Below are 1,153,433 nucleotides of genomic sequence, written 5' to 3'. Positions count from 1 at the left end.
GCTCGTGGTTATTCTACCAGGAAGAAGCATGATGCTACTACTTGACAATAACTTGCTCCCATGTGTTTTAACATGAACCTCTGAGCAACCCCGACAAGTCTGTGGATCATGTGGACAAAGCCCCAATCCAAGAAGTGATTTGTCTGAGGGGCACAGTGAATCAGGAGCAGATCTGGATTTGACACCAGGGGTCTGGCCCACCTTCACGGCTCTTCCCACCAGCCTCTTTGCCCCCTTTCCTACTCAATGTGGTGACTCTTAAGCATCCCATGGTTCTACAGAACTCTAATAAATTTCTCTGTCGAAGCCCCACGCTAGGTTTCACAGATACCAAAATAAGAGTTATACCCAGTGTCTCAGCAGGTTTGCTCCAGGAGTGAATTTGTATATTTTGTGTGTACAAAATCAGAGATGGACAGAAGAAAGTGTCAGTTATTGTCAGGGAAGGACTCACAGAATACCACATTTTGGCGGGTGGGTCGGGGCCTATTAGACTGGATGATCTTTGGGGTCTTTAAAGGAGATCTGTTGTATCTTCCTGCTTGGTGCCCATTCCCCCTCCATACCACAGTTTTCCCTCCGCTACTCTTAGTTCACACAGTTTCATCCCCTGGCCACAGGTCCAGGTCCTCTGTTATTCCAACAATACTCAACCCTGGAGTTTTGTTCATTCTATTGGAGGAAAAAAGACACTGTCTTTCCACAGAGGTAAGTTATGTTTACGAGGAAACAACTTGCCTGAGAATGGAACCCACACAAAGGCGAGTAGAACTGAGAGAGGCGGTGGACAAGACTGAGCCTTCAGGACATCGTCTAGGCTCTGAATCTGGCCACCCCTGAAAGCAAACACCTTGAATTTTAGTCTTGTGAGCCAATATATTCCTTGTCTTATGCAGGTATGCCAATTTGAGTTGGGGTTCTGTCACCTGCAAGTCAAAGATCTTTGACTAATACAAGGACTCATCCAAATTTAAGGCCCCATAATATTCTGAAATTTAAAAATAAAAAGAAACAAATGTGAGGCTCTGTGAGTCTTTGCAGACTGGAGGGCAGAGATGGCATCCATGTGCCCCAGCACCTAGCACCTCTGCCTTTCAGGTGCAGCTGCCCAGCAGTCGTGAAATGGTTGGGTCAAAATTGTTCTGTTGTCAAAGATGTAGGTTTTCACTCCTTGGTGATATGAAGTTTCAGATCGGCAGGGCTTCAGCTCTCCTTGGTCAGGGCAGCCACTGAAGCATCTCTGCAGAGTGGTCCAGCTGCAGGGGGCCTGGGTGAGGACCACAGGTAATGGCTACCCTGCAGGGAACCTCTGTTGTTTATCTTTCTAGAACAGCAGCCCCCTCCTGTAAAACAGTCCCTTCCCCCACTCTCGTCATGTGGTTGGAATGGGGACTGCCACAATCTCAGTCACATGTGACCAAAGTGATTGGCCTGGAGTGGATACCTGCCCCAGGATTGGTTGGAGGAAGAATCTCAGACCTTCTCCAGTGGAGGAGATGTCTGGAGCCATCACTGACCTGGTACCTTGTACTGTGGAACAAATAGCCTGAGGAAGGAACGAAGTGTCTACACAGAGAGACTTAACTTGGGTTGAGGGACGAGGGCTGTGTGATGGGGTAGGCAAGAGCAGGTGTTTTTCTACTCCCCAATACCATTTTTTTTGTTGAGATTCCACTTTGTTCCCTACATGCCTCTTGGTTAAATGAGCCTCCTAATAAATCCCCCTGCAAATAGCCAAGCCAAATTAGCTGAATTAGATATCTGTCATTTACAATCCAAAGGACCTTATACAGCTCCCAAACTCCCCAAGGCCAGGCTTGGCTCCATTTAGCTAACTAGCCACCCATTAAATCAGTGGCTCACAGCCCTGCCTCTCATTAGAATTACCTAGGGGGCTTTTAAAACACCATGGTACCCAGGCCCAGCTCCAGAGACTCTTACTTAACAGATCTAGGGAGGGCCCAGGCCAAGGGTGTGTTTTTAAGCTCCCAGATGATTCTAGACTTGCAAAGCACTGCAGAGCTAATCAGCTCCTCAGAATCACCTCTAGAATGGGACATGGGGCACCAAGGGGTGAGGGAAAGACCACTGGGCGGCCTTGGTGTTTGAAGGGCTCCGTCCAAGCCCTGTCTTGGTCACTAATTCTGTGACTGTAGGCAAGTCTATTGATCAAACCTCAAGGTCCACACCTGTGAAATGGAAGTAATAACTACTGCTCTGTCTTCCTCACAGAGGTCTCGTAGGGACGAATGTGAAGGAACCTAGAACTTCAGGAATCCCACACCTGCATCTCCCAGAACAGAGACTGCACTTTCCACACTCCTCACACGGGGAAGGAGTTACTGGGGCTTCTTCACAGGTTTCCTGGCGTCAGGACTGAAACCTCAGAAAGGAGAGAAGGGCAACTCCACCCCAGCAGAGGGACACAGCAGAAAAGGGGTCTCTGACCTGCCGTGCACAGGACAGGCCTATCGTCCTCCTTCCCTGCCCCACCCCCCACCCCCGTCAAAGTTCCTGTAGGAACACCTCGAAGATTCCTTGTCAACAGCCAGCCACCCATCAAGGCTACTTAATGATCAAATCAGCCTTTCTAGGCCTTTTCCTAAAGGATTTTCATCTCTGTCCTTGTTCTCCCCTGGATTTTTTTCCACCACTCTTTGGCTTAATAAATGCCTTTCTAGAAGGCTTCAGCACGGCTGGAAGTATACTTGAACAGCAATTCTAAGTCCTTATTAGCTCTATAGTGATCAGGTGAAGGAATAATTGATCTCAATCAGGAACACCTGGTTTCATAATTGCACAAATGATTATAATTCAATAATAAAAGTCAATTTAACTAACTTAATTCAGATTGCTTTAACCTCTCACAGACAGTGAAAAAGTGAACAAGCAAACAGGAGAGAAAAAAAGAAAAACAAAGCTCTGTCTAAACTATGTGACCAAACAGACCAAATAGAGCCGAAATGTAATGGATTCATTTTCCCCCTACCGTAGCTAAGAAGATTTCTCACTTCTGAGCCTTTGTTTATTATAGTCTTTCTGTGTGGAATGTCTTTCCCTCATCTCTGTACTTCCAAACTCTATCCACTTTTCCAGATTAAGTTGAAATACCACTGCCTTTACGTTCCCTAGAAGTGTTTTGGGGTGCCAGGGGTTGGGGAGTCATTCAGTTCCCCCACCGGGCTGGAGTGATACAAGGCCCAAGGGGAAGACAGTGATATTCATGGAGCAGCTATTGCAAGTCAGTTAGACATTTCTTTCTGGTATTTCATTCCGTTCTCACAGAGAAATGGGAAACTGAGGCTCAGTGAGCTTAAGGATTTGCTCAAAGTTGCATACCTGGAGAGCAGCGGAGGCAGGACTCGAACTCAGGTCTTCCTGATTTCAGTGCCTGTGCTGTTTGTTCCCCATCATGACAGACAATCAGGACACCCCGGGCCTTCCTGGGCTCTTGGCCTCAGCGTGACTTAAGCCACCGTGGTTAGTTTTAGTTATTGCCATTTGAGTCTGGGCCATAAAGAATTTGGCCAAGAGGCTGCCAGTCAAATACGGCTTTTTCTGTCAGCTTCTGCCTCATAAAGGTAGCTCTCCCCTTTCTCTCTGACCAGCCATCTGTTCATGGGGATCAAAAGTGGTCATGAAATGCCGGTTTGTGAATCATGGCAACTTTGTGAATCCTAGAGATGGAGCTTCCAGGATTACGCCCAGGGATCAGGAAGAATGCGTTAGGCTGAGATCAAGAGACGGGGGCTGCCCCCAAACCAGTTCCTGCTTGTGTCTGCTCTCTGGGTGGGAAGGGGGAGAGGAAGACGGTGACAGCCCTCATTGAACTGCCTCTCCACCTAGTAGACATTCATGGTGTGCCTGCCAGCCCCCGTGCTGGGGGTTTGGGGCTGATGACAATTACCACCGTGTTTGTTATGAATGATAATAATGCCACCTGCCATTCATTGAGTATCAGATACAATGCTAAAGATATATAGGCATTAACCCATTTTTCTTTACAGCCCTGTCAAGTAGGTGCTAGTAGTGCCCTCTTGTACAGATGGGAAAACTGAGATTAAGAGGATTTAAGTCATTTACCCAGAGTCACAGAATTTGCTAGTAGTAGAGTTAAAGTTTAAACCCAGGATTCTAGCCTTGAATTCTGAGCTCTTAGCCATTCCTCTATATAAATCATCTAGTTTATCTCATGGTATGGCCCTGCCCTCAAGGGCTCGTAGCCTGGTGAGGGATACTGGTGTGTACATAACTAAACTAATGCAGTATGAAAGTGCCAGTGCAGGCAGCTGCAGGCTGTGGTGGTAGAACTAGGGAGAAACATGTAATTCTACTTTCCTCAGTAGAGGAAACTGGAGTTGAAGGATGATCCATCAGGGTGGGCTTCCTGTAGGAGGTGATATTTGAGCTCACCCGTGAAAGATAAGTAAGATTGTTCCAGGCATAGTGGCCAAGAGACATTCTGGGAAAGGTGACCAGCATACATAGTCACTGACCCAGACTGGGAAAGTCTGGGGTCTTCAGGGACCCCCAGAAGTCTGGGGCACTGTCATGTACAGCACTAGTGTGCACACCAGCTAGAGCTGAGATGGGCTGGACAGATGGGTGGCATGTTCTCTTAGACGGTGTTCTGTAAATACAAGATGCCTGGAGAGTCCTATGTAAGGGGTTAAAATAATCCACTGTGTTGGTAAGGAGGCGGGCAGACCAGAGGGGAGGGGGCTCATCCAGGGAGAAGTGAGCAGGGTCTGAGGGGAAAGAGGCAGAGCTGCCCCAGGCTGGGAGCCGCTGTGCTGATGATGGCAGCAGAGGGTCTCGTTCTTCATCCCTTGGCAGCTGGTCTATCTCCACCTGGATGCTCCCTCCCTGGCCTTTAAAGGCCAAGTTCTCAGCGGGACCCTGTTTAGGAGCTCTGATGCACTTTGACACTGGCTTACCGGCCAGTTTCTGAACAAAATGTCTTTTTCTAGAACACTGTGGCACTCGTGGATAGTATTTCTTTTGAGAAGCTGCCACTATAAGCTGTGAAATCTCCCCCACCCCCAGCCCTTGACTATCCTCCTTATTAAGAAGTAATTTGGTTCCTCAAAAAACTAAAAATAGAACCTCCATATGATCCAGCAATCCCACTGCTGGGTATATAGCCAAAAGAAAGGAAATCAGTATATTGAAGAGACGTCTTCACGCCCATGTTTATTGCAGCACTACTCACAATAGCCAAGATGTGAAATCAACCCGCGTGTCCAACGGATGCATGTGGTATAAATACACAATGGGATACCATTCGGCCACAAAAAAAAGAATGAAATCCTGACATTTGCAGCAACATGGATGGAACTGGAGGGCATTATGTTAAGTGAAATAAGGTAGGCACAGAAAGACAAATATCACATATTCTCATATGTGGGAACTAAAAAAAGTGGATTTGGTGAAGGAGGAGAGTAGAATGGTGGTCTCCAGAGGCTGGGAAGGGTGTGTGGGTGGAGTGGGGGTGGGAGGTGAAGGGAAGTTGGTTAATGGGTACAAAGCACAGTCAGGCAGAGGGAATAATTAGTATTTGATAATATAGTAGATAGCCTATAGTTCACAATAATTTATTGTATATTTCAAAATAGCTTGAGGAGAAGAATTGGAATGTTCCCAACACAAGAAAGATAAATGTTTTAGGTGATGGATCTCCCAGTTACCTTGATTTGATCATTACACATTTTATATACATACCAAAATATCACACATACCCCATGAACATGTACAATCATTACATATCAGTAAAAATAAAATAAAATGAAACACATATACAGAAAAAGAAGTGATTTATATTAACTATAAAGAAGTAATTTATATTCACATTTCAATATTAATTAAAAGATGTGATTTATATTAATCAATTAAAAATACAGAAAAGCAAAAATTCTTTAAAATTTCCTGGAAATCTCATAACCCAGAGACCACCACAGCCAGTACAGTGGAGTTTGTTCTTTCAGAAGTTGTCCTGTGGTCATGTCAAGAGTTTATACGGACGTACTTTTCTTTTACAAAAATGTAATCATGCTGCAATCCTGTTTGCTCACATGGCACTATATGATGAGTACCACACCCCCACCCGGCAGGCCTCCCAGGGCCGGGTGGGCCGGCACCTATGCAGGGATAGAGAGAGAGTGGTAGAATCTTGTCGTGTCTAAATATAAGGAATCTGTAAAGACTGTACCTGGGCCCAGATTTCTGCTCCGAGAGCTCTGAGATGATAGCCCAAGATTCCAGAGATTCCAGGCTTATCCCTGTGGTACCCACAGCCCATCTTCCTGGTTGGGGATAAGGAAGCTCCAACACTCGAGGGGGAGGGATTATATCAGGCTGCTTGACTTGTCTGGATTGTCGTACCCCATAATTTCCAGTCTTTTGACTATGATGGGGCGTGTGTTCCAAACGAGCTGGAACACTCGCTCTGTCCTCACAGGGGGTCTGCTCGCGGCACCCAGAAAAGGCTCCCTGTGCCGCCTGCTCCCTTTCAGAGTCACCCAAGGCTCTGCCAGCTAAACCTGCCCCCTTGCTCTTATCTCTGCTGCCCCATGGAGTAGGATGCTCTCTCCTATTCTCCCAACCCCCAGAACTGCCTCAGTTCTCTGCTTCACTTTCTGGGACTGGGATAACACTGCCCTTTGCTGGGACAGGAGGCTGCGTGGTTTTCCAGGGCTTTGATGGTGACTTTCCAGGAGGGCCACCCCAGTGCACCAGAGCAGCCCCTGGTTGGCCCCTGGGAGCAGCTGGGTTTTGTGTAGCCCAAAGTAACAGCTGGACACTCCATCACCAGCAATGAAGTCCTGAGAAGGGCCCATTCTCCCTTTCTAGGATCCCATCATAGCCGAAGGAGCTGTGAACTGAATTCCTCCCCCTCCAACCTATTTGTTCCCAGCTCCCTCTTCCAGAAGTATTCTTCACCCCAACTCCCAACCAAGACCCTGCCTCCAGGCTCCCCCTCCCTCCTCCTCCAGAACTCAGCTCAGACCTCAGGGCCCTCCTCGCCCTGCAAGGCTAGTCTCCATGCTTGTAGCCCTGAAGCACCTAGTACTTCTAATTACCACAGTCAATTCTAATGTTCCGTGCATTTGTTTTTAAGTTACGAGTTCCTTGAGGAAGGGGCTGTGTTTCATTTTCTGTTATGGCCCAGAGCTGAACACATAATAGGTGCTTAATAAATATTTGTGGAATGAATGGCTAAGCAAACCTAGTACACCTTAGCCCCACCAGGATCCCATCAACCCCCTTTTAGTGCTTCTGGAGAAACTTTATGGTAACCTAGAAATCCATCCTTTTTTTTCCTGCAGCTGAGCTACGGGAAGATGCAACAAAATCAAGGTCGGCAGACCTGCCTCTGGACCTTCCTCCCCACCCCCATGGTCCTCCCCAGACGGAAAGTCAGACCTGGCCTTTGGACTCAGGTACCTTCTCTCTTCTGTTGACTTCCTGGCCTATCTTCCCCAAAGCTGCCTAGCACTGGTTTATTTTTCAAATGAATTTGAATTTTGTTAATGTCCTGAGAATTTTGTGACATCCCTGAAAGTAAGTAGAGATGCTCTACCCAGATTGTGCTTGGGTATCACCCAAGCTGAGTTAGAAGTAACTGAGTGTCCCTCATCGTGCAGCATTCAGTGATGCAGTAAGCACATACTGACTTTCTATTGCCAAGAAGCCTCATTCCACCCTAGACAGGCTCCCCATTTTCGCAGATCCCACTGGCTAAGATGACTTTGCCTAAAGCTTTTTCCTCTCTTGATCAATTTATATAATGACTCATTTGCCTAAAATTCAGCCCATTTATATGTTTTCTAATCGATTCAGATATTGTGCTATCTTTTTTTTTTTGCATTGAAAGATTTATTTTTGTAGTGAACTCATCTTAGATCTCTTCCTAGTTCAACTAAGATGTAAAATCTTTTATGAATAAAGTATGCAAACCAAACTGATGTTTGAAGACTGGAGTTTGGGGAACTGGCAGATTTTTGATGCCTTTTCAATCCATTCTGCAGACATGGGGCATTTATTTTTGGTTGAAGGAAGGAGTGGTTTGGGAGGGAGTATGCAAAGAGGAAAACTGGTGGGCTAGGACGTGGTTTGCGCCATCTGCAGACTTGAGAGACAGATCCTGGAGGGAAGGTGAAGGCTAAACATTGAGGGACCATGTTCACGAAAGACTGAAAGTCCCACTCATATGCAGAGCCCACCTTGGATCTAGCATGTTCCCGCTGGCCTTCTCCCTGGGCACCAGAGGCCAAGCGTGGCTGTAGCCCCTCCACATAGGGGGCACGTGCCCTGAGCAGGAGCTATGTAGAGGGAAAATTTGGCAGAAAACCTGGGGTGAAGGTGGCACATACACGTGCCACGTAGCACAGGTGAGGTGGGCGCTGGGGTGAGTTGAAACAGCCGGGGAAAAAGCTGCCAAGATCCTGTGGTCATCCAGGTTGAGGCTAAAGGCCAGCAAGACTTGGGCATTCATGTCACCAGAACTTCACTTGTGTGCCCAGCCTGCTAAGGCCAGAGCACGTTTGGGTTACAAGACACCCTCAGGAATATAAAACAACCCAAGCACATTGGATAAATGTTACTGGAAATTCAAAATTAAGTTAAAAGTGCCCCCTTTTAAAGTTAAAGAAAAGATCATCTTTACCATGTCAAAAAAGAAAATGAGGCAACAGATAGATTGTTGTTAGGCAGATTGATGATGGAGTGATCTGGTTTTAGGCAATGTAGCGTTAGGTGACATGACGGAGCTGCAATTTGCCCTCAGTCGCAGCCCTGGGACCACAGCTTTTCTTCTGCTGAGGCTCTTGAAACAGAACTGACTGGTCACTCCCATCTGGTCTCTGCATCGTCAAGGACAGGAGGCCCAGCCGCTCCAGGCAACACTCTGGGCTGGAAGAGACATGCCTGGGGCAGGGCGGCCCCCCACGCCGGCAGAGAGCAAACAAAGGTAGCCAGGCTGGGGCTGGGCCACACAGGGCTCTGCTCCCACGCGGCGTCTGGACACCAGCCAGCCCTCCCCGTCCACTGGGACTCAGGGCAGAAGCCCAGGGTAGCAGGCCGGGAGCGATCCCTCTGCTCCTAGGAACCTTGGCCTGGGGGGTCATCAAAACTTCAAGCTCTAAAAACCCTTAGGAATTATCTAGTCCAACTCCTGCATTTCCCAGAGCAGTTGCTGGGGCCGAGAGAGTGGAAGGAATTCGTTCACTGTCACCGGGAATGTTAGTGACGCAGGCTTCCCCAGCTGCGTTCAGTGCACCACGCTGAACCCTGACAAGGGACCCTGGGTTTCTGTTGGGTTTATATTACATCACTCAGTATTTTCCAGTCACTGGAAAAGTCTAGCTTTGTTAAATCCACAAAGCATAAACATTTGCTAATCAAAGTACTTACCCAAACGCTACTCAATTAAAGCAATATTAAAGGAAATAAAATGTATACATGCTACTGACCACCTACGCAGGATTTATAGCACATCCTATTAAATGAGCATTAAATCAATGGCAGTTCTCACTGGCTGGGATTGGAATAGCAGGGAATAGCAGGAGCCTTTCGGAGGATTTGACAGGCAGCAGGGAAGACTCACAATGAGGGGCCAGGAGACCCAGCTCCTCCAGGGCCCAGTGACCGGGGCAGGTCCCCCAGCCTCTCTGAGCCTAAATCCCTGCCATGGGGATGACGCTCCCTCCCGGCCTGCCCCCAGGGTTGTCGCAAGGATAACACGAGATGGCCCTCGGAAAATTGTAAAGTTTGATGCAAATCAGTGTTTTCTAGATGTCCACAAGCTGGGCTGGTGGCCAGCTGCGGGAAGAGGGGCGGCTGCAGGGCAGACCAGAGATGGCACAGGGCGGGGAAGGAACTGGGAACTAGGTTCCTGTGGGGACAGTTGCAGCTGCTGGAGCTGCTACGCCTGGAAACGGGGAGATCTTTTGAAGGTGAAGGGGGCTCTGGGTCTTCCCAGCCACGTGGCCTCAGGCGGTTCATGTGCGAGTCCTCATGTAAGATGAAGATTAAAAATACCCACCTTGCAGGGCTATCATGAAGATGAATAATAACAGGCAGTTGCTGAGTGACTATTACACTTTGGATACCACCTGAGTGCTACCTGTATTAACTTGTTTAAGCCCCACCACAACCCTCCGAGTCAGATGTTATCCACATCCCCATTTTACAGATGAGAAAATGTAGGCAAAAAGAGGTTCAACGACTTGCTCAAGGTCATGCAGCTTCTAAGCGGCAGAGCCAGGCTTTGTACTTGGGCATCTGGCCCCAGAATCTATATACTTAACCTCTGTGCAGGGTACATTACTGCCCTATTGCCGCTGTAACAAATCACCACAAACTTAGAGGCTTCAGACAACACAGATTTGTTATCTTACGATTCTGGAGGTTGGAAGTCCTAAAATCAAGGTATCGGCAGGGCTGCACGTCTTCTGGAGACTCTAGGGGAGAATCTGTCCCCTGTCCATTTCTGGCTCCCGCAGGCCACCTGCATTCTCCATGTCACTGGACCCTCTGCCTCCAGGGTCACTTTTCCTTGTCACTGAATCTCAGTCTCTTGCTGCTCCCTTCCAGGGACCGTTGGGATTCCATTGGGCCTTCCCCGGGGAATACAGGATAATCTCCCCTCTCAAGTTCCTTAATTACACCTGCAAAGTCTTTGCTGCCGTTGAGGTAACATAGGCACGGGTTTCAGGGACTGGGATGTGGACATCTTGGGGGGGGCCATTATTTTATCTACCACACAGGGCATCTTGAATAGGCAAGATGGAATAGGAAAATGTTTGTGAGGCGCTTAGCCCCGAGCTGAAACATGGTTGATGTTGAAGCTAATGACACTGAATACGTGGGTAGCCGACATAGCCGGCTGGCTGGTTTCACAGCTGTCAGAAACCCGTCTCTGCTGCCATATGAAGAGCTTTGCTAGGCCCCGGTCAACTCCTCTGACCGAGTTTGTGTCCCCCAGAAGCAGATTCTGAGAACAGGAGTCCAGTGTGAGTGGTTTACCTGGGAGGTGATCCCAGCAAACAGGGAGGTGGGAGAGCACGACGGGCGAGGCCGGGAGACGGGCAGAAGATGCACGAAGCTCGTTAGCACAGGAGGCAAGCGGCGCTCACTCCTGCCAGGGAGTTGGGGGTAGCAGCGTAGAAACTGCACCTCAGAGTCATCCTGCACTAGGGGTGACAGTGCTGGGGTGTGGATACACCAACTCCCTCAGTCTCTGTTGAAGGTTGTCCCAGGGAGGGGACAGTGAAATTAATTCACCTGCGTGTCCATCTGCACACATGCGTGTAGAGCAGGCTCTGGTAGCCAGAGAAAACCCACGTGCAAATATCCACAGGTACTGGCAGGAAGGCCACGTGCGCTGAAACAGCAAAGAAAGAGGGGCCAGGGCTGGGTGTCAGCACTGTCTGCCACCGCACCTTGAGCCCATAGCCTTTATTTCCTGTGCACACCAGAGTAACGGCGGAGTAGGAATCCCATCAAGCCAAGATAATGCAGACGGTTAGAAAATCGAGGAGGAGTCGCTATGTGCCCAAAGTGAAGGTAAAAGGCTTATCTGAAATTCGCGCCTTGCGAGGGAGGCTGGGGAAGGGCACAGCCCGAGTGTTGCTCTCCAGGGCTTGCTGCCCTTAGGACAGGGGCCGTCTGCAGGGCACCCTGGTGGGGACAGTGCCCAACTCCTGAATCCCTGATGGCTCTCTCCTAGTGCCACTTTTCCTTTTCGTTGACCTCATATTTAGACTATCACGTGGTAGTATTGCCAAGCTTTTGAGTGGTTTTTGTCATTTCATATTAGAGAATTATTTTTCCTTCCTAGTTGTTGTTGTTCGGGATGGGTCCTGGCTGGCTTTGGTGGGGTTTGTGTCACATCTCCCAGGGAAATAAACACAGATCCCATCCATACATCTCTTCCTCTCCTGAACCCAGCACAGTCTGGCTTTTACCCGCCTCTCCATGGAAACGGCTCTCCCTAAGGTCACCAGTGGATTTCGAATTCCCAAACCTAATGACATGTCTTACTCAAGCTCCAGTCAGCTTTTGATGCTGTCAAATGCTGGCTGGCGTGCTCGCTCGCTTGCACACTCTCTCTCCCTTTCGCCTCGAGGCTCTGTCTTTCCTGGTTTCTGTGCGCGACCCCTGGCTGGTGTGCCTGCTGCCTGGCTGTTCCCTGTCTCCACCGAGTCCTCCTCCGTCCGCTGCTCCTTATCGTCAGTGCCCCTGGAGTTTCATCATTGACTCTCCTCTCTCCTCCCCTCCACACTCTCCTTGGGTGATCTCAGCCAAATCCACCCATTCCCCTGCAACGCCTGGATCTCCAGCTGTCCCCTAAGCCACCCTCCTAATCCCTAGATCCATATATATGGCCCTGCCCTCCCCATGGTCAGTTCCACATGGAGGTCACAGTTGACAGGCCCAAATCTGACCTCGTCTCACCAACAAAACCGGCTCCTCCACCAGCATGGCTCAGCTGGGTGAATGACACCTCCCTGGCCCCACTGTTGCTCAAGCCAGATGGAGCCTCATCCTTGGGTCCTCCCTCTCCCTCATCTGCCACCTCAAGTCCCTCACTCAGGCCTGTTGCAGTTACTTCCTCTTAATCAGCTCCCACCTTGTCCCGGCTGCCCAGCTGTCTGTCTGCGGTTTGGGTCCTCACCAGGCCCCCGCCAGTCAAGGCAGGACCTTCCCAGTGTGTTCCTCTGGGGCTGGGATCAGCCAGGACAGTCTAACGCCAATTGTGTCATTTCACAGAGCAGGAAATCGGGCTGCAGAGGGGACATTGCAAGCTGAGCACCCAGGCCTCATGGCCCATGGCAGCATGGGGCTCGAAGCCAGACTGGCCTGCATTTGAAACCTCACTCCACTCCTTGCTCACAAGTGTTAGTTTCCCGTTGTTGTTGTAGCAAATGACCACAAATGGCTTAACACAACAAGCATTGGCTATCTAACAGTTCTGAAGGTGAAACGTCCAAATTGAGTCTTACAGGACTAAAATCAAGCTGTCAGCAGGGCCATATCCCTCTGGAGGTTGTAGGGGAGAACCTGCTTCTTTGCCTTCTCTAGCATCTAGTGGCATCCCGCATTGCCCGGCCTGCAGCCCCTCCCAGCACTGGGATTGCCTCAGCCTGTGCTCCCGCTGTTGCATCTATCTTTCTCTGGCCTGACCCTCCTTTGAATTACATTGGGCCCACTCCTCTAATCCAAGATAACTCCCCCATCCCAAGGTCCTTAACATAATCATATCTGCAAAGTCCCTTTTGCTATGAAAAGTAACATGTTCACAAGTTTTGGATATTAGGATGTGGATATTTTGGGAGGGGTCATTCAGGCTACCATACTGTGAAAGTTGCCTAACCTCTTGGAGATTCTGGTCCCTCATCTGTAGAGTAGGGGTGGTGGCTCCCATCCCACAGGGATGTAGTGAGGAGCAAAGGGCAGAATGTATCCAAGGCACCTGAACATAGTAGATGCTGAACCAGTGTCTACTGTTGGGAGCCAAGTGAGCCTTGGCACCGTGGATCGGGCCAAGGCATCTAGGAGATGTTCCTGGATGGCTTCCACTACCTCCTCAGGGCTAGTAGGGGTAGATTTTTCACGTGTCCCAGAAAGGTCTGGCCATCCTCCCTCTGGCTTCCAAGTTTCAGGAACCTTCTCTAGAAAATGCACTGCTTGTTTATCATAGGCAAGACATGTCACGCTGGCCTGAATCCACTGGGACAGCTCTGTCCCCCAGCCCTGGGCTTCAGGTCCCTTGCCTACTGACCCAGGGCAGAGGTGGAGGGAGAAGAAGAGCAGTATATATATATATATATTTATTGAAATTATAAGAATGAAATAATGAATAATGATATTTGGGCCCCAATATTATGAATATCTAAACTTTTGATCATACATAGCAAACAAATCATTTTATTTATCCATTTGGTAAGAACAAACTCTTTTACAAGTGAAAATATTTTAATTTTTAAATTATAACTGAATATTTAAAATTACCAATAAACTTAAAAACCTGGAAGAAATTGACAATTTTCTAGAAAAATATAATTTACCAAGGAGTGGAACGCCTAAGTAGACTAATTAGCACAGAACACATTTTTAAAAATTTGCCAGTGTTCTACTGTTCCAATGTTACTCTTACATACCAAACAAGGTTTTATCTACTTTTACTTATCTTACTTATACTTAACCTGGCACTGTATCCATTTCTTATTTTTTCTAATTTACTTCCTAATTGACAGATAAAAATTGTATAGATTTATTGTGTACAACATGTTGTGCCCCTTGATGAAGTTTCCCAACTATCCAGAGAGAGCCAGCATGAGATGGTCTCTTTTTACTCCTGCTGTGATTGTGACTGGACAACAGTTCTGGCACTCCTACAGCTATCTTGTCCCCAGCCTGAGGACAAAGCCACCAGCCCAAAGCTGGCAGAGAAATGGAAAGAATGCAGGCTCTTAATGATATCCTTGAGCTACCAAACGAATAAATAAACTTGAAGCCTCCTTTCCCCTAGACTTCTGGTTATTAGAGAATAAATCACCTTTATTGTTTAAGCCAGTTTTCCAATATTTGCCACTCAAGGCATCTGAACTTATATGGTAGCTGTGTGAGCTTGGATAAGCCGCCTGACCTCTCTGAGCTTTATAATAACCCACCCCTGCATATTCTGAATGAGGATCAAGTAAGAAAGTATACATGAAAGCATATTTTAAACAAATTATATAGTGCTGGACAACTTATGCTATTATGATTCTTTCCGGCTTTGGGACATGTGCATTGGCCAAGTTGGGTCTGTTTAACAAAACTTTACATCATGGATTTATGCAAATCTGTGCTCTGATCAGTGTTCTGGAGCCGTGGTAGCATCAGGACAGTGCACAAGTACTTGCGCTTCCCCCTGCCAATTTCAACTCCTACCTCAAACAGATTCCCTGCAAAGAAAGAGAAGGGGACCTAAATTTGTGTCATGAGAAAAGTGCCCAGGAAGGAGAATCGAGGCAGGCTTCCTAGTTTCCCCTGGAAAAGAAGAGCCAGGAATAACTAGGTCTAAGTGGCCCAACCCCTCTGGCTGCTCCTTGGGCTCCCTGGTGACTGAGGCTTTCCCTGCTGCTTGCTGTCCTCTGTGCCTCCCAGTGGATACTTTGCTCTGGGGTAACTGGTGGCTCTGAGGGTTTCCAGCAGTGCCTGGGCCAGCGGTTCCTTCTGAGTAGCTCCTGTTCTTCTGCATAAGAAAGCCCCAATGCATGACCCTTTCCCTTTATTCTTTTCACTTGCTCCGTGAACACGCACAGATGAGGCTCTCTGCTCCTCTGTCGTCAGGCGTCCTCAGATGGGGCACAGACAAGGCAGGAAGGGTCCGGGGGCTTCGGTGACACCGGAGGGACCACACCCAGCTCGGGGAGGCTCCCGTGGGCAGCTTCAGTCTGTCCTTGAAAAACGGAGGGATGAGATTTAGAAGGACTGAGGGAGAAAGACTTTGCAGGTAGAGGGACCAGCGTGAGGGTGAGAAGGTGGGACCGCTTGAGTGGATCAGTGTCAGTCAACCTGTGATGGTTTCCCCTGGTCCACACTGAGAGTGAGACAAATAAGGACAAAGAGTGAGTTTTGAATAAAGCTAATTCATCCCACTTGAAGTTCTGCTTTTTTATTGTTTTGGATCTTAAATGCCCTTTCTTTTATACAATGATTGTCATCAGGACGGTAACCACTGCTCTTCTCTCACCTTCCGGCATGTGGGAGGATGAATCTTCCTTTAATTTAGGTCTGGGCAAGTGATCTGCTTTCACCAGCGACACACAGCAGAAAGGACGCATCAGCTCCAGACGGAACGTCTGAAAGCTGGTGTCTGCCTCCGCCCCTCCTCCTGCCTCCGAGGTCATGGAAACAGCCTGGGTTCCTCAGTGACCACGACCCGGCCAACCTCGCTGGGCATATAGTGTGAGTTAACAATAAACTTTTATTGTAAGAAGCTGAGAGATCTGGAGAGTCATTTGTTCCTGCAACATAGTCTGACGAATAGAGTAGATAAGGGTATTTTTTTTTCATATCTTTGTCTAGTGAAAAGAAATGTTGCCAATCTTAAGTTTGTATTATTATTATTTTTTTTCTTTTGACATTTAATTGCCCCAGGAAATGCAATGCCTTGGACATTTTGCCACAGATAACTGGAGCATGGAGAGGTGTCCAGTTTAGCCAGGGTGACAGCTCTCAGGAAGGAGCCACCCGATGGGACCCCTCAGCCCCAATGTAACCGGAGTCACACCTGTTTTATCTGCATAATAAATAAACGAATATACCCGGCTTCTGCACAGGATTTCAGCATAAGGAAAGGGTTTGATAGCTGAAAAATGAAACGTTGGAAGTGGTATGGCAGAGACTGTGCTAGGCCCTGAGGATACAATGACGAACAAGACAGACACAGACGTGTTCTCATCCATTCACCTGTTGGCTGCGGTTTGCCGTTTTGTGGGGAACGGGAGGGGCCGGGAGGGCAGGCACAAGGCAAGTAAAGAAATTGATTAAATAATTAAGAAGTGGAAAAGTGCTATGGAGGCAAGAGAGGGGCTGAAGCGGAGAGTAACAGGAGGGGCAGGCGGCAAGACATCTTCTCGGAAGGGAGTATTGCAGTTGCAGCCTGGAGGGTGGCGGGCGTCAGGCGAAGATGTGCGCTGCCACCTGTTCAGGTGGCCAAAGGCCCCCATGGCGGGAGCCAGGGCTGCGAAGGAGGGAGGCAGGAGATAAGCTGGAGGGGTGAGCAGGAGCCTGATGGGACAGCCCTGTAAGCCACAAGGAGGTTAGCGGAGGACAGTGGTTGTGGGTGAGGCTGCCTCGTCCACACCTCCATCAATAAACACGTGGACTTGATCTGGTCAAAGCAGAAATCCTGATGTCCTGTCCCCCGTTCTCCTAGCCTGCCTCTCCCCTGTCTTCCCATCCCGTACCTGGCAATTTCACTTTTCAAATGACTCAGGCCCAAGACCTTGGCGTGTCTTCTGCCCCGTGCCTAACACATCAGGGAATCCTATTATTGGCTCTGCCTTCAAAACGCATCCTGATTGGACCAGTGCTCACCACGCCCGGCTGTGAGCCTGCTCCAAGACACTAGTCCCTGTCACCGGGACTGTCACAGTCCTTATCTGGCCACTCTGCTTCCTATTCCCTGCACAGCAGTCAAAGGGACCTTCAAAACCATTCTCCACCCAAACCTACAGTGGCTTTACACCTCACTCAGAATAAACCCAAGGTCCACAGCACGGCCTTCGAGTCCAATGGTCTGGCCCCAGCCGTCACTCTGATCTCATCTTCGTTTCTCTCCCCTCGCTCTCTCTGCTTCAGTACCACGTGCTTTCTTGATGTTTTTAACCATACCAAGCGGCATGGTTTTGTGGCATGGTCTGCACTTGCTCTTTCCTCTCTCCCAACCCCCTTTCCTCAGTTATTTGTTTCTTGTGTCTTGTTTTCTTCCTTTGTTTGCATCTTTTCTTCGTGGTCATGTTATCAGAATGCACATTTCCAACACTCCTTTCATTATTTTTATCTTCACACCTGTATTTTTTCAGAATGATATGAATTATCACCTGACATATTATATACTTATTTTTCTAGGCCATACATGGGCCAAGTTTTCTGTAAAAGGCCAGATGGTAAATATTTTAGGCTTTGCAGGCCATACAGTCACCATCACAACTACTCAATTCTGCACAAAAACAGGCATAGCCAGTACGTAAATAAATGAGCATGGCTGCATTCCAATAAAACTTTATTTATAAAAAGAGGAAACAAGCTATATTTGACCTATGGGCCATAGTCTGCTGACCCCTAGTTTAGGCATTTATTGTCTACTTCCTAAAATGTAAGCTCTAGGAGAGCAAGGATTTTGTCTTTTTCCATTCAATATTCTCTGTGGCATATACTGAAGTGCCTGGAACGTGACAGGCAATCCATAAATATTTATTGAATTAATTAATTGATTGATTAATGAGCTCTTGGGAGACCTTGATTTTAGAGGCCTGGCTAAGGAGTTTGGATTTCCTTCTTTCAGAAAGTTTAGAAAGAGTCTTTGCCAGCTTTAACAATGTTCACGACTGCTGATTGGCAGCTCTTATCTGCAGTCTGCAATTCTCAGAATGGAGACATTTTGAGACAAATGACAGCCGCTTGCTCGTCTCAGTGTTTACTCCTCTCGTAAGAGCACTGTATGATGCACATCGCACATTGAGTTGAATGTGTGATGATGCATCCGACTGCTGCCAACAAAAACACATTGAAATAAAATAATCCTCTCTGCAAAGGCCCCGTGATGACATTCCAGACACTCCACAGAAATAAAGGGGCCTGCTGCATGCAGCCTTGCAGGGGACAGGATCGAGGACCCACCACCGTGCCACAGGCCAGGGCGTGATTAAGTGAGTGGCCAAGACTGAAAGAGTTGCAAGCACGGGAGATCAACTGGCGTCAGGCTGGAGGGAGTAGGTGGGGCCAGATGTCGTGAGTGACTCTCATTCTCTGGGACTTGGTACGTAAGCGAAGGTGTGGGACTGGCCACGAGCAGGATGTGCTCCTGATTCTAAAGAGCCCAGTTAGAGGAAGTTGTTTTTCTTTGGGGAGAGGTAGGTTTGGCTATGCAGGTCTGGACTTGGGGACAGCCTTGAACACCAGTCTGGAGAACTGGCACCATCCGGGCAGTGGGAAAGCACTGAAGGTTTTCACGGAGTCAGTGGTGACGGCGGTGGAAGTTCATTGGCAATAAGGGTGAGAAATGAAATGAACGAGCAAATGGACGGGAATGAACGAGGGAGAGGCGCGACTCAGGTGAAGGGGTCCTCGCTGGGTCCCGAGGGCACTGGGGAGCCACTGAAAGGTTTTAAGTACAGAGTGATGGGATCAGAGCTCTCTTTCCAGATGAAAAGGGTGGAGGGATTAATTAGAAGGAGTGAGAGAGTCCTAAGGGTAAGGAGACTGTTTGCACAGCTGTTTCTGAGGATGTTCCCTATTTTGCACATGTAGCCACATTGCTCTGTGCATGTGGGTCACCACGTTGACACCGTTTGTTTACTCACTAAATCCAGTAAACCCCTCGGGTCCAACTTTCCCCATGAAGCCTTCCCTGTTGTCCCCACCTGGAAGAGACCTTCCCTCCCCACAGCTTTCATGCCTCTTCAAATGTTTCCCTCTAATTGCAATGATTACTTTTTATCTTAGCACCAGACTGCCTGGATTTGAATCACAGCTCTGCCACTTACTAGTGCTGTGTGGCCTTGGACAGGTCTCTCAGCCTTCCTGGCCTCTGTTTCCTCATTGATAAAATGGGGATAATAATAACACCTTTCCCTGAAGGTCGCTGTAAGGATTTAATGAGGAAAAATATGTGATATGCCTAGAACAGTGCCTGGATTATAATGAGCTCCATATAAGCAATGGCCGTTATTGTTAATATTATTGTTATCATGATTATCATTATTACTGTTATGACCATAATGTATCTGTGCTCGTGTCTTATCTCCTACAATAGATTTGAGCTTTTTGAGAGCAAGAACTGTGCCTTACTCATTTTTGTGTCCTCCCCAATGTATGTGCTTAATAAATATTTGTGGAGGGAATGAATAAATGATCAAATGAATGAATGAATATAATCTTTATAATGGAATTTAATGATGGTGCTATAAACAAAGTACTATTTCTATTCAATTTGGTTTTTGAAAAGAAAAACAAGCCATGTGGGTAGTGGCAGGATCCTGAGAATCTGAGTCAGAAGGAACACAGGGTGAACCCCAAAGTGTGAATTTCAAAACCCGACTCTGTGCCTTCATGGTCCCATTTACAAATGAAGAGTTTCCATTAAATTATTTTAAAGGCTCTGTAATGTCCTAAAGTTCTATTATTGGGATCACTAGATTCTCTGAGTCTTGTTGTTTGGTGACTACACCATAAGGAATTTCCTAGAAAAATGAGTGGAAGAATTTTCTTAATTGAAAAAATACTTCCAAAGGACGCTCAGTACTAGGACGTGGAGAAAGATCTTATCAAACACAGCGAGGGCTTGAGATGGAGGTGGAGCCTCTGTGTCCTCACGTGGTGGAGCCTCTGTGTCCTCACGTTAATTAGGGCTCACGCACCAAGAAGGGAAATTGTGTTGGAAGTATGCACAGCAGCCACATTCGCCCCAAAGGCACGGGCAGCTCGAACGCCTGAGTCAAACCTGTTCAGAATTCTCCCTGGAGAAGAGACAGTGAGAAGCCCCAGCAAAATGGACCTAAGTTCGCTGGGGAGTCACCGCCCTGCCAGCTCTGGGGTTTGGTGTACTGGGCTGTGCCATTGCCAGTCTTCTCGGGACTCGGTGCAAAAGGTGAAGACTGTGGCTTCTAAAAATGTCCGAGGCTGTGTCAGAATACGAGCGCTAGACCAGATGGCCCCATCTTCTAGGTCTTTCCCAGCACCCCCTCCACGTCTTGGGCACCACCTTCCTTGTGGGCTATCCTGTGTATTACTGGATCTTAAATTCTCCAAATTGCTCACTGGCCTCAGGACCCCCTAGTGCTTTGTAGGTTGCCAAACAAATGTTTGTTGAATGAATGAATGAATGTCAACCAAGCCTTAAAATCTGGGTTTGGGGAAATGTTGACACGAGAGAGGAGGAGTCATAGGTCCTTTAATTTCCAGGTCATGGGGTGGTAAGCAAATGAAAAATCATTTCTAGTTGAAATGAATTGTATGTGTTAGTGTTTAGACAAAGTTGAAGCAAGCAGCGCGTGTCCTTCCTTCTTCCCTCTGGACTTCTTCTCAGTCAGCCTGGCTGAGAGCACAGAGACCTGTGGGCGATGAGCCTGTAGCTTTAACACCAGCTGGGCCGTGGGTCTGCCTGTCTCTGAGACGTTGCTGGTAATACCGGGTACCTGGGTGCTGGGGTTGACAAGGCTGGTGCCTGTTGGGGTTGTGCCCCTCCCACACAGACTCCGCCGCGTGTGATCTCCCCCAGAAGAGCCCTTCGCTGGGTTGCTGGGTTCTGAGCAGGGAGAGGGAAGCTAGATTCCTCCTCAACAGATGTCACCATAATTAGATAACTCATTATATCAAGGAATAAGGAGAGGAGATTGACATGGATACAATGCGAACATATTGATAGCTCTTCTGCATGTGAGTTTGTGCAATCTTGGAAACTGATTTCCTGGACAAGGCTCAAGGGATGAGTCAGCGGTTGGAGCCTGGGGAGATTTTCCACAATGAAATTCTAGTCCCTGTAAAGCATCCTAAGAGCTTTCCACCCCGCAAGGCCATTCCCAGGGGCAGCCGTGAAGCCAGCGTGGGCGTGTGCCTTCATGTGGGAGAAGCCCAGGGGGCCGGCCGGGGGTGCAGCAGGGCAGGGGCCACCGTCACGCTGTGGGCGAGGCCGGCTGCGTGGGCAGTGGCTGAGCTGACCCCGGGTGCCCCATCCACGACACTGCTCCAGCCTGCAGCGAGAGCCCGGGAGCCAGCGATGGACGGCAGGAACCCTGACCTGCAGAGGTCACCTCTGTTCCCCGGGCTGGGATTAAGTGTCCTTCACCAGCGTTCCCGTGTGACCCTGCTCGTTCTGCCGGAGCGCTTATTGTCCTGTGATGGATGTGCCTCTCGCCCTGTGGCAAAATGTGAGCATTTGACCACACAATCCCTTCCTGCTTGAACATGCTAAAGATGGAAATGCCTAAAAAACGGGGAAAAAAGGAAGGAAACAATAAATTGACATGGAGCACACGGCTGCTCTCTGGCTGAAGGTGAACATCCATCATTTTCCAAGAAGCTCCTGGGTGGTTTTGGGGGTTGGCAGTGATAGTTTACATCACTCATGCCTTCTGAGACCCCAGAGCAACCCGTGCTCCTTCCCTGGGGTTCAGCTGGTCATCTGTACTTAGCGCTTTTCTCCCATGGGGGGACCTGGGAAGAGGAGAGTGTGAACAGGACAGCCGCTCCTGCAAGAGCTCCTGACGCCCAACCCTCCCCCTGGGTCTCCATCCCCCAGCCCTTACCCCAGTATTTCATCTGGGGCTCTCAGGCACCAGCCATTCCCTTCTCTCTCCCCACCTCCACCCCAGCATCTAACCCCCAGGGAATCACCTCTCCTATGTTACAGAGAAAATAGAATCCACTAGGAGGGGACTCCCTGGCCTTACTGCCATGGAAGAGGCATCCTATCTCCTCCCTAAGGACTTTTCCTGTGGCTCACACTTGGAGAGTCTTGGTCCGCCCTTGGCTGCATTTCTTGAATCTCTCCTCTCCTGTGCCCCAACCTGGTCCAGCCCCGCTAGACTTCCCTGTGGGTAAGTATGATGTCCCCTGCCCTCTCCCCCAGTGTCTTTCTGCAACCACTCTTTTCTCTTCCTGGGCCTTGGATTTCCCACCCACATCTCACACACCTTCTCCTGAACCTACAGAAAGCCCCTCCAGCTGCCTGAACCCTGCATTCCTGGATCTTGGTAAGAGTCCTGGGGAAACTCTGTTTGTGGGACCGGAAGTCCGTAAGCAGACAACACTGGCCCAGAGTGGCTGAAGCAGTAAGCTTTACATACAAAGATGAAAAATGCATCAGCTGTGCATGCTACGGAGCCAACACCGTGCTCGAGATGTTAAAAGTGAGGCAGGCTTTTAGTTATACATTTTTAAACAATCCTGGTCACTTTTGCCTGAAGAGTCCAGGCCTCAATAACAGATGACTCAATAAAAGTCAGGGCTCTGCCCAGCTGGCCACATGAAAGAAAAGCACTGATGACCACGGCTCCGAGACAGCCTGCGGCAGTGACGCCCACACCTGATCCCGCTGCTGTCACTCCTGCTGACCGGAGGGCCACCTGGCTGGGAGAGGGAGTGCAGAAGACCCCCTCCCCCGGGAACTACAGACAGTCACTGCACCAAACCTGCCCAAGGGCTAAGAAGCTGTGACCTGCCTTTGCATCACTAGCCACTTTCTTGCAAATTCTGTCTTGGGGGAATGAAAGGCAGCATTAAAACTGTCCGGACTGGGTTTTGCTCAGACCTTGTGAGTCTGTGTAAAAGGCCATTTAAGGGACACATTGGTAGCTCCCACTGTGGCACAGAAGGTTAGTCCCGAGTCAGACTAATGCTGACCTTCCAGCCCCTTGCCTGCCTCGCCACCTGCTCGCTCTGTGTGGCAGCTCTCTCCCCCTGAACAGGCACCAGGCTCTTCTTCCTTCTGCTGCCTTTTGTGGCCAGATCTGACCATCCAGCGAGGACCGTGTCAAACTCCTCCTTTCCAGGGAGCCTCTGGGGCCTCGCCCAGCCCAGTGTCTGTCGCAGTCCTACTCTGTCCTGTCAGCATGCTCCACTTTCCATCAGAGGCCTGTGGTGCTCGTCTTGTCTCCCTCCTATTCCAGCAATTTTTCCAGGAGACAGATCAGCCCGAGTCACGGAGCACAGCCCCTAGGCCCCAGCACGGCGCTGTTGACCGAACATGGCTTTTTATGGAAGGAGCATATTGCTCCCTGGCACATTCTAGATACTTTACGTTCATTATCTTTCCAAATTTCATCTTTCCAAAGCCTTGGTAGGGGTGTCGTCCCATTTTGCAGATGGTGAAGCTGAGGCTCAGAGAGGTTCCATGACTTGCCTGGGATCCCTCAGGGAGCAGCAAGTGGCTGAGGAGGGATTCAAACCAGGCTTTTGTTTTCAGGCTCCTGCAGTGTGAATGGGGGATGGGAGGGGTAGAAGTGCTAACTTGTTTAGATGAGTCAACTGTGCTTCATAAGCGCAGTCTTTCCCCACCCAGATGTGCATCATATATATGCCTTGGAGAACTTTTTAAGTAGCTCTTAGAAGAACAGAATCCATGTGAACAACACAACTAAAGGGGAGAGCAAGAAGGAAGATGGGGAACCAAGAGACCGGTTTTCTTCCGCTGGGCCTCCTCCCCATCAAGGAGTGTGGTTTACAAGTTTGGGAAGAGAGAAGGGGGAAGAAAGAACTTGCAGAAGGGAAACAGTGCAGCTACGACCGTGTGGACAACTTTGGGGGAATACATAGGTGCTGCCTATGCAAAGAGACCTCTGTGACAATGTACACAATTTGTCACTGCTTTCAGGTGTCAGGCGGGTGTTTCTTGTCCACATGCCCTAATGAGGTTGGACTGGAGGTCACCCAGTACGTTTAGGCTGCATGCCACTTCGTCCTCGCCACATCTCCTCCTGTGGGCAGAGCAGGTGCTGGCCTCTCCATTTCACAGTAGGTGGATTAGTGTGCTTCAGACCCACGTCTGTGTGCTCAGGCCGCTGTAACCAAATACCACAGACTGGATTAAACACAGAAATTTATTTTTTCATATTTCTGGAGGCTAGAAGTCCCAGATCAGGATCTGGCAGGATCGGTTTCTGGTGAGGGCTCTCTTCCTGGCTTACAGACAGCCACCTTCTTGCTGTGTCCTCCCACGACAAGAAGGGAGAGAAAGAGAGATCAAGACATTCTCTGGTGTCTCTTCTTATAAGGACAGTAGTCCCATCAGATCAGAGCCTCACTCTATTACCTCCTTTGGCTTTACTGACTTCCCTAAGGTCTTGTTTCCACATGCAAGCTCCCTGGGGGGGAGGGCTTCAGCATAAGAATTTTGGGGGGACAAAATTCAATCCCTAGCAAAACCCAAATCTCCTAACTGCTGGGCCAATGTCCTTTCTCAGGGCCTACTTACATCTTCCCTTTCTCCAGTGGGCTTGCACGTGAATCCATCTGTCTATCTAGGGGCTCATGCAAGGAGAAGAGGCTCACCTCTGTGCTTTGGAACACTCTCTCTTTTCCCCATTCATGGAAAACCAATTTCCCACTGGTTCTCAGAGTCCTGGGAGGACTGATGCTTACTTATTATGGGGCACTGGAAGTCTGTCTTGACAGCAACCGGAAGAGAAAGAAGTATGGGATCCAGCTCACCGTCCATTCAAGTCCCATCAAAGGTGGGCTGTGGCTACAGAAACAAGAATGCTGTTTTACAGTGCTATGTCCAGGTGTGCAGGTGTACTATGCTATTTCAATTGTACCTAGAGTGCTGTGTTTAGTCTTTACATCAACTTATATTGATCTTACACTTCCATCCACTTATATTGACCAGGTTGCCAGGGGAGTGGGAATAATACTCTATAACGGATGATTAAAGGAAGTGTGACTATGGCAGTGGTGAATGTCTCATCTCTGAAGATATTCAGAGAAGCTTGAAGCACAGGAAGCTGATGGGGCCCTATATGGGCCTGGGCTGGGGAGTCAGGACTTCCCAAAGAGGAATGAAGAGTGGTGACCTCCCTGTCCCTGGGTGTGTCCAAGCAGAGGCAGGATGAGCACGGGGAGCGGAGGAGGAAGAGGTCATCAGATTGGCACAGGGCGAGCTGTTACACGTGAAATGTAGCCTGTGGGGTTTTCATTGCACAGATACAATCTGCCTTCTTATTTTGCATTTTCAATTCATCACTCAGGGAAACAGAACAGCAAGGAACTTTTTGGAACGTACAAGAGTCCAAGGTAGCCAGTTGTAAATGACCCAGAAACCAAAGGAGTCCACGTTTAGCAAATTTGCCTGCAATCCACATCATTCCTATTTTGAGGATTCTTACACCTGTAAACAGAGACTGTCATTTCTGGCTCCAACTTCAGAAGCAATAACATACCCTTAGGGCTTGTAATCCTCACTAGAGAAAGCATTAGCTCAGATACCTAGCGCCATCTGAAAGAGTCACTTTATCTCACTTGAATCAAACCAAACCAGCAAATATTTACCGAGCACCTTGCCTGCACAAGGCCAACCAAGATGGGTAAGATCTGGTCCCTGCCTTCTAGGTACTAACAAGAGAGCAGAGGGGAGAGGACAGGTTTGTGAAAAGCTTTAATTACAATGTCACCTCTTCTAGCAATTTTCCAAATTATTGCAATTATTTGTTTCAAATGGCCAGCTGCCCCGCTAAGCTGTGAGTTCCCCAAGGACAGCATAGCTCATTGGTTAAGACACAGCATTTGTACTTACAAAACCTGAGTTCACTTTTCCCCCGGCCATGTGTGCCTCTGGACAACTTGTTTTACTGCTCTACACTTTCATTTCATCATCTGAAAATGGGAATAATATTGGTGTTTATTATTGTGTGAATTAAATTAAATAATATATGTAAAGCACTTGGGACTGTGGCCTGGTACATACATGTTCAATAAATATTTGCTGCTTTTACTAATAATAATAGTAATAATATAGTGGGTTTACTCTATGTAGGGGGTAGTTTCTAAAGTAAGTTCATAAGGTGAAAACCATACGTAATCAATACTATGCTTCCAAATCCCATCTTACGTGCTCTCAGAAGCATATGCTTCTCTCTCCTCCTCCCTCTCTCCCTCTCACTTGCATAGAATTGGCCACCTATGTTAATCACAGCTAATATTTTATGAGTGCTTATTACATAACAGGCATTGGTCAAAACCTTTATATGCATTAACCCATTTCAAGTAATTCATATCAAATCAAAGAGGTAAGTACTAAGATTTTCTCCATTTTTCATATGAGGATACATGCACAGAAAGGTTAAGTAAGCAACTTGCCCAAATAAGAGGACTTTAATCCAGGCAGTCACCAGCTAGGGTCTAGAATATATGCTCTCAACCACTGGGTCCGACTGCCCCCCCTACAGTAAATAGGATGTGTACAAATCCTCGAATACAGTGGGTATTTGGTAAGTGTTTGTGGAATGAATTAGTTCCTTGGGTTACTAATTGTAGGAACTCCTGCCGTTGCATGGAGAACCCACATCTCCACAACCTCCCAGGCAGTGGGCAGGGAACGGGGCTGGGGTGAGGCCATCAGGGAGTGTCCCCCTCTCAGGAGCTCTTTGCTGGTCTCTGCTGATGGTGGGTCAGCTCCTGGTCCCCGTCTCCATCCTCAACCCTCCAGGGAGCCAGCTCATTCCCAACTCACACGGTGCTGCAACAAGAAGTCCCCATCCCATGCGGTTGTCATCTTGTGTCAATTTGGAGGCGCCACACCACCATCTTCTGGGCACGGCAGTGAGGGTGGAAAGGAGCAGGAAAAGGCACTTAGGCCCCTTAGGGCTCTTGGAAGGACCCAGGAAGCAAAGTTTCTCTAGCAGGGAGATGGTGAGGGGAAGAGATGTGTTCTCAGGGGTCCATGAGTTCTCTTTAGGAATTTTCAAGGGATGTGTTTTTGTTTCAATGATGATGTGATTAAATTTAGAAATAGTATATTCTAGCTAGGCCAAGAGAGAAACTGTGCCCTTGCAACCAGGTTCCTAGATGATCTGAGAAGTTGAATGAGGCAAACAAGTTTTCTTCTACACCTTCTTCTCCTTCCCACCCACCAGGCAACTCAGGAACTGGTTCTAGTTTGTATTTATGGTTAGAGCCTTGCCTTGGGTGCAAGGCTTCCTGGTGGAGGTGACCCTTGAGCTGAGCGGGTACCCATAAGGCTGTGTTATGTAACCATTACATTCCTTGGTACGACGCCTTCTGGTTGACGATGTATTCCTCTACGCATTTGGTTCTGACAAAAACCGCCTGAGGAAAGTAGCAATATATACACCTATATACAGCCGATCCTTGCTATCCATGGATTCCATATATGTGAATTCGCCTACTTGTTAAGGTTTATTTGTAACCCCCAAATCAATACTTGCAGCACCTTTGCAGTCATTGGCAGACATGGGCAGAGTGGCAAAACATTTGGGTCACCCAATGCACACAATCCCAGCTGAGGCCAAACAAGGCCACACTCTGCCTTCCTGCTTCTGCTCTCATACTACAAACAAGTGTCTTTTTTGTGGTCTACTTAGGACCATATTTTTCATATTTTTGTGGGGTTTTTTGGTATTTGGTGGTGATTTCACTGTTTAAAATGGTCCCCAAGCACAGAGCTGGAATAAGCACCAGGCGGCTGTGACGTGCCTCACAGAGAAAGTGCGTGTGTCAGAAAATCCCCATTCAAGCATGAGTTATAGTGCTGTTGGCTGTGAGTTCAATGTTAATGAGTCAGCAGTAATATTAAATAAGGTGCCTTTAAACAGAAACACACATAAAACAAGGTTATATGTCTCACAATTGGCAAAAATGTGAACGGAGGCTCCTGGAACACAAGCCAGTGTTTCCCCAGGAGCAGTGGCTCAGCATTGGCCAAGGCAGCCTTCCCAGGGACTTCATAGAGCACGATGACTGCAAATAAGGAGAACACAGTGCAGACAGTATATCATCAAATATATAAAATAAAGGAAATCCAGGTGCAGAGAGGTCAGAGAATCTGCCTAAATGGCCCAAATGGCCCTAGGTCACACATCTGAGCATGCCGAGAATCGGCACTTGAACTCAGGTCCTTTCTCCGTCCACTACCCCTCCCCCTACCTCTGAGGATTCGTGGCCAAATGAGATGCACAGACAATGGTCATTTGTGGAGTTTGGGGAAGGGGGACTCACTCCAGAAGCTTCCCTTGCTGATGCTGTTCTTTATTTCCCCTCTCACTCTTTTTTGTTTGTTCTTAGATTATCTGTAGCCACTTTGCCGTTGCAGTGAAGGTCCTTTGGAACGAGGGAGACTGCAGGTTCCTCTCACTGCAAAACACAAACATTTCCCATGAGAGATCTAGGAAAGGAACAGGGCGGTCAGCCTGGGAATTAACTTAGTAGGCTTCTAAATTCAAGTTCATACATGAGCCAGTGGAAATTCCCCTGCATTACTCTTACTGATAGTTAAATTCTAGAATGGGTAGAGGAGAGAGCTGAAGGGACCCTCGCACCCTCCCTGACCCCTCCCTGGCAGCCTTCAGTGATCCTAGAGGGTCTCAGCCCTCCCCATTGAGGAACGGTGGCTGTAAGCTTTTTCAAACAATCAGCGTCGTTTTGTGGGAACTTAGATCCAACACATCACTGTTCGCAGGTCCCACGTGCTTAGGGTGATGCGCTGCCTTGGTGAATTTGACAAGCAGGCAGAGCAAAGGCAGGAGGGAGGGGGTGGATAGAGGATAAGTATCTACGAGGTGGCATTATATTTAGAATTTCCTTTCTTTTCGAGGGTTGGTCCACCAGCCAGGACTCTTGATATAAACAACAGAACCCACCTTAGCTCATTTTAGCCGAAAGAGAATTTGTTAAAGAGCATTAGATGTTTGTTTAGAGTTCTTATCATGAACTCTAAAGTACATATATATTAGGTGGTTCACAAAAATCTCCAGGACATCCCAAGAGTTCAACTCCAAGGCAGCCAGCCAGGAAAAATGCCCAAACCATGCAGCGAGATTGCACCTTCCAAAACCACTGACCACAATCCTGGGCATAGACACTAGGGCTTTCACGATGACACTGGGCACTGGGCAGCACAAGAACCTCAGGCTCTGACACCCCTAATCTGCCACCACTGCTCCTGGAGCCAAAAGGTGGATTCTGGGCAGCCCCCCTTCCTCCCGTTCCCCTTCTGAACTAAACTCTTCCACAGGCACATCCAATAGGTGGAGCCCAGGGCATTTGACTAAACTGTGAAATTTAGTCTTTCACAATTCTTGAGGCCAGAAGTCCAAAATCAAGGTGCCTGTAGGGCTGCCCTTCCTCTGGAGGCTGTGGGAGAAAATTTTTTTCTCTGCCTCCTCCAGTTCCAGGGGCTGTAGCCATTCCTTGACTTGAGCCACCTCACTCCAACCCCTGTTTCTCTGGTCATATGGCCTCCCTGGCCTCTCTCTGTGTTAAGTCCCCTTCTACCGCCTCTTAGGAAGACACCATCCTTGGATTTAGGGCTCACCAGGTAATCTCGGATGATCGTCTCAAGATCCTTAACATCTGCAAAGATCTTTTTTCCAAATAAGTTCATATAATGGGTTCTGGGGGTTGGGGCATAGTACATATTAGGGGGCGTAGAGGGGGAAGGTACCATTCCACTTACTCTACCTGGCTACAGAGTCAAATCATCTGTGGAGCTTTAGCTACAAGCACACAGGTGCCAAAGCGTACCTGCAATTGGCTGTGGCATCCAGACTGCATTTTGTTGCTGTGGCTGTTCTTGTTAACTTTCCTTCCAGTCCTGTGCTGCTCAGCCCAGCTTGAAGACCAGCGATTGTCCAATCACCTCTTCCTACAGGTGAGAACAGAGGCTCAGAGAGGGGCCGAGACCCCTCTCGAGCCACACAGTACAGACTTTGGGTTCAGACTTTGACCCCAAGCAGGCATTCCTCAACCACCACTGGCTGTATACAGCCCCCCAATATAGGATCTGCCTCCCCCCCAGGCTCCAGGAGGGTCAGCATCTTCCCTGGCTTGCTCTGAACTGGCATCCTCATGGCCCTCCCCAAGATTCAAGGCAATGCCAGGTCTCAGCCCCAGCATGGAACCCCCAGTGGGGACCAGATCAACTTGCTAACTTGCTGTGCGACTTCAGAGACGTCCCGAACTTTCTCCCACTTTTGTTTCCTCCTCTTTAATACAGAGGATTCAGCTCATTGTGCTCTGAGGAGTGTTCATCGCAGAAACACTGTGATTTGGTAACACTAAGCATCTGACAATGTTTTCTTTGGCCCTTGGCCATCCCAGGATGTTTTATAAAATCTGATCATTTGGACAAGTCCCAGGAAAGGAACGGATCAGAGTCTGCCTTGGGTGCTGGGAGCCCACCTGACTCGGAGTCGTGTGTGTGCACAGGGTGCGAGCTGAGCGATGGGTGGCAGAGACGCGGAGACTTAGAACTAGAAGGAATTAAAGATCATTCCACTTGTCCCAAATATGGACATTACATGTCAGAGAGGGAAGTGATTAGTCCAAGTTCATACAGCTAGTGAAAAACAGAACTGGGATTAGAGTTAGCTTTTCTGACGTCCATTACTGAGTTCTTTTTCCTATGACAAGAATGACAAATAGATTTCCATTCCTGTGTTCTGATCAATTAGCAGTGGCTGCCTTAAGCACTGTCTTCTGGAAGGTTCCTAGGCCTTTCAGGGCTCAGAGATTGGTTAGCAGCGTCGGCTATGGTCACAGGAAGGGAGGGTGGCCACCCATACTTTCCTGGCCCTGACTGGCCAGGACTCATGATAGAACAAAACTGCCCATGGGGAACTTGAGGCTCATTCTCCATAGAGTCCCAAGAGGTGAAAGAAGAGTGGAAAACCATATAACTGCCTCTGCAGAAAACTCTTGAAAGTGCCTAGTCCCAGATTCAGAGGCAGCAGTCAATGCTGCTTAGGGAAAGGTTTACACCTCTAGTTCAAGTTTGCTGGGGACAAATAACGCGACAAACTGTGAAAAAGGGAGGTGGAAGTCAGGATGGGAGAGATGGGGAAAAACTTCTGGGTGCACATCCAACAATTCACCTGTACCTCAATCACTATCTTGTTCTGCTTTTCTAGGAATTTTTGTTGAATTTTTTTCATGTTGCCTCAACTTTAATATCACTGCTTAGTCTAAGATGGTGAAATTGATTGATTTTCATGAGCACAGTTGTAAAGTTATATTTATTAATAAAAACTATATAAGCATGTGGATAGGCTAATCCCTCCATGCCTAAATTTAATTCTAGTTAATAATAATAATAATGATTTCATTTCATCCTCATTATAATCTTGTGAGATATATATTGTTATCAGCCCTGTTTTGCAGATGAGAAAGCTGAGGTTTAGATGGGCTGAAGAACTTGTCCAAGATCACGTAATTAATAGGTAGCAGAACTGAGATTTGACTCAAAGTCATGATTTTGACACTTCTGTCTAATTCAAAGCTGAACCCACGCTGAGGCAGAGTTGTGAAGTCATGGAAGTTATTACAAGTGAGGTATAGGCCTTTCAAGAACTGGCCCTGAAATTTCAACCCTCTTAATATGAAAGCAACATCATGGTCTTTCTCTTGTTTTCATTTACTAGCCTCCAAATCTCCAAACTTCTGAACAATCCACTGCAGCAGAGGAAGCTCATGGGGTCTGTGCACAGCTATTTCGCATCTTCCCCAAACGCCAACATGACCAGTCCAGGTTAAAGGATATCGGCACTGACACACACTCTTCTCCTTCCCAAATTAATCAAGAAGTAGGAATTTCTGACAAATGCCATCTGCTGATTTTTCAGAGAGACAAGTTTTGGTGGTGTGACCAGCAGGTGCCTCGGCTTTTTCTAGCATGCAGTACCAAAATAGTCACCATGGCAACCCTCAGAGGGCAGACTTCCAAAGAGATGCATTGTGAGCACAGAAACTCTAGAGCACTTTCAAGCAAGAAGGAAGGAGGCTCAGCTGTGGGTTTCTAAGGCTGTGAGCAGGAGCTTCTCCCCACTCCCCCAGGCTGGACCCCAGGGTCCTGTGTGCCGGGCACAGGCAGGCCCACCCTCACTGCCGCTCCAAGGAAGAGAAGGGAAATGAGAATTTGTGGGGAGTGGCAGGCAGAGCAGGCAACTCCCAGATTTCTTGCAGGGGCTAAAGTAGCCTTCAGGGGGGATAAAAGAGGAGAGGCTCTGTATTGGGAATGGGATTTTAGTTCCTACCCTGTCACTTGCTAATCAGTGACCTCAAGGAAACTAACCTGGCTTTCTGAGTCTCAGCTTCTCATTGTTGAAATGCAGATGGTGAACTCCCACTGCCTCTTCACAGGGAAAGCGGTGGCTTTGTTATCATGTCCGGTGGGAGCCCTTGGGCAGGTGCTCTGTAGACAGAGCAGAGCACAAGAGAACAGGGATTCGGGCTTCTGGAACCTTCTATTCCTGACAAGGCTCTGCTGTCTAATCTTCCAAGCTTGGGCAAGTCACACAGCTTGTCTCTGCCCCTCACTTTACAGGGAGGCTCATAAGCCCACCTTGCAGAGTGGATTGTGCAGGTTAAATAGAGATCAGGCTGAGCAGGGAGACAAGTCTGAGCTCCCTCCCTCTTCACTCTCTCTCTCTCTGAGTTCTTAGTCCTGGGCTCCTTCCGTGTACTGGGATTCCACACTCTACTGCAGCATTAGAAGCAGACACTAAACAGGATGAAACATTCCAGGATTTTACCAGGGGAAACACCCCCAAGGAGAAAAAATGGGAAGGAAGTTGGGAGAGGCCAGGAGGACCATCACACCTTGACCAAGTGCAGCAGGGAGGGAAGGAAGGTTGGGTGGTAGCTCCTGGACTGCCTGCAGCAAGGCCATCAGGAGTCCTTGAGCCAAAGTCACCTGTCTGAGAAGTCACCTGTCTCTTGAAGACATGCCTTAGTATCCCTGCCACACTCAGTGGCTGATTGGCTGGGAGTGGCCAATAGAAAGTGTGGCCTTGACACGAATATGGGCTCAAGCAGCTGGAGCCTTGGTCAGTTGGGCTCCCTGTCTGCAGGGCATGTTCTCATATCCACCACACCTACCCCATCCTGACATCTTCCACTTGGACATCCAAGGCCAGGTACTTGGCCTCAGGCCCAGACCTCTACTTCAGAAACCCTGGACCCTACACCCATGGTCCTCTTACCCCGAACATTATAAAAACTCAGGTTCAATGATATCTCAGGACTGTAACTCCAGGAGAAACAATATTTCCCACATCTCAACTAGATTATGTGGCAAAGGTGCACGGATCATGTCTCAGTCTGCGTTTGAATGCACACATGTGTAGGTGTGAGTGCTTATTCATCAGTCTGCATGTATTTGAATGAGTATATCTGCATATGTGGACGAGCGTGTATATTTATGTGTATGTGTGTTGTGAATTTATGCAATACCATTAGTACTATGCCAAGTGTCTTATACACAGTATCTCTGATCTTTACAACTCTGTTTGATATAAATAAGTAGGTAGTTATGTGGGTACAATCCTCTTTTTAGCTTAAATATTTTCTCCCAGCATACTACTCAGGCAATACAAGGCAGAGCCATGGTTTGAGCCAGGAAATTTTCCTTCAAAATCTGAGCTCCTGTCCTCTCCACCCCACAACCCCACCTGCTCATAGGACCTTTTATTGCATGAAAGCACATACGTGTGCATATACACAGAAGAATGAGATAGAAGAGGAAATACACATGGAGAAGTATAGATTGATTATAGATGGACGGGCAGTGAAGGGTATTGCTTCCAGAAGCTCACTCCCTCCAAAATATTATACAACTCTATTAGTGTATGTCATCTAAAAACATATGTTGCATCCTAGCTGTACGAATCTCTACATAATGGGCTACAGCACAAACTTTGGGGATTCCAAGCAATTGAGGCTCTGATTCTTCTACTATAATCCTACAAGTGATTCTCTTTCTTGTCCTTCCCCCAAATCCTTGTTCCCATGGCAAGTTTTGTCAGTCTGCCTGGTAGAGGTTGTTTGGTCCTCGTTGGAAGGTATTTAAAAAAAAAAAAAATCTACCCCCTCACTTTAGTTTTCTAAATCATTTTGTCTTTGCTTATTTCCTGGCAGCATGAAATACCAGTCTGGAGAAATAGATTTAGAATTGGTTTCAATTACCATTTATTGAGCACAGGTACTGTGCATAAAATTTTCATAAATGATCACATTTGATTTTAGTTCCCATCAAAATGATCTCCATCTTCCCCTTGAAGAACCAAGGCTGTAAGAGTTTAGGAGATGTGCTCAGGTTTCCCCTGTTAGTAATAAAACGGGGCAGGAACTGGAGCCAGGCTCCACGGAACCCGCAGCCTGGTCCTTCCTGCTGTATTTAAGGTCTCTCCAGGCAGAAGACACAATCTGCCCAAATACTTGCTTCCCAGGCCGTCCGTCAGTTCTGCTGTGTCCCAAGAGCCTGCAGGACCAGCCAAGCCCAGGACGGGGCCACTCGGGGCCAGGGCAGGTAGACTTACCTGGAAGAGCACCAGCCTGGCTATCAGCGTATCCACTTTCTCCCCGTTTCCTTTCACAGACTCCTTCCTCGATTCACAATGAGAGTTCAACCCCTGCCAGTCCTGACTGCCATTCGAGCCTTTTTTCTTTTTAAGAATTTTGAGGCAGAAAACTATCGTGTGCTCAAAAGGGTCCCCATAATCAGACGTGTCTGCAGATTTGGAGCTGTTAACGTAGAGAGGTGGCAAAAGTACTTTCTAGGACATCCTTATGGGCCTGAATGGCAGCTGGAGTCAACATAGCTGGCGTCTGGGCAGGTTTCCAAAGCGCGGCCGAAGCAGGCGGCAGGCAAGGGCTGTGACGAGGGCCCGATACGGGAGGAGCGCTGCGCAGTTTGGGGGGGCTTCCAGCCCCACGCGCTCACGGAGCCCGCCCAGCAGCCCCATGCAGTGCATGGTGTCACCCCTGGCACAGCCCAGGAACCTGTTGAGAGAGGCAGTGAATCCCCCAGTGGCAGACAGGTAAGAAGAGGCAGAGCGGAGACGCTTACCTATTCTTCCGGCTCCGCGCCCAGCATCTCAGGGTTGTGTCCGGGGGTCCTCACCCATGTGGCCTGGCCAATGGCAGGATCGGGAGAACAGAGCCGAGGAACCGGAGCATAGATAGGAGCTTCTGTAGAAGGCGAGGGAGTGGTCTTAGTCAGCCACGGCTGCCATAGCAAATACCATAAGCTAGGTGGCTTCAATAACAGAAATGGATTTGTCGCTGTTCTGGAAGCTAGGGAGTCCCCCATCGGGGGCTGTACTCCTGGTTTGATGTCTTCTCACTGTGTCCTCACATGGCAGAGAGCGGAGGGCAAAAGCACACTCTCTTTTTCCTTCTAATAAGGGCGCTAATCCCATCCTGAGGGCTCCACCCTCATCACCTAATTACCTCCCAGGGGCCCCCTCTCCAGAAGCCGTCACACTGGGGAGTAGGCTTTCAACATAAATTTGGGGGGAGCACAAACATCCAGTCCGCAGCAGAGGTTTAGAGCCCTGGTGGCCCACTGCATTTAGTGTAACGAGCCAGGCCCTGTGCCAGGCTGCGGGGCTGTGGCCTGAATGAGGCACCCAGATCCTGCCTGGCGTGCCGTCCAGTGGGGAAGACTGGTGGTCAGACAGGCGGCTCTGCCTCAGAGGGATGAGGGTGCAGGGCAGGGGCACGTGGGCTCCGTTGGAGTGCACAGGAGGGCCCTGTACCCACACGGTGCTGGGCCCCTTGATTCATTTGCCAGGTATACAAGAGTGACTTGAGTGGGAGTGAAGAAAAGGTGGTGGTTGTGGGAGGGGAGATCCAGGAAGGCTTCCCAGAAGAGGCGGGCAGCCCTCTGGAGCTGGGGCCTTGAGGGGTGGGTAGGATCTTGATGAGCAGAGACTTGGAGTGGAAGCATTTGCACCCGAGGAAATGGCATGAACGCGGGATGCCCCGGGGGCTTGCTCCCCTCTGGGGCCTGTGTGTGCAGGTGTGTGCACCCTACAAGGTGTAGGGTAGGAGGAGACACGGTGGGAAAACAGATGGGGGTCACGTCAGGGCCTTCCGAGGTTCGGACTGTGTCCTGTAGGCAATGGGGAGGCATCACTGGCACTGTGAGTGGGGCAGTGACACTGTTGGCCTTGCATTTCAGAAAGGCAGTGTTTGGGGCAGTCTGGAGGACGCTGGGGAGAGGCTGGAGGGACCGAGTCAGTCCTGGGGCAAGAGCTCCATCACCGAGGTGGTCACCCAGGCTGGCCAAGGGGCAGGACCAGAGCGGGTCATGTCTGAGAAGAAGTTGAAGATCCACCTGGAGGAGCCAGGTTTGCCTTCGACCCACGAGGCCAGATCAAGGCTGCTAGGAATGAGCCAGAGGGCAGGACAGGGCGGACGCAGGACTCAGTGGGAGCACGGAAGAGGGAGGCTGGTGGGCCTGTGTGCCCGGGCGTGTGTCGGGCTGTGTGGTGGCAGGATGTGTGATGTGTGCCTGGACATGGGCTAGGCAGGCAGGGGAGGTGACCTGGGCTAAAGGGTGACAGACCCTTTAGGAGGATAATGAGGGTCCCCAAAGGGGGTGCCGGGGAGACAGGCAGCCCTCAGCGGGTCTTAGCACTGACGTGGGCAGTCAACCGTTGGCCATCTGTAGCTAGCCAGGGAATCAGAGCAGTGAACGTCACAGAGGAGCGTTGTCACCCCCGGTCATGCTTGCATACTGGAAGGGGGTGCCCTCAGCAATACGCAGCTGCCCAACTCAGGGACCCAGCCACCGTGCCCTGAGCTCCCACTAAACGTGTGGGGCCAGAGACACAGCGATGAAAACCCAGTCTTTTGTAAAAGACTTGAGTCAAACTCCTTTCTAGCACTTTCCACAGGATTTCCAGAGGGTTTTTTTTATCTGCCCCGTACTCAGGACTGAGGAAACTGACTTGTCTACACACGGTTGTTCCGGGGGGTTCCGGCGGGGAAAACTCCCCGCCGTGTCCCGGAGCGAGCAGTGTCCTGCACGGGGGCGCTGCCCGGTGAGACCCCAGATGACAGAGCGAGCGGCACTGCCACGGCCATCCTCCCCGGTCCTTCTCAGCACGGCGATTCCTTCCTGCCTCCTTCCCTCCCTTGCCCAGCTCGGCCGGAGTTTTCTGCCTAGCAGGGTTTCGAGAGAGCCTTTCGGAGCAAGCCCCACCCGGCAGGGGACGCGGGCTGGCTGACCCCTGGCTGGTGGGCACTGTACCCACGGCCCGGCTCGGCCGTCCCCTCCCGCTGCTGACGCACGCGTCCTATAATAAGCCTCTGTTACTTGGAGCTGGGGCGGCTCCGTAGTAAGCCGAAACCGCTACTATATTTACACCCTTTCCACATTTAGACAAAGGCTATTTTTAACAGAAGGTCTATTTGTGGGGGTTGCCCACGTCACACTCTGTTCACATGCATCTCACCATCCTCAGTCTGTTATTCTGATTTCACACTTGCACCAGGTCTCTCTCCTTCTCTCCTGCCTTCCCTCCTTCTCCCCGTCGTTTTTCTTCCACTCCTTTTTCTCTTCCTTTCTCCAGTTTCCTTCCTTTCTTTAATCAGATGGAGCTCTTCGGCAGGCCGTGTTGCCAGAGTCCTTCTGGGGACACGGAAGGCCCCGTCACGGAGCAGGGAGGGCAGTGTGGCGGCACGTCAGGCTGGCGGGCTCTCCTCGGAGCCTGCTGGGGAGACAGGCCCAGCCCCGGTCCCCGGGGCTCCACCATGGCCCATCCCGCTCTAAGTTTGGTGTGGGCAGGACGCTGGGCCGGTCACAGCCAGGCCTTTTCCCCACCAGACCACCCCAGTTCTGTGAGATGTGCGTAAGGGGAGGTGTAATATACACGCGTGCGTGCATGTGTGTTTGGGGAGAGGTAAGAAAGTTCAGAGTAAAATAAGCCAATGGGCTCATCTTCCATGCAGAACACTTTCTCACCTTAAAAGTTAGTTTTATCGCATTTGTCTAAAATGACAGGGTTTTTGTTTGCTTTGATGAAAGGAGGTTTCACAGATGCATGAGCCACTTAAGGAGAGGGGGAGACACAGGGAATGGAGTTAGCCATGCTAAGCGGCTGCTGGGGTCGAGCCCTGCGGGGCGCGGTGGAGACGGGGACCCTGACGACACAGCGGAGCCGTGGTACCGCCTGCACCAGGTGCGGGGGAGCAGACCGAGGCCCAGCACTCGGGACTGGTCTGAGTTCTCTTAGCTGGTAAATGGCTTTATTGAGACTTAAATCTACGTGTCTGGCCAGAAACTGCACGATGGCCTCAAATCTCAGACCTTCCTCACTGCTCCCTTCTCAGCTCTCTAGAAGATACACATTCTGCATTAATGCCGTTTCTGTTGTGTTCTTTCCCCAGTTCTGCTCCCCTCTGCCCCACCCCACCCCCACAATGAGAAGGGACCTTTCCCACCTCGGGTCCCATCAGCACCACCTGGATCTACTTCTGCAGATTCTGAGCGATCCAAGAGACAGTCCCATCGGAATCTCTAATATAAAAGACACTGGGAAAGGCCTTGCAGACACAAAAGGGTCCCAGAGAAATCCCGTGTTGTCAAATCTTATTTTATTCCTCCTAAAAGTCAAGTTGAATTGTAGCTTCAGAGTGAAATATTTTTATTGCATTTCTGAGAGCAGAGGGTGCTGTGATTGAATCTGCCTCAGACTGTGGTGGAAACAGAATACAGAGCCCATTGTAGGACTTCCTGCCCTCCTGAGCTCCGCTTCTGCAGGTGTCAGAAAGCACATGGAAACCCAATGCCCCCTGAGTCCTATAATCAAGACTTTAAAATTGCTGATTCTAGCTCAGACATTTCCCGGAGACTCTAGTAAGAGATTACTATCTACTTGGTGTCCTACAGTCAGGAGCCCTAAGCCCAGAGCCTAGCAGCTATAACATCAGGCCAAGTCACATTGCTAATGTTGAATTGCATTTATTCATTCCTAAACAGGAGATAGTAGTACCACCTTGCCCACTCCCCCACTGCACAATCTGCAGAGATGTTCAGATGGGAGTATGCATGTGAGAGTGCCGCTTTGAAAGCTGGTGCTGTTTTAACCATTTGTGTAGATGTGAAACGGGGCCCAGAAAGGCCATGTGACATGTACAAGGTCACACAGCAAGTAAGTGGTGGAAATAAAGGCATACAGGAATCCCAGGGCTGGTGGGAAGGTTTGGGTGCTAAGCTCCGGCAGAAATGGGGACACTGCCTTGGGATGGGGCCCATCGCTCTCCCCGGCTGACCCTCCCTGCACCTCAATCCCAGCGGCGTCTCAGGCTTCTCTGCAGTGTGAGTGTCCTGCCTCGGCCAGAGCCGCAATCCCAGAGCAGTGAAAAGGGAGCCAGTGTCATGGGGCTTCTGGTTTCAGGACATACTGGAAAGGTGAGAAGGAAGCTTGTCTTCCCATGGATCTGGGCCAGGGCTGGGTGGCGGGGCCTCCCCGCCAGGAGCTGGGACGTTCCCCAGGTGTCCAGGCATCCCCAGGTCAGGAGGGCCGCCAGCACTTTTCCAAAACATTAACTTGGTCAGAAAATAAATCACTCAGCCCTTTGCAGGGACCAGATGCTTTGTCAGTGCAGGCAAAACCTGCTCCCAAGTCTGCAAGCTGGGTTGGCCTTGCGCTCACCCAGTTTAAGGGCCAGTTTGTAGAAGAGAAATTAAGTCCTGTATAACTGCTTTGTGGAGGACTTGATGAGAAGACTTCTACACCTTGGCCACACCCTTCCCACCACCACCACCCACCAGGTGCCAGCCCACCTCCCACCCCCGGCCCTGCCCAATCCCCCACCTATTTTCAAAGCTGGACACAGAGAGTACTCCTGGTGAGAAATCGTGTCTGCTCCTCTCTCCCAGTCAGGAATAATCCGCCCCCCTTCTCTGGGCTCTCCACACCCTCTGTGAACAAGGTAGCTGTCCTAGGCCAGTTCGAGCCATGGTTATCCCTGACCCAGCCTACAACAGAGACGCACAGTTGAGAATTACATTCAAGTCAGGCTTAGTTTTACCTGTTCTGAGGGTGGAGCTGAGCCTCTGGGCTCAAGGGACAGAGACAGTGTAGGAGATATCGTAGTGCCCCACCAAGACAGAGCTAGGCCGGTGGCTTAGGCTCTTAGCCTTGATGTAACATGCTGAAACCTAAGGACAGGACAAAACGGCCTCTGGGGGACCCTCCAGCTGTGGCACAGCGAGACATGGAGTTTTCGTAAGCCTGACATTCATGTTCAGTTTGTAAAGCACTAACTTGGTACGTGGCACAAAGTCCTGCTCACCTAAGTTTGCTAAAAGTAGTAGTATTTACTATAAGCAATAGAGATAGGAACATCTGATCCCCCAGATAGCACGGAAGTAGTAAGAGCATGTCCTATAGAGCACTCGGCCAAACAGATTTCAGCTCCAAGCCTCAGAAGTCAGAGGGAGTTGCCTCCGAAGGCAGTGAGCTTTCTGTCCCTCACAGGGAGGGAGGAGGGAGGGGAGGCATTTATCTACCTGCCAGTGTCAGATCATTTCCGTCCATCATCTCCTTTACTCAAACACTGGGGTATTCTGGCAGAGGCTGAATGACAACCTGGGAGGGTGTGCCAGCCTCTGAGCACTGGACAGGGATAATGCAAATGTCCCTCCCAGACCCGGGGCACCAGGAGTCTTTGAGAACACTGACATCCCACATTTATGATAAGCCCAGTAGCCACTCTGGTGTCCAGAAATTTGGCCAAGGGTTCCAGAACAATGTCACAGGCTTCACCCCTACACTTTTCAGAACTGTGCGCATGCTCAGACCACTGAGAGGCCTGACTGGTGCCCTGGGGTTTGGGGGCGGGATGCTGAGGACTGACCCAAGGGCACTCAAAATCCTCCTGATCCATACGTCCTCCAACACAGGAGACGGCCTGTCGCCGAGTGGCTCAGCTCAGCCACAGACCAGGGCTAGGTCATGCTCACTCTCCAGCCCTACCGCTGCTCCGCTGAAGGAACTGGCTTTCTGCTCCCTCTCCCACAACTGTCAAAAGGACATCCCGGAGTCCTCATTTCTCATGAAACCCCACTATGGAATCTTTGCCTGCAATCACAGCATTGCAGGGCTGGAAGAGACTGTGGGGCGACCAGCCCAGACCTTAGCAGACCCATAATGGAGTCGCTGGAGGTCTCCCCTCCCGTAAGCCTCCACAGCACACCTTCACTGCGGAGCGCTCACTCCCAGTTGGCACCAGTCACCCTTGCAGGCGCTGGCCTCCTTAGCCATTAGAAGGTGCTTCTCATGTCCAGGTGCCATCTGACTTCCTGTGGCTTCCTCTCAGGGGTTCTAGTATTTTCAGGGGTGGCACAAGGCAGTCCGGCCCTGTGGCCAGGTGGTATGCAAAGAGGTGCAGGAGGGTGTATGGGAGGCAGCAGCGAGAGGTGCAGTCAGAGGTGGTGAGAAATGCCAGAGAACTGGCAGGGATGTGCACGGTCTAAAAGGGACCTGTATCCCGCATGCTTAAAAATTTTCCATCATGCTTTTTTTAAAAGTTTGTTGCTCAAGAAGTTACCCCTCAGCTGTCTGCAAAACATGTTCATCTTAAATAACTTACTCTCTGAGAACTGCAGGAAAAAACTGGGGTATTGTGTTACCTTTTGTGCTGGCAAGAAAAGGGTGATCAGGAAGGGAGAGGACTCAAAACTGTGTCACAGGGAGAATGGTTGAAAGAACTGGGTCTCTTCAGCCAGAAGAATGGATTTGGGTGGTGAGGTGATTGCCCCTGAAAGTTCTTCCTGGGGAAGAAGGATTGGACCAATTCCAAATGGAACAGAGAATTGGGCTTAGGAAGGGTAAAGCATCAGAGCGACTCAAAGCTTTCTACTAGGCAGACCTATCTGACATGTGGTAAGGTAGAGAGTAGACCCTGTCACCAAAGGGGTCCAAGCAGCAAGGGCTGGGCAGAGATGTCCAAGCAGGTCAAGCACCAGGTTGAAACTGATGGCTTTTTATATCTGATAGTCCATGAGTTTTCTTTTAGTGCGTGCACATCACCACCACCAACCACCCCCAATACACGCACGCGCACATACACACACACACACACACACACACGTACACACACACAAGCCCAGGCACGTGAGGCCAGGTGAAGCACACTGGGTTGTGCATCACTTGCTTTGCTCAGCTTTGGTTGCCCAGAGACTTTCCCATCACTGACTTGGTTGTCAGCAAGAAATAAAAGCCTTTCCTCTCTCCTTGGGAGGAGCAGAGCAGATTGTCTGGATCTGCCGAGAACTGCCCTGGCTCCGGTCTCAGCACCAAACACGTTCCTTCTGCGCAGTCTGTTCCCATTTTACAATGCAGAGGGGAGAGTTGGAGAAAGTCCCAAAGCCCAGCACCCTGGCAGCGGAGGGCGGGGCTTTGCTGTTGGACAGGACCGGTGACATTTGCATTCAAGAAAGCCCAGGTTGAGCCCCCCAGCTCTCCAGGCAAAGAGAAAGTTAGGCTGGGGTTGGCGCCTGTCCTCAGGCATCTTTCAGAAGAAAGGGCCACCTACGGCAGCCCCTCCAGTGTCTTCTCAAGGACAGAGCCCCAAAGAGGTTTTCACAGGAGGAAACTCCCCTCAACCTCTCTAGCATCCCGGAGATCAAAATAAGAAGTTAATTTTCCTGTGCAAAAGAGATGAGATTGTGCTCTGCTGCCTGCGGGTGGAGTCCCGGACCCTTTGCTTTATTATGATCCAGAAAACATGCTTTCTGACAAGAGCATTATACATCCTGTGACCAGCCACTAGTGACTCAATAAACAGCATTACTCAATGAAGTTTCACTGTGCGGACCAGGTACTGGGGAGCAAAGGAGAGAGAGAGATCTCCAAACTTGCCTGCAAGAGGCTTGTAGTCCAGCAGGAGAGACCACCACAAGCAGAAACTGAAATCTGTGCAGTCAGAGCTCCAGGAGTAGCGTGAGGACACGGGCAGTCTGGGGGCGTCGGGGATGGCGTCTTCTAGGAAGGGATGCTTGGGGTGAGCAGGATTTTACAAAGCTGCAAAGGGCAGGAGTGGGGAGGCATCTGTGTGTGCAAAGGGCTGGGAAGTATGTAGAAAAGCTTTGTTTATTTCAGGAGTTAGGAGTGCTTTGGGATGACCACAGCTGCCATAGAGGCAGGGGAACACAGAAGATGAATCTAGAGCAATGGTCTGAGCGAATCAGGGGTGATTTTGCCCCCCGGGCACACGTGCTTGTCACAAAGAGAGGAGCAGCTGTGTGGCTGCGCTTTGTGGGTAGAGTACAGGGATGCTGTTAACCACCCTACCATGCACAGGACAGCCCACAACACAGAGTGACCTGGCCCACACGTCAGTAGTGACGAGATGGAGACCCCTGAGCATGGGAGAGTGTTGAGCAATATCCCTGCCTCTACCCACTAGACAGAAGCAGCAGCCACATCACAGAGGATCAGGCTCCATGAAGGGCACTGTGCTTTCTGAGGGTCACATGGAGAGGGCGTCCAGGGGAGGGAAACCCACAAGTGCCAGGTTTTCAGATTCTGCAATCCGGAGTTATCCTTTGCTGGGTCGTGGCCAGCCCTCCTGAGCTTTGTTTTCTATAAAAAGTTGATAGGCCTGCAACCAGTATCTTCCTCCAAATTGTTGATAAAAGTATTAAGCACAAAAATTTCTAGGGCAAATAATGCCTTGGATTCATAGAACATCATTCAGAGCATGGGGCATTTGCATCTCTCATCTCATTTTACGAAAGAGGAAAACAAAGCTCAGAGATAGATGTTCTGCTATCTAGCAATTATTGAGCTATTAACACAACACACTGTGCTCTCTTCTCTTCTCTTCTCCTAGACTGGTCTCTGAGTGCTCCAAGGACCCAGCCAGCCAGCCACAGGGGATGCTGGGAGTGTCCTCCATCCTGGCCTTAAAGGGCTCCTTTCCCGCTTCCTGGGTTCATATCCATGTGAGGGGCTAAGATCAGAGCCCCTGGCCTCCCTCTGACCCTAGCTGTGACACTCGCATACCTTCTGATCACAGGGGACCTCTCGCTCCCTGAGGCTAAATTGGTAAGAGAATCTCTCATGGCCGGCATGTCAGGGACAGCTGCTCAGCTCATGTTCTCTGGCCAGGAAGCATTACTGACCCTGTGATTTGGCCCTTCCTCCAAACTGGCAGATGGGCCCGGGTGCCTTGTCGTGATGCTGCTTCCCCTGGACCTAGCATGTCTGACCACTAAATCACCCGGTGGAGGACAGCACGAGTCAGCTGAGGGGTGGGCTCTTTGCACGTGGAACCCCAAGACACTGCTGATCTGACCTGCCTCAGGGACAGCATTAACAAACCACGCCAGGTCACACGCTGCAGAAACACTCTCAATAATTGACACTGGTTGTTCTAACAGCTTGTTCCAGGCCTGTTTGTCTGTGGTTTAGGCGTTTGTAGCATGAGAATCTTCTCCCCCGGTAGCTCATTGGGAACTGATTTCCTATATTCCCAAAGCCATAGCCTGCTCCCCAGTCATCCAGGAAAAGGCTAAGCACCTCCCCGCTGCTCCACCTGTCCCAGAATACATTAAGTACAAGCCCAAGAAGAAGCATCAAAGGCAACAAATCTTCAGCAAATAGTGAAATTCTGCCTGGTGTCAGGCGCCCCCGTGCCAGTCCACACTGTCTACCCTGTCCCCCATCGACCTCCTGCCCCAGTGTCCAGTGTCTCGAGGAGGCTCCTCCTCCCACCTGCGTGGCCCAGTGGCTCTTCCTGGCTGCCACGGTCCCATCCCTCTGATGTTGCTGCTTCTCCTGCAGGGTCTGGCCCCTTTGTCAAGGCTACAGGTGTGCAGAGCAGAGCCCTGGGTGCAAGGCAGAATGGATATGGGGGGGGGGGGACAAGAGCAGACAGAAAAAGGAGGTGGCCACACAGGGCAGGCGAGAGATGATGGTGGCTGAGCCTCAGATGCTGATTACGGAGCAAGGGAACAGGGAAATGCAGAAGCTGAGCCCACATTGGGAAGAATGTCAAAGGGAGTTCAAGTACCAGATGGGGCAAGGGGAAGGACAGGGGTCCTTTCCAACTTCAAGACCTTTGCACAGTACAGGGGGCTACACTGGCTCAGAGCTGTGCCATGACACTGATCCCAGGGCATAAGCATCTCTTTATTGGGGTGCAGGACAACAGCACCCATTTCTCCATGAGCCAAGTGCTTGCATTTCCCAGCAGAGTCTTCCCCAGGGACGCCGGGTCCTCTTGCTCTGTGCTTGTTCATCACCCCAAGCTGGGGCTGAGCAGGATTCTCTCCTGCTCAGGAGGGCGGTAGGGGGTCTTGGGCTCACAGCACATGGGTTGGCCCAGGGTGGGGCTCTGCATTGGGACCCATGGCAGTGAGGCAGCCATGGTGTCAAGTGGCTGCTCTGTGTGATGTGGTTTCTAAAAATACCCCGGTCTTGCTGCTCATGGGCTCGTGAGTGCCAGGCAGACAGGGCAGGCATGTACAACCTGCTGCCTCCCCACTCTCCCCACTGCCTCCCCTGCAGTTCAGGCCGCCCATGGACCATCACGTGGTTCCTGAAAAGCACAGGAGCCTGGTGGGGGGAGATGACACTGTGACCAAAACCTACTCTCTAATCACTCACTCATTCATTTGGTCCCTCATGTGCAACCATTGAACATGCCAGCTCAGGTGCCTCTTCCAGGCCTGGCTCGTAGATGCTACAGATTGGGGGAGCAAACCCAGACACACAAGGACATACTGCATGAACCCATTTATGCGACGCCAGAGAATGGGCAGACCGAACCCACAACGATGGAAGTCAGAATATTGATGACTTTTCGAGGGCGGAGTGTAGCTCTGACTGATATGGTGTGTGGCATGATCTGAGTGATGGGTGTATAAGGGGTAAAAAGTACTGAGCCGCACACTTATGAGCTGTGCCCTTTATTGCATGTATTAATATGTTAGACATCAATAATTCTTTAAAAATGTATATAAAATATGATCCTGGTTGTACTTTTTTAGAGATACGTACATACCTTGACTCAAGAATAGAGGAGAAAACTACACAGCAACACTTTAGCAGTGCTTGTCTCGGATTGGTGAGACGATGGTGACTTTTTAATTTTCTTCTTCATACTTCTCTGGATTTCCCGAATATTCTACACTGAATATATCTTGCTTATGCAATGAGATTAAGTATATTAAATGTTATTTTAAAAGTAAGAACCCTAGAGGTGAAACATTCAGCAAGCACGAGGCAGGTGGCTCTCTTCCCAGAGGGGCAGAGCCTGTCCACGAGCTTTTGTCCTCTTGGGCAGCAAGGACAGTGGCTTAGGAGGGCTGTCCAGGTCTGCGGGATTTCAGCCCAGCTAAATAAAGCTCCTGGCCCACTGGGGGCGGTGAGGTGGGGCTGCCGGTGGAAGCCTCCGGGCTTTCCTCTCATTCCTGAGGGGAAGGAGGTTCCAGGGCTTTCTCGCCCTGACAGCGCTGGGACCTGCCCGGCTCTAACCCGGAGTGTCCTGCGATTCTAACCCAGAGGCTCAGGACCCTGAGCCCCAGCTGGCCTGGAGGTCTCTCCCACGGAGGAAAGGTGATTTCAGGATCCCCCACGAGGTCCCTTCAGCAAAAACGACCTCCCAGTGTGTGCAGTTGGGGGCTGCAGTGAGGTAAAGTGAGCGATGGTGGGAGTGTTTTAAAACAACAAAAACAACAACAAAAATAAATAATAAAAAAAAAAAACAGATTAAACCCTGGAATCTCTAAGAAAGGAAGAAAATGGAACATGGAATAATCACTCTCACTAGCAAATGCGGCTGTTGTGAGATTAACATGAATGAAGGTGTGCAAAACGCTGACTTGCGGGCGGGTCTTGTGTCTGGTTTTGGTGACATTTTGGAGACCCGGAGGATGGCAGCATATCCGGCTCCCCGGCCTCCTGCTCCGTCCAGCACCCGTCTCACTCAGCTACCACAGCAGCCTGCACACAGCAGGGGTGGGAGAGACCTGGGTGGGTGCCCGAAGCTTGATTTCTGCGCCGACAAATCCAATGTGGTCATGCGCTGAGGGTCAGCTTGTGATTCACAAGTGCAGTGTGTATTTCCAGCCTGGATCCTAAAATCACTTCCCTCTTCCCTCCCACCTCCTGCTCCCCCGCCCCCAACACGGAGGCTCCCACAGAGATGTCATGTGAAGCCTTCTCAGATTGAGCCAAGGAGTGAGCCAGCGGCCAGCTCTGCCCTGTGACATGCACAGCCTCCAGCGGTCACACGGTCTCCAGCTGCCACCACCTGCCCTCTGTCCCCAGCCTGGTGCCGTCCCCCTGGCAGGCTCCTCGAGCTGACTCCTCCGTGCAGCTTCAGCCTGGCAGACAGTGGGACTGAAGGACAGAGAGTGCAGGGCCAACAGGCTGGGACAAGTTTGGTCCCAGCTGACCTCAGGGTGGGAGCCCGTCCAGGAGTCTCCCAGACACTATGTGGTGTGTCCCACAGGGAGTTAGGTGCCTTGCTGGCCTGACTCAGGGGTGCATGGAGCTGTTGGCAGCTGGTTGCCCACAACCAGCCCCAGCCAGAGCTCCCACGAGCAGGGAGCTTGAGCCACAGGTGCTGGAATGAGGCCGAGCAGGAAGCCGACAGCACCACCCAGCACGCCTCCCGGAAAGGCTTGCAGCTGGGCATGGCCAGGCCTTAGGGAGAGAGGCAGGAGGGCAAATACAGGAGGGGCCATCTCTATATACAGAAGGAAAAAAAAAGAGACCTAGAGCAGGGGTTCTTGATCGAGAGCTGTTTCACCACCCAGGGGACATCTGGCAATGTTTGGAGACATTTTTGGTTGTGACAACTGGGGGAGTGCTGCTGGCATCTAGTGGGTAGAGGCCAAGGATGCTGTTGCTGAACATCCTACAATGCACAGGCCAGCCCTCTGCCCCCAACCAAGAATAATGTAGCCTTAAATGGCAATACTGCCACTTTTGAGAAGCCCTGGTCCTGAGAGAAAGCAGCCTTCCCAGGGAAGAGTTGAGTAGGGCCCATGAATGAACCCACCTGTGACTGTCACTCCCAGGCTTGAAATTCTTCAGAAATTCTTCACATATGAGCCCAATCCGCTCGGCACGTAAACCAAGACTTCCTCCCGTGATCTGGCCCTGGCTTACCCTCCAGCCTCACCTCCTACTGGGGTCTGGTTACACCAAACCATCCACCGTGACACAAAGACTCCCAAGTTCCTTGCTATTGAGGAAGGGGATTCCACACCTGGTCTGGAACAGTCTCCTCCCCCTGGTGGGTCCAACTGTGGCATTTCCTCTCTAGAGAAGCCTTCTCTCACTGCTACTCTGCATCCCCTCGTCCCTGGGGCAGCACGTGGCACCTCTACTGTAGAACATCACACGGGGCAGGTGCTGGGAGGGCTGGCTGGTACGTCTCTCTGTCTCTCCCACTGGACTGGAGGTTCCCTTGACAACCAGATCTGTCTCCCCTGTACCTTGGGTAACCTTGAACAATGGAAGCCACTGATCTTTCCCAGATCATGCAGTGGATGGACAGATCTGGCCTCCAATGGCAGAGGGCACTTGGGGAGCTGGAGAAAATGGAGAGGAAGCTGTGAAGTCACCTGGGCCATCAGAAGAAAGTGGGGAGCAGGAGTGGCAAAGAGTCTGGAGGGGCCAGCCCAGCAGAGATCTAGGAACAAAGCCAGCGGGGCAGTCGGTCTAAGAGATGGTCTGCAATTCCAGAGGAGGATCTATAAGCTCCCTGCACACCCCTGGGTGGGCAAATGGCAACCAAGATTGGGATTGCCACCAAGTGTTTGGAAGTGCTTGTGACATAGAGGGAAATTTGGTCATCTGCACTTGAATGCAAGGTCACTTGGTTTTCCTCAAATCAGGTTCATGGCGAATTAGCGCAACAAGAGACATTCCCGTTTTATAGATAAGGGACCTGAGGCTCAAGGAGGTGAGGGGACTGACCCCAAATTGCAAAGTGCTGTACCCTATCCCCTCCCCTCTTTGGGCTGCACCCTTCTGAGTTAGCCAGGACAAGATCAATCAGCTCATCCCTGCACCACTGGTTTGATTGCCACAGGCAATCCCAAAATACAACAACAACAAAAAAGAACAATTCTCCAACATTATTTACTGTGTGCTCAGTTATTCATAGAATTTTTTTTGTTCTTGTTTGTTACAGCTTTATTAAGATATCACTGACCTACAATAAACTGCACACATCGAAAGTGTACAATTTGATTAGAGTTAACATATGCGTACTCCCATGAAAGCATCGGCACATTGAGATGAGGAACTTGATTACCACCCCTAAAAGTTACTATCTACCCTTCACCCTGCCTCCTGCTCCCCACAGGCAGCCACGGACCTGCTTTCCTTAGTTTGCATTTTCTAGAACTTTATATAAGTGTGATTATACAGCATGTACTCATTTTGATCTGGCTTTTATAATCAGCAAAATTATTTTTAGGTTTAAGCCTGGTGTCAAAAGTTTATTTATTTTTATTGTTGAGTAGTATTCCATTATATGGATATACCACAATTTGTTTATCCATTCACCTGCTGATGGACAATCAAATTGTTTCCAGTTTTAGGCTATTACAAATAAAGTTGCCATGAACATTTGTATACAAGTCTTTATGTGGACATATGTTTTTATTTTTCTTGGGTAAGTAACTGGGAGTTGAATGGCTGGGCCCTATGGTTAGTTTCTGTTTAACTTTTTTAAAGAAACTACTCAACTGTTTTCCATAGTAATTGTGCCATTCTACACCCCCACCAGCAGTGTATGAGTGTTCCAGTTTCTCCACATCCTCACCAACACTAGGTATGCTCAGTCTTTTTAACTATAGCCACTTTAGTGGGCATGTAGTAGTATCTTTTTTTTTTTATTTTGGTATATTATGGGGTACAGATTTTAAGGTTTCAATAAATGCCCATTTCTCCCCCACCCCCCAAAAGTCTGAGTCTCCGTCATGACCATCCCCCAGATGGTGCACATCTCACTCATTATGTATGTATATACCCGCCCCCCTCCCACCTGCCCAATACCGTATTACTGTAGTACCTATGTGTCCATTTAGGTGCTACTCAGTTAATACCAGTTTGCTGGAGAATATATCTGGTGCTTGTTTTTCCATTCTTGGGATACTTCACTTAGTAGTATGGGTTCCAGCTCTAACCAGGAAAATATAAGATGTGCTATATCAGGGCCGGGCGCGGTGGCTCACGCCTGTAATCCTAGCACTTTGGGAGGCCGAGGCGGGCGGATTGCTCAAGGTCAGGAGTTCGAAACCAGCCTGAGCGAGACCCTGTCTCTCCCAAAAATAGAAGGAAATTAATTGACCAACTAAAAATATATATATAAAAAAAATCAGCCGGGCATGGTGGCGCATGCCTGTAGTCCCAGCTACTCGGGAGGCTGAGGCAGTAGGATTGCTGAGCCCAGGAGTTTGAGGTTGCTGTGAGCCAGGCTGACGCCACGGCACTCACTCTAGCCTGGGCAACAAAGTGAGACTCTGTCTCAAAAAAAAAAAAAAAAGATGTGCTATATCACCATTGTTTCTTAGAGCTGAATAGTACTCCATGGTATACATATACCACATTTTATTAATCCATTCTTGGATTGATAGGCACTTGGGCTGTTTCCACAGCCTTGCAATTATGAATTGTGCTGCTATAAATATTCGAGTGCAGGTGTCTTTTTTGTAGAGTGTCATTGGATCATTTCGGTAGATGCCTAGCAATAGGATTGCTGGATCAAATGGTAGATTCACTTGTATCGCTTTAAGGTATCTCCATATTGCTTTCCACAGAGGTTGAACTAGTTTGCAGTCCCACCAGCAGTGTAGGAGTGTTCCTCTCTCTCCGCAACCACGCCAGCATTTATTGTTTGGAGATTTTTTGATAAAGGCCATTCTCACTGGAGTTAAGTGATATCTCATTGTGGTTTTGATTTGCATTTCCCTGATGATTAGAGATGTTGAGCATTTTTTCATATGTTTGTTGGCATTCTTCTGTCTTCTTTAGAAAAGTTTCTGTTCAAGTCCTTTGCCCATTTTTTAATGGGGTTATTTGATTTTTTCTTCCTGATTTTCGTGAGTTCTAAGTATATTCTAGTTATCAGTCCCTTATCGGATGCATAGAATGCAAAAATTTTCTCCCATTCTGTAGGTTGTCTGTTTACTTTCATGACTATTTCTTTGGCTGTGCAGAAGCTTTGTAGTTTGATCATGTCCCATTTATTTATTTTTGTTGCTGCTGTGATTGCCTTTGGGAACTTCTTCATAAACTCTTTGCCCAGGCCGATGTCTAGGAGAGTGTTTCCAACTTTTTCCTCTAGAGTTCTAATAGTTTCATACCTTAGGTTTAAGTCTGTTATCCAGCGTGAGTTGGTTTTTGTGAGAGGTGAAAGGTGTGGGTACTGTTTTAGCCTTCTACAGGTGGCTATCCAGTTTTCCCCGCACCATTTATTGAAAAGGGATTCTTTTCCCCAGCGTATGTTTTTGTCTGCTTTGTCAAAGATTAGATTGCTATATGAGGATGGTTTTATATCAGGATTCTCACATCTGTTCCACTGGTCAATATTCCTATTTTTGTGCCAATACCATATTGATTTAATTACTACAGCTTTGTAGTATAGCTTGATATCTGGCGTATTAATGCTGTAGTGGTATCTTATTGTGGTTTTAATTTTTATTTCTCCAATGACTCATGATATTGAGCATCATTTCATGTTTTTGTTTGCCATCCATATATTTTCACTGGGGAAATGTCTATTCAAAGACATAGTTTTGAAAGAGTCTTATTATATATATATATATATATATATATATATATATATATATATATCAGATGCAATGAAGCCTATCTTTATGAGCATGGTCTTTGGAATCCATCAGACCTGGTTTCAATTTCTGGCTTGCCCACTTACTGTGTAACTTGGAGTAACGTGCCCTCTCCAACATTTTCCTCATGTGTAAAATAAGGATATAAAACCTGGTAAGGCTTCAGTGAGGATCAAATACTTAATGCCTTTAAAATATTTAACTTAAGGTTTAGCATGTAAAACTTAACAAACTTTATTAATAATTATTTTAATCTCCTCTATTGGTCTGGTTTGAATTGTAACAAGCAAGACCCCTGGCATATCTCAGAAACTAATATCTATGGGAGTTATTAATAAATGGTGCTTTATGTTCAGTAGGCATACATTATTTTTTATCCTTAAGGTATGTGAAAAATGGAATTTAGTACAAATGCATTATATCAGAGCAGAAAGAGTCTTTAGAGATATTTAAACCAACCTCGTGCCTTGCCCCAGGGCCTCTAGGGGGCAGAGCCTGAGGCCAGAACTATAGTGCTGGGACTTTGCTTGAGAGGCACAAATCTAGGGTAGTTGGGGTGAGGGAAAAATCAGGAAGGGAGAGAGGGGAAGATTCTGAAGCTATCGCACAAGTTACCACTACACAAAAAGATGCCAAGGTAGGTCTGTTGGCAGGAATTCCCACTCAGCACCCAGACGTTCCCTGAAAGGCGTACAGAGAGACGGCGCAGAGGGCCAAGGAGGGAGGGAGCAGAGGACACTCGTCTGACAGCTTGCTTCCCACGGCCAAGGGTCACTTCGTGGACAGCAATCTCTTCTTCACTTCTGGGGTGTGGCGTCCAGCACCGTGGCGGCCGTTCGGGAAATGCCCTGTATGGTGGCATTTCATCTAAGCCCAGAAGTCCAGGGGCAGCTAAGTGCAGGTGGGACACCAGCCAAGGGAGAAAGACAAGGTGCATAAGATTCATGTCCTGTCTTGGGCTGGGTGTCCCCAAAAGAAGACCTTGTGTCAAATATTTGAGAGCAAGAGGTTTTGGGGGGAAGAGATTCCAGGAAGCACAAGTGGGTGACGGGAGGGGAGACAGGGAGAGGAAGCTGACACAGGGCAATATCACTGTTGTGGGCTCAGTGCTCCTGGGGGCCTCTGGGAAATGATAGGAAACACATTTCAGGATTTTCCCACATTCACCTCTATCTCCCCTCCCCCAAGAGAAAGGAGGAGGGTCCCCGTTGCTGGCAGTAGGGTGCCTTTGGATCATGTGCCACATTTGCTACCCGCGAGGTTACAAACTTTTTCTTAAAGGATCAGAGAGGAAGCATTTTAGATTTGCGGGCCATATGGTTTCTGTTGCAACAAATCAACTCTGCCATTGACGCTCAGCCGCCAGCAATACATAAACAAATGAGCATGGCTGTGTCCCCAGTACAACTTCAGTTACAAACGCAGGCAGCCAACCTGCAGGCCGTAGTGTTCACACCCCTGTGCTGCATGTGTGATGGATTCCCATTTTGCAGATGGAGAAACTGAGGCCTAGTAGAGAAAGGTGACTAACCGGTCACAGAGCCAGACAGCTGCACATCTCCTGACTTTCTGCCCAATATTTTCTCCACTCTACCTTGCTACCTCTTTATCGGGGCCTGTGTGTGTTTTTAGGGAACGAGCAGCCAGAACTCTTCCAGAAAGTATCCGTGTAGCCCATATTCTTAAAAACGGCGACAGTTTGTTTCCTCTTGATGGCTAGAGAGGCTCCGGGGCCTGAAGCCTTGCAGGCTCCCAGAATGGCTCAGAGCAGCTTCCTCTCTGAGCGTCACCGTCACCGAGTGGGGCTGCTTTGGAAGCCTTCCCTGTGCCAGGCCCGCATCCATCAGCCTCTGCCTCAGCTGCCTTGGCAGAGCGCCTCCCAGCAGCGGCCACAAAGCGCAGAGTGAAAAAGCAGTGAGAGCATTGGATCCTGTAAAAATCTAAAAATATCCAGGAATGTGTGCACATATGTGGCCCTTCTATGATCAAAACATCTGGGAAGAAGATCAAATGCTCTGCTTTAATTAGCTTAAAATTCTGCGAGGGCTTCGAAAGGGAAAGGAAGTTGAAAGTCATTGACTTTAGGGGGGGGGGGACGGACGTCACAAAGTTTTGTGTTTTTTTTTTAAGACAAAACAAGTTATGCGTATGCAGAATCCTCCCCTGGGGTGAGTCCTGGACTTCAGTGTCTTTGGGATCCTGGGGATTGTTTCTCATAACGGGGCGGAAAGTTCATTGGCTGCAGGCATGAATTCCTGATTTGATGCCTTTTTTTCTGAAAAAAGAAAGATTAAAACGCCAAGTCCCTCAATCAAAACATTAGAAGCAGTGACAGTGTAACAAATCACTGAATGTCAGACTTGAAGGAGGCCCGCCGCAAGCCAGGCATCGGTGAGATAGGGAAGCCGACACCCAGAGACGGTGCTTTTCTGGTGTCACACGGAGAGGGGACGAGGCAGGGCTGAAACGCAAGCATCCTGACTCCCAGACCACCGTGCAACAGGGAGAAGAGTCGGAGCAAAGTTTCAATCCTGGTTCTCCCACGTCTGAGCCGTGTTGCCTTGTCTGTACAATAAGGATGGTAATGGTTCGGTTCGTCTGTAAGAAGCCAGGTTTGGAACCTCTGGATCTTGTGCGGCTGTGGGGTGCAAGGACCCCACAGGGTCCTTGAAGTGTGGCAAAGGCAGGCAGATGGCCACTGTCTTCATCACTAATCATGGCCCCAAGCCCAATTCAAGTCTGAGTAATTTGGGCTGGCTGGTGTGAGCCTGGAATTCCGTTTGTCCCCTGGTTTGAATCCTTGGCCAGAAACAGGCTACCTGGCCTGTAGGGTACTCTTTCCTCGAGCTCTTCCCTAACTATGGGGCAAAGAAGGCAAGCAGCTCCGTACACCTTAGGCGGCCTAAGCCACCCACCCAGGCTTTTTTCACTTGTGGCATTCTTTGGACCCACTGGCCTTTGGCAGGCAAACAGCGGCTGCATACGAGACGAGAGGAAGGCCCAGAGTAGGATTTCCCAGAAGAGAAGACGCAAAGGGAGAGGGCTTTATGCACGGCCTGCTACTCAGACACCAGAACTTTTCGACATGTCCCTCATTATAATCCAAGCATGACCTCGACTTGGTCTCCACCAGAGGTGGCACCAAGTGCGCCCTCTAGAGGCCAACTTTTGTGTTTCCCTCCAGTTATCGCAATGGGCTAATGACCAGGCATTAGGGGCATAGCTGTCACCCGCAGGACAGAAAATCATCAATTATCAGAATAGTGTTAGTAGTATCCTGGCAACGTGGTTTCTTTAATCCTTTCTACTGTTGCCACTTGGTCACACATGGGACCACTGAGATGGGAGGTCTACACACTCAGGGTCTTTGTGAATGCCTCTTTGTGCCTTCACACACTCTCCACTCCTGGCTGAAAAGACGTGTTCTCTCATACTGACCGAGTGGCTAACGAGCCACAGGCTACCTCACGGACATCCAAGAGCAGCAAACCATGATCATGACTGAATGCCCAAGTTGCCACCAGCCTGTCAGGTTATCATTGTGTATCTCCTCCTGTCTTAGTCAGTCCACAGAAATATTAAACACACATACTCCCTTTACCACAGAGAAAAAAAAGTCTCAGGTTATGTCAAAATCACTCTTCAACAAATCGCCCCCTGTTTCTTCTCATTCCGCTTGAGCCGCAAGAGCCGTGGGAGCCTGGACGGAAGCCGGGTCTCCTCTTCAGTGTCTGCAGACGGACCGGGACATGCACCAACACAGCGACGAGCACCCCTCCCAAGGCGGGTCCGTCCAACTCCGGCTCTGTCCTGTGTCCTGCTTTTCCAAAGTTCCAGAGAGTTAACGAGACAAATTGCCGTCCCAGGACTCACTTGCAGCATCTGGAAAACATCAACTCATCTCCCAGTCGAATGGCAACCATGTATGCCAGCTTCCGGGAGATAAAGACCTGGGATTCAGTGAGATTAAAAGGCTCCTCCTTAGAGCCCGCCCTGGAGACTGAGAGCAACTGAATGGCAGGGATCCGCTTCGATTTATGTCCACTTCCGGCGCTGTCCTGTTTTACATATTGGTTGGTCACATGTTATAAGTATTTTTTAAAAAAGAATCTCAGGGTATTGTTTGTTTGGGAAGTAGGGAAACGAGCTAGAGAACTGCTTGGTCTGCCTCTAGTCTAGGTATTAGTCTAGATATTAGAGGGGAAAAGTGAAGTTGAATTGATACTGAGGTATGCTTGTGGTTTCTATATCCTGTAGGTATGGGTCTGGTACCAGGCACTTCTTACAGATGCTGTTGACTAAGGTAACCTTACATCCAGGTACGTTCAGGAAATTCCCAGCCTGTCATCTGACTTCCTGTCTGATTTAGTATTTATTCAGAATGTATGTTATCTTTATTTTTAGGTGGGTGGTATTATTTCATTCTGCCATGCACACTGTATAAACCTCTCTGGTGAGCTTGTGTGTATAACATGTCTGAGCATATTTCCAGGTGAAAGTTAGAACAGGGGAGACTATGTAGCCTAATTATGCATGTAAATCACAAGGAAAATGGACTGAGCTGCCCATTCATTGGTTCCAGATATAGACACAAGAGAAGAGGCAGGGATTGGATAAAATGCTTCATGAAAAGTGGGTGATGAACACACTTATAACTTTGACTCAAACTGTACAAAAGCAATTCATGTAACCAAAACCATTATACCCCCATAATATTCTGAATTGGAAAATAAAAATAAAGAAGAGTCAGGCAAGACTTTTCTGATACTCTTGATTTTTCTGGCTCAAGGATAACAGCCACATCTCTAAGGTAAAAAGAAAAGATCGAAATATGGGAGCATGTTGGCTGCAGGTTCTAATTTGGGGGGAGGAAAGTGAAAACACCTTCTTACACACTCAACTCATGAAGAGGAACTTTCTGACATGGGTGATGGGCACTGCTCTGTGGGGTGCTAAGGTAACGATGGTAAAAGGATTTCAAACATGCACCAATTCCAATCATCTGATATAGATACTTAGGGTACCATGTTGTGAAAGACTGTAAGCTTGGCAAGAATAAGAGCCATCGTTGGTTTGGGCTGTTGGCCATGGTTCCAGAGCAGAGAGCATCTACACGCATCGCAGTAATTTACCATTTCTGTGCTAACAAGAACTTTCAATAGCAGGAACAAAGAACTTTAAAAATTCTTCTTTACATGTGGTACACCCCACTGGATCCTTTTTCCTTTTGGGAATGATTATGTCTGTAACCCTCATTGGTTAAAAATGGGCTGTGGCTGTTCTAGTTTATGAACCTCTCTCTCCCACCATTCATTTTGTAAGGGTGAGCAGAGTGGGAGATTTAGGCCTGCTCCACTGGATGTTGGCATAACACTCTAGCTCCCTTTAATGCTCTCTCCCTCACCAGGTGGGGTGTCCTTCCTTAGTTCTGCTCATGGAAATGGGGGCTCTTACAATGAGCCAGGATGCCTTTTAGTGTAGGACTTAGTCTGTCCAGGGGCACAAAGTTAGACCTCACAGTTCAGATGCAGTCTAGTCTACCTCACCAGGGTGGGAAGGGTTGGTGCCAAAGCATTCTCTGTAGCCATAAACGTTTTCCCTCTGACTAGCTTTGTGCATCTGTACCTTGCTCATGGAGCTAGCAGGACTGGTGCCAGACAACGGGGGAAGCTGAGGGACTTGCAGATTTGATATATCAGCAAACTATTTTGTCATCTTGCACTAACACCAATAATATATATTCTCCTGGAGATGTAAGGGTTAAAGAGAATGTACATAAAGTACCTAGGACTCAGGTCACTGTTACATGTGTAGGTAGCTGTCACTATTATTATCACAATAATGACCCATGTCACTTACCAAATCTTTCCTCATCTGCCTTGATTTTTGGCCAAAGTAATACATACTTTGGTGACCAGAAGGTAATTCTCTTGCAAAAACAGCTGGACCACAGCAGGCGGTGTGAATCTCCTCCAAAGACCCATTAGTAAGAAATCCAATACGAATTCCATCCTATGGTCCATTGTTCAAATGAAGTGTTGAACATAATGGAAAGTTTGATGTCAGCCACTTTGCTTCCTAGGATTTATATGTTGTGAGGTTTTCATTAGATCTTTCTCTAAAACTATTCTGGAGGCCCAGGCTGAGCTTCCCCAGATAATGCTTGCCCACGGGCGGGCTGGGTGGGAGACGCGCACAGACTCCAGATGTGGCGTATTCAGCCGCTGGGAAGCCTTGAGGCCCTTCGGCAAGCTGTCTTCAGGATGGCTAGAAGCCGGGGGTGGGTCTGCGTGCTGCCTCTTCCGTGAAAATGGTCACCATGCCATTGCAATGGAATATGTGGGTGGGACGGCTCTTGGGAAGGAACTGGATTACCTAATCGAGAACAACTGCAGAAATAGGTTTTGTAGATTATGATAAGTTACAAGTTTATGGGTTGCCTACGAGGGAAAGAAAAAGGCTCTTTCTTAGAGTGTGTGCTCTTCTGAGATATACCAGTAAAGATGCTGAAGGCCTCATTCTCCAAGGAAAACTTTGGTGGATGAGAAAGCTGGGGGTGCTGGCCAGGCCCTGACTGTATAAATAAATGTTGGACTGAAGATGTTAAAGGGCTTCTGCTTGTGCAAGGGGGGTGGGGAGGGATTCAGAAACAGAAGGCCCAAAGAGGCCAATGAGGCAGCTGGTAGTCGGGGAAGGAGGCTAAAAATGTACAGTGTGAGCCCAAACATGCACTGTGTGAGTTCAAGGATAATCTCTGTGAGCCAAAGGATATACAGTGTCAGTGTCTGCTGTCTCTGAAGTCATACATTTGAGAGGTGAGACGAAAATGGGATTTGGCCAGAGGAACCAGGTATACCCTAAATTCTGCCTTGGCCCAACCACTTTCTTCCTCATGAGGAGTCTAAGGGAGCCAGACATGCTCAACGTTATCAAAATCAGATATTATTAGCTGGGGCTTTAACGCTCAAATCTATTGCAGAATTCCAATAGACTAGGCTGGATCACGTTGAGGGCTTCCTTTTCCTCATCAGGACGAGTCCCATGAATAGTTAATGTTGCTCCGCATCCAGGAAACTCTCCATCTGGGGCAGATGAGCCTGGGGCAAAGTTGTTTGTGTACGACTTTGCTGTCCCTTGCTGGGGACTCCTCCCACTCCGGCTTCACCAAGCATCCCCCGCTGCCCTTTGCTCGAGGGGGGCCAAGGATGCCTCAGAAACCACAAGACCATGAGGAAGAAACTAAAGGAAGGAAGGTTTTAGCTCAGGCTGAAGAAAAGCTTTCTGATAGTCAAGTGCTCCGTGACGGAAGGGCTGCCTCCCAGATAGGACAGCTTTTGGCGAAAACACCATAGAAGGGTTCACAGCCTCAAAAGAGAGTAATAGACTGGTAGGGCCTTTGCCAGCATAAGAAGCTGTGGTTCTGAGTTACTTCATCACTCCAGGCTCCAGTTTCCTGATCTTTTTAAAAAAGGATCCCTGAAGTTCTTTCCTGCTTGGGGATAATGATAGACCCCTAATAATATTGCCACATATTCTGGCCTGTTGTAGGTATAGAGAGCATGACTGATAAAAGAACAAATAAACGCATTTCCTATTCCTGCTGATGCGCCACTTTAAGGAAAACCGCTGGATTAATGGGGAAGGGGAAACTGCAGGAGACAGTAAGAGGGTAGCTCTGCGTGGTCAGTATCGGGGAGAAATATGAGAGCGTAAATATTTTAAGGAATAAACATATGTGTATCTGTATACATCTTCCATTCTGCCTAACGTTTATCGGTTCATGCTTTTGCCTTCAGAAACTGTGTGCCTGCACGTGGTATATAATCCATTTTCCCAACCAGCGTCAGGAGATGCCAAATATTTAATGACACCCCACCTAGAAACAATAAATACATTTGAGTCAGTCTTAGACTCCTGGGGAAAGGGATGCTGAAAATTTGATGAAAGGGATTAATAAATTATAACCAGGCTATTAAGATGTGAATCACTAAAGGCTCCTGACATTCTTTTCCTCTCTCTAATTAGAATTAGGAAACAAATAAACAGACTCACCTCCCCATGCTCAGAATTCTGCCCCCGCCTTTCCGAGGCCACTTTGTTGGTGTAGTGCATAGACTTGTCTTTAGACATTAAGATGGCTTTTACCGATCAGCAATAAGGCTCTGACAGTCGATTCAGTGGCGGTGCACTGGTTCTCTGCACCAGATGCTACGACCGTATTGACAAGACGCCAATCACACAGCTGGGGAGGGGGCAGGTCCCATTTGCGGGGCTGTGGGTTATCTTCCCAGTCAAAGCGCTCCAGCTGACGGATTTCAGGGCCTGCTTCAAGCTGTCACACACCCAAGCTCCGTGGAAGGAAACTTAGACATTGTCTTGCCCCACCTCTGCTTTTTGTGTATGCAAAAACTGGGGCCAAAGGAGAGGAAACAAGTTGCCCAAAGTCATGCAACTTTTGATAGCAAAACTCACACAAGAGCCGGGTCTCCTGACCCTTGGACCACTATTCTTTCTACATCTACTAATATTTCTACACCTATTGCAGGGCCTGAATCCAACAACTCTGTACTTCTCTGTCCAATCACTAGATCAACTATAATACAGGCATCAGACGACAGCTAGTGGAGTTGGAAGACAATTCCAGCCCCTCACTATAGGTGCAGCGTGGGTGGCCCCTCTCCAGATGTGGAGCTCTGATGTCACACTCAGTTGGTTTGGGTGCAGAAACTGATTCTCTTACTCACCTTTATATCCCAGAGTCTGGAACAATGCCAGAATAGAGGAGTCCTCAGGGGGTATGGGGTAGAATTGTTTAAATGAATGAATCATGAGAGTTTATCTAATTTCAGAACTTCTCTTTTTTTTTTGAGTGCATAGTGACTCAAAGCCAAGAATGTACATAGTGACTCAAAGCAAAGAATGCAAAAATGCATTTTTCTTCAAATATATCAAGCATTCTGCTCCAAGACAATCTCCAACAGACATTTATTCAGGTTTACTACATGCTAGGTGCTAGGTAAAGAGAAATGAAACATGGTCCCTGTCCTCAGAGGCTCACAGTCTAGTTAGGGAGACAGATGTCCCAGTGGCTATAATCCCGGGTGATGGTAATGCCATGCCAGTGGTATATCCTAAGACAGACATGCAAGCCAGCCAGAGGTAGGGGAAGAGGTGACAGCTGAGCTGAGTGTTGAAGGATAAGTCAATTGGAGAAATGACAAGGAAGGAAGTTCCAGGCAGAGGAAACAACATGTACTAAACCCTAACATGAGACGGCTTGAGAAAGCTTGGCCAAAGACATAGGAAGGCTGCAACTGACAAATGTTAACATGTTGGCCAAATGAAATTTAAATGTTTGCTTCTCTCGTTGTTTGCTTTTCCAGAAGCTGTCATTGTTGAATAGGGGAAGAAGCATTGAATTTGTAACAGGAATGGCTTGAAAAAATAATGATTCCATTTATAATCACTGGGCTTATACTGTACAGGCCAGGCTCTTGTGCTACACAGTTCTGCACGACAGAGGGATTGTTACATTGCCCCCATTTTCAGATGGGGACACTGATGTTTGTGAGTACTAGCCAGCACTAGCATAGCTGTTTGGCTTCTCGTCTTATTTCTTGAGACCCAGGGGTGTAACATAATTGTATCTTACATGCAAACACAGGGCCACATTATTCCTTCTATTGTCAGTGAGTTCCCTTCTGCCATAAAGAGCGGCAATCCTAACTTCTTCCCAGAACTACCTGCATAGCGATTCCTGCCAGAGCACCCAGGAATATCCCAGAACATTCTGAGATATTCAGGGGAAAACACTGTCCCACCCATATTCCCCAGCTCAGGCACCTTGGGCACCTCTCAGCAAAATTCCCTCGTAGGCCTGTAAGTGTGTCCCCATGGGGAATATGTGTGTGTACAGGTGCATGCCCAGTCACTTCTATTTTTCCAAGTGTTCATTCCCACTGTCCCATCCACTCGTGCTGCCATACATCCAGAGCTGCACCCCGACTCCTTAGATCAACAGGCACCTGGTAACCTTGAAGCTCCAGCCGTCCTTGCGCTCACACACAGAGTCACTCTCTCCCCTGGGCTTTCCATGCCCTTGGGGACATGAACTTCACCCTGCAACCCACCCACAAAAGACTGGGACTCATGGCAGATATAGACACCTCTGAGTCTCTAAGTGTCCCCAGCCCCAGTTAGGTGAATGGTCGGCCTCCCAGGTGTAAATGTTCTGAATTCCTAAGAAGATGCCAGCCCTGACTCTGCCACTTCCTGATGCTGGGCACAGCCTGCATTAAAAGCCAATGGAAAATAGGGCCCGCACCTCACCTGGCCACCGTGCAGGCCAATGTGAGCCGGAGAGTGCACTGCAGTAAGCTTCTTGTTCTAATAAACTTCTGGGGGGTCCCATGGCCCACCCTCACCTTCAGCACGCATAAGCAGGCAGGTGTTAATGGCATGTGACCAGGTGTTCCTGATCAGTCCTCCACCCCTAGTCTAGACATGCATGTCTCCATTTCTAGTGAGTGAACAACACCCTTCCCTATTTTCCTACACATTTGTTTTTTCCCATCTTGTTTTATTGCTTTGCCCATTGTAACGAGATTTTTCATGAGAGTGGAGTAAAATGCTTGTAAAATTCAGATTCCCATCTTGGATGTTATCAAAGTTTTTAAGTGGATTTCTTTTAAGAAACATTTCTGACTGAGGAATATTCTGACCCTTATGATGCTAACTGGCTCATTCTCTAATCTTTGGGTTTGAATCCCAGCTCTTCCAATTGTGAGTTGTGTGATCTTAAACCAATTACTTAACCTCTCTGAGTCAGTTTTTCTCATCTGTACAATAGAAATAATGCCACCCATATCAGGTTACTGTCCAAAATGAAAGAAAGAAAGAAAGAAAGAAAGAAAGAAAGAAAGAAAGAAAGAAAGAAAGAAAGAAAGAAAGAAAGCCACCTTTTCACAGGATGGTTGTACACTTAAGAAATGATTACAAATTGCTCATAAAAGGTATTTAATGAATCACCATTCTCCTGTGTTTAGGAAAAGAATAATGTATTCTCTACATATATCTATTCTTCTGTGCTACTTTTCTAATCCTCTGGAAAAGAAAAGGATGGTGGAAACATATCCCCCAGAAACAAACTGAGCAAACAAATACTGCAAACTGTCCTTTGGATTGGAAATTGGACTCTTTTTTTAACGTATTAAGATCAGTAAGAAAAAATCATGCAACGAGCTGTGATGTGAACTTGCCACAACTCACACTTTGCCTCTGTCCTCTACCCTACTGTGTCTGTATCAAATCTCCAAATTCAAATACCAGTTAGTGGTTTCCAAGCAAAGATATCAGGCAGAGCTCACATCTCCCAGGCCCCAGCCACCACCAGGCCCAAAATGATAATCAGTTGAGAATGTTAATTGAATGCTGTAATTATAGTCAATGCATAACAGGCATTTCGCACTGAGGTTGTACACTGCCAAGAAAATATTTACTTGGCTAACTCAAGTCCATGACCAAGTCTATTTTTTTCACAACTGAAATAATGCTTTCATTTGGCATCACCAGACGCACCATTGTGGAGCATCCTGGGTGTTTCAAACATAATAAAAATGTCCCTTATGCTATGCCCCATATAAGTCATATGCGTCCTTTCTCTGCAGGACCTATAAAGTCTATGTGAGTTCTTTGGTGCTCCTGGCTGGCTTTAAACGCCATCAGCTATTTATTAAAGATTCATTCAGGGATGAGCAGGAGAAGGGAGCTGGGCGAGTCTGGGACTTTTGTTCAGGTTTCTTATCTCAAAGCTTCTTTCATTAAATCTGTTATTTCCTTTGCACTGGATGCTTATTTCCCTTCGGATTGTCAGTCCATGCTGTTCACAGCAAAGCCTTTGAAATCACAGGCTCCCTGGCAAATAGCAAATGCTGCCTCCCGAGCCCCGGTCACCCTTCTCACCTCTGACCGTTGCCCTTGACCGGGAGGTGGCCTCAGACAATGGAAATGGTGGAGCCCGGTGATGTCACCTTCAGCTCCCACTGCCCAGTCGCTCTCTAAGACGCGTTGCTCCTTCCCAGGGGACAGGGACATTCCTCTGATGGCCCACCCAGCCCAGAGGGGGTCACTCTAATCAAGGCCCCTTTCAGGATGGGAATCCTCAAAGTTAGGGAAATCTCTTTCTTGCTCAAGCCCTGAGGTATCTCCCTTTCCCCCCACTTTCCTGGGAGTTCATGACGTTGATGGGCATGCTTCATCCTGTGTGGTTTGGGGCTGTGGCCTTTTCCTTGTTTTGCTGGAGATGAAGTGTTTTCTTTCCTTCTTTTCCATTCGTGGTTGTTTTCAGGGTGTTTGTAAGGAGAGACGAGAACTAAAAATGCCTTTATGCTGCCATCTTTAGCCGAAAGTCCCAAAGGCCTCTTTAAACCCAAACTTTTCATTTATTACCTCTCCTCTGTATGGTGTGTACTTCTGTGAACACCTTCGAAGCCTGCCATGAAATAAGCTGAGGGTATGTGTGCATAAAGTTGAAAATGGCCCTGTTTTCCCGCGTTCCCCTTTCTACCCCTTGATTTCTACTTATCTCTCTGGAAGTCTCCTCATCTTTTATTTTCTCTTTTGTCATTTCTCTCACCCAGTTTGGAAACCCTTCTCTTCTCAAAAAGAACTCAGAGATATTCTTTGGGGTCTCCCCTCCTCTTCTCCTCTGGCCAGAAAAATAAACTATCCTTGTCGGATGTGCGATTAGTTCTCTCTCTTCGTGGCCAAATTGCGGAGGTTCCGACAGAGCTTTCCTCCAGGTCCGTGCTCTGAATCTCTGAACAAAGCAGCAGAGGGGCGGGGCTCTCCCAAAGCTCCCTCAGCTGCTGCTGTGGAAACTGCTTCTCTCTGACCTTAACCGAAAGGGCTTCTGGGAGAACTGCTTTTAGGCAAGCCATGCTGTGTCCCTTCTCTGCAGACCTGCTGTGTACCACAGACACGAGTCCCTACTTAGCGAAGAGCCCCCTCATTCCTCCCACCACATCCCCCCGGGGCCGGCGAGCAGTGAAAGCGTGGCATAAGCAACATCCTGCTCACCAGAGCTCCCACCTGCTTCCTGCACCTGTTTTCTTGGGTTCCTGATCCAAGGGGAAAGAAAAGATGATTCAACCTTGCATGTATGTTTATCCTGCTGGTGGAATGTCATTAAATATGGAAAATCATGCAAGTAGGGTTCCAAAGAAATGGATCACTGGATTGATAATCCCCCTGGACTCGTTGTGTGCGTGGCTGAGAAATCTGGCTTCTCAAAAAAAGACACTGTCACAACCCCGAGGAACAGGAGGGAAGATGAAGTCATGACCCGTCTCTGGGGTAAACAGAACAGGAGGTGTGAGAGCCTGGGATGTACTGGCAATGATTTCCACTAAGAACCTCCTATTCACGGCAACAATGACAGGTACACCTCGTGCCGTTCGGTCTTCCCAATAACTCTGTAAGCTCGTAGTCCCATTTTATGCACAAAGATATTGAGGATTCTTACAGAGAATGAAAGAGTTCAGAGGAGTAGGAGCTCTTTCAGTATTTTTAAAGTGTGATTTAAAAATCACTGTTGGCGATTACTTGTTAAAAATGTCTTAGCATTTGACTTTGAATAAGTCTTCTAAGAACCTGCAAATTGAGGGAAGGGCCCTACCTCAAGCTTCATCATGTCTTTAAGCAATTTGATGATAGCAGCTCTCTCTTCTGCAGTGATTTTGAGTATGGGCATAAAACCCGCCTCTCCCCCAAGCCCACAGGCCTTCTTCCCAGAGTGAGTCCTTAACATGGGCAGGCCGGCTGTACAAATTAAGATAGGCAAAAGTGCCCCTGTGCCTCCAGCTCTATCACCATGCCTGTGAATATGACTGAATGGTGCTTTCCAACTATGCCAACGACCACAGGGATTTTGAACTAGAAAGAATCTTACAGGCTGGCATGGTGGCTCACACCTGTAATCCTAGAACTCTGGGAGGCTGAGGCAGGGGGATCGTTTGAGCTCAGGAGTTCGAGACCAGCCTGAGAAAGAGCGAGACCCCGTGTCTACTAAAAAAGATATAAAGAAATTAGCTGGACAACTAAAAATATATATATATATATATATATAATATATATATAAAATTAGCTGGGCATGGTGGCGCATGCCTATAGTCCCAGCTACTAGGGAGGCTGAGGCAGGAGGATTGCTTGAGCCCAGAAGTTTGAGGTTGCTGTGAGCTAAGCTTACGCCACCACACTCTAGCCGGGGCAACAGAGTGAGACTCTGGAAAAAAAAAAAAATCTTACAGATCCTAACCCCTGCTTTTTTTTTTTTTTTTTTTTTTTTTTGAGACAGAGTCTCACTTTCTTGCCCAGGCTAGAGTGAGTGCCGTGGCGTCATCCTAGCTCACAGCAACCTCAAACTCCTGGGCTCAAGCGATCCTCCTGCCTCAGCCTCCCGAGTAGCTGGGACCACAGGCACGAGCCACCATGCCCGGCTGATTTTTATATTATATATATTAGTTGGCCAATTAATTTCTTTCTATTTTTATGGTAGAGACGGGGTCTCGCTCAGGCTGGTTTTGAACTCCTGACCTTGAGCAATCCGCCCGCCTCGGCCTCCCAGAGTGCTAGGATTACAGGCGTGAATCACCGCACCCGGCCCTAACCCCTGATTTTTAAAAAGAATGACCTGACACCTAAGCTGGCAAAGTGCTTTACTTCATTTACTTTTCTTAACTATGTAAGCACAAAAAGTCAGTATTATAACAAAAGAAATTTCCTCCTTGATGTTTTTATAACCCTCTTGAATGTTAAAAAATAAATAAATGAAATAGCACAGAAATACAGCCCAAATCAGAGGCCTGCAGTCTGCAGGGAGCTATCACAACAGGGAGAGTCCTGAGTTGAGGGTGAGGGGAGGGGGCAGGAGGAGAGGGCGCTGATGAGGGAGCCCAGGGAAAGCAGAGATGGCCTTGGCCGTCCAAAGAGCTCCACGCTCTGGGGATGCAAGAAAGACCATGCTTGTTTATTTTGCAAATCAAATCAGAACTATTTCACCATCCCATCCACCAAAGGCAGGAGGCCACACATCTTACCCGCATGCTCCCTTCTGTCCCCTATATTACACAAAAACTCCAACGGCTGACATGTTTGGAAAATGTTGATAGGCATAGAAGATCTCAGGTGGCTCTCAGTAGGGTGCCCATGACTGTTTTTGCTCCTGCATGGACACTGAAATCAGTCCCAATCCTCTACCCACTGTCCCCACTTCCCACCCAGTGTACCCAGTACACCCCCAGTACACCCACCATCCATCCACTCAGTATCCCAACACTCCACCCAGCATCCCCACCATCCACCCAGTGTCCCCACACTCCACCCAGTATCCCCAAACTCCACCCAGTGTCCCCACCATCCACCCAGTGTCCCTACACTCCACCCAGCATCCCCACACTCCACCCAGAGTCCCCATCATCCACCCAGTGTCTCCACCATCCACCCAGTGTCCCTAAACTCCACCCAGTGTCCCCACACTCCATCCAGAGTCCCCATCATCCATCCAGTGTCTCCACCATCCACCCAGTGTCCCCACACTCCACCCAGTGTCCCCACCATCCACCCAGTGTCTCCATACTCCACCCAGCATCCCTACACTTCACCCAGTGTCCCCACCATCCATCCAGTGTCCCCACACTCCACCCAGCATCCCCACACTCCACCCAGTGTCCCCACACTCCACCCAGTGTCCCCACACTCCACCCAGCATCCCCACCATCCACCCAGTGTCTCCACACTCCACCCAGCGTCCCCACCATTCACCCAGCATCCCCACACTCCACCCAGCGTCCCCACCATCCACCCAGTGTCCCCACCATCCACCCAGTGTTTCCACACTCCACCCAGCATCCCCACACTTCACTCAGTGTCCCCACCATCCACCCAGAGTCCCCACCATCCACCCAGTATCCCCACACTCCACCCAGTGTCTCCACACTCCACCCAGCATCCCCACCATCCACCCAGTGTCCCCACACTCCACCCAGTGTCCCCACACTCCACCCAGCGTCCCCACCATCCACCCAGTGTCTCCACACTCCACCCAGTGTCCCCACACTTCACCCAGTGTCCCCACCATCCACCCAGTGTCTCCACACTCCACCCAGCGTCCCCACCATTCACCCAGCATCCCCACACTCCACCCAGCGTCCCCACCATCCACCCAGTGTCCCCACCATCCACCCAGTGTTTCCACACTCCACCCAGCATCCCCACACTTCACTCAGTGTCCCCACCATCCACCCAGAGTCCCCACCATCCACCCAGTATCCCCACACTCCACCCAGTGTCTCCACACTCCACCCAGCATCCCCACCATCCACCCAGTGTCCCCACACTCCACCCAGTGTCCCCACACTCCACCCAGCGTCCCCACCATCCACCCAGTGTCTCCACACTCCACCCAGTGTCCCCACACTTCACCCAGTGTCCCCACCATCCACCCAGTGTCTCCACACTCCACCCAGCATCCCCACCATCCACCCAGTGTCCCCACACTCCACCCAGCGTCCCCACCATCCACCCAGTGTCCCCACACCCCACCCAGTGTCCCTACCATCCACCCAGTGTCCCCACACCCCACCCAGTGTCCCCACCATCCACCCAGTGTCCCCACCATCCACCAGTGTCCCCACACTTCACCCAGTGTCCCCACCATCCACCAGTGTCTCCACACTTCACCCAGTGTCCCCACACTTCACCCAGTGTCCCCACCATCCACCCAGTGCCCCCACACTTCACCCAGTGTCCACAGTACACACCCAGTACACCCACCATCCATCCACCCAGCCTCCTCACACTCCACCCAGTACACCCACCATCCACCCAGTGTCCCCACCATCCACCATTGTCCCCACTATCCACCCAATGCCCCCATCAGTTATCTATTGCCTCCCACTGCCCATCCAGTGTCCCCCATTATCTCTTCAGTATCCTCACTCTGCAATGCCCCCTACCCCTACCAGCACATGCTACCATCCTGTCTAGTGTTGCCACCATTTCCTGCAGAGAAGCCTTGCTTGCCTAGTGCTCTACCTGACAAAATGAGCCTGTAAAGAGACATTGTAACTCTTGGTCCTTTCATGTACCTTCCACACCCAGTAGCCTCAGGGGCTGGTTCAGGCATCTACCCACTGGGAAACCTGCAGTCATCTTCCCAGGACCCTAGGGGTCAGGCTACTCACCCCTTCCCCGCCTCTAAATCTTGGAACATTCTCCCACACGTGTGCTTGTGAGTCTACCAGAGCAGGCCCACGCCTCAGAAACACAAAGTCCAGTTCAGCTGAAACAGTTTTCTTTACTTACCTTATTATTTTCCCTAGGCATCTGTTGAGTGCCTGGCGTGTGGCCGGCATTGTTGGTGTGCTACCCAACCCTCACCACGGTGCTCTGCGGTCGACAGAGACCTAAGCCTCAGCGGTTTGTCCAAGGTCCCTCCACTAGAGCCGAGATTCATATTCAGATAGGACTCCCCCGTGTCTGGGGTGTAAAACAGCACATTCTGCCTTCAATGTTGCTAAACGCTGTGAACCACAGGATCATGGAGGTGAAAAAGCGGGCTTCATCTATGCCAGTTTCCCTGCTGATACTGCACTGCTGTACACACCCCTCCAGTGCCACAGAGAAGTGGCAGCTCTCGTCACCGGAGGGTCTTCTTTGTCACAAACCGAAACCTACCTCCATTCAGTGTCTGTGAGATGTCCTGGCTCTGGCTTGGGGGGGGGGTGGCAACCAACCCAATCCCCTCTTCCTCTTCACAGCATTTCAGGGTTTGAATGAAACTCCCTGTCTCATTTCTGTCTCTCTTTTGCAGTTGAATCACCCCCAGTTTCTTCTACCCTTTCACCTAGGGCTGGTTTCAGTCTGTCTTTTACTTCTGCTGTGAAGCTGGGTCATCAGGAAGTTTTGAAAGAAGCATCAACTACTGTCAGCGACTCACGGGGCATTTGCCTTGAGTAAATCCTCACCCCACTCTTTGATGGACTCCACCAGGTGCCCAAAACATCTGATGACTGGGTGATTTAGGAGCATTCTTTAAAAACCCGCTTAGCGAATAACGAGATGTTTACCTACAATTACCTCAGAGCAAAGGTTAAGCACTTTGGAATATTAAAGACATTCTAGAAGATTATTTTCAAAATTTACAAGAGTAGAAAATATGAGAACATCTGTTCTTTAAAGTCACTATAAAATATTCATGTACAAATAACACAAAAATACTAAATGCTGAATCTCTTTAGAGTCATGTGAGTATGCGAGTTCAGAAAGTCTCAGCTGGGAAAAGAAAGAAATTTCCCTAAGAGTTCTTCCTAAATCTTTTTATCTTACAATTTTCTTTATACTACTACACCTTTCCTTGGGGATTATTGCCATGATATTTAGATAGGCTTTTTTTTTTTTTTTTTTTTTTTTTTTTTTTGGTAATAAGGGTTTTTAAAAATAGATTTTTCTTGGCAAGGGAGAGGAGTTTCTTTGGAACTGTTCTAGTCTCTGAGATAAACATTATGTAGAGTGTTTATGCCATGAACCCAGAGATTCGCCTGAAGCACTATCATGCCCTCTACGGAGCAGTGTCACATTTAGGATTGTCATTCCAGCCCCAAATACAGGCAGGCCATGGGAAGCCCCTGGTTCTTGGACATTTTGCATCCTTTCTAATGCCTATGTTACTCTCCATTTAAGGAGTCTTCAGAGTGACGTTTTGGTAAGGTCAGGATAAAATTCCCTTAGATACTAAAGGACCTCCAGCCCTCTTTTCTATGCAATCCTGGATGGCAGTATTTAGAAACATGGACCAGACACTGCTGAAAGAGAAACCACTGACTTGATCCACTTTATAAAAATTGAGGATGCCCAAGTAAGATTACAAAACTAAGAAAAAATTAATGTCCAGTTAAATCTGAATTTCAGATAAATAAGCAATTTTAATAGGTATGTCCCTAATATTGTGTTTCATCTGACATCCCTATGCCCAAACTCAGTGTCAACTGCCCAATGTTAATTTTCACTAATGATCTTTAGCTTCTATTTTTTCAAATCTCTATTAAAGACATAACAGATCCTTTCTTGACAAAAAAATAATAATAATTGCCAATTGAGGCATATGGCCAGTCTCACCCAATGTATGTGCCTCGAACAAAATTAGAATCTGGGCTTCACCTCATTTCTTAAGAGCTGATAATTAGAGGAAAGTACAAATGAGCTCAAAAAAAAAAAAAACCAAAAAAAAAAAAACAATGAAGGGTAAAGAAATGATCACAGCACCCAGAGAATCACAAAGAGGTCAGGGGTCTTGTGTTTTATTCACTCTTGTTTCCCCCACATCTAACGCTGTGTCCAACACACAATAAATACTTGCACAATAACGTATCGATGGATAAATAAATGAATAAGTCATGCTCAAAGCCTCTTTTTCAAGCCACTGCTGCGGGATATCTGGGGCCTTTCAGATCTCACTGTTGCCTTAGGCTCTAAAATAAGAGACTAATTAGGCTTTAAAATGGGTGGCAGTATGAGTGAATGAGTTTTGATAAGAAACATATTTCTCTTTCCTAAATGGGACTCTTGCTTCTTACCTGAGTTAAAATAGATAAAAATAGACTGAAGTTTAAAGGAGAAGCCATATAACTATTTCCAGGATAGGCGTTCATGATGAAATAGCTTCAAAAACACTGAACACCACCGACACTCCACCCTTATATGTGATTCCCTATTAAAGAGAGATACTCCATTGAAATGTTCCAATGCGCAGGAGGCGGCCAGGGATACACACCCCTTAATGGAAGGAATGCAACCAAGCAGAGTGGGCTGGGACAGGACGGGACTATGTTGGGGAGGTCCATTTGATCAATGTAAAGCATTGAATCGTATTGCTCGTCTTTGGAAATGTATTGCCTATGTATCCTTATTTAAAAATGGACAAGAGTTGATGTAACCCAAATTATATCTGCAAGTATTCTCGCTCGTACCTGCACATGCTCGGGCTGATTAATGATGCATTTATAGTGTGAAACCAAAACCTGGCACAGAGCAATGGAAAACTAGATCACCCTCCTTGTTCTGGGCACCATAACACTTAATGTCATCTATTTGTGCCACCTTTTTAGCAGCCCAGAACAGCTGTATAGAAGGTTTATTTCATTTTATTCTTGCTTATAATTGAATGAGTGTGAAAGTGAATGTGTCAAGATAACATCTTAAAGTATTTTAGTGTGTTTTTTTCTCACTTTTTTGAACATCACATTCATCCTTTTCAGCCAGAGGTTGCTTGCCTTGAAGAGAATAAGGATTGTTCAAGCTGGAATGCAAAAAGAAAGATGTCAGGTCAACCTTTAACTTCCACTTACGATCTTAAAACTGTAAAAATCCAGAATTTCATTTTCAAAAGCAAAGTTTCATTGGAAGAGGGAAAGATTTATGGTAGGGTTCAGTTTATGATGTTTACAATAAACCTTCCAGCAGGCAGAAGGCAGGATACGAATAAGAATAGAAAGTAAACGCACTCCTTAAATGGGAGGAGCGTGCTGGTAGACAGGAACAAGAGAGGTGACACTGAGTTGTGGCCCTTTTCCCCGACACATACATACACCCAGAGCTAAGTCTCCTCTTTCTTTCCACCTCCTTGGCCTCCTGGTGTCTGGGAGTCGGGGCCCCAACATGGCGCCATGGCACAGGAGGGAGAGTGCCTGGCTCATGCTTCCTCCAGAGGCTCACTGGCCTGTGTAGGGGTGTCTTGTCCTGTTGATCCTCGGATGTTGCTCTGTGCCCCCACTGTGAGTACTGTCCATGCTCACTGTCTGTGTAGTGGTCTCCAGTTACAGCCCCCTCAGAGAGCTCTCCAACCTGACTCCAGGCCTCTTACCCTCGACTGGTCTCGTTAGCAGCTCTGAGTCCAAGATCGGAGCTCAGGAGAATATCTCCATCTCCTCCAAAGCACACGCAGGCATGGGATGCTGGAAGGGGTAACACAGGACTATCCTTGAGTTCTCTCTGCCTAAACATGCCATACCTGCACATCTGCTCTGCTGAGGTTGACCCATGCGGCCCAAGACACCTACAAGGCCATTTGCTTGTACATTTCCTGATGATAACTAGAACACCACCACCTCCAATTCTGGGGTTACAAACCTATCTGGGGGTCTCCATCACCTCTGATTTTTAATTAAATAATATTAATTAATTTAAATATGGTATACATTGAAGTATGGCATAAGTGTGTTGTTGGATAGATTTTCACATCTACTCAGACCAGGAAATAGGCCATTACAAGCACCCCAGAAAGTCCCCCCTCCCCCGCCTCTCCCAATTATTAATAGGCCCTTCCCAAAGGTGGCGCTATTCTGCCTTCTATCACCATAGATTAGTTTTGCTTATTTTTAAATTTTATATAATATGCATTTTGAGGGATCTGGTTTCTTTCACTTGATATTATACCTATGTTGTTACCTGTAGCTATAGTATTTTATTTAGTATTTTACTGTTGTTATTTTAGTATTTAGTATTTATTTAGTATTTTATTGTTGAAGAGTGTTCTATTGAATAAATATACCACAATTACTTTATTTGTCCATGAAGCTGATTATGGGTATTTAAGTTGTGGACTATTTTTGACTATTACAAATAATGCTGCTGTGAACATTCCTGTGCCCATGAGTACACATTTCTGCTGGGTTTGTACCTAAGAGTGAAATTGCTACTGGGTATGTTCAGCTTTAGTAGTTACTGACAGTTTTCCAAACTGGTTGTATTAGTTTGACTTTAGGAAATCATAGTTTTTTAATTGGTTGAATATCAGTAATTTCAAATACCAATAATTTGAAATGGCTTAACCTCCAGTTTGCATTCTACCAGCAGGGTTTGAGATCGAGTTCCAGTTGTGCCACCTCCTCAACAATGCACTATGATCCGTGTTTTAGATTTGGCCATGCTAGTGAGTGTGTAGTATTGTCTCTTTGTAAGTTTAATTTTCACTTTCCTGATGATCAATAATCTGGAACCCTTTTTATATGTTCATTGGCCATTTGGATATCCTCTATCCTGAAGCTCTGTTCAAGGTTTTTCACAATTTTTTAAATATTGGACTGTCTATTTCTGATAGTATTAATACATTTCTTTACTATTCTGTACATGAGTTTGTTATCAAATACATGTATTTCAAATATCTTCTTCCATTTAGGGGTTCGCTTTTCACTCTCTTAATAGTGTATTTGATCATGGAAGTTCTTAGTTTTAATATAGATCAATTTTCTAATATTTTCCTTTCTGTTTACTGCTACTTCCACCCTAATGTTTAAGAACTCTTTGTCTACCCCAAAGTCATTAATCTAGTTTCCTAGGTTATGCTCTAAAATCTTTATAATGTTAACTGTCACATTAATAGCTATAAAAAAACATTTTGCATAAGGTATGAAGTAGGGGAGGAGATTCATATTTTTTCCATATAGAGATCCAGTTGACTTCAGAATCATTTATTGAAAAGACCGGTTTTTCCTCATTGCATTGCAATGTCCCCTTTGTCATAAATGAGGTAGCTGCACATGTGTTAGTCTATTCTACCCTACTGGTTTGTCTATCTGTGTACCAATACTATACCCTCGTAATTACCGTAGTTTTTTTTTTGTTTGTTTTTTGGGGTTTTTTGGTAGTATAAGTCTTCCAATTTTGTTCTTCAAGACTGCAGTAGATATTCTGGGCTCTCTGTGTGTCTATATAACTTTTGGAAGCAGCTTATTAATTTTCCTACACCCATATACGTACATACAAACCTGCTAACATTTTGATTAGATTTATAATAACCTAAAAATTAACTTGAGAGAAGTGATAATATTGAGTCTTCTAACCCAGGAGTGTAGACTAGGCCTCCATGTGTTTAGTTCCTCCTATGAACAGCAAAGGCTTGGAGAGAAAACACAATGCCAAATGGTAGGCTCATCTCAGTGATTTTTTCCAAAGTCTTGACTTTTTAAGTCCTGGCTGCTCAGTAGTTCATTAATGCTCTCAAATGTATTTTTCGCTAGTTTTTCTTAGAAGATGATCAATCTAATACGAACTAGCTGGTCCATCAAAGTGGTGAGTATATGGTGGAAGTAGGAGTATCCAACTCAGGTATCCAACACAGCTGAGTTCAGATCCAGATTTTGCTACTTAACTACATTTGTAACTTTAGCAAGCCTTGATTTCCCTTAAAAACATCAGATTAAAGGCACAGAAGTGGAAGACGATGGGGTGTATTTAGGAATGGCTATTCTAAGAAGATGAGAAATGCAAGGAGAAGTCCATATAATATTGACAGATGCTGTGTGTTTACTATGAACCAGGCACTGTGCTATGAGACACTGGTACTCTTGCTTCACAGATGAAAAAACTAAGAATTAAAAACTAACTTGCCCCAGACTAACTTGTCTCAGGTAAGTGATGGAGCCTGGATTTCAATCCAGGAAGCCTGATTCAGGGTATCTGCTCCTAACCAGAGACTTCAGCAGTGGACTATAGAACTTAAACTTTATTCTATATTCATTAAAGAGCTATCATATTTCTTTAAGGATGGAATAATATTCCTGATTTAGGAAGGCCACTCTGGCCATGCTTAAAGGATGAATAAATCTTTCAACATAATTTTTATATTTATATTTGTATGTCCTTGTCCCTTATTGTTTAAACAAAATAATTACGAACAAAAAATATTTTTTAAACGCCTGCATTTTATTAAGTCATTTATCTAAGGAGACCACTGCCCAACTTGTTGCAAATGTTATCCATTTTCTTGGTTTTATTTTTCTGTCTTGAATTTCTGGATTAATAATTGCTACCAAAAAAAAAAAAAAACTACTTCTTGAGAAATGAATATGTGTCACTTCTTATATCTTCTATATATATTTGTGTTCCTTTCTAGCCTAGTTACACGTTTGAGATTGCTAATTAGGACCTAGCTATCCTATTTTCATATTTATTATTATCACTTTTTAATTGCTGAAAAAAATCCTCCATAGCATAATCTTGTCAATACTTCTGTGCACGTCTTCTGCTGGCATGTGGGATTTTATATGCTATAGATATTTTTAATAAATTATTTTAATTTCTCTGGTTGTGAAAATAGTATGCATTTTTAGCTTACTTTTATGTGAACATCATCTTTTTTGGTGAATAATTCTTAATCTATTATTAGCTTTTTCTCTTTCCTTGTTGTCATCTTGTTCCATTTGTTCTTTTCATTAAAATCTCATCGTTGTCTGCCTTTTGGCAGAGACATTTTAGCTTTGCATATTCTAAGTAGGTGATATTATCTAGTGTTATTTCTTACATACTTAAATACTGCATAAATTTATCACCTCTAAGCAACTGGGCCAATATTGTTCCCTTTTTTTTTTTTCTCTTTTGACTCCTATTGTCTTAGGCTTGGTGTTGAAATCCTCTGTTAACTTATAATGGTGATTTCGCTATATGCTACTTAACATGCTTGCTTCTCAAAATAGTTGCCTGGCCTATGAATTTAATAGATTAGTTGCCTCTTGGGTCTATTATTAAAGTGATTTTTTTAAATCAGTTGATGGTGAGGATTTTCAGCATGATTTTATGTGTTCTACAATAATAATCATGACAACAACAATAATAATAACAGCAAGTAATAATAATAATAACAGCAGTAATAATAAATTTGAGTGTTTATTATGTGCCTGGCCCTGTGCTTATTCTACAGACATCATCTGTTAATCCTCCCAAAATAAGTATTATTGACCCGTTAGCATTTGACAATATTAACCTAGCCACTAAGTGGCAGAGTGCAATTCAAATCCAGATCTTTCTGACCCCAAAGCCCATGTTGTGCTATATTTAACATTAGCATCATGGGACCCAGCTGCTTTTCAATAATACTGAAAATTTGGCTCAGCCTATGCTCCCTGGTCTTTGACTTCATTAGTGACTTTTTGTTTATTCTGTTTTGCCACATAAAATTTTCCAATATTTCTTTCATGCCTATAAAATCAAAAAGAAAAAATGCCTAGTGAGAATTTTATAGCAAGAATTAAAATAAAAGTTCAGGCTTACAGGTTACACCAGAACCATATTTTAATATCTACACAATATAGTGACTTCCACAGGTTTGAAATCATTTCTCAAATTTTTCAGTATACCTACTTGGCTTTCCTTGAAATGTTTCCCTGAGCTTTTGGGCATGTAGGTGCTCATAGATTTAGTTAACCATGGAGAGAGTTGTTGTTGGTCATTGTTTTATGAAAGTTTGTATTCTACCTTCCAGAAGGAAAGGAGGAAAGAACAAGAACCTACTGTATCACTTGTTCCCCAACACACCGGACTTGTACCACCAAGTCCCCAGGTAGAAGAACAGCATTATCAAAGGACCCGCTAGAAGTGGTGACCCTGCCTGCCTGGGCCTTGGTCTCTAAGGTGGAGGTCACTCACGTCTGCTTCACATCCTGGCTGTCCTTTTGGTCCTCTGCAGCCTGCTACTAGCCAGAGCCTGGACTCCCCAAGAGGAAGCCTCTTCCTGCTCTTCTTGGTTAGCACAGAGGTTCCTCGTGGCACCATGGCTAAATTCCATCCTCTTGGTTTAGGTCAATCCATCCACCCTGTTAACATGACTATGAGTTTTTGCAATCTGATATTTTTAGCCATGACTATCACTTTTGTTTCACGTTCAAAACCGTAACACATATTTTTAACATTTTCACACAGACTTTATTTGCAATGTTCAATAGGTCCAGAGATGGAGTTTGGAGTCATAGGAATTTTTTGTCTACAGGTTTACCTTGAGTAAATAGCAGGTTATTGATTTTTTTGTGCTTTAAAAGCATACAGCTTAAAAAAAAAATTCTCCAGGTGGCTTGCAGATACCAAGATATAGAGATTTGGCAATTCCTTTCCACCAGTGCACAAAGACAAAGAGAAATGATACTAGTTTGACAAGGCTTAGTAGACTTAGCTGACCCAGTAACCACAAGCATGGGTTCTTACGGATCATCTTGCCTGGCAACCCATGGTAGAAGTTTTTCAGGTCTCTTTGCTTGTCATCTAGAGAGGTGACATGCTATAGTGGAGCCACCAGAGAGGGTTTTAATTCTATTTAACTATGTCCCCACATTGACATATGTGGGTTTAATTCCTACATCCTCAACCAACTTTTATAAAGTTTGTTTATAAACCTAAGCTTCTTCTATTACGAAGTGTAGTATAAACATTACTTAACTCCTAGGGTTCCTATGCACCAAATAACATAACCCTGTAGTCTCCCAACCCCAGGCCGTGGAAGGGTACTGGTCTATGGAACCAGGCCACACAGCAAGAGGTGAGCAGCAGGTGAGCGAGTGAAGCTTCATCTGTATTTACAGCCGCTCCCCATTGCTGGCATCACCACATAAGCTCCGCCTCCTGTCAGATCAGTGGTGGCATCAGATTGTCACAGAAGCATGAACCCTACTGTAAACTGCACATGCGAGGGATCTAGGTTGCACACTTGAATCATCCCAAAACCAGCCCCTCTACCTGGTCTGGGGAAAAATGGTCTCCCATGAAACCAATCCCTGGTGCCAAAAAAGGTAGGGGACCACTGGTATAACCCATAGAAAGTTTACAGTGCCCAGCTCACTGGAACGGACCCTCTAGTGCTTTCTATTTTTTTATTTCTTCTTCCTTTTTTTATATTGTTAAAACTCCATCTTTTTTCACTTTTCAAATCCATGTGATCTTTTGTGCTGTGTAGTCCTTCAGGGACTTGACTCCCCAGTTTCTCAGAATCACTGAGCTCACCTTCCCAACCTTTCTAGAATGCCAAGGTGGAATTTAATCAGGCTGGGAGACTTAGACCCACTCGTCTCTCTTCTTCACTCTCAGGTTTCCAGTCCCTGCTAATTACAGTTGCCCAGTCCTTTCCAGGTGGCATAGCTATCTTTCGGCAGGAGAGATTGGACACAGAATAAAAAGGAGTAGTCTGGGTGCCTCTCTTTTACCTATAATGGTGGACCACCTGGCCCTCATCCCAGCCACAGGATTTCCCAGGTAGTTAATTTCCTTCCCCGGGAGAGGCGCTGCATGCCCCGATTGACCTCAGGCCTGGCTGTTAGGCCCTTGGGCTCACAGGCATGTGGCCTCTAGGGGAACAGGTGGGTGCAAACTCTCTGTCACTTTCCAGCCTTCCCCTTGCTTTGCTCAGAGAGAAATGGATTGGAAGCTACAAGCTCACATTCCAGGGCACTGACTTGGCCTTGTGGCCCTGGGGAAAGATCCTCTGAGTATTTCAAAATCATGTCTACTGGAATGTGTGTGGTTCCTGCCCTGCATTTGCTCCTTTTGCATGGACTCGGTGGTGAGAGCATGAGGGTCTTCTGTGTAGGAAGGAGTCCGACCCCATGGTTTGCTCTCTCTGAGGAGTGGCCTTTGGCTTCTGCTATGGTCTGAATGTTTCTGTGATTTGAATTCATGTGTTGAAATCCTAAACCCCAGGGTGATGATATTAGGAAGTGGGGCCTTTGGGAGGTGATTAGGTCATGGGGGTAGAGTTCTCATAAATGGGATTAGTGTCTTATAAAAGAGGTCCCAGAAAGACCCTCACGCCTTCCACTGTCTAAGGACACAGTAAGAAGGCACAGTCTGTGAACCAGGAAACCAGCCCTCACCAAACATAGAATCTGCTGGCACCTTGATTTTGGACTTTGCAGGCTCCAGAACTGTGAGAAATAAATTTCTGTTGTTGTTAAACTACCTAGTTCATGGTATTTTGTTGTAGCAGCCTGAACAGACTAAGACAGCTTCTGACCACTGAAGCAGGTATGACTTGGGTTTAGGCCTAACAGTTGGGAGAAGACCCCTCCTTAGGCCATTAGGTCTCAGCCATATTTTCATCTGAGTCCTGTGCTCTTGTTTGGGCACAAGCTCAGCAAGACTATGATGCTATTCTGTGCCAGGCCCTCTGGTGTATTTCTTTTGGGGACCTCTTAAGATGACTGGTAAGCAATATTCAGGCATTTCTGGGTCTTCTGCACATGAGACCATCTGCTAGCACCTCTTCTGGCACTTAGCATAGCTTGAAACAGCCTTTGTATTTTTTTGAATTCATATTTGCAAATCTCAGATTACGTGGGTTTTATCCTCCATGATACATCCTTCTAAGTCTCTGACATTCTCTTATTTTCAACTGTTCCAGAGCTTCTGCTTCCATCAGTGTTCAAAAACCTTTTATAATATGTGTTTATCAGAGAAACCCCAGGACAGCTCTAGTAATACCGTGTTTCCCGGAAAATAAGACAGGATCTTATATTTATTTTTCCTCAAGAAGACACCCTAGGGCTTATTTTCAGGGGATGTGTTATTTTTTTTAAGTACGGTACAACAATCTACATTTATTCAAATAGTTAAGTCGTCTTCTTTTGGAACATCATCATAACTCTCCAAACCCCTAATTCCATCCTGAATTTCTTGCGACTCTATTTCCTTTAGAACCATTGGCCCCAATCTCTCATGTCGAGCAATAGCGCTCTCATGGGGCAGATGAGAAAGGCTGCTCGTCTTCTTTACTGTTTGGTGACAAAATGCATAGGTTGTGCAGATACGCTATGTGGCCGTGCCCATCACTAGGTTTTATTTCCGGGGTAGGGCTTATATTGCTCAAATGCTTAGAAATCCTGCTAGGGCTTATTTTATGGGTAGGTCTTATTTTTGGAGAAACACAGTAGTAAATGCTACAAAAAGAGTTCAGGCAGAAAGGATCACCATCCACTATTGACCTTTAACCTTCTTGGTTTCTCCTCTCTCCTTGTTTAACTCTGAGTATCTCTATGTATCTCTGTCTATCTTTCTCTCTCTTGCTCTCTCTCCTCCTCTCCAACAATTCTGCTTGGACCACTTTTACACCATCGTCACTGGTCCTCCTGGCTCTTCCAGCTGAATGGTAAGCCTTTTCTCTTTCCCCCTTAATTCAAGCAAGACACTAGCTTCTTGCAACTCCTTCAATTCAACAAGCTCCTTCCTGCCTCAGGGCCTTTGCACATGCTATTCCTCCATCTCCACCCCCAGCACCATTTCCCCAATGCAGACTCTTCCCCCAGCTCCTTTCCCCTCTCATCCTTCACATCTCAGCTTGCTGGTCACTTCCTCAGAGGGGCTTTTCTGACCAGACCTCTCCTCCCCGAGTCCAAGCTATATCCTCTATGTCAATCATATGACTCTGTTTTTTTCCTTCATACCATCAATCACATTTCTAGTTTTAAGCATATCTGTGTTGGTTTCACACCTTCCTCTCCTACTTAGCCTGCAAGCCCCATGAAGGCTGAGGCTTACTTGCCATTGTAACCCATCTCCAGCCCAGCACATGCCAAGTTTGCAGTACATATTTAACTGAATGATGATTGAACGATCAAACGCTGAATATTTTAGGACCATTTTCCCTAGAAGACAGAAAAAATAATAAATTTGAACATAGAGAACCTGAAGAGTTTACAGGATAATAATTTTCTATTTTATCTATACTAACAATTGAGCCCAATTGGCTTAACTGTGTGCCACATGGTGGAGAGTAGTGCTAGAGCGACCAACCATCGCAGTTTGCCTGGGACTGTCCCAGTTTGAGGACTGAACGTCCTGCATCCTAGGAAACCCTCAGTCCCAGGGGTGCAAACTGGGATGGCCCATCACCCCATCTCCCACAGCCCTTGCCTTAACCCCACCTGGAATGAGAGGATAACATATCTTTCTAACCTCTGAATGTTTTCTTTCAGCACCAAGATTGATTGTTGTGGACCTTGTAGCTGTATAAAAACCTGCTCTTCCCCTTCTATGCAAAGGTGTATTTTGGCTGAAAACCAGACCCGGGGTTCGGCTCTTATTTTAGTTGGTGTGTTGAACTTGGGAACTATAAACTTCGTTTTTCCTTGGAGTGGCTGTTGTTAAATATGCTACTATTTTTGTTCTATCGAGCCACACAGGATAGCATTTTTCTTTTTCCATATGTTGTTAAGATCTCTTATTTACACATGGACTTCAAGAATATTTGGACACTAATAATCCAGGGGCACCTTTATTTGGGTTTCTCTTTGCAGGTGTTCCTGAGTTATTTCTAAGATAGTTATTCAGGAACCTTGTTGTTACATGGATTTTTCTTTGTTTTCTTCCTACCTTCCTTTTCACTTCCCTCAGATTTACCTAGAGCTTGGAGAACATTCCTCCTTTGCCAATCCTCGAGCCCCTCCCTTGTTTTAAAGCCCAATTTATGAAATTTCTCAGCTTTGCCTGTCCTTACTGTCTCATCTGGGAAACTATTTTCTATTTCTTTCCATTGGCTGGTAATGATTTCCAGTCTGCTGATTATTGTTTCTAATGTCCTTTTTATAATTCCTTGAAGCATGTGATTATTTAAAAAAAAAAAAAAAAGGAGGAGGATTGAGTCAAAATCTTCCTGTTTCTGAATTTCTCAGAAGTGCTTTGTGAACCATTTCTTTTCTCTATTTTTCCTGTCTGCTTCCATTTTATTCCATTTATAATAGCAATTACTAATAATACCATTCAAGGGTGTCTTCTTTCATTGAGTCACCTTTTTTCCTCTCCTAGATTAATGTATTAAGTAGCCTACTATTTTCTTTCTTTGGGGGTTTGCCTGCCTTATAACCCAGCAGCCCTTATAACTTCCCCTCTGCTTTGAGTTTTAATAGAGTTCTATTTTTACAGGGGGGGAAAAATCCCACATATTTGAGTGCAAAGACTTGCAATTCAGTCTAAACATATCTTTCCATTTTTGCCGTTTAGAAGTGGGTATTGAGGCGGAGTTCATAGTGACACCATCCCCCCCACACACCCCCACCCCCCGGTGGCATCTTCTCTGGGATTTTAGACAGAAGCCCTAAGGAGCATCCTCACCCTTCTGAACCCAAACTGATAAAGTGACATGATATGTTGCAGTGTCTGATCAGGACTCGGGAGAAGAAAAAACTCTATGCATAGTTGTCCGATATAGGAGCTGTGTGAGATGATGTGCCAAAGAGAAGCACTTGGCTTCTAGAAAGACCCATGAATAAGCACTTCAATAGGAAAACCTTCATAATCAAAATCACCTGCAGACACAACACACTCAGAGGTTTGGAGATACCGCATGATTTCTCCTTGAAACATGCCAAACACCACTATTTTCATTGACTTCAAGAAGCAGAAGGTTTCCGCACCCAGGAAACCTTCAATAATGGGAAACTTACTGGGAGGATGCAATCGAAGCTCTGAGCAAACGCTTGCCTAGCTCTTCTCTTTCTTTCTCTCCCCCGGCCCATGGGGTTTCTGCTTTGTCGTGGTCTCTCCTGTTCAACTGCCCTAAGCAGAGACAACCTGATAGGGCCACATGATTGGCGCCCAGTAGGACCTTCTCTATTCATTAGGCAGCCTTTAGCTCCGGCTGGTCAAATGAAGGCAGCAGAATTTTTCCTGCTCAAAGCACAAGGCTTTATATGCCATAAATGATTGCTAAGAGGCTACTTTTCTCAGAAAGGAACTGTGTAACTGGCACCTTGAAGGCTGTGTGAGGATAGAAGTGAGAGTATGAATAGCTGATAAAGCAGACAAACTAGAAGTTCTAACTTAGGAAAGAGGAGAAAGAGATTTTCAGTGACACTTATTGCTGTCTTTTGCCTCCGTGCCTTTTGCTGCAATGTATGAGGTTGAATTAAAAAGTCAATATTTGACCATTTTTTCCTTTTGAACGTGGCTATTTCACCAGTTTGGATCTAACATCTCTTACTTGAGATTCCGTTGGCTTCCTCTGCCTTCTTTTCCCTATCACAATCCTACCTGTCTTTCAGGCCCAGTCTAAATGCCAGTCCACCACAAAACCCACCCTGAATCTCTCAGCCAGGAGGAACCTCGCTTCCCTCCCAAGTCTCTGCATGTCATCTATTAATTTATCATGATCCCAATAACTGTGCATGTGGTGTTGTAGGTACTCCACAGAGATGATCTCACCTTCTAACCATGAACTTCATTTTTGTACCCACTTGGCCCCTTCCCCAACATCTCCTAACACTCTGTCTGGCAGAAGACTAGGAACCTGCGGTAGGCAGAATAATGATTTATGTGTTGCCTTGCATGGCAAAAGGGAATTAAGATTTCAGACACAATTAAGGTGCTAATCAGCTGACTTTGAGATGATGAGATTAATCCAGTGGGCCCAATCTAATCATGTCAGTCCTTAAAAGTGAAAGAAGAGGCAGAAGAGAGGGCCAGAGTGATGCCAAGTGAGAGGATCTCAACCTGCCATTGCTGGCTTTAAAGATGGAGGAAGGGGCAGTGAGCCAAAGAATGCAGGCCAACTCCAGAAAGGGGAAAAGGAGAGGAAGCACGTTCTCCCCTAGGAAGTCCAGAAAGAACACAGCCCTGCCGACACCTTGATCTGAGCCCAGTGAGACTCGTGTCTGACTTCTGACCTACAGAACCATCAGATAAAAAATTTGCATTGTTTTAAGCCATTTGATTTGTAGTCATTCTTACAGCAGCAATAGAAAACAAACGCAAAGCTCAATAAATGTGTGTTTAATTAATCTATTGTAGTGACTTTTAATCACTACAACTTTTGTTTCTAAACCAGGAATTAAATCAACTCAAATTTCACAGGGTCTCACATTTAGAAGCTCTTTGTTTATTTATGAAGATGAGTAGAGATATAAATCTTTCTTTTCATTAAAACATACATTCAAACAATTTGTTAAATGTTTGAGAAAGGATAAAAGGGCATTCACAACCTCGCTGAGATGCAACTGCTTCCATTTTTTTCTTTTCCATCCCTGATCATAGGTGCATATGATTTTACTGTGAAAGTCTTAGCAGAAATATAATTGTGTATTCTTTTATATTTAATGTTGTGTGATAAATGTTTTCCACAGTTCTTGTAATTGTCACTATAATTATTGCTTTATAATCCATATGTGGGTGGATCAGAACTTATTTCCATTCCTAGTCCATAGATCATTTGAGTTGTTTCATGTATTTGCTCCTTCCACTTAGAAATAATACTAGAATTAATTTTTTTTTTTTTTTTTGGAGACAGAGTCTTACTCTGTTGGGCGGGCTAGAGTGCTGTGGCGTCAGCCCAGCTCACAGCAACCTCAAACTCTTGGGCTCAAGCGATTCTCCTGCCTCAGCCTCCTGAGTAGCTGGGACTACAGACACATGCCACCATGCCAGGCTAATTTTATATATATATATATATATATATATATATATATATATATATATATATATACTTTTAGTTGTCCAGCTAATTTCTTTATATTTTTTTAGCGGAGACGGGGTCTTGCTCTTGCTCAGGCTGGTCTCAAACTCCTGAGCTCAAATAATCCACCCGCCTCAGCCTCTCAGAGTGCTAGGATTACAGGCGTGAGCCACCATACCCGGCCTAGAATTAATTTTTGTCTCCATTTAACCTTTTGTTTCTGTTGAATTATCCACACGGTAGATTTCCATAATTGAAATAACTGGAAGAAAGGGTCAGAGTGACAGTTATGGCTCTTAATGGGTGTCTCTGTGGTAATTCCAAGAACACTGGAGGGAGGAACTTAACCAGTTTCACAACTATTTTTACTAGCATTTGAGGTCTACGTAGCTGTTTACATTACATTATGGATGTTAACATTTATGAATTTGTTATTTTACTAGTTATATTTTATTGAGCATAATATGCTTATAGCTGGGATTCATTTACCTATTAAGGACTTGATTATTTTCTTATAAATAACACTCTCAAAACATTCTAGACAATGTAAATCTTAGCTTTCTGTCAAACGTATATACATATGATTTGTCTTCTATTGATAGTTTGCATTTTAACTTGGAGCTATGGAGGTTTGGGTTTGTTTGTTTGTGTAATTTTTTAGGAAAACTCAACCAAACCAAAATAAAAACAACAAAATAATGTGTATGTTCTCTGAACTCTATGAAGCAGACTAGGCAATTCAGAATAAATCAAAAAGTTTAAAATTGAGTGTTGTCTGAATATCTTATTGAAGATTTACATATCTTATTGAAGATTTACATTTTAGTCCATATATAATTTCTAACAGTAACAGCAATTTATTATTTGTGACAGAATCTCTGACAGCTCATTTCCTGTTATCGCTTGACAAAGCTATAATTTGAAAATGAGCAAAATCAACCTTAAAATTAAATCAATTCAGGGGAAACTAACCTCCGCTTCTTTTTTAAGATTTTTTTTTCTGGTGACAAACATAGTTTATGTTCATTTCACAAAAATTTAAAATGACAAAAAAGAATTTAAAGATAAATAAATTTTCACCCTAAGCTCACCATCCAAAATACCCCCTGCTAACGTTGAGGTGTATTGTATTCTTTCAGTCCTTTTCCAACTGTGTGTGTGACTGTATAAAAATTTTAACTAAATTTTTCTTATACTCTTTTGTACCATATTATTTCATTACCTACTATTTTTGGTGATCATTTTTCCATTTCATAAAATACTTTTGAACCAATTAGACAATTGAATAACATCATCTATGTGAGCTAATTAGGGTCTACCTTAAAAGCAATTTCGAACTTAAAGGAAGTCTCATTCCTTTGTGGAAGGGAAAGTCCAGTCTTTCTACCCCAGATTCTGAGACCAAGTTCATGGGGACTCCCGGAAGCAGCTGACAACAGAAAGAGACACCCTTTTGTGGAGAAGTAAAGCTCTCCCCACGGCCACTCTATGTCACACACTCTACCGGTCTGTCACCTCCTGGAAGTCCACGCACATTGTGTTCCAAGGAGCTAATTATTTTTAGGTGATGTTTTCCTCCTGTTTCTGCACCTGTTTTTAATCACAAGCCTTGGGCATTGCATCCCAAAGCAACCCTGGCAGAGACGAAGGTGTGAAGGAGGGAGAAGCACTTGTTCAAACCATCTTGGACATCACATTGACAGAAGGGGAACTTATCCCCACAGAACTTCCCATTTATTTCTGTGCTATAACAAAAAGAGCAGAGGATGCAAGACCAGACAAACCTTGGTTCAAATCCCCACTCTGCCTTGTAATTGCCAGCTGAGTGATCTTGGAGAAGGCACTTAACTGAACTCCAATCTTCTCCTCTATATAGTAGTAAATATGCCACCAAGTTATAAGGGTTAAATGATTATGTAAAGCTGCCTTGTCTTGTATCTTGAGTAGAGGGGAAGAAGGAGCTTCTGGGACATCCTTCTTATGTCCCCATTATTTATTAATTATACTTTCACTATTTTATCAACAACAAAATGAACCAACATTATATATATATATATATATATATATATATATATATATATATATATATATAATTCAGAACAAACTGGAAGTTTTGAGTAGTTAAGGTAATCCCAGCAGCTATAGCAAATCCCCAAACATCAATGGCTCAACACAGCAGAGGTTTTGTCATTCAGGTGAACATCCAACCCAGGTGTTGAGGGTTGGCGGGCAGCCTTTCAGGGACCCAGGCTCCTTCCATATTGCATCTCTGTCCTCATCTTCTAGGGCTTCAGAGTCCTCTGCATTGGGCCTGCAGGTGAGGACAATGAAAGGAGGGCAAAGGCACACACTTGCTTCTCAACGGCCACAGCCAGCAAGTGACACGCATCACCTCCGCTCACGTCGCTCACAGGCAAGAGGCAGGTTCACAGCACACCCACCACACTTCAAAAGAGGCTGGGAAGCACAGTGCAGGTTTGACGAGCAGCTGGCCAGCCTGCCACATATGTGGATGTAATTAATAGAAGGAAACACAGCAAGTCCTCACTTAACGTCGTCCATAGGTTCTTGGAAACTGCGACTTTAAGCAAAACAACATACTGTGGGAAGCAGGAATTTAATTCTTGTTTATGTCAATTAGCCTATGGTAAAATTTGTTCCATTATACAGTACGTTATACACTTCTCTTAAAGTCGCAGTTTCCAAGAACCTATAGATGTCATTGAGTGAGAACTTACTGCGTATGCCAAGAATAGATGCTAAGATGGAGCATTACCTGTAGTTCTGGGCTAAAAGTGAATCCAATGGTCTCTTTGCAACCTTTCCAGCATACTCTTGTTGTCTTGCTTACAGGGGGCTTCAGGGGAAGACTACATTTGTTGATGCATTTATTCATCGATCATTCATCATTCATAAAAGTATTTATGAATACTTCATAAAAGTATCATACTCTGATGAAGTAGCCTCTACCCACGAAAAGTGACAGGTTGGAGGCCTGGGGCTCTCCTTTTGCTCTGGTGAGGACATCTGGACCCCTTGCTTCCTCTCTCAGACACACTGCAAGCTGCGAGAGGACAGCTGCTATGACCAAAGCCTCTGCTCGCTATGACCAATGCCTCTGCTCCTTTCTAATACAGAGCACGGATTCTGAAGTCCAGCCGCTGGCTCAGACCTGGCCTCTGCCTCTGCTTAGCTGTGTGGCCTTGGGCAAGTTATCCAGCCTCTCTGGGTCTCTGTGTTCTTACCTGTTAAGATGAGGATGAATGAACAAGAGAGTGTGTAGAGCTCTCAGCACAGCGACTGACACACGGTGAGCGTCCCACAAGTTAGCCCTATGACTATTATCGCCGCCTTCCCCAGTGCACCCTGCACTGCTTGTAGATCTATACCAACCCCCACTTGAATGTGCAGGTTGGAGAATTGGGCAAAGAATTTGTTATTCAAATAAATAACTTTTCCTGAATCCACTAGCTGTGAAATCTGCCACTGAGGATGTGCGAAGTGTGATTATTTTGATGATGGAAAATTGGAAAGAGAATGTTCTAAACATGGCTTGCCAATCCTTTTCATAGACAAATATAATATTAATAGAGATTTATTAAATGATCATTAGACCCATTTTTGTGAAAAGTGCCAAACTGTGTCTTTTACCTGTTCATTTTCATTTAATTCCCACAGTAACCTTGTGCAGTGGGCATTATTCCCTGTATTACAGAGCAAACAGCACGAACAACCAAAATGAGGATCAAAGGGCTTAGAATTTGCACAAAGTCACACATCCGGTAAATAGTGGAGTCGGGATTTGGGCCCAGGGCTGTCCAGCTCCAGGTCTTTGCTCAGCCCACTGGGCACAGTGCCTCCCACGCTCCTTAATGAGGCTCTTTCTCGGATATGGCAGAAAAGAATCACAGTATTCACATAACACTCTATCATTTTCAAATGCCACGCTTACATGTAATCCTCATATCACTCTGTGCAATGAGCAGAGCGGGGATTACTGTCCGCATTTGACAGTGAAGAGGAACTGAGATTCAGGGAGGGCCCTCAGGCATTTCGGGAGGGAGTCAGGAACAATAATAGCAGCATTTACTGAACACTAACTACATGCCTGGAACAGTAATAAGTACTCTATATACATTTCACATTTAGCACCTTTAAAAACGCCATGAGACAGGTGCCTTTATTATCCCCGTTTTATACATGCAGAGACTGGCACTTAAATATTAGGATCCTATGCCAACCAGCTAACATGCAATGAAGGAGACAAAATTAAAACATTTTTCAAACCCAAAGAAACTGAGAAATTTTGTCTCCCATTCACCTTATCAGGGGGAAAAAAAGCACTCGTTCAATGAATATTTCCTGAGCATTTACTCTATGATCTACACACAACAGACCCAGGCAGAGAATGCCCTGCTCTCAGGGAGTGGCAGCTTATTAGAAAGGACAGATAATAAAAAAGGAAACAAAGTGGTCAACAGTACACTTTCTGACAGAGGTAGCACTATGCAGGACTCAGGCAGGCTAAAGCAGAGAAGGACAACAGGTGGATAGTTTAGGTAAGGTGGGTGTAAGTTCAGATGCCTGCGTGTTAATAAACATCCAGCCACACAAACACCTTGGGAAAGGAATTCCAGTCAAAGAATGTTGTAAGTGCATTGGCTTTGTGGTGTGACAAAGATTGACATGTTTGAAGAAGAGTAAGAAGGCTGAAGTGACCACAGATGATAGTTAACGATAGAATAACAATAGAGATGAGAATAGGAGAGTAAGAATCACAGCAAAATATGGCCAATTGTCACTTGGGGACATAGATGCAAACATCCTAATTTATAAATATTAACAAATGAAATGCAAGTGTATATTAAAGAATATATTTTGTCCATGAAGAGCTTATTCAAGGGACAAAGGACAGTTCAACATTAGAGAAATTCATCCTGTAATTCACAACAAAGAGTAAGGAATATTAATCACCTCAATAAATACAAAAAGCATTCAATAAAATTCACCATTCAGAATTCACTTTTTAAAATCTCAGTAAGGCAGGAATAGAATGCAAGTTCCTCAACATAAAAGAGGATACCTATCAGAAACCTTCAGCAATTAAATACTTAATGGGAAATTTTTAGAAGTGTTCCCACTGAAGCTAAGTGCAAGACACAATTGATTGCTGTCATTGGTATTAGTCATTATTGCCCTACAGGTCAAAAGACAAGAAAATTAGAGATATAAAGATTAGAAAGGGAAAAACACTTTCACCTTTCACAGATAATATGATTGCCCACCTAAAAATATACAAGAGAATCAACTGAAAACTGTTAGAATAAAAAAGTCCAAAACTATGGACAATTTCAACATAATTAATCTAATAGCTTTCCTATATAACAATATTAATTATTTTCATAATAATTTTTAAAGGATCCAATTTATAACAAAAAATCCTAGAAGATAAATATAATTTTTAAAATGTACAAGATCCAATTAAAGATAACTAAAGAACTTTACTGAATAACATAAACCTAAATAAATAAAGTAATAAACTGTATTCCTGGTTGGGAATTGCAAGACTTTGTATTGAAAATATACTTATTTTCCCCGTATTTATCCATCAATACAATTTTGATCTAAATTCAACAGCATTTTTTTCCAGGTCTTTTATCCTAACAAATACCAAAACACACTGTGCACTATAGTAATGAAAACGATCTAGTATTGGGGCAGATACTGATAAACTGATCAATGGTACAGAATGATAAACCTAGAAACAAACTCAAGTACATATGAAAATGAAATATACAATAAAGATGGTAGCTCCAATTAGTGGAGAAACAATGGACTAACCCACTAGTGGGATTGAACAAATTAGCTATTTATTTGGGGGGAAAATTGTACTAGATTCGTAATTCACACCACCCACCCACAGAAAATAACTTTCAGATAAATTAAAGAACAAAAATATAAAAATATTATGAGAAAGTATAGGTGAAAAATAGGTAAACATTTTTTAATTCAGGATGGAAAGGCCTTCCTAAGCAAAAGACAGTATGCAAGAACTATAAAAGAAAAGTTTCCCTGATTTAACCTCATAAAAATGGTAAAATTTTATAAGCCAAAATACACCATAAGTCAGGTTAAAAAGGCTGGCAAAAAAAAATACTTGCAACATACTTACCAGGTAAAGGATTAATAATATCCAGAACATATAAAGAGTTTCTAACAAAGCAAAAAGACAAACCTCAGAAAAATTTGAAAGGGAAATAAATGGGCAATTCACAGAAAATATACACATAGTTAATAAGCCTGCAAACTGCATCTCACAATTAGCGGGGGAAAAGAAAATTATTTGCCAAAAAGTATAAAGATAGATGTTAAGTGTTGGCAAAAATGTGAAGAGACATTCTCATACGCCTTGTGTATGTAAACTGGTGAAGGCAATCGATGAAGGCCTTTTGAAAACATTCACCAAAATTTAAAATACACATATCAACTGACTCAACTATTCCACTTCTAGGACTCCTTACAATAGAAATACTTGTTTGTACAACTCATTGTACAAGTTTATGTACATATATCCAAGAATGTTCATCACAGTATTGTGTGTAGCAGGAAAAAAATTAAAATCTTCTAACTTGCTATCAATAAGGAGGGAAATAGTTAAGTAAATTATGGTACATCCAGTCCATCCCAGACATCTCTGATTCATCATTCTCACAAGAGACTTCAAGATGCCCTCTTATCATTTATGACATTGACCTACATACTCCCTGTTAATACATAACTCAATGATTTAGAACAAACAAGGGCTAAGGCTTTCTCAAGTTATGTCTTCCTTACACACTTTGATTGCCTGGATTACCACCCCTCCACCAGTTCCCCACTCCCTACTGGCCTGGATGGAAAAAGAATTTAACTTATAACACAACCTCAGTACATGGCAGCCTATTAATCTTTCCTTAAATCATTATAAGCCTATAGGAAACCATACTTAAGACCCCAAAATAAAATTCAAAATTACCTTGCCACTGTTTCCATTATTATTAAAATAATTAGCATGCATAATAGATTGTGGTTATCAGGTACTACCAATCTAATAATTAAATGATCTTTACAACAATCCTGTGAGTTGCACAAGACAGACATTATTATCCCATTGCATAAATAAGGAAGGTCCAGAAAGGGAATGTGACTGCCCCAAATCCCATAGCTACCAATAAACAGAGCCAAGGTTGAGTGTGGGCTTTCTGACTGTGAAACATCTGCTCTTTCTACACAAATCCAGCTCATGGCAAAATAGTTAGTAATATCCCATTTATCTAAACTCCAGCCTGGTAAATTTGACGCTCAGGAACAATACCCCTAACCCAGAAATGAGGAAACCTCTGATGCCCTTTTACCAGCCCTCAGACCAACTCTCTCGAAGTCTTTGCCCTGAAGCTAATGCCTTTGTTCTATTACAGCCTAGGCTTTTGCTTCTTGTCTAATAAATTGTTCCTAATTAGACTCATGGATTTCCTTGCCCCTGGAAGATTAGAAATAGAGAATTTGAGTGGGTGGGAGTGGGGGCAGGAAGAACCTTTGAGAAGCAAGCTGTGCTATTCACACTGTTTTTACTCAAACATGAATCTTTGTTCTCCGATGCAGATTTTGAGAAGTTGGTTCCAATCTGCTCTGAACAAAAGAATGTTGGTTTGAACAAACAAAATTGGAGATGGGAAGTCTGGCTTTCCTAGTTGCGCTTTTGAGCATCTGCCTCTACCCACCACCCCCTATGTTGGATCTCTCCCAAAGGTAGATGCGAACTTTGTGGAAAACTTCCTGGGTTGTTTACCAGTTGCAAAAGTCAAGGAGGACCTAGGATATCATCTGTCAAGGTTTCTAAAATAGCATCCTCGCAATGCTTGGGAGATTGAGCCAGCTGACTCTAAGGGCCCTCCCTCAACACCTCAAAGGTCTTAGAGTTCTGTGAAAGAGGGAGGCCTTGGTTTCAATGCATATTTATCAAAGTTCTGATCTTCCATTATTGTTTCTAAATAAAATTTTCCATTGGCTTTGTAGTCTCTAATATTACACAGATTTTTATATTTTAAACATGTGTATTTATTAAGCAAATAATTGTTTAACAAAAGGGTACATTTTTCCTTGTTTTCTTCTCTCAGCCATATACCAAAAAAACTATAAATGGATCAAATTTTTTTCTGCCCTACATTGAGTGTCATAGCATTTCTGCATATTGACGTACAGATTTTCTAATCATTTTAATAGCTGCTTATTTCATTTCATGGTTATGCCTCAATTTACTTAATATACAATTGTTGGGTCTTTAATGTTTTCATAATTTTATCAAAATTATAAATAATTGCTCTATGAGGATCTTTGTGAATAAGTCTCCTTTATCTTCTATTGAATGATTTACTTACTCTAAAATTCTAGGAGGGAAAGTATCAGATTGAAGACTATAATTATTTTGTAATTCTTTATAGTTTTGAAAAACATTTAAAATGAAAGTCTATCCACTACCCTCAATATCAGACATTGACTTTAATTTACTACTGTTAATCACAGCTACATTTGTGAATTATTTTTTATATTCTAATATTTTCTTTCTTTATTCCTTATTTAACTTAACCTATCTTAAAACAGGTCCCCCTATCTTTCTCACAATCACAAGGACAGGGGCATTTTAAAACATACATGTATATGTACATGTCACATTTATGTTCAGTTGAAGAAAATATGACCTAGCAGCTCATATGGTAAATATCAAACAAAGAAGTCAGCCTATATCTGCCACTTTCAATAATAGAGTTTTCTCTTGAGTCAAAGGAATGAACCTTTGTATCCAAATGCCTCCTTCACTGATTCCATATGCCTAAAGGGAGGAGGTGTGGCTATCAAAAAAAAAAAATCCAAGCCCCATCTCAGCCCCATTGGATCAAAACCTCCAGGAGGGTCATGGGAATCTGTTTTGTATGGGTCGGAGTTGGGCTGGATTTTATTTTTGAGGGGGTGAGGGAGGAATGGGAGGGATGGATTTTAATTAGGCTTCCCAGGTGATATTTGTCATCAAGGAAGTTTGGAAAGACCTGGTTTAAACCTTGCGCCACTGGGTGAAGGTCATAGGGAGTCAGATTTGCACTTACCTGAGGGAATTCTCGAAAAATCAGACTTACCCAGTGGTAAAAAGGCTGCCTAGGAGGCCACGTATTCCCATCAATGAAGAGTTTTTTGGAGACCAGATAACCACAATTATCTCCTCGGGAGTCTCCAGAGTAGATCCTACAGGCTCTGGTCCCCTTTGGGAGCTGTCTCCCACTGCAGCTCCAAGTCTCAACAGTGTCTCCTATCGGCAGGTAGAACTAGAGGCCTTTAAGTGTCCTTTCCACCCTGGTAGAGGTTGATGCCGCAATTTCAACTAACAAAACAAGTAGTTCATGAGCGTAGTTTCAATATTTTCTATTCATCTTTCCAAGAAGACATTGCTCTAGCCCTAGAAAGGGAAGCTACTGAGGTCTTCTGGCCACCTTCCACTCTGATTCTGAAATCTCCTTATGACACCCCTCGGCCTCCAGTGAAGATTAAATGACGGAGACCCCCTAACTCCGTGACAACCCTCTCATAGGACCATGTCATGAAGACCATTATCTTTACCAACAATTTATACAAAAACCCAACAATTACATGGAGGAGGCAGGGAAACTGAATCACTGGCATAGCTGGGGCCAAGGTCTTGGCCTCTTAATTCTTGTCTAAGACCCTCTCTGTGAGTTCAAGTGCTTATATCTGCTTGGGGAGTAAAGGAGGTGAAATCTGGGAATGTTCTCTAAACAAATCAAAGTGTTGTGTTTCCCACCTCCTTAAAGAACTTCTTACACATCACTGTCATTACACTAAATGTTCAGTGAACTGTGAAGATCTGTGCAACACGGGGGAGGGAGTGAAGGACATGGAGTGGGGTCTCAGCTTGTACCCACCCTCCAAGTAACTCTGCTCTGCAAGGCAAGGCCTGCGCCAGCAGCCTGGGAGCCGTTAGAAATGCAGAATCCCAGGCCCCACCCCAGACCTATAGAATCAGAGCCTGCATTTCAGCAAGATCCCCAGTGATTTGCAAGCACAGCACATTAACATGTGGGAAGCCCAGACTAGATCACTCATAAAGAATATATTTAAGTCCGGGTACGGTGATTCACGCCTGTAATCCTAGCACTCTGGGAGGCCAACGCGGGAGGATTGCTCAAGGTCAGGAGTTCAAAACCAGCCTGAGCAAGAGCGAGACCCTCTCTCTACTAAAAATAGAAAGAAATTAATTGGCCAACTAAAAATATATAGAAAAAATTCGCCGGGCCTGGTGGCACATGCCTGTAGTCCCAGCTACTGGGGAGGCTGAGGCAGGAGGATTGCTTGAGCCCAGGAGTTGGAGGTTGCTGTGAGCTAGGCTGACACCATGGCACGCTAGCCCGGGCAACAGAGTGAGACTCTATCTCAAAAGAAAAAAAAAAAGAATATATTTAATATAATTTTCTGATTATACAGGTAGAATAATAATCACTCACTGTAGAAAATTTGGAAAATGTCCCCTTACCACCCCCACCCAGCATCCTTGAGGGAGGAGGAAGGTGGGTTGAGCATGAGCATAATCCAGCAGACTCCTGCACTGGGTGATTACAAAGGCTCTGCCAGGTCCGTGTGACTAAGAGAGCAGCCATGTTAAGTGCAGCATGCCTGGCCTGGGGTAGGCTGGTCAGCAGAGTAGAGAGAAGAAGGAAAGAATTGCTACTGCAACTTCAAATAATAGCACGAAGTATTCACAACTTTGAGGGCAGGTGCAGTTTTATAAACTATAGGGCAGGTAGGAAAACATTTCTCTTCTTCCCTGTGATGTTCATCTGGACTGACTCTAAGACTTGGAAGAGGAGTGCTGGGAGCTGCCCGGCCCAGACAACTCAGCTGGAGCCAAGAGCTGCCGAAAGAAGGCGGGTAGCCTGAGGGAGAACCAGTGGGGCTCCCGGGGTGGTAGAGACTTGAGAGGAGGTGCCTAAAGGATGCTGCTGCTCTTGGAGAGAGGAGAACAAGGAAGAGCCAAGGTTAGAAATGGGATCTGCTTACCTTGCCTTGAAGATAGGAAAAGCAAACACTGAGCATATCTTTAAATTGTTTATTTCCTTTTCTGGGGGATTCCATTGAATTGCCTGCACGCCCTGGCGAGGAGACTGCAGGGAAGTGTCGCCTTTACCAGAGAGGTTGATCCCACACTCCAGCCTCTAGGGCTAAGGAGGTGGTCCAACGAACCCAAGCTCAAATTCTATACACAATGTTCACAATACTTTATTCAATTAACATTGATATATTAAAATTCTCCACCATGGTTAAACGTCCCTTGAAAACATCCTTCTAAAGACAGTATCATTGCTATATTTTATTTAAATATCTCCCATTTTTGGAGTGTTAGACTATTCTATTTTTCCGCTATATACGTTGCTGCAATAAACATCTTTATTCACTCATCTTTATCCACACACGAAATCACTTCCTTTTTATTTAGGCAGACTATTTTTAAATCAAAATGAACCATACATATGGAAAAGTGCAAAAATCAAAAGTGTGCAGTTTAATGACATTTCTCAAAGTGAACACCACATAGAACCTGCCCAGATCAAGAAGCAGAACGTTCCCAGAGCCCCAGCCCCCCAGTGTCTCAATCCAATCACGACATCTCCCCTGGGGGAGCACTCCCTTAACTTTAAACACCAATAGAGTGAATTTTATATAAATTCAAATATATATTATATTTATGTAATTGCTTATTTATGTTATACAGTATAAATATAAATTATATTTATATAGCTACTAATATATTTTATACTTATATATATTATGTTTTAGATATATTTTTATATATCATATGTATTATTGATATATAAGTATCAATTTGAATTTTATATAAATTCAGACATAAAATTGTACACATTTTGTATCTGGTTTTTTATTCCACATTATGCTTGTGAGATTCACTCATGTTTTTGCTTGTAGCACTAGCTCACTCATTTCCGTTACTCCATATTATTCCATGGAATGAATATACACTGCTTTTTCTTTTGTATTTTGCTCAGCATTTCTAGTTCTGAGCAGGAGCATACTCAATCATAGCCAGAAGCAGGAGTCCACATATTTATTTTTGTCAAATTCTAAGAAATAGAATCCCTGGGCAAAGAACAAAACAAACAAACAAAAAAACTCCACATTGTCTTAGGCCCTTGATACATGTTTCTAATTGTTTTCTGTAAAAGCTGTGACAATTTGCACTCAAGAAAAAATACCAGGTTATTCTGAGGGATGAGCATCAGGAACCATCCTAATAAATAGCAAAAATGTAAATCCTACTAGCAGTATTTTATAGTATAAGTATTATATGATACTGCCTAATATACAAATTATAAATATTAAAATGCTGCTGTTACATTTTATAAAGCCATTTGTGCTAATTGATTACTTAATCTCACAACGCTCTGAGGGGTAAGTTTTATTACTGTGCCATTTTAAAGGTGAAGAAACTATACCTCAGAAAAATGGAAGTGTCCTAGCTGTCACTTGATTAACGAACAGCAGACAGTCTTCCTCACCCACACCAGGCTACACTTTGCTGCTGAGGAAGCACATTCAGACACTGCGGGGGAAAAAAAGTGACATGCCCAGGGAGAAGGGCATGTCACCCTTTGGTGTGGATAGGAGCATCCTTCAAAGCCCAGTTCAGATGCCACCTTCTTGCTCAAGGGACTCTCCTCTCCCTATCCACCAGTGAAAGTAACACAACCTCCTTCTGGGAACCACACCCGTACACTAGGAAGCAGCTGTTGCCTGCAGGATGCTGGAATATCATTGCTGAGATCCTTCAGTTCAGGGATTGCCAGTACGGAGCACAGACTAGGAGGCTCTCCCCTCTGTGCCAGTGGCAGACACGACCACTCAGTCACCATCGAGCCACTGTCTGCCACACTGAGCCCATCTGAGCCCACCTCTGCCTCCCCTGCCACACTGGCCTTGTCTCTGCTCCTTGCACATGCCAAGCTCCATCCTACCTTGTGACCTACACATTGGCTGCAGCCAGATCACCTCATCACTGGATCTTTTTGTCATTCAGGTCTCAGCTCAAATATCACCTTTCTCAGGGCGGTTTTTGCTGATACCCCAAATCTAAAGTCACATCACCTTCCCTGATTTATCTTCTGTCTTTTCATCAATTGTCTGTGTTTATTCTTGAGAACAGAGCCTCTTCCGACTTGTTCACCTATCCCCAGTGCCTAGAAGAAACCCCAGTACTTAGTAGTTGCTCAATTAGTAATCGCTGAATGAGTCTGTTAATCAAGATGCATTTTTCTCAGGAGTCTGGGTATGACATTAAAAGCCTTCCTATCTCAGTGTTACAGCCATTCACTACCAGGAATCAGAATTAAAACATGGGATCAAACCGTTTTGCTATGTCTAACTTCCTTAATTCCCCCATTTTACAGGTGGGGAAACTGTGGCCCAGAATAAGAGCCTTTTGCAAAGCTACAGAATGAGTGAGGGGTACCGCTGGGACTGACACCAGCTCCTCCCACCTGCCGTCCGCCCGCCCCTCCCCACCGCAGCGAAATGCCAGAAGAGCTGTCATAAAGTCTCAGCCACAAAGCAGAGGAGCAGGGCCTTTGTGTTCCGGAGCTTGCCTGTGAATAACGCACCTAATTACCAGCTGCCTTTTTCCCTATTCTGCGGGTAAAAGTCTGATCACATATAAGGTTCTCCCTGTGTTTCCGTGGATACAAAGCAATCTAATTTCAAACTCCCTTGCAAATGGCAAATGAGTGAACTTAATTTTAATAAAAACAAGGAAAATCATACGTGTGAGCTTAATAAAATCTAATTTGGGCAATTTGGAACTCATAAAATAAAGCCTTTATGTAAAAACTAGCAATTAGCTTTATGAAACAATACAGTGAACCCTTGGCATTGGGGAGGGTTTGGAGCCAGAGGGCTCCAAGGGTAAGGAAATGTGGCAATAACAGGAAAGCTAAAGAGGGGAGCACGGCTCTCAGGGTCAGGGGATTTGAGTTCAAGTACCCAAGCCACCACTTCCTAGCTCCACGACCTTGAGCAAGTCACTTTGCCTCCTAGATCCTGGCGTCTAAACCCTAGGGTCCTCGTTTGTAAAGTGAGGGTCACGAAACCTACTTGACCAAGCGAAATGGCTGTACGGAAAAATAAGAAAACAAACAGGCAAAAGCTTTTGAAGAGCGTCCAGCAATTGTCCCGCCCTTCTTCCCAGCAAAGGGAGAAAAGGAGGCTCTGGACCCCAAGGCCGGGTCAGGGGATGTGGGATGGAGGGCAGGTGTGCCACCTTCCACTCTGGCCTTGCGTCCAGATGCCACAGGCCTGTGACAGGCTGCCAGAGGAAACTCCCAGAGGTGGTTTGCAGGAGCCAGAAGCAAATCCCCAAGTCAGACGGAGCCCGAGGGAAGCCCGGGGTCCCCGACAAGCCATGGCCATGTCCCCGCACATCTATCCGCATGGCTGCAGATCCTCTTCCTACCGAGATCTCTGCAGGCAGGCTGTATTCTTCCCATTTCACAGGTGAGAAAAATGAGCCGCCGGGAGGTGTGGCAGCTAAATTCAGGTCACACAACAAGGTGACCCAGACAAGAGATTCAAGCCAGGTTTACCAATTCCCCTCACCAGCCTGCTAACCGGCACCTCCCATGGTTACAAAAGCAAGTGACGGTGAGACCGAGAACCTAGTACCTGTTGCATCCCTTCCCCAAGTGTTCTTGAAGCTTCTAGCAGAGCTGCTGGGAGCCACGTCTGCAGAGAGCGTGGCCTTCGTCACCGTGGCTTCTCCGCGTCCTTCTGCCGAGCAGCCCCCACTCCAAGCAGAAAGCAATTTTCCCTAGTGCCTTCCCCGAAGCCAAGTGGGTAATTAATTGCACTGAATAACACATTAAATGTACTAATAATTGGGTAGTCACAGCAAAATGATTACTTTGAAGAAATATTACCAATTCCCTGTTGTACTTAACATTTCTCCTTATTTATCATTACCATGTTAATCAATAATAGTCACAATACTAATAAATCTGTCTTCATTTTAATTGTGTTCAATTGGATGTACCAGTACTTGAGTATTCTGAGCATACTTCATTATTTATATTAATTTAAGATCACTTAAAGGCAAATTACGTAGTTTGTACTTTCAAGTAGGTGGGTGATTACGACAAAGTCTCTCCAGATTCAGCACTTCCAGGCCTGAGCAGTTCTCAGGCCTCTGCCCTTTTCTGTTAGGAGATGGAGCAGATAAAGGGAGACTCTGGAAGCCCCCACTGGAATTAGCATATTCTAGCCTTGGAAAAAGGCCTGGGTCTCTGAAAGTAGGATTAATAGCTCGGGGGTTTTGCCATCTAGCCACTCAGTGCTCATCCATTTGTTCACCAACACCAGGGCCAGACAGGGTGCTGGGCTCCAGGGACCGGGAGGTAGGAGACTGAGACACTTAGAAAGTGCCCGGAGGCCCTTGGAGAGGTTCTGAGAAGGGGTGCAGTAGTCCAAGAAATAAGCATGGAACTGAAGGAACTTGGGACAGCTTCTAGAGGCAGAGGCGTTTCTCTAGGTCTTGAAGGGTGGGTAATATTTGGCAGGAAAGTGGGGGCGGGGCTCCAGCTCTGGCCGGGAGCTAGTTAGGAGTCTCCAGCAGGACAAGGGCTTCCCAAGGTAAGAGTGAGATGAGGAGGGAGATGGCCCAGGAGGAAGAACCACGGCCAGAGCAACATGGACCCTGGACGTGGCTTTGAGCGGATGACACGGGGTTAGTGATGCCAGAATGGAGGGGAGAAGCCCGGTTGAGGAGGTAAGAAGATGGGATTCTTAGGGACGCACTACGCCTGAGTGGCCATGGAGCAGCCAGGAGGAGAGCAGTGAAGCGGAGAAACTGGCTACAGCCTGGAGGAGCGCTCAGCGCTGCAGAGAGGGTCTGGGAACCCTTGGGCAGAAAGTCCTATGGGAGAAAAGGGTGGAAGCAGTCACAGCCCTTGTCTCTAGGGGCCCCACTGCATAGGTACGTACTAACGTGTGCACAGAGCCACCGTCTGCCAGCCCCCTTGGAGGGCTCAGCCCAGGAACTTTCTTCTCCCCTTCTCCACCCAGGCCTGGCAGATAGGGCATCTCCTTTGAATCAGCTTGTATTGAATTGAAACTACACCTCAACTGTGTTGTCAATGGCCCTGTTTTGTGAGGACATCCTGCTGCCTCAAGGGGTAGGTCCAGGAGCTTTGTGACCCAGAGCAGTGGCTCTCGGAGCTGTGAGGCTGTGTCTCCACGGCCACTGCGCACGGCTAGGGTATCTGCTTCCTGCCACTAGCAACGATTTGCTAGGGTGTTGCAACTGGTGCTAAAGATTTCTAGAAACCTAGAAGTTACAAAAGAGAAATTTAATGGGAAAGAGGCTCCACCTCCTGGTAATACTCAAAACCAACATTTCTTCGGCGCTTTACAGTTTATAAGCTCATGTCAGCTTTTAAAATCACACTTAGCTCTATATTTTGATCTGGATGGTGGTTACATAAAAAAACCGTTGAGCTTATATGCACTTCAGTCTGTGTTCATTAAACTGCAATAAAAAGTATAAATAAATACATGGCTAAATCAATAACGTTTAACCCTTCTAACAACATCCCTTGCAGTTAGCAACTTTGTTATGCACAAGTGAAGGAACGTGAGGCTGAACATCATCACCCTTGATCCCAGGCTAATGACCAAGCAGCCAGAACAGACTGGCATGCATTCCTCCAATGCGACTTGAATAACAGGGACATTATCAGGGCTTGAAGGATGGAGACGGGAAGATTCATGGTGCCAAAAGGCCCCACGGAGAATGAGATCTGCCATCTCCACCCAGCCATCCCTTTCCCTGGGAGCCAGGTTTGGCCTGGGCCAACATGTTTCTGGGAGCATATTTTGGCGTGGACCACAACTCCGCACAGAGTCCCAGGAGTCGCTGCGTCTCCAGAGTCCTCCAACTTGCTCCCCGCTGGCCTCTCAAAGTGCCCTTGGAAGTTAGCATAAAATGAATCATACAAAATAAAACCAGCCTGAGGTTGCCCACAGGTTGGACGTCATGACTTATTGTTCAATCAAAAAGGAGCAGCTACCGAGCACCAGAATCCACCCGGCCCCTGCACCTCTGGAAGGGGAGGAGCAAGCCAGATCTCCTCTCTACCTGATGTGAGAAACGGACTCTTACAGCAAAAACAAAACACAACACAAAGCCAGCGGACTGTGATGAGCAGAAGAACATGCAAAGCAAGAATCCCAAGCTGAAAGTGACCAGCTCTGCCAGGTGTGCCCAAGGAAAGCTTCACCCAAGGGGTGTAACTTGAGCTTGGCTTCCAAGAACAAATAAAAGTCTGGTGAGCAGTCTGGTGAGGATGTGTATTCCAGGCACTGGGAAAAACATAAGAAAATACTCAGAGGCAAAAGCATATCAGATGAGGTTGGGGAGAGAGGTATTGGGGTACACTGGAAGGACCCAGGAATCTGGTTCCTCTCTCTGCATACAAGAACTCCATTCTGGGTACCCTCGTGCCTCACGAGTTAGACGAGGACTGGAGAAGAAGTGCCTCTGGTCTCAGTGGACCATTAAAAACGTTTGCAAACCGCATGTGGCAGGCTTCTGTTCTTGTGTCCACAAACTCTGCAGGACTCGGGAATTCTTGAATTTAACCTCACAAGCATTAATAAGTTAGCTTTCTCTTGGCTAATCCAGTTTCCATCCTCCCCATGTTCCCCTGCTCGGCAAATGTCCACCTTAAGAACTTGACCTCCTGCAGGCTTCCAGCCCATTCTCAAATTGAAGCAGAGTTTATATATTTTATTTTCCCTGTTCCAAACAGCATAATGTTTGCAATACTCCTGTGCAACACACATTTGAAGCATTTTCCAGAATCACGTTCTGGAAGCAAGAGACTGCCAACAGCCAAGCCCTGATTTGACACACCCCACAGTGAAGGTATCTGGTGGAGCCATTCATGTGGTTTTTGGTGCTTCCTTTGATACTTGGGAACTTTTTCCCCTGGTGCCTGAGAAAAGGAGTCCACTCTATTTCTCTCCCAAGTTTCCAGCATCAAGATGGGATTGAATCTCTGTCAGGTATCAGCTTTCCATGTGATGAATGGGCTCTTGGTCTCTGCCTTCAGCTCTGGAAGTGGTGGGTCCCCAACTGGGATGACTGATCCACCTGGGGAAATGGCATTTGACAGACACCAGGGAAAGAGACCAACCCACAGCTTCCTGGGGCCACTGGGGATCAGGTTGCAGACAGGGCTCAGGACAGAAGAAAGAAATTAACATCTTTTCGCTCAATCTAGATGTTCTTTGAAATAATATTCTTTAAGCTCTCTAGCCCAGGGATTTAATAAGATGCCAGCAACTCACTCTGAAATAAACCACACTGATAATTTTATGCTGTGTCCCTTCCTTTTCCCCCTCCCCCTTCTAACTCAGACAACTTCTCCCCACTTAACCACATACACTCCAGGAAGAGCAGAGAGAGAAAAGAATCTGTAATCTGAAGATCAGGGTTCAAGTCTTCTCTCTGCCAAGTTTATTTTTATGAGGTCTTAGGCAAAACTCTCCAAGGAGCCTATTTTCTCACCTGCAAAATGCACGTGAAAGCAGCTCCCTCCTATTGATTCACATATTATTCATCTAATTCACAGCACGGCCCCATGCCAGACAGTTCTAGAGGCTGGGAGTACAGAGGTGACTGTCTGCCCCTACTCTCTGCAGGTCAATGGAGGGAACGCACTACTGCTTTGTAAATCACACCACCGGGTACATCTTAGCTATCCACACTAGCACAGTGGCGTGACACTCAAAATGCTACAATAATGATTAAGAGTGATGGCTTTGGTGTTAGACATGAGTCATTTACTAGCTGTGTGACTAGCGTAAAATCCGTAAGCTCGGTAGCCTTTGCTCTTTCATCTACGAAATGGGAACAATGACAGTTCTTTCCTCAGAGGGCTGCTGGAAGGAGTATATGGAATAATAATGCCCTTAAAGTCGTTTATAAAACCAGCTGGCACCTAGCAAGTGCTAGACAACTGCCAGTTATTATTCCCGTGATCATTAGGCTGACGGCGACCATCATTATTTTAAGAGCAGAAGATGTAGCCCAGCAGTCCAAAACCACTCTCCTCGGCCGGCCCGGCCCGGAAGGAGAAGGGAGTCAGCGAGCCGGCGCGCCGGCGCCACGTGGTGACACGGGCTTCTCCTGTTTATCCCCCGAGGCTTCCTTTCAGCGTCTCCTTCCCCAGCAGCTGCTCTGTCAACGGTCCATATGCTGCCTCTGCTACGGAGCAGCTTTCAGGATGGGGCTGCCAACCCCGCAGGAGAACTTCCACGACGAGTTCAGGGGCGCGGCCGTCAATCACGCCGCCCCCGCCGGCCTCGCCGCGCCCCGCCCGCCAGCGGAAGTGGCAGGGGCTTGGCGGCCCGGCCTGGTTCCGGGCGGCGTGCACGTGGCCGGGAGGCCAGCTGGAGGAACAGGAGGGGACAGATGCCACGGGGGCCCGGGTTTGTTCCTGCAGGAAGGAGGCAAGGAGCTAATTGTCTAATTACCCGGGAGCGATTCCTCCGTGGCCCTGCCACGCCGTGTGGAAAGAACTCCGCGGTTTGTGCGTGTCAAGCAGCCGGTGGGCGGCTCTGGGAAGGAAAGGGAAGGCTGTCCTGAGCCTGGATTTCTTCCAGGCCTGTGCTTCGGAGTGAGTTCTAGCTCTGGGCCCCCAGGCCTTGGAAATACTGCTTTGAAAAATTCAATGCTAGACTCCAGCTTAGTTGGCCGTTGGAGAAAACCATACCCAGTGCTTCTCTCTCCCTCTACATCTCCCTGAACATGAACACACACACCTTACCCTGCCATTGGTCATTTATACCGAGCAGTGATCTGTTTCCAGTCCATTCTTTAAAATACAAAAGTCCTTGGGTCCTGACTTGGTTCTTTCTACACGAGTTCCCAGGGCTTTCCTACTGCCCCACCTTTGCCATGCTGGGCCCTCCCCTGCTACGTGCTTTGGGACTCAGCCTTCTTGTGTCTAACCATCACCTTCCACGCCATCCCTCAGGGACTAGCTCAGCACCTGTAGTCCCAACTACTCAAGAGGCTGAGGCTGGAGGACCTCCTGAACCCAGGAGTTCGAGGCTGCGGTGAGCTATGACCACACCTGTGAATAGCCACTGCACTCCAGCCTGGGCAACACAGGGCGACCCTGTCTCTAAATAAAAGAAAAAAAAATCCACCTTTTCCTTAGGCTTTCGTCATATGTGTTTCCTGTCTTTCCACCTCTAGTTTCAGACTGCGTGGTATGAAAAGAAAGGTAATTGACCCCCATGCAGCACCTTGTCTTTCAGAGCAGATTTCCTCACACACTGCCCCATCGCCTCCTGATAAGTGACAGCCTTGTGAACTGGGCAGTCTCCATCTCACAATGCAATCAGATGGTAGATAGGAAGCATATTTATGACTCACTGTAACATGCTGTCTACACTGCAGGAGCCCCGGAAATATAGGAGACTGGACATTACTTACCTAGCCAGCACTCGCAGATGTGATTCTCAAGTCCTGGCAGCTGACCACTGCTGGAACCACCCCTTCTGGACTCCTAGAGAATTCTGGCCTCACCACCTCACATCCAATACGCATGCGAGTATCAGTAGGAACTGCACTTGGGTGCATGTAAAATAGATGCAGTTAGCACGTGTTTAACCACATAGGAGGTTATTTCTACTGTTTTTCCTCCCATACCAATTCTGCATGGCTACTTTGTAATTGCAAGATGGCTGCTCACTTCTAGCTCCTCGTTCATATCCCAGGAGGAAAGAAAGAAAAAAAGCAAGCACCAAGATGAGAGGGGCACCTATATCAGGAAAGTAAAACTTTCCTAAAATAACCAGTAGGTTTCCACTTACATCTCATTGACCAGCACAGGTGACATGGCTACCCTCAACTGCAAGGGAGGCTGGGAAATATAGTTGTTTAGTTGGGCATATTGTCATCCCAAACAATATCAGGACTCTATTAATAAGAAGAAAAGGGAGAATGACACAAAGGTATGACTGTCCCTTAATTGTGCCTCCCTCACTAGAGAATAGGCTCAATAGAGAACGTCTGCTTATGCTCACAATTGTGTACCAGAGCAAAGCCCAGTGCCTGGTGCATTGTGTGTTCTCCATAATATGTGCTAAACGGGGAAATGAACAAATGAATGAACAAATGAGTGCTAAAGGCATCATTATTAAAGCATTTTAAGCTCTAGGTGGGCTCAAATGCCAGGCCCCTAAAACTGCCATCAACTCTTCCACACATCTGGTGTTTGCAAAGTTCAAAGGCCTTTGACCCTCCAGCATCTCACAGTGCTCCCTGTGTTCTTGCTGTGCTACTTGGATAACCCCCAATACCCTTTATCACATCGCAATAAATCAAATCTGCAGCATTTCGTTCTGGGTTACCTGAGACCTAGACTTTGTATTTTAGTTCATAATAGCCGATTATGAAACACAAGATAAAAATACCCAACATTGATATGTATCATCCAGAATTTCAAAGACAGGATCAGGTGTGTCCATGCATAACAATTGGCTAGAATTTTTAATGCTAGTATTTATTGCAGGATACATATCATTTTGGGGAAAGGGTAGTTTTGTACCTTTTAGTAGAAAAAACACCTACATAGATAAGAAATCTTATCTTTATAAAATGCTATAAATTTAGTGAATGACTAGAAACATAAAATTTAGCCAAAATTGCTCTTTTAAATAGGTTTTTAAATAGTTACAATATTTTTTATTAAGAAATGATAGAGGCTGGGCGCGGTGGCTCACGCCTGTAATCCTAGCACTCTGGGAGGCCGAGGCGGGCAGATTGCTCAAGGTCAGGAGTTCGAAACCAGCCTGAGCAAGAGCGAGACCTCATCTCTACTATAAATAGAAGGAAATTAATTGGCCAACTAATATATATATATAGAAAAAATTATCCAGGCATGGTGGTATATGCCTGTAGTCCCAGCTACTTGGGAGGCTGAGGCAGAAGGATCACTCGAGCCCAGGAGTTGGAGGTTGCTGTGAGCTAGGCTGAGGCCATGGCACTCACTCTAACCTGGGCAACAAAGTGAGACTCTATCTCAAAAAAAAAAAAAAGAAATGATAGAAAAGAATAGGACACCCAAATCAGACCTAGAAACCCTTAAAAAGAGATTACATTTTAGGTGGATTGTTTTTAGAAAACAACTAGCTCTAGTTTAATTACCCTGAACCTCCAGGAACTTGTTCTGTGGACTCTGGGAGGCAAGGACAGCCCCAGGCCATTCCAGAAGAGGTCATGGGGGTTTGGTGGCCCCTTCTTTTCCTAGTAGACAGCAACGTCTCAGGGCACAGGGGCAGAGCTGAGGGTTCTCTCTATTCTTAATGGCACCCAGCAATACCGTTGGTGTAACCCATTACCTTAACCCACTAATTGCACTTCATTACAACACATGCAGGATTTTGCTGAAAGATACATTGATTCTTTGGAAGACTCTTGCTCCTGGAACCTCAGTTTCTTCATCTGTACAATACTAATCAAAGTAGCCACTCTGTGTGCCTTTTCAATATAGTTGTGAGGCTCACATGAGAATGTGAAGCTAATTAACATATCCATCGTCTCTCATTGTTAGACAACTTTTGTTTTTGTGGCAAGAGTAACTAAAATTTACTCCTTTAGCATGAATCCCATTTGTGAAAATGTGGTGTAGATGTATCGGTGAGAAGGGTTGTTAAGATCAGTAATGATTTTCATGGGGAGAATCTTAATGGGATTTTGAGGTTGGGGGTTGGACATTCCCAGCACTAAACATGAGACATCTATTTGATATCAGTGGTGTGTAGGGTTATACTCATTTAGTCTCAAATAAGGAAGGACTGTTGTCACATTAACAAGGTGTCTGGATGTGACACCAGGTGTCTGGATGTCTGAGTTCTCGTTCTGCATCTGCCAGTCTCCTGGGCTGTGACTTGAACTCATTATTTCTGTGCTGTAAATCTCAGTCTTCTCATCTGAAAAATGGAGGTCTCCAACTATTTCTGGGGTCCCTTCAAGCTCTAACCTCATAATTCTGATGCTGCAGAATCTAGAATCCTAGCATGCGGTGGGATCAGAGAGTGGTTCAGAGGTACGTCCACCCTGAGACCCTCTGAGATCCTTTTCTACTGCCCTGCCCTGCCTGTGTCAGTATCTCTCTGACGATTTTCTCTAGCCTCTTGGGGGTCCTACCCCATCAACTCAGAACCTTCCAGAGCCTCCAGGAGTAGCCAGGTTAAGGGTTGTAGGACAGGACTGAAATGACACCTCTTTCTCAAGCTGTGAGAAGGTTTCTGCCCGCCAAGAGCATGACTAAGGGACATCAAGGCCACATTCCTTGACTTCATCAAACAGTTCCAAGGGCCTGCCACCAGGTGCTGTCTTGTTAAGGGAAATAATTTCTGTGGTTCCCCACTCAGACCACATTAGTCATTCAAGTGTTGAGGAACACTATAAATTCTTGTCATCCTAGTTTATGTGACCACTAAGATTTATTCCAAGCGACAGGTCATTAATGTTTCGTCTCTTTATTTTTTTCCCGGATTCACTGAAAACTCATATTTCTGCTCCATGTCATAGACTGCTAACAGCTATGTTTTTGGTCAGGAAGTCAGCAATAAATCTGAATTTAATAAACTGACAAAAGATCACTATCCTAGAGACAGCCTGAGCCCCTATTCCCTCATCTCCTTTTGTACTGAGACATCTTCCACATAAAAGCCACAATTGCCATCTAATTGTCACCTCCCCTCCCTCTCCCATAGAGGTTTGCTGTTCCCAGGCTGACCACATAATTATGGACTTTCAGGGCCTGAAAGCCCCATAACAGTCTCAGTGGATGGGGAAAGATCTGAACTCCTCTGCTGTTTGACCTTGGACATGGCCTCAACTCTGAACCTCAATTTCTTCTTCTACAGAATGGAAATCATAATCCATGTCCCATCTACTTCTTGGGGTTACTCTGAAGATTAGATTCAAACGAGGACAGCATAGGAACCATGAAGCTCTGTGCAGCTGGGGAGGAATAGGACTGCTTTGCTAGTGTTCCGTGTTCAGCGTGTTAGAGCTGGCAGGCACCTGCGAGATTCTCCACTTCACAGTAGCAAACTGAGGTAGCAGCAAGTGGACATCTACCAAAATGCACCCCACTCCCCTTTCTGATATATTTCCCATTAAATCACACTGTTTCCCTAAATCTCACCCACTTATTCATGGAAAAGGGTTTAGGGGAGGCATTCTCTGCAGTTTTCTGGGAAGCCTCACCCCTCTACAAATTGCTTGGTCAGGGAGGTTCTAAGAACTTTCTGGCTGGGACTAGAGTCATTATCAACGTGTCCTTGTCCATCCCCAACCAGCTGTGAGTACTTTGAGGGAATTTCTTCCATAGAGTAGGCATTTGGGAATAACTATTTGAGTGAATTCCACATTAACCCAAGAGAACTAATGTTCTGCCTAAACTATGGACAGCATTCTGTGTGATCAGGAGGCATCTGTCCTATGATCACAGCATTCCTTCCAGAAGGTAGCAAAACTGTCCTGAAAGATGAAAGTCCAACCCCTGGAGCTTTCAAATCCACCCTAAGAATTTCAACAACTCCACTCCCCAAAATTGTGGAGCAGAATGAGAACTTTTAGAAGATTAGCATGCAAACAGATACATCAAGCCCTCTATAAACTGCTGTCTGGCTTTGTATATAACAGCCATATAAGAATTCTCCCAGTAAATACTGGAGGCAGAAATGTATAGACATTTCTGAGAGCCTGTTTCTGACTAGTTGAGCAAAGCTTATAAAAGTTATACTGTGTGCTCCGTCACCCTTTTTACTGTTTCATATAACCTCATCCATAAACACAGAACAATTCTTGTTTACCAGCTCTCTCCCTGCAGGTTTCTGCAGTGCCCCGCCCAAACTGGATGCAAAATGGTAGAAAAATTAATCCTCTTGACTAAAATTAGAAAGCTCTAAAAAATAGAGCTGTTTTTAAAAATAAAATGAACTGTCCTGTGTAATAGTGAGTCTCCCACAACTGGAGGTATGTAAGCAGAGACTAGAAGAGATCTGCTGAACATTCTAAAGAGGAATTCCCAAAATCGGGTGGGCAATTGGGTGAGGCAACCTCCAAGTCTATACAAATCAGAAATTCTGGGAATAAAGATGTCAGTTCCCCCAAAGCTGTTCTGAAGGCCTAGCTTGTGCCAGGCTGTGTGCTGGGGAGAAATGAAGTTGACACAGCACCTGGTAATCCTCAGTGAAACCCCAGCTTAGTGAGCAGACAGACAGGCCAGCAGCTAACTCGAGTGCAAAGAAGAATGATGCAAGCGCTGGAGAGAGGTAACCAATAGCCAGCTATGAGTTTGCAGGGATGGCTGTGATGAAGAACAGCCTGGAATTAGAGAGAGCCCCATAGCCTGCCTCCTTGGGTTCGAGAGCTGTGGCTCTGGGGAAATTGTCTAGATATAGTGATACATTTTATTGAGCATTTATTAGTTGCCAGGCACTTAGCACACTTGTCAGTGAATATGTGTAACAATCCAATGCAGGAGGTACTATTGTTTTCCCCTATTATATGTAAGAGGAAATCAAGGCTAGAGAGGGTAAGTGATGTGCCCAAGATCACACACACTAGTAAGAGGCCAGGCCCTGATGTGGAGCGATGTGTTCTGCCTCCAGCATTGCTCTTGATGAGGCTGCTGTTCTCAGTGCCCCAGTAGAACAATGGAGGGTTTGAACCAGGCCCCTCTGTAACGCTCAGCCTCCCTGAAACACCAGGGGTGACCACACTGCCCCTCCAGGATGGCACTGAGAGGGAAGGATGATTTCCTTAGCCAGGTGAGTGCTGCATCCAGATTAATTCCAGCCTCCCAGGTAAGGACTCCTGAGCCTCGGCCCTCCACAGTGTCTCAGAAAAGCCTCTCTAACACACGGCTCCAGCTTCCTCAAGCTCCCATGAATCCAGAACAGAGAAGAAAATCTCCTCCAGGGTGTCCAGATCCCCAAGGGTTTTCCTATAAACTCCCTCGACTTTCAGCTGGAATCCTGTCTGGTTTCCGAAAGCCAGACCATGACAGAGGGGTTGAGCTTCAGAAGTCCTGGGAGGACCAAGTTGGTGGCTCCTGGCACCCGCAGGGAAAGTGCTCTCATTCACCTGGGCAGGCACCAGGGCAAGGTGCGAAGACACAGTGGGCTACAAGCCATCAGACTTGAGTCAGCGACGAGACTGCAGCCTCGGTGGAACCTTCATAATGTCAATTTAGTGAAGCTCAAGTTGTGTTTCTCAGAATTCCATTCTCTGGGTAGTTCCAGGTTAACTTTGGCCACAAGAAACATTTTGCATGAGATGCAGAAGGTAGAAAGGAAGCAGCAGACACATTCTTCCAATGCTCAGAGGCCAGGGCAGGCATAAGCTCTCCCATGTGTTGTCACATACCTGCTGGGTGGTGTGGGGCAGGATCAGGACCCTGGCACCACCACACCACCCGCCAGCTCCTGCTGACTGTCTTCCTTCGCTTCCCCAACTCTGCTCCACGTGGGTGTTCTGCTGTTGCTGCACGAGGAGAGGTACAAGATCCGTGAATCCTCCCATCATCAACGGTGGATCCTTGGCAAAGTGAAATGCCAGTGTGGATTCCAGCCTGTCCCCTGGGCTCCAGCTCACCCTTGCAGGCTCCAGTGTGCCTCTGATTCCCCACATCCATCCCCCGTCCATCCTTCTTCCCAGCTACCTGCCCCGCTGACTTCCGGCTCCAGCACCAGACACAGAAGTAAGAGCCTCACACAGACTGACCAGGTCCCACAATTACATAAGGTCAAACCGTATAACAAACCCCTTGATGCTAAAGTCCCCGACCCCTGCGCCACAGACCAGTAATGGCCCATGGCCTGTTAGGAACCCAGCTGCAGAGCAGGAGGTGAGCAGAAGGTGAGAAAGCCAAGCTTCATCTGTATTTACAGCCACTCCCCATCGCTCACATCCCTGCCTGAGCTCCGCCTCCTGTCAGATCAGCGGGGGCATTAGATTCTCATAGGAGCACGAACCCTGCTGTAAACTGCGCATGCGAGGGATCTGGGTTGTGTGCTCCTTATGAGAATCTAATCCCTGATGATCTGAGGTGGAGCTGAGGTGGTGATGCTAGTGCTGGGGAGCGGATGCAAATACAGATTGTCATTAGCAGAGAGGTCTGACTGCACAGAGACCATAGTAAATCAATTGCTTGCAGAACCCTATCAGTGACAATTAAGCTGCATCAGGTGACAGGTTTTAAGTCAGAATCTGACACTTACTTTAGTCTGCATGTGGCCGCCCATTATTTTATTTACCACATCTGTCTGCACCTCTTTCCTGCACCGGGCACCTGTCTCAGTCACAGTTTGGGTAAGCCCACAAGCTAACCCTAGCAAAAATGAGTAAAAAACAAACACCGCTGCAGAGCTTCTTTGAAAAGGGAGAAAGACCCAATGGTGAGACAGCAGAAGACTCTAACACTGCCAACAAAATGAAAACTTCATGTAAAAGAAAATACCAAGAGTCCTACTTAAATTATGGGTTCATTGCAACAGGTGATTCACATTCTCCAAGCCCACTTTGTATAAGATGTGGCGATTGGCTATCCAACGAGGCCATGAGAGCTTCAAAACTGCTTCACCACATGGAGACCAAGCACCCTCCATTAAAAGACAAGCCTTTGGAGTTTTTCAGAAGAAAAAAATGTGAACACAAAGAATAGAAGCAATTATGGAAGGCCACCAGTTCATCAAACGTGCCTGCACTGAGAGCATCACTCTTAGTGGCTAGCCGCATTGCTGAAACTAAGACGCCCTTCACTATTGGTAAAGAGTTGATCCTGCCTGCTGCCAAGGACATTTGCCATGAACTTTCAGGAGAGGCTGTAGTTCAAAAGGTGGCACGTGTGCCTCTTTCAGCTAGCACCATAACTAGACAAATGGATGAAATGGCAGAGGATATTGAGGCACACTTGTTAGAGAGCATTAATGAGTCACCATGACACGCAGTCCAGGTTGATGAGTCTACCGATGTTGACAATAAGGCAACAATGCTCATTTTTGTGTGATATATTTTTCAGGAGGATGTGCGTGAGGATATGTTATGTGCACTTCTGTTGCCAACCAACACCACAGCTGTAGAACTATTCAAGTCTTTGAATAATTACATATCAGGAAAACTGAATTGGTCATTTTGTGTCTGTACATGCACGGACAGAGTGGCTGCCATGACTGGACGGCTTTCTGGTTTCTCTACTTGAGTCAAGGAGTTCGCTTCTGAATGTGAGTCTACGCACTGTGTCATCCATAGAGAAGTGCTGGCTAGCCGAAAATGTTACTTGAACTAAACACCATTTTGCAGGATGTGATTAAAATTATCAACCACATTAAAATATATGCCCTTAACTCACGTCTCTTCACACAGCTCTGTGAGGAGACAGATGCAGGGCACACACATCTTCTCTTATATACGGAAGTGAGATGGCTTTCTAACGGTAGACCACTGGCCAGAGTTTTTGAGTCACAAGAGTCATTCCAGACATTTCTTTTAGGAAAACAGTCACCACTGGCAGCACATTTCAGTGACACGGAATGGGTCGCAAAACTTGCTTACTTGTGTGACATATTCAACCTGCTCAACAAACTCAATCTGTCACTTCAGGGGAGAATGACAAGTGTGTTCAAGTTGGCAGATAAAGTGGCTGCATTCAAAGCCAAGCTGGAATTATGGGGGCAACGAGTGAACATTGGGATTTTTGACATGTTTCAAACATTAGCAGAGATTTTGAAAGGGACTGAGCCAGGGCCTTCTTTCTCCCAGCTGGTGCATGATCACCTGTCTCAACTTTCAAAAGAGTTTGAGCATTACTTCCCAACCACAAAAGCCCCCTGAACTGAGGAGGAATGGATCCTTGACCCAATAAACTAAGTGAATTGAATTGTCCGTGCTAGAAGAGGATCAATTGCTTGAGATCACAAATGACGGTGGCCTTAAAAGTATGTTTGAGACAACTTCAGCTCTCCATACATTCTGGATTAAAGTCTCAGAATACCTGAGATTGCCACAAAGGCACTGAAAAGCCTGCTTCTATTTCTGACATACCATCTTTGAGAAGCAGTTTTCGGCAGTGACAGCAACCAAAATGAGGTTGTGGAGTAGACTGGACATAGGTAGCACACTTCAGGTGTCACTATCTCTCATGCTGAAAAACAAGCTCAGGGTTCCCACTGCTTCTGCATTATGGTGAATTGTATAATTATTTTATTATATATTACAATGTAATAATAGAAATAAAGTGCACAGTAAATGGAATGTGCTTGAATCATCCCGAAACCATTCCCCCTGCCCCACCTCCCACTGGTCCGTGGAAAAATTGTCTTCCATGAAACAGGTCCCTGGTGCCAAAAACGTTGGGGACTGTTACCTTAATGTATACATCTCACCGAGTGGCTCTGCTTCTCTGACTGAACCCCAAATGACACAAAGGGATTGGGTAAGAGGAGAAAGAGGCCTGCCACTAGATCCGGGCAGAAGTCAGGGTATCAGATGCAGGACCCCAGGAAGTCTCTTGAGCTTCTGAAAATGGTCTCACCAGCTGCCTCGAGAAGCTGTTGGCTTCAGAACCTAAAGGAAACTAAGCCAGTCAAGGACAAAATTGTTCAGTTTATGGAAGGCTTGAATGAGTTGGGGTCACATTAGGCCTGGTACCACTTAGATACAGCACTAAAGCTACTGTAGACACACAGAGACATGCACACAGAGATAGCATCTATAGGCTTTCCTGGGCAAGCAGTACTTTTGGTGGCTTTCTTTTACTCCTTTCTCCCTCCTTCAAGGTGATGCTGGAAATTTCAATGACTTTTTTAAATTTTAAAAAATAATATTATGTTGAGACTTAGATTCCAGGTGGGTAGCCCCTTGATAAAATTCTCTGGGTCACTTCCTCTCCCAACTCCATCTCTGGGGAAAAACAAGAGCCTGGGCAGTGAGGTGGGAGGAACCTGCATCCCACAGGTGGAGGACAGCTGCATCCCACAGGTGGAGGAGTCTGCATCCCACAGGTGGAGGACAGCTGCATCCCACAGGTGGAGGACTCTGCATCCCACAGGTGGAGGACAGCTGCATCCCACAGGTGGAGGACTCTGCATCCCACAGGTGGAGGACAGCTGCATTTCACAGGTGGAGGACAGCTGCATCCCACAGGTGGAGGACTCTGCATCCCACAGGTGGAGGACAGCTGCATCCCACAGGTGGAGGACTCTGCATCCCACAGGTGGAGGACAGCTGCATCCCACAGGTGGAGGACTCTGCATCCCACAGGTGGAGGACAGCTGCATTTCACAGGTGGAGGACAGCTGCATCCCACAGGTGGAGGACTCTGCATCCCACAGGTGGAGGACAGCTGCATCCCACAGGTGGAGGACTCTGCATCCCACAGGTGGAGGACAGCTGCATCCCACAGGTGGAGGACTCTGCATCCCACAGGTGGAGGACAGCTGCATCCCACAGGTGGAGGACTCTGCATCCCACAGGTGGAGGACAGCTGCATCCCACAGGTGGAGGACAGCTGCATCCCACAGGTGGAGGACTCTGCATCCCACAGGTGGAGGACTCCTTCTGCACCTGCAGGAGCCAGCTTGCATGTGATCCTGGGAATGTGAGCCAGATCCTTCTGGCCTCAGAGGACCTGCAGAGGAGCAGGAGCAGGATAGCAACTCTCAGGCCCTGATGTGGACAGAGACTGCTCCTTGGACCCAGGCAGAAGCCCTCTCCCTCTGCTCAGAAGCCCTCTCCCTCTCCCTTCTGTTCACCACTTCCATTAAAACTAAAATTGCTAGGCCCTGCCAGCACTGGAGAGATCCCAGTGATTTTACCCAACAAAATCATGAGCAGGCTCAGGGAGTGAGCTATATCACTCAAACAAAGGAGTCAAAGCAAAATACAAGCAAGGCCCCCACATCCACAGACTCAAACAAGAACATTACACAGCAGTAAGAAAAGCTCTCAAAGAAATCCAATTAGAAAATTGAAACCACTTTCTAGGTCTAAATAACATAACATTTTCATTGAAACTTTTAATACATAAACTGAAAGGGAAGATAGTTGTTTCCGAAAACAGATTTAGTAGTACAAGAAGTATCTCCCAACACAGCAACAAATGTAAAAAGATGAAAATCATGCAGGGGAAAGATCTAAAACACTTGGAGACCTAAGTAACATGTAATAAGCATTCCATAAGAAGAGAAAGGAGTAGATGAAATCATCTTAAAATCATCAATAAATAAATGAATAAATAAATAAAGATTGTTTTATCTAAAGGAAGATAAGTTTCAATATGAAGAGCTTTTCCAGCCCCAGATGGGACTGATTAAGACAGAACTAGGAAACTTGACATAGTCTTTGTCAAAAAGTCAAAAAGTCCAATTTCTCCACTGTACAATCACTGTTCATCCTCTTATAAGTGACAAAAAGAAGAAATTAGTTAAAAAAAAAAAAGAAAAAGAAACAAAAACAGACTGGCATCCAACTTTTCAATCGCATGCAGCAAGCTAGACTAACACCTGCCTGGGAAAATAAAGATATTGGCAGGGATGCAAGGATTCTGAGGGTGTGTCACCCATAGCCCCTAGCTAGGAGCACACTTGGGAAAGTACACCAACGAAATAACCGTCCGAGCCGGAAGATTAAGCAGAGTGAAAACACTGGTGAGCAACACTGGCAGCTGTGGTTAGTGACAGCTGGCGTTTATTCTGATAGGTTGGTGCCTGTCCATATCGGTTGCTAAATGTTCTTAGTATCACCTGTGTATATATATGCATGTATGTACACACACATCAATAATATGAATGGGATCTTTACTTAAAGTTTTGAATAGATTTAATAAAATGTGGTATATGTATACCATGGAGTTCTACTCAGCCACAAAAAACAATGGTGACCTAGCACCTCTTGTATTATCCTGGATAGAGCTGGAGCCCATTCTACTAAGTGAAGTATCCCAAGAATAGAAAAACAAGCACCACATGTACTCACCAGTAAATTGGTATTAACTGATAAACACTTAAGTGTACATATAGCAGTAACATTCATCAGGTGTCAGGCAGTTGGGAGTGGGGAGGAGGAGATGGGTATATACACACTTAATGGGTGCAGCAGGCACCATCTGGGGAATGGACATGCCTGAGCTCTGACTCAGGTGGGGCAAAGGCAATATAAGCAACCTAAACATTTGTCATTTGTACCCCCATAATATGCTGAAATAAAAATAAAGTTTTAAATAAGTTTTAGAATAGGGAAAACAGAAAAGCTAAACCTAACAACATTTGTGATGGTTAATTTTAGTTGTCAACTTGACTGGATTGAGGGATGGGTGCCTAGAGGGCTGGTGAAGCATTGTTTCTGGGGGTGTCTGTGAGGATGTTTCCAGAGGAGATTGGCATGTGGGTGAGTGGACTGAGAGAAAGACCTGCCCTCAATGGGGGCGGGTACCATTCCATCAGCTGTGGGCCCAGGTGGGAGAAACAGGCAGAAGAGGGGAAATTCTTCTCTCTCTCCTCTCTCTCTCTCTCTCTCTCTCTCTCTCTCTCTCTCTCTCTCTCTCTCTCTCTCTCTCTCTCTCTCTCTCTCTCTCTCTCTCTCTCTCTCTCTCTCTCTCTCTCTCTCTCTCTCTCTCTCTCTCTCTCTCTCTCTCTCTCTCTCTCTCTCTCTCTCTCTCTCTCTCTCTCCCCCCCCCCGCCCAGCTCCCCACCCACCTCCAGAGTGGGACACTTTTCTCCTTCTGCCCCTGGGCATCAGACTCCAGGTTCTTTGGCTTTCGAACTCTGGGACTTGAACCAGCGGACTCCTGGGGGCTCTTGGGCCTTTGCCCTCAGACTAGGGGCTGCATCATCAGCTTCCCTGGTTGTGAGGCTCCCAGACTTAGGCTGAGCCGTGCTGCCAGCTTCCTTGGTTCTCAGCTTGCAGATGGCCTATCATGGGATCTCGCCCTCTCCGTGATCATGTAAACCAAGTCCCCCTAATAAATCCCCTCTCATATATCCCACTGGTTCTGTCTCTCTGGAGAACCCTGACTGATACAGCAGCCTAAACTAAATGTTTTAAACTATTTGAGCAAGACCTGGAAATGAAAAATAAGGGGAAGTTTGAGATTGAAGAAATGAAACATTTCTAACTACTTCCTTTCACCTTGCTGCAGGTAGAGGATAGATAATTCGGTGGAAGCAAATTGGTAATTGCTGTCGCAATCGGACATGAGATAATGTATGTTCAGTGATGACTCTTGGAACTAAAACAGTAACCATTTTCAGAACTGAAAAGCAGAAATACTTCAAAATTAGCAAGGGAATGAATAACAATTTACTCAAGCTGGCAAATTAATTAATTAATTGACTAATTAATTCATTAAAGGAAAAGAGGAACCAATAACAAAGTAAAACACATAGAAAACATAAAATTACATGAAAGGGTATTTATTGCCCTAAATGCAGATGAGCTGAATTCCTTTATTGAAGTACTATATGCTGGAATAAAAAACAAGAAACACACTTAAAGAGATAGCAAAAGAGTTAAAACAAAAGGATACCACGCAAATTCAAAGAAAATGCGTCTTAAAACCAAAATACTAAACAGGATAAAGAATATGGTAAGTAATAAAACTTTCTTTCCCCAAAAAAAGGTCACACCTAAACATAAGGCAAAATCTCATAGAAATACAAAGAATTTGATATTAAAAATACAACTTCTAGGCCGGGCGTGGTGGCTCACGCCTGTAATCCTAGCACTTTGGGAGGCCGAGGCGGGCGGATTGCTCAAGGTCAGGAGTTCGAAACCAGCCTGAGCGAGACCCCGTCTCTACCAAAAATAGAAATAAATTAATTGACCAACTAAAAATATATATACAAAAAATTAGCCGGGCATGGTGGCGCATGCCTGTAGTCCCAGCTACTCGGGAGGCTGAGGCAGTAGGATCGCTGAGCCCCGGAGATTGAGGTTGCTGTGAGCCAGGCTGACGCCACGGCACTCACTCTAGCCTGGGCAACAAAGTGAGACTCTGTCTCAAAAAAAAAAAAAAAAAAATACAACTTCTGTGGGAGATTTTAATATGCCATTTTCAGAAGTTGATAGATCTAGTAGTAAACAAAATAAAACATAACAAAAGAGGCAAGGACCTCGAAACATATAACCACAGTCAATGACATACATTAATAGTTCAAATTAATACATAGATATAAAACTTACGCTTCTACAAATGTAAACAACACATTTGCTTCTTGAACACTGAAGTATTTATAAGAATTAATCAAACGTTGGAGTTTGTCTAATGATTCTTCAAGATTAGCTTTAGGTTTCACATTCTCGATGAGCGTACTACATTAAAAGATGCTGTACCTTCTCAGTGCATTGTATCTGCAGGCACATGATGTTTTTCTATCCTTCACTGGTGACATTAATTTTGATCACTGATCAAGGTGTTGTCCAATTTCTCTACCATATAGTTTTATCTTCCCTTGCAGGTACAAAGCACCCTATGGAGATATACTTTAAGACCATACAAATGTCTTGCTGCCATCAAAATTTCCCACTAGATTTAGCATCCATTGATAATTCTTGCCTGAACCAGTCTTTATAATGATGTCTCCACATTATTAGTTAGCATTAGAAAATGCCTTCATTTTTTTAAATGAACACTTAAAATACACAAATAAGTATTTATCTTAAGAAACTAGAAAAAGGGAAAATAAAATAACAAAAAAAAATTGAGGAGTAAATCAATAAAGATGAAAAATGGAAAATAATAAATAGGAAAGAGTAGAAAAGATAAATAAATTAAAAGTCTGTTTCTTTTAAAGATGCCAACAGATAAACTGCTCACAAGCTGGTTAAGGAAAAGAAAAAATGTAGGATTAAGAATGAGAAAGGTGATAAAGTCTGAGATATCAAAATATAAGACAGTGGTATGTGCAAGTCTATGGAAATTAATTTGAAAATCTAAAGGAATGGATAAATTTCTGCCAAATAAAGATGACAAAAATAGATCAAAGAAAAAGTTTTTTTAAAAGCCTGAAAACAAAAACAAAAAAATACTTGTATGGACCAATACTTTAGATATATTAGAAATGTTATTACAATCACCACTTTTAAGAGGCAATAAACGCAGATGGCATACCTAAGCTCTATTCAATCTTTAAATAATAGATAACACTATTCCATTCAATAGAAAAAAAAAAGCTCCCCAATTCATTTTACAGTGGTAACACAACTTAGATTTTTTAAAATATGATATTTAAAATAGAATTATTAATCACATTTATAAATATATCTTTAAATATTTGCATAAAATTTTAGCAACTTTAATGATCACATATCTACAAATTTAAAAATAAAATATGTGATTATAGCGAGATGCTGAAAAGATATTTAACAAAATACAATATTAGTTTACATTTTCCCAGTGGAAAATAAAGTTCTAAGTAGAAAACAAATAATATGAGCTTATTTACCAAAAATATACACAATGAACATTACATTCCATCCAAATCAAGAATAATACATGGGTGCCTTCTGTTGACTTTATTATCCTTCTTCTTTGAAGAATCTAGCCAATATTAATATAAGACAGGAAAATTTTTATCAAGGTGAATATTTAAAAAGAAAAGAAAACATTGAATCTATTTGCAAATCAAACAATTGTAAGCATTGTAACCCAGGAGTCTCTTGTAAATAACTTCTATAATTAGAGAGTTTGGTAAAGTGGTTTGATTGAAGATAAATATATAAAAATTAACATATTTGCTAGTAATAATCACTTAGACATGAAATTGTGAGAAATAGCCAATTCTTAGTAACAATAACTACAAATGTAAAATATTGTGTAAGAACAGAACAAGGTCTATATGAAGAAAACCATAGAATCCTATTGAAAAACATATCACAAGAACTGAGCAAATATAACGATATAATATTCATGGACAGAAAACATAGGATCAGAAAGTGAAATTGTTCCCTAAATGAATATGTAAATGTGATGTCATTCCCATTTTAAAACTGGATAAAAATTATTTTAAAATTTATAGAGAAAATAAAATATTAGAAAATTATAAAAAGCAAAATATGTGAGCAGTAACATGGCTTACCAGATATTTGTCACATGAATAGACAAGCAGATCAGTGGAATATAATATAGCAATCCAGGAATATAGACAATCATCTATGGGAATTTGGTATACAGTTAAGATGATATTTTAATTCTATTGGGGGAAAGGATCAATTATTTTAAAAAATGATGGCAGAATTGTTAGTAAAATAAAATAGTTTAACTGTATTTCACACCATATAAAAATAAGTTCCATATAGATTAAAGATTCAGGTATAAAAAAATTAAAAATGATAAATATTCTAGAAGAAAATCTAGCAGAATATTGTGTAATCTGTAGGGGAGGGAACATCCTATTAGTCAAGACAGGATATTGAGATTATATGAAGGGAAATATGGGCATATTTTACCACATAAAAACTAAATGTTTCTATGAACATAAAGAAAATAAGAGTCTGGAGAAACAACTTCAAAAAATACATGACAGGTAGAATACATGTTCATAATAGTCAAAGAGCTTCTCCTTGATAAGCAAATCATAAAAAAAGAGAAAAGGGGTATATGAGTAAGGATTTGATGTACAATTCATGGAAGAGGGAATCCAAATGACCAATAGACATAAGAAATGATGCTCAATCTCAAAAATAGTCATGAAAGTACAAAATAAAGCAATAATAAGACATGAGTCTTTTACTGATTAAACTGGAAAAACTTTAAATAAAAATGCCATGCTGCTGGTCATATTTATACACTGCTGGTGGGAATGTGAATTGCCACATCCCTTTTGGAAAGTAATCTGCCAGTATCTATTCAAATTTAAAATATAGATGTACTTGAATCCAGCAATGCTAATTCTAGAAACATTTTCCTTAGAGACAGAATCTAACACATACAAAGATGTTTTGTGTAACATGATTTATAGTGAGGGGAAACTGAAAATGGATAGCCAATAAAAAGAATGAATGAATTCTCTGTGCATTGACCTGAAGGGTTGACCAAGATGTATTGTAAAGTGAAATAGAAAAAATTAAATTTGTAAAAAATATCTTTAATAAGAATCCAGCTTTATAAAAAGTAAACAAAAATCCTATTTGTCATATGTTTTTGTACAGGATTGTGTGCACATAGATAAATGCATGAAAGGAGATATCAAGTTATTTCTACTGGTGAAGAGGAGAAGTCAGAAGATGGAATGAGAGAGGAGAGATGATGGGGGAAGAAAGAACAAAGACTAGCAGAATGAAAACTGCCAATGTAATGATGTTGCATGTACTTGTATGGTGGTATTTGTGTGTATTTGTGCTTATATTTTTGCTTTTTTAATGGATTAAACTTGCCGTAGTTTTGTTTTGTTTATTTTAAAGATATCAGCTCTTAGATTTTGTTTCCTAATTTGCAAATTCCTACTTCTAACTTCATTATTTACTTTCTGCTATTGGATTTAATTTAATATTTTCTGTGTCATTTGAAGAAGGTATGATATTGCATTTTTCTGTGCCTAAATTATTTGCTTTTATATCTACAGTTATTTAGAATTACAAATTTATTACTGTTGTAAATATAAATAGCACTGAAAGGGATGTCTTTGAGTAATTATTTTAGAAGTACTTATGTGATTGGTTTAGTCCATTTGGACTGCTATAATAAATATCTTAGACTGTGTAATTTATAAATAACAGAAATTTATTTTTCACTGTTCTGGAAGTTGGAAGTCCAAGATCAAGACACCAGCAGATTTGTGGTCTGGTGAAAGCCTATTCCCCATAGGTGACACCTTTTTGCTACATCCTCACATGATGAAAGGGGCAAATGAGGTCCCCCAAGCCATCTTATAAGGGCACCAATCCCATTCATTAAGTTGGAGCCCTGATAACCTAATCACTTCCCAAGGGCCCCACCTCTTAAAACCCTCATTTTGGAGGTTAGATTTCAACATAAGAATTTTGGTGGTACAAGAACAATTCAACTATAGCAATGGTATACTTTCTGAGACCTTTATACAACATAATCTTTCCGATTTTTTCCACGTGGATATCTCGACTAAGTTTAATTCTTGGGTTGCAATATTTTTCTTTCAAGCTCTATATGTATTAACACATTGTCCTCTGGAAAATCATTACCCAAAGTTTGTTTGATGGAACACTGGTTTATATAATATTTCTGAGAAAGAATCCAATGGTCAGGAATGTTTGGAGAGTGCTTCATGTGCTGTGCCCAAAATTCTAACATTCAAACATTTAGCATGAACACAAAAAGTCTGAGAACCACTGATCTAGAACTTTATATTTGTTAAATCCTCACCTTTTGAGGTGCATTATACCTTCAGCACCAGTCTCTTCCCACCTGTAACTTCGTCCTTTCCACATAGTGATTAGATAAAGGAGAAGGAGATTCCAGAGAATGTCTGAGGTTTATGCTGGATTTCCTTTTTTGGAAGTTCCATTTCTCAGATCACAGATATTCTACCCTGGGAAGTAGTGGTTACCTCAGAAACCATTGCAGTATCTTTGGAGGAAATGATGCTATAAATGCCTGGAGAATAACATAATGAGAAATAATTTGGCTTATACACTCCAAATTTCAGTTTCAAATATATCTCATAAATAAACATGTCAAACTCTACTACAAGTTTGATCACTTTTTAAATTGAATGGTTGGTCTTTCCTCTGGCATTTCAAAAATAGGGGAATCAGACCCTCAAAGGAAATTTCACTTTGATTGCCAATGAACCTCATACAGAAGACTTTTGTTATCTAAATTTAATTTTTCACAGAGCAAAGCAAATAATCTGATGCTTTTATCTAGTTTTTTAAAAATAAAAAATACTCTTTTAATAGCAGTGTTGATATCCTCACAGTAAAATAATCATATATTCTAAAAATTAGATGAAATGTTAAAACTTTTTTCATTAAAAAGTCCTAATTTCAGACCTAGCATTGTTGGGATACGCTAGCATTGTTGGGATACCAGGATACGCTATAAATATTCTTTCCAATTCAGTTCATTGACTTTAGATAATTTTGGCACAGCATCAAAGACATCATCAACTTCAGTGATGGTAGCCAAGGCTTTGAAAAGTAGCATTATTCCAATATATCTCTAGCCATATATCATACATAAATAAATGGCTGCGCTCAATTGTGTCCTCTGTGGATTTGTTACGACTAAAAGCAAAATGAGCAATGATTGGCTCTTTCGCAAAACTTGAAGCTTGGTATCTTCAACTAACACATCAATTTGACACTTGACTATAGAACTAAACAGAATAAAAAAAAATCTGGTATTTTATCTCAATTTTATCTCCAAGTAATTTTTTGGCAGTATTGCAAATGCAATATTTGAGGAAAGTGTCTCCATTGGCGCAACATTTTTAAGAAATTATTCTTTGTGCTTAAAGGGGCTATCTCATAGAACATTTTCCCTTTTGTGAAAATGATCCAACATTATGTGCTGCAGGGAAACATAATTTGCACAAAAATCCACTATCTTTTTAATGAGGTCAGTATGATGTCACTTTAATGATATTCAATTTGAGAGAATCTCAATACATACTTGCTCTTCCTTTTTAAACCGCTGATTTGAAGGAAGTTGGACTTCTTACTTTGCAATGTATATGTACCCATATGTATTAGTTATCTATTGATGCATAACAGGCTCAATTATAATAATCTTGCCCTTATGAGTCATTTGATCTCTTGTTTGGTGGCCTGAGGGACTTTTCTTTATCTTTAAAGTCTAATAGTTAGTAGAATATGTCATGAAGTTGACCATATGAGTCAATTTTTCCAGGTACCTAAAAAAAACCTTTCGATATGTAGATGCTGGTCTTCTTTTATTTCCAGAAAGTTTTCTTAAATTACAGTTTTAAATATTCACTCTGTTCTATTGTTTCACTGGCTTCAGAGACTCCAATTATATGTATGTTGATTCTCCTTTGCCTATCTTCTATTTCAAACACTTCCTCTCTGACTCTTTTGTCTCCTTACTTTATCTTGTTTTCATTCTCTTTGTTATGTTCCTGCCTTTCTTCAGCTCTCCCTATTAAAGTTTTTTATTTTAGTCTGCTCTTTCTTGGATACTTTGAAATTTGGTCTTGATTCCTGATATGATTTTGTCTTTTACTTACATTTCTTTCCTGAATTCAATCAATTCTCTTTAATTCCTAATTCAAAGGTATCCTTTCATGTCCATGTATCAATGTAGAGTTTCTTTTAAAGATGGCTTTTTGTTGTTGTTTTTCTGTTTTGTTTTGTCTTGTTTTAGTTGGGGAAGGAATTGTCTGTCCTCCAATTTTTTTAGAGTCTTGTAAGACTTTAAAATTTCCCCTTTACTTCTTTTCCCCTTTGCCACCAAATCCCCAAAAGCACCCCTCCCCACTTTTTCACATTCTCTTTCCTCAGAACCAATGGTTTTTGGAGACTGGCCCCTCAAATAGCATGCATTTTTAAATTTCTCCTTATAGCAATGCTCTGATATACCAGAACTCTTCAGTGGTTTCCAAGTCAGGGTAGATTTTTCCTTTTTGGCAGATTTTTCCTTTTTAGATCAGTAATAAGCCTGCCATCATCTCCCCTATTCTCTCTTCTCCATTGCATTTCCCCACTGTCCTTATTCTTCATGAGGCTGACAGACAAAGCACAAAAGACAACTTTGTTGGAATTTGACATTTTTTATCTACTTGTAGGTAAATTTAAAATTTGGGTATTCCCTTTCTTCTGGTTATGCTAAATTCATGGATTTTTGTGTGGTTATATTTATTTGTTTTTTCTTATTGTCCCGTACTGTTTTGAGATATTCAAATTTTTGTGGCCATCATCTCAGCTATGCCTAGTGCTAATTTAGAATGCTTTTTTACTATATCTTTCGTGTTACCCCCATCAACCATAAAGATTTGACTGTCATGCTAAATTTTTAGCAAGAATATATTGAGAATTTTGTGCTTTCTGGGTATGCAATTATAATATTGAATATGCTTTTCAAGCTACATACCTTTCAACCAATAGAATCTATTTATCCACCCTTACCCTACCACCCTAAGTAACAATCTCCACTTTCCCCACTCCTTGTTTTTTGAGAATTACTATTCTAGCTATGACACAAATCTATATAATGTACATAATGCAGAATCTATAGGTGATAGGACAACAAAGCCCTGACATGGTCAGCAGGGAAACTCCTCAGAGTGATTGGTCCTAGAGCCAAGGATTTCATAAACCTTCATGACTTTAGGCAGGAAAACATGGAACCCTATAGATGCCAGAAAAAATTATGCAGGTCAAAGTCATACCAAAGTCAGGTCAAAGTAATACCCACTGTGCCCACCATCGGAGGTATTAGCATTAGAATATGACAATTTACATATTATTATGAGGGAAACAAGAGCACAGACCATTTTTAAGATGAAAAGCGGTGAGAAAATGATTATATATGTGTGGGCTAAGTCAAAACAAATGCCATATATAACTTTAGTTCTCATATAACTTTACAGCAATGTATTCACATCAATAACTGGTAGAGGGTCATTTTAGACTTAGCAACAAATAAATCGCTGAACAACTTTTCAAAATCCAATCTCTTGGTTGAGGGAAGAGCCTCTAGATTCAACTCAGTCTGCATTTCTAAACCACATTATTTTCTATCTTTATACTTTTTCTTAATGATTTTTTTTCATGAAAGATGTTTGCAAACCCTACAAAGAAGATCAAAGGGATGTTGGAACCATGGGACCAGAGAGCTACAGGTTAGGCCTATAAACTATCAGACACAGTCTTACCATGTAACTATTTTGTACCCACTTGATTTCTTTATGTACCATGGAACTGAATATTATGAATCATACCTTTGTCGCCTTTTCAAGCTGCTCTAACCATTGACAGTTACGCAAGTCAGTATCCCAACTGACAAACACTGAGGTTTTTGTTGTTGTTGTTTTGGGTTCAGTTTTGGTTTGGCTTTGCCTCTAAAATAGGTCTCAAGGCACAGTCATGAACCTAGACTTCAGGTCCTAGGATATGAGGCTGGACAAACATAACACCCACCAAGACCTTGTCCCAGATTGTTACTGTCTCTGGTCTCCTTATTTGTGTCTCTAATAAATAACTCTGTCTTACAACACCCTAGCCAGGGCAACACTGAAATATCCTTCCTATTTCAGAGTTGTAACTTGTCATCTGATGGCAAATTATTACTCAGCAGGTACTAAATGACGTAGGTGAGCTGATGCGGGACAGCAAGGAATAATGGGAAGATCAAAGCATCAGAGGGCAGAAGTCCTAGCCCCTGCTCTGCCATTGGCTCACTGTTTAACCTGGGCAAGTCCCTGACCTGAGGCTCTCTGGGCCTCAGTTTCCACATCTGACCTGGATGATCTCTGGGGATCCTAGCAGCTCAGAGGAACTCAGGCCTCTCCTAAAAGGGAGTTGCATTTTATAATGAAAGCCTTGTAGGCCTGATAGAGTAGTGCCTGCACAGGCAAGAGAAAAGAGTGGTCTCAGAGGAAGGAGAGCTGAACTCTCACCCCACCGCTTAGGCAGATGAGAGAGGGTGAGTGAGCACTTGCACTCACCTTGGCATCTAGTCCATGTCAAGTGGTCGACCAAACTCTGCTTGGACACTACCACCAATGGCGATTTCACTCCATCTCAATGCAGCCCCTTTTGTATTGGATGTTTAGATGCAGTAGACATGGAAAGAAATAGGTACTTTCAAGAGATATTCACAGGCTAACGTGACAGGAGGGAGGTGTCAAGGAAGAAACCTAGCTTTCCGACTCGTCCAAGCATATGGACGGTGTTCCACTCAGGAACAGGCTGGGGTCGGGGTGGGAATATCATGAGGCCAGTTGGGTATTCAGATCCAGACCACAGATGTAATCATCGAGGTAGACAGCATGATACAAAAAGGAACAAAAAGAGCCTCAGATGAAAACTTGGAAGAACGCCCACATTGAAAGGGTGGGTAGATGAGGAATTGCTTGGCAGCCAGAGAGGTGGGGGAGGGTGGCACATCAGAAAGTACCCGAGGAGGGTCTTGGAAAAGACCAAGTTGTCTAGGGTGTCAGCTGCTGTCCAGGCATCAGGAAAGATGAGGAATGGCATGTCCACAGGCTGTAAGGAGGTGGAGTTGATTGGCAACTTGTTAAGAACGATTTTGGTGGAGTGGTGGGGCCTGAAGTTAGAGTGGAGGACTTGAGGCCTGAGTGGGAGGTGAGGAAATGGGTCAGCAAGTGGAGACACTCTGTGAACGCCTCTGGCTGTGGGAAGAGGGAGCTAGGATGAGATTGGTAGGAGCTTTCTTGAAGGGAAAAGGGTTTGCCATTGTCTCGTGTCAATGGGATGACCCAGTTGAGACAGAGACAATGAATATACAGGAGACAAAAGGCTACTGAGAGTTCCTTAGAAGGAAGGAGGGATGCCATCCAAAACCAGAAGGAGAAGCCGCCCCACACGTGCTTTGACATTCTCAGGGCTGAGTTTCAGCCAGGGTGTCTCACATAAATACATAGTTGGGTTTTTGTGTTGTTCTGTTTCAAGCACTACAGAATTATAAGATTCCAATTTTGCAATTTACTTTAGATGTATATTGTCCTGTCGTCACATCTCAAAATTATTCAATTCCTGTGAAACATATTTAAAAGTATAACTGACATTTACAAAAGTTATGATACCCAAAGAAACAGTGTATGTATTCAAAATTCAGATTCTTTAGGGAAAGAAAACCTGGAAAACTGTTTGGGTATATTTTGCCAGAATATTCTCCAACCTCATCTTCTGAGTGACTGAAGGAAATCCAAATGGAAAATAAGACATCAACAACTTGTGTTGATCATCAGTCAGCCTTCTTTTTCTTCAAAGAAGAACTGTTGGGTCAACAGGGCACCAGGCTGCTCTGGTCCTCAAGTCGTTACCTCATGGCCACCTCGGCCATTCGACTCCTGATGAATCCTCTGTCTGTTGGTCCATTACTCCCTCCTTCCCTGGCAGTTAATAGAACCTCACGTAGATTCCAGAGCCATTCTCATCACAACACAAAAAAGGGACCGTGTCTCCATGGGGATCTTCACTCAGAAGAGTGACTTGCCTTCCATTGGAGCACCATGAAGCCCTAAAGCTCTCTCTCTTTCCTGCCAGGGTACTATGACTCATTTTCCCACAGCCCATTCATCTAGAGATACTCTCTCTGTCCACATTTGCCAAGACTCTTCGTAAAACACACAGAGAAAAAGACCACACGGACACGTGGATAATGAAGACAATCCTAGCCCTACACCTGGAAACCTTAGATTCGTAGAATCTAAGGGGATTCAAGGGCCCATGGATTAGCGGTAGTAGGACACTATGTTTGAATTTCTAAAGAATTCTCCTTAGGAAGAAGGGCCTGATAGGAACCTAGGATAGAACCTCAAAGGAGCAGACTTGGACTTCACATGAAGGAGAAGACCTTGAGAGACAGGGCTGTCCAGACAGAGCTCAGGGTCTCATCTGTAGTCGTTCTTCCTTCTTCCTTCGGATATGGAGGGGCCTCCTGCTCACCCTGTGCGTGACCCACTGGGATTGCTGGAAAAGACTCCTGGTACTGAGACAAAACAAATCCAGGAGCTTCCAGGGGGTCGTCCTTCCTCATGCTCGTGGAGAATAGTGGCCATCACATCCTGTTCCTAAGAAGAAACCTTCCAAATTCTGTAACTGGGTCATGTCCTACCTTAAACTAGCTTAACAAGGCCAAAGAGTCCCATGTCCACCCAGAAGACTAAAGAGAGAAAGAATACTGCAGCCAGGGCCCTTCCCTGACTGTGACTGCTGACAGCAGGGGATGCTGGGAACTGGGGCTGCCTCTCAGCTCTGCCAGCTGCCATGGCTCAGCCCATCTGCAGGGCCCCTGCCAACCCAGCAAAGGCACCGAGCTCGATTGCAAGGGTCATATTTTTGTTTATACAAATGGGATCAGACTTCACCTAAAGTTCTACAAGCTGCTTTTTAAAGTTATGATTATAGACAGTATTAATTTTTTATTATTGTGAACATCTTTCCCTATCTGTACATAGAAGTCTACCTCATTCATTTTACAAGCTGAGTAGTATTCCAGTAAGTGAGCGCACATAATTTATTTAAGTAATGTGCTCTTATTGGACATCTGACATATTTTCAAGTCCTTCTGAAACCATGATGAAAATTCTTATGCACTTCTGAGAGTGTTCTCTAGAATATGGGAATACCTTTCTTTCAGTTTTTCATTGTAATAAGTAATTAGCACCTTTATGCATATATATCTGTGTATATGTATGAGCATTTCCAAGGCTGTCTTCTTTGAAGCAGAATTGCTGGACTAAAGAGACAAATATTTTTAAAATTTACTGCCAAATAGCCCTTCAGAAGACCTTACCAATGTATATATTCTCACCAGTGAGAACATAAGAGAGCTCCCACTTCCCTTATATCTACTGCCACTCTGTTTATTTTTAACTTTTTCATTTTTACCTATTTGATATGTGGAAGGAGACTTTAAAAAAAAAAAAGAAGGCCAGGCGCGGTGGCTCACGCCTGTAATCCTAGCTCTCTGGGAGGCCGAGGCGGACGAATTGCTCGAGGTCAGGAGTTCGAAACCAGCCTTAGTAAGAGCGAGACCCCGTCTCTACTATAAACAGAAAGAAATTAATTGGCCAACTAATATATATAGAAAAAATTAGCTGGGCATGGTGGCACATGCCTGTAGTCCCAGCTACTTGCTTGGGAGGCTGAGGCAGCAGGATTGCTTGAGCCCAGGAGTTTGAGGTTGCTGTGAGCTAGGCTGACGCCACGGCACTCACTCTAGCCTAGGCAACAAAGCGAGACTCTGTCGAAAGAAAGAAAGAAAGAAAGAGAGAGAGAGAGAGAGAGAGAGAGAGAGAGAGAGAGAGAGAGAGAGAGAGAAAGAAAGAAAGAAAGAAAGAAAGAAAGAAAGAAAGAAAGAAAGAAAGAAAGAAAGAAAGAAAGAAAGAAAGAAAGAAAGAAAGAAAGAAAGAAAGAAGAAAGAATTTCCCTGGCCATTGTTCAATTCGACCATCTTTTTATATCTTTCTTTGCCATTTTTATTTCTTCTTTGGTGACTTACCTATTTACAACCTCTGCTGGTTTTTCTTTTGGGTTATTTGTCTTTTTTCATATTGATTTGGGGGAGCTCTTTATATAATTAGTGCTATATCTGCTTTATATAGTATAAAATATTTCCCCATGTCTGTCTCTTGAATTTTACCTTTGTTTATTTTTGTTCATTTTTCTAACAACTTATTCAAATCTTCCCATTGATTTGTAATGACTTTTTCTATCTTAAGGATAGCTATCTTTGTCATAAATCTTGCAAATATTTTTGTTGCCCTTTTTTTCTTGAACTTTGTTGATTTAGAGATTTTATGTTTATTTAAACACATATACCTTTGTACTTCATAAGTCTTTAGAAAGATTTTCCCCACCCTGAGATGAGCGATTCCCCAATATTTTCTTCAAGTTTTTCTTAGCTATGATTTTTTAATCCATCTGGAATTTATTCTGTTGTGTGGTATGCCATAGGAATCTCACTTTTTTTTCCAAAATATTCTTGGCCAAATTTCTCAATATCTTTCATCAGATTAGTCATCCTTTCCTCTCTGGTTTGGAATCCTGACTTACTCATACACTTAATTTTTATTTGGACTTAAAAGAGGTAAAAATGATTATTATCAGCAACCTTGACTTCATTTGCGGGGGAGAGATGAATCGTTATTTGTTTTGGATGGGAGAGGGGAGTGTGGTGTGGGATGAAATCAGGGGCAGGCAGTTAAAATAATCATGGAATTTGTTGTGAAAAAGGAAAGTCTGAGGAAGGAATGGCAAAAGAGAAAACTACTGAGTCATAGAAGAAACGCATTATCAGAAAATGAAAGAAAGACAGACTTAGAAATTGCCAAAGGGAAGGAATATTTGGGAGAGTCTTTGAAAAACGATGATGCAAACAGAATTAAGTCCGTTCTACTGGGCTCCCCGCTGAAGAGCTGAAGAGGAAAGGGCCAGGTCAGTTCGCCTTACTGGACAGCCCGAGTGGCTGTCACAAAGCCTGGCATACAGTGAGTGCTACGTTAAGGCTGGTCGATTAATTAACAAATACGATGAACCAACATTATTGCTGCATTACATAGATTAAAAATACATGTTTGTTATTAAAAATTAGAGGGAGTAAAAATAAAGAAAAATAGAATAGTGCTAGCTATCTTTTATTGAGTGCCCACCATGGTCCACCACTATACTAGCTGCTTTAACATACTTTGCTGTATAAAAAAGAAAGTTAAAACTCCTATAATCTTGCCAGCTAATCTGAGGTGAACTACCATTTAACACTCTGCTGTATTTCCTTCCAGTCTTGTTCTCCTGCTGTGTATTTTATGACAGTAGCTGATATTTATTGAGCCCATATTCCCATGCCTAGAACTAATAAAACACTTTATTTAAATCTTTAATACATACTTTTTTAAAACCTTGTAACAATCCCATGACATAGGCACTATTATTATCTTAATTTTACAGATAAGAAATTTGGGACTAGAAAGGTAAAGCTAGTAGATTTGTAGACTACTTTTTAAGCTTTTATCAGGAATGTTTTCCCACAACATTAACTATTCCACAGAAAAGATCACTTAATGGTGGTTGCATAATATTTCATCACATAGGCATGTCATCATTTATTTAACCATTTCATTATTTCTGTTCAATTGTTAGTGATTGCTTATAGAATAAATACTACAGTTATGAACACCTTTGTACTTAAAACTCTGTGCATGTCCAAGCACTCAGATAAAAAGATTAGCAGATTTACTGAATCACTTTATTTTAGGCTTTTAAATCCTAGCCAATTTAAGTGGGTAAACAGTTATCTATCATAATTTTAGTTTACTTTTATTATAAAGGAGAAACTTGTAATGAAGCCTCCTCTATCATATGCGGGGCACTCTTCTGGGGGCTAAAGATACAACAGTGAACAAGACAGACCAATTGGAAGTTCTACAATAAGCACGTGTAGCACTTAACATGTACCTGCTCTTTTTAAGGTAAAGCACTAAGCACTTATTTCATCCTCACAACAACCGTTTTAGGTAGCTACTGTTATTATTAACATTTTACAAATGAGGAAACTGAGTCACCAAGAGGTTAAGAAATATGCCCAAGGTCATCCAACCAGTGAGTAGCAAAGGCAAGTTTCAAAGCCAGGCAGTCGGGCTCCAATGCCCTTAACCACTACCCCATACTGCCCCTGCTAGAGGGCAGAAGTACAGGGCTCTGTGAGACGCTGAAGAGAGTGGAGAAGGGATATAGAAAAATGAAAACAAAGCAGATGTGAGCAAACAATAAAGGGATCAGAAATGGCAGGAGTCCCTCTGGGTCACAAATGTTGCCATGAAGTGCTAACTTGTATCTTTCTTCTCCTTTTTTCAGAGAAGTCGGTGAGGGTGACACATGGACAAAAGTCATCAGCTCATACATTAGACAATGAACCTGGAACAGTCCAAAGACTGTTTCCCAAGGGGAAAGGAATGGTCTAAATCCTCCCGCTATGAGGCAGCAGAGAAGGAAGAAGGGAGAGGCCTCCACCTTCCTAGATCTCAAGGAATGGGAAAGATAAATGGTTCAATCCTAGCAGGAGCCAAAACGGAGAAGATGAAGAAAAATGGAAACTTCTACTTGTCCAGGGCTTCTGGCCAAGTGATCTCCCAGTGTGGCCTGAAGCTTGCGCGCCCCCCCGGCGGGACCTGAGGTTTCCCGGGCCGGCGGGCTCCATTCCTGTGGGCTGCAGCGCCATCTAGCAGATGTGAGGGCGAAATGGCACCGTCACCACTGGCGCAGTCCTGGAGTCCTTCAGCAGACAAGGACCCACACGGCCAGCACCACGCTTAAGTGTAGAGGTCACTGTGGTGAACTAAAGTCTCTGCCCTTGAGAAGCTGCTGGTCCATCTGGGCAGACAATCACAGGCTCTAGAGCGGAGACCCGCGCAAGTGTTCGGGAAACAGAGAGGAGCCAGGCTGACCACACCTGCAGTTCAGGGAAGTCTACACGGATATCGTGCTACTTAAATCAGCTCTTCAAAACTGAGTAATTACCAAAGATGAGTCCAGCAGTAGAGGAGAGAAGGAACTTCCAGGCAGTGGGATGGGAGGCTCAAAAGCCCAGAGGTGGGAAAGAACATAGTGCGTTCAGGGAAGGTTGGAACGTCCAGATCACAGGCTGAGGGCAACCTTACAGACCATCTAGTTTAGCCTACTCATGGTATGAATGAAGATATTGAGATCAGAGCACGAAGGGGACCTTGTGCAGGTTCACATCTCAACCTACGAGTGTCCACACCAGAGCCCATGCCTCCTGACTCTCAGTCCCGTGCTCAATCCCACCAAACCATGGACAGGCAGGGTCAGCCTCCCTGCAGCCAGGCAGGGTCACCCAACATTCACCTGGCAGGGTGCCTGAATAAGGCTGTGCACCTAGATGTTAGACCTTGAACTCCAATAGAAGACACACTTGTACTCAAGACCCACCTGCACCAGTCACTCCCGCACTTCTGTCAAGTTTCCGAGTTCCCATTCCTATCTGTAGGTGAGCTAACAGCCCGCACCTCATTCGGTGGTTGTGAGAGTGGAAAGCGTGAACCCGCGTTGAATGCTTGGCTTGATGCCCACACATGCTAAAGGTTCGATAACTAGATGGTAAACACAATTTTAATATTGTCACTTTTTATTGTAATATCACTGGCATTTTTCTTAGTCAAAAGTATTATTATTAATTGATTATTTACTGCTTATTATTTTTACTAATTCTTATTAAGTATAAAGAACTTACTGAAGGAACTGGGGCTCTTCTACCTGGAGAAGAAGAAACGCAGAAGCCACAGTCTTGTTTTCAAAACCTGAAGGGCTGTGCTGGAGCGAGGGTGTGGAGGTGGCCTGAGGGGCCTCTGGGCCAAGTTGGGCACAATGATTGAGAACTGCAGAGAGCAGATTTTAGTTCAATGAAAGAAGAACCTTCCTAACCTTCAAAAGGCCGTCAAAGAAAGGTATTTACTTGCTATTGGAAATATTCAATCTGAGACCAGATGACCATCTGTCCAGGCCGCCTCCTACCTTGCATAGAGCAGGAAGTCATCTAGTTCACTGCACTATCTGATGCTTTAAGCATCTAATTGAGCTCTGCTTTCTAGGGGAATATGATTTGGTAGGTCATCTGGGAAGACAGCTGTCTATGTTTATAAATTTCAAAGTCATGAGCAATGCTCAGAGAAGCCAGGATCCAAGGCACATAACCTTGTTTTTCAGAATCATTCATTAGATTTTAGCTGGAAACGTGAGGAAGAGGCTGAGGTGCTCGCATCAGACTGGAGACAAGGGGAATGGGCCAGAGGAACAGAAGGCAGCTCAGCCTTATCCCCAAGTGCTACCTGGAGGAGATGTTTTCATTCCAAGATGTGAAGGGCTGTCACAATCCTGGTAACCATACAGGGTGCAGAGGTGCTGTCTTAAAATAGTTAAATAACAGAGCACATCAAATGCTCACTATTCCAAGAATTATGCAGGGTCTGCTATATGCAAAACACTTGGAATATAAAAGTAAATTTAAAAACCAGAGTCCAGATAAAGCTGAGAGCAGTATAGTTTAAGAGGGGCAATAAGACGTAGGTGCAAAACAACTATAACTCAAGGCAGAAAAGGCGTGGTGATGTAAGAGTCACATGAGGTGGGATGGCTCCCACAAGAGACACTGGAAGAAGGCTTCATAGAGGAAGTGACATTCGAGCTGGGCCATTCATATTGTAACACAGAAGATTCGGACCCCAAATGATGGAAAGGCAGAGCATCTCAGGGGAAACAGTGGTGTGGGCAAAATCGTGGAATCCTAAAAACACAGGCTGGGGGAGTAGGGAAGTGGGGGTGAATAGTGCCCCACGGTGGCTGGAGCACAGGGGTGTGGAGGGGCGGGCAGGATATAAGATCAGAGAAGCCATTAATCATCTAGCAGTTCCATTCTAGGTATAGTCACAAGAGAACAGAAAACATACCTCAACATCAAAGACTCATACACACCGATACTTATAGCAGCTTTACTCATAATAGCCAAAATGTAGAAACAACCCAACTGTTCACCAACTAATGAATGGATAAATGAAATGTGTTATGTCTAGACAATGAAATACTTCTCAGCATTCAGGAGTAAAAAGTAATGAAGTATCAATACATGCTACAGCGTGGATGAACCTTGGCAGTATGTGCTACGTGAAAGAAGCTAAACATGTAAAACACATACTGTATGATTCCATTAGTAGGAAAGGTCCAGAACAGGGAAACCTATAGAGACAGAAAGTAGCCCAGGACTGGAGGATGGCAATAAGGGAACTGGGAGTTGGTGGCTAGAAGGTAGTGGGTTTCTTTTGGGGATGATGAAAATGTTCTAAAATTGATTATGGTGATGGTTGCACAATTCCATGAATATACTAAGAACCATCAAATTGTACACTGTAAGTGGGTGAATTGCATGGTATGTGAGTTATATCCCAATAAACCAGAAAAAAAATGATCGTTCCCCAGAATCAGCATGAGAAACACTGGAATAGACCACAGAGAACACCCACTCCAATCCCCCATGATACAGAGGGGACATTGAGGCCCAGAAAGGGGAATGATTTGTCTAGAGTCTCATTGTATGTCAACATCAGAGCAGCAACTGGAACAAAGGATCTGCCCGCTGCCCCAGGGGCCTTCCCACCACTCAGTGCTATTCCCATTGCTTTTCCACTCCGGGAACCACCCCCCTCAAGCAGAATTAATGGTCACGGCTGCCTGTGTCCACCTAGAGAAATAGGAAAAAGAAATGGCATCAGAATATTTGTTTTTTAATCTCAAGGTTGGAAGAAAGGCATACATCCCTTTTTAATATTCCCACCAGAGGTTCATCCAGCAATCCTTAAACACCCTTGAAGGCAGGGTACTCGGTACCTCCAAAACATCCCCCTCCACCTCTGAGCAGTTTTGGGGAGCACAGAATTGCATCTCCCTCCAGCTGTCTCCTGATGACAGGTGATCCAAGGGGCATGCTGTAGCCAGACCTCTGTGGGAGCCTTACAATGAATGGCAATTGTGTTCACTGCAGTTCCTGGATTTTTGAAATTTATGGATGAGCAAAAACATTGTTTTCAATTACAGGGGATGGACATAGGGTTATCAGGTAGGTACATTTTAAAAACCAATTACCATCTGATATTACCATTATTTTATAAGGAAAAAGAATCTTAATATTAAAAACTAGCAAAGAAATCATCTAAAAATAAAGAACAATTCCTCAAGTGACATTAGTTTTATGAAATTCATTCTACTGGCTTTATCCTTCCATCTTTGTTATGGAATAATAAATATTCTTCACAAATCATCACAGGTCTGCAGTCAGACACATAGGAATTTTGATCTAGTCTAGGCTAACTGGTTTACTTGGTATGCCCAATTTTTTTTTATGAATCTTTCCATGAGATTTGGCATCCAGAAAGTTCTTCCTCCTTCTCTCCTGCTCACCGTTCAGAGCCCAGCTCATTGGTAGCAGAAGTATAGGGTTCCTCCAGCGGTGACCTAAATGCTGTTCAGACATGTCTCCAGGCTGTCAGCAGCACAGCTGAGTGACGTGGCTGCAGATGTCTCTGTCAGCCACAGAGCAGGGTGACAGAATGGCCCAGAGGGCTGCCTGGAGTGTGACCTTGCTCCGGCACAAGCAGGTGGACCCACTGACACAGTCATGCCCACAGCTCCATGGCAGAGGCTGTCACCCGCATACCGGGACCCCTGAGCACCAGCTCCTGCCAAGTGCCTCACATGACCAGGATGCCACGAGGTCTCCGAGCAGCCGCGGCCAGCTCCCAATCAGCAGGTGGTGGCAACAGACACTGAGCGAGGTCACCTTACTGGCAAGCAGCCCCAGGATACTGGGTACTCGCTGCTCACGTGAAGCTTCTGGAATCCCCTCATACAATCCCGAGGCCTGTGGGAAATGAATCATGGCTCTACTGTGAAGGTAATCCCAGCAAGGACTGGTGACAAGGATGCTGTCTGCCTGACTTTCATTCAGGGACAAGCATTCTCCAAAGCTCCTGCTAGCCTGGTGCGTGCTGGAGGGGGAGGATGGCATGTGTGCTTATGACTGCTTATAAATCCCCCACAGTGGGTGAGAGAGGACATTAATCACCTATTTTTTTTTTTTTACAGATGGGGTAGGGATGGCACTTTTCCACAGTTTTCCACACCAGAGGTTAGGGGGTTCATTGTCCTTCTGAGCTGGTCTAGAACAAAATCGTTTCACTTCTCAGTTCTTCCCATTTAATCCATTTGTGGGACACAGTGGGGAAAAAAGTCAAATTCCCAAGGATAAATTAGAGAGAGACCCTGAATTGTAAAACAGAGGAAAATTTGAGATCTCCTGGCCTAAATATCTCACATTTCTGAGGGAAACTGAGGCCAGGAAGGGAAATAGAATTGTTCAAGACCCCATCGAAAGAGCTGAAACAAGAAATAAGATCTCCTTGGTCAACCCAAATCTCTTTCAACCACACCGTCAAAAGGCCAGCTTGTCACTTCCTAAAATCCAGAAGGAAGGTAATTTTCCTTCCAGAAAACGTGAGTGTGGGTACCAGCTCGGCTCAGGACGCAGTGAGGAAGGGTCGATGCGGTGAAAAGGGAGAATCCAGTGGAATCCAGAAGACAGTTTGGGATGGATTCTTACCCTTCATGGTGGTGTTTCCATTAAAGGCTGAAGGAACAGGGTGGTTTAATTGTGGTTTAATTATTTAATTTCGTGGTTTAATTAAACCACAAAATTTTTCCCTAAACACCTTCACATTCAGCCCAGATGGGGGAGCCACAGCTCAGAGAAGGGCCAAGACCTAAGTGAAGGTCACACCCGGTCAGGTGGGGGTGAGCTTAGGGGCGGGGCCCCAGGGGACCGGGCCTCAGGGGTCCTCACTGGGTCAGACGGTCAGCAATCCCTGTCCTGAGGCTGATGGCCAGGCTTGCGCTCGGGACTTCATCTCAGCTGTCCCCACTGAGAGTTAGCTGTTCTTTCAGGCCAGCTGGTGCCAGGCTGATATCACATTCTTCTCCTTGGCCCCAGAGCGAGGGACACGCTCGCTGCTCAGGCTGGTAATGGGACCTTCCAGCTGCCTGATGCCACCCTCTGTGGCATGATTTCAGTGGAGCGCCCCAGAGGACAGCTGGCCTGGGGGCTGGCAGGCCAGGCTCTGAGTCAGACCTGGCTGGTGTGTGAGGGTCACCTGCCCTCCCAGAGGGGCTGGGTTTTACTGCCGCCTTGCCATGTCACAGAAGGACATGCTGAACTCTCCCTGTGACTTGAGGACATGGGTCTGGCTGTCGGGGCGGGCAGGGAGAGAACCCGGAGTGACCCAGGCAGCATCCCTTTCCTGAGGTGTCTTCAGGACACACGCATGCAGGCAGCGGGCCCTGCCCCCGTCTCCACGCAAGGAGGGACAGACGCAGGCCTGGCCTCAGAGTCACGGTCCCAGACCCACCGTCTCCAGCACGCCTGGCCAGTGAGGCCTGCCTAGGAACCAGCAGACCAGGCCAGTGCATGGCGGGGCGAGGAGAGGCCTCAGAGTGACACCCTGCCCGTGGCCCAGACCCCACAGCTTCAGTGGGTAGAAGGACCTTCAAGATCTTCTAGCCCACACTCTCGCTGGTACAGGAAAAAAAAAAAAAAAAAGAGGCCCAGAGAGGGAAAAGAGCTTGCTGTAGGTCACACAGCGACTTAGAGCCCGCTGGACCCCAATCCTGCTGTCCAGTCCAGTTCTCACCCCACAAGTGCTTTCAGAGCATGGAGTGACAGACCTCGCTCAGCCCCCGCAGTGCCAAGAGGAGACCGTCTCTGGGAGCCGCGAGGTGCATCACAGGGTGAGCAATAGGAGTGACTGCCCTTCACAGAGTCCGTCATGGCACAGAGCACCTATGTGCTACCATTTTTAATTCTTTCAACACTCCTATAGGGTAAGTGCAATTATTACCATCGTTTTAAGTGAAAATAAACCTGAAGGCCCTATTGGGCACTCACTAGCCGTTCCTTGTTCTTGTCTTCCCCTCACTCTGTCAAGACGAACAAATGGCCCAGTAAAGCCAGGCATCTCTAGAGGACCCCTGCCACACGAGGTGAGGGAGCTGCAGACACAGCCCAGGAAACCGAAGTCTAGAGGACCAGAATATGGACTCTCTGCAGAACACCGTCTCCGCCCACTGAAGGGGAACAGCCTGCAAATGTCCAACACGCTTCCCCAAGTGGCTCACTCTGCGACCAGCACAGGGCCGGATGGGCTGGTCTGAACCAGGGCCTCCCAGTGAGCATGCACTGGAGAGACCGGGCCCACAGCAACCCTGCCCCTCTATTTTTGTTGCATCTCACCCAGGGCTCTGCCTCCTCTTCCTCCTCCTCCTGGCCCTCCACTCTCCACCTCACAGCCGGTTGCCCGTCCACTGGAGGAAGCTGCAGTTAGGGCCCAATGCAGTCCTTCTCCCTGCCAGCCAGGTGGTGCCTTGCAAAGCGTGCACCTGCATGTCACTCAGCCCCAGTTGATGGACACACAGGAGCATGTTTGGCGGAAGTGGCCCAAATATGGAGGGGCCTGGACTTCAAGTCCCTAGGAAACCAATTGAGGCGCTTGAAGGCACTGGGTCATTCAGACTGAGAAAGAGACACTCAGAGGAATGCAGTCAATGTGGCCACGTCCCTCAAGGATCATCAGAAGCTAAGAGAGCAGATTCACTCTGTACCCCAAGACGCCCGGGATATCTCAGCCCGAGTGGCAAGCACATTGCACTTAGAGTCGGGAAGCTCGCATTGAGCCCCAGCTCCTACCTGTGCCATGTCAAGCAAGGTACTCAACATTCATCATCCTAAAATGGATGGAGTGAAGTGCCTCTCATAGACTCACTTGGAAGTCCTTATAGCACCTCCAAAGCAATCTGGAAACTCTCCAGTAGAAAAGAGGCTCAGCTCCCCCACGTCCCAGTCTCAGCTTTGCCCACATGCAGAGGTTGTGGTCCCAGCCAGGGCAGCCACAGAGAACAGAGCTTACAAGGACACTGGGTACAGAAAAGGGCCCTGGGTTCAAGTCCCAGCTCTGCTTCCTGCCATCCTGATCTGAGTGTCAGTTTCCTCGTCTATAAAATGGAGCCATAAACCCCTGCCCTACCTCTTCATAGGGTTGTGGCAAAGATCCAACGAAGAAGAGCAAGCACCTTGATGGCCATACGGCACTTTTACAAAAAGTGAGGATGTGTTAAGAATTTCTGACAATAATTCTTTTTACCTGAGGAAGAACAAGGGTGACTGACACAACAATTGCATTCCATAACAAATGTCCCTTCCACAAACATTCACAGGGCGCTCACCATGAGCCAGAAGCTGTACGAGGTCCCAGAGAGGCAGGCATGAATGAAACAAAATTCTGTGTCCTCTGAGACTAACCAACTGGGAAGACACCCAGTGAATTACTCACGAGAGCAGAAAGTGCAAGTCACAGAGAAAGCCCAGAGGAGCGTGACACTGCCAGGGCGGGGGGAGGCAAGGTGAGGGCCTCGGAGGAGGCAGCATTTAAATAGAGTCTGTAAGAACCAGGAGAAGCTTTTACATACCTAATAACAGACCATCAAAATATATGATGCAAAAGTTGACAAAACAGAAGCGAGAAATAGATAGTTCTATAATAGCAGTTGAAGACTTCAATAGCCCACTCTCAGGAATGGATAGAACAACCAGGCAGAAAATAAGTGAGGAACCAGAGGACTTGCACAACACAATAAAACAACCAGATCTCTAAGGCATACGCAGGACACTGTACTCCACAACAGAATGCGCATTCTTCTCTTGTGCACAAGACGTTCTCCAGCATAGACCATTTGTTAGGCCACAATTAAGTCACAGTAGTCAAGAGGTGGAGCAACCCAAGTGTGCACTTGAAAATGATCAAAAGGTTAAATTTTATATTGTGTCTATTTTTCAGCAATTTTTAAAATGAATAATTTAAAAAAAATAATAAGGAAGGAGTACTCTAAAGCAGTCCAGGTGGGGGAGAAAAATGTAGGCAGAAGAAACAGCTTGTGCAGGAACACAGAGGCACAAAAGCCACTGGTGTTCTCTGGACACAACAGGACACACAGAGGCCAGGGCAGCCACGGTGGGCTGGAGAAGTTCCCTGAATGCCCTGCTAGGGAGTGCGGACTCTGTGGGCCCTGGGGGACTGACCGGCCACAGCCTGGCCTGGAACAGTCAGGCTCGGGGAGAACGGGAGCACGGACAGCACAGGAGCTGTGTGCAGAGCAGCACCACCTCTGGGCAGACGTGAAGAGGGAAACTGCCTTCCAGACAGCCCGGCTCCCGGGCCCTGTGGTCACCCTTTGTGGTCACCATCCCAGTGCTGCGGTGAGAGTGACTCAGCCACTGGCCTCGGTGGGCGAGCCACTGAAGGCAGGAGGGATTCCCCTGGAAACTTTGATTCTGCTGAGAGAGAAAGACTGAAACCAGACGCAGAGGCGTTGGTGGGGGCCTTGGGCGGGGAGCTTCTCCCAGCTGTGCGGCTCTCCCTGCACCAGGCTGTCTGTCTGGGTGGGCCCCAGAGGCGGTGGGTCTTGTCTCCCTGCAGGCCAGCCCACCAGTGGTTTCCCCCAGCTGCAGGAGGCAAGTCAGCTGCTCAAATGTGCATCCGGGCGTGAGGGGGCAGGGCCCCCCCCCAGTCTTTGAATCAGGTAAATGGGGGAAACCCCAGCTCTGTGACTTAGAAACAGGTGACTCTGGGCAGCCTCACGTCTCTATGTGGGTTTCAGTTTACCCATTTAATATAAAATGAAGGAGTTAGACCTGTAACTCTATTGGTATGACCCTTACATTAAGAATGGTAGGAGGATATACACATTACTAGACTCCTTTTAGTAATCAGACAAACAAGCAAGGGTGCTCTCTCTCCTCTCTCTCTCTCTCTCTCTCTCTCTCTCTCTCTCTCTCTCTCTCTCACACACACACACACACACACACACACACACACACACACATGCATGCACAGTCCAGAGGAATGGGTAAAATGTTCCTTCTCCCTTTGAATCTCACTAGTCTATGTTTATTCTGGCTGTGACAACCTTAAGTGAGTGTCTCCTCTGCAGTCTCCCTTCTCTCTCTCCCTCTCCCCAGCTACCTCAGACTCTAAACCCTTCTGCTCACCCCCACCCCCCACCCCAAGTGCTCTTCCTCTCAAGAGCAGAGGGAGCACTACAGGGGGCTTTGCAAACTGGATGGAAGGAGGAAAATGAAGGCAAGTCCTTCCCCATCTAACCCCAGTGTTTAAAAGTTTACCAAGTAAATAAATCTTTAAATAAAATTAGCTGTCTCTTAGCTAAAATTGGTGTGCTATTCTACTCAAAGCACCACTTGGTTTTTCCAAATGAAGCAAGCCAACTACAAAAATATGTATCCTCAAAGAAAAGTTTGCTGAAAATTAGATTGTCAAAAGTCAGTTTGCCAAATGATCAATTCATTGCATTACTGAGAATGTTCTTAACCTGACCCTGCAGTTTCCCCACCATGACAGCAAAATTGTCCATGCCCCAGTTAGGCAGGCTAGCCACGAGATGATGCAGGCTCTGCCACCAACACCAAAACACCACACACCTGTAATCCTAGCACTCTGGGAGGCCGAGGCTGGAGGCTTGTTTGAGGTCAGGAGTTTGAGACCAGATCTGAGCAAGAGTGAGACCCCATCTCTACTAAAAAGAGAAAGAAATTAGCCAGACAAGTAAAAATATATAGAAAAAATTAGCTGGGCATGGTGGTGCATGCCTGTAGTCCCAGCTACTCGGGAGGCTGAGGCAGAAGGATCACTTGAGCTCAGGAGTTTGAGGTTGTTGTGAGCTAGGCTGATGCCACAGCACTCTAGCCTAGGCAACAGACTGAGACTGTATCTCAAAAAAAAAAAAAAAAAAAAAGAATTGCCCTGAGGATTGTCTACATTCTAGCCAATATCAATAGTCTTGTTTAGGGACTGACAAACTTTTTCTATAGAGGGTCAGATGGTATATATTTTATTTAAGCTTTGCAGACTATACTGTCTCAGTCACAACTACTCAGCTCTGCCATTGTAACAGGAAACCAGTCATACAAAAATGAGTGAGCATGGCTGTGTTCCAATATAACTTTATTTACAAAAACAGGCTATAGTTTGTCGATCCCTAATCTAAACTAACACATTTGCCAGTACGAGAACCTGAGAACCTGAGAAGAAACAGAAGACCCAATTGCTTTTATAACTAATGAAAAACTTGAATTAATAGTTTTAAATTTTCCCCCCAAAGAAATTATAGCCTCCAGATGGTTTTACAGGTGGAGCCTCTAAACTTTCATAGAATGGGTAATTCCAATTACATATAAATTCTTTCATGCAGTGAATAAAGATGAAACTCTTCAACTTATTTCTTGAAGCTAATATACTGTAGGTAACAAAACCAGATGATGATAATACCAGGGGAAAATGTGTAGGCACCCCACTTCAAACGTGTACACAAATGTAAGAATTTTTTAAAAATTTAGATATAAGACAGCCAGATAGCAAACTTAATCAGGCAAAGTATAAAAATAAATACACCATGATTAAAGAAAAGAGAGAAGATGATTTTCTATCTTATCTTTTCCTTAAAAAGACAGCATGCTTTAACATCAGGAAATCTATTGATGTAATTTACTAAATTAAGAAATTAAAAGGAGAAAATGTCACAATTATATCAATGGGTGCACAAAAGGAAACTTAATAAAGTCGATCATGAATGGATATTGGAATAAACTATTTGGCAGTTTTTGCAATATACTTGGCAAACTAGTAATAGGAGATAACTTCCTTAACCTGATAAGAGAAACCTACTAAAAACCCATCATAAATGTCATACCTAAAAATGCAAACCTGATAATCTCTTTAAAATCCGAAAAAGAATAAGAAAAGAATTCCTACTTAAACCTCTATTCAATATTATACCAGAAACAGAAATAAGAGGTTTAGGAATAGAAAGTAAAAAACAAAAATATCATTATTTCTAGGTGATTTTATTATATCCAAAGAAAATCCAACAGAATGTACAAAGCATTAGAGAATTAATAAGAGCAATATCATATAGTGTCATTGTAGTAATGTCATACAACAAAACACTACATAGCAGATAAAAGAATGAACTAGATCTACATTTTAATATGGTTAAATCTCACTGTTCACTGAAAAAGCAAAAGCAAATTGAGAAAGGATACAAGCAGTATGGTACTGCTTATGAAATTTTTTTCATATCCAAGACAATATTATATATTGGAATTTACTCATGTAAAAACAAAGCAATAACAGGGACTGAGGAGTTGCTTACTACCTTGAGAGTTACCTCTGGGAAGAGAGAGAGGGGAATGGGAGCACATTTGGGCTTCAATTTTATCTGTTGTTTTATTTCTTTCCAGAAGGATCTAAAGCAAATGCTAACCTTTTTTCAATCTAGTAGTGGTGGGTACCTTTGTGATTTTGACATTATTCTTTGTAATTTTCTGTAAGCTTGAAATCTTTCCTAATTTAAGCCATTTTTAATAGAAAAGAAAAGGAGCCATGATCAAAACTGTCATGTCTTGGAGCAGGTTCTGGCTGCATCTGTGAGAGCAGAAAGGCACAGTGACATCACCCTGCCCACCCCAGGAGCTACAGGATCCTCTACACCCTGAATTCCTGAGGTCATTGTGGCTTCCTACTCTGCTGCCCCCTCAGAGCTACTCTTCTCTGCGGGTTCCCTGGGAAGACAGGCTTCTAACAGGCAAGGGACACTTGTTAGAAATGGAGGCAGTACTTTCCATATTTATCTCCTGTGACCCCATGCCATGAAGCAGATCTCCTGTCTCCCATCTACTGTCATCTGAAGCTCAGTCTGAAATTCTCTTCCATGAAACTGACATCAGAAGAAACTTATGACAAACAGGTTTGTTTATCCTTGGGATGAATTACAGGCATATATAATCATGGCAGCACTTGTCCTCTTAATCCCTTCATTTAAAGGCCAAGAAGAGTCATCTCCTTCTGGGAAAACTGCGTTCCCCTCTGGCTTTGGCAATGGCTGAAGCTTTCAAACTTTCAATACTGAGTGCTAACCACCTATTCTCAAAATACTATGAATTTCAGACTGAGGCAGTGAATGTCCAACCTATTTCTTTTTGTCCTTTTTCCCACATAGAATTAACTAGCTGTATTCAGGGCAACATGATGTAAAAAAACAGAAAAGTTTATGATTTTTTGAAAAGAAAACCATCTTGCGCTTACTTCTTCAAAAAGAATACTCTATCAGGGCAGAAGACACTGCTGTAAATGTTTGTGACTGACATATGTAAATATTTGTAGAATTAACTTTCTGTGGACACGGGGTGGGGGGGGGGGTGCGACTGGCACCCAGGGGTAAGGGGAATGCTTTGGTTGTCTCTGTCCTGTGAGGACTCTGTGAAGGCTACAAGTGTCAACAGAAGGCCAAACTGTATTGATCACATTTAAAAGGCTTGTCCCTAGTGTGGGCTACACCATGCTGCACACAATGGAAGACTCTACAGCTGTTAAGCTAAACAGCAAAAAAGGCAAATGTCAAAGAAGACAAGTAGTATGGGTTCACTCATAGAAAATTCCATCTATCGTTTGGGATGCATGCAGAAGTTGGAAAACCAAAAAGAGAAGCAATAAAATGATTTTCACCAAAGTGAGGCTGTCAATGACCTGGGTCAGGGGTTGGGGGGCAGGAGGAGACGGTGTTTGCAAGGCTCCCTCTCCTAACCTGGCAGTACTCACATGGGGGTTTGCTTTATAATTATACATTAAAATGTACACAGTATTCTATTATGGCAGCACAAAATGGACTAAGCCAAATGCCTACCTCCAGAATTCTTTTACCTGGGAGAAAAATTTAAACCTTACTTAAGGCATTGTTTTACAGGTCTTTGTTGCAGCAAAACATAGTTCTTAAATGGCAGAGCATTGATAAGCTATGTTATTCTGTGTTTTGAACTGAAGGATAAAGAATTTCTGGGATACACCCTGCAGAAAGGTGTTCTAAGAAAAGAAGGAAGGACAACACAGCACTGTAAATCTCTCTTTCCTCAAGTCTTCTATAAAACCAGCTACACATATGTGGATTCCTTGTGTGTGTCAGAGCTAATGAAAGAAAGGGGGTTGTGGTTTCTCACCAATGTGGTGTGAGAAGCACACGAGAGACAGCAAATTGATCCATCCACCAAATTAATTCAAAATACACAGATCTTAGAGCTAGAGAGGATGAGGAAACATTAACCACTGCTCCCTGCCCTTTTTCTACCCAAGGAGACTGCTGGAGAAGCTTCTCTCACTACCCTGGGGTGAGTTTTAAACCAATACCATTTGCATCCCATAGGACAGGTACTGCAGTTAGGATTAGGATGGCAAGAGAAAGTAACCCCATTTTACAAAGGAGGAAACTGAGGGCCAGAGAGGTAAAAGGACAGCTGACTTGAAAGCCACCTGTTCCAATGTCAAGGTTTGCCTGTTTTTTACTAAGCCTCAGCTGCACCTGGGATTCAGGAGGAGGAGTGAGGGAGGACAGAGAATGCCATCTAAGCATCCAGGTGGGCCATGTGAGTCCCAGTGGCCAGTGATGTCAGATGCCATAGCCGATTCCCTTCCCACAAGCATGTTTATGTGTACATGTTGCCTCCCTCACATGGAGGTATGTAGTAATACACGAAAGCCAGGTACATATAGGTATCTTGAAGGCTTCTTATTATGGTAGAAAGAACACCACATCTGAAGTCAAAAAATCGAGGCTTGCCCCCCAGCCCTGCATTTACTACCTGTGTTATCTTGGGCCAATCCTTTAACCCCCTGGGCCTTAATTTTCCATCAGTATCAGGAAGGAATTGGCCAAATTAAGTTCTAAGGTCCAATCCTGCTCTAACCTTCTGGGAGCTTATATAAAATATATCATTAAAGTAAGATAAAAATCTATTAAGCACTGAGAATAAACTCAGCTTTATATAAATATATGCTACATAACAATGAGAATCCATTATTTCATAAACTACAATTCTTAAGAGAACAGTATGGATCCACAATTAGGTGATCCATGAATGCATAGTTGCTTATTCATATACTATCCTTAAATCATTCTATTACTATTTTGATACATATGATAGCACATTTCTAGATCTTCATACCTAGGTACCTTGGTACATTAGAAAAATTTTCTTTAAACCTTAAATCATTTCCTTTCTATAAAAATTAAATAGACGCAATGAGAATTTAAAATACTCTGGTACTGTGCCAATAACACAAGAGCATGTGACATGAAGCTAGTAACAGCTGCAGGGCCATGGGAGGATTTTATTAGACAAATCAGATAGTTTATTAAACACCCCAGGGCCTTCTCACCATAAATGCAGCCACGCAGCCCCAGAGTAACAGGGATGAAGCCCCTCGTGAGCCCTAATCTCTTTATCCTGGCATTTAATGAGTGCAAATAACCAAGGATGGACGGTATCATTTATGAGTCCTCATGAACCCAGGACAAAGGTGATTTCAAAGGGTCCTTTGGGATCATTGAGACTGGCTCAGCTGGGTTCCTCTTCATCCCCAGTACCTTGTCTTCAGCTGCCCTAGACTCCCAAGAACTGTGAAAGGGGAGTTTCTGGAGACTGGAACCCTCACACGTGAGTATGTCATTGAGTTATTTGCCGAATTATCCTCCAAACAATTATGGAATCCTGTTCCCTGGCATCCTACATTATTGTGGTCGAATAGGGAAAGGCTTCCCGTTCCCTGCAGCTGGAAAGCAGTTTAAATACATCATATCTGTACACAGAGCTCCTACTTGACAGTAAGAGCCCAAAAGAAGGCAGGGAGTCCCTAAGAGCAATGAGCTCCCCATCACAGGAGGTATCCAAGCAGGGTCAAAGTTAAAATACAGGATTTCATAATCAAATTAGAAGAGGGGAGAAAACGCTGGCCCAAAGGATTTCAATTTCCTTTTCAGTCCCCAAAGTTGCATATTCCATGACTTATAGGACCTTGCAGTGTTGATAATACTTGATATTTAAGGCTTATTGTGTGCCAGGAACTGTGAACACTTTACTTCAATTCTTTCATTTAGCCCTCACATAAAGTCAGCCTTACATCCCTCTTAATGGTGCTGTATCTGATAATCCACAGACAGGGAACGGAGGCTCAGGGGCAGATGAGCCAGAGATCACACCGCTCGGTCAGTGCCGGGCAGGGTCTGAGGCCCCCAGAGCCTGGGCTGCCCAGCTCTCAATGGTGCTTCACCCACACGGGGGCAGGCTGACAGCAACTGGCTTGTAGAAGGAGCTGGCCACAGCCCCAGTCTGGAATCGTCCTTCCTCCTCTGGCCACCACTTTTCAAGGGTCTGTACAGAAAGCCAGGAGATCCACAGGTAATAAAGCAGGGGAAATAGAGTTCAAGGGCTGGAGGTGAGGGGAGTCTCTCAAAGGTCAAAGTGCTGCTGTGCTGAGGTGGTGAGAAAGACTCTAGAGGGTAGGATATCTTGGTTTTCTAGGAAGAACATTCCAGGGAAGGGAAATGTTTGCCAAGTGTTCCTCTCCCTTTGAGCCATGGCCTTAGTTCCTCTGGGTGACCTTGGCCAGGCAAGATGCTTGAGGCAGAGCCAGCCAGTTCCCTCTTCACCATCCAAACCCTCCTGGCAGAAAGCCACCGTCTCTCAAACCTGGGCTGCTGACTCTAGAGACCCCCAACCTGTTCATGGCCTGAGCCTGCCTGAAAAGCCTGGGCTCCTCTGACTACTCTCAGATATTGAGATTAGAGTCAGTAGATGGTGGAAGAAAAATTTCAGGGGCTTGGCTTTCTCACTCTCAAAAGGCAGCCCCTAGCAGTGTTTGTTCTCAGAGCAGCCCAGGGAAGAAGGATGGTCACTTTCCTTTCTCCCAAAGATAATTGAAGGGAAGAAAGTACCTGTGTTTGAAGGCAAAATGATGCCAATTAATCTCTAAGCACAGGGCCTAGCCATTAAATTCTTTGGAGAAACAACTTTAGGAGTTTAACGACAATCAAGAGAGTGAAATTGAATTAAGAGAAATAGTAATTAAATCAGGAAAGAAGTTTTTGCAAAGGGAATGGTAAAGGAAATTAAAACCAGTAACGCTGAAAAATGTGGGGGGACAGAGCTGGGAGAGGGGAGGGCTGAGTGGAGAAGAAGGAACAGTCAAGCACAAAGCACACGGGGCTGACAGACTCAGAATGCATGGCACTGAGAAATGGAATTTAGAAATTGGTCTCCCGGAGAGACCAGGTGTCTGGCACTTTCAATTTGTGTCTAATATGCCTAAATCCTAATGTAGACAAGCTTTCCTTTGGGAAAACAGAAGCATCCAATTGCATAAAGTATATTACCAAAAAAAAAAAAAAAAAAAAAAGCTATAGACTTAAGTGACCCAATGTCCTAGTCTGTCCAGCACTGTTCTAATTTTTGTTTGTTTGTTTTTGAGTCAAGGTCTCATTCTGTTGCCCAAGCTAGAGTGCAGTGGTGTCATCATAGCTCACTGCAGCCTCAAACCCCTGGGCTCAAATGATCCTCCTGGCTCAGCCTCCAGAGTAGATGGGACTACAGGCACGTGCAACCACACCCAGGTAATTTTTCTATTATTTTGTAGGGATCGGGTCTCACTATGTTGCTCAGGTTTGTCTTAAACTCCTGGCCTTAAGGGATCCATCTGCCTTGACTTCCCAAAGTACTAGGATTACAGGCATGAGCCACCAGGCCTGGCCTAGGACTATCCTAGTTTTACTACTCAAAGTCTCATGTCCCAGGAAGCTCCTCAGCCTGGAGAAAACCCCAGTCCAGGGCAAACCAAGATGGTTGGTCACCCTAACTTGGAAGCAGACAGCCTGGTTCCCAGCTCTGCCACTTAGTCAGTAGCTACAGGACCATGAGAGTCATTCTACCTCTATGGGCATCCGTTTTCTCACCCGTACATGAGGTTGTCATGGGTGCCTCAAAAGATTATAGAAGTTGTTATATGTCAAGAGATCTAGTACAATGTGCATGAAGTAAAAGCTTGAAATCCTGATAAATAGGAGCTGTAGTTAAAAATATTGATAAATAAAACATAAAATTTTAGCAAACAATCTAATGGCACATTAAAAAATATTATACATGATGACTATTTAGGGATCTCCAAGATCACCACATATTCAATGGTTTTCTAGAATGACTCAGGGGACTCCACACATAGTTGTACTCTCAGTTAAGGTGTATAAAAGATGTAAAAGAACTCAGAAGACAAAGGGGAATCTTCAGAAGCATTGCTGGAAGTATGGATTGGCTTATACTTTAACATATTTGTGTATTAGTTTGCTAGGGCTGCCATGACAATGTGCCATAAACAAGGCGGCTTACACAGAAATATACTCTCTCAGTTCTGGACGCTAGAAGTCCACCAGGGCTGGCAGGTTTGGATCCTTCTGAGGGCCGTGAGGGAAAGAGCTGCTCCAGGCCTCTCTTGTTGGCTTGCAGATGGCTGTCTTCAAGTTCAGCCACCTACAAGCTGAACATGGTGTTCTCCCTGTAAGTCTGTGTCCAAATTTCACCTTCTTATGAGGACATCAGTAGTCATACTGGATTAGGGCCCACCGTGGGGACTTCAGTTGAACTTGTTACCTCTATACAGACCCTATCTCCAAATAAGGTCACATTCTGAGGTACTAGGGGTTAGTACTTCGACATATACAATTTGAAGGACACAATTCAATCCATAGCAACTTAGAAAAATATAAGTGAAGATCAGATTTTTTAATAACTTATTGGAGGACTGTTTCTTTGCACACAATTTTGTATACATAGTAGCCCAGGAATATCTGAGTTATAGAGTTAGTATAGATAGAACAGATGAGCATAGTGAGAGTATAGACGGGGGAAAGGGTCAGGAAGAAGAGGAGTAAGAAAAAAAGGGGAAAGGAAAAAGAAAACAGGACAGTAATACACGAGGTCAGACCAAGCCTGGACCAGGTTCAGAGACTGGTGAGAATGCTAACTCACCCCTCACCTAAGTTTGCTTTAATTTTGGTTTATTAACAAACTCACAAACAAGTAGTGTCAGGGATGTACACAGCATTAATATTATACAAATGTTTCATGGCTCCCTGATAAGGTTATCAGGGACCAGTATGTCCCACAGAGGTGTACCCCACATCTGGTGCATCTAGCAGCTCTCACGTGGTGGGGAACCTGAGTAGAGGAGCACAGAGCCATGACTGCCTCTTACCCCAACTGCCATGGTGGTGGGGGAAGGGTGGATGCCACACCGGGATCTACTGGGCCACCAGTAAGGAAATGCTTGTCCAGCATGGTCATTACATTACAAGCCCAGTGACCAGCCCCACCTTGTGATTACTGTTTTGGATTCCTGCTTCAGAGTGGAGACTCCCAGTGGGTGCTGTCAATCTGCTGTGTAGCAGTAGCAGCGGACTCCCTCCAGGAGATCCTGATGCATGCTGAAGTTTGAGAACGCTGATCTAAGCTGTAGGCTGCTCTAAAGTCTACCACCCAAAACGACTTAGATAGAGACTTAGAAGAATGAGCTCCTGTTTTCTTACTGGCAACTATATTATTAAGTAGAATAGGTAAGACAATAGGGACATGCAACTACATGACTTAGTATCTACACTATCTGTGACCAGAGTCAATGGGAAGAAAAACAAATATTAGTATATATGTTTGCAAGATTAATTTAAGCCTTTTGTATGTAATTCAAATTCTTCCCCTCACATCATTTGCTTTCTGGAGCATAAACTTCTAGACCTTTCCTTAATATGGAGCAATCCACACTATGTATGACTACACCTTTGATTCCTATTAAGTTCATTTGCATGTTTTATCTTATGTTAATGTCTTCAGCATGGAAGAAACCCAGTTGCCAGAGTAACTAGGAATAGCATTTAAATAGTTTAGCCTTTACTCAAACCTTAACCCTTGGTCAATTTCACTGTGTTCTTGGCTCACCTAACATGTGTGGTCATGAAAACCCAAACATTGCAGCTGCTTCTCCCTATTTCATCTCTCCATAAAGTCTCAAGAACCTGCTTTCTCCTAAAGTTACCAACATAACCCATTTTATTTTGACTAGCTAAACTTGCTGTCTTCACCTTTCCCTGCTGATGAACACTGCCTACTACTCAAAGCCCGCCACTCGGTCTGTCTTCTTCCAGAGCCCCTCCCCTGACAGCCGGTCAGCTGGCTTACGCACAGGCGAGACACAGGGCTCACAGAGCAGTACTGGGAAGAGGCCCTGGTTTAAAAGCAGAAAGGCTGGTTCTGGCCTCTGTTCTGCTACAGACTTGAACAATCTCAGGCAAGTCCCTTCCTCTCTCTGGGTCTGTCTCCTCTGTTGTACAATGGAGAGGACACAACAAACTCTCGGCCCTTCCAGGTAGGGCATCTCAGGATTCTCTGGTTTTCCTCTGTTGGACAAATGACCATACAGTACAGACTCCATGGGGGCAGTGCCAGTTTTATAATCCCTGGCACCACTGCCCACACACCATGAGAATGTCACTAGCTCTTAAACTGTGGTCCCAACTATCGATTTCACCAATGGCGGGGGACCTTAACAGGGCTCCTTGTCTGATTTTTCCATAATCACATAGCTATTTATAATTTGTAGCCCAAGGTGGGACTAGGATCCTAGCATCTGAAAGCCAGCCCATTCACTCAGATAAAGATATAATTTGTTAGGTTTCTGGAATTACTAGGGCTGAGGAAACAAAATCTAGATATACCTATTTTAAAAGAAATGAACACAAGGTGTGGTATATACATAATAATAAAATTATTTTTCGGCCTTAAAAAAAATTCTAACATATGGTGTAGCATGGATGAATCTTGAGGACATTAAGCTAAGTGAAATGAGCTAGTCACAAAAGGAAAAATACCATGTCATTCCACTTCTATGAGGCACATATTGCCAGGGGCTGGGAGAAGAGGAGTTATTGTTTAATGGGTATAAAGTTTCAGTTCTGCAATATGAAAAGAGTTCTGGGGGTGGATGATGGTGATGGTTGCACAACAACATGAATGTACTTAATATCACTGAATTATACACTTAAAAATGGTTAAGATTGTAAATTTAGTGATGTGTATTTTACCACAATGAAAATGGGGAAAAAAAGAAAGGAACAGCTTGAACACTAAGATTCTCAGCTACAGTATTAGCATTGTATCATCAGAGCCAAAAGCAGCTACATAATAGATGTACATCTTTATGCCCAACCCCCAGTTTTCCTTCTCTTCCTTCTGCTGAATGAAACATCTCCTTCTTCTGCCACAGAAAACTAGCTCAGAAAATTCAGTAGCTTTCAGCTATCAGTCTGTACTAGAGACCATGGCTAGGCAGATGGGTGCAGCAAAGAGAATGCACCCTTCACAACCCAACTGCTCCCTCATGTGGCTGCAGCATCTCCCCTAGAGAAAAACAGAAACCCCCACCCCCACCTCCCGGCAGGAACAGATTTCTTTTCCAATTAAAGGCATAACTTCTAGCTGTTATTGGTACTAGCAAACTGAATATCAGGGGGAAAAAAAAAATCTATCTTTAATTTCTTCCAAATGAAATTGAGACATTTTCCCCTGCATTTCAAATATGAAGACACCTGTTTCATGCAATAAGCCATTCACAGAATCCAAAGAAACCAGTTTCTCATCAATTTTTTCCCATTAAAATGCCATTTGTTAGTATTTACAAGAGCACACTCACCAATATATTGCCTTAGGAAATCTTTTTTAAAGGTACATACTTTTATCATTTAAATTTGACACTTGAGACCTAAAACTACTTTACATCTAGGATTTTTTTAAAACACTTTAAGAAACCACTTAACTATTCAAAGAACTTTTCTGTAAATAGGCTTACTACATGAAAAATGCTTTTAAAATTATCTGTTTAATGTACCTCTTCATCAATTTATGATTTTGCTGGACAACTAGGGCATTTCACATGGATCACTCTTTCTCCAGAAATCTGGCTTGGAGTCCTAGGCTCCTGCAGTATGCTACCTTTGAGCAATTCTCCATATTTCCTAGGGCCTATCAGAAACTGAATGCTTATACCCAGTATAGCAGCATAAGCTTAGTGAAAACTTAAATTTTATTTTTGGTTGAAATTATATCAACTCAGTGTAGAAATGCTAGTATCTCACTCTGATTAGAAAGGTCTTTTCAAAATGAAAACAATTTTATTGGATAAATCCAAGTTATCAAATGAATTATTTTAAAATAGGTTCAACAATAAGAGATAAATGGATGGAAACTCTTGGTCTAGACTCGAAAAATTTAAAACTGGGAGAAAGAAGAGGCAGAATATTACCTATGGTTTTAAAGACTAGGAACAGAATGGGCAAACATTTCATCCAATATTTCTGGTGTGTCTGACTATCCCCCTGGGTGCCTGCTGCCTTTGGACACACATCTGCCTGATGGAGTCTCAGGCACACTCCTAGATAACTGCAGAATAACCAAAATGACAATCACCAGGACAGAAATACCTAGAAGAAAACAAGTCAATGCCAATTCCACCATCTTAGATTTGAATGACCGCATGGGCAAATAAGAAACTATCAATCCAACAACGAACATAATCACCATAAGACTTATTTTCTACACTATTAATATTTACTTGTCAATTTAAAGGCGAAAAGGCTAAAGGCCCTAGCAATGAGGCATAAGCAATCAGACTTGGTATAAATGAATTAAAAAGTTTATTAGCCATAGAAAAAAACCAATTCCTCAAAATCAGTTCTTCTTATGTCTCCTGTAAACAGTAAGCTTACAGAAAATTTCCTTCTCATGAACAGAAAATCACTATACTTTTGGTCCAAGATATGTTGGGTTTTTTCCTTCTTCTTCAAATGACAGATGGATGTAACTGAATCTATGAACGAGTGTACTTGCCCCAAATGTGCAACATAAATACAGAAGCGATGAACAGAAGACTCATAACCAATACTGGAACGGGGCCACTAGAAATAAGAAAAGAAAGCATGCTTACTGTTAGTAATAATATTACATTTTTAACACTAAAGATTTCCTAGGGAAAGGGCAGCGGGGTGAGGTGGGGGGGAGGAGCACTTAAGAGTCACCCAAGAACATCATTTTAAAATAGTCCCAAAATCATTATTGTAGATATTTTGAGGGTGTGACAATAGCATTGCAGTTATCTTTCAGTAAAACATACCAAAATATATACAAACAAAATGATCTGATGTCTAGAGACACTGGTCTAATTTCATATATTTGATATTTTCTAAAACCAAAAGAAGAAAAATGTCTAAAGCTCTTTAAGTATAAATGATCCAATTACCAAACTATTTTTTTCAAATTAAGATTTATTTAAAGACAATCTTCTTGAGAAGGATTTAAAATGAGTCTCCTGAACAATAATGCTTCACATTTGCTCTCTGAAATATTTAGAAAAATGACATCTAACAAAGACCAAAAGGTTACCACCTTTTGGTCGGAATACCACCAAATCACATATGCCCAACCCCATGAGTTACTTCTTAAATACATTCTTATCTTATCGTACGAGTTTCTAATATAATAGGAAAAAAATCAATCAATAAACAAAACAAAATCTCAAGAATTCCAGGCAAGCCTTCATAAGCTAAATTTGTGATCCAAGTCAAGCTGCTGGTCACATGAATTAAACTAATCCAAATTAACTCAATTTTGTCTCTTTTCTACCAGACAGATAGTATAGAAAGAGTATGGGATTGAACAGTTAGAATATCTGGTTCCACCTCTTGCTGTTTGTCTTTAAGCGTGTCAGTTTGCTTCTCTGAACATGAGTTCCTCATCTGCAAAATGGTAACATCTCTTACCTCACAGGACTGCTGGGCAGATAAAAGTAAAAACTAGACATTTAAAGGTCTTTATAAAGCACAAGTGCTATACAAATGACAGCTGCTGTTATTATTCCAAATCGCTCCTTATGCACTGGGTTTAGTCAGGTAACAGCTGTAAGCAGTGGTGTTCTGGAACCTACTCTGATCAGAAACCTGTGGGATGAGATCTGCCACACAGTACCAGAAACACTGGCAAATGAGGTGAGCAAGGCATGGGGACAGGGTCTCCTGGATGCCCATTTTCCATCACCTTATGAGCATCCCAGGCCTAAAAACTTGGAAAGTGGTATGTTTACCCTCCTGGGTCTACTCAACACCCTGCAAAGGCAAAGAGGCAAGGAACTTTTGGTAATACAGCCTAATGGGAAAACTTCCATTAAGTTGTAATAATATCAGCTTATGCCTCCAGGAGTACTTTGAAAAATCACCCAAATCTTATTCAAATGATTGCTCCTATTTCTCAGTGTGAGGCAAGACCACCAAATGAAAAGCAATTTCATCTAATTAAGCAGTTTTCCCTCCAGTTCTCTCTGTTCCCATCATTTACTCTGACATAGCCACATAAAGATCTCCCTTCCTTTCCCTCACTCCATGAAGAGATGTCATTCCAGGCCCTACACTGTCTTATTGGTTGATTCATGTCCATACCAAACTCACCCCACCCAGTACAAATGAAGCCACTGTGTACCATAAATCTCACCAAAGAAAGGGCCACTAGTGGTAGAGACAGAAAGCACTGCTGCCGCTCTGCTGACACTGGACAGAAACACAAAGTCTGTTCCTAAGACTTACACTTTGAGCCCAGGTGAATCTTCTGTGTAGAATCGCCACATGCCCCCGGTGCCTGCTGAGGTCGTGCGGCCTGCGCTCCTTGTTCCGCAGCTGGCATTTTTTCTGTAAAAGAGGAAAATGTTACAAATGGCCCTTTTTTAGAAATCCTTACAATAGCATTATAACATATGTTACCACTTATACTGTAAAGAACCAATAGAAAGAAAAACTTTTTCTTTGCTAGTACCCACACAAATTCCTGCTTTACTCCTCTGATCATGACAACCACGATGAACTAAGTACCTGCCAGAAGCCAATGCATACCACAATCCTGAAATGCAGTTACTATTTCCATTTTATAAAGTAGGAAAATTAGTCTCAGAAAAGGTTAAGCAAAGTGCCTAAGACAGCACAACCAGCAAGTGGCCAAGCTAGGATATGGACCTATTCTGAACCCAGAGCCCATCCACTTCCCTACAACATCTGGCCACTTCACTTGGACAGTGCATTCCATTTTCTCTTCCCATGTATTTTTGTGAAGCCAAGTGGTAAACCCTGTATAAAAATGCCCTGAATCCATATAATCTGATCTTAAAATGACTACTTTAAAAGATGTGTTTTAAAATTAACTGCAAAAGAGACAAAAAAAAAACTTTAAGCTTTAATTGTACCCAGGTCCTAATATACATTTACATTAAAAATTACTTTGTAATCTGTTTTCACTGTTTTGACATAGTGACCATAGATCTTGCAGAGAGGGAGGATTTGAAAAAAATGCAGAGAACACTCAATCAGAACTTGTCCCCCACAAGGGGATCAAAGCTCATGAGATGAGCTGTATGATACAGGTAACCCTAGTGAACAGAAGCAGCCTAACAGCACTTACTCTGTTGAACAGAGAAGCCCTCAGTCACTGGGGAACTATCCTCCCACTCAGTACTTCCCCAATCCCGGCTGCTCATCTCATCCCATCGCTAGAGTGGGATGACATGGGGCAAGTAATAAGTGGAGAGAAGTCAGAAGCAATCTTCTTTAGCCCACTTATTACCAACTCAGAAATCCTAGGTGGAGAGGAGAGATGCTCCCACCACTAATCAAATCCCATCCTAATATCTGTCGGTTGGTGATTCTGAGATTCTGAAAAAGGGAAGTGCACACAGGAAAGAAATGGAAGTGAAAACTCTATCCTCACCATCTCCTCTTGCTTTCCTCCTAACTCTAGTCCTAGTGCCCACCTCACCCAGCCATGGCGTTTACACCACACTCGGAATGCAAAAAGCAGTCTATAGCTTCTTGGCCCTAGTTGGTGTTCCAGCAGAAAAAGCTGTGTTCATGCCAGAACTTTGAAAGCAATCAGTGTCAATGAATTGGGTTGACTGTACTATAAGGATTACACTTCAGACACATTAATTATGGGCTACATGGTAGCTTGGGAACTTCATTGTATGATTGTTTCTATGGGAAAACTAATTGTAAAAGGCAAACATAACTGTACAGGGATTTACAGAGTAATTCATGCACTTAGAAAAGCTTTCACACACAGATACATATCATCTGTGGAGTAGGTACCTGAAAGCTTTCTTTGTTCATAAAAAAGAACTGGGCCGGGCGCGATGGCTCACGCCTGTAATCCTAGCACTCTGGGAGGCCGAGGCGGGCGGATTGCTCAAGGTCAGGAGTTCAAAACCAGCCTGAGCGAGACCCCGTCTCTACCATAAAAATAGAAAGAAATTAATTGGCCAACTAATATATATATATATATATATATATATAAAAATCAGCCGGGCATGGTGGCTTGTGCCTGTAGTCCCAGCTACTCGGGAGGCTGAGGCAGGAGGATCGCTTGAGCCCAGGAGTTTGAGGTTGCTGTGAGCTAGGCTGACGCCATGGCACTCACTCTAGCCTAGGCAAGAAAGCGAGACTCTGTCTCAAAAAAAAAAAAAAAAGAACTGGAAGAGTTCTTCTGAGCTGGAAGATAAACCTAGTGTGGACATGCTAAGTCATGGGCTGAGGCAGGACTTAGATTCACATACTTTCTACTATTCCACAATCTCCCACCTCCAGTTTCTGACTTCAGAGTCTCCTGGAATTACAGGATCCCAGAGGTACCAGGCTGGCCTCTTTTAAGATTTCTTACTTCTTTGAGCAGAAACTCAGAGAAGAAATAAAAAAAAAAAGATTTCTAACTTCTGATGGCACATGGGACATAGCAGAGGATTTAATAACCTTGGCACCCCCAAGAAATACCAAAATGTACTAAAAATATCTCCCATCCCCTAGGGGCAGCTAGGTAAAGGTTAACAGATCCCACTTTAATATCTCAAATTTCTACTTGGGGTCTATTTTGCCCTTTCTTTCAGGCCACTGTATAACTGCCTCCCTCTTCCCATACCTCAACACAATGGTTTTCGTAACTAACTGTTTACATACTTTGTTCTAATGTGATGACCTTTGGTTGTTCCTCAAAGCCAAGCTCATTGACTTCAAAATCTTTACACTTAACTATTCCTTCTGCCTAGGAAGCCTATTCCTCCCCACATCACTGCATGATTTGTGCCCTTGCGTCTTTCAAGTCTCTAATCAAATGTCATCTACTCTGAACACCTTATCTAAAATAACTACCTATCCTCACCCTATCCCCACTGCTCTCTACCCCCCACCCAGCTACATTTTTCTTTTACATTTACTTATTTGTAAATTTACTTATTACATTTACTTATTTTCCTTGCTTATGGTCTTCCACACAGGAGTATAAGGGTCATGAGGGCAAACCCTGCCTATCTTGTTCACAGATACATCCTCAGAGCTGAAACAGCACTCAGCATGTAGTAGACACCCAATAACTATATGATGACTATCCTAACATCCCTGGCTATTCCACCATCTTAATATCCCTAATTCCCATTAATCCTTCTAGAATACCATGTAATAAGCACTTCACAACTTTATAGTTTACAAAGCTCCCTTTCATCCTTAAAACAACTTCCTTGTACATTGTATTTAGCAGAGCAACAACTCCAACCCCAGCCTTATCTTAAAGCCCACATTGTTTCTTTCCAATGGTACTGACTCTATTACCTCACTGACCATGAAGAATGCAAATCTGCAGACTACATAATCCAAAATATTATTATTAATCATTAGTTTCAATGTTTTCTCAAAGACATACAAAGCAAAGATATATTCTTTGACAACCAATACTTATTACATTACACTTGTGAAATACTACTTAACCACTGCCAAAATTAAGAAGAAAACACTGTCAGGTCTTTCAACACATACAACCATGGCCTGTCTAGTGACACTGGCTCCATCATACTGAATCCTAAAAGATGACATCAATACTCACAACTTTAAAAGCTACATCTGTCCTCAAATGTTTTAAGTTCTCCACTTCACTTGTGCATTATGTATCTCACTTTTATTATTAAATATGTTTTATTATTATATTATTTTATTATTAATTATTTATTTAATAAATTAAATAACTTATTTTATTAAATAAGTTATGTCATTATTATATGTACATTTCATAAATATGTGCTTTCTCTTTTTTGTTTTCTTTAGGAATTCTCAGATGGCCAAACTTCCCTGCCAGAGTACTACCAATTCTCATTAACCAGACCCATTCCTCACTGTACCCACAGGACATGTTTTCCATCGCTGCACAAAGAATCTTTGGAGTCCAGTGTGGGAATGGGACAGCACTCCAAGTCCATATAACCTAACCCACAGCTTGATGATACACTTCTCTTGAACATCTCAGTGACAGAGAACTCACAAGTGTTAAGGATAATCTTACCATTTCTGACAGGTCTAGTCACTCCTGCTGTTTGCAAAGTCAGAAAAGACCTCAAGAGGAAATAACCCAGAGCTTAGTCTTGGAAAATAAATAGAAAATTCGCTTGAGGTGGGGGAGAAAGTTAGTGAGTACAAAAAACAGTAATAAGTTCACTGTTGCTAGATCACAGGAGAGAGGGAAGAGAGAGGTTAGCCTGAAACAACCATCAGGAGCTTTGGTATTCCACCCTAACCCCTCTTTTTTTTAAGTTCAGCAACAAGCAAGTAACAGAAAAACTAAGCAGGAGAGTAACAGCAGAATGAAAGATGGATTGAAATGGAAATGGCCTGGAGAGAAGAATTAGATAGCAAATGCAGAAGTAAATGAGTGGTTGAGGGTAAAGCTGGGGTAGTAGAAATGGAATAGGAAAGACGTGATGAGAAGCTTTTTGTGTAGAATTTAAAGTTTGGCATATGGGTAGATAAAGCACATAAGAAAAATCCAAGATGATGAAGTTTCTGACACTGGGTGAAGGAGTGTACAGTAGTGCCATATGGAAGTAAAAAGATATAACTGGAAACGGGGGAGCTGGAAACTGGAGTGAAAGGAGGTTTGTTAGGTTGTGTATGGGGCCTCCAGATGGATATATAAGTGTAAAGCTCACAGCTAGAGACATTGGTTTAATGACATGAGTTTTATCAAAGTTGTCTCTGACCCTATTCCAGTTAACTTTCCTTTTTTAAGAGTGGTGCCTGAAATCGAGCAACGAGAAGAAAATGTCGCCTTCCTTCCAAAATGCCTTTATTCCCACAGCCACGTCACCAGAAGCTCATTTTGCCCTTCTGAATCTTTTTTTGTTTTGTTTTTTGGTAGGGTACAGGGTCTCACTCTGTGGCCCCGGCTAGAGTGCAATGGCGTCATCGACCTAAAACTCCTGGGCTCAAGCGATCCTCCTGCCTCAGTCTCCCGAGTTGCTGAGATTATAGGCGTGCAACACCACGCCCAGCTAATTTTCCCATTTTTGTACAGGATACGTGGTCTCTCTCTTGCTCAGCTGATCTCAAACTCCTAACCTTAAGCAATCCGTCTGTTTGGCCTCCCAAAGTGCTAGGATTACAAGCGTCAGCCACCGCGTCGGGCCCCTTGTGAACCTTAATACACTAGGGTCTCCTCTCCAGAACTAGCTAAATCTCGTGCTCCATCTCTCCGAGCCCGCAACCGAACCGGGGCAGGGATCTTTACCTTTGCCGGACAGTGGATCCTGCCGCCCGGGCGGCCACTGCTTTGCTGGGAGAGCGCCCTGAAGAACCCACGTTAGTGCCACTGGGGGTCGGACCAGGCTGTAGAGGAAGACAAGGAGAAAGACGGCTGAGCCCCTCGGGCCTACCCCTACACCCCCGGCCCTGACGGCCGAGTCCGACGCCCGCACGGGAAGCTGGGGAAATCGAGGGAGGAAGGGCGCCTGGCAGAGGCGGGGATCAAGGAGGGGAGGCTGGGGCTGCCATACCATGGTGGAGACTGGAGGGTGGCAGGGCGCTGTGATGGACCGCCAGAAAGTTTCGGAGCCTCTAAAGGACCGGTAGCTGCAGAGACTGGCTCAGGCCCCGCCCCCAGACCAGAGGCCGGGTCCTCGCTGGCTCCAGGGACGCCTGGGTTGTCCCACAATATGCCTGTAGATATTCTGCTATAGGCGACTTGGTTAGCTGCTATGTGGAAAGTACAGACCTTCTATCTCCTTCGTTTGGATCACAATGTCCTTTATAGAGTCTTGCCCTATCAAAGGGAGGATGTAACCAGGGTCAGACGAGAAATTTTCTCAGGCAATTACTAGGCGCCCACAGATTTGCGCTGATGTGGCCTAGCTGAGGCACGCTCGGCGGACGGGGTTAGCCCGCAGTGGCCAGCTGGGAGCCGGGGGCGGAGCTTGCGCGGAAGACCCGCCTCAGCGCGCTGGGCGCAGGCGCGGCTCCCGGGCCATGGCGGAGAAACGGGACCGGGACCTGGACCCGGTTCCCAAGCCGTCGGTGCTGTTCCTGCACCCGGACCTGGGCGTGGGCGGCGCCGAGCGGCTGGTGCTGGACGCGGCACTGGCGCTGCAGGCGCGCGGATGCAGCGTGAAGATCTGGACAGCGCACTATGACCCGAGCCACTGCTTCGCCGAGAGCCGCGAGCTGCAGGTGCACTGCGCCGGGGACTGGCTGCCGCGCGGCCTGGGCTGGGGCGGCCGCGGCGCCGCGGTCTGCGCCTACGTGCGCATGGTCTTCCTGGCGCTGTACGTGCTGTTCCTCGCGGACGAGGAGTTCGACGTGGTCGTGTGCGACCAGGTGAGGCGGTGCGCGAGTGCGGACCTTCCTGTGCAGGGCGTGCCGCAGGCTTGACCTCTGAGGCAGGACCTCGCCCGTGTGCAGCTCGGAAAGATCCGAGCTGACCCGGAGCAGTCAGGGCCGGGAGCGAGCCTGGGGTTCTCTAACTTTAGCGTGGACCCGGTGAAGCTGCAGGTTGAAGCCCCGCCCCCACCCCGGAAGTTTTTATCGTGGAGCCCGGAGGTGGGGCCAAAAACCTGCAGTTTTAACTGCGTCTTCGGGTGATTCTGAAGCTGATATGGGCCTTAGGGATCGCTTTAAGAAACGCTAGCGTTGGAAGTCAGCTTCGGTCACCTTTTGATTGAGTAACTCATGTGTTCTTTCTGCACCAACATATGTGTGGTTTTTTGTAGGTATATCTTCTTATTTGTACACAATTGGAATTATGAATACCTACTATTGGGCACTTTGCTTTTTCCAGCAAAAATTTCTATGTGGGATATCCTTATATATCAATATTAGAGACTCACTTCATTCTTTATTGTGGCTGGAAAATCCAGTTTAGTTTAAATGTACTATGATTTAAACATTCTATTAAAGACACTAATGTTGGCCGGGCGCTGTGGCTCACGCCTGTAATCCTAGCTCTTGGGAGGCCGAGGCGGGCGGATTGCTCAAGGTCAGGAGTTCAAAACCAGCCTGAGCAAGAGTGAGACCCCGTCTCTACTATAAATACAAAGAAATTAATTGGCCAACTGATATATATATAAAAAATTAGCCGGGCATGGTGGCGCATGCCTGTAGTCCCAGCTACCCGGGAGGCTGAGGCAGAAGGATCGCTCGAGCCCAGGAGTTTGAGGTTGCTGTGAGCTAGGCTGACGCCACGGCACTCACTCTAGCCTGGGCAACAAAGTGAGACTCTGTCTCAAAAAAAAAAAAAAAAAAAAAAAAAAAAAGACACTAATGTTGTAACTCGTTTTTTGTGAATAGATTAGCATTATAATGAACATCCTTGTACTTCATTTTTTTGTAATTCTGCAAACATGTCCTTTGAGTAAATTATCCTAAAGTTAGTGAGTCACAGAGTTGTTCATTTTAAGTGTCAATAGCTATTGCCAAATTTGCCATTGAAAGAGGTTATGTCACTTTACACTCCTACAACGTATGATAGACCCTGTTACTCCAGGCTTTTGTCCCATTGGATATTATCAACCATTTTAATCTTTGCTAAACTGATAGATGGAAATGGCATCATGTTTGTATATGTGTTTCTTTAATTATGACTCGAGTTATTTTTGATCATCTATGCTTGTGTGGAAGCTTTCATTTTAAGTAATGTGGACATTTACCAAACATCCTGTATGTGTCAGTAAGCACAAGGCAGGTGAGACTGTACTGGGTAGAGAAAAAATTCTGGGCTTGAAGTAGGAGACCTGGATTCAAGTTCTGTATCTGCTGCTTTAATTAAGTCACTTTGAATAAATTATATATTATCCCTAAAGCTTACCTTCAGGTGTTAATTAAGTGAGCTGGGAATTAAGTGACTTGTAAAGATTACTGAACAAGGAAGTCTGTATTGATGCCAGCATGTATTAATATTTCATGGTCAGTTATGACTGTAGTTAGTATTTATGTGCTAAACTCCAAGCATTTTACATATATCAGTGCATTTAATAGTCATAAAAATTATATGGATTTGTTTGAACTATAATTGTCACCATATTGCAGAAGAGGAAACTGAGGCCCAGAAGGGGGTAAATTACTTGATCACACAGAGCTGAAATTCAAACCCTGCCAATCTTGACTCCAGAGCTTGTGCACTAAACTACTACACTTCATTCATTCCAGTTACTTAGGAAGAGAAAGATTCTGAAGCTACATCTGTCCAATACAGTAGCCACTAGTCACATGTGGCTGTTGAGCACATGAAATGTGGCTAGTCTGAACTGAGATCTGCTGAAGTATAAAATATGAACATGATTTTGAAGATTTAATGTGAAAAAAAGAACATAAATATCTCTTTAATATCTTTTAGTATTGATTACATTTTGACATAATGATTTAGATAAAATGTATTAAAATTAATTTCACTCTTATAACATGTTTAATGTTACTAGATTTTTATTTTATTTCTATTGGACAGCACTGTACAAGAGGAAACACTGGACTTTAAGCTTTAAATGTTTAGCACACATCTAGCAAACGTCTACCAACCTGCTATACACAGGCATTGTGTGGGTGAGAGTCTGGGGGAACAAAACAGAATCAGACATTGTCCCTGAGGAGCCCATAGACGAGTAGACAGGGTGGGTGTCTGTGCTTTTGGTTGCATTGAAGTTGAGTTGACCAGTCACTTTGTGTGCTGTTATTTTTTGCTTTGCCTAGGTGTCTGCCTGTATCCCCGTGTTCAGGCTGGCCAGACGGCGTAAGAAGATCCTGTTTTACTGTCACTTCCCAGATCTGCTTCTCACCAAGAGAGATTCTTTTCTTAAACGGCTGTATAGGGCCCCGATTGACTGGATAGAGGAATACACCACAGGCATGGCAGACTGCATCTTGGTCAACAGCCAGTTCACAGCTGCTGTTTTTAAGGAAACATTCAAGTCCCTGTCTCACATAGACCCTGACATCCTCTACCCATCTCTGAATGTCACCAGCTTTGACTCAGCTGTTCCTGAAAAGCTTGATGACCTAGTCCCCAAGGGAAAAAAATTTCTGTTCCTCTCCATCAACAGATATGAAAGGAAGAAAAATCTGACTTTGGCACTGGAAGCCCTAGTGCAGCTGCGTGGAAGACTGACATCCCAAGATTGGGAGAGGGTTCATCTGATCATGGCAGGTGGTTATGATGAGAGAGTCCTAGAGAATGTGGAACACTATCAAGAGTTGAAGAAAATGGTCCACCAGTCTGACCTTGACCAGTATGTAACCTTCCTGAGGTCCTTCTCAGACAAACAGAAAATCTCACTCCTCCATGGCTGCACATGTGTGCTTTACACACCGAGCAATGAGCACTTTGGCATCGTCCCTCTGGAGGCCATGTACATGCAGTGCCCAGTCATTGCTGTTAATTCGGGTGGGCCCTTAGAGTCCATCGTCCACAGTGTCACAGGGTTTCTGTGTGAGCCTGACCCATTGCACTTCTCAGAAGCAATAGAAAAGTTCATCCATGAACCTTCCTTAAAAACCACGATGGGCCTGGCTGGAAGAGCCAGGGTGAAGGAAAAGTTTTCCCCTGAAGCATTTACAGAACAGCTCTACCATTATGTCACCAAACTACTAGTATAATCAGATTTCTTTAAAAATGTTTATACTACATTCATTTATGTCCTTTTTATGGATTGTAAGCCCAGTTTTGAAACCAAAAAACCTAGAATCTAGTGCAGAAGAGATTTAAAAAAAATAAACTTAAGTCTTGAATCTGAGCCACCTTGCTATATACCATACCTCCCTGTCTGCTTTTTCAGAAAAATAGTATTTTTTATGCTGTAATCATTCCGAGTCTTACCAGTGTTAAGTTATAAATATGGTACAATTCCATGTCCAGCAGACTATTTTCATTATATTTTCTCTGTATTATTATTCCTCTGCCTGTAAATTTTGAATGATCTTGTGCCTTAATTGGTTTTGATAGTTTAAATGTATCATTATCAAGGTTGATTAATTTGGCTTCATAGCATAATAAGAACAAGGTTACTGTAGTTCCCAAAATCAACCCACTGAAGTGTTCACTGTCATGTGTTAGGAAACTTTTTGTTAGTCATACCTTTGCCTGGATCTATAGCAAAAGAACTCTGTTTTTTTTTTTCAAAGAACGATTTATTGTATTTTTGTACACCGACACATAACAATAAAACATCTTTATCATAGAGACAGAAAAATATATTAGATTTTGGTCTCCATGATCTATTTTGGTATTGTTGGGAACCTACCTGGAGCCTACCTTTGACAGCCAAACCTGGAGTCAGAAAAGTAAATTGGATATTAAAATGAAGTGGGAATATTGTTACACATGCAGTGTACATCTTGTTTCTTAATGTCATCTGGGTCATCAGTTTTATTAATATTTGTGTTGTCTTGACTAAGCTCCTACAAAGTATAGGACACAATGTTTTTATCCTTCAAGGCCTGGCTCAAATGCCACTGCTGTGACATTTTGCCCCTCTGGCTACCTCCCAAACTAGAACTGATCGTCCCCTTCTGTATACTCTAGCTCTTTTGTGACATTGACAAGTCTTATAGTTCCTTATTACCTGTTGGCCTAAGTACCAATGATAAAGTAGTTTCAGACATAACTTTAAAGCTAAGTTCATTTAAAAATAGTAAAGATCACTAGCCAAAGGCTCCACGTCAATTAACTAAGAGCACAGACTTGAGAGCCTAATGGCCTATATGATCTTGGGTAAACTAATCTCTGTGCCTTGTCTTCACCTGTAAAGTGGGATAATTGTATTATTATTCTTTCCTTATAGGATTGTTAGGACACATTGTGACAATATATATCAAGTACTTAAAACAGTACTTGGCACATAGTACATAAATGATAGCTATTACTGTTTTGCAGTTTAGGGATATTGCACATTATTAGTTCCATGTGGGTACATGCTACACTACCGTATTGTTCTTTGGGGTTCTTTAGAGTTCGGTCCCCAACCTTTTTGGCACCATGGACCGGTTTCATGGAAGACAATTTTTTCCACAGGACCAGCACTAGAGTATGGAGCAATGGGGAGTGACTGTAAATACACCTCCTGCTCTGTGGGCCTGCCCGCCCCCACCTTCCTCAGTTTCATGGAAGACAATTTTTCCATGGACATGGGGGGGTATAGAGGGTGTTGGAGCTCTGCAGCCCAGTCCCCAACAGGCCACAAACCAGTACTGGTCCACAGCCCAGAGGTTGGGGACCGCAGCTTTAGGGAATGCAGTTTCAGTTTATAATTTATCATGTGCATTTGTATCAGTATTATTTTGATAAAATGACTGCCTAAAAGGAATACTATAAAATGAGGGTGTCAAATAATTTTGAGTTTTTTATGAAATGAAAAATTCTGTTTTCTTTGGCATTGAGAAAACTTACTGTCCAGTAGAGAGGTCAGCCCCACTTTGTGGCTTAGTGTGTGTGTTTCTAGGAACGGTAGCATTTCCAGAAAGGTCTGGTGGCTTTCACCGTGGCATTTAGCATAGACAGACTTGGTCAGGGTCTGATCTATAACACAGTGCTTACTCATCCCAAGCACTAAAACTTTTCCTTACTTGACTATTCTATGCAGATCCTTCCAAATGGACTACATAGGTTCATGGGCCTTTAGTTTAACTTCCTTTCATTGTCCTAAGCCCCAGCAGGTGACAATAAGACTCCACAGGTTGGGAAGGGATGCAGAGCCCTGCCTGCCATGAGCTTCTGACCATCGACTCCTGGCTCCCAGACCTAGGATGGCGCTTTGCCCATACGAGGTGTTCACAGTTTCCAAAACTAAACTGAAGTTAGGGAAAATAGAAGCATGAAACATTAAAGGTCAATCGTTGGGGACCTTATCAATAGTATTTTTGTCACTTTGTGCAGGGCATAATATGAGATGCAGAGGAGACAACTCATTTAATCCTCTCAACAGTTCTGTGAGTTGTAGGTATTCTTCCCATTTTCAATGAATGTAGAGAAGCAACTTGCCTTTGTCACATAGCCTTGGGGGATGGGCAGAGTCTCAAGGCCCTCTGATTCCAAAGTCCAGCCACGCTACTGTCCTTCAGTCAGTCTGCCTTCGCCATCACCAGATTCCTTGTACGGTGTATCTTCAGTGCAGTTCCCTCTGCAACACTGCAGTCAAACTTCTCCAAGTGCTCAGGTTTAGAATGGCTTTGCTATTCACTTTCCTTTTTCATCTTTGAGGCACTTGTGAGGTGGGTATGATTATCCCCATTTTATATACAAAGAAAGCTCAGAGGTGAAAGACTTGCCCAAGGGCACACAATTAAAAAGAGCCAGTTTTCAACCCTTGGTTACCGGAGCCATCCAACACTCTGCACATACTAGACTTTCTCAGTCTGCTCTCCTTTGTTATGCATAAATATCACATGTCCTTCATACACCCATGCACTCATTGTGCCAGTAGAGTAGGGTAGGGAGGTCATGTCACGTAGTACATAGATCCACCTACTCAGCTAAGGGGGAGCAGTATTCAAAATATATTACAAGGCTATACTAACCAAAACAGCATAGTATTGGTCTGAAAACAGATACATAGACCAATGGAACAGAATAGAGAATCCAGAAATAAATCTATATTTTACAGCCAACTAATTTTTGACAAAGGCACCAAGAACTTACATTGGGGAAAGGACACACTCTTCAATAAACGATGCTGTCAAAACTGTATATCCATAAGTAAAAGTATGAATCTAGACCCCGGACCTCTCACCATATACAAAATCTACTAAAAATAGATTAAAGACTTAAATCTAAGACCTGAAACTATGGAACTATTAGAAGAAAGCATAAGGGAAACACTCTAGGATATCTGGTCTAAGCAAATATTTTATGGGTAAGACCTTAAAAGCACAGGCAACAAAAACAAAAATAGTCAAATGGGACTATGTTAAGTTAAAAAAGCTTTTGCACAGCAAAAACAACAACGAGAAAACACACAACAGAGTGAAGAGACAACCTATTGAATGGGAGAACATATTTGGAAAGTATTCATCTAACAAGGGACTAACATCCAGAGTATACAAGGACCTCAAATAACAGTACAATATAATCCCATCAAAAGCAGAGTAAAGGACACTAACATACATTTCTCAAAAGAAGATGTACAAATGGCCAAAAGGTATCTGAAAAACATGTTCAACATCACTAATCATCATGGCAATGCAATTCAAAACCACAATGAGATATCATCTCATCCCAGTTAGAATCACTACTATTAAAAATACAAAAAATAACAGGCACTGGGGAGGATGCAGAGAAAAGGGAATTCTTATATCCTGTTTTTGGGGATGTAAATTAGTACATCTATGAAGAGCAGTATAGCTATTCCTCATAAAACTAAAACTAGAACTACCATACAATCCCACTACTACGTATTTATCCAAAGGAAAGGAAATCGAGGCCAGGCGCAGTGGCTCACGCCTGTAATCCTAGCACTTTGGGAGGCTGAGGCGGGTGGATTGCTCAAGGGCAGGAGTTTGAAACCAGCCTGAGCAAGAGCGAGACCCTGTCTCTACTATAAATAGAAAGAAATTAATTGGTCAACTAATATATATAGAAAAAATTAGCCAAGCATGGTGGCACATGCCTGTAGTCCCAGCTACTCGGGAGGCTGAGGCAGGAGGATCGCTTGAGCCCAGGAGTTAGAGGTTGCTGTGAGCTAGGCTGACGCCACAGCACTTACTCTAGCCTGGGCAACAAAGTGAGACTCTGTCTCAAAAAAAAAAAAAAAAAAGGAAAGGAAAGGAAATTGATACATCAAGGGGATACCTGCACCCCATGTTTATTGCAGCACTCTTCACAATAGCAAAGATATGGAATCAACCTAAGTGTCCATCAATGCATAAATGGATAAGGCAAATGTATTATATATACACAATGGAGTGCTATTCAGCCATAAAAAAGAATGAAATCCTGTCATTTGCAGCAGCAACATGGGTGGAGCTGGAGGTCATTATGTTAAGTGGAATAAACTAGGGACAGAAAGACAAATGTCACATATTCTCACTCATGTGGGAGCTTACAAAGTTGATCTCATGGAGGTAGAAAGTAGAATAATAGTTACCAGAGGCTGGGAAGGGTGGGATGGAGAAAGAGAGGTTCGTTAATGGATACAAACATACAGTTGGATAGAAGGAATAATTTCTAATGCTGGATAGCAGAGTAGGGTGACTGTAGTTAACAACAATGGTTACCGGAGCCATCCAACACTCTGCACATCCTAGACTGTGTATTTCAAAATACCTAGAAGAGAGGACTTAAAATCCCCACACTTAGAAAGATAAATGCTGGAGGTGATGGATACTCTCACTACCCTGGCTTGATCATTGCACATGCTACACATTTAACAAAATATCACATATTTGTACCCCATAAATACATACAAATATTATGTATTAGAAATTAAAAAAGAAACACCTAGGCCAATCTTCCCACATACCTTTTACCCATTGCTTCCACTTCCTCAATGAATCTTACTAATATATTAATGTATTTAGTACCTACCTTGTGCAAGGGACTGGAGATAAAAAAATGAAATTAACAGTTTAATACTTTTTGACTTACATAATTCTGTGTTGCTTGATATTAATATTCCCAGACTTTTCTCTTTGTTCATATTTGACTAATCCTTTAATTTTAAATAATTTTTGGGTTGTCTAATATGCAGGAAAACCTTGGATTTAGGGCTTTTTTTCTTCTACCTACTAGAATTGGGCTTTAATGTTTTGTTAACGACCACTGGGGTTGCTCTTATTACACCCGTGTGTAGAGATATATATCCTTTCTACCTTCCTTTCTTTCTTAAAAAGGATGCTTGCTTTCCCTTCCCCTGTCTTCATTCTTTTGATCTCCATTGATGTATGTTGTTATTCCATTATTTTAATTTAAATAATTTCTTTCAAATAATTTAATCTTTTAATTTCAATTTTGGCAATATATTTGCTGTAATTGTTAGAACTTATTTCAATATAGTCAACTGATCTCACTGCTTCCTACCAGTCCTTATTTGCAATTCTTGAGTTCCTACCTTAGATTCATTGTTCCCTTCTCATGGAAAACATCTTCGAGTAACATTTTTTCAGAGAGAATATATGCATTTGCATAATTCCCATTGTCTTCACATATAAATATCTTGATTGTATATAAAAGTTGTTTTTGGTGGGGGAGGTGAATGCAGCTGCAGCGTCCTGCTTTTCCTGAAAGTCTTGAGTCACATGTTTTTCTTTCAGGGCTTTATAAATGTTTTATTATCTTCTAGGACAGTGTTTCAACCTATAATATACTCTGGGAATAATAAGCTGCAAAAGGTGCTTCAGGAAAAAGGGCTCCATGGATATACATTAATAAGTGTAGGAAAGTTTCCATTCTATTGGAAATGTACCAGGCAAAGTAGCATACTAGTGGCCATGAGCCACCCTGCGGTAATGAGGATGGTTTAACTTTATTTCCATTGTGCACAAGCTATTTCACCACAGTAATATTGAGAGAAAGCAATTGACCAATATAAGGGAATAGGTAACAACTGTTGAGCATTTACTATGCACTAGGTGCTGTTCTAGGACTTAGTCTATGTGTATCCACTGATTTAATCCTCACAACAGCTGTATACAGTTGGTAGAATTTTTCAACCTATTGCAACAGATGAAGAAAGTGAGGCAGAAAGAGCTAGAAAATGCTGGAGCCAAATTCAACCCCAAGCAGTTAACTCCTGTAGCATTATTCATAGCCTTAAGAGTTGGCAGGTAAGGGCAAAATAAGGCAACTTCTATATCTTTCCTAAGTCTGAAGAACAGAGCAAAAATCTGACTGCACTGGAAAGGAAAGAGAACTTTCCACCAACCAGAAATATGCCCTGCTAGACTGTCACAGAATTTGATGCTGAATTATGGCAAAGGCACTTTGGGGGTAATCTGATTATTGTCCGTGCAAGTGCTCAAACTCTGCAGTTGGCCAACATCCAGGACCCGTCATTGAATACTCATCACCTCATCAATTCATCCTTCTCAACTGACGGGCAAAACAACATCCAAATATTCATTGCACATCTGTGCTGGGCAGATTATACATTAGCAATTCAAATCTGGCCAGTGTACTGGCCGTTCCTGTAAATGCATCTGTTTGGGTGAGATGCCTTGTTGTTTGGGTTGGATAATAAGGCAACTCGGTCTAATCTTGAAGAACAATCAACCCATCTTGCGAAGGTGACTGGCTGTGTGTGTTCTTGCCCTGGCAGCGCTGGAACAATGGCCTCATAATGCACTCGACTCAGCTGGCAATGAAGTCCCATCCTGATTAGTAGCCATGGCTGGTGTCAATCACCACAGGATGCACCATTGTCCTCTGGTCCCCAACACAGTTTATTTACAGGAAAACAAAGGCTTTGGGGGGCTATGGCTGCTTCCCAGCGATTGCAAAATAGATTGAGCTGTCAAGCACACAAAGTAGATGAAGATTAATGAGTTGTGCGGACAATAAATATGAAGAGATGACCATGAATATGCTAATGGGCATTATCCATATTCACCGTAATTGCTACCAAAATTAAAAGGTGGTGTGAAGAAGATGGGTCACGGGGTGACAGGGAGATAATCTTGGATGCTTGAGACACTCACCCCAGATAAGACCCTCCACAGGTTTCCTTTCCCCCATTAAACCATCCCGAAGCATCATTGTTCACAAGCCGTCTCCTTTTAAACAGGGATGGGGGGAGGGGCTGAAAAAGTTACTTTAGGGAAAGGTATAATTAGAATAAGAAAGGTGCTTATCAAAGGCAAGAAGTGATCCGCTGTCAGGCTCCCAGTTCATCCCCAAGGACAGAATTGATGAGGGATGTCACTGCTAACCTCACACCCCCACCCCAGAGCCACAGGGGCTGCTGAGAATGGTATTTAGATCATCTTTCAGGGAGGAGTGGGTGGTTGTTCAAAGTATTCTAATACTCTGATTTTTTTAAAAACGAGCATAATAGATAAAGTTGAAGAATGTGATCTTTCAAGGTGAATGAAATCTTGCTACCTACCATGAATGGTTTAAAAAGCTACATTGTGTAGAACTGTGGCGTGGCTGAGCTTGGCCGAGTCCCACCCACCCTCACAGCCCATCCTCACAGTCCTCCATGTGGTAGGATGATGGTCTGTGTCCCCAGTCACTTCCTTTCTTCCTTTCCACCCTCATGTCTGTGTTTGGGGGTGAAGTCTCATAACAACACATCTCGATAATGCTGTGGGAGACCATGAATGTCAGAAAGAGAGAGGTTTTTCTTGTTTCTAGCTTCTCTGCTCCCCAAGAGGTCTATGAGACGTTCCCTGATTGCGGGACTCACTTTTGCTCTTTCAGGATAGAGACCAAGCGTGTTCCTTGGCCTACACCGGCTGGCCGAAGGGCCAGCAGAAGGAAACCAGGGTCTCAGGATGCAGGGTAGGAAAGAGGCAGGGAGGTCGGGAGTAGGGCGGGGTCCCAGGCTGACTACCTGAGGCTGACTCTGCATGGACGGAAGATCTGCCTAACAGGGAGAAAAAAAGGGAATTTTATGCAAATGTTTGAAAAAACCTTACTGAAATGGGTGAGAGAAAGAAGTACTGACCTAAGTAACTCTGGAAATGAGTGAGGTCTGGAGAACAAAAGGCAGAAGGAATGGCACATAAGCAACAACGTTGTTTCCCATGAGCGCAGGGGTTAACAATCCTGAAACCAATATGCACGTGTCCTGGAATTGAACAGTTAAGTAAATGGATGCCAGGTGGTGGAAGCCAGGTGTCTCATTGTTGGAGTGGGATTTGCAGGTAAGCAAGAGGCTAGAGTGGTCCACCTGGTCATGGATCAGAGTTGAAGACATCAGTATGAACTCGTGTTTAACTTACTGTAGACGCAGATGGTTACACATAGAAATAGTGATACACAGGTTACTATACACACATATGTTTCCTTGCTCTGTCAGCTGAGAGGGCCTAGAAGCAGTGACACTCCAGGATCAGTGACGTCCAAGTAGCAACAAGCTCACCTAGCACCTAGATCTCAGTTTCTAATACCATTCTTCAATAAAATGCACCACGGCTCCTTAGAGTAACGGCTGATTCTAGGACTAGGGCAGGAATGTACAAAACTAAGCCTAGAGCATCTTGTAAGTCCAGAAAGTGAGGAAGTGCTTAAAAAGAAAAAGCCACATTGTGTATGCCAGTGAGACATAGGAGCAACAAAATAAATAAAGTGTTGATATAATAATAATCAAGTAAAACCCTAAGTATGAAATAAATATGCATGGCTCCATACCGAAATAAATAAATGGAAGAGAATTGAATAGACAAATCTCCCAAGCAGAAGAATTCTGAATAATTCATGAAGCTACCCTACCCTCAAGGAGGTGGAGGGTAGTTCCCTGCTCTAATTTGGGCCTTCTTTCCAAAGAATACAGTATGGAAAGGGGGAAAAGAGTAACTTCATAGTGGAGAAACCTGACAAACGCCACTTCAGCCAGGTGACTGAGATCAATGTTGTAAGTTGTGTTGATAGGGTGTACCCTGCCATATGATGAGAATGGCACTTTATCTCTGTGGTATTCTTCCCCATAACCCATAACCCCAATCCAATCATGAGAAAAATATCAGACACATTCCAGTAGAGGGGCATCCTACAGAATACCTGAACGGTACTCCTCAAAACTGTCAAGATCATCAAAAACAAAGCATGAGAAACTGTCACGACCAAGAGGAGCCTGAGGAGACATGACAAATAAATGTGGTATCCTGGGCAGGATCCTAGAACAGAAAAAGGACATGGGTAAAATAGGTAAAAAATTTGAATAATGTTTGCATTTTAGTTAATAATAGTGTGTCAGTAAGGGCTTATTAACTGTACCAAACTAATGTAAGACTAACGGGGAAACTTAGTATGGATTATATGAGAACTCTGTATTATCTTTGCCATTCTTCGATATGTCTAAACTATTCTAAAATAAAAAGATTATTTAGGGAAAAAAAACAAGTTTGCAGTATCTTTTGTGCTTAGTATTAGTACGCTTGTAGATTCTGGCATTTTCAGCTTCTACAGTGGAGGATGGGAGGACTTCCAGGGGAAATGATGACTGAGCTGGGTTTTTCTCCACGTGGTGAGAAATCGGCCTTTCCTTTCACTTGCAGCCACAAGCACAGGGAAAGCCAAGTGGAGCGCTGGGGGAACTTAGTTAAGGGGGAAGATATCTCCATTGAAGAAAATGAGTAGCTAGGATATGATGGTCTAGATGGCCATCTTCACTCTGCTGAGCCCAACTTAAATGTGAACTGTTTTTTTAGTGAAAACAGTCTGAACAGGCTTGCAGGGGATTATTCTGTGGCTGGCAGTGCTTTTGTTTTCTTTAAGCTCACCACATCACCATTTATTGGAATGCTGTCCAGAGAAACTTTATTATTCAGGAACCGCCCACAAATTGAGCTGGGGTCTGTCGCCCACTTAGGTGTCAGAGCTGCTCACTCCACTGGTTGCTGTGCATGGCAGAAGTTGCAAGGGAAGAGAAGCAGCGTCCCAGTTTTGTAATTAAACAACTCAGACTTTGAGTCCCTGCTCTGCCACTTTCCAGCAGGTGGCATTGGGCAAGGCACATTTCTGAGCCTTAGTCATTCACGCTCCTCTTCATTTGCTCTCACACACTAACCGTTCCAAAGCACTTACAACTCTGAACTGGACTCATCTGTTAACATGTCCATGAGCCCACTGGACTGTGCCCTCCTCATCCATCTCTGGAACCCTGGCATGCAGCCCAGCGCTGGTGCACAATAAGCAGAGATGTTTGAATAAATATGTGCATGCGGCTGGTAAGAGAGTTATGTGCCTTATAAAGGGCCCTCAGTCAATAAGAATTGCTTATTGAAAACTTTTGTGAATTTGAAGTCAAAGAGATGTGGATTCAAATCCTTCTCTGCCACTTATTGGCCAACTGATCCTTGGGGTGAGTAATACCTCTTCTGAGTCTCAGTTTTTCTTTAGTAAAAGTAGGGCCAGTAATGAGGCAGACAGTTTTAAGTGACTCCCCAGAGGAAATTCTTGACTCCCTTCTCTCTTCTCACCACTACAGAGGCTAGAATAGCTAAATGCTCAGTTTCCCTGCCTTCGTTGTGGCTTGCAGAGGCCATGTAACTCATTTTAAACCAATGAATTGAGAGGGGGACTATTAGGGAAAGACATCCTTTCCCTAAAGAGAGATAAGCACAGGAAAAGAAAGGTTCTCACAGCCCCTGCTCTGCCTCCCCAGCAACCATCCTGCACCCATGAAGGAATGAGCCCAAGGAGGGATGGCAGAACAGAGCAGATGGCTGGAGTCCTTGATGCCACACCGGGCAGCTGAATTAAGGCCAGCAACATCCTCCTCCTCCATCCTGTTAGGTAAAGGATAGATGTCCTCATGATTACTGCCACTGTTGGTCGGGTTTTTTGTTACTTGCAGCCTAAAGCATCACAACCAGTAAACTTGCCTCCTAGGTTTTTGTGAGGACTGATTAGAATCACCCAAGCACCAGGCATGCAGTGAGCACTCAATAAATGGAGATTCACTATTAGTACAGCCTGTAGCCCTGTCCTCAGGGAGCCCCGTGTGGTTAAGAAGGCAGAGGAAGGAGGGGGTGTGAGGGAAGGAAGAGCAGAGGAGGGGGGTCCGTGGGAATGAGGCAGGAAGAGCAGGTTGGAAGGGGACTGAAAGGGAGTAGAGGTGATTAGGGGCATGGGTGGAGAGTGGAAAGAGGGAAGGAGGAAAGAAGACAGGGTGGGAGGGGCAATAATAACTGAAGCAGCATGGTAAAATAGTTATGGTAGAACAAGAACTCACGGAGTCCAAAGTTGACTTAAAGGAAATAAAGAATAATAACATTTCTTGTACACCTGATGTTCTAGACTGAGACTTAGACTCGCTATATTTTTTTGAGCACTTGACAAGATAATACATGTGACATGGCCCAGTCCATGGCAGACACTTAAATTTCTACTGAATCAAGTGATATCGACTGAAAGTTGGCAATTGCAGAAGGGGCCAAAGAACTTAATTTCTTGCACCCCTTCCATCCTACCTGAGCAGGTATCAGGTGGCCCATGAAATGAGAGCCTATGCTCCTTCCAGGAGCAGTTAGAAAGGAGAGTTGAAAGGACCTGGCTTTTCTGACAAGACATAGTATTTGATGTCACTTAACAAGAAGGTACAGGGAAAGCTCTGCAGAGCCTAACGACTCCTTTAAACAGGACTCTGCAATGCAAGCAAATGCTATACAGTGAACAGAAATTCCAGATCCATTTTACCTTTATTAATTAAAATAATAATAATAACAAAACCAGAGTGGATTGAAAAAAAAATCTGTAAAACCCATTTTGGGAACATTTGAATATAGATTTGACATTAGATGATATTATAGAATTATTAATTTTCTTAGTGACAATAGTGTTATCAAAATGGCAAGGGGGTTTCAGCCTAGGTCTAGTTGCTGGTGGCACAAAGATCCAATTATTGAGACAACAAGGCTTGCCAAGGAAGAAAGGAATTTTTTATACAAAAGATAAAAGACTCTTGTCTTGTCAGGCTGCCTCAAATCTGTCTCGCCAACTAATGGAGCTTATGGGCTTTTAAAGGCGGGGTCATGTGCCCCGCAGAAGAACGTGGTGTAACTAACAAGGGGCTACCCTGCATTGGACACAGGTTACAAGGGATGGTGAGTTGTCAGGAAGTCTGCCCAGTGGCCTCCAGAATCTCAACTCCTTTGTCTTGGCAGAAAATCCACCCTTTCTGGGAAACAACTCAAAAGGTGAAGTAGTTAGTTAAGAGTTAAGGGAGAGGATTTAAAAGACATATAGGGGTCTTTGAAATTCATTCATGGAGTGGGTTATAATAGCAGATGATAATATAGGAGTATGTTCTTATTCTTAGGAGACCGTCTTACTCTACGCAGACTGCCATGACAAAATGCCACAAACTTCATGGCTTAAACAACAGAATTTTATTTTCTTACAGTCCCAGAGACTGGAAGCCCGAGGTCAGGGCACCAGCATAGTTGGCTTCCGGTGAGGTCCCTCCCCATGGCTTGCAGACAGCCACCTTCTTGCTGTGTTCTCACATGACAAGGGGAGAGAGAGCACAAAGCTCTCTAGTGTCTCTTCTTATAAAGGGCACAAATCCCATCATGAAGGCTTCACCCTGTGACCTCATCCAACTTAATTACCTCCCAATTGCCCCATCTCCAAACATCACATTGGGGGGTTGGGGCTTTAACATATGAATTTTGGGGGAACATAATTCACTGCATAGCAGAAATTTATGCTGACAATATATAGGGATGAAGAGTGATAATGTCTGGAAATTACTTTCAAATTGTTTTGCACAAAAAAAAATTGCAAAGAGAAATAGAGATATAAAGCAAATAAGGACAAACGTGAAAGCAGATAATAAGCTCACTTAAGCTGGTGAGCTTGATTTATTCATTTTTGTGTTTCTCTTACATCCACCTGCCTCTCCCCTCCCAAATCCGTTCTCTGGTCTGCCTGGCATATGGTGGATGCTCAGTATGTTCGCTGAATTAATATTAAAAATAGAATTCTCTTTACCTGCTAATATCTGCATAGCTAAGATAGTTTTAAACCATTTGCAAGAGATACCAGCAACTAATTACTTTCTCAAGTGAATGTAATCTGCTTAAAATCACAATTTGGCATTGAATTTCCCTGTAAGAGTCAAGTATCAAACAAGGACCTACTTGCTCTCTGTCCCAAGATACACCAGCCCATCCCCCCATCCTCTGTAAGGCCCAACCCCTTGTGCCCATCACACCTTTTCCTTTCCCTCTGGGCCCTCTGCTCACTCAGAGTCCCTTCCACATCAAGACCTTGGGAGCAAGCCACGCGGTCAAAAGCGACTTGATGGGAAACAGTACGTGTATTACATACTTTAAAAAATTATTTAGACAGGGTGCGGTGGCTCATGCCTGTAATCCTGGCACTTTGGCAGACCAAGGCAGGAGGATCACTTGAGGCAAGGAGTTCAAAACCAGCCTGAGCAATCATGAGACCCTGTCTCTACAAAAAATAGAAAAATTAGCCAGGAGTGGGCTACTCCAGAGGCTGAGGCAGGAGGATCGCTTGAGCCCAGGAGCTTGAGGTTGCAGTGAGCTATAATACACTCTAGACCGGGAGATAGAGCAAGACCCTGTCTCAAAAGGAAAAAAAAAATATTTAAAAGTACTGACAATGTAAAACATTTGTTTGCAACTAACTTGTAAAAATCAAAATAATGTTGCTGTAGGTCCTTTCAGATTCCTTTTCTATGATAATATATATTACTACTTAGTGAGTGTTTACTGTGCACTAGGCACAGTTTAGTTCTCACAACACGATTATGTGGTAGGTATCCCCATTTTACAGATGAGGAAATTGAGGCTTGGAGAGGGTAAGTCACTTGCCTATGATCACACCATTAGAAAGGGTAGAACCAGATCACCCACACAGTTCCTTTCATCCCTGTCCAGAATGTGTGTGTTGAAATTGATCCTGTCTACGTTCTCGATCCCGTGAGACTCAAGAGTCAGCAGCCTGGAGGTCCCCAGGCCCTCCAGCCCTCTGCTGTCATGATACTTCAGTAGAATGACTTTGACCCTCAATCCACACGTGATAGAAAAGAGAGGATCTCCTCAATATCACTGAAGATCTTCATGGGTAAGGAACTTCCATTTTTCTTAGTCACATAAATGTCCAATTTTCTACTTTTCAACCCCAGTAACATGCCACAGCTACCTTTTCCCATAACTCTTCAGCCTCTGAGGTACTTTCAATGCAAGCAGAGCACACAGAGCGTTATCTTAGTTTGCTTCTGTTGCTATAACAAAATACCTTAAACTGGATAATTGATAAATAACATAAATTTAATCCTCACAATTCTGGAGGCTGGAAAATCCAAGATCAAGGTGGCAGCAGATTTGGTTTCCTGATAAGGTCCTGTTCCTCACAGATGGCACCTTCTACCTCACAGGGTAGAGGGCGGGAGAGGATAAACTCACCCCCTCAAGCCCTCTCATATGAGCACTACCCCATCCAGGAAGGCAGCGCTCCAGTGACGTCATCATTCCCCAATCCCTGCTCTTAACACCATCGCCTTAAGGGTTGAGTTCCAACATATGAATTTTGAAGGGTCACCAACACTCAGGTCAGAGCAAGTGAGGTCAACAATTACTCCTACAACTTAGATGTCCAAATAATAATTATAACAACAATAACTTTATTACCTATCAGAGATCCCATCTTGTACCCAAGCTTCCACCCTTCCTCCAGTGGGGGGCACTTCCACCCTTCCACCAAGGTCAGGGGCACTTGACGTTCTTAATTAAAGATGACTCAGTCTCTTCCCATTTAGAACAGTCTCTTTGGGGTGTGTCTTCTGTCATAAAATGCATAAAGCCACAGAGTTTTCTCCACTCATGGCTTCTCTACTCCCCACCTGCTCGTTTCCAATATGGTGTCAGCACAGTGATGGGGGGAGTGACCTGTGGTCCTGTGCTCCCCTCTGGGCCCTCCCTGGCCCTACTAGCGTGTCCTCATCCTGTGGGGTTCTGCGGGTCCTGTGCGGGGGTCTTCAGCGGGGGCATGGCTGGTCCTGTCTGGGGGTGTCAGGCAGATAGCTCAAGCCCTTCCATAGCCTGAAGTCCCAAGGGCCTGTGCTTTGCAGCTCCCTGTGCTGCTCCTAATCTACATAGGTCGGAAAGTTCTCCTAGAGGTTCCTCACAGCCCCCAGCAGGCCATGCGGGGTGCCCACCCAGGAGCACTACCTCACCTCACCTCCACACCTCTCGTCTCTCTAGTGCTGCTTTCCGCTCCCTCGCCGTGCCGGACATGGCGCCGCACCACAGGTGGCTTCTCTGAGAAGCGTAGAGCACCAGCTCCGGTATCTTTTAACCCCTTCAAACTCAGTAGGTGCCTTCTTCTACAACTCCCCAAGGTGATGGCGTATTGCTCAGCTATTGCCGCACGAATGCTGTATGCCAAACCACCTTAAAACTCAGTGGCTTCTAACAACAAGCATTTATTGTTATTATTTGTTTAATGTACAGGTCTGTGGTTTGACTGGGCAGCTCTGCTTCAGGCTGCAAGTCAGCTGGAGTCGGCTCCAGGTTTGGGCTGGGTTCGGATTTGCTCCATGGGACCTCATATCCCCTTGGGACAGCAGCTGCCAGAGACACGGTCGTCTCATGGTAAATCAAAGAAGCACAAAAGAACACAGGCAATGCATTGCCTCGGAAGGCCTTGGCTCAGATTCCATCCCACTGGTATAAATAAGCCGCTTGGCCAAACTCAACACCAGTGAGGCAGGGAAGCAGATCCTACACGTTCTCTGCATTAGGATCACAAGACAGAGAAAGAGTGATGTTCAGGGTTTACTAGAAAGTGGGAAGAGGGAGACCTGCCTCTCCCCAGGAGACTCTGCGAAGGCTTCAGAAAGGAGATGATCTTTGAGCTGTTTTAAAAGAAAAGCAATTGTTTTCCAAATGGCTCAAAGAGGAAAGGCACCTTGGGCACAAGTTGCAGGTTATGAAAAGGGACCAAGGAGTAAGAGAGTGTGCACTGAGTCACCAAAGCCTGATATGATGGGAAATGGCCCTGGCGAGGGGCAGAGTCACACCACGGAGGAGTTTAAAGGCAGGCTAAGGAGGGTTGGGCTTCCTTCTGGAAGCCACGGGCCATCTGAGTCTCTGACGGGTTCTGGATCAGGGAAGGGGCCAGGCTTGGGTACGTGACAGTCACAGGACTGACACATGGGGAGGCAGACGTGGAGCTTCTCGCTTTCACAGCAGCGCTGGTTCCATGAGGAACCCCACCTACACCCAGCCACTCGGGCTCTGCGCGCGGACGCTCCTCCTCTGCCCTGCTCACTGCGAGTGTCACCACTCACTCCTCGCCTCAACAGTGAAGACCAGGAGGCCCCTTTCAATGATCCCAGAAAAAGGACCTGCTCCATTTCACATGACCTACTTACAGAAGCTGGGTGGCTGCAGACCGGTGACATAAATTCCTAGTCTCTATCATATTTATTTTAGTTGGTGACTAGAAATGTTTGAACAGCATACACATTTATGGTCAGAAAATATTAAATATTAGCTTCTAGGCTAGGCGCAGTGGCTCACACTCTGGGACGCAGAGGTAGGAGGATCGCTTGGGGTCAGGGGTTGGAGACCAGCCTAAGCAAGAGCGAGACCCTTGCAAGTCTAAGCAAGTCTCTACCCAAAATAGAAAAAATTAGCCGGGCATGGTGGCACATGCCTGTAGGCCCAGTTACTCGGGAGGCTGAGGCAGGAGGATTACTTGAGTCCAGGAGTTTGAGGTTGCTGTGAGCTATGATCGTGCCACTGCACTCTAGCCTGGGTGACAGAGCTAGACTCTGTCTCAAAAAAAAAATAAAAAAATTAGTTTTTAAACACTGCAACCCTGCCCCCAAATAACTTTTTAAAATTCAGATTGTTTTATCATTCCATTACTTGCAGTCAGAGTTTTCATCGCAGACAGATTTTTATAAGTCAGTCCTAGATCTGGGATTTATTTGAGCTATAAACAAAACCCAAATCTTAATCGCAAACTATTTCTGATTCTCGGTTAATGTTCTTAAACATCTTGTGTCCCGAGGGACTCTTTGCCCTGTCATATGAAGATGACATTTCAAGATTTGTATTTCCCCAAAGAAGCAAGTAGATCATAAAACCTAATGTATTCCGTGGTTTGGAATGATAATTTCGTCAGGAGGTAAGGGAATATTTCACTGTGGATCATTACAACATCCACGTAAGTTGTTAATATACTACTTCCCTTTAAATATTCATCCCGCTCCTGTTTATGGAATGGCTCCTACGTCCCCGGTAGAGACTGTGGGTGGGTCGTGTATGGGGGGAGATGACAAGGGCAGAGCTGTGGATAGCTCCGTGGCTCGGGGTAAAATCGCGGTGGGTAGAAGGCAAACCTACTTAGCGCGGGGATAGAAGACAAGAAGCGTCAGAGGTAAAAGCACCAGTCGACCAGTTGTGGGCTGGAGGGGAGAGCTTTGGCCGGGAGGAGGGGCAGCAGCAAGGCCAAGGCCGACACTGTACGTGGCCACGGGCTGTCTGTGCCTGGAGCTTTGGCCAGGATGGAGCAGAGGCACGAGCCCAGATGCAGAGAGTTGAAGGAGGGGGTAGGAAAAGAGGCACGCGGCACAGGGAAGCTACCAGAATGGAGTACGTTTCAATTCAGCCAACACCTTCTGAGCGTCCCTGCCTCAGTCCTGTGCTTGCGTTGCTCCCAGTCTAGCAACAGAGGCAGAGAGACACGTGGCAAAGTGTCTTACGAGGAAGACCAAGCCACGGGAACCTGGATGCAAAGGTGTAGGAACCTGGAATTCTGTCCCTTGGGAGTAATCTCAGAAAGCTTACCAAAGCGATAAGGTGGCCTTGTTCTGTGCTTTGAAAACAGGATCCAATTTCCCACACCTTCCCCTGCTAACTAGGTCACTTCATTGCCCCAGTTCTCCCATCTGTAGACTGCGGGTAACGCATGACCCACTCTCTGAGGATGGTTTCGTGGGTGAAACGGACCAGTGTGCACGGAACTTGGCAATGGGCCCGGCACGGAGTGAGAACTCAGCTCACGTTGGTCTTCACTGTTATTCTAAAAGGTGGTGACAGCCTCAGGGCATTGGTACCAGGCTTTATCCAAACACAGAGAAGACCCACCAATATCTTCGGGCGAGAGAAAGATGGGATCCAGTCTTCCTTTTAGAAAGGAGACTGTGGGGTGGGCAGTGTTGGGGTCACACCCAGGGAACAGGGCGGCGGGAGGAGCCCTGAGCTAAGCACAGCCGCACAGGAAGCCTTGTTTGACACTAGGAAGAACTGGCCTGTTTGAGCCAAGAGGAGGGAGAGGGTGGAAATGGGGACCCCAGGGAAAGGGGGAGGGAGGTCATCACAGAGCCAAGTGATGGGAGAAGGAGGAGAGAGGGGGAATGAGCTGCAAATGCTACAATTTCATAATTTCACTCTCAAATTAAGTTGATACTTCTCCAACTCTACCCTTAGTGAGGGAAGAATCATTGATTTATATGTTATATATACATAATATATAGGTATACACACAAATATGTCTATATATATTTTTTAGAGAAGAAAGAATATTCTGAATCCCTAATATTTCTTTACATGAATTATTTTACTAGAGCTGTAGATCTGAAATATGGGCTAGTTATCTGTTCAACCTGCCATCCCTACCTCCATTCACACTCTATCTGCCAGCCCTGACCATAGAAGACACTCAATAAATATTTGTTGAACAAATGAAGGAATGGATGAATGCCAAAAAAATTGAGGAATGTGAAATATAATTTAAAACTCTTAATGGTAGTGCACTATTACAAAACGGTCTTTTTTCACTTATTTCAATGGATAATTCAGGGGATAATTTAGAAGTTAATTCCCTACCACTTTAACTCCTATTCATATCTAATCAATAGATCTTATGGGTGAAACACCAGCTCAGGGCACTTTATCCATTACTGGCAGGAGTGCATATTGATAGAACTTCTGTAGATAATTTGTACACTCTTTCAAAATAGGTATGCATTGTACACATACCCAATAATTTCACTTTCAGGATTTTACCATTAGATAGACTCACACGTGTGTAAAATGACATCTTACAAAGATATTCACAGAGTATTGTTAATAGCATTAAAAATGAGAAACAGGTCAGGCACAGTGGCTCATGCCTGTAATCCTAGCACTCTGGGAGGCCCAAGTGGGCAGATTGTTTGAGCTCAGGAGTTTGAGACCAGCCTGAGCAAGAGCAAGACCCCATCTCTCCTAAAAATATAGAAATAAATTAACTGGACAACTAAAAATATATACATAAAAAATTAGCCGGGCATGGTGGTACATGCCTGTAGTCCCAGCTACTTGGAAAGCTGAGGCAGGAGGATCGCTTGAGCCCAGGAGTTTGAGGTTGCTGTGAGCTGGGCTGATGCCACAGCACTCACTCTAGCCTGGGCAACAGAGTGAGACTCTGTCTCAAAAAAAAAAAAAAAAAAAAAAAGAGAAACAAATGTCCAGTGACAGGGCCAGTTAAGTGACAGCAAACTCATGCAATGGGATACTGTCCAGATATTTTTAAGTAAAAGAAGCTTTAAACATGTTGTTAGGAATGACATAGAAGATATAATAGTAAGTGGAAATAAAGGCATGTAAGCCTGTATATGTTTTTATATTCTTAGACTACTCCTGTCAGAATACACAAGAGACTGGTAAGTGGTCGCCTCTGAATTGGGGAACAGATGGGAAATAGACTGACTTTCTGTGTCCCTTTTGTGCCTACTTTGCCTATCTTTAAAATTAACAAAATTTAATTTCAAAGTCAAATAGTAGAGAAGGGTTTAAAATGACAAAGCAAAATTTCTTTGCCCCATCACTCTCCATCCCTAGTCCCCATGGTAACCACTTTTAATGATTTCACTTTTGGTTTTGGGAGATTATCTCAAATAATATGTTAATTTAGCTCTACTTTGAATCAAAAATTTTCTATATTATCTACTGATTTTCTGTTCTAATAGTTGAAGATTTAGCTCAGCTATAACCTTGACCACTTCTCCCCTTCTTCTTTTTTTTTTTTTTTTGAGACAGAGTCTCACTCTCTTGCCCGGGCTAGAGTGCCATGGCATCAGCCTAGCTCACAGCAACCTCAAACTGCTGGGCTCAGGTGATCCTCCTGCCTCAGCCTCCCAAGTAGCTGGGACTAAAGGCCTGCACCACCACGCCAGGCTAATTTTTTTCTATATATTTTTCATTGGCCAATTAATTTCTTTCTATTTATAGTAGAGACAGGGTCTCACTCTTGCTCATGCTGGTTTCCAACTTCTGACCTTGAGCAATCTGCCCACCTTGGCCTCCCAGAGTGCTAGGATTACAGGCGTGAGCCACTGTGCCTGGCCTCTCCCCTTCTTTTAATATGGTTCTACTATATGTTAGTTAGAATACGGTAGGTAACGCTGCAGTAACAAACAACCTCAAACCTCAGTGGCTTCTGTCAAGAAAAGTCTGTTTCTTATTCACGGGACATGGCTATTGCAAGTCCATGGGGGAGAGGGAGAAGCAGAATCTGTACACTGTAATTACTCAAAAACCAAGGCTGATGGAACAGCCACCATCTCGCATAACACCAATTGCCATCCAGAAGGAAAAGTGGTTGCACCAGCAATGCAATGCTAGTCCTGGAAGTAGTTCACATCACTTTGGTTTGCAACTCATTCACCAGAACTAATCCCACTGCCCCATCCAACCACAGGGGGTCAGGAAGTGTCCAGAACAAGGGAGAAACAAAAAGATCTTGGCAAGCAGCACTAATCACTAACACGGTTATATTTGCAACTTGACATATAATAAAACAGATTAAACCTCTATTTCTTGTTACATCAATGTTAGGGGCATTATTTATTGACTCCTCACTTGTAAGATGAAATGACTATTACTAATGGAATTCCTTTCTTCTATCTTTCCTCCTGATTTCTGACTTCTTTCAGCTATCCTTTTCTCTCTTAAGTGCTGGGCCTCTATGACCATATAAATATTATTTACTGCAGAGCCAAGCAGAATGCTGCAATTGAGTTTCTTTCTTTGTGCATCTAATGTTACCATCTCTGGTGCCATTCTGGGGAATTTTCAGACGGATTCTCTATAAACTTCCATTTGCTTTATATTTGCACTGAAATTTAAAAACCAGTGGGAGCATGGGAAGATAAAACTGAAGAACTATAGGCCATACAAGGCATCAATGTTCCATGGGCCACGGCAGCCACAGAAGGACCACATGCCAACACAGAGAGCAAACACAGCCTCAGTTGGCTGAGATTAGGACACCGGAGGCTGGACAAGGGACAGCTCCTATAGGAACTGGAGGTGGAGCTCAGCATACAGGCCCAGGAGGCAGCCAGATGCCTGGTCCTCACTGCAGTTGGTGCTGGCCCTTGTCTAATTGGAGTAAGTGCTCTGTCATTTCCCCTTGGATGCATAGTGGGGAGAAGGGCCACATGAGCATCCATGGTAATGGTCTCCAACCTGTACTCAGCTGGGACACTTTGGGAGCACTATAAAGCTCAGGAACAGCTACAGGGCAACATCAGACTCAGAAATGTCAGCATCAGTATGGGCTCAATGTGTGTTTATTGGGACAGAGGTGGAGGGCAGCAATGGTTAGAAATCACTTAGTCCAACCTGCCCAGTCCATGGACGAGAAAGTCAAGGCCCAAAGAATGGGAGGAACGTCTCCAGGGTCCCATGCATCACGGGCTACACTCGAGCTCCCCAACTCCCCGTGTGATGTCCAGTGATGTCCCATGTGAAAACAGCTCAGAGGATGCTAAAGGCTGGGAGATGCTGTAAAGGCAGCACCCACCCACCCACTGCACGGGTGGTGAGACACGCCTTAGGTGACATAGCAAATCATTGTGGGAACCAGGCCCAGAACTGTCACCCTGGGAACTGTGACCAGCCCCTTCCCGCTGCCTGCCTCCTTACTGGGGGACGCTGCTTTGTTCCTCTGACCACCTTCCCTGCGAAGAAGCCAGCTCCATCCAGAGCACCCTGCGGGCTCCTTGTTCTCCATGTCCCTCTCCAGACAGGAAGGATACAGTGGCAAACACCAGCGGGGAGGCAGCGCTGATCATCCGGTACCTCAACAGCCATTCTTACACTAGACCGCTCCCCAGGATGGGAACATGATGCTGTAAAGGCTTTTAAAAGCTCTGGGGCAGGGGGAATTCCCGTCATCTCCTCTAAACGAAGTGTCTGTCACAACTTCCCCGGTTTCCAGCCAGGGGCTCCATCCCGGCGGTCCCTTCGGAATATCCGATGTGTGGGTGACTGTCGCCCTCTTGTGGCCAGTGGACGCTTTACCGTCCTAGCTCAGAGAACAAAGGCCCCTGAGTTTCCCTCCCTCCCTCCCTGGTTAGGAAGGGGTGGCCCTGTCAGGTTTTTATTCTGGGGGCCCCGGCCTTGGCTGTCACAGCTTGACTGACTAATGAGATGCACATCGGCTCAGGAAACCGCTGCTGAGTGCCTGACTGAGGGGCTGAGTCCAAAGGAATGAAGTGAAAACTGGATTTATGTCAGAGGCTTTGGCAGGCATTTGTCTGAGAAGTCACGGACCATCAGAGCTGCCCCCAACGCAAGAGTGTTTGATGCCCTTCATAACCCAGCCCAGCCCAGCCCACAGCGCCACTGCGGCTGAAACCTGACCTCAAGGCCCAGCTCTCACCCCCCCTGCTCGGGAAGCCTGGCTTCCCTCTCCAGCCCCTGAGACTAGGTGAACGGCTATGCCCCAGCTGGAGGCCCACAGCTCTGGTGCCATCTCTGCCTGGTGTCCAGGTGTAAGGTCCCCTCCCCTCCCTGGATCAAAAAGAAAAGGCTCATGAGACCAGACCCACCAAGGACAAACTGCCAGGCCCCTCTGAGAGGAACCACACCCAGATGTCCACCTGGATAAGAACGTTTTAGCTCCTGGGTTCTGCAAATACTGACAGCCCCTCCTATTTCTGAATGGCCACACAAGGTCACCCCGGCTCTTCCCACCAAAAATCCCTAGCCTGGCCCAAACAGTATAAAAGGCCTCACTCCCTTCAAACAGAAGTGACTCTCGGCCTCCATCTCTTGGGACCCAAGAAACTCACCCGGGAGTGCTAAATAAAGCCACGTTGTTTGGCCTCACTCTTTCTCTCTCTCTGTCTGTTTCTTTTGCCACCAAAAAACCTTACACCAGTGAGCAGAGATGGTGGCTGATGTCTGCTCGACATCTGAATTTCTGAAGGTGCGGGCCAGGGGTGTCTTGTGCAGCTCTTGGAATCAGGCCGGACCCAGCCCTGAGTGAGCGAGTCTGGTCAAAGAGAGAGGAGAGGTCACTGCAGCCAGCCATCGGCTCCAGGCCATGTCACACAGAGACCCACAGGAGACCCAGGCTCCTGGGAGGCAGAATCCCCAGGGAGGAGGCAGCCGTCGTCAGTGCCACAGTGCCAGTGTGGTTTGCTACGGGTTTGAGGGTGGAGCCAGAGAAAGAATTTCTGGGTGGAAGGGTGAACAGAACATTGACATCCCCTGTGCTTGTTTCTTTACCCACTTGTCCAAGTAGCCCCCCACCCCCCAACCCCCGGGGTGCCTGTTCAGCACGTCTCGTCTGGGGCAAGCTTGTGGAGGACAGAGCCGGCCAGACCTGGGCTGGACTCTGAGGGAGCTATTATGTCTTGGTGCCTCTGTTTATTTATCTATACGATAGGGGCAAAGAATAGTGTGTGGCAGAGTTTGGGAACATTAGAGGGGGCAATGAGGAATTTGATGAAAACCCATTAGCTCCAGGGTCAGTCTTTCTAATCACTTCCGGGTTCTCAGCACTGGGTAGGCGTTTACCATGGGACAGTCCATTCAGTCTCTGCTACAGCAGCATCGAATAGTGGCCCAGAGCCGTGCCCGGGAGCTGGTCTGCCTGTGTTTGGGTTCTCGCTCTGACCCTTCCCAGCCCTGGCACCTCGTGCATGCTATCTGATTCCTCTGTGCCTCAGACAGCTCATCTAGAGAAGGGAGATGACCACAGCACTCACGCCATAGGAGTATTGTGAGCACGAAGTGAGTTAACACATCTAAAGAAATTAGAACCGTGATTGGCGGGTAGAAAATGCTCAGAAACGTTGAGTTCTTACTGCATTATTATGCAGACGCTGCTTGTCTAGAGGTTGGCTCAGGCTGAAATGATATGTCTCAAAGATGGGACAGAAGGCATTGTACATAAACATTGATCTTTCTAGCGCATATATTTGGTATAAGCTTCTACACCCTGAGGTCAACTTGCCATTGGTGTGAGAGGGAAAAGGTAGTATCTTAAAGACATTTGCTGCTCTAATGTCTATTGAACGAATGAAATAATTAACTAATTAATTAGTAGGGTTTTTTCCCTCCATAGATTTGCACTACATGCATGGATTTGTACATGAGGAAGCAAAAACCTACAAATGAAATGCTGGGTGTGGCCCCCAACCTATGACTACATCAGGCAGAGCCTAGTGGCAGAAATGGGCGCCATATGTCTACAGAGAACCCTGAAGACCTTCTTGCCAAACCAGGACCGTTTAATATTATCATTAATGGCTTGAAGGATGACATCGAGACCCAGCTAATCAGATTTCTGGGTGATACGAAGCTGCAAGGGATCTTAGCTACTTTGGAGGACAAGATTAAAATGCAATCCAAGCTTGATGAATTGCAGAGATGGACCTAAATCAATAAAGAAAGAGCAGCAATAAAGATAAATGCAAGCTGCTTTGAACAGGGCTGAGAAAATTATCCAGGTACCAAATGGTGATGAGAAAAATGAGTTTTGAGGGCACCAGGAGGTGGTACCTGGATGTAAATTGCTCAAGTCATAGTATTTGTAAAGTGGAAGCTCAGCTCTGTCACCTGGTGGAACTCAAACTCCAGTGAGCATAGCCACAGTGCAGAGAGCTTAGAAAAATGCAGCTTCCCCGGGCCCCAGGCCTGAGTTTGTGACTTGCCAGTTCTGGAATGGGGCTAAGAAGATTCTGATACAGGTGGTCCACGGGCGGCATGGCCACACCATTATTTCCCAGATGTTCACTCTGTGGGGTTCTCTGTAAGGAGTGAGTTCCATGATTAAATAAGCTTAGGAATGTCCCCTTTTAGAAAGAAAAAGAAAAAAGTCACAAGGCCAGTGAGCACATTAACGACTCCAAAGTTTCTGCAACCAAATAAACTGCATAATTTGGTTTCATTCACAGTTTCCCAAACTTTTTGATCACGGAGCTATTTTTTTCATGTAACATCCAGCAATGTAGTGTGGAACACTTTTCACAGAATTGCTGTTCCAGCCCCTCCCCCATCAGATTCTCCAGCATTCCTCAGTCTTTCACTGCTCTGTGCTGAAACTTACCCAGGGGGGCTGGGATTTGATGTCATTTAAAATGTTGCTCTGTGTCCTCCACTCTCCTGGGTGTGAACTTCCTTCTGCCATTGATGAGAGAGGGGAAAGCAAATCAACTGCAGCTCCGAGTCTTAGGCGTCTGTTGCCTATTAACAGTGTCCCATGCACGCAGGACTGCTCTCCCTTCTTTGTGCATTGTCCTCTTTGAGCTTGTGCCAGAAGCCCATTTTCTATTCTCTCCTTTCCCTTAGTAGCAGAATTCTCAAACTGTTGAATGTGGCAATGTGCCCAGCTACAAAACCACATTTCACAGCCTCCTCTGCAGAGAGGGGTGATCAGTCAGTTATATGCAGAAGTCACTGGGAGGATTTGGAGAAAATTACTTTAGAGAGGGCTGACACATTTGGAAGGCACTCATTTTGCTCTTCCCCAATTTTCTTCTTCTTCTTTCTGCCTGGAACACAGATCTAGGAGGTGCATCTGGCAGCCACCTTGGGCCAAGAAGTGACTTTATAGAAGAAAGTCACTCACAAAGGAAGGCAGAGCAAAAGATAGAAGGATGCTGGGTGTGGTGACTCACACCTGTAATCCTAGCACTCTGGGAGACCAAGGTGGGAGGAACCCTCAAGGTCAGGAGTTCAAAACCAGCCTGAGCAAGAGTGAGACCCCCCCATCTCTACTAAAAATAGAAAGAAATTAATTGGCCAACTAAAAAAAAGAATATATAGAAAAAATTAGCCGGGCATGGTGGTGCATGCCTATAGTTCCAGATACTCAGGAGGCTGAGGCAGCAGGATTGCTTGAGCCCAGGAGTTTGAGGTTGCTGTGAGCTAGGCTGATGCCACGGCACTCTAGCCTGGGCAACAGAGTGAGACTCTGTCTCGAAAAAAAAAAAGACAGAAGGAACCCAAGATTTTAATGGCATTATGATGCCACCAGAGCCACCCTGTACTGCCTAAGAGAAAATATGTACCCTCATTGTGTGTAAGCCACTGTTTTTCGGGCCTCTGTTGCCAGTAGTTGAATGCAACAGAGGTATTTTGAACTCACACAGAGCAGAGCCAGCAAAGCCTTTTTGTCACTTTTCACAAAGCTCAGCCTCTCTGGACTACCATGTCGCTACACGTTCTTGCTGTCCCTCATGCATACGTGCGTGTACTTTCTTGCCCCATCTTGGGCATAAGGCAGCCATGCCATGTGAGCCAGCACAGTTACCACGCAGCCATGCCTGTGTCTGTGGCTGCCTCTCTCTCGTCCCCGTCCCCTTCATTGGACTTAAATGCAGAATGGAATTAACTCAGAATGACATTTTCAAGAGCCTCCCTCTAGAGTGAATCCCTTTTGGAATCTCTGTCCTTTAGTCCTAGATGCTTTGTAATCTACATTAGACGCAGAAGTCCTGTCTGAAGTCAGTGGTTGGCTCCTGAGAAGAGGCGGGTTGAATGGGAATACCATCTCAAGAATCCCCTTCATGTCACTCACAGGAGTTGATGAAAATAAAAGAAAAACTATGCAACTGCGAAAAAACCCAAGAAATGAGCACAATCGCAGGTCAGAAGCATGCATGGGATTCAGTCCAGGAGGGATCAGAGGGCAGCCGGGCCTCTGCAGCCTGCGTCCTCACACCCCTTGGTCGCCTGCCTCCTTCTCCTGGCCTCTGGTCCGGGAGGCCCACCCTCTGTCACAGGTGCCCCCCGGCCTGGAGCAGGCCCACGGTCTGCTATGCATGCGCCTGCCAAAGGAGATGCACTGGAGTTTCCTTCTGTTCTGGCGCTGGTGGCCTCAGTCCTCCAAAGCAGCACAAGGTCTCTAGACTTCTCTCCTCTGCTTTGGCTGGAAAGTCCATTTGCAAGAGCTTTTTTCCAAGTTCAGATGTAGTGAGGTTTTTGTTTTTTATTTATTTACTTTTTTGAGACAGTCTCCCTCTGTTGTCTGGGCTAGAGTGCCCTGGCATCAGCCTAGCTCACAGCAACCTCAAACTCCTGGGCTGAAGCAATCCTCCTGCCTCAGCCTCCCAAGTAGCTGGGACTACAGGCATTCGCCACCATGCCTGGCTAATTTCTTTCTATTTTTAGTAGAGACAGGGGTCTTGCTCTTGCTGAGGCTGGTCTCGACCTCAAGTGATCCTCCTGCCTCGGCCTCCCTGAGTGCTAGGATTACAGGCCTGAGCCACCGTGCCTGGACATGGGGCTCTTATATATTCTGAGAGATTAAAATGGGACACTCCCCTGGAGGAAGGAACTAGCATTCACTGAAAACTCATCAGTTCCTTCTGTACATACTCGACAACGATTCATCTTCAGGTCAGAAAGGAGGAAGTGCCCAAGTCATAGCAAACTAAGAGGAAATTAATTGTATTCCTCACTTCTGGCAGATTCCAACACTGGGCATAGACTTCTCTTTACTCAAGGATGTGCTAATAAATAGTAAGACAAATGAACAAAACCTCAACAGGAAGCCTTATAAAAATTGTACGAAAAAGAGAATGGTAACAAGGCAGTAAGGTCCAAAGGAAACTCTCCTTTGAAAATATAATCCCTTCACGAAATAGAATGAAAATCTGGAAACAGATGGGAGCATGTTCTTAATTAGATACAAAAATATGTAAGTGCTATTAAATAAGAACTGAGTGAGGTAAGAAAAGAAAGATATTAAAAGAAAAACAATTTCAAGATAAAATGCATTGAAAGTAATAAGCAACAAACTTAACTCTGCGGAAAACCTAATCAGCGAGGCGGACAGACTTACAAATGTTTCCAGAAATGAGATTAAGAAATAGAAAAGCTGAAAGCAGTGACAGAAATGGCTGTCAATAATGGATAGCCAAACTATGAAGAAAAGGTACTACAGATGGAAAAACAGGATAGATTAGCAGCAACACCAGAAGTATAATGGGAGAAAAATTCCCAGATCTGGAAAAATACCCAAAATTCTGACTTTGTTACCAAGAATCCGTCTAAAAAGAAAAAAGAACCAGAGGATGACGGAGGGCTCAGGCAGACTGGGAAGAGCAGGGGCGGGACCCAGTGGGGCTCAGCTCAGCCTCCAGCCGGGAATCGCTGCCTTCTCTGTCACTCACTATCCGAGCGGCTTGGACATGTCACTGCCCTTTTCTCAGATCTCAGTTTTCTCCTCTGTTAAGTGGGAAGAGTGGCTGTTTCAGCATAAGTGTCCCCAAAAGCAGATCCTGAGGCAAGAACTTAGGTGTAGGGAGTTTATTGGGAAGGTGATTTCAGGCAGCAAAGCAAGGAAGTGAGGAAACCAAGACAGAAAATTGGCCTCCAAAGCCAATGAAGGCAGCTGTGGCACCGTGACACCCAAGCTGAGAGTCCTCCTGTGGGGACACAGGGCAGCTGTGGCATTTATCCACAGGCCCCCATCCCTTACTACTGCTGGTCGCTCCTCATCCCCACCCCATTCCCACCCGTTACTTCCAGGGCCAGAAAAAACTCTCAGCAAAGAAGGAGTAGGATGGATGTATCGCAGTGGCTCACACTTGAAATCCCAGCGCTTTGGGAGGCTGAGGCAGGAGGATCGCTTGAGGACAGGAGTTTGAGAACAGCCTGGGCAATATAGCAAGACTTGACTCTACAAAAAAAATATTCAAAATTAAAGAAGAGGCTGGGCACGGTGGCTCACGCCTGTAATCTCAGCACTCTGGGAGGCCGAGGCGGGCGGATTGCTCAAGGTCAGGAGTTCGAAACCAGCCTGAGCAAGAGCGAGACCCCATCTCTACTATAAATAGAAAGAAATTAGTTGGCCAACTAACATATATAGAAAAAATTAGCCGGGCATGGTGGCACATGCCTGTAGTCCCAGCTACTCGGGAGGCTGAGGCAGCAGGACTGCTTGAGCCCAGGAGTTTGAGGTTGCTGTGAGCTAGGCTGACGCCACAGCACTCAGTATAGCCTGGGCAACAAAGTGAGACTCTGTCTCAAAAAAAAAAAGAAGAAGAAGAAGAAATAAGCAGATGGAAAGCAATCAGCATGCTGGGATCTGCCAACTGCAGCTACAGGAGAACTCGGGAGACCAGAGGGCGTGCGCAGGGTGGCAGGAAACCTAAGGCAACTTCCATTTGCTGTCTGAGTAGCCAGGTTGTTGTCTGAGTTATCATCACAGCCCTGGAGCTCAGCACAGAGCCTGGCCCATGTCAGATGCTCAGTCATTGTCACCTCCAGCTGTCCTGGAGGCAGAACTCTTTGTAAGGGAGGTGAAGGGCAGGACAGGCCCTTGGAGTATGGGCACCCCTTCCCCAAGTGTGTCAGTCTCCTCTGGTCTGACTTCCACTGCATGTGGAATTCCTCTTGCACCAACATCTTGACCCTGCCATCTCCTGTTTACAGACCTCTAGTGACGGGGAGCTCAGCACCTCCCAAAGCAGCTTCTTCCACCTTAGCATGTGAGAAATGCCTTGTTGCCATGGCCTGGGTACAAGTTCAAGCCCCAGCTCCATAAGTCATTGCACCACCCTTGGCCTCAGTTTCTTCATTTGAAAAATGGGTATGCTCCCATCTACCTGACAGCAGCGTTGAGTTAAACTTGGTAAAGAATCTAGCATAGCGCTTACCACATCTATTTAGTCCATTTCATTAGAAAAAATCAAATACATTTGCAGATGTCCTTTTGTCAGACAATACAAAGTATTTTTACCCTACACATTTCCCTTTCTGCCTTGGCTTCCAGGAGGCAGGAAGCTCATTTTATGCTTAAAATTGTACTAGTCACCTTCCCCTAGGCTTCTGGTATAAATAGTTCTCCTCCCCCCAGCTTCACTCCCTCCCTCTATTTGGTTTCTAACTTCTGTGATGTTTTCTTTTTATCTCCTTTGTCGGTGTGTTTATGCAACAGAATATCCACATACTTTGCAGGAATACTTATGGTCACATCCAGCTGCCTATAGGCTGAATCTGCCCTGCTGAAATGTTTACTTTGGCCCAAAGAAAGCTTAATATAAACATGCGCTAAAATTTTAAAATAGAGATTTTTACCAAAAAGAGAAAATCTGGATTTCTAAATTTTCTTGAACAACTGGAAGGTGTGGTGGTCATTGTAGCCATAAGGTTAGCAACAGTTGGCTGGAGCTCAGAGGCCGCCGTGCCTTGGAGGGGACGTGGGCTCTTCACGCCGACTCCCTCCCTTGGCCTGCCCGGCCTCTGTAGGTCTTCTCCACGTGACCCCTGGCTTACATCACACAAATCCACACTAAAGCATCTATTTTCTTCCAGTGATGCAGGGACACGCACGAGCCACATGTCCTGCATTCTTCATCCCCAGTGCCTCCTGTCGAATGAATGAATGAATGAACGAATGAATGCTAAATAAATACTGAACCAAACAAATATTTATAAACAGGTACAAATTGCATTGCTCCCATAGGAAAGAAGTTCAAGTTGAAGGCGAACTTCCCAAGGTTGTCCTCAAGGAGAAGCAGAACTCTTACCCCCTGCCGCTCAAAATAAAACTACCCTACTCTTTTCTGAAGAGCTCCCAGATGATAGCTCCTCCTTGGAAATAAAACTGCTCCCCCTAACACGGGGGGCAGGTGTCCTAAAGGTCAGCCGCTTTTCCGATATGCTCGCTGGCCTGCTGATCGGTGCAGCATCTCTGCTTCCTGCGGCCAGAGAGACCAGTCAGGGCTCAATTCTGCAATCGACTGCATGGCTCAGGGAACAAACCCTCAAATCTGATTACAGGAAAATTCATTACTCTAAGTCTTCCCTCAGGGTTCAGAGCTCATAAAAGAAACCTCCAGAGGCCCCAGCTTAGGGGAACAGAGGCTCCCATCCTGCAAATCTACAGATTGCTAATAATTAACCTGAACTAATTATTGTCAAGCCCGGGGTCAGTTTTCCCAGATCAAGGCTCCCTCCTGACAGCTGAGTTTTCAGAGCCAGAATTTTTCGCTAAACACAAAAGGAACATCCAGCAGATTTTAATATAAAAAAGCATGACCTGAACAGGATCTTCTGCAAAGCAAAGCCATTGCGGGTTGGAGGGTCACCGGCAGGGACAGTTCAGAGCCCCCAGTGGGCACCTGTCCAAGGGCTCCTTCTTTGGCCCTGCTTAGGACACTCTTAGGATTTCAAAATAAATGGGACTCCACATCTCGACACATGAAGACAAACAGCAAGTTAGGAAAGATGTGTATGTTTTATGCAATATATTAAAAGCTGACATGAGAAAATAAGACAAAAAATGAATACTCCGAAGGAAAACATGATAAATTATAAGGAAAGATAATTCTTAACAGCCAATAAATACAATCGACGTTTTTTTAACATTCGATCTCACTCTAGTCATTTATCAAAATCAGTGAGAGAACTTACTGTTTTCTGAGATTGGTGAAATGTTTTGGAGTGTTGGGTTTTTCTAGTGACAATGCTCATATTCCTAAGGGGAGTGAAATTGGGCACCATTACATACTGTCCTCTGGAGTATTAAGTGATAAATCAGTGTAACTTATAGAAGGTAGTTTGGCAATAAATAACAAAAGTCTTAAAATATGCATATTCCTGAAATTTTTATCTTAAGAACTTTATCCTTAGGGTAGTGGTTCTCAAGTGGGGAGCAATTCAGCCACCCAGTGGACATGTGGCAATCTGGAAATATTGTCACCATGTGAAGGGGGTAGTCTACTGGCATCTAGTGGGTAGAGGCCAGGGATGCTGCTAAACGTTCTACAAAGTGCAGAGCAGCCCTGTAGAATAAGAATTATTGGTACAAGATAATGGTGTCTCAGTTGAGAAGCCCTGCCTTAGGGGGAAAACCCAGTAAGCACAAAGGGAGACATACCCAAGGCTATTCAGTGCAGCATTGTTTAAAAAGTCAAAAAATTAGAAACAGTAGTTTATCAATACGAGACTGGTTAAAAAAAATCATATGCCATGCACAACTAGATACAGTAGGGCCACTAAAAATCAAATAAATCTGTGTTTATTGACATGGAAGTATATTCATCATATAGTGCTACGTGAGAATACCTGGTTTTAGAATCCTCTGCCTACTATGAGAATCTTTTTGTGTGTCCATTTGTATATATAGAAAAAATGTTAAAAAAGCTTTTAACTACGATGTTACATGTTTAACAGAAGTCACACGTCCAGGTGGAAGCATGATGGATCATTTTAATTTTTTGTTTTAGTTTATCAGCATTTTCTATTTTTCTTCCATTATCATGGCTAATGAAGACCTTTTAATGCAGACCAAGGAAGGTAGAATCAGACATCCAGAGCTCCGGCCCGTCCATTCCCAGCACTAGCAAAGACTGAAGATCTGGCGACAGTGAGCTGTGTCTCTCCATGGCAACAACCAGTGGGCGCTGCCCCTCACCCGGGTTCCCCCATCCCCATAGCGTCACCTCACGCGGGATGTCAGTATTTCCTTTTTCTCTTCCTGGACATCATGCAAACGCAACAGTTTTTATTGAAATGTAGAGACAACCCAAACTCCAGAACCAAAATTATGTGGAGGAGCTGCCCAAAGACAAGGAAATAAAACAGGAGATCTTGAACAGGGGGGACTCACGAGAAAGTGGAGAGGCCACAGACACCCCAGAGAGCCAGCAGAGAGAATTTTCCAAAATGAGGGGCACCCCTGATGTGCAAAGCTGGAATCACTTGCTCAGAGCAGCGGGTTCATAGTAGGGGCATGGGCCAACAGAAGGAGAGTTCTAGACCTGGTTTGCTTCTAAGAAGCAGAGGAAAGGGAGCTAAAGGAGAAATCACCCAAACTAGCTATATTTGCTGGAAGCAGTTTGGGGAAGCAAGCAAGAAGGAGAAGAGTGAACTTCCATAGCAAAAATAAGCATCACTCCTTTTTCTCTTCCTGGGCATAGAAAAAGAAATGAAAAGCAAACACCATTCCCCTCCCCACCAAAGACAATAAACAAAAACCAGCTTCTTATCTGCACTGGCTTGGGAGCAATTGCAGCTAAACAAACTCATACACAATACCTTGGATCACTTGAAAAAAAAAAAAGCCATTGCACTGGGTCATAGTGGTGAAGCAACTGGATATACCTCCTACCTTCGTAGACTCACAAATCTGGCTGGAGACTCACAAATTGCAAGTGTGATATGATGAGTAAGAACTTAGGCTTTGGGGTGACGCTTTCGCCCTTTTTCCAGTAACCCCTCCAAGACTCTTTGCTCATCTGCAAAATGGCAAAGCATAATAGCACCTATCCTATAGGGTTTTTGAGGGTTTACAAAAGAGAATGCAGGTAAGACACTTAGCACAGTGCCCAGCAAGTAGTGGATGCTCAATAGATGTTTGCTATTCTTATTATTAATACCACTAACATTATCAATAGCAGCAGCAGCAATAACAGTATGATGAAGCAATAGCAAAACTTCTAAGAACTTATAATGGGACGGTGTCGAGGGAGGTCTTATTTAGGCGGTGGGTCATGAAAGCTCCTCTGGGGAAGAGCTAGAGGAACCCAAAAGAACACGAGTCTTCAGAATTTATGAAAATCTAGGGGATGATCTGGACTCGTCCAGTGTGCAGCAGGGGTGTTCTAGCTGAGTCCCTGTGGCATGAAGCCACATTATAAAGCAGAGCCCCTCCCCCACCCCATTGTTGGCCTCTCCTGTGGGCAGGTGCAGCAGCCTGGCAGGAGCTAATGAAATGTTTACTGAAAAGATTAGCTTGTCAGTGGAGCCTGGACAGATGGCTATTGATCATCTGCTCATCTGTCACCCCTGTTCCATCTGAGAGGAGGTGTGGGGCAGGCTCTCCCTGACCCGGAGCTCGCGTGGGGGGCTCAGGCCCCAGGTACGCATCTCCAGTGGCACACGGGAAAAGCTGTTTCCAGTGGTCTGCTCAAAGAGGTCTCTGAGTCACCGGAAGCCCCCACTCCGCTCCCTCAGAGAGTGTTTGGGTGTGGGGTTCTGGGAAAAACATAGGAAATATCAGACCTGAGTTCAAATCCTGCCTTAATTATTTTGTGGGCTTGGACTCTATGACACTCAAATTTTCTCATCTGTGAAATGAGGACAATAACACCTACCACATAGAAAGATGACAGGACTTAATTAGGAAATGGATATCAAAGTTCTAAGAATCAACATTGTTGAGGGCACATTTGTTTTGTTCTTTAAATGAGAATAGTGAGGCTCTGATTAGAACGGCAGTAGAGTTCAGGAATTTTCCCAACATGTCAGGCTCCTTGGTGATCTTGAGGAATCTGGCTTATGTTTCAAAGAGCTTGCCCCTCACCTTGAGGGCAAAACCATGCCAAGGAAGGGTTGACTTGATAAACTATGGGCTTAGCAAGACTACTCTGCCTGTGGGGAGGTAAGCCTGGAATTTGTCACAAGTAAGGTGATGGCCATGGAATATGGAGGTTTATTGGGGATTGGATGCATAGGACTCGAAGATTGATGGATTGAATGTGAGAGATGGGGCAGGGGACTCCCACGTGCATGAGAGTGCTTTTAATGAGAGGCCCTGAAGCAGAGGCAGGAGAGGCGGAGATAATGACCCCATTTTGAACATGGCTAGTGGGCGGTGCCTGGGAGACTCCCAAGGGAGATGGCTCAGTCTGAGCCTGGGGAGTCAGAGCCCAGCCCAATGTAGAGCTCGGGGGTCGTGGTTGCCCTCCTCCTCATCACCCTGGTCATCATCTAGTTGGCACCAGAAGCCACAGAGTGGATGAAGGGCCCGTAACTCCTGAGGCGACAGGCAGGCAGAGATGGCTGTACAACAGGGCGCTACCCTGGAAGCTGAGTTTCAGGAAGGAGGGAGGGAAGGAGAGAGGGAGGGATCAACAGTAAAAGATTCTACAAAAAGGTCACATTAAAAACAAAAACTTGGAGGGAGGGAGGCATGGGAAATATATATAACCTTAACATTTGTACCCCCATAATATGCTAGAAAAAATTTAAAAATTAAATTTTAAAAAACAGAATGTAAATGTAGAATTTTACACCTTCAATTTTTTAAAAATCTAACTCAAGTTCCCCTGTACTTACTAAAATTTCTCTTATAAATGTCATTAATAAACTGCTGGTTGTCAAAAAAAAAGAAGTGTCATTAGCAGCAAGGATAGCAGTTGAGGCAAGAGAATGGTGAGTGGCTCCAAATAATAGCAGGAATTGAGCAAACAGCCTCATTTCTCTAAGCCTCTTTTTACTTATCTGTAAAAAATAAAAATAGAAACAAAAACCTAAAATGTGTTTTCTGGATTTGGTCACAGGGAGGCTATTTTGAACTCGGGTCACCTCGCGAGCACCAGGAGGCGGGGACAGCGGCGCGCGCGGCCCACCCGGAGCAGCTCAGCGCTAAGTGGGAGGAGGCGCGGGGAGCGCGGGGCTGTCTGGGGCTGGGGTCCCTCGGCAGCGCCCCCGGGCCGGGGGAGGATCCGGGAGAGAGGGAGGGTGGAGACAGGGGAGTCGGAGAAGGAGCCCGGGGGCCCTGGAGACAGGGCAGGGGGGCAGGGGGGGCTCGATCTCCTTGGGGAGGGAGGCGAGTGTGCCCCGAGCTGGGCTCCAGTGACCCCGAGCATCGGGACCAACAGGACATGGGGGCCGGGGGCGGCCAGGGTGAGGGTGAGGAGTGTCCACGAGGCCCCTCTGCTAGCTGGGCTGCGGGTGCGGGGGCCGGGCACACGTGGGGACAGCCGGCGGGCGCAGGGGGAGCGGGACAGCGGGCAAGGGCAAGCCCGAAGTCTGAACTGCTGCCAGGCGATTCACACGGGGGAGTGCGGTGAGGTCTGACCCGGGACCCTGGGACCTTGCTCAGCCTCAGTTTCCCCACCTGGACACCAAGTAAGAAGGTCCAGGAATCCCTAAGGCTCTTGGCCAGTGCGGACAATCTTCAAAATGCAGTTTTATTTTTGACTGTGTTTTTTATCCTGTGAGCCGCTGGCAGGGGGTGGGCGGCCGGGAGGTGGGGTGCAGAGCCGAGCTCGGAAACAGACACATAGTTAACTGTCTAAACAAGGTCTGAATGGAAACTCAGCCTCGTTAATTAATGGCTGCTTTTGAGGTTATTAAGTTAGACTGGGTAGGTGTGTGGCCTTTCTTTCCACTGCCCTTCCAATTAACAGGCACTTTGCTTGGTAAATGTTAATTTAGAGTAATTGGGCGTGCAGAGGAGGGGTGCGGGCAGGGAAACAATGCTCCCACCACTGCAGGTTAATTGCTGGTAAGTGTTGTTCCCTACAGCCTGGGCCCTGATGATTAATGGCCTGGGAGTACGGGCTGAAACCCCTGAGGGTCAGCAGAAGCTGCAGCAGGTTTAACCCCTCAGTGACCAGGCAGGGAAGAAATCCCAGTGGCTCCTCCTGGGTGTATGAGCAAGAGAGCTCTTCACTTGCAAAACAGGCTAACAGTTCAGGAGGATGTTAGGAAAGTCCAGTACCAATCAAGATAACGTTGACCAAAAAATGCTTCCTTCCACTGCTGTAAGGAATAACCAATACCAGTGATTACCCTGAGATAGTATCATCTGGGGAGATAACACTGATCCCCCAAAAACTCTAACACCACTCCCACTCCCCTCCCACACACACGCTAAGCCTCTGCTCTCACACAATCCGTTTCAACCAAGTGACTGTGGTAGGCAGTTTGATGTGTCAAGTTGGCTAAGCTATAGATAGTCCTGTTATTCAAACAAGAGCTAGTCTAGGTATGGCTCTGCAGGTGTTTTGCAGATGGCATTAGTCAGTTGACTTTGGGGGAGGGAGATTGTCCTAGTCCAGCAGAGCTGAGGCTGTCCTGAGGAAGAAATCCTGCCTGTGGACTGCAGCTACGGATCCTGTCCCAGGGTCCCGGCCTGCCTTTCCTGGTGGCCTGCCCTAAGGATTAGGATTCAGACTCATGTAGTCAGCACCCACAATTATGTAACCCAATTCCTCAATGTATATCCCCTACAGGTGGAACTCATTAATATGCAACCCAAAAGTCATTCAGGAGTGGGGGACAGTCCACTGAGCCATGCTTATTTTCCCTGACTGCCTATCTCAGAAATCCAAGTCCAGGCTGGCTCCTCTCTGAGCTCTCAGAACCAGGTAAGAAAGTTTCTGTGCCCACCCAGGGGCCTTATCCTCCCAAGCCCAGTTTTTTGGGGGGCTAAGGATTCTGTGATCACCAGGACAATTTCTCCCCTGAAAGCTTCCTCTCAGGAAGAGGCCATGGATGGATTTTTCTTTTGAAGAAAAATAAGTCATAACAATGCATAAGATTGTAGCTATACATGTCTTACTGTGAAAAAAAATGCATAGTTTAAATTTATTAATTAAAAAACCTCCAGGTTACAATGGGAAAGAATATATTATATACCTTTGGTATAAGAAAGGAGGGAGGAGTAAGAATATATGTTGATATTTGCACAAAGAAACACTGGAAGGATAAACTAAGAGACACGGTTATCAATGGAGGTGCTGGGGTGCGGGGAACTGGACAAGAGCGATAGGGAGACTTCTCAGAGAAAGATATTTTGATTCATGAATTAAGTATATTATCTATTAGCAAATAACATGAGATTTAAAAAAGCTATTCGACCCACAAGAAGCTCCTAAGCACCCAGACGGATGGAGTCTAACAGCAGAGAGATGAATCAGATACAGCCTCTGTGTGTCTGTGTGTAAGAGACAGGCAGCCAGACAGACAGACATTGCCAACCTGGAGAGGGAGGCTACCTGGAGTGGAGGATAGAGCTTTGAGCTAGGGGGGATTCAGACAGGCAGAGGGAGTCAGGAAAATCAGGGAGATGCAAGTTTGACAATACTGCCATGGCCAAGGGCAGCTATAGCTGTCCCAGCTCTGAGACGGATCTCATTCCCCACCCTACACGCCTTTTCCCTTACTGGACAACCTGAGTGGATTCCTGGCTCCTCCCTCCTTTTTAGAAAGGGTAGGAAGCTCAGAGGAGATACTGTCCATCCTTTTTAGAAAGGGTAGGAAGCTCAGAGGAGATACTGTCCAATCTCCAGGGCTTTCTCTCACAAGGTCAGCTCAGGGCACTGGACCAGGGTGGGAATGTGGTCATGGGGGAGGGGAAGATGGACAGAGAGAAGACAGGCCATTCAAGGAGGCTCCCTTCTTCTGCAGAACATCTGTGCTCAGGGCTTCCATAGGCAGCAGCAGGGCTGGGCCAACGGCCAGGCCCCCTGAGCATCCACTTGGAGCACCAACCCTATCACTCAAAGATCCCGGAAAGATGGGGAGGAGAGGGAAGGAAGGAAAAGGAATTTACTGATTTGCTGGAACTCCTCACAGAGAGATTAATCTGTGTAGCTAGATCGTTTCAATAAATCTCTTTTCTTAGAGGAAAAGGGGTAATGAGTCCCTGAGGGATATGTTTGAGTAATAAACTGCCTCAGAGGGGAGTGGGTTCTGTTAGCTGCAAAGTTTGGGTTTGCTAGGGGGCAGTGCACGTCAGCAAGAAAAGGGAAAGCTGAGCTGAGGCCTGTCACCTGCAAGCCTCCTCCAGACAGAGCTTGGCCTCTTTTTTAGAGAACAGCTATTTGGCACAGTACCATTTGTGTAAAAATGGAGAGGGGGCTATATGTATGTATGTATGTGTTTATGTATGTATGCATCATTCATGCATGCGTGTATGGATTTGTTAGTTTATACATGAAATATCCCTGGAAGAATCCAGCAATATGATCACATTGGCTGCATCCAAGGAGGAGAGCTGAATAGCCTAGAGATTGTATCAGTTAAGAGTTGGGTCCCCCATTCCTCACCCTCCCCCAACCCCTCAACATACCCTCAACCCATAAGGAGCAACTAGCAGTAATTTTGTCCCTTAGGTTCCTAGGATCCAAGAATTATTCTCAGAAAATGTGGGGTGATCTATCCAAGAAGGGATCCTCATATGGGTGTTCAAACTCAGGAGAGAAGCAGGACAGGAACAGGGCTGAAAGTCAGTCTAGACCTCCACAGCAGACATGCATGGCAAGTTGAAGGTGGAAGGGATGGAGGGTGTGGAAATTCCTCTGCCCAAGAGGAAAATATAACACAGTACTCCAATGCATTATTTAAATCCTTCCTTACATCAGCCAGTGTGGGCATCTCAGGCCACCTGCTGCCATCAAGAGGAAAGCCTGCTGAAGACATGGCCCAATCAATTACAGGAACCTGGAGCTGATCCTCCCCCACCCCCATCTCCACCCCCACACTTCAAGGGAGAGAGAGGCCTTTTGGGGAAACAAGACATGCAGGCTGTCTCTACAGAGTCATCTAACCCTTCATTTATGAAAGTGGATAAACAGCCATGGATCACCCAACATTTGAGGAAAACCAATAACATGACGGAGCTGAACAAAGATGAACAAACAAAACAAACAACAACAAGATGCAGTATAAAATGTTAAAAAAAATGTTAAATTATTACCTTTGGAGAGATTTGAGAGCATGTGAAATCTCTAAAAGGAGAGCCAGCTGCTATGAAAAAGGAATCATCAGAGAACAAGCAGTAATTTCTAGAGATTTAGAGATTTCTAGAGATTTAGAGATTTCAAAATTTTAGAAATCTGCCAAACAGAACGAATAATAGAATGCCCAAGACTAAAAACCAGACCCATTGTCTGGAAGTCAAAATCTCCAGGAATACAAGAAAAAGACAAAGCAGCAAAAAATGAAAGTCTAGGAACAGAGGAAAGATCCAAGAGGTCAATATCCATTTTCAGTAGGAATTTCAGAAGGAAAAAAAAAGAGAGAAGCCATCAAATCAAAGACATAGTAGAAAATGCTGCCAAGCTGGGGAAAAACACAAGTCTTCAGATTGCAAGAGCCCACTAGGTACCAAGCAGGATGAATAAAACAAAACCCACACCCAGATATTTGTAGCAGAAATTTCAGAACTGTGAGAACAATGAGAAAGTCCTAAAAGCTTCTAAAAACAAAAAAAGCAGGTCATCTACAAAGGAATGAGAACTGACCAACATCAAATTTCCCATCAGAAATGCTTTAAAATCATTCCTTTAAAATTCCAATGGAATATGAGTTTGAGCCTAAATTATACTCTAGGTCAAGCCAGCAAAAAGGAAAATGTATCCCGCCTGCACTCAAATTTAAAAATTGTTCAAGGAAGTACTTGAGCAAAACAAAAGGAATATAAAAATGAGATTTCAAAAACCATGAGACTAAAATAAATAACAAATAGGGAGAGTTGAGTAAAAGTGAGGAAAGGAAAAACTAAATGAAAAGACAAAGATTTGAATGTTGTTAATTGTGTAGCAGGGGTTAAATGCATGGAATATTCTTTCTTTCTCTATAGATTTGATCACACTTAGTTCTGCAGTGACTAATATTTACATAACCACAATATGGTAAATGCTATTTTTATTGGGTTTAAGTATTCAGGAGTTCGAGCCTAGAAGACTCGAGGATAGTTCCGGAACAGAATGTAAATGCTATAAGCCATGAGAGTGGGAAGAATGAAGATCATATATATTGACGTGAAGGATGTACACTATGTAAAAAAGCAAAAAGCAAATGTTGAGCTGCAGAATAATATGGATGCTATGACCATGATAATGTTATATATCTGTATGTTTTATATTTATATGCATTTTATATGCACAGGGAAACATCTGGAAAATGTTCATTCACTTTCTACTTTCTATATTTCTGCAACTTTTGAAATTTTACAACCATGTATAACTTATGTAATTAAAAAATTTTAAATAATAGAATGTTAGTTTGAAGATGTGCCTAATTTTTAGCCTGCCTAGGAGACTTAATACTTTTGGCAAAGCCCCAAACAAAAAAGTCTGATCAAGTATAAAAGGACTACATTTGTGGGACCCTCAATCTAAAGCTCAGTAGAGACCGCAACTATTCTCTTATATGAAAACAAAACAGACCAAAAAAATGCCCATAGTCCGAAAACCAGTGAAAGATCAACACTGCCACCTATTGAAGATTTATTGGAGAACAAGCTGAGTTGGGAAGGCTTTTTGTTTTGTTTTTTAAACACTACCTTTTGAGGTCTGCACAAACCTGAAAGCTGGGTTATCTTCCACCAGGCACATGGATTACTGGCAATATAAGTAAGAAATCAGGATCATACATAGAGATTCTTGGGAAAGTATGAACAACATTTTAACAAATAGAGTCTGTTCACCCTAGTAAAGAGCCCACCCCAAGGGGACTTTTCTCAGTTTCTGATTCACTGTGCTAGGGCAAAGGCTCAGGAGGTGGGACCCTAGGAGACAAATGGGGAGGAGTTATAGGGTAACATATTTTGCTCTGCTAGAAGGAATTTTTATTTATTATTTTAAAATTTTTTAGAGATGGGGTCTCGCTATGTTGCCCAAGCTGGTCTCAACCTCCTGGCCTCAAGTGATCTTCCTGCCTCAGCTTTCTTGAGTAGCTGGGATTATAGAAATGAGCCACAGCACCCAGCTATAAATAATTTAAAAATAAGTGTTACTTTCTAAAAATAACGTAATGTTCCATGAAAATAGTGAATGCACCCTGGTCACAGAAAATGTGTCAGCAGAGAGGCAATGTGACCTTCCTTCTGGAAGTTACAAAAGGATGCCTGCATTTCTGAGGGAGCTAGGTTATATGACTTCTGCATGCATGCATGTATCCCACAGATTCTTATTGGCGCCTACTCTATGTTAGGTACTGCATCAGGTCCCTTGCACCCAGAGTCACAGATCCCATTCCACTGGCTTTCAAAATGGCTCCAACATAGCCAAGCCACCAATGAGTCCAGGAGGCATCAAGTTACATATAGATCTGGTGAGTCATCCTGTGACACCCACCCTGCATTTGGTGAGGTGGGTTTGAATTTCCGGATCACATTTAACCATGAGTAGGACCTGGTTTTTAAAAACTTAGATGCTGCTGAATCTGATAAATCAAACTCTTGTTCCTTTTTAAAGTGAAGGTTGAAAATATGAGCATCCCAATAAGATCAAAACAGACTTCATTCACTTATTGGTTTAAGAAACGTAAAGTAAGAGCTATATTAGAATCACAAAATATTAAAGCTGGGAAGACGTCCAGAATCATCTGGCTCACTAGGCTCATAAGCTGAGCTGAGGTCTAGAATGCTGTAAATAATAATTCTAGTTGTTTTTAACTTGGGAGGACAGTACAAGAAAAGAAATATAGAGGTGAACAATATGTACAGGACTTCCTTGTTATATAGTCCATGTACAAGATTTATTAAGAATTTAAAAATATTCTTTCAGTATTATTTCAGTAACTTAAATCAAAAGGCCCTAAATGTCCCTCTTCCTAAAAGGTCCTGGGTTCTGACTAAGGAGAACCCATTGTTTTAAAAAGAATGCCAAGTATGAGAAAAATATAAACTAATAAAAAGATAATGGAAGTAGTTGATGGAATAAATAAACAGAATAGCAAGAGGAGGCCAGAGATTGGTGGGGCAGTAAAGAAGAACAAAAAGACCTGAGAGAAAGCCAGGGTCAAGAATGGCTTTATAAAAAACTTGCAGACCCTGCATTTGGGGAGCATAGGGTGAAGGACTCTGCTTCTATAAAGTAAATATCCACCTCTATGGCTGTGGTCTGTTAGATCAGTTCATATTCATTTAGGATTCCTTTCACTGGGTGTTCATTCATTCAGCAAACTTTTCTTGGGGCCTGCTCTGAGCCAAGCCCTGGGCTAGGTAAGAAGTTCACAGAAATGAATCAGATGTGCATGGTTCCTGTTCTTGGGGTGTTCAAGTCTAGTTCCAGCAGCAGGAGAGGAGAGCCAGAGAAATGACAGGGAAGCTACAGGTTACAACAGATTTGTGAACTCAGCCAAGCACAGAGGTGGCAGAGCCTAGCTGCTACAAAGAAGACATGTTTTAGACAATACTCATGTGTATGGGCAAAAAACTCGAGGACTATATTTGTGACTAATTGTATAACAGGTTATTTTAGTTTCTGTTCTGTGGAAAGTGTAATTCAACAAAGGGTTTTCAACAAGTGCATTTCAACAAAGGGTTTTAATGCAGATATTCTTTTTTTTTTTTTTTTTTTTTTTTTTTTTATTTTATTTTTTTTTGAGACAGAGTCTCACTTTTGTTGCCCAGGCTAGAGTGAGTGCCATGGCGTCAGCCTAGCTCACAGCAACCTCAAACTCCTGGGCTCAAACGATCCTCCTGCCTCAGCCTCCCAAGTAGCTGGGACTACAGGCATGTGCCACCATGCCCGGCTATTTTTTTGTATATATATTTTTAGTTGGTCAATTAATTTCTTTCTATTTTTAGTAGAGACGGGGTCTCGCTCAGGATGGTTTCGAACTCCCAACCTCGAGCAATCCGCCCGCCTCGGCCTCCCAGAGTGCTAGGATTACAGGCGTGAGCCACCGCGCCCGGCCGCAGATATTCTTTTTGCACCCATGCTGTTGATTGCTAAATGTGATAGTCTGATCATGATGCTGAATAAATGTCTTTAAAAAAAAAAAAGCAGCAGTCCTTGGAATCATGTAAGGATGCAAAATTAATACCAGCACTTAGAGAGAAGCCTGCATACAATAGGATATGGCATCAGAAACAGGCATTGATTGGGTAGGGGTGGGGAGCCGCGTAGAAAAGACCTCCCAAGAAGTGGTGTTGTTCTTTGGACACAGCACCCTCCAAACACACCAGGCTCCCTGAGCATCCAAGGATCCAGCAGAGTTAGCCTCCAAATAATCACTGAACCCATGCTGTTAATTCTTATGTTAGGCGTTTGGAAGGGGAGAAGTGTGGAAACCATCTATTTCCTTCAAGGGGGGGGGGAGATAGAAGGAGAGAGAGTCTCCTAAAAATCCCCAAGGGGATTAAAATGTGAATGAAGTGCCCTCAGAGGAAGAGATAAATGATTTGGAAACCCTGCAGAGGATCAATGATCTACCAACAGGCAGGATGAGGAAGAGTGGTAGAGATAATGCCTTTTGATCTGCACCTTGAGGGTAATTCCAGTTAGCAAGGCAGAGAGGGAAACGTGCAGTTCCCGCAGAAAGCAGAAAGGCAGGAAGCAGAGTGTATGGGGACAGGAGGCTGGCACATGAAGTATGATGGGTGCCAAGAAAGGTAGAAGGTGAATTTCATTTTTTTTTCATTAACGTATTTGAGGTGTAATTTACACACCATAAAATTCACTCATTGCATGTACACAATGAATGATGTTCAGTAAATTTACAGAGTCTTGCATCCATCACCCAAATCAGATTTTAGAACATTCCTATCATCCCAAAAGGTCCCCTCATGACCATTTGCAGCCTTTTCATCTCACTTCCTCCACTTAACATGATGTTTTGGGGGTTCATCCACATTGCAACATGGACCAGTAATCCATACACAATTGTGTAAATATGCCACCTTTTAAAAATCAGTTCACCAGTTGGGAGACAGATAGTTTGTTTCTATTTTGAGTTGTTAAAATAATGCTGCTAAATTCACCTCCAAGTCTTTGTGTGGACATGTTTTCATTTTTCTTGGATTAGGGTTGAACGATGTAGCAAGTTAAAATACAGGAGGATGCCCAGTTAAATGTGATATAAACAACAAAATTTTTTAGGATAAGTATGTTCCATGAAATATTTTAGACATGCTTAAACTAAAAAATTATTTGTGGTTTATTTGACATTCAGATCTAACTGAGCATCCTGTATTTTTTCGTTTTAAAAATCATTTGGCTATTTTAGATATTTTGCATTTTTCCATAGAAATATTAGATCTGCTTCTCAATTAGAAAAAAATGCTGCTAGAATATATTGACAGGGACTGAGTTGAATTTATAGAACAATTCAGGGATAAGAGCCTTCATAACAGTATCGAATTATCTAATCCATGAACATGGAAGTTCTCACCAATTATTTAGATCTTAATTTCTCTCAGCAATATTTTTCTTAGTGAAATAACTTATTCTTGTACTCTTTTGGATGCTGTTTTGAGTGGAGTTTTTCTTTTAAGGGACTTATTCATTGCTAATATAATTTCAATTTTTTAATATTGATCTGTATCCTACAACTTTGCTAAATTAATTAGTTCTAGTAGCCTTTTTTTGGGTGGATCCCTTAGAATCTCACAGTCATGTTACTTGTAAAGACAATTTCACTTTTTTCCCCAGTCTGTTGCTTTAGTCTTTTGCAGGGGGAACAGGGAGGAGCTGGATAGTCTCCATGGCAACATTGAATAGAAACAATGAGAACGGATGTTCTTGACTTATTCCTGATTTAAGGAGAAAAGTATTCTTTCACCATTAAGTATGTTAGCTATGGGTTTTTCATAGATGCCCTTCATTAGGTTGAGGAAGTTGCCTTCTATTCTGAGTTTGTTGAGTTTTCATCTCATGAATGGCTGTCAAGTTCTGTCAAATGCTTTTTCTGTGTCTATTTAGTTAAAGTGGGTTTTATTATTTCTTCTATTAATATGGTACAATGCATTAATTGATTTTGGCATGTTAAATGAAGCTTGCGGCCCTAGGATACATCCCATTTGGTCTGGTGTATAAATCTTTTTATCTGCTACTGGATGCAGTTTGCTTTAAGGATTTTTGCATCTATCTCCATGGGCTTTAAATGTTACCTATTTTATATATAGGTATTTTGCATATAGGTATATACCTATTTTACATATAGATATTTAAAAACTATACATTTCCCTGTAAGCAATGTATTAGCTGCATACTATACATTCTGATATGCTGAGTTTTTTCATTCAAGTTTATTTTCTAATTTCCATTGTAATTTCCTCAAGAAATGGGTTATTTAGAAATGTGTCATTTAATTTCTAAATATTTGGGGATTTGCAAACTTTCTGTTGTTGACTTTTAATTTCAACATTGTTGGAGACCATACTTTCTGATTTCAACCCTTTTGAATTCACTGAGACCTCTTTTATGGCATAGTATACGGAGAACATTCCATTGATACTCAAAAAAGAATGTGCATTCTGGTGGTAGGTGGTGGTTAAGTGTCAGGACAGGTTGGCTGATAGTATTAAGTCTTGTATAAGATGGGTGATTTTCTTGAGTTGTTCTATCAATTATTGTGAATGAGGTGTCAAAACCTCCAAATATTATTGAATTTTCTATTCCTCCTCTCACTCCTATTATTTTTTCATGTTATTTTGGGATTCTGTGAGGTGCATATACATTTGTTAATTGTTACTTCTCCCTGTTGTATTGGCCCTTTTAACATTTGAAATGTCCTCTGTTTCTCATATTTCTTGTCTCAAAGTCCACTTTGATATTAATATAGCCATTCTAGCTCACTATGGTTACTATTTGCATTCTATATTTTTCCATACTTTCACTTTTGAACTATTTGGATCTTTGAATCTAAAGTATGCCTCTGTGGACACCATACAGTTGATTCTTGCTTTTCTTCATCCTGACAATTTCTACCTTTTGATTCAAGTGTTTAGTCCACCCACATTAATGAAATTATTTGTATGATTAGATTTATGGCTGCCATTTTGCCATTTGTTTTCCAAGTGTCTCGTATCTTTTTGCTTCTCTGTCCGTCTCTTGTTGCCTTTTGTGTTAAATATTTCTTGGTGTGCCATTTTAATGTCTCTGTGTTAATTTTCTAACTATATTTTTAAATTAATGTTTTAGTGGTTGCTCTTGGGGCTACCAGATGCATTTCAATTATCATTATCTTCTTCAGATTAAGACTAATTTAATTCCAGTAAAATATAGCTTTGTTCCAATATTTTTTGGAACTATTTGTGCTATTATTATAATATACACTGCATCTGTTATCAACTCAACAATAGTGCTACAATTGTTGCTTTATACAATCTTATGCTATTTAAGGAAGACAAAACATATATTTATTGTGGTAAGCAAATATATCCCCAGAATTACCATCCTCTAGTTATTTAATCAAACATTAACCTCAGTACTGTTTTGAAAGGACTCTGCAGATACATCTGAGGTTACTAAATATGGAGATTATCCTGGATTATCCAGATGGGCCCAGTGCAATCACAGGACCCCTTAAAAAAGAAGATGGGGCCGGGTGCGGTGGCTCACGCCTGTAATCCTAGCACTCTGGGAGGCCGAGGCGGGCGGATCGCTTGAGGTCAGGAGTTCAAAACCAGCCTGAGCAAGAGTGAGACCCAGTCTCTACTATAAATAGAAATAAATTAATTGGTCAACTAATATATATAGAAAAAATTAGCCGGGCATGGTGGCGCATGCCTGTAGTCCCAGCTACTTGGGAGGCTGAGGCAGGAGGATTGCTTGAGTCCAGGAGTTTGAGGTTGCTGTGAGCTAGGCTGATGCCACGGCACTCACTCTAGCCTGGGCAACCAAGTGAGATGTTGTCTCAAAAAAAAAAAAAAAAAAAAAAGAAGAGGGAAGCAGAAGACTCAGATAGATGCAGTGGAGGAGAGGTGCAGCAGAAGGAGAGACCACAGAGAAGTGAGAGGACAACTCATTATTGCTGGCTTTGACAATGGAGGTGGTGGCCACAAACTAAGTAATGAGAGTGGCTTCTAGAAGTTAACTAAGAATGACCCTGGCCAACAATCAGCAAGGAAATAGGAACGTCAGTCCTATAACCACATGGAATTGAATTCTGCCAAGAACCTGAATGAACTTGGAAGCCTATTCATCCCAAGCCTTCAGTAATTAAGGTGTCAGCTGGGCTGCTTAATTTTGACCTTTCAAAATAGGAAGCAGAGAACCCACTGAGCTACATTATGCCCAGACTTCTAAATTATAGAATTCTGGGAATGAGTGTTGTTTTAAGCCAGTACATTTGTAATTATTTGCCGTGGTGGCAGTACAATCACAGTCTTTTGTACTTACCCACATAGGCACCATTCCTGGTGCTCTTCATTTCATCCTACAGATTCCAGTCACCATGTGGTGCCACTTATTTTTTGTCTGAAGGATCTCTTTTAGTGTTTTGTTTTTTTTTTTTTTTTTTGAGGCAGATATCCAGAGGCAACAAATTGTCTTAGTCTCTTTGTCTGGGAACGTCTTTATTTTTATTTATTATTATTATTTTTTGGCCTTCATTTTTTTTTTTTTTTTTTTTTTTGAGACAGAGTCTCGCTTTGTTGCCCAGGCTAGAGTGAGTGCCGTGGCGTCCTAGCTCACAGCAACCTCAAACTCCTGGGCTCGAGTGATCCTTCTGCCTCAGCCTCCCGGGTAGCTGGGACTACAGGCATGCGCCACCATGCCCGGCTAATTTTTTATATATATATCAGTTGGCCAATTAATTTCTTTCTATTTATAGTAGAGACGGGGTCTCGCTCTTGCTCAGGCTGGTTTTGAACTCCTGACCTTGAGCAATCCGCCCGCCTCGGCCTCCCAAGAGCTAGGATTACAGGCGTGAGCCACAGCGCCCGGCCTTGGCCTTCATTTTTGAAAGCTAATTGTGTCCAAATTGTCTAATGCTTATCTTCAACTCCCTCAACTGTTTTTCCCTTTCTCCTCTTACGAATACTAAGGTTGCCAATCCCTCCTTTTTCTAATTCTGTTCTTTCATTGTAGGAAAGAAGAGTCTTGAGTTTCTTTGCTTTCCTTTTTTTTCTTTTAGTAGAGACAGGGCCTCGTTCTTGCTCAGGCTGATCTTGAACTCCTGAGTTCATACAATCTGGCCACCTTGGCCTTCCAGAGTGCTAGGATTACAGGCATCAGCCACTGTGCCTGGCCTCCATTTTTTTTTAACTCATACAAAAAAATATTTTATTTCCATAATGATTTAATATAATATTATTTAATTGCATCTTGCCTATGATTCTTGAAAACCATACATGGCTGAACCATGCACAACTGAACTCTAGCCTAACATCACTTTTTCTACTCATTTTTTTCCAAATAGTCCCACTGTTTTGTAAGTTCCCAATTACAAAACCAAAGACATGAAGAGTTTCAAGATATGTCCATCAGGCCATATATGTAAAAACACTTTTCTCTAAACTGGGAAACAGAGAGACCGCAGAGACCCGTATAAAGCTAGTTCTGCTGTTTCTCTGAATCTCTGATGTTTTTAAAATAACTTCACTTTTTTCTAACTTCCAACAAAAGCACCACATCCTGGTGATGTATCTTCATTATGATGAAAGAAAAAGAAATCCTTAAATCCAGCCTTCAAATTGAAGTGAATAGTCTTTACGATAAGAGCAATACCATCCATAAAACCCCTCCTAGAGTCAGTCAAGGCTTTAAGGACGACAACTCCTCTTTGAACCACCATTTCCCCAGTTCAGCCAAGTTCTCACCCCCAGGAGACTATTCAAATATACTAAAAGAAAACAAAACAAACAAAACAAACAAACAAACAAACAAACAAAAAAAAAAAAAACCTATTGCTACAAAAATATGCCCATCCTCACAAATCCTTAAAATAGGGAAGAAGATGAAAATACACAAATTTTTCCTTTAAAAATCACTGAAAAACCTTAAGAATCAAAATAGCGGTACCATTTTAACATAAACTTAGCAAATGTGCTGAACAGAAGGCAACGGAGTTCAGGAATTCACGTGTAGACAGGTCTTGTCCACTGGCAGACCCGCACCCCTAAGCAAGTGGAAAGTAGACACCAGGCATGGAGACACACCTGTAAGCAGGTGGAGACTTCTCAGATATGCCACAATATTGTAACTCGCACTGGGTAGGGGTGGGAAAAACTCTAAAGACTCTTGTAACCCAAAGATTCCAGTTGCTATCGCCAGCAACTGCATTTTATAATAGCATGGCTCATTCCAACACACATACTTATGTGAAAATATACCACTGGTGCTTGGGAAAAAAAGTATTTTATTTGCATTGCTTTCATGTTTCTACTGTAGTGTTAGGACTTAAGCATCACTCTTCTATTTCCTATTTACAGCTCATTCAGAATATTACTACAAATACAATATACAATTTAAAAAAAACTTATGGGGAAACGCAGCTTATTTTTTCTCCTCTTTACAGGCTTCTCAAAATCATTCAACTTAAATGAAAACTTATATGGACATTTTCTGTACATATCTGAAAGGGCAGAGATTACAATGATAAAGCCAAAAGAATTTTGCACAAATACAATAAAATACAGAAAACAGAAAGTATAGATGATGTTATCTGGGGTATAAATATAAACAATACAGTACCATTTGAGTAATTTAGCAACATAATACCCATACTTTATAGAAATAAAACTGCAAGCCTGGAGAATGCTCTGACAAATATTAAACATTATATATACAATGAGGTAAATGTACCTTGGTCTCTTAAGAGGTAATTTAAGTTTAAAGCAATTGACATTTTGAAGCATCTCCTTGACATATAAAGAAATATCAAACACCCAATTCCATTGGCACAACGTGAAAAAGGGATATCAAAACATGGTTCATGATATTCAATTCATAAATCTTATTAAAAAAATAAAAACGAATTCACTGAAGTTCCTTTTCAATTTTAAGAAACAGGTTGAATGTTAACCATAATTTTAAAAGTTTACATTTACAAATAAGATTGCATAATGGGATTGAAAATGTAATGTACTGACAACCCTTATAAAGAAGTCCAGCATTCTTAGAGGGCACACAGGTATCCAGCATTCCAAAACAGACACAAGAAGCTACAGTACATGTCCAGAGCTATTTTTTAGGATCTCAACATATCTGACATTTTCTGCTGAGCTATAACAGAACCATTATTTGGAACCTCCACCATTTGGAGCCAGAACACTGCCATGGTCAAGAAACAAAAGAAACAGTTGACTTACAATCTTTCTTTCAGTGCAAGGATAAAATAAGCTTTTGATACTACAGGTCTAATGGGATATTGACTTTGTTGTGCATTTTAATTAGCTCTTTGACATCTTGTTTTACAAAATACTCTGTATCTGACAGTTCTCAGACACAGAGAAGAAAAAGGTAACTCATTACTGTGCAGTTACCCAGGGGAAAAAAAAAAAAAGAAAAAGGTAACTCATGCACAAGACTATAAAAATGGCCAAGTTATCACTTAAATTTTGTAATAAGAACAGAAATCTGAAATTCTTGATGGCCATGGCACTGTACTCTGACTCAAGGCACTTCTTGAGCAGTATCACTACAGCAGAATTACAGGCTCAGCTCTTTGGGCCTTACCTTGTCCTATAAGGGATACAACTGGCCATTGCTTCTTGCACAACTCCTACTGCCACAGCTGCCATCCCCCTCCTCATCCAAGGCTAACGTCAAACAAAGCAGGGCAACCAGCAGAAGCAACCCAAGCCTCATCTGCTTAATCTGCAAACTTGGAGATCCCTCCCTGCCACCTCCAATGACTCAAGGAAATGGAAATATGTCCCACAACTTCCTTCAGCCCTTTTACTCTAGGTCTTAAAAACAGCTCTTCAATCAAAAGGCTGGGGGGAGTCAACGGTCTTTCAATCAGGGACCAGCAGGAGAGCAGGCTGGGAGAAACAGAGCTGAAGATAGGAAGGAAGGATTGGACCAGGGGTGTCTGTGTCCCACTAAGTCACAATTCCTCCAGTCCCACTCCTTCAGGATACTGACAAAATGAATGTGTACAGGTAATTTGCCAGAAGATATGTTTTAGCCAAGTTGAATATTAGAAGGTAAGCATCCTAGGATAGGCAGTATAAACAAAAGATTGTGTTTCTAAATGAAAGAATTATTACTCTAGTCAAATCTACCTGCAGTTATGGCCACAGTAATCACAATCCATCTCATCTTGTAAGTTACTACTTTCACTTTCATTTGGGGTTTATCAAACTGTCCCTAGCAAAAAAAAGAATTAACTGCAGTAATATGTAAACTCAATTTAGAACTAAATTCCAACTTTTAAAAAAATTCCCTGATTCATCAAAAGTACATTTTATCCACTTAGGCAAGAACAGTATAACTGCAATTCAATCTTTGATTTAACAAAGAATATCTTCAGCAGAAGTTGATTACCTTATATGAAAGTGAGAAATCATGTATTACAACTTTAAATCAGACAACTTTTGGTATGTTCTTAAAATTATATAAAAATAGTTTTAGTGATAAAATGCATTGGTCCCCTGGATTTAATAAAGCAGAACTGGTAGGCTTAGAAATGGCCCAAAAAAAAGTACCTGATCACAGAACTAGAGATTATTATTAAACAAGTAATATAACACAACTATAAAAACAAACCTCTCAAACTCATTCATTTGCTTTGATGAAATCACGGTAACTACAGAATAAAACTCAAATTTGTAGTCAAAATAGTAACCTCTACGCACATTTTCCCCATGATGTTTTTAAACACATGAAATTGACATTAAATTCCTATGTAATATGTCATTCACTCTAAAATTACTTTGGTTTTAAGACCAAATAGTCTTTTGAATTTATTCTATGTATAAGAGATAAGACATTATCAGAATGCAACTCATTCAGTGTAAATGGCCACTATCTCTTCCTGACCAAAATACTGGAAAGGTTATTCTGACCCTTTTATTGGGGAACTGATAGCACTATAAAGTCAGTCTTGCCTAACAGCTATGATAGTTTTCCCCCCTCAGAATAAGATCACAGTGATAAAAAGGACTTTGAAAACTGAAAAAGCCTTGCAGAGACTTTACAGCACTGGAAGTAAAAATCAGTTATTATAAGCTCGTTTCAACTTAATGTAAGAAGACCACAACAAGTTTGCTTTGAACATTTAATATGACTGAAAACATCTGTAAATGGAGAACCTATATTCAGAATGTTCTTTAGCTACCACCTCTCCCAAATATCAAAGGTGCACTGAATTAATTACATAAATTACTTGTAAATTAAGCAGTTGCGATCTGCAAACATAAGGAAACACTGAATTAAAAGCTGCCTTCCTCAAAGAGTAGTGAGACCTCAAAACCACACTAACTCTAACCTTGGGTACAAAGACAGAGAACCCACCAAACACTTACTCCTATGTAACAAATGTGAGTCTCTCACACACCTGTTATCTATTCAAATTATTAACTACCTTTGCCTTCCTAGAAAAAGGCCTATTATTTAACGTTAACCGTATTCTAACTTTAAATGTAATTCATCTCTTAAAAAAATAACACTGTCTTCGAAAAGATAAAGAAAAAAATGGCTTACAGAATACCACACAACTTTTCACAGGCAGCTAGACAAACTTTCCCTTTTAGAAAAATTAGTCTGTATGCTACAAACTTTAAATTATTAAAGTACTATAAGCATCTAGAGTGCCACTTGATTTTTTAAAAGTATACTTATAGACAACACAATCAAAATGCTTGATGTGAGAATATTCAAACATGACCATGATAACAATTTACTAATTAACACCACTTCATTTCTTTAGTGGTTTAAGCACATTTTGGTAGGAGAAAGGCATTTTCAAAATGGAATATCAAATGACATACCACAAATCCCTTCCAAAAAACAAAACAGAAAAGGTTTGGATTACCCAAATAAATAGACTTTTCAAATTCAAACATTATTGGTTTTCACACATAGACTTTAAGCAATTCTACTCTTTTTCCATTGAAAAGACACAAAAGTGGCACTTACTGGTATAGTACAATCCCATTTTGAAGGCATGTAATGTTATGAATATGTGAAAGAACGATAATAGTATACAAAATACAATTGCATAAATTATGTTCCTCACTACTATATGAGGTCATTTTTAGACTCAAGATGAGAGTTTTCTAAGTGTTAGTTTTAAGATCCTGAAAAATGATAGAACAGTACATTCGAAGTCTGAATCAAGGGAACTCTTTAGTGGTTCAGAATCCTCTGAGAATGTACTAACCAGGAGTAAAACACTTTCTTTAAAAATCAGAAATGTTTCATTATAACTTAGCAATCCAGCTCCTTTACCCTTAAAGATGATCTTCAGCACAGCAGAGTTACCTAAAGTTAAGACCAGCAATCATCTTTTTTTAAAAAACAAGTTTTGTTAATAAAAAATTAAGGTAGACTACACAATATTTTGTAACTGTCCTGGGAAAGAAGCGTTCATAGTGCACAGAAAGGACCCATATGGCTGTGTCCCGGGTCCAAAGAAATCCTGGGAAGTTTTTTGTTGACTCTATTATACTGCTGCAAAAGGAAGCAATATCCTTCTGTTCCCTCTCAGTGAGGTAGAACAATTGACCTCCCAAATTAAAACCCAGGAGCAGATTAAAAGAAAAAAGTAGAGTTCAGGCAAAGCCACAGATTTACATTTTGATGCCTTCCTGTTGACTGAGTTGTGACAATGTTTTCTTAATGCGCAAAGCTGTAAGCCTAGCTGCTCCATTGGCATACCAACATTCTCTCATAATTTTAGCCATTACTCTCAGGGCCTACAAGAAAACACACAAAAAAAGAAAGAAAAACATCAATGCATGCTCTGCTTTCCATTGATCTGGATAAAATCTTTACCTGTCAATTTTCTTTTTACATATGTGTAAGTTTTTTTGTTTCAGTATTATTTGGAATAGCAAATGAGTAGAAACGACTTAAATTTTCATCAAAAGAACACTGGTGCCAGCTGCTGAAACGCAGATGGACAAGGGGTAACTTACTTAGCAGACCTGAAAAGGCTGAATCCTAAACCAGAGCTGGGCAAGGCCAAAAAGGAACCTGAACTCACATTGAAAATTTAAGTTTCTAATGTAAAGTATCCACATCAAATTTTAAAAAGATAAAATCTAGCTCTACTCTCATTGGTTAAACTATGTCACATACAAATTCTTGGAACATGCTAAGATATATTACATCTGTGCCTGGATACTTGATTTTGCTGGAGGCAGCAAGCTCTCTCAATACCAGGTTCTGCTGAGTGCTACGTTATTTTAAGATGTAAAATCAACCACTAAAGTGACTGGCTTTTTATAGTGTTTTTAAGCTACAAAACTTCCAATTTGGAGGAATATGACCTGCTTCACCAATATTATAATCGTAACAGCTAGAAATTAAGGAGAGATAAATAAAATTCATCTTATAAATTCTTTAAATTTACAACTAAGAAAACATTTCTAAAACTTTTGGTGAGAACTGAGGTTGAGACGCTCAGACATTGCTGGAAAGCATTTTCCCCAAATTCCTGGTTAATAGTACTCCGGGTAATCATATAAATAAACTGCAAAATCATTTGAAGTATCTTTGTAATTATCTCATCCAAGTTCTTCATTTTACGCAGGGATATTATGGTCCCAAGAACTCAAGTGATTTGTTCAAACTCAGACTCTAAAATGGTAGCCAGGCTGGTCTAGAATACAGGTCTGCTGATTCTTGTCCAGTACTCATCCCACCATGCTGGGCTGCCTGGTTGAAGGGAAGCATTCATATTTATTTAAAAAGCAGCCTGTGCTTATAGTCCTAGCTACTTGGGAGGCTGAGGCAGGAGGATCACTTGTGCCTAGGAGTTTTGAGGCTCCAGTGAGCCTAGGTGACAGAGTGAGATCCCAACTCTCTTTTATTTAAAAGCATGTGCCCTAGTTCATTTTGTTCAGTTCATCTGGCAGATCTAAACAATGTTCTGATACATTAATGGCCATTGCAAATGCTCTATGGGCCTTTCAATGTGCTTAAAATTGAACATGAACACCAAATTACTCTGTTTTTACTCATTGGTTTACCTGCTATGGAAAAGAAAGACAATTCTTTCTTGTCTGTTTTTCTCAAAGAAAAACAGCAAATTTCTACTAAGCAGAAGCAGTTTAGAAAATTGCCTAATATCCAAAAGAAACACTCACTTCACAACTCTGCCACCTGTTTGGAATATTTGGCCTTAACTTCTGTTCACAAACAACTTTTCTCATTTCTTCAACTGATGGATCAGAAGGTACAAGATCATAATAAGGCAGCTGGTAATCTTCATGAATTCCTATATTGGTAAAAAGAAAAAAATTCTATTTTGACGAATTTATTCAGCTAATGCCAAACTCTTAGAAGGATCACCTGAGAGTTATGTGCCATTACTAAATTTGATAGGTGGAACAGGGCTTACAGCTTTCTCTAATCTCATCCACATCTGCATCCACAATCCACCTCCCTGAGTTGGTACTGGGCCTGCACCTTGAAACTAAGTATTGCCATGAGATTAGTAAAGGCTATTTTTAAATTACTATAGCTATGAGCTGTGAGGATTAGATTGACATGTTCCCCCTAGAAACCTGCTGTGCAGCAAATGAGATTTTATTCTGTAGGTATACAGCCTCTCAGTTGTACTGGATTATATACTCTAACAGTGAGACATGAATCCTACAAGGCAAGCCTGAGGTGCAAGTCCATTTCTCTGCTTGCATCTGTCAAATAACACGCCCTACTTGCTATAATACAGAGACATACTCTGTCCCTCACTGCCTCAAAATCTTGAGGCTCTAGGTCTCTGCCAAGCCTGGCCCCCCAGCCTAAGAGATAAGAGACTATTTCTTGACTAAACATTAAAAAGTACTCAATCTAAAAACCCAAAAGTTAAAATAAACTTACTCTAAAGTAATACAATGTTAACTGTATTCTGTGTATGTAATCTCCAAATATCAAGCTGGAGAAAATGACTACAATCTCAAGGAAAAAAAATAAGTTTGACCTGGGTACATGCTAGAAACAGCTTCCTAGGTGGCCTCTCAAGCAGCTGTTGTTCTAAATAACTACATTCCAAGATAACAGGGGTTGTGTTCTGATGATTCCCAAGATTCAAATGGGAATAGGAAGTGAATACCCGAGGCTAGGGCCCTGCATCTGCACACTATACCATGTCTCTCCTCGTAGGCTTCATCTCCTTTGTTTTCTCTGGCACTCTTAGTGACCACTTGTTTCACACTGTTGACTGTATATTTCATTCAATAAAAAGGAAGGCAATTCTTAAACAACTTCTGCTCATAACAAACTATTGGGGAGAGGGGAGCAATTTACCACCAATGGAACATCGTCGAGCAATTTCCCAGAATACTAAGCCCATTGCATAGATGTCAGCTCGTTTGAAGGATTCAAAATGTTTCATATTTATGGAATCATCTAGAACTTCAGGGGCCATGTACCTAAAAAAAGTCAACATTTTATTTTATTGAATGGAAGACACAAAATTTTTGAAATGTTTCATAAATTTTCTTTTACTCCTGAGAATTAAAAAAAATTATTCACTTTAAGACGTCCCCCCCCTTTAGCATGGTTCTGCTGTTTTTAAAAATGATTCATAAATTCTTATAAAACGTTTCCCAAAGTACATAAAGTACTTTAAAAATCAGCCCCTTATTGCCACACAGTATAAACATTTTGATGAACGTCCTTTCCGACATTTCTCTATACATAGACATATACATACAGTATTATACAACTGAGATCATATTAGACTCAAGAAAAATATTAAATATCCACACTGTTTTGCATACTAATGATGTCAACTAAATCCCACTAAAAGCTGAAACAGCAGTTTCAGGCTATCTGCTTATGATCTCGGTTTCTAATGAAAGACACATATATAATTGTTATGAATGTCCTGATTTACACCATCTGCTTTGTCATTGTACTATCCAGGGACTAGTACTTTGTCATGTACTATGTACTATATTTTAATCTAGACATCTTCTCCCTGAAACAGGATGAAAGGAAGGGCAGGAACATATTCCAGGAAAGAAAAAACACAAAAGAATGTCAGTGTTCACAATGATGCCACATTATAGGGTTCTGAAGGTTCAAAAACTCTAAGGTTATAGGTCAGAACCCACAAAGATCTGCAATAACCACCCCTTAGCTAATCATGAATCTGAGAGTCCCCACTGAATCCAGAAAACCCAAGTCATAAATACAATTTAGACAGACTAAAGCTGCTGGCTGGCTCTAAGGCAAAGGCAGTAGTTTTGAAGAAATATTGTGATAACATGATGTGATAAGGGCTTTTGGGTCAGCTCTTCAAATCTCAGCTCTTCAGCTTACCATCCATATTTAGTTAGCAGCATTACTTAACCTCCACGAGGTAGTTCCTTATCTGTGAATTCAGGGAAACAACTCCAACCTAATTAGGTTCCTTTGAAGACTCATGGATTCAATAAATATTTATTGAGAGTCTACTGTGTAATAGGCTCTGTGATGGGTGCTGGGAATACAAGTCTGCTCCCAAGAAGCTTGCAATCCAATGGATTATACAGACAAATAAATGGACAGTTACAACCTAATATGGTAAGTGCCTCAAATGGTCAAGTTCAGTGTGCTATGACAGCCCTTGGCAGGGTCACCTAAGAGGACCAAAAAGGCTTCCTATAGGAAAGGAAAGGTGAGTATGAGTTAGGGGAATAGTAAAGTATGCTCCAGGATACAGAACATGCAAAAGTCCTATGGAAGAGAGAAAGGCATATTTTCAAAAGTTGGACACATGACAATTGCTGGACAAGCTATAGCACAGCATTTAAGGAGGTCAACAAATGAGGGAATGTGTGTGTGTGTGTGTATATATATATATAAACTATTAAGATGATTGGCACATAGTAGGTACCCTATAAATGTTAGTTTTCATTGTTATTATAATTAACATAACCAAAAAATAACATTTTCTGGAAGGGCCACCTTTCACCAGCAGGCATCTTTTTAAGTCAGGTAACCCTGGCTTCAGAGCAGGCAAGCCCAGGAGATCTTCTACCTGCAGGTAATCTAACAAAGAACAAGTCTGAGTTGAGTTTTAGAAAAGATATGTATATACCAATGAGAAAGAGAAGGAAAAGATGCTGATTTTGAAAAATATTAAACACTATTTCAAGTATACCTTTTTGTTCCCACTCTGTGGTTTGGAGCAATATCAATTGTATCTGTGGCTGAATCATGTCTTACTGCCAGTCCTAAGTCTGCAATACAGCAAGTTCCATTCTTCTTCACCAAGATATTCTTTGATTTCAAATCTCTATGAGCAATAGCTGGTTTTCCTAATGAATCAAAAATAGGACATGATTACTTACAACCCTTACCTTCAGGTTCAAAAGCCTCTCCTCCCCACCCTAGTACCAAAGCATTTCAGCTCACATCACCCACAATACCTAGTCCATTACTAAAAAACTCAAGTGAATCACTGGCGAAAAGTTGCTAAAATTACATTTCTATAAAGAAAAAGATTAGAAGTGAAAAAAGTTATTAGTTTGTTTTTTGGCACCTTATAAATTCTTTACAAGAATCCTAGTCACAGATTGATATTCATGCCCAGGAACCAAGCATGTAGATCATTTTCCTTTCCCATCAACTGGAATGTACTCGGAATTAAGTATATTATCTAGAAGAAGTGCTATTAAAAATAACAATTAAAATGTGGAAAACTTGGAACCTTCATACACTGCTAAGTGCTATAAAAAATAATAATTAAAATGTGGCAAACTTAGAACCTTCATACACTGCTGATATGAACGTAAGATGGCTCAGGCACTTTGAAAAAATAGCCTAGCAATTCTTCAAACCATCAAAAGGAGTTTATGATCTCATAATTCAACTCTTGGGTATATATCTAAGATAACTGAAAACACATGCCTACAACAATGTCTATTACAGCATTAATCCTAATAGCCAAAAACGGAAACAACGCAAATGTCCATCAACTTATAAATGGATACACAAAATGTAGTATATCCATACAATGAAATATTACTCAGCCATAAAAAGAAATGAAATACTGATACATGTCACAACATGGATGAACCTTGAAAACATGCTAAGTGAAAGAAGCCAGTCACAAAGACCACATATTGTATGATGCATTTATAAAAAATGTCCAGAATAAGCAAATCTACAGCCAGAAAGCAGATTAGTGGTTGCCTAGGGATAAGGAGTTTGGGGAGAGAGAGGAGTAAATACTAATAACTACAGGGTTTCTCTCTCTTTTTTTTTTTTTTTTTTTTGAGACAGAGTCTCGCTTTCTTGCCCAGGCTAGAGTGAGTGCCGTGGCGTCATCCTAGCTCACAGCAACTTCAAACTCCTGGGCTCAAGCGATCCTCCTGCCTCAGCCTCCCGAGTAGCTGGGACTACAGGCACGAGCCACCATGCCCGGCTGATTTTTATATATATTAGTTGGCCAATTAATTTCTTTCTATTTTTATGGTAGAGACGGGGTCTCGCTCAGGCTGGTTTTGAACTCCTGACCTTGAGCAATCTGCCCACCTCGGCCTCCCAGAGTGCTAGGATTACAGGCGTGAGCCACCGCGCCTGGCCAGGGTTTCTCTTTAGAGTGATGAAAATGTTCTAAAATTGACTTTAGTGTTGACTGAACAACTCTGTGAATATTCTAAAAACCACATAAATGTACACTTGAAACAGGTGAACTGTATGATATGTGAATTATAACTCAACAGAGCTGTTATAACTAATAATAACAATAACTACAAAGATGGAGCTGGCTAAGATGTGAAGGAGCACATGTGCAGTAAGTGGGAGTGGCAGAGCCATCAGGCAGCTAGGGCACAACCTCCAGAGCAGATAGGTATATTGATGCCTGACAGACTACAAGGCACGGGTACCACAGCAAACATTTTATAACTAAAACAGCATTGAATTTTTCAACTGTAAAACCATTTCATGCAGTCTCCTTATCTCAGGATCAAATATCATTAGTAGTGGCCACATGACATTTATACAGCATGGTAATGTTTACAGAACACTTTCACATTTCACTTGATACTACATACAAAAAGGCATTGACTTAAAGACTTAAATACTGAAACTGAGATCCTTAAACATCATAAATAAGACTGAATGTTACTTTTAAGAACCCACAAAAATATGCCAGCATTATTACAACGACTAGAGAATCTAAATAAATTCCCAGGTTCCTAACTCTAAATGTTCTCATCTAAAACATTAGTTTTAAAATTTCCTGTTAGGCTAAATTCTATTTTCTTAATAGACATTATTCATGGGAATTTAAAGCTTAAATAATAGAACTGCTTAGTCACCTTGGGTACCAACGATCTCCATGTGAAGATGGGCAAGACCACTCGCTGTGGACAAAGCGAGTTTTATCATTCCTTCCACAGTAACTGTGTATCTGTTCAAGTAATCAAAAAGCGATCCATGCTCATGATAATCTGATACCAACCAGAGCTGAGTCCAAGTACCATTGTCTGTAAAGCAGAATAAGAGTATTTCAATTGGGCTGCAGAACAATTATAATTTATTTATTCAAAGGTTATTATTTTTTACTCTCCATCCTGAATCACACAACTGTAGTACGATGCCACCTTTAGTCTGTATGCATCTCCTTCTCATTTTCTCATATATTCACTTTGTCTTATCCTTTTACATACATATCCTTTACATCTTCAGAGTAAACCCCTCATTCTTAAGATAAGGCACGGATAATTAATTCCTTTTAAAAGATAAGAAATTCTAGCTTAAGGATGGTAACTTTCTTAAGTCTACACAGATAGGAGCAGAGCTGAGACTCTTGAGTGCCTAGAAAAATGCCTGAGTCAGGTTAGGTGCTCAGTGGCTGTTTCTGGAAGAAGAGAAGGAAAAAAGAGAGGCAAGAGGGAGGGATGGATAGAGAGATGAGAAGCCTCCCAGCATGATCACAGAAGGAATGGAATAGTATGGGACAAAACTGAAAGTGAATTTTTTTTTTTTTGAGACAGAGTCTCGCTTTGTTTCCCGGGCTAGAGTGCCATGGCATCAGCCTAGCTCACAGCAACCTCAAACTCTTGGGCTCAAGTGATCCTCCTGCCTCAGCCTCCCAAGTAGCTGGGAATATACAGGCATGTGCCACCATGCCAGGCTAATTTTTTGCTTCATTTTTAGTTGACTGGCTATTTTGTTCTATTTTTAGTAGAGACGGGGTCTTGCTCTTGCTCATGCTGGACTCGAACTCCTGAGCTCAAACAATCCTCCCGCCTCGGCCTCCCAGAGTGCTAGGATTACAGGCATGAGCCACCGCGCCTGGCCTGAAAGTGAATTCTAATGAGAAATGACAAGCTTTAGTGACAGACTGTACACATAGTTCACAAAGATGCAAGACAAGGTGACTATAATTCCAAGGTTACTAGCTTAGAAAAACAAAAATAGTGGTACCTCTGACACATGCAGAAGCTGAGATAGAAACTGAAACATTACGAGAAAAAGCTGGAAAAGCTCTGAAAAGAGTTTTACACAGTTATTCTGAACCCAAATGACAAGGAACATGGGTTCCAAAAGTTCCTTTGTAAGCTGATAAATGAGTTCAAAATGTGTTTTCTCACAGGAATAATGGTAAAGATACTGGCTAGGCTCCTAGGCTAGACTAGTCCACAAAAGCCTATTTAACCCAGAAGTAGCTGGGGAACCTACATATTTAATTAAATCATGGGGGGAAAAAGCACTGCAACACTAGGAGACAGCACAAGTCAGTGAGAGACACACACTTGGGAGTCATTCTGACCTGGGCTGGAATCGGGGCCTGCATTATTGATTATGCAACTTCAGGCAAGTTTCTTAACCAATGAATCTCTGTTTCTTCTTTTATATAACAAGAACAGTACCTTACTTTGCAAGACTGTTAAGATGATTTAAAGAACAGAATGCTAGATTTAAGCAGTTAGTACATAATAACCTAAAATGTGCTGTTTCCTTTCTCACTAGTTGTGAAATAAAAGATAAAAACTCCAAATTGATATACGACAATTCTATATTTTGAAGGCTGTTACTTAAAGAAAAGCAACTCATTAGAAGTGATTAAGAAAGGAGATAGGAACTTTTCAGAAGATTCTGGAGAGGACTTCTAGGTATTTTCAAAATGCCTTAGAGATCCACATCAGTTCTTTGTTAACTTGTTCTTCATAAACTTTATAAACTGATTCTGTCCCAATTTACACCTTTTCTTTTCCTTGACATAGGCACATTTCTAGCTTATTTGCAGGCCTTTTAACCATGGCTGAATTTTGAGAGGCTCACAAATACAAGAACTACAGAGGTAGACAGGCAGATGGAAGTAAAGGGAGATCTTCTGAGGTTACTGACAAGTACGGTTATATGAGGGGACATGAATATAAAGGGCTGTCTGAGGTGGAATTCACTATATCAGGAAGATGAAGATAAAGGAAAAGGGAATTGGGGTGGAGGGCTAGGTTCAGAACAAAGTCCAAAGTAGAAAGAAGTGGGTAGGAAAAAGCCAGTAGGGTCAGCTAGTTCCCGTGGTGACCACCAGATGACAGCATCAGCTTGGTTGGAGAAAGTTCAGGGCACAGCAACACTTGGATTTTGTGCCTGTGTGTTTGCAACTTGGAACATGGTACAAACATACCCTGGGTGAAGTTTAAGCTTCAAAATGCAGATTTGAAAGCCTCACCACAGTAGAGTTTGGAACCATGAATGTGGTTAATTTCTTTAAGGGAGCAATTACTAGTTGTAGAATTAAAGCTAAAGCCTCAAATGAATCAATAAGGAGAGTCAAGAGTTTGAAAAAACAAAGACAACTATTAAGAAATAAGAAGAAACAAAGAAAGTCTAGGGTCATAGAAGATGATAAAGTAAAGGTTATTTTAAGAGTTGGGGGAGGAGAGACGGTGTCGAAGGCAGACAAAATTAGAACTAAAGATTTGGTTAGGCTGTGATTACTGCTTTTGTTTGTTTTGTTTTTAAATTAAGTAATACTGAATTGTTAGTAGCCACTAACAACTGCTGCCTAAACTCATCACTGCTTTTGTCTTAAACATTATATACCCCCTGATGTGATACAATAGGAAGTGCACAATATCCCTAATATGTATTCTTCGGAAAACCAATAAAATCTCAATCAGATTCAGCCTTTTAATCTAACAGGTTTGAGAAAATACAGAGGAGCTAGTTAAGAGACACTATGGGAATTTAATCAGCAAAATCGAGAATGTGATAAGCCCTACAAGACAAACAATCCAGTCTCTTCAACAAATAAACAACAAGAAGGAAAAAAAGATAAAAGGGGAAATCTAAAGATTTTAAGGGATGTAGGAGAAATATCAGCAAAATGCAGCATGTGGACTTGAAATCCTAATTTGAATAAAGAATTGGTTTAAAAAAATAGGAGACAACTGCAAAAATTTGAACCTGACTAGTTATCTGATGACATTTTAAAAATCAGCAATGGTAGTATAATTGTTTCATAAAAGTTTCCACATCATTTAAAGATAAAATTAAAATTGTTTATCGATAAAAAGATATGTTATCTTGGACTGGCTTCGAATAATGGAGTTGAGGCAGAGTAGTTTGGATCAGAGATCAATTATAACTGGCAGTGAGCTGATAATTATTGAAGCCAGATCATGGAGGAACATTATACTAATTTTCTACTATGTTGTAAATTTTCTATAAATAAAAGTTAAAAAATAAAGAAGCAACACATGCTTGTTGTATATAACTTCGAAAATGCAGAGAAACAAAATCATGAAAATCACCCATAATCACCAACGGAGATTAACACTGTTAATATTTTGAAGAAATAAATACTGCTGGAGAAAATGGAAGGGGAAAGGAGGAAAAAGATGAGCACAGTTCTGCCCAAGCTAAAAAAAGATAATGTTTACATTTTGTAAAACAATCAGAGATTCAGGAACATGTTGCCAAGAGTCAAGAAAATCTTTAAGAAGTTTCTGTTTTTAAAAGTTTCTAATATATTGTATTTGACTCTAATGGACTAATTTATATAACAAACATCTTTTTCTCTTTGAATTTGATGATGTTTAGTAGCTATAACTTTAAAAAGGCTTAAACAGATCTTGTTATACAAGCAAATGTTACCAACCCTTATTGTCTGCTGCTATAAATCCCAGGATGTTTTCATGACGTAACATTACAGTTTGATAAATCTCTGCCTCACGGAACCATGAGCGCTCTTCTCTGGAGGAGAATATCTTAACAGCAACTTCTTCTCCCCGCCACTTCCCTCGCCAAACTTCTCCAAATCGACCTTTGCCAATGCTTTCTTGTAACACAATAGTTCTCGCAATTGTTCTCTGAACAAGCAATGGTAAACCTAAAGATAAAAATAAACTGTAGTCATCACATTCAATCAACAATATTACATGTTTCAAACGCCATAATAGGCACTAAAAAGTGACCCAGAAAGGTATCATTCCTTATGATATCTTACAATCTCACTGGGGAGATATAGACTACATTTGTAATAAAATAATGAAAAAAGGAAAATAAGATAATAAATACATTAAGAGAATCCAGAAACCCCTGTCTAGAGGGTAAAAGTAGGCTTTGTAAAAAGTAAGTTGAATTTTGATTATTCTTTATTGAAGGGATAGGGCCAAAGAAGAGAAGGAAGTAAGGTGGTTAGGCAGGGGGAATATGCAAGCAAAGGTTGAAGAAGGAAATGAAGGTTACATGTTTAGGGAACAAGCCTTGATAATCAGAGAAGACACATGTGGCAAAGCAGTGAAAGAGAAGGTAAGCTATCACCAGAAGATGAAGAGTGCTGAATACCACGCTCAAAATAACCAATGAGAGCTTTAGGTAAAAGAGGAACCATTAAAGATTTCTGAAAAAAGGGACCATGAATGGGGTTGGGGGGAGATAATTTTAAAAATCTTATTTTAGAAAGATAAATCTGGTAATGGTTTTACTGATGGGTGGAGAAAATGATGTGAACACAAGAAACAAATAAATTCTGGCCTAACTTTCAATAAGTCAGTAAAAATCATCATAGAACCTATTTTAAGGCACAAAATTTACTTGCTAGGAACTTGCTATATTGGCAATACTAGTGTCTTAAAGAACAATGCCAAGTAACTTACCTTGGAAATGGGGCACAATTAGTGTTTTTATTCACTAATTGACTTGTCTTACTTCAAAATACATATTTTAAAATATTGCCATACTTATTTCATTTAAAAGGATTTACTATTAGTAACTACCTAAACATTAAAGTGACACTATATTTGAGACAATCACTTAATATCATATCCCCCATCTGCTAAGGAACTATCATTTTAAATTATGCTGACACTAACAAATAAAATGCCATTGTACATCATGTTCTACACTAGTATTTTATTTATGCTATCTGTGTACACATAAATCTGTGTCATTTATAATCTATATTCAAAGCTGCTTGCTAGATCAAATTAACCCAATGACAGTAAATGAAATTATCTGTTCTCTTTGGTTCCCTGATGTGAAATGCTTATAAATCTACATGTTAAGTCTTTAAAGTGATCAGAAGCTTTTTCTTTTTCATCTTTATTCTCAAATGGGTCCTTTCTTTCCCTAGCTCTACCCTCCCTACCTCCTGTAGTTAGCAATCTAATTATAAACAACTGTTTTTGTTTATAAGGAGACTGCTAGTTAAAAATAGATCTGTTCCAAATCCTTATTTAAATCAAGGTGCTCTTCTGTACTATGAATAATCAATTCCTAACTATGTTGTTTATTGTAAATACTAATTTATTAAATTTTCTTACAGCCTTGTACAGGGCCATACCATGTACTGAAAATTATACTTAAGAGTTAATTTCAGGAGACTAATTTGGAAGTTACAAGGTCAGTTAATAAAGAAGAAAAAGTAATCACAAATAGGAAGTCTGAAAATGTCTGACAGGTTCAGGACTCATGTAAGTGGTATGGTCTAGATAGGCTAAGAGGACAAGGGAAATTTCTGTCTTCCCCTTCATCACTGGATTCTAGACATAAAACTAAAATTAAAAAGCAAATCTAGATTTGTCATCCTATCTATATTGGGTTACCATACCACACATGAATAGCTGAACATTTTTTAAAAATAATTTTCTTCTAAAGACAAAATTAAGCAGGCCTAATTTATTTTAATAGATCTCTGAATTCTCTTCCGTATCTTTAGAACTGTTTGAGGAAAAACTCAAACAGGGTAACAGGGTCCCAGCAGCTTCACATGCAGTAAACAATGGAAATAAGACCTGAACAACATGCATATATACAAGAAATCATAAGCATGTACAAGACATAATGAACATTGGCCTAAGAGACTCACTCTTTCAAAAACTGGCACATATGCACATGCACACACTCACACACTTGGGTTGGAGCTGCCAGAACTCAGCTCTTCATTGTCTTCCCTGTTAAAAGTAGTATTTGAGAGGTAGAGACAGGGCACTCCTTAACTATGGTCATGGTGTTGAATAATAAACATGTGAATTCAAAACATGAAATGCTTAGTTTTACCTTTTCCTCATTAAATCAAAGAACTAAAAAGAGTATTATAGATAGACATTTTATGTATTCATAGGCACAAGTCCCACGCATAAGGTAGCATTAAGGCTTTTATAGTGACTAGAAGGGAAACAGATGGCATTTTCTGCTATCATTCAACAGAAGATGGCTTCTGCCTGCGTAAGTTGAAAGGAAATTCAGTACACAATAAACTATGAAAGGGAAAGGAGGCCTTAAACTAAGCTTTTTTGTACAATGCAGCAAATACCACATATCAGATTTTTCTTCCAAATATGTTTTCAATAAGAGTAACACTTGTCTTTGGATATAACTTTACAATTTACGAAGTGCTTTCATGTAAACACTTGTCTCATCTGAACTTTACAACAATCTAATCACAACAATCCACAGGGCAGGGTTCATTTTAAAGATGAAATAACTCAAGGGTGAGACATCAGCTAACTCCCCAAACCCACAGAGCTAGCAAGCAATATAGACAAGTTTTTGCAGGGTAAGGCATAAGAGGGAGAAAAGCTTCAGACAACAGAGAGCCGTAGTCCCTGATGGATCTAGAAATGTATATAAAAAGGAAAAAAGAATAATTCCATTCTTTATTTCGCTCCTACATCTTAAAAAGTAAACTAATATATTCTTATTCAGAAATCATGCTCTTCCTAAGCCAGCACTCAGCAAGGAGAAGGCCATGTTTAGTTCAAGTGCCAAGATCATGAAACCCAATGTTGAGAAGCCAGACAAGTTAAAATCCAGCATTTCCTAGGCTCTTCTGGAGCTAGAGATGAAATCAGACCTCAAGGCTCAGCTCAAGGAGCTAAATTAACAACAGCCAAGCAAACTAAATTGGTGGTGGCAGGAAAGCTATCATAATCTTTGTTCCCATTCTTCAACTAAAATCTTCTCAGAAAATCCAAGTCTGCCAGTACACGAATTGGAAAAAAATTTAATGGGAAGCATGTTGTCTTTATCACTCAAAGCCAACTTGAAAAAGCCATACAAAAAATAAGCAAAAGTGTCCCAGGAGCTATACTCTGACAGGCATGCACACTGTGATCCTTGAGAACCTGGGTCTTTCCAAGCGAAACTGTGGGCAAGAGAATCTGCATGCAACTGGTGGCAGCCAGCTCATGAACGTTCATTTGGACAAAGTATAGCAGAATAATGCAGAACACAGGTTGAAACCTTTTCTGGTGTCTATAGGCAGCTCACAGGCAAGGATGTTAATTCTGAATTCCCAGAGTTTCAGTTGTAAACAAAAATAACTAAATAAAGTACATTGGAAGGGAGGAAGGAAAGAAGAAAAGAGGGGAGGGGAGAGGTAGGGGAGAGGAGAAATGAAATCAACTGCCATCCACACAGCAATTTCTTTTAATCGTTTAGATGGGCATGTTCCACTGTACCAAGTGGCATGAGCTGCTTTTGATTTCCCTGTTGGCGGTTAAGTTTGGTGACAAGAGAATGGGTCTTAGGAATTAATTCAAAATGATCTGTAGCCACCTTGATTTTCTGTAGCTTTGGTCCTTGCTTATAACAGTTTTGGACCAGGCTAATTTCTGGAATGAGCTAAATCTTTGAGAACCACCTGTACTCGGAATCGATGGGAAACACCAGGAAAGCCCTAAAGTAACCTCTCTCCACTTCTGCTCAAAGACTATCATATCTTCAGTACTAAGGCTGCTCCAGCTAAGTCTAACCTCTCATTGCCTTCTTCCCACAATCGTCTCAAGAGTCCCTAAAGTTGCCTCAAAAAAACCTAGGCTCCAGTACAAGCCTATACGTACGTGCCCTAGTAGTCAAGAACAGAGCTCGGTTATTGACTACATATGGCCAAGTCTACAGAAGACTTCAGGTACTGAAATCAGTTTCTCATACTAAATGAATGAACAGATACGCATACACAGCCATATATATTCATTTCCTTAAAATAGGCATTTGTCATTCTATGAGTTTTCTTTAGTATCACATATAATTTTTTGCTTCAGGGTTACATTCTTGCCCAGTCATAACTTCTTTTTAGTGTTCCTTTAATATCACTTGATTATATAATATAATTACTGAAATTTTCATGTTCTCAAATCTTTATCCATGAATTTAGTCCTTATTTGAAGATGATTTATATTAATACCTTTCAAAGGATAGTACATCTCAGTTAAAAGTCTTAACAAATCACTTTAAGTATTATTATCAATAGTATCTGTTCTATATTTCTGATGAGGAAACAGAAGCCCAAAGAGGAAACATGGTTTAATCAAGATCATATAGCCAATCAATGACAAAGCTTGCACTGGAATCTAGATCTACTGACTCCTAGCCAAGTATCAAATTCCAAAAATGTAGGGGATAGGGGTGTTCCTCTCTCAGTATCCTTCCGAACCACATGCAAGAAAATGGAAAAATTCCCTTGCAGTTTAAATGTGAGGTATTGCTATGCCAAAATCCACCTTGGGATGATTCTGGCAATTAGCCAGTCTATTTCTGCTCCCATAAAACTCAACAAACAGAACTGAGAAAAGCAAACATCACAGGAGCCATGGACTCACACAAAACATTAAATAACAGGGTGGTTAGATTTTTTTTTCCTGAAGTGAGAAAATGACTAAGAATTCATTAGTGTAATAAAAAAGAAAAGAAAACAGGCCTGCACTAAAGAGCAATTTCATATAATGTCAAAAAAGCAAATAACCTTCACAATTCCAAACACATTTGTCTCATGCCTGCTTTCAAATATAAAAATAAAGCTGCTAAGTAATCCTGAATAGAATGGGTAGTTGCAGACTGAACATTTTTGAACTTCAGCCTCATCTATATGAGAATAATTGTCCTTATCCTTCCTACCTTACATAGTCATGAGAAGCAAATTAGATTATACAGGTGAGAATGCTTTGAAATTTATACAACTATGGGGCTGACATACTAACTTATTTCAAAAATAAAAATAAGTTCCAATCTGTCTATACTAAACTAGCCGCTGTCAAATAGACTATCCTTAAAGACCTTTATTATGCTCAAACCCGGAATATTGTTTACACATATCTCAAATTTTAACAAACTAAGCCAACTGGCTTACCAAACTAATAAATACCACAGTTAATTTTTAAGACTTCTTAGGAAAAAGGAGAAAGAAGTACATTACCTGATCCAGAACCTGATGTTGTCATATCATAAATTAAGTCTTTTAACGTAGTACCCTCTGAAATAAAAGGGCGATCTAATGAAGGATCCTCTTCATTTGGCACTCGATGGTGAATGACAGTGCGGTTATGGCAGATATAGACCATCAACATGAGTGAGATGCAGACGAAGCAGACTGGTCCAGCAATGACAGCTGCCAGTTCAACAGGACCAAGACCAGGTGACGGCTTTACTGAAAAAGGGCCTCGAGTGAAATAAACATCAACAACAACAACAAAATAGTAGGTGGCACCCACAGGTTCTTAATCCTCCACAATTTCTGCAGTTGGCCACTGCCACCACTTAGTCTAAGAGCCCCATTACAACCACTCGTAGGGACTCAAATCCAGAACAAATCATTCAGTCTCCTCCCACTGGCCCTCTTTTTAAGATCACCAGCTCTGTCAGCACCCACTTATTCTTCCTGTGTACTCTAGACATCATCTAAATCACAAGGCCAGCTACCACCAACACCCTCTCCATTTATCACCTCAGGCCACTAATAAATGAACCAATTATCTGGCACAACTCCCATTAACATCTTCTGCAAAGTCTTTTTTTTTTTTTTTTTTTAAGTACTTTCGGCTTGTCTTCTTGTTCCAAGGCCAGTACATGCTGATAGTAGGAAAAAAAACATATATAAATATATATATCGCCACCCATTTTTTTAAGGCAAAATATATCCTTCGTTTTATTAATAGAGTTTTGCACATATATACTTTCTAGTCTTTTAACCACCTAGACTTTTAATTCCAGATCATTTATTTACTTATAATCTCTTAACAATTAACATTTTGTGTTGTTTTAGTACCATATTAATTACAATTATTTTGACATTCATCATGAGCCTTACTGGTTCACTGTTTACCACCATTTCTTTCATATCATATCTTTCCCATTCTTGAGATGTCCATTTGGATTGATTTCTTATACAGAATCCTAATTCCAGTAATTTCCTTCAGGAAGAGTCCCCATGAATCCTTATACCTTGAATACTTAATTATTGAAAAATGGCTATTGCCTTTGTATGTGAAAAATCTTGACTTATTCTGGGTGACAACACATGTTTTAAATAATCCATTGCCCTGATACTTAAAGTAGAAAATTTGAACTTTTTTGCTTTTCATAGGTAACCAGCATTTATGTCTGCCAAATGCTTATGCAATTTTTTATTCTTAAAATTGATACTTTTTATTATATGTATTTGGGTTAATATTTTTTCATTAGTTTTGCCTGATATTCTTCTCTTTCTGCTCTTGTGCCTTTTTCTGGAATTCTGATAATAAGCTTATTAGGTCATCTAGACCTGTCCTATACAGCTCTTAACTTGCTCACCAATTTTCTTTTTCTCTGAACACAATTATAACACAGTTTCTTAAGCTCATGTTGCCTTAAGTTTGTCTCAAACTTGATAAAATTCCAGCAGTCAGTCTGCTGTTCACTCTCAATATTGTACTTTTAAAAAACATTCATCAATTGAGCTTTTCATCTGAAAGTATTTCATAATGAACTGAAAATAGACATTGGACTGTCTGAAAGTTCCCCCAGAACATGTGGTAAACCTATTTCACAAGACATTGACTCTAACTTATCCAGTTCAGAGTACTTCTTTTGAACCCGAGTCTTTTCATTTGTTAAGTTTATATATGTTTAGCATTTGAAATGAGGTAACTTCTTCACAAAGTTTTATACATGTCTATTCAGATATTTCCAACTCAAAAATGGAAATGGGAATTATCATTTTCTTTGCCATATTAGAACTACAGATGCCTTCATAAAAGTCACAAAGAAATTATAGTCTGATAGAACCTTACCATGAGGAGCTTGACTACCATGCTGAATGGTGGAGGGCTGCCTAACTTCTGTAACTCATAGGACTGGCCTTTTTCACCTGAGCTACAGTAGTGCTTCTTACTTAATTAGCATGAGGTCTGGACCAATTCTGAGTGGGAAAGTGAGTACTGTGGTCTGCTCCTCTGAGCACTGAAAACAGGTGCTTCATAAAAGAGAACTGAGAGTTGTCTCTACAGCCTAACCTCATCCTCAACCTCTCATCTTAAGGTATTGGTGGGATTTCTTGAGAAGTCCTTTCTCTTACTTCTTTCTTGTATGGTTAGTCACTTCTTCACTAGTCTGGTGCCATCTGTACTATAAATTGCAGAACTTCCCCACAAGTGTTAGCGTGTGGGAGGCATTCTTCCATCAATTACACTGGCACTAATATGTTTCCCTCATTTTTCTATTCCTTTGATTACTCCTATTACAGTAGGAATTTGGTATTTGGGGAAAGTGGTCAAAGAGTTAAATACATGTGCTCACACTTAAGATGTGTGCTCCATCTAAAATCAGAACCTTAAAATTAAAGAGTTTACAAAGCTTTCAAATGACTGGCTCTACCAGGACATTTTAAAATGTAAACTATGGGTGAAGGACCAAAAATCTAGAAATCATGTATAATTAATTTATACACAGAGCAAAAACAAGGTGAAATTACAAAATGAAAACATCTGGACTGTTTAGTGCTACTCTCAATCCTTGCCCATTAAAAGGCTGTTAAAGGTAGGAGCATTACATAAGGAAGAAGAAATTCACTCTGAGGACGAAGTGGGGATTCTGAGGACACAGTACTGCTGTGGGCTTTGTCAGAATTTGTTTTTATGAGGCTACCCTTTTAGACATAAGAGACCTCAGAGAAATTCTATCCTGGAACCACCTCAAACAAAACATATCCTAGAGGCAGGATCTTGGTTATTCTGATAGCTCTATAACTATGGACAAATTACTTCTTGCCTCTAAACTGAAGAAGTTAGGTTAGACGATACCTATGATCCCTCCCAGTTCTAAAATCATAGTCAGGCTTTTAAGAACTTTACTTGTAGTATTCAGAAAAAAAAAAAAAAAAAAGAAAAGAAAACTTATACAATAACTTACCGGTAGTTGGGAGTTCTATTTTATTGCAATGGTCCTGATTGCAGCAATATGTTGTAGTAACAGATCCTGTTTTTGAAGAGGGTGCACATACAAATGGCCTGTCTCGAGGAATAAGGTCAATTTCAGCTATACACATGCTATTGTGTATAACTTTGTCTGTGGTCTCTGTGACAGAGACAAAGCAGAGCCCATCTGTCACACAAGTAAAATTGTCTTTTGTACAGAGGTGGCAGAAACACTGTAATGCTGGAAAAAGAGAAAAAGATTCTATTAGATAAAAATCTCAAGGTTAATAGTTTGAAAATATCCAACATTCATTCTAATAATACATTCTTGATCCTATTATCACACAATTTCTATGCATTGTTCAAAATATAACTTTCTCTTAGAAATTCCAAATTCTGTTGCAAGCCACATACATGTAAGAAGCCTATGAAAATGTGGTAAAAATTTGGACCCAGGTTTTTCCTAAAAATTTTTTGCTTCTAAGGATAGAAAAATTTTTGTTACATACAATTTCATTGGCATAAGACAAGTATTTGTCCTCTCGTTTCAAAGTGTATGTAAATTTTTAATGGTTATACTTGTTTTTATCACCCCAAAACTATATGTCCACATACTCCTCCATTGGAGAACAATGTGTGAAAACACTACCAGCCATCACTGTTAAGTTGGAAATGCCAATTCAGTGATTTATGGTCATGGAGTAATGGAAATAGATGCATAGTGAGCCAGACACTCTTTATTGCCCTTGGTGCAAACCCTAAGATATGAGCCTTCCAGCTAGAACTGGCGTACTCTCTCAGTAAAACCAACCAGACTCCACCATTATCAGCACATATATGTCCCAACCACACAGGCAATCTAGCTACAGAAATGACTGCAGCAAACACTAGCTCCATATCTATTTGTATCTACTTGATCTTTATGGCCCAACTCAGGAGTAACCTCTTAAGGAAGCTTTGCAATTATCATCAACACCTTCCCATACACACAGATAGACATACACTCAATCGTGCTCTCCAGTGAAGTTAATCCCCAAAGCACATACTGCTTACCAGAATTGCTACTTTTGTTTTTCTGTCTTCTATGAAACTGTAACCTCCTTGAGGCCAGAGACTTGTATTAATCATTTTTATAAATCTGCTGTCTAGCACTAAGTCTGATACATAGCAGCATTCAAAAACTACTTGTTGAATGAATGACTAGGTACTTATATCTCACTATGGTCTCATGAAGTTGCAAAGCACAGGCATGTCCTTAAGTCCAAACAAACTTTCCAATTACTTGTTGGCAAGGGAAAAGTAAGAGTCTAAGTATGCGGAATAGCCATCTGGGATGAGACCAGTGAGGTCCATGGTATCTAGAAAAGGAGCTGCTAGGCAGACAGGCAGGCCAAAAGAAAGCTGACTCCCTAAACAGCTAATTTGCTGTACAGGAAAGGGCAACCCTGAGTTGCTCAAACTCTGTACATTCCCAAGAAAGTCCTGTTTTCAGAAATGGCCTTGTCTGCTTCCTGGGAGATGAGCTCTGTGCCTCTGGAACATTCTCCCTGATAAGAATGTTTCTGTATGCCTGAGGCCTTGGGTCACATGGTACCAGTTTGATCAGACAATTTATGCTAAAAATGTTTTCTAGTGAACACCTATTATTACTGTGAAGGGGTAGAGTCTGAGTAGCTGAAGCCAGTCATGCAGACGCTGCAAGACTATGTAGTCGACCCCAATAAAAACCCTGGACACCAAGGTCCAGGTAAGTTTGCCTGGTTGACAACCCTCCACCCATTATGTTAACATATCATGTTGAGAGAATTAAAACCATCTATGTATGCTACTACACTGGGGACAGAATACCTGGAAATTTGCACCTGGTTTCTCCTGGACTTTGTCCTAGGTGCCTTTTCCTTATGCTGATTTTAATCTGTGTCTTTTTTGCTGTAATAAGCCATAACCATGACTAGATCAGCTTTTCTGAGTCCTGTCACTCCTAGCAAGCCTGAGGGTGGTCCTGGAGACCCCCAACTCACTTGCTAAACTCAAACTCAGGAAGGTCGCGTCCTCCTCAAGCAGTTGCTTTTTGGTTGCTGGCTTAATTACCACACTCGTCTGTTACCTCTACAGCAAAGTTTTACCTTAATCACTATAAACATGTTTTCTTCATAGACAGTTCAGCTACTATTTGACTTAACTCTTCCTAAGGAGAAAAGAACTCAAGAAAAGTACGAGGAAGAGACATATCATAATCTATTTAAAGACTGTTAAGAGACAACTGTTATTCATGATGATATTTGATGATGATTATAGGTTCTCTGGGTATAATTTCCTAAGGAGGGATTCTGAATCAAGAATTCATGGACTAGCTTCGGGGTACACGAATCCCATGAAATCACAGGCTGAATGCTGTACATATTTGCATTTTCAAGGAAAAGATCTATAGCTTTCAACATGACTAACAAAGGGTCTGTGATTCACAAAAGATTAAAACCACTACCACAGAGACTGATGACAATCTCTCCTAAATCCTCTTTACTCATGATTAGTTATTCAACCCATATTTTCTAAGCATTACTTTTATCACTTATTCTACCAAAAACTTAGTATACAAAGATTAATGTTAATAACTGATGGCCACAACCCTTGAAGAGCTCCAATGAGTAGTGAAGGAGAACATTATAATACAATGTGGGAACTGCTATATATAAAAAATATTGCCTTGAATACTCTCCCAATTCTAAGACCATCATGACTCCCCTGGTATATAGGAGACAGGGGTTAAACATTTGGTCTAATAATTAAGACTTTCACTTTTGGGTTACAATTTACCTTTTATATTACAAATGCTATCCAAGGCCACATAATTCTCACCATTATAATAATCACGTCTTCTATGACTTTGGTCTTTACACATACTATCTCTCTGCCTAGTTTAAACCCATCCTCTTATCTGCCTCTTACCCTTTAAGACCCTATTCAAACAAGATCTTTCCCCTGATGTGCTTCTAAATCTCTTCCCTACCCTTCTGACAACTGGGAGCTCCTTTCAGTATGTACCATAGCCCTCTTTGTATACCTTTAGAACAGCACAAATCAATCCATTTACAGTTTGTTGTTAAAGTGTCTTTCATCACATACACCAATATAGGCATGGCGCATTCAAAAGCCCAAAGCCCAACAGCCAATACCATATATGCACTATATTAATACTACACCCAAGTGTTATATATGGGTCCTATCTTTGTAGTACAATTTGTAAAAGTTCATTAGCAGTAAATGTGACTCTAAGTATGCAATGATGTTTTTCCATTCTCATTTCCAGTAATAACTGGTTTAGAAAAACATTTAATGAAGATTTCAGTGATGTCATAATGTTAATCTTATCTTCCAGTGAATGAAATAACTGACATCGCATTAAAACTTAACATTTGAGGAATGCTTGCTGGTAAGTGTTTTGGTTACATATGAAGTCTCATTATCCTGAACTTACCAGGAAAGCCTTGAAGTCATTTATACCATCTTACACAACATTACTGATGAGAATAGGCACTCACAGCTTTCATTATCACTGAAGTTAAAATACAGAAACAGATTTAAAATGGAATCAGACCTAAAGCTATTTTTTCTACTGTAAAACCTAAACATCATCTGTCATATAGTATAACTGCATTAATTTAAATTTTGTTTTTTTGAAGTTGTCTTATATTTAATTTACAGATTTGGTTTATAGTGAAAATGATTTAAAAAACATAAGGGTTTTAAATCTAGTTTCACATCTATACAATTTAAGTGACATCATGAAAAATATATTCTGTACTTCTTTCAATGGGGTTATTGCAGTATGGTAAATTTGAAAAAAATCAGCGCTAAAGAGCTTGTCTTTACTCTTTCAATGAGTCTTTTGATAAGAAAAACAGGTCACTAGACAAATATAACATCATATAGCACAAATCTTAACCAGGCAAGGCTTTCTCTCTAGATGGAATTTTGAAATTCTATTTCAACACTCTAAATCAGTCTTTTTTTTTTTTTTTTGAGACAGAGTCTCGCTTTGTTGTCCAGGCTAGAGTGAGTGCCGTGGCGTCAGCCTCGCTCACAGCAACCTCAAACTCCTGGTCTCGAGCGATCCTTCTGCCTCAGCCTCCCAAGTAGCTGGGACTACAGGCATGCGCCACCATGCCCAGCTAATTTTGTTTATATACATATCAGTTGGCCAATTAATTTCTTTCTATTTATAGTAGAGACGGGGTCTTGCTCTTGCTCAGGCTGGTTTTGAACTCCTGACCTTGAGCAATCCGCCCGCCTCGGCCTCCCAGAGAGCTAGGATTACAGGCGTGAGCCACCGCGCCCGGCCTAAATCAGTCTTTTTTGAATACAAGATTGCTACTATATGATATTGTAAAATAGTTTATGGAAATACTAAAACAGGAATTTAAAAATTCCCATGAACACATAGGCTTTAATTGCCATTTTTTAAAAATTCAGATCTATTTTCTTAATAGATGGATCTGGCCCCTGGCTGTCTTCCCCGCTTTTATTAAACTAGGTTTTTGTATTAATTTTTTAAATGCATGTACAGGGCAAAATTCCTAAAAAAGGTATACAATGACGTCTCCTTCCTACCACCCTAAAGCCCAAGTTCCACTTTCCACTCCACAACACCAGCCCATCAATTTGACTCTTTCAATAGATTCTGCAATTACTCCCTGGGCAGCCTTACATGCCAGGTACTATGTGGGCTATGAGGTGTAGGGGTGGATAGGATAAGGTATTTGCTCTTAAGTAGTTCACTAGAATAGAAAAGTAAGGCATTAAACAGATAATTAAAATCCAGAGTCCCAGGAGAATGATCAAAGTGCTTCAATTCTGCTGAGGTAGAAGAGATATCAAGAAAAGTTTCACAGGGCATTTAAGTCAGAACTTGGGGAATATGTACAATTTGCTAGCTTGATAAAAGTGAGAAAGCTATCCTGACTAGGATTTCTTTTTCCCCCTCAGTGGCAGGATTTCATCCTTAGTGGCTGGCATTTCAGTAAGATCATCAAATTTAAATAACTTTTCAAGATGCTAACCACAATGGTTTCATTTCATCAGCAAAATGAACATAATACCTTCCTGACCTGGTCTATCATCTCACTAAGATAATCAAATGAGATACTCTACATTAACACATTTGGAAACTAATATAAATTACATAAACACAGAATTATCACATATGATAAATGCCATTATTTCAAACATGTTTTTATTTGTAGGCCACCAAAGGAACACCCCTTCTCATAGTGCCTAAAATTCCACTTAGAATACTAGATTGACAGAACCTCATGAAGATCATTTAGTTGTAATTCAGTTCTGTCATTATATTAATGAAGAAACCAAAACTTAAGAGAACCAGAATGATTTATAATAATATTCTACCTTACAGATGGATGTGAATCCCCACTATATTATCATCATGAACATGAATGAAATATACGCAACCATTTTCTATACTGGTATCCCTATGCTCAGTAACCCTAAACTTTAAAGACTCCCAGGTGGACCAATAGTACAGCTTTGGGTTTAGACCCCTAGAGTTTGACTTTTCTGCCCGATAGCAAAGATAAGTACCAAATTCCCTATTTAGTAGCTTTCTACTACTCTAGCTTTACTTCCATATCCCAAACTACCAGTATATAGCTTTCTTAATTTTGAGATACACATTTCCCCACACTTTAACATTTCTGGAATCTGGATACACTTTATAATCAAAGTCAAAAGAAAACTCCAGCCTCCAGACAAAAAGGTAAGACAGAATAAGTTGTTACAATCTATGCATGTACAGACTTCGCTATGCATAAAAAATATTACGAGTTGAGTATACCTTATGAGAAATGCTTGGGACCGGATGTGTTTTGGATTTCAGATTTTTTAAGGTTCTAGAATATTTTCATATACATAATGAGATTTCTTAGGAACAGGACCCAAGTCCTACATATGAAATTCATTTACATTTCATATATACCTTATACACATAGCCTGAAGATAATTTTATACAAGATTCAATAACTTTGGGAACAAAACAAAGTTTGTGTTAAGTGCTTATATGTGGAATTTCCCACTTGTGGCATCATGTCAGTGCTCAAAAGTTTTGAATTTTGGAGCATTACAAATTGTGGATTAGGGATGCTCAACTTGTATTCATTTCATCATCACTTTAATTATCTGCCTTGGTTCCTCCCCTGCAACTAACATTTAAGTTTGATCTCATTATATTGTCTGAACAAAGATTTCAATATGATTCAGCACTATAAGGAAAAGTTATTGTGTTCACAGAAAATTGTCAGTCCCATGCCAGGAAATTCAAAACCAGCAGTGACATTTCCAAATACTACAGAATAAATGAGAATTGTCAAAGTTGTAGATGTTGGTATGATGTGAAGGACCATGAGAAACCAAACATGTAGCATGTCAAAGGAAATGACAACAGTAAAGAGGCAGTAGGACCCTTGGTATTATTAATACCCTTGGTATTATTATTTTCACTGTATCAGGGTTATAAATCCCAAGATGAAATCCTTCATAGTTGGTCTCTTGGTCCCAACTATAAAGGATTCCCATGGTTGCCTCATTCCAGTGTGTCTCAAGGTCACACCTGGACGATCGTATAGCCATATTTTTTAAAATGTTCTTTATGTACTAATATAGACTAACCCCTAAAATATTATTAAGTGGAAATCACATAATACTAAACAGCATATGTGATGAAGTAACATTTGTGCTTAAAAAGGAAGTGGGGAAGAGAGGAAAAAGAGAAATGTATACACATATTGGTTTATGTCTATTACAAAGTATCTCTCTTGAAGGATACAAAAGAATGAGGTGACATTGGCTCCCAAGGAAGGGAACTGGGTACCTAGAGAATAGGGGTGGGAGACTTTTCACAACACACCCATTTGTACTTTTTGAACTTTGAAATGTGTGAGTGTATATCTATTCAAAGTCACACAAAAAATTAAAATGCCCTTCTATGTTCCATCCCTTTTCTCTATATTCCTTTCAAACCTCCAATTCAGCATATTTACCCTATAGAGTACACCCACTTCATTCTGACTGCAAAACTTCTGCCAAAATATAATAAGATCCTTTAAAAAGTTTCTATCTTTTAATTCATTAATTCTCTTCTTGGAATTTAGTCTAAGGAAACAATAGGAGATGAGAACAAAGATAATAGGACACAGATGGTTGGTTATGATTTAAAACAACCTATATGAATGATAACCCAAATTGGAACACATCCAGTTTGTACATTTATATATAATGCCTCTAATAAATAATAACTTATTAACCATAAAATGTTCGTGCTGGAAGGAACTTGAAAAGAAATATCTGATCGTAGTCCCTTATTTTTCAGATGAAAATATAGAAATGTCCTAAGAGCTATATCAACATAATATAGATTTATTCCACAGCATAGAAAGAAAAAAAGGATTTTTGCATTATCTTTGGTGATTATCCCAAGTAGGAAAAGATGAAAAACTCAACCTTTTCTCTTTGGAAAACACGAGCATCTGTAGGTGACATTGTGACTTGGCCACACAGACAATGAGGTGTAGCGATGAATGTAAATTAAAGCAGCAGATCTTACCAGGCTAGGGGAATGACGTATGAAATAGAACTGTGGTAAGAGAAGGAAGTGGTAACCACCCCCCAGCTGCCACTGACTTAGAGCAGAAGAGAGTAACACCTGGGCCAGCAAATAGCAAAAGACCTACTGGGGCCACTGTTAAAGAAATGAGCTGATGATGCTGCGTAGTTCATAATTTTAAAAGCAGAGAGCAGGGCCTGAACACCTTTTCTCAGAAAAGAACAGTGTATGTAACCTGCACAGTAAGAAAGAACACACCTTTAAGAGGACAGAGATGATTAGGGTGATATTCTTGCCCTCAAGTTCACAATGTAGACAACAAACATGCTACTGATAAATGGTGACATAAAGTGCAGAGAGAGAGAGAACACAGAAAAGGGAGATTTCTCTGAAAGATGACACCTAGACTAAGACTTAAGGAAGGCTGATATAGAAAGGAAAGTCATCCCAGGGAGATGATATACAAAAATATCGTTCATATTAATATATGCAGGATTAAGAGAATAGATGATATAAACAAAAACAAAACGGATAACATTCAATACTTGTGTCTAATTTTTAAAAAATCTTAGTAAACTGCAGAATAAAAAAATTAGAAATAATCAGATTAAGGAAAAGGCATAGAGCAAGCATTGCATTTAATGATGCAAGACTGACAGCTTTCCCTTGAAATCACAAATAAGAAAAGGATATCTATCACTACTTCTCCTCAACATTGTATTAGAGGTCTGAGTGCAATAAATCAGAAAAAATAAATAAAAGAAAGATAGTAGGAAAGAAAGAAATAGATCTGTCATCATTTGCAGAGAACAATTATGTACACAGAAAATCCAAAAGTAACCAGAAATCAACTATTAGAATCAATTAGTAAATTTAGCAAGGTCACTCAGTATACAAAAAAAAACAAAAACAAAAACCAGCTTTTCTTAAACCTGCAGCAAACAGAAAACAAAAATTTTAAAATATCAAAAAGAATCTAATAAGACATGTAAGACCTCTACAGTAAAAGGTTCAAAAGGTTCTTTTGATAGAAATTACAAATGAAATAAAATTAAAAATTTTATTTACAAATAAACAAACATACCAAGTACCTAACTGGAAGATACAATATTGTAAAGATGTCAATATTCTATAATGTGATCTATATATTCAACAAAATCAAATCAAAATCCCCACAGGCTTTTTTGGTAAGAACTGACAAGCTGATTCTAAAATTTATATGGAAAAATAATATCCCAAGAATAACCAAAACCATCTTGAAGAACAATGCTTTTGGAAGACCTACACTACTACATATCAAGACGTGTAACATAATAATTAAGTTAGTGTAGTAATGGCACAAGGACAAATAGCCCAATAGAATAGAATAGATATTCCAGAAACAGACCTTCACATAGACAGCTACTTGATTTATGATAAAGGTGACTCTGTAGTACACTGGGGCAAGGAAGGTATTATCAATAAATGCTTCTGAAATCAACTGAATATCTACATTTTAAAATGAAAAGAAAATACACCTCATATCATAATAAAAAAATCAATTCTTGATGGACTGTACATCTCAATATGAAAGGTAAGAAATAAGAAACCTTTTAAATGAAAACACAGGAAAACACTTTTAAGACATTTGGATCCAGAAAGATTAATTAAACAGGACTCAAAATGCACTAACCTTAATGAGAAAATAACTGAAGTTAGACTACATTAAAATACATTAAAGTTCATCAGAAAGACACCATTCTTCTTTGTCATTTTCCTGTTCATGCTGTCCTTTTGGATTTACCAAATATTTGTCTATTATAATAACGTATTTACAAAGAAATAATTTAGCATTTTACTGATCAAATCTATTTTTTAAAATTTTTTTCTATATTCCTATTGTGTTTGTATTTACTTAGTTGTTCCCTTTCTAGCTTGACTTTTCAAACATCTTGCTTTCAAATTCTCCTTTGGGTACTGCTTTAGCAATACTCCCACTAGTTTTGGTATGTAGGGCTCCTGTCCATTTCAAGATGGTTTGTAATTACAACTGTGATTTCTCTATGAGATCATTGAGAAAAGTAACCTTAAATTTTCAAGTAGACGTTATTTTGTCTTTTTAAAAAATTACTGTTAATTTCTAATTTGAGTGTTCTTTGTGAACCTCCATATAGCCATATTTCTGGGAAACTCAAGAAATATTTTTAAAGAATGCTGTGCATGATTATAAAATTGGAATACATTAAATCTTTGTTATTGTTATTCAAATCTTGCTTTCTTAATCTATGAACCATGATTTTTATCAATTTCTTCTTGTATTTTTAACAGTTTTGGTCTTATATATTTTGACGCTATTTTATTTGTTGCATAAAGATTAGTGACCTGTCTTGAGGTACCTCTTATCAATATAAAATATACTTCTTTCTTCCCTTTAATGTTTACTGTAGCTTGAATTTTGTCAAGTATTAATCTTACCATATCTATCCTTTTTGTTGTTGTTAGATTTGCCTTTTTCTATTTCATTATTTTCAAACTTTTGGTGTCATTTTAAGTGTCTCTCAGAAAAAATACAGCTAAATACGTAGCCCTCTATGTATATATTAATCGAGTCTAAGAGTGTATTTTTCAACAGCGGAACTTAACCCTTCAGATTTACTAAGCATTCATGGACTTACGGCTGCCGTGTAATTACCTTACTTTCTTTTTAATTTAGACTTTATTTTTATCAAAGTTACATAGTATAGAGTTTATGGTGTCAAATAGAGACATTTATTTGACACCAAATTATTACTTGGTTATTATTCTCTAACCAAAAGAGAGAAAATAGACACTGTCAGAAATCTTGGAGACTTGGTGAGCCACGCATGTAGTTATACAAGCTCTAATGTTCTTGTCTTTCCATTGGATATGTTCACCTCCCTTGTCAAACAAAATGTCAAAGCATGCAGTTCAATTCTGGTTGCGGTCTCCTAAAAGAACACAGCTGAATTTGACCAAGCAAGGATAGAAAAATCAGCCAAAATGGAAGAGTTTTTTTTTTTTTAATTTCTATAATATTTATATTTGTTATACTATTTCTAACCATTGCATTGCGGACTCCTCCCCAGGGCATGAAGATGCAAGCATCTAGTGTTGACTGAACTCCTTTCGGGGGAACACTTGCCCTTTGAGACTAGACTATGTATACATGAAAAATGAAGCTTGGGATCCACTGTAACAAAGCTAATAAAGTTTTCAGAACTCAAAATCTAGATGTCCAGAGACTTGGCACCAAGAATATGGGTTTCCAAGTGCTGACAGCATTAATACTAGCATCTTGGTTACTGAAGAAGGCCTCTAGTAGGGGGCTGGTTATTAAAAGATTAGGGTCTGTCAGGGTCAGAGGTATAAGGGTCTTTGTATCCCTCAGAAAATTAAAGATACTACATAGATGACTATCTTGCAGAATTATGACATCAATATACAAGTCAATATTACAAGGCTTTAGATATGGTTTACAATGGTTCATAGGTTCATTATACCTATTTCTTCCCTGAGACTTACTTTTTCCCTGCCAGTTACAGGGACTCTAAGCTAAATTAGATGGAAATACTTAATTGCTTAGGGCAACTACAGTATTTCCTCAGGGACACACCATCTGTTAGCAATGCACAGCTAATTCTGAGCCTGTTGGTTCTTGCTGAATACTCCCTAGGATTTTTTTCTGCCTGATGCCTAAAATCCCTTGAAACTCCTCCCTCTTTTCCCTTCTCCCATCACAAGGCAAGGGCAGACTGGATCTGACAAAACTTAAATGATAGATGAGATATAGCTAAAATATTTATGCAGCCTTTTATTTTTAAGAATAAAGAGGAAGAAACAATTGTAATCATAGAGAGAATGACGATATGAGAGGATAAAGACTGAAGCTTCTATACATACATCAAAACAAGAAAAGAACAAAAGTGAAATGCACCATAGAAAAGAGGAAAGCAAAATAATGGAAGGCAAAAAAAAAAAAAAATCCAAAAACATAGAGCATTTGTTCACAGGAAAGTAATCTGTAGCACGGAGTTAATTTACCAATGCTTTGGTGGGAATGGCCACTAAAAATTATCTTTCCTCATTGAGAAACATGAACAAACTCTGGGCCCTGGTTTGTAATCTTTTTCCAAATGTAAAATGAGATAAAATAACTAAAATACTTTAACTTGCTTATTTCAGTAAAATAATTATATGTAATTATTGTTGAACGAAATCTACAATACACAATCTTGGTGTTTTTATTTAAATCTATTACACATTGAATAACAAAATTAAAATGTCAGTTTTTCATTTGGAGAAAGTACTCAAATCAACAGCCATAGGCTAAACAAAGAGACTCAATTAGAGCACATTAGAGTACGATTTGGGAATGAATATATCAAGCAAAAAAAGCAACCCATACATATATCATTTGCATGCGAGTGCACATGTGTACGTGTGTGTACACAAATGGAAATCCAGTTATTGCTTTTCTACTTCTCTGTTCCTCTGCAAGCTAAACTATATCCACCATGTTAAGCACTCCCAAATGTATATTAGTCCTGGTTTCTAGAAGAAAAAGCCATTTGTTTTTGCTTTTTCCCGTAGGAGCTATTTGTATTTCAATGCATATTTAAGGAACTTATATTGTAGAAATGTAACAGGATGCTTGAACAAGGTGTCCTAGAACTATAAATACACACTATTATGTAATCAGTAAGGTTCACACCTAGGAAATCTAGATGAAATGGTTATCCTGAAGCAATGTACAAAAATAAAGAGGTTTAGTCCTGTTGATGAAAACAAGAAAACACTGGAACAGACCTAAAGTAGCTGAGCATGTGCAGAATAAAGGAAGAAAGTGAATCTCTACAAATCATGTAGAGTGATAAACCCAAACTGTTCACTTTATTTCCCAATGGACCTTTATACAGACTTCCATAATAGGTTCTGCTCAAGAACAGGGAGAAGCTTGTTTTTCCCAATGAAATTAGAATGTTCTAACTAAAGAATGCCCCCATGCTAATGTATGTGCATATCTTTTATATGACTATTAGGATTACTGTGAGACCGGTACAGGAGGACCATACACTCTGGTTAAGTGTGTTCTCTCCTAAAGTAATCATTTCCAATTTCCATCAACCAGACATGAGGCAGTTCTTCAAACAAGAAACCCAAGCAAAGACACTCTGGATCTTGCTGACTTAGACCTGTTTAAAGAAAGGTAAATGTCTGGCTCTGTTCACCTGTGGTGGCAATACTCAGATGAAGTCTGCCAAATGGAGACAGGCCAAAAGATAAGGACATGAGAAAAATGTCTTTGTAAGCCAGACTGAATAGGTTCATGTTGCTCTCTATTCATTATCCTCTAGCTTTAAGCAAAGCTTGATTTAAATGCCCTAGCCTTTCATCAGCTGTTCCGTTGGCATTAGGGAAACACTAGTGTGTCCATACTTGAATCAGAGCCTTAAAGTGGAGAAGAAAGATGGCAGCAGCAGTACTAAATTGAACCCTCAATATGTGTTAAAGTGGAAGCCTGAGGACAAGAATAAGAACTGCCAAGTATAGCAACAACCCCTTATCACTTGGAGATTCTCCCTGCCTTGCCATGTTAGTGTTTGGGGCTCCATTTTTATTAAGGAAGGTGGCAGCCTCCTCATGAATTCTCAACAATAGGCAATGAGATCTATGAAATTATCAGGCTTGCTTATTTGACCCTGCTACTAGAAAACTCAGAGCTAAGTATTGTGCTCAATTGCTAAAGCTTTCCTCAGCTAAGTTTATGGGTAACTCTTCTCTTTCTTTTCCCTTTTTACTTACTGATTATTATTTTCTATGGTCATTAGTTTTGGTTTTACTGAATTTGTTTTTATTTCAAGCTTCCTAAATCCTTTTTAGAAAATGCCCAGAATACAAGCCAATCAATGAATAAATTTTTCTTATACAATAAGTAAGTTACAAGATAGTGTCCACCTTAAAGCCATGAATCCTAGAGAGGTTTAGACTTTACTGTTGGCTAAAAACAGTAAGCAAGGAAGCTTGGACTACACCTAAAAGCACCGCATTCTAGAGTGGAAACAGAGCTTAGAGATGATCAAGTTCAACCTCCCACCTAATGCAAGAAATTCCTTCTGCAATTTCTCATAAAGTTATCCAGCCTCTGCCTGAATATTTCCAGTGACAGGGAACATACTACTTTTACAATGTCCCATTTCATGACAGCTATAGTAGATAGAAAGTTCTTCCTTATATTGAGCTGAACTCTGTATTTCAGCCTACCAATTAATTCTAGTTCTTCATTACATAACATGTATTTTTTCTTCCAAAAGACATTCTTTTGCTCATTTAAATATATAACAATTCCCATTTATTGAATGCCTACTGGTGTCAGACTATGTGCTAGGTATTTTATAAACACTACTGTACACTATCTTCACAACCATCATGTAAATTAGGAATCATTATCCTTTAAAAAGTGAGTCCCAGGGAGATAGGCTGATTGGAACCTAATTCCAGACAAATAATGTCAGGGCTTATATACCTACTCCTATAAACAAAGATTTGATTAAGTTTCTGGCAACCACTTTAAATGAATTGAATCTGCCTTCAAAACTGGAAGAAAAACAAACAAGTTTGATCAATCCAAACAGAAAAATAAAGATGGCCTAGAGATACAACTGCATGAGTGATTCATAGATAAAAACAGCATGGAAAGCATTTAGAAAGATAGGCATCAGGGAGCCAGCAAAGATGACACCTGTAACACCAGCAACCATGACATAAGGCCAGTGGTGTAAACCCAGGCCAGGAACAGGAAACTTCCTCTCTTCTACCGCAGACAGGAACCAGAGCAGTTTCCCAAAAGATCAAGATTATATGCAATTCTGAATATGTATTTCTCTGATTTTAGGGAGGTGAGGGGAAAAAACAAAGCATGGACTCTAGATCCAAGCTAAGACTTCAGGGTCAGAATAAAAACTCCACTTAAGGTGGCTTTTTAGGCCACTGAAATCCAAAAAAGGAAGGAGGTGTTGAGAGGGAGAGGAAGAATGAGAATATTAAGTGAAGGAGAAATGCTAAATAGTCATTTCTTTCCCTAAGGTTTTCTCCTATTTCTGACCAAGTTCCAGTTTTTTATCTTTGCTGCCTACCAAACAATTTTGTTTGGCTGCCTTCACCTCAAACTCAACATACTCAAACCAGAATTCATTTTCCCTCAATTTTTCTCTTGCCAAATTCCGTATGAGTTAAAGGCATTATCCAGCTGTAAAAAGCTTGGAGTCATTCTTTTTTCTTTCATGGAGGCATTCTTAATTTCTGTACTCCACCTTTTAATGGCTAAAACCTACTGCCATTAAACAAGTATTTACTGAGTGTCTATGACGCACCAGGCACTTTCTATGCACTTGAGATACATTAGTGAACAAAACAAAGATAACCACTTTCACAAAGCTTATGTTCAGGTGGGAAGGAGGAGATAATAAACCTAGTAAATAAATATATATGATAAGTAAATAAGTAAATGCAGTATTTTAGAAGGTAGTAAGTGTTAAAGAAAAGAAAAACACAGTAGAATGGTGACAACCTCTTAAAAGGTGGTCAAGGTAATGAGAAAAAGTCATGCTTGAGCAAAGACTTGCAAGAGGTGCAGGAGGAGGCCATGCAGTTATGTAGGGGAAGAGCATGCAGGCAAGGGCCACACAAAGGCCCCACTACTAATTCCTCTGATTTCTCTGAAATGTCAAAGAACCACCCTTCTACTCCAGTCCCAATGCCATCAAGTCAACTCTAAAATCTCCCTAGGTAGTCACTCTGCTCCATTTCTTCTGTGGTATAGTGAGACATTCTTTTTCCACATTAAGACCACCAGCCTGATTTTCAAGGTTCATAATTCTCTGAGCCCACCTTTTACATCATGAACTTCCACTCCTCTCCTTAAAATTTCTGACACTTAGTATGCTCCTTCTCCACATATGCCATCCTCTTTAGCCTAGAAGTGTGTCCTTTCCAGCCCCCACTGATTCTAAACCCTATTCATCATGCAAGGCATGAAGAGATCAAGTCCTACCACCTCTGTAAAGTAGTCTGGAGGTTGCTATTATTTAGTCTGTATTCATCATATTTCCTCAACATCGTGTTTCCTAAAAGCAAGTCTGCCTCTTAGTTTTCCTATACTTCCCATCATGTTGATCACTACTAAATATTTGCTAAGAATAAATGAGCTATTTTTTCTACAAGCTGAAGCTCTGTCAACTTAAAAACTTTTATTAGTTAACTTTTACTAGCTTCGATAAACCGCTGAAACAGAATGGATAAAGAATGGCTTATTATACCTGAAAAATGCATGAGATAAGCCAAAATGTTAATGATGGCTGGTGATAGCTTTTTTCTTCAATTCAAATTTTCAGTTATTTTCAGTCTTATGTTACTTTTAGAAGGATCTGATATGACTAATATACAAATTAATACAAATAGTAAGTGATCAACTATTTTAGACTCATTAGTGAGATTCATATTATCTAAAAAAACAATGTCAAAGAAAGACTACAAGTATCTGAGTAACCTGTAGTTGCAAAGAAAAAAATCAAACCGGGCCAGGCACAGTGCTTCACTCCTGTTTATCCTAGCACTCTGGGAGGCCGAGGAAGGAGACCAGCCTGAGCAAGAGTGAGACCCTATCTCTACTAAAAATAGAAAAAATTAGCCAGGTGTGGTGGCACACACCTGTAGCCCCAGCTACTCGGGAGGCTGAGGCAGGAGGATCACTTGAGCCCAGGAGTTTGAGGTTGCTGCGAGCTAGGCTAATGCCATGGCACTCTAGCCTGGGCAACAGAACAATACTCTGTCTCAAAGAAAACAAAATGAAAACTTTCCTGCTGAAGTGACTCTTAACAATTTATTCACTATATGAAAGCAGCATGATATATGTAATCCCACTGTAAGTTGAAGAGCATTTGTATAGGAAAGAGCTAATACCCTAGAGTGCTCGAATGCAGGCTCCACCATTCATTAACAGCACAACCTCAGTTTCCTGGACTATTAATTGGGAACAAAGAAGCTCTTCTTTCATAGATACAAACTAGGTTTCTATCTGAACAAAATTCTGTCAACTCTGCCTACCCAGGCAGATTGGGTTAATGGTAAGACACAATCATTTGAATCTTAGTGGTTGGACTACTCTTAATCTACATCTGTTCTATCTGAAGCAGTGTCCTCTTTTTATAAATGTATTTATGATTAAAGGATGAAAGACAAAATACATCTTTGGATAATGTTTAAGAGAGTTGAAAAGAATCTTAGAACCAATGGTTAGAACCAAAGTCATCAAAACCTACAGTTATCTTCTGAGCACTGGTCCCTGGGAACAAATGGACTTTAAAGAGTTGTCTGGAAATTAACCAGCAAATAAGGAAGAAGTTTTTATACTACTACACAACTACTACCCAGGGTTGGTTATGAGAATTAAATGAGACAAAGCAGGTAAAATGACTGGCATATTCTTATATTCCTGCAAGAAATGTCAAAGCAACCTATGTGTAAACCCTGTAAGTTGTAATTTTTAAAAAAGTCAGAAATCATTCTTTTTTTTTTTTTTTTTTGAAATAGAGTCTCGCTTTGTTGCCCAGGCTAGAGTGAGTGCCGTGGCATCAGCCTAGCTCACAGCAACCTCAAACTCCTGGGCTCAAGCAATCCTGCTGCCTCAGCCTCCTAAGTGGCTGGGACTGCATGTGCCACCATGCCTAGCTAACTTTTTCTATATATATTAGTTGGCCAATTAATTTCTTTCTATTTATAGTAGAGACGGAGTCTCACTCTTGCTCAGGCTGGTTTCGAACTCCCGACCTCGAGCAATCCGCCGGGCTCGGCCTCCCAGAGTGCTAGGATTATAGGAGTGAGCCACCACACCCGGCCAGAAATCATTCTTTATAATGCATACTGCTCTCATACTGCAAAATGGGGGAGCAGCTTTACAAAAGGCCAGATCTGATCCAAGTTTACAAAACTGGACCCAAAAAATCAATCAGACTTACTGCACTAGTGTTTGAGAAACTGATGTGTTAAGGTGAAAAATTCAACCTTCTTTATGCTGAAGAAGGGTAGCCACAAGAAACCAACCTGCATTATTTGGGCTGAAAGCAAACTTAACAGCTAAAATTGAATCTAACTCAGAGTAGCAGAAAATTTTCATGTTTATGGAGACTTGGATTTGACATTGAGAAAATTCAGCTAAGAGAGCCAATAAATATTATCCTAACTATTGGAGTTAGGCTGAGTCAAAATAGATCATAAATTCTGAGACAACTACAAAAGTTTCCTTGAGCCAGTTCTATGGGACAAAGCACAAAAATCCCTGAGAAACATGCCTGCATCTGCCCTCAATTCCAGAAGCAGGAAGCAAAGATGTGACCCAAGCACATGATATCAAACCACAGTCCATCTGTGCAGAGAACTTTATATTATGCAAGCCATGACCAAGGAAGAGCAGCAAAAGGCATGTGGCTTGTCAACATTTGCAGGGAGCTCTGTGGTTTGAAGAGACATGTTCTCATTATAAAAGGGCCATCCATAGGATAATAGCATTTTCAAAACTCACTTCATTACACATGACCATATCTGATTCAATACAGTGATACTATAAGAATGGTGTTGAGTCCAGATAACTGTTTCAACTAGGCCTAGAATCTTTCAACAGGGGTTTTTCCCCACATGAACAGCCCTCTTCAAGGAACAAGATTTAACATCCTTTTCATTATTTTGATGGTGTCAGTTCCCCATTTAATTTCAACAACAAAGTAGATCATCTAAAATTCTAAACCTAACCAAGGCCTTTAAATTACAGCCCAATTCAATTAAACCCTACTTACTGAAGACCATCTCCCAAACTACTATAAGCCTACTTTTCTCAGTAAGTACTACACCAGGTCCTTTTATCAGCAATAAAAAAGATACTGACCTTTCCCTTGAGGACTTTTAGCCTATAATCATCCCTTCTCTTTCCACCTTCAGAATCCACTTTTCATAAATTCTGTGAAGTTCAAGACCAACCTCACTTGGGAAAGTCACTCCATCACTCCATTCATTAATCCTATTCCTCCCCTACCTCCAAGTCCTTCACATTTTAAAGCACTGTACATGCCACAAGATTTAGAATTTGATAATCGAAGTTCCTTTCTCTGTCCTTCTCTCATGTGACCTTAAAAAATCCACATAATCTAAGTTGTGTTTTTCCATCTGTAAATTGAAGTGATAATACACTTGTACCTTTCACTGATTGAATGCCTATGCCAACTCTGGTGGGCATCCCATAATGTTATTCTCCCTCATTCATCCCGTTTAGATTACCTTTCTGTTTTATTTCTATAGTCACACATTAAAGCGTTTTTAGGATTAAGGGGGGAAAAAGATAGAGGTTAATACATTCAAATCCCATAGCACAAAATAAGGAACCTAACTCTTAGTCAATAAAAGTTTTGTTTCCTGCCCTTTGGGTAGGCTACAGGACACTTGGGGACACAACTTAAAGAGAACTTTAACATTAGTCAAATCTCCCTCCCTGCCCATCTGAATTCCAGCCACCTTCCAAAGTCAGTTTAAGTCCTAAAAAGTCCAGGAAGCTCCCCTAATCACTTCAGCCTACACTAATCATTTTTATCTTTGAATATTAATACCTCGCTACAGGGATCATATCAAAAATATTTAGCAACTGGCACTATAAAGGGTACCAACCAATCAGAAAGGATGTTTAACCAAAACGCACACAGCAGTGCAAATTTCTGGTTGACCATCAGTCCCACTTGTTACTAATGATACAAAATATTAATAGCAACCTCAAACTCAAATACAACTTTTTCATTTGATCTTCACAATCTTACAAATTAGGCAAAGTAGGCATTACCCATGTTTTCTGCATAATTGGAGGTGAAGATGGGAATAATAATCAATTGCCTTCACCACAGAACTTTTCCTGATTACATACACAGAATTATAAATTAATACTGCATAAACTGAACTTACATATAACAGCATAAATACTAAAGGAATGCTCAAGCAAATGGAATGTATTTAATCAACAAGCATTTATGTGGAACAGAATGTAAAACACAGTGCTGGGTTCTGAGACCAAACCATAATGGAAAGAAAAGGCATTAACCTTGTCTGCTGGGCACCTATATTTGAGTGTAGTTAAGTTGCAGTGCAAGGTCGTAGAAATGAACACAAACTGTAAGTGCTGTACAGTTCAGGAAGACAGAGAGTTCAAGAAGAACTAAACCAGTACAGGAAGTTGGGACTGAGAACTTCTCTCCTCACACCCCCCAAAAGGGGCAAAATTAAATGCTGAAAAAGCTGAAATAGTCAGTGTGAAAACAGAAATCACTGGAATTGAGGAATTGCAGTAGGGAGAAATGAGATCACTGGTTGGATACTCGGAGATGGCCCTAATCATAAGCCTCATGTGTTGCTCTAAGTGCTGAATACAAATGGGAAATGTTGTAAATCTTTATGGGGACTGCTGAGGGAGATTAGCTTGGCAGTAACCCATAGAAAAGCCTAGATGAGAGAAACATCAGAAAGCAACTAGATTTAGGGGATGACAGGCAGGACTAAACTGAAGGCTGCATACCAAGAAAGGAAGAGACATTCAAGAGGCCAATACTAATATAAAGAAGAGATGGATTTTTAGGCATGTTTTCAAAGGATAAAAAGTTATGAAATGGCAGAAAGGAAGCAAACAGCATTCTCACATGGGATATGTATGTAGCCATAGTGGTACTAACCTGTACTAGGGACAAGGAACAATTTCCGCAGAGAAATCTATATTGGAGAGAGCAGAAGCTGGTGGAGAACTATAAAACTGATACCCAGACAATAAGAAATAACTCCAAGTCTTTAAAAGAAAGCCAAATTGTAGAGGGAAAAAAAGCGTTTAAGCTCCTTCAGAAAGTATTAAAAAATGGACTGAAACATCATCATAACCAATAGGGCAGGCAGACAAGCTGAGGCAGTCTGGGCTTAGAGTAATAAGCATCTGGACCAGCTTTGTATTATATGCGTGCCCAGGGAGACTGTAAACTCTCCAGGGCATGGATTGAGCAATGTTCTGTATATCCAATTAAGTCCACTACTGTTACTTGAATACATGAACATTTCTTGTGCTACCCGAGGTAGAAAAGAACTATGTTATTCAAGTTAATAGTGGTGTGGAAATGTTACTTCTTTGATGCATAACTATATTGGTTCTCCACAGTTATCTTCTTTCCTTAGGCGAATGTCAAAAATACACTGTTTCCGCTAATGCAGGCCTACCTGAAGGGAGTCAGAAATGTGCTAGGAGTCAGAATGAAGCCAACCTGATACTCAAATTGTGAGGGTAAAATGTAAAAGTGAATAATGATGATCAAATTACTCATCAGAAAGACTGAAAAAGAAAAATAGGCTATGCCAGATAACCTGGTGTGTATAGGTTTTGGAAACGGAGCCCTAAGTGGAAACCCTAACTTCAAAACTTAATAATTGAGTACTTAACCTCTCTGTACCTCAGTTTTCACATCTATAAAATGGGACAAATGCCACTAGCCCTGAGGGTTTAGTTGTGGAGATTAAATAATGTACTTCTGAGGTACTTCATGCATTTATATCATAGTAAGCTCTTAATAGACAGTAGTTATTAGGACTAATTGTAATTGACAAGCTCAGTCTTGAGTTTAAAAAAATTTTTTTCAACATGTTGTCCAACTCCAGAAACAGAAACGTACTTTTTAGTTGGTAACAGCGAGGCTATATATTTTAGTTTCTAATAATTACGTTTGGCTGCTAATAAAGTTTTTCACTCCACCCTTCACTGAGATAGATAATAACCACCTACCCCCAGCTGACTTAATATTTTGGAAAACCGAGCAAACATTCTCCTTTGAAAATCAGCTACACAGACGTCTGATCCAAACTACTGTCACTCAAGAAAAGGAGCAACACAAGCGATGTTCCTTCGAGGAAATAAAAGCGTTCGATCAATTCATAAGAGTCATTCCCAAAAATTCCAAACCCCGCAGAGTGAGCAAACGTTCAAGTTTCTACTACGAAAACAATCCACAGCCTTCTGGTTACTGGATTCACTTCAACACTTCCAGACGCAGGGACGGGGAAACATTCCGCGCATCCTGGTGCTTTCTTCTTCTCACACAAAGCTTCGCAGCTCCCTTCCAAAGCCACTCTGGCTGGAAAGCAGCCCCTCTCAGCACGGTCGGGCCAGGGCCGAAGTCCAGGGCAGCCTGCTGACCCGGGGTCTCCGCCACGCGTCGCCCCCTGCACCGCCCCGGGAGCCCTCGAGGCTCCGAGCTCACAGCCCGCCCGGGAAGCTGCCTCCAACGCCAACCCCGCCCCGGCGGCCTCGGGCACAGACTCTCTCGGGGCCGGGGCGCCCAAAACAAGGCCAAGCGGTGCCCGGGGGGACGGGAACAGCCCGGGCTCCGCCAGTCCCCGCCAGCTCACCCTCCGCCCCTCGGCCCCTCGGCCCTCGCGCACTCACTGGCTCGCCGGAGAGCAGCCCCCGACCTCGACGACTCCGCCCCACGCCACCTCCCCCGGGAAGCTCCGCGCCGGGCGGCCTCGGGCGGCCGGGCACGTCCACCCGCGCCCAGACACACGCCCCCGCCCCGCCTCCGCTCCCCGCCTGCGGCTCGCGTGGCGGCGGCCCGGCCGCGCGGAGCCGCGAAAGCCCAGCGCGGGCCCCGGAGCCGCCACCTGCGCCCCCGGCCCCGCGCCATGTTTGAGAAAGAGCAGGAGCGAGCCAGAGGCCCGGCCCGCGCGCCCCGCAGTCGCCGCCCGCCCGCCGCGCCGCCGCTCACCCGTCGACCCCGGGAGCACCGTCCCAGCTGCCGCCAGCACGAGGAGGAGCAGCCGGGGACGGGGAGCAGCGGCCGCTAGCTCCATGGTCCCGCCGCCACCGCCTGTGGCCCGGCCCGGCCCGGCCGCCGCCTCGCCTCAGCAAGCCTCGCCTCGCCCCACCTCCCCGCCGCCGAGGCGGCCTCGCTCCGGCCCTTTGTAACTGCTCCGGGGACGCGCGTCCATTGGCTGCCGGGCTCCCGCCGGCCCCGCCTCCCCGCCGGCTGCTGGCGGCAGAGCGGGACCCCGCCAGGAGCCCCGCCTGCGGGCCCGCCGGGCAGCCAATCCGCAGCCGCGGGCGCCGGCCGCTGGCCACGCCCCCGCACCCCGGGGGCCGAGCCTCCAGACCCCTGCCCCAGGCGGAGCGGCTCCGGGCTCCCAGAGGCCGAGAGGGGGCAGGGTCTAGCCAACCGGGGCGCGGCCGAGCCTCTGCCCCCCGGGCCGGGCTGAGCGATGGGTGTGTCTGTGTGACTTGCTTTCGGAAAAAGGCTGTGGCCGCTTGACGCTCTTTTCTTCTAGCCGCCTTAGGCACCAAATGTGGCACTGACCCAGCCCTGCCTACCCGCACTCAGCCCTGTGCCCGCTATCCCCCATGCGTGCCACCTGGAGTTGCGTCCACTTCACCTTCCCCTCCCCAGATCCACACCTCAACTTTCACCGTCCGCTCCCGAGAGCCTTCCTCAGTGCCTTTCACGTGCGACTCGGCCTCCGGTTTCCTCCTGCTCTCGGCGCCCACCGCCACGTTCCCAGAGAGTCCTCAGACCCCAGCCCCAGAGCCAGACCGCGCTCAAGCACAGCCCCAGAAACCTCCCGCCGCCTTCCGGAGCGGAGCCAGAATGGGGACCCAAGCCGCTCTCCCTCGTCCCCGTTCCCGACGCAGGCTGGAAAGGAAGGGTCCCCCACTCTCGCCCCTCAAAGGAGAGGGATTCCCTTTCTGAGCTCCCAGCTCCTCGGGGCGGAGGGGAGCAGCCAGCGTTACTTTGAGCCGTCTCTGACACGCCTGTACGATAATTCTGAGGTGTCACTAAAACCCCAAATAAACTTAACTACGTTTTCATTCTGAACTCCTAATTTATTGTGAGTCGCTCCACCCACCTTTCCTCTGCGACGCCAAAATGAGCTCCAGATTTGTAATTCTTCCTGTCAGACTAGTCCTTTCTTCAGACACAAACACAGCCAAGGAGGCTGTTGCATAGAGCGGAGAACACTTTTTCCGCAGAACCTTTTAAGGAGAAAAAAAATTTTTTTCTGTGTGATTTGAACTTGGAATTAAATAAACCTTGAATAGCAGGAATCAGAACCAACCTCTAGTATCAATTTATGAATTACTTTAGAGCCCCCTGGGCGAGCATCTTCCCCACGTGTGAAGACTTCCTTCCAGGAGCTGTAAAGGGAAAAGGGAGTGGGAGCTGAGATCGGCCCTGTTCCCCTCCTGGCTGGGACACTTACTCAAGCAAGTCAGCTGACCTTCCTGAGCCTGCCACAGGCTGAGAGGCCTGCAGCGTTCTCTCTGGGTCCAGCAGCACCAGCAGCACCAGCAGCACCAGCAGCACCAGCAGCACCAGCAGCACCAGCAGCTCCAGCAGCAAGCTCTCCTCTTGCTCAGGCCCACCAGGTCCAGAGACACTGCTCCAGGATCCGCTTACCCTCTGGTTCCACTTCTTCAGTGGCGACTTGGTGGGCCTCGTGACGCCTGAGGACTCTAGACTGCCTTTTTTGCTACTCTCACAAAGTCTTGCAGAAGGCAAGAGCTAGTGAGATTTTTACTTTATGAATGAATGAATGATTCATCTCAGAAAGTGACTGTTGTTCTCTGGCCATTAGCTTCCTCATTTCTAAAATGTAAATAATCACGGTACCTACCCCATTTATAAATAAAAGGGATTGAATCACATGTCCAGGGCCTCTTAAATGACGCAATGTGTCTGGTACAGTGTCTAGAACATAGTAAATATTTAGTTAATGCCATTTCCTTTGCCCATCCTCTTCCGGCTCTGTATGATTCTAATCAGCGTTTATGTTCATGTTAATCCGTGCCTTTGGCTCTCAGGGCCTAGGTTCATCAGTGTTAGCATGTCTTCTATGACACACCTCCAGTCGTTAACATTTTCCATGGAAATGAGTGTGTTCAATAGGAAACAAGGAACAGGAAGGAGCAACAGACTATTTTTAAATTTTGTCTTCCTGATATTAGGAGGAAATTTCCATGAGCCACAGATCTGTAAATAAACTATAGAATGGAACAATAAATTATAAGTTCAAAATCATGGTTCCCAACCTTTAAAGTGTCTCCAAATTAGTTGGGGAGATTTTAATAATGCAGATTCTGGGGTTTTGGCCCTAGAGGGTCTGTTTCAGTTCATATGGAAAAGGTCTAGGAATCTTCATTTGTAATACATGCCCCAGGAGATTCTGCTTCCAGCGGCAGTAGGCCCACTTCGAAAGACACTGGTTCACTTTAAATTCAGTACATAAACATGCATGAGCTTATCTGCCTTTTGAGAAAGAATGGGCCGAGGAAAGAAGCCTCCAGCCTTGGAAGACTGCAGAGCCTAAGTGGACTTCAGGCTCTGCCACTCACTAAATGTGGGTCTGTGAACATTACTTGATCTCTCTGAGAATTAGCGTTCCCAGTGTAAAGTGGGGTAATGACACCTCCTCATCTATTTGTCGTGAGGTCTAAATGAGCTAAGGTACATAAGAAATCTATCATAAATGTTAATTCCCTTCATGGTCTCTATAGGTCATCAAAAAGGCTTACAGGTTGTTTATTCCAATGTCTCGACTTAAAGGGGAAGAGACTGAGGATCAGTCCCCTAGCAAGTCAGCTGCAGACCTAGGACCAGAAGACTCCAGTATCTTGTATCTTGCATAATGCTACCTCTCAGTCTCTATGCCAAGTACATTGTTTGCTTTTCCTTTCAGATTATTCCCTTAAGTAAAATGTTTTCTCCAAAATAAAAAACAGAGACTGCTAGTTGCCTAAATTACATCCATTCCTACATTCACTTTATAACAGAATCATGATTTTCCTTGGGAAAGCAGTTCATCTAGAAAAGAATGTATCGATTTCCCAGGCTCTTTGCACCGAGGTATGGCCATGCGCAAGAGTTCTGGCCAGTGAAATGTAAGCAAAAGACTACTTTCCACAGGGCTTGTAGGAAAGATATTGTTTCCTCACAAAAAGAAGAGACTTATCACATTCTCTCTTTCTTTCTGCCTGGAACATAGCTGCAATGCCTGGAAGTACAGCAGCTATATTGTAAACATAAGGGTGACAGTTCAAATTATGGATAGAAGGAAAAATTCAGAGTTTGAGTCCTTGATGACTTTGTTGAGCAACTGGCCAGGCACAGTGGCTCATGCCTGTAATCCTAGCACTCTGAGAGCCGAGGCAGACAGATCGTTTGAGCTCAGGAGTTCAAGACCAGCCTGAGCAAGAGTCAGACCCTGTCTCTACCAAAAATAGAAAAATTAGCTGGGCATGGTGGTGCATGCCTGTAGTCCCAGCTACTCAGGAGGCTGAGGCAGAAGGATTGCTCAAGCCCAGGAGATTGAGGTTGCTATGAGCTAGGCTGACACCACAGCACTCTAGCTGGGGCAACAGAGTGAGACTCTGTCTCAAAATATATATATGTATTTTTTTTTTTTGAGAAACTGTGCCAGCTCTAAAATGCTTACTTATTGCTTATGATATGAGAAAGTTAAACCTCTTTTTTAAAACTTTAGAATACTGCAATTCTAGTCATTTGTACATTCTGTTTATTGTTGGATATTTTATTTCTATCATATTTTCCAACCTACGAGGCATTATTGACTTATACCATTATTAGCTATTGCTAACCCCTGGTTCTCCTAACTGAGTAACAACCCGCCTCAAAATTTAGTGGCTTAGAATAATAACCATGTGTTATTTTTCATGAGACTGTGGGTAGACTGGACAGTTCTTCTGGTCTAAGCCAATTTAAGCTGATTTCAGCCTAGCTTGCATAGGATTAAGCATTTCAGCTGAGCTTCCGTCAGGTGACAGATCAACTGAGGGTTGAAGAGGCCTGTAATAATCTAGACAGCTCCTCCACATGGTCTGCATCCTTCAGCAGACTAGCCTGGGCTTGTTAACGTGACAGTTCAGAAGTCCAAAGTAACAAAAGTGTGAAAGACCTCTCTAGTCTTTAGATTTCAATTTAGGTTTAGAACTGGCACAGAATCATTTCTGCTACATCCCATTGGTTTGAACTGGACTGAGCCCAAATTCAAAGAGTGGGAAAATAGACTCCATTTTTTTGATAAAAAGAATTGCAAAATCGCATTGCAAAGGGGCATGGATATCAAGAAAAGAATAAGTGTGTTCATTTTTACAAACCTTTTTAACCACTTTCTCTGATCTTTATTTCTTTTTACCTCTCAGATTGAATTAAAAAAATGTATTATTTATCTATGTATTTAAGAGATGGGGGGGGGGGTCTCATTATATTGCCCAGGCTGGTCTTGAACTCCTGGCTGTCAGGGAACTTCCTGCCTCAGCCTCTGGAGTCAATTTGGATTACAGGCATGAGCCACCACACCCAGTTTACCTTTCACACTTTCTATCTCAAGTCACTTTCATTCTGCCTAAAGTATATCTTTTCAGATTTCTTTTATTCATAGTGAGAGTCATGGCAAACAATCTTAGTTTTTGTTTGACTGAAAATGTTTTTATTTAATCCTCATTTTTGAACAGTGTTTTCACTGGACATAGAATTCTAGGTTGATAATTGTTTTCTCTCAACAATTGAAGATATCAGTTCACTGTCTCTGCCTTCCATTGTTGTTTATGTGAAATCAGATAATAGTCGAATGGCTTTTGCTTTGTAGGTAATCTATCTTTTCTCTCTGGCTGCTTTTTTTAAAAAATATTTGTATATTTATTTATTTAAATTTTTTTCTTGTCTTTGCCCAGTAACAGAGGTAGAAGCTGACTGCTTTTTTTTTTAATAGACTTAGATTCACAGCACAACCTAGTTGAAATTACACAGTTCCCATATATTCCCTGCTCCCACTCATTCACAGCCTCTCCCACTATCAACATCTACACCAGAATGGTACATTTGTTACAATCAATGAACCTGCACCCACACATCATTGTCACCCAAAGTCCATAGTTTACATTTGGGTTTGCTCTTATTGTCATACATTCTGTGGGTTTTGATAAACATACAATGACATGAATCCACCATAATAGTATAATATGGGATATTTTCACAGCCCTATTCTCAATCACAAAGATATTTTCCTACACGTTCTTCTAGTTGTTTTATAGTTTTAGCTTTTACAGTTTAGTCTTTAAGCTATCTTGAATTAACTCTTATGTGAGATGTAAGGTATAAACCGAGATTCAGTTTTTTCAATACTGGCATTCATAGATCCAGCATGATTTGTTGAAAAGATTTTCCTTTCCTATTGAACTACATTGGTACCTTTGTCAAAAAATCATTTGTGGCCGGGCGCGGTGGCTCACGCCTGTAATCCTAGCACTCTGGGAGGCCGAGGCGGGCGGATTGCTCGAGGTTGGGAGTTCGAAACCAGCCTGAGCGAGACCCCGTCTCTACTAAAAATAGAAAGAAATTAATTGACCAACTAAAAATATATATACAAAAAATTAGCCGGGCATGGTGGCACATGCCTGTAGTCCCAGCTACTTGGGAGGCTGAGGCAGGTGGATCGCTTGAGCCCAGGAGTTTGAGGTTGCTGTGAGCTAGGCTGACGCCACGGCACTCACTCTAGCCTGGGCAACAAAAGTGAGACTCTGTCTCAAAAAAAAAAAAAAAAAAATCATTTGTATATTTGTGGGTATATATATGGACTCTGTTTTCTTTTCTACTGGTCTATTTGTCTGTCTTAATGCCAATAATACTCTCTTGATTACTATACTTTATGGTAAGTCTTAAAATCAGATAGAGTAAGCCCTCCAACTTTTGTTTTTCTTCTTCAAAACTGTTTTGCCTATTTATAGTTTCAAGTAAATTTTAGTGATAGTTTGTCAATAGCAACAAAAAAGCTTGCTAGGAGTTTTATTGGAATTACATTGAACTATAAATCTATTGGAACTATAAATCAATTTGGGGAAAATTGACATCTTTATAATATTTAGTCCTTTCATCTATGAACATGGTATATTGCTTCATCTATTCAGGTCTTCAATTTCTCTCAACAATGTTTTGTAATTTTTATTAGTATGAGTCTTTCATAACATTTGTTAAATTTATTTCTAGATAATTTTTATTGAGGGTTTGGATTTATTTTTGCCACTTGGACCACTGCTAGTCTCAGACTACTCTAAATTAAATTATTGGCTTGAGTTTTTTTATTTGTTTATTGTTTGCACCACACAGGTAATATGAATTTGGGCTTTAAACAGCATGAGGGACAGACAGCTTGAGGTTCCAAATTCTCAATGATGACATTATTTTTCTTTTCTTTTTATTTTGCTGATCACCTAGATTCTTGCAACCTCCTAGTGATTGATGGTAGTTACTTCTGGCTCACCCTTTCTTTGGGGGTCTTATCTTTATCGAGGAAGTGTCCAGGAGCCTTGGATAGCCCCTGATTTTTGCCTCCCATTTCCTGTCCTTTGTGAGACCAGACAACAGAGGCTCAAGTTCATTTGGTTCAATAAATGCCCTCAGTACAGCAGCCAGCTGCAGTGCTACTGAGTTTCTTCTTTCACTTAGTATTTTGGCTTAAGAATCTATTACTTTCTTGCCAGCTCATAAAAGCATTCAGGAAAATATAGTTCCCCTGCATTTGGGGGGTTTTTCCAAGGGAGGGTCAATCAATTAAATACCAAGAACAATACTAGTACCTAACCTCCATGACACAAACTTAGAAATCACTACCAGATTCTCTACTATACCAGAACACAATTGTAACTGGCACAGGTATCAAAGAGGATTGAAACAAAAGTTATTTTGCCAATACAGTGCAAAAGAAATTCAGCTTCTGGCATTGTCTCTGTAGCTTCTCTAACATTAAAAATATGTTCACAGGCTGTCTATCCTCACCCCCGTCTTTCAAGCTGGTTTCCCCAAATGCTTGGGTTGCTTTAGGAAAATGTTTTATGTTGTTTTGTGTTTTGTATTGTTTTTGTTTTCACTTAGACTTTTGTTGTGGATGTCTAATTTTAAATACACGGTGGATAAAGAATTTAACCCATGGATAAATACTTTTTTTTTTGCTTTGGGGAATTTATTTCTTAATTTACAATTAATTTTATAAATGCCCCATGGATGCTGGAAAACAGAAGTGGACTCTGTTTTTTATGCACATGAATTTGTGTGTGAGCGTGTGTCTGTATATTTAATGTGTGTGAATATGTATGTGTGTGTATATTTAATCCTGGTAGTTAATCCTTGCTTTATTTTTTGACTGCTCGATCTGCCAAAGACAGGCAGAAGTGCATTAAGCTCTCTACACTCCCCACTGCTTTCCCTGTTTCCTTGGAGATACATCCTCTGGCCTTTACCACCCTCCCTGCCTCCTCAGAGAACTAAAATGGGATTCAGACTTTCTGCCTCGCCTGAGTTAGGGGCTGGGGGTAGCAGGCTTGAACACCCTCTCTCTGGTCCTGAGAGGCAGTTCCACAGCTGCAGTCCGGGGCTGTGTTTGCAGCAGTTCTCAGCGCCAGTCCTGCCCTCAGACACCTGACATCAAGCTGTCTCGGCCTCCCTCCCTCCCTGGGACACAGCCTCCACTAGGCTTCTGCTTGTGTCTGCATCTAGGCTGCTGCTTTGGTCCCTTGTGTTGTCCACAATTCTTCCAAGTTTGGCCCAACCTCCCTCTTACCTTTCCCATTTCCAAGACTGGAATCTCAAGCCCAAACTGTGCCCCTTTGGTGAGTTTTTGCTCCCTATGGACTGACCTCCCTAATTTAGTTGTCTCTACTTTTCAAGTTCCTGGTGCTGCTCCATCTTTGTCAACACATCTTGCTTTCAAGTCTCCAGGGATGGCTGGGAGCAGTGGCTCACACCTGGAATCCTAGCACTCTGGGAAGCCGAGGCGGGAGTATTGCTCAAGGTCAGGAGTTTGAAACCAGCCTGAGCAAGAGCGAGACCCCATCTCTACTATAAATAGAAAGAAATTAATTGGCCAACTAATATACAAAAAAACAGTAGCCAGGCATGGTGGCACATGCCTGTAGTCCCAGCTACTCGGGAGGCTGAGGCAGAAGGATCACTTAAGCCCAGGAGTTTGAGGTTGCTGTGAGCTAGGCTGATGCCATGGCACTCTAGCCGGGGCAACAGAGTGAGACTCTGTCTCAAAAAAAAAAAAAAAAAAAAAAAAAAAAATGAGAGTTTTCAATAAGTTGTCACTACCCCTTCCTCTTGGCTCAAATTTCCTTTTAATCACATGTTTTGAAGAGGTACAAAGAAAGAAAGAAAGAAAGAAAGAAAGAAAGAAAGAAAGAAAGAAAGAAAGAAAGAAAGAAAGAAAGAAAACTAGGCCCTAAGATATGTAGTGCATGACCACGTGGCCTCTTCAAAGGAGGCCTGCACAAGTTTAATTTTACAAACATACACACACACAAATGTACTGCACATTTAGAACTATATATCCAAACAACAGTGTTCCCATGTGATGAAAGGATTCAACAGAAGCACAGTAGTGCTGCAGAGAGCTTAATACAACTATCTGGCAACTCAAGCAATCAAAAAATAAGCAAGGATAACTACCAAGGTTAAGTATGCACACACATACGCACACTCTCACACACAAATTCACATACACAGAAAGCAGAATCCCCTTCTGTTTTCTAGTATCCATGTAACAAAAAATTGATCACAAATTAAGAAACCTCAAGAAATTCCTCTGAAGCAGAGACAGTAGAGGACAATCCTTTGTCCCTAGCGTATGTAAATTTAGACATTCATAACAAAAGTTCAAGTGAAAACAAAACAAAACAAAATATTCAAAAACACTAAAAAAATTGCCTGCAGTAATCCAACCATTTGGAGAAATCATCTTGAAAGAGGGAGGAGGAGAGAGCCTATGAACATGTTCTCGAGATTCAAGAAGTGGAGATAACATCAGAAGCTGCATTTCTCTTGAACTGTATTGCCAAATAGCTTTTGTTTGAGTACCTGTAGTGGTTAAGACTGTATTTGCTGCAACAAAACCCTGACAGTGACTTCCCAACAGTTCAGTATCAGAAGAGCACGTAAAAGCGAGCAGGTTCCCCACCTCCCCCAGCGCAGCCTCCCCTATGGGAGTCAGGCAAGCACCAGGCTCGCATAAATCCTTCCTACCTGACTGTAAGGGAAGAGGATCCCATCTTCATCTACTTTTAGTGTCCACGAGCAGCCTCTGAGAATGCTCTGGGCCAAAAAGGAATGTCAACTGTCTCCTGCCGGGGAAACAGGAGATCCCAGAGAGCAGTTAAGACGACTCACCTGAAAATCCCAGGATGAATCTCTCACCGAGTTGAACTCTCCTCCATGTAGTTTGTTTGCCCTAGGTTCCCAGTTCCATGTGAATAGCCCGCCTTTTACACCAAATCAATAGAATTTTTGCAGTGATGGGGGCCCCAGCCAGCTTGAAAGTGCCCAGTGGATGTGGACAAAGTTCTCCTTTGTGTATCTCAGCATTTCCCTGAATGCCAGTGGGGTATTAAAGACATAGTCGAACCCCACGCCAATCACAGGAGCTTAAATTTGCTTTTATTAAACAAGAATAAGCAGCTCGTTCCAAGCTCTGCAGCAAGAGACCTGACTTCTAGTATGGTCTCTGCCACTAACCTGTTGCGTAACTTTTCTCTGGACCTGTTTGCTATGTGTAGAAAGTATGCAGGGAGGTTTGGGGACAATAGAGAGAGTTAAAACTGCTTTCTAAAATCTGTATGTCCTACATCAGTCACCAGAGAGGAGGAACTTTGCTTCCTGAAGCCTCAGAATAGTTAGGATTCTTTGAGTTACAAGAGAAAGGAATCTGACTCAAAAGAGTGCAAGCAAAAAAAATAAATAAATAAAAGATTTTGGCTGTGATAACAGACAAGAGCAAGGGCAGATGATGTTGTCATGGCTCTCTCACACTCTCACTGCCACCCCTCAGCTCAGCCTCTTTTTGTGCCAGCTTGCTCTCTTCTCCACAAAGCTTCTTGCCTGCATTATGACAGGAGGAAATGGCCAAGGTGCTTCAGGCTCACCCAAGCTCAGGAACCCCAAGAAAGAGACCTTCTGTGGCCAGACAGTCTTAGACTAAACCCCAGGGATGGACTCTGATTGGCCCAGCTGGGGAGCAGGTGCCCATTCTTTGGGCCAGGGTTTCTCAATAGAGAAGTTATTGGCCTTGTGAGTAGGACCATTCTTTGTGATAGGGCATCATCCAGGCATTGCTGATGTTTGCCGCCCCCCCCCCCGCCATTAGATGCCAGACGTGCTCCCCAATCATTGTGGCAACAACAACAAAATTAAAACTTCACCCACATTTCCAACACCAGGGGTGTGGGGTGCAGGACCACCTTAGGTTGAGAACCGCTGCCTTGTAACGGTCTCCGAAGCCAGGGTCTTGGGCGTTGTGATTGGCTACCCCTCGATCCCCTGCCTTCTCCTGTGGGGAGATCAGGGCTGACGTGACACTGTGTTTGGCAACCCTGCCAGACCCATATGGCACAGGTGGTTGAGGAGAGTCATTTCCCAAAGCAACTATCACCAGGTTCCTATTATCAGACAGGATGTTGGGAGACAAGGACCAGCCGCTGTTGACTCCCCCATCCTGAGGGGGAAAGGATTACCACCCTCCCCACCAGCCGTCCCCTCTTCCCAGCCACTCGCTTCCTAAATCCCAGGACTCTAGCTCAAACTCCCTTACTGTGGCATTCGAGGCCTCCAGACCTCTTTGTTTTTGACCCCTCCACGTGCTCCCTGACTACCCTCTTCAAGAGGGTGGAGGCCCCCCACGGCCCTGGTACGTGGTGCAGGGGGTCAGCTCAGAAATTGTCACATTGGACAAGCACCCAACGGGAGGTTCTGCAGACTCATCCCATGTAGGGCAGATGCCGTTTTCACATGTGAGCCCATCAGAATGAGGACACGTGGTGTTTCCAAGAAAGAGCAGAGTCTCAGAGCCCCAGCCATCTCCAGATTCTGAAGAAAAGATTAGGAGGGTTGTTTCTGGAAGAGCTCCAGCATCTGCGAGGCACCGCGGCTGAGCTGAGCTGCACTCTGGGAAGCATCTCACCTGAGCTGAAAGCAAAGGCCAGGATGCATTTTTAGGAGAGATTTCCCAGAGCCTGAGTGCTTGCTGGCCAAGCACTGCTGGGCTAGACAGACCACACTGGCGTCCCCAACTCTCCCTGAGTCATCACACCCAGCCCAAGGACAGCTCTTGACTCCTCCCCCAGCCCCCCGCAACGTAGCCCAAACCTCTTCCTCATTTCCAGTGAGAAAGTTGAGACGATTTGGTACTTTCCAAGCGAATATAACTATGAAGCTAAGGGAAATGAAAGAAGAAAACACTAGAAACCCACCAACCTCATAGAACATGTGTCTGAGCTTCTGGAAAGTTCTGCACTACACTCTATTTTAGAGTTCCATTTACAAAGGACTCCATGTTATTTCTGAGATGAGTTCCTTCCTCCCAGTTCCAGCAGAAGGCCAGTGTAGGGTCAGGCTCCCTGGCCCTCCTAGGGTTGGGCAGGGAAGGGTAGGTGCCCTAGAGGGAGCAGACTACATAAAGCCAGAGATCCTTCCACTCGCCCTTTCTTCCTTCCTCCCTCAGACATTCCTAGATCACCTGCTCTCGGGCTAACTCTCTTTTCCCCCCTAGGAGCTCACAGTTAATGAGGGAGATGGCTACAGACAATTAATTAACTACCCTGGAATATTGAATCTCTAGGACGGCTGACCACCTCCTAGTCCTCGCCTCACATTTCATTCAAAGAAACAACAGTCTGACTCTTCCCTCATGTCACCAAAAAAGTCATTTAAGTTTTTATTGAAAGGAAAAATTTTAATGATGCTAGAGGGTTTACATTTAAATCTTCTCTCAAAATATGTCTGTGCCACCCCGTCCTCTTTCCTGGATGTCTTCTTCCCTTCAGAGAGGCCCTCAGCCCATTCTGAAGCGTAACCAGCCAGGCTCTACTTCTCCCAGGGCCCAGAGCTCTGTCACAGAAGCCTGGGAGTCTGGCCTGCAAATCTAGACCAGGCCTTGGGCAGACTGCCACAGAGGAGCAGCAGGGAAGACTGTGGCTGTTTGTGAACACCACGTTGCAACAGGGCAAGTGCAGTAGCATCTGCTTTCTCTCTGACCACTTTTTCCTCCGTCTGTCCCAAGCACTGCTGGCCCCCGGGGGCTGCCCCAGGTCTTCTCCCCTTTGGCATGTGCTTCTCTCTGGACGGCCTCAAATGTACCCCTGGCTTCCTCTGGCACAGACGTGCTGGTGACTCCCAAATCTGTTTCCCTAGAAATTCAGCCTCCTAAGTGCTCAAGTTTCTTCAGTATGTAAACTACTCCTTGGGGGTACCCAAGTTTGAGTGATACCTGTGGTCACCTACAAAGCTCTCTTTTGGACAGCAAAACCATGACTTTTATAAGTTGGTTATTGATGATGTCACTTAGAAATTACCCTGTGTCTTATTTGTTTGTTTGTTTGGTTTGGGTTTTTTTTTTTTTTTTTTTTTTTTTTTTTTTTTTTTTTTTGAGACAGAGTCTCGCTTTCTTGCCTAGGCTAGAATGAGTGCCGTGGCGTCAGCCTAGCTCACAGCAACCTCAAACTCCTGGGCTCAAGCGATCCTCCTGCCTCAGCCTCCCGAGTAGCTGGGACTACAGGCACGAGCCACCATGCCCGGCTGATTTTTATATTATATATATTAGTTAGCCAATTAATTTCTTTCTATTTTTTATGGTAGAGGCGGGGTCTCGCTCAGGCTGGTTTTGAACTCCTGACCTTGAGCAATCCGCCCGCCTCGGCCTCCCAGAGTGCTAGGATTACAGGCGTGAGCCACCGCGCCCGGCCTTTTTTTTTTTTTTTAAGGTCTCCTCTTCTTCCTCCCAGCAAGTTCTGGTCGGGGGTAGGGTCAGGATGGACAATGAATAGGCTTTTTGTGTTTCAGACCAGATTGGGCCTCTCCAAAGCATGTCTTTGTAAGATTTCCAGGCCTGTCAAAGGATCTGGTTGGATTCCTGGAAAATGGATCCCTGAATTAATTGGGTCATGTGTCCCTTCCACTGTGGCCAGGGAATGACATGTCCAAGTTGGTCTAAGCCTAGGCTTACTGCCTATCCCTGAACCGATCATGGTAGCAACTGAATTGAAATTATGGTATTATTTTACGCCATTCATGGCCACACCTAGGGCCTGTGCAAACCACAAGACTGTCCTCCTGTAGAGGACAGATGGAATAAGTGGAGGTGAGTAAGCAACTAATGTCCCTGGCAAGGTTCTTCTTGAACAGTGGCTTGAAAACATTTTTTGAGCAAGATTTATGGTTAAGAAATATGGGGTTTTTTTTGAGACAGAGTCTCACTCTGTCACCCTGGGTATAGTGCAGTGCCATCATCATCACCACATCATAGCTCATAGCACCCTCAAACTCCTGGGCTCAAGCGATCCTCCTGCCTCAGCCTCCCAAGTAGCTGGGACTATAGGTGTGCACCACCACACCTGGCTAGTTTTTTCTATTTTTCCTAGAGACTGAGTCTTACTCTTGCTCAAGCTGGTCTGGAACTCCTGAACGCAAGCAATCCTCCCGCCTTGGCCTCCCAGAGTGCTAGGATTATAGGCGTGAACCACTGTGCCCCGCAGTATGAAATACATTTTACATTGTGGCCCAGGACAAACATACACATACACACACATACACCTAAAATTTTCACAAAATAACACTTAGCCCTTGCTACATTGCTACTGGGAACACATTCTGGCATTTTTGTAATCCTGGCTGCTTGATGAGGTAATGCCCAACTCTCTTTCATTTTTTAAAAATCCTGGTCTGAACCTACTAAATTGACTTTACAACTCATTAATGGGTCATGACCCACAGTTTTAAAAATGCCATTCTTTATGGTTTCATAAACTGCTTGCACTGTGGAAATGGTTGTTGAGATGTGGCATACATTCTCCAGGAATTTGAGAGGGAAGTGTGTAAGGAAATGAAAGTTAGGTTAATGGAGGGTCATTAAGCATGCGGGGCGTTGGAGTGTTGGGGAGGTAAGGGGCAGGGGCTGCTTGTCACTAGTGACTCAGAAGGAAGTCCTGGGGGAAAAGAGTTTTGAGCTCCAAAATGGGACTCCAAGTACAAGTAAGGCAGTCACTAAGACTTTCCCCTGAATAGATTGGATGTGTGGCTACAGAGGACGCCACTGGAGTGACAGTGTGAACGTGTAGTCCAGTTGGTTGCCCCAAGATATTGTGCTCCCATGATTTTTGTTCCCTAGAACCCAAGTGACCAGACTTCTTCAAGCCCTTGGAAATGATGGTGAGCAGGCAGATCCTTTTTGGTTATGCTAGAGCCAGGCTAGCCCAAGGCTGGGTAGAGTGTAGGACACTGTGTATGTTGGGGGTGGGGGTGGTGAAGAGAAGCCATTTACCCATTTATTTAAAGTAATAAGTAAATACATGTTTAGAGATACATGTCTATGATAAAGACAAAATTCAGAATAGTGGTTAGGGGTTTGAGAGAGAGAGAAACACAGGAAAGAGCCACAGAGGCACCTTGGACAGTAATGATGACATTTCTACTCTAAGTGGTAGACACATGGCTGGTTGTTTTAGTATTCATTACACCTGAAAGATGTATTGTATACACACATTTGCACATGTACACATCTATCAGTATGTAGGACAAAAATATAATAAGCCATGGACCCTATGCTAATGAGCTCACAGACTCCACTGGAAGGCAGACAAAATCACAACTAATATATTCCACAGTGAGATCATAAGATATATAAAGAGGCAATTCATTCTGACTTGTTACATGACCTTGATTAAGTCATTTTCTTTCTTGAAGCCTTGAGCTTCTGATACATTATATTTAGAGATGCAAATATAAAAGCTGTATATATGCTATGTAGGTATGTTATATATAATACATAATATGCATGCACGTATATGTACATATATATAATAGTAGGGTTATTGTGAGAACCAAATGATGTATAATCCACGAGAAAATGTCTGGCAAACTGTGAAACACTGTAAAAAATGTGAGATAATATTCTCACTTTGGGCATCTTTGCAACTGTCTATTTCTTTGGTGAAACCCACACAGTTTTGTGCTCAAGTGGCAGTCTGAAGCGAGCAGGTTGGAAGTGACTGTAAACTCTTCTTACTCTAACATATTTTGTGTCTAGCACAATGGGGGATAGAAAGAGAGAAGACACTGCCTATTATGGAATAGCTTGCGATTGTCAGAACTGGAGCTTAGAGCATAAGAGCCCATGGGATGGCTAGACTTGGGGGTCTAGGAGTTCGAACCAGTGGGCTGTGGGGTGAAGGTAGTGCTGAAAGGAGAGTACTGGGCTTCTGCTCCCCAGGGTACTCCTTTCCGGGGGGCTCCAGTTAGCAGACCTGCACCACCACCTCCACGCAGGGCCCTGGCAGGCGCTGTTCCTTCCAGTGCTCCGGCCTCAGCACAGTCACAGATCTCTTCCCCTCCGGTTCTTGTCAGCCCAAGTGTAAGAAGCAGAGGAACACTCTGGTTTCTGGAGTACATTCTATTTCATGATCACCAGACCCTGTCCTTGCCCTTCTGCCACATGAGACACCTGTGACAGCCCAGACAGCCAGCACAGCTTTGCAACCTCCTTGCTCAAGGTCCTGATTTCCTGGCTTCTTGCCATCTCCACGTGAGAGGTCCTGCCTTCAGTTCTCAGAGTCTTGTTCTCAGGAATAAGGTGAGAATTTGCTATTAAGACTTGGGAGTCCAGGCCGGGCGTGGTGGCTCATACCTGTAATCTCAGCACTCTGGGAGGCTGAGGCAGGAGGATCGCTCAAAGTCAGGAGTTCGAAACCAGCCTGAGCAAGAGCGAGACCCTGTCTCTACTAAAAATAGAAAGAAATTGATTGGCCAACTAAAAATATACAGAAAAAATTAGCCGGGCATGGTGGCACATGCCTGTAGTCCCAGCTACTCGGGAGGCTGAGGCAGGAGGATTGCCTGAGCCCAGGAGTTTGAGGTTGCTGTGAGCTAGGCTGATGCCACAGCACTCTAGCCTGGGCAACAGAGCCAGACTCTGTCTCAAAAAAAAAAAAAAAAGACTTGGGAGTCCAGGTTCAAGGACCTTGCAGACACACTGGCTCCTGAGAGTGGGCTCCAGAGTTTCTTCCTCTTAGGAGAGGGTTATGTTACAGTGGCTGGGGGATACTGAGGCTCAGGTTGGAGTCAGGTAGCTTACCAGTCAGAATCCCAGATGAACAGGTGGCACACCCAAATGGGGTAATTCGAGGTGAGTTTAGTAAAAGGATTATTTTCAAAAGGGATGGCAAGGTGTGGAGAGACCACAGAGGAGGATGCAGAACCCCAAAGGGCTCATGAAAGCACTAGTAACAGCAGGGCTGTTGCCTGCCCAGGCCTGGGCAAAGGAGGGGAGGAAGCACCACTGTCCCTGCAGAGAGAGTCCTGTGCAGGGAGGAGCTGAGGTTTTTAGTGGAGGGATGCAGCCGGCTCTTGGAGACCCCAGGGAGAGGAAGCTGGGAGACAGTACCCGATCTCACTCTCCTCCTTCCCACCTCGAGCCAGTTGGCTGAATCCAGCTGGAAGCTGAGGGCAAGGGAGTCCACTGTTATATTCCAGACAGGTCAGGTTGCAGGGCACAGAGCAAGGGGAATGTGGGAACAAGTGACCCACACAGCCTTGTTGTGACAAGGTGGTCTACAGGGGCCATATTCGAGTGGCACAGTCCGACTGTCACATGGGGAACCCAGAGTATACCGGAGATGACAAGAACATCTCATCAAGTAGTCTCCTTGGTGAGACCAACTTCAGAGAACAGGAATTCAGAGGCCGAGAAGGCCACAGGAAGGCAAGGGCACTATGGGATGGAGTATGTTCCAAAGAGCAGGGGAGACTGAGCCCCAGTTTGGGGTCAGATCATTTTATCGGTCAGAATCCCAGATGGCATGACCTTGATGGATGAATTCAAGTGCCCACTGTTTAAACCAGGACAAAGTCACATCTTTGTAGAGACATTTTTGGCATGCAAGAATCAAATTCGGCCGGGCGAGGTGGCTCATGGCTGTAATCCTAGCACTCTGGGAGGCCGAGACGGGAGGATTGCTCAAGGTCAGGAGTTCAAGACCAGCCTGAACAAGAGTGAGACCCCCATCTCTACTAAAAATAGAAAGAAATTAGCTGGACAACTAAAATTATATATGTAAAAAATTAGCCGGGCATGGTGGCGCATGCCTATAGTCCCAGCTACTCGGGAGGCTGAGACAGAAGGATTGCTTGAGCCCAGGGGTTTGAGGTTGCTGTGAGGTAGGCTGACGCCACGGCACTCTAGCCTGGGCAACAGAGCAAGACTCTGTCTCAAAAAAAGAATCGAATTCATTTAGCAATTTCACTTGCAGCACCAGGTTGAAATTTCCCATCAACTGTTTTCAAGGACATTGAGAAGCACATTTGTAGCAGACACTCGATTATTGACTTTATTAAGCATCCTTATATGACTTAATGGAAAGATCCTCGTGCAGTGATTTAAAAGACCTCAGCATTAGACTTCACTCTGCCTCTAACTCACTGGGTTCTTTAAGTCACTCCATTCTACTCTCTGGGCCTCAGTTTCCTTCTCTGTAGTGTGACAGGGTTGGCTGTGGTCCTGAGCTCCCTTCTGACGCCGGCGTGCTAAGATTCTAATAAACATTATGGTCAGAACAAGTCATGACATTTTAGCACAGCCAACTTGGCAGTCACTCTGTGATCTCATTTTGTAAACTACAATATTGTTTCTTTGAAATCTCTCTTTAAAGTTGCTCCATTTCTCTGATGCAGCAAAGAAGCAAGAGAAAATAATTGATTTCCAGTGGACTCATGCCCATGAAAACAAACCCAAGTGTACTGCTACTAAAAAGAATCTGTCTGCCACACTTCCTATTTGTTTGGCTTTGGAGAATTGGACAGAGCAGAACTGAGGAAGGCATGATACACCACATTGAGTCATCACCTGGAATGGCTTCCTTCTCCAAGAGCCTCCAAGAGCCCAGAGGGCAAAGGTGGGGCCTGCTCCCCTCTCTTCCCCCTTAGTACACCTTGCCATGAACGAAGACTTTCTGCTCACTTCCTCATTACACTCCCTGCCCACCAAGTCCACTGCTTGTTTAAGTTAGGAAAGAAAACAAAAACAAGCCTCTGAATGCTCATTCTTTCCTTGGGTCCTGGCATTAAATCTGACTCACTGGAAGAGGATCTGTTGTCTTTGCTGGCTTGGGACAACGGTCCTCACCTCCTTCCTTTAGAGATCTGCTCCTCCCATGCTCCAACCACGTGGTTGATTCCAGTGGGGCTGCCAATCACAGATCCTTGCCCCCTGGTCACGAAGATGATACTGTGACCTAGGCCTGACCATCCCCCAGCTGCCGAGATCCAGTGAAGAAACTGATAAAAGCACATTCAATCGGCTGGGACTTACGTCCAGCCAAGCAGGGGGAGGAGAGAGAAGACTTCTTGCTTTGGCAGAGCTGAGCTAAATAAGACAAGCCAGGAGCTTCTGGTGGCTGTGCCTCCTGTGCCTGCCCTTGCCAGGATGCAGCCATCTGAAGTCCAGCACAGAGAACCAGTGATGGAGGGAAAAGGTTGGAAGAAGGGAGGAGAAAGACTTGATAGTATTATTTGTTCATCTGGACACAGTGATCTCGACGCCAGACCCACGCTTTGTGCAAGAGCCAATAACTCCCTGGAGAATGGACAATCCTCTAGGACCGGAGTGAAGAGCAGAGATCCTTCCAGAGCGGAGCCAGTTTACTGCTGCTCAGAGGAGCCCACTCAAGCCCCCCAAGGGGTAGAACCCACAGGAGGACAGAAAGAACTTGTTCGTCTGCTGGCAGAGTGAGTCTTTGCTCTCACTATCCAGAAGGATGGGATACAGGTTCTTAGCTGATGACAACTGGAATTGCATCCCCTTTCCCCTTTTCTAAATAGAAATTTTGCAAACTTATACAGGTAGTCCTTATGATGGATTTATGATGGAAATTTTTTCCAGTAAACCCATCATAAGTTGAAAATATCTTAAGTTGCAAATACATTTGATACACCTAACCTGCTGAACATCCTAGCTCAGCCTCGCTACCTTAAACATGCTCAGAACACTTACGTTAGCCTACAGTCAGGCAAAGGCATCTAACACAAAATGTATTTTATAATAAAGTGCTGAATACCTCGTATAATTTGTTCAATACAGTGCGTCGTAGAGTGTCGGTTGTGTGCCCTGGTGATGCACTGGTCGCTGCCGCTGCCCAGCAGCATGAGAGAGTGTCACACCACGTACTGCTCGCCCGGGCAAAGATCAAAATTCAAAATACAATTTCTACTGAATGCATATCACTTTCACACCATCTTAAAGTCTAAAAATCTTAAGCTGAACCATGGTCCAGTTGGGGACTGTCTGCACAGAGTGGTTAAATGCATCATTCAGTCCCAGGTGGCAGGAACACGGTATGTCCCACAGGCTTCTCAACTATATCCTGGTCAAACCTCTGCTTTTTGTTTATTCAACAAGTATTTATCGAGCACCTACAAAGTGGCAGATACTCTTCTAGGTCCTGGGGACACAATAATGAAGAAAAGAAACAAAACACCTCTGAATAAATCTTGCCCTTATGGAGTCATCCCCATACCAGGAAGTAGCATCATCACCCAGGCAGTCAGCCAGGCCCGGATCCTAGAGTCATTCTTTCAAAACTGAGACCTTTCAGCAAGGCTCTCCTCCTAAATCCATCCCAAATCTGCACACTTCTGGCCACCTCCCCTGCTTCGACCAGAGCCCAGGCCATCATCCTCTCCCAGCTAAGTCACTGCACCAGTTTACTGACTGGTCCACTTGTCCCCACTCAGCACACAGAAGTCACAGTGGTCTTTCCAAAACAATCATCAGTTCATATGCTGTTAACCCTCATAGATCTGTGGGCAGCAATAATCTAGAGGGTTGCATCTACCTCAACGATAAAATGAGTGTTAGCCAAAGAAGATGAATATGTGTTTGTGAGACTCTCTTTGTGTAAATAGTATTGGTTTTGTTTTTTCTGACAGTGGAAAGTGTCATAATGATACATCCAGTTATAGGATTTGTTGCCTCAAAAAAAATCAGTTCAAGTATATAAGCTACCTCCAGTAGCTTCTTAGAGCAAGAAGACATATAATCCAAACCCCTCACCTTAGTCTATAAGAACCTAGGTATCCGCGGCTGCCTACTTATTCTCCCACGTGTGCGCTTGCTCAGCTCCTCCTAGCCTCCTTGTGCCCCTCAGACACACCACGCTGCTCTGCATCTCAAGGTCCTTAGGTTTGCTGCTCCTCCTCCTTGGAACATTCTTCCCCCTGATCTTTGCAAGCCTGCCTCCTTTCCATTGTTTACGTGCAACAGGATGTTCCATGGGACTTTTCCTGTTGGGAAATTCCAGCTAAATGCCAGAGGTGAGGACAAAGGGGCTCTAAGTATGCCACCTTCTTAAGAGAGCTGCCACCATGGCACCAGAGTCCCCTCCTAGGGCTTACTAAAAGGTGTCAGATCTATCCCTACCAGGCTTCCCTCATCCCTCCTTCCCAAACCTCAGGAGATGACCCGTGGGAGGGGGAGAGAGAGGGAGTTAGGGCCAGAGTCATCTGCCTTGTGGGGAGTGTAGTATTTGTGATGAGAGGGGAGCCTCCCTGCTGAGCCAGCTACTGGGGAGAGTCCAGAGAACCAGCCATGGGGGGGGTTCCTGAAAGAAGGGGAGATTAGTATGCTGTTCCCAAGTTGGATATTGTTTTTTAATTTGCCTTGGACTTATTCCAGTAAGGTAAGAGATAATTGGCGTTATTTCAAGGTAAGAATAGGGGCAGACATGGAGCTGCCTGTACCCCTACAGTTGCCCTGGAAAGAATGGGAGAATTTCTGGCTGGGCTCAGTGGACATTGCAGAAGGAAATTGGGCTCGGGCCCACAGGTCCTCCAGGGGACTGGTCAGCGTTTAAATGCCCACCACAGGGAGGTATCAGTGGCCAGCATTAGCCAGAGAAGAAGTGACGGCCAATCCAGGAAGGACTGCAGCTGTGGCCCGCTGAGAAGAGACTCCTGTCCAGTTTCTTCTCCTCCTGCCCATCTCAAATACACGGGAAGAGCTGGGCCTCGAAGAAGGAAAGGGAGGGATATCTCAGACCCCATACACACTCCTTTCCCATCTTCGTTTCTGGAAGTCAGGATCCCAGCTCAAGAGTGCTCTATGTAAGGGAAGGGAAGGGAGACATGATTTAAATGGAGTTTGAGACTGAACTCTTAAAGCCAACTAGAATTTCAATGACCAGGAAGTTATGGAATCCATGTCAGTCCTGGGCCTGTTTGTCCTCACCCTTCCTCACCGCTGCCCTTTACTGGGACCCAGCACCTGATCCCTGTGAGTTGCTGGGTCAGCTGACTCCTGACTGTGTGGCCAAAGGCAGGCACAGGGACTGGGGACCAGGAGGAAGGGAAGAATCAAGGTATTCGTCGTCCACGCTCTATCTCCAGTGGGGTTTCTGACTGTGGCTCTTCCTCCTTCGTGACTCCAGGCCTTGCAGGGTCCAGCTTTTGCTCTTTGATCCTAGCCTCGGGCTCTGCTCACATATCCTCCTCTATTTGTCCCTCTTTGGATAATATCTGGATAGTCTTACTGCCTTCTGTTCAGTTTCTCGGCTTTTCCACCGCCCATGTCAATAATTGTCTGCATCCAATTCCCTCTGTTCCAAATACTGCAAGTGCTGTTTGTCTTTTGGATGGACCTTAACTGAGACACTTCCCCAGAGGCCTATAAGGGTTTATGTTATTAGGACCATGCTGCAGAGATGGCATAGGTGGGGTAGCAATTGCAAGAAATCAAATAGTGTCATATGTATACCTTCATCAAGACATCTTAATAAGCCAACGACAAACATCTCAACCCAAACGTCATCTCTCCAGAAGGGTCTCTCCACGCCAGCGAAGGCAGCCACCTACAACCCCGTTACCTTTGTTTGTCTCCTTTTGGCAGTTTTCAGTACCTGAATTCATCTTATCTATTTATTTGTTTGCATGTGTATTATCTATCTTCCCCCACTGGAATATAAGATCCTTGAGGGCAGTTACTCTATCTTTTTCCCTACTCCTGTGTGCTCAATAATTAATAATTGACTGATCAGCATCAAGACCTGATTGAGTGGAACGTGTAGCCCCCAGAGACACTTGACTTGCAGCTGGATGTGACAGCTGATGTCACCTTGGTTATCAACACTTAAGGAGGAGGTGAGTGCATTTTTCGTGTATGTAAGTGAGAACGTTCCTGGCATTATATACATAGAAAAGTGTGTGTTTAACACTCAAGGGGTGGGATGTGATGGCTGTCTTTTATTTTCACTTGCCTGTTATTTTTTTCTTTCCTGGGTAGCATCCTCCTTTCTTTGAGGAACTGTTCCTATCCCACCCATTAAACTCTCTACCTAAGAACTCCAAATCTGGGAAGGTAAGCCTATTTTTGACACTCTTTTAAATTTCACCTGTGATTAGTAGAATATTCAGATATTTTAATATTTTTTGCATCAATTTTGATCATTAGATTTTCACAGACTATTATTCATTATATTTATATTTTAAAATTCACGTTGGTAAATTGTATTTAGAACCTTTTAAATTTTAAAATGGCTTCTGCATCAGTGGTTCATGGCTTTTCATCATAGTTTTGTGTATGTGTGTTTTTCTTTCTTTTGCCAGAAGTCTGCTTGTCAGACTTGTCAGAGGTGTCCTTATTTTTTGTTGGTTTTCAAATAATCAGCTCTTTTTTTAAAAAAAAAAAGTATCAATTTTACTATGTTTTGTAAACTTTGGTTAATTCATTTTTTGCTTTTTATCTTAATTTTTTCCCTGCTGATAGAAGATCAAAGATGTTAAAATATGTCATATTTATTGTTGCTGCTGTGACTGAACCCATAAGCAATATGGAACCACGTGGAGGATGGGGCGCTGATTGGAAACTGATCACAAGGATGGGGAGAGGCTGGACGCCGAGGGGGACTGTAGTCGGTGTCTCTTGTGTCTGTGTCACACCCTTTAGGCCATCTCTGATTCCAGCTATAGCTGTGATGGGCAGTCTGACTCACTTCCTGCTGCTGGTGCTCCACCCCAAGACACCTCTTGTCTTTCTCCACTCTGTACTGGGGCCTTCTCCCAGGGCCAGACAGCTTTCCAGCTAGGCCAGCTCAGAATCGCAGAGGAGTCCATGCCCTATGGGCAGCTCTCAACCAGTGTGCAACCGTGGCCAATGAGCAAATGCCTGCGCCTCCTGTCCATCAGGTGGACGCGTTGGGTGAATATTCTACGCACCTCTCAGGTGTACTGGAGGAACTGAGCTCCTATTGCTGATGGCAGTGACCTCCATATTATGCCCATCAATGGGGTTGTCTTCTTTCTACATTTTTCTCTCCCTATTTCCTCACTCTGGTTTCTTGTAGTCACCGGCATCAAGTCCTCATTTCAGGCTCTGCTTTGTGGGACACCAGAACAAACATCACCGCAGTCTGGGAAATGCTTGTGGTGAACGCAGAGTAGGATAAATGGTAGAACTTCTAAGTCAGCCTCTCCCCTGTTTGCAGGCGGCCTTGAAGAAAGCCGCGGTGCACGGATGGACAGAAACCGCCATGCTAGGCAAGAGCCGTGACGCTGGAGGCCAGGCGGCTTTGCTGTGGGTGGGTGTCTCCAACAAGCATAACACTAGGAGAAGAAGCAGCCTTTCTTGAACTGTGAGAAAGTACTGTGTCGTTGATTGGCAGAGACCTGGATCAGTGGCAGCTGGGGTGGTGTGGGTGACGGGACCACCAGAACGTCTCTTCAAGATCACCCTGACTCCAGCAGAGTTCTCAGAAACACGCCACTTACTGCCAATGGAGCATTGACACCAGGGAAGTGAATCTGGCCACAGGGGACATCCCTGAATTCCCGTCTCCCAAAAGGTACCCACAGATAAACAGTGACTCAAACTAATTCCTGGGCAAATTTGAAGGAAGAATTGTTGAAGAATATTTGAGAAAGAAAAAGACAACTTTGTGCTAATTTCATACCTAGGGAATCTGACTTGTAATTTAGGTTTTAAAAGAAAGAAACATGAACCTATTTTATCATCACAATTGGGTAAAGTCTGGAACATATTTTACAGCCACATTATCAATAATTATTCAGTTCACCATTTTCCCCAAATTCAGTCATTTGCCTATCATCTTGACAATATACCATTTGTACTATTAGTTACTTAATATTTTTCTTTCAACCAACACACTTTTTAAAACTCAAAATATCCACTTCATATTAAATAAAAACAAATGTGAAATTATGGATTTGAGTGTCTACCTATATTTTTCTAATGCATATTAAAATAAATATGTAACTATTAAAGTCAAAATCACCTCAATGTATATGTGGCACACATACTATACACATTGGGAAACATTGATTTGGACATAACTATAAATTATTTTGACTTTGTTTCTCATTAGATTTCTTGCGTGTTATGATTTCCTCTACTTTGTGAGATCTTAATTCTCCATTAATTTCCATTTGGTTGCAATTCTTCCACAAAGTTTGTTTCTCAGAAAGGGTAACTGCATGCTATAATTTTGAGTTTGACATTTCTGGAAGTGTCCCATTTTTGTTTTCATATATGAAAGTTTGGCTAGCTGTGGAATTTTAATATTATAATTCTTATCCACTGGATTATTTACACATTGCTCCATTGTCTTCTAATTTTGAATATTGCAAATGAGAACTCCAATGCCAGCCTGAATTTCTTTCTGTATAGAAGTTTATAGGATTTTTTTTAGGATTTTATAGGATTATCATTGAAGTGCAGAAATCTTACCAGATTTGTACTTGGGTAGATTTTTTTTGCAACAATTCTGCCCAGGACTCAGTGAACCATTTCAATCCATAGATAAAGCTCCTTCAGCTCAGGAAACTTTCTTTCATTATTTTGTTAATCGATGCTTCTTTTCCATTCATTCTTCTTTCTTATTCTGACTCAGATAAATATCAAAAGATTATATCTAGTTGCCTCTCCCTTATCTTTTATCTCACACATTTATCTTTTAAGTCTGTGTTCTGAGAGGATCATATTCATTCTTTTGATTTTATCTAATAATTCATGAAATCAAGTTTCAGTAGCATATATGCTATAGTTCTATTTTATTTTGGTAAGCATACAGTCATTATTTTATTTTCAAAAACTGCTTCTTGTTCTCCTCATATTCTATTCCATGCTTCTTTACCCTCTGAAATTTCACTAAAAATACACATCTGAAGTTTTTAGTTATCTCTTTTTTCCGTAATAATTCTTTTTAAATAGAAGCCATTGACTTTGATTGATCTGCTGGTTCCCTTTTTTTTTTTTTTTTTTTTTTGTAATCACACAAGAGGAGGTTTATTTTCTGGCTAGCCAGGGTCCAAGTCCCAGAGCACCAACACAGTGGCCACTCTCGCAGGCAAGGACCCCGACCGGAACAACGGCATGCCTTTTATCCCCATGGTGCACAAGCTGCGCACAAGCTGACTACGCGTGGATCGTGCGTTGACCTTTAAAATGATTGGTTGCCTACTATTGCCTTTTGAAATAATTGGCGGGTTGGTTGCCCTCTATTGCCTGATGGGCCACTCGCGCGTGCTTCAATGACCTCATCCCATAATTCCCCCTACAGCGGTGTAGCAAGCAAGCAATGACCAGAAGCAAAGGTTTGTGGTTAGCTCATTGCCCCACCCAAGTAAATTCCTCTGCCCTTCCTTTGTCCTACAAATTCCTCTGCCCTACATTCCCTCCTTTCTCTAGGTAGCAGACGAGCACTCTTGCTCGTCCTCAAGGTCTCTTAGGTGCTCTAGTTCTATAGCACTTGACCATAGCTGCTGATATTGTTGTTGCAATACTAGTAGCTGGACAGTGTTTATCCGTTCTTTCACAAAAGCTACTAGTCTATTAATTACACATGGTGCAAAAGTAAGGACTAAGATTAGCATAATCAGTGGGCCTAGTAGGGTGGATAGTAGCATTGTTAACCAGGGGGAACTGTTAAACCAAGACTCAAACCAACCTGCTTGCTGTTCATATTCTCGTTTGCGGCGGGCAAGCCCTTCCCTGACCTTAGCTATAGATTCTCTAACAACTCCCATATGGTCTGCATAGAAACAACATTCTTCTTTGAGGGCAGCACACAGTCCTCCTTGCTGGAGGAATACTAGATCTAACCCCCTCCAGTTCTGGAGCACGACCTCGGATAGGGAGGTTAGTGACTTGAGTATTAAACCCTCTTTGCCGCATTGCCAGAGAAGAGATACTAGTTCCTGCTCCTATTGCCCCTAAGCCAAAAAGAGTAGCCAAGGTTATGGCTGTGAAGGGCTCTCTTTCTTTCAAAAATTAGGTTGGTGACTCTTCGCCCTACTATGCCCTCATACATTGTCTCCTCAGTGTGGTATATTATTTTTGGGAACACTAACACCATTATACAGTCATCTTTAGACCCATGTAAGGTTATGGGGTTGGTGGGGGTTCGGGGCGGTAAGTACAGCTGTAGGTCTCTACCCCAAAAACATTAGACCAAAAACACAACATCCCCAAAACACAACAACCAACCCCCACCGCGACCCGTCCATGTTTGTCACCCAGTCAATCTTTAGATGCCACAACCCCAGTCCAAGTCTGTGTCAGCGGTCCTGGGCTGTCGCCGCCTCTCGGGTCAGTCTGGTCTTCAGAGGATTCTTCGGGTCTGCAGTTGCTTTCCACTGGTCCTGGCACTGCTCCGGGTCTTTTTTATTAGCAAGTCTCACGTGGGAGTGGTGTAGCCAGGTCGCTACTATTCTATCGACCTTAAGAGCAGTGGGGGTAACAAGAATAATTTGATAGGGGCCCTTCCACCTCGGCTCGAGGGTTCTGCTGTTATGCCATTTCACCCACACCCAGTCCCCCGGCTGGTGTGGGTGAAACGGGTGTCCGGCACCCTCCTCCTCAGGCCAGTAGATAGCACGGAGGGCCGGCCATACTTGACTGTGGACACGTTGCAGAGCCTGCACCGCTTGTAACACTTCTTTGGGATGTCCCAGAAGAGCCTCAGGGCTCATCCTAGGAACTACAGGAGGGGGTGTGCCGTACATGATTTCAAAAGGGGTTAAACCCAAGTGATAAGGGGTGTTCCGGGCTCGGAACAGGGCGAAGGGAAGGAGGGTCACCCAGTCTCCGCCAGTCTCTAGGGCCAATTTAGTCAGGGTCTCCTTTATTGTTCTATTTATTCGCTCTACCTGCCCAGAGCTCTGGGGATTATATGCACAATGTAATTTCCAATCTATCCCCATAGCCTGGGCCAGCCCTTGACTAACCTGACAGACAAATGCAGGTCCATTATCTGATCCTATCCCTTCCGGCAGTCCATACTTGGGGACTATTTCTTCTAATATTTTCTTAGCTACTGTCAAAGCTGTTTCTTCTATCGTAGGGAAGGCTTCTACCTATCTGGAAAACGATCTACCATGACCAGTAAATATCGGTACCCATATTTTCCAGGCTTGACCTCTGTGAAATCCACTTCCCAAAATAGTCCTGGCTGCCTCCTCCTTTCCCTCGTACCTGCGTGGGTCCCTCTGGTCCTCCCCGGATGCATGACCTGACAGGCTCGGCAACTTTTGACGATGTCATCTGGAACCTGTCCTTGTGACTTGAACCTTAGTTGAGCAGTGTCCAGCAGTTGCAACATCTTTCTCTTCCCTAGATGTGTGGTTTGATGCAGGTGCTCTAACAGGTGGCGTCTTAAGAGTTCTGGCACTATTAGGTGATGCCCTTCATCCTGCAACCAGCCATCTTCACGTAGCTGCTCTGAGGCCCAGACCTCATCCACACTGGAATAGTCCGGCAGAGGAGGCAACCGTCCCATGCCTGGGGGTGGCAGGCTAAGGTACAGGATGTTTGGAGTGCCTTCTGCAGCCTTCTTAGCTTCAGCATCTGCTCTCTGATTGCCCCGTGCTTCCACGGAATCCCCGCTCTGGGGTCCCGAGGTATGGACTACCGCCACTGCTGTGATGAAGCCCCTTTCCCTGTAGAGGGCCCCATGTATGTGCACAGTCCCAAAGGCATAGCGGCTGTCAGTGTACACCATCAGCCTTTTTCCTCGGGCCCGGCTAAGAGCCTCCGTCAGCGCTATTAGTTCTGCCTTCTGAGCAGATGTCCCTTGCGGAAGGCGTGCCGCCCAGACAAGTTTACCTTGGTCGTCTACTATGGCTGCCCCTTCGTACCTGCGTCCGTCCCGGATGAAACTGCTTCCATCCGTGAACCAGGTCAGGTCGCTACCTGGAAGGGGGCGATCCTTCAAGTCTCTACGAGTCGTCTGGGTCTCGGCTAGGACCTCAAGGCAATCATGTTCAGGTGCAGCTGCATCGGGGGTTGGCAGAAGTGTAGCCGGATTCAAGGTGGCAGGGGTCCGGAACTCGATGCGGGGTGCGTCCAGCAAAAGTCCTTGGTAATGAGTCAACCTCACATTTGTGATCCACCGTCCCGGTGGCTGCTTCAGAACCCCCTCTATGGCGTTCGGGGTGGTGATCTGCAGCCGCTGCCCTAGGGTGAGCTTATCAGCGTCTTTGACCAACAGGGCGGTGGCTTGCAATGATTCACAAGCACGCTGGCCACCCTGCCGCCACCGGATCTAGGTTTTTTTTGACAAGTACGCCACCAGTCTCTTCCAGGGTCCCAGGGCCTGCGTGAGTACCCCCTTGACTATTCCCCTCTTCTCATCTATGAACAGGTGAAACTCTTTTGTAGGATCAGGGAGTGCTAGGGCCGGGGCTTCCAGCATGGCTGCCTCAGGGCCTGAAAAGCGTCTTCCATTTGCACACTCCACTCCCATGCTCGCCCCGCCCTACACCCTTCATATAGAGGTGGAGCCTTCCCCCCCCCCCCCCGAAACCCAAGGTCATCATGGAGGGCCTCCAAGGTCATCATGGAGGGCCTCGTTGAACAGGGTAGGCGAGTTTTTTAAACCCCTGGGGCAGTCTCATCTACGTCAGCTGCCCATGAATTCCTCTCTGTCATCCTGCCACTCAAAGGCGAAAATCTCCTGGCTGCGTGTCGCCACCGCCAGGCTAAAGAAGGCATCCTTTAGGTCTAGGACGGTATACCAAGACAGCGTGGGAGAGAGAGAGCTCAACAGAGTATAGGGGTTAGGGACTGTAGGGTGGATATCCAGGGCCCTTGCATTGACTTCCCTGAGGTCTTGCACAGGCTTATAGTCCTTACCCCCTGGTTTCTTCACCAGCAACAGGGGGGTGTTCCAGGCCGACTGGCATTTCCGGAGAATCCCACTGTCCAGGAGTCTCTGAATGTGGGGCATAATTCCCACTCTGCCTTCCTGGGACATGGAGTACTGTCTGACTCAGGCTGGCTCGGCTCCGGGTTTTAACTCAACATAAAGAGGCGGCCGGTGTTTTGCCCATCCTGTGCCCCCTGTCTCGGCCCACGCCATGGGAAATTCACAGAACCATTGCTCCATGCCTTTCTCTCTGCTTTTTGTGGGCTAGTACAGTCTATATTCATCTGCCTGTGTCAGGGTCAGGATCTGAGTGACCCCGGGGGCTGTTGATGAGATTGCCTTTATTATCAGTTATTATTACTCCCTCTTCTTCAAAATGAATTTGAGCCTTAAGCTTGGTAAGAATGTCTCTTCCCAGTAGCGGTGTGGGGCACTCAGGGATGACCACAAAGGCATGACTCACTTGTCCTGAACCCAAATCCAATCTCTGCCATGTGGTCCACTGATATAATTTGGCTCCTATTGCCCCCTGCACTCAACTGGTCTTACTGGACAATTTTCCTGTGTCTTCCGTTTTAGTACCAAATGTTCTGCTCCTGTATCTATGAGGAAGCTGACTGGGTTACCCTCCATTTGCAAAGTTACCCTAGGTTCAGGGAGGGGGACCGAACCCCATCTTCCCTATTCGTCTGTCACCTGTCCTGCAACCATGGCTTTTTCAGGACCTCCAAGTCTTCGCTCCCCTTTCTTTTTGGGGCACTCCCGGGCCCAATGTCCATGCTCCTTGCAATTGGCACATTGATCTTTCCTAGCCTCTCCCGCCGGGGCCTTTCCCTATCCTCTGACCCTATCTGCCCCCCTCTTGTGGCGGCTATCAGGATTTTAGCCATCTCTCTGTTTGCTTTCCGTGCTTCCCCAGCTTGGAATTTCCTATCTTCTATCCTGATCCTCTCTAACCTCTCTTCTGGCGTCTCTCTATTGTTATAGACCTTCTCCGCCACTTTTAACAGGTCCTGCAGAGTCTTTTTGCCCAATCTATCTATTCTCTGCACCTTGCGCCTAATGTTGGGGGCCGCCTGATTGACAAACGCCATCATAACAGCTGCCTTACTCTCCTCCATTGTGGGATCTATGGGGTGTACTGCCGGAAGGCCTCTATGATCCTCTCTAAGTATGCTGCCGGGCTCTCCTCCGGCCCCTGATGAACATCTCTTACCTTGGCCAAATTGGTCGGCTTTCGCGCCTCCATACGGAGACCGGCCATCAGAGTCTGGCGGTAGACCCGGAAACGCTCCCTACCTTCAGCCTCATTGTAGTCCCAAAGCGGCCGTTCAAGGGGAAAAGTTCGGTTGATGGTTCTCGGGTTTGTAGTAGGTCTGCCATCCTCCCCCAGAACCAGCTTCCATGCCTCCTCCTGAATTCTTTCTCTTTCCTCCGTTGTGAAGAGCCACCTTAAGCAACTGCTGACAATCATCTCAGGTGGGCTGATGAGTAAAAAGAACAGATTCTAAAAGATTAATTAGGTCTCTCAGATTCTCGGAGATTGGAGTCCGGCAACACTGGCGTCTCAACAGACCGAGGACTGCGTGCCCTCTCCTTTCTGACCTCTTTAACTGCCAGAACTTCCGCCTTTCCCCTCGGGGAAGGTAGTAGGGCCTTCAGCCAGGGTGGCGGGTCTAGAACCAAGTCTTGCCAGACCATAATGTAGGGGATCTGATCAGTGTGGCCGTGGTGGCCAAATACCACCCCTTTTACCTTTTCGATCAAGGAGGCATCAAACGAGCCCTCCCTGGGCCACCCCACTCCAAACGTGGGCCACTCAGCCTCACAAAGGGTAACAAACTTTCCCTTCTTGACCTCCAGGGACAGGTTGTGTGACCTTGCCCTGACATCTTTAAAATGGCCCACCAGGATGGACAATGGCATTGTTAGAGCCTGTCCCATGGCTAGTCGATAATAGGCGGATGTGCAAACCGATATTCCACAGTTGGGGCACTGGGGACAAGGATCTGAATCCCTAGCCTTTCACTCCCTACGGAGGTAACGGCCGTGCCCCTCCCGCACTAGCCACTCCTGGCACGGGCGGCAGGAGATACACTGTGTGCTGCCAGCCCATGCAGGGGAATACTCACCTGGAGGTTCTAGTCGCCCCTGCAGATCTTTTCATGGGTCCCCTGATTTCATGGCCCCAGCCCGAAAACCCATGCAACCCTGATGGGTTCTCGGGCTGAAACCACAGAACCCAGAGACTCCAACAAGCCAATGAGAGATGTCACACACACACACACACACACACACACACACACACACACACACACACATAGAAAGCCGGCGACAAACAAAGCAGACAACAGACAAGTGGACAGTGAGGTAAACAGACAACCTAACCTAGTCCAGACCTACTCCCCGGTCTCCTCCTGACTGAGCCCTTGGCTACAAGGTCAGCTCCGGAGTCCAAACGGGGCCAGAGGACGTCTCCGCCTGGCTCCTACCGGCGACCCACCAGCGCGTCCGCCTAGGTCCTGTGCCGGCGTCCTGATTCGGGGTCCTGCAAGGGGATTCCGCGTCCCTTGCCCAACACCACACCCGGCTAGTCCGGGGTGGATTTTCACACTCCTCCCTCAGCCCTGAATTCTATCCAGTAGTCTGTGGGGAAGGCAAATCCCGGACGAGCCCCCAAATGTTAGGGACCGACCTTCCACAGCCCCACCGGACAGAAAAGCAGAGACATCGAGGATGCAATCACACAAGAGGAGGTTTATTTTCTGGCTAGCCAGGGTCCAAGCCCCAGAGCACCAACACAGTGGCCACTCTCGCAGGCAAGGACCTGGTTCCCTTTTTGAGGCCACTGAATCCCTGCAGGTGACAAATTGGTGCCTGTTGTTACATTTGGAAGTTCATAAATATGAAAAGTCTACATTGAAAAGGACCGAGAGCTCTTCTGGGTGCTGTCAGCATGTGCACGGGTCTCTATGAGCAACCCCAGCCCTTCCCGCTCCCCTCTGCCGCAGCCCCCCCACTCCCCCATTCCCCCATTCCCCCACCTCACCCCCCCACCCCCCGCACCATTCCACTGGGTTCAGCCTCAGGAGGATTTGCAGACAGGTTGCAGGATATCCCGTTATACCAGGCTCCTACCTTCCAGAAAGTCCTCAAGGTTTCTGCCTGGCTGATGTTCTTCCTTTTTTTTAACAGTGGTGCTGCAGGATGTTTTTTTCTTTTTCTTTTAATTATTTTTATCATTTCAATAACGTATAGGAAGTTATTGTGAGTTCAAATTGTTATCTTGAAATAAAATCTGAGTGGCTTCCTGCTATGGCATTAAGCCTGATACAGCAGGTTGGGGCGCCCCGCCTATACATTTTTACATTCTGATTGCCAGGGTCCACATCTCTTTGCCAGAGAACTTTCTCTGGCGACCTGAATGCACTCTGCCTGTAGGCAGGCCAGAAGTACTGCGATGCAATGCAGCCTCCCTTCCTCCCCCACTTTTCAAGACTGGGAGGGGGGTTGGTGTATAAATACCACAGCACCCTTGTCCCTTAGGTGGGAAACTGAGGTGCCAGGCTGCACTGGCTCCCAGAGTTCCTAAGTGGTGAGGACACTCCAGATCTAGTCACCCTCAGTGGTGTCTAGATGTGCCCTTTTATGTCTGCCTTACCTTCCCCATCTCACTTCCCTGTTCCCCTGCTGGTGATTCCTGGGACCGCCTTGCATGTAAATTCTGCAAATGAGTGTTCATGTAAAGTAGAACCCAAATCAAAACTCGGAGCATGGCAGGCTTTTTAGAAAGTTCTCTCTCCTGGTATGGCCAGTGAACTGGAGGAGGAGGTGCAGTGGAGGGCGGGAGAGCAGCATGGGGGGCGTGAGCCGCAGGCACTGGGAGGGGAGAGAGGGGCCAGCACCACATACAGCCATGCAAGAGCACCCCAAAATATTTAAAAATATTTTGACATTTAAAAAATTGAAGTAGTCCTCACAGAACTATCCTTACTTTGCTGAACTTCCTAGCACTTATTTTACGGTTTATTGTTGGTGGTGGTGGTGTTACTATTACTGCTACTATGAAGGCACTCAGTCAATGTTTGTTGAATAAATGAGTAAATAATGAGTAAAAAATGAATAATGAGTAAATAAATGACTCCTGGGTTACTGGCTGGCTGGTAGTGCCACTAATTGAGAGGAGGGCCAGAGGAAAAGGTGCAAGTCTGGAAGGAGAGGAAGGGTAGCAGTTTGCTCCTACCCACATAGCAGATAATAGGGTGTTCTGGATCCTTCTTGGAACTCAGGATCTGGGGCAGGCTCTACGCAGGGAGATAATAAGACTATTTAACGGTCAGTGTGGCACATGCTCTTGTCAATCAGAAGGAATCCAGCTCTCATGTCAGGACTGAGTCCTGCATCTCCTGCTGAGCCAGATGATAACATTTTAGTTGTTCAGCTATGGACAGCAGGAGCAGCAGCACTTGGGGGCTTGGGACTGTGGATACTCACCAACAGCAGGCAGAGTGGTACCGGTTTGTATGTGCTGAGTCACAGCCCTGGCGTTAGAGATGGCAGAGCAACTAGGCACACTGGAAGACACTGTCTAGCAAGGCTGGAGGAAGGATGCCCCCACCCCAGCCCAGCCCCTGCTGAGAGACACCTGGGGCAGGCCAAGGATGGTGAACCCTGAATGGATGGCCAGGACGCTGTTCTCAATGCTTCCAGTAAATTACCTCCATGGAGAGTAGCTTCCATTACTATCCCTATTTTAAAGACATAGAAACCGAGCTACAGGGAAGGGTCAAGTATACAGGATGACTTTCAGTCACTTGGAGATTTTGGGTACCTTGCCTGGGATTCCATGGCTAGTAGGTGGCAGAGCCAAAATTCAAACCTCTCTACACTCACCTGCCCTGTAAAGTGGAGTACAGGGTGAAAGGCAGAAGGGGGAATCAGCGGGTGGCTATTGAAGAGTTTCGAGGAGGCTCAGTGGTGTCTTGGTGGCCCAGGAGCTCAAGGGGTAACCAAAGAAGTACCTCCCCAGCTGCCAGGTGAGCAAGCATCACACACAGGTGCTTGTCCCAGCTGGTGGAGTTTCTCAGGAGTAGGGCATAGAGCAGATATGAAAAAGATTTGAAACAGTACATGGTGTTAGAATGGGCTTGGCACATTTGAAAAGTGAGGACATCATGTATCTTTGTACCTCCAAATCCAAACATGATCCTGGGTACAAAGTTATCATTCAAGAAATATTTGTGAATGGATGAATGAATAAACAAAAGGTCTGCTTGATCTTTCTCAAACGTGGATCTGACCCTCATCTCTTACCCGCTTAAAATCTTTCCAAGGTGCCTCACTAGTTGCAGGATAAAAGCTAAGAATTCAAGCTCAGCATCATCTCACCTCTGCCTGTCATTCCACCACAATGTCCCCCACACTCAGCCTTCCCTGCTTCTGTGTGCTGTGTGTGCTACAGTCTATTTTCTTGGGTCCTACCAACCTTCTGTGCCCCCCTTTTCTGGTCGTTGCAAACCCTCATTCATTTTGGGTGGAGGAATTTTTCCTTCTGCATAACTCATCTCTTGGGGGCAGGGTCTGCCAATCACAGTCATGGGCACAAGACACAAGTGGGACCAGTCAGAGTCCATTCCAGGAATTATTGTAATCCCAGAGGGAAGTGGGAGTCTTCTCTTTCATCTGTGGCCACTCTCTGGGGTGATGGAATAATACAAGCCCAGAGCTGTCTGCAAACACCCCTGCCACATGAAGGAATCTTGTCCTTGGTTGGGGGAGAAAAGCCATGTACAGAGAAAAGGAGAAGCCAGCCAGCCACACACACACACACACACACGTGCACGAACACACACGGAGAGAGAAGAGGCAGACTAAGTTTCCATGTTGCCATGTCGACATTGCTTGAGTTTCTACATCCCCCAGCTTCCCGGTTTCATGAGATAATACATTCCTTTCTTTTTTTTTCTGGCTTGTTAATTTGAGTTGTGTTTCCTTTATTGACCAATGCTCAGCTATACTGGATTGCAACAGTTGTCTCCTACTTACACCCCTTACAGGTCCAAGTGACTGTGCAAGCCATATGAAGTCCAAAGGACACAAGAAATTTGAGGGCAGCTCCTGTGGCCCATTCTTCCTGTTTCTTCAGTTTTTCTTCCAGCTACACTATGTGACCACATTCAGGTTGGTGGAGGGATTCTCTGGGATTCTCTCTTCTTCATGCTCACTGTCCCTCCCTCTGTGCCTTCTCTACCCTGCTCCTTTGTACCCTCCAAGGGTGCCTCCTCATGGGGTCTGGGTTGCAGCTGTTTCTGACCCTCTGGTTCTGTTGTGGACAGGGGACTTTGGATGCTGCAGCCTTTAGACCTTGAGGTCTGCAGTATGGACTCAGGCCGAGTCTCCAAAAGACCTCTAGCACTTATAAAATTGAAACTTGTGGCAAATCTCCCCTCTCTTATCATGCTGAGACTGTTAGTTGGCTTCCCAGCCTTCAGGTACATTCAAGACTTTCAGGCGTAGGGTAGAATGAAGGCTTGCGGACACTTCAGCCTTTGTGTCTCAATTGTGTGCAAGGTTCAGACGTTAAAAACATCAGGTGCTCCGAGGGGGAAGCACGATTAAAGGCAGGCAGGTCCAGGGGAATGGGGGTGGCCATTGGCAGAAGGGCCAGGCCAGGCCTGGAGTGGTGAAGGCTTCCCGTGCACTCGCCCACCCACCAAGGGGCTGCAACATGGACCTGCGAGATGGGGCAATACACGCTGGCAGAGGGGCCCATGTGGCTTGCCTAAGTGACATGAGGACACCAGGTTGATGGTCTCTGGCATGTGACAGGAAAGCTCGGTGAAGGCTCTCGATCACCAGGCCTAAGATTCTGGCAGTCATTCTCAGAGTCTGAAAGGGGCTGGTGTTGGGTGATTCAGGGGCCCCTTTTGGGAGGCCTGGTCAGCCCTCCTCCAGTGCATGAAGAGGCCTGAGCAGCCAGGGAGTGGACCTCGACACCCTCTCCGGGGGTTAGTCTCCCCGCCAGGTCCCCATCCCAGCCTGCCCCTTCCATGGCTCTGGGCCGTGTATGGGCTCTAACTAAACCGGGCAGCTGCCCTGCATGGCCCCAGGAGCCCTCTGTCCCTTCTCCTGCAGCCCCTCTCCATGCCAGTCACCCCCACCCTGTCACTCAGTGGGTGGGCACGTCCTCCACAACCCACCTCCGGGGCTTTCCGGCCTATAACTGTCTTCATTCCATGACCCATTAGAACAATTCTCACTGCTCTTCCATTTATGAAGCCCCTAAGTGGAGGTTCTAAGCTGCTTTTTTTTTTCCCTCTTTGATTTCCTTCCTACTTCAAGGACTATGAGGGTGAATTCAGTTAGCTGAGTTTCTGGCCACCCCAGCAGAATGGGAGGAAACATCCCAGCACGCCTCTCGCCTGGCAATTATGTTTCTCCTGCAGGGTCAGAGCAGGAGCCAGAGAGTCACAGGCGTGGAGCCGGGAGGGAGGAGAGGCAGCCTGGCACGGCGGCTCCTTGGGCAGATCTGGAGTGAGACGGAGCCTGAGCCTGAAGCCAGCCCTGCCACTCACCAGCTGTGTGACCTGGGACAAGGAACTTTCTAAGCCTCAACTGTTTTTGTTTTTGTTTTTTTTTCTCATTAGTAAAGTGGAGGTAAAAATGCCCACCTTGCAGAGTTACTATGAAAATGAGATGGGATAAATAATGAGTCTGATGGTTAATAACTGGGAGCTGATATCGTGCTTGTCTTATCCCAACCTCCTTGAGAGAGAGAGAGGCAGACTTGCCCAAAGTTATGTGCTCAGATGGCGGCAGACTCAAGTTCATCCTGTCTCCCAGTTTGGGGCTCCTCTGCCCACCCCACCCTGCCCCCACCATGTGGGGGACCACAGGCAAGAGCAGATGGGCATGATGGGAAAATCCTTCTGTTCTCTGCTCATCGCCTGAGGAGAAGCACAAGTGGCAGTGACAGGATTAGCAGCCCCACCCCAGGTCAGCTTCCACATCGGCAAGGGAGAATAAAGGAGCAAGGGGGACAAAGTCAAACAGAAGAAAGTGCCCGGAAAAGATGTTTTTATGTTCACTTACATGGAAAAAAAAATCAAGGTATACAGCATGAAGATATATGTTTCTCAGAAAATTCGTCTCTGTGAACCTGTTTGTCTCAGTTGCAGCTATAGTTCAAGACTTTCCAAATGGAAGTCATAAAATCTTGGGGTGGGGGTGGGGAGGAGAGCCACCAAGAGAAAGTAGTAATTATGTGCTATTTCTTTTCTAGTTCCAGATAATTCGGAGTTTCAACTTTTCCGGCAAGTCAGAGTTATATAAACAGATGCCATACTAAAATATGATTGTGTAAAAATACAAAACTCCTATAGCATGATTGCAATAATATTTTAGGGGGAAAAAACATTAAAGTCTGGTAATATCAGAAAGTACAAACAGGATCATTTGAGCAGTTCTGTTTCTCTGTAAGAAGACCAGTTGCAAATGATGGATGTGTGGGAAAGAAAGCATTCGGTCTGCACATAACTTAGAAAGGGGTAACATTTCTAAACACTGACTTTGTAAGAAAACATGAAGGACATCTTAACACTCAACAACAATGGTTAAAAGGAGGAAGTAGCTTTCTGAAGGATGCAGTGGGCAGAATGCCATGGCCTTTGTCTTCAACTTGCTCTTAACCTGTGCCGGGGTGTGTTCACACTGCACGGGGTTTCCTGCAGAATCTAGCACCGAGAGATGGATCAGATTTCGTCTTTGATCTGAGTCCTTTATGTCTTCAGTTTTGAGTGTATTGAGGTATGTTTTCTTTGGTTGCTCTTATGATGAATGTGTAATTAAAAAAAACTGTAATATTTACAACATTTAAACATTTTAGATTTCAGTGTCAGCTCTTCACATAAGAAAAATCTGAAAACTCTTTAAGAAGCATGGGAAGATTATCACTTCCTAGCATCTGTCATGAAGCTGTTTTCGATGCATAGGACAATGAGCCTATTAGCGCAGCTATACGTCTTCTGGTCCAGGATCTTCCCCGAGCTCAGCGGGGAGGCAAGTCCTGTGACGGCCATGTCTGCGGTTCGCCACGCTTCACAGTACTTATCCACGAGGCGGACCCCGTGGGGGCTGGAGCCATGCCAGATGACCTTCTGGGGCCTAAAAGGTAATTTTGTCATATTATTTTTTGAGATGACACTTCTCTGTCGTATATGTCGATAAGCAAAATTGGCATAAGTCTGGTGAATCGAACTCCTTAACCCTCCACGGTCTGATGCCAAATAACCTCTCTGTCCTCACTGCTTTTCCAACTTTCTGAACACATAATATTCCAGCCATACCCAGCAGTCATTTTCAAATCATATCCTCTGCTTTTGTGATTCTAAACCTGTGTTTCTGAGGTCCCTTAGTCTGGAGTGGCCTCTCTTTCATTTTTAGACCAGTGAGTGACTCCTTTGCACCTTTCGAAGGCCAATAAATGCCTCCTCTTGCAGGAAGCCTTCTCTGATTCTTGCCTCCGAATCAAAATAAAAATGAATATTTCCTCTACACTACTATCATATCTGTTTCTCCACTTACTGATGATAACATTCTGTCTATAATCATAGTTAGCCTGTGTCTCTATATACTGTGAGTCCTGTAACAGTAGGGGCCATATAGGCTTATATTACTGTGCCTTCCAGGCCCGCCATCAGGCCTGGTATAAAGTAGACACTGAGGAAAGATTTGCTGAGTTGTTCTATTCTAAAAAGCACTCGTAATTTTCAAAGATTTCAAATGAAACTCACAGTATAGAGTTACAGGATCACCGGGAGTTGCATTGCTTACCACTCATTCAGTGCCCTAGGCATGCTGTACATTTTCACACATATTCATTTTGTTTGCAGAACAATCCTATGGTATAGGTATGATTATCTTGACCATTTGACAGGTAAGGCAGCTGAGGCTCAAAGAGTGGAAATGCCTTCCCGAAGGTCCCATATTGAGCTAGAGGACCTGGGTCTCCTGGCTCCAAGGACAGGGCTTTCCCCACGGCCCTGTGCCTTTATGTTGCAACAGCCCAGAGGGGCAGCTGATAAAGGCAAGCGATTGTCAGGATGCCTCCTAAAACTACCCATGATATCGTATTAGAGCATTTCCACCCTCACTTACCAAGAAGGATCTGTCATCACGTCTCGGCCATCAAAGGAGTAGATTGGAATGTGCGTGTTGAACTGACCTCCATGGCCAGCAAAAATCGAGTCCCAATTATTAAAAAGTACTTGGCCCTATAGAGACAAAACGCCACATTAGAATCATTGTACCATCAGCCTACAAATGGCCTATTTTTACTCATTCTCCAAAGCCCAGATGACACCTCACATTGAAGTCCCCAGCCCCAATCCCAGAGCCTGGACAGAGTGGAAACTCAAGCAATGTTTATGGTTTGATTTTATAATCCATCCTCAAACCCTTTTGCTTCGACTGTCTTATTTCTTGAGGAAACGACTCTTATCATATGTGTGTACAATGCTCTTCCCATCAACAGTATATTTTAGGGCTTTCTTTTATTATTGTTATTTTAAAATTTTTGTGTGCATGTACTGAGCTTTGAAATTGTACCTGGTCTTGTGCCAGTCTACACTCTGGGTGATATGGAGATGAATCTCTTAGTTCTTTTCCTAAAAGAACCTGGTCTCTAGTGGAGAGATCCAAGAACAAAAATAATTCCAGCGGGAGGTGGAACAGATCCCTGGGAGAGGGGACAGGAAGTGCTGGGTACAGGGACAGGAGGGAACAGGCCAGCCTCAAGGTTCCACATTGGAGTACTGGGGCTGCAGGGACTGAAGGGGCTTGGCGTGCCCTTGAGAGCGAGTTACTGCTCAGGAGCCAGGATGTGTGTGAGCAGCAACAGAGCTCTCCCTCCGCAGCCTTGAAGGAGCCTGCTATTTCCATGGTATATTTGAGGGACCTTGCCAGGCCCTGCTTTACAAGAAGATGGGGCACAGAAATATCTGCCGGGCTTTGGAAGCTTAGACGCTCAGAAAACACCAAACCAGGGTTCAGGACAAAGTGCCTCTGCCCTGGGACCAGTGTCCCCCAGCTGCTCTATGGTGCCGCTCAGCTGATACCCTCCAGAAGACGTCCTCAGGTGGGACCAACAGCCTCAGACGCAGGAGTCAAGGAAACTAATGCTCATTTGCAGTGACTGGGCAAACTGCTTTCTTCCTCTGAGCCTCAGTTTTCTTATCTGACAAACTAAGAAAAAAATAACTCCTATTTTTATTGGAGGTACCTATTAAGAGTATAAAGTGCTTTGTAAACAAGGAAAAAGCCCTATATAAGTGAAAAATGTTAATATTGTTATTTTTCCTGTGTGCTCCAAGAGTCACAGACCATCCAAGCAGGAAGGAAACAGGCCCAGAGAGGGAAAACGACCTGTGCAAAGTGGCACAGCCAGTTGGGGGACAGCTGGGCCTGGAGCCAGCAGTCTTCTGATAATGTCACGGATGGCAGATGCCCCAGGCCCTGCGGGGGCCAGTGTATCCAGAAGGCAGCGGGAATCGTACTTGTTTTTACCTTGAGGTTCACTATTGGAAGGCTGTGTCTCTCTGCTTTCCGCACGACTGTGGAGAGATCTTGCAAATGGGAGGATAAGAACGCTCGGTAGGTGGACAACAGTCCCGCAGCCCGGGCCTGCTGGAAGCACTGAAAATCAGCTCGAATGTCCCCAGAAAACGGCATGTTCAGAGCAACCAAGTGCAGCTGGAAAAAGTGAGAGAAAACAGAGTGCTGTTAGACTCACAGGCAAACTCCAACCCCCGTAAACATCTCTCGTCCGTAAGAAGATCCTAGACTTTGCAGGCTGGGAGGCACGTGGAGGTCGTCTTATTCAACCTCTCCTAGACACTGGGGTTGCAGTCTCTGCTTGACCACCTGCGGGGAAGGAGAGCTATGGTCTCCCAAAGCTCAGCCTGTTTCAGCTGTCTGAACAGCTCTAAGTGGTAGAAATTTCTCCCTTCGATGAGAAAAGCAAAACAGAACACTGTTTGGACCAAGTAAAGCACTTCGGAGATCTGAACGGATCTGAATGCAGCCCGCAGGCTGTATGTTTGAGACTTCTGGGGCCACCCCAGCTCAGTTTCCAGCAGGGTCCTGGGTCCCAGAGCTTCCCCAAGCCGACTGCCTGCTGCCCTTTCTTCCGTCTCCTGCGTGGGCCTGTGGCTGGTCACGTGAGGGGCCCAGGGAAAAGGTGTCAAAAGGAGAAGGACGTGACATGTATGATAAAGACTTCTGGGATAGACCCTCTTGGGAACTAGGGGTCTACTAGTGATTCTAGCCTCACGTCCCTGTCCTCTTGGTCAGCAGCCCAGACCAAAGCCATTCCATAGCCCGTTTCTCCGCATATGCTCTCCCCAAACCCAGCTCCCTCGGCTGCCCTCTCCCCCAGCCCTTACTGCCACACCCTCGGGAACACATTCTATAATCAAGGGACACGCATCCCGTCCTCTTCAATCTTGTCTCAGGGATAGCTTTTATCTCATCCACTTAGAGCTGGGGAGGGCTGGTGTGGGACCTCAGCCCAAGTTGCCAAGAAAGGAAACTATTTTTAAATATCTTAAGCCAAAAGACCTGAGAGGAGCCTTATGTGGTGAGGCAGGAGGTGGCCAGACCCGAAGGAAGCCTGCGTGTGCTGGTGCAGGCCTGCATGGCGGCCTTCTCCTTCTCAAGCTTCCAGCCGGATGGCCGCGGCTGGCCACGAGCCAGGGTCCAGGCTGCTCCACACAGTCCTTGCGTGTCTCTGGGCGTTGTTCCCCATGCACCACTCCTCTCCTTCCCTGTCCCCACACAGGACAGATGCCCAGCCTGCCGCCTCCCCAATTCCCTCTGTCCTTATTCATCCAGGGTTCTGCCTTGATCACCACCTAGTCCTAGATTAGTCCAGGTCAAGCAGCACCACCCCCACCTCCCACCTTCCCACCCCTCCCCAGACTGAGGCTTCCCCACCAGGCCTCGAAGGGGCTCCACATTGCCTCCATTAGGGTGGGAGGGGGCTTCAGCGTGCTGCCCAGTCACCACCACCACCTGCAGGCCACCAGACTTCTACCCCCTCCCACACACACACCCTGGCCCTCTGATGCCCCTGCCATTGGCTGCGTGCCCCTACCCGGTCTTCCTCCTTCTCATGCATCTGGAGACTCTGACACCTGAGGGAAGGGGCCTGTGGTCTCATCACCCTGCAACCAGTGCACTCCTGGGGCTACAGCAAAGGACATTCACAAGGAGCCTTGATGGAACGAGGCTTCCCAAAGTCAGTGGCCACCTAAGAAAGGCATGGCCACACCTGTAATCCTAGCACTGAGAGGCTGAGGCAGGAATTCAAGACCAGCCTGAGCAAGAGTGAGACCCTGTCTCTACAAAAAGTAGAAAAATTAGCTGGGCATGGTGGCATGCACCTGCAGTCCCAGTTACTCTGGGGGCTGAGGCAAGAGGATCACTGGAGCCCAGGAGTTTGAGATTGCTGTGAGCTGTGATGACACTACAGCACTCTAGCCTGGGTGATAGAGAGAAATCTTGTCTCAAATAAATAAATAAAAGGTGCGGAGCAAGTGCAAGGCATCCCCGCCAAGCCTCTAATCCCACCCCTTCCACTGCTCCTTTAAGGAGATACGGAGAAATGTCTGCAATTATGGCTGTTTCTGAATGGAGAGATCAGGGGCTTCTATGTTCTCATATTTGTAGTTCTCTAATAGCTGGAACATTTTTATAATGCATGTGTATCACTTTGATGAAAACAATAATGTTTCAATGATCAAAATGTTAAAATGGCTATTTTGTGGGTGGTTGTAATTTTGGTAAAATTATAATAGGTAAGTTACTCTTTTCTTCTCCCTTCTTTTCAGTTATTGTCAAAATTTTCTATAATGTATTACTATTGCATTTGCAAAATACTATAAAAAATTCTTTAGCTACTGCCCCAACTTCTTTGGGGGCTTTTGAAGGGTTGCCCACACTCACCTCTCCCTCCCCTCACCTCCCATTTACCCCTCCACCAACTAGGATCTTCTTGGCCACTGAAATGCTGTGCTCTAGTTTCTAAATTTGAAGGATACCTTTTAGTTCTTTTTATGGATTTCCTGGCAGCCCTGGACACTGCTGGCTGCTACCTTGCTTGGCATCTTTCTTCCTCTCTGGCTATGGCTTCCCAGTTTCTTTCTCATATTTCTCCTATCAGTTCCCTTTTGTTTTTGTTCCAATAGTTCGATCCCTTTTCACTGCATAGATTCACTTTCAGGGTTCCTACCATCCCTGCGACAACTGCCTGGCTCATCTCCAGACCGGTCCCACTGACGGGTTTCACACTTTCATATCCTACCCCTTCCTGGTAGTCTCCACGCAGGTTTCCTCCGGGCATCTGGACTCACCATGCTCCAGTGGAGTTCCCCTGACGTGAACAGTGGCAGTACAGGAAACATGTTTCTGATGTCTGCCACACCCATGTCTGGTTCTTTGAAAGTCCCCCCACCCCCCAGTCCTTGCTGCAAGGAGTGGCCTTAGGCCTTCAACCTCTTTCCCCTGGCTACCCTCGACTGGGCAGGGAGTGGGCATCTGACCCTAGAGAGACCAGATAGACGATCTCTCCCAGGGCTTTGAACTCAGCCAGGTAGTATTGGGCTCTGCAGCTGTTGGATCACAGAGTTGGGGCCAGAACCATGCCAGGTCAACCCATAACCTATTATGTGTGTTGGGTCAGAAGAAAGACCCTTGCAGAAGGCAGCCTGCAGAAATAGTAGACTAATGGCATTCTTTCTTGCCATTCAACTGAGTTCCATGAGGTTCCTGCAATGACTTGAACAAGATCTCTACTTTAGCTAGCAAACGAGTGGAATGAGAGTTTCTAATCTCTCCAATGAGATGATCTCTGGAAATGAAACTGTCGCCGCTCTATTACCCTGCAGAAACCTGGCTATCCTTTCTGACCTCTCTCATCCTCACTGCCCCATAGCCAGCCAGTGATCCAATCAGTCACTCCTGCCACCTTCGTGTCTCTCCAGTCTACCTACTTTTCTACATGCTCACGTCTGTGAAAGCACAGGAGCCACCTCACCAGCCTTCGGACGCCTGTTCCTGTCCCCTCTGATCCATTTAACGCTATAACGAAGGGAATTTCTGAAATGCCGACCTTATCATACCTTCTCCAGCTTCACAGCCTCCGGTAGCTCCCCTGTGCCCACAGGAAAAGGTCAAAGTACTCAGCTTAGCTCTCAGGCTCTTGTTGACTAGCCCTTGCCCCTTGCTGACTTCTGCAAACTAAACTTCTTCCTCTTCTGCCTTGAGCTTTACTCCTTCGGCCAGACAAACATTTGCAGTTACAGGACTGCACAGTGCTTCCCCTTGCCTCCGTCTGTTCCATCTTCCCTCTGCCTGGAATCCCACCCTCTTTCTCCAACCTGGCTCACTCCTGAACCCAACTATCCTTTAGGTCTTACTTAGAGGTCACCTCTTCCAGGTAGGCTTCTTTGGCCCTCCTTGTACACCCAGCATCCCGTGTTTGCCTCACTCAAACAACTCAGCACGCAGTTGCATTGTAAGTCTTTATCTTTTGTTTGCCTCTCTTGCTAGCCCACAAGCACTTTGATGGAAGAGACTGTGTACTAAGCACAGGCCCCAGCACAAAACAGACTCACGCTCAGTATTTGCAGAGTCAATGCATAAATCATACTTACAGCAGGCTTCTCATAATTGGCACTTGAAATAGGGTTCAATGGAGGCTGAAGATGATGTGGCTGTTACGTAAAAGAGGAAAAGAAAGAGTTCTGAATATGCATTCAATCTGTTCTTCAGAGGATGCTGAGGTGCAAGTGCAAAGTTTCTTTCTTTCTGTTTTTTTCCCTAGAACTGCTACATGATGGGGAGCGAATGCAATGTTTCTCGAGAAGATACTTTAAATAGTTCGTCATTGTCTCTAACTGTGACTCTGAACTGTGAAGAGATTCAGGCTCAAATGAAAAAGTCATCCTCAGAAAGGGAGGGGATGTTCTCAATACTTTGAAAAACAGCACTGAACCAAGAAAGCAGAAGACCCATGCTTAAAAACCAACTCTCTCTTAACAGAGATAGCCACCTCTTCAAAGCCTCAGTTTCATCATCTATAAAATGGGTACCTGCCTCAGAGGGCTGCCTGTAGGTCTAAAAGATGGATGTCAGTTGGCCATGTTCTCATAAGGCAGAGAGTGTTACAAAATTAAAGGAATCTTCTCAGTTGCTTATGCCAAACAATGATTTCACAGAGGAATAAACTGAGGCCAAGAGAAGGGGCCGCTTGTCGGGGAGGCGTCAGCTACTACATGGGAACAGCAGGTCTCCAGCCGCTGGATCCCTCCACTTCTGTTGGGACCTGGTAACTTCTGCGTTTCCACCAGATACTAAAGTGTGAAGAGCTGGCTGCCCAGTTGGAGAGCATGTGCTGGAGACCAGGGGACTCTAGAAACCCTGATGAGTGAAGCAATGAGCCGCAAAGCAGGGCCACTACTCACGTTGCTGGAAAGAGCCGGCGGTGGAGGGCTGTCGGCAGGAAGGGGGATCAGTTCTCCCAGCTTTAAGGAAAGCAGAACATTGAAATGAAACATCAACTAGAAACTTGGCCTATTTTCAAAGCAGAAAAATGGCATTGACAGGAGTAGACGATTATTTTTAGAGGGTATTTGGAGGCAGTTTGTTAAAGGAAGTTTAGGAATTACCTGTAATTTTTTCCAGCCGTCTCTAACGCGAATGAAAAACTCTGTGCTGTCCCTAAGGTAGATGAATGTTCCTTCTATCACCAAATGTGCTTTCTGCAGCATGTCGTCCATGTTGCTGAAGGTCGTGACCTGTCAGATCATTCAAATTCCAAACACCGCTGTTATCCTCAGAGCAAGGGGACAATTTGACAAACTGGCCTTTTGTACAGTCAACTACGAACCACCCCTCACGTTCAATAACAAGGCTTATCGTGTCATGTGGAGATGTGGATATTCACTAATAACTAAACGGCATACTTTTTGATGACATGTATTACTTGGAAACACGAATCTAAATTCTAATAAATGAATTAAAACTAAAAAGGTAATATTCTGCGAGTACAAAAACATTTAAAAATGGTCAACAGAGTTGTGTTTGTTGGGTTTGGCATTAGCAAAATCACTGGTAAGTGCTGTCCCTTCCATTTTTTAAAGCTGCGTGTGGTCCCGACATTGTTAAGTGGTGGCATTTCATGCTACTCTTTCAGGAATTTCAAATTTATTTCCATTTGGAGTTAGAACTGCCAGCAGGTGAGCAACTATACTTAGGTATTAAATCTTTTTTGCCTAGCTGGGTAGTTACAATATTAAATATATGGTAGAAAATGAGGGTCTGTAATTTCTCTGCCTAGAAAGCTGCCAAAGATTAGACAGTCAGTTGGCATACCTAGGAGCAGATATGGATACTGCAAAAATGTATTGAGTAGCATCAAATCTCAAAGAAATATCTGCTAAGAGAGTTTTTATTTTTCATTTTCACTGAGAAAGATGATACAAAAATTAATTTTCATTTAGCCTTGAAGATAATGGCTTTGTGTATCAAAATGGCTTAGAAGTCCCCCCCAGAGGAACCAAATATCATTGGCTGGACAGTTCTCTCTTTTGGCAGCCAAATTTTCCAACTAAAATCCAGCAAAGATCGAAGAGCATTCTACTCCTGACATCCTTGTGAGGTATTTGTCCAGCTTTTGTGCATTCTAATGATCCTGGTGTGTCATACCTCGTTCCCATGTGCTGCAGAGTAACAAATGTACAAGGGACATCCTTTGGCAGAAAAGACAAGGCTGAACTACCCAGGTAAATATGACCAGCACAAGGACCTGTTGTGATACTGTTTACACTCTTGGGCTGATGTTTTTGGATATAATATTATATGATTATTTTTTGTTTTAGCTTAGTCAGTTAAGGATTCGAAGGGTAGAACTTAAATAATAAATGATTTTGCTTCTCATATAATAACAAGTGACATATATTAAGTCATATGACATCTGTAATAAATTCCCTCTACTCTTTGTGGAATTGCATCAATTCTACCGTCATGGAGGCTAATTCTGAAAGGGTACCAGGCCCTAAATGCTGTAGCCAGAGTTTTAAGTAAATCCATCCAGAATGGAATGATGAATACACATTGATAATGACACTGACCAAGTTTCTGGATCCGGGGAGTCCTGGCTGTCCTGGAGGGCCAGGTGGGCCTGGAAGGGCCACAGCTATGACAAAGCAGAAAAGAGAAGTTACAAATAACTGTCCTCTCTGAAAAATGCCTCAGGTGTCAGCTGATCACCATAGCAAAGTGTTTACAACCCCACTCACAGTGCTACAAAGCGTCCCAACTTACGGCTGCATCTTGGTGGTCTGGACCCAGCATATATGGACCGGTTTGAAGAAGAGCTGGGATTCTTTGATTGTCACCTTGGTTCAAGCCATGCCTAAGACTTTTCAGTGTTATAAGTGAATCAATTCCTTTTGTTGTGGTGGCTTGTGAAAGCCAGTTTCAGTTGAGTTTTTTGTCACTTACATCCAAAAATATCCTGACTCATACAACTTACTTCACCCAAGAGACAGGCATGTGACTACCAAACAGGAAGCAAGCCCAGAAAGAGGAAGAGAAGGTGCTAGGCGGTGGAAGGGTGCCAGAGTGGTTCAGGGACAGCAGCCCTGGCCCTGGGGCCAGAGACATGGACTCAAGTCCCGGACTTGTCAATTCCCTGCTATGTGTTCTTGAAGAAACAGCAAGCCCTCTGAACCTGTTTCCTCATCTGCAGAATGTAAACAGGCATTTCTTCTTCCCTGGGCTGTGGTGAGAACTTACTGCTTTGCAAACTATACAGCATTCGACCAGGAGCTCTTAGCTTTTGAAGAGTCACAGTGCCCTTAGAAATCAAAAAAGGCTATTGCCCTCTTCTCTTGACAAATGCACATACTCAAGTCTACAAAAAATGTTAGTGGGCTGACAGATCCCTGCAGTACATGCTTGCAGTCCGCGATTCCCCGATCGAAAAGCCCTTACTTTAGGCAAACATAAAGAAGGGTTATTACAACTATTCCTTTGTTCTTCTTCTATCTCTCCAATCCCCTGTCCCCTGCCCTCAATTCTGCAAAGCCCTTGGCAGAGTTAAGGATGTCCTTACAAGTTCCAGTAAAATCATACGATTCTTTAGGTCATTGCAAGCAAGTCTTCAGTTCCAACACAGGACTTGAACATCCATACCTAGGTGGTAAATAAACATCTAGTGGATAGAGGGTCAGAGGACTTGGACTTCGATCCCATCCATGCTTCCTATGAGTATTAGTGACTTTGAGAAAGTCTCTTAATCTCTGTGAGCTTCAGTGTCTTCATCCATGAGATGGATTTTATAATGATATCCATTTCCTCCCCTCCCAGGGTTGCTGTGAAGATGCCATGGGCTAACCGCTATGAAAGTGTTCTGTGAACCGTGACTTGCTGCCATACATTATGCGAGGGGCGATGCTTGTTCAATGCAGCAAGGCATCCTGGGCCCCCTCGTGCAGTGCTGCCGTGGACGACAGATTCTCTGCATCCTGCACTCATGCTGTAACGTGCCTCCACCTCCTGCCATCCTACTCCTCCCTCATGGCTGTGGGTGCCTCTGGTTTTATCCACCCAGCCCCTTCTTCCTTTGCAGGACCAGCATCCTCATCCTCTTCTCTTAGGATCTTCCCCTTCACCTCTGCAACCATTTGGTTCCAGAAAGAGCTACCATGTTCTCATGTGATCCTACCTCCTGGTCACAGGTGATCTTTCCAAGGTTGGGAACATGGCCCAACACAGGCCAGTGAGAATCCTTCCCAGGGACTTGCCCCAGCCCAGGACCTTTCAGACTACAACTGAGAAAGAGCTTCAAGATTTTGAGCTGACAGTAGACGCTGTAAGTCGCCAGTCACCGTATTTCCCACCATGCAGAGGATATGGTCTGTGGTGAGGAGGCATGAAACCGGCACACAGAGAGAAGCTCAGACAAAGATGGCCAGTGAGTCCAGACGGGGGTAAGTCATTGGTTCTGGCTGTTCCTGAGGTCCAGCTGCATGTCCCCCCTTCCCATGAGCTGATTGTCCACTGCCTCCTTCATGGCCAATAAATTTCCCTTAGAGCTACTTTGAGTTATGTTTCTGTCACTTGCAGCTGAAGATCCAAGGCTAAGCCAGGTGCAGTGGCTCATGCCTGTCATCCCAGCACTTTGGGATGCCAAGGTGGCAGGATCACTTCAGGCCAAGAGTTAGAGACCAGCCTTGGCAATATAGTGAGACCCCATCTCCACAATAAATTTTAAAAATTATCCAGGCATGGCTAACAGGTTTAGCTGTAGTCCTAAATACTTGTGAGGCTGAGGCACAAGGATCAGTTGAGCTCAAGAAACTGAGGCTTGCAGTAAGCTATGATTGTGTTACTGTGCTCCAGCCCGGGTGACTGAGCGAGACCCTATTTCTTAAAAACAAAAAGACCCTATTTCTTAAAAGAAAAGAAAAGAAAGAAATCCAAGTCCAAGTCAAAGCCCCAGCCCCAAAGTCATTTCCCATGTCAAGCTCTCCCTGAGCCCCAGAGTCTGTAGGTCTCTTCCCAGGTGTGCTGCCACCATACCTGGCTCATGTCAATCCAAACAACAAAAAAGCACGCAGTTATGCTATCATTGCTACTATTAATATTACTGTCTTCCACGGGCATAGTGGAAATAAGATAGGCCTTGGAGCTATACTGATCTGGTTTCTAATCATGTTGGTGTCACTTATTAACTGTGTGAACTTGGAAAGATTCCTAATGTCTCTGGGTCTCACTTTCCTCACCTGTAAAATGGAGATGCTGATACTTTAATTGAAGGGTTGTTATGAAAATTCAATAAAATACTGCAGTAAAATGATTAGCAAAATGCTTGGCACTTGATAAATGCTCAATAAATGAAGGTTTTTAAAATTTCACTCATTTTGCATTTGAGGAAGTGAGGCTCCAAGGGGTGAATAGATTTTTACATAGAGAGTTACAATCAATGCTGTTCCTTAAAGGAGGTTCTTAAGTCCCTAAGGCCTTGACAAAGCAGCAAGGAAGTTTCCACGCACACATGAAAAGATGCACAGCACCATTAGTCATTAGGGAAATGCAAACCCAAACCACAACGAGATACCACTTCACATGAACCCATTAGGATGGCTTAAAAAAAAAGATATAATAAAGATAATAATCTTGGTGAAGATAAAGAGAAACTGGAACCCTCATACACCATTGGCAGGAATGCAAAATCCTATGGCTCTTTTGGAAAACAGTTTGCCGGTTTCTCAAAAAGTTAAACATAGAGTTACCATATGAGGTTACTCTATGTTTCACTCCTAAGTATGTACCCAAGAGAACTGAAAACATACGTTCATATGAAAACTTGAACACGAATGTTCATAGCAGCATTATTCAGGTAATCAAAAAGTAGAAACAACCCAAATGTCCATGAACAGATTAGTGAATAAACAAAATGTACATCCACAAAATGAAGCATTATTCAGCCATAAATAAAAAGAAGTACTGATACATGCTATGCCACTGAATGCACCTTGAAAACATTATGCCAAGTGAAAGAAGCCAGAAACAAAGGGCCAGATATATGATTCCATTTATATGAAATGTCCAGAGTAGGCAAATCCAGAGGCAGAAGGCAGATTCATGGTTGCTAAGATCTGGGGGAGGAGTGGGGAAGAGTGGAAAGAGCGTGACTGCAAATGGGACGAAATTTCTGGAGTGATAAAAATGTTCTAGAATTAGACAGTGGTGATGGCTGCATGACCTTGTGAATATATTAAAAATTACTGAATTGTACACTTTAAATGGGTGAATTTTATGATGTGTAAATTATATCTCAATTAAAAAAAAGAAAAGAAATAAGGCTTCATCCCAGAAGCAGCCCCGTCAGACAGTGCGGCTGTGACACATGACCCAGATGCGGTGACCCGGGGCACACCAGTAAGGGCAGCGGGAATGATGGCACTGCTTACAGAACTGACCTGCTCCCAGGATAGCTGGAGGTCCTGGTGGTCCCGGGGGTCCTGGTGGCCCAGGGGCACCAGGTCTTCCAAAGCCAGGTGGCCCAGGCAGGCCAGGTACACCTGGGGGTCCTTGGGGCCCGATGACAGCCTCTCCTTTCTGGCCCTGTCAAGGCAAGCGCACAGTAAGGGTAGAGAAAGCACCATTCATCACTAGAAATCCCATGTTGTCCTTTCAGGGGGACATCTGTAAGAAGGCAATAAATGCCAGCTATTGCTGCTATTATCCTCAATCTTGGCACAGTTCAAAGGGGAGTGAGGCCTCAGGGGCAGCAGCCCCGTCATTATGTTGAATGCCACAGAGAACCCCAGCAAGCCCTGGAGTCAGAGGGGACCTTGGAGACCATCTAGTGTAGACTTTGTACTTTACAGATGAAGAAACTAAGGCCTAGAGAGGGAAAGGACCTGCCCAAGATCACAAAACAAAAGGGAGGCCCAGCTACAAGTAGAGCCCTGATCCTGGCTTTGCTGGTTCTACCCTCATGCTGAGCTCTGGAACCAACGGTCAATGATGTTGCTATATTCTTGTTGGGTCTCATCCTCGGAAGACCAAGCCTATTTAGGAGTGTCTTCTTTGATGAAATTTCAGAAGAATCAAATAGCTCCTCGAAAAATATCTCGCTCATCTTCCATTCTGCCTTCATTATATGATGTGCTTACCATTAATAACACTTTGTGTTGAGCGAATTTTCCACCATTTACATGAATAAAGCTTAGTGGCTTGGAAGTTACCTAACTGCACGTAGCCTTGCCCGCCTCACTTCCCTCCCCATTGATCACGAGGAGAGCTGGCCAATCCCCAAGTCCTGCCTCTAGCTCAGAGTACAGTGACTGACCCTCAGCTCCTCAAATGCCTAGTCCTTCTGGGGGCTTCAGGCAGGGCCGTAAGCCTGCGGGGAAGATGGTTTGTAGGGGCTGCTACTCACAACTAGGCCTGGGTTTCCTGGCAGGCCTGGAGGCCCAGACACAAAGAAGTTGTCGTTAGAGTCTCCGTTTTCTCCTGGGAACCCCCTGTCTCCATTCTCCCCCTGGAAGCAGAGCACATGGGGATATTTCAGCAGGAGTGGGATGAACTTGGACTCTGACGTAAAGCCGAGGCACTGGAAACACAGGCCACATGTTTAGTAGAGAAATACTCGCCTTCAAGCTATTCAGAAAATGTCTCAGGTAAGCCGGATCAACCGGAGGACCTGAAAAAGAAATACTTTGTAAAATTCACAATCATAGTTTCAGAAATTTGAAAACACAAGTCTCCAAGCTGGCCACCATGGTTATTTCCCAGTGGACGTGACTTGCGTTGGGTTGGCTCACAGGGTCAGCTCTGCGCTCAGAGGCAGAAACGGGTCCTGGTCTGGGCCCAGCAACCCAGACACTGCGGGGTCCTGGGTGAGCCCCCAGTCCTCCTTGGGCCTCGTTTTGCACATGAAATATGAACGGCTGGAAGTTCTGGTCGCTCTTGCCAATGCTCCATCTTGGACACGCAGGGCCCGTGACTGGGTCTCGCTAGACTCAGTGGAGCTGGGTGCAGTCAGGGCAGTAACCGATGAGTCTCACTCTGGCTCAGCTGCACTTCTCAGGAGCAAAAGTCAAAGTCGAGATCTAGCACAAGGGCTGGCATACCTGGTGGTCCCTGCGCCCCTGGGTCGCCTTTTTCTCCTTTTGTGCCGGGAAGACCCCAGGATCCTTTTTCTCCTTTAATGCCTGCCACCAAACACACACATTAAGAAAAAAATAGTGAAAAATCACCTTCATTTTACATAAAACCTTTCTGAGACAAGTTTTCAAACTGAGCCCCTTCAGCAAAGTCTACTCAAATAAACAAAGGCTTGCTGAGAATTCAGCGGGTCTAAAATCCTTTGCTAAATGATGAAGAGGGCAGAGGCAGACGCATTAGATACATTCCTGACCTTGAAAAGCTCAGTCTTGCCTGGGAGACAGACGCTGCACGCAAGGCAAGAGACACGTGCTGTCGCTGAAGTACCAGCAGAGCACCGCGAGGCCCAGCAGGGGCTACGACGGACTTTCACTCGGGTGTTGCCACGAGTGTGGACTGGGGGTCCGCACCAGCTCAATCCCCCTGTCTCGTCTCACCGAGGCCTGTGAGGCATGGTGGCAGATGGGGAGGAGAGGGACTGCCCAGGAGTGCTTGCACAGGACAACTAAGGGCACTAAGCACCCCACTCACAACGTGGGGAGAATGCCCGCTGTGTGGTGACGCACCTCCCTGCAGGTTAGTGGGGACATCGTTCCTGTGGGACTGGCCCTGTCCAGCCTTTACACAGGACAGCGCCCGGAAGGGAGCCTTTCAGGAGATCAGTGTCTGGGAAGGGAAGCGGCTCCCTTTCCCCACCTCCGTGGGTGGGATGGACACTAGGCCTTTGAGCGCCTGATTCCCTAGAGGCATGGCAGGTCACCACTTCCCTTGAGCCTAGAGTTGGGGTTGCAAAGCGCAGATGAGGTTTGGGGGCTCAGGCTTCCCCAGTGTGGAGGAAGGAAGGTGCCATGAACACGCTGGTGTTTCCTAATCAAACACTCCGACCCAGTGCTTCTCACACTTGGCGAGCACACAGCTCACCCCGCAAGGGTGTTAAAATGTGGGTTCTGATGCAGCAGGACTAGGGAGGAGGGAGGGGCCCGAGTTCTGCGTTTCTAATGGGCTCCCGGGAGACGCTGATGCTAACTGGTCCAGGGACACTTCGAGGAAAGAGTCTTCTAAGCTCCCACAGCCCTTCCCTGGATTAGCTCTTGGCATATTACACTATTACTGCTTTTTACATAGTTTTCCTTAACAGACTCCAAGGGCCTGGGAGGCAGGAACTGCAGGATTCAACTGCCTCAGCCCAGTGCGTGGGACGATATCAAGCAAGGAGCAGGCGTCAGCGAATGTTTTGTGAACAGATGAGCACATGAATGAACAAGCGGCACGCTTCCTGCTAGCGGGAGCCCCAGCCAAGATGGGCAGGACAACAGACATGAGCTGCCCCGACCACAGAGGTGCCCAGCCCCACAGCCACTGCTCCCACCACACCCGGTCAGACCTTCCTGACCACCAGTCTGTGCCCAGCAGCGGGCAAATGAAAAGCCCCTTCCTCAGAGGTACTGGGGTGAGGCGATGTCCCAGAGAAACACACAGTGGGGGAGGGCGTGTGTACCGTGAAAGGTGATGAGTTCTGGATTCCCAGGGTGAGTGGTGCCAACCTGCGAAGAGAGGAAGGTATATCAGACACTGCCGACCCTGCCCTGGCATTTGCACGCACAGGCGGCCACTGTGTCAGGGGCATGTGGCAGAAGAGGTGATGCCGCAGGTTGGCTCTGCACTCCCCCCCAAGCTCTGAGCACCCCAGCATCCCCAAAGGCACAGACACCCCAGACTTTCAACCAGGAGGCCCATCACGTAAGGGGCCAGGGGGACGGAACTGGGACCTATGGCCGACAGACTCGGCAGAGGGGAAGCCCAAAGCTTTAAGACAACAAATCGTGGCAGTGTTGGTTTGGCCAAGTATGAGCATTCCTGGCATTCTTTCTTATCACTGAGCACCGATTCATGTGAGAGGTCAGGCATCCCAGCCAGCAACGTGCCCAGCCGCGAAGCTGGCCCAGCCGGCAGCTTTGCTGTGTCCAAAGATGAGTGCAATGAACAGGAGCCAACAGCAGTGGTAATCAGTAAAGGAGGTTATCATTAGGTTGGGGGGCTATTCCAGACTCCCCATTAGGTGCCAGGGGCCTGGGCTCCAAGCTATTTTATATAATATTCCTTCCAAGTTCTTTCCCAGATAGCTGCACTTCCTTATCTATTAAGACAAAGCCACCTGCAATCCGGCTTTTTCCCAGCTGATAGGTGGAATCTGAGTGGTCTATCTGGCGCCAGGGTCCTTCTATGCTTACAGTGGAGGGTCACAAGCTGCTCAGGGGTCACTAAGAGGAGATGGGAGGTGGGGAGGGAATCTTCCAGAAAAACACTGCTAAGCCAAGGATGAAGGCTGCAGCACCAAGTCGCCATCTCGTAGTCATGCTGATAAAGTTCCTCCACAGCAGGCGCAAGGTGTAAATTGTTCGGGTGCTGGGAGGGGCTGAAACCAGAGGGGGCTCATGGAATGCTGGACGTGAGAGGAAGCATTTCTGTCTCAAAAAGCCCATTTTGAGAGCAAGTCAGGAAATGCCCAAGGCCCAGCTCCCATGATGTCCAGCCAGGCAACAAGAAGTCAATAACTCACCAAAAACATTCTAAACCCACCTTTGGCTTCTTTTATGCAATTCCATGGCCCCCACAGGCCCTGGTTACTGCAAGGGTCCCAGCACGGGTCATGGTAACTGCACTAGCATTTTTACAGCCCTCCAAAGCCCTTGAGTGCTGTCCCATGGTTGGCCCATTTGTAGCCTGAAATCATGTTAGCTGGGGTGGTGGGGTGGCTTCTGGCCCTAACCCACGGTGGCACCTGGAGCCAGCCCTATTCCTGCCTGGGCTGTGGTCTCTCCTTCTGTACCATAAGGAGGTGGGATGCACTAACACTCAGGAGGACTGCTCCGGCTCTGATGGCCCATGTTTCTCTCCAGGCCATGGCCAGCAGGCCCTTTAGTCACCTTAAAGAGGCAGGTCCTGCCCTCTGCCTTCCAGACCAAAGCTCCCAGGCTCTGGGCTACAGACTGGGATGCCTCAGAGTTTAGACATGGACAGATGTCTGGGAAAACACGCAGCCAAACTGCATCACTTTGAAGCCTCTGACCTAAGCCTCATCATCACCTCCAACAGGCATCAATTACGGACCCACTTCTAAATTGTAACGTAAGAGCTCCCGAGAGCAGAGACCACGCCCGTCTAGCTCACCCCTGTGTCTCCAGGGCCCAGCAGAGCACTTGGCACTCAGTGAGCACTCCATAAATATTTGTTGAATGAATAAGACAACGATTATGCACGGTTTTGTGACTAACATCTGCGCATGGGGCTCACCCTCCTCGGGTTTCCCGGCAGAAACAAGACTCTCGTAACATGGGTGAAACCCCAGGGACAGCGCTGCTGACTGGCGAGGGGACCAGGCCAGTGCCTGACCCCTCGGAATCGCAGTCTGCACTGCTGCCTGGTGGTCAGGAGACACGAGCTATGGCTCCAGTTCAGGCATGTCCCGCAACCTTGGACAAGCAAGTGAGCTTCTCTGAGTCACAGTTTGTTTCTTTATTATGAAGTGGCGGAGCTAATCCCGGCCTGTTGGAGTTGTGTGCTGTACAGTAACATGGTTGTTGGGAAAGGACAGAACATAGCTACAGATTTTAGCCCAAAGTTCCCAATGCATGGCCAGGGGTTAGTATTGCATTTGTTCCATCTATATTTTTAAGCAGTCTTTTTTTTTTTTTTTTGCTAATTTTGTTCTGTTCCAACCATGAAGCTCACGTGGTCACAAAGACACTGATTTTTTATTATCTTAAAAGAAGAACCCTGACAGTGTGTGCACCCTTACAAGATCCATTATATTTCATTGCCATGATCTGTAATCTAGAAACTTCTAGTCACTTAAAGGTCTAGATGCAGGTGACAGAGACATGAGAGAGGACATTCACTGATGCAAGTGGCCCAAGACAGAGGCTAATCTTTTTCTGCGAGGTGCTATTTATGCCAAAGCCTGCTCTTTAAGGCAGTGACTGCTACTTACTGGTGTTTTGCAGTGTGGCCGGACAGGAACTGGGAAAACAGCCTGTGGGTGGTGAGAACAAGAGAGGTGAGGCCATCGGCACCCTGACTCCAGCTTAGGCCGCCCCGTGCCTGACCCCCCACGCAGGTCCTCCCACCCTTCCCAGCTTACTCCTTTGATGTTAATCACTGCCCCAGGTGGTCCAGGGGGACCTGGAGGACCAGGTAAGCCAGGTGGGCCCTGCAGAGAGAAAAGAAAGGCCATTCCTGAGTTCAGGTTGTCATGAGTGCAGGAGCGGCTGCAGGATACTTCCCCCAGGATCTGGGAACACAGCAAGGAAAGGAGGGTCCCCTGAAGCCACTTCTCCTTCAGGTGGGCCCATCCCTTCCACAGGGCATTTCTACACTCCTTACCCCACTGCATCTTCACAACAAACCATGGAGGAGACAGCAGAGCAACAAGTATTGTCTCTGGTTAACACATGCAGATAACTAGGCCCAGAGAGGGGAATGACTTGCTCAAGGCCACACAGCAATTTAAGGCAGAACTGAGATCTTAACCCAGATTCAGACTCCTGGAGCAGTGCTTAGTTGCTATGGAGCCTACGGCCTGTCTATCAGCAAATCTCTAATATGAAGCTGGTTCAGGTGGGGGACCCCCCCACATGATAGGGTGCCCAGGGAGTGTCTCAGAAATGCAAAATTAAATGCAAAACTCTTGTTAGACAGCAGAGCCATTTTCAAAGCCAAATCAGCCTGGCCTTAACACCATGCACCATTTTCTCCTTCAAGCCCAGAGGCCTCAGAGCAGGAGACCGGAGGCTCTGAGGGGCAGGTGTGAGGGGTTGAACCCATGCAGAAGCCGTGCTGACCACTCTCAATGACAGCATCGGTGTCTGGCTTACCTACCAGGCGCAGTGGGCTTGGTGAGTGGGAGACCCCTAATGCTTCAGTAAAATTGTATGTCTGGATTTCTGGGCATACAAAGCAGAGACAGAGTAGCACAAACAGAAGCAGCAATGGACTTAGAACTGTGTTTGCATCTTGCTTTGGTGCTTATTAGCTAGGGGACCTTCTGTGTGTCTTGACTTCAACAGGCACCAGTTTCCTCTTAAGTCTCATGTGATAGCTATCACAAAGGCTAAATGAAATATTGTCCTTTAAAGCACTTTGCATAGTGTCTGGTATGCAGCAGCTGCTCAGTGAACACTGGCTTCCTTCTCCTGGCCCCTGGACCTGCTGATGCTCCAGTGTTGGCCACCTTGCGAGGCCCCACCCAAGTAGCTGGGCTGCCCTTGGCATTGACTCGAAGAATGGACTGAGCCCCTAGTGATGTGAGTGATCTCTGGGACTTCGTAAAGGAGGGGTGAGTCAGATGCCCTGGGATTTGGAACCACATTTTGTGAGCATGCCCAGGATGCTTTCTCCCTGTCTCCCCTGGGATCTGCAAGAGGAAGCGTATGCCCCACTAAGGTGCTACAGGGACCCTCCTGAGAGTGAGCCGGAGGACGGGGCTGGGTGGGAGGACCTTTGGAGGTGGTGGAGGAGGAAGAACAACATTCCTGAGCAGTCAGGCTGCAAGTTCACTGGACCCGGCACTCTCCCCCCCACCCCCACCCCCACCCCCGGCACTCTCCCACCAGCCTCCGGCCACATCCCCGGGGGACTCACCGGCATCATGATCCCTCGATCTCCTTTGGCACCTTTGGGGCCATTCAGTCCTGGTCGACCCTGGAACCCACAGGAGACACCTTAGTAAACCCACTGCCCACAGGCCAGCCTGGCCCACACATCCTCCCCTTCCATCCTGTCTAAGGACACTGATACCTACAGGTCGTCCGGGGAAGCCAAGTTCTCCTTTGTGTCCTGGTGGTCCTTTGGGCCCCTAGAGGCAAAACAAACACCAGATGAGGAACTCTGGGTTCAGGGAGATGGGGGGGTGTCAGCCAGCTTCTGTGGGCAGCGGTGACAGTGAATCACCGACAGGAAGGGGGCAAAGAGCAATGACAGCACCACCTACCAGTCTCCTTGTCTCCGGCCTCTGTGCTCTCAGCTAGAAGCACCTGCTCAGCCCTGCACCACGCCCTGCTTTCTTGCAGGCTCTGGCCCACCCCAGACTCTGGACCCAGCCCCCCAAAGTCAGGGCTAACCAAGGAGCAAGAGGTCAGAAGCCCAGGGCCTCAGCTCCCTGGTAGCTGGGTGCTGGCCAGCCCAGAATGTGGACCTCTGCCCTAGGTGTCAGGTCTCAGGGCTCACCATGTCCTGCATTGTAAATAATGCGGCTTTGGCTCAGCCCCCAGGCCAGCCCTGCCTAATAACTCGCTCTGGGATTTGCTTCCTGCCATGCTCCTACCTGTCCCTAGGGACCCTATCTCAGTGCTGGCTTTCCCGCTTCACATGCTTCTAGAGCCACCGTTCTGTTGCAGCCTCCTTCAGGAACCCTCCTGCCCTCTAGCTCTGGGATGCAGACCACTTGGCTGACAATGCCACGAACGATGTATCTCTTCCTAGAACATGTTCTGCTCCTGGCCTGCACCTTCCCACTCCTGTAGCTGGGTCTGCACTATCTCCTGGAGGAATGAATGGTTTAAGCCTGGGGCCCTCCAAGGTGCTTCTTCCTGTTACCATTATTTGCCCTGAAAAATGGCAAATAAAAACTGAGTTGAAACAGGTAAGGTATGTAAAGTACCCAGTCCATATTGCTCTTAGGGTAAGAAAAGCAAAGGTAGGTTGGGTGCGGTGGCTCACGCCTGTAATCCTAGCACTCTGGGAGGCCGAGGAGGGCTGATAGCTCGAGGAGTTCAAAACCAGCCTGACTTTCTTCCACTGGTCATGGAAAAAAAAAAAAAAAACCCAGCCTGAGCAAGAGCAAGACCCCGTCTCTACTATAAATAGAAAGAAATTAATTGGCCAGCTAATATATATAGAAAAAAAAAATTAGCCGGGCATGGTGGTGCATGCCTGTAGTCCCAGCTACTCGGGAGGCTGAAGCAGCAGGATTGCTTGAGCCCAGGAGTTTGAGGTTGCTGTGAGCTAGGCTGAAGCCACGGCACTCACTCTAGCCTGGGCAACAGAGTGAAACTAAGAAAGAGAAGAGAGGATAGGAGAGGAGGGGAGGAGAGGGGAGGGGAGGGGAGGGGAGGGGAGGGGAGGGGAGGGGAGGGGAGGAGAGGAGAGGAGAGGAGAGGAGAGGAGAGGAGAGGAGAGGAGAGGAGAGGAGAGAAGAGAAGAGAAGAGAAGAGAAGAGAAGAGAAGAGAAGAGAAGAGAAGAGAAGAGAAAAGAAAAGAAAAGAAAAGAAAAGAAAAGAAAAGAAAAGAAAAGAAAAGAAAAGAAAAGAAAAAAGAAAAGGTAGAGGGGTTACAGGACACAGACCACTTGGTCATTATGTTCTAGTGCAACACCTCCCAAACGTCAACGTGCATGAGAATCACCTGGGTCTTGTTCAAATGGAGACCCAGTGTGTCTGAGGTGGGGCCGGAGGTTCTGCATTTCTAAGACGCTCCCACGTGAGGTCAGTGATGCTGGTCCATGGACCGTACTTTGATAGAAAGACCCCAGTGAATTTGAAAAGGAGTTGTAAGCTATGCTAGTCACCAGGGCCACAGCTAACCCTTATGACACCTTTATGCAAATTAGAAGGTGCCCCTTACTGCCTGTGTTGAGCAAGCTGTGTGCAAGCTGGGCCTTGCTGGGAACTGCTGGCCACCACTGCTAGCTATTTGTATTTTCCACAGTATTGGAGGTTAGTAAGTAGTTAACCAGCGGTTAACATTAGACTCTCCCTATCTGTCTTAGCCCCCAGGTACCCTACTCCAGGTGTCTGTTCTTTGGTCCCTTAAGTTCACCCTGACTTAAGGTCTCCTAAGTCCATCTTGACCTAAGGGACCCTAAGCCCATTCTGACTTAAGGGACCAAAGACTTCGGAAAGGCTTTTGAAGGACATACACTGGCGATTACGGGCCATTCATCAAGTACACATGTCTGTTACAGAAACGTGAGGTTTTCTCCCCAGGCCTGAGATCAGCTGTAACCAGACAAACCCCATGGACAATTCTATCAAGGGCAGCTTGTCCATTGGAGGCAGCGGGGTGTAGGGGAAAGAGTCTGGGCCTATAGTGGTCCTAGATGCCTTCCTCATCTATAAAACAGGGGTTCTGCAATTTACCTCTTAGGGTTGTGAGGATGAAATGAGATGACATATGTGAAGTTTCAGGAGTGTCTGATCCTTAGTCAAGCTTCTACACCTGAACTTGCTTCGTTCTTTCGGGGGAGGGGGGAATATATAACAGGGAAGTTTAGGGTTTACCCTTGAGAGAAACGGGCTATTCAAAAGCCCAAGTGGGCTATAGATTACTAGAACAGTAAGGCCACAAGGACCCTAATACCATCTAGTACTAACCCAATCCTTACAACACAAAGGTGGGAACGGAAGCCCAGAGAGAGAAGAGGGCTTGCGCAAGGTCTCACAGCAAATGAGTAGCAGATTCAGGACTAGAATCCAAAACGCCTAGAGAGATTTTGTGGGGTTCCTCTGAGGGGCTCCCTGGGCAGCTGGCAATCTTTAGCCGACAAGCATTGTGGGTATAACTGGGAGTGCCCACCACCACCCGGCTCTCCCCTCCTTCCTGGACACACAGTAACCACATTCTGGGGCCCCAGGCATCTGAGTTCTGCCCAATGGGAGGTGCCAGAAGTGATGCTCACCATCTTCCCCTGTCTCTTCCCCCTCCCCAACCTCAGTGTGCCATCTGGAAGACCCCAGTGTGACTTTGAAGCCACAAGACGGCACAGTCTTGGAAGCCTCCTGGGTCCCTGAGACACTGCTTGCAGGAGAGACGCCCAGTGGGAACCACGGTGGCCTTCGCAAGGGTAGGAAACAAGCTGCTACTGTGTTAAACCACTGCGATCTTCACTTCATTACAGCTAGCCTGTTCTCATACATTTTGCCACATCCTTTGAATTTTCACAGCTGGGACAACTAAATATAACAGAACCAAAGTATGGGAAGTGCTTCAACCCCGAGACCAGACCCGGCTGAGGGACGCCCCAGCTTACCATTGGTCCCACGGCCCCGTGCACTCCAGGTTCACCCTGAAACAGGAAGACATGTGCTTGTCACTCAGAGGAACGCTGCCGTGTGAGACAGAAACCGTGGGAAGCCAAAGCAGATATGTGCCTCCAGGGTCTGGTGACATAGTTACCTTTTTCCCCATCAGCCTTTCCAGAGGAACGTCCCCCGTCAGGATGGCTCCCGGCTCTCCTTTCTCGCCCTACAATTCAGAGAGGCTGTCAGTGAAGTCAGGTCTCCTCCTGGCCACCTTGTCCAGAGGCTCACAAAACCCCCTCAGTCCTACCACCATGATTTATCTCTCTTGCCTTCATCCCAGGCCTGACCGCACCGCTACCACATTACCTCTCACTACAGTATTCGACAGACCCCTAAATGAATGGATGTCCCTGAGCTATCCCCTCCGTCCTAGCGCACAGGCTGTGGTCTTCCGTGCCCTCCAGGGCTCCCACTGATGGCAGATCTCCATCCTCACCCTCAAGGCCCCAGGATGCAGCCCCAGCACGGTCCTGTCTACCTCTCCCTGAGTGGCACCCTCAAGGCACCGCTGGCTCCTAATACATGTGATAGCTGGCTTTCCTAACAACTTGACTTGAGATCTGTGCCCACCAAGAATATTTATTCTTGTCGAAGCACCTGAAGTTAGGAAAGAGATGAAGGTATCAACATTAGAGGCCTCTCTCAACACAGGGGCGTCATATCTCCATGCACAACTTTGTCTCCAAACTCCAGGCTCCTGTGCAAACACTTACATGGTCAGGCAAAGCTAGCCTAGATGTTGGGAAATAGGAGATGGGGAGACTGGTGGCAAGGACACAGGATCTTGCTCCCAATCATGTCCTCGGCAGAGCCGTCTACTATTTCAGGAGACTTCTGAGAAGATGTATGTCCAGAGAACAAAGCTAAGTAGAGAAACCTTCTATATGACTACGAGGCTTTGGCCCCAAACTTCAGGGCTGGCCCCTGGCGACTGGGCTGAGCCGTGCAGAAGCTTCCTTTCTGCAGGGCTGGAAGCGGCCAGGGCAGTGGGACCAAAGCAAGCAGAGCAGCCTCTTCTCTCCACCCCCCTAAGCCCACACCTGGTATTAGGGTCTTACCACTCCGCTGGTGAGGAAAGGCAGTCCCGAGCATGCCAGCAGCGAGAAGAAGCAAGCACAGAAGCATCAGAGGCACAGAGAGAGAAAGCGCATTTGCTGCGATGACCGGAGCAGAGCCTGCTGGGCGCCCATCCCAGTCGTTCAGGGTGACAGGGGCTAGGGACGGGGTGTCATGTTGGTCCTTCTAGATCCACCTGACCTCACTACACAGGAAACAGGGTCTTTAAAGCAAGAGCTGCTCTTGTTTGACGGGGCCTCCTACCAAGCCAGAGCTGCCCCAGCCCCATTCCATCTCTGCAGGAGATGCGGCAGCAAAAGCATCCTAAGACGTCGCCTCCCTGTGGTGCCAAGCCTTTGCCCACACACTGAGCCCTCCACACCCTAGAACAGTGGTCCCTGGAGCAGTGGTCCACTGGACATGGGAACCTTTCTCCTCCTCCTTGGAGGCCATTGTAGAATGGTGGGGAGAGGGAGGAAGGAGAGACACCTAAGCTCCCTCCTCCCACAGAGCATGCTCACCCTCCTGACTGCCCAGGGCAGGCTCAAGGGGTTGCATGGTTCTCCCACTGGCTCTGTACCCACCTCCCTTCCAGCAGGGAGCATGCTGTGTCAGCTCTTTGCACGTCTTCCTCACGTCTATGTCTGTACCCCCGGTGCCTAGCACTGGTGGGCACACCTTAGCATAGCTATGGCTGAAAGATGGTTGAATACCCAAGTGGATGGGGGGATAAGTGAATCCCATCTAGAGTCTTTGCAACCTGTTTATGGATGTCACTTGCCCCTTACCTATAAAAACCAGCTTGGAAGTTAATTCTAAGAGGCAAACACAGAAGGGTACAAAGATCAGTTTGATAGCCTGGGAGTTCTCAGAAAGTTCTCTGGATGCTAAATATTGACTCCAAAGATTTTGGACCAAGACTGTCATCCAACTGAAGAATGCCTCAACTTATAATTTACAATATTAACATTCATTCTATTCATTAATTATACATTCTTTCATCCAATGAAAGTACTATTGCATCCAATGAGTACTATTTGCATACCAGGCCCTGTGCTAGTACGGGAGCTATGGAAAAGCAGTTGGCACGATGCCTGTCCCCAGGGAGCGCACACTCCAAGGGGGATGCCCCGCAGGGGGTTGGACAAAGCACACAACACGTGATAACAGCATTCAAGGGAGTGTTGAGTCCTCTTTCTAAATTATGGTGAAAATCAATTTCACCACCTATGTTGTACCTTTCCATTTCATGGAGGAACCTTGACATTATATTAATAAAAGCTAACAGCTGGAGAATGACTGCTAACAGGTATGGGGTTTCTTTTCAGCATGATGAAAATGTCCTAGAATTAGAGAGTGGTGATGGTTGCATGACCTTCTGACTCTACTAAAAACCACTGCATTGTACAATTTAAAGGGGTGAGTTTTATGATATACGGATTATATCTCAAAGAAGAAAAATGTTAACAGCTACTTTCGGCCAATTTGAAATGGCTAGCAAATTCCAGAGCCCTGTTCCACCCACACATCTGGGCCCCTCTCACCTGCTCTCCTTTTAGTCCTGGAAATCCAGGCACGCCAGTGTCACCTTTTGGTCCTCTGGGGCCCTGGAAGGAATAGTTGTAGGCTATTTTGTTGCTTGGGATTAAAATGCTTTAACTCATTGGAAAATGTTTTCAAAAAGTAGAATAGAGGGCACCATTCCCCAGGCAGGTGGAAATCATGATGAGTCTTAACTTTAAGTAGCCCAGAAATCGCTGTCTGGTGGAAGGAAGACAGCACTGAGTGTGAGGCCCAGAGGCCTCATTGAGCATTGGTTTCCTCCAACTGGGTGCCACTGACACAGCCTATTATCTTGTCCTTCAGCCTCTGCCTACCTCACGGATCCCACAGCCCACCCTGCAGCCTGCCTCCTGCACCATTCCCCTTCCAGGACTCCTATCCCTTCTCTGTTCCCCCTTGCCTATGATGGGACCCAAGGCACCCTTGTCTAACACCCCAGCCCGCCCCAGCCAGGCCTCCCACTTCATCTGCACCACCAGGGCTGCCCCCTTTCCCTCGGCCTCTCTGCCCTGCCCCCTCTGCCCCAGAGCAATGCCCGGCAGGAATGCCCATCCACCCCTCTGCAGAGCTGGCCAGAGGCGACCTCTTCTCAACTCCAACACAGACATGCAAGTCTGTGACAATGACTCATACAGCCACAATGTCTGTCCCCAAAAAGCATTTCTACACTTGATTGCAATTTAACTTTTCACAAGTTCCCGTCTTGTCTTCTGGGTAAAAGGGTGAGTTACCCATTATAGCAGTGGCTTTCAAATATTTGTTATAATTATTTATTGTGAAACTCTTGTCTCTCCTTTTTTTTCTTTTCCAGATCAAGTCTTAAATGAAAGCCTGATATATAAAATATGTCAATTAGAGGTCGGTGGCCTGGATCCGGCCTATGTGGCCCCCGCCTTACTCTCTGCAGTGGTCCTAGAGGGTCCCTGTGGAGCCTGGGATTCCCTCAGGAACACAGAGCCACTCGTTTAGAGGAAAATGTGTTCTGGAACATGCCCCAGGGCTTGGAGCAGCCAAGCCAGGGCTGGATCTCAGAGGTCTTGCCCCTTCTGCTAACCAACACATCTTCTCATGGCCACATTCTTCTGTTTTTTGATGTCTAGTTAACATGTACCTTTAGTGTCATCATAGGGTATGCTCCTTTAGAAAATGTAAAAAGTTCAGCAAATTACAAAGAAATAGAGAAAGAGACCACTTATAATTTTTCCACCATCAAGAACAAAGGTCTCTTACATTTGTGACAAGTTTCCTTCATTTATCTGGAAGCAGCACATGGCACCGGTTGGCATTTCACAGGTGCAGTGGCTTGGAGACATCATGCAGGTCCCACCCTGAAGGCAGGCCCACAGCTTCAGCACAGGCCCAGACTTTTAGCCAAAACTAATCTTTTTCTACACAGAAATGTGTTTTCACTTTCCAGGGCAAAAGCCCCATCAAGGTGCACACAGGCTATTGATTATTAGACTTCTATTCCACAGTGCACCTCCCTTCCCACTGTCCTTTGCCACTATCCTATCTCTTTAGGCACTTTATCTACTGAGACTATATCTATTTGAAATGCTTGACTCATGCGCTCGAATTCAGAGCAAGCCAACTGCTGGCTCAGGCTTTGGTTGGTCTGGGTGAAGAGACAGGAGTAAGACCCAATGCTCCATCATCATTCATAGAACAGGTGAGGGAAAAAAAGACAAGGGCACAAACAACTTATTTAAGGCAGAAAAGAACCATAGGAATAGTGACAATAAAGGCCTACAGGACTCAAAGAAAGGGTCACTTCCAGGCGTCCCCTGGAAGCTATGAGAAAGTTTATCAACAAGATGGCACTAGAGGGTGGTCACATAAAGACAGAGGAAATACCATTGCAGGTGGCAGGAACAGAATGAGCACAGCCCCAGGGCACAGATGGGAAGACGGACGGGGGTACTTACGGGAAATCCTGGCAGCCCGGGTATACCGTCTGGCCCCTGTGACACACCAAAACAAAGCAGGTGGGATTAAGGTCAGCATTTCCCAAGCCAGCAAGAAACTATGCCTGGGGGCCCAATCCCTCCCAGCACCTTCCAAAGGCCTGAGTGCTTCCCACATGGCAGGGCTCCACAGCCCAGAGGGGGATGAGGCCTGGGAGGGGAGGAGCCCTGCAGGATCACACAGCTAGTTAGTGCCAGAGGTAGAAGCTGCGGCCCAGGTACCCAGAGCCACCGCCTCCCTGGAGCCAGAGCTCAGTGCTTTGTCACAGCCTCTTCCCCCAGGAAACTGCTCAAAGTTTGAAATCTCTGGGGGTGATGAACACAGCCTCAGGCCCCTGATAAATAAACTCAGAGGAGGAGGAGCAGGGGGTGGGTGGGACATTCAGGGTGGAAGAAAAGAACTACAGTAGTTCTTTTAGTTTAGGCGTATGTTGGAGGGACTCAGTTCTTTTCCCTTAGTAGGAGTGAGAATTTTAAAGGATCAGCCAGTTTAAAGTCCCAGGACACAGGGAGTTTGTGCTTCACGCCACAGGGGGCCAGGACTCTTCTTCCTGACAACCTAAGACACTTGCAGCTATTAAAGGCATAGAGTTTGGCAGAATCTATCTATTTATATCTACATACAGAGAGAACACTAGACAGTGACAGGTCTCTCCCCACACTGTATACGTCACGGGCTGGAAAAGCATAAAGGTGGCCTGCAGGACTGGAGTCCTCTCAGGGAGGGAGCTGCCACTGAGTAGGACACAGCTTGATCCAGCTGTGTTTTCAAAGGGGACCTTGAGGGTCTGGATTCGCCCAAGGGGAGGACAGAGATTGCAAGGAGGTGGGGGAAAGAGAGAAGGGGCCGGCCGTGCTAATGCGGGGACTGTTAGAACAGATGCCCCATCTCTGGTTTTACGTTGTCCGTGTGTTGCTTTAGTAACAACCTACCTAATGCCCTAAATCACCCACAGTTTGGGAAAAACAAAGACCCTCTGTGAACAGACTTTTGTTTGTTAGTGGGTTTGCTCTAGGGTTTGATTATTGGGGTGTTTTGTATGATCTGTTTTAGTAGTAGTAGTAGAAATCTGTTTTAGTAGTAGTAGTAGTAGAAAGGTGCCAGCTCCTTTGGCACCCTTGAAGCCATGCAATCCTGGGTGACTCTGGCACCCACAGGAGACACCTTAGTAAGCCCACCACCCATAGGCCAGCCTGGCCCACATGTCCTTTTCTCATGTCTAGTCTGAGGAACACGGATACGCCCTGTCCCCTGCTGGCCAGCAGGTGCTGGGAGATGCAACGGGGACCTAGACCAAGGCTGCATGAGGAAGCTTCCTTCCTCTTAGCTTCTGTTGTGCCATGGACACAAGTCCACTCTGGGGACCTGCAAAAATAATGCGACTTCTTTGTGTGTTCTTTCCTGATCTATTGGGGGCTAGAAAAATTGGGACAAGTCACATTCCCTCCTCATGCTCCAGTTTCCCAAGAGCACAATGACAGGTGTTTCTAGGCTCTTTCTGTTCTGTGAAAGAAGATAACCTAAATAAAAGCAGGCAAAAGTGTTGCACAGGTGTCAATTTGTTTTTCACCAAGGACCCTCTGATGTCCATTACACATAACTCTGATGTGTCGGACCAGAGGCTTCCACTGCACCGGACAAAACTCTCCGCACGACCAAATTAAAGTGATAGCAGCTTTTCAAAAATGCAAAGTTCTCTTTCCATTCTCCTTTGATATACTCTAGTCCTATGCTTCAAGAGCTAAGGGATTCCAAACCAGCCCAGCTTTGCTGGAACAGGGACATCTGGGTAGAAACTTCACTCTAGGGTAGCCGTGGATACAAACCGGAGGCCCCACAAGCTCAGGAATGCCCGAGAAATTCATGGATCCGTGGGTGATATTGATCAAAGACTGAAAAGAGAAAAATCAGACAATGAGGACAAAAGATGGCATGTGTCCCGCCTTGTTCCCGCAGCGAGGCTTTAATTGAAGTCGCCCAGCATGGCAGAACACGGCAGCCGCTGAGAACACTCCCACCCCACTGCCAAGCCACGCTCCCTCCACTTCCCAGAAAACAGCCTGAGTGCCTTAGCACTTTCCTCTTTTAATTTATTTTAAGATTACACAATACGTGAACGTCTTCTCTCTTTTAAGATTTAAAAAATATATATATATATATGTAAAGCCATAGAAAGCATGTAGTGTTGGGATGTGTGTGTGTGTGTGTGTGTGTCCATGTGGTTATTTTACATAAATGGCACCAGGCTGTATGTATTATTCTCCAACTTGTGTTTTTCACTCAACCATATTGTGTAGAGATCGTTCCATGTGGAATTTCAGAGTACAGATATTTTTAGCTTTAAGAGACTGCCAAGGAGCGGTCCAAAGGGGCCATACAGTTTACACTTCCACCAGAAGCACACGAGATCACATTTTCCCCACACCCTTACCCACACTCGATATTTTTTAACCATACTTTTTTTTTCCTCTTTCACTTTAGTCATCCTTCTTCCAGTTATTTGGAGCTTTTGGTCTTTCTGTTGTCTATCGGCATGTTATTTCTCTGGAAGGGCCACAGTTTTCCACAAATGTGGTGTCTCAATATTGGGTGGACCGTAGTGATCTGGTCCCAACCCACATTCCAACCCTCTCAGCAGGGACGCTGGCTGTGTGCCCCACGTGTAAGCAGCAGCCCTGACATGGGGACAGCCTTTTCTCGCCTTTTCTCCCCTGCAGCCCAGGCAGGAAATGTGCAGGCAAGCCCCGCCCCGGATGGTACTCACACTGGACAAGAACTCCACGCGCCCAGGTGGCCCCCTGGGCCCCGGGGGTCCCACAATGCTGGCTCCATCCATCCCCCTGTCGCCCTGGTTACAGCAGCGAGAAGTGAAAAAAATAATCACTGTATGTGGATAATGTCCCTAGAGCCAGGCTGGAAAGTCCTCCCACCCCCACCTCAGGGGCGACCTCACCTTGGGTCCTCGCTCTCCTTTCTCCCCTTTGGGACCCTGGCAAAACAAACAGATACATGATTATCCTTCCAACCGCTTCTCTCATTCTCCATCTCTCCTGTCGTCTTGCCATCTCGCCCCAAGCTGTCACGCTGATTTCCTCCCAGGCAACGGGAAGAAAGGACGAGGGGCAAACTCCCCGTCCAGAGTCAGAGAGCATTAATAGAGGCAGCTGGAGAGGCATCTGCCAGGAGCACTGGGTGTTGAAATGGGGCAACAGGAGAGAGGCAATGAAGCAGGGATGCTTGGTGGTAAGGGACTGGAGAGGGAGAGGAGGACAGAGGAAACCAGATGAAGAAGGACAAGGTGGGTTTCAAGTTTTCTTCCTACGTGATGTTTTGTGCAAAACTCCTGGGCTGCTTCTCAGAGAAACAAGCTGCAAGCGGCACCTCGTCTCCCCGCTTCACAGCTGCGGGCCGGAGGCGCTGAGAAGGTGAGTTACTGAAAGAGGCAGAGCCAGGATGCACCCACAGTCCCCTCGCTCTAGTGTGACAATCCTCACAGCGAAGTTTCCAAAGTCAACCTACCCTTGGAGCCATGGGTCCGGAGATTCTGGGTTCATGCAGAACACTGAGACTTCCAGAGCCTTCGGTGTCCTGGGGAAGGAGGAAGAGTGAGAATTTCAGATCCAATTCCTGAGTACCCACTTGTGCCAGGTGGGCCGTTGGGAACTGGGGCTCGGAGGGGAGCTGGCACAGCCTCTGCCCTCGGGCCAGCGTTCAGCCTGCCGGCCTTTCCAGCAGCCCTTAGTGCACATTGTTCTTTAACCACAGAAAGGAGGGAAGTACCTCAAATCCAAGTCCCATTGCACATCCAGGGCCTGGGGGGCCCGGGGGACCAGGAGGCCCTGGGGGTCCCATGATCCCAGGAGTGCCAACTTGTCCGTTTTTCCCTGGGGGCCCTGGTAAGCCTCTGTTGCCGGGGTCGCCCTGTAAGGAAGAGGACAGGCTGATTACCCAGCCCTGGGTTCACTCATGGAAGGAACAACGTCAGAAAATCACTCTTGGAAGTTAATTAGGTTGATGAATTCTCTGATCGCTACTGCTTAACGGTACAGAAACAGCTGTCTTGCTAATTGACATTTACTTGGAGACGGGCTGATGCACTGGTCTGAATGCATTCGTAGGGAGGGGTGGGGAAGGAGGAAACAGGGAAGGGCGTTTAATCCCCACCATCCCAGCTGTTCTGCCTTCCCTGAGCCATTCCTTTGAGACGTGTTTCTCTCTGCTCCGTGACATTTATACACTCAATACTCCAGCCCAGCAGTCCAATTATAGTAAACCCAAAGAAAGGGGAGTCAGGAGGGAGGAGAAAGCTTCTTTTTTTTTTTTTACCTTTTCACCAACTGAGCCATTGGGCCCTCTTGCTCCCTGAAAAAAAACAAAAACAAGGGCCAATTACTATACATCTCACTAGGTAGGTTTAGAAGAAAATACAGAATTATGGACTCTTGAGTAATAGGGTATGAAAACGGGACTCTTTCTGTCTCGGTTTTGGCTGATGTCCCCAAGCTGAGCACACTACGATAGAGGCCGGTCTGCCGTGCAAGTCCTGCTGAAAGTTTGTGAAACCCACTTTTCAGCCATCGGCTCGTCACCTTCCTCAAGAGCAAACCAGAGAGCTGAAGATTAACCAGAGAGAGGTCACAGAATCCCCCTGGCAGAGTCGTCAGAGCCCTGGTGTGGTCCCCTCCCACATCCCGCCATGACAGAAGTAAAGGGATATTTCCCCTGCTCTAGACCAAGGGAGGGGCTTCAAGAGCTGCTATGTGTCCCCTGGGCTTTTGGAGATATGGGGGATGATGACTGATTCTCTTCTAGAAAGATCTAAAGACCAAACGTTGGCTGGAGTAGCCCCAGGGGACAGAATAGAAGAGGGTTACACGTCCACCCCCAGTGGGGACCACACTACAGTCTCCTGGGGGTTAGATGTGGATCCCACAGAAAGGAGCCAGCAGTGGGCTCCAGGCAGGCAGAGGATCAACAGGAGGCCGGAGGACTCAGCTGCCTTACATCAGAGGACTGTGGTGGGGCCCTCACGTGGACACCATGGACACTCTCTGAGAAAACCATGAATGCACCTGCGAGAGAAGAAGCCAGCAGTCGATGGCCATGCAGAAGGTCCTGACACTGACTATGGTGTACCAGCCATCTGAGACGGTGCCCTTTCCCTAGTCCCTGTTTCCCCTGGGCTACAGTCCCCTTTCCTGCATCCAATCCATAGGAATGACAGAATGGGGAGTTCTAAAATAGCCACGCTCAAAAATAAGATGAGGATTCACACTAGACTTGCAACAGGAATGACAACGGGGAACAGAGGGGAAGCTGAAGACAGGCTCAGCCACTGAGAGAAACCACAGAAGAAAGAGCCCTGTGCAGTGGTGGTGGGAGCCAGGCGCAGTGTGGCCATGGGCCTCAGGCAGGGGGACAGTCTGAAATTCTGCAGCATTAGCCAGCACAGTGGCCCTCACCTGTAGTCCCAGCTACTCAGGAGGCTGAGGTAGGAGGATCACCAGAGCCCAGGAGTCGGAGATTACAGTGAACTAGATCTCACCACTGCACTCCAGCCTGGGCAACAGAGCAAGATCCTATCTCTTAAAAAAAAAAAAACTATAGAAATTCCATTGCAGGCCAGCCATCTAGCCCACCTTCTCCTCTCCTCTCCCACCCACTCCTGCTGAGGGGTGACTCTGGGTGCCTTAATTTTGAAGAACAGTAAGAGTTGTTTGTTGGGGAAAAGAGATAGGGCAGAGCCCCAGGTGACTCTGGGAGCTCCAGGGGCACCCCAAACTCAGAAGATCAGCTGCCAAGGTACCCAGCTGATGGCATAATCCACTCCTCCCACTCCTTTCCTGAAACCTGCAAGTCTCAGAAATAGCTACTGCTCACCTCCCCAAAGTCTGCACAGAGGCATAAAACAGACTAAAGCAGACTCCAATTTTAAAAGCAAACACAAGCAAGAAACACCAAACATCCAAGGAAAGGCAACACTACAGAGACAACAAAGTCAACCGCAGAATACACACCCGAGGAAATAGAGTTAACAAAACAATGCAGTCAGCAATTTAAGTAAACAATATGTGTGCTTTCAGACAGCAAAGTGAGGGTATTAAGCCCATGAAACAAGGAAAAGCTATTATGAAATAAGAACAGTGGTTATGAAAGAGAACCAATTAGAGATCTTGGAAATAAAAATATAAAACTGTTGAAGAACTCCATAGAAGGACTTAATAACAACAGACACACTTGAGGGGAGAATTAAAACAGAGACCAGGCAACAGAACTCTCAGAAAGCAACACAACAAGATAAAGCCCTAGAAAGAATGACTAAATAGTTAAGAGATACAGAAGACAGAACCAGAATTTCCAACATCTGTGCAATTTCACTGGCAGAAGGAGTGAATACAGAGGATAAAGAGAAAATAGTATTTTAAGAAAAAATAGCTGAAAATTTCTGAAAAAAACCACAGAACTCTCCAGATTAAAGAGCACCCTCTCTCCCTACCCCTAAAAAGGCCCACAAGAGTACCAAGAAGGATAAATGGAAGAATAAATTTTGAAAAGAATCCACATGTAGTTACCATACAGGGGAATTTCACAATACCAAGAATAAAGAAAAATAAATCTCCAACTCTGCCAAAGGGAAAAGTCCGATGGTCCTATACACACAGGGTGAGAATGAGAGAGAAATCTGACTGTGTCTGGCAGCACTGGGTGCTGGAAGACGACGGAGATCATCTCCAAATCACCAAGGGCAAATGCCTCTGAACCTAGAGTGCTATACCCAGCCAAATGAGAACAAAATAAAGACATTTAAAAAATTTTAAATATCCGAGGTCTCAGAAAGATCCACGCCATCTGTAGATCTCAAAATATGGCTAGAGGATCTACTCCCACAACAATAATTAAAGAGGAAATAGGGCACAGGAGGCTTGTTTCCTCTTTTAAAATGTATTCATATATTATTTTTATAATTACAATTCAATTAGAAAAATGCCTAGAGTTGCTCTGTCCTGCAACCTAACAGCCCCGAAGTGCTTCCCCAGAGTCCCATGCTTCTGCCAGGACATGGGCAGGGAACAGGGACTAACTCAGCTAGCAGGTGACTTCCAGCTCCGACCCTCTGGAACCCCAGTTGAGGACGAGCCTAAACCCAGCCCTTGGGGTAAAGGAGAAAGGAGAAAGGTGAGGCCATGGCTGCCCAGGAAAAAGACCTACACACCATGGGCAACCGACACACAGCAAGCTCCCTGGCTCCTTCGCAGACTGGGAGTTCATGCTCTTTGCTTGGGGGCTGCGATACCCTCCCTCGGGGACCTGGCTGCCCTCCTAGGTGAGGTTCGTGGATCTGCCGGGTGAGGGCTGCCAGGTGAGGGCTGCCGCGTGATTTTGGAGGAAGACAAATGCCTCCCATATGGAGGCATGCATGGGACCTGGGAAAGGTTCTGACTCTTGCAATGACAGCTCCCTTGTTTTCCTGTTGGGAGACCCTGCCCAATCCTTGGCCTTGGGAGTGGGGACTGCAGGGGATGAGGGTGGGGTAGGTCCTGGGCCTCTAGGAGGAGGCACCCGGCTCTGCAGGCAGGAAGGGTGACGCGGGATGGCATGGAATTTCTGTAGTCAAAGACCTCTGTAGGGGCCCCTGAGGCAGCCTCATGGAACCTTGGCAGCTCCCTGGAACAGGAGCCATGGGGGACACCCGCCATTCTGAGATGGGAGGTGGGAGGAGCCCGAGTGCTCAGTGAAGGAAGTAGCAGCGCTGAGCCCCTTCACCTTCCTGCCCCGCCAAGAAGAAACTAAGCGTGACCTTCCACCTGGGCTGAAAACATGACTCAAATAATTGGCTTCCCATGTTATTGCCTAAACCAGAGGCTACAGTTTCTGCGTCTGCTTTTCTTGGGCGTGACTGGCCTCACTGTCGCCTGCTGCCTGTTGCAATCTGCCCTTGACGGAAGTGCCAGCCTTTCCAGTAACAAGTGCAACCACCATCGGGCTATTGTGAAACAGAATCTAAAGTAGCCTCATCTCTGAAAACCTCGTAGTTGTGTTGCCAGTTGATCCTGTTAAAGAAAATTGTGTCTATAAAGTAAAAGCTGTATTTTTTTCACTTATCTTCTCTGTTCTTTTCAAATCAAGAGTGCGTCTGTAGGAGTCCCAAAGGAAATTCTAGAAGATATTTTGGACCTTGATTTATCTGTCTTAAATGATTTTCTTCAGCTTGTATGGTAAAAATGATAGTATTTGGATCTATTCCGTTGGCTCACAGATACAGCGGCCATCAGTTTGTAACATGAGCAGATCAGCTTGGGGGTGGAAGAGCCCACCCACCTTACTAGAATTCCCGTGAACAGGCAGGGTGGAAAATGGGAGCTCCAGTGGGTAGGCTCATACTCCCCAAAGGGCGGTGGTGGAGTTGTGCATCTTTTCTTAATGAGAGAATTTTTATGCAGTGAGGCCATGCACTTTCTTGGAATTCCAGCTAGTGAGCTGCAGGTGTGGTTGTAAGGGTGAAATATGGAGAGACCAGTTCTACAATGGAAACATTGCAATGCATGAGGTATAGTAATGCTGTGTGTTGCAAAATCATAGTTTAGAATTCATTAAATGTTGGCTCATTATGGTGAACTGGATTTCCTAAGGACATTACCAGGTTTCAGCATATAGGAACATCAAAGAACCTAATGGATACATAGATTTTTTTTTCCTATTGTGATATTTGAGACGGCACCACTTACTGCCTTGCGGATGTCTGTTGATTTCATGCCTGGTGTTTGTAATACTGATTATCGGTCTGTTTTCCATTACAATTGACTACGGTCTATTTGATTTTATGGAGGCCTGTAATCCAGATGTTGTACCGAATACTTCTGATGATGAAAAAGATATAAAGTAGGAACATGTTTCATTTAAACATGTCTTTACAAGCTCTAAACCCATTACTGAATCCTAGGCAAAAGCCGCTTGTGGCTCTGTTCTTTATTATACAAGATTTAAAGAATTGTGCACAGACAAATTAGGACTACTTGGAGAAAGGGAAGATGATGACAATTTAATTGCACTTCTCATACATCTTATGGGAGAGACAGAAGCTGATTTGACAATGACATTTCGGCAGTGCAGTGTAATTACTCAAAGGTAGTTACTGGGAACTCAATGTTCCTCAGCAATTCTGGGCACTGGGGAAAATTTCCAAGCATAAACTCTTTCCTGCCCGAGTGTCCTAGTCCCTTTTGAAGCTGCAGAATAACATGAATGGTTTAGTTTCTGAAAGAAGAGAAACAGTGACCACTGTTACTCCTAGATATGCTCTGAAGAACTGCTGGCAGAATATGCAGTGCAGAAAGCAGGAAGGAATGTTTTCTGCCATCTCCTCTAACAAATTCTTCAGCATTCTTTCCAGAAACATCTCCAGCTGAGAAAGCAGGCAACTCCTCACCTATTCCTTCTGGGGCTAACGGTGTTAGCGTTAGCTGCTCCTCTTCATTTTGGAAAAATAAATCAAGGAATACTTCTATCATTGAACTCAGCATAGAATAATCTATTTGATAAATTCTTAATGACCATCCACATCTTGATCATAATCCAACATTTGATAATAATGATTGTGTATAAATTAAAATTTTTTTCCATCTAAATAAACTGAGCCTTATTCTCTGGGTGGGAAACTCCACATCAAATAACTGCCTAGACTGGGCTCTGCGCCCTGCTCCTGGGAAGGGAGGCTGACTTCATCGAAGCATGAGGAAACACTTCCCTACAAGTGGCTCTATCCAACCGTGGAAGGCACTGCCTGGACAGGGAGTGAGTTCCTTGTCACGGGAGGCGTGCAAGCTGAAGAGCAGATATTCTGGTGGGGAATTAAGGGGACAAATGGATCATTGCATCTTACATTCTGTTACATCCCTGAGATTGTGCATTTTCTTTAGCACATTTTTGTTATTTTACATCTAGAATATGCTCCTTGCTTGATTTCTTTTTTTTTTTTTAAGTAATGTCATGTGCAAGGTTTCCCTTCAGCAGATGCAAATTTCCAAGTCCTTCCAGGGTCAGCTTTTACTTGGTCAGAAAGCATCATATACACACAGTTCAACAAACGGAGACTCAGTAAATTTTAGGGAAGGACAAACAGACAAACAAGTGATGGATGCCAACAGCCATCCTGGACAAGCTCGTGGCTGTGTGCACGGCTGATTCGGGGGCAGCTGCAGCATGCGCCTGCGCGGTGCTCTGTGCAGCTGTGGGCATCTTTTAGTGACAGACCGAGTATGGGAGGGGCGGGGGGGCGGGGGGCAGGAGGCGGTAAGAAAGCAGGTAAGATGAGTGTAGGTCTGTGGTGTTTCCTGCAAAACTTAATTTCTCATGAAACAGTTGGTACATGTAAAATGAGTTTCTCAAATCTCGACAATTGTTTCTTTTTCTGAGAAATAAGCTTTCCACGAAAATTGAGTTACTGCTTCAATTACAATAAACACACTCGAGAGCTGATGGAAACTAGAAATGCAATTCGCTGACGGTGGTGTCTACTACGTCAACATTTTCCATGTCTTCATCTGTGAGGGGGGCAGGGAAGGTCCCCTCATCCCATCCCAGCGGGGAGGGCCTCCGCCTGCTCTGACACCAGGGAAACCCGCCGAGGCCCACCTTGTCCGCATTGCCTCCCTTTGCCAGATGCCGCCTGTCTCACCACGCAGGCTGGGAGCACTGAGGGGCAGGACTCACCGTCCCCTGACCCCGTGGGCACCAGCGCGGGCTGACAGACGGAGAAGGAAGAGAATGAAGGCAGGCCAGACTCTGGGAACAGCGGATGAGTGGTGTCTGAGTGACTTTCACTCATTCATCAAATGCTCAGGGGCCTGCGCGAGGTTCTAGGGGTACAGAGGCAGTTCTGTGGCTCTATGTCAGGGTGAGGGTGAGGAGCAGACCGGTAAGTGAACACCTGTGCTGTCATCGGCTAGGAAGGCTCTCGCAGCATGAATATTGTGCTAATAGAAAGTGGAGGAAGCAGACTTTCTGCTCACGAAGCACTGGGCACAGCTTCCCAGAAGATGTACCTGAACTGGACCTTGGGGGACAAGGAAAAGGACATCCCAGACAGGGAGACGACCACATGCAAAGGCCAGGAGGCTGGCAGGAAAGAGACAGCCAGTGCAGGCTGGGAAGGGCTGGAGGTCTGCACAGAGTGAGGGTTTGGCCTGCAAGCAGTGGAGCCCTCTGTGCTTTCTCAGTGGCCAGGGCAGTGACCGACAAAAGCCTGCTACAGAAGGTGGATGGGGCAGGAGGCCGGAGGGTGGAATGTGGGTGGACGGAACTGGGCAGTGATGAGGAAAGAAGAGATGCGGCCAGCTTAGGGGGAGAGAAAGGTGAGAGATTTGGAGGGCAGACAAGGCAGTTCTGGAAACTGACCAATGACAGCAGGAAGGGAGAGGAGAGGGGAGCTATCAAAGACTGTTCACGGAAGCTGGGGACACACAGGAGTGGGCAGAATGAGTCCCGTGACAGGGACATCCAGCAGAGATGCCCAGTAGGGACTTCAGGGGGTCAGGCACATAAGAGGCAAGGTCTGGCAGAGGGGTCAGAGAGAGAGGAGTGGGCCCAGTGGCTCCCATGTGTTAGACCCTCCCATGTTCCCCATACCTTCTCCCCTTTCATCCCGGGAATGCCGCTGACTCCATCAACTCCAGGCTGTCCTTTGGGGCCCTGGGGAACAATAGTGACAATCAGTCCACAACATCTCTGCTAAGAATCACATATAAAACCTTTCTAAGGAAGAAAGACAAGCTTGGGAGTGGGTGAGGCTGGTGGGCCCAGGGCCTGGCGTCAGGTCCCAGGCAGAAGTGCTAGTGTCTAGCCCCAGATGGGCTGCTGCTGACTGTGCACCTGTGGCCGGGTGTCCTTTGCTCTCTGGGTCACATTTCCTTCTCTGTGGGCAGGGTTGAACTAGATGGTCTCCAAGGGTCTCCCACCCCAAGCCCAGCCCTGATGTCCTATGATTCCTGCCTTTCCAACATAGACACTCTGCAACTTATGATGGGGTTACATCCAATAAAGCCATAGTAAGTCTAAAATATCTTTACTTGAAAATGCTTTTTTTTTTTTTTTTTGAGACAGTGTCTCACTCTGTCACCCAGGCTGGAGAATCATGGCATGATCATAGATCACTGCAGCCTCTCATTCCCAGGCTCAGGCAATTCTCCTGGCTCAGCCTCCCCAGTAGCTAGGACTACAGGCGTGCACCACCATGCCCAGGTAATTTTTAAATTTTTTGTAGAGATAGGGTGGTGGGGGAGGTCTCACTATGTTGCCCAGGCTAGTCTCAAACTCCTGTCCTCAAGTGATCTTCTCACCTTGGCCTCCCAAAGTGCTGGGATTACAGGTGTGAGCCACCGTGCCTGACCAAAAATACGTGTAATAAATACATCTAACCTACTGAACCTCATAGTTTAGCCTAGCCTGCCTTAAATGCTCAGAACACTCCAAAGACATCTAACACAAAGCTTATTTTATAATAAAGTGTTAAATATATCATGTAATTTATTGAATGCTGTACTGAACGTGAAAACAGAATGGTTGCATGGGCACTCAAAGCACGGTTTCTACTGAATGCATATGGCTTTCTCGTGGTCATAAAGTTGGAAAATGATTAAGTGGAACCCCCATCAGTCAGAGATCACCTGTACCAACCATGACGCAGCAGCAAAGTGATGTGTAAGGGGAGGGTTTTCTTGGCTGCTGCTCCTTGTGAGTCTTGGCAGTGACTCAGATGAGGAGGATTTTTGTTTACAAACTGCTAGCTGCTCTCTGCCCACCGTGAGCCTTAGACGGCGCTGAGGTCTGCAATCTGCACGCCCCTCCGTGGCTAACGCGAGCCCCACAGCCACAGAGAGGGGAGAGGACTTCAGTTGCTCACCGGGAGCCCGGGTTCGCCAGCAGCTCCATTCTCGCCAGGAGATCCAGGGGGTCCCGTGAAAACATCTGTTCCTGGTTTTCCTGGAATTCCAGGTGAGCCAGGTGGGCCTGGGGGACCTGGAGGACCCTAAAACACAGACACTCTGTTAGAGATGGTGAGGGAGGGTAAGCACACACTGAGCATTCATGTTCCATATCTTCTCTCCATTTCTCACAACAGCCCTACAAGTAGGGATTGCTGTACCCACTTAGCAGATGGGGAAACTGAGGCTCAGTGAGATGATGTGACCCAAGATTCATACGTACCGAGTTAATTAGCAGAAGAGCCAGGATTTGAGCCCAGGCCTTTCTGAGCCCATTGTATCATGTTTTCTCCCCAATGGGTATACAAAGTAAAGATCAAGTTAGTTGGACTTCTCAGAGGTGCTCTGGCTAATTTAGTTTTCTGGTTAGCTATGAGGTCAGACACTGCCTGTTGTGCAGCCTTTGTTAAAATCCCCCTGGAGTGTCCCGTAATCCTAGCACTCTGGGAGACTGAGGTGGGAGGATCGCTGGAGGACAGGAGTTCGAAAACGCCATCATCCTTCACACTCACCCTCAACAGCTCCTCGCTGCCCATCTGGTCACCGGAGCCAGAGCCGACATCCAAGCCCCAGCCCGGGCCGGAGCCCTCTGCCTCTGCTCCCACCTGAGAGAGAAGAAACCCCCCAAACTGTCATGCAACTGCCAGTCTCCAAGGACAGCCACGTCACCAAAAATCTCCCCATATTCTGTAGCCCTATAACTTCTGCTCCTGACTTTCTTTCTGGCCTTTTCTCCCACCCCCTCTATAGCTACCTTCCTCCCTCGCAACTCCCAGGCATGCAGCCAACATGTAGCCGGTCCTCAGCCCTCCTTTCTGCCTTCCTACTCATCCTTCAGTCCCTACTTCAAGTCCCTACTCATCCTTCAAGACCCAGTTCCGCAGTCACCTCCTCCGTGAAGCTCTCCCACCCCATTTTCAGGCGGAATTCCTCTCTCCCTCCTTGGTGCTCCCCCGGCCTCTGTCAAGGTCTCAGTGTCGTGCTGGGCCCACCTGACTTGAAGCTTAGTCGTGTGTGTGTGTGTGTGTGTGTGTGTGTGTGTGTGTGTGTGTGTGTGTCGGCCCCTGCAGACTAGGGCTGAGACATGCTGGGCGTCCAGACTCCAGCAGGAGCGTCCTCAGTGCATACCTGCTGAATGGCATCGAAAGCATCCAAAGAACAAAAAGGAATTTCCATAACACCTTCCTCGTACTTAATTACTCAGGGCAGGAACCAGCAAGGCCTGATTCAGTCACTGAATGCATGTGTACTTGAGCACCCCCGAGGGCACCCAAGGGGCAGCTGGGTTGAGGGCTTAGGGCTGGGTTTAGGAAGGTCACGGTGGTGGACGTGGTGGGTGGGAGAAGGGAGGTGGTGACACAGAGGCAGGAAGACCAGTTTGGAGGCTGCTGCCATCATCCGAGGGAGGAGGAAGCCCTGCATGGCTGGACTCCGGAGAACTTGGGGATGGGGAGGAAGAGGAGCACTTGAGGATGTTTCCTGGTGACCAGGTAGACAGGGTGCCATCCCAGGAGCTCAGGGTGACAAGTCCAATTTGGGGTGTGGCGAGTTTGAGGAACAAAAAGTGGATATGAATAAACTCTGCCCCTGAGCACACTGCAGAGTTCTAGCAGAGGCAGAAAGCCCTGAGGCCTTGCTGCAGGGCACATCTGGGGCTAACAAGAAGAACCCCCAGCCTGTGGCTATTTGGGCTACATCCTTGGTCTCTGCATACTAGGCATGTGACAAGCCTGGGTGGGACTCTCACCGTGGGTCTGGCAGGCCCAGAAGGTTCAGGGGAGCCAGGAAGCCCCTCCCCAGCATCACCCTAAAGAGAACACAATGGTCAGTGAAGCGCTGGTGCCCCCACCCTCCCCTCCCCTTTCTGTAGAAATCGTGCTCGTTTCTAAGACTGGGATTACGCAGGAGTGAAGAAAGGCATTGTTCTTTACAGAGACAGCCCAAGGGGGTACCGTGTCCCCATTTGTTTCTACACCACAGGGCAGTGGGGAGACGGGTGTGGTGGGAAGAGCTGACCAGTGTGGACATGCACTGCACACGCACAACCCCCCCCCATCACCCGGAGTCCCCCGAGCCCTGGTCTGACCCTGCTGGAGCGCCAGCGTCCAGCCTCCACCCAGCCTCCCTCCGAAGCCTGTCCTGCCCTCCTGCTCCTCCTGCCAGCCCCCGCACCTTCCCAGGGCCTTTACTGCTCACAGGTCTGTCTCTGGGGGACCGTGGAGGGAAGGCCTGTGCCTGCATCCCCTCCAGGGCCCAGCGCCCGGCACAGGGCTGGTGCCCAGGAAATGCTTTCAGAATGACAGAAGCACCCACTGGGAAAGGAGAGAGAGAAAAGAAAAGGAGACAGAGTGCCATCCAGGTGGTTCTGGCTGTCCAAAAGGGTCCAGAGACATGGCTGCCTGACAAATGAGGTGACACAATGGCCTGAGCCACCAAAAGGAGAGTGGAAATGTTGCCAACAAAATCCCCAAATATGTGTATTGTGATGCCCCCTCCCAGAGCCTCTTGCTGCACCCTGGAGCCCCGCTGGCATCTGAAGTCCACCGAGGTGGCCAGAGGCAGAGAGGAGTGAGGACACCGCCCTGCCCAGCACCCCCTGGGCAGACCCAGGAGGACCTCCTGCCCCAGGGACTGCTTCCCTCCCCGAGGGGAGGCAGGGGACCGGGCCAGAGTGAGGGGTGAAGGGTCCCCGGAGGCAGCCAAGTTGCTGCGTATGGCCACAGCAGGCCCCCTGCATGGGATGCCCTGGGGACCACAGGCTCTGGTCACTATGCAATAGTCCCCTTGGGAATAGTTTAACACCGGCATTTGTCCTGGTAAGAGGAATTTGATACCTTTCTGTGGTGACTGACAAAGAAAAGCATCACCCCATTTCTTCCCACCCCGCAGGGTAATTGCCGCCACCCATTTTACAGATGAAGAAACTGGAGCAAAGAAGAGGTAAAGAATTTTCCTAAGATGGTACAGCTACCAAGAGGCAGGCCTAGGTCTGCGGTCCTCGGAAGCTCGTTTGCCCAGCACTCTCCCAGGAAGAAAGTCGGGGGCAGAGTCCGGGGCTCAGACACACAGCACCAGAACCAGAAGGACCCCTCGAGGACACAGAGGGAAACTGAGGCCCTCCACGGTCAAGGGACTTGGCCAAGATCGCTAGGCAGTGAGATGACACTCAGCCAGAACTTCCCGGTGCTGTTCTCTCCCAAGCCCTGGGGTCAGCCTCTCCTGGGCTCAGCCCTCTCGCCGCGTCTACTGCCACCCTGATCAGAATTGACCCCAAACAACATGCTCGGGACACTTGTGTTCTCTGGACTGGTCACAGCACGAACCTTTTCTTCTTTGGGCGTAGCCTGTCCTTTCATTCCCACATGTACTGTTTGAGCCTAAAACAAGAAGATTTGGTTAAAACGTGGTCACGATGTCTTTGGGACATGGAGCTGCTGAGCTCTGAGGACGTTCGCTGGTCCCGGCCAGTGAGCTGGGCATGAGCTGGGGCTTGCACTGGGCCAGAATCAGCGGGTCCTGTACAAGAGAGGGCGTCGGGTCACTGCAGCTCCCCCTGCAGCGGCAGATAGTGGGCTCTCAGGAAGACGCAGGCACCGGAGTCACTGGACCTGACAATCAGTCTTGTCTCTCAGTAGCACTCCACAACACAGATTTTTAAAAATATATCACTTCAGTTTAAGGTCAATCTTCTCCCTATAGTCTCTAAAAGCTTCTAATAGATGAAGCAGTCCTGAGAAATGTAGTGACTTCATTTCGGCCACTGTGGGCTTTGCTAACCAACTTCTGGCTCACGTCTGAAGGTGGTGGTTGTGAGCAGTGCACAAAACCAAAGCAGAAAGTCCAGAGACCAAAGCTCTCAGCCCTACTCGATCCCTGAGGGCTGTGTGACCTTGAGCAAAGCCCTAACCCTCTCTGGGCCTATGTGGCAGAGCCAGGCTTGATGCGGCCTCTAACTCACTAAGTTATACTGTGCTGGGTGACTCTGAGATTCAAACTGACCCTAAAGATATTCCGCAGTGGGTGTTCTTTTGACAGTCCCTACCGTGCTTTTAAACCACCTGCTCAGCAGACACTGGGGCACGCGCTCCCGCCCATCGCAGTCCCTGCACAGGCACATGGTGGCGGTCCATCTTCACCAGCATGTGCCAGAAGAAGTACTACGGCCACGTCTCCTCCCCCCCCCTCTCTCTCCCCACCTTAGATTTTTTTTAAAAACCTGTTATAAAAATCTTAAGCCCCCATAGCAGAAATCACCAAAATGTATCAAAAAGCTAACAACATCCCAGAGTTCCACCACTTTGAGGCAGCAACTGCTAACAATTATGAAGGATATTTCCATCCAATGTTTCGGCATGTGTATAATTTTAAATAATCAAGACCACGCGATATACTCAAGTCTATAACCAGCTTCTTTCACTTAACAATACATGGTAGGCATTTTCCTCATCATTAAATACTCCTAATAAGCATAATTTCAATAGCTGCATAATGTGCTATTATTTGAATTACTTTATTCAATTAATCCCCTATTGTTGGCTAACTAAATCATGCCAAATTTTTCTCTATGATGGACAACACTGAGACTAACATCCTTGTTCCTTGTTAACAAATCTTTACTTTTTTTTTTTTTTTTAATCAGACTATCTCTGTTAGGATCAACTCCTAGAACAGAAGTTTCTGGGTCAACCAGAAGCAGCTTTATGGTTGTTAATATATGCGGACAAAGAGTCTCCCAGCAGCAGTAAACCCTCAACCCTTGCACCAGCATAGCTGCCTTACCAGGCTGGCTGCTCACAGCACAAAACACAAAGGGTCCAAGGAAGAAACTGACCCAGTTTCTTCAACAAATCAATCGCAAGAGGGGAAAAAAAGGTGGGAAACAATCAAAACTTAAAAGAAACTTAAGAGACATGTCAACCAGATGTAATATGTAGATCTCATTTGAGTTCAAATTCAAACAAACTGTAAAGAGGCATTTAAAATAAAAACTGTATTAGATAATATGACAGAACCATTGTTGACTTTGTTACATGGATAATGACATAGTGGCTATGATCAAAAGGAAAAAAGAAAAAGGTCCCTGATCAATCTATTAATAATACACGTCGAACTAGTTACAAGTGAAATGACAGGATGTTTGGGATTTGTTTTTAAATATTCTAGGCTTCCCCTTGCCTCCAAACTAGACGGTGACAGGAGGAGGAACAGATGAAGCTAGACTGGCAAAGGGCTGATAATTTGTTCAAACCAAGGAATAGATATGTGGGGGGTTAATTACACTATTCTGAGCCCTTCTGTACATTTTTTAGATTTTCAATAATAGAAAGGTTTTTAAAAGGACAGAAAAGGAGAACTGGCCCTATCTGTACCTGATGAGGCATCACTTGGGAGATCTGGCCTCGGTGTTTTGCACATACCTCGGGGTGAGGCGCAGAGGGCAGGGGACTTGGTTTAGGAGGCCCCGCTGTGGGGCAGGCGCCGCACAGCCAGCTGGCTGATCCCAGAGCCCGAAGCCCCAGCCCTCGTGTCTGTCTGTCTTAGTCTAGCACTGGACTCGCTGTTCTAAGCTTCCTGGGAGTCTCTAATGTGCGACCAGGGTTACACCCCAGAGTTCTGTTCATCTTCCTCCTTTTATAGATGCTGACAGGACCCACCACGAGTGGGCAGCACCCTTGGGAGTGGAACTTTGGCCTCCTGGCTCCCCGCCCAGGGTCTTCCCACCACACCACACTCTCTTGTATGAGAACCGCCGCAGGGCGAAGCTCAAGAGCATGAGCTCTGCAGGCCAGCGTGCCTGGGTTCAAATCCCCGCTCTGCCTCCTAGAGGCATGCAGCAACGGGCTGCTGACCACACCTCTCCGAGTCTCACCACGCTCACCTGAAATGGAGGCCATTCACCTCACACCAGAGTGCTGGGTGACGGGAATCAGACACGCCAGGAACACAGGCTGCTTAGCCAGTGTCAGCTCGGGCGGCTTATTTCCTGCCCCTTGACTGCAAGTCTCTTGGGGACAGGAGCGAGGGCATAAACATCTCCACCTGCAAGTGTCTGGACTGAGGGTCAGCGCAGCTGCGTGTCCGGTCACTGAGTGAACCCATGATTGCATGGAGCACAGATCTCAATAAAGAGACGGCAGGCAGGGCGATGGCCGCTGGAAGAGGCCTGGGAGCTAGGGGCATTCGGGACGCCCCGTGGGCTCCCCTGACCACCTGGCCCACAGCCCCTGGCCGACGGACCACCGGGCCGTAGCTTGAGTGACAGCTTTCCAAGTGTGCACGACTGAGGGCTGCTCGGGGAACTGAGGAGCCTGCTGTCAGCAGTGGGATTCTGCCGTGCAAACATGCTCCCGTTGGAAGAGCACTTTCACTCTCTGCTTCATGCAAGCTCACGCTGGGGGCCAGCTCTGGGCTTCCTATTTCTAAAAGACAAAGTGACAGCCCTGAAGTGGTGACACCGCCAAGTGTGTGTACCTTCTCTGACTGGACCTCACAGCTGCCCTCTTCTGCAGATGAGGAAACTGAGCCAGAGAAATTAAAGGGGTCGCTTAGGGTCACACAGCTGCACCCCAAAATCACAGAAAACGGGTGTTGGCAGGGACATCCATCCCTGCTACTGCAAGACTCTGCCACCCCTTAACGCCAGCTTTTACATCCTGGAACAGCACTGCCCGTTAGAAAGACCTCATTTCAATCCACAGGGCAGCACGGGACACGAAGCTTCATTTTTGCCTTTTTCTTCTACAAACCGCACTTTCCTCCAGTGTCCCCAGGGCTGAAGGCCCTCAAATGCCCAAATTTACAAACCAAAATGCAAACCCACCTCTGAGGAACCCAGGGCCGGCCTCCCCACAGCTCCAGCCTTTGTTTCTCTCCCCGTGAGATCCGCCCAGCCAAGTCTGTACGCCATCACCCACTCACCAGAGTGACCGCTCTCTCGGGAGCCGCTGTGGGGACGGGCAATGGCGGCCCGTCGGGGGGAGCGCTGCTGGGCTCCTCGGGCTCCTTGGGCCCCGCTGTGGTGAGGGGCGCCCCTGTGGTGGCTGCTGCCAAGCCGTCTTCCTCGCCAGGGCCCTGAACACAAACCAACAAGAGGAGTCACCCGCCTTGCCAGGGAGTTGTGGTAACATTTCTGTGATGCCAGCCTGGGCTCAAAGCACATTCATACCTACAACCACTGTCCCTACAACCGTCGTCCCTACAGCCACCATCCCCACAACCACTGTCCCTACAACCACCATCCCCACAACAACCGTCCCTACAACCACCGTCCCTACAACCGCCGTCCCAACAACCACCATCCCCACAACCACCGTCCCTACAACCGCCGTCCCCACAACCACCATACCTACAACTGCTGTCCCTACAACCACCATCCCCACAACCACTGTCCCTACAACCACCATCCCCACAACCACTGTCCTACAATCACTATCCCCACAACCACCATCCCCACAACTGCCATCCCCACAACCACCATCCCCACAACCACCATCCCCACAACCTCCATCCCTACAACCGCCATCCCCACAACCACCGTCCCTACAACCGGCATCCCCCACAACCACCGTCCCCACAACCGCCATCTCTACAACCACCGTCCCTACAACCACCATCCCCACAAACACTGTCCCTACAACCGCCATCCCTACAACCACCATCCCCACAACCACCGTCCCTACAACTGCCATCCCTACAACCACCATCCCCACAACCACCATCCCTACAACCGCCATCCCCACAACCACCATCCCCACAACCACCATCCCCACAACCTCCATCCCTACAACCGCCATCCCCACAACCACCGTCCCTACAAACGGCATCCCCCACAACCACCGTCCCCACAACCGCCATCTCTACAACCACCGTCCCTACAACCACCATCCCCACAAACACTGTCCCTACAACCGCCATCCCTACAACCACCATCCCCACAACCACCGTCCCTACAACTGCCATCCCTACAACCACCATCCCCACAACCACCATCCCCACAACCGCCATCCCCACAACCGCCATCCCCACAACCACTGTCCCCCAGCAGAAGCAGACTGCACCTCCCCTTCTGAAGTGCACGTCTCCTCTGAGGCCTCAGCTGCTCCCAACTCTGAGCAAGCTCCTCTCGGACAAAGCTAGGGGCTGGGACAAGGCCAGTGCCTGCCCAGGACAGCCCTGCCACCGCATCCTGCCCGGCCCTGGCGCCCACCCAGAGGCACACTCAGAGCCAGTGTGCAGCTGCCTCCCTGACCGGCCTCTCTCCTGTGAGCCAGGGAGGCGCCAGATGGCACTTACAGACGTGACCGCTTGCCCAGGCGCCACTGTGGGTGCGAGGGGGCCCAGGCCATCTGTGGGGACCCCGCTGGCTTCCTCGTCCTCAGAAGTGCTAAGGAGCACTTCTGTCACAGCTGCAGCTGTTGTTAAACTTTCTTCACTGTTTGGACCCTGAAACAAAGCTGGCATGAGGTGTTGTGCCCCTCGCCCATGTCCCTGACTCGGTGGTGGTGTGTGGCCAAAGGCAGGAAGCCACCGGGCCCTCAGGTGACAGGTGGCTCCACAACTCCGTTGACATTGCTCATCCTGGACCACAGCTCAGCCCACAGACCCCTGAGTGCCAGGGTTAGACTGTACCTCTTCAGGAGTTCCCCCCCCCCCGCTCAACTCTGCCAAGCTTCTCTGGCCTTAACTTACACACCTCCAGTAACGGGGGGCTCACCACCTCTACAGGTAGTCTTTCTCTTTCCAGACAGTCCTGCCGGGCAAGTTCTAGTTTCTACTAAGCTAAGGCCTGGCAGAACTGGAACCTGATCCCTGGCCTTGCCACCCTGTGATAAGTGCTTTGCCTTTAAAGAAAGGGGGGAGGGAGGGGGAGGGGAAGGAAGAGGAGAAGGAGAAAAAAAAGGGAAGAGGAAGGAGAAAGAGAAGCCCACCCTGTTCATTGAGAGAAGCCATACTAACGCCCAGTGGCCGGAGGGCGCCGTCAGCTGGCCAGCTCTCCCCACTGTGACATCTCCCTGCACAGACGCTAGACCAGAGCCAGAGGCTGCCTGACCAGCCGGACGACTGGGGGGACAAGTGTGTGCAGTGGCCTCAAAGGCCAGGGTGGTTGATCTGTGACGACAGATGGCCCCGGCCATGCACTCCCCCGGCGGCTGCTAGTTCAGTGCCCACCGCTTGTCAGGAATGACATACGTCAGTGAACAAGATACCCTGTGTAGTCCCTGTCCTCAGAGCTCACGTGCCGGTAGGGAGCCAGGCGTGAACCATTTACCAAGCTTATTATCAATTACGGTTATGAAGAGGCCCTCCAAGGACAAGGACACGGAGACCTTGCAATCTGGGGCGGCATCTTCTGAGGAAGTGGTGTTTGCACAGGACTCTGAAGGATAAGCAGGGGTGAAAGGTGGGGAGAGTACTGTGGGTAAGGGGAAGGGGCCTGAGGGAGGAGCCGGAAGGAGGGCAGGCCAGGGAGGGGGAGCCGGGTCTGCAAGGGGGAAGCTTCCAAGCACGGGGCTGCACTGCAGAGGAGTCGTGCGTGAGAGAGGGAGGAGGGCCAAGTAGGGCCCTCAGCCGTGGCTGGGGCTAGGGACGCCAGGGCTGGGCACGCGGTGGCTCAGTGCAGGGGCCAGTGCTGGGTAAGGACAGAGCAGGCGACTTACGACATAGTTAGGCATAAAAATCAACAGGAAGACGCTTGATGGGACGTAAGACTTAAGGAAGAGGGAAGAGAATTCTGGATGAGGCAACTGGGGGGACAATAGCCCCATTCATGGGAAGTGGGAACGCAGGAGAAGAGGGAATGAGGAGTTCAAGTTTGACACTGTTGATCTGGAAGAACTCGAGGGTGTCCATAATAGGGACACCAAAGGGACAGACTTGCCGAGTGCCTTGGAATGCTGGTGTCCCCTTCAGGAGCCTGGTGCATGGTCTCTGCACCACGTGAGGAGAGGGCTGAGAAGCCTGGCCATGCCCTTCGGCCCTTGCTGGGGCCTGCCTGCCTGCCTGACCCCCCACCTGCTGACAGCCCTCCGTGGCCTACAGCCCTCCGTGGCCTCCAGCCCCTCTTCCACCTCCACGGCTGCTCTGGCTGCCAACCCCTGCTGGCGCCCCGACTTCCCCAGTGCCCTGGGCCCTGCTCCCCACTGGCCTCGGGGGCTTCTTCACACCCCTACCCAGGCCTGGGCACACTCCACCCAGCCCCGAGTGAGCTTTTGGTCACCGAGGTCCCCGCAGGCTGCTCTGGGTTTGCAGAGCAGAATGGAGCCCACACTCTGAGAAGGCCGGTAGCTGATCCCGCCCATGACCTTGACGCTGCTTACCGGAGTGGCCTCTTCCCCAGGGGGATGGGTGGCTGTGGAAAGGGCCAGGCCCCCGGTGGTCACACCGCTGGCCTCTGCTTCCCCAGCAGTGCTGGTGGGCACCTCGGCCTCCTCTGCTGCTGTTGCTGCGGATCCTTCTTCGTCGTCCGGGCCCTGGATAGAAAGATGGCAGAGACGACTTCAGGGGCAGGACCCTGATCCCCTGCACCACGGCCGAGGGAGCAGACGCCCAGGGCCCTCGCACACTGCGTCCTGCTGTCCCTTACTTCAAAGCACTGGCACACCCAGGACCTGACTTCAGGTCACAGCCCTCAGTGGGGCATCCGTACAGAAACCAGCCAGGGCCCGAGCCCCACCCAGCACTCCCACCCTTGGGGTGGCTGCACCCAGCTCCCTCCGCCAGCCTCTATCTGTGCAGCTTCTACTGCGCTTAAGTCACTGTGTGGGACAGAAACCCAGGTCCTCAGACTCCATAGGTCTCCTGTTGAACGAGCTGTCTACATTCATTCGCCACTTCTTGGCCACTCACGGTCATGTTTCCAAATTCAGTGGGTGTTTTGCAGTCCCTTGCTCACTGGGACTTTGGGCAGGATCCAACCCTGCTGAGCACACCCCAGAGCAAGCTAACGCCACCACTCCCCTGCGCTCCCACGCAGCCCCCAGCACATCCACTCAGTACTCCGGGGGCTCGTTCCGGAATTCCCATCTGACTACATCACTTCCTCGATTCAGACCCTTCAGTGACTCCCCACGCCTGCCGAGCCACCTCCCAAGCCCTCTATGTCCTGAGAAGCCTCTCCAGCCACAGTTCCCCTCCCCACTCACACCTGGCACACTGCACATCCACAGGCTCCAGGCCTTTGCTCCTGCCAGCCCCCCTCGCAGGGACACCTGTCTCCCTCCCATCTGCTGCGCTCCGCCTGCCCATCCCCCTGGGCTCACCTGTGGCCTGCTTTCCCCAGGTGGCTTCCTTGACCCCCCAGTCTGGGTCCTAGGCCCCTTTTCTGTGCTGCCAGAGCATCCGTGCTTCACCTGCCACTTACCACCATACCTCTTACCACCCTGTCCCCAGTAACTGGATCATTCCTTGTTACCACCCATCCCTGCAGCCAGGCCTAGTGCCCAGCACCTCGCCGTGCCCGGCAAACATCCGCTGAATAAGTCAGTACATGCCTCGGCCTTCTACTCAGTGCCTGCTCGGACTCGGCCCCACAGGACTGTCACTCTGCATTTTGCAGACTGATGAGGAAAGTCAGCACCTGCTCCCACCCAAGCTGACCCTAGTGCCCTGGAAACAGCTGAAGAGGAGCATGCACTCTGAGCTCCTTACTGGAGTGACCCCTTCCCCAGGGTTCTGGGTGGCCATGGAGAGGGTTGGTCCCCCGGTGGGCACAGTGTCAGCCTCCGCTTCCCCAGCAGTGCTGATGGGCACCTCAGTCAGCCCTGCTGCTGTTGTTGCTAAACCCTGCAAACAAAGACATCATGAGAGACCATGTCACTGCACCCTCAGCCTGATCCACATGCCCGTGGCTGGAGAGAACAGATTGCTTGGGCTCCTCCAGCAACCTGTATTTCTGTAGCTTCTTTACCTAAGGACTTTCATGTCTACAACGTCATGAATCCAGGGACAGGAGGGACTGCCCAGGCACACATGTCCTGTGTTTGATTCCAAGCATCTGTTTGAACATCCAGTGGCAGGGAGATCACTGCCCCTGAGTCAGTCTGCTCCAGCTCCAGGTACTTCTATTGAGACACGTCACCACTGCCACCTCCCCACGTGCCTATCCCAAAGCCATCAGAGCAATGTCTTTGCCCAGAAGATGCTTCTAGGATGGGCAGGCAGCACCTCCTTCCTCCTCAGCCTTCTGCAGACCAGACCCTCCACATTCTCTTTCCCTGTGACTCACTTTCCTTTGGGAAATGCACAGGCAGATTCTCGGAATGTTATACAGCAAATGGGGAAAATGGAAAGAGTGGCTTTGGCTGACAGTGTCACCAAACTATATTTCATCTCCATTTTCTAAAGTTTTGGGGATTTTGTTTTGTTTTGTTTTGTTTTGTTTTTGCAAAAGAGTAGTTCTTTTGTACACTAAACACACTAGTCTGATCAAAATTAGACAGATTTCTTTGCAGGACTTCCCAGAGCTTATAAAAAGGAGAATGTAGTAGGGTGGAGCATTTCCCAAACTTATTTGATCACAGAGCCCTTTTTCCATAAAACATATGAAGTCCTTGCAGAATTATTGTCCCAAAAAACAGTTGGAAGAGAGATGATGTCATAGGATGTTAAAATGAGACTCTTTATGACTTAACATTAGCTAAAGCCCCAAGGCCAGGTAGAATTCCACAGGTAACCTCCACAAGCTAAGAGACAATTAAATGACACCAGTTCTACCTGCATCAGCCCAACCCTACCTCCAGGCTGCACAAGAAAAGGTACAGGATTCATTTTGGGGTTGAGAGCTTGGAGAGTAAGAATCCCCATGGAGAGAATTTTCAGTGTGCGGTGGCTGTTCCCCTCCTTCTCCCCACTCCAAACCATCTGGCCAGCTGGATATATACTCCTTGGAATTTGGGAGACATGAGGACTGTGTCTGAATTTTTCCAGGGAAAGACAAAAGGTGAGAATAGGGAGCCATCTAGACCCAGAGTGGGGAGTGAGGGAGGCGGGGAGGGAGAGATGGAGAGGGAGAGAAGGAAAGGGGGAGGGAGAGAGGGGATGGAAGAAGAGGGGAGGAGGAGGGAGAGAGAGGAGAGGAGGGGAGGGGAGGGGAGGGGAGAGGATCTGTCTCACAGTTTTACTGGAGACAGACAAGAAATAATCCCTCCAAGGGGAGCTGGCTAAAGCCTTCTTGAAATGGCCTGTACCCCAAGCACCCTCTGAGGGTCAGGGCACCCAGCAGGGGTGGAAGCCAGGCAGAAGTTACAAGGCCAACCATGGAACTTCAGTCCTGCATCCCCTGCATGGGGACCTTTGAGGAATCTCAAAAGCCACTATGAGGGACAGATCCAGCAATCAGGAATATTCCACACCAAAAGCCCAGATCACAATTTGACCAGCCATGTACAACTGTGCCCTTTTCTCCAGGTGGGCCAGCCCCTGCCAATGCTACAAACAGCTCTAGGGGAGGGGAGGTCATGGGGAGTGGGGAGGAGAAAGAAGAAAGAAAAGAGACAGGAATCCCCTAACCATGCTTCTCTTTCCAGGCAGTTCCTGGTCTACAGCAGGCCTGAGTATGGAAGGGGAGAAACTGTATTTACTGTTGAATTTTTGTTATTATGCTGGGCTGGACTTTTAAAGTATCAGGAAAATAGACTCTCATGAGATAGTGACTGACAGAGTTATGAGAACTGTCTGAGTTTTCATCCCAGGGTAGGGGAAGGAATGAGCTAGCATTGTGGATTTTCCTTTATGCAAAGACTACTTATGTTTTAATGTTGCATCCTACTCACCCAGCACTTCAAAAACTGGCCTTGCGAGTGTAAAAGTCAATCACCAAACAATAGAGTGGACACACCTGCAGTTAATTCGATCCTGTCTTGAAGGGGCTCTAAGGGCTGGGGAAGTTAAACACCTTCACAACTGAGCAGGAGGGGGGGGGGACCGTGGTGAGGGCGGGATCTCATCACCAGGCAGGTGTGAGCACGAGCGTGGACTGCATTTCACCCGCTGGTCCTGGAGCATCCCCGGAGAGCCCTGGAGCCCTGAGACTCTTGTCTTCTCTGCACCACAAGGACTGTGGCAGTCTTGATGACATTCAACTAAAACCCTCGTGTTTCTCTACAGCATTTAGTAAAAGTCACCATCAAGTTTGAAATAAGCAAACGAGTTTACGACTGACTTAACAAATGAAATTTACCATTCACTCACCTTTTCTTCAGTGACATCAAGGGAGGCCCCATCCCCTGAGCCTGAGCCAGTGTCCGTAATGGGGTCACCGTCCACAGCATGAACCCCCTCCAGTGTGTCATTCAGCATCTGGCCAGACCCTACAGGAAGCAGGCATTCTGTAATCAATAACTACATTTTGCAGTCTTGGAAAAGAACGAGGTATTTCTTCACCTGTTAACTTGTAGGGATGGCTATAACATGGTAAAACAGGATTGGGGGACACTGGCATGCAGGACAGCGTGAGCGGCAAGACGGTAGCGTATGGTGTCTCCAATGGAGGCTCTGGCACCCCCTGCTGCCCCCAAATCCCGCTTAGCCTGTGCCTCAAATTCCTCACCTATAAATGGGGGATTATAATAATACCTATCTCTTACAGTTGTTTTGAGGATTATGTGTCACAAGGATTAAATAAATGAATGCAAGAAAAGCAGCAAAGAAAGCCCCTGGCATATAGTAAGCAATTGATAGATGTTCATTGTCCATGTGGTTCTACATCTGTAAAACAGAACAAAAACTATAAGTTTACATGCTTTATTATTGCTATATATAATTATTATATAACATATTCATGTTATGTAATGATTATATAACATATATAATATATACATATGCATACATGGATATGTGTGTCTATGTATTCATATTTCTATACATACATTGCTAAACCACACTGCTTAGTGTCGGTTTCTTCCAGAGGACAGTAGTGGAAGAAAAGAAAACTATTGTTTTTCTGGTTCATACAGCTGTACATTAATTGACTTGTTACCACATGCACATATTTCTTTTGCAATTTAAAAAGCAAGCCGAGTCCTGAGCAAAGAAAAAGAAGTTAAACTCCCATGAACACATGTCTGCTAGGGTCCGGGCCCATGTCCTCTCTCACTCCTGCTGGCCCACCTGGCCTGCCCTCCGGGACCCACGCCACCCCCTCACTGCCGCTGGGCAGAGCCCGGGTGGGGATCCCACGTTTTGAGTCTCCACTATCACCACAAGGCATGTGTGTCCTGCCTGATCCGCACATTAACACGTTATCATTAACCCCATTGTGCAGAGCAGGAACAAGGTCCCAAAGACAGCAAGTGGCTAGGAAGGGCCCGGAAGACAGGTCGGCCTGTCCCAGGGCCAGGCCCTTTTCACACATGCCGCCGCGGTGCTCTCGCTGGTCCGGAGTCCCAACTATGCTGACTCTCCAAAGGCCACCTTAACGCTGAACGCCTGGGAGCGCAAGTCCTGGCCCCGCACCTGTTGCAGGCTCGTGTCCTCCCTGCTCTGACCACCAGGGGGTGCTGTGGGAGCAGCCAGCGGGCCCCAGGCCTTTGAGGCCTGACCCTATGGAGGCGGAGGTGGGCGGCCCCTTGCACTGGCCCAGATGCTGTCTGGGAAGCGAGGAATACAAACATCAGGAGTTTTTCCCTAGCCGGATATGGCGCTGGGGGTGCAGGCTCCTGTCTCCCACCATCTGGGCTGTGTACCCACCCAGGAAGAAAAGGAATCTTTCAGCTAGCTCTGTTGTTTCCCTGTGGTCTTTTATCTGCCAGATAAGGCGTGCAGCTAATCCCCAAGCAGGCCTAGCTTTGCTATGATCTGGGCCCCGGTCTCCACGTGGATCTGACCTCCTCAGTCTAGGAAAGCCCCCCTGCCCCCCTACCGCTCAGAGATCCTGATTCCACCCATGAGAACAGCATTTGCGATCCATAAACCACTTCCACAACCACAGCCAGACTCAGCCCTCTCATCCACCAGGGAGGCAGGGATTTTACACTCTCAGAGGACGGTTAAGAAATCTAAAGCTTGGACACGCTCAGCAAATAGGTGGCTGAGCAGGGCTTCCAGCCAGACCTCTGTCCCAGCCGCTCCCTGCCCCCTTCTATCACGCCTCTCCTAAATTACTGTACGGTCTTGTCTCTCTAGTGCCCTGTACCTTCTCTTACCCACAGACTCTCCAAGTTTAGTTGTTAAAGCAACATTCATTAACTGATCGCAGAAGCAAAAAAAAACCAATCATAAATATCATTGTAGAACACTTGCAAAATACAGAAGTACAATAAAAAAAATAAAAACACGTGTAATCCTGCCACCCAGAGAAAACAGCTCATATCATTTTGATGTCTATTACATCTAACATGTAATATATCTAATACACACACACATTGCTCTACCTAGCTATATGCAAATAGCTATAAATAACATATATTCAAAATTAGGGTCATAGCGCACATAGTTTTGAAGTCTGCTCTTTTGGCGGAATATACCATGAGCAAGTGCCTGGGTCATTAAATCTTCCGCATCAGCAATGTCAAGCCCGTACACATGAATGAAGTAGAATTTGCCCGGCCGATCCCGACTACGGGCACTTCGGGTTGTTTTTGCTACTAAGAACGGTGCTGCTAGGAATGACCCTGTGCGATCGGTGCTCTGGCCTTGGCTGTGACTTTGGTCTGAAATAACTGCCCCTCTGAGAACGGACAGAACACGCTGGCAATCTCAGGCCTTGGGCACATGTCAAGCTGCTGCCTGGGGATCTCCTCGAAGTCTGGGCTTTTGCTGGTGCTCTATGCAGGGGTAGAGGAGCGACAGGCAGGCGCCGCAGCCCGGACAGGGAGCCAGCTCTCCTCCCAGGGCCTGGCACTGACCTGCTGGGTGACCAGAGTGGTCCCAGCCCCCCTGTGGCCATCAGTTTCTCACGTGTGCCACACAGGAGTTTAGCTGACCCGATCCTTTGAGCGACAGGGAGTTTGTGGCAAAGGTCAGAAAGGGTGGGGACTCTGGAGTCAGGCCTGGACTCTGGGCTGTGTGACTGCGGGCACGTCCACCACTGAGCTGTTCCAAGTGTCGGTTTTTCCACATATTAAGTTGTGGCTAGTGGCTAGTAATATTGACTAGGAGGTATGCTGCCAGGATTGTAGACGAGGTGTGTAAACACTTGGCGCACAGTAGGTGGTCAGTCAACAGCAATGATTATGACAAGCTTTTCTATTAAACCACAGAAGAGTTAGAGTCTAGGTGTTAAAAGCTCAGGCATCTGAGATCAAATGCCAGCTCTGCCATTCATAAGCCACATGGTCCTGGCTGGGTTACTTAACTTGTTTGTGGCGCAATTTCCTCATTTTATCTATAAAATGAAGATGGATACCATCCATCCAACCCTTTAGGGCTGAGGGGAGAGTTAAGTGAGATGCTGTATGTCACATACATGGCCCACACAGTAATCACTGTGCAGAAGGCCACTGTGCACGGACGCGCATCAGGACTTGCCTTGTTCCGGGCTGCCGGGCTGGACGACACTCACGTTGGTGGTTTCTGGGGTCCCCTCAGGTACAGGCTCACCAGAAAGCTCTGTGTCCTCAGAGGGGGAAGGTAGAGTTGGAGGTGTGTTTATGGGTTCAACTTTTGCTTCCTGAGGCTAAAGGGGAAAAAAATGAGACGCAAAATGATTTTCTTAGCAATAAAGCTGAAAAAATGACAATGAATATCATTAGAGAAAATAATACATCTACAAAGTGCTCAATAAACCCAGAAGAAAGCCCAGACCTGCTTGCTGTGTACCTGGGCACTCACTGCACCTCCTGGGGCCTGAGAGAGGTGCACACAGAGGTCACTAAATTATGTTCAGTTTACAGTGAGACTCTGCTCACCTCAACCAAGCTCTTTGAGCTCGGGGATCACATGTCTGTGACCCCTGAATCCCAGGCCAGCACAGAGAAAGTGTTCAGTAAAGATCTGTTAGGTGAGGGAATGACTGAATAAATGAATGAACAAATGAATGAATTAGGATGCACTCAGTAAACACCATATAACTTTGATCCCCCATGTGCACTGGTCATGAACACCTATGATGATGAAAATTGAGTAGGGTTTCCTTCCAAGGAAACTCCAGCATCTGTATAGCTTTTCCAAAGCCACTCAGTGTCTTAACCAACTTTACCAGCTAGGGAAAAACAAACAAATGAAAACCGAAAGTTGGAAACACAGAGCAGTTCAGAGTTCCAGGCAGAAATCCTGATGTGGGCCCCAGAAGCCATGACATTTGTCCCCAGACCCAGGTAGCAGCTCACAAGGCCCGGGGCTTGCCAGCATTCCAATGGTCTCGTCACTCCCTAAGCTCAAGGGCCTGGGGGTGCATGGAAGAGTCCTGCTGACCAGGGTTGGGCTTGTGGTGTAAACAGAAACAAATCTGTGTTTTGTTGCTAAGATTTCAGGGTTTATTTGTTACCATAGTATTACTTCCCCATCCTGACTAGTAACAGAAGGTTTTTTCCTTCTAGAGTATCAACAATGACTCTCTGGTCCACCAGGACAAGGAGGATTCGCAGGAGCCCCATAACGTAGGAGTTAATGGTTCAGTTCCTACAGTCGGGCTCGGATCAAACCCCAGCTCTCCACTTACTAGCTAAGCTATGTTGGGCGAGTCACGCAACCTCACTGAGCCGCAGCGTCCCCCTCTGTAAAAATGGGGACAATAATGACTTCTCAAAGGTAGAACATGCACGGAAAGGCTAAGCTCACTTTTATTTTTCACACACAAATATTCCATATTCATTACTGAAAAAACTCCAAGTGCAAATGAGAAAAAAGAGAAAGCAATCACCTTGAATATCAACACCTAGAGAAAACCCACCATCGATTTTATTGTGCTGTAAAGTCTTCAGAGCGGAGGTGGGAAGAGAGGCTTCAAGGAGTTGGGCCTTGAAGAATGAGCAGAGTTTCAGAAAATAGGGGTGGAGGGAGGGGTTGGTGGCGGTCAGGGCCCAACAGCTTGAGCTGGGCAGGAGCCCAGGGCTGGAGGACGAAAGCCGCAGGACAGAGCCCGGGAGGCAGGGGAGGGAGGGCTTGTCCTTTGGTGGGAAGTATGGGCTTGGACCCCAGGCACCGACAGCCACTGTGGGGTATTAGGTGAGGGAGTGGCGGGGGCGACTGTGTCCTTTGCAGAGTGCCCCCTGGTGGCAGTGTGAGCACGGATTAGGGGTTGAAGTTGGGACCGGGAGACTGGGGATGGCACTAAGGAAGCCCCAGGAGACAGGAGGTCCTAGGAGGTGCCTCTCCTCTCCCTGTGAGGGGTCCATGCAGGAGCGGCTTTGCTATGGTTTCCTGATGGTGTCAAGAAAGCCTCTGACAGCTTCTCTCCAGCCTGGAGTGAGGCTGCTGGCGGCTGAAGCAACGTTGCTTTTTAAGGCATCTGGGCTTTGGGACAAGGCTGGCAGGGCAGGCGAGGGTTCAGGAAACACAGGAGGACAAGGCATCGGTGGGCTGCGCTCTGTCACTCAAGGTGACCAAAGTGGGATCTGTATGAAATCACTGGCCCCAGCCCATCGGCCACGAACTCCCTTTGGCAAACTCCCCACTAGGCAGCCACAGCCTCAAGGGCAGGACAGGACTCTGCTGAGCTGACCCTCGGTAGTGAGGGTGAGGCGTCCCGCCTCAGACAGGTGGCTGTTGGTTTTGGGGGAGTCAGCGTGGATGGGGAACCAGTGTGGCCCGTGACAATATAGGAATCTCGTCTTCATGAAAGTTCTGTTGTTGAGAGTGTTGCAATCTGCTGAGCCCACACTCACCTTCATGCGAGCAGATTTACTCGTTCAACACATATTTCCCGAGACCCTACTGTGTGCCAGGTCCTTGGCCGAGCGCTGGGGACGCGGAAATGAATAAATAGGGTGGCGTGTCTGCCCTCAAACTGTCAGCCTTTGGAGGAGGCACAAACCCAGACTCAGACCAGACACAACTAACGGTGATTTGTTATGACACACAGGGTAGTGGAGGTGACAGCCAAGTGCAGGGAGGAGGTGGCAATGATGGCCTCCCAGGAGAGGACATGGACAGACCTGAAGCCACAGTAGGAACCTGCCAGGCAGAAAGGGGGATGGGGAAGGGCCCTCCAGGCAAACAGAAGCAAGAACCAAGGCAGGGTCAGGGGAGAAGGTGCTCAGCATGTGGGGAACTGTGGGTGCCCGGGTGTGGCTGGAAGGGAGGCCCGGGCTGTGGACCAAGTCACCTACAGAGCTCTTTGTCAGTGCAGATTCTGGGACCTCACTCCCGACCTACTGAATCTGAATGTGCAGGTGCGTAGCCCGGGCAAGAATCTTTCTCTAAAGACCTCCCCCTCCTCCCCTCACCCTACACTCACACTCAGGTGGCTTTGATGTGCAGCCAGAACTGAGAACCACAGGGATGTTCACTGCAACTCAGCATAAGACAGACCTTTCCGGAAATGCAAAGACTTGGATAGCAGGGCCCCAACCCTATGGGGAAGAGGGCGAGGAGGGGCGGACTTTGTAGGCCCTGACCACCAGACAGTCCGAGATGCAGGCCGCTGGCGACGGCTCGTGTCTCAGAGGGTGGCAGGCCGGAAAGGCTGAGCATGGGGAAGTGAGAGTCATTCCAAGAACGAAGCCACACAGAGAAGGGCGGGGACTGTCTGAGCCGAAGAGGGAAATTCCCCGTCCTGGAGGGTGGCTGCCAAAGAGAGCCCCGGGGCCCTTCCAGGAGCTGATAAAGTGGGGAGTCCCCAGCTCAGGGGTGGCGTGACTGGGAGCCACCTGGGCCCAGAGCTGGAAACCTGGCTCTGCCACCTTCGGGCTGGACCACTCGGGCAACGCTGTCCACTACACCTTGGTGCCCTCTTGGTAGAATAGATCCACAAGGCATCCCTGCAAATGAGACTGAGGGAAGGTGACCACCTGGAGGAGCACAGACCCACAGCACAGACCCAGAGGGGCCCATGCAGAAGGGATTCTGATGGCTGCCAGCGCCAGAGCCACAGCCGGTGGTGCTCTGAAGGACTGAGGGCAGCCACGGGGGTTTGGCACACTGACCAGCCCCAGCCACCAGCCACTGGGAGGCGGCTGGCGGGGAGGGGGCCCCAAGAGGAAGGAGTTGTCTGCACCGTGCCCGGCACAGGGTCAGCCCTGAACTGGGCACTCTAACACGTCTCCCCCCTAATCCTCGCAACAAACCCATGTGTCAGTATACCATGCGCTGCCTCGGGCCAAGCCCCGTCCAGGGTTCCACCCAGGTCACTTGGTCTAATTCTCACACTAACCCTGTTGTAACAGAAGGAACCTGAGCCTTGGAGAGGTTAAGTTCCTTGCTCAAGGTCAACAGCTAGGAAGCGGCAGGGCTGGGACCCACACCTGGTGGGACTCCAGTCTGCACCAATCTCTTAAACCACTGAGAAAAGTGGGGCAGGGGAATCCAGGAAGGAAAATGTCTGGGTGCCCCAGAAGCCACCACGTCCACCAAATCACAAACACCTTTTTCCTTTTCACGTCTCCAGATACTTGGGTTCGTAGCCCCCTCGGCCGGCGCGTGTTCCGCACCTGCCCTGTACCTGCAGTGCAGTGGCCCTGGCTAGAGGCCCAGGAGGGGAGCCGGGCAGGCCTAGCCTGAGTCCTGACTCTGCCACCGTGTGACGCTGGCAGAGCCACCCCCGAACTCCTGAGTGTCCATTTCCGCATCTGTACAATGGGGCTGATGCCACCTCCCTTGTGGGGTGGTGGCAAGGAATAAATGAAATCACCCATACAAAAGCACCAGGCACACAGTGGGCATCTAGAAAAGCCAGTTTTCTTCCCTCCCACCCCGCTTCCTTACCCCTGGCCAAGCTGCCTGGCTCCAGTGCCCCCTGCCAAGCTTCCCCTCCCCACTCCGTCTCTGCGATCATCTCAGCTCTCGAACCCCACTCTCCTCTCCTGTCCCTCTCTCGGGGCCACGTGGGGCTACTGGCATCTCTGCCTGAGTTGGCCTCTTGGTGAGCTGTGAACTGGTGCATGGGAGGCAGCCTCAGGGTCAAGGGTCAAGGGGCCCCCACTCTGTGCCCGGTGCCCTGGACATGCCCCTGGGGTGGCCAAGGGCTGACGGGCACACGGGGTTGCAGCACTGCCCAGAGCAGACGTCTTCCCCGCTCAGCAGGCGGGTGGGCACCTTGGGCCTTGACTTCTGCTGTGCCAGCTGCCCAAGAGTTGGCTGCGGTCCTGAGGATGGATTTCTAGAGCACCACTCACGCCAGGATCCCTCACATGGGCATCAAGAGACTCGTGCTCTGGACCCAGCTCTGCCCACGCACCCTTGGGCCAGTCTCTTCCCCTTTCTGGGACTCAGTCTGCCCATCTTTACAAAGGGCAGTTTTCTGTACACCTCTGTACAGAAAGAGATGACGTTAAGTCCTCCCAGTGCTAAAAGACTGTGGTCCTACTCTGCCGCACCCACACCCCTGTCGCCTGAGGTCTATCATTTCTATTCTCCACCTGATTTCTATCTCCTGCTTTCTTCTAGCAGCAATGAGCTTACAGAGTGAGCCAGGCCAGTCAAGGAGACAGCTGAAGCTTTTCTGCGTTCCGTGACTCAGATGCTGCTTGTGATTTTCATTAAAAATGGGCTCCTTGGTGTCCTATGGTCTGACTCAATGCTTTCGAAACCACTTCCGAGTCTCGGCCATAGGGTACGTTCCCAGGAGGGAGGAGGCCCAAGCCCCTGGCGAGAGGGCTGCTCTCCGTGGGGTCAGCAGTGAGCTCCCAGGAGGAGTGTGTCACTTGAAGGAGTGGGGACCCAACTTTGCTTTCACAGCCAGAGCCCTGAGCAAGTGTGGCAACAGCATCAGTCAGGCCCATTTCCCTTGTGCCAGCCACTGGGCTGTCACTTGTCCCTGCACTGCCTCATCTAACCCTCGCAGCAACCTGTGAGATGGGACTGTTATTGTCACCATTCTGTGGAAGAGGAGTTGAGGTTCAGAGAGGCTGACAAAGTTGCCCAAGGCCACAGAGCTGGGAAGCAATGGAGCACAGATTTTGCCTCTGGACTGCCCTCTCGTGGCCACAGTGCAGGGTGACTGACACCTAGGCGCTCCAGTTCACCTAAGGATTTTGCAAATGCCCACTGGCCAGCACTTTCCTGACTTCCCCAGATGAGTCAACAATTAAACTCACAGATCTGAGAACAGAGGCGTCAGACCTGGGGCTCCGGGCACTGTCTAGTAATTGCCAGCACCTTAACAGCTGAGCAAGACCACACGGCACAGCACCCCAGCACTCACCGGGGCTTGAGTGTAGGTGACGGCTTCTACGATCTCGGCGACTCCGGGTATCTCCTGAAGCCCACTGGTCTCTCCCGATGCCTGTGTAGAGACAAACCACGCTGCACCCTGGCCAGAGGGCAGGAGGTCCCGTAAGATGGGAAATCAGAGAAACCAACCAGCCAACTCCTGCAGGGGGACCGTGTGTGTGACAGAGCCAGAGCCGGCCACGGAGACAGCAGGTGTGCAGTGTGCGTGGTGGATCACTCTTTTGTCCAGCTTCCCTGCACTCTCCCAACCGTTGTGAGGTTGTCACTGCACTCTTACGCTGGGAACCATTACAGCTGAGGGATGACTTCCTATTGTCCCCTAATCTTCACAATTAGCCTCCTAAAGGCAGCCCACGAGCCCGCATGCCATGATTTTATAACCGGTCACTTGTTCTTGCACTCTTGGACTCTTGGGCTGTTTCCACTTTTTCAATATTGATGGCAATGCAGAGATGGACGCATGACCACACGGCAGGCGTCCCTATCCTCAGTTTCACGTGAATGCCAGGCCAGGACCACGTGCCCAAGTAGGACAAACGTTCTTACAGAGCCAAATCCCACCTCCGAGGGGCTTCCAACTGAATGGAAAGCATTCTGGTTTGTACTAAGTTAGTGGAATCAACGTTGTTTTATAGTGGGGTTGACACCATGCAAAGGGCAACAGGAATTCTAGGAATATGTCCCCTTCTGCCTGCCTCTGATGATACTTGTCATGCCCTCCCTTCTCTCGGGAAGGCCTTTTCTTCCTCATCTGCCAAGCACCTGCTTGTCACTGGTCAGGCAGCGACTTTGCCCTCACCTGCTCCGAGTTCCTCCTCCTCCTGCTGGCCCCTGACCCGCTGAGTTTGGGTTTGAGGACCTCCCTGTATTTCAGTCACACTCAGCTCCGTCACTGCCTTTGGGTGTGAGCAGCTGGAGGACGGGGGCTGCTCCCTGTCCATCCCTTCACCTCCAGCACCTGCCCAGAACTGTCACCTTGCAGGTGCTCAGCAAACCCGGGAGGAAAACGAGGGAGGGAAGGAGAGGAGCCAGCTTTATTTTCCTGCCTCCCACCCTATTCCTAGTTTCGGAGCTGAGCCACTTGCCAAGCATAAAAGCTGAATTTAGGTTGGTTTTTATAGAAATGTATACCAAAAATATCTTAGAGTTTTAACTTTGATTTTAGACTCCCGACACCGTTTCTTGGCGGGAAGGCTGGAAACCAGGCCATTGACTGCCGCAGCCGTGGACCCGCCCAACACCCTGTGAGAACACAGACCCCGCACCAAAGAGATGGCTGAAGCTCTGTAAAGGCGAAATAAAGCCAAAAGCCCAAAATAGGACTCGAGGCAGCGCTTGCCAGGACGAGGGGTTTCAGAGCCTGTCCGCCGCTCGGGAGGGAGAATCGCCTGGCTTGGGGTGCAGGGGCTCACCGAGGACTCTTCGGCTTCACACAGCTCCTCAGGCTTCCTGGGGTCAGGGTAGACGGTGAGCTGCTGTATGGAGCCCTGGGGAAAGAGAGGGGTGGGAACCACGGTTTGTATGTCCCCAGCATGGCTGCCAGTGAAAGCATGAGTGTTTTTGTAACCGAGAACAACAAGCGAGAGCATGACCGTGAGAATGTGCTGCCTGTGGCCATGACGGGGAAGCCAAGTCACCTCTTGGCCCACTCTCCATTGGCGGGGGGACTCTCCCTGGGTCAGTATAACAACGACCCCCTGCGCCAGAGAGGTCCTTGGGGAGCAATGAGTTCCAAGTGTGGACCCCTGGCGCCTCCTAACTGTCTCGGGTCCCCAGGTAGGCAGCTGAGGGCCCTGATGCACAGCTCCCTCCCCTGAAGGGTCTTTCCCCTGGAGCTCAGAGCTTCGGGGCTGGGAGGCCTCAAGCAAGGCTACCCAGGCGGCCTCCTGGCTTCCGCCCTCACTGGTTCTCCCATACCTGACAGCTCCTTCTCCACGAGGCCCTCCAAGTGGGCATTTAAAAATTATCCATCAGACTTGAACTCTTTACCATTCTCGTACTATCGAATAAACCCCAACTCCGCCCCACAGTGCTGTCTTGCTCACCAATGAGGTAGGTGTAAACACACATGCTGATTAAATGAATAGCTACAATCACTTAGCAATTTTCTTTAGAATGAATGGCCTATTCATAAAAGCCCATTTGGATAGCAAAGTTAGTTTTCTGACTTTTTTAGTGCACGTTGTCCAAAAGGAGAGAGAGAAGCTGCCTCTCACTCTGGTATTCTAATGTATTCCACCGTTGTGGAAATTATTAATACTCAAGTGTAGTTGCTGCCCGTATGCAAAGATAAAATCATCTGAAGATATAACAAACCTTAATCTTTTTTTATGATGCTTTAAAATGTACACAGTGTGTTCACATAGATTAGCTCATTTTACTTCACAGGCCTGCGGGGTAGGTTTTCTTATCTCCTCTTACACATAAGAAAACTGAGAGGATCAGGGAACCCAGGGACTGTCTAACACCAGCAGACTAAGTTGGAAATTGAAGACTGGACTCTCGGTGTTTGGGTCCCTCGTGTTCTTCCCACCATAGCATGCATGCCTCCCTGAGGACCTAAGAATACAATAATAACGACAATAGCTGCTTGTAGTTATTGCCTGGTGAGTGTCTGTCCATTGGCCTCCCTGATCTGCCAGGAGCAGGATTTGACTCACAGTGAATCTCTCCAGCCCCGTGGCTCCCGCGTTGCCCACGAAGATTCCTGCGCTGGGCTCGAAAGCCAAGGCCCGCGGGGACCGCTTGAAGGCTACATGGCTGTGCTCCTCGCAGTCCACAAGCAGGATCACTTCCTCGTCCTGGACGATCACGGCAAAGCGGTTCCACCTGTTGGTCATCACGGGCACCGAGAAGGCAGCAGCCTCGTGGGACAGGTGGGAGCCGGGCTCCGTGTAGTAGAGGATGACCCGCTGGTGGCCGTCCTCCACACCCGAGAGCCGCAGGCCCAGGTAGATGACCTTCTGGAAGGCGTCCGTGATAGCGAAGAGCACGCCGCCGTGGGCACTGCTGGGCTTCACCGTGACGCCGATGGCAAAGTCCCTGAAGAAGGTGGGCGGGATGAGAGTCCTGACCGGCCGGCCGATGTTGGCACCAGGCTCGAAGCTGTAGGCCGCGGAGCCACCGTAGCCCGTGACAAAGGACACGGACGAGGGCAGCGGGACACCGATGAGGTCCGTGAGGTCCAGGTGGCCCTGGGAAGCGGGCTCTGAGGGGAGGGAGAGAGAGGCCGTGCTCACAGGCGTACTCCACTGTGCTCGGAAGCGAGGAGGAGACACGGTTACAGATGGATCGGGACCCCTCAGCTACCCCCTGAAACTGCAGTTTCTAAATTGTCGTTTTTCAGACCTTTTTGACAACGACCCACAATAAGAAGTACATTTACATTGCAACCTGATATGCACATGTGTAGATAAATATATATCTGTGATACGGGAACAAACGTTTCATAAAACATTACTGGCTTTTAATACTCACCAGGCAGTCGAATATTTTCCTTTCCATTTAATTATTCTTTTTCTCTTTTATTTTATGAAAAAACATGCTGGAAATGACCTCCTAAATTGATTCCATTACCCACTAATGGGTTATAGGCTTTCCGGTTCAGAAAGGAAATCTCAGAGGTCACCGGATACAATGCTCTATCTAACATGCATTAGCCCTGCCCTGGGCAGTATGGTAGCAGCTAGGTACGGCCACTGAGCACTTGAAGTGTGGGTCTTCCCAAATGAGATGTGTCATAAGTGTAAAATACAACCGAATTCCAAAGACTTAGTTTAGAAAAACAAATGTAAAATATCTCATTAATAATTTTTACATTATATGTTGCAATGATAATTTTTGGAAAATATTAGATTAAAATATATTATTAAACATTTTTAAAAAGAATAATACAAGGAACAAGTGTGTGTCCACCATTCCATTTAAGAAAGAAAATATGAATTCAGCTGAAGCTCTCACGAACTCTCTCCAAATCCTTTTCTACTGCCTGCGCACCCAAAGTAGCCACGCTTGTGAATTTGGTGTTTATCCCTGCCGTGAATTTGTTTGTATGTTTGCCCCACAAGTCTGTGTCTCTAACAGAATGCAGAACCAGTGCATGTTCTAAACCTCATATAGATGCTGGCATGCTGCACGTGTTCTTCTGGCACTTGCTTTTCTATTTTTCACTCAACATTGTATTTTTGAGATTTATCCTTGTTGATACATGTGGTCCTCCACTTTCATAACAGTACTCTAGAGTATAAATAAGCTGCGATGCATTTATTTACTTTTTTGCTGCTGGAAAGTGAGTATTCAAACAATACTGCTAGGGACTCCCTTACGCACGTCTTCTTGTGCCTACCTGTGCAGGTAACTCCACCAGCGGGGCGTAGAATTATTGGATGACATGATTATGTGCACCTGCAACTTCACTGAATGTTGCTAAATTGTTCTCCGAAGCAACTGTGCCATTTTGCATGCTCACCAGCAACGTGTTCTTGCCGACATTTAGGGAAGGCAGGGAGCAGCGATTTGGGAGAGGTCCATAGGGCTTTTCAACTGCAGCGGTAATGTTTATTGTTTACGCTAGGTGACATTCAAAAGAAGTGTTCATTGTATTATTCTTTATAACCAATTTCATGGAAAACATTTCCCAACAAGTTTTATGAAAATGATCACCCTCTCCTCAACAAAAGAGCCAATCTGCTGGTGGCCCGCTTAGAAGCCTTCTGCAGCTATCCAAGGCCTCAGGGTCAGGGCTGACCAGGCTGCTGCCACCTGGCTTGAGAGGCCCTGTGTGGTCTGGACCCAGCAGTCCTCTCTACTCCCCGACAAGCCCTGGTACAGTCCCCTGAGTGCCCCATGCTCTCCCAGCCCCCCTCCCCAGGAATGCGTTCTTTTCTGCCATCCACCTCACCCCACCCCAGGGATTCTGCCTGAATAACTCCTGCTCACCATTCAAGACTCAGCCCAGGCCTCACCTCCCTGAAATCCCTTGTTTCATACCCACACCACTCCCTCCCCTCCTGGGTGGCATTAGAAGCCCCCTCCCCACAGACTGGAGTCCTCCAACATAGCCCCCCACACACTGCGTGTCATTATAGGGTCACTTTTCTCTCTCCCCATCAGGTCATGAAAGCAAGGCTGACATCATTCATCTGTGTTCCCAGTAACCGGCCAGTGCTGATGAATGGATGAACGAATGAATGAATAAATAAATTAAGGTGTGAATGAACATAATACAATGCTCTCATTTTATAAAAGACTAAACTAAGATTAATAGGCCTGGCATGGTGGCTCACTCCTGTAATCCTAGCACTCTCGGAAGCCAAGGTGGGTGGGGTGGATAGTTTGAGCTCAGGAGTTCAAGACCAGCCAGAGCAAGAGCGAGACCCTATCTCTACTAAAAATAGAAAGAAATTAGCTGGACAACTAAAAATATATATATATAAAATTACCCAGGCATGGTGGCACATGCCTGCAGTCCCAGCTACTTGGGAGGCTGAGGCAGGAGGATCGCTTGAGCCCAGGAGTTTGAGGTTGCTGTGAGCTAGGCTGACACCACTGCACTCTAGCCTGAGCAACAGAGTGAGACTCTGTCTCAAAAAAAAAAAAAAAGGTTAATAGAGGGAAAGTGCTGGCCATGAACTCAGATTTGGTTCTCAACTGAATGTTTATCCTCTCCAGTTTGCAACTAGCTATATAGAAATAGAAATTAATGTTAAGGTTTTAATTTAATTTAAACCCAAATTTTAAAATTAATTTGCATTTAAGAATCAAACCCCAGAAGGCATAATTAAAAGATTGACAGATTTGGTTAAATTTGGCTACATAGAAATAAAAAAAAAGTTCTTCATAGCAAAAAATAATAATAATGATAATCCTTGCAACGTCAAATAAAACCCCCAAACTGGGAAATAATTATTTGAAATTATCTATCACAGACAAGAAACTCATTTCCCTAATATGCAAAGCAAATCAGTACCCCAAAGAAAAATAGGCAAAGAATAGAAAATTCTATCCACAGTAAAAGAAATAAAAATGGATCTTAAATACATGAAAGATATTCAGCCTCATTCGTAATGAAAGAAATATGAGTCACGATTACAGAGAGATACCATTTCCCTATCAGATTGGCAAAGATTGGGTTGTTGGATGAAAAGCTGTGTTGGCAAGGGTGTGAGGCGCATTGCTGGCGGGCGCATGAACTGGTTCGCCACCGTGGGAGGCAACTTGACGACATTTATCAAAATTACAAACACACGTAGGTGCTCTTTGACCCAGCAGTTATACTTGCATGACTTTTCTTTTTTTTTTTTTTTTTTTTGAGACAGAGTCTCGCTTTGTTGCCCAGGCTAGAGTGAGTGCCATGGCGTCAGCCTAGCTCACAGCAACCTCAAACTCCTGGGCTCAAGCAATCCTCCTGCCTCAGCCTCCCAAGTAGCTGGGACTACAGGCATTCGCCACCATGCCCGGCTAATTTTTTCTATATATATTAGTTGGCCAATTAATTTCTTTCTATTTATAGTAGAGACGGGGGTCTCGCTCTTGCTCAGGCTGGTTTCGAACTCCTGACCTTGAGCAATCCGCCCTCCTCGGCCTCCCAGAGAGCTAGGATTACAGGCGTGAGCCACAGCGCCCGGCCTGCATGACTTTTCTAACAGATAAAGTTACATATGTGAAATGTAAAGCATGTGCAAGAATAGCCACTGCAGCATTGTTTAAAATTTACTTAAATGTCTATCTTTGGGAAAGTTAAGTAAATAATAAATTGTGATATATCCATACAATGAAGCACAAGGCAGCTTTTCAAAAGATGTTATTCCTTAAATACTAATTGAAACCATCAACAAGATATAGTAAGTAAAAATAAACAGACCAAAAATGACAAGGTGCAGAATTGAATTGCTATCATTTAGAAATATATATCAACACATTTTAAATATAGAAAAGAGATACACACACACACACACACACACACACACACACACACAGGATTACAGTATCTCTAGAAGGACATATAAGACACTAGGGCCAGAGGTGGTCTCCAGGGAAGGGAGTTGGTGGCTGGGGCATAGGAGACTTTGTTTTCACTGGATACCCTTCTATACTTCCTCAATTTTACACCATGTACGTGGTATGAAAAGTAAAGATATTTACATATTTTTAAAGAGATTAACTCCTTGCATCCACTTTTAGAAATTATAAAACCTATTCTTGCTTTTCTTTGTTCAGATACAGCTTATCTATGCACAGAGAGAAAGAAAAAAAAGAGGAAAAAGAAACAGAAAGAAAACATCCCACTGACATTTCTTTTCCCCCTCCACAGCTTAAAGAGCAAAACAAAACAAAACTAGGAGCACCCTACTGATAGCTTTGCTTTCCTCTTCATTGATCTAACCCTGTGGAAAGCTCTTCCTCCAGTTCCTCTCTCCCCCACGGAGAATAGGAGGTGGAAGCCCCTTTCTGCTGGGAGGCTCCAGGTTTGGGAGAATGACTGGTTTCACAGGGAGTAAATGGGCGTGAGTTTTCCATCCAGTGGCTTGTTTCAAGTGGAGGCCCTGGGGCTCTCAGGGTCAGGCGGGGTCCAGGGAACACAGGAGGAAGGGGCACGGAGGCTCCCACTCAGCAGGCTGCTTTCACTAGCCCAGTGCTTCCCGTGGCTGGTACATCCAGGCTTGCATGTGGCAATTCTGGGGATTCCTATGCCCAGGAGTCTGCTTAAAAACAAATATCCATCAGTCTATCCCACCTCGTTGTTTTATGGACAGGGAAACTGATGGTCAGGGAGAGAGCCTGACCAGGAGACACCGCCAGGAAGCAGCAGATGGAGCAGCAAAGTGGGGGTGGACAGAGACTTCAAATCATGAGTCGCCAGAGCTGGTGCCCTCCCACCATCCTGACCCTTCCAGGCTCTGGCTGTTGGTTGGTCAGCTGAAGAGTGGGCACAGGAGGCAGCCTGCAAGGAGAACCCTCTCAGCTTTGGACAGAGCGGGGTTCAGATCCAGCCTTTGCCCTTTACCAAATGTGCAGCCTTTGGGCAGGTAACTTACTGGTGATGTGGGGAGGTTTCTACCACTTCCCGCATGGGGTTCCAACGAGATGACAGATGAGAGTGCAAGTGCTCAACAAATTTCAGTGATTAGCTTTCAATTCTTCATAAAGGCATAAGCTTAGCCAAAACCAAAGTCTGCAAGAGATCCCTTCCTAACCCTCCTGCCCCTGCTGCCCAGGGCTCCGCCGTTGCAGGGAGGACACCTGTGCAGGCGCTGGCCCACAGGCCTTGTTTCCACTGGGTCGGCCCCAGAGGGAGCCAAGCCCCAAAACTAGAGCGAGCCCAAGTCAGCCCAGCCCTGCTCTCGGCATCCCCACGTCCCTCCCCGTGCACTATCCCACAGCGTGGCGTGGTGGGGGACGACCCCTGGCCTGGAGTGACCCGCGCTCAGGGCTGCGCCTGAGCCTGCTGGCTCGTTTCCCCTTGGCCTCCAGTAGGAGGGCCACCTGCTCAGGCGGCCACCAGGGAGGGGAAGAGAAGCCAGGGAGCCAAGACAAACAGGCCCAGCGGCTTGGTCCATGGGCTTGTCCTGGGATGGCTCTGCGCTGGGCAGGAAGGGGGAGGGTGGAGAGCACAGCTGGTGGGAAGACGTCCCACCATCCCGGAAGGGCGAGACCTAGGGGATGGGGGTGCTGCTGATGGGGCCAGCATGGAACCCTCCAGCCTCAGCATCCTCGGAGGGGGCCCACACTTCTCCACAGATAGTAACACCTGGCTTGTAGGACAGTTGTGTGACTTGGACACAATAATATACCTACAATGTTTAGCACACTGCTTAGCACACAGAGCATTTAATAAATGGTAGCTACCATTTCTGTCACTATTATTATCCCGCCAGCCCATGTAATTGTCACACTGGGAAACTCAAAGTGTCCCAAATGGGTCCTATCCTTTCACGTCTGCAAGCCTTTGTGTATGCTGTTCCCACCACCGGAGGAACTGCTCCACACTTCTCAAGGTCAGCTTTGATGTCACTGCCTCCTCCATGAAGTCTTCCTGGATTCCCCCACCGGGTGGTCTGGGCATCCGCACTCCTGCACTTGGTCCTGACTCTATGTAGCATGCATCACATCATATCATAGAGGACCCTGCCATCTTGGGAGCCCCTTGAGTGAAGGAACTACAGTCCACCCTTCCCTGCCTCCCCCACACCCAGACTCTGGCCCTGAGCAGGTGCTCAGGAAGCGTTTGCTGGCCCAACTGGATTCTAAGCATTCCAGAATCGAAGTGCCAGGCTCCAAGTCTGAGGCCCCAGTGAGGGCTGGTGAGGTCAGTCTCCAGTCCCTCATCCAACAGTGAGCTCACTGCAAGCTCACTGGTCACCTGGAAGTCCAGTCCCCCTCCTATCTCCACGATGCTGGATCTACCAGCCCAGGGAGCCCATCTGGGAGGCACATGGCCACGGGGCGATGAGAGAGGCCCAGGCAGGGGAGGCGGGGCTCAGGTTCAAGTCCTGGCTCTGCCGTCAACTCTGTGCTCTAGGGCCAGCTGCTCCCCCTCCCTGAGCTGCCCATGTGCATGTCGGGGAGTTAGACAAGACGGACTCTCAGAGCTGCATCCGCTGTGACTTGTCTACGTGTCTTTACTGCCTTCCAGCCTCAGTCTCATTCTCACTTCATTAATGCTTACAGATAGCTGCATTTCCAGTGAAGGATTTTCAACTTACTTTTCCAATCATGAATTTGATAATATTATAAAGCTCCCCTGCCCCTTGTGCCTTGTGTAGTGCTGCAGAGGTGGAGCTACCCCTCAAATGTGTGCTCTCCAGAAGCTCACTGTCCAGGTGACTGTAAGCAGTTATCTGTTCATCTTACTTACAAGCTCCAAAGCCTTCAATGGCTCCCCAGTGCCTTCAACATCAAGGCAAAATTCCACACAAGACACCCTCTGCTGCTTCTCTTCATTCTCCCCCTTTGTAAACTTTGTCTTCACTGTGCCATTCCTTCCATTGCTATCACTTTCCCCATCTTCTCGTGGCTCCTTTCCAGGCTCTCTCAGCTGCACCCCAACACACGGGAGCCCCACTCCCACCCTACAAACAGAGCAGCAGGCAGCACCCCTCCTCTAAACACCCACATAAGGGCGCAGCACAGAGCAGACACTCAGCAGCGTGGCCCGAAGGAAAGTGGATGGACAGATACAGCCTGGGCCTCACTCAAATCTTTGGTTCAGACTCCAGAGCCCAGTTCCCTGGGCGGCCCCTCCCCAGGGCACAGGGAGGAGAAATCAGACAGCTTTAGAGATGGCCCAGGCAGAGGAAAATCTGAGCAGTCGCCACAAGGTGCAACTTTCCTCCCAAGGGTCCAAAGCCAGTTTCCATGGAAACCAAGGTAGACTCTTAGCCCTGAAGAAACAAACAGGGCAGGGTTCAGGCTTTCCTTCCACAGAGAAGACAGTGACCTGGCTGGAGGTGGAGAACAGGAATCCTCCCCCCTCCTCCTCCTCTCTGCCACAGGCTCAGGGACATCTGGTGCCTCCCCTATCCCGCTGGGCCTTGGTTTCCCCTCTGTGCAATGGGCCGGGTCAGTCCTTCCATCTGCAGGGTCTTGAGGCAGTGCTGGCTAGCCTGGGCTTTGGAACCCGCCTCCTTAGGGAACTGTCTCTGGCTTTGCGAAGCTCCATCTCACGGATGATCATCTGGGACCTGAGCCCAGCGCTGGCCCTTGTCAGCATTTAAGGCCTGAAGAGGCTGAGGCGCGTTCCTCTGGCTCGTGGTCAAGGGTGGCTCATCCCAACCCAGGCGCGAGGGAGGCTGAGGACGCCCCTGCCCGAGCGCGGCAGCGGCCCCCAGCGGCCTCTCATGGAACTGCGCCTCTGCCCACAAGTCAGGAGCTCTGGGACGGACCCAGGAGAGCAGGTCTGAGGTTGGGCAGCAAGTGCGGCCAGGCCAGGCCTAGAACCCATATGCCTCGCCTCCATCCTCTCCTTTTTCCCTACGCCGGCTGCCTGGGATGGCCCATGTGCCCCTCCAGCATCTCTTCCACGTCCGCCCGTGTTTCTGAACACCAACAGAACACCCTCTCAGCTTCAACAGGGACACAGTGACTCCTTCAAGCTGGTCCGTGTATTCCCACAGGGCTCAAGGGGTCCAGATGACGCCATGGTGGCTCTGCCTGGGGCTGGAGCCAGCAGGCTGAGGCTGTGCAGGGTAAGGTGGGGGCGCTGTCCTGGGGGCCCTAGCAGGGCTCCTTTGGCATGAATTTCCCGGCACTCAGCCCCTGGGGAGGGAAGAGGTCCCCAGCGCGTCTCCTCTGCTGCCTGCAGCATGAGCAGGGAGCCTCAGAGAAGCCAGGCGTCCCTCCTCCAAGCCCCATGCCAGGTTGCCCTGCCTAGGCGGGGGAAATTCCTGCATCTTCTCAGAATTGTTCTTGCCCTTCCCTTTGGACACCCCTACAGAGAGGTGGCCCATGAAGACTCTGGGTATGTCTAAACCAGACCACATGGCATGTGGCTTCCTCTCTCCTCACATCCCTGGAGAGATAGGAAGCTGGGAGCTCAGCAAGCCACAGGCTGTGCAGAAAGAACACAGCTCGCCATCCCAGGAAGGTGTCCTCCCATGCACACCCACCTGAGGGCCATGTCATCCCTGCTTGCACATCTCCACTACTGGGGAGCTCACCCCCCCCCAATCCCCACAGCAACCCTGGTCATTGCCAGACAATTCTAAGTTTTCAGAAGTTCTTTCTCATGTTGAATCTCCCTGTAACTTACACCCAGCTGGCTGGGCCTAGTTCTGCCCTCTGGGACCACACATAGTGGACCCCAACTTCTACAGCACGACCTCTCGGATGCCACATGGGGTGGTGGAAATTGCCCCAGCCTGCAAGGCAGACTCTGCCACCAACTTGGCACATGACCTTGAGCTGTTCCTTCTCTTCTCTGAACCTCAGATTTAATATCTGCAAAACTAGAGCTTGGACTAAATGTTTTCCAAAGGCCCTTGCCAGGTCTGAGAGCCTCAAATTCTGCCTCCTCCTCCTCTCCCGCCTGTGTTCCTAACCACCCTTAACTGTCAGTTCCTTCAGCCCACAGCCTTCAGGCCTGGAAGGAATGACTCCAACAGGGACCAGAACAAGCCCAGCCCTCCCCACAGACTTCCTCGTCTTTGGGCAGCATGGCCTGGCCAGAGGCAAGGAGCACTGTGCCCAGGAAAATGTCACAGCTCTCTGCCTGCGAGGAAACTCAGCCCCACCCAGGCTGGAGTCTCCAGGGGCTCCTGGCTCTACCTGACTCCCTTTCCGAGGAGAATGAACACAACATGGTCCTGCTGCTCAGGGATCCGTCTGCACTCAGCAGAGATGCAAGAGGTTCTTAGAAAAACCTACACCCAATGCATTTCTTAGAAGAAGAACTGTTTCCCTGCCAGGGAAAAAATCCTGGAGCAACTTAGAAGGGAGACCTGGCTTGGCCACAATCAAAGACCCCATTTTTCTGAATTACAGAAGAGCATTTTTCTACATGTAAACTTAGAACGCCTCCTTCCCTTTTCCGGTTTTCATATATAGCATAGGAATTTTCCTGCTCAATGAACTTACTGTGTGAGCGCCCTCTCTCTCTCTCTCTCTCTCTCTCTCTCTCTCTCTCTCTCTCTCTCTCTCTCTCTCTCTCTCTCTCTCTCTCTCTCCTCTGTCCTAAACCAAGCAGAGGACAGTTTTGAGGAGGCCTGGAGCTGGGTCCAGGGGTGCAGCTTGGTTTCCCTGGCCAGCAGCGGGAAGACACTGCCCAGTTGAGAGCTCCAGCAGGAAGAAGTGGCCCTCACCTGTCCAGCACCCTCTACTGTTTCCCAAGCACCATCGTCTCACCTATTCCCTCTTCCAGGAGGGAGGCAGGCCAAAGGAAGGAACCAAGCCCCAGAGAGGGGAAGTAACTCACAGCCCCCAGTGCCAGAGCCAGCTCTGAAGACTCCAAGCTGGGCCTTGCCCGTTCCCGCCCACTGGCTCCCGAGCTCTGCTTGTGGCTCTCCCAGGCACAGCTGCACACCTCTGTGTCCCCATAGTCCCTGCCCATCCCTCCCCCTGGATACCCTCAGCCATCCGCACTCTAGCGGTCAGTCCCGTCCTCTCCTATGGTTAGACATGGGCCCCTGGGCGTGGACCATGCCAACTCCTCTCTCGTTCCTCAGCACCAGCACAGAGCCTGGCCAAGGGGAACCTGTGAATGAGCTGAATGACAAAAAACCGTAGCACCAGCAGCTAACATTTGCTGTGGACTAGCTTCATGCCAAACACTGTTCGAGGAGCTTTCCACAAACCAGCTCATCTTCACGCTTAATTCTCTATAAGGAAGATGATATTATTATTTCCATTTTACAGGTTAGAAAACTGAGGCCTGGAGAAGTTAAATTATTGTTCCAAGGCCATGAGGTTAATAAGTGATTGGAGTTAGGATTCTAATGGGCACAGGTAGCATAGCATGGTGTGAAGGCTCCAGCCCTAGCCACGCCCCAGGAACTTTTAAAAGTCAGAGGTCTGTCCCGCCTGCCTGGCCCTACAGAATCGGTCTTCTAGGGTCTGGCCCGCATGGGTCTAGTGCCCACATCCAGTTGACAGCCACAGGTTAGGGTTAACTACCTGGCTTGGGCATCAGACAGATCTAGACTTGAGTCCTGGGTCTGCCACTAGCTGGCTGTGTGGCACTGGGCAAGCCACCCCACTCCTCTGAGCAGACTCTGAGCCGGCTCGCAGAGCCACTGTGAGAACAGAAGGCACAGGGAGGACCCTGCTTAGCGCAGGGCCCAGCACACAGTGAGCGCTCAGAGAGCACGGGGAGTCCCAGCCAGCCTGATGGTGCTGACCAGGGCCGCGCACTCTCAAGCTCTCATCCTGTCATCTCTGTTCAACCTCACACCCCCCCTCCACCTGTTAGCCATTAAAGTGTTAGTATTAGTACTAAGTAAAGTACATAACAAAGGCTCTTTGAGTGCCTTGCGGATAAACAAGCCTGTGACTAATGGACAGAGGAGAGTAGGCTAGAGAGTGTGGAGTGACTCCCCTGCTTGACAACCTGGGTCTGGCCACCACGTCCCCTACACCCACACATGTGCACACACACACTCACGCACAAGCCCACTCCTCAGTGCTGGCAGCAGCCAGCCCCAGTGCAAGAGGCATGCCCGACCTCGGGAAGCAGGAGTGGGTCCTGCTGTCTCGCTGTGGCAGAGGCCTTTAGATCCCTTCCTTCGCCCCCTCCCCAAACCTCTGTTCTGGGACATGGGTAAGAGCCACTGCAGGGGCCATGGGGACCAGGTGGCATGGGGACAGTTGGCAGGTGTGGGCAGGTGTGAGTGGCCATGGGCATCTGGGAAGAGTTTGCAGTCAACTTCTCTTGGCTCGAGGACTTTCCTTTTCCATTTGGGGAACAAAGAGTCTTTGAGTGCCTTGCGGGCCTTGAGTCCCAAGGATGACATCAACTGAAATGAGTCATCACCCCCACCCGGCCAGTAGCCCTGGAGGACCCGGCTCTGGGGTCTGGGAGGAAAACACACGGAAAAACGGCACGGACAAGAAGGGGCCTGTCGGGGGCACATGAGGGGCACCAGGTGGGAACACGTGGCGACCTGCTGCAAGTGAGCACCCAACAGCCCTCAGCTCCTGAAAGCCGTCAGGCTCGGCCTTCCAAAGGGACATAGGACCACCGGCCGGCAGGGCAGGCAGGGCCAGCGTAGACATCGGGACCAGAGGGTCTCAAGCACCCAGGCCCCACTGCACTTGTGGGGAGCAACAACAACTCGATGATGATAATAATAGCCCCTATTTCCTACAATGGGCTCAATGGTGAAACCACCCCCCCCAAAAAAAGATATGTCCATGTCCTACTCCTTGGAACCTATAAATGTTCATCATATTAGAAAGAGACGTAGAGATGTAATTAAGTTAAAGATCTTGACTGAGATTAGTAGACCATCCTTGATTATCTGGGGTGGGGGCCTAGATCCAATGACAAGTGTCTGTATAAGACACACACAGGGGGATTTTACAGACAGAAGAGGAAGAAGCGATGTGGTCATAGAGGCAGAAGTTAAAGTGATGCAGCCACGAGTCAAGGATTGCTGGCAGCCACCAGAAGCTGGAGGTGGCGAGGAATGGATTCTCTCCTGGAGCCTTGGGAGGGGGTGTGACCCTGCTGACACCTGGATTTCAGATTTCTGGCCCCCAGAACTGGACAAGGATAAATCACTATTGTTTTAAGCCACCCAGTTTATGGCAATTTGTTCTAGTAGCCCCAGGAAACTAATATTAATACATCCACTAAATGTTTGCTGTGTGCTGTGCTAAGCGCTATTCCGAGTAAGTTACCTGCATTGGGTCACTCAGTACTCTCAATGACCTAAGAAGAAGGTGTCCTTATTTCCTGCATCTTATAGGTGAGGAGACTGAGGTACAGAGGGGTCAGGCCATACAGCTAGTAAGTGGCAGAGCCAGGACCTGGACCCAGACAAACTAGGTTCAAACTCTGCTCAACCATGACACCAGTGGTTCTCAAAGTGTGGGGCCTGGACCAAGCAGCATCAGGGAACTTATCAGAGCCACAGACTCCTGGGATCTACTCCTGACCTACGAAGTCAGAGACGCTGGGGTGGTGCCCAACACGCTGTGTTTTCGCCAGCCCCCCAGGTGTCTCTGCTGCACACTCAGGCTTGAGGCTCACTATACTGCTGAGGCTGAGGTGGTGGCCTCCTACCTGCATGGAGGCCAGTCACGGGGCATCATGGGGCAGGAGAAAGCACAGGCAGCAGCAGAGAAGGCACCAGAAACCCAGGGACAAGACTCAGGGGCAGGACTCCTGCTGCTTCCACCAGGGGACAGACCCAGGCAGGCTTCCCTCTGATATTAGCACAGCAATGGAGCACCCTCCCAGCCAGGCTGATGGGATGCTGAGTCCCCCAGTAGCTAGATCCCACCGAGGGAAAACAGGAATGCCCTGGGGCATGGGGTGAGACAGCCAAGTGGCCCAGCTGAAGGAGGCTGGCCAGCAGGAAGCCTGGCCAAGGCAGTCCCTGGAGGTAAGTGGACATGGAGAGCTCCAGTGTGCTGGGGTTATGTGTGTCAGGAGAGGGTACCACAGCCAGGAGGAAGCTCATGGTCTCCAACAGAGCTGCTCGCCAGGGAAAGTCTGCCTAGAGCATGGCGGGCCCACACCTGCCTGGAAAGGCCTGTGGTGGCCACTTCCCCAGGCTCACCCTAACTTCCCCTTGCCCCACATTGAATTCAGGGGTCTGAAAACATCCAGAGAAAGCCACTCCAGCTACACTGAGAAGCTGGGCCTGGTGGTCCCCCATTCTCCATGGGACCCCTTCTAGATGTCTACAAATGAGTCACACCATCTCCCCAGGACCCCAGCTCCCATCCCTGGGTGAGTTTTTCAGAAAGCTCCAATTTCTCACTACTTTATCATTATCTATTCATTTGCCTGTGTCCCCCACCAGCTTGTGAACCCTTCGAGGGGCAGGCAGCATGTTCTGTTTCATGCCTATATCCCAGCTGCAACCCCTCCTCCCTAACATGTGGCCTTGCCTGGGTAGGCAAACATTGAGCATTTGATGCAGGCATGCATGCATAAACCAATGATACACATGTGAGTGAATGAATGAGCTCAGTGGATTCTGGACAAGAGTGATGTTTGCCCATCTTAACCCATCACATTTATTATCAGTAATCACAAAGAACTCTAATGAATGCCAGTAGCTGTCCTAGTAATCCCACCAGCACCATTAAGCTTAATATGTACTTACTGGCCTAGCTCTCATCTGATCCCCACTGTTGAGATGTAATATAACATTAATAGCCACACAGAGTCTTGATCTTAACTTTTCTGAGGGCTGCAATCTTCCACCCTTTTGGCTGACCCTTATGTAGGAGGGCTTCAAATGACCTGCCTTCTGCAAAATGGCGGTCTGTGGCTCTCACTTGCCAACTGAGTTGGGAGTGCCTCTCCTAAGCACACTGGCTTCTCAGACTTCAGACTAAATTCCAGCCGCCTCCATCTTCCCCCTCCCTGAAACCCGGGTCTGGGTGGGGAATGTGAACAACAGATGCTTCCCCTCTCTGTTATACACTCCTGGGGTCCTTGAGGTTTGGCTGGAGGCCCCAGGGAGACTGCCCAGAGCCTATGTGGGTGTCAGAGCATGAGCTGGGGCCACTGGGCGAGGTGGGACTAGATAGGCCAGCCCTCCAGGTCCCAGGAGCAGAGCAGTAAGATTCCCGGTCCTCCTGCATGGAGGAGGCTCCGCCTCCCTGGAGGGGCAGCACTGGGTTGGTAGGGGCAAAGAAGGAGTATTTTAATTCTGAACTTTCCAAGTCTCTTTCTAAGTGAAGCATGTCCTGGGTGTTTCTTGAATTCTTAGACATGGTTGATCCTATGTGGTCAATAAAATCTCTTAAGAGTTGCTATCCACAGGGCTCAAGGCAGTCATAAATTACATCACCCAGCCCCAAGGGACTCAGCCCCAAGGGGAGGATGGATTCCAGAAGAGGAGGCAGGAGGGCCGTCCTTATCGTTCACTCTATCTTGCCAAGACCAGCATCTACTGCCCAACCTTGTCTGGACTTGGCCCTGGGCTGGGCTCTGGGGGTTGAGAGGACAAGGAATTTGGTCTCCAACTAGTTCTCAGCCTGGTAGACCAGACACCAACACCCAGATCCCTGATGCAAGTGGCCTGAGCTTGAGGCCATGAACAAAGGGCAGGCAAAGGTCTAAAGGGGCCTTTAGGGAGAGCTCCCTGCCTGCTGGAGGGTCTGGGAAGGGGACCTGCAGGAGGGGGCATTCGAGATAGGCCTGGGGCTTTGCAAAGGTGAATGCAAGGGAGCAAGCAGAGGATAAGCAAACCCACAGAATCAGGAAAACTAAGGGTATGTAAGCAATTGTGGGGACAGGAGAAATGGGACCCCGAGATAACCTCCAGCATTAGAGAGAAAGGAGAGAATTATGGATACAGTTAGATACAGACTTAGAAATGTTAATCTAACAATAGGCCAAGCTCCAAGCTAAGCTTTGATGCATTAGCTCATTCAATCTCAGGGCAGTCTGGTAAGTTGGGGCTGTGACTATCCCATTTTGTAGATGAGTAGACTGAGGCTGAGAGATCAAGGCCACGTGCAGGTAACTGGGATGGCCGGGACTTCCCAGCTCTTTCTACTCTTCATCTCTTCTCTCAGGTGATTGGAGTCAGATAGTGGACAGCCTCGAATGTCAAGCCAACAAGGCTAAAATTTATGCAACAGGCGATGGGGCACCTCGGTGGCTTTCTGAGGAAGGCTCCAGCTGACCATTTTAGGAGGAATCCCCACTTCACCCCGAGCTGCTGCCCCAGGCAGTCAGGCCCCTTCCTTTTCCTTGCCAAGGCGAGGGTGGAATTGGTGATTTGGAATGTGGCGTGAAGGCGGTAGTTTGGCACCAGCAGGAGACATACTTTCCTGCAGTCTCTCAGCACTTGGCATGTTATGCCCTGGGCAAAATCGAGCTGCCCTGGGAACGGCCTGGGCGTCCCAACAGATGAGCTTGTGTGAATTCAGCCAGGGCAGACAGGCAGGCCGGTCAGAATGAGCTCATGGCTTCAGCAGGCAGCAGGAAATCCTCCCTATGCTGACCAGGGCAGACGAAGAATCAAGGGAACCTGCAGGGCTGGGAAGGACCTCAGAAAAAACCCAGTCCAGTATCCCCAAGATGAGGAAACTGAGGCCCAGACTGACAACATATCTGGCCCAAGCACCTACAGCATGTTGTATTCCCACTGCTATAGACTCTCACCCATCACCCTGCAGAAGGCCAGGCATGGGAAAGGCCAGGCTTGGTACACACTAGGTGCCCAATATAGGAATGAATGCATTGGAATCTGTAGTGGGGGTCTGTGGTCCACATGTAATGACTCTGATGCTGTTGACTAGGAAGAAACAGCCTAAGAAATTTATCCTGCAGTTGTTATCAAACACACTGCATCTTCCTATAGCCTTTGCTGCTCGGTTGTGCAAAGAGCTACTCTCTGCGGGATGCTGGAACCCCATTTGGCTCTGAAATGGGATTTGAGTTTGAGGGAACAGCCAGAACAGATGGTGACCCTGAAGTCATATTTTGAAACAGACTGACTCTTGTTTAATTTAGATGAAAGTACAGCTTGACGGTCTCCAAATGTTTGCTGGAGGAAGAGCCTGTGGACCTCCAGGGTACTGTGAGAGGGAGTCAGTCCTTCCAAGATGAGAGCCCAGGAGACACCTCCTAACTGGAGCCCAGAAACCGATGGGGATGGGAGTTGTGACCTCGGAGGGACCTGAGGAGGACCAGCCTCGCCCAGCATGGTGAGGGCAAAAAGACACAGAATTCAGAGACAGAGAGACCTGCATGTAAGGTCCTGCTCAACTGCTTACTAGCCAGGTGACCGTGGGCACTTTCTTTAACTTCTCTGAGCCTTAGTTTTCTTGTCCGGATGTAGAGCTAGCAGTAGCTCGCTCTCGGGGTGGTGGTGCAGGGTGAATGTCAGGTGCTGAGCACGTCCTGTTCATTTGCTCATTCATTCATTCGTTCATTCACAAGCGATTGTCAAGTACCAACCATCACGTGCCTGGGACTCACTGCTAGTGCTGGAGATGTGGGGTGAATGGCACGGAGGCTCTATACTCAGCTCTTCATCCTTGGAAGGGCAGCAGCGCACCTGGGGGCTTTAGGATACTGGTGCCTGGCCCCAGCCAATCAGAATCCCTGGGGATGAGGCCCAGGCCTCAGTACTTTCTGCAAGCTCCCTGGTGATGCTGTTGTGCAGTAGGGTGAGGTCCACAGTCTGGGGAGAGCACTCGCTGACTGAGCATGGCCACCCCCAGGCTCTGCCCCGAGCCCTCCTGAGCACTGCCCACGGAGTAGCTCACACAGCACGACCACCCCTGTCCACAAGAGGAGACCAAGGCTCTTCCTGAGCAATGTGCCCAAGCACATAGCAAATAAGGGGCAGAACTGGGGTTTGAAGTGCATCTGATGGTTCCAGTGCTCAGCTGTAGCCATGCATGGCCAGGCACGGCCTTGTGAATGGTACAGATACGGTCAAGCAGCGCTCCGGAATTTCCAGGTGGTGTGATGCCACCCACCTGGACTTCAGAAGACCCAGTTCTAGATCCAGTTCTAGACTCACACATCTTAGCTATATGACTCCCAATAATTCCTATTCTCTCTGATTCTCCATCTTCTCATCTTTAGTTTGAGAAAGCAAAAATAGATGATCCCCAAAGTCCAGCATTTTCTGGGCCCTCACATTCCCCATGAGCGCTGATGGAAGCAAGATAACTGGGGAGACTTGTGAGTCCTGTGAGAAGCCAGGCCCTGGGGGCCCAGCTGCCCAAGGTGCAAGAATGGCGAACTCCGCCTTCTCCACAAGGAGCCACTGTGCAGCAGGGCCATGCTGGGTAGGAGGCTGCCTCCAAAGGGTGATTCTTAGAAATCCTGAACTTGGCAGGACTGGCCTGAGTCCCGCATGCATATGCATGAGCCGCATTTTTCACATTCCACCCAAGCTTCCCATGCTAGGGCAGCCCCACACACTGATTCCTGGAAAGGTAAATGCACATTGAGAAACGAAAACTTCTCACAGCCATCAACACACACACTTGCATTCATCTGACAGGCATGTATTGAGCACCTGCTTTATAGCAGGCACTGTTCTAGCTGCTGGGGTCCAGCAGTGACCGAGACAAGTTCGTTCCCTCTTGCAGTTGACAGTTACAGTACAAGAGTACAGAGGAAGACAAGACATGAAAAGAAATCATGTCAGACCTGGATGAGCCTTAGCGCCCGCCTCACCCTTTCACTGCACAGATGGGAAGAAGCTTCTAGATGCCAGGACCGACTGGATTCGGACTACATAGGCGAACCTGTCCTCACTTGCCCCTCGCCACCTGTTGGTCAGGCCTGTGAGGCCCCAGGGCTGAGGTAGGACCAGGACTAGGAGCGATCTGTGCCAACTCCAGGGCTTTCACTCAAGCCCTGCTTGTCTAAGATTTTGCTGCAAGTCTCGTAAATTCTCTACAACTCCTGTTTTATGTAAAGGTGGGACCCTTTGCCCCACCCTGAAGCAATTCACTGTCTGGTGAGCAGAGGCAGGAGCAGGGCCAGTGGTAGAATCCAATTCTGTGCTCTGCTGAGACCAGCGGGTTCAGTGCAGGGAGCCCTGGGCTGCGTGTGCTGTGGGCCCCCTGGGACGGTGGGAAGCCAAGTTGCTTCCCCGGGGCCAGGCTGGGGAAGTCGGCTACCAGGCACAAGTTCTGCTCTCCCATCTGCCTCCCTCCCTCACCGCTCTCCACCTTGCACAGGCTGCCCCTTCCATCCTCTCCTCGTTCTGTTCCCTCTATCTGGAACATTCTACTCCTCTTCCAATCTACCAGCCCCACCCCCTCTCCTGGCTAAATCTGTTCACTCCCTGCTCGCATCTCAAATCTCCCTCCTTAGAGAAATGTTCAGTGTGTTCTTAGTTCTCACACTTCTTTGTAACACTTCCTACCTTTCATAAATTTTAGGAGCCTTTTTGTACAATCCTTTAGCAGTGTCTCTGCCCCCCATTAGACTGTAGGCTCGTCATCTTCTGCCCAGTACCTCACACATTGCCTTGTACCCTGTAGGCAGTCAATAAATAGCAAGTAAAAAGGGAGTGAACAAATGTATGAATGAAAAACCCACCAGGCTAGGACAGGCAGAATCACCATTTCTACCCAGGCCAGAAACTTTGGAATCCATCCTATTGCACCCATCCACACGTGTAAAGTCTATGTGTTACCTTTCCCAGCTCAGATTATGGTTGTTTATCTCTCTCCACTGCAAGGTCAATGATTCTAACCTCCTAAGATGAATGACATTGTCCCAGCCCTCCCTGTCCTCACTGAGATGGACTTGCAAATGAATTCTGACCCTTGATGGAATGAACTGGGCACAAGCAATGCTAAGAGAGGCCACAAGAGAGTTTAGGGAGGACATCAATTAGCAATGAGATGGAAACTTGTGACTGGCCACCACCCTTTATTGAAGGCTTACCGTGCACCAGGCACTGCACCAAGAACTTGAGGGCATTCTTTCATTTACTCATCACAAGAAGTCTGAGGTAGGTATCATTATTATTCCCACTCGATGGATGAGGAAACTGAGGTTTCAGGAGTAGTATTACAGTAAATCGTCCAAGGTTGCCAGTGAGTATGTGCAGAGCCTAGAAGCAGACCAGCTCCACCTGACTCCACAGCCCCTCGCTCACCCACCAAGCTACAGCACACTTCAGCGCCACACACATCCCTGGGGCCTGGTTAAAGTGCAGATCCTCACGCCGCAGATCTGGGCAGAAACTGAGACCCTGCATTTCTGATGGTGAAACTGAGGCGTGCTGCCAGCCCAGGGAGCAGAGGCAAGGGTGAGTGGCAAGTTTATAAAGGAGGAAGGGGAAGGAGGATTTCGCTAGGGTGGGGAGAGCATTTCAATAGACAGCACAAGCAGAGATGGAGAAGGGGACATGCATGGTAAACACAGAGACCAGGGGGAGTTCAGCATGGTGGAGCTGGGGCACAGGCACAGCTATGAGAGGAGAAGAGGCCTTGAACTCCAGCCCAAGGAGTGTGGAATTTAGTGGAAAGCATGGAAGGGTTTTAAGAGGGGATGTGCCATGATGTGACCTGTGTTTTAGATGAGTCACTCCAATTGCAGTGAGAAGCTATGCTAGAGGACGGAATGATGGCCAGGGAGCTGCCACAGCAGTCCATCAGAGACTCGACACAGGCCTGAACCCAGCGGGGCAGGGGGACAGAGGGAGACATTGCATGCAACAGACATTGCAGGGTCAGAATTAATTTCTTTAAAACAAAGCTACAGTACTCTTTCCAGGTGCTAAAAATTTCTCAGCCATCCCATGCACTAGAGCAACACTGCAGAGATCACAAAAGCCAGTGGCGGATATAAACTTAGATGCGTATGATTCCAACACCATCACAAACAGAGCCACTCTTAGAAATGGGCCCCAGCAGCCACTTCTTCCAATCCAGCCACATCGTCTCTGTGGTGAGCCAGCCTTTTCCTCACTTTGCAGATTAACTGTCTGAGTCCGGAGAATGGGAGTGACTTGGCCAAGCTTCCATGGCCAGGCCTAGAACCAAGACATCCTAACCACTAAACCAGTGCTGTGCATCTTAGAGCACTTCCCCAGCAGGGAAAATGAAGACATTCAGTTGCAATGTCATATCAGCCTGCACTTGCAAATATTAAACAAACAAAACCATTCCATTCCTTAAACTGGAAGCTCATATCCTAAAAGGGGTGGGGAAAGCTCTGAAATGGAGCCATCTACTGTAGACAGTTAAACCTGAAATAAAATTAGAAAATGTGTCACATGGAAAAACTCTGCAGTGAGAAATGGTTTCTTCACCTCCCCCCCCCCCCCGCCTTCCTTTTCTCCTTCTGTGGGAGAGTGAGTAATTTGGCATTTTAACCAGACAGGGGGTGCAAGCAGCTATAGTCCCTGTTTTGTACCAAATACACACAGTTGTTGGGCAGTTTTGTGTCCCGACTCATGAATGGGATGTCAGTGAAGAATGTGCTCAGCAGTGAGATGAACAGGGCTGAGCTGAATCACTGCCCTCAACTGCTCCAACGTTTGCAAAACTGGACTCAAATATCCTGGAATGTTCATACTAACAGTGCTTTTAGAGTTTGCCTGATCCAACCCCTTCATTTCCCAGATGGGGAAACTGAGGCCCAGAGAGGCACAGAGATTTTCCCAAGGTGGAAGAAAAGCAAGGGATTGTCAAATCTGAGGCTCTGGGGGAGTCTCCACCGTGCCCCGCTCTGCCGCCACTGTCGCCTCCAGCATGTCAGGGACCCCTCTGTGGCTGGTGGTGACCTGAATGTAGCAGGGTTCCACTGGGTTATTTCTTCCGCAGGCATTGCTCAAGTACATGCCAGGGGCCAGGCACAGGGCTGGGTGCTGGCGGCACAGGGAATAACCCCAGTCTGGGCGCTCAGAGTGTCCCCCAACACTCCAGACACTCTGGAGGCTCTGTTAGTCTGAGATCAGGGTAGGGCAGGATATTCTGGGAGATAAGGCCAGGACAGCATATGGTGGGACTTCAGAGGGCCTCAAATGCCACACTAAGGAGCAGAGTGCTGTATTCATCTTCTACTGCTGCTGCAAAAAATCACTGCAAACTTAGTGGCTGACATCAACACAAATTTATTGTCTTATAGTTCTGGATGTGAAAAGTCCAACACAGTTCTTACTAGGATAAATATTAGCATTTCAATAGACAGCATTACTTTTCTGGAAGCTTTAAGGAAAATTTTCCAGTTTCTAGATGTTGCCTACATTCCCTGGCTCGTGACCCCTCCCTCTATCCTCAAAGCCAGCAGAGAAGGCTGGCCAAGTCCTTCCTATATCACATCACCTTGACCTCTTATGCCTCTCTCTTCCACTTTTAAGGACCCTTGTGATTACTTTGGGCCCAACCAGATAATCTGGAATAATTTCCCTCTTTTAAGGTCAGCTGCTTATCAACTTTAATTCGTCTGCAATCTCATTAGCTCCCCTTTGCCACGTAACCTACTGGAATCACAGAAACCAGGGTTAGGATGTGGGCTCTTTGGAGGGCCCTTACCCTGTCTACCACAGACGGTATCGTGGGAAGACAGCAAAGGCTTCTGAGCAGGGGCAATCCAATCACAGCAGGTTTTAGCACGCTGCTCAAAAGTTCATAGCATGCGAATCACCAGGGACCTTGTTAAAATGCAGACTCTAATTTACGGGGTCTGGTGGTGAGGCCAGACATTCTGCATTTCTACCAAGTTCCTAGGAGATGCTGATGCTGCTAGTCCGTGGACCACATTTGAGTAGCAAGAAGCTAGAAAATTACTACGGCTGCAATGTGGGGGATGGGAGGTAGGGTGGAGAGGATGGGGGCTGGAGACAGACCTGTGTCCTGCTTTCAAATTGTATTTGAACTTCTTCATTTCACAGGGCTGTTGTGAGAATTTAATATATTAAATATGCACACATACATCAATATAAACATAAAATTTATATATATATATAAAACTTATGTGTGTGTGTGTATACACATATTAAAAAAACTTAAAACCATGTCTGGCACATAGAAAGCACTGTGTAATTAGCACGAATCATATTCTTGGTATTTTCTCAGGTCCATGTGAAGCACCTGGGCACTGGCCTGGGAATCAGGATGCCTGGTTGTAGACCTGGCTCTCCTGCCAACTTGCACTGTGACCTTGAGTTAGTCACTTTCCCTCTCTGGGCTCTCTCACCTCTGTTCTACTGGGTGGAATGGTTATAACTTTCCAGCACTGGAGAAGCATACGTTAATTTTCCGTTCATGAAACATACTCTACCCCTGACATATCTGGCATAGGCAGCGTTCACTCTCACCCCTGCTCCGGCCCCACCGCCCTGTGTGGTGGGTGGTTGCAGGGTGGTCTTCCCGGGGGCTAGAGGCACACATAGACTCTGCTCTGGTCAAGTGTTCATAATGCTGGGTTTTCACTAAGATCTCCACAGTCCCGGGCTTTGAATGATTCATTCATTAACGTATTCAAATGCTCATTGTGCCCGTTCGGTGCCATGTCAGACGCTGGGGAAACATGGATAAATAAAGCAGGGTTCCTGCCCTCAAGGAACCCACAGCGATGTGGAGCAGGGGAGTAACGAGACATTGCACTGCTCACCAGTGACGGGCCCGATGTTCACCTCATTAATCCGTACAGAAGGAATTATTTTCCCAATTCACAGGCAAGGAAGACGAGAATAAGAGAGGCAACTACCCCGGTCGCTCAGGCGGAAGCGCAGAGCTGGGATCTGAACCGGGACCCTGGATCCCAGAGCTCACAGGTGTACCTGCTGAACCTCTCCCTGGGGTGCCAGCTCTGCCACCTGTGTTTCCACTGAGGAAAGGCACTTTCCCTCCTTGGGACTCAGGATCGCCACCTTTGAGACGGGGTCATTGGATTGCACTGGTTGCTCTCAGTCCTGGCTGTACCTTGGAATCCAGCCAGAGCTTTCAATACCCACTGTTGCCTGGCCCCCGCCTTAGATGAATGAAGAACCCCTGAAGAGCCAGAGGACTGGGCATCAGGCTGCCTTAGAGTCCCCAAGGTGATTCTAAGGTGCCCCAGGGCTGAGAGCCACCAAGGTGCTTGTGACCTGAGCTCTCACATTCTAATCTCCTGAAAACCCTCTTCTCTTCTAGCCCTTACCACAGTCACGTGCAAAATGGATGAAGACAGGAGATGCACGGATGAGGGATGAACCCCCAGCTCATGAGACTAAGGCCACAATGTGCTGAAGGAATGTGAGCACCATCCCCTTACCTGTTGTTATTTTCTCATTTCAGATTAGAGACACAGCAGCAGGGAACAAAGGCAGGGTGAGCTTGGCATTCTCATACACTGTGGGGAGTATGAATTTCTATTGCCTTTCTGAAGAAGGCAACAAAGCCTTAAAAATGGGCATGCACTGGACCCAACAATTGGTTTTAGGAAATTGTTTTGTGCTGGGAAACAATTGCAGAAATAGTCAAATACAGAGCTCAAGACTACGGTCATCACAATAGTGTTTATAACAGTGAACACCCAGAAACAGCCTAAAGGCCTAGAAGGAGACTGGGTTAATTATAAGACAGCCATGTCATGAAATACTATTGCAATCACAAAGAGTATTAGAGAAGAATAATTAGTGTTCCACAGAAAGAATCTAGATGATTATTAAGAGGTTAATAAAAAGCAATTGACAAAATACAATGTACATTCATAACCAGCCTGAGCAAGAGTGAGACCCCATCTCTACTATAAATACAAAGAAATTAATTGGCCAACTGATATATATATAAAAAATTAGCTGGGCATGGTGGCGCATGCCTGTAGTCCCAGCTACCCGGGAGGCTGAGGCAGAAGGATCACTCGAGCCCAGGAGTTTGAGGTTGCTGTGAGCTAGGCTGACGCCACGGCACTCACTCTAGCCTGGGCAACAAAGTGAGACTCTGTCTCAAAAAAAAAAAAAAAAAAATACAATGTACAGAATGATCTATTCATAGGTCATTGTGCACATTTAGGAGTGGAAAATCAACTTGAAACATACTCAGTCAAATGTTAGCAGGGTTTATCTCTGAGTCATGAGATAATATGTGCTCTTTCTAAAATTATTTTTTTTGCCCTAGATTTTTATAACTATGTATTACTTTTATTACCAAAATTTTTAAATGTTATTAAAAAAATAAATCTCTTTCAAGTCTGCTTACATCCTCTGCCTCCCCCATCTCCTGGTGGAAGTGGATGTCGCCGCTTTGGTCGTGCAGATGCTCGTTTGCACTGTGTCAGGGCACTCAAGACAAGCTCCTGAGCACTGCAGCCAGCTGCTGCATTCCCGTCTCTCCTACTAGACTATGGGTCCCTCTAGGGTGGGCACTGTGTCCAGTGCAGCTCTTTAGCCGCCCACTCCAGAGAGCCTTGGAGAGAGCAGGCAGCCAGGAAATATAAGAGAAAAACAGATACCTGTAAGTGTAGCCCTAACACAGAACAGGCAGACTGTTCCGAAGACTTCAACAGAAGTTCTCTTTGGGAGAAAGCTAGTCACAAAAGACCTCCTAGTTGCGGGGGGTGGTGGGGTGGCTTTTAAGCTGGGCCCACGTGAATCCTGCAGTGATGGGAAGGGCAACTCCTAAGGTCAGGCTGCTCCCTGCAAGCCAATCGCCAGCCAAGCTCCCCAAACCCAGGAAGGGGCTTCCTAATACCTCATGTCAGGGGTCCTGGTTGCTTGAGATGCAAAGGCCCTCAGCACAGTTTTCTGCCCTGTCCAGTGCTTTAAGTCAACCATGACATGCAACAAACGTGAGCTGGATTGGATTGGATTAGGTAGGGTTGAGTTGGGTTAAACTAGGTTGGATTGGATTAGGTTGGGTAGAGTTGAATTGAGCTGAGTTGAGCTTATTTCTCATGGCCGTGAGGAGTGGACACTCATTAGGTAACCTGGGCCCCATGTCTCCCTCATTAAGTGTTGCCCAGGAAGAGGTCTGATCCTTCTCCTGGATTCTTCTTTTTCCTTCTCTCTAGTTGGGGTGGACCAGCGGAAGGTGATCAGTCAGCAAACCTGGTTCCTCCTAACCCCTCTGACTCCATGCCAGCTCCCCTGGCTCTGCTGGCAGCAGGAACGCAGGCCCCACAATCTGATGCTCTGATTTTGAAACCTGAATTGTGTATATCCATTCTCCTCACTGGACATTGATGTCTTAAACTGAGTCTTGTTGTAAGATTACCTCCTTTTCATAACCCTCACCTACCCACCACCGCTAGTATTCTCCTAATATCCAATCATCTCATGAGGAAATTATGCAGCAAACCAATCTGTACTAAAGAATTCATGGCTTAATGAAGGAGGCAGGGGTGACTTATCTTACTAGACTTTAAAACACATCACAAAACAACAATCACCAAGACCATGTAGATTTAAAACAACACACACACACACACACACACACAAGCACAAGAAAGTGACCAGCAGTATAGAGATTTCATAAATAAATTTATATCATTAAAAGAAAAAATTGTATATGATAATGTATCATATAACAACGATGGGCTATACAACAACAGGGCAATAGCTCACATTTTATTAGTTCTTTGGGCAATCCTGGGCGCCATTTTGGGAAAGAACTGACAGTAGTTTACACCTTAATCTATGGTCCATTTTAAATGGAATGAGCTATAGACATTAAGAGAAAACTGGAAAATAAATTCATATATTGAGCTAGAAGAGAAAAAATAAATGCACAACTTTTGACAAAATGAGGCTATCTGAAATGAGTAGAGATAAGCTAGAAGATAAATTGTTTCTATAATTATGTAATAAAAAAGATAAAGAGCAAAGTGACATTAGTATACATTCCAGCCTAGTTATCAAGTTATTAAAGAAAACGGAAAGCCCCATAATGTTCCCTGGTTACTCAGTCATGGTCACCTACAGTTGGCAGAGCCGTGGAAGGATCAGGATCACTGACACACCACAGAGGACATGGCAAATTGGTTCATTAGACCACAGTCTACACCAACCCATTCGTTACTTCTTTGGTTCATTGAAAAAGTTTGTTGAGTGCCCGCTTTGTGCTAGCCCTATGCCTGGCATCCCTGTTCTGGGATTCAGAGTTGGACAGGCCCATCCCTGCAGCACAGAATGTCCCCCATATAGCAGAGAGGGCAGCTGAGTAATCAGTGGTCACGGCACAGTCTTAGAAACCCTGTGGCTGAGAGACACCCAATGTGCCTGGGAGGGGAGAGATTCCCAGAGCAGAATCTTAAAGGATGAATGGAGGGTTGCCAGGGCGACTGGGGGAAAGGCATGTTTAAAATAGGACTGGTCTGCGCAAAGACGCAGATGTGGGACATTGCATCTCATTCTGAAACCTGCCAGTGGTTCAGTGTAAGCCCAAGTCAACAGGGGCTCAGTGTCACTGAAGGGGAGGCAGGGTCCTCCATGACAAGAGGGTGACTCCATCCCAGGTGACTAAGAACCCAGCTAGGGCAATTAAACTAGGAAGTATCATGATTCAAACTGTTGCTTAGAAAGATCCGTCTAAATATATAATAAGAACTATCTGACTAGTTCTGCTCTTTAGCAGATGAGTCCATTTAGGGGAATAAAGCCAAAGGAAGTAATAATAATAATAAAAAACCCACAAAAAGCAAAGGGCATTTGTCTGAAGATGTTCCCAGCAGCATTGTTTATAATAATGACTAAAATGGCCAAAGTCCAAGTGGCCAACTCCGAACAATTGTCCTTTGGGAAATGGAGACCAAAGGCCAATGATGCAAAACCTCAGGTGTGACTCTCACCCACATCTCTCTCACTCTGAAAAGCACATCAGGCTGTCAGGGAGCAGGGGTGACATGACTGGAGGAAAATCCTGAACTGCTCTGATTTATATGTTTTCCATTAATCAGGATTTCTTCAAAGTTGATATGCAAGTGGCCAACCAGCACTTGAAAAGGTGCTCAATGTCATTAGACATTAGAGAAATGCAAATCAAAACCACTATGAGATACCACTTCATACTCACTAAGATGGCTATAATCAAAAAGACTGAAAATAACAAGTGTTGGCAATGATGTGGAAAAATTAGAACCCTCAAACATTGCTGGTGGGGATGTAAAATGGGGCAGACACTGTGGAAAACAGTTTAAGCCTTCCTCATAATTGAGACATTGAATTGCCATATGACCCAGAAATTCCAATTTTAGGTATACATAAATCCAAAAGAAGTGAAAACAAGTACTCAAACTTGTACGCAACTGTTCATAGCAGCGCTATTCACAATAACCAAAAGGTACAAACAACCCAAATGCCCCTCAATAGATGACTAGAAAAACACATGTGGTATACACATACGATGGAATATTATGCAGTCATAAAAAGGAATGAAGTGCTGATACATGACATAACGTGGATGAACCTTAAAAACTTAAATGTACATGAAAGAAACCAGACACAAGAGGTCACATATCGAATGCTTCCATTTATATGAAATATCCAGAATGGGCAAATCCACAGAGACAGAGATAGTTTAGGGGACACGGGGAGTGACTGTTTAATGAGTATGGAGTTTTCTTTTGGAGTAATGAAAATGTTTTGGAACTTGGTAGAGGTGTTGATTCCATTTAGCACATTGTGAATGTACTAAATGCCACTGAATGATACACTTTATTTATTTTATTTTTTTTTTTTTGAGACAGAGTCTCACTTTGTTGTCCAGGCTAGAGTGAGTGCCGTGGTGTCAACCTAGCTCACAGCAACCTCAATCTCCTGGGCTTGAGTGATCCTTCTGCCTCAGCCTCCCGAGTAGCTGGGACTACAGGCATGCGCCACCATGCCCGGCTAATTTTTATATATATATATCAGTTGGCCAATTAATTTCTTTCTATTTATAGTAGAGACGGGGTCTCGCTCTTGCTCAGGCTGGTTTTGAACTCCTGACCTTGAGCAATCCGCCCGCCTCGGCCTCCCAAGAGCTAGGATTACAGGCGTGAGCCACAGCGCCTGGCCTGAATGATACACTTTAAAATGGCTAATGTTATGTGAATTTTGCCTCAATAAAAAGTAAGTACAGATATCCAAATGGTCAATAAACATACGAAAAGGTCATTAACTTAAAAAATAATCAGAAAAATGTAAATTAGGGCTATAGTATGATTCTAATATGCACCCAGTAGAAATGGTGAAATTAAGCTCATTGACAAGACCAAGTGCTTGTGAGGAAGTGAAGAAACAGGGACTGTCTTTTCTTGGTGGCCATGTATATCTTGACAACCATTTGGAAGACATGCTGGCATTGTCTGCCTAATTGGCAGGTATGCACACTCTGTGATTCAGCACTCCATGCCCAGATATAGAACCAATAGAAATTCATACATGTGAGCATTGAGAGGCATGTACAAGAATGTTCAAGGCCACATTATTCTATTAACCAAAAGTGGAAACCACCCACATGTTCTCAGGGAAAAAATGGATAAATAACACATGGTATATTGACACAATGGAATATTATACTGCATTGGAAAGGAACTACAGCCACACACAACAGCATGAATAAATCTCAAAAATGTAATGTTCAGTGAAAAAACTCCAACACCAAAGAATGTTTGCTGCATGTAAAAAAATTCAAAATAAAGTAAAACAGAACTTGGGGATATATACTAAGGGAGTAGAGATATTTTTAAAAAGCAAGGAAGCGATGACTATTAATGTCAAGGTAATGGTTACCTCTGAGATGAAGAAGAGAAAAACGCAGCAAAGGGGCACAGGAAAACTTCTATTCAATTTTTTGACCTTAATGACCTTACATGGATGTTTGCTCTGTGATAAATCATTGGGCTGTTGTTGCTTTAGCATGTACTTTTCTGAATGGATATTTTATTTCACAATGAAATAGTATAAAGAAAAATAAATAATTTGCACCTATCAGCAATTTATCAGCAAGAACAAATTACTTGTGATACCACCATCCCTGCCCTGACAAGAGCCCCCGTATCTTCTCAAGTGTTGGGCATTCCAATGACACTGGAACTTTACAGGAACAGAAGAGTTGATCCTGTCCTCCCACTCAGCCCTGACCCATTAGGGGCACGGAAAGCCACCTGGGTGACCCCCCACTGACAATGATCTCTTTAAACAGGACAGTGTAGGAGGAGGGGTTGGCTGCACACTAGACATGCGGGATGTTAGATGAGAAGAGCTCCAGGAAAAACTGCATTACATTTGTCTCTGACCCTGTCTTTCTTCCTGTGAACTACAAGCCCCTCAGGGCAGATCTGTGCCCAATCCCTTTCTGTGCCCTGCCAGCACGAGGGCTGGTACAGAGGCAGTGCTCAGTATGTGTTTGTTGCACTAAATGATGTGGAACAATTAAACCTTTAACTAGATAAATGATGTTTTGTTTCCCAGCATTTTAAATTAGAAGGATTTATAGAAATGAGTGAATCTTACCATCCCATTTTATAGATGGGAAAAATGAGACTCAGGGTGGGAAAAGTTAACTCATCTAAGTTCACAGAGGAAGTCAGTGAGGGAACTCAGGTTTCCCAGTGCTTTAATTCTGGGGATGTTTTGGAGGGGAGGAGAATGATACCAGAAAGCTTACAAAGATGCACTTTTTAACAGATCCAGTATCTGCTAACTACCATACGCCTATGTTCTTCCCGTGCCTGAGGAGCCTCGCCCTGGGCCCACAGTGGCATTCAGGGGAGGTAGGGACAGTAGAGCTGGAGGCCTGGAGTTGCAGGTGAAACTCAGGACCCATTTTCCCAGAGAAACAGTGCACTATGAGGCTGGCAGCTTGTGAGTCACAAGCTGCATGCCAACTCTGTACCTGGCTGGCTGGAAACCCCACCTGGAAACCCCACCAGACCTGGAGCCTAGATGCTCTGGGAAAATGCATTCTTGTGTTTTTATAAACAGCTTTATTGAGGTATGGTTTACATTCTGTAAAATTCACCCATTCTAAATGTACAGTTACATGAGTTTTAGTAAATTTATAGAGTTGTGCAACTACCATCACAATCCAGTTTTAGAACATTCTCCAGAAAGTTCCCTCATGCTTATTTGCAGTCAATCCCTGCTTCTATCCCTGGCCCAGGCAACTGCCAATCTGTGTTGTCTCTGTAGTTTTGCCTTTTTAGAAATTTAATATAAATGGACTCTTATAATGTATGTTTTTTATGTCTGGCTTCTTTCACTTAGTTTAATGGTTTTAAGGTTTATTCATGTCGCTATAGCATTTATCAGCAGTTCATTCCTTTTCATGGCTGAGTAGTATTCCATTGAATGAATATACCACATTTTCTTTATCTATTCAACAGTTGATGGACTAGTTTGGGGCCATTATGGAATAATGCTGCTATGAACATTTGTATGTAAACTTTGGTGTGGACAACTGCTTTTCTTTCACTTAAGTAGACACCTGGGAGTGGAATTGCTAGGTTGTAGGATAAGTGTATGTTTGTTTAACTTTCTAAGAAACTGCCAAACTGTTGAAAAAATGCATTTTAAGCTCATAATAGTCCACTTGCACACATGCTTTCAGAAGCCACCCTGACTGAGCATATAGCTTAGTGGTTAAGAGCACAAATTCTGGAGTCAGACCCTTTGTGTTCAAATTTTGCTTCTGTCACTGAAGGCTGCATGCCCTTGGGCAAATGACTGTACCTCAGTTACCTCTTCTGTAAAAGGGAATAAGAAATAGGGTTGTTGTGAAGATTGAATGAATTCATTCACATAAAGCACTTAGAACACTGCTGGTTCATATGAGTGCTATAAAGTTTTTGATAGCCAGTTGAGCAGTGGCTCCAAAGGAGTGCTAGTCTTGGGGTTCATAGATGTGGAGGGGGCTATCATGGATCTATCCAGTTGCAACTGTGTGGCCTTGAGGAAGTCACTTTCCTTCTGTAAGATGGAGCCCAGCTTACTTTCTAGCACCACTGGGTGGTGGATCCAGTGACTTGGAGGAGGGTAAGTACTTTGCAGACTGCACAATGGACTGGTGTTATGAATGTGACATTCAGATTATGGGGCTCATTGGAGACTGGGGCCCCTAAAGCCTTCTCTACCTTTGAAGCTCCTCTAACTGCATACTAGTATGGTTAAGAACAAGGACTCTGGAGTCAGACTATCTGGTTCAAATCCTACCCCAACCACTTAGAAGGCTTCTGTTTCCTCATCTGAAAAACAGAGACAGTAACAGGCCTCAGTCCCCACCTCCTAGAGTGATTGTAAGGATTGGATGAATGAATATGAACACGTTCACACTCCACCTGAACATGTGGAACATTTTATAAGTACTACCCATATTAAACTGCATTAAAAATTTGGTTTGCAGGAGACTAGTTCACATTTCTAAGAATTCTCTTCCTATTCCCAAAGGGGTACTGAATACCCACCAGATGCAAACAACCCTCCCTGGGCCCTTCTCGGCTCTGCAGGGTCTCCTGGCCCTCCCTTTTATGCTATGGAAGGCAACAGGACTTCCTCTGTGTAGAAACACAGCCCTGACCTGACACGGAGGGATCCAGTCTACACATGCAGGAGGAGAAAGAAAACCAGTTTCTTTCCCCAGATCTCCCTTCCTTTTAGGAAATTGTAAGTTTCAGCAAAGTTCACAAAAGACCACAGAACCCAAAGCTGCCCTCTGCGGCTGAGTTAGCAGTGCCCTATATCACATGCAAAATTGCAATGTTCTGACATGGGCCATGGCGCTGAGAGGCCAAAACTATGCTTCAGCTGCCCTTTGATCTGCAAGAAATGCCAGGCCGGACGCTCTGGCAGGAAAAGCTATCATGGCATTTGGGTCTTGTTCCCAAAGATACAATGGTGTGGGTGGTTCCGGGCTTCCTTAGGCAAACAAAGAGTTAACCAAGGCCACCTTCTGAATCCTCCCCACTTAGGGGTAGGAATACCAAATGGCATTTCCTAGTCCTCCTACTCCCTTATTAAATTGAAGCCAGTGTACTGATCCCCTAAATCCAAAAAGGGTCAGAAGCTACTGCCTGGAAAGCATAGTTCTGCAATGCTGCTTGAGAAAAGAATTTGAGCAGGGACAGGAGGCTTGGGTTCAAGCCCTAGAGGCTTGGGTTCAAGTTCTGGCTTTTGCACCAGCCACTCTCTAAGCCTCTCTCAACCTCAGTGTTCTAAAAATGCCTGCATTCCTTTCCAACACATAGTTATTGCAAGAATCGAGCAGTAACTTCTATCACTTACTTTGTGCCTAATATGTGCCAGGAGCGTGGGAAGCACATTATTTCTAATCTCTCCATCCATCTTCCCAGCATCCCTAGGAGGGAAGTTGGTCTAATGATTCCCTTTTCAGATGAGGAAACTGAGGCACAAAGAGCTGAAATTCATCACCCAGCCAAGCTGCAATTCAAAACCCAGCCAGCCTGACCTTAACTGAGACCCGCTTTAACTCAGATTTCACTATTCATCCAATCTCCTGAGTCCTGCTGGAGAAACTGAGGTCCAGGGAACAGAAAGGCCCAGACCCCCTGGCTCCCAGCCCATAGCTCTTTCCATCGCCCATGGAGCCGGTGCCCATGACAGATGTGGTAACTCAGAGCTAAATTACGCATCAGAGCAATTCTGTTCCGTTACTTCTTGCCGGGTAAAAGCGCCAGGTGTCCCTGCTAGCGGTCATGCTTCACACCTGTGTGCGGAGAGGGTCCCAGACCTGCCTTTACCAGAAGCTAGCCAGAGCGCACGACCTGAGCGCGGACGCCGGATGCGCTGAGGCAGTTGTCGCGGGTGCTGTCACTGTGCTTCCAAAGTCCCTCTCTGCCCAAGATTGGAGGGGCCGAGCCCAGTTTCAAACACCCCCGGTGGTCAGACAGCGGTCCACTCGCCCTGGCTGCCTAGGGATCCCATTCACGGCCATAGCCCTGCACTGCCCGGAGGAAGCTGCCAGCAGGACCGCCAGTGCGCGCGGAGTGGCGAGGACTCCCTTTTATGTCCAGGAATGAGGCGCGCACCGCAGCCGCGCCCGCAGCCAAAACCAACTTCCCCAAGGCGCGGAGGGAGCTGGTGCCACTCTCCGGCCGGGGCGCTTACCTGTCGCGGCGCGGATCTGGGTGACGGCGGAGAGGAGCGCGGAGACCGAGAGCAGCAACATCAGGCACCAGCGCTGCTCGTTCCTCCTGCAAGAAGTGGTCGAGGGAGAGAAGGTGAGGCGGGCGGAGGGTCGGAGGGGTCCGGGGCGCGGGGCAGCGAGTCCTACCTTGGCGCCATCTCGCGGGTCTGCGGAGCCCCCGAGGGCGCGCGGCGAGCGGAGCAGAGCGGTCGAGCCCCGCGGAGGACTAGGGGGTGCGGGTCGCTGGCCGCCGCGCTCGCCCTTCCTGCAGGGAACAAAGGCGGCGCTCGGCAGCGGAGCGGGCAGGCAGGATCGCGGCAACCGGCTCCCGACTCCCAGCCGGCGCCCTGAGTCACCCGCGCTCTGAAACCCGACTCCGCCGCGCCCTGCGCTCCCCCGCGCGCTGCGCCCCACCTCGGGCAGGACGGCGCTCTCACGCCCAGGGAATCCCGCCGCGCCGGCGGCCTCCCCACGCCCCCTCCCCCCTCGACGGACGTGCGCTCCCCGCAGCTGCCTCCACCCAGGCCGGCCTTATATAACCTGCGGGGAAAGCCCCGCGCCCGCGCTGGCCCGGGCAAGCGGGACGCGGCTCCTTCCCGCCCTCAGGTCTGTCACGGCTCCCTCCCGCCCTCAGGTCTGTCCCGGTCGGGGCTGCTCCGCAGACGAAGCACTCTCCTTTCACAGGCGGCCTATGGAATCCTCTCCCCAGCCCAGGGAGGCTGGAATCGCTGTGATTTCCTTATATGACAGATGAGGAGACCGAGGCTCAGAGAGGTGGAGCAAATGTCCCACGGTCACACAGCTGGACTGAGCTACCGTGCACCACCCAGCGCCCCTGACACACAAACTCGCTAGAATGCCCAGGAGCCGCCCTGCTTGGGGGAGCGTAAGTGATACATGCAGCAAAGATGGTCCTAATAAAATATTTTGTGTGTATATCTGGTATTCGAGCGCTTTTCTCTCTATACCTCGTCTGCCCCCTTCACCAGAATGTAAGCTCCAGGGTGCAAGAGTTTTTATTGGTGTTGTTCTCTGTCTAAAAGAGCCCAGGTAGTAGGAGATGCCAATAAACATTGAGTGAGACACCACACCAGGCCCTGGGATGACCTGTGGGGGCACATGAACCAGTCTCAGCGTCCAGAAGCCCTCAGTGGGGGTGAGGGGGTGCAGGGCAGACCATCCCACCTGTACAGAGCTTAGCACAGGGCACTGGTAGATGCCCAAATGGTGGCTTTTGGTTATTAAGATTACCACCAGGCACAATGGCATGAGATCACTGGGTGAGAGGAGGCATCACCAAAGCTGGCTGAGACCTGGACAGCCCTGAAACCGGGACAATGCCAGGTGCCTCTCTGCCTAACACACCAAGTAGCCACAGTGCACCATGGCCCCATGTCAGTGCCAGGGTTTCCTTCCGTACCGCTCTCTAGAACTGCGGTTCCCACCCCCACCCCCAGCCAGCACCAGCCTGTGGCCTGTCAGGAAACGGCTGCACCTCACTGCCTGAGCTCCAAACCATCCCCCAACCCGCAACACCCGCCCCTCGTCCATGGAACAATTGTCTTCCATGAAACAGGTCCCTAGTGCCAAAAAGTTTGGGGACTGCTGCTCTAGAGGACAGGTCACCTCCTGCCAAGCGAGTTAGCCTTGTAGAGGAGGTGGCATGGGGATGTAGATGGCAGCTGACGTTTGCTGGGTGTGGATTAGGTCCCAGGCCCCGTGCTACATGCTTTACCTGTGTTATCTCATTTAATCCCATAACAGCCCTGGAAAGTTGGTACTGCCGCGATCCCCATTTCATAGATGAGGAGGCTGAGATTCAAAACATACTCACAGTTAGTGCATGGCAGCTGCCAACACCCATGCTCCGCATCCCTCAGCCATGCTGCCTGCCGGTGAACCGGAGGCTTAGACCTGCTCCCTACCCATAAGAGCAAAATGGCACTGGGACATGGAGCTCTTGGGCATGAAAGGGTTAATGCCAGCCAAAGCAGAGCAGCTAGCACTCAGAGGAGGGGCCATTGACCTGGGGATCAGGAGCCTGGGTTCCAGTCCAGTTCTGGCCTTGGCTGCAGAGTGATATTGGGCAAATCCTGCCCTCAGTCTGGTTTTTTCTTTCTTCATCTATGTGATCCTGATCTGAATGGGATAACTTGCACACACTGTCCTCTATAAGGCACTATACAGATGCCAGAGATCATGTATGGCAGCGGTTCTCAACCTTTTTGGCACCAGGGACTGATTTCAATTTAGATTTCGTGGAAGACAAATTTTCCATGGATGGTGGCAGGGCGGGGGGGGGGGGCGCGGAGCTCCGCAGCCTGGTCCCTACAAACCTGGGTGATAGTGGTCCTCTGCCCTAGGGTGATCAGGGACCATGGTATGTGGGATTAATGCAAATAGCTTTCCGAAAAAGGAGAAATCAATGCATGGCCCAGAGAAGACTGCAGAGGCTTCAAGGTGGGAGTGACCCAGGCTCTGGAGTCTGCAGAGAGTTTCAAGGACAAGCAGGATGGAAGGGAAGACGATGCTCAGAGAGACACATGCCCAAGCAGGACATGGCTGAGAACCTATTCTGTCAGGAGACGGGACCAGCAGACAGGTTGGTGCTGGAGTGCTGATACCTTCAGTGACAGGCCAGTTGGTGGGTGTGCACATGACTTTGAAGGCCATAGAAGCCACTGGTGTTCCATGAGCATTTTGGAATCACAGAACATCTGCTATGCACAGAGCCCTGAAATCCCCCATCCACCCATCTCCCTCTTGTCCCTGTTTTATTGATGAAAAAACTGAGGCCCCAAGAGAGCATGCAATTTACCCAGTCACCTACTCAGTGAGTGACAGATTGCCCAAGAGGGAGACATTAGAGGAGGAGGGAATGGGAGAGGTCTTCAAATGTTAGAGTTCACGGAGAATCAGAAGATCCTTGTAGGGTAGTGAGTTCCCTGTCATAGGAGGAGACAGACCCCTTAAGAAACAAGAAGTAGCAGAGAAGGTAAGAATTATGAGCTTGGGCTGTGGGGTCATATTGCCAGGACTGAATCCCAGCTGTTACTTTCAAGCTATATGAATCATGGGCAAATCTGTAAAATGGGCACGAGAAAGCTTTCTTCCTCCTAGGTTGTTGGGAAGATTCAAGGTGTTGCTGCAATAGAAAGCTTTTATCAGAGTGCCTGGCACAGGGCAATGCTCATTGGATATTGGCTTCCATTATCGGTGGTGGTGGATATTCTCATCAGGGCTGCAGCCCGGCGAGGGGGGCAACTGGCAAGAGAGAGGCAGGACCCTAGAGGAAGCTCTTAAGGCACTGAGGCTCTCGAAGGCAAAGCAGCTCGGGCGAGGATGGCCCCACCCAGAGCTAATGCACAAGACAAAGCACGTTCTAACAAAATGGTCCACTTGAGGCTGCTTCCCTAACCTGCTCACATTCTCTATGGCTGTGAATTCTTTCCCACTTGCAGCCACTCTGTGAAGGGCATAACCTTATTTTATTATAAATCACAAACCATACGGAATTTGCTTTCTTAATTCTATACTTATTGCGTATAAAGTGCCACATCAACTAGAAATGTAATTGACTTTCTTAGAACTATATTTCTATAGTGCTTAGAGAAACCACATCAACAATGACTGCACAGTAGTTCCATTGTTCTTTTTGACAGTTAAAACCAGAGATTGTGAACGGGTGGCCATGGGCACAATCTGGCCCACAGACATGTTTTATTTGACCCGCTGGGTACCAACTTCCAAATTCAATTAGTTAGCAATATTTGATTATTAGGAAATTGTATATTAAAATCCAGATTTCTGGCTTCTTTTTAAAATTTTGGAGAACCTGGCAACAGGGGGGCCTGCATATCCTGTGCCAACAATCAGTTGGCATTGGATAGGAACTGCTGCCTTCGGCTAAGGTAGCACCGTCCAGTTTGCCATAGTCCCCACCACTCCCTATTGTCCCCAACACCAAGGCTAAGAATCATTTGTTATTTACCATCACATTTGCAGTGTACCTTTGCTTATAAAAAAGAAAAAAGTAGAATAGATTGAATGCTCGTGTTCCTGTTAAAAATGGGTAAACAAAAGGTACATAGAGAAGGGCCATGTTTAAAGAAAGATAGGGAAGAATATATTTCTACATGTTTAATATACAAATAAAATATGTCTGTGTTGAAAACAGTGAAAGCTAAGATGCCGTTATGAAACAAACCTGGCCTGCCTCGGTTATGTCTGCTACCTGAAGGATGAAGTCATACTGGGTAGGCTTGACTGTGGTCCAATTTATCAGTCCAAGATACACACACATAAGGCAGCAGATTCTCTTACTACTCCTGCAGGGAAGTCTTGTGTGCACATTTCATCTTTTGTTGGTTGTGTGTAAGTATCTGATAATACCCAATTCACTGAAATCTAAAAATGAAAGTCCCCAAAATGCATTTCTCCTCTGCAAGTGACTGGAATTATGAACTCAGCCGGATGGAAGATGGGGGCGTCTCAGGCCTGGGAGCCGGTGTGGGGGCCAAGTGGTCCCAGCTGTGGGTATGGGAGAGATGAGGCAGGAAGCCAACCTAGGCATTTTACCTCCTGCCAGACAGTGTTTTGAGGGCTTAAGTGATTTCCTTCTATTCAATGTGCAGTTGTAGAAATAGCCAAGAGGAAGCTTCATGTCATACCCAAGCTGGTCTAAATTGTTTACCGCTGTTCAGCATCATCTACGAGATTGGACGTGTGAAACCTGGGGATTCTACGTCCCAGCTCTTCCAGGACTAGACTAAATTATTAGGCTGTTTCGTTTTCCTATAATCTACCAAATGCTCTAGAAAACTCAGTATCCAAAAGCATTCTCCATACTGTCTCAAACAGCTAGAAGGGGCACAAAAATCAGTAGGAAGCAACTCAAACTTTGGTTTGGGACAAAGTTACCAAGAATACAGTGCAAGCCATGCTGAGCCTGTTTCTCCAGCACACAGGCATGATGCCTCCCTTGTGGAGCTGTGGTGAGGACATTCACAGTAGGTACCCAAAGCTTGTGTGTCATCCGATTTAATGGGCAGAAAAAAGCAGAATAGACTGAACTAGCTGGCTAGAAAAGAATTTACTAGAATAACCAGGAAGATGGCTGCCTTTTAGATAATCAAGAGAAAACAATGATAGTTTAAACCCAAAATAAACATGGAAATGCAGATATCTTTTTGATATATTGAATTCCCATCCTTTGAATATATACCCAGCAGTGTGATTGCTGGGTCATACAGTAGTTCTATTTTTAATTTTTTGAGGAACCTCTCTACTGTTTTCCACAGCGGTTCCACTAATTTACATTCCCACAAACAGTGTAGAAGGGTTCCCCTTTCTCCACAGCCTTGCCAGCATTGGTTATTGCCTGTCTTTTTGATAAGAGCCATTTTAACTGGGGTGAGATGATATCTCATTGCAGTTTTGACTTGCATTTCTCTGGTGACTAATGATGTTGCACATTTTTTCATATACCTGTTGGCTATTTGTATGTCTTTTTTTGAGAAATGTCTATTCAGATCCTTGGCCCATTTTTTAATTGAATTATTTGATTTTTTTCATGGAGTTATTGGAGCTCCTCATATATTCTAGTTATTAATTCCTGGTAAGACAGGTAGTTTGCAAATATTTTCTCCCATTCTGTGGGTTGTCTCTTCACTCTGTTGATTGTTTCCTTTGCAGAAGGAAACTGTGCAGAAGCTTTAGCTTGATGTGATCCCATTTGTCCAATTTGCTTTGGTTGCCTATTCATATATGAAAATATGGAATCAAACTAAGTGCCTGTCAGTGGATGACTGGAAAAAGAATTTGTGGTACATACACAGAATGGAATATTACATAGCCATGAAAAAAGAAAAGAATCCTGCCATTTGCAATAACATGGATGGAACTGGAGCACGCTTTGTTAAGTGAAATAAGCCAAGCACAGAAAGACAGATCTCACATGTTCTTACTCATGTGTGGGAGCTAAATATAGAAAACAATTGATCTCATGGAGATAGAGAGCAGAATGACAGTTACCAGAGGCCGAGAAGGGTGGTGGGGATGGGGGATAAATTGGGGATGGTTAATGAGTGCAAAAATATAGTTAGATAGTTAGACAGAATGAACAATATTTGATAGCACAACAAAGTGACTATAATCAACAATAAGTTAGGGTATCCTTTAAAATAACTAAAAAAGTAGAATTGGAATGTTCCTAACACAAAGAAATGATAAATGCTTGATGTTATGTACACCCCACCTATCCTGATTTGATTAATTTACATTGTATGCCTGTATCAGAACATCACATGTACCAAATAAAGATATACAAATATTTATGTACCCATAATAATTAAAAAATTTTTTAAAAACCCATAACTGCCTTCCAAGGAGGACCTTTTTATTTTTTCTTTCTGATGAACGCTTTGATGTGTTTGGACATGCAAAAGGGCCATGGCCTGAGAAGAGTATTTTGTTCAGCATAATAGAGAATGGTGGGTTTGAAAATCTGACAATCCAAGAGAGAAAAGGATAAGAAAAAAAGGAGGGAGGGTGTGTCCGACACCTCTCGTGTGCCCCTGCACACCCTGCCGGGACCTCCTCTGTCTGTGTCCTTTATGTGCACGGCGGCGGTCTTCCACCTGCCAGCACCTGGGTGCTTCCTCTGGCCCCTGGAGCCTGCTCTGCCCCCTCCGCCCAAGCAGCTCTCAATCAATGACTGGCAAGAGCTGGTGGATAAGAACCTCAGCTCCCTCATGCAGCTGGTGGCAACAGCTAGGCACAGCCACTTCTACGCTTCCATACGGTTTCCCGCAGGATTAAACCCCAGTTTCCCACAGGGTATTGAGCACTCCGTCTTTATTGGCTGCCCCACATCCCTGTTCCCCTTCCAGTTTTTCTTGAGCAAGCCAACCAAGTGAATTCTTGGCAGTGCAATCCTTCCCTCAGAGTCTGCCTATGGGGAAACCCAAATGAAGAAAGCCATTTCAGATTCTTTTTTAAAAAAAACATTATTATTTTTCTTAGCGATGGGATCTCACTTTGCAATCCTCCCGCTGAAGCCTCCCGAGTAGCTGGGACTACAGGTGCACACCACCATGTCTGGCTAACTTTTTTATTTTTTGTAGAGATGGGGTCTTGTCATATAGCCAGGCTGGTCTAGAGCTCCTGGTCTCAAATGATCCTTGCATCTCGGCCTCCCAAAGCACCGGGATTACAGGCATGAGGCACCGCACCCAGCCCACTTCAGATTCTTTTCATCTCACCTGTCTCCAGGGTCTTTGGCCACTTGTGCTAGCACCAGTCTACTTCGTGGCGACCAATTCTAACTGGATTCTTACCAACTTCAAGCAGGTGGGACTCACAGCCCTTGTCCACACTGAGCACTTCCCACTTCCGCTCCAGAGGTTCCCTGTTGGTGCTAGGGTATGACATCTTCATAGTCTGCTCAGCGTCCAAGACAATCTGGAGGTGCAGTGCAGATGACACTCCGTGGGGCAAAAGTTTAGCCAATGGAAGACAGCAAATATGTATTTTTCCCTCCCTCTTCCAGATGCACTGTCCCAAGAAGGTAATTTAGAAGGCATCTCAGAAGATGGTCCCACAGTGCTGAGTTATTGGCTCTTCCTCCCTCCCTGCCTCACTCCCCTTCCCATGTCTGCTCCCTAGGGTCGAACCCCCTCAAACAGCTCAGGCACATAGACATTGCTGCAGACGGTGCTGCCTGAGCAGCCCAGGATGTGATGGGGCTGGAGTTTACCTCCCTCCTTGACACACTCAGGCATCTAACAGAGTGTCTGCCGTGGTTGTCACTTCCTGCTCACTGGTTCCAATTAGCCTGATGTCACCAGTATAAGGGACCAGCCGTATAATGGCATGTCAGAATGACAAGGTCCCTATGGCCTATATTAGAACAGAAAGCTGTTATTTAATATAAATCGCCCTGAGGCAAAACACTGAGTATGTACTGGTGCCTTTGCCATGTGAAAGTGAATTTTCAAAAATTTTCCCTGTGATTCCACTTGCCAGATCATGTTGCACCCCACGTGCCAAAGGCTATGCTGATTATTTCCAGTGAGATACCACATCTGGCACGGCAGCTGCAACTGATGCTACCATCTGGCCGTGTTGATGGAAATTCACCATCATCTGACACAATTCATTCTGTTTTTGCAGGGGCCAATATAAATGAATTAATGGAAATAGAATGGGATCCACCACACTTGCACCATTCAAGTCACGATAGTGGCTCTAATCTCTGCAATACCTCCTGGGAGTTGATAGTGCTTCTGATCTCTTGAGGTGTAGGGAAAGGAGGTAGTTTCAAGGACTTCCACTTGGCTTCTCCTACCAGACTCCACAAGTCAAGTTGCTAAGGTAAAGATTCTGCCAGAAAGTAAGTGTATGCATCCCAATTGTATATTTGAGATCAGGCCTAAACAGGTCTAGAAAGCACAAGTAAGTTATGTGAACAGGTAGCCCAGACTCCATGTCATCTACTGCTTTGCACCCACACCCCTTCTCCAACTCACTCTTAAAGCTTCATGGGTAGTTTCCTGCAACCAGTAAACAGGGAGGGAAAGAACTAGGGCTGCTTCACAGACAAGTCAGTGTGATATGTTGGTACTCCTTGAAAATGGGCTGTTGCTGCATTGCAGCCCACACAAGGGTGGCCCTAAAGGACGATGGTGAAGAGAATTTCTCCCAGTGGGTAGAACTATGAGTGATGCACTTGATCAACCTCTTTGAAGGAGGGAGAAATGGTGTAGTATTACTATCTAGATATACATAGATGCCTGAGAGGTGAGCACATCTTGGATGTTGGCCAGAGCCCTGAAAGGCAAGATTGGATCATCTAGAGAAAAGGACTATGTTTGTCTTTGTACCTCACAAGACTCACTGGAGACCATCCAACCAAGGGGCAGGATAACTCATCCTGTGAGTGTCAGCTAGTCTTTTCCTTGGCTATCCCAGGGCTGATGCAGTAGACGCTTAAACAGTGTCATTGGTGGCACTGGTAAATGCTAAGAAAAGGCCCAACAGCATAGACCCCATTCCTTTAAACCAGCTCTAGCTGCTGACATTGCTGAACCCTAGCCTGCCAGCCACAGAGACTGACACAGAGCCATTGATATGACACCGTTCCTCAGAAAGACCAGCCCACCACTTGGTGACAAGTCGATCCCCTCAGACCCCTCCCTGAGCAAGTCTTTCTCCCCAGCATCAATATCTATCTGGAAATGGGTTTTCCTTCCCTGGTCAAGTGCCTTTGCCAAAGCCACTATCTGAAGATGTACAGAATGCTTGATTTGTCAATATGGCATCCATACAACACTGCCATTTTATGGCAAAAGGGGTCGACAATGGAATGAGCAAGGAAACCATTGGTTCCATTATGTACCACAGCACCCAGAAACAGTTGGTGTGATACAAAGGTGGAAACGCCTATTATGGGGTTAGCTATGTCCCCAGCCTAGTGACGACCCAGTGCAGAGTTGTGGCACTCTCCTCCAGAATGTGGTGGGTATGGCCACTGAACTAATGGCCAATACATGTTGCTGTATCTCCAATAACTAGAATACTTGGGTCTGGAAACCAAAAGTAGAGGTGGAATTAATCCCTTTTCTTCTTGCAGTGATCACTGAAGGCTTAAGCTCTAGCTGGGTAGAGGCTCTGGTGTCCAGCAGAAGAACTCTTCCAAAGGATATAGTAAGGTCACTAAATTTGAAGCTGTGACCACTACCTGGTCACTTTGAGCTCCTCATGCCCATGGGAAAGTGGGCACAAAGAGTGACTGCAAAAGTTGGGATAATGAACCCTGGTGCCGCCAGAAACCACAGAGGCAGCTACTTTATGGGGGCAGAGAGGATAGATCTAGAAACCAGAGAATGTCCTGGGACATTTCTTGGTCTTTCCATATCCTGTAGTGATGGCAAATGGGCACGTCAAGCGATAAAGGCAACTTGGAGGTCAGATCTTCAAAGGTTAAAGCTCCAGGTCACCTCACTAGGCAAGCAAGCCAGGCAGCCAAAGTGTGGGCTGAGGATAAAGGAAATAGAACAGCTGGGGGAGGAGGGAGATGGGATGAGCCTTAGCTATGGGGATGGTGGCTCGTTTCAGTCTCTTGCCTAAAATCTTTTCAGAGATTTCAGTTGGCTATGATCTTCAAAGGGACTCTGTGACTGATTGGATTTGCACCTCTCCCCTTAGAAAATAAGTGAGAACACCATGTTCTTACAAAATCGAAGACCCATATGATAATACAGGAGCTGGGTCTATTGGAAGGCACCAGCAAACCTCAGCAGTGCAAAGAGGAGACTGTCTCAGACATCTCTGATGCACCACTTCAAATCCTCTCAGCATTTCCTGCCTCCACGTGGCCACTCGTTCCAGCCACAGCCATTGCTGCAGAGATGGACTCAGTACGGACTCTAGCCCATCCGGGGAAACCTGGCTGCGCCTTAATTTGCACCCACAGTGTGTAACTACCTCCTGCTTCGGCACTTCTCCATTGATATTGAGACATGAGATGCTGCGGGGTCCATTTAGTGCCACACATAAGCAACTTGGAAATGCAAAGGAAATAACACGTGGCCAACTTTTGAACAATGAGAAATGGAAACCAGTAAACAAATATTTCCCTGTTCCTATCCCAGATCAGCCACTCTGAGAAGCAGCTTCTCCAAAGAAAGTCCCACAAGAAAGAAAGCTCATTTTTGTTTAATACCTTCTCCTTTGCTTTTCCTTCTTCCCTCCTCCCTTCCCCCATCCCCGGTTCCTGGAGCTGCACTCTTTAATAAAGAAGCACAAAAGGCTTTGCCCCAGGCTCTGCTTTTGGGGAAACCCAAGTTAAGACAGAGAAGTAAGAGCTGATAAACACCACCAATATTGTGTAAGGCCAGAAGTTCTGTATAATCAAGCAGTCAGTGAAATATTCCTAGCACGGGCGTTGCCCCAGAATGTTCAAGAAATCATGAGTCTAGTGCTGGGTTCGGAGTTTGCATTCTAGCAATGGAAATCTCTCCTGCAACGCCCCTTCCCCGGCAACAACAGCAACAGAAGCCTTCACTCAAGTTTACCAAACACGCAAATGCCTGATGAAGATGGAGTTTTGTGGGTATCCACTGGGAGATGAATTCCATGTGTTGGTCAACAGAACAGAACAAAGGCTGCCCACATAGAATGCTGTGGTGAGCTATAACCAGAACTAAAAACAAGAGCCCAGTGTCAGAGGTAAGTATGAGAACATTAGCTTTCTGGGAATTTGCTTAATTATTGAATTGTTAATTATTTTAAGAACTGAATTATTAAATTATCGAATTATTGAATTTGCTTAATTATTGGCTTTGGGCTTCCAAAAATCCATAATGAGGGAGACAGAGGTCACTTTTAAGGGACAGAGAGGACCCAATCCAACATCTGACATATGAACAGCATAGAGTATTCAAAATCAGATTGTAAGGGTTTAAATCCAGCGACTGCCCCTTACCAGCTGTACGATCTCAGGCAAATTACTAAGCCTCTCTGTGCCTCAAGTTTCATGAGTTAAAAAATAGTCATAATAATACAAAGTTGTTTAATGCATGAAATTAAATGGTTTGGACACATAGCATGTCACCCAGCATTTTTCTTTCTTTCTTTTTTTTTGAGACAGAGTCTCACTTTGTTGCCCAGGCTAGAGTGAGTGCCGTGGCGTCAGCCTAACTCACAGCAACCTCAAACTCCTGGGCTCAAGCAATCCTGCTGCCTCAGCCTCCCGAGTAGCAGGCACTACAGGCGTGCACCACCATGCCCAGCTAATTTTTTCTATATACATTTTTAATTGGTCAATTAATTTCTTTCTATTTTTAGTAGAAACTGGATCTCGCTCAGTCTGGTTTCAAACTCCTGACCTTGAGCAATCCGCCAGCCTCGGCCTCCCAGAGTGCTAGGATTACAGGCGTGAGCCACCACACCCAGCCTACCAAGCATTTTTCTATTTTAGTATTATTATAATTATTTAATGCTTTTGTATGTCTCATACAAGTAAAAGTCCCAGATATAGATAGTCATAGATTACAGATCTAGAAGAGTGCTCAGAGATTTTCAAGTCCAGCCCTCACACGCAGAGCAAGGAAGGGGGTTGCCGCGGGCCACAGTTAGTCCAGGGCAAAGGCAGAGCCAAGTGTCCTGACTCCTCTCCAGGGCTCTTTTCTCTGCCTTTTGAGGCTCCTGCCCAGTTCCCCCACACATCCAGAGTCAAGACCATCACGAATCAGAAGGAGAACTGGAAATGAATGTTTCATGCTTATAATGGGTCCCCAAAATCTCTGCATGCTCTGCTAAGCACCGCCCTAGAGAATATCACTCTACCAAATAGCATGACTGGTTCTTTAACAGCCAAGAATGTTAATAGTACAGATTCCCACTCTCTATGAACACCTACCAAACCAGAACATCTGCAGGGGGCCCTTGGGAATTGGAATTTTTAAGAAGCTCCCTGATCTTTCTTATGCACACTGTAGTTTCACTGCCATTGGCCTGAAGTTTCATATCTGTATTTCTCATGGCACCTGGTTCCTGAACTCTATCTTGGAATTTCTTGCATTAGGATACTTTTGTGTCCTAAATACTATCCCCACAATGATGCATTTGTAGTTTCCAGCTCAGACAAACTGCCAAGACTTCTCTTGGATGGATTTTCCCATTCACCACACCCTTGGAAGAACAAGAAAAAATGTGTTCTATTCAATTAAGGCCTTTAGGATCCAAGATTCTAGAGAGAAAGCAGCCCAGGGCTTGAAGGGACCTTGCACCTAATCCCAAGCCCCATCCAATCAGAGGCTGTGCTGTGCGAATTTATTTAATTTAAAGAAAAAAGACAAGGAAGGAACCCCCTAGGTTTCATTTCACTAGACAAGGAAGCCTGTCAAAGAGAAGGTGGGCAAAACCCCACACTGTGGGCCACCTGCCTTCCATTCTCCCACGTCCCTCATCAGTGCACCAGATAATGACAGTCACTTCCCCACTATTGGTAGAGAAGGGTGTGGCAAATAGGGAAGCACTAAATTTAAGGGCTATTTTTGTCTCGAGGAGGATGACAGTTGATGAATGTGTCTGTGAATAAGCCAGAGAGGGCAGGGCATGAAATCCATCCAAAACGACAGGGGTTTTATCACTGACTAGGCCTTGATGTCCCCATGCGGCAGGGTCACACCTTGCTCTTGGCCAGTGGTGCAGCTGGCAGAAAACACAGCCCCTTCTCTGCCACAGCAGCTGCTGGAAGCCGGCTCTGCTGCACGTGACTGTGAAGCAGCAGGCACCGTCGCTCGGACCAGCCACAGGTCGTGGCTTCCTCTTCCCTCAACCCTATAGGTTCAAGGGGTCGAGACGGTCAGCAGCCCTCCTGGGGGCATTTGGAAACAGGAGGGTAAGGGGAGTTTCTTTTGTCGCAATGAACGGGGATGCTACTGGCATTCAGCAGGCTAAGGATGCTATATTGTGCAATGTAAGAGGCAGTCCACCCAAAAGAAATATCCCAGCCAAAAGGCTGATTGTGCCCCACTGAGAAATGCTCACAGATGTGGCTTTCAATCTTTTTTGACCGAGACCCTTGGTCTCATTATCCCGTAAACACGCACATCTGAAACAAAAGTTTCATGTAGCAATATTTGCCCTTACTACATGTAATGCACTCAGATATTTTCTACTCTGTTCTGGTTCATTTTATTTTTTAAAAAAGACAAGCTGATTGAAGCCCATTAAATAGGCTCTATGACCCACAAATGGGCCCCCTGCCCATATTAGGGTGTGATTATTTCAAAATTCTTCATCAGCCCCAGGGGTGGGGCTGCAGAGCGAATGTCACTGTAGGAACCGTTTGCTCTCACGCACGCTACTTGAACTAAATAAGTCTCAGAACTAAAGCGAAAGCCCCGATGACTTTGGATGAGCCAAACCTGTCTTGCTCTGTCTCCCACGACCAGATGGCCAGAGACAAACTGTGCGTTGCTGAGGTGGCGGTTTTCACGGGGCCCTGCTCTGAAGCAGGTGGCCCATGTGTTTTGCATTTCCCGCAGTGGGAACGGATGGATCCGACTCATTCAAAGGTTCTTGCAACACAGTGGACAATGAAACTAGCCACAGCAGGAGCTGGGGTGGGGGGAGGGTGACTGAGGCCCCTGAATTAAGCCGGAAGCGCTTAAATGAGTATGGCTAAGCTTCCTTGAGCCACAGCCTGGCACCTCATGCCAGGTGGGCAGCCTGGTTCCCCAACCCGACTCTGAACCTCCCTGCTACCACGTGCAAGCACCCAGGTTCAAACACGGTAGAAGCAGCGCAGGAACAGACGCTGCCCAGGGGCTGAGGTCTGGGGAGGCCCCCAGGGGAGGGGGCTGTGACGCTGGCTGGTGGGAGAACCAGCTACCCTTTGCCCCTGTCTGGCCACTAAGGCTTCAGTCCCAAGTTAAATTGTCTGATCCTGTCTCCCAGCTGATCCTCCTAATGTTTTTACCACACTCTTAACAAACATCCTATCAACTGTTAAATGGTTAAAAAGACACCACTTTCCAAAAATGTGGCCCACCCCCTCCATGGACACTTTGGCTTCTGCTTTTCCCACGGGCTGTGACTCAGTGTTCCCACAGGTAGAGCCCTTATGGGAGGCACCACACGTCCCCTACACCTGGAGTCTGGAGCCACCAGGGATCCAGACCCCACATGCACCCCAAACTCCACCCCCGCCACTCTAGGTCCTGGGGGACCTGGTCCTAGCAGGGCTACCCGTTCTTCATGACTCATGAGATTTCCTAGGTTTTCCCATCAAAAAGTCGGCAAAATAAAACTTTGGCATGCACTGGCTTCTACCTCTACAATCTAAACAAAATGACACAGACACACATATTAACTTCCTATTAATAATTTCCTCACCATGTATCCCATGTGACCATCGCATCAACCCCGGAGGTGGCAGGGCAGGAGGTTATTATTCCCATTTCAGAGATGAGGAAACTGAGACTCAGAGGTTAAGCAGAGTAACTCTCCCAAGGTCAGTTGGTTGAGCAAGAGTGGAACTGGGAGCTAAACTTGGGTCTTCTGGCCTTAGATTCCATCTCACCCACCAGCTCAGGAAAGCACACAGGCTTTATGCAGAACTTCGGTCACCTGCCTCGCCACCTGAGCCATATGTGAAAAGACAGTGGAGAGTTTTTCCACATTCCCATGAGAAGGTTCAAGAGTATCGTGGGACTTCTGTGACAGTGGCGAGTTTCGAATAGCAAGCTAAGTCCAGGGACATCCCAACACCCCATTACTGATGTGGGTGCCTGGCAGTCGGGCGGGGGCAGCCCCTCAGACCCCCATCCCAGTAGTTGCCTGGGATCTGTGGACAAAGAGGAAGGATCAGAGCTGGCTTTGTGGATTCTTCTTAAAGAGCTCAGAAGTGTAAAGCATCTCAGAAAAGACTCTCATCAAAAACAAATAAAATAAAAAGTAACTCTTTATATCTGTTTAATCTAAAAGGGCAAGCTTTAATTACTTAGAAAACTATCAAAACAGCTCTTTGACCAAATTTTAATGTACATGTGTTACAAGAGATTTTTTGAAGCCAAATATCCTCTTTTATGTTTGTGGACCTCATGAAATGGAACACCTACCTTCTTCAAAAGATGCTTTGAAGCCATAAAAATGTTCATATGCTTTGACTCAATAATCCACTTCTGGGAAGCTAGCCTAAGAAAATACCCTGAAATATGGAAAAGGCCATATGCAGAAAAATATTCATCAAAGAGCTGCTTAGAGAAGAACTGGACTCAACCCAAATATTAAAAAAGGGTAAGAAGGGTAGTTAAGCAAATTATGGTATCAACTTTGAAGAAATATTCTATAGCCCTTAAAAATGATGGGTATGAAGTTTATGAAGGATCATAGAAAATGCTCATGATAAAATATGAGGTGAAAAAGTCTGGGAAAATATTTAAATGCACACAAGTTGTAAAAACAGCAAGGGAACATAAAAATAAATTTGTCACTATGTCAAAGTGGTAGGCTTATGGATTTTTACCTTGTTTTCAAATTTCTCTAACATTATATGTCTACTTTTTTAAAAAAATCAAATCTCTCAAAAATATAGCAATAGAGCCTATTAATGATTTTTTTTTTTTTTTAAGAGTAAAGGTCTTGCTCTGTTGCCCAGGCTGGACTTAAACTCTTGGGCTCTGGCGAGCCTCCCACCTCAGCCTCCTGAGTAGCTGGCTATTGATGCTTTAAGCAGGAAGAAATACCATTAGTAGAGGTGAAAGGTCTAAGTTAAAAATGTGAAACTGCCCATCAAACTATTTAGTGTCTTTAGAATGTTTTCATGTTTTATGAAATAAATAAAAATATATGCAAAAAATACAGTTTTTTGTTCAAGTCACAAAAGCCCAAATTATATTACTGCAAAAACCACTCAGGGTTTAAGGACAGCATTATTTCTGTGTTTTGTGGTGGTTGTGGATATGTCTACAAGGCTCTTTTTGTCAAGCAGGATTAAAATGATTCTTAGTATGTCTCTACTTTTGTATTTCATTTGTATTTCAATATACTGGGATTAGTTAGATGTGGGTTTTGGATTTAGAAGACAAATCTCATTTCTCACTCCACCATCCAGGACACTTGGAGTCATGGATGAATTGGAAGGAACCTCCAAGGTGGTTTGGGTAGAAATATCCCACATGTCCCGTGATGTGGGTGGGAGTTAGATGTACAGGGTTCCAGACATGCTGTGTAAGTGTGAATTGGAATCAGAGTCCTACCCCAGGACAGAACAAGGCCAACTTACAAAAGTGATTGATTGAAAACAAAGATCACAAATTCAAATCCAAATACCCAGAAAAATGTAAACTGGAAATGTAAATCAAGGGAACATAGTTCTTACCACAATTTTAAAAGAGGGACATAAAGGTACCTATTCCAGTTATCTATGGCTGCATAAAGTATCCTAAAGTTTGGCAGCTTAAAACAACCACCATTTTATTGTATTCCATGATTTTCAGGGTCAGGATTTAGGCAGGGCTCAGCTGAGTGATTCTTCTGCTCTTTATGGCATCTGAGGGCTCTCCACAGCTGTCAGCTGGTGCATGAATTGAGAGACTGCTCACGTGCCTGGAGCCTGGGAAGGCTGGCAGGCTGGGGTTGGCTGAGACTATCCACCCCAACTCTTACACTGGCCTCTCTCACACACAGTCTCCTCAGGTGGCTGGACCCCTTCTGTGGCAGCTGGCATGCCCCCCAGCAAGCATTCTGAGAGACCTAAGCGGAAGCTGCATCAGAAGTCTCGGAGCATCACTTTTGCCACATACAATTGGACAAGCAAGGCACTAAGGCCAGCCCAGGTTCAAGGGGAGGGGAATTGGACTCTACCTCTCTATGGGAGAGGTAGAAAAGAATTTGTGGTCATCTTGGATCTACCACAGCATCCTTTTACATTCATTGAATTGGGGGGGAAATTACAGGGAGGGATTAGTGTGGATACATAACCCAATCAATGCAGACAAAGGCATGGAGCTAGAGTTCATGCATAAGGAAATAATTATGCCAGAGACATGAAAGATTTACTGTTATCTATCATAGTGACAAAATTTGACCAAACCTAAACATTCAGTAGTAGGAGAAGGATTAAATTCAACCTCATTCTGGCTACTACGAATGTAAACAATGAAAGTTCTGTGTAGAAACATGTAAAATATTTACAGTACAGTGTTAAACCAACAAAAAAATATGAAAGGTTACGTGCATAGAAACAGGGATCAGAAGAGAATGAGCAGCAATAAAAACAGTTTTATTAGGATAATGACATTGGATCATTATTTTTCCTTTTTGATTTTTTTCTTTACAATATAAGGAACAGAGAAATACCAATAAACAATACCACAGGGGGTGCAAACAGCAAAATCCAGATTGTGGGGACATGAACTCTATTGGCCAAATGTCCAGTTTCTCTTTTTTCATTTTTCATTTTGTATTTTTTATTGATATGTTATAGGTGTACATATTTGGGGGGCACATGCATGCAATTTGTAATGACAAAAATCAGGGTAATTGAGATATCCATCCCCTCAAACATAAATTACAAGGAAAAAAACAAAGAAGAGGGCAATCTAGAGGTCATATCAACCAACTGGAATATATGGACATTATTTCAATCCTGGTCCAAAGTAGTAAATTCTAATGACAACGTTTAAGAGATATTAGGGGAAATTTGAACTCTGGGGTTTTATTCATGTTAAGGAGTTGTTTATCTTGTTAAAGGTGATAATGGTAGTGTGGTTATTTTTTCAAGTCCTCAATCTTTTAGAGATAAGTGCAGAACTGTGCACAAATGACATGGCGTGACAGCTGGAACTTGCTTCACACAACACAGAAGGCAGGAGCAGGTACGGGGAGAGGGACTGAGAGAAGAAGGCAGTTGTGGAAGGTGTTGGGGGATGATGCTGTTATACTGTCCTCTCGTGTATTTCTGCGAAAGTTTCCATAATCAAAAGGTGGTTTTGTTTGCTTTTCAATGTCCTTTAAGTGTATTTAGTGAAGGGACAAGCCAGGCAGTGCCATGGAGCGGTGACGCTGATGGTGGCATGGAAAGGAAGGTTGAGGAGTCTGAGAACAAGGCCTGAGTGGTGGGGTCTTAGGGACCTAGGCAGGTTCTTCCAGATGGCAGCCCTGGTCCTGGTCCCAGAGGCATGTGTGCCCCAGGCCCACATGCCTCTCAGAGCCTCAGTGTCCTCAGCCATTGACCATGGATAAAGACCGTCCCCTTCCACCATGATGTGAGGCTCCACTGAGAAGCCCCAGGAAGGCACCTGACGCCAGCTGCAGGCAGGAGGGCTGTTGGGTACTGCGCATGCCTGAGCAGCAGCAATAAGTCAGCTCCACCCCGAGCTGCGCGTGGTTCCCATGCTTGGCCAGGCCTGCCCAGGCCTGTGAGTGGGTGCACGGGGACAGTGGCTGCTGCTGTCCAAGGGGCCATGGAGGGGATGCCCCGATGCCAGAGTCCTGGGGGGAGCCCGGCAGGCCCCTGTCATGTACCTCCTGACAGCATGTCCAGGGAGCAGGGGAGAGAGAGCCATGCTGTCCCCGACCTTTAGCTAAAGAAGCAAGGGGCCTCAGAACTGGAGAAAGCCATGAACTGTTTACAAGCCAGGCACAGGGTCCAGGGTGGGGCAGACAGTGGAACCAACTTCAAGGACCTCAGTGAGGCACAGAGAGAGGCTGGGCCTCCAGATGACTCTGCCCTCCACGTCTCAGCTCTCTGGGACAGGGAATGACAGTAAGACCACAGCTGACTGCTGTCTCTGCTCCTGTTGTCATGTGCCAGAGGCCAAGCATGCCACATCCTGCAAAGATGACAGCTGTTAGGGTGACCATCATCCTTGTTTGCCCAAGACCAAGGGGTTTCCTGGGACACAAGACTTCCAGTGCTCAAATTGGCAGAGCAGGAGGGGTTGGCCACAGAACTGCTGTGGCCACTAAAGAACAACCGTTCTCATAGGATCCGAGAGCTCAAAAATCCCCCAGGTCCACTGCTTTGTTTTACACATAAGGCAACTGTGGTCTAGAGAGATTGCAAAGTCACTTAATGGCAAGGTTAGGACAGAAACCCAGGGTCCCATTTTCTTGTCCAGGATTGTTGATTCCTGCAGACTCGGGGCTGCCTCAGGCACCCTCTCCTGATGCTCTACCTGCAAAGCTGGACTTAAGAAACCGCAGCAGCTCCTCCTTCCCCTCTTCCCAACGGTGGGTTATGGCAGGAGCAGCAAGACCACCAAGCACAGAATCACAAAGGCATAGTGCATTGATGTCCAGCGGTCCCCAAAGTCAAGGGGGCTCCACAGGTTTCCCCCCCACAACAGGTAGCTTGGATGACCCCCTTCCCCCAGAGGACACTTCTTCATCAGATAAAAAGGCAGACACAAGAAGTACAACCATAAAAACCATTCAAGGCCCTGGGCATAGTGCACAGAACTTTCTTCCTACCCCACAGACTGCGGGAGAGAGCCGCTGCAGAACCCCAGGCAGAGCTGGGGAGACCCTGGGGCTGGAGACGGGGATGGGTGGGAGGGGCCGGATGAGGGCTTCTGGATGTCCGAAAGAGGAGCCAGCCTTGAGAAGGGGGGATCCTTGCGATGGGGGGGGGGCTCTCTCCTCTTCCCCAAGGAGGAAGGAGACAAGCCTGGTTTTAAATTCCAGCTGTGCCACCTGACAGCCAGGTGACCTTGGGCAAGTCACTTCACCTCCCTGAATCAGTTGTGTCCTCCACAAAGCGAAGACAGTAATAGCTGTCTCCTCTGGGTTATTAGGCAGGTGAAACTAAGCTGGCACCCAGAAAACCTTTAACAAATAGGACTTCCCTTCCCATCCAAGTGGGGGCCCCAGGCAGTCCCGTCTCCTCGTGGTAAGGAGAGGTCACACTTCAGGAGGGAACATTCGGGATGCTGAAGCATCAGGTGCAGGCCCTGGAGAAGGAGCAAGGAAGGGGAAGGCAGAGGGCATTGACCAGGAATTCACTCTCTAATTCACTTCTCATTCCTGGCTGGCACCAGTGTCACCACCTGAGGGCCTTCAAACACATGCATGCCTCGTGCCACCCCAGCCAGCGATGCTGCTCTGCTTGGTCTGGGGTGTGGCCTGGGCAAAGAGATTTTTTGAAGTTCCGCAAATGAGTCCAATGCATGGCCAGGGCTGAGAATTCCTGTCATGGGAGCTTTGTACACTCCTGATAAAGATCAAATGAATAAGTCAGCTTGCTCCTTATTGCACGGCAGGTCGATGTGCAGCTGGAGGGGGCTTCTTCGAGACAAAAGATTTGGGAGATTAAAGAGTTAGCCCCTGGGATACTAGGGCCAACTCTGGAAATGTCACATGTTTAAAACTTGGCAATTTCACCAAGCCTGGTTTAAGTCTGCATTTTCTTATAATATGTTAACAAATAGCTCTATGTTGGTTTTCCCCTCCCTCTGTTATTTTGCAATGGCATTTGTTCAAAGACTAAAAATCTGATGTACCATGTCCCTCTGATACAGATGTTTTAGAACAAATTAGGAAACATTTGAAATGTATTTAGGGAAAAAATGCCATTTAGCACTACCAGGATTGAGGGTCTACAGAAAGACGCCTTTCAGGGTAAATGTCAGGGTTCTTTTCAGATGAGTAAGTCCCCACAGAGGTTCTCACTGCTGCTCAGTCCATCCCTCCCGGTTCAGCTCGTGGCTCTCACTGATTCTGCGTGAGGCCTTCTGGAATGAAGCTGGGGCTTCGGCACATGCAGGGGTGACGCTGGAAATTCTTGGTCCAGTCCTGGGAAACTGGTGCTCTCATTCTTTTCATAAGCCGGAGGGATCTGACAGTGTCTGCTTAGACGTCTCTTTTTGACTGTTAGAATCTTCACACCCCTGAGCTCTGAGGACCCAGGGAACAAGACAGTGTAGCGGTTCTCAAAGTATCGCCCCTGGACCAGCAGTGTCAGCACCCCTGGGAACTTGCTAGAAATGCAAATTCTCCTGCCCACACGGCAGACCTACTGTCAGAAATTCTGGGATGGGGCCAAGCCATCACCGTTTTAACCAACCTTCCAGGTGATTCTGATTCATCAGGGTTGAGAACCACTGGTTAAGAACACAGACCAAATGTGAACAGACTTTGTTTCGAATGCCAGCTCTGCCCCTGATTTTTTACTCTCTCTGTGACCACTGCTTTTGGCTCAGCTCCTGTTTTCTTAAGTGGCTCTATTCTTCTGGAAGTCGTTTTCTTGTTTCTTTTCAAAAACATAAATGTGATGAAGTTTAATTGAATTGAAATATTCCTGGTCTGTGCTTTCTGTGTTTGAAGGCTGCGCCTCATCTCTCCGTTCGTGGACTATTTCCTGCAAATGGGAGTGCGAGAAACTTAGGGGGAAACGCTGACTGGCGGTAGCAGGGACTCACCCTGTGAGCTGTTCTCCGTGCCTGCCCCAGACAGATGGCCGTCCCTCCCCCTAGCGGGTTCTGGGGAAGGGACCCAGTAGCGACAGCCACAAGGACTCAGGCACCTGCGGGGCCTTCAAACACAGGTGGATGTGCGGAGTAACTTCCCTCACTTGGTTTCTGAAGGAGAAAGGGCCTCCTCAGCACCGCGGTCCAGGTCCTCTCCTCCCCACTGGCGGGATATACAAGTCGGGCATCCAGTGCACACAGATGGCCAGCGAACTGTGTAAACAGGCCCCAGAGGGCTTGGATGTGGCCCTGGGTGGGGCGGGGGAGCCCCGGGTGGCTCAGCGGTTCTCAAAGTGTGGTCCCTGATCCGGCAGCATCAGCATCACCTGGAAACTTGGCAGAAATCAAATTCTCAGGCCCCACTCTCAACCTACTGAACCAGAAACTCTGGGGTAGGACCTGGCAATTCATGGTTTAACCAGCCCTTCAGGTGATTCTGATATATACCCAGATTGTTAAAGAGCTTACCTGCTGGTGCTGAAATCTAGTTTCCCAGATTTCATATCCAGCTTCTGCCATTTGCTACCTGTTTCTTAAAAGTCTCTGGGTCTCAGTTTCCTCATCTATAAAATGGGGATGATAATGGTATCACCCTTCACAAGGCTCTTGTTCAAATTAATAGAAGGAGCCATATAAATTACATAGGAAGCACTTAATCATTAGCATATAAATGTGAATTTCCCCTGCCTTAGCTCTTTGTGAGGATTCGTCATCATGTGTAACAGTTGTATGACAGTTCTTAAATTTTTACAAGGAATGATGGTCGTACTCATAACAAGCAAGGTAGGTATCATCGTGTTATTGTACACATGTAAAACAGAGGCCCAGAGGGAGAAGGGTCTTTCTAGGGTCACAGTGAGAAAGTTATGGGTCTGGGCTATATTCCACTTTTTTTTTTTTTTTTTGAGACAGAGTCTCGCTTTGTTGCCCAGGCTAGAGTGCCGTGGCGTCCTAGCTCACAGCAACCTCAAACTCCTGGGCTCGAGTGATCCTTCTGCCTCAGCCTCCCTAGCTGGGACTACAGGCATGCGCCACCATGCCCGGCTAATTTTTTATATATATATCAGTTGGCCAATTAATTTCTTTCTATTTATAGTAGAGACGGGGTCTCGCTCTTGCTCAGGCTGGTTTTGAACTCCTGACCTTGAGCAATCCGCCCGCCTCGGCCTCCCAAGAGCTAGGATTACAGGCGTGAGCCACAGCGCCCGGCCTATATTCCACTTTTGACTTGAACATTTGTGTCTTCTCATCACCTCGTGACTTCTCAGAGTGCAGGCCTGCAATCTTAATACGATGTTAATTTAGTTGCCTATATTTGTCCACTATGGGAAAAAAGATGTGGTTGATGGTGATGCTGTTAGTTAATGTAAAGTTCTTCGCAGGTCCCCGCTTAGCACGTGGCCCATCACCACTCTCTGTAGTTTCTCAGGAGCTGTTTGGTGAGCTGGAACAGGCACTGGTGGAACGTAACAGGCCAACCCAGCTCCAACTTCTGACTCCAACACTTCTTATCTATGTTCGTGACCTTGAACAGGGTACCTTGCCTCTTAGAACTTTCCTTTCCTCTTCTGTAAAATGGGGTACTACCCCACCCGCCCCCCTAGAACAACCTTGCATCTCAAGTTAAATAATGTGCAAGATGCAGAAGCACTTTGCAAACTGTAAAGTGCATGCACAAGGGTGGGATTGGAAGGAAGAGTTTGCCGAAGATGAGTATGGCTGGCCTCCCCTAGCCCTGAATGGCTCTGCGGTCTGGCAAGGCCAAGCACTGTGCAGCTGGTGGGAGGTAGGTGGGGACTGGTGGAAAATTAGTCAGGATGTGTGGTCTGACCCTTGTCAGGGAGTAGCCTGCCGGGGCAAGGGCAGTCAGAGACCCTGCCAGGCAGCCCACAGTCATATGCCATCAGCGTGGGACAAGACAGGGCTGCCCTGCTTCCTGGCCAACCAAAGGCCCAAGGAGACCACCTGAAGTGAAACACGTTCTTGTTGCAGCTGCCAGTTCCAAGATGACACTGGGTGAGACCTTCTCTCGGCCTTAGTTCTATAAAACAAGGCTGGTCATCAACTATTCCCGCACCCCTTTTGTTATTCCTCCTGTACATACCACTTGGATCCCCAAATTTCCCTACCAAATTCCTTCCATGAATCATGATGAATGTGTTTGCCCCTTTCAAAGTATTCAAGGATATATAAGAATAGCTTCAGAAGATGATTCGCTAGTGCTTGAGCGTGGGAGCTGGGGAGTGTGGCCTTGGCCATGGTGCTTAACCCCTTGGATCCTTAGCTTCTCCAGCTGCAAGACCGGGGTCTTAGAACAGAGATCAATTTTCCAGGACTAAAGACTAGTAAGATGATGGATGGAAAGAACTCCACCTCGCTCCCAGCAGATGATAATCTCAGTGGGAAGCTGCCATTGTCACCAGCAACACCAGGGTACAGAGGGACCTCCCTGAGCTGATTTCAGGGAAAAATTATAGACACCTGATGCTTCTAAGAGCCTGTGAGCCCTCACATGGGGCTATGCACTGTTCTTTTAGGCTTTTGAAGGAACTGGAAATAGTCTAAGGACCCAGTGAGTCCAGGGACCCCAGCCTGGGACCCACTGGCCCAGAGACTCTGAAAGCTGCTTCCAGCTCTGACACTCCAGGTCTCGGAGCATCTCAGCTGCACTGAGGGGCAGCCAGGCCTCTTAAAAGAAATCCGTGTGGTCAGTGGCAGCTGGGCCTGCAGTGAGTCCAAAGTAGACCACAAGAGGAGCTGCCACAGCCCAGAGCCCTGTCTCCCAGGGCCAGGGCCCCTGAAGAAGAGTCACACATCAGAGGACAGCTTGCAGCCTCCTGGTCAGTGAGTTTCCACGCCGCCTCCCACCTCTCTGATCTGGGAAGGCCAGGAGAGAAGGAAATAGTGATTTCAAAGGCTGGGCGAGTCCCCTTTGCAGAGGGGGTCAGAGAGTCTGAGTTCTTCTAGGACCCGCTGAAAGCAAGAACTTTACCTGGTCCCTTCATTTCCCCCTTCCTTTTTTGCAGGCCTGTCCAAAATATAGATTTTGGAGGTCAAGATACAGACTGTCAAGGAACAGAAACGTAGCCACCAAAGGTAGAGAAAAAACTCAGGATCTAGGTGGGGTGGAGTGGGAGTGGCTTAGGGGGTAGGCCATGCCAGTGGGGTCTCCCGCAGCACAAGCCAGTGCCCACGGGAACGAAGCAGACCCCGCCCCTCTGTGGACGCTTCACACCCGTGCTCTCCCTGGCTCCTCACACAAAGCCCCAGGGACACCCAAGGCAAGGGGTTCCTAGTCCCATTACACAGAGAAAGAAACTGAGAGCCAGAAAGGAGGTAATATAAATAGTACTAAAAATCAGACTTAACTTTCATGGAGCACTTACTAGTTTGCCAAGTAAAGTACTAAGAACGTTGCATGCATTATCTCATTTAATCCTCACAAGAGGCCCGTGAGGTAGGCACTGTTACTTACTGTCCCCATTTTACAGATAAGGAAACTGAGACACAGAGATATCAAGTAGCTTCAGTTCTGCCGGACGTCAGAGCCCACACTCGTAATCACTGGCTACACCTGCCCCTGCCCAAGGACCACATGGCAAGTGGGCAGCAGGGCTTGGAGCCCAGTCTTCGGACTCCACGTTTATTGCTCTTTCCCCTGCCGCCCTTCTGCTTCTGTGTGGTCAGCGCAAGGACAGCTATTCTGACAGAACGATGTAAAAAAGAAACCGATTGTGTGTAAGGCAGTGAGCACCCCGTCACTGGGGGCATCCCAGCCACAACCAGATGATAGTTGGTGAAATTTTGTAGAGGTGATGGTGACTGGGCTGAAGGGTCCTTCCAGGCATGAGCATCACAGTTCCAGGGTGGAAGGAGGTCATGAAACCCCTTGCAGCTGCTAAGCAACCCTCTGGAAAAGGTTCTAGGCCCCATCCCTTCTCATGTCATTCATTCATTCCCTCAATCAACAATTGACTAAGATCCTACTCTGCCAGACGCTGTGCCGCATAACCATGGACAAGACCATGTGGACCGCTTCTTCCGCCGGGCTGCCGGGACCCCTGCAGTCTGCTTCCCGACCTCATAGACCAGGGGTCCTCAGACTTTTTAAACAGGGGGCCAGTTCACTGTCCCTCAGACCCTTGGAGGGCCAGACTATAGTTTAAAAAAACTATGAACAAATTCCTATGCACCCTGCACATATCTTATTTTGAAGTAAAAAAACAAACGGGCAAATACACCCGCATGTGACCCTCGGGCCGTAGTTTGAGGACACCTGTCATAGACGGTTGTGGGGACTCATCTGCTTCGTATTTCAGGTAGGTGTTGGCGGGCAGGGGTGGTGTGAGGGTGGGGAGTTCTCATACCACCCCTAGTATCATCTCGTGGAGGGCAGGGACGATGTCCAAGTCTGGCGTCCCAATGCCAGGCATCCTGGCACAGACACGATGCCCATTCATTCATTCGTTTGTTCAACAAATAGGCACTGAGCAGCTGCGATGTGGCGGGCACTGTTCTGCCCCGGGGTTTAGAGAGTGAACAAAACAGGCTGATGGCCTGCCGGGGTTTGCATTCCAGTGGGAACTGCTAGGTGCCCAAATCAATGAGGGAATGAATATGCGAACAATCCTGAAACCTTTCTTAGACCCTACACCTAGAAAAAAGTACATTTTAGGACTGTTTGTATATCCACAGGCCAAATATTTATCTAAACTAAGTGAGCTCTTGAAGGAAGCCCACCTTCCTCTGTGGTATGTGTTTTAAAATCACCGGAAAGAGACTGTGTTGGAATTAGTCTTCCCTGCTTTGGGAATCTAGAGCTATGGAGGTGTGAGCCTGAGGCTTGGGTAAAATCAAATAAACTAAGCTTTAGAGTCAGAGAAATGATTCAATTTCAGGAAACACCAGGCCCGGGGAGAGTAACAACAAAAATAATCACTGCAAAATTTACACAACACACACTATGCGCCAGACCCAGGAGAAGTCCCGACAGATGACAAGGCATGTCGGAAGGAAGGGGCGGCTGTGAGAGGGGTGACCCTGACTAGAGCCACCCCCGGCTCGGGCCATTGTTCACTTGGGCTCCCGACTGTCCCGGGATCCCAGGCTAGCTTTCAGGCCCAGTGCCTTTGAAATTCCCGGGAATTCAAGAGCAGAAAAGACAGGTCTTCCCAATCAAAAGGAAATTTGACTCCCTAAAATAGAAAAATTGTGCTCAGGGAAGGAAATTCCTTGGAACTACAGAGGCATTTTTACTTCCTGAGAGAAAGGTTGGCAAGCACATTTATTGAGCATCTACTGTATGACAGTAACTGTGCAAGGATTTGATGTACACTGTCATTTACTCACTGCCAGGTACTAGTTTAATGTGGAGCTAGAGCCAGGAATGAAGTAGACACTGTCAGTCCTCAGGACTGACAGGAAGCCAGGATGTCCTCCTCCTCCTCCTCCTTCTCCTCTTCCTCCTTTTCCTGCTGCTGCGGTCCCCATTCCTCTCATTCACACATGGGTGTATTCACACCATGAACACCCACAGAGCACCTGTGGCATGCCAGGCACTGTGCCTGACACTGAGGATGAGGAAGGGAGCAGGACACCTTCCACCTTCCACACCTTACTCCTCGCCCATGTGTGAACGTTAAACAAGCCCTGCAATGGGCCCTTCCCTCCATCCCCCACCCCGCCAACGCTCGAGCCCAGATCTGCACCCTCCCTTAGCGGGGTAACTGTCCAGCCCGCTCAGCCTCCCCCCTGCTGTTGCCCTCTCTAGTCCTTTCTCTGCGCTGCAGCCAGAGGCTACTCCAGCACACACCTCAATCTGTCCACTCCCCAGCTCAGAGCCTTCCATGGCTCCTCACTGCCCTCAGGACAAAGTCCAGGCTCCCTGGCTTGGCATTCAAGGCCCATCCAGACCTCTCTTGCTCCAGCAGGGTTGGCCTAGCAGGAGATGAGCTGTAGGGGGTAGAGAAGTTCCTTCCCAATCACCTGCTGTCTCCTTATTAGCCAGGTACATGTGTACACAGATCCCTGCACACATGCAGAAACATGTGGGCACAAGCATACGCACGTGCTGGTGCACCCCAAGATATAAGCAGCCAAGCCCATTTATTCCGACATGCATGCATGCATATAGATACAGTTGCCACATTTAGCAAAAAAAGCACGAGATGACCAGCTATATTTGAATTTCAGATGAATAATATTTTTGCCTAAATGTTGCATGGGACATATTTCTACTAAAAAATAATCCGTTGTTCATCTGAAATTCAAATGTAATTGGGCATCCTGTATTTTAAATGGTGACCCTACAAATAGAAAAAGGCTAACACAAACATCGACCCTACACAGACATATTACATGGCTTACACACTTATACATACTACATGTTTCACACACATAATTCACCTCATACTGTCATGTATCCTAGACTAATGGGCATCTCACTGCCTGAGACCAAACCGGGGCAGGGCCGTGACATTGGCCAGCTGCTGAGAGCTCTGCAGGGAAATGTTTATTCCATGGATAAATGCCTAATTAACAGGAATTCCTGGACATCCACTTCTAGAATGTTGTGTGCCCTGCAGAAGTAACCCCTGCAGAACCGGGGCTTCCACTGTGGGCAATGGAGAGAGGGGTCCCCTCTGTGCTCGCCACAGATTTCCAGAGCCTATAAACTCCCTTTCCAAGCAGGGCCTCCTTGCTCCAGTTGGAAGGCTGCCTGAGATAGTGGGAAAGCCACAGAATATGAAGCCGGACAGAAACAGGTTCCAAAACCTGACTTCCACATATCCGCACTGTGTGCCCTTGGGCACATGGCTTAGCCTCTCTGTACAATGGAGACGTGCCATTAATAAACCAACTCCTTAGGGGTATGGTGAGAATTACTAAAAAAGATAATGTGTGTGGAAGCCTTTTTTTTAGAGTTCTAGATAAAAAATAGTTACTGTGAACTCTTACTGTCAATAATCATTGTGTCAGTAATTGTCAGTACGCTCATTGCAATTGGATTCAGAGACGGGGCGGCCCCTAAGGTTGTAAGTGAAGCCCAGAGGAGGAGGTGGTAAGAATATGGGACAATTAAAGGCAAGCATTAGCATCAATTAAATACTGGAGAGTCACATCCTAAGTAGATTCGCTTCTAAATTCAGCACATATGGGGAAAACTTCTTATGTTCAAAATACTTTGAAAACTCTTCAGGATTGTGTACACAATGTCATACAATGCCAAACAGTGTGTCAAGGCAGCCTAGTAATTGAGGGCCACTGAAAGAGACTAACGGAGGAACAAAAGGGAATTTCTCTGTGCAAATGTCTAGATACATTCTGTTTTTAAAATGACTAGCAAATCCCTGGTGGTAAATGGTAAGGGTGGAGAATTCTGGAGTCTCTGCTTTTCTGCAGGGTTTCTTCCATTTTTTGTAAACATCAAGGCTATATGTGGTTGATATTAGTGCTTGTTCCTCAGTGTTTCTGGTTATTTTCCACCTGAGCACATGATAGGAGTGTATGTCCCTATTTTGGCCAACAAAATAGGAAGTGGTGTGTGTTACCATTGGGCAGAAGCATTCAAGTTCTGCTGAGGAATTCTTCATCTCCTTCTCCTGATGCAGTGACCAACAACGTTCCAGAGAGGTCACTGAGTGTCTAAGATAGTTCACTGTGGATGGAGGCCCCGCCAACCCACAGAGGACATGGAGCACGAAGGAGAAGTGAGACTTTGGCTGTTTTTTTTTTTTTTTTTTTTTTTTGAGACAGAGTCTCGCTTTGTTGCCCTGGCTAGAGTGAGTGCCGTGGCGTCAGCCTAGCTCACAGCAACCTCAAACTCCTGGGCTCAAGCGATCCTTCTGTCTCAGCCTCCCAAGTAGCTGGGACTACAGGCATGAGCCACCATGCCCGGCTAATTTTTTCTATATATATTAGTTGGCCAATTAGTTTCTTTCTATTTATAGTAGAGACGGGGTCTCGCTCTTGCTCAGAGCTGGTTTCGAACTCCCGACCTCGAGCAATCTGCCCGCCTCGGCCTCCCAGAGAGCTAGGATTACAGGCGTGAGCCACCGCGCCCGGCCTGACTTTGGCTGTTTTAAGCCATTCATATTTAGGAGTTGTTACTGCAGCAAAACCCAGCCTATCCTGACTAATACACTTTAACATCTTAATACATATTATTAGGTTTGTTTGTGGTTGTGAAGATTTTTTTTAAATGGCATTCCATCTAATAGGGGGAGAAAAGTTCTAAAGTAAGCTTGTAAATTACATGAGTCTGATATAATTTTGCTGTAATTATGCCCTGCCTCACCTACTTTCAAGTACAATCCATGGTAGCTTAGTGAATCAAAACACATACTGGCAAACAGAGTTGCTACAGTAATGATGGAGGAAGCATGGGAATCCATTTAGGGAAAGTGGGAGAGTAAGATTAAACCTCGAAGCTTTGCCAACAGCCAAGAATGAAAGATTGGATCATGGATCAGTGAAAGTATTTAGGACTGGGTATTAGAAGAAATTCTTGGTACCAAAAGGCTCTGGATCAGAAGGCTGGGAGGGAGGAAACCAGTGTTTGTTGAATGTCTGCTGTTTACCAGATACTATGCTACGTGCTCTGAAAACAGAATATCTTTATTATGCCCATTTAAACTCAGAGAAGTAGAAACTGAGGCTCGGAGAGGTCGAATAAGCTGTCCGAGGTCCCAGAGTGGCAGAGGGAAGATTCAAATGCACACTGGCCTTGTTCTTACATCAGTGCTCTTGTTGGAGGCTGAGTTTGGCAGGACACACTCGCCACCACTTGCTCCAGGCGTGGTTGCAATTCAACGTGGCTGCAAGCTAGCCTTCTGTTCCCAATAGCGTGGACACGAAGGTCTGTTGGAGAAGACTGTGGTGTCTAGAGGGTTTGCCCCATGCAGGGCAGCCCTGCTTATGACTTCCTACTCTGTACCCACAGAGTCCCGGACGTCTTGGGAGCGTCCTACAAGGAGGCCACATTCCAGGCCCAGATGCAGACAGCTGTGTGCTTCCTCCAGCCTGTGGTGACTCATGCTGGGACAAGAAAGCTGCTTCTTTGCCTGGATTCCCTGTCCCCAAATCCTAATCTGGGGAAAGCCGCCTTAAGCTCCCTGAACACAAGACCCTGTCTGGGTGGCTGGCGCTGGAGAGGGTGGGAGTGCACCGATGATGTCCAAAGACAGCGGGGTCCAGAACAAAGAGGAAATTCAGAGCAGGAGATCTTTTTTTTCTCCCTGGAGAGGCTCCTGCAGCCATCTGGCTGAGGGGGCTGTTATTCAGACCTCTGGATCGAGGTCTGTTTGTGTTTTAGGAGTTTGCAGCTGATTATTTTCATCAAATTCCCAACAACCAACTTCACTGGCTCCTTTAGCAGGCAAACCTGTGCAGCCAGCGTGTCCTCTCGGCTGGGTTCACGGTTCCCCTCACGGGGACCAGCAGCATCGCTCTTCTCTCAGCAGCAAGGCCCTGACGCCACACAGGGCCTGCACCGCCGGGTACCAGGGTTCTAGGCGATGTCACCCAGAGACACCAGGGTGAACGAGGGGCATTTGGGAGATCAGAAAGCTCCTGGTGGCCAGCCCGTTGGCAGTGCCTTTTGGTTTGATCATACCAGCTCCAAAAAGGCAGTGCCAACCCTTTCTGGGTATCTTCTCTGTGCAGAAAGGTGGATTGGAAAGAGCTGGGATTCAGATCCAACCTCCCTTACTTTTGTTACATGGCAACTCAGTCTGTTTATTCCTTCGAAGATTAGGGATAGGTATGTCCCTAGGCTGTCATATGTGCGTATATATGTATGTAAATACATGCACATGCAATAATACATATAAAAGGCCTAAGATCATGCTGTGTGTAGCAGGTTCTCAATCAATATTATGAGTTTCCTTTCTTCATTTCCACAAGCATAGGATGAATTGGCCTTTCCTTCCCCCGGCTTGCAGAACCGGTGAGTGGCTGGAGTTCCTTGCCACAGCAAGGCACACGGGACACAGGGCCTGGGAGCTCTCCTTCCGCAGGCGGTGCAAGTGACCCCTGTCTTCAGAGCAACTGCAGTGACCACGGACTGATAGCTTTTTACCCAGAAAGTAAAATCCAGATGGTTTGGTAAGATTGAGCTCAGTTGCTCAATATGCCTTCTGGACGTCAGCCTGTCTTTGGGGTCAGAGTGATGGACTGGGGCAGCTCGCAGGGACAGAACTGGTGTCCCCTTTACTGCAGCAATCACAGAAAGCTCTGCATGGAAGTCAGGCACCCCTTTACCTAAGAGTCTGGGCTATGGCAACTTCTAAACCATGCATTATGTTTTGTTCTTCGTATTTTAACTACTCAGTTCTTCTGTCTTTTGGAAGCAAGGGAAGTAGGGCTTGTTAACCACTTTGGTGCGAGCGTCAACTGTAGTCGATAGCCAGAGATGGACGTGCACAGCGACTTTAGCCGACAGCCGTGATGTGACTTTTCTAGTTTTTCATTTATGAAAATAAAATTGTGAACATTTAAAAATAACATAATGAAAACATACATGTATAAGTTACCTATTCTGATTTACATTACAAGTAAAGCTGCCTGTAAAGTAAAACAAGCTTTCAGTGCTTTAAAGCTTTCCTCATCACACAAGAGCAAAACAGATTCGTCGTTAATGCACAGCACAAACTATTGTGTGGACTGTGAGTGCCGGCTGTGGGCAAGGTTTCGTGGCCAGTCAGTGCCGTACTGAAGTGGTTAAACTGCCCTGCCTGGATCCCTGCTGCCATATCCCATTCCCTACAGCTGAGATGGCCCCAGATCCTCGGCCCTTCCTTCCCTCAGAATGGGCAGAGGATCGGCCAGGTGGGCCAGGCAGCTGGGCCTCCAAGGTGAGGCTTTTGACTCATTCCTGATATCAGTCCTGGCCTTTCAGCCTCTTTCTTCCAAGATCATTCTGAGACCCTGAGCCCTAACCCCAAAGACCTGAGTCCTGACTCCAAACCTCAGGCCTATGGCCACAGCCCTGGCTCGCAGACAGTCCTCAAAGCTGTCCAATGTTCTGGTCTAGAATCTCCCATATTGCCCCTTCCTCAGCTCCTGGTCACCTCTCTACCTGCTGCAGGTTCCTCCCTGGACCTCCAGATGCCACTGCTTCAAGCCCAGCACCAGACTGGGGACCTATTGCTGTCCCTCAAGCTGGGCCACCCCAGTTCACTTGCAGCATTTCACTGCCTAAGGCTACTGTGCCCGGGCAGACCCTACCTAAGGAAGCCACTACACACAAGACAAGAGAGTTCCATGAACGAGCAAATGACAATAGACTATAAAAATATAGTAGAGACTCAGAGCCTGCAAAAGTTGTCCCAGAGGAGAAATAATTCCCTACACTGAGGGGCTGGGAAGGGATCTAGAAGTGCTTTGGGGAAGAAGTGTTATCTAACTTGGAGTTTAAAGGTAGAATGGGGAGACTAGAGGAGACAGCCAATTTTTTGTTAGTTCAAAGGCCACCTTTATCTTGACCATAATTTGTCCCTTTTGTGCCGATTTCCAATTCACTTAATTTTACCTCTTAACTAAAGATTCAAGGTAGGACCTTGTCCTAGGTTAAAAGCTCTGGATTTTCTTCCAGTAGAGCAGTTAGTAAAAGGAGCACTAGATGTGGAGTCAGAAACCCTTGGGTGAAGCCTCGGATCTGCTGGGCTTCAGGAGCAGCTCTTTGACCTCTCTGGCTTCAGTTTCCTCATCAGAAAAGCAGGGAACATGATTCTGCACAGCTCACCTCACAGGGCAGTCATACATTTCAGATGAAACAGCAAATGTGAACCTGCTCAGTGAATAGGAGACTCCTCTGGCCATAGGAGGGTTCACTGTGGCAGTTAGACCCCCGTGGGTCACCCCAACAGCTTATCCAGAAATCAGGGTGGCTATAAGAGAAAACCTAAAGCTTCCTTTCCCCTCACTTTGTATGCCTATAATTCCTGGGGTTGTTAGTCAGTATGTGCCTTATTTTGTATCTGTTTTCTCCTACAACTATTTTTCAATAAATAAATTATACTTGTACAACAAGGATGTACACTCAAGGTCGCTCAGAATGAACTGTGTGTACCAGATGGGTGATCTCAGCACGGCAAGGTGTGTGGGGATAGATGGAAGGAAGGAAGGAAGGAAGGAAGGAAGGAAGGAAGGAAGGAAGGAAGGAAGGAAGGAAGGAAGGAAGGAAGGAAGGAAGGAAGGAAGGAAGGAAGGGAGGGAAGAAGGGAGGAAGGGAGGGAGGGAAGGAAGAGTGAATGCTCACTCTTGCCCAACCGTGAAAAACCCCAGCATAATGAGTGAGATGTGCACCATCTGGGGGATGGTCATGATGGAGACTCAGACTTTTGGGGGGAGGGGGGGAAATGGGCATTTATTGAAACCTTGACATCTGTACCCCCATAGTATGCCAAAATAAAAAAAAAAAACCAGTGAAGGGAGCAGGTACGCACACGCTGCTAACCTGCTCCTGACCTCTCCCCGACGGGCCCAGGGAGGGAGAGTTCCGGGGTGGGGAACACCAGGCAGGGGTGGAAGGGCTTTCAATAGCTTCCCACCTGCCTTCTACTGGGAAACAGGAAGGCAGCATCAAAGCAGGGAGCTCTCAGAGGCCGAGGTGCTCAGATGGGCACCGAGAGCCCTGTTGACGTCTGAGGCAGAGGCGACTGCAGGCAGAAACGCCAGCCACTGAGACCTGGCCGAAAGAGCCACACCCTGAACCGGGCTGACGCGACAGCAGGAGGAGCTTGGGTCCGAGTCCGGGAAGTGGGGCCCCTGCGCTACCTCGTGTGCAGCCCTGGACAAGTCACTTCCACGCTGTGGGCCTCACTCTCCCCCTGTGTGAAGCTGGGGGGGGGGGCGTTGTGTGGGCTCTAAGGCTCTTTCCAGGCCTGACCCGCGCAGTCTCTGACGCAGACGTCAGACGCAGGGGCTGCTCCTTCGATTCCGCACCCCCTTCCCCGCCCACTGGATTTCCCACTATTGTCCACACTTGCTAGCTGCGCTCCTACCAGGCAACGATGGCTCCCCATCACTTACCCAGTCCTCCAGCATCCGTCCCCCGTGTGGCCCTGCTCACCCCTCCCCACCACCCCGTGAGCAAGTGACAATAACTATGGTCAGTTGAGGGATATTATGTGGCAAGCACTATTTGTTCTTTATTTTACTAAATCCTCACCATAATTACGTGGGGTATTATTGTCCCCATTTTACTAAATGTCCCCTTGCCCTGTCACACGTGAGCAAGTGCACAGAAAGGTTCCTCTACATGCCGATGACCCCTGACCTCTACCCTCTCCAGCCCTTTTCACCGTAGGACCTGAGGTCCCGCCCTTGGGCCAGTTCCCGCCCGCTGACATTAGGCTCTGATGTCTGCCCAGCCGACCTCCGCTCTGGGCTCCCTCTCGCCAAAGGGGGTCTTGAGAAATCATTTTTCCAACGCCAGCAGGGAGCGCCCGCTTGGGTGGACTGGGTGCTGAGGCAGAGGCTGTGGTTCTTCTTGCAGGCCTGCTCCCCTCACCCCCAGAAGCGCTGGCCCACCCAAGGCTCCCCGCGCAGCCTGGACCACTGTCTGTTCTAGGAGCCCTGCCCAGTGTTTCTTCCTTCCTCGCCTCTCGGAGGCCCCAGGGTCATGTCTGCAGGGCCCAGCCCTCCACCTGCGTCCCAGATCCCCAGGCCTCCCTCTCTGGCACGTCCCTCCCTCCCCGGGAAGTCTCTGTCTCCTGGCTCCTTCCCAGCGACTGCAGCTGAAGTAGAGCAGAGAGTGGCCCGACCTGGGGCCAGGAGACCGCAGAGCAAAGCAGGCTCTGTCACTGACCGGATGTGTGACACTAGACAGGAACCGTCACTTTGCCAAGCCTCAGTTGCCCTACCTGGGAATTGGGGCTCCGAGGGTGAAGGGACAGCACCTTCTCTCCAGTGTGATTTCCAACAGCTCCCCATCTTGCTCCCTGTGCTGCACCCAACCTGTCCCTGGCCTGTGTGTTATTTAAGAAATTCATTCGGTAAATAGGCTGAGCAGGCAGGCCCTGCTACCAAGGAGTGTATGGTTTACTGGGACAAGGAGCTGACAGACAGGCAGCTACACGACAGTATCCTCAGAGCTGCAGGGCCCAAAGTGAAGGGCACTGGGGCAGCTGAAGAAGATGTCTCACTCAAGTGTGAGGGACCCCCTGGGGAGGAGACATCAAGCTGAGAGCTGAGGGCTGGCAGGGATCAGCCCTCTGAGAAGAGGGGAATAGAATTCCAGGCAGAGGGGACAGCTTGTTCCAAAACACAAATACAAAGAAAGGTGGGCAGATGAAGGGAATTGAGCATGGTTTGGTTTGGTTGGACAATATGGTGCAAGCGTGCATGCATACGTGTGCATGTGTGTGTGCACATGCATGGCTGTGTGGCCAGGCATGTTGGGGCAGGAGAGGTGGGCAGGGACTGGCCTACGCAGAGCTTGTGGGCCACACACACACAGTCTGGTGTTGGACAGAGCACTGAGGGCCACTGGAGGGTTTTAAGCAGGGAAGGGACATGGCCAGGTGTATGTTTTAGAAAGATCCCCCTGTCTGCCATGGGGAGAGAATTTGATTTTTTTAAAAAAGAAAAAAGAAACAGATCTACAGTCCCAAGCACCTGCGAGGATCTGAGGCCACCAGAACTCTCAAGTCACATACACTGAGGTGTGTACACGTTACCTGGCACTTCCGTTTTAAAGAACCTTTGGCCATATCTAGTGAAGTTGAAGGTCTGTGTACTTTTCACCCAGTGTCTTATTCCATTCAGACTACTCTAACAGAATACCATAAACTGGGTAGCTTGTAAACAACATTTATTTCTCAGTTCAGGGAGGCCATGAAGTTCAAGATCAAGGTGCCAGCAGATTCAATGTCTGGTGAGGGCCCTTCCTGGCTTATATAGACAGTGCCTTCTCACTGTGTCCTCACAGGGCAAAGGGGCAAATGAGCTTTCTTCAACATTTTAAAAAGAGTCCTAATCCCATCCATGAGGACAGAGCTCTCATGACCCAATCATCTCTCAAATGGGCCACTTTCTAATACCATCACCTTGGAGGTTAGGTTTCAATGTATGAATTTGGGAGGATATAAACATTCAGACTATAGCGCCCAGTGATTCCATTTCCATATTCAATAGAAAAAGTTTTAAAAAATGGAAATAAATCACATCAACTTTAAGATAATGTTCACTCCGGGGAGGGAGGGTTAAGGGATAGGATAGGAATTTGGCTGAGATTAAGTTATATTTCTGTAAAAGACAGAGAGAGAGAACTGTAACAAATATGGTAAAATGTTAATCAAAATGAATCAAAATGGTATCTTGGTGGCTCTTGGCACTGTTTGCTATACTTTTTGACATGTTTGATGTATTTTACAGTTATAAAAAAAGATTGACAATACCAATCCATTGGTGGGGAACAAGGTAAGGGCAGGGCAGATCTGTTAGGCAGGCACAGGTTGGTCCAGGTGGGGGATGCTGGTGACTGGCCCTGGTGAGTGCCCAGTGGGGACAGAGAGAAGTAGACACAAATGAACACTGTTCACAAGGTAGAACCAACGTAACTCTCCACCTGTTGCAATGTCTTTCCTTCCTTCTCCCCTCTATCCTCGGACACCTAAAAGGAGTCCGACTTCTCCAGGAGACTTCCCCAACTGCACTTGTGCTCAGAGATGGCTCCACTCTTCCATCCTACAGCAGTTGCTGTATCGGCCACACCTGGGGTCCTTTCATGCAACAGTGCCTGAACTTGTGGCATCCACATGCCTCCCCTCCCCAGGGAAGCCATATGGCTTTGCAGGGAAGGAACCCTTCCTTATGGTCTTGATGGGTCTCAAGCATGTCCATAAGACCAACTACTGTATCCCAGGGCCTTACATAATGCCAGGCCATGGTCAGTGCTGGAGAAACTCTAGCTGAATGATTAAATAAGTGGATGAATAAATGAGTTCCAGAAAGACTTAAGGAAATGCCTAGAAGCAATGTGGCAGCCTCAAATTGAAACCACAACTTTGCCATTAACAAGTAGTAACCCTGGAAAAGTCACTTCGCCTCTCTGAATCTGTTTCCCCAGCTATAAAAAGGAGGTAACTCCCATATTTCAGGATTATTACATATGGGTATTACATATTGCTTATGTATGCCTATGTATGTTATATATTATGGATGTGCTATCCATAATACTGTCCATAATAGATCTAAAATGCCTATGTTTTTCTCCCCAATCACGCTAACATTTTATAGAAACTTCCTTGTTCTTAGCCCAGAAAGTGTGGCCTTTTATACCAGGTGACCCTGCCCTTTCTGCCAGCAGCTAATTGAACCAGGGGTGGACCTCTGACCCAGGCTGGGCCAATCAGACTCTCTCTTCCAGGAATTTGGAATTGGAATACAGAGACTTAGTCAACGACATGCATTCATCAAATATTTGATTAGCAGCCCACTCTTCCCGTGCCCTGAACTTGCACAGATGTATATTTAAGCCAGTGTGCTGCAACGCAAGACGAGAGCCTGGGAAATGGACAGGGAGAGGATAGGACACTGTCCCTCTCTCCTGTCACATATCACAGCCAGCCTTGTATATGTGACCTTTGTGGACAAACCCTCTCTCTCTTACCAGGCCAAGCCTGACTTGTCCTGTCTTCCCCCCAGCACTTAGCCCTGAGAAGTTGCTCAGAGAACATGAGTTCAGAGGAACTGTGTCGGATTTGAGTGGAAATGGACTAAGACCCCTGTGGGTGAGAAAAGGCAAGCTGGTGGGTGCAAACAAATCCAAACCATAGGAGGCATGTTTTAAGCAATTAGAGATGTTTCACTTGTTGCAGAAAAGGCTCGTGGACAGAAAACAGGAAAAGGCATCTGACTTTCTCTGTAGCTAAGAGTTACAGAGACGCAGGCTGTGGCTCCATGCCAGGAAGCACTTTCGACCAGAACTGCTCAGAGATGTTTTGGGCTGTCTTAGGAGGCTCTCTGTTTTCTCAGGCGTGCAAGAAACTGGGTAGCACTTAGCAGCTATTCAGGCACTCTACGAAGAAGTTGGATGACCCGCAAAATTCCTTTTAACTGGGAGGGTCTAATTTTATGTGTATATTTATTAGTGCACCCCAGATGAGATTGTTAGAGTCAAAGTTTTAGTAGTTAATAAGACCTCTCTAAACCTTGGCCCATGTGTTCTGAAATAAATATCAGACATAGGGCATGCATGGAATAACTGTTACAACTTATCATTTGGGTTTTTACTAAGCAGTTTTATGAATGCTGGATAAAGTTTTAAGAAAAGATTTTTTTTGCCCTAAAAATGTTAATGGGTTGCCTGTCAGCTTCAAAAGAGGAATATTGCTAACAAGAAAATTGTGTAGCATGTTAACCTAGTAGAAAGAAGAAATAAAATTCCCAGCAGAGTGTGTGGCATGTGCTCAGCACATGGATGTGTCCTGCTCTCTGTCTTTTTACAGCCTCCTTGGAGTCAGCAAGAAGACAAAAGCAGGACTAAGGCCAGGCCAGCTTGCAGAATCCAATGGAACTTTGTTGTCTGTGTGACATCAGCCTACTGAAGAGGAATAGACAATTTCCTAAAATTGTACATGGAATAAGAATTCCCCCTGCTCATCACAATACCTCTTCTGGTCCCCTTCTAATTTGCTTTTCCTGTCACCATAACAATCCTCTCCCTGAATAAGCAGGTCCAGTCTCAGAAAAAGCAGAAAGAGAAGAGCTGGAGGGGCTCTTCGAAGGCTTCATCCTGCTCCTATCTTCTTCTTGGGCCTTTGGCACCCTGGTGCTTGCCCACTAGCCATCGTGGGGCACCCAGCCACCAGCTAGGCATGTACAGCCACGCACCCAACTTCCAGGATCCACACATCCAAGTCAGAGAAGCATCTATATGGTGAACAAGAACGACAAAGGAGCTGTTCACTAGACAAGAACCTATAACAGTTGTTTTTAACCTTGTTTATGGGAGCTCTTAAAAATCCCAGCCTACATTTGAAATCATTAAAATTAGAATCCCAGCCATCAGCATTTTAACCTTCTCTTTAAAAATCGAGGTATACTTTGTGTAACTTTGAACACATCTTGATGTGTTTTGACAAATGCATTCATCCATGTAACCCACACCCTTATCAAAATATAGACACTTCTACCACCTCAGGAAGTCCCCTCCTGCCTCTTTTTAATCACCCTCATTCTCAGACCTCAGGGCTCAAGATTCAACTATTGTTCTGATTTTTCCCCCATAGATTAGCTTTGCTTGTTCTAGAATTGCACACAAATAGAATAACACAGTATGAACTCTTTTGTGCCTTGCTCCTTTTATTTAGCATAATGCTTTTGAGATTCATCCATGTTTTGCATGATATAGTTCATTCCTTTATTATTGCTTGGTTGTATTCCATTGTATGGATGTACACAATTTATTCAACCATTCAGCAGCTAATGGACATTTTTGTTATTTCGAGTATGTGATGATTCTGAATAAAGCCCCTATAAACATTCACATACAAGTCTTTGTGAGGCCATATGTTTTCATGTCTATTGGTTCAATATCCAGTAGTGAGCTTGTTCAGTTATGTGCTAAGTGCATGTTTAACTTTATAAGAAACTTCCAAACTATTCCATTTTACATTCCTATGAGCAATGAATGAGAGTTCCAGTGGCTCCATATCCTTGCCAGCACTTGTTATTGTCAGTTTATTTTTTTAATAAACTCTTTATTTTAGAATAGTTTTAGGTTTACAAAAAATTGCAAATGTAATGTAGAGATTTCTCATATACCCAGCACCCAGTTTCCCTTATTTTTAACATCTCACATTAATATGGTACATTTATTACAATTAATGAATCATTGTTGATACATTATTATTAACCAAAGTCCATTCTTTTCTGTTCCAGGACTTGGCCCATGATACAACATTATATTTAGTAATCATGTCTTCTTAGGTTTTTCTTGGCTGTGATAATTTCTCAGACTTTTCTTATTTTCAATGACTTTAACAGTTTTGAGGAGCATTAGTCAAATGCTTTGTAGCATGTACCTCAGCTGAGATTTTTCTGATGTTTTTCTCATGATTAGACTGGGGTTCTAGGTTTTTGGAAGGAAGACCATGGAGGTAAAGAGCCATTGTCATCACATCACACCAAGGGGGCATCCTATCAACATGACTTATGACTGTCCATGATGACCTAGATCACCAGGCTGATGTACCAGGAAAAAAGTTTGTTACTGTGCCCACATATTTACCTTTTCTACTGCTCTGCATTCTTTGTGCAGTGTCCAATCTGCTGTTACCCAATCCAGTGATTTTTTTAAAATTTAAGACATTATTTTTTAGTTCTAAAATTTCTATTTAGTTCTTTTTTATCATTTCCATTTCTCTGTTGAGATTCCACATCTGTTCACTCATTTATAATGCCCATCTTTTCTGTTAAGTCCACAGCTATATCGATAATAGCTATTTTAAAGTCTTTGTCTAGTAATTTCATCATCTGTATCATGTCTAGATCTATTTTTACTCACCTTTTATCTAATTGGCACACATTTCCTTGTGTCTTCATATTGCTATAATTTTTGTTTGTTTGTTGGACATTGTGGAAACTATATTGAGGATCTGGATTATGCTAGCATCCTTTAAAGAGTTTTGTAGCTTTATTGTGGCAGGTGTTATAGTTAGCTTTATTCTAAAGATAACAAAGCATGGTTTTCTGGAGTCTCAACTGAATGTCCAGGGTATTCAGTGGTGGAGTGTCTCTACCATGGCCAGTCAGAATTCCAACGTCTGTCAGCACAGTGAGACCACCCAGATCTCTGCTGTGCTCAGAATCCTCCAGTAGCTATTACTGGCCGGGTCGCTCAGAGCCTCACCCTGTGCATGTACAGCTTAGTACTCAGCAAAAGACGTAAGGGGACTCCATGCAAATTTTACATCAGTATTTTTTAAAGCTCCCTAAGTTATTGCAATGTATTATCACAGTTAAGAACTATGGAATATTAATTCCCTAATTATGAAGAAGCTGGGGAAAACATGCCCTGGTATCAGAGAAAATTGAGAACCTTTAGGTGGGCTGTTGCTGAACTAAGTCCTTAAGAACGTTGATAAAGGAGCTCTACATTAAAATGTCTCTATCTGGAGACATAAAGAAATAGAATCTAAGATAAGTCCATGAGACAAGTTTAGTGTAACTCCTTTCCTTTAAAATGACTGGCTGTGATAACTCACTCCTATCTTGTTTGGATAAGCGCCTTTAAGACTTTTCTACCACGTAAACTGCAGAAACTAGAGTGATATCTGGTCAAAAAGCGTTCCTAATGCACTAAAACCAGGAGGAAATTAGATCAACCCTCAGCGATTCCTGTCAGTAGTCAGGTTCCAAGCTTAGGGGATAGAAAAAGGAATAAGATGTCCTTCCTGCCCCAAAGGAGCTCCCAATCTAGTCAAAATTCCCAGTCTATAGGTAGCAAGATGAAATACATATGGGGCTGGGATAGGTCCATGGTATGACAGAGACACATTGAAAGTGCTTTTAGGAACACAGGTATTTCTAACTTGGGTTCTGAAAGGCTTCACAGAAGAACAGCTTTTGAGCTGGGTCCCTACAGGGATCAGAAGGGTGAAGGAGGTGAGAGGTATTCTAGGGAAAGAGAACATATGCAAAGGCATCAAATGGGGAGAATAAATGGAACATTAGGCGAAATTTGGAATGTTCTGTGTGGGAAGATAAAAGGTAGAAGCTAATTTATAGAACAGCAGAAATAAGATGGCTTCACCCTCCCTAGCAGGTGAGATGAATCGAGTTTAGAAAACAAAAAGTAAATTATAAATAGTTCCTTCGGCTTTATAATGAATCGTGCCTTATTAGGGGCGGAGCAGATCTTTAGCTGAAGTTTAACAAAAGTGCATAATAAGTAGGAAAGGCTTCACACAGAAGGTGTACAGGGAACCGGAGACGCATGACCATCTGAATCTGATCTGAAGAATGCAACCTAGCTAAAGAGACATTGCATTTTAGCATAAACCTTTGGAGAATGATCTTTCCATGTGGACTGTGATCCTTCTCATTTTGTATATGCAAAATAATTGGCCTGGGAAGCTTAAAGATCAAAGTCACTTGGCCAATGTGTTTTGGAAATCTCTCCAGCTAGAAAACACAAGTCCAAGCCCTGCAGCTGCCATTTACTGCATATTGAACCCTTGCAAAAGTCCTTTAAATCCTCTGAGCCTCAGTTTTGTTGCTTATGAAATGGGCACATTAATGCCTGCCCACCATGTTCTGTCTCACGGGAATTGTCAGGAAAGACCAAAGATCTATTTTGTGTGGAAACACTTCGCAAGGTTTAGAGCACAATAGTGATGCAAAGGGTTAATATTGCTAATAATAAACAAGAAGAATGTATAACAATGACCAGAATTTCCTGTTGAGACAACAACTTCATGAAACCATTCAGAAAGGTAGGATGTTTTTCAATTCCACAATGAGGGTTAAGCACTGGTATTGTTTCAACATTCTCCAGGGAATAAAGAATTTCATGGCAATAAATAATGACCCAATTTGTCCTAAAGATCCTTTTTCTCTTTAGATTCATTTCAATAGCTTTTTGTGCCTTCCTAAGATTTTCCTTGCCAATTTTGCCATGACTGATTAGAATTGGATATATTCAAAATGTTGTTTTCCTTAAAAGAGTATATCCTTCCAGTTGCAAATGTTCATAACTCCAATTGCTGGGTGGGGGGAACACCCCATCCCCCCACCCAGGCAGCCCTCATGCACAATCCTGGGGCACAGAAAGACATCTTTTCCTCCATAGTCTCAGAAGTTTCTTCTACTTATCCCTTCGGTGCCTCTCTATCGGCTCAGGATGAGAGGATTTTGTGTAGAGACCAGTTGACATTTGTAAACTTGTCAAAGAAAAGAGTGTGGGCGAGACCCTCTGGGGGAGGCACACTGCCCTTCAGAAATGTAACACAAGGATTCTTTCTTGCTGGACTAATGTTGCCCACTGGTGATTTTGATGACCTTTGGGCTGTCGATTTCATTTCATGTCATCACACACAGTGGCCACTGCCCTTCCTCGATCCTGTCACAAAGAGCCCATGAGTTCTGGTCCCGGATGGTGATCCAAAACCTCGCGTTGAACTTCCTCTCCTAAATTTCCACTAAAATAATTGAACTACTATAGTGATGGGGAAAATCTGACTTGCGGGTGGAAACTTGGAAAGGGTTCCCTCTTTTGCCAGAATTTTACAGCACTTCTCAAATTTTGATGTGCACATGAATCAGCTGGGATCTGGGTGAAATGCAGATTCTGCTGCAGTAGGTCTGCGGTGGGTCCAAGAATGCTCATTTCTAACAAACTCTCTTAGCCAATGCCGATACCGCTGGTCCCTGGACCACACTTTGAGGAGCAAGAAATAAGAAGACAAACTTGAACGATTCTCCCAGAACTCAGAGGAAATAGGTAAAGAGATAAAAATGATGAAAGGAAAGTTGAGGAGAGAGCAAAGATCAACAAAGGAGCTTCTATGTAAAGAAGAGAACAGAGGAGATAGAGGGAGAAAAAATGACATTGCACTATGTTTCAACTTTAGAAAAACTTATTAGCGTAATTCATCACATCAGTATATCCAAGCAGAAATACCACATAATTATTTTGGTAGATGACAAAAGTCATTTGAGAAAATTCAACATTCCATCATCATCGAGCCCAGAGTATTTTCTTAAAGTGACAAATGTACTCTATGTAAAACCAAACCCAGCAGAAAGCTTAACGGTAAGATATCAGAGGCATTATGGTTGGCATCGGTAGCCAGAAGGATGTCCACTATCATCAGTATTATTAACACCATTCTGCAAATCCTAATGCAGACAACCAAATATAAAAAGGAAATTAGGGGTGATATTTGCTAGCATTATGTTCAGCTTCATATAAACATAGCTTCAACAAAGTAGAAGTGTCTTCCATGCTTGCCTAAATTGGAGGGAGCAGGGCAGGCTTTTGTAGCAGTTCCTCAAAGACACCAGAGACCAGAGGCCTTTCTGGTTCTCCGCTAGGTCACCCCAGAGGTGGCCCTTGTCCTCAGGATCCCAGGTGGCAGCTAGAGCTGCTCTAAGGATATGACAGCTATCGCAAATATTTGAAGTCTCAGGCCTCACGAGTATTTAGTGCTTCCTTAGTCCTCCCATTCCTCCTCTCTCTGTCTGGTCTAACTTCATCTATAACATGTCCCAAGCTACAGGCTTCTATTGTTTGCTAAGACAGAATGTAAAATTCTTAAATAATACAGCTATACACATTACACAAAAGGAGTATATTACATTCCTAAAGCTAAACGAGGATATAAACACATGACAATAACTAGGGACTTTTAAAATGAGTGATAATATGAACTTATCCCAACAAACATTAAATTACATCATAAAGGGGCAATAAATTTACTAGTATGCTAGCAGCTGAAAAAAAGACAGACAGAGCAATGCAGAAAATAAAGTGCAGCAATAGTCCCAAACATATATAAAAAGTAGTATATGCTAATGCTGTTGTCTCCAAATTAATGAGGAAAAGATGCATGGTGGTACCACTTGCTAAGCATATGAGAAAAAAAAGGTAGGTACCTACCTCACACCATTCACACATTCCAGATGAATTAAAGCTATAAATGTAAAAATGAAACCATGAAAGTATGACAAGAAAATATGTGTATATATTTAAATAATCTTGGGTAGGGAAAAGACTTTTTAACCTGCCAGCAAAGACAGAACAAAAAATGAAAATATCAATAGATTTGATTCTTAATTTTAAAGTTCTGGATAATTCTTAAAAGGAAAAAATTGAACTGAGGTAATGAAGTAAATAAGATTTGGAACAGACTCTCGCTAGACTAGCCTAGTCTTCCACTTGTTCTACTAAGGGGGAGTTCGTAAGATCACACTAAGCTCACGCTACAGTTTTGCCTGTATGCTGTTTGAAGGTTGATATGCATATATAATTGTTAATTGTTCAAAAAAGTGTATGATCAACATGGATGACCCTTGAAAACATTATACTCAATGAAATAAGCCAGACCCAACAGGCCACGTGTTGTATGATTCCATTTATATAAAAAGTCCAAAATAAGCAAATCCATAGAGGCAGAAAGTAGATTAGCTGTCTCCAAGGGCTGGCGGAGGGGGAATGGGAAGTGACTACTAATGTATATGGAATTTCTTTGGGGATGATGAAAATATTCAAGAATTAGACAATGGTAATGGTTGCAAAACGTTGTGACTATACTAAAAACTATTGACTTGTATTTGAAAAGGGCAAATTTATAGTATGTGAATTTTGCCTCAATTTTTTTTTTTAAAAAGTATATGCTGCAAGTCACTTCTGAGAGTGGATTTCAGTTCTTCTCAACAGACCCTGTCATGCCATAAAACAGTGAGTTAAAAGAACTCCCTTAGAGTTCCTAGGACATAGTACCTGAGCAAGACCCATGCAAGGGATCTTTGAGGACTGGTGGCCAGGTAGGCCAGCCGGAGACATGCCTCCCACTTTAGGATACAGGTCCCAGACGGCAGACAGGGCCTCTGCCATTTGGGGGTGCCTCCCTGTTACACCCACCAAGGAGGGTACAAGGCTAGTTTAGATCTAGCCTTGCATCCTCCAAACAACTCAAAAAGTCTGCTTTTAGTTAATAATTTTGAGCAAGTATGTGCTGACTCTCCAGTGGGTGGATTTGATCATTTGTGGTTTCAGAACATTTCTGAACTTCTGGTTCCTAAACCATGAACTTGACCTCACAAGGATTGGGATACTCTCCCAGAACTCCATCCACATCACTTTCCAGCCACTCTGTCAGTCAGCCTTTCGTCAATCTGATATCGAGGAAGTTACAGACACAGCATATCAGAGCAGGAAGGAACCTCGGAGATTAATCACTCCAACTTCCCCAACTCTGGCCTCCTACAATCACCACTTAATGGATGAGGTCCAGAGAAGGCAAGGAGCCACCCTGGATCACCCAACAAATCAGGGAGGAAACTAAAATTCAATTTCTGTGTCCCAGTCCCAAAGCACTTATAGTTTTACATCTAATTATTTCTGTTGCAATGTTGGCCTTAGTAATTCCACTTCCAATTAAATACTCTCCCACACTGTGAGAAGCAACTGCACTGGCACAAGACCTGCTCTAGGACAAGGTTCTTAACCCGCTCGGGTGCTCCTGACAATGTTACCGCTGGAAAGCCATGCTCAGGACAGGCCCCTCAGGCCGGCCCTTTCTCCAACCTGCCTATGACTAAGCAAACTGTTCATGGCCGCAGATGGAATTGGTGGGAGGGACCCACCTATCTGCACAGTAAATGTTAAATGTTATGGTCTCATAAAATCTTACGGTAGGAAGGGAGCATCCCTCTGCAAACCTCCCCTCACTGCCAGAGCAGCAGTTTCTTCTATGATGTCAGATGCCCTTTTATTCATTTATTCATTCATTCATTCATTCTTCCATTCAACCATTTCCTACACATCTACAGTGGGCCTGGCCCTGCGCTGGACACTGGGACATGGCAATGAGTAAAGCATGACACCTGCCTTCGAGGGGCTCCCAGTCTGTTGGGAGATGCTCTATAATGGCCTGTGAAGAAGGTGACAGTCAAGGGAGCTTATGCAGGTGCCATGGAGACACAGGAGACGTCACCATCCTGGTCTGAAGCTCAGAGAAGACTTCACAGTGTTGATGACCTCCAAGCTAGACCTTGAAAGTTCTCAAGGGCAGAGGAGGGAAAGCTTTTTAGACAGAAGGAACAAAGGCACCGAGCATGAGGGTTCATGGTATGTTTGGGAAAGGGAGGAAACCAGGGCTTCTGGAACGTGCTGCCTGGAGCTGTGTTACCTTGGTCTGATCCTATTTGAGTCTCCAGCTCTAAAATATGGGTTTCTCGGGATCAGACTGTGCATTATCTCCTTCTGAACTTCTAGTGCCTGGCACAGTGCCCAGCACTGAGTCAGAGCTCAGCGAACTTTGTCTAAATGGATCGAAAATACTTGTGGGGAGAGAGAAATGGATGGTTGAGTCTGTACTGAACATATGCAGACTTTTTTTCTTGTCATTATTCCCTAAACAATACAGCATAACAGTTATTTACATCGCATTTACATTGTATTAGGCATTATAAGTAATCTAGAGATGAGTTAAAGTACACGAGTAGATGTTCATAGGTTATATACAAACACTACACCATTTTATATAAGGGGCTCGCGTATCTTCAGACTGGTCCTGGAACCAACCCCCATGGATACTGAGGGACAACTGTATACAGCAGACATTGTACTGAGTGCTTTACATACAGCAAATAATGCAGAGCTCACATACACCTTAGGAATTTGGTATTAGTATTAATAGTAATATTACCCCCTTTAACAGGGGAGATGGCTGAGGCAGAGAGGCATAACTTGTCCAAGATCACACAGCCTGTAAGCCCATCTGGTCTTCAAACCCAGGTCTCCGCCAGGTTGTGCATGCACTCTCCTCTGTGTGTGTGCTCAATTTCTGTCTCCCCACTGTCCTGTACGCTCCCTGAGGGCAGGGACCATGTCTGTCCCTAGTCTCCAGAGTTTGCTCTCATAAACACTTAATCTCTCACTGTGGTTGGAATGAACGGCAGGAGAGGGGCTGGCTCATGAAGGGCCTTGCCAGCCAGCCTCGGGATCCTGGACTCGATCTTAGAGGCCATGGAAGCTTTAAATGTGTCCAGGGTCCTTTAGCAGGGAAATGAGCCTCTCTGTGGCCTTTGAAACCAGGACAGATTTCCTGGGAAGGGAAAAATGGGACCCAAATGTTCCTTTGCTCTATGTCGAGGTGGGCACAGCCAGACATAAGAGATGTGGCGAGTGGGGCAAAAGCCCCAATGGGTTAAGGTTTTCTCTGTGGGATAGTCTCAAACATCTGGCTCTTTCCTATGCTCTAAATTTGGAACAACTAGATAACCACTTCCTCCTAATCAAGATAAGCCCAGCCGAGGACCCATGCAATTGTGCTAGGTCATTTAATTGTCTTCCTCTTGGAAACCTTGAGCCAGCCATAGGGAAATTCTCTGACCCAGGCAAAGAATAAAGGTCAATGCCTTGTCGCATCCTGATGCCTTTTACAGACCCAGGAGCCACAGGAGAAATCAATTCCAGTCAAAGGAGTTGTGAAATTTTTTTTTTAAGCGGAGCCAATATTTTAAGATTTTCCAGGTCATGGAAAAATATATACTAAGAACATGAAAACAACACAAAATGTCTCCAATGGCACAACATTTAATTCATATTGTTGTCTAAACAAAGCTGGGCCAATTTAATAACAGAATATGTTCTTTAACCCACCATAAAATGATCTATTATGAAGCATTAGTGGGAAAAATACCACTACAAGTTATTCCCATTTTTCCTGGCTGTTCACAATTTTGTTATTAACCATGCTTTCTTTTTCAAAAGTGGTTTTTTTTTTCCTGACTACAAAAATAATACATATTCATTGTTGAAATTTTGGAAAAGAAAAAGAAATTAATATAAGTCACCATAACCCACTATTAATATGTGTTTTTTCCCCCAAAACTTGAGATTATACTATATATAGAGTCTTAAATTCTTTTCACTCAGTGTTTATCAATAGCATAATCCTATATGCCCATGTGTATCACTTTATCAATTAGTGGAGGTGCCATATTAAGCTAGTCACCAGCCTATGGACATTTAGGTTATTTCCAGTTTTCTGAATTTATAAATGAAAGTGAGGAATGTCCTTATACAAATATCTTTGTCCTAATCTCTAAGGGTTTCCTTAGGAAGTAGAATTACTAAACAAAGGAATATAAAAACTTAAGGTTCATGATGTGCATTATTGCCAAATTGCTTTCCATTTGTTCAACAAATGTTAATTGAGTGCCTGAGTGCCAGGCATGGTTCTGGGCACTGAGGATTTAGGGAGAACAAAAAGACAAACTCTGTCCTGAGCAGCCATATCCTAATGGTGGCACCAACTTCCCTTCCTGCCAGCCGTGTATGAGAATGCCTGGCTCCTTGCTGCCTCACCAGCATCGTGATCTTTTTATGAAAATAAATCTTTGGTAACCCAATAGTCAAAAAAATGTTCTTTCACTATTGTTTTAACTTGCTATTCTTCAATGAACATATCTTCCAGAGATTCAAGGATCATCTCCATTTGCGTGTGGGTGTGTGTATGTGTGTGGGTGTATGTGAGAGAGAGATTTATCTGCTTACATTCTTTTTTTTGTAGTAAGATGTTTGCATCTTCTTATTTGAAAAAGCTTTTAAAATATTCTAGATATTAACTTGCTGCCTGCCGTATTCTACCAGTATTTCCCATTTGCACTCTGGATATCGATGGTGCTCTCTAACTTTCATTCTTTTGGCACATCTTGAGCACCTACCAGGCATGCATGGTGATTGCAGGAATGAATGGAAATACAGACAGGGTTCCTCGTAGACTTGGCAGGCCTCACTCAGTCACACAAGTGGGGGTACACCCATAGACAGAGCTCGGTGCTGTCATAACAGGATCTGCTTTGCCAGAGTATAAGACAAAGGAGTCTGACACCATAAGTGAGAGACAGCTTGTGAGCATCCCTTGGGTCCAGGGAGGGAGAGAAGGGAGGGGAAGAACTGAGCAAGGTTGTGGTCTCCAGTAAAGTCTGCCTCTATCCCAGTCCACAGCTGGTGTGGGGGCATAAATTGCACAGCATAGTTTGTCTCCTTGAGGCAAGAGTTGGGTGGCCTTTTTGAACCCACCCACCAAGTCAGACATTGGTTATGAGATGTTTCTGGTGCTCGGGGGAATGTAGACTCCCTGGAGAGGTGACTTCTCAGAAAAGACAGCTGTAAGCATCAGCCACCAACCCCGCTGCAACTGGGGAGGGTGCCCCAGCCTGGCAAAGGGGACCTGAGCGGGGTGCCACTGGAGAGACTGAAAGGCCAGCCCAGTGGAAGGGGCTTAGGCTTGGGGTGAGGGAGGCAGAGAGAAACTGCAGGGGTCCAGAGATGAGCAAGTAAGTTTGGGGCATGCCAAGTACACAACCCCCCACCTTAGCAAGTCACTGTGATTATTATTAGCAGGTAAAAGGCTCTGAGAAATCTCACAATACAGAAACGTGTTTAATCGTGTTCAAATCCACATTTCCCAAGAAATCACAGAGGAAGAGAGGAACAGAAAGGACATGATGACAATATAACAGGCCAACTCCAGGTGTGATAAGGAAGGCCTGGACTCTGGTGGTCCAGAATTGCAGAGAAGTGGGAGCCCTGAGAACATATTTAGGACTAAAAATGAGAGTCCTTAACTGAAGACTGGATATGAAACTGGAGGGAGGGAAATGTCAAGGACGGTGCGGCTCTGGGGTTTCTAATTTGAGCATTTGTATGGTGACACATCAGTGTGGAAAAAGGATTTGGTCTGAGGTCAAGTGGGAGGTGGGGGGAAGAGAACTTGCACTTGCAAATAAACGTTACCCTTAGATATTTCAAGTGAATACATGCCAGAAAAATGTGGAGGCCCGGACTAAAGACTTGGGTCCTCGATCCAGTGCTACCCACACATGATTCTATAACCCCGAGCAGGTCCCTTCTGCCCATGGAGCCTGTTTCCGCACTTGAAAAATGAAGACGGTAAGTCCTATTCTGGCTACCGCACACTGTTGTCACTTTGATCAAATAAAATAATAGAAGTGGAAGTGCATCTGGAATTGCAGAAGGCAACCCAAATACAAGAGTATAATCATGATTTTCACCAGCAGCCCTTACAGGACACCCCTGTCATAATTCCCCAAGGAATCAAGTCAGAGCAAGCCATAAGGTCAGCAGACCCAGCGCCATAAATTTTGGAGGTGGCTGTGTTATAAAACTAATTGTTGTCCCATGAATACACTTAGAGTGATCCCAGCAACATTTTTTTCAGGCAGGATATTTTTTTTTCCTCTGTCATTAAAGTTGTTCCCTCTTCCCGCCCTTAATCAATCAGGGCGTTCAATCAGGGTCATCCCCAGCCCAACAAACCTGCCCTTGAGAAACCATCCACTGATTCGCATTCAAGACAAAGTCCCAATAAAGCTTGAAGTACTTTCTCCCCAGGGGTGCATGCCCCTCTTCAGCAGGGACTCCTCTGCCAACAGAGGGGGTTCCTAAAGGGGGAGGGGCAGCCCGGGCGGCACACTCAAAGAGACGCAGGACAGTGAAACAAGACAGTCACGAAAGGACAAATACTGTGCCGTTCCACTCACAGGAGGCATCTAGAGTAGTTGGATTCGTAGAGACAGAGCAGAAGGGAGCTTGCCAGGGGCCGGGGGAGGAGGGGGTGGGGAGCTGTTGTTTCATGGGTACACAGTTGCAATTTTGCAAGAAGGAAAGAGTTCTGGAGATGGATGGTAGTGATGGTTGCACAATAGTGTGAATGCACTTAGCACTACTGAACTGTACACTTTAAAATGATTAAGATGGTAAATTTTATATGTTTCTTACCACAATTAATAATAATAATAAGCAGTATTGAGGAAGTTCAGGTTCAAGGTGGTTATCCTGGTGATCTGGGAATCACTCCACAGAGGGAACCTGCTATACACATACGTGTGCTCACACACACACACACACACACACACACAGAGCCCTGCACAGCCTTCTCCTGTCAGCAGGTGAGGCCAGCTGAGTGCAGGCATTTGAGCCAACGTGGGGTTCACTCTGGAGATTTTAATATTCAAAGGAATCTTTGCTCTCCCTGTGGAGCCTTTTCTCATCCCAGTTAGCTCTTACATAAGACACATTTTGGATCTGATATATGGGGAGAAAAAAACCCATTGCCCATTTACTCATTTTGAATAAACTAAAAATAACTATCCTTGCCATTTCATGGAGCCCATAAAGACCGCTAAGAAAGGGCAGAGGAAAGAGAGGCATGGCGAAAGAGCCCTGGGCGGGGCATACAGGAGCCTGGGCTCAAAACATGGCTCTGCCCCTCATCTGCTGTGTGACCTCAGGCAAGTCCCTCCCCCTCTCTGGGCCTCAGGTACCTCATCTGTCCAGTAAGAGGGTTGTGTTGGAATCCTCTGGCTTTTGAGGTCCCTTCAACTCTGACATCCTACTTTTTGGTGAGAAGTAAGACAAGGGGTTGAGTCATCTTATTTTGCTAGCCATCTAGTAGATGAATCATTTTTATTAGTCAAAAAATTTTCCATATTAATTTTGACATGATCCTGCTTGGTGAGAAACAGCTAATGTCCTCTCTCCTCCCATTCCTGGTCTAGTGTCTACAAATAGTCGCTTCTACTCACACACCCACTTCCTCCATCCTGCTCACTCCCCTGCAGTCTGGTTTCTGACTCCCCAACCCTTTAAAACTGCTCTCCTCAAGGTCACCACGACCTGCTGTGGCCAAGTCCACTAGACACGTCTCAGCCCTTCTATTCCTTGGCCCTTCCACGTTTCCTCTCCTCTTTCTTGAGCCACTCTGCTCCCCGGGGCCGAGAGGGCAAACAGGACGCCCTCCCCAAGTCCCAAGTGTCACTGCGCCAGGATTTGTACCCACGATGTTGGTCCCAAAGTCTGTATGGAGCAAGATATGGTGTGCGGTGACTCGTCTGCCTGTTGTGATCATTTTACTGCCAAATTCTAGACTCTCTGGGTGATTCGTTTATTCACTCATTCAACCATTATTTGTCGGGAGCCAACAGTGTCAGGTACCAGGCACTGCTTTAGACAATGGGAATAGGCAAGGCCAGCAGCCTCTGCCCTCCTGGCATCTACAAGTCATTGCAAGAGTCAGGCGTCAAATGGGAGGGGACAGGACCCATAGGTACAAATGTGATGAGTTCGCTGAGAGATGAGATGGGGACCCGCAGGACATCAGCAAGTGAGAGTGACACCGACACCCAGGCTGAGATCTGAAAGGAGAGAAGGAGCCAGCAGAAGAGGTGGAAGGGGGCGTGTTCCAGGCAGAGGGGCTGCCCCCCGGGGACCCGGTGGGGGCAGCATCTTGAAAGGGGGACGTGGGGGCTGACATGATCATGCCCCAATAGCACGCTGCTTTACCTAGGTGGGGGCTTGGGGGAAGCAAATCCTCCCTCTAGGGAAGGCAGGGTGCACTCTAGAGGGGCTAACCCCCACCCCTGCACCCCCCAGCCAACCCCTGCACTGTCTCTGGGGCAAGCTCCGGGGGAGGCCTTGGCGTGGACTGTGTAAGGATCTGAAAGGGGCCAGGGAGAGGGACAGGGCAGAGCAATGGAGGGGGGGTGCGGTCAGGCGGGGGCCACGTCCCACAAGGCCTGGGTGGACACTCTAAGGAGTCATCTGGTCATGCCTTAGAAAAAGCAGTCTGCTGACCTGTGGAGACAGGGGCACAGGGTGGGCAGAGGGGTAAATTGTGGAGGCCAAGTCTTTTGTGCTGATCCTGCTTAGTTCCAAAAGGTGTGGAATTAGAAATATTTTGCCATGGGGGAGGAAATAAAACCCTTTTCCTCAGCATCCTGTGGGAGTGGGCACGCCCATCCTCATCACTGAGCCACGCAGCCCTCCGAGGCGACCCGGCCCCACGTTATCCATGCACAGATGAGGACATGGTGGCCGACGTGGCTAAGGACCTTCCCAGGACCCAGGACCACCAGGTGGCCCGGCTAAGACTCAAGCCTCCCTGACTCCACAGCCCAGGCCACGTCCACGCATGGCCTCAGAAGCGACTTGGGCCAGCCCGATCTGCTTTAGAGATGAGGAGACCAAGCCTCAGCCACAGAGAGCCACTCTCCCCAGGGCTGGAGGAGCCCACAGGCTCAGCTCTGTCTGTTTCTTCTCCTGCACAAGCGGCCTCCTTGTGGGTGGCAGAAGAGAAAGTGTCCCCTAAACAAATGCCATTAGCATACAGCTGCAAGCAAAACAACGTCCCCAAGGCTTGGAGGCCAACCTCCCCGGCCACGTGAGGAACAGCTGCTGTGGCGTTGGAGCATGTGCTCTGCCGCGCCCTCTCCCAGGAACATGAAACTCAGGAACGAGTGTTGGGCAGGAGCCCATGGGAAAGGGCCTGCGCTCCCCTCTCCAGGGGCCGCCCGGCAGCAGAGTGCGCTCCCAGTGGAATTCCTGCCGAACATCTGGATTGCGCAGGGAACTGGTGCCTGGACTCCACTGCCACAGGGCCTCGGCGTGAGCCCACCAATTCTGGGGCTGTCACCCCTGACCCCACAGAGACCCTGCCTCTCGGGACCACATTCTGACCCTGGAAATCTGGAGTGAGTTAGGGGGAATTTAGACAGATGCTGCTCTTTCCAGCTTCCTGTGGAAATTAAATGAAGCCAGGAGGCATCTCATTCAGAGGAGAAGATGAGAGATGTGAGGAAAACAGAGGAAATAAACACACGAGGTGTTTGTTTGCAAAGCGGTTGTTTCTTCCTTGCTCAGCGCTCCTCAGAAGGACGCTGGCCTCCGGCGGGGCATGTCACAGTGCAACGAGCCCTCGGCTGCCGCCCTCACCCCCACCAAGATGAGCCCACAGGCCCTCACACTCCTCGCTCCTGCACACTTCCGAGCTTTTGCACAAGCTGCTTCCTCTGCCTGGAATGCCCTTCCTTCCCGTCCCTCTCTGGAGAACCTCTACTCAATCCTCATGGACCAACTCAGGCAGTAACCCTCGGACTCCCTCCCTCCCACTGTCCCAAGCAAAAGTGGTAGCTGCTTCTCTGGGTTCACCCGTGACCCCATAAAGATCTCCATGGTGAACTTGCTACATGGACTTGGAGAGCAGTTGATTCTTCTATCTGTCTCCCTTGCTAGCCCATGCCAGATGCTGCTCCTTAGTCATCTCTGTGTCCACAGTGCCAAGCAGAGGGCCTGGCACAGAAGACGAACCCAATAAATGTTTAAGGACTGGGTGGGAGGAGAGGGAAGAAGAGGAAGCAGAAATGCAGCAGGGTGTGGTGGCTTGTGCCTGCAGCCCCAGCTTCTAGGGAGGCTGAGGTGGGAGGATCACTTGAGTTCAGGAATTCAAAACCAGCCTGGGCAATATAGTGAGACCCCATCTCAAAAAGAAAAAAAAAAAAAGAAAAGAAAGAGCAGAAATAAAGAAAAGAAAAAAATATTGGTTTCTTCAGGGTATTGGCAAGTCCCTCTATTCTCCTCTATTGATTTGAGCCTCTAGCTGCCTCTTTGAATTAAGATGCCTCAAGAAAATGCATTGATTAGGCTGTAATAAGGCTGAGCGGAGCAACACCAATAATGAATAATAGATGTATACAAGCTGCTTAAACAAGACAGGAGTTCATTTCTCACCGACAAAGGCACACTGAGTAGGGTGAGGCTGCTCTTCGCAGTCACCAGGGGCCCAGGCCGCTTCTGTCTTGTTGCTCTGCCATCCTGGGGCAGGTCATACTCACTCAGGTGGTCCAAGATAGCGCCCGCCGTGTCTACACTCCAGCCAGGGCAGGGGCAGTAGGCCAGGCAGGCACACTCCTCCTTTCAAAGGCACACTGGAATTTGAGTACAGTAGTCCCCACGATCCGGGCGGGGATATGCTCCAAGCCCCCCAGTGGATGCCTGAAATCGCAGATAGTACTGAAGCTTGCATATAGTTTGTCCCTGTATATACTTACTATGATCAAGTTTAATGTACAAATTAGGCACAGTAAGAGATTAATAACAATTCTAGTAATAAAATAGAACAATTATAACACACAGTGTAATGAAAGTTATATGCATGTGATCTCTCTCTCTCTCACAATATGTCATGGTATGTATCACGGGTGACTGAAACCACAGGACGTGCAAGTGCCGACAGGGAGGGACCACTGCACACAGCTTGTCCTCACCTAGCTGTCCACGCCTCGTGCAAGACAAGCTGGGAATTATGGTCCTGTGCTGAGCATCTGCATGCCAGGGTGAAAGTTCTATTTCTAGGTAATAGGGGGAAACAATGGATTTTGGGAACAAACAGAATTCTTTTCCAAAATAACAACAAACAGCAACAGTTCTGGCGGCTGGGTGTGGTGTCTCACGCCTGCAATCCCAGCACTTTGGGAGGACCAGGCGGGAGGGTCGCCTGAGGCCAGGATTAGAGACCAGCCTAGGCAACATAGTGAGACTCTATCTCTGCAAAAAATAAGAAATAAAAACAAACCGTTTTTTACACATTTCAAAGCCTTAACATGTTCATTATATGTTTGACCATCCCAACAAAGTTGTGAGGGAACTGCAGCTGGGGCTGGAAATACCTTTGGCCAAGGGCACTAAGAGCAGCGAAGGAACATAGAAAACCAAATATTTGGTGTAACCTGGAACTTCAGATTAAAACCTCACAAATACTAGAAAGAGGAAAAGAGATGACTGTGCAGCTAATTAGAGGAAGAAGAGCGGAGGTCTGGTGTGACCCCTTGCTCAGTGTGTTTGCTGTGCTCTGCTTCTGTCTGTAGAGCCACATTAACGGAAGCTAACATCCAGGGCAAAGGGGTGAGTGACCTGCTTTCCCGGCCAGTCACCTGGAACGCCGTGTCCTGGGGGCCAGCCCTTAATGGGAACACTGAGAAACACAAGCATGTCCAGGGCGAGACAGGCTGGGAAGTGTCTGGACGTCTGTCCTGTGAGGAAAGAGCCACAGCTGAACCCCATGGAGGAGGGTGAACCCCAGGGGGTGCAGGCCCTTATCTTCTCATCTGTGTCACAGTGAGGACACAGTGACCTCATTCTGGGTGGCTCGGAGGAGCAGGACAAGGACGAGGGGAAGAGCCACCGGCTGGCAAAGCCAGTTCAAAGAGAAAGCGGCAAGGAGGATCAGGTGTGGCAGGTAGTGAGGCCTTGTACCCAAGGGCTGACAGCGAGGCTGGCGATGCACGAGAGGGACCCTCTAAGGCAGGAGCCGCTACCTGGAGGCTCGGGCAGCCGAGTGCAGGCAGGTGTGTCTGTGTGCACCTGGCACAGGGGCCAGAGCTGCCTTGAGATCTCCGAGGAGTCTGGGACCCAAACAAGGGTCAGTGGACTGGCCCGCTGGGTACTCTCAAGGCCCCTGCCCCCTCTCAGATCCCATGTCCCCCGAAGTAGGCACACAAATGACCCTGTGAGGAGAGCTCAGCACGGCAGAGAGAAACTGGAGACTCCCCAGGACTGAAGATGGCCGTGAGCCCCTGTCCCCAGGGCAGCGTGTGCTGCAAAACCCAACCACGTGAACTACCCATGTGGCAAGCCTGGAGCTCACACTCCTCCCCTTGCTGAGGCAGGGCTGTCTCCAGCACCCCAGTCCCCGAATGTGGGTCCCAGGGTCCCACATACATCGCACACCAGCCCCGACACCATGGATGGGTGCTGGTCTTTCTCTGGGACACCCCGCCAGCCAGCAGATGTCTTCTCATGTTTCTCACCGCTGTTTTCTGTCTTCCACAATTAGAGACCCTCGTGTTATTGAAGGCAGTGTAGAGTGACGTGTAAACTGGCTGTTCCTGAGTGGCAGTGCAGGGGGTGGGTGCAGAGGGAGGGATGAAAGGCTGCAGACGCCTGAGTCCTGGCCCCAGCCCTGGTGACCTCAAGCACCTCCTCTCTCGTCTCCGGGCCTTGGGTTCCACGTTTGTGAGTGTGGAGACGAGACTTGGGGGATGCAGAGAGATGATGGACACATGTGCCTGGCCCAGTGCCTGACAGGCAGAGGGACCTGCCCTGGTGTTGGTGGCTCACCTAGCTCTTCTCAGGGCTGTCTGGGGAGTAAGTGAGCACCTGGCTCCAAGCCCAGCACCCAGAAGGAGCTGGATGGCTCCTACCCCCTGCCTCTCCTGTGCACACCTCTGTTAGAGACTGAACCATGTCCCCCTCAAAATTCACACATCGATGTCCTGACCCCCAAGACCTCAGAATGTGACTGTATTTGGAGACATGGGCTTTAAAGAGATTGCTAATGTTAAGTGAGTTCATTGGGGTGGACTGTGATCCAGTCTGATTGGCGTCCTCACAAGAAGAGGAAGTTAGAACGCGGAGCAGCAGGGTGAAGACCATGTGAACGCAGAGACAGCAGGTGGACACGGAGAGAGGCCTCAGAAGAAACCACCCAGCCCACACCTCAATCTCGGAATTCCAGCCCCAGAGGTGTGAGAAAATCAATTTCTGTTGTTTAAGCCACTCAGTCTGGGGCACTTTGTCATGGCAGCTGGAGCAAATATATACACTCTGCATTTCTTCAGCGCTGTGCCTTTGTCCCCACCTCGGCACTGTTCTGCTCCTGTGCTGGGGCCCAGGGATGACCAGGAGGAGCCTTAGCAAACCTTCATTACACCTTTTCAAATCTTAATGGGCCCAAGAGTCACCCAGGAGCTTTGCTCAAATGCAGACTCTGGGTCAGTAAGCCTGGATGGGCTTGGGAGTCTGCATTTCCAGTACAGCTGTGCCAGGGCTGCTGGGCCACGGCCCACACTTTGAGTAGCAGGACGCTGGCTGGGTGGTAAAGCCAGGTGGGTGAGTCCAGGGCCCCTGAGTGCTGGGTGCTGGTTGCAGCTCTAGCTCTCCTGCAACACCCCACTCAGAGGAGGACAGGAGCTGCTTTGGCTGGGGGAGGAGAAGGGCAGTGGCAACGCTAGGCAACTTCAGGTGACTTTCCAAGGGGAAATAATCATGTGTAGGCCCCAGGACAGCACCTCTGGAGGACCACCTGCTTCTGCTGTCAGCAAGAAGTCACCCCTAAGCTCCTCTGGTCCCTTAGTCCATCACCTTCTTGACATAGACTGGGAGACTGAGACCAAGACCAGCTGCATAATTTGTGGGGCTTGATGCAAAATTCAAATCAGAAGCCTCTTATTCAAAAAGTACTAAAAATTTCAAGAGAGTGACAGTAGAGCATGACACCAGGCACAGGGCCCTTCTAAGCCTGGGGCCTTGTGCACAGGTGGTACCTGTATGAGGCCAGCATAAGTCAGAGACACTCACAGTGAGCCAGAGCTCAGCTCAGCCTGACCCTCAGGCCTCCTGAGTCCACACCACCTCGCCCTCGCCCTCCGAGCTTGCCTGCCTCGGGGGACCTAGCTATAGCTAGGCAGCGGGCGCCAGGGGCAGGGAGGGAGTCCAGGGCCTCACAGCCTCCTTCCACCCCAAGGTATCTGGTTGTACAGAGCTGGGGCCAAGGGAGGCCTGACCTCCCTGCTGCCTTTCCAGACCTACAAGTTCCTCTGGTTCTGTGGGCCTGGCCCATCTGGGCAGCTCTGTGCCACCCTTAGCTGATGGCACAATGATGAGAGACAGCACCAAGAAAGGTTGTGTAAGAATGTTCCAGGAAGAAAGGACAGGGATATCGCCCCCTCCAGTGGAGGTGAGAGATAGGCCAGTCTATTCACGGAAGTGCTGTGGGGCAGGCATGGATTTCCAGGGGGGTGGCAGGGGGCAAGACCATAGCCTCTCCAGGGGGACCTACCGATGAAGCATGGGGAGTGACAGCACTATGTCATGGTCAGGCTTGCTTTAGAAAGGTCACGCTGCCAGCTGGGAAGAAGAAGAGGTTACAATGGCAAGTCTGAGAGGAGGCCACTTGGTGGTCATTGGCCATGGCGCAGGCAGCAGCCCTGGGGGTGGCAGGGAGGGGCTGGCCAAAGAGACTGCTGGCAGAAGTGACAGCTTGCCGGTTATCCTCGAGGATGGGGAGTGGGTCAAAAAGTGAGCCCCAGGTTTCCAGCTTAACTGGCTGAATCAATGGTGCTGCCTGCCATTCTGCGAGATGGTGCAGCAGAACACTTCCCATCGAAAGGGCAGGAAACCGGATCGAACTGGACTTTAAGAAAAGGAAAAGGGGAGGGCGCTGATCCACGGAACAGTGTGAGGGTAGAGCCCTCAGTGCAGCACACCTGGAGCCAGGGTCTCAACCGCGTCGCCGTCCGCATCTTCCCTCTCCTTCCTGGCCGAGGCGTTTTGTGCCGACTCCATTCTTGACAGCTCTCCCCACATGGTCTCAGGCCCGCGGCCGCCGACACCTCTCCCAGCTACATCCTTCCAGGTCTAAATCCCACGCAGGCAAACAAGAGCTTGTGTCCCAGGGAACGTTCTGAGATTTGCTCTGATTGGACTAGCTTAGGTCACATGCTCACCCCTGAGCCAATCGCTGTGGTTGAGCTAATTGACTTAGACCTGATCGGTGATCCGCCCCAGCTGGAGAGACCACAGCGCCTAAGAGGGGAAGGGGGATATCAAAGAAACACCGGGCTTTTACCAGGACAAAGGGAAATAGAGGCCAGGGAGGCAAACCACACCCTTCCAGCTCTGTGGGGAGCGTGGAGGAGGAATAGCAGGTGGCACGAGGACAAGGTGATGAGTGCAGATTAGAAGGTGTTGCGTTTGCAGGGTCCATGGGACAAGCAGAGGGAGATGTTCAGCAGGGAGCAGGGGAGGGAGGGAGGCTGGAGAGGGATCTGGAATTGCCAGTGTGGAGGTGGTGAGGGGAAGATGACATGGACTTTGGGAGCCATTCTGGACTCTGCTTGAGGAACAGCAAGTCAAGTCTAAGGACAGTCTCTTCCTCCCTTTGCTCTTTAGGATCAGGCAGTGGAACAGCCCCCTGCAATCCTTGAGTGAGCAACGCTCCAGCCTCTTTGCAACACCAGCTCTGTCTTCTTGTCTTGGAGTATCTTGCACCTTCCTCTCCCTTCATTGATATAAGGACCTGAATATATTTGAGAGCGATTGGAGCCACTGATGCTGCAAATGGAAGAGATCCATGCCAGGCCTTAGTACCAGGACATGTGAGGTGCCAGGGTCCCTCAGGACTGATGGGCATGTTCTGGAAATGACACAAGCCAGCACCTTCCTAGGAGACAGAAGGACGAACAGCTCCAAATGGGGATGACACTGGTGAGTCCTTCCACCTCTCCTGGTAGCCTCCTCCCCATGCCCATTACACAGTGGGACCTCTGGCAGGGCTGGGAGGGCACCAGAAAGGGGAAGGTTTGTGAAACGTTGCAGTGGAAAAGGGGACCCAGTGGCCCACATAAGTCTTGGATATGCTTGAGATGTGGTATCGCCTGTCTCCATGTCCTGGTGGCTTCACCAGGATGACAAAACATCTCCAGTATTATTGTAAGCCAGTGTGGTCTCTTCTGTCATTGCTTTTTACCTGGCAACTCCTGGCCCATGACTACTGAAAAAAATCTTGGCAAAGTGTGCCCACCCCATGTCCACTCTCCCCTTCTTGCTTACTGTCTGAACCTTGAGTTTGTTTAGGACAGCAGTGTACCACCTAGAAAAATTATACTCAACATCCTTAATAGCTAAGGGGCAACATGACACATGACTGGACAGTGAGATTGTGTTCCTGTGGATTATTACTCAACATATGTGCATTCTCCTCCTCTCCCACTGTGAGTGGAGTGTAAGTACTTACCCGTCGATGTTGGGCTTGGCTACAAGGGTTACTTTGGAATGTTAGTGGAAGGAATAGCAGAGACCTTAGATTTGCTTGTGTAGTTTGGCTGTTTCTTGCATGGATGATTCACCATGAGAAGAGCCCACCCAGGTATTCACTGCTTGCTCAGCCTGGGTCACAGAACTAGTACCCTTAGAGCCAAGACCAGCTGATCTAAGTACGGTATACTGCCCAGATGAGCCCAGCCTGAATTTGGGGGTGGTTGTTACAGAGCATTACCCTGGTAATAACTGACTGATGCAGAGACGTAAATAGACATTGCTGGTGGAGCTGCCAGGACAGCTCTTTAACAGGGACAGACTCAGCTGGCAAGTCTTCTTCTCTTTGAATGAAGACAGACTCAGTGCTTGGATGGGGTGGGGAGAGGCAGGCCACCTTATAACTACAGGTGACAGCTAAGCGTGGCTGCATGGAAAGACAGAATGAGCCTCCATCCCTGAGGGCACGATGGCACCATCCTGTCAGCCTTGCAATGCCTCACTCTCGACTTCCTCTTACCTAAGAATAATCAAACTGTAAAGTTGATTAAACTACTGTTTTTCAGGTTTCTGATAACTCGCAGCCAAATATAATTCCTTACTGATAGACACAGGCTACTGTTGGAATTAAAGTTGCGCTTGTGTTTGAATCACCCAGGGAGAACATGAAGGTTCTCCAGTAGAATCCTGGGAAATGTGGCTCAAGAATGTTGGCGAGGAAGCCCACAGAAGCGATTGAGAAGGAAGGGTCTGGGGGGAACCCAGAGATGTGGTGCCAGAGGCCACAGGAGGAGAGAATTTCAACAGGAGACAGGGGTAGACCAGGCTCAATGCAGCAGTGAGATGCAGGAACATGAGGAAGAAAACTTTTCAAGAGATCTAGCAAATGAGAAGGTCCTTGACCTTGGCAGGGGAAGTTTGGTTCAGGGTTGGGGACAGAAGCCAAACCACACAGTGTGATAGAGTCCCAGCCCTCTGCGGCTCCCTCCATGGGGGATGGACACTCGAGGAAGGATGATGCAATGGGAGGAAACCACTTGGCCAGCTGCAGCCCTGTCCTCACGGCAAAGACCACTTCTCCGCCTTGCCTACAGGATGAAGTCTAAACCCAGTCTGGTAGCCATAGCCTTCGAGGTATGGACGCAGCCAGGGTGTGGCCCCGCCTGCCCAGCCCCCCTTGCCCACATTACAAGAGTCCACTAACCACTGTTTTTGGCCATGCATGCTGTCTTCCTTTGGGCTGCCTTCCCCTGCCTACCCACAGCCTACTTGGCCTTCTAGATGGCACGAATGTCACCCCTCTTGTGACAAAGAGGAGATCGCTCCTTTCTCCAGGCTCCTTCCACCTCTCTGCATCTGCCTTGAATCACATTGGCTGGGTCCAAGTGGGTCTTGCTCCCCAGGGTGGGGACAGTGTCTATGTTTTCTGCTCCCTGCAGGGCAGAGCACACTGGCCTGGCGCATGTAGGGGTCAGTAGCCTTCGTGAGTTGTCATGGGCTGGTGACAGTGTGCCCTATATAAAGTCCCCAAGCCAGGGAGAGCGAGTGGTATCTACAGAGCCACGCGCCTCCCCTTCCACTCCTACGGAGCTGCCTTTGGAGAGCTCAGGAAGGAAGCGGAACAATCGGCAGACAAGCGTGAGGGTTTCTGCCCTGCTCCTCTCTGGAGGCTTCCCAGAGGGCAGCTTCTTCCTTTCTCTTATTTTAGCACAAGAAGACATGATTGTGACCAAATTTAGAAAACAACCAAAATTTAAAATACAACCCATATTTTAAAATCCATTTCAACAGCTCCACCCCACTAAAAGGAATGTCTCTTGTGAGCAATGTGGGTGAGGAATCTGCAGCGGTGGTGTCCTGGGTTTGGGGCCTGGGTGGGGAGGGAGAGGGGTCTTCACACCACAGACAGGCAGACCTACCCCACCAGCAAGTGGGTGGGATGATGAGGCCCTGGGGGGGAACAGGGCCAGACACGGGAGCAGATGGGCCCAAGTTCAAGGAAGCATTGTCCTGGCTTCAGGTTCCTGCCAATAGCTGGAGAGGATGGATGCTTCTGGAAGCCACCTCAGAGACCAACCACAGAGGACGGGCCCCTCCTTCGTGTGATGCTACTTTTAGCACATTGTTCTGCTGTGCTTTGTGGGGAACAGAGGGAAACCCAGGGAACCAAACAGTGTCTCCCACCTTATATAATAATAGCAACCAGGTATCAGATGTGTGCTCCGTGCCAGGTGCTGTACGAGGAGGGCTTTTCATTTAATGTGGTTGTCAGGAATTCGACATGAGTCATGTTGCCTCGGAGATTTTCATAAGGAGGGGAAATAAAAAGGTCTTTGTGTGCCAGAATGAAGGAGATGAATTTGTCAGGAACAAATGGAAAGTCTTGCTCTGCAAGTGTGGCATTCAAGAGGCAGTTTCAACAAGGCTGTCAGGTAAGCTACTTTGTCCTCTGGCCATCTTAACAGAGATAAAGAGGCCAGATTAAAGGAGGTTATAAACTCACTGAACTCAGTTCCCATCTGCCTATATGGGGCCCATTCTCTCCAAGTCTCAGTTTCTTCCCCTAAAAATTGGAGCTAGAAAATGCCTCCTTCATGAGGTTGTTGTGAAGGTTAAACGAGGGATGTGTTAAGATCAGCACTGTGCCTTACAGGTAGTGCACACTTAGTAAATGGTAATAATCATAATTGCTGGTACAAACCTTGGCATTTATAATGGAGTAGAGGTTTTCTCCCAGGGGTTGGAAGAATCTTGGGATGCATGTTGTTGACCTTGTGCACCTGAACCCCTATTATGAGGGAGACTAATTCTGCATTTCCCCAAGGGACAGAATAATACTTACTGGGCAAAAGCTATCATGGAGCCAATTCCAGCCAAATAAAAGGAATTGTAATAATGAGAGAAAGACTGCTGCCTTGGGGAGTGAGAACTTAAATGATTTCTTTATATTCTTGTGTATTTTCCAAAATTTCAACAGTGAGCTTATATTTTTAATAATCTTAAAAAAATAAAGTGTTAAAGTAGAATAAAATAAAATAAAAACCCACACACATCAGGAATGTACCCATTCTAGGAGACCAGACTCGATTTGAGATTCCCCCAAATGTGAATCTAGTTTCCAAGTCTCAAAAAAGACTGAAATCCGGTCTCAACGGAGGCGATGCCGCAGCAGAGCGTCCTCACCCTTAGGGCACAGACAGCAGACACCCTGACAAAGTCCCACTGAGTCCGGTTCTGGGAGAGCAAGGACCAGGTGCTCCAGTGGAAGTGTCGCCAAGGGTCTGGGAAGCCCATGAACTGTTAGGGCTACAAGATCTCACTCTCCAGGAGACAGAAAAGGGCCTGGCCTCGTGCCACAGAGTATGGCCAATCTCACCATCGGAGGGTGGCTTCCCTTGATGTTTCGCTAAGAAAGCCTCCAGTTGGATTCCAAAAGGCAGGCCCTAGGAGAGAGGCCAGGGCCGGTGATGGGACAGACATTGGATCCAGCAGCAGAAGATGTCGGTTCTGGTCTCATTCTCGGCTCCCTGTGCTGTGTGACACCGGATCAGCCCCTTCCCTCTCTGGGCCTCTAGGTTCACTATGTGTAGCTTCTGGAGTTGGACAGAGCTTTCCAGCTTGCAGGCAGCAGCCTGATGCCCCAGGTCCTTGGCCACACTTTCTCCCTAGACTCAAAGTCTCTGTGGCGCAAGAGACACAAGAAGTCTTTCAGCCCTATTGTTCCAGCCCTGCTTTTAATGAAGCCACATCTGGAGCATATCTCCTCTGATCCCTGTTTTGTACAGTTCCCCACAGCTGGGTCCCCATAAATCAATTTGTTCTGCAGACAAGTTCCCAGAATTGTCCAGAATCTTACGCAGAAAGGGCAGTTTTATTTCCCTTCGGCTGCTGGTTCCAGAGGCTGCGAGCTGAGCCCAGTCCACTTCAGGACAAGCTCCCCGCGTCTTCCAAACCCCGTGGCTGGCTGGGGCCTCCCAGAGTGGCCGAGGTCCATGCTCCTGTCTCCAGCCACAAGGACGAGCTGGCCTCTGGGGCCCCTTCCCGTCCCCTCTCGGGAAGCTGTGCCCTCAACTCCACAACAAAAAGATTGGACTAAAATGAACCCCAAACTCCCTGCAGTTCTTGGATTCAAAGTTTTCCCAGAGAGATGAACTAATTATGAGAGGGGAAGAGTTGAAAAGTTAATCTCTCCGCAGATGGGGAGGGCAGGAGGAGTGGGAGCCTCCAAGGACTTCTGTTCTGCCCCAGGCAGCAAACGGCACAGAACCCGGGAATGCCGTGAGGAGGAACCGTTCCAGGGGGTCGGGAGCCCACATACACCTTGTTGTTTCTGACAGTGCTCTGGTCCCCAGTATGTCTTTGGGATTCTTTGTCTGGTCACCATCTGCTGCCCCTTGGGAAGTGGTCCCCGAGCACCGAGTCTAGCAGGTGCCCTGAGCTTCCAGCAGGCCCCTCTTGTCCCATTTAGTCCGTGAGCCTCCCGTAGAGGGGGTTCCAAACACAGCCCCTATTGTACAGAGCAGGAAAGTGTGGCTCAGAGGGGTGAAGTCACTTGCCCCAAATCCATGTGACCAACAGAATTCAGGTCATACCCCCAGCAAATCCCAGCCTCTCTCCAATCTATGGTGCCACATATAGTCAAAGCCGGGGCCCCGGTCGTTTCCCTACGAACAGGAGCTTGAACTCAGATTCCATTGGGGGGAATTTCTTAAAATAATTTTTAGCAAAGGAATACATGTACGTGGCTTGAAAATTCTGATAGTTCTCAAGGTTTCTAATGAAATCAGCAGGCCCCATCCTACCTCTGCTCCCCAGACCTGGCTGCTGAGAGCCCCAACTTGCAGCTCCCCTGGCTGGTTTTCCCATGTTGGCCTCCATATGTCAAATAACATAATAGCCCTGCTTTCTGGTGATTTTTCAATTTTAGACTATTATTGGCTTCTTTTATGGAAAATGAAGGTTTTTGTTCAGTTATACCATTTCTCTTGTTCTTGTATCTCTCTCTCTGTCTCTCTGTCTCTCTCTCTTTGTCTCTCTCTCTCTCACACACACACACACACACAGCCTCTCCCCATCCCACAGCCTACCAATGTCATGTTATTACCCTCACAGCAACTGGGGTCAGTCTGAGCTGGCCTGGACCTCTCTGCAGAGATGCGCAATCGAGTCCTGACCTTTGGTTAAATGCAGCAGATTTCGTGCAAGCCTCTGTCTTCACTCCCTCCCCGAACCCCAGTGAAAACCACATCCCACAATGACAGTTTGAAGAAACAAGGGCTGCTTAGCCTGCAGCAGGGAAGATTCCGGGACATGTCCTCTCTCCTTGACTCTCGGAGGGGCTGTCCTGGGGCAGAGAGAGCAAACACACTGGGTGGTCTCAGAGGGGATCCGGAACATAAGGGAAGCCACAGAGACAGCGCTTCCAGCTTCAGTAAGAAGCAGCCCCAAAACAGAAAGGCTGGCCTGTCTCGTCGAGTAGGAGCTCCCCCTGCCTGGCAGCAGACAAGCTAGGGTGGGCCGACCCTGCTCAGGACGTGGAGGAGGGATCGCTGCAAGAGGAGGGAAGTGAGCACGTGACTCCTAAAGTCCTTTCAAAGTCTACAACCCAGCAATTTGCTTCCTTTTATAACAGTTGGCAACTAGAACCCAGTGGTGCTTTGCAATCACTCCCGAGTTATAACTAGAGCTGCCCGATAGACTCACCCATCTGGCAATTTCTTTAGAGGGTGCTGAAATAACTGTCTTAACAGCCTCATGAGCAATGTATTCCACTGACCCTTGCCTCATAAAAGAAGGTTCAAGATGATTCACAGAGGAATCAGGACACGGCAGTTGGGACAGAACTCTCCGTCCCATGGGTATCAAGCGCTGCGGAAGATGGAACAGGACTGGATGGAGTAATTAATTGCCCATGGGCCTCCCTGGCTGCACAGCAAGAATCTCAAAGGGGGAAACTGAAGAAATACCTCCCACCCTGCCCCATGTGGAAGAGAAAGAGGGCAGAGTGCGGGCGTGGGCAAAGACGGAATCCCACCTGGACAACCATGCACTGCATGGAGGAACAGGTGTGGCCCCCAGGTGGCTCTGCACTTGAGCACTGCCCCTGCTTCTCCTCCCTGACTTGACGCTTCCAAAAGAAATATGCTTGCCCAGAGACATAAATCAGCTGTAAACTCCTGCACTCTCCGAGCAGGACAGACGCTCATTGTCATGCTGTAACCGGCGTGTTGTGTCAGTGAACTAAGAATGGTCAGGGCGTACCAGCTGCGTGACTTGGGCGAGCCGCCTGCCTTCTGCTCCTGGAGGCAGGAGGGGTAGCTCTGAGCTCGGGAGTAAGACTCAGTTCAAATGCCAGCACTGCCACTTATTGTCTGTGTGACCTTGGACCAGTTCCCGACCCTTCCTGAGCCCCCAGTGTCTCCGCCTTTAAAATGGAGCAGGGGAGGAGAGGGAGGGTATGGACTAACACCTACTTCACTGGGTATTCTGAGCATTAAATTAGCTTATTTATATGAAGTACTTAGAACAGTGCCCAACTTATGGTATTATTGTTATTATTATCAGCAACTGCAAACAGAAGGCAGCAATCCTCACCCAACTGACCTCATAAGATCGAACAAAATAATACTTGTAAAAACAAAAAAAGCTCTAAAGTTGTGAACATGTGTAAGAAATTTGGTGTGTACTGCATTGAATCTCACAAACATTAGGAGACTGTAAGAGGCCAGTATTTCCAACTCCACTCATTGAATAAACACCATAGCTATGACACACAAAGATGTGTGGCGAAGTCTTTAGGACTTTTTAACAAGATAGAAAACTAGTATGACTTTTTAATTTAATATAATATAATATAATATAAAGCCAATTTTTTAGAGTACCACTTTAACACTCCAAGAAAAACAACACATCCAGGCCAAATTGAGAACACTGACTACTAAATGGAATGATAGGGGCTGACAAAGAAAATGCTGTCCCTAATTTGCTGTGTGATCTCAGGCAAACCGCTTCCTTCTCTGGCCACAGTTCCCGGTGGTCAGCCACATTTGGCACCAGATGATCTCTGGGGGCCTTCCAGGTCTGCCATCCCGGGATCTCTGAGTTGGAGGATTTTTAGACCAGCAGACTTGGCCTCAATGAAAGCATTGGCATGTTTCCTGAGCCGACAACACCATCTAGTGTGTGTATGCGAGGAAGACAAAACGGCCCAGCTAATCAGGAGCTTCTTCCTCTCCCTCTTATTCTCTCTGGAATTCGTCTTGCTACTCAAAATATGGTGCACAGACAGGAAGTAATGGCATCCCCTAAAAGCCTGGGGGACGTGTGAAATCTCAGGACCCATCCCAGACCTACTGAACCCAAATCTGCCAGAGGATTCTGGCCATGCATAGTAAAGTGTGAAAAGCACTCTTTTAACAGGAGGAGAAAACGGAAGCTGTTTAGCACAGGAAATTTAAGTTTATTAGATATTCAATCCATAAAGAAATCCAGAACTGGCCTGTATAAATAAAGCAAATCCTTCCCAACTAATACATAAGGAGCCTGACATATTGATGCCAGTTTCTTGGGAATGTTTACAAGTTTTCAACATGGAATCTTCTCCAACGGTAAGTAGGTACCGGATGACAGGGATGGACATTCCTAAGCCTGAGTTTCCAATGCACCTGCATCACCTGCATGGCTATTAATGTAATAATAACACTGACGAGACCGTTTCCAGAAATTCAGCATGAACTTGGCCACTCTGAGCTCCAAGAGGCCATGCTCAGGTCTGAGCTACATGGCCCTGGCACAACATGACAGCTCACTTCTTCAAAGCCAGCAGAAGACTTTCTCAGCAGGAGACCTCTAGGAGCTCAGGTTCTCAGTCCTGCCAACAAACAGTGACGTTGGAAGAAGACCCCAAATCTCAGATGAGACAGCAGTCCTAGCCAACACCTTGACCACAGTCTGTAAGACCCAGAGCTGAGAACACAGTTGAGCCAAGCATGCCCTGACTTCTGACCTACAGAAACTGGGAGATAATAAAAGGGTACTTCCAGCTGCTAAATTGTATGGTAATTTGTTACACAGTGATAGAAAACTAATACAGATTTTGGCACCGGGAAGTGAGCTGCTGCTGTAACAAATAACCTACAATGTGGAAGGAGGCTGGAGGATCTTGAGTAGCATGATAAAACCTGCCTGTCCTTGAACAGACTATAGAAATGTGGATGTTGAGGCTGCGGCCAATAAGAGCTCAGAAGGAAGTGGGGCACGTGTTACTGGAAACTGGAGGAAAAGGATCCTGGCTATGCAGTGGCAGAACGCATAACAAAACTGTCTCCTGCAACACTCAACATTGCTAATCATCAGGGAATTGCAAATCAAAACCACAATGAGGCCGGGCGCGGTGGCTCACGCCTGTAATCCTAGCTCTTGGGAGGCCGAGGCGGGCGGATTGCTCAAGGTCAGGAGTTCAAAACCAGCCTGAGCAAGAGCAAGACCCCGTCTCTACTATAAATAGAAAGAAATTAATTGGCCAACTGATATATATATATATATAAAAAAAAAATTAGCCGGGCATGGTGGCGCATGCCTGTAGTCCCAGCTACTCGGGAGGCTGAGGCAGAAGGATCGCTCGAGCCCAGGAGTTTGAGGTTGCTGTGAGCTAGGCTGACGCCACGGCACTCACTCTAGCCTGGACAACAAACTGAGACTCTGTCTCAAAAAAAAAAAAAAAAACCCACAATGAGATACCATCTCTCCCCAGATAAGATGGCTATTATCAAAAAGACAAAAAATAACAAATGCTGGCGAGGATTTGGAGAAGGGGAACACTACCACACCCTTGGTGAGAATGTGAAGTAATACAGTCATTATGGAGAAGAGTATGAAGGTCCCTTAAAAAACTATTAATAAAAACAGGACTACTATATGATCCAGCAATCCCACTGCTGGGTATATATCCAAAAGAAAGGAAATCAGCATATCAAGGAGATATCTGCACTCTCATGTTTACTACAGCACTATTCACAACAGCTAAGAAACGGAAGCAAACCAAGCATCCATCAATGGATGAATGGATTAAAAAAACGTGGCATATACACATAATGGAATAAAATTCAGCCATAGAAAAGAATGAAATCCTGTCATTTGCACCAACATGGGTAGAACTGGAAGTCATTATGTTAAGTGAAATAAGCCAGGCACAGTAAGACAAACACCACATATTCTCACTCGTATAATATGTGGGAGCTAAAACAGTGGATCTCACTGAGGTAGAAAGTAGAATGGTGGTGACCAGAGGTCAGGAAGCGGGGTGGTGGTGCAGAGAAGTTGGTTAGGGGGACAAAAATATAGTTACATAGAAAAAATACTTTCTAGTATTCAATAGTACAGTACAGAAATTAGAGTTAATAATTTATGGCATGTTACAAAATAGCTAGAAGATTTGTTATGTTCCCAACACAAAGAAAAGATAAATGTTTGAGTGATAGCCTAATGACCCTGATTTGATCATTACACATTGTGTACACGTATCACAATATCGTGTACCCCAAAAATATGTACAACTGTTCTATATCAATAAAAAATTTAAAAAAATAGATTAATTAAAAAACGTGTAAACTGTCTCCTGCAGTTCTTTGGAAAGCAGAATGTACAAGGGATAAGCCTCGTTAGGTGGAGCAGGAGATTTCCATGCAATGTTGAAAACGCTGCTTGGTTTCCTCTTGATGCTTAAAGTAAAATGTGAGAGAAAAGAGATAAACAGAACGGAAAACTGTTACACAAAAATGAACTAGAACTGAATTTTTTAGAAAATTCTCATCCTCTCCAGATGGCGAAAGATGCTACAAATCAGAATGGCTGCTGGGAGTGTGGCACGGAGAAAAGGCTGAGTGCGTGACCGTACGACCTTTTGCTAAAACCTCAGACAGATCGAAAGGTCAGAGTATTCAGTCACACAAAGGGCCCTTTCACCAGATTAAGGGTGTGTGTGTACCTTACAGACCTTCTCAACAGACTCAAGGACAGCTGGGGAGCTCAGGGCCATTGTTTCTCTGCCATCTTCGCAGGAGGCCAACACGGAAAAGGACTTAGCTTGGAAAGACACGTGGATGTGGCTTCTGTTTAGTAGCGTGAAGATCAGAGAAGTCCATGTAAGACTCACAAAAGTCTTGAGAAAATTGGTGAAGCAGAAGCACTGCTGGCTTGGACTGACCAGGACACAAGCAAGCTGCTAAAACTCAGCTGCAAACACGTGCCACCTTTCATAAACAGGAACTATGATAGGAGGGTGGAACTGAGTGCCCAGAGAAAGGAGCCAAGAGCTCATGAGCTGACCCACAATCAAAAAATTGTCATTTTGAAGTGTCTTCTCTTCTTATACACAACAAAGACAAACCATTTCTCGATCGGATAGTGATGTGCGAGGGAAAGTGGATTTTATATGACAACTGGTGATGACCAGCTCAGTGGCTGGACTGAGAAGAAGCTCCAAAGCACTTCCCAAAGCCAAACTTGTACCCAAAAAGGTCATCATCACCTGGTAGTCTGCTGCCGGTCTGATCCACTGCAGCTTTCTGAATAATCTCAGCAAAACCATTACATCTGAGAAGTATGCTCAGCAAATTGATGAGATGCACCGAAAACTGCAATGCTTGCAGCCAGCATTGGTCAACAGAAAGGGCCCAATTCTTCTCCACGACAACGCCCGACTGAACGTCGTACAACCAACGCTGCAAAAGTTTAACGAGTGGGACTATGAAATTTTGCTTCATCCGCCATGTTCACCTGACCTCTCGCCAACCGACTACCACTTCTTCAAGCATCTCGACAACTTTTAGCAGGGAAAACGCTTCCACAACTAGCAGGATACAGAAAATGCTTTCCAAGACTTCATTGAGTCCTGAAGCACAGATTTTTACGCTACAAAAATAAACAAACTTATTTCTCATCGGCAAAAATGTGTTGATTGTAATGGTTCCTATTTTGATTAATAAAGATGTGCTTTAACCTAGTTATGATTTAAAATTCGCGGTGGAAACCGCAATTACTTTTGCACCAACCTAATACAAAGTTACAAAGGCTTCAAATGAGCCATTACAAACATAGTCAAAACATGACCTATATTCATGCTTAATGAATATAGTTTAAAGAAAACTAAATTCAAAGAATTAAAGGAAAATGTGCTAATAATGAGTCAGGGAACCTCAACAGAGAAAGAAACATGACAATAAAGAACCAAATGGAAATTTAAAGTTGAAAAGTACAGTAACTGAAATGAAAGAAATGACAAGAGAGGCCCAACTGCAGGTTTGAGAGGGCAGAAGAAATTAGTGAACTTAGATCAACAGAAATTCAAATTGAAGAACTGAGAAAGGGGCAGAAAATAATATATGTTTTGAAAATGGCTTAAAACCTCCCCAAATTAATGTAAAACATTAAATTACATTCAACCACCCCCAAATATGATAAACACAAGCAGACCACACCTACACACATCATGAACAAACTGCTGAAAGATAGACTGAAGATCTTAAAAGGCAACAAGAGAAAAATGACTGATCACGGAGAGGTAACAATGTCAATGGATTCTCATTCAAAACAACGGAGACCCTCAGGTAGTGCAATCCCCAATTCACAATGTTGAAAGAAAAAAAAAAAAACCCTGCCAATTAGAATTCTATATAGCCAGCTAAACTCTTTCAAAACTCAAAGACAGAAGAAAAACACTCCCAAAATAAAAACTGAATTTGTTGCAAACTGACCTACCACAGATGAACTACTAAACAGCCCTTATGTTGAAAAAAACAAAACCCAGCAAACTGTTACTCACAGGAAGTAATGCCGAGAGTGGGAAACGGCACATATGTCGGTAAATATAAGAGACTGTGTGTATACGTATATTTTTATCTTCTTTTCCTGCTTAAAGCGATAATTTTACCATTCTATTATTGAGTTTATAATGTATACAGTTATAGGAAATGGAGCTACAGTGGTACAAATTTGCTAAATTTTCCTAGAATTAACTCTGCAGCAAGCTGATGAAGATTGTGACAAATTCAGGAAGCACACTGTACTCCCTAAGGCAACCGCCAAAAAAGTAACCAAAAAATAGAGCTAAGAAATCAACACAGGACATATTTATCCTCATTATGCAGATGAGGAAATGAGGCTGTAGGGAATTCGTGTAATTTTATGTTGCCTCTGCATCCACTGTGGATATGGGTTTGACTCTCACAACAAGAAGCAGGGCTCAGTCCCTCTTGACACAATTTCCAGTTATCTGCCTCCTCCCAGCTCCTTAATGGGGCCATACGACTGCCTCCTGGCGACCACCTTCCTGGGGGACAGCTGGATACAATGCACTTGACTTGCCCACTGTCCCCCACCCCCACGCGGACTGAGCAGACGGGCCACAGTGCCCACCTCGGTCACAGTGTGCCTCCCTGGAACGGCACCCGCTCGCTCCAAACCCTCCACTTAGAACTCCCCTTGGGAAACCTGTCTGGGAAATGCCCTGGACCCCAATAAAGGCCTCAGCCCACACGTCCCTCTCTCTGCTAGTTGAGTGCGTGTTCCAGATGCGCCCCCCACTTCCCACTGGTCCTGCAAGGCCTGCTGCCCTCTTCTCTCTGGATTAAGTAGTAACACAGCTTCTGTCTGTCTATGTGTCTTGTTGAGTTGCCTCCTCTGGGTCTCACCTGAACAGCACAACTGAACGTAACTTCCCTCCAGGCCAGGGCTCTCCTAGAGAGGGTGACCTTGGTGGGAATAAACTGGACACAGGTCAGACAAGAGCCACAGGGCATCTGCCAGTATAAACAGGGTTCCTGTGAGAGGGTCACCTGCTGATGGGTCAAGTGCTTAGGCATTAGCTGTCTGCCGGGATAAAGACGTGTCCCCATGAAAAGCACAATGTACACGGCCACAAACCAAATCCCCGGAGCCCCAGCAGGGCAGGGCTGGAGTTTACACCCACTCTCTTGAGAGCAACTCCAAGACCAAATCAGAGGAAAATACAACAGAGTCCTAGAAGGTGACCCGCCCTGCCACAGCACAGGCGGCCCAAGGACTTCCCCTGTACCTGTACCCACCAGGACCTGATTCACACCTCCCGGCGGGTTGGGTGCAGGCAGGTGGGAAAACCACTCAGGCAAAATAAGCACATGTGAGAATTGTCTCACGTCCACATGGGCTTTTCTCAGACTCTTCACCCATCAGTGAAGCAAAAGTTTTCTCAGCATATTATAAATTGCCTCCCAGTCTGTGAAAGTATTTCCCTTGCCACTTTCATATCGATTTTTTTCTTCAAGCCTAAGAATGACTGCCTATGAGCTGATACAGGAGAAAGTGGGTGACGTCTCAAGCAGAGCTATTAATAATTAGCTGCAGTGCCCAGCGAACGCACAAGAAAATGCATGGCCTGCCCCCGCCTGTGATGGGTATCATCAGCATTAATTTTATGTCTGCTGCACTGTCTCCCTACATCTGGGAGGGCTGACACCCCTCATCAAGCTCACACTGACTCTGCAGAAATGGTGGGAGGGGGGCAGGGCAGAACTTCCTAACTCGTTATGGGTTTAGTGGGCACCTGCCCTGTGCTAACAGTCCCACGGGAGCATGGCCCACGCTGCCTTATGTTCATCAGAGAATTAGGCTGTGTCAGAAGATATTCCTCGCAAGATGCTGTTTAATCTCATAAAGATTTAAAAAATGAATAATTTAATACTTATTTTTGAATAAACACCTATTGATGTTTGTTGTGCTTCACATTTTGTAAAGTGCAATAAGAAAATAGAAGTTGACATTTAATGAACCCACACTGTGTGCCAGGGACTAAGCTAAGCTCTACCTGCTGTTATTCCTCATGCCCATTTTTCAGAAGAAGAAACTGAAGTACAGAGTAGTTAAGTTGTATCAGGTGGGCTGGGTGTTGGTGGCTCACACCTGTGATCCTAGCACTCTGGGAGGCCAAGGTGGGAGGATCACTTGAGCTCAGGAGTTCGAGACCAGCCTGAGCAAGAGCAAGACCTCATCTCTACTAAAAATGGAAAAATTAACTAGATGTGGTGGTAGTGCAAGTCTGTAATCCTAGCTACCAGGAGTTGGAGGTTGCTGTGAGCTAGGCTGACACCACGCACGGCACACTAGCCCAGGAAACAGAGTGAGACTGTCTCAACAACAACAAAAAAGATGGACCTGGTGGATCCAAGTCAGGCCCCAGTTGTTTCTGTGTAATTGTTAAAATACCCCTGCCAGGATCTTGCAGAGAGTGTCAAAAAAGAGCCTGAGACACAAATTGATACTTTGTAATCAATTACACTTGTGTCTCCATTGCTCACATCTGATTGGTACAAAAACAAATCTGCAGTCAGTGTTCTCACATTTTTTCAATCATTCATATTGACTTTATCAGGTTGACAAGTACTCAGAGTTGATCTGGGATCATTCACAAATCAGAATTACTGAGAGAAACTTTCACAGTAGCTGCTGCACGACAAATTCTAACATTGATTAAAATGACCAAAAGCTACTATTGAACAAATTTGAAAAAATGAATTTCACACAAAACATTAAATTTCTCCCTGCCACTATTGTGTAATAAAAATTTAAAATGATACACAAATGTGTTTTAAAGTCATAGTGGTCATCAGAAAAAGCAACTGGCCACACTACAGGTAGGTTCTGTCAGAAGTTCGCTCTCAAGTTTACATCAGCTTGGTAGAGCAAATTGTTTCCTCAAGATTTCAGCCTCGGTTAGTCCTCTTTGGCTAACATAACATCATGGAGTGTTAACTATGGTAACAATACATACCCAAAAAGCATTCTTTATTTCTAGATATTAAAATGATCTGAAGGAATCAATATAATGTTCCTAGTGTCCATCTCTCTACAGAGAAAACTCTAACCCAACAGTTGAGGTATTATCAGTTTATGCAAAATACATTGCAGGAGTCTTTATACCTGGAAATCATTGTAAATATCAAAATAAAATATTTACCTTTTTTTGCTAGTGATACTAAAATGCACAACTGTAAAATATACATCTTCATAGAAAAATATTATACAGGTTTAATTCTCCAAATACCAAGTGTTAACATTTTATGATTACCCTTTAAAAACAGGGTATTTCAGAACATTTTTAAGGTTTTCAAAATCAGTACAAAGCTTATATATATTTTTACTAAATTCAACACTTTCACAAATGGCAAAATGATCACTGTGCTTAGCTAAGTCTTTGCTGGGCACAGAGTCCGGGCCCATGATATCCTTTGATGGGATCCTTGGTATGGTGACACTTTATTACATGTGCTCCTTGAAGACCCATTTCTGATGATCCGAGTTGGTGCAGTCTCTTAAGAGTGGTTCGAAAATGTCGCTCAACTCCTTCCTCATAGCCTGGACACATTTCTTGGACTGTTTGTGAAATAAAGTACCATCCTACAAAAGATAACGGACAGTGGATGTTCAAGAGGATTACAGGGCTGGGAGTGGTGGCTCACGCCTGTAATCCTAGTACTCTGGGAGGCCAAGGTGGGCAGATCACTAAAGGTCAGGAGTTGGCAACCAGCCTGAGCAAGAGCGAGACCCCATCTCTACTATAAATAGAAAGAAATTAATTGGCCAACTAATATATATAGAAAAAATTAGCCGGGCATGGTGGCGCATGCCTGTAGTCCCAGCTACTCGGGAGGCTGAGGCAGGAGGACTGCTTGAGCCCAGGAGTTTGAGGTTGCTGTGAGCTAGGCTGATGCCACGGCACTCACTCTAGCCTGGACAACAAAGCCAGACTCTGTCTCAGAAAAAAAAAGAAAAGAGGATTACAGGTGGTTCCTTAGAAAAGTCTCTTTTCCCTTAAAATATATTCTGACGAGCTCAGAGTGTGATTTTCATCATTTCAGAGAACTTTATTGCAGGGTAACAATCTTCAGTGTAAAATAGCAACTCAGGACTGTCCCATTCATGGGACTAGTGGTGCCACCTGCTGGCTGCTCTGGAGATCTGTCAGACCCTCCATCTGCCTACTGCAATTCTTTTCCTTCAGGGAAGTCAGGAAAAAAGATTCTTTGCTTAACTCTTTCACTCCTCTTAGATCAACTCATTCCATTCCCAGCGAGCTCTTTCTCTTATGTATTTAAGCAGAGAGTGTGGAGACTTGGCTGTAGTCCCAGCTCAGCCACAGGCCCGCTGGGTGCAGGGGAAAGTCACTTGGCCACCTTACCTGAGTTCTTCACCTGTGAAACCTCAGGAGGAAGCAGTGCGTTCATACCGTGCCAGTTCGGAAATCCCCAAAGACAGGTCATCTTTATCAACCTGCCCCTTCTCTCCTTCCTCCCAGCCTTTGCTGAGTTATCTCCGTAAGTCTCTCCCCAAAGCCTGGTGTTTATCTCTTCCCTCCACCTCTCTGTCATAAGCTGCATGAACTTATCACACTGAGCAGCAAAGAGGCAGAATGAATAACACACCTGTTCCAAAAGAAGAGAAGCCTTGAAAATAAAATTAGATGCACTCGAATCCCAACACTATCAACTTTGAAAACCCTTCAAAGTGCTCCTAAGTAGCCTTTAGAGTAACTTGAAACTAAATAATCAAATTAAGTATCCTTCTTTCCACCCTTCTAAACAAACTTACTTTTCCTTAAATGGTCACTGAAATTTAAGAAAAAAATTTTTAATGATATGTTAAACCAATTTTATTTATTTTTTAAATATCTTTCTTATTTGTTTGTTTTCTTTTGAGACAGAGTCTTGCTGTGTTGCCCAGGCTAGAGTGCCATGGAGTCAGTCCAACTCACAACCACCTCAACCTCCTGGGCTCAAGGGATCCTCCTGCCTCAGCCTCCCTAGGAGGCTGGGACTACTAGGCATGTGCCACCACACCCAGCTAATTTCTTTCTATTTTTAGTAGAGATGGGGTCTGGCTCTTGCTCAGGCTGGTCTCAAACTCCTGACCTCAAGTGATCCTCTTGCCTCAGCCTCCTAGAGTGCTAGGATCACAAGTGTGAGCCACCGTACCTGACCTCAAACCAATTTTATTATTTCTATTAATAGCTTGCATTACTATTTCTTGAGGGGTTACAATGGCTTACAGCTGGGAGAAAGGTGAGACAAGGGCATTCAAAAGGGTTACAGGCTTCTGGGGTGTGCAAAAGTGTTTTTCCTTCTTATGTTCTTATATCAAATGGATAGCATTATGGTGCTTGGCTTTTCTGGGCAGCCTGCAAATTTCATTGCTAATTATAACATTTTTCTACAGGAAAAGATATTCCAACTTTTAATCAGACTTAGAATTAACCCATTTATAAGCAGTATAGAAGACTCTTTCCATATCAGAGGCCAGGCTGGGAATAGAAGCTTCCCAGGGAGATAAAAGAGAACAAATTTTTTAAAAAATTATTTTCTTTGAATTTATTCGCTCTAGTGCTTTTTAGAGAGTCAAAAGATATGACTGATTTACAAGTCCTGTCATGGGCTGACTGCAAAGATGACAGGGCCAGTCCCTTCTGGGCCTGAAGGAACACCCAGTTCCAGACCAACAGAGACTATTTGGAGAGCCAACTCCAACAAAGAGGTGTTCCTGCTTATAATAACACAGGTAACAACAAAACTCACCTCCATCAAGCTTTACAGTGAGTGCCCAAAGAATATTTCTGGCTACACATCCAATCCTCGCCAGAGTTAGGCAACATTGCTATTATTGTATCCATTTCAGAGGTGGGAAAAATGAGGCTTAGAGAGGTGGGGTAGCTTATATCTGGCTCCAACCTCACATCCTTACATTCTGGCTATTTGTGTCACTTGTTTAAGGCCCATTTCACCTCCAAATGTATTTTCAAGAGCCCCCTTCCCATTACAGCTCCCTGAAGGGTCCCAGAAAAGACAGAAAGGGACTAGATGGTGAGGGAGGGAGGAAGCGATTCTGACCCACCTGCCATAGGACCCTCCCACCATCACCACTCCCTCAGGCTCACGATGACAGTGTGGCCACATCCCCGAGCCTTGCTAGGACCAAGTCAGAAAGAATGCTGGATTCTCCCTGTCCCCCTGACAGCCCAGGGACCACCAGCAAGGAGTGAGGGCTCCCTACCTCCTTCAGGATGAACTTGTGATTCTCAGGGGCTGTTTCTTCGCAGAGATGCATGACGAGAATGTCCTTTCCTGCTTCCGCGGCCACGCAGGCCTCCGGCTGGTGGGTGTTGTAGCGTATCTCATTCTGGGACGTGTACTCGAAAAACTAAAAACAGGGCAGCCAACGTGCATCAGTTACCCTCTGATGTGCAAAGAGAGGAAACTGCTGGACGAGAACCTGGGGTCACAGGAACGTGGGTGGGTCCCACACTCCCCTGACCACCAACAGGAACCTGTCTGACTGGACATACTCTGCAGACCATGAATGCAATGCTTCGCAAGCGTGAATTAAGTGGCCCATTCTCATGCCTGACTCACTCGCTAGATAGTGAGGACAGGGCTGTGCATGTTGCCTTGTGCTGAGCCCCGTGCTGGTGTGGGACAGCAGAAACAGAGGGGGCCGTCCCAACGCTAGCTAGCACTCAACAGCTCTCTGTGACCTTGACCCTTGACCAGACACTTCTCTCCTCCTCCTCAGCATTTCCTCCATCTCCCAAACATAATGGCTATGACGGTGCCTGGAAACTATAAAGCGCTGCGCCCAGGCAGCAACACGACTGCTAATGGGAAGGGCTGGTTCTCCCAGAGCAATGGTTTTCCTACTCAAGTGTGCCTAGCATCTACCCACAGTGTCTATTAAAAATGCTGATTCTTCGCCCCACCCCAGAGAGGGAATAAGGATTCCTCCTGTCTGAAATGGGGCCTAAAACTCCACATTTTTCACATTTTTGATAAGACACCCACCCAGCCTACCACCTCCCTTCCAGGAGATTCTGACATGGGCAGCTGTTCTTAAGGCAGGTAGAGCAGCGCCTCTCAAATCAGTCTCCCAGAAAACTGATTAAAATGAGAATCTGGGATTTGCTAGGGTTGGGATGAGTCTGAGGATCTATATTTCTCAGCTCCAGGTGATGCCCATGGTACCACTTAGGTACGACCAGCTTTGAGGAACACTGTTCTAAGAAGTGTTGAAAAACCTAAATAAAGTCGCAGGGGTCCAAATTATGAAAGTTTACTGTTGACCATATAAGGAAGCTTCATATTCTAATGGAATCGAGGCAAATTCAGACTGGAAGGAAGCTGTGAATCTCCCCTCTCCCCCTCCATCTCCAGGTATCTGATAACTACTCAGAACAGGAAAGCTGTGAAGGTCCAGGAGCAGCACATCTCTCATCTCCTGCATCCTACAAGGGCCCAGGACCCACCCTGGTGGGTCCATCTGTTGTCCTGGGTGCCCGGGGTCCTGCTCTGGTTTTCAGACCCTCCACACCTAAGCCTCCCCTGCCCAGCCTGAAGTATAGCACTTAACCCAGAAAGATCCACCTGGGTCCCCACCTCAGGCTATTTCCCTAACCACCACCTTGCAGTACGGCACTATGCATCAAAGCCACTCTAGACTTAACGGCAAGGAAATTATCTGAAATGCAGATCTGTTATTTTTTTCCTTCTTTCTTCCTGACCAAAGATGTCAGTGGCAGGATTATTTATAATTACAAAAGCAATTATAAGGCAGGGAACCGGTTAACTAAGCAGTCATGTGGGCACCTAGTGAAATAGCAAGAGCCCATTAGGAATGATATTCTCAGAGGATGTCTAGTAATATAAGAAAAGTTATGATGAACCAAATGGAAATAATAGAGTATAAAACATACAGACACTATGGTAACAACTACTTAAAACACAAAGTCTAAAGTCAGTGTGTAAAAAAAGATGGGGAAGAAAAATATGTCTTAAATTTAACAGTGGTGTCTCTGGGCCCTGCTATTCATCTGACTTCTACTTTTTCTATTTCCCAAATGTTCCATAAAGAGTAGGGATTACTTTTACAATTAAAAAAAAATCAAATATTTGATTTTTTTAAAAACACATAGCTTTCCCCTCATTTCCCTCTCGGGAGGCCCACGCCTACCTGGTTCTGGCCCATCCCATGACAGAGGTACAAAATGACCTGGTGTCCGGCGACTTGGTTTTCATTGGGAGGGTTGTAGTCAAAGCAGTACTTTTTCAGCCCTTGGTTCTGGAGCTAAATGAAACATAGAGGTGGCCTTTTGGTCCAGATCTATACACACTAACAGCTTCCACCCAAGGCTCTGGGGCTGACAGCGAGCCTGCCTCAAGTACTCAAAGGTGAGAGCCCTTCTTGTAAAGTTATCACAACTTTCCCATTCTGAACCACAGGCAGGAATCCTTACCCCCACTTGAAAATGAAGATCAGAGAGATTAACCCCTTATGGTCGGAAAGCTCTTATCTCTTCATTTCTCATAAGTGGCAGCTTTATTGTCACACTAGTCCAAATATATCTGGGTTGTCACCTTGAACTGAGATTAAGCAAACTAAATCAAGCCAGTGATAGACACAGAGAAAGAATTATTTTAAATGACTTTAGAGCATGAGATGTTTGACAATACTACCTTTAGTGAAATATATTCTATAAACAAATAGAGCTGCGAAGAAATTGTAAACCTCATTCAGCATACCACTGTCAGCCTCAGTTTCCTCATCTATAAAATGGGAGGCTTATAGCTGTCAATTTCAAGATGGCTTCCAGCTCTGACATTCTGGACCCAGGGCCCAGACACTCACAGGGAGAAGGAAGGACAGTGGATGAAAAGGGGACATGAGAGTGTCCCCATGAAGGGATCTTTCTTGCCCAGAACTTGTCGATCAGACCCAGAGGCCAGGGGACCCCTTATTCACCACAGGCCCGCCTTACTCACCATCCCAAAGAAGCCAGGCCTGTCTTCAGGCACATGCAGTTCTGGATACACAGTCTCCAAGAACCACTTGAAGTCCTTACACTGGAGCTTGGTCCGGAGCTGCCTCCTCTCTGTCACATCCCCAAAGGGTTCCTGAGGAAACAACAGAACAGTGAGTCCCTGCAGGTCCCAGTGCTTCTGTCACAGCCCTTCTCATTCATGCTCACTCACTAACAGCCAACCCGCTTTTACTGAGCATCTATTAGTGCCAGGCCCTGTCAAGACACAGAGGATAAAAACTCCTGGTCCCAGCATCTAGTAGGAGAGACTGTGGCATAGACAATTCCATTCCCAGGTGTTCTCGCTACAGGGAGGTGCCACCAGATGCATGAGGGTAGGAGACGACCACCTGCTGATGGAGTCAGGGGCCAAACCCTGGGGGACCTGTGTGTCATCAGTGAGCCTGTGATCACAGAGGTCATCCTGACAGCCAACCAGCGAAATAGCAGTTTCACCATGACATATGCCATAACCTTCTGTTACTATTAAATCTGAATATGCACTTCCAAACACAGGTGAGTATTCTAGATGTAATCATGTTCTCACTGTATTGAAGTATTAACATATACTTATGATGCTAAGAGCAAAATGTTGCAATACGAAATACTCATGGAAGTTTGGTTTTATCTCGAACCAATGATTGAGAACTTTCAAATAATTAAATAAAGCCTATATTCAGTATGGCAAAGGTGCAGCCATAAGAAAAATGCCTAGTGCTGAGATATTACTGTCCCTGCACTACAATGTTAAACTATTAAAAATTGATGAGTTAAATATTTAACAAAATGGCAATAAGTAATTATTTTAATAAAATTTCAAATTTCTGCTATTTCCCAGAAGTTCTTTCATTGATGAGGGCGACTGTGCCCTCAGCTTCAACCAAATATCCATTTGAACACTCAGCCTTCCGTCATGCAGTGCTACTCTAACGTACCCTATGGGAACCCTCGGGAACAGGGAACTATGGGTTCCAGACAGGTCCCCTGGGCAGAGCAGGTACTTCTTCAGGCTGGGCAAGACAAAGGAAGCAGAGGCAAAGGACTGTGGGGCCCCAGAGGCAGAGGGGCCTGGGCGGGGGTCAGGTGGGGAGTCCCTGGGGTGCTGCAGAGCAGAGCTAAAGGTGCATTGGAGTATGCAGGCCCCAGGCCCAATTCTAACCCACATCAGCCACGAGGCCTTGGACAAGTTCCTTCAATCTCCCTCTCTCTGATCTTCAGTTTTCTCATCTGTAAAATGAGAACAGTATTGCTACCCTGCAGGGAGGCTGTAAGGAGTCAGGAGAGACTCCCATCAAGTGGCCTGGCAAGAAGTCTCAGAGCAAGGCCTTCCTGTATTGCCCAGCAGCCCTCTCACTTATGCAAATGCAGGACGAGTGGGTGTCCTGTCCCGGGCGTACAGAGTTGGCTCAGGCAGAGGCAATGGGCTGTGTTGCGTCTGAAGCCCAGGATCTTCTGGGGAAGAAGGGGCAGATCCCTCATCCACAGAAGTCCCCAAGGCAGGGGCAGAACAGGCTCTGGGGCAGATAACAGCAAGCCCCTGAGATAAGTTGCTTTGAGGAAAGACAGGCTGGGCTGAGACCCAGACTCCCACAGGGCCTCAGTGCCAAGGCTTGCGCTCGTGTCCGTACAGTGTGTGCCGGGTCCACGGGGAGCAAGCCAACACAGCTGAAACCTCGGTGACAGCAGGGACACCTTCGCCATCGCTCAGACAGGGGCCAGCAAGGCCTCTGAGAGGGGAGGCGGAGAGCACCTGCAAGGCTGTGGGCCCCATCTTCAACAGCCATGATACGTGGCGAGAAAGAGTGGCCGTGGGGCCTGGGCCACTCTCTAGCTTGCTTTCCATCTGGAAATGGAAGCAGAAAAGACTCCCTGTTTTGGAAGAGAAAGCTTCCAGGGATCTTGGGCAATTTAAGGTAGCTAGGAAGAAGCCTCTAGATAAAGATAACAGACCCCTAGATAATAAGGCAGATGTGCCCCTGAGCACAACTTCAAGGTAAAGAACTGTGCCTTAGCTTGCCCCTTGAGTTTGTGGACTCAATCCTACTGGCTACAAAGAGGTAAGCCATAATACATGTACGATGCCAGACACGTGACACCAGGTACCCCAGACCATATGTTGGTGCAGTCAATCCTTATTATTCACTGGTTCTATATTTGCGAATTTGCCAACATGCTAAAATTTGTAACTGCCAAATCAATACTTGTGGTGTTTTCAAATTTTCGCCCACATCACAGGCAAAAAAATTTGAGTTGCCCAATAGCCACGTTCCCAGGTGAGGTTGAACGAGGCGATGCTCTGCCTTCTTGTTTCAGCTCTCTGTAAACAACTATCTTTTTTCACAACCTATTAAGTGCCATGGTTTTCACATTTTTTTCTGCTTTGTGCTGATGATTTTACCAGCCATTCTAAAATGGCCTTCAATCATAGTGCTGAAGGGCTGTCTGGTGTTCCTAGATGCAAGAAGGCTGTGAGGTGTCTTAGAAAGAAAATACACGTGTTTGGTAAGCTTTGTTCAGGCATGAGTTAGAGTGTTGTTGGCCATGGCCGTGAGTGCAACGTTAATGATGCGACGGTATATGCTAAATAAGGCGTGTTTGAACAGAAACATGCATAAAACAAGGTTGGGTATTGATCAGTTGACAAAACTGTTATGCCTGAGTCTCCTAGAAACCTACCCTATACTTCTCCGAGGAGCAATGGCTCAGTCTTCACCAATTCAGTGTTTGAGGTGGCTCTATGGAACACAAGTACTTTGAATTACAAGAACTGACTGTATGTTATTATTGTGAATGGAGGAATAACATTTGCCCATACTTATGTCACGAATGCCCAATTTATCCTGTTTCTGGAATCAGACCCACTGTGTCGGGGAGGCTGGAATCAGCTGCTCCTGTTTGGATGGAACAGATGGAGTGCAGGTGCGCCGGGGGACTCACCAAGCGCGCACGGGGGTTGCGGTGGTAGTACAGCTCTTTATAGTCATCCATCCACACTTCAGCTGCGCGGACGCTGTTGGCCAGAGCCTTGCTGCGGGAGTAGGGAGCTTGCTTGGGGAAAACATGGCCGACGTGGGAGCAGGGGTGTGTTTCCAGAGTCCCACCACACTGCCAGATCTGCACACAGAGCAGAGAGGCCAGGGTGGTGAGCAGGGGATGAGCTACCGGCCCACAAGGTGTGCAGCAGGGCGGCCAGGCACAAAGTAGTCATAATGGACACTGCCAAGACGCTCAGCCTCCGTGGGGCAGGAGGCCACTTACCCAACACACTCGTGACACAGAATGCAGGCAGAGAGAGTGCAAGAAAGCAGCCCCCAGAACAAATACACCACTGGAACCAAGATCCCAAAGTCCATGCACTAAAGCTCATGCACTTGACTCATAGGAGCTCCCCAGAGGCATCACTGGCAATCAATCCATTTACTCATTACATAAAACGCAGGCTCGATTACCTGATCTCTTAGCCACAGAAGATAGGAAAGCAGCAGGGAAGAAGAGAGGTTTGGAAGGGGAAAAGGAAGAGCTTCTAGAAATAGGCAGAGCAGCCTGACACCTAGGGAAGAGGCAGAGAGACCATTAAAAGCACACCCAAAGGCTCAACAGGCAGAGTCATATGGGGCCATTTCACACGGGGACAAACAGCTGTGAACATCTCATTTTCCCAAGGATAGTACAACCAAGTATAGCATCTGGTACTGATTATGGAGGGCATGAGTCCTTGGTGGAAGGCCAAATTCTTGTTTATTAACTCTTTTTATCAGGGTGGAGCACCATATAAAATATTACTAAATCTTAATTTTCGACTGAAAAGCAGAAACATTTACATAAAGTTTTGATGCTTAAAATGTGGGATTCAGAAAAATCTACTGAAATGCTAGGAGTCTTCCCAAGGGGTTTGCATGGGCCATGGACAACAGAATCATTAGGTAGCTTATTATAAAAAGAAAAATCCTGGCCCCACCCTAACTCTATCAAATCTGACTTTTTAGACTGTGCCTATAACTGAGTCTTTTTAACAAGTTTCCCCAACGATTCTTATATGTGTCAATGTGTGAAAGTCACTGTGCTAAAGAAACAAGCTACTTCATAAGGAGCTAATCAAATGAAGGCTCTAGAAGATGGGATCAGGAAACAGGGGTCTGAATTTCAGTCCAATCTGTGCCACTAACTCTTTGAGGGACCTTGGACAAGTCACTTCTCCTCTCCTGGCCTCACTCTTTAGAGTGAGAGAAAGAACTAGATGACTTGCAAGGCCTTTTTCAGCCCCAGATCTATTCAAAGTACATTTTTTGAAAAGTTGAAGCAAGAAGGCAAGCATGTTTATAGGATGTGCGTGTCATTATCATCTTTCAGGATCATTGGATAAATTGCCAATGAGGGAGGAAAAGTCCACCAGGCTGTCATAGCAAATCCCATCATTCCCAAAGAGAGAGAGAACTGGTAAAGAATGAGTCCAAAGAGAACACTGGAATACTTACCCTAAAGGAGAATTCGAGGTTTTCTCCTCCCCAAACTTCCATTCCTGTATCATAAGACCCCAGATATTCAAAATATTTCTTACTCACAGCAAACAGCCCACCAGCCATTGTTGGAGACCTAGAAAGGTGTGATAACCATATTTCACTGTAAGCAGCAGAAGCCAGCACAGTTGATCTCACTAGCTTCCCATCATGAGCCCTTCCATCCATTCACACATCTCTAAGCACAAGCTGCTGTGTTCACACTCTGTGCCACTGAGCTGGGCCTGCAGGCACAGACATACCCCACAGTCCCTGCCCTGAGGAGGCTCATAGGTGTCTCAACAGGCAAGTACATGTTCACCAAGTCAGTCAGCCCTGGGGGACACAGAGGAGAGCAGGGGCAGGGAGGGGAGGGCTAAGTTTCCTGGAGGAGGCACGGTCCGAAGGACGAAAGGGAGTTAGCACAGAAGAGCAGACTGGTGCTCCAGCAGGAGCAGGGGCCTGAGGGGGAAAGAAACCCTCCTACTTTTAGAAGCACAGAGATGTGGAAAGGCCAGAGAGCACTTGCCCCACAGAGGATGGCTGGTGCCAGGCCACGGTGGCCTGTGATCACACGGCTGTGCTCTCACAGGCCAGGCACTCACAGAAGCCACTCAGAGGCCAGAAGCAGAAGACCACAGAAGCAGGCTGGCCTCCTAAAGTGCCCAGTGTAAAATTCCCAGGAGGGCCAGTTCCGCTCCCACTTGAGTGGCTTCCCCTCCAGGACTAGACGGCCAGCATCAGCCTGCGTCTCTGGCTGGTCTTGTTCTCTCCCTACCGGATTCATCCAGAAGCCACAACTGACTTCAGAAATGGCCTGAGGCTTCCATCCTACAGCAGTGTAAGGTCCACACAGCACAGAGATGCGGAGGCAAAAGAGCAGACTTGGAAATAGGAGCAAGGAGAATGTAAGAGCACACAACATTTTAAAACGCCAGGAGCCTCCAGCATCACGGCTTTCCTTGGACCCTGAGCTTGGGGCCAAGCAGGAAAAGGACAGCAATAGTCCCTGTGGAAGGGAAGGTTCTAGACTACAAAGCACTTTCAGGTGTGCTCATCCTAAAAATCCAGGAAATAGGCAGGGTGGATACACTTGTACCTATTTCACAGGTGAGGAAACTGAGATGCAGGGATGTTACGGGATGGAGTGGCCAGCTGTCCCTGAGCATGTCTGGGGGAGGGACAATCGGAGTTCATGCCAGCATGACAGGCTGGATAAGAACCTCCCTACTCTGTGCCTCAGTTTCCAAACCTTCTGAATGAGGGACTGAGCAGCACATTCTCCCGAAGGGACCCTACAGAAGCCTGGCGTCCCCCTCAATTCCTCCCTTCCCCACTCAATTTCTCCTAATTCTTCCAACTCAACATCTCTGGAATCTACCAGTTCTTGCCTTTGTCTCCTGACCTGTCATTTCTGACCTGGAAGACTGCAAAGCCTCCTCTTGGTGTCCCTCTCCACAACCCTGTCCCCTCCAGGCCCCTCACACTTGGTACGCAGCACAGTCTTTAGAGAATGCAACATGCTCAGGTCACTTCCTGCTCAGATCCCTTCAGTGGCTTCTACCCTCTCAGGGCAAAGTCCAGCCCCTCCCTTTGCAGGAACCCCCGCCCCCCAATCTCTCCAGCCACATCTCTGGACATGTTCTCCTCACGCACTCCACTCCAGCCAACAGTGGGTCACCTCGAGGTCAGGGCTCAGGTGCAACGACTCAGGAGCTCAACTGCCAAATGTGGACGCAGACCTAAAACACCCTTCCCAGTTCAACACAGCAGCAGTAAAGCTGGAGTCCTCCTCCTGCCTGGCTCCTACATCTGTCTCCCAGGTGGTGCTGAACTTGGAAGGGGAGAAAGGAGCCAAATTACAACTTTGACACCCCAGAGTGAGAGCTGCTGGTCCTCTTGTGGGGCTTCTCTGCTCAGACCTAGACTTCTTACTGGCTGGAGCTGGCTCTCTCATCCCCAGGTCCACCCACTCCCAGGTCAAAGGGGCTGACGGTGCTCCCTCGAGAATGACCATATGATCCAGCAATCCCACTCCTGGGGGTGCACCCAAAATAACTGAAAACAGGGACTCAGATAATAGCACACCAATGTCCACAGCAGCATTATTTACAATAACCAAAAGATACCCCAGTTGTCTGTCAATAGGTGAATGGATAAACAAAATGTGGCTATATGTACAAAGGAATATTATTCAAAGGAATAATATTCAAAGGAATATTATTTGTACTATATGTACAAAGGAATAATATTCAATAATATTCAGGAATATTATTATTATTAAAATGGAATAAATTTCTGAAGGGACCTTGAAAACATTATGTTGAGTGAAAGAAGCCAAATACAAAATAACAAATATTGTGTGATTCCACTTACATGAAGTACCTAAAAGAGGGAAATTCATAGAGATGGAAAGTAGAATAGAGGTTACCAGGGGCTGGGAAGGGGAGAAGGGGGACTTATTGCTTAATGGTATAGTTTCTCTGTAGGACGATGAAAATGCCCTGGAAACAAGTAGAGGTGATGGTTGCACAGTATTATGAATGTGTAGGATGCTGCTAAAACTGTATACTTAAAGATGGTTAAAATGGTAAATTCTCTATTATGCATATTTTACCACAATTTTAAAATTAAATTGAGTAATTAAAATATACCAGCCAGGCATGGTGGCTCACACCTGTAATCCCAGCACTTTGGGAGGCTGAAGAGGGAAGATAACTTGAACCCAAGAGTTCGAGGCTGTAGTGAGCTATGATGACACCACTGCACTCCAGCCTGGGTGACAGAGCAAGACCCTGTCTCTTAAAATAATTAAAATATACCAATATAAAATCCATGTGTGTCGAGAAGATATTCAATAAAAATAAATAAATGTTCTGGGGAAAAAAGCGGGAGGAAGGGAGGTAGGGACGCCAACAGCTAACCATCCCTCCCGAGTGCCTTCCTTGACAGGTCAGCCAGATGCAACCAGGCACACTTAAAAACTGAGCCACCTAGAGGTCGACCCCTGACCTGATGACGTCGATGGGGGATCGCATCCGTGCCCTCTCCCTCTCGGGAACCACGTGCCACGTGAACACCAGCCTCCAGTCGAAACCGCCAATCTGGGGCTCCCCAGCATTCCCCAGGTACTCGAAGGTGTTCCAGTCAATCACGTCAATCACCGGGCACACCACTGCTGACTCCTCTTCGTGGATCCTGCAAGCACCCCAAGACATCCAGTCACTCCTATGTGGATGGGCAGCAGGAGAACGATTAGGACATTCTAGAACGAACTCGCACACCTGAGAAAGGCCTGCTTGTCTCATTCTAGGTATCTGCAGCCATGTCAGAGCCCTAGCAGGTGAACACCATGGGGGCTGCTGGGGCTGGGTGGTTAATGTGAATAGTCCCACGGCTTGAATATTCTCTGACTCAATCTATGGACACTCTGACCAAACCCTCTATTAATGTCAAGGCATGTAAAAATCAAAGGTAACAGCTGGGTGCAGTGGCTTATGCCTGTAATCCTAGCACAGTGGGAGGCCGAGGAGGAAGGATGGCTTGAAGTCAGGAGTTTGAGACCAGCCTGAGCAAAAGCAAGATCCCGTCTCTACTAAAAATAAAAAAAAATTATCTAGCCTTGGTGGCACATGCCTGTAGTCTCAGCTACCTGGGAGGCTGAGGCAGAAGGATTTCTTGAGCCCAGGAGTTTGAGGTTGCTGTGAGCCAGGCTGACGCCATGGCTCTCTAGCCGGGGCAACAGAGTGAGACTCTGTCTCAAAAAAAAAAAAAAAAAAAAGTTAACTTTTTGAGAAACAGAAAGCAGATTCTCAATTTCTCAGGAGTGCAATAGGTTTAATCACAGTGAAACATCTTAACGTCAAGAAATAATTATCTCCCTCAAAATAAAGAGGGACCCAGACCAAAGGTTCAGCTCTGGAGTTTGAATATAAATTCTAATCCTACTCCCTAATGGCTGTGTGACATTAGCCGAGACACCTAACCTCTCAGAGCCTCTTGTCTCAATGGTAACACTGGAATAATAATACCTATTTATAGGGTTAACATGAGACTTTCCCAAGAAAATGTTTGTAAGATGGCTGGCAGAGAACCTGGAGCTACTGCTATTCTTTTCTTTCAATTTTTGTTATTGTAAAATTTCACACATAATGAAAAATGCTGTAATTTCCTTTTGCCTGCATGGGGGTTTAGATATTCCCTCCACAAACATCATTACCAGCCCAGCCACCCTTCCACGTGCTCCCAGACTGTGTTTCTTTGTATTCAACACCACACCAGGAAAGATGAGCTGAGACTGGACCACGTGAACACTAGATTTCTTTGGTTTACATTTTAGGGGCTGTTACCTGAAATGGAAGGACTAAAAAGCCTAACAGTCACACCACACAGGACAATGAAGCAGAGATCAACCAGACTTGAGCTACAGTGCCTTTAGAGGGGATATTATAAATACCACACTGAGGTCAGAATTACAATTTTAAGGGAAATTGCACTGTTCAAGACAGGTTGTGTGAGGCAGAGACTCAAATCTGTGAGTTCCCCAAATTGAGGAAGTTGCAGACTGGGTATCCGCCAACACCCACTCTTCAAAGAAATTGAGGGCATTATTAAAAGGGTGGAGAGGTCCAATGGTCAGACCTGCTGGGCAAGTCCCAAGACACTGCCTGGCCCTGACGAAGACCAGGTCCTCCAGGAACTGATGACATACGATCCAGCTGGTTGGAACCACCCATAACCTAATTTTTACAGGAAGGGGGACAACAGGGGGGTGCTGTGCCAGCACCGGAGTACAGGGCTGCAAATCCTGGGTAGAGAGTGTGCAAGCCTCACGGGGATGCTATTGGCATCTGTTCTTTGCTGCGCAGGGCTGACCTGTTTATGAAATGCCAGGAGCACTACCTGATTGACATGACAACCAAGAACACCCTCCCACATATCCAAAAGCGTAACTGCTCCTGGCTGGAAGCACCTGAGAGACAGTCTGCAGTCCAACGTGTTCCAACTCTGGTGCACACTCAAGTCCCCTGGGAAGCTTTTGAAAATCCAAAAGCACAGGCCCCAGCCCCAGAGAGTCACATCCAAATGGTCTGCCCTAAGACCAAGCACTGGTATGTTTAAAAAGTTCCCCAGGTATTTCTAATAGACAACCAGGGTGAAAAGCCCCCTCATCTACAGGCACAGAGCAAGGACGTGGCTACAGGGAGGGCAGGCCACTCTCCAAAGGGTGGGCTGCAGTGGAATTCTAGGTGGCATTAGGGAATCAGCTGAAGAGGAAAAACGTCCCCTCCCTGTGACTTCAGACCAGCCTAGCAGTGGCCATCTACGTGCACCGTGGGGGAAGAGGAACCCACTGGTCCAGCTGAGAGCAGGCACTCGATTATTACTAAGTTCTAAATGATCTCAGACTCCATCACAGGCCTGAGGAACGCTGAGTCTCCACTGCTGATGAAGCTGGTCAGATCTGAGAAGGAAAAGAGGCAGCTATAGCACCTGTCGGGGTCAGATCCAGGACAGCAGGAAGGGGCAGAGCAGGGGACAGCTTGGTCACGTCCAGGAAGGGAGAGCAGGTCCCTACCTCTTCCAGATGACCCTAGCAACCCAAGTGTTGGTGGCCATTGGGAAGCAGTTTCCCAGCTGCAGAGACTCTGAACCCCAGCCTTTGCCCACCCCACAGAGGGGAGACCAGACAGAGACACCCTTGTATCTTCCTCTCCCTCCTGGTTTGCCTGCCTGGCTCCTGACTTCTGTAATACAGATAGGAGAATGGGTGGAAAGAGACAGAAGGGACAAAAGTTGGGGCCCAGCGAATGGGGGCTTCCTGGAGGGGTAAGTACAAGGGTGAGTGAACAGCAGGGACAACAGCCTTGAGAACTAAGCTGCATCGTGGCTTTCATGGGCCTCTTCTTCCACAAAAAGAATAGACATATTAAAAAGTATGTTTTATGACTACAGTGGTATAAAGACAAATATAATCCAGGTTAGATTCATTATTATGATATTCATTTCTTCCCCTTCTGATTTTAAAAGAAATGAACGTAAACAAATTTTTGTGGGTCCCTTCCAGGTTCAAGGGCCCTGGGCACTGTGCTTCCTGGGTGTAATGGATAAGTCAGTTTGAAAGAAATACAGCCAAAGGTATATTCTCTAGCAGTGTGATTCTATTTGATTGACAATTTTTTAAAAATTTTCTTGGTAGAGGACACTTCCTAAATTTTCTACAATAAACTTGGATAAGAAGGAATAATAGAAGCAAACAGTGACACAGGGCCTCCTCCAAGCTGGCCTGTTCTAAACACTTTCTATGTGTTAAATCACTTAAGGGTCTCAACAACCCGATGAAGTGGGGACTGTCATCATGCCCAGTGACAGAGGATCTGCCCGAGGAGTAGCTGGACCCAGGCGTCCACTGCCTCTCCAGCAACGTGATGCATTTGTTCCCTCTCCAGGTGGGTGGCTCACGCACCTCTGCAGCAGCGGCTCCAGCCACCCCTCGTGGCACTCACAGTGACAGTCGAGGAAGGTCAGCACGTCACCCTTCGCCACAGATGCCCCCAGCAGCCGGGCTCGCACCAGGCCCTCTCTCTTGCTCGCGCGGATCAGGCGCACCTTGGGCAGGCCCGACAGCTCATTGGCCAAGCGCTCCTTCAAGTGCTCTGGGGAGAAAAGCAGAGTGATATGGGTCACACACTCCTGGCAGAGCACCTCATCCCAAGCCAGAACTTCCCCACACCTCCCTGTTCCAAAAAGAAGATGAAACAGACAGGAGCCTCCTTTGCTCTGCTGCCTGCAATGTCCTGACCTCATGCAGAACCAAGGTTGGAAGAGCTCTGAAGGCCGGGGGGGGGGGGGTCTGGGGTGGAAGGATTCCAGAACCACCATTTGCTCCCCATCGAAACACAGGCACACTGAATCGTACACTTTAAATGCACGGTGAACCGCATGCTGTACAACTATATCTCAGTAAAGCAGCTACCAAAGAAATACTTTATAGCTTGACTTGTGAACATTAAAACACACACACACACACACATACACACACACACACACACACGAACCAACTAAACACCGTTTTTCAAAAAGCAGTAATTATGCTAACCGAAATCTTCTCAGGAGTACTTTACAGTTTATAGTAGTAGTAACAATTATAATGTCAGCTAACATTAAAGAGGAACTGCTGTGCCAAGTACTGTCCAAGTGATTTATAGACAAACCCATCTGATCACAACAATCCTATGGTGCAGGTGTTGGTATTTTGAGGACACTGAGGCCAGAGAGGCTAAGGAACTTGCCCAAGGTCACAGAGCAAGTAAGCTGAGGAGCCATGATTTGAACCCAGGGAATCTGGCTGTAGACTCCATAAGCTTAACACTAGTCCAGAGCCGCCTTCTGTAATTTCTCATCCTTACTAAACAAATCAAAAACTTGTTAGGGTCTATCCCATTTTGCAGAATGGGAATGAGTTGAACAGGTATACCCACAGTGAGCCCTGGCCTCCAGGTCTCCCGACTCCACAGACAGGACTCTGGGACTGGAGGCCAATTCACACACCTCAACGGGTTGGGTGGAGGCAGGTGGGAACCTGTGCAGGCAAAATAAAAATGAGAGCATTTCCTCATATCAGTGTGGGCTTTGGGCTCAAAGTCCTCAACCATTAGTGAAGGGGAAATTTTTATAAAATGTTCAGGTTGCTTCATAGTTTACGAAAATGTTTCTCTAATTATCCTTGATGCTTAAAAACATTCATTGGTAGGTTTTTTTTAAAATCCTAATTATAACTGCAAATAAGCTGACGGCAGGAATAAGGGAGGTAACTGCAAGCGAAGCTAATTAGCTAGTGCCTAGCGAACACACAGGAATATGGCTGTGTAGCCTCCCTGTACCCACGACAGGATCTGCCAGCATTAATTTTATGTCTGCTGCACTGTCTTCCTGCATCTGGGAGGGCTGACACCTTTCATCAAGCTCATACTGACTCCGCAGAAACGGTGGGAGGGCGGCAGGGCAGACCTTCCTAATTCATTACGGGTTCCGTGGGCACCTGCTCTGCTTTCAAAAGTTCCCACAGTGGTACCAGGGAAGCCTGGCCCACACTGCCTAACGCTTCTGGGAGAACTGAGCTGTGTCAGAAGGCATGCATGCCTGCTTGCTACGGAGCTGTTTACTCTCATAAAGAGAAAATAAATAATGTGACATTTGCTTTTAGATTAATATATTTGTGAAATGTTGTTTTTTCACTTTATGTTTTAAACTATTTCATAAACATGGAAGTTATCATCTAACAAGAGCTAACTATATACCAGGCATCAACCTAGCACATTATCCACCTTATCTCATTTAATTCTCACCATGATCCTACAAGGTAGGAACTATTATTATTCCCATTTTACAGGGGCTGAAGCAAAGATTGCAACTAGTTATGGTCATTGCTCAAAGTTGCATAGTCGCTAGGTGTTGGAGGGGGGATTCAAACCCATGCAGTGAGACTGAAGGCAACCCTGAGAAGAAATGACAATAGGAAACATAGACGAGCACCTACTATGAGCTGGATGACACATGGGGTTCTGTCCTATATGTGATCATATTTAATCCTCACTTCAACTCTCTGAGACAGGTGTGGATAGAACCATTTGCAGGAGAGAAACTGAGGCTCAGACAAGACAAGCAACTCACTCAAAGGGCTATGACCGGATCGTGGTGAAACCTGCTTCAGACCCAGGTGCCCTGCCCCCAGAACTCAGAGCCCACTAGGCCACACCCCGGCCTGGCTTGCACACTGCCATGAAGACTGTTGCTTGTGCCATAAACCCACCCTGCCCATGATCTGCAGCTGAGCACATGCCACCAGGATACAGGCCACATCTCCCGGCCTCCCAGGCAGCCATGCTCTGCTCAGTGGGAGAGAAGGGGGACTTCCAGGTGTGCCTTTACAAAAAGGAAGTGGCTCCCCTTCCCCTTTAAGTCCTTTGGCTGGCCAGGGTGCACAGAAGGAGAAAAACCAGCCTGGACCATGTGGACCGAGGCAGCACAGCATCTTGGAGAAGGTGGAACCACGGCACAGGAGTAGAGTCCCCTACCACGTGGGGCCACCACGCCCGTCCTTAGACTAGCACAGCAGATCTGTGATATGGGAGGTCTGTTTCTGTCTCGTGTGATCACTGTTATTTTGAGTCTCTGCAAGAATAGCCCAACTCGCACCCCAATTAGAACACACACAGGCCAGGTCTGAAGTCAGACAGAAAAGGCACAGTACCTGAAGCAGCAGGTGCCTCGTAAGCAGTGGTTGATTCCCTGTGGCCCAGGAATGGTCATTTGGTTTGAGACAGGCTCCAGCAACTAAGCCCACAGTTCTACCTGTTGCTACAGCCTTGACACTTGCCCTCGGTTAAGCTTAGCTGCCTCGCTTCAGCTAGTCCCAAAGAGTCATGGCTGGTGCCACTCCATCGACACCACCAACGCCAGCCATGCCAGGGCTCCACTGCGCACGGAAGCCCCCCACCCTCCCCGCTTGCATCCTTGCCTGGCCCACTTCTGCCATCAGCCATTCTCCACACCGCAGGCCCAGTGACCTCCTTGGATGGTCCTTCTTGTCCCCCTCGGGCCTTCTGACAGCTCCTTGTCAGGCTCACATTTAAGCCTCAACCGTTCTGGTGGCCTCCAAGGTTCTGCCAGATCTGTCTCTGCCCACCCTGCAGCTCCACTCCCACATCATCTCCCCTCTGTCCCATGGTTGGCCCCAGAGAATGCCCCACTCATTCCCACTCGGGCACTGCTGTTCCTGGGCCTGGGCTACTGTCCCAGAGAGCTTCATCGGGCACAGGGGGACGCAGGAAGCCTGTCCTTACCGGGCCCATCCCACCCCTGCTGTGTGGCACTCTCACCTCCCAGACACTGCCACAGAAGAACAGGCTCCTCCAAGAGCCCAGGCCCGGGGCTCACCTCTATCACTGTAGTCATCCACCAGGATAACTTCTTCCAGCAGGATGTCCGGGGATGTCTCGAGGACACTGTAAACTGTCCGAAGGAGAGTTGACCAGGCTTCATTATAAAACGCTATGACAACAGATGTCGTGGGCAAATTATCATAATCATATTTCTTCTCTTTGCACCTGCAAATACAATACAATTTCATGAATTATTGAGAACCCGACCCAAGTGAATGCTGGGGACAGAGCAAAGAAGGGGACAAGGTCTCCTGGGGAATGGGATGTAATGTGCCAGAAGATCTTCCAGAGCCCCCCATGGGCCACTAGGAGCCCCAGCAGATTCTAAGAAAGGTTCCAACCATGATGCTCATCACGCTTTTACTATGGGATATTGTGTTAAGCTATAAAGCAATTTTTAGACTTGAGCAACACACAAACCAGGCAGAATCAGAAGGGAGGGAAACTGCCACTTTTTCCTTCCCAGAAGCCCTCTCTCTGTCCCCTCCCCTCTAATCCCACTGCCAGGCCTCTGCTCAGACTCTTCCCTCTGCCTGGAATGCCTTTTTCTCCCTTCTCTACTTGGCAAATATCCTGTCCTCTCTCCAGAGCAGCTCAACCCCATTCTCCCCTGGGAAGCCCCTGGGACCACGTACCTTGGGCAGCTATGGGCTCCTCAATGCTCCCCGGCACATGGCCCGTTCCATCTCAGCTCGTGTCACCACAGTACTCTGCTTACTCGTATGCCCCTAGCTTCTCCATACCTGCCCCCGGCACTCAGCAGTGTCTAGGCTTGACAAAGGCGGTGTGCCGCACACACAAACTAGAACTGTGGCTAGAATCTATCAACATTCCAGACGGGACTCTGCAGAGGACACTGACGCCCGGTGTTCCTGCCGCCCCTGCTTCACAATGTGGCAGCTGCACAGCGGGGTGGGCCCTGACTGGACGTGACAGGGGGCAGTAAGCTCCCTCTTTGTTCGGTGGAATTTGCTGTCACTTTGCACTGAGGGTTCCCTGTTTGATACAGAATTCTATTCTCAGAGTGACCTGTGACAACCTCCCAATGTCATGGGACTGAAAAACCATTAGTGGGAAGTGGCTGATGGAAAGATGGGAGAGGAACAAAAACCCAAGAGGGATACCATGGGAATACCAGAAGGACCAGAGTTTAAATGCTTGGGGGCTGGCCAAAGGCTAGATGTATCCAAGAACTGGGTAAAATGCCAAGGACCAGCCGGGCTCCCTGGGCAGCTAAGGCAAGGCCTTCCGGACAAGCTCAGTGACAGAACAGACAGCACAGGAGGGGAGATGCAGGAGCAGGCAGGAGGAGGGTGACACTGATACCTGCTGCCTGTCTACCATGTATGTGCCACCCTGTGCCAGCGAGCCCTTTGTCAGCCAGTCACCAAACACTTCCTGATCACATACTAAGTACCAGACAGTCCACAGAGCTCACATTTGGAGGGGACAAGAATCAAGTAAACAAATCAGTAATTACAGAAAGTGATCATGCTGTGAAGAACATAAAGGCAGGTGATAAAAGAGCAACTATGGAGGGGAATGGGAGGGGGGAGGGGGGAGGGGCAACTACAGGACAGGTGATCCCCAGGCGGCCTCCTTGAAAAGGTGACCTTCAGGATGAGACACACATGAAGAGGGACATGACCCCATGAAAAGCTGGTGGTTTTCCCCTTTTATTTTACTATGAAAAATTTCAAACATACAAAAGTAGAGCGAATAAGAAACCGTGGGGTACCCTTTGGTCAGCGTCAATAATTCTTAATGCACCATCAGTCTTGATTCATCTATGTCAACACCCACTCCCCCATCCCAGATTAGTTTTAAAGAAAATCCAGCATAGCATAGAATCTGTAAATAATTCAATATGAGTTCTAACAGATAAGCATTCTTTTTTATAATAAGCACAATATCTTTGTCATATCTTTAGAAACTACAATTCCTTAGTGCTATCATAGCTTCGGTCTATGATCTTTCATCAAAGTTAAGCAGCTGTGGGTTGGAAGACACCACATTCCTTAATGAACCAATAAAGGAACAAATGCTACCAATCATAATGGTAGGATGTTGTGATTTTTAAGATACATCCTGATTTTAGAAATGTTGAAATGTGGAAAAAATGTGCCTTAACATCAATGAAATGTAGTACTTCACTGTATCAATACTTCAAAACCACTCCCTATGTTAGCATTTATTTTTCCAATTTTAAAGGTGAAGCTCAGAGAGGTGGCGTAACTTGGTCAGTTCACAGAGCACTTGCTAGTATGTATTGGGCTGAGATCTCTGTGTCCAGGAATCTTGTTATAAGGTTCCTTCCACCCAAGAGAAGGCTCAGATGAGCCATCGGAACCCAAATAAAGATCCCTTTATCACATCTTCCCATCTGGCTCTCCCTCTACCAAGATATGGATAATTTCTCTTCTCTTCCCTCTCAGGGTCTTCCAAGGGGTTCCAGCTCCCTCTTCCTAATGCCAGGACAGCTTCTGCAGTGAGCTCTGCAGTTCCAGCAGCCTAGCTCTGTCACTTATCTGAGAGTCTCTATATGGACTGGCTCTTCTCAGCCACCTTTATATTCTCATCCCAGATGCATCTGGAGATCCTGCTCTGGGCACTCAAGAAAAAATCAGCCCAGGCTGGAAGCATGAAAGCTCTGGCATGTGAAGCCACAGGGCATCCCCACCAGCACCTAATTAGCCAGGAGATGAATCCTCAGACACCATGGGCTTTCAATTCATGGAAGTAGTTAACTTAGCACTGACTCTGAGAAAGGTTTTATGTTGGTATCCTGAGAGAATGTCCTTGTTCTTGGCAAATACATGCTGAAGTAAGGACAGGTAAAGAACTGTTATCTCTGTAACTTATTCTCAAATGTGTATAATATTATAGTAGAAATATAAAAAGAGAAAAATTAAGTAAATGGGGCAAAATAATAATGGGTAGATTTAGGTGGAGGATTTACAGAAGTTCATTGTGCTATTCTTGCAAATTTTCTCCAGGTTTGAATTTTTCAAGATTAAAAGTTTAATACAAAAAGAAGAAAAAAAGTTTAATATTGCAAAGGATACACCCAAATGTAAAGCCAATTCTGATCTATAAATATGTAACTCAGTCTTAATGGCCGTAACAAATGTTCTCTCCAATCTCATTCTTTCCCACATCTACCAAAACAGCACCCCCCCAAAAATATAAGTTACAATAAATGGGAAACATATGTGCATATGTATTTATCAAAATGTTTATTAGTATGTCTGGATTATTTAGCTCCTGCATACTAGACAGGATGCATAGAAAAGCTATATAGTGCTAAGCTGTAGCCCACAAGGAGCCTCAGAAAGAATGAATTACTTACACTACATGAAAAAAAGGAGGTTTGTGAAACCGAAAATAAAGATTTTTTTTAATCTTTAAAAAAAGATGCAGGCCAGGCATGGTGGCTCATGCCTGTAATGCCAGCACTTTGTGAGGCCAAGGCAGAAGGATCACTTGAGGCCAAGAGTTGGAGACCAGCCTGGACAGCATAGCAAAATCCCATCTCTACAAAAAATTAGATTAAATTAAATTAGATTAGATTGAATTAAGTTAAATTAAAAGTTAGTCAGGTATGGTGGCACATGATTGTAGTCCTTGCTACTCGGGAGGCTAAAGCAGGAAGATCACTTGAGCCCAGGAGTTTGAGGTTGCTGTGAGCTATGATGATACCACTGTACTCAAATCAGAGCAACAGAGAATGACCCTGTCTTCAAAATAAACAAACAAAAAAAGATGCAGCTAAAACATTTGAAAATGTGCATAGATTTAAAGAGAAATGAGTGAAAATAAGGCTGGTAAAGTGAGGTTTTCGAAGTGAAGTTTATTCAAGGTAAAGAATTGTCCTTACGTTTGAAATCACATCCTTACTATATTGGATTAAAATTTATTTCTTCTCTGCTTGGCCAAACAGAGTTGGAACCATATATCAGCCCCTCTTCAGTTTTTTTTTGTTTATGTGTTCTCACTGCTCTGTGAAAACCAAAGGCCTAAGGCCACTGTCCTAGAATGTCAGGGCAGACTCTTTATTTCTGTCACCTAAATCACAAGAAAGCTGGGTGCCAACTGGCAATTCATATGCAGAGCTTTAAAATGTTCCTCTTCTCTTTGATCTCTTAGCAATATATCTAAGAATTTCTTGCCTAAGTAATAATCAGATACCCTGAAGAGGCTTGTAAAAAAAATTTTTGTTAACATTACTTATAATAACAAAAACTGCAAACAATTTATCCAGCAAGAAAGAAAGTTATAGTATGACTGCATGAAGACATGATACACGGCCATCAAAAACACATTTTTTGAGACTGTTTCATGATAAAGAAGAATGGTCACAGTATAATGTTATATCAAAAAAGCAGAGTAGAAATCTGTAAGTAGCCAATTCTAGAAACAACAATGTGTGAGTGCGCTCACCCATACACAATAAACAATAGAAAGAAATATGCCAAAAATGTTATCAATGGTGATCTCTAACAAGTAGGATTACAGCTGATTCCTACTGAATTCTCTATATTTTTCTGCATTCTAAAATTGTCCAACAATGAACATGCATAATATATAATCATAAATAAATATTATTTTTAAAAGGCTGGATTGTATTTCTTTAGCTCCCTATTCCAAATGCCTTCATTGAACAATAATTTAATACTCTGCCATTTCCTTTTTTCTTGGCCTAGTTTGTTTGTTTCTTAAAAACATCACGTAAAAGCTTTCTCCTATACAGATGCTCCTCAAGTTATGATGGGGTTATGCCCCAATAAACCCATCATAAGATGAAAACACCATAAATTGAAAATGCATTTAGTGCACTTAACCTATTAAATATCATCATTTAGCCTAGCCTACCTTAAACATGCTAGGAACACTTCCATTAGCCTACAGTTGGGCAAAAGCATTTAACACAAAGCCTATTTTATAATGAAGTGCTGAATATCGCATATAATTTATTGGATACTGTACTGATAGTGAAAAATAGAATGGCTGCATGGTACTATCATAAAATTGAAAAATATTAAATTGAACCATCTTAAGTCAAGGATCGTCTGTACACCCTTTTGAAATGTCTCTGAGTCTGTATCCAGGAAAAAACACTCTCTCCTTTTCCTGACTGGTATAATAAAAACCTGTGCATCCTTAGATTAGACAAGGACAACTATGCATCACCTTATGGCTCCACTTTTGCCTTACGGATAAAAGCTCACAGCTGAATTTAGTGCCAAATCATAGTAAACCATCACTTCTCTAAACTTCTGGTATATTGCATGTGCTCTGTGAGGGCAGGGGCTGAGTCATGTTTCTCTCTGTATTTTCAGCAAGCCTTGTACCTTACCTGGTAACAGCAGTAACACTTGCTAAGTGCTTACTACATGAGAGGCACTGTGCTAAGTATTTTATATGCCGCTATTTCATCTAACCTTCATAATCTCTGGGTAGGGACTACAGTAATCTCTACCACTACAGTATATGTCTATGTATTATATGGATATGGATAAATGGATGCAGTAAATGCTTCCTCATCTTCTTTTATCTTTATATTAAGGTTATCACATAGTGTCTTTAAAAAAAAAAACAACTCGTATCTTTTGCTAGAACAGTGTAGGGAGATGGTAATGTATGTTTATATGTGTTGCCTGCCCAGAATCCTTCCTCCTTTCTTCACCTTGATTTCTCTCACATGAACCACGCCTCCCCAGCTCTCAGTCTATGTGGTCTATGTAATGATACACACACACACACACACACACACACACACACACACACACACCCTACCTCTGGGAAGGCTACATGCCTCAGGCCTGACCAATCACGATGTCCTGATGATATCATTTGAGTCCCTGAATCCAGGGCCCAGAATAATCTGAACACTGTTCTAATCCCAGACTTTTCCGTGATAGAAGCCAATATATTTTCTTGTTCATTTAAGTCGGTTTGCATTGGGTTTTCAGTCATTTTCAACCAAAAGAATTTTGACTAGTATAGAAAAATAAGTATTTTTTAAAAAGTGAATATAGGCCTTCTTCTTCTGGCACTGTGGAAGACTAAAAAAATGTCTGGGAAATATACATTCAAAAAAGTCTCTTGGTATAAAAACCCAAAAAAGCCTTGATAAAATACTTTTAAAAAATCTTTTAAATGCATGGTTCTGCTGACAGGAAAGCAACCAGGAACAATAAGAAAACACTAATCTAGATATTAGTGTTATCAGGCACAGAGCATAAAATAACTATGCTTAATGTACTTAAATAAAAGAAGACTTCAAATGAAGATAAAGAAACAAGAATGACAGACAGGTTTGAGTCACTGTGGGTATTCTCATAGCAATGGTACAAACCAGCTGACAATGGTACAAACCAAATGCCAAACTATCAATCTAGACATACATACTCAGCAAAACTATCTTTCAAGAACAAGAGCAAAATAAAAACAGTTTCAGATAAATAAAACTGAGAATTCACAACAATAGACCTCTCTACAGCAATAATACATTATATAGTCCAAGAAGAAGGAAAAGAATCCCAGAAAGGCCTCAGGAAAGAGCAGTGAGCAGAGAAAATGATTAAACTTATGGATAAATCTATACAAACAAATACTGCATCTTAAAAATATCTTAATTTCTGGGTTTAAAAGCAAGATAAGGCCAGGCGTGGTGGCTCATGCCTGTATTCCTAGCACTCTGGGAGGCCAACGTGGGAGGATCGCTTGAGCTCAGGAGTTCGAGACCAGCCTGGGAAAGAACGAGACCCTGTCTCTACTAAAAATTAGCCAGGTATGGTGATCCATGCCTGTAGTCCCAGCTACTTGGGAGGCTGAGGCAAGAGAATCTCTTGAGCCCAGGAGTTTGAGGTTGCTGTGAGCTAGGCTGATACCGTGTCACTCTAGCCCAGGTAACAGAGCAAGACTCTTTCTCAAAAAAAAAAAAAAAGCAACACAGAACTAAAATACTGGAGTAAAATGGCATACAAATTGGGAGAGAAGGTGATCAACATTAAAACATGTAAGGGCCATAGTTAATAATTAACTTTAGTGTTTGTTGAGTTAAAATACATATTTTAAAATTTACCACTAAAGATAAGAAATAGATAATACAGGCCAGGTGTGGTTGCCTCACACCTGTAATCCCAGCAGTCTGGGAGCCGAGGCAGGAGTATCACTTGAGGCCAGGAGTTTGAGACCCACTTGAGCAACATAGTTAGACCCCATATCTACAAAAAAATAGAAAAATTAGCCAGGAGTGGTGGTGTGTGCCTACAGTCCTTGCTACATGGGAGGCTGAGGTAGGACGATCACTTGAGCGCAGGAGTTCGAGGCTGCAGTGAGCTATGGTCATACCACTGCTCACCAGACTAAGTAACAGAGCAAGACCTCGTTTTTTTAAAAAAGAAAAAAGAAATAGATAATATAATTGCTAAATTAGTAAAGAGAGAAAAATGGAATGAGAAATGTGGGAAAGCCTCCATTGACTCAAAAAGCAGTATGAAAAAATATGGGAAAAACACATTTTAAAAAGCATAACAAAGACCATAAAATAAGATGGCCCAATCAAATCCAAAAGTATCAGTGTACACGATAAATATAAATGGATGTAACTATCTAGTTAAAAGTCAATGATTGTCAGTCTGGATTTTTTTTTTTCAATGACAGCACAAGATGGAACAACATACTATTCAGAGACACATCTAAAACATATGGACACAGAATGAGTGAAAGAGAAAGGATGGAAAAAGATATCATGAAAATACTCACCAAAATTGAACATGTTCTGTGGATCTGAAGTACTAACTCAAAGAAAGAACGCCACTCTGACTACCATAGGATGGGTCTAATAAGAATTAATAAAACATTCTGCAGTTTTCAACCTTGTTGGGGAAGCAAAAGAAACATCAGTCTGATGCCCACACCATGTGTGATGTTTTTCCAAAGATAATGTCCTTATGAGAACAGACAGACTACTTTTATGCAAAAAAGGAAATCCTGACCAACTGCCTTCTGCCAACCCTAGCAAGACAAACTAATTTTTGCTGACTTACCTATTTAGAACTTTGAGACTCTGCCACCCTAGCACCCAAATCCTGTTCCCTGAACTTAGACACACAATGCAATTACAGTATTAAAAATGCTAAAACCAGAGCGAGTAATCAAGAAATACAAACACTGGTGTATTACCTCCAGGCTTTCCGGACCAGGGATTCACAGCTCTTCTACCAAGGCACAGAATGGCTGATGTCCCGTAGATATGCCTGGGGAAATGCACAGCCCAGAGGGCACTGCCATTTCACTTTTTCTCTCCTACTAAATAGACTAGAATGCAAATGAGAATGATGCTTCAATGATAATCGCAACATCCCTATTCCTATGAAAACGAAAATTTTTTGCAAATTTTGGCACATTATTAGTAATCATTTCTTTGTGACACACCTCTCAACTGACTGGGATGTCATCACTGGTTTTAACAGCTCATGACCTATTTTTTATTTTTATTTTTTGAGACAGAGTCTAGCTGTGTTGCCTGGGCTAGAGTGCCATGGCATAAGCCTAGCTCACAGCAACCTCAAACTCCTGGGTTCAAGCAATCCTTCTGCCTCAGACTCCCGAGTTGCTGGGACTACAGGCATGTGCCACCATGCTCGGCTAATTTTTTCTATGTATTTTTAGTTATCCAGCTAATTTCTTCCTATTTTTAGTAGAAACGAGGTCTCGCTCTTGCTCAGACTGGTCTCGAACTCCTGAGCTCAAACGATCCTCCCGCCTCGGCTTCCCAGAGTGCTAGGATTACAGGCCTGAGCCACTGCGCCAAGCCTCATGACTTGTTATTAATCCTTACTTCATCTAATTCTGGTATTCTCCCACACCCTCAAAAGCACCTGCCCTAAATTTTCTGAGTCAGAAATCCACAGGTTGTAGGCCAGCAGCTTTACAGCAGACTCAGCCTAGGTCCTATCCACAGAAATTCTGATTTAACTGTTCTGGGAAAGGTCCCTCACATCAATTTTTGAAAAAGTTCCCTAGGGCCACAAAGCAAGCTATCTGACTCCCCACTTTGGCTTGCTATGAACCTCAGTGAAAGTTCCTCCTCCTTGCTAGGATCAAATGAGATGCTACTTGTCAAAGTGCTGCAAACCCTATACTTGCTGTACTACCATGCATGCATGCCTTGTCATCACTATACTCCTTCCCCTCAACTCAGTACTGTGACTAATAGAAATAAAGCTGTGCTCTAATCCACTGGCATGTGAATTATCAGATTTTCATAGGGGCAGGGTCTACAGTACAACTCACAGAATTAGAGCCAACCCTCTGAAATGTCTCTTTATTGGTCTGGCCCTGTCCAAGGGGGCAGTGACGGTGCCAAGCCTTGCAGACACCAGGAAGAGCTAAACCAAATGGTCCCCTGGTCGTCTCCAACTCCTTGCCTCTGGCAATAGGTTTATGCACTGTAGTGCAAAGACACATCAAAAACGAGTATGGGTCTACATACATATTCCACGTTTGAGTATGTTTTACCCACACAACTACATGCATATTTTTCAAAACCTATTTCTCTACATAGAAAAGACTAGAAGGATACACAGCAAAATGTTAACAATGGTTCTTCCCTTGGTAATAGGTTTATTGGTGGTTATTGGTTTTTCTTTTCTGCTTTTCTGTACATGCTAAAATTTTTAGAGTGAACATATATTGTTTTTATAATTAAAATAAACAGAGAAATAACTGTCCCACCCAGAAATGGAGGAACAGATAAAAGATCTGAACTGTAGGCCAGCTCTTCCCCAGATCTGCTCTGTGATCCTGGGGCATGGCTGTTCCTCTCTGGTTAGACTGGATGCTCCCTCAAGGCACTCTCCCCTGCAATATTCAAGGACCCTAACTGTCCCTAGACTCCCAAGGGACCCCACCCTTGTACTGTGAACTCATAATCTGCCATCCTGGTTTCTCAGGCTAAGTCTCCAGACCCTGATCTGTTCCTCATCCAATATGGTATGAACTGTAATAAAAAGTGAGACTCCACACAAGGCCCTGGCCCTGCCGACCACAGTGAAGTTATGCCACAAAGCCTGGCCCAACTGAGACACGCAAGACTAAAGCTCACCTTTTTCTTACACTGGGCAGGAATAAGCCACAGGCCTTGCTACAGAATTAGAGGCAGGAGGCATTCACACTCCTTAGCATGCTGGGTTTGGATTAACTTCCCAGGGTCAATGCAACAGCAGGATCTATAAGCAAATTCTGATAGGACATGGGGCAGCTGTGTCACCATGGAAACCGGACACCCTAAGCCCCACAGCTCCTCCACAGTGTTTCAAAGAGATATTCACAACCTGGGACAATAAAGGAGTTGGATACAGGAAAAAAAAAAAACTTTACAACCAATCCCTGATGACTCTCAAAAGCAACTTCCTAAGTATATTCTGGCAACAGGGAAAGGGGAAAAAACTAATGAGAACCAAGTACAGAGTATGCTCCCAGGTGTTAGCATTGTAGAAATTAATTCCTACAGTGTATTCTTTCTACTCCCATGTAGAGTGCACAAAGACTCACATTTATGAATCTGCCTTCCTCCACCCAAAGCCCAGGAACCCAACACCCAGGAAGAGGGCCAGGAGGCTCTCTGCCTCACACTAGGCCTTCCAGCCACCTTTCACCTCACCTGCCGGCACTGTTTTGCAGATGGGGAAACCGGAGTTCTGAGAAGCCAAATAGTTTGCCCAAGATCGCACAGCTGATGAGCAAAAGAGCCAGGATTTTATCTCATGTGGGCTGGGTTTGAACCCTGGGTCTGACCCAAAAGCCCTAGACCATGCCTCAGTGAGCACCCCAGGGTTTCAAGGAGCTAAGCAGGCACCAAGCTGAATGGCTGAGTGGGGGAACTGCTACCAATCCCAACATTGTCATTAACTGAAAAACACCTCAGGAAGAAGCATGGGGCTAGGCATGAGGAGATCTCTCAAAATAGGGAGGACAATGAAGTCCAAGCCCACCCAAACTTTGGAGCAAAGATGGGGCCGCCTCATTCTGGAGCAGGGCCGCTAAAATCCTGAGATCAGTATGGTGTCAAGGGGACCAGGAAGGCCATGTTCCCCCAATGCCAGTTCCACCACTTTCCAGCTGTGGAGCCTTGGGTGAGTCATCTGTCCTCTCTGAACCTATGTGCACACCTGTAAAGCAGGAATGCCACAGAGGGGCAAGGGGGGGCAGGTGCCTGGTGCACACAGCAGGCTGCTCCCACAGGCTCCAGCTCTCTGAGCCCTCTTTTCCTCAGAGTTGGGAAGTAGGGGGTTCATGTGCGGCCCTGGGAGATCCCCCTCACCTCAGAGGAAAGGAGAGAGAAGGCCAAGAGACCTCGAAGCAGAGGCGGCAAGATCCACCCGGCCTTCCTCCTGCTGCCAGCTTGTGCCCTAGCTGCTCACCTAGGCAGGGGGCACCACCCGCTCAGCGGCAGTTCCAACAGGAACTAGCCCTCTGACCTGGCTCCAGTCCTGCACCACCCAAGGGAGTCCAGGAGTCCTTCCCACCCTCCCTCCATCACACCTACCTCCACCCAAAGCCCAGAAACCCAACACCCAGGAACACCCAGGAACAGGGCAAGAAGGCTCTCTGCCTCACACCCGCCTTCCGGCCACCTTTCACCTCACCTGTGGCACTCCCTCCCATCTTGTTGGTTCCTGAGGCCCTGACACACACGGAAGAATGAACTGAGCCCGTCCCCGCCCGGAGGAGTCATTCTCTACTGCAGGCAGAGCACAGCTGTCCAGTGGGTGCTGTGGGGTCCTCGCCTTAAAACTGTCTGCTTTGCCCCATCCTCACCCTTTTCACGGCAGAATGATAACTTATCAAGGAGGAGGCAGCTGAAGACTACCTAGTAACTGACTCCTCAATTTCTGGGATTTTTTCGATTTTCTTTTAACTTCCTTGCCTCCCCGCCCCCTTTCTGAACCCTTAACTGCCTTTTTCCGAGAAAGATCCAATAAGAGGCGAGACCTCCTCGTATGCCCCTGCCACTTGGGTAATGAAGACAAGGAGGCCGGGGCCACCTGTAGACTCACAGTGGGTTCCAGCGCTCAGGCAGACGGCGGTGCAACGAGATGCGGTCGCTAAGGTAGATGTTGATCTGGTGCAGCCGCACGCTCTCCTCCTGCAGCCGCAGCTCCTTGCCCTGGAGCTGCAGCCGCACCGCCTCGCCTTGCGCGCCCAGCGCGTCCGCGGGCACTGGCGGCCGCATCAGAACCGGCTCCCGCCGCCCCGAGCGCGGGGCGCGCAGGGGTCCCGGCTCGGCGGCCCTGGTCCCCCGCCGCGCGCGCAGCACGGAACCCAGCCCAGCCAGCGCCAGCAGCGCCAGCAGCACCAGCAGCGCTCCCCTGCCGCGCCGCAGCCCCCGCGGGCAGCGCCTCCGCGCCGCGCGCCCCAACATGCGCCCGCCAGCTGCGGCCAGCGGTCGGCGCCCCGAGGCCGCAGCGGAGACCGGGACCCGGATCCCGGAACCGCCGCGCAGCGCCGCCCCGCCCCCGGCCCGCCCCACCTGCGCGCCGCCCCCGGCCCGCCTCGCCGCCAGCCCGCGCGAGCGTAGCACCCCCGTGCGGCAGGGTGGCTGGTTCCACCGGCCCACGCGCGCTGCCTGAGACTCGCACCTTCCCTCTGGGGCTGCGGCGCGCTTTTAAGGAGGTAACGGCTTGTAAACGCTTAGCCCGGCGCCTGGCACATCGTAAGCACTCAGGAAAAGTTGGCGGGGTGCACCCTGCAGGGTGCTGCGAATTTGACAGCCATTATCTCATCTGATCTTCACTCTGTCCAACAGGATAATGACCAACTCCATTTTACCGATGAGGAGACCGAGGAGAAATGAAGGTTCCAGACACCAGGATGTCTCTGATTCCTGCAGGCCCACCCTCTGCTATACTATTTGGGGCCCTCACCAGGCTTCCTATTTGTCCTTAGCTGTGTTTCCTATTCCTCACTTTACAGATGCCTCCAAGAAACTCATCAAAGGAATGAACTATCCCCTCAGAAAAACACAGGCATACACAGACCATATGGTCACACACCCCAGGCCATCCATTCCTGTTAAATACCCCTGGCCTTCAGGGAATGAGGGAGCCACTAGGGTGCTGGAAATATTTAACAGGGCCAAGACTAGGGGTGAGGCTCTTTCCTCAGGGCAAAATATAAGGGGAGGACAAAAATCTCAGTAACCAGGATAAACTCTGTCACTCCTGTGAACTAAAATAAAATTTTAAGGCTCACCGCTCCCCCCACCCACCCCCAATGGCTGACTGAATGGACCCCCTTGTGGCCAAAGGAATATCCTAAAACTAAATTGCCTGCCAGGTGGAGGGAGGTCAGACATGCCTCATCATGCTCCCCTCCCTTTCTGGGGACATCGTTTGTAACCCATTAACAGGCCTAAGGGTATGCAAGACAAATCTGCAGGTCCTCAATTTATACAACAAATATATGTCCGGTGGCTCATCTCTGATAAATAGCTCCTCATGTTAAAACATTCCAAGCCTTTAGACAAAGCTTCATGTCTTTAACCAATTACAAGTCAAACAATCTTTAAACCCACCTATAACCTGTAAGCCCCACCCCCTTCAAGTTGGCCCACCTTTTCAGGCCAAACCAATGTATGCCTCCCACATATTGATTTATAACTTTACCTGTAACCCCTGTCTCCCTGAAATGTATGAAACCAAACTATAACCCAGGCACATGGAGTCCACTTGCTCAAGTGGCTCAGCGTGGCTCCAGGTCATGGTCCTTAAATTTGGCTCAGAGTAAATCTCCTTACAATTATTTTACAGAGGTTGGTTTTTTTTCCCCATTGACACTCCTATCTCTGGCCACTCTGGGAGGAGGGAGGAGAGGCTTCACCACTCCATGCCTTTGCATGTGCTGTTCCCTCTGCTTGAAATGCTCTTTTCCACCTAGCAAACCTTTAGCCATCCTTCTACACCCTGAAAAGAAACCACCTCCTTAGAAGTCTTCAGTGGCTCCACAGCCTTTTAGGCAAATGTATTTCAAGATTACATCATCCTTTTGTGTATTAGTCAGGATTCCACCAGAGAAACAGACCAGTAAGTGATATAATCAGAGATTTATTGCAAGGAATTAGCTCACACAGTTGTGGGAGCTGCTTAGGTGAGTCTGAAATCCACGGGCAGGCCATCAGGAAGGGCAGGCGGGACCTCCTTCACACCAGCTGGAGCTGCAGTCCACAAGCAGAATTTCTGATTTTCCAGGACAATTCAGTTCTACTCTTAAGGCCTTTTACTTGATTGATTATCAGGCCTGCCCTGATAATCTCCTCTTCTTAAAGTCAACTGATTATACACATGTACAAAATGCCTTCACCACAACACCAAGATTAGCGTTTGATTGAATAACAGGATTATAGCCCAGCCAAACTGACACATCAAACTGACCATCTCTATTAGTTTCCTAGGGCTGTCATAACAACATTCCACAAACTGGGTTCCTTAAAACAATAGAAATTTGTTCTCCCAGTTTTGAAGACGAGAATTCTGATATTAAGGTGTCAGCAGGGCCCTACTCCCTCTGAAGGCTCTAGAGGAGAACTGTTCAAAACCTTTCTCTCAGTTTCTGGTGTTGCGGGCAATCCTTGGTGTTCCTTGGCCTGTAGATGCATCATCCCTCCAGTCTCTGCCTCCAGCGTCGTATGGCTTTCCCCTGGCGTGTGTCTGTTTCTGTGTCTCTTCTACCATCTTTCTAAGGACATCAGTCATATTGGATTAGGGCTGACTTTAATAACCACATTTTAACTTGTTTACATCTGTAAAGACACTATTTCCAAATAAGGTCACATTCACAGGTATTGGGGGTTAGGACTTCAAGGCTACCATCACACTTTGTTACAGTGCTTAATACATCAAACTGTTTAATTTTCACCCTGGCCTGGTAATAAAAAGAATGTAAGGTACTTAGAGAATGAGGTGCAGTCAATGATCCCAGAGCTTGGTACAGTATCAAACACATAGTAAGTGCTCACTTACTGGCTGGTTCCACATCTCACACTCAACTTCCTTAGGCATCTGTTTGAACTCCCTGGGAGCTAACAGAGGCACAGCCAGATTAAGAGCAGGGAGAGGTTACTCATAAACATAACAAACAGAAATTCCTCAGGATTTATTAGAAGGGCCTCTGTGCTAATCTAATCTGGAAGTTTTCAAAATCTGCTCCCCAAACCCCAGGAAACCATCCAGAAAAGAAAAGAGGAGGCTAACTAGGTGGGGTTCCAGTTCTTCCTGAAACCAGAATGTAGACGTGCTAATCTGTTTAATATTTCGAGCTTCCCTGTTAGACTGCAGCACCCTCCCCCAATATACCAGAGGAACTGGTGACAAGGCCAGAGCAGTGCATCAGTGGTTGAACAGGAAATGGAAAGGTGTAAGAAGGTGTGGCAGAAACTGCTGGATGTCTGCCAATATCCATTCTCCTCTTCTTCCTCAACCATAGAACCCTTGATTTATTTGCTTGTTGGTTTATTTCTCTGGGCAGAATAAAGACTAGATTTATCTTTTTTTTTTTTTCCACCCCTCCAAAGACTAGATTTCTCAGCCTCCTTTGCTGTGGCCCCTGACAGTGTAGAACAGAGAAGAGAGATGCCCTTTCCTAATTCCTGACCCACAGAATCGATAAGCATAACATTATGGTGGTGGTTTTACACCATGAAGTTTTGGGATGGCTTCTTATGCAGCAGTGGATACTGGAACCAATGGATGACTTTCATCAAAAGTTTCTCATTCAGGAAATACTTACTGAGCATCTACTATGTACCAAACACTGTACTGAGCAAGTGTAAAAGATACACAAAGCTGGGCACTAAAGTGGTAAGGACAGATTTTAATCAGTAATATACTATTGCAATAGGGAAGAGGGTCCAGTGTGAACTGAACTCAACTTCAATTTGTACAGAAGTGACTGGGCACTTTAAAGGGAGAATGAACGAGTAGGGAGGGTGTTGGGGGAACTCAGTAGAATTAGGGAAGTGAAAAATTACAAAGGGTTGGTCAGTGTAAATGCTAATTAGGCCAGCTGTGTCTGTGGCTGGCAATTATCAAAGATTTCATCCTCCCAGAGAGACTGGGAGACAGAGGCTCTACCCTTTCTGACAATTACATTTTAAATGAATGGTTTTCAAGTCCTTGAGAAGGATGCTCCTGAGTTGCAGAAGATACATGGACGTCTCAAAGGACACAGGAAGGATTCACAATTGAAAGCCCTTTTTGGTAAGTGCTCTAAGAAATGGTGGTTGGGGCCTACAGTCAGGTGTCGGCTGGAACAGTAGGTTCTTTTGGCAGCCTGAGCTTCCCAGGCAGCACTTTAAGAGGGGCTAGTCTAGGGTCATCCTAGGCATGTGGCCTTGAGCTGTTTGAAATTATGTTAGTATTTGTTTAAGTCTTTCAATGTCAGGGGAGGGGCGTGGACAGAGTCATTTGTGTTGATAGGCAGAGGTTGAAGCCTAGTCAAGAAGAGGGCTCAGAGGAGCCTGGCTAGAATTTGGACAAGGAGAGAGACTTTGTCACAAGACATTTTTGACATCATGGTGCTTAGAGTCTAATGGAGTAGACAAATATTAAAAAGACATCTTATTAGAGTTGTGATAAGTGTTTTGAAGAATAATTACAGGGTTCTAACAGTGCTTAGAATAGTTGTAGGACCTGGTTTAGTTTAGGGGGTTTGCAAAACTTTGCTAAGGAAGTAGCGTTTACACAGATACCTAAATGCTAAAGTGGTATCAGAGATTTGAAATCATATTTTAGGTTAATCTGAAACTCCCTCTGCTGGTGCCTAGCAAAGGAAAAGAATCATTTTGCATACCCTGTAGAAGAACAGAGTATAAGCCATATTTTTTGTTCTTGTTTGTTTTACTATGGGAAATTGGTCCGAAGCTTTTTATCAAATATTCTCAAAGAGACCACAGGTCAAAAAGTTTAGGAAGGCTGGTTGCAGTGGCTCACGCCTGTAAGCTTTGCTCTTTGGGAGGCCGAGTCAGAAGGATCACTTAAAGCCAGGAGTTGAAGGCCAGCCTGGGCAACATAGTAAGATCCTGTCTCTACAAAAAAATAGAAAAATTAGCTGGGCATGGTGGTGCACACCAATAGTCCCAGCTACTCAGGAAGCTGAGGTAGGAGGATTGCTTCAGTCCATGAGTTTGAGGTTGCAGTGAGCTATGATGATGCCACTGTACTCTAGCCCAGGTGACAGAGCAAGACCCTGTCTCAAAATAAATAAATAAAATTTTAAAAGTAAAAAAAGTTAAAGAAGCACAGATCTGGTCCAACTCTCTCATTTTACAGATGGGGAGTCTGATATAGAGGCTGGTGGGGAAGGATCTTGAACAACTCAATGGCCCAGGCAGAGTTAGACTCTAACTGCACAACCCTGGGTTATTGGCATCCCTGGAGGAAATCTCCTCTAGGCTTCAGGAGGGGAGTGGGTTTCATCATGCCAAGCAGCTCCCACCCGGGACAACCTGCTGCTGCTATTACACTCAAGGGAAGTAGTTCCACCCACAGTGCTCAGGGCCCCACCTGCTTGCCTCGCAAAACAGAGTCAGAAGGCAGGTATGATAGACAGGCCTAGCATTAAGCCTCTGGCCTCTGTCCAGACACTAGCACATTTAAGATCTGTGGTCAGATTAGAAAACAGACAAGAATTACAATTCACAACAACTTGGACTGGCTTGCCAGGTTGTAATGCTTCAGTTGCAGAAAAAAGACCAATGGAATTAGGCCTTAAAAGACATGAGTTCAAGCCCCAGGTAATAGATAAAAGCTATTGTTTATTGAGCACCAACTGTATGCTGTAAACCACTAGACTTAATTTTCACATACTATCTCATTTCACCCTTATGACAACCTTGCAAGGTAGACAGATGAGAAAACGTAGGTTCAGGGAAGTAAAGGTTATATTTCTTACATGTTGTATTCATGGTTATTCAACATGCAAGTGGAAAGCAAGGATTTGTATCTGGGTCTTCTGACTCCCAGTCCAGGATTTCCCACCTCACCACTCACTGTGTGCAGGCTGCTATGAGATCAAAAGGCAACTTAGCTTAGGGGGTAGGAGTACAACCTTGGAGCCTACTTTCGGAGTTCAAACTCCAGCCCCAGCATAGATGACCGTGTGGCCTTGGGCAAGTTAATTAACTTCTCTGGATTCAATTTGCTCATTTATAAAATGGTGATGATAATAGTACTAAGTAGGGTTGTTGGGAGAATTGGGTGATATAATCCATACAATCAGCCTCTCTGGGCACAAAATAGAGTGGAAAAGCAAATGGAAGCTGTCCAGCATCTTGCTTCTTGAGGTGTGGTACTTAGACCAGAAGCATTGGCACCCCCTGGGAGCTTGTTAGAACTACAGCATCTTTGTTTTTTTGATACAGAGTCTCACTCTGTTGTCCCAGCTAGAGTGCTATGGCATCAGCCTAGTTTACAGCAACCTCAAACTCCTGGGCTCAAGCAGTTCTGCCTCAGTCTCCCGAGTAGCTGGGACTACAGGCATGTGCCAGCATGCCCAGCTAATTTTTTCTATATATTTTTAGTTGGCCAATTCATTTCTTTTTATTTTTAGTAGAGATGGGATCTCGCTCTTGCTCAGGCTGGTTTTGAACTCCTGACCTTTAGTGATCCACCCACCTCGGCCTCCCAGAGTGCTAGGATTACAGGAGTGAACCACTGTGCCTGGCCTACAGCATCTTTTAAATAGAGGCAACATACTAAGAATGGTCACTGCCCAGAGCAGGCATTATTTAAGTGTTATTAATGATGAGCTGGAATCCTTAGAGGGCGAGTTTAGCTGGAACCTTAATTCTTTTTGCACCTCCTCTCTAACTGTGTACCTTGTCCTTTCCTTGGGTTGTTGCTAATTTTAGGAGGTTTATCTGTTCACTGACTTACAATCTCATGTCATTGGCTGTTCAAACAACAATGTAGATTTCTCTAGAAGGCTTTTTGATTTTTCATATTAGCTCTCTTTATGTGGGTCATTACATTCCTTTTAGAGTTTAATATGATATATGGCAGATGTGGTATTGCAAACATTAGTGGGGATAATTGGCACAACTTGAAAACTATTTGGAAAAAATAAAATTAAATCCCAACCTCACAACTTACACCAAAATAGAATCCAAATGATCTAAAGATGCCAAAGTAAAAAGAGAAAGAGAGAAGGAAGGAAGGAAGGAAGGAAGGAAGGAAGGAAGGAAGGAAGGAAGGAAGGAAGGAAGGAAGGAAGGAAGGAATCCAACAATGAAAGTATTGAATAAAAAAACCCAGAGGCCACTATAAAAAATATTTGTATATTTGACTATTTAAAAAATTTTTAATTCTGTAAGACTTCCAAAAATAATACAAAGTCAAAATATAAATCAAAAGGAGATATTTGCAAATGACATTTACCCAGTATATGATTCAATAGGGAAATAAAAAGAACAAACAGAAATGGTCAAAGAATTTGAATACATAGTTCTCTCCAAAAAGGATATAAATGGTCTACAAATGTATGAAAATATGCTCAATTTCTCTAAAATGCATGCAAATTTACACTTACTCTGAAATATTTTTTTCACCTATCAGATTGGCAAATATTAAAAAGGTTATTAATTCCAGTGTTGGCAAGGATGTGTGAATAAATGCACTCTCACACACTGTTGGTAGGAATGCAAACTGGTATAACCTTTTGGAAAGCAATTAGGCAACATTTATTAGAAATGTTAATATTAACATCCTTTTGATTCTGCAGTTCCGCCTCTAGGCATTTATCCAACAAAAACAGACTCACAAGTGCTCAAAAAACATGCACACAAAGAAGCTTATTGCAGTATTGTATACAAAAGCAAAAGGCTGGAAACAACCCAAATGTCCATTAACAGGAAATTATAAATAGAGTATTGCCCACCCACACAATACCATTATATACCACAGTGCCATTAACAAGCATGAGCTAATTCTCAGCGTTTAACATATAAATTTGTTTAAGATGCATTGTAAAGTCAAGAAAGGCAAGTCATAGAGCTGTATAGTTGGTAAATACTACTTTGGTAAAATAATATATGTTAGCATATGCAAAGGAAAAAACTTAAAGGAATATTTACCAAACAATTAATTGTATTATATTTATTTCTGTTGAGTGAGATTCTGTAGTCCTTTCACTTTCATTCAATTTATCCATTTCTTCAACAAATACTTACTGATCACCTACCATATGGCAGGCAGTTTGCTAGATGCTGGAGATATAATGGTAAACAACACCCAAAGCCACTGATTTCAAGGAGCTTGCATGCTGTATTCCTACAACATCAGAATTCTTTACAATAAACACTACTACCTTATTAGGGAAAAAAGTTAGAAGTTTAAAAGAAAGCTCTGTACTCTTTAGAGATTATTTCACTTCTAAGCCTTCCTTACCTCCTGCCTAACCCGTTGTATGGTCCCCCTGTCCCCCTGCTCTCTCCGATGCAGGGGTGTGCCCCCATGAAGGGAGGAAAGGCCCCTGAACTCGCCAAGTGGGTTCTTGGCTTTGCATAGGAAAGAATTCAAGAGCAAGCCAATCAGCGACAGAAAGTTTATTGAGAGACAGAAAATAGATCCTACTCCACAGACAGAATAAGGGTCCTCTTCTGAGCAGGAGGGGGACACCCTATGGGGCAATGGTAATGTTTTCACATGTTCAAAAACCCTGTTAGGAAACAGCCATATGTGACCGGCATTGTCTTAAGGTCAGGCCATAAAGGTTCATCATACACTGCTGTCACAGAAAGGTAAGCACGTGTGTAATGTATCTGGCTTAGTAATTCATCCATCCTCAGATGGTCCCAGGCTGGTGACATGCTGGTGACTTCCCGGTTCAGGGTGGTTACAGGCTCGCATCAGTCAAAATGGCTGCACTTGGGCTCTCTTGACCTTCCTTTTCTGCCTTATCCCCACATTATCTCCCTCCAATGTGTTTCCTCTCTTTTCCTAAAACTACCTTGACCCCACCCATTCTTTCGGCCCAACTTGTGGCCAAGCTCTCCCATGAAGCTATCAGCAGCACCCCCAAACTGTGATGCCTTCCTTTGAATTGGTGACAAAAGCTAATAGACCACCCTGTTCTCCAATCATGTGGTGATATGGTTTGGATATTTGGGCCCTCCAAATTTCATGTTGAAATTCCATCACCAGTGTTGAAGGGGGTGCCTGGTGGGAGGTGTTTGGGTCATGAGGGCAGATCCCTCATGAATGGCCTGATGCCAATGCTATAATGAGCAAGTTTTCACCTTGTTAGTTCATGAGAGCACTAGTGTTTAAAGGAGCCTGGCCCCACCTCCTCTCTCTCTCTTGCCTCCTCTCTCACCATGTGACACGCCTGCTCCCACATCCCCGTCCTCCTGGATTGGAAGCTCCCTGAAGGCTTCACCAGAAGCAGATGCTGACACCATGCTTCCTGTACAGCCTGCAGAACCATAAGCCAAATAAACCTCTTTATAAATTACCCAGCCTCAGGCATTTCCTTTACAGCAGCACAAAATGGACTAACACATGTGGGATTCTCTGGGAGCCAGAGGCTGTGTTCCTGCCACTTGACATACATAATACCTGGCACTCAGAAAGTACTCAATAAATGTTGGTTGAATAAAGATTGTGTTGGCTATGGAAGTACCCCACCCAGATCGCCCTTCAAGAGAACCTGCTGGGGGAAACATAGTCGACTGAGAGCTTCCAGCTGCTATGTCTTCAGGTCCCTGTGGCATCCTCTGGCTTTTTCCAGTCAGTGACAGAGCATGGTGGGGGTGCAAGAACCTGGCCATTTCTGCCAGATGCAGGACACCTCAGCAAGCAACCTTTGCTTGGGGACTCCCCACTGGCCTGGTTGTGATGGAATTGCATTCTGAAGCTCCTCCCACCCAAGCCTCCTCATTTCCCATTCCCCTTCTTCAAGTGTCATGGGCTTCCCATCATGGGCTTCCCATCAAGGGAAGGGCTCCCCTTCCCTTTCCTTCTACCTTTCCTCTTTATCCTTTGCAGGCATTTTTCCCAGAAAAAAACGAAAACATAAATAAAAACATCTAGGCATCTGATTCTCAGGGGACCCAAACCAACACAGTGATCAATGAAAGAAAAATGCTAGAAGAGAATAAATAAGACTATAGATATGCTTGTATAGGAGATATATGTACAAAGGATCCATGCCTCACAAATTTAAATGTGCATGAGTCACCTGGGAATCCTGCTGAAATGCAGATTCTGGGGTAGGGTGGACCCCAGATGCTATATTTCTAAGAAGTTCCCAGGTGATACCAATGTTGCTGGTCCAAGGACCACACTTTGAGCAGCTGAGTGCTAGACATTTTCCACTGCCTCACTGTGTCTTTTCACGCTGTTCCACATCCACGGAGACCCACTGCATGGACTCCATCAGCAGGCTCCAAGCCTCTGGCTTCCAGTTGGGTTTTCCAAGGAGGAGCTCTGACAGGAGACCACAGGGCAAGAGGACGGTGAAGTCAGAGGTTTATATTCCTCTGGGGATAGCTCCTACTGAGCTGTGACCCTCTATTAAAGGCTATCACTCCTGTCTGGTAACTTTGCTATTTTTCCCTTGCGGACTTTTACTGCTCTCCCCTTTCTCTCCCCAGGCCTGGGGTGGTAATAGCTCCTACTATTACCAGCCCTGGAATACTGCACCACCCCTTGTGGCTCTTAGTAAACCCTGTCCACACTTCTGTAAATAGTTCTTTGGTAAGCATTCCTGAGTTCCTCGGCCAAGTGTGTCATCTGTTCCTTGCCAGGATCCTGGGTACTACAAGTACTGTCCAATACGGGATTTTTTTTCTTTTCTTTTTCTTTTTCAAGACAGGGTCTTGCTCTATCGCCCAGGTTGGAGAGCAGTTGCTGTGATCACATCACAGCTCACTGTAACCTCAAATTCTCAAATTCCTGAGTGTTAGGTCCAGAGCTGAGAAGGAGACACATGAAGCCTCAGGTGTAGCAAACAATGTTTATTTGAGCACCTGGTGCAGATGAGTGGAGGCCAAAAAGAGTGTCCATGCCGAGGGAGGGGAAAGCCTTGGGTTTTATAGAGGGTTTTTCTGGGGGGAGTGAGCAACTGGGCCAGAACAGCCGCTGTAATAAATTGTTTTCAAACAACCAATTTCTGGGACCCTGCATCGGTCTTATCCTGCAGAGATGGGGGGGGGCATAGCTTTGTCCTCATCAGGGGGAAAAGGAATGCCAGCATTGCCACAACTGTCCATGGTCAGAGTTACATTTACAACCTCCAGACTCTCCAGACTCCTGCAGCTATTGTTTCACAGGCTTTATGATCACTATCTAAGTTTTCCATTAACTGCATGTTGTCCTATACATACTTTTCAGGTTCCCACCCTAAGCAATCTCTGGTCTCAAGTGATCCTTCTGCTTCAGCCTTCTGAGTAGCTGGGATTACTGGTCAGTGCCACCACACTTGGCTAATTTTTAAATTTTTTGTAGAGACAAGCTCTCGCTATGTTGTCCAGGATGGTCTCAAACTCCTGGCCTCAAGTGATCCTCTTGCCTTGGCCTCCTTCCCAAAGCTCTGAAATTATGAGTATTAGCCACAGCACACAGCCTAGGATTTTTTACAATAGCAGAAAACAGGAAAGAAGTTAAATGTGCCTTATTTTAAAATGATTAAATAAATTACATTATATCAGTTGAATGGTGTTAAAGCAATCACTAAAAAAAAAGGCAGCAGTCTATAGTTACCTACATGGAAAGATGCCTGAGACATTTGTTAAATGGAAAAAAAGAGAAGAAAATCATGATTCAGAATAGTATGTATAGTATGAACCCATTCATTTAAAAAAGTAAATTATAGGCCGGGCGCGGTGGCTCACGCCTGTAATCCTAGCTCTCTGGGAGGCCAAGGCGGGCGGATTGCTCGAGGTCAGGAGTTCGAAACCAGCCTGAGCAAGAGCAAGACCCCGTCTCTACTATAAATAGAAAGAAACTAATTGGCCAACTAATATATATAGAAAAAATTAGCCGGGCATGGTGGCGCATGCCTGTAGTCCCAGCTACTTGGGAGGCTGAGACAGAAGGATCGCTTGAGCCCAGGAGTTTGAGGTTGCTGTGAGCTAGGCTGACGCCACGGCACTCACTCTAGCCTGGGCAACAAAGTGAGACTCTGTCTCAAAAAAAAAAAAAAAAAAAAAAAAGTAAATTATGCATTTGTTGAGGCTTGGATTACAAGTGATGACAAGTGTGGAAAAAGTAAACCTAACCAAAAAGAATGGGGGGGGGGCACAGATTTTCTGACTCCATCTCTTTCCCGTCACTTGGTGCTGCTTTCCTTTGCTGTGGCTTCACTTTCAGGCAGGCTGTCTTTAAGTGGTGGCAGAGTGAGCACCAATTTGGTTTGCAACATCCTGATATCCTGACAGCTGACAACATCAACAGAGAGGACCTTGTTCCCAATTGCTTCAGCAAAAATCCTGGGTTGAAGACAATCAAGATGGGTTTGGCCATGCACTACCCACCAAACCACAAGGACTGTGGGTGGGGGAGAAATGCTCCCCCAAAGAAAGAGGGTGTCTAGAGGGAATATTTTGTAGTAGACATTTGTTATCCTTTTTGACTGCCCAGCATCTGAACCCCTTCCTACATTGGGCAGTCCCCTACTTTCTGGGGCAGAGCCTACCTCCCAACATTCCAGATGCTGAAAATGCCAGAAGCTCACTTTCCCAGCCTCCCTTTTTGTCAGGCGGAGCACATGACCTAGGTTGGGCCAATCAAACACTCCCACCCCAGGCTCTGAATCTGGAGCCAGTGACACCAAAAAGGGCCTGAGCCAACTCCATGCAGGGAAAGAGTGCAGCTGTGGCATAATTTGGGGCACTATTCCTGGCTGCTGTGCCTTCAGAACTGGTTCTCTGGCCCTGATGGGATCTGTGAACTATGAAAGAACCTTGTACTAAATCCTCTTTCTGCTTACATTATTTGGAGAGTTTTCTGCTGTTTGCAATCAAGTAGCCTGAATAACGCCCATATGTACATGTGCATGCTTGTATATGTGTGGAATATTTTTGGAAAGATAAAATAAATGTACATATAGGTTACCTATGGAGAGTAGGACTGGGAGAGTGGTGGAGGAGAGACAGGGGCTTTACTTTTGCCTTATGCCCTTTTGTACTGTTGGAATTTAGTTTTTGCTTTTACATTACTTTTATAATTAAACTAGTTAGTAAAAGTACATGAAAAGATACTTGAGTGAAGAGACTAAGGCAAAGGTGCAATTATTCAGAATTTTCATGGAAACTAATGGCTTCATTAGACCTACAAAAGAAAGTCGTCTTCACCTACATGGTGATGAATGGGACCAAATCTGGAAGCAAGTGAGAGTGTAGCACCTCAAGCACTGGCTCTGAGTGACTAGCTCTAGCCCTATACCTCACCTGCTCAAATATTTTCCATGGCTCCCCATTGCTCACAGAATAAATCCCACAGTCTTATCCTGGCACTGAAGTACTTTCAGGATTCTTCCTCACCTTTTACACTTTGCCTAGAAGGCCTTTTCTTCCAGGCCTGCTGGCCCAGATCCTAAGGACATGGTTATAAAATCTCTGATGTGCCAAAGCCAAGACACTTATCCCTTCCTCACGCCCTCATTAAGTTTTGCTCTGTATTGTAATTCTATATACATGAGACTTAGTCATTTAACAATCACATATTGAGCACCTACCGTATGTGTGGGATTTTATTAGACTTTGGCGTCACAGCTCACAGTCTACAGAAACCAATTACCCTGTATCAGAGTGTTAATGTTACCACGATGGGCAGGTGGCACAACACAACCTATACACAGGCAGGGTTGCTCTTGTGAGAACCTTCCTCTGTCCCTCGGACTGGATCGCCCTTCTCCCACATCAGCATGGCTTGCTTTCTCAGCTCCTTCAGGCCTCTGCAAATGTCACATTTTCCATGCCTACCCTATTACGACATCTCACCCTCTATCCCATTTACCTGGATTTATGTTATGTTCTATTTATTGTTTTAATAGCACTCATCACCATCTGACATACAAGTTACTTACTTGTTTGCTTATTTACAGCCTGCCTCTTTCCACTGAGAGTTCATTTCCACGGAGATTTAATTTTGTTCCTTGCCGCTTTTCCAGCACCTAGAACAGTGCTTGGCACGTAGCAGGCACTCACATATTTGTTGAGAATGGAGAGGGATTGGACTGGATGTCAGAAGACCTAAGTCCTATTCACATCTCTCCTGCAGCAGTTGTTTAGTCTTTGGGAAGACACGACCTCTTTAAGCTTCAGTGGCCTCCTCTGTAACTTGGGGAAGATCATGCAGGCCCGCTGGTGGCTGGCAGGTCTGCTGTCAGGATCCAACAGTGAGTGTCCAACTTCAGCGGGCATCAGACTCACTTAGAGCACTTGTTAAAATACAAGTTGCCGGCCCCACACCCAGAATTTCTGACTCAGGAGGTCTGGGCTGCGGCCCGAAAATCTGCATTCGCACAGCGTTGCAGTTGGTGCTGGTGCCGCGGTGTGTGGGCCACGCTTCGAAGACCGCAGGTAAGGACAGGTACGTACGGAAGGGCTTGCAGCTGCAGCGACCCGGTCTAGATGAAGGACCGGCACTAAAGGCCCCGCAGAACCTTCGGGGAGAAGAGAACGGACCCGTCCGTCCCTAAATTCAGCCCACAATTATTTCGGAAGCACTAGTTCAGTGCCTGGGGCTCAGTGAGCGGGCACGCCGGTCAAGTCAAGGCTCGCGCAGCTGTGGACTCGGACCCTGGCCCAGCGGTCCCGGGCCGCAGCGTGTGGAGGGCTGGGGTCTCCGCCCTGCCAGGAAGTCTCCAGAGGCGCGACAGGGCCGCTGGCTGGCGGCTGAAAGCTTGAGGTGGGCCAGGAAGTCAAAGTTTCCTCAGAGGTTTCCGGGACCTGCGGTCCCCTCAGACGCCAGGGAGCGGGCGCGGCCCCACCAGCATTAGGCGCGGCCCCGGCCCGGCGCGCGCCCGCACACAGTAGGCGCGCGGCCCGGCGCGGGCGGGCGGAAGGGGGCGGCGGCGCGCGGTATCCGGGGGCGGAGCCGGCGCGGCCGGCGGGGCGGTCGGGCGCGGCGGCGATGGGCGAGGGCGGGCTGCCCCCGGCCTTCCAGCTGCTGCTACGCGCCTGCGACCAGGGCGACACGGAGACGGCGCGGCGGCTGCTGGAGCCGGGGACGGCGGAACCGGCCGAGCGCGGCGCGGAGCCTGAGGCAGGCGCGGAGCCGGCGGGGGCTGAGGCAGCCGGGCCCGGGGCGGCGGCGGCGGCCGGAGCGCCGGTGCCAGTGGACTGCTCCGACGAGGCGGGCAACACGGCGCTGCAGTTCGCCGCGGCCGGGGGCCACGAGCCGCTGGTGCGCTTCCTGCTGCGCCGCGGAGCCTCGGTCAACAGCCGCAACCACTACGGCTGGAGCGCGCTCATGCAGGCGGCCAGGTGAGGGGCCGGGGTCCCGGGGTCCCGGGCGGGGAGTGGTGCCCAGCGCGGGCCGGGACGCAGACGGGGCGCAGGCGTCCAGAACTGCCTGGTGGCCCTCCACAGACGCCCCGGGGGGTGAAGAGTCAACGACTCGTTGGAGTTGGAATGGTAAACTTTGAGAAGTGGAAGCGCTTTTTAATGAACATAAACTCAGAATTTTAGAAACTTTGGCCTTTCACAACAGAATCTGGAGACTGCGAATAGAATCTTAGAGACTCAGTCTTAGACGTGTTCACTCATTACTTGTTGCACCAACGGTTTCCTCAGAACCTGCCTTCCAGAGTTTATAGCGGAATCTCTCTACCTTGGTACCACTGACATTTTGGACAGGATCATTCTTTTTTTGTAGGATGTTTAGCAACATTCTTGGCTTCTCCTCATTAAGATGCTAGTAACCTCCCTGCTCCCCAGTCATGATAATAAAAAATTTCTCTAGACATTGCCACATGTCCCCTGCCAGGGCACAGCAACCCCCAGTTGAGAGCCACTGCTTTACACATATATGAGCAGGTCTGATGGTTGATTTTTCTTTTCATCCCCCGTCTTACATACTACACACAGTTCTCTACCTTGCTTTTTTCACTTAATGTTCTTTGGCAATCTTTCAGTAGTTTTTCAGTAGTCTCACAGTGTTTCATTGTATGATAATTTATTTAACCAGTAGCCTGTTGTTTAGCCTTGTTTCCAGTCACTTGCTGTTACAGTTATGCCTTAATCTGTGCATATGTTTGATACACATATCAGTTCACACCTGAGGAAGTATATCGTAGGCAATTCCCTAATGAGCCAATACAGGCCGTTTGTAATTTAGATATTGCCAAATTGTTCTCTATATAAATGTATTCACTGCTTATGGCTGCTGTAACAAATTACCACCAATTTAGTTAAAAATTTGGTTAAAAACAACACACATTTATTATCTTATAGTTCTAGAGGTCAGAAGTATGAATGGGCCTCACTGGCCTGAAATCAAGGTGCTGGTAGGGCTGTATTCATTATAAAGGCTCTAGAAGAAAATTCATTTTCTTGCCATTTCTGGCTGCAAGAGGCTGCCCACATTCCTTGCCTCATGGTCACCTACCATCTTCAAAACCAGCAGTGATCACATCACTCCCACCTCTCACTCTGAGCCTTCTTCATCACATCTTCTCTGACTCAAACTCTTCCACTTTCTTTGTCCACATTTAAAGCACCCTTGTGATTGCTTTGGGCCCACCTGGATAATCTAGGCCTGCAGTCCCCCAACCCCTAGGCTGCAGACCAGTACCAGTCCCTGGCCTGTTAGGAACTGGGCAGCACAGCAGGAGGTGAATGGTGGGTGAGCAAGTGAAGTTTCATCTCTATTTACAGCTGCTCCACTTCCCTTTGTGCCCATCACTGCATAAGCTCCGCCTCCTGTCAGATCAGCTGGAGCATTAGATTCTCATAGGAGCATGAACCCTACTGTAAACTGCACATGCAAGGGGTCTAGGTTGTGTGCTCCTTATGAGAATCTAATGTCTGATGATCTGAGGTGGAGCTGAAGCAGTGATGCTAGTGCTAGGGAGCAGCTGCAAATACAGGTTATGATTAGCAGAGAGGTTTGACTGTACAATAAATCTAATTAATGCGCTTGACTTATCCTGAAGCCATCCCTCCCCTGCAGGTCTATGGGAAAATTTTCTTCCATGAAACCTGTCCCTGGTGCCAAAAAGGTTGGGCCCTGGTGAGCCCCAGTGTACTTAGTGAGATTTGTGATTACAGCTGTGGCATACCTCAGAGCGTCCCAAAGACCCCTGGTCACCAGTTTTTCCCTTTAACCAAATTTTGCAGGATGGTCAAAGTCATCTCCTGATTAGTTATAGCTCTTTAATTTGTTAACCTTGATGGGGCAGGAGACTCAGAATTAACCTAACCCTTGATTGTTAACTAATGACAATTTAACATTTTTAGAGGACTTTCCTTCTTCTCTAAAATTTGGTATTATAAATAGAGCTTAGATTTGTGGCCCAAGTGTCCTGACTTTGTCACTTTCAAATCAAGAGGCTTTGGACTGATTATATTCCTCTTTATTTTTCAGTTTACCTTACAGATGCTATTCTGGGAGCATTAAGACGATGTATTCTCTTATTTATTTCTATGAGAATGAGGTAGAATATGGCGATCCTATGAGAGGATTAGCATTCATTCTTGTCCTTTAGCTGAGCCTTCGCAGGTCCTGGGTACTTTAAAATGTATTGTTCCTCAGTTGGTGACACCTGCTGTCTGTACTCAGGTTCTGGCTCTGCCCATGTTGAGTTGTGCTTGAGCTTTCCGCTGCCTAATCCATTCCAGAAGCTCAAGTTGAGGAATAATATGCATGGGAGACTTGCTGAAGTATGTGCAGTGTCTGTCCCTCAGATCGAAATGGGCGAATGTACGGCCCCTGTGTCAGCACTCCCCAGGATCGTGCGCTCCTTCCCGGAATCTGCATATGCCTCAGAATCCTCCTCAAACCATGCTCCTGGCAGCCACAGCGTTCAGTCTAAGTGAGCATTGGTTTATCATCCCAGCCTTGTTCTAAAGTTTATCCCTAGATCAATCAGGCCAGGCCATCAGAGGCCCTGTGCCTTTGGTCTCTTGTGTATATTTTAGTATCACAATTGGTTACACTGATGTTTTCCTATTCTTAAAATAATAGATAACCTTTACTGAGCACTTTGTGTAAAGCACTGTGCTACGTGCTTTAAATGAATTAACTCATTCAATTGACACAAAACCTTAGGAGGTAGGTAATATTATCATCTTCATTTTACAGATGAGGAATTGAGGCACAGAGAAGTTAGGTAACTTGCCCAAGGCCACACAGCTAGTAAGTGGCAGGGAGTCAGATTCACACCCAGGCAGGTGGTTCCAGAGCCTGATAGCTTCACTCGTGGTGTTGGCAGCAAGAATGTGACTTGTCAAATTTGCCAGCAACTTCTTTCCAAGGGACATTGGTTGCATGGTGTTTATTTTGGCACTAGCTTCACCCTTGGTCTCTTTACTTTCCTTCCCTGCCCTTCATTACTCCGCCTGCCAGGGGGCAGAGCTGGACTCAGCCTACCAGTGCATTGAGTGGAGGAAATGTGTGCTTAGCTCTTTAAATACAGGTGTTAATTGCTGAAATTAATTGGTAATCATAGCACCTATTCAGAAAGCCCTAGCATCCCCATCTCTAGTAATTACCTATTAGAAACTTAGCATCCACAAAATTACCCCAGCCTTGTTGAATCGTTTTATATATTCAGCATACTTGAATGCTCTCTTGGGCTATCTGAGTTCAGAAAACATTCCAAATTTCAGTATTTTTGTTCTAATTTAGCCCTTTTCCTCTACTGTAAAAATTGGGTATCCAAAAGAGTTGAGATTTGGAGTTCTAGGGTTCTGGTTCATTTTTTGACTGCCACATTCAAATTGGCAGGCTTTGGATTGATTGCTTTTTACTCTAATCTTTAGTTTCTTCATCTGTGAAATGGGAATTAATGAGTTTATCTCAGGGTTTATTAAGATCAAATGAGATAAAAATATGGCAGCACCTTGTAATCTGCTTTTAGGGATTGTGCTAGATTTAGTCTCATGCCTGACAACTGAACAGTATAATCTTTTTAAAATCTCTGCTCCAATGAGGATACACTGGTTCTTCAGTCATTTCCGCTGCCTGACTCTGGACCTTCCCCTACGTGGTTATGCCATTTATGCTTTCACTTACTCACGTGTTCCTTTGATGGAATTTACTAAGCTCCAATATGTGTCAGCCACTGTGTTAGGGGCTGGGGACACAAGAATGTGTAAACCCCATCCTGTCCTTGGAGTGCCCACGGTCGAGTGGGAGACAGGCAATTATAGGAGGGCTTGAGTGCCACCAGAGGGGACCGCAGAACTGTGGGTGCTCAGTAGAGGGGCGCCTGACCTAGCCTGGAGGGTGGTCTGGAAGCTGTCTGAGCTGAATCCTGAAGCAGAACAAGGGGTGTGCTGAGTAGATGACAGGAGGGTACTCTAGTTGGGGGGGGCAGGATGGCAAAGGTGGGAGGGGCTCTAAAGGGCGAGTATGGCAGAAGGGCATGGTATGGTAGTGGGGAGGAAGTGAGGTTGGCCGTGGGAAGCTTTAGTCAGATTTAGGGTTTGGGAATATCATTTGGGGGCTGCATGGAGGATGGGCAGGAGGTAACAAGACTGGAGGTGGAGGTACAGCTTTCTGCATTTGAGTTGATTTCAGTTTGACTTGCCCCCCCTCTGCTCTGGGAGAGGAGGCCCAGCAGCTCAGCCCCTTGAGCTGATTGAGCCAGTTCACCAGGCTCTCACTCTTTGAGAGTGAACCAACACCCGGTGCTGTTAAGGTTCACGTCCCAGAAGGTATTTCTAAGTTCAGCCGGAGCCTCAGACCAGAGTTCAGCACTGGCCCTGCCTCTGCGGGGATGAGGGAGGCCCTCAGTTTAGAGGAGGTACAAAACCTGCTCCAGGGAAAGAGGGCTGAGGAAGGAGAAACTCAGAACAGCCTCACTGATGCAGACACAGCAGCGACATTGCAGTTTCTCCAAATCTGGCACAGGCAGCCCCTATCTGGTCATTGCTTCCTTGTTGGTTCAGGGCTGCTTCCAGCTGAGTCCACCGGAAACACTGCAAAACAGAACTTTTCTTTCTTCTGCTGTTGAAAGAAGGAAGAGATTTTGATGGGAAGAGGCACCTGTTTTCCACTTCCTGGTGTCAGAGAGTTGGTGGGTGCCTGTCTGCCTCCCAAGGGGCCTTAGCTCAAACTTGACCCAGGAAGGTCTGGCCCTGGCTGTGCTCAGCCGCCTGCAGCGAACGTTCCTGCCAGCAGGTGGCAGCAGGCCTCTCTGCCGAGGTGCCCGACTGTCCCTGCTGACCACAGCCATGCCACACCTCTTGGCATGGGGGCTGTGTGTTTGGCGCTAGGGAGGGTAGAAATGAATCAGACATGGGCCCTGCCCATGGGGAAATCAGAGCACAGGCAGAGAGTCAGATTCCCAGGCTATAGACTCTGAGATGTGAGAGGCAGGCCAGTGTAGGGGATAAAGTGAGCACAACAGGACTCAGACAGATCTGGCTCTGACCCTGACACCGCCCCTTGCCAGCCGGGTTACCTTGGCACCCTGTGGAAGGTCAGTTGAGCAACAAGTATAATAGCTAACATTGATGTGGTGCTTCCTTTGGTCAGCACTGATCTAGGTGCTTTATATGCATTGACTCATTTCATCCTCAACAATCCTTGAAGTAGGTACAATTACGCCTCCATTTTACAGATTGGGAAATGAAGGCACAAAGAAGCTGAAATTCTTTCTCAAGGTCCTGCAACTAGTGGATGGGAGAGCTGGAGTCAAACCTAGGCAGGGCAGTTACTCACCTTTGTGATGGTGCATCTGCAGGGCCGATATAGTGCCCGGCACCAGAATGTGGCCTTGTATTATGAGCAGCTGTTATGACTTTAATCATTCATGAGATGGGGATTACATAAGCTGTGTCCTCATCAGTGCTCCATGTTTAGTGTCACTCATTCTCCATCTTCCTGGCAGATTTGGGCACGTGAACGTGGCACACCTCCTTTTGGATCACGGGGCTGATGTCAATGCCCAGAACCGGCTGGGGGCCAGTGTGCTCACTGTGGCCTCCCGGGGTGGCCATCTGGGTGTGGTGAAGCTGCTCCTGGAAGCCGGGGCCTTCGTGGACCCTCACAACCACTCGGGCGAGCCACCAGGGATAGGGGGCAGCAGGGATGAGCTGCTGGACATCACAGCCCTGATGGCCGCCACTCAGCATGGGCATGAGGCTGTGATGCGCCTGCTGATGGAGTGGGGTGCAGACCCCAACTATGCGGCCCGGACTGTGGGCTGGAGCCCGCTGATGCTGGCCGCGCTCACTGGGAGGCTTGGTGTGGCCCAGCTGCTGGTAGAGAAGGGAGCCAACGCCGACCACCTCAGCGTGCTGGAGAAGACTGCCTTCGAGGTCGCACTTGACCACAAGCACAGGGACCTTGTAGACTACCTGGACCCGCTGACCACCGTCAGGCCCAAAACAGGTCAGGCTGCATCCCCCACCCCTCTGTGGCTTCACAGAGGCCCCGAAATTGTGTTTATGTGGCTGAAGCTGAGGCTTGCCCAACGGGAAGGGCACATGGAAATCAGAGTCCAGCCCTGCAGACAGTGAGACTTAGGATGTGGCGTGTTTAAGAATCAGATGGGCATGTCTGTTGCATTCAGGTTCCTGGCCCACCCTCCAGAGAGTCTGATGTGATAGCTCTGGGGAAGAGCCTGGAAACCTGCATAGCAAGGCCACTCTCTCTAACCAGATGATTTTGGTGCAGGTGGTTCTAGGATCCTTCTAGAACAAGGGCCAGCAAACTTTTTCTGTAAAGGGCTAGATAATAAATATTTTAGGCTTTGTGGGCTATACAGTCTCTGTTGGAACTACAACACTCAAATCTGCTAGAGTGAAAGCAGCCCTGCACAATATGTAAATGAGTGGCTGTGCTGTGTTTCGATAAATTATAATACAAAAACAGGCAGCAGGGTGGACTTGACCTTTGGGCTGTAGTTTGCCAACACCTGTTCTAGAACAATGTGCCTAACCTGTTCTGCCAATGATTAGTCCCCAAAGACTAATTCACATACAGTTTGTGAAAATTAGCCCCCTTTTAAGTTTAATTATTTCAAAAACACTTGCCAGTGTGTCCTATATTTTTTTTTTCTTTTTGCCATCTTTGTGGCATTTAAAGGATTGTCTAAACAATCTTTATCAAATCTGCCACAGGACATACTGCGTTTCAAAACCTCTAGTTCGTTGAGCAGTAGGACCACAATATACAGCCTTGGTACCCTCTATCTGTAGTGGGTCTGACTTCAGCGACAGGACTGAGACAACCTAGGGTGTAACAACGGGCTGCAGTGCAAGCATCTAGGGCTGAAAGGGAAAGAATTGAAGAAAATGTCTTCAGAAAAATTAGCAAAAAGGACCTAAAAGAGTTAAGTTTGATACCATCCAAAGAATATACAATAGTCCCATCAATCAAAAGACACTGAAAATTTGGTAAATGCTTATTAGAAATGCACCATTCAGTCAGACCAAATCTAAAATAGATATGTTTTAAAAGCCTGACCAGGTGCAGTGGCTCATGCCTGTAATCTCAGCACTTCCAAGAGGCTAAAGTGGGAGGATCACTTGAGGCCAGGAGTTTGAGACAAGCCTGGGCAACATAGTGAGACCCCATCTCTAAAAAGAAAAAAAGAAAAATACAAAAATAGCCATGAGTGGTGGTATGTGCCTATAGTCTCAGGTACTTGGGAGGCTGAGGCAGGAGGATCATTTGAGCCCAGGAGTTGGAGACTGCAGTGAGCTGTGATCATGCCATTGCAGCCTGGGTGACAGAGTGAGACCCTGTCTCCAAAAAAAAAAAAAAAAAGCCTTTAATGACAGGTGGCAAAAATGAGGGGGATACCAAACAGAAAGGAAAAAGAAGTGTCAACTGGAAGTCTCAACAGGAAGCTGAGGCAAAATTAACATAAGCAGACAGTTTATTTGGGCCAACCTTGAGGATAGCAACCCAGGAGCATAGGTTCAAGTTGCCCTGAATATACACTCTGAGTAGTAGAAGTTACAAGTGGGTTTTTAAAGGCAAAAAAGGGGTACAGGGGGTGGGCTGATACAGAGTTGTTTGTCAGGAATTCTCATTGGTTCACAGGAATTCTCATTGGTTCACAGAAATAACATTGATTAGTGATTGGCTATACATTATTAAGATATAGGATGTGGGCTATAGTCTCATGTGTGGCATTATTAGGTAATGTATAGCTACTCGTGGCAATAGCGAGCGATTTCAAGAGATGAATACATAGCTCAAAAGGTGGAGTAGGATGTGATTGCTGTCTCATTTTAATATCTCTCTGGGCCTGATAAATTTAAAAGGACTCATATTCCTCAGATAAAATTTCTTTTCTTGTAAGTGAAGTTTAGGAATACCTGTCTGAAGCCAAGAGACCTCTTAACCTTGTACAGATTGGGAAACTGAGGCCCAGAGGCGGGGGAAAGCTAGTCAGAGGTCATATACTCATTGGAAGCTGCGTGGGTGACACCTAGGCGGCCGGGATCCTGTGGGAAGAGCACCTTGAGGTGACTGCCCAGCAGCAGCACTTGCAGGGCTCCAGGAGCCGGGCCAGCCGGGACTCTTCTGAGCTTCTGCCCTGTCCGTGAGATGGATGCAGTGACACCTATTGCAAGGCGGTCATTAGCAAAATATATGTTGTCCTCTGGTGTGTGTGGCATTGAGCCCAGGGCAAGAACACAGCTGCAGTGTTAGGTCCTCAGAAAAGGTCACAGTTAGAAATTAGCGCTCTGGTCTCCCAGTATAGGGCTTTGTTCTGGGCACAAGGCTGTTGCTGTCTTTAAAGGTTTTGATTGGCTTTTTTCTGTGGCTGTGGTAGGGAAGGAGTCTTTGCTGAATCTTCCTTCACCCCCACAGGGACCCTCTGAGGAGGGTGTTCACCCATTTTACAGATGTGGGAGCTCAGGCTCAGAGTGGAAAATCCAGAATGTGGCCCCACCTGTGACCACCACGTGGTGCCTCTTCTGCTATGTGCGATTCTTCCTCAGCTTCCCCTCGGCCTCTGAGTCTTTTACTGAGTGCCAGGTGTGGGCTTAGCTCCCGACAGGCCTTGTTTTAGGCATTGTCCTGCCACCTTGGGTTCATGATGTCCTCATTTCCCCAGGACACGGAGGCTCAGACACATTGGTGGACATGGCCAAGGTCACTGTGTGATTCAGTCGGCACAGAGGTGCCTTGAACCAGTTGCCTGAGTCACCAAGCTGCTGTTCCCTTGTCTGCAGATGGGTGGCAGGAGCAACATCCACCTCGCAGGACCACCGCAGGATTGCATGAGATCTCCCTGGCCCAGAGGAAGTGCGTGAGAAATGTCAGCTCCTGCCGCTACCTGTTATCGTTACTGTTGTTGTATTTGACAGGATCAGACCTCGAGTCTTCCAGCAGGGTTGGGTCATGGGCCCTATCGAACAGACCCCATTTGAGGCTCAGTTCTCCCACTCTGTGGCTGGGTGGTCGTGGGCACAACAATTGTTCCTTCAGGACTTTAGTGTCCTCTCTCATAGTCATGATAAAGACTATTCGCTTGTAAGAGTTTTGTGAGGAATAGTAAGATCGTGCCTATAAAATGTTTGTCCCAGTACCTGCCACATAGACAGCATCCAGTAAATGGAAATTATTATCATTTCATATGTTTTTGTTGACCATATATTCAGGTATTTTACAAATATTTGCTTAGTGCCTACTACGTACCAGGCACCATTCTAGGCACTTGGGATACATTTGTGAACAATGGAGACCCAAATCCCTGCCCTTGAGGGGCATGGCCTCTATAGGGGAACACAGGCCATAAAAAGGGAAGAAACATACTAAGTAGATTATATAGTAAGGTAGGTGATAAATGTCAGGGGATTAAAAACAAACAAAAACAAGGGCAAGGGAAAGGAAGTGTGACAGAGTTGGGGTGACACAGGCTGCCATACGAAATAGGGCACTTGGGTGGCCTCCCTGAGAAGGTGGGATCACAGCAGACCTGTGTGCAGACCCTGTGGGCTCCCTGGGAGAGCCCCAGGTGGGACAGCAGCATGGTGAAGGCTGTGTTGTTAATAGTGACAGAGATGATTAATAAATAACATAGTCTGTAGCTCTTCCTGTGAGATGCTGGAAACCCACCCCCGCCCACCAGGGCCTCGGAGGTGCCCTGGTCCCTCCCTTGCATTAACAGCAGGGCAGGGTACTCTTGCTGCTGTAACTGTCATCGTGACAACCCCCCATGCCCCACCATGGTTGTGGTGAGGAGGTCAGGGCAGATTTCTTCTCCTTGGCGTGGGGTAGGGTCCCTGGGTCTGCTCTGATATAGACGAGGAACTCGGAGGCCAGAGTGAAGAAGGGTCCAGCCAGAGTCACTTGGCATCAGGGCCTAGCTGCCCTAGCTTCTTGGGATCAGGCTAGATTGCCAGTGATTAACTTATACCAGATGGTTGCTTAGCAGTCAACCCTAAGACCAGGTGACACTCTTTTCTGTCACAGGGTCTTGGCTTGAGAAAACCCTGGCCCTCAGCAAGTTTGGCTCTTAAATACTGAAAGGAACATGAAATATTTTTTTTTAACTACAGTGCAGAATTTTTTCTTTTTCCTTTGTTTTTGTTTTTTTTTTTTTTTTTTTTAATAAAGAGACAGCATCTGACTCTCACCCAGACTAAAGAACAGTGGCTCGATCATAGCTCACTGTAACCTCGAACTCCTGGGTGCAAATGGTCCTCCCACCGCAGCCTCCCAAGTAGATTCGATTATAGGCATGCATCACCATGCCCTGGCTAATTTTTAAAAATTTTTTTGTAGAGATGGGGTCTTGCTATTTTGCCCAGACTAGTCTTGAACTCCTAGCCTCAAGATCCTCCCACCTTAGCCTCCCAAAGTGCTGGGATTCCAGGAGTGAGCCACTGTGCCTGACCCAGGACCATTTCTTTTTCTTTTTTTTTTTTTGGAGACAGAGTCTCACTCTGTTGCCCAGGCTATAGTGCCTGGTGTCAGCCCAGCAACCTCAAACTCCTGGACTCAAGCAATCCTCCTGCCTCAGCCTCCCGAGTAGCTGGGACTATAGGCATGCGCCACCATGCCCGGCTAATTTTTTCTATATATTTTTAGTTGTCCAGTTAATTTCTTTCTATTTTTTTTAGTAGAGATGGAGTCTCGCTCTTGCTCAGGCTGGTCTCGAACTCCTGAGCTCAAATGATTCACTAGGATTACAGGTGTGAGCCACCACACCCAGCCTTAGGGCCATTTCTTGATAGTATTTCACAGGCAGAATGAGACACCTGATTTCATGGTAGTGTTTGTATTAGCCATTAAGAGTTCTGGAATTAAGTAGCTAACCTTGCTGGGGTGGCTACTGGTCGCTAATAAAGAAAAGAATTGCTCTTTAGGTGGAGTCTTAACATTTCTGAAGCATTTTCTCACTTTTATATATATTATCATTTAATAACCTATAGCAACCAGGTGAGCTGGATGCTACTCCCACATTAGTGGTGAGGAGACAGCTCTCTCTAGAAGTGTGTGCTCAAGTTCAGATGCACTGACTCCACACTTGGTGCTCCTGGCCTGGATGTGGCTCCTTCCTGTTGCCCAAGAGGGCCGATCTGGGCCAAAGTCAGCCCAGAGTCACAGGTACCCTCTGGCAGCTGCTCCATCCCTCAGGGCCAGTTAAAGGCTATAGGAAGACCTGCATGCAGCCTCCCCATAAGCAGACTGGCCATGAAGATGTTTGCTTTCTGACAGGAGCAGGGTACCTGGGGCCCGAGCTTGGACAAGGCAGCTGTGGGATGATCACATGAGAGAGGGGCAGGCACTGGGTAGGTGCAGCAAGGCTCAGCTATGTGGGAGGCCTGGGGATCCTGCACGAAGATATCCAGGTGGACAGCTGTGTCTGCAGGTCTGGGGCAGTTCAGACTGCTCGTTTGGGAAGGAAGGCAGACATTCACATTGGCTCTGCTGCTGCCTACGGCTGTGACCTCCCTTTGAGCTCAGTCACTCAGTATTTCAGGAATCTTCTGCTTTGGAATTATGGTTGTACCTATAGTTTTTAGACGAAAAAATCATTGTTTCTTTTTAAAATTTCAATAGGAATCCAGATTTTTCCAAGACCATGCTTTTCAATATATCTAAGAAAGGACACCCCAAAGTTTGGAATACCTAAAAATGATTGGTTTGTGTATGTGGGATCAAGGCAGTGGTCTGCTGCTCATTTGTGTTTTTTGGCCAGATGACCTGCCAAGATCTGTGTCTGAGGCATTTTTAGACATTCTTTGGTAATAAACCTTCCAGAGGGCTGCTGGATTCGCCCGTTACACAGGTCTCTAATTAGATTGCTTTTGAGAAGTAGATCCTTTTTAAGCCGGGCTGTGTTGTTACACCCTGGTGACTGCTGTTATATTAAACCTTTCCGTGGTTAACTTTTAAAATCTTTGTTTACCCAGATGAAGAGAAAAGGCGACCTGATATTTTCCATGCATTGAAAATGGGTAAGCGCTTTAGAAAATTTTTTTGGATATTTAAGAATACAGGGCCACATTCTCCCAACTTAATATTTGTAGTCCTTTTCAAGGCCATCCAGAATATTTGAGAGGGAAACATGCATTTTGGTATTTGGTGGGCTGGTATTTACTATGGAGCTCTGCACACAGGTTCCGGACTGCCCTCCCAGGCTCTGCCACACCTCCAGCCAAATGCTATGGCTGTGCCCTAACTTTCCCTACCTAGGAAATGCTTCTCTGTGTGCTCACCCACTCCAGTCTCTTTGTGACAAATAGACCCCACCTCCAGGAAGCCCTCCCTGATCTTTAGCCCCTAGCAAGACCTGATTGCTCCTTCTGCATGCTCATTGCCCTTGTATGTCTCCTTCATCTGTTCTCTTAAGACACTAACAACACTTCTGTCTTTTAGTAAACACTTCTATCCATTTGTGTGCTTGTCTCCGTCCCTCACAGACCAAGGGATTTGAGAGTGGGAGCTGTCTCTGACCCAGCTTAGCAGTCTCTGCGATGCCTGCAGCCCATAGCAGAGGCAGGGTCAGTGCATGTTTGTTACACGAACCAACTGGATAAATAAGTCTGTGGTGCCAGGCCGTGGATCATCTGGACTCCTGCTTATGTTGGCAGGAAACTTCCAGCTGGTCAAAGAGATTGCCGACGAAGACCCAAACCATGTGAACCTGGTCAACGGGGACGGCGCGACCCCCTTGATGCTGGCGGCGGTCATGGGGCAGCTGCCTCTGGTGCAGCTGCTGGTGGAGAGACACGCCGACGTCGACAAGCAGGACAGTGTGCACGGCTGGACAGCCCTCATGCAGGCCACCTACCACGGGTCAGTGCCAGCTACACCCCCTCCGAGATGAGGCTAAACCAGTGCTCTGGCCTCAGATGGGGCTTCCTTATCTGATGGGTTTTCTGGTCCTGAGATGCTACATGTAAACACTAGGGCTGTCAAGACATTGAGACATGCAAAGAAGATTAAAGTGACACAGGCTCCTTTCATCTTGCACCCTTCTATATCCAGATTTCCTATTGTCCCATGACAGAGTTTCACAGTGACCATGAAAACCATGCAGTAGGAGCATTTTATGCAGAAGAGTAAGTTTCATGGGTTGGTTTCAGTTGAGCAGAGCGATTGGTTCATTTGGAGTTTTCACACTAAGATACAGTGAGCTCTTTAGGTCGCCCCTGTGTGAAAGGAGCATCGGAGGTGGCTTCTCGTGAGGTTTGGTGGTGAGATGTGTCCTCACCCTCTCCTTTTGAATAGGCCTCAGCATGTCCTGGGTGCTTAGGAATCCCTGCTCATCTGATCATCCCAGGAGGGTGGGGTTCTCACCCTCCTGGAGGCCTCCTCTTTGTGGTGGGCACTTGTAGCTGCTAAGTGGTCTGACTCCACTTTAGGGGCTCTTCCCTTGCCCTGTTTTGGGTGATCATATATCTTTCCTGTGTCCTCTGAAAGTAATTTGTTTTCCTATATCATGAGTCTCAAAATTCCATCTCAAGTGTCTTGGCATGTACAAAGCTTTCCCAGGGGAGAGGCCCTGATGTACAGTGAGAGTAGCAGGGTCCAAGGTAGGCCAGTGGAGGGGAGTGGTGGCCAAGTGTTTTTTGGGAAGAGCCCTACACATTTTCATTTTGTTTATGGAGGGAACATTTAGACTTATTTAAATCATGTTTGCTTCTCACCTGCCCAAGGGATAGGGAGTGGCGGGGTGTGAGTCTGTTTGCAATTTTCCATGCCCCTCTTAAATGCTCAGAGACTGTAGTTAATGTTGTCAGTCTTGCTGCCCAGGAGCAAAGCCATGCTTTTGCTTTCAGTGAGTGTAACTCTGGCATTTTCTTTTCTCCCCAGGAATAAGGAGATTGTCAAGTACCTGCTAAACCAAGGGGCTGACGTCACCCTCCGTGCAAAGAATGGATACACAGCCTTTGACCTAGTGATGCTGCTGAATGATCCCGGTGGGTGATTCTAAGAAAAGGGCTGTAAATCCACCCAGCCCCTCTCTGGCTGAGTCAGGATAACCACCTGCTTTATGAACTGTATTTTAAGCACTTGCTTATTCATGGGGGAAAGCCAGTCTCAAGTGTCAAGAGCTCACTACATGTTCTCCCAGTGAAGCGCTGGGCTTGGACTGGGTAGTCCCTGAGGGTTCCTCCAGCACCAGCCTTCTAGGAGTCCCCAAAGAGGGAAGGTACACAGGCACGTGTCTGGCTTTGCAGTTCACACAAATCCTAGAATGGTATCTGTGCTTTGCAGTCAGAAACCCCGAAGGACTCAGGAGGAAACATATACAGGCCTTTGACAAACAGAATGGGAGATGAAGTGATGACCCCCCCCCCCAGCTTAAATATGTAGCTGGAGGCTGCAGGGTCAAGGGTCCTGTGCTGGGGCTGTGGCCATTATTATCTCTACCTCTCTTGGTCCCCGGCTGGCACCTGCCGTTTCCCTCTGGCTATGATAGGGCCTCTGCTAGGGTCAACTTGGGTCCTCTCCCCATGGCCCAACAGACATATTTTCAGATAAAACACTGCCTTTTGTGTCCATAGACACGGAACTTGTTCGACTGCTGGCATCTGTCTGCATGCAGGTGAATAAAGACAAAGGCCGGCTCAGCCACCAGCCACCCCCGCCCCTCTCGAAGGTCCGACAGCCCTGGAACATCCCAGTGCTGCCCGATGACAAGGGCGGGCTGAAGGTTTGCCTTTCCTATCTTAACGGGGTTCAGAGGGCCAAGGGGATGGGGAACCTGCTGCTTCCTGTTCACCCAGGCTGGTTCAGGCTGGGGGCCCAGCAGGGGTGGCACGTGAGCTGGAGGTGAGCAATAGGAGATGATGGAGACAAGGCAGTGGTGGCTGCTTTGTAAGAATGTGGGTCCCTGTTGCCAGATCTCCCTTCAGGATTTTGGTGTGAAATCTCTATAAGTGTAGGAAATTTAAAAAAATTCTGCGTGCTGTAGCACTGAACTGGCCAAACTAAACACATCTCTCCCCAGGGGCTCTGTTTGCAGCCTCTGCTTTACGGCGCACAGGATATTTGCTCATTGCGCCACTCTGGGGTCTCCCTGTGGTCCGCAGGCCCCACCAGCTTCCTGGAAACAAGCACACTAAAAACAAGCTTTGGTTGCTGATTCTAACTGCAAGCTTGGACTTTCTGTTTGGATTTCTCATCTTCTATATCCTGCTCTACTTGTGTGAAATCAAACTTATTCCCAAGAAAACAAAACAAGACTCTGGCATTGTTTGCTGACCTCCCCATTCTGCTCGGGGTGGCAGCACCTGCTGAGATCTGCGGACTTACCATTCTTTTTGTGGCTGTTGCTCACTCAAGCCTCTGGGTCCCTTCTCACAGTGTTGTTCACGCAGATACCTTCATTCTGCTCTTACTGCTGTCTCTGCAGGCCAAGTCCTCATGGACTCCCCTTGTGGCTGTACAGGAACCTCTAAGAGGTCATGGGTTATAAGAATCCCCCAGGGGCAGCCCCTGTCCTCTGTCTAGGTGGGGAGGAATCAGCTACAGGAGCAGATAGCCCAGACCTTGGTATAGACACCTGAACAACATGACACTTCTCATGTTGTCACTTGAGTGGGAGTAAGGGAGTTATGCAATGGTAGATGTTAATGAGTTTGGAGCTGCCTCTGTGTCCATCTGTCTGTCCCTGTCTCACTGTAAGACCTCATATAAGTTAGTATTCCCTATCTGGGTCTCTGTTTCCCAATCTGTGCAATGAGGAGATTGATTAGAGGAGGGGCAGCAAATAGGGTTCAGTGCCACCTTCAGTTTATTGGAAATGACCACCAGAGGGCAGGGTTAGGAAGGATTTAGTGAGCACCCATGGCTTATTGGGAATAAGTGCTGTGATCGATTGGTAATGCCTGCCTGGGGCCAAGGCAAGGGGAAGGCAGGTAGGTGTGAAGTATATTCACTATCCCTGGGCCAGACAGGTCCTGGAGTATGACCTCTGCTCTGTGTTCCCTTGGCAGTCCTGGTGGAACCGAATGTCCAATCGGTTCCGAAAGCTCAAACTGATGCAGACTCTGCCACGCGGGCTGTCTAGCAACCAGCCTTTGCCTTTCTTTGATGAGCCCGAGCCAGCTCTGGACTCCACAATGAGGGCAGCCCCCCAGGACAAGACAAGCCGCTCTGGGCTCCCTGATGCAGCCCCCATGACCAAAGACAATGGTAAGAAAAGGCTGCTTGTGTGGTAGAATTTCTGGAATGATATGAACCTGTGCCCTCTGTCCTCTATCCTACCTGCCGGGGTTATGTCAGGGGCGAGATGGGGTTGGAATATGACACTGGAGCAGAGTGGCTGGTCTGGTGGAGAGGAGATATAGGCAGGGACACACCTGCATTGAGCATGATGGGATAGGGAGGCACTGGCCAGGGCCAAGGGCCTGTGCCACACTCTTGTGCCACACTCCTTGCCAAGGAACCCCAGGCTAGACAGTGCCTCTCTGTTGCCTTTGACAGGTTTTCCCCACCTCTTTGTGACACTGAAAGGATCTTGAAAATAGAATGAGTTACCTGGGGGTGGGGGGCATAGGTACTGAGCTCCCCACCACTAGAGGCATTCAACAGATTGGATAACTTTGCCAGTTTGCTGAAGGAGATTCCTATACTGATTGGAAAATTGATTAGATAAGATTCCTTCTACAAGTCAGATTCTGCGTATCTGGATGAGCTCCTCTGGCACCACTGTCTGAGACAGACTATCGAGCTGGGTGCAGCACTGTCTGACCCAGCACAGCAGTGGTTTATGGAAAAGCTGAAAACATGCTCTTAGTTACCTTTTAAATGATTTCTTTCTATTAAAATATTGAATACCAATTATTATTAAATATTTAATCACCCAGGAGAGTTGGTTTTCCAGGATGAAGGCTGGCCCAGTCACTCATCCTCATGTCATGGACACACTGGGGGAGGGGAGTCATTTCAGGAAAATTCCATTTGTCTCTCAGGTCCTGGGAGCGTGAGAGGAGAAAAGGAGGATGCATTATTGACAACCATGGTGAGTTGTGGGGCTTTTCTGAGAGCATTTTAGGTCCCTGCCAATCATTAGTTGATTGATTTACAAGGAGGGATGTGGGCGTTTGTCTGTCTTTGTGGTGGTCACAGATGGGGTTGATGCTCAGAATCTGTAACCGCGGGTTCCTCTCTGGCACTGAGGACTAGGAACAGATGCCAGCCCTAAACTGTGGGTAAGGCTGTGCCGGTGCTTGGTAGCCAGGTCCAGCCCTGGTCCTGTTCTCAGGGAGCCAGGGGCATTGAGGGAAGAATTGAGGGGCAGCATCAGATGTGGAGACTCACCCTTTGAGGTATGAGGAGCCAGGAGGAGAGGAGTCAAAGAGGAGGCCATATTTCTAGCCCAGGAGAGGCCTCAGTTTCCTCATCTGTAAACTAGGTATGTATCAGGATTAGGTTCAGCTATGAGTAACAGAACTTCCCCAAATAGCAGTGATAGAAACAAGGTAGCAGTTTATTTCTCTCAAGTGAATGAAGTTCAGGATTAGTGTAAGACTCCATGGAGTTAGGAACCTAGGTTCCTTCTACCTGTTGGTCCCCCACATGTGGCTTCTGTTCCTGAGGTTACCTCTTGGTCCAAAATGGCTGCCAGAGCTCTGGCCATTACTGCCTCATTCCAGCCCATAGGGAAGAGGAGAGAAGAGGTAGCCATGGGCATATGCCAGCTATCTTTAAAGATGTTTCCCTGGAACTGCAAAGTATTACTTCAAGTTACATCACAGTGGCCAGAATTTAGCCATATGTCTACATCATGCTGCACAGGGAGCTGGAAAATAAAGTCTTTGTTCCAGGCAGCTGTGTGCCCATCCAAACATCGGAGGTGTCATTTCTAAGAAAGATGTGGAAGGTAGATACTGGGGGACAGTTGGTAGGCTCTGACTTGGGGAATGATATCCCTCATGGCTATGGCTTTTAAATGAGATCATTCCCAGGAAGTTTTTTTTGGCATGCCTGACCCCAAATAAGCTCTGTTGTGTGACCTTGGATGTGTTACCTCACCTCTCTGGGCTTCATGAAATGAGCCTAATGGTTAAAGTTGGACTTGAGGCCCTGTAGCATGAAGACCCTAACACTGACCAGTAGAGGGCAGTATTGGTGAGGACAAAAGAACAGAGGCGCTCCCTGCAAGGCAGCAGCAGGGGCAGGCGCTGCAGAGCCCTTTACTGGGTCCTCAGGGGTCTGCCCACCGCACCCTGCCATGCCCACAGGTGTGACCTACAGTTATAACACCGACTGCGGGAACGTGTGCTGCCCAGCATTTGAGCATGTTAGTAAATAGCAGTAATTATTTTCGGTATGAAGACAGAAATGCTGTTATAGAAACTTTGGAAGATGCAGTAAAATATAAAGAAAGAAAATAAATTCATCCTTGATCACATACCAAGGGATAATCATGGTTGGCATTTTGTGGTATATATCTTTTGAGTATATTTCCTGAGCAATTTTTTTAGCATCTATGAATATGATATCATGTTATATATAATAGCAAATGCTACAGCCCTTACTGTGTACCAGGCACCATTCACAGCACTTTACATATACCAACTCGTCGCAGTGCGTTAGACTCTTACCCCAGGGACTGAAAATGCCCATCCCTGCTGAGTTTGCAGCTGTCAGTCCAGCCCCTCATTTGCAGGGTAAGGTTGTGGAGGTCCAGAGGGGACACACTTGACTTGGAAAGTAGGACTGAGCCGGTAGCAGCCCAGGACGCCACCTTCCTGCCCCGGCGCACTCCCGCCCCACCTGCTCATGTCCTCTAGAGGGCGCCAGGGCCCCGTCCACCCCACTGATGGGCATGTGCAACCATCGGTGCGGACATACCCACCCGCCTGGCTCCTGAGGCGGGTTTAGCTGTGGGATGCCCGTCCCCACAAAGCACCATCTGGCACCAGATTCACTGTCTTTTCTTAATTAAGGTGAACATGGATTGTGTGGATGCTTTTCTTTGATGATCCAGCAGTCATCACTGTGTGGGTTTTATACTGACCCCCAAATCACATTTTCAAAGTTTAAAATTAGATTACAGTTGGAACTGTCAGCAGGAGGCGTGGCTGCAGTGGGCTAGGATGTGGGTGGTGGGCTGGGAGGGAGCATCGCTGGGACTAGTCCTCATCCCTGCCCCTCCTCCCCCACCCATGAGGCTGCTCTCGCTGGTCTCCTGGCAGCTCTGTACCTAGTCCTGCTCTTCCCAGGCCTCTGCATTCCATCATCTCACCGGTCTGGAATGCCACTCCCGTCCTCACTGGGCCAGCTTCTAGTGAGCTGGGTGCCCCCCCAGGTGTGCTATGCCTGTGGCAGGGTGCTCCCTTCTGTGTTCTCCCAGCTCCCCTGCCTCATCTTCGCCCAGTGGCACACCAGTGTCACCCTCTGTCCTCGGCTCTCAGTCCCCTCTGCCCCATCCCCGTCCTGCCACTCTGACAGATCCAGCAGGAGCCCGAGCTGGAGCACAGCAGACGTGGCGTTGCTCAGTTACTAGGAAGAGGGCCCAGAACGCCCAGGGCTCCTGGCTTGGAGGAGCAGGTGGTGGTGCCCTACCCAAGGAGCAGGGAAAGCCTGGAGTCTTTCACCAGAGCCAGGAGCCCTCTTGGGCTCATCTAAACCCCGGCTTGTCTTTTTCAGCTTCGAAATGGAGCCCCCTTCACCAGGCTCCCGAGTGACAAGCTGAAGGCAGTCATCCCCCCCTTCCTACCTCCTTCCAGTTTTGAGCTGTGGAGCTCCGATCGGTCCCGGACCTGCCACAGCGGGAAGGCAGATGCCATGAAGACTGTGCTGCCCCAGAGAGCCAGCAGGGGCCACCCCGTGGGTGGCGGGAGCACAGACACCGTAAGTGGTCCACCCAACATGTTTTTACACCTCACTCATGGTGCCGAGATCACAGTGTGTTTCGGGCAGAGGAACTTCAGACTGACTAATCCAGAGGGGTTGCAGCTTATTTTTTCTTTCGAATGAGTGATATCCTTTTGTCCAATTAAATCCTACAAAGCAACTCAAAATGTTGGGGTGGAGGCAACATCTGGCCCCTCTGGAACCCTGGAGCTCCAAGGAACCCAGTTTGAAGACCCAATCTGTCAAATCCAAACTTCTCTTTAGTAGATGAGGAAACTGGGACACACAGAAGGGGAGTAGTTTGCTGATGATCACCAAGCAGGCAGGGGTGAGCTTGGGACCAGAAATCAGGTTCTTGGCTTTTAATCTGTGACCAAGAGCAAACACTAGGAAGCAACTGTGTGCATGACTGGTGTTTTCTTGCACCCACAGGGGTCATGAGTTCTGTACGCGAAGCCTATATCTATAGAGCAGATGCAGTGACCCAAGGCCCTGCTGAGCTGGGCAACTGTCTGTAGGATGGGGCTGACCCCTGCACCCACAGCTGCCTCCAGGGCTGTCATAATGTCAAATCGATAGTGGGAGACCCAGAGCCTGGCGCTAGAGATGCTCTGGAAACAAGCTGGACAGGTTTGCATTTAGTCCACTACTCTCAGTCAGGTAGGAATGTGGAAGGAGTTGCAGAACCACCCCTGAGACTTCTTCCATAGCTGCATTGTCTTGAGAGTTCAGCTAACCCCAGAGGGACAGAACATCACCACCTGCTCCGTTCGCTCAGTGAACACTTGCTGAATCCCACTTCTGTGTAGCCCAGTCAGCCGACCCTGCCCCAGAGGCAGCCATGGCAAAGACACAGGCACAGAACATGAGGCAGGGAGCAGTGTAAGGGGTGCCCTGGGAGCACCAGAGAGTTGATTGTGTGTGGTGGTGCAATCAGGGGAGGCCTCCAAGAAGAGGTGACATCTGAGCTGGGATCCACAGGCTGTGGAAGAGCTTTCTCCCCAGTGCAGACTAGGCAGTGGCATCCCAAGCAGAGGAGAGAGGACATGTGTGCAAGGCCTTTGCTGGTGTGCTCTGTCTTGCAAACAGGCCTCATTCTGGGCCCTGGGGATCTGCCACTGTCCCTCCCTCATAGGTGGCCACAGTGGGGTTCTGACACGCAAACCTTTGCTTTAGGTTCCTGTGGCTGCTGTGACATATCGCCGCAGACTAGGAGCTTGAAACGGCACAAATGTATTCTCTAAAGGTTCCGCAGGCCACAGTCTGAAATCACGGTGTTGGCAGGGCCTGCAGAGAATCCCAGAGAGGATGTGTTTCTTGTCTCTTGTAGCTCCTGGCTCTTGGCTTTCCTTGGCTAGTGGCTATGTCACTCCAGTCTCTGCTTCCATGGTCACATTGCCTCCTCTATGTGGAATTCCCTTTTCTAAAGATGTGTGTGATTGCATTTAGGGCCTGCCAGGAAAATCCAGAATAAGCTCCTTCTCTCAAACTCCTGAACTTAAGCATATCTTGGGCAAGCACATATAAGATGATAGTCACTCTCTTGCCTTGTGAGCTGATATTCAGAGATTCTGGGATCAGGACACAGACTTATCTTTTGGGGGCCACCATTCAGCCCACGACAACCTTTGGTCACACTGGGTGCCTTCTCTGTGCTGAGGCCAGAGCCCGAGACTGAGGATACGTAGAGCAGAGAACAAAGTCCCCATGGAGATGACCGTCTTCGGGGGAATCAGACACATAGGCAGCGCATGGTAAAGGTGCACTCTTGGGTTGTGACAAGGGTTGCAGTGTGAACCAACTGGGTGCTAGAAAGAGCACACAGATGGGAGGGAGCTGGCCCTGACTGCACAGGGATGGGCATTGTCAGGAAACCCAAAGGAGGTCAGCGTGACTGTGACAGAAGCTGTGCAAGTGCAGGGGAGGGTGGCAAGATCAGGAGAGGGTGACAGGGTTGGGTCAAGAGGACGGGAGCAGGAGCACCAGGAGCAGGAGCACCGTGCAGGGCCAGAGGTGCTGGGAAAGGCTCCAGAGGAAGTGGGGAGAAGACGCAGTCCAGGCGCAGGCACCAGCAGGGCAGTGTCACGGAAGCGGGCTCCGGGTGTGGTCACTGGGCCAGGCTGTGCTGAGAGGGCTGGACTTTGTCCTGGATAGGGTAAGGCTTCCGGGGTTTGTCAGCAAATGACACGGTCAGGTTTCTTTTCTGGCAGACACTGGAGCTGAGTGAGACTGGCAGCAGGGTGACCCATGGGAAACAATGTGAGGGAACTTACCCGAGCTGATGGGCAGGTGGTCAGCAGGTAGACACAGCTCTGTGCCTCAGCAACTCCTGGCAGGCTGGGCACTGCGCAGGGATGCGCTGGGTGGTGTGTGCTTCGGCTGGGGGATGCAGCAGAGTAGCACAGGGTCCCACCCCTTGCCATCCTGCACAGCTGCAGGGAGGAGCATGACCCTAACCACGACACCCACCTTATTCTTGCAGGCTCCAGTCAGGCCCGTTAAGTTTCCAAGTCTCTCCAGAAGTTCAGCCTCTCCCGCCAGTTCTGGAAACGTGAACCACTCACCACATTCCTCAGGCGGCTCCAGTGGGGTAGGGGGCGTGAGCAGGCATGGTGGGGAGCTGCACAGCCGCTCAGGTGGGTCGCTGGGCATTGCCCATGGGAGGTGGGATGACCCCTTGGGGCTGAGGGGTGAGCTGCCCCCATCAGTCTACAAATGGCCCCAGAAATGACTGGCACACAGAGACTTTCTCTTTGATGTGGCTAAGGGACTTTGCAGTGAATTCAAATTTCAGAGTCTCTTTTATGCATTTTCTTGGGGATGCAGGTGGATGGAGAGGGAAGAAATAAAGTACACAATGCCTTTTTTCTTTTGGAGTTTTACAAGAAATCAAGAAAAATGTATGGTATTTTCATGGTGTTTAAAATCCCTGAAGGGGTTGGGCGTGGTGACTCACACCTGTAATCCCAGCACTTTGGAAGGCCAAGGCGGGAGCATCGCTTGAGGCCAGGAGTTTGAGACCAGCCTGAACAACATAGCTAGACCCCATCTCTACTTTAAAAAAATAAAAGTAAAAGATAATAAAATAAAAATCCCTTGAGGTTAAACCTTAGCGAGCTTCTCGTTCTGCCCTTTTATTGAACTGATGAGAAAACTGAAGCTCAGAGTAGACAAGAGATTTGCTTAGGGTCACACAGCAAGGTGGTGGCAATTAGGTCTCACACCAGAGTGCCCAAAGAAATTTATAGCATACTTTTTAGTCCTCCCTAAGTTCATCCAGGATTAACGAAAGCCAGCTTTTCAGGAAGGCCACCCTGTTTACTGTGGAAAAAGCTTTAAGACCAACCAAGCCAAGAGACTAAAACAAGGTATAATCTCACCCACTGGGGATCAGCATTAACACTTTGGTATATTTTGGTATTTTACGAAGTGTCTTTATGTATATTATAAATATTTATAAAATTTTTAAAAGAATAATAATTTATTGAGTGCTTACTATATACCAAATACAATGCCAAGCCCCTTGAATGAATTATCTCCTTTAGTCCCCTGACAGCCTCTGAGGTTATCATCTTCCCTTTACAGATGGGGAAACCAGGGCTCAGGACAGTTAAATAAGTCACCTAGAGTCAGCAGAGCCAGGACTTGAATCCAGGCAGCCTGACTTCAGAGCCTTACTAAGCTGTTAACTGCTCTGTAACTTGCTTTTTCCTTTTCCCACGCACTGCTAGATTGCATGCATCTTTTTATGTCAGTGTGCATATATCCAAAGAATCTTTTTAATAACAAAACAGTATTCCATTTATATGAGGCTTCACAGTTTATTCAACCAATTCCCTGTTGTTGAACACCAAGACTATTCCTAGATTTTTGCTCTTGTAGGTAATGCTTCCCTTAGTAATACCTTTATGTCTCCAGATTTGCCTCCTTGTTCAGTGATTTCCATATATAAGTTCCCTGGAGTCAGGACAGGGGAGTTTGTGGATTTTTGAGGCTTTTGATACATTTTGCCCTCCAGAATGGCTGTGTTTATACGTGTGAAATATTTATAGCAGTGCCTGGCACGTAGTAAATCCTCTGTAAATATTGGTTGTTAGTGTCCTCCCTCGAGCACCCCCAGCCCTGGGTATTGCCACTTTCTTCCTCCCTTTTATTATAATTCAAGGTTACCAGTAGATTTGGGGAAGCAGGGAGCTGGAAAGTAACAATCGGGATTCAAAGAAGCAGACCACTCCAAGTCTTACGAAGTTAGTAATTTATTGACTCAATTGTGGGAGTAGCTGGGGACATAAAGGTCCCAAAGGGAGAGTCAGACAGTGAGGGACAGTCACTGACTAGCCCTCCTGAAACCATGGTACGGTTGTACCAATCAGCCCAAGCAGCCGTCAGCCAGCACTACAGAGGGGCTGCTGCAGGAGTCTGGGGCAGGGTGTCGCACTGTGCCTGGCGGGGGCTGCCACGAGCTGGCATGGCACAGGGGAACCGAGGGTGGACTGGATCTTGCCCACACTGCCTCTTCCCTGCCTCTTACTATGACATCTTCGCAGTACGGTAGTTGCTGCCTGACGTCCACCTTCTAGTTCTCAAGCAGATTTCTCGTGTGGTCAACTCTGGCCTGGAGCCACTTAGGGAAGGGAGTCTGGGAGACGTGGTCACAGCCCAGCCAGCACAGGACAGCCCTCCACCCCCGTGTTGGAGGGAATACTCTGTGCCCATGGAGCTCATCCCAGTTTCTGTCTCCTCAGGTGGCAGCATAGACAGCGTCTTGTCCCAAATTGCTGCCCAGAGGAAAAAAGCAGCCAGATTATCTGAACAGAAGTCCAGCCATCGGTCAAGTCCTGTGGGGCCAGCACCAGGGTCCAGCCCGTCTGAGCTTCCAGTCCCCGCTGCAGGCGGCAACATTCCCGGTGGCAAGGTGCTTATTCTGCATTGACTCTACCTACTACACTCACAGATTCTGTCCTAACGTGGCCGTAAGCCAGGGAGCACAGGCGGTGCCTTAGTCGTGGGACGGGACGAAAGGCAGGTGCCTTTCAGCCAGCCATTCCTTGGCGTCCTGAGAGGGCTGGATCAGTCTGCTGCTTGTGTTCACCTCCTGCCACGTCTCCAGGGCATCTCCAGGTGGGAGGACAGGGCACTGAGGCGCATGGACTGCCAGGGTGCACACCCGCTTCCTGCAGCCTCGAGGTCATACAGCCTCACTTTGCACACATTTGTTCATTGATGAGAGCAAAAGAGTTAAGAGCATGGGTTCAGCAGCAACCGCCTAGGTTCAAGTCTCAGCCCCATACTTTGCATGGGGCCTGGCACGGGGTAAGCCTGTATCAATGTCAGCTGTTGCTGTTGGCAGCATCATTAGTAGTCTCTGTTGTACCTCTGCCTCACTCACCCTTCCTGTGCCTCATTGGAGCATCTGCTTTGTGCTTGGCACTGCCAGCAATGAGCATCCCACTGCGAACTGGGGGATTCAGTGACCACTCGGTGTTACAAGGAACACGAACATCACACCTTAGTGTCACAGGGGCTGTCATGGGGAAATGGGGATGCTGTGGGGCACAGGTGGGGGCCCCTACCCAGGCTGAGTGCCATCTGAGTGGGCATCTGAAGGACGAATGTGGAGCCAGGTGAAAGGGTTGGGGTGGGCCAGGGGTGTTGGTGAGACTGTACCAGGTGAGGGAACAGCTTGTGTAGTGCTCCAGGGGTGAGAGCATGGCATGGGGTGGGTCATAGGCAAGACAGAGTCCGAGCTTCACCTCCCAGCTTCTTGGCACCATTCTTCCCTTAATGTAGCCAGCGAGTAGTCACCCCTCATTAGCGTCTCTGGAGTGTGCACTGCATGAGAACACTAGATGCCTTTCTGTAACGGGAAGTCTTTTAAAAGTGTCTCTGGACTCTGCTCCTCTTCTTCCTGAACCCCTTTGCCTTGGTTGGCTTATGGAGTGAGCCCCCAAAGTGTGGGTTCCCAGTTTGTGAGTGGGAACTGGCTCCTCTACCCAGTGGTCCCCAGGGCCCCCTAGTTGTTCAGACTAGTGCAGTTCCTCCTCTGAGAGGACCCAAGTCCAGGTGCAACCTTCATCATATTTCCTAGATGTCTTCAGATTTCTCCCTGAGAGAAGTCAGGCCACAGCCAGCCTCATCCCTGGGCCTTTGCCTGTCAAAGAAGTACCTTCAGGGATCTATGCCTTAATGCATGTATGAGAAAGAATCTTTATTTTCTGCCCAACTATGGTCGGTTACATAAACTCTTTTTGTTATTCAGAGTTCCTTATGCAATAGGACCTACATAATTAGGTTCTTTTTACAATTTAGGTCCAAAAACAGTTTTTCTCTCCCTACACATTAGCCTGTTTTCCATTATGTTACACAAAGTTATTTGTGTAAAGGACCTATATAATTAAGTTCCTTTTAGAATTTAGCTGTAGAAAAAAAAGACACTACTGATATTTTGATATATATTTTTATCAGATAGTAAGAATTTATATAATTATTGTATTTCTCTTTTTGCCTTTGCTTCTAGGAAACTCAGAGCTACTCATTAAGTCTGCCAGTCTGAGGCTTTGATATACGTTTTTTCTTCTTTGTTGTCTAAAATTTTCTGTTTTTTTCTGATGATTTTTATTGATGTGTTAGGTATTGTTAGTGTCCTTAAATTGGTGTTGGAAATAGGCAGACATCTAAGTTATAAAGATATAAGATGTGAATGTCCAAAGAAGCTGAGTGAACAGTATATGAGAACTCTATTCTATCTGTGCAACTCTTTTATATGTCTAGAATTATTTCAATATTGAAAACATTTGTAAACAAGCCACATGACCAAACGAAAGGGAAAAATAAGAAATGTTCTTTGGTGAGAAGTTAGGAAGTGACTGGTGTAGGACCATCGATAATGGAAAAGGCTTTGTGCATCTGTAAGCAGCACTTTCACTTTACAGCTGGTTAACTGAGGCCCAGACAGGTAAGGGGACGTGGCAGAGGACACAGTGCTAGTAGCTGTAGGGGTGTGACTAGTACCTGGGTTTTCTGATTCATAATGTGCCGCTTTTTGTATCTCACCCCCATCTCTCTGCTCCAGGGGTGGATTTTCCTATAACAGTTTTAATAATGCTGTTTCTGCTTTGCATGTTTTTAAAAGTAGATTTCCTAGTCCTGGTTAAACATTGTGTTGAGTCAAATACCGCCCATGTTCCTGTTGTGGGTGTCTCTTTCATCATCTCTACCCTCCAGCTGACGGCTTATGTATTTGCCTTACTCTTCTCGGCAGAAACTGGAGACCAGCACAAGGCCTCCGTCCGGAACTTCCACTACCTCCAAAAGCACCTCCCCCACCCTCACGCCCTCCCCGTCACCCAAAGGGCACACAGCTGAGTCCTCAGTGTCCTCCTCCTCGTCTCATCGGCAGTCCAAGAGCAGCGGGGGCTCCAGCAGTGGCACCATCACAGACGAGGGTGAGTCCCCTAAGATCCTGAAGTCTGCTCCCCTCACCGTGCTGACTTGGTGGTACAGAGCCGCAAGATGCCCTTAGTTGCTGTAACCATCTGGGTCAGGTTTTTTTTTTTAATTTAAACAAACAATCATGTCCCTCCCCTTCCCTGATCCTGCCTTGTATTTTTCTCTTTATTGTGCTAAAAGTACAAGTGGTTTTTGAATATAGGTGAGTTTTGTTTATATGCACAAACATACACCCATAGAAATGCTTCTCCAACACTTAGTTACTTTCACTGAACCCTGTACAAATCAGGATTCTTGTAGTTGCAAGTGAGGGACCCTGCACTCAAACTGATATAAGAAAAAAAAAACCCTGATAATTCATTGGCTCATGATGGGAGTGTCTAGGGTGTGCTTCAGGCATGTCTGGGTCTGTGTGCTTGGGGAGTGTTTTTCTCCGTATCTCAGGCAGGCTGTCTCCCAAGTGGTGGGGAGCAGCTGCAGGCTTGCTTTATCTTCCTACTGACTTTGCAACCCCAGCAGAAAGATTGCCACTTTCTCAGTAGGTCCAGCAAAATCCCAGGAGTAAAGGTCATTGGTTTGGCTTGGCAAATCTATAATGACTTGGGTCATTTGCCCATCCTTGACCATCCTTGACTATCTCTGTCTACGGGGAGGGAATGCATGGATCAGCCTGGCCTTGTTTGCCTTTGGAGCTGGAACTGGGATCTGTCCTGCCAATGATGTATGGATTAGAAGTGGGAGAGAAATGGCTCCTTAAAGGAGAATTGAAGTTCTGGTTTCAGGAGAGCAGGGGTGGATACTGGGCAAACAAAAGCATTAGATGTCCAGTGCAACCCGGAGAACCTGGGAACCTGCCTTTGTCAATCACAGGCCCCTCCCATGGGAATGATGACTGAAGGAAGGCACAGTAGATGGCAGGGCAGGAGATAAGGATTTGCAGTCAGGCCCCAGGAAAGATAAAGGAAGGTGAAGAAAAGAATCCCATCCTTCAGAACTGCCCTCTGGTGGCTCCTGGAAGCTGCAAAGGGGGAAGGAGGGAGGGAGCTTTGGTGAGAGAAGGGGTGCAGGCAGGTGCAAATCGAGGAGTATAAGTCAGAGAATGAGGCCAATTGTACTGTGTGTATGGTCCTCACAGCACGTTTGCAGGCAGCTCATTGCAGCCGCTGGGAAGGAGGGTGCTACACAGGTTCTGTCGAGCAAGATAAGCAAGAATCACCTGCCCAGGCTCCAGTCTGTACTAAGTTGATAAATGTATGCTGCTGTTGGTATCCTCTTTATTTGGGGGCTGCTTTTATTGTTTTGTTATATCCAGTGTGATCATTTGTAAAGGCTTCAGAGATTTGTTAGCAGTCTCATTCCTCCCTAGCCATGTTTTCTTTGTGGGGTCTCGAGTTTTCCACTCATGAATTCTTCCACTTCAGGGGTTGACAGGAGTCTAAGCTCCTAGGGGTTCAGTTGGGTGTTTGTGCCCCATCATTTTCCAGAAGAGTTGAGACAGTTGATGTGTGAATGGACGGCCCACGCCCACTCTCTTTCCCTCTCGTTCATTATGGAAGACGGTTTGCAAAGTCCTGATTGGGATGAAAAAAGAAGACTCATTGTGGTTTCTTTTTAGATAGATTTCTCTGGTTTAGAAAGACTGGTTTTTCATTCTAGGGTTCCTGGGTCCTGAGGCAGCAAGACCTATGTCCTGTGGACATACTATTGTTACAGGACAGGGGCTGCGATCTGTCCCCAAACAGCTGTTCTTTATGGTTTCTTTTGGGAAACATGTGACCCCAGAGGAGGATGGCACACAGGCTCTTGCCCTGCCCCATTTTTACACCTGTGTCCCCTTCTCCAGACTCCTGCTGGAGATAATGAGGCCTGTGATAACATCACCATCTCAGCCTCCCGTTTGTTCTAGGAAGGCTTCCTGGGCAGTGATAGGGTGCTGAAACTCCTGCTGGGTGTTGAGATAACTTACTAGGAGGCAGACATAGTCAACATAATGACATTAGGCTATTGTAACACAAATGAGTTCAAACCTGAGTTATCGGAAAAGTGCAGGGCACCTTGGAAGGCTCCACCGGAGAGTGGGTTTTCTGGCTGGACCATGAGTCTGAGAAGAGACGGGCAAGTTGTATGCTTGAGCCAATTATAAAGTGTACAGGAAATGTCCAAGCTGGTTAGTAAGCACAGATGTTATCAAAAAGTTGCATGAACTTATAATTAACTGAATTATGTATATATAAACAAAATGTATTATTTACTAATTTTTTAGTACATTTGACTATTATCTGTGCTCTTGAGGTTATTTCCCTCCTTTATATCTGCATGGCATGAATGCCATATAATGATGTACAACCACCATGCATCTCTTCCCAGCTCCACTTTCACAGACATTGTGTTAGTAGGTTGCAATTGGCCACAAAGAGGGTACTTACCACCATGGAAACCAGCAAATGCCACCAAATAGGGTCTAATTTGTTATTCTATAGATTGTCTTGATATAATCTAGACAGTGAGGGAAAATGTTAATAATGAAGATTAAACTTAAAAGAATGTTTTGTCTATCTTCTTTGTTCATGTAAACAGAACTATCAACCAGCATTCATTCATGTTGGAACTACACTTCTTGGCTATGGATACAAGAGTAGGGCAAAAATGAGTGAAAGCATTTGGTAGGAATCAATTAGCTGTGAAATTTATAATAAAGAATATTATATTTTTTATTGTTTGTAAATTGCTCAAAATCCTTTATATCAGCAAAATCTACAATAGACTTAATGTACCTGCACACATTCCTCCTCACCCCTGAGAGCCAGCTATTAACATTTTTCAGCACACCACTGTGGGCAGAGCCTGCATGTGGAGGGCACAGCAGGAGCAAAGTGTCATGAAAGTACAGGGGATTATATGTGGATTGGGAATTGAGTCATCTCAGGCATCCTCTCAGGCATCAGTACCCTCTTTTCTGTGCAGCTTTCCCAGGTCACTTGGGCTGGGTCTGGTGTCCTCTCTGTCCCCATATCCCCAGTTCATGCCCTTCACCATAGCACTCAGCACCAGTGAGAGAGGTAGAGAACGGGGTGCTGAGCACAGGCCTGATCACAAGACCACTGAATTTGAGTCCCTGCTCTGCCATGACTAGTAGTATGACCTTACTCAAGATAGAGGCCTCACTTCCTCATCTGTAAACAGGGGCAGTAATGGGGTCTACTTCATGGGGCTGTAAACAGCAAATGGGCCATCTGTATACAGGGTGCTTGGCAGTGAGCACTGTGCATTAGCTGTCACCCTCATCATTGTGTCTTGCCAGCACACAGAGCACTTCACGATGGGGCCCTCTCCATCCTTGCACTCCCAGCATGTAGTGGGCACGTTGGTCACTGCTGCATGGATGGATGGATAGATGGATGGATAGATGCTTCCTTATGCTCTTCTCCCAGGTATCTGCCTAGCTCACTCCTCATTTACTGCTCAGTTGTCACCTTTTAAGGGAGGCCTTCTGTGACCATCCTCTGTAAAACAGCTTTTGTAAAACAGAGGACATGCTGTCACCTGTCCCCACCCTGTTCTCTTCCTCCTTGCTGTCTTTGGCCTCTCAGCCACCTTCTTGTCTGTTTTGGTACCTGTCGACTCCCCACTGCCTAGTCTGGTATATCCCTATTGACTGTGTGAATGAATATTTCTCCAAGCCCCCCAGATACTGGCCTGGTCTCTGTTCTTCATCTTCCCTGCTCTGATACCCCAAATCTTCCCCTGGCCTGCATCCTTCCGGCTCTGCTGTTCCACCCAGGTGCTTCCTCCCTTTGTGAAGGCCACAGCCTCCTCCACACACTTGAGCCAAACCTGGGCTCTGGTCTGAAGCCAACCTGCCTGCTCTTAAGTTCTTTCTCAGACTAGGTGAGGACTTGTTGGCATTGACATTTACTCTGCATTCTTGCCCAGAAGAAGGCAGAGTTTTAGTCCCATCAGCTGGAACTCCCAGGAACTTGATGGTTGTGGCCTCGAGAGAGTCAGGGCTGGCCTCGACTCTCTCTGTCTCCGCAGCCTGACGTGGGTGTTGGGAGGTGTGGAGGGCCTTCCCTGAGGGGTGGGTGTGGCTGGCAGGTACTCAGGACCCACCTCCAGCCTCATCCCCAGGAGCACAGCTTAGAACTTTCTGTGTCGGGGTTTCTCTTAGAATATGATTTGAAGTAAGATTATCACTACTCTATGGAAATTTGAAGATCACTTTTTTGATGCATTTTACTAAATTCTAAAATGTGGCTTTTTTTTTTCTACATCTTTCCCTCTTGAAGATGAACTGACTGGAATCCTTAAGAAATTATCACTTGAGAAATATCAGCCTATTTTTGAGGAACAAGAGGTAAGGATGTTCCTTTTGAATGTCAATTTAAATCTTACTATTAAAAAAAAAACTTTGTCTAAATATGTGGGTTTTCATTCTGCAAGACTGGATTGATCTTTTTCACTGAGACAGCTGACGAAATAGAATTTGTGTTCAGCACATTTAGTTCAGTTCATTGCAGTGAAATCCTGGGGACCTTATGGCTTACTTTGTTATAATAGAATTTTGTCATTTTGAGCACTGCTCTCTCTAGAAAAGTTTGTGTCTGTCCTGACAATATTTTTGTTGCGTGGGATTGACTGGCAGACATATAGGTTTAAAGTGGGCCAAAGCAAATCCAAAGGAATCTGTGTTATGTGTCTGGATGCAGGGTCTATGGTAATCCGACAGAGCTCCCATTTGCTTAAAAGCATTCAAATTCACATTTTATAAAAATTACTGTTCTGCAATCTGGCTCTTCCTCAAAATGTTAAACACAGAGTTACCATATGACCTAGCAATTCTACTCCTAGGTATATCCCCAAGAGAAATGAAGACATATGTCCACATAAAAGCTTGTAAACAAATGCTCACGGCAGCATTGTTTATAATAGCCAAAAGGGGGAAACAACCAAAATTCCATCAATTGATGAATGGGTAAATAAAATGTGGTACTTCTATACAATGGAATATTATTCAACTATGAAAAGAATGAAGTATTAATACACAAGGCAACATGGATGAATTTTGAAAACATTACGCAAAGTGAAAGAAACCAGTTACCAAAGGCCACATAGGGTTTGATTCCATTTATATGAAATGTCCAGAATAGGCAAATCCATAGAGAGAGAGGGTGGATTCTTGGTTGCCAGGTAATGGGGACAGGGGAGGATAAGGAGTGACTATTAATGGGTGTGGAGTTTCTTTTTGGGGAGACGAATATGTTCTAAAATTTAGTGTGGTGATGGTTGCACAACTCTGTGAATATTTACTAAAAAATCATTGACTTGTGTACTTTATATAGGTGGATTATATGGTAGATGAATTATATCTCAGTGAGATGTGAAAAAATTTATTGTTTTAGCCAAATAAAACTCTTCCACGGGCTCACCAGCCATGTACTATGGTATAATCACTGGATTAGAACGGTCTAGTGACCAGCTTAGTACATGAAAACTGTCCTCACTGCAGTACCAATCATGAGACTCACTCATTGTCCCCACCAAGCTTGAGATGCAATTGGTAAATTTGTGTTTTAGTTTAGGGAATAAGTGAGTGTGCAGTGGCTTTCTTCCTCTGCTTTTCAGCCATGTCCAGTCTGTCATTCCTGCCTCCTTGGGATTTTAAACTTCAGCAGTGATTTTTCTCATCTCTAAGAAATCTTTTCAGATTGCTGACTGCTGCCTGCATTTGTTTGATATGCCCCGTGTCCTCTTTAAGTGTACAAAGAACACATCTCAAAGTATACTTCTGCTCCTTGTGGTATCTTTGTCTCTAGTTCATAAGATGACACGTGTTCTGATTTCTTGACTTTATCTCCCTTTTTTGAGCTGTCAAGTCTGGGAGTTTACCCGTCCTTCATTGGGCCAGAGGTTGCTATAGTTATCCAGTGCAGAGAACTGAGGTGTGTCCCGGCTAAGATATTATAGAAATCTTTGAGATTTTTAAAGGAAAAGGGGAAGGCAGACCTGGCACATTTGCTGTAGTTTTAACTTGCTTACCTGGAAGTCTCCGCAGCTCTGGGGTGAGGGAGGGAGCTGGGGCCTGAGGCAGTGCCATGGGGAGGACTGGAGGATCTCTCTGTGTGTTATGGTAGCTTGAGGTTAGCTGAGACAGTGCCCTGGGCTCTACCTTGTGAGGAGCCAAGCTCAGCTATCTCCTCCTTTTACTCAGTTTTTCTCTGGGTAGCGTGTAAGCTGTTAGCACTGCACGGGATTCACCATTGATATGGGCCCACAATCCGTTGTTCCCCTTGGAGGCTTTAGTGGGACTGGGGTTTCAGCCCCACTGAGTGCTTGCTGCCCTGGCCTCCAGACCCAGTCCTCACAGCCACAGTGGAACTTCATAGTCCCTTGCAGAAACTCCTTGAAGTATCTAGAATGTGGATAGCACTTTTTCCTGGTTTCCAGCACTGGTAAAAATTTTCTCCCTTTTAATAATAATAAATAATACTTTTAGTCATCAGTGGAATTTCGAAGAGGAATGAGGTTAATACATGCTCTCATCTTGCCATATTGAAACTGAAGACAGACTAATAATTTTTTTTTTTTTTTTGAGACAGAGTCTCGCTTTGTTGCCTAGGCTAGAGTGAGTGCCATGGCGTCAGCCTAGCTCACCGCAACCTCAGTCTCCTGGCTCAAGCAATCCTTCTGCCTCAGCCTCCCAAGTCGCTGGGACTACAGGCATGCGCCACCATGCCTGGCTAATTTTATATATATATATATATATATATATATATATATATATATATATATATATATATATATATATTAGTTGGCCAATTAATTGCTTTCTATTTATAGTAGAGACGGGGTCTCGCTCTTGCTCAGGCTGGTTTCGAACTCCTGATCTCGAGCAATCCACCCGCCTCAGCCTCCCAGAGAGCTAGGATTACAGGCGTGAGCCACCACGCCCGGCCAGACTAATAATTTTTATCTCTCTGCCTATACTAGGATGGATTTGACTTGGCTACATGTATTGAAGAAAAGCAAAATAATGGTGTCTTAAATAAAATATAAGGTTATTTCTCCTTTAGAAAGATTGGAGGCTTTTCCAGCTCTCTGCTTCACCAATACTAGGGTGTGTGGCTCACATCCTCAGAGTTCAGTATGGCTACTAGAGCACCAACCATTACATCCACATTCCAGGCAGCAGGATAAGAGGAGATTGCAAAAGGATACATTTACTCCTTTTTAAGGAGACTTCCCAAAAGTGCCACACAGCTTTATTATTATATATCTCATTGGCCAGAAGTTTGTCACCTGACATGTACTTGTGTGCAAGGGAAACTTAGAAATATAATGTTTTAGCTGTGTGTAAATGTAACCAGCTGAAAATTGAGATTCTATTACTTAAAAAAAAAAAAAAGAGGTATCAATATTGAAAGGACACTGGGATGTTTTTACCCTGTCCCTGCTAACTCTTCACAAGTACTCACTGGAGGGGAATTTAGTCTCTGGTACCCAACTCCACCTAAAATGAGCCATGAGGGTTTGGCATTTCCCAGAGTTGATGGATGTCAGAGATTGAGAAGGTCAATGCAGATGAAGAGTCATGAGAAGACTGATTGATTGATGTGGTCATTCAGTCAGTCAGCAAACGCTTACTACTTGAGTCATTGCCCCCTACCTAGCCCTCTGCCACATCCTGGTATTGGGAAATGCAGAAGTGCCCAGAACACTCTGGGAGCCCACGGAAGGGGTCTACAAAGTGAAGAACCGAGGAGACCTGAGCTGAGAGTTAAGCTGAGCTTTGGCAAAAGGAGAACATGACTGGAAGGACATCTGAGAAGAAGGCGTAGGACTCATTCAGAGAGCCATCAGCACTTTGTCTCGTTTGGGGCTGGGCCAGGGCCAACACATCTGGAGGAGAGAGTGGCAGCTGGATGTGTGGACTTGCCTCCTGGCCACGGGCTTGAGGCAGATGCGGCTGGAAAGATCTGTGGCCTCTGGTGGAGAGGCAAACAGGTTGGAGGAGCCCGTGAGGCAGCACCAGTGGGAGAGAGAAGCCAGTTAGGAGGTAGGAGCAGGTGTGGGGAGCTTCAGAAGTGCTCAGATTTGGCTGTGGTGACAGGCTGGGTGTGGGGTCCCTGCTCCAGGCCTGGGGTAATGGGGAGAGACTAGTGTCCAGCTGGGCGGGGGCAGGAGGCTTCCATCAAAACTGCGTTACCTGGGCATTCAGCCCTTAGCACGTTGTGGGCTGTGCAGTCCCAGAGAGATGTCAGGAGCGTGTCATTACCAGAGAGGTGGCAAATGCCTGTGCCCCAAACACACTGAGGACTGGCTGCGGGCACAGACTGCCCCACCGACTCAAACCTGGTTCATGGTTGGTTGGTTGGTTGGTTGGTTTTAATCCAGAAAAGCAAAGTGACTGTTAAAAGATCAAAGGAAGGATGGGGGAGGGGTATCAAGATTTCAGAAAACAATCTCTCGCTACATAAATGAAATGTTTTGAAGAAAGTTTTTAAACATCTGGTTCAGTGAGAGGGAATATAAAATAAAAGCCTACTTATAAAGTGAAAAACTAAGGATTTCCAATAAGTTATGAAAGTTTTATTTTAAATGACACCAGTATCATATAAAATACAGTAGTCTCTTTTATAGTTTATAAATACAATTTCTAAAGGTTTTTATAAATCCTCTTTGTAGGGCCTGCAACCACCCTGTAATTTATGTGGTGGGGAACTGAGGAGAGACACCTGCCCAGGTCCACGGCAGAGTGGGAATTGACACCCCGTCTGTCTGTCTGTCTGCCTGTCTTGAGGGCCATGCTGCCTCTGCCTCCTGAGAGCTGGCTAACAACGGAGCTGTGGGCAGCCAGCTCTTTGTCCCATCTCTTAGATGAGCACTGTTGTTGGAATCTGATTTGTGAGGCTGTGGCATTGTCTGTAAAGGTGATGCCCCAGGGGGAAGGGCCCAGACAGGTGACAGAATCCCTTAATTCTTAGGGAAAGCCATATTAACAAGGAGGCTGCTGCCATCAGGGAAACTCCGTGGGGAAAATCGGTGAATGTGCAGCCGCAGCATCAGAAGGTCACATGGCACTGGGGAGCAGAGCCAGGACGCTGGGGTCCATACCTGGGTTCTGGCTCTGGATGCTAAAGCTGTCCATGCCTCAGTTTCCCTTTCTCCAAAATGGGGATGATGACATACCCTCCTCATGTTGTGAGAGTTAAGTGACTCAGTCTATGTAAAATGCTTAGAAAGTGCTTTGCACGACATGGTCTTAACTGCTGTCACCCTCCTCACACTCTGACAGTGAGACTGGCCTCCGAGATTGGGTTCTGGCCCATATGGAAGCTTGTTCTCTGTCCCCCACTGTCTGGGGCTGTTGTCATCCAGCATGCAGGGGAGTGGGTGTGCTTGCTTCATTGGAACCCCTTTTGACCATCCCTTCATCTTGCCTTAGAGGAACAGAGACCCTGAGTTCATATCCAGGCCCCAGCACTGCTGGCAGAGCTTTTAGGATCTCACCCGTAGAAACCCAGGGTTGCACGGTTTTGAGATGCCCTTATTCTCAGCCCTTCTCTGCCTCCTGTGGCCCTTCTCTGCTTTGTTGCTTCTGCTTATTTCCTCCCTCTGTCTTTCCACAGTCTGCTCCTCTCCTGTTCTCTGAGGGGGAGATGAGGTGAGTACATATCTGTGCAGTATCCAGTATTGTTAGAAGTGCAGCAACATGGGCACACCTTTCTGCTAGCAGGGCTTGGGTTTCTACTGTTCTAGCCACCAAGACTACTCTCTTGAAGATTTTCCTTACTTGTTTTATTTACGGGTCTTTCCAAAATCCATCTTTTCAGAAAATCCAAGGTCTAGAGCTGAGGAGAGTTGGTGCTAAATGATATTTTCAACTACATTTTAAGCATAAAGTCAGGAATTGGAAGTAGTGAATCATAATCAGTTCACTCCTAATGAGCACTCATTGCTCATAATCATGGTATTTCTGTTGCGGTTGGGATGAAAGAGCGTGGCATCGGGCAGATGGTAGCGAGCCCCCCTCTATTCCCAGGTGGATATGGAAGCCTTCCTCACGCTGACTGACGGTGACTTGAAGGAGCTGGGCATCAAGACAGATGGGTCCAGGCAGCAGATTCTGGCAGCCATTTCCGAACTGAACGCAGGCAAGGTATTGTCTCAGCCTTTTTTCTTTCCTTGTTTCAAGCAACTGAGAACCTTGAGGGGGTCCTAGGGTCTAGGGGAGTCTAACTTCATCTCCTCTGGCATATCCGACAGAGCCAGCCCCACTTGCACACTGCTAGTGACCCAGCACTTACTACCTCACAGCCTTGCCTGTTCCCTTTCGTACCTCTGTCCCCATAAGGTTGTTTCTCCCCAGACTCAGCCAAAATATTCTCTTGGGTAATTTCAACCCACAGAGCCAGGTATTTCCCACAGGAGCACCATGGACACACAGCCCTTGGTTCAGAGAGGGCCTGGAGTTAGGCTGACCCGGCTTTGCATCCTGGCTCCTCCTCTTACTTGCCGTGTTTCCTGGGGTAAGACATAGACCTCTCTGAGCCTCCCCGCAAGGTAAGGGTGATGAAGTGGTTGCAAGAACTAAAGTGCTTAGCAGAGCACCTGGCACACACAGACCCATCAATCACTGCTGTTATTGTTGGCATCCCAAGTTTTTGTCTGATGTTAAATTTGTTTCATCAGCTTTAAAGCTAAAGATTAGCAGTGCCCCTCCTCCATCCAAAGGTGCGCACACACCCAAAAAATCATCACTCACATTGCAAACGTTAATTATAGTTGCTATTGGGCTATTCATTTTGCCTTCTGCTTTTTTTCCAAGTATAAGATGGATTTTTCTGTTTCTCATTTCAGCAACAATGTATAATACCTGCTTACCTGTTGCTTTTTCACACTTTGCTTAACAGCTTTCCACTTGTTGGACAATAGTGTCATGTCGGCGATTTTATAGTTATAAATGTTACCATAATGGAATCTCTGCCTTTTGCCTTTTTCTTTGTTCTTCTTCTTCTTCTTCTTTTTTTTGTTTGTTGTTATTCCTTGGGCTATGTTCCACGATATGAGATTATGTCAGAGAGCATGGCCATCTTTATGGTTCTTTCTGTATGTTGCTGGATTATGCACAGAAATGTTGAGCAGATGTATAGCGCCAGCAGCTAATAAATATTTATGTAGCACTTTATCATTTACAAATCACCTGGTATACATTTCCACGTCAGTCCTCAAGACAGCCCAGGGAGGCTGGTGCAAGTGAGCAGAGTCTGGGGAGGGGAGGACCGTGCCCAGGTCACAGGGTGGTGGGCAGAGGAGGCAGAATCTACACCCAGGTCTTCTGGCCTCTTCATCTTAACCTTTCTGCTGCCCCACAGTGTATGGAGCGCTGCCAGAATTGGAGGTGGTTGTTTTTACTGTTATGTCATTATTATTATTATTATTATTTGAGACTGGGTCCTGCTCTGTCACCCAGGCTAGAGTGCAGTGGTGTAATCATAGCTCACTGTAACCTCAAACTTTTGGGCTCAAGTGTTTCTCCTACCTCAGCTTCTGAGTTACTGGGACTATAGGTACACACAACCACACCCAGCTAAATTTTTAATTGTTATCTCTTTGTAGAGACAATATCTTGCTTCATTGCCTAGGCTGGTCTTGAACTCCTGGCCTCAAGCAATCCTCCTGCTTTGGCCTCCCAAAGTGCTGGGATTACAGGCATGAGCCACCATTCTTGGCTCATTCATTATTATTACTTATCTGTAGGCTATGAGTTGATCCTTCAAAGCGATTTAGTTAGGGCAGCTGCAGGCATTTGCAAGGTTTAGTGTTTTTCCTCATGACTTTACTATTTGTTCTTTTTCTTCTGTAAATGGCCTATTTATATGCATTTCTCGCCTGTTCCCTGGGCCTGGACTGCCTCACTTTACAGATAGGGAAGCCCAGGCTCAGAGACAAATCATGACCCCTGACTTCCAGACCAGCACTGCTTCTGCTCTGCTGTTAGATGTTCAGGGGGAAGGGAGGTAGGTGAGCCAGGCATGGAGGTTGCCGAGGTGGGCAGGTCTCAGCTGTTAGAAGAGCATCATCCAGGAAATGGAAACCCCAGGGTGACTCACAGAGGGTAGATTAACCAAATCAATCACTAATGTCTTTGGGACATTGATTTATTCTTGCAAAAGGGCCCTTTGCGAATCTGCTGTGTCCCAGGCAATGTGTGGGTGCTGAGCATTCAGAACCACTCTGTACCCAGCACTATGTCTGAGCATGTCACATATTGTAGTCATTCATTTAATCTGTGTAAAAGCCGCCAAGGTCAGTTCCAGTTTATAGATGAGGAAACCAAGGCACAGAGAGGTTAAAGAGTTTGCCCAAGATCACACAGCCAGTACATGACAGAGCCAGGGTTTGTGTCCTGGCCACATGCTGTACCGCCTCAGTGTAACTCACCCACAGCCCAGGTAAAAGAGAGGCAGGTGGTGCCATGAAAGCTCCTGGCTTAGAGTGGAACCAGAAGGGAAGGGATCAGAAGACATTCTCGGGCAAGTGGAAGGGTGCTGAGATCTAAAGGCAGAGTGGGAACCACTGCATAAAGGGGTAGAAGAAAAGTGCAGATCAGGCAGAGGGAAGTTCATGTGCAAAAGCCCTGTGGTGAGAAGATGTGTCACACATTTAAAGAACTACAGGTTCTTTTGCTCTGTGGCTGGAGCACAGAGCAAAGAGCCACAGCATGCAGGAGGTCCCAAGGGACAGATGAAGGTCCCCAAGGTGGTCAAGGGTGACCCAGTCAAATAAAGGCAAGGGCTTTGGGGGCAGTGGTAAGTGACAGTGGGGGCTGTTTGAGCACTCTTCCTTCTCCTGGCTTCCAGAGGGCAGGTGTGTGAGCCCTGAGAGGATGGAGGTGGGGGATGCCATGTGTCAGCCAGGTAAGGAAGGATGGAAAAAGTTCTGGATGTAGGGACAGTGAGAGGACAGGCCAGATGGCAATTGCTAATCCAGAACCTCCCTTTGCCCTCTGTGGCCATGACCTCCTTGGCCCAGGATCACAAAAAGAAGACAGACTTAGCTGGTTTGCAAACCTTCAGAAACTTAACTGGCATCACCAGAATGGATGATGTGACATTTTGAGCCCACCCTAAATGTCCAAAGGAGGACGTTTTTCTTAAAGTTGATACAGACTAGCCTTTTTCTGGTTGTCTCTCAAATTCATTGCCCCCATTCCCTGTTCTCTAACAGTCTGGTCCTGTACTGAGCAGGTCCTCATCAGGAGAAGCAGAGGAATGGCTGTTGGCGTCCCCCTTGGGGACCCAGTTCACTGGCCCCCAACCCAGAGACCCAGGTGACCCTGACGTGCCAGGCCCAGGGCACCACTTAGCCCACCCTTGTCCTTCCCAAAGGCAGCATCCACCCTGCAGTCAGGCAACTCCACACAGCAGCGGGCATGAGAGGAAGGAGCCAATCTGAGAGGAAGGAGCCAATCTGAACTAGCTCCCTGGAGAAAGACCCTGACATCCAAGGCAGGTAGTACCAGGTAAAGTCCTCTGGAAGTGAGGACCATGTATCCTAGTGTGTCATAGAGAAGAGGCAAGATTAGGACAAAGTTTAATATTACAAAAACAAATTTTAACTTCTGCACTATTCCAAGTTACCATTGTAATTCTATGCTGGTTCTTAAAATGAGCAAAGAGCTCCTCAGGCCAAAGGTGGCTTCCAGGAACGCTTCTGATGCCCGTGAGATGCCCTGGGCCTTGGCTGTTCTGGACCAGACTTACCTGGCCCCGGCTGCAGGGGTTCCTACCTCTGCAATTGCTGCAGCACATGAGCTTCGCCTTCTGACCTTCATACTTTTTCTTTTGCAATGCAAGCTGGGCCGAGAGAGTACCCACTGTGGCTTGAATGCTCGGTACACACTGAGGAGCCCAGCCAGGGACACGTGCAAGAGGGAGGCCCAGCTTTCCTTGCCCCCATGTCTGTCATGCTGTGGTCCACAGCATGCTGATGGGTTGTGGGATCCATGTAATGGTTCATAAGCAGCATTTAAAAAAACAAGAGAATAGAAAATAGCTTTGCAGGTAGGAAGGACAGAACTTGCTTCAGTTATATATGAGTACATGAAATAGGGTTGTGATATAAAATGCATTTCTCACACAATCAAAAAAAGTTTGAGCATTTTAGCCTAAAATGTTTTTAAGTGAATATTAACCAAAACCCTGACTCATAATAACACAATAGTGTCAGCAAATATTATCAGGCATAGCATCAGCAAAGCATTGTGGACCCTCAGCTTGTGAGCCAGGTAAGTTCCAGATGAACCTGTCTCAGTATTTCAGTTGAGAGTCAGCTTATTAGTGTGTTAATTTCACATGAGTTATGTATTGGAGAAGGTTCACTAGAAATGTGTTAGTTGGTCCTAAGCCACTGTTTCTTTCTGGTACCCTTTTTGTCCTTATCAAAGCAGTGTATATTCATTTTGCTAAATTTGCATATTACCAAAATTGTGAAAAGAATTTTTTTTAAGAAGTCACGAATCATGATCCAATCGCCCAGAGGCCAATGCCATTCACTTTTGGGCAGATAATTCTGCAGTGTTTTGTGTCCAATTTTTTTTTTTATACATGGCTAAGATAAATTTGGATGTATATGCTGCTTTCTTTAACATGAAATATATGCAGCTACCCATGTTACTAAGAACTCTCTTTTCGTATAATAAATTTGTATAGATGTGCTAAAATTAATTTTTTTAAAATCCCTACTTGTTGAATATGTAGATATCCAAACTTTCTATAAATAGTGCTACAGTGGAGAACTTTGTGTATAAGGCTTTCTAATTATTCTCTCAGAATAGATGTCTAAAAGTGGAATTACTGAGTCGAAGAGTCAGAATCAAGGTGTATGTACACCTGAATTACTTTCCACTGAGAGCCAATAATCACCCCCACCAGCTAGGGGTGTATGAGTTCTAGCTTCACTGCAGCCTTGCTAGCACTGTGTACTACAAGTTTGTTTTTTAATCTTTAGTAATTTGATAGGCCAAAAAATGTGCCTTGTTGTAATGTGCATTTTTTAAAATATTAGGTAAGTTAAACCTTTATTCCTACATTTAATGGCCATTTGTTTTTTTGTTTTTGTTTTTGTTTTTCCTTTTGAGAATTATCAAGCAGGTCCTTTGAAGCTCAGGGGTTTTTAAAGGGCAATTATTATTATCTTCAATCTGCTGTGGATGCAGGAAACGATTACAGTTTTAATCATCTATAGCTCCCTTCTAAGGTTAGGAGGCAGCGAGTGCTGGGACCTTGTCTCACCCTGACCTTGTTCCTCAGGCAGTTAAGGCCAAGGTGGTGTTCAGTAATGAAACCGCTTGTCACCCCTTCTGTTACTTCTTAGCCCTCTGCAGTGTGCATAGTGCCGCCCCATTCGTATCTCAGGGTGAGCTTGATGGCAGCCCTGGTGGGTGACATTCCCATTTTACAGATATGGAATGGGGACGTGCCTGGGAGGCCACCACTAATCAGTGCTGGAAGAGAGACTCCAAGTCCTCTGACTCCACATCCCATGCTCTGTCCCTCTACCCTGCAGCCCCGAGATCTGTGTTGATGGAATGCTAAGGACATTCTTCTGCCTTGTTTGCCTGGAAGGACTGACATGAAGGGAGAATGTTACTGTCCTCTCGGGGGTCTGGGAGGCCTTGTCAGCACAGATGTCTGCTTGGGGGTCTGGAGAAGAACCCACCACCACCACCCAGAGTGAAATGACAGGAAAGAAAGTTTGAAGTCTGGTCTTATTCAGGCGACTTTTTTCCCACTTTTTATTCTTAGCAAAGAGCAATCTGCCAGACATTGTACATTTTTAATTTACTTTACATTTTGACCACATTTATTTGTTACTTTTAAAAATATATGTTTAATCCACACTGCTGCCCTCTGAGGGCAGGACCTGGCTGCCTCTTACACAGGGTCTGTTGTTAGCAGCAAGCGTGTGAGGTGCCATTATTATCCCCATTTTTTTTTCCTTTTTGAGACAGGGTCTTGCTTTGTTGCCCAGGCTAGAGTGAGTGCCGTGGCGTCAGCCTAGCTCATAGCAACCTCAAACTCCTGGGCTCAAGCAATCCTGCTGCCTCAGCCTCCCGAGTAGCTGGGACTACAGGCATGTGCCACCATGCCCAGCTAATTTTTTCTACATATATATATATATATATATATATACACATATATATATATATGTTGGCCAATTAATTTCTTTCTATTTATAGTAGAGACAGGGTCTCGCTCTTGCTCAGGCTGGTTGCGAACTCCTGACCTGGAGCAATCCACCCGCCTTGGCCTCCCAGAGTATCCCCATTTTATAGATGAGGAAAACAAGGCCCAGAGAGGTTGTGTTTCTTGCTCAGGGTAATATAACCACTAAATGGGAGAGATGGTCTTTGAACCCAGGCTGTTTGGTTCCAGTCTCTGTTCTTTTTATGTTTTTTAAAAAAAACAACAGAGTTTCACCAGGCTCAAAAATAAGAGTTTCACCAGGCCTCAAACTTCTGGGCTCAAATAGTCCTCCCACCGCAGCCTCCCTTCCGAGTAGCTGGGATGACAGGTGCCACCTCACCCTGCCCAGCCTCTGTTCTTAGCCTCTGTGTGTTGCAGCCTCTCAGCCATGTCCCCAGTGAAGATGTTTTCTGGGCTTAGAGAAACATCCACATCCACTCTTTACCCATATCAGAATGTGCATATGGGGGCTGGGTGTGTCTGGTAGGGATGGGGTGAGAAGGGAATCTCTGTGAAGAGGAATCTGACACCTGAGGGCAGTTCAGCCTCTCCCTGCGTAGCAGGAGGATATGTGCCTCCCATTGAATTCTCCGGAGATCTAAAGGCTGGAAAGATACCCAGAGCGGGGCAGGGGAGGAGACCTTCCTTCCAGGCCACGTGTGTGGGACAAAGCCCGTCTTGCCCTCTGGGCTCTGCCTCCTGTCCTGGTCCAGGGGATTGGACTCCTGTGTCCTGGCACCTTCTCCAGGGCTGGCGGTGCTGGGGAGAGCCTGACTCAGTGTGTTTTTATTAAGCTTGGTGCTCTTTCAATTAGGTAATTTATTTTCCCCAAGATGCCCATGGGTTTTTCGAGTATGAGTTGAGCATTAACAACACTGTGTCAATTGAATTAATGGTTAAAAGATTTAACAAGACTTTCTGTGTCTGTTTTCAATTTCCTCCACAGGGACGCGAGAGACAAATTTTACAGGAAACCATTCACAACTTCCACTCTTCCTTTGAGAGCAGTGCCAGCAACACCAGGGCTCCCGGCAGCAGCCCCTGTATGTGCCCTCCTTCCTGTGGCCGCCAGTGTGAGCTCTCTGAACCCTACCTCTACCTTCACATAGCCAGGGCCCAGCCCCTGCTCCCAGACACATACCCCGCTCTGTCACAGCTCTGTGCCTCAGTTCCGTTGCTCCCTCTGCCTGGAATACCCCTTGTCCCTCTGCTGCATTAGTCCGTGGTGCTTGTTGCTAGAACAAGCTACAACACACAGAGATTGAGTCTCACATCACAGTTCAGTAGGACTGCTTCTGGTTGTAGGTGGTTTCACATCGTGATTTGGGGACCCAGATCCTTTCATCTTGTGCTCCAGGAGCCCCAGAGTCTTTGCTTTTGGGTGACAGCAAGGGTAGTGGATGGTGGAGAATGCCTAGTCACTTCTTAACTGCCTCGTCCTTAACTGACAGACACTGGCTCACGCTCCCTTGGCCACCAGTAGTCATGTGGCCCCACCTGGATGCAAAGGAGGCTGGGAAGTGTAGTCTCCATTCAGCTAGCAGCTTCCCAGCAACACTTTAAACTTAGCTGGGGAGCACATATTTTGGTGGAGATAAGTCCGCCTTGCCACAATTTCCCTTAAAACCTCCAGCCTGTTCTTCTGATCCAAGTCACCTATCAGGTGAAGCCTTTCTTGACTCCCTTCTAGCCACTGGGGTCCCTTAGTGCTTTGTATGTGACTCTGCTCTAGTACTTTACGGCACCTGCTGCATACAGCATACAGCAGGCATGGGGGATGTGTATGTTGAGTGCATTTTTCTTTATTGTAAAACAGCCTTTTACATAGGAGAAATAGAGAAGGCCTGCTATGTGGACCGTTCTTTCTGGCTTTCAGTTTTCTCATCTGTAAGACAGATGTGGGGGGAGACAGTGCTCTGATATTCCATCCATGCTGCTCACCCCGTATCACTGTGGGCTTTCTCCACTGCGAGGGGATCTGAAGACCAATGTGTCACACTGAAAAAGGACTGTGGTGCTCGAGTTTTCTAGGCAAAGAAGTGTAGAATTTGGAATTTTTATACTAGATCCTATTAATGCTACATTCCTCAAAAGTGAATTGGCCTGTGTAGTTTCTGACCATATCATGTTGTATTAGAGGGGCTCTGACTTTTAAAAGACAGTTGCTTTCTGAAATGTTTTCCAGTGAGTAATTCTTGCGGCCAGTGCTTGCTGCATTTCTGTTACATGCTGGGTGCTGAGTATATAGGGATAAGCCAGAGCTGGTCTCCATCCTTGAGCATCTGGATGGGCCAGGGACCAGACATGGAGAGGCAGCACAGTAAAATGGAAAGAGCTTGTGCTCTGGACTCAGGTTCAAAGTTCAGATCTGGCTTTCAGTATCTTAATTGGATCTTGGAGCCAGTGTGCATAAGGTGCTTGATGTGCAAGAAGTACCCAATAGATGGTGGCCTTCACAGAATTCCAGTCTTTACCATGAGGTATGCTGGGCCACGTGTCGGTCTCCTTGGGAGGTACCATCTCTCATCTGTCCCTCTCCTAGCCATGAAAGCCCATCTTTTTATGCCAGCTTTCAGAGGCGATTATTACTCTACCACCCAGAACTTAGTGGTTCCCTCCTTCTGCCTGAGGCCCAGTGGGTGGTGGTCCTTCTTCATCCTTTCATCCTTCCACCCACAGAAGTCAGCTTTCCACATGACTGAAGATAAAGCATTTCAGTTGTGCTATTACTGACACTCATCTTTATAAAGCTTCCTTGGGTCCCATCCTCCTTTAAGGAGACACATTTCTTGATCGCCTACTATGTGCTGGCAGCTTTACCACATTGTCATTTCACCCTCCTTGCCCCCCTGGAGGTGGCCCTGTTTAGCTGCCTCCTGCACATCAAGGAAATAGCTGCTTTGGGAGAGGAAGCTGCTTGCCAGTTAAACCATTCATAAGGAGCATATCTGGGGTTAATGAGGCTTGCTGGCCTCCAAGCCTGTGCCTTTTCCACCAATTCCTGGAGATTCTCAAGCTAGAAGCACTAGGGATTCCCACTGTTTTAATGTACTAATATTTTCAGGCGCTATCAATAGGCCTAAAATTGTCTGTCCCTGAAATACATGGCCCTAGGTGTTACATGCTTTGCAGTTTTGTGCCTGCTTTTCACTGAGCTCCTATGTTTTGGTAACCTGTGTGTTGATGTAGCTTCCACTTAGGTAAGTTTGATTGAGCACCTGCAATACACAGGTGCTGTGCTGGGGGTCACTTTTCACAAATGCAAACCTCCATGATCTTGTTGGATGACAGAACAGGGCTTATTATCCTCATTTTACGAACAGGAAGACTGAGACTCCAGATGATGGCTTTTCGTGGCTTTTTTACTGGACTCAAATGTCCGAGGTTTTTTCTCCAGACAGTTGTGTGCTGGTTGGTGAGAGGTTCCTGGCACCCTTTCTGGGCCTTGCTCACTCTTTCCTGGGGACACTTCTCACCCTACATGTGTCCCCAGGCGTCTCCAAGAGGCTGTCCCTCCATAAGAAGTACCTCTCTTGCTCGATGAGTCTCACCAGCATTTCCCAAAGTGTGCTCCTTGGAACACTAGTTCCATAGGATATTAATAGGTTTTTCATAAAGAAAATTAAGGGGGTATGTATGTGAAGTGGGGCAAGGTTCCACGATCAAGTGGGTTTGGCAGACATTGGGTTAAAGCTGAGCTGTATGGTCATCTCTGCTGCAGGTGTCTCATGACCTTCAGCATGCAGGTGGGGTCAGGCCTCTTCATGGGGCCATGGAGCTTGTAGCATTTCGCACACTCATCTGATCATGGAACCCTTCCCCAGGGTGCTCTTGCAAGACACCATTGGGGAAGCCCCGCTTGACTGGGACAGTAGCAGCCATGAGCCATCCCAGCCTTGGGGGCGGGGCATGGGGTGCCAGAGCACCTCAGCTGGGTCAGGGTCCTTGGTAGCACCCACCCCTGCAGAGGTGGCCTGCGTGGCTGTGAGACATCTGGGTGGGGGTCCCCTGACTTTGAGATGGCAGGGACCCTGCTCATGAGGCTCTCCGTCCTGGGGGACTCCTGCTGGGTGGAGGGCATGGTTTCCCAGCATCCCTCCAGAGTCCCGCTGGTGTGTGCTGGGTGTCCAAGCCCCCACTGGCCAGGGCAGGGCTCCTACCTCCTTGCTGCAGTGCCAGACCATTACATGGAGGCCAGCTGGTTTTGCAAAGAGACCATTTACTTTTTCATTCTTTGGTCCACTGAACATTTACTGAGCATCTACCCTGCACCAGCCCCATGCTTGTGGTCTAAACCCATGACGGAAAAGATTCATCTCTGCCCTCACGGGACCCTTGGTACTGTAGAGGAGACAAGCACATAGAAAAATGGTGCAGTGGTAGAGGTGTGTGCTTGGTGCACAGCTTCAGCCCAGCCTGGGCAGGGTTTTGAGGAGAGAACCAAGCTAGGTCCTAGAGGGCAAGTCGGCATGGTTGGCAGGTGGGAAAGAGAAGGGGACCCCAGACTGGGAACAGCATGTGCAAAAGCAGTATGTAACATTTGTGGGTAATATATCGTCGGGTAAGTTAGATACATGTTTTTTTGATTTTTGGTCCTTTGGAATGTGTTGGAGCAATCTGTTATCCTGGAAAGAGCACTGGATCTAAAGTCAGACCTAGCACTGGGTTTTGACTCAGCCACTTCTCACTGGATAATGGTGGATATATTTCCTCATCTCTGTGAGCCTCAGTTTCCCTTTTGGTTACAAGGGGATAGTAATTCCCAAGGGGCTGAAGATCAGATGAAACTGAGAAAGCCCTTTTCACACTGTGGAGCAATGCAAATGTGAGAAATCTCAAAGATAGTTGCACATTTTTAAATCCTCTCTCTCTCTCTCTCTCTCTCTCTCTCTCTCTCTCTCTCTCTCTCTCTGTCTCTCTCTCTTCTCTTCCTCTCCCCCTCCCCCTCCTCTCCCTTCCTCCCCCTTCTTCTCTCCTCTCCCCTCTCCCCAACCCTAATGAAGCTATGGCAGGGTGGGTGAGGCCGGAAGAGGCCACCTCCAGCAAGAGGTAGCAGCAGCTGAGATGGCTCTGCTGGCATCAGAGCGAAAGCAGGACGGCAAGAGGGTCGACCTTCAGATCCCGCTCTCCATCAGTGCCTAACTCTGGGCTTCCCAGCAAGGTGGACAGAAAGAAAGGAAACAGTCTAGCCAAACTGTAGGAGCGGGTGCAGCAGGCAGAGAGGGGCAGGGAACTCTCTCATTTGCTTTTGCCATGGAGCTGTCTGAAGACATTGTTACGTCAGCCAGGCCTGAGGCTGGATGGCTGTGGACATCCACACTGTCCTGTGTTTCCAAGTAAGTGCCTCCCGAAGGGCTTGGGGCCCTTCCCAAGAAGATTCTGCAGCCCACAATGAAGGTGCCATCCCGTGTCTGTCCTTGTCCATTCCAAGCAAGTTAATCATGTCTTGTTAACCAGTAGGTCCTGTTCAACATGTAAAGAGACCCGATGTTTTCCCTAATAAAGTTTATACCAAATTCTGCAGGACTGGGCTACAAGAGAAAATCCCCCGGGTAAGGTGGGTGGTGAGTCGCCTCCCCTGGGGAGTTTCTCACTCACTAGTCAAACATTTCCTGAGGGCTTGCCAGGCTCCCCACAGGCCCCTCTTTAACATGCATCTTAAGTGTGGATTTAGACCCTGCCTTAATTTCAGCCACCTGGTGGAGGAGTCAGTCTCATATAGTCAGAGGTTTACCAAGGCTTGGGGATGACAGAAAGGAAGCAAACACGAAGGGTCACGGTAGTGCATAGAGCACAAAGCTAGCCCAGTTCACTTGTCTCAGCATCCCCTCCACCCCGGCTTCCTCCCCTGGCAGACAGTGTCTCCCAGCCCAGTGGAGTGGAGCATAGGGTCCCTCCCAGCTTCCTGGCCCCTGCTGGAACCTCCTCTCCAGAGCTGGTAGACACAGGCATGGCCATCCTTGTCAGGGAGACTTGTCCCTACCCTCCCTGTGGCTGTGTCAGGATTTGACTATACCCTAAGTTCTTACCAAGGCCACGATATCCATTGGTTAAGAGACCAGGACACCATTTCATTTCAGCTCTAGAGAGTGGGTTCCATCCTTACTATCAAACACCATTTTATTGTTATTTTCAGGCAGGGACTCGATTCTTTGAAAGATTTTTGTCAAACTGGGCATACTAAGTAATGGTGAATTTGTCTTCCATCTTTGTACTCATCAAAGGCATAAAATGCTCAGATTTCTTCCAGCAATAGCTGTTAAATAGCAAGCCCCTGAGGTGTGCCAGAAGCTTCTAGAAGTTGACTGCCTCATCTTCACAGTAACCCTTAGAAGCAGCCTGAGCATTCATTCCTTTTCTATCAGTTTGGTGATAGACTGTGGCACACAGATGTTAACCACCTTTACCAAGGTCACGTGGCCAACACAGGACGATTGGCTTTGAGTGCAGGTCTCACCTCAGAGCGCAGGTCATGATGTCTTGCTGCCTGTCAGCACAGAGGTAACAGTGAATTGGCACAGCCCAGCCAACACCACCACAAATAAATGGAACATATTTAGTCTCTGCCGCTTGTTCACAATGGGGGAGGGGGCGCTTGTGAAATATTATAAATAGCATGGTGATTCTCTCTGCTTTTAAGGATTCTCTTAGGTTGGGGGAGTGCTTGGGGGCACCCCTAGTTTCAGTGCCCCACTCTGGCTGCTCAGACCTAGGGAGCCTTGGGGAAGCAGAAGGAGTGAAGCCCTGGGGCCCCAGAGGGCAGGAAAGGGAGCTGGGGAGGCGTGGGCATCGGCCCAGTGCTCCATGAGGAAGAAGAGGAACGTTGCAGGGATCAGAGCCCTGGCGGTGGGGGGGGGGGGCTGTGCCAGAGACTGGAGAGGGCACTGGACCCAGGAAGTGGTTCCCAGGCGCCAGTACCAGGTGGAGGTGATATGAGAGCAACAAGTGCAAGGCTATGAGTTTGTCTGACACCGAGTATGTTCATATTTTACAGGGCTTGTCTTGATTTTGACAAGTCCCTCCTACTTTGGGAGGTGGGTGTGGTGATGGTAGCTTTAGTTTTACTGTTGTGTGGAATCCAGACATCTGAGCAGTACTGTTCTAGGTCACTTTTGAGCTCCCTTCCAACCCTGTGGTTCTATGAAAAGCTATAAAAAGAAGAGGGAATGTTTCCTCTGTAAGTTAAACATAGAGTGACCAGACAACCCAGCAGTTCCACTCCTAGGTACTGGAGTGGATAGGAACTGGAACTGGAAGTAGATATTCAGACAAAAACGTGTACACAGATATTCATAGCACTATGCACAATAGGCAAGAGGTAGAAACAGCCCAAATATCCATCAGCTGAAGAGTGGACACACAAAATGTGGTGTATCCACACCATGGAATATTATTCAGCCATAGAAAGGAAGTACTGATTCATGTTACAGCCTGGTGAACCTTGAAAATATGAGGCCAAGTGAAAGAAACCAGATGCAGAAAGCCACAGATTGTATAGTATGATTCCATTTATATACCATAAAAATGTAAGGGGCTAATGACCTGGCTGACCTGCACCTTCTCTACCTTGCCCTTCAGTGTGAGGGACACGTGGCCATTCTAGAGTCTTCCTCCCCCTCCCTCCCATACGCATGTCCCCCCTGGTCAAGGATGCAGATGCACCAAGGGTTTCATGCCAGCATTCCCAGGGCCCAGCACAGAAAATGCCTCACAGATGTACCCCAAATGGGGTAGGCCTGGTCTGGTCCTGGGGACGGTCTCTTGGCACCAAGTCACTGGCTGTGCTGAGGCGCTCTTGCCACTTCTCTAGTTCTCATTGCCTCTCTCAAGCTTCTCTCTCAAGCTTCCTTTGCTCACAGCTCTTTAGCAGAACAATTGTCTCCACTTTCAACACAATCAAAAACACTCCCTTTGAGCCAGTGGATGAGTGTTCTCAGAAGCATTGAGGCATTGGCTTGGATGCCCACTCCAAGGGACCTGTTCAAGTGTCAATGCCCTCAAGGGCCCCAGCCTGTGGCCTCCCACCGCCCCTCCACCTGCTCCCTGGCCTCAGCCACAGCTCACAGCCCCTCCTCCCGCCCAGTCCTGCTCCTCACCCCCTTCCACAGGTGCCCATCCAGAGACCATTGCCTAAGCAACAGCTGGGGTTGATCTCAGAGTGTGCGTCCCAGGGAACCTACCTGTGATGGGGGCTTCCTAAGAGGTCAGGCTGTGTACACACGGAGGGGAGCCTCAGCCATGAAGAAGGCGCCAGAACTTCCACTGTCCATTGAAGTCATGGTGGCTTCTATAGAATGAGGTGGCCACAGGGAAAGGTGTCTGGCCACATCCTCACAAGGGGCCACAGTCAAGAGCCTGCGTCAGACCGGATCTTCCAGGGGAACTTCCATTGGCCACCTGGAGCCTTGGGCATGCCGGGGGCAGTGTGGGGGGCCCACAGCTCTTCCCAGGCAGCGGGCACTGGTGGCACACCATCGTGGGCACTGGGGAAGTGCCAGGGAGTATGCCTTCACGGAGCTTGTGACCCACTGGAGCAATAACAGTCCTGGCTCCGAGGGCTGGTGTGAGGATGGACAGTCCGAGTGCCCAGCATGGTGCCTGGCACAAGGCAAGTGTACTCAGCATCTGAAGCTTTTAACGATTCATTTCTTCTCACCTCTTAGGTAGATGCCCCAAAGGAGGTCAGGACGTGTGACCTCCTTAGCAGCCACAGACCTAGGTTATGGACCTATGACAAGGGCCAGGTAGGCACTGGCCAGATTTATGGTGAGAATGAATGGAAACTATTTGTTAATTGGGTAGCAATACACACAATTCAGTTTATAAACCCCAATTGTGTAAGGAAGAAGATAGAGCAAAGAAAATTAGGGGGAAGAAAGCACAAGGTGCAGGCTGTGTTAGAGCTATGCATTAGGTCTGCATCTGTCCCCTTTCTTTCATGCACTAAAACATAGGTCACTTAGTATTCCTGGGTCACCTCGACTTTTTTAATTTTAAGAAGTTCATTTTTATTTTTAAAGAATTGCACAAGTTATTATCTATTCTGTTGTGCAAGATACAACACATTGTGTTTTTATGTCCTCTGTTGAGAGCCCCAAAATCGGGTGTAGCTGTCATCAGAAGCCCATGGGATTCCAGGATGTGCAGAGCCCGGGGCTAGGGGCCTAAGGAGCCCTCTGTCAGGGTTTCACACCTGGGGAAAACTCCAAATGGGCTCCTGCTCACACTTCCAGTGCTCTCTCCCAGCTTCTTGAACTTCCTGCTAATGTGGGCATAGCTCTCTGCATGATTAATCATTCATGACTCCTAAGTAGTGCTTTTCTTGCTAGAGCCTTGCCTCTCAAAGTGTGGTCTGTGGCTGGGCACAGTGGTTCACACCTATAATCCCAGCACTTTGGGAAGCTGAGACGGGAGAATCGCTGAGCCCAGGAGTTCACAACCAGCCTGGGCAACACAGTAAGACCTGCCATCCCCTACCCTATCACCTTCTCTCTGCATCTCTACAAAACAAATTAGTCAGGTGTGGTGGCACACACCTGTAGTCCAAGCTACCGGGGAGACTGAGGCAGGAGGATCACTTGAGCCCAGGAGTCAAAGGCTGTAGTGAGCTATGAGGGCACCTCTGCACTCCAGCCTCGGTAAGAGAGCTGAGACCCTGTCTCTCAACGAAAACAAAGTGTGGTCCATAGACCAATAACTTTGGTGTTCCCTGGATGTTTATAAGAAATGCAGGCCCTGCACAGTTCCTAGGGGATGCATATACACACTGTAGCGTGCAAAGCAGTGATACATTAATCTTATGCACAATGTCATGTGAGCACTCAGATGCTGTTACCTATTACACAGAAGGGGAAACGGGAAACAGGTTCTGCAAGCAGTGTCACATGGATAGTTAGGGTAGAACCAACACTCACTCAGGCTTTTCCTTCAACTGCAATAAGCACTTACTGTGGTTTCACATGCACATTTACTCCTCTCCATCCAAAAGTATCGTTATTACTACACAATTTACAGATGAGCAAAGTGAGGCAAACAGAAAAGTTAAATAACTTGCCTGAAGATGACATACCTTGAATCTAGACCTACCTCATTTATGGAATTGACCATTTAGGATTCATAAGCAAAGCAGGTCTGAAGGGCAGGGCATTCATATTCGTCCTGGCTTAGTGGACCCCAGGTCAGGTCCAGTGTCAGAAAACTTGGGTTTGAGCCCTACTGACACCACTGAGGAAAAGAGGGCAGATCACCTCATCTCCAAAGCCTCAGTTTTCCCATCTGTAAAATCTGGCAAGGCTGTGTGAGGGCGTATATGAGGTAATATTGCTGGAGTGTGCTGTAAACTGTAAAGTGCTATGCACATGCTAGTTAGTGGCTTTATTCTCCAGGGACCCTGGCACGATGGTGGAAGAGGAAGAAGCTTGGAGAACTGGGAAGTTGCAGTAGGTGGAACTTCAGGGTTGCCATGGGAACCAAAGCTCTAAGGCTGATCAAGACAGGAAATACCATCTGGTTTTAAACACCAAAAAGCTTCGACTCACACTGGACTTATTTCTGTAAACAGCAGAATTAACATCATCCTCCAGCAGCTACGTCAACCCAGAGCAAGCTGGAAATTTTTTCTTTCCCCAGATTTACATGGTTGGATCTGGACAAAGCACCTCAGGAACTTCTTGTTCATCAGCTGTCACTTCCAGAGAAATGTGGACAAGTCACTTAATAAATCTGAGCTTAAATGGAAGAAAAACGCCCACCCCTCCCCCTACCCAGGCTTTGCAAGCACAGCGGAAAGGTAGATATGGTGCCCAGGGACAGAAGGGAAACCTGATGTCCCTGTCGGTGCTAAAGCTGGCAGGGCACTTAGAGAGCATCGGTTTCCTTTCCCCCCAAGTTATGGGTGATTAAATAGGCCCAGAACAGAATGGTACCTGCCCAAGGTCACACAAGAGACTGATGACAAAACTGCATCTTGCACCTAAGTCTCTCAATTCTCAATTCACTGTTTTCCACTTGGCCAATCACACCTTCCTTTGATGTTTGTTCCAGCATCATAGTGCCGCTCTCTGGGAAACACTGGGCTTGGGATTTCTCTGCTTCCCCATGGGCTCTGAGAGGCGGGAAGCAGAATGTGTCTTCAGTCCCACACCTCTCAGGGATTTCACGGGGAAGCCATCATTTCTTAGTTTTCTTGGGAGAAACAATATTTCTGTAAACCATATGAGCTGAAACAAATCAGGATGAAATTTTAAAATCAAAAGGGCTATGCTTTTAAGTTTTCAAATTCTGGAGGACTATCCCTGTGTCATTGCAGCCCCCAAATCCAGCAGAGGTCTCCTGGGGGGTGAGCACTTTTATCATGGGGCTACTAGGAATCATTTAAGCAGAGAGCATTTCTGGGAATGTAGGCCCAGAGTGGCCGCTGCTGTGCTGTGCAGCTTTGCTTGCCCTCTCTGAGCCTGTTTCCCCACATGCACCATAAGGCAGTTTAATGTGACCATCTCTGAGGTTCCTTCCAGCTCTGATATTCTGTGACATGATAACCATTTTCAAAGAAATGAAAGGAGATCCATTGCTCCTTGTTCATCAGCTGATATGAGCCTGAATTGAGAGACATTAGCCCTGGGCCCTTTGGCTCCCTGCTGGCTGGGCCTTGGAAGTTTCCTGTGCATGGAGCTTGGAGGGAAATGGTCTCTATCCAGCCTCAAGGGTAGGGTGGCATCTGAGACCACTACCCCAAGCCATAGCCCCAGAACCCTTAGCCTATGCTGGCAAGTGACACCCAAGGGTAGCTCCAGAGCACTCATCCATGGCTAAGTTTACTCCAAGCCACTGCACCACACCCTCTGACATGCAGGCCGTGCCCTCCAGCACCTTCGTCCTCTGTTCAGCCACGGGGGTACAGGCAGCATCATCTTCTGGGAGTAGAGGCAGAGACTGTGGAGCTAGACAATCTCCTGGCCCTGCAGAGCTCGAGGTAGCCTCACCCTTGGGTGAAGCCCCTCCCCACCTGTCACTGAGGGCTGTGTCTGGGTCCTGTTGTGTCATGGGAAGCTGTATCTCTGGGGCCTTCACTTGCCTTCTGTCCCTTGGCATAGGTGAGTTCCCCCCATCCCTTTTCCACTTGCTTGGAGTTATGGAAACCACCTCATAGCTGTCTCAAGGGACTTCCCAAGCCTCCGCAGATGGGTTTGGGGATCCCTGGGGTTGCCAGGGCTTCAAGAACTGCCTAAACTGTGGGGGAGGGAAGACCTGGAAAGTGCTGTCTGTGATTTATTTCTAACCTGATCCCAGGGGAGGAAAAATGGATGCTTCAGTTTGGCAGACTTGAGAAATAACAAAGAGAACTGAGGTCCCCAAATTAAAAAGATCTATGTTTCCAGTCCAACTATGGGCAGCGGCATAGCAATCCCAACTGTGTGAGCCTGGAGGAGTTACTTATCTCTCTGTACCTCTGAATCTCTCAGTTTTCCCACCTGTAAAATGGGGATAATAAATCCCTCCTTTTGTAGTGTTCATGGGGATTAAATGAGAAAAAGTATTCCTAGTGCCTAGCACTAAAAATTTTGTAAAAGTTGCAAAGCACTTGCATTTCCACTCTCCAGTTGAAGCTTCTTAAGGCAAAGTATACATGGTAAATCGCATTTCTCAAGCTGGGGTGAAACCGCAGCTCAGACTGGTGGGGCGAGTTGTGGAAGATCACAGATCAGCTGCGTGTCAGACTGGCATCCGTCTGCCATCTGAGTCCAAGGCTCTGTCTCTCCACAACCATGAAATGTGTCACTTCTTAACTCTTTAAGAAAATGAAGGGAATAAAAATGAATTTGAAGCGTGTATATTCCCTTAAGACATGCGGGAACTGAGAAATGCTAACTTTCAACTTTTTATTTACTTTCTTTTCTTGCAGTTCCCTGAGAGGGATGTGGTTTGGAAGCCAGTTTTGTTACGTGCATCTTTCCTTCATATTTTGCCTTGCTATTTCCAACTGTGGTGTTATTTGTGATGACGATGTCTAGTGTGTTCTCTGGGAAGTTAACACCCCAGAAAACAAAAGTCTTCTTTAGTGATGAATGCTCAGCCTGGAAGCAGAGACAGAGAACATCTCCCTGAGACCATAGCTTGAAATTGGGCTGCGTAGGAAATCTGGAGAAACAACCAAGGTTCTTCCTCTGCAGTTAGAGGCTTGTAGAACTGCAATACGGGAAACTGAGGAACGTGACCTGACAGGGTCACAGAGCTGGTAAGTGGGGATAGACTTCTTAACAAGAGACAAAATCACAAAGTCTTAAGGCAAATCATAATAATAGATTGGACTACATAAAAATTAAAGATTTCCTTTTAAACAAAGGACATAGGGAGAAGGTATTTGCAGTGTCTCAATCTGACAAGGGAGTAACAAGGAATTCATAGCAAGATTCTACAAGAAATATTTGTAAACCAAGAAAAGGTAGTTCGCAGAAGCAGAACCTTGACTAGCTGACAAGTATATGAAGAGGGGTCAACTTCACCAGTAACTGAGAGAAATGCAAATTACAAGAAGACTCAATTTTATACCCATCAACTTCAAACATTAGAAAAGTAGATAATGCTAAGTGTTGGCAAGGATGTGGGTCATGTTCCCTGGCACGGCCATCCAAAAAGCAGCCTGGCATATTTTAGGGAAGTGGGTATGTGCTGCCTGGGGTGCCAGCCCCAGACTTGTGTGCCCCGAGGTAGGTTTCTCATCCTCCTCCTGTTGTCCAGTCGTCATGGGGATCTAGTCCTTGCAGGTGACATTTCCCAGGCTCCTTGTCAGCTGCCTTCCACTGAGAGGCCCTGACAGGCTCTGCTCTTCCACCCTAAGAGACACCTCACAGCCGATGGGATCCCTCTCAGCACTGAGCTGTGGCAGTGTGGCTTGAGGACTAATGTGTGCGCCTGGGACTTCCTGTTCTGCCATCTTGCTGCAGACTGTCAGAGGAAGGGAGAATCCAGAGTGTGCTCCCTCTTGTCCTTAGGTGGCATCTCCAAGCAGAGGTTGCATCTCCTCCAAAGGGCCAGCTCTGTCCCAGTGGTTCAGCTGTGATTCCACCTTTACCAGCTAACCTCTCTCCTCTCTGTCCCTCCAGCCTAGGGAAGGGAAGGTGGCTGTTTCCTGCTATTACTAGTTTCTGGACTGCCTCCCCATCCCCAACAGTTTTGTACCCTCCATTCCCCAAGTAACTAATCCCCTGCATTCCAAGTCCCTCTGAGTTAAATACTCAGGTAGTTTCTGTTTTGTGGTTACACCAATTACTATTCCTGTGATCCAGCAGTCCCAATCCTAATTGTATATGCTACAGAGAAACTCTCCTGTTGGTCCCTAAGGAAAGACATGCAAGGACATTTACAGTGCTGCTTCGAAAACAGAGAGTGGGAGGTAGCCTAGGCACCATTGCTAGAGGAATGAATGTTTAATAAGGATAGATACATATGTGACATGTATGGGGCACACTGGAGGAGTCACCATGTTCAAGGTTGGGAGAGAAATGGGAATTAGAGATGAAGGGAAAAGTAAAGTGGGAGAAGAGCTTTGTGTAGAATGGAAGATGAATGTGTGTCTCCAACTCAACCTCTGCAAATGAGGTTTTAAAAAATGTACACTGTGCCCTCAACAGATGAGTGGGGAAGAGTATGATTTTCCAGGCAGAAGGAGTAACACAAGGAAGAGAACAGAGGCCTAGGAGCAGTTTATCCAGGGAACAGCAAGAAGTGGGGTATGGCTGGGCCCTGGGGTCTGTGGTTGGCAAAGCGGGTTGGGGGAGGCCCTGGGGCCCTTTGAGCCTTCTCAAGGATGCTGGACTCTGTCTGTGCAATCACAGAATGCCAGCTGCATGCAAAAGGTCTGAAAGATCTGTTCAACTTCTCATGGGTAGATGAGGAAACTGAGGTCCAGGGAGGGGCAAGGGTTGACCCAAACCTCACGCTGTGGCAAAACAGGTCCAGAGCCCGGGTTTCCTGACTCCTGTTTAGGGACTTCCCTCTTCTTTCCTCTCCCCTAAGCCCCCAACTCTGTGCTGAGAACTGTGCTGGCCCAGAGAACACAGCCCCTGTCCACAAGGAGCTCCACTCCTGGGAGGGCATGGATAGAGTCAGATAGCCCTGATGTGTGCTGAGATGGTCTCCCAATGTTAATGCCTTTTTGAAGAACAGCAGAAGAACTCCCAATCTGAGCCCAGCCCAGATTATAGGCACACACAAAAAAGTGCTTGTTATTCTAAGCCACAAATTTTGGGGGTGGTTTGTTATATCAGCAATAGATTATAAAAACATGCAGTATAAAGTTCTCACTCATAAGTGAGTACTAAAAACAACTCATTCACGTGGATGTAGAGAGTGAATTGATAGCTAATGGAGACGCGGAAAGGTGAAGGTGTGTGTCTGGGGGGAGAAGATGAAAATTGGTTAATGAGTACAATGTAATTTGGGTGATAAGTACCCTAAAAGCCCTAACTTGATTACTACCAATCTATGCATGTAACAAAACTGCACATATACCCCATAAATTTGTACAAATAAACAAAGCAAAGATTGGGGAAAAGTTGAGAAGCACAGATTATGTAGTAGACCAGAGAGTAAGAATGAATTTGACCTAGAAGATTCTGAGAGCTGAGCAGGGAGAGAGGAGAAATTACAGAGAAGATGAGTGTTGGGCCTCACCAATGCATTTCAGCAGATCTCTAGCTGAGGATCTACTATGTGCCAGCTACGCTGGGCTTAGGAGGAGACAGAGGAGGTTAGACATAGCTTAGTAGAGAGGCAGCTTTGACTCTCAGCAGTGATGCATCTTCCAAGATGTAGGAAGTGCTTAGTGCCCTGCAGGAGGTGAAGGGAATGGTTGGGGGTGTGCAGGAGACAGCAGAGTTGTCTACTTGGAGGGACACCAGGGAAGGCTTCACAGAGAAGGTGGAATTTAATTTGGGCCCTGAAAAGTGGGTGGAGCTTAGAGTTAGTGGGGAAAGTTTTCTAAGCGGAGGGTTTCCTGTGCACAAAGAAGCACTAAGGTTGGGATGTTTGGGCCAGCAGGGAGTCTAAAGTGGCCAGGACCAAAATGATCAGATAACTATAATGAGGGATGATAGTCTTACTCTCTGTCTTAGATAAATCCCCCAAACCACACACATGAAAAGATATTTTAAAATTAAAGCAAGCCCTAGTAACACTCTGGTTATATGAGTTAGGGAGAGAATGAACCCCAAATGAGAGATTTCTTCCAAAGTCATTCATGTTATCATCATGGATTGGGAGACAAATAAATGCCTAAGAATAGATTTAGAATACTAATGTTTCATTGATGATAACATCATTTTCATGAACGTTAAAAATGTAGACTTTTGGCAAGAAATAATTTTCACAAAAAGTGAGAAAAGAGATATTTGGAAGGATGTGGCATCTCTTTTCACACTCTTCTTGATCTGCTGTCAGTCATTTGGGGGTGCCTGTTGGATATCACAGTAGGGGGTGTGAGGGCACAGGTGGTAGGGCAGAAGGCTCTGGAGACTTTCAGACCAATTAGAATCCCAGCTTTGCCCCTTTCTAGCTGTAATGTGCTAACTAAGCACAGGGTCAGGCACATAGTAAATGCTCAGTACAGTTTTTGTTGCTAAACTTGCTCATGATCGTTATTCACCCCATTTTAAAGAGAAGCTTAGGCCAAGGAGCTCCCAAGTGTCGGCATGTTGGGGAAAGGACGCAGTTCCCATGTCTCCTCCTTTGGCTCCCCAGTCTCTTTTCCCTGCAGCCCCCTCTTCCCTGCCCCTAGAGGTTGTGCTGTCACCTGCCGGAGCACTGAAGTGAGGATTGAACTCCAGGCCCTCTGGCTCCCACCTGGGTTTCTTTATAAGAACCTCCAACATGCCAGTAAATCAACTGATGCTCTTGGATTCTCATACCTGGCGTCAAACAATGTCCAAAGAAGAATACACAAGCAGCAGGGCACTTTGCCAAAAGAAATGGCAAAGGAACAGTATGAGACATCAAGTGCCCACCTTTGACAAAGGGAAATAAAATAATATGAAAAGTTATAAAATCTGTCATGTACATAACCTTAAAGCTGTGGTGGAAAAGACTGGATGACTACTTAAGTCCAGAATTATCATGCAAAATTTTTCACCTTCCCTGTACTATCTTGGGCAAATCATCCAACTTCTCTAAGAAGTTGGGCATACGTATGCTCTGAAAAATGGGCATACGAATGCCTCATAAAATCATTAATGATAATTCAGTGAAGTGATATGTGCATCTAGATGACATTGGACAGATATGAGGCTCGAGTAGGGACGGGCATGACCCCTGAGCTGTCCGTGCCTTGCTCTGCAGAGGGAATCTGCACCTCCCCCAAATTCTTAAGAGGGTTCCTAACCACCCTCTCCCCAAATTTGAGAGACACTGATGACTTCTCTTTGTTTATACTATAAGATTAAATCTAATATTGAAAAAGATCAAAGAGATAAAAAGAATTGAAAAAGGAAAAGCAATAGTAAACAATAGATATCAAATATAGTGGGTTTTGGGTTTTTTTAAAAATCTTTTTGTTGTGTTGTTCAAGTTTTTTAATGAACTGAACTTGTCATCCTCTGGACAAACTTTACAAAATGAATATAAAAGGGAAAAGAATAGAACCAAAAGCCATAACAAAACTGCAAAGTGATACAAGAAACTTTTTTTTAATAAAAGGAATACATGCTTATGGTGAAAGATAATTCAAACAGTATAAGGTAGAAAACAAATCTGTTTTTACCCCTCCGGTTATCCCTTATCCCTGGTCCTATTAACCAGAGTTCACCACTCTCAGAAGCAAGGAACTTTTTATTTGTTTTCACATTGCAAGTAATGGTATCCATTTTTTTGAAGGAGAAGATGGAATTCAGAAAATTCCCAGAGGCATCTAATTTGCTAAAAGATAATGAACATTGTATGAAAGAATTAAGTGTTTTCCTAGATCTTGACAAAATAAAGATATCAATCAAAGAAACTCCCCAAAGGAAGTCCAGATGGCCATGCAATTGAACTTTATCATGCTCATCGGCCTGGCAATCCCCATGCCCTTGAAATACCCAGGAAATCCGTCCAACAGAAGGCAGTACCTGATACATATAGTGAACTCCTTATAAAACAACACTGGAGAAAACTTATAAACTTGTTACTTTGTTCAGTATACCTAATGAACAGGGGAACAAATTTTCCTCCAAACCTATCCTTTAAACAGCCACGGATCCATCCGACACAGGGGGTCTTGTGCAGGGTGGTGTGATATCAGGAAATGAAGAGTATCATTCATCTCATAAAATGAGTCATCCCAAGCCATTTGACCATGTCGTAACTCCAAATTTTAGAAGCACATGAATAAACAATAGGACATTGGTATGGTCTGAGTGTTTGTGTTCCTCTAAAATTCATGTTGAAACCGAATCCCCATGTTGGTGGTATAAGAGGTAGAGCCTTTAGGAAGTGGTTATGTCATGAAGGCTCCACCTTTGCGAATAAGATTAATGCCCTTATGAAAGAGGTTTCAGAGTGTCTTCTTCCCCTTCTGCCACTCGAGGATGCAGAAGCCATCATCTATGAGGAACCGGTTCTCACCAGACACTGAATCTTGTTTTATTAACAACAAATCACCCAGTCTAAGTTATTTTGTTATAGCATCCCAAATGGATTAAGACGAACATGTTGGACTTCACCTAAATCACCTATGCAATTTGAACGGCTTGAATATTAAGAAATGAGCAAAGGGTAACTAAAATACTACTAAAGTCAGATGCCAGCCTATCTGTGTCCTTTGTTATTTAATATAATATACAGTGGTGGTGGGGAGGCAGGAGGAATAACTGATTTCATTAGCAAAAAGCAAATTAAAAGATTCACTGTTATTCAAAAAGAGAGACTTGGAAGAAGATTGGCACAAGAGGATGCTACTGCTTTCTATCCCAGCGTGCTCCTGAAAAGCAAGCCATAAATCAGATCCTTGGAAAGCAAATCATATTTACCCAATAGGAATGATGTTATAATTGAATATTGCTTTGCTGATCAAGAATTGGGCATTAAATTAATCCTGTGTAACTCCTTGCTCCCCTTGCAAGCTGACATGACAGCCAGCCACAGGGAAGAGAGACTTTTGTGGCAGACTCCAGCCCTCCGCCACTGTCTCCTGGCCCTCAGCAGCTCAGGAGGAAAAGGGTAATCCTTTTGCCCTTGTGTGAACCTCAGGAAGAACCACACTCAGGGGCTATGCTTGCCTCCCCTGCCCCCCACTGTAGAAACGTGCGGGTGTCCAGGTATAGTGCACAGTACACATCTCTTCATTCAATGACATCAATTGTTGGCTTTGTGTGTGCCTATGGTCTCACACATGGCAAGGGACTCAGACTTGTGGATGACTAACTATACAATGCAATGTGATACCAAAAATCTTTTCTAGAATATGTTGAGACAAAAAAGAAATACTGTATTTCACTGAATCTAAGACACCATTATTTTATGTATTAACAAGAAAGAAAAAAATACTTCCAACTATAAGATGCCATCAATGGCAAAGTGCATCCTAATTCCAGAGATGAATAAGAATGTGTATCTTAGAATGGTGAAATGTGGTAATTAACTTTTAAAGAAGTGATAAGTGTTATTTCTCAGCATGAACCAAGCCTTACTAGGAGAGCTGAGAAAAGGTAGCAATTATTTCTGGTGGAGTGCTTAGAGAAGGTATCACAGAAGAGCTGACAGTTGATCTGGGTCTTGAAGGATTTTGCCAGTGGGAGAAGGAGTGGGAAGAGCATTCCAGGTTGAAGGAATAGCATTAGCAAAGGTGCGGAGACAGAAAAGGGGTCCATGTTTAGGGACCAGCTAATATGTTCTAAGTAGTTAGAATATAAAAGGTGCAGAGAGCGTGAGCTGCTTGCTAAAGCTGGAAACATCAAAGCCTCATTGCAAATAACCTATAATTCCAGGCTTAGAAGTTTGTATCCTAGAGGTAATGGGGAGCCAGAGAATGTTTTGAGCTGGTGAGTGACATGATGTGGAAAGGTCAGTTTGGCAAGGTAAATGAAGACTATGTTGAATAAGTGTAATAATAGAGGCAGAGATACAAGTTATTGCATTGCAACTAGCCAGGTTGGGGGTGAGTGGAAAGGAAACCATACACGTGGATCTATGTGATGACGTCAGATTTTAAAAGGCTAAGGCGACCATATGGCAATGAGAAGAAAAGATCTGCAACCATACAAAACAACATGGATGAATCTCCCAAACACAATATTAAGTGAAGGAAGCCAGACACAAAAGAGGACAGATGGCAATTCCATTTCTATCAAGCCCAAGAAGAAGCAAAAAACAATCTATAGTGTTAGCAGTTAGCTTGGTGGTTATCCTTGGGAAGGGTAGTGACTGGCCAGGGACACAACCTCTGGGTGCTGCTCATGTTCAGGTTCTTGGTGCTGGTTACATGGATGTGTTCACTTTGTGAAAATTCACTGAGCCATGCACTTAAGATTTTTTATTGTTCTGTATATATGTTATTTTTCAATAAAATTTACTAAAAAAAAAATTAGAACCATGAAGAGAAACTGGAAGTATGGTTTCAGAATGGAGGAGCAGCAGGAACCTGTTGGAACATGTGGGCACTCAGGCCCAGAATGTGTTGAGGCTTTGGAAGAATGTCACAGACCACCAAAGGGGCTTCATGTGGTGCATGTAGAGCAAGCATGAGTGGGTGTCAAAAAGAAGGCATAACTTTCTCATTTCCAGACCTGTAGCAGAGACACACCAGGTGTTTTGGTAGAGAATGACCAGCACACAGTAAATAGTGGAGCAAGCATAAAATGAAAGAGGAAGAGATTCTCAGAGGGCATCTAGATGCTTTCAATGAGCCTATGTCCTCAGGTCCAGATGAACTACTTGTCAAGACAGAGCAGGACATTGTAGAAGGATCAACAGAGAGTGTCTCAAGGTCTTGGGGAGATGAGCAAAAGGAAAGGTTAGGTGGCAGGGGTTGTAGCAGGGCTCAGGGGTCCTGAGGACCTAAAAGGGTGACTTCTGCAATGGGGATTTAGGTGTTGACCCTCAGCAGCATTGGAGAACTGATGTACAAATGATATGTGATCACATAGAGAGGACTGAAGTGCTCCCTAGTAGTGGGTGTGTGTTCACCAAGAACGAGCCCAGTCACCATCACCTTTATTTGTGGATGTATTAATATTAGTCTGGCAGATCAGAGAAAGTAGGAAACAGCATGTATCAGCTTTTCAGCAAGGGCTTTAGCCAGAGTTCTTGTGATATTCTGGAATGCAAGATGGTGAAGGACCACCAGGGTGGGGGGAGGGGGACAGATGTGCACTTCAGTAAGAAATTAGAATCCAGGGTGAAAGCTATAGAAAGTCTGACTTTGAAAAACATGTGGGAAAACATGTGTGAAAACCTCATGAATTAAGTGATCTGCAGGCACTGATCTTGCCATCTTTAATGGTATTATTATTGTTAATTATTGCATGCCTCATAAGTGCCTAGTACTGTGTTGGGTACTTTATATGCATTATCTTAATAAGAGAGTTCATTACATGTAAAGTGCTTAAAAGAGTGGCTGGCATATGTGAGTGCTCAACACATATTAGCATTATTATTACTATTTAATCCTCACAATAACCCTATGAAAGAGGAACCATTATTATCCCCATTTTACAGATGAGGAATCTGAAGCTCAGGAGGTTAAGTGATTTACCCAAAGCTGCACCACTGGTAATGAGTAAACCCAGATATAAACCCAAGGCTATCTGGCTTTAAAACTCACCATTGTCCCTAAGGGGTAAAGAGGAACTCATATATTTGGCAGGTGTGAGACCAGAGACTTTATAGGTCTCTTCTCCATCTAAGGCTCTGTTCCAGAAATGTGCATCTTGTCCTTCCATGGTTTCCTTTGTCAAAGATCTTATTGGTTCTGTAACCTCTGAATGAGAGGGGCCTTTGGCCCCTTTGCCAGCCTCTGGAGATCACCCAATTATAAGCTGAGTTTCCCACCTCTGTCCCTTCAGGTCCTGTCCTGCTGACGTGGAGTAACCTTCCACAGTTCTCAAACCAGAGGAGGCTCCAGGCTCTGATGTTCTGTCCCAGGCATGGCAATGATTGCTGCAGGATTTAGTTACGGACTCTCCAGGACAGATGCTCTCCTCCCTAATAACCCAGAAGACCCAGATCCATCTTTAATTCACTGGGGGACCCAGGCCAACTCGTTTCATTTCTCTTTGGTGCTGGCCTTCAACAGTGTTCTTTACCTCTTTAAGACTTTCCTCCTCAGTCCTACAAGGGCATCTTCAAGGACAGGTAAGTGGAGCAGGAATTGGGGTGAGATATACTGGGTCTGGGTCCCCTCACTGCTGCTGTTGAGCATCATCAGGCACACTATTTAATCAATCTGGGCCTTGGTCTCTTAATTTGCAAAACTGGGATCCTAGTACTTATTTTTTTTTTTTTTTTTTTTTGAGACAGAGTCTCGCTTTGTTGTCCAGGCTAGAGTGAGTGCCGTGGCGTCAGCCTAGCTCACAGCAACCTCAAACTCCTGGGCTCGAGTGATCCTTCTGCCTCAGCCTCCCGAGTAGCTGGGACTACAGGCATGCGCCACTATGCCCGGCTAATTTTTTATATATATATATATCAGTTGGCCAATTAATTTCTTTCTATTTATAGTAGAGACGGGGTCTCGCTCTTGCTCAGGCTGGTTTTGAACTCCTGACCTTGAGCAATCCGCCCGCCTCGGCCTCCCAAGAGCTAGGATTACAGGCATGAGCCACAGTGCCCGGCCCTTAGTACTTATTTTTTAGGTAGCCATGAAGATTAAGATGATGCATTCCAAGGTGTCTGGCACAGAGTAGGTAGGTGTTTAATAAATTGTAGCTATTATTATTACTCAAACTGTGTCACCAGACCACATTGGATGCCTGAAACCCAATTTTACAGTTTAAAAAACATGCCTTGTGGAAAGGGAAAAGCAACTTAGATTCATTCAGTTACTATTTTTTAAAGCCATCATTTGTAACTTACCATGTTAAAAAAAAAAAGAGGAGATGAAAACAAATAAGGTACTTCAAAAAAAATAAAGGGGCTGAGCCATTTAATTAAAAGAAACATTTCAATATAAAGATGAATGAGAAATGCATGGGATATGTTTGCAAAGATTATATATATATATATATATATATATATATATATATATATATATATATATAATTTTATTTTTAAGAAGGAAGTAAGAGAAGACCTTGCTGGGAGTTAGAGTAGAGGGTGGCATGGATGTCTGGGTCAAACTGGGAAGAGAGTATTGGAAACTGGAGCCAGTTCCTGGAAGCAGCATCTGCAGAGAGCAGATACGAGCAGGCCTGGGTGGCAGGGGTGACCAGCCCAGTGTGGAAGGAGAGCAGACAGTGGAGGAAGAAGGCCTGTTAGCTTCCCAGTGTTGGGATCCTGTTTAAAGGGATGGAGTGTCCTGCTGACAGGCAGCCAGATGGGCCATGAAGCCCCAGACTCCCCAGAAAGGGAGCAGGCACCAAGTCTCAACCGCTGAGCTGGGGTTTGGAGACTGATTTCAGTGTGTAGGGTGTGGGAGAAAGGATTGCTAAGGAGGCAGGCTGATGGGAAGAAGACAAGAATGTAAGCCATTCAAACCTGAGCTGACATTGACATTTTATCACTTTCTGGAGGTGCACTGTGAACACGTTGTTTTCTAAGTCTCTCTTAACTCTCTTATAAGGTAGATGAGCTCATGGGAATCAAGTGTTTCCCACAGTCCTGGGACTTGGCCAATACATTTTATTCCCATTAATGAGAATAGTTATTACTCTAGACACTTCTCATCCTCTCCTCTGCTTATACCCTGGTCTGGCACCAGATGTGGCTTATTGTAATGGCCTCTTAACTGGTATTCCTGCTCCCAGCCTTTGTCCTGCTAATTCTCCATTTGGCAGCCAGAGTGGCCCTGTCATGACCCACGAAATACCTTCCTATGGTTCCCGTTCCATGTGTACAGACCAGGGTCCTCAGAGTGCCCAGGCACCACATGAGCCCACCTGCATGTGGCCTTGGGCCCTACTGCTTTGCCCCTTGCTCACTCTGCTCCTGCCACATTGGCTTTCAGACTGTTCCTTGAACATGTCGGGCATACTTCTGTTGCAGAGCCTATACCTTTGCTGTTCCTCTGCATGGAATACTACTTGCATGTCTTTCTTACTTACCCTTTTCAGATCTTTGCTGAGAAGCCACCTCAGTGTGTCCTTCCCTGACCTCCCTATTTTGAATTGCAGCTCCACCCTGCCAATCTCCATCTTCTTTCCTGCCTTACTGTTCACTTTTCATAAACTGACATACTAAAATATCTTCTTATACCCACTTATTGCTTCTCTTTCTCCACTAGAATGTCACTTCTACAAGGGCAGGGATTTGGGGCTGGTTTGTTCTTTCCTGTATCCTCAGCAACAAGGACACTGCCCAGCAGGTAATAGGGCTTCTGAAACATTGCTCGAAGGAACAAGTGATTATTATAAAGCAAGAGGCTGGATCCCAGCTCTACAGAAACATGGGCTCTAGGCTGGTGACTGAGGCAGGAACTCACACTCAGGAAGGATCCCAGGGAGCCAAACTAGAACACAAGGTCAGGCTAGGATCTCATAACACAGACATCAGAGATAGGGTGTGAGATCAGAGCTTGGCCTTGCTTCTCTGCTCAGGGCTGGTCCCAGGCTGTGCATCTTGGGGCCTGGTCACCCCATAAGTGGAAATAAAGGGATAAGAGGGCAAGATGCCAGGCAGGGCCTTCAATCCATTAGTGAATGTCAGGCAGAGTTACCCCAGCTTTTGACTTATTTCCAGATGTAGTGTCAGTGGATATTCCATATTGGCACAGTTTACAAGGAAAACACAAATGACTAAGGGGAAAAAGAAGAAAAAAAGTCTGAAAATGCTCATTCAGAAACCTGAACTGAGGAGTTGAGGAATGGTAAGTTCCAGAAGCCTATGATTAGAAGGCGTTTGTGATGTCAAGTGAGAGAGCGGCTGAGCAAATGTCTGGGGATCCCACTGTCCTTTAACCGTGTGTGTATGTAAATATATATTTATGGAAATGCTCAGGTGAGCTCTGCTCGTGCAGACCGTCCAGCTTGGGGAGGAGGAAAGGCTGAGTGGAGCTACGAGTATCACAGAAGCCTAGAAAGAAGTCAGGCGGGGAGAATTTGGCGTGGTTTCCCTGGCGCTGTCCAAGGTACTTCGCAGTGGTTCTGCTCAACCTCTGCTCAGGTCTTCCTGTTTCCTGCTTATAACCCCGCCCTGACTCGGGGCTGCCCCGGCCTCACTCGGTAAGAGTGAGTCTGTGGACACTACCTGGAGCACATCCCTCACCACGTGCGTGAGGGAACCGAGGTCCAGAGCAGTTGAGCATCACGGCATCCTGGCTCCCACTGCACCGTGTACAGACGTCCAGCTGGTCCTGGGTTCCATCCTTCCTCCGTGGCTCTGTGTACTTTGACTAGCTACGGAACCTCTCTGAGCCTCAGTGTATTCACCTGCAAAGTGAGGGTGTTAAACGCAGCACGTTTAGTTCACAGGGCTGTTGTGAGAGTTGCATTATGAGGCATGTATTAATATGATAGTAAGTGCTCAGGGAAGGTTAAATTCCCATCCTTGTTACAAGGTCGTCGATATGGCCCACATTGCCTGGCTCGGGCTCAAGGATGTTTTGTGATCTGATGTCCTACTGTGTTCCCAGCATTAGTCAGCCCCTGGGATTTTATAAATTAATGACCCTGATTCCCATTCTTCAAGCATGAAGAGACACATGGGACCAAGGTCTTAGGTCAGCTCTTTCGGGCACATCTGGTCCGGGACTGCTTTGCCTAGGATTGCCCAGCGCGGCCAGTGCGACCTGGCAGAGAGAGGGCCAAGTCCAGGGGTGCTCGGGGTCCGGCATGTAGTGCTCCCACCCCGGGGAGAATTCTAGGGTGGAGCCGTCAGGAGTGGGGACGCGGGGAGGTCAAATGCCTGGAGGGGGCGGTAGTGCACGCAAGATTTGGACACCAGCTTCGCCTAGGGTTGTCAAAGGGAGGCCGCTCCGTCTGGTGGGGAGGGGAGGAGTATCCTCAGCCAAGGCCCTAAAGACCAGGCCGCCTAGCACCAAGGGGCGTTCGAGCTCCAGCAGGCGTCTTCCACGACCCTCCGGCCTCAGTCAGGACCTGTGGGTGCCAGAGCAGAACAGGAGAGCTTAGGCTGCAGACAGATATCTCTAGAACGCCTTCGTGGAACGTTCGCCCGCCCAGACCTTCTCGGCCAGACCTCCAAGAAGCAGTTCCAAACCATCGTGCAGGTGCTACAGGAAGCACTCCGAGAAGCAGCGGCGGCCACTGCGTGTGCCAGAGCGCGGTCCTGGTTCTCCGATCGCTGTCCCCCGGCGCTCTGGTCCGGTCGGTCGGCGGGCCGGGGGCGCGTGTGTGCGTGTGCTGGGAAGGTGGCCCTCCCCACGGCCGCCGCAGCGCCAGCACCTCCCCCTCCCCCGGCGCGCACGGCTCGTCCCCGTCCCTGGAGGCGGCCCGAGCCGCCGCTGAGCAGCCTCGCCTTCGCCTCCCGCGTTTCCTGCCGCCCGCCCTCCCCCGGCCGGGCTCCAGGGGCGGCCGCCTAGCAGCTCCCGGCGGGAGAGCGGCTCAGAGAGCGCACGGGGGCGGGCAGAGGCGGCCCGGTGCGGGGCGGCCGCGCTGGAGAGAGGCGCGCGCGGAGACGCGGGCCCCCCTCTCCGCGTTTGCTCGCTTGCTCCCCGCCTCCCGCACTCCGCTGGCTCCCACCCCTTCCCGGCGTGATTGATCCGTCACGGGCGCCGCCGCTGCCTCCGCCGCCGGGGCCGTTCTGAGCCGAGCAGGAGCCCGATCCCGAACCGGAGCCGGGGCCCGAGCCGGCGCCATTGCGCGGGCGCTGAGGGGAGAGCTTGGCGCGGGGCGGCGGGCCAGGGCAGGCCATGCGGGCCGAGTGAGCCGGCGCCCGCAGCCCGCGGCGCGGCATGGCTTCCGCGCGGAGCTCCGGGCAGCCCGGGCCGCCGCCGCCGCCGCCACGGCCGCCTGCGCGCCTGCTGCTGCTCCTGCTGCTGCCGCTGCTGTTGCTGCTGGCGCCCGGGGCCTGGGGCTGGGCGCGGGGCGCCCCCCGGCCGCCGCCCAGCAGCCCGCCGCTCTCCATCATGGGCCTCATGCCGCTCACCAAGGAGGTGGCCAAGGGCAGCATCGGGCGCGGCGTGCTCCCCGCCGTGGAGCTGGCCATCGAGCAGATCCGCAACGAGTCACTCTTGCGCCCCTACTTCCTCGACCTGCGGCTCTATGATACCGAGGTGAGTGTCCGGCTGCCCATGCCGTCGGGGCTCGGGGGGCGATGGAGTGGAGAGTGTTGGGCAGAGGCAAGCTCCGGCTCTTGGGCAGAATGTTGACTCGCCCGCTCCTATCGAAGGCACCTCGGGCGGTGCACAGTGCTCACCCCAGGGTCCCGCTGGGCTTGGCTGGCACAGCTGATACCAAGATTTGCCAAGCACCCACCTCCTCTGGGATTTTGTGTGTGTGTGTGTGTGTGTGTGTGTGTGTGTGTGTGTGTGTGTGTGTGTGGAGTGCGATAGAAGACTAGGGTCTATTTTGACCAGAGAAAAAGGAGTGGAGAAGGTGGGGACTGGACCCCCAAAGGCCTGTAATGATTGCTCCTGCCCAGGTCCCGTTCGTGGGGCTGTGCGGTGCCGGGTGGGAGGAACAGAAGCGTTGACTGCAAACTGGGCCGCCCAGGGCCGGAGGGGCTGCGGGCCTGCTCCCAGGCCCCCAGGAAAGCCGACCCGCGCTTTGAGGTCCAGAGAGCTCAGGGACCCCAGGGGCTCGGGCGCGCAGCGGGGCTGGGCGCATACTGCGCGCCAGCCGCTCAGAGCCCGGCGGCTCTGCAGCGCTTCTGCCTGGATGTGGCGGACGCTACTTGTAGCCAGAGCTGTTCTATGAGGAGACTCCCCCTCCCCAGGGTTAGTTGCTCAGAGAGTGCCCTGGCAGGTCTCGTCCCCGACACGCGGTAGTATCTGGCTGCGCCGCTGCTGTTGGCCCAGCAGCTGCGGGCACTGTTTCTCCAGGCGCAGGGTAAAGCGTTCTAGTAGCTGGAGCACGGACTTGGAGCGCAGCGGAGGGCTTCCCCTCCCGGCCTCCTTCCATGAGCAGAGCCGGAGCTTCTCATTCCAGAACTCCTCCCCACCTCTCGGTTTGGGTTCCACCTGAAGCCCCTGCGCGGACCTTCACCGCCAGCCCGGGAGCTGGGGCGCGCGGAGGGCCCTGGAGGAGCCATCGCTGGCTGCGCAAGGTCGGGTTTGCGAGTTTTTCCGGACCCAGGGAGCCCCTACGCTCTGGCCGCAGTGTCTGCGAGGCGGCCTGAAGGGGGCAGTGATTTCCTGTGCAGTACGCTCAGTTGGCGCCTCTGCCACCCCGCCGAGCCGGGCCGAGGTGTTGGGCTTGACCCCGGCTTGCCGGGACTCCCCGGGCGCCTCTGCTTGAGCCCAGCTGCAGAGCCCTCTGGGGAGGAGGGTCGCGCTACTGCGCTGCTGGTGCAACCTGGGCTCCACTCCCTCCTCTGTCTGACCCTTTTTATGTCCCCCCAGAAAGCAGAATCTGGATTGTATCTTATTCCCCGCCTCCCCCGCTTCACTGAACGAACCAGCCTGCTCTGCGCTGTAAATAAAAGGTGAAGGAAACGGTGGCAGTTGGCGGCGGTGCGCGCAGGCTGCTGCAGGCGGAGAGGTGTCCTCTGCCCAAGAGGATGCAAGCTGGGTGGCTGTGCAGGGCTAACCCGGGTGTGAGATCATTTCCCAATGACATTCCTATCACCCTCCTCTTTGCCCGAGCATTTTAAGTTCTCTGGGGTACTTGTCCGGCACACATAAATGGAGAGAGCAATGCAGTTACGGAGGCATGTCTTCTTGACACTGTTTCTCTGTCACTTACATGCATATTCTTCTGGAAGGGACACCAGGGAGCCGGTTCTTAGGGGACAAAACATTTGTAGACAGGGCAGCCCTGCTTGCATCATCAGCAAGTATTGTCAGCAACACAATGTTTTCGTCATCAGTTTCTTCCCTTTAGAAAGCTTCCCTGAAAGAGATTTCGTATTGGCCTGGTTGTGGCAGCAAAGAGATGGGAGCTTGGTTTCAGGGTGTAGGTTGAAGCTTTTACATTTTATTTTTCAAGTGTGCCTTGATCACTTTCTGAGTGAGAGAGCCCAAAGTCAAGAGGGTGAGGCAGTCAGAGGCTCTTCAGTTCATGAGAATATTTAGGAAACAGTCAGAAGGAGGACAGAGGATAATTTCAGCCTCTTGCAAACAGGGAATTGCCTCTAGCCTTTTGAAGGGGCCCACAGCAAGGGCTTTGGGGTAGGTTGGACCTGTGTTCTAGTCAGAAACTGGTCACCTTCCCTGCTGAGTGACCTTGAGCTAGGTATTTAATCTCTCTAAGCCTAGAGTTCTCCATCTAAAAAAGTGGGAATATTATATGTACTCTGCGGGGTGGTGACACGGGGCTTAAGGGAGCTGGCAGGCTCAGGAGCCAGTGCTCTGTCTGGCATGCTGTAAGCACTAAATAAATGTTTCCTGCTTCTCTTCCTTCGTTTTCATTTGGTGTGGATTCACAAGTAAGACATTGTGGCTTTAGATGCGATAAAAATGGATACAACTAAAATATTAAGCCTGTTTATTTCTTTTTCTTGCTTTTGAAATCTCATGGCAAGTCAGTGAAGTTATCACCAGAAAAAAAGAATTCTAGTTAACAATCAAATGTGTGATCTCCTGCCATGAAGTATCACATTTGGGAGAGTGCCTAGGTGTTATAATTACTTAATTTTTTCAAGTGGTCTTATCTTTAAAGTAGAGGTGCTTTTTCCCTGAGCTGGAGTGAGGGTAGGATCAGTTTGGTTAATTTGCAGCAAAATCCAGATTGATCTGAAGAGTGTTTGGGGCCTCATGGGGGTTTATTCATGTTGGCTGTCTTTGTGGATTATGTGCACTGCCTAATTATTTGCAGGCTGTGTCACGTCATCTGTAGACTTGCACTCGGGATGGATGTGGTGAATGGATTTTGGCTGGCTTTGCTGACATTTGCTGTCAGTCAATGGCCTCAATGGCCAGTGATTGTGGGCAGCCAGGATGGCCTTTGTCTGCAAGGAGATGGAGATTTAGCAAGGAATGGGTTAATCTAGTCATTGAGGACAACCTGTTTCAATAAAAAGCCTCCTACATCCAGATCAACTCTCTACTGTGATTAGAATAGCAGTAGAATCTTCAAAGCCCCACTCAATGCCATGTGTTTGTAAAAATGAAACATCTCAACAGAACACCTGTCTGTAAGAACCTCTGCTTCTCTGGTGTCACATTAAATCATTCCAGCAAATACTTGTTTATATATTCCAAGAAAGATTGGGACAAGCAAGACAACTGAAAATACAGATAAAAGGAAGCACCAGAAACTATGTAAATGCATGGAAGTTACTATACTAAGAACTTGGGCCAAAATAGTTACTGCATTTTGAGTATTAAATTTTAGTTCTGAGCTTCCCAGCAGTCAAGGTAAAAAGGCAAACATGGTAGGTTGGTTATATTACTTACCTATTTGATGAAAAGAATATGAGGGACAATGTCTTTCTTTCTTTTGCTTTTTAACAATGTCTTTTTAAAAACATTTTTGCAGGAGATTAAGAAATGTTCTGTTTCCCATGTGGTTGTTTCGTATTTTTTGGTAGCCACATTAATAAATAATAATTTTAAAATGAGTTAAAAATAATGCTGGCTTTTCTGATTTCATTAATAGTCATTATAGGAAGATTAAAAAATTACAGAGAAGCATAAAGAAAAATAATAATTTCCCATAATCCATGTATACAAAAATAATTATATCTAATAATTAGCATTATTCCCTTCCGGTTGCCATTGATTACTATTATGTACTTGAAATCATACTCTATGTGATCATTTATATTTTGTTTCATTTAGTTAACATTGTATCATGGGTATTTCCCTATGTCCTTGAATCCTCTTTGTAAAGATGATTTTGGGTGGCTGTATAATATTCTATCCTATGGGTACACCAAAGTATTTAATCATTCCTCTATTATTGGACTTATATATTTTCCAACTTGTTACTATTTTAAATCATTCTATAATAAACTTAGGGAAAGTTCAGGGGGCCAAAGGAAGAGCACCCTGATGCAGATATACAGTGTAGAAAACCCAATGATTGGTGAGCATGTGTTTTGCTTGAGTGACTTTGCCAAATATCTGTTCTCTTATTCGTAGTATTTTAGAAAGGATCCAAAGAACTGTTGGATTGAAGCTGCACTTCCTATAAAAGTCTGAGTGTAGCACAACAGATGTTTATTGAGCACCTGCTGGAGTGGCTGGTACTGCAGAAAGGTGCGAAACACAGCTCTGGGCTTGAGAGGGACAACCGGGTTCTAGTGAGCAGGGCAAGGAACATAGTCACCATTTTCAATGCAGGGTAGAAAATGATAGTGGATGCAGTTGTGTGATTCTGTGAATATGTTAACAACCATGGAATTATACACTTTAAACGGTGAATGTTATGGTACATTAATTATATCTCATATAGCTGTTATGAAAAACAAAAAGGTAGTACATGGGATCCTTTAGGGTCAGGGTCACATCTTTTCTATTGTATCCCCACTGCACAGCATGGCACCTTACCCTTAGCAAGTGCATTGCTTAGTACTCTTGTTGAAAGTGACAGAAACCCAACTTTAACTGGGTTAAAGTGACAGAAACCCAACTTTAACTCATATGACTGAGAACACCTGGGGTGGGCTGTATTAAGGTGTGGCCAAACCCAGGTGCTCAAATGCTATCTTTAAAAATATCTTCCTTCCTGTCTCCCAGCTTTGATTTCCTCTGTGTTGGCTTCACTCTTGGGCAGGCTCTCCCCATGTGGTGGCACAGATGGCCCCTAGAAGCTGAAGGCTTACAAACACTTCCAGTTTAGAAACTCCAGTAAGAAAAGTGTTTCTTTCCCAACTGTGTTAGCAAAAGTTCCCAGCTTAGATCTCATTGGCTTCAATTGGGTCATGTGTTTATCCCCTCCCAAACCAATCACATGACACCGATGGGCCAGGCCTGGGACGTATGCCTGCCTTTCCTGACTGGGAGGGAGGTGAAGTCAGCCCCACTCAGCTATGCGAATACAAGGTGGAGAAGCCTCGGTTCTTCTGTGCAAATCAGGCTGTTAAGCATGTGAACGCCAGGTGGGTCTGATCACAACGTACACGAAGGCAGGAAGTTGGCAAATGCTAAATTGAAGAAACAGTAGATGCCACGGCCAGTAAGAGAAAAGGAAGACCATATCTAGGTCAAGAGAGGCCTCCTGGAGTAGAAGTAAAGACTGGGCCTGGTCAGGGTAAATATAATGTTGACATAGAGAGGTGGGGGCTCTGGGAAATGGAGGGTGGGTCCCAGGAAGGGTCCCCAAGAGCAAAGGGTGGAGGCAATAAAAGGTGGGGTGTGTGGGGGGTCACTGATCTGTTTTACTTGAGTGCAGGGTTTATAGAGGGAAACAGCCCAGTGCTGGGTGTGGATGGCCTTGCATGCTATTGTGAAGAAGGTTGGACTTTATTATAGAGTTGCAAGGAGCCACAGGCTTTTGAACATCAGTGTGATTTAATCAAGGCTCAACTGCAGACAGACTGGGCCTGGAGTCCCAGAGCCAGGAAACTATGGAAGTATTTGAAGGGAGAGACGATGGGGCCTGAACGGAGGTGGAGAAGCAGTATGAGTTTGGAGAAGGGGCTGCATTGAGACCCACAGGGCAGGAGGGCCCCAGAGAGGGAACCAATGGCTGGGGAGTGTGTCCCCAGCAGAACTGTCGCTGGAATTAAATGTACTATAGGGGAACAGGAGAGAGCGTCCCCTGTGGGCAAGAGGCTGGTGAGCTCTGAGCATGTGGCGAATGAGCCATGGCCTAGGGGTCAGGAGATCTGGGGTTGTCTCCTTATTTGGGTACCACTCACCACCTTGGCAACCTTGGGCAGGTCAGTATGCCTCAGTTTCTTCCTCTATAAAATTGGGCTAATATACTAATTGCCTTGTCAGTACAGGAGGAACAGACGAGATGATCCAGGTAACGTAATCCAATCAATACCCGGTACACTGTGCGCATTCAGTAAACATTCGCTGTGCCGTTACCATCTTTATCATTTCTATACAATACGGAGGTAATTATGCTGACCTCACAGGGCTGCTAAGAAATAAATGTAATGGACGTGGAAGCTCAGAAAGTAATGTAAATGTGTGGCAGTGTTATCGGTCATCTTGTTTTCTGGTGCTGCATTCTGGAGAAGGGGCGCTGGTGACAGAAGGAGCACAAGCTGAGGCCTGTACTCATGTGTGTCCCCAGCGTGTCTGTCATTCTGCCTATGTCATAGCTGTGTTTGGCTTTCTCCTCGTCTGGTCTGTAGCCCTGTGAGGGCAGGACCCGTCTTATGCCTCAGGGCCTTCCAAGCTGTGGCGTGAGCACCTGACTGCTGAACTGAACTGTGAGTGGGTAGATTACAGTCTGCTTTCTGAGGTAGCATCCCCCAGGATGGCTGGTCTCGTCACCTCCCCAAGGTCTTCTTCCTCCCTTGTTTCAGGACTTAGGTGACTCCACATATCAGAATTAAGTTGACTTCCCAGCTATAGCTTTCCTCTGTGTGTCCCCACAAGTGCCAGCCCCTGAACTTCCCAAGATGAAGGCAAAGCCTTGGCCATGCCAGCCCCCCTCCAATTCCTCAAACCTAACCAGGCACTTGGAATTGGGCTAAGAGTTGTAGCATGCTAACTTAATCTTTAAAGGGGCATTCTTCATGTGTTTGGCCTTCCCTCCTGTGCGCAAAGAATAACATCCACTTCTGCATAGTGAGATTTGAGATCTCAGCAGGGAAATTGGCAAGCTGGAAGTCTAAGATAACAGTGCAAAGGGAGGTGATAAACAACTACGTATATGGGATATATACCTTTTGTTAGTTAGGATGGAGTAGGCTATGCTGCATTAACAAACAAATCCTGTAATCCTTGTTGCTTAACACAGTAAAATATATAGATTGCTCACACAAAGTCCAGTGTGTGTTAGAGGGCCTCCTGGGTGGCTCTCCTCCTAGCAGTAACACAGGGATCCAGGCTGTCTTTGCATCGTGACTCTCCATCTTGAGGTTTCATGAAGATAGAGGTAGAGAGGAAGCCATGGGGAAGGCACACTGGATTTTTAACCACATTTACTTGGAAATGATATGTAATATTTCTACTCATATTTCATTGACTGGAAACAGTCACAGGCTAACCTAACTTCAAAGGAGCCTGGGAAATGTAGGGAAGCATGTGAATGTCATGGACACTTGTCATTTTAGGTCCTTCAGGAAGGAGATGCCAAGATGGACTTACAAGTGTGGATTTACCTGTGGAAGATAAAAGAATAGGTAGGGAAATTCTCAGACCATGATGCCATCCTGATACCTGTGAAAGGAGCAGGGGAAGGAAGCAGAGTTGGATAGGAAGAGTCTCAGTCCAGGGCGCAGCGCTCAGAAAGTCTTAGCCATCCCAAGGCGAGCACTGGAGCAAGGATTGCCCATTACAGGGGTCTCCTATTGGACCCAAAGAGCCAGGCTCTAGAATCCCTGCTCAACTCAGTCTGCCCTGGGAGACTGTGTCCTTACCTTTGAATACTGTGTCAGTCTTGAAGGTGCTACAGCTGATGGCCATGAGCTGGCTGCATCTCCTCCTGTAGGTTCTGTCTTCAAAGGAGGTCTGAGGGTCCCATCTGGCTGGCTGCCACAGACACACAGCCCTAGTCCTATACCCATTGACTGCCAGGCCCTGTCCTGGGCTCTGGGATACAGAGATGGATGAGACCCAGATCCCACCCTCTCGGAGCTCACCATCTAACAGGTGGTAAAGACAGCCAACAACAATCACACGTGGAGTGGTCCAGCTGTGACAGGGATGGCAGAGGGTGCCGAGGCAGGCATTCCCCTCCTCGAGGCACCTGCTTGGTCCATCCCCATGTTGCTTGGGAGGGAAATGTAGGTGATTTCTCATCTCTCACTTTTTTGGTTAATTATTTTGGTTTTAGGAAGGTGAGAAAATTAAATGGCATAGTTTGCCCAATGAGCAGCTGCTTTACATCTGCTACTTTCTTTTCTTCTTCCCTATGGTTATGTAAGAAAGTGTGGTGAGGCTGGCAAAATGCCTTCCTCTCTGCACCTGGCTTTCCAGGGATGAACAGGTGAGCCAGGCTGAAACGATAGGGGTGTGAGCCCCAGAGGATCGGCATCTGGGTCCTGGTGCTGGGTTACTTGCTGAGACCACAGGGAGGTCTTTTTACTGCTCTCTGAATCGTGGCACCGATTGAAGATCTCCACTCCATTGTTATCACCGTGAGGGCAGGCACAGGGTGTGTCTGGCTCCTTTGTGGTCCCCCCAGGCACTATCTCAGGGCCAGGCCCAGAGCAGGAGCTCGATAAATATTTATCGAACAAATAGATCTAAAAGCCTGGATTCCAGCTCTCCGGTTCTAAGAGGATTAATGGGCAGAGTTTTAACAAATGGAGGAAGTGCTTTGTTTGCCAAGCCATATGGGGGTGAGCTTCCTGCTTGCTCTTTATTCATTCTTTTGGGTTCTTATTATCTGGTGCTTTTGGGGGCTCTGCAGTAGTGGTGTGAAAGGGAGACGGTACTTCTTGGATGTTCCAATAAAAGATTAGGTACAAGGCTGATGTCATTCTCTTCTTCCCTAACAAACATACATAGCATCCTCCAAGGTACATCAAAAATCTAGGAAAGAAATACTTTTCAGTGTCTGAGAATTGTAATGGTTTAGGAGGTCAGTTTATTGGAGCAATGCTGTAACCAGTGGATGGAGGACTTAGGAATCGGGTTCTGATTGCCTACTAGTTCCCACCTCCAGGGAACATGAGAGCAACAGAGGCTGGACTGGACACTGGTCCTCGTAGAAATTGTAGGAATGAAGCCAAGTCATCAGCCAGGAGTGAGTCAGATGATCTAGTGGCAGGTCGGGGCATAGTGAATAAAGATGTGCCCTGGAATCCCCTGAGTAGCGAGACTTCTTCCAGGCTTCCTGCTCCTGGGCTGGAAGCTTCTCCTTTTATCCCCCCATGGCCTGTACTGACTCAGAAATTTGGTATGCTCAGCTTGAAGGTGACCATCTCTGTGATGGTGACAGAATAAGTCTGAGCCCCAAACCAGATAACCAAATGTATTAGAATCATGTATAAAGTAAGAGTAAATTGGTTCTGAGCTGGAGTTTAAGGGTCTGAAAAGTTTTGCCTGAGTGAGGGGCATGAACATTGTGACCCCTTTTTGGGCTGATTGGGGTGTACCTTTGCAATTTTCTACATTTCCAGTCTTTTTTGGATAGTCTAGTTGCTGGAAGGATAAAGTGTCATTGTCATCTAGAAAATTAGTGGTAGATCCAAAGTGTTGAGTAAATGGACTCATCTGTCTTCATCAATGCCTGCGTTCCACAGCTGCTGGCCAAAGCAGACCCCTTCTCCTGCCATTTGGCAAGGACATCATCAGTCACTGCTCAGATCAAATCTAGCAATGGAAGGACTTTGTGGAGTGATGCATTATTGCTGCTCTCATGGCACGGGGTCAGTAGGTGGCACAGAGAAAATGATATTTTCACACTCTTCTTATGATCCACTTGACTTTGTTCAGAGGGAGCTGATTTTGAAAGCAACAGCCATACTTATAATAATCATCACTATATTATTCAAATGGCTTTGTTTCTAGAACTACCCCTTCACTGAAAATGCTCAGAATTGTTCAGGGATGTAACTAGCAGACAGGGACCCAGATGCTCACTCTGGGGCATATGACCAGAGCCCAGGTTAACGTCCCCCTTCCCACCCCCGCCCAGCCCTGCTCAGAGAGTGCCCTGGCTTTGATGAAAGGGAGGACAGCTCGACCATTACTCCCCAGCGAGGCCTCTGCAGCTCCACTGACCCTTCCAAGCTCCTTGCTGGACTCTGGGAATTCTAGAAACTTTGAGAAGCCCTTGAAAAGCTTCTAATCTCATTGTCATACACAAAGGAAAAGCAGATGGAAAGATTTAGTTGCAAGTGAGTAGATGAAGGAAAAGAGAATAGAACAACATCACACCTTTATCCAGTGCTTATCACGCGGTAGTACCAATGTCAGATGCTTTGCATCCTTCATTCGTTTGGTCTTAACTACAATCCAGTGAGGCTGGTACTATTATTGTCTGCATTTTTCAGATGAGGCTTAGAGAGGTTAAGTGACTTAGCTAAGATCACAACCAAGTGTTGAGCTGGGATTTGAATTTGGATGGTCTGACTTTGATCTCCGTAGCTTAAGTGCTGAGTGAACCAGCATCTTCATATAGTTATCTTCCTTCTTTAAAAGCAAGTGGCAAGTTTTGTCAGTAGTTGATGTCTCTTTTTATTCTTACAAATTTCCCCCAACTGCCTGCCTCTCCCTCTGATTCAGCCCCACCCGCTCCCATTTCCCTGTCCACCCACTCAGTCACACACAGCCAACCCTGTTCTCTCTAGTCACTTTAAGTGTGTCTGTCTACACACCTGGCTCACACAGATCCGGTTCCCTATCCCCTTGCACCTGGAGAACTTTTCTCTTGCAGACTTGTTACCTCCTGTTGTGTTTATGTGGGGTGGTGGCGTTTGTGTCTGTGTGCGTCTCCTGTTAGATAATCTCAAGTAGCTGTGCTTCCTTTCTGTACTGAGGCCATGCTTGAAAAGCACCTACTTGGTGCCAGGCCCTGAGTGTCTTACGAGACAAAGATGCACCAAAAATAGCTATGCCCTCAAAGGCACATGGAGGAGGAGCCAGGGGTCATTACCATGCCAAATGAGAAGTGTAATAGTGGGCCTGGGGTGGGTGCAGGGGCTGTCTCTAACTGTCCTCTGCACCCCCAGGTACTGTCCCAGCACACTCTGGTCAGCACTCTGGTCTGGTAGCCTCTCTACTTGATACCCTGCAGGGACTCACCATGGTTCTGGGAATGGGAACGCAACTTCTCCCACAGCCTTAGAGGCCCTCTGGGGTTTTCCCTGCCCACTCCCCAGTGTTGCTCTCCCCTTCTTCCTCTGGGCCAAGCCACGAGGTCCTTTCTACCTCTTGGATGAGCATGTTCCCTGCACAGGCCTTTGCACAAGCTGTTCTCATGGCCTGGAATGCTTTTGCCACCTTTCTTCATCCTTTAGATAGATACTAGCTCAAGTGCACCTTCTCCGTTCTCTTTGATTAGGAAAAATCCCCTATCATGTTTTTTTTTTTTTGAGACAGAGTCTCACTCTGTTGCCCGGACTAGAGTGCCATGACATCAGCCTAGCTCACAGCAACCTCAAATTCCTGGGCTCAAGCGATCCTTCTGCCTCAGCCTCCTGAGTAGCTGAGACTACAGGCATGTGCCACCATGCCTAATTTTTTTGTATATATATTTTTAGTTGGTCAATTAATTTCTTGCTATTTTTAGTAGAGATAGGGTCTCACTCTTGCTCAGGCTGGTTTTGAACTCCTGACCTTGAGTGATCTGCCCACCTCGGCCTCCCAGAGTGCTAGGATTGCAGGCGTGGAGCGCCCGGCCTACAGCATCTTTTAAATAGAGGCAACACACTAAGAATGGTCATTGCCCAGAGCAGGCACTATTAAGTGTTACTAATGATGAGCTGGCGTCCTAGAGGCCCCCTATCATGTTTTCTTTAAGAACTACTAACCTTTCCTTTTTAGTGCTTGTCACAGTTGCAATTTGACATTTGTTGGATTATTTGATCCATGTTGGTCTCTCCCTGTTCCTCCAGGGGACTGTGACCACTAAGAGTGCAAGAACTGGTCATTTTGGCTCACCATAGTGTCTAGCACATGCTCTAGTGCATAGGAAGTGCTCAATAAATATTTGTAGTCTGAATGAGTGAAGGCTGAAGGATTCTGAGGTGGGTCCGGATGTTTATAATGGCTTGCTAGTTTGTTTTCCAATGCCTGTGGCGTATGAGGGAGACAGCTGCACACTGTGGAAGGATATTTTGGAGTCCGACATCCTGTGTGTGCATGCTGGCACTCCTTGCCCCTGAGTCTCAGTGTCCTCATCTGTGAAATGGGAATGATACTCTCTCAGACTTGTTCTGAGGATTGACATGGACCATTCACGGAAAGCATTGATACAGGGGCCTGCATTCAGTAGGCACCCACTGAATTTTACTGCTATCATTTCATTATAATGCATGCAAAAAATGTAAAATGTTATATAGTCACATAAAAACTGGTTCACATTTCAGTGGGAGGTTGTGTATTTGAGGCCAATGAAGAAATTGTGATCTGTGCCTGAGCTTCGTTGAAGGAATTTTCTAAGTGAAGTTAAGATCTATCTGTTTCTGGAAGGATTTGAGGTGCACTGTGAGCTCATTGGTGACCCTCCGACCCTGGCCCTTGTGGCTGGGCTGTTGTCCCCAGTGGAGTCCTTATAACTCGGTTATCATCTGCCACCTTACCTGGCCACGAGCTGGGCTAGCCCACAAGGACAGGCACATCATCTGCCCAAGTGCACAGGACAGAGCCTGCAGGTACTTGGGAATGTCTGTGAGTCAATGAAGGCCTCTGTGTCTCAAGCACCCTGGCACATTGTAAATCCTTAGCAAATGTGTTTTGCATGAGTGGCGCTAAACACAAGGTAAAATATCAATTTTGGATAAAATCACAACTGAGCCTCTAAATGGAGCAGAGGGAGAAGATGTTATCAGACATCTGTGAGGAACACGTTGCTTCAATTGAGCCCTGGATTTGAAGGCAGGAGAGGGATGTTCTGGTGTTCCTGTGTGATGAGGACACATTTCCCTTTAGGTTCCAGCGACAAATCTTTCAGGTTTGAGGCAGGGCGGTTCAGTGGAAGGAGCTCTGGACTTGCCGTGGGGACCTGACTCAGACACTAATGGATGACCTTGACATGGTCATTTAACTTTTCTGCACCTTAGTTTTATCATCTATAAAATTAGAATAAGAATGCCTGCACTGCTTTTTCATGCAGTTATTGTAGAGATGAGACAGAGAGAGAGAGAGAGAGAGAGAGAGAGAGAGAGAAAGAGATTATTGTGAAAGGGTTTTAAGAAGCTGTAAAGAGGTACAGATATAAGATATGCCTGAAACTAAACACAGAGAGTAATTAATTCTGGGTCATTCTCTCAGGACCATTGGATATTTCCAATAACATCTTTATAAAAGACACAGTGATGTTGTACATGTGAGTGATTCATTTAGCCTCATGATAAAGGAGGACACAGTATTAGATTATAACACTCTGAAAGCAGTTCTGCAGGGGGCTGAGGTTTTGTGACCCCAGCAGGCTGTCTTACTGAAGCATCTAGAATAAGACGTAGCTAACGTGTCTTCCTCTCAACTGTCAGATGTCTTCAGAAGCCAGCCATCTGTCTTTGGCAGGGGTCAGGCCCAAGGTCATCTGTAGCCAGACTGTTGATCGGGAGTGTCAGGGCAGAAACTCGAGGGCGTGGGAGTTGGTGAGGGCTGTCTGCTGTAGGCAGCGACTGGGGATCTGGGCCAGCAGTGGGAGCCCAGGCCCCAAATCATGAAGGGTTTCTGGGTTTGGTGGCTGGGGCAGAGCCTGGCACACCAGCTTGAAATATGAACTGCCCAGACCATGCCCATCCACTGCAGCCCAAGAGTGGGCTGCTGGAATGCCTGTGTGCTGGGTTAATAGTTTTTTATTTCCTCCAGAAAGAACTTTGACTCTTCCCCAGCAGATGCGCAAGTGTTTATTTGGTAGAGACCTGAGAGTTCTGGGCCAGGCCGTATGGAAATGATGAGTCTGGCTTGCGAGGTTTGGGAGCACCAGCTGCCAGCCGGCTGCCACATCCTCAGAGGAAGGCCAGCCAGGCTCCTGTGGACACTGGGTTTTTAGATCATCAGATTGGCTTTGTCCTAGTTGCTAAGAATTCTCTGCATACTATGACCTGGCAGGCCCTAATTCCAGCCTTGTGGCTCCACAGTAGAGAAAACTAAGTGACAGGTCCTTATTGAGTCCCCCCTATGTGCTGAGCAATGTGTGGGTGCTTTCATGTGTGCACCTGAGATGCAGTGAGGTGTAGAGGAAAGAGCTTGGTCTTGTGAGCTGGAGAGGCCCAGGTTCCACTCAACCCTGCGAGGTGACCTTGGGTGGGCTCTGCTTTCAAAGCTCCCTTCCCTGCTGTGTCAAAGGTTTGCTAGCAGGTGACCAGAGAGGACTAAATAACAGTGTGTGGGTCTGGTGCACAGCGGTCATTCAGCAGATGCTACCGAGTGGGTTGCTCAGTGGGGATAAGACACATTTGTGTTTTGGTGTGTTTGAGGGGCAGAAAGTTGCAGAACTGGCCTCTGAGAATTGGTAGGTTCTGGTTTCCAAGTATGAGGACCTCTGCTGTGTTTTAGTGTGAGTCACATGAACAGCCCTTTCCCTGCACAAATGTAAAGCCTGGTGCTTGTAGTTCTGGGAGGCGGGTATAGCTGGAACACAGCTCTGAGGTCTGGTCAGGCTCTGTATTCAGATGACGTCCTAGAAGCTGCTGCCCTTACTTGCAGGAAGCTTTGGGGTCCCTGAGGATCAGTGGTGGCCACATAGTCTAAAGAACAGGGGGTGCTCTTGGAAGGAAAGGAATGAGATTCTGATTCACATTGTTAGGTTGTTTCTATGGAGGGACATGGCCCTGAGTGGGGCCTCCTGGCAGGAAGGGCACCAAGAATGGCAGGGGAGGACCTTGCTTGGAGCCGGGGCGCAGGGTGTGGGGTGTTGAGGGCAAGGCTGCGCTGGAGATCATAGCTGATGTTGGAGTCTTCTGCTCACCCCTGACACCATGGGGGGCCTGGGGAAGGTGGGTGTGTATATCAATGCAAACTGAAAGTGCTCAGTGTTGAGAACTATAACTTTCAGTTTCTGAGCCCTGAGTAGGTGGCCCCGGGAGGCCTGTGTCCCAAGTCTGGCAGCAGGACAGAGCTGAAGGGAACCAAGGCCAGCCTGGCTGAGAGCTGGGCTCAGGGTACCTCGAGATGGGCAGGCGAGGAAGATCACCATCTATCCACATAGGCCACTCTGAGGCTCACAGGACAACTGGGCCAGATGTTGCCAAGAGAAAGCCCAGACTGCCCTCCCCATCTCTTCCTTGAGCATTCAAAGGAGACTGTCCTTGTTTGTATTGATCTGGTAACGTGCAAAGTGCAGCTGGTTCTTTCTCATTTAGTTCTTATAAATGGCACCTCTCTTACCAGGTTGTTACTGAATGATGGATTTGGAAGAAGTAGTCACCTCCAGCACTGCACAAAACTTGTAATCTTTGTTGTTTAATTGTTGCTATTATTTCAAAAATTAAACAGGAGAGAATTCTTGCCTGTAGCCCCCTTTATACCAGGGGAAACTGAGGCTCTGTGTGCTGGGCCCAGGGTGAGGCAGTAAGTCTTAGTCTGCCTGACTCTGAGCCCAGTGCCCTTTGTGCTGCCTACAGCTGCCAGTCACACTCTGGGCTGGCAGGGTTGTGGGGGCAGTAGGGTGGTCTGTGGTCCTGCTCTCTTGTCTGGGGTCCAAGGGATCCAGCCAGAGCCTGGGGAGTCACCCATCACTGCTGTTCCCAAAGGCCCCTTAGCCAAGCCCCAGAGAGGGTGGCAAGGTTGTAGATGGTGAAGTGCATATATAGACACTGTCGGCTTCATGGACAAAAATGTGCTTCCTATTTCATCCTCCTAAGCCCCTCAGGAAAGACTGCCAAAGGTGGCAGAGGCAGGTACTCAGAGCGGTTGGAAGCTTGGTGGGTAGTATCCATATTGCAGGCCACCATAGACAGCCACCGGGGGAGGTGACCCTGTGCTGGTACTGAGTTCCATTCAGGAACAAACTTGGAGCACCTGCCTCATGCCAAGCTCTGGGCATCCAAACGTGACTTGGGTGTGACCCCTGCCCTTAGGGAGTTCACAGGACAACACGGACAACTCACACACGGGCAAGTGACCCTGGTAAGAACACTTCCCAGCTGTGTCAATTTTAGGGAAGCTACTTCATCTCACCGTGCCCAGTGTTCTTGTCTGTACAGTGGGGTGACAATAATGGTACCTCCTTCATCGGATAGTTATGAAAACTAAATCAGTGACTCTGCTGAAGATTTCGACCATTGCCCGATACAGAGTAAGCGCCATATAAGTGTTTGTCAAATAAGGCAAATGATGTGAAGCAGATTTATATGTCCTCTTGGCAGAGGCACCAGCAAGGGCTATGGGAGCATAGAGAGGATGTGAGGAATTCTCACTGGATGGAACCTGGGAGGGCTCCCACAGCAGGCGACCTTTGAGCTGGCCTCAAAGGACAGCAGGTAGAAGATGTGGGCCCTGCGCCAGCAAGCCAGCAAAGGTCGGGAGGTGGAACTGTGAGGGGACGGTGCTGAGCCATTCATCTGTGGCTGGCACATAGGTGACTGACCGCAAGAGACATTGTGGAGAGAGAGCTGAAAGCCCTGCAAAGCACTCCCCTTTGGGCCTGCAGCATCTGAAAGCATATTTTTGTAATCAGTCAGTTCTCACCAGGCCTCCTCAAGGTCCTGGCTTCCAGCCTTGTTGTCAGCGAAGAAGCTTCTTGTTGGCCAAAGCTGGAGGACACACCCCCAAGTCACCTGGGAGCTGGGCAAGGTCACCTCCAGGGATGCCACAAAGACTATGGCACGGGAGAAAGCAGGAGGATTAGGCAGACTTGGAGCTAAATCCTGGTCTTTTCATTTCCTGGAGGTGTGGCCTTGGACAATCCTTAGATCTGCTGTTTTTCCCTCAGCATAACAAGGCAATGGCTTCACTCGCCTTGCTGGGTGTCCGTGAGGCTAGGTGACATTAAGTATCCCAGAAAGCCCCGGCTGGAGCTAGGCACAACATGGACACCTGCCTGACAATGTTGAATGGGAATAGGTCCCAGCCTTGTTTGACATCACTTAAATTTGGGAGTGAGCCTGCCAGGAGACCATTCTAATTTTAACAATCAGAAATGACTCAGGGTGTCGAAGAGGCCCCGGGAGTGATTCTCAAGCTTACTCGAAGTTGGGTCTGTAGGTGGACGTAATAGATGCAATCAGCTTTTACGTTTCTCTTAATGGCTTTCTTGAGGAAGAGGGGAAGCAGAGAACAGCAGTGAGCCGGCTGGCATTACTGTCGTAGAACCTCAGCAGTGAGCAGCCAGGTTGGCAGTGAGGTCTAGGGGTGGAATGCTAGTGCCAACTGCCCCAGGCCTGTCCCTCGGGCTGGTGGGTGGCCAGTCTGCCTACAGAGGAGGTTTCCCTTTTTGACATGAGTGACACACACTGTGTTGGTCCCAAGACCTGTCTTTGTTGGAGTGTGGCAGGACATCTGGCCAGAATCGGGCCATCTTCTGTTCCCTGATGAAGCAGGTTCTGGGTTTTGGAGACAGCAGAGCTCCTGGGGACCGGCACCATTCTGGGTTCTGGAGATTAATCAGACCGTCTTGAGAAGATCGAGTTCTTGGTTCCCAGCTGGGACACCGAATGGCTTTCATTTCGAGACCTGCCAGGTCCCAGCCCTTCCATGGCCTGCCACAGATGACTTCTCTGGGTGGAAAATGACAGGCCATTTTCATAACACATTTGGATGGAAGAGATCCTGAGCATAGCAATGCAGAGGTTTTCTCACAGCCACTGATAAAGAAGTTGATGTATAAAGACTATATTGGATTTTTACCAAAAAAGACTCAGTCTGGGTGTTTAGGGAAAGAGAGTTGTAATGGCTTTGGGGGAGCCCCAGGGGAGGAATGTGTTCAGAATACAGGCTTGGATCTTGGAAGGCTTGGTCCTGGTCTTTTTGTAGAAATTTGAGCTCTCTGAGACTTGGTTTCTTTTTTATTTTATTTTCTTCTCTTTTCTATTCTTTTCTTTTTCTCTTTTCTTTCTTTTCATAGAGTTTTTCTCTGTTGCCTAGGCTAGAGTATGGTGGTGTGATCATAGCTCACTGCAACCTCAAACTCCTGAGCTCAAGTGATCCTCCTGCCTCAGCCTCCCAAGTAGCTGGAACTACAAACATGCACCCCCATATACAGCTAATTAAACATTTTTTTTTTTTTGTAGAGACAGGGTCTGGCTATGTGCCCAGGTTGGTCTTGAACTCCTGGCTTCTAGTGATCTTCCTGCCTTGGCTTCCCACAGTGCTGGGATTATAGGCATGAGCCATGCAGCCTGAGACTCAGTTTCCTTACCTATAAAATGTGGAAAGGTACCAGCTCTAACCCCTCCCAAGGTGATTTTATGCTCAAATCAGATAATGGTGCCGGCAAGCCCCTTGACCAAAGTCCAGAAAGACACATCTGGGATGGTTAAGCATTTCCATGAGAGCCCTGCTGTGGCAGGTGTCTGAATGTGTGAGGAAGGAAATCGCGGAAGCTACAGAAGAAGCAGTGTTGTGACGATAATGGGTGCTAAAGTAGGTCTCATGTCGGTTTTAGAAAAAAATAGGGCAGTAGATGGAAAGATTGAGCTATCTATTCTTGTTTCTAAGTTGGAATTTACTTTTCAGGGAAGAGAATGGGCAGGTGGCTTCTTTCATCCTGTATAAGCCAGAAGTCAGAATATCGGAGGAGATTTAAGGCCCACCTGAACAAACAAATAAATGTATCCCCAAAAGAGTTTCTTGTGTGGTTTAGATGTGTATAAGAAGACAGTTTAAAAGCTTTCAGATCGTTGCATGGTGTATATAATCATAATTGACATAATAGTGTTAGGGAGAATAAAACAGTGCCACAAACTCTATCATTTTGACTCTTCTGAAGAAAAGCCAGGTGAGGTGACATCTGGGATAGAATATTTTGGAGGATGGTACTAGCCCCTCTGTGGGCTACAGCAGCTGTTCTCTCCAGTGAAGTTCGTGTTTGGAGCTGTACGGGACCCTCCAGAAACCTGGGGGGTGGGAAACTTGGTGTGTTGTCCCCATGTACTAGGCACAGGCATGAACGTGCCTAAGCACCACCGGCATCATCAGAGCAGATGCATTCCACAGTCTTAGCCTCTGTTCTAGCACTTTACAGGCTGTAAATCATCTACTTCTTACCAAGGCCCCATGAGGTTAGCATTCTTGTTGCCCACGTTTTTCAGATGAGAAAACTGAGGCATAGAGAGGTTCAATAACTTGCCTGTGGGTTACATGGCTAGAAATTGATTGATCTGGGATCCAAACCCAGGCAATCTGGTTCCAGGGCTCACATCCCTAACCATTAAGCACCACTGTCCTTGTGTCTGGCTTTCAAAGGGACCTCAAGAGATCAAGTGGTATAGTTGCCTGCCTTCCCACAAATAATCTGATCATAACCGCCATTTTATAGATGAGAAAACTGAGGCCCAGAGAAGGAGGAAGGCTTGACTTGCTAAACCCACCCACACAATGGGATCACAGGAGAACTGGGACTAGAACCTGAGTTGTGACAATAGTGACCTCATCCAGAAGTCTTTGCTTTTGTCTATCCTTTTGTCTATCCTGCACCTGCTTTCCCTTTCTGACAGAATGAGGGCAATAGCAACATCTGGCTCAGACTGAGCTCCTTTTTCTCATCTCCCTCATCCTTTGAATCCTTCCCTTCTAGAACCAGCAGGTGCTCCTCTCTGTGGTTGGCTCACCTGGCTGGTGGGACCCTTCCCTGGTAGGCCCTGCCAGCGGTCCACAGTGGGCTGCATGAGTAGTGTATGCAGGTTGGTAGCAACCTTAGCCAGCTGTGGTTCCAATGGGTAATCAGAGGGGGGCGCTGAACAATTAAGAAAGGAAGTGATGATTGCTGGGGGGAACCTTAATTCACCAAGAGCAAGACCTGCAGGACTGACCTTGCTTACTTCGTTGAGAAAGATACTAGATTGGTTATATCAGGAGAGATGGAGCCTAGCAAACATGAACTCCATGAAGGCATTTAACAATATCTCATACCATTTCAACCAGATAGAGAAAGATGCTCTGTTTAGGTGCACCTATTACTGGTTGGAACCCCAAACCCAAAAGATGTTAATATGCAAGTAGTCTGTGGTAGTTGTCTACAGGACTCTGTTCTTTGCCTGGGTATCTTTAAAATAAGATATATTTAATATATTCTTTCTTTAATCAGTGATTTGAATAAGGTCATAAAAGTCATACTGGTCGAATTTTGCTGATGATGCCAAGCTGGGACGATTAGCAAGTATTTGAGATGGCAGAGCCAGAAAAAAAATTTCCTCCTGTTACATCCACCCCATTGCTCCAGCATCCCAAGATTGTTTTTTTCAGGATTCACTGCATCATCTGGCACTTGGTTTCAGAAAACCAACTGCTTCGGGACAGGACAAAGTCAATGAGGCTTGAAGAGATGGAGACGCTTGTTGACCTCTAGAGGGCAGAGCGCCTGGGGCTGGCTGCTCAGTGGGTGTACATGTTCCTGTGAATTCAGGTTACCTGGGTCTGCAGAGAATGAGACCATGGAAGAAGTCCAAAGATTAAAGACTTTCACTGGCGACCTTGCATTTGCGTCGGGTCCCTCCCCACCCCCCTCTGTGTGCCAGGCTCTGCGGCGGGCGCTGTGGGCAGTGACAAACATGGTCCCTATTCTGTGGTGCTATGAGCCTGTGTCTTTCTGCATCACGTGTGTAGGTGGTGCCTGGGATCTATGGAGTGGTGCCAGCCTGGGTCATGGGGAAATCCAGTCTTCCTGAGGTGGGCAGCCCTGGATTCAGGAGCTGGAGAGACAGGAGTGGTGGTAGGGCATGGACCCCAGAGCTGGCCCCGTGATGAGCTCTATGGGCCTGACAAAGTGCCTCTCCTTGACCAAACTTTAATTAGGCTGTTGTGAATGGTCTTTCCAACTAACTAGGCCTTGACCTTTGGGTTACATGTCTATCTTTGCATTGCCCAATTTTAGCAGGAACCCTGCTAAGTCAGTGTAGCAAGGACCCCACACCCTCTATATCTCGTCACCCTTGACATCTGATCAGAGTCCTCGACCCCACCAGCCCCAGGTGATGTCTGATCTCACAGGCCTATCTCCAACAGGAATCCTGTGCATTTGGTTTAGCCAGGACCTCCTCAGCCCTGATGTTTCCTCTTAGTAATTTTCTGCCCACCGACCCCCAACCTGCTCCTTGGCTATAAGTCCCCTCTTGTCCTGATTTTATTTGGAATTGAGCCCAGTTTTGTACTGAGGTTTCTTTCCCCCTATTGTAGTAAAATCCCAAATAAAATCCGTTTCCTCCCACTTTAACTACTGTCTAGCTCTGGCCTTCTTTGACAGTCCTCGGCCAGTGAGGGCCAAGAGGACAAAGTTGTCTGCACTGAGGCAGAGGAGGAGGAAGGATGAGGTCAGATGTGTGTGGAGGGAGGCTCTTCCTCTTGTTTGGAATCTCTGACTTTGCTGGGGCAGGACGTGCCAGGCCCTGCCGAGGGCTGTGGAGGGGCAGTGCTTTGAGAGCTATAGCGGACACCCCTGAGTTTGGTCATGGGCTGCGGAGGTGACAGAAAGGGAGCAAGCAAGGAGCACAGCTCTGTGGATGCTGGATCCTTCACTGCCAAAGCTGGGAGCCCTGGAGAAGGCCAGGTTTTGTGGCTGTTCAAGAAAACTAGGGCCAGACAGTAGTTACAGAGGTAAAAGTGGATTTCATTTAGGAAGTATTGCAGTTAGAGAAAGAGACCTCGGTCCACATGGAACTGGGCTCAATACTGAATACAGCATGGACCAGTAGGGACACAGCCCAGGAGCAGGTTGGAGGGTGGGAGATGGAAAATTACTAAGAGGAAACATCAGAGGTGAGGAGGATTCTGGCTAAACCAACCACACAGGATTCCTGCTGGAGGCAGGCCAGGGAGATCAGGCTGGTGGGATCAAGGAATTTGATCAGATGTCAAGGGTGACCAGATATTGAGGATGGAGAATCCCCACTAAAGCAGCTTAATAGGATTCTTGCTAAAATTGGGTGGTGCAAAGACAAACATGGAAGCCCAAAGGTCAAGGTATAATTGGAAAGCAGATCAGAGGAACCTGACTGAAGTTTAATCCAGAAGAGACTCTCTTTTTTTTATTTTGGCATATTATGGGGGTACAAATGTTAAGGTTACATATATTGCCCATGCCCCCCAAACAGGACAGATCTAAGAATGCTGAAATGGAAGACCTGCTGCAAAGGAGCTCATATTCTAGTAGGGAGACAGATACCTCAACACCTGGAAGAAATAACTATACCTCGGATTGGAAGGTGTGCACCTAGGGCTTCAAGCATCATTTATTCCCTTATTCATTCAACAAGTATTTGCCAAGTGACCTGAATGGGTTAGGAATGGCTGTTCTGCAGAAAACTTCATTCTGCTTTTGTCAGGCAGTTTGGGGAGGCAGTGATGATGCAGAAGCTGACCTTGAGGAAAGCCCAGAGTTCCATCCGCAGGGCAGGGACTTCACGTAGAGGCCATTGCATGAACAAAATACAGAGTCACAGTGAGAGAAGCTTTGGGTGGGACGAGGTTTATCTCTAGCATAGACATTGCTTTTGCTCTGATTTCAAAAAATGTTATTGTAGAGTGTTGCATGATATTTGGTTTTGATCTTTTGGGATAAACACATTATCTTGGAATCACAAGTCCCATCTTCCAGAATGAAGACAAATGTACCAAGGAACTGACAGATAGCACCGCGTATCATGAGCATTTCTGTTTGGGGGCTTTTGCCAATATCATGACAGTGGAGTCAGTCTCCACTGTTGGTTGGACGTTTCCCAGCTGGGAAGGGAAATGCATACTTACACGAGCATTTGCATCTTTTGAAAAACCACCCTAACAATAAACTTGTATTTTCATATTTGGAGAGTTTGCATTTTAAAAAAAGATAACTTGTAGTGTTTTTTATCTTATTATAGAAGTAATTTATGTTTATTGTAGAAAATTTAGAAAATGCAAAGAAAAAGAAGCAAATTCAAATCACTCATAACCCGCCTATCTAACATAATCACTGTTGATATCATGGTGATATCAGTAAAACTAAAAAAAATAAACTTTGTATCATCTGCTGCTTATTTCCTACTCTCCTCCACCCCCAATTTTTTTTTATGGTAAAATATACTTTGTTTTTCTTTAACTCCATATCATGAAGAGCTATCTTGGTCCTGTCAGAGTCTCTACTCCATATTTTAAGTGGCTTCCCCATATTCCACTGGGCCATAATTTATTTGGATAATCTGTTGTTGAGCACGTTGGTTGTTTCTAGTTGTTTTTTTAAATTCTAAACAGTGCTGTAGTACACAGCCTTGAAACAAAATATGTGCACTTCTCCATGATTTTATTTCTTAGAATTTAGCATTGGCTGAGCCAAAGGGGATACAAAATTTAAGTATTTTAGTAGGTATTTTTCTCTGCCATTTATAGAGAGCTTATTATGGGCTTGTATGAATATATGCATCATCCTGTTTAATTTTCATAACAGAGGTAGGGGCTATTATTATTCCTCTTTCAAGGTAAAATATCGCAGGCTTAGAGAGTTTTAATAACTTGTGCCAGATCGCAGAGCTAGGAAGTGGAACAGAGAGGCTGAAGCCCACTGAGCCCACTTGCAGGACCTGCACTGAAATCTGACCCTGTATTTCTTCTGAGCTGTCTGCAAACAGCAATGGATGGGCAAACCCTTTCCTGGAGCATGTACCTGAGAATTATTACTATTAACTAAAAAACAAAATCAAAAGCTCCACCAGTTAGGCAGTTGATAAGATTTTATTTTGCATTTCTTTGTTTATCAGAAAGGTTGAATGTATTTAAATGTTTTAAATATATATTTAAATGTTTAAATACATTCAATTCTTTTAGTGAATTGACTTATCATATCTGTTGCCTATTTTTATTAACATGTATAACTCCTACTGATTTGTGAAACTGCTTTATGTAGTAGGAAGGACAAAATCTCCCCCCCTCCATCCCATGTATATGGTAAATATTTTTCCAGCTTTTCACTTGTCTTTTAATTTTATGATATTTTTCAACGTAGGGACTTTTTGTTAAAATTTCACATATCTAGATTTATATCTTTGTGGTTTTTGCTTTTGGTGTTCTGCTTAGAAAGTCCTGCAAATAACCCATGGCTTTATAAATAACTCACTTCAATTTTCTTTTGGTTACACTGGTGGTTTAATTTTTTTAATATTTAACTCTTTAACCCATTTAGAATCTACCTTTTTATAAAGTAAATTTCTAATAATATATATTCTTCCAAATGGTTAATCCAATGTCCCAATACTATTTGTTGAATAACCTATTTCTCCACTTATTTGAAATGACATCTTATATCAAATTTATAGTTGGTCTGTTTCTGAATGTTCTGGTCTGTTCTATAGATATTTCTGATGCTTTTCTGGGTCAGAACCCTACTATTTAAATCACCTTAGCTTTACATTATACTTTAATGTCTGATAAGGGAAGGCTCCTCTGTGATGGAACTTCTCTTTGCAAGGATTTTCTTAATGTCCTCATCTGTTTATTCCTGCACTAGAACTATAGCATCATTTTGTTGAGTTCTAAAAGTAATAATAATAATAAAGTTGGAATTTTTGGTTGAAATTTGGTGAACTTAGAGATTGATTTGGGGAAAGCAAAATTTTTTACAGCCTTGAGTCTTCACATTCAGAAGCAGAGTATATCTTTTATTCTTACCTCCTTTTATCTCTTTGGGAAAAATGGTAGTTATTCACTTGTAAGGGAAGAAAAGATTTTTTTCCTTCACTCATTGCTAGGTTCATGGCTGAGATATGGTATATCTTTTGGTATAACAAAAGATATATTTATAAGAGAAAAGCATACACCTTTATTTAATATGAGAGTACATGACACAGGAGCCTTTGTAAAGAAATGAAAACCCAGAGAAACAAGAAAACACGTATGTATATTTTCATGCTTAGGTTTGATGAAGAAGTGGATAGTTGTGGAGAAATATGATTGGACAAAGGGGTGTGATCTAATGGTAATAAACTAGACGGGACTTACTAAGGCGTGTTTGATCAGATTCTTCTGTGTCCCTGTGTCTTCAGAGCTAAGAATGTTCCTTTCCTTTGGGCGTAGGGAGGGCACCTTTTGAATGAAGGTCTCAGGACCTGACTCAAGAGAGAAGGCTAGAAGAAGGTCAGAGAGTGACCTTCCTGGGTTTTGTGTGACCTACTTCAGGGGAGAAAGTTGAGGGGAAGGTGAGAGTGGGCTTCCTGATTCTGTTGTTTTCTAAAATGCCACAGCGCCACATTTGGGGTAGGGTGTCCTGAACTCCATCACATTCGTTCAACAATATTTCTTGAACAGCTCCATATTCTATGGCCCTTTTCATATAAATTCTACTTGTTTCACGTAGTTACTCAGTATTTTATATATTTGTTACTATTGTGGATGATATTCTTTTGTTAATACACTTATAGGGGTTTCTCTTCTGCACTAGTGTTTTCTAATGTTGATTTGTGAATATTACTTTCCTAACTCACTGCCTAATTGAGCATTCTCATTGGTCTTGATAGTTTCTTGTGGATTTCCTTGGGTTTTCTATGTAGACAGTCATATTATGTGCAAGTGGGAATACTTATGCCTCTTCCTTTCCAATATTTTTATCTTGCCTCTTTGTCCATGGATTGAGTTGTCATCTCCTTTGGGGGCTGGACGGGGCAGAAGTCATGAGCATCAACATTCCTGTCTGCATCCTGAGTTTGATGGAGTGACTGCTATTGGCCTGTTGCTTGGGATACTGGTAGTTTGCAATAGGTTTTGTTGTGCCCTGGAGGTATCCTCTTTCTCATTGGCTAAGAGTTTTATCTTATTTTGGTATAAATCAGGAATGAGTGCTGAATTTTATTAAATGTTCTTTCACCCTCTTCCCTATGAATGGTTTGCATTTCTAAGAGTTATTTCTGCAGGCAGGTGGATCATAAACACCTGGAGGGCAGAGACTCTCCTCAACATCACAGACAGACATTCATTCCCAACTGTGTAGAGACCCTATGGAGGAACAACCTAAAAGTGTACTGGTTTTCCTCCAGTAGGTGCTCAGTCAATGTGTATTGGAGCTCGTGGATGCACAGTCGGAGGCATGAATTTTAAGAGGACACAAAAGAGAACAGTGTGACAATGTGGAGGTAGGATGGCCAGGGAGTTTCACCTCCCCAGGTGCACTAATTGGAGGCCTTGAAGGTGAGGAGGAATTTCATCCCCGTTTTCCAGATGAGGTTAGTATCATGTTTGCCTCAAGGAGGAACTGAATTACAAGGCCATAGACATTTAAATTGTGGGACATAAAGTGCTTGTCAAGTGCTAATTGCAGCCTTGCTGAGCTCCAACTTTACTAACCCTGTGATTCCTCCAGCTGCCGGCAGTGCTGCGCAGTGTGCAGGTTTCCAGCCCAGCACCTCGAAGTCAAGGTGGGCTGCGATGGGGCGCCTGTTATTTGTCTGAGAAATTAGACTTACTTTCTAAGTAACTAAGTGGCTAGAACGCCAGTGGTTAGAGCTGGCCGGTGGCTGGAAGTGCCCTCAAGGTGCACAACCAAAACCAATTGTTTTGGTTGAAAAGATGTTCTTCTAGTGCAGATCGAAAACAATGTGATCCAGATGAAAATTAGGTCCAAAATGATGATTTGGCAAAAAAAAAAAAAAAAAAAGGACTGCCTATCACTGGATTTCTATGTATTGGTAATTTTGGTGCATTCTTCATTTATTCAGCCAATATTAACCATTTGTTATATGTGGTAGGCAGGAGGGAATGGGGGAGGGAACATCAGTGAACAAAACAAAGGCCCTGTCCACAGAGAGCTTGCAGGCCAGGGAAGGAGACAGACCAACAATGCAGAAAGAAACACAGCATGGTAGCAAGCTAGCTTGGGAACAGGACAGGGCGATGGCACTATAGAAGGAAAACAAAGGAAAGTCAGAGCATGAGAGGTCATGGTTAAGGATGTGGGTGTTCAGGCTAGGCCTCTCTGAGAGGGCAGTGTTGGAGCAGAGATTGGAGGAATGGAGAGAGCTCTGTAGGGTGAGGCTGGAGGGAGAGTTGCTCCAGGGCCCTGAGGCCAGGGTGCCTGGGGAGTTTGAGAACAGTATAGGGGCCCTTGGACTGGCACAGAGTGAGGGAGTGGTACAGGGTCCAGTAGGAGAGGCAGGAAGGGGCTGATTCCAGAGGGCTTTATGGCCATGTGACATTTGAGGATTTTGAGCAGGGAAATGATGTGATTTGATTTGTATTTTAGGGACATTTTCCAAACTCTGTTTTTAGGTATTTTTTGTTCATTTCTCAAAAATTTTTTTGGCAAAGCAGGCATAATTGCCTGAAAATGAATGAAATCTAAAATGAGAAAACATAGCTAACCACAAAAACCAAAAAAAAAAATTCTGAAAAATTGACACAACTGCTTGAAGACCTATAAAATATCGCAAATCTGTCTCAGGTTCCCTCAGTTATTCATATGTGAGAAACTAGTGACTAGGACTCTTCATTTTTGACCTGATTATTGTCTGGATGGAGCCATCAGCTGTCTGGGGGCTGGACAGTGTGCAGTTTGCCAAACACCTCCCTTTGGTCAAGAGCCTGGGTCTGGAGGCATGCAAGTGGCTCAGGCCCATCTTCTTGAGCTGAAAATAACTGCTGCAGATGGTCAGACTTGGGCGATGTTAGTGCAGTTGGGCTTCAGATACTGCCACGGTCTTCTGGACCATGTGAGAAGATCGTTTTATCTTTAGTGCTCCCACTGTTGTTTTCTAGGCCTGTAAGGTAGGGGTGGTTGGGACTGAGGGTATGTGCTGCTTGAACAGCCCCCTAAAGTCCCAGGTCCAAATCTGGAATTCTTTCCCTTGCATCACAGGGACCACCTGTGCTCCCAGGCCACCTTGCCTACCTTTGACCATAGCATCCATCCCATAGTCGTGCTAAGGTCTGTTTCTGTGTTTGTTTGCTCAGATAAATGTGGACTTCTTCTAGTTGGTGTGTTTGGGTTACAGGTGTGACAAAGAGACCTGAAAATACAGTGGCTTCAATAAGTTTAACATTTATTTCTCCCTCAATCAGCTGCTGGCTGATCCAAGCTGGTGGGGCTCTCTCTCCACAGGGTCATTCAGGGATCCAAGTGCCTTAATTGTAGTTGTCCCATCATGCTGTAGGATTTGTCCTCATTGGTGTGGTAGTGGCAGGGTCACTGCCAAAGAAGGGGAAAAGTGGGAAAAGAAAGTGCAGTCATCCAGAGTGAGCAACTTATCCTAAAGTTGAAGATGGCCCAGAAGTTGTACATATCACTTCTGTTCAATCCCACTGTTAGAAATTAGTCACACAGTCACACCTAGCTGCAAGGGAGGCTAGTTACAATTGATTCTAGCTAGGTGGCCAAGTGCCCAGCTTAAATTTAATGATGCGGTACATTAGTTTTCTATTGCTGCTATAAAAAATTGCCACAAACTTAGTGGCTTAAAACAGCACACATTTATCTTCTGGAGGTCAGGAGTTTAACAAGTTATGCTAAAGTCAAAATGTTGGCAGGGCTGGTTCATTCCGGAGGCTCTGAGGGGAGAATCTGTTTCCTTGCCTTTTTTGACTTCTAGAGGCCACCTGTGTTCCTTGGCATGTGGCCCTTTCCTTGTATCAGCTTAAACTTCTTGATTCTATACACACCTCTCCCACTGCTCACTCTGCTCTCCTGCCTTCCTCTTACAAGACCCTTGTGATTACATCTGGCCCATCTGGATCCAGGATAATCTCCCCATCTCAAAATTCTTACTTAATGACATGCACAAGGTCCCCTCTGCCTGTAAAGTAACATATTTCACAGGTTTCTGGGATTAGGACGGGGATATATTTGGGGTCAGTGTTACTCTATCACAGGTGGGAAGTGGTTTTATTATAAATAAGGAAAAGGAGAAATGATATCTACTGTATGCTTAGTACCTGGCACACAGTAGATGCCCAGTAAATGTTGAAGAAAGGAACATTTGGTGGAGTATTTCCTGCTTCTCCTCCAACCACCCTGAAATCCATCTACTCAATCAATATTCTTTATAGAAAGTAAAAGGTGCCAGGTATCACGGGCTGATCCTTCGGTGTGTATACTCTAAGTTTGGAGCAAGAGAATTTGGGAGGAAGCTGGGAGGCAGATTAGCTGTCCTACCTGGTTCTGTTCAATTCTGCATCCTTCCTGGAGTTCACTCTCCCACTCTCACCTTCAGGATGATGGACATTTGGACCAGGTGTCTCCTGTAGACATGTAGCTCTACACAGCTAACACTGAGCCCATTACCTGAGGCCACACATGTGGCTCATTCTCCTAGTTTCTTAGTGCTGTCCCCCTCCTGGTCACACAGCTGAGGGCCTGGCATCATCACTGACCACTCCCTTTCCCTGACCCCCATGTCAGCCTGCTCCTTCCACATTTCCAGATTTCATGGTGTTCACAAAGCCTTTCTTCGTAGCTTTGCTGATCATGGAACTGGCTTGGGCTCGCATCACTCTGGTTAGCATACCTGCCACAGCCATCTAACTGGCCTGCCTTCCTCTGCCGCCTCCTCCTTTAAGCCTCTTGCATCCATGGTGGGCCCTGCTTTGGTCACTGACCAGAGAACCCTTGCCCTCCTGCTGAAATCTCTACCTGGTTCCCAGCTCCTATCAGGTGAAAACCCACCTGCGTTCAATCTCTGTGGGTTTGACCAGGAGTGGAAACTGGAAAAGGCCCTGCCCTCTGAGTCAGAGCCTGTGGGTCTCGTCCTCTGCCCTGGGCCTGCTGGGAGGCCTGGAGGAAGACATATCCTTCCTCCAAACCTCAGTTTCCTCCTTTGCCAGATGGGAGAACCTGGCCAGCTGAACTTTCCTTCTGAGATTTGGGGACTCCTTCCAGCCTAGTGTCCCAGGACTCCTGCTGCTGAAGTCCAGAGAGGCAGAAAGAGAGGAGAGAGCAGAGAGAAACGAGGCCAGCTCCACTGCTGTCCCCTCCACAAAGTGCCCATGGATGGCTCACACGTGCAGCCTCTGCCTGGACCTGAGTCTCACAGGTCCTTGATGAGCACTGCTCACAGCAGGCGTGCTGATGTCTCTCTCCAGCTCCAAGACCAGCTCAGGGCTGGCTCCCAGTGTTCCACTGGGTGGAGGATTCAGCAAGTCTGACCCTTTTGTGCTGTGCTGCCATCTAGCCTCTCTTGTCTTATTTGTTATTGACTCTCCTGTGTAGGCAGCTCATCCCTTCCATTCGTCACACCTGAGTTCTATACTGGAGGTGTGGGGCATGCAGGATGCTGCCATGCCCTCTGTTAGACTGGTCCCTGTGATGGGGACCTTCTCTTACCCATTTATGCCTCTTCCCCTAGCCCCACCCCACCCGCCCACACAGGCATCCAGTGCTCAGGGCTCCTAGGCCAGGACTCAGTGTTTGTGACAGAAGTGGAAATGGGCAAGGTAGAGGAGTCTAGGATACCCCCAGACATTCAGGTGGCACTTGTGGCTTCTGTGATTGGGTAAGGTCTGTCCCCTCAGAAGAATGTTGATGACATCACTGTGATTTCTGTGTTATGCTGATGGGGTTAACCAACTCGTAAGAACAGGCAACTCTGCACTCGGGTGTCCTATGGAAGCCTGACTTTCACACCGTTCAGCAGCAATGTGTTGGCTGCTTTTATGTGCCAGGCGCCATCCTGGGCACCAGAGGGGACAGCTGCTAAGGGACATTGATAAAACCTCCCTGTTCCCTTCCTGGAGGACAGGAGAGACAGAACCAAACAGCCCGCACTGTGCACAGCTGCAGTAGGGAGTGCCTAACCGTTAAGCAAAGTTTATAAACCCCTGCTCCTTCCCTAGAGGATTGATGTGGTGCATGTGGATGGGATTCACAGTGACTGATGGGCCCCAGACCAGGCTTCGTCCTTAAAAAAGCCATTATCATTTATCTCCTCCTCAACAGGGCTCCTCGCGACCTTCAGTGGTAGCGGCTGAAGTATTAGCAGTGAGCGTGGGTCCGACAAGGGCTTGTTCATTGAGCAGCGCTTTATAGCAAAACCAAAGCAAATCGGCAATTATGCAAGGTTTTCCGTGTTCACTAATGCGCCGTTTATTTAGGATCTTCAGGGCGTGAATTGCACTAAGGCTTTTATTTTCAGGGCAGGAGGTTTCCACATTTAAATACCAAAAGTGTTTTCTTTTTAAATATTGGCCATTTTGTATTTCTTTCTAAAATATTTTTCTTCCTTTTTTTTTTTTTTAACTTATAAAATATATTCACATCTACATTCATTGTAGAAAAAACCCAGGAAACTACTTGCAATGCAGTAAGAATTTTCTCCCTTCATCTGCTCCTCTCGGAGATAAGGACTGTTGACATTCCACCTTCTGAGATACGGTGCCTTTAATTCAATCTCTTATTGATGATTCAAGATCTTCATCTCAAGCCTCATTAGTTGTCTTCTACAACCATGCAGAGTTTTTTGCCCCTGTGCTATGATTCTTGAGGGTAGAAGTGCAGGGTGTGGTTGTTATATAGTTTGTTGGTTTTTTTTCTCTTGGTGCCTGCTGGCACTTTCTGCTGCTGTACACAGACCTTCCATATATTGCTTTTGTTTCCCTACGTACCCTGTGTCTTCTTGATTCTAAGACATGCATCTTCCCTGGACATTTTCATGTTTCTGAACCCCCAGGATGTGTCTTGCCTGCAGGTGAAGGGATAAGTTCTGATGAACATGATCCTTGTCTCTGTGTAGATGGGGTCTCGTCTGTTTTCTACCTCAGTCGCTATGGTCACTTAATTTCGTTAGAGCCCTTACACTTACTTGAATTTTAACTTACATTTGGATTCCTAAGTGATTGCTTATTACATGTTCTAAAAGATGACAGTATAGCGAAGTTATAAAATTATCGTGAATGCAGAAGCTTATTTGTCATGTGCCGGGCAGGATGATTAAAGGCAGTAGAGATTGCCAGATCTCTCAGAATGGATCCTAGAATTTCCAGACTTAAGGGTGGTAGATGTGATTAACTTTTGTGTCATGAAGGAATATCAAATGCTCCAAATTACTAAAAGCTTTGGATTGACTTTCAAGAGAAATGGTCTTGTTTCCATCAATAGATAATTTAATTAAAAACAAAACTGCAAATAACCAGAGATGAAAACCCCATATCTCCCTCACCCTTCAGTTTGCCTGAGAATTATGCTGTCCATCTGAAAGATGCAGAAGGGGTCAAGGGATTGGCAGGTGGGGTCACGAGCAGCAGGGTGTCAGCGTAATGCTGTACTCCTCTGGCCAAGATGGCCAAGACAGGTACGGACTCAGAAGGATCTTAAGAATTGGAATCTGAAGGCTCAGACTAAAATTTTGAGGCTGGTATTGAAGAAGAAAGTGGTTTGGCTAAACCTATACTTTTTTGCTGGTCAGTTAAAAAATATTTCTATGTTTTCAATTACAAAGGAAGGAAGTTCTGACACATGTTACACCATAGATGAACCTGGAGGACATTATGCTCAGTGTAATAAGCCAGTCCCAAAAAGATAAATACTGCAACAGCTCCACTTTTATGAGCCATCCAAGGTAGTCAGATTGATAGAGGCAGAAAGCAGAATGCTGGTTTCTGGGACTGGGGGCAGTGGGAGATGGGGAATTGTTGCTTAATGGGTATAAAGTTTCAGTTTTGCAAAGATAAAAATTCAGGAAGTTGGTGGCACAACATTGTGAAATATGTGAAACTGCTCAACTGTAGTTTTTAAAAAGTTTAAGATGATAAATTTTATGTTATGTGCTTTTTATCACAATTAAAAAATATATTTCTGTGTTCTCTTGGTGAGAGCACCACCATTCGCCCAGTTCTGCAAACCAGAAACCTTTGACACAGCCCTCATGCCCCTACCAGTGATGTCCAGACCATGTAGATTTTATCTCCTCATTCCTCAACTCTCCCTTTCTTAACATCTCTTCCTCACAGGCCACGCCACCATCATCTTCTCAAGACAATAGCCATGGCCTCTGAACTTCTTGCTGACCTCAAATCCTTTCTCCTGAGTAGCTGTTCAAAAGTCTGATTGTATTAGGCCCCCATTTAAAAGGCTTCGGAGATCAGAGAAATGTAGATCAAAACCACAATGACTTTTCACTTCACACCCGTGAAGATGGTTGCAATCAAAAGTCAGATAACAAGTGTTGGATGAGGATAGAGATTGGCACCCTCATACATTGCTGGTGGGAATATAAAGTAGTGCAGTGCTTTGGAAAACAGTCTGGCAGTTTCTTAAATGGTTAAACATAGAGTTCCCATATGACCCAGCAATTCTACTCCTAGGTATGTACCCAAGAGAAATGAAAACATATGTCTACACAAAAATCGGTGCATTTATGTTTATAGCAAAATTATTCATCTATTATTTCAAAGTATTATGGGGATGCAAATGTTTTGGTTACATGTATTGCTTTTGTAATGCTTGACTCAGGATTAAAAGTGTGCCTGTCGTCAGTGTGCCTGTCTTCCAGATAGTGTTCATTGTACCAGTTAGGAAAGTTTTCGCCTATCCCCTCCACTACCTCCCCCTTGTTTGATTCCTATGAGATTTACTTCCCTCTATGCACATGCGTGCTCATCAGTTAGTTCGAATTTAGTAGTGAGTACATGTCTTGTTTATTTTTCTATTCTTTAGATACTTCACTTAGGATAACTGCCTCCAGTTGCATTCAAATTGTTGCAAAAGGCATTGCCATCCTTCTTCATGGCTGAATAGTATTCCATGGTATACATGCACCACATTTTGTTAATCCACTTATGAATTGATAGGTTGATTCCACATCTTTGCAATTGTGAAATGTGCTGCAATAAACATTTGTGTGCTGGTGTCTTTTTGATAAAATTACTTCTTTTCCTTTGGGTAAATACTCAGTAGTGGGATTGCTGGATCTAACGGTTTGTTCACTTTTAGTTCTTTGAGGAATCTCCATATTGTTTTCCATAGAGGTTTACTAATTTGCAGTGCCATCAACAGGGTATAAGTGTTCCTTTCTCTCTGCATCCACATCAGCATTTATTGATTTTAGACTTTTAAATAAAAACCATTCTGACTAGGATAAGGTGATATCTCATTGTGGTTTTGATTTGTATTTCCCTAGTATTTAGTGACATAGAGCATTTTTTCATATGTTTATTGGCTATTTGTCTATAGCAGCATTGTTTAGAATTGCTAGTAACAAAGAACCCAAATATCCGTCAACTGACAAATGGATAAACAAAATGTGGTAGATCTATAAAATGGAATATTACTTGCCCATGAAAAGGAATGAAATACTAATACATGCTACTACCTGGATGAACCTTGACAACATTATGATAAGTGAAAGAAGAATCCAGTCACAAAGGACCATATATTATATGATTCCATTCATATGAAATGTTCAGAATAGGCAAATCCATAGATAGAAAGTAGATTAATGGTTGGTTAGAGCTGGGAGAGGAGATTGGGAAGTAGGGAGTGGTTGTTAAAAGTATGGGGTTTCTCTTTTTTCCCCCAGTTTTTTTATTGTAAAATATAGGTAACAAAATTTGTCATCTTAACCATTTTAGGCTTATAGCTAAGTGGTATTATTAATAAATACATCCATAATGTTTTGTAAACATCACCACCATCCATTGCCATAATTTTCTCCATCTTGCAAAACTGAAACTCTGTATCCATTAAATACTAACTCCCCATTCTCTCTCCTCCCAGCCCTGGCAACCACTATCCTACTTTCTGTCTCTGATTTGAGACAGAAAGGTATCTCATATGAGTGGAATCATACAGTATTTGTCCTTTTTTGTGGTTTAGTTCACTTAGCAGAATGTCCTCAAGGTTCATCCATGTTATAGCAAGTGTCAGAATTTCTTTCCTTTTTAAGGCTGAATAATATCCCCTTGTATGTATATACAACATTTTGCTATCCACTCATCTGTCGTTGGACACTTGAGTTGCTTCCACATTTTAGCTATTGTGAATAGTGCTGATATGAACATGGGTGTACAAATATCTCTTTGAGACCTTGCTTTCAATTCTTTTAGGTATATACCCAGAGGTGGAATTGCTGGATCATATAGTAATTCTAAGTTTAATTTTTTGAGGAACTGCTATACTGTTTTCCATACTAGCTGTACTATTTTACATTCCCACCAACAGTGCACAAGGGTTCTAATTTCTCCACATCCTCACCAACGCTTGTTATTTTCTATTTGTTTGGGTTTTTTTGTTGTTGTTAGTAGCCATCCTAATGGATTTGAGGTAGTATCTGGGGTTTCTTTTTGAAGTGATGAAAATGTTGCACATATGTGTGAATATACTAAAAATCATTGAATTGTACATTTTAAATGGGTGAATTGTGTGGTAAGTGAATTATATCTTAATACAGCTGTTTATTTTTAAAAAGTCTTCAATGGCCTCCTCTTGGTCTTAGGAGAAAGTCCATAATCCTCCAGTTGGCCCTTGGGGTGTTGCTTGCCTGGCCCGATCCTTCCCTAGTCCCATCTAGGGGAGGAAGCTCCCTAGGCATGCTGGTGTGCTGGTCTTTGCCTGGATGCATTTCCCACCCCCACCCTGGTAACTTGCTCAGTTCTCCTAGTTGGGTTATCTTGCTTCTACCAAGTTGAGATTCCAGCTCCAACATCTCCTCCTCAAGGAGGCCTTCCCAACTTCTCAGACTAGGCTCCCTGTGGTGTGCACTTATGGTTGGTTCCCTGTACCTGTATGCTTCACCAACTGTGTGTGCCACCCCCACCCCCCTCCCCCAGTCTGTCCTGTATCTTCAAGTCCCAGCAATAGCACTCCATGTGTATTTGTGGAATGATGACTCAATAACATCTTAGGTATTAAGACTTATGGTGTTAATGTTCTGCCTTATTCCTAAAATGATTCAAGGCAGCTTAAACACAAAACAAAATAGCAGCTAATAAGATTACCTACAAAGCTGTATTAATTAAAACAGTGTGCTCTATAACCAGAAACAGATAGACTGATCAGTAGAACAGAATAGAAATTCCAGAAGCATGCCTGAATAAATACAATAATTTGATATATAATAAATGTAGTATTTGAAATAATTGAGAAAAACTGCATTGAGGATGGCTGGTTACATTTAAAAAATTAAAATGTTAAAACAACTCAATTCAAAAAAGGAGCAAAGGACTTGCATAGACATTTCTCCAAAGAAGATACATATATGGCCATTAAGCTCATCAAAAGGTGGTCAAGGGCACTACTCATCAGGGAAATGCAAATCAAAACCACAAGAGTTACCACTTCACACCCATTAGGAGGGCTATTGTTAAAAACACACACACAAAAGCAAAAAATGTATTGGTGAGGATATGGAGAAATTGGAACTCTTCTACATTGCTGGTGGTAAAATGGTGTTGCCATTGTGGAAAACAATATGTCAGTTCCTCAAAAATTAAAACATAGAATTACCATATGATCTAGCAATTCTGCTTCTGGATATGCACTCAGACGAATTGAAAGCAGGGACTCAAATGTACACCAGTGTTCACAGCAGCATTATTCACAATAGCCAAAAGGTGGAAACACCCCAAATGTTAGTCAACAGATAAATGGCTAAACAAAACGTGGTATAGATATAAACACAATGGAATATAATTCAACCTTAGAAAAAGAAGGAAATTCTTTCTTTCTTTCTTTTCTTCTTCTTCTTCTTTTTTTTTTAAGACAGAGTCTCACTCTGTTGTCTTGGGTAGAGTGCAGTGGTGTCATCATAGCTCACTGTAATCTTGGCTCAAGGGATCCTCTTGCCTCAGCCTCCCAAGTAGCTGGGGCTACAGGTGTGTGCCACTGTGCCTGGTTAATTTTTCTATTTTTAGTAGAGACAGGGTCTCACTCTTGCTCAGGCTGATCTCAAACTCCTGAGCTCAAGGGATCCTCCCACCTCAGCCTCCCAGAGTGCTAGGATTACAGGCGTGAGCCACGGAGCCATCTTGTCCGTCCGTCCGTCCCTCCCTCCCTTCCTTCTTTCCTCTCTTTCTTTCTTTTTCCAATATATTTTGGAGTTGCAAGTGCAGATTTGTTACATGGATATATCGTATAGCAGTGAGGGCTGGCATTTAGTGTGCTCATCACCTGAATACTGTACCTTGTACCCAATAGGTAATTTTTCATTCTTCAACCCCCTCTCACTCCCCCACCATTGGAGTCTTTTCTATCTGCTCTGTATGACCATGTGTGCAAAAGGAAGGAAATGTTGACACATCCTACAATGTGGATGAACCTTGAGGACATTTTGCTAAGTGAAATAAGGCAGATAGAAAACGACAAATATTGTATTGTTCCAGTTATATGCAGTTCCTGGAGAAGTCAAATTCATAGAGAGAGAAAGTGGAATGGTGGTTGCCAAGGGCTGGGGGGAGAAGGGAGTGGGGAGCTAGTGTCTAATGTCTACAGAGTTTCAGTTTGGGATGACGATGAAGTTCTGGAGATGGATGGTGATGATGGTCGCACAACTATGTGAATGCATAATACTTAATGCCACTGAATCGTATCTTTAAAAATGGTCAAAATGGTAAATTTTATGGTATGTGCATTTTACCGTAATAAAAAGGGAATTAAAAAATGAAAATGTTAGCTTTCTACTACAAACCTCTTCTTTTTACAGCAAAATGATTTACAAATGTAAGATTTCAATGTGAAAAAAACCATAAAGTGGTGGAGGTGGCTGCTGATACGATCACGGGGCTGCTGTGGGACTTGCTAAGCATGATAACCAAGGGGCAGTGACCATGAAAAAATGATGGTAAATTTGAACACAAAACTTAAGAATGTCTGAAAATCAAAATCACTGTTATGTTAAGTTGGGCTCCCAGGAAAAAGACTCTGAAATGGAGAATTCCACACAAACGTTTATTGGGGAGTGACTGGGAGAGTCAAGTGTTGTTAGCAAGAGAGGACGGTGGGGATGGGCAGAGGCAGAGACGGACCAGCATTGCGGTTTCAACTGACGCCACCGCCAATCCCAGGGGCTGCCCTGCAGCTGGAGTAACACTTCAGGGCTGTCCCAAATTGGAGCAATGGGACTCGGCCTTTATTTCACTGCATGAGCCAGACACTGGCTGCTGGCTGCCCCCTGGGATGAGGGCAAGTTCCAGTAAGGGACTCAGCCAGCAGCTGCCCAGCCGAGGAGGGGGGCTGGAGCCCCTCAGGATCCACCATAGCTATGAACAACTAGGGTGGATATGTACAGCACAGATGTCTTAGGTCACATTTCTCAGGAAACTGGCTCCAAGCAGAGATGTGCATGCGGAAGGTTTATGTTGTTGCAGGAGTATTCTCCAGAGCTACACCTGTAAGGGAGGGGGAAGCAGGAATGGGGGTGGGAATGCAGAGAGGACAGACTGCCCTGCCGCGGGGAGCTCTGGAGCTGGGAGAGCCCTTCAGGTTTGTCCTGTGTAAAGGCAAGGGTGTCCCATATCGAGGCAAAGGTGTTTACAGCCCCAGATGGAACAGTTACTGGATGAGCTCTGGCCCTGGGGAGGACACATGAACTTGGGTAAGGCGGCTCATTTGGCCAAGGGCAGTTCAGAGAGAGATCAGGTGGAGGTGAGCAGCCAGCTTTCTCCGCGGCTGGGGGAGCAGGTGCCCGGCTCCTGAGGGAGGGAGGACCTGGGCAGTGCGTGGGAGCACCCAGCCCACGTGGTGCTCCTGCTGCTGGCATCCACTTTCTTTGAATAGTGAGTTTATCCCCTCTAGACATCTACCCCAAAACTCTACAGTCACTTTTCCTAGGAAACTTATAAGAGGAAGCTAGTGGCACAAACCACAGCCCCCATTGCTACCGCTGCTCTTGGAGGACAACTAACACTCCTCACCTCTCTCCTTTGCTCTCAGTTCTACATTCCCTTGTATCTCTGCTAATCCAGGTGCCTTACTGGGTGAGCTGACCCAGGCTTCCAGCCCTGAGGGTCTGAGCCCTGGTCCTATACTGTTCCCAGACTGTGACTGCTCCCTCGTGCTTTTACTATCAGAACTGGCCAAAGGACCACTAAGAGCTTTCCCAGTGAGTCCCCCGAGTATCAAACACACTCTCCCAGGCCCCATCACCTAAGAGTAGCCCTACCCCTCCTGGTGACCAGGGTCAGGTACCCCTGCCAGGGATGGCTCCTCTTCTGGTCTGCTTGGTTCTTGCTTGGCACAAGGGGCCTGAAGTAGCCAGGTGGACACTGTACTAAGTTTAACAAGACTCTTACCATTGTCCCTGTTCCCCCTCTGGGGTGGCTCAGACCCTCTAGACCTGTGCTGTCTAACACAGTAGCCACTAGCCATGATTAAGTATTTATGTTTAAATCAAGTAAAAATTCAGTTATCCTTTTACACTGGCCACATTTCAAGTGCTCAGTAGCCACATGTGGCTGTGGCAGTGCAGGATAGAGCAGTGCCATTATCACAGTAAGTTCTCTTGGGACAAAGCATCTCTGCACCTGCAATACCCAAAGCTGCCATGATGAGAAGCATGGATTTCCCAAGTGGGTTCCTGGGAGTGGTGCTGAGTGGGGCTCTAGCCCTTGGCTCCCAGATCCATGTATTCTACCTGTTGGGGACACAGCACCCTACAATGACAGTTCATTTAGATGCTTCCTATAGATTCATTAGGTTCCATCCTAGAATAAAGTACGGTGTCCTGCAGGGGGTCATTTCCAAGCTGGCCCCTTGCCTGAGTCTTCAGAGGGCCATTCCATTGCTCAAGCAGGCTGGTGGCTTCTGGGTGATTCAGTCTGTGATACGACCAGTGGACTTCATGGTCATGTGGCCACTGCTACACTTCACCTGCCATCATGTTGAGGTGATGTTATGTAGGATTCCATGCCAGTGGATCAGACTGTCTGAAAATACTTGGACTGTGGTGCTGGCCAAGACTCTGTGGGCAAGACAGGTACACCATACCCAAAATATGTGTAGATTGCAGTCAAGATAAATCACTCCCTTTTCTGGGATTTAAGGGGTCCAGTGTAATCAACTTGTCTCCAAGTGGTGGCTTGCATTCTTCAAGGCGTGGTGCCATATGGAGACTCAGCTTTGGTCTTTGTGGCTGGCAGGTTGGATGTTCAGCAGTGTGAGAAGTTAGCCCAGCCCTGGTGAGTGGGAGTCCACACTTCGTCTCCACCAGGGCTCAGTAGCACATTAAGTGCTGCCTTTCGAGTGGCATATAGTTCTCTGCTGCAGATGGCATGGCCTTGTTCCAGAACCCTAGGGTCTGTGTTGTGATTCTCCTATTCAGACTCGACACAAACTCCACATGGTGTTTTTTACCACCAGATTCCTCTAGTACTATAGGGTCTGCTGGGTCATATGGCTGAGTTGTCAGGGCTGCTTATGCCACAGCCTGGGCCTGCCACAGAGACCTTTTCTGCCCTGGGAGCTACTGAAAGTTGGCAGCGTTCTATGTCAATCAGTAAATGGGTCAGAACAGTATTCTCAAGTGTGAAATATGCTTCTTCTGGAACCCGAAGAGGCCTTCTTAGTGTTGGGAGGTGCGAGATGCAATAATTAATTCCTTATTTTGGAGAGAACATCTCAGCACATCTCAGACCACTGGATCCCCAACATTTCACTGCTGTAGGGGACCCTGAGTGTTTGGAGGGTTCGTCTAGTTCATCTGGAGTATATGTGTCTTACCAGGTGTCCAGCATACCCGACTGTCCTTGCTCAGATGGCTAAATTAACATGATGTTGTTGAGATAAAAGACCAACACTGTATTCTGCACAATGTGTGTGTAGTCCCAGTCCCTTCAGACTGTGACAGAGGATGGGAGAATTAACAAAGCCCTGGACTAAACCCATAAATGCACACTGCCATTTGTTCTGTGTGAATGCGAGCAGCTTCTGATCTTTCTTCCTTATGGGTTGGACAAGAGTGATTTGCCAGCGTGGTGGCCATGTACCACATAGTTGAGGCTGTGTTAATCTGATGTAGCAGAGGCAGTGCTCCGGCACAGCGTCATGGGGGTAATGACTTGGTTGGCTTTGCAGTCGTCCACTGTCATCTACAAGGATCCATCCTGGGTTCTGAAGGGGTCAGACAGGTGGATTAGATGGGAATATGACGGGCATCACCAGCCCTTTATTCTTAGCTCTTTCTGTCACTCTCTGCCTACCCCCAGCAGGATGCCGTATTGTATTTGACTTATTATCTTGGCTGGGAAAGTGGGAGAAGCAGCTCCTGAAGCAGCTTCCTCTTGGCCTTCCTCACTCTGATGGCTCTTACCCCACAGTCCAAGGAACCAGGGTGGGGTCCTGCCAACTCTCAGGTGTGGCCCTTCCAATCATACACTTGAAGACTGGGGACATACAACCAGGTGGGTCTGTGGACCAAGTAGACTCATTATGATGTAGACCTGGGCAGTATACCTTTATTAGCTGTGCCCCATATAATTCCATTCTAACAGTGTGGCCATGGTGATGGTTTGTGTCCCCAGGTATCAATATAGACTCAGACCCCGTATTTAACAATCCTCAAAATGTCTGCGTCTTTCTCTTTCCTGAGTTTATGGTTACTTGTATAAATGCTGTGGGTCCCCCTGGGGAAAGACAGAAGGAATCATTATTATATATATTATATACACTTGCTGTGGTGTTACCGGGGTCCCTCCTCATGGGAACCTGGGCTGTCCTCCTGCAAAATGTCTCAAGTCCACAAAGTGGGCAAGGGAGTGTGATTTTTGTGTGTGTGTGTGTGTGGGGGGGGGGGCAGCTGCCTTTAGCCTCCTGATCACCCATTCTTGATGTTTTATTTTTTGGCTATATAAATTAAGGAAAACTCTCACCAGCTGCCCATCTGTCTTTCCCCGAGGAACACTGTGTTCTGTTAACCACCTTCCTAAATCTCGTGGGCCAGACCCCCGACTGCCACTCTGACCTTGCCACTCACGATAATTGCACCCACCTTGCTTCTGATGGTTGAGTGCTGCTGTCTGGCTTCTTATTGTTTGGGATCCTGTCATCCCCATGGTTGCCGGGGAGGCAGTTCTGTTGCAATGCATCTGCCGTTAGCCCTGGTCTACAGAGGAGAGCCAGCACTGGGTACCTGCATGGTGCTGGTACCTCTCCCCCAGAGGCCCCACCCACTCCCACCTGACCCCCCACCCCATGGTCTCCTGGCCTTGGTAGCATTTCCTCTCTACTGTGCTTACTTCCCTGAGTTTTGTGATCCTTCATCTACCGTCTTCACGACAGTTCTGGCATTTCTGCTTTGCTTAATGTGGGCCAGCCTTGTAAGAGCTGGTGTGTAGGTTTATTTACTTACCAGGGCATAGTATCCTAGATCATGCAGGGTCCTCCCATAGTGACAAACTCACCCTCAACCAACTTTGTGTCTCATCCCCCACCACGATCCACCACTAAGAATCCACCTCACGTGTCACCTCTTGGCTCCTGCGGTCCGTGCTGGCCGGGTCCTATAGCTCTAGTATACGTAACCTATCCTCCCTGAGCAGCCTCGTCTAGGCTTCAGTGTCAGGGCTGTGTTGTGATTGACTCTAGGTTTTGGTCTGGTGGTCAGGAGAATAGATGTGGGGATAAATCCTGGGGTGGGCATGTATAGCATCATCTTTGCCTCATCTTTAACCAAGAGGACACACTGGCCTGCATCAGGGAGGAGTGGGTCACTACTCAGGTCCAGAGGGCTCAGGAAAAGCTGGGGACTGAAGGTTTTCAAGTGCATCGATCTGATGTCCCCGTTCTGAGTCTTACATTCAATTCCCAGTCAGAGCCCTGACTTCGGCGTGGCAGATTTGCCAGGGCTGGGAATTCACCCTCTCAAACAACTCCTGGGTCTGACCTTCAGACTTTTCTGCCCTTCCTCTATGTGAGATGTGAGTTTCTCTCTATGCTACCAGGGAAGTTCGCTGTTTTGATACTTCTCTGAAATTGGCGATTAATCCCACTCAGCCTCTCTTCATCTTTCCTCTGCACAGTTGCACCCAGCAACAGCCATCTGATTCTCGGTTCCTTATAATTCTGCTTCCCTCAAACCTCTCGGGTGCCTGCAGTATTGTCCCTGCCCATATCCCATTCCAGCTGGCCATGGTGAAAGTTTTGACAGATTCACTGCTTCAGCATGCCATGGCCACGAGTGTCTCACCTGCCACCAACGGTGGAGTTCTCAGTGCCAGCCTCACAATCTCAGATTAGATTCTGCCTCTGAAAATTACTTCTTTCTAAAGCCTTTCTGAAGCCAGCCTCTTCAGTTGGATTCCCTGGGAAACTGAGATTCTGAGATGTGTGTGCAGGAATTCTTTCTCAGCAAGTGCTACCAGGAGCATCTGTAACAGCGAGAAGGAAGCAAGCCTGGGCGGAGGGAGAAGTCGAACTGCCATGCGGTGGGCAATAGGAGCCTCAGCAGGGAGTCGAGGCGAGGGATCAGGCCCTTCTGCTCCCACGCTGGGTGCAGGCTGCTCCTAGGGAGGACACCTCATCTGGAGCAGACAGCTCCCATCAGCCCAGGGCAATTTCTGGAGAGAGACCCATTCATGAACCACCCGGCAGCTGGGGGAATGGGTGCTGTGTTCCTGGAGGGGTGATCTGGGAAGTGCGCTGCAGCATCCACTATGATGATCAAAATATCTTTAACACACAAAAGGAAAAATAAGAGAGACATGAACACTCCAAGGTGCAGTGGGCAAGGGACCCATGGTGCAGACTTAGTCATGCCCCCCTCCCCAAGATTTCTACATCCTAATTCCTGGATCCTGTGAATGTTACCTTACATGGCAAAAGGGACTTTGAGGTTGTAATGAGTGAAGGATCTTGAGGTGTGGAGATTAACCTGGATTATCCAGATAGGTTCAATGTAACCACGGGATCCAAGAGGGAAGCAAGAGATCAGAGTGAGTGGTAGGAGATGTGTGCACAGAATCAAGAAGTTTGAGTTGATACGAGGAAGAGGCCATGAGCCAAGGGATGTAGGTGACCTCTAGAAGCTGAAAAAGGCAAGGAATTTCCCCTGAGAGCTTCAGAAGGGACTAGCCCTGCCAATACTTTACTGTAGCTCTGTAAGACTCATTCTGGGCTTCTGACTTCCAGAACTGTAAGATAACAAATTTATGTTGTCGTAAGCTGCTAAATTTGTGGTGATATGTCACAGCAGCAATAGGAAATGTTCAGACCCAAAGAGGAATTTCACCAAAGAATAAATACAATTGGCCAATAAATGCAATTAAAAATATATAACGTAGTTACAAATATATGTGCTAGCTATCAAAGAAACTAAAATTAAAGCAGTAAGATACCATTTTACCTATTAGATTGGTAAAAATCAAAGATGATAATTCCCACTGTTGGTGAAGATTAAGGAAAGATGTATTCTCATGCCACTGGTCAAAGTATTGTGTAAATTGGTAGAACTTTTCTGGAGGGTGATATTAAAATATTTATCAAATGACTTTAAAATATATATCTTCTTTGATCCAAAACATCCATTTCTAGGATATTATCCTAAGGTAATGGTTGGAGTATTATCTATAACAGTGAAAAGTGGAAACATCCCAGATGTTCAAGGAGAAAGAATTGGTTGAATAAATACTGATATATCTATACAATATTTCTATAATACTTTCTGTATCCAATTTTGACATAGAAAAATGTGAGTGAATTATTGTTAAATGAAAAAGGCAGGTAAAAAATAGTATGTCTAATATAATCTAGATTTTATTAAAATATTCATATAAAATGTCATAAAGGATATATATGTATATGTACCATAATTTTAATAGTGGTTATTTCTGGTAAGTTACAGTTTAATGTAGTTTTTAAAATCTATATCACAGGTTCAGCAAATTATAGTGCCTGTTATTTCTTTTCTTTTTTTTTAAGCCTGCAAGTTAAGAATGGTTCTTACATTTTTTAGAGGGTTGTTTAAAGAAAAAAAAGAAAGAATATATGATAGAGACCATATGGTCTGCAAAGACTAAAATGTTTATTGTCTGGACCTTTACAGAAAAAGTTTGTTGACCCCTGATTTATTCACATCTATCTGCAGTGAATAAAACAATGTTAAAAATATAAAACAAACATAAAAGATGTATAAAAATTTTCATAGTTAGTGCTTTAAAATAAACACCTCAATTGGAGAATTTAAAAAGGGAGAATTATAAAATGAAGAGAGGAATGATTGAGTACAGAGAAATGTATGCAAAAGGTCTTGCACAGTTGCTAAAAGTGAATCAGAAATTTGTCCCTGAGCTTCCTAGTGGCCAAAGCAAGAATATATACAGGATTTATTTCATGATCCATAATATCTAAATCACATCAGCTGCTCAAGAAAAGTTTGAGTTTTTAAGTAATAGTAAGTAATAGTTTTTCTTGGCTGAGATATCACTGCAACTTTATATAGTGAATTTTTCATGTGATTAGACTTGGAATTTTTTGCCCACTAGGAGAATAATTTGGCTTTGAGTATGTGGAAGAACAAGGCTCAGAGCCCTGTCTACTTCCCTTCTGTTTCTTCTTGGTTCCATATAAGGGTCTTCTGGGTGCATTGAGGTCCCCTAACTAATGCTGGTATGGCTTGGGATCACTATGAGTCACAATGGTTACCACACATTTGTGAGGCCACATGCCTACCCTGCCCTCACAACCCCCACTCCAAGCCAGGGCTTCCTTATGCATTACTTGAACAAAGTGCTCTGCACACATAGTCCCAGGGAGAAAGCTCACTCCTGAGGGATACTGTCAGTGGTTCCTTGGAAGAACCTGTTTTTAGGATGCCACATAGAATAAGGACTGGTCTTTGTGCAACAGATGCTAGTTCAGCCTCTGGAGGGTTGACAGAGTGTTGGATAATTCCCAACAGTGGGAATTATCATCCCTGTCTGTAGGACTGCTGTAGGGCCGGTCCCAGTGACACCATCTAATGGACAAGTGAGTCTGTTTTACTTGAGTTAGCCAGTTCACTCTAGCATTCATTCATTCACTCAACAATGATGCATAACGCAGTGGTTCTCCACTGAGGCTGGGACTGCGGAGCACCTGGGGAGCTTTATCAATAAATATAGATGCCTACACGCTACCCCAGACTTAGTGAGTCAGAATCTTCTGGAGGTGGGGCCCAGGCATATGTATTTCTAAATAGCTCTCTGGGTGATTCTGATGTGCATCTTCAGTGGAAACCACCAGGATCTTGAGTTTTGGTATTTGAATTCCGATTTCTTTACTTATCAATCCCATGACCATGAGTGGTAGAAACTTAACCACTCTGGGCCTCAGAGTTTTTAATTTGTAAAAATGAGTTAAAAGGAAAATATATAAAGTGCTGGCATGTTGCTTAGCATATAGTCAGTGCCTAGTTAAAGGCTCTTGGTGACTATCATTGTCAGAATCATTATCATTATGAGTTGGCCTTCACCCTGGATCCTGGTTCTAATAGCTGAATGTCGGTGTTTTTTGTAGCCATGTCTTTTTCATACCCTTTCTCCTAAAACTGGGTCTCTTCCTTATATCTGAATCCCTGTCCTGGGGCTTTCGTGGCTTGAGAGGTTGCAAGCTCAGGAATGTGCAAGGGACCACAGGGGCTGGGCAGACACTGTAAATAAATGAAGAGGGCAGGCATTGGGGAAATGGACACAGACACACTTGGTCCATTACACCTGTAGGAATAGTTTTTAATTCTGACAAGAAATATGCTCTCTTTATTTTTCTTGGAAGCATATAGTCTTCTTGGGTTGTGTTTTGTTTTTTCACTTTTTAATAGAGACATGGGTACAGAGAAACATTTCTTCACTGTAAGAAAAACAACACTGCAATTGCAATGATAAATGTCAGCTTAAAGTTGAGTAAAGCTGTAAAGATGGGAGTCATGGGGACATGGTGGATGGGACAGCCCTCCCCATCTGGAGGTGCAATGGCTGCTCAGTTCCACCTGGTCATTACCGCAGGAGACGTGGCCCAGTTTAGCCAGATCTGATTTTTCGAAAGAAGCCCAAAGTTTGGATTTTTTAAATGTTGGCTCAGTTTAAAAAAATAGCATTGTGTGCGTCAAACAAAACATATTTTAAGGTTGAATGTGGCCTAAGAGTTGCACCAGTTTGCAAGCTCTGATCAGAATCTAGGAGCTGCTTTGCACTTGCCAGTGCCCTACCCAGGTTCCTGTTAACAGACTCCCTACTGTCAACCCCTTCTTGCCTGTATTTCCCCATATTTCATGTTTCCATAATCACTTTGCAGTGCTCTGCCCTCCTGCTGGGACACCCTAATTCCTAAATGTGTTCTGGAATTGTGGCTTTCCTCTGATAGGTTTTCTTAAGAATGGATGCGTTAAGGCATAACTGGTAATTGGCTCACTGTTCTTTGGCAATGGAAAAATATTCCTTGCCAATAATTTCTCTCAACACTTTTTCAGGCAAAGCAACATACGGGGTAATTATTTTTAGATCAGAAATAATTTGGGTGTTATAATGTCAGTGTACGTAAACCTGGTAAGATTATAGGAAGGTTTTAAAATGAGTTTTGAAACTAGTGACATATAAATTAAATGTTGAAGTACTTGCCCACTTATTACTGAAAATATCAGCTCGACTGTTTTCTTTTTTCTTTTTATTCTTTTTTATAATAAGACAGCAACATGAGGCTGGGTTTAGCCCAGTGATGAAGCCTGTCAGATGTGACAGCGGCACCTTTGGTTCTGCATTTCTTCGGGGATGACCTCACTACCCGCTCATTTCTGCAAGCCAGAGGCCTAGAGGCCATCATCTCCACCCCACCACATCCATCCTAAATGTCTCCTGGATCCACTGGCTTTTCCTCCCCTCTGCCACACCCTGGCTAAGGCCACCATCCTCTAGCTCTTTGGCGACTTCACTGGCAGATAATTGTCTCCCTGAATCCACTTTGACCTCTCACCTCTGTCCCTACACTGCAGCCAGATTTTCCTAACTGAAATCTTCTTTCACTCCTTTGCGTTGGCCTCCCGGTGGCTTCACATTACCTAGGATAAAGACCAAAATCCTTAACATCGCTCTTAAGGTCCTGCATGGACATCACCACTCTTACATCCTACTCTGGTACCCTAGTGCTCTGGCCTCTAGCCTCTTTTGTTTTTTCTTTTAGAGACTTAACTTATTTTAAGAGCAGTTTTAGGTTCACAGAAATGCACAGCCTCCCCCATTACCAATATCTCCCAGCAGAGTGGTACATTGTTATAGTTGTTGAACCTACACTGGTACTTGATTATCACCCCAAATCCATAGTTTATATCAGGTTCATTCCTGGTGGTGTGCATTCTGTGGGTCTAGATATATGTGCAATGACATGTGTCCACTACTGCTGTATCCTACAGAATAGCTTCACTGCCCTAAAAACCTCTATACTCCACCTGTTCATCCCTCCCAACCCCTGGCAATCACTGATAGTTTTACTGTCTCCATAGTTTTGCCTTTTCTAGAAGGTCATATAGTTGGAATCATATCATGTGTAGCCTTTCAAATTGGCTTCTTTCACTTAGTAATATGCATTTAAAATTGCTCCATGTCTTTTCATGGCTTGATAACTTATTTCGTTTTAACAATGAATAATATTCCACTGTCTGGATGTACTATGGTTTATTTATCTATTCACCTACTGAAGGACATCCTGGTGGCTTCCAAGTTTTGGCAATTATGAATAAAGCTGCTATACATAGCCATATGCAGGTTTCTGTGTGGACATAAATTTTCAGCTCCTTCGGGTATATACCAAGGAGCTCTGTAGCTTTTTTATGTTTTCATACACACTCTGTAGTTCTCTCTTCCTGGACCACTCCTCTTGTCTCATCCTTCAGAGCTTAGCTCATACCTAAGCTTCTTAAGGATGTTTTCCTCAATCCCTCAGGTCAGTCCTTCCTCATGTTGTTATATGTTCTCTAACCTTCTGTGCTTTTCCATAGAACTCACTAACTCATTTGACAACTGGACTCATATCCATCTTCCACACTAGCTTATGAGCCCCATAGCAGCACACTGTTGAGTGCCCACTGCCTGGCCCATGGAAGGCACTCAATAAATACTTGTTGAGTGAAAAAATGATGATAAGGAGAATGCATATTCTTCCTCCTCATCGTGGGCCCTCAACAGAGCTCACATGTGAGACTGGTGTGTGAACAGACAACGTGCTGGGGTGAGATGAGCCACCAGGGAGCTGCACCATAGGTGTGCAGGGCCCAGAAAGGGGGCACTTAAATGGTGCTCAGCTTTGTGTCTATGGGGCCACCATGGTGCCTGGTGAAGAGTGGGCAGTGACAACTGAGTGTTGACATCCATGAGCCCCTGGCCAGCATGCTGTGGGTCTGCTTTCCTCCACCAGTGTGGCTCTGTGTCTGTACTCATTTTATGTGGGCATGTGAGAGAGACGGTTATGTAAGATGGAAAGGCTACTGAATTAGACTCTGAAAACCAGAATGGAAGTCTTGGGATATTCCTAATAAGTTTTGTGACCTTGAACAAACACTTAATCTCTCTGAACTTCAATTTCCTCATGGGGGAAACAGGAATAAAGATAGTGACTCACTGTGTTGTTGAAGGGCAGAGAAATAAAGCATAGAGTGCTTAGACAATATGTGGCATACTACATCCATTCAACAAATGTTAGGATTCACCCTCTCTATTAGCTAAAGGAAAGAACTGTGTGTAGATTCTCCTCCCTACTAAAGAGATACAAAGATAGTTTTAGCTATTTACGATGCCAACGACCAATATTTTCCATGGCTTCTGCCAAGCTATTGAGGAGACGTGGAGATTTGAGGGGTGTGTGTGCATCTGCCTCCACACCAAAAACCTCTGGGGAGTCCCTCTAGGCATGTAGAAAAGAGGTTGTGCTAACAGCCACCAGGGACAGAAGGATGTTACCATATCCTGCTGGTCTTTGAATTGATATACAGAAAGATAAGTTCTGTAATTTGAAATTTCCCTTTTGTAGAGCTGTGATAGAAAAAGAGAGGATGGTTGAAGAGATTTAATTCTGCCTAGGAACCATGGAGGTTGCATTTCTTTAAATCTTGCTCTAATTTAACCTCTTTATAACCAATATTTATTGTGCATTCTATTTAAGTGTCGTATTTATACCAATATTAATTTTTTTTCAGCAATTTATTTTAAAAAAGAGAGTTCCCTTTTGTAGGTAAAGAAGACTAACTGATTAGAGAAAAAGATCCTGTTGTCTCTGAGGCCAAGGTCCACAACCCTGCTGCGCTTTAGAAATAGCTGAGGAGTTTAACAGCATGTGGATGCCCCAGGCCACCCACACCAATTGGGTCAGTGTCTTTGGAGATGGGGCCTGGCGCTGGTATCTTTCAAAGCTTCCCTGGTGATTTCACTGTGCAGCCAGGGTGGAGAGCCAGTGCTTCTGGGAACCATGGCTATAGAGCCTGGTTGTGCAGACTTCAGAGCTCTCTGGCAGCCACCTGGTAAGGCCACCTGGTGGCAGCTCTTCTAACCTGCAGTGCCCCGGAGAGGACCAACAACCTCCACATGTGAGGCTGAGAAATGAGCACTAGGACTCTAGATTCACTTTGAGGGAGAGTTGGGAAGCAGTGGGGGTGAGAGAAAACAAAGCTTTTTCAAGACATAAGGAGGCTAGGAGCCAGAGAGAGGACGCTGCACAGGGAGGTGAAGGAGGAGTGATCAATAGTCATAGATCCAGCTTTAAGTCCTGATTCTGCTGCATGTTGGCTTGAGTGAGTCACTAAACTCTTGGGGACTCAGGTTTCTTATCTATAAAATAAGGTTAATTTCTGCTGAAAAGTGCTCTACACCTGGGAGGTTGTTGGCTACTTCAATACCTTAAATGGATGAGCAATAGGAAGGGAGTCTGTATTGGACCTGAGAGTGCAGAGGTGAGACGGGAGGAAAGACTCATGGCTGCCGTACTCCTTAGGTCTTGAGACTGCAATTCACTGGAATTAACCAGACTAAAAGGTAGTTATCAAACAGCAGTGGTGTGCCAGGAACCGTGCTAAGCTCTTGAGGACAGAGAGAATACACATAATGTAACAACTCTTTTTCTAATGATAATAAAATGTTTGACCTTATTTTATTAGAGAAATTTACAAACATACAGTAGACAGAATAGTATAAGGAATCCCCATTTCCCCATCACCCAGCTTCAAGACTCATGGCCAGTCTTGTTCTAGGATTATTCTGATCTATTTCCTTCACTCCTTCATTATTTTAAAGCTAATCTCACATACTATATGGTTTTGCTTATAAATATTTCCATTTATATCTCTGAAAGATAATGCCTCTTAAAAACCATGATCATACCTGAAAAAAATCAACATTAATTTTTTAATATCATAAAATATCCAGCCAGGATTCAGATTTTCAATTGTCTCATAAATGTCATGACTTTTTAAGTTTGCTTTTGAATCAGGTCCACCAATTGTCAGTAGTTGATATATCTCCTAAGCACTTTTTAAAAAAAATTGTGGTAGAATACACATAACATAAAATTTATCATTTTAACCATTTTAATTAAGTATATTCACATTGTTGTGCAATCATCACCACCATCCATCTCTAGACCTTTTTCATCATCCCAAAATGAAACTCTGCACACATTCAACAATAGCTTCCCATTTCCCCCTCCCCCATCCCCTGACAGCAACCATTCTACTTTCTGTCTCTATGAATTTGAATGCTTTAGGTACCTCATATAACTGGAATTATATAGTTGCTGTTTTTTTTGTGACTGGCTTATTTAATATAATGTATTCAGGATTTATCTATGTTATAGCATGTATTGGAATTTCATTTATTTTTCCTTTTGTTTCTTTTGAGACAGGGTCTTGCTCTATTGCCCAGGCTAGAGTGAAGTGGCATCATCATAACTCACTACAACCTCAGACTTCTGGACTCAAACAATCCTCTTACTTCAGCCTCCAGAGTAGCTGGGACTACAGGCATGTGCCACCACATCTAGCTAATTTTTCTATTTTTTGTAGAGATGGGGTCTTGATATGTTACTCAAGCTGGTCTCAAACTCCTGGCCTCAAGCAGTCCTCCCAAAGTGCTAGGATTACAGGAATGAGCCACTGCACCCGCCTCATTGCTTTTTAAGGCTTGATAATATCCCATTATATATAAGTACCACAATCTGTTTATTCATCTGTCCATCGGTACTTAGGTTGCTTCCCTCTTTTGACTTTTGTGAATAATGCTGCTATGAACATGGGTATACAAGTATCTCTTAAGCATCTTTTAATCTAAAAGTTCTTCCTTCATCTCTCTCCACCTTGTCTCTTTTTTTCTCCTTGCAATTTATTTGTTGATGAAACTGGGTCATTGGTCCTGTAGTGTTCCCCACTCACTATCTGGGATTTTGCCGATGACCTCATTAACTTTTGGGCTGGCAAAGGTATTTTAAAATTTGTCAATTTCATTGTACTTATTCTGTGCCAGGCATAATTCTAAGTATTTAAAAAATACAAATGGAGTTAACCCTATGAGGTGAGTACTATTCTTTTAACCTCCATAAGACAGGGAAACTGCCAGTAAGTAGAGGTTAAATAACTCACCCTCTGTCACTCAGCTAGCAAGTGGCAGAGGCAGGATTCTGTCCCAGGCATCTGGCTTGATTATGCTACACTATTACTCAAGCTAGGCATTATTGAGTTAAAAGGAGATGATAATCTTGATTCCTTGGGAGACGGGGCTGAAACACAAAAAATTAAAAATAAATAATGGAGATGGACATTCCAGTTAAAAGAGGAAATGGTACAAGACCACACCTGATTGGTTTCCAAATGAGTAACATAGCCTGTGAATGTCAGGGAAGGGGAATGGAAGGAGAAATCTTTTCAGAGCTCTTGCTGAAGTCAGTATAAGTCCAGACATATGGATCATCTCAGGATATTTTGCTAACATAGCTATGAATGCTTATTGTTGGAGAGAATATCCAAAATAGTCGGTCGTGTTATATGGCGGAAATAAAGCAAGGTAAATGGCCACCTCTGTCTTCCTGATAGTTCTCCAATGCCCCTTTTCCGAGAGAGTTTCACGTTTTTTGTAGCTGTAAAGTTTGTGCATGTTTTTGAAACAACACAGTATTTTGGAAAATGGAGAAGAAAATCACTAATCCTACTACTCATCATGTCTATTTTTCTCAGCCTGTTTTTCCTGTAGGCATAAACATAGACATAGTCTTTAGCTGTTGTAGTGCCTTAAAACTGTGAGTCTTGTTTCTAACTGACTGAACCTTAGCGCCTGGGCTTGTGAATGGAGGAAAGCTTTCTCCTTTTGCTGCAGTCTGTATCCCACTGCTCTAGTCCGTTTTGGGTAAAAGGAAGATGAAGGCATTGTTGAGGGTTCTTGTGCAGCCAAGGGATACCTGGAAAGGACTGACTCAAGCTGGAGGCAGTAGGGTGTGGCAGAGAATGCCTCCTGGAGTCCAGAGAGCTGTTCTCCCCCTGCTCGGTCACAGACTCTCAGGGTGACCTCGGAAGGTCACTCGCTACCTCTCTGGGGCCTTAAGGGGTGAAACTAGGTAACTACTAGGTCTTTTCAACTTTGACATTCTAGGATGCTTAGATTCTAATAGAATAGTGATTTTTTTTTTTAACAAAGAAGAAAACTGCATTTGTCTCTGCTTTGTAAAGGAGGCTTTAAGGTTATATTTCTGAAAAAAGAATACATTTTTTTGTAGGAGAAAAATTGGTCAAATCGAGTCTTCCTGCCTGGTGAGTTAAATTAGTTAGATTTAAATCCAATTCACCCAGCCCTGCCCTTTCATCACTGTGAGATGAATCAGGAGAATTCTACCTTTGAAAGTGACCTGGATTCAGAGACATCCATCACTTTTTAATGGACCTTCAGGATGTGGACTTTCCTTTGGGCTCTGTGTTTTCTGTTGATGCCTGTGAATGAAGAAAAATAATAGCCAGCATGACCCATTTAAAAAGAGTCATGTTTAGAAAAATGGAAAATAACTCAGATGCCTAGAAATTTGGGCATGATTAAAATTGTTACCTAGTATGAGTTCTATGAGGTCATGCTAAAGGTAGAATATCAACTCTGGACGGAACTTTGAGGTAGTCTAGTCCAGCTGGTCTGTGGCTGGACACCAGACTGAGTTCCCTGGAGGGTAGAATCTTGCTAACAATTCAGATCCCTAGGACCCATTCTCAAGAGGTTCCTTTCGTAGGGCTAGGTGAGGCCTGGAAATTTAGATATTTAAAAGCTCTTCCATTGATTATGATGGTAACTAAGTTGGCTTTGGTAATCAAACCCTGATCTAGTCCAAACTCATCATATCACAGAAGAGGAATCTGAGAGCCAGGGAGGGAGCAGGAGCAGGGGTACCTGGTGGTAGGACTGGGCCTGCAGAAGTGCTCCTAGGTACTCACCTTTGTCATATTCCCCTTAAAGTGGCAAATATGAAGACGGCATTGAAGCACCTAGATGCATCTTTAAAATGCTGTTAGGAGGTATAAGTATATCCTGCATGATTGTAAACATGTAAATAAGTATACTGAAGGATAGTATGGGGAAAGGGACTTAGAGAACAGTCCTCTCTTTGGGTACCATGACTGTTGGCAGTTTTCTTTCCTGTTGCTGTGAACTTGCTTGGAGAAAAAATCCAAACATTTAACAAATAATTAACATTTCATTAAGGTAAGAATGATATTCATTTTTACATATGAGAAGTCATACTTGAGTAAATGGGATCTTTTCAGTGACTAACCCTCATTCCATGGCTAGCCTTGAATGTAATGAGGTCAAATATTTTAACATCATTTGGGTAAGAACTTTTACATTTATTTAAGTTGTGAACAAAAGATGGGATTGGTGATCTTATTACCCTCTTGTGTTTCTTCTCAATGTAATTAACCTAATTTTTCCTCCTGTTGGTGGAGTGAGGAAGGAAAGTAGGTGGCCTATTCATAAAACTGGTACATCCAGGACTCTGCATCCGAGGTGGGGGGATAGGCATGAACTGCCAGGTGCCAGGCCTGGGGCCAGGTTCGGATATCATGCAATCTCCTAGGCCCCCATCATTCACAGATAAGGAAGCTGAGAGTCAGAGGCTTACAGAACTTATCAGAATCCCAGAGCCAGTGTGTGGTAGAGCTAAGATCAAACTGGAGGCCACCTGTCTCCAAAGCCCACCATGTCTTCTCCACCAGCCACCTGCACATTTCCTGGGCTGGGCTTTCTCTGGAAGAGAATGAGCAGAGAGGAAGTGTTGGAGAAAGAACAGAGCAGCCATGAGTGGATGCTGGTCTGGCATTATCAGGTACATATAAAATTACTGAATCCCAGTGTCAGATGCTAGAAGGCAGGGATTCCCGACAGCCAGCCACCCAACCCCTACTTGGGCATTCCCAGTGATGGGCAGCCCAGTCCCTTAAATAAGACCTCCTCCTAGAGGTGAGCACTATAGGACAGGGATGGTGTCTAGGTCTTCTAGAATCCCCAGCTCATTACCTATGTTCATTGGATTCATTTGGGAGAATGGCCAAAAGACCAAAAGGGTCTTTATTATTCCCTATGTCCCACAAAATGTCCTCTCTGCTCCTTCTCCTCATTGAGCCTGGGACTGTACTCCAGGACAGATCAATGGTGATCCCTGGATGGGAAATCAAGAGACCTAGGCTCTAGTACTTGAGAAGGTCACACAACTTCTCAGCCTCAGTTTCCTTGTAGATAAAACAACATTGTTGGTATTATTGATCACTGAATGCCTACATTTTTTAAGTTAGTTTTTTTTTTTTTTTAGAGACGGAGTCTTGCTATGTTGTCCAGGCTGGTCTCAGACTCCTGGCCATAAGCAGTCCTCCTGCCTTGGCTTCCCAAAGTGCTAGGATTACTGGTATGAGCCACTGCACCTGCCCCGAAGGCCTGCTTTTTGAGCCTCCCTGAGGCTAGAATGGGTGTGGGAGGGCCCTCTTGGACATAGTCCTCTGAGAATCCTGCTAGCCTTGGGACCCTGTGCCAGCCCAGTGCTGGCCAACATACTTAAGGCACATTGTAATACAAGAGAGATAGTCTTATGTAATGTATAGGTAGGGGCCTGAGAAAAATGTCACCCATGATCAGCTGAGCCAAGACTTCCAATGATGTTTTTCAGATGATAGCTTCAGAGATTTTGAGGATGTGTCGAAGTCCCTAAGATCATCTCCAGGTTTGATAATTTGCTAGAAGGACTCACAGAACTGAGCATCTAGTTATACTCACAGTGATTTATTACAGCAAAAGGACACAAAGCCAAATCACAGGGTAAAGGCTGGGGGGAAGTTCCAGAGGAGACCAGGTGCAACCTTCCAAGAGCCCTCTCCCAGTGGAGCCATACGCCACGTGCTTAATTCCCCCAGCAATGAATCGTGACAGTGCTGTGAAATGTTTTCTACCAGGAAAGCTCAGCAGAGTCTCAGTGTCCAAGGTTTCTGTTGGGCACTGGCCATGTAGGCACCCTCCACCTAGCACCCAAATCCCACAGTCACACAAGGAAAGCAGGTGTTTACTATAAACCGTATTGTTTACACAGTTTATACAATTTAGGCAGAGTGAGCCACTCTTATCAGAGAATGGTGGGAACTCTTGAAATCCAAGTTCCCAGATGCCAGCCAAGGCCAACCTCCCCAGCAGGCCTTTCCAGGGGCACAGCCTCACACCTGCTGCGTTAACTCTTTTCTGCACAGAGGCGGTATTGCACAGTGGCCATCCACGGCGACCCTGGAGCCAGACTGCCTGGGTTTACACCCTGGCCTGCCATTTGCCAGGGAGGCAATTGTGGGCAGTTATTTAACCTCTCTGTGCCTCCATTTTTTCATCTATAAAACGAGGATGATAATGGTACCCACCTTATAGAGCTGGTGTAAGGATTAAATGAGTCAGTCTATGTAAAGCACTTAACTGTCAGTACCTAGCACACAGGAAGCACTAAGTAACACTAGCTTAGCTGCTAGTATTATTCCTATTGTTGTTATTCAAGGTTCAGTAGTGCTAAATATACACACTTGGTTGTAGTAACACTTCCTTCCCAAAGAAACTGTACTCCTGTTAACTAGAAATATCCTGTCTACACTGTGCCTGGTCTAAGGCAGGGCTGGGGAATGTGGTTTTTACATACACAGGGACATTGAGAACCTCAGGGGTCAGGTGGGAACTCAGTTATTAATGGTCTCCCAAGAACTGGAGAATTTACCTGGAAAAAAGTGTTGATGAGGGTGGTTGATGGAGGCGGGAAGGCTGAAGGTGCCATCCAACTCCAACGTCTGGCGACAGTAACAGAGTGACTAGATAGATAGACAGCCTTCTTCTACCTCCTTCCCTGTACACTCTTCCCTGGGAAGAGTGCCAGCCCAGCTTCTGGTTCCAGGGATGCTACCAGCTTGCTGAGTGACCTTGGACCAGCCCTGCCACTCCCCAGGGCTGGACAAGATGTTCCTAGTCCCCCCACTGTGACAAACTGTGCTTCTAGGTGTGAAACAGCTTCACAGTACACTGGTTACCGCTTCAGCCTGCTGCATCTTGGGCTGTACTTTTACTGCTGCTCAGGCCTGGTAAGACAGAAGACTCCTGCACAAGTTACATGGAGCGGTTTCATTACCAAAGATAAGCAGCAAGGGACACAGAAGCCAAGGATTCATGACAAGCCAGTCTCTCAAGGCTCAGGAAAACTGCCCCGGATGGGTGGAGCCCTGTCTGCACGTGCTCCACTTGCCCGGCAGCTGAGCGACCCCAGAAAGCAGCCAGCCCTGGGTTTTATACCCTGGGAACAACATGTGTCGCTGGGCTACAGATGGACATCCTGTTTCTAGGGGAGACAGGAACAGAGCCCGGTGGTTTGGTCAGTTCCTCCTTATCTCAGGATGTCACTTTCCTAGCACATTACTCGCTTATTCTTGAGAACCACAAGTGAGAAAGGCAGTGGATCTGGGTCAGTCCAAGGCCACCTGGAGAACTGTCCTGCACCAGGGGCCTCTCTGGAGTGGAATCTGGGTTAATATGCTGGCAAGTTCCAAGATCCCCATGTTAGAACCCAGGGTTCCTTTTTGACAGACCCAGGCAACCTGGTCGTGCTTTAGTTCCTGACCCCTTTTCCACAGTCTTGTCTTTTCTGCTCTTTGCTGCCCACGCTCTGTGTATGTAAATGTCACCATCTCTGTTTTGGAGGTTGTGTGACCATGTGTCAGTGACCATGCATCTATGTCTGCCCATGGCCAGGAACTGCAGTGTTTTGGGAAATGTGGTTGGGGGCATCCACAGCACAACTATCACTCCAGACCTGTCTTTTCTCTACTGTGTGCCAGGCAATGTAGAGGTCCAGATGTGTCATGGGCTATGCTGTCCAGGTGACAGTGCAGTGAGGGAGGCTGTACTGGGTAGGATGCTGGGTTGCAAGTGACAGAAACTCAGTTCAAACTGACTTCAGGGGAGGGGGGGAGGAATTGATTAGATCAGAATGGACTCATTCAGGATTTGGGGAAGGCTGGCCCCAAAGGCTTAGACAACATTGCCATGACTTGGCCACCTCTCCCTCCCTTCCTCTGTGTTGGCTCTTGTAGTTTTTCTCCTCTTGGTGACAATTTGGCAGCCAGCAACACCAGCAAAAAAGTGATTATTTTTCCTAACAGAGTAAACAAAAATCCCCAGATGAGCTTCTGTAGACCTATTGGGGTCAGTGCCCACCTCTGGCACCCTCCCCCCCACCCCATCACTGTGGCCACAGGGATACAGTTGGCTCTCACAGACCAAGAATGGCAGAAGGGTTGTTCCCCAGGGAAAATGTGGGTTCTCTTTCCAGGAAGAAGAGGGTATGGATACTGAGCTAATTCGGCCTCTCCCCTTAAGGAGCTCACAGTCTCGTTGGGGAAGCAGACACAGAAACAGATAGAAACATAAGTGGCTCCAACTAAAGCATGGGCAGAATGGAGTCTCTGTGGTGTTTAAATCTTTCTACAGTGAATTTCAGGAACAGAGCGGAAGGAGGATTCTGCTACACTATTGCAATCTTGGTGCCTCTGTGTGTACGCACATGTGTGGACCCGTGTTGTGGATGGCAGAGCGTAAGGGCAGATTCTATGTAAAAATGACTTTTTTCCTGAGGCTACACAGCCATCCCTGTCACTGCCCTACCCATGTCCCTTGGGCACTCACTATACCCTTCTGTGCGGCCCTGGCAATGTCCATCTGCCAGCATCTGGCTGCAATGACTGGCCGGGTGGCAGATGAGTATCTTGGCTGCCTGGCTGCCCAGAGTCACCCACAGGAGCTGCAGGTGCTCACAGCAGGAAGCGCTCAGCAGTGCCGTCTACATTGGCTCCAATCCTTTTCTTTCACTTCTCCACGTCCTTACCTATGCTTCTTGGGGTCACCTCCCAATAAACATCCTCATCCATGAGTCTGCTTCAGGGTGAAACCAGCTAAGACAGCCTGGAAGGATGCTGAAGATCTGGATGGATGGAGGTAGCTCGTGGAGAGACGGGGAACCCACGCAGGAGGGGGGATCATCTGAGAAGTGTGGAGACGGAACAGGGACCACAGAGCAAGAAGAGGAGCAGTGAATTCAGCCTGGCCCAAACAGGCCCTTTTCAGGTCTTTTTGACGGATCTACAGCAAGATGTGCATTTTATAATGTGATGCGGTACATTCACACCTACACACACACATCTAAAACAGAATTTTCAGGAAATGAAAACTTCCCATGTACAACACACTCCTATTGTATTCAACACACTCCTATTGTATTCTATTTCAGGAAAAGTTCCACTCAAGACCTGCTAAATTCATTTGATCTCTTACTAGTAGGATGGGATTTGCAGTTTGGAAAACACTGGGCCAGAGGGAAGGGTGCAGGGATGGGAGTCGTGGAAGATGAGGGAGAAAGCTAGGTGGGAGCAGACCTCAGAGGAGCTTGATGGTCCAGCTGAAGTATTTGAATTTGGCTATGGAGCCACGGGGAGCCGTAGCAGGCTTTTGAGTAAGAGCATGATACATTCCTAGCTGAGCTTCAGGCAGATTCTTAGGATGGTGTGGGGGATGGGCTGGAGGAGGCACGGAGGCCATGGAGCCTATCACCGTGGTCCAGCTGAGAAGCTGCGGGGTCTCCCTAGGTGCTGGGGCAGTGCTTGAGAGGCCGGAGCAGCCGGGGAGGTGGTGGACCTCAGGGAAAACGGAGGAGGGAGGAGAGAAAGAAGTATCGGTTCTAGTGAGCTGTCTGGGAGGAGAGTGGGGCCATCGCCTTCCTCAGTTCTCGATGAACTATTTATCAGGGCATGAAACTTTCATTAATATTATTCTGGTCTGAGAGTCCGGAAATGTCATAAAGGACTTGTTGAGTGGTCAAGCAGCTTGTACTTAATGCGTGCTGCAAGCAGAACTGTTCCCAGGGCTGCCGTAAGTGGGAAGTAGCGTGCTGAAGAAGCCTTGCTTTTTGATGGATTTCATTCTTAATGACTCCTCGAAGCGCCCCTGTTCTTCCCTCGGGTGAAGCCGTCGGGGTCCCCCCAGCTCATCGACCTACATACTGTACGATCGAGCCGGGCTGAGGGCTGCGGGGTGGGGCGGCCTTCTCTCCTTTCATTCCAAAAACACATACCTAGCCAGGAGCCCCCATGGACGCTGAGGATGCTAATTTCATCCCTCCCCTTAAGGAGCTCACGGTCTTGTTGGGGGAAGCAGACAAAAACCAAACAGAAATGTAAAAAGGGGCTCCAACTGAAATAAAGACTGGATGGATTCTCTGCTCTGTGGAAACCTGTGCAGTCGATGAATTTCAGGAGCAAAGATAGAGGGAGGAAAAGCAGGTAACTTTATGAGCGACAACTATGTGCCAAGTGTGCTATTAATAGTTGCTTTATGTGCTTTGCATAACTTATGTCTTAAGATGATTGAATTGGTGTTTCACAGGTCCATGGACCCTCCCATTAAAATGATGCCATTAGTGGGGGCGCAGGGAGGGTGCATCAAAACACAGATTCTTAGGTCTTATATCAGACCTATGGAATCAGACTGTGTATAGGGTTTAGTAGGGGGGGAGCAGAGAAGGGGGATGTCCAGGAATCTGCATTTTAATAAGGCCTATAGGCTATTCTTGTGTGTGCCAAAGTAGGAGAATCACTGAGGAGGTGGATCTTGTTATCTGCATTTTGCAAATGAGGAAACTGAGGCTCCAAAAGTTTTAGGAATCCAGCCAAACTCAGTCTGTTAATATCTTCAAATCCCATGCATCAGACCCAGATGCACAGATCTGCTGTGCACCCTGCCCTGTCTCACAACCTCTGAGCCTTTGCAGTGTGGTTCCTTCTACCTTGCATAGATTGCCTGTCACCCACTCTGCTCAGATAGAACCTCTTCCATGAAGCCTTCCAGGACGCCTTCTCACCCTCCCCTTCTCCAGGGGGTTAGACTTCTCCCTGCTCTGGACTCCCAGAGCACAGCTTGCCTAGGATGATCCTTGTCTGTTTGTGGCACCCCTTTCCCCGCAGAGAGCATCTCATACACTCCATATATGCCCATATCTGGCACCTGGTAGGACTGTTCTGTCTGTGGTCCCTCAGCCTCACTCAAGGAGTGATAGTTTCTGACTGGCGGGAAGGGAGACATCAGAGTGGTTTCATGGAGGAGGGGGAATGTGAGCTGAGCCTTGCAGGATGAAGAGAAACCGAGGTAATCCACCCCTGCATGCTGCCAGCAGGTTTACCCCGGCTTCGGTAGTTAGCAGCCGAGTGTAGAAAGCAGGGCAAGAGTCAGAATGTCCATGACTAGTAGAGTTTGTGAGTCTGTCCACAGGCTCAGGTAAGGCTGGGGGATTGAAATCAATTCAACACTTGAGCCTTATGCGGGCACCTACAGGGTGCTACAGGTGCCGCCATCCAGAGGTGAATAAGGCCCTGCCCTACCCTTAGCAAGGGGACTTCTCAGCTGTTTTGTGAAAATTACTATCAAATCATTTAAATGTTTTTTATACACTTGGTTATATTTTCAAAGGCTCAAAACTTTAAAAACTATTCAGGTAAAATGGAGATCTTAAATGTCGAAATTAGTGGAATTAAGCGAAGAATCCATTTTAAATGCAAATGAGGTGATTGTCAGGCAAAGAGGTAAGAATTGAGAGAGCTTCAGCGCCAGTTCCAGGTGATGGAAGACTGCCTGTCCCAGCTGCCACCATGGTAGCTCTTTCTCTGGCTAGGAGGAGCAATTGAGCGATGGGTTTTCTCTTAGCCTAGGAAGGGAAGGTCCTGGAATCAGCAAACAGAGCCCCCTGAGGCAAGGCTGTGAACACCAGGACCCTCGAGCTGGCAGCTGCCAGCAGAGATGCTGACACCACAAGTGGAACATTGGCAGCTTAGATCCCTGGCAACAGGCCCTTGGTTCGGGAGAGGGGGCATGTAGGAGGTGCTCTCCAAAGCAGAGTGTAGGAAACCAGAATTCTCTTGAACCATCCTAAGTGGGTCTTGTATTTGAATTTCTTTCCTCTGCATATGCAGGTGTGAGAGTGGTGGTTGATGATTAGATATGCAGCTGAAATTTATGCCAGGTTAATTAAGCTGTATTTGTAGGAAAAGTGTGTCGCTGCAAGGTGTGCTGTTTCTCTTCTCCCGGGGTGGTGGGGGAGGCACTGGGTCCCTGAAGTCCATTTCCAGGGCAATGCCAGCCTCCTGGCAGCTGCCATCTTCATGGGCATGATGGTACAGGTCATCCCAAACGTGCAGCACACACAGTGGAGGATGTGGGTGACTGTGGCCTGTTTCTGTCACGATTGCTGGACTGTCAAGGAGCAAGAGGCCCTGCTGGGTGAGGACACTGCTTTGAGACATCAAAGGTACAGGGCTGCCTGCATTCTCTGTCGGTGTGCCCACTCATCTTTGCTGCACATGGGCCATCACAGACTCTTCTGGAAGGAGGGAAGAAGGTGTATGTGAGGGTGAGGGGTATGGAGGAACCACTCCTGGAGGGGCCCGGGTTCCAGTCCCATCCCGGCCCTACTCCTCTGCTCCCTTGGGCAGGTCACTTCCTTTCTCTGAGTCTTATTCTCCCAGCTTTGACTTGTTGGGTTTGAACTTGGTTGTCTCCAAGCAAGCTCACGGCTCTGACATTTTGAGTCTGTGATTTTAGAATTGGACCATAAGCATTTCTTAGGAATCCTAAAAAACCTTGGAGTAACTCTGTGTAATGATTATGTATTAATATTCTGTTCTGGGTCTTCTTTTCCAGATCTTTTCACTTCTTTGTTCCCATATTGTACTCTTCATTTTGCTGCTCATTTTCCTCCCTACCTTACTTCATGAAGGTTTTAGAAACAGACAGACCTGGATTTGGACCCAGGCTCCACCACTCTGTGTGACCCCGGGCAGGTTATTTAGGTTATCCAAGCCTCGGTTTTCTTATATGTCAAACAAGAATAAAATTAATATTTATCCTTCAATTATTAAGTTACTAAATGAGATGCTATGTGTACACTATCCAGTATATCATCTGGCATATAGGAAGTGTATTAGATTTCTCCTGCAGCTGGAGCAAATGACCACAAATTCAGTAGCTTACCCAACACACATCTATCATCTGATGTTTCTAGAGGTTAGAAGCCCAGCATGGGTCTCAGCGGGCTAAAACCAAGAGTCAGCAGAGCCGCATTCCTCCTGGGGGCTCCAGGGCAGAATCTGTTTTCTTGTCTTTTCCAGTTTCTAAAAGTTGCCTACATTTCTTGGCTTTTGGCCCCCTTTTATCTTCAAAAGCAGCAAGTCTGGTCAACTCCTTTTCACAGGACATTCCTCTGTACTCACCCTCCTGCCCTTCTCTTCCACTCTTAGGGACCCTTGTAATTAATTGCACTGGGCCACCCAAATAATCCAGGATAATTCCATACCTGGAAGCCAGCTCACAGGCAACCTTAATTCCATCTACAGTCTGATTCCCCTTTGACCTGACATAATCGCAGGTTCTGGGGATCAACATGCAGGCATCCTTGGGGAGTCCATTACTCTGCCTACCTCAGTAAGCAGTCAATAAACAATATAGAGAACACAGGAAAAATGGGGTATAGGAGTAAAGGTTCTCCCAGCAGCCAGATATGTCTTGTCTTCCCTTTTCACATTCAGCATATGCGGAGTCAGTAATGAAGTCCTGTGTGTAGATTTCACCTTCCTACCAAGGCTACCTGCCACAGAAGGCTTGGACTTCATTCCCAGTCACTGCAGAGGCTGGGAACTTGGAGCACGTCGGCACAGGAGGAAATCTTCAGTCCAATATCAGATTAAAGTTTGTAAGGGTCACAGCTCTTCAGGTTAGGGTGGGTTGCCCTTGAAAGGAAGGAGCTCCCTGTTCTTGGAGGTGTGTAAGAAAAGGCCAGGGGAGCTAAGTGTTTCCAACAGTTCCTCCCCACAAGAATCCCTGGGCTTCACTACAGACCCACGGAACCAGAGTCTCCATTGAAGGGCACGGGACTCTGCATTTATGGACAACTCTAAGCTAAGTATTTGGAGACATTTTAACATGGGTTCAGGGATTGGCCCAAAGAACCTCTTGCCTCTGAGATGCTTTGCCCCCGAAACTCTTGCTTCTGAAATCCATTTTTGCTTTTCAAAAAGGAAATGAAATGTCTGTTTCAACCCTTGTAGTTCCTTCATGAAGGAATCTCCAAGGGCGTGATTCACTTTCCTGTGAGATTTTGGGGCCGAACCCCGAGTGTGCTCATCCTGAAATGACCTGAGTGCTTCTCCCTTTGTAAAGTGTAGGTGGACTGAGGGTCAGTGAGGGGGTGGGCAGCCCCAGAAGCCACTGCTCTGCCCACAGAGGTAATTTTTAATAAATTCTTGACCTTTCATTTTTGCCAAGTACCTTGATGGAGGCTTGAAATTGGTTTTCCTTCCCCCAGTGCATTTTTTCATATGAACTTAAATTGTCGGTCTTTCTGGCATAACCTAATATGTTGTCATGCCACCCACACCGTTTTTTATGGTGGAGACAGGTGAGAAGCCTGGGACTACTTCCCAGGTGAGGTTTGCAAACCCCGCCTTGGCATCATTGTGGGAGCACGTGAATGCTGTGGCTCAGGCACTGCTCTGATGCATGGAATCAGGATGTGGGCGTGGTGGGGTGTGCAAGGCAGTTGGGGTGCCATGGCAAAGTGTGGCAAGGCCAGGGTCTGCATGTGAAGCAGGCTGTACAGGTTATTTCTAATGTATACTCAAGTTTGAGAACCACTATAAATGCTCAGTCTCATAGGAAAAACCAGCTAAAGAGAGGATACTTTTACCCAACCTAAGACTGTTTTTGATTCATCTTCTACTCTCACCTCTTCTTCTTGCAAATACACACATGTCCTTCTACCCTAGCACGCTGAACTTGTCCTCATTCCTTGAACACGTTCTGAAGAGTCACAGTGCCTTGCCTTTGCTTAGACATTTCCTTCTAGACACTGATCTTGTCACATCTGACTTAAAGGCTCAGCCTACAGACACCTCCTAGAAGCCCATTCTGATTCCCCCCAGGAGGCTGTCATACTTCTTGCCTCCATATGTGTCTTTCTCTTTGTTTAAGTGAGAGTATGACAGTTAATTGAATCATGCTGAGAGTTCTAGGTAGTATTTCTGGCTTTGTCTCTCTCACTGTTGTTCTGGGAGTAACTCGATGGCAGTTACTCTCATTCTCTCTGCAGCCCTCCTAGTCCCCTCCCCCACCTCCATCAAGCCCACCCTACCCTGGGCCCAGCCCACACTCAGGCACCTGGGGGTCACTCTAGAGGTCTGTGGAAGGAAGGAACCACTCTTCCTGAACTTGGGTCTTCTGTGCCCACCCAGTCTGGGTGGCTGTCCCCAAATGCCCCGTGGTTGCTAGAAGCTCTGGGTGTGCCAGTTCTGTGAATCCCTGATGAAAATAGAGACAGCAGTATGCTAATCAGGGAAAGATTGTCTTTATAGAGTACAGCTGATAAGATCATTTGCATATTCTGTTTCATTGTTGCATTTCGAGTAAGTTACATTATTCTTTAAAGGAACTGAGGCCAAGTAGTCTTCAGGAAGATTTAGCAGGACCGGGGCTGTCCAGAGTAGGCTGGGTCCCAGAAAACAAAGCCAGGCTGGGGAGGCAGATATTTTAGGTCAGTATAAGGGAGGGCTTTGACTGTCAGAGCTGCTGGGAACAGAAGTGGCCTGCCCTGAAGGTGGGTAGGTCCCTGCACTGGAGGTGTACAAGCAGAAGCCAAAGAAGGAGGGGTGAGAGGGTGGTTCTCACACATTCCAATTCCAGAAGTCACTCATTCATGGGCTGATGCTTCATTCCTTCAAACCCTGTGATGCCTGCGCTTTTGATGGGCATAGAATAGTCTGTGATTTCCTAGGGCTGCCATAAAAAATGACCACAAACTCGGTGCCCTGTAAAACAACATAAATGTATTGGCTTACAGTTCTGGAGGTTGGAAGTCTGAAACGCAGGTGTTGGCAAGGCCCTGCTTCCTCTGAAGGCTCTAGGGGAGGGTCCTTCCTTGCTTCTTGCAGCTTCTGGTGGCTCCTGTTGTCTTTTGGCTTGTAACACCACCACTCCAGTCTCTGTGTCTGTCTGCACGTCTGCACATCACCTTCTTCCTCTTTTGTCTCTGTGTCTTATTCTCTTCTTGTAAGGACACCAGCCATTGGGTTTAGGGCTCACCCTAATTCAGGATGATTTCATCTCAAGATCCTTAACTAATTACATCAGGGAAGACCCTATTTCCAAATAAGGTCATAGTCTGATGTTCCAGGTGGACATGAATTTTGGGGAAACCCTAGTCAATCTACTACAAATAGTTATAAAAATTTCTGCTAGGACAGCAGGCTCACATTTGGAAGTTCCACATTCTTCTGGGTCAGGCCTCCCTGTGTGTGTATAGACTGAAGTAGTGTAATATGTTTCTATCTAGGGCCCAAAGTGGGGGCCCGAGCTGGGAAGTATGCAGACACACTTTCTCCCCTGCCCCACATCTGCTGGGCACCTCTGTGGTCAGTTGCAATCTCATGCCTGGTGTGGGGTCCTCAAGGTACTGCTGCACTTCTCTGGGTCTCTACCTCGAGGCCACTCTGTCCCATGTGACAGCTGCGGAAGTGCACTTCTGCTCTCCCAGGAGGGGCAAATGTCACTGACTGTAGCTCAGCGGCTGCATCCCGAAGCCCGTTACCATGTTGGTGCTGAGGCTGTGCTTGCGGTGGACAGCTCGAGCCAGCGTGCAGCTGAGCAGGGCCATGAGGGCAGGCCCACCCCTGGTAGATGCAGGGCTCCTTTCAAGGCTCTAGGACTTTCTTTGGCTCTAGGACTCCCCATCAGCCTTGCTTAGCACCCCAGGACTGCACTGCAGTGTGAAACTCCTCCACCTCCCTCCCTTCCCACTGGCTCAGACCTGCATTGCACCCCGGGCTCTACCAGCCCCTTCCCCTATTACATCTCTAGCACACCTAACTTTGTCCTGGCATCTGCCTCTCAGAGGAACTGGGCTAACCCGGGGATTAATGCTTTAGCCTGTCACCCTTCAGAGTTTTGAGAAGTGTTCTAGATGGCTCCTTGGCTGCCCGCAGCAGTACCCAGGAGGACCTCACACCCATATTCACTTTCCTTCTCTCCCTGCCCTTTCTCTGCTGCTTTCTGTGTCCTCTCTCTGCCCTCTGGCAGCCTCTGCTTTTAGGGACATCCAAACTAACACAGGGAGCTACATGTTTGGGGGAACCCTAGATTTCCTCATGCATTCTCCTGTATATAAATTACAGAATCATAGAAATTTTAGACCAAGACCCAGCCTCATATTCCAGATGGGAGAACATTGGCCCTGGGGAGACTCAGACACTGTCCTTGACATTTATTCTTTTTAGGGGGAAGAGGAGTGGCGTGTCCTCTGACTTTTCAATTTCCTTTTGTCTTTCAGGATTCTAGATTTTCCCTCTTGTTTCTTTTCCCCTTCACTGTGTGAGCTCCTCTTCCTCCTCCCCCAAAGAATTCCCTAAGATGCTCCCCCCACCTCCTTGGTGGGTGATCTGCTCCACTTGTGTTTTCCTCCAGTGTTTTCTTACTTAGGGTGAACTTCCTTTTTGGTTTTCTGTCAGCTTTATGCCTGCCTCTAGCTCTCTCCTCTGCACGGTTTTCACCAAACTGCCTTGTTCTCTGCACTTGTGCTCACTGAGATTGAGAGTTTATTTTTCTACTTCCAGATAATTTGAGGTTTGGAGGATCTCTGTCTTCTAGTGGCATTGAGGGTGTGAGTTTTATGTGTTCTTATTCTTTATCGTTTTGTGGAGAAGATGTTGAGAGTTTAGGACTTAAATGGCTGTCATTTCCTTCACTGCCTCCAGGCCCCTGGCAGTTTGGCTGCCGTAGTCATAGCTCTTCTAACACCAGGCTGCGGGCCTCCGACCCTGGCCTTCTGGAGCCAGCTTGTGCTGGCTCATGAGAGCTGATGTTAAGTTCTCAGGAATTTTTCAAGCTGGCTGATGTCACTTTGGTTGCTTGGAGTTGGTAATGATGGGAGTATTCACATGGTGGATATCTACAAACACTTCAAAGCACGCCCTCCACCCCCAGCTGTTTGTGAACCATCACCAGCACACTGCTAGCTGTGTACATGTATGTTTCTCCACCAGCCTGTACTTCCGAGGGTCTCCAGAGCTCCCTGCGTTGCTTTGCTTGTAGAAGGACCCCATGAATTTGAGTGAACGAGTGATGCCTACTGAGTGTTCCAATTACTTATTGCTGTATAACAAACCATCCCAAGCTTAGTGGTGAAAACTCCCATTTTATTGTGCTCAGGGGTTCTGCGGATCAGGAATTCAGGCAGGCACAGCAGGGATGGTTTATCCTGCTCCATGATAACTAGGACCTCAGTTGGGAAGACTTGATGGGCTGGTTTGACTCAAGGCTGAGCTTAGCTGAGACTGCTGACCAAAAGACCTGCACACAGCCTTTCTATGTGGTTTTGCCTTCTCCAGCCTGGTGGCTGGGGTTTGAGAGGGACATAGCCAGCCAAATAGCAGCTGCACAGCCTTCATGAAACCTTGTTATGAAACCTTGTCGTGGAGGTGCCATGGCTTCACTCTCACCAACTCTATTGAACAGAAGAGTCACAAGTTGGCTCAGGCCCAGGAGGAGGGGACACAGATCCTGCCTTTTAAAGGGAGGAATGTCTAAGAGTTTTGGTGCCATGTTTTAAAACTGCCATGCTGAATAGCCAAGGAACTACATTTATTGAGCACCTATTGCATGCCAGATACTTTACATACATTACCTCTACTTAAGGTATTATTATTTGCATTTTGCGGGTTAGGAAACTGAGGCTTAGAGAGGTTAAGGAGCTTCCCTACAGTCACACAGCCATAATTGTGACCCTCCACTAGCATTTATTTTGTCCATTTGTGGAGGGTACTGGGGGACACAAGGATAAATGAGACCCAGTCTTGCTTCATAAAACGCAGAACAAACTCAGCCTGGCATACACACACCCCTGGGGTATCTTAGCATCTAGCCAGCTGGGGTTGGGTGTGAGCAGCCACTTCACTGTTCCTGAAAGTCAGTCAAGGCAATTTGTGCTGAAAGTGCTGAGTACTTGCTCTTGTCCAGGCTAATTCAGCTTTATAACCTCAAGTCTGAAGTCGGTAGTGTGGAGTACTTTAAATTAGCTGTAAAATTTCAATCCAATTGCTAAACTGCCTAAATTATCAAGTTTGCTCATTGCTAGTTGAATGCATGCATAATTAATTTTTTTCTAAAGTCTGGACTAAAAGCTGCTGAAATCAGATCTTTTTCTTGAATTAGATTCAAATGTCATAGGGAAGTATTTGGTTTTATGATGTAACCTAAAGCAGGGCATACATTTAAAGAATTCTTAGCTGAGATTTGTATTTGGGAGGGAAATGAGTTAGAGGACTCAATTATTTTAAAATTGAAATTATGTTCTTACTAATTGAGAGATGGATCTGGTCTCTATTAATGACAAATATGACTCATAGTATTGCCATGACTATTACTATTATGATCAGGATTAATAGCTAACATTTGCTAAAATTTTTTAGAATGTAAGCTCTATGAGGACAGGGAAATTGTTCCATTGCTTGTTTTATCCCCAATGTGTGGAATAAATAGTTGTTGGCATACAGTAGACACTCGATAAATATTAGTGGAATGCATCTGTTAGCTAATGTGATTATAACAGTAATTCTGAAAGATAGAAACTTTTATTATCATTTTTGCAGATGGGGAAACTGAGACTTAGGAAGATTAGTTGTCTTTCCCAGGCTCCCACAACCAGGAAATGTGGTAATCAAGGCTCGAATCCAGACTTTGGAACTCCTTGCCCTGTGCTTTTTTCTTAAGTATATAGACATACCACTGAAGTTTATGGGGCATTTCTGGGTTGAGAATCCACTCAGTCTGATTTTGATGGGTATCATTAATAGTTTTTATGTTAATGTGGAATTTCATGATGTTTTATTTACTCTCCAGCAGTGCTATACAATAGAACTTTCTATGATGATAGAACTATTCTATATCTGCACTGTCGCCAGTGGTACCTACTTGAAATGGGGCAAGTGCAACCAAGGAACTGAATTTTTAAATTAAATTTAATTTGAATTAATTTAAGTTTAAATAATAGTCACATGTGGCGAGTGGCTACCAATAGTGGTCGGTAGCTCTGTAGTTTAAAAGTATTAGTAGGTTGGTGGTCCCTACTATTTTATTCAATGCTCTAGAAAAACAAACAAACAAACAAACAAAAAAAACAGAGACTTGAGGACCAAGCAGAAAAAAGACTTCCCAGGGGCTTGCTGTAAATTAATAGCAGACATGGGCTAGGGTCCCAAGGTCCTGCTTCCCAGCTTGGCTCTTTCCCTTTATGGGATGTTCTTTGATAGCTTGAAATTTTAGTGTCCTGATTCCCAGCAGTCTTCTAATTTTCCAAACAAACTTCCTTTGTTTTTGTTTTCTCTTTTGACTGTGGTTCGATCATTTCTCTGATCCTCTTGCTGTTGAACCAAAGAAAAAATTATGAAAGGAAGTAAAAATTAGGTCTGCCCTCCCTTGGTAGGTTTTTGTGACACTGCTCAGGCCCCTACAGCCCCCATGGTGCTGGTGTCAGCTACCTGCCGCCAGGTACTCACAGCCACGCCTCAGAAATGATGAAAGCAGGGTCATGATAGCAAGCACCACCGAGGAGTGAACACCACCTCCCTGCCTGGCTCATCTCTCTTTGAGTAGTTTTGACTATTAGGTGATCTGATCCCCACTTTGCAGATGTAAACATTAAGACCCAGAAATATTAATATTATGGGGATTTAAGTCAAGGTCTGACAGCAGATTTGGACTCATCTGCCTTCTCTAGATGGTTCTCACCCAGTGATCATTTCTGTCTGTTGTTCCAGGGTGTCTGGACACTCCTGGCTGCCAGTTGTAGATACAGAAGCCACGCAGAGTGGTATGCACCACAAGAAATTCATGGGCTCACAGTGAGAAGTCCAGAGGTAGGGTGGGGTTCAAGGGTCAACTTGATCCTGTAGTAGGCCAAACTTATCCAGGAGGCACATGGATTCTTTTAGAGCCCACAAAAATGTTTTAATTTATTTTAAAATAAGAAGAAAAGAAAGGAACTTGTAGGTTGGAGAAAATGTTTTGATAAAATATTAATATATTCCTCTTAATACCAATGCAGTATTCAAATGAAACAAGGGGCTCAGAAAGGCGAAACCTCCTAGACCCACTCAAGCCACCAATCATGTGGCCTCCTTCACAACCCCAGTGACCTTTCTGGCATAGTTCATTGGCCCAGATTTTCCAAGCACATCCTTGAGGGAATTGTGTGTTCTCATTGACTTACTCCTGAACTAATCATAGTCAAGGAAAATGGGCTGAACCAGAATTCATCTGGATTAATTCACCAGTATTCCATACGCATGGCATCTGTACAGTGGGGGAGAGGTGACCCCACATGAAAATCAGAGACTCTCAAAAATTTTAAAAAGGAAGGTGAGTGCTGTGTAGGAGATCACCTGTGTCAACTATATCCAGTTAAATATGTCAGTGGGTAGAGAATGTTGAAGCTCTCCGGAGTATGAATAAAAGGACAGCCACTCCTTTTAGGTTTGGTTTCTATAATCTAGTCTTGAGGAAAAGAAAATGGCTTATAATGTAAGGAGCTCCCAGCAGTAAATGTGCTTGTTCAGGCTAAATAATTACAATTAACTTAGGTATAAATAAGAGCAAGAAGAAATTTTAGGGTCATCATCTGATCACGTTTTGTCTTTTCTGTGAAAATTATTATTCTTTATTAAAATAATAGCATAAAGCTGAACAATCTCTATTTTCTCTTTATAAATAAAAGGGCATATAATTTTGGAGCACATTCAAAAATATATGCATATTAAATACAAATGAATCCCATCACTCATTGTACCTCAACTCTTTGGTCTCTGTTTAGACTCACCTTAGTGTTTAGTACCAGGTGTGGATAGGAATTTTCCTTTCCTTACCCCGAGTGGTTTCTTAGAATCTGAAGCCTATGGGATTTGATCCTTGGTTCTGACTTAGACTCAGTTTCAAATTTGGTAGCAGATTTAACATTGATTGAGAGGGTGAGCCCGTCTTTTACAAGAGCAAGGTCTATAAGGACACAGTTGGGGGTAAGAGCAAAGTAGTTGTGCAGCTGCAGCCCCTGCAGGGGTGTGTGTGTGCATGCGTGTGCAAGCACCTGTGCAGGTGGCCTTTTCAGCTGCACAGGAGGAGGCTGAGACACCTGCAGCTAAGAGAGAAGTCGGCTGGTGGGGGACCCACACTGTCATGCAGCGAACCCTTGCCCTGTCCTCCTAGGGAAAATATCTCGAGAATTGGTTGGCAGAAGGTGTTGGAGGCAGGGCGGTGTGCGAAGGGCGAGAGATAAGATCCATTTTCAGGTGTGGTTTGGATTACACACAGAGCAGAGAGCGAAGTGTGATTGCTCTGAGGAAAAGTCAAGTACAGCGGTGGAGCTAATAGAAAAGCTTTGAAAAAGCAATGAATGTACTTTTTATATCAAGGAGAAAGAAAAAGGTGTTGCCACCTAAAGTGGGCAATTTCACAGCAAGCTCAAGTGTTTTGCAGCCAAATGGTGCCCTGGAGCTGGTAAAACCCCAGCGAATGCCCAGAGAAGCTTCTCACTTCAGAAAGTGAAATTCAAGGGAAGTTGGTAGCCAGGGAGCTGCTTAAATAATTAGTTACCCTTTCTTTTATAATTTATTTGTGTATTTCTCTATACCACGTGACTTTAGGATACCTGGGGCGGCAGCAAAAACCCTAGTAGTTTGGAACAGCAGGTTTGAGGTCAGCCCAGGCTTCCAGTTACTGCTTCTCTGAAGCCTCCCTAGTCTGCACCTTCCTCATCTGTTAAAGTATGCTAAAATTAAAACGGTTTATTGTTGGTCCAGGTGGGATACTTTTAAACACATGTAAGTTATCGTTGTAGCTTACATCTTGTAACTTTTCAAAGAGTCTATTCTGATTGCAACTTGTAATGGTGCTTAAGGAAAATTACATTTTTCTAAAATTCTCTGTGTTTGAGGTGCATTTCTATCTGATTAAAAGGCATTTGGCTATAATTAAAAACAAAAAGTCTTCAGACAGTTTGTTTTTTCAGCAGAATGTCTGGCTGCCAGTGTCCAACTTAAGGCCCAATTGAACACGCTGATTTAAGACTCCTGGCTCTGCCATGAATAGCTTCGTGACCTTGGGCAAGTTAACTTTTCATCTGTAAAATCAGTTTTTTCCTTGGTAGAATAGAGGGGCTAGACTAGATGGTCTCTGGGGCCCCTTCCAGCTCATTCGGTTTGTGATTTTCATAGTTGACCGAGCATTGGGCTGGGGGACAGGAACCAAGGAGAACGGCTATGGGATTTCACAGATCATCAATCAGGGCATAAATCTTTTTCGAAACACCCTTGATAGGTGTTCATCTGTCACCTGCCCTGTGTGGACACTTCTGTGTGACAGAGTGGTTGCTACTTCATGAAATGGCCTTTCCCTGTTCAACCACTTAAATTGTTGGTCAGGTGTTCATGATGAGACTAGCAGACCCACAAGGGGGACAGCTAACAAAGCCCTCTGGAATGTAGTATTCCACGCAATCATTCCAGGGGATTCCAGAATTTGCCAGAAGAATGAAAAAGAGGTTGGGAATAGCTTGTCTCAACTCTCATTCATAGCACCCTAGACCCTGAAGTAGCATCCTGTTTCTTGGGTGCATGGTGACCATTCTTCCCCATCCCCCATGCTGGGTCCCGAAGGCAGGATCCTGGTCATGCAGGTGTCCCTTGCCCAGGACGGATGTGGCTGCCAAGGGAGATGCCGGGGTGGGTCACAGCTTGCTCACTCAGTAGCTTATTTATGGAGGAAGTTCAGGAGGTAAGGTGGACTTAGAGCATCACGTGGACATTTGACATTGGGGTCACCCCTCCAAATTGGCCTATCCATGGCTGGGGCTGACTACCCGGTCCCACATCCTTATAGCTCAGCTGCCTCGTCTTGTTATGGGAGCAAATATCAAAGACTGTGAAACAAAGGAAGCATCTGACAAGGGTCCAAGGTCCTCACTCAAGAAAGGGGGTTTCAAACCCAGGCTCTTCTTCTCAAGACAAGATGATCTCAGTGGTGTCTTAGAATTGTAACTTCTCTGCTGGCTCATCTCTCCAGGACAATGCAGAAGAGAAGTTCAACACCTGTTAGCCATGGTACATGATGGAGCACAGTATGCAACTTTTACAAACATGCAAAAGCTTGGTGTTTCTTTAGATAACAAAAATAACAGCAAGTACTTGTCTAGAACTTTTAATGAGCCAAGCCTTTTTAAGTACTGGTATGGACATCATCTAACTCAAATCTCATAATCCTAAGAGGTAAGTATTGTTATCCCCATTGTACAGATAGGGAAACTGAGGCACAGAGTTAGGTAACTTGTTCAAGATGACACAGATAGCAAGTAGTAGAGCAGGATTTGAACCCCAGGTCTTAACTACCTCACTAAGACTTCACCTTTAGTTAACCCAGAGGTCAAACCCATTTTCATATCCTTTTTAAAAAATAACAGCTTTTATTGAGATATAATTTGCATATCATACAATTTTCCCATTTAAATTTTATGATCTAAGAATTTTGGTATATTCACAGAGTTGTGCAACCATCACCACAATCAGTTTAAGAACAATTTAATCACCTCCAAAAAAAACCCCAAGGCCATTAGCAGTCACTCCTCGCTTTCCCTAATCCACCCAGCCCCTGGCAACCTCCAGTCTACTTTCTGTTTCTTTGGATCAGTCTATTCTGGATGTTTCCTATAAATGGAATTATACAATATATGGTCCTTTGTGACTGGCTTCTTTCACTTCTTTTTAGCATGAGGTTTTCAAGGTTCATTTTTGAATCTTTGCCCAGGCTGGTCCCACTGCCTGCAATGCCCCTTCTCCCAGTTGGCAGGGAGCACTCCTCCTTCTGTTCTCCCAAGGCCTCTACAAGCTCTGAACCCTGGCCACCCTGTCTAAGGCCTGTCCCCCACTCAGGCTTTGGAGGAAAACAGATTTGGTGTGAATCCAGATCATTATATACTATGTGCTCTTTGGTACACCCCTTAACCTCTCTGAACCTCAGTTTCTTCTATCTGTGAAATGGGCACAAACCAGTTCCTGTTTCTTGCGGTTGCTCTGAGAATTAAAGGACATAGGGCCAGTAGAATATGAACTCAATTCATCTTAGGCCTGTCTTAAAAATTCAGAGGAACATCATCTGGCATCATCGCTGTGTGTGAGTTGTTGACAAGGAGTGATTCTACCCACTGCCTCTGTGTAGAGCCTCCCAGTTTGCAGGGCACGGTGGTCACCCTGTTATGCCACCTGACACTCTCAGCAGCCTAGCAGATATGGCTGCTTCCCAACCCTGAATTCTCTCTGCCCCACGGTCTCTCTCAGGGCAGGGCCCGGCAGTGTGGCATTGTCCACAGAAGAGCAGTGTGGATAGTCTGGAGCCCTGAGCTGGCATTGATGGCTGGGGGTGTCCTTGCCCTGAGTATGGGAGCGGAGATGAATGTGGGGGTGGGGGGTAGGGCAGGGAGAGGTGGCGACCTTTGGGGGTTATGCTGCGTGGTACCTGGGGTGTGGGCTAGATTTCAGCCCTCTGTGGGGCCCCCTGCTGAAGACCTTTATATGTCACCCAGTATGTGCTGGCCCTGCTTCCAGGTTCCCAGATAGTGTCCTGGCTTGATGCCAGCAGTGCTTCCTGGGTGAAGCAGCCCCGCAAAGCCTCAAGAAGCTGGAAGGAGGGGGGCTTCCTGGCAGTGACCCCAGGCCAGGTGAGGCTGGTCCCTCCTCTCTTCTTTCCCCCATCAATGCACATGGGGAGACTGAGGCCCAGAGAGAGAACAGCCCTAGCTCAGTGCCCCACAGTCAATCAGTGCAAGCTGCCTTCCAGCCTGCCCAAGGTTCTGGGCTCCCCTCCATTCATTCTCACTCCCTAGCCCCCACCAGCTGGGCGTTCTGTGCTCTTGTCTTCCCCTGCTGCTCCAGCGGCTCCTCAGGGCCTCCTCCTCATTCCCCTCCCCAGCGACTCTCTTCCTCCCTTCCCTGCCTCCCCCTAGTCTCTCTGTCTTTGTTACAACCACCACCCACCTTTTGTTTAACATCTCATTTCTTTTCTACTAGAAGACAGTATTTGAACAATTAGGATAATTGAAGTTTTTCTCTCCTATAATTCCGGCCAAAATATATCCACCGCTCTTGGAACTGGAGTGAGACACCAGCGTCCTGGTGGGGCAGATTCTCTAGGTTGGCCCACAGGGCCCACTGCAGGCTGTGCGGTCCAGGCGTCATGGCTCAGCCTGCGCCCTTGGGCTGAGAGCCGTGGACGCCCGCCCTGCCTGACACGCCCCCACCCCAGTCCTGCACGTGCTGCCTGTGAGATTCCAAGGAGAGGCCACCCTCGGGGGGCTGCCCTGGTGCTTCACTGGGATCCCACCCAGCCCCTCCACAGCACCCAGGGCCGCCTCCCACCTCCCCTGCCTCCCTGCCTCTGCTCACATGGGTCCACGCCTGCCGGCTGCCTCACAGGGTGGAGGGGGCCTGGCCTCTGCAGTACTGTGGGGCCTTTGAATCTCAGCTCAGCCCCTTGCCCCTCTGTGGCCTGGGAGTCACCTCCTCCGTGCCTCAGCTTCCCCATCTGAAAAGCAGGTAAGAGGGGGACTGCGGTGGCAGAGTAACGGCTCCCAAAAGCATTCATGTCCTCATTGTAGAACCTGTGAACATGTGTTGCCTCACATGGGGGTAGGGCCAGGAGAAGGGGGTTAAGTGAAGACCTAGGGCCAGGAGACCAGCCTGGGTTACCCAGTGGGCCTGAGGCAATCACAGGAGTGCTTAGAGGGAGGCAGGAGAGGCAGAGGAGGCTGCACTGCTGGTTTTGACGGTGGTTGGAGGAAGGGGCCATGAGCCAAGGATCACTGGCAGCCTCTAGAAGGTGGGAATGGCAAGAGAATGGGTCTCCCCTGGAGCCTGCAGAAGGAAAGCAGCCCTGCTGGCACCTTGATTTTAGCCCATAGAGAGCCCTTTTGACTTCTGACCTCCAGAACTGTAAGATAATTATGCATTTCTATGTGTTTTTAAAAAATATTTTATTTATTTTAGGGCTGGGCATGGTGGCTCACACCTGTAATCCCAGCACTTTGGAAGCTCAAGGCTGGAGGATCACTTGAGGCAAGGAGTTTGAGACCAGCCTGGGCAACATATTGAGACCCTATGTCCCTAATGTTTTTTCTTAAATAAAGAAAAAAAAATTAGGTGGCCATGGTGGCACATTCCTGTAGTCCCAGCTGTCCATGGACTGATACTGGAGCATCACTTGAGCCTAGGAGTTCAAGGTTTGGAATGAGACCCCATCTCTAAAAAAATAAAACTGAAAACAAGGATTTATTTTAAAGATAATTTTTATAGTAGTTTTAGGTTCACAGAAAAATTAAGAAAAAAGTAGAAAGAGTTCCCGGAGACTCCCTGCCCCGACACATGTCTAGCCTCCCCATTACCAACACACCCCCCCCAGGGTGGTACATTTGTTAGAACTGATGAACCTACATTGACACATCACTGTCACCCAAGTCCAAAGTTTACATTTGGGTTCACTCTTGGTGTTATACATTCTACAGGTATGGATAAATGTATAATGACGTGTACACACCATTATAGTACTATTCAGAGTGTTATCATTGCCCTAAAAATCTTCTGTGTTTGTGTCTGTGTTGTCTTGAGCCACTAAGTGTGCAGTGATTTTTACAGCAGCCATAGGACACTAATACGAGACCCTACCTTACCACCATGAAGAGTAAAAGAGGTGATGTCAGAGAGTACCTCACCAAGGCAGGTCATATGGTATTGGGGGCCATGGCAAGGACTTTGGCTTTGACTCCAAATGAGATGGGCGCCGTGGGCAGGCTTTGAGCTGAGGACTGCCATGGCGGACGTGTGGTCTGACTTGAGCGACCTGAACACAGCCATGGGTCTTAACCAGCCTCGCTTCTCTTGCAACTTGCCCAGACTGTGGCATGTAGCTGGCACTAAACACGTCGTTTGTTCTTTCCTTCCTTCCTGTCACAACCGGGAACCCTGGTTTGGTGGTTATAAAATATGTGAGTTGCAGATGGGATGAAGGAGGATTGATCAAGTTCTTGAAACATAGAGGATACTCCAATAATTATAATATTTGGGTTGTTAAAAAATGCATTTTTTACTTGGGATCCCTGCAGACTTTTCTTTTGGTTGACAAGACATGCTTTTTTTGACTTAAAACCTTCAAGTCAGTTATTTTGTATTTTGATTTAAAAATTGTGCATTTTTCATGCAAGCCCATAAGGAATTGATTTTCATATTCTTGATATGACTGATGTATCGTATAGATACACTTGCATTCCTTCTGCATGAAGCTTTCAGCACCAGATATCTGTAGGCACATTATTACAGGGAAGCATTGATTTTTGCCTAGTACAGTATGCCTTCTCTTTGAGGAAATGAAAATCATGACAAATGAAAAGCCATTTTTCAAAGTGACTTTGATTCTTGTAGTTTATGATTCAAAAATGAGACCTGGGAAAAGGGACCTTAATTTTCTGTGCTAATTATTTGGCTGCCATTGTAAAGGGAACATGTTTCTATCAAAGAAACCCTTAGTAGGCCCACAGAGTCTGATGATGACAGTGGCCTCTGTCATTCTGCAAAGCACTTTGCAGGTCACAGCATCGTCTCTGTTTTGAGTCTCTTGAAGATGAACAGCCTGATGAGGCAGAGGGTTTGCATTCCATTGCACAGCAGGGAGACAGAAGCTCTGAGAAGCAGAGTCGCACAGTAGGACACAAGTCTCTCCAGATTTGGTTGGACATTCAGTGGACTGAAATAGGCAAGACGAGTGTTCTCAAGGCAGGAACTGATGGAGAACCACACGATGCTGATGCCATGGTTACAGAACAAGAGCTTGGAACGGGGGGTGGGGGATGACAGTGGTGGCCCCGTGAATCCTGGTTCCTTCGGTAGCCAGCTGGATAACCTCAGCCAACCTGTTCAACCTCTCTGAGCCTTGAGTCCCCTCTCCAAAGTGAGGATAATTGTCCCCATGCTGCTCACCTCCCTGGACTGCCGTGCATTCAACAGGAGATAATGGAGAAAGTGGTTCATAAATTGTGAAGGGCTCTTTATAAGCTAAGGGTAATTGTTGCGCAGATAAGAGCTTTGACTGTAGAGTCTATAATTTCTGCAACATTAATAGCAATAATAGCTTTAAAAAAAAAAAACACTGAACGATTACTGTGCCTGCAGTTGTGCCTAGAGTTTCCCATGGATTGTTACATTTCATTCTCATGGCCCTGTGAGTCAGGCACCGATAATTATCACACCCATTCTGCAGACGAGGAAACTAAAGCTCAGAGACATAAGGTAATTTGCTGAGAGCCATGCAACTAGTAAAGTGGAATTCAAACTGGGATCTGTGTGACTCCAAAAGCCTGTGACCCTCAAAACTCCCCCCATCAGAGTGATCATGGGTGCAGAGATGAACTAGCGCAAGCCCTCGGTTACAGAGGATACACGTGTCTGCAGGAGGGAAGCATGGGGCCAAGGTTACCCAGACCTGAGGGCTCAGAAAAGATTCCAGCCTAATTCTGAGAGTTCCTTCTTGCCTCCTCTGCCACCAAATTATCATCTACTTTTTTGTCCCTGGTTGCCCCAGAGGAATGTCTTTTTTCCATTCCATTTAAAAATCAAGGGGTGGGTTGGCAAAGAGACATTGGCAACCAAATGTAATATGTGATTTTTTAAAAAATATATTTTTGGAACAATTGGGAAATTTTAAATATGGATTTTATTTTAAATAAGATTATTTTAAAATACTACTTTTTAAAAGTATGTAGTAGGAATGTATGTAGGAGAGTGTCCTTATTCTTAGGAGATACAGCTCAGAGTATTAGGGGGAAAGTGGTCTTGTGTTTACAAACTGCATTCCAATAATTCAGAGAAAGTTGGGGACAGAGAGTGAGAAGTAGATGTGGGGAAATATTAATGATTGATGAATAGATAAGAGGTATATGAGTATGAATAGTACTATTCTTTCAGCTTTTCTGTTATTTTGAAAAAAAACAAAGTAAAATATAGCAGTGGAGGGAAAATGAATCAAGAGATTGGAAAAGATTGGCATTTACTGACCACCTTTTGTGATCCAGGCTCTGGGCCAGGTATTCACAAGGTATTAATACTATCTCACTGGTTTCTCATGGCCTCTGTAAGGCAGGTGTTATCTCCACTTTGCAAATGACCCAACAAAGCACAGAGAGTGTAAGTATCTTGCACAAGGTCACACAGCAGAATGGCAAGCTGGGGTTTCTAGGCAGGTCTGGGTGAAGCTTGCAGAGCTTTCAGCCAGCCCACAAGTCAACCCTCATCCCTTACCCGCACTGTGACCCTTCCTCTCCAGGCTTTTTCACAGTGGAGATGCATACAGAAATTACTTTTTATATCCCAACGAGTACTCTACAGGCTCAGTAAAAAACACCATATGCTATTAATCAGGACCCTCAATCAGAAGCAAGAAAAATAAGGACCTCCAAGTAACAAAAGCTTCCTGCACTGCCCAGAGTCCCCACTGGAAGGAGAGTTCTGGAAAAATAAATGTTGACATTTGACACCACAGGAGCACCAATTTAAAAAGGCACTTTAAACCAAAATTGACTTCACAAAAATCAATATTGAAAAATCAGACTTGGATTCCGATGAAATATCAGTCTCTTGATGTTTATTGACTTGAGTAAATGTTGGCATTTTACAGCCCAGAATTAAAATAATAGAATTTTAGAGCTAGATAAGACCGCTGAGATCATCCTGTTACCTGCTAATATCTCTTTCTGGGCTCTGCTTAACGATGTTGTTTTTATTATGTTTAATTCCCTTCTTTATCTTGGTTCTGTGGGCACAAGGTCTAATAAATATTTTATTTTTTAAAAGAAGAGCCAGGCTAGGCTTAAACAAAGCTGTCACTTTATAGAGGAGGACACTGTCATGGAGAGGGGAGTGACTTGCCTGATGTCACAGGCTGGGGTCCACACTGGGATTGGACACGTAGGACAGTCACACTGTGCCTCACTTCCTCCTCACGGCCTTTCTTTCCCAGAGTCCTCTAGTCATGATCACATGGCAAGGAGCAAGGAGAAAGGAGCTGTCAGGGATGGCTGGTCCGCCAGAACCTGGGGGCCAGGTGGGAACCATGTTAAGTGGATGTCAATTGGAGGGAGGGGATTGGGTGGGGTGGAGCAGGGAGAGACAGACACACCTGGGAGAGAGACAGGAAGATAGAAACAGAGAGACAGAGATATACAGAGAGAAACATACATAGAGATAGAGGCAGAGAAAGGCAGACAGAGACAGAGACAGACAGAGAGATGCAGCAGACACTGTTTCGTTTGGATGGAAGCATCTTTTGTCATTGTTTCAGGATGAGATGCAGAACACGTCATTAAATTAGAGATACTATTGTTTCATCCTAACGTGCTTTCATCTGCCTAATTAAATACTGCGCACAAACCCCCAACTATTGTGATCAAACAATCCCCACAAAGTCAAGATTATAAAAAGGGCACAAGACTAGTAATTATGCCGAGTGTGGCTCCCCTTCCGAAGGCCCCTGTTATTAAGCCATTTAGAGGGATGCTGTGAAGTAAAGGTGCATGCCCTCTGTGAGCCCTGACACCAGAGGACCAGAGTCACAGGCTCACTGAGCCCGGAGGCCCACTGGCCGTGGGGACCCAGGCCTCTGACATGGGTAAAAGTCACATTCATTAATGATGGCAAGCATAAGAATAACAGCTACCCTTCTGAGCATTTCATGTATACCAGGCACTGGGCTGAGTTTTTTGTGTCCCTATTTTTCTTTTGGACCTCTTGGACAATTGGATAGATATCATCCCATTTTAACAGACGAGGACACCCAGGCTCAGATGGGTAAGGGGGCTTGCTCAAGGTGACACAGCCTGCCACTGGTGGGGCCAAAACTGGATGTGGGTCTGTCTGGCTGTAAGTCCAGCTCTGGCATGCCCCGCCATCGCTGACTTTGGCTACATTCAGGTTCCGTGGTGACCCTATCCCTGCTGTGACTTTAGTGTTGGGTTTACTGAGGCTTTTTTGTGGTCACAAATGGTCTGGTCTCCCATATTCACAGAGGAGAGGTAAGGATTTCAGTGATATCAAGGTGATCTAATCAGAGAATCAAAGCCAAAGAAATTTACTTAGGGACCCACATTCTCTGTGCAGAAAGTTCCCTCTCCCTTCTTATTCCTTCTGCTGAGTCTTGGTGTTTTCGTGTGGTCTGCAGCAATGTGTCTGATGTGCATGCTTTCACTATGACTCCAGCGAGCACAAAAGTGTGACTATGAAACAAAACCCAGAACTCCTAGAGGCCCTTTGGGTCCCCAATCAATCAGCATCCGCTGCTCTCCCAAGCTCCATTTGTACCCCCACCTCTGGGCGTCCTCACTCCTTTTCTGATTCTCCCACTTACTTTCTCACACTGCCCTTCAACGCTGCCTTTCATTTCCCGGTGCCGTTTCACCTCCCTCTCCGGGGCCTCCCCTCCCTGGGGGAGCAGCCTGGGTCTCCCTTCCCTTGGTACCCCCAAAGGCCCAACCCAGAGTTGTCACCGATGCACATTTGGTTTGTGGTGTGATTTAGTATTCAGACACGCACACGTCTGACAGAGACTCGCGATCATCCATCATAAACAGCATTTGTCGTGATGAGTTGGGAAGTTGTTTAAATGCAACGTGGCACCACGTGAAAATTCTAGGTCTCATTTATGCCTACAGAATGGGAATGGCAGAGAGTGGTTCTGAACTGGCATGCAGTACCTGGGGGAGCCTGGACTGCAGACATGTAAATGAAATAAATGCACTGTCAAAGGGATGGTGTTGCCTGGGTCTGCAGCTGGAGGGCAGGGAAATTTAAAAATGCCTAAATTAGAGACTTTAGTTTTAAAATGTGAACAGTATGTTCATACATCAATACTTCACTCCACCAGAACGCATGGATCCAGCCAGCTCATCTAGGCAGCGCCCTGCCTGGCATCTGCGGGTCTCTGAACAGCAAAGCAGAAGACTTTTCCTAAGATGCTTTTGGTTCATGTCTGGGAGCTCTGCTCTGGGCTTCGCTCAGGGCCTCGCTGTGCTTGTTCTGAGAACACTGTTCTCTCCAGCAGTGCTACCTTTGGCTCCCAGTCTACAGCAAGTCAGCCAGCTAGGAGCAGTGGAGGCTTGATGGAGTCAGGTAGCCGCCAGCAGGAAGTGACAGCTGACCACTTGACCACAAGAGTGAGAGGAAGAAAATGTCAAGCCAAGGCCTGAGGATTAAAGTAGCATTTGGGGACATTAGGAGGGAGGGCAGAATAACACCCCATACCCTGTACCTTCGGGGGAGGCTTCAGGTATTCCTGGAAGGTCTGTGGCTTGATTTTCATAATCATCTGTTGGACTTGGTACATCTCTAACCTCTCTGAATCTTAATTTCCTTATCTATAAAATCGGAATAGCAATCAATTGGGATGCTATGTGCCAGGCACTGTTCTTAGTTCTTTACATGTGTGCATTTATTTAATTCTTACAATTCGCCATGAAGGAAGCTGAGTTGGTGGCACTAAGGAGCAGAGGCACAAAGCAGATGCCCAGGCTCACCTAATTCGTAAGTGACAGAACTAGGATTCAGAGGCAGCCAGGCTCAGGGTCACGTTCCTCATCGTGGCTTTTCTCTGGGAGCAGTCCTGGCCCTCCCTCACAGAGCTGGTCAGAGGGTTAAATTAATCACCTAAGAAGGGGCCCAGCACAGTTCCGGGCGCACCTCGGTGGTCCCAGTGAAAGGCTGTGGGCCGTGTGCGGTGCCGTTTGTCTAGGAAAGCCGGGCACGGACAGCCATTATTTCTGGAAGGTGAGATTGGAGAGAAATGGGAACTTAGCATTTCCCGTTTTATCCATTCTTGTATTGTTGGAATTTTCTACAAGCATCTGTCACCTTGCAATTTAAAAAATTGTTCTTGGGGGCAAAAAAGAAAAAATTGTAAACAGTAAGGACGTGTCTAAAATCTGCAGGCATGTCTCAATATGTATCGCATTTTAAACATGAGTCTGTCAAACACTACTTGGGAGTCGGGGCACTTGAAGACAGCTGCCCTCAATTATCTATATCTTTGTTCCATGGAACAGTCGATGCCATTTCCCAGGGCCACTGTGGGCATTACCTGTTACTGTGCAGAGGTGAGCTCCTTTCCTCCGGAGGCCAGGGGGTGACTCTGTGTCTCTGGGTCTCCAGCTGGGTATCCAGATTTGCTGTGTGAACACTGGTGGTGCCCTCTGGGGTGTCCCCCTCCCTGCAAGGGGTGGGCGATCCAGAGGGGGATCGGATGACATCCCTGCCTCAGGAGCCCCTCAGGTCAAGGGGCAAAGGTGGGCCAGCAGCCGAGGTTGACCTGCGGGACAAGCTCAAGAGAATGATTCGGTCTGATGGGGAATCAGGGAAGTGGTGTGTCAGTTGAGCCTAGAAGGAGGAGTTAAGAATTTTGATAGAAAAGACTACAGGACAGAGAAGCTCTTCTGGGCTGAGAGAACAACACAGGCAGAGAGAAGTTTTATTTACCCTGAAAGTCTATTTCTGGGCAGTGAGATCACTGAGACCTGTATTAAAAAGAGTCAGTCCCTGGATGAACTGAGTTTACACTCTCAGTTTATGGGCAGGCTCCTTAAGGCTTCATGTTTGCCTGCTTGCCTTCCTTCCCTCCTTTCCTTCCTTCCATCCTTCCCACCTTCCTCTCTCCCTTCCTTCCTTCCATCCTTCCCACCTTCCTCTCTCCCTTCCTTCCTTCCCCCCTTTCATCCCTCCTTTCTCCCTTTCCTCCCTCCCTCCTTCACTCCCTCCTTCGTTCCTTCCCTTCCTCCTTCCCCCTCCCTCACTCCTTCCCTTCCTTCCTCCTTCCTTCCTCATTTCCTTCCCCCATTCTTAGAGTAAACTGGATTTGCTTTAATCAGGTAAAGTAGGACACACAGACACAGAAATGCCTGTCGTGAAGGAAGGAGTTCTTACTCAGAGACCCCTGGAAACAGGAAGAAGGGCACCCCTTGCAGGGCCCTGCAGGTGCACAGAAGGCACCAGGTTGGTGGGGGCAGAGGGGTGAGGGGAAATGTGGGCCAGAGCCTTTGTGTGGTTTCCTCAGGAGGAAACGCGGGAGCCTGAGGAGCAGGTTTGGGATTAACTACTACAGTCTGAATAACCTCAGGGGGCTCTGGGGCATAAGGGCTGTTTCTGCTTTCCTGGTACCTGGCCTGAGGGTGATTAGAGCAGGTGGATAGTAGCCCAGAGGGTGAGAACCCCATAGATGAGGTAGTTGGGGGTATGGGCTCTGGACTGGTTGATTTGCATATGAAAGGCTCACAGGCAGGGGACACTTGTTTACTATTATAGCTCAAGGAATGAATAACCCTGGGGATAGGGGCAGTCCCTCCAGGGTCAGTAAAGCCCAGGATGTCAGAGCATCAGAATACAAAAAGTAAAAGATGTGGTTAATCCTTCCTCCCTCCCTCCCTTCTCGCCTTCCCTCCTCCCCTTCTCAGCTTCCTTGTTCTTCCTTCTTCTCATATCACAAAATAGTGCAGACTGAAAATGTTTTTACAAATTACAACAATAAAAATAATACAATTTAAAAAATACAGTATAACAACTATTTACATTGCATTAGGTATTGTAAGTGATCTAAAAATGATTTAAAGTGTATGTGAGGGTGTGCATAGGTTATATGCAAATACTACACTTTTTTACATAAGCAACTTAAGCATCTGTGGATTTTGGTATCCAACAGGGGACCTGGAACCAGTCTCCCGCAGATACCGAGGGAATACTGGATTTCGAAAAAAGCCCAATATAGCTAAAACATAGCTTACACCTGCAACTCAGATTTGCAAATGTGAATATTTTTCCACCAGACCTCATTTTTCAAAGAACAAGTGCGTTGCAAATGCAGCCTAAACCACCTTTTTGCCTCCTCCATTCCTGTTCCCTCCCTTTCCTCACCCCAGAAAAAACTATCTGGAAGTCAGTTGTATTTTGCCCATCTCTATTTTTATATATTACTACAGATGGACACGTCCATAAACAATCTATAGTATTTAAAGCTTCATATAAACATTGTGCTGTATATAACACTCTGCAGCCCATTTCGTTTCGCTCATTTTAGTTCGTCTTTTAATAGGTGGTTTAAATTGGCTTGTGTTTATTGTGATTACTGACATATTTCTACAATCTTATTTTGAATGTTCCTCCTGCCACTCCCCTTTTTTTCCTCTGCTGACGTGGTTAAACCCTTAACAGTTTAGTGTACATTCTAAATTATGTTTCTTTTTTTCTGCTAAAATCTAAAACTATTCAGGATTTTTCTTCTCTACTGAATCTGATGAGAATTGTAACACTGTCTAACATGCCACTAATACTGCTTTATATCTCTTCTTGTTTCCTAGAATTTTGGCTCCAAAAATTTTAGTTATTATTATTTTTGTCAACACGTTTTGCTCACATCCCTGCTCATCACTGTTTGTTGCGCCCCATTCCTTCTTGTGGGTCTATTCTCAAGGTGCACTCTGTGCACATGGTGAGTATCACGGGTGGTTGACCCTTGATATTTTGATGTCATAAAATGTCTCTGTTTTGTGCTCACTCTTGAGTAATAGTTTAGCAGGTTTCCGAATTCTAGGTGTACAGTTACTTACCTTCAGAAGTTGGTCTTTTGGCCCTCTTGTTGCTGATGGCAAGTCTGCCATCCATCCAGTTATTGATTTATTATAAATTGTCTATTTCTGGTAGCTCTTGAAGCTTCTGTCTGGAAGGAGCCTCCTCTCACTCCCATGGTATATTCTAGGTCACATGAAGTCACAAGGCCAGCCCTGAGTCCAGAGGTGGGAAAGTAGACTCCACCTTTTGATGGGAGAAGCCACAAAGTCATGACAAAGGCCATGGGTATAGGAAGGGGTGAATATTTCGGGCCATTTTTGAATTCCATCTCTCACTCTGTTTGGCCTCCCAGTCCTAACTCCCTGTGCGTGCAACCTGTCATGGCTGCAGCGGCGGACAGCAGTTGGAGACTGCCCCAAAGTTGGTAGAACTTTGCTCCAGCTTTTCTCAAGAGTAGAGGACACTGTTCTCTACCTGCTCTGCTCCAACTCCTTGCTTCAAATAGCCCCTTTGCTTTGAATGTGGCTCTGGCCCCTGTCTTACTGGGGGTGCTAGAGTCTCTGTCACCCCAGAGAACTTTCACCACCAGGCACCTCTGTTTTTCACCCACAGCCCATCAAGCCTGTAGCCTCATCTTCACTTACTACATTGTGGGTTTTTCTCCCTTGAGAATTTTATCTTATTTTTGAGTAATGTTATGTCTTTCAATTTTCTATTTTTGTATTTCAGCTATCATTGCTGTGTGTTTGTTGCAGCAGGGAGGAGACCTCAAAATGTGGATTTAATTTGCAATACCACCTTGGCTGAGATTCTTTTGTTTACTTTCTTCATAAAATAGCGCTTGTCACATTCTCCAGGAAACACACGAAGCTGTGACAGCCACATTAGAATGTACATAATTGTGATAGTGAGAACAAAAGTGCGGACTCTCAGGGTTAGAAGGGGCCCTCCAGTGCTTGAATCCTTCCTAAACGTGTCCATCTAACACGTGGACCTGCCATCTCTGCACAGCTCTGGTTCTGGAAAAGCTGTTACTGTTGTTCTTCTTCAGCTGGCGTTGGCTTATCTGTAGCTTCTCTGCTCTTATCCCCGCGTCCTAGTTCTGATTCAGAACCAAGAAGACCACATCTCTGTTCTCTGCTTCTGGGAGCCCAGCAGCGCTGTGGAAGCCACGCCTGGGCCCGAGTGGGTCCTTCCCCTGGCTGCACAGCTACAGTTTCTGCGGCCAGAACTCATGGGATGCTATTGGCCATCCTCTCGCCGTACTGGCTGCCTCCATGGGCACGCTGCAGATTGCCCTCTGGCTCTCCCCGGGCAGCGCCTGGATGGAGCCTCAAAGATGAGTTTGGGTAGAGCATCCAGAAAGTGAGCAGGCCTGTCCCCCACCTCCTCCATTCTCCTATTGGTGCAGCCACCAGCTATGTCTTGAGATGGACTCACACAGCTCCTTGGTCAACCACCATTCATTCATTCATTCATTTCTTCACTCCTTGAGTGCACCACGGCTGCAGTGATGCACAAGACTATCATGGAAGTTGGGGGCCAGGGAGGCAGACAGGTGTAGTGTTACCACAGCCACGTGGAAGAGAGGCACAGTGGTGGGAGTGTAGATAGCAGGGGGACCTAACCAGATCTGGGGAGGCTTCCCTAAAAAAGTGGTCTGTGCTCGGCCTCATTTTCTTCACATTGCCGAATCCAGATTCTCAAGAGAGGAAGTCTCTGCCTTGCCAGCTCATTGGTCCTTGATGGCAAGGTTAAAGGTCACCAGCAAGCCTATGGCTTGGGTTTACATACCTTGTCCAATTAGCTGAGCCTGAGATATACATCATTGTATTCCATTCATTCATTTGTTCATTCCTTGGGAGCACTGGGAATGTGATGATGGAATTCACAGCAATCTTTGTTGTTGGGAAACCCAGGTAGGAATTACTCAGGGCAGGGATGGGAGGGGAGTGTCAGGGATGTGGCAGTGGCTGGAGGGAGAGGGCTCATATGAGGGGCAGTGGCTGCAGCCTAAGGCCCCAGGGCGAGCGTGGGACAAGGTGGGCGTAGGAGGTGGTTGCAGCCACACAGTGCAGGGCAGTATGGGCCGTGGGAAGCATTTGATCTTCATCCCAGTCCTCATCTTGGGCTGGTGTAGTGGGGGGGTATGAGAAGGGTCGGGCTGGCCACTGCGTGAAAGTAGCCTCATGGGGAGTGGCAGGGTAGTGACACTAGAGGATGTGGGAGGAATGGCTGGACAGGGAGACTTGAGAACAGAGTGCAAGGTGGGGGACAGTGGTGTTGAGGGGGCACCTCGCATTTGCTTCCTGTGGCTGCTGTAACAAATCGCCACGAACCTGGTGGCTGAAAACAACATACATCTGTGGAGGCCAGAAGTCCAAAATCATGTGTTGGCAGGGCCAGACTCTCTCTCAAGTCCCCAGGGGAGAATCAATCCTACCTTGCTTCTTCCAGTTTTTGGTGGCTGTGGCATTCCCTGCCATGTGTCTGCTCTGTGGTCATGTTTGCTCCTCTTCTCTGTCTGTCTGATCTCTCCCTGCTTCACTCACGAATTTTATAGCCCTGCTGGATATTCCAGGATTAGCTCCTCCTCTCAGAATCCTTCACTGAATCACATTTTTCCCATATAAGGCAATAGCCACTCTTTTACCATATAAAGTAGCATTCGCAGTTGCAGGAATTAGGTCATGGATGCATCTTTTTGTGGGCCACCATTCAGCTGGGGCAGTGCTAAGGACAATGACTGTGTGAGCTACACTCACATAGTGCTGGCGGTGGGCCAGGATCTCTGTCCTAACTGCTCCAGATGTATTGACTCACTTAAACCTCAGGGCAACCTTGTGAGGTAGGCACTACTGTCATCCCTCTTTATAGATAGGGAAACTGAGGCTCAGAGAGGTCAGACATGCTCACTGTCTTGCCACCAGGAAGCCACAGAGCTGGGATTTTAGCTCAGGAAGCTGGCTCTGGAGCCCTTGCTCCTAACTAGCAGGCTGCACTTCCTCCCTACACTAGGTGGATGGAGCTGGGGCTTCTTCACAGAAATCAGGCATCTGGGGAGAGGCCCAGGGTAGAGGGGAGGACAGGAGTTTAGTTTTGCATGTGGTGAGCCACAGTCCTGGATGTCCACACCCTTCTCTGCCCCATGTGTTGCCAAGTACAGCCTCTGTGTCTGGGTTTCTGTCCTTGCCCACAGCTCCCCTGCCCTTTTTGCATGTGAAAACAGCCTTCCAGCCCTGAGATGGCCTCTTGGCTTCAGAGCCACCAGCCCCTGTCCAGTCTCCTGGCCTTGAAGACTGGCTTTGGGGTCCCTAGCGCCCACACAGACTGATCGGGTAGCTGAGAGGGCATCAGAGTGACTTTGAGGATGGAAGGGCCCTGCCACTGGCACCTGAGGAGCTGGAGCCCAGCATTGCCCCAGCCACTGCCTGCAGCTTCACCCTCCCAAGGGGCTGGGGGCAGGAGCTGCGGTCCACCTGCCCTCAGTACCATCTTCCCAGACCATGCTCTCTACTCACTGCCAAACTCCCACCTTGGAACCTGGTCTTGCCGCTCCCTGCTCAGGGCTTAGGGCTCAGCCCACCCAGGTGGTTATAGCTGGAAGGGGGTGGGTATGTGGGAAAATCACCCAATGAAATATCGAGGGATTGTTCCCACCCCTCCCCAACATTCACTTGAAATATGGCAGGCTTTGGACTGTATAGATGGAAGGGAAGGGCTTTTTAGGTGCAAGAAATTGTGGGGAGGTGGGGAGCAAAGGCACAGAAGTGAGAAAAGATGGAATATGTTTGGGAAATACCAGTTGCAATATGACTGTGATATAGGGTACTTGAGGCAGGTGGTGGAGGGGCTGAGAGAGAAGGGGTCCAGACTCCAGGGTGTCTGGGAAACCACTCTGGAATGAACAGGACAGTGGTTTTATGAGACATGATTCTGTGTCAGTTGCAGAGATTCTCTGCTCATGCATGTTTGGACCTTTTCTTCTTTTTTTTTTTTTAAGGAAACTGATGATACAAACAATAATGGTAATTGGCCCCATGGTGCTTGTGACATGCAGGGCATTATTTCACGCAGTTGATGTGACTTTGACTCTTCACTCTCACATCAAATCTAGGAGGGTGGGACCATTATCCCCATTTACAGGTGAGGAATTGGGGTGCTGTGAGATTGAGTGACACGCCCAGGTCTCACTACGTTCCAGGAAGGTTGAAAGTGATAGGGCATCCTAGGGGCACGCCTTGCTGTAGGCCCGCTTGGCAGCAGCATCTCTAGACCCCTAGAAGATCGAATAAGAAACGCAGGAGGCATTTGGCTCCCTGAGGAACCACAGCCATTGCTGACACTCAGGCTGGGCTTGTGAGTGTCCCCATCACCCTCATGTGGGCATCACAGCAGTTCCGTAAGGCAGGTGAGGGTCTGGAGCCTGAGGGGCAGATGGAAGCCGAGCCTGAGTGGTGACTGTCTTGCTGCACATCTGCAGCACGGCCCAGGGAATGGCAGCTTGCACCAGCACCCTGGGCTCCACCCTTGTGGAAAATCAGCTGAGAGCTGTGCATCCCCTGGTGCCTTTGACTTCTGGGGCTCACAGCACCTGAGGCTGGCAGAGCAGGTGCCATTAAATGCCTGACCAGGGACAGCCGCCTAGTAGCTCCATTGCACTGCACATCCCTGCTGAGGCCTCCAGGGAGGAGAGGGATGATGCTGTCCCAGTGCTGTCTCATTGGCGCTCCCTCCCTTGTTCTGGTGCATTGCCACGGTGCCTTGCCACGTCCAGGTCTTGTCTCCACGTTGACCATGGCTTCTGGGTAGTTTGGGGAGATGAGGCTGGGGACCAGGAGGGCAGGGCCATGTCAGCCTTGGCTGTCCGTCTTCAGCTGCAGAGTGGAGAATGGCATGCAGTGGGTGGTCCACCATTATCTATTGATCGGGGAAGGGATGCTCCTAGGGGTCAGGAGGTCTGGACTGGGGCGCCAACCCTGCAATCAACTACTATCAGGCCTCAGGAAAAGCACTTAACCTCTTTGAGCCTCAGTTTGACATTTGTAAAGTGCATATGATAATGTTTCATCTGAGTGTTACAGATGGCGGTCAGAGGCAAAGGGAAAATGCGTGACATGTCTTTGTAAACTGGAAAGGGCTCTATGTAAAGACAGTTATAGGCATTATATTACTGTTGTCGTTAGTACTAGCATCCAATTAGGATTTTTAAAATGCATATTTAAGGAGCAATCTGTAGTGAGCATTCCAATCATGATGGTGTCGCCTGGCGTTGGCCAATCAGTAAGCAATGTCTGAGGGCCTGCTCTGTGCCTGGCCTTCTGCACATGGCAGGTGGAAGGGCACAGCTCAGAGAACACAATCTTCTGGAATGAAAGCTAAAGGGTGGAGCCTAAAGGGTGGCTGGTGGCCATTTCGGTAAGGGAGAGGGGAACGTTGGAGCCCAGCCCGGGCCCCCAAGAGCCGTGGAGAGCTTACCGTGTGCGGCTGCGCAGAGTGCAGGGATGTCCTGTCCTGCAGAAACAGTTGCTCAGTAAAGTTGGCGAAATCAGTGTGTGTGGGAGGTGAGGGCGGGTGGTGGTAAGTGAAGCTCCTTGGCAGGAAAATGAGCTGGCATCTCAAACTTTAGTGCACGCCCGGATCATCAGGGAGGTGTATTAAAAATGGAGCAGCCCTAGAGATTCCGATTTGGTAGGTCTGGAATAGAGAGCTTGGGAAGCGGCATTTTAACAAGCCCTGGGGTGGTTCTGATGCAGTGGTCCTCATCTTTGAAAAGCACCACCCTGTGCCTGGGGCGTATCCCTGAGCCCCAGCTTGCAGTTGTCAAAACCCAGCCAAACAGAGCTACTTAAAAATGCACAGAACACGATGGGAGAGCACACATCTGAATTCTAGGTGATATTTTCACATGGAACAGGACGTTATTTTTGTCCACATTGGTAGGAGGGTTCTTTGGGTTTAGTGAACCGGAGTGGAGTCTGTTGCTCTGTGCTGCTCTAATTATGGTCCCTGAAGCTCTCAGTGGGAAGTAAAAACCAGAATATTCTTTCTGAAGATCTTGTGCGCTACTCTGTAAGGTCTGTTTTGCAAAATTAATCAGCTTTGGGTCAGTGTCTTATCCTGAACTGTTGGAGATTTCTGAGCTGCAGTTAGAGGAAGCATGTATAGGGAGAGTAATTCCTTCTTGCCTTTGTTCCCAGGGCATTGGTTGAACCCCACTGGTAACAGACCCAACGGTGGGATGCAAAAATGATCCTTGCCCTTGAGGGAGGACAAAAAAAGCAAAGGTACATCTGATATGAAGGAGTGCAAAAGAAGTGTTGGGAGGTCCAATAAGGGCATTGAGAGAATAATATTAACCAAGGGAAGACTGAATTTAAAAAAAATCAATTTAAAAATTTCCAGCATGAAAATGCTCCCTAAAAAGTAATTAGGGATATTAACTTCCTCCTCTCTCTAGCATGAATGAACCTTGGCCATTGAGGAAACATGGTGGAAAAGTTCCAGACCAAATCCTTTGCTCAAGAATGTCCACTCAGATCTTGGTTACAGCAAGCAACGAGGAAGTTGCTGGAAGAATTATTTAGAGCCTTTGGGGATCCTGTTTATCTCTCTGAAACAGGGAATGCCATGGCAAATGAAACAAGGTGTTCTATAGGAGATAGGGTAGAGAGAGTGGGGTATTTATTTACATGCAACCCATTTTTTGTCTCATAGTCCTAACTTGATAAGCATTCGGTCTTACTAGCAGCAGCAATAATACTGGCAACAGTCTCTTGGGTTTGCTCAGTCTTGGTGTTTCCAGAGCCTGTGTCGTCCTATCTCTGCCGTCCCTCCCTACAGCTCGATAAGCCAGGTAGAAAAGGAGCCCCACTGGACTTTGTAATTAAGGACCACTGAGGCCCAGAGAGGCAGAGTGACCTGCCTGAGGCTGCTCAGCTGCACCCAGGCCATGCCTGCTTCTGACTGTAGCATACTGGACTCCCTGCTGCAGACTGTGATCCCCACTTTGTGGAATCCAGCGCATGTTTGGCTGTTTAAGGGAACACTGTGGCAGGTACAAGGTAGTTTGCTAAAAAGAGAAAGTGAGCATCTCTCTGAGAGCTTCAGTTCCCTTTCTTCCAGTTTTTCCCTCGCCCATCGAATCAATTAACAATTTCCAATTGCTCCCTAGTGCTTGGGCAGGTTGGTTTTATGGTTATTATTATCATTACTATTGGAGGATGTATTTCCTTAGTGATATTAGAAAGAACAGTTGTTCAAGTAAAATTTCCCTAAAACCAGCTCAGCAGCTCAGCCCAGGGCCTTCCCTGTGGCCAAGTCACTGGCTCTGCTCTTGGTTTGACAGCCCTTCCCAGGTGGCTGGGGCACAGGGGTGCCCGTAACCGCACCTGAGACTGAGCTCAGCCTGCTGGTGATCCCGTGGCGGATGGAGACCACCCGGGAAATGTTCGCCATGACCAGCCCTTGGTACATACTGGCCTTGACACAGCTGTGACAGGCTAGGGTGACATGAGAAAAATAAGGATGAGTTTTTCACAGAGCCGACTTTGTTGTTTTAAAGAACACTCTTCCTTTTGAGATGGTGTCCTTCTTTCTCTCCTCTTCCCTTCTTATGCCCTTTTACAAATTAAATCGTGGTGATAGAAGATGTTAGGATTTATTTTTATTTTGTTTTGTTTTTCAGTGTCCTTACCTTGAGAAAGTAAAATTGGATAACGTACAATGGTATTCTGATTGTTTTGGGGTGGTGGTGGTGGTGGTGATTGTGTGTTGTGTGAAAGCCTGGAGCTTGGGCACCACTGTTGTTGGTGATGTCGTAGAAGTCTGTAGGAGGTCAGTGGGGCACAGGGTGGACGCGGTCAGTCCTGTTTACTGGGATCAGGGAGGATTTGGAGCAGAAAGTGACATCTGAGCTGAGCCTTGTAAGGCGAAGTGAGAGGGTGCTCACCGTGCAGGGGAGGGCCATGAAAACCTTTGATTGGTGAGAGACATGATCAATTTTTTATTTTAGGGAGGTCATTCTGGAGGGAAGGTGAACAGCAGAGGGGAGGTGGCAGGCCTGGAAGCAGAGGCACTTGCCTCGGTGCCGGGGAGAGGCGACAAGGCCGGACCAAGCCCGTGGCAGTAGGGTGGAGAGGCGGGCACAGTTCCAGGATGCCCAGCGTGTGGCACTGACAGGACCTGGGCTGGCTGGGTTGAGGGGTTGTGCCACACTGGAGCCATAGATGGCTTCTGATTTTCTGCCTTAGGGGACCTTTAATAGTAATACGAATGCAAACAATGACAGTGACAGTGACAGCTGATGTTGACTGAGCTCTTATTCTCAGCAAGCACCTGCTGAGCCAACTCGATGAAGGCTTGGGCAAAGAAAGCAGTTTCCTGGGAGTCTGGCTCCAGAGCCCCGTCTTACCCAGTCACAGCAGCAGCCGCCCTCTGGGACATTGACTGGGTTTTAGAAGAAGGTGGCCAGTCCAGGTTTGGACCTGTGGGTGGCCTAGGTGGAGGCTATGGTCTGGAGCTTCAGGAGGTGGTGGGGAGGGAGGCTGGGATTTGGGACATCGGCCTGTAGGTGAGGAAGGGGTGAGGTTGCCTCCTGGAAATGCTGCCCGGAAGGAAGAGCTTTGCCCAGCACAGAAGTGGGCCTGTCCCACCCCTGTAGCCGCAATTTGGGCCTGTGGTTGTGTTTTTCCTACAGGTGTGCCTGGAATCATTGAGCTGAGAAAGGGGAGATTTGGGGGGCTGCCTGGCTCTTTCTTTTCCTTTCTTTCTTTTTATATTTTCTTAGGCTTTTTATTCTGGATGATTTCAGATATATACTGTAGCAGGAGGAGTGGGTCGAATAGCCTCGTGAGCCCCTCGCCCAGCTGCAGCCGTTATCAAGCACGTGCCCACCCCTTTCTTAAGTGACCTGCTCATGTTCCAATGCTCTGCACCCAGGCAGTTTCTACTCCGGAGCCCCAACTCTGTCTAGTTATCCTACTGTTCGCTTCTGCCAGACTGGGCTGCCTGGTGCTCACCCCATCTCTCCCTCACAGTCCTGCCTACCCGGAACATTGTCCCTCTCCTTCCTCACTTGGGAAAATCCTCCTGGTACCACCTGGGATGGGGTCCTGAGGTCTGGTTTGTGTCCTGAGCCTCCTTGGGCTGGTAACTGTATATCTATATACCCTACTCAGAGCCCGTCAGCACCACTGTAAACTGTGTGTCAGGGGTCTGGGGGCCACACGCTCCATAGGACAGAGGTGGCACCCCTCAGCCTAGCACTCAAGCACATTTGCAATTCAACCCTAACTCGGTCAAGAGAAAACCCTGGCCCCTCACTCTGTGTTGAAACTCTGAGATGACACTTGTTTCTTGGGAGGTTTTATTTTGTTTTGTTGTTTTTCCTGTTGTCCATTTGCTAAGCCAACCGGACCTATTTTAGGGCAGAGCTTCCTCTGTGACCATTGCAGGTCTTCGGTTGAGAGGACCCCAGCTGATGGAGAGAGGCCCGGCCGCGATTGCACGAACACCAGGCTGCTCTCGTCTCCAGGCTTCCACTCTTCTGCTTGGCTGTAGGACCCTCTGTTTGAACAAAATTTTCTAGAAGCCCATGTATGAAATCTCCAGAAGGAAACTCCTTTGGTTAAATGGTGGTGGGGACCCAGAGCCCTGCCCAGGAGAGCCACGCCATGTCAGTTTCCCTTCGAGGGGTCTCCTGAGGCACTGAGGCTGAAATTTCTAGGTTGGAGTCCCCACCCCCAAGGCCACCAAAGGCCCCACCCAGGGACAGTCCACATGTCTTCCCACTGAAGCAGCAGCTGAGGGCTCCGGTCTTGTCTCTTGTTCAGTTTGGCAAAATGGCATAGAGCCCAAGCACAGTGCTGGCCCAGGAGAGATGGCTCAGGAGAGGTTCTTGTCCTCAGGCAAGTCCATTCCAGGGCTGGGAAGTAGGGGACGGGGAGCCATCCATGTCAACAGCTCGTTGATAAGAGACAGACTGAAACCTACACAGAGGATGCGTGGTGTACTAGGCTGGAATGGAGAAAATTCCATCCACTTATGTGGCCGGTGGGCAGCTCAGATGCTGAGTTGCCAAGTGACACCGCCCCCCCAGGTCACCGGGTTCAAGCAGGCTTATTTAAACATTTAGAGCTACACTTCTGCCAGCCGTGTGAAAATACAGTCTAGGCACTTGATCTGCTGTATCCCAGCCCCAGAATGGGCCTTGCTGTGACAGCTGACAAATGTCCCACCCCACCCGCCCCAAGGCAGATCTGTTGCAGACACTGGTTATGCACACAAGTTTGGGGATGTTTTTCTTCCTTCCTTCCTATGCGAAGTTTTAATTTTTCAGTAAACAGTAATTGAAACAAATGTACACAAAGAGACAACAATGGCACCTTTTAATTTCATTATTTCAGCTGACTACATCAGCCAGCCTCCTCGTGAAATTCCTTTGTTTTCTTATTTTACGCACCACATGAACAATAGATCTCCCTGTGTGGTTTTGTGTGCACTCTGTTTCCTGAGACTGAGGAGGATGTAGAGTGGGTGTGGTGTCAGGATTGAATATCGCGTGCTTCCTACCTGGAGAGAGGGTGCTGTGAGTTTCCTCAGCCGTGGAAAATGGAGACAGTCCTGCCCACAGTCCTGCCCTCACTCCTGTTCAAAAGCCGCCTCCTCCAAGAAGCCTCTCTGGCCTCCTCAGTCCTAGTCACTGGCTTATTCTAAGAAATCTTTAAGGTGGATGCTGTCATCGAAGAGCCTTGCTCAGGACACAGCTCTTAGAACTTACCTATAAGTGAATATTCTTCCTGCTCTCCCCAGTCATCTGCCCCGCCCCTCCCCCAGCACGGTTTCTTTCATTCTTCCGCATTTCTCTGAGCACATTGCTGGAACTTTCCTTGTCTGTGCCCTCACCCCTGAGGGTTCTGGGAGGGCAGGGATGCTTGCTGCCACTTCATCCTTAATGCCTTCAGACCCCCGTGGTCTCCTGAGGTCCTGGGTGAGTGCATAGCCAGACTGGCCCCCCCATGCCTACCTCCCCTTCTGCTGTCTTTATGTCCTCTAGTTGGTTACATAAACTCTCTGAGCTCCTGTTCCCAACTCTGTAAACTGCAGGATGCTATGGACATGCAGCTGCACGGGACTCAGCTTGCAGGATTTTTGCCTGCCACATAGCAAGCCTCAGGAGCGAGTGCTATTATTATTTGCTATTGCTGTTCTTGCCACCCTAGCAGGCACTCAGCCCATGCCTGTTGTCCCTGGCATGTTGTTTGTCATCGCAAAGTTCCCAGTATCAAAATAAAATTCTGTGTGTTCTATTGTGCGGGAGAATCCAGCACATTCTTTACCATGCAACATGAATGGAATCTTGGGGTGCGCTGAATCCTGGGCTGACAGGGCTGGGGGGCTATGTGATCTAGACAAGCCACACCCCTTGGGTTCCCCAAAAGTTCCATGCAGAGCTTGCCCTAGACAACCCCTGTGAACATGAGTATCTGGAGGCAGCACAGCATGAGGGGGGCCTTCATCAGCTCCTGGCTGGGGAAGGCGCGTCAGCACTGGGGTTTCGTGGGCAGCTTGGAGTTGGGTACCCCGCCTCCCTCTGTGCTGGCCTAAGGCACATTTTTCAGCCTTGGGGAGCAGAGCTGCCAGCTCTCACTCACATCGGCAGCTATGACGCCAGAGCTAGGTGCTGCTGGCCCTATCTGTTAGGGGAGGGAGCCTTGGCAGGATCTGTGATACGCGCCCCCAACTGCGGAGGCTGTCGGTGGATGGAGGCTGGGACTCAGAACGCAAGCACGAGGCTGGAAACTGAGCACTGGGCGGCAGGGTCTGAAAGCCTGGTTGTCATGTCAACAGATTGGCCAGAAATAGTGAGGGGCAGGTCCCCATATGGTCCTGTAGAGACCACACCACCTGCTCCCTCCATGACAGGGCTGGGGCTGCACTAGGCTTTTATAGGAACACAACAGGGAAAGGGGGCTTTGAGGAAATCCCCATCCCACTCCCTCGGGAGGGATCAGACAGGCGGGCACTGTCCTGGCTTCTTAGTAACTGTATAAACCTGAAGCCTGAGAGGGAACCCACAAACCAGCGCCTGCACCCCCAAGGCTGTGCTGTGACTTGCTTCACTCTCCCCCCTCCCAGCATGTTCAGCAAACACTTCCTGGGCAGGCAGTGGGTGTGGGGGCAGCAGGGTCTGGGGTAGCACAGAGAAGGGCAAACATTTCCCAGGCATTCCCGAGGCACCGCTTTCAATGAATGAACTCGTTTAACCCTCACCGCAGCTGTGTGAGGTAGACACTGTTGTTAGCCCTGTTTGTGGGGGAGGAGACAGGTGCAGAGAGGCTACAGAGCCTGCCCAGGGTCACTCAGCTAGTAAGTGGCAGGTTTGAACCCAGGCACCTGGCTGCAGAGCCGGACCCTTAGGTTCCCTGCCCTTAGGAAGACACACTCCAGGGGCTGCCTGGGACCACTCCCCTCAGAGGGTGCTGGCTTAGCCCAGGAAAGGGCATCTCACCCAGGAAAGACTTCCAGGAGAGAGCAAGATGCGCTGGACTTGGCCAGGCAAAGGGGGTGGGGACACGGCTGTCATGGCAGAGGCCACATGCCCTTTTAGGAGTTCTCGGCCTGTGCTGGGGAGAGGCTCTGGGTCTCGGGGTAGGGGACTCTGCTGGAGTCAGGATCCCTGGGTCTGCCCAGCTCCCTTGGTGACTTGCTGTGTACTCTGGGCAACTTCCTTCTCTCCCTCAACTCCAGTGTCCTCATGAATAGAGCCTCCAGCCTCCTGACTGCCCAGGGAGTTGCCCTCCAGACACGAGGCCATTTTGTGCTTTTGTGTTTCCATCATTTAGTTCCATTTTGATTTCTGTTTAGTTTCCTTGTAAAGTATCATTTGAAATGTGCTTTCTTGACCTGGCAGAGAGCAAAGGCGTGGATTCTCTACCCATATCCAGGCTCAGAGAACAGGAAGGAATGGATTTCTCCCTCATTTTACAGATTAAGAAACTGAGGCCCAGGGAGGCCATGAGACTTGTCTTGGGGAAAGTATTACCTTCCTGATAGTTTTTTATTAATTGTGGTAAAATATGCATAACATAAACGTATCATTATAACCATATTTTTAGTGTACAGGTCAGTGGCAATAAGTACATTAACACTGTTGTGGGACCATCACCACCATCCCTCTCCAGAACTTTCTGATCATCCTAAACTGACACTTCATACTCATTACACTAACTCCCCGCTCCCCTCCTCCAGCCCCCAGTAACCACCATTTTTTCTGTCTCTATGGATTTGACTGCCTTAGGTACCTCATATAAGTAGAATCATGCAGTGTTTGTCTTTTGGTGTCTGCCTTATTTTATTTCCTACTATTTTTTTTTAATTGCAAGAAAAACTATGTTCAAATAGTTTGAGGCTTAGAAAGGGTATTTTAAACCAAAAAGAAAACCAAGTAATAATTTCACAGCAAGGTTGCTACTCCAGGGGAAAAAAAGCAAGCATAGTTTTTTCTGCATGAAAGTGAATAAACCCTGAAAGGGACCTCCTGTCCTGTTTGCAGGATTTATGACAGTAATGCTTTGGACCCGGGAAAGGGCCCAGGCGGCTGTGGCAGGTATTTACGAAGCAGAGTCTTGGGGAGAAGGTGGTGTGGAACCACACGCAGCCTTGCGTTCTCCTGTGTCTGAGCAGGGAACCCCTTGTGGTTGGAACCTGCAGCTAGTTTTGGGGGTGGTTCTGGCAGAACTGGATCTAGAGGCACCAAACTACCACATGCAGGGAAACTTCCAGAATTCTGAGAGCTTAGAGAGCCCCCAGGGCTATTCTGGGACCAGGATCCTGAGGCCCAGAGACAGAAGGGTCCCAGCCCAAGGTTACCCAGCAAACGACAAACAAATCAGTCCCAACTCCCAAAGCAGGCTCTGCCTTGAGGTCTGGGTATGAGATAGCAAGGAGTGACCCTCCCTGTCCATATATACACTTCCAAGGCCACCAAGTGTGTTATCAAGTCCCACCTGATCTGCCATCTGCCATGCAAGGGAGGGACGCTCATTAGACCTTATTTTGCAAGAAGCTACAGAGGGTTACAGCCTGCTCAGGGGTCACCAGCTAGGAGTTGGCAGAAGTAGGGCAGGGTCCAGAGTCATGACTCCTGGTCTAGGCAGAGTCACTGTTTCCCGTACCCTGATCCTGGGTCCAGGGGCTCCAAGACCTTCCTGTAGCTCAGCAGTTCTCCCACCCGAGTTCACATTCGCCTCCTGTGCTGTTCTGCACCTGGCAGGTCACACCAGCCTGGGACAAGGCCATCTAGGGGATTCTCACTCCCTCTGAGCGGGAGATTCTGAGTGGCTGTTTTCATTGGCAAGGCTTGGCTGCTTCCAGAATTGGAGGGGAACTTTCCCCAAACGATTACGGTTTTCAGTTGCTTTGACCTTCAGTAGAGCATGAGGAATGCTAGCATCTGCGGTGGTTTAGTGATAATTATGACTGCTATTCCCCATCCCGAGTGCTCCCAAGGCATGCCCTCCACTGCCTCCTCCCCCAGGACGCCCCTCTGTGCAGCTCCCCGCACCCTTGCATGGCCTCTTGCTGTTCACCACATCCCCCGCAATGCCTTCTGGGTGTCAACCAGAGTGCGGACAGGGAATTCAGGGAACCTAGTCCACCCCTCCCACCACCGCCCCTCAGCCTGTCCCCTGCTTTTATTGTCCCATTTAGCACTCATCACCATATTACATACATTGTACTAATCTCTTAAGATCTAACATTTACTAACAATTTACTATATGCTTAGTTATTCTCTCTCTCCTACTGGAATAGCAACTCTCCAAGGGTGAGGATTCTGTTCCCTGCTGTGTCCCTGACACCTAGCGCACTGTCTGACACATAGTAAGTTCTCAGTAAATTCTTGCAGAGTGAATGAAGGAAGGAATGAATGCCCTTCTCACTGCGGGCCACCCTCTCCCCTCTCCAGCTGGCTGACTCCTCAAGACTCACCACAAGTCTAGGCATGGCAGCTCACACCTACACTTCCAGTACTTTGAGAGGCTGAGGTGGCAGGATCGCTCAAGGCCTGGAGTTCAAAACTAGCCTACGTAACATAGTGAGACCCCGTCTCTACAAAAAGCAAGAAAAAAAAATTAAAAATTAGCCAGGTGTGGTGGCACGCACCTGTAGTCCCAGCTACTCTGGGAGGCTGAGGCAGGAGGATCGCTTGAGCCCAGGGATTTGAGGTTGCAGTGAGCTATGATGATGCCACTACACTCCAGCCTGGGTGACAGAGACCCTGTCTCAAAAAGAAAGACTTGGCCGGGTGCAGTGGCTCACACCTGTAATCCTAGCCCTCTGGGAGGCCGACGCGGGCAGATTGCTCGAGGTCAGGAGTTCGAAATCAGCCTGAGTAAGAGCGAGACCCTGTCTCTACTATAAATAGAAAGAAATTAATTAGCCAACTAATATATATAGAAAAAATTAGCTGGGCATGGTGGTGCATGCCTGTAATCCCAGCTACTCGGGAGGCTGAGGCAGGAGGATCTCTTGAGCCCAGGAGTTTGAGGTTGCTGTGAGCTAGGCTGACACCACGGCACTCACTCTAGCCTAGGCAACAAAGCGAGACTCTGTCTCAAAAAAAAAAAAAAAGAAAGAAAGAAAGAAAGACTCAGAATAAGTGCCAAGTGCCTTCTCCTGCGGGAAGCCTTTCCTGCTTCCTGCCACTGTTTGGTGGCCTCCTCTGGGCCCCACACTCAGCTGCCCTTTCATGGCATCTCTCCCCTCTGCTGTGATTTCAGTGATATGGACCCCCTAGCGTCACATGTAGAATCCCAATCCTCAAAGTGATGGTGTTAGGAGGTGGGGCCTTTGGGAGGTGATTAGGTCATGAGGTGGGGGCGGCCTCATGCATGGAATTATGCCTCATGAAAGAGGCCCAGGGGAGCTTGTGAGGATGTGGTGAGAAGGCACCAGCTGTGAAGCATGAAATGGGCCCTCACTAGACACCAGATCTGCTGGTGCCTTGATCTTGGACTTCCCAGCATCCACAACTGTGGGAGATAAATTTCTGTTGTTCATAAACTACCCAGTTCATGGCATTTTGTTATCAAGCCTAAACAGAATAAGATGCCATTCTGTGCTGTGATGGCTTATTGGACTCTCTCTCATCCCCTCCAGCTTGTGAGCTCGTTGGGGATGGGACTCCGACCTGTACCTCCTGTCTGCCCAGCACCTGGCAGAACTTGGCTCAGAGGAGATCCTCAGTAAATGCCTAACACAGCACACTGAATAAACTCAGCATTCCCGGAAAAACAAGAGCTTGTGCATCTGCCCCATTTGACCTGGTCAAGTGCTGAATAGTCAGACCTTCCCAGCATTAGTTACTTCTCTGTTTCACAAAGGGAGGACAGTGATGCGAGTCTCCCCTGCCCAGAGTTGGGCTGGGACACCCTCTGAGGGCCTGCACCTCCCTCTGGCCTTCCAAAGGCTGCTGCTGTTGACATTTTGCTGGCTACCTGGTCCAGGGGTCCTGCCAAGGGGCTTCTCCAGAGTGGGTCATACGCCTAAATGCGCTGTTCCCAAACTACTGCGTTAAGAACTGCCGGGGAGCCTTCCCTGGGCCCCACCCTGCACGTGAGTTCTACTTCCTGGAGCCTCTCCCCTCCCTTCCCAGCTCTTGGTGGTGCCTGCTTGCTGGTCTGTCTGTCTAGCAAGGCTCCCAGTTGAAACCTCTCTGCCCCCTTTTCTAGGCTGGGGGAAGCCCCAGGTGCTGAAGTCTCAGCTTGGGACCACTCACTTAGCAGGATCTCAGCCATGGGGTGGAGAATGGGCCAGGACCGAGACTGGGAAGGTGCACTGGGACCTCAGACGTGGAAGAGCTGGCGTCTGGGAGCAGGATGTTGAAATGGGGACTACAGTTAGGCCCAGGGCTGCCTGTACAGTTCAGACCCCCCACATTTCTTACAGCTTCCAGATGAGGTCAGCACTGCGCCTGTGGGATCAGGCCTGGCATGTTGGGGTGTTGAGGAAATTGCCTCTTGGACTTTCCTCTGAAATCAGGTGCCACAGCAGCTCGTGCTGCAGAGAGGTGGAAGAATTCGTGACAGGCCTTGGAAATTGGAAGCTCCCTCAAGTAGAGTACCCTGGTCACAGTGATGTGTGACAGCAGCCCAGCCCTCATCTGTCAGGTGGGGGAGTGACCATCAGCCGGAGGGCAAGCAAGGCACGTAATTAACTCCAGCTAAGCTGCTACCAACCAAGGGCAGACGCCTGAGGAATGAGCGTGGCCACGAAAAGGGGATGAGGGTCCACCTTTCATCTCCGGGCAGGTGCCCAGTGGGCATTTGAGCCTCTGGGTGAGCCGTGGGGACGGCTCTGGCCCCTGTCCCAGGAAGGACTGTCAGGTTTGGGGACGTGGCTCCCCAGGGAAAGGCAGTAGAGTGGGAAGCCAGCCAGTTCTCGCCTGTCCAGTGCCAGATTTGGTGGCATCCCCAGGGCCCAGTGTCCCCTCCTGGCTTTTCCACCTCAGTTCCTGGTGGCCAAGGACTCACATGGCCCCCGGAGGAAACTCTCCCCTGGGGTTTCCCTTCCTCTCGCTCCAGATCTGACCACTTCCCTCTGCCCCTCTCGCATCCCTGCCCCTGGCTTCTGCCATCTCTCCTCTGGACCACCGCCCTGGTCGCCCAGCCCACCCCCTTGCCCTGATCTCTTCCCTCTAATAATGTCCTTCAAGTAGCTGTCAGGGTCGTCCTCCCAGTTCTCAGCACTGGTGATGTCACTACCAGGTTGAAGCACTTTTAAGAACCTCCAGGGTTTCATGGGTACAGAGCTTTTCTGTTTAGGATGGTGAAAAACTTCTAGAAATAGATAGTGCTGATGGTCACACAACACTGTGAGTGTACTTAGTGCCACTGAATTGTACACTTAAAAATGATCCAAATGGTAAGACAAACCAAAATGAAATTCCTCAGGACCTCCAGATTAAGGTACAATCCCCTTATCTGGTCCTCAGGGCCTACAGGAGGCCCCCTTGACCTCCCTTCCCCGTCCAACCTCCCACTTGTCCTATTCACCCATCTCGTGCTTCTGCCCAGAGAACCTCTTGCTGTTACAACATGTGCCCTCGCTTTTCCTGGCTCTTTGCCTTTTGTCGTGGACTTTCAGGGTTAGCGTCTATTCCTCTGCTTGTGAAGTAGTTGTTTCTACAATACCCTCCTGCGGGATTCTCGCTGTTCTACAAGGCCTACCCTATCTCTGGACAGCTCTACCTGGACGGTGTTATCCCTGAGAGCATAGGTTTGGAGCATGATGGTCTGCGCTTGAGTACAGGCTTTATGGCTTACCAGTCATGTGACCTTGAGCTTATCAGTGGAGTTCCCTGGGCCTGTCTTTCCTCCTCTGTTAAATGAGGGCCAAAAATAGTACCCAACCCTTAGGGTCGGTGCAAATATTCAATGAGTTGCATTATGAATAACAAATGAAGCAATGCATGTAAAGAATTTAGCATAGTGCCTGGCACATAGGCCAGTATTAAGTAAATGTGAGCTGGATGTATATAAACTGAGCCAAACACTGGCCTTGAGCACAAACAAAAACACTGTCTGCAAGGGCTGGAAGGGATCTGAGAGATCGTCAGGCTCCCAGACACCAGCTGTCCTCACCTGCTGGCCACGTAGCAGGCTGCACTCCATGCCCCTTGTACTTGGGTGGGGCCTTGCCTGTCTCATGGGCCACGTGTAGCCAGTGAGTTCCATCTCGTTGCCAGCTGAACCTCTCCAGGGTCGTCTTTCCCCTCCTCCCCTGGCACTAATGGCGGCTGTCCCATCAGCCGGGGCCCCCGCGTGTCTGTGATGAGTCACGTGCCCTTGCTGAGAGAGAAATTGACTTTTCCTGCAGTGACCCACTGAGATTTAGGGGCTGTTTGCTGCTCCAGGGTAGTCTAGCCTTTCCAGACAATAAATCCACTAACTCAACCTTCCCATGTTTTAGGTGAAACACAAGTGAGGAGGGTCTCAGCGTGGCAGTGGCAGGTCTGGGCCCTCACATCCTGTGCCTGACATAGCTGGTTTACTCTTTTTGGTCTCCTTGCTCATTCGTCTTCCTCATCACTGACCTCCCAGGAAGGAGGCTCCTGAGATTGACCCATCCGATTGGGTGGCATTGATGTCATGAGCTGATCACACCCACGCCCCAGAGGCCCTTAGTTAATGAGCTCCCCTGTGGACACATGTGCTTCCCAGGGGGTGGGGCCTGGGTGCCCACCAAGCCATCCACCAGCCCTCACTCCAAGACCAACGAATCCACCTTGCCCAGGACTCCTTCTTCCCCCACTGGGCCTTCCTCCTGTACACCTGCCACCCTGGGCATCTGTATAGAGCAAGCCTGCTTCCTCCTAGGGGAAGAAGCCCCGGGCATCTGTGCAGAGCAAGCCTTCACTTCCCTAGTGAAAGTTCTGCAGAAACTCCTCACTGCCTGAAGGAGAGGACAGCACACACCTGCCTGGTGTTCAGGGTTCCCCAGGACGCTGACTCAAGCCAGTCTGACCTCACCCATCCCCCCCCCCGCCCCGCCACCCCCCGCATGCCCGCCACATCTCTTCCCCATGTGCCGTGCACCTGCCATGGAACGGGATACGCCACTTTTCCCTGGTGCCCTGCACTTTGCCATCTCCGAGCCTTTGCTCGTGCTGGGAACCCAGCCTGGTGAGCCCTCCCGCCACCTCCGTCTCTTGCTCATCTTTCAAGGCTCAGCTCAAGTGCCACTTCCTCCAAGAAGTCGTGGCAGAATAGCTCAGTGTGATGTGAATATTTCTTCCTTTGTGCATGACTTGTATCTTTGCCACAGTCTTGCCTTGTGTTATGGCGTTTTGTTTGCATCTTCTCTTCCCCACAGAACGGCAAGCTCCCTGATGTCGAAGACTATTTGTAACCTTTATGTGTCCCCACCCCAGGGCCTGGCTTTCCATTATCACTCAGCGAGCATTTATGGAGCAAATCAATCTTCTACAACTCCAGATCCAATCCTCCGCCACACCACTTCCTGCCTAAATCATGTCCGTACTTTTCACCCCTTCCGGGTTATGAGTCCCCTGAGGGCAGGGACCATGTCTTACCCATTGCATCTCCCTCGTACCTTGCCCAGACCCCCAGCCAATGTTGAACCCATGTGCCCCTCAAATATGGGGTGGAAAGGAGTGGAGATGGCTCTGTAGTTGGACTTTGGTCCCTCTTCAGAGGGTGACCTGGCCCCCACCCCAGGAGAAGGGCTGACAACTTGTGATATTTGCGCAAACCTGCAGAAAAGAGCACCCCACTCCTGACTGGCAGCCTGCACACGCTTTGCGTTGGTGACCCTGACTTTTAAAAATGTCACACCTGCATGTGCAAGGAGACTTACTGACAGCTAATTAGGAGACGCAGTTTGTATCTACCTGTCTTTGAAAAACATTTTGTAAATTGGGTAATTGGCTTTAACAGTGCAGAGGAGAGATGTGTGCTATGGGCTCCATCATCCTCAAATAACACAGTCTGCAGCCAGCCAAGAATTCAGAGTGACAGCTTCAGGGAGAATACAGAAATGCCAGTTTTTCTCAGCATTCAGGATGGACAGCCTGGATCTCTGGAGACTTTTAGAAGCAGATGGTCTGTCCATCACCCCGGGGAAGGGGTGTGAAAAACTCAAGATGGCTGAAGTTAATAAGCTCTTAGGGACAGAGCTATGGAGACGACCACTTTTATTTCAGACTGTATCCACCAGCAGGGATTGTATCTGCCAGGCAGTGGTAATTTAGTCCAGCCAGTATGTATTAAACACCTGTTTGGGGCAATCCCTTTGCTAGTCAACAGGGGACAGAGAATAGGACAGCCTTGTTCAGCACACCTGAGTTATACCTGGTTATATCCCTTAAATTCTGGTTTGACATCAGTATCCTGAATGATAGGGGAAATATTTTGTAAATATGAGACACACTTATTTTCTAGCCCTTCCCATGATCTTTTCTTGTCTCTCTTTAAACTCTTTTCACCTTTCTCTAATAGTTTCTCAGGTATGTTGATTCCTTATGTTTCAAAATGCTTACAGCAGGTGGTTAAGGATGTTTGTTAGTCAAATGCAGGCTCGTTGCAGTGAGAACAGCCCTGTGGTCCAGGGGTTTCATGTGGGAAGGTCATTTCTTGCTCGTGTCATCATCGATTGCAGCATGGAGGGCTGTGTTGGTTGGATCTTCTGGGTAGCAGATGGCCAGACAGAGTTAGAGGGGCCCTGGGGGAACTATCTGTGAAAGGAAAAGAAGAGAGATGGGCAGGGGAGCCTTCAGACTGTGGGTGGGTCTGACACTGGTGAGGGGAGTGGGGAAGGAAGGAGGCTCGGGCAGGAAGAGTCAGAGGCAGCTTGAGAAAGTCCCAGCCAGACCAACCGGGCTAGTAGATTGCCCATAGTCAAGTCTCGCACTGGCCAGAGAAGGAGAGCCCTTGTTCCACTGCCATGCTCTGCCAGTGGTTGGGGGTGCCTGAGAAGTAGGGTGGCCTCCTCTCAAAATTGAGGCACACCCCAAAGGCACTGCACCTGGAGGCTGTCAGCTTGCGAGGCTGCCCTCTTTGTGATGGTTTTTCTGTTGGTGTGGTGGTGTCCCTCTCCATGGCTGCCACGGGGATGTGGGCCTAGGGTGCTCCTCCCCCTTCTAGGTCCTGGGATTCTTCCCACTCACATTATGGATGGAAAAGAGAGCACAGAGCGCCAGTGGAATGGTTTTATAGGCCAACTTGGACATGGTACACGTCACTTTTGTTCATATTCCATCGCCCAAAACTCAGCGGCCACGCCTGCTTGCAAGGGAGGCTGGGGAATGTAGTTGTGCTGCGTGGGAAGAACAGAATGAGGATGTCATGGAGCATGAACTCTGGAACCCGGCTCCCTGGGTTTGACTCCCAATTCTGCCCCTCACTCATTGTGTATGACTTTGAGCAAATTACTCTCTGACCCTTGGTTTCTTCTTCTACTAAAACACAGACAATAATTGCACGGTTACACAGGGTTGTTTGGAGGATTAAGTGAGTTAATATATATAAAGCAATTAGAATAGTGCCTGGCACAAATAATTGTTCTATAAAGGTTTTCTGTGTTGTTATTATTGCTATTTTTATTTCCAAATTTAACACATCAATAAATGTTTGTTGAGTACCTATTCTGTTTAAGGAATTTTTATAGGTCACATGTTTCCTGGCTAGCTCCTAGTACTTAGTAGATGGTCTGAACATGTTAAATGAATTAGTTGTAATGGCAGAACAATATAGCAGTGTTTAATTCAGTTGGCCATGGTGCGGGACTAATTTTTAACATGATTTAGCAATAATAAATGTAAAGTCTAGTTCTTGGGTTCAGAAAGTCACCCACAGATGAAGGGAAAGAGAGAGACCTAAATGATTGCGAAAGCATTCTGGGTGTGCAAAGCTTACCAATTTGAAAATGACTTTCTGTCTTTATAATATGTGCATTTTTAGAAAATTCAAGTAAAATAAAAAAGGTATAAGAAAGAAAGTAAAAAAATCAAATGTCATCATCTTTAACATTAGATAACTCTCATTCCAGACAACTCCTTATGCATATATTGTAAGCAGAGAGATAGAAATAATTTTATAAAAGGAGATCATTATTATATCCTATTTAAAATAGGTGTTAAATTTTATTTATTTGCATGTAACAGAAGAAAATGAGGAAAAGTAAAATAGAAGGAATTGCTCAACATTAAACAATTTTGCCTTTACTACAGAAAATGTTTGTTTCTAAAATATCTCTCTAAGGGTAATAAAAGATTATGAAAAGCAGTGAGGTTAGAATCCTGGCTTTTAAACTCCAGTTTTCAATTTTAGATGGTATCGATTAAAGCCCTTCTATGGAAGAAGAGGAAATTAGCAATCTTGCAAGTCCTTTTCCCTCCTCCGCCTTCTGAATTTTATGTTCCATTATTATCTCCACATTGCCAGTTGTTTCATGTTAGATGGGTCCAGCTCTCACTGACACTCCTTTTACCACAGCCCTCCATTCCTGAGATCTATATTTTGATTCATCTTTTCGTTGGCTGGATTTTATCAAAGTAGTTTCTTTCTCCATCCCACCCCCGCCACCACCAGGAAAGGCTCATAGGTGTTCGCTACCAAGATGATGCGTGCTGATCGAGTAGTTTTTAATGACAGTCAGTGCTGTATGATGTAGGTGTCCAGCAGAAGGGCTATGGTCTGGAGCCGCATTAACAGAAGTCAGTGCTCAGAATGTGGGAGGTGATCATTTCATTCAGCTCGGCATTGTGGCCAGGAGCACTCTGAACAGATCAATAAGGAAAAGACAAACAACCCCATCGAATAATGGGCAAAGTCACCAGTCCAAAAGAGGAAACACAAACATCCTATAAGCATATGTAAAGAAGTCTTAACCTCTTTAGTAATCAGACACATACAGATTGAAATGTGATATCCAATACCCACAAGACTGGCAAAAATTAAAGTTGGCAAAGGTGCGGAGCAGTGAGATCTCTCAGACACACCAGCCAGTGTGCAAATGGACCAAACCACTTTGAGAACATGCAGCAAACCCTGCGATTCAGTGATTCCATTTCTAGGTTTATACCCTAAAGAAATTCTGCGTGTGTGCCAAGAGACATTAATGGAAATGTTCAGCCGTCTTGCTGACAGCTGTAACCACATAGAACACTGGAAACAGCCCATGGGTCCACTGACAGACGAATGAACATACAAACAGTGGTGTAGTCATACAATGGCATACTACACAGCTATGAAAATTCATGTACTACAGCTATATTTCACAAAGATATATATATATATATATATATATATATATATATATATATATATATATATATATATATATCACAAAGATAATATAGAGCCCTGAGAGCAAGTTTTAGGTGAACATATCATATGATTCCACTTACATATATGTTCACAAACAAGTAAAATTAAATGATACGGTGTTTAGGAAAATATATATATTGTTATATGTTTTATAACAATAAAGAAAAGCAAGGAAGGATAAATGCAAAATTCAGACTTAGGGTTCCCACGGGGTGAAGGAGTTAGGCGTGGATACACAGGGTTTTCAACATAAGCCTGATGTTGAGGTGTTCTGTGTGTTCATATTACTATTCTCATACCTGATGTAATTTATATGTATATGATCGATTCTTTTCTATGGGTGAAAATTTTTCATAATAATCGAATCTTATTTAAAATAAAACAGTACTCTGAAGTTACACTATCTGAAATTGATCCTTACCATTTACCTGACCTTGGACAATTATTTCTGAGCCTCAGGTTCCTTATCTGTAAAATGGAAATAATAATCGTATAGGTTGAACATTCCTTATCCAAAATGCTTGGCCCAGAAGTGTTCTAGATTTTGGATTTTTTTTTTTTAATTTTGACATATTTACATTTTACTTATCGGTTGAGGATCTCAAAGCCGAAAATCCAAAATCTGAAATGCTTCAATGAGTATTTCCATTGAATGTCATGTCTGTGCTCAAATAGTTTTGGATTTTAGAGCATTTTGGAAATATGCAGTATTCCAAATATTGCATATAATAATATTGTGAGGAATGAATAAGATCATTTACATAAAGTTCTTAGTATTGTGCCTAACACATATTGAGGGCACGATACATGTTAGTTGGTGTTATTTTCTGTGCAGGGCAAGGCAGATGGAGGTACCTGGGGACCATCCTAGGTGCTGCATCGCCAAAACATCTGTCCTCTGAAGGCTTTCCAGGCATGACCCCTAAATGGGAAGGCTGTGAAACCATCTTGTATGGGGATAATTAGAAGAGCTAAGAGTAGGTTAGCCTAAGGACATCTCTTGGAGTCACACAGGTTGAGCTTAGATATCTGATTTCCAGGCCGAGAAAGGAAGAACTTTTTAACAAGCAGAGCTGGCCAAGGACAAATTAGCTCCCTGGTGAGGGAGTGAGACCCCCACCATTGGAGGGACAGAGGCACGCAGATGCTGATTGCTCCTTGGCCAGGAGGTGCTGAGGGGGACTTCCTAACAGGGGCAGGCTGGACACGTTAGCTTTTAATTTCTCCTTCCATTCTGAAATTCTGCATGGAGCAATTCCCGGTTTCAAATGGGTCATTATTAACTCTGACATTTTCTTGGCATTTTTACATTTTAACTCTCAGCAACATTTTCTTTGAAATTTTTAAATCAAAAAAGTATTTTAATTCTTTAAAAATGAGATTTAAATGAAAATGGATTTCATTCTGGAGTCTCACTTTTTCATTAAAAAAAATTGATTTTCATGGCTTTTGGATCTGTTCCCATTTATAAGTGCTGAATTTTAAGAGCCTATATGGGCCAATGGTGACTTCTCTGTGACAAATCCTTACAGGGAAGGAGAAGCCATTGGCAATGAAACAACAGACAGGAGTTTGGGGGCAGGGACCATGAGCAACAGTAGACGTGGAGTTAGTTAGGGGAAGGCAATGATGAAAAATGCTGGAGAGAAGAGAGAAGGAAGGCAGGCAGCAGTCCTTGAGGGCCTGTTATGTGCCATAGGCAGTCTCCAAGTGGCAAGACTGCAGATCAGAGGCTTTGGCCAGTCATTAAGCTTTGAGCTATTGCATGAGAATATGAGCTGGGATGAATTACTTCCTGTATGCCAGCCAGTTGTAGCCATGCCCTCTAGAGGAGAGTGGGGGGTTTCTAGTGGAGGATGTGGGAGGGGGATAGGAGAGCATGATAAAGCCCATAGCTTTCTTCCAGGACACGGAGCCCCCGGACAGTGGACTGGGCAAGCCATCAAAAGCCAAATCACTGAAAGACAACTTGGCGTAAATAACTTCCCAGAATGATCATTTTGCCCCATGAACAGCTCACTAAAAGCTGTCAGACAGATACCTTAAGTGGGGTATCGAGAAGCCACCTGGCTTAGGAAGGGGCGGGCCCACAAGAAAGGGACAGTAATAAACAGCCCTTGGGGAAACATCTCCTAGTGCAGCAGCCTGGAAGGAGGAAATGTGAAATACATGTGAAATTGACTTCCACCTGAGCTAGAAGGGCAAATCCTGTGAAATGGCCGTGGCAAGGTGTCTGCAAAGAATCCCTCAGGAGACGAAAACTTAGGGAAGTTCCTCAACAATGTGGTGTATTGATCGCCAGGCAAATTCATTAACTTCCCAGGGAGCAGCTTGCAGCGTGTGTGCTCAGCCACCTCATGTACGTGACACTCGACCCTCGACCGCCCTTCCTGAGACCAGAGACAAAAATCATACTCGAGCAAGGACCTCCGGGGCCACCTCCTTGGTGGTTTTCAAACATTTTTGCTACTGGCAATGAAACTGTCTTTTCACAGTAAGTGCTCTGTGGAACCCTGATGCCGTACATAAAACAGTGGAAGAGGAGTTCCTGTCTGGGAAGGGAAGGTGAGGAGCCCGGAGTGCCTCTAGCCAGCCCCTAAATCTCCCTGCTGGGCCCTAGGCATCTGAGGGGTTGAGTTTGAAAACCTCCAAGCTGATCCAGCCCCCAAAACTCAGTTTAGGTCAGCTGGAAAGTCCATCTGTGGGGGACATGAGTCATGTGAGGTAAGAAGATAAAGTATGAGAAATGAGGATAAAGAACAGCATCAAAAATGGGACAGACACATCCTTGTGAGTTTTGTTTTGTTATTCACTGCAAAGGTGTGCTCCCTTTAGGGCAGCAGTCCCCAACTTTTTGGCACCAGGGACCAGTTTCATGGAAGACAATTTTTCCACAAATAGAGGGGAGGCGGATTCAGCAGTGATGCGAGTGAAGGGGAGCGGCTGTAAATACAGATGAAGTTTTGCTTGCTCCCCAGCTGCTCACCTCCTGCTGTGCAGCACGGTTCCTAACAGGCCACGGACCAGTACCAGTCCACAGCCTGGGGGTTGGGTTTTGTAGCTTTAGGGAAGCCAGGAGGCCGTGCTTGGTGCTCAGTAGGTTGTTCCTCCCACCTCAGGCCAAGAGCTCTGATCAGGAGGAGGCCTGGGCTTGCAGAGTTATCCTGGGGGAAGTTGGTCTTGTCTAGAATGCCGTTAGCTCTAACCTACCCTTTGTCCATTGTGATGAGTTCTTCAGATTATTAGAAAGCTCTCAACTGGGAATCCAGAAATCCCTCTACTAATCCTGGCAAGACAGTGGACAAATCCCTTCTCCTTTCTAGTCCTCAGTCTCTGAATCTGAAAATGAGGGCGGAATTAGCAATGCCCAGACATTTGGATTTCACACAAGGGAAGGCTGTGGACCAGAAACTTACAGAGGGTGGAAAACTTTTTATCTTGCCACATCAGGACATTAAAAACAAAACCTTCCTACTATCTATCATTTTATAACAGAAAAACATTTCAATACCATACGGGCTACAAAGGACCTTATCTATAAATCAAGGATAGTTCTTTAAATGGAATAAATTTTGCTTTAAGGAAAACCTCACTATATTATTCTCATTTGTCTTATTTTGTTTGAGTGTATCAGTTTTCTATTGCTGCTATAATAGACTGCCACCAATTTGGTGGTCTAAACCATGCCCCTTTGTTGTCTGACAGTTCCATGCCAGAAGTCTGGACACAGCGTGGCTCCACTGAGTCCTCTGCTCGGGGCTTCACACGGCCAAAACTGAGGTGTCGGCTAGGCTGGGTTCTTATCTGGAGGCTCAACTGGGGAAGATTTCTTTCCATGTTCATTCAGGTTATTAGCAGAATTCAGTTCCTTGCAATTATAGGATGGGGGTCCCTGTTTTCTTGGCATGTGACCTTCTTCATCTTGAAACCAACAATGGTAGATTGAATCTATCTCATGCTTCAAGTCTCTGATTTCCCCTCTGCTATTAGACAAAGAAAGGTCTGCTTTTAGGGGCTTGTCTGACTACACTGGGCCTACCTGTATAATAATTTAAGGTGAGCTGATTAGTAACCTTAATTATATCTGCAATGTCCCTTTTGCCATATAATGTAACATATTCATGGGAGTAACACCAAAGGGCTGAGGTCACTGGGGCCCAAACTCTGCTGCTTCTCCCAGTCTGGTGAAGATTGGGTCAGATAAACATTTGGAAACATTGGAGGATACTCCAGCTCCAAGATTCATTGTGAAATAGTCTCAGATTTTTGAGTTGACATATCCCAGCATTGTGTATTTGTGAGAATACAGAAACTTGCATGGACTAGTTACTTAGGAAATGTTTGCTGAGCAAACAAGTATTAATAAGTTCATTGTTGCCAATATTATTTTAATGTGACTTTGATTATAAATCTTGTGGTACTGTATTATCATTGTCATTAGCTACAGATTAGAAAACAAGCCAAAATCATTACAGAGATGTATTAAAACTAGAAATGATTGAGTAAATCATGGTAGAAACAATTAAAACATGAATTGCTCTGTAATATCCGTGCTTGCTCTGCTGAGAGTGAGAAGTGTTGCTTTCAATCAGGGACAGGGATAATTAACAGAGGACCCCAGAAGCAGTAAGAACTTAATCTTTCTTTCCTCCTTCCCTTCCTTCTCTCCTTTCTCTCTTTTTCTCATTTTCTCTCTTTCTTGAGAAAATAAATTAACTTGGCCAGCTTTAAAATTGAATTAAAATTTTAAAATTGCTCTATTTATTGAATATCTACAGTGTACAACCCAAACACCCTAGCCTGGTGTTCGGAGCCCTAAGCCTTCACCCAGGCCACCTCGTCCTCATCACTCACCATCAAAGTGGGCCAGCTGTTGCTGTTCCTGTCTCACTTTCCCACCTCCTTGCCTGCGTTCGTGCTGCTCCTCCGCCTACGATTCCCATCTCCAGCGTTCCCTCTCCCAGAGCACCCCCCACCTCCGCCTGCCCCACAGCCTGGCTCGGCATCTCTCCCGTGGTGTTGAGCGCTGTCCACCACGTGAGGTGGGCGCCATGCCGGCTCCTTGCCTCCACCAGACAGTGAGCTCTCTGTGGCCAGGACTGCGTTGGGCTCATTTCTCTGCCCCGTCAGCACCCACCATGGGGCGTGGTCTGCAGGAATGTCTCCAAGAAATACTAAGCCACTGTGATCCCATAGTACGATCACTTAGGGGAAGGTGGAGGACAAGGAGAAAGAAAGAGGAGGACACAGAATGGAGAGAAAGACAAGAATGGGGGGTGTCAGGGAACTCCTTGGGCACTGACAGGTACTTACGGAATCCTTAGAGAACTCTTGTCCAAGCTCTGGGGAGATAGCAGGGAAAGCAGTGACAAAACCCTTGCCCTCTTGGGGCTTCCATTCTGGTTAAAGAAGTCAGTCAATATACAGACAAACAAAAGGTAGACAAGATGGGTTCAGAAAATTTTAGGAACTGTGTTAGGGCATCAGATAGGGTGGCATGTCAGAGAGTGACGGGGTGGGAAATATTTTGGGTGGGGAGACCCGAATGATGAGAAGGGGTGAGCCATGTCGAGAACCCAGGGAATTGTGTTCCCAGCTAATAAAACAGCAAGTGCAAAGGGCCAGAGAGAGGAAGGAAATTGCTTTTGGTTTCAGGGAACAGGAAGAAGGCTGGTGAGGCTGTGCTTGATGAGGAGCAGCGAAAGTAAAGGGAAATCAGGCCAGAGTGGGAGGCAGGGCCTGGATTACGTGGCTTCCATTGTGATAAGGAATGTTACAAAAATTATCCCAAACTTGTAAATGATAGAAAGATGTGATTATGTGACCATTTACCCTAATACTTAGAGCATTTTCAGCCCTGCCTGAGGGTCATCTGACTGGGGGAATGGAACTTTGCCCAACCAATTAAGACCCAGACATTTCACAATTCTCTGCAACTGATAAGTTATGTTGGTTTTCAGTGATTTTCTTTTCTGTCCCCAAAGCTGATGGTTTTATTGCCCTGTAGGACATTAACCAGTTTTGTACCTAGTGTAGCAGTCTTATCTTATTCCTTACTTTTCTCATTCGCTGTAAAAATCCCTGTTCCTCAAATTCTCTTTCAAATCCACTTTGTCAGCCCGCAGATCCCATTATTAATGAGTTGAATAAAACTTTGACATGTGCTCACTACCGATTTTCATGTGAATTATGTTTTTAACCTTTTGAGAATTATATTCTGATAGGAATTGGGTTTTAAATGCATGGGAAGCAGGAGATGAGAAGAATTAATTTATGTTTGACAAAGGACACTCAGACTGGTGGGTGGCAGATGAGCTTAACAGGGCCCCACAGGAAGCGAGATGCCCAGTTAGGAGCCAGCGCCTCTGTCCAGGGGAGAGATGGCCAAGGAGAGGATAAAGAGGAGAGGATAAAGAACAGCATCAAAAATGGGACAGACACATCCTTGTGAGTTTTGTTTTGTTATTCACTGCAAAGGTGTGCTCCCTTTAGGGCAGCAGTCCCCAACTTTTTGGCACCAGGGACCAGTTTCATGGAAGACAATTTTTCCACAAATAGAGGGGAGGCGGATTCAGCAGTGATGCGAGTGAAGGGGAGCGGCTGTAAATACAGATGAAGTTTTGCTTGCTCCCCAGCTGCTCACCTCCTGCTGTGCGGCACGGTTCCTAACAGGCCACGGACCAGTACCAGTCCACAGCCTGGGGGTTGGGTTCTGTAGCTTTAGGGAAGCCAGGAGGCCGTGCTTGGTGCTCAGTAGGTCGAGGCGGAGAGGCAGGGAGTGAGCCACAACAGACTCCGACATTTGTGCTCTTCCTGTTTCCACGTTGTATCGCCATGATCTGCTTGACTAGTCATTTTCCTCTCTAATATGAGAGCTCGTTGGCAGGGGCTATGTCCAGCTTTTTGTTTCCTCAGCATCCAGCCCTGGGCTGAACATGGAGTAGTGCTTGGCATGTGTTTACTGAATGAATTCTTCCCTTTAGGTTCATTATCATGGTCTTTTAATTTCCTATTGTGGTAAAATGTATGTAACATAAAATTTACCTTATTAACCATCTTTAAGTGTCACTAAGAACATTCACACTATTGTGCCACCATCACCACCATCTACCTCCAAAACATTTCCATCACCCCGAACTGAAACTCTGAATCCATTAAACAATAACCCCCATTCTCCCCTTCCCCTCAGTCCCTAGTAACCACCATTCTACTTTCTGTCTCTATAAATTTGACTACTCTAGGTACCTCATATGAGTGGAATCATACCATGTGTGTTCTTTGGGGTGGCTTATTTCACTTAATGTAATGTCTTCAAGTTTCCTTCGTCTTGTAGCATGTATCAGAATTACCTTCCCTTTTCAGGATGAATAATATTCCATAGTCTGTATATACCATGATTTGTTAATCCATTCATCAGTTGATGGACATTTGTTTTGCTTTCACCTTTTGGCTACTGTTAATGCTACTGCTAGGTATACAAATAATCTCTTCAAGTCCCTGCTTCAGCTCTTTTGGGTATAGATCTAGCACTGGAATTGCTGGATCGTATGGTAATTCTATGCTTTACTTGAGGGCCGCCATACTGTTTTCTACATTCCCACTAACGGTGCACAAGGGTTCCAGTTTCCGCACACCCTTGACAACACTTGTTATTTGCTGGGTTTTTTTGTTTGTTTGTTTTTTGATAATCACCATTTTAGTGAGTGTGAAATCATCTTTTAAAATATAAGTGGTCATGGAAAGGGGAGATCCCGGGGGAGGCATTTTGGGGGCCTTTCCTCTGTGTACTCTGAAGGGAGACAGCAGGGGCTGGAGAGAGCTCCTAGACTGAAGGGTGCTTAGGGGAGGAGAGCCAGGAGAGGGGGTGCCAAGACCACATTTGCTGAGCTCACAGCATGGACTCGGGGCTGAAGCCCCACTGTGGCAGAACTGAACCCCAGAAGGAGTCTATGAAGAAAGACTTGTTTGTATGAATCCACTGTTGGGCTCTTGCCCTTTGGGAAAGCTGTTTCTAATTTAGACCTTTCTTTCTGTGTGTTTCTTCCCAGTGCGATAATGCAAAAGGGTTGAAAGCCTTCTATGATGCAATAAAATACGGGCCGAACCACTTGATGGTGTTTGGAGGTGTCTGTCCATCCGTCACGTCTATCATTGCAGAGTCCCTCCAAGGCTGGAATCTGGTGCAGGTAAGTTCTGATCCACCTTCTGTTGGGGGCTGTCTTTGACTGGCCACCAGTCCTTTGCAGAAATGGTTCCTTGCACAATGTGGTTCCCAAGTTGCCTGGGCCAGGCCTCCTGGACTAGCTCCTGGATGATCTGCCCTCACTGCTGGACCCCTCCTGGCATGGCCCCACAATGGGTCTCTAAAGGGCAGTCCTGATACCACCATCTTGTATTAGAAACCCTCAGTGCTCACCACTGACTTCCTAGCCCAGGCTGACCTGCCTGTCCAGTGTTAGCTTCCGTGGCTACCACTCACTCCACAACACAGCCCTGCCATACTTTCCTATATGCACCCCAGACCTCAGGCCTCAGAGCCCTGCTCTCGCTGTTCCTTTAACCAGATGACCCTTATCCACTCTCTGCTGATACATCCATCCATCATCCTAATGGTTGTATATGTAGGGCTTACTATGTGCCAGACACTGTTCTGAGCATTTATATGCACTAACCCATTTAATCCTTACAACTACTCTTTGCTGTAGGTACTATTTTCATCCCCATTGTATAGATAAGGACACTGAGGCACAGAGTAAGTAACTTGCCCAAGGACTCAGAGCTAATAAATAGCAGGGCCAAGATTTTAATTCAGGCAGTCCAGTTCTTAAAATTAGACTATGGAAAGGAAACTGGGCTCTGATAGAAATAAACAGGGTGATGAGATGCATAGTGACTGCCTTGGGGCAGCCAGGAAAGGCCTCTTAGAGAAGGTGACAATTGAGCTGAGACCTGAAGGGTGTGAAGGAGCCCACTGGGTGAAGAGCATTCCATGCTGGCGAATGGAATAGTAAAGGCAGGCAGGCAGCTTGTGATGGAAGCAACCTGGCGTGTCCATGTGACAGAAAATGGGGAGGTGGGACTGGAGCATGGGGGGCTGGAGTCAGGGTGCAGAGAGTGAGAGTGAAGAGGTGGCAGGAGTGAGACCACGCAGGGGGTCAGTTTTCACTCCAGGTGCATGGACTAAGGCCCTCTGAGTCAGGTCCTGCAAGCATGGGGTGCTGGGGGTGGAGCCCAAGCTTACAGCCAAGAGGGGCAGGGGCATAGGTGTGACGAGGGAGGGATGGGGGCCCAGAGGAGGGGTACCCCCACTCAGCCCCAGGTCACAGAAGGCTTCCCAGGGCAGGTGCTACAGGAGGAGAGGGCGTTGGACAGCCGGGATGTGGGGGAGCGCACGGTTGCAGAGGAAGCCGGGTAAGCACAAGTGGTAGGTGGGAAAGCGTGTAGGCTTGGGGAGCGGTGAGTCACTCGTGGCCGGAGCAGGCCACACGGATTGTGGGCGGATGCAGTAGGAGAGGAGGCCAGAATAGCAGCTCAGCGCGCTACAGTGCAAACCCAACCACGCACCTGGGAGCCAGCACGGCTCAGTGTGCTATGGGAGCCTGGCCTCAGGTCCTTGTGGTGCCCAAAACAGCTGTGAGATCTTGGACAAGTCACTTAGCTTCTCTGGGCTTGAGCCTCCTCTCCTAAATACCAAGGAGCACCTCCTGTCTCGTCAAAACCAGGCACTGCCACTCCGAGCCTCATTCTCTCACGATTGAGCTGGTAACAGGCCTGCTTTCACAGGGTTGTCATGTGATCGAAAGGTTAGAACTGTGCCTGGCACGCAGTGAGCACTAAGTGTTACTTGTTGTTGGCCCTGCTCTGTCTCCTCTCATTCCTCAAGTTGAATACCCTGGTTACTTGGCATTCCTGGTCTTACCTGCATTCCCACCTTCTTATACTGTTCCCACCACCTGAAACATACTGTTCTCCCTATGGCCAGTGTATCAGGTGCTACCCATTCTTTGAGACCCAACTTAAATGCTGCCTCCTCCAGGAAGCCTTTCTTGACTGCTACGAGGGGGCTCCTAAAGTAGGGCCCCTAGAAAGTCTTTTTATTACTTCCCACTGTTTATTTCTAGCAGAGCAGTACTCAGCAGGTCCCCATTCTGATCTGCCTGTCTTTCTTGGGGTTTTACAGATGTGGGGGCATATTTGCAACTGTTTGTCTGTCACGCTGGGCTATAAGCTCCTTGAGGATGGAATCTGGGCCTGTGTGACATCTGCTTTTCCTTGTGCCTAATATTTCACAGACTTCATTAGATGTTAGCTGGATGTTCAGAGGGAGGGAAGGAGGCAGGAGGGGATGGCAGGACAGAAGGATCTGCAGATGGACGTTTTGCCCAGACAGGAGAGGCCATCCTGGAGGCTGGCTGTCACAGTGACTAATGTCTGAGAGGAAGGCAGGATCCCACAGCGCCCAGCAAGGGGGCCTTAACAGTGACATCCTTCCATCCTCTTCTGTTTTATAGAACTCCTGCTCATCCTTCAAAACCCCAGATAGGCCCCACTTCCTCTGTGAGGCCTTTCCTGATCTCTTTCCACCACCCCCTTTCCTTCTGTGCCTCAATCCCCACCCAAAAAGTAAATGGCTTGTTCCATCCTCCTCTACAAGGGGTGATATCCCCCACCAATGGTGTGAAAACTGGTTCTTGGGAAGGAGGAAAACATCTTATTCTTTTTTAGTGTAAAGCGTAGACATACAGACAGTACATAAACAGATATGTGTGTGTCTGTGGTGTTCCAGTGTCCTGGGGGGGCAAGATTAGGAAAAAATATCCAGAAAGACTTCTTAGGAGACCGATGGTGAAAAGAAGCTTGAGGAATATAATACTGTTTTCCATCACTTCTATAGTGTGTACAGAATTCTGTTATTAAATAAATTACATGCTGTGAAAAATCATTCATCCTATATCCCTGTCTTCCCAACTAGATCGTGAGCTTCTTGAGGCCGAGGGCCCCCCGCTTTCTGCACCTCCTGCTTCCCAGTGCCTCGTGCAGGGCCTGGGTCACAGAAGGTGCTCACTGAGTACTGCGCTGGGCAAAGGCAGAGGATAGTCTGGGGGCCTGAACTCCACCTGGGCCCAGCCACACGAGGTGGGGGGCTGTGGACATGCCGATGCACAGAACCCCTCTGCGCTTTGACAGGCCCTTAGGGGTGACACTCATGCTCTGCTGCCCTTGCATTTGCTACTAGACCCTGGGGCCGGATCAAGGGCTCTAGCAGGACATGGATGGTGATGCTGCGGGGCTGGGAATTGGCCAGTGTTCAACAGTTTGGAGCACTCTGAGGGCTGGCGAGGCAGAATGGTGGGTGAGCCCCAGTTGGCAGATTTCTCCCACACTAGCATGGCCAGGCAAGGAGGATGTAGGAACAAGGATCCGCATCCCGATGGGGGAGTAGCCTGGGAGCCTCCCACTCTGCCCCGCTCCCACTCTCAGGGAACACAGCCCCATCTGTTGTGGGCCCCTCCCGAGCCACCCCCACACCCCAACTCAGGGAGGCTGAGTTTGCCTCCAGAGACGGTGGAGGGGTAGATGGGTGGGTCTGCAGGTGCTCAAGGGATTTGATGAATCCCTTAACTTATTCAAAACTGGCTTATGAAACAGAGTTTCACAAATGGGAAAATGCATGTAATTTGTATAATTGAAAAGGAGCTCTGACTGCCCTTCGGGGGAGCAACGCGTGCCGGACAGAGACGGCCTGGAATGCGTAATCAGTTGTTTCTGTTTCCTGGTGCCGTCAAAATACAGATTCATACACCAGAGGGGTGAAAATTCACCCTGCTGCTGAAATTGGTTAACTTTTGCCTTTCACTGGGCTTCTTGATTCATGGTTGCTGCGTAAAGAGGCTGATATTTTTTTAGGCATGATGTGAGTCACTTAGCCACTGGGAACCTCAGAGGCAGGGACCTTCATAAAGTCTGGGGTCTGATGTGCAAGTGAGTATCCCTCTCTGGCCTGGTCAGACCCTGCCCAGGGTGCAGGGCTCAGATCTGGGCCTCACCCTGGGAGGCACCGGGGCTTAACCTGGAAAGGTGTCAGGGAAGGGCCGGGATCTGCACATTGGAGAATGGAGCATGTTCAGCTGGACAACACACAGGGCCCTAGGGAGGAGTGGGGAGTCTGGGCCTCCAGAGCTCATTGCTGTCTTTGAGAAACTGGCTGGTTCTCTGTGGTGCAGGCAGGGAGAAGTGGGAGCTGAGGTTAGAAGGGAGCAGGGTTTCCAGCCCCCGCAGCAAGCCTGCCCCCGGAGGCCTCCAGCTGCAGCAGGCTGCCTGGCTGTGAAGTCATGGGTTCCCTGTGGCCCAAGGCTCCCTGAGCCATCCTGTTTCAGCCAGGCCTGCTGCTGGGGAGGTTCAATACGTAAAGTAGACATAGACCAGGTTGGTGGCTCTTAGACTACTCTGGAAGGTCACTTATGGGGGCTGGGGATGTCTTCATGGTAATAGTGCAAATGCTGGGGCTCCAGGTCTGGGTTAGGGGATTCATCAGATCCCGCATGGACTGTACCCCACTCATCACAACCTCAGCCGTGCCAGTATCAGCAGCCCAGGTGACTGAGACGCACTTGGCCAGCGGAGCCGTGCCTGGCCAGTTGCTCTCTGAGGCCCGTCCATCTCCCAGACATCTGGGTTCTTTCACCAAATGTTGCTGGTCCATAGAACTTCCATTTATGCTGCCCATGTGGGAAAGAGGACATGGAGGAGGTCATAGGGGGTTGCTGCTGCGACAAATATCCCAATGTTTCCAGGACAAAACCCACAGTCTACGGTGTGGCAAACGGGGCTCCAGCACCTTCCCCAGCCCACCTCCTGCCCCTTCCTGCTGCTGGCCTCAGTATACCTACTCCTCTGCCTCCGTGGTCTCTCCACTTGGCAGGACTGAGCTGATCTCTTGTGGCGCAGCTTGGATGCCCGTTTCTCCTTGAAGCCCCCATCACCTCCCCTGTGCTCCCTCACCTGCACCCCAACCCCCATGGCGTTGGTCACCCTGCATCTGCCCCACCCAGGCCTGGAGCTGCCTGGGGTTGGAGCCCTGTCTCATCCACCCCTGGCCCTGGGCCTGGCACAGGCCTGGCACTGATGTACGGCAATGCTTGGGGAGCGTTTGCTAACAGAAAACCAGATGCCTGCCTCCTGGGCCTGGGCTCACCTCCTGAGGACTGAAGGTGGATCTTCAGAGCCTGCCCAGCCTGAAAGCACCCAAGGGCTCTCCAAAGGCAGCCCCTTGTCAGGCAGATGTGAAGGGAGACCTGACACGGCCTTTAGCTCAGCCTCAGCCCACATCTCCCATCTCTGGACCTCCTGTTTTCTAACTAATACATTTCCTTTGCAATTTTCTCAGACCCGCTTGGAATCTGTCCTCAGAGATCTGAGGGTGGCTTGCCCCCTACCTTACGTTTTTGGAGGCAGTCCTACAGATCTCCCACAGCTTAGTTTGTCCTTCTGAAAGCATGGGGCCTCGGGAAAAAGCAGATGAGTTTGGAGCTGGGTGGGGAAGATAGAGACAGGGTAGCTTGGACAAGAGACAGAAGCAGAGGCCAGGAAGGTCCAAGAGATGCTAGTGAGAGGGGGTTTGACATGCTCAGAGACCAGGACCAAACTCCTTCCTTCTTGGGAGTGAGATGATTGCTGCCTCAGCTTGCAGACAGAAATAGTCTAGCTGATGAAAATAAAGTCAGATTCCTGAAGGGATAAAGGGCTGCTCATAGGAAAACGCAAACACTCTATCCTCAAGAACTATATCCCGCAGAGCCTGTCCTTTAAGAGCAGCGGCAGCAGATTATTAAATTGTAGATGCATTTCTCCTGGCGCCATCCCAGCCTCCCCTCGGCAGCCCACCCTGCCTTCTGGCCTGCCTTGCCACTCCCCCGAGGACCTTCCCGGGAAGGAACATCTCGGCTTGTGTAACGGGGCTGTCTCCTTGGAGAAGCTCGTGCGAGGGCGTGGAGGCAAGGAGGACATTCGGGCAGGAGGATGTCGACTCTGTTTGTAGACATGTTAGCAACTGAGCCCCAGTACATTTAGGGCTTGATTTCTGCAAACTCTAAATCATGCCTGGTTTTGACATTTAAAAAACAAATCAGTGAAAACCCCCAAATCGGGCCCTTTGCTATTTACTGAATTCCAGCATTGCTCTAAACTGTCAGTCCATGCCATTTTGCCTCATGGGAACAGAAATTTTGTGATCTGAGTTGATTTTCTTGAGTGATTATTAAACTGTAGGTTGCCTGAGAAATCAAAAGATTGCTTGTTACTTAGCTGTGGGTTGTAGAATTTGAGGTAGATACTGAGTGGCAGAGCTAGTAGGGTCTCGGCAGTCACTGTGTCCAGTGTCTCCATTGTACAGATTGGGAAACAGAGGCCCAAGGAGTAGGGCCTTGCCCAAGTTCTTACAGTGTCAGCAGCACTGGGTCCCCTGGCTCACCCTCCAGTGCTCGGCAATACATGCCATGGTCTTATCTTATCTCTCTTAGCCTCAATTTCTGTTATGTGAAATGGAAACAGCAAGCCTGCCTTCTATGTTTTGTGCAGCTGATGTGAGACTCAATGAAGGCTTTTCTTTTTCTTCTAGTGAAAGCACTTTTATAAACTGTACTACAGTAGGTGCTGTTACAATGACCGGGACTCCTTGGCTAGGAATAGACTGCTGATTACGGCTGTGGGAGTTCAGAGCTTTGCGTGGACATGACTGGTTGTTTGTCCTGGCACCGCAGACCCTGAAAATGAGGGTGCAGGGGCAGAATCGGGGCTCTTTAGCAAGATGCCCAAAGCACACACAAGGTCTGCCTCCCAGCCCCTAGGAGTCAAAACCCGCCTGGCCAGAATCCCACCACAACCCAGCCCACGTGGCTGCCACGCCCTTGCCACAGCATACAAGGGAGTCTGTAGCCTCTACTGGAAACCATTTAGGGGCGGCCATGTGATTAGACACAGTGGGACACTTTGCTGCTGTCTAAGAATGAATAGAGGCCATGAATCCAGGGCGGGCAGGAGCCGGTTCTTGGTGCTGGTCTCCAGAGGGGCCATTTAGCACATTAATAATCTATGAGATGTTTCCACCTTCTGGATTCATTAAAAAAAAAAAGGGAGGAGAAGCAGCAGCGATATTAAGGCTGTGCACTGTGGGCCAAGCAAAGGGGGTGGGAGAGACCCCGAGGACCAGGGGCCTTTGGATCCTCCTTCCTGGCTGTGTCGTTGGATGCCGCTGGCGGAATGTCCTGCATGAGGCGAGGAGAAGCTTGGCAGCTTTTTGTTTGGACACAATAGGTAGAAGGAAGTGGGAGCCCTTGGAAGGGTTTTCACCACAAAGGAGTCAGGAGTTGGCTTAAGGCAGGACCAGTGGTGGCCATGGCAACAGAAGTGCTTGCCCAACTCATTCCAGGGACACAGGGCCACGGGGCAGGAGAGGCACGGTGGAACAAGACAGTGCTAGCGCCGGCCCCTCCCACCTCGTTTGCCCCAAACCATGGTCTCCAGCCACCCCGAATTCCTTGAGGCTGCTGAGCTGCATGGTGCTCTTTGAAACCTCCAGCATCCCCTGAGCGGTCCCCATGCCTGTAGACTGCCCTCTCCTTTCACCTTAAGAGCTGGCCTCAAATATGATTCCTTCTGTAGAAACTTCCCTGATTTCTCCCAAGTTAGCTGGTGAGTTCCTGGCTCCCTTGAGTTTCCAGGCATGTTATGTATGCTGTATCCACCTTTAAACCCCTTCTCTATCCCAGAGTGTCACAATTCCCTCCATTTCTGCCTCCCTCATTAGACTGTGGCACCCTAAGGACTGTGACCCTGTCTGATTTGTCTCTTTGAGCTTGGTCCCCCCCCCCCCAGGGCCTGGTGCAGGACAGGGACCCAGTAATGTGTGTCAGGGATGGGCAAGCAAATTCACTCCACAGCTTTGTGCTGGGCCAGGGGACTCACTGCCCTTCACAAGCCCAACCCCCATCCATTCCATGGGAGGATGGAGACGGAATTCCACGTCCAACCTGGCTTGCATGGATCTGAGCAGTACCCACTGATCTTCCAGGGAAGGGGGTTCTGTTCTCACTCACTCACCGAATATTCACTCACTCATTCATTCGCTGACTCATGCTTATATTTATTCACTCAATCTCTCGCAATTGCAGCACTTGCTGTATATGCCACAGGCTCTCCCACTGGTGCAAATCTACCATTCAACACCGTTGCTCTGAGACAGAGACATGACAGAGGTGCAGGAGCCAGACAGAGGACTGGGATTCAGAAGCTCTGGGTAATGGTCACTAATGCCTGTCACTGACAATGAACTTGGGCAAACCAGCAAACCCGCCCTCCCCCAGAACCTCACTGAATTCATCTGTGCGATGGAGCCAATCCTGCCTGCCCATCTTCTGGGGCTATTGAGAGAGTCGGCTGGGACAGGGAAGGCGGAGCACCCAGAAGCACTGTGCAGGCTCTAAACCGCTCCCACACATCAGGTGGTGACGTTACTGTGGCTGATGCCTTTGGGATTCGAGACGCCAGGGAGCTCCTTGGAGATTTATCCTACTCCGTTTGTCTCCAAAGTTGTGTGGATGAAATTAACTATCACAGACCACGAAGATGATTCAGAACAGTAAGATTAAAGCAGAGAATCTGCAGGAGAGACGAGATTAGCCCGTGGCAGCTGTCAGAGGGTGCGCACGCTCTTTTTCTGCTGTGTGTTGAGAGAAGCAGAGGCAGGTGAAGGGCAGGACGCTCCCCAGGGCGTGGTGGGGCCCAATCCATTCCTGCCCAGGACCCACCCAGTATCTTTCCTGTCCATCTGGTGAAAGATTCAATTCAAGGTTCTGACCCCCATTTTTAATTCAAGACCACGGTCTCTAAAGTGATATCCATTCCCAGTGTGTAACTCCGATGGCCTCATTGTTTATGCGTCTTTCACCAGCAGCCGCCTCAGCCCCTTTCTGGGAATATGCGGGGTGTAAATAATTCATTCCAAATAAATAAATCACGCACGCTACTTATGGTACGGCTGACGCTACTCATCATTGGCACAACTGTGGGTTACGTGGAGTCGAGTCTGGAATTACAGGTTGGGTCTGGAAAGAACTGGAGAGGGAATTAGAAAGCGAATTCCCTCCAGGTGACAAACAAGAGAAAAGGGCTAATACCAACTTCCAGGGTCGTGGTGAGGGGGAGAAGTAATAAGTGTGGGACACGACACTGGGCTCCCAGCAGGTGCTCAATATTATTCTGCAAACATTATTCCTGTAATTCATGAGTGAAGGTGACTAACCTCTTGAGGCAATGTCTCTGCAATGGACTTCCCTGTAGCCGTGGCTCTCTAGCTTCGGTGGCTGTCACAATCACCCGGGAACTTGGTAAAATACAAAAAGCCTGCCAGGCGTAGGGTAGGGTGACCAACCACCACTGTTTGTCTGAGACTGAAAGTGTTCCTGGATCAGTATTCAAATCAGGCAAGTCCCTGGCAAACCAGGATGAGTTGGTTGCCCTCCCCAGCTCCAGTCCGAGCTGTAGGAGCACAGTCTCCTGTGCTCATTGGTACCCTGGGTGATTCTAATGCACGGTAGCCATGAGAACGCCCAGCTCAGGGAGAGGTCTCACACCAGGTGCAGACTGGGTGGCTCACGGTAGGGATGCTAAGAAGAGATTCAGGCTCCACATGCAGAGGTGGCCCAGGCGACACTTCCCAGACATGTCCGATGGCTGGGACTGTTGGGTGGGACAGAGGGGAGGGTCAGGTTGACCAGTTACAAATCAGAATCCCAGGTCCACTGATCAGCATCTCCAGGGAAAGAGCCTGGGAGGCTGATTTTTAACAAGTGCTCTGGAAAGTTCTCGTTGTCAGGGAAATCTGAGAAAAACCAATCTAGAGATCCTCCAAAGCCGTGTTGTGCAGACTCCCAGGCCCCACCCCAGACTTACTGGCGGCGCATCTGAATTTTAACAAGATCCTACAGGCGTTTCTTGCTGCTGTAAGTGCCTCTCCCCCAGGATCACCTGGGGTCTCTGAAGGGAAGCCAGGTGTGTTAGCTGAGGGCAGGGGTTTGAGAGAGGTGTTCAGACTCGAGTTGGCTTGAGGGAAATGCCTACTGATGTAGCCTCAAGGGTCCACTTTCAGAATGTCAGGGTGAAAATGCAGGTGTGGCCCTGTCTTCACGGGTGCTGGACATCCCTGCTATCAGCATCACGGATGCTCGTCACACCACAGTGTGGAATGTGTGACACACTGACCCGGGAGTCCCTGCCAGTCAGCAAGACCCCCACCCTGTACTGGCCAGGAACACCCAGAGGGGACCTGTGGCTGCAAATAAGGATCAATGGGCAGGGCCCTGGGCTTCTCAGGGGAGACCTGGCTTCCTATCCTGGCCCTGCCGATTGCCACTGGGCGGCTTCACACACACACATACCCTCACGGGAGCCTGGACATCTTCCCCTGTGACTGTCCTGCATTTCCCCCAAGACTGTCATGAGCCTCTGGTGAGGCAGGGCCCAGGTGGGCACCAGGTGAGCCACTGAGCAGGTGCTCCAGGGACAAAAGCACAAGGTGCATGTGGCGGCTCAGGAATGACATCCCAGGCTGTGTTCTGTTTGGAAGTGGCAGTACACTCACTCGTGCAGACGAGGAAGTGGAGGTCCACAGAGGCCAACGTACCAGTAATACCAGGTGCCCTTCTCGGGCTGGGGCTGAGGTTCACATCCAGGCTTTGGCCCTCATCAGCTGGTGCCTGCAGACAGGTTACCTAGTCTCTCCCAGCCTCAGCTCCTCGCCTGTGACCTGGCAGTGGCATCATACTGACGCCGGGATGGTTGTCCATTCCACTCCTTTTCTTTCCTGGGGGCTTCCACTCAAGGACATAGTCACCCAGCTGGCCTCCTGGTCTACCTCCCCAGGTAAAGGCAGAGCCCTGGGATCTGGGGGCAGCTCCCTGGGACTAGCTGTGCAGTCTTGGGGCCCTTCTATTATAAAGACCTCAATAATTTTAATAATGTCATGTCATTATCCCCTGCGGCTTAGAACCATCAGTGCCAAGTCTTAAACCAGCCATCTTCTGTCTTGGGCCCCTGCATGCGATTTCCCCTGGTTCCCCCTCCATTCCTACATGCTGTGAGAAGAGCCAAGCAGGTGGTGAGTGGCCAAGGCCACTTGTGCATGTAATGCCGTGCAGAATAGAAGAGCAGCCTTGCAGCTGTACCAGGTCGTCAGCTTGATGTCTCTTGATCCACAGAACCCTACAGGTAGAGGACACCTTCTTCTACAGGAAGTGAGGCCCAGAGAGGGTAGGCAACCTGTGTAAGGTCACACTGCAAGTAGGAGCAGAGCTTTGGTGCCAGCCTTTCTAGAAGGCTCCCCCACTAGTCCCTTCCCCTCATGATAACGGACAGAGTCTGCTCCCTGCACAGCTCAGGAGCCTTTGCCTGGGCTGTTCCTCCTGCCTGGTGTCCTCTCTGGCCTCACAACCTCACCTGGCTGAGTCCTCTGGATTTTATGATATTGAAGTGTCACCTCTTCCTCCAAGACACCTTCCTAATATTCCCCAACTCTGGTCCCCAGCTGGAGGTGGTACCCACCACCTCTGTTTGCATTTTCCTCCCTTTTTTGTTTTACTTATTCTTCAATATGTTACAGTCTCTGATGAGGTTCCATTGTCACCCATCCAACTGAACTTCATCACGGCCAGGACAGTCTTTGCCCATCTGAGTCTTTGCCCATCATACCCCAAGGGCCTTACAGGGGACCTGGTACTGTGTGGGTACTCAGAGATCGTGAATGGACACTCCTGGAGGGCTTGTCACAAAACCAGTGTGTGCTACTGCTGCCCTACATTCCCATGGCCTTTGCCACGGGCCAGCCATGGTTCTAAACACTGCATTAATGAACTCATGAGGTAGACACTATTACTCTCCTCATTTCACAGATGAGGAAACTGAGACATGGAGAGGTGGCATGTCTTGCCAAGGAATTGCCAGTCTCAAGTGGCTCCAGAGCCCCTACTCACAACCCCTAGGCTACACTGCCCGTCGCACGATCCCGTGTAACCCTTGCAGCAACACTCAGGGAAGGGAGGAACAGGCTTTGTCCTGGTTAGGCTTGTTTTCAGAGCAAAGAAAATAAGATTCACAGAGGGGAGTGTCTGGCCCTGCCTCCTGCTGTGAGCAGACCACAGGGTGAGGTCTAGCGAAGGCCTCTAGGAGTGGGCTTTCCGGGAGGGAGCCCCGGAGGTCTCAGACCCCAAGCCCTTGCGCCCTCTCCCAGCCCAAGTCGGCCAGGAGCTTCCTGCCTGTCCGCAGAGGACCCAGGGTGGTGCATGGCTGTGTTCTGACGCAGGCTGCATTCTCCCTGTAAATCATTCATGACCGCACACCCGCATGCACGCACGTATGCAGATGCACGCACGCTCACACACGCATCGCTTTTAAACTTATTACTCATCTAGTAACTTGTGTATAAAAAATAAATGGATCCTTTGAACTCAGAAAATGGATGGACTAATTGGTAGAAATCAATATGCTGAGTATCTCAAATTTAGTATATGCAGCTCTACTCTGGGTGGTTTTATCATGAATAAGTTAATTTTTTAAAAAATAAAGCATAGTCTGCATTGTTTTTGAATTATATGAAGGCTTTTGCTTTGAATCTATTTACTAAGAAGATTAAATTATTTATTATTTCCATGATGCAGAGGTTGAGCCTTCTACAGTGGTAAGGGCTCAGCTTGAGAAAAACAATCCTAGGTTAGATAACTATTTAGGCATTATGCCCAAATACTTATATAAGCATAACGTTCTCGATTTTTCCCAAGTTCCCACATACACTATTGCATAGCACTGTCCTGGCTACTTCTAAGATGGCGTGTTGGCTTTGCACGTATGGAGGGGCGGCGCCCTTCCCACTGCGGGTGTCTCCTGAAACTCTGGGCTCAGCCCTGAGAGAAGGTCTGGGTTCATGGACCTTTGGCACAGCAAAGAAGCTCTGGCCCAGTCCTCCAGCCCACACTAACAAAAAGGCAGTTTTACCCAAATCTCTGCTTCAGCACCGTTCTGTGGGAAGCCTTTCTAGAGTATGCCTCTTGTGGACACGTCCCTAAATGCTGCATGCCCCTCCTTCACTGTCAGTTTTGCCTGATGGTTGCAGGGCCCCTCTGTGAGGGGACAGCATCTGTTCTGTTTGCACCTGGAACCCTAGAGCCCAGCACATGGCCTAGAATCTAGGAGAACCTCCTAGAAACTTTGGGTTTTGTTTTGTTTTGGGTACTCTCCCAATCTCTCTCTTTTGTGTAAGTAGCATCATGAATTCATGGATTTTTAAAAATATATTGAAAGCACTGTATTTCAGTTAGTTGTAGACATTATTTTTAATGCAAACAGTATTTTAGCTGTTCTATTCATGTTTCTACTTTTCCCCCAAATTTTCTTCCAATTTTGTATTTTGAAAATTTTTAAAACTGCAAAAGTAAGTTAAAAGAAAGTACAATGAACATCCTCTACTCTTTACCTAGATTCACCAGTTATTTATATTTTGCCTCATTTGTTCTTCCTCTCCCTCTCTCTTTCCCCCTCGCCTACACATACACATACATACACACGCGCACACACACACACACTCCCTCATTTTTTGTTGAAACACTTGACAATAATTTGTAGACATAATGATACTTCACCCCAATATGTTAGCACGAATCTCCTAAGAAATTATATTCTGTTACATAACCATAATACAATTATCACATCTAAAAAATTTAACAGTGATATAATAGTATTACCTAATATATGGTCCATGTTTAGATTTTTCCAGTTGTCCCCAAAATGTCCTTATTTGGAAGTGAGGAGGGGATCAAGGATCCAAGTAAAAAGCATGCATTGTATTTGTTGTCCTATGCTTAATCTTTTTTAACTAGACTAGTCCTCCTAATTTTTTTTTTGGCTTTCAGGATATTGATTTTTTTTTAACTCAAGCCAGCAGTTTCATAAAATGTCCTACAATCTGTATTTGTTTGTTTCTTCATGATTAGATTCATGAGTTTTAGCAAGAATGCTACATTTTTTATACTGTGTTCTTCCCAGTACATAGAGTCAGGAGGCCCATGAAGTCAGTGTGAACTAGTATTGATGATGCTAAATTAATCACTTGGTGAAGCTGGTATCTTCCAGATTTATTATAAAGATACCTTTTTCCCTCTGCAAATAGGAATAATCTATGGGGTGAAACTCTGAGACCATGCAACTATCCTGTTTCCCCACAATCTTCTACACAATGGTTTGGCATGAGCATCAGTGCCTGCCTCACTAACACAGGGTATTTGCAAAATGGTCATTCTCTGTCGTTCCTTATGCATTTAAGCTGGCATTCTTCTCAACACAGTAGTTTTCCCTTCTTTGACCTTTTCTTCCCCTCTTCATGCCCCTTTCTCTTTCTCCTCCCTGACTAATTTGAGCACTTAATATTTTACCTGCCCTAGTCTTGGAATCAGCCATTTCTCCAAGGAACCCTGATTCTTTCTGGTGGGAAATTGTATTGAGAAACCAACATTTGGGTGCTGGGTATACTTGTTACTACTGGGATTCACTCCTTGTACATTTTTTTCAGTGAACTGAACTTGCAAATATAATTTTTAATATTTTAAACAAAAGTGTTTAAACTTCAATCTGACCATGAGGAGATAATCAAATATGGGACATTCTATAAGTCACCAGGCCTTAATTCTTCAAAAAAAAAGTCATGTTGTGGAAAACAACAAGAACAACCACAAAAAGACAACCTAAGACTGTTCTAGATGAAAAGAAACTAAAAAACAAATTACCAACCAAATGCAAGGTATGAATGTTGATTGGATCCTGACTTTTAAAAATGGTTTCAAGAAATTGAAGAAATTTGAATGTGGACTATGCATTAGATGATACTGAATTATTGTTCCTTTTCATAAGTGTGATGATAAATTACAATGATATTGGAGAATGTCATTCTTAGGAGATGCATTCTGAACTATTTAGAAGTGTCATAATATCTGTAAGCTAATTTCAAATGCTTCAAAAACAAAAATGTGTATGTGTATATGTGTGTGTGCATGTATGTATATGTGTATCAATGAATATATATATAGATACATATCTAAAGAGAAAGGGAGAGAAGAAAGTAGGTGTGGAAAATTATGAATCTAAATGAAAGGTATATAGTATTCTTTGTACGATTCTTTCAACTTTTTTGTAGGTTAAAGTATTTTCACAATAAAAATCTGTGAATGTGTGTGCATGTGTTTCTGCGTGTGCTAGGTGGGGGAGATGCTGGGGAGAGGAATATGTCCTCCTTAGTTGGACAGTGAAAATGTGCCTGAAAGTCACTTTATAGGGTTTTCTCCATGTGATTATATTAGCAACTCGATAGACTCTTAGGTTCCTTTGTTCTGCCTTGTTTTCAGTTTTTAGGGATTGATTTTTTCTTGTTGTCGATGAGTTTTGTTTTTTTAAAAAAATTATACAAATTTTACATGATTCCATAATCAGAACTATAAAGCAAGGTACAGGAGAGAGTTCTTGGCTCTGACCCTAGCTAGTCCCTTCCATTCTGTTCCATACCATCCTAACATATGACCATTTTTATTAGTTTTTAATTTATCCTTCCAGTGTTTCTTAGTGCATATATAAGCGTGTGTGTATGTGTGTGTGTTCCTCTTTCCTCCCTTTTATGCAAAAGGGAGTGAGCATACTGTAATATAGACACTGTTCTGTTCCTTGCTTTTTTCACTTAATTTTCCCTGAGCTCACTGTTTTACCACTGAAAGATATTCTTTATTCTTCTTAAAGATGCACAGCACTGTTTTGGATGGATATACTGCAGTTTGTCCAGCCAGTCCCCTACTGATGGACATTTGGATTGTTTCCAAACTTTTGGAATAGCCTTGGCCACATGTCATATTTGTGCCAGTGTAAACTGGGGAGGAATTCCTGGAAGTGGAATTTCTGGGTCAAAGAGAAAACACATCCATAATTTTTCTAGAAAATAAATATTTGTTGAAAAAAATGAGAAAACTAATTCATGAACCTGATTAAGAAAAGCAGAAAATGAAAGGCCAATATCTAAATGGGGACATAAAACAATTCCAATAAATAAATCTTTTTGTGAAAGAGGCTGGCTTTAAACCCTTCTGGTGGTGTTGTCTCTAGTCCAGCAATTTTCATTTTTGCGCCTAAGAAAAAAAGGATTTCTCTTCAGTTTGTAAATTAAACATAAATCATGACATTTTAGAGCTGAAATAAAAACCACCTAGAATAGTCTCCTTATTTTAACACTAGGGAAACTGAGGCCCAGAAAGAGGAGGTGATTGAACTGAAAGAATAAGAACAAAAATCCAAATTCAGTTTAATTGCATGCAATTAAATAAGCAGTAAGTGAAATAGCTGCTGTGTCATAAATCATGACACTTGGTTTTCGTTTCCACCAAGAGTCAAATGTAAAATTGTACCACCGAGGGCCCCGAGGTCTTCTGTCAGCAGTGCTGAGGTTCAGAAGCCTGAGTGCTTTGCTGTCACAATAACATCTTCAGCAGGACTCTCTTAGTGTAAACGGATTTTATTTCACATCTTCTGTGTTATTCTTGGGCATACTAATGTAGTCATGATGACAGATTGGATCAGGTGGAGGATTTCATTGGCTGTGGGCATTCTGGCTGATGACGTGAGTGGTCATGTTTGCTGAGGATAGTCTGGAATTACATAATCGCATCATTAGTAGCATTCTGTTTGAATTCTGAGCAGGCAGCATGGAGAAGCAAATGAGTTTAGCCCAGTCCAGCCATGAACTTGAAGGGCAAACCTGGGCAAGTCCCTTCTTTCTGGTCCTCTGTGTATAAAAGAAGGAGTTGGGCAAGCCCAGAATGGCACATAAATGAATGGCACTCCTGGCATTATCTTCTCCTTCTATGCTGATTGCAGACATAACTAATGGATCCCTACACACTCACGCATCACTCCTTAGCCCACTTCTCCTGGCAGCCACTGGTGATACTGTCATAGGCTTAAGTCTTTTACCATGGCCGGCTTGGATGGTTACTTAGGGTTGGTAGACAGAATATAGGATGCTCAGTTAAATTTGAATTTGAATTTCCAATAAAGGAAGAAGTTTTCCTGAAGTGTCATAATGTCCCGAATACTGCTAAATCTGGCAACCGTATTATTTGGGCCACTTCAGTTATTTCTCTTTTTTTCTATGTAATCTACTGCTCTCATTTGAGAGATCCACCCTCTTTTCTTGGCACTTCCGACAGCGCCCATTCCCCAGTGCCTAGATAAAAATCTAGCTCATTCTATAATTGTTTAAATTCATATTATGACAATTTAATGGAAGGCGATGGGGATTCGGGTGGAAGGTTTTTATTTCTGAGGACCATATCTTCTTGTAAAACTCCTTAATGAAACTGTCATCCCGTGTTTCCCAGATATGATTTGCACATCCCTTTCTTGATTTTGCCAAGAAATCCATATACTACTTCCATATACTTTCCATATACTACTTGTATTATTAGCCTCTTTACGATGTTCCTTTAAATTGACTCATTATTTTATTTCAATACCAAGAATGGAAAATCAGTATCATTTATTAAAACAAAGGACAAACACATCTATTAAGATTTAAAAGGGTACTCTGGGCTCACCTGAAATCATAGAACACGACAATGACCAATTCAACTCCTTGCCGGTTTAGGAAGCCCCTCTGTGTCCCTGGTAGATGACCCCTGAGGATTTCTTTGAATACCTCCAGTGACGAAGAACTCAATACTCTGCAAGGTTTTGATCCATCCTTGGATACCTTATTGCTCGATATTTAATCTTCATATTGATCCCTATCAGCCTCCATGAAACAGTTATACATTGATCCTAGTTTTCCCTCCGGGACCCCACACAGTAAGTTTGCTCCCTCTGCATTCATTCATGTATTCATTTATTCTATAGATATTTGAGTGCTTATTATCTCACAGTCTTTTTGAGGGAAGTAAGGATGCAATTACAGCACGTGTGATAGGGTGTGATGTGGGGGGAGGGGAGGCTGAAGGTGGGGGAGTGTTGAGAAAGGCTGCTTCATGGGGAACAAGAGAGCCTGGTGTGCTTGGGAAAGAGAAGGCTGAGTGAGGGGGTGAGAGAGGAGGCTGGAGTGTCAAAAATGTGGGGAGGGAGCAGACCAGGTGGGCCTCGTAACCCTCATCTTCCATTCTTGCTTGGGGACTTACTTCCTGTAAAACATTTTCATACCCAAGTTCTCGGTTCATTTTTAACAGAGCCTTGGGGAGTTAGTTGGGGCAGGACTTACTCTCCCCATTTCGCAGGGAAGGAAACTGAGGCCTACCAGATTGCTGCTGGGCTTGCAGCTGACACGCAGGGGAGCCGAGTCTTTACATTGCCCAGGTGCACACCAGTGCTCATTTCCTGTGCCTCGCGCATGTGCAGCCCCAGCCCCCTGGTCCTGGATGACACCCCTGCCCTGTGGAAGAAAACTTCATGTTCTTGGAAAGCATCTTTGAATATTTTGTCTTGATTCAATGTACTTAATGTCCTTAGGACTGACTATGAAGCAGGTTTCAGAGGTCTGGAGTCTAGCGTTCCCTGCTCCCTTCCTTGCTTGTGGAAGGCATTCGCTCATGGGGTAAACTGAGCCTAAGAGGACACTTTCTTCTGGAGCCCTGGTGTCCCTGGACTCTGGGCTGTGAGGTGCCCAGTGACCTTCACTCTCCAGGCCCTCCTACGGGCTCTGGGTCTGTGTGTCAGTGTGCAGGTGGCTCTCGGGCCCCTCAGCCACCATGGCCTGTCTGCTTGAGCAATTCCTGGATACGAGTCTGCTGCTCAAAGCTTTGCCTGGACCCCGTAGACTCAAAGGACAGGCACACACCCTGTTTTCCTCAGCTGGAGAAACCAGCACTTCTCTTTCACCTCAGCTCTGTTCTGTGTGAGAATCAAGTGAGTTCTTGTCTAGAGGGCAAAATGTGGAGGCATTTTGTGACTCTGCTGTCCCCCTTTCTCCTCCTTTTCTCCCTCTACTACAGAGCAGATGCAGAGACAGCCCTCAAAGAGCTCCCAGACCAGTCAGTGGCCTGGGCCTGGCTACCAGTCACTTCTCAGTGCCCCACCACAGGGGGAAGCAGCAGCACTGGGGGATCTGAGGGAGAGCAGGGAAGGCTCCCTGGAGGAGGTGTCTGTGAGTGGGCTAGGACAGATGAGTAGGAGGTGCATTCTCGGCAGCTGGAAATACTGCATCCCCTCCCACTGCAAGAATCGAGCTGGGGCCCCAGCACACCTTTCCCCCACAGAAGTGATTTCAACCTATGGACTAATTAGAGGCACCAAATTGACATGAGGAGACATGATTTCTGCAGTGAGGTAATTAAAAGACAGTTGGCTTCACAGCTGTGATCACACGAGAATGCTTCTTACCCCTAAAGATGTCAGCTGAAAGCCAAGTGCAAAGGAGCTGAGGAAACCGAAGAGGCTTCTAACATAATTTGTTAATTTCTTGCATTTGTCACCTGCACAGCTGTTGAGGGGGAAATGGAACATTTTACCAGAAGTTTAAGAGAAAATTAAAGACATACATTCTAATTGTACACAATTAGACAAGCAATATAATCATTGTTATTTGTTAATTAACAAGCCATTTTAAAATCAGTAGATTAGGGTGTGGAAAGCCCTGCTTAGAATGATGCCTCCGCCTGGTGGCAGCCGTGTCCCTGTGAGCAAACACTTTCATACCCCGAGGCTTCTCGTCTGCAAAATGGGTATATTCATCTCCATTCTGCCTTCCTTAGGGAGGAGGAATATTGAGGGAAAGGGCTTTGTAAATTAAAAGGACTTTTATAATTGTAAGAAATACCATCTAATTTTCATAACTTGATTCTTACAACTTCTAAGTCTGGAGGTTGCGATCTACTGTTAGCAATCATTAATCGGGGGCCTGCCTGTGCTATCTGGATCCTCACGTCAGCTCTGGGATGGGGGTACACCCCTGTCACCCCCTTGGGTTTACAGGGGAGAAGACTGGGGTACCAAAGGTGAAATGGTCTTCCGAAGTTGCATAGAGAGGGATGGAGGTGGCATTCAGACCAAACTGTGCAAACCCAAACTCAGAATGCTCACCTGTGTGTGCCACGCTGTTTCAAAACCCAGAGCTGGCTTGGCTTTGCTGTTTCTGTAGTTCACTCCCATTTGTGACTTTAAGAAATGATTTGAGGAATGAATATTTGTTGTCCAATCTGCTTTACATAAAATAATGGTAGAATGTTAAAGGGAATAAAGAAGGAAATAAAAAAAAATCACAGAGTGCCACCTAGCAAAACAGTTGTTAAAGAGCAAAGAATTGAATGACTTTACAGTTTACGATGACAAATAATTAAAAGATATTTCTTCAACTGGGTGATAGGCTGTTGAATATTGGTTTTATTATTATTCTTTAAACCAAACATATATATTTAATATACTTATATAAGTAGTTTCTAGTCCATAATAAAAATTTTAAAAGAAAAATGTTTGTGAATAATTTTCTCTTAAAAAATAAAATACACATATGTTTTTTTTCATATCATTGAATTGGACCATCTTGGGGAAGCAAAAACATAATAAGCCACTTACGCAGTGATTGTTTTTTCTTTTAAACAAATCTCAGTTTTTTTCTTGTCCCTTCTTTTAAATTGTCCCAGTTGCTTTCTAGTCTGATACCCAGGTGCCCCTAAGAAGCAACCTGGTATATTGGAGAGAGAACTGCATTCTAAGAACAAAACTCCCAAGCCCTAGGCTTGCCACTTGCTAATATGTGACTTTGAGCAGGTCACTTAAGCTCTCTGAACTTCAGTTTCCTCATCTATAAAATGAGGGTAATAAGGTCTACTCAACCTAACTCTGCCAGGGTTTTTTGATTATCAAAATTAGGCTAAAGAAGTAAATGTGTTTTGGAAATCATGAAATCACAGAGAAGAATCCCAGCAGTCTGTAGAATGAGTGGCGATGTGAAGTTAGTCTACCTGCTCTGCCAGCTGCTAGCTGTGTGACCATGTGCACATGATTGAGCCTCTCTGAGCCTCAGTCTCCTCACCTGAAAAATGCAGATCATAATCGTGTCTACCTCATAGTGTCATTTTGCAGGACACTATGAGGTTGTTTTAAATGAAACAGTGAACGAAACATTTAAATGGAACATTTTGTTGTTTTAAATGAAACAGTGAATGCTAAGCACCTGATGCAGCGTTGCTCCACAGCCGGTACTGGTTATTTGATAACTTCAGGGAGTCAAAATATCTGAGCTCAAATCCCAGCTTTGCCTCTTACTAACTGTGGGGCCCCAGGCAAGTCACTATTCCTCCTCAGTCCTCAGTTTCCCCAAGAGGAAACAAAGACAGTAACGCCTCCCCTGCCTCCCTTGAAAATTGTTGCAAGTTCCCAGTAAGAATGTGGCAGTGGGAGTGGATGGTAAAAGTGAACTGCTTTCCCTTTAGACTTACATGAAAAAGAAAAAAAAAATAAAAATTAAAAAAAAAAAAAAAAAAAAAAGTGAACTGCTGCGTGTCTCTGAGTGATGAAACACTAAACCTCAACAACAGGAAGGAGAAAGAACTGTTCCCCAAGCAGTCCCAGCCCGGGCCTTCTCTTACTAAAGACATTTAAAACCTTACAGCAAGTCTATGCACGATGCCCCAGAAGGCCTTTTGTTGGAGTGGGGCTTCCAGAACTTACTCGAACGAACGCCAGGCACTCATTTTCGCTTGTTAACTCAGGAAGCATTTTGCAGCCACTCTGCATCACATTAATCTCACGGGCATCTACGTTGAGGCACTTTGTGTCCAAACAGTTTTTCGCCAAGGCCTGGGCACAGCGGCGACCTGGCGCAGACCTGAAGTGGACCCAAGTTCCCGACGCACACAGCCTGGTGCCTTTGTATACATCCTGGCACTGGCCACAAACAGTGTTTTGTCAGAAGCTTCCTGAGAAAGTTGCATTCCATTCATCTCGGCTGAAAGGAACCCTCGATGACAAATACCGCCTTCATTTAATTACAGAAATGGTCAGCAAACCCACGGAAAAAGATTAAACCAGCAGAGAAAAGAGCAAACCTCAATAATTTTCTCATCCTGTTGCATCTGGCCCAAGTTCCTTACCTAGGACTTAGCAACTACGGCCACCCTTGCTTATACCTGCCACCTGAAAAATGGTTTATTTCTGCAGAAAAGTTAAACTCAGGTGCCCCAAACCAGGTAAAGAATGAATTGCATTTAGGCAAGAATTCATCAGTGGCTTGGAATGTAATAAAGATCCCTAAGTTGGGAGATGTATTTATATTTTTTATCCAGGTTTATATCTGCAAAGAGAAGTGAAGCACATCGGCAATTATCTGAATAAATCAGATCAAATAAAACACACACCCACACAAAACCAACAAACTCCTTAATCATTTTCTTCAGGTGCTGGAGAGAGAAGCGTGGAGTTCTGTGGTTGCAAGGAACTTTGGAATTTTCAGTCCAATGCATCACTTTCAGAGATGAGAAAAACAGACGCCTAGGAAAGGGGCAATGGTTTGCCCTTGTTCTCTCAGTCGTAGAGACAGTGTCAAAGCCCAGGTGTCCCAGCTCCCTAAAGTGGCCTCGGAGCTGTCCGAGCTCCCCACTTCTCTCTGCATTCATGTGCTTACTGTTAAAGCACTTCACAGTTCAATATGTCACTCACAAGACATTTCACGGAGGTCGGAGCCTCCCACCTAGAGAGAAATGGTGTTGGCTGTCTTCCCGTTCCACTCTGTTAGTTAAGTATGGATTCCCGGGAATCTCCCAGGATGGAAACAGCAGAAACTTGCTGTGTTTGAGAGATCCTGGAATCCTGGAGTAAGTTGTCTCCTTCCTGCTCTACTGGGTCTCAGAAGAAGGAGCAGACCCTAGATTATTGCCCCTCCTCGCTTGAGGCCCAGAGCTGGGTTGAAGGAAGATAAACAATATAAAGTCACAAAGACCAGTTCCTCATATCCCATGCTAACTTTGCACAGTTGAAGTCACCTTTCTGGGCCACAGTTTCACCCATTGTAAAATGGATGATAATTCCTGGCTCAGATCATCTGTCTGAAGGTATCGATCACCAAGTCAGACGTACTCCTGAAAGCTTCCTTTGGATGGTTCATACTGTGGTTGGCTGATCGGGTGGTTGGTTCATTTCTCCATCCATTTATCAAGCACCCACTGTCAAACAGGTTTTGCTGTCATGCATTTTAAAGAATGGGTTTGTCTGAGTGTAGAAGGAGGGAATAAAAATAATTTTGCCCCCCCACCCCACAAAGATTGCAGAGAATCCCTCAGTGCTAACAGACTCTCTGCAAAACCAGCACCTACTTACTCTATAGGAATCATAATTGTAGTGAGTGCAGTGGCCTTTTTGTATCTATAGAGCTTCAGAGTCTATAAAGTTCATTCATATCCTGGTATCACCCCTCCAAAGCAGGCAGGACAGAACTTATTATCTTGATTTTACAGATGAGAGGAGGTTAAGTGACTTATCCAAGGTTGCATGGCTAGTAAAAGGCAGAGCTGAGGTTCAAACCCAAGATCTCTGGAGTCCAGGGTGTGAGTGGCTCTCAGGCTCTGCTGGTCTTTGCCAGGGCATGGCTAGGGCTCATGTCTAGGGCATGTATCATTTCCGAGGGGCCATGGTAATGAAGATCGACACAGTATGGCCTAACTGTAGGGGTTCTCCATCCTTTATAAGTTGTGTGATCTTAGACAAGTTTCTTTTTTCTTTTTTTATTGTGGTAAAATGCACACAGCATAAAGCTCACCATTTAACCATTTTAAAGTGAATAAGTCAATGTCATTGAATACATTCCATATGTTATCCAACCATCACCACTATCTAGAACATTCTCGCCACCCCAAAAGAAAGCCCCTTACCCATTACGCAGTCACTACCCAGTCCCTCCTTCTCCTCCAGCTCCCCCACTCTATAACCACTAATCTGCTTTCTTGGGCCAGTTTCTTAACCTTAAAGTCTCAGTTTTCTTATCTGTCAGATGAAAATAATAGCAGCACCTACTTCCTTGGGCTGTTGTGAGGATTAGATGGGACAATAACCAGGAAACACTTGACATACATGGAACGGGACAGTTATAGTAAATGTGTGCTATGATTGTATTGTGGGATTTCAGGTAAGACTATCTGGGCTACCCAGGATGAGCAAGCTGCTTCACCTTGCCTGTGTCCTGGCTTCAAGATGACCACTCATAGTGCATAATTCTTTGTGAACTGGGCCTTTGACACTGAGATGCTGGAAGATTTTGCCACTCCCCAGGCCAGGTGCCATGCATAGTGCAGGGGGAGCCATGGAGCCTTGTGGCCTGGTCATGGGTTGGGCAGTACCTGAACACGGTAATTATCGGAAGGATTACACCCAGTTCCTGGGGTGGGAGTGGAAGAAGAAGATGTGCTTAAGGGTATTCTGTGGTCCAAGCAGTGCTCAAGGACTCCCTGGGCAACTACTCGAGACAAAGAGAACACTGTCGTGATCCAGGTTCAGCCTGGCTGCAGACTGGGGCAAGGAGAGGTGTGGGCTCCGAACCCCACTCAGTGCCCAGGGCTGGCCAGGATGGGAGGAGATGAGCAGTCTTACAGACCACCCCCAGGGGCATGGCAGCTGGCACCACCCAGCAGACAGCAGTTTGATGGTACATACTATAGACCTTAAAAACCTTCAACTTGTGGTTTCAGTGGCACCTAAACAATACAAAAGAGAGTTCTAGGCCTTGCCACATAATTTACTTGATTAATTCAGACTAAATTTATTTGCAATTTTTCTAGAAATACTCTTTTTTTTTTTGAGACAATCTCCCTCTGTCACCCTAGGTAGAGTGCCATGGCATCAGCCTAGCTCACAGCAACCTGAAACTCCTGGGCTCAAGAGATCCTCCTGCCTTAGATCCTACCTCCGAGGAGCTGGGATTATAGGCGCACGCCACCACACCCAGCTAATTTTTTCTATATTTAGTAGAGACAGGGTCACCCTCTTACTCAGGCTGGTCTCAAACTCCTGAGCTCAAAGGATCCTCCCACAGTGCTAGGATTATAGGCATGAGCCACCATGTCTGGCCTCTAGCAATACTCAACAAAACATTTTCCAGCTTTCCTTCAAAACTATTAAGACATGGAAAAGAAAACACACACACAGAATAAAGAGACCCCAATATTCACTGACATTCTAGATGTTTGGAAGCTTCATTAATTATAACGTAGATGGATCTGGATTGACAAAATCCTAAACTTTGCCTCCTGCTACTCCAAACCTTGCTGCATAAAATAATTGTCCTGAAAACTAACACAGACTTTTTCCTCTCTCCCTTACCATCTAGTTAGAGACTCAGGAGTTATACCAATCAGAAAACTAGACAATGACACCTCTACCTCATAGTTGCTGATATCTGAGGCAACCAAAGTACTTTTTTTTTCCTATTCATTCTCATCTATGTTTCTAAATTCAGACAGAGCTGTAAATTCCTAGAAAAAAACTGGACAGGAAGAGGAGAGGAGGGTACTAGGCACTCATTGCTTTCTGGGAGGCAGAGACCTCCCCAGTGAAGTTGTAGGCAGGAGAGAAAAGCCCTCGCAGCAGTGCATGCTGGGAATGAAAATGCTATGTTGATCCAGAGTATTAGGAAGTCAGGCAAAAAGGTGATGTCACCTCATTAATGTAGGTCAGAGCCTACTAGACACCCAAATCTGTGCTTAAATACTTATTCTCCAGTTTCCTGAGAAATGTACTCAATTAAAGTGTAAATAGAAAACAAGGCCAAGGGCAATCCACATGTTGTGTCTTTGATAAGCCAAGTCTGAAACAACTGCCTTACTTTTGAGAGTAAGTACCTTGAAAACATCTTTGAAAAGGTGCCTCAAAAATAATCAGAGGAGCACACTACTCAGAAGAAGGGGAGGAAGAGTCCACCTCTGAAAATGATCTATCATAGGATAAAGAAGAAAACTTGAGAAAGATGTTTGGCATCCTCATTTGTATGCCACATAACATAGTTTCCATGAAATAATCCAAGATAGGAGGGTGGGGAGAAAGGGGATATGATCATAAAGAACTAATAGGAAACTAAACATGTCAACAACACAATAAAAATCTGTTAAGGCCAATAAACCTTAAACTGAGGGTGTTGGAAAATAAGTCAGGTGACTTTCAGAACAAAGACCCTGAATGGCGAATGCGTGTGCACAGCTACTTAACCACATGATGGCCAAAGAGCTGCAAAGCCAAATAAAAATGAAGTGCCACTTTATCTCTGAAAGACTAACAAAATTTAGGAAGTCAGATAATACCAAATATTAGCCAGGATGTGAAAAATTGAGAACACTTACATCCTACTGCTTGGACTGTGAATTATATAGAAAACAGTGCAAGTTAAAATGCATATACCCTGCAATAGAATAGATAAACTAAAATAAGACGCTCTTCTAGAATGAAGACAAGGACAGAGAAACGAAAGAAAATGTGACAGCTATGAATTTGGAAAATGAAGAGACAACATACAGATAAACGGGTGTTCCAGAGGAGAGAGAAGAATATATGATGTAAACATATTATACATAATAAATGTATTATATATGTTATATTTATTATGTATGACACATAAAATATAATAAATATAGCATATATAATAAATATATTAAAATATATTGTAAATATAAATATATTATGTAATTACTTATATAATAACATTTATTATATTATATAATATGTAATATATTTTATATATATATATTTTTCTGAGCTGGAAGACCTCTGTGTATACATCATATACAAGGAATGTGTAGGATTCCCTGTATCTCAGATAAAATCTGAGTGTCACACCCAGATCTATCTTTTTCAAGAATAAAGAAGAAAAAAATCCTTCAGCTATCCAGGCAGAGGAAAGCAGATACCTACAAATGAACAACAATCAAGCTAGCCCCAGATTTCTCCTGTGCATCATTTTGTAGTTTCAAAGGGGAGAAGTGGTAGCCCAAGAATTTTATACCCAGCCAAATTCTGCCACGTGTCAAGGCAGCACAGAGCCAACTTCAGGAAATCTGCAACCCTTTACTGCTCTTCAGAATATCCAAAGGTTCTCCAGCAAGCTGACACCTGAAGCAAGATGAACTCGCACAGCCAGAGCAGAGAAAGTTAGCTGTGAAGTTGAGGACCAATGGGCACAAAAAGGAAGCATTGAAAAGCAGTAAGACAGCCAAGAAGAGGATAGATGCAAGACTAAGTAGTGCATCTCGGTGAGGGCTGAAAACCACTGACACAGCTCAACATCCCTGGTTTTGAATAAGCAGACTGAAGGCCAGAAATGGGGAGATATGGAGATAGCCACCATCGTTAAAGGACTCTAACACCAGCGCTCCTTCTCCCTCTGATGGCTGCCACCTGCCTCCTGTGCGCTCCCCAGCCCCTCCCCGCCTAGCACAGGCCCCAGCATCTGGCAACACTGGGGCTGCCAGCCCCAGTAAATAAAGTAAATATTTACTTTATTACAGAAGTAAACATACACATTTTAAAATCTGCCCATATGCTCTTTTCAAGAAATATGTTTTAAAGCAATCCTAATAGAATACAAATAAAAGAGGATCAAAGCTATGCCAGGCAAATGCAGGCAAAAATAAAGTCGGGGTTGCAATATTAATATCAAGCAAGATAAAGTCTAAAACAAAAAACCAATAAAATGACAAAGAGGTTTATTTTACCTTGATAAATATTTCAATCCTCAATTCACTCAATGAATATCTATTAAGTGCCTGCCATTTGCACTAGGCAAAGGTATACATTGCTGAAAAATAAAGATGTAATTGTGATGAACATTTATGTTCAAAACATAAAATCAAATCATATAAAGCAAATACTATCTAAACACATGGAGAAGTGTCATGGTCATAGAGATAGAGAACAATTTCACCAACCTCTCAGCCTTTGATAGGTAAAGTAAATGAAGATATGAAGCATATCATAATCATATAATTCATTTGATTTATCTATTATGCATGAGTAGTCTAGTAAAGAACTCTACAGCTTACAACTAGAGATTTCATTTTTTTTTCCCCAGCCACTGTAGATCTTTTACAAAAGTTGATTGAATCACAGGCCACAAAGAAAATCTCAATAAATTCCAAAAGCAGACACGATGTACACCAAATGCTCAAAATAATGCACTAAAACTAGAAACAATAACAAAGCTATAAATTAAATTTTAAATTACTCTCTGAAATAAATCCTTGCTTAGGAATTGACTGGAAGCCTCAAATCACAGTCTGTTCAGAAATGAACGTGGTTGTGTGAAATAAAGCAAGAGAGCCCAGAAAGTTTGCTGTCCAAGTTAGGGCCCTGCAGCTGGCAGCCCCAGTGTTGCCAGATGCTGGGGCCTGTGCTGGGCGGGGAGGGGCTGGGGAGCGCACAGGAGGCAGGTGGCAGCCATCAGAGGGAGAAGGAGCGCTGGTGTTAGAGTCCTTTAACGATGGTGGCTATCTCCATATCTCCCCATTTCTGGCCTTCAGTCTGCTTATTCAAAACCAGGGGTATTGAGCTGTGTCAGTGTTTTTCAACCCTCACCGAGCATCATAACCACTTGGAAAGTTTTTAAACAGTACTGATGCTTGGGCTGTATGCCCTGAGATTCTGGTATTCTTATAGTCATCGGTATCTTTAAAAAATCTCCCCAAATGATCCCAGTGTGCAGCCAGGGTAGAGCACCCCAGAGTTAGATGATTTCTCAGATTCTCCCCCAGTTCTGAAGTTCAGCAGTACTATTGGGCACCTGCAGTCTTTGCCCATGGAAAAAAGTTTTAGGAGGCTAAAGCCAGGCAAACAGTGATGCAAAGCAATCTAATCAAAGTGTGCATTATCTCAAATGGTGCAGAAAATGTCAGTGCCAGTTAATATTTTGTACCCAACATGATTTAGACCTGGGGCATATATCGTACTCCAAGCCCATTGTAAACACAATGGGCCATTTATTCACTGAACAGTAACCACTGTAATTACCTACAGGGCAAACATATGAGGTTGTTCAAGCAACAATTAATTGTGGACCTGGAACTAATGGAACAATAACGGTAAAGTAGCAACTGGAGTGTGATTCAGAAATCACATCAGAAAACCAATATTTTCTAAATTGTATTAGATAAGCATTTTTGGGGATGTGATGGCATATATAATGTCCCAGGTCCTGAAATAGTTGCTCCCAGATTTTTCTAATAGTTCCTTCTTACACTGATGAGCCTTGCAGTGTTGTTTTAATCTTGAGAGAAGGATCATGGACACTGGGTCTGAGGGGACTATTGGGAGCTTTCATTTCTTTCACTTACTGTGAGACCAGGTATTACCTGCAGGCAGGTGTGCAGCCTTTATTTGGATGGTAGGGTCCTCCTTGTGAATCTGATGGCAGCCATGGATTCTTTATTTAGAAAAATATGCATGCCTGTATGCATATACATGCCCATGCAAACCTTTCTCTACAGTTTTCAGGGGGTTCACAGATACCTTGAAGCCTCTCTGTTCTCACTAGGTTTTGATCTAGCCTCCATTTGCACACCTCCAGACACAGGGATCTCACTACTTCTAATGGCAGGCTTTCCATTGCTGGACTCCTCTGAATGGAGTGTTCCTCAATATGTCCAGCTGAAATTTTCCTCTCTATAGATTCTTTCCATTGGTTCTATTCTATCAAGAATCTTAAGAACAGTCATTCTACCCTTGACCCTTACCAGACTTGGGGTATCCTTGTCTTCATAGAGATCTTAGAAATTGGTTTCTGTAGGTGCTTTCTAGCTCCAGGTAGCAGCTGGTGGACTGCTGGTGGTCAGCTCTAACAGAAGATCAGGGACCCTAGGTAGTGACTGTCTATTCTCTAAACCAGACCAGGGAAATCCCTACTGCCTTCTCCAAGTCTCAGTGGGAAAAGAAAGTGCTTCCTATGGTGCTAGAAGAAGCGGTAAGTTATCTTCAACTGGAGCCTGAGGGGGCCAGGATGTTATTTTTCTGGATGCTTCAGTCAGACCCTGGGATATATCAAATCTAGAGCTGCTGCTGGGACAAGCAAGGATTTGGGGAGACAGCTGGTGGCAGCAAGGGTTGGGGAGACAGAGGGTGTGGCTTACTTCAGCCACACCCTCTCTGGATCAAAGATTTAAAAGACATAAGAAGGGAGGGAAGTAAGATGGAAGAGAAAGAGGGAGAAAGAAAAGGCAGACAGACTAGAAGAAACAATGGAGGAATTCTTTTATAATCTCAATATAAAAACAGCCTTTCTAAATACAACTCAAAACCTGAAGTCATAAAAGAAAAAATTGATAAATTCAACCACATTTAAAAAACACACTTCTACATGGCAAAGGGCACCATAAACCAATTCAAAGACAAACTACAAACTGGGGGAATAATTAGCAACTTCTACCACAAAGGGCTAAATTCCTTAATATAAAAGATCACTTCTACAAACTCTGAAGAAGACTAAGAGTCAAACTGGCAAACGGACAAAGAGGTGGACAGTTTCCAGAAAGGAGCTACCAATTGCTCTTAAACATAGGAGGAGATACTCCACTTCACTCGAAGTAAGATAAATGCAAATTAGAGCTGCAGCAAGATACTTTTTCCCCATCACACTGCAAAGATCAAAACATTTGATAACCACTTTCTGTGGGTGAGGCTGAGGAAAAGGATAGTGGAGATCAGAGGAAATTGTGGAGGAGGTGACATTTAAGCTGGGCCTTGTAGGACAGATAATTAAAATTCAATTTAACAACTTACTGGCAGTTAAAAGAAAAAGAAGAAATAATACAGAGAAAGATGGACAGATTTGACTACTGAGTGTAAATTAAAATACACACAAAATATAAAGGCAAACACACTGAGGTATTTGTGGCAACTATAATAGCTTGAATTTGAATGCTATACATATAAGAAACATTCATTATATTCAATAAGAAAAGCATTAGAATACTTCTCAAAAAATAAACAACATGAAAAAGTAACTGCTAAAATAGGACATACTAATAGATAGCGATGACCGCATGGAGAAAGATGCAATATTGTGTATAACTATGAATGCAATATAATTCCTTTTTTTAATGTGACAAATCATTATAAAAACAGAGAAGATATTTTATTCTCTCTATTGATGGGAATGTGGGGAAATTGGCCCTCTAATTATACCTGGTTAGGAGATGTACAGATTGGTAAAAAGTCCTTTCTGGAAATAAGTATTAAGTCTTTAAAGGCTAAGATTCATTATCTGAGAAATTTCATATCACAGACTCCTATGGAAATATAGGGGAAAATGCTGTGCACAGAGATGCCTGTAGAATATTAATAATATGACAATAATGACAAATTAGAAACAATCTAAATGTCCCCAAATTAGAGATGACCCAGTAAATTGTGGAATGTTCATATGTGGAAGTATTATGCAGCTATTCAAATGTTTACAAGGAGTTTTAACAGGATGGTTAAATGCTTTAGAGTAATGTTATGTGGGGAATAAACAGTTCAATTGTGTATGTAGAATGAAATCAAGACTCTTTTTTTAAAAATGCAGTCACCAAGCATAGAAAAACACTTCAAGGAAATAGACTATCATATCATATTAATATTAATGGTGATTCTTTGGGGAGGGGTGGATCATTGATTAGGTTTTTCATTCTGTCTCCTTATTTTGCATTTTACCCTCTCCTCAATTATGATGTGTTCCTTTTACAATAAAAAGGTTTAAAGACTGTCTTGCCCCATGTGTTTGTGTTCCTCTGTTCCGTTAAGCAAGGCGCCGGCTCACAGATGTGATGCTCACTCAGCGTTGTCTCTCTTATGTCTTTCAGCTTTCCTTTGCTGCAACCACGCCTGTGCTAGCTGATAAGAAAAAATATCCTTATTTCTTTCGGACTGTCCCATCAGATAATGCGGTGAACCCAGCCATCCTCAAGCTGCTCAAGCACTACCAGTGGAAGCGCGTGGGCACGCTGACGCAAGACGTGCAGAGGTTCTCCGAGGTACGCTCCGCCCGCGTGGACGTGGTCTCGCTTACTGCTGGCCGCTGTCATCTCCCAGCAAGGGGCAATGTGGCGTGATCGGGGGTGCATAATATCACGGGGCTTTTAAGCACGAGTTTATGAGCAAGATCAGGGCTGTTCCGCCATTGACAAGATAGAGCTGGGAGCTGAGGAATTTGTGTGGGGATTGGTGCAAACCTCCATCGTAGGCGGCTCAGGAGTGAACCTTCCCTGTCTCTAATTCTGTTTCTTTGAGCTGCGTTGTGTGGCTCACTCCCTCAGTGCCCCTGTCAGTTTGCTGTTCTTGTTACTGATCCTGCAGTGACCATCTAAAATCATAAAGTACTGACTACCAAAAGATATTCTCCCCTGAGGAACGTTCCAGGGAACTGCTGGCTTGGCTTATAAGCATACACTGATACACATGGTGGAGTTGTTTTGTGGGTTGTTTTTTTTTTTTTTTTTTTGCAAAAAGAAAAAAAGAAAAAGCCTAAATATATATAGCATAAAAGTGTTGCTTTGTCCCAACTTCCCTAAATCCCACTTTCTCTCTGAAAGGTAACCATTGCTTACAGTGGGTGTTCTTCTGCCTAAAACTTTTTCACTGTATTTGTTTTAAACCCAAATGACTTCATACTACTGTGTTTCCCCGAAAATAAGACAGGGTCTTATATTTATTTTTCCTCAAGAAGACACCTAGGGCTTATTTTCAGGGGGTGTCTTATTTTCCCCTCACAGCCTCAGCGTGCAGCACGCACAGGATGGCCGGGACCTGACAGCGGGAGCCAACCTTGTTGGTGGGGCTGCCCGCACCTTTCCAGTCACCTCTGGGATAGTAGCTGTCATGATGGGGCAGATGAGAAGGGCCACTCGTCGTCTTTACCTTTTAGTGCTCCATGACGAAATGCCTGGGTTGTGCAGATATGCTACGTAGCCACGCCCATCACTAAGCCTTATTTTTGGGGTAGGGCTTATATTGCTCAAATGCTTAGAAATCCTGCTAGGGCTTATTTTATGGGTAGGTCTTATTTTTGGGGAAACACGGTATATATTTTGCTTTTTTTACTTTACAACAGATCTTAGAGACCTTGATTGACTCCAAGTTTTAACGGGACGGGGTGCTTTGTCAAATGGGGGTATCATGACTTCCTCTGGATGTTAGCAGCTGTTCAATATCATAGCCAACACTTTCATGCCTAAATGTGCATCCTGACGATAGATTTCTAGAAGTGCCACTTAAAATTTTGAGAGGAATTGACCTCCAAAAAGTCTGTTTCAATTTCTAGTCCCACCAATGGCTTTTGACAATTCCTGTTTCTACATATTCTTACTAACAAATTTTTAAAAGATTATCCCCACTCAGATGGGTGCAAAGTGGCCTCTTGCCTTTTTTCCCCCATTTGCTTTGTGTCTCCTGTGTGTCTCTGTGCTCTCGATACTAGTAGCTTCCAAAAACACAAGACAAATCAGGTGTGCTTAGAGCTTCACACTGCTGGCTGTGTGGGCAATTCCACATGTGGGTCAGGTGTGCAGGCAAACCTCACGGGAGAGGTAGGGGAGGACACACACCCTCTGCCAGGCTGGGCAGGGGCGGCGAGAAAGGTGGGGATAGAGCAGGGCAGGGAATCGACAGACTTGGTTTCCCCTCCAGCTCTGCACTTAGCTTTCCAAGGCTCTTGTTCCCGTGTCTCCCATGGGATGGAGAGACCACTTCATACATTGGCTGTGTGATGACGGAGGAGTCACCTCGCTTCTCTGAGTTCCATTTCCTCCCCTATAAACTCCAATAACCCTTTGCATGCTTCCCTGCAGTTTTTTTTTTTTTTTTTGCCAAATTCCAATGAGTAAGAGCTTTGTAAACTATGAAGCTCACACACAGAGAGGGCTGTTTTTGGAGGTGCTTGGAGGGTGGAAGTGTTTGGCCCCACAGTCCATGGTTGTGCAAACAAGGCAAACTTTTCCCAGGCAAGACTGCTCCTCATGTTCCCACCTCTCTGTTTCTCAGCCCCTCGGAGGAGGCACAAAGGGAACTTGACCTCCAGTGGGAGTGACTCATTGCCAACACTGAAGAGGCTTTTGCTGGAAGCCCGCCCTTTAGAGAGCAGTGATAAATGTTCTAAAGCGAGTGTGAAACAGGTTGATGGTGGAGCATGGGGAGGGCCAGTCCCATGGCCCCATTAACACTGGACCCTGCAGCAGTTTGGAGGGAACTGCTTTTTTCTAATAGCATCTTTGGCTGTCAGAGCCTGAAGGGCCATTAGAGACACCTCCCCTAAACTCATTTTGTAGAAGGGGAAACTGAGGCCCAGAGAGGGGAAGGGACAAAGTTCAGGGTTGCAGAGCTCCTCTGAAGTCATGAAATATTGTTCACAGAAAAGTCAGGACTGAATTCTGGGGCCCTGACTCCTAGTTCAGACTTCCCCTCCCTCCTTTTTTCTGTCCATAACTTCCTGGAGTCACATGGGAACTACCTGCATGTAGCCTCTGAAATTCCCACCAGACTTGGTCTAAAGAGGATAATTTATCAGCCCTGACATTATTTGAGTGCTTTATATGTTCCCAAACACTATCACAGCCAGCCTCCCTGTAGGGAGGGGTGATGGTTCCCATTTTGCAGAAGAGGAAACTGAGGTTTGCAGAGGGTGGATGGCTTCGTGCCCCAGGACACATGCTGGTGAAGAGCCCATCCAGGGCTGGAAGCCTGACCCTCTGGACCGTTGGCCAGTGTTATCTCTAATATACCGTCCTCACTGGGATCAGGTATGGACAGTTTGATGCCACATCTGCATCCCTGCACAGCTGTGGTAGGGCCCTCCGCCGGGGTTTCAGGGCATCTCAGCGGGAAACCTCTGTTCCCGAGGACAGGATGTTGCTTGGTGGTATTGCTGGCAAGGACCCCTCCTGATTTAAATCTCTCAGCCCAGCTGACTCCTCTCTGTGCCCAAGGGCTTTGGCATCCCTCTCCTGATGTCTGGACTGCAGCGCTGGAGTGCAGGCCCTGGAAACTCGCCAGGGGCTAACAGCTTTTCGTGAGTGCAAAGGAAACTGGATTCCTTTTATGAAACTGGTCGATCAGCAGCGTCAAGCACTTCTGTTCCGGACTGGTGCGCTGGAAGGAATGTCAAGTGAAAGCAATCCTGAAGTTGGAAGTAGTGGTGGCGGTGCCATAATCCCACAGCACTTATGACTGTGGCGTTAGGACTTTGGAAGGGGTAGAAGGCTGAAGGCCACCCCACCTTGGGACCAGCTGCTTCTTTGAGCCCCTAACCTCTGAGATTCAAGGTCAGCACACACTGACCCACAGGCTGCTCAGGAGTTGGATCAGATGAGCCGATCTCTAGGCTCAGTTTGGCCAAGCGAGGGCTGTGTGACCACAGGCAATTCACTTTACTTTGCTGATTCTGGGACCTATCAGATCTGAAGCAGCTGCTGGGACAACAAGGGATCCATGGAGAGAATCAGTGGCTGAAAAGACTGAGCTTGCTGCAGCTGTGCCCTCTCTGAGTCAAAGATTTAAAAGGAGATGAAAGAAGGAAGGAAGGACCAGGTGGACTGATCTTTCAGCCCATCTTTGCTAATCGATGGCTGTGTGACTTTAGGTCTCACAAAGATCTGGTTTCCCCTTTGGTAAAGTGGGGATACATATTCCTCTTCGCAGGCGCTGAGATGGTTAGATGAGAAAACATAAGGCCTCTGCATGCTAGGTGCTCACTACGGGCCATCCGTCCACTCGGAGAGTAATGCGGTGGCCCCTGTGTGCGCAGGCTGAGCCGGGCCCTGTGCTACTGCAGGACAGAGATCCGCCGTACTGGCCTTGGGGTGAGGCAGGGCCAGGCTTCCTGCAGGGGATCCTCAGCTCTGGCTGCTCAGTAGAGTCACCAGGGAATTTTGGTTTTGCTTTGTTTTAATACAAAATAAAATTTAAATTCCCTAAGCTGGATTTTTTTTCTTTTCTTCACTTTTAGCAGCTTTATTGAACTATGTACCATACAGTGTGCACACTGTTAGTATACAGCTCAGTTATTGTTAATGAACATACACGGGTGTGCAGCCATGGCCACAGTCCAGTTTAGCACACGCCCAAGGACTCCAAAAACTCCCTCGTGTCCATCTGTAGTCGGTCCAGCCCCCCAGCCCCAGGTTTAGTTTTGCCTTTCATGGAAATTTCATATAAATGGAATTATTAATATATAGCATAGTGTCTTTTGTGCCTGGCTTCTTTCAGTCAGCCAGTGCTTTTGCCGTTCATGATGATGTGGCACATAGGAGTAGTTGGTGTCTTTGTCCTGCGGAGTAGTATTCCCCTGTGTGGACAGCACGCCTTTTAGAGTCACCTGGGGAGCTTTAAAAATCCTGATGCCCAGGCCATGTTCAGGACAATCACATTCGAGGGACCTGGCATTAGAGCCAGCTCTCCCCTTGGCTTCAACACATGATGGTGTTGAGAATGCCTGTCCTGGGTCTCCGGCTCAGAGTGGAGTTCAGGGTGGAAATGACGCCCTCTTGTGGTGGGAGCCCTTGAGCTTATAGTAGTCCTTGTCTACCTGGTCGCCGTTCCACCTGTCGGCTGATCTACCTGGCAGCCCTCAGCTGGCCTGGGGACTGAGGAGGCAGGATGGAGAAGGTGGAGAGAGGTCTCAGGCCAGTGCTGGGTCCCACCAGGTGTAAGACAGTGGTGCGGGTGCTGATGAGGAGTGGAGGCTACTGCTGAGAGAGTGGTCCACGGGGTCTGGGATGGAGAGGGACGGGCAGGCAGGTGGCCCATGGCCTGGAAGTAGTATGTGTGTGTCTGGAAGTCTCCATGAAGTAACCTCCCCCGTTATCCACATCCCCAGCCGAGGGCGCATGGGTTGCAGCTGATGGACCTGCACTGACACACCACGAGTACCCAGAGCCCATAGTTGACACCAGAGTTCATTCTTGGTGGTATGCATTCTGTGGTTTGGGACAAATGCATAATGACATGTGTTCATCATTGTAGGATCATATAGAGTATTTTCACTGCCCTGTCTTTTTACTGTTCTCCATAGTTTTGCCTTTTCCATAATGTCATATAGTTGGAATTGTACTTGAATGTAGCCTTTTCATATTGGCTTCTTTCACTTAGTTAATATGCATTTAACTTTCCTCCATGTCTTTTCATGGCTTGATAGCTTATTTCCTTTTAGCACAGAGTAATGCAGTCATCCCTGGGGGGGATTTGTTCCAGGACCCCCTGAGGATACCAAAATCCATGGATGCTATTGTCCGTTGAATGAAAATGGCATAGTAGTTGCATATAACCTGTGCACATCCTCCATATACTTTGTTCATCTCTAGGTTACTTGCAATACCTAATATAATCTGAGTGATATGTAAATAGTTGTTATACTGTATTTGTATTTGTATTTTTATTGTTGTATTGTTATTTTTATTGTTTTTGTCTAAATATTTTTGATCTGTGGTTGGTAGACTTAAAGGATGGGGAACCCACAGATGTGGAGGGCCAACTGTAGTCCATCGACTGGATGTACCTCAGTTTATTTATCCATTCACCTACTGAAGGACGTCTTGGTGACTTCTAAGTTTTGGCAATTATGAGTAAAGCTACTTTAAACATGAGTGTGCAGGTTTTGTGTGGATGTAAGATTTCAACTCCTTTGGGTAAATACTGAGGAGCTTGATTACTGGATCATATGGTTGAGAGTGTTTAATTTTGTAAGAAAATGCCAAACTGTCTTCCAAAGTGGCTGTACCATTTTGCATTCCCACCAGCAATGGATGAGAGTTCCAGTTACTCCCCATCCTTGCCAGCATTTGGTGTTGCCAGTGTTCTGGAGTTTGGCTATTCTAATAGATGTGTGGTGGTGTCTTATTTAGTTTGCATTTCCCTGATGACATATGATGTGGAGCATCTTTTCATGTGCTCATCTCCCATCTTGTTTTCTCATTTTAGGGATAAGAATAACGAAAGTACCCACCTCACAGGGTTGATTGGGAAGATTAAATGTGTTAGGATACCTAAAAGGCTAAGAAAAGTGCTTGACTCATCATAAGCACCATGCAAGGGGTAGCTGCTATTTTTATTACCATCTAGAATCTAGTTCCTTAGCCCATGGCTGGCCGCCATCCAGGAGCCCTGCTATGTGGCTGAGTCTTTGTGCCAGCCAGAGCATCGCTAACCTTCCTCCCCTCCCCTCCCCTCCCCTCCCCTCCCCTCCCCTCCCCTCCCCTACCCTCCCCTCCCCTCCCCTCCCCTCCCCTCCCTCTAAACAGACTCCGAGACTCCCTACCTGGTCTCTGGTCCTCAGTGGTCTTGAGGCTTCTGGGGCTGACCTTTCCATACTGGTAGCCTCCCTCAAGTGGCAGGACCCACTGGGGCCCTTGATCTGCCCAAGACCTAAAGGTCGCCATCTGCAAAGGTTCCTCTTCAAAGCACCTGCCCTTTCAGGCCCTCCCGGCCCTGCCTGGCTCTTTGAAACCTTTTCCTCTTGCCAAGTTGCCATCTGCCCTACCAAAGGGATCTCTGGTCAACTTCTCTGAAGTTCCTGCTTACTATCCTGGAGCAGTAGCCTGGGAGATGCTCCTGCATCAGAGGACAGGGAGGCCTCAAGCTTGCACCTGATCCAGAAGCCACCCTAGGTAGACAGATCAGTCGTTTCCTGCCACTCTTAACAGGAATGAGCTGGCAACGTGACTCAAGAGACCCTGCACAGTCCTCCTTCTCTGTCCCACCTCCAGTCACTGTCCCTTTTGCCCCTTTGGTCCAGCCACACCTCCATGCTGTCTTCTTTTTCGGCAAGAACATCCCCCCACACACACCTGGCTCAAACCTCCTCCCCAACTGGCTCAGATGTACCACCTCTGTGATCCCCGTGCCAGCTCTATGCATGACGCAGCACAAGACACCATCTGCTTCCTCTTCTCTTTCCACTGCCACTGGATGGGGCAGCCCCTGTGGACAAGAGGCACGGCTGACCTCTGTGCCCCTCACCCTGCCTGCTGCCTGGTGCATGTGTGTTCAATAAGGATTTCTGTAAACAGTTCTCTCCCTGTTAAGGCAGATTCTTAGGGGCAAATGCAGTTATTTCCCCTCTGTTGCCCTGAGTCTGCCTGCGCCTGGGATGGTGGGTGGAGGGTGGAGGGGTGCTGGGCTGGTGCTGGCTCCTGTCCTCACCTTCCCACCTCCTGCCTGAGCTACCCGGGCCCTCAGGAAGAAGGGAGGGGCTGGCAAAGTCAGCAGGTCTGTCTCCCACAGAACTCAGCATAGATCAAGCCATCATTTCTTAATTTGAAGTCTTTTTTGCATGTGACATTGTTTGTTGTGGGAATTTTCCTAAAGATCTCAGTGGAAAGTTCTGAGCCAGCCACTGGAACCGGCAGTGCCCAAGAACCTGCCATGTGGTTGCTTATGGATGACGTCAGCGTTGGGCATCGGGAGTGTACACAGTGTGGTTTGTCTAAGTTATTTTCCCTGACCGGTCATCCTGGGAGTTTCATTCAGACTTGTTCACACTTCAGCATCCTCTGTGTTCAGGATCGGGTGATCCTGTCTTCTGGAGCAGCTGTTCTCTAAGTGTGGTCCCTGGACCATCACCAGCAGCATCCCCGGGCTCCATCCCAGACCCAGGGTGGGGCTCAGCAGTCTGATTTCGACGTAGGCTAGAGTCTGAGAACCACTGCACTGGAGGAGTGGGCAGCCTTCGGGCGAGACCACTGTTTTCCTAAGCCGACTTTATCAGAGAAAAGGGCCACGCACGCTGGGAGGGCTGAGCCACCTCCTGTCTCTGTCCTTGGCTTCCCTCCCAGCTGCAGGATCACCTGGGCCGCCCCCGAATCCACAGATCTTTTATCATTGGGAGATAGGAGGGGACTCCCGACGGATCAGATTCTAATCCTAATGGCACTAGCGCCCCACCTCTTGCCCCAACTTTTATCTGAAGAACTTGCTAATGCTTTTAGGTGACTTGGCTGCCCTCCCAGCAGGCATCCTCTCCTTCTCTGTGCTCTCACCTCATGCTCTGCGGGGACCAGGCCCCCAGTCAGCCAGCAGGAGCAGCTCCCTATCTGTCCTGCCTGTGCCTGGTGGCAGTTGGTAGCATCCTCTTTGGCTGTTTTTGGAGTGGCAGGTCCGTTTTTTCCCAGAGTGTGGTATGAATATGTGACATGACTTTTGTACCATTTTAATAGTTCTGCATCCATATTATTATATCCTAGAAAAAATTATGACTAGTCCATCAAAACTGCACTTCATGGATGTTATTGCTGAGGGTGGAACCCCTGTTTTAAAAGCAAGATGGTTTAAAGGAAAATACTAAGTTAGTGCTTACATAGGTGGTGCACAGACATGGTGAAATGGCCTCTGAGGGGTGTGGGGGTGACTGTGACTTGGGGCCCACCGGGATGAATGAAGACCCCTTGGCCACCTGTTCGATTAACTCATGAGGGCGGGAGAGGGTACTGCCATGCCAACAGGCTTCTCCTTGAAGCCCTGATCTAAAGCATATTCAATGGGAGGGACTTTGCCAGGTTCAGTGGGGCCAAGAACTGGCCCCCCAAGGCTTCAGCCCTGTGCTGAGGTTCCCTGGTGGCAGACCTGAGGGCTCAAGCAACACTGTTCCTTCGTGTGAGTGCCCTCGGGGGAAGCACAGTCCACCCGAGGCTTCTCTGCCCTGCCTGGCCCTGCAAAGTGGAAGGCTCCTCCTGGGTGACAGCCATTGCCCGTCAGATCTCCAGTTTCCAGTGCTCCTGCCATCTTGGTGGCAGTGTGTGCCTATCTGGGAGCACATCCAGGAGTTTTGGTCCAAGGCTGGCTGCCATGGCTCAGAGCTCCTGCCTTGGGACAGACAGCCCTCTAGGCTCCTCCTTCCACTCCAAAACAGGGAGGAGACCGAGGGCCCATCCACAGTGCAGAAGGAAGACCCTGGGACCTGGTGGAGGGTCCTCCCTAACATGCCACCCAGCCCTTCCCCCCTCCACACGCAACACACCAGCTCTTAAAAGAAAGGGGTGGCCCCAGAGACACTGGGTGTCTGGCTGTGGGTCTGTGGTCAGGGGGCTGGGTGAGTGCAGCATTTGAGGGGGTGTGCAGTATTACATAAATACACCCTCCACCCAGGCTGTGTGGATGCTGGGACACGGGGCTGGGTAAGTGGGCACGCCTTCTCTGAGACAGCCCACGGGAGAGCTGTGGGTCTCTGGGGAAACTGGCCATGTATGGCGACCTCAACACCCTCACCAGGGACGCTTTCTGGCATCTCCTGCACAGCCTCGGGCCAGGTTCCCAGGGCATGACTCCAGCCCTGTGAAGCTGGAGTCAGGACCAGCTGCATCAGGACCTTTGGGGTAGGGGAATGTAGTTATGACGTCATCCCCTGCCATTTATGGGGGACCTACTGTGTGCTGGGTGATTATATGCAATCATCCAGCGGGGTGCCTCTGTTTCATAGAGCAGACTCCCCCAGGGACGGTTAAGTAACTGCCAAGGTCTCACAGCCAAGAGGTGGCCATTGTAGACAGAAAACCAGGTTTGTACCTGCCCTTGTGGAGAGAAGGAGGCTGGGCTCTGGGGCCAGGACCCACACAACACCCACAGCCCACCCTACCCCAGAAGCAAGCAGGGAAAGAAATAGACCAGCCAATGCATTCACAGTCCCTTGTCATTTTTGCGGTGGGATTCCGCACTGTCTTGTCATTGTCCTCCCAGGTCTGGAATCTCAGAGCCCAGCGCTGTCCCCCACAGCTGCTCCTACCGCACCTCCCAGGACACTTTGTTTCGGTCAGGCCTCTTGGCTGACTGAGCAGCGAATCTTGCGGTGTGTAGGTTCCCCAGAGCTATTCTGGTACATTCTGGCTGCAGTTTCTCCGCCAAGGCCCATCTGCCGGGCTTGGGTAGTGCCAGAGCCACATGAGCAAAGGAGCGGAGTTGGGAAGCTGTGTGGAGCTTTCGGGAAATGGCGAAGAGTCTGTTGGAGCTTGGTAGCCTGAAGTACGGGGACAGAAGTGGGAGAACGGGCTGGGAGATGAGAAGGATGGGGAAGGCCCCTGAGTTTGGACTTTACCTGTCAACAGTAGGGAGCCATGGAAGGTTTTTAAAGGAGGGGTGAGGTAGTAGCAGTGTCGAGAGCAGATTGGGACGAGCAGAACAGAGGCTGGGAAAGCAGCCAGGAAGTTATTGCAGTAATTCCAAAGAAAAATAATAAGTTTGCAGTTACTGTCTTACATAAAAATGTCAAGTCCTCTTTGTAGTTATTTTTTGCTTTTTTTAATTTAAAAATACTAATTATTGTTTTCTAACTGTAATGTTGATATGCACTCAATGAGGGAAACTTGGAAAACACAGAAGAGCAAAAAGGAAAATTAAAAATTGGCCCACTGAAAGGTCATTGTTAGCGTCTAGGCTGATGTCTTCACTGTTTTTTTTCAATGGACATAAATGAACATGAATAAACAAATACGTGCCCAGGCCATGGAAATGGCTTCTTTAACTTGGCAATGCAGGGAAATGTCTTCTCAGGTCAGCAAATGTTCTCCACCACTGTGACTCATGACGGCTGCCTGGCACTTGCTGGCTTGGTCCCGGTGGTCTCCGTAAGCTGCCCCGACCTGTGCCCTCTCTGATGTCTTCTGGGCTGTATTTGCCTCCAGTCTTGCTTATGCTATTATCTGTTCCCTCCTATCCTATATTCCTGTAATTCTGTAAATATTCTGTCCATTAGTGGTTTTCTTAATTGTTTTCTAGAACCGTTAGGGGCTTTTTTTCTTAAAAAATTCTTTGTCTGCCGTTTCAAGGACTTTAGGATAGGACAGAAGCTAGATGTGTATATGCTGTCACCATTTTTATCCAATCTCTGTTCAAAAATTCTTCCCTATGTGTTTGCCATAAATTACTCAAGAAGGCCCCTGTTATTGAACATGGAGGTAGTTGCCAGTTTTTACTGATTATAATCAACGGTGCCATAAACTCATACTTGTATTTTTGTGTGAACATTCTGATTATTTTCCAAAGATAAATTCCTAGAAATAGCATATGCATATTTTTGAACCTTTTGTACATATTGCCAAATTGTCCTCCAGAAAGATCATACCAATTTAGAGTTTCATAGCAGTATATATAAGAGTGTTCCCTGCCAACATTGTGTATTATTCTGTTCTGATCTTTGGCAATTGCTATTTTAATTTGCATTTCTTTGATTACTATTGAGATTGGATTTTATTTTACTAAGAATCTTTCTCATTTCTGTTTCTCCTTTTGTAAATTGGCTGTTCATGTTGTTGGCACTTTTTCCTGTTGGAGTGTTCTTTTTTTTCTTACTGATTTATAAGAGCTCTTTATAAAGTAAGGATATCAGCCCTTGTCACATTTGTTGAGATATTCCCCCACGTTTCAAGTGACATTTAATTTTGTTTTTGATGTTACTCAATATATTGAAATTTTTAATGTTTTATATAGTAGAATTTATCAAGACAATTTTTTTTACCTTTCTGTTATGCTTGGCAAGCTCTTCCCATCCCAAGAATTTTTGTAAATACCTACATTTTTGTCTAGTGTATTTATTACTTCAATTTTTAATTTATCTGGAATTTCAGTATATGGTCTGAATATCAAACCTTTCTTCTCCTGCCCCCATAGTCACTCAATTATTCTTTCAGCTCTTAATTAATATACCTTTTCCTGACCAATTTAAAATGTCCATGCTAAATTTTGTCTTTAGAAAATAATATATTACATTTTATATATGCCTTAGACCAGTTCTGTATGATAGAAATATAATGTGGGCCACATATGTGATTTTCAACTTTCTAGTAGCCACATTTTAAAAAGTAAAAAGGAACAGGTAAAAGTAATTTTAATAATATATTTTATTTAATGCAATATATCCAAAATATTATCATTGCAACATATGTGAGTAGCATTTCAAGTGCTCAGTCATCACATGTGGCTAGTGGCCACCATAGTGGACAACGCAGCTGTAGACTGTTCCTGAGTTTCTAGATTCCATTCTATTGATCTGTCTGCTCTGGAACTGGCACTCTAGCATTCTTTTATAATATAGTTTAATAACATGCAATCCTCCCTTCTTTCTGCACAATTATTTTTATTTTTACCAATTTAATTTTTGCAAGGTTCCAAAAATACCCTTGATGTTTTTATTTGAATTTCAGTAATTAGAATTAATTTGAAGAAGATTCAACATCTTTGTAATACTGTGTCTACTCATTCATGAATGTGGGACAGATCTCTATTCAAAGTTTTTTGTTGAGTCTGCAGTAAAGTTTGTCATTTTCTTCAGATAGGACCTTTCCATTAACTGTTAGGTTTATTTTCAGGTCTTCTAAATCTATTATTGCTTTGCAGAATGGGATGTACTTTCCTGGATGTTTTTGAGTAGTCATTGCTGGCATATGGGAAAGCTATTGATTTGTGTGTATATACCTTATGACTGGCCATATTGAACTCTCATTACTTCTGGGAGTTTTCCCTCTCTTAATTCCCTTGGGTTTTCTAGGTAGATACAATAATATCTGGAGCAAGGATAAATTTGCTTTCTGTTTTCCAGCATTATAACATCTTTATCTTCATCATTTTTCATTGAGACAGTACTGCATAGTGGTTAAGAGCAAAATGACTGTCTGGGTTCTAATTCTGGCTCAGTTATTTGCTGGTGTCCTTGGGTAAGTTATTTAATTTTTCTGCTTCCCTGATAATGGGGACATACTCATATTACCTCAAGTGTTGTGAGTATTAAAATAGTTAATGCATGTAAAGCACTTAGGGCTTAGAACAGCGTCCAAACTAGTACCCATTATAAATATTGCAGGGGCTCCCCACTATATATATATGTAATATATATATATTATATATTATTAATATATGCCATTGTATATTAATAATATGTTATTATTGCTTCATCACTGGATGTTCTAGAATTATATTGAAAAACAGTAATTAACAGTGGGTATCTTTGTCTTCTTCTTGACTTTAATAAAAATGCTGTTGGTAAGGTGTGATGTCTATTGGAAGAACAGATATTCCTCATCATGTTGAGGAATATTCTATTTTTATTCACTCCGTTTATATGCCAGATATGCATGCTAAAAAGTCAGGTGCTTTTTTAGAGTCCAAACTAATAGCTATGCATTTTTTCTTTGATCTATTAGCATGGAAAATTATAGTCATCAATTTCCTTGTATTCATCCATTTAATACATATTTATTGAGTCCCTACCATGTGTGGGTCCCTGTTCCAGGCACTGTAGACACATCAGTGAGTAAAGCAAAGTCCCTGCCCTCAAGGAGCTTGCATTCTAGTGTGTGTGTGGAGGGGAAGATGATAAAAAAAATGAGCAAATAAATTTAAAATATGCCAGATGATAATAAGTGCTAGGGAGAAAAATAGAGCAGGTAAGGGGAGTAGGATATGCCATGCAGAGGGGGGTGAAGTCAAGGAGAGCTTCAAAGAGAAGGTGATGTTTGTTTGTCTGATGTTTTAGGCACCTGAGGGCAGAAAGGGGCAAGAGGGGTATCTGGGAGAACAGATGTGCAAAGGTCCTGAGGCGGGAGGGGTTCCAGAGGAACTGGGGCAACGCCAGCGAGGCCATTATGGCTGGGACGGAGTAGGGGAGGGGAAAATGGTGTGGAGGGGTGGGCGTCGGAGTGGAGAATAGATTTAGGGCCCTTATAGGACATTGGCGAGGACTTTGGCTTATACTACGAGTCAGTTGAGACACTACTGGAGAGTGTCTCCGTTTTTGTTTTTAATTTAGAAAAAAATTCACCGTTTTAACCATTTTAAAGCATATAATTAAATGGTTTTCAGGATACACACAATGATGTGTGACCATTACCATTATCTTATTCCAGAACATTTTCGTTACCCCCAAAAGAAATTCCATATCCATTAGCAGTCATTCATTTCCCCCATCCCTCAGCCCCTGAGAACGATTAATCTACTTTGTGTCTCTATAGATTTATCTATAGTAGACATTTCATATCAATAGAATTATAAAATATGTGGCATTTTGTGTCTGGCTTATTCACTTAGCATGATGTTTTCAAGGTTCATCCATGTTGCAGCATGTATCAATAATGTATCAGTTCTTCCTTTCTTTTTTTATGGCCAAATAATATTTCATTATGTGGCTGTAACACATTTTGTTTACCCATTCACCAGCTGATGAACATTTCAGTTGTTTCAACTTTTGGCTATATTGAATAATGCTGCCATGAACATCAGTGTGCAAGTTTTTGTGTGAACATATGTTTTAAGTTATCCTGAGTATGTACCTAGAAGTGAGATTGCTGGATCACATGGTAATGCTACATTTAACATTTTGAGAAACTGCCAAACCATTTTCTGGTTTCCATCAATGGCTATACGATTTTACATTCCCACCAGCAATGTATAAGGGTTCCAATTTCTCCACATCCTTGCCAACACTTGTTATTTTCCATTTAAAAAAATTATAGCCATTTTAGTGGGTGTGAAGTGGTGTCTTCTTGTGGTTTTGAAATTCATTTCCCTAATGAATAATGATGTCGAACATCTGTTCACGTGCTTATTAGCTTATTATTTGTATATTATCATATATCTTCTTTGGACATATGCCTATTCAAATCCTTTTTCCAACTTTTAATTAGGTTGTCTCTATTTTATTGAGTTGTAAGTGTTCTCCTGGATGAGACCCATATCAGATATATGATTTGCAAATATTTTCTCCCATTCTGTGGGTTGTCTTTTCATTTTCTTAATGGTGTTTTCACATTAAAGTTTAATTTTGGTGAAATAAAATCTTTTTTCTTTTGCTGCTTTTGTTTTGGTTGTCATATTTAAGAGACCATTTTCTAATCAAAGGTCATGAAGATTTAGTCCTATGTTTCCTTATAAGAGTTTAATAGTTTTAGCTCTTACATTTAAATCTTGGGTCCCTTTTGAGTTAATTTTTGCATATGATGTGAGCTAAGGTTCCAACTTCATTCTTTTGTATGAAGCTATCCAGTTGTCCCAGGACCATTGGTTGAAAAGATTATTATTTCTCCATTAAATGGTCTTGGCACCCTTGTTGAGAATCAACTTACTATAGTAGTATGGATTTATTTCTGGACTACTGGAGAGTTTTTTTGAAAAAAAAAAAAGAGGTCTTGGCTGGGCGTGGTGGTTCATGCCTGTAATTCTAGCACTTTGAGGGGCTGAGGCAGGGGATTGCTTGAGGCTAGGAGTTCGAGACCAGCCTGAACAAGAGCAAGACCTCATTTCCACAAAAAAATAGAAAAATTAGTCAGCCATGGTGGTGTATACCTGTAGTGTCAGCTACTTGGGAGGCTGGAGACAGGAAAATTGGATCGCTTGAGCCCAGGAATTTGAGGTTGCAGTAAGCTATGATGATGTCACTGCAGTCTAGCCTGGGAGACAGAGTGAGACTCTGCCCCCCGACCCCCCCCAAAAAAGAAGGATTTTATCTAACTTAGGTTTTAAGAGTATCACCCTGGCCACTGAGTGGAGAGTGGTTACTTGGACTAGATGGTGAAAATCAATCATATTCTAGATATTTTTTTACACTAAAGCTGTCAAGATTTCCTAATGGCATAAACAGGTGTGTGAGTGAAAGAAAGGTGAGGCATCAAAGATGACACCAAAGTTTTTGATCTGGGCAACTGGATGGAATGAGTTATCATGTATTAACTTGAGAGAGAACGCAGAGGGAAAGTTTTAGAGAGAAAAATCAGCAGTTAGTTTAGATATGCCTATTGAATAACCTGGATGGAGAGATTGAATAGGCAGTTGGATAAATGGATCTGGAATCCGTTTACATTAAACCATATTGGCATTCCATTTTTTGTTATGCTGTATTATTCTTTTAATCAGTTTATCTATTTTTTTATGTAAGTACATATGATTATAACTTATATTTTGCTGTGATTGTGCCATCTTTATAAGTTCAGTTGTCAGGGATATTCTATTTTTACAACTAGAATTTCCATGTTTTAGGTGCTCCGTATAGTTTATAGAATATGCAAATTAGCTGCTCTTTGAAAATAAAAAGATAAGTCTATGAAACCCTCCAGGATTTTGGAGGGTTTTCCATCCCCCATCCTGCCCTTCTTACAAGTTATCTTTGTAGCTTATTCCATGCTTATTGGTCACTTTATTTTTATACTTCTTGTATGGATTTAATAACATATTTTCCATAAAATAGTTCATTTCCCTTGAGATTTTCAAATTTATTAGCATACATTTGAGTACAATATTTAAGTCTCTGTCTTTTGTTATATGTTCTTTCTTATTACTATAAGAAATTTATACTATATACTATACTTATATTACTATAAGAAATCTATTACTATTTCCTCCTTTTTTTTACCTTAGCTAGTTTGCTTCTCTTATTAATGTAGCTGGTATTAACATCTTAAATCCAGCAGATAAAATGGTCACATTTTGAAATATTTTTTCAAATGAAATTAAACCTGGATCAAGCACGTCACCTGCCAGATTTACCTGGGTCAGTGTCTCTCTCGAAGCATCACTCTCCTCTAAAATGACCAGCAACTGTGATGGTCTTTCCAACACGGAGCTGGGAGAGCCCACATTCTGCAGCCCTTGTCTGCTGCTGCCTCTTAGCCGTGCTGTTGACACTGGTCTGTTTCTGCCACCCACTGATCCAGGCACCTAGACATACTTCCTGGCATCCTCAAGCTCCTCCTATGGATTAAGAACCTCTGTTGGCTTTTTATTCTCAGATATTCACATCCCCAAGGGTCAGAGAGGATTTCTCTTAGAGCCCTGCCCCTAAATGGCGTTATTATTCCATTTTGCTACATGATAGAGATATCTGCTCATCCTCCTTATTAAGACAGCCACCTTGATTGCTTGGGGGAGGGGAGGTCTATTTGCCTCCCCTTTAAAAATTACTCACCCTCCCTGGGATGGATAGGTTTTTCAGACATTTCTCTTGCTAAAGAACATATAGTTCTTAGCAAAGCAAAAAACACAAATTAAATCTTTAGTGAAGCATCCCATTATCTTGTTTTTTTTAAGGAAAAGAGCAGCCTTGGGATTTTTTATTGGTTCTGCTTCTATTTGTCTACTTAATTTATTTGCTTCTGCTTTTCTCTTTATTAATACCTTTCTTTTTAATATATGTCTGTTTTAGCATTCTTTTTCTAACTTCTTGATTTGCATACTTATTTTTACTCTTTTTTATTGCTATAAAATGTATTTACACATATAAATTTCTTTGATTATAGCTTTGGCCAAATCTTACACTTTTAGCTAAGTAATATCTCATCCTCATTATAATAAAACTATTCTATAATTGCACTTTAAGTTTAAAATATTAGGCTTCTATTTCTCTAACATAAAAATACAATACTATATTGTAAGCTATAGAAAATAGCACTTATTTATTCCCCATCCCACATCTCTCATATTTTTACTGTTATAATTTGAGTTTTTATTTGATTTTACTCTTTATATTATAGATGTTCTTTTTTAGTTATTACTTAAGGTATTGATTTTATTTTGAAACTATATTACAAAAATAACTATGATTTTAAGATTCAAATCCATATTTACATGGAGTCCATTTCCATTGACATCTTTCATGAGTTGTGTCTTTTGATCTATCTCTCCATGGCGTGAGTTCATCTTTTGTTTTTTAGGAAGGCCATATGCGCTTTATATCTATTAATACTATGCCCTTGCATAAATCACAGTTTCTCTCTGTTTTCCTGTGAATGACAAGTTATTTAAGTATACATTTCTATGATTATAATATTCTTCCTTAAACCTTGCTAGACATTACATCAATGTTGTAATGAAGTCTGATGCAATCTGATTTGGTCCCTTTATAGATAGGTTTTTTTCCCCACCCTGTGCTAGATGCTCATAGGATTCTTTATTTTTGAAATTAAGAAAGAAAAAATAGCACATATCTGATGTTTATTTTGTCTAAAATATGCTTATCATTTTTATTTGAAGAATCTGGATTTTTTTCAGATTGTACAAGTTTTCTTTTGCTATATCTTTAATTATTATTCTTTTGTTCTGGTATCTTTTTTAGAAATATCAATAATTCATGAGTGAGTCTCTGAAGTTTATTCTCCATATTATTATTTTCTTTCTGGTATTTTTATCTCAGTCTTTGTTCTCTACATTCTGAGAACACATCTCAAGGTTGTCCTCCACAACATTCGTCAGTTTTCTACAATTAAATTCTGCTCTTTGTTGCTTCTAATGCTTCTTAAAAGTCTTGTAACATTATTCATTTCCTGTCATTATTATCTTAACACTGCCTGGTTTCTTTAAATTTCAGTTTCTTTTATTGTATATTCCATTTCTTACAGTTTAGAGACCAAGTTTTCTTTAAAATGAACACTGCAATTTACTTTTATTACCTATGGCAAATCTTTTTAGAGATGATGTTCTTTCTCTGCTTGTATTCCTTGTTTGTTTCCTTGATGTTTCAGAAAGTTGTCATGGGTTCCATGTACATTTTAGGCCTTCCCTGACCTGGTATTTGCTTGTAGCACGGGTGAATTCTCCTTGGGTCCCCTCATTGTTTTGTCTAGAAGCTATTAGATTCTTCACCTTGGATATTCATCTGGAAGACTAGATGATGGAATTTTAATATTACCTGCCCAGGGCCAAGCCGCTGAGGGATTAGGAAGCCATCTGGTGCTGTGGGCATTTCTTCACTCAGTCTGTTGAACAGCTGCTCCGATGTGCAGGGTTCCTCCTGGTCTCCTCCCTGTTCTCCTGCCTGCTATGTCTGGGAAATGCCCAGGCCTGTCACAGGGAAGCTGGGCTTGGGTAGGCTTTTCTTCTTCTTGGTTCTAATGGTCCAGCCATTCCTGAAGGCTGTCAGGCTGCACAGTGAGAGGTGGGCTCCCTGCGGTGGGCTCTGCACCCCTCCTGGCCGGCGCAGCCTCCCCACCGTCACTCACTTGCCGGTGAGGGCTGGGAGGTTGGTCAGTCAGCACGTCCGCCCTCCCTGCTGCACCACGCCACTTTCTCAGGAAGGAGAGCCGTGAGTCAGCCTTCAATCTGGCTCCCTTGGCACTGTACCTAGCAGAAATTCCTCAAAGTTGGTGGCATATTGATGGCACTCTTTCCTACTTTCCAATGCTGAAGCAGATTCCCCCTATTTTTATACTCCCTTGGTCCTTTCTGTCACTTTCAGAAGGAGGTAGCTTAGGTGGGAGTTGGACATCTGTGCTTAGCTTTACCATCTTTCTCAAAAGTTTCATAGTTAACATTGTTTCCCGTACTTTGTACTTCGATATACAGATAGATCACAGTTCCTGAGCGTCTCCTCTTCTGTGGCCCCCATTTAAAATCCCTCGTCTATATGGGCCTTTCTCATATCTGGTTTTATAGTTTTTCCTGGGCACTTTTCCTCCCCTTCTCAAAATCTCAGCACAGCATCCTCTTGATCGGATGTTTCATTCTCCTGCCAAACATGCCGTTGCCAGGCTTGGGGCAGTGAGTTCCATCCCTTGCTGGGGACCCATCGCCTGCCATCCTAAGCCACATCCTGGCCTTCAGCAATATAGATGGAGTTTCCCCACATCCTCCCTTCTCTGCCAAAGTTGTGACCTTCCGGTGGAAACCAAAGAAACCATTCCCCTGCCTCAAAGTCCCCATCCCCTTGAGTTTCTCTAGAGAACCATTTCGATTCCTTCTGGCATGGCCAGACCCTCCGCGTGAGTCAGCAGACGTGGGCAGCAGGCGCTGGGGGACAGGGCTGCAGAGGCTCCCCTGTCACCGCTTGGCTGCCCGCCCCAGGAAGACAGTGGAGCACACAGTTTGCCATATCAAGTCTGTGAACAGCTGCCTCTGTGGGGAGTCACCGAGCCCCACACATCTGCTCCTTCCGGGGGTGCTGTAAAGAGTCCTCCCACCACAGGTGCCTATGACTCCCCTTCGTGCTTCATGGGCCGTGGAATAGAATTCTCCCGCAGGAAGGCCACAGCCAGCCTCAGTGAGAAGACACACAGTCAGGGTTTGGTACCAGTGGCACCACCATCATTTCCCTCCCTTCCCCCTCCCCCACGTCATGTTTTCTCTGGCTCCCCTCCTTGTCTGCGTAGTCCCTGATAATGAACACAGCCGTTACTGAACCTTAGTCATGGTGGACATTTAGCGTGTATTAGGTTTTTAACCTTTCCAACAACCTGAGATAAGTTATGGTTATGCCCTTTTTATAGATGAGAAAAGGGCTCAGAGAGGTTCCTTGCTCACCCAAGGTGGCCCAGCCAGTGGGGGCATAGCCAGCATTCCAATCTGGAGCCACCTGATTCCAGAGTTCGAGTTCTTGCCTCTCTCCCACAGCCCTCCTAGAGGGGAAATAGATACACAGACTTTTTATCATGTGTCTAGAACAGGGATTGCAAACCATGCCCCATCGGCCAAATCTAACTCCTTGTTTTCATAAATAAAGTTTTATTGGAACATGGCCATGCACACCCATTTGCACATTGTCTATGGCTGCTTTTGCAATGCAGTTGGGACAGGACCTGTAAGGCCCACAAAGCCTAAAGTATTTACTGTCTGGCCTTTTACAGAAAAAGCTTGCTGACCCCTAGTTTATAGCATGGGTTATAGAAAGAGACAGACCTGAAATTAAATCCCAGGCTCACTGCCTCCTCCCTGTGTGACCTTGGGCAGCAGCTCAACAGCTCTGAATCTCATTTTACTTACCCACAAACTGGTCATAATTGTATGTGTTGGGTTTATACCAACGGCCATGAGGAGTGATATAACATATTTGAGGGGCTGGCATGTGAAGGGCGCTCAGTAAATGTGAGGCCCCATTGTGCTGCCTTCTCCAGTTTTTCTCTCTGGCTTCCTTTCTGGAGCATTCCAGCATTTAGGCCTAAGAGCCCTTCCTCTTCTCTGGCACCTGAGGCACAGATGAAGCACAGATGCTCCTCACACCTTCCCCGAAAAGCTGGGTGCCAGGCATTAGTGGCAATCCTCTCGGGCACATGAGTGGGGTGTGGTTTGGTTTCATTTACTCGTTCGGCCAGTGTTGTCTGAGCCAGGCCACTGTGCTGCAATCTGACAGGGACTCACACAGGTGCTCACAGCCCAGAGGCAGATAGACAGGTAAACAAGCCATGACAGTAGCAGTAACCTCCGTGCCTCCAGATGTGGGTCCCCTTCGGAAAATTCCACTTGGACTCTGTAACCTGTTCCTGGAGCCTCTGGATACTGCTTTTAGGAAGATCATTAAGAATACTGCTTAGCACAGCACAGCTTCCAACCCTGCTCCGGGCTGTCAGCTTGCTCAGCACTTTGGTGCAGTGTCCACCCCAGTTGGCTCACCTGGCCCGCCGGCCCCCTCCCAGGACACACACTCAGCACCTCCACAGGATGGGGCTGGCTCCATTGCCCCAGGCGAGGGGAAGGCAGACTGTCTCTCCTGACCTTGGGGTGGCTGTGGAGAGCTTAGGTCTTCTCTGTCCATGAGCAATCTGAACGTCCTCCCCCAGCCCCCTGCAGTGGGGCTGAAGGGACCTCGTGCCATCCTGCTGCGGCGGCAGATTCTCTCGGCTGTGGCTGTGGATGACCCAAGGAACTTTGAGTTACTCCAGAACAGGGCCAAGAAAGTGTGGGCCTGGGAGGGGAAGCAGAGGTTGCAGGTGTTCAGAGGGGGCAAGTGCAGCGCCCCTTGGAGAATCCAGAAGGACTTCCCGTGGGAGGGGCTGTTTGTGATGGGGCTTACAGGGTGAGCAGGACAGGGACAGAGGAGAGCAGAGGTCAGGAACTCACTTAAGGGGATTAGTGCATGTGTGGTGGTGAAAAAGTCAGGATATACAATTGTTTTGTACTCTGATGACTGCTACCTAAAAGACTTATCTGTGGTATCCATTAAGTCCAGACAGGAACAGATGAATGTAAAGAATGTTTGCTTTAGAGGAGTACTTTGTGCAGAACAAAGGGAACCAACCCGGGCTAATGGAGCTCCAGGGACCATCCATGTGCCCTAGAGCAGCAGTCCCCAACATTTTTGGCAACAGGGACCAGTTTCATGAAAGACAAGTTTTCCATGGACTGGGGGTGGGAGGGTGGGGTGCCGTAGGTGGTGGAGAGAGGGTGGTGCAGAGCTTAGGCGGTGATGAGCGGCCAGTTTCCTAACAGGCATGGAGCTGCAGCCCTGGAAGATGGCGGGGGGGGGGGGGGTAGCAGTGCTGCTGGAGCTGGGAGGCGGGACTGCTTGACTCTAACCAAGCCAGGGAGGAACCTGGGGGAGAGATACCCCCAACTTGCTCTCTTCTCACCCTCTGACTCCTGCTGGGCTCCCATTGGCCAAGCCTGATTGGAAGTCAGAGGACAAGGCAACTCAAGTGATGCTCACTATTGAAGTCAAATTCCAGGAACAGAGCAGGGCAGGGCAGGGCAGGCTGGAGGGTGTGCGTGGGAGCAAATGAAGAATAACCAACATGAGATATTATACTAGTTGGGTTAGTATACTGGGCATGTGGCAATTTTATCACTTTCCCCCTTTCCCCAGACTTTCAATGATGTTTAGAAATTACTTTGGAAAGTTTAAAGTCTTTGAATCAAAAGGAATATACATGACCTGAGTCACTCCTATAAATGATCTGAGACTACGAGGGTCCTAGCAAAGCTGCACTTCAGGCTCTCAGCAGGAGACATCGTCATCTGAGAACTGGGGAGCAATGAACTGGTTTGGGCTGAGTTGACACTCAAAGCGGGGAAGGGTGAGCCTGTCCTAGGTCAGGTTTCCAGGAAGGGATTCTGGGACGTGCATACAGGGGATTTATTGGAGAGTCCCCGCAGAAGCCGGTAGGGAAGGTGGGACTGGGCAGAAGAAGTGTTGCAATAGAGGCCTCAGCCAGGCTCACCCACGGGGAGCTCTGGAGCTGGGACGGCCCTTCAGAGATGTCCCAAATGGAGGCAAGAAGGCTGGGCCAGTCACTGGGTGCAGGCTGGCCTGGGGAAGGGGTGTGGCCTTGGATAAGGCTGCCTCTTTTAGTTAAGGGCATATCCTGGCAGCTGGGGAACGAGAGCTTCTGTCCACTGGAAGGTTCTGGCAGAGCACCACAGCATCCGTTATGGGGCCCTAAGGAGTGAGGCATTGAAGCTAAAGGGCCACTCAGACTGGGGCATGCTAAAAGGGTGTCTCTCAACCAGCATTTCCCAAATCTGTCTAGGTAACCGAGCCCCCAGGGAGCACTGTGCAAACACAGATTGCTGGCCCCCCATACTGGGGTCAGAATCTCTCTGCTGAGGCCCAGGCATCTGCATTACTATGAAGCTCCTGGGGAGATGCAGGTGCACACACAGGCTTGAAGCCACTGCTCTTAGTGACTCTGAGCCCAAGGGTTGTTGGTGCCAGCATCTAGACTGGACAGGGAGCCGGGCCTCTCTGGTGGGAGTGTGGTTTCAATTAATGAGCAGCCAGGTCCCAGGCGGCCCCAGGTGTGTTTGTTTCCTGTGGCTGCCATAACAAATCACTGCAAACTAGGTGGCTTAAAACAATAGAAATTTATTCTCTGGCAGTTCTGGAAGCCAGAGGTCCTAAATCAAGGTGTCAGTAGGTCCATGCTGAAGTCTCTAGGAGAGACTCTTTCGCGCATTTTCCAGCTTCTGGTGGCTCCAGCTGTTCCTTGGCTGGTAGCTGCATCACTCCCATCTCTGCCTCTGTCTCCGTGTGGCCTTCTCCTTTGTATCTCTGTGTCCCAAATCTCCCTTTGTCTTTCTCTTATAAGGACACTTCATATTGGATTTATCCAGGATGATCTCATCTTCAGATCCTTAAGTTAATTACAGCTGCAAAGACCTTTCCCCCAAATAAGGTCACATTCACAGGTGCTTAGGGTTAGAACGTGGGCATCTTTCGGAGGGATCACCATTCTACCCGCAGATCCTCAGAACTGTGACCATACATACAGGAATCTCTGACACACACATGCAGACTTCGCATGGACACAGCTGCACATATGCCCACAGGTGTTACTCATGTGCAGGCATTCCCATGTGAAGAAGATCTAATACATACTCACATGCTTTCCCTCTACAGATTTTTTCACTTAATGTTAAACTCTGGCTATAGATTAGTAAGAGCTAACTTATTTGTAAAAATCAGAAAAGTAGGTGGCTCCATTTCTCAAAAGGAATGCTTTCTTCAATGAACGCTTGTCACATGTGGAGAGGTGGAACTACAACTACACGGACAAGTTTCTATAAGAATTTATGCACATGCCCCAAATCTTTGGAAAACCTCACTACCTACCAAAGCCACCTTCTCCATCATTAGAAGGGGTTTTTTTTTGGCCTTGGGCCAAAATCTAATTTCCCGAACCGTCTACCTGTTGGTTGTCCACCACCATGGGTGCCCAGAACCAGGCGCCCTGTCTCCCACATGACAGCTCTTCAGTGTTTGAAGTCGGCCATCCCTTCCTGCTTGGTCTATGCCTCTCCAGGCTAATTTTTTAATTAGCTTAAATTAATGGCAGTTCCTGGGGAGCTGCAGCCCCAGTAAAAGTGACCCGAATTATTCAAAGATTTGAGTGTTTCAAATGCCTGTTTATCCTAATTAGCATCTTAACTACAGCAGTGCCCTCTGCCTCTAACGAGCCACATTTTAACATGTTCCATATTTTAATGGATTTTACTTGAATGAACTGTTTAATCAAGTGAAGACACATTTCATGAATGAATAGAAGTAAATCTATAATTATACACTTTAGTCAGGTAAGAGGAGTGACATTTCGGCACAATCCAGGGCTATATATAGTGAGTGCATTTGAATGACAAAGTAGGTTACCTGGGCTTCCATAGGAGAGCTGGGAATTTGCCTTGCTCTCAAGTTCATTTCGTAGCCTAATTACAATTTGCAAAGAGTTGTAAAGTGCGTGTGTGGCACAGCCCTGGTTCTCCCCGGCTTCACCTTTGCCTTTCTGGATGATTCCTCAGCTGGTGCCGTGGCCTTGTGAGGGAACAACTGGCCACAGAAGCCAAGAGTCTTCGAGTCTCTGATGGTCCCTGCAGCCTCCAGCCACTGGCTGTGGATTTCACTTGCTCCCTGGAGCCTTCCCTGCTTGGGACCTGTGGCCCGAAGGCGGTAGAGTGCGGCTGTGATGCTGTCCTGCTTCTCTCTTGCCCCATCTTACGCTCCCTCTCTTGTGTCCTCCCCTTCCTTTCCTTCCCTTCACTGTCCCTTCTGATGGAGCCAGGATCTGCACACGTGCCAGGGCCAGGAGCAGAGGGCCTGGGGATTAACATATTGACTGCCACACTAGAAAAAAAATTTTTTTTCCCTTGGCACCATGATGTTTTATTATGAAAATAGAATAGAAACTTAGAAAACAAAATGATCATTTCTAATTTAATGAAAAATGTGTTATTTTTTATTGTTTTCTGTGCGTGAGTAATATACAACTTGAAAAATCGTTCTTGTGGCTCCCATGTGTGAGTTATATATGCTTCGTGAGGCCCCAGGCTCAAAACTAGCATGACTTAAATATAACTCACAGGGCAGTTAATGTGTTAAAGATAAGATATACCTATTGGATAAGGCAAGGGAGGAATCCTGGTACCCTGGATCTGGAGAAGGTGAGGACAGGTGACTTGGAGGTTTGGGGACAGGCTGGCAACCCAGCCATGAGCGTGGTGCTTCTGTTGCTCTTACCCCAACAATCAGTGGTTTGCACCTTGAGCTGTACACTGGAATCACCTGGACAGCACTAAAAATCCTGATGCCTGGGTCCTAATCCAGAGGTTCTGATTGGCTTAGGAGTCAGCTAGGGCATCAGTAGTCTCTAAAATCCCCCAGGTGACTCTAACATGTTGTCCAGAAGTGTTTAAGTCACTACAGCTCCAGCCAACATCCTCTCAACCTTGTGAAAGACCCTGAGCCAGAATCACCCAGCTTAGTCACTCCCCCATTCCTCACTGTGGAAACTGTGTGAGACCATCAGGGTTTATTATTTTAAACTGCTAAGTGTTGGGATAATTTGTTACACAGCAATAGATGACTAATGCAGATTATTAGTTGCTCCGAATGTACCTCCAGGCAGATCACTTCTTGCCACCTCCAGCATCATCTCCTTATCCAGCCTCCACAATCCCTCCCTGGACTATGACTGAAGCCCCTCCCTGGCCATCCTGTTCCTCCCATGTCTCTGTCCCCCAGGGGTCCCACAGCAGCTGGAATATACAACTTGAAAAATCGTTCTTGTGGCTCCCATGTGTGAGTTATATATGCTTCGTGAGGCCCCAGGCTCAAAACTAGCATGACTTAAATATAACTCACAGGGCAGTTAATGTGTTAAAGATAAGATATACCTATTGGATAAGGCAAGGGAGGAATCCTGGTACCCTGGATCTGGAGAAGGTGAGGACAGGTGACTTGGAGGTTTGGGGACAGGCTGGCAACCCAGCCATGAGCGTGGTGCTTCTGTTGCTCTTACCCCAACAATCAGTGGTTTGCACCTTGAGCTGTACACTGGAATCACCTGGACAGCACTAAAAATCCTGATGCCTGGGTCCTAATCCAGAGGTTCTGATTGGCTTAGGAGTCAGCTAGGGCATCTATCTCAAAACACAGTTCTAATCACATCATCCCATTACTTAAACCTCCTAATACGTTACGTTGTGCATAGGACCAAGACCAGAGCCTTTCTCCTGAGTTGTGAGGCCTGCGTGGTCTTTCCCCAGGCACCTCTCCTTCCTCATTTCATTCCAACACGTGCCCCACCCCTACTTTATGTTCTTCTTTAAGCCCACCTGGAACATTCTTCCAGTTTCTCTCCTAGCTCCCTCCACCATGGGACCTTTGCACATGCTGCTCCTCAGCCTGGACTCCTCCCTGCCCTACCTCCTGACGTAGTTCTGACTCCTTTGTTACAGTCTCTCCCAGAAGCAGCCCCCGAACTTGAGAGCCCTTGTCTCAGTGGATATTCACACATTCACCAGGACAATCATCTGGTTAACATCTCTCACACCGACTGGACAGAGATCCGGGGTGGTGAATGGTTTTGCCCCTCATTAGAGGCCCAGTGCTACCTCGCACGGTGCCTGCAACAGAAGAGGTGTCTAGATCATGAATGAATGAGTGAGTGAATGGGTGAGTGAATGAATAAATGAAGACTGGTAGGAACAAACAGACCCCATTTGGTAAAACTCAAGGCACTAATAGACTGTCCAGGAAGTACTCAAGCCCGGAAGCCAGGCAGTGGCTGGGCATGAGATGGAATTTCAGCCCCAGGAATGAAGCAGAAGCCCAGACTGAGAACCTGAGGTCTGCAATGGCCCCTTGCCAGGCCAAATGGGAGTTGGACCACTTGGCTTCTGACCTTAGGGTCTTTGATGGAGGATGGGGGTGTCCAGAGCTGAGATGGGGAATCTGTAGGGGCAGGGAGTTTGTTGGCCTTACCTGTGGGTAGCAGGGGACAGGAGCCTGGCGGGGCATGCAGCTATAGTCTGGGGACCCTACAGCAGAGACAGCGTATATGGAGAGAACAGACTGACCCACACGACAGTGAGGAGGCAGGTAGTGCAGTCATTTGATAAGCCCAAGACTGGGTGACTTCCAGACAGAAGGTGGTATCCAGCATCCTCCACAGCTGTTCTGTGTTTAATGGACAGGTGCAGGCTTCAAGCAGGGAGGAGGCCCTGCGATGGAGTGGCACTGTGGCCTTCCCAGGGGTGGGGACCAGAGCCCCCCTGATGGGACAGGGTGGAACCACATTAGACTTAAAAATGAGTCGTGTTGGCCGGTTGCAGTGGCTCACGCCTGTAATCCTAGCACTCTGGGATGCCGAGGCGGGCGGATTGTTCCAGGTCAGGAGTTCGAAACCAGCCTGAGTAAGAGTGAGACCCCGTCTCTACTATAAATAGAAAGAAATTAATTGGCCAAGTAATATATATATATATAAAATTAGCCGAGCATGGTAGCGCATGCCTGTAGTCCCAGCTACTCGAGTGGCTGAGGCAGGAGGATTGCTTGAGCCCAGGAGTTTGAGGTTGCTGTGAGCTAGGCTGATGCCACAGCACTCACTCTAGCCTGGGCCATAAAGTGAGACTCTGTCTCAAAAAAAAAAAAAAAAAAAAAATGAGTCATGTGGACTCAGTTATGCTGAGCGAGAAAATTTTTCCAAGTAGTCCACTCGCCTCCACTCCCTTCCTGATTCCGTTTGCCTTCCACCTCTCTCCCTGGTCTCCCTCCCCTCTCCCCCCTTCTCCCTGCATGTCACAGGCATCAGCCCGGCATGTGCTCTTACTGCCTGGCATGCAGATGGGGGTTGTGTGCTCAGTCTATTGTAGGAGGGAGGCCGTCGTGATGGCTTCATTGGAGTGACAAGGCCCTGTCACCCTCTTCACCCACAGCCCCGAGAACCAGCTGGGAGGGAGTTGTGTGCAGACACACGGGTCTCGGCTGTCCAGACGGCTGCTCTGACCTGGCAGCGTTTTCTCTCTGCTCAGCCTGGCAGAGCTGTCCCCCAAAGCTATGGATTCCTCCAAAGCTCTAACCTTCTTAAAACATGTTGGCCTTCCTAGAGCTGGAAGTCTGAGTTCCAATATTAATGTTCTTACATTTGGGTTTTTGATTCCCAAAGCTGCACAGGAGCCTGAATCGTCACTGGTCTCAGCGTTTGTGACCTTTACACTCTCTGACCACCCGTGCCCAGGGCCTCCCCGAGGGTCCTTGGTTCCTGCCCACACCTCTCTCCTCTGAGCATAAGCCACCTTGTTATTACCCTGGTAGAGGCAAGCAGAACTGATACTAGCACTCCAGGGGTGGTCTGAGATGGATGGCCCAGAAAGGGACTATCCCCTCCTTCCTTCTAGATGTGATACCTTTGTAAATGTTGTTCCCAGTCTTATTCACTCCTTTGGCGATTGCCTTACTAAGTTAATACATTCTGATCACCTAACCGAGGGGAAGAAATCCAAGTCATTAAATTTTTTTTCATTCCATTATTAATCATTTACTTAAAACTTATCCTGCTGCCTGTAATCCTAGCTCTCTGGGAGGCCAAGGTGGGAGGATTGCTCAAGGTCAGGAGTTCGAAACCAGCCTGAGCAAGAGCAAGACCCCCATCTCTACTAAAAGTAGAAAGAAATTATTTAACTTCATAAATATTTCACCAGTGCACTGAAGGATCCTTCTGTGTACATATGGATTTTTTTTTTTTTTTTGCTTTCCCTAAAAATGTCCATTAGAATAAACACTTGGAGTGAGGCAGACGCTTTAGTGCCGAAATTATGGGCAGTGAGTGACTGATCCGGGTGACCATCTGCTCTGCCCTGTTCTGGGCAATCGGGCCTCTAGAACTGTCCACCTCTGGCAGATTCCAGAAGAACCAGCCTGGACCAGAGTTGCACCTCAGTTTCCTCATCTGTGAAATTAAGGGTGGAATGAAACAACTTCTAGGACATTTTTTGTTTGTTTCTTTTGAATTCTGATCACTTACAAAATATTTTATTCTGCAGTATTGATATACAGCTTTTATGCACACATAAACACACACATAGATGGTGCCTTATGCCTGGGAATGATCATTGCACACACTTTTAAGCAGTGTGTAGAACTTTAGAGTTTCATCAGTGTTTTTTGCTGGGCCTTGAATCAACCCTGTGGTTACTTGTTATATTGCTCCCATTTTACAGGTGGAAAGACTGACTTAAGAGGTTGAGTTGTGTCCTTAAATTTGGGTGCTGTGTGAGTGGAGAGACAGGCTTAACTGTGCACACCCAGGAGCTCATGCACTGGGTGGCACTGCCTTCCAGCAGGGGCAAGTGTGCTCATTTTCCAACTAGCAATTGCTGTTGTTTCACAACCAGCTCATGACACGCAAAACTGGCAATGGGACCTCACCCGCATCCAAAAAGACTTTGAGGCATCAGAAATAAATTCTTATGGTAAAATTAACTTTTTTTTTTCCATCAGCTTGTTCCCAATCTTCCATCAAATCAAGGCAAAAATGAAGATTGGACAAGGTCCACCCTGACTGCAGCAGTTCTTTCTTTTTACAAAACATTTATTACAAAGTATTTCAAGCATTCAGAAAAGCACATAGTAAAATGCACACCCATGGACTTGCTAGCCAGAATTAATCAATGTTCACGTTTTGCTCCATTTGCTTCATATTTCTTTCCAAGAAATAAAAGATGGCAGCTCCCATTGCAATCTCCTTTGTTCTTCTTCCTTGGTGGTGACTTCCCAGGAACCATCCTGTGACATGTAGGCCCAGATTATTCAAAACACTTTGAGAAATACATTACAAGCCTCCACCACATATTGAAATAAGAAGAGCTTTTTTATTGTGGTAAAATACACTCACATAAAATTTACCATTTTAACCATTTTTAAGTGTACATTAAGTACATTCACATTTTTGTGCACTGTCCATCACCACAACTGTTTCATCATCCCTTACTGAAACTCTGTGCCCATTAAGCAATAACTCCCATTCCCTCCTCCCCTCATCTTCTGGTCACCACCATTCTACTTTCTTCTCTATGAATTCAACCACCCTTAAGTTTCTCATATGAGTGGAATCATACAATATTTGTCCTCTTGTGTCTGGCTTACTGCACATAACATAATGTCTTCAAGGTTCATCCATGTTGTAGGATGTATCAGAATTTCATTCCTTTTTGAGGCAGAATAATATTCCATTGTATGTATATGCCACAATTTGTTTATCCATCCATCTGCCAATGAACATTGGGGTTGCTTCCACCTTTTAGCTGCTATAATTGCTGCTGCTGTGAACAGGGGTATGAAAATGTCTATTCAAGGCCCTACTTTCAATTATTTTGAGTATATGCCTGGAATTGGTGGGTTGTATGGTAATTCTATGTTTAATTTTTTGAGTAGCTACCTTACTGCTTTGCACAGTGGCTAAACCATTTTACATTCCCGCTAGCACTGCATAATGGTTCCAGTTTCTCCACATCCTTGCTAACACTTGTTGTTTTCTGGTTCGGGGTAATAATCACCCTAATGAGTATTAACAAGAAGTATTTTTAAGCATCATCTTCTCTTAAAGAGGAAGAAACTGAGTCCCAGTGAAGGGGAGGGTCACACATAGAGACCAAGGTCACAAGCAAGTCAGTGACAGAGCAGGACCTGGAAGCTGGGTCCCAACCCCCACCTAATTCTTTCTACTAAAACACGCAGTCCAGTTTCCATTGCTGTATGTCAGGGGGTGCACAGCACAGCCAAAAGCCAGATACAGACTCTAGATGTATATAGTTTGATCCTTACTTTGCGTTTTTTAAAAAATCAAAATAGTATCAAAATTCTTTAAGTGTAGGGGATTTTATGTTTTAAAAATCTAGATTTCTGATTTCTTCCCCCAAAATCAGAAGGTCTGGTGACCCTGGACCCATGTGCTAACTTGGCAACCAAGTAGCAACTGCTGTCTTCAGGTGGGGCATTCAGTCACCGCTTTGCCACAATCCCCACCACCACCTCCTGTCTTCCACACAGGCTGCTCCCCACAGTGGCTGGCCCTGGTGACACTGGAGTTTGCATGCAGCCCTTTGCTTTCCAGGTTCATAGATGCTAGTCTGTGTGTCAGAGCAGACAGTTATGTTTCACATCACAGGCTGGTTCCAAACCTCTTTATTCTGCATCATTATTTTGAGAGTCTTGGCTATTTCTTCGCCTTAAAAGTGAAATAATATTGCAAATAAATAATGCGAAATATAAACCGAGACACTTTTGGAGAGCGTGATTTCGAGATGGATGATGTAGTGGAGAAACGCCAGCAGGGGTGCAGTCTTGACTCTCACGGGAGCTCGCTGGGCAATCCTAGCAAGTGCCTTCCCTGCCTGGCTTCCTTGTGCTCATGTGCCCATTGCAGGGTGGGACTGGGGGTCTCTGAGTTGCCCTGGGGCACTCTGGTTTATAATGTAGGGGGAAAAAATCTCCTCCCCTTGTTGGTGGAGTGGAGAAAATGGCTCTACCCACTGGAGCCACTTCCCCAGGACGACCCCTCTGAACCGGCCCTTCCTGTGGTGGCCAGCACACCCACCCTCTGCTTTCTCTTTGCTGACAGGTGAGGAACGACCTGACGGGGGTTCTGTACGGCGAGGACATTGAGATTTCGGACACCGAGAGTTTCTCCAACGATCCGTGCACCAGTGTCAAAAAGCTTAAGGTAGGCATGGCTAGCACCGCCTGAATGACAGACTGACCGCGAAGCTCCTGGTTCCCCAGATCCCCTGGCTATGAAAGAGCCTCATATTTTGTCTGAGCCTCAAGTTCATTTTCACCTTGGTGTCTCAGGCTTAGGAGACGCTCCCAGGGGTCGGCTTCCCCGGGCTTTCCCTTGCTTGCTGTCCAGCGCTGGCCAAAGGTGCTGGTTGCCAGGTGCTCAGCCATTCAGAGCTTTCCTGGTGATTTTACACCTTTCAACCCATCCTGAGGGGCAAGCAGGGCACGAATGATTATCATGTCTATTTGAAGAGAGAGGAACTGTCTTGCAGAAGCCCACAGCAAGGGGCATTGCTGTTGGGACTGGAAGCCCAGACTCCTGGCCTGCACTCCTGACTCGATGGGTCTCTAACTTTCATTTGTCCGTTCAGGCTGCAAAGTCTCTCAGTCACCTTTTCTGTGCCAGACCCTCTCCCGGGCTCATAGGCATCACCAGACCTGTCCTTGCCCTCAGTTTGCTCACAGCGTGGTCAGGAAGACGGATACCTCTCAGGGGAGACGGGAACAAAGGGCCTGGGAACAAAGGGAAGAAGTGACTCATGCCACCTGGGGAGAGGGTTCAGACAAGGTTCTGAAGAGGAGACATTGGGCTGTGGAGGATGAGCAGGACCCGGCCTGCAGGAGCCTGGCCGGGAAGGAGGGATGAAGGGGAGAGGGCCGGGCAGGCACACCCTTCCTAAGCGCGGCATTGGCAGGAGTTCCACAGAGCCTGCAGTGTCTGGGGCGGGGGTGGGAGGGACGATGCTGAGGCTGGAAACAGAAGTCAGTTCCCCGGGGCCTTGAATGCCGAGCTGAGAAGCTTGGTCCTTTATGCTGAGGGCAGTGGGGAGCTGCTTGAGGTCTGTAAGCAGGTGCGGGTGTCATCAGAGCCGGGGACTTCCTCTTTTGCTCTCTTCCATTGCCTCATACCCACATTTAAAGTCGTTGGCATGGAGACCCCAGATGGCAACTGCTGAGAGATCCCTTCTGTCTCCTGCAGGTCCCAGGCTACCCCATTCAGAGCAGGTGGCAGTTTAGAGCTTCTGCCTTCTAAGTCCCGCAGTTCACAGATGGGGAGCTCAGAGCCCAGAGACTGGGGAACAAGGGAGGCAACATACCAGTTGTTTAGCACCTCATCCAGAGCAGACATGGAGCCGAGGGTCACATTTCAGCCCTGGGAGCCTCTGTCGATGAGGAGGCCTTAGTCTGGGCAGGCCTGCTGGCAGCCCATTCAACTGGAGCCAGATCTGCTCAAGCTCCTCCATCTGCGGTACCACAGGCTGTGTGAGGCCTGGAGGACTCAGGGTGGGGTGGCCGCTCTGCAGGGAGCATCTGTGAGTGGGGGAGGGAGTTGGGGTGGAGGGAGGGGCCTGCAGCTGCACTGACATTCCTCTGCCACCTGCAGAGCCGTCTCCCCAGGGCGGGCACTTGAGGTAGCTTCCTGTGGCCCAGTTGCCCAGTGTCTGTGGGCTTTAAAGTTTAAAGAGCCTTTGTGTGCAGGGCAGAGGTACTAGTTGAAAGTCTGCAAGACACTGAGGACAGGACTGGGTTCTCTGCTCATTAAGCAGCCAGCTCTAACAGAAGTAGGAGTGACAGTCACAGTGGTTAGAATAGCTGCCTTCCCAGTGCATGGACCAAGGGCCAGGCCCCCAGGCAGAGCCCTTGACCTTCATGTGCTCATTTAGTCTTCCTCAAAGCCCTAGGCTGGAGGGGATTTTTATAGTCTCCATTCACAGATGGGGCTTGAGGCTCAACGAGGGTAAAGAACTACCCCAAGACACCCAGCTGACAAGTGGCAGGTTGGAATTGAAACCCAGGTCCGGGCAGTGCCGTGGCCCAGCTTTCTCCACAGCCCCACACAACTACGCTTCTGAGAAAGGACTCCAACTTCACAGACATGGGGGATAGCAGGCTGAGGACAGGGGTCCCTGGCCCAGACACCTGCACGGCTCTGCCTTCTTGGAGCCTTTGCTCAGTTGCCCCCTTTGCCCAGAGGCCTTCCCTGAACACTGCTTTTAAAGTTGAACTCCCTGCCACCACAGTCCCGCCTGCCCCTTTCTGCCAGTTTTCTCCATGCCACTGACTGACATCTGTTTTCATTTCCTGGGGCTGTGTAACAAAGTACTTCAAACTAGGTGGCTTAAAACAACAACAATTTATTCTTTCACATTCTGGAAGCCAGAGGTCCGAGACCAGCGCATTCAAAGGACCATGCTCTCTTGAAAGCTCTAGGGCTCTTCCCCGCCCTTGTGGTTCACTGAGAAATCAACTCGCAAGAGGCAGATTAATTGGAGAAGGGACATATGAATTAATGTAGCCTGTATAAGACCCACTCACAATGGGATGTGGAAGCTTGTACATCATCTTGAGGTTACAGAAGGGTCCCGGCAAAACAGCTGGTGGGAAGCAGGGAGAAAGGGTGTTGGGCTGAGGACAGTGAATGGTCACTAGGGAGAATTCAGTGGGCTTGAGCAACATACAGTGGTCCTGGACAAAGTCTGCTGGGCCCATGGAGCCCACAATGGTTTGTGGCAAAAGTCTGTCCAGATGTGTTGACAGACTTAAGTCTTCCTTCCTGTGACATGAACTCAATTAGTAAAAACTCAGGAAAGGGACCAGAGCTGATCATTTCCTTCTTTGGTAGGTCTGGACTTGAGGCAGGTAAGGGAACCTCAGAGAGTCCTATGCTTTGGGAGAGTCAGTTCCGGTGGCGGGAAGTCAGGGGGACATTGAAGCTTCTTCAATCCAGCATGTCCAAATGCCATCTTTGGGGTGTGGATTTCTGAGCCCCAACAGCCTTCTCTTGGCTGCTGGTGTTGCCAGCAGTCAGTCTTTGGTGGTCCTTGGCTCATTGATGCATAGCTCCAATCCCTACCTCACATGACATTTCACCCCTTCCCTCCACATCATCTTCTTAGTAGGACACTATTCATGTTGGATTAAGAGCCTACCCTCCTCCAGGGTGGTCTCGTCCTAACCAATTACATCTGCAATGACCCTGTTTTCAAACAAGGTCCCATTCTGAGGTATGAGAGATCAGGACTTCAATGTGTCTTTTTGGGAGACACAATTCAACTCCTAACAACATTTGACATCATATTAATTTTACCTAATCGTTTCATCATCAGTCCCCTCCCATCACAATGTAAGCTCCAGGACACAGAAATTTCTGTCTGTCTCCATCACTCTTGTTTCCCATCATCCAAAACAAATTTGATCAACAATTTGGTAGTGTTTTTTGATTTTTTTTGCTTTATCTATGAATTATTTTTAATTTCAAAAAATGTAGGGGGTACAAGTGTTTTTTGTTACATGGATAAGTTGTATCATGCTGAAGTCATGGCTTTTGGTGTACCCGTCACCATAATAGTGCACATTGTTCTTGGTAGGTAGATTTTTATCCCCTACCCCCTCCCACCCTTCTTAGTTTCCAATATCCATTACAGCTCCTTGTGATCATATACGTTCCTTGCTTAACTCCTTCTTATAAGTGAGAACATGTGGTATTTGCTCTTCCATTCCTGAGATATTTCACTTAGCATAACGGTCTCCTCAATAATTTTTTGAGTGTGTGTGAATAAAATACCAAGTCTGAATAGACAGAGCAACAGAGGCTACAAGGGCAAAGCACTCAGGAACAAAGAAAAGGCAGTAACTTTTGGAAAGCTCAAAGGAAAAGCAAGTCTTTGATGTATCGTGGGATAAGATGCAGAAGGAGGGTCAGAGGACAGCGAAGGAAACCAAATACCAGGTAGCAGAAGTAGAATCTGCACTGGAGGTAGTGGGGAGAGCAGAGTGAATGCCAAGAAAAATAAAAATCGATCATGTGGAGGGCAAACTTGAGATGCTTTTCCAGAATTCAGAGGAAATGGCCAAAAAGATCAATCCAATGAGAGAAAAGATAATAGTTATGGATATTGGAAAAGGGAGATTTTAAGGAAAAAACAGGACAAATGAAACAGAACCCCAAAATGAAGACAAATTGGTACCCCAGTAGCAATAAGCACGCCTAGCACCCAGATTTTGGTTTCTAATACCATTCTCCAACAAAAGGAAAGAGGGATCCTTGGAGAAATGGCTGATTCTATGGGGCAGGAGTGTACAAGATGATCTTAGAGCATGCTGTAGTGCCAGAGGGTAAAGAAGTGCTCAGAACAACAGCAACAACACACACTGGTGGGGGCTGTCAAAGGAGTGCAGCAGCCTATTGGAAGAGCTCCCAGTGGCCCAAACTGGAACAATCTGAGTAAAAAACTAAATGTAGTATTAGAATATAACCCAAAGCATAAAATAAATACCCACAAGTCCATACTTACATAAATGATTGAATAAATAAATGGGAGTGGATAGGCAATTCTTCTATGTTGAATTCCCAATAACTTATGTAGATACTTCATGCTCCAAGGAGGTGGAACATAAGTACCCAACTACCTAAGTTACTTCCTTCCAAAAAATACAAATAACTTGCAAAAGAACAACTTGAAAGTGGAGAAACCTGACAAACAATATCTAAGCCAGGTGGTCAAGGTCTACGTGAGCAGTGAGAAGTCATGTCTATAGCTCCCTCCATACGATGTGATGAAAATGGCACTTTAGCTCTGTGGTCTTCTTCTCCAAGTCCCACCACCTCAGTCTAACCATGAGAAAGACATCTGACGATATCCTGTTGAAGGCCATTCTGTAAAATACCTGAGCAATACTCCTCAAAACTGTCTAGGTCATCAAAAATGGGACTGTTTGAGCCAAAAGAAGCCTAAGGAGACCTGGAAAATAAGTATGATGTGGTCTCCTAGATGGGATCCAAGAATAGAAAAAGGACATTCATAATGTCCTAATAATGAATAAAGCTAATAATGATGTATCAGTATTGGTTCATTAATTGTGACAAATGTACCATGCTAACGTAAGATGTTAATAATAGGGAAAACTGGGTGGAGGGTGTATGGGAACTCCCTATACTATCTTTGCTAATTTCTCTATAAATATAAAACTATTCTTAAATGTTTATGTAAAAAAATAGGAAACAAACTTCAAGACAGACCTAGTACTATTGGACCATATAAAATTGCCAATATTCTACCATTTTTGAGCTACAACATCAACAATTTCATATGGAAATGTACAGACTGTATGTGCAGACCAGCCCACCTGTCTGTATTCTAGCAGAATTGGTGAAAGGAGTGTCGTGCTCAGACCCATTTTTGCAAAAGTTTTGACTTTCAAACTTAAAGGGGAAAATCTTGCAAATAGCTAGGCCAGAAAAATAACAAGGTGCAAAACCAGGCCACCCTCCAACTCCTCTGCAGCATTAAATCCCAGAAACAATGGAGCAACTGGGAGACATTCTCTGCTATGCGAGGCTCACACGATGTACCAGCCAGGTGCCCTTCTTGAAGTTAATCCCCAGTCCTACTCGAGCCAGCTGAGAGAGATGCATACTTTATAGCCGAGGCCGTGATCGAAATGGCTGAGCAGGGACCACTGGAACCTGTAGATGGAGAGCTAAGTCTAGATAATTCTTATAAAAGTATATACAGATGCAAAAATTATATATAATTTTATACATAATGCAAAAAACAGATTCTGTAATAGCAATAATTGAAATATAAAAATCCAAATTACCTTCACAGAGCCTGAGAAGTGAGTGAATTAAAAAAATGGGTCCTAAAGTCTTGGTCTTAACTAGAACAGGGACTCAAAAAAGACCACTGTGCTCGTGAGTTTCATAATTAGAGAAATATAAGCTAAAGAATGCTTGGAAAAACTCAACAGTTAATATACTGTAATGCAAACAGAACCTGAAGCTGCAGAAACACAGAAGGTAAAAGCACAGGACATCTAGTCTACATACCGAGACAGAAAGCAAACATGTAAACCGGAAAGCACAAAACAGATCATTGCAGACCTAATATAATGGTAATGACCAGAAATTCAAATAGGTCGAACTCATTACTAAAGGCAAAGACTTTCAGATTGTGTTTTGAAAAACGAACCCTAGCTATTTACGTCAGACAAATAAAGTGATGCAGAAAGGTTAAAGGTAGAAAAGATTGGACAAATTTCTACCAAGAAACTAAACTGCAGCAAAAATCCCAGTATTCATGTCAGACCAAAGAGAATACAAGGTACAGGCATCAAACGGGATTAAGGATAGTCGTTTTCTGTAGATAAAGGTACAATCCTGCATGAGAATAACACGCTTGTGGACTATTATTGCTTTAAATTACATCTCACTGAAATAAATAAAGAAAAGGCTGCTAAGGATACAAAGGGGAATTGGTAGTAACACAATAGTGTTGGGAGATGTAATGTCTCTTTCTCAGTCCAGGCAAAAAAAAAAATAGCAAGAACTCAGAGGAACTGAATAATGAAATTAATAAGGCTGATTTCACAGATCTGTATCAAAATTTGTATCAACAAAGTCAGGAAATAAAACCATTTCTGTGTGATGAAGACCCGAGGCCATGTAAGCTCCTTCCAAGCCTGTTCTGAACAAGGGGCTTTAAAGTTGAGCTGTTTCCAGGCTGGGCTGGGAAGCTACTCCATAGAGACCACGCGCGGGGCATGCTGGGGAGAAGCTCAGCCTTCAGACTCCCGTCTCTGTCAGCTTTAGTTGCTTCCTCCACCTTCCCCGAAGTGGCCCCAGCCCCGTATTCATATTTCCATTTTTTGGTAGAGTTGGTATGTGCATTATTCAACCATGGGGCATCCACAGACCCTTCTGGAATTGAGATATGAGAGGCAATTGCCCCACTTCAATCCAGCTGTGGAGACCAGATACTTTTGTGGAATTAGCAGGAATTTTTAAAAATCTTTTATTATAAAATAAAGATTCAAAAACCACACAAATCACATGAATGTCTTCATGAATCATAAGGGGAACACTGCCCAGGCCAGAACTTTGTCAGATATACCCAAAGTCCCTTCCATCTACCCACTCCCAGGTGCAACCCCCTGCCTGCCACCATCAGGGACCATATGCCCTACTTTTATAGTAATCGCTAACTTTCTTTTCTTTCCTTCTTTTCGTTTCCCTCCTTTCCTCCCTCCCTCCCTCCCCTCCTTCCTTCTTTACTTCCTTCCTTTCTTCTCAGAACTCAGCATAGAGAATGCTGTTTCTACCTGTGACCTTCTATTTTTTTACTGTAGTAAAATATATATAACAGAACATTTGCCATTTTAACCATTTTTAAGTGTTCACTTCAGTGGCATTAAGTACATTCACCATGTTGTACAACCATCCCATTACCCATTTCCAGAACTTTTTCACCATCCCAAACAGAAACTCAGAGCAGCGGCTTTGAATCAAGAGGACCCAGGCTGAACTGTAGGAGACTGTGCCTGCTCCCTTAGCCTCCTCTCTAGAGAGGACATTTGAGATGTCCCAAATGTTGCATGACAGTCACCATGTGCAGAGGATTGGGTCTCACGGGGGCTGAATAATTAGTAGTTGATATTGTGTTGGAAACCTGAGAAACACTGGAATAGAGGAAACACTAAACAATAAAATTATGGGACTTAAGGGAAAAAAAGCCATGGAACTCCCCATTTTTAGGGTGTATCTTAAAATAACAAAGGGCTTGATAATGCCCAAACTTGGGGGCACTGTGCAAAGCTGAGAGACTGAGCAGTTTGCAGTCTGGGCCCACAGAGCTGCCCCTTTACAGGTGGATTCACCAGAGGAGGCAGGAGCCTTGCTTGTCCCAACAGTGCTGTGACAGCAGGTGCCTCTTTCCAGAGGCCACTTTTCTCTCTTCCCCATCTCATCACAGCCTCTTCCATCCTCACCCCATGCTCCTGCTTCAGTAGCAATGGAGGACACTTTTTAGCACTCACGTCATGCCCACAAATTCATTAATTCATTTAATCCTCTAAATAACTCTATGTTAGCAGTCAGCAAACTATGGCACACAGGCCAAATCCAGCCCACTGTCTGTTTTTATAAATAAAGTTTTATTGGAACATATTCATTTGCCATAGCGTCTTTGGCTGCCTTTGTGCCACAGCAGCACAGTTACTTGCGACAGACACTGTATGGCCTATGAAACCTAAAATATTTACTATCTGCATCTTTATAGAAACTGTTAGCCACCACCTGCTCGGGAGGCAGGTGCTATTACTGTCGTCATTTTACAGGTAGAGAAACTGAAGCTCAGGGAGCTTTAATAACTTGCTCCAGGCCCTGCAGCTGAGGAGTAACTGAGCTGAGAGTCTAGTCCAGCAGTCCCACTACAGACTGGCTCGGAGCCCCCACAGCAAGCCTCCCAGCGTGGTGCCTACCCGCACATCGTGGCTAGCAGGAGGGTTCCTTCATGGCCTCTTGATAGTCCAGGGGTTACTCAAATACCCCAAATTTCAAAATGACCTCTCTCCCCTGGGCCTTCTTTGTAATAAAACAGGAATGAAGTGGCTTTGCAACATAGTTACTGACCATAAGTGGAGAGGCAGTAAAAAGAAGGGAATGACAGACAGAAAGACGGGTAAACAGAAAGCTCTCATCTTCATTTTTTATATCCGTGCAGTATTTGAGTTTCAGTGAGCCGCCATGGATACCCCCTAAATTGAGCCAGGCTTTCTACTCTAAAAGAAAAAAGAAAAAGAAAATATGCTTCTGCCGCTGAAAGCCAGGTTTAGCTTTCTTTTTTGAATGATTCACAAATAGCCAATTCTCTACCAATATTTCTGGGCATTCTTATGCCTCAATTGTCACATTAATGGGACATATTTGACCAGAAAAGCCACCCAGCTGGCCAGCAATGACAGAGAGGGTCCTAGAACCCCAGCAGAGAGGGGAGGGAGGCAGAGTCAGTCTAGGGGCAGGACCTGCCACAGAGGGAAGTGCGTCAATTTCTCATCGCTGCTGCAACAAATATGAGTGGCTTAAAACAACACAAATTTATCTTACTGTTCTGGAGGTCAGAAGTCCAAAAAGGGTCTCTGTAGACGAAAATGAAGGTGTCAGTGGGATTATCCGGAGGCTCTGGGGAAGAATCCATTTCCTGCCTTTCCCAGCGTCTAGAGGCTGTCTACACTCTTTGGCTGGTAGCCCCTTCCTCAAAGCCAGCAATCGTCAGTCGAGTCTTTCTCACATTGTGTCACTGTCTCTGACTCTTCCACTTTTAAGCACCCTTGTGGTTACGTTGGGCCCACCTGGGTAATCCATGAAACTCTCCCTATCTTAAGATCAGCTGCTAAGCAACCTTAATTCCATCTTCAGTGTGAGTCCTCCTTGCCACGAAACTACATGCTCATGGATTCTGGGGGTTCGGATGTGGCCATCATTCTGCCTGTCACAGGAGGTGGCAGAGATCAGCCTTGAGGAGGACTGTCCTCGCCTGTGCTCCATGGAGTGTCCTAGTGGGAATTGTGCTCTCTCTGCCCCACTGGCCAGAGAAGTCCTGGAGGGAATCATCCCCCTTTCCCCCAACTAGGCAGGAGAGCCCTGATGGGAGCTGCCACCGCACAGCCGGGAGCCCACCCCGGCTGCCTGCACAGCCCGAGGGCAGGCAAAGCTGCAGGATAAGCATGGCGCATCTTCCCAGGGGCCAGTTTTGCTCAGGCATGGAGAGGAAAAGGCATTATTTTTATCTTATGACATAGATATATTATTGGAATGCTAAATATGCATGAATTTTCAAGATACATTAACAAACTTTAAAGAAATGGCAAGCTTTGCCAGTGGGCTGCTGTGGGCTATTCCCTCCCCACTCCCTTCCTTGAGAGTAAGTACATGTTTCCCATTTCTCTGCCTTTAGGGACGTTTCTGATGGGGTGGAGGGGAGTCTAAGAAATATTAATTTTAGCTAAATAAAAGAGAAGACTCATTCTGGGTGTAGAATCAGTCTGTCAGAGACAGGAGGGATTTGGGAGAACATCTGGGCTCCCCTAGGACCGCTAGGGCTCAGCCCAGGTCTACAGCCAGAAGGGTGTGATGTGACTGGCCTGGCCACCTACACCCGGGCCAGTGCCCGCTGTCCCTGGTGAGGCCACCGCTCAGCCCACATCATGGCCAGCCTCTAATAGCTCGGCCTCCTTAGGGCTCATAGCATCTCAGCCCTCTCTGCAGCATTGTGCATGGTTTTATCTGATTTTTCAGCAGCCCAGTGCAGTAGGTAGAGTGGGTCTGAGAAACCAGGGTGCAACTGAGTGGGCTGAGACAGGTGCATAGGTGGCAGGGGACTCCAGACAACCCAGAGGTCAGAGTCAAGGTCAGGCATGACCTTGCAGGATCCCACACTCCTGTGGCAGGGCGGGCTGGCCAGCTAGGATGGTCCTTGATTTTCCTTGCTTCTGCTGTCCCTCTGTTTAAATGCATGCCAGCTATTCTAATGGCTCGGGACTGCATTTGCCATTTATATCTTTTCACTTCAAAATCTGCCCGACTTTTCTCAAGGAGTTGTTGCTGCAGGCTGGGTGCTGAGCTCCAGCAGCACAGCCCTGGTGTGGTTTGCTTTCTCAGCTGGGAGGCAAGAGATGGGAGGAGTGGACAAGCCATACCATCCTGGGGTCAAGGCTGGCACCACCACTTCCCACCCATGTGGCCTGGTGTCTCAGGTTGAATTCCCTAGAAACAGAGCCTGAGATCCTTGTGAAAGTGATTTATTGAGGGAGTGCTCTCGGGAGCAGGGGAGGGAAGCAGGATAAGGCAGGGATGCAGGGAGCTGGGCCACAAAGCTGGCTGGAGATGAGTTTAACCAGGCCTCCCAGGGTTTTCTGGAGCATAGATGACACTGTGGAGCTGGTCCCACCTTTCAGCAGCTGGGCTGGAATTTTCTACCCATGTGAGTCAGTCACTGGCTGCTGTCTGAGGGGTGTGGGGCTTGGCCTGGCCCCCAAGGCCAGGAAGCTCCCCTTAGCAGAGGGCAGTTCTCCAGGGAAGGGAGCGAACTGCCAGCAGCCTGCTCACACTGCAGCTGGGGGCGGTGCACCTGCCCCTAGGAGGGGGTCTGGCAGGACCAAGGGCGTCCACTGCACCTGGGAAAGTTGCTTCATTCTCTGGGCTTGATATGCTCATGAATCTTTCCAAGGTGAGCACAATAATAGAGCTACGTCCTGGGCGGGGATTGGGGGGGGGAAGACCAATGCACAGCTTAGCACAACAGCTAGAAAGAGCTCAAGAATCATTCTTTATTTTTATCATACTGTGTTAGGATCACTTGGAAGATCACTAGTTCTTTGAATCAGGTCATTCCTTGTGTGCATGTGTGTGTGATTTTAGCTCCTTTTAGGAAGTCCAGAGATAAAGAGACAAAGTGTTTCTAGACAATGAATGAGAGGGGGCCAAGAAAGAGAAAGGAAATCTATCCAGGGTGTGGGCAGCACTGGGCTCCTCTCCAGATCGAGTTTAGGGGGTCTTCTGCCTCACTCGTTCTGTGGTTGTGTGGGGGGTTTGGGCTCAGCAGCCCTCCTTGTTCCCTCTCCCCTCCCCCATGGCTGTTTCCTTCCATGTTTGCCCCTTTCCTAGTGGAGTGGCCTCTTGAGGGTGTGAACATGGGGCTCCAACCCTAGACCTTGCCTTCTCATTTGTCCCACTCTGTGTCATCTAGTTCCACTCCAGGTGGCCCCTGCAGAGGCGAGTCCAGACTCTAGTCTGGAAAATCCTCTGTCCTCTGCCACATTCCCCTTTCCCTCTTATACCACAGCTCTGTTCTGTCACTCTCATCCTCAGAGACATTCAGGGCTCTCCCTGTCTACCCTCTAGTACTCCCAAAACTGCCCACACCCTTTCAGCACAGGAGATGGGCTCATACCCCTGGCAGGGAGGCTGGAAGCTTGGCCAGAAGCATGGGCCATGCTAATCCCAATTTTTTCTTTCCAATCTCTGGACGTTCTGGAAAAGATACAAGTTATGCAACATTGAAAAGTGGATCCTGGAACTTTTGTGAGTGCATGCTCATGTGTATAAAAACTTAACCCCTGGATCTTCCAGTAAGTTGCTACCCCAGAAGGAACACTGAGGTATATCTGTGCATTTTGTACCCTCAGGATACCTCCTCATGCCCTGGAACACACATACCCCAGCTTGGGAGGCACCTCAAACTCCTTGTACTGCTCTCAAGGGCCGCTGCCAAGGACCCTGGCCTGGTGTCACCTCCCTTTGGCCTCTCCCTACCCCAATTCCAGGCTCTGGCTGCTCTCATGTTGGCCTTTCCTCTTTCCTCCTAGGCTTTGAAGTGTCTCGCCCCGTCTTACTCACCATCTAGAAGCAGAGTGGGTGTGAGCAGCTTCCTGCGTCGGCACCACCTAGCTCTGCATAGGGTCTTTCTCCAGGGCCCTTGATGGGCAGGAGGCACCCAGGAAGGGCTGACTCTAGGGTGCTGTGCAGCCTGGGAGGAAGCCTCATGCCTCTCAGGGAAGGGGTCGACTGGATGGGTGATCCCTTAGGCCCCATCCAAACCTTACAGCCTGGAAGCACAGAACCAAGTGGTCCTTGCAACTTGGTTGTCATGGTAATGGAGGCACTAAATGGTCCACAAGTGGCAGAACTGATTGTTTATCTGTCATCAGGCAGTCAGGTGGTCTGCCATGAAGATGTGGGTCCCTCAGTCTACTCACAAAATGTTCATGGTGAACCCAAGCAGTGCATAGACCCCAGGGGGAGCAGGATATTTAGCACATTGATGATAATGGCTACCAGCTACAGAATCAGCAGTGTGGCCAGGCATTGTGTGTGGTGCTGCACACAGCATGCCTTCACTGCATGCATTCATCATGCATTCACGTCATCATGCATTCAACACATACTTATTGACGTGTGTGCCATGCCCTTGCTGGGAGCTGGGAAGCCAGAGGTAAGTCAGGTTACCCTTAGTCCTGTAGGGAAGTGAGTGACTTGTGCCAGGTTGGAAGGAAGTGCAGTGTGTTCCAGGCCCACACAGGGGGAAATGGCCACCACACCTGGTGGCTCAGAGAGATGGATTCTTGGAGCAGAGGATCCTGAGCTAAGGTAGGAAGGGTGGTGTTAGCTGTGCAGGCAGAGTGAGTGGGATGGTCAGGGCAGGGCAGTCTGGATGGGTAAGCCTCAGAAAGAAGGCAAGGCAGAGTGAGAATATGAGTGAATGAATAAATGAACAAGTGGATGGATGGCAGTCCTGTTTCAGGGAACTGCAGGTAGTTCGTTCTCGCTTCCATGGAGCAATAGTGGGAAATGTAGAGAATTGTGCAGGAATCAGTTGGTAACCAGTAAGAGTTTGATCTGTAAGCCTCAGGGCGCCATGGAAAGATTTCACAAATCAGACTTGAATCTTGGAATGGTCCCTTTGTCTGCTCTGTGGAGATGGGTGGAGTGGCAGGATGAAAGGGTCCATTTGGGAGGCTGGGCTGTTCACTGAGCAGGGGATGATGGTGACTAAGCCCAGGGCCAGGCGCTGGAGAGACGGGGTTGGTTCGGGAGCCAGTGAGCAGACAGAGCCATCCCCCAGGCATGGTGGGGTGAAGGAGAGGAGTGGATCTGTGATGACTCCCAAGTCTCGGATGTGGGGAGTAGAGGCTGGCAATACCATTCTCAGTATGGGAAACGCAGGAGGAGGAAGGGCCTTGCTGGGACAGCTGATGACTTCAGCTTGGGATGTGTTGCACTGGAGGTGCCAGACAGAATCCAACCGGATTCTCTGATTGCCCAATCCAATGGGCAACCAGAGAAATTCTAGGCTGGGGAAAGAGGTTTGCAGCCCACAGCACACAGAGGGCAGTTGTGGCTGGAGTGAGGAGTGAGGTTGCCCACAGAGTGGGAGGAGCAAAGGCTGAGGGCAGAGCACCAGCCTTTAGGGATGGGCAGGAGATGAGGGGCTGGTGCCGAGCTGGCTGAGCAGGGTGACTAGGGAGGTGGGAGGCCAGGGGAGAACATCGGGTGGATTTCATTGGGATGAATCTGACAACTGCTGGGCGAGGTAGGTAGGATTATCCCTATTTCAGAGATGAAGAAATTGGGGCCACTCCAGGAGATTAAGACCCAGGGTTTTCAGCTAGTTTGAGGTGGAGCTGGGATTTGAACCCAGGATTCTTTGACTCCAAAATCCAATAAGCTGTTTCTATCATACCATGCTTAGCAACACAGGACTTGGCACAAAGTAGATGCTCAGTAAGTGTTTGCCAGCTGCCTGGCTGGGTGGATAGTTACTGGTAGCAGCAAGAAATGCTGAAAGATTTCAGCAAACAAGCAGAAAGACGCAGGAGCATGCCTGGGAGCATGTCCACAGAACGGAAGCAGCTTAGAACTTTTTATAGCATTGCAGACTGGTGATGACAAAGGCTTGCCTTCCTGCAACTGCTCTGTTAACGATCTTTCAAAGTCCTTTCAGAGCAAGTGGGTTTTTTTCTTCTTCTTCTTTCCATTCTTGCTTGCAAACGAAGGATGATTTTAGAATCCAGGCCTTCTTTATTTTGCTAAAGTACATGATGAGTAAAATGGCCTCGCAGTCAGCACTTTCCAATTTTAAAAGATGCTAAAAACTGATCTGTAAAGGCATGTTTTTCTTCTCTGTGTATCAAAGGGCCTTGAGGCCTGCTGGAGGGGGTGGCTGAGCAGCAGGAAGGTGGCACCACCTGCGAGGCTGGGCCCCACTCTGGAGGGCAGGAGCCGCTGGGGTGGGGAGCATCTGTGTGGCCCAGGGGCTGGCTGGTGTCCTGGCGGCTGCCCTGCAGCCTTCTTTGGCCCGTTCCTCTCTGTGGGGCAGGGCCCAGCCCAGATCCCAGTGCCCCAGGAGAGCCTCAGGCAGGCGCTCAGTAAATGTTTGTTGAATGAATGAATGAGTCACAGGGGCTGTTGTACAGTCTATACCTTTTAACCACACTGACATAATGAATGTAGGGGACTTTCAAATGTAGGTTTTCCTTAGAAATAGGCACTGAGTTAAGAACTTTACAAGGATTATTTCACTTTGTTCTCCCAACAATCCTGTGAGGTAAGTACTACCATTCTCCCCATTTTACAGATGAGGCAATTGAGGCTGAGATGGAAGAGGAGCTGCCTGTGGCCACCCGAGGGTTGTTGGTGGAGCTGAAATTTGAACAAAGTTCAAAGCTTGAAACTCTGAAACCATTTCACTGGGAGGCTCTGTGGGCTCCGGAAATGCCTTGAGGGGTCGATTGTTAAGAAGTAGAAAAGTCTGGAACACTATGGGGGCAGTATGGTTGGCTGGGGTCTTATCTCTGCCCCCAACTCCCCAGGGGACTTTACAAGCTCCTTTTCCTCCTCTGGCCTCAGTTTCCCTATATGTAAAGTGAGGAATAAGATTAGCTAATGTTTCTGTGCACTGCAGGGTTTGCCTGCTCTTGTTGGAAGAGAACAGGGGAGAGTCCAAGGCCCCTCAGTGTGATCAGCTTCAGCCTCGGGCCTGTGTAGGCTTGCCCTGCGGTTTGCCCTGCGGCTTGCCAGTGAGACCAGGGAGGGCCGGCTGTAGGAGCCGAGGGGAAGCTGGCCCCAGAGAGGGCCAGAGAATCCAGGCTGGGCTGGGCTGGGGGTGAGGTTCTGCCCTGCCCACCTGCCCAGGCAGCACTCTCACCTGGGAGCCAGGGGCACAGGAGTGTTTTCTGTCCGTGGCCTTGAACCCCGCACTGTGTGCTGATCATCCGCTCACCTTCACATGCGTGTCCTTCTGTCCACAGGGGAATGACGTGCGGATCATCCTTGGCCAGTTTGACCAGCACATGGCAGCAAAAGTGTTCTGTTGTGTAAGTAAAACCGTCATATCTGTTTTGTCTTTGGGAAGGTTCACGGAGCTTTGTCTCAGGCTCATTCTCGCTGGTTGGTCTGTGAGCGGGATCCTAGGATGGGGCCTGGGTTCCTGGAAGCAGAGGCGTGGTGCTCACTCTTCTTTCCTCTCTTCAAGGAGTTAAAATCCCAGGGCTCAGGACGGTGCAGTCACAGGAGGAGCCAGGGACCTTGACTCACCAAACCCCCCTCTAACCTGTCGTCTCAGCCTGGTCAGCTAATTCTATGTACCCCAGTTTAGTTCTGTGCAACAGAGCCCAGCTGTGAGCACCGCGCAGAGATAGTAGCCAGAAATAAGTGTCCAGAAATCAGGGCGAGACTGAAGTGACTCGGTTCCCCTCTGGGCCTGTAGGGAGGGCTCAGAATCTTAGGTTTAGGACAACTGTCTACTGTCCAGTATCTACCCCCGAATCCTTGGCAGCTGTCTAGTATGTGGTAGGTGACAAAGCACTTCTTTATACCTTACCTCATTTTATCTTTTCAATAACCATGAGCAGCTATGATTATGAAGTTTTACAGATGAGGAAACCGAGGCCGGAGAGGCAAAGGGGCTTGTCCAGCAGCCCCCAGCCAATTCATAGCACAGCCCAGGCTCAATCCTCCTTCACCTGATTTCAATTTAATCTAAAAAAAAGAGGTTTTCTCCGTATGATTTCTCACTTAAGTTATATATAAGGGCTCTAACACAGGAAGTAACTCTGTTTCCATTTTGATGCCCCAGCTCCTAATCCTCCACCCCATTCAGGAGAAAATTCAGCAGAATGAGAGCCCCATTGGGTGAGTCATTGTCTACCCAAGAAGCTTCTCTTCAGACTGAGGTTATTCTAGGTGTATTCTCCAGTGATGGGCCACAGATCTCTGTCCTCTTTGATCTTTTTGTCAGTATAACCTGGATGAAGTTATAAATAGGTTTGTAGGAATTTTAGAAGTCATGAAATACGTTAGATGACAGAGCCAGGGTTCAAAGAACTTTAACAGGTTGGAATATTTGATGAAATCCAAGGAGATTAATGATTCTAATATAAGATATATTAGAACAAATCCAGCTACTGAAGTCCAAGGTGGTAGAGGTGTGGCTGGGGAGTACTGTGTGTTGAGAAGAAAAGTGACTTTGAATATCTCAGTTGACCCCCAGTTTACTATAGAGTCTGGTGACTGAGGTCACCAGGGTTAGCACAGTGACAGAGAGTGACCTGAGACTCCATGTCCACACCCAGGGCAGGGTGGTCCCTTTGCTCTCTGCTGGGGAAATCCCACCTGGGGTGCCCTGCCCAGCTCCTGGTGCCGTTTCAGGACAGGTGCAGGAACTGAAAAGAGACCAGGGGCGAGGACAGAGCAGTGGCTGAAAGCCACAGTCTCACGGGATTATTTCATCCGAAGGCTCAGGAGCAAGATGAGAACTGCCTGATCGTCTGATCATCTTCTGATTCAGCTGGAAGGAGGGAGAGGTTATGAGGCTGACCTTGCAGGAGACCTTGGATGGAGCTTGGCACTCAGGAACCAGTCAGCTTGGGCTTGAATCCCTGCTGTGCTGCTTGGTACTGAAGCTGGGCTGGCTATTTATACTCTCTGGACCTCGGTTTTGTCATCCATAAAATGGGGATGATAACATTTATCTCACAGGATTGCTGTGAGGATTCAATGAGCAGGAACCCTTTGCACAGTACCTGATGCACGGGTACTATGAGACCTTGGTAAACGTCAGCAATCTTTTTTGTTTGTTTATATAAGATCTTAGGTGTCTGGAGATGGAAGGAGCCACTGCTGGGCTGGCGAGTTTGCTGGTGGGTCTCACAGAATTGCATTGAGCATTCTTTGTCTCAGTGAAGAGTAGCAAGAGGTCTTTCCACATTAAAATAGAAGGAGGAATATAAGAAAAATTGAAAATGTAGTACGAGTAGATTTAATAATTTTACTCTAAAAACTTACAAATCTTGCTCCTCACTACCTAGGGTCCTGAAATAGCCCATTTTAAGAAGGAAAATAATGCCCCAAACTGGAGAACAAGCTTTCTTGCAGGAAAGAAACTAGGTTGTCCCCTCCATATCCCCAGAGCCTTGCGAGGAGCTGGTGCATGGTGGGTGGCTGGAGTTGACCAAATGAGGAAAACAAATAACTACAGGGAAAATAAATTAATAAAAATGATCCTCGAAGATGCCACACTAAGCCCTGGCCACCTCCCGTTTGCAAGAAATGCAGATGAACCTCATGTTCTGATCCAAGCCAAAGCAAAGCCCAGGCATGGCTGTGACTTCACTCTGTGCCAGGCGCTGGGACAGTTTTCCCAGTGACTTTTCCAGCCATGGTTTCCACTTGAGGACAGATGGCACGGCTGTCTTCTTTTTGACCCAAACCCCAGGTAGCCTGCCTTCCACATGGCATAGGGGCACCACCCACCTTCCCCTCCCGCTTTCCTCTTCACTCTTGTCAGACCTATGGTACTTTGCAATGGGGTTTCCCTTAGACCCTTTGCTGGCTGCTTCACTCATTAAGGAATTTCTCAGGGGGTTTTGGTTGTATTTTGGGTCCATGTGCCAAACCCTTGGCTGGAATCTGCTTTTGAGGACATACAATCTTGCCTGGTTGGGAAGGAGTTCTTCTGACGGGTCCAGAAGGTTCCAAGGAGACTCTGCTCGATGTCTTCACGCTGTATCAAGACTGAGGTGTGATGGAGGGAGGGGCTGTTCAGGGCAGGGACCCCCCAGAGAGCCTTCTTGCCCCTGTCGGGACAGACCACAGGCCAGATGGAAACAACCGTGTCTTTGCCACGCAAATGCTGCAGTGCGAACTTTACAGCGTGTTGCTGTGCTCTCGAGATTGCAACTGCCACCCAATGGGAGAGCAGACGCCAGCAAATGCAAGGCCTATTTATAGCCCTGTGGCAAAATGTTCATTTTGGCTCTAGCACAGTATGAGCATGGCATGTCGCTCTTGTCTTCTCCTCCATCCTCGGTGATCCATTCTAAATTCTCAACCACTCTGATATGGGTTCTGGTTTTAGCTCTGCTGGCTGTGTGACCTCAGGCAGGTCACTTCACATCTCTGGTCCCCAGCTGCCTCATCTCTAAAATGGAAGCAATGATCTCTGCCTTATAGGCCTCACGGGGTTGTCGAGAGGCTTAAATGAAGCCACCATAGGGGGAGCATTGTCCCAAGTGTTCACTGCTTCACTGAGGTTAGGTTTTATCACAATTGCTATTGTGACCCTTAATATAAAAGGAGATGTCCTTCTTGTATGGGGAGAGGAGAATGCAAAAAGAAACTTAATAAATAAAAAGAGGAGATTGGATCTTTTTTCAAATTCATGTCATGGTTACATGCCTGTAGCTAATAAGAACCAAAGAGGTCCATGGGGCTGAAGAACGTGAGCTCAGGACCACCCATCAGCACCTGTGGGACCTGTTTGGCAGCCACAGGTTCTGAGAGCATAGTTCTGCCAGAGGCAGAGAAAATGAAAGCCAAGGCAACCAAGCAAACCAGAAATACATTCACTCGGGCACTCCACAACCATTTATGGAGTGCCTTCTGTATACCAGGCACTGTAGTGAGCACTAGGGACCCAGGGGAGAGCTGGCATGGCCCCATCTTCCAGGAACTCTCCATGTGGCAGAGGAGACAGAGAAGCATCCCAGTACCTGCTTAGAGCTCACGTGCCCAAAAGTATCAGCGCTTCTGACCTTGGGAATACCAGAAAGGAGGCCCACAGGCATCTCCGCAGTTGTGTTAGACGGTGGGTGATATACCTAAGCCCACTCTAACTCCCTTGCGTGAGAGCCTTTTAGACCCTCACTCAAGGCCTATTTACTTTTGCTCTAACATATGCTTAGCAATCCAGGCTCCCTACTTTCCAAGCCCATAGCAGTTTAAAAGCAGCAAATTCGGAGTGAGGAGAGGGACTTGATGACAATGAAAATGACAGTCTAGATCTGACCGCTAGAAAGGAGACAAAAGAGTGGACCCAAAACTCTATGTACAACTGTCTGGGGTCATTTGATGTTTGGGGCAGTGTTCTCTAAGCCCAAGAGCATCATCATGCATGGCCCATAACAGCAACTGATGTCTGGAAGAGTTACCTAAAGGAGGAAGGAACAAGAAGGGGCAGCTATAAAGTTCTTGAATATGGTGTTTGCCAGGCATGGTGCACAAATGATCTCATTTAATTCTTAAATCAACCCAGTGAGGCAGGCTGTGCTTTCCAGTCTATTGATGAGAAAATGAAACCCAAAGGTGGTGTGAGCCAGAGTTACTCAGCGGGCATGTGGCAGAGAATCTAGTGCTGCTTGACTGTTTTATTTATTTTTTAATTTTTTTGAGACAGGGTCTTACTCTATTGCCTGGGCTAGAGTGAAGTGGTGTCATCATAGCTCACTGCAACCTTGATCTCCTGGGTGCAAGCAATCATCCTGCCTCAGCCTCCCAAGTGGCTGGGACTACAGGGGCACACCACCGTACACAGCTAATTTTTCTGTTTTTTGCAGAGATGGGGGTCTTGCTATGTTTCCCAGGCTGGTCTTGAACTCCTAGCCTCAAATGATCCTCCCAAAGTGCTACGATTATAGGCGGGAGCCACAGCGTCAGGCCTGTATTCTTTTTTTCTTTCCGAAAAAGTCAGAAGCCATTTTAGAAAAAGTTTTATCTTCATCAAAATTGACTAATGTTCTAAACAAAATGTGTTTTCATTCAAATGGACTAAGCTTCTGTTTTCTGGAAAAACAGCTCACAACAGGACAATAGCAAGTCGTAGAACTGTCATGGGCGATCTAACTTTCTGCTCCAAACTTCCCGCTCAGTGCTGCCTCTTAATTATCAGGTGGTTTTAATTATCACACAAATAATTATCAGTCTTACTGTCTGGTCAGAAGGCCTTTCTATATCCTCACTCTGCATCTTTTGACTCCTTATTAGGAAGGTAGGGTGGCCCCACTTCCTCATAAGTGGTACTATCTTCTTGCTGTAACTCTTTAAAACTGAGAAAGCTTCCAAAAAGTTTTTTTTTTTTCTGTTTTGTTTTGCTAAGAAAAGCAGAGAAAATTAAAAACTAGGCTTTGAGTCTTGTCTCTTTGACTTACTAGCTGTATGTATTTGGACAAATCCCTCAATCCCTGATCCTGAATTTCTTCATCTATAAAATTGAGATAATAGCACAATCCTCATAGGATTGTTGTAAGAATAAAACAATATATAAAAGTGGCCAAGCACATTAACAAGGGCTCAATATTTGTAGGATCTCCTCTGTTGGTAAAAGATGAGGGTTGTGAAGCCTCACAGGTTCTGCCATTGATTAAATGACCTGAGATTATGATGACCCTTTTATTCAAAAGTTTTGTCCCCAGCCAGGATCTGGTGTTATCTTTACTTAAAAAAAAAGTTTCTGTGGCCTAAATCTCATTCATTGGAGCAGCGGCCCCCAACCTTTTTGGCACCAGGAACCAGTTACATGGAAGACAATTTTTCTACAGACAGGGTGGGGGAAGGGCTGGGGGCTCGGGGATGGGGAATGGGGCAGGGGCGGGGCTCAGGTGGCATGCCAGCAATGGGGAGCTGCTGTAAATACAGATGAAGCTTGGCTCGCCGCCTGCTGTGCAGCCCTGTTCCTAACAAGCCATGAACCAGTCCATGGCCCGGGCGTTGGGGACCACAGTGTTAAAGGAAAACCCAGAAGATGCATGATTTTCTTAAACTGAGATTTTTCTTAGGGAATTAAAATATGAGGGTCCTCTGTGTTTTCCACAACAATTTTGGTTGGGGCAATTTTAATGTATAATACTTGCTGGAAAAATGACTATGATCTGAGGTATTATGAGGAGTATAGTGTCTAAAATGAGAGAGGTGAAGGCCCCCTATCATTGGAGGAGTCTAGGGAAGAGGCAGTGTGATCACTGCCTTGAGACAGTTGAGGGGTCTTTTGTTAAACAGAGTTTAATCTCTAGAGGCTTCAGTGAACCGCTGGGGGGAGGCCACAGAGATGGGGTCAGAGCTTAAGTCAGGGAACAAATCTTCTAACTCACGTGAACCCCAGTGAGATGCTCCACAGCGCAGGCTGGGCTGGCTCAGATGTTAAGGGACTTTTAGAGGAGTCGCCTCCCCAGACCTGCGGGTGGGGAGAGTACCCCTCTGGCTTCTAGCCTTGACAGTGACTTTTCTCTAACCTTCCTGTGGACAGACCTGGCTTAGCCTCCTTAAGCCTAAGTATGGGGCAGGCTGGACCTTACCGGGGGCCAAAGCAATCTCTCGGGCTCCTCTCTCTGCATCCTCCCAGTTGCTTGCCCTGGCCCTGCACCAGGCAAGGAACAGAAAGGGCACCACAGCAAGGGTTTCCCAGCATGGTGGCTCCCCAGGACGAACTGAAAGATTGCTTAAGGTTTGCATTTTAGAATGTGTACAGGCCAACACGGGGTGTAGGGGGCATCTCCATCCGCCACTGCTCTCTGCAGTCACTTCTGGGAATTGTGATTACTGATGGGAACATGACCACTACCTAGAAACTTTTTTCTGGACCCAATTTTAATGGAACATGACAATCCTACAAAATAGAATTTTTCTGTGTGCATCTAAGCTATCAAAAAGCATGCTTCTCCTGATATAAGATAATTATAATAAGAATCAAAGCCAAATAGAGGTACATTAGAACATTCTGATGACTATTTTATTTAAATGGGGGCCAGGCAGTGTGGCTTCGTGGCCTTAAAGTCAACAGACCTAGATCCGGGCCTGCCTTTTCTCCCTGGCTATGGGACTTTGGAAAAGTTACTTTCCCTTTCTGATTTTCAGTTTTGTCATTTCTAGAATGAGAATGCCAAACTCTACCCTGACTACCTCCCAGGGGGAATGTGGGTGACAATCAAATAAGATGCATGTAAAGCACACAAATGTAGGGACATTTTTCTTAAGGTCTGAATTTATTCACACTGTCCTTTGGGTAAAGATTCAGAGAGACTTCTCAGCTTGCCAAGCAAGGGGCATCTTATGTGAGCTGCACCCTTAGATTAAACTGTCGTGGCCCCTTGAAAATTGCTCCCCCTGGGTTGTGTTTTGAGACATGACCTTAGCTTTTAGTAAAGATCTTTACAAAAACCAGCTTTATGAATCTGTTGTAGAGGCAATGCTGATACCAGGCTGGCTAATTTGACGGTATCTTCCCCATGAGGCATTTTTTGAGGGTTAAAGACTGGAAAACACTTTGTTTCTCCAAAGTGTTGGTATGTTTTCTCTTTATTGATAATGTAAATTATATAAATAATCTTATTGTCCTTTTCTCTTGGGCTTCCAGGAAATTCACAGTGCAATTTGCAGCTCAATTATGTAGAGTGTTGGAAGCTTTGGTTTGCTTGTCTGTGTTCGGTTCCCTTTACCGCCTGTAAACATATTATAATTTATATTTTCCCAGGCCCCTATGTTTTAATTTTTATTCAGTGTTTATTATTTTATTATACATGTTGTCCATAAAATACCTTGGACACTTTGAGAAATGACAAGAAGGAAGCCAAGCAAGTAATAAAAAATGTAATAAATCCTCAGTAAGAGGAAGCCTGACTTCGCTCCACCTTTCTCGCAGGGCAGAGAGCCCCGAACAGTGTTCCACTCTTGGTGCCTTCATAGTCGCCCCATCTGTTGCAGGCCTACGAGGAGAACATGTACGGGAGTAAGTACCAGTGGATCATCCCAGGCTGGTACGAGCCTTCCTGGTGGGACCAGGTGCACACGGAAGCCAACTCATCTCGCTGCCTCCGGAAGAATCTGCTTGCTGCCATGGAAGGCTACATCGGCGTGGACTTCGAGCCCCTGAGCTCTAAGCAGATCAAGACCATCTCAGGAAAGGTCAGTGCCTTGGTCTGCCCCGTTTAGTCCCCAGGCCCACCTCCTGTGATCACCTTGTCTGATGATGTTGGCATAAGTGCACATGTATTGTCCTGTGTGACTTTGAGCAAATCACTTGACCTCTCTGAGCCTCACATACTTATAAAATGGAGGTAGCCAGCCCTCTGCTGCATGCTTCTCTAGGGAACTGTGAAAACCAAATGAGGCAAGGATACTCTGAAGGCACAGAACACAGTATGCGTGGAAGAGGTGCAGCCCTGGTGTCAGTGACAGGGCCCTTTAGACTCTGCCAAAGTTTCATCCCGTGCTCTTTTGACCCGGAATGTCATTTCCCAGTCTCTCGATGCTGTCCCGGAGAGGGGGAAAAAAAACTTCTCAAATGGACTTTGGGCAACATGTGCTATAGATCTGCCTGACTAGTTCAAACCCCAGTCTTGCCACTTACCCAGCTCTGTGACCTTGAACTTGAGTTCTCTGAGCCTCTGTTTCCATATCTGTAGGACAGTAGTAAAAATACCCTCCTCCGGGTTTATCTGGAAGACTGACGGCAGCTTGTGCAAAGCGGCTGGTGTGCTGCCTGGCACCTTTGTGCTGTCGTGACTGGGGGCAGGCCTGTAGGCAAAGGGCTTCGGTCCTGGGGGCCTCTGTCCACTCCCATGGGGTTACTACCCCCAGCCCTGCTTATCTTGTAGGGCTATTGCAAGGACCCTGTAATATGGCACGTGTGTGAGTATTTTAACAGCACACCATTCTCTGTATAAGTATTATGAAACATCAGGTGACGCCAGCCCCGGTGAGGGTGGTAGCATCCATTTCTCAGTTCTGAACACCAGCCGAAATTCCATACAGCAGCGCACATAATTCTTTTCTGTCTTCTCTGTGTTCAGATAAATCCCACCCTACCCCAGGGTTCTTACCGACCCAATTTCCTTCCAAGAATAAGCTTCATAATAAAGAAAATTTATATGTATATAATTTTTATTCATTATTTAATCTCAATCAGAGCCAACTCTGCACAGATGATTTATTGATTTGTCAAGAAATGGCAAATCATTAGGACACATTTTGTAAACAACTCTTTACATCACGCTGGCACCTGGTTAGGAAATGTCGAAAGAAGTATTTTCATACCAAAATCAATGCATATATAAAAATTTTTTGAGATCTTGAATAATGAGCAGAAATAACTCATTTATTTCAGTAAGTGTTATTTTTAAAGGTGTCAAAGTTTGCAATTTATTAAGAGAGTTAGGTCCGGGGATACTCAATATTTTCATCTGAAAATAGTATAAAATTTGAGGAAAGCACGAAAACTAAGAAGAAAAATCCGTGAAAGCAGATGGTACAATAACTAAATAGAGAGGCTTAAAGACCAAAGATTAAATGATTGCATGTGAGATCTGTACAGCCACGTGGAGATGAGAGCCAAGAGAAGGGCCCCCCTCGAATGCTGCTCTAAGAAGCATTAATTTTATTTGGGGGGAGCCATGCAGGGCTGCGGGCAGGACACAGGAATGCATTTTAGAAAGATAATTTTTTGTGGTGTATTTTGGAGGCAATGTTTTGATATTTATATCAACAACAGATCACTGCTTCCTTTTTTTGATTTTTTTTTTTGCTTGGGGCTGGTAAGGGATCTGGCCTCTCCCCCATTGCTGTCCCATGCATGGGACACCTTGAGGCTGTTCACTTCACCCCAAAGTGGTGCAAAATCCACACGAGTCCCCCAAGATGTGGCAGGGCCATCAATCACAGTGGTTTCTAAAAGTCCAGAAGACCCAATTCCTGTGCCCATGGTCTTTGAAGCAAGAGGCAACATTTCTTAGGTTTCCCCACAGTTACAAGGTGATCAGGGTTACGCAGGGAAATCTGCAGCCCCTCCGCCTGTTGGAATCACAGGGTATTAGGGTTGCTCCGAGAAATTATCTAGTCTAGCCTCCCATCGCATTCTCAGATCTTCCTGTAGCAGAGGACTCACTCTTTTCCCCTTAATTTCCACCCCCTCAGGTTCCTCTAGGGCCACTCAGATCCTTTTGGCCCCCCTGACCCACACAGTCACTCTGAGATGTGGGGGCAGTGACCATATCCTCAGGGGCATCCCTTACTTTAGGCTAAACAGCCCCAGTCCCTCCAGCTGTAACTCACAAGTCCAGAGCTAAGTATGAAATGTAAGGAAGTGACAAAAACCTCAGTAATCGAGATGAAATAAACTATGTTAATGTGATTTTTTTAAAAATCAAATTTAGTGCAAAAAAGTCCATGATGAACAAATTATCAAAATTTTATATAAAGACAGGATTCACCGGACCAAGATTAGAGTGAGGCAAATGAGGTGAGTCATGCAAGTGCAGGGTTGGATTCTATCTTTATTTAAATTTTGATACTTTGTTCATTATGAATTTTTTTTTGCATTAGTTTTGATTTTTTAAAAATATAGCATTAAAATATGTTTTATCTTGATTACTGAGGTATTTTGGCTCCTCCTTAATTTTTGCACCTGAAGTTAGTGTTTTATTTGCCTCACTCCAGCTCTAGCCTGCATAGGTTGTATTTGTCAGCCCCTCCCCACACTCAGCCTGTCCTCTTCTTATACTTGCTGTCGTTGAATATTCTCTCCCGTAGAAGTAGGGCTCAAAGTTGAATAAAGCATTCCTATTTGTGGTGTGACCACAAGCCAACTTCCCCCAACAGCTTTCAGAAGTCTCTGGTCAAAGGAAGTTCTAGAGAGTTGAGAAATGTTTCTTGAATTTGAGTTTGCTCTATGCCTAACTGCTTGGGGCCACGGGCAGCGTGGCACTAGCTGCTGATGCCTGGATGTTGGGACCCATTGGTGTCCATGAAGGCAACACTTGTAAAACCACAGCATGTAAACAAGCTCTTGCCTTCCTCACTATTTTACAAATGGGGAAACTAATGGTCAGAGAGGAGAAAGGCCATCCCAAGATCACTGCAGTGGGTTGAACAATGACTCCTAAAAAGACATGTCCATGTTTTAACCCTTGCAACCTATGAACGTGACCCTGTTTGGAAAAGGGCTTTTTGCAGATATAATTAGCTTCAGGCTCTCATGATGAGATGCCCCTGGCTTCCCTGGGCAGGCCCTACATCCAGTGACAGGTTCCTTTCTAAGAGAAAGGCAGAGGGAGATTTGACAGTCAGAGGAGAACGCTATGTGTGGGAGGTGGTGATTGGAGCGATGTGTCTGCAAAACAAGGAATGCCAAGGGGTGCCGGCAGCCACCAGAGGCTGGGAGAGAGGCATGGCATGGGGGAGTCTCCCTGAGAGCTTCCAGAAGGAGCCAGCCCTGGCGACACGTTGATTTCAGATGTCTGACCTTCAGACCTGTGAGAGACTAAATTTCTGTTGTTTTAAGCCACCCCCGGTTGTTTTTCCCCCACTGAAAATGAGAGATTTGGACCAGGTAACTCCTGGGGTCCTTCCACAGCCCAGTTCTCTGACTCTGTGTCAACATAGTAAGGATTGATTGATATTACAGCACACTGTGTGGCATGGCTATCATCTTAAACCCTGGAATCTCTCAAAATACAGGTGACTCCTGGTAGACAAAGTCACAGAAATGGGCAGAATAGTGGCCCCTCCTTGATGCATTCTAGGAGGTTCCCTCCTTTATACACCTGTTTCTAGCGTCAATTTGTCCCCAGCCCACTCACGGGTGCCAGGAGTTTGCTGGTAGGAGGGATGACAAGGCCAGGGACTCCATCCAGAAGCACATTCTTCGGTCCTTCACTGTTGGAGTTTCCCACGCTGGCACAAGTGTAGACCTTCAGGCTTCCCTGAGCACATTTGGAGCTCTGTCTTCCGGAACCTCACGGAGACAGCCTCTGGGCACTTGCTTTGGGCTCTAACATCTGGCTCTTTCTCTTCGTTGAGGTTCCCTATCACTATTCTTCTCCTGCAAAGTGACTGTTGACTTTGGTGATTTCAAATGTCAACTTCTATTTTTCAAGTCCCGTTAGGTCTATTTCCACTGTGAGCATTGACAATTCTGGCCTGATTTCTCTGGTGACGGCTTGGCCTCTCTGCTAAGGACCTTCTTCCCCATTGCTGTTCCCCTCTTGAAACCCCGCGCTGGGCTGATGCCCCAGCTGCAGCCGTTCGGAGCCCTGGAATCAGCGGGGACCTCGGAGATGGCCCCAGCCCTGCATTGAAGGCACAGACCTGTCCTTTGGAAGACTTTGCAATGTTTTCTGTAAAGAAATTTCTGCGACCGCACGTGATTGTTTATTTAATGTGGCAAAACTGAAGGAAACACAAATCTAGTATGTTTCTAATCTTCAACTGCCAATGACCCATGAAAAGATGCCCCCGTCTCATCACCGCTGCACTGTGAGCTCTGTGACAAAGAACCTGGAGTTTCAGGGAAGCTCTGGGTTCTAGAGTGGGGAGAGGGAAGGTGCCATGGAAAAATAGGAGCACTCCCCAGAGAAGCCAGCTTCACAGCCCTGCTGCCTCTGCCCCCACCCTGCCACAGAGCTCCTGTCCCCTGCTACTCCCCCAGGCATTCACGTCACTGGGGGAAGGTGTCAGAGAGGCATGGCTTGGGAGGAAGGGATGGGTAACCTATGGAGAGGCCACTAGCTAGATTTGAATCTCGGCCCCATCACTTCCCAGCTGGGTGTCTCTGGCAGGTGGCTGGTTGTCTTTACCAATGTCCTTACCACTCCTCCCTCCCTGCTTCCAAGTTCAGTAACACAACAAAACTCTGATTTTTAACTGGATGTGTTGCTACTCCACTGAAAATGTACATTTCCTAGCTTCTCGTGCTAGATATGGCCACAGTTCTAAGTCTGGACAATGAGATATAAGTAGAAGTGTTAAATGGGACTTCTAGAAAGGCTGCTTTAAAGGAGGATCTTACCCTTTTTTCTCTTTCTCTTTTGTGTTGGCTGGAATGTGGATGGGATGGCTGGAGTTCTAGTAGCCATCTTGGGCCATTAGGTGACCTTGAGAAGGAAATATCATTCTAGGATTGTGGAGCATAAAGATAGGAACTTGGGTCCATGCTTACACCGTGGAGCTGTCATAGCTTCACTGTACTGCCTCCCCTGGACATCTTTTATATGAGAAAGAAAGAAACTATCTTTCAGTCAGTGATAATCTGTTTCTTCTGTTACATGCAGCTTAACCTAATAGAGATACAGTGATGTTGGGCAAGTCATTTCACCTTTCCCAGTTTGTTTCTCATCTATAAAACTGGGGCATTATCTCTCAGAGACTTGTAAGGATTAGATGAGGTTATGCAATAGAAAGTATCTTACCAAGGGCCAAAAGCAGTATAGGTGCTCAAAAAATTTTAGTTCTTTTATCAAGAGAGGAGCCTTGGGGTAGGAGAAAGGAGTCTTGAGATCGATGAAGAGTTTATAGCCCAGGAAGCAGCTGAGGGAATTGGGATTACTCTTGAATTTTTGGTTAATTATTTTGATTTAAGGAGAGCATCCAGGTAACCACCATGCGGGTCCAGAAAAAGACTATCAGTAACGATTCAGAAGCTGCCTTCATACACTGTACCCATGAATGCCCACCCGGAGGTCACCATTCTTCTCACTTCCTTCACCCTACAGATACCTGTTTGTGAACTTTTGACCTCCAGGTTCTAAATCCAGATGCTTTTATATCTTCAGATTTAGAGTGGAGTAGTCCTTCTGGTAGTTATGCCAGTTCACGCTTAAATGGCTCCCATCTTCTGCCGTTGCCAGTGTTGTCAGCCTGCCTCTGCTGCAACACCTTGCACCAGAGCAAGGGTTGGGCAAAAGCACAGGGGAAACTTGTTAATTTTTCTCTTTTTTGCTTGCAGTTATTTTACAGTTCAATGTTCTCTGTCTTTAGTTATTGGTGGGGGTATGATTTTGTAGAGAACTTTTGTAGCTACAAAGCTATTCAGTACAGCTTGTAGAGATTTGGGGAAGTTAATTTGTACACAGCCTCCATTGTCTTCGGCCACCTGCAAGTCCTCTAAATGGTGTGTTTTAATGAACAGAAATTCTTTGCTTTAATAGAACCTGCCCCAAGGTGATGAAGGTCTCTTTCTATCTTGGTTTTTGGAGGCTTTATTGTTTTACCTTTCACATATAGATCTACAATCAGCCTGGAATTGATTTTGTGTATGGCGTGGGGTAAGGATCAAGATTCCTTTTCTTCTTTTCATTTTTATATGGATATCTAATTGAATCAACATCATTTATTGAAAAGTCCATCTTTAATCCTACTGTGCTGCCATATCACCTTTGTCATAAATCAAATGGCTTTATATATTTGGTTCTATTTCTAAACTTTATTTTCTCTTCTATTTATCAAGCGTTTTTTCACCAAAATGTCTTAATTTCTATAGCTTCATAGTAAGTCTTGATAATAACTACTAATATAAGTCCTCCATCTTACTTCTTCTTCAAGATCATCTTGGCTGCTCTTGTCTCTTTGCATTTCTATATACATTTTTTAGTCAGGTTGTCAATAAAAACATGCATACACACAAAGATTCTCTGGTTTTAACCAGGATTTTATTCAATCTGTAGAACAATTTAGGGAAAACTGACATCTGAATAATATAGACTGTTATAGCTTCACTATACCACCTCCCCATAGACATCTGAATTTTGTGTATCCTTGCATTTACTTAGGTCTTCTTTAATTTCTCTCAGAAATGTTTCATAAGTTTCTGTGTAGAATTATTGCACATATTTGTTTGATTTATTTGTAGGTATATGGATGTATTTTGGTGAATATCTGTTCACAGGACTATTAGGTGCATACTTAGGGGTGGAATTTCTGAGTCATAGGGTAGCCATATGTTCAGCTTTAGTAGACACTGCCAAACAGCTTTCCAAAGTGGCTATACCTATTTGCACATTCACCAGCAGTGATTGAGAGTTCCAGTTGGTTCACATGCTCACCAATTTTGGGGATCGTCAGCTTTTTAATTTTAGTCAATCTAGTGGGTGTGTAGTGGTATCTTGTTTTCATTTTAATATGCATTTCCCTGATGACTAATGAAGTTGGGAATTTTTTTCATGTCTTTATTGGCCACTTTGATACCGTCTTTTGTGAATTGCCTATTCAAATCTTTTGCACATTTTTCCTATTGGATTCTCTACCTGTTTCTTACTGATTCATTGAAGTATTTTTTAAATTGTGACTATGACTCCTTTGATGGTTATAGGGATTACTTACATCTTCTCCCATTCTATGGCTTAACATTTCACTCTCTTGATATATTTTGATGAACAGCTATTCTTAATTTTAACATAGTCCAATTTATTAGTCTTTTTTATGATTAGTGTATTTGTATACTAAGGATTTTTGCCTACCCTAGCTCATGAAGATATTTTCCTATTTTTCTTTTAGAAGTTTTGTTATACATTTGACATTTAGATCCAGAAGCTACATGAAATTGATTTTGTTTGGTCTTAAGTAAGATGAAGATTCTTTTTTTTCTTTATGGATAACCAATTGAATCTACCACTCCACCATCCATGCTATTTTTGTCATAAATTAAATGACTGCATATAGTGTGGGTATGTCTCTGGACTTTCAGTTATCTTCCATTGGTCTTTTTGCATATCATTTAATTAATATCACACTATCATTATTACTGAAGTTTCATAATAATATTTGGTAGCTGGTAGTATAAGTCCTTAATCTTTGTTCTTCCTGTTGATGATTTTCTTGGATGTTCTTGGCCCTGATGTCATTTTTCATTTAGATCTATGAAGATATTTTCACTGTCCCTTACTTTTCCTACCTTCCTCCATCTCTATTTTTTTTTTTGCTTATGATAGTTATATTTCCACCTGAAGATCTTCTCTTGATCTTTCTTTTACTGTGGCTTTGCTGGAGAAAAATTCTCTCAGTTTCTGGTCTTCTGAATATTCTTTATTTTACCTTTAATTTTGAGGGATTTAAAACTAGGTATAGAACTCTAGATTGTCTATAATTTTCTTTTAGCACATTAGGATGTCATTCCATTGTCTTCTGGCTTCCATTGTTTCTATTATGTCAGCTGTCAGACTTATTATTTCTCATTTGAAGGTAATGCACTTTCTTTCTTTCTTTCTTTCTTTCTTTCTTTCTTTCTTTCTTTCTTTCTTTTTTTTTTTTTTTGTGTCTCTACTGCCTTTAAGATTTTGTTTTTGCTTTGGTCTTTGGCAGCTTAACTATGCTTTGCTGAAGTTGGATTTCTTTGTGTTTATCTTGACTGGAGTTCCCAGAGCTTCATAGGACTTCATGAATCTGTGGATTGAAGTATGTTTGGGGAAATTCTAGGATGGTATCCCTTGAAATATTGCTTCTGTTTATTTTCTCTTCTCTCACCTTCCAAGACACCAATTATACATATATTATACATTTTCAACATATCCCATATATCTCTTATGCTCATTTCTTATTTTCTATTCTTTTTTTTCACCCCTTATTCTTTAGTTTCAATATTTACTACTAACCTGTCTTTAACTCACTAATCTACTTTGTACTGTGTCTAATATGCTGCTTCACGCATCTATTGAGTTCTTAATTGCAGTTGTATTTTTTATTTTTAGAATTTCCACCATCTTCTCTTTTCTTTCTCTCTCTTTTGTAGCTTTCAGTTCTCTGGTGATATTCTGCATTTTTAAATCTATTTTCTTGAACATATAAACTTTATACTTTTAAAGTCCTTGTCTAATAACTTCAAGATTTGGATCACCTTTGGGTCTGCTTCTATTGCCTATTATTTCTTTTTTCTTCCTTACTTTTCTTGGGAAAAAAATCTGGTCCTGATATACCTAATAAATTTGTATTAAATTCATTGTATATGAAAAATTTTAGAGCCTTTTTCCAGAAAAGATTTATTTCTCTTAAAGCAGGCAGTTAGGATGGTAGATCACTTAATCAATCAAGAATTGAGATGATTCCAGGTTTGGTTTTGGTTTTTGTAAGGCCTGGTGTATTTTGGTTTGCCTTGATTCCTAGTGTTTGATCCTTCAATGTTCTCAACTGAAATCCTGGAGTGTTTATTGGCTCTGGACTCTAATTTTTGTCTTTCCAATAATGTGAAACTCCAACAGTTCTATTTGTTTTCTTAGCCCTTTTGGTTGGCTTCTCAGCCCCTTGCTTTGTGCAGCTTATCAAATATTTTAAGTGCAAATGCCAATCTTAATACTAGGCTCATTTTGTCATGGCCCCCTCTCCTCTTGGATGTTGGTTATGCAAGTCTTGCTACCTTTGTAGCCCTGAACCACAATTTTTGGCCCGAGGGACTGCTGAAAGCTCTGATTCTGTGCTTCAAGTTTCTGCAACTAGCCTTCTTACTTCCAAATCAGAAAATGATCAAGGGGAAAATGGCAAAGAATGTTGGGCCCATCTCAAGCATTACTCTCCTTGCCAGAATGTTGGCTCCTCAGTTCTTGCTGTCCCAGTTACTTTCTGATGCCTTTAAATAACTATTTTTATATTTTATTCTGTTTTTCTAAATGTTCTTGATGGGAGCTTTGGTCTGACATAAGTTCTTTCATTATAGTCAGAGTGGAAGTATGAACTTAGATTATTTAGCTTAAAAGTATGAGAATGCCACATTGGGAAAGGGGAAACATGTCCCTGTCTTCAACTCCTTGAGTGCCTGTCATGCAGAAGAGGGAGCAGACATGTTTTTTGTGGCTCCACAAAAGATGTAGTAGGCTAAATACAAGTTATAGGGAGAGAGATGTAAACTCTGCATCTGGAAGAATATAGTCTCAACATCAGACATTCCCCAAGTACAAGGCTCTGCCTGAATAGACAGTGAGCTTCCCAACATTGGAAGAGTCTAAGAAAGAATTCAGCAAACACTTGGAAGTTGCTATTGAGAAGATCCAATAATCAGATGGTAAGAGTGACTTAATCAATGGTTACCAATTTGTATATACTTGAAATCTGAGAAGATTTTAAAAAATACAGATACTTAACTCACTTACTGACATACTAAAACAAAGAGTAGCCCTGGCATCTGCATTTGTACAAGCTACCCAAGTGATCTACAAACTAAGCATAGGAACCAGCAAACTGTCCCCTAGCGTACCTTCCAAGTGAGACTCTGTGATTTGAACATTGCGCAAAGGATGCTAGAGAGAAATTCGGCCAGCTTTGCCCCTGTAGGGAACAGCTGGAGATGTGGAAGTGTATGTGTCCTTCTCCTCTCCCAGAAATCAGGACTCAGCTTGGTTCTGTCAGAATGACAGACCCATAAAGTTTAGTCACATTGTAGGTTAGCAAGCTTGTGTGGGCTAGCCTGGGAGCCTAACCACTATTTATAACATGGTTTCTGTGGGGAAATATGTTCCAAGTTCCAACAACTGCCTTTCAAAAATATGCTGGAGCACAACCTGTCAGTAATTGGTACTATCTATATAAGTTATTTTCTCAGAAAGTTTTAGCATCTCACAATAAACTTGACCTCAGAGGATGAGTAATTAATCAGCATTCAGTGTCAGCTTTACAATGGAAGATTCTTCTGCCCTGAATAATTGAAAGCTGGCTTTAAGAATAACTATTACTTTTTCTCCAGTAATCGTGAGAGTGTTTCTTCCTGCTGTCATTGTTTTGCCCAAGGGAAATTGGTGCTGGCGTCACCTGGGAACAGTGATGAATGGCCTGGGATAGAATGTGGTAGCAACGACTTCAACTCAGTGTTTACCAAAAAAGTGAGAATGAGGTCAACTTTCAGGGCTTAACGACACCTGTGTCCCATTCCCAGGACTCTACCCACAGGAATGTGGTAATTGCCATATTTCCAGTGTCCTCAGGCCCCTCCTGCTCCTCATTCCTGGGAAGAAGAACAGTTTTATGAGATAGAAAAGGAATGGATTTACAAGTAGCACATGTGGAAAGTATATAGGAGGGCTTTTCTTGGCCCCAAGGCCTAACCAAATAAACTATATGATCTTGATCTTGGTCCCCTTACTATCCCCACAAAGGAAAAGAAAAACTATATCAAGGAAGTTAAAAAATTACACTCAGTTACCACCTGCTGAGATCACACTGGGAATGTTCACCTCAGGTCTGGACCCCCTACTTTAAGAGAATCATGGAAGCCTTGAAAGATGCCCCAGTGTCATGTTCTGCTCAGAGAGGCTGGAAAGAGGGATAGGGACATAATCATTAGGTTGAAGAAATGGGATGCAAAGAGGGGGACCCCACCAGCCCTCAGATGCTGTGTGCATCAGAGAAAGCTCATAGGAGCAAAATCCAAGAAGGAAGAAGTGGTGAGAGGAGCTTCATTCCTTCTATGCTTAAAGCAATTAACTAGGGAAATATACATCCAAGTAATTTTTAATCCTTTTAAAATGGCCAATAGCTGGATTAAAAACGAGAGATAGACCCAAATCACATTTAAAAATCAAAGAAAATATAGCCAAGTAGTAAATGATGGAAAAATAACAAGGATACACTAAACAAAACATTAAAAGATGTTACTGTTACCATAGCAATATGGTATAAAAAGAAAATTCACCTAAAAAAATAAAAACTGTTGGTACTTCTAATCATTAATCAGAAAATGCCAATTAAAATTAAAATAAAATATGCTTTTTTCTTACACTGGCAGTGATGTTAAACATTAAAATATCTATTGTCAAGGATGGAGGGAAATGGGTACTTTCATACACAGTGGGATTATGACTTTTTATATTTGGGGAGAATAATTTGACCCTACAATGTACAAATGGGTATGTTCCTTTGTTTTACGGAGAAGCTGAGGCCTAGAAAGGGTCTGTGCAGGCATTGTTTGGGGTTCTGGTGCCACCTCAGTGATCAAGACAGATCACATCCCTGATCTCTTGGGGTCTAATGCTAATGGGGTGGTGAGGAAGGGGGTGGAAACAGACAAGAAGCAAGTGGGAAAATTGCAGGGAGTTACAAGTGCAATAAAGAAGATGAAACCGATGGACAAAGAATGCCACCAGGTTTTAGAATGGGTGGGACAAGGAAGCCTTCCCTGAGAAGTGACAGGTGGTGACATTTGAACACTGAGTATCATGCCAAGGGCTTTCAGGCAGAGGAAACAGCTAGTGCAAAAGCCCTGAGGTGCAGGAGACCTTGATGTAATTGAGGGACCCACAATGTTTAAGGAGAGAGAGCCTGTCACAGACTGTTTCCCACTCCCCCAGGAGGAGCGGGCGTGCCCCGGGATGACCGCAGAGTTCCCAAAGCCAGCGGGCAGGAGCGTGCTGTGCGGGAGGGGTGGGATTGACTGTGAGGACAGACTCAGGGAACTGAGCTGGGCCTAGACCTGCCAGTCCCCTCAAAGAACCCTCAGATTTGAAGAGTTTCTGCTTGAGTGATGAACAGCATAGTGATGGCTGGAGATGATGCATTTCTAAGGCAAACTGAAAATAAGGATAAAACCTGAGCCTTCCGGTAGGATCCTGAAACAAGAAAGAAGGAGGTGGATTCAGAATACCCTTCACATTCAGTCAGGCAGAGTTCACTGCCTGCATGGTCCACAGTTGGAGGCACTTGGCATTCACCCCCCAGGCGCCTGTGTGTGATCCCACGAGAGACCAGGCTTCTTGGCTCCGGTGGGCTCCAGCCATGGAAAGACCCAGGCTTTGATGGCCCAGCTCCACCACCTTGCTTGAGTGCTAGACCTGGCCCCAGGTTTTCAAAAAGAAATTGTACCCTCGGAAGTCAAAGATGAAAGAAATAGCAGAGATGGAATGGGAGGCTAGTCTGGCTATACGTATACACATAAACTGTGTGACTTTGGGCAAGTCTGTGGACCTCTCTGTGCCTTAGGAAGAAGACTGCATCTGCGACTGTCTCTAAGGGCCCTTTCCGGTGCCCACTGACAATGAGCCTATAGTTCGTATGTGTGATTTGTCTCCAAGGACGGTTTTTCCAAAGACCAAGCCGTGGGCTCTGATGACGTTGCCGGCGGAGAAGTTCAGAAGTGATCTGAACAAAGGCCCACAGAGAGGCAGAGGGTAATGGCTGCTCCAGGGGTGGCATTCATTTCAAAGTGCAAGTTCCAGGGAACAGTTTCATTACTTTGTGGCCACAACCAGAATGTTAATATCACCAATGAAATTCTTTTATGAAATTCAGCCCAATGGGAGAAAAAATCCTTTTTTCAGTGCCGAGCTATTCTCAGGCACTGTTATATTATGGAAAGTAAGAGGAAGGGGCAGGATGGATGGATGCTGCCCTATACCTGAGCAGCTGGGACCTGCCTGGGCCTTGTGCTCTAAGAGGGCATCACTGGTGCCCAACAGGGATCAGAACCCACAAGCCCATGGGGACCAGTCCCCCAGAGCCTGCACCCCCTCCAGCCTCTAGGCCATGCCCGGAATCCCCTGCCCATATGGCTGGAGCTGCTCCAGGGCCCAGGGAGCCTCTTGCCCAGATCAGACCCAGCTCTTGAGACTGAGCCATGTGTCTGGAGTGGTCAGGGGGCCACTGATGCTGGAAGGGGAAGGAGGTGTGGACTGAACTTGGCCAGGCTGCAAGGTGGATTGGGGCGGGGAGGGTTGGGCAGGGCATGGACCACAGTGCAAGGCCAGCTTCCGATGTGCTGCTGTGTCCAGTCTGAAACTCTGAGGAGCCCCAGAATTCTGAATTCAAACTTGGCCTTCCAGATCATTAAGAAGGCATATTTTTTATGGTGAACAGATAGAAAATCTTTTATTGAACAGTGTTCACTCATCTATAACTTAAATATTTAGACATATGGCATGTGGGCCTCCATGGGTACTATAGCCCCAGGCCCTGCAAATATCAGGGAGGCCTGGTTAGGGTGCATTCTCCCTTCTCCCCAGCCTTGCCAAACAGACAGGGTTCAGGTCGCAGCCCTGTCACTCACTAGCTGTGTGGCTGTAAGCAAGTCGACCTCTCTGAATCGGTTTCCTCATCGGGACCGGATGTCCTGCGGGCTGTAACTTGGGTTTCCCCCGCCCCCCTTGTTTTCCAGACTCCACAGCAGTATGAGAGAGAGTACAACAACAAGAGGTCAGGCGTGGGGCCCAGCAAGTTCCACGGGTACGCCTACGATGGCATCTGGGTCATCGCCAAGACACTGCAGAGGGCCATGGAGACCCTGCACGCCAGCAGCCGGCACCAGCGCATCCAGGACTTCAACTACACGGACCACACGCTGGGCAGGATCATTCTCAACGCCATGAACGAGACCAACTTCTTTGGGGTCACGGTCAGTGCCACGCCTCTGGGCTGTTTTTCTTAGTGTCCCTTGGAGACGGACAAGGCAAGAAGAGGGGTTGTTATGGCTTCTGATGTGCAGTCTGTTCTCTTGGATCATTGAAATACCTTCTGGTGGGCCAGAGGCTCGCAGAGCCATTCAAATAAGGGTCAGGGCAGTGTGTGTGCTCGGACACGTTGGGGAATGCTCCTCTATGACTCACGGACAGGAATGGGCGTAGGGAGTGAACCACACATGCAGGGCAAGTACAATTTCCCAGGTTGGGGTATGAGGGGCAGCAGGAGCTCTGGACCCAAAGTCAGGTTCAAATCCCGGGCTTTTACTTACAAGTTACCTTTTTTGAACTATAAAATTTCATTTACAAAATGGGCATAATATCTACCTTGCAAGCTACTTATAAAGATTACTTATTACACAGTACAACTTGCTAATATTTGTTGAGCAAGCTACTTATTCTGAGCCTCAAGTTTCTCATCTGGGATATGAGGATAATAACATATGTCTTGCATGGAAGTTGGGAAAATAAGCAATGATAATAATGGCTACTATTTCTTAAGTGCTTATTGTGTGCTAGATACTGTGCTAAGTACTTTATGTAGCTTAGACTCAATAATGTATGCCCAGTGCTAGGCACACAGTAGGCACTCAATAAATGCTATTGGAAGTAGGTGCTGTTATCATCTTCATAAAAGGAAAGGAGCCTGGAGCTCAGAGCATTTAAGAGTATAGCTAATCAGAGCCGAGTGAGATTTGAACCTGGGTCCAGCTTTTAATTGGCATATTACACTACTGCCTGGTAATGGACCCCATGTGGTAGTTAGTTACGTCTCACGATGTATCTGTTACTCTGCTCCCGGAAAATAGGGACAGTTCATCTGAAGATAGGTTGAGTGGGCTAATGTGCTGTCCTGTGTTCCAAAGAGTCAGAGCAGAGTCAGCCTGTCCCGGGAAATTGAGAGGCGTGGACAAGATGAGCTGACTGGCGCCTTTCTTGGCTGTACATATCCACATGTGAGTGTGCCCAGCCTTGCACTGTTGGTCTGGCAAGCCAGGGCCTGTGCTGGTGCCAAGGGTGTGGACAGTGGCATGGATGCCAAGGGAAGGTGGGCTTCCTGTCCTGGAGCCCATGGCCCAGATACAGGGGCAAGACCTGGACAAAAATGACAATGACGATGATTAGAAGTGCTCAGCGCTGTGGGAGAAGCTGTACAAGCCCAGAAAGATTTCTGTGACCTTTCACAGAAAGTCAGAGAAGGCTTTGAGGAAGAGGTGGCCTTTGGGCTGTGCCTTGAGCAGTGGGTAGGACAAGCAGAGGGGGGGCTGGCATGTGGCCAGCTGGGGTATGGTGAGTGAGGGAGGTGTGCAGGGGGTGAGGGGACGACAATTACATGGGCCAGAACATTGGGGAGGTGGATGATAAGGCTGGGAAGGGAAGCTGGGGCCCGATTCTGGAGCTAAGGAGGCTGGCTGCTGTCTTCTGGGCCAGCCATTCTCAAAGTGTGGTCAGCATGCTCTGGGAGCTTGTTAGGAATGCACATTCTCAGGCCCCACCCCAGGCCCATTGAATCAGATTCTCCAGGGGTGGGGCCCAACCATCTGCAATCTGTGGTTTAACAAACCCTCTAGGGGGTTCTCCTGCATGCCAGAGTTTGAGAAATACTGCTCTGGGCTGTGGGGAAGTGCTGAGGTTTGCAAAAAAGTAGTAGATTTCTGACATTCCCGAGTAGAGCCACTCTGGACCTGAAAGCTGTGGGTACCTCCTCCCACAGTTCAGAAGCAAAGGCTCTATATAGTTGTTGGCAAAGTCCGTTTTTACAGCATAGCCTAGATTCAGGCTGGAAACTTTAACAGCTTTCCTCCGACCAGCAGCTTTAAAAAATTTTTCTTTTTTATCCTCAGAACTCCTTGTTATAAAATCTCACATGGAACCTGGTATTATAAAACAGATTAGAGAGAAGCTTCTCGGTTAGAGGAGGAACCCAGAGCCCTGCCTCCTCAGCCCCCAATTCCAGAAGCTCCCTCCCCACCAGCAGCCCCTGAGCCCCTCCCTCAGAAAGGCTGGACAGAGCACTCCTCAAAACACCTCCAAAATCCTTTCACCTAATTGCACAAGTTCAAGGACTGAGGCTCAGAGAGGGATGGGATTTGCCCAAGGTCTGAGGGCCCTGTCGTGGCAGGGCTGTTTCAAAACCTGGACACACTAATTCAGGTCATCTTTTCGTGCTTTGTGTCTTATTTAGTAGAATGAATTCATACTATCCAACGTTGAATAGAGAGCTACAGAATCTAGGAGGCATTTTGCCATCTCTCATAATCCCAGAACTCGGCATTTTGCCTGGATGCCCAATATATCTCATTGGAGATCGTTTATAACCCCTTCTAAATGCTCCCTTTGCTCTAACCGAATAATGCATAATCCCTACTTGGTGTGCGGTTAGATGAGACCACCTAAGACGCCTCCCATGGCCCAAGGATGAGTTTCTTTTTAATGGGAAATTCCTGGATGCCTATTTATGCCTGCTCCAGTGTGTGACTCATGATTCAGTGAATATGTGAACTGAAAGTGGTCTTAAAGATCTCGCGCTGCAGATGAGTGTCTGAGGTCCAAGATGGAAAATGATTCCTTCAAATGCACCCGCAGGACAATTTGACAGAGCCAGGACAGCAGCCGGACTGGGCCTGCTTCCACCCGCTCTGGGCCATCTCCCTTCTCTTGTGAGAAAGATCGCAACAGCGAAATAGTTCTGCACTGTGTTTTGCCTTCTTCCTTATTGCCTTGTCACATATTAATATGAGCTTGTCACCATGATGTAGACAGGTTTCATTAAAATCGTCTTCCGGTCACAGAGAAAAGGACACCCTCTGACAAAATTAAAAGTGTCTCTGTAGTCCAAGGAGACCACAGAAGGCCAAGTTGAGCTATAAATAAAGAGTTAGAAAGGAAAGGAACGTGGGAGGTGGAAATAAATTGAAGCAGTTTCCATTTGCTGAAGGGTTTTCATTATACGGCACACACAGCATCCATTCTTCCACTCCCAGGCAGACACTTCATTCTGGGTGCCCCTCATTCAGTATGTTTACTATATGGAAAATCGTTTAAACACATTAAATTAATTATATCCATGACTCAATTTCAATTGATTCAGTACGCACACTCTCTGCTTGGAGCCTGGCCTGTGGTTCCTGGCTGGCATGTTGATAAAGAAATCTCTTCCACGCATCCCAGGTTGGAAACCCAGCTCAGCTTGGCGCCCAGCTCTGTTTTACCTTCTTAGGAGCTGCGCTCCCAGCTCGCCTTCTCAGGGACCATGCTGAAATGGGATTCCATGCACCCACCTGCGCACCGGTGACTCAGGGGTGCTGCCCATCTCTGATTCCCAAAGGGCCCATGGTCAGCTCCGTGGTCTAAAAAAGTCTCCGGATGCTTCCCCACCTGGAACGCCCTCTTCTGCCAAATGTGCTACCAAGAAACTCAGGCTAGAATTGACTATTAGGTCTCAAAAACCCAGAACATTCTCATAATCCCCTTTTCTGAAAGTGATAAGGGTTAGAACCCAGCTCAGCAGAATTCATTTAGGGCAATGATTCCTAAACTTCTGTATGCATGAGAATCTCCTAGGGAACTTCATGAAAAATTCAGATTCCCTGGCCCCACCCTATAACTTCTGATTCAGTGGTCTTTCAGTAAAGCCCAGGAATTCACCTATTAGCAAGCAGCCTAAGTGATTCTTAAATAGCAACCTTGAGATTGCTCTGGGTTAAACACACACACACACACACTCTTTCTGGATTTAAACCTGTTAGTGATGTATTTATTCCTACATGTGTTCACTCTTTTTGCAAACCCTATTCTAGGTGTGTGGAGTAGAGTGAGGAATAATGTATGGCTCCTGCCTTCAAGAGCCCCCAGCCAGTGGGGCAGATGAATAATTGCTGGGCAGTATCCAAGGTCTGCCCAACATCCCCAGAGGGAAGACTATGTTTTCCTTAGGGAAGTAAAGACCCAGAAGCTGTCCTCAATTCCTGCTGTCCAGTAAGCGAAATCCCTATAAATAATTACAAGGCACCCATACCATGGGTGCTGCTTCTGTGCCGCATGCCAGAAGCAAGGATGCCATACCAGGCCCCCCAGTCCCCCAGGCCCAACACTCAACATGTCAGTGCACTGTCGCTTAACAGACTCCTCTAATTTGGCTTCCCTGACAAAGATGCACTAAAATTTATTGACAGGCAACCATAACCTTTCAAACCATGCCTGGGAGCATTTGTTAAGCATTGAAACTGTTAGGTGAAAATCAAAGCCTTAATTTTTCTCTGGTGATCATTTTAAAATTCTTCCCAGTCTCCAGCCTATTAAAACAGGGGTGACCTCCCAGATCTCAAAGTGGAGAAACCCTTTGGGTATGTCAGACAATGATACTGCGGCTCCAACCAGCAGCGTATCCGCTTTGGTCAATGTTTCTTCTGATTTGTCTTTGAAAAGGACACCGTATTGAGTTTGTGGAGCCTGTGACAGGCTAAATTAATAGAATCTCATTTTACCTGTGAAAATATAATTCATGTTTTTCCCAGAGAGTTCCTCGGGGTGTGGGTGGGGGCTTTGAGGCTTCCGAGAGCATTTGGCCATGGAGAAATGAAAAGAACCTCCTGGGGAATATCTCTGAATGTGAGGAGACGGCTCCATTCTTGCTAAACTGTCTCCTGTGATCACCCTTCCTTCCCCGTGAGGGACCCAGTGTAGAAGTGATCACGGCTGGAAAGAAGGTGACCCATAAGTTCCTCCACGTGATAGAACCATCCTTCATCCTCTGCCCAGCCTCTCTCGGCCAGCTGCACGTCTGGGCACAGCAATGTGGCACCTGTCGGGAGAGGCTGGCTCCCCTGGGCGTGGGCATTGCCCCCCTCTGATGGCTGTTGTCTTCCAACTGATCTCACCAAGGTGACGAAGAACAGCAGATGGTGATTTGCAGTTTATTGATCTGTTTGCTTTTGTTGCTGAAGAGGAATCCAGCCTTAGCCCAGTGTGTCCCTTAAACTGAAAGCTTTTATGTAAGATTTTTTAAAAATTATCTCTACTAAGATTCAAGTACTGCCTCTCCCCTCCCCCATCAATTCAACACCCCACCCCCTACCCCGCCAACCAACAACTTTTTACCTATAAAGAGGACATCACAGAGCAAACTCAGTTTGGCTGTGATTCCAAGTACCCCAAGTAAGGTCCAATGAGATAGCGAGAGAAGGCAAATAGGTTCCTTGTCCCACGGGAATCCACAATATTGGTTCAAAACCTGTTATTTCATATCCAATGTTGCCTAGCCCTACTGTGATCCTGAAGCTGTGCAGCTGATCTTTTGTCCAAAGAACTAACTAACTCTCTCTCTCTCTCTCTCTCTCTCTCTCTTTCTCTCTCTCTCTCTCTCACACACACACACATACACATGCAACTTATATGTAATCTTGTTAGAGTTGGTCCATCTTTACTACTTTCTCACTTTTTGGGGTCCTGGTTTTATTTTCCAATATAAAAGCTAAACTTCACACTTTCCACCAGCCACACAGTTGTGTCTTATATTTGATATCATCATTTAGCCCATGGACTTTTTTTGTTGTTGTTGTTGAATTTGAGTGAGATAAGAAACAGAGCACTAGGAACTCCATCCAGAAATAGGGAAAACTCTACCAATCCAGGATATGACAGCTTTTGAGGCCAGTCATTCTGCCGGTTGTGACTCTATCTTCTGGACTATCATGATGATGCCTGTTTCTCAATTTTATCTCAAGGCTGTCACTAGAGAACTCGTCAGAAGCTCTGAAATTGTCTTCGTGTGTACCAGGTGTCCCAGAAATGCAGCTTGTCCCAGTGACCCTGTGTTAGCTCCCCATACCACTCCCTGTTTCCTGTTCCAAGGCCCCCTCTTTCATGAGCCTTTCTGGTCTGATGCCCAGTATTAGCAGCAAACCCTTCCAGAACTTCCACCCCACTTGTCCCCACCACACCCCAAGTCCAGGTAGTTCCAGCAGAATTGCACCATACACAAAGTTAATGTAGGAGCTGACTTGAGAACCTCATCTCTCTCCCTCCATTCTCTGGGTAACCAGCCCAGCCTCAAACTCAGACAGAATGGACCGTTGCTCAGAGCGTGGCAATGATGAGCTATAGCAGAAATGGCGAATTCGAAAAGTCAGACCAAAAGAGGCCACAGTGTATGTACCTCTTAGAGCCGTGTGACCTTATTTACCTTCTGTGCCTCAGTCACATCTGTAGAGTGGAGGAAAATAGATCCTCTTTCAAAGCATTATTGTAACAACAGTGCTTGGCACCCAATAACTACATTTTCATCATTGCTCTTACTATTACTACTGCCATTTATGACAGTGACTTTCCAAAGAACAGTTTATGTGGGTCTTTATCAAGCAATATGCAGTATTGATTCCAGCAAACAATCATTGAATACATACTAGTGCCTGTTTGTTGCACCTGTATGGTCTCATTTGATTCTCTCAACAATAAACAACTCTATTAACTTTTATGAAATTTGTAGGGGTTTGATATCAAAACAGAACCAAGTAAATCCTGCCTGTAAGTAAACACACTTTCGAGTTCTCTCCTGCTGTCATTCACTCTAGGGATGAGAAAGTCATCTTAATTTGGAAGACATCTGCTCTCAAAGCTCCTTCCTGTTCCTCCCAGAAGACTAGCTTGGTGCCACCCAAGCTCCAGTGGCCCTAAGAATGACCACTCTGAATTAGACACAAAAGTACAACTGCTAAGGCCGTTGGTGCCCCACCCACATCTTCTGGGCTCCCTTTCGAGGGGTTGCTTAGGTTTGTCCACCTGCCGGTTGCTGCAGGTGCCCCTGAAACAGCTCACACCTGCAGCCTTCCCTGCAGGACTGGGCCATGGGTGCCTCCGGCCTGGAGGTGCCTGGGAATTGCTCCCACCCCACAGCCTGCAGCCATGACTGATGCGCTGGTACCACACCTGGTGCAATCGACTCTCCAGGGCTCCCGAGGGCTGAGGCTGAGGCTTCCCTTCCCAGAAACCACATCTGAGCTCGGCCTCTGCATTTTCCCTCTCTCCTTTCCAGGTTTCTCCTGAGAACGTATCCTTAATGGGTCACTGACACATGACTCCCTGTCCTGGGCTTTCTTCTGAGGGACTCAGTCTAAGATACCTTGTGTTTTTGTAGAAAAATTAAGCATTTTCAAGAGGAAATTTTTACTATAACCCAATTGTTATTGTATGTGTTAACTATAGAACAAACCCTCCCCCACTACCTTCCCTAATACCCATAAGAGGATTCTGGATTCTCCTCTCTCATACTCTGTTGCATTTTGCTTGCACCTCTGCCTGCTGCAGTTTGCCCATGGGAGAGCCCTATTCGTCTCTTCCAATGAATTAGCATCCCCCAGATGTGCAGGGACCATAGTTTGTCCTTGCTCTGATCCCCACACACCTTACCTGTGGCTTACACATGGTAGAAGCTCAGTGACCACTGGTAACCTCTGGTTAATGTAGTTGGATTAAATTCACAGGATTGAGAAATTCAGTCACATTCTTCTACTCTGTTGCCTTCCAGGCTTCTACAACCTAAAAACACTTTTTCAACCGAATAAATAATCAGAACTGGCAACAGAAGTATTAACAGGACTTAGAGTTCTTGAATCTGCTAATAGTGACACCCAAATTCTTGCTGCAATACTTGGCATGGGTAATTCACACAAGGCATGCAATCTGCCCAGTGTGCACGAGCATGCGTGCATGCGTGTGTGTGTGTGTGTGTGTGTGTGTGTGTGTGTGTGTGTGTGTTGGGGGGCAGAGGGTTGGGTGGCTTTTCCTGATTCCTTCCCGAGGCAGCGGAGAAACCCATCTTTTACCTGCCCCTCCCCCCCCAATCTCCCCATCAGCATCTCTGGGGCTCAAATCCCAGGGCCTGAGCAGGGAGGGAGTTGCTGACGGGGCCTCTGTGACTTCAGATTGTCAGGAACATTTTCGAGAGGTAATTGCTAGTAATAAACAACAACGATAATAATAATAATCCTTGCCGTGTGCCTGCCCTGTTTACAGAGTGCATTTATAGTCTCTCTCATCTTCCTTCCTCAACGCAATTACGCTTATTCACGTAACACTAATAATAGCTATCAATTAATGAGCTCCTCCTGGAGCCCAGGAAGCATTCTAAGCACTTTTCACACATAATCCAACGTGATGCTCAGAAGAGCCTCGCGATGGGGGCTGTATGATGCCAAGTGCCTGCAACGCCGCTCCCGGCGAGCTGCATCTGGCTGGCTCAGCCCAGCCGCGTCTCTGCCCTCGCGTCACCTTCTCGGGGAGGCCTTCCCTGACCCCCTGTTTTAAACTGAAGTCACCTCCCCTTCCACCCAAACCCACTGCCCCTCCGATTCATTCTTCTTCACAATAGTTGCCCCATCTGACAAACTTACACATTTCGCTTATTTATTGTCTGTTTCATTTTCTGCTGTATCTGCAAGGCTTAGAACCGGGTGCCTGGGACAGAGTAGGTGCCTGATAAATATTGGTTTAATGAATGAATGATTTAAATAACTAATGACTATGACATAGATTAAAGAAAGAGGTTCAGCAAAGATAAAATGACTTACCCAAGGCCAGGCGCAGTGGCTTATGCCTGTAATCCTAGCAGTCTAGGAGGCCGAGGTAGGAGGATTGCTTGAGCTCAGGAGTTTCAGACCAGCCTGAGCAAGAGCGAGACCCCGTTTCTATGAGAAATAGAAAAAAAAAATTAGCCGGGCACGGTGGTGTATGCTTGTAGTCCCAGCTATTTGGAAGGCTGAGGCAGGAGGATCACTTGAGCCCAGGAGTTTGAGGTTGCTGTGAGCTAGGCTGATGCCATGGTACTTGCCCAGGCAACAGAGTGAGACTCTGTCTCAAAAAAAAAAAAAAGACTTGCCCAAGATCCTGCAGGCAGTGAGTGACAGAGTTTATTCAAGGCTACCAAATCTGGCTGACCCAAAGTCCATATTCTTAGCCATTTATATATTCAGTTAATTCAATCAGCATCCCTAACACCTCTAGCAAGTCAGGCCAGGGCCAGACAGGATGGGTAAGACATACAGTTTTGCCCCCAAGGAACTCATGTTGGGGACAACCAGGTGAGATGGGGGCGCGGTGCGAGGTGGAAGCAGGTGCCACTATCCCCACATTAATCATGGAGGATGTTGTGGTGCCCCCTCTGCACTGGGCCTTCCGTGTGTCCATCTGCCTCCTCCCGCTGGACAGGGGGCCTGCGAGCCCCTCAGCAGTGGGGCCTGTAATTCTCTCTGTACCCTGGTGTCTGTATAAACTGATTCTTCGTCCATGAAATATGTTTGTTGATTGAAGGAATAATAAAATTACAGCTTAGGGAGGCAGAGTAGCTATGTTTGGGTCTCACAGTGCATTATTGGTGAACCTGGTGCAGAACTACATCCCTGGTCTTCTAATGCTAAATGCAAGCATCTCAAAATCGTGTGTTCTGCGGTGTTGCTTGGCTGCCCTACCCCCGTTTATTTAAACACAATTACAAATGACTGCAGACAATGTACAGCGCAGGAAAGAAACCTACTCCTTCTGCTGTCAGATAAATTTGAAAGATCAAAATAATGTGGTTTAGCAATTTGTTTGAATTGATGCCTAGCCTTCCAAAGCTTGCAAGTTTGACTTCGTCAAGTCAGGAAAAAAATAGCTATTTCCTTAAGAAAAGCAGTGTGGGGGAGTGTATCATCTTATGAGAGCATCAGCAGAAACCCTGTGCACGGGCTCTGTCTGGGTCCCTGAGAGAAAGAGACAAAGAAGAGGCTCCCCCAAGGGACCCAGTGACATGGTGGCCATAGTGACAATGACTATAAATGACAGATGTACTGATACTAGGAATGGCTAACAGTTTCGAGTGCTCAGTATATGCTGGGTACTATGCCAACCTCTAAAATGTGTTTTTTCACTTCATCCTTACAGTAACCTCTGTTGTGGATTGAATTGTCCCCCAACAAAAATCCATATGTTGAACTGCAACCCACAGTACCCCAGAATGTGACCTTATTTGGAAATTGAGGCACTGCAGATATAAGTAGTTAAGATGAGGGCATACTGGAGTAGGGTAACCCTATATAACTAGAGGCCTTATAAAAAGGGGAAATGTGGAGTCAGATACATGCACAGGGAGAACCCCATGTGAAGATGAAAGCAGAGATAGAGACGGTGTTTCTACAAGCTAAGGAACGCCAGCCAGCCACCAAAAGGTGGAGACAGGTGCAACACCAATGCTCCCTCACAGCTCTCGGGAGGAATCAGCCATACAGACAGCATGATTTTGGACTTCTGGGCTCCAGAACCAAGATAAGAAATGTCCGGTGTTTAAGCCGCCCAGTGTGCGGCACTTTGTTAGGCAGCCCTAGCCAACTAGCACAGCCCCGCAGAGCGAGGATTGTTGTTACCGGCATCCTGTGTGAGAGGTTGATGAATTAGAGGGTTAAGTAGCTTAACCCTCTAATTCAACCAGAGAGGTTAAACAAGTTGCCCGAGGTCATAGGACCAGTGAATGGAGAAGCTGGGATTTGAACACAAGCACTCTGACTTTCAACACCCACTTTCACCATCATCCTACACCTACAGAAGCTCTCCTCCGTGAGGGGGAGAGGAAGCCCAGCCGGAGAAGGCCAGCGTAGAAATAAGCCAATGAGATCACATCCACCACTCCACTTTCCTGGGGGTAGGGGGGACTCCATGGCCCTTGGGGACTTGCTGAGCAGAAGCGAGGCTGAAGCCAGGGCCCCTCATTTCTGGGCCAGCCTCTCTCCCGAGCCCGTCCGCCCTCTGCGTGTGGCTGTCCCCTGCACGGGGACAGCCAGCACGGGAAGGGGCGCCTTACATCTGACTCTCCATTCCCCTGACTGGGGGCGGGAGGGCATTTCACAGCTCACTTTCCATGTTCTTATTCATCCATACATTTTAAAACAACATATACATTTCTATTTGGGATTACAAGAGTAATACATGTCCATTCCAGAAAATGTAAAATGTACAGATAAATACAAAAAGAAATTAGTCACCCACAGCCTCATCATTCAGACAGACCATGGGCACTTTGTACTTAGATGTGATCTTTTTTTTAAATTCCTTTACCATTTATTTTGGTCCCTCACATTATAAAGCTTTTTCTGTGGCAGTGGTTCTCAATCTTTCTAACCCTATCATTTTTTTAATTGTGATAAATTATGTGTAACATAAAATTTACCATTTTAACCATGTGTAAGTGTACAGTTCAATGGCATTAAGTATATTTGCATTGTTGTGCAATCGTCACCACTATTCCTCTCCAAAATCTTCTCATCATCCCAAACCGAAAATGTGTATCCACGAAACCACAACTCCCCAGTGGGTGTGATCATTTTAAAGCTGTTAGTTATTATAGGAGAGTTGATTTTATTCAGCTGTATATTTTTTAAGTGTTTTGAAAGATATCATAGTTTGCTAATTTTAGGGGGAAGTCATGTTGTTTGCAAGCTACCTCTAACCAAATAGTTATTAGCCCAGCAAAAGTGTCATTGCCTTTGCATACAGAAACCCGAGAATGTGCATTTTAAAATGTTGAAGATATAAATAGCAAGCAAACATTTTTAAGTAATATCATTAAACATTATTGATATCCCCCCGATTGACAAAAATACTCAAAGATATACCCAGATTACGTTTGAAAAACAAATACACCATGTGCATTTCTCTTGGTGTGAGGCCAGAACCCCCTCCGTGTGTGTGTCAAGGTGTGTTAGCCTGGGAGCTTGCTAAGCAGGAAGGAAGTTTGCTAAGATCAGGCAAAGACAGCTGACATAAATTTCAGCCGACAAGACGCACGGCTTTGAGCCCTGATGGATGCCAGCCCTGCCTGTGTGTGCTCATGCAGAGTTATTCAGACACACTCGAAGTGACACCCTGCGCCCGCCTGCATGATGGCCAGCCCCGAGTAAGGGGGTGAAGGGCGCCTGGGAGATCCACCTTCTCATGAAATTGCAACACCCCCCTTCTTCTTTCTCAGTGGAATTCAAGCTTCCTAGAATTCTTGCCTAAACCAGTTATTTGCAAGCAAAGACCTGGAGTCTTGTCACCACGTTGTAAACTGTGGAAGGGGGAGGGGGTATGGTGAGGGAGGGCCTGGACGGGGTGCCCAACTTTGTCTTCCCATGGGGTGTGAAATGGTTAACAGCCGAGACGGACTTCCCAGGTTCAGGTCTTGGCTCCACATGCTAGCTGGGTGAACTTGAGGGAGAACTTAATCTCTCTGCATCTCAGTTTTCTGTCTATAAAACAGGAACAGCGCCTTGGACCGGGCTATCTGTTCATAGACTCTGAGACAGTGTTGCTTACAGATTTGTCAGAGCATGTACTCTGGAAATGCACCTGTGAGGAAGTGAGGGCGGCAGACCTGGGCAGAGCAAGAAGTTGACAGCGGCTAATCCTGCAGGGAGCTCTGGATCTGGAATGGCACAGGGGTGGGCCCTGGTGTCCCTTCATCAGCCAGTCACTGGCCTGGCTGGGCCCTGGGAGGGGGTGTGTCCTGGGCAAGGCAGTTCTCCAAGCTGGAGGGTAATTCCCATTAAGGGACCAGGCTGGGATTCTCAGTAGCCAGTATTCTCAGGAGATGGGGGATGGTGCCCTGGCCTTAAAGAGGGGGCTGGGCAGAGCCCTCCAGCTTCCCCTACAGATGACAACAGGTCCTGCCATAAAGGGCCATAAAGATTAAAGGGGTTTATACATGTTGAGTGCCTGGGACATGGTACATGCTAAGTTAGTGCAAGGATGATGAGGAAGAACCATTTGGATGCCAGCTTCACAGTCCTCTGGGCGTTCAAACACCTATAATTAATTTCCCGGGAGGTCCTGGGGTTGGTGGGTCCCCATATCACTGCTTCAGTTGGATTCTTGCAACTCTTGCCATTTTTGGTAATTCACATTCTCACATTTATATGCACACAAACACACTCACGTGGCATGCACGCACACACACACAACCCTAAATATGTGATTTATGGATATTCATATCCATCATGTATACAACTAAGTATCAATGTATTCCAGTGGTTTTCAAACTTGTTTTTCAAAAGATACTTCTCGTAGAAGTCCAGTGCCATTGTCTATCATTTAACACTTACATTAGCATTAACATTACTTTTTTTTTTTTTTTTCAAATTTGCTCCTTGGAAGGCTTTGCTAAGCATCCCTTTTGATTTAAAAAATAGCAAGCAAGTTTCTGCAGCAACAGAGAGGAAGCAAAGCCTTCACGGGGAGCCTGTGTCTGAGCCCTCAGCTCCTCTCACCTGGGACAGGCCCCCGAGGACAGCCTGGAGCAGTGGCGGCTCTGCCACAGATGGCCAAGAAGGGACCGTTGTAGCTGGTTCCCAGACCTACACTCTTCAATAGCTGTGTCTTTATTTTAACGTGCACTGTAAAAGCATAGCTAGCATTTAAGGTAGCAAGATGAGGATTCTTTTTCAGTTTTAAAGGCAGATATTTAGTGAAGGAAAGCGCAGATGGCGAGTGGATATTGTGAAAATCGTGAGGGTGGCACACATATGACGAGGCTTGGGAAACAGCGACCTCCTTACTGCTTTATCTTTATCTTGAAAGCCACTGAGGTTGTCCCTTAAAAGGTTAAGAAATGAATCAGAAAAGAATGGGAAAGAATGAGGAGAGAGAGCCGCCACCAGCAGCACATTGATTTTCTTGGCCAGCTTGTGCAGTTACCAAAGCAGCAAACAGTTCTGTGCTTTTATGCATGAGGTTTTGTGGTAGGGTTAATAGCCTTTTTGTTTAATGCCCTTTCACCTTATTCCCGTGTTTTTAGTAATAAAAAATGGTGGTAAGCCGGGGGGTAGGTGTTCATTGAACAGACAAGAGCTCTGAGCTGCTCTGGGTGAGTCTGCCTGTGGTGGCCTTTGAAACTCAGCTCTTGAACCCCAGCAGCACAGGGAGGAAATCCTTGCATTTGTCCCTCTTTTGCCATTATTTTCACTGCAGGTTATTGGTTAGCTTTACAAAGGAGGCTTCTACTACCAACTCCTAAGGATGGGGTCTTCTGAGATTCAGCTCTGTTCTCAGTTGCTAGCACATGGCCTGACCTATATTTGAGTCTCAACTGATGGTAAATGAACAGATACATCAAAGATATTTTCATCATCACCCCCATACCCTACCTCTTCAGTATCTCCTCAGGGCTTTTCACATAGTAGACATACAGGAAAGACAGGTTGGCTGGTTGAATGGATGGGTAGAAGCGTGGAAGAGGCGGCAGGGGAGTAGATAGTTGGATGGCTGAATGGATGGGTGAATGGATAGGCTGATATGTGGGTAGATGGATGGATATAGATGGATAGATGAGTGAATGAATAGATGAGTGGATGGATGGATGGTGAGTAGGTGGATGAATATAGATGGATGGATGGATGGATGGATGGATGGATGGATGGATGGATGGATGAATAGATATATGTCTGGGTAGGTGGATGGATATAGATGGATAGATGGGTAGATGGATGGATGGTGGGTAGGTAGATGGATATAGATAGACAGATGAGTGGATGGATAGATAAGTAGATTGATGGATGGATAGATGGTAGGTAGGTAGATGAATATACATGGATGGACTGACGGATGGATGGATGGATGGATGGATGGATGGATGGATGGATGGATGGATGGGCAGGTGGATATGGATGGATAGATAAGTAGATTGATGGATGAATGGTGGGTAGGTAGATGAATATACATGGATGGATAGATGGATGGATGGATGGATGGATGGATGGATGGATGGATGGATGTGTGTGTGGGCAGGTAGATATGGATGAATAGATGGGTAGATGGATGGATGGATGTGTGGGCAGGTGGATGGATGGAGAGTTGGGTGGATTGGTAGATGGGATGATGGCAGGTGAGTAGATAGGCACCTGGGGGGATAGATGACTGGGATGATAAGTTAGGGGGTGGATAGATGGGTGACTGAGGGACTGAGTGAGTCAACAGCAGGCCTAGGAGAGGTAATCTCAGTTCACATGCCTGCTTCATTCTAATCAAAGTGCATTTTCTCAGGGAGGATCTTCAGAGGCAATGGTCCTGACTCTTTTTCTGTACAGGTCCTGACCTCTAGAAAGTGTTTGCTGCACTTCCTGATGTGAGGCCCCATCTTGTCATCTGACTCATGGAAATACACATTTCATCTCATGCCTTTATACTTCACTCAAATTTCACCCTTTCAGGGATTGAGCCTCATTAAAATCTGTCCTCTACCTAGTTACTCTTTGAGAAAGTTCCTTGTTAGGGCATTTCTGCTGTGAAATGTATCACACCAAGCCATGTGAGTGCCAACCTGAATGCTAAAGACTGTTATTAGCAGATTTAGCCTAGAGATGTTTCAGAGTTGTCAGTTCTGATGTTCATAGGATTATATTTTCAAACATCATCACACATCCTCTATGACAGACTTGATTACTGTGATGAACTAGTTTTCTTCCTTTGAGAGATGTTCTAGTTGCAAAAATGATTCTAAAAGTATTTAAGCAAAATGCTGGGCCAAACTGAAGTGATGCTATTTCCTTTGGGTGGCTCATTTAGCTTGCTGGTAGAGGCAGCTTGGTGTGGCAGAAAGAGCACTGGACATGGAGTCCACAAACCTCGGTTTGTTTTGTCTTCAGTGTCTTAGCAGCTGGTGACCTCAGGGAAGTCTCTCATCTCTGCATTCTCTTCTGCAAAATAGGACCAATGAGCAGGGACCCCTTGCTGGGTTGCTCTGAAGAGGAAATACAGAGGGTGCATAACAGACTATAAAGTGTTGTGCATGATTGAGGGCTCCATGGTGGTAGAAGAAAGAAAGCCATACCTCATATACATCACTTTATATTTTGGAGGTGGCTTAAATAACAGGAGTCCAATATTTACAATGAAAAAATTAGCTATATATCCTAGACCTAATAAAACACCTTTTATGGGCCACAGAATTTTTACTATAAGTAAAGGGACCACAGGCCAAAACCTGGCATAACCACAGAGATGCAGCTACTTCCCTTTGCTCACCCATTTCTTACTACCACCTACAGTATGAGAAGTATGAGGGTGGGAGTACAGCAGTGGGCAGGGCAGATATATAGTCTCTGTACCCAGGAGGACACAGATAAAAACAGATCACCTGAATAACTATTTAAATAGAAATGTGCTCCGAAAGTTACAGGGGCATGCAAATAACATGGAGGCCTGGCCTAGGCCAGCAATCAGAAAAGGCCTCCCTGAGGAGATGCTCTTGAGTTGAGATTGAAGAACAAACAGGAGCTAACTAGGCAAAAAGGGTGGAAGGGATTCCTGGAAAAGGGAAGAGCAAATATGGAGGCGCTGGGGTGAGAGGAAGTGTGGCACTTAGAGAAAGCAAAAGAAAGCCCATGTGGCTGGAGTAGAGGGGGCAAGATGGGTTGAGCCTGGAGAAATGGGGGGAGGCCAGATCATGTTATACCTCTTATTCTAAGACCAGCGGGACCCCTTGGAAAATGTCTAGCAAGGGAGCAACCTGATTGCTGTTTTTTAAGAAGCTTGCCCTGGTTGCAGTGGGGAGAACAGATCAGAGGGAGGCAAGAATGACTGCAGGGATGCTGCCACCAGCCGCAGCAGTGAGAGTGGGGACAGAGGGGGCAGGTGGATTCAGGGCGCGTTTCAGGAGGCTTGGTTTTTGACCAGTTATGATAGGAGAGAGGGGGTGATCGAGGATTGATTCTAATGCAATTACATCCCATTTTGAATTGAGTGGCTCAGAAGTTTGTATACACTGAATATTACTAGAGTAAATTAAAGAAATACATCTATAGACTCTACAGTATTTTGCATACTTTAAGCATGGAGATAATCTAAAAATTTGCATGGGAGCCAAGGGAAAACTAGATGGTGTAGTCACTCTTCCTCATCCCGAAGGAAACCACTCCACCCATGCAGAAGCAAAGATGGGGTCCAGAAAGATGTTTGGCAAATGCATATTAAAAACAGAGAATATGAACTGTGAGGGGTAGATCTGATCTGAGCCTTGTCCTCGAGGCATTCACAGTCCATGGAGGCAGACATGATATAAATGTCAGATCCACTCCAGCCTATGTCTCCAAGTGAGGTTGCACCAACATTAAGAAAACCTCCCTGGGTGCTGCCCACACCTGCAAAACAGCATGCCCCAAACACCCACCCCTACCTGCCACAATTCCCCCAATCTCTCCTCTGTGTCCCTGGAGGCATCTCAGGTCCTCACAGCAGCCCTTGCTTGGCGCAATACCACAGTCTCCTTGGTGACATCCAGTGCCCACAGCCAATTGTGGAGGCCTCTCCCCACCCCATGGTCAAATCTTTGTCCCCCAGTGCCCCAAAATGCACAGGACTGCACTGACCTTGGCCCTCACTGGGGAAGAAGGCTGCTCTGACCATTACCATATCACACTTGGTCTACTGAGCCCAGTGGTACCTTGGAGTTAGTGTGTATCCGCTGGTGAGAGCCGATTGTGCACATCTCTTCCCAACTGCTTGTTCTATGATGTCACGTTAGTAGCTTGAAATTGGCCGTGATGGGAGTATTTGCACCGTGGAAATCCGTAAATGCTACAAATCAGAGTTTCCTCCTTCTCTCCTTCAAAGAGCTTGTTGTTAAACATATACCAGCGCACCACTGGCTGGGCCAAAGCTCAGCTGCTTGTGTGCTGAGCCCCACAAGGTTCCTGGGAACACAGTCCCTTTGGCTCCCCACAGCCCCCTCTCCATATGGTTCACACCTTGTCCCTGGACTCAGGACCACACTGTCCTTTTAGCTCCAACCCTGTCACAGAAACACACCAAGGTATCAGCACATGAAACATCTTCATTCCCCAGGGCTGTGGCCCCAGCAATCATCACACAGAAATGAATGGGGCAGGGAAGGAAGGAAAGGCTGACGGGATATCAGAAAGGCCTTGATCATGTCCTGCCCTCACGTGGGCCTCAGTTTTTTGAGCCCGGAGGACCTGCTGGTCCAATATTCTTTCTCCTCAATGCCAAGACTCTACTGAGCTGGATGCCCACTGGTTGAGATCCAGTTAACTGCAGGCATATTACATAATTCAATCTTGAATATGTAGAAAAATATATAGGATGTTGCCTGAGATAGAGTAGAGGCCAAACTGAAAAAGTCTGGAGGTTCAAGGCCTTAGGGTGTGAACAGTTAATTAGTTGTGATTGATCAGCTGCAGGCTGTGATTCTGGCAGATTCTGAGTGTCAATGCATGGAGAATGCAGGAATTTTGTATGTGCATATGTCTGTATGTCTATACACACATATGTATGTGTATGTATTTACAAGCCAATGGCATATGATAACATATTGACCTAGATTCTCTCTCAGGCACTCACGATCTTCAGGAAGCCATATGTAGTGGTGGTTTAATACAACCACCATCGATTCCCCTTCACTAATTTGGCAGGGTCCCTGCAGTGCATGCGGCTCTGCAATGCTTTAAGCAGCATACAAAAAAATTTCCCTGTTCATCCTCAAATCTAGTAATTCTATCAACTAGCTTATGAAGAGCTGCTTCAGTAATCCACATTTAATGACCTTAGCCACTGGACAGCTGTCCTGAGAATTAAAGTCCCCCATGTATCCTGAGGTTCTAAACTCCAGTGTAATGGAAACATGTCCTGCTTCCCCCCCCATCCCTGCACGCACACACCCACAGCAATGAGAGTTGGAGCAGATGTCCAGCCGGGGGTCCTCTCTTTGGGCTCACACTTCCCACCCCAGTCTTTGTGATTAGTGGTCACTGGAACAGAGACCATGGGATTTCTCTGCCATCCCTATTGGACAGTCAGGGGATCTCAGCTCTGTGCCTCAGTTCATCCATAGGATGGAGAGGATGTTCCCTGGTGTGGTCAGAGAAGGAGCCTTCAGATCTCTCTGGCCTCTTGTAACTCTGAAGCAATGAAAAAGAAAAGGTTTTAAGTTGAGGACCAACATTCACTAAGCCCCTGAAGTACTGGATTTCCTTGAAACAAGCCCAGTGAGGGAGATGGAATTAGCACCATTTTACGGAAGAGGAAACTAAAACTCAAGAGGTTATGCAGCCTGCCAAGCTCATATAGAAGGGAAGTGTCGGGGTCCAGACTTCAGGGCCGGGGTCAGCTGCCTCTGATGCCCATGTTCATTTCACACCCGCTCCCAGTTTCCCACCCCCCTCAGTAGAATCCTTTGGAACCTAAGTGTGCGCTATCACACCAGCCCTGTTTCTATGGAGAAATATATACAGCTATCATCTTCGACTTCCCCCTTCCATCTGCCAAGCCCTGCCGACTCCACCTGCATGAAATCCCATCTACCACCCACCCCCTTCCTCTCTGTCCCCTCTGCCACTCATTCATTCTGGCTCTCGTTCTCGCACTCACCAGATGATTCTTCCTAAATAATCTCTGACCACAGTACTCCTTATAGAAACCTTCCCTGGCTTCCCACTGCCTGTGGGCTACAGCCTGGCATTTTAGGAACTCCACCACCCTGCTGTCACCTGTGATTCCAGCCATTTCTAAATGCTGCTGTCACCCAGAAGTGATACTCTCCCCCCCACACACACACACCAGAACTTCCAGCCTTCCATAGAACTATGCTTGTATGGGTTTTTTTTTTTTTTTTATCACCTCTTGAATCACTGATTCATTCAACAAATAATTTTTGAGAACTTACTATGTGCCAAGTACTGTAGTGGGAGCTAGGGATACAGCCATGAACACAACAAACAAAAATCCCTTCCTTCAGAGAGTTTACAGTCTAGTGCAAGGAGGCCAACAAGCAATAATTGACACATTAAATGAGTAAATTAATTACATAGTTTGTTAGAAGGCGATAGTTGCTGATCCAGAAAGAAAGAAATGTGTAGGTGGGTAAAAAGGATTGGAAACGCCACCAGTGAGGGGAGCAGAGAGATATAAACAGGATGGCCAGAGGAGACCTCCTTGGGAAGGTAACATTTGAGAAAAGAGTCGAAGGAGGTGAGGGAGTAAGGCAGGCACATGAGTAGGTGAGTGATCCAAGCAGACGGGCGGCCAGTACGAAATCCTAAGCTGGGGATATCTGGAGTTTTGGGGTGGAGGCCTGCCACTCCCGGCAAGATGGAGGAGTAATAGGGACTAGATTTACTCTCATGCCTTGAACAACTCAAAAGCCAGTCAAAATACTACGTGAAACGACAGTTTTCAAACAGTGGACTACAGACAGCAGAGGAGAGTGACCCCGAGAGAAGGAACACAAGGAAGTGAGTCCTTTGATTGCCAAGCTTGCTGCCTGGAGCATTTCCAGGCTGCAGCACAGCAAGGGGGAACCCAAACAGAGCCTGGCAGTCTTGCCCAGTTGAGGACACAGAGTTGAGAATTCAGAGAGACCAGGAGTTTGCAGGCAGGGTGCTGGAGAAGAAACAGCTGAGTGGAGAGGGCAGAGCTAGTGGGATCTGCAGAGGGGTCCCCTCGGGTCCTCAGCTGAGCACTTATCAGCACATTTGTAATGAGGAAACTGCCTGAGACCTGGGAAAGAACCGGAAGAAAAGAACAGGCAAGACAGAAGGATCCTTACAGCTCAACAGCCGAGGTGGGAAAAACTTGGTAATACGTGGGGAGAATATTCAGGAAGGGATTGTCTCAGTAGTGGGGTAAAAAGAACCCTAGACTAAAGGTAGCTCTGATCCCACCTTACAGAGATTAAAAGCAAGACTCAAAAGGGTCAAACTCTTTCCAGGTAACTTAATTATGTCCCAGACAAAGCTTAAGAATATTTCAAGGAATATAAAAATCTAGCACCCAATGAGGGATCTGATATCTAATCAAAAATTGCCAAGCAAACAAAGATGCCGGGGGCCGGTGTGGCTGGAATGGTGCTGGTGAGGGGGAGAGAAGTTGCAGATGAAGTCAGAGAATTCTAGGTTGTGTCATTCCAGTAACCCAGTTAAAAGGACTTTGGCCAACTCAGGAGAAATCAAGAGAAGATACCTACTTTCTTTCCTCCCCTTCCAGACTAAAAAGCCCCCCTGCTTTGTTCTGAAGTCCCTGGGAAACCACTGACTGAGGAGCCAGTCCTTAGTAGGTTAACCTTTTGCCACACCCCTGCTCACTAATGGCTCTTTAAGAAGGGTCAGTTCAAGGATGAGGAGAAAGAGGATGCTAAACTAAGTACAGAAAGGAGGACCTGTCCCATTCCGGGCGAGGAAGGGCTGAGGACCTGCCTCCGTCCTGTCTTGCAGTCAGATCCACCACCTGCAAGGTGCATGACCTTGGAAAATCTTCCTAACCACCGTGCTTTGCTTGTTTGACTCAAATTAACAATCAAGTGCAACCTACTTTTAAAGAGAGTTTGAAGCAGCTTTCGATGAAAAGCACTTATAAAGCAAGGCCACTGAAACAGAAGTCAAAAATCTAAAACCATATAATGTGAGGACAAAATATACAATAAAAACTAGGGGAGTATCCTTAATTATGAATTAAAATGAACTGGTTGCCAAGTGATAAAGAGAACTGAACCTCATTTTGTTCATCTGTAAAATGGAATCAATGCTCTTTGCCAGCCCATCCCAGACAGCAGGGGATCAAGGCTGTGGATGAGAATGTTTCATTCAGATCTCTTCTGGCGCAAGTAATAGGAAACCGTACTCCAGCAAAGATAACAGTGAGGTCTAGGATGAGGCTTCTCCACTTCTCCATCTCTAGGTTTGCTTTCTCCTAGACCAGCTCCATTCTTAGCCTGAGCACAGTTGCTTCCAGTTCCCATCACAGCAGTACCCACTCCCGCAAAAAAGGGAACCATTTCCCCAATAGCACCAACAAAATCCCTATCAGTGAGTCCCCTTAGCTTCAATTGGCTGATGTGGGTCATGTGCCCATCCCTGAACCAATCATGTAGCTAGCAGATAGGCTGCATTGATTGGCTTAGTCTCAGTCATGTGATCTATCCTGCATAGAGCTAGCTTCACAGAACTTCACTGCTGAGGGTGAGACAAGGTGGATCTCTGCTTTGGTTATCTCTTCTCCTTCTCTCCTCCCACGTACCCATTCTCTGCCCTGCTCTGTGCCCTGGAAGGCTGATTCCGTGGATGACAGGCCTTGTCCTGTGGCTTCTGGTTGGAATACAGGCAGGAGATTGGAAGCCAAGAGCAGAGAGGTGGGTCAGGGCTCAGCCTCCTTTTCCCTGCCTGCTTTGGGGCGGCACTTCTGACAAAGCTGTGACCCTCCATGGCTGTGGCTTCTGCTCATCTCCCACTCTGTGGAGCTCCAGTGACACTATTTCTTCCTTTGCCCATAAGGGTCTGAAGTATGGCAGCAGGTCCTGCCATTGCTAATCTATGGGCACATAGCCTTCCCTCCTGGCTGTCTTAATCTGCCCCCCACTCTGAGTAATTCTTAATAGAGGCTCTTCTTTTAAACCATCCAGGGTGAATTCTGTTTCCTCCTAGGGCCCTGTATTAGTTATCTTTTGTGTCATAGATGTCAAGTGTGGTAGCTTAAAGCAACAATAAGCATGTATTGTCCCACATGTTTCTGTGGGTCAGGAATTCAGGAGTGACTTAGCTGGAAGGTCCTGCCTTGGGGTCTCTCATACATTGCAGGCAAGATGTCAGTTGGGGCTACAGTCATCCCAAGGCTCACTAGAGCTGTAGGATGGCCCCCTCACACGGCTGGCAGGATGATGCTGGCTATTGGTGAAGGACTCATCAGTTCCTCACCACATGGACCTCTCCATAGGGCAGCTTGGGTGTCCTTGTGACATGGTGGATGGCTTCCACCAGCATGAGTAATCCAAAGAAAACAAGACTGAGCTTTCAGTGTCTCTTTATGATCTCTCAGAAAGCACACTCTGCTATTTCTATGATATCCTACTGGTTACACAGGTCAATCCTATTCAGTGGGAGAGGGCACTACAGAATTCTGATTGTGATTGCCAGGAGATGAGAGACATGGGGCGCCATCTTAGAGTGTGGCTATCATAGACCAGGACTGACATAATCTCTCAATTAAAACCAGGGACTATTAAAACCAGGGGATCGGTTGTAGAGCAAAAAAATAAAAGATGTCCACTGCGAAATGCATTGGCAGCTATAAACCAGGTGCAAATCCTATAAATAGAATGAAATGTGACTCTTGAATTCACCAGCAGGTGCTACAAGTTGAGCAGGGGTCTTGGAAGAGCAACAGAGAATAGGTATGAGGATGCCCTCAAGCCCAGCCTGGGGTGGGAGGAGAGAACCCAAAGGGGTTTCTTGATCCATCTCCTCTCAGCTTCAACTGGCCTCACTCCAGTCCTGAGAACAGCCTGAGACACCAACTGTGCTTGTTCCCAGTCTGCTCCTGACATCTCACAGCCTTCGTTCTGGTTTCTGCTGCTAGAAGTAGCCCCCTGACCCCCTCAGGCTATCAGCACAGCAACCCTACCTTCCCTTTTTCTTTCCTCCTTTGCTAACACCTGTCTCTTCATGGAAGATATTTTAGTTGATGGGTTAGCCTGTGAAGCCAAGTGAATAGTCCCCCAACCCCCGTGTGCAGCCATCTGGGTTTCTAGTTAGGGAGTCGAGCCAAAAGCGAGAATGGGTTCTCAATCAGGCATGCCAAGGACACCTGCCCACCAGCCCAGCCCGCTGTTTCCAAGGCTGGAGGCACAAATGGTGACTCATCGGACTCAGAGCTGAGGGCCATTAGAGCTGGGAGGAGCCTGGGAGACTGTCCCGTCTAGTACTCTTTGCCCTATAATACATATATGCATACCTACACACTGGCAGCTGCAGGCTCACACACAACCATTTTACATATGGAGAAACCAAGATGCAGAGCCAGGACTGCATCTTGGGTCTCCTGATTGCCATTTTAGTGCCCTTTCCACCACCCTGTGCCCCAAGTTCTGGATAAGTTGTGTGTCACACTGTGTGGACTCAGAGTAGACAAAGCTGCATGAGCGTGTTGTTGCCTAGGCATGACTTATAAAGAAGATGTCCTGGCTCAGACCCCACCAGTGGGCCCCTGGGGCTGACAGAAGAGTGGCCGCACTCCTTAGCCTGGGATTCAGGGCCTGCCTCCCACCCTGTCCTGTGCCAGCCCTCAAGCTCTTCACATCCCTGTGCATTTGCGCTCCATTTATTTATTCACTCATTCCTTCACCAAACAACTATCTATTGAGCACCTACTATGGGCTACGTGTGGTTCTAGCGTTTGTAATGCAATTGTGAAAAGGCAGACCCTATCCTCCAGGGCCTATCCCTATGTTACCTCCTCCATGAAGCCTTCCTGGCATTAAGTTCTATTTTATTTTATTTAATCTTCTTCAGGTGCAGAGAATTGAGTTAGTCTTAGTTATAAATTCATGGCAGTTAACATCAGTGGTCCAGCCAAGGCTCAGCTCCATTTCATTCGTTCATGCATGCATGCATTCATTCCTTTTTATTTCTATTTCCCACTGCTGTTCCCCTATCTCCATAATAAGCATTCTAATGAGTCTAATTGTACCTTTTTGTTTATATGTAGTTTTGCAAAATATGTGTTATTTCGTGTGTTTTTATTTATGTAAATGTATTGTGTTAGACATATATCCTCTTTTTTCTTCCTTTTTTCATTAAGCAACGTGTTTATAAGATTCATCCTTCCATTACCTCTAATCTACCAGTAATGATTCTTTCCAACTCACCTCTGTAACACAGACAGACAGACACGTAGACACAAATAAAGCTGCAATGAGCAGCCTTCTAAATGTCCCCTTAATGAGAATTTCTTAGGCTATATCCCAGGAGTGGAATTCTGGGTCAAAGAGTATGCAGACATTTAATTGGACTAAGTAGTGCCAGATGCTGTCTAGCATGGCTGCTTCTATGACATCCCACCAGAAGAGCATGAGATCCCCGTGTCTCTGTCCCCACCAACACCTGGAATTGTCTGTATTTGTAATTTTTGTCATTTATTCAATTTAAACTGACATCACTTTAATTTTTCTCTCATTTCTAATGATATCGAGCATTGTTTCATGTGCTACAGGCCTCTAGGTTTTCTCTCTTGTAAATTTCTTGTTCAGATGCTTTGCCCACTTTTCTGATGGGGTTGCTGTCTTCATGTTGTTGATTTTCAGGAGTTCCATGTATAATCTGCATATTAACACCATGTTGATTTTAGACCTTACAAAAATCTTCCATTCTGTCATCTGTTTGTTGCTTTGTCCAGAATGCCCTTTTTCTAACAGAAAGGCTCAATTTTGATATAATCAAATTGATCATTTTTTTTCTTTTTTGCCTAATGGTTTGTGCTTTTGAAGTTTTATTTGAGAAGTTCTTCCTCATCCCTTGGTTTCAAAGATATTGCCCTACATTTTCTCATATTAACTTTACCTTTCACATTTAAACCTTTAATGGGTCAAGGGTCCACTCTTGTTGGTGGAATTAGGGAGGGATCAAGTTTTGCTTTTCTTTTATGGTTGGCCAGTTTTCCCAAAATCATCCATTAAACAGTCAAATGCTCCATTGATTTATGGTGCCACTTTTTTGGTAAATTAAATTTCCTCCCATAAATAGATGTGTCTCTTAACCCTTTATTCTAGAAGTTTCTAAACTTTCTCACTTCACAGCACTGTTGGTGTCTCAGTAATTTTTTTCACAGCATTCTAGGCCAGAAGAAATATGAGAAGTTTCTAAGTAGTTATGTCCAAATAAGTAAGTAAATATTTAAGTCCTAACAACTGAGCAGCCATTTTAAAAAATAATACACAAAAATTGAAACAAAAAATGAAGTTATTTTATTTTTAAATAACTATAATTACTTACCAATGGGACATGGGTCTGTTGGGAACTGGACAACTTCTCAACCCTTCAAATAAGATTGGACTTTTCCTGTCCCACATTGATTTTCACACATACTTGCTTTTTATCATAGCAGCTTCTGAAAATCCTGTTTCACAAAGATGTGATATCATCAGAAGGAATGTAGCACAATTCAATGTTGAGACTGTGAATTACTTCAAGCTAGTAATTCACATGGTGTCTGACCGATATTGAATATCACTGTTTCCCATTAAAATATGCCACACCACCCCTGTGAGTTCCGCACCACCCCTGTGAGTTCACTATGGCACCCTGGGGCACCTTGGTACCCAGTTTGGGAACCATGGTTTTAGTCCCTTCCACTAGTTGATTGCTTGTTCTTGAACCAAAATCATCTGTTTCTATGAGTGTGGTTTTCTTGTATGCCTCAATATCTGCTAAAACAAGATATCTCCTCTTTTTATTCTTTCTGGGTGTGACTTCGCCATAGGCCTTTCTTGACCTGATCCCTGCCTCCCTCTGTAGCTTCATTTCTCTTCTGAGATTCCCATACCCGAAACTCTTTCCACTTCCTGCTCTATGGCTGCTTTCTTGCCTCCTGGCCTTTGCATACGCGGTTCCCTCTTCCTGATACACTCCCACCATCCCCAACCTTCCCCCTTGCCTGGCCAGCTCCTCCTGGCCCTTCTGGACTTACTTGAGACCCTCTTTCTCTAGGAAGCCTTCTGTGACCCCAGGCTGGATAGATGCTCCCACAGCCCAGACCCTCTGCCAGCCAGGGCACTGTGGTTATCTGTGAGCCTGTCTCCCCCACCACACTGTGGGCTTCCTGAGCACAGGCGCTGAGCCTTGGCGGCTGTTTTACCTCCAGCGCCAGGCCTAACCTGACACACAGCAGGTGCTCAACACACACCTGCTTAAACAAACACCTGTGTTAAATCCCTGGCCACGCTCTCTTTGCATGAATCCAGCACTTCACTCTTCTAAAAGCCCCGCACTTGCCCGTGCTCCTCCCAACAGCCTAGGCAGCAGGGATTAGCACAGCCACTGGACCTCGGGCTGGAGCATCAGGGGAGGCTGGCGTTCTGGTCAGGCCAGGAGTGATCACACAGCCGTGCGCGGGAGAGCAGAGAGGGTTTCAATGCTGGCCGGAGCCTACCGAGGATTCATATATCCAGAGGGGAAGGTGGGTGGTGGGCATCAGGGGGCTCTCGGGGAGTGGAGGCGTCCCTGCACAGCTGCGTGGCCTCCCTCCCTGGTCAAGAGCTCAAGAGCCCCTTTTGCCCTTCCCTTTCTTTCACCCACCCCCACGCCCCCTGGCTCTATTCCAGACATGCCAGGCCAGGGAATTTCTCCAAGATTTGGGGCACCTTCTGCCCAGCCATTGGCAGCTTGGAAAGGTTGTCAGGAAGCTCCAGGCCTCAGTTCGGGGATGCCCACTGCTAACGTGGAGGTGTCTCCCGATTCTCGGCAGGCTACGCTTTCACGGCCCGGCATCTGCTGAGTCCACTCGGGATTCAGACCACGGCATGATCCCTCGGGCATTCCTGAGCTCTGGGCCACATGGATCCACACAGGAAACGCAGCCCCTTCCTCCGTTTCTATACTCTCGCAAAACAAAACAAAACACAAAAACTGTCCTCTCTGACAAGGACTTGTCTGGAGGTTTCATTGGAGACTTGGGGTCCAGGCAGAAAGGGGGTTCATACCAGACAATATAATTTGAGTGACTCCGAGTTGAACGTGAGTTACTCCTGACCCCTGACCCGGGTCACCCTCAGCCGCCCTTGGGTGGTCTCTCTCCACCTCCCGCTCCTCTCCGGGCCCTCCCTTCTCAGGAGGAAGCTAACCCTGTTTTCTCAGGGGAGCAGCTGGCTGCCCTGGCCCTTGCCTGCCCAGGTGCACCCTGAGGTTCTTACCTTCCCCAGGAGGGAATCAAGGTTCCTTTCCACATCAAGCTTGTCCCCTCTTTAAGGGAAATTTTGAGCCTAGCTTTCAGATATTATAAGCTTTATCTCCTTCACACTAGGACAGACCACAGCCAAAGTGGCTGGGGGTCCCAGAGTGTGACCCTGGAGGCCTGCCTCCTGGAACGGTGTGCTTCCTGAGTCACTTGTCCCCTGAGTCACCAAGTCTTGTCCATTTCTCCTTTCAGATTTCTCTGGTCTGTGCCTTTCTCTCTTGCTTCCCAGACTGCCTCGCCTCATGCCTAGACTGCTGCTGTGCCAGCTGCCTCATTTGAGCCCTGGCCCACCCCCCCGGGGCCAGGCTGCAGCCCACCCTGACTTAACACAAAGATTCCAACAGATTGCAAATTGCATATCTCAGACTTACGGGTCAGCTGGTCAGCAATTTGGTTTTCCTGGAGACTAATCTATTTAACAAAAATAGAACATACAGTAAAGCAAAAATTAAATACTTCTAATAGTGGGGCTGCTTGCATCTGCAAACAGCCTGGAGACAAAGAGCCGGGGTGGGGTGGAGAGGAGCCCGGGCAGAGGCCTGGTGATGGGTAGCTTCATAGCTCAGCCACCCAGTGGGCAACCTGGGCTGGTCTGGCCTGTTCCCCTCTGCTGAGCTGAGAGCCATCCTCCTCTGCCTTCCTCCCCTCACTTCCAGGCCTTCTCTAAGCCCCGCTGGTCCCACCTCCTTCCCATCTTCTGACTCATCAACATTTCCCCATGCACGTTACCCTCCTCTCCCCTGGTCTCCACAGCAGCTTCTGATGGCCTTCCTTGCTTCCAGCCTGGCCCTCGTGCCCGTCCATTTTCCACACGGCAGCCCAAGTGGCTTTTAAAAGAGCACACTGGACTTGTTACCTCCCAGCTTACCCCTTCTGCAGCTCCCCATCCGGGACAAGAGGTCCAAAGCCTGCCTGGTGTGGCCCCTGCGTCCCCTCCGCTCAGCAAGGCCGACTCCTCACACACCACCCACCGGCCACCCTGCCCTCCTCTCTGGGCCTCCATGGAGCCACGCTCTGTCTTGCCTCTAGGCTTTGCATACGCTGTTCCTTCCACCTAGAACATTCCCTCTCCATCCTCTTGGCCTGGCTAATACGCTTATTCTTCCCTGCACCCCCCCCAAGAACCCCCTCACGAGAGAGGCATCCTTCCCCTGTGCTTCCAGCCCTCTGTACCCACTCTCTCCTAGCAGTTACCACATGGCCTTCTTATAGTCTTTAAAAAAAAATCTATCACCTCCGTTAGACTGGGAGCTTCTAGAAGGCAAGGACTTTGGCTTAGTGGTTGCAACTGCCCAGGGTCTAGCATACTGTGTCACGGAGTTGACACTCAACAGACACAGTACGTGGCCGGGTGCCCCTCATTTTATCACTGTGGAATAGAGGCCCAGAGTGGGGAAGGGACATAATTGCAGGCACACGTGGAGTTGGTGATAGACCTGGGGCTAGAGCCCTGAACCGTCCACTCTAAGCCTGGAGCCCTTTCTGGTCTAACTGTAAAGAAACGGGCTCCAGCAACATCACTCAGCCCATGGGGCGCAGGTCCCCAGTGCCCGACAGCCTCCCGGGCCATCTCGGTCTCCCAACCTGTGATAACCTTTGCACCTCAGTGATAACCCGCTCCCTGCTCTGGGCCACACTGTGCCTCTCTCAGTCCTTCTCACACTGTGGCGCTGACAGCATCTGCCCTTGGCCAGCATCTCTCATCCCTCCTTCACGGCTCTTCCTGAGGGCTCTTGCTCTCGTGCCCCCCAAAACTGGGGATCCCAGTCTGTTCAACTCAACTCGACAAGATTTAACCAACAGTCCTGCATCCTGCTCCTTCCCAGGCCTTCAAAAGAAAAGAGAGACCTCCTGCCCTTGGGGGCTCCATCCAGCAAGAGGCAGTTACGACATGCAGTTCAGGTGTGGAGGGAAAAGCCAAGGGCACCCCTGAGGCCAGGGCAGGGGCCAGCACCAAGGTGGACACAAACAGGGAGGCCACATTAACTGCGGCCTGACATGCGAGGTTCGTGCTTGGAGGAACTAGTCCCAGGAGGACCATGTGGTAAATGGAAGGGGGTCCAGTCAGAAAAACAGAAGCCACACCAGGTATCTCAAACAGAGGGGGTTTATTAGAGGGAATTGTTGACCAGGTGTTGGGAGGAAGAAGGAGCATAAAAGGAACATGGAACAGTCCCGAGATACCACCGCCTGGGCTAGGAGAATGAAAGGGCAGAGGTGAGCTTTCGGAACCTAGCAGCTCTGAGAAGCCCCCACAGCTGGTGCTGGACCTGCAGCTAGGAGCTGGGGTGGGAAAGCTGCGTTCCTGAGTCCCCATCCCCTCCGCTGCCCCTCCACTCTCCCCCAGAGGTTCCTCTTGCCAGGAGCTGACAGGAAGGGAGTCTGGGAGATGTGGCTTCTGAGTAGGGGAAGGAGGTGGGGAGCTGGGAGACAGCAGGTGAATAACTAGCACCAGACCCCTCTCTGCGGCTGCTCCACTCTGATTGGAAGCTTCTCCCCTCCCTTGCTTCTGAGAAGAGATTCTCACCCGCTTCTTGTGCAGGTAAAAACTGGGCATTTTGCATTCACATTCCTGATACAAGAGCCAGAGAGGCCTGGCTTGGGTACCAGCATGCTGCAGCCAGCTCCTGCAGGTTCCAGAGAGAGCTGAGAGCCAGTTGTTAAATTATCAGGAATTTGTGAGCCAGTTGTTAAATTGTTGATAGCTTGAAATCCACCATGGTGGGTGTATTTACACCATGGAAATTGGCAAACACTGCACATCAGAGCTCTGTTTTTCCCCCAAAAGAGTCAGTTGTTAAACATTTGCCAGCACATCCCTGACTACCTATCTTCTGTCCTCTGCCTACTCAATCCCTACCTCTGCACCATCCTCCAGCCCAAGGCTACTTGGGACTCACTCTAGTCCCCTGCAGAGCTCGTTTTCTGATCAATGACTGTTTCTTGCAAAGGGGAGGCAGGATTACATTTGTTAGGGGTGTGAGGTTGAAGTTGACACATCCCAGTGATACTGCCTACTAGTTATGTAACCCTAGACACATTCCTGACCTCTCAGCCCCTCAGTTTCCTCATCTGTAAAATGAGGATAATAATATATGCTTCATCCCATTGAGGTGGTTGTTGAGAATTTATTAATAAAGGAGAACCGAGGCGGGGGGCAGAGGGCAGATGGGGAATGGTAAATAATATATACAAATGTTTCAGCAAAGCTAAAAGTAACACAAAGGTTATCTCTGCGTGTTTTGCAGAGGGACACCTGAGGACAGAGATGAAAGGGGACTTGTCCCAGGTTCCCTTCCTAGAAAATGGCCAAGTTCAGCCTGAATCTATGTCTTCTGACTCCTTGTTCATTGCTCCTTTCACTATTCTAAGTTGAGGGGGACATGTGCTTCTGTTTGCACAGATCTCTGGCTCTTATTCAGGAAAACTCTGAGTTGTCAGTAAAAATTAATCTATTTCAAAAGAAGTATTATTTTGTTGGTGATGTTGTTGCTATTTTTTGCCTGTAAAAATGTGCCTCCTTATAACAGCTTTTCAAAAACATTTTAATAACATTTTCTGGTTATTAAAATAATACCTGCTCATTGTAGACAATCAGTAAAGTATTAAAAAGTAGAAAGAAGAAAAAACCATAATCACACAACCCAGGCCCAACCAGCATTAACATTTTTACATTGTGGGAGTCATTTTTACCTAATTGTGAACATGCTCTACATATAGTTTTTATCCTGCCGTTTTCACGTTTATTATTCATTATTGTATTAGTTACAATAAATAACACTAGCTGCTGTAACGAAGTTGTCTCAGCATCTTAGCAGATGAACACAGTAAAAATGTATTTCTCCCTTATGCAAAACGGGTGCTTCTGGTTGGTAGACAGCGTTTCCATATGATCATTCATGAGCCCTGGCTCCTCCATCTCATGCCCCCACTGTTCCGTAGGCCTGGGGGTTCTCTGAGAGATCCTGTGACTCAGTTGGCAGAGGGGGAAATGAAGAAGCATGAAGAATTCATGGACCAGACCTGGAAAACCATATGTCACTTTACCCACATTCCATTGGCTTAGAACTGTCACACTGCTGTACCTAGCCATCAGGGAGGCTGGAAAGTGTAGTCTAGCCATGTGCACAGGAGGAAAAGGAAATGACTTTGGTGAACAGCTAGCCAGTGCCTGGCACAATCAAAATGTCACTTTTTCCAATATCTTTTGTAACTTTTATAATATAATGTTCAAGTCACCCCCTGATGAAAACCCTTCAGTATCTCCCCTTGCATTCAAAATGAAGCCCAGCATCCTCGATGTGCTAAGGTTCTGAGTGACCTTGCACTGTCTGCCTTGCCAGTCCCATTCCTTACTCAGCTCCTCCTCAATGGCAACCTACAACTTCACTGGCATTGTTTCAGGTCCTCCCATTTCCCAATCCCTTTTCTGCCTCAGGACCTTTGCACATGCAATTCCATCTTCCTAGGATGTTCTCCCCCTTGCTCTTAGCTAACTCCTTCAGATCTTAGTGAAAATGCCACCTCCCCAGAAAGGCTGTCCTTAGCCCCCATATAAATTAGGATCTTCTTGTAGTTTTCTTTCTTGGCACCCTGTTCTTTTCCTTCGTATCACTGATTATAGTTTGCAATTCACTATTTGTCCATGTGTTATTGCTTAATGTCTGTCTCTCCCAACAGACTGTAAGCTCCATACAATCTAGGACCATGCTGATTTTGCTCACTCTTTAATCTGGTGCCTGCCTGGCACATCATAGGTGCCTAACGGCACTTGTTGATTGGATGCAGGTATCATAATGTTCCATTGTGTGTCTGCATCAATTTACTTCACTCTCCCCTATTTCTTGGACATTTTGTTCATGTCTGATATTTCGCTATTCCAAACAAGCCTGACTCTTGTATTATAATAACTGGAAAGAAAGAGAAGATGTTGCTCCACCCCTCCTGGCCATCCACCCAGCTGTCTCCTCTGGGTCCCCACTTCTCTGCACTGCACCCAGCCCTCTCTTAGGCCACCACTTGCTTCATGGATGGTCACTATATAGACCCTCTGGACCATCTGAGTATGTTCCTCAGAAGGATGTCCTGCATCTTAGTGCCCACCAGCAGAAGGGTGGCAGTGGGACAGACCACACCTCCCATCCTGCTCCTTCTTGCAGTTCCCTGTAAACCTACTGCTCAAGGCTCCGTGGGTACATCAAACATTCCTGAAGGCTTGGGCCTATCAGAAGAATTTCTAGTGTATGAAAATATTTTAAATAGTATGCAAAATATGTCCTCTCCTATAGCCCCAGGGGACATGCAGAAAAAAGGAATATTTTTTACCTTTGCAGAACATGTGGATGGATGTACCCAATTATTTGGTCTTTCTCTGTCTTTTTAAGTCCTGCTGGCCTTGTGGGAAAGAGGGCATCTTCTCCTCAAGGCAGCCCGGTGCAGATCTCCACCCTTCATGGAACACCTGACTAGCAATCTAATCCCAGTGTTTTCTCAAGGTCTGCGTTATTCCTTCGAGACCAGTGCCGGCCTGGGTGGAAGGCCAGCAGCAGAGTGGTCCAGGATGGGCTTGGATCATCCACATAGACAGTGATGTGCTGCCCGGTCCAGCAGAGCTGATCAGGGTCCCTCGTGGCCCTTCAAATTCCATCTATTTAGAGACTTCCCTGCCAGCGCGGTATGTCAGGGAAGATCCTTTTCCCCACAGCACAAATCAAATGCTCAGATGAGTGTGCATGCTCGCACCTCTTAAAGCAAACACGACAGCCCAGAGTGCAGTCTATAGTCTTATTAAGAAAGAAGATCCCTCCCTAAATGCACTGTGATCTGCAGTGACTGTGTCCCTGCACAGGCCTGGGGCCCCAGGTTACTGGGCTGAGCCAGGCAAGTCTTCATCCGACTAGCTTCTGGCTCCAGCCCGAGCATTGCCCATAAACCTCACAGAGACATCAAAACTTCAACCTTCTGGCCTCTCAGACCCTACGCCAGATCTTGTTTCCAGGCAAGGCATCCTTGCCCTCCACTGTGAAATTAAAGACAGATTAAAAAAATAAAATAAAAAAGAGGCTGCAAACACAGGAGTTGGCCCATAAGATTCAAACTGTTTTTGGAGTGAATTTTACTCATGCTTAGTAGTAAAACTTTAAACAGTGAAAACGGGGAATTAATTTTATAAAGTGGAGGCTGTTGAATCCTACAGGCTTCTGGAATCCTTAGTGTGCATTTTACTCCCCACGGGCATCAGATGGCATTTTGCTAACTCAGATTAACTGGAGGAAATATGATGAGTTACCCTTTATTGTGCGCCATCCTGGGCTACTCCCTTTTCATAACTGTCTAATTCTCAGGAGCAATCCTGAGAAGGAAGTATTGTTCTTACTGTTTTTCAAATGGAAGGATTAATGCTCAGAAATGCTCAATGACTGCCCAAGCTCACATGGATGGCAATATTTATCCTTGTCTAGCTAATGCCAAAACTTAAGGTTTTTTTCCATATGCTACTGTATATGTTCCGGAGATTTCTCTGAAGAAGAAAACGCAGCTTTATTGCTCGCTGTTAAACCCGAACTGTTAGTTTGGATTGACTTGTATGAAACAGACTGCTTTCTTTGACATTAGCAACATCTCTCTCTGGGAAAAAAAAAAGTCCTTATAAATTATCCACTTGGGGTTTTACCTCCATTATTTTATTCGTATTCCAAATCTGCTCTGTGGTCTTTTCAGTTAGAATCCATTATCAATCAGCATCCAGTCAAGAAAATAGAAAGCACTTCAGGCATTTCAGAGGGAGATTTAATACAGGGAACTGGTTACAGCTTTGTTAGAAGGGATGGCAGAGCAAAACAAGTAGATGCTCTTATTGCAGATAAGTTTTTACAGAAAATTGCCAAGCCCCTTGGGCTAAAAGAACAAAAAGGGAAATGGTGATGCCATTGCCTCTGAAATGCCTGAAGTGGTTTCTATTCTCTTGACTGGATGCTGATTGATAATGGATTCTAACTTCTCAAGAATTTATAAAATTTATAAAGATGACCACAGAGCAGGTTGGGAATACGAATTGAATAGCAGAGGTAAAGCCCTAGCACATTGGCCTCCGAGCTCCTGGTGCTGCTGTTTCTGCTGCTTGGGGACCCCACCTCTGGCCACTGCCAGGCAGCCAGGGCCCCCCACACTTACCGTGCAGGAACCAGAGCTGCTGGGCCCTGCAGACACCTGCAATTACATCTCAGCTCCTACTGCTGCAACCAGAACAAAAGCAAAAAAACTCTCCCCTTATGTGTGTTTTCTAATCCACCACGAATGCTCTAGTTTAGCAGACCCTAAATGGAAACCAGCTGGCAGGGGACTCTGGGAGCTGTGGCTTCCCGGCTCCCAGTCCCTGTGACCCAGAGGGAATATGGAAGAGTGAGTGTGAACTGTGCACCACCAGGCAGACATCGGCCACCGCCAGGCCAGAGTTACCGAACTCTGTTGCCTTACGACCTAATTGATCACCTGTGTTGGTCTCGAGTGACTGTGGTGCTTCTCAGGTGCCCAGTGGCTGGGAAGAGGAGTGACTCCCTCCCGAGGGGGCACCTGGGCACACACCGCAGCACCCGCTGCGCAAAGTAATAGGAGCAGAATGGAAGATGAGTGCTGCTCGGGCCACAGTGCTCAGCCACACCTGCCGCGCACTCTGAGCTGGCAAGGGAGAGAGTTCGACCACCACCTTCACCGTTGTCACCGTCCTTTCACACCTGGATTACCAGAGCCTCCAAACACATTCTCTGCTCCCATGTTTGCCACGCTACCATGCATTCTCTACCCAACAGCCAGGAGGTCCTTCTTGAGCCGCCAATCAGACCACAGAGCTGCTTTGCTCAACCTCCCATGCCCGTGGCTGTTCACTGCACCTGAGTCACCTCCTGAGCCCTGGGTGAGGTCTCCAGTTTGACTGTGACCTGGCCCCTGCGTAGCTACCCGTCTCCCACCACCCACCACCTGCCCCGTTGCGGCCACACTGGCCCTTCTGTTCCTTTGATCTTCAAGCCCTTCCTCACCTTCTGGCTTTGCCCTGCCTTTTCTCTTTGGCTGGAACATTTGCTTGTTGACGGGTGGTCTCAGCTCTCAAGTCCCCTCTTCGGTGGGGTCTTCCCTGACTACCCCATTACGTCAGCTGCCCTCCCCCAGCTCCCTTTTCATCCTCCTCACGGCACTTGTCACCCGCTGGAATTTCTTACTTATTGGCACACTTGTTTTGCCCGTCCCCACTAATCTGATATAAAGCTCTGCAAGGGTAGGAATCAGTCAGTACCTGTGAGCATACTCGGCACACAACAGGGAAATATTTGCGGAATGTTGTTTGAGTTGACCACCATCTAATACGGGGGATACCTGTTGTGCAGAATTCCTTGAAGGTCACCTAATGACCTGGGGCCTTCCTCATGCCCAGTCTTATCAAGGTTGCCTTGGCTACGACAGTGGTCCCCTGTCCAGTCAGCCACAGTCAGGGCAGCAGGGCTGGTGTCATGAGTCAAACCCAATAGACGCTGTTGTAGCTTTTTCAGGAAAGAATCACAGGGTGCTTGTTCCTCAGAGGGGCCTCCTAGAGCTCCGTGGGCTCATCTCTGGTGAGGACCCTCAGCCTGGCTGGTCAGTACCTGTGTTTCCATCGGCACCTGGTTACGACAGTCATCGAAACTCCCCGCTTTCTCCACTGGGTAGACAGAACACACAGGGGCTCCTGTGGTTCCAGCACCCTGGATGGGGCCGGGTGGTCACCCCTTTGCCAGCTGTGCCAGCCAGAATCATGTGAGAGTTGAAAGCCTCTCACCAAGGGTTGGAAAGCTCTCTGGTGCTTAAAAGTTTATTTCAGCTCCCTGTTTTTAGAAACATTTAAATAAAATTGCTACTGCCTGTTATGTACCAGGAGCAGTGCTAGGTCCATAATTAAGAGACGTTCCAGGACTCGCCTGAGAGGGGAAGGAACCCAGGTTGGTGAGACTGAGCCTCAGCCTCCGTCCCTGGCATCACCTGAGAAATCAAGGAGGTGGGAGGAGCTGAGACAGGTCTGTCTTCAAAGAGGAGCTAAATAGTTTTGTTTAAAAAGTGAAGGGAGTTTCTTTGTCAACCACACTCCACTCCAATGTCATAGCATCCAAGCTTCGAGTACCCTTCCCTACACTTTTTAATTAACTAATAAAGATGCTGCATATTTAAAATGTAAATATTTTATATCTAGAAGTCTTTGACATTCTTCAGAGCTTGGCAGGAGATTGTTGAATTAGTTAGATCGCCACCTTTGTCAAACAAAAAATGTCCTCCTTGTGGACAATGTTTGCATCTTTCCCACCCAGGCAAAGTGGTTCATTTACATAAAAGTGATCCTTTTGGAAGGTGTTCTGTGATTTTCAATCGTCCCTAGAAATAAAATCACAGCTCCTGTCTCACCTTACGTTGAAGTGTTTTCACACTCCAGGGAGTTGCTTACCGTCACCTGAATATAGAATTCTGTGGGCGTTAGTTTCAAACTGATACTACTCACAGCTGTCTTCAGGATTTCAAAAAGGTGTCAAAGTGGCCTTGGAAGGTGTTTCTCCACCTGAGAACAGGTTGAGAGATGCCCCCTTTGTTCTGAAAGCCACAGCACTTTGGGTTTGCACCTCAGGGAAGATGCTTCCTGGGGTTTTCTCCCAGGAATTCTGTGGGATCCTGAATTCCTGTGCTGCTGCCTGAGGACACAGAGCATAACTGTGAGAAAAGCAGAGTACCTTTAAAATAATTTCTTCCCCTAATTTCATGATAATGGGAAGACAGGAAGGAATTTATTTCTGTATCAGAGCAACATGCTATAGTGAAACAGCATGAACATTAAAATCAGACTTGCATTTGAATCTCAGTAGGCTCACTTACAATGACCTTGTGGAAAGTACATAACCTTCAGAAAGTACAGCCTCAGTTTCTCAATCTGTAAAATGGGGGTCTTCCCCTTACCAGTTAAGTTTGTGATAAAGATTCAGTGATCCAGTGTGTGTCAATTTCCTTGCATGGTTGCAGAGTTTTCGGTGGATCCTGAATTGGCAAGAAGAGACAACATCCCCTCTTTAAATTCCTGGTTTGTTTAGCCAAGCATATGGGAGCCAGCGAGACAGATGCAGAAGATGATGCTGTCTTTAGCCCCCAAGGTCCCTAATGAGGGATGCTCAGCTGCCTGTGACACTAGTCAGGTCTTGCTGGCTCAAGAAGCTTAATTTGGTGCTGCACCATAGCCCAGTTATAATTGGGGCTGACGTCACCATTCAGGAAAAACTTACAAAAACATTCTCTGTCCTTAATAAGAAATACTAACAGACCTCTAGCAGCCTTCTGATCCTCAAGCCAAACGGCACCAGCAAAACCCGCCATTTTTGTGGGTGGAGCACAGGGAGCAGAGTCAGGGTCAGGCCCCAGGGGCCTTGCCTCTGTCCCCATCTTTCCAACACCCTGGACGACCTTGTCCCCAACTCAGCACAGGACACAGGGGTGTTTAATAAATAGTCATAATGATTGATGATGCTATCTCCACTTTAATTCACATGTGCTAGTTGCATTATGGATTTTATGCTCCTCACATTAACCAGATAAAGTCACAACCAATGTAAAAACAATTAGTTTGATTTTGCATCTGTGGTCCAATGGGAGTCTATTTTTTTTTCCAATATTAATAATTGTAATTGTACAACTAATGAGTTTTAGAGAGATCAGTAGTGTCTGGCCTAATGTGGCATTTCTCTTTTGTTCTTGTTTGTTTGTTTTCTTTTGTTTTTAGGGTCAAGTTGTGTTCCGGAACGGGGAGAGGATGGGGACCATTAAATTTACTCAGTTTCAAGGTAGGCTTTTTGATGGTTATTCTTTCTAGTTGATGAAATGCATATTCAGGGATGTTGTTATTTATGCAATAAAATCTATCAAAAGAAATTAAAGTATGATGTACCAGATTAAATAAGATAGAGTAGATAGAAAACACCTCTCTGTGAGAACATTAGTTTAAACAAATTTGGAATATTTCATCTCAACCACATTACAGTCGGCCTTCCGTACCTGTGGGTTCCACATCCTTGGATTCAACGAACTGGAGATAGAAAATATTCAGACAAAAAAAAAAAAGCAGTTGGTTGCATCTGTACTGAGCATGTACAGACTTTTTTCTTCTCATTATTTCCTAAACAATACAGTATAACAACTATTTACATCAAATTTACATTGTATGAGGTATTACAAGTAATGCAGAGATGATTTAAAGTCCACGGGAGGATGTGTGCAGTTTATTTGCGAATACTACCCCATTTTATATCAGGGACTTGAGCATCCGGGGATTTGGGTATCCTCGAGGGGTCCTAGAACCCATCCCCCTTGGATGCCAAGGGATGCCTGTACTTCTCAGGCTTATTCCATCTTCCCACATGACCCTGAGAAGCTTATAAAAGTACAAATGGTGGAGGCAGTCAGTTCTAGTATTCTGAGAAGGCTCTCAATGTTTTGGGTTTTTTTTTTTCTTTTTTTTTTTTTTATTTAGAGACAGGGTCTAGCTATATTGCCCAGGCTGGAGTGCAGTGACTATTCACAGGCACAGTCGTAGCTCACTGCAGCCTTGAAGTCCTGGGCTCAAGCTGTCCTCCCACCTCAGCCTCCCAGGTGGCTGGGACTATTGGCACATGCCACCATGCCCAGCTGTTTTTGGCTTTGATTATATAAATGTTCAGACAGGCTATAAAGTAGAGAAAGCAGCATAATGAACCCCCATATACCCATCTCCCAGCTTCAACCATTATCAGCATTTTGCCAACCTTGTTTTATCTTCACTCATGCCATCCCCCCTTTTTTGCTGTAGTGTTTTATTTAAAGCAGCTCCTAGACATGATCTCATTTCAATCTATAAATACTTCAGTATGCATTTCTACCAGATAAGGACTTTTTAAACCATAACCACAATACTGTCGTCGCACCTAAAACATTGAAGAACAATTCTTAATATCCATTAATTCCCAGTCAGTGCCGATCCCCTGGTCATCTCAAAGATGTCTTTGCAGATGGGGTGTGGGAGAACCCACACAAAGTCCACCTATCGCATCTGCTCGGTGTGTCTCTTTAGTATCTTGTCATCTCTTATAACCTCCACTTTTTGTAGGCCATTTTTTTTTAAGAACACAGGTCATTTGTTGAGCTTTGCTGCTGCTGTCAGAGGGGCCTCTGAAACCATCCAGACCAAGTTCCTTGTGTGATGTGGAGGGGACGGAGGGGCAGAGGGGGCAGTGACTTGTCAGAATCCGCAGGGCATCCTTGGGAGCACGGTGGGGTGTAGCTGCTTCAGGTGGACCAGCATGGTCATTATCTAGGTTGTTAGCCAGAACTGCTTGATGGACCATCACTCATCAATACGATGTTCTTCAGCATCTGAGTGTTTCTGGAAAATCCAGAAACAAGAGCAGCACCTGCTGTGTACTTTGAGCACATCCCAGAGTCTTCCAGGGGAAAGCAAGAAATTAAACTGAGTTATCCAGATTCATTCAGACCGATCCCACCGGACTCAGATCAGTCAGGAGAGACCGTCTCTGGTGCTAGCGCTTCATAATGCGATCTCGTAGATTTACCCATTTGTCTTCCTGTGGCAGGTAATTGAAACGCATGTCAGCTCTCTGGTGTGCACAAAAGATGTAATTTTAGGCAAATGTAATTATTTTCCCATTTGTTAAGACTTCTTCATGGGTTGAACAAAGTGAGCATCTTGGCAAAGATACTTACTTTTTTTTTTTTTTTGAATGATTGCAACTGAATTCTCTTGTCTCATTTCCAGATCTCAAATTATATCATTCTAGGAGAGTATTTTGTAAAATATGGATTGGCTGATCACAGCTACCAGTATATGCCAATTTTATTGCCTTTTTTTCCCCACATGTTAGGTTTGAACACTAACACCAGGGACTGTTGAGGCATATCTGGATTTGCAAGCAAGGCAGTATAGCAACAGTTGTTCAGAGCTTGGCCTTGGTGGTCTGGCCCACCTAGGCTCAAGTCACTCTCTGTAGAACATCAGGCAAGTGACTTCGCCTCTCTGGGCCTCATCTGTAAAATGGGAATATAATCCTACCTACCTTCTTGGGATGTGGGAAAAACTAAATGAAATAACATATCAATATGTGTAATATATTGCTTGCTCAGCGAGTAAGTAGCAACTATGATTAGTACATTGTCAAAGTTATGATAGTGTTCTGCTGCAAATCCAGATTTACCTAGAGTGTTGAAACCCCCAGGTGATTTTTTGTCTGCCATCTACCCCTAATAGCTGCTCCCACACTTAATGACATACAGGGCAGGGCCTTAGGTGTCAGTGGGGACCCCAGGGACACACAGCTGGCTAGTGGGTCTCAGCTTGCTCCTCCACGTGGTCACGTGGACACCCACCCCTGAGTGTGCGCCCCTCACCTTCCCCACTTTGTGTCTGGCTTTAATTGAGTGTCACAGCTGGGCTGTCAGGCACTCTGTTCACATGTTTTTAAAACAGACATTTATCCTGATGACCTGTCAGAAGGATCTTGTGAGCTGGGGCAGGGAGGCATATGTGTATCAACTCAACAGTGAGTTTTCCAAATTTAAAGGGTCTCAGAGGTGCCTTTTCTACCAGGATGGAAGGGCCTTCAATTATTGAATTGGCTATGCAAGCTGGGAGGGTCCTAGTTATCAGCTCATTTCACAGAGGGGAAACTGAGGCCCAGACAGGGGAAGGGATTTGCCTGGGGCTGGCCTTGACTCCCCACGAGACCGTGAGTTCACTCCTTCCCTTCTCCAGGCCCCTGCTTCTCCCTCCCCTCAAAAAGGGGCTGGTGCAGACTCTGTCTTCTGGAACCTTCCAGGAATTTATTTACTCACAGTGTGGGCCTGCTCCCCACCCTGGGCTTACCAGCACCTAAATTGCCTCGTGCCAGTTACCTTGACCTTGCAAAAGGCCTCTGCATGGGTTACTGTGTTGTCTTCCTCCGTGCCCTTGATGCCCTGTGTTCTGTGTGTTTCTTGCTCCCTCACCTCCTGCCAGTCTCTCTCCCTCAGAGGGGACAGTGGAGCAGCAGCCTCAGGTCAGCTCTGACTCACAGCCAGGCTCTCGGCCAGCACGGGGTAAGGGCCCCTGTCCAGGGTCTGCTCCCTGGCTTGGCCCAGGCTGCCTTGGGTGCTTGCCTTGGAAGGCAAGGATCTGGGAGGGTGAATGCTTGGACCTTGGAAGTAGGCTTACCCCGCCCTCCCTCTGAAGATCTTACGAGAAACTTTTTCAGCCTCTCATTTGCACAAAGTCCTGGTGCCTTCTAAACCCTTTTATCTATTAGAGAAGAAGTATATTTTTAGGAGTTTCTGCTAATTCCTTGCAAAACTAAAGCACACAGTAGTTGGAAATAGTAGGCAGCTTGAGATAAGAAAACTGAAAGGGGAGCCAGAAGCCACAGTCCTTCTATACTTGGATTCCAGGGCTGTAGTCTTGGTCTCCACAGTGCCCGGCACGTAGCAGGCCCCCAGGAAAAGTTTATTGAATTAATCTGGGTGCCAAAGACCTGGATTCAAGTCCTTGCTCTGAAGCTCACCAGAGTGTGATCCTGGGCAAGTCACTTATCTCCCTAAGCCCGAATGCCCACCTCTGGGAAATGGGATGACTCCAATGACAGCCTTGCCTGCCTTCAGGGCTGTTAGAAGGGCCAGATGAGCTCATACGCTGCAAACGCTCAAGCTCCGGAAGCTTTAGTCACATTGCTAGCCTGCTGCCTGGCTCCCGGCTGGCTCCTGGCAGATGTTCACGGAACTGGTTAGTGAAAGTGTGGACTGCATTGCACCCCCAGGCTTGACATGTATGACTTGTGGAAATGGAAGGACTTTTTCATTTACCTGTGGCTTTCAGGGACTCAACTGAGGGCAGAGTGCCTGGCAAACAGCAGTTGCCCGCACAGCAGAAGTGGGAACTGGAGCTAAGTTGTGATGGTGGCCATTGCTGTTCCAGGCTGGAGAAACTTTGTTTGTTTTTCTTTACAAATGTACAAGTGCTGGATAAGTAAAACTGTTTTAAAATAATACACTAGGGCTATCCCTAGGTCCCTATTGAAGCAGAGGTATTCTGAGTGCAGGGAGGGTTTCAGCACCCTGAGGACAGTCTTCCTCATCCCCAGTTTCCCCCATTTGCTCAGGATTCCAGGGCCCCCAGAGCCCTCGCCTCCCCTCCAGCCCACCCTAGCGGGCGGGTGTGGCGGATGCCGTCAGCAGCCCTCCTGTGTCCCCTGGGCATCCGCCCCTCCAGGACAAGTGAAACGGCATCTTACCGAGAGCAGCCGCAACTCCTGGCCTGCTCCAGGAGCATGCAGCTGTCCCTCGGCGGTGACAGATGAGCGGTGGAGGGTAGATACTGCACCATCCTTCCCCTGCGGGTGAGATGCCCTCAAGGTGTGTCAACCCTTCTCCCAGAGCTCCCCGTTGCCCACACGGAAACCTGCTCCTTCACGCACCTTGTCCTGTCTCTCTTCCCTGTCTCACCTCCCACCTCCCTATCAGTGTGTCCTAGGGTCACCTCCCAGGTGAATGCATGCATTCTTCCCCTCGTCTGAGGCAGGCACGACTCTAAGGGACCCGCTCGTGGTGGCGGGTAAGGCAGGCATTGGCACCTTGCTGGGCACACGCCCTGGGCCTAACCCTGCGCTCCTCCCCCCTGCCGCCGCGCATTTCCAGCGTAGATGAGGATGAATACTATAGAACTGGCTTTTTTTTTCCCCCTTGAGAGAAAAAAAGAATCCATGTTACCGCTGAGGTCTAAACATGGCTCAGAATTTGCAGCAGGGAAGGAAGTTGAGCGAAGCCATGATTAGAGCCTTGTTTGTGCCGTTCTTAGAGAAAACTCAGCATCTGCCGCCCTAACTCCCCGTTTCTGCCTTCATTAGGCCTATTTGTGAGGATCTCGGGAAGGATAATGTGCTGAATTCCACACTGCTCCTGCACGGCACAAAGGACTCAGGCTTCGGAGTGTTGTATTTTGGCACCTGACTTGAAGGGAAGGGGTCTTCCTTCCCGCTAATGGCATAATTGTCATTCAGAACATACCTAGTGAAACGGAGGCTTGTCCTGCCCATTTGCAGACATTAATTGCCGTTTGATCCTCAGGGTAGCAGACACGGCTCTATTCAGCGCGCACTTCCTGAGCATCTGCCAGGCGCGGCACCAAGTCCTCTGGGGGAGCCAAGTTGAATAAGATACAGTCCCTGCCCCACCCCCAGGGGCCTCGTAATCTCTGGCCGGATGCCAGTGCTTATAAAAGCAGGAAGATAATTTCCCAGAACCTTCTAGAAAACTTTCGGAGCTAGTTCGAACCTAGTTTGAGACTCTCGAGGCTGATTTTTAATGTCCTTCCACTTCTGTCAGGGCTTGCACTTAGTTTCCTTCTCCAGGCCATGGGTCTGGAAGGGCCATCTCTCCAGACGCCACTCAGCTTGGTACGGTGAGGAGTGGAGACGTAGTCAGTGGTCCTGCAGGAAGACATCTGTGGATGAGGACGCTGTGGGGCTGGGAGCCGCTCGGTGCCCAGCCTCCACAGCCCCCAGCCCTTGTGGCCAGGGCTTAGCTTTCAGGGAGCCAAGGAAGGTGGGGCAGAAGGCAGAATTATTTAGCAGACATTGTGTTCCCTTGAGCCATAGACTGTCCATGTTGAAGGGAATCCTGACTCTCCTACACAGCATTGCCTCTGCTTGAATGCTTCAATGATGGAGAACTCATTTCCTCTCCCATGGAAAGTCTACAGGCTTGAGGCAGATATTCCTGATCACTGCTAGCCGGGCAATGGAGCTTCACCTCTCCGAGCCTTCCTTTCAGAGTTTATTTAAATACAATAAAATAAAAGGTGATCATGTTCCTTGAGTGGAGAATGACAGTGAGAATTCGATGATGCCAGGCTGTGATGTCCCTGGCTCGGTGGCGGCACAGAAAAGGGCCATGGCAACTGTTGACTTCCTTCTCCTCTCCTGGGCACTCTAAACAACCACCCAGCTCCACGCCTCTCCAGAATTGCTTGAGAAAAGTGCAGTCTCCCTTCCTTAGGACACACTTCACACTCATTTCATGGGGCACCAGTGTCACTGATCCACAAAAGTCCCTCCTGTCTGTTTAGCCCTTATTCCCCTGACTTATTCCCGTGCCCCACTCCCACCTGCCCCAGGAAAGGCAAACACCCTAAGTGTTTAATACATGCATGTGTTTGTATGTGTTCTTGCACATTGTGTGTTGCTATTTCACATGTATGTATTTTGGGTTTACATTAGTGCAACTGGGTTCTGTATCTTCTCTGTTTTGTTTTGCTTTTTCACACTCAGCACTTAGTTTTGAAGGAAGCTTTCATGTTCTGGGTGGGCATCTAGGCCCTGGCTTCTCCCTGATCCCTCCCTGGGGTGCACCCCCCACTTTACCCATCTGCCCCCTACCCATCCATGACAGACTCCAGGCCACCTTCAGCTATCCCCCCAACCCCCGACAAGTAATAAATATCCTCATATATGTCCCTTTAAGGACCCAACTGGGAATTTCTTTTGGACAAATGTCCAGGAGCAGAATTGTTGGGTCAGAAGGTGTGTGCACATTCAATATGCCAAAAACCTGCCCGGTTGCTCTTGGGAATGGCCGTGCCCATAGCCACCCCCATGGCAGGAGCATTCCTGTGTCCTGCCTCCCACCCACATTTGGTGTTTCCCAGATCTCTCATTTTTTTTTTTTTTTTGACAGTCTAAAGGTATAAAGAAATATTACGTTGTGGCTTTAAATATCATTTCTCTGATGAATTTGGGCATTTCTTCCTATACTTATTAGCCATTTGTTAATTGTCTGTCTGTTCTAATCCTTTGACCATTTTTACTTTGAGGTTACTATTTTTTTCTTATTGGCATGCAAGAGTTCCTTGCAATACAATACAGATACCAATCCCTTACTGGCTTTAGGTTTTGCAAATATCTTCTCCTATTCTGTTGTTTGTCTATAAACAACAAGTCCTTGTTGAACAGAAGCTCTTAATTTTGATGTGGTTGTTGGTCCTATGGTTTGCACTTTTAAAGTTTCTCAACCATGATTTCCTGTCACTCCTAGAAGTGACACCCTACATGCCAGGTCCTGGCTGGGCACTGGGGTGCTGAGAGGGATAAGGGGCAGCCCCTGCCCTTAGGGAGCTCCCAGTCCAGTGAGGAGCAGACACAAGACCTCAGCAGGGTGTGATTCAGGCTCAGGGATGGCACAGGAGGCTGTGGGCATTCAGAGGAGAGCTCTGGCAGAATCCCTGGGAAGGAGGGAGGGCTAAGATGAATTCTGAAGGACCTGTGGAGTTAGCCAAGAAGAGGAGAAAAAGTTGCTCCAAGTGTAGATAGCCTGTCATGTGTGACCTGCATGTCCTCAGGGACTTAGATCAGGCAGGTGGCAGTGAAAACCCTCTTCACGAGGAATGGCTGTTCATCCTGGAGAAGAGCAGAGTGAGGCCCCCGGTCAATGATGTGGGACCCCAGGGCACAGCCAGGACCATGAGGGGTCGCAAGGAGAGGTTTCAGCTTGGAATGAGGAGGACCCTTCCCAGCAGTTGCAGAATCATTGACCAGGAGTTGGGGGCTGCAGAGAGCTCTCATGCACCCCAGTTGCTTAGGAAGTCCCAGCCAGGCAATGGGACTTCCCCAGAACTGTTCATGAAGGTGACAGCAAAGCCAACATTAGCTCTAGGGGTCCTGTCTCCTAGCTCAGAGCTCATTCCTATGCCTGAGTTTGGGATTTTGCCAGGGGGTCCTGAATTGAGTACGTTTACAGAATCTTTCAGTTTTGTTGAGCCAAACTCATCTTTTGTTTTACACCCCAGAGTTACACATTGAGTCTCAGTATGTGTGTTTTTAACAACAGTTAAACTCTGAGGACACTTATACCTCCCTCAATTTCGAGCCAGAGCCACGTGAGAAGAATAGACATTGGGAATATGGGGAGTAGAGCCATGTTGCAGGGTGTGGGGGACCCAGGCCCTTGCCCTTCTGCCTCAGGGGATTCAGTCCAGGAAGGAGGAAGCCCCTGCCCAGCTTCTCATGGGTGCTCCTAGGCCTGTGACCAATGAATATTTTCAGACTGGACTTGCTTTTCAGCAGCCCAATTTGTACCAATAGGACCTATTTTCTTTACATACCATCCAAATCCAAATTTTGAAATAAAGAATGCACCTTTTAAAGAGAACACTTTTTTTTGTACCACAAGAAGGAACCAGTATTAATCTGTAGGAAAAGGGATTGTTTCATGGTAGTTTTAGACTCTGAAAACCATAAGACTTGACTGCTAAAGGGCCCTCAATCTAATCAAGTGGCTCTCAACCCTGGCTATACAATTAAGGTCAGCTTAGGGAAGTTTAAAAAATATTGCTGCCCACGATCCACCCTTCAGCCCCCAGGGGCTTAATGGGTATGTTTGGAACCCTGGCATCTGTATTTTCTAGAAACCCCTAGGTGACTCTAATGCCTGGCTCAGGCTGAGAACCACTGGAACCTGCAGGATAATTTGCAGATGGAGAAACTGAGGCCCAGAGAAAGGGAAAGATCACACAGTGAATCAGTGGCAATCTGCGGCAGCATCTGTGGGGCAGGGGGCCAGCCAGTAACAGACACAAGGCCACAACCCCTCTCCCTCTGCTCAGAACCTTCCAGTCCATAGTTTGGGGTCTGCAGGGCCCAGTCTGTATCCAAATAAGTGGATAGCCTTGTTTGCACAATGGCGTTAACAAGGAGCCCAAGAGCTAACGGTTGAGAGTGGTGGGTGCCTATCATGGAAGAACAGGGGGCACGATCGACCCTCTACTACCAGGGACAAAAGAAGCAAGGCTTCAGGTTCCTCTTAGGATTAGACCAGCCGGCAAGAATCAAGAGACCTGAACACACATAGGGCAGAGCTTTGACACCAGGAGCTGTCACTCAGTGCCCTGAGCCTGCAGCAACTGGGACACGCTCCTCGGGGAGGAGCAGTGCTCAGGGAAGCCTTCCTAGAAGAGGCAGGCAGGGCCTAGTCATGGCGATTTGGTAAAGGAAGGGGAAAACCACCTTCCAAGTGGAGGCACCATTGTGGGGAACAGATGGCAGGAAGAAAACATAGACTGTTTGGGGACCTAGCAAATAGCTTACAATTACTTTTTTTTGAGACAGAGTCTCACTCTGTCGCCTGGGCTAGAGTGCCGTGGCATCAGCCTAACTCACAGCAACCTCAAACTCCTGGGCTCAAGCGATCCTCCTGCCTCAGCCTCCCAAGTAGCCGGGACTACAGGTGTACACCACCATGCTTGGCTAAATATATATATATATATATATATATATATATATATATATATATATATATATATATATTTTAGTTATCCTCCTAATTTTTTTCCATTTTTAGTAGAGACAAGGTCTCACTCTTGCTCAGGCTGGTCTCAAACTCCTGACCTCAATCCTCACCTCAAGTGATCTTCCCACATCGGCCTCCCAGGGTGCTAGGATTACAGGCATGAGCCACTGCACCCAGCCTCAAAGTTACTTTTATCAGGAATAAAATAACTATAAATTGTTAAACACTTACTGGGAGTAAAGCCCCAAACTAGAAACTTTGCGTATATTCTCTTTTACCCTCATCGCAACTCTGAAAGTTCCTAGTTTACAGTTACCCAAGATCAGAGATTATGATTTTTTTTAAATGACTTTTTATCTTTAGTCCTTAGCATGGAGCCCAGAACATAACAGGTGTCCAATAATGTTGGGTAAATGAATGAATGAATAAAGTGATTACACTAGAAGATTGAGTGTAAACATCTCTTCAACATTCAAGGCCATCTAGGTCAAGGGGTGGGAATAATTTTAACTGGCCACCACCTGCAGTGTGTGGCTTTTGAGGGATTCTTTATCATGAAATACCTCAGGCTGGGCCTGGCATGCAATAGGCACTCAATAAATGTGGGCTGAATGACCAATAGCCCTGCTCAGTCTGAAAGTAAAAGTGTGCTGCATTCAGGACTAGGGGACCCAAGGTCAGACTCCTGATCCGTCGCTGCCCAGCCTGTGGCTCTGAGTGGTGACTTAAACCATTCGAGGCTCCTCCCTCCTGCTTAGACAGGGTGAATTATGCCCAACTCATGGTTTGCATGAGCATTAAACGCAGGAACTTGTGAAGCGCCTGTGAGCCTCCAAGTACTGCCCCTAGGGAGAGATTATGGTGATGATGGTCGTGGTGGGAGGCTGAGTATTATTTCGGTGCCATGAGACGGTGCCCACAGCGGGCTGTGTGGCCGGGGCGCGGGAGGGTGCCCTGCTCCGCAGCTCTGATGATGAATTCCAATCAGCCTGCATATTTCATGCGCGGCAGCCCCACGCCAAATAAATAAATCAGGGCCGCCTCCTCTGAGTGGCGGGGGCTGACTGGGGCATCTGTGGGGCTGAGGACTTCAAAAGGCCTGAGCAGAGATGCTGGAGTCCCCAGCAGAGTCTGCTAATGTGACATTTAGGAGCAAGGTGACCCAGGCAAGCAGCAGCTGCCTACACAGTGTGATGCCCCCCCAAATGGCAGGGACCCTTGCGGGAGAAGGAAGTGACTTTTACAGTCCCTGTGTCCCCCCCACATAGTCAATGTAACATAGCAGAATTGTGTCCTGAAGGATTCCCTGTTTCATTTCCTGAATGCTCATAAGTGCCCAGCAGTGCGCCTGCATTTCTGCGAAGTTCACTTACAGCCAGGGCCCCAGGAGGCAGCTCCTCTGGGTGCAGGCTTGGAGTTCCTGTCTAACCTCTGGGCATCTTGCTGGGGATCTGCCCGCCCCTCTGGGGGGCCTTTCACTGGGGACAGTGAACCCTCCTCTCTGCAGTTCCCACATTCAGGAGGCACAGGTGGCCCGTAGAGTGGGCACCTCGGCATAGAACTGTCACCTCTCGGGGATCCCATCAAGGCAGCCCCATGCTGGGGAAGAGCATGGGGGCAGAAAAAATCCAGGTTTGAATCTGGACTCTGCTTTTAGTTCCAGTGGGGCCCTGGGCACAGTGACAACCTGTCTCAGCCTCCGTTTACTCGTCTTTAAGGTGGGGCTGAGACCAGCCCCTCAACACACTGTGAGAGCTAAACCAGAAAATGTCCATAAAACAGCACAGATCCAGACTCACTGTGGGGGCTCAGTAAATGCCATTGGCCCCTCCCCACCTGCGCCCCAACCTTGTCAAAGCCTGCTCTGCCCTAGGGGCTCCACGCTCTGCTCTCACACTCCCCACTCCATGCTCGCTGCCTCTAACCTTTACCTTTCTCTGAATCTGCTTCATCTGTGGTCACCAGTATCCCCCAGGTGCCAAACCCACTGACCCCCGGCTCAAGGAGCTCGTGTCCGTCTCTCCCTGGCACGTGGCATTGCTGGCCAGCCCCACTGTGAGAGTCTGTTCCTTGGCTTCTGAGATGCCCATCATCTCTCTGCCCCCTGCTCCTGGCGTCCTGCCCACGCCCTGGAGCCTGTGCTGGGTCCTCTCCTCTTCTCATGTGGCTCTTTCCCTGGGGGTCTCATCCCTGCCCCCTGATCCAACTCTCAACTTCCATGCCGATGGCATCAAGCCTGTCCCCCAGCCCGCACCTGTCCCCTCAGTCCAGACTCAAGGGCATCTCCACCTTGACGATCCACAGGCTCCTCAGACCAGACACAGCACATCCGAGCCAGAACTCGTCATCTTCCCCTCCATATCTGACTCCCTTCAGCCCCTGCCCCAGGAAAGGTGCCTGAGCCCCTGCCATCCCCACCAGAATCCCAGGTGACTTGCTTGCCACCCTTGTCTTCATCTCCCATTTGATCACCCAGTTGTCTTGGTTTTACCTGGAAAAAAGAAACCTGTGTCAAATCTGATCCCTTTTTCCATTCCTCCTCCCACCACCCTGGGCCATTTCTCATTGTTTTTATCCCTGACAATGACCAAAACGATGAACTAAGCCTACCAAGAGTAGTCAGGAGGATGACGGCAAATTCAAATGCACACTTGAGTTTGAAAACACACTGAACAAGTGCATATGAGGGAGCCAAGGGCAATGGCAAACTGCTTGGTATGACACAGCAGAGCAATGTGGCTTCTGAAAGATGCTGATCCCACCTAAGGATCCATTAATAGGAATACAGTGTCCAGAATGAGGGAGGGCATAGTCAGCTCTACTTGCTGCTGACCAAATCATACCTGAAGTGCATTGATCAGTCTTTGAGTCTACAGAAATACAGTGACACTGTGGGATGTGGCTCAAGGAGGGGCCTGGGTGGGGTGGGAGATAGAAATGATATTCTGTGAGGAGGGCTTGGGGGTGGGTGCTGGAGGATGATCTTTGTCTTTGAGTGGCTGGGGTTGCCTTGCAGTAGAGGGAGCAGCAGTGGTCCGTGTGGTCCTCGAGGGCAAAGCCAGATGAGCAGGTGAAAGTTACAAGGAGCCAGTTCAGCTCAGTGACAAGGAAGAGCTGGCAGCAGGCAGAGTCCAGCTACAGGGGGAGTGGGCTCCCACCCTGAGATGTGCAGCAAAGACAGACAACCAGCTCACGAGATGACGTGAGACGATGTTCCAGCCCAGATCAGGTTGGGGCCTTGGGGATTCCAACTGGAAGGGGCATTGGAGGGGAAAAAACGCCTACAAGCATATGGCCAGGGCCTGTGGGGGAGAAGGGATGGGGCCGGGACCCTGATCTGACTGGCCACACCTCTTGCCGCCCACAGACAGCAGGGAGGTGAAGGTGGGCGAGTACAATGCTGTGGCCGACACGCTGGAGATGATCAACGACACCATCCGGTTCCAAGGTAAGGCAGGGGGGCTTCTCAGAGGAGGGGGCGTGCTCAGTCGCTCTAAGCCTGGATGTCTTCTGAGTGTGGAGGATGAGCTCAGAGTCCCTGGCTTCATGGGGTTGAAGGGACGTGCTCAACACAAACACTCTCTCACTGAGTACAGGGCCCCAGTCACTCGCACGGCGGGCAGCGCCGGGATGGGTCACTGGAATGTGCATGAAGTGCCCACCAAGGTGTCTAAACCATTCGGTGGCCAGGAGTAATTCTTTTTAAATGTGTCCTCACTAAATTGAACTCTGTATCCTCTTCTGGAAAAGTTTTGGGTTGGGTTGGTCTCCTGTCTGCACCTCTGCCTGGGTTCAGCTCTCGGCCTCCCTCACCCGGACCCCTGCACCAGCCCCGTGTGGTCTTCTCAGAACTGGTCTTCCCCCCGTCAAGTGTGTTCTGCCCTCGGCAGCCAAAGCGCCCTTGCTGTCCTGCCAGGCCTGAGATGGCCCACCCTGCCCGGAGCCTTGCGTGGTCCCCCGGTGGCCCCAAGGCCTCCTTCAAGGCACCTCTCCCCACCTCTCTGTCTCCTCTCTCAAATCTCCCCAGCCAAACTGCCTACAGTTCCTCCAACATGCTGAGACACCACCCTGCCTTTGCTCACACAGTGCCCTGTGCCGTAACGCCCTTTCCCACTGTCTTCTGGTCAGCATCCAACGCCTCTACTCACCTGCCAACACTCAGCTCCCACATCTTCTCCTTTCCGGGGCCTTTGCTGACTCCACCAGGCTGCACTGCCCTCTGCTCCCTGCCCCGTGCCCAGGCCTGCCTGTGCCCAGGGTGACCACAGCCCCTGCACCCCAATGTCACTGGGGACAGTTTGCACAGCGGGCAGAGCACACACTTCAGAGTCAGGCAGATCTGGGTTCAAATCCTGCCATTTAACACCACTGAACTGTTGCCTCCTCTGTCAAGTGGGAATGATCTTATCTACCCACCGGGCTGTTGGGTGGATCAAGTGAGAAAATCTCTGTCCGGTGCTCAGCCTGTGGCAAGCCTTCAATAAGTGAGATTGCATGTTATGGCCTTTCCCGTTCCCGTGGCTGGTGTGCACATCCCTTGAGGAAAGGGACTGCGTCTTTTTCACCTTTGTGTCAGTGCGGCACGGCCCTGGCCTGACCGGTGGAAGGTGATTAGTAATGATGATGATTCATCATTAATGATGGTGAATAATGAATGAATGGACTAGACAAAAAGCAAGAAAGAAAACTCAGGACTGCTGCTATTTCTAACACTTCTGATAAACCGTTGGAATCTGATTTCTGTAACATCTTAGTGAAGAGGCACCTCGAGGCACCAAAGGAGATAATATGGGAGCCGAGTCTTGGAAAGTGAGTAGAGCAGTTGGCTGTCGACCAGGAAGACAAGCGGGAAGGGACATTGTGGGCAGAGGCACCAGGGTCTCACTCTGTTGCCCAGGCTAGAGTGCCGTGGCGTCATCCTCGCTCGCTGTAACCTCAAACTCCTGGGCTCAAGCGATCCTCCTGCCTCAGCCTCCCAATGTGCTAGGATTACAGGCATGAGCCACTATGCCTAGCTAAAAAGATGTCAATTTTCTGAAGTTGTTTCTACACAATGGTCCCCAGACTCACTCGTGGCCATATCACCTTTGATTCAGACCTCAGCCTCCTTTCTCAGTGCCCAGAGAGGGGCTTGTTTCCAGCCAAGACCTCATGGGTGCGCCCGAGACTGCTCTTGCATTTGGTAGCCTGAAGGAGGCACCCCTGAGCCAGCCTCATCCAGTCCAGTGGTTGGGAGAAGGATGGGGAGTGAGGAAAAAGTTTCCAGATGTTGGGCTTTCACTTCTGGAAGCAAGAAATGATGTGGCCTGTGTCACCTTGTGTCTGCTTTAGCCCTGACCGTCGGCCCTTGACGTCACACTTATAAATGTTACTTTACCTGGAACTGCTTAAGGCTGTACATGAACCACACCAGCAGGTTCCTAGCTGTTTTTGAACCTGGCAACTTCCCTAGATTTCTTAGATGGATCAAACTCTTTATCCACTGAATGTTTCTAAACACATTTGAAGTTGCTAGCAAAATGCTTGAAACCCAGATGTTTGGGGCAGTTCTCACTCCCTGCTGCCACATCTGCCTGCCCCCTGCTGTCTCTTGGGAATGGAGGCGTAACTGAGACCCTTGGGTGGGGTGTCCCAGAGCTTGGTCCTTTCTGGCCTGTAGCTGATTCCCCATATTCCCCCTGGAGAGAAAGCCCAAAAGTTTCACAATTTCATGGCAGAAACCTGACCTGAAATTGCCCCTAAGAAAGAAGGGATCTGCAGGAAGCTGGGGGAGACCCAGACCCTGCATCCCTCATCCCAAACCAGCCTGTACCTGCTGAAACAGCCGGGACAAGTTTGCTGCCTCGCAGAAAGATGCGTTTGCTCCAAAACCCCCAGGGATCCCCCACTTTCCTGGTGCCCTTGAAGAAGGAGTAGGGCACTTCTGCAGTCCCGTGGACAAATGGAATCCTACCTCCCGTTTCAGTCCAGTTCTGGCACAGCAGGAGAGGAAGGTAGCTTCTGCCTCCCACAGTTAATGACTCTTACGGAAACGAAAAGCCAGATAGAGGTTTTATAACGACCTTGAAGCAGAAATTCCACATCCAGAGCACATATGTGTCACCATGGAACGGACAGGCCATGTGTCCGCCCTGTGGAGGAGTGGTCACCACCATGTCTGCGTAGGAGCAGAGTCCTCGAGGCCAAAGCCAAGTTCTTACCCCCATGGCACCCAGTGGAACCCCCTCACATCACCCAACCCTGTGCCTTCCAAGCCATTGTTACCTTTGGGGATAAATGGTGATGGTTTTTCACCAGCGTAATTAGACCAAATCAAATTCTAGTCTTCTAATGGCTATTAAATGCATCACAAATCCTTTATTGATTCTATTTAGAGAAAGAAATAAGTCCTGGCTCAGGCTCCCGTTGGGCAGACTGGCCAGCTGCCGGATCTGGCTCACCCAGTGAATAGACGTGCCTTGCACAGAGCTGGTGTGCAGGGCCTGGCTGGGTGTCAGGGACACCGAGGCAGAGACGTTCTCGGGGAACAACTGTGCGCTCGGCTCCGCTGATGTCTTCTTCTTGGCCTTCCAGGATCCGAACCCCCAAAAGACAAGACGATCATCCTGGAGCAGCTGCGGAAGATCTCCCTGCCCCTCTACAGCATCCTGTCTGCCCTCACCATCCTCGGCATGATCATGGCCAGCGCTTTCCTCTTCTTCAACATCAAGAATCGGAATCAGAAGTAAGTCCACCCAGGCCCTCCTCTGGGATGGTGCTTTCTGGTTTAACCAGTGTCATGTGACAGATTCACCAGGGGCACAGAAGGTTTTAGGGCAGAGTTTCTCAAAGTGTGTCACTCAGTTCCTAGGATGTTTCAGGTGCTACACACACACACACACACACACACACACACGCGCATGCACACACATGCATACACATGCATGCATGCACATGCACGCACGCGCACACACACATGCACACACATGCATGCATGCACATGCATGCACGCGCGCACACACACATGCACATGCACACACACAGAGGTAGGACTGCTGGTTGCACAGGAGTGTGGTCAAACAAAAACAAGTTTGGGGAAGGCTGAGTTAAATAGAATAGAAGGTTGTGAGTCCACAGGCCTTGTCAGAGCTTTGGGATGGGCCAGGAGGAGGAAAGATAAAAGACAGAATTCCCCAAACACCTGTGGGTGTCACTGCTGGAGGAGGTCCTGGGACCCTGGACCCAGCACGTTACCGCCCAGGAAGGCCCTCCCTCCTCGTGTCACAGAGGAGGCCCCGAGGCTCAGTGACGGAGCTGCTGTGAACGTGCAGCAGAGCAGCCTGTCCCCTGGGTTTCTTGTGTTGATTTCTTTTCCCCACCACATGCCCTTAACTCTCCCAAGGAGAGAGGCTCCGCGCTGCGTTATTCTGGTCACTCGTGGGTAGAACAGGCCACCACTCCAGGCGCTGGTGTTTACCAGGCGCAGCTAGCTTCTTTGGTTTCCATAGCAAATCCCCAAGCCCAGCTCTCTGCCTTGTAGTGGGAGAGGCTGAGCCAGGGCTCCGAGCGTGGGCTGTCATGGGGACAGCCTCAGGACCACCCACGCAGCATTGCAGCCCTGGCGTCCGTGGTCCCCAGAAACCACATTGCATGACCCCACAGGCTGCCAGGAATAAGCCTGATCCCAAGGGAACAGTGTTTTGAGGGTTTTTTTCCCCCACTCCCAGCTTGCACCTGAAGAACTTGAAGGCTCTAGGCGTGTGTGTGTGTGTCTGTGTGTGTGTGTGTCTGTGTGTGGGTGTGTGTGTGTGTATCTTGGTTGGGTTTTTGGTAGCAACTGCTTAGGTCAAACCTATTTCCTAAAAACAAAAAAGAGTTTTATTCTCCTGTTGTTTTATATTATTTATCATAAATAACACATATAGTGCCACAAAAAAATTAAAGCAATTTTTGTCTATTCCATACAGACTTTAAATGATGATCATACCTATTAGCATTTGGCACCAGGCTTGGCTGCATAGCTCTCAATTAATGTTAGACTGCCTTCCTACGTGCCTCAAGAATTCCCATCAGAATAGCAAGTTGCCCCATAGTAAGATTAAATCCTTATATTGCTCAACTACCCTCTTGGCCTTCCTGGGTGAAATTACCGTTGCTCTTTCCAAGAGCCTGGCATCCAGGTGAATTTTTTTTAAATTCTGCAAAGAGATGGGGAATAAACATCGCTGGTTCCCACTTCTTCCCCCAACTTCTGTCTTCCTAAATGCTACCCACAGCTAACTGCTATCCTGCAAGGTCCACCTCTTCCAGGAAACCTCTCCCTCCCTAGACTGCTATGATAATGAGAATGAAGACACCTTAGCACTTCCTGGTTTACAAAAGGACTCAGCGCATCTCAGCTTCACATGTGCTCTAGGCAACATGATCAGTTCTCTCATGTTACAGATAAGGAAACTCAGCCAGGTTAAGTAACCGCTAAGGGTGTACTTCTAGAGGGTGGCAGGGACTAAGCCATCACTTACACACATGGCATGTTTAAAATGTGAAGGATGAATAGAACCACAGAATGCAAAAGAAAATCTTTGGGGGAAATTGTCCATAATTACAATCTACAGAAGAGCACCTAGACCACGGGGCACCTGGAAACCTAAGACACTCTGAACTGATGGTTCCGGGGAAGCCAGGTACCTGTGAGGCAAACTCCAGCCGACTGCTGGTTTCACGCAGCCCTGGATTGCCGGGTAGCTGGGAGCCACAGCAGGATTCCCCAAGGAAATGAGAGAGAAGCATGTAGCGTTTGGGAGTGTACAGAATGCTCCCAGCCACAGCCTAATGAAGACAGGGTAGCGGGGGGATAAGGACCCTGTTGTCTGCCTCTATCACCTGGCAACTGGGAGAGGTGTTCCTACCCAACTGGGTGGCCCTCTCTGTGCACGGAACAGTGTGAGCTTCCTGAGCGCTCAGAGACAGCCGAAGCGGATGCTCGCTCACTGCTGGTAACCGCGGTTCCTAAGCAACCCTGGACACTTGCCCGTAGACCGTTGTGACGTAGTCCACTCGAGGCAGGGGATGTGGCGTGGGCATCTTCCCCCGCACTGCAGAAGGTCACTGCACTTCAGCATAGAATTCTCTAGATTGGGCATATATTCCCAGCCCCAGCTGTAAACACCTGTTGACTTAATGCTTTTGTGTAAACTGAGAATTAACGGATGAAGAAGTTGGTATGACAAGCTGTCCCTAGAGAATTAATAGGTGAACTTGACAGAGGAGGCAGGAAAATCAACAATTAGAAATATATAGTTGTCTGGGGGGCTTTAGTGAAAAATAAACAGTCCCTCGTAGTTGGTGAGGGGGAGTGGAGGCACTCAGGGCTTGCATTTTTTCCCCATTTTTCTCTCCCCCTGCAGCCCTGGCCATAATATACACCTAGTGGGCACTTGGGAAATATCTGTTGACGGAAAACTAAATTAACAGTTCTGTTAAACCTATTCTTTCTTTCTCTTGTCAGGCTGATAAAGATGTCAAGTCCATATATGAACAACCTCATTATCCTTGGAGGGATGCTCTCCTATGCGTCTATATTTCTCTTTGGCCTTGATGGATCCTTTGTCTCTGAAAAGACTTTTGAAACACTCTGCACTGTAAGTCATCCTGCAGATGCCCGTGGAACATGCTAGAAAGTTTTTGTGGTGATCTCAATCATCAAAAGCACAGATCCAACCCAGAAATACATGAAAACGCATGAAGAGGCAGGACACAACCCATTCAGGGGTTTTGCTGCTCCGTGGGGAAGAGGGGTGTCACTGTCAGAGCAGAAGGGGTGTCGGTATTACCTGTAAAATGAAGGCACCGAGAAACGAAGGGGAAACAAAGAAAAGGGAGAGAAAAAAAATTACCAACCAGAAAGGCCTCAGCACCCAAGGTCAGGGGTCAAGGTCATTTAAGAAGGAACAAATCCTCTCACTCTACCTCAAAAACTGTCCCGGAATGTGATGAGAGATGTTTGTATGGCTGACCTTGAGTCATATGGAAAAAGTTATCATTGTTATTTTCTATTTAAGTGATGTTCCTTTAACATATTTTCCCTTATTGTTCCCCCTAAGGAGCATTTTTAGACATGTTTTCCTAACCATCTCTCCCAGGAAATTTTAATACCAGAAAGATACTATATATCTGCTTGTGTACTTTATATCTATGATTTATACATAAAAAGAATAATGTCTCTTCACATTCAAGAATGAGCATTTGTCCCCATGAGAATGTATGTTTTAAGGAAGCCCCAAACAGTATAATTTATTTACTATATTTTAGAAAGATGATTTTGAAAGTTAACATTTAAAAATTTTGATGCCCAAAGAAATGCCTTTTAGTTATTTTTCTAAAGGAAGCTATGTATACACAATTAGCAATTGTGCGGAACCAACTCTCAGTTGAAAGTGTCATTAGCTTACTTTTTAAGAATAAGGTGAATAAGTTGGGGTTTATTTCTGGACTTTGACTACTATGATCTGTCAAAACTGGGTGGGCCATTTGGGTCTCATGAATGTCCCAAATGCAATAATTTGTCCAGTTCCCTGCCTGGAGGACCAGAGCTAGAGGGGATGGTCAAAAGAACAGTGTTGAATGGATTAACTCAAAAACTCTTTTGTTGTTGCTATTTTTTCAAGGTGTTGAGAGCAATGTAGGTCCTTTTTTGCAAAGCAAAAAAGACTGCAGTCGCAGCTCTCAGCCCTCGGTGTTGCCCACTGCTGGAGGATGATGGATTAACAATTGGTAGCAAAGGATATACACTAGTGAAGGACCCCCAAAACGTGTGACAGTCACCACCCACGCCTTGGACTTTTAGGACTTGGGAGTGTCTGTCTGCTCTAGCATAACACATGGGAATGGGGGAAGGCCCTGGGACTGTCCCCTGATTCCGGCAGATGATTAGATCGGGCTACTGTTACCCAGAGTCAAGAAATTGTTCATGTTACCAGTAAGTTCAGTGTGAGCTGCTGAGCACAGGAGATGTCTACAGACATGCTTCCTTTATCCTAAATGGGGACAAGCCTTGAGAAATGCACGGTAGAATCCCCAATGACCCAGGGGGTCATGAGGTCACTGGGGTGCTCGGGCATCCTCTTCTCCTTAGGGGGACCTGAAGACAGTCAAACCCCCTGGGCTCAGGGCTCACGGGGTTCGCTCTTCCCACTCAGAGTTTTTAATGCTAAGCTCAGCACTGCCTCCGTCCTGCTCTAGTCTGCTCTTCTGGGAGTTAAGGCAGTCCATGCAGGAGATGCAAGTCCCTGGCTTCAGAGTGCCTGGAGTCAGCTTCAAACAAGCTAAACTGCTCAAAAGTCCTTGTCAGTGTGGTTTAGCAGGGTTTGTTCCCTAAAGCGTGGGACCCTCTGGCGCTAGAATGCTGACTGCAGCCTGTGGGAGTTTTAGGGGAGGTGTGAAGCCTGTTAAGTCTCTGGTACTCCTGTATCAGGCGTGACTCGTGTGCACTGCGGTGCCTCACCATCCCATAGGCATACAACTCTGCTATGGTCAGCTTTCCTGGGCAGCGGTGAGGCCTGAGCAAGGAGGCATTCCTTGCTCAGGAGTTCCTGAGATCCCCGATGCAGTTAAGGATGGGCAGGAGAGTGGGATTTTCCTCTTCCATCTGTGCTTCAAAGTGATTAGACCTCCTCCTCAAGTTTGAGGACACCATGATGATGACAATAGTGAAAATGCTATTGGAAGCTAGTTTGGCCACTTCTCGTTTACACTGTGCTGAGTGGCATCCCTGAGAGGTGAGGGGCCTGCCTCGGTTCCCCAGCCGAAAAATCAGTGGAGCAGAACTCTACCCTGTTTCCACCATAGCCCCCTTGTCTCCTGGGGACCCCTCCACCACTTGCTGGGAATGCCTCCAGCAGGCCCAAGTTCAAGTCCTGGAGCAGAGAGACCCAAGCCAGGAGAGTCCCTCTCTCCCAGGAAGAAGCTCCTTGCTTTATTCATGAGCCAAAGGCTGTTAAGGCACAGGTGCTTTCTCAAGTTTGACCTGAATTCTACAAACGCCGGGTGACGCAGGCTAGGGAGCAGAAAAAGGGACATCCCCCACACCAGGGTTTTTTTCTTTTAATGAAGCCTGGCATTCTATTCTGGGAGTCACACTCATTTGTGTGAGGGGAAGGTTGTCCTGGGAAGGCGGTATGAATAAATCATAAAGCGCTTTACAAGTAGCAGCAGTTCTGAACACAAGGGCTCGAGAAGATGTTAGGGCCAGTTGTCACCACCACTGAGAATTAATTTATTTGCAGTCAGGGCTGTTTCAGAAGCTCCGCGAGGGAGAGCCCGCATGCATGCCTGTGGGGAAAGGCATAGATTAACTACTCTGGGTTGAACTGGGTCAGCAGAAATGTGCACGTGGGGTAGGACTGGGGTCATTTATTTAATAATTCTCAAAATCGTCCATGAAGAGGAACCAAAAGCTCTCAAATTCAGAGTCTAAACACCAGTCCCCAGTAAGGACAGTCTGGGTTGTATTCAACTTGCCATTCCAGAAGGGTTAGCACCTTAATTTCACTTGGTGCCTTGGATTCTGTTCTCTTGGGACCTAGGAGGCTGTTCCCAGTAAGCCACCACCTAGCAGGAGCAGGAAGGAGAAACAGGTACACATGGTGCTGTGGACGCAGATCTTGAAAGGACAGCCTGGGTTTGCCACCCCTTCCTACACTTACTAGCTCCTGGCTGTGGCAAGTGATTTAGGCTCTCTGAGCCTCAGTTTTGCCATCTATAAAATGAGCATAATGATACTCCCCATGCAGGATTGCGATGTGAGTTAAAGGTGATGATTCAGACCAGCCACTTGGCACACAGGGCAAGTGCTGGGTAGGGGGCAGTCATTGCAGTTTGTCACCCTGCCTCCCTGTCACAGTGTCATTCCCTGGTGTCCCACACTAGGTGCTATAAGAAATCTTAAAGGACAGGGACAAGGTAGACTATGAAGACAGCTTCAGTCATGGTACAGTATAAGACACAGTTTATCCGGTTCTACCACCATGTAAATACCACTTGTTTTCCCTTTTAGTTTTCATTATATAAACTAAACACAACGATAAACCATGAAGGCTGCCTCAGGACAAAGCCTATGATGGTGATGAGATCACGCTTCTCCAGAGGCAGGACCTCCACTCAGAAGGGCCGTCGTAACCGGGACGGGAGCAGGTGCACGTGTGAGCGTGTGCACACGCATGTGCGTACACAGTGCTCCTGCCAGGGAAGCAGTTATACCTAGTTCCCATTCCCCATCCCTCCGACTCTTCCAGAATCTTCCCAGCCTGTCAGTGCCAGTTTCAGCAAGTCTTGCAGACAGCTCCAGCTACACTGTGCTGTCTCCCTGGACACCATGTGGGTAGTGGAATCACCATAGCAACGTGGCCCCTGTAGACACAGAGCTGCCTGTGAGGACGGTGCTGGTCGCAGGCCAGAGCCCAGTGCCGGGGGAAGAGAGTGTCCCCTTGCAGCTGACAAGCTGACCTGGCTCAGGAATCCCCTCCCCTGTCAGGCCAGGGAGGGAGCCCGGCTTTAGGGACAAGAAAAGGCACTTGTCTTCCTTGTGGAGTCTTAGGCAGAAACCCAGCTCAGGTGTAGGAGGGGTGACAAGGGGCTCTGCAGAGAGGATGAGGGGGGCCCCAGGTGGACTCTCAGAAACATTCCTGGGCGCCAGGTAGTCAGCAACTTCTTCATGCCGACTCCCCGGGCCTGTGCCCTCGTGGAGTGCAGCACCAGCAGCTGTGATCTGACCAGCCAGCTCTCTGCCTGAGGCAGCCTCGCCCTCAAATCCCCACAGCCACCTGGCAAGGCCAGGTTCACTGTCCCCACTTTACAGGACAGAAAATCAGAACTCTTGGCCTGTGTTGCCAGTCAGCAGGGCTGAAGTTTCAAACTAGCTCTGTTAGACTACAAAGACGTCTGAGATGTGTCATTTTTTTCCTAAGAATATTCTGACTTTTTCTTAGCTGGCTTATATCAGAAAAAAAACAGGTCAACTAAGCTCTTAGGGATCTAGTAAACATTTATCCCGACCAAAACTCTTGTCCATTCAGATTTTTAAAATTGAGATATAACTCATATACCATAAAACTCACCCTTCGAAGGTGTGAGATTCAGTGGTTTTAGAATATTATTTCACTTCCGATGCATTTCCAGAGTACATTAGAGTGTCTAGCGCAAAAGAGAAAGGCTCTGTGGCTGGACTGTTTGTGTTCAAGTCCCAGCTGCACTACTTCCTAGCAGTGTGATTCTGTTTGTGTTAACATCCTTAGTTTACTCTTCTGTAAAATGGGGGTAATAATGGGGTTGTGAGGATCAAATGAGATCGTGTGTGTAAAGTACTCAGTGCCTGCCACATAGGAAGATTCAATAAATGGTAGTCATTATCATCATGAATGAATGAATAAATGAATGAATGATGGGACTATGCTGGGTAATTGTGTTCACCTCTGGACACTGCTAAGAGAGACACGGATAGAGCAGAGTAAACCGGGGTGAAGGAGAGGCTGGAAAACTGGGGCTGGTGCTGGTGGGCTTGGTGCGGGGACATCCCTGGGGACCTGTGGCCTTCTGTGGCCCCGCTCTGCCAGAACTGGGTCAGGAAGAGACTCGGGGCCTGCCTCAGTCCAAGCCAAGCTGCTGTGTGCCTCAGCCACCTTGAGTGCCGAGGGGCCTGGGGGCAGGCTGCGAGGGAGGCGAGGACGACGCAGAGGGACGCTGAGGGTGCCGCAGCTGCGCAGTCGCTGGAACCAGGCGTAAGAAGCCAGTTCAGCCCAAGGCTGCTGTGACAGGAGCGCAGAGGAACGAGGCCCAGCTTTAGGTCCCCCGGCTCCCTCCATGTGCCGACAATCCCAACTCCTTTGCTATTTTACTTTAAAAATATGTATATGGTAAGTGAACCCCCAATGGATTTTCACAAACTGAGCTCAGCTATGAATCCAGGATCTGTATCAAGAAACAGAGCACAGGCCGGGCGTGGTGGCTCACGCCTGTAATCCTAGCACTCTGGGAGGCCGAGGCGGGCGGATTGCTCGATGTCAGGAGCTCGAAACCATCCTGAGCAAGAGTGGGACCTGTCTCTACTATAAATAGAAAGAAACTAATTGGCTAACTAATATATATGGAAAAAATTAGCCGGGCATGGCAGTGCATGCCTGTAGTCCCAGCTACTCAGGAGGCTGAGGCAGGAGGATTGCTTGAGCCCAGGAGTTTGAGGTTGCTGTGAGCTAGGCTGACACCACGGCACTCACTCTAGCCTGGGCAACAAAGTGAGACTCTGTCTCAAAAAAAAAAAAAATAAAGAAACAGAACATCACCAGCATCCCAGAAGCCCTTCCCATCCCCTCCAGTCACCGTCTGCCCTGTCCCCCCACCTTTCCCTGCCAAAGGGGAGCCGCTGTCCCGACTCCCTCCCGACTTCCATCTGCAGGGATGTTGCTGCTTGAAGACCACGGGGGCCTGAATCACCAGGGGTCTTGATGAAAGGCACATTCTGCTCGTGGGTCCGGGCGGGCCTGACACCTGGCATTCCTAACTCACTCCTAGGGGACGCGGATGCTGCGTGCCTGACCACACTTAGAGTCACAAGGAGGAGATTAGCACCGATGCTTTATTCTTGTGCCTTAGAGACCAGCGGTGTAAGAGACATGGAAACACCAGAGCCTAGTTCCCTGGGGACCAGCTGTGGGAGGAAAGGGGGTCGTAGGCCGGAAGACACTGGAATGTGGCCCTGACCCTCAGACCTTGGGAAGCAGGGCCGTCCCATCTCAGCAGGCAGGGCTGGGCTCCGGTCCTGAAGTGTGTTTCAGCCTCCGCACGCTGCTCACAAGGGGGTGCGCTCAGGCTGGGCAGTGTCTGGGCAGGGGTAGGGTAAGGGGGGCCTAGGCACTGATTAGGGAGCGTGATGCCCTCTTCCAGCTCTCTTGGAGATGCTGGGATTTTCTAACTCACAAAGTAAAAGCTGCCTAGGAATGCCCACTCAGCCTCACAGCAAATTCAAGTCCAGTAGGAACTAGTGAAATGCTTGCAGTTCAAAGGCAGTAAATCTATGATAGTTTTTATCATTTGAGGATTTCTTTTTGAGGCAGTTGAGAGGTAAAACAATGTAATATTGTGGGTTCAGAGGCTATCTCAGCATGTGATCCCGTGCTCTCGTGGCTGGCTGTGGTGAAGTGCTTTGTGATTGCAGAAGGTGGCTGGAAGGCTGGGCCAGGAGACGCCCACAGAGTTTGATGTTGGCCTTGGCTGGCAGGCCCAGACCAGTGGAGGGAGGAGGCCGCAGGGACTGGCTCTAACAAGGTTTGCTTGGGCCAACTGGAGTCCTGGACGGGGTGCAGCGGTGGCACCTCTTAACAGCCGTGGCCTCCCCGTCCCATATTCTCTGCCTCTAGCTGTCCAGGCTTGTTGTGAAGGCCTTCCAGAGCAGGGGGCTGAGGGGACACCAGAGACTCCCCAGCCAGTGGGCAGGTGACACCCTCCCCTTCCCACGTGGGCCACTCCAGCCCTGGCTCTACTCAGCACTCTCGTTGCCACAATTCATTCACTCACAGGAGAACATTCCGAGGCACCTACTGTGTGCCAGGCCCTGCAGACCACAGAGCTGGACCACGCTGATTGCTGCCCTCGAGGAGCTGGCAGTGTAGACAGAAGGCCCAAATGGACAAACACCCCTCTATACCCTGTACACCTGACAGAGACAGGCATAGAGGAGGGCCAGAAGTGGAGGGACAAATCAGGGAAGACTTAAAACAGGGGACCCCTCCAAGTACGCTCTAGGTATTTCTGGAAGTCCTAAATGATGCCTCAGACTTGCCCACAGATTTCATAGCAGCTGCAGTCGCCATGGCATAGCCACACAGTCCTCCTTCTCTTGCTCTCCTGCCACCTCCCATATGAGAATGTTGCGCTTCCAGAAAGTCCCCTGACCCTCCAGTCCTGAGGCACCTGCTAGGGTGGTGGGGGGGACGGGAAGAAAGGCCTCTTCTCTTGCTCCGTGTTGTTCTGTTGCCTAAGCTAAGGCCACCAAGTGCAGTTGTGCACTTTGTGCACTGCACAAGAGTGTTGGCATCAGGGGCAGGTGGGAGCTGAATTTCAGCCTGGGATCTGCCCTCTGAGCCAAGTTCTTGCAGTTCTTCAGCTTCCAGGGCCTTGAAGAAAGGGGTCCTTCAAAAAGGGCCCAGAGAGCATACTTCCTAGAAGTTCTTCCTCCCAGAGGGGCACCTTTCTCTGATTTGCACCAAGGCTCCTAAGATTCCCCATTGACCCTGACTTGGGTCCCCAGGTACTCCTGCTTGTGCCCACGGTCTCCCATGTCCCCCAAATTGTTCCCCTAGAGAGCCTTTGCTATACTCTAAACTCCAGAGGGCATTGTCTATGCTGACCTTACTTACTTATGGAACTCTGAGCAACACAGGGTTGCTCCAGGTCTTCTGGAGCTATTGCTAGAGGCTGCTCTTCCGAGGCTCATCATCTCGGGGCCTGCCTGCCACCCCCTGCCTGAGGAAGACAAGGCAGGCTTTGGGGACCTCAGGCCTCTCTGCTCCAGGCTACGATGGCTTCCCCCACCTCATACGTCATGGTGGTCTGGGGCTGCGTTTAGACCGTCTGGGGCTTCCTTCCCTCCTTCCCACTACTGACTACCTGGAGCGAGCAGTCAGAATAAGCTAAAAGGCAGTGGACATGGGAAAGCAACTTGCCCCTGTGTCCAGCCAGCCACCAGGGCTTCCTCCTCCATCTGACTTCATGGCCCAGGGCCCACGAGTGTCTGGTGACAAGGAGGCCTGGAGCACAGCAGCCCCTGTCATCTGTCAGAACGAACCTGCCAGCAGAGGTTGTGTGTCCACATTGCCACTGGTCCCCAGAAGAGCAGTGAGAGCTGTCCACGCTGCCAGGCACGCCTTCGTGAAACCAACCGAGCAGGTGGCTGAGCAGAACTGTTCTGGGCATAGATTTTTCTTTCCATTTGGAGATTTGCTCTAATTTTTTCCCTCTTTTCATAGCTGAGACTGAGATGGGCATTGCCTGCCTAACGTTCTTCACCCCCTGTGGATAAGTATGTTTAAGGCAGTTTGCAGAAGGGGCCGAGTACTTTATGGCTGAGGGGAGAACAGGAAAGACATTAACATCAGAATGAACATGCTTAAGACTTGGAGAGAAAAAGTGAAGTAGCTGTTTATCTGGTGTTGATGAATCAATAGAGATTTTTATTGGAGGTGACATATCAGAAAACAGAATCATTAAGCCCTTCAGAACCATCTAGTTTCTTTGGCATCATAGAGTACACAGAAGGGAGGTACCTGGGGCATAATCAAATGAAACGTCCCTCCGTGTAGGAAATGGCTGTGTAGCATTCTGACTGGGGATCCTCCAAGCTTTGCTTGAATGTGTGGAGTGGCGAGGAGCTCACTACCTAGCAGACAGCATATTTCATTTGGGTGGAAAGGGCCACTGAGGCCATGAACTCAGCCCCTTTTGCTATTGAATGATCTAGTTCCCTCTATGGTCATCCTTTCATGTGTTTTCTCAGGCTCAACTTGCACATTTCTGGTAACAAAAAGTTCACTACCTCCTAAGCTGGCCCATCCAGCCTGATCACCCCCTCTGTGCTGGGCTCCAGAGACTTAAAGGTGGGCAAAGTAGGCCCTGCCTCTCAGGAGCTCCGTCTCATGGGAGAGACAGACAGGTCATCAGACAAACGTCATCTCCATGTGCCTGGCAGAGCAGAAACATGCACGAGGGCAGGAGTTGTGAGGAAGAAACAGTTCCACCTCTCTCAAGGTCTAGGTGGGCTTCTCAGAGGAGGTGGCCCATGCATTTGGATTCCAGAGAACAAATGAGAATTTGTGAAGGAGCCAGGACAAGGCGTGACATTCTGGACAGAGGAAATGGCTCGTGCAAGGCCCGGCAGCATGAGCCAGCGTGGTGTGAGGGGAAGGGCCAAGCAGTGTGGTGCTGCTTGAGGAGTGGCGGAGTGGGGGTGGCTGCACCTGCTAAGAATTTAGAGTTTATCCGGAGGGCTCTGTGGGGCAGCAACGGGTTTAAACCCCAGGACTTACGTGGTACTGACACTTAATACTAGGACTGGCCCTGGGGTCTGGCTTAGTGGGTGTGTCTGGGGGTTGTACGCAGAACTTTCCCATGGACGGGGCGGCTGGTCACTCCATTACACCAGACAGCAGTGGGGTGCTGTGTCGAGGGCCCCCAAGACGGCCCCCAGGTTCAGTGACCCACGGGGATTCACAGGGCTCAGTGCACAGTCATACAACTATGGCTTATCACAGCGAAAGGACACGAAACAACATCAGCAAAAGCGAAAGGCACGCAGGGCAAAGTCCAGAGGACAGCAGGTTCAAGCTCCCGAGAGTCCTCTCCCAGTGCAGTCACGCAGTGACAACGGGTGAAATGCTGTCCAGGGAAGTGCGTTAGAGACTCAGTGGCCAGGGTTTTTATTGGGAGCTGCCATGGCAGCACCCGCTGCCTACTACATCCCAACACGCCAGACTCCCAGAAGGAGAGAGCAGGTGGTCAGCAAGAACCACATTGTTGGCACAAACGGTCAGGCACAGGGAGCCGCTCTCATCGCTGAGGGAATGGTGGGAATCCCCCCAAATCCAAGTTCCCGGTTGCCGGCCAAGGGCCTACCCTGCAATCACGCCTTTCTGAGGACGCAGTCTCGGGCCTGCCACGTTAGCTCTTGTCTGCACAGGCCTCCCGGCTATTCTTTGCTTTAGTTTATGGCAACATACTGCAGTTTCCAGATGCCAGGTTAAATTTGTATTATTGAATTTCAACTAATTCATCTAATTTATGTGGTTGAGTTGTAATGAAGTTAGCCCTAACAAAATAGACAAGTGGCCTGAAAGTGATGGCTTCCAAGAAAATATAAGTCAAAGCAAATATTAGTAATGCTAAGCACACTGGAGTGACACATATCCTCAAAATAAGAGATCTTTGTCAGCCACGTGGTGAGGCAAAAATAATATTTTATCTTTGTTCATCCTTTTAAGAGTGTTCCTGTTCTGTACATGTTCACATTTAAAATTGTTTTTCTGGTCAGAGAACCTGACCAAAAACATTTGGAGACCACTGGTTTGAACAGTCATGTCAACAAATTAACTTTAAAAGTCTGTCTCGAACCCCAGAAGAGTGTAGCGAGGCTGGTCAGCCACTCCTCCGGGTGTGTCCTTGTCCCTTGACGGCTGGCTCCTGGGTATACGTGAATCTGATCAGGGTTAAGGAGACTGTTTGAGGAGCAGCAGCACAGTGTGAGCCCCAGGCCCAGCCCGGAGCTGTGTGGGGTGGTAGAGGGAAATCTCTCCCACACTCTGGGCCTTGTGTGGGGTGGTAGAGGGAAATCTCTCCCACACTCTGGGCCTCCGTTTCTCCATCTGTAAAGTGATTTCCTCACTCGACTGACAGCTCTGAAAGATCACCTTGGTTTTTGTTGTTGTTGCTGTTTGTTTTTAGTATTATAAACTTTGCCTCTGGTCTAATAATACTCGTGGAATGAGCAGATGAACAAATGAATGAATGAACCAACAAATGAATGAGTGATAGGATCTGTAAGGCGCCAGGCAACTCTGACAGCTGATGAATGTATGATCTGGTCTTTAAACGCACTCCAGTCTGAGTTCCCAGTAACTGGCTCCTTCCCCTCCCTTTTCTGTTGACTTTGCTTGTATCCTTTTACTATAATACAGCTAATAACGTGGCTTCTCTGTGTCCTTTGTAAGCCCCGTGCTTCATTCTTGCCCATCTGCTTTCCCCTTGTTCTTGAAATTAAGAAAAAGAAAATGGAAGGCTAATCCCCACCTGTGCCGTCGTCAGCGTTCACACCTCACAGGGGGTGAACAAGTGTCGTGATGCTGTTGTCCTTCCTTGACTCAGGGGGTCGGCCTTGCCATCTACCCAGCCAGTTCCTATTTTTACAAATAAAACGGCAAGGGGAAATGTTCTGTTTCTGAAAAGCTGGAGAGCCAAGTGGAGGGAAAGGCAGGGGCAGAATAAATCCGTGAAGGGAATGGGCTGGGAGCATTTCTGGAAACTTCCTCCACGAGCTGATGGCAGCCCAGGGCTAGAAGGGGCCTGCTGGGGCCAGACACCTGCCGTGCCCCAGTGCTCTGCACACAGAGGGCCGGGCCTGTCTTTCTCCTGCCACAGCCACCTGCCTGCTTGTGTTCAGCTGAGGCAGGCTGAGACCTGTCAAGGGAAACTTGGTTGAACAGAACTGAGGGAGAACAGATGAAAGACCAAAGAGCAGAACCACAGCTCACGAGCATGTGACTTTTTCGTCCCAGCGAGCTGGGAGGGCCCCAGAACTCGGTGGTGCACAGCCCAGGGCTGGGCCACCGTGTGGCGTCCAACCTGGAGGTGTGCGCAGGGGCCCTGCGTGCCTCGCTCGGACTGGCCGTCTCGGGGCTGTGGGACTACGGAAGGCAGGATTTGACTCTCAAACTCCCCTGTGCCCAGTGCCCTGGGCCCGGCAAGGGGCTGACAGAGCAAACGTCTGGTGAATGGGAATTAGATTGAAGAATGCCAGTGACATTCAGCGACAGGCAGAGAAGAGTGCGTGTCCCCATCATCTAGATTCCCCTGCTGGGGTGTCTCACACCTGTCACAGTTCATGCACCTATGGGGGGGTTAACGCCTCTGTTTTCTCGTGGCCTGTAGGTCCGGACCTGGATTCTCACCGTGGGCTACACCACCGCCTTTGGGGCAATGTTTGCAAAGACCTGGAGGGTCCACGCCATCTTTAAGAATGTGAAAATGAAGAAAAAGGTAATCACTCTCCTTCTGTTTCAGAGTGTGATGATGTTCACTGAGCATTTATTGAGCAAATATATGCCAGACACTGAGCTATTTGCTGGGTATTTGATGAAACACAGTCCCCATCTCCTGCTGGGGAAATCAGACAGTTAACAAAGCATTTATGACACACGGTGTCAGGACTGGTTGGGGACATACCGGAGGTGCTAGGATATGAAGCACTCAGGGAAGGCTTCATGGAGGAAGGGCCACCCATGCAGGGACCGAAGAGGGAGTGGAAGTTAGGCAGGCAGGATGGGGACGCTGCGAACCTTGTGGAAGGGTCCGTGTGCACAGAAGCCTGAGGATTGGAGCAGGGTGGTCACAGGCTGACAGGGCTGGGTGTGGCCACAGCATGGGGTTCATGGGGACAGGTGCAAGAAGAGGCTGAAAGGGAATGCAGGAGCGACAGGAAGGAATCTGAACATCAATTGTGGGCAATGGGGAGCCCTTAAAATAGGGGAGTGAAATGGGGCCAGGAGCTAATTTAATGATTCCACTTTCAAAGAGGCCCTTAGCGGACAGGGGCTCTACCTCCACATGGAGGAAAGCACCTGCCCCCTGCGACATGGGGTGTAGCCGCCGTGTTGACTGAGCTGACTCAGGACACAGTCACGGAAGAACTTTGGCCCCCACTGTTCCTTTTCACTCTGCAATAGTGCCAGTTCTTCCCTGCTCCGGGATAAAATTCAGGGCAAGGCTTGTGACTTTGAAGATGCTCTGGTCAGTAACTGACATGTGCAGTCCATAGTAATATTCCAGACTTCCAACTGCACTCAGTGGCACAGTTCCTTCCTCTCCAGCCCAGGCCTGGGGCAGGCCAGCCACCCACCTTGGGACAGGGGCACAGGCTGGCGACCTCTCCCCTTGGCCAGCCTGAGTCCTTTCCCCATCATCCTGTTCACCAGCGTGTCGACCCCACCAGACTTGGAGTAGGGCAGGAAAGACCTTACTTGCTGGGGGCTGCCACTGGGCTTGCTGGGCCTGGCAGGGGTTTAAGTGGGTCTTTTAGACTCTCATGGGGTGCTTCTGTGGGTCCCCCATTACTGGGACTTTCTTTCCTGCAGTGCCCTTGACACAGGTGAAATACTCCCCCAATTGGCCATTCGTGGCTTCTTCCTCCACCCCTAAGTATCCCTCAGTTCCCCACCCCTGGGTGACCCCACCCCTCCAGATCGTGGAGGCTCTTGGGCAGGGCTATGCCAGCTCTCCTTCACCCATGGCCCATGTCTGGGGCACAGGAAGTGCCTCTGCATCCTTTGCACCTACAGACTTGAGAACTGAAGGCTTGTCCCACAGTAGCAGCACTCCTCTTTTGATCCATCCTCAGAGCAGCTGGCCAGTCCATCCGCCCTTTAGGTTTCCCAGGCAGGAGTCAAACACCAGTCCACAGGGACCCCATCAAGCCATCCAGTGGACACCAAGGCCTCTCCCTGGGTTCGAGGTCAAGGAGGAAGCATTCGCTCCATCTCCACCTCCCACCCATTCTTCTCACCTGGGGGAGGGATCTCATAGCATGTGACACCTCCTTCTAAAACTCTTCTCAGTTCAGCCCACCCCCAGCCCCAGTACATTTTTTAGAGCCCTGATGAGGGCACAGCCTGTTTACAGACACCCCTCCTGCAGATTCCGCACTGTGGGCTCATCCCTCTTTGGAACGTGGAGGCTGTTCTGCTTCTTCCCTGGAACTTTCCTTTTGCCGCCTGGTTACCTGGTGCCTGAAGCAGGCAGCAAGCCTGTCCGAGGCCATGGGGCCAGCAGGCAAAACAGAAGCCTGGGGTTCTAGTCCCTGCTTGGCCACTGACCTGCCATGTGACCCTAGACAAGGCTTTTTTCTGGGGCTCTGCTTCTTCATCTTTCCTTATAGAATGGGAACATAGTGACGTGGTATTGTCTCCTGAGTTGTGAGCCTGTGGGCTCCTGCTTGGCGCCCTGATGGCTCCTGTAACCCCTCCACCCCCTCCCCCATCCCCTCGCTGCCAGGAGCTGCCGCCCCCCCCCCCTGCGCTCTCAGATGAGGAGGGGTGTGTCCTGCATTCTCTGCTCCCTGCCCCCACGGAAGCACCTGGGGAAAACCGCAGGCTGCACTTAGAGGGAGGAAAGCACAGGGCTCTGCCACCCTCCCTGTGCTCGCCTGGGGGCCCTCTCGACACTGCTTTCCTGTGAGGCCGCCCGGTTCTCAGTCCTTGCTGCATATTACAATCCCATGGGAGCCTTTGAAAACTACAAAAAGTAGCCCAGCTCCGGCCAGTTGAAACCAAATCTCTGAGGCCCAGAGCTGAACATCAGTAGCTGTAGACATTCCCAGGTGCTGTTACCGTACAGCCAGAGTTGAAGGCCTCTGGTCTGGCAAGTTCTCGGGCCCCACCCTGGCCCTCCTGAGCCAGAACCCTGGGGTGCTGAAGCAAGCCGAGATCGAGAGGCACTGGTCGGGGCGACTTCTGCGGCCCTCTTGCCCTGCGGCTCTGGTTAAAAAAATGCTCTGCATTTATGACAACTGCATCCTGGTCTGGAGGAATCTCAGTGTGGATTCCTTCATGTTAATATGTGATTCATCCACATTGTCATCTGTATGAACCAGACTTTATGTTTTGCTCTTCGTGTACTGCTGAGCAAGAACACTCCCATTGTCTGGCAACAATCGACACCTGTCAGGGGAAACTTCAGGACTTTGTGGGGTGTGATGTTGTCTCCAGAGACGCTGCACTGCCTGACGGGGGAACTGAGCCACCTGGAGGGTCTGGGCAAGTGCCGAGTGAGCGCTCAGGCTTGGGGTGGCCCCAGGGATCTGGGGAAAGGGCTTGTCTGAGACACAAGCCCCACCCCCCTTTTTTTACCTTCCTTTGTCTTTTTTTTTTTTTAGAGACAAGGTCTTACTCTATTGCCAACACTAAAATACAGTGTCATGATCATAGCTCACTATAACCTCCAACTCCTAGGCTCAAACTATCCTCCTGCCTCAGCTTCCTGTGTAGCTGGGACTACACAGGCGTGTGCCACCACATCTGGCTAATTTTTCTTAATTTTTGTAGAGATGGGGTCTACTATGTTGCTCAGGCTGGTCTTGAACTCCTGGCCTCAAGTGATCCTCCTGCTTCAGCCTCCTAAAGTACTGGGATTATAGGCATGAGCCACTGTGCCCAGCCTTTTTTTTTACCTTTTTCTTTTAAAAAAATTTTTTCTAATTTGTTTTTTAACTTTTTTTACATTATTTATTTTTTACATTCAAAAACTTGTTTTTAGCTTTTATAAACTGTTTTCCTACTTTTTTTAAGGGTGAGGATGTCAGGGGGGATAAAACAGGGTATGCAGTTAGAAGACTAGAAGGTAGAGGAGGCGGACATCAGGGGATGGCAATTACGTCATCAGGGGTCTAGACCAGAGGAGGACACTGGGTTGGGGAGGAGGGTGTTAGGATCAGAGAGGGGTAACATCAAGGACAGTGAAGGTGACACAGGGACAGAAAGGGGGATGAGAGCGAGAAGGTGAGAGGTTCATGGTAGGATCACTGTCACCTCCATTCAATTAATGTCACTCACGTGTCCATGTAAATATGATTAAAACAGTAAAGTATATGTTATGTGTATTTTACCACAATAACACAAAACAACAACATTAAGAACAATCTTGGTTGTATAAAACCCTGGAATCATAAAGAAGAACCCAGTTTTGAACTGCAATGGCCACAACCCTTTCGAAACCATCTGGGTCCCTGATTGAGTTTTTGCTCTGGGTAAGGGACAAATTTCCCTTCTCCAACCTACCCTGTCTAATTTGGCTGATAAATGGTGCTTAGCCACAGCGCCCCAAATCTCCTGGAATAACTAGAAAGCCTAGAGCAACCCCAAAGAGTGTCGAATACCAGAATGGTGTGTTCTTCCAGCCTTCATCATTGTCAAAACAAAATTAGTACCAAATCTTGTACTCAGAGCCTTTGGCAGTTCATATTGTTCATTTGTATTGGGCAACCATCACCACCATCCATCTCCACATGTTTTCATCTTCCCAAAGTGTTTAACCGCCCATTAAACACTAATTCTCCATCTCCCTTCCCTCCCCCCAGCCCTGGCCACTGTGATTCTTCTTTCTGTCTCTATGAATTTGACTCCTCTAGGAACCTCATTTAAGTTGAACCATACAATATTTGACCTTTTGTAACTGACTTGTTTTATTTGGATTCTTTTAAAGATGTTTCAGGCTGGTGCAGTGGTTCATGCCTATAATCGCAGCTCTTTGGAAGGCCAAGTTGGGACAACTGTTTGAGCCTAGGAGTTCAAGACCAGCCTGGGCAACATAGCAAGACCCCATCTCTAAAAAAAATTTTTTTTAATTAACTGGGCATGATGGCACATGCCTGTAGTCCTAGCTACTTGGGAGGCTGAGGCAGAAGGACCCCTTGAGCCAGGAGTTCAAGGTTACAGTGAGCAGTGATCACACCACTGCATTCCAGCCTGGGTGACAGAAGAGAACCTTTCTCTAAAAAAAAAAAAAAAAAACAGGAAGATGAAGTTTGGACTATTTTTAGTGGGCTCCTTAATTTTTTTTTTTTTTTTTACTGACACATATACTGGATTTACATAAATTTGCAGATGCAATCATATGCCTCTTCTCAATGCAGTCTTTTTATCCTTTTCTTCTTTCCTTAGCTCCTGCCTCCTCCTCCCTCCACCCACAATGGCTTGCCCTCCCCAAACACACATACACAGGCTTCACCCAGTATGGCCACATTTTTCCAAAGACATTAAAGGAAAAGAAGTCTATTAAAAAAAAAAACCTATTGACACATGGTGACTTAATACTTCCAAATTTGGTATTTTGATAGCATGTTATCATTTTTTCTAAAGACCAATCTTAAAATCTTAAAGTGAGAAGCCTTGTTGTGGTCTTTGTTCTGCCTCTTACTGGGACAAAGTGTTGAGATAAGAACAGTAACTCAGAGATAAGACCTTCTGTTTTGGAGGCAGATGCTTTTGAGGACAAGAGAAGTTCGCTACACACATGACTTGGTACTGTGGCAGACAACAACATGAGCTGTAATCTGAGGACATCCCCTCAGCTCTACGTAAGGAAAATGCTAAGAGGGGGCTTTTAGCAGCTACCCCAAAACATCAGCCATCTGCGTGAGGGGAGGAGGGCAGGGCCGAACCCCAGGGCACCATCTTTGCTCCTCTCCCCTCCAGGAATGTGAGGACTGCCCTAAAGCAATGAATTGGCCCAATGGAAGTCCACTCTGAATCAGTCAAAAAAAAACTCAAGTTTTTTGAAGAAATAAAGCAATACACTCCCCTCTAAACTAGGAGTCAGCCAGGATTTTTTGTAAAGAGCCAGATAGTAAATATGTGAGTTTGCAGGCTATTCTGCCTCAGCTACAGCTGCTCAGCTCTGCTTTTACAGAATGAAAGCAGCCGCAAATATGCAAATGAATAAGCCTGGCTGTGTTCCCATAAAACTTTATTTACAAAAACAGGTGGTGGGCCAAATCCGTAGTTTGCTAATACCTGCTCTAAACAACAAGAAGTGACACTTAGTAATAATCACTGGCATCCGTTGGACAGTTACTGTAAGCCAGGTGCTGGTAATCTAGTGTGGTTTGTGCGTTTATTGTCCCCATTTTGTAGATGAGGAAACTGGCTCAGAGGGTTTAGGGAACTTACCCAATGTCACACAACTAGTTAGTTTGCTTCAAACTCAGATCTGATTCCAGAACCAGCCGCTTAATCATTGCTAGATGCCTTTGCTCCCGTCTGTAAGTGAGAAGGAAGTACTAGTAACCCCTGGCCTCAGAGCAAGGACTGTGTGTGATGGCATCATGAGCAATGACATAAGCCAGAGAGAAGTTCAGGCAGATTTTAAGAGAAGGAAGGAGGTCAGTGAGGCTGAAGTGAGAATCAATGGCCTTTGCCTAATGCAAGGATTTTCCTGTGCTCAAAATTGTATGGTGAGGTCAATGCTGTTTTGTCATTCCTTCCCTCAGTTTTTATTATGTAAAATTATTTTAAATCACCTCTCCTTGACATTGTATTTTGTGTATGCATGGGTGTAGTTGTTTAATTACTCACTATCAGTCTTTCCCACTAAAATGCATGTCCCATGAAGGCAGAATGTTTATGTTCTGTCCATTGTTGCATCCCCAGTACCCAGAGCAGAACCTGACTCAGACTAGGCACTCAATAAATATTTTTGCAGTTAATAAATGAAATGTGACTCATAGCTACTTAGCCTAAATCCACAATTCAATCACAAACACTGATCAAGTGCCAGAAAGAAATTGGCCATGTGCTCTCCTCTGTTCTCAGGACCTTCCCACCAGGGATCCATCTGTGTCAGGATTAGTCCTGTGTCTAGTAGAGCTGAGGTGCAATATCACACTCTGCCCCTAGATGTCACTCCGTTCTAACATAAACACAGCATCACTACCAGTCAAAACTCAAAAGTGATGGTAGCCAAACAGCTACCATTCTTTGAGCATCTTCTCTGTGCCAGACTTAATCTTAGGTGCTTCCCATACTTCATCTCATTTTATTCTTATACCAACTCTGTGACTTAGGGATCACTGGTTCCACTTTAAAGAGAAAAAAACAGGCCTAGCAAAGTTAAGCAACTTGCCCAAGATCACCTTTAATAAGAACTAGAATGAGAATGAGGTCTTCTAATTTCAAAACCTGTGTTCTTTCCTTTATACCATAGTTGGAGAATACTATCTAATATGTGAGTTTCCCTGATCTCCCCCTCCCCGAGTCCCTGGCCATTTACAAATGAGAGAGGGCAAGCGATTTGTCCATGATCACACAGGTAGCAAGGAATGGAGGCAGGATTCTAACTTGAGTCCATTGAATTCCAAATCCTTCCAAATTCCACTGCCCCACACTACTGCACACTTCATATTTGAGCCTTAAAATGAGAAGGGCCTTACTTTATCTCATTTATAAGAAGGAGATTCTGGTACTCATCTTTTAAGGTCATCTGTGTCCCATGCAGGGCATGCCTGGATTCACAGAGAAGAAGCTGCTTGTGCTCAGTCTTGAAATCAGGGTAGACGTGTGCTACCTGGAAGGTGGGGGTAGGGCCTTCAGGGCTCAGGCCCAGCTGGGCAAATGCCTGCATTTGAGCATGTCCTCCAGGTCCTAAGCTCCTCCGGCATTTCTGCCTTTTGCCCCAGTTTCTCAAGGCTAGCAGGGAATTGCCTAGTTCTCCAGAGGGTGAGGCTTAAGCCGGGTTTCTGCAAAGCATCTTCAGTTCACTAGATCCTTCTTGCAAATCTCAAAGAGAGGGCTTTGCCAGTGCCCTGCCCAAGGAAAGTGGTTTTGGTAGATTCGATCTCTTTGGCAGTAACTCAGCAGCATTTTCTCCTTGTTCTTTTCACATTCGGCCTCTGGAGTTTCTATTTCTCCTTTGAAAATTATTTTAATCGTTAAGAGCCTGACCTGATGATATTTCTTAAGCTTCTGCCTTAGTTTTGTTTATTTTTCCCTGAGTCTTTTCCAAGACTACTTCATCACATCAGCTTTTATCTGGGGGCTTGGGGGAATACACAGACATGCAATAAGTGAGATACAGGTCAGCTTTGACGGACAGTGTTTGTCCCCAGGCCTATCCCTATCAAACGATTTAAAGTGGGGTAGGAATCTCACAGTGTAACAAAAATATCCCAGGCTGCAAAAAGGGACAAGAGTTATGTTTCTTCTTTTTATACTCTTTCATGTTCATTCAACCTGTCAAACTTTTAAGTACCTACTGCATGCCAGGCCCTGTTAGGTGCTGAGGGTACACAAATAAATAAAACAGGTTTCCCTTCTGTCTGGGGCGCCCCAGTTTACTGAGGAAGGCAGACATGTGACAACTTAATATAGCATCTGGTTAGTGCTGAAAATGTTTGAGGGTGTGAACTCTGGAGAAAGGAGGAGCTTGGTTCAAATCTGGGCTTCAGCTCTTGTTAGCTTTATTACATTGAGCAAGTTACTTAGCTCTCATAAGCGTCAGTTTCTTCATCTATAAAATGGGAATAATAGCAGTAATTGCCTTTATATGAGATAATGCATATAAAACAACCTATAGACAGGCACAAAGTTCATTAAATGTTAGCTATCCTCGCTTATTCACTGTTCTTACTACTGTGATTGTGCCTGATAATTAAGTATGTGAACCAAATGCTGTGGGAGTAATTAGATGTGCTGTGGGAATTCAAGGGGACTTCATGGAGGAGGTGATAATTGATCAGGGTCTTTAAGGATTGTTAGAAGTTTGCCAGACAGAAAGAATAAGGTGTTGCAGACAAAAGAACCAGCACCTACAAAGACCCAGAGTGAGAATCACAGCTCCACCAGAGACTAGGAGTGGCTAGACTTCAGCAATGTATGTTTGTGGAGTGGCCAGGCCAAGCCTGGCAAGGCCTTGAATGTCAAGTGAGGGAGCTTGGCCAGCTTTATCGCGTGGATGATGAAGAGTCGGGAAGCTCTCCCTCACGCCTGCTCCCCTTCGCTGTGTCCCTCTCTGCAGATCATCAAGGACCAGAAGCTGCTTGTGATCGTGGGGGGCATGCTGCTGATTGACCTGTGCATCCTGATTTGCTGGCAGGCTGTGGACCCCCTGCGGAGGACGGTGGAGAGGTACAGCATGGAGGTAAGCCCGGCACCAGCAGGACCGAGGCCCACGGGACACGGCTCCCAGACGCAGGGACGGGAGGCTGTGCGGCTCCGGGACCACCCGGTGCCCCTTGGGGGTACCTCGTTAGTTCCATTTCCTTCCATGTGAGACAGATATTATTTCAGGAAGGCCAAATATAAGGTGTCGGGAAAGAAGTTAATATTAATATATGCAGGATTAAGGAGAAATGTTGGGCTGTTCAAAGGAGTTTATTCTCATACGTTGTAGAAGCCTCCATTTATACGATCCATCGTTTGAGAAATGACATTGCATTTTTATCTCTCCTTTAAAGTGAGTCCTCTAAAACGTGCTCCTAGGGCATAAACGTTCTGATAGCTCCTTCTGGATACTATATGATTTTCAAAGTGATAAGCAATCTATTTCTTTTCATGCATTTTATATCAGATAATTGTTAAAATAAAGAACTGTACGTAAAAGGACTGCTTATATGTATAGTTTTACTTGTCTTGCATCCAGCCTTGCCCTGAACTCACACTGGTCTTCCCAGGATGCTCCAGATTAGGGAAGTTCCAGTCTCCATAAAGGTTGTAGTTTTGTTGACTTTCTCTTTGAGCAGTGAGACAAGCCATTGTTGGATGGAGCCAGGCTGCCCTGGAGTGTGCTGTTAGGTAGGATCTACATATAACGTAGCAAATTCTACTGAAAGAACGAATATCTCCATTTCTCTTGCTGCTTTATTAGGGAAATCTTTTAGTGGACTTCAGTGAATTCTTAAACTAAACTGGAAATTCTATGCATTGGGGACAGAGGTTTTTATCCTTCTAGACAAGAAGGTTTTCTAGCAAATAGGATGCTCAGCCTCATTTATTTCGAGACAGATAGAGGGTTTACTCAGCTCAGCAAGAAGTTATGCAATCAGAGCAGTGGCAGAGAATGCCATTTAGGAAAGAGATTTAAGACCGTGCCCTTCCGTCTCACCCCCTTCCACATGCATCCTGGAAGGAAGCAGGACTCCAGACAGACACAGCCAGAGCCGGCAGAGACGAGGGACCTGACACTGGCTGTGCCCGTGGGCTGAGGGGGCAGGAGCTGAGTCCACTGGAGCAGACAGACTGCTTCCAGAGGGGAGGTGACATCCAGTCACCATGCATTGTGCACAGTGGGCAACATAGCACCTGCCTCCCCACTCTATCACAACAGAATTCCCGCCCACCCCCAGCATTGAGAAATGCAGACAGGATGTCAACACTAGGAAGAGCTATCCTTGGCTAATGGGGCCCCTGAGCTAGGGAGAGCCTGGGGTAATGATGATATGGTGATAATAGCAAGCAATAATGATGATAAGAGTGGTGATGATGATGACAGCTGGCATTATGTGTTAGCTCATTTAATTCTCACAGCAACTCCAGGAAGTAGATGCTATCATTTTACTGATGAGGAAACAGAAAGCCAGGGAGGTTGTATAACTTGGCCCAGGTTACCTGGAAGGTTAGTGACAATATACCATTAGCTACCCTCTCACCCACGACCCCACCTAGCCTTCAACATGCGGACAGCCCTTTGCAGTCTTATGGGCTTTCCTGACCCTTTGTTCACTGGCCACAGATCTGGAAAAGGGTAGGGAAGGGAAATGTTTTCACATTCTACAGATGAGGACTAAAATTGGAATCACGGGCAGACCAAGGGCCCAGGATATCAGGCGCGGGGAGCAGGGTGAGTCAGGCAGAGCTCGTGGGAAGGCCTGGAGCTGGGCCGGTTGACAGAGACCTGACCCAGATGGCCCAGTGCAGAGCCCAGGGGCAGACTGGGAGGCCGAATGGCTGCCACCTCCCCCGCAGGTGAAGGTGGGGAGCTGAGAGTGCACAAGGGGTCCCTGAGTCGCCCGCTAGGGTGGGGAGAGGAGGCAGGGCTGGAGCCAGCCTGAGTCGGTAGACTCTGGAAATGGAGAAGCCTGTCCCCGTGGGCCATTTAAACTAGATAAGCCTGTGCAGGCCAGTTTGTGTAACTGACGGTTTGCTAGTGTGGATCTTGCCTTTCTTCCTTCTGTTCTGTAATAAGTACTGCTGCTGCCGACAGCTCTGTGCAGAGAACCCTAACGCATTCCAGACCTTCCAGGGCAATGGTTCTCACACTGAGGAGCCCTGCGGTGCCCCAGAAGTGCCTTTCTGTGCAGATGAGGAAACTGAGCCTGGAAAGGGGGAGAGCCCTGCCCAGGGCCACCCACGTTGTCCCAGGCAAGGCCCAGATGTGCTGTCTCTGTGCTTCTCTCGGTGTGTGCTGAGATTTCTCCCTGAACCATTTCTGGTAGGCTCTTCTTTTTCTCTTCTTATTTTAGGGTTGGCCTGTCGCTTGTTGCCATGGAAGCAGAACCCTTTGATCTGTCCACCCACAGCCCTGTTTACTGTCGCTTTTCCACCAAACAGCGCTGAGCTGTCAGTTGGTTTCTTGCAAACCCGCCACTGTCAGCCATGCGGTGCGGTGGTTGAGCGGTGTGCCCAGGAGCTGGGGTTCCTGAAGTCTCCTTCAAGGGGCTCCTTGCCAGAAAGCCTGAGTTGGGGGGAGAGGTGACCAAAGATTTTTCTAACCTGTCCTCTCCTCCCCCATACCTACTTCAGACACTCTGCTCTGACTCTCTGAGCATCTTAGGTTTCCATGCCTACACCTTGCTCTGTGTCACACTTGCAAGCCTTTGCCCATGCCGCACTCGCTTCTGGAATCTTCTCTGCCAAGTAAAGGACTTAAGTGGAAACACGTCCCTGTGTTCACTGGCTCTGCCGAGGTGAGCACCTGCCCTCCTGGCTCCCTTCCCTTCCCCAGCACCCACCAGGACCCAGCGCTCTGCCCTGTCCATCCCTGCTGGGCACAGCTCCGCCCCACTCCCGCTGGCACACCAGCCTCTCCAGGACAGGCCCACCTCTGAGCTGGGCCACCTCTGAGCTGGGCCACCTCTGAGCTGGGCCACCTCTGAGCTGGCCCCTGTGTGCCCAGCCCAGCACCCACAGCATCTTCCGTGAGAAGACAGCAGTGATCATGCAGCCATGGCCCGTGCAGGGTAGCCGGGGAGGGGACTAAACACACGGACACATTAGCACTGTTACTTCAGATCCTTATAGATCCTGATAGCAGTCAGAAGTAAATAAACAGGACGAAGGGCTGGAGGATAACAGGAAGTGCCCGTGGTGGAAGAGATTCTCCCTGGGAGAGGGCACTGCGTGTTAGGGGAATGAACATCCCCTGGAGCCCCCAGCCCAGCTCCACATCCAGAAATATTCATTTCTGGGTCATAAATATTTATATAGCATTTGTCATGTGCCAGGTACTGTACTAAATGCTTTACAAGTATGAACTCATTTAATCTAATCTATATGATAACCCTGCGGAGTGGGAGCTATTATTGTCCCCATTTTATAGACGAAGAAACTGAGGCACAGAGAGTTTCAGTGACTCACCCAGGTCACTCGGCCAGAGCCTGGACTCCAACCCAGGTGGTCCGCTTTTAGCCATGAGGCGGAGGGAGGTCCTGAGTGCTGGTTTTACCACCTCTTCCGGCTTTCAGGGGCTGCTGCACCCAGCGCCCTCGGAGCAGGCTGGCCATTTGGCTGTGGCCCTGGAGCCCGACCATGGCCTGCAGGCCGCTGCCAAGACTCCAGCTGTGGCTCCGCACCCCCAGCCTCCGCATGAGCTCCAGACTGATCCCAGCCTCACTCTCATTCATTCAACAAAATTGAACAAATGCCTAGTGTGAACCAGCTAAGTGTCAGGCCTTGTGCCGGGCTCTAGAGAGGCAGCCGTGAAAAAGACGTGGCCCTGCCTTCAACACCCCTTCAGAGCAGGGGGGAGACAGACGAGCCGTGGCTAACTCACACCCTACATACGCAGCACGGTGTGCTGGGGAGAGTGCGGGGCGCTGTGGAGCTGGGGAGGGGCACCCATCTGGCCTCAGGGGGTCAGGGAAGGCTTCTCAGCTGAGAGCCAGGGAGGCGTGAGCAGGTGCAGGAAGGGGAGGGACACTCAGGCAGAGGCTGTGCATTCCAAGAGTAGCAGCCTGTCACGTTAACAAGTGCCGGCAGGACATGGGGCAGTAGAACGCTACACACAGTGGCGAAGCTGCTACACGGGCACAGCCACTTAGAAAATAATTTGACATAACCTCAGAGATGTAGCCTCCCTCCCCAGCCCAGCAATTCCACTAGGGCACATCCCTAGAAGGTGTCACTGACGTGCCCTGGAGACCCAAGCGTGGGTGCTCATGGCAGCACTGTCCATACAGCCAAAAACCATGGAATCCCAGACGTCCCACGGGAACGGAATGGACACACACGTTACGATATTTTCGAACAGGGGAAGGCTGTACAGCTGTGGAAACGAACAATCCGCAGCCAGACACATCAGCCTGGGCCTAGCCCAACCACACGGCAGTGAGCAAAAACAGCACGTCACACAGGGATACCCACAGTATGTTTGCACATACTTAAAGTCCAAGCACTGGAGAAACCAAACGGAATACTATTTAAGGATATATACATAGGTGGTAAAAACGTAAGAAAAGAAAAATAGGGCAATTGTTAATATTAACACAGAGTTCAAGGCTGTGATCGCCTCTTGGTGAGGGGGTTAGGAAGACACCATCAGGAAAAGCACACAGGGCCTGTAAGTTCCCGGCAATTATTCTTCGAATTGTACACACACATTATATCTACTCTTCGGAAAGGATGATGTATATCACTTTTGAAATTTATTTATACTTAATAGACTTTATGTTATAGAGTAGTTTTAGGTTTACAGAAAAATTTAACGAAGGTACAAGAAGTTCTGATGTACTCCCCACCTCCCAGCCCCATAGTTGCCCCTATTATTAATCTTGCATTGTCTGGTACATTCGTCCAAATGGAGGACCAATATTGATACGTTATTCTTCACCAAAGTGCATAGTTTATGGGAGAGTTCACTCTTTGTGTTGTACAGCTCTGTGGGCTTTGCCAAATGCATAATGTCACGTATCCACCATTGTGTCATACAGAATGGACTCACTCTTCTAAATACCCTCTACGCTTTACTAAGCCCTGGCAACAACTGATCCATCGTTTTCCCTTTTCCAGAATTTTATATAGGTGGAATCATACAGTATGTTGGTTGTTTAGACTGGCTTCTCTCATTTTGTAATATGCATTTAAGCTTCCTCCATATATTTTCATGGCTTGATAGCTCATTTCTTTTTATCATTGAATAATATTCTATTTCCTAGATGCACCAGTTTGTTTATCCATTCACCCATTGAAAGGCATCTTGGTTGCTTCTGCTTCCAAGTTGTGGCAGTTATGAATAAGGCTGCTATAAGCCATTGTGTGTAGGTTTTTGTGTGGACATAAGTCTTCAACACTTTTGGATAAAAACCTAGAAGTACAAGTGCTGATTATATGGCAAAAGTATGTTTAGTTTTGTAAGAAACTGCCATACTGTCTTCCACAGTGGCTGTACTATTAATATTTTGCATTCCCATTAGTAATAAAAAAGAGTTCCTATTGCTCCACATCCTTGCTGGCATTTGGTACTGTCAATGTTTTAGATTTGAGCCATTCTAATAGATGTATAGTGGTAAATGTTTTAATTTGCAATTCCCCAATGACATATGATGTTGAGCATCTTTTCATATGCTTATTTGCCATCTGTATATATATATTTTTGGTGACATGTCTGTTCAGATCTTTTGCCCACTTTTGAAATAGATTGTTTGTTTTCTTATTGTTGAGTTTTAAGGGTTCTTTGTGTATTTTGGATACAGTTCCTTTATCAGATATGTGTTTTGTAAATTTTTTCTCTTAGTTTGTGGTTTATCTTTTCATTCTCTTAACATTGTCTTTTACAGAACAGAAGTTTTAAATCGTAACATCTAGCTTATCAGTTTTTCTTTCATGGGTCATGCCTTTGGAGTTGTATCAAAACACTCATTGCTAAACACCAGGTTACCTGGATTTTCTCCTATTATATCCTAGAATTTTTATGGTTTTACATTTTACATTTAGGTCTATGATCCATTTTGAGTAAATTCTTGTGAAAGGTGTAAGATCTGGATTTCTTTTTGTGCGTATGGATGTCTAGTTGTCCCAGCACCATCTGCTAAAAAGACTATCTTTTCTCCATTGAGTCACTTTTGCATATCTGTCATAGATCAGTTGAGTGGCCCTATTTCTGGGCTCCTTGTTCTGTTACATTGATCTATTTGCCTTTCATTTCACCAATACCACAGTGTCGTGATTACTGTAGCCTCATGGTAAGTCTTGAAGTCAATCCTCCAACTTTATTCTTTAGTGTTGTGTTATAAACTTCAGAATTAGTTTGTTGATATCCACAAAGCGACTTGCTGGGATTTTGATGGCGATGACATTGAAGCTACAGATGAAGCTGGGAAGTACTGATATCTTAATGATATTGAGTCTTCCAATCAATGGACACAGATTATCTCTCCATTTATTTAGATCTTCCCTTGATTATCTTTCATTAGAGTTTGTAGGTTTCCTCATATAGATGTTGTACATAATTTGTTAGATTTTTAACTATTTTTGTTTGGGTACCAATGTAAATTGGGTTGTGTATTTAATTTCAAATTTCAGTCGCTCATTTCTGGTGCAGGCATACCTAATTTTATTTCACTTCACTTTATTGTGCTTCACAGTTATGGCATTTTTTACAACTTGAAGGTTTGTGGCAACTCTTCGTTGAACAAGTCTGTTGGCGCCGTTTTTCCAACGGCATGTGTTCGCTTTGTGTCTCTGTGTCATATTTTGGTAATTGTCACACTATTTCAAACTTTTTCATTATTATTATATCTATTATACTGATCTATGATCAAGGATCCTCCATATTCCTATTGTAGTTGTTTTGGGGTGCCAGACCCACATAAGACGGCGAACTTAATAAATGTGTGTGTTCTGACTGCTCCACCAAGCAGCTGTTCCCTGTCTCTCTCCCTCTTCTCAAGCCTCCCTATTCTCTGAGACATAACAATATTGAAATTAAGCCAATGAATAACCCTACAATGGCCTGTAAGGGTTCAAGTGAAAGGAAGAGTCGCACATCTCCCACTTTAAATCAAAAGCTAGAAATGATTAAGCTCAGTCAGGAAGGCATGTCTAAAGCCAAGACAGGCCAAAAGCTAGGGCTCTTGCACCAGTTAAACCAAGTTGTAGAAGCAAATGAAAAGCCCTTGAAGGAAATTAAAAGTGCTACTCCAATGATAGAAAGCAAAACAGTCTTATTGCTGATATGAAGAAAGTTCAAGTGCTCTGGATAGAGGATCAAACCAGCTACAACATTTCCGTAAGCCAAAGCCTAATCCAGAGCAAGGCCCTAACTCTCTTCAATTCTGTGAAGGCTGAGAGAGGTCAGGAAGCTGCAGAAGAAAAGTATGAAGCTGGCAGAGGCTGGTTCATGAGGTTTAAGCAAAGAGGCCATCTCCATAACATACAAGTGCAAGGTGAAGCAGCAAGTGCAGATGTGGAAGCTGCAGCAAGTCATCCAGGAGATCTAGCTAAGACAATTCATGAAGGTGATCACACTACACAACAAATTTTCAATGAAGACAAAAAAGGCTTATGTTGGAAGAAGATACCATCTAGGACTTTCATAAATTTCAAAGCTTTAAAGGACAGGCAGATTCTCTTATTAGGAGCTAATGCAGATGGTGACTTTAAGTTAAAACCAATGCTCATTTACCATTCTAAAAATCCTAGGGCATTTAAGAATTATGCTAAATTGACTCTGCCTGTACTCTATAAAAAGAACAGCAAAGCCTCAATGACAGTACATCTGTTTATACAGCATGGTTTATTGAATGTTTTAAGCCCACTATTAAGATCTACTGCTCACCTAAGTGGACACATAGGTACTACAGTAATAGGGTATTGGGTGGGTGGGAGGGGGGAGGGGGCGGGTATATACATACATAATGAGTGAGATGCGTACCATCTGGGGGATGGTCATAATGGAAACTCAGACTTGGGGGGAGGGCATTTATTGAAACCTTAAAATTTGTACCCCCATAAAAAAAAACAAAAAAGAAAAAGAAAAAATAAATTTAAAAAAAAACTCTGTGACAAAGAAAAAAAAAACCAAAAGATCTACTGCTCAAAAAAAAAATTCCTTTCAAAATATGGCTGCTCACTGACAATGCACCTGGTCACCTAAGAGCTTCTAGTGGAGTTATACAGAGATATTAATGGGTTTTTTCGTGCCTACTAACACAACATCCATTCTGCAGCCCATGGATCAAGCAGTAATTTCTACTTTCAACTCTTATTATTTAAGAAATACATTTCATAAAGATTATAGCATCTATAGATAGTGATTTTTCTGATGGATTTGGGGAAAGTAAATTGAAAACCTTCTGGAAAAGATTCTCCATTCTAAATGACATTAAGAACATTTCTGATTCATGGAATAAAGTCAAAATATCATCATTAATAGGAGTTTGGAAGAAGTTGATTCCAACCTCTTGGATGACTTCGAGGGGTTCAAGACTTCACTGGAGGATATAACCGCAGATACGGTGGATATAGCTAGAGAACTAGGACTAGGTGTGGAGCCTGAAGATGTGACTGAATTGCTGCAATCTCATGATAAAACTTTAACAGGACACATCAAAGGAAGCATCTAAGAGAGAACCCTGGAAATCATCGGAGAAGTGACATGGACCTTCTGAGGCATAGAAGGAGAGGGAAGCGAAGCAGCCAGCCTGGTCAGGATCAGCTCAGAGCCAGGAGGGACTCCACATTGCTGGGAAAAGGTAAATAGGAAATCCCCAGTGGTCCACATTCCCAGCACAGATGCCTGCAATGCTAGCCACAGAAGAGCCCCTCAGCCCTCACAGGCCATGAGCCTGGAATAGGGAGCTGCCTGGAGTCCACATGACTGCATTGTTCCAAAGAGGAAATACACACTGGGTCACACTCACCCCCCCTGAGACCCAAGCTGATGCAGCATGGTACCATCTTGAGAGCCCAGCCCCCATCAGACTGCATTCTGCCCTGGGACCCAAAAACCCTGGTGTCTCCACATCCCTACAGCCCCTCTGACATCCCCTCGTGTTTGCTCAAGGGCTGCAGATTCATGACACCAGCTGGACGCAGCAGTATGGCCAGGTCCCCAGGACTCTAGCCCACAGTGTCCTATACCCCAGGGAACATGCGGTGCACTACACCAAGGAGGCTGCCTCTGGGACAAAGGGAGCTGGAACATGGACTCCCCAGAGCCTAAGAGCTGCCCACCTAGGACTGCTGACAACAACCCTGCCCCACCACCCCCAGCAGCAGGGCTGTCACACACCTGTGCAAGCCTTCAGGGAGCTTGAGCACCAGCCTGCCCCGCTCACCATTGCCAGTGCCTGTGTGCACCATCCAGGGACCTGAGGACAAGTCTGTCCTGCCCACTACCACCACTGCCACCATTACCCACACAGGCTATCTAGAGGCCTGAGGATTGGCCTGCCCTGCCCACTGCCACCACCACTAATGCCCATGAGTGCCTCACAGAGGGCCCATGACTAGACTACCCAGCCTGCCACTGCTGCTGCCCACCCAAGAAAGCACCACCCAGGGACCCAGGAACTGGTCCGCCACAACTACTGCCACCACCAGCACCCATGCATACTTCCTGGGTCCCAAGGACCACCCTGCCTGGGTCTCTATTGACACCACTGGTGCCTACATACAGCACCCTGGGACCCAAGGACCTGAGGACAAATATACCTGGTACACTACTGCCAACACCAGTGCCCACATACACTACTCAGGGGCCCAAGGACCAGCCTGCCTTGCATCCCTATCCTCAGCAAAGCTTTGTCACGGCCTCCACTAAGAACCACAGCCTGAGCCACTTAGATACTTACAGACACCACTGATGTTGATTACAGAAAAAAAAACAACAACACATATAGAGACTATACTACTGTGCATACTCTGAATCATAGCTAAAGCACCCTACCCAACCAACACTATAGATACATCTACCAGAAAAACTCTTTCCCCATGATAGCCAATCTATAAAATTGGAAGAAGCAACTGTTACACCAGATGGACAGATATTAATGTAAAGACACAAGAAAAAATAAGGAAACATGACACCTCCAAAGGAACACAGTAATTCTACAGTAACAGATCCCCCCAAAAAAGGAAATCTATGAAATGCTACAAAAGAAATCTGAAATGATAATCTTAAGGAAACTCGATGAGATACAAGAGAACACATATAGACAATACAAAGAAATCAGGAAATAATTTATTTTTTCAGGAAAATAATTTATGATCTGAATAGCAATTCAGTATCTACATAGATATCATAAAAAATAAAAGAAATCCTGGAATTGAAGAATTCAATGAATTAAATAAAAAATATAATTGAGAGCTTCAAAAATAAGCTAGATCAAGCAGAAGAAAGAATTTCTGAATTCAAGATAGTTCTTTTGAAATAACCCAGACCAAAAAGAAATTAAAAAAGAATGAAGAAAGCCCCAATGACATACAGGACACTATAAAGCAAACCAATATTCAAATTTTGGAAGTTCCAGAAGGAGAAGAGATGGAAAAAGTCATAGAAAACCTATTTAATGAAATGATAGCTGAAAACTTCCCAGGTCTTACAGGAGATGAGATATACACATCCTGTATACATATATAGTAAGCTCAAAACTTCTCAAATAGATTCAATCCAAAAAATTCTTTCCAAGGCACATTATAGTCATATTGTCAAAAGTCAAAGACAGAGAGAATTCAAAAAAACAGCAAGAGAAAAGCATCAATTCACAAGGGAATCCCCATCAAACTAACAGCAGATTTATCAGCACAAACCATATAGTCCAAGAGAAAATGGGATGATATATTCAAAGTGCTGAAAGAAACAAAAAGGCCAGCCAAGAATACTATATTCACCAAAGCTATCTTTCAGAAATGAAGGAGAAATAAAGCCCTTCCAAGATAAACAAAACCCAAGGAAATTCATCACCACTAAACTAGCCCTACCAGAAATGCTTTAAAAAGTCTTACATTTGGAAGTGAAAGGATAATATTGACAATTGGTAGAACACATGAAAGTATAAAACTCACTGGTAGAGCAGATACACAAATGAGAAAGAGAGAGGAATTGCATGTTATCACTACAGAAAATCACCAAGTCAAAAAGGTAGACATTAAAGGAGGAAGAAAAGAACAAAGGATATACAAAGCAATTAGAAAACAATTAACAATATTTCAGGAGTAAGTCCTCACCTATTACTAACAGCCTTGAATGTAAATGGTTTAAATTACTCAATTAAAAGATGTAGACTGGTTGAATAGATTAAAAAGAAAAAAAAAAAAAAAACAAGACCCAACTAACTATATGCTGCCTACAAGAATCTCACTTCATCTGTAAAGACACAAATAGAATGAAAGTGAAGGGATAGAAAAAATTATCCTCCACAAAAGAAACCAAAAGCATATAGGAGTAGCTATACTTATATCAGACAAAATAGACCTCAAGTCAAAAAACATAAAAAGAGATAAATAAGGTCATTATATAATGACAGAATAATCTATTAGCAAATGGTTATAACAATTGGAAATATATATGCACCCAACACCAGAGCAACCAGATATATAAAGAAAATATTAGAGCCAAAGAGAGAGATAGTCCCCAGTACAATAATAGCTGGGGACTTTAACACCCCATTGTAAGCATTGGAGAGATCACCTAGACAGAAAATCAACAAAGAAATATGAAACTTAATCTGTACTGTAGACCAAATGGACCTAACAAATATTTACAGAACATTTCATCCAACAACTTCAGAATATACATTCTTCTCATCAGCACATGGAACATATCCAGGATAGACCATATGTTAGGCCACAAAACAAGTCTCAACAAATTTTTAAAAATCAAGTATCTTCTTAGACAACAATGGAATAAAACTAGAAATCAATAACAAAAGGAATGTTGGAAACTGTACAAATACATGGAAATTGAATGACTATTGGATCAAAAGAAATTAAGAAGGAAATCAAAATAATTCTTGAAACAAATGAAAATGGAAACACAATATACCAAAACCTACAAGATACAGCAAAAGCAACGCTAAGAGGGAAATTTTTAGTAATAAACATCTACATCAAAAAATTAGAAAGATTTCAAATAAACAAGCCAATGATACATCTCAAAGCACTAGAAAGCAAGAACAAACTAAAATTAGTAGAAGCAAAGATATTAAGGTCAGAGCAGAACTACATGAAATAGAGACTACATTTTTAAAAAATACAAAAGATTGAGGAAATGAAACATTGGTCTCTTAAAAAGATAAACAAAATTAATAAACTGCTAGCTAGACTAAGAAAGAAAAAGAGAAGACCTAACTAAATAAAATTAGAAGCAAAATAGAGACATTACAACTGATACTATAAAAATACAAAGGATCATAAAGACTATTATGAATAACTATATGCCAATAATTTGGAAACATAGAGGAAATGGATAAATTCCTGAACACACATAACCTATCAGAATTGAACCAGGAAGAGGCCAGGCCTGGTGGCTCATGCCTATAATCCTAGCACTCTGGGAGGCCAAGGTGAGTGGATTGTTTGAGCTCAGGAGTTTGAGACAAGTCTAAGCAAGAGTGAGACCCCCGTCTCTACTAAAAATAGAAAGAAATTACCAGACAACTAAAAATATACATAGAAAAAATTAGCTGGGCATGGTGGTGCATGCCTATAGTCCCAGCTACTCAGAAGGCTGAGGCAGTAGGATCGCTTGAGCCCAGGAGTTTGAGGTTGCTGTGAGCCAGGCTGATGCCACAGCACTCTAGCCTGGGCAACAGAGTGAGACTGTCTCAAAAAAAAAAAAAAAAAGAAAGAAAGAAAGAAAAAAAAGAATTGAACCAGGAAGAAATAGGAAACCTGAACAGACCAATAACAAGTACCAAGATTGCATTAATAATAAGAAGTCTCTCAATAAAGAAAAGCCCAGGAGCAGATGGCTTTACTGCTGAATTCTACCAAACTTTTAAAGAAGAACTAACACCAATTCTTCTCAAACTATTCCAAGAAATTGAAGAGGAGGAAATTCTTCCTAATTTATTCTATGAGACTAGCATTACCCTGCTACCAAAATCAGATAAGAACACAACAGAAGAAGAGAATTATTGGTCAATATCCCATAATTTTATTTTTCTATTGCAACATAGATACAAAAGTCCTCAACAAAATATTAGCAAACCAAACCCAACAACACATCAAAAAGATAATGCACCATGATCAAGTGGGATTTACCCCAAGATGCAAGGATGGTTCAACATATGCAAATCTATAAATCTGACACATCACATCAACAGAACGAAGGACAAAAACCATATGATCATCTCAATAAATGCAGAAAAAGCATTTGATAAAATTCAGCAACCCTTTATGATAAAAACTCTCAACAAATTAGGCATAGAAGGAACATTCTTCAACACACTAAAGGTCATATATGACAAACCAACAGCTAACATCACACTGACTGGAGAAAAGCTGAAATCCTTTCCTCTAAGAACTGGAACAAGACAAGGATGCACACTTTTACCACTCTTTTTTTTTTAAATGGAACACATTTTTATTAAGCATTGTACAGGGCAGTGATTTTCAAACTGTGGTTGGCAATCAACCAATGGGTTGTGAAATCAATCGAGAAGGTAGCAATTAGCAATGCAAATGTAATATACTACACTAGAATAGAATAGGAAATAGCTGAATGCTTGTAGGTAGTAAGCATTTATATTGTTTTGTGAAATTTTTGTTTCAGTTTTTTTTTTAATTTCGGCATATTATGGGGGTACAGATTTTAAGGTTTCAATAAATGCCCTTTTTAACTGAGTAGCACCTAAGTGGACAAATAGGTACTACAGTAAAAGGGTATTGGGGAGGGGGGAGGGGAGATGGGGGCGGGTATATACATACATAATGAGTGACATGTGCACCATATGAGGGATGGTCAAGCTGGAAACTTTTACCATTCTTATTCAACATAGTACTGAAAGTCCTAGCCAGAGCAATAGAAAAGAAATAAAAGTAAAGAGCATCAAGTTGGAAAAGAGGAAGTCAAATTATCACTCTTTGCAGATGATATGATCTCATACTTTTTGGGGGGAGAAGATAGGTCTCACTATATCCCCCAGATTAGTCTCAAACTTCTGGGTTCAAATGAAATGCTTCTGCCTCCACAAACGATGCTACTGCTCCACAGTAGCTGAGATTAAAGGCGTGAGCTACTGAGCCCAGCTTAGCCACCACATCTAGCTTCTCATATATTTTAGAAAAACCTAAAGACTTCACCAAAAAACTCTTAGAAATGATAAACAAATTCAGTAACATTGCAGGATACAAAATCAACATGCAAAAACCAGCAGTGTTTCTATGTACCAATAACAAACTAGCTAAAAAGAAATCAAGTAGACAATTCCATTTACAATAGCTACAAAAAAAATACATAGGAATAAATTTAACCAATAAGATGATAGACCTCTACAATGAAAACTACGAAACACGGATGAAAAAATTGAAAAGGACATAAACAAATCCCATGTTCATGAATTAGAAGAATTAATATTGTTAAAATGACCATACTATCCAAAGCAATTTACAGATTCAGTGCAATCCCTATCAAAATGCCAATTACATTTTTCACAGAAATAGAAAAAAAAATTCATAAAATTTGTATGAAACCACAAAAGACCCTGAATAACCAAAGCAATACTGAGCAAAAAGAACAAGGCTGTAGGCATTACACTATCTGACTTAAAAATACACTACAAAGCTATAGGAACCAAAACAGCATGGTATTGGTATAGGAACAGACACATAGACCAATGGAACAGAATAGAGAACTCAGAAATAATCCATATTTTTATAGCCAACTGATTTTATGACAAAGATGCCATGAATATACATTGGGGGAAGGGCACCCTTTTTAATAAATGGTGCTAGGAAAACTGCATATCTATATGCAGAAGAATGAAACTAGACTCTGTCTCTCACCATATACAAAAATCAACTCAAAATAGATTGAAGACTTAACTGTAAGACCTGAAACTACCAACATACTAGAAGAAAACATAGGGGAAACACTTCAGCACTTTGGTCTAGGCAAAGATTTTATGGCTGATACTTTAAAAGCACAGGCAACAAAAAAACAAAAATAGATGAATGGGAGTATGTTAAACTAAAAAGCTTCTGCACAACAAAGGAAAAAAATCAACAGAGTAAAGAGACAACCTATAGAATGGGAGAAAATGTTTGCAAACTATTCATCCAACAAGAGACTAATATCCAGAATATGCAAGGAACTAAAACAACTCAATAGCAAAAATCAATAATAATTTGATTAAAAAGTGGACAAAGAATCTGATTAGACATTTCTCAAAGGAAGACATTCAAATGGCCAACAGGTATATGAAAAAAATTCTCAAAATCACTAATCATGAGGGAAATACAAATCAAAACCACAATGAAATATTATCTCACCCCAGTTAGAACAGCTATTACCAAAAGGACAGAAAGTAAACCAAATGCTGACAAGGATGTGGAGAGAAGGGAACTCCTATATATTGCTGGTAGGAATGTAAATTAGTAAGCCATTATGGAAAATAGTGTGGATGTTTCTGAAAAAACTAAAAATAGAACTACCATGTGATCTAGCTATCCTATTACTAGGTATTTATCCAAAGAAAAGGAAATCAGTATATCAAAAATATACCTGCCCTCCTATGTTTGTTATACTATTCACAATAGCTAAGCTATGAAACCACCCTAAATGCCCATCAAAAGATTTAAAAAAGGATAAAGAAAATGTGGTGTATATATATAGATAAGAGAATACTATTCAGCCATAAAAAATGAAATCCTGTCATTCATGGCAATGTGGATGAGCCTGGAGGACATTAGGTTGAGTTAAATAAGTCAAACACAAAAAGATAAATATGACATATTCTCCTATGTGGGAACTAAAAAAATTGAGCTCATAGAGGGGTAGAATTATGGGTGTTAGAGGCTGGGAGAGTCAGGTGGAGGAAAGGAGAGGGGTTAATTAATTTGATTAACGAGTGCAAAATTATAGCTAGGTAGGAGGAATGAGTTCTGGTGTTTGTTCTGCAGCACTGTAGCATGAATATAGTTAACTGTAATTTATTGCTTATTTTCAAAGAGCTAGAAGAGATGATTTTCAGTGCTCACAATACCAAGAAATGGTAAATGTTTGAGGTGATGGATATGCTAATTACCCTGACTAGATTGTTACTCATTGTCTATATGTATCAAAATATCACTGCATCCCATAAATATGTACGATTATTACATGTCAGCTAAAAATAAAAAGGGAAAGAAACTCTAACAGATGAGGAATTACTTCTTATAGATGAGCAAAGCAGTGGTTTCTTAAGATGGAATCTACTCTTGGTAAAAATGCTGGGAATAGTGTTGAGGTGACAACAAAGAATTTAGAGTATTCCATAAACTTAGCTGATACAGCAGCATCAGAGTTTGAGATGATTGACTCCAATTTTGAAAGAAGTTCTACTGTGGGTAAAATGCTATCAAATAGCATCACATGCTGCCAAGAAATATTTCATGAAAGGAAGAGTCAATCAATGTAGCAGATTTCATTGTTGTTTTATTTTAAGCAATTGCCACAGCCACCTCCAACCCTCAGCAACCACCACTCTAATCAGTCAGCAGCCATCAACACTGAGGCAAGTTCCTCCACCAGCAAAAAGATATGACTCTCCAAAGGCTCAGATGATTGTTAGCATTTTTTTAGCAATAAAGTATTTGTAATTAAAGTACATACATAGTTTTTTTACACATAATGTTATTGCACACTCAAAAGACTACAGTATAGTGTAAATATAACTTTTATGTGCACTGGGAAACTAAAACTTTCTTGCGATTTGCTTTATTACAATATTCACTTTATTGCAGTGGTCTGGAACCTAACCTGCAATGTCTTCAAGGTATACCTCTATATAGGAAAATAATTAACTTTTATACATTAACCCAGTATCCTGCAACCTTGCTATACTTGCTTATTAGTTCCAGGAGTTTTTGCATTGATTCTTTGGGACTTTCTGCATAGACAGTCATGTCATCTGCAAACAGAGACAATTTTATTTCTTCCTTCCCAACCTGAATTCCTTTTATTTCCTCTTCTTGACTTACTGCATTGGCTAGGACTTCCAACATGATGTTGAATAGGAGCAGGGAGAGGCCACACCCTTACCTTGCTCCCAATCTTAGGGGGAAAACATCTAGTTTCTTACCAATAAGCATGTTATTATATCTTTCTTTCTCTTAAAAAGTTTTTTTTTAAATGTTATGAAATAGTTCTGATGTCCAAAGCTGAGGGTGCCCTTGGAGAAATGACAGGAAAGTCAAATGATGACACAGCAGAGCCCAGATCGTTAGGGACCTTGTGTGCTTAGAAGAAGAGTTTAAACTTCAAAATTAAAGACATTTCATCAGGGGAGTGACATGATCAGATCTGCCCTGGCTGCAGGGTGAGAACAGATGGAGGGGTGAAGCTGGAGGCCCAGACGGCTAGATGTTTTTGCAGTAATTCAGGCAGCGGCTGAGGGTGACCTACACCAGGGCAGTGGCAATATGAACAGAGAGAAGTGAGTGGATTTTGGAGATATTTAGGAAACAGACATGACAAGACTTGGTGATTAACTGACTATAAGTGCTGGGGACAAGGAGGCAGCAAGGGTGATGCCCAGATTTCTGCCTGGGTGACAGATGGCAGACCTCTTCATTGGGGCAGGGTACAGAATGAGAGTGGGCTTGGGAGGGAACGTGAAGGTTCATTTCTGGTCATAAGTTTGAGACACCTGGGGGCCTTCTGGGCAAAGGGACTCATGACATTGGATTCAGGTTCCTAGAGACAAAAAGTGGTTTGTTCAGTAGAGAGAGATTTGTAGGGAGAGGGTTAGTTAGCACGTTGAGGATGGGAGTCACAGGGATAAGCATGTGACCCGAGCGTGTGGGTGCAGTGAGAAGTGAGCTCCCAACTGCAGCCCTAGGAACCACTGAGCAACTAAGCAGTGATGCGCACAGGAGGAGCCAGGGAGGGAGAATTCTGCGGTCATTAAGGTAGGAGGTAGCCAGGAGAGAGAGCCAGCCTGGGTCAGGGGACAGGAGAAAGAGCTGTCCCCAAGAAGAAGGTCAAGAAGGAACCGTCCACACACAGAGATAATTTGAAGGAGGGAGAGGTCTCCAGAGACAAATGCCCTAGACCACAGCGAGGACTGACAGGTGTCCCGTGACCTGGCGCCATGCTCAGGGCTCCTGCAGAGCATCTCAGCCCTTCCTCCGCATTACAGAGGCTGATGGGAAGATTGGCTGTTTCTGCATTTCAGATATAGCAGGTGTGGATAAACCTGCCAAGTATGTTAAAAAGGTTTTTAAAATATGATTTGTATTCTTGGAAGAAAGGAAAATAACTCTCTTTTTTCAGCAGCTACTCTAGTCGCGGTGATGGTGAGTGGGTGTTGGACATACTGCTCTGCAGTTCGGGGAGAGGTGTGGGCTGGAGGTGGGAACTCAGGTGGGTCAACAGATAGATGACATTGACAGCCCTGGGTGAGGGCAGCAGGGCTGGCCAGAGAGAGAGAGAAGAGAAGGGGACCGGGGACTGCCCTTGGATCCCGCCAGCGATTGGAGGCTGAAGAGATAGGCAGAAGCCCAGAGATAAGAAAAAAATAAGATGAGTTTTGGTATCTTGGAAACCAAACAAAGAAAGTGTTTCAAGGAGGAAGTTTTGATGAACTGCGTCAAATGCTGCTTTTAGATCAAGTGAGATTAGGACCAAGAACTGACGGTGTATATGTGTATGTGTGCGCACTCATGCCTCCATCTGGGATTTTTTTCTTTTAAGGAAAATAATTTGGAATAATTTCCCCCTGAAAGGAAACTCAGTTCATATTGATGAGGTGAAGAGAGCCCGTGATCTTAGGTGGAGGGTGGTTAATTTTTTCTCAAGCCTTCCTTCCACACCAGGCCAACAACCCTGCCTGCCCTGACCATCCTGAAATGGTCTTTAAATGGAGCAACCTGGCGGACTGCACCCAAGGTCACTGAACATTGAACACCAGGCGAGCCACAGGGCAGCCACCATGGTGCCATCCTGAGGCTTTGTACACTCCTGGATGTCTTCCCCCACCTGCTTCCTGGGCAGGTTGCAACAGGAAGGGGAGTCACATGCAGTCCAGTCACTCACGGGAGCCATGACAGAAATGGCGGAAGGCTTGTCTCCACAGGCTGCCAAGCAACCTGCACCAGGAGTTCCCTGCACTCTAGTTATGGTGGCTTTCTGGCCATTCGGGCAGTAATCAGTTTAAGGGCAGTTTGGGACAGGGGTATTTCAAACTTCCCTCCACATTCCATGGTCTTACCATGCTTTTTTTTTTTTTTTTTTCTTGTGGAAGCAAACAGGGGACTTGGAATCATGGAACTACACTTGGCTTTGGTGGCTTATACTAGTTATGTCTCCATGGAAACAGATATTGGAAGAGGCAAATACATGGAGTTTTAAATAATTTTAACTCTTATCTTCTACCTCCCTCTACAGTTGCTCTGGGAAAAAAGCCAATCCTAAAGCAGGCACTTTCAGGAAGCAGCTGTTACCGTCATAATGCTTGTCCCCACCTCACACTATTCATGCGGAAACGAAGAGATATCAGAATGGCCAGGCCCGGGGGAGTGCTGGAGAGCAGGGTCCACTCTGCTCTGTGGGCTGCTCACAGGCGGCTGGGTGGTCCAACGATTTTGATGCTGAGGGTCACATTCAGGTCATCACTGCCAAAGCCATCAGCCCTGGACAGTGAGACAGGTCGTGGTCACCCAGAGTCATCCATGACGTCCCAGACAGCCAGGCTGGGGCCCCAGCCAGATGCAGACCACGGCCCAGGCAGGGCGGTGGGACTCAGCAAGGGCCTCTCATTGGCCACTGGTCTGTCACCAAAGGGCCACATCCATTAGCCTAACTCTTCCTAGTGCACCATCTGAAGTGCTGACAAGGTCACCTTCCTGTTGAAAATCCTCCCCCTCAGCTAGCAGCGGTCCCCAGCCTTTTTGACACCAGGGACCGGTTTCATGGAAGACAATGTTTCCATAGACCAGAGGTTGGGGGTCAGGTGATGCAGGGTCAGGCACGGGTGGAGCTCAGGCGGTGATGCTCAGCCCATTTCCTAAAAGGCTCCGGACAAGTAGCAGGCTGTGGTCCAGGGGTTGGGAACCACAGAGCTAGAAGGCAAAGCCTGTGCTCCTTAGCACATAGCAGCAGGCCTTTGGTAATCCACCTGTTTGCCTCCCAGCCTCATTCATCTCTCACATTCCCCTTCCTCCTTAAGCATCACTCTCTCTTCCTCTGTGCCTTGTCCCCTCTGCCCCAGCACCCTCCTTCCCACCCTGATATGCTATTTTCATTTGTAAAATTCCTACTTGACCTTTGAGAGGCAGCTTAGAAGCATCTTTTCCTGGAGCCACTGGACCACAGACGCCTCTGTCCTATGTTCCCACCTCAACCTGTCTGTCCCTCATTCTGGTCACAACACTGGTAATCGTCTGTCTTTGGGCATGTCCCCTCTTGTCTGTGACCTCCTCAGAGGCCAAAGCCATCTGTGTGTCCCGGCACCCACCGCCAGGGCCTGGCTCAAAGCAAGTACTCAGTAAATATTTATTGACTAAATTGTTCCCTCCACCTGGAACTCTCCGCGTGCCTCCATATGTCCAAATGCAGCCCAGCTGTCTGGGCCCATTAAGCCGGCTTCTCGAAGCACTGTCTTTGCTGAGTTGCAATTTAATTTAATATTACGCCCTCACCTTTTGTCAAGAGCCCACTTCTGGGGCTGAGGCTGCCAATTGGAGAATGATTCAGCATCTTCCATAGAGGACTGCTGTTGGGTTTGTGAGTTGGTCGTCCAAGATAAGATCTGCAGGCTAGATCCTGGCAGAATACAGTGCCAGGAAATAGGCTGTGCTCTCCCCGTGAACTTATACCTACTTCTTCCTTCCTTCCTTCAGGCAATTGTAGCTTTTTCTTTTTAACCTTGGCTGCCAGAAAGTTGGAGCCAAATTCAACACTCAGCCGCAATAACCATCTTATCTCAGGTTCCTGGAGGATTATCTCACCTCTGATCATTTGTCTTTATTTTTAACTGTCCTGTTGCATTTAGGCTTTTATTGTGTGCTGCCTCAGGCCCTTTGGGAGAGGAGGCAAGGTGTAAATTCCAGATTAAGTTATTAAAATCAGAACGCCAGGCGAGATTTAATTGGAATGATACCAGAGAGACATTTTAAGGGTATCCACAGGCTTTCGCCTTCTGGCGTGGATCCCGGCCCAGCCCAGCTCGGCTGTGCAGTCAGCATTGTGGCACAGATGTGTTTGGGCCCAGTGCACGGGCAGCTCTGCTGGCTACAACCTTGATCCTGGGACATCCTGTGTCAGAAGGCATCTTAGATACGCGAGAGATTACAGTTTATTTCATCTTTGTTAGTGGCTTTCCTTGTACCTTTGGGAGGCACTTGGGGTGGGCAGGCCAGAGGCCCTTTAGGACACAAAGCAAAAAACACAGAGCCAGGACACAGCACTGGGGACATCCCTGAAATTGGAAATTCTCCGTCTCTACCTGTCTGGGTGCTCTCCAGGGGATAGACTATTTACTAGAAATTCTCAAGTGTCATGAAACAGAGTGAATGGAAAATTGTGTGAGATCCTGGCATCTTCTGACCACTGTGTTTGTCTCCTTAAAGCCATTCCAGTTCCTGGGCAAAAGGAGCCTTTAAATTTTGATTGTTTTCCCCCAGCCCAACACACCCATGTTGGCAGAAGCACAGGGGCCCCCACGAAGACCCTTCCTCTTTTTTGCAGGGAAATTCCAGCCAACCCACCTCTTTATATACCATTATCAGGGTACTCCTTCTGCGTTTACGGGGTACCCATCATGTGGCCTGCTCCTTACGTACTCCACGATCTCATGGGCAAGATTAGACACATCACAAGGGATCATGTTACTAGCTTGCTGCTGATAGCTCTGTGGTCTGTGGTCAGGTCTGTAAGACACGCGCATGCACACACACACACACACACACACACACACACAGTGTAAGCTGGAAACAACAGCGCCCTCTTGATGACACTTGCCTCTAAATGTTCCGTTTTAAGTTTGAGTTACTGTGCTGAAACATTAGGCTTCATTTTCTAATGTATGAACCAGGGCTGAATTTGGGCAAAAAAGAGAACATGCATTAGTCAGGGTGTGCAAGGTTTTGCTGTGGTAACAAAAAACTCTCCTTGGAGGAGTAAAGCAACAAGGTTCTTTAGTCATCACAGCCACTTGTCTGTATTGAGGATCAACTATAGCTTCCCCCATTGTGTCCTCACTCTGCAGCACAGCCAGTGGGATAGTTTTTATGGCAAAGGAAAAGAATGTGTGGCAAGGTGTGCCTTGGCTTTTAAAGCTTCTACCCCAAAGTATTGTACATCACTTCCACTTATATGTCATTTGCCAGAATGTGTCATATGTCCATGCCTGAGTTCAACAGGGCAGGGAAGAGCCATCTAATATGTACCAGAAGGAGAGAGAATTGCTGTCCACCCATAGTAACAACAATAATATATTCCACCCAGCTTTTTATTGCTGTCACAAACACCATCCCATCCACTAGATGGGAAGCTCCATGAGAACATAGCAGGAGGGAGGGTTATGCTTTATTTACTGCTGTATCCCAGCACCTGGAAAAGTACCTGGCACATAGTACTCACTCAATAAATAATACTAGTTGAATAATTGAATGAACTAGGTTTAGGGCAATCTTGTTAGAAGATGTAGGGGGTGGACATTCTCTGAGAAGTTTTGTACTAGTTCTGCAGACTCTCCTGCCAAGTCACATCCTAACCCATCACTTCTGTCCATCTCCATTTCCACAACTGGGGTCCAAACCACCCTCATCTCTCGTCATCTGGCATCCTAAAGTGGGGATACCATGAGGCAAAGCTTCAGTTGGCACACAACGAACAAGTGGTGTGATGAGTAAAGAAGCTTTATTGTTGAAGCCACTGAGTTGTTTATTGTTGTCACCACAGCTTTCCAAGGCAGACTCCCAGCTCCTGCTCATCGCTTCTTCCAAGCCATTCTTGACATGGCGAAGGGATCTTTGTGTGTGTGTGTGTGTGTGTGTGTGTGTGTGTGTGTGTGTGAGAGAGAGAGAGAGAGAGAGAGAATTCATGTACCATAAAACTCCATTTTAAACGTATGCTTTAGTGGTTTTTTAGCATATTCATAAAGTTGTATAACCATTTTCACTATCTTATTTGAGAAAAATTTTATTAGCCCCCCAAACAAACCCTGCTCCTTTTATTCCTCACCCCTCATTTTCCATCCCTCCAGCCCCAGGCAACCACTAATCTATTTTCTGCCTCTGTGGATTTGCCTATTCTGGACATTTCACATCAGTGGAATCATATGATCTATGATCTTTTGTGTCTGGCTTCTTTCCCCTAGTGTAGTGTTTTCAAAGTCCTCTATTACTTTATTTCTTTTTTTGGCTGAATAATATTGTCTTGTATGGATATACTGCATTTTGTTTGTTCATTCATCAGTTGATAGATATTTGGGTTGCTTCTACTTTTTTACTATTATGAGTAATGCCACTATGAGCATTCAAGTACAAGTTTTTGTGTGAACATATGTTTTCAGTTCTCTTGGGTATATACCTAGGAGTGGAATAGCTGAGTCTTATTGTAACTCTATGTTTAACATTTTTAGGAACTGCCAGTTTTCCACAGAAGCTGCACCATGTTACATTCCCACCAGAAATATAGGAGGGTTCCAATTTCACCACATTGTTGCCAATACTTGTTATTTATCTGCCTCTTTGATTATAACCATCCTAGTGGGTGTAAAGTGGTATCTTGTGGTTTTAATGAGAATGACTATCAAATGACTAATGGTACTGAGCATCTTTTCATGTGCTTATTGGCCATTTGTGTATCTTTTTTGGAGGAATGTCTATTCAGAGCCTTTGCCCATTTTTAATTGAATTATTTATCTTTTTATTGTTGAGTTGTGAGAGTTTTTTATATATTCTGGATACTAGACCCTTGCCAGATGTATGATTTGCAAATATTTTCTCCCATTGTGTGAGTTGTCTTTGTAATTTCTCAATAGTGTTCTGTGATACATGAAAATTTTTATTATGATAAAGTCTAGTTTATTTTTTTCTTTGATTGTTTGTGCTATAGGTATCATAGCTATGAAACCATTGTCTGATACAAGGTCATGAAGATTTATACTTATATTTTCTTCTTGGAGTTTTAGAGTATTAGCTCTCATATTTAGTTAATTTTTGTACATGGTATGAGGTAATGATCTAAATTAATTCTTTTGCATGTGGATATCTAATTGTCTCAGCAACATTTGTTGAAAAAAATATTCTTTCCCTGTTGAATAGTCCTATAATCCCTGTTGCAAATCAATTGACCATAGATGTATGGTTGTATTTCTGGATTCTCAATTATATTGCATCAATCTATATGTCTATCGTTATGCCAGCTCTACACTGTCTTGATTACTGTAGCTTTGTGGTAATTAAAATAGGAAAGTGTGAGTCTTCCAACTTTGTTCTTTTTTTCAAGATTGTTTTGGATATTCAGTGTCCTTTGAAATTCCGTATGAATTATAGGATCAGTTTTTCCATGTCTGCAAAAGAGGCTGTTGGGATTTTCTTAGGGATTGCATTAAATTTGTAGATCAATTTGGGGAGTGTTGCCATTTTAACAATATTAAGTCTTGCAATTTATGAACATGGGTTGTCTTTCTATTTATTTATGTCTTCTTTAATTTCTGTCAGCAATGTTGTGGGTTTTGGTTTGGGGGGGTTGTTTTTGTTTTTGTTTTTGACATTGTCTCACTATGTTGCCCAGGCTGGTCATGAACTTCTGTGTTAAAGCAATCCTCACAACTCAGCCTCCCAAGTGGCTGGGATTATAGGCACGTGCCTCCACAATTTCTTTCAGCAATGTTGTATAGTTTTAAGTGTACTAGTCTTACTCCTACTTGGTTAAATTTATTCCTAAGTATTTTATTCTTTTTGATGTTATTATAAATTGAATTATTTTCTTAACTTCCTTTTTTCATTGCTAGTGTATAAAAATACAATATATTTTTGTATGTTGATATAGTATCCTACAACTTTGCTAAACTCACTAATCAACTCTAATAGTTTTTGGTGGATTCTTTAGGATTTTCTATCTATAAGATCTATGAATAGTTTTCCTTCTTTCATTCAAATTCGTATGCCTTTTATTTTATTTTCCTGACTAGCCAAAAACATTCTTGAATGGACTTTCAGCCTGCTTATATCTTTGAATCTAAAGTGAGTCTCATAGCCAACAAATACAGTTGGATCATGGTTTTCTTTAATCCATCTCACAAATCACTATGTTTTAATTGGAGTATTTAATTCATTTAATGTAATTTACATCTGTCATTCTGAAAGAGATATTTTTAAAATGCACATCATATCTTACTCTTCCCCACTTAAAATCCTCCAATTTAGAATAAAATCCAAACTTCTTTCCTTGCTATCAGCCCTACACAGTCCAGTCCCTGCTGCCTATTTGACTTCATTTAGTTCCCTTCCCTGTGCCACCCCACTTTAGCCACATGGGCCTTCTATCTGTGGCACTAACACTCCAATTTTATCTCCAACTTCAGGCCTTTGCACTTGCTGATCTCTCTACCCAGAATGCTCTTCTGCCAGATATTTCTGTGCCTGAATCTTTCTTGCCATTCTGGTCTCAGCTTAAATGCCACCTCCCTGACCACCAGGCCTTAAATACCCCCCAGCTTTCTGTCTCACCTCTCCTATTTATCTGTCACATCATTTATTCCTCACTCCCTCCACTAGAATGTGAGCTCCATGAAGGAGGGCCTCACCTGTCTTGCTCAGAGCTGTATCCCCATGGCCCGACACAGGGCCGGCCAGGCACAAAGCTCCATGTCTGCTGGTTGGGTGGACGAGTGAATGAGTGAGCAAGGGAATGGATATGTGCATGAATGAATGAATAAACAAGCTTCCATGGCATGACTCTTGACAGCACTGACAGCTTCTGATGGGTGATGCAGTTGCTCAGCAGCTGGATTAAATTATTGGGTGAATATGTTGGTACCAAAAAGAAAAATAAGTAATGCTTTAAAAGTGAAGAAGAAGATATTTTTGATGATTTCAAGGAAAAGCTAGACTTGTGGTTCTCAACCCTGGCTGCATCACCCAGAAAAGACCTTTTATAAAATCACACCCCTAGAAATTCTGGTTTAATTGATTTAGAAAGTGCCCTGAGCATGGGGATCTTTTTTAGTTGCCACGAGTTCTAGTGTGTAGCCAGGGTTGAGACCCTCTGGACCAGGCCCCTCACAAATCTCTAGGAAGGGTCTAGGACTGCATTTTGGATACTAAGTGAGAAATAGACTCAGGAAAATAAATTTAAGACTGGAAGGTAAGAGAGAAAAGTCTAAACACAGGAGACCTGAAGTCCAGATGTTCCCTACCAACCCCCACCCGGACCCGCAGCCAGAGAAGGTGACAGTGACGAAGGAAACGCAGGCTGAGAGAGAGGGCCACCTGGGAGATTCGCGTGTGCAGACCCCACAGAGCTGCATGGGCCCCTCCAGTCTCGTATTTTCTGAAAATCCTTGAGTCATCGTGGGAACAATCATCTCCCCGGTGGAAGAGAGAAAGAAAAAGGAAACAAGGAAAAGCTATGAGATTTCTATTTCTGCAGCATTGTTCATCACAGTGGAGAGGTAGAGGGTGAATAAGTTTCAGACCAGAATGTTAGGTGGTTTAAAAAAAAAAAAGTGCCCTGCAATTGCAGGAAGCCACCAACCACAGAAACCAACAGGAAGGCAAGCGAGCAAGGGAACCGCAGTGTGTGTGCACCTCAGCACCCAGGGTAGCTCTGAAAGGGAACTGTCAGCCGCGCAGTGGGGGGTTCATTCTTTTCCAACATCGTTTGGCTTGGAGTTTCTCCCTAAAGTGATGGTGGATTAAACTTCAAATATTGAGTTGTTTTGACCTTGACATAAGATGGAACATTTAACATGCCCCAAAGATGCTCTGTTCATGTCAGAGGAAGCTGAGACAATGTGTGAACCGCCCTAAGCGCTCAAGGGACAGCAGCCAGAGGAAACACGGTCATCACTGGTCCTGCCCAATTCTCGCTGCCCAACCCAGCACACTCTTGCCCTTCCCGAGACTGGAGCCAGCTCCAGGCCTGTGCCACTTGGGTACAGCCACTCAGCACTTGGCAACCACGTTGTAATGATAACAGTGCTTCAGGTTTCAACAGCATGGCACAGTTCACAAAGCACCTTGACATCCCCATTTTAGACACGAGGAATCTGAGGCTGGAGAGGTGACCAGACTGGCCCGAGACAACCTTGCTTGCTACCCATCAGAAACAGAACCCAGCCCAGGCCTTGCGGTATTGGATGACTCAGTATCTATTCCCTTGGGATCAGTCTGTTGATCCATTCACACTTCTCTTTCTTTTTTTATCAGTCCTGTGTTTTACTTTGTTTTGTTTTTCCTCATTGAAGCTTTCAAAATTATTAGCATCCAATTGTGCATAATGTTCTCTTATAAATCTCTTTCACATCTGTGATTATCTGGTTGATGTTTCATAAGAGAGAAGCACTTATGAGCAGATATTCAAACCCAGCCAATTTAGATCTCAGAGCGTCATCTTCCAGTCCAGCTTCATTCTTAGCGGCAAGTCTACTGGGTCTTCATCCAGGATCTCAACCAAGCTGCATTGTCTTGGTAATAATAATAGCAAAAATAATAATAGCAACCATTTTTGTTGAGTGCATACTATGTGCTAGGCACTGTTCAAGTGGTTTGCTTTGTCAACTCATTTAATCCTCACAACCACCCCATGTGGTAAGTACCATTATTCTTCCTAGTCTATGGATGAGGAAACTGTGGCACAGAGGGGTTAAATAACATGTCCAAGGTCACACAGCAGGTAAGTATGCAGCATGTGGCCCTTAGTGGTTAAGCAAGTGGACTCTGGAGTTAGACTTAGCTTCAAATCCCAGTTCAGTCACTTAGTGTGTGAAGTTAGGTAAGAGCAGTGGGTTGGATTGCAGCCCCAAGGAACATATGACAGCATTCTTATCCCTGGAACTTGTGCATGTGGCTTTATTTGGAAAAAGGGTCTTCACAGATGTAATTAAGAATCTTAAAAGGCCGGGCGCGGTGGCTCATGCCTGTAATCCTAGCACTCTGGGAAGCCAAGGCAGACAGATTGCTCAAGGTCAGAAGTTCGAAACCAGCCTGAGCGAGACCCTGTCTCTACTAAAAATAGAAAGAAATTAATCGACCAACTAAAAATATATATACAAAAAATTAGCCGGGCATGGTGGCGCATGCCTGTAGTCCCAGCTACTCGGGAGGCTGAGGCAGGAGGATCACTTGAGCCCAGGAGATTGAGGTTGCTGTGAGCTAGGCTGGCGCCACAGCACTCACTCTAGCCTGGACAACAAAGTGAGACTCTGCCTCAAAAAAAAAAAAGAATCTTAAAAGGAAATCATTCTGGATTACCCAAGTGAGCCCTAAATCCAATAACAAGTGTCCTTGTAAGAAACGGAAGAAGAGAAGACCAACACAGGGAGAAGGCCACGTGAAGGAGGAGGCAGAGGTTGAAGCGATGCAGCCACAAGCCAAGGAATTTCTGGAGCCCCTGGAAGCTGGAGGAGACTCGGAAGTGTTCTATCCCGAGCCTCCAGAGGGAGCACAAACCTACTGACACCTTGGCTTTGGACTTCTGGCCTCCAGAAATGTGCAAGAATAAATTATCTGTTGTTCCAAGCTACCCAATTTATGGTGACGTATTACTAATACAACAGCCCTAGGAAACTAATCTCGTAAGTGACAACTTCTGAGGGCTTCATCCTTAAAATGGGCCTAGAGATGACTAATGCCACCTTCCAGGGCATCAGGGAGGAGTAGAAGGGACAGTGCCTATAAAAGATTTAGCCCACGCTCAGCTCGTCGAGGGCACCTGATGAGGTTAGCTGTGACATGGAGCATCCTTTATTATCCGGCTTTTGGCCACCTGCCCTGAACCCTCTCAGAGCCCATGGGAGCGGGCCCCTCCTGTTGCTATGTTCTTGTGTCTGACTCATTGCCCCTGGGCCCCCTGAGCCCAGCCCGGCACGTCCCTGACTCCCAGACCTAAGCTGCGGCGCCCTCTCCTCCAAGCCATTGCCGCCAGAGCGAGGCTATGAACATCCACGCATGGCGTTTTCATATTTCACCCAAGAAGTCATTTTCTTACATGAGTCAAACACAGAAGCTTGGAGAATTAGAGTGAGAAAGGTACTCGGGGCCGGAGTGATTTCTGCCGACGGGTGTGGAGGATTTTCCCATGTCTGCTCGGGCTCATTCTTTCTTATCTGCGTTTCACAGCAGACAGGAAGCCTGCTGACAAGAGATTGCATGTTTGTACCAATTATTAAAAATATATGGCAGGCTTCTGGAAATGCATTCACGTGCCAAGGAAGTAGAGTGCATTTACCAGTCTGGCCTCCTGCACCGTGGGCTTTGGAGGAATGATGGGGCAGCCGTGAACACAGTGATAGAAGGTTTGGGTCCACATTCTGCCACCTCCCAGCTGTGTGACATGGGTGAGTGAATTACCCTCTCTGAGCCCCAGTACCCATAAGGAGAAGTTCATTCCTCTCTCATAGGTTTACTATGAGCACTAACTGAGTTAACGTGTTTAAGTGCCAAGCACAGAGTCTGGGACATAGAAGGAGCTCATCAGTGTGACTTCTGTCTCCACTCCCTGCCCCAGAACCTCCTGACTCCATGAGGAAATTGACACCATGGCCCTGTCAGCCTCCCAGGGAGGTCCTGAGGAGTAACGCTGCTAAGATCAAATGTGTGGGGTAGTTTTACACCTCCCAATGTGCTTCCCTCGACATCCCTCTAATCCTGTGGACTCTCTGCTGCAGTTTCCTGTTCCGCCTTGCAGGTGAGCGCCTGGAGGCCTCTGGGTCGCACAGGTAGCAAGTAAGCCTCAGAGGCGACAAGCCAGGCCTGCCACTCCCCAAAGCCGTACTCCTTCAGGCCCCACGCTGACCAGCGCATGGATGATGGACGGGAAATCGCTGCCCACGCTGCAGAGCCCTGCCCCAGCCTGAGCCTGTCGCTGTGGATGTCCCCAGCACCTGTCTGTGCTCGGCCCTCCGAGCTGCCTTTTTGATCACGTTTGTTGTCCTCACTTCCCCTTCGAGGCATGAGCCGGTTGAATCGGTCTCACTGGGCTCATTCCAAGGCAGTCTGTGAACTTGAGCACGTGCGGTTCAAATGCAGCCCTGCGCGCACACCCTCACCGCCACCTGCCACGTGCCCTGGCTCACGTCCCCACCCTCTGCCCCACCCGCACCGGCTGGCTCCCACGTCCCGGAGGCGCTCAGCACAGTCCGTCCTCGGTTCCCGAGAAGCCCTCATGGAGCGCGGCTATTAATGCACTGTGAGGACACATGGAGAGACATGCGTCATTCATTCATCTGCCAAACCCGCATTTGCTGGGCGCCCACTATGTGCCAGTTACTGGGGCCACAGCGATGGGCAGACGCAGCCTCTGTTCTCGGGACTCTGCCAGTCCCGGGCACATATAAGCTCGCGGTGTTGCAGTAGTGTGTTACAGCTCTTGTGACCGGGGAAAGAACTGAGCGGCACACAAAGAGTTGGAGAACAGCCTTTATGCTTCTACAGCAAACTCAGCACACCTAGTATCACAGCTCTCTTCCTGTCTTCCGATGTTCGTTCTCTTCCTGCCCTCTCTGCCCCTGCTTTTATAGCTTGGTAGGGCTCAAGAAGCATCCAATCAACTATAAGCTTTAACATCCAATCAGCAACAAGCTTTAACATCCAATCAACAACAAGCTTTAACATCCAATCAAAAACAGTGGGATTCAAAACTTACCCAATCGGGATCGTGCAAGCAGCGTGGCCGGAAACAGGCAGCAGCACGCAGGGTCCCCGAGGCAAGGGGGTGTCTGGGGCGGCTGTGTGCTGCGGGCCCAGCCCCAGCAGCGTGCCTCTAACCAGCCACGTATAGCACCAGCCCCGGGAGATGCGGAACTACGGGGAGGCGGCAAGTGGCCGTGTCCCGGCGCCCGACATTTTCCGCATTAGCAGAACACGTCAGTGTAGGTGGTGAGCGCTGGAGGGGCCCAGCCAAGCCCCGTGGGAGCATGGGGGGCCGCTCACCCTGCCTTGAGAAACGTCTCACAGAGAAAAGGGGGGAGAGGACTTCCCCCCAAAATCTTCAAAGAACAAGTAGGATTTGGATAAAGAAAACAGGAGCTGAGCAAAACAGTTCAGCCTTTCCTCAAAAAGTTAAATAGTTACTCTATGGCCCAGCAATTCTATTTCCAGTATACAGACAAGAGAAATGAAAAGATACGTCCACACAAGAACACATAACATGAATGTTCACAGGAGCATTATGCATAATAGCCAAAAAGTGGAAACAACCCAAATGTCCAACAGCTGGTGAATGGATAAATAAAATGTGGTATATCAATACAGGGGAATATCATTCAACCACAAAAAGGAATGACATGCTAATATATGCTACAGTGTAGGCAAACCTTGAAAACACTGTGTTCAGTGAAAGAATCCAGACACAAAAGGCCACATGTCATATGATTCCATTGATATAAAATGTCCAGAATAGGCAAGTCCATAGATAGGAAAGAGATTCGTGGTTGCCCAGGGCTAGGGGAGGGGAGATTGGGAGTGATTGCTAATGGGTGTGGGTTTCTTAGTAGGGTGATAAAAATTGTGAGGTAATAGTGATAGTTGTACAACATTATGATTATATTAAAAACTACTGAATTGTATACTTAGACAATGGTGAAAGTGGTGAATCTTATCTCAATTAAAAAATAGAAGACAGGCAAGGATATTCCAGATGAAGAAACAGTCAAAGCAAGCATAGGGAGAAAAGGACATGCTCTTGGGGAACAGAAAGTGTCCAGTACTGAAGCATAATGCACTATAGTTTCTGCTGTTGCTCCGAAGCTTTGAAGGTTAAATGGGGCCGGACATGGTGGCTCATGCCTGTAATCCTAGCACTCTGGGAGGCTGAGACAGGAGGATCACTTGAGCTCAGGAGTTCAAGACCAGCCAGCCTGAGCAAGAGCAAGACCCCAAGTCTAAGAAAAAAAAAAAAAAAGAAAAGAAAAGAAAGAAAAAAGAAAGGCTAAATGATTATAAGCCCTAATCCCTCCAGATGTTTTTGTTACAGGTAACTCAAAGTGACACAAACAATAGAGGGACTGTATTGGCACTCTGAAGAGGCCCAGAAGTGAGGTGGACATCAGACACAGTTTGATCAAGGATTAGTTCCATTTCTCTGTGTTTGTTTTGTCTCTGCCCTCTTCCACATGTGAAATATGTCATCACTCTAGCTTCCCACATGTTGTGGAGCTATGAAGAGAAAGATGTATTTAACTAGAAAGACCTTAGAAGGTTTCTTAGACAACATAAAACTTTAGCCAAGCCTTAAATGATGGGTAAAACTTCAAGGAGCAGATACCTCAGGTAGATGAAACACCGTAAGCAGGAAAGTATAGGTGATGTCTGAGGAAGAGTTCAAGAATCAGTTGATCTGGAAGCTCGTGGGTAGAGAGTAGGTGCAGGGCCGGAGGAGCTTGGACTTTACCCGGAGGCGATGAGCAGCCGTGCAGGAATCTCAGCAGTGGGACAACACAGTGAGCTCTGTATAAAGCCTACTCTGGTTATCAGATAATGTTACGGAACTACTGTTACTTTTCTTAGGTGTGAGAGCGTGGTGATTAGTAGGACAATGTGCCCATTCATGCTGAAGGGCCACGGAGTCTGCAGCTGACTTTCAGATGAGTTGGGGGGAGTGTGTGTGTGTATGTGGGGGTGTGCATGTATGTGTAAAGAGAGGGAGGGCAGAGGGAGAAAGGGAGAGGCTGGGGAGGTGGCATAGTCAGGGGGCGACAGAGTCAGCCCCAAGGGGCAGGGCTGAGCGCCCGGGCACAGGGTGGGTGGACGTGTTGATGAGGGAGGCACAACAGCCCAGTGACTCTGCAGCTTCCAGCCTGAGGGCCCAAGAGGACCTCGGTGCCAGGAATAGAGCTTGAAGGTAGCAGAGGAGGAGGAGAAGGAAGCCCCAAGGAAGACCATTCTGCTGCCTTCCTAATCCCACTTCTCTGTGTGACTAGTGTTGAGTCATAGAATTTCAAAGCCTGAAATGACCCAAGAAATCACCTGAACAAACCTCTCAATTTCCCTATGGGGAAACGAAGGCACAGATTTGCCTGGACTCCCAGAGTCAGAGAGGTGACTAAGGTAAGCTGCCAGCTCAAACCATTCCTCCGATGCCTGTTTCAAGCTTCCTGCTCTTCCTATGAACACCCCAGTGACCGTCCCCCGCAGCAATGACGTGAGGGTAGCCACACTGGTCTGCCTTTCTCAGTGAGTCACTGGAAGTGTTCTATGAACCTATACGTCATCAGAGAGCTTTCTTGGGTAGATTGCCATATGGGCATTTCGCTCAGGCCAGGCACTGGTCTACGGGCTCTGTACATATCAGTCCACTCAGTCCTCCATCCTGTGAGGCAGGTTCTATGTTTAGGCCCATTTTACAGATGGCAACAATGAGGTTAAATGGCTGCAGCAAGGTCACATCCTTTGTAAGTGGCAGGATTGGGACTAGAGCTCTGGCAGTCTGGCCCCAAGGCTGGCATCCTTAATCACCTTGCCACGGACCATCCCCCGGGTGTGGGTCTCCTGTCTCCTGTCCTAACACACTTCCCCACTTTCTGAGTGACTGGCTGACTGGTTGACTGACTAATGTTTTATTTTGTCAGGGAGAGAGTCAACAGCCAGTGCTGGCCACCCCCTCATTGGTAGTTTTGCAGTAAGCCAAGGCCTATGTATTTCTCGGAGAGTATTTTGGGGGTCTGTGATAAAGAATAAATGCAAAACTTAATTTCACTTCCCTGCTACACTGCTCATTCTCTTTTTTAATAACCCTCTCTTATCAGCCTCCTGGCAGCTTTTGCATTTCCTGTGCATGTTAATTACTTTATTAATTACGTTGATATCTTTGGTTCTGCCCAGCATATCTTGGCACTTTTTGTTTCCAACGTGCACCCATTTTGCCTTGCTCATTGGCATACGAGGGCCCAGTTCCCATTTCTAAAAGGGATTCTTTGAGCCTCGGTAAACACATGGCTTTCAATTAGTCGCGCAATCATCATTCCCATTTTCATCGCAGCCACGTCACTAATAGAGTGTTTTTAACATTCTTCCGAATAGAGGCTGTATTGTTAAGTTTCTGACATTGTTCCTCGATCCTTGTTTCTGCTCCAGGTCACAGCTCAGAGAACCCCATAACCTAGCACTGAGTGAGTTGAGAAACAGTGAAGTCTGCGGGGAGCAAGGGAGGACTGAACCCTGGGGTAGAGGGGACAGGGCTTTGTGGGATGGGGCTGGAGGGTGACCTGGGACCAGACCCTGGGAGGCCTGAATGTTAAACTGAGAAGGTCAGACTTTATCCTAAAAGCCAACACCTTCCCAAAGTATTATATAGGGTATAGAATACTGATGCCATTAGGTGTCCCAAAATAAAAAGGAATAGGGGTAGAGGGATTTCATGGTCCAAAGTTTAAGAAATCCTGGAAACTATGTATCTGCCTCTTGAAGGTGTATAATGTACTTTGAGTATGTTAAAGGCTCTGAAAAGGTCTGCAGTTTAAATGGGTTTTTTAGTTTAAATTTTTTTAAATAAATAATTTATTTTTTAATACTAAAAAAATTTTGAATTAGCATTTCCAAAACTTCTTTGGCCACAAGACCCTTTTACTGTATAGCATATTTACATTCACCTATTCTAAGGAGTATAATTTAGCACGTGCTGCTGGAGGGACTGAGGAGCCTCCATGGGTTTTGGGCAGGAGGGCATGCTTGGACTCTGTTTTAGGAAGCGATTCTGGCAGTCAATGGGAGACCGCAGGCAGAGGGGGAAATGAGGCCCCTAACCAGCTCCTGCGAGAGATAATGAGGACCTAAACCACAGGTTTCAAATGTTTCAGTGTTTTCTTTCCATTTTATTTCAAGCTGCATTGTTGACTTAAAATTGGAAAATCGGTGTTGCTATAATAAATCATAGCACAAGGATTTTACTCAGGCATAAAATCTGAATGAGAAAGCAATCTGTGCAGTCTTCCATCTTCAAAAGGAGCATTTAGCCCAACAGGGTGTTGGAACACAATAACCATCTGTCCCTGTGAATCCCAAGTTCAGCCAGGCTTTCCAATCGGATAGACCAGATTCAGGTTCCAGTCTGCACCGTAGTGGCTCTGTGTCCCTGAGCAAATGGCTTCACTTCTCTGTGCCTTGGTCTCCCCATATAGTACAGAAGAAAAATAATCCTTTTCTCACAGGACAGTTTGAAAGATTGAATGAGGTGACTTGTGCAAGTGCTTACCACGGTGCCTGACATGTGATAACATAAAAACAAACATGATTGCCCTTCTATATTAGGCTAATAAAGAACCCCTAAATTTCGGCAGCTAAATGCAGCAAAGGTTTATTTCTCACTGGTACAGATCCAGTTGTGAATCCAGGTAGTTCTCCAGAGCAGCCATCTGCCGTGAGGCAGCGCGGTAACCTTCACGGCAACGCAGGGTGCATGCAGATCTTGCAACAGCTCTTCCACACTTCAGCCCAGAAGGGTCAAATGTCACTTCCACCCACAGCCCATTGGCTAGACTTAGTCATGTGACCCCCGCCTGACTATAAAGGGGCTGAGAGCTGTGGGTGAGCAGATGGGGCATCAGTGGGCTCCAGCCTCTGCCACTCTTTCCCTACCCTTTGGTCAGTGCCCTTAACCCTGCTGAGCCTCAGTTTCCTCATCTATAAATTCGAGCTAATACTTCCTGTCCTGCCTTGCACTGGACTGTTATAGGAGCTCATGAGATCATATATTGGAAAAATGCTAAGTTAAGGTGAGGGGCAGTTATATGCTTACTTTTTTACTGTGCCAAAACCACATCACATTCTTTGGTTCATAGGAAAAAAATGTACAACTTTAACCTTTCTTAAATCCATGTTCCTGTTCTTGTTCCCCCAGCCCCATCTCTTCTCTGGGTCACACATTTCCTCCTCTCATTTGGATCTTTTAAATTATTTGCATGAGATCATTAAGGTCACTTACCAGTAGCCTTTGGTGGTCTATTTTTGGAATTGCACACTAGGCAGCACATCCCAAAGGGTCATGAGGAGGTCACGAAAGCATCTCTCCTGGGCAGCAGAGAAAAATCTTAGGGGTTCTGACTCACAGGATACATGGTTCCTTAGGGCTCTGCAGAACACCTGCGAGGTGTGCGCCCCATGTGTGTGTGAGTGTGCACATGCGTGCGTGTGAGTGCGACTGTTTCAAACCCAAATTTGCCCCAAACGTGGACATTGACAATGTGGACGGCCAAGCTCCATGGTGTGGTTTGGCTGCCAAGCAACCCATGCAAGCTCAGGAGACAGCCCCAGGCAAATGGGGTGCTAGACACAGGGAGGGAACAACAGTCTTGCCCTACTCAGCCCCCCTGGGAGGCTCATGTTCTCGTCTGGGCCCCAGACCCGAAGGAGATAGTGACAAGATCAAGGGTAGCCAGGATGGGGAGAGAATAAGAAACCATGCCAGGTAAGAAGGGCTGATGGCAGCCCAGAGAAGAGAAGGCTTAGCGGGCACAGTCGCTGTCCCTAACCCCAGAGGAGCTGTCCGGGAGCTGAGGGAGGAGCCCCAAAGGGCAGAGCCCAGCCCATGGGGAAAGTTCCCAAAATACAGATTTCGGCTTAGTTTGATAAGGAAGAATGTTCACGTTTAAATCCGATCTAAGCATAAATAAACTGGGCTTCCTTAGGAGGTAGTGAGTATCTCTTCACCAGAGGTATGCAAAGAAAGGCTGGACGGGCCCTTGGCAAGGACTGCACACTAAGGAGGGGAAGTGGGAGAAGACACTTTAGTCTCTTTGAGCACAAAAGTTGTGTGACTTTGCAATAGTGTAACCTCAGAAGACTTTTATATACATATCCATAAAGTAGGTTTATTTGCTTACTTATATATGTTCGTTGCCGAAGGGTGTGTGAGAGATGAGTTGAGAACAGCTTAATAGTTACAATGAAATTGAAGCCTCGTGTTCATCGCTGGTAACTCTGCCATCATCATCTGTGCAGAGCAGAGAGCACTAGCAGGCAGGAAGGAGACTGGCCCCAAAACCGAGCCCCACTGCAGAGGGAAGAAGGGGGTGTGCCCTCTCCCGTGGCCTGTTGCTGCCCAGGGAGTCCCACACACCCCCAGCGGTGGCAGCGGCAGCAATTACAACATCCTATTTTGGAACCGTCTTTGCAACATTGCACTTTTGTGGCTCCCAATACACTCGCCTCCCTGAATGACAACAGGAAATGAAATGAGCGTATTGTTCTCGCATGCATTACCGTGGGGTGTGTGTGTCTTGGCTTTGTAGTCTTTTGTCTTACCATGCTTTTGCTTCATACCCAGAACAGCACTCAAAGCGGGTGACACCAGCATTTCTCAGAGGAGAACTGGGACCCGGAGTGAGCATGTGACAGTCCAGGGGCCAGATGCCTGGTTCAGGTGCAAGGCCAGTGGCTGTCCGTTATTCCAGGGCTCCGCAGTGTTCCCGGGAGGCTGCAGGGGGTAGGGGAAGGGACAGGTGAGGTCCTTGCAGGCAGCAGCTTTCCTTTCTCCTTGGCGAGCTGGGCTCCCAGAACGAGCAGAGTGCCAGGGAGGGGCCCTGGGCTTGGAGTCAAGACGCTCGAGTGCCAGCTGCTCAGATTCCTTGATGTGTGACCTTGGGAATGTTCCGGCCCACTCCTGGGCTCAGTATTCTCCCAAGCAGAACAGGAATGGGGCCGAGGGCCCTCTAACCTCCCAGGGCTGCCAGGCAGATCTCACGAAGTTGAAACCGTAACGTTGAGTGTGCTTGCTCAGCAGCGGTGGAGTAGAACAGCTCTGTCCAGGATCCCGCATGCCATAGTGTCCGATTTACAGAATCTTCGCACCCTAGTTCTGTCACCTCCCCATTCACACCAAGCTGAGCTTGGACTTCACAGCAGGGCGTCGCCATGAGCAACCAACCAGGTCATGCACTGAGTTATCGGCAGACGCCTGTGAGAAGGTGATGAGGGGCATGGCATCAGCATGGCCAGGCCAGGGCTGAGCGCACCGCTCAGCTGCCTTGAGGTCTGGGTGGGAAGGTCCGAGCCTGTGTCGGAGAGATGCCAGCCTGGCCAAGGACAGGGTGGCCAACTTGGACGGGGCCCTCTGGGAGTTGCACTCACTTCTGGGGAACAGATCGCACCCCAGGCCTGAGGGCCTGGCGCAGAGGCAGGCGTGGTGGGCAGGGTGCTTGAGCAGGCACTCCCAGGCAGGCCCGGAAGTACAGGAGGGGGCCGCCCTTGCCAGCTCACGGCCACGATCAAGTCTAGCTCGGGGCAGGGCTTCCCGTCCTGGTTCACATCCCAGTGCACAAAGAGAACAACGTCAGCACAGCACCGGGGTGACAGCAGAGGCTGCTTGTGGCTGGAGGTGGCTGGCCCAGGAGAGCACCGTCTTGGGCACTTGTAACCCTCTCCTGGCACATGCTGACCAGGGCACGCTGTTGGGAAGACCTAGACTCACGGTTCACACCAAAGGTTTGGGGAGTTAAGCAGACCTGGGTCCAGGCCCCAGTGCCTCCCTTCTTAATTCCTGTGTCACCTGGAGCATGTCACTCTGCCTTTCTGAGCCTCAGTTAGTGTCCTGTAGGATGGGGGCTGTGTTAGAGCTCACGCCTGTGGCGATCGTCCGGATGAAATGAGACAGATGTATGTGACAGAAGATATATGTGACACGCGTAGCACAGAATCTGGCCCTCAGTGAGTGGTCGGTGAGTTGGGGGTGGAGGAAGTACAGGTGGGGGCGGAAACAGCAGAGGAGGAAAGAGTCCGGCACAGACGCCTCCAACACAAGGAAGCAGAGGTGGCCACATGTTTGCAGCACAAGCGTGGAGGAGCCTCAGGAGGTTGCCAGACAATGGCGGCCTTGAGGAATGTGTGTGGGGAAAGGGCAGCCCAGGACAAGGGGACAGCACAGCAGAAACACCAGGAGTGAGTGACAGGGCCAAGGCTGCCCAGGAATGTAGGGTCAAGAAGCTGTGAAACAAAACGAGTGTGGCCAGCCCAGGGGGTCTGGAAGCAGGGAACCAAATAGGGTCCCCTGCATTTGGCCACCCAGAGGTCCCTGGAGGCCATGGGGAGCAATTTGGGAGCAGATGACTATGGCTGGGGATGAGGCTACAGACACCGTTTTTAAAAAGCTCCACAGAAGGGGAAGAGAGACGGGCAGAGAGGCCGAGAGGCAGACAGCAGTGTGGAGGGGTGGCAGCGCGGAGGGGTCAGGCTGTGCCAGGCTGTGGCACCGGGCAGGAGGAGGAGCAAAGCTGCCGGGGAGAAAAGGTGGCCCACGAAGCAATTAAGAGCTAGGTTTTTCCTCTCTCAATCATTTCCTGGTGGCTGCTAGGTACAAGCCAAATGACTGTTTGCTCATTAGGCTCTTGTTTTTATTTATTCTCGGGCTTTAATTTACAGCACTCGGGATCTTACTGGACCACATCCATGTCTGAGGGACCCAGGTTCCTCTTCAGCCCCCTTTGTCTTTCTCTCTCATTGTTCTACTCATCCCTGCCTGCTGCCCACGCACACAGCTGCTGGGGCTCAAGCTTGTCCCCAGACCGCAGGAGGAGAAGCATGGCTCCACTCTCGGGACAGAGGTGGCACCCACGTGCACCCCTGGGAAACGCCGTCCTGCAACTGCTGCCGGCCGGGTTGGGGTGAGGGGTCCAGGCGGGCCTCCCAGCCCTGCTGGGGGTGTGGTGAGGCCAGACTCCAGCAGCCGGGGCTGGGGGCCACAGAGTCACGAAACGTTGGCACTGGGGAGGGCCTTGCAGGGGAGAGGATCTGCCTGCTCAAGGTCAGCAGCTCGCAGTAATGCTCCTCCTCACCAGAAACCGGTGACCGTGTGAACAGTTCCATGTCCCATGTCAGCGCGGGCCTCCTGGGTGTTGAGATCCATTTCTCAAGAGTGGAGCCAGGCCCTGTGCTGCGAGGAGCTCGTTTTGCTAAGGAAGCCAGAAATCTGAGTTTTCCTGTGAAGTCACCAGAGTTTTCAATGCTGGCCATAAAGTCTACAAGTTCTAACCACCGTGTAGGCCAACTGAGACACACGTGTGGGCCATAGCCGCCTGTGGCTGCCGGTTTATTTCCCCTAGAGCATGAGGGAAGACCCCACCCTGACGCCAGCGTCCCTCCCACTCTCGAGGGCGTGAACAGCCGACCCCTCTCCCGGTGGCCGGGCTGTTGTTCCATGTGGGCAGGTGCGTGTGTGGGCGCTGGTCTCTCGTGACCCGGCTCAGGCAGGCTCCCTGGGAAGGGCATGGTGTCCCTACCCTCATGCCAGATGCTACATACCACGAAGCTGGCGCCTGCCCCCAGTGCCTCGGGAAAGCCCCCCAGGCCCAAGCACCTCCAGACTTTGGGTTCCACTTGCCCCAGAGGCCTCAGACCGGCCAGGCCAGGAGAACAGGGGCAGAAGGCCCATCTCCACTGGAATGACAAAAGGATTGAGACGGCCTCACCTGCAGGAAAGAGGTCTGGCCCCTGCTTTGCCTCTGATGCACTGTGTCACCTTAAGCAAGTCTCTTGTCCTCTCTGAGCCTCACATTCCTTACATGTAACATGGGCATAAAATTCCTGGCTCTTTCATTAGACTGTCCTGAGGTCCAAATCAAAGTGACATCACAATATGGAAGCATTTATGGGCTGCAAAGGATTAGACATGTTAGCACCTCTGTCGCTGGGCGTGTCACCCTTTCACCTTCCCAGGATGATCTTTTTCCCAGCTTTGACCTGTCCACAACCACAGAACATCCTACTAGATTCCAAGGTCGGACTCAGGAGGCCTCTCTAGACAGGACTGTGCAAGGGTCCAGCTGCTGACCTGTCCCCGTGCAGAGCCTGAGCTCCTGGCCCTGCCAGGTCTAGCCACCACCCATGGTGTCCTCTGATGTCTCTGTTCCCACACTGCCTCCTGAACAAGTCCTAGACGGTCCAGCCGCTGTGCCTGTGCTCTGGCTGTTCCCTCCACTGTGCAGGACATGGGATGGGAGCCAGGACACGTGTCTGAGTCTCTACTCAGTCACCCACCCTCTGTAAGTCCTTTCTGGACCTCAGTTTATCCATCTATAGAAGGAGGAATTGGATTAGTGCAGAAGCCCCTTGGTGTGTGGAAACGGGGGCAGCAGAGGAAGATTTGGGCTGTTGCAGTGACTAGAGGACATTGGTGGCACTTAGTGCTCGGGGCCCAGGGGTTCTGTGTGACCTGCACAGCACAGGACATCCCTCACAACACAGAATTGCACTCTGCACCCCCAAAGACAAATTGCCAAAGTGCCCCTGTTGAGAAACTCTGGTGGATGATCTCACAGGCCCTTCCAGATCTGTGATTCTGGAAAAAAAAAAAAATCACTCAAACTTGTAATCAAGCATTCTAAAAAGCAATTCTTACCTTGACATGACAGCTTCTAGCTTTGCTGCCTCAGAGATGTAAGGCTGCCGCTGTGCAGATAAGCAGTCCAGCCCTGAGGGATCTGGAAGGTTCCTCCCAGCTCCCACACTCCGTGTCTCTGCAGTTGGAGATAATAGTGACGGTTTGCACACCGGGGGCAGGCTCTCTCGTCCCCATAGCCTGCAAAACACACCGGTTACCTCCTTTGATCACCTTGCCAACCCTGGGAGGGTGCAGCCGAGGAAGTCATGGCTCAGAGTGGCCTAGAGACGTCCTCAAAGTCACACAGCTGGCAAGGGATGGACTTTGGATCTGGACCCAGGGCCATTTCCCCTCCCTGCCCGGCTTCCTTGATAGCAACCCCGATGTCCCCCAAAAGAGGCAGTGTTGGCTCACCTGCCTTCCCAGGAAAAGAGAAGCATCTCAGGACTCCGAAATACAGCCCAGGAGAGCCAAGCAGCCTCCCTCCAATACACACACACATACACACACACACACACACACACACACACACTCACACACACTCAAACTCACATTTATGAACATACGCTCACCTCCAGTAGAAAAACCTATCAATTTTATCATATATTTTAAAAATCCACTTGGAAATTTTAAAAAGACAGGAATGGCCCAGGGAGGAAGTTCTGTGAGCCACCTTCTGGGAGCGGGTCAGAACGCAGATGTCACCTCCTCCCTCCAAGGAGTGCTGGTCCAGCCAGGCCCAGGAACCTGAGCCACCCACAGTGGTGGCGGGATGAACCCAAGCCCAGAGCCCCGTGGGCAGAGGTGAAGCACGGCCTCTCCTCCCGAGAACCCTCTGGGCGCCCCACCCTCCCTGCCGGCCGACTCCCAGCCCAGCCCTAACGCCCTGGCCAGCCCTGCGCGAGACACAGAAGCACGCAGCTCTCAGGGTCTGGTCCAGGGTCACAGACACAAGAGTAGCCGCATCGTCTGCCCTTGTGCTACGCCGCCACTATCTCCCTGTCAGAGAGGTGCAGGTGACAAAGAGAATCCTCGCTCTTAAGCAAGGAATTTCTAAGTTGATAACCAATGTCACCCCATTATCTAAAATCCTTTAAGGCCCTGCTGCCCAAAGGGTGGCCCCTAGCACAGCAACATCAGCGTCACCTAGAGCAGCTTAGCAGAGCAGCGTCCCGCCCCACCCAGGCCTGCACACCTGAGTCTGCAGCTTACCACGCCCGCCAGGTGGTCTGTGTGCACACTGTCGTGCGAGAAGCCGTGCTGGCCTCTTGCTCGTTACCCTTCAGCCACTGCAGTCATATTCTGGTTCCTAAAACACGCCAGAGTCTCCGCTATCTCGAGTCCTCCCCACTTCTGTTCCCAGTGTCAGGAGCGCCCCTCCCCTGGGTTTCACACGGCTGGTGTTTCTCATCCTCCTGGTCTCAGACTAAATGCCGCCACTTCAGAGAAGCCTTCCCAGACTACCTGACCTGAAACAGGTCCCCCTGTCAGCACCTCTCTAAGGGCCTGCCGTTCCCTTGAGGAATGTTTGTCGCCGCTTGTATTCACAGCTGTACTGTGCGGTTTGTGAAATGTCTGTGCCCTCCCCTAGAATGTACGCTCCAAGAGGGCAAGCACCATGTCGTCTTGCTCACCCTGTCCCCCAGCACCTAACACGGGCATGACACACAGCAGGCACACGATTGCGTGGATTTTGAATGAATGCATGTCGGACAGATACAGTCATGAAGTGCAGGGCGAGCACAGCCATCCTCAGTGACTCAGGCTCACATGACCTATAACGTGAATTAACCCATAGGCTCCCTTTGCAAATGGGAAACCGGGGTCTAGAAAAGTGTGGGGCTTGCCCGTGGTCACCCAGCACGTCTGTAGCAGGACCAAGGCCTTTGACCCTTTGGGCCACGATGTGTCACTCGTGCTCTGACCCCCCTGCTGTCGGTTCGTGGGCCGACGATGCGGGAGGTTTGCAGGGGCCACTGACCTACATTGTGAATAATTGCATTATGCAGAGGGACTCTCGGGCCAGCTGCTCGCCTTTCGCCGCACAGATGGGGGAGGCTTTCCCGGGCAGCTTCTCCGCGCCTCCCGCTGAGCCGCAGCCTGCCCAGGAGTCAGGTGTGAGCACTTCAGTCCTCTGGCCATGGCGAAGAGGCGTGGCCTCTCTGCTGGGCACAGCGCCCTGCAGGGCAGGAAAGAGCATTTTATCAGCTTCAGTCCGGCTTGCAAAGCTCTGGGGCTCCAGGGAAGCCACTGCTGAATGTTTAACAATGAAGTCCTCTTCCCTCACACACAGTGCCCCAGTTTGCAGGGCCGGTCTATGCCCGCTGTCTTCTTGGATTTGGCACCATGCTTGTGAGAAGAGGGCAGGTGGGGGGAGGCACACACTGAGAGAGGAAGGAGCACTGGTTTGGGAGTCAGACAGACCTGGGTTTAGTATCAGCTCTGAGACTTAATAGCTGGAGATCTTGGGCAACTTACTTCATCTCTCTGTGCCTCAGTTTCTTCACCTGTAAAATGAGCATAACCCCTTGTCAGATTCTTACGAGACTTCAACAAGATGACATGAGTTCTCAACCTGGCCATTAGCACGTGGTTGTCACTCATGACAAGGCCGCTCTCGGTGTCCTTATGGCTGAGGTTACAGGGTGAGGCCAGCCACTCTCCCTCAGAGGCTGCGTCTCATGGGGACCACCCTGGCTAGAACTGGAGGCCCATGAGGACAGGGCTCCTGTCCATCCTGGTTACTGACACGTCCCTCCTGCAACAGTACCTGGCAAATTGTAGTGCTTAGGAGCTAGGCACTGAATAGATGAATGAACGAATGCTCAGGCAGTTGCCCAGGTGAGCAGCAAGTAGGGAAGAAAAATAAAAAGGAAAAATCAAGTCGAAAGTTCTTGCAGGTCAGTCATCCAGGGCAAGGGAAACATTCTTAGGGCGGTGCAAATGCTGAAATCCACAACTGTATGGAGGGCTGAAATCTAGGTGTTGGCCCCAGCCTGACGTGAGATCCCAGCTCGGCCTGTGCAGCGGTCAGTGCCCTGTGCTCGCTGGCCATGGGCCGCGTGGATGGCCCACGCTGAGAGCAGGCTGAGTGCAGTGCCCAAGTATGGCCTGGGTCTGTCCCCAATGGCCCGCAACAGCTGGCGCGGAAGGGGGCTGGGGCAGGTCCTTTATAATGCGTGGAAATCTGGCCTTGTTTTAGGTCAATGGGTGCCTTCCAGAGTAGCAGAGGATGCTGCTGACAGCATCACCATTTCCAGACCCAATGAGCACAGTTTCGTGTCCCCAGCAGAGGGTAATCCACAGCCACCCGGCTGGACCCTCCACACGGCTCTTTGGTGCCCCCTAGTGGTGCTTTGGTGTATGACACTAATGCCAAGTTGGGGTTCAGAGGTGGCCCGCCCGCCGGGGGCCCAGCCCACGCTCAGGCGCATTCTCCCTGTGTGTGTGACTGCACAGACCGCTGTGCGCTCCCGTCCCCGGCAGGATCAGGGTAGCCCAGACAGGAGGTATGGCTTATACAGTTTGCTTTGGGGGTCAGTGCAAGAGTCACCTGACTTCCTTCACAGACTCCCTAGCCCCAGCCCCAGGACCCTTGTCACTTGTAAACCTACCCCAGCCCCTGCCACTGGGATTGGCATCCTGTGGCACCAGAGATGGGGCTGTGTGTGGGTGATGTTAATGAGCAGGAGATTTTTGTGGTTTATTTCCGGATCAGCATCTGCAAGCTGGGTAGATGGGCATGTGAGCAGCTCTGCCCACCCTCAGGCCCTCTCAGTGGGTACCCCCACCTCTGCCAAGAGGCCACGGCCATGCTCAAGGCTACTGGGATGGGTGGGGCACTGAAAGACCAGAGGTAAGAATAAGGATTTCAGGATTCAGAGATTTCAGAGCAGGCAGGGATGGGAGGTGGGGGAGGGGACCTATTGACAAGGCGAAAGGTGACCAGACTGGAATGTCGGCAGCAAGAAGGGGAAGACAGTGCTAGCAGCGGTTCTATGAAAACTACCTGATGGCGTCTTGCTCAACCCTAAGAAACATATGAATCGCCAGTGGAGACGGTGATTTAGAAAGCAAAAGAGATCTGGAGCAGGAGGTGCGGGCAGACTCCATCAGCATCTCCTGCGGTGCTGAGCTCGGTTCTGGGCCCACAAATCAGTGGTAGACTCAGCGGGCTGTAGGACACAGGTTTCCTTGTGGAGGAAAGCACAGTGACATGTCACTTTTCTGTCGATCTTTCCTCCTGAGGAAGGGTATGCAGACTCAAAGCGAGAGCTTGGGATTATTCTGGGGAGTTCCAGAGGAAAAACAAGTCCCAATGGGTGGAGGTTCCAAAGAAGGCTCTGGTTCAACAAAAGAATTGGCAGAGCGTGGTGGCTCTCACCTGTAATCCCAGCATTTTGGGAGGCTGAGGCAGAAGGATCATTTGAGCTCCGGAGTTTAAGACCAGCCAGAGCAACATAGTGAGACCCCATCTCTACAAAAATAAGAAAAATTAGTCGGGCATGGTGGTGTATGCCTGTAGTCCCAGCTACTCTGGAGGCTGAGGCAGGAAGATCCCTTGAGCTCTAGAGTTCAAAGCTACTGTGAGCTATGGTTGTGCCACTGCACTCCAGCCTGGGTGACAGAGCAGAGCAGGACCCTGTCTCTAATAAAATAAATAAAAATAAAAGAATGGTGCAACCATCTCACCAAGAGCAGGGCAGGTTGGCTTCCTCTCACTGGAGTGCATAAGACAGGCCTCTTCGGGTTCCCAGGAAGAAAGTTTCATTCCATTGATCTGCAGTGCATGACAGAACCAGTCCTCTACCACTGAGAGTCTAAGATTCAATCATAAATCATTGCTTTCACCATAGAACAGTAGACACAATCATCATTAATGGCTTTACTATTCATGCATGACCATAATGGACCCATGCTACTGCATTCTGATGTCTACTTGATCGTTAGACATTGGAGAAACCTACTTTCTGCCACTAACTCACTGTTGACCTAAGGACCAAGCCCATTCAGTCTCCTTAATTAAACAATGAAAGGATGTCAGGAAACTTCCATTACCCTTAGTAAAGTGCAGCCTAGCTCCTGGGCTGGTAGCATTGGAGGGAAATCTCTGGCCTTGGCCACTCTGACTTTGGTTTCTGGAGATCAGCTTCCCCTGGGATGTCTCTCACTGCAGAGGCCTCGGGGAACCTGCTGTCCCCTGTAGCACTCCAGTCCAAGTGTGGACTTGATGCACAGGGAACTAAAGAGGCCGAGCTAAGGCTTTCTGTGGCTTGGGACAGCAACAGGGAACTAAGCCTGAGAGAACATGCAGCTGGATGATCTGGCTACAAATTGGCCGGAGCCCACAGGCCCCAGCTCTCCCAGCCCTTCCTGCTTCCATATGAGAGCACCATTGTTCCCCAGCTCACAGGAACACAGATCTTTGCCTGCCTCAAGGGCTAGGCCTAGACAGAAGGGCCAAAAAACCAGCGTTTCCACCTGCCTAAGGCCTGCCTTCTGTCCCTGGGTCCCATCAAAGTACCCCCTTGTTCCTGGTGACTGACCCTGGGCCTCAACAAGACAACCCCATCAGAACACAACATTCTGAATACAGCTCTTTGACACTAAACTAAACCCTTAGTGGGATCTATTCTAAAGTCAAACAGATTTGCAAAGAAATCTTCAACTTAGTAACTTTTTTTGTTGATAGTTATATGGCTGTATCAATTCTGAAACTATTTTGTGTCTATTGTAGGACTGAACAAGTGAGTAAATATTTTGATGTTGGTAGCCAGGGATCTCACTGTGGGAGAAGAGTGATGGGAATCTGGACTAGGTGGAGGCAAGCAAGAACTCTGTGGTGTTGGATTGTATCCATATCTGTCTGTAGACAGATACTGACCATAGATAGAGCAGGCCTAGAAGTAATGACACCCTAGAAACAGTGAGAACAGCAAGTGCTTAGATCTTGGTTTCTAAACACCATTGTCTACTAAAAAGAACTAAGACTCCTTAGAGAAATGGCTGATCCCAAGGCTGGGGCAAGAAAAGTGCAAGGAGAGCCTGAATCATCTTGTGCCAAGAAGCAAGAAAGTGCTCAAAAATATTATGGGGACATGTGGAAAAAACACAGGAGGCAACATTAAGGAGTTTTTCACTGGCCAAATGAACAATGATAGCAAGGGATTATAAGCCGTTGATAGCAAGGGATTATAAAACGTTGAATTATAAAGGAACCCATGAGTCCATACTGATATACATAAATGAAGGGGAGGAAAGGAAGGCTCTTGTTTGCTGGAGAATGCCAAGTGTTTAAATGTGATGATAGAGTTAGAATTCACCATTTTGCAGCCACCAAAATAATAAGTGACTCAGGTAAGACTCATCAATGGATGCTGAAACCACTGAGTGAATGTTTGTGGGGGAACAGGACACTCACACAGTCTCAAAGTGGCTCCCACAGATTACTTAATAATTACAAAGGGGAAATGGTACCTTTCAAGTGGAAAAATCCGGCAGACATCACCTCAACCAAGTGATCACAGGTAACGTCACAAAGTGCCATCAAGTACTCCTGATGTGAATCCCACTTTATGCATTGTTGGCAATCCTGCCCGGAATGCATCACATGAATCTAATCATGAAAACACATTCAGGCAAACTCAGATCAAGAAACATTCTACAAAACAACTGAACTGGAGTCTTCAGAAATAGCAATGACATGAAAGATCAAAGTAGGCTGAGGAATTGTTTGGCATTAAAGGAAACCAGAGAGATATGACAAGTAAATGCAATGCATGGGCCTATGTTAGATCTTGCTTTGGAAAAAACACAATTGCTTTAAAGGATGTTATTGGGCCAATCAGTGAAATTTGAAAATGGATAGTGTATTAAATAATATACTGCATCCCGTGTTAAATTTCCTGAATTTGGTAAGTGTGGTTGTATAAGAGAATCTCCTTGTTCTTGGGAAATACACGCAGAAGTATACAGGGATAAAGGATCAGGATGTCTGATCCTTCTCAAATGGTCCAGAAAAAAATAAATATACAGTAGACATTGTTTCATTCCCTGGGTATCTTTTCCTCCTCTTGCCACCATCTGGCTGATTCTGTGCCAGAGTTCCCAATTCAAATTCCTGAGAGAGAGAAAGAGAGAGAGAGGGAGGACATGCTTGTGAAGGGTCCTCTCCATCACCCCTTTTTAGCCAGACCACTTTGTACAAGGAAACCTCAGAGGTCTTTGACCAGCCTCTGGATTGGCTGCCTGGGGTCAAGTGCCCATTCCTTGTCCAATCAGCTCTGTCCCAGGATGGGTCATGTGGTATATAACATGGCTGCCACTACTGCTCCAGCAATGGGAGCAGTGGACAAGAGAGTCTCCTCAGAAGGGATTGGCAGGCCCCAGGCTTGGGCGGGCCAGTGCATCTTCTATCTCCGGCTCCCCAAGTTAACTCCAGAGACACCTGAAGAGCTCCCCACCTAACTTTGTGCCTCGTTCTCACCCTCACCCTTTCAACAAATGTTAGAGATCCCTACTCTGAGCCAGGTCTCGCGCTAGGTCCTAGGGGCACAGGAGGCTCTGATCCAAGTTGGAGAGGCATGAAGAATGCAGAGAACTAGAGTGCAGCGTTGAATCACAGCCAGCAAACAGAAGGTAGTCAACGCTAGCTGAGGCCTGACCCCACAGCCTGGGAACACAGAGGTGGGGTCCACAGGGCCTCCTGGGTGGTGGCGCTGGCTGTGACTCATGGGAGGGAAAGGGCTCTCGGATAGGGCCCCAGCTGCTGGAAAAGTGCCCGATGCCATTCCTGGAGTGTCTGTTTTCTCTTTGCACAGCCGGACCCAGCAGGACGGGACATCTCCATCCGCCCTCTCCTGGAGCACTGTGAGAACAGCCACATGACCATCTGGCTTGGCATTGTCTATGCCTACAAAGGGCTTCTCATGGTAGGTGCAGAGCAGGAGACAGAGTCGGGGGGACGCTTCTCTGTCAGGCTTCTCTCTCCCAGGGGCCTCTGTCAGCGTGAAAATAAGAGAGCCCCCATGATTAAGCTCTTACTCTCTGCCAGACCCGGTGTCTGCCACATGCTATCTCAGTTCCCACAGCAACCCTATGAGATATGTACATAATATCCCCATTCCACTGATGAGGACACTGAGGCTTGGTGTCTTGCCCAAGGTCACCCAGCTAGTAAGTGGCAGAGTCAAGATCTTAACCAGAGAGTAACCCCAAAACTTGTGAGTGTGCCTCATAGCTGTCACTGTGCTGCTCCCAGGAACAGCAGTCTGTTGGCATCTGGCGTGTGTTCACCACCTGCATTTCATGGGATCCTCTCTGAATCTATCCCCATTTATGTGATCGGGTGAGTAGAGTCACCCCTGTCCTGTAGAATGAGGACAGTGAGCCTTAGAGAGGTTAAATGATTTGCCAAAGGCTACCTGGTAACCTCCGATCTCAGCACCTGGCACTCTTTCCCACTCTGCTCATCTGTTAAAATCAAAGATCACACACCAAGGCTACATCACACAATCATGGGATTTCAAAGGTAGGAGGGTCTTGAAAGGTCAGCCCCACCCAGCCTTAGCCCAGGTCGATCCTTGAATCTTCCTTCCCATATCCCATACAAACCATGCTCCCTTTAATCCTTCCAATAGCATGAAGCTGGCATCTGCACCCTCCTCAGATCTTTCCACAGGAAACATATGGCACCATCCACTTCCGTGTGAAGCCCTCTTCAAAGTCCAATAAACTGGAACTTCTTGTGCTGCTCAAATGCATTCTTACCTGCTGCTGCTTCCTAGAACTTCTAGTGATTGATCCTGTGCCCTTCAAGGGGCCATCCCAGAAGGGCATGTGTTGGAGGACCCTGGACAAAGATTGTTCCCCACTTCATACCAGTTGAGACCTTCTTGTGTCTTCTATAGAGATCTTTTGACCTACCCCCAATGCAAGCAACAGGACCGTGTGGCTGCACTATGGGCCCCACAAGGTAATGACCTTGGAGTTGTCCACAGGAGGTGCCTGGAGTGGAAATGGGAATTTGAGGACTGTGCAAAGGTCTTGGGCGTGGATAAAACACAGTCAAGAAACACAGTCACCAGAAACTCGCAAGAGCTGTCAGAGATGAGTGACATAGACCTGAGGGCAGAACCATTGGCAATAGCAGAAGTTGCCAGAAGGGAGACCCCAACTCCCTGTAAAGAAGGATTTTTGTATGACAGGGAGCAGTGTCCACCGATGTCATGCAGCCCCCTGAGAAGGACAAGCTTCTTTCGTGGGAAGCATGTTGTGTTGATGACCTGAGCTTCCCTCTGACCTTTATGGAATAAAAAGAGTGAAACTAGACTCTTTCCAGGAGCCTTCCAGCCTGTTGTTCCTTGACTCGGAGACTCCGTGAAATCACATTGTGGTGAATCATATTGACATCTTTAAACTGGATTTATCTGTAATGTTTTGATCATTCATTATCTTCTCCCACCTACTTCCAAAAGTGGTTTGAGATGACTGTATCTCTTCCAGCGCAGCTAACACCTTCAGCCAGCTCATGTGAATAAAATCTGTATTTGACAGCACAGATGCTCTGCCATTTAGAGTATGTGCAGGGAACTGTCCCCAGCCCTCCTGGCCCTTAGGCTTATGACTGAACTCTCACTCCCACCCCTACCCTTTCTGTTCCAGAACCGCAGAATCTCAGGGCTGGAAAGAGCTTGCGCAGCCCTGGAGGTCAGAAGTGCAAAGTCACGGCAGGGTCGTGCTCCCTCTGAGGCTCTAGGGGAGAAGCGGCCTTTGCCTCCCTCGGGGTCTGGTGGCCCCAGGCGTCCCTTGGCTTGTGACTGCCTGGCTCCCATCTCTGCCTCCACCCTCACATGGCCTCCTTCTCTCTCTGTGCATTGTGTGTCCCTTGCAAAGACACTTGTCACTGGGTTTAGGGCCCATCCAGATAACCCAGGATGTTCTCATCTCATGATCCTTAATTATATCTGCAAAGAGCCTTTTTCCAAATAAGGTCACATTTACAGTTTTCAGGGATTAGAATGTAGACATATATTTTAGGACCACCATTTAGTCCCCTATAGGTAGGTTGCTTTTCTAGAAAATTCTTCCTTATCTTCAGCTTTAATCTGCCTCTGTGTAACTTATGCCTGTGAACTCTCATTCTATTCCTTGAAGGCCTGGGAACAAGTTACTGTTTCCTCCTGATAACTCTTCAGAGTGTCAGAGATTTACAGCCACCCCCCAGGTCCCTGGACTTGCCCATGTTTTGAGACTGGTGGAGACTCTCACGGCGGTTTGGTGGCCCGTCAGCAGCATGGCCGAGAGGAGGGCAGGCTAACTCCCTGTCAGGGAGCCTGAGTCCCAGGCACCCATCCAGCCCAGGCACTCATGCCGTGAGACCCCAGGCAGGTCATTTCACCTGGCCAAGCCTCTGCTTCCTCCACAAGATGCACAGCCACTGTGGGACCAAACGGGTCACATGAAGGAACCGGCATAAAACAGGCTTTCAACAGTTCCACATTGGTTTCCTCCTCTCACTCAGTATCTGGTTTCTGGGCTTCTGGTTCCCCATATTAAAGAGAATTTAAAAAAAAATAAATCAAGCCATGAGCTAACACATTTAGACAAAGGATAAAGAAGAAAGGAGAGGAAAGCAATCATGGTTGTATAAAATAATATCAATCACAAAACAGCTTTGAACCTGTCTTTGTGTGGACATGTCTTAGTAGACGTTTCAGTCTACTAAGTGCTTTCGCATCCATCCCATTTCGACCACATGGAAACCCTGTGAGTGGGTATTATTATTATTCCCATTTCACAGACATTGAAACTGAGGTCCTGAGACGTGAAGTGACTTGTCCAGAGTTACCTGACTAGTGGTTGGCAGAGCAGATTCCAGATCCTCTGGCCTCGTGTCCAGCCCCCTTCCACCACGCAGCATTAAACTGCCAAACTGAATCAAACCTCAAAATGAAGGTCCTCAGTGTGATGTTAAATGGTTCCTGGGGCTGTCAGATGCCCCGAGCTGCCCTGCTGAAGCCAACGGGAAGAGGGGCCTTTGTGAAACAGCCTGGGGAAGCCACACTGAAGCAGCGGCCCCTGTGTCAGTCAACAGTCTTGGCTCTTCTGCCCATGACACCACCATTCTGTCTTCCACCCTGCACTGCCCCTGCAGCCTGCCACCCAAGAGGGCTACACCTCAACACCCTGCTGCAGATCACAGTTGGCCTCAACCCTGTCCATTTCTACTAAGAGACCTATTGGTTAGGAGTAGAGCTGCAAGTGACAGAAAAACCCAAAATAATAGTGATTGAAGAGATAGCAAATTTCCCTCTCACATACACCTAGTCCAGAGGTATGCAATCTAGAGTTGGCGTAAGGGCCCCCAGAATCTCAGCTCCCGGCATCTTGTGGCCCCCACATTGCCATTACACGGCTCCCACATCATGGTCTAAGATGCCTTTGTGGTCTAAGATGCTGCTGAAGCTCCACCTATCACATTCCAGTCCAGCTGTTAAGAAGGTGGAAAAGCAACACCCCTTCCCTTTAAAGACACTTCCCAGAATTTGTACACACCACCTCCACTTACAGGCATTGCCTGGAGCCTAATGATGCACCACACCTAGTTCTAGGGAAGCTGGGAACTGTGGTCTCTATTCTGCGTGGCCGTGTGCCTTAGGGATAATACATGTCCCTGACACAAGATATATGCCAAGTTTAATTAAAAAAAAAAAAAAAGACTGGCCTGAACTCCTGGAGACACAGTCTACTTTTGCCACCTATTGCTGTGTGGCCTTGGGCAGGCCCCTTCCTCCTCTCTAGGCCTCAGTGTCCTGGAGAGTGAGGGGAGGAGGCTGAGACCGTCCTTCCCACCGTGGCCTCCGCCTGGTGGGTCTGTGTGTGCACCAGCCATGGGCAACGGTCACGTTTCCTTGGCGGGACTCAACTCAGGGCCAGGAGTGGAGACCCATGGCGACATCCAGAAGACCTGGCCGAGAGCAAAGCACCCCCAGCCTCACCTCCTGAGTAACCCTCTGTCCCCGTCCCCGTCCCCCAGCTTCTCCAAGCAGCAAGGTGTGCTGCCCCTTGGTAACGACCGTCTCCCCTTTCTGTTCACCCTTTCAGTTGTTCGGTTGTTTCTTAGCTTGGGAGACCCGCAACGTCAGCATCCCTGCGCTCAACGACAGCAAGTACATCGGGATGAGCGTCTACAATGTGGGCATCATGTGCATCATCGGGGCCGCCGTCTCCTTCCTGACCCGGGACCAGCCCAACGTGCAGTTCTGCATCGTGGCCCTGGTCATCATCTTCTGCAGCACCATCACCCTCTGCCTGGTGTTCGTGCCAAAGGTACCGCGGGGGAGGGGGTGGCGCACCATCCTGGCCTCTGGCCTCTGCCTCCGTCACAAGGGCATTGCTGGGCTGTCTCCATTTTCTACAAGTTTTACACATTCTTTTTTTTTTTTTATGATGAAGACAATTCATGTTAAGGAAGGTTTAGAAAATGTAGAGAAGTAGGCCAAGCGTGGTGGCTCACACCTGTAATGTAGCACTCTGGGAGGCCGAGGCAAGAGGATCACTTGAGGTCAGGAATTTGAGACCAGCCTGAGCAAGAGCGAGACCCTGTCTCTACCAAAAATAGAAAAATTAGCTGGGCATGGTGGCCTGTGCCTGTAGTCCCAGCTACTCAGGAGGCTGAGGCAGAAGGATCACTTGAGCCCAGGAGTCTGAGGTTGCTGTGAGCTAGGCTGACTCCATGGCACTCTAGCCCCGGGCGACAGAGCAAGACTCTGTGTCAAAAAAAAAAAAAAAAAAAAAAAGAAAGAAATGCAGAGAAGTGAAAACCAGATTTTTCAGAATCTCCCATAGTCCCATTACTCAAAAATAATCACTAGTATTGTTTGGTTTGGGTGTCTTTTTGCTATTTATGTAAAGATGTGTTTCCTTACAGTCTTTTTTTTTAATGGCTAGGAGGTAACGATTTTTAAGATATGGTTATAACATAGCATGCATGCTGTTTTGTAGTTTGCCTCTTTCACTTACCTTTTTGTCCTTTGTATTTTCACACATTTATAACCATCACTGAGGGAAAGTTCCATAATCTGGGTATCCATTTGATCCCTTATTTGTGAGCATTACAGTTGTTTGCAGTTTTTTAATATATTATAAATGAACATTTTTTCCTACATAACATTATTTTCCTTGTTTTCAAGTATTCTCTTAAGGTACAGTAACAGAAGTAGTAGTATTGGGTCCAAAAAAAAAACCATTTTTAATAGCCACTTACAATTTCCATTTATTCAAAAGGCCGACCTTCAGGACCCCCTTGATGAGATATTTTTCAACTATCATCTCACCTAGCAGCACGCAGGTGAACCAGAGGCCTTGACCTCTTAGGACCGCCCTGCCGTAGGGTGGTCTGTGTGGGGGGAAGGGTGGCTTCAGTGGGTCTTGAGAGTAAAGGAAGGGTCGGGAAACAGAGAGGGGAAGGATTTACTGACCCAGGTTGGGGAGAGGAGAGATTACCTGGGGTCCATTTAGGGAAACAGGTCTCCCACGGTGCCTCCATCCTGCCAGGCACCCTGTCAGTCCCCAGGTGCTGTCAGTTCTGTACCAGAATACCCCTGGTGTGTACACCTGCTTTCTCCTGTAGTTGGCCACACCTGCCCTGGCTCTAAGTCAAGGCCACAGTTCACTGCTGCACTCTGACACTCTCTCCATCCTGCAAAAGATGCCAGAGGATTCTGTAAGCCCAGCTCTGATCATGCCACTCTGCTCTGTTCTCCCCAATAGCTCCTCACTGCCCTCCTGGCTCTAGGATCAATCCCTGGTATTGGACTGGCTTTCAGGACCCTCAGGTGTCCTCCAGTCTCCCCAGAAAATCCTTCCCACATCCAAACTGCCCTTCCCTGTAAGTGCACTGAGCTCCGGGCCTCCTGGGCCCTGCATCTGCATGTGCCATTTCTTCCCCCTCGGAGTTCTCTCATCCCCACGGTCCTTCCAGACCCTCCACAGAGCCCAGCCCAGGCCACGGCACCATGGTGGGCACTCTGTCCTGATACCTTCTGTCCTGGTGCAGGTTGAGTTCTTCCTTCATCCCCACCCTGCACCTGTGCACTTTGAGGTCCTGGTGGGCAGGGGCCACGGCTCACTCAGCTGCTGCTCTCCGGGGCTGAGCCCAGAGCCTGCCTCAAACCAGAGGTGTTTCTAGGATAAATGAATGGGCAAGGTCAGGGTCAAGTGTCAACTTTATGTCTTCTATAAAAAAATGTCTTTGGATGCAGCTCAGCCATGTGCAGACTCCTGACCCACAGAAACTGGGAGATGGTAAACATGTGTTGCTTAAACTGATAAAAATAAAACAAAAACAAAAACCTGCTTTTGTCAGTGACAGAGCTAGTTACTAGCCTGTCCCCAAAACTCATCAGTGATTCTAACAAACAGAGGCCTTCACTTCCCTCTATGACATTGTTTTCCTCACTGTCACCCTCAGGGTTTATTTGCCACAGGGAGCACGGATCAAGGCAGAGGAGGCTCAGCTGGAGCTAGGCTGAGGGACCCCGGGGCCTCTGCAGGATGGTTGGGATGCGGGTGGCATCATGGCCAGGAGACCAGACTTCTGCTGGCTAGAGACACTGAGGCTCAGCGAGGGGAGGGGACCTGCCCAAGGTCACACTCGGGCGAGTGGCTGAGCCTGGCCTGAACCAGGGCTCCTGATTCTCAGCCTGTGGCCTTCCTGGGTCCCCTGCTGCCTCCAGTGCAGGACCTGCTGGGAGGACAACAGTGGGGGACAGGAGGAAGGACCCAGGGCTCTCTCTTCAATCCTGCCCCTACCTCTGTCCCCTCAGCTCATCACTCTGAGAACAAACCCAGATGCAGCAACTCAGAACAGGCGATTCCAGTTCACTCAGAATCAGAAGAAAGAGGATTCCAAAACATCCACCTCCGTCACCAGTGTGAACCAAGCAAGCACATCCCGCCTGGAGGGCCTGCAGTCGGAAAACCATCGCCTACGAATGAAGATCACAGAGGTACCTCCCTCTGCACCTGGTAGCCAGGGCCCTGCCCTGCCATTTGAGTCCCTCTGACCTGGTGCAGGGACCTTGGGCTCCTCCAGGCGATCTGGCCACACAGTCCCATCTGCTGTGGTTGCGGCTGCAGGAATGAGCGCTAACATATGAAACAGATAGAGGCAGTTTGTCAGGACTGGACGTGAGTTAATTGCCCACCTGGCCCAGGCTCTTGGAGTCCAGCAATACCTGATTCAAGCCATCCTCAGAAAGAAAGGAATTCGTAGAGATATGTAAGCCCCAGATCCTCATAACTTCCTGGGTCAGTGTCTGTCTACCCCCCATCCAGCCCCCGCTCTGTTTTTCACTCTCCCAACACAAGCCAGTATCCACCCACATGTATGTGATGTACAAGAAGAGAAGAGGAAGCAAAAAGAAAGTTTTCAGGAGGGAGAGTGTGCTGCAGCAGACCTTCCCTTTGTCCCGAGAGTTCTCGGCTGTTCTTGGGTATTCTGGAGAGACCATCCTCAGATTCCTTTGTGCCCAGGCCACACCTCAAACTGCACTTACTTCTATACCAGGGAGGGGAAACCAAATTATCTTCCTCTTCTCCACCCTCCCTCTGGGTCAGGGAGTATGACCAGACCCATGGTCTGCGCGCTGTGCATTCCCTTAGTAAAGGAACTCTGATTCCGTGGCGGGGGCAGGAAAGTGACAGAGGAAAGTGTGTTGGTTAGGATGCTGGCTGAGTTGCTGTAACAAAGATGCCCTGAAAAAAAAATATGTTTATTTCTCTCTCACCTAATGTTGCTGAGGAGAGGGGTCCCAGTTGGGCAGCTCTATTCCCCTCAGTCATGGCCAGGCTCGATTCCTTCCTCAGGCTTTTTGCCATTCCCAGGGTGTTTTCCCCATCTGCACAAGACGGGCAGAAGGCAGGTCCTGTTCTCAGTTCCAGGAAGGGAGTTCCACGCAAGGGATTGCCTTTTGAAGCAAGTAACACGAAAAGCACACACATTTTGCTTCTGCTCCAGTTACACTGGCAAGAACTTACATGAGCACACTTAGCCGCAGAGGAGGCTGGGAAATGTAGTCTCTAGTTGGACAGCTGCAAGGAAGAAATGAAATGCAGGGTCACCAGATTAGATAGATACAGGATGCCCAGTTAAATTTGAATTTCAGATCAACAACCAATCATATTTTTAATATAAATATATCCCATACAATACTTGGGATATGCTTATACTACAAAAAGACTCATCGTTATCTGAAATTCAAATTGGACCGGGCATTCTATATTTTTATTGGGTATATCTGGCAGTCCTTGGAGGGGCTCACAGTAGTCTGCCACAGAGAGCTACTGTGCGGATGTCTGTGTACCTAAGGATGACTGCTTTAGGATGGGGCAGCCCGCCATCAGCCACCAGAGCAAAGCAGGAAGGTTTCTGGCCCCCAAAGCCATTGCAGGTTCTGTCCCAGTGTCCGACCTCTCTGTGATCAGTAATAACATATCTCTGTGCCTTCACATCTCACTTCTTGCACACTCCAGCACCGAAAGGTCCACTCACGCTAGGAAACCCAAGCCACTGTTGAAATTGAATCACAATCTGGCCTCCTGTTTCTCCCACCCTTTGATCCCAGCCCTGCTGTTTGAGTCACATAGAAAAGGGTGTCTCTCTCCTGCTCCATGTGAAAGCTTATCAATTAATTTCTAATTGAATGGCTGTGCTCCTGCCATCAGGATGGCACTTTGCAGTTTATAAGGTCTCCTCCCTTCTACTGTAGTAGGATGCCCACTGCCCACCCCAACTACCCCACTACCACCACTCACATTTCCCAGGCTTCTCTGGGGCTGAGTTGCCCCAGGACTTCCACCTGATTTTTCTATAACCTGTGGGTGATTCGGACCCATCCTGACTAACTCTGGGTGAGCCTCTGCTGGTCTGAGTCCCCATGACAGCGGGAGGCTCAGAGTTGACTATCACTGCACATCTGTCCTTCCCACTGAGAGTCCTGTTAGGTATCAATAATAATTATTACAGTAGTAGGTTCTACTTGTTAGGTGCCAGGCACTGGGCAAGACTTTCCATGCATTGTCTCATTTGATCTTCACAACACCCCATGATGTAGGTACTGTTATTACCCCATTCTACAGATGAAGAAACTGAGACTTGATTCTCACAGGCCAGGACACAGCCAGCAAGGGGCAGCCCTGGGTTTGCACCTGGGCCTGGCCAATCCCAGAGCCAGAGCTCTTCCCTGCTCCCCACCTCACCTCCCCGGGCTTGCTGGGCTGCTCCAGGAAGGCCAAAGCCGCCACTGAACATATAATTGCAAAGCACAGGTCCCCTTCATTGTAGCTTCTCCTTGAGCAAGAGCTAGCAAGGTCCTTCTGCATCTCCTCCCCAAGATGCAGTGCCCCCCTGGCTCTCAGCGCCATCCCCCAAGCCAGGCAGAGGCTGGGCCTGTGAGGCCTGGCTGCCAGGCTAGGACAGGGACAGTGCTGAGGACGCTGACTCAGCTGGAGCCTTTGTCTTCTAGCTGGATAAAGACTTGGAAGAGGTCACCATGCAGCTGCAGGACACGCCAGAAAAGACCACCTACATTAAACAGAACCACTACCAAGAGCTCAACGACATCCTCAGCCTGGGGAACTTCACTGAGAGCACAGGTGAGAGGAGGTGGGGCCTTGGAACATGGGCACCTAGCTTTCGAACACCAGCTGTCTGTCACCCATTCTACAGAGAAAGAAACTGAGGGTGAGAGAGGGCAGGGGACTGGTCTGAAGCCACACAGACAGAGCTGCAGCACCTGGAAGCCCTGTCTCCTGACCACAGCTCGGTGTCTACTTGGAACCCCACCTTGCCTGGACCAGGAGCTTCTGTTTCTAATCCCTGGTGGTCCAAATTCCGCACACACACAACATGGCACCCTTCCTGCTGTACTGACTGGAGGCATGTAGCGTTTTCCCTCTTGTTCTTAGCCAGTGGTTTACCTTTACCTCTCTGAACAAGGTTTCACAGGTTCCAACACACCCCACCAATGTATAAGAAAAGACTGGTCAGGGAGATACAATATGATGCCCAATCTCACCAACCACCTAGGGAATGCCAGCTGCAATAACACAAACCATTTCTTGCCTACCTTTTGGAAAAAATTTAAAGATTACTAATATTGGTAAAAGTGTTTGGAAATGACCATCTTCTGGCAGTACTTTGGAAGTCAGTCTGGCACTCTCCAAATGTTAAACCTCTTGACCTGGCAACTCCACCAGCAGGAAGCTGCCCCTTGCAAATACTCCTACGTGGGCAAAGATATAAACATACAGTGTACATCACAATGTTATTGGTAGGTGAGAAAAGCTGGAATTAAATGCTCATTATTTGGGGTGGTTTAATTAATTAAGATACAACCAAACATGGCATAATAATAATAATAATAATAAGCTATTATTATAAAAAGTGAGCTGGGTTTGTTTGCGCAGATATGGAAAGATTTCCAAGTGAAAAAAACAAGATGAGGGCCAGCACTGTGATTATGGTACACACAAATGCATACACATATGTGTGTGTGTCTTTGTGTATGTAAAAGCACATTTTTTAAAAGGTTTGGAATAACAAATACCAAATTGTTAACAGTACTCACCCATGTGAAAAGGAATGATGTTGCAGAAGGCGGATGAGAGGGACTCTTTTACATTTTCTTTTATATATTTCTCTGTTGTTTGGATTCTGTCATTAGCATATAGGCATTAATTTGTTATAAAATTATTTTTAATCAATGAAAAATCTTTTGTTTCTTTTACTTGTATTATATAAGTATACTTATAAGTAATAAGTATTCATATTATAGAAGTAATATTATATAAGATATTAGTTGCAAAATGTTTAAATTGAGATAAGAAGGAAATTAGAAGAATAAAAATTACCTACAGATGATTTTAGTATCTGGTAAAGGTGGGCATTTCAAATTAATGAGAAACTGAATTACTCAATAAATTTCATTGGGATAAATGGGTAGCCATCTGAAAAAGGTAGATCCTACCTCACACCTTACACAAAAATTAATTCCAGATGGATGAAAAATTTAAATATAAAAAGTGAAACCATGAAAGTACTAGAAGAAACCAACGGAGAATTTTTTAAAAACAATTGCAGAGAGTAGAAAGCCTTTCTCAGTATGATGCAAAACAAAAACCACAAAAGGAAAGGTTGATAAATTTAGCTACAAGAATTTTTTTTTTCACAATGCCAAAGCTATGATAAGTACAGTCAAAAAATCAAGCTACAAACTTAGCCAAAATATACTTAAACTCCAATAACAAGCTTATGCCCCTATATAAGGAGAAAATGTATATAATTATATACAAATTAATAAGAAAAAGACCAAAAACCCAAAAGAAAAATGAGCAAAAGAGAGTTCTCATAAAAGAAAGAAATGGTTCTTACACTTATGAAAAGATGATCAATCTCACTCCTTATTAAAGGAATGCAAATTCAATCTGCAATGAGATATCATTCTCTCCTCTGAAACTGGCAAAAGTCAGAGATCAAAAAGTTGCTGAGAATGTAAGGAAACAGATGGGGAGAGGGGCGTTCTCAAACACTGCTGGTTAAGATAGAGATTATTCTGAGCCAGCAATTCCACTTCTGGAATTTATTCTGTGTCTTAGTCTGTTTGTACTGCTATAACAAAATACCACAGACTTGGTAATTTATAAACAACACACATCTATTTCTCACAGTTTTGGAGACTGGGAAGTCCAAGATCAAGGTGCCAGTAGATTGGGTGTCTGGTGAGGACCCAGTCTCCGTTTCGGAGATGCAGCTTGGATCACTGCATCCTCCAGAGGGGAGAAACACTGTGTCCTCACGTGGTAGCAGGGAGGGAAGGGAGCAAACCAGTCCCTTAAGCCCGTGTATAAGGGCCCTAGTCCCACCCATGAGCGCTGTACCCTCAAGACTTAATCACCTCCTAAAGATCACCCCACCTCTTAATACTGTCACATTGGCCATTAAGTTTCAGCACATGAATTTGGGGGGACACATTCAGACCACAGCGATAGAGTGTGCAGTCAATTCTGATTATCTGTGATAGCAGAACTGTTCTGCAAAGTCACATGAACAGTGAATGAGCCATTGCTCCCAGGGGAAATACAGGGTTAGGATCTTGGAAGCCTCTTGCAGGTTGACATTTCTGTCAACCAGTCACTACATAACTTTGTCTTTATGTGTGTTTCTGTTTAAAGACACCTTATTCAATCTATATTGTTGATTCATTAACATCGCACTCATGGCCAACGACACTATAACTCACGCCTGGGGGAAGCTCACCTAACACACGTATTTTCTCCACAAGGCACATCACGGCCCTCATCTGCTTAGGAACACCGGACAGCGCTTCAGCACTATGCTTGGGGGCCATCTTAAACAGCAAAATCCCCAGGAGAGAGCACAAATATATGAAAAACATGTCACTAAACAACCTCAAAAAAGATACCTGTTTAAAGTGTGAGAGCTGAAGGGAGAAGGCAGAGCCTCACCTTGTTCAACCTCAGCTGGGAGCGGGTGCATCAGGCAACTCAAATTTTTCAAAACTCTGTGCATGTCAGCAAATGACGGCAAAAGCATGGCGAGTATTGATTTGGAGGTTACAAATAACTTTTAGCAAGAAGACAAGGTCTGCAAATATGGAATGCATGAATAATTAGGACCATACTCACATGGGTGCAAAACGGCACACACATAAGGTTGCCCACTGCAGCAAAAACAAACAAAATCACCAGTGTCTCTCTAGACCAGATGAATCCAAATCTCTCAGGTGGGAGCCAGGTTTTTATATTTCTTTATATCTCCCCATGTGGTTCTGAAGCACAAAGAGAGTTGAGAGAATTTCCATCACCATGTTTGGTGGCTGCACAATACTCCTTTGAATGGAGGTCCCATAATTTATGTAACTAATCTATGGTTACTGGAAAAATTCAGATTAGTTCCAACATTAATATTGTGAATGATGCTGAATTGAATATCTTGTAAATAACTGTGCATATATCCTTGATTATTTCTTTAGGACAATTCCCAGAAGTGGAAATTCTGGATAAAAATAGGCACTTTTTATAGTGTTTGGCACATATTGACAGAGTCCCCCTCCATAAGATTATGTCAATGTATAACTTCTACCAGCAGTTTACTATTATTATTCTTTTCAACCTTTGCCAACCTTATCAAAATTATACCTTGGAAGTTTTGTTCTTTGTCATTATATCCCTATGTATCCATGAAAAGGGACTTCATATTAGAACCATTCATTTCTAAGTTATGTTGCCTACATTAGTCGACTTGACGTCCCCCACCTTTTTTCTTGGAGAGAAGGAGGGCACGGGGCATGCCACACCCGTCCCCAGCTTCTGTCCCAGGCAGAGGCTTCCCCACTCACGGTGTCCCGGGAGAGCCACTACCCAGACCACACTTAGTGCAGAGGGATGATGGGCACTTTTGCATTCTCTCTCCTTGGGCATCATCCTACTAAAAATTGCATTGTTGATTTTTAAAAACCAAGTTAACAGAACGCGTTGTGATATTGTTGTTTTGCATTCAGATGGGGGAAAGGCCATTTTAAAAAATCACCTCGATCAAAATCCCCAGCTACAGTGGAACACAACAGAGCCCTCTCGAACATGCAAAGACCCTATAGAAGATATAAACTCTCCAGAACAGTAAGTGCCTTCTCCTTGAGAGTTATTGCTGAACAATATGTTACGCCTACACAACAGTTTACAATTTGCACCATGTTTTCACATCCGTTATTTTATTTGCTCTCCACAGCGATCCCATGATGCAGGTCTAATTACAATGCTCTTTTTACATATCAGAAAATGAATACTCGAAAAAGGGGAGGTGATTTGTCAAAGCTCACCCAATTGTTAAGTGCAGGAGATGGGATCAAACTTGGTTCTGTCCAACATCAAATCCCATGTTCTGCACTGTAGCACACTGTCTTTGCTGTGTATAAAAGTGTGAATGCATTTCCAAATGCATTTGGAAAATGCACTGTCCCAGAACAAGGATTTTCTGGGACCTATGAGGTGTCAGGCATAGGTGCTGGGGACATGGCAGCAAAGAAAACAGACTAAAATGTCTCCCTTTCTGCTGCTCCCATTCTATCTGGAAGGATAACCGAATAAAAAAGAAAGGCATAGGATGTCAAATCAGGTGCTTTGGAGAAAAAATAAAGCCGGAAAATGTATCAGGGAGTGTCATTTAAAATCGGGTGGTCAGAAAAGACTCAATGAGAAGGTGACATCGAAGGAAAGACCTGAACATCTCCTGCCATCAATTAAGACTGCCGGCTGTTTCCACTGGCAGTCTTAATTCTTCCCATCTTACAGCAAATTGGAAACAGAGGTTAGAGACAATGACTCTGAAACTTGGCCTCTGGGAAGTGACACGCAGTGGAACCAGCAAAAGCTACCAAATCATCAACAGTAGCACGATTTGGGGCCATTAGTGTTAGAGTTAAGAGACTATCTATCAACCCACTTATCTCCAAGGCCTGGCCAGCGTATGGTCCAGAACAGTTAGTGATAGTTACATGGCACTTGTCAGACTTTGCCCAGCATCTGCCTCCACTAGAGTGTAAGCACCTGGAAGGTAAGGCATGAGCCCTCCGTGTGGCCTCTGGACTGAGCACAGGGGCCGGCACTGAGTGGGCTCTTGGCAAGTTCTGTCGAATGAAAGGATGAGCAGGGTCCTCACAGACAGCAGAATGCTGTGCTCTGAGGGCCACGGGACAGATACCCACCTTGCCTAGGCAGACAGGCCTGCCCTGGGTGCTTGGACAGGGCACCCTTTTCCCAGGTCAGAGTTTATCTTCAACTCCCCTTTTTTTCCTGAATGTTTTTCCAACACCACCTTGCCTTAAGGAATAGATCATGGCTGACATTACTCAGCTTCGACTTAAATTTCACAATGAGATCTACAACACTCCGGTTTCATTGCGAGCACACCTGTAAGGTGTCTCTTGGAGAAGCCTTTCTGGCCAGTGGGGGCAGTGCTTCATCTGCACCCATCTAGCTCAGAATCCATCAGTGCCTAGTAACCTCCAAGGGCACACCAGTGGAGACGAGGCACCCCCATGAGTTGATTGGCCTCGAGCACAAAGCAGCGTGGTTTAAGAGAGAAGAGTCCCAACTGCCCCGGTTCCGGTTCTGTTTCCACGAGCAAGTTACGCACACTCTGTACCCTTCCCTCAATCCCTCATCTTTATGATGGTATAAAAAACAATAATCCCTCATGCTTTAAATTATAGCAATATTTCTTTTGCCTACTGGGTGTTTGTTAAGACCTGGGGTTTTTGTTTTTGTTTGCGTTTGCACCTGAGTGGCCAGGCACTGGGGACACAAGGAGGCATGAGAATTCAGCCCCTTCCCTCTAGGAGTGCACTATGACAGGAGCGCCAGTGGGGAACTGCTCGAGAGGGCAGCTGAGCAGGGCAGGGGAACAATCACCTGGGCACCTTCCCCAAAGCAGCCTTTTCAGTAGTTAAGGTGACATGACAGTCATTAAGACTGGGAGGGCGTGACAGTGAGAAGGAAGTCAGAGGACAGGACAGCCCCCTTTCCCCTTGCTGCTCCTCCAGTGGCCACTGCAAACCCACCCCCTGGCTTGGCCCCACCTCCAGTTTTCTCTGGCTTCATTTCTGGGTATTTACCAAGGGTTCTGGAGGCTTAGAGGAGGAAGGGGGCCCACTCTCTGATATTTAAACTGAAACTTGAAAGAAACACAGTTCATCTGGTCGGGAAACAGAGACAGAATGTTCCAGACAGGGAAACAGTGGAAGAACACACAAGAGCAGGATTTAAGGAGAAACTGTAACAGCTGCCAGAGGACAGGGCTTGTGGGGAGGGGGCAGAAGATTCACCTGGAGAGTTTGGTGAGAAACAGATGGTAGGGTGCCCTGAATGTCACATCAATGCATGTCCTATTTTCGCTTCCCAGTGTTGGAAAGATGACACTAGTCCCCAAAGAAGCTGAAAGACCAGGGAGGAGCCTGTTGGAATTGGCCCAGCAAGAAGGGTTGAGATCCTGGGCAAGGCAGTGAAGAGGGGACAAAGGAAGGATAGAGCGGCCAAGGAGCCTTCTGGGGATAGAGCTGAGATCCAAGTCCACAGGGATGTGTGCAAGAGCAGAGAATGAGACATGTCTGTGTTTGCAGCAAAGCCCCGTCAGAAGGGCAAAGCCTTGTCCTTAGCAATACAGATGGTCCCAGTTAAAATTTTTCAGATTTATGATTATTTGAAAGTGATACACGTTCAGTATTCAATAAATTACATGAGATATTTACTACTTTGTTATAAAATAGGCTTTGTGTTAGATGATGTTGCCCAACTGTAGGCTGATGTAAGTGTTCTGAGCACGTTTAAGGCAGGCGAGGCTAATCTATGATACTCGGTAGGTTAGGTGTATTAAATGCATTTTTGACTTCCAGTATTTTCACCTTATACTGGGTTTACTAGGATGTAGCCCCGCTGTATGTCAAGGAGCATCTTTTCTGCTATGACATTTATATTACTCGCCAAATCCCAGACCAGAGGCCCAAGAAGACTGCATCTTCCTTGTTTATTCTGGTCGCCCTGGTTATTCCCAGGGCAGGACACGTAGGCTTTCGTTACATACCTGTAGACGGCTGAACAGTTAGATGATTGGATGCACAGATCTCAGATTCAGAGAAAACTGTGCTCCCGTCCTCGGCTTTTTTAGCCAGAGCAAAACCAAGGAGCAGCCAGATAGCCTGCACTAACGCTTCTCCCTTCTCTCTCCAGCATCCAGCGCCGGCTGTCCCTCCAGCTCCCCATCCTCCACCACGCCTACCTCCCGTCCATAGGAGGCGTGGACGCCAGCTGTGTCAGCCCCTGCGTCAGCCCCACCGCCAGCCCCCGCCACAGACACGTGCCCCCCTCCTTCCGAGTCATGGTCTCGGGCCTGTAAGGGCGGGAGGCCTGGGGCCGGGGCCTCCCCCGTGACAGAACCACACTGGGCAGAGGCGTCTGCTGCTGCAGGGACACTGTCGGCTCTGGCTACGGAGAAGCCGGGCGCCACGGCTGGCCTCTCAGGACTGCTGGGATGGCACTCAGGAGGACAGGAAGGGAGGGGGGACTCGGCACCTGACCTCGAGCCTTATTTGTGAAGTTCTTGTCCCTTCACAAAGAAGAGGAATGGAAACGGCTTCTTCCTTAATGTCTGCAAACAAGGAGGAGCTGGGATATTTGAAACTTGCACAAAAAAATCTAGACAAGGAGAGAGGCACTAGAACTCCAGCTAGAAGTCGCTGAGTGGCCCGAAGCAGCCTTGGGAAGAGGCACGGGGCTTCTGGAGAAACCGCCTCTGCACTCTGCACACGTCGCTGGCTGTGGCCCCTCAGGCCAGCCCTTCTCCACTCTGGGGGAGGAGGAGGCGGACAGGGCCGCCAGGCCCCCAGCTGCCAGGCCAGCCACCCCCAGCCTTCCTGGAACAGGGAGTCTGCAAGAGCCGCAGACAGGCACAGCCCGGGGCAGGCGGCCGGAGGGCTGGGGTACCGGAGCAGGCGGACTTGCATGCTCCTGATGGGACCTCCATCACCAAACGAGATGTTTGTTACTCTGGTAAATGCCACACGTCAACACAATAACACCCGTTCCAGGGACTGTGGGGATTTAGGGCACGTCACTGCAGACACGCTCTGCAGCATTCACCGACAGTCTGTCATGCACCCACCACGTTGGCCATGTCCTTGTGTTCACATCGGGTGTTCCCGGTAATAAGGGGGACCACCCGAGCCAACCATGGAATGTCTGTTCCCAGCAATCGCGACGAAGAAAGATTGTGCACTTTAACCTCTCTCATCAGGGCCCAAGGGCTGGCTGGGATTTTTTTTTTTTTTTCACTGACTTTGTTTCTGACCAAAGTGAATTGGGGGCATTCTGCTAAAAGACATCCCTATAGCCATGGGGAGAGAGTTACTGGCTGAGGGCTTCCCTTGGCTTCCAGAAGGCAGCCTTCCACCCATACAAGCCAGTGAGCTCTCCCCGGGGGTCCCTGGGGGTGACCAGTCAGCAGACTGACTCTCACTCATGAGATCGCTCTTCCCTTTCAAGTGAACCCCGAGGAGCACTGGCCTGGGAGCCAGACAGCCCTGGGTTCAAGTCCTCAGTCCCCTGCTGACTCCCTACATGACCTTGGGCAAGTCACTCATGTCTCTCTGAGCCTCAGTTTCCCCTCTGTAACAGATCGGGGTTGAAATAACACCCGTCCTGCCTACCTCACAGGGTCACTCTGAGGATAGAAACTTGATCTCGTCCAGGAAAGCTCGGTACCAGACAGTGAGGCGGCCCTGACCCGTGAGGTATTAGTGTGACTAGACCTTCAGCCCTTACCACAGCCGGGGCTGTGGCCCAGAGAAGCTTCCAGCACAGCCCTCTACCCCGAACAACCCGGCTGGAGGGAGGCTCCCCATGACTTTTCTGACATTCCTAGACAGGTTCATTCTTTGCTAAAGAAAGGCCTGAATGACAACGTCCAGGACGTCTGCACAACTGAGCGGCTTGCTCACTCCCTAAAGAAACCTAATGGCAGCTTCAACAGGCAGGCAATAATCTCTTCCCAGAACCACTGCAGTCAGGAACACACTGTTGTCACCACCAGGCTTTGACGAAAGGGCCCACAGGAATCTTACCATCGCCAACATTTCAAAACACCCTATTTCACGTAGCATAGCTTTCTGCTCCCCTCCCCAAAGAGAGGTTATGGAGGTACTGTAGCTTTTAGGGAAAAAAAAAAAAAAAAACGTTAACACATCACAGGTCAAGTTGAAGTCATTCTCTTGTTTAGGCACTAAAAATCGGTGTTGTCACTCACTGTGTATTACCAGTATTTACTTGCTTTCTTGATTTCACCAAAACCAAATTTAATTTTAAAGACCACATTAATTTTTCAAAGGGGAAAGAGACAATTAATTGTACATAATGTATACACACAAAAAATACCTGTAGAAATATTATTCCAGCATAGCAGGAAAAAAAAACAAACAAAAGTATTGGACTGTCGGAGGTGAGTGTGTGCGTCTGTAACCCTTTGTGACTCCCGAACGTGCACAGTCTTCTAGGTTAACCCACGAAGTACATTCTCCGTCTTACTGATACTGTAGGTTCACCCATTTTTTTTAATTTCCCCGCAAATAACAAGACCCACAGAAGTGACTCTAGCTATTTAATGGTTCTGTTCTTTTATATGCAGCAAACACACCGTCCATTTCCGAAGAGGCTTCGGCCCGAAGGCATTTTCCAATGATGTTAGTGCACAAATGCTTTAAATTAGACTGGAACTGCCAGAATCAAATGTAAATGAGGAATTTCTCGTACCCCTACTGCATGGTATCGATTTTTAATAAATTGTTGCAAATTTGTTTTTATGAATAAAAGGAAAAAGACTGTCATCTTTAATGCCTACTCTTCCCAAAATGCAGGTCAGATAGGGCCATATTCCTCTGCTCAGAAACTGAGGGACAGTTCTGGGGGTGCCTGCTCAGCACCATCCCGTCCCTCAGAAACCACACTCCTGCCCTTCTACTGACAGCACAGGGCAGCCCTGTCACCATGGGACCCCAACTTTTGACCTGAGGGTAGCAACGTGACCCAAGCTGGGCCAACAAATCCCTTCCCCGGGATTCTTCTTTGTAAAGAAATTTAGTCTGCCATGAAAGAGAGACATGGAGTCACAGGAGAAAAACAGGATCAAGAGCTGGATCCTGAAGGTGCCTGAGTTCCCGGTTAGCTGTCCCTTCCTGTCCTCCTCTGAAAGCACAGCCCTGCTTTGAGGGGGATGGAGAAGGATACACTAGGAGGGAATCTGGAGGCCCGCCCTTACTCCCACCCCTGGACACAGGGATTGGTTCAGGGATATGCTCATTACCCAAGCCCAGCCAATCAGAGCCTGTCCCACAATTTCTGCTAGCTGTTTTCAGGAGGTTAGAAGACACCCTGGGCCTTCACCTGCTCCATAGGTATTCAGGCCTTCCTCAGATTCTCTGTTCTTCCAATAAATTGCCCTTTTGCTTGGGTTAGTTCAAGTTAGGTTCCCATCACTTTTTTTTTTATTTCAGCATATTATGGGGGTACAAATGTTAAGGTTACATATATTGCCCATGCCCCCCTCCCCAGTTCCCATCACTTTTAACCACAGGTTGTTAACTAACATGGAAAACTCACTGCCTCCCCAGCCCAGCCCCGTGTCCAGGCCTACCCAGCCTGTCGGATTTGGCCCCATGCTCCTTTCCACCGCCTGCCCCTTGTTCCCCATGGAGTCACCCCACAGTCTGTGACTTCTTCCATGGTGCTGGGCTCTCTGCCAGCAGCTCCTCTCATCCTCCTAGACCCCCTAATGCTCTCCTCCTATTGTAATGCTCTCCTATTCTCTGAGCTGAGGACACTGCCCCACCCCCTCATGGCCCTGGGTACATGCTCGCACTGTCCCCTCCCATTCTGGGTCACAAGCTCCCTGAAAATGGGTGTTGTGCTGCTTCCTCAGTGTTCCACTAGGCAGCAGTCCTCCCTGTGGCTCACGACAGGCTTTAGCAAGGCATTGCAGAGCTGGGCATTTTGGCTGAGGTATGTCCCAATTGGTTGCTGGGTCTGGAAGTTAGAACAAAGGCAGAGGTGGCCAAAGCACGCTGCAGAGGCCCAAGGCCATGTGACTGGGTGTGGTCTCCAGAAATGGGGGGACTGCACTCACAGACTTCACTGGAGCGCTGCACCCAGGCCAAAGTTCTTCAGTGCATGGGCTCCTGAATGGTGGAGCCTGGCAAGGAGCAGGCAGCCTGAATCCTGGGCCAAGAGAGCCCTGCTCCATGCCTACCACTCCACACCACCTCTTAGCCTCCTACTCGATATAGGTTGTTCAAAGGTGAGAAACAAACCCACCAGGGGGAAGGGACTTACCCAAAGTCTCCCTTCCAAGTACTAACCAGACCCGACCCTGCTTAGCTTCCGAGATCAAATGAGATCAGGCACGTTCAGGGTGTTATGGCCATACACTTACCCAAGGTCACCTAATGAGTCTGTGGCAAAGGCAGGAACAACCAGATTCCTGACTGGTCTTCCTTCTCCACCTGACCAAGAGTCACAGAAATTAGAGCTAAGAAGGATCACAGATTATCTTGTCCAACCCATCCTTGTACAGGTGGGGAAACTGAGGCCAGGCTGGTCGACTGCAGCCAAGGTCAACCAGAAGGTCATAAGAGAACAAGCATGGAACCCAGGTGTCCTGGCTTGAAGACTCAGCTCTTCTCTCTCAAGTCCACTTACTCACACCTGTGCTACCACAGGTAGAGCAACCCTGTAGTAGTGAGACACTACCACATGGAGCCATGTCTCAGCCACCAACTCGAGAAACCTACATATATGAAAACTCACTAAATATGGAGCCAGCTGAAGAAAATAAGGAGAGAAATGCCAAAGTGTTGAAAAAAAGCCTCCTCCTCATCACTAAGGTTCTCCATGCCTTGCTTGGCCTCGAAGAGCAACAAGACTAAAGGAAGGGCCCAGAGAACAATGTTGCACTGCATTCTTTTTACAAAGGGTTCTCTTTGTCTTCCTTTGGTTATTTATTACTGGCTCATTTCTAAGGTAAAATAAATAAAGAATATTTCCCAGCTTCAACGAAAGGCATTCTGGAGTTGAAGCCCTTTGAAAAAGCTCTGCCTGGCAGTCTCCCCACCCTGGGCTGTGGCGACAACGCTGGGATCTGCTCTGAGCGAGTATGGGAAGAGGTTTCTGGAAACAGTAAGCCTGGGGCAGTTGCCTGTGCTCAGCAGTTTCCTCTCTACAAGGATCTTCCTGGGCTCAGGCTCTAAAAGCCTGGAAGCCACTGCGGCAGAAAGGAGGCGGTGCTGGGTAGACTGTGGAGAGCAGGCTGGTGGCCACCAGCATTTCCGCCTACCCAGCCCTCTTCCGGCCCCTGCTCTGGGAGCCAGCCCCTGCTCCCACCCCTGGACACAGGGATTGGTTCAGGGATATGCCCATTACCCAAGCCCAGCCAATCAGAGTCCTTCCCAGGGTTTCTGCCCGCTATTTTCAGGATGTTTGAGATCTTGCCTTCCACGTGGAGAAAAATGAAAAGAGAGAAACTGAGCTCTGGTCACACCGTTTGGGCTCAAGGACTATTGATGGCTAAAGATACATCCACCCTTAAGCTTCTAGGTTTTAAACTAATATGTACTCTTTTCTGCCTACATCGAGTAGGGTTTCTGTTGCTTAGAACAGAAAGAAATCCGTGGGATCTGGGGGGCTCCACATAAGGGCCCATGTTTGTCCAAAATTTTTGAGGATTCTGCCCTCCTCCCTCCTGCTGGTTTTGAGGAGGCACTTAGGAGGTATTTCCCTGGCCCCACACATGCTGCTGGGCAGGAAGTGTGAGGACCTAGGAAACCTCAGGAGGCTAAAGAAGGGTCATGGGGCTTGGCTGAGGCGGGGGTGCTGGAACCCAGCAGCGTGCCCCCAGGAAGGGCCCCGTGTCTGTTCTGCCGTCTCTGCCCCTGTCTCCTGCCTGTCCCTAACCTCCGTGCGTCATCACACCTTATTCAGCCTTGAGGAGCAGGATTTGCGAGGCCCTGAGCGGTAAGTGATTAACACGCTCTCCTAAAGAGAAAATGGGTCCCTACTCTACCTCCCCCACACACTTGAAACCCTGGCAAATCTCAGAGTCTCACTTGTTTCTGCTCAGACCTACCCGTCTGTGGTCCCGAGTGGTTCCTGCCCGGAGATGACAATTCAGTGCCTGCTTTCTCCAGGACCCACTTGCAGGAGTCCTGAGTCCCAATGGGGCATCCCCTGAGCCCTCACTCTTTGCCAGGGCCTGGGCTGGGCACCAGGGCAATGATAGTGAACAGAGCACAGGTCTCAAGAAGTTCACACTGGCTGTGCGTGGTGGTTCCTAGCACTGTAATCCTAGCACTCTGGGAGGCCGAGGCAGGCAGATTGCTCAAGGTCAGGAGTTCGAAACCAGCCTGAGCAAGAGCAAGACCCCATCTCTACTAAAAATAGAAAGAAATTAATTGGCGAACTAAAAATATATAGAAAAAATTAGCCAAGCATGGTGGCTCATGCCTGTAGTCTCAGCTACTTGGGAGGCTGAGACAGAAGGATTGCTTGAGCCCAGGAGTTTGAGGTTGCTGTGAGTTAGGCTGATGCCAAGGCATCTAGCCCGGGCAACACAATGAGACTGTCTCAAAAAAAAAAAAGTTCACAGACTAATGGAGAGACAGAAGCATAATGAAGAAATGATGACAGTATGTAATGAGCACCTTACCCAAGTTAGGGGGTCAAGACATGCTTCCTAAGAGACAGAGCCTCCAAACAAGGCTAGCTTCATGGGTTTGTGACCTGTACAATCATTTCAAATTGCCCCATGCTTAGCTTAATGCTCTTCAGTCACTGCTTTGAAATTCTTAATAATTTTGGAACAAGGAGCATAGCATTTTAATTTTGTACTGGACCCCACAAATGACATAGCCAGTCCTGTACCTAGACCTGAAGATGAGTAGGAGCTTGCCATCAAAAGAGGGAAAGAAGGGGAAGGCATAGACAGTCCAACTGCATAGAATGCACGTACCTGCTGGGGCTGCTATGGCCACACCTGAGGACACTTGGGTTGTCTTGTGTTAATCATTTACCATGGAACCCACGTGGCCTCAGATTGCTGAAAGATCAGACAGCATGCATCCTGTCTGTGTGTGATGACATGGGTCAAATCTCAACATAACCAGACCTGGGTGTGGACTTCTACACCCCCACTTACCTGGCTATGTGGCTTTGACCAATTCATTCAACCTCTCTGAGCTCTTGGTCCCACATCTATAAAATGGACATGAGACCTCACCTGGAGCTGCTCTGATAGCCAAAGAGGCTCATGTAGGTGAAAGTGCTTTGTAAACCCTGAGCCTATAGCCAGACAGGAGGAATGTAAAGTGGACAGCTTCAGTCAGTGCCGTGGGGCAGTCAACAACCATCTAATCTCTTAACAGAATGCTTCCTAGGAAGAACACTGTCAAGTAAAGTGTCTTGATGTGCTGTGCTAGGGGCAAGGTGAGATTCTGAAGATAAAGCTAAAAAGAGACAGCAGAACAGTTCTGTAAGGAAGGACTAGAAATCTGGGGGTGGAAGGAGAGAAAGATGAGAGAGGAAGGGGTGAAGGTCCAGTAACAGGGCAGTGTGGCTAAAAGACTTTCAGGAATAGGTATGTCAACCATTTGATTTTAAGCCATTTGTGTTGCTATAAAATAAAACCTCTCCCTTCCCTGCATTTCACCCGATCCTGCAAAATGTCCCTAAACCTTTGGTAACATTTACTATACAAGTAAACGCCTTTTGGGTATTGGTGGAAACACAGGAAAAGGGCAAAGTCTATGTTTGGGTGGAAGCCAGAGTGAGGATAAAAGAAGAAACAACCACAAGACGCAGACAGGAAATATGCTCTCTGCTCTCTGAACGAGCAGGAACTTGGAGCAAGAGGTGGCCATGAGCATATATGCTCCCCAGAAATTCACAGAAACATTCCAGTGCCAAGGTCGGGAGGTCTGGAAAGTTGGAATCAATCACATCTGGATCCCACAGGGCAGAGTCACCCTTACTGACATGTAAGTTACATAAGCAACAGGAAACATGTTATCCCATAGAGCCATAAATCTCAAACATCCTGGATGCAATGGTAGAAATACTAGAAAACAAGCCCAGTAACACCGTGGTCAACAGGATTGCAAAATAATGTTCACACTCAAAGCTTGAGCAGTGGGGTGAAGGTGGAGAAACCGCCAGCCCGGAGGGTCTGGCGATGCTAAAGAGCCGTTAGCTTGGCTATCTTCGCTCTCCAAGGTCACGGCTATTCTCGACTGCTCTTGCCCACCACAGCGGTTCCGGCACTAATTAATGTGAAGTTAGGGTTTCTGTGCAAAAGGAATATACATTTGCTTTCCCTCTATCCAAAGTTTGACGCAAAAGATGCAGAGCCATGTTTTTCAGACTTGAAAAACACAGGGACACATTTTAAACCACAGCATTGACTTAAAATATTATTTTTATTAAAAAAGTTACATAAATATGTTCAAACTAGATAATAAACTTATGCTTAGACCTTTCATCTAAAAGCCAAACAAATCTATAAATTCAATAGAAACAAAATGACGAAGCCAATAAAAATCATATTCCCAGCATTGACGGAATGGGATGGATGAGGTTTCGCTGAAAAATGAACAGCAGCTCACCACGCAGCGCCACCAGACTGCTCCCGGGCACATTCCTGCGAGCTCAGCCAGCCTGGTGAGATGACTCAATTAGCACACAGCTTTTCTTTATTTAAACTTCTGTGAAAACTTCATTTATTCAGCATGCCACGCTCTCTGGTCTTCACTTAGCTCTAACACATCGCTTCCCTATTAAGGCCACCTTTGTTTTTTCTCTCATGAGCCCTTGACAATCCCGGGCCACCAGATAATACACACAATTGGAGCTGTGATTGAGTGCAGAGGCCCATTAAGTGCTAGGCTAAGTGCTTTACAGGCATAATCTCGCTTAGCTCTCACAGGGACCCTGGAGCAGAAAGGATTATTATCACCCTTTTGCAGCGGAAGGCACTAGGGCACAGCAGGTGAGTGCTGTCCTGGGTCACGCAGCTGGGGTGTGGGTGAGCCAGGGCTTGAACACAGCAGGCTGGCATGAGAGCACACCCTCTTACCACTTCCTCAAATGGCCTTGTCAGAAGTAGCTAGAGTCAGATGGCCAGGATATGCTTTTTTAGAAAAGATTACCTTGAAATGAAAATGCCTTTTCCATTTTACAGATTTGCAGATCCCCAGGATTCCCCCCCCCCCCCCCCGGCATCACCTGAGGCCCTAGGCCCCAGCCTGAGAGCCTCTGGCCCAGGCAACATGACCATGAGGAGACCCGGCCCAGCCAGCGGTTTGGAGCAATGCCGGCAGGTTCATGCCTGGCCCCTGGATTCCTCGGACAGATTCACAAGGCAGCCCCTAGGCCTCTGGAGACACCTTGTTTTGATGGCAGGGGCAGAGTCTGGGGAGCAGAGGCAGCTCAGGTTGGGCAGGAGTGATGGTGGCAGTGCCAGAGCTCTTGGGCAGCTGTGACTACAGAGCCTGCCATAGCCGTGGTGGCAGCAGCTCTGAAGGCACTAGCTCCTTGAGGGGAGAGAAGGTAAGGGCGGAGAGTTGGCCAAAGCTAGCTGAGGAGGTAGGGCTGCCTCTGCGTCAGGAAGGAGGCCTGTCCACTGAGGGCCAGAAGCTGGCAGCTTTGCCAACAGCAGAGATGCTATTCAGAGACAACCCTCTCCCAAGTTGACCAGATCCCCCACCCCAGACCCCAGCCCTGACCACTGAACCAGGCCTGCAAGAGCAGACTCTGCCAACATCCCAGGACAGGGGGGGTGAGATGGAAGACGTTCACCCTACCTGCGAAGAAATGCCAGCTCTGCATTGTTTCGGTGAAACAAGAGATTACAGATAAATTGATGAGAAAATGGATTGAGAAGAAAAGAGGGGGAAAGTGGAGAGGGAAGGAAGAAGGAAGGAGAGAGGGAAAGTTCTGGGACCAGAATAGTATCAGAAGCCCACATAGTTAACTCCTTTCCTCTCTCAATTTCTTGCTACAATGGCCCAATCAATCGAGGAAAAACCTGTCTCCTAAACATGATTCTATCCAGACGTTTTCTGAAGACTACAGAAAGTGTCCTCCTAAAAGTTCAAGTCGTTTCCACTGTGTGGGGAAGGGTGGAGGGAGGAGAAGCAATCAAAGGCCACCACCTTCCCACCAAGTGTGGAGAGGACCACCTGGGGTAAATTCCAAGTTGGCAGTGCAAAAGCCAAGTAGTCCTGGATTTGATTTTAGAGCCTCCATTCTGGGTTCAAAGGACCTCCAGATGGGAGGCTGTTATCTCCATGCAGGGCTTGCTGGGAGTCATGATTTCACGGGATTTCTGCAGAACAGATGCTACGACATCCACCTTCTCTCACCAGTCGCCCCCGATCCTGCTCGCACAGCCTGATATAAAAGAGGGAGGAGGCAAGAGAGAGCAGAACTCATGGAGCAGCAGCCACCTCTTCCCATCCCCTGGGGAGTGGGTGAGCTTAGATAAATTCTCCTCCCTCTGTAAGATTGGGGTACCTGAAGTATTCCTCCGCACTGATAGCAAACCCGCAAAGGGGATGTTTGTGCGGGCTCGGTTGCTCACTGCACAGAAAGCCAATTTCTGAGACAGCAGGGGTTGTCAAGGAAGAAAGGAAGTTTACTGTGGAAGATGTCAACTGAGAGGTGGGAGGTCTGCCTCAAATCCACCTCCCCAACTGACCAGGTGAGGGGCTTCTCTAGAGGCGAAATGAATAATGCAGGAAGTGAGTGAGCATCATTACACGTTCAGGGGGAGTGCAGGGCACGCAGCGCGGTGAAAAGTCATGCTGGCACATGCATTGCATGATCAAAACAACGACAGGTAAGCCCCTTCTGGAGTGCAGATTTTAGTAGTGTAATGAGCCAGGGGGCAATATTGGTTATCCTTTCAGTCCCATGAGCATCTGGGTGATGAGAGTGGGTTTCTCAGTGGGTCCTTGGGCAAGATTTGAGGTAGAATGCCCTTATCTTGACTTCTCTGAACCATCAGTGGTGTAAGGCCTCGTAGCTAATTTCGTGGCTGCAAGGAGGTTCCGCCATTTCTGAAGAGCGACTCAAAAAAGAACGGATCAGTGAAATAGAAAGTTACAAAGTTCTGGCCAACAAATTTTACTGGCCTGGAAACTTAAAACATAAAAGAACTGCAAAAACGTGTGTTTGTTCATGGAGCCAGTTACAATTCCGTCTCCCCTCATCAAGGAAGAGGCTGGCAGATGCCTTTCATCTGGAACCTTCAGAACCGCTGAACTGCCCAATGCCCACGCCCGGTGCTGCTGGACTGTAGAGAAAGGAGCAGAGAAGGAAGGGTGAGTGGCGGAGAGGTGGGGGCCAGGGTGGCCTGTGGCATTCCCAGTGTGGCTTGGCAAGGAGATGTGGGTTTCCCATGGGTTGCATGGACACTGAGGAAAGTCAGGAGGGTTTCAGCCACCCAGTGCGAGGCTGAGGGGTGGACACCGTGGGGCAGGCTGAGGAGGAAGGAGAGGATGAACCTCAGTCAGAACTGGTTCACCAGGGGACCCTGTCAGAAGGACCCCCAGGGCAGCCCCACGGGAGAGGGAGCACTGAGACCCCTACCTCGCAGAGGGAAGGACAGCCAGTTAGGCAGAAAAGAAGTGACAGCCAACAGGGAGTCGCATAAGGAAGTGCTTTGATCCCTCTCCCCTCTCCTGTCTCCTCTCTGTGATATCTTGGAGAAAAAGGAGAAGTGGGAAAGCAAACCACATCACCCCTCTCCCTACCCCAAGCCACTGGAGCCCCAAGTCTGGCCTGCTTAGGAAGAATGGATTTTTAATGTCCGGAGATTCTTTCCTTATTATGGCTTTATTGAGATGGAATCCACATACCATGCAATTCACCCTATTAAAGTGTGCATTTCAATGATTTTTAGTATATTCACAGACTTGTACAATCATCACCACAATCTGATTTGGGAACATTTTCATCACTCCAAAAAGAGACCCAGTACCCATTAGCAGTCACTTATTGTCCAAGATCCCCAGCCCTGGGCAACCACTAATCTACTTTCTATCTCTATAAATTTTGCCTATTCTGGACATTTCACGTAAATGGAATCATGCAATATGTGGTCCTTTGTGACTGGCTTCTTTCACTTAGCATAATGTTTTCAATGTGCATTTGTATTGTTGCATGGATCAATACTTCATTTCTTTTCATTGTTCAATAATATTCTATAGTATGTTTATATATTTATTTATACAATTATTTATCCATGTTTATAGGCATTTGGCTTGTTTCTACTTTTTGGCTATTACAAATTATGATATTATGAACATTCACATACAAGTTTTTTGTGGACATACGTTTTCATTTCTTTGGGTGATGTAATTTGGAGTGGAATTGCTGGGTCGTTTGGTAACTCTGTTTAAACTTTTGAGGAACTACCATACTTTTCCACTGCAGCTACACCATTTTACATTCCCATCAGTGATGTATGAGGGCTCCAATTCCTCCATATCCTCACCAACACTTGTTATTATCTATTTTTTTTAATAGTAGCCACCTTGTGGATGTGAAGTATCTCATTGTGGTTTTGGTTTGCATTTCTGTGATAGTTAATAATATTGAGCGTCTTTTCAGATGCTTATTGGCCATTGCTGTATCTTCTTTGGAGCAATATCCATTGAAAGCCTTTTCCAATTTTAAAATTGGGTAATTTGTCTTTTTATTATTGAGTTCTAGGGATGAGTTCTTTATCAGATACATGATTTATAGATATTTTCTCCCATTTGGATGGCTTATCTTTTCATTTCCTTAATGGTGTCCTTTAAAGCATTAAGGTTTTAAATTTTTTAACACTATAATGAGATTTATTTATTTGTTATTTCAAAATATTGAGGGGGTACAAATGTTTTTGGTTACATGAATCACGTTTGTAATGCTTGAGTAATGTCTATAAGTATGCCCATCACCCCCAAAATTTTTAATTTTGATGAATTCATATTGATTTATTTTTTCTTTTGTTGCTTGTGCTTTTGGTGTCATATCTAAAAAGATTTTGCCTAACTCCAAATGGCAAATACTTAGCCCTATTTTTCTCCTAAGGGTTTTTAGTTTTAGCTCTTACATTTATGATTTATTTTGAGTCAAGTTTCGTGCGAGGTGTGAGCAAGGTGTCCAACTTCATTCTTTTGCAAGTGGATATCCAATTGTCTTAGCACCATTTGTTGAAAAGACTATTCTTTCTCCCACTGTATTGTCTTGGCATCCTTGTAGAAAATCAATTGGCTGTAAATTCAAGAGTTTATTTCTGGATTTTCGGTTCTATTCCATTGATCTAAATGTCTATCCTTATGCCCAGAGACCCTTGGGAACTGAACATTGAGAGACCAGACTGAGACCTCACTAAGGGAACTTGCAAACAAGTGGGAAAGAGAGTTCCACAGAGCAGACTGGTCACTAGGAAAATGTTAGAAATGCCTACAGTGGGTGAGAGGTTGGAGTGGATAAACCCAAAGAGCCATGTTGCTGAGACTGCAAACTGATGACATGCATGTCATACGAGGGAAACAGATGTGTTTTCTTTTGCTAGCACAATGTTTGCCCACAAAGTGTTTTTATTACTGTTATTATCATTATGTAAATAAGGCTTGCATTTCTGGTTTCTCTTGAAAAACAGAATAGAGCTGAGTAGAGGACCTCCTTTACACAAGACACCCATCCTTTCATCTGAATAGCCTCCACCACTCCCTATTATACTCAGCACCCACGTGTCAACTGACATCTGTCACTCTGCCTGTGCGGGGGGTTGTTTTCGCTTACACTTAGCCCCCCACTTCACTCATATATAATATGTTTTTAATATTACCTGTTTTCTCGCTATAGGCATTTGAGTGAGTGGCTTTTGCTGTATTCTGTGGCTCCCTACCTTCATTTAAAATAGTGATACAGACTGGGCAAGGTGGCTCATGCCTGTAATCCTAGCACTCTGGGAGGCCGAGGCAGGCGGATCGGTGAGTGAGACCCCGTCTCTACTAAAAATAGAAAGAAATTAATTGGCCAACTAAAAATATATAGAACAAATTTGCCAAGCATGGTGGTGCATGCCTGTAGTCCCAGCTACTCGGGAGGCTGAGACAGGAGGATCGTTTGAGCCCAGGAGTTTGAGGTTGCTGTGAGCTAGGCTGATGCCATGGCACTGTAACCTGGGCAACAGAGCAAGATTCTGTCTCAAAAATAAAAAATAAAACAGTGATACAGAGCTGTGTTCATCTCAATTCATTCTCCCTCTCTCTCTCTCTCTCTCTCTCTCTCTCTCTCTCTCTCTCTCTCTCTCTCTCTCTCTCTCTCCCCCGTGTCTTCTATCACCATGAGCTGCTCTGAGATTTGAAGCACATGTGAACAGCACAGGATGTCACCAAAAGGCATAGGCCTGGAGATAGGCCCCCAGAAACCCAACAGAAGGAAGAAAGCGGCCTCTTGAATTGCTGTGATTGGTAGATCATGAAGCTATGCCACATCTTCAGAACATTGGCCATTTTACTTTTTTTTCCCCAAGATAGATTCTCACTCTGTTGCCCAGGTAGAGTGCAGTGGTGTCATCATAGCTCACTGCAGCCTCAAGCTCCTGGGCTCAAGCAATCCTCCTGCCTCAGCCTCCAAGTAACTGGGACTACAGGCATGCACCACCATGCGCAGCCATTTTTTTCTATTTATTTGTAGAGATGGGTTCATTTTGTTTGCTTAGGCTGGTTTCCAACTCTTGGCCTCAAGTGATCCTCCCTCCTCAGCCTCCCATAGTAATAGTATTGTGTCCAGTCCATTTTACATGTTTAAAGGGACATTATTCCTTGTTGAAGGAACATTGCTATCTAGTGGACTCCTATTTAGGAAATTCTCAGAGCCTCCCGTTACTTAATGAAACCAGCAAGAAACAGAAAAATTGGCTTTTCTGGTATCCTGGAATGAAAACAAGGGTTTGGACAATGAACTGGATCAAATGAATGTTGAGTGTTTCCTACTAGCCCAAAGAAACAATGATTCCTAGCACTCATAATAATATTAGTAGTAGATAACATTTATCAAATGCTTTCTATAAGTCAGACGCTGTGCTTAAGTGCTGGACACAGTGTATGTCACATAATCACATAACACTGTGGGAGAGGTATCATAATGATTCTCATTTATACAGATGAAGAAACTCAGGCACAGAGCGGTTATGTAACTTCTCCCAGGTGGCACAGCTAGCAAGTGATGGAGCCGGAAATCAAATCCAGACAATCTAACTCCAGAGACAGTAGAAAATTTATGAAGACACTGCCAGATTTGATGCCTAATTTCCAATGGGAATTTCCTTTCTCCACCCACTAAAAGATTTTGTTACATTTCTTGCCAAGCATACCAAGAACAGGAAGCACAGAAGTCTAGTTTTTCATTTCTCTGGCTTATAAATTTGTGAAAATTAAACTAAAAATATCCCCTGTGTTTTTTTATTCATTAAGAGATAAAATAATTTCAAAAGGAAGTTTCCCTGGAGCAAAAGTTCCTTTTTCAGAATCCGTTTCACATTCAGAATTTGAAATGGAATAAAAAATGGGACAGTGTTCAATGTCTGCAGTGTCAGGTAATTTCTTTCAAGGTTCTATCACTAAACGTTGTGCTTGACACGTGGAACTGAATTTCCATTATGTTCAGTCAAGCAAGATTTGACGGATGGAGCCGTCACTCCTTACAATGATCCTGCCAGGTAGCTGAGGAGCCCATTTTGGCCTCTGCTATCCTGTTATATTATGAGGTATTCATGCAAAAATAAACATTGTTTCTCTGTCCCCCAGTTTCCAATAATCACCGTTTGTCTAAATTGACATTTATGGAAGAACTACCAATGAGAAATCCCACTTACAAATGACTTGTGGGTTTAAATCAACCTAATTAACTTAAAACATAAGTACTTGAAAATCATGTGTCAAACATAAATTCTTTGGGCTTACTATCAATTGAAAATGATATTCTTCAAAAAAATAGATATGTTAGGAAGCACATGATGTTTTGCTGACCAGAAAGCATGACATTTTTAAAATGTATTTTCAATAAAACTGTATAACCATATTCCTGTAAGTTGTTCCTTCCTTGATAAAAGAAGTAAAATTATCCTGTAGTAAGAAAAGGTAAAAATTGATGTGGAAAAACAACACTAAATAACTTGAAGTATAATGTTTTATTAATGCATGTAATAAACTCTTCTACTGAATACAAATACATGATTTTGTTGGTAGAAAATCATTTGCTCATGCTTTCACCAAATACATGGGTAAAAGGAATAAAATTTAAGATATATTGATTTTAAGGGTGTCAAATTAGTAACCTGCCTGTTTGGGTGATGAAAGGGAGTGTTGCTTTTTGCCTTGACAAAAGAACTTGGAAGAACCAAGCACTGTATGCCAGAAGGCAGGACCCAAAAAGACCACAAGATGTCGCTTTCTGACAACCTCTTGCTTGTAGCTAACCCGACCATTGCAGAAGGAAGAGAGGGTGGGGAGGGGTGTTGACCATTTTTTGATGTGATAACCAGAAGTGCATCAGTTAGGATCTCCAACAATTGATGCATCTAGATCAACAGGGATTCTCTACTAATGTCCTAAACATAAAGCATAAATATTTTTTTCCCCCTTCAATTTCTTTTTCCTCTATAGCGACCCTGAGCACGTTGATGTTAGTGAGGATGTGGGATACCAAACCAAAAATTTTGCCATCATTACCTTTTGGTCTTCAACAACAAACATTCAGTGGGATGTTCTGAATCGGGATTATGTTCTCTATTTTATAGAGGAAGAAGCCAAGGCCCGGAAAGGTTGTAACTGACAGATAGAAATTCCAACGGCCAGGTTTCTCGACACCCAGCGCTCCAACTGGGGCTTATACACTGCCCCTTCCCCAGCTCTCATAGTGAAGGTGGCTGAGGACAGGACTGGACCTTTTCTGGTGTGTTTTCTTCACAACTTCTTTATGGTATGGTTACTTTATCATATATACAGGTTTGTTATATGACATAATACATACATGTATTACTTTGAAGACAATGTTGGTAGTTTATATTTTCTAAGCCAAATGCCCAATATTTTCAAACTCATCCACAAAGAGCTGTATGAGTGCTTTTCCAAGGCCTTGTCCTAATGTTGTATTTGCATGTGCCTTCTGCATTTTTATTTCCCTGGATTTGACAGATTCATTTCATGGGTCTTTCCTAGTATCTCCTCCTGAATTTATTTATAAATTGTATGAATTTTCTGTTATCCAAGTTTTTTTTTAAATGTTTATCTTTGTTAATTCCTTCCTCTTGCTTTTCTTGAGTTTCCTTCCCCCTTCCCGATAACATTTCTGTTGAATGCTTCTTTTTATCTTCTTATTAAATAATAATGTGCATTTAGGCCTGGCACCATGGCTCATGCCTATAATCAATCCTAGCACTTTTGGAGGCTGAGTTGGGAGGATTGCTTAATCCCAGGAATTTGAGGTTGCAGTGAGCTACGATGACGCTACTGCACTCTAGCCCACTCTAGCCCTGGTGACAAAGAGAGACCCTGTCTCAAAAATAAATCAATGAATAAATAAATAAATAATTTAAAGATAATAAATTTCTTTTGAGAACATTGGCTATATCCTATAATAGCTAGCATTTACTGAGTGATTGCTACATGAGAGGTAGTATAAGTGCTCTATAAGTTTTATGCAATCCTCACTTCAAGCCTATGAAGCAGGCATTAGTATAATATAATATTACCATCATTTTACAGATGAAAAAAGTAAAGCTCAGAGAAGTCAAATAACTTAGCCAAAGTCACAGAGTTAATAATCATTGAATTCTAATTCTAATCATTAGAATTCTATACTGGAGTCCATATGACTCCAGTGACTGATCATTCAACGCTGAATTTTGATATGTACACTTTTTATTGTCTTCTACTCTCCCCCATCAAATAATTTATAATGGCAACTTCTAGTTCCTCTTTTACCCAACAGTTATGTAGGAAATTTGTTTTTATTTCCAAGAGATCAGATTATTTGGTTGACTTTTCGGTATTATTTTCAAATTTTCATGCATTGTGGCCAAAGCACTTGCTTACATATATTCTGCTTTTTGAAACCAAAACTTTCTTTTTGACATGGGACATAATATGAAAAGACTAGATCTTTACTACTTAATTAAGTAGAGTGCTTATTATAGCACTTTGATCTTTGTATCTTTATTTCTTGTTATTTTCTAACAAATGTTACAAAGGCTAAAAGTGGTGTGTTGAAATCTCTATTGTAGTATTTCCCAATTTTCAATGGTGTAAACTCTACTGTATAATCTACCATCTTTGTGGCTTAATGCTTTGTGCCTTGAGGTCTACTTTATCCATCTTTAATTACAGCTAACATTTATTGAGCATTTATTGTGTCCCACATTTTGTGCTAAGAGTGTCACATGTATTATTTAATTATCGAAACAACTCTAGACAGGTGTAGATCCAGGTTTTGTGGGGATTGGAATTTATACACTACTGAGGGAAAAAATGGCAAAATTATGAACACAAAATTAGGTACAACGATGAATGTTCATTTAGAGTAAGAAAATAAACCATAACAACTTAAGAGCTCTCTTCCAGCATTTAGGAGAAATGCTTTCTGCTTACAACCTTCCCACCTGGAAGACTACAATTCAGCGGCCCTTGCAAAGGAACCTAATTCTCCTTAGCGTCACCTTAAATCTACCAGGTAGCGGGGAGAGGGGTTATCATTGGTTCCATTTTTATAGATGAGAAAACAGACTTAGGTGGAGTCAATTGCTCACCATTGCAGAGTTGGCATCTGAAAATTATGGGAATGGACTCCAGAGCCCTCACCTTTACCCCACGCCGCTCCCCACCGACATCACGGAGCGTGCACGAGGGCTTCGTTAAGGATGGCCGAGGGGCAGCAGCTAAAGAGGAGCTGAACAGAAGGGCAGGAGAAAAACAGAATCAAGAGGTGGGCGGAAATGGGCTCCACAGCTGTGGTAGAGAATGCGCCTTAGACAAAGGGAGAAATTCAAGGAGAAGAGGTAAAATGAGGCAGAAATAGAGCGAATTAGTCAGACCCAGGTACTTTCATTTATTTACAAATTGTACCGAGCCCAACCACGCCCCAGGCGTGGCAATGAGTTCCCGCAGCGCAGCGGCTGGGCCCGGGCACCCCACGCAACGCGACCGGCGCTGTTAGGAGGCGAAGGGGGGCCAGGACAGAGGGCGGGAGGCCACAACGGCCAGCCTAAGTACAAGAAGGCCGTCCGCTGAGATCCACTGCGGTGTTCGGGAACACAGCCTAGTTACAGGTGGACCAGCAGCGCCCGGGAGCCGCGCGCCCGGAGCGGCGCCGGAAATAGGGCCCAAGCCCCGCGTCCCTCTCAGCCAATGGCCGCGTGATGCGCCGTCCGACGGTGGCCTGCGCACCTGCAGGAAAAAGGCGGGAGGCCCATGAAGCGCAAGAAGGCACTATCTGTGTATGTTACCAGGCGAGCTACCAGGGCAGTGTAGCCAGGGACAAGCGTCTTTCCTCATGGTTAACCTAGGCCAGTGCCACCACGCCTTTAACTTGAGGCCGGGCACCCCAGCTGCCCTCAGTAAAGATGGCTGACTGGCGCAGGGAAAAGCCGGAAGTAGTTTGGGCTGAGAGGAGCGGATAGAGGGCTTTGGGGCGTGGCCTGTAGGCGGGGGCGTGGCCAGTCTCCGTAATCTGGGTTTGAGGTCTTTGAGGAGCACGCCGGGCAGCCAGCAGCGTCCCCACCGTCTCGCAGGGGCGGGTGCTCCACTGACTCCGCCCCCGCCCAGGTGTCTCCCTCTTGGGAGGTCCCTGCTAAGTCTCCAAGATTTCTCCCTTGTGTCCTGCCGAACTCTCGGCTCTCCGTGGACGCGTTGTCCCTCCGCGGTTCCCTTGCCCCCTGCGGTCGCCGGCTAGCAGCGATGGAGGACGCCCCGGAGAACGCCCGGGAGTCTGGCTCGTCCGGCCCCGGGTCCGCAGAGCCCGCGGGTTCTGCCAGGGGCCCCGAGGAGTGGCCTCCCGAGGAGTCGGAGGGCAGCACGCGGCCCCTGGAGGCGGCCCCGAAGAAGCTCTGTGGGTATTTAAGTAAATTTGGCGGCAAAGGGCCCATCCGGGGCTGGAAATCCCGCTGGTTCTTCTACGACGAGAGGAAATGTCATCTCTATTATTCGCGGACCGCGCAGGATGCTAATCCTTTGGGCAGCATCGACCTCTCCGGTGCGATCTTTGACTGCAAGGCTGACGCCGAGGAGGGGACTTTCGAAATCAAGACTCCCAGCCGGGTTGTGACCCTGAAGGTAAATGGAAGGGTTTTCTCCTTCCATCCTGGATGAGTTCCCAAGGGCATGGCTGGGCGCGGGTTTGCGGTCACAGTAAATTGACTGGAACAGAGATCACCGGCGTGTTCCCAGAACCTTGTGCTTTCTAAAGCGCATTCACACCCATTTCCTAATCGGGTTCCCACAAGGCAGGGTTGATGGACCCATATTAGGAGTCAAGAAACTGAGTCATAGATAAAGTGACTGGCCTGAGGTCAGGCATCTAGAGAATGGTGTAATCCACACTGGGAATCTTTCTATTTCTTGGTGCTGTTTCAAAACTTTACTTCGGGGTATCCCTAACAATATAGTTACCTTAGCTTTCTTGGGACTGAAGTATAGACAAATACAGTCTTTGCAATCCTCTCTCAAGGCCAGGAATCTGATTCACTTTTCTTAATGTTTTGGCCAAGGGGAGTGAATGCTGAGACTTTGGCAGGGATTAGGAAGATAAACACTTAGGTTTCACTGATCAGCCTAGATTATTCATCCGGGCATGTCTAAACCTGTTTTTTCTGTCCGCAGCAATAGGTAAATTTGTTTTATGATCATGTTTAACTGAGAAAGCCTCAAATAGTGGAAAGACCACATATTTTGAAGTCAAACAGGCTTGGATTGAAATTGTACGTTTGCTACTTAATAGCTGTGTGACCATGGGTGAGTTACTTAACCACTCAGAACCTAGGTAGTTTGTAGGCATCTGGCACATCACAGGCACCTACAAATTATTGAATTAATCTCAGCCTAGAGTATAGCCTAGCACCTAGTGGGTATGGAATGAATGTTGAATAAACACACATATATACATAGGATGACAGAACCAAGGTCAGAATGCTCATGTCAAGACAAGGTGTCCTGTAATTTAATTGGAAAGACATATCTGGGCCAAGAGTTCTGTGGGTATCAGAGAAGAGTGTGCCAAGAGATAGCCTTCCTCATCGTGTCCCCCTCTTTCTACTCCTCCATCCCCACTGCCAGCTAACTAGGCATGCATGGATGCCCACAGGTTCGGTTCCTTTACTGACGGGGCTTAGCTGGTGACCAGGCTGGGGACTTGGTTAAAATCTTGGAAACCACAAATTCCAGGCCAAGGAAGGCATCTTAGAGGTCATGTGGTTCCTGGGTCTCTTCCACAGGCTGAATGCTGTATACAGGGCCTGTGTACGTGGTATTTGCTCTTCCACCATTCCATGCATGGGCTTGGCTCAATTCTAGGCTCTGGGGTGTGACACCAGATCAGCCCTGCCCTCTGGTTCTGGAGAGAGAGACTGACAGGCAAACTGGCACACACAGTAAAACATTCTATAGAGATTCTGTATAAGTCTGTACAAGAAAATGTCGCGACAGGAGGGGTCATTTCCACTGATGGGGGGAGGGCCTAGCCAGAAAGGCATCGTGGAGGAGGGACCAACACTTGAGGCTTGAAAGAAGAAATAGGTGTGTGATGAGCAGACAAGGAAGAGAAGGTATTCCAGGTCAAGAGAGCCCCACAGGCAAAGATAGTAAAAGGTGATCCAGCCCCGAGTGTCCAGGAACTCATAGGAGCTGGGGATACAGAGGGGCCAGAAGGATGGAGTTGGAGAGCAGAGGCCCAGGGGTGGGGCACTTATGAGTTAAGCCAAGGAGCCTGGACTTTGTCCTGTAGGCTGTGGGAAATTGTCAAAGAGCTTTGAGCAAGGAACACTGAGATTAGAATGTTTAGGAAGCTAAGGCCGGCTATTGGGTAGAGAACAAGTTAGGGGAAGGCAATGCTGGTAGTCAGGGAGCCCATCAGGAGGTGATCGGGAGCTGTGGCCGTGGGGAGGGCAACAGTGGAGGTGGCTTGGGGTTGTAGGGAAGTAAAATGTGGGAGGACATCAGGGTGGCTGGAGTAATTAACTGGCTTACTGCCTGGTTACTCACTGATGGGAGGGAACTCAGGATGAGGCACCCATGGGACATCTAGGTACATGGCCCCTGCAGGAGGACAGGGACCATGTGTGTTGGCTCAGCCCTGTATCTCCAGCACCTAGCACAGTCCTGACAAATGTAATAGGTGCTTGATGTACACTTGTCAAATGAATTAATACAGTGGGGTATTTGGGTTTGGCAGGAGCTTGTCAGTATTAAGGTCATGGTGAAGCCCTGACCTTGGGAGGGCTGAGGTCTCTTAGGGCAAGTGCACAGAAAGAGAAGACTGGTGGGCATCATTTTGTCTCGTTGATACCTGCACGACAGGCTGAGGGTCTCTTTCATGAAGCTCCCGGCCTAGTACACACCTGTGGACCCCTGAGAGGCAGAGCTTGCCCCAGTTGCCACTAGCCTGCTGCTATTCTCTCGCGGCCTTGATCATGGGCAGGTCTGTGGGGCTCCCCATCCACCCCCAGCGAGCTGCCTGTCTTCTGCAGCCCACCTCAGCTGATCTCAGGCCTCCTTTATGGAAGCCACAGATCTCCTGGCCATAAATCCCAGCAGAATTCTCTGGTTTAGAAGTGGGGCACTGGGTTCTGGGACCAGCTCTACCACCACAAGCCAGGGAAGCTTCAGGGCCTTCATTTCTTCATTTGTGGAAAGGACTGATCAGTCCTCCCTTGTCCTGCTCCTAGAGGATCCAGGGAGTGAATGGATGTGAAAGTGGGTGTTTGGACTATCCAGTGCTAGGAGACTGATGACCAGCATTTACCATTAACTTATTTGATGTGCTAGAGCACCTGGAAGGTGCCACCATGTTGTCACAGCATGTGGCTGTCCAGTCCTCATTCATATTCGTGATTCATTGCTTTCCCAAAGCAGGAGGGATCACCTCCATTTCACTAAAAGGTAGCAGAGACTTAGGGCTGTCACAGAGGAAGATAGTGATGGCACCAGGTCCCCACCCAAGTGAGAATTCCAAAGTCCTTCTCCTCTCCCACAGCACCTCCAAATCCCTCTGTCTGGTGAGCACATTTTGAGTACCTACTGTGTGTCACGTACTGGGTGGGGCACTTTACATTCCTTATCTTATTTCATCCTCATACCTGCCCTAGAAAATGTACCTTATTGTCACCGTAGTACAGATGAGGAAACTGAGGCCCAGAACAGTTAAGGAACCTTTAAGTGGGAGACCAGACCCTGATTACCTTCTGTGGCCTAGAAGCATGTGGCCTTTCAGAGGTGAATACCTACCCACAGTGACCTTTTTTTTTTTTCTGGGAAAGAGAGAGTTCCTGTCCCACACCCAGTGCCACCCTGCAGGCGCAGGGCCTTGCCAACTAATCCTTGTGCTTCTCAGGCCGCCACCAAGCAAGTGATGCTGTACTGGCTGCAGCAGCTGCAGATGAAGCGCTGGGAGTTCCACAACAGCCCGCCTGCGCCTGAAGCCACCCTGGCTGGGAATGGGCCCGCCCTGCACCTGGAGCTAGGTACCCAAGGGGCTGGCCTCCTGTCCGCACACCCAGGGCTCTGGTGATTATGCCTTTACCTTCCTGTTGAGTGAGCGGGAGGAGCCTGGGATGTGGCTCAGGATTAGTTAGGGCAAGAATTTGGGCTTGGAGGCCAGACTGCCTGGGCTCAAATCCTAATTCTGTGTGATTTTAGGGAAGTCATTTAACCTTTCTTTTTTTTTTTTATTTTTTTTTATTTCGGCATATTATGGGGGTACAAATTTTAAGGTTTCAATAAATGCCCTTTCCCCCCCTGCCCCCACAAGTCTGAGTTTCCAGCATGACCATCCCCCAGATGGTGCACATCTCACTCATTATGTATGTATATATGCCCATCCCCCTCCCCCCTCCCACCTGCTCTATACCCTATTACTGTAGTACCTATCTGTCCACTTAGGTGCTACTCAGTTAATACCACTTTGCTGGTGAGTATATGTGGTGCTTGTTTTTCCATTCTTGGGATACTTCACTTAGTGGTATGGGTTCCAGCTCTAACCAGGAAAATATAAGATGTGCTATGTCACCATTGTTTCTTAGAGCTGAATAGTACTCCATGGTATACATATACCACATTTTATTAATCCATTCTTGGATTGATGGGCACTTGGGCTGTTTCCACAGCCTTGCAATTATGAATTGTGCTGCTGTAAACATTCGAGTGCAGGTGTCTTTTTTGTAGAGTGTCATTGGATCTTTTGGGTAGATGCCCAGTAATGGGATTGCTGGATCAAATGGTAAATCCACTTGTATTGCTTTAAGGTATCTCCATATTGCTTTCCACAGAGGTTGAACTAGTTTGCAGTCCCACCAGCAGCGTAGGAGTGTTCCTCTCTCTCCACATCCATGCCAGCATTTCTTGTTTGAAGACTTTTTGATAAAGGCCATTCTCACTAGAGTTAAGTGATATCTCATTGTGGTTTTGATTTTCATTTCCCTGATGATTAGAGATGTTGAGCATTTTTTCAATGTTTGTTTGGCCATTCTTCTGTCTTCTTTAGAGAACTTTCTGTTCAAGTCCTTTGCCCACTTTTTAATAGGGTTATTTGATTTTTTTCTTGCTAATTTTCATGAGTTCTAAGTATATTTTAGTTATCAGCCCTTTATCAGATGCTTAGGATGCAAAAATTTTCTCCCATTCTGTAGGTTGTCTGTTTACTTTCAGGACTGTTTCTTTGGCTGGGCAGAAGCTTTGTAGTTTGATCATGTCCCATTTATTTATTTTTGTTGCTGCTGTGATTGCTTTTGGGGACTTCTTCATAAACTCTTTGCCTAGGCCGATCTCTAGGAGAGTGTTTCCAACATTTTCCTCTAGAATTCTAATAGTTTCATACCTTAGGTTTAAGTCTGTTATCCAGCATAAGTTGATTTTTGTGAGAGGTGAAAGGTGTGGGTCCTGCTTTAGCCTTCTACAAGTGGCTATCCAGTTTTCCTAGCACCATTTATTGAAAAGGGATTCTTTTCCCCAGCGTACGTTTTTGTCTGCTTTGTCAAAGATTAGATGGCTATATGAGGATGGTTTTATATCAGGATTCTCAGAGCTGTTCCACTGGTCAATATTCCTATTTTTGTGCCAATACCAGATTGATTTAATTACTAAAGCTTTGTAGTATAGTTTGATATCTGGCATATTAATACCTCCCATTTTGTTTTTGTTGCCTAGAATTGCTTTTGATATTCGGGGTCTTCTTTGGTTCCATACAAAGTGTAAAATTATTTTTTCTATATCTGTGAAGAATGCTGATGGGATTTTAATAGGTATCACATTGATTCTGTAAGTCATTTAACCTTTCTGAGCTTCAGTTTTCTTCCCTGTAACCTTCTTAGGGTTATTATAGGATTAAATAAATCCATACACCTAAAATGGTTAGAACAATGCCTACACATGATCAGAGTCCAATGAATGTTAGCTACTATTTTGACAATAATTATGGGAAGGTCTCAAGAAATAACACTTCTACAGAGTTTCCATGAGGAGGGTTAATGAGAAAATGCAGTGTCGTGCTTGGTGCTTATGCATGTGGTTTTCTACAGAGAGCTGGGTAGATCAGTGATTTTATACCTGGTATTCTCATAAGACAGATTCCATTGCACCCTCATGGCTTACAAATGAAGTTTCTTGATCCCAGATCTTAGAACAACATCCCAGCATGGATGAGCTCAGGAGATTACACCCTCCCACCTGCATGCTGCAGCCAGGAACATGATTGGCAGGTTTTAGAATTGAGATAGACCACCTCACAGCTGCCCCTGCAAGAACATGGAAAACCAGGTCCCAGCACAAGGCTACAGAGTGTCTAAGTTGCCTCATCCTCAGTTGACATGTAGGCTGAATAGGCAAGGACAGGAGTTGTCACCAAGCACATCCTGGACCTCTGTACCTGGATGCTTTGCGTGTCCAAAACTGAGTACATCAGCCTTGACCCTTATCCTCCCCAGTGTCCCTTCCCTTGGTAGATGGCTCCCCACGGACTGTCCTCCACCCTTCCTCAGTCTCAGCCAGCGAGCCCAATCAGGCACCATGCTGACCATTTTTCTTCTCTGACCCATACGTTGGACCCAGGCATTTCTTGCTACCATTGCCCGGGTCAGACCTCATCGCTCAGTTGAAAAATTACAGCAGCCTCCCCTCCAGTGTCCCTGAGTGCAGGCCTGCGCCTGCACCCATCCCTCCCCACACCCCAAGTGAGCTTTCTAAAAGGAAAGCCTGAGCCCATCACCCCATCCAGGGCTGGTCCACCACCCAGCTCCTGCACGGGGTGCTCATGCTCGTCCCTCGTGACCTCACCTCTGCCTGCTCCCCCAGTTCCCACCTTGGCCTTGATGCTTCAGCAGCACCAGGTGAGCTCTGCACTCGCTCTCCTATGCCTGGCAAATTCCCGCTTATTCTCGCTGGCTCAGCTCCATTGCTGCCTCCGCTTGCCACCCTCCTCCTGGAAGCCTTCTCTGACTCTGCCCACTGGACTGTCTGTGGGCCCTCAACACTTTCTTCAGACATTTCTAAGGAGGCTGTCACATTGTGTTCTAATTACCCCTGTCCTTGTCAGTCTCTGTCTACTAGCCCTTAAGGGTGAGGACCATTTATTTGTCACTTGGTTGCCCCCAGTCCTTGGTGCCCTGCCTGGCACATTGGCTATTTGTGGAGTGAATGTGTGAGCGAATACATTGAACTTTATAATTCAATGAGGAAAGGAATGTAAAGCCATTAGTGTAATGCCACGCGCGTAGTGAGTGCTCAATACATGTGGCTGTCCTGATAATCACGTGTGTGTGTACCTGAGTGTGTGTGCTATAACTGTCATAATAGTACATGTACACACATATATGCTGTTACTGTTACAATAACTGCTCCTTGGATTGTTGAAAAAATAATCATCGGTGCTTTCTTTGGGGTTCCTTTTGGAGGGTTTCTTTGCCTCTGCACTTCTACTCCGGCCCCCACTTCCCATTTGCCAGGGAGCCACACAACCCTGGCTGCGCTGAAAATTGCAGCCAAGTTGACAGAATTGCCAAAGGTCAGCTCAGACTAGAAGCGAGAGGAAACCCTCCCGATAACAGAATTCTTGTGTGTCTGGAACTGAAATTTGAAGCAGATTATCAAAGCGTGGCTCTGGGATCCCACAGGCTCTTCCGTTGTGGTGAACTTGTTCCAAGTTCTTTAATTCTGTGGCTTCGCTCCAACACACGCAGCGGGCCTTTCTGGGCTAACCCCTGCTGGTAGTCAGGATGACCAGGGGGCCAGTCTCCCGAGAACGCTGGCGTGCGACTCCAGAAGCAGGGATGTAGGCCTCTCCCCCTGAAGCCTTTCCTCACCCCACAGCAAGTCTGTACCTTCCCAGACCAAGGGCCTGGGCAAAGCCTTCCCCAGTACACCCAGAAAGACATTTCTGGAATCTCGAGCAAGCCAGAAAGCCCTGGATTAGCTGTCTGGAGCAAGCTGTCCCCCTCTGCAGCCGCCACCCTTCCTGAGGAAGCAGAGGCCTGCTCCTAGGACGGCGAAAACCTCCTGACCCACGTCTGACTTTGAGTCACAGAGACTCCGTCTGGTAAAAAGTATCTTGTCACTGCCCTTGAGCAATCTGTAAGGCACATTCTCTACAGTTTTTAAGCATTTACAACTTTGTTTGATGCTTTACATACATAGTGGTTTGTTTCTACAGAGCCAAGGAAGATCAAAGAGAAGCCAGCAGATTTTTAATAAGAATAACACATTGCCAAAGTAGGCTAGAGTTTGCAAAGGACTTTTATAAATGTAGATCATCACCAAAACATGCATACCATTTATCGATGCTGCTCTAACCTGTTACATGCTTCATCTCATCTAATCCTCACAACATCTCATCTAATACCTCACAAGAGGTAGTTAGTGTTATTCACATTTTATAGAAGAGGAAACTGAGGCTTGCAGAGGTCAAGGGACCTGTCCAAGGTCACATAATAAGAAAATGTGAGTGCTAAAATTCAAATGCTAGTCTGCAGACTCATGCTTCCCTTCCAAAGCTGAGGGACAGCCATCCATCTGTCCAGGGCCCTCCCAGGAAGCAGTGACTTCCTGGGCCAGGCCCTTTTTTGTCTAGGCAGTGACTTCTTCCCACTGGTAATGGGGCAGCCCCTAGGGCTCAGGCAGAGAGAACTGCAGAAAAATACCACTGGTAATTCTTTGTGTGGTCACCTTATGGAGGGCATTTATCCAGGCTAGAGAGGGGCCCAAAGGCCCCAGACCACAACCTTGGATCATCAACTCTGTTTCCTGTGGAAAGTGCTGATCTCTGCTGTGACATTGCCATCACGTGCTGCCCATCCTTGGACAGTCCCTTTGCACCAGGGCCTTGTGGCTTGCTGGGCAGCTCCTCCTGTCCTGGAATGGTCTGCTTGTTAGAAAGGCTGCTCTGATAAGCCACATGGTTTAGTGATAGAAGCAAAAGTGAGGAACTGCATTTGAGTGTATAACTCTGTCACCTGCTAACTTTGACCTTGGCCATGAAACTTATCCTCTCTGAGCTACTGTTTTCTCATTGGTAAAACCAACCAGAGATAACACCTCACCCCCAAGACTTAGTTTTCTGTGGTCTCCGAACAGATCTAGAGCCACAAGTGGTAGTTATAGGAAAACAAATAATGGTAGTTAGGGGGTTCTTACTAAGGTATTAAAATCTTAGAAAATCTGTACATTTTTTTTCTCTGAATGAGGGAAAATAAAGGTGGTTAAAGTATTGATAAACAAGGCTGAGTGCCATGGCTCACACCTATAATCCTCCCTAGCATTCTAGGAGGTCGAGGCAGGAAGATCACTTGAGGTCAGGCGTTCAAGACCAGCCTGAGCAAGAGCGAGATCCCATCTCTACTAAAAAGAGGAAAAAATGAGTTGGGCATAGTGGCACTTGCCTGTAGTTCCACCAGCCGGGAAGCTGAGGTGGGAGGATTGCTTGAGCCCAGGAGTTTGGGGTTGCTGTGAGCTAGGCTGATGCCATGGCATGCTGGCCTGGGAAAACATAGCAAGACTCTGTCTCATTAAAAAAAAAAAAAAAAAAGTCTTCATAAACAAGAAAATCTTATTTATTTTGAATCAACTCAAAGTCTATATTAAAGACTACTTTGAAAGATGTGAGTCCACAGTATGGGGCCTTATGGTTTTCTGAACATTTTCATACACTTTAACTCCGAAGGAGACAGGATGGAGTGTAGCCTTGTTTTTTTAAAAAAAGTTATTTCCAACCAAGTCACAGCACCATCCTCACAGAAACAGGGCTGGGTTTCAAATCTTCTCACCAAAGCCAGGTTTAGTACTTCAGCTTCCTCTGCTCAAACGCCTGAGGGCTCTGGTTTCCAGCCAGATGAGATCCAGCCTCTTAGCCACACCCCTTTCCATTCGGCCTTCCGGATTGGGTCCCGTCTCCCCTGGGGTCCTCCCCACACACTCAGCTCTGGGTGTGGAACCCCTTGCTGTTGCCTGTACCTACACTTGCACGGAAAGATCCTTCCTCATTCCTCCTGCAAATCCAAATCACCTCTAGTCCTCAAGGCCCAGCTGCAGTGGTTCCCCTTCCAGGAAGTCTTCCCTGGCCAGAGTTGGAAGGACTCTGTCTCCACCTCCCAGAACTGCCCCCCAGCTCCTGCCCACCTGGTGTCCCCAAGGTGTGCACTCTTCCCTCCCCTGCTCCCTAGGCTGTGAGCTTCACTTTGATTCACCTCACTTTCTCCAGCCCTACATGGAAGCCTTAGGTTAGACAGCCAGTCTGTATTTGTTGAGAGGGTGAATTGAAGGGAGGGCCTCAAAAGAATGGTTTGTGAGTAGTGTTGCGGAGTACATATTTTTAAGGGGCTTCTGGGAGGGCTGTACCAGCAAAATGCATCATTTTCCTAGCTGCAGAACATTCAGTGAGCAGCTTCTTTTGCTGCTGTTAACCTACAGAGAAGGCTTGCTTGCCTGTGCAGCTCCCCAGCTCCTGCCTGCTCCCAGTCGGGGCTGTGCCTGTAGTGTCCCACCTGTCCAGTCTTTCCAAGTGCGGTGACTTAGGTGTATTGATTTCCCTTTCCTTTGTTCCCCAGGGCAAGAGGAGGCAGAGCTGGAGGAGTTCCTGTGCCCTGTGAAAACACCCACTGGACTCGTGGGCACAGCAGCAGCCTTGCAGCCGGTCCCTGCCATGCCCTTGGCCCTTCAGAACATTTCCCTCAAGCACCTGGGAACTGAAATACAGTAAGTGCCAGTGGGGCCGGCAGCTGGCCAGGCTGCAAGCAGCCCTTCTGCAGGCCCTGACCTGATGCGATTCCCCTGCAGGGGGAGGTGGGCCAGGGAAGACGGTTAGGGGCTTTAGTTTCAATTAACTACATCATCACTTTAAAATATTACATTTGTTGTTCTGGTTAGAAAAGTATGTGTTCATTGTAGGAAATCTTTGCTTTAAATAGTTCATGAGAAGGTACCAGTATAGCCTGGGTGTTGGAGCCAAACTGCCTGGGTTTGAGTCCTGGCTCCATCAGTCATGGGTGTGCCTTGGCAAGGTGTTTGGTTTCTCTTTACCTACCTCATTAGTAAATGTAGGTAGAGTGGCGCTTGTCTTATAAGTTTAGCATGTGGGTTAATGCATGCAAATTGCTTTAGAACTGTGCTTGACAATCTCAAGCCCATAATAAATATTAGCTGCTCCTGCTGCTGCTGCTTTTGCTGTGGTTGAAGGAATGGAAACTTTCAGGAAGTCAAACTATATTCAATACTGATCCTGTCTGGGCACTATTTTCTATGTGAACGTCAGACAAACTGGGATCTCTTAGAAGGCAGAGCAGATTGCTCACTGGACTTGGTTTAGGGACCCCCTAGCTCTGTGTGGCTCAGGTACAGTATTTCCCTCTGCCAGCTTCAGTGTTTGGGTGACCAGGAGGGTAGTGATGCCCTTCCCAGGAGGGAAGCAGGTTTTAGGGAAAAGACAATGCGTGTTCTTTGGGGCCTGCTGAAGGAGGTAGAGCTACCCCACAGGCATCTGGAGCCCAGGAGAGAGATCTGAGCTGGAGAGAGAAGCCTGGGGGTTATAGGGCATGATTGAGGGTGAGTGGGCAAGGGGGGCACCCCACAGGGGATTGTCCCTCGGGAAAAGCTGAGGGGAACCGGGTGTGTTTGGGATCATGCCAGGACAGAGAGGAAGCCTGAGAAGTCCACCCACCCAGCCAGCGTGTGCCTAGGGCAGTCTCATCAAAACAAAGCCAAGGTTGTGCCTGATGGAGGCCACAGCAGCAGAAGCAGAACAGAAAACGCAGAGACCAGGAAAGGAAGGAAGTTTCAGAAGATCAGTCAGTCACTTCCCTCCTGTCACAGAAAATTTGAGGCAACATTGCAAAAGAAATACCGTGGGCCGTTGAGAGCCCCAGACAACTTGGTGAGATCGGTGCTGTCTCTGTGTCCTCACCCCTTCGCCCTGGCTGGTCTTGGAGCTTGAGGCTGGTGCCGCCACGAGCCCAGGTCGTACTAGGGGACAGGAACAAGGAGCTTCCTGAATGCTGTGCTAGGTGCTTTAAGCTCTGGTTGAGTTTTCCGGACAAACCTGTGAAGTGGCGTCATGACATGGTTAAGTTCCCAAACCTTGGAGTTGGACATCCAGGGCTGACGCTCAGCCCCACCAGCTACTATTCTGTGGGTCTGGTTACTCGTCCTCTCTGAATCTGTTCTCCTGTTGTCCAGTGGGGGTGATAATAATACTTCACTGGGCTGTTGTGAGGATTAAATAAGTAAAATGTGTTATAGTGTTCAGCTTAGATCTTGGCCCGTGGAGGGGCCCAGCCAGTGTTTGTTGTGCGTATGTTCATCACCCCCATTGCTGAGGAAACTGAGGCTCAGGGAGGAGAACCAGCTTGCCCAGGGTTATCTTTCCAGAACAAGGCTTTATGACCACCACCCCAATGCTGGCCAGGCCTTTCAGACCTGGAGTTAAACCTGAATAGAAAATGGTCTATGAACTGCTCCAAGCAAACTTGACAAATTTATGAAGCAAAGATTCCTCCTCCAAGCACAGTGATTTGGCTGGGTGGGGACCACCTGGACTATTTCAGAAGGTAGTGAGTTCCCAATCCCCAGAGATGTGTGCTAGGGCTTAGAAGGCCCTTTGCTGCCCCAAAGTTGGGGTTTCTATGCCCTCCTGCACCCCAGGATGACTGCTTGTGAGCCCTGGGATGTGTTGGGGAGACTGCGTTTCCTGGGCAAGGGGAAGTGTGGGCAGCAGTGACAGTCACCCCACTCAGCCAGTGCCTCTGGCTATAGGACTGGGTCTCTCTCCCACTCGTGTGGCTTGTGGTCTGTGAAATCCACGTAACAGGGCCCAACACAGGACCCACACAAAGTGATGCTCAGCAAATAGCATCACCTGTGGTGATCGTCATCATTCTTTTCAGTGTGACTACACTTTTATATTCAGATGGGGAGACTAAGAACAGGGAAGGGGAAGTGACTGGCCCAAGGAGTCAGAGGCTCCTTATAATAGGACCTTAGTAATATCAGAGCAAAAGGCCAGGTATTGGGAGTGCTGAGTTCTAATTTCTCTTCTGCTCTTCTGTTCAACTGATGAATTTTTCCCTCCATCTGTCAGTGATGATACCCATGAAAGTTCAATCTCATTCTTTTCTCATTCTGGACCGACTGTACCAAAAAACTGGATCTTGTTTTAAAACTAAGCTTCAAATCAAATGATGATTCTTTGAAATCGACAAACCTTTAGCTATACAGAGCAAGGAAAGAGAGAAGGCTCAAATTACTAAAATCAGAAACAAAAGAGAGGTAATCCTAGCACTCTGGGAGGCTGAGGCAGGCAGATCACTCAAGGTCAGGAGTTCAAAACCAGCCTGAACAAGAAATTAATTGGCCAACTAAAAATATATAGAAAAAATTAGCCGGGCAGGGTGGCACATGCCTGTAGTCTCAGCTACTCGGGAGGCTGAGGCAGAAGGATTGCTTGAGCCCAGGAGCTTGAGGTTGCTGTGAGCTAGGCTGATGCCACGGCACCCTAGCCTGGGCAACAGAGTAAGACTCTGTCTCAAAAAAGAAACAAAAGAGAGGACATTCCTACCACCATTACAGAAATAAAAATTATCATAAGAGAATACTGGGCACAACTAAATGCCAACAAATTTGATAACTTGGATGAAAATGGACAAATTCATAGAAAGATAAGTTGTGGAACTATATTCAAGAAGAAATAGAAAATCTGAATAGACTAGTAAATAGTAAAGACATTGAATTAGAAATAAAAAAAAAAATCCCCACAAAGAGAAACTCAGGACCTGGTAACTTCACTGGTAAATTCTACCAAATATTTCAAGAATTAATACAAATTCTTCCAAAAAAATAGAAGAGAGGGAAACACATCCCAGCTCATTCTGTAAGGCCAATATTATCCTGATACCAAAACCAAGCAAAGACATCACAAGAAAGCTACAGATCAATATCCCTTATGAAGACAGATACAAAGATCAACAAAATACTGGCAAATGGAATTCAGCAGCATATGTAACAAAATGGATTATACACCATAGCAAAGTGGGATTCGTTCCAGCAATGCATGGTTGGTTTCACATCTGAAAATTAATTTATGTAACACACTATATTAATAGGATAAAGGCAAAAACCGCATGATCATTTCAATAGACTCTGAAGAAGCTTTGGACAAAATTCAATACCCCTTCATGATAAAAAACTCTCAACAAACTAGCACTGGAATAGAACTTCCCCAACATGGTAAAGGGCATCTATGAAAAACCCAAAGCTAACATACCTAATGGTGTAAGACTTAATGTTTCCCCCCTAAGATCAGGAATAAGACAAGATGTCTACTGTGGCCACTTCTGTTCAAAATTGTTCTGTAGGCGCTAGCCAGGCTTTCTATGCAAGAAAATGAAATTAAGCTATCCAAATTGGAAAGGAAAAAAGTAAAATTCTCTTTATTTGCAGTTGACATGATTTTGTATAGAAAATCCTAAAGAAAAACTATTAAAACTAAGAAATTAGTTCAGCAAGGCTGTAGGAGGCTGGGTGCGGTATGGCTCACACCTGTAATCCTAGCACTCTTGGAGGCCAAGGTGGGAGGATCACTCGAGGTCAAGAGTTCGAGACCAGTCTGAGCAAGAGCAAGACCCGGTCTCTACTAAAAATAGAAAAATTAGTGGGGTATTGTGGTAAGCACCTGTAGTCCCAGCTACTCTGGAGGCTGAACCAGGAGGATTGCTTGAGCCCAGGAGTTTGAGGTTGCTGTGAGCTATGATGACACCACTGCACTCTACACAGGGTGACAGAGCAAGACTCTGTCTCTAAATAAATAAATACATGTTGAAGGATACAAGATTAATATAGAAATATCAATTGTATTTCTGTATGCTGTAATGAACAATTCAAAAATGAAATTAAGAAAACAATTCCATTCACAATATCACAAAAAGAATAGAATATTTAGGAATAAATTTGACAAAAGTAATGTAAAACATATACTCTGAAAACTCCAAATATTGAGGAAAAAACCCTAAATAACTGGAAAGATATCTCATGTTCTTGGATCAGAAGACTTAATATTGTTAGTATGACAATACTCCTCAAATTGATCTACAGATTCAGTACAATCCCCATGAAATTTCTTTGCAGAAATTAACAAGTTGATCCTATAATTCAAAACCCCGGAAATCCAAGAAACCCAGAACACCAAAAAAAAGTTTGAAGGCTCACTCTTCCCAATATCAAACTTATTACAAAGCTATGTGCTGCTATAAGGATAGATATATAGATCAGTGTAATAGAATTGAGAGTCCAGAAATAAAAAATCTATGTCAATTGATTTTCAAAAAGGTTGCCAAGACCTTAATGTGGGAAAGAAGAGCCTTTTCAACAAATGGTCTTGGAACAACTGAATATTCACATCCTAAGAATGAAGTTGGATCCTTTCTTCGCACCTATACTCAAAAATTAATTCAAATTATATTAAATACCTAAATATAAAACTCATAGGAGTAAACATAGGCATAAGTCTTTGTGACTTGCATTAGGCAGTGATTTCTTAAATATGATACCCAAAGCATAAGCAATCAAAGAAAAAAATAGATAAACTGGACTTGATCAAAATTCATATCTATTGTGCTTTAAAGGATACTATCAAGAAAGTGAAAAACAACCTACAGAATGGGAAAAAATATTTGCAAATCATCTATCTGCTAAGGGGCTTATATCTAGATTATATAAAGAACTCTTGCAACCCCATAAAGATAACCCAATTGAAAAATGGACAAAGAGTCTGAATAGACCTTTCTCCAAAGAAGATATACAAATGAGCAGTACACATATGCAAAGATGTTCACCATCATTAGCCATGAAGGAAATGCAAATCAAAACCACAGTGAAATACCACTTCACACCCAGTAGGATGGTCATGATCAAAGGGACAGATAGTAGGAAGTATTGGTGAGGATGTGGAGAAACTGGAACCCTCATACACTGCTGTTGGGAATGTAAATGGCACAGTTGCTTGGGAAAACAATTTAGCAGTTCCTCAAAAGGGTTAAACAGAGTTACCATATGACCCTGTAATTCCAATCCTAGTTATAGTCCCAAGAGAAATGAAAACATGCTCTTACAAAAACTTGTACATGATTGGTTATTGCAGCAGAACTCTGTGAATGTACCAAAATCCTTTGAATTTTGTACACTTTAAATAGGTCAGTTGTATGGCATGTGAATTATATTTCAATAAAGCTATTGCATAAATATTTTTAATTTAGTTTGAGTAGGACTTGTAGGCCCTGTTGGGGAGGGGCAGGAACGAATCTCGAGCTATGGCTATGTGCTGCCAACATGTTCTGCACTTTGCATGAGTTACCTCGTTCAGTTTGTGGAATGAGACAGCCTCGATTTCTCAGTGAGGGAAAAAAGCACCTTTCAATAACTAAGGTCTAGGCTGGGTGTGGTGGCTCACGCCTGTAATCCTAGCACTCTGGGATGCCAAGGCAGGAGGATCGCTCAAGGTCAGGAGTTCGAAACCAGCCTGAACAAGAGGGAGATCCCATCTCTACTAAAAATTGAAAGAAATTAATTGAACAACTAAAAATATATAGAAAAAATTAGCTGGGCATGGTGGTGCATGCCTGTAGTCCCAGCTACTCAGGAGACTGAGGCAGAAGGATTGCTTGAGCCCAAGAGTTTGAGGTTGCTGTGAGCTAGGCTGACGCCATGGCATTCTAGCCCGGGCAACAGAGTAAGACTCTGTCTCAAAAAAAAAAATAACCAAAGTCTTTCAAGTTCAATGAGTAATCACCCAAAGATTCCAATTAAATTTAACAGTTTTTTGCCTCTACTGTTTTGGAAGTCCTATATTCTATTTCTATTCATTCCACAATTACCTCAGAAATTTTACATTACATATTTAACTTTAAGTCTGTTTTGGTATTTATGGAATGAGGGTTTTTCACAGAGATTTGTCCATTTCTAGAAATATACGTCACATTATATAACAAAGCTAGGTCTCCAGCAAAGGTCTGTAGACTTCCACTTCCTTTTTTTTTTTACCACATGATAGTTGCCCTTTAAGTAAATGCCCTCCTAGTACAGTGTTTTCAAACTATAGACCATGACCATAGTAAAAAATAATTTTTTGTTATAGTTCACTACACATATAAGCAATTCACAAAATATCAATGCTTACTAAGTGGGGTGCACTTTTATACTTTCTATTTCATGGTTTAAATTCTGGTCATGACACTAAACTGATTTTACAATCCATCAGTGGGTCACAACTTGCAGTTTGAAATACACTGACCTAGTGAACTCATTTGATCATTTCCTATTCCCTGTTACTAATTTTAGGATATGTCTACTTTTATCTCTTTGCAAGGAAAAATAGCCTCAATCGAGCTGTTTTGTTCATCTAGCTCATTATGAATTTTTCTGTGGTCTTTAGTCTTGGGCCAACCTTCAGTGCTACCTAGTTCCTTCCTATAAACCAAGCATGTATTGAGCTTTGTTTCTGACCACATGCAACCCAGCGTCAGGCACCAGCAGGCATGCAGGCAGATTAGAGCCCAGTTCTTAGAGAAGCGACACCGTGAAGCCTAAGCCTAGACAAGTACTCGACCAAGGTGTGGCAAGTGTGTAAGCTCCTTTGAGGCTCTGAGATCACAGTGAGGTCGGTGAAGGCTGCGGAAAGGACAGCTCTGAGTGGAGAAAGAGGGCAAGGGGGAAGGGGGCAAGGAGATGTTTGCAACTTATCTCAGCAGCAGTAGGAAGTCACTACAGTTAGGAGCCCAGATGAAGGTTTTAGGAAGATTAGTTCAGCAAATCTATTGAACATTCATTCAACACACTGTATTAAGCGCCTTCTATATTTTGGGCTCTGTTCTAGGCATTCTAGGTGCATCGGTGAACAGAACAGACAAGCATCCCTGCCCTCCTAGAGTTTATAATCCAGCAGCAGGATTAGGGGCTGAGGGAGTCAAGCTTATATTGCTCGTAAGCACTATAGTGTGTAGAAGGTGATAAGTGCCAAGAAGGAGGGTGGGGGAGACTGGGAGTGGCACACATGGGGCTGCATTCATGCATTCAGATGACTGCGGTGTGGGGACGAGGCTGAGCTCCTGCAGTGCCAGCGGGAGGGGCAGGGGGACAAGACGGTAGGGCTGTCCGCCTGATGCTCCTCTCTGCTCGTGTCCTTTCAGAAACACCATGCACAATATCCGGAGCAACAAGCAAGCCCAAGGAACAGGCCGTGGACCTCCAGGGGAAGAGTCTCCACAGATCGGGGAGCCTCAGAGGGAGGAGCAGCCCTCAGCCCCTGACGCCAGCACCCCAGGTGAGCCAGTGTCCATTCTGAGCCGCCTTCAGAGACCAGCGCCTCACGGCTGCAATGAGTGCTTTCTCTCCTCCCTGCAAACCAGCGTTTGTGTGTTTGTGTGTATCTTAGTCTGCGGGCTGCTGTACCAAAACACTGTAGACTGTAGGGCTTAAATAACACACATTTGATTTTCACAGTTGCGTGGAGGCTGCAAGGTGCCAGCAGGTTTGGTGTCGAGTGAGGGCTCTCTTCTAGGCTTGCAGTTGGCTGCCTTCTTGCTGTGTGCTCACGTGGCTGAAAGAAAGAGCTCTGGTCTCTTTTTCTCCTTCTGAGGGTGCTAATCCCATCGTGGGCTGCTGCAGCCTCATGACCTTATGTGAATCTGATCACCTCCCAAAGGCCCCCCCTCCTAATACCATCACGCTGGGGATTAGGGCTTCACCATGTGAATTTGGGAGAACACATTCAGCCTACAGCAGTGTGTCAAGATGAAACTCCAGGTCGCTCCTGGGTTTCCAGAGGTCTAGGAGCAGTGATTTCTTTTTTAATTGTGCTAAAATATACATAACAAAATTTACCATTTTGCCATTTTTAGTTGTCCAGTTCAGTGGCATTAAGTACATTCACACTGTTGTGCAGCCAGCACCACCATCCATCTCCAGAACTTTTTCATCTTTACAAACTGACACTCTTAGCAATGATTCTTTAAGAAATAAAAGAAAATATCTCTCATTTGTTCTTTCCTTCTTTCTTACTTTAAATATATATATGGAAAGGGTATACAAATGCCTTTCTGGGGTGATCAAGATCAGATCAGATCAGATCTGCCTGAAGACATAGAGCAAATGGCTTTTAGGTTGATATAGCATGTTATTGTTTCTTTTGTGATGCGTGAGTGACTTACACCATCAGGAGGTTGGCTTCTTTGGAATTGATATTGATACCCTTAGAACATATTTCAACTTAGAAACGGTTGGGAGAAAACTGTGAAGGCAGCACTCTGGGGTTTTCTTATGGAAGAGAGAACTCTATATAGAAATGGCTTTAGAAAAGGCAGCCCTTTGGAGCAGTCAGTGCCTGGGGAGGCCCCGAAAGGGCACAGTGAGCAGTCCAAGAGGAGGTCGGTACTGTAGCGGATTAATAATAATAATAATAATAAAACTAGACTTATGTAGCAGTTACTTTGTGCTAGGTTGCACTAAGCATTTTTTTTGGTAATAATTTTATTAAGATATAATGCATATATTATTTACCCATTTAAAATGTGCAATTCAGTGGCTTTCAGTATATCCACAGAGTCATGTAACCATTACTATAATCAATTTTAGAATATTTCTATTACCCCATAAGGAACCTGCATCCTTTAGCTATCAACCCCGAATCCTCACCTCCCATAACCCTAGGCAACCACTAAGCTACATTCTGTCTTACTTTCTGTCCTGTTCTGGACATTTGCTGTCTTTTGTGACTGGCTTCTTTCATTTAGCAGAATCTTTCCAAGTTTCATCTGCACTCTCTAAGCACTTTCCCTACATTGAGCAGTTTAATCCTTATAGCAGCTGGAGCGGCAGATACTGTCATTATCCTTATTTGATAAATGGGGAGACTGAGGCATGGAAAAGTGGAGTGACTTGCTTACAGCTCCACAGTAAGTGACAGAACCAGATTTGGGCCCAGCGGTCTGGCCTCATGCTGCTGCCTGAAGCCTCGTTTTCCAAGTCAGTGGTTTTTCAAATAATATCTTTATTGCCAGACCCTTGTCTCCCTTAAGAAACTCTAACATAGAAAGCAGATAAAAACAGAGTTGAGGCGAGGCTGGGTGTCTGGGCTCTTCCTCTGCTCCTCCCTCTCCACCTTCCCATCCAAGTCAGCCGGTGAGACACTCACACGAAATCCCAGGGTACTGACTGAAAACCACCAACTTAGGCCTCGTTTTCTCCACCTGTAAAATGGGTGCAGTGATTCCCACCCCTGCCTGTCCTCAAGGATGTTGGACAGTAGTGTTATCAAAGGGCAGCAGAGCTCCAGGGAGTCTCCCTGCTCTCCTAGACCCCATAACAGGAAAGAGAAAGAGGCCTTGCATCCCTCTGAGCTCTGCAGTCTGCTTTGTACAGATTTCTCTTAGGTCCGGAACAAGACCATTCTGTTCTTGCACCCAGCAAGGTCAAGAAATGTCTGGTTCCTGTCATCTAGTGGAATTCTTCATGTGTTCAAGACTGGCTGGCCCTTGGCCTGGTCTCATGCTAAGTCCTTCATCCCATCCCCCAGGCCCTGGGGTCCCATAGCACATCCTTCTTAACACCTTTAACACCTTAGTCCCAAAAGGATTGGTGATAATTTACTAAAATACATGTTAGGGGGAAAATAAGTGAGTCATTGGAGTTAGGAGAGTTAGATAAAATCAAGATGAGATCCTACAGAATATCTGAAGGTAGGCAGCAAATGTGGCTCTGAGCTTCCCAAGGCAGAGGGAAGTGTAAGAAGTTAGATTATTTCCAGTGTCCATATAACTAAAAACATATTTTCTTAGAAGAGGCAAAGCTTTTTCTAGCAGTGGGCTGAAGGGATTTCTCCTGCTATGGCTTTATAACAGGCATGATGTATATATGTCCCATGTGAACAAGCTTCTCCAGGTCCCTTGACCACATAATGTCCCTTGATGTAGGCTGATGGCAGAGCCTTAAAGCACAGGCTGGGGTCAGGGCAGGAAAAGGCAGCCCAAGGGAGTGATTCTCTGATGTTGGATTTGATTTAAGAATAAAATTTAGTGACTTGTAAACAGTGGTCAGCAGAAGTTTTCTATAAAGAACTAGATAGTGAGTATTTGAGGCTTTGTGGGTCACAGGGTCTCTATTGCAAGTACTCAGCTCTGCCTTTGAGGAGTGAAAGCAGCCATAGACAACACATAAACAAATGGCATGTCTGTGTTCTAATAAAACTTTATTTATAAAAGCAGGCTGTGGGCTGGATTTGACATGTAAACCATAGGTTGCTGACCCTTGCTCTAGAAGAACTATTAATAAAAGGACTGTGCATCCTTGAGGTAATCAACTGTGGAAATATGTCTCCTAACTTATCTTGGAATAAGAATCAAGTAAGAGTTTGAGCTGCTCTCTGGAGCAAGAAGGCAGAGTTTTCATTCTGTGTTTCTAGCAACAGGCAGATCTATGTGCTTTGAAAATCTCTCAGTGAATAGAGGTGGGATCTTGCCATGTATATGACATCCTGCCAGGGCTTGTGCCTATGGAGAAGGCTACCTGGCAAACAGCAGCAGAGTAGTATGAGACAGATCCATGCAGCTTGGGATCTGAGGGGAGACAGGCACAGGTTAGCAAATGGGTTAAATGACTCGACCAGCACTGTGTAAATAATGCTGCCTTTTAACAAGCCCTCCAGGTGCTTCTGAAGCAAGCTCAAGTTTAAGAACTACAAATGTCATCAGTCCTAACCTCTATGTTTCTCCTCTGAGCAGTGAGAGAGCCAGCAGATTCTCCAAAGTCTGCACCCAAGTCTTCTCTGACCACCAACCTCATTCAGAAAGCCAAGCGCCAGAACAACACCTTCCCGCTCTTTTCCGAAGGACTCACGCGGAACCGAACTGCCCAGGAGAAAGTGGTGGCCTTGGAGCAACAGGTTCTGATGCTCACCAAGGAGTTAAAGTCTCAGAAGGTGAGCTCTGGCCCCAGGGAGGCTGCGGGCTCCAGGGGTCCCCTCCAGACCTAGAGGCTTTTGGGCAAGCCAGACAGGACGCATTAGTTCATTGGCCCGGCTGGGCACCAGCAAGGCTGTGGTCTTTAAAGGCCAAACACATTTCCAACTGATTGGAAATGTGCTGTTGATTACTCAGGAACATGCTGTCATTCAAACTAGGTGACAAAAGGCCACCAAGGGCAGGTGTCTCTGGAGACCTACTTTAGTAATTGTCTCTCAGACTCCTCCTGGAGGGCCACACATGGTCTCAGCCCACACCCGAAGGAGGAATGTATTTGGAGGGGGTGACCTGGAGGCAGGGTCACAGGAGGGGCCGCTGACAGAACTGGGGGATCTTTGACCTGGCAGCTGATAGCTGGGTACAGATACCTGAAGGACTGTCACAGGACAAAGAAAACAGGCAGTGTCTGTGTGGCCCCTGCGCTGAGCTGGACCAATACAGAACAATGACAGGAAGGAAGATTTAGCTTAATATAGCAAGAAATTAATTACTGGAGTTACAAAAAGAAAAGAGTTGCATTGTCATTGTAGAAAACAGATCTCACACACGGACATTAAAATTGTTCAAAAATCCTATAACCTAGAAAGTGAGTCCTGTTAAAATCCAGGGGCTACTCATAAACTAGGGACAGTCACAAGACAGGGCTGCCAGGGGCTGAGTACTGGGCAGCCTCTCTTTTGCATAATAAAAGCTCTTAAGTGTGTACCATAGTTACCATAGATCCCAAGGACATGGCCTGGGAGTGGCGGGCTCCGTTTCCTCTGAGCAGAAGGCCTGAGTTTGCATTTGGACTCCCCAGCGTCCACCTGCTCTCTGACCCTAGCTCCAAAGGTCCTAGGCTAGGGAGGTGGGGTGTGTACTCTATTTACTTCTGAATATTTATTCTCCTCCTAGTACGTTTCTTTTCCTTTCTGCCCTGTTGGTGAAGACAGCCCAGAACAATGCTCTCCCTACCTAGTTTTGTCCCTTCTCTGCCATTCCTGCCCCGAAGAAGCACTGACCACTGTTAGCTGGTCTCAGGGGAACCGGCAGAGACTTCACTCCTGGCAGGTCTGGGGTTGCGTTGAATGAAGCAACTGGTGATTAGAGTTCTCAAAGGAGGGTACTCACTCCTTCCTACACTCGCAATCCGTGTGTTTATTCACCAAGTACTTATTTATTTATTTTTAGAGAAGCGATCTCACTCTGTCACCTGGGCTGGAGTGCAGTGGCACGCTCATAGCTCCCTACAGTTTGGAACTCCGGGGCTCAAGCCATCCTCCCTGTTAGGGTGGAAAGGCTGGTAGGTGCTCACTGCGCGGGTGGAGAAAGCTCTCTCACAGCAATTAAGATAGAAAAGTAAAATGTATTTTATCTTCTTAGGAGAAGGAGAAAGAGGAAAGAGAGAAGGGGGGAAGAGAGCAGGGAGATGGTGTGGCACCCCAAAGAAAGAGAAGGGGGTGCAAGCAGTGAGGCCTCCCTGATTTCAAGGGGGTTGAAGAGAGAAAAAAATAGTTCTGGCTCGTGCTGGCTGTCAGCTGATAACAGACGTAGGGGGCAGCAGGTTGATAACAAAAACCGCAAGATGTCAAAGTGTAAGACTTGGTTTCCTGCCTTTTGGAGACGGGATCGTCATGGGAGATGTGACTCTGTCCTCGAGATACGGTTGAGGCTGTAGCTTGTTCTTCGCCTGTTTACGCAGGAACTCTATAAAAGCAGATTCTCAGAAAAACAATTTTGAAAAAAGAGATTTACATCTCTTTTCCGTACATTCAGCTCCTTTCGCAGTTGTGCAAAACAGAACTCCTGCAGGATGCCTGTTAGTGAGAGAACTCACAGGATTGATCTGTAACTGCTACTGGGGAAATTGTAGGATTAAGTATTTTCCTGTTATTTTTGCAGGGCTGTCCCTTTCGCTCCCACCTCAGCCTCCCAAAGCACAGGATTCTAGGCGTGAGCCACCATGCCCAGCCAGCTGGGTCTCTATTACGGTTGTGTTGTGTGCATTCGGTGTGCTGGGTGCTGGAAAGAACAGTGAGCATGAGGCACAGGCCTCACCACGCTCACCTTTCAGGGCAGAGACAGGCATTAAGCAAATCGACACCCAGATGTGTGATTACACATGAAGTCCCTGTCGTGCCACTCAGCAGCCCTGTTCCTGTTGGCATTTTAGTGTTCCTGTCGGGGGCTGCCGGACGCCCCTGAGAGCTGAGAGGGCGTTAACTGAGCCAGAGCAGCCGCCTGGGCCCAGGACTAGTGTAGCTTCAATCCCAACCCAAACCCAGAAAGAGAAAGAAATCCTCTTGTAAACATGGCCATTCTTTCTAGAGTATATGGGCAGCCTCCCTTGACTCGCCATTCTCCCTGAGGCATTATGAATCTCAAAGGAAGTAGAATACTCATGGGAGACCTAGATTCCGTTTAGGTTTGCCCCAAGTGCCTTGCGCCCCTGGAGGACTCGCTGTTCTCCAGTGAATGAAGGTGGGACTCTGGGAGATTAATAAGGGTCGCCCAGGCCGTTGGCAGCCCCTGTACATTCAGAGCAAAAATGTCAGGAGAAAGTTGTGCCAGCATTAAAGAATCTGGATTTTTTTTTTTTAAATCAGTTTACTGTAAAGTTTTAATCAGTTTACTGTAAAGTAAACTCAGCTCTGCGTCCTGGGGCCGATGGTCTAGAGGAGAACGAGTCTCAGTCTCGTGATTTGCATGCCACGATGCACCTCAGTCTTCAGGGTGACTCAGAGCATAGGCCCAAATCCTGGCCCTGAGCAAGTTTCTTAACTTCTGTAACCCTCAGTTTCCTCTTCTGCAAATGGAGTTACAGCCGTGTTTACTGGAGAGGCCTGTGCCCAGACTCAGAAAGCCAGTGCCCGGCACCCAGCCGCAGCCCACAGGGTGCAGGCTCTAGTGATGCGGCTGTCCCTGTGGCGTTCCCCACCCTCACGTCCACCCCTCCTGCCTTCCGGGGGACTCTGAGGCGATAGGGAAGGAGCCCGGCAGCGCCTCCAGCAGTTGTCCTCCTGGGGCCAGAGCAGTGACGGGGCAGCTCAGGTCTGCATTCCACCTTAGGAAGAGGGGAACCCCAGCCGCCTAACTCTAGGCTTTCACCTGTAGCCCAGATACCCAAACTAAAGAGGGAAGGAGAAAAGGAGACTGACTCTTGGTCCAGACATGGGACAGAGGGAGCCAGGACAGCCTCTGGGTCCCCATTGGTGCCCCAGGCACTCAGAAATGCTGCTCGGAAAGCCACTGTCCATCTGAGACCCTCAGAGTCCAGGTCATCCACTGGGGGAGTGGCCCCCTGGACTCCCAGGGCTACATGTGCAGGACGCCTCCGTGTGTCTCTTTAGTAGGAAGGTACCTTCTTGCTCCCCCGAGCTTCAGGAGGATGTGGGAATTCCATTGCCAATGGCTGTGGTGACCCTTTAAAATTTGTTATCTCAAACTCTGTTCGATGCTGTTGAGGGTGCCCTGGGGCTAAATCCATCCTCGGGGACCTCAGCGTCCAGAGGGGAAGAAAAGACAGGAGCACAGGAGCTGCGAGGCCGCAGCATGGCCCAGCGCTGCGCTGAGACTTTCGGCGCGTTTTCTCTAGTCCTTACAGCGGTTGTCATCCCCCTTCCCTGAAGAAGAAACTGAGGTTCTGAGAGCTCCTGCATTCCCTGGTCTCCCAGGGGCTGAGCCAGGGTTTGAGGGGGTGACTTGCCCGTGGGCACAGGAGACTGGGGCCCTGGTCTCCTCTGTTGCCTCTCCCCGTGATGTCAGGGCGAGGGCTAGTAGCAGACACAGGCACCAGAACTGCTCTTTAGAAAAACGTGTGTGCACCACTCGCTGTGCCTCCCTGCTGTCATATCAAACCGCGGGACAACTCTGATACCCATTAGGCATCCTCTCTCCTGGCACCTGCAGCACTGGCCCCACAGGAGATTTGGACTCCAGGACAGAGCACCAGATGGCTGATTGGCTGGGTGACTCAGACCCTCAGTTGACAAAGTGGCACCAGCCTGGAGACCGTCTGCCCTGGCAGATGGAAGGCTGTTGTCCGTGGTGCTGTTGGCCATCTGGTGGCTGCCGGAACGATGAGCCCCTCCGGGACCCTGCCTGGGGCCCTCTGGGGCCACCCTAGCACGATCAGGATTACTGAGGAAAGGCAAGTCATGTGTCTGGGAAACTTGGTGGGGGCAATGTGTGGCCTCCCCATTCCCGAGAACACCGCCAGAGACTTCCCAGTGTATGTCCCCGGCCCTGAGCCTGACCCCAGGGAGGGAGGTTGGGAGGGCCCTGGCCCTTTCAGCCTGGGGAAGGACTGTGGGCACAGGTCTCTGTGTGGAGGTAGGCCTTTATACCCTTTTTAATTACGAGTAATGTGAGGTTCAGTGAAGTGACGAGCCTGAGGCCACCCTCTTAGATACAGCCCTTAGGACCTAAGGGCTGTGCCACTCCAAAGCCAGAACATAATGTCCACAAGGTTCATCCATGCTCCTTCTTAAGGCTTAATACTATTCTATGTATATCCACATCTTTTTTATCCATTCCTTGGTCAGTGGACATTTGGGTTGTTTCCACCTCTTTGGTGTTGTGAATAATGCTGCTATAAACATAAGTTATTTCCATTTTTAAAAAGAAACTGAAAATCCATGAACCACACAGCATGGGGAAGCGAAAGGATCCTAGATGAGGAGTTGGGCACCGTCTGCTGGAGTCCAATTTTCCCACATGAGCCACTGGCTCCCTTTAGTCCCCCCCCCCACTTCTCCTCCCTTGGGCTTCAGGCTCCCCATGTGACAGCAAGGGACTGGACCAGAAGGTCCCCCAGGGCCTTTCCGGCCTCTAGGCTTCGGGAATCCCTAATCCATTCCCACTCCTCTCTCCCCCTGCTAAGGCGACCTCCCCTTCCCTGGCGCTCTCCCCAGCCTGTCTCCTGTGTTTCTGGGGGTGGGCGGTTCTGGGGGCGGGTGGGGAGCCTCCTGGGCTGGCATCTTGCTCTGGGGTTTTGAGAGCCAGAGGGGGAAAGAAAGAGAAAGGAAGTGAAATGAGCTTTCTCTGGGGGAAAGATATCCACGCGGTTCTGCTCCTAGGGTGAGTCTGAACAGTCGTTTCTCTTGGTTATTTCACCAGGCAGTGACCCAAGGTAATCTCCAAATCTCAGATAATGGCCTAGGCTCTGGTCAACCTGGAGCCACAGGAATGTTAATCTCTCTCAGCTGAGCCCTGCAAAGCTCATTCCAAACATTCCAGACTTGTTCCTTTGGTTTGCACTCACAGTCCTGTCCCCACCCCACCTGCCTGCCACATCCCAGGGCTCCCACAGTGCTGCACTAGCCAGTCCCTTCCAGATCTTTGCTGGGGCTGTTGGTGCTGAGTCTGGAAGCCCCCGACCCTTCACCTCCTGCTGCTTGACCGTCTCTGGCCCTTCTGCCTTCATGGCTTAGTCTAAACCGCTCTGCCTTTCTGCAGAGTGTACTGGTCACACACCCCAGGCAGAAGTCGGTGTTCCCCCACTCCGGGCCCCCACAAACACCCTTGCTCCCCACTCTTGCAGTAAATCATTCTATTGCTGTGAGTCACCTTTGCTCCCACCAGGCCTTGTAGTCCTCGGAGGCAGGAACTGTGGCCAGTCCCTCTCTGGGCCCAGCACCTGGCACAGGGCCTGGCACTGAGTGGGTGCTTGATAAAGTTTGGACGGGTGGGTGGGTGAGTGGGTGGAAAAGAGGACCAGAGAAGGGACAATCACTGGTACCCAGGTTTCAGAAGATGCATGCCAATGTGGTCTTGTCATTTGCTTCTCAAATAAAGTCATGATTTTTGACAGTTCTCCAAAATGGAATTGTTCTTAGCAAATAACCCTATCCAGCTGATCCATTCATTTAAAATGCTTTGGCATGGTGCAGTCGACATGCCTTTAGGAAACCATGTATTTCCAGATGAGACTGGCACAGCGCAGGGCAAGGTGGCCTCAGAGCACCTCCTGCCTGGGGTGATCTGATCCTGCCCCTGAATGAATTCACACCTGTGCTGTGGGGCAGGACAGGCCTGAGTTCTGGGGAGATTAGAGGCTTGAAGGCACAGGGCGCTGAGCAGACCTTGAGTTTCCACTGGGATCAGTTGCCCCCACAAGGGAAAAATTCATGTCTTGTTGCTGAGCTTTCTGGCGCTTCCTTCCGCCAGCCTCGCAGGCATCATTTGGCGGCCGAGGGGGCTGGGGACAGACAGACTGAGTGAGGCTGTGTGTGTGGCGGTGCATGGGGACTGCCAGAGTATCACCTCTCTAACGCTGCCTCAACTCGATTGGTCGTGACTGTTTGGATGCTATGTTGAGAAGGATTCTGAGGCCTCAACTAGGCTTCGCAGGGAGTGTGGAGATTAACTAGTAATGTCTGCCACAGGGGTGAGAGGAAAGGCCACGTAGCTTCCACCCTGGTTTTGTCACTGACCAAGCACAGGCTTCGGAATCTGGATAACTGGGATTGAATTCCACTGTACTCTGCCGGGCCTCAATTTGTTCAATCCTGAAATGGACATGTACACATCAGGGTATGGGCTCAGCTGCAGTAACAAAGAAGTCTCATAACACCATGGCCTAAAACAAGTGAGAAGTTTATTTCTCTCTCACGTTAAATAATCCCGAGGTAGGTGGGCAACTCTGCCTTCCTCAACATGGAACTTCTGCTTGTGGGTCCAAGGTGGCTAGTTCTTGCCACTTCCCAGCCAGAAGCAAAGGGAACTGGACCAGGGGAATGTGGGTCTGGTGGTTTTAAAGCTGCCCCCATCCCTTTTCATTTCCCATTTAGGCAGAGTAGTCACTTGGCCACACGCAGCTGTGACTGGCTGGGAAATGGAGTCTTAGGCTGGGGACCAGGGTCCCGGCTGACACCCCCTTGAACAGAGAAGGGAAAAGTGAGTGTTGGGATGAGGTGCCCAGGTGCCACTGGGCACCTCTCAGGGTGGCCGGGAGAACTGGAGATGACACACGCCCCGCCTCTGGCGTCTAAGGGACCTTCCCCACGCTCACTAGATGCATCCCTGTCCCCGCCCAGGAGCTGGTGCAGATCCTGCACAAGGCGCTGGAGGCCGCCCAGCAGGAGAAGAGGGCGTCCAGCGCGTACCTGGCGGCGGCCGAGGACAAGGACCGGCTGGAGCTGGTGCGACACAAAGTGCGGCAGATCGCGGAGCTGAGCAGGCGGGTGGAGGCGCTGGAGCACGAGCGGGAGCGCCTGGCGCACACGGCGGGCCTGCGCGAGCAGCAGGTGCAGGAGCTGCAGCAGCACGTGCAGCTGCTCATGGACAAGAACCAGGCCAAGCAGCAGGTCATCTGCCAGCTCTCTGAGAAGGTCACCCAGGACTTCATACGCCTCCCTGACGAGCCCACCGTCCCCCCTGACGCCGCGGACAGGGACTTCCTGAGCCAGCAGGAGAGGCTGGAGCACCTAAAGGTAGGGGCCCTACCCTGGGCCTCGGGGAGGGCGTGCTCTCCGCCCGCAGGCTCTCTAGGTGGCGTGAGCATGGCCCTTCATCCTGGACGATTCGCGGTGGGCTGCGGTGTTGGTGGAAGCACTACTCTACGCTTCCTCACGTGCTTCGCCAGGTACCCAGTGCGGTTTGACCTTCATGTCCTGGGCTGCTGAAAAGCGATGGTGTCTCTAGATTATCAAATTAGAGATGGAAGAGCCCAAGACCAGCTGAGTCTGGGGCCTGGCCCGGTCAGCCGCCTTTACTGCCATCCTGATGCCCCCACCACCCCAAGTGCCAGGGCAGCCCCTGCCCCCCAGCAGTCCCGCACACAGTGCCGGTGACCTGCAGCTGGCTGGGGCTTGCTCACGGCGACGGCAGTAGTTGCTGCTCCCATTTATAGAGCGTGGGGAATGCTTACTGCGTGCCAGGCCCTGTCCTCAGTGCTCCACTTGTGTCATCTCCTTTAGTTCTTGCTCCAACCCTAGCAGGCAGTCACTTGTATGCACCCCACTTTACAGATGCAAATTTTGAGGCTGGGAAAGGTTAAGGACCTTGCCCAGGGTCACATGCTGAGGAAGTGGGGAGCTGGAATTGGGGGGGCTCATATCCACTGACCAGTCTGCCTGCTCTGCTGCCTCTCCTAGCTACTGCCACCATCCCCTCCTCCCCGTCCTTCCCCCGTCCCTGTCTCTCCCCAGGCTGCTGCATCTCACAGGGACCAGTGGCACCACAGGGGCAGGAACTTTATTTGAGGTGTGTCGCCTGCCGTGGGCTGCAGCCTCCTCTCTAGACGGTGCCAACAGGAGCTGACCCACCCGGAGGCCGGGGCTGGGGAGGGCGCTTCCTGCCCCCACTAGGCCTAAAGGAGCCATGTGACCAGGGCAGTCCTGCCCTAGACCCTGCCACTCAGAGCTACGTGTGTGCAGTCATGCGCTGCACAATGATGTTTTGGTCAGTGAGATTACAAAGCAGCTGTAAAGTTCCTGTCACCCATTGTAACATTGTAGCATACACGCTGCCCTTTCTATGTTTAGATATGTTTAGATGCACAAACACCACTGCGTTACAGTTGTGTATGGTATTCAGGACAGGGACACGCTGGACAGGGCGGTAGCCTAGGAGCAGTAGGCTACACCACATAGCCCAGGTGTGCAGTGGGCTACACCACTGGGTCTGTGTAAGTCCACTCCATGATGTTTGCACAACAACAAAATTGGCCAATGGTGCATTTCTCAGAGCAGGTCCCTGTCATTAAGCCACGCGTGACCGTCCATGTGTATGTACAACCTTGGGAACTCCCGTGCTGCATATCAAGGAACTGCTGCGTGGGGGAAGGTGGAGAAAGAAAAGAAAAAAGAAATCAGGACGCTTTGGGGAGAAAAGCTCTCAGCAGGTAGCACTGACCAGTAGCCACTGCCCAAGCTGTGAAGTCAGACAAGCTTTTGTCTTACTAGCTGTGTGACCCTGGGCAAGTCACCTCACCTCTCTATAAAAGGGCCCAACCTGTCCTGCCTCACAGAGTTGTTAGAAGGATAAAGGAAGAGGACATGAAACCCAGGTCCCCTTCCTTTTGTTTCAGCAAACACTGAAAAAACCACATAACCAGTTGCTGAATCTTTTCCCTTATTTAGTCTGAAATCAGAGATTCTGTAGGGTTAAAACAAAACCCAACGTTTCAAATGCAGATGCAGCTAGGTGTTGTTGGAGAGCCACCAGTCCTCCCACAGCGGGCAGTGGGCACTGCTTCCCGCCCTGTCCTGCCCCAGCCGAGAGCCTTGCTCCTCTCTCCGCCCTTCCTGCTGGAGTCCACTATTCAAGACCCAGTAGAGTGGCCAGGATGTAGAGGTCAGAGCAATAGGTCAGCTGGGTGGCCCCAGACTGCCCAGAGAGCTGAGGGTAATCATGGGCTCACCTTGGAGACTGAGTGTGTCCCTGAATTTACATATTCAGGAATTTATAACATTTTATCAGCAAAGCCAGATGCGAGGAGACTCCGGGTATGGATTCACATTAGCCAAACACACATTTCCACATTCTCCTCGGAGGCCCAGTGTTTTATGCTTAGAAGAGTTGTATGTACTTGGTGTTCCTTATTTTCTAGCTTTTAGAAGACCCATCAAATGTCCACTGTCTTTAAGTTTGGAGAGAGAGTGCTCACGTTTCTCGCTTGCCCTGTGATTGAGGACACTCAACTTTAGGGAAATGCCCCCTTGTTACTGAGACTGTTGTTTCAGAAATAGGATCATTGACCTCTTTGAATGTCAAGGCTGGGAAGACTGGAAATCTCGTCTGCCCCTCATTTTCTGGCAGGGACAGCTGAGTTGGGGGGAGGGGAAGGACTGACCCAGGGCCAGGCAGCACAGCGGCAGGGCTGCAGCTACTGCCGGGCCTCACACGCCAGGCCACTGCCTTCCACACTGGAGCACAGGGGCGCGTCCACGGGCATGTCCCAGAGAATGCCAGGTTCCTGATCCCTGCAAAGGCAGGCAGGCAGGCTCTCCTCTCGCCTGTCCCCCTTCTCTGCTGTGTTTTCCTTTTTATTGTTCCACTGGTGACTGTCATGTGTCTTTTCTCTTCTCTGAGGTTTCTCTTTTTCCTCCCTACAGTTCTGAGCCACGAAGAGCACTCAAGGTAGGGCCATGAGCTGAATGGGAAGGGGACGCTCGCACTCGTTTCCCTGTCTGATGTGTCTGTGCCTTCCCTGGGGCTGAGGCAGGGCACCTTATGTGACAGAAGCCTTCTTTCCAAAGTCCTGGCAATACCCGAGAGCCACTTCCAGGCCTGTGTGGTAACGAGGAGGCAGGACCCGAGGTGTCTGGCCGTGTCCAGTGCTGGAGTCGGGCTGCTGTGGCTCAGCGGCCTTTGGAGAGCACCAGCCGCGGGCGCACACCTGGCTTCGGATCCTGGCTCCCTGCCAGTCCGGACCGAGGGGACGTTACCGTCTCTGGGTTTGTTTCCTCATCTGTAGAATGGGAATTGTAGTCCTTTACTTCTTATCCACAGCACGGCGGCAAAGAGCAAATTAAACAAAATAAGGGATGGATGCCAGGGTGCTGGGCCTGGCTCACAGGAGGAACTCAGGTAAAGGCAGATCCTTCCCTCCCTTCCCTCGGAGCTCGCTGCATTCTCCCAGGCTCGGGAAGAGTCCGCAGCAGCAGCAGCAGTAGGGGAAATGGCCTGGAGGGACAGCATGGGACACGGGTGCTCTCAAGCTGTCGGAGAGCTCAGTGAGGGAGAGGACAGGCACGCTGCACTTGCCACATGCCGGCCACCTTCTAACCCTTTTTTGCATATATTAATAAGTGACTCCCCCAGCAACCCCTTGATGTTGTGCTGCTATCGTCCTCATTTTCCAGATGAAGATTGAGGCACAGAAAGGTGAAGCGACTTGTCCAGAGGCCCAGTGGTTAAGACAGGGTTTGCAGCACGGCCCCAGCGTCCCAGCCCCGACCTATAGGCAGTGCCCGAGTTTTCGATGTGTTGTTATCTGACTGCCTGCCAGGTGGGAGAGGACACACAAGCCCACATGCCTTCAGCCAGGAGGCTTCAAAGGACACCCCTTGAACGGTGGGGACTAGAGTTTGGCATCCAGGTGTGCTTTAGCTGCAAGGGAGCTCAGAGGGTGCCGGGCAGGAAGTCCTGGTTGGGGCTTCAGACGCAAACAGACGGGGCTCAGTCACACTCTGCTTCTGCTGCTGTGTGGCGGTGGGCAAGTTGCTTCCCCTTTCAGAGCCCCTGAGACCACATCGGTGTTCCCAAGAGCCATGAAAGGGCATTCCTTCGGGGTTGCTGGGAGGATTACACGAGATAACGTGCTCAGTGTGGTGGTGTCATAGGGTCACGCCAAGGTGATGCGGGGAGCCTCCCAGCCTCTGTGCTTGTAAATTTCTAAATCTCCAGACACTAGAATATAGGTCTGACCTGGGAGCAGGGAGTGGCCCTGGACCGCAAGAGGTTGGTCCTTGTAGCGCCAACGTGAGAATTCTCCCCAGTCTCCCCGGCCCTGCCACATAAGCACAAGGAAATGGGAGTGCTGGGGGAAACAGGCAGAAACTTGCCCAGAAGAGCAGCTGGCACACACGGGGCAGCATTTCTGAGAGGCAGAGAGCCTGGGTTTTGATCAGGGGCGTGGTTGGAGAAGAGGGGGACAGGGCCAGGGAGCTGGAACTGCCTGGGTGCAGCCAGGAGAGAGCAGGAGGCATGCTCAGCTGGAGCACAGCCTCTCGGCCTAGGCACCACGGCAGCCCCGGTGCGCGGTGAGAGGCCACGGGATGAGGTCAGCCTGGGCTGTTCACTTCCAGCCGCAGGAGCCCTGGGAACGGGCCCTCCCAGCAGGCCAGCGGCTCCGTGGAGGGCGGCAGACCCTGGGCATGCGTTGGAGCTTCTGGGCTGGGAGGACCTTGGAGATCATCTTGGCCAGAGTGAAGGCCCACCCAGGGAGGGCCAGGACCACCTGTGGGCTGTGCGCACAGGGTGTGATGTTCTGCGGTTCCAGATAGTCAGGGCCTGTCTGAGGTCATGCCTGCTGCAGTACTTGCACTCACCTATAGCCCAGTACGTTTTGCAGAGTGGGAGAGAAAGGGGTGACGTTTCAGCCAGCAGATACCCCAGAATCATTCGCTATAGCTGCGAGCATGTGTCGTGTGACTGAATGGCTTCCGTAGTCTCCATCCCAGCAGAGTAAAGATTGAGAGCTCTTGTTGTAGCTGATCCTTCTCTGAGGCTCAAGCACCTTCCCAGTGCTTGTCCAGCTTCTCCTTGTATGCCCCAGCAGCAGGCAGCTCACTCCCTGTACCAGACATCTTGCAAAGGGAAAACTCGGAGACGTTCATCACAGCATTATTTATAATTAAAATCCAACCAAAAATACCCAGGGCTCAAATTTAAAAAGCAATAGGAAAAGGATTATAGGTAAGTTATGGCGAATTCGCCCAGTAGAATTATTCTCAGACATTAGAAAAGATCATTGGGAAACTTATGTGGTAACATAGAGTATTTATAAAGTGACACTAAGTAAAAAAAATGTCCACAGTATGATTGTAAATATATGATAAAATGGATTAAATTTAAAAACAAACACTACTTAAGCACTTGCTGTTTTAGTCCTAATACTTAGTATTATCTCATTTACTCTCCCAGCTATCCAGTAGGGGACTTGGTACTTCTCCCTTTTACAGATGAGGAAACAGAGGGTCAGAGTGGTTCAGTGTCCCGCCTGCGTCCTCCCAGCCAGGATGTCAGAGCCAGGGCTTGAAGTCAGGCCTAGCACTCTCTCCACCATATCATGCCAGCATCAGGAATAGAGAGGGGGCCAGGGGTAATCTGTTTCTGTCAGACTTCCTTTTCTGTTGCCTTTATTGGAAATTTCTAAAGAAAGGAGTCTTTGGAACTCCTTTGAGGGTGTGATCCCCTCAGACCAGGGAGGTGTTCATGGTACAACTCATAAGATGCCGTGCTCTCTTCTGCAGGATGACATGGAAGCCTACCGGACCCAGAACCGCTTCCTGAACTCTGAGATCCACCAGGTCACCAAGATCTGGAGGAAGGTGGCGGAGAAGGAGAAGGCCCTCCTGATGAAGGTGTGAGTCGGGAGCCCTGTTGGGGCCGTCTGCGTTCCCGGCCACCCTCCTGGTCGCACACTGCCCGCCCCCATCTCACTGTCCTCATCACCTGTCTGCGCTCCCTCTGGACTGAGCCCCGCGGGAGCAGGGCCCGTGTCAGGTTCCCCTGCGGAGCCCTGTGGCCTGGCCGATTGGGCCATCTTATCGGCAGTGTTCACAGGGCAGCGTTCGCTCGGCAGCTGTGGGCGTGGAGACCAGTAAGCCCGGTTCCTGCCCGCAAGGAGGGAGCAGACCAGTGAGGGAGTCGAACATGAGCAAGATGAATAGGGCTCATGGGATTCCTGGGAGCCGCTGGGGAGGAAGGAAAGTCAGGGAGGGCTTCCTGGAGGAGGTGCCTTCTGAGTTAAGTCCTGCGAGTTAGTGTTATCCAGGCAACCCGTGGAGAAAGGCCTTGCAGAAAGAGAGACAGCGGACTGAGCCGGGAGAGCAGGGCTGGGGAGGGTGCGACATGAGGCTGGAGCCGAGAAGTTTGGAGCGAACTCCGAGGAAACTGGGGACTTGTTGAAGGATGGTTGGAACCAGGCAGGACAGAGGATGGCTTGGAGTTGGTGACCTGGGCAGGGTACAGCAGAATTGCAGCCTTGCCCCCGAGGTCCCCCGACCCCCACCACCCTGGGATGAGACAAGGGCCAGGGTGGCCCAGGGGTCATTGAGCAAATTTTTACTGTCCCCATCTCACAGAGATGGAAAACAGGGAGGTGGCCTGACCTGCCTAGCAGCATCCGGCTTGTATAAATAGAAGCACAGAAGTTCTAGGGAAGGGGACGTGCAGTGGGGACCGTCCCAGGCAAGGGAAGAGGGTGGGCGCATGAAGGCCGTGAAATGGGAGGGACGTGATGTGTTAGAGGAACAGAAAGAGCCCACACAGTGGCAGCAGAGGGCACAAGGGTAGTGTCTGTCCCCTGGGCAAGAGCTCGGTCATGCTACCCACAGAGAGTTTGCTCTGTGCCAGCTGCCCTGGGAAGAGCTTTTATGTATCAGCTTTTCTGACCTTTACCAGAATCCTGGGGCAGACTCCCTGTTAGCCCCATTTTACAGATGGATGTACCAAGTCACAGAGTGGTTGAGTAACTTGCCACAGGCCACACAGCTAGCCATGGCTGAACCAGAATGGTACTGTAGGCCATGCAAGAGCCTGTACTGTCCCTGGGCACCCTTCCCTTCTTTCTTCTGAACCAGCTCCAGCCCTGGGCCTGGTCCCCTCCTGCCCACTTTGCTTGAAACCTCCGGATTCAGGGTCCATGTCCCTACCCTGTACAAAGCTGTGCGATTTGGGAGTGGGGCACACGGGGGCAGTGCTGCCCTAAAGCTGTGGGGCAGCCCTGGCCCGGCCAGGCCTGACCAGCCGCGCCTCTCGCTCTTGCAGTGCGCCTACCTGCAAGCCAGGAACTGCCAGGTGGAGAGCAAGTACCTGGCGGGGCTGCGGAGGCTGCAGGAGGCCGTGGGGGACGAGGCCGGCGAGTGCGCGGAGCTGCTGAGGCAGCTCACCCAGGAGGCACTGCAGTGGGAGGCCAGCGAGGCCGCCGAGGGCGTGGAAGTGAGCTCCATCAGGTGAGCCCGCGCTGCCGGTCCCTGCCCACCGTGCGCACCGCACAGCGTCGCCCTCTGACTTCCATATCCACGCACACGCTTGCAGCGGACGCGGGGCAGGCTCAGAGCCGCCCCTTGCCGTGGCCAGGGAGCACGCCAGCGCAGATGTGGGGCTGCCTGCAGGGCCCGCTCTCTCCACTCGTCCCGGCCGCCTCCCAGCAGTGTCTGTCAGAGAGGGAGGAGGGGAGGCTAGCCGGGTGCCGCCTCTGCGCCAAGCGCTTGCTGAGCACAGCGGACACAGTAGTTAAACGTAACGGGAACGAGTGTGGCTGTGCTCGAAGGCCCCTGGAGGCTGGGTGGCCAGTGGCAGGAGCCCAGGCTTTGAAGTCAGACCTTGCTCTCTTGCTGTGTGACCTTGGACAAGTCTCCTTGCCTTTCTGAGCCTCATACTCAGCCTCCATAAGATGTGGGCCAAGGGCCCTGCTTTGCAGGATCACTGGGATTAAATGAGATAGCACATGCAGGGCACAGAGTAGGGGTGAATGAATAAACGTTGACTGAATGAAAGGCCATCTGGAATGGGTCCCCAGCTGTCCCACCTCTGCTTGTCTTTGGTGCTGCCTGTTCCCCATCCATCCTTGGGCTTAGTGGCTATGGTAAGTGGAGTTCTGTGTTAGCAGCGTGGGGCTCCTTGGGCCTAAGGCTGTGTGGAATACTAAGAGGGTCCTTTATATTTGCGCAGAATGAGTGAGTAAATTCCTCTTAAGCACTTACTATGTACCAGGCACTATCTGGGCCTCCAGCAGCTTACAACAGAGGATCTCACTGGGTCTTCATGAGGCAGAGCAGGAGTTCCTATACCCATTATACAGACGAGCAAACTGAGGTTGGGAGAACTGAAGTCACGCGTCCTGAGCTGCATGATGACCTTCCCGGAAGCCAGGCAGGAACCTGGCCCAGGGTCCTTCTCCCTCCCACTGCCCCTTCTCTGGGGCAGAGCTCTACAAGGCTTTGCTAACGTGGGCTTTTCCTTGGCAGTGAGTATGATGAGTATGGCTTCCTGAGGGTGCCCGACTACGAGGTAGAAGACCTGAAGCTGCTGGCCAAGATCCAGGCGCTGGAGGTGCGTTCCCACCACCTGCTGTCCCTCGAGGCTGTGGAGCGGCCGCTGCGGGAACGCTGGGCTGCCCTAGCTGAGCTCGCGCCCTCGGCCGAGCTGAAGCAGCTGCTGCGGGCAGGAGTGCCCCACGAACACCGGCCGCGCGTCTGGAGGTGGCTGGTGCATCGCCGCACCCAGCACCTACACACTCCCGGCTGCTACCAGGAGCTGCTGGGCCGGAGCCAGGCCAGCAAGCACCCTGCTGCCCGCCAGATCGAGCTGGACCTGAACCGTACCTTCCCCAACAACAAGCACTTCACCTGTCCCACCTCCAGCTTCCCCGACAAGCTCCGCCGGGTGCTGCTGGCCTTCTCCTGGCAGAACCCCACCATCGGCTACTGCCAGGGCCTGAACAGGTGAGCAGCTACAGCCTAGTGAGGGCGAGGCCCTTACCTTTCAGGGCACCGCTCTGTCTCTTTGGAGCCTCCCAAGAACCCCGAGATATGAGCCCAGGACACTTGGTCCCCACTGGACAAATGGGGACAGGCAGGTGAGAGGACATGTTCAGGACAGAGATGGGCCAGGCCCCCTGTCCCACGCTCTCTCTTTTGATCTGTGCTCAGGGAGATGCTCTCACGTGGAGAGCATCGTGAATGGTCCGCTGGAGTTTATAGTGCACGGCCCGGCTCACATATTGCAGGACTGTCGGGCTCATTCGCTGGCATCATTTGCTTTAAATGAAACCTCAGAGGAGCCCAAGGAAAAGGGAATTTGTAAATGTTACAGGGGAGCTCACAGGAGCCAGGAAAAGGAAATAGAGCTGAGGACCAGCTGGTCACTGGAAGGCAGGCAGCTGCTCTGTCCAGCAGGGGCGCAGCACTGCGCAGCCCTAGGGCAGCCTGCATACACAGTCCCTGGGAATGCCGTGCAGTGAGGACGCACAGCACCAAGGCACTTGTCTGCAGCCCTCTCTGCGGCTACATGGTCTCTGGCCTCTCCCTCACTCGACCCTCCTGCTTCCTTCCCTCTCAGCAAACCAGCCTCTGCCCAGTCATTTTGGGGATGTTCAGGGCAAATCAAGGTTGCTGGAATGGAGATCTCAGCCCCTGAGCCTTGAGCCTTTCAGCAAATCTTCTCACGCCATCTCTCACACACTCAGCCCTCGTGCCCTAGTCCTGAATTCCCCAAAGAAGGAATCTGAATGGCCCAGCCTGGAATAATTTCCATTTCTGGTCCATTCAGCAGGGGACGGAAGAAGGGATTGGGGGTAGGAGATGATGTCACCTGGTTCATAGGACTGCCCCCTCCAAGACTGCGGGGGACTGTCCCAAATGCCCCCAGGTATCTCAGTAGAGGTTGCTTCATCTCAGATACTTCCCAAAGCAAGTTTTGACTCAAGTTAATTTAAACACACCCATACTCAGGCAAAATTTACATAAGCCATTCTGCTCTTTTTTCAGACTAGATGGTGTGTGACATTTATTTAACACAGAATAAACATTCAAATTGTTCTCACTCAAATTTGAATGGTTCTCAAGGGTAGATATTTTTTCCAGCCTAAAATTAGGTGAAATTGAGCATGCATATATGCAATTACTGGGACTTAAGAGTTAAACTCCAACCATAATGCCTCTCAGTGTAAGCCTCCTTAGAAATTGTGTTCGGATGTCATGCTACTCTAAATGTCTGCTACAGGTGATATCTGTAGAAATTTCATTCATTCAGCAGCCAAGCAAAAGCCTGTGCACTTCTTATCTGTTCAAACATGTTAAAATCCAGAAGGAGCAAAATTTGCAAAGCCTCTTTAAAAGTAGTTATAAGAGAGCTGGAAGCTATGCGATTAGTATGAACAAAAATTTTTATATCTCATGCAAAGGTCAGGTGGGAAGCGATGCTTGATGAGGGCCTCTTGGATGCCAGATACTTAGCATACCTGATACCATTCGATCCTCATGAAAACCTGTGAGGTGGGCATTGGTGGCCCCATTGTCCACATGAGACTAGAGGGCCCAAGAGGCTGAGGAACGTGCTCAGAGCCTCACCACACATGGTGGCCAAGGCAACTACTAACCCCGGCCTCTGGTCCCCAAACCCAGTCCTTCCTGCAGCCCACGCTCACTGAGAATGGCAGTGGTGGCAGACGGTGTGCCAGGGCCTCCCAGAAACCCCTTTTCCTGAGTAGGTGTAACCTTTGTGAGACCTGCTCTGGAGTTCAAGGCCCCCTATAACAGGAGAGGGCCTTGCAGTAGCCTCATAGAAAGAGAGAAACTTCTCCCTGTGTGGAAAGAGGTAGCATACAGGCCGCAGAAGGGGATATAAGGACACCTGAGACCAAGAGACTCGGAAAATACCAGGAGGGTGTTTTTTAAATCTCTTTCTCTGAATGCTATTTTTACTTAAATTTGATATGCAAGCACAGATAATTGGTATTTATGTAAATATGCGATTGCTTAAAATAGAACATTATTGTAATAGCAAGCCCATTCAGATGTGCAGCGTATTGGCCCTAAACCCAAGACTGCAGGCCCTGCACTTGTCTTAGTTGCCATCTAGTGGTGGCCGTTAGAACTGCATGTGTGGTGTCTCAAGATGACAAACCCTGCTTCCAAGGCAACAAATCCAGCCTGTTCACAGCGACAGTTAGCATAGTGATGATCTAATGCTAATTTAGAACAAAAAATTTAAAGCTATTTCCCTGTGAAAATAAGTAGAATTCTTTAAAAGTAGTTTTTTCTCATCCTCATTGACACACTTTGCTGGCCTACTTGCAGTCCTGCTGTAGCCCTGAGCAGTTAGTCAGTAGGCCCTAGCAACCAGCCTCGGATAGTGGACCTTTTAGTGTGTGCAGAAGTCTAAATCAATGCTGGCAGCCAACTCTAGACTGAGGACTTCCTGAGGCTCTGGGGAAACAGGGTGGGGAGGGTGGAGAGCAGCAGGCTGGACTTTGGGAGTGCTGGGTTCTCTTTCCACCCTGCCACCAACAGACTGTGATCTTGAGCAAGTCACTTCTGCTTTCTGGGCCTTGGTTTTCCCATCAGTGCAATAAGGACTTTGTCCAGACCAGAAATGACCAGTAGGAGGCAGCTACCTAGAGCCTTGTCCTGAGTGAATTTCTGAGGCTGCCTCCAGACCAGGGGAAAGAGTGCCATAATCAATTGGTTATGTCTTCCCTGGGCAGAGACAAAGGGAATGTTGCCATGATCAATTGGTTATGTCTGCTCTGGACACAAACAAAGAGAGTAGTGGCCGGTATACCTCACATTTGCTATCCTTGAGCTCAGTGACCTCTGGAGGTTCCCTCCCCTGCAGCTCTGACAGGGCAGGGCCTCCTATTTCTAAGGTCTTCTGTGATTATTCTTTTCTTCACTCACTCAGCTCAGACTCAAGAAGGTTTGTACAAATATTTGAGCCAGAGTGGGGAGAAATTCCTTCCCAATCTACTGGAGAAAGAGAAGGGATTTCTTTTCTTGTCTTTTGAGATTTGACCCTGTTTCTAAGAGTCGTGAACCTCAGAAGGGTGGAGATCATGAATCCAATCAAGCGAGAGCCCAGAGAAGCATAAATATCTGGACAGTGAAATGTGCTCTTTAAATGCTCTTTACTTGCAGAGAGTCTGAGGCTTCAAATGCTGTAGAGCGACATCTCCCTGGCTGCTCTCAGGAGTACTTGGTCCACGAGGCCTCCGTGGGTGCAGCGTACAAAGGGACCTCCACGGACCCGCCGGGCAGCCCTGGGTTAGTCAGAGTCAGTCGCACAGGGCTTTGTCACTGCAGGGTTTCTCAGAGGCTTTACAGGCATCGTGAGCCTCTAAGAGGGGGCTGGAATGTGCAGCATCCCCCACATGTCAAAGAATATGGGACCTCATGGTCACTTAGCATCTTGGGAAATGTGTTCTTGGATTGGCCGTGGCTGAGAGCTGCCGGGGAAGATGGGAGAAGGAGAGAAAACAGTACTTCTCCCAGGAAGACTTCCCTGCTCAGCCCTGGGGGGTTCTTTTTCTCACCCGTGATCTCATTAGAGCCTCATGAGAACTTTGAGGGGCGGGGAAGTGGAGGAGAAAAAGAACTATGTGCACTGAGCTGGTACAGAGCAGCAAGCAAGGCACTGCTCACTCCCGGCCTGGGGGCAGATATTGGTAGTCTTACTTTGCAGACTCAAGAGAGGTCAGTGTGCTTGCCAAGGTCTCAAAGCCTGTGATTATTAAGGTGAAGCTAGCTAACATTTATAAGAGCTCACTGCGTTTCCAGCACTGTGCTGGGTACTAAATGAACTCTGTTCATCCTCACAACAGTCCTGTGATTATTATGAGGAGACTGAGGCTCAGAGAGGTTAAGTAACTTGGCCAAGGTCACCCAGGAAGCAGCAAGACCAAGATTCACACCCAGGCAAGCTGACTCCAGGGCCCCTGCTCTGAAATGGTTCCCACTGCTCTGGAAATCGCCAGGGTCATCTTCCCCAAAAGAGTGTTCATCTCACTCCAGGTGCCGGGAACACCAGCCTGGCAAGGGGGTGGGGAGTGGGGCTGGACTGGTGCTCGCGTACAGGGACTTACCCTGGGGCCCAGTGAGCCACCTCTGTCCTGGGCTGCCTGGCAGGGCTCCGACGTGTGTGGGTCACGCCAGGGCTCCTTCCCTCCCCCTCCAGGCTGGCGGCCATCGCTCTGCTGGTCCTAGACGAGGAGGAGAGTGCCTTCTGGTGCCTGGTGGCCATCGTGGAGACCATAATGCCCCCTGATTACTACAGCAAGACACTGATGGCGTCCCAGGTGAGCGGGACAGGGAGGGGACTCGGCGGCCACGCAGGGTAGTGCCCCTGAGTTGTTCCTGCAAGCCAGGGAATCTTCCAGGCTCCCACTTCTCCCTCTGTGCTGTGGGCCGATGACCCTCTGGGACTCGTGGGAAGTTGCAGTGAGCTGGCGGCCTTTAGAATTGTTGGGCTATGTTGTTGCTGTTCCAGTGGCGACATCGTGTCGTTAGAAACGGTGGGTTTCGTGGGGAGGGGAGGAGAAGGAAATCCAGTGTCCCTCGCTATTTGCCAGTCAGGAATTTCAGCACAGAGGTCAGGTAGATGGGCGATGGGGCTGGGAGGCTGGGAGGTGACGGTGCTGACTGTACACACGCCCGCCGTTGTCTGCTGAGAAGCATGGCCGCCTCCGTCATGTCATCACCGCCTCGGCTGCCCTGGGCACAGGCCGGCCCTGGAGCCCGGCAGAGCTGGGTCCACACCCCTCCCCTTCACTGACCAGCTGTGTGGCCGTGGCAAGTGACATCACCTCTCTGAACCCCAAGCTGGCCCGCTTTTGAGTGGGAATAAAGTTTCTCCATGGGCTTAAGAGCTGTAAATACGCAAACATTTCAAACCCCCCATCCCACTCGCCAGCCTCTCCCGCCGCCCCTGCCGCGTTCTCACGCATCAGCACCCTCCGCTCGGCAGAGAGCCCTGTCGCTGCCCACCTCCAGACCCATCAGCTGCCATCCCTCTACCCACCCAGCCTTTCTCCTGCGGCTGACTCCTCCGTCTGGGACGCCCGCCTGGGTGGGGAGGTCCGGGGACCGTGGGTGTTCAGGTGTGGAGCTGGAGGAGCCATCAAACTTGGGAGTCATCAGCAGAGAGGTGTCGAATCAGGTGAGGATTCGTCTGGCCTCACGGAAGGGGAGCCCAAGCTAACAGTGGCTTCAGCAGGGGATTATTTTTCTCAGATAAAGACAAGGCAGGACCCACCCCTCAGTGGCATCAGGCCTCAGGCTCCTTGCAGCTCCCTGCCCTGCCGCCTCTGGCATGTGGCCGTCATCCTCATGCCCGCTGCCCTATGGTCACAAGATGGCCACGTACCCTCCAGCACTGTGGCCGAGGCCTGGGCTGGAAGAAGCAGAGGGGTGGACAGCAGGAGCTGGCTCCCCCGCCCAGCAATTTCCACCTACCTCTGACTGGCCAGAATGTATCTCGTGGCTGCCCTGGTTGCAGGGCAGGCTGGGAAATGTGTCATGTTTTATGTTCACATCCTAACACCTATGACATTCAGGTGTGTTGCATAAGCAATGTGGTAGGGTTTGGGGGTTTTTTTCTTTCATTTTTTATTATGGAAAATATCCCACATTTAAAAAAAGTAGTGAAAATGGCATCATGAACCTCCATGTGTGCATCGCCTGGTTTCAGTGTTGTTTCATCTGTATTCCCACCCACTCCTGCTTTGATTATCTTGAAGTACATTTCAGATACAATTTCAGTTCATAAATCCTTCAGCAGGTTCACTGGCTCCTCAGACTCAGTAGTTACCGCAGGTTTGGAGCTGCACACTTGGCCTGCACAGCTGACCGGGGTTCTGGGTGAGGAGAGGGGAGCTGGTGGTGTTTGCCACAGCTGATGCTCACGCCTGCAAGAGGACTCAAGTTGGGGGACAGGGCAGAGCACCCAGCAGTTCTAGGAAGGAAGAGCAAGAAGAAACTAAAATAGGCTCATCCCAGAGGTAGGAGGGGGACCACAAAAGAACTATGTCCTAGAGCCGGAGAAGGAGCCAGTGCTGGGAGCAGTCAGCTGGGTCCCGTGAAACAAGGATGGAGGTGTGACAGTGGCCACAGGGAGAGGTCACTGGCAGCCATCGCCAGCAGCGCCCTGCTTTGAGAAGATTCTTTGATGCCACGAGTGGCAGGACATTATACCCTGCATACACCTGCCCCAGGACCTCACCCCAAACATCCACCCAGCACCTTCTGTGTCCAGCCCAAAAGGAGTGTAGAGAAGCGGCCGTGGCCGTCAGCTGATGCAAGCTGAGACTAGGCTCTGTTTCCCCAGGGCCTTTGTGCATGGCCAGTTTCTCTGAACTGCCACATGGATCAGCCTGGCCCCCAGGCTCCTGCTTGGCTCAAGGTGCAGGTGGGCAAGGGGCCTGAGAACTCGCTAGCCCACATTAACCTCCCGCAGAGCCTGGTGCTGCAGCCCGATGGCTCTCGCTGTGTCAGGAGCAGCGGGTGGTGTGCTGCTGCGCCTGCCTCCCTGGCACTGCGGCCTTCTGGGCAGGGCAGGACCTACTCAGAGCAGCGCCAGGGTTGTGTGTGGACTGACTATGTAGGAAGGGTGGGCAGGGAGGCTGAAAGTGACAGGCCCTCTCACCGGCTTCCAGGTGGACCAGCGGGTGCTCCAGGACCTCTGCTCAGAGAAGCTGCCCCGGCTGATGGCCCACCTGGGTCAGCACCGTGTGGACCTCTCCCTCATCACCTTCAACTGGTTCCTGGTGGTCTTTGCAGACAGTCTCATCAGCGACATCCTCTTCCGGGTCTGGGATGCCTTCCTGTACGAGGGGACCAAGGTAGGGTGCTGCTAGGGTGTTGGCAGGGGGGCCCTGAGCAAGTCCCTTCACCCCTCTGGGCCTGGATTCTGCCCCTGGAGACTGGGAGGACAGTGCTCACCTGTCAGGGTTGCTGAGGTCTCCTGAGAGCATGGCTTTGTAGCCTGTGGCGTGCTTTGCACATAGGAGAGGCACTGGTGGCTCTGCCTCTGAAGATGTGCCCTCAAGTGGGATTGCCTTTCCCTGGAGAGGAGGCGTGAGCGTGATCGGGGGTACATCTCTAGTCCATCTGTTGTGTCCCCCCCCCCCGAGTTACCTGGGCCCTTCCTTCCCTTCCTCCTGGTTGCACTCAGCCTGGAGTTGGGGGCTGGAGCTTGGGTCTGGTCCCAGCCCTGCCCTGACAGGCCCTGGGCAGGTCTCCCCACCACCCCAGTTTCCACCTCACAGTTCAGAGAGCACCTTCAAATTAGTCCTTTGATTTGATCCCTGCCAGAGCCCCATAAAGTAAAGGCATGGAGTTAACCCCATCAGGTCCAACAGGACAGGCTAGAGCTGGGACTCAATGCAAATCCCACATTTCAAGCTGTGCCCCCCCCTACACTGTGCCTGCAGGCCTCACCTCTGCAGCCAGTGCAGGGACTCCCACGCCGCCTGGGGCTGTGGCCTTTCCTCCCTCTGGGGACTACCTGCCTGGTCCCCCACGCCCCACCTGAGCCTCCACTGTGCCCCCAGGTGGTGTTCCGCTATGCCTTGGCCATTTTCAAGTACAACGAGGAGGAGATCCTGAGGCTGCAGGACGGCCTGGAGATCTACCAGTACCTGCGCCTCTTCACCAAGACCATCTGCAACAGCCGGTGAGAGCCCTCCCGTGCCCTCCGGCACGCCCGCGCCCGCGCACCCCAGCGCACAGCAGAGGGGAGGCCGGTGTTTGCCAGGAGGAGATTCCTTAGTGATACTGATCATCCTATTACAGCCTAGAAATCTTTAGGGAAGTCCTACTGTCTTGGTGATGCGTCTGCTGCCTCCCCATGGCATTTGAAGCCTCCATGCAGTTTCGTTTCTTGCCCACCTTCCCTTACCCTGAACACTCATGGCCTGTGATCCTGGAAGGCAGAATTATTTGGGTTCCTAGAACAACCCCACCTGTGGGCTTTTGTCCTTGTTGTTTTTTCTACTTAGAATGCCTCTTTGCCATCTCTACCACCACCATCTTCTTTGCCTGGTCAACTTTTATTCACTCTTTAAAACTCAGCTGACATGTCACCTCCTCCAGGAAGCCTTCCCTGACCAACCTTTCCCTACTGGGTTAGGTGCCCTCCTTCTGAGCTCTGGTAGCCCTGAGCTTCCTCCTGCCTCAGCACGATCGCCCCTGGTGGAAACCATCTTCGTCTTCACTGTTTCCTCCCCGAGGGCAGGGGCCAGGGGCTCAGCCCCGTGGGGGGATGTCACCGTGGCCCCGTGCTCTGGACTGATGGCGCCCTCCCCGCAGGAAGCTGATGAACATCGCCTTCAACGACATGAACCCCTTTTCCATGAAACAGCTGCGGCAGCTGCGGACGGCGCACCGGGAGCGGCTGGAGTCCGAGCTGCGGGAGCTGGAGCGGCTCAAGGCCGAGTACCTGGAGAGGCGGGCATCCCGGGGCAGAGCAGCGCCCGACGGCTGCGCCAGTGAGGACGAGGCGGAGGGGGAGGCCTGACGGGGCCACGTGCCCTCCCCAAAGCCTTCCTTACCCTTGGCTGGCAGGCCCCTGGGAGTCAGCATGGACCAGTGGTCCAGCCTGGGTAGCCTATCTCCATGCGACCCTGGACAAGTCCCTTCTCTCTAGGCCTCAGTCTCCCCACTGGGACATTGTCTGCTGGGAAGCCATTGGTTGGGTTACCTTTTGTGGGCACTTACCAGGGATGCCAGCCCTTCCTGGCCTCTACACAGAGCACTTTAGCATGTAAACAAGGAAGAAGAGTGCTGGCTTTATAGGGTAACCTTGAACATCGTTTGGGTTATACCAATATAAACAATGTAAATGTTGGAAATAGTTCACAACCTTTGGGATTTAAATGGTTCTCAATTACCAGTTTTTCCTGGATGGGCCCACGGTGCCAGGGTGTGCCACCACCAAGGCCTCCCAGCTCAAGATGTCTCTGGCTGCTGTTTCTCTGGGTGTCTCTGCAAGGCCAGCCTCTTCCTAGCTCCCTGAGGAGCTGGGTCCTGAGTGTGTAGGGTTTCCATCTCTCTGGGTAGCAGCCCGCTGCAGTGCCGACTGGGCCTGCATTCCAGGCCCACCCTCTGCGTACTCTGTGCCCTCCTTTCTGCTCACAGCCCATGTTGGGGGATCCCCAGGGAAAACCCCCTGCCCACCACGAGGAACCTGGTGTGGGCTTGGGCGGACAGCCTGGGTCAGGGCTCCCACTTCTGACCCCCCACTGCCCACCTTTCCTCTGAACAATGGGTGGTTGGGAGGGTGGGGAGATGGTGGTGAGTGGGGGCCCTACTTGGCTCGTCATACTCACCGGGGCAGGCACTCAGGGCTCTGTGGCCCCCTGCCCAGAGCCAGGCTCTGCAGACTAAGGCAGGGGTCAAGGCTGCACAGTGATTTGGGCAACTCATTTCTCAGCCAAACATGTGACTGTGCTGGCACAGCTTTGGGGTTCTCACGTGGAAACCTCCTCTCTGGAAAACCATCCCGGTTAGGTGAAGCTGCCTTTGAACCTCCTAGCTCTGATCTGAGGCTTCTGTCAAGAGCTGGAGAGGAAGCTTTGCCCCTCACTGAGGACCAGGGACAGGCCCTTTGGCAGCCCTGGCTGGTCCCTAGTACCTCATGTCACTCACAGCTATGAGTTTGGGGTGCACCAGGCAACCAGCTCTCCCACACTATGCCGCAGCCCTGGGGAGGGGTCCTCAGAGTCCCTTTCCTCAACCTCCGGACAGGATGGATGCTGTAACCTTAAGGTTGGTTGGTCATTGGGGTGACAAGGGGCCCAGCCTCATGGTGCTCTCAGGAGGGTTGAAGGAGATAATGCTGGTTCCAAGCCTGGTGCACAGTAAGCTGCATCCAAATTTTTTTTAAGAAACGGTCTCACTGTGTCACCCAGGCTGGAGTGCAGTGGTGCGATCATAGCTCACTGCAACCTCGAACACCTGGGCTCAAGAGATCCTCCCACCTCAGCCTCTCTCCCCAGTAGCTGGGACTGCAGGTGCGTGCCCCACACCCAGCTAATCTTTTTAGTCTCACTGCATTGCCCAGGCTGGTCTCAAGGAGTTCCTACCCAGTTGGCCTCCCAAAGTGCGGGGATTATAGGCGTGAGCCACTGGGAGTGGCCTTTCTTATGAAGGAAACATCTCGGGGGGACAGGCCCTGAGGTGTACAGAAGGCCCAAGCTCCAGAGCTGGGAGAGAACTCATATTCACTCTTCCACACAAACAACCACAAGCAAAAGAGAAACACACTGGGCGTGGGGCGGCTGGGTAATGGCACCCTCCTCCCTCAGTCTACCTCTCTTCCCCTCCTCCATCCCTCTTCTTTACCCATTTTCTCCTCCCCACCCCCTCTCCCTTTCTTCTTCCTCTCTCCTCCTCTCTCTCCTCCACCCCCAACTCCTACCAGGCAGGGAGAGGCTCTGCTCAGAGTTGGGTGTCTGAGCTCTGTCCTTCCCCTCCTAGGGGGAGGCGGTGCTTTGCCTCTGACCCAGCACCATGTGACCTCTGCTTCCTACCTGGCTGCACCTTAGAATCCCCTGAGTAGCTTTTTAGTTGGTGCTGGGGTTCCACGCTCAGAGCCTGTTGTGGAGCCCAGGTGTTCTGATACCCTGGGAGGGTTGGGGACCACAGGACAGTGAAGACTCACTGCCTCCTCCAGCCCAGCAGGGGGCGCTGGGAGTGAGAATTGCCCGTGCTGCAGCACCTGCTCACCCAGGCCAAGCTCAGGTTACAGACGAGGAGACGGCTCAGAGAATTGGCTGACCTGCCCACAGTCACACAGCCACTGGGCGGTTGAGCCATGCCAAGCCAGGGAGAGCTCCTCCTGGCTTCTCCCCTCACCTTCTCTGGAAACTAGAACACCTCCCTGACTGACCTAGGGAAAGGACAGGCGTGGCCTGTGGCCTTGTGGGGCTACACTCGTGGGTTTAGCTGCAGGCAAAGGAAAATGAGAGGTGGAGCTCCCTAACTGTTGCCTCCAGCTGGGATTGTAGTGATAGCCCCTTCCAGAGCTGAACCAGGCATCGAGGCTACAGCAGGGGCAGGTGGGCCCCCCAGAATGTCCAAGCCTGCTGCTGTTGCTCTCAGAGCCTGCCCACCCTCCCCTGCTCTTCCCTGAGGGCGTTTGGGGCCCTCCCTTGGTGTCGGGTTCCTGGCCTGCACCACAGCTGTTGCCCCCTTCCCTAGGGGCTGCACCGCCCCGCCTGGAAGATCTGATCCCTCTCAGCCCCACCTTCCCACCCCGGGGACGGGAACTCATGCTCAAAGCATCCCTCCCCTCCCCGCACCCCTCCTCCAGCAAGCTGTGGTCCAGACCCCACTCCAGAGGGGAGGGAAAAGGAGTTACCCAGGGAACCTCCCTCAGCGACATCCCAAGAAGAAAGAGCTTGATCAAAGGAGGAGGGGCCTGGAGGACACTTTGGAAGACCTTCCCCCACACTCACACCCCCCCCCAAAGTGGGAGGTGCATACTCATTTCCACTGATCGCCAGTGTTCAAGGTACTGTCCCCAAACACAGACCTTCACCCACCAGGTGCCATCCTCTCATTCTTTCTGAGCTCCATCTCCCAGGGACACAGGCCATGTTGTACCAAAAGCTCCATGTGGGGCAGGTAGATGCAGATCTTGCCCCACCCCCCACATACACGTTCTGGTCCCGCACAAGGTGTTTACCCACAATGGAAGAGTAAACAGAGCTGACCACCTCAATGCAGGGGAAGGAAGCGGGAGGCGGGAGGTTTCCTGGCCCATCTGAGTCAGCACTAAGGTCCACAGAAGGTGCAGGCAGAGGAGCCCGACTTTGAAGCCAGATCTGTTGTGTGGTTTTCTATAACAGCTAAGGGGTCCTAGGCAGGTCATGCTGGCTCTGGCCTCAGTTTCCCCAGGTGTGCAGTTTGGGGGATGGACGAGGTAGCCTTCTGCATCTGGACCAGGATTGGGGGAGAGGGCAGGATAGGAGGAGCCCCTCACACAGATGCGCGTACACACACACAGCGACCCCAGGTAGAGTACCCGATGTTGTCTATTACAGAGGCCTCCCCCTGGCTGATCAGTCCCTATGCCCACAGCCCCCAGAGAGGTCCCTGTCAAACCAGCTGTTTCCCAAACAGAGTCCCAGCCACCAACCACATTGGCACAGGGCAGGAAGATGCAGATACAGGCCCAGAGGGCACATTTACAGGGCGTCTGGGAAGGCCGGAAGGATGAGTGGGTTTAGACGGGGAGATGATGGTCTGGGAAGAGAATTCCAAGCAGACCAAGAGCAAAGGCTACGAGGTGTGAGAGTGCAAGGGAGTGCCGTTAGGGGGGTGCACCAGACCTACTGGCCCAACCCCCAAATAAGACATTCAGATGCCTTAGCCTGGGAAAAGTTGTGGTGCCCACCCTCTAGGTATAATTCAAGTAAAAACAGCAATGAACTATGAGTAAAAGGAATTCTCACAACGTCCTAATTTTGTCCATATGCTTTTTTGAAACTTCAGACAGCAGCTCCTCTTCCGTGCTGGCACTTGAAGCATGCATTCAGTCTGCCCACTGAGCAGTCCAGCGCGGACAGGTCTGGGTCAGAGTTGTAAGGTGGCGGCTCTGAGGATCTTCCTGGACACAGGGTAGGCAGAGTCCATCCCGCTCTGGGCATGGGAGAGTAGCCCAGTGAACTGCGAAAGGAGATAATCAAGCGCCCACCAAGTACTTAGCCACTCTAAGCCTCAATTTACTTATCTGTAAAATGGGGGAAATAATAAAAGGGTTGGTAGGACTAAATGAAATAATATATGTAAAGTAGTACATCGTATGCTCTGCAATTCACTCAACAGCTATATACTGAGTGCCTACTATGTGCCAGGTACTGTTCTAGGCCCTCGAGATACCCCACAGAACAAAACCCAGAGGTCTTCTCAGGAGAGGCGGGGTGGCGGAGTGGCTCTGAGCCGGGGCGTGGGAGCCATGGTGCCTGCGATTGCATGACTAGCTGTGTGATCGTAAGATAGGTACTTAACCTCTCCGGGCCTCAGCCTCCTGATGTATAAAATAGGTGAGTAGTAGTATCAACCTCGCGTGAAGACAGTAAAGTGAAGTAATGCACACAAGGTGCATAAACAGCGCCTGGCTCAGTAAGTGTTGCGTGGTGGTGTTAAAAGGCAGGGCCTCCCCACTGCCTATGTCCTCAGCGCGGCAGAGCCTGCGAGACCCGGCAGCGGCGCCCCTCCCGGCTCCCGAGGGAAGGCAGGGCGTCCCCCGACGCCCGGCGGCCCTGCCCTCCCCGCGGACCCGCAGCCCAGCAACGGCTCCCGCAGCGCGGGCGTGAGGAGCGCTGCCCCGGCGCCGCCTCTGCGTGCGCGCTTTACCCGGCCGGCATCGTCACACCCAGGGCTCAAGCAGCCCCTTAAGGCAGACACAGCTCCTGTCTCCGTTCTACCGTGGGGGAAACTGAGGCTCCGGGAGGTCGAGTCCCTTGTCCCACGCCACGCAGCGAGGGAATTGCGGGACGTGAAGCCAGGCAATCCGGCTGTCCCAGCCTCCGCTTGGTGGCCGGGTAGCGCCCCCAATCACTGCGGCGTGTGCGCGCCTGTTCGGAGCGTGTGTGCACGCCGGGAGGCCGGCCCGGGGGCAGAGAGCGCGGTCGGGGCGGGGCGGGGCCAGCGGCGGGCAGCGGGCGGGGCTTGGGCCGGGCCCCCGTCCCCGCCCTCCGGCCCCGCCTGCCCGGCTGCGCGCAGAGAGGAGGCGGCGGCGCTGGGCGCGGGGAGTTGGCGGGTGGCGAAGAGCGTGGAGCCGGAGCCGGACGCCGCCGCCGCCGCCGCCGCTGCCGCCGCCGCCACCTGCGTGGCCGTCATCAAGGTAGGGCGGCCCGCGCCGCCGGCAGCGCCTTCCCGGTCTGCGCGATGGGGGCGTCGGCAGGGCGTGCGCGCTGTGCCTCCGGCTGCAGCTCCCGGGGAGGGAGGGATGCTGGGCTCGGCGCGCCGCGGGGGACCGGCGAGGCGCGGGGGGACCTGGCTTCCAGCCCCTTCGCGTGACCTTGCACGAAGCACTGCTCCTCTCCAGGCCTCAGTTTCCCCATCGGGATAGCGGGCGCAATGGTGCCCCCTCTTCGCCGGATTGTTGGGAGGGGCCGCCGCAAGATCCGCGCTCCCGACGGCTCGGGCCGGGATACGCACTGTCTGCACCGCCCACCCCTTCCCGGGGTGAGGGCGGCTCACCCTGGGCGCGGCCAGCCAGTCCCGACAGGCCCCTGTTGTGGCCCGAGTGCCCTAGGAGACGCATATTGGGACCCTTCCCCTCTTGGCTGCGTTACCTACTGGGCCTCAGCTTCCCGGCACGGGAAACAGTCGCGGGTGCGGGGATGGGGGGACCCCAGGTCCCTGCTCAGCCGACCTGGGCTTGTGGGTGGGGCGATCAGAGTCTGCCTGCCAAGACCGGCCTCGTGGTCGTCTGGGGCTGGAGGAGCCCTAGGCTGGACCTGGCTGGACCCTCAGCCGCACACCTGCCTGGACCAGACCCATGCAAGTACCTGGATTTAGAGAATGGTGTAGGACGGCCCCATCCCCTTCCCAGCTCCGGCCAGCTGCAAGTGCCTAGCCCTGTGTCTAGCCCGGTGTGACAAGGCTGACTCGCAGCCACACCTGGACCTCAGAGGGCCAACAGCGCCAAGAGGGCTGGGTCTGAGTGGGATTGGGGCATGGGGCAGACGTGTCTGAGGGACTGTGGGTCCAGGCTCTCTGGGTAAAACAGATCTATGGCCTCTGGCCAAGCCCCTCTGTTAGATCCCTTCTGGAAGTCTTGCTGCCCGTTGTACACTCCTTATGGTGAGGATGTCACCAGCTGCAAACCAAGCTGGACTCTGCTTCCTAGTCACTGCCCCTCACGCTGCTCCTGCGCTGGGCACAGCATCCGACCCTTCCTCCTTCCCACGCCCCCCCCCCCGCGCTGAGGGGAGCAAGGCAAAAAGAGGGAGCTGAGGTGTCTGCCCCAGCAGGCTGTGGGGCCTCCCCCGCCTGGGGCTAGTTCAGAGCCCACCTGTGCAGCAGGCCTGGAACCTGGTCCTGAGCTTCCTGCACCTCCTGCATACCTTCTGGGGGGTCTGGGGTGAGAAGGGGGGCTGGCCCCCTCTCTAAGCCCTTCCTGTCTATGGGGTCTCTTCCCCACTTCTCCCCTAATGCCTGCCCTGATGGAAGGAGCAGTTTCTGGGAGTTCTGGGAGTTCAGTTCTGAGTTTCTGGTCTCTCTTGTCCCCCTGATGGCCTGTCCCTCACCCAGGGGCTTTCTCACAGCCAAAGAAAGGAAGGGATTCCTGGGCAGGTGATGAGCTCCCTGTCATCGTAGTTATTCAAGCAGAGGCTGAGTGAGCATATGCTGGGGATGAGCTGACTTTGCTGAAAGTCAGTGGGATTCGAGGGCTGAAGTAGGGTGCATTTGGCCTTGCCCTTTAGCCATGGTGGAGCTGCACAGGGCTTGGAGCTGCTTTTATCCCCTTGTAAAAGCAGAGTAAGTGTAGTGCTGTCCCATGAGCCCAGCTCCAACGCACAGACTTAAGTGCTACCTTAAGTCTCCTATCATCTTGAAACATGTATAATCTGGGCCCCGTTTTCCTGCTCGGCTAGTTCAAGCCATTTTGGCCTGATTTAGAAGCATGGCAGATTCTGGTTATTAAAAAGTCATCCAATGGTAATAATTTTAAAATACACCATGGTATTACAGAATGTATGAGCCAAATGGAGCCTTAAGAAGTCATGACATCCAACTCCCTCATTTTACAGATAGGCATCCCCTGTTCCCAGAGGGAATATGACAGGCCAAAGGTCAGGCCACAAACCAGCACCTGAGCCCAGGGATCCTGATTCTAAGACTAGAGTAGTTTTTGTTTTTGTTTAACACATACCATATAATAAATGCAAGCAGTCTGTAGTTATTCCTTTTAAATTAGCAAAAATAAAAACAAAAGGATAAAAACTCTGTGTCGGCAAGGCTGTAGGGATTTGCCCATGGCACTTAATTTTGCAGGTTGGTAGCCTATTATTGTGAAAATGATCCTACCTGCCCTTTGTCCCTAGCTGCCTACTTTGGGGACTTTACCCTAAGGAAGTAACTATACAGAGACACATATGTAGTGCTGTTATTGGTAAGACGTTGTCTTATACTGAGGAAGCTCTCAGTGTTTCATCTGAGGCTTGATAAACATTTTATTTTAAAAATATAGCTTAAAAAATAGTGACACTGAAGCTTACATTACCGGAGTCTGGCCAGGGTAGAAGCAATGTAGTCCAGAGGAAAGACTATGAGGCTAAAATCAGTAGACATAGATTCCAGGACAAACTCCTCTGCCCCCACTGTGTGACCTTAATTCAGTCCCTTCCCTTCTCTGGACCTCACTTTCCCCATCTGTAAAATGGGGGTAGACTCAGTGATTGTTAAATGTGTTTCAGCTCTTGCAACCTACATACTAGATTTAGCAAATCTCTGTAACATACCCTTTTATTGGAAGGAATTTCCCCATGATTAAATGAATCCCCTTAGAGGCAGGCAGCTAGTCCCCTCCACGAGGGGTTTTAGCCTTAAACTTTTGCTATTTTTAAATGACCAGAACCTGGATTGTTTTCGAGTTTGTGTGTTTTTATCTTCTCTATCAAATCTCAGAAGGTCCAGAACATAATTCTGCAGGATCCTCTATTATTTTAGGTCTATAGTTAGTGCCTTGCCTCCTTCAGAACAGATTGGAGGTACTTTGTCATCACGCCTGATCTGAAGGGCCAGGAGTAGGTGACTTCACTTCTGTGTGCAAACATTTATTGGGTGCCTGCTGTATACCATGCCATGAGGTGCCTCCTGGGGGTCGGCAGGCTGCTGTGGGAAATATATTAGGTTAAACCATATGAAAAGCCAACATTTGTTTTTGACTTATAAAAAAAATGGCAGTTTCATTTGGTTCAACCTAAATGGGAAAAGGTACACAGGTAATTAAGGAGCAGTGTGCTCCTTACAATAAGTGAGAGACTGGCAGGGTGCAGTGGGGACTAAGATGGTGTGATTATAAGCTTGGAGAAGTCAAGGAGGAGGGGCTGGGAGCCTCCCCTTGGAGTGGGGGCTGACAGTAAACAAACAGGCCAGAAAGATCTGCCCTGAAAGAGCTTACAGTCAGATGGGGGAAAAGGCAGACAATAAACACCAAGTAACATAGATGGTGATAAATGACATGGAGCAAATAAAACATGAGGTGTGTGAAGTGGGTGGGAAGAGGGGTTGCAGCTTTAACTAGGGTGGTCTCAGGGGCTCATTCAGAAGGTGACTTTTAGGCAAAGGCTTGAAGGAGGAGAGGGAGTGAGCTGGGCTGATTTCTGGGGTGAGATCCATCCAGATGGAGGGAAAAAGCTAGTGCAAAAAGTCCTAAGTAGGACTCTGCCTGGCATGTCCAGAGAAGAAAGAGTGGGCTGGAACAGAGTGGGCTGGAACGGAGTGAGGGAGGGAGAAGAGGCAGGGAGGAGGTCGGAGAGCCACTGAGCTAGATCGTGTACCTCACTGTGTACAGCGTGGAATGCTACATGTTTTTGAGGGAGCTGCTGTTTTTACCTCTCTTTCAGTTACGAAAACAAAGGTACAGAAAAGTTAAGTAACTTGTTGAAACTGTGTGTCATGGAGAAGCTAGGGCTTCTAGTCAAAGGCAGTGGGGAGCCATGGAAGGCTTTTGAACAGGCCAGGAGCATGGCCAGATTTGAGTATTAGTGTGATTCCTCTGCGGTTGTCGTGGTCTGAATGTTTATATCCCCCCCAAAATTCATATGTGGAAATCCTGATCCCCAAAGTGATGGTATTAGGAGGTGGGGCTTTGAGAGGTTATTAGGTCATGAAGGTGGAACCCTCATAATGTGATTGATGCCCTTATAAATGAGGCCCCAGAGATACCCTCACCTCTTCCACCATTCGAGAATGTAGCAAGACGGCACCACTGTGAACCAGGAAGTGGACCCTCACCAGACACCAAACCTGTTGTCTTCATCTTGGATATCTCCAGAACTGTGAGAAATAAATTTTTGTTGTTTGTAAGCCACCTAGTTTGTGGTATTTTGATGTAGCAGCCTGAATGGACTAAGGCAGGGGTGCACATTGTGTAAATAGTGCAGGCCAAGAGTGCCGAGCTTAGAGCCAGGCAGGAACGTGGGGCAGAGGACCTGAGAACTTGGTGCCAGGGGAGAGCTGGGGGGTCCAGGCCAGGTGAGCAGGAGGAGAAAGCCAGGCTGGCTCTGGGCTTATTTATTTAACAAATTCTTACTTAGTACTTCGTATGCTGCTCCAAGCTCTGTCTAAGATCTTACACATATTAAGCCACTCCTCATAACAACTTGTGGGTTTGGCCAGGCGTGGTGGCTCATGCCTATAATCCTAGCACTCTGGGAGGCCAAGGCAGGAGGATTGCTTGAGCTCAGGAGTTCGAGACCAGCCTGAGCAAGAGCAAGACCTTGTCTCTACCAAAAAGAAAGGAAAAAAAAATTTAAAAAAAGAAAAAAAAATCAACTTGTGGGTTTGATACTATTACTTTTATTGTTCCCATTTTTAAATGGATATATTATGTTGTATATCAATTATATCTCAACAAATACAAAGAAATTTACAAAGAAAATTTACAAATACATTTTTTATTATGTATACTTGATGATTGATGATAATGGAGAATTTTAGAAAAAGAGAGGGAAATAGACAGAAAATCAGTTACCCATATCTTTTCTTCTCATCCCAGATAATCAGTATAAATGTTTTTGTATATTTACTTTCAGTCTTTCTTCTATTATTCTCATTTTAAAGATGAGACGCTGAGGTGCAGAGAAGTTGGGCATGTTGCCTAGGGTCAGACATTTGAATCCATGCCATCTGCCCCCGGTGTCCGGGCTCTTAATCGCTACGCTGTGCTACCTGTAGGCAAACCTTGGAATGTCCAAGTTGGTGGGTTCCATTAAGACATCCATCCCAGCCCCAGCCCTCCTCCCAGCCACCCCACTCGTGGCATCCTTTCACAGATAGGGAAAATGAGGCCCAATGGGAGGTGGGGCCTTGCTTAGTATCCATCAGCCAGCCAGGAGCACATACGTGAGGTCTGGTTCAAATACGATTTAGGGAGCTGAGAATTTGCACAGGGTTAATGTGACAGCTGCTTCCATCCTGGCCTTGAGCCTGGAGTTTGCAAGGGGCTGGCAAATGGCATGACACTGCCCACAGGGAGTGTGGGGGACTACTAGGGCAGGCCTGTGTTCCCTGGGCCCAAGGGTCTTGTTTCTCCAGCCAGCCCTGGGTGGGAGGTGGCCAGGTGATGAGGAGAGTTTGGGGCTTTGCCAAGGCTGCAGGGCCCCTGAGAGTTTTCTCCTGTCCTCTGACTGTGCATTTATTTCTGGCTCTGGTGCCAGCAAGCTCCTGGGGCCGCCTGCTGCCAGGAATGCAGCCCTGGCTTTCAGCCCCAGCTCAGCCACTGAGTGGCCCGGGGCCAGGGTCTCTCCCTCCCCACCTGCAAAATGGCATCATAATGGTCCCAGCCACAGGATGAAATGGCAAGTGCACGGGAAGTGTTTGCACAGGGTGTGGCCCATGGCAGTGCTCAAGAAATGGTCAGCTCCTGTGGCTGTTCCTAAGGCTGTCCCAGGGTGTTGGGCCCAGGGCCGGGAATCGAGATCACCATAGACAGAGCCCCCTCCCGCCAACCCTCCCTTCACACCTGCCTGGACCAGGTAGGGCCTGGCCAGTAAAAGAGAAGATAGAAATGAACTTCAGGCAGTGGTTTGGATTTGGAGATTGCAAACGACAAGGGACACAGCGGAACAAAAGAACCCAGGCCTATAAGGAAGGAGACCTGACCTCACCGCCAACATGCTCTTTAGGCAAGTCCTGTCCCTTCTTTATGCCTCAGTGTCCCCATCGGTAAAAGAGAGACAATATTTCCTGCCTTGTTCACTGTACTGAACTTCACCTCAGCAGCCATCTGTTGAGGTTTTCCTATGCTTGGGGGTGTGGATGTGGACAAGCCAGAGGCATCACAGCCTGGGAGGGCTCACAGCCTGCTGGGGAGCTGCAGTTAGCGTAGGGAACCCCGGAGCTGGCAGCCCTCTAGGAGGGGCATCTAGCCCAGCCTGGGGTGGCTGAGGGGCCGGGGAAGGCCCTTCGGCAGATGATGCCTGACCTGGGTTGTTGGTGGGGTTTGGAGTTGGCTGGACCATGAAGGGGAGGAAAACAAGGGCAGATATTGGGAAAACCACCCCACCTCTCCCATCCTCAGTTTATTCATCTATAAAATGGAGATAATGAGTACCTGCTCTGCCTAATTTATAGAGTGCTGTAGGACTTCGAAATTGGATAAAGGGTATGGAAGCACTTTATGGAGTATAAAATGCCGAGCACCTGTTCATTGTTGTTTATTGTGATTTCTGGAGCCCCTGGGGGTTAGGGAAATACCAGGCCAACATGTGGGGCTGGGAGAGCTTCCGGTAGGTTTTGAAAGGCCTACAGTCAGATCAGACAGAGACAGACAGCCACCATTAACCGCATACCCCTTGATTTAAGAGCTCGAGAGTATTTCTGTGCCTGGGTGTGGCTTTGCTTGGAGGAGGCCCAGAGGCAGCCATTGCCCAATCACAGATCACAGCCCTGCTCTGAGGAAACCCAGAGAGGCCTGGGTGCTGGGGTCGGGCCCCAGGCACCTGATGGAAGGGCTGTGGGGACCTGCCAGGTGAAGGGGTGGAGGGAGGACCTGGGGGCATGGGGGAGAGCCAGGAAGAAACCAGTCTGCAGAGAGAGGGCTGGATGTTGCAGTAGCTGGAAAAGCAAGTGAAAGAGCAGTATGTGTGGAATGAGCCTGTTTGGGTTTGAATGTGAGGAGGTGTCTACATACACACATGTAGACATAATAAAATATTCAGATGGACAGACATCAAGCTGGTTATCAACCGAATTTTTCTTTTGTCTTTTCTATATTTTGAAATTTTTATACATGATAGATGACTTATTTATGTAAAGTTGTCACTAAGTGTACACCCCCTCAGGATCTGGGGGGTGGGGATTGGTTCTAGGACCCCCGAGGATACCAAAATCCACAGATGCTCAAGTCCTTGGTATAAAATGGTGCGGCATTTCATATAATCTGTGCACATCCTTCTGTGTACTTTAAATCATCTCTAGATTACTTATAATACCTAAAACAACATAAACATGATGTAAATAATTGTAATACTATATTTTTAAAATTTGTATTATTTAAAACAACAATTCAAAATATTGAAAAAAATTTGTATTAGTTTGCATTGTTGGTTTTTAAATTTTTTTTTCAAATATTTTCCATCTGTGGTTGGTTGAATCCATAGATACAAAGCCTGCAGAGATGGAAGGCTGACTGTATGTAATAAATGTGATAATGATAATGTACGTAGTGTAATGAGCAGGCTAGTCTGATGTCACCAGCCTGGAGGGGTGAGGACTTTGGTGAGGCCTGGATGGTGCCCCCAATTCTGGCCTTCTGGAACGGCTGGGAGCAGAGTCCAGGGATGGCTCCTTGGAGTTTCCCTGGAGGAGAGGCCTCTGGAGGTCCCTGGAGGTGGGTCCCAGGACCCTTTTCTTGGACAAAGACTGGGCAGGTGGCTGTGAGCCCAGTTGCATTGTGACCAAACTGCCCTGAGCGAGGAACCTGCAGCAGCAGGAGGAGCAGAGGGCCAGAGGCAGAGGTGAGGGTCCTGTGGGAGTATGGGCCACCTCTGAGCAGGGCTGGGACAGCTGGGACAGCCCAGAAGGACCCCAGGCCAGGGAAGGGCCTGAGCCTTCAGATTCTGTGATACTTTAGAGATCCAGGGTGAATGCCCCACCTCTGTGGCCCCCTGCCCCTCGGCGATGTGCTTCCTTGGTCTTTGGTCCCCGGGGTTCCCACAGACCTTCCAGCTCTTTTCAAAGGAAGTAAAGAAACTAAGCTACCATCGTATTTCATTAAAGACAGAGCTTCATCTATTGTAAGATGTACCATTATTTTACAGTCCATTAAGACAGAGCAGCAGACAGTTAAATTATGATTCTAAGTTGCATCCCAGTTTCAAAGCTGTTCAAATGTAAAAAAAAAAAAAAACTGTCTTGGAATCACGTGATATGTGGCAGGCCCCACATTAGATAGACCTTTAATGTGCCTTCATTCATCGAATCCTCACAGCCACCTCGTAGCTAGAAACTCCTATCCTCTTTTTACAGATAAAGAAACAGGGACCCAGAGAGGCTGAGTAAATTTGCAAGGTCACACAGCCAGCCAGAGCTAAAGCTGAGATTTGAACCCACACTACTTAGATTTTTTTTCTACACCTCTTTTTCTTCATCTAACCCCACAAAGAGAAGGTTCCCGAGTTCTGGCCCTTGGGCAGAACAGAACGGCCACGCTGCAGAGGAAACATACACCAGTTCAGAAATGCTTCAGCGGCCTGCTCATCACGGCGCTGAGTGATGGGGGAGGCAGGGAGGAGGGCTGGGGAGATAATGAGCAGGAAGGAGCTTCCAGAGCAGAGAGCTCACTGGCCGGGTCATTAGCCTCATCCTTGTTATAGCCATTATCAGTAGTAGCTTGGCCTTTGGCTCACTCTGGAGATCCGGCCCACACAGATAATCCTGGAGCCTCACCCAGACTGGCCCATTCATTCATTCCCTAAAAAGTTACTTTTCAACCTAATTTTTTGACTAGGACCTTTGTTTATGTTTTGATCGCTTTCTGCAGATGAAGCTCAAGCCTCAGCATTAGGGATACTGAGCAGCGCAGAGCAGACCCTGCCCTGTGGACTCACAGACCACAGGGGAGATGGACAGTGATCTTAGAATGTGGAACAGCCTTCATCCTATGGGTGCCTCCTACCCTGGTCTGGGTTTTGAGCACCTTTTCCCCCCAGGGATGCTTAGATTTCATGGTTCACCCAGTGTTGGGGCTTGCCAGATGATGAGGAAAAAGGTCAGTAGGGTGAAGGGTTTTAGGGTTTTGATAAGAGTGAGCTGATGTCCCGTGTTACTGTGGGCAAGGAACGGGGGGGGGGGGGGAGGGGGCATCCACTGCATGTGGATATCACGTGACCCAGACACGCTCCCTGGAGCTGGCCTGTCGGAAGAGGAAAGCCAGGCATGGTGGTAGAGTCGGGGCATTGCTTAATGAATTGTGTCATCTGGGGGAGGGGTCTCTGGTCATGGGTTCCAGGGCCCTCTCCTTGGGCCCAAACCTGTTTTACTGATCCATCAGGGTGCTAGCAAGGGCTGGGCACACCTGGTGGGTGACAGGGGGCTGGCTGGAGGTGAGGAGAGTGTGGTCAACAGTGAATGCTTGAACCAGTGCCTTTGGAAGCAGGTGGAGCATTTTTATATGACAAAGTTCATGGTGTGGCTAAGAGAAGGGTCAAGGTCAAGGAAAGGAGGGCATTTGGAAGTGAGATGGTCCTTTTACAGAGGAAAAACTGAGGCTCAGAGAGATTGTAGGACTTATCTGAGGACACAAAACTAGGAAGCGGCTCTCCTTGTATGTTTTTCTGTGCTTCAAGTTTCTTTCCTGAATTTTACTTTGGAGACGAAAACATGATGCTAGGACGGGCGCGGTGGCTCACGCCTGTAATCCTAGCACTCTGGGAGGCCAAGGCAGGCAGATTGCTAAAGGTCAGGAGTTCAAAACCAGCCTGAGCAAGAGCGAGACCCCGTCTCTACTATAAATAGAAAGAAATTAATTGGCCAACTAATATATATAGAAAAAATTAGCCAGGCATGGTGGCGCATGCCTGTAGTCCCAGCTACTCGGGAGACTGAGGCAGAAGAATTGCTTGAGCCCAGGAGTTTGAGGTTGCTGTGAGCTAGGCTGACACCATGGCACTCACTCTAGCCTGGGGAACAAAGTGAGACTCTGTCTCAAAAAAAAAAAAAAGAAAACATGATGCTGCTTACTCTATGGCTGGGACTCGGAGGCCTGGGAAGGAGCCACAGCCAGTAGGGGGTGGATAGGTTCAATCTACAGGGAATGGTATAAGGCTGTGGTCCCAACTCCCAGGCCATGTACCCCCCCATGCCCTGCCCCAGCAGTACCCATGGCCTGTTAGGAGCCTGGCCACATGGCCACCTGAGCTCTGCCTCCTCCCTCCCTTGACAACCCCATTGGTGAAAAAATTGTCTTCTGTGAAACTTGGGAAGAGGCGGGCCCAGCAGGAGTGTGAAGGAGGAGCCAGCAAAGCTTCATCTGCATTTGCAGCCACTCCCCGTCACTCTTGAGCTCCGCCTCCTCCCACCCTACCCTCCATGGAAAAACTGTGTTCCAAGAAACTGGTCCCTGGTGCCAAAAAGGTTGGGGACTGCTGGTTAAGGGATTGGCCCGACACCAAAGGCTGGGAGGTAGGAGCGGCCCGCCTTGGCAAGGAGGAGTATTTTATTGCTGACATTGTTTAGAGTTGCAGGCACATCGTGATAGTAAAAAGTCAGACTTTTGGTCAGTTTTATCATTTTTAAATTCTCTGTGGAAAGTGCACCCCCTTATTGTCTGCACCCAGCTGACTGCTCACATCCCTCCTGCCTTGTCCCACTTCCCCTCCCCAGCCCCACCTCCCTTCTTTATATACTCCTGGGCCACGTCTTGGCTTTGAATAACCCAGAAGCTGTTGAAGGTTTTGGAATAGAGGATGCTGCCATCTACCAATGGCCCAGGTGGGGCTTCGGCTTAGGAGTGGGGGGGATGGGAGACTAGGACAGCCTGAAGGAGATAGGGAGGCCCGGAAGAGGTGGGGGCTTTAGAGACAGGAGCAGGATTTCAGGCCATTGCTTGTAAGGCTCAGGACCCATGTCCACAGCTGCCCACCGCCACCCCAGGCCCAGGCTGGTGCAGTGCTAGTCACTGCACTGAGTGACTAGGGGTCCTGAGTCCTGCAGGGTCCACTGCTGTGGTTGGCAGGCAGAGGCAGAATCCTCGCACTGTGGGGGCATCCCACTTCTCAGCAGGACCTTCCAGAATGTAAGGAAAGGTTAATTCCCAGCCCACAGGCCGGCGCGGTGGCTCATACCTGTAATCCTAGCACTCTGGGAGGCCAAGGTGGGCGGATTACTCGAGGCCCAGAGTTTGAAACCAGCCTGAGCAAGGCAAGACCCCATCTCTACTATAAATAGAAAGAAATTAATTGGCCAACTAATATATATAGAAAAAAATTATCCAGGCATGGTGGCGCATGCCTGTAGTCCCAGCTACTCGGGAGGCTGAGGCAGGAGGATTGCTTGAGACCAGGAGTTTGAGGTTGCTGTGAGCTAGGCTGACGCCATGGCACTCACTCTAGCCTGGACAACAAAGCGAGACTCTGTCTCAAAAAAAAAAAATTCCCAGCCCACAGATGTCAGCAGGACCTTATGCTGGTCACTCAGACAGCAGCCCAAGAGTTGGGTTGGATTAGTCCCATTTTATAAATGAGGAAACTGAGGCTTCAGAGTGCAGCAGAGTGATAGGCACTGAAACCTTACAGTCCAGTAAAAGGACTAGTAAGGGGCTAAACTATAGCTCCTTCATAGGAGGCACTAATTTTAGCATCAAGAACTAGAGATTTGCATTCTCTCCAGGATGTGCCACTGACCAGCCAGGTGACCTTGGACAAGCCACACCGCCTTTGGGGTTCCTATTTGCTCCCTTGCAACATGAGGGGTAGACCAGGTGATCTCTGCCATCCCTTGAGCTAAAAGTTCTCCCTGAATCTGCCCCATCTTCCATTCCAGTGGCCTCCAAAGTGAACTATGCAAGATGCCCATTGAGGTGCAGGAAAAAATATCTTAACAAATAAAAAAAGAATTCAGCCTTACTCACATTTGCCAGGTGTAGACACACTGAAACCCTCCCTAGTTGGAGTATCAGGCAGCCTCATGTCTCACGTGGTCCAGAAATCTCCAGAGAGAAAGGAAAGCACTCTAAGAAAGGGGTGATGAGGACTCCCTTACTCTTTGGTCTGTTTTCGGCAGGTTATCCTGATTAATTAACCTGGTTAATTCAGGTTAATCCAGACTAATTAATCCAGATTGGATTTACAGGTTATATTTTCCACTTTACCCCTTACAAAATGGACAAGTGATTTTTAAAGATTTCTACAGAGGCTGGGCGTGGTGGCTCACGCCTGTAAACCTAGCACTCTGGGAGGCCGAGGCAGGAGGATTGCTCAAGGTCAAGAGTTCGAGACCAGCCTGAGCAAGAGTGAGACCCCGTCTCTACAAAAAACAGAAAGAAATTAATTGGCCAACCAAAAATATATAGAAAACAAATTAGCCGGGCATGGTGGCACGTGCCTGTAGTCCCAGGTACTCGGGAGGCTGAGGCAGAAGGATCACTTGAGCCCAGGAGATTGAGGTTGCTGTGAGCTAGGCTGACGCCATGGCACTCTAGCTTGGGCAATGGAGTGAGACTCTGTCTCAAAAATAAATAAATAAATAAAAGATTCCTACAGAAAAACTGTGGGTCATTAGTGATTGTAATGATGCTAGTACCTATGGACAAGAAAACGGGAGGGTTTCCAGCAAGATCACTTCATCAGCCACAAGGGGACAAAAATAACAACAAGCTAATCAAGTCTGACAAGAAGTCAGCCCAAGACTTTTTTTTCATTTGGGGGACACTATTGGAATACAGATTTACAGTCACTCTGGTTAAGGATGAATCTCACCCCATCCGTGTACATGTTTTGTCTTGAGGCTTCTGATGATGGTTACTTGTATAAAATATAAAATATCGGGAGGGGTGAGCTCATTGTTTCTTCCTTTGGAAGGAGCAAGTGATCAAAAAAGTTTGGATACCCCCATAATATGCCAAAATAAAAAAATAAATAAAAAAGAGAAAAAAAAAAAAAGTTTGGAGCCCACTGCTGTAACCTCTTGTTCTGTAGCACGTTGCCGCCACTTCTAGTGCACCACCATGTGTTGTGATCAAGCCTTGTTCTGGTGGGGTATGATTTCTCCATGTTTCTACCCATTCCCAGGGAAAGACCCCATGGTACCTCCGGGCCCACAGAGCCCAGCACAGCGGCTCTCTCCGGCTGGGGACCTGGAAAGCGTGGGTGAGTAGATGTGCTCTGGTTTACCCTCGCATCGAGGGGCTGCTGGTACTCTGCTGCTGGCCCTTCTAGCAGAAAAGACCTGGGCTCTGTTCCCTTGACCCCCACAGAGCCCCGTCATTCCCAGCCTGAACGCTCTATGGGGAGACACAGCTCACCTTTCAAAGACCTGAGTCCGAGGGGGCGCAGAGAGGATGAATGACCCCCGACCTCACAATTATAAGGCCTTTCTTCTCCAGCCAGCTTTGGAATTTGCCCTTCCACAGACGTGCTTCCACTGTTACTTACAGCAGCATAGATAAGGGACAAAATATTTGGTGCCGTATCCAGGCACAGGATGAAAGGAGACTTTGTTCTGTGTCTTAGAGGACTCTTTTGGGTTGGGAGGCGGGGGACCTGGATCCTGTCCCTAGTTCCACCCTGTGTGTGGGGGCTCCAGGCGTGCTGACTCGGTTTCCCCTTCTGCACCCCATGATCTCTCAGGGTCTGGCCAGTGCCGCTATTCTGGGATGTGAGGTCTTGGGGTCCTTTGGGGACCTGCTCTACTGAGGGGTTCTCAGCCCCCATCAGGAGGGTTCAAGTATGGTCTGGGCTCCAAATTGGGTAGGAAATGGGGACAGCTTGGAGCCTTATGGGCAACCAAAATGGGGAGGAGATGGGAAACTGAGTCACACAAGAAACTCCCCAACCTGGAGCAGAGCCATCCCAGAGCCTTACTTCAGGGGCCTCAGATTTCTGAAAGGCTGTCATGGGGCAGAAGCTATGGGCATGGTTGGCGGGGTTGCAGGGCCAGAGACTGGACAGTGAGGAACATCATAGATTTCTGTTCAGTAGAAGGGAAAAAGTCCAACCAGTGAGCTCCTCTCCCCCTAGAAGGGGTAAGTTTCCTGAAACCCTCGAACTATTCAGGTGGAATGATGTGGAAAGGAGGGCAGAATTCTGTGATATATTTGTTTTTTGCACACAGACATAATAAAATCATTTGAGAGAGAGAGAGAAAGTGAGTGGGTCTGGCTGAAAATTAGATTAGATAAGAATTAGAGCTCTAGATTCTAAATCAGCACTGGTGGGTGGGGGAGGGGCACGCGGCTTTGTTTTCATCCAGGGGGTTTTGGTGCCTCCCAGCACAGACAGCCCCCCTCCCCTGGATGTTTAGGTCTTTAGGTATTGCTGCTTTGAGGATAACTAAGGGAATTTTGTATTCTACTTTAATCTGTAAGCCCTGTTCAAAGCCCAGATTCATTTTTGCTTAATGTTCATTTCGATCTAGTCATGTAGGTAAACAGGTTAGGACAGTGCCGGGCTCACAGCAAGCAGTCAGTAATGGCTACCAGTATTTACTTCTTTTGAATATAGTTATTTAACAGATACTTGAGTTTGCTGTGTGCCAGGCAGGTTTCTAAGGGCTTCACAGATGTTAACTTATGTACTGTTATCATCTTCATTTTATAGATGAGAAAACCTGAGGCCCAGAGAGGTTGAGTAATCAGCCCAGGCCTCCTGGCCAGTGTGTGGTGGGGCTGATGTCTGAGCCCGCAGCCGGCTTCCCGGCCGTTGGTGACCACGGCTCTGCTGCCTCTCAGTGTGACCGTACTAAGGGAACCAGGCCCCACTGCAGAACATCCCTCCTCCCTCACTGCAGGACTCCCAGGAGGGAGTCAGGCCTAGCGAGGGAAGGACACTGACTTGCACAGGTCACACAGCCAATGGCGGCAGAGCCGGGGAGAGCGGCGCCACTGGCCTCAGAGTGTCTGTGCGCCTCCCTGGCTGGAGCAGGGCTCCCAGCTGACGTCCAGTAGGAGTTAGCACGGGTTAGGGGGGCCGCTCCCTTGAGGGGCCTTCCTTCACCAGAAGAGGGGGCGTCGGTGGGTGGGAAGAGCCACCCGTCTGCCGGAGGCCTGGGAGAAGGTCATCCAGGCATGTCCTAAAGGAGGGAGCTCCAGGCTCCTGGGAGGGGGCAAGGCCTCCGCACCCCACAGGGCCCCTCCGCTGCAGGCCCTGGCAGACAAGCCCCTGAGCAGCCAGGAGTGAAAGGGCAAGCCGTTGGGATGTGTCCCGCCCCTGCCTCTGAAGTCATGTCAGGGACCAACTTTGAAGTCTAGGTCAGGGAGGGCTAAAAGGAGAAGGTGAGTGAGTCTGCGCTCGTACCCGGGGCTCCCAACTCTGAAGCCCGTATCTTAACCACCACACACTGGGCTGCTGCTGTGGCCATGGCAAAGCTGTCCTGGGACAGAAGAAATAACAAATGGGTATCTTTCCGGCTGTAAAACACCATGAGGGGAAAGAGCAGGGCCTCGGATCACGCAGTTTCTCCACTGGAATAGTATGTGAGAGAGGGAAAGCCAAGGAGCAGGCCCCAGGTTAGGGAGTGGTTGCATGTTCACGGAGCATTTGGATTTTGGACAGCAGTTCCCTGCTGCTTACTGGTTGTGCAACTTCAGAAAAGTGGCTCCGCCGCTCTGCACTGAGCGCCCCTGGCCACATCCATGAAACGGGGATAATTCTGCCCACCCCAACGTGGCTGTGAGGAATAAACTGAAAAATAATTGTCAGTCATAGCACCAGGCTGTAGGACACTGGTTCTCAAAGAGTGGCCCCTGGGCCAGCTGCTTCCTAGTCACCTGGGAACTTGCTAGAAATGCAGATTCTCAGGCCCCACCCAGCCCTACTGAATCAGAAACTCCAGGGTGGGGCCCAACAATCTAGGGGTGTTTTTATTTCCTGCCCTCCAGGTGACTCTGATGCACTCTGAGACCGGCTGGTTAGAGCATCAGGCAAACATGTAAATGCGATGCTGTCACCTGTCCTAGCAGCCAGTCTTGGTGCAGAAGTGCCTCTTCCCACGGGGTGCTGACAGCCTTCCTGTACGCTTTTCATCCTCATAAACGCTGGCTGCTGGCACTTGAAATTTGAGAATGGGAATCAGTCTGGCCCCCTGCCTTCTCTGGCTGCAGGCCCGGCTTGCACAAACGATTTGGGTGGAGCCCAGGGAGGCTGGAAACAGGGAGAAGGTGGCCTCACCATCCTCTCTTGCCAGCTGTTGCTGGCCCCACCTGGGGAATTGATTAAGGGTGAACAGTGGCATTTATCTCTGTGTTAACAAGCAGGTGAGAGAGAAGCAGAAAGAATTTCCCATCAGCCTCCTGTGTGGGGGCTGGGCTAGGAAGTGGGGGTTGGGTTTCCCAGCATCTATAGGAGCAGGCAGCCCCCCCTCACCCCCTCTGTCATATCTCGGGACTCTTGTCACAGGAAGTCACACTCTTCCCCTGAGTCCAAACAAGGAAGGCCTCAGAAGCCTCCTCCTGTGCTCTGCAGCCCCTCCAGGCAGTGGGAGCTGGGTGTGAAATGAAACCCACTTGTTATTTCTGCCTTAGATACCAGCCCAAAGTTGAGGAAAGACAATACTTTCTCTTGGTACATTCCTAATTGAACATCCTAACTTCCTAATGGCAGGGGCTAAGTCTGCTTCAGCTCTGACCTGGTCACAGCCCCGCTGTTTCAAGTGCCAACTCCTCTGCCCTCACTGGCCCCCTGCCCAGACCCAGGTTCCCACCCCCACCTCTGTGCGGCACACACAGCCAGTGTCTTCGGCCTGGGCCACCTTCCCTGAAGTCTACGCTGGGCTTATCTACTCAGCCTTTAAGCACATCCTCCTGGGGCCCTCCTGACTCCCCCAACTTCCATCTCTCTGTTGCAAATTGCAGCTCTGGGTTAGCCCCATTCACCTTGCATTGAGCTTGCTGGTTACATGTTGGCCTCCCCATCAACTAACCCTGTCTGGGTCGTCCTTGCCTCTCCCCCACAGCGCCCAGCCTGGCACCAGGGCATCGCTGATGTCAGCTGAATGACTCTGGGCCCCAGGTCCCTGCAACAGGTGGGGTGAGGGCTGATTTTTGAGTCGGTGCCAGGAACCTGATAACAAAAGAATGCAGGACCCCTGGCCCAGCATGGTGGCCTAAGCCTATAATCCCAGCACTTTGGGAGGCCAAGGTGGGGGGATTACTTGAGGCTAGGAGTTTGAGACCAGCCTGGGTGACATATGGAGACCCATCTCTACAAAAAAAATAAGAAAAAATTAGCTGGGCATGGTGGTGTTTGCTCATGGTCCCAGCTAGTCAGGAGGCCGAGGTAGGAGGATCGCTTGAGCCCAGGAGTTTAAGGTCGCAGTGAGCTATGTCACCAATGCACTCTAGCCTGGGTGACAGAGCAAGATCCCATCTCAAAAAAAAAAAAAAAAAAAAAAAAAGAATGCAGGCCCCCTGGCCAGATGCTTCAGCCCTGCCTTGGCTCACTGTGAGAACCCCTACGCAAGGCACTCTCCTTCTCTGGGCCCCAGTGTCCCTCTCTGTTAAAAGACAGATCTGGAAGCTCTGTGCCAGGCAAGGAACAGGGAGCAGGAAGTGGAGCCTCTAGATTTTCAGCCTCTGAGAGGACTCTTGGAAAATCCCCAGTGAACCTTGTCGCTTGAAACTCCCAGATAAGGAGATTGTGGGGCAATAAACTTGCACTGAGTTGTAGTCAGGTCTTGATTTGGGGGAATGAACGGGAAGCAGCTCTGTTCTGTGTCTCAGGAAGGTCCAGGCAGGAAGGGGCCCAGCCTTCCCGAGGACTGGGGCAGGTGACAGGTGGACAGCTCTGCCACCCTCACAGGTCTGCGTGTGTCTGGCATGCGAGCTCCAGAGCCCTCAGCTGATGGTCCCAACCAGTGGGCGGGGTAGGGGCGTTTTATGGATGGAAAAACAGAAAACCAGAGAGAGGGTGAGATTTGCCCAAGGTCATGGCGTAACTTAGTGTCAGAATTGGGTCTGTGGACGGGCAGAGCAGAAGGGGAGGGCCATTTGGGGTTGACAGTCTATGGCTGGGTGGGTGGAGGAAGGAAGAGAAGGAAGAAGGAGGAAGGGACGGGAGCAGCTGTCCGCTGCGCACCTGCTCCGTGCCAGACGCGTGCAAGGTCCTTTCCATCCATTCTCGTTTAATCCTTGTCTAGATCCTATGAGGAAGATAGCAGGATCCCAGCTTACAGATGGACATGCTAAGGTGAGAGACAAATACGGGTCCAGGCCTTGAACCTGGTGCCTCCTCTGTCCCTGCCCTGGGCTGTCGCCCCAAGTGTCATCTGGGGAGTTGGGGGCTGGCCCGGGAGGGTCCAAGTGCCGACCAGCAACTTCCCGGGGCTGGCTGGGATCTAGGCAGAGGGACGGGGCATGAGCGATATGGGGTGTCTGGGAGAACATGATGCTCTGAGGGGAGCAGACAGCCCCGTCTGTAGAGATGAGGAAAAGGAGCTCAGGGGGTTGGGGAACCGTGGGAGCCTCAAAACCCAAGTCTGCAGGGGGCTTTAGCCTGAGGAGAGGGGCCCCTGGGCAGGTGTGAAGGGAAATGACAGGGTTCAGGTTGGGGGCAGGATAGGAGGCCCGGGGATGGGTCACCAAGAGAGAAGGCTGCCCAGGCCTGGGCAGGGGTGAGGGAAGGGTAGCGAGCAGGAGGGTCTGTGCGGGCAGGGCAGGGCAGGAGGACACGGTGCATCAGAGGAGGTGCCAGGGACCTGGGTCTGGGCAGTGTCAGATGTGGGAGGAGGCCTCCCTCAGGCCTAATCGCATAGGGAAGAGAGAGGCCTTTTCTTGGCTGGAGTCTGACTCGCTCTGTATTTCCTGTGGGGAGGCATCTGCTCGGGGGCAGAAAGACCGGAGAGTTGTAGGGGCCGAGGCCTGGGGGCAGGACTGCTTTTGTTTGCTGGCTGCAGGCTGTCTCTGCCTTGCTGAGGGTTCGCAGCTGGCCACAGAGGGTCCCTGGGCGGCTGCGCTCCTGCCTCCCTCCTGGGCTGTGCTGATGGGGCTGCTCCTCCAGCCCTCCACGCCACCCAGACCCTCAGCACCAAGGCCAGCAGCACCTGCTGGCCTCCCCCTGCAGCGCCCAGCCCGGAGGGACGCACAAATACGCTGTCTTCGGAGTCTTCTGGACCAGCAGGGGTTGTTAGTTAGCTTTTCACACGTGTGTGTCTGTTCCTCTGTCCACGTGGTGAGCGCCAGGGCTTGGAACAGACAGAGCCACTCAGCGCCTGGCGGCCGCTTTGTACTTTCTGGTTTAGCATCTTTACTCAGATCCCAAAGATGCTGAGCCCTCAGCACATACCTGTCATGAACGAAACCACATCTTAGAGTCCTGTAAACAATGTGGCCACAGCAGCCTTACCGGCAAATGTCTGCGCGCACTAAGCGCGCACCAGGCATCACTCCACGTGCTGTGCGGTACCTTGTTGAATCGTCAGGGTGGCCTTGTGAGAGAGTGTGGGTCTGGGACCGAACAGCTCGCCTTCACGTCCCAGCTCAGCCCCTATCTAGCTGTGTGGTCTTAGGCAAGTTACATAACCTCTCTGTGCCTGTTTCTTCATCTGTTAAAAAGAGGGTGATAGTAGTAGTAATGAGATTGCAGTGAGGGTGGCTTAGTACATGGAACCCAACACATAGTGAGCAGTGTAAGTGTTGGCTATTATTTGTACTTTGTTATCATTCCTGATTTTACCGGTAAGGAAATAGATGCATTAAGTAACTTTCCCAAAGTCACACAGATAGGAAATCAAATAACAGAGCAGCGCTGTCCAACCAAACTTTCTGTTCTATAATTGCACTGTTCCTTGGAGTACACCTGTAATCCTCGCACTCTGGGAGGCCGAGGCGGGAAGATTGCTTGAGCTCAAAAGTTTGAGACCAGCCTGAGCAAGAGAGAGAGACCTCATCTCTTCTAAAAATAGAAAAATTAGCCGGGCAAGGTGGCACGCACCTATAGTCCCAGCTACTCGGGAGACTGAGACAAGAGGATCGCTTGAGCCCAGAAGTTTGAGGTTGCTGTGAGCTAGGATGATGCCACTGCACTTTACCCAGGGTGACAGAGTGAGACTCTGTCTCAAAAAATGAAACCAGAGAATTCGATATGTAGAATTGCCTACGTTCTAGAGGTTACTGATTGCATCCCTGTGGTTGTCGCACATGTTTCCCCATACCCTGTGTGCACAGTTACATCCAAAGACTTGCCAATGTTGGGGTCAGCCTTTTGGCAAGGCCACTTCATAATTAGTGCTTCCTATTGCTCCATATTCGGCAGTGCATAACGTCTGGTCCTCCCTTTTAGCGATGCTAAGATTGGCCAGTGGGTTCAGGGGTTGCCACCCCGACCCCTCCATTACTGCAGTGAGCCTCACGCTTGGCTGTGCATCGGTCACCGGTCACCGTGGGGTTGGTGAGAGCGCTCAGCCCCACCCCCGGAATGTCCGATTCAGTAGGTTTAGGGGAGGCCTGAGCATTTGCAACTCTAACCAGTTCCCTAGTGATGAACCGCTGTGCCACATCCATCACACGTTTCTGTTGTCCTTGCCCCTAATGTGCACTGGAATCACCTGGGAGGCTTGAGCGCGCTGTTATCTGGGCCCTACCCTCAGTAATCTGATGTCAGTGAGTTTCATGTGCAAAGCTGCAAGCCACTGCCCTGCGCTTCAGCAGTCCCTCAAGGTCAGACCATCGCATCTCTTCCTGCCCTGGGCCGCTTCCCTGTGAGGTGGGGCATTGTGGAGAGCTGTGATGAATTATTCATCTCAGACAACCCCCACCCCCAGTCCTGCTTCCCACACAGGGTGCAGAATAAGCTCTAAGCCAATACTGGGTGCAGACTGGACCTTGAATGCAATCACTGCTCTTTACAAACCTTGGAGCTTTCTGCTTTGAAATGTTTTATTCTCTGGTTTGGGGTGTTGGGCTCTTTAAGAAATTGGTGCTAGAGGCTTCTCTTTCACAAGCAAATTGTCAAAGTCAGGGCTACTAGGGACTTCCAACAGAACTGTAACATGCAGACCCTAGATCTCAGTGGAGGTGATGGTGGAGGAGGAGTGACCAATTTGTCCCTGTTTGCTGGGGACGTTCCTCGTTTAGCACTGCAAGTCCTGCATCCCTAGAGCCTCGCCACAATCCTGGGCATACCAGGACAGCTGGGTGCCTGCTTCTTGGGTGAGCAGCAAGGCCTCTTCTTGCTTGGAAGGGAGGGAAGGAAACTAACCATGGGGGTGGCGGTGAGACCCGGGGTCCCTGGATCCCACTGTGCCACTTCAGACCCCGTTGCTGGCCTATGGGAGGCAAAAATAAAGACACCTTGTGCCAAGAGGTGGTGGTTTAAACCAGGGCCTGGCCTCCGAGAAACAGAGTCTAGCTGTGGATAAAACCCTCACTGAGGAGAAGTAGCTGCAACGGTGGTTTCTTCTTTCTGCCTGCTCAGGAAGGGCGGCCCCGTGGGCAGTTGCTGGTTGGGCAGCGGCCTGGCAGCGGGACGGCCCTGCCCCTGCAGGGGCCTTGGCTCCCGGGGCCAGATAGCCCACCCCACCCCGCCCCGCCCCACCCCGCCCAACCGAGCTGGGTCACGGCCCTATCTGGATTCTGGATGAATTAGAAAGGAGCTTTCTTGATAAGTTTGGGTTCAAGGCCGGGATCAGAATAAACTCTGTGATGGGCAATAGGTGGTCAGGGATTAGAGTCAAGGTGTGGGACACGCCCGTAAGTAGGCGTGTATCGTGTTAATCCTCAATCCGTGAAGACCGCCTTCAAACAGGGGGGGTTCTTTACGCTAACAGTACTCTTTTTTCATTTTCAACCTACTGGATAGCTTGTGGCTCTTCTAATCTCCCTCTAATGGCTGTGGCTATAGCATGGTGTGATGGTTCAGTTCCTCTCACCAGGCACTTACGGCGGCAGCTCATTGTGCCCACAAAGTCAAATTTTAACAGAGAAAAAAAATAAAGTTTCAAATATCAGATGTGGAAGCAAAGGGACAGCGGTAGCTGTCAGCACCAATTCCTACCCGTCCCCTGTTCAAAGACCAACCCAGGTAATTTCCCTCCTTCCCTGAGGCCAGGAACAGTGCAATTAATGAATAATCTATATGGTGCTTTGTACCGTACCCTGTTTGGGTTCAGTTTCAGTCACCCTGCAGCTAACCCTTGTCCTGCAATGATTTTAGGGCTGGACAAGGAAGAGGGACCTCTGGGAGGAGATGGGAAAGTCTCTGCCTCTGTCTCTCTGTCTCTCTCTATCTCTCTGTCTCTCCTCTATCTCTCTGTCTCTCTCACACACAAGCACACACAACACCAACACACATGTATATCAGAGAGGAGCATGTGGCATAGCAGAAAGGGTGGTCTCTGGGTCAAGACTCAGCCTCTCCTTCCCACCTGCACCGCTCATATTATTAAAATACGGTTTTGGTCAAGTTGCTTCCCTTGCACCTCTGTTTTCCCATCATCAAATAGGGACGGTAATCCCCACCTGCCTCACTGGAGAGTTGTAAGGCACAGGCAGCGAGCCACTGTCAGGCATTAAGAAATAAACTCAGTGTGGTGCTAAACCCAGAGATGACTTCATCCTTTTCAGGGGTGGGGAAATCCCAGTCCCCAGAGCCTAATCCCATGGCATCAGGCCCGTTGAGCATGCATGAGATCACAGCAGCAGGACCGATGCCACCCCCTGCTTTGTGCCCCAGCAAGCTGGCCCAGAGTGCCACGCAGAGAAGGCCTACTGTGGCTTTGATGTGGGCCCGGCCAGATGGGATGGGGCAGGATGGGACTGGTGGCCTGGGATAGACCTGGCTCCGATCAGGGACATTCTGTCCCCACCCCTGGGCGAGGGACCTGCAGGCAAGTGCCTGCCTGTAGGGAAAATGAAACTCCTGTTCTCTGAATTGCTGAGTCATTAAAGTCATGCATGCACCAATACACACATGCACTCATGCGCATGTATACACGCGGCCTCAGGTAAACACCCAAACATGCATGCACACCCACGACTGGGCACGGCCCTCATGCATATCCTGGTGAATGCAGTGCTCACACACAGATGTGCACACACAGTGCACACGCGGGCCAACACACATACACAAGCTTCGCCCGTGCATCTGCGCACGCGCTCCCATACTGCGCCCACAGGGAGTGACGCCGGCCCATCCCCCACTTCTGTAACTTTCCTCCCTGGCAGCAGGTCTGGAAGGACCTTGGCATCGGAGATAAGAGCTGCGGTGGGGCAGAAAGCACTGATGTTTGCGCCGCTCCAAGGCCAGGTGGCTTCATCCGTGGCCCTCCTTTCCAGAGGGGTCCACTTAGCCTCCTGGGGCTCATTTTCCTTCCCTGTAAAATGGGGGTGATCATGGTCATGGTGCTTCCCCGCAGGGGCTGATGTGAGATCCGGGCTGTGGTGACTGTCGTTATCTGGTGATGATCTCTGGGAACCCGCAGTGGAGGCTCAGCCCTAGGCCTCCGGTTACTAGCTGCGGGACCCAGTTCCTGGCCTTTTCTCCCCGCATCTGCAGGGGGAGCAAGGTCGCACCCACCTGCTGTGTGCTACACAGAGAGCACTGGAAGGGTGCCTGGCACACCGCGAGCACTCAAACCCCGTGAGTTCCTACTGCAGGGGAGGTGACCATGCGCTGCAGGAGGGTTGTCGCGGGGCCTCTCATGGCCTCTGGACTCCTCCTGGGCGGGGGGCTGGCCCTCAGGTGTCAGGTGCACAGACGGACTGTGGAGGGAGAGCCCAGAGGGCCGGGGACTCTGGATGACGTGAGGTCGTGTTGACTTCCGCACCATGCCTGGCCTCTGGCCCCACAGCCCACTGCGTGCACTCAGGCCCTTCACCTGGCCAATCCCGCCTCCTTGGCATCTCACTGACATTCCCCGCACCAACTGCAGCCCAGCTGACCGTTCCTCCTCTCCGTAGGCAGAGGAATCCATCTGAAAGTTGTGTCTGATCCTCTCACTCCCCTCTTCACCCCTCAACCGCTCCTAGTTGCCCTCAGAGTCCGAGTTCCGAGGGGTTCTGGGTCCTGCCTCCCTCTCTCTGGCCGCACCCAGCACAGGCAGCCACCTGCCACCTGCAGGGGCCGGACCTGCACGGAGCAGTGTGTCAGGCAGGGTGGGCAGGCTGCGCTGTGTGACAAGCAGCCCCGTATCTAGGCGGTTCCCTCCTCTGTCACGCTGCACGTCAGTTGAGGGAGGTGCTCTGCTCCACACAGTCCCCCAGGGACCCGCTGTCTGCACCCTCTGAAACGTGTGCTCTCCTCGTCCTTTCAGCCAAGGACGAGAGTTCTGGAGGGTCACAGGCAGGTCTGACATGCTTCGGCCTGGCAGTGACACACATCGCTTCCTCCCATGGTCCATTGGAACTAATGCTATGGCTGCCCACGTGCAAGGGGGCTGGGCCCGAGGGAAGCCATGGAGTGTCTGATATGGGTCCCCACCTGTCTCAGACAGGTGCGCTTCCCACACCTGCTCAGGTTGAGGTCGGGGGGCCAGGAGCGGAACCTACTGACTTGCTCCCTACCTTCCCACCCTCTTTGCAGGCCCAAGGCAGCTCCCCAGCTGCCGCCTACTTGCCAAGACCCTAGGGAGGTCATTGTCCCTGCCGCTCCTTTCTGAGAGGACCCCCGGTGCCCACTTCTCTCAGGACCCAGTATGGAGAAAAGCTGTGCTGCTCCTTAGCAACTCGTGGCTCTTATCTTACAAACACTGACTAAATCCCTTTCTGATCGGTTTCCCTTGTTGCATTGGCCACTAGGAAGCCTGGAACCAAGTCTGAGGTCTACCTCCTCTGTGTGGAGGACCTGGCAGCCCACGCTCAGTAGCCTAACTCCCCCTACCCCCACCTCAAATCAGGTGATCTCTTTTTACCTGCATTTTTCCTCTGTCCCTATGTCTTTGGCTGTGGCTTTTGCACTATTTCCTTCTACCTTGTGTACTCTCAATTTTTGTAAGTCTCCTTAAATTTTTTGTGGGATCAGATGGGCATTAATTAGTCAGTCCATCCCTGCATTCTGTGCTCTTTCCTGTAGCTCTGGCAAATGCTGCCAGGATTTGGGGCAAAGCTCCCAAAAGGAGAGTTGAAATTTCTGAGCTTCACAGGACAAATGTGCCCCTACAAGGCTGATGCACTACCTGGTGCTGTGCGCAGGGCTTGGCTTAGGCATCAGGCCCCTGATCATGTGACCTGCCTGCGATCACACAGCCCAATCTGGTGCCTAGGAACTGAGCACAGGGAAGAGCCTCACTGGCCAGCCGCCCAGGTGGGGCAGGCACCTTCTTTGTCTCAACTGGTGGGGCCCAGCCAAACGTGCCTTCCCGTGGGTAGTTCTGGGGGCCTGGGGTGGACAGACATGTGCTGGGCCCTCCCAGAGCAGGGCCCCAGGCCTCTCCAAGGAACCTGAAGCCAGTGGAGAAGATGAGAACTGACGCCAGCCCCCAAATCAGGGTAGGCAGTGTCAGGGGCTGAGGGCAAGGAGGAGAGAGATCTCTGCTACTCAGGGTATCAAGGAGGACTCTCTGGAGGAGGTGGCTTGGGGGCTGGGGAAGAAAAGGATAGGGATTTATGGAGCCAGGAACAGGAGATTTGTGGATGGGAAAGGCAAGGGCAAAGAGCCAGAGGACTGGAGACACAAGCGCAGGCACCGAGGAGACCGGAAAGTACCGTGTAGGTGAGCAGGAAGACATGGATCCTGGGATACGGGGTAAGACCCAGCCAGAGGCCTTGAATGCCGGGCTGGGGACTGGCCTTGATCCTGTAGGGCAGCGATGACTGGGAGCATCACAGGGTGACAGGAGGTGGGGCTGGGGTGCAGGAGCACAGCCAGGCGTGCCCCGTGCTGTCACGTGTTTGGCTGCCGGCGAGGCCTGGACCCTCTCACAGGCCATCCATGATCTGGCCCCACTCACCCCTCAGCCTTGCATTCTCCTCGCTCACGTCACCCGGCTTACCTGCATATGTGTGTCTGTGTGTGTGTGATACACATATGTATTTTTGTTGTTGTTGTTCCTTTTGAATATCTCCTTGGTAATCTTACACACCTGGCTCCCAAACAATCCGTGTTCGCTTCTGTCCCAGGACCTTTGCTCAGGCTGTTCCATCTGCCTGGGACACCTTCCTTCAGCCCTCCTTTGTCCTACCTCCATGGCCAACTCCTGTTCATCCTTCAAATCACAGCTTAAGTGTCACTTCCTCCGGGAAGCCCTCCCAGACTCCCCCCATAGCCTCGCCCACAGGACTCTCTGCTCCTGTACAGGCTGGGTATGGCTTTACAGTTTCCCAGCTCCCCGGGACCTGGCACAGGGCCCAGACACACAGTGACTCTCAGCAAATATTGAGTGAACAAACGGGAGGCTGGACGCGCAGCAAAGGAAGCCCAGGGTGCCTGGATGATAACAGTGGTGGTGGCAGTGATTGCACCTGTCCATCAAGTATCTGCCGAGTGCCCCGGGGTCTAAATATATCTAATTTAATCCTCACGACAAGTCCACGAGACAGATGCTTTTGTAATCTCATTTTACAGTCAAGAAAACTGAGACTCCAGAGCTTAAGTCGCTTGCCATCCAGCTGGTGAGAGACAGTGCCGGCACTGGAGCCCGGGCAGGCGGGCTCGGAGAACAGGCTGCTGCCCGCTGGGTCGGGCTCAGGGAGCCGGGACGTGGGGCCGTCTGGTGAGATGGCAGGGTGGGCCATCGGGGGCAACGTGGTGAGTTCTCTCTAAGGTTTTTCTGCCTTTTTGTGTTCACACTCGAAGGATTGAAAAGCCTTAAACCAGCAGCAGACAGGTCAGCGGGATTTACGGCCCGTCCGCCTCATCTCACCGGGTCTGTAGATGTAACCACAATTACAGCTGCTCCCCCCTGCCCTTCATTGCGCGTCACCGTCCGTGGGGAGCTGACGGCTGTCAGCTCGTGCCCCCTTCTGTGCTCTCACGGTGGAGTCTCCGTGTGTCTCGAGATCAGGGCAGCGAGCCTCTCACCTGTGTCCTGCTGGTCTCCCGCAGATGTCATGGCACCCCCAGTACCGGAGCTCCAAGTTCCGCCACGTCTTCGGCAAGCCAGCCAGCAAGGAGAACTGCTACGACTCGGTGCCCATCACCCGCAGCGTTCACGACAATCACTTCTGTGCCGTAAACCCCCACTTCATCGCAGTGGTGACTGAGTGTGCTGGCGGGGGGGCCTTCCTCGTCATCCCCCTGCACCAGGTAAGGACACCTGCTCACCCCCGGGCCCAAATAGCTCCCTGGAGGCAGCACAGGCCAGACAGAAAGTATAAAGGCCCGAGTTTCTAGCGCCCTGTGTGATTCAAGTCCAGCCCTGCCGATGACTAGCTGTGCGACCTCGGGTGAGTCATTTCACTTCTTTGCGCTTTGGTTTCCTACCTGGGAAAAATATACTACACCTGCGATTTTAGCCTTTAGAGGTTGGCCTAGCTACTCCTAGCATCTCCACTCCTCTCTGCAAATTAATTCACTCCTGAGTAAAATATAATTTTTAATGCTTTGCTGGGCTCATAGGTAATTGGGGAAATCTCCAAAGCCACCTCCCCCACCAAGAAAAAAGAGAAAGGGAGACTCAGCCAAAACTAGCCAGGAGAGGTAAGCAGTAAGCAAATAGGAGAACAGGACTGTCCTGGGGCAAATGTTATATATAACATTTGGTGGACCATATACAATTGGTGGACCATATACAATTGTCCATATGGTTTTTGGCCCTCAAAAAGTGACAGTTTCATATAGATCAACCTAATAGCAGATCTTTTCAAGATATCAACCCTGAGTCTCTGCCTTAAGGCAGAACACCTGAAGGGGTGGATCCTGGGTTGGCAGTGCCCCTGGTTCACAGCAGAAGCAGACGTGAAGCCTCTCCAGGGGAAAGCATGCGCAGTGTGGACAGGAGGCCCACAGATTAGGTAGGGTCAGGGAAGTGTGAATTCTCAAAGATCGCCAAGCGTGTACACTGCCGTGAGTCAGAGTCAGTTGAAACAACAAATAGCAAACTTAGACCCCCCCAAAGGACTTTCGAAGTTAAAATCATAAATATAGATTAGAGTCTCATAGATCAGGCTTTCTGATCACAGTGCAATTGAGTTAGAAATTAATAACAAGGGATAAATGCTAAATTCCCATCCATTAGGATATTTTAAAGCATATTTCTAAATAACTGATCAGCCGAAGATGAAACAAAATAGAAATTTAAAAATATTAATGCTTGAAAGTAAATGATAATGAAACACACCCAAAATTTATGGGAAAGCAGTACTTCAAGGGAAATGTATAGCACTAATGCTTACATTAGAAAAGAAGAAAGTCTGAAAATTAGTGGTTAAATATTTAACCTAACGAGTTATAAAAAGAACAGAGTAAATTCAAAGAAAGTTTGAGAACGAAGATAATAAAAAGCAGAAATCAATGAAAGAGGATATAAAGATACATTAGAAAAGATCAAAAAAGCCAGAAGTTGGTTCTTAGAAAAGACTGATAGACAAGGCCCTGGAGAGACTGACCAAGAATAAAAGAGAGAAGGGACAAATGACATCAGGAACAAGAAAGACAATATGGCCACAGAGTTTTAAAATCTCATAAATCTGTTATGAGCAAATTGTATGCTAATAAATTTGACAATGTTGACAATATGGGAGAATTCCTTTAAAAATATAACTTATCAATGCTGATTCAAGTAGAAGTAGAAATCGTGGGTAGTCCTGTAACTATGTTAAAAATTGAGCAATAGAAATTTTCTTAAAATAGTGGAAGGAAAAGGCAAGCTGTAGAGTGGGAAAGGATATAATAGACTCATTTCTTAAATGTATAAAATGGACCAAAAAATCCAAAAAAACCAAACTGGTGTTTCATAGCAGAGAAAATCCAAATAGCTAATAAACATTTGAAAAAGTACTCAACCTCATTAGTAAACCAGTGAAATACCACTGCACAAGAGATCATCCAAAACTGTGAATGTCTGACAGTAGTAAGTGATGGCAAGGATATGGAGCCATGTAAACTATCAGACCTTTCTGATGGGAGTGGAAATTGGCACACCCGTTTTGGAAAAAGGAGGAAAATACACATACCTATGACCCAGCAATTCCACTCCTAGGTATAAGCCATGCATAAATGTGTGCTTATGTGCACTAAAGTATGAGAATATGCATAGGAGTATTGTTCATATCATTGCAAAACTGGAAAAATCCATACGTCCAAGAGTTTCATAAACAAGTTACAGTATATCTATTCTATTGAATATATATAACCATGAAAATAAACAAAGTGTATATATATACATCAATATGGTTGAATCATAAAGATAATGTTGAGTGAAATAAGCTGAAGGAATTATAAACTGTATCATTCAGTTTACTATAATAAAAAATGGGGTACATTAAACTCTACTTTAATGTTTACCTAATTAAGTAGTAAAATTTTAAAGAAAAGCAAAGAAGAGACTACCAGGAAACCCAGGATAATAGTTACCCCTGGGGAAGGGTGAGGCTTATGATTAGAAGGCTCATGGGCCACCTCCCATGTTCTGGTAATGGTTCGTGTCTCGGCCTGGTAGAGCAGCAATCATGAATAATTTATTTTCCAACAATGAATTAAGCTGATAATTTATATACTTTGCATTCTTTTGCATGTTTGTTATATTTTACGTACACATACACACAAGAAAGATTCCAGGCCTAGATAGTTTTACAGGTAAGTCCTACAAAACTTTTAAGGAACAGATACTTCTTATCTTTTACAAACTCTTCCAAGAATAGGAGAAAACAGACTATGCCTTCCTTATTCAGTGAGACCAGTGCAACCTCGATACCAAAACTAGACAAGGACAGAATAAGAAAAAAATATATAAAACAGTCTCACTCATGAAGATGAATGCAAAATTACTAGCAAAGAGAGTCTAACAGTGAATAAGAAAAGATACATTCTGACCAAGTTGGCTTTATTCCAGGAACTAAAGGTGGTTTAATATTAGCAAATCAATAAAAATAAATCATCATACAAACAAATGAAAGAAAAAAAACCACATGTCCAGGTCCATAGATGCAGAAAGAGCATTTGATAAAGCTCACTACCCATCCATGAGAAAAATCCCAGCAAACTAGGGATAGAAGGGAACTTCACTGATTTATAGCAAACAACATTTTAAAACTTTTTATTTTGAAACAATTTCAACCCTACAAAATTTGCAAATATAGTTTAATGAACTCCTGATTATCCTTTACCAGTTAGTAATATTTTGCCAGATTCACATTTTATCTCTGTGTGTATGTGTCTACAAACAGAGAGAAGTTATAGAGATGACCCTTCACCCTTAAATACTGTGCTTCGGTCTATATCTTCTAAGAACAAGGGCATTCTCTTATATAACCACATTCTGGAAAGTTAACAGTAATACTATGCTAATTATAATGTACAACCCAAATTCAAATTACACCAGTTGTCCCAATAATGTCCTTTAAAGTAGAAAATTTTTTTTCTGATCTAGAATCCATTTCAGGACCACACATTGCATTTCATTGTCAGATCTCTTAGTCTTCTTTATTCTGTATTATTAACATTTTTAAGGAGTAAAAGCCAGTTGTTTTGTAGAATGTTTCTACATTTGGATTTAGGATTTATCAAATTGTTTCCTCATGATTTGACTGATTTGTGTATTTTTGGCTAGAATATTACATGAGTGGTGGTAAATACTTCTTAGGTCATTATATAATAGGACATGCAATGTCAGTTTGTCCCATGACTATTAACTTTGATCTCTTTGTTAAATAGTGCAAACATCATTCATAAAGGAGAAATGTTGGAAGCATCCCTTTAAATCAGGAATAAAATTAAAAGGCTATGGCCTGTACAATAAGACTAGAAAAATAAGTTAAAGGTGTTAGGATGGGAAGGAAGAAATAAAATTGCTATTATTTACATATATGATTGTCTATATAGAAACCCAAAAGAACATGTAGTCAAATTATTAGAAAAATAAGAGTGTTTGGAAGGTAGCTGGATGCAAAAATCAGAATCCAAAATTGAATTGTATTTTACATGCCAGGAACATTTAGAAAATATAATTAAACACTTACAAAGAATAAAAGCAGATTGGATACCTAGAAATAAAGAAGCAACACTTAGAAGGAGAAAATTATACAGCATGATTGAAATACTAATATTAAAGATGACCTAAGTAATAGAAATATGTACTATATACATGGCCGGGTGAGGTGGCCACGTCTGTGATCCTAGCACTCTGGGAAGTCAAGGCGGGCAAATCGCTCAAGGTCAGGAGTTTGAGACCAGCCTGAGCAAGAGTGAGACCCCATCTCTACTAAAAATAGAAAGAAATTAATTGACCAACTAAAACTATATATACAAAAAATTAGCCAGGCATGGTGGCACGTGCCTGTAGTCCCAGCTACTCAGGAGGATGAGGCAGTAGGATTGCTTGAGCCAGGGAGATTGAGGTTGCTGTGAGCTAGGCTGATGCCAGGGCACCCACTCTAGCTTGGGCAACAAAGTGAGACTCTGTCTCAAAAAAAAAAGTACTATATACATGGATAGGCACTTTTTTTTTCCTCCCCCAAATTTCCACAGCATTCTCCATTTTTTAAATTCTCAGGTACCTAGTCTCCTGAGAAGCATTCTTCTTTCTTAGGACATATTCCACAGCGTATTTTTTTCCTTAAGATACAACATCCTGACTACTCTGAATTAGAGTCATTTGTGTTCTTCTGCTAGTACCTCTTAATGTACTTGGAATGGGGGGAGAGAGAATCAGTACTTTGTTTACTCATATATTACATTGTGGGTGTATAATTGGTGCTCATAAATTTTCATCAACAGCAAGTTACCTAATGGTTGTTCATCCAAGTAAATTGGGAGGGCATAATGGCAAAGGGAATGGCCCCAGCAAAGGCATGGAGGTGGGACTGTTCTGGAATGTTCAGGGAGCAATGCAGAGAGCAAATCAACAATCTGTGAAGGAAAGGAAAGAAAATACCCTGGGAAGGTGGACTGAGGCCAGGTAAGAAGGGCCTTGAATGCTGGCATGAGCCGTGTGAACTGCATTCTAGAGAGAAATAAATATTTCAAGCTGGGGCGGAACAAGTGCAAAATGGAATTTATAGAAAGACTTGAAGTTCCTATTATAATTATTATATTATTATTAATAACTGGAAGAACCCCTAGAGATGACTCACTTGGCAACTTGTTTCTTCCAATCTCTGGGTGCTTATAAGAGATTCTGTCCACCAAAACAAGTGCATTCTTCATTAATTCAATAATTAATTAATTGGTTTTTCTGAAATTTATTACTTAAACAGAACTGTCACAGTTCTAACTCACATGAAGTACTCAGTGTAAATAGGTACTAACAACTGATATAAAGAAAATAAATTGGTTTGATGTAATGGAGTGTGACCTGGGTAGGGAGAGGGGACCTAGTTTAGACAAGATGATCCAGGAAGGCTTTTCTGGGGAGGTGACCTTTGAACAGAAAGCCACTTGAAACTCTACAGGGAGCGAGCATGTTCCAGCAGCTCAAATAGCAAGTGCAAAGGCCCTGAGGCAGGGATGGTTTGGGTATGTTAGTGCACGGTCACGTAGCCAAGAGTGGTGGGATGTGAGGTCAGATTGAGGAGTAGGGCTAGGACTGTGAAGGTCTAAGCCAAGGCAAGAGTCTGGGCTCTATTCTGAGTCCTATTCTATTCTGGGAAGGTACTGGAGTCCTACACTGCTTGATCCTTTTTGCAAAGCCATAAATAGCTCAAGGATACATTTTAATTGCTACCATCACAGACTCCTAGGAATCCAGGCACAACAGGAGCTGGGAGCAACTAATCAGAGCTTCTCTCGCTTTAGCGTTACTTTAGTGTTATAACACAAATTCTGATTCAGTAGGTCTGAAGCATGGCTAGAGAATCCGCATTTCCAACAAGCTCCCAGAGCTGCCAGACAAAATGCAGGATGTCCCGTTAAATTTGAATTTTGGATAAACAACAAATACTTCTTTTGCTTTGTAATTAAACTGTTCGAGATAATGGTAGATTCACAAGCAGTTGTAAGAAATAATACAGCAAGATTCTGTATACCCATTTACCCGTTACCCAGTTTCCCCCGACAGTGACATGGTACAGGACTATGGTGCAATATCACAACCAGGATACTAACATCGATACAGTCACTTCCCTCCACCCCCACTCCGTCCTTAACCCCGAACAACCACTAATCTCCTGTCTGTTTCTATACTTTTGCCATTTTGGGAATGTTGTATAAATGGAATCGTACAGTACGTAACCTTTGGGCGTGACTTTTCTCACTCAACGTAATTCTCTGGAGATTCATCGGGTTGTTGCATGTAAGGATAGCATGTTCCGAATGGTGTTCCATGGTATTCATGCACCACAGTTTGTGTGCCATTCACCCTCTGAGAGTCATTGGGTTGTTTTGTGTTTGGAGCTATTATGATTAAAGCTGCTGTATACATTTGTGTACAGGGTTTTGGGTGACCATAAATAAGTCTCCGTTTCTCTGGCAAAAATGCCCAGGAGTGCCATTGCTGGGTCATGAGATGGTCGCATGTTTAGTTTCATAAGAAACTGTCAAACTCTTTTTATGAATAACTTTTTACTGTAAGTAAATTATTGCATAGGAACTACTTATGCTAAAAATTATTGTTTATCTGAAATTTGAATTTAATTGAGCATTCTGCATTTTTTCTTTTTTTGCTAAGTGTGACTTCCCTACTCCCAGGTGATGTCAGAGTTTCTGGTTTGCAAACTACATTTTCATTAGTAAGGCTCTAATCTAGTTCAGTTTTATAATTATGAAAAAAAATCTCAAGCACAAAAGTAGATGAAAACAATGTAGTGAACTTTTCTATAGTCAGAGTCTATAATTATCAAGAATTTATCCTCTTGCTTCATCCATCCCTTCTTGTCCCTAAAGTATTTTCTTTCTTTCTTTTTTTTTTTTTTTTTTTTTTTTTTTGAGACAGGGTCTTACCCTGTCACCCAGGCTGGAGTTCAGTGGCTTGATTATAGCTCACTGAAGCCTGGAACTCCTGAGGTCAAGCAATCTTCTGGCCTCAGCCTCCCAAGTAGCTGGGACTGCAGGTTCATGCCACCACGCCCAGCTAATTTTTTAATTTTTAGTAGAGACAAAGTCTCACTATGTTGCTCAGGCTGGTCTGCAACTCCCGGGCTCAAGTAATCCTCCCACCTCAGCCTCCCAAAGTGCTGGGATTACAGGCATGCGCTACCACACCTGGCCTGCCCTAAAGTATTTTAAAACAAATTCTGGACATTTTGTCATTTTACTCCCACACCCTTAAGTGTACAATTCTAAAAAGCAGGGACCTTTACTGACATAACCACAATGCCAGAGTCACTACATTAATAATAGCTCCTTGGGTCATCTGATTTCCAATTCATGTTAAAAATTCCTGGTTGCCTCGTACATGCCTCTGTGCCTCTGTGTGTGGTTTGTTTGACTCAAGGTCCAGGCAGGGTCCACATATTGCATATGATTGACGTGTTTCTTAAGTAACCATGGCCCATAGTATTGCACAGGTGTGCGAGGCCGAGCGAGGGGAATGGACACACCTGCTGACATTGCGCCATCCTGCTTACCTGTGCTGACAGGCCTGCGGTCGCCCTTTATCATATACTGATGTCTTAGGAACATTAGCCCCTGTTGTAGGGAGTGTTGCCCCATTGTACAGCCAAGGCCACTGAGGCTAGGGGAGCTGACTTCCCAAGGGACCAGGAGCAGCAGGGCATACACCCGAATGGGAGCCCAGGCCCAGATGTGGCCTTGGGGGCTCACTCTCTGAGGTGTCAGCGAGGGAAGGGATGAGCTAGCTAATCACTTGATGAAGTGTATAAACAGCGTTGAGGTTGGATGATGTTGGATGATCTGGCCTTCCCACAGAGTCCAGGAAGTTAGTCTCAGAGGGGCCGGTGTGGAGGACAGTGTCAGGTGTCCCAAAGGGAGTGACACCACGGTCAGGGTCCCTCCCTCTTGCCTTTGTGACCCAGGTGAGCTGATTGGAGGGAGGCTGGAAGTGAGTTTCACAACCTGCGCCTGCAGCCCTGGCCTCCCAGGGCTGTGCCTGGGGAACAAAGGCTGCAGGGGGAGGTGGGGAGGAAGCTGGACAGGGGCCCAGCTTGCAGCAGAGCCACCCCAGGGGGTGGGGTGGGATGGGGTGGGGAGAAGAGGGCGGACTTTGCAGTGAGGTGGGGAGGGTGGGGAGGAGTGAAGGCAAGGGCAGGCAGAGCCCCTGGGGGTGGCCCTGGAACATTGCTGGGAGTGGACCAGGCCAGAGGGGTGTGGGCCTGAGGGCTAAATGGGCACAGGACCTCCAGGTGCCCGGAGCAGGGGGGCCGCCTCACTGCTGTGCTCCTAAGGGCCCGACTAGCCCTTCTCAGGCCGTGTCTGGCCATGTCAATCCCTGCTCAGACACCTCCCAGGACTCCCCACTGCCTGCAGATAAAAGCCCCATTTAAAGCCCCCATCGCCACCACCTCCAGGCTAGCCCACATTTCGAACCTCAGGGCATTCCATAGCACATACCTGTTCCCTCCGCACAAGTTCCCCTTCTAGAAATGCAGGGTGTGTGCTAGTCTGGTTTTTTGGAGAGTCTCTTCCAGTTCCAGGGGTTCGTTCAACCTGGAAAAGAACATGCTAAAGGAATGGGTCCTCTGCCTTCAAATATCCAAGGAGCTGACCCAGGACAAAGGGGCCAGATGTGTCTGTGGGACCCAAAGGACAGAGCTGGGACAAGAAGCAGGGATCGTGTAGAGTGAGAGGGGCCACAGGGAGGCCCACGCTGGGCTCGAAGTAAGAAGTGTTTCCTCAGAATTAACAAGGTCTGAAAGTGGAATAAACCACCTTGAGAGGAAGTGAGCTCCCCATCCTCAGAAGTAACCAAGTGCTGTTACCAGGGAACCTCTGTGATTCACCACTTTCAGCTGTAGGTGTTGGATTCTATAGTAAACCCTGCACATGTTCATCTGTGTATTCATAAGAGGAAGAGCAGTGAGTGACACTCTGCCCTAAATCTTTATGGGAATGTGCCGTGCATTCTGGAAGCCTGTGCCTTCCCAGGATCGAGGAGTACTCCGCTCATCTCTCCCTCTGCTCGCCCCGCCTCCTCTGGGTGGCCCCCCGGCCCCACATCTCACCCCCCGCAGTTAGGAACGTGGCTCCTCTGTCCATTTGCCCATCTCTCTGGAAGGTCCAGCCCTGAGCCCTGGGCAGGGTGAGTGGACTCCATGCTCACAGCCTCACCCCTCTTGCCCTGCCTCCTCTCCCCTCCCGTCCTCCAGCCTACCTTCCCCACTGGCTGCTTCAGCATCCTCCCCACGTAAACCTACCTGCGGCCCTGCCTTTCTGATATGAAATGCTGCCTCCACCTGGCCTAGTCAAAGTCTCTCTCTGTTTAAGGCCCGATTCAAAGGCCTCCTCCTCCAGGAAGCCTTCTCTGACTCATCCCCCAGGCCGTTTGTGTGCCCCTCTCTCTGAGTCCTGAGTACATTACATCCTACCTCCTCCCTAAGGCAGGTGGCTCCGGTAGGGCAGAGACCGTGAGTACCCCATCCCTGCCACCACCTGCATGCCACATGCGGTCTGGCACACAGTAGGTCCTCGATGAAAGGCCCGTGTGATGGCGATGATACAGCAAGAGGCAGACCAGGCCGTGGGAGGAAACATTCCCTGCTCTCCGGGCTCTGCCACGGACTGGCTCCGTCATCCTTCGGACACGCTTGGCAGCCCCTCTGATGCCCAGCCTCTGCACTGGTAAACGGGGATTCTGTACCGCTTCCTACCGTGGTTGGAAGGAAAATCAAATAATATGAGTGAAGCACGTAGCACTGGGCCTGAGACATATACGACTCCCTAAATTATGGCTCCTACAGGAAAACATTTAAAAACCTGTTTCTTATAGATGTGGGAACGGGCTGGTGCACTGCTGGAGTTCACCAGTTGGGATCCAATCAAGCCATCAGTTTACTCGCTGAGGGAAGCCCTGAGCAGCTGTCAGATTTGTAGGAAGCGATGGGAGTGCCCCAGCTGAACAGTGTGGCCTGCCACTGAGCAAGCCCCCTGGCCCCTGGACACACCCAGCAACACTGGGTTGAACTGGCATAACTGTGATTAGCTGTCATGAACTTATGCTGGCTCATCTACTGAGCTCTTACCATGTGCCAGGCACTGTCCTAAGTGCTTTACGTGTGTTAACTTGGTTAATCTTCACACCCACCCTGAAAATGAGCCCTACTACTGTTGCCATTCTGTAGATGAGGAAACTGAGGCATACAGAACTGAGGTCACTTGCCCAAGACTGCACAGTAGTCAGGGGTGTGGCAGGGATTCCACCCCCGGAAGTCAGAGTCCGCCTGCCCACTTCTCCTCTTCCACGCCGTGTACCCACCTCTGCCGGTCCTGCCACCCCTGCCCCCCAGCCTCCACCGTGGGCTGCTGGGAGGCTCGTCTGAGGCCATGACTGTGACTCTGTTGGAGGAACAGCGCTGGAGTGCTGAGGGTCGTGACAGTGGCCTCACAGCCTGGCTCTGCCCTCTGGATCCTACTGTCCCGTCTACTCCATCTGCCCCAGGCAACTCCTTGGGGACTTGGAATTGTGCCTCTCCAGGCTGAGCAGCCCAAGCCAGGGTTCTCTGGAGTCTGCCAGGGGAGCAGGTGTGTGTGCCCTGATTTAGAGCTTGTGTTTCCCATAAATCAGAGGCCTGACCCTGGCTGAGTGCGGGCCTCATGGGCAGAAAGGTGGAAAGGGTCTCTTGATGATAAATGTCCCTGACAGGCTTTTAGCAGCTCAGGCAATAGCCCACCAGACTGGCCGCTGTCTGCTAACGCCCTGCGGTCCTCAGCATAGAACCCTTGCAGGTGGGAGCAATCTACTGGCCTGAGGCGGGGGTCGGGGGCAGTTGTCCCTTGTCCGCTGAGAAGGAAGAGAAGCTGTCTAGGGCTGGGACCTCTGCTTGGACAGGGCTGAGAGGGGAGCTGGTCCCAAGGCACCTTCCCTGAGTCTGTGGCTCCCCAGGGCAGATGAGGCAGGACGCTGGGTCTGAATGGGGTTCCCGGGCTGTCTGCCTCCTGGCAATCGGCTCCTCCCCAGAAACCTGCATGAACCGCTGAAACTGGGGCATGGCCCTGTGCAGCTGCTGGAGGGCAGAGGTAAAGGCAGTCTGGGGCAAGAGACTGCTCGTGCCCTTTGACCCAGGAATGAGCCCAGAGAAGGGAAAGTCTGTGTGCAGGAAGGGGCCTGGACACTGACTCACAGAGAGGGCTGGTGCTCCCTCAGACATAGTAAGTCACCACCAGGGTCACCCTGGAGCAGCCAGAGGCCTGGGGTCAGTGACAGGGTGCTGGGATCCATTAGTGATGCCTGCCACGGGACAGGCTAGGAGACCTCAGCTGTCACTCTTCCTCATCTCTGGAAGAGACCTGGCTCTGCTGTTTTATAAGTAATTTTTGTCTAATCCTGGAAGGACTTTTCTTTTGAGAAAATCTGTGGTTTTGTTTTTAAATGCCTTTTTTTTTTTTTTTTTTTTTTTTTTTTTTAGACAGAGTCTCACTTTGTTGCCCAGGCTAGAGTGAGTGCCGTGGCGTCAGCCTAGCTCACAGCAACCTCAAACTCCTGGGCTCAAACGATCCTTCTGCCTCAGCCTCCCGAGTAGCTGGGACTACAGGCATGCGCCACCATGCCCGGCTAATTTTTTTTTTTATATATATATCAGTTGGCCAATTAATTTCTTTCTATTTATAGTAGAGACGGGGTCTCGCTCTTGCTCAGGCTGGTTTTGAACTCCTGACCTTGAGCAATCCGCCCGCCTCGGCCTCCCAAGAGCTAGGATTACAGGCGTGAGCCACCGCGCCCGGCCTGATTAAATGCCTTTTTTTAATCGCAAAATTTACATAGCTAAAAAAATGACAAAGTTAAGATGACAAAAACCACCCATTTATCCCACCATCTAAATATAGCCACAATTAACATTTTGATGTATTTCCTTCCAGTTTTTTTCTCAGTTTTGATAGACAAATATACACGTGTGTACACCCACACATGTACACGTATAATAGCAAAGCTGCGGTTATTGAGCACTTGCTGTAGCACCTCACTCTTGGGCTCCTCATGCATAATATCTCATTTAGCCCTCACAACAGCCCAGCAAGGAAGAGATGATGATTTACATTTTACAAATGAAGAAAAAGAGGCTTGCAAAATGTGAGCAGATGCACAACGTGCTCAGATTTTCATTTTTAGAAGCTCCTGGTGAGAAGAGTATATGGAACGTCCTGGAGGCCAGGCAAGGTCAGTGGCTGGAGCGATGGTCCCATGGGGACAGGAGCCGAGGCCCGTAGGTGCAGTGTCCTCCCTCCCTCCCATGCCCTGGCTCCAGGCGCTGCCCTGCTGGGACAGGGGACAGGGAGATGCACCTCTCCTCCCTGTCTGGCCCCATTTCTTTCAGCTGTGGTGGAGGCCGACCATTTGAAAGACATGGAACTGTCACCCACCTCCTCTCATATCATTAACAAATGACGCAAGTCCACATTCTTTCCTTTTTTGTTGTTCTCTCTCTCTGAATGTGTAGGTGTGTGTATAATTTTTCTTGAACCATTCGGGGGTAAGTTACATATAACTTAGCCCATTATCCCTAAATACTTCAATGTTTCCTAAAAATACAAATATTCTCTTACCTAACCACAGTGTATTATCAACTTCAGTAAGTTCAACATTGCAACAGTACTTTCATCTAATCTGCCGTTGTTGTTTGAATTTGTTAAATAACATCCTTAATAGCATTCTCCCCTGCAGTGCGGGACCGGTCCAGGGTGAGGCGTCTAATGTGTCTACCAGCTTTATCCTGAGGGGAGAGAGCAGGAGTGAGCAGACTCCTTCCAGAGGGGGGCCCAGGACCTCCTCGTGTTTGCAGAGCTATTAAAATGCATGCATAAGCCCCCAGAAACCAGGGGCTCAGGGTGTCTGCATTTCCTGGTTGGCCAGACATGACCAGGAAGCCCTGCGGCCATTCTCCTGTCAACTGCCTGCTTCGCAGCCTTATTAGGCAAGCCTAGGGACCCACTGTGTCTTTGCTCAGTTACGATCCCGCGTGGTCTCAGGGGTGTCACACAAAAGTGCAGTGGCCTCTGCAGAGTTGGGGAGGTGAGGGAAGGAGAGGAGGCTGGGTGTTCCCTGAGTCTACCCTGTTCTTGAAAGTTCCTTTGTAAAAAATCCTGAGACAATTGATTCCGTGAAAGTCGAGGACGGTGCCATGTGTTCACCTTGCACCCAGCCCCTCAAACAGTGCCTGTTCCCTGGGCACCTCGTGAATATTTGCTGAACAGATGGATGTTGGCCACTGTTCTTCTCAGCTGTGTCTTTCACTTATATAGAAAAACTCAGGGGAGCATTCTGGTGGGTGGGCTCAAGAACTTGAGACCAGACGGTGGATGCAGGTGTGGCTGCAATGGCGGGCAGAGGGCCTGGGGTCTGGTCCCTGATCAGACAGCGTGGTGCAGTGTGATGTGCAAAATGAGTAGGTTGGTCACTGCTAGTCCAAACTTCTGTAACTGAACTTGGAAATCCAAGTCTGTGGGTGGAGTTAGAAACAGCTTCGGGGCTGCAAGGCATAGGCTGCAGGACGTGTATGTCCCTCTCAGCACCTGTACAGGGTTCTCAGTAGGAAGGGGGAAAGTGGGAGAAATGCCCTGTAATTTTAATTGGGATGTAATTCATGCACCATAAAATTCACCATGTAAAAGTGCACAGTTCAGAAGATCTTAGTGTATTCCCAGGGTTATGCAACTGTCACCACCACTTGATTTCAAAATAATTTTATCCCTCCAAAAAGAAACCCCACACCCATTAGCAGTTGCTCCCCTTGCCCCCTCTTCTCAGCCCTGGGCATCCTTAGTCTGCTTTCTGTCTCCATGAGTTTACCTGTTCTGGATTTTTCATATGCGTTATTTAGGGTTCTGCATACCCGGTACCAGGGGTTGTGTCAATTTGCTCAAGCAATGAAAACACATCTGGTACTTCAAGTGGAATCACACAACATGTGGCCTTTTGTGTATGACTTCTTCCGCTTAGCATAATGTTTTTGAGGTTCATCCATACTACCCATGTGGTAGTACTTCATTCCTTTTTTAGGCAGAATGATAATCCATTGTATGAATATACTACATTTTGTATATCTATTTATTACTTGATGGGCATTTGGTTATTTCTATTTTTTGGCATTATGAATAATGCTATTGTGAACATTGATGAAGAAGTTTTTTGTAGACCTATGTTTTCATTTTTCTTTTCTTTTCTTTTCTTTTTTTTTTTTTTTTTTTTTTTTTGAGACAAGGTCTCACTCTGTTGCCCAGGCTAGAATGCAGTGGCGTCAGCCTAGCTCACAACAACCTCAAATACCTGGGCTCAAGTGACCCTCCTGCCTCACCCTCCTGAGTTGCTGGGACTACAGGCATGAACCACTGTGCCCAGCTAATTTTTCTATTTCTTTCTTTTTTTTTTTTATTTCAAGATGGCATCTCACTCTTGCTCAGGCTGGTCTCAAACTCCTGGGCTCAAGCAAGCCTCCTGCCTCTGCCTCCCAGAGTGCTAGGATTACAGGTGTGAGCCACCGCACCCAGCCTATTTTCATTTTTCTTAGGGATAAACCTAGGAGTGGAATTACTACTGGATCATATGGTAACTCTGTGTTTAAGCTTTTGAGAAACTGCCAGACTGTTTTCCAAAGAAGTTGTGCCATTTTGCACCCCACTAGCTATATATAAAGGGAAATGCCACCCCCCTTTTTTGAGATAGAGTCTTGCTCTGTCTCAAAGGTTTACAGGCATGAAGCCACCACGCCCGACCGGAAATGCCTTTTGATTGAACATATACTGTGTGTGAGGCACTGTGCCTGACCTTGTCCACACCTCAGTCGGCAGTGATTCTCACACCAACCTGTAAAATACGTAGGATTGGCCGGGCGTGGTGGCTCACGCCTGTAATCCTAGCACTCTGGGAGGCCAACGCGCGGGTGGATTGCTTGAGATCACAAGTTCGAAACCAGCCTGAGCAAGAGTGAGACTGTCTCTACTATAAATAGAAAGAAATTAATTGGCAAACTAATATATATAGAAAAAATTAGCCGGGCATGGTGGTGCATGCCTGTAGTCCCAGCTACTCAGGAGGCTGAGGCAGCAGGATTGCTTGAGCCCAGGAGTTTGAGGCTGCTGTGAGCTAGGCTGACGCCACGGCACTCACTCTAGCCTGGGCAACAGTGCGAGACTCTGTCTCAAAAAAAAAATTAAAAAATACCTACGATTGCCTCCTCTTTAGCAAGGAGGGCCCTGGGGCTCAGAGAAGTGAAGTAACTCCCCCAGGATCACACAGGGGATGAACATTAAGGCCTAGATTCACGCCCAGTCTGTCCCTCACATTTTCCTGGTTGCTCACTGACTGCTCACTGACCGACTGAGGGTGCAGATGCTAAAGTCGAATCAACCTTCTCCCCAACCCTCCCGCACTGTCTTACAGACAGGAAAGTTGGACCCGCACTACCCGAAGGTCTGCGGGCACAGAGGGAACGTCTTAGACATCAAGTGGAACCCTTTCAATGACTTTGAGATTGCCTCCTGTTCTGAAGATGGCACGGTGAGTGTCGGCCGCGAGGTGCTTCCCTTTCCTGAAGAGCCGGACTGGAGCAGGGCAGGGCGGACGGGCACCTGTACCCAGCTCTGGTGCCCCGACTCTTTCACCACGGGGCGCACTGTGTGGGGAGGCGTTGAGTTAGCTTGAGGAAGGCAGGTTACATTAGGTAGTTCTGGGCACTGTGGGACTCAGGGCACCACCTCTCCTCTCTGGGGGCCTCAGTTTCCCCACCCATAAAATGGGCATAATAGCTCCCACCTGTCCAATGACGAGCCAGTGAAATTCGCTTTCCAATGGGAAAACCCATCCTTTGAGGGAACCATAAAATGCTGTCAGGGGCATTTTTATTGTGGTCAGAAAACTTCGTTCCACTTAATCTCACAGACAGTGAGCTTTAAAAGAATGAGAGTGAGGGCCATATGTGAATAAGGACACTAGAACCATCCCAAAAGCTGCAGTCCCACTAAATTTTTTGAGCTTCTGTCCTGTACAGAGTCACAGACCCTGTCCCCACAATGTTTAGTGTTAATTCATTTTGTACCGACTTCTAAAACATGCTGGGTATGGCTTAAAACAAAAAACGCAGGTGACTAAAATAAGAAAAAAAGTCATAATTACCATTTCTTGTGAGCCCACTGCGTCCCCAAATGTCATCACACTTATCATTTCACTCCGTTTTCCCAGCAGCCCCACAAGAGAAGCTGAGGGCCCGGGCATGATGGCTCACACCTGTGATCCTAGCACTCTGGGAGGCTGAGGCGGGCGGATCGTTTGAGCTCAGGAGTTCAAGACCAGCCTGAGCAAGAGCGAGACCCCGTCTCTACTAAAATTAGAAAGTAATTGGCCAACTAAAAATATATAGAAAAAATTAGCTGGGCATGTGTAGTCCCAGCAACTGGCAAGGCTGAGGCAGGAGGATCGCTTGAGCCCAGGAGTTTGAGGTTGCTGTGAGCTAGGCTGACGCCACGGCACTCTAGCCTGGGCGACAGAGTGAGACTCAATAAAAAAAAAGGAGAAGCTTAGGATCAGAGAGGTGCAAAACTTTGCCCGAGGTTACTCAGTTATGGGAGGCAGAGCCAGGCTTCAATTCACACTGATTCCAGAGGCCATTCTTTTTCTACTGAGCTGTGTCATTTCCGTAAGCAGCAGCAGCCACAGATGTAAGAAGTGAGGAAATAATAGAAACATCAGCTGTGGAGGATTGCAACAGCTGAGCGACTAGCTCAGAGCTGCCTGGCAGGCAAGCAAAAAAGGGAAATAGAATGTATTGCAGAACCCTCACTGTTGGATCAACTGACCAGTTCATCAGGAAAGGAAAGCAGAGGATTGTAAGAGCACTTGTGTCAATTCCATATGCTGAGGAAATAAAGGACAGTGTCTGCCAAGGTGATTTCACCGAAGGGCCAGTCAGGCCCCGTGAGCATTGGCCCTGTCTCCAGTGAGTGTAGGGCCTCTGGCAGGATATTATGTATCTGACACTGTCCCCACTTCTGTAATACCTGCCCTTGCAGACCCGCTTGGAAAGCTCCCTTCAAGGTCTTTGTTAAAGACCGTAGTCCCTTCCCAGATGCCACGGGCAAAGGGGGAGTGGGCACAGCTGTGACTGCTGGGAGTGGCAGTGCCTTTTCTCCCAGCAGCCCGCCACACCCAAAATGAATTCATGGAGTAAATTCGTTCCTGTGCAGTGCTCAGCCCTTCCTTCCTGAGCCCAGGACCTGCAAGGCAGTCTTGATCCCGCAGCCCTGGGGCGTGGACAGTCTTCCCTGCTTCCGTGCTGGGACGGTCTGACCGCCCACACATACCTGCCTGGAGTGTGTTCTCTGACCCGGGCCCAGTTCTGTGCAGTGACAGCCCTCACACACCGATCTATCCGGAGCCTGGCACTGTGCTTGTGGGGTTGGTTTCCGGGTTTTAAATCCAAGAAGACCAGGAAATAAATATTTGCTAAATTGAAAGAAAGTCATCTACCTGAAAAACCTGTATACCGCCAAGAGAAACAGTACATATGATCACTGTAGGAGCCAGAGAACCCTGCAGGACAATGAGGAACATCAAGTCAGCACCATCCTGGGCTCTGTACCCCTCATCATCCTTACCTCCATTTGTATACCTCCATGATGGGGGGCTTACTCTCTACCGTGGCAGCGCCTTCCATCCTCAAAGTACCCGGGAAGGAAGCCCCAGCCCTTCCTCTTAGGCCCCCACTGTGCAAAACAGGACTATGCCCCCGTCCCACCCAGCCTCCTGGACTTTGGTCTTTCCTCTTCCATGCCATCCAGGGTGCCCCTCCAAAGCAGGAAGCTTGGCCCTGCCCTGCCCTGCCCCGCTCTAGAGGCGGTGCTGCTCCCTAGTGCCCTGAGGATGCAACACGAACTCTTCATCCTGGCCTTTGAGGCTCCGCGCTGAGCCTTTGGGACAAGGCAGCGTAGACCGCCCTACTGTGGGGTGCTCTAGGCTGGCAGACAGGCCTGCAGCCCGCCCGCCTGCCCACCACCTTAGGCTGTCAGGAAGTCAAGGATTCTCCAAGGGCAGATTGGAAGGCCTAGGCTCATCTCTGGTCAGGGCCAGCCCCTGCTCAGGCTGGAGGACGTTGGCAAAGGCCCTGTCCCTCTAAGGACCCCCTGCTGGCCCTCCAAGGGAGTGAGAAGTGGTCAGGAAGAGAGCTCCCCTGGTCCTTCTTTGGGTCACTGCCACATCTGTGGCTCAGGGTGGAGAAGATGCCAAGGTGCCCCTGCCTGACAGTCCCCCTGGCCATGTCCCCTGCCAGGTTAAGATCTGGAGCATTCCCAAGCAGCTGCTGGCAAAGAACCTCACAGCCTGCAGGAAGGAGCTGGTGGGCCACGCGCGCAGGGTGGGCCTGGTGGAGTGGCACCCCACGGCCGCCAACATCCTCTTCAGCTGCGGCTACGACTACAAGGTGAGTCCGCGTGTTCACTTTACAAGTCACCTTAGACTGGGGAGCTGAAGACGACAGAAATTTATTCTCTCGCAGTTCTGGAAGCCAGAAATCTAAAATCAAGGTGTCGGCAGGGCCAGCTCCCTCCAAAGGCACAATCCTGCCACGCCTCTTCCAGCGCCCGGCGGCTCCGGGCGTCCTGGCTTGGAGCTGTGTCGCTCCAGTCTCTGCCGTCTTCACATGGCCTTCTCCCTCTGTGTCTGTATGTCCTCTCCTCTCCCAGCGAGGACACCTGTCATTTTATTTAGAGCTCACCTTAGTCCCTGATGACCTCATTTTAAGTAATTTCATCTGCAAAGACCCTATTTCCAAATATGGACACAGGAGGATGTGGGTTTGAGGGGACACTATTCAGCTGCCCACAGAGCAAGCAGGCTGTGGCCCTGTGGACTGGGACTCACGGTACAGGAGCCTAGATTCTAGTCCCACTCAGTCTCTGACCTTCAGTGTGACCTGGGACAATCCCTTCTGGGCCTCAGTTTCCCAATCTGTACACAAATAGGGTTGTTGGGACCATCACTGTGGCTTTTCAGCTCCTGCTAACTCTAGGGGTTTACAGAGGCACCTCAGGGCCCTCTGTGATGGGTTAAAGGGCCTTCCAGCCTTTTCTGATTAGAAGTGCTTCTTATCTGTTTCTGGAGGGTGTTTCTGCAAGGCCACTGTATGTGTTTATGCTGGCTGTCCTATACCTAACTCCAGGGGGTGCTATTGGCATTGTAGGCTCTAGAAATGGATTACCCTTGAGCTGTGCAGTGCGCAGCCTGTGCAGCTGAACATGGCAGTCCTATTTATCTGTGTGAGGTGGAAACTGCTGCTGATAATTGTTTGAAACCCCCTGGATTAGGTGGTTCCCTGGGGTCCTCCCAGCATGGATGTTTTGCTGCTCAAAGGCAGGTGGTGTTTTCCTTTCACTGCTAGATAGCCTGACTCCGGGCTTGCCCTTCCTGCCACGTGCAGCTTCAGCTGGCACATCCATCTCCCACCTGAGGCTTCTTGGCCAGGCTGCCAGCTGCGCTTCCCTCGGGGGGATACCATGTTTCACGGCAGCCTGGCCAGTGTGCGACTGTGGGGACCAGGGGGGGTGGCCGCTGTGCACAGAGCTGGCTCCCTGCCATGCAGGTGATGATCTGGAACCTGGACACAAAGGAGTCTGTCATTGTAAGCCCTGTGAAGACAATTACCTGTCACCAAGACGTGATCCTCTCCATGTCCTTCAACACCAACGGCAGCCTGCTGGCCACCACCTGTAAAGACCGCAAGATTCGGATTCTTGACCCCCGAGCAGGGACCGTCCTCCAGGTTAGCGCTGGCTTGGGGGCAGTGGAGCAAGAGGCAGTGGGGCTGGGGAGGCTTCTGAGAACAGCAAGTCACACTGGGCCAGTCAGCATCTGGGCCAGGCCCTCACAGGTGGTATCCCCACCTGTCCTCATGGCGCTGCTGGGAGGTAGCATGTGTCATCTCCATTTCTAAGATGAGAAAATTGAGGCCAAAGAGAGATGAAGTGACTTATCCACATTGAGAGCTAGGACCTGTCAGTGTTCCCCAGCTCTGTCGCTGAGAACTGAGGGTACCACCATTTATCCACTCTGTAGTCTTAGGCAAGCACTTTCTGCTCAGAACCTCTGTTTTCTTATCTGCAACAATTAGTCATTAGTCTTTCCTCGCAGAGGATTAAGTAAGACAACTCCAGTGACAGAGTCTGCCCAGCCCCATGCCTCGCCTATGATGGGTGCACAATGTTCCCCCAGCAAGGGCATGGGGCAGGGCAGAGGTTCACCTCTGTTCTCGCTCAGAAAAATAACTCAACCAAAATGGTGGCGGGGAGGGCTCCAGGAGGGCTTCCAGGAAGTGGTGTCTCTGGGAGGGTTCTGCAGGCAGAGCTGGGGGAGAAAGGGATCCCTTCCAGGTGGAGCAGCAGCGTGAGCAAGGCAGGGAGGCCAGAAACCCCAGCTGCCACCTGGGAGTTCCGCCTCCCCGACACTGCTGCACGTCCCTCCAGGAGGCCAGCTACAAGGGGCACCGGGCCAGCAAGGTGTTGTTTCTGGGGAACCTGAAGAAGCTACTGTCCACAGGCACATCCCGATGGAACAACCGGCAGATAGCCCTGTGGGACCAGGTGAGTCTCACGCGCACCTACCCCCGCCCCGCAGCTGACAGCTGGCTTCATTCATCCATGCATGCATGCATTCATCCACCCATTCACTTCTCACATGTTTAGCATAGTCCGCCAGGTGCCGGGGATCCTGGGCTGGGATGCCAGCCACCCATCTGGCCAGCCCAGACCCTGTGCATCTTGCCATGCCACAAGGGAGATGGGTCAGGGCTCTGGTGGGGCCTTGGGCTAGGGGAGGGGAGGGGGCTGGATCTGGAACCAGGACTAGAGGAAGGGAGAAGGAGAGGGCCTTCTGGGTGGAGGGGACAGTGGAGCTGAGGCTTGGGATGAGATACTGACGGGAACGGGTAGGCGGAGCTTGCTGTGGGCCGCTGAGGGCGGGGCCGGGCCATGCAGCACTGTTTGGAAGGAGCACTTGGCAGAAGTTTCAAAGACCAGACAAATCACTCCCCATCTGGATCTCCCTCTTCGTCTATTAAATTTTATTTTAACAAACATATGATGGAGGAATGAATAAGATCAGGTGCATCAAAAGTGATTATTAGGAGCAAAAAGCTAACAAAATAGGTGTGTGTGGGGGGGGGAATTTTAGTGCCTTTATAATGTCATCTCTACCGGAGAGTAGCCCACACATCAGACCTCAAGAACCAGGGACATCTTCCCGCGGCACATGTAGACAAGATCAGGCTTCCTCTCCTTCACACGCACACATGCACATGCCCGGAGCGTCCAGGCAGGAATTGTTATCTCAGAGCGCACCACTGAGGGCCCCAGGAGTGACCCCTGGGCCTTCCTGGTCTCCCCTTCCCTTGCAGGGCGACCTCTCTGAGCCTCTCACAGAGGAGGACCTGGACGGCTCCTCGGGCGTGCTGTTTCCCTTCTACGACGCAGACACCAACGTGCTCTACGTGGTGGGGAAGGTCAGCATGGTGCAGGAGGGATGTTGCCACCAGGACCCCTGAGGCAGGAGGCAGAAATATCCTGAGCCTCGTCCCACTGGTGGCCCAGACCGAGGGCGGGGGCCGTTGGGAGTGCAGGGCAGAGACAGGCAAGAGTCGCTGGCCACTGTTCCCCTGTGGGAGAGCAGCCCCCTCCCACCTCCTAGCTCCCTGGGAGCAGCTGGGCCAGGGCTTTGGCTGGACACCGGAGCCCTCTCCGCAGCCCTGGGGCCAGATGAGCAGGAACCACTGGTGTTTCTCGGGCGCTTGTTGAACTCGGGCAGAACAGGTCTATCCCGCATGTGGCCCCTCCCCACAGATGCCAGACAGCATCTCTCCCTGCTCCACCCAAGTTGTTATGACAACCAGGAATGTCCCCCAGGGGTACGGCCCACTGGATGGACTCCAAGGACACCCCAGTTCTGACCTCTGTATGCAGCTCCTGATGGGGGTGGCGGTGGGCCTCTCTTTCCAGAGCTTCTGCCTTGGAGGAACAAGGGTGGGCTTTGGGTCAGGGTTGCAGGGACTGAGCATTCAAATGAGGACCCCCTTTTCCTGCCTTGCCAAGCCCCCTGGTGTTTCCTTGTGTGAGACGGGGTCGCCAGTTCATTCTGCTGTGGCAGCCAGGCTCTGCTACATGGCAGTGGGGCCTTCTGGGTCGCTCTCATTCCAAATCTCTGAATCTCCCCCTCCTCCTCCTCCTCAGGGAGATGGCAACATCCGCTACTACGAGGTGAGCGCCGACAAGCCTTACCTGAGCTACCTGACTGAGTACCGCTCCTATAACCCACAGAAGGGGATCGGTGAGTGAGGGACACCTGGGAGACTTGGGGTCAGGGCTTCAGTGCTGGGGAGACAGGGATGAGTCAGCAGGAGGGGAGATGGCATGGCAACACCCTGACTTGATGGGGGCTACCTGAGGAATGCGGCCACACAAAGGAGGAAGTCAGGGAGGGCTTCCCAGAGGAGGCAACAGGTTTTGAGAAGCTGAAAGAGCAAGCAGAGCACAGCACAGGGAGAGGAGGAAGTGCTCTAGGTCAAGGTTACCATAGCAGGGAGGCAGAAGGGGTTGACCTCCAGGAAACAATAACACCTCCTTTTGGGGATTAAAAACTCAACTGTGTGTTATATATGGGAAACCCACTTTAAACATAAAGACACAGCTAGATTAAAAGTAAAGGGCTGAGAAAAGATAAACCCTGCTAACTACTCAGAAGAGAGTTGGTGTGGCTGTATTAGGAACATTTGGGTCACAGGAGCTGTAGGGGTGGAGACAAGGAGCCTAAGCAGAGCAAACTGCCTATAAAAGTCCACTGAGGCTGGGTGTGGTGGCTCACGCCTGTAATCCTAGCACTCTGGGAGGCTGAGGCAGGCTGATAGCTCGAGTTCGAAATCAGCCTGAGCAAGAGGGAGACCCCGTCTCTACTAAAAATAGAAAGAAATTAATTGGCCAACTCATATATATAGAAAAAACTAGCCAGGCATGGTGGCGCATGCCTGTAGTCCCAGCTACTCGGGAGGCTGAGGCAGAAGGATTGCTTGAGCCCAGGAGTTTGAGGTTGCTGTGAGCTAGGCTGACCCCACGGCACTCACTCTAGCCTGGGCAACAAAGCGAGACTCTGTCTCAAAAAAAAAAAAAAAAGTCCACTGAAATCATTTCAACTCGAAGATGGAGACAGAGTCCGATTATTTCAGCTCCGTTTCCCTAGACGGGACTCACCCTGGTGCAGGTGTCTGTTCCTAAGCTGTTTGTCGAGGGAAGGACGGCGGGAGGGGCAGTCTCTGTTCACAGCCAGGTGTGCAGCCTGGCCTTGGCCCTCACATGGGTTCCTGGCCCCAGCCTAGCCAGAACCTCTTGGCCTCCTTGGCTGTCTGCCTGCAGGTGTGATGCCAAAGAGAGGCCTCGACGTGTCCTCCTGCGAGATCTTCCGCTTCTACAAGCTGATCACAACCAAAAGCCTCATCGAGCCCGTATCCATGATCGTGCCCCGGAGGGTAAGGGGGGTAGGGGCCATCAGGGAGGGAGGCAGGAACCGTCCTGGAGTAGACACTCCCAGGGGTGCCAGAGCCTGGAGCCCATGTGCCCGGGCAGCCACAGCGAGGCCTTTCTCATGGTCAGAGTGCCATTCCCTTGCTTCAGGAGTCCTGTGTCTCGCTCCACCTCTGCTCCTGAGCTGCGGCATGACCTTGGGCAAGTCCCTTTGCTCTCTGAGCTTTGGTCTCCCCAATTCAGCAGGGGTTGGGGAGAGTCTAGACCCCTGGCTCTCAGGGCCCTCCCCATCTGGGCAGCCTGCCCTGCCACCCACTCACCTCTGGACTTCTCCTGCAGTCGGAATCCTACCAAGAGGACATCTACCCGCCCACCGCAGGGGCCCAGCCCTCCCTGACCGCCAAGGAGTGGCTCAGTGGGATGAACAAAGGTGAGGAAGGGGGAGAAAGGGCCTTGGGCACATGTGGATGGCAGGAACCTGGGGTGCTCCATGGCTCCAGGCAGCTGAGAGAGGTTTGGCCTGTATTTTTATTCTCAGCAGCCGGGCCCTTGACAGTCCCCAGTGGCGAGAGTAGTCACATATGGGTCCAGGAAGGTAGGGGGCTTGAACCGAGTGGCTCAGAAAACTCCCTCCATCTCAACAGACTTTGCCCCATGGAAAACTTCTTTACACTGCGGGGCTGAGCAGGGCGCCTGGAGTGTCTCAGCCGGTCCCCTGCCCATCCCCAACCCAAGAGACCCTCTAGGCAGCAACCAAGACCCAGGCCCTCTGTCCACAGCGACCCCCTCCCCAGTGGTTCAGGCCACAAGAGGGCAGCCCAGTGGAAGCAGGGTGATGTGTGCTCCCAGTCCCACCCCAGCTGCTCCCTTCCCTCTCCAGAGACCCCAGCCCAGAGGCTCAGGGGCCTCATTGGTGGCCTGGAAGAGCCTCTGCCTGTGGGGCAGAAGACCAGTGTCAGGTCCCAGTTCTGAATAACCCTTAGATAGGTCTACGCCTCCCTGGGCCTCAGTTTCCTCATCGGCATCCACAATGCCAGCCTTCCCTGCTTCCCTGGGGTGCTGGGAGAACTAACGGACTCGGTAGATGGACAGTGCAGTGTGGCCGGAACTGTCCTTACAAAGGAAGGACAAGGCTTCACTTGCGGGCAGCTCCCATGCGTGCACCATGCTGTTCCTACAAACTGAGCTCCACCTAGATGGTTGCACACGTGGGTGTTTGCATTCAATTGCCCTGGTCTGTGTTTGTGCCTGTCTGCGTGTGGCTGCATCTCCTACACCTGCTGTGTGTGTCGCTTGGCTCTGCATGGCTCTCCGTGCAGCATGGCATGCCTGCCTGTGTTAGTGCTGCCCATGCCCACCTGCTCATGGCCACCCAGTCCTCATATAGCTCTTTGCTTCCCTCCCAGAGCCAGTCCTGGTGTCCCTTAGGCCTGGCTCTGAGCTGCTGAGTCACCGGCCACTGCCTCCAGAGAGACCCGTCTTCAACTCTGTGGCCCCAGCCCCGCCCCAGCCCTTGAACCAGACAGAAAAGCAGGCTGCAGAAGATGGCTGGAGGCCTCCCTCCCTGCTGGAGGAGAAGGCACCAAGGTGGGCAGCAGAACGCAGACTGGAGGAGAAGAAATCCCGGCTCACAAATGGCTTTGACATTTTCGAATGCCCCCCACCAAAGACAGAGAACGAGGTGTGAACGAGGGTGGGGTGGGCCTTCCCAGGGGACAGCTGGGTGGGGTGGGGATGGGATGAGGTGTGGGTGCGTGGATCAGGGCTGAGAAGGAGGGAGGGAGAAAACGAGGGTGGGAATAACTAGGTGTGGCCTGGCCTAATGGCTTAACCCTGCTTTGTTCATTCATTCAACAAAGAGAGCCTGGGCTATATCAAGATCCCATCTCTACCAAAAAAAAAAAAAAAAAATTAGCTGAGTGTGACAAAAAAAAGTTAGCTGGGCATGGTGGCTCTCGCCTGTAGTCCCAGCTACTTCGGAGGCTGAGGCAAGAGGATTGGTTGAGCCCAGGAGTTTGAGGTTGCTGTGAGCTAGGATGCCACTGCACTCCAGCCCGGGTGACAGAGCGAGATCCTGCCCCATCATGTCCCAGGACACCCCGGTGATTTTGCCCTCTGACCTCTGCTTTCCCAGCTGCTGCAGATGTTCTACCGGCAACAGGAGGAGATCCGAAGGCTGCGGGAGCTGGTGACCCAGAGAGAGGTCCAGGCCAAACAGTTGGAACTGGAGATCAAAAACTTGCGGATGCGCTCCGAGGTGCTCTGAGCAGAGACCTCTGCCCTCCTCGCCCTCAGGGACACCACTTGGCTCCGTGGGGAGGTCCAGAACCAAACCACAAGTCCCCCAAGAACAACCACTATTTCTACATTTTTTTAAACCAGAAAACAAGACTCTCAGTCATTGAAAGAGATTCCAGTGGGACGTGGTGCCGTTTTTCTATTTGCCTTCTTGCAACAACAGTTTCTGAACTGACTTTGTTTTTAGATGATAACTTGCCTTCTGTTTAATTCTGTGTTAAGGGTCCACGAGGAGCTAGAACTTCTCAAGGGGAAGAACACTGTAGACAGTTAGAGCTGGAAGGATCTAGGAGGTCAACGTGCCTGTGGTTTTCAAACTGTGGCCCATAGATTAGGGGGAGGACTGAACAGAAAGGCTGTGTCTCCCCGCCCCCCACCCCGTTCCGGCCAGACAGCTCCCCTTCTATCTGTTTTATAGGTTGGGCTGCTGTGGAATATTACATAATTCTGCTACTAAAAAAATTTTAGAAGTTTAAAAGCCAGTGACCTGGCCCAACTCCCTCATTTTACAGGTGGGGAAACTGAGGCCCAGAAAGAGGCAAGTAAGATTTGTTTCATGGCCAGGCTGGGCTGAGGTGCTGGTCTCTTGGTCTGCCTGTCTGCTGTTTGGGATGAAGCAGCTCTCAGCCCACAGAGCAGGAATCTGTTGGTCTGGCCTTGCCATGCCCCACCTTGCTCATGGAGCTCTTACAATTCCTTTCCTCTCTGGTCTTAATTTCTCCATCTGAACAAGGGGGATCCCCAAAAAAGCTGCTCTCTACAGGATCTGCTACCCGAGACCTTGACCTGAGGAAAACGATATGTGGGGTGGGTGATAAACTGGTCTTGCTGCAGAAACTCACAAATACTGGCAAAGGGCTAGACTGGGGATTCAGCCAAATTCTAGAACACAGTCAGGAAGTCAAGAGCATCCTCTCTAACCAGAAGCAGCCAGATATGGGTAGACACTGCCCCTTATATGGGCATGCAGACTTTGGAACTATGTCAATTGTCAGTAGCTGCTGACTGCCACTACCAAAGCTGACTGCCACTACCGAAGGTACACAGCCCGTCTCCTGCAGGACTATGTAGGTGGATTTCAGCCTGGGTTAACAGATGAGCCCCCCAGGAGGTAGGGGGGCCCCAGTACTGGAGGCGTGCCAGCAAAGCCTGTGGCCACCTGCCTGGGAGGGCTTCTGGAAAGGGATGACTACACTAGGTAAGAAAGTATAACCAGGTGGTCCTGAAGTTCCATTCTGGCCCAGAAGTTTTTCTTCATCCCTCCCTAATGAATCTGCATTCTGAGCCCTGCTCTGAAGTTCAATGGTCAGTACACCAGCCCAACAAGAGACTGGGAATGATTAGAAGCGACATTGTCCCTCCTTACCAAGGAGGGACAAATGATACATTTTCTTCATTGCATGGGGTGATTCTGGAGCTGAGATGGGGCCTGCAAGAGGTCACTTAGCCTGGTGGGTTTCAACCCAAGCTGTATAGTAGAATCGCCTTTGGAACATTCAGAAATACAGATGCCCAGGCCCCATCCTGGACCAGCTGAAGCTGAATTTAACGTCCTGGCTGGTAGCTCCTAAAAAGTCCAGAAGAGTCCTAAGCCCCTCCCAAAGCTCTCTGTGACCCCCAGCCATTTACTCTGTCACTGGGACTCACTCCCATCTGAATTCCAGCCAAGCTTGCCTTAGTGTGCTCAGGAGCAAAAGGCCAAACCCCAGACACTGTCAGGGAAGCAGAGCTCCACTGGATGGGGTTAGGTCTCCCACCTCATTTGTGGCCAGCACTTCACAGTTTACAAAGCCCTCCCACCTCCACTCACTGACACATGCTACTCTAACCCAGGTCAGGCAGGCATTCTAATCCCCATGTTCGGAAGGGAAGACTGGCTTCAGAGAAGTGCAGAAACATGAAGTCCAAGGTCACTGGCTGCCAAGCGGTGGAGGCGGGGCTGCATGGAGAGAGTTTCCCGGCATGCCTCTGAACAGCCCAGCCCTCTGCAGGCTCTTCCTACCCCCAAAGGACCCAGACCTCACGCTTAGAAACAGGACACAGGTATCTTCGAACAAACTTGTTTTCTTTTTATTTTTACATCTAGAATAAATTATTTAAATTATTTCACAGCAAGGGAGAGGGAGAGGTAATTTTTATCAGATATTTTTTTAAGCCATCCTTTTTTTAAAATTACATTTTTGTTTATGTTCTTCGGCTGATGAAGCAGACTTGCCCAGCGTGGGCAGGGCCGCCAATCAGCAGAGTGTGCACTCCTCTCCTTACCCCGTACCCTGGGAACCCCCTTTCTGTTGACTCAGGAACTTTCTGAGAATGAGGATAGCACTTGGAGATGAGCTCTGGCGGATGCCTGCCTTAGCTCTACAATAATTGTGCTTCCTGGAACAAAACTTGAGATTGTATCATAGAAGGTAACAGGAAGTTAGAAATCAATCTATGCTTTTAATATGAAGCCGTGCCTGAAATAGTTTGAATGATCATTTTAATGTTGTTTCTGAAATTCCTCATAGCTTTTTAAAAAAAATTTTAAAAAAGAAAGAAAAGTGAAAATAAATAGCTGTGGAATCGTGCAATGGAAGGAATTGAGCGAAATAATAAACATCTGGCTAGACATTTTACTACATGGAGCTTTCCTTTTCTTGATTTGTTCCACAAATACCAAGGAAGCACCTACTGTATGGGCCAGACACCAGGGTGGGAAACAGGTAGAACAGACATAGTCTTTACCCTCTGCAGAGTTCTCAGTCATGGTTGGGGGAATGGGAAGGGCCAAGATAGGGGAACTGTGGGCTACTTTGGGAGGAGAAGCAGGGATGGCTTCCTGACGGAGGTTATGGGTGGAAACCTGAAGTATAAGTAGGAGTAAGCAGGGCAAAGACATTTGGGGAGTAGAAGAATGTTCCAAGCAAGTTAAACTGTATGTTCCCCAGTCTTGAACAAGCAAAAGGTAGAGCATAGACAGGGCCAGGACCAAAGATCTTAATTATAAGTGGGAGCTGAGACTTTTAGCCTGGTGGCAACTGGAGTCTGGGGTGGGGGATGTGAAAGTTGTCAGTACCAAAGTAGAGTCAGTTATGTCAAAACCAAACTAAATGGAGCCAGGAAGCCACAAAGGGCAGGGTGGGGGTGGGGTGTCACCCACAATTTCCCTTTTAATAGGAACTATTGTAAGAGGTTCCACCAAACCATAGCCCTGTACAAAGGCCGTCATCTGCCTCGAAACTGCCTTATTATTCTTGTAACCAAAGACTATCATTTTAAAACAACTCATTTTGCCTTTAAAAACCTATGCTTTGGGCCCAGTTGTTGGCTTATGCCTGTAATCCTAGCACCCTGGGAGGCTGAGAAAGGAGGATCAGGAGGATTGCTTGAGGCCAGCAGTTCAAGACCAGCTTGAGCAAGAGTAAGACTATCTCTACAAAAAATAGAAAGACTAGCCAGGCATGGTGATGTATGCCTCTAGTCCCAGTTACTCAGGAGGCTGAGGCAAGAGGATGACTTGAGCCCAGGAGTTCGAGGTTGCAGTGAGCTACAATGAGGCCACTGCACTCTTGCCTGGGCAACAGGGAGATTCTGTCTGAAACAAACAAACAGGCCTGGTGCAGTGGCTCACACCTGTAATCCTAGCACTCTGGGAGGCCAAGGCAGGAGGATTGCTTGAGGTCAGTAGTTCAAGACCAGCCTGAGCAAGAATCAGACCCCCTCTCTACTACAAGTAGAAAAATTAGCCAGTGGTAGTCCCAAACTGGTCCCAAAACAAACAAAAAACCTCTGCTTTGGCCAAGTGTGGTGGCTCACCTGTAATCCCAGCTCTTTGGCAGGTCTAGGCAGGAGAATCCCTTGAGGCTAGGAGTTCAGGACCAGCCTGGGCAAAACAGTGAGAACCCCTAACCCCTCTAGAATTGAGAATCTCCCTTATTGTTTTAGGTTGACAGCGCTTTTGCTTGTTTTTGAGATAGGGTCTTGTTCCACCCAGGCTGGAGTGCAGTGGCAGGATCATAGCTCACTGCAGCCTCAAACTCCTGGGCTCAAGCAATCCTCCTGCCTCAGCTTCCCAAGTAACTGGGACTACAGGCTCGCATCACCACGCCGTGCTAATTTTTTTATTTTTTTGTAAAGACGGGGTCTCCCAAAGAGCCAGGATTACGGGATTACGGGCGGGCGGGAGCCGATGTGCCCAGGCCCCACACACCAAACAGTGGGACTGGTTATCTTTCCTGGGGAAAGGGCAGGGGAGGATCAAGGGAAAGCAAGAAGGCGCTAATGCGCACCCTCCGGGAAGGCCGCAGCCAACCTAGGTCCCGTGCACAGGCTGCAGTTTTCTGAGCGTTCCTGAAGTGGCGTCGCTAAGGGGGAAGCCCACCTTCTCCCGGTCAGCCCGGCAGGAGCGGGTCGGCTCGCTGGTCGGAGGACGCTCCGGGCCTGACCCCACCCCGCCGTCTGCCAGCTGCTCCCCACCCCCGGAGCCGCCCCGCCCAGCCCTTGGCGGAGGTTTCGATTCCCGGCGGAGCCCCGCCCCGCGCCGGGGGGGCCGAGGCCGTGGGGTTGCATGGCGGGCGCAGGGCAGCGGAGCGGGGTGCCTGGGGGGCCGGGCCCCGGCGAGCCCGAGCAGGTGAGCGGCTGGCGCTGCCCGGAGCATCGCGACCGCGTGGTCGAGCTCTTCTGTCGCCGCTGCCGCCTCTGCGTGTGCGCGCTTTGCCCGGTGCTGGGTGCGCACCGCGGCCACCCGGTCTGCCTGGCGCTGGAGGAGGCTATGCACGTGCAGGTGGGGACCGTGGCGACGGGGAGCGGTGTGGGGGAGCGAGCCCGGGGCAACGGCCGAGCAGGGGGGCGTGCGCGGCATCCCACTGCAGCCCCTTGAGAACCTGGAAACCAGACGGTGCCCCAGAGCGCGTCTGAGTGTCAGCTGAGAGTTCAGAGAGGGAGACTGAGGCCCGGGAAGGGCCCGGGCGGAGAGCCAAGGCCATCAGGACACCCTCAGAAGAGGTGGGTTTGGGAGCGAGAACCTGGGAGCCCAGGCTGTACCCGGATGTCAGTGACCTCGTCCGCCACGGCGGGCCCACCACACTACCCTTGGCTGGATGAAAATCTGCCTTTTAGTTAACAGAGGTGAAAACCCTTCGTGTTAGAAAACGGCCACACGCACATCTGTGGTGTACTCAATCCGAGTTCACAGAAAGGGCTGTGAACTGTGAACCGAGGACTAGCTGTCACCTCTACCTCCCTCTCCCCTCCCCCTACACAGACACTCCCATTCTGGCTCTGGACAGCCTGTGCCAGCTATTACTATTATTGTTGGGGTTTTGTTGTTATGTTTTTTGAGACAAAGTGAGACTCTGTTGCCCAGGCTAGAGTGCCGTGGCATCAGCCCAGCTCACAGCAACCTCAAACTCCTGGGCTCAAGCAATCCTCCTGCCTCAGCCTCCCGAGTAGCTGGGACTACAGGCATGGGCCACCATGCCCAGCTAATTTTTTTCTATATATTTTTAGTTGGCCAATTAATTTCTTTCTATTTTTAATAGAGACAGGGTCTGGCTCTTGCTCAGGCTGATTTCTAACTCCTGAACTCAAACGATCCACCCGCCTCGGCCTCCCAGAGTGCTAGGATTACAGGCGTGAGCCACTCGCCCGGCCCAGCTATTACTATTATTACAGATGTTTTCTAGATCACAGGAAGGCTCTGGAGGCAGGGAAGGCCTAGAACCCAGGCCTCCCATAGAACTGCCCCCAAAAGGGCCATTCTCACCCTGGAGCCCTCACCTATGCTTAATCCGAAGGGTGGCCAGGGGCTCTGGGCTCCTGTTCCACCCCTGCAGCTGGCTTGTCCTGTGGCTCTGCGGTGAAGGCTGGGCAGGCAGGCCTTCCTGTCTCTGACTCTCGTTGATTCTACCACTTCCACCTCCAAGAAGCCATTTGTGATGTACTGACCTTTTCCCCTGCACAACATGACATCACCACCACATTGTGACAACCTGGGAACTCCAAGGTGAAAATTGGCCCAGAGGGGGCCTGCCTGTTCAAGTCCTGGGTTCAAGGCCTGCCTCTGCCTCCACAGCCTTCCTTTGTTTATGTATAAAATGGCTGTAATAATAATAACAGCTTCTCAAAAAACTGTTATTCAGAGTTACCTAGGCTACTCCCCAGAGATCTGGCTCAAGGTCTCACCCAGTTGTCCATTTTGTTGACCTATTGTCAACAGTAAATAACAAGATTCAGCAAATATGATTAACTCACGGTTTTGGCTCCAAAGCTTGAGGATGGCTACCCAGGAGCATAGATTCTAGTTGTCCTGAATATACACTCCAATTAACAGTTCCCAGTGGGATTTTAAAGAAAAAAAAAGAGGCAGTTCCTAAGTTGTTTACCAATAATTTGCATTAAAATAACATTAGCTATTGGTTGGCTATACTTTGCTCTTTGTATGGCAGATTCCAGGACTCAAAGATGAGTGAGGCAGTGAGTGAGGAACAAAAGGACTTTAAATAATTGCCCCCCACCACACATAAGTGTGGAGGGGGATTGTTGGGAAAGAGGTGAGACTGAAGTCCCATGCTCAGGTCTCTCTGGGCCTGATAAAGTTTGTATACATAGCTCCCACTGCTCTGAGCTATTTTTCTTTTGTCATTTCCCTCCTTTTTATCAAGGTATTTTTTTTTTTTTTGAGACAGAGTCTCGCTTTGTTGCCCAGCCTAGAGTGAGTGCCATGATGTCAGCCTAGCTCATAGCAACCTCACACTCCTGGACTCAAGGGATCCTCCTGCCTCAGCCTCCTGAGTAGCTGGGACTACAGGCATGCACCCCCATGCCCGGCTAATTTTCTTTTTTTGTATATATTTTTAGTTGACCAATTAATTTCTTTCCATTTATAGTAGAGACGGGGTCTCGCTCTTGCTCAGGCTGGTTTTGAACTCCTGAACTCAAGCAATCCGCCTGCCTCGGCCTCCCAGAGTGCTAGGATTACAGGTGTGAGCCACCACGCCCGGCCAGTATTTTTTTTTTTTTTGAGACAGAGTCTCACTTTGTTGCCCAGGCTAGAGTGAGTGCCATGGCGTCAGCCTAGCTCACAGCAACCTCAAACTCCTGGGCTCAAGCAATCCTACTGCCTCAGCCTCCCAAGTAGCTGGGACTACAGGCATGCACCACCATGCCCGGCTGATTTTTTCTATATATATGTTAGTTGGCCAATTAATTTCTTTCTATTTATAGTAGAGATGGTTCTCACTCTTGCTCAGGCTGGTTTCGATCTCATGACCTCCAGCAATCCACCCACCTCAGCCTCCCAGAGTGCTAGGATTACAGGCGTGAGCCACCGTGCCTGGCCTCATCAAGGTGTTTTGAAGAAAGCATTGTGGAGGAACTCATGGTTTGGGCTCCTTTTATGTTCTGGAGCCTAGTCCTGTCACTAGGAAAGCTCATTGCCACCTGGTCCTGTTCCACCTGGTGAGGAATTTTAAGAGTGCCAAAAGCTGAATCGGAATGGCATCACAAGGTGGGGGACAAAAAAGAGACCCCAGTCAAATCACTGAGTTATACAGCTGCTGTCACTTTTTGACTTATCTTTGGTCTCTGGAATGACACCAGTTTAGCTTCCTCAGAATAAGTAAAACAACGAGAGATACATAATAGAAATATCATGCACCTGAGGATTATAATCAAAAAGAGAATTTGTACGCCAGACCAAAAAAACCCCACCTAGTTCATTGGAGAGTCAACTAAAAACATAAAATCAAAACCCAGGAAACTGGCTTGTAAAACTTGTTCTACAACTTTCCTTGTTGTACCCTAAATAAATAATTTAGCCTGCTAAATAAATAATTCAGTATGTAGTCCAAATTGTAAGAAAATAATAGAAACTCAAAAGCAATGGTCAGGTCTGGGATCTGATAACAGGTGTGCTGTCATTTTCTTCTGAAACATAATTTTTCTTTTTCCAGTTCCCCATTTCTACCAAAGATAAATCTTAGTAGGACACGTTTACTTGCAAAATAAGTTTTAGTATTATACTTGGCCTTATTATTTGCGTAAAGTGCAACAAGAATAGTGACTGGCCATATAGGCATTTCTCAAGTTAGCTTTGCTAGAACTTTCATAAGAAATTTTGGATTAGACTTTCAAAAGTTTCAAAGCTAGGAAACCAAGTAAAGGATTCACCATCAGACTATGCTTGCAATACCTGTATGCATTGGGTGAATTCGTCTCTTCTTGAGGTCCCAAAATGTCTTGAGGTTCCTTGGCCTGTCAGAAAGTGACATTCTTTACTTACCACAGGTCAGCAACCTTGAAAAGGAACCACATAGACCAGGTACCAGGCCGGTTTTCCAAGGGTCTTTTCATTGGCTCTATAAAGCCAATCTCAATTCCTCAAAGCAGCCTGGTCATATCTGAAAATATGCCATTGTAGTCAAAGCCGTGGTAAAATTACCAGTGTCTCCAATGTGTCCTGTTACAAAAGTAAACATTCTTAGGCCAGGGGAGGTGGCTCACATCTGTAATCCTAGCACTCTGGGAGGCCGAGGCAGGAGGATTGCTTGAGATAAGGAGTTTGAGACCAGCCTGAGCAAGAGCTTGACCCCATCTCTACTAAAAATGGAAAAATAGAAAAATTAGGCAGGCATCATGGCACAAGCCTGTAGTCCCAGCTACTTGGGAGGCTGAGGCAGAAGGATCACTTGAGTCCAGAAGTTCTGGGCTGTAGTGGGCTATGCTGATCAATTGGGTGTTCACACTAAGTTCAACATCAGTTTTGTGACCTCCCAGGAGCGGGTTGCCTAAGGAGGGGTGAACCGGCCCAGGTAGGAAAAGGAGACTCAGTCCCCAGTCAGAGACCTAATAAAGACGCCATGAGGCAAACTGTCTCCCACCCTTTTTTTGCAATTTACTGAAAAGGTAAACAAGTATTTTACGACCAATTATTAACACTACACAAAATTCTTGTTCAAAGGAATAAACCACATTTTACTTTTATATTAGTGTATTATCAATCATCCAATTTCAGTCAGCTTTGACCACACAAGATAAGATTTCCGTAAACCTTTTATAACCTTATAATTTTCTGTTAAATAGCAGAGCAACGCTTTGAGAAAACCCTGCAGTTCTGACACAGGGGCCTAGACTCTGGCCCTGCATCCGTGTGCTTTTCATATTAACACTCAATTTCTAGAAACACGTATAAATAATTTCCTTCTAATTTTAGTCAGCTTGATCACACACAAAATGCCTTTCACAAGATTAATCTTTCACGCACCTCCTACAACTTGCTTAAGCCTTCAGTTTTGGCCTCGGCTTTTATTTTGGCATTGTCTCTTAAAACAAAAATGTCCTTTCCTTTCTTCCACATCATCTTGACCACACAAAATCCCCTCTCATGCAAAAGAAAGATCACTCTCAACTCTCTTTACGAAAAACACATCTTACTCTCTTTCTACACTCTGTATATAGAATTGTTTCTCTTATATCTGGTAGCTTTAATCACACAGTACAATTTTAACTCATGGCTAGCCCTACTTTCTGGTAAAAAACCTAGGAAGTCAGTAACTTTGAACTATTTTATACCAGTATTTGTAGAGGAATAGCATTTCATAATTTTTAGAAAGATGTTTCCTCAATTTTTTTGTTTATAGACAGATTTAAATATATTTAGCTTTCCTATGCCATATAAATGACTCAGACATTTTAGGATTACCTATTACTTAATTTAAAATAACATGACTTTAACAATAAGTTACTGAAAAAGATTTTTGAAAGATTTTGAAGTTCATTCATAAACTCAGCCCTCCTGCTCCTGCAGGTGCAGAGGTGGACACCCTTACACACAGATTGCAGTAATATACATTTCAAAATAGCCAGCTGACTTCCAGAAAGGTGTATTTTGTAGACGAGTATAGTCAGATAAGTTGTCTTTTCAATGTGGCTTATTTCCAGATTAGATTACTGACTTCAAGGTAAAGCCCTTTAATTAATAGGGAAAAGAAAGCACTCTCTATGCCTGAACTCAGCCTGGATAGCTCTGAAAAGGAAGCAAGCCTACTTTACCTGAGGGCCTATCTTTTATAGATACTTTATATCCAGCTTTTTTCTCTTTTAAACCAAATACCTTTTCAAGCCAGTCACCAATAGCAAAAAGCCTTAAACCAAGGTTATGACTTAACCAAAGACGAACTAGGCATCTCCAAAGAGGTGCAAAGCACTCCTCACGAGATCCAGAACCATCTCAAAGACGGCTCAAAGAAAGTCTCACTAGCTGCAAATGGAGAATCATCCATATTTCTGCACAGGCATAATTTCTAGGACCCCAGCTTCTCAGCTGTGTATCTATGCGTGAAGGCTCAAAAGCCCCAAAGACCCACAGACAGAAAAAAAAAGACAGGAAATCAGAAGCTCTTCATGGGATGGAAAAGGATCAATAGCAAATGGGTACCCCAAAAGGTCAAGAGCCACGAGCCATACAAGTAACTTTTTAAATTTTTTTTTTTTAAGAGACAGGATCTCACTCTGTTGTCCAGGTTGGAGTACAGTGGCACAATCATAGCTCACTGCAGCCTCACACTCCTGGGGAAATCAGCCTCGCAGGTATCTGGGATTACAGGCATGTGCCACCATACCTGGCTAATTTTCCTTATTTTTTGTAGAGACTGGATCTTGCTTTATTGCCCAGGCTGGTCTTGAACTCCTGGCCTCAAGTGATCCTTCCACATCAGCCTTCCAAAGTGCTGGGACTACAGGCATGAGCCACCAAGCCTGGCCCGTACAAGTAATTTAAAGCAAACAGGTCTTGTTCGCTGACCAAGAATCAAACCTGAGCAGCAGCCATGAAGCACTGAACCTTACGCACTAGACCACAGGGTAGGATGCTTTTTATAGATCCTTTTGAGTATCCAAAGCAGGCAGTTTGAGCATTTAAAAGGATTTACGACCTCTTCTTTCTCCCTTAAAAACCCAGCCGGGCGGTGGCTCATGCCTGTAATGCTAGCACTCTGAGAGGCTGAGGCAGGAGGATTGCTTGAGCCCAGGAGTTCAAGACCAGCCTGAGCAAGAGTGAGACCCCATCTTTACTATAAATAGAAATAAATTAACCAAAAAACTAAAAGAAAAATAGGAAAAAAAGCCAGGCATGGTGGCACATGCCTGTAGTCCCAGCTACCCGGGAGGCTGAGGCAGGAGTCCTGAGTTTTGAGCCCAGGAGTTTGAGGTTGCTGTGAGTGAGGCTGACACCATGGCACTCTAGTCCAGGCAAGAGAGTGAGTCTCTGTCTCAAAAAAAGAGAAACCCACTGGTAACTGCTGCTAATTGGAGTGTATATTCAGGGCAACTTGAATCTATGCTCCTGGGTAGCCATCCTCAAGCTTTGGGCTCAAATAAACTCTATACTTAATCGTATTTTCTGAATCTTATTAGTTAACACTATGCATACCCATTTTTGCATCCACACAGCTATTTACTTACCTAAGCTGTTCACCCTTCATCCATCCATCGATTCATTCACCAAACATCTGTTCGAGCACATATCTTATGCCATGAGTGAAGGAATAGATTGAATCCTTCGCTGACCTGGAGGAGTTCCCTGGCTGGTTGGAGGGAGAACACAGTGACAACACAGCTTGATAAGTACTGTAATTGAGGGGTCCAAGGCAGTGGTCAGTGGGAGCCAGAGAGAGGACAGTGAGAGCTGGGAACAGGAAGCCCAGGAAGACTTCCTGGGGGAGGTGCCATTGAACTGGCTTTGAAAGATGCGTATGGCATCACCAGGTAGTGAGACAGGAGAAGCACCTGTGGCTGGTGGGCACAGGTATCGGGACGTCGGGGTGATCCTTGAGTGGGGTACAGAGGCTGGATTTGGATGCTTGGAAATCACAAGAGCGCAAGGATGTGCTCCTGGAAGTTGACGCCATGGCTTACACTTGGGTTAAGACTATCCCCGCCCCCTTGCCTAGAGTAAAGCTGTGCACAGTAGCAAATGCTTGCTGGATGTTAAAGTCACAATAATAGCTACAGGTATTGAGCACTTATTGTCTACCAGGCATTATTCTGTGTGCATCTTCTCATTTAGTCCTGCAGCCACCCTGTGGGGTCATCCCCGTGTTACAGCGGAGGACACTGAGGTTGAGAGAGGTGGGGGGACAAAGCTGGGACTCAGACCTAGGACTCCTTTAACTCTGGGGCTTGTGCTCGTAACACGTTTCTGGGGGCTTCTGGCTCTGCTCGAAGCTGGCAGCTCCTGTTAGTTCTGTTCAGTTCAGCAAACACGCCCAGGTACCCCCCACGCCCCCATCCCTGTGGGGAGCTAGGGATGGAGCAGGCCTGCCCTCAGGAAGCTCCCAGTCAGCACGGCGGGGTCCAGTGGCTGCCTGTAAGGCCAGCGGTGAGAAAGATGAAGTTGGAGATAAGGTCACACCTGTGGGGGAGGGGGACACAGAGCACACCTTTGGAAAAACAATAATTTCAAAAAGCAGAGATATGGAAGGTGGAGAGAGCAGGCAGCAGGGAGCATGAACTCCATGGATCTCTCACCCAGTCCAGGGCCAGGGGGCCACGGACTCCCTGGGATGCACATTTCACGAGGGCAGCTCCTGGAACAGGACCCAGCATGTAATAGGTGCTCAGTTTATGGTCACCCAGTAAGCAGATGCTCTTCCCTGGACCCCAAGCTGCTTGCCTTCAGGTCCTATTTGAGGGGCTGGACGAGCAGGTCACAGGCAAGACTTGTCCTAGAAAAAAAATGTATGTGGGCATATCAAGATCCACCGAATACCTGGTGTGGACCTCTGAGGAGCAGAGGGGCCCTAGTCCCAGCTCATACTCCAGCTCGCCCCACAACCACGACTTTGGGCAAGTCCCCTCCACTTCCCAGTCTCAGATACCTCAGCTGAAAAAGAATAAAGGGTGAGAGGAAGTGACCCATGTTGGGGAGACTGTTATCTCGAAAATGACAGTATTATGACTTTTTTCCTAACTTCCTCCTGAACAGAAACTCAGCCAAGAATGTTTAAAGCAGTTGGCAACCAAGAAGCAGCAGGAAGTTGGCAATATAACCCAGATAGAGGACGCCGAAGAGAAGCTCAAGGCAAGTAGACATTTCTTCCTTATTCTGATGGAGGTGCCCACAGTTCCTCTCAGACACAGGGTCCCCCCAGTATGGAGTCAAGGAAAAGCAAAAACCAACCTCACAGGGGCAGACCACATTTGGTGGAGGCGGGGGCTTCTATGATTTAGGGGGCCTCTTTGAGAGCAAGAACATAAAATTACAGACAAAATTAGGTGCAAGACCATGAAGGGGCCCTGCAAGTGAGGGGCCTCGAGGCTCTGGTTTCCTTTGCTGTGTGGCAAATCTCTGGTCCCTCTGCATCAGCTGCCATTCTCTGGGAGGAACTCTCCAAGTGCAAATTGCCTTAAACAGAGCAAAATACAGCCTAAGGAATATGCAAAGATCTCTTTAGGTTTCACTGCCATGTTGAAACTAAATAGGGTATAAATTGTTCCATAAATATGTGCTTTCTTCAAGTTACTCCCTTCCTAATGATTTTTATTTAAATAGATTCTGTTCTGTCTGAATTTGCAGGGTTGTAAAAAAAAAAAAGAAAAAGAAAAAGGTAATTAAAAAATAATAAAATAGATAAATAGACTCCGTGTAGTGTTTTGAATGGGAAGTTGAGCCTGATGATGTTGTGAGCAGCCATTTAGACAAAGTTGTTGCATTTTTAGGGGCCTTTTGTGTGAACTTGGGCCAGTCCCCTCCCTCCCAGCCTCGGCTGCTCCCGCCTTGCAGTGAGGGCTGGGGTGGGATCCCACCGTCAGAGAGGAGGAGTGGCTCTGACTGTGGGAATAGCTGGCACCCAGTCCTTCCTGCCACCAGGCCAGCCCACAGAATGGGCCCCCCCACTAGCCCAGTGCCCATTCTCCCTCAGATGTCTTCACACCCCAGTATGCTGGGGACCGCTGTGGTTGACACTGTGGCCCCAGCTTAATTATTAATAGTGTCCCTCCTATCTTCAAGAGCAGCACTCTGGACTCTGGAAGATAGATCCTATCCAGAGGATTTGGGAAGTGAAAGTTGACACATTTGCAGGGATGGGGGAAGGGGCTTGGGCTGTTCAGCCTGAGGAACAGGTTCACTGTCTCCAAGTCTCTGAGCAGATATGGTTAGGGGGCCAGAAGGAAAGAGAGTGCAGGGTCCACGGGAGGGTCTGCAGCAGGTTTCACCTTAATCTAAGGAATGGTTTTCTTTCTTTTGAGACAGACCCCTGCTCCCATCCCACAACATTTTAACTTTCTACAAATTTATAGGAAGTAGCAAAGATAGATCAGAGAAGTTTTGTGTACCTTAACCTAGTGTGCCCCGAGGGTTACATCTTACATAACTATAGTACAACATCCAAAAATTGGTAGCATATGTAGTTTTATATCAACTTACCACCCGTGTAGATTCAAAGAACAACCACTGCAAGCAAAATGCAGAATATTCCATCATTGCCAAGATCTACCTCCTGCTACACCTTGATACTCACCCCCACTGTTTTTCTCCAACAGTCCCTAACCCCTGGCAATCATTAATTTGTTCCCTATCTCTGTAATTATGGCATTGAAAGATGTCATAAAAATGGAGTCATACAGTATGCGTGACCTTCTGAGGGTTTTTTCGCTCAGCATAACGCCCTGGGGACTCATCCAAGCTGTTGCTTGTTGGGTTTATCAGCAGTTCATTCCTGTGGACTGCTGAGGGGTAGTACTCTAGCCATCCCATAGTATGGAGAATGTAACACTGGTTTCTTCCTTTTTTTTTTTTTTTTTTCTTTAAACCATTCAACTATTATAGGTCATTTGGTTGTTTCCAGTTTGGGCCTATTACAAGTGAAGCTTCTTTGGACAACTGTGTACAGGTTTCTGTGTGGACATAATTTTTCATTTCTCTGGGATAGATGCCCAGGAGTGCTGTTGCCAGGTCATGTGATACTTTCATGTTTCATTTTTTAAGAAACTGCCAACCCATCTTCCAGAGCAGCTGTGCCATTTTACTTTCCCACCAGTGATGTATGAGAGACAGTTTCTCTGCGTCCATGCCAACATTTGGTATTGTCACAACTTTTTATTTTAGCGTTTCTGATATGAGTGTAGTGATAGCTCATCGTGATCTTAGTTTGCATTTCCCCAGTGGCTAGTGATGTTGAACAGCTTTTCATGTGCTTATTTGCCATCCATAAATCCTCTTTGGTGAAATGTTTCTTCGTATCTTTTACCCATTTCCTAGCTGGATTTGTTTCTTACTGTTGAGTTTTGAGAATGGTCTGTATGTTCTAGAAATGAGTCCTTTGTCAGATATGTGGTTGGCGAACATTTCCTCCCAGTCTGTAGTGTGTCTTTCATCATCTTAACAGAAAGTTTTTGATCTTGGTTAAGTCAAGTTTATCAGTTTTTTTCCTTTTATGGATTGTTCTCTTGACATTATCATGTCCAAGAACTCTTTGCCTAGTCCTAGGTTCCAAAAATCTTCTTTTTTTTTTTTTACAAAAATTTCAAAGTTTTACATTTAAGTTCATAATTAATTTTGAGTTAATTTTTGTATAAGGTATGAGATTTAGTTCAAGACTGTTTGGAGGTTTTTCGTTTGCTTGCTTGCTTGGATATCCAGTTGCTCCAGCATCATTTGTTGAAAAGACTAGTCTTTCTCCATTGAATTGCTTTTGTCAAAAATCAGTTGGCCATACTTGTGCGGGGCTATTTCTGGGTTCTCTATTTGGTTTTGACACCTGAGAATTTCCCTTTTTTGTTCGTTTCATTGTTTATTTTATTTTGAGCTTGTCCATATAATTTTTAAATTCACTTATCAGCATTTCTCTCTGTATGAAGTAGGAAGAGGGATTTTCTGTGTCAGTTCCTTCTTCCTTATTGACTAAAACTGTATGTCACTTTATATGTGGGTTTTTGCTGTTTGTTTAAGATTCTAACACTTCCCTTCGTCATTAAAAGTTCTTTTTTTTTTTTTGAGACAGAGTCTCGCTTTGTTGCCTAGGCTAGAGTGAGTGCCTTGGCGTCAGCCTAGCTCACAGCAACCTCAAACTCCTGGGCTCAAGCGATCCTACTGCCTCAGCCTCCCAAGTAGCTGGGACTACAGGCATGTGCCACCATGCCCGGCTAATTTTTTCTATATATATTAGTTGGCCAATTAATTTCTTTCTATTTATAGTAGAGACAGGGTCTCGCTCTTGCTCAGGCTGGTTTCGAACTCCTGACCTTGAGCAATCCACCCGCCTCGGCCTCCTAGAGAGCTAGGATTACAGGCGTGAAAAAGTTCTTTTTTAATGTCAGTATTAGAAGCTGTATATTCATTCCATTTTAGGGATCTAGCATGATTTATTAACCATTTACCTAATGTCAAACATTTAGATCATTTCTGGATAGTACCTTGATTTATTTTCTTTAGAACACAGTCTTGGAGGTGACAAATCTGCAAAAGGCACAAACGTGTGTAAGGACCCTAATGCCTTCTTTTGAATTGGGGCAGGCGTAGCTTGTGGCAGAGAGGTCTAGGACAACCATTCTGCTCAATACTGACTTATGTAGAGGCAGTGCTAGGGAAAAAGCCATTTTCTTGAAAACTAATCCATGAAACAACTTTGTAAACAAATTAACATCAATAGAATTCATACATGGTCCAAAGTCTGCTGTTCAAAAGCCAATGACCAGGCCTAACCAATTCCTTTCTAGAGAACCATTAAAAAGGACTTGGTCATCAATCCCTAACCAACACCCATGAAATGATTTTCTCTTACAATCTTGTTTTCGTTTTTGTTTTTGTTTTTTGAGACAGAGTCTCACTCTGTTGCCTGGGCTAGAGTGCTGTGGTGTCAGCCTAGCTCACAGCAACCTCAAACTCCTGGGCTCAGGCAATCCTCCTCCCTCGGCCTCCTGAGTAGATGGGACCACAGGCATGTGCCACCATGCCTGGCTAATTTTTTCTATATGTATTTTTAGTTGGCCAATTAATTTCTTTCTATTTTTAGTAGAGATGGGGGTCTCGTTCTTGCTCGGGCTGGTCTTGAACTCCTGACCTTGAGTGATCCTCCCACCTCGGCCTCCCAGAGTGCTAGGATTACAAGCATGAGCCACCACGCCCAGCCTCTTACCACCTTGTTAATAGGCTGATTGGTTCCTCCATTGTGGCACCTCAAGGGGTGCTATGGTCTGAATGTTTGTCCCCTCCAAAACTCATGTTGAAACTTAATCCCCAATGTGGCAGTATTGAGAGGTGACTGGGTCATTACGCAGTGACTGGGTCATGAGGGCTCTGCTCTCAACGGATTAATCTATTCATGGATTAATGGGTTAATGGGTTGTCACAGGAATGGGACTGTGGCTGTATAAGTTAGCGTGCTCAGCCCCTTGCCATGTGATGCCCTGCGCCACCTCAGGACTCTGCAGAGAGTCCCCACAGTGAGAAGGGCCTCAGCAGATGCAGCCTCTCCACCTTAGACTTCTCAGCCTCCATAACTGTAAGAAACAATTTCCTTTTCATTATAAATTGCCCAGTTTCAGGTATTCTATTATATGCAACAGAAAACAGGCTAAGACGGGGCCCCGTACATCCAGGCGTAGGGAAAATTCAACACTCAGCCTGCTCCCCTAACTTTTTACTCAAACTGGGACTAGATGACAATATAGCAGAGTGACTGTATTCTTAATGAATCTTCCAAATTTTCTACCATGAGCTCTTGATACTTTTATAAATGAAAAAATAAATGTGTGTATATATATACATATAGATACATAGATATATTTAAGATTGGTTACTGAGTTGAATTGACAGACATAGTTAGGGATTTGGAGTGTGTATAGGCTGTCAGAGCTGAAATAATTTGTCATTGGTTGCTTAGCAAGGTAGGACCCGGGGCCACAGTGGTATCCATCAAGTCCACCCAGGAAGATAGAAGCCATGATGACGGTTTCAGACAGAAGAGATTAATGCAGGGAACGGTGACACAAGCATAGAAGAGCCAACTGGAAGATGGTGAGGCAGGCAGCACCTGCAGGAAGCCACCTCTACCCCTGGGCTGGTGCTAGCAGAGTGCAGGGGCCAGGGCCACCTAAGCAAAAGCTGAAACCAGAGTGGGCCTGTTCTGTGGAAGCCAGAGGGTAGAGGGGCTTCAGAGGGGCAGCCACTCGTGGAGACAGTGCCCTGGCTGCTCCCTTGTCCTCACCCCTGGATCTCCCTTAGTTCTTCCTCCCATTGAACACACCTAGCCTGAAGGAGGATCCTGGAAATGCAGCCTGCAGGGCTCAGCCCCTCTGCCCTAGAGAGTAGAGCTGGGCACAGGCAGGAAATGGACCTATGTCACAGACCCAGACTGGCACCGGACCCAGAAACCCTGGGGGGGAGAATAAATAGCCTCAGTCCCTGGCTCTGTGCCTTTCCCTGTGACCTACAAGAGCTGTAGGATCTGAGCCACAGAATGGGTCAGAGGACCAGTGGGTGACATTAGCTGGCCTTTGCCAGGCTGGGAATGGGAAGATGAGGACCCAGCCTGGCTACGCTGCTGACCTTGACAATGCCCCTGGTCTCCACACCTCACCTCCTCCTGCTGGCCGCTGCCACTGTAGAGTCTGAGAGGTTCCAATACTAAAGTGACCTGGCTAGGGGTTGGACAGCACGCCTCCCCTCCCTGGTGGTGTCTCATGAGAGGCGCGCATAGCAGGGTTGTCCGAGGTCATGCTGAGTTTTCAGCAAAACTGAAACAGCTTCCATTCAGCTCCTCACTCGCCCCAGAACCCAGAGCTGGATTCATGGTGCAGCCAGCACTCCATGTGCCAATCCCTCAGCCTGTGCTGACCAGGGATTCATGGCTGGTCGGTTCTTCCTCTCCCTAGACCTTCCTCAGCTAGACTCCATCTGGCCCTCACCCAGCTGTGTCCAAACCCCAGCTCGGATCAGTTGGGATCCAGTTTCGCTTTGAACCAAAGCCACCCATACTAGACTGTGTACTTCCTTGTTTCATTACCATCATTCTCTCTCCCTGCCCCCTTCGTATTGCATAACCATTCTCATATGCTAACACCTTAAGTTTTCTGGTGGCTGTTTTCAGATAGTTATCCCTGCACTGAGAGTTAGAACAAGGTGTAGTGTCATTAAGCTTCTTTTGTATATTCTTTACACAGTATATCTGTAGAAACTGCTTGGAGAATAGCTTGGTTGGGAGAAGATATTTGCCCTCTTGATTTCTCTAAAAGGGTCCTTTATTTACTTATGTTGCCTCCAACATGTGTTCATAAATCAAGGGTTTGGAATGCATTTTTTTTCTTCATTTGATCATTCAGTAAGATATATTCGGGGTCTAGGCTCAGTGACCCATTGCAACCATGTTATAAATGTGAACTGATTCCCAGGCTAGCCCAAAGCCAGTTTAATCCATGAGGCCTGTGGTATGAACTAGCCTCAGACCCTATCCATTGCCTAGAGCAGGTGTCCTCAAACTACGGCCTGCGGGCCACATGCCGCCCGCCTAGGACATTTATCCGGCCAGCCAGGTGTTTTTGCTGCTGCTGCCTGTCCTGCTTAGCAGCCGACTCGTCCCAGGCCCACAGTGCGCACTCTCCAACGGTCTGAGGGACAGTGACCTGGCCCCCTGTTTAAAAAGTTTGAGGATCCCTGGCCTAGAGCATTGTATAGGAAACACAGATTTAGGAAACTCAGCTCCCGTCTCCTGCCAAACCACATGTGGTCCCACTAAGAAGATAACATGGTGTCACCTGGGCAACAGAGTGAAACCCTGTGTCTTAAAAACAAAATTCTTCCAATCTAATAGTCAGAAACTATTTTCCTATTATAGTGCTCACTTCCTTGATTGCCGAGTAGCTCTTCATATGTTTGTTTGCATTTGCATATCCTTGACCTACTTTTTAATTAAATTATTTTTATTAATACTATATATTATGGAGAGTATGTTTATGTAGTTTGTGACCTGTCATGTAGCTTTGTTTACAGTGTCTTCGTATTAAATAAATTTTTATTTTTCATGTTATAAAAACTGCTGATGTCTCCCTTTTTGCTATTTGAGATTTGGGTTCCATTTATGGAGGTCTCACTCATGGAGGACTTCCTCTCCCAAATTGATTTAAATAGTTGTTTTGTATTTCATGCTAATAGATTTATCATTTGAGGTTTTTATGTACACTGCTTGAATCTATCTGGATTTTCTTTTTTGTTTGTTTTGTTCACCTTTTATTATGAAAAACCTCAAGTATATACATGTGTTATTTTGAAGCAAATCCCATACACACCCTTTCATCTGTAGAAGTTTCAGCATATTCTATATAAAAGATAAGTACTCATTTTTTAAAATACACAACCAGCCAGGTGTGGTGGCTCATGCCTGTAATCCTGGCACTTTTAGGAAGCTAAGATGGGAGGATCACTTGGCGCCAGGAGTTTGAGACCAGCCTGGGCAATGTAGTGACACTCTATCTCTATAAAAAAATTAAAAAACAATTAAAAAGCACATAACCATAGTATAATTACACATCTAAGAAAATTAATGACAAGTCGTTCCTTAATATCATTAAATATCCAATCAGTGGCCATATTTCCAATATAAATGTCACATTTAGTTTGAATTGGGAGTGAAATAAAGTAAAAATGCAATTGGCTGATATATTTTCAAATTGATAGCTGTGTTCCTCTGTCCTCTATATGTCCTCTAAATTGTGTCTTTTAGTTAGACACAATCTAGACAATCTAGAGGCATGATCAAATTCACATTTGCACTTTTTGGCAAGCCTCGTTCATAGTGGGGTTCCAATCTGAATTTATTTTTGTATGTGATATAAGGTAGGAACTTAACTTGTTTTTTTCCCCCAAATACATGGTTAATTACATGTTATACCAGTGTCAATTACTGAATAGTTCATTTTTTCCTTCCAGTAATTTGAAATGCCACTGTTATGTCACCCTCCTTCATGCCCCCCTTCACATACACCCTTCTCTATATAATTTGGGTCCTTGTTAGAGCTCCTGCTCCTTATTTTGTGCTCTTGATCATTTTTTCTGTGCTTGAGCCACATGGCTTTACACCTTGTAGATGTACAGTTTGTTTTGTTATCTACTAAAGCAGTTTTTTTCTTTATTGATCATTTTAAAGCAATTTGACTTTTCTTGTGCTTATTCTTCTGCATAATAATTTAATAATTTTTAATATGCACGTTAAGATTTTGATTCTGATTTCATTAAATTTTTAGACTTAGAGACAAATAGCATCTTTATAGAAATGAATCTGCCCATTCAGGGATATGGTTTTATTGGGTTTCTTTTCAGATATCTTGCTATTTTCCCTCCTATTTTATAAAGGATTTCTGTTTCTCCATGCATTTTTCAACTGATGATGGCTGGTACTTAGGAAAGCTTTGGTTTCCATAAGTCGATCTTATATCTGATTGGCCACCTTGCTGAACTTGCTTTTTTGAGGTTATAATTTTTTTTCCATGTTGATTATTCTGGATTTCCTGGTTGGTAAACATATCCTCTGAAACTGTTCTGTTTTTTTTTTCCCCCCTAGGCTCATGCAGAGTCAAGTAAAACCTGGCTGACGGGGAAATTCTCTGAACTCAGATTACTGCTTGATGAAGAGGAAGTGCTGGCCAAGAAATTCATTGATAAAAGCACGCAGCTTGTCCTCCAGATGTACCGGGAGCAAGCTGAGTCTTGCAGGGAGCAAATTGACATCATAAATGATCTCTCCAACAGGGTCTGGAGCATCAGTCAGGAGCCCTGTCCTGTCCAGCGGCTGCAGGTAGTGTTGGGATTTCTGCTTACAAGCTGCCACCTGCCATTTCCGCTCAGTTATTGTGGCTTTGAGCACAGTATGAACACACTAAGCAAATATGCAGAGAATTGCCTTGTCAGCACGTAGACTTCCTCACCCCCACACAATTGGCCAGAAAATAGACATTGTTCAGAAGATAATATACATCTTGGACTAATTAAATAATGTTAACAGCCATGGGGCCTCTGTGTTCTGAGCACTTTATGTATCTTATCTTAGCTCTGATATTCACTAGAACTCTGCAAAATGGATATCCTCACTCCACTGTATGAATGACAGATTGCAGCTCAGGGGGGTGAAGTGACTCACCCAGGCTCACATAGCTGGTAGGTGGCAGAGCTGGAATGTGAAGCCAGGTCTCTCTGACTATAACCCCACAACACAGTTTGCCTGGCCCTCTGCCTATATAGTCTTAAATTGAGACACCCATCCTGATAAGGCATGTGTGCTTTTAGCTACTGAGCAAATTTCAAAAGCTGAGTCATAGTTTGCCCAAGGGGGAGAGAAGGATGGTACTCCTTAGCCACTGGGCTTTGCTGAGAAAGAGGCTAAGAATTAGCCCCTGTCATGGTCATTGCTGCATTTAATGAAAGCATGTTGTTAAGGATGATATTCCCGTCTTCAAGGAACCATGGGAGAAATTCCTGTTTGGTGTCAATACCTCTATACATTCTCCTGTGCACTGGGATTTCCACTAATATAACTCTTCCAGTTTCCTTCTTTGTGTTGGCTTCTGGGAATCTCAAATCCAAATCTGTTTCAGCTAGCTAAGCTAAGACTTCATGGCATATGTTTTGTGTCTGGTTTTCTCTTTGCTTCATTATTCTCTCTGTATAAAAAATCTTGCAGCATTAGATGACCTTTGTAACTTTAAAGGCTATGGGACAAGGAAGGATATAACTAAAGGTGACACTGAATCTAACCACAGATTAGCATGGGCTTTGGCTGGAAAATAAGACAGACAAATGAATCCATCAGTACAAAACCAGCCAAGCCAGTCCCCTGGTGAATATTTCCACTTTTGTACCATCTTGTGTCCTCAGTTAGTTCAACCTGTGTCTCACTGTCAGCTATTTCATCCAAATTCTAGGCACAATGCGCATTGTACTTTAAGAAGGGCAAGGTGCACAATGCCCTACATTTGTTTGTTTCTTTTTAAATGATGGTAATTTTTAAGGATACCTAATACAAAGAAATGCTTCCATGGAGAAGAATGCTATCCTCACATCATAAAACGCATTTCCAGGGTTTTGTCATTTCTGATTTTAATCATTCATCATTCCTTTCTTCTGTTTGTTCATTCATCTATTCATCAATTCATACTGAGCCAGGCTGCCTGCTGGACATTAAGAGCTCATAGCTGGCTGGGGAGACAGGCTGAGAAACAGTTATATACAATATAGCTTAAGCAAGCTAGTAAAAGTATGTCCAAGAAATGCCTAACTCTCTGTGTGTGGGGGGGAGGGCAGTCTGGGAGGACTTCTAGGAAGAGGTGATGACGGAGCTGGGTGCTGGAAAATGAGTGGGAGCGCACTGGGTATGTACAGAGGGACGAAGCAGAGAGGACATCCCAGGCAGAAAGAAATTATGTCCATCCAAGAGTATGGCAGGCTGAGAACTACCTGGGGTACAGCCTGGCTTGGGGAGGAGTAGGGGTGTAAAGCAGGGGGTATTGGCAGATGCGGCTGGATCGGGAGGTCAGGGTTAGTTCAGGAAGGGCCTTATGTGCCAGGCCACAGAGCTTAGACTTTGTCCTATAGAGAGATAGGAGCCAGGGATATGTTTTTAACCAAGGAAAGAGACCATTAATGTGGTCAGGTTAGTGCTTTAGAAAGATCACTGGGTGACAGAGTGAAGGATGGACTGGGGAGGCAGGACTGGAGGCTGGAAGGGAATTTGGGAGGAGGCCACGACATCCAGGAGAGAGAGGAGGGTGGCCTGGACCAGGGCAGGGGCAGTGAGGATAGGGAGAGACAGGCAGGTTCAAGAGGTGCGACAGGAATGGTGAGTGGAAGTGGGGAATGAGTCAGGAGAAACCAAGATGATGCCTGGTTTCTGGCTTGAGAGATGGTGGCTGTTCTCTGAGTCTGCAAAGGCAAGAAGCAGCTGTGCTCAGTTTCATTCATTCATTTATTCCATCACAAATATTTATTGAGAACCTACTATGTGTCAGGTGCTGTGCTAGCTGCTGGAGTTTGGGGTTACCGGGTGGTGGCATTTGTCCTCTCATGGCCCCCAGTCCTACCCCACCCCTTTGTTCTCTGAGCCACCCTCCTACCTCCCTGGAGCTGCATCCTGCTCTCCCTGCTAGTGTCCTAACTCTGGCCACTTACCTCCAGCTCTCTGCGTGTGACCTTAACTCTGGTTCCCACAAAAATGAGAATGGACTCTAGACCCTCCGCCTTCTAGGCTAGATGGGGCATGGAGGCCATCCCACTGCCCCCTCCCAAGGCACAGCATCCTGCCAAGTGGGGCCTGCCTCTGCCCAACACCCGGGTGCCAGGCCACCCTCTCTCCCTGCTAGGGCCCCCATCTGCCCATCACTTCTCAGGCAACACCGCTGCCTGCCAAGACCTGCTCACCCGGGGCAGTCTGCTGCCTCCCAACGCCTTGCCCAGGACAACCCCTCAGAAAGTGCAAATTCAAGAACCCACAGTAACTGTTCTCAGCAAGAAAGGCGTTTAGGAAAGAACTGGGTAGCTCACAGGCTCTCCAGGGGCCCAGAGAATCCAGGTGGAAGACAGGGCAACAGGGATGAAGTCCAGGCCACAGCAGGGGTTTGTGCCATGTAGACCCCAGTGCACCCCTGCTGGGCAGGACTTCACAGCTCACACTCCTGACCCAGAGCCTCCACCACTGCTGTCCCCAGGAGCCACATGCTGCTGTCACTGCCTTCACCTTCACCTTCAAATCCAGGCTTTGGGGTAGGGGCGTCTTGTCACATGCCTGCAGCACGGATGCAGAGGGACGGGGAGAGTGAGTTTCCTACCTTGTGCGTAGCAAAGCCGCACAGCACAGGAAGGTATTTAAGAGGTGCTTTCCAGGCAGAAAACAGGATGCATGAAACAGGCCCTCTGTGGCAGCCACACCCCTCCGTCAGCCCTCCAGCTGAGCTCTCCAGAGTCCTTGGCTTCCCACTTGGGACACATCTTCCTGCTCCCTCCTTAGCACAAGCCCCAGGGCTCCTTCCCCAGGAAAACTGGGCCCTCACCCTGTTTGCACCTAAGGCACACCCCTGTCACAGGGGAGGGCCCCTGTGTCAGCCCATCAGCCCCTTCACAGCTGGCATGGGGTGGGGGGGCATGAACATGGAAGGAGGGAGGAGGGGATCCTCAGGGCCAGCACTACACCCAGCCTCCGCGTGTCTCCCCCCTTGGTCTGCTGCATGGGCTTTCCAGGGGCCCGGCCTGGGCTGACTGCAGGTGCCAGGCAGGGTGGGGCCTGGGTGTGCTGCGTGGGTCTGCCCTGGGTGCGCAGTGGGGCAGGGACACGGCCTGCAGCTCCCAGTGCCACCCTGACCCCCGCGTGCCCTCACAGGCGTACACGGCCACCGAGCAGGAGATGCAGCAGCAGATGTGCCTTGGCGAGCTGTGCCACCCCGTGCCCCTGTCCTTCGAGCCCGTCAAGAGCTTCTTTCAGGGCCTCGTGGAAGCCATGCGGAGTACGTTACAGACGCCTATGGACGTTCGCATTAAGGAAAGTAAGTCGCCATTCGACCCACTTTGTGCCCTTAGCTCTCCTAGCACCCTTTAGCCCTGAGACAGCTGTGAAAACTGTCACCCTAAGTCATGTCTCTCCCACTCAGAGGCCCTGGGCCAGGCGGGCCTGGTGCCCAACCCACCCTCACAACTTCACCTCCTACCCCTCCCGAGGCCGGGTCCGGCCTGTCTGCAGCCACACTGTCCTGCTTCTGCCCCTCAGACTGCCCCCGGGATCCTGCCACGCCGAACTTCGCCTGCTCTGGGCTCCCAGCTGGAATGGCCAATGCTTCCTCCTCCTCTGGCTGCTCACTCCCTCTCCTGGCCATCTCCCCTCTGTCCTCCCCCCAGGGCCTGTCATGTCCTGCCTGGGGGTGTTCATGAGATGTCCCTCGCAAATGCCTGAAGGGCAGCGGGAACCACTTTGGGTCTAGCTCCGAGGTTCTGAGGTCCCTGCAGGGCCTGGCACAAAGCAGGTGTTCAGAAATATTTCTTCCTTTCATTCATTCATCCATCTCTGCTGTTGTGATTCATTCGGAACATGCATTGAGCCCTATAACGTGCGGGGCACAGCAGGGCACAGAACAAAGCTCCTTTTCCTTTGTGGTGCTCACAGTCTTCGGGGCAGGGGAGACAGACAACGCACAAACGTGTCAGGCCGTGAGAACTGCTGTGAGGAACCGGAAAGCAGGGCAAGACAGATGACAGAAGACGGGAGAGTGACAAGGAGGAGCTGTTTTATGCGGGCCGTGGGGAAGACCTCTGAGAAGGGGAAACGCAGGGTGACATGACAGAAGCATTCTGCAGGCTCTGTGGGTCTGAAGGGCAGGAGAGCACAGTGTCACAGGCACGGCCTCTGGAGCCAGGCCACCCAGGCTCCCTGCCCAGGTCTCCAACCCCGCTGTCTTGGGCAAGGCACCTCACTTTTCTAGCCTGGTTCCACACCTGCGAAATGGAGACCATAATATAGTCTTCTCTCGTGGGTGGTTGGGAGGATTAAATGAGTTCTTGTCCATAAAGTGCTCAGGCATAATTAAGCACTATGTGAGTGTTAGCTGTTATCACTGTTCTGCTGTTACATCGGGGGAGTGTTCTAGACAGAGGGGAAAGGAGTGCAAAGGCCCTGAGGCCTGTTGAAGGATTGGCAAAGGGGGGGTGGAAGGGAGTGGATACGGTGCAGTGAGGCCAGAGGAGAGAGAGATCAAGGAGGCTGCAAGGATTCCGGCCTGGGACCGAGCAGAAGGAAGGTGTCCTTTTCTGAAATGGGAAAGAGCATTTAGGATTAGCGGGAACGAGGTGTTTGGACCTGTTAGATTTGAGAAGTTTGACCTCCTATGTGGGGGTATCATACAGGCAATTGGATGTAGGATTCTGGAGTTCTGGGGAGAGGGGAGAGGCGTTCACCTAGGCGTGGGTTTCCCGCCCGTGACAGTGCGGGGAGTGATGGGGGCGGGGAAGGGCCACCTCAGAAGAGCTGGTCAGGGAAGGCAGGTCTGGGAGGTGGCGAGGGAACTCTAGCCCAGACAGCTGGCAAGGGGAAGCATGGTTCCAGGCAGAAGGGACAGCAAGTGCCTAGGGCTCCCAGGTGCTCCCCCTGTACCCTCTTTTTGGGATAGGCTCCAAGCCTTTTTTCTTTCTGAGGACTCAGCTCTGATTTCTTGTGTTCCATCTTTGCCCTGGCATTTGCATGTCTGCTTTGAAGTTGCTCCCATCCCTGAGTGCTGCCCCAGCTGACTTCACTTGTTGTCCTGGAGTTTTCCTGTTGCTGTGAATTTGCATTTCCTACTTAAATTTGCAAGTGATTCTTGGGGAGCGATTAAGCGACTCTCTCCAGTTTTGCAGTATTTTTAGTCTGTCTTATTTGTGCTGCTTACGTGAGCACCACGCACTCATTTCTCACAATTTGTCACAGACATGAACTGCCAACTCTCTGGCTCCTCCAGCACCAAGCCAGGAACCCTGTTGAAAATCAGCCCCTCACCTGAGCGATCGCTCTTCTTAAAATGTAAGACCCTGGGAGTGGGGAGAAGGTGGCGAGGGTGGGATGCTGGGCGGAGGAGGGTCATGGCAATGGAGGCCCCCCTTTTTTCTTGTTAAGGAACCCAATGGTTTTCTTTAAACTTTTATTATTAGTTTTAAAGGCATGTAAAGTAATACATGTTCATTGTAGAAAAATAAGAAAACAAAAGACAAAAGAAAATTACTCATAATCTCTCTCCCATAAATAATTAACTATTATTATTTGTCCTTTTAGCTTTTGTTGGCATATCTAATATACATATAATGATATATTTAATATATCTCTTTTTTTTGAGACAGAGTCTCACTCTGTTGCCCGGGCTAGAGTGCTGTGGCATCAGCCTAGCTCACAGCAACCTCAAACTCCTGGGCTCAGGTGATCCTGCTGCCTCAGCCTCCAGAGTAGCTGGGACTACAGGCATGTGCCACCATGCCCGGCTAATTTTTTCTATATATTTTTAGTTGTCCAGTTAATTTCTTTCTATTTTTGGTAGAGAAGGGGTCTTGCTCTTGCTCAGGCTGGTCTCAAACTCCTGAGCTCAAGCAATCCTCCTGCCTCAGCCTCCCAGAGTGCTAGGATTATAGGCATGAGCCACCGCGCCTGGCCTGGACATGCATTCTTAAAAGTAAATTTACACAAATCAAAGGTGTGCATCTCAATGATTGCTTAAAAGTAAACACATTCAATAACCTCCTTCAGATCAAGAAATGGAAATTTCCACTCCCCAGAAGGCTTCCTCATGTCCCCTCTTATTTACTTTCTCCAAAGGGTATCTATTTTCCTGACTTCTAACACTGTTACTTTTGCCTGTTTTTAAGCTTTATATATAACTAGATCATTCAGACTATATGTTTTCATTCAACATAGTATTTATGAGATTTACCTATATTATCATGTGTAGCAGTAGTCTGTTCATTTTCACTGCTGTATAGTGTTCCATTATTGTATGGGTGTAGCACACTTTATTTATACTACTGATGGACAGTTGGATCGTTTCAGTGTTGCCTGTTGTGAATAATGTTGCTATAAAATTCTTGTGCATGTCTGTTTTTTTTTTTTGAGATGGTAGTCTCGCTATGTTGCCCAGGTTGGTCTTGAACTGCTGAACTCAAGCAATCCTCCCATCTCAGCCTCCCAAGTAGCTGGAATTACAGGCGTGCACCACTGTACCCAGCTTGTGTATGTCTTTTGATGCATATATGCATGCATTTCTGTTGGGTATTTACCCAGAGTGGGAGAAAATGATGCCCACTATAACCACTTCTATTCAACATTGTTCTAGATGTCATAGACAGTACCTCAAGGCAACACAAAGAAATGAAAGGCAAATAAGAATTGAAGATGGAAAAAAAAAGAGTTTATTCTTAGATGATATGAATTATAGAAATCCCACATAATCTAAAGATAATTTAGAAGTCCTAAGTGAATTTAGAATAGCTGCTTGATATATCAGTACACAAAAATCAATTAAATTTCTGTATATTGGCAATTGACAATTAGAAAATAAAATTTTAAAAATAAATAAATCTAACAGATGATGTGTAAAACTTCTCCACAGAAAACACCACAACATTACGCTGAGACAGTAATAACAGCTTAAATAAAAGGAGGGATATACCACATTCATGTACTGAAATACTCACTGTATGCTTCCTGTAGCTGCTGTAACCAAGTACCACAAACTTGGTGACTTAAAACACAAACCTATTCGATTACAGTTCTGTAGGATGGAAGTCCAAGACGAATCTCACTGGGATGAGAGCTCTCAGGAGGCTCTAGAGGAGAGTCCATTTCCTTGCCCTTTCCGGCTTCTAGAGGCTGCCTGAATTCCTTGGCTCAGGACACTTTCCTCCATCTTCAAAGCCAGCAATGGCCCAACTCTCTGGCCCAGAGTGGGAGAAAATGATGCCCACTATAACCACTTCTATGCACACTATAACCATTCTTCTATGGTCACATGTCTGTCTAACTCTCTTCTTCTACCTCTTCCACTCTTAAGGGCACTTGTGATTACTTTGGGCTCACCTAAATAATCCAGACTAATTTCCCTTTCTTAAAGTCAGCTAATTAGCAACTGTAATTCCTCTTTGCCGTGTAACCTAACATTCACAGGTTCCAGGGATTAGGATGTGGACAACTTTAGGGGGCCATTCTTCTGCATACCACACTCACTATTGTAAAAATATCAGTTCTTCCGAATTAATCTATAGATTCAATTGTAATCGTACTCAAAATCTCAGGAAATTTTTTCTTTGTAAGTGACAAGCAGATTTTAAAATGTTTGTAGAAATAAAAGGGTGGAGAACAGCCAAGACTATCTCAGAGAAGAACAAAATGGAAATTTCAGAATCATATTTACACATGTGGTCACTTGACTTATGACAGGAATGACATGATAGTACAGTGGGGAAAGGAAAATCCTTTTGATAAATGATACTGGTCAATTGGATATCTATATGGGAAAAAAATGAATCTTGATGTCTATCTCACACCAGTAACAAAATTAGAGGCTCTAATATGAAAGAGAAAACAACAGAGCTTTTAGAAAGTAATGCAAGAGAAACCTTCATAATCTTGGGGTAGGCAAAAGTTTTAAAAATGGGATACAAAAAACACTGACCATTTAAAAAATTGATAAAGTGGACTTCAATAAAATTAAGAGTTTCTCTTCATCAAACCACTCAAAGGAGGTGAGTGTGGTGGTGCACACCTGTAGTCCCAGCTACTCAGGAAGCTGAGGCAGGGAAGATTGCTTGAGCCCAGAAGTTCAAATCCAGCCTAGGCAACATAGAGACCCCATCTCTTAAGAAAAAAAAAAGCCTTAGAGTGGGAGAATATATTTGCATTCAGAAACAGATACTCAACAAAATACTCACCCTAAATTTGTAGAGTTTCTACAAATCCCTAAGTAAAAGACAATTAATTTTTAAAAATCACCAAAAGACTTGAACAAGCATTTCACAAAGAAGGATATCTATATGACCAGTAAAGATATGAAAAGGGCCAGGTACTGTGGCTCACGCCTATAACCTAAGCACTTTGGGAGGCTGAGGCAGGAAGATCACTTGAGGTCAGGAGTTTGAGGTTGCAGTGAGCTCTGATAACACCACTGTTCTCTACCCAGGTATCAGAGTGAAACTCTGTTTCAAAAAAATATATATATGAAAAGGTGTTCAACATTAGTCATCAGAAAAATGCAAATTAAAACCTCATGAGACAGCACTGCATACCCACCAGAATGGCTAGAATTTCAAAAACTGATCATACCAAGGTTGACAAATATGTGGATAACAAGAATTTCTCTTACATTGCTGTTAAGAGTGTAAACAATTCAGAAAACTGTTTGGCATTTTCTACTTGGCATTTTCTACTAAAGCTGAACGCCCTACATAACCCTATGATCCAGACTTAAAAAAAAAACAACTTCATGTTTACATACACGATATAATGCAAAGAGAAATGTTAATGAGATTAAATCACTACAAACTTTCTGAAGGACAATTTGGCAATATTTATCACAGGCCTTAAAATAATCATACCCACTGACCCAGCAATTCCTCTTTCAGGAATATACCCTAAAGAAGTAATCAGATACATAAAAATATAATCCTCTTAGTATTTCCAAAAGCTTTTTAAGAAGCCTAAACACTTAAAACAATAGAGGATTAAATTATAATGTGTCCATACATCAAAATCTTAGAATCATCACTAAAATGCTCATGTGAAAGAATATTTGATGTGGTAAAATTGTTCCTATCAACAAATTTTAAAAAGCAGATTGTGTAAGAGTATGTATGGTATGATACCAATCTGCAGAAAAACTATAAAACGGCATGTTGTGGGGGGGATAATTGGAAGGACAAACACCCATGTTAGTAACAGGATTGCTTTTTAATTAAATTCTTAGAAATTGGCAATTCCGTGGTAAAAAATTCAAATGGTGTAAAGGGCGTACGGTAGAATTTTCTCCCCTTCCCTTGCCCCTAGCCACCTCCCCAGAGGCAATGGGATAAAAGGGGAGGCTTCCAACCTCTCCCTGGGCGGCCTAGGCGTCTTCCCCTTTTGTACCCCGCGCGTGTGCCAGGGCGGGCGGCAAGGGGGCGGGCGTGCGGGGCGCAGAGCTGGCCCCGCCCACCAGGCTTGGCTCCGTGTCCCCGCCCCCCGCAGACGCGCGCACGCCCTCGCTGGAGCCGGACACGATGCACGCGCGCCTGCGCCTCTCGGCCGACCGCCTGACTGTGCGCTGCGGCCTGCTGGGCCGCCTGGGCCCGGCGCCCGCCCCGCAGTTCGACGCGCTCTGGCAGGTGCTGGGCCGCGACTGCTTCGCCGCCGGCCGCCACTACTGGGAGGTGGACGTGCAGGAGGCGGGCGCCGGCTGGTGGGTGGGCGCGGCCTACGCCTCCCTGCGGCGCCACGGGTCCTCGGCCGCCGCCCGCCTGGGCTGCAACCGCCAGTCCTGGTGCCTCAAGCGCTACGACCTCGAGTACTGGGCCTTCCACGACGGCCAGCGCAGCCGCCTGCATCCCCGCGAGGACCCCGACCGGCTCGGCATCTTCCTGGACTACGAGGCCGGCGTCCTCGCCTTCTACGACGTGACGGGTGGCATGAGCCACCTGCACACCTTCCGCGCCACCTTCCAAGAGCCGCTGTACCCAGCCCTGCGGCTCTGGGAAGGGACCATCAGCATCCCTCGGCTGCCTTAGGGGCCAAGGCCGGCGTGACCTTCCCCGGCCCTCTAGTCTCACCTCGAGCAGAGTGGCTGGTCTACTTCCTACTTTCTAAGCCCTTCTCTCTGCCCCAGCCCTCCCCCACAAATGGCGCCCAATGCTGTGACCGGTCCCCCTCCCAGGCTAGTTTCAAACATATCCTAAACACACGCTGCTGCTGCTCTCTTATCAGACCTCCCGACACACAGACGCCACTATTGTCACACTACACTACTTTTAGTCCAGGGTCCTGAAGGTGACATATGCACAGGTGAGCCCTAAGCATGCTGACCTTGTCTGAATACATTAGGCTCAGCCTGAGAACCTCCTCCCTCCTACAACATGTGAACCTGGCACATAGTAGGCACACAGTAAATATCTGTGAGCGAACAAGAGTCACCCGGCCCTGCTCTTCTATCCCTTAAGGTCCCTTGGATCTGCCTCCTTTCCACCGTCTTCAGCTTGTCCACGTCACCTCCCTCCAGAGCAGCTGCAAGAGCTTCTCAACGCTCCCTGGCCTGAACAGTCTCTCATCCTCATCTACCACGCTAAAACCAGACTGAGCTATCTAAAACCTCACTTAACCTCTTAGAACTTTGAAGAGGCTCCCAAGGACTACATGGAAAAACAAAAAACAAGCACTTTCCCTCAGCATTCAAGGCTTTTCTAGTCTGCCCGAGACCACTTACCCTCATCTAGCTCCTGCTGCTCTTCAGAGACCCTCCAATCAGAAGTGTGAGTCACATAGTTCTCTCTCTGCACCCTTGGCCTTTGCTGCTGTCCTCCTCACGCCGCACAGCCCCGAATTTGTAGAGGAAAACCTTCTTGTCTGCTTCAGTCTTACTCAGACCACAAGAATCTCTCTTACAAATCCAGGACCTATCTTTCCAACTAGATTGCAAGCTTTCGGAGGGCAGCTATGTCCACCTACACCCTCCTGACCCTGCAAAATTCAGAGAGTCCCTTCCTTCCCAAGCAGTGAATTTTAACCAGCAGGTGCCTATCACTGACTCACAGAACAGCTGAGCTGGGAGGGCTTCACGGATCACCCCGCCTGACCTCAGTGTACACTGGGGGAGACTAAGGTCCTAAGAGAACTCTAGGGCTGCTTACAGTTACCCATGGTGATTCAGGGCTGAGCCAGGCCTGCAGCCTAGACCTGCCGTGCCCCACCCACCAGCCCCCAGGCAAGTGTCTGACCTGTCCCCGGCCCAGTCTTCAGGTCTAGCTTTCTACTGGGAGATTTTACTTACCCATTTCTCAAGTGATGTTGGGAAGGAATCAGCAGGGACTATTGCTAAGCAACCACTGGCAGTTTTCCCCACTGTCTTGGGACAAAAAGGAGATGAGTTAAGTGGGGTTTGAGCAGCCCCAGCCAGACATCCCTATGCTCCTCAGATCCCTCAGACCAAGATGTTGCCAAGGAAACCCAGAGAGCCCAGCTTTCTGCAGTGAAGTGACAGAAACAGAGGAGCTCTTCTATCAGGGAGAGGTAGGTCCCCTTCCCAGGTCCTGTGCCTTGGTTCTGAAGGCTCAGCATCCTGATTTGTCAATTCCCTAGGCAGTTTTGGAGTCTCACTGTGTTAAAGTGTCTTCTTAGGTGCTTGGTGGAAGGACAGTGGGAGGGTGAGGAAAACGCAAGGCTGAATCCTCCTCATGGTGTAAGGAGACTCTCAATGCATTAATTAGTTTGAATTAAATAAAACTGTCCATTTTCAATAGTTTTTGACTTAAAAATGGTGCTTTCATATGGGGCAAGATAATACAGGAATACAAGACACCTCAAAAGTGCCTTTACTTGTAACCAAATAACTTAAAACTCTAGCTGGCTAGGTGTCTAAATATTATGATTCAGAAATCCTGAGAAAAGGGGAAATTAGTTCTACTAATTAAAATGCTAATTAATTTGGGAATTGCCCAGAGCTGAATTGTGATGGGCAGAGGACATTCCTGATAGAGGGAAGTTAGTACACTTGACCACACATCTCTGTCCACCCCTGAAGACCAAAGCCTGTTCCCAGGCCCATGGCTACAGGGGCCAAGTAATAAGACAGTTCTCACTGTCTTGCAGCGCTGTGCTCACGCTTTACAGCTGAACTCTCTTGACCCTCACATCATGCCTTGGGGGTAGAAAGTTATCCCAGGTCTCCACAGGGAAAAATGGAGACCCAGAATGAGTCACTTGCCTAAGGTTGCACAGCTAGTAGTGGAGCTGGGTTCTAGGCCCAGGCTGAGCTCCAGGTCTGTGCTCATGTCTGCCAGGCCCCTACTGCTCAGGGTGGATGCAGCTGGTCTCTGGCCAGCGCCTGCTCACTGTGGCCCCCTCTCATTGAGTTACTGCCTCTGATGCTTTGCTTCTGCCTGGTCACTCCATGGGACTTGACTTTACCTTTGGATTACCTTCCTTGGGACCTGAGATGAGGCTTTATACCCAGAGGGGGACTAGTTAGAGTTTGGGATTCACATAGAAACAAAACTGGACTATACAGGCTGAAAACTGGCTGTGTGCCAAAGCCTCTGCTAGCCAGAAAACTGTGGTCTCAGCCCATAATCAACGGTGTGACCTCAGGCTAGTCACTTTTTACTTGTCAGAGACATCTGTAAAATGGGAGTAAAGACACTACCAGTGCTGTGAGACTCAAATAGGCCAAAGGTTATGAACTTGCCTTAAAAACTGTAGTGCTGTATTGTGCCAGGAACTGTTAGCATCCCCAGTGGAGTTCCCATCGTACTGTCAGAGTGCCGAGACAACTGATACTCCCAGCTGCAACCTGGCAGTAGCAGGAGCCTCCCTGAATATTCTCAGCGTAGGAATGAAGCTTCCTTGGGGTCCGTGACTATCGGGTACTGTCAATTTACCTTATTCTCTGTCAGATTTTAATTTGTAGATGAAAATTCTTTATTGAAATGGCAAATTACTTCCAGATATTTTTAAATGACAGCAGTTTTCTAATATGTGGTTTAATAAAGCATGAATATTGTCTCTTTTAACCATGCCCTTCTTCACTGGGAGTTCATGTTGCTTCAAGTAAGTACATAGCACCCAGGCCTGGACAGGCCCCCGCCTGTCACCCATTCCTTCCACAACTTTCTGGTGGTAGTCAGCTAATCCCAGATTGGATGTTCCCGGTAATGAAGAGTTCACTACTTCTGAAGGTAACTCAGTAAGTTCTTGCTTAAGTGGAAACAAACCCTGACTCCCAGCCATCCCTATCCAAGATAGTATTATGTAGCTTTTGGCATCTTTGTGATCATCCTTTAGCAACAGTGAAGCTATTTGTAGTCACTTCCTCAGATTTCAGGGACCTTCCCTTCCCTATTCTATCTAATCTCTTCTGTTTCTGCAATTCCACTTTGTCAGGGAGCAGGAGACCGTGATGTCAGCCTAGTGGAGGTGCAGCCTAGTGGAGGGCACACAGAGGTGGCCGTGCACTGCCAGGGCCTGGTGGGCGGAGGAGTCAGTACATGATGAGGGGACAACTTGCTCACGATGGCAAGCTACACTCGACGGGGAGTAAGCATGAGAGTGAAGGGCCCAGATCTGATTCTACCATGTCCTGCTCAGAAACCTTCCATGGCTCCCCACTTCCCATAGAACAAAGTCCAACTGAGCCGGGTTTTAAGCCCTTCCTTCCCCATGTGTCCACTCCCTGCTAACCCATCACTTGCTAGTCCTTAGGCACTCTGGGCATTTCCCAAGCCTGTGCCCCAAATTGCACGATTCCTCAGTCACTTCCTGACCTGCAAGGTTGAACTAAAGTGTCAGCTGTTCCAGGTGGTATTCCCTGGCCAATGCGCCCTCCCTTTCCCATCCCCACTCCTGTCTCAGCTCCTGAGACAGGTAAATATCTCCAGTGTTCACCCACTTGGAGCACTGTTTGTGGAGGCACCAGCACCCCAAAGGCCTTGAATTCCTAGACAAGGACCGCCTGCTGCCTTGCTGTGTGCCCAGACTGCACCTCCCACCTGGCAGGGATGTTTTTTAGACCTGAGCTTCCCAACTCGAATGGGCAAGAAGTGTGCCCAGATATCAACCCTTCAGCCCTGTGGGCAACCTGGCACAGCATGAGGTGGCCAGCTGCTACCGGCTGCAAGCAACCCTGTAATTCCCCACACATAGCACACATGCTGTCATTTTCTCTAAGCTGTTCTGGACAACGGCCCTCCAGCTCAGTTCTCTCTAACACATTACACAGGCTTCTACTCAAAAGGCAGAGGTAAGTCCTGTGACCACAGTGCCTCTTCCAACTCAGCCTCCACTCGGGAAACCTAGCAGGGATTTAAAGGGCACCCTGGGCCCTTCTGATGTTCCAGTATGCCCAGACCTGGAGGTGACCCTCTAGTTCCCTGTTGGGAACTGCCTTCTGCACATTTTCGGCTAGAGCCTAGGCCAGGCCCTTCTCTCCCTTCCTTCCAGATCCATCTCCTGTTTCAAGGTCCTGGAACATACTACTCTACTACCATATTCTGTTTCTCTGCTTGTTAGGAAGTCTCGGGTATTTGCTTAAATGTCACCTTCACTACTGTTGTAGAAAAAAAAAGGCCATGGAATCAGAAATCGATTTACTCAACATCTGCTTATAAGGAAAAATAAAAGGGGGTGAACATCAGCCAGAAATTGATACTATCACACTTCAATTCTTAGCACGTCAATTTTACAGTTTCCCTTTTACACAAGTACACACAGGATTCCCACCCACCCAGACACACATGCTGTTCTAGAAATTGTTTTGATTCCACCCTGGATTTGAGCTTAAAAAAAAAAAAAAAAAAAAAAATAGAAATTGTTTTGGGATCCACAGGAGAGGGAGGCCCTATATTCAACAGGTAAAGAAACTTCAAAAGTCAAATTATATGCATTTGAAAAGAGACTCAAATATACACTTAGAAACAAGAGGAGTTATATAGTTATATAGTAAACAAGGTTAAATAAATATGAAAGATTAAGAAGTTGAAAATACATTTGAAAAAAATTATTAATCTCAGTACTGGTTCAAAACAAAGAGGAATATGACACTGAATCTCTATAAAAGGTTCATGCTTTTTGTTCAAGGAAGTAAAACAATCTTTTTTGTTAGCTGTGTTTGTAACTTTATAATATGTGACATAAAATTTTGTTGCTATGGAAGGGCTGATTTTAGGATTACCCTCATAATTAAAAATTGTAAGCTCCAAGCCCCTCATTCCCATCCCTTCCCCTTTACACTGATGTTTTCCCCTATTGCGCATATTGGCATCTGACATACTGTGTGACTGCTCACTGTGCTTATGGCTTACTGTGCATCTGCCCCCATCTGAATGCAGATTCCCTGAGGAAGGGTTGGGACACCACCATATCCTCAGTGCCTAAAGCACTGTGGCACATAGTAGGCCTTCAAATTTTGTTGAAAGAAGGAACATGTGCCATTTCCTTCTTTTTGTTCACAGAGATAAGAATGCTTTCTGCATTTCTTCGCCCACAAGATCCTTTGACCAATCCCTTTTCCAGTGATGAGTGACCACTGTACAATACTAACCAGACACAGAGCCCAAGGGCAGGAAGAGGGTAAGGGCAATGGAGAAGGCAGGCAGGGTGTAAGGAAGTGAGATCTGTTTGGCTTCACGGGGCATGGGAATGAAGACTTAAAGGAGAGGACCCGAGCAGCCGGTTTTTGCCTCCCTTTGCAGGCACACAGCGACTGGAGGGCATGGACTTGCTTTTGAGCCCACCTCTCCTCCTGTGCCAGCCACCTTGAAGCAGAGACTGCCTCATTTCCTCCTCTTATCTCTCCAGTGGGCTTGACACAGGGCCTGGCCCAGAAATATCTGCTGTGTAAGGAGGGGCTGGTGGTGGTGGATGAACGCCAGGTCTCTGGAGACCACCACTCCTGCCCAACTCCCCCACCCAACAGCACCAGCAAGGCAACTGAGAATTCAGAGAATGGCACTTTATTTTAAGACTTTATTTTTTTGCCATGATTTTCTACTGATTCTTCCATGATGGTATCATCTTCTTCAACAGTGACAAGGACCTTCTTGCCCACGAGATTAAAGATGTCTTCAGGAGGATAGCCTTTGGGCTCGCCCACCTTCACAGTGAGCATGTCCAGTGTTAGAATGGTGCCTTCTGGAATTTTCACTTTGGCCACCACAGACTTGCCCAGCTGTGGACAAAATTAAGACTCAGTGCCCACTTCAGAGAAATAACTAGTGCACATCTCTTTACACCCAAGGTCCCTGACCCCTCTTCACAAAGTACCTTGGGAGCAGGGACTCTGTTATCCCCAACACCGCCCCAAACAATCTCTCATACACAGCAGGGATTCAGTCAGTGTGGGGTGAATCCAGAGACTCAGAGGAGGGGCGTTTATAATAAAGTGCAAAGGAAAGGGCTCAGGCTATGTAGACAAGCAGGTTCAAATCCCAGTGAGCTGGGGATAAGCCGTGTTTGGTTTCCCCGTAAAATGGGAAATAACTGTGCTTGTATCTTGTCAGATGACTGTAAGGATCAGTGATAATATGTAATGTATCTGGAACATACATGTAAACTATGATTCTTTTTGTCACCACCTAGCTCAACATCTCATTGTAAACATCGGGAAACTGAGGCCCACAGAAGGCAGTGACTTGGCCAAAGTTGCAAATAGGCAGGATGAGAACCTAGAGGATGAGACTTCCCGACTCCCACTCCACTGCTCTCAGGGGCACAAACCTTACTGCCACTCTGTTTGGTAAGACAGGAGTATGAAGGGCTCACAAGACTGTGAGTGTGACACGAAAGAGAGCTCCCCAGGAAGGGCAGATGGGACAGGCAGGTGAGGGGAATGAAGGGTGCCTGACGCTCACAACCAGTGTTTCTATCTTCTCCACAAATACTTACAAACAAATCATCTATTTTATTACTTCACATCCTGCATGTGAGAGCCCAAGGAGTCAACTCTGCATGGAATTCAGTGCCAGGATAAATGCCTGTCCTCTAGTGTACTATTTGCTCAGGGAGCCAAATTAAGTGCTCCACTGCTGTAAATCTCATTCTGGTTTCTAGTATGATTCTCTCCCCTTTGCCTCTATAAAGTAGTTTATTTCTTTTTACTATTTATTTTGATTTCCTGGTATATATGCATCTTTAATTTGGGGCAGCAGGTAGGCCCCACTAGAATAAAAGATGACAATATTCCCCACAAATGCCTGGTGTTTGTTTGATCTTTGCCTCAATCCAGACAACCTGCGGCAGATTAGGTGTGTCTACATGCCTGACAGCCCCAAGACACCTGGCTCTGTGACTCAGAGGGCAAGAAGGTCCAGGCCATGGCTTCTAAGAAGCCCCGATAGTCAGTGTGCCAGGCAGTGCTTCTTGGTCGCCTCATCCCTCCGTCTGAAGGTCAGTGCTGCACAAGGAATATTTATCTGCATCATCACGCACCAACCCCCTGCGATGACTCACTGCCATCTATCCAGTGCCTCCCCTGCTTAGGGAATGCCACAGGCTCTGTTCCTGATGCCTCACAGAACCCCTGGCCTAAATGTTTCCCAGGTTTTTCAGAGCTTACCTACTCCAAGGGACCCTGAGTGTGACTCATCCCAGGGCTCACCCCCTTTACATCTCCTGAAGTCTAGGAGCACTGGGGCCACAGGCTTCAGAGATTTAGTGGAGGACTCTAACATTACCTAGGAGGTGGCCAGAAAAACCATTAAAGTTCCCCTATGTAACATGTTTCTCCTACTGCTACAAATAACTACTATATAAGATACTGCTGTTAGGAGTAACACAGTTCTCCTGCTGCTAACACGAGCCTGAAGAACTCAGAGGGGTTGGGCCGACACTCCTTTATCAGCTCATTGGCCTGGCTCAGGCAGGGCTGGTACTGACTGTCCTCTCAGATCAGCCCACCTTGTCCCCGCTCACAGCAGTGGAGCCGAGCAGAGTCGGGCAGGACCCACCTTCTCATTGCAGGCCATCTCGCAGGGCAGCAGCTGCTTGGTCGGGGAGCCCATGGCCCTTTCCACGAGGCGCACTGACCGCACTAGCTCGGCCAGTTCTCCAGGCTCCAGTGAGGCTGAGTGGTCACTCCCCTTCCAGGTCTTGTCCAAAGTTATGTGACGTTCCACCACCTTGGCCCCCAGAGCCACTGCAGCCACAGATATTGCTATGCCTGTTTCGTGTCCAGAATACCCTATAGGAATGTCAGGAAAGACCTTCTGATATTCCTTTAAAAATAGAAAAAAGAGGAAGAAGTTAAATAGTGTGGTGCTTTAGGCATATTCTCCAGGGTCAGGCAGATCTGAGTTGAGCCCGGTTTAGCCACTCACTGGCTACGCAACCATGAGCAAGATGCTGAGGTTTTCTCAGTCTCTCTTTCTTGGGGAATACAACAGCACCTGTCCAGGGCTGCTATAAATGCATGCAAAGCACTCAGCGTGTTGTAAATGCTCCAAACACAATTGTTATTGTTATCATTAACAATGACTTTTAAGAATGGTTCACACTGCACAAACCACCAGGAAAAACAATGGAACTATAACCAAATGCCTAAATTCATTCAAAGAGCATCTGTCACCTTTAATTAGCCTGAGCTGCTGAAAGCAAGTGTGCTATATGCAAAAATACCATCAATAATATATACAGCCCAATCTCAAAACAGTCCTTTGGTGGAAATGCTAAATAATTAATTAATCAGTCATCTATAATCCAGTGAATGCAACAAAAGACATTCTAAGATGGATGAGTCTTGTCAGTGACCAGAAAACGTAAGTATACGAGAAAGACTCGGATGGGGTTTAATAAAAGATTAGGACAGCGGAGTGGCAAAGGCCTTGAAAACCAGGATTAAGGGTGTGTGATGGAGTGCAGGTTGCTAGGTCAGAGAATTCATATAAGTACCGCGTGCTAACTGATTGTGCCACTGGAGCTCCAGGTCAGAGAATTCAAACTGCTGTAACATGGGTGGGTAGGCCCAAGAGGGGGCAGGCTGACAAAATAACTCTCACTATGCTGTGGTATCAAGAGAGAGGAAGGCATGACAGCACCTCCTAGGTGGGATGGAGGAGAAACGGTGTCTACAATATACTGAGAAAGAAAATCAAGGGAGGTCGGGCGCGATGGCTCACGCCTGTTATCCTAGCACTCTGGGAGTCCAAGGCGGGCAGATCGCTCAAGGTCAAGAGTTCAAAACCAGCCTGAGCAAGAGTGAGACCCTGTCTCTGCTAAAAATAGAAAGAATTAATTGGACAGCTAAAAATATATAGAAAAAAATTAGCTGGGCATGGTGATGCGTGCCTGTAGTCCCAGCTACTCGGGAGGCTGAGGCAAGGCAGTAGGATCACTTAAGCCCAGGAGTTTGAGGTTGCTGTGAGCTAGGCTGACGCCACAGCACTCTAGCCTGGGCAAGAGAGTAAGACTCTGACTCAAAAAAAAAGAAAAAGAAAATCAAGGGAAATATCTGAAGCAACATCTACCACACTGTTAATTATGGTAATCTATGTGGGATGGAATTACAGGAGATGTTCATTTTCTACATTATATATTTCAGAGTTGTCTGAGTTAAGAAAAAAAATGTTTAAGTTTTTAAAGTGATTTTGGCCTGGCATGGTGGCTCACAGTAATCTCAGCACTTTGGAAGGCCTAGGCAGGAAGATGACTTGAGGCCTGGGGTTCAAGGCTGCAGTGAGCTATGATGACACCACTGAACTCTAGTCTGAGTGACAGGGTGAGACCCTGTCTCTAAAAATATAAATAAATAAATAAAAATAAAATGATTGAGAGATGAGCTAGAAGTAGAGAAAAAGATATCAGTATTGGGAGGGACAGAAAGTTTAGGTAAAAAGATAGCAGTGTTTGTTTTCGAAAAGGTTAAAAGTTTTCTTAAATATAAATGCTATGTGGAAACATGTAAAAAAGCTTATACTGTGATGGAAAAAACTACAATGTCAAAGACTATACTGAAAGTAAAATATAAAAGGAAAACTGGTTAATTGCAATATCAGGATTACAACTGTGTATTTATATATATTTTTTAGAATTCCATTAATGTTACTATGTTTTTTATGATAATTACATATCTATTTGTTTTCTAATTAAGTTAAATTTCAGGGGCTATCAGGAGGAACTGATAGAGATGGCCTGACACATTAAAAGACAAAAAACTAGGCGGACGGGCCCCAGATTCTAGTCCCCACTTTGCTACCAAGCTGCTGTGGGGCCCCTTGGGACTGGACTTCACCACCTGTAAAATGATGGAGTAGACAAAATCTTAGGAGAGAGAAAGCTCCCTGAAGACTGTCACTGTAACCAGTTTGAGCCTCAGGGATGCTCAGAATTAGAAAATAAGAGAATCAGCAAATAATAAAGCAGAAAAAGCCAGAAGTTTCAAGAAGATCTCTTATAACTGAATACAAAAAAAGACAGATATCCGTACACCAATGTTCATAGCAGCATTATTCACAGTAACCAAAAGGTGGAAGCATCCCAATGTCAGTCGGCAGATAAATGGATAAAGAAAATATGGCATATGTGAAAGATGGACTATTATTCAGCCTTAAAAGGAATGAAATTCTGACACATGGCACAACATGGATGAACTTTGAAGACTAAGTACAAAAAAGGCCAACATAAAAGGACAACTGTTGTATGATTCCATTCATATGAGGTACCAAGAGAAGTCAAATTCATAGACACAGAAGGTAGAACAGAGATTACCAGGGACGGGGGGAGGGGAGAAATGGGGAGTTAGTGTTTCATGGTGCAGAGTTTCAGTCTGGGATAAAGAGAAAGTTCTGGAGGTAGATGGTAGTGACGGTGGCACAACAGTGAGAATGTGCTTAATGCCACTGAACTGTACATCTAAAAATGATTAAAATGGTAAATCTCATGCTTTGTATATTTTACCACAATTTAAAAGAATAGAAAATACATGAAGGAAGGAAATGAGCCAACAATTCAGAGAATAGCCTCCAACGGGCAATACACTCTGGCAAAGAAAATGTATACAAAGGTAATTACAAGGACTCCATTTTAAATTTTATAATGGGAGACATTAAGATTGGTTTTAAGAAAATTTCAGTTATAACACCACCTTTAAAATGTATGTGCTCCCTCAACTGCTTGGTTCTAATTTGATTCTATGACAGCAAGACTGTCAGAAGATGTTCAAATTCTAAAGTATGCTATGGTTGTTCAAAATTTTGGTTATCAAAAAAGACTCTATCTGGCACACAATAAATGGCCCAACAAAAGCCACTGTGCTACAGCCTGATCAGACAACACCCACCCCTGCTCACCGAGATGACACGCAGGTTGACGTCCTCCGGCTGGAGCGGGTAGGCGCTGGTGCACTGGAGGAAGCAGAAGTTGGGGTTGAGCGGCTTCACGATCCGGTAGACCTGCTTCATGGTGTCCATCGACTGCATCCCGCTGGAGATCACCATCGGGCGACCTGGGGGACCCAACGTCAACACCACCATCACTTTTTCTTTAAGGGCTCTGCCTCTCCCTCAAACACATCCCAGCCATTGGTATCATCATTCAACTGAACTGCATAGACTTGGCTTAAAACACTGTGGGGGAACAGAGGTGAGCTTGGTGGGTTCCTGCCCTTGACCATAGGAAATGTAGACTCCCCTCTGCCCTCCAACATTATTCTTGGGCAAAGAGTGAACTGAATTAAGGAGGCAGAGGAATTTCATACTCCCAAAAGGAAAATGAGTACCTCCTCTAAGAGGCTGCACAGTTTGGCAGTACAGTAGGGTACAACCTGTCCCCCAATTCAAGAGGGGCCTGGGGCTGCCACTTCCAACTGTGCTGGGCAGAGCAATGTCCTTCTCCATGTCTCAGGTGCCTCCTCTATGAAATAAGTATAAAGCATCATAATCACGACCTACTTTAGTCCCAGCTTGTTATGAGGACCAAATGAGATCACTCATGTTGTAAAACCACTTTATAAACTATACCATGTAGACATTTAGATATTATAACTACAGAATATTTCTCAAATTAGAGTTTCCTCTAAGAAGTTTTATATATACTGTCATATCTTTAATTTCTTATAAATAAAAAACATTTTTAATTAAAACATTTTCTTTAAAAAATCTCTTACAAAAACAGTCACATACTTAATTTCTTTCAAGGAACCACATAAAAAGTGGACGTATATGCTAATTGAAAAGAGGTTTCTAAAGTTTGTCTTCATGAGATCTACCTTGAAGTGGGCCACCACTAGGGGAGTAAAAATATGAAAGTTTGGACTCCATCAGATTTTATGCCAAAAATTAGACACTTACCTTTTTTTGCAGTCTTTTCCAGATAAGGAAAATTGTTAGTGTCCCCAGATCCAACTTTGAAAAACGGAACATTCAGTTCGTGCAGAAATTCAACTGCCATCTATAAAAATCAAAGAGGAGCTCCTTTTCACTATTGTTTAAAAACACTGTCCTCACAACAGAGGAGGAATAACATACAAATAGACAACCCACCTCCTCTTCCCCAGCAAGAAGGACTCCTAACAACTTGAAAGCAAGCAAAGATTTGTTCTCAGTCATTTCATTCAAACATTTATTCGTAGCCCCCCCATCCACTTGTCCAACAGACACTTAGTGCTGGTCTGCACTGGTCTGCACTAGGGAATATCCCTGGCCAGGCCCTGCCTTCCCCAGGGGCCCAGGGAACAAACACAAAAGGGTCATGACCTAATGTTGACACAGAAAACCAGGCAGTGAGAAAGTGAACAGTCCTCAAAGGCTTTCCCCTTTACTCAGGGCCAAATAGGCTGCAAAAGAGGTCATTTCAATCCTTGCCAAAAGGGGAAAATGGAGCATTTTGTGGGCCAGCCTTGACAATGATCCACAGTTGGCAGGGCCCATTAAACCCAAGCCCTTTCAGACCTCAAACCATGCAGCCCACAGAAAAGCAAACCTTGGCCACTTTTTTGGACACAACATCACTGCTTGAGATTGTCTAGCTAGGGCTCTTCAACATCCTTCTCTGAGATTCATCAATAAGACTCAGGAAATTAAACATCAGTAAACATTTGCTGAAGGAATCAGTAGATCACAAATTACAAGCGTAAAACCTCAGTTTGCTATCAAATTAAAATAACTCAAAAGACTACTTTTTTACTACTCTTTGTTTTCAGCTTTATCGAGGTAAGATTGGTATAGCAAAAACTGTATAATGTATATACAATTTGGTGAGTTTGGAATATGTATACTATCACCACAGAGTAATAAGCATATGCATCACCTCCAAAAGCTTTCTTGAGTCCTTTTTTTAAAAATTAAAATTAGACATCAGATGGGGGGAAGAATCAATGTCTCTGAATGGTTCCAAATACCTTAATTCCATCCTAAAACCCTGCCTGAAATTCAGAGGTAAGTTAGGGCTTGATGAGCTAGGTCAATGCTTCTGACACTTGATCGTGTGCACACAAATATCCCAGGGGTCTTGCTAAAATGTAATGCAAATTCTGATTTTGCTGGTTACAGTGGTGCCTAAAAGTCTATTAAGTCCCTTGGTAATGCCACTGCGCTGCTGCTGGCCCAGGAATCACACTCTGAGTGTCAAGGAGCTGGATGACCAGGCATGAAAATCCAGGGGCTGAGTGTGGTAAGGAACATAGGAGAAGATCATTCTGAGAGTGTCTCTTTAAATCCACCCACTGCAGCCTGAGCTCCGTCCATCTTCCCAGTAGGTGATGAGCTACTCCAAACACTGCTCCTGACTTTGCTCCCGTGTAAATCCTCTAATGCGGAGTTGCTGGAGAGCCTGGGGAACAGTTAGGGGGCCAGCGAACAGCGTTAAGGCACAGTGCAACCCTCGCAGTCCAGGAGACACGGGACAGTGTGGCCTGAGTGCCACTCACCTGCGAGTGTCTACCTTTCATGCCGTTCTTGCTGCTCTTCCCTCTGCTTTATTTTTCCTCTTCTCTTTCCCCTTCCATATTTTTCTGCCTCACTCTTTCCTCCTGTGTATGTGTCTCACACTGTTAACCAGCCCTAAGATAAGACTGAAAAACATCTGTTTATAATAGATTTATTGAACAAAATCTAATTTTCCCATCTTCTCACTCACTCTGGCAGATGAAGAGGGTGTTTTCTGTTTAAAGGGGAAAATCTCATACTAAGTTTTCTCCTATATAACGTTCCACTGTGGAGTGTGGCCCTCCAGGGCATAAACACCTGGACGAACCCACTCAGGAGAAGGGCAGTGCCAGCAGGGACAAGAAGGGGTGAAATGCAGAGAAAAAAACCATTCTGCAAAAGCTCACTTACAGAGGCTATAAAATCTGCATGGATTTCTATAATTTTCAAGCAAGACATTAAGGGGCAGATTCCCATGGAAAGGGAGAAGCGCCACATTTTGCAGTCCTCCTGGTGAGCCAGCGCCTCCTGGTGGCCATTTAGAAAACTGCCACTTCGGAGTTATCGCCCTGGGCAGGGCATCCCCTTCAGTAATCTGGAAGGTTCTGCCTGGCCTTCTGGCCCGAGGAGGTAGCGCTGTGCCCTGGGGAAGCCCTCTTCTTTCAGAGGACTTTTGGCTTCCCCTAGCCTGCCCACCTTGCTGTCGGGTCCCCTCTCCATGTAGGGAGCAACGCAGCCAGCTGCCTCAGGACCCCCTCCCTCCCTCCCTTCCACCACCACAGTACAAAGCCTTTTGGAAAGGAACTCAGCCCCCTGTGACCCTCCTCCAGCACCCTACTGGGTTCAATGCCCAGAATAGGGCCCCAAGGACAGATCCCTTTGGGGGAAACGCTGCACCGCAGTAATTGCTTAGAGGGTCCTGGTAGATCGACTTGTTGGACTTTTAAACCCAGGGTTGCTCAAACTTACTTGACTCAGAACTTTTTTGATTCCAAATCAATTAATTAATGATGATGAACGAGTACCCACAGAACCCCCTCTCTGTACTACGTCCTGTAGAAACTTTGAGAATGGCTGATCTAAGTAAGGGGTCACAGGAAAGAGAGGAGCGGAACTGGGATTTTTCTAAAGCCCCCTCCACTCCCCTCAGTTTTTAGATCTTGTAGGAAAGGAAAAAGAAGCCCATGGTGATGAGTTGGGGAGAACAGGGAATGTGCCAGAACTGCCCAGGATGAGGAGATGTTGATAGGGAAGCATGAGCCATAAGAAGACTGGGCCTGGCCGGGCGAGGTGGCTCACGCCTGTAATCCTAGCACTTTGGGAGGCCGAGGCCGACGGATTGCTTGAGGTCAGGAGTTCAAAACCAGCCTGAGGAAGAGTGAGACCCCGTCTCTACTATAAATAGAAAGAAATTAATTGGCCAACTAATATATGTAGAAAAAATTAGCCAAGCATGGTGGCGCATGCCTGTAGTCCCAGCTACTCGGGAGGCTGAGGCAGCAGGATCGCTTGAGCCCAGGAGTTTGAGGTTGCTGTGAGCTAGGCTGACGCCACAGCACTCATTCTAGCCTGGGCAACAAAGTGAAACTCTGTCTCAAAAAAACAAAACCAAAAAAAGAAGACTGGGCGTGCCCTCAGCGTGGTGGCTGTTGGGGGACACTGTGACTTGGACAGAGGCAGGAGCCCTGCTGGCAGGGCAGGACAGGAAGAGGCAGGTGCTGGAGGGAAGGGCAACTCTGCTGGGATGGTTGTTGCATGTGAGGGAAGCATGTCCCTCAGGGGCCACCTCTAAAGTCCTCACTTTCATTTGCTTTCTCAGTAGAACTTTCCAGTTAGACTAAAGACACTCTCTGCTCATTTCACCTGAGTTACAAGCCTCGGTGCACCTTTTGACAAGGTTCCCTGGTAGTTTTCTTGGCTTTAATAAAATTCTGCCACACCTTAACATTTCCTGGAGACACAGAGAACGCCCTAGAACAGCATACAGAGTGGAAAAAACAGCCCCTCAATAAATGCCTCCTGTCTATAAGGAAGTCAGGGTGGGTAAAGATGGAGCCACTGGCTAGGTAAATACGGAACACCACAGACAGCCTGGTAGACAAGAAATGCTGGTTCAGCAACAGGGACCTGGTCAGCCAGGTAAATTAACACTTGTAAAGTCTCCTAAGAATGCATTCTTCTCTCACTCCCAGTGCCCCAGGTCAGTCAGGGGACTAGCTGGGAACAAATGGCATTCCTAGGACAGAGGAGCCTCTGAGCCCAATTAGGTAAGCTGAAGCAGAGAAACTCCTAAGGGTTCTGAGTGAGAGAAAGCTATCAGCAAGTGGGTGCAGACCCGCCAGTGCTTGCACTCAGCAGGCGTATCTTACTGGCTTACCGCAGCCCTGAGGGAAGGCCTCTTTATGATCCAGTTTTTACAGATGAGGCCACTGAGGGTCCAATAGCTTACCTGAAGAGCCCAAGCCACACAGAAAATGCCAGCACCAGGACCGGAGCTCAGAGAATATGGCTCCAGAGCATGCGTCCCAGACACTGGAGAGGGCTTCCTGGGGAGTGGAGGAGAAAGAAACCAAAAAGGGGTACAGGCAGAGGAAGCTCCCAACACCGAACACCCAGACTCCTTTGTATCTTCCAGCAGCTCCTGGTTCTCAACCGAAGCTATCTAGAAGGAAACGACCTAAAGAAATGACTTTTCCTCAGCAGTCTCACAGATGCGAGGAGGTATCTTTTTCCTACACTCAGATTCAGAACCTCAGGGGCTGAAAACAGAATGAAGCAGAAAAAGTCCTCATTCCAGGTGTAAGTCACCTTGGTGACATCTCCTCTGGTTCTACGCTGACTCGGGATGACAGAGCAGGAAGAGCCCTTGGACAGCAGCTTGTTCACACACAGAAAAGGAAATGGAGGCCCAGGGAAAGTTCCCTTCCCTCCAGCACCTGCCTCTGGTACACCTCAAAAGGGTCACACTGAGAGTTAAGGGCAGAGTCAGGGCAAACACCCGGATGTCCCGGTCCTTAGCCCAGGTTGCTTTCTGTGAGTGCCAATTGTGTGCTATGCTTTATATCAGTGATCACACTTAATCCTCACAACGAGTCTACCAGATGGGTTCCGCTACTTACCCCACCTTACAATTGAAGAAACGGAGGCACAGTGAGGTTAAATAACCTCTGAATGGACACATCAGGAATGAGAGGCAGAGCATATTCAAACTCAAAATTTGACCCTAGGGTCCACTCACTTAGCCACCAGGCCATATAGCCAGGGTACAGACCAACAGCAGGGGTGTGCACTATATAGCTGGGAAAATTTTTTGGAGATTTGTGACAATTTGAAAAAACTTGCAGATGAACTGTGTAACCTAGAAATACTGGAAAAAAAAGTTAGATGTGTCAAGGATGCATAAAATTTATGTAGGTACAGTCTATTTTATCATTTACTACCAAAAATATACACAAATCTATATATACCATGTAGCAAAAATATATATCATACAGCCAAGGGATGCACCATTCAGCAGGGGTTCTTAACAAACAGGTTAGGAGGCTGGGCGTGGTGGCTCATGCCTGTAATCCTAGCATTCTGGGAGGCCAAAACGGGCGGATCGCTCAAGGTCAGAAGTTTGAAACCAGCCTGAGCGAGACCCCCATCTCTACCAAAAATAGAAAGAAATTAACTGACCAATTAAAAATATATATACAAAAAATTAGCTGGGCATGGTGGCACATGCCTGTAGTCCCAGCTACTTGGGAGGCTGAGGCAGTAGGATCACTTGAGCCCAGGAGATTAAGGTTGCTGTGAGTTAGGCTGACACCACAGCACTCACTCTAGCCTGGGCAACAAAGTGAGACTCTGACTCAAAAAAAAAACAAACAGGTTGGGATTAGTCCTCCAAACAAAGTACTTCTCAAAGTAATTACTCTGGAAAAAGCCATATGCTTATTCCAAAGATAATACTAGGGATCCAAAATACTTTGTACTCTTCTTTGGGCATTTTCTCCAGAGCCTACTTACGGGCCCTGCAAAAAACCAAAATCTGTTTCATTACTTACCTGTTACTAAGTCAGTTCATATCATAAGTTTTGCCCAGGAATTTTAAGCCTATTCACATTTGGCATGACAATTAGTTGTTTCTCAAACCTAAAGCTGCCCTCTAAGGACAAGGACTTGTCTGTCCCTGAGTGACTGAGTTATACAGCAGTTCCCAAAAAGCAATCCCAAACGATTCTGAACCAAGAGTACCTGAAATAAGCATATAACAAAAACAAATGACAAATCTGTGGTATGACCCTCCTTTCATCAAGTTATTTACATAAGCACGATCCTATGTCAAGACCTGGGTTCATGGTGGTGAACACAACAGACGTGGGCCTGTCTTGAGTACTGCACTTTACATAGATGATCTCGCCTGTTGCAGAAGACAAACCTACATGCTGGGTATTTTTAACCCACCACCTGACCCTTTATACATGAAGAAACAGGCCCAGAGAAAGGCAAGAACACTATGGTCAGGGGGCCAGGCTCTGGAGTCAGATCGCCTGGGTTGGAATTGAGCCTCTGCTGATCACCAGCTATTGACAATCTCTCTGTGTGTCAGTTTCTTCATCTGTAAAATGGGGATAATAACAGTCCTAGCTCAAGGGATCAAGAAGAGTAAATGAGTCAGTAGGGTTAAAATACTCAGCCCAGAACTTGGTAATAACAAACACTCAAATGTCAAAGATCCTTGTTCTTGATCACTCAGCTGGTTATGATAAAACTGTAAACAACACCCAAGTCTTTTGGATTTCGAAGCCCAGGTTCTTTCTTCCTTAACCATTTTTGCCTTATAGATCCTTTAAGGGTCTGATAAAAGCCACTAATCCTCCCTTATGTTTGGCTCATTCATTCATTTATTCATTCAGCAAATATCTCCTAAGTACTTACTATGTGCTAGGCATGGGGGATTTGTGGGCCTAACAGTCTGGTAGGGAAAAGAATATTTAAGACATAATTACAGAGGGAATGTGCACCATGAAAGCATATGGGGAGGGGAACCTAAACCAGGTAGGGCACAGGAAGAATTCCCTGAGGAAGTACTATTTAAGCTGGGATCAGAAAAATGCCCAGGGCCAGGGTGCTTGGCTCCTAGGACAAAAAGCCCAAATTCCATCTTCCTGTCCTCCAAGTGACCATCACTTTGAAAGAACAATATTTAACCAGAAACAAAACTCAGTGATTTGTCTGATGAAAAACAATCCTATTTCTTTAGAGGACACTCCACACAGTCCCAGAATCCCTCCCAGGCTGCAAGTACACCAGAAGGGCTCACACAATAATGTCCCTGAAATGTCTTCCTGGAAGCTGTTTGGTTCTGCTGTGGATACTTACGTGACTTACTCATTCTTTTCTGAAATGGAGGCTGCTCTGCCACCAGTTCAAACTGAATTTGCGCAAACCCAGTTCTCAGATTGGAACTGGTCGCAGACTAGGTCCCTGCCTCAGCCTGCGGGGCAGTAATTAGTTAAAGATCAGCAATATATCTATATAACCACTTTAGTAGGTTTTCCTTAAAAAAAAAAATCTGTCCTCTTGCCTCCTAGGCAGCTCTTGGGCCCAGAGACTCTCCAGTCAACATCAGTCTTGAGCCAGTGCTGAGGGTGGTACAGAGCAGGGGAAAGCCCAGTGGCTCTGCAGAGCTCTCAGACATTCACTACAGGAGTGTGATGCCCTTAGAAGCCTGGGCAGACTTCCAGAAGGCAGCAGCTGCTGAGGATCTTGGAAGTACACTGCTCTAGGCATCAAACTGCTGCCTCCAGGACCTGTTTCCTAACTGTGTGATAATAAGCAAACTTCCCAGCACCTCTCAGTCTCCATTTCTTCATCTGTAAAATGGGGCACTGTGGGGATAAAGTACATTACTGCATGTGAAGATGCTTTGTAAACTATATATGTGTAATTCAAAAGTAGGGAAACCTGAGTGCTAAATGCACAGTTAGAACTGAAGAACGTCATGCTTATGAATGCTGTGAATTAAGAAATGAATTTGGTCTAAAGAACCGAAGCCTGACACTGCCAAATTTCCCAGAGGCCCAGGTCCTCCACCCCTCCTCCCCTCCTTTTTCAAACCACCAATGGCCTGGGCTGCATGTGTGCTTATTTTGACTCAATTTACAAATATATTTTGGAATTGGAAAGGTGGCACAGTATCAGAGGTATGCTTTAGACAATCTGGTTGACCAAAAGAAAAGAAAGTGTTTCAAGACAGCCAGGTGCATGGCTCACACCTGTAAGGTGGGAGGATCATTCAAGGCCAGGAGTCTAAGACCAGCCTGGGCAACAAAGCATGACCCTGCCTCTAAAAAGAAAATATGGATCTAATATATGTGAATCACTCAGAATGGATTTTTTAAAAGAACTGTGTAGGAAGCCATAAAAATGTTATTAAGTTTCATCTAATAATCTATTTCTAAGAAGATATCTTAAAGAAATAACCCAAAACAGAAAAAAGATGTTTATCTCGGCACTATTAATAGTACAAAAAACTGAAAGTAACCTTCATGTCCACAAGTAAAAGAATGGGTAAGTATATTATATCTCATGCTCCAGAAGAATATTATATTACACTGCTGTTAAAATCTTTAAGCATAGGGTGAAAGCTCACGGTATGATGTTAACTAGAACAAGCATGCATAGAACTAAGTGTTTACAAATAGTACAGGCAGCCAATAAAATGTGTATATGAAAAGACTTCAGGAGGAAATACATAAAAGAGCTGCTATATAGAGATTATGGGTCAGTTTTTTTCCCTTTTTCCTGTTTTCTAGACTTCCTATAATGTTATTTTGACAACTAAAAATTTTTTACATTCAAAGAAAGAACACATGCAGGACTCTTAAGGAGACAGTCACAGAGCAGATGGGACCTGAGACCTGGCTCCAGCTGGACTCTGCTAGAATGTCCACATGGCCAAGCCAAAGCCACCCAGGACCATCCTGCGAGCCACACCCTCCCAGACGGTGCCAGTATCGCCCCACCCAAGTCAGTCAAGGCCAGTCAGCAAGGGGCAGACTCCTGTCGGAGCTGTGGTTTCCAGGCTCCTAATCTAGACCATTTTCCACTGGAAAAAACCTGACCACACTGGGGTGTCCCCACAAGCTTTAAGGGACACTGGGGTTCCAGCATGGCTGCCCTCTGCTCTCAGAGACAGCTTGCTTTTAAAGCTATGGCTTCCTCCCCCAGACTGTCACTGGGCCTTGGCTCCTGCTGACCTCCCCCAGAGTTGGGCACAGACTAGTGAGCAAGGTAGAGCTGCCTATACACAGAACGCCACCAGGCTGCCTGCTGTCCCCTGGGTCTGCTAGAGTGACAAATGATGGAGTGACAGAGGGCTCACCTCGTCCATGCCAGAGGCAGTGAAGAAAATCCCAACCTCCTTGGCATATCTCTGCAGCTCCCTGTACTGGTCGTGGCTGAACTCCAGGTGCCGTTTGTGCTCCCCGTATGTCTGCCCCCAGGAGTGCTTCGAAGTGTATGGCCTCTCCAAGGCTTTCCGATTGAACTTGAATTCCAGCTCACTCTTCTGGAACTTGGCACAATCAGCCCCACACTCCTGCAACACACATCAGGAAGCCTTTCAGTGATCTGTCACACATTCTTGGAGATAGCAGAAATGTTGGGGTAACCGAGATGACATCACTATCTCTGAATACAGCAGATTGTTTTTAGACTGATAGAGACCTTAAGGACCCCCAGAGAAGAGAAACAGGAAAAGCAAGAAAGTCCAGAAGGAAGAAAAGGTTGTTTGGGGATGGAAGATCTTCCCTCTATTTTTCCCTTTTAAAATATTAATACAAAAAAGTGTAGGGCTTTTTGCTCTGTTTTATATTGTAATATTACAAATACTGAATCAGAGGGTTAAGGAAGATTTTTTTTTTTTTGAGACAGAGTCTCGCTTTGTTGCCCAGGCTAGAGTGAGTGTCGTGGCGTCAGCCTCGCTCACAGCAACCTCAAACTCCTGGGCTCAAGCAATCCTTCTGCCTCAGCCTCCCAAGTAGCTGGGACTACAGGCATGCGCCACCATGCCCGGCTAATTTTTTCTATATATATTAGTTGGCCAATTAATTTCTTTCTATTTATAGTAGAGATGGGGTCTCACTCTTGCTCAGGCTGGTTTTGAACTCCTGACCTCGAGCAATCCGCCCACCTCGGCCTCCCAGAGTGCTAGGATTACAGGCGTGAGCCACTGCGCCCGGCCCATTAAGGAAGATTTTAAGTTATATAACTCAGCAGAGGATAGTAAAAGGAGCACTGGACCAGAATTTAGTAAAGAAAGTCAGATTCAGGCTTAATTCTGACCCTAACTCTTAGCTAAGTCACTTCCCATCTCTGGAGTCAGTTTCTCCATCTATATAAAGAGCAATCTGGGCCAGCTCCAGGACTTGTAAACTGTTCTGAGGAGCCCCTTTTAGGGGCAGGGAAAGGAAGGGAAGGGCCCCGTTCTCTGACTTCAGCAATAGCAACTCTGCTTTTTGCTGTTTTGCACTGGTGCTTTGCTGCATGTTCTGTTTGTTTGAACAACAACAACAAAAACACTGAGAAATGCCCCAGCCTAGGTAATCTCTGCTGAGCAGAAGTGATTATATAAAAGCTGGATAGTTTAACTGTGAAAGCTATAACTCTATCGCACTTCAGCCTCCAATCTCCAAGAATTATTTTCAAAAACTACTCAATAGAAAGAATAAGTAAAACCCTCTGAAGTCTCATCTCACTGCCATTTCTGTAGACCCAGAAGTATTCATGCTATTGAAAATCTCTTGGGTGCAGAAACAGAAACAGTAGTGCTAAGCGTGCTACTCCAACTCCTGAAAATATCGTGAGATGGCACGGTTGGGACTTGGTGCTGGAGAAAAGTTCAAGGAACATTAGAACTGAAAGTGACCTTGGGCAACAGAGTTCTCACTGTCTAGATAAAGATCCCAAGGCCCAGAGTGACTTGACCAAAGTCACACAGTGTCCCCGCCAGGTCCCTTTCCTAAAGCCTGCAGGACCATTCATTCGTGCGCTGGCCTGTGCCTGCAACAGGGACTCCTGCTACCCCAGCTCCCTATATGAGAAGGCCTTAGAAGAGTTGTTTCGGGCTCCCCTTGCTTCTCGTCTCTCTCTCAAGACGCAGACTTCTTAACTTTTAACTTCTTAAGAACTTTTAACTTCTTAAGAAGTTAAAAAGCTTGTCTCTATCTGGGCAAACTGCTCTTTACAGGAACACAACAAAGGTGAAATAGCAGAAACCGCTAATGACAAGAACTCAGAGTTGTACTACATTCTATATAACAACAGTGGTATGAAGAGAGAACAGCTTCGCACTCTTCTTTTCTCAGTTTCTTTTCTAAAAAATGAGTGATTTCTTTAACTGTTTAATGCTACGGGGAACTCTAGCTTCAGGAATCATCACCCGTGTTTCACTATCATGCAGATGGTTTCTTTGTTCAAAGTTGTATTGCTTCTCTAACGGTAAAAACAAGCAGCAGAACACCATGATGATATGCCGTTCTCACCAGTATTTGAAAGCGAAAAGTATAGTCAATTAGTAAATCTCTAATTATAATAATATGTTTACATTTGTATATAATTACATAGTTTAATAAAAATAATTTAACAAACTCTCCTTTTAATATTGCAAACAGATTTGTTGTATAAGCAAGCCAGCTTGTACATAATACACTATGGGTAACAGAAACTTGCAAATGTGACTCCATCTACAGAAGGCAGCCAAGGCAAAATTAAAAACTCCTAAAACATAAGGATTTCAAGAAATTCTATTGCGTTAAATTTTGAAACAAACACGCACACATATTGTAAAGCACGGAAAACTAAGGCCTAGAGATGAAAGTCACCTGTCCAAGATCATTCAGCTAGTAATGATATCCTGACACCAGTCCAGGGCCCTTTCCACTTTACTATAGCCTCAACCTCTTCATTCTCCTCCCCCAGAGAGAACTATCCACCAAAATTAAAAGACAGAAAGTGAGAGAGAAAAGCTATAACTTTGTTTCCATAACTTCCATATCTCTAGGAATTTTTATAGCATTCAAAGAAGTATACCTTGGAAAAACTGACTGCTCCCCTAAATTGAGAGCTGGAATTTCCCCCTAGGAAACAATATACAAAGGCTGGAGCCCTGTGACTAGGAGCAAAGACTTTAAATATTTATCACTAGCTATGTGCTCTTGAGCAAGTCACTTATCTTCTCTTAGCCTTTAAAAGGAAATCTACAGCATCACACCTTTGGGTTATTGTAGGAATTAAATGAGATGGTGCATTTAAAGCACTTAGCCCAGTATCTGGTAGAGTAAGCACTCAAAAAATGTCAGCAATTGTTCCTTTTTAAAAATATTTTTATGACTCAGTGATTAGGCTTCCATAAAAGCAGTTAGTCCTGAAAGAAGAGTAAGACAAAACCTAATCACAAATGATACTAAATCAGGTGAACTGATACAGGGAAGGAAAGATGGTGTGAGCTATTTGCTTAAACCAAGGAATCACAGTGCAGGCCTTAAGTTGGGGGCTGGGTCATAATGAAGAACATGGCAGTCCTTCCCTTCAGGGGGGACTCAAAGTCTAAAAGAGAGAGAGGGAGAGAGAGAAGCTTAAAGATAAATCATAATAAAATGGGGAGGGGTTGGTGAAGGTATCCAAGATGTAGACCTGAACACAGCTCGGGAGCATTGGTATTCATAAACATCATATCACTAATAGCTGACATATATGAATCCTCTGTGCCAAGTACTGGGCTAAGAGCTTTACTGGAGTTATCTTATTTGATCCTCATAGCAACTCGGAGGTAAGTACCACTATTATCAAGCCAGGTTTTCAAATAAGGAAACAAGTTTACAGAACATAAGCAACTAGCCCATGTTCATACAGCTAGGAAGTGATGGCGTCAGGATTTGAACTCAGAGCCCTGGCTTTTAACCACTGCATATTCCACACACAGGGAATGGCAGGTGAGAGGGACCACAGCAACTTCCAAAAACTGCAATTCCTAGAATTCAATGTTGCTGGAGGATGTCAGAGATTAAATATGATGGGCAGGAAGGGACCAGGTCATCAAGATCTTGACGGCTATGTTAAAAGGTTTCCATGTATCTGAGGGCAATAGGGAGCTACTGACGGTGCTAGGGGTGCTATGATCTTATCAAGTCTGTATTTTGGAAAGATCAGTCTGGCACCAGAAGCGGGAGGAAAGCGGTCGAGTTAGGAGGCAACTGCTGTAATGTAGACAAGTCAGGAGGGCAGTCGAGCAGGAGATGGGGGATTCCAAAGATCTGAAAGAGGGAACTGGCGGGACAGGCCGGAGGCAGAGGACCGAGAGGGCGAGGAGAGCGGTCCGCGCTCCCCGAGGCCCCGCCCCGCCCGGCGCCCCTCTCTCCCGGAGCTCCCTCACCTTGGCGGTGCGGATCATGCGCTTGGCCACGTCCAGGTCGCCCTGGTGGTTCTGGCCGATCTCGGCAATGATGAAGCACGGGTGCTGCCCGCCCACCCAGCGCCCAGGACACAGCTCCAGCTCCAGCGGCATCGCGGCAGCTCGCAGTCCGGCGCCTCACTGCCAGCCTCCGTCCTGCCGCCGCCTCAGCGGGTCCGGCTTGCAGCCCGGCTGGGCCCACACGCCAGCCCGCCACGTCAGCCCGCGGCCGCCGCGCAGCCAATCCCCGGGCCCAGCCTTGCTCCCCGCGGCCAATGGGGGAGAGGGGCGGGGCCTTCCGTGGGAGGGGCGGGGCGCGGGGTCCCGGCGCCCTCCCCTGCGCTCTAAGAGCAGCTCCCGGCCGGGCGACGCGGTCTGTGAAAGTGTCTTGGTCCGTGCGCGCACCCGGGCGCAAGCGCTCCCTGAAGGAGGCTGTTGGCGGCCTCCAGTGCCCACGTGCAGCTGCTAGGGCATGGGGAGAGCGCGGTCTTCGGTGTAATGGGAAAAACGGATTCTGGAGTTAGAGTCACAGAGCAGGTTCGAGTCCAGCCCCCGCCACTAACCAGCTCTTAATCATGGATACGTTATTTAGTCTTCCTGAGCATTCTTTTTCTTTTTCCCTGAAGTAGATCTATGATGTAGAGAAACCTCTGATCACAGTACTTGGCATGTAGTAAGTAGCCGTTTCTATTGTATGAAAGGCAGCAAGTTCAAGAAGTTCCACTGACTTGTCCAAAGTCATCCGGAAGGCCAGAGCAAAGTTGGGACCAGGACCCTGGACTGCCGCCCAGCCCAGGGGTCTTAAAATACACTGGGCTGGATTTCAGACAAACTTGAGACATAGAGTCAGACTGATTTCTAGCTCGGCTTACCACCAGAACCCATGAACAAAATAAAAACAATACCGAGAAAGCACCTCTGGATGGAAGGTGAGAGGGTAGGTTTTGGACATGTTGGTATCAAGGCGAAGGTAACACTGCCCAGCAGGGTTGGGTGGGGGGAGGCAGCTCTGAAGCTCAGAGGTCTGGCTGGACAGGGAGATCTGGAAGCCACTCTAGGTGAGGAAAAGCCTGAGGACAGGCGGGACTGCTGCAGGAGAGAGTATGCAGAAGGGTGAGCCGAAGACCACCCAACCTTGAGCAGCTACCCGGGGAAGAACCGAGAAAAGAAGTCAGAAGCAAAAAACAGATAGCAAGTGTGTGTCCCGAGGAAGGGAGACTCACAGGGTCAAAGGCCTGGAGCAGTCCAGGAGAATGAGGAACAAGAAGAGACAGTAGACTTGGGCATCAGAGGGCCACTGGAGACAACAAATTTGGTGGCCAAGGGGAGTTGAGGAAACAGGAATGAAAATAGATCTTTTCTTAGAAAAGCTTAGTTGTCAAAGCAGGTGGAAAATGGACCCTGGGCTGGAGGGGGCCCAGAGTTGAGGGTTCTGAGGAAGTGCATGTTTGGAGACCAAGAGGAAGCAACCAAAGGAAGGAGGGGGATGGAAATGGGTTTCATTCATGCACAGCACGTGGGTGTCTGAGCTAGACTGCATGCGCTTTGTGTCTCAAGTTTAAATGGACTTTCACATTATTGGGTGAAGCTGAGCAGCAGACGTCTATCACAGAGAAAATGAAATCCAGCACTAAAGAACTCAGTCACTTTTGGCTAAAGAAAACTATTGTGGTTTTGCATAATTTGTGAATAAATGGAAATTAAATTTGAAGGGGAAAAAAAAGAAATCACACAAATAGTCATCCCACAAAAACAAGTTAGGCTAATGTTATTTGTGACTAAAAACTTTCAGTACACTAAAATAGTAAGGAAGAAAGGATGCAACTTCAATTCCACTCTTGTTCTTGTATTTAAAGCCAGTTTCTAATGCTTTCTGGTGCTTTTTCTGCTTGAATAATAAGTCAGTGTTCAGTTTGTCAAAATGAATGAGAACATGAAGGAAAGTCTTTAAAAACAAATTAAAAGCTGGGTGTGGTGGTGCATGCCTGTAGTCACAGCTACTTGGGAGGCTGAGATGGGAGAATCACTTGGTCCTAGGAGTTCGAGGCCAGCCTGAGTAATATAGGAAAACCAAGAAAGAAAGAGGGAGAGAAAGAGAGGGAAGGAGGGAGGGAGGAGGAAAGAAAGAGAGAGAGAGAGAGAGAGAGAAAGGAAAGAGAGAAAGAAAGAAAGACAAGAAAAGAAGAAAAGGAAAGGAGAGGAAAGGAAAGAAAAGAAAAGAAAAGAACCCAGTGAAGGATGCTTTGCTGATACTGGCAGGAGAGGGCAAGGAAGAACTTAGTTTTGGAGAAACTAGGGAACACAGAGTGCTGGTTCATCGGGTTGAGATTGAGGATGGGGCCCAGTTTCCAGATTAGACCCTCTGGGTCTGAGGCCCTAGTTACCACCCCGACTGTGCTAAGCCTCTTCTGAAGTTGGCTTCTAGGAAGCTTCCTCCAACCTAGGACTCCTGCCTACTTTTTTTTACCACTCTGTGCTCCAGCTACATGGAACTATTTTGAGTTCCCCCAAAGGATCATGTTCTGTCACCTCCAGGGCTTGGCACAGGCTGCTTCCTGTGCCTGTACACTCCCCACTCCTCCCACTCCTTACTGAGCCTTGCCTGGCCACCTTCTGCAGGTCCTTTGGCCTAGAAGTCTCTTCTTCTCTGAAGCTTCTCTGATCTCCCCAATAACCTTTTCTAGGCTCCCACAGGACCCTTTTCTTCTCCCACTTCTCACACTTTATGGTAGCTGCCTCTTCTCTTGTCTGTCATTCCCTCTAGACCAGGGGTCCTCAAACTTTTCAAACAGGGGGCCAGTTCACTGTTCTAGAGCAGGGGTCCCTCAGACCTTTGGAGAGTGCGGTGCACATTCCACACATGGGCACTGTGGTCCCGGGATAAGGCGGCTGCTAAACAGGACAGGCAGTGGTGGCAAAAACATCCGGTGGGCTGGATAAATGTCCTAAATAAATGCCATAGTCCTAAATGTCCTAAATAAATGCCATAGTTTGAGGACCCCTGCTCTAGACTGTGAGCTCCTTTGGGTCGGGAACCTGCTCAGCACTAAACCCAGGGAAAAGCCTAGCAATACAAGGCTGAACAAGGCCAAGCAGGCCTCCCCAATGTTGCTGAGAGCCTTGGATTGTCACTGTGTCCTGCAGGGTTGGGAGCTCCTTGAGATCAGGGCTTGGACCGTTAACTACTCTATCCCCCGCACCAAGTACAGGACTTTTTTAACACCTAGTAGGTGCCAATAAATATTTTCTGAATGAGGAAGTGCAGAAAAGATGACAGCAATGACTGAGGCACAACTGACTTCATCTGTTTTCCTCAGGACACATTCTGGCACTACATGACTATTCCCTGAGTTGTCACTGAAGTCAGCTTTCTGGCAAGTTCCTCTGAGGAATAAGTGAGCTATGAGAAACCAGAGCTCCCCAACCCCAGCTGCCAAGGACCTGCCCTGACATCAAGTGGCCAAAGAGTCTGATTCTCCCCAGGGTCTCAAGCTGTTCCATTTACATCCCTGCTGGTCACACCCTCACCCACACCTTCCTGCTTCCTGGGCCTTGGTCCTCCTCCCTGTAACACTCCCTGTAACATAAACATCGTTTTTAGGCCGTCCCTGAGAGAACAAGCCCTCATCACACCCTGGTGTGGGGGGTGAAAGTCAACTCACACTGTCTCCCTCAGAGGGTTTGGACCTGTGCCATACCTCACTCACACATCCACCAGGTCACCCTCGAGTGCCTGCTGTGGGTCAGGGACCTCAGCAGGCGCTGCAGATAGAGTGCAGAACAAAGAGTTGTCGTCCTTTTCCTGTAAACTGTAGTTTACAATAAAAATAAACTATATTCACAAATAAATATATGATACTGAATTATAATGAAGGCAATGAATAAAACAAATTGGGTGTCATGTGGGAACTAGTAAGGGGACCTACATTATTTATTTATTTTTTTAGAGACAGGGTATTGCTCTGTCACCCAGGCTGGAGTGCAGTGGTGCGATCACAGCTCACTGTAACCTTGAACTCTCGGGCTCAAGGGATCCTCCTGCCTCGGCCTCCTGAGTAGCTGGGACTATAGGTGCATGCCACTAGGCTTGGCTAATTTTTCTATTTTTTGTAGAGATGGGGTCTTGCTATGTTGCCCACGCTGGTCTTGAATTCCTGGTCTCAAGTGATCCTCTTGCCTTGGCCTCCCAAAGTGCTGAGATTACAGGCATGAGCAATGGCTCTGGGCCCAGGGGGCCTACTTTATTCTTTTTTTTTTTTTTTTTTTTTTTGAGGCAGAGTCTCGCTTTGTTGCCCAGGCTAGAGTGAGTGCCATGGCATCAGCCTAGCTCACAGCAACCTCACACTCCTGGGTTTAAGCGATCCTGCTGCCTCAGCCTCCCGAGTAGCTGGGACTACAGGCATGCGCCACCATGCTCGGCTAATTTTTTTTTCTATATATATTAGTTGGCCAATTAATTTCTTTCTATTTATAGTAGAGACGGGGTCTCGCTCTTGCTTAGTCTGGTTTTGAACTCTTGACCTTGAGCAATCCGCCCTCTTAGGCCTCCCAGAGTGCTAGGATTACAGGTGTGAGCCACCGCGCCCGGCCAGGGCCTACTTTAGATGGTCAATCAGGAAGAATCTTTCTGAACAGTCAACATTTAGGCTGAGCCGACCCCCTCTCCAATTCCTACAAATGATAATAATCTCTTCCCTCTTCCCTCTCTAGATCCCTACAGGATACTGAAACAGTATAATGTCCTGAGAAAAGTACACAGTTTGGGACAAGTCAGGCCTGGGTTCACCTCTTGGCTCTTTCCTTTCATGCTGAGAAATCTCTCAACTTCCTCCTCTGCGAGATGGGGACAGCCACCACCAGAGGGCAGCAGTGAGGATTGCACGAGAAGAGGCGTGTAAGGCCCTTTTCAGCCCAGGTTCTTGTCCTGCCTAAACTGTTTCGGAGGGGTCTCATTCCTGAGCTCCCATTCCCTGGCCTGTTTCCACTGCCTGCCACCTGCCAGCACCTTCCCACCCTCAGACCTCATCCTGACAGTTTATGCCTATCACTGGCCTCGTCCCTGGTTAGGCTGGTCCTGCCCTCCCTGCACCGCAGCGGGGACAGTGGGTCTATGATGAGTCTCCACTCTCTCTTGACATCCTTCACTTCAAAGAGTCCTCAAAGCTTTAACAATTTTCACTCTTCTCCCATGTCGCTGTCCCTGGGAATCTCGTCCCTTCACAGGTTTTCAAGATCTGTATCCTCATGGGAGACCTTCGTCACCAGCCTGCTTACTCACGGCCACCTCTGAAAACAGCCCAGCACAGCAGGACGCCCACAACAGCATGGCATCAGCCATGGGGTGCTGCCACCCCAATCCAGACATGTGTTAAAAGATATTATTCATGCCAATAACATGAAAAGATGCTCAACGTCATGTGCCATCAGGAAACGGGAAACTAAACCACAGTGAGAAAGATTTCACACTTGCTAGGACGTCTAAAATGAGAAAGACAGAAAATAAGGAGGATGCGCAGTTCTTTGGATAGCCCTCCACAGCCATAGCAACCAGGTTCTCTCCTCTGCAGATTCCCTCCTCTGCAGATTCCCTCCAGTGATGGTGACTCCAGAGCCTGGTAGTCACCAGGAATGGCAAGTCCATGCACTTCTGCCCACTGGGATGCCCAGAGCTGCTCGATTTCCATTTCTCTCCAGACCCTCTCTTGGATTCTCTGACCCACCCCAGTAACAGCCCAATAAACCATGAGGATCTAATCATTGATTTTGTCTATCCACACCCACTTCCCTTCAGCCCCGTCCCCTGCTTAACCCCTGTTTTTCCTTCTTAGAATTATGTCATTTCAAGTTTTTGTAAATGTAACCATACCGTACGTAACCTTTGGGGACTGGCTTTTCTCACTCAGCATAATTCTCTGGGGATTCATCTGGGTTGTTGCATGTGTCAGTAGTGTGCTCCTTTTCATTGCTGAGTAGTACTCTATGGAATGGATGCACCCCAGTTTATTAACTAGTCACCTGTTCAAGGAATCTGGGTTGTTTCCAGTTTGGGGCTATTATGAATACAGCTGCTATAGACATATGTGGTTTTGTGTGAACGTAAGTTTCCATTTCTGAGATAATGGCAAGGAGTGTGATATCTGGGTCATACGGTAGTTGTGTGTTTAGTTTTATAAGAAACTGCCAAACTGTTTTCCAGAATGGCTGAACCATTTTACATTCTCACTAGCAATGTTTAAGTAATCCAGTTTCTCTGCATTCTCATGAGCATTTGGTGTTGTCACTATTTTTTCAAAAGAGCCCTTTCTGACAGGTGTGTAGTGATATCTCATGGTGGTTTTAATTTGCATTTCCCAAATGGTTAATAACATTGAACCTCTCTTATGTGTTTATTTGCCATCTGTACATTCTCTTTGGTGAAATCTCTTTATGTTGTTGCCCATTTTCCAATTCTGTTCTTGGTTTTTTACTGCTGAGTTTTGGGAGTTCTTCATATTTCTAGATACTAGTCCTTCATCAGATACATGGTCTGCAAATGTTTTCTCTCTCTCAGTCTATAGCTGGAGCTTGTATTTTTTTTTTTTTTTTTTTTTTTGAGACAGAGTCTCGCTTTGTTGTCCAGGCTAGAGTGAGTGCCGTGGCGTCAGCCTAGCTCACAGCAACCTCAAACTCCTGGGCTCGAGTGATCCTTCTGCCTCAGCCTCCCGAGTAGCTAGGACTACAGGCATG

General features: G+C 46.9%; 11 protein-coding genes, 1 long non-coding RNA gene and 1 pseudogene across 23 annotated transcripts; 8 read left to right on the top strand and 5 right to left on the bottom strand.

Moving 5' to 3' along the window:
• Window positions 1-156,345: 156,345 nt before the first annotated feature.
• SEC61B (SEC61 translocon subunit beta) lies at window positions 156,346-164,033 on the bottom strand. The gene is made up of 4 exons (XM_012769008.3): window positions 163,575-164,033; window positions 163,310-163,407; window positions 158,308-158,409; window positions 156,346-156,630 (listed from the first exon to the last, which is right to left on the bottom strand). Exons 1-4 carry the CDS (start codon window positions 163,575-163,577, stop codon window positions 156,543-156,545), a joined length of 291 nt encoding a protein of 96 aa, XP_012624462.1. The 5' UTR covers window positions 163,578-164,033; the 3' UTR covers window positions 156,346-156,542.
• Window positions 164,033-168,387, top strand: ALG2 (ALG2 alpha-1,3/1,6-mannosyltransferase). Its single transcript, XM_012769007.3, has 2 exons — window positions 164,033-164,391; window positions 166,756-168,387. Exons 1-2 carry the CDS (start codon window positions 164,044-164,046, stop codon window positions 167,656-167,658), a joined length of 1,251 nt encoding a protein of 416 aa, XP_012624461.1. The 5' UTR covers window positions 164,033-164,043; the 3' UTR covers window positions 167,659-168,387.
• Window positions 168,388-217,684: 49,297 nt separating this feature from the next.
• Window positions 217,685-264,928, bottom strand: TGFBR1 (transforming growth factor beta receptor 1). 3 transcript variants are annotated; one of them, XM_076008869.1, is made up of 10 exons: window positions 264,861-264,928; window positions 264,651-264,777; window positions 241,074-241,319; window positions 238,105-238,347; window positions 232,567-232,797; window positions 228,773-228,940; window positions 226,606-226,762; window positions 224,763-224,887; window positions 223,601-223,731; window positions 217,685-222,205 (listed from the first exon to the last, which is right to left on the bottom strand). In XM_076008869.1, the coding sequence occupies exons 3-10, from the start codon at window positions 241,207-241,209 to the stop codon at window positions 222,080-222,082; spliced, it is 1,317 nt and encodes a 438-aa protein (XP_075864984.1). In that variant the 5' UTR covers window positions 241,210-241,319; window positions 264,651-264,777; window positions 264,861-264,928; the 3' UTR covers window positions 217,685-222,079. The 3 variants fall into 3 exon arrangements, with proteins under 3 accessions (XP_075864984.1, XP_012624463.1, XP_012624464.1); XM_012769009.2 differs by lacking the exons at window positions 264,651-264,777; window positions 264,861-264,928 and adding an exon at window positions 263,519-263,770; XM_012769010.2 differs by lacking the exons at window positions 264,651-264,777; window positions 264,861-264,928 and adding an exon at window positions 263,519-263,759 and having other exon boundaries at window positions 238,105-238,335.
• On the top strand, window positions 235,660-236,237 carry LOC109731169 (small ribosomal subunit protein eS7-like; annotated as a pseudogene).
• Window positions 264,929-301,060: 36,132 nt separating the features above from the next.
• Window positions 301,061-403,468, bottom strand: COL15A1 (collagen type XV alpha 1 chain). Its single transcript, XM_012769013.3, has 43 exons — window positions 403,337-403,468; window positions 402,944-403,061; window positions 402,778-402,863; window positions 369,307-369,854; window positions 368,059-368,133; window positions 366,618-366,698; window positions 360,845-360,992; window positions 357,569-357,687; window positions 355,028-355,162; window positions 353,698-353,850; window positions 351,674-351,823; window positions 350,300-350,452; window positions 346,705-346,758; window positions 345,129-345,188; window positions 343,894-343,986; window positions 343,300-343,425; window positions 342,027-342,089; window positions 334,728-334,763; window positions 334,182-334,322; window positions 333,921-333,989; window positions 333,355-333,390; window positions 333,166-333,249; window positions 332,228-332,293; window positions 330,362-330,397; window positions 328,418-328,480; window positions 325,912-325,980; window positions 325,766-325,801; window positions 322,541-322,594; window positions 322,381-322,440; window positions 320,882-320,950; window positions 320,732-320,773; window positions 318,239-318,284; window positions 316,707-316,787; window positions 316,227-316,276; window positions 316,013-316,114; window positions 315,048-315,192; window positions 311,190-311,254; window positions 309,726-309,854; window positions 309,522-309,581; window positions 308,712-308,771; window positions 304,564-304,749; window positions 303,157-303,272; window positions 301,061-302,163 (listed from the first exon to the last, which is right to left on the bottom strand). The coding sequence occupies exons 2-43, from the start codon at window positions 402,952-402,954 to the stop codon at window positions 301,950-301,952; spliced, it is 4,170 nt and encodes a 1,389-aa protein (XP_012624467.2). The 5' UTR covers window positions 402,955-403,061; window positions 403,337-403,468; the 3' UTR covers window positions 301,061-301,949.
• On the top strand, window positions 402,767-403,732 carry LOC142874298 (uncharacterized). The gene is made up of 2 exons (XR_012922117.1): window positions 402,767-402,890; window positions 403,431-403,732. It is a non-coding gene; the product is annotated as an uncharacterized LOC142874298 (long non-coding RNA).
• A 68,836-nt stretch (window positions 403,733-472,568) lies between these two features.
• On the bottom strand, window positions 472,569-512,970 carry GALNT12 (polypeptide N-acetylgalactosaminyltransferase 12). Of its 2 annotated transcripts, XM_012769015.2 has the most exons (10): window positions 512,511-512,968; window positions 500,438-500,607; window positions 496,965-497,154; window positions 493,511-493,696; window positions 490,478-490,595; window positions 488,940-489,116; window positions 485,965-486,096; window positions 485,156-485,269; window positions 483,206-483,352; window positions 472,569-480,559 (listed from the first exon to the last, which is right to left on the bottom strand). In XM_012769015.2, the coding sequence occupies exons 1-10, from the start codon at window positions 512,873-512,875 to the stop codon at window positions 480,422-480,424; spliced, it is 1,737 nt and encodes a 578-aa protein (XP_012624469.1). In that variant the 5' UTR covers window positions 512,876-512,968; the 3' UTR covers window positions 472,569-480,421. The 2 variants fall into 2 exon arrangements, with proteins under 2 accessions (XP_012624469.1, XP_075864983.1); XM_076008868.1 differs by lacking the exon at window positions 485,156-485,269 and having other exon boundaries at window positions 512,511-512,970.
• Window positions 512,971-527,554: 14,584 nt separating this feature from the next.
• ANKS6 (ankyrin repeat and sterile alpha motif domain containing 6) lies at window positions 527,555-577,116 on the top strand. 2 transcript variants are annotated; one of them, XM_012769018.2, is made up of 16 exons: window positions 527,555-527,935; window positions 533,509-534,011; window positions 540,002-540,046; window positions 540,683-540,887; window positions 541,908-542,014; window positions 542,603-542,751; window positions 544,037-544,235; window positions 545,015-545,064; window positions 547,698-547,901; window positions 550,387-550,540; window positions 552,650-552,819; window positions 555,166-555,349; window positions 559,640-559,707; window positions 565,393-565,509; window positions 572,547-572,643; window positions 576,604-577,116. In XM_012769018.2, the coding sequence occupies exons 1-16, from the start codon at window positions 527,583-527,585 to the stop codon at window positions 576,651-576,653; spliced, it is 2,655 nt and encodes an 884-aa protein (XP_012624472.1). In that variant the 5' UTR covers window positions 527,555-527,582; the 3' UTR covers window positions 576,654-577,116. The 2 variants fall into 2 exon arrangements, with proteins under 2 accessions (XP_012624472.1, XP_012624471.1); XM_012769017.2 differs by having other exon boundaries at window positions 572,547-572,673.
• A 21,184-nt stretch (window positions 577,117-598,300) lies between these two features.
• GABBR2 (gamma-aminobutyric acid type B receptor subunit 2) lies at window positions 598,301-970,786 on the top strand. The gene is made up of 19 exons (XM_012769020.3): window positions 598,301-598,949; window positions 717,705-717,842; window positions 749,529-749,699; window positions 781,719-781,820; window positions 797,462-797,527; window positions 805,185-805,385; window positions 819,319-819,555; window positions 858,138-858,198; window positions 871,077-871,157; window positions 874,283-874,433; window positions 877,197-877,329; window positions 889,376-889,483; window positions 898,007-898,129; window positions 947,647-947,757; window positions 951,932-952,156; window positions 954,655-954,837; window positions 957,355-957,484; window positions 961,411-961,528; window positions 964,634-970,786. The coding sequence occupies exons 1-19, from the start codon at window positions 598,629-598,631 to the stop codon at window positions 964,797-964,799; spliced, it is 2,826 nt and encodes a 941-aa protein (XP_012624474.1). The 5' UTR covers window positions 598,301-598,628; the 3' UTR covers window positions 964,800-970,786.
• Window positions 970,787-983,885: 13,099 nt separating this feature from the next.
• Window positions 983,886-1,031,279, top strand: TBC1D2 (TBC1 domain family member 2). Of its 4 annotated transcripts, XM_012769022.2 has the most exons (13): window positions 983,886-984,825; window positions 988,097-988,226; window positions 994,794-994,941; window positions 1,002,417-1,002,550; window positions 1,006,005-1,006,201; window positions 1,013,261-1,013,656; window positions 1,019,144-1,019,254; window positions 1,020,663-1,020,847; window positions 1,021,865-1,022,341; window positions 1,026,570-1,026,690; window positions 1,029,046-1,029,231; window positions 1,029,943-1,030,064; window positions 1,030,700-1,031,279. In XM_012769022.2, exons 1-13 carry the CDS (start codon window positions 984,451-984,453, stop codon window positions 1,030,905-1,030,907), a joined length of 2,790 nt encoding a protein of 929 aa, XP_012624476.2. In that variant the 5' UTR covers window positions 983,886-984,450; the 3' UTR covers window positions 1,030,908-1,031,279. The 4 variants fall into 4 exon arrangements, with proteins under 4 accessions (XP_012624476.2, XP_075864981.1, XP_012624481.2 ...); XM_076008866.1 differs by lacking the exon at window positions 1,013,261-1,013,656 and having other exon boundaries at window positions 983,887-984,825; XM_012769027.3 differs by lacking the exon at window positions 988,097-988,226 and having other exon boundaries at window positions 984,708-984,825.
• A 4,821-nt stretch (window positions 1,031,280-1,036,100) lies between these two features.
• On the top strand, window positions 1,036,101-1,089,323 carry CORO2A (coronin 2A). Of its 2 annotated transcripts, XM_012769028.3 has the most exons (14): window positions 1,041,786-1,042,257; window positions 1,049,362-1,049,439; window positions 1,054,424-1,054,473; window positions 1,063,264-1,063,464; window positions 1,078,802-1,078,918; window positions 1,081,683-1,081,832; window positions 1,082,991-1,083,170; window positions 1,083,871-1,083,987; window positions 1,084,800-1,084,904; window positions 1,085,629-1,085,725; window positions 1,086,805-1,086,917; window positions 1,087,252-1,087,342; window positions 1,088,319-1,088,593; window positions 1,089,047-1,089,323. In XM_012769028.3, exons 1-14 carry the CDS (start codon window positions 1,042,140-1,042,142, stop codon window positions 1,089,176-1,089,178), a joined length of 1,824 nt encoding a protein of 607 aa, XP_012624482.1. In that variant the 5' UTR covers window positions 1,041,786-1,042,139; the 3' UTR covers window positions 1,089,179-1,089,323. The 2 variants fall into 2 exon arrangements, with proteins under 2 accessions (XP_012624484.1, XP_012624482.1); XM_012769030.3 differs by lacking the exons at window positions 1,041,786-1,042,257; window positions 1,049,362-1,049,439; window positions 1,054,424-1,054,473 and adding an exon at window positions 1,036,101-1,036,241.
• A 1,091-nt stretch (window positions 1,089,324-1,090,414) lies between these two features.
• TRIM14 (tripartite motif containing 14) lies at window positions 1,090,415-1,122,001 on the top strand. 4 transcript variants are annotated; one of them, XM_076008863.1, is made up of 6 exons: window positions 1,090,415-1,091,253; window positions 1,102,175-1,102,270; window positions 1,110,747-1,110,980; window positions 1,114,551-1,114,713; window positions 1,116,624-1,116,716; window positions 1,120,899-1,122,001. In XM_076008863.1, the coding sequence occupies exons 1-6, from the start codon at window positions 1,091,173-1,091,175 to the stop codon at window positions 1,121,432-1,121,434; spliced, it is 1,203 nt and encodes a 400-aa protein (XP_075864978.1). In that variant the 5' UTR covers window positions 1,090,415-1,091,172; the 3' UTR covers window positions 1,121,435-1,122,001. The 4 variants fall into 4 exon arrangements, with proteins under 4 accessions (XP_075864978.1, XP_012624487.1, XP_075864979.1 ...); XM_012769033.2 differs by lacking the exon at window positions 1,090,415-1,091,253 and adding an exon at window positions 1,093,726-1,093,975; XM_076008864.1 differs by lacking the exon at window positions 1,090,415-1,091,253 and adding an exon at window positions 1,093,727-1,093,822.
• Window positions 1,122,002-1,127,349: 5,348 nt separating this feature from the next.
• Window positions 1,127,350-1,146,924, bottom strand: NANS (N-acetylneuraminate synthase). The gene is made up of 6 exons (XM_012769034.2): window positions 1,146,690-1,146,924; window positions 1,142,640-1,142,855; window positions 1,133,693-1,133,792; window positions 1,132,694-1,132,848; window positions 1,129,358-1,129,624; window positions 1,127,350-1,127,580 (listed from the first exon to the last, which is right to left on the bottom strand). Exons 1-6 carry the CDS (start codon window positions 1,146,819-1,146,821, stop codon window positions 1,127,371-1,127,373), a joined length of 1,080 nt encoding a protein of 359 aa, XP_012624488.1. The 5' UTR covers window positions 1,146,822-1,146,924; the 3' UTR covers window positions 1,127,350-1,127,370.
• Window positions 1,146,925-1,153,433: the final 6,509 nt, after the last annotated feature.

The sequence above is a fragment of the Microcebus murinus genome, chromosome 12 (assembly GCF_040939455.1).
Source record: "Microcebus murinus isolate Inina chromosome 12, M.murinus_Inina_mat1.0, whole genome shotgun sequence".
Taxonomy (NCBI): domain Eukaryota; kingdom Metazoa; phylum Chordata; class Mammalia; order Primates; family Cheirogaleidae; genus Microcebus; species Microcebus murinus.
Note: the sequence above shows the minus strand (reverse complement) of the source record. Positions and strands in the feature narration are given on the sequence as shown.

Bases quoted from the DNA above. Each gene is read 5' to 3' on its own strand.
- NANS (XM_012769034.2), bottom strand. From the start codon at position 1,146,821: ATGCCGCTGGAGCTGGAGCTGTGTCCTGGGCGCTGGGTGGGCGGGCAG. The intron at 1,133,793-1,142,639 runs GTGAGCCCTCTG...TGATTTTTATAG, and splicing joins CTGCCTCTGGCATGGACGAG to ATGGCAGTTGAATTTCTGCA. The intron at 1,129,625-1,132,693 runs GTGAGCAGGGGT...CTATTTTTAAAG, and splicing joins TCAACCTGCGTGTCATCTCG to GAATATCAGAAGGTCTTTCC.
- TBC1D2 (XM_012769022.2), top strand. From the start codon at position 984,451: ATGGAGGACGCCCCGGAGAACGCCCGGGAGTCTGGCTCGTCCGGCCCC. The intron at 1,006,202-1,013,260 runs GTGAGCTCTGGC...GTCCCCGCCCAG, and splicing joins AGGAGTTAAAGTCTCAGAAG to GAGCTGGTGCAGATCCTGCA. The intron at 1,020,848-1,021,864 runs GTGAGCCCGCGC...TTTCCTTGGCAG, and splicing joins GTGGAAGTGAGCTCCATCAG to TGAGTATGATGAGTATGGCT.
- CORO2A (XM_012769028.3), top strand. From the start codon at position 1,042,140: ATGAACTTCAGGCAGTGGTTTGGATTTGGAGATTGCAAACGACAAGGG. The intron at 1,042,258-1,049,361 runs GCAAGTCCTGTC...ACCCATTCCCAG, and splicing joins ACCGCCAACATGCTCTTTAG to GGAAAGACCCCATGGTACCT. The intron at 1,084,905-1,085,628 runs GTCAGCATGGTG...CCTCCTCCTCAG, and splicing joins TGCTCTACGTGGTGGGGAAG to GGAGATGGCAACATCCGCTA.
- ALG2 (XM_012769007.3), top strand. From the start codon at position 164,044: ATGGCGGAGAAACGGGACCGGGACCTGGACCCGGTTCCCAAGCCGTCG. The intron at 164,392-166,755 runs GTGAGGCGGTGC...TGCTTTGCCTAG, and splicing joins ACGTGGTCGTGTGCGACCAG to GTGTCTGCCTGTATCCCCGT.
- GABBR2 (XM_012769020.3), top strand. From the start codon at position 598,629: ATGGCTTCCGCGCGGAGCTCCGGGCAGCCCGGGCCGCCGCCGCCGCCG. The intron at 749,700-781,718 runs GTACGCTCCGCC...CTTTGCTGACAG, and splicing joins ACGTGCAGAGGTTCTCCGAG to GTGAGGAACGACCTGACGGG. The intron at 947,758-951,931 runs GTAGGTGCAGAG...TCACCCTTTCAG, and splicing joins CCTACAAAGGGCTTCTCATG to TTGTTCGGTTGTTTCTTAGC.
- TRIM14 (XM_012769033.2), top strand. From the start codon at position 1,093,760: ATGGCGGGCGCAGGGCAGCGGAGCGGGGTGCCTGGGGGGCCGGGCCCC. The intron at 1,093,976-1,102,174 runs GTGGGGACCGTG...CCTCCTGAACAG, and splicing joins AGGAGGCTATGCACGTGCAG to AAACTCAGCCAAGAATGTTT. The intron at 1,102,271-1,110,746 runs GCAAGTAGACAT...TTTCCCCCCTAG, and splicing joins ACGCCGAAGAGAAGCTCAAG to GCTCATGCAGAGTCAAGTAA.
- COL15A1 (XM_012769013.3), bottom strand. The intron at 355,163-357,568 runs GTGAGTGAATGG...CTTTGTTTGCAG, and splicing joins TTGATGTCACTGAAGAAAAG to GGTTTAGCAACAACAGCAGC. The intron at 343,987-345,128 runs GTGAGAGTCCCA...CTTCTCTCTCAG, and splicing joins CTGGGCCTGCCAGACCCACG to GTGGGAGCAGAGGCAGAGGG.
- ANKS6 (XM_012769017.2), top strand. From the start codon at position 527,583: ATGGGCGAGGGCGGGCTGCCCCCGGCCTTCCAGCTGCTGCTACGCGCC. The intron at 540,047-540,682 runs GTAAGCGCTTTA...TTATGTTGGCAG, and splicing joins TTTCCATGCATTGAAAATGG to GAAACTTCCAGCTGGTCAAA. The intron at 550,541-552,649 runs GTGGGTCGCTGG...CTGTCTCCTCAG, and splicing joins GGAGCTGCACAGCCGCTCAG to GTGGCAGCATAGACAGCGTC.
- SEC61B (XM_012769008.3), bottom strand. The intron at 158,410-163,309 runs GTAAAGATCCCT...CCTCTTTTACAG, and splicing joins GGATCCACTGTCCGGCAAAG to AAAAAATGCCAGCTGCGGAA. The intron at 156,631-158,307 runs GTAAGTCTTAGG...TCTTATTTCTAG, and splicing joins GATTCACCTGGGCTCAAAGT to TGGCCCCGTTCCAGTATTGG.
- GALNT12 (XM_012769015.2), bottom strand. From the start codon at position 512,875: ATGTTGGGGCGCGCGGCGCGGAGGCGCTGCCCGCGGGGGCTGCGGCGC. The intron at 497,155-500,437 runs GTGAGCCCCGGG...TTTTCTCCCCAG, and splicing joins GGATGACTACAGTGATAGAG to AGCACTTGAAGGAGCGCTTG. The intron at 493,697-496,964 runs GTGCGTGAGCCA...GGGTGCTTGCAG, and splicing joins CTGGAGCCGCTGCTGCAGAG to GATCCACGAAGAGGAGTCAG.
- TGFBR1 (XM_012769009.2), bottom strand. From the start codon at position 263,603: ATGGAGCTAGCGGCCGCTGCTCCCCGTCCCCGGCTGCTCCTCCTCGTG. The intron at 228,941-232,566 runs GTTGGTAACATT...TCTGCTTTACAG, and splicing joins TATAGCAGCAGACAATAAGG to ACAATGGTACTTGGACTCAG. The intron at 226,763-228,772 runs GTGACTAAGCAG...TTGATTCATTAG, and splicing joins GGAGATCGTTGGTACCCAAG to GAAAACCAGCTATTGCTCAT.